Genomic DNA, 1153433 nt, shown 5'->3' on the forward strand with positions numbered 1-1153433 from the left:
GTTGTTAAGACAGAATCCCTCCATAGAGTGACTCTAGGGGGTAAATTTACTAAGATTCGAGATGGTCCTGATTTTCAAAGTGATTTATCTCGCTGGAACTCGCCAAAATTCAGGTAATTTAATCCCTTGTTATTTACCAAATTTGCCAACAGGCAATTTGAGGCTAAACGAGTTGGCTGATGGTGAAGCAGAATGATATATCTCTCCCGAGTATCTTGTTTTGCAGGAGATTACTCACCCGAGATTGCAGTGTTTTCTCTCTGCAAATCTCTCCCGAGCTAGCAGCCTGCACATATCAGTGAGATATGTGTTGGCTGCTTGTGTGTTAAGACTTGTTAAAAATGGTTGAATTAGTTTTTTTATTTAATGACGTGAGGTCCCCCCCAAAATGACTAACCAGCCCTGGGCTTGCCAGCCTGTCCTGGTTCTTAAATTTATAGGGGAAAATGTGTAGAGTTCCACTGTAAATTTACAAACCAGCAACAGGCAGCAGGGATAGAACTCGTTTTAAATATATGGAGAAAAAAAATGGCATGAGGTTTCCCATATATTTAAAACCAGCCCTGGAACCTTTCTAACGGGGGACTGCTGCCACAGCCAGGGGTGCCCTTTCACCGGGCCCCCCAGCCACAGCATCAGCCCTGACCATTAGTCAACCCAGGCCAGTGATCCCTAGGGAGTTGGGGACCCACCCCAATAAAGCAGTCACCCTCTCCAGGGCACCCCTGGCCTAGGCTGATAGCCCGGGGCTATCCCTGGCACCCTAGGGCAGTGGGTGCTGGGTTGATAGTGTATGTGTAGTGTAAAAGAAAGGGTTAAATATTGTCTTTAGTTGTGGAACAACATATACCAGCAAGCCTCCCCTGCATGCTGGTATTTGGAGAACCACAAATACCAGCATGCAGAACATTACAGGCCCACTGGCACTTGTAGTTCCACAACCAATGAAATACATAATAAACACAACATACACCGCGACAGTAAAATTTTATTATAACATACATGCACACTCCCTCTAACTATCACACATACTCACCTAGTTTTTGAAGTAATCCATAGGGGTACCTATAAAAAAACATACTCACCTCTCCTATGCGTAGGTCATGTCCTCTTCTCCAAGTAGGCATCAAAGGGTTAAAATAAAAAAACGAGTACCCGAATCCAAGCGGACCGAGCAAAGCTATGTGTTTCCACATAGCTTTACTCCACGCGAATGACCGGGGCACACATGGGTCCCGTCACTGAAGGAGCCGCCAGCCAATCAGCGGGCATCTCCATCGGAGCAGCTCGCTAATTGGCTGTGTGCGGTCATCGTGTCTCCCCATAGACTTCTATGGGGAGAATTCTCCATTGAAGTCTATGCTGGGAACCGCGACATTGTATCTACTGCTGTAACCACAAGGTTAATTGAGATCACCCTTGTGGGTACAGCAGTAGATACAATATCGTGGTTCCCAGCATAGAGGTCTATAGGGAGACATGCTGACCGCACACAGCCATTTAGCGAGCTGCTCCGATGGAGATGCCCGCTGATTGGCTGGCTGATTTGCTGGCGGCTCCTTCAATGATGGGGCCCACGTATGCCCCTGGTCATTCGCGTGGAGTAAAGCTTTGTGGAAACTAGGGATGAGCGGATTTGGATTTATGAAATCCAAACCCACCGAGCCCCCCCGATCCGAGCCGGGAACAGAGTCCGGCTCGGGTTTCCTACCTGACTCGGATTTGAAATCAAGGCAAAACGTCATCATCAAACTGTCGGATCCCGTGGGTTTTGAATTCTATAAAAGGTCCCCATGTCGCGCCAATTTTCACTCTGGCTGTGGACAGTGAAGAGGGAGGGTGGGAGCTATGGCTGGCTGGGCTGTGTTTTGCTGCTGTTGTCCATAGGGGCTGGCTGGGCTTTGTTGTGCAGTGTCCCATAAAGGCTGTAGTCCTAAAGGGGTGCTGTAGTGTTGTCCAGGGAGTGATCTGTGCATCAGGGGTGCTCCCCCAAAGTGCACTCCAAAAAAAAAATTTTTCTTCTGTGGTTGTCAATTGTGTGCGCAGTAGCGGCACGTGCATCAACAAAGTAGCAGTGCCAAGCATGCACCTGTGTAATAAGTCAAGGGCCGGCAGGCTCGTCTATTGAAGGGTGGTGTAACCCCCAAAGTGCGCTCAAAAAAAAAAAATGTTTTTCTGTGTTTGTGAATTGTGTGCACAATAGCCGCATGTGCATCAACAAAGTGGCAGCACCAAGTGTGCGCCTGTGTCATAAGTAAAGAGCCAGCTGGCTCATCTGTTGAAGGGTGGTGTAGCCCCCAAAGTACCGGAAAAAAAATAATTATATTGTTTTCTGTGTTTGTGACTTGTGTGCAGTGTCCCATAAAGGCTGTAGTCCTAAAGAGGTGCTGTAGTGTTATCCAGGGGGTGCTCTGTCCATCAGGGGTGCTCCCCCCAAGTGCAAAAAAAAATTCATTTTTTTTCTGTTTGTGTGCGCTATAGCCACATGTGCATCAACAAAGTAGCAGCACCAAGCATGCACCTGTGTCATAAATCAAGGGTTGGCTGGCTCATCTGTTGAAGGGTGGTGTAACCCCCAAATTGCCAGAAAAAAATAAAATATATTTTTTTTTCTATGTTTGTGACAGAAAGGTGGAGGATTTCATCGGTGACAGCATCCAAGTAGGCATGTCAGACAGTCCGTACCTTTACTGGCCAGAAAAAGAGGCAACTTGGAGGACCATGTACAAACATGCTCTATTTTACATAAGTTGCCCCCCTCCAGTGTGTACTCCGAAAGAGTGTTTAGTGCAGCCGGAAACCTTGTCAGCGAAAAGCTTAGGAGGTTGCTTCCACAAAATGTGGAGAAGATATCAATTCTTCCAGGGAGAGCAGCCTCCAGAATGTACAGAGGGACCTGTTGTGGTGGATTCCAGCGGGGACAAATTAATACTCTGTGAGGATGAGGATGTACACAACACTGAAGCAGGTGAGGAATCAGTGGATGAGGAGGATGAGGATGACATCTTGCCTCCGTAGAGCCAGTTTGTGTAGGGACAGATTAATTGCCAGCTTGTTTTGTGGGGGCCCAAACGAACCAATCATTTCAGCCACAGTTGTGTGGCAGACCCTGGTGCTGAAATGATCGGTTTGTTAAAGTGTGCATGTCCTGTTTATACAACATAAGGGTGGGTGGGAGGTCCCAAGGACAATTCCATCTTGTACCTCTTTTTTTTCCTTTGCATTATGTACTGTTTGGGGCCTAGTTTTTCAAACTGAAATCCAGTCTGTGTTTGTGCCGCCCACTTGTGTCACTTAGCAAAGTCATCCAACTATATCGGTGCAAACTTTTGGCTTAAAAACACTATTGTGAGGTGTGAGGTGTTCAGAATAGACTGGAAATGAGTGGAAATTAATGTTATTGAGGTTAATAATAGCATAGGAACAGAAAAAACCACAAATTCTGTGATTTTAGCTGTTTTTATGCTTTTTTCCCAAAAATAAAGATTCAAAACACAAAACCCAGAACTCAAAACACGGAAGGGTGGTTTTGGCAAAACCAATCCAGATCCAAAACACGAAGAAAGATCCAGATCCAAAATCAAAACACGAAAAGTGGCCGTGCACACCCCTAGTGGAAACACATAGCTTTGCTCGGTCCGCTTGGATTCGGTTACTCGTTTTTTATTTTAACCCTTTGGATGCCGACTTGGAGAAGAGGACGTGACCTATGCATAGGAGAGGTGAGTATGTTTCTTTTTTTATAGGTACCCCTATGGATTACTTCGGAAACTAGGTGAGTATGTGTGATAGTGAGTGTGATAGTGAGTGTGAATGTATGTTATAAATTTTTTTTACTGTCACGGTGTATGTTGTGTTTATTACGTATTGCTATGGTTGTGGAACTACAAGTGCCAGCGGGCCCATAATGTCCCGCATGCTGGTATTTGTGGTTCTCCAAATTCCAGCATGCGAGGGTGGCTTGCTGGTACATGTTGTTCCACAACTAAAGACAATATTTAACCCTTTCTTTTACACTACACATACACTATCAACTCGGCACCCACAGCCATAGGATGCCGGGGATAGCCCCGGGCTATCAGCCTAGGCCAGGGGTGCCCTGGAGAGGGTGACCCCTTTATTGGGGGGGTCCCCAACTCCCCAGTTATCCCTGGCCTGGGCTGACTAATGGTCATGGCTGATGTTGCGGCTGGGGGGCCCGGTGAAAGGGCACCCCTGGCTGTGGCATCAGTTCCCCGTTAGAAAGGGTCCAGAGCTGGTTTTAAATATATGGGGAACCTCACGCCATTTTTTTTCTCCATATATTTAAAACCAGCTCTGTCCCTACTGCCTGTTGCTGGTTTGTAAATTTAAATTGGAACCCTACACATTTTTTTCCCTGTAAATTTAAGAACCAGGACAGGCTGGCAAGTCCGGGGCTGGTTAGTCTTTTGGGGAGGGACCTCACAGTCATTTTTTTAAGTAAATTAACCCTATTTTAACCATTTACAGAAATAAACATACACAAATCACGATGGTTTGTGTATGTTTCTGACCATCTCGCAGCTCAGGGGGTTGAGAGTTGAATAGTGATTTTGACAGAGAGTTTGCTCCCATCTCACCTGAGCTTGTCATCCTGATTCTTGTCAAATTTGAGAGATGTACAGTCAGGTCCATAAATATTGGGACATTGACAGAATTTTCATATTTTGGCCTCTATTCACCACCACAATGGCTTTGAAATGAAATAAACAAGATGTGCTTTAACTGCAGACTTTCATATTTAATTTGAGGGTAACTACATCAAAATCGGGTGAACGGTGTAGGAATTACAACAGTTTATTTATGTGCCCCCACTTTTTAAGGGGCCAAAAGTAATGGGACTATCAACTCAAAAGCTATTTCATGGACAGGTGTGGGCTGTTCCCTCATTATTTCATTATCAATTAAGCAGGTAAAAGGTCTGGAGTTGATTCTAGGTGTGACATTTGCATTTGGAATCAGTTGCTGTTGACTCTCAATATGAGATCCAAAAGAGCTGTCACTATCAGTGAAGCAAGCCATCATTAGGCTGAAAAATCAAAACAAACCCATCAGAGAGATAGCAAAAACATTAGGTGTGGCCAAATCAACTGTTTGGAACATTCGTAAAAAGAAAGAACGCACCGGAGAGCTCAGCAACACCAAAAGACCCGGGAGACCACGGAAAACGAATGTGGTGGATGACAGAAGAATTATTTCCCTGGTGAAGAAAAACCCCTTCACAACAGTTGGCCAAATCAAGAACACTGTCCAGGAGGTATGTGTATATGTGTCAAAGTCAACAATCAAGAGAAGACTTCACAAGAGTGAATATAGAGGGTTCACCACAAGATGTAAACCATTGGCTCAGAAACAGACCAGATTAGAGTTTGCCAAACAACATCTAAAAAAGCCATTACAGTTCTGGAACAACATCCTATGGACAGATGAGACAAAGATCAACTTGTACCACAGTGATGGGAAGAGAAAAGTATGGAGAAGGAAAGGAACGGCTCATGATCCAAAACATACCACCTCATCAGTGAAGCATGGTGGCGGTAGTGTCATGGTGTGGGCATGAATGGCTGCCAATGGAACTGGTTCCTTTGTATTTATTGATGATGTGACTGCTGACAAAAGCAGCAGAATGAATTCTGAAGTGTTTTGGGCAATATTATATGCTCATATTCAGTCAAATGCTTCAGAACTCATTGGACGGTGCTTCAGTGCAGATGGACAATGACCCGAAGCATACTGCAAAAGCAACCAAAGAGTTTTTTTTGGCTAAAAAGTGGAATGTTATGCAATGGCCAAGTCAATCCCTTGACCTGAATCCGACTGAGCATGCACTTCACTTGATGAAGACAAAACTGAAGGGAAAATGCCACAAGAACAAGCAGGAACTGAAGACATTTGCAGTAGAGGCCTGGCAGAGCATCACCAGGGATGAAACCCAGCATCTGGTGATGTCTATGCGTTCCAGACTTCAGGCTGTAATTGCCTGCAAAGGATTTGCAACAAAGTATTAAAAAGTGAAAGTTAGATTTAGGATTGTTTAGTTTGTCCCATTACTTTTGGCCCCTTAAAAAGTGGGAGGCACATATAGAAACCGTTGTAATTCCTACACGGTTCACCTGATTTGTATGTAATATCCCTCAAATTAAATCTGAAAGTCTGCAGTTAAAGCACATCTTGTTTGTTTGATTTCAAAGCCATTGTTGTGGTGACTAGAGGCCAAAATATGAAAATTCTGTCAATGTCCCAATATTTATGGACCTGACTGTATATTTTAGGTGAAAAGTACTTCCGATGTGGCCCGATGATGATTTGATTTGAGATTGCTAGCTCACTCGAGTTTTACGAGTGAGATGAGAGAAATCTCTCTCTAACTCACCCGACTTTGCCTTTAGTAAATTTGCAAGCAGGAAAAAAATGAATAAATCACCCGAGATGGTCATCTCGACCTATCTCGATTCTTAGCAAAGTTACCCCTAGGGGACTTATGCAGATACAGGGGAGATTCATTAGACTGCTGTTTCGGTTACACAACACCCCTACCACTTTCCAAAAGCTGTGAATAAGCTTTTGAAGCCTCATATAGATTATTCTGCTGTATATATGGTAGATATTGTAATATTCTTTACCCATGGGCATAACTACCATAGGTGCAAAATGCAGCTGCTATGGGGCCCATAGCTGAGCCTACAGTATCATCCTTGTCAAAGTTACATGTGTGATATACATTTTTCCCCATTGCGTCGTACATAAGGGCCTTACAAACTTTTACTATAGGGCTTTCAAATACCTACAGTAGTTATGCCCCAGCCAAGGTAAGGTAATTGTCATGATACATGTTAAGATTAAGACTCTAGTAAATAAGGTAGAGGCAGTAAAGCAGTATTCTACACCTAAAAGCAAAATCCAACTTTGGTGCTGTTCACCTTTTTGGGGGAAATTCACTAGATGGCGCCGACGGAGTGACTCAATTGTTGCTCCATTCAGGTGCACACATTCCCTGGTACTGACATTTCTAGTCGCAGCCCCCCAAGTTGGCGAGCAGAAATGACTGAAAAGTGACCTGTTTAAGTGCGCTAATGGGACTATTCATGGCTGCGACAATGTCCCGTCATTTTGACGGTCTGCTAACTAGTGGTTTATAATGCTTTTTTCTTGTTGGTGGGGCGATTGATTCAGGACAAGCTTGCAGATATTACATACAGATGAATGGTGTTAGTTTATCGCTAGGGATCACTATGGGAAAAACTGTATTTGAATGTTCTGCATCCTGACAATAAATTCCACAATTTTTTTCATAACAAATACTGGGCCTGAGTCAGTCAAGCTTGCGAGCGCTGAGCGCTCACAAGCGGGTCGATGTTGCCCAAATGTGCATGCGCACAACGGAGGCGGCTCCGTCGTGCGCGTGCGCGAGACCCGAATAACGACGGCCAAGCCGACGTTATGGGTCTCACACCAAAGGGGGCGTGCTGTCGATGGTGATGGGAACGCCTAACGTCTGGGGCCGGCCCCAATGACATCACTAATGATGTCAGTGGGAGTGCTTTTGGCTCTGATAGAGCCAAAAGCACTCCAGGGCTTGCGGTACTGAGGCCCTACCGCAAGGGTCTCATCGCAAGCCCAATGGTCGCGATGGTCTTGACCATCGCGACCATCATTTTTGCCGCTCGCTATAGCTGTGGGTGGTCACCAACAGCTATGCAAGCGGCCAGGTGGCCGCTCCAAGAAGTAGGAGGGACGGCCCTGATTCAGAGCGAGCGCTGTCAGAGTGTCCGGCTCTGAATCAGGGCCACTGTTCATTGTGACCATTATCTTGAAAGTGTATGTCTACTTTATGTATATAGTTACATTCTGTACTTACGGTTAGTCACCCAATGCATTTTTTTAAAAACAAGAGTAATTTTTATGCAATTTTGCCTAGTCAAATATTTAATACATGTATTTAATTTTGCTTATAATATGTTGCAAATTATTGGTTTTGAATACACTAAGGGCCTGATTCAGAGCCGTTCGCTATTTGTGGTCGTTCGTTCAAAAACAAGGGGTGGCTATTCAAATGATCCGTTCGCAAATTGCAGTCTGTTCCCACCTCTAAGTCTGAACGAGCGAGCAAAACATACGCTCGTTTATTTGATAAAAACGCCCCCTGGCCGCACGCACCATACGTCATGTCCGCTATTTATTAGATTAATCGAGTACATCGTACAGCGTATGAACTGCTCGCTATTCTTGTGGTTGGTGTTTTCAACCGCTATTTTGCGAGCAGTTCTGAGTTAAAAAAAAGCAAGTGACGTGGTCAATGACGCTGCTGTATTAATTATGCACTCCCTTAAAATGCCCGTTTTGACCTTTAAGCACGCCTGCGTTCGGATCTCCACTCCCCGTTTTCAAGCACCTTCCCCTGTTACCACCCACATACGCCTCATTCTGTCACTCAAAATAGCAGGCCCTCGCTATATTGCGTACCAACGATTTTCGGCCGCACTGACTGGTTCGCGCATGCGTACTAAAAACCGTACGCATGCGCAGATGTGCGAACATCGCTCGGAACGAGCGTACTGCCGCTAGCGAGTGGCTCTGAATGAGGGCCTAAATAGTTATGTAATGGTTTCTGTAACCTTGTTCATAACCCATTCTATGTATAAAAGAAACCTTGAAGAGAATGTTTTATTAATGCATTCCTTGTTCTATTATACAATAAATTAGCAATATTTTGACATGTCAATCCTTCACAATCTTGAACTACTTCTTGAAGAAACTAATTTAAGAGCATTCAAAATTTGATCAAGGGCTACACACCGATAGCAAATAGCGATAGATCCAGATATTTATTGATGCAAGACCTGAACAGAACACAATTTTATGCAGCAGATGCTTTTATTTGTTTGCTATCTGGTACCTTTGTGCAGCCTTTGAATATTTTGTGTATGCAAACTTTTGGATCTGTAACATCGAGGAACCTGTTCTTTGCTAGCTCCACACAAACAGTCAGTTATTGCTGGTGTGTTCTCTTTTTTAAAATTTACTGATAAATAACAGTGGGCCTGATTCAGTAAGGATCGCTATTGCAATTACAATAGCGATTACGCATGCAGTCTTAAGCTGGCCACACATCTACAGATCTGTCCAACCAGCCAACTAGTTGATTGATTGGAATGAAAATTTGGTAAGGTAGGAAAGCAAATGACAATCAGCAATTTGCTCCCAAATGCCGGAAAATGGACAAAAATTGTTGTTTGAACAAATTGTTTAGATCAAACATTTAACAAACTTGTCTGACCATTTTCATCTATTTTCTGGCATTTAGGAGCAAATTGCTGATCATCAGTTACTAACATACGTTACCAGATTTTCATTCCAACCAATCAACTAGTTGGCTGGTTTGACAGATAATCTTTAGATGTGTGGCCAGCTTAACTGTGAAGATATGCTAATGATTGCGATCACAATGCCATACATACACTAACATAAGGACGCCCACTTTACCTTACACACATCCGTAATACTTAGCAAGACTATGAAACCATTGGTAACATCGAGTACAATCGGAGCTTCACGTACACTTGCACAAGGTCTGACTTTACTCAGGAATTGCTAACCTCATCACACGCAGTGCAAGACAAAGTTGTGTATGGCATCGCAGTGGCTAATTTATGCATGCCCCTGTAACGGCGTTCAAACACACTGGCACACCTGAGTTTCACCAACAACCCCCTGTCACCACCCCCAAATGGTACTTCCTGTCAATCACTCTGCGATGGGTCTGAGTAGTCACTGTGATCGCAGTCCCAATCGCAGTGGAGTCTTTCCCGCATGCGCACTGCGATGCATGCACAGTACACAACAATCGCCCAATTGCGTGCGTAATTGCAGTTGCAATTGGTATTGAATCAGGCCCAGTGTTCTATAGATTTTTACCCCCTCACCTGTTATTCCATTCCTCAGGTACTGTTCAACTATTCCAGACAGTCTCACTCACTTGAACTATATGTGTATGAAATGTGCAAGGCCTGGAAGGATGCCTTTGTCTATTCAAGTTTGTCATCAAAGCACACAGCTGGTCCTAATGATATTGAGAAAATATATAACATCTGTACATGCAGTTCAGTCTACATGAGGAAGTATGATAGACTCACTTTGTTTGATGATTCATAATGCTTGACAACAGAAAGTGCTAATAATTAGTGGTACATAAAGGGACACCACCTTCCAAAACATTTTCGTTGGTGTGCAAAGTAAATAATACACAAATTATTATCTTGTGTCTACTTACAAATCTTGGTTTCACACAAGGTGATACATTTTGAAACATGAAATCTGGAAACAAGGCATTGTAAATGGCTGTGTATGAAATCCTAAATACATTCACATCCTGCAGCTTATACGTTGATTAGTGATTAACGAATGTTAACAATATACTCTGTGCTCCCACTCTATGTAGTCCAGCTCAATGAACAAGTGCAGCAAATCATATTCTACACCCATTCCACTGTGCATTTGATTGATCATTTACATCAGTGAGCATTATCAAGCTTGATCAAGTGATAACTATTGTACATTCAGAGAAATAATTTGGTATTGCCTAAAGCAACCAATCACATGTTAGTTTATATTTTTTAACCGGCACAAAAAAAAGATGGTATCTGATTGGTTTTATGTGCAAAACAACTTTGTTTCTCTGAAACTATTTTCATAAATGTACCTCATTGAGGGCCTTATTTAGAATCCAACATAATTGCAAGTTGCCTTTTTTAACCGGATTTTGCTACTCAGTTTGCGTCCAACATTGACTAAGGCCTTGTATCATGATCTAGTATTATAAATTGGGGATGGGTATGAGATGCCGACAGCTAAATAGCCGCCAGTTCAAATGCCAACACCGGAAGCCTGATCACTGAATATCCTGACTAGGGCAGGTAAGTACCCTAACCCTCCCCTCTCCCCCCGTAACCCTCCCTTAGTAGTGCCTAACCCTTATCTACCTGTGGAGTGCCTAACCCTAACCTTCCCGGGGGGTGCCTAACCCTGACCTCCCATCCCCGTAACCTAACCCTAACTCTCCACGGGGGGTGCCTAACCCTAAGTTCCCCCAGAGGTGCTTAAACCTAACCCTCCCACCCCTGTGGCTAATGCTAATACTTACCGGTGTCTGGACATTGGGGATTCCGGCGTTCGGGATGCCCACGCCGGTATCTTGATGTCCTTTGGGATATCTGCGTTGGCATTATGCCAGGTGGTGGGATTCTGGCTTCGTTATTTTGGTTGCTGGCATCCAGTCTTCTGGCAATTTGACTACATCCCCATAAATTGACCCACTTTAGACTTTTTCTTACTTTTTTCCTATGAACTTCAAATCTGTACATAGGACATAAATATGACATGAATATTGAACAAAATATTAAACAAAGCCCATACAGTGCTAACACTAATATGAATAAAAAAACTTAGACCTGTATAGCTGTTATGCCATGTTGCTTAGGTGATAATTAATACACTTTTATTTTGCCAACAGATGAATGTGTTGAACAAGAAGTTCATTTCTAGCTCTTAGATGCTCCTGGATTCTGATCATGGTCAACGTCAGGCAACTCTTGTGTTAAATAGGCAAGCATGTATTTTGGCACATGTGAATGTTAAGCGTCCAGAATTAAGAAACTTAGAAAATAACACAACAGGAAAACTGAACACACATCATAATTGTAATCTTTTCATTGGGATAGTTGTGGCATTTTACTTTCATTGTCAATAAAATCATATAACAAAATACAATTATGGTTTCCAAATGGTGATGCGTTTGGCCCTTTGGGTTGAAAGATCATGTTGGTTGATTAAAACTCTTTGCACCTGGAAGAACTTTGAAAGCATTTAGCATCAAATACCACCAGAATTCAAAAAGGTTTGAAATCAACATTGATATTCTTTAACACATCAGTGCACCCAATGTATGCTTAACCTCTCCTCAAGCTTTTCTTTCCCTTAAAAAAATATTTTGTTTAGAAAACACTATGATATGAGGGCGATAGACTATTTGGTTTCTTCTATGTAGATGCTGTTAAATTAATGCATATAAATAATTTGTTTCTTCTCATATTTTCCCCACTTATTCTGTAACGCTAAGCATCAGACAGTTAGTTCCATCACCAAAATCACACATGGAGTGTCGAGTCCCTATGTATTTCATTTCTTAAGACAAATTGTGCCTCCAATTCAGTTTTTGCTTTTGGGCTCAGGGGGAGGAAAGCTGTGTTTTCACTGGTGCTTTCCTCAGACTGTACATTGGCCATTTCCAAGTCCTCTGACTTTCTTCTTGCATTGGTCAGAATTCGTATCTGCTCTTGAACAGTTTCAAGCAATATTTTTACTTCCGTTTGCTCTGCTATAAGACAGTTGCTAGGTGCAATGTTCACCTTCACAAGTTCACTGGAATAGGAGTTTTTACATAGTTTGATGCCCGACGTGTCAGAAACACTCTGCATTTGCATGCAGGCATCATCTAGCCCCACAGAGGGTATAATAGGAATGGAGCTAGCCCTAGACATTGAAACACTGATGCAGTCCTTTTGATCCTTGTTATTAAAGTAGGATTGTGTTTCTTTTGATCGCAGTTGCATATTTATTGAATTATTTTGTGGGCGATTCAAATCAGAGTCGGAACACCTGAGGGAAAAAAAAACAGAAATATGGTTCAGTTTACACATCAAAAAAACTCAATATTAGCTAAATCTGTAGCATCTACCTTTGCTTTTCCAAAACATTAATTTAGTTAATAGAGTGAAGAATTAGTCACACACAAGAGAAAAATAGTGTTCCTGAAATGAAAAGTAATTTGATTGTTTAAATTACACCTTAAATATGACAAAGGACAAAAAACTATGAGCACACAAGACTGATGGACAGCAAAACAATAATCAAAAACTTCTACTCAAGTTGCATTAAAAATTTCTGCTTCTTAACTGCAAGATATCACTAGTGCAGTGTAGATCTAGAAGAGTTGGCTTAAGGCTGCAGCAAACAGTAGACTACATACATAATTTGTTACATTTCAAACAACAACAACAACAACCAAATACCACTTTTATCAAACAAGCAGTAAAAGCTTAAGGGAAGGTAGAAAGGCAAAAACTTGTTCATAACTTTTAACACTACCAAAATGCATGGCTTCCAGTTGTGGCCAAACAAAGTTGTTAAGTAATTTTCATAGAATGGTAAAGCACTAAATGAGTCACCATATAATGATTATATTTAAAAAAAATATAATATATATTATATACACACATCCCACACATTATTTTGGCGCTGGTATAAAGACCGTCGGCATCCCGCATGCTGGGATGCCGACTACATCCCATTATTTCATAGCAGTTACAGCCTGCTATACAGTTCAGATTAGAGCCTAATTTATGCAATATGTTAAAGTTAAGTACATGATTTAAATGCAGCCTTTTTATTTGTGAAGTACTGAACATAATGCCTATTTTATTTTCAAGGAACACTAAAAACAGATTTCCTTTTGCACAGAGCAAGATCAATGAGATAGAGGGATCAAGAAGGAACATATAAAGTACATTTGAGCTTGATCTGTTGAGAGCTGCATGTCCTTTTCCACATTGCACACTGAATTTTTGACCAGTTCAGATCTAGCAGTCCCCATATTTCCTCACTCTACTGACTAACAAAAGCCTTAAGTAAAGCTAAACTGAGGAGCAGAAACAAACTGAAAGGTTTATGTCTAATGCTAGTGGAATATAGGTGCAGACTGTGCAGTGGCACACATTTAATGCAGTGCTGATGAGTTGCTTACAGCACCATACAAGTGCCACCTTATGGTGTTTGTCTCATAAAGGGCAAGATGCACCAATGAGAAAAATGTGGCCAAACCCCAAATATGCAGGTTTTGACCACTTTTCTCATATGCACAGGGGCGCCGAGAGGGGGGGGAGCGGGTACAGATTACCCGGGCCCGGGCTTCCTGAGGGGCCCGGTGGGGGCCCGGGTCTGGCGCCACTCCCCCCCTCTCCCAGCAGCCCAGCACACAGCGTGTGCTGAGCCGCAGTTGGAGACTGCTCGTGGTTGCTGAGCAGCAGCTGCAGCAGTCTCCTATGCCTGTGTGGGGGAGCAATCACACTGATCACGCCCCCCTGGCTTTGCGCCGGGCTGAGGGGACTCAGAGCACCCCCTCTCCCCAGCACACAGCGCCACTTAGCGGCGCTGCAAATCTTTTTTTTTTTTTTTCTCGGCAAGGGGGCGTGGCCACACCTCCCGCGATTAGGCCACGCTCCATATTACCAGGGCCCGCCACGGCTCTTGGCGGGCCTGCATATGCACCAAGCCCGGTTGCGGTGGGTAACGTCGTCTTCCTGATGGCATTACCCGTAGAAGCCTATGGGCTTCTTTCCGCAGAGTGCTGATAGAGGGAACCATTCGGATCCCTCCCAGCACCCACCACGGCATGCGCAGAAGGACGCTAGAGGGGCGTCTGGGTCATAGACCCGGAAGTCTCTCCACTGCAAATGATCGCTCTTACAAAACAGAGCGATCCTTTGTGGTGATCATAATGCATACCGGCATTACCAACGCCGGCATTCATGTGATGACCAGCGTAATGCATCCCAACCATAACCATACAAACATGCTCCATCTGTATTTTTTTTCATCTCCTTTGTACTGAATTTACTTCTGGGCTCTGACATTATTATGAACTATATCGTAATAGTTGGTAAGGGATCTGCTAATTTTAGACAGTCTTTCATTAATTTATTCTAAGAACATTTATTTTCACCTCAAGGTGACCTCCTTTTCGCTTTATTGTGTTTCTGTGCTTCAAAACTGCACTTTCATCCATCTAAATCAAACATCTGACATTTGTTAATCCACCAACGTTGCACAGGATGGGTTATTTCATAGAATATGTATCTCTAGAAAAAGAATGACAGCTAGATATGGAAATCACATACTTATTGTAAAAAAAATGCTTAGCATAAACAGGAAACTGTACTGATGAAAACCACAAAAATAAGGGAAATATGAATAAAGAGCGACACTAGCTAAAAATGGATGAGGGAGTGGGTGGTTTATCTGCATTGCTCTTATATGAAACATACATATAAAACACTATCTGTATAGTCCTATCATAAACACATGGCTAAGCCTTAATGCTTTCCATATTTGGTAACAACTTGCTGAATATACTGTATTGCAATGAGAACAGCTGCTATCTAAATAATGTTCAATCAAAACACCTCCCACTCAATCAAATGTGAACTCTGACATCCTCATTTTGCAGTCACTCTCTCATACAGTGACGTGACTGGCATAGAAACACATCATTTGTTTAAAGCTCTCATTAGATACTGGACTTTCCACTGCATAATTAGCAGTGTACTAAGTGTTAAACTGTTATTAAGTCTACTCTTTAACCTCAAAGCTGTCAGATCCCATAACAAATAATGAAGCCTGGCAGCTCTGCAATAAAAGCCTAGCTTGTCAGGTGTGATAAGAACAGAGACAGATGGAACACAATTGTACAAGTTGAAATATCTAAACAATTAAAAATTCCAATCTAGACATTTGGTTCTTGGTTGGAAGTAGTGCAGACTTTTTTTATGATTCTGAACAGGTTTCCATCAGATGCCTGTATGACAAGCTAAACAGCATACCGAAGAAGATGTACATATGGTTCTACAGAAGGTACTTTACAAAGCTAAAAAAAGGTAACATTTAGTTAACTTTATACTGTATAATGTGTAAAAAAAACCAGTGCATTTTGTCATTAATTATATTATTTCTTTATTGAAATACTCTACAATGTCATTTAACTTAACGTGTAGCCTACAGGAAAAATAAGGTGAAACGACTAGGGGGTTTAATTGTCAAGAAGCAAACTATTAAAATCAAACATTTTCCCAGCAGTTTTTAAAACAGCAATGTTATCAGGAGCCAACCTTGCTGGATTTTGCCTTTAAAAACATTGCCATTTTATAACCGCTGGCAAAATTACCGAAAATTGATTATTTTGGTAAATCTTTGTGTGATAAATAAGCCCTTGGGTCCACAGAACCACGTAAAAATGTGTATGCATGCATTATAATGTAATTAGATGCTTTATGAGAACTACTATGCAAGCACACCTTAATTTATTTGTTTTTTTTTTTTTTAATAGGCTCTCTAGCCCTATTAAAGGTGACAATTTAACCTGCCCCATCTTGATAAAATGTTTAGCAGCCAGGTATGGAACCAGTGCAGCATTTGAAGAGTCTGCCCTCTTTCAAGCAAAACCAAGGGCCTGATTCAGACCCGCTCGCGAGTGCATAGTGCTCGTAAGCGGGTCGATGGTCAGCCAGTGTGCACGCATGGTGTGCGCAATGCACGTGCGTGAGCACCGGAGCGAGTGAGAACTTCACTCGCACCGGGGATCGCTACAAAACAGGGCGGCTGTCGATGTTGATCAACAGTTCGCCCCGTTTTGTAGGCGGGGAGGGGGGGTGGCTGGACAAATTGAGGCATTCCCGAAGGAACACCTGCCGTTTGTGGGCGGCCCTACTGACATCATTCGTGATGTCAGTAGTGAACTTCCTGCTCTATTAAAGCAGGACGTTCACTCGGGCTTGCGGGACCCGAGACCCTGCCACGAGGGTCTCGTCCCAAGCCCGATGGTCACGATAATCGCGACAATCGCCAGGCCGCTCGCAAAAGCTGTGGGTGGTCACCCACAGCTATGCGAGCGGCCTGGAGGCGGATTTGAAAAAAAAATCTGCACTGATTCAGAGCAAACGCTCGCAAATAGCGAGTGCCTCTGAATCAGGCCCCAAATCCCAGTAAAATGGTGGTTCATTGTGACAGAGACATTTCTTTTAAAATGGATTAAAGCTCTGCACAGTAAGGAGTATATTTCCTAAAGTGAGAGTTTTTAGAAGTGGAGATGTTGCCCATAGCAACTAATCAGATTCTGCTTAACATTTAACTAGCACCTTCTAGAATATAATAGCTAGAATCTAATTGGTTGCTATGGGCAACATCTCCTATTCTAAAACTCTTACTTTAGTAAATTTACCTCTAAGTGTGAATAGAGAAATCAAATATAATGTTTTGGATTTTAAGTGGAAACATAGCCAACAATATACTGTAGTTTTTTTTCCATAATATCTTGGTATGTGTTGTGCATTGGCATGCAGACATTTTGGGATAGATGTACTAAGCCTTGGATAGAGAGCAAGTGGAGAAAGATAAAGTACCAAGCAATCAGCTCCTGTCATTTTACAGGCTCTCTCTGCAGGATGTATTACACATCAAATTTTGGATGCTGTACATCCCACCACTTATCAGTTGCATACCAGCGTTATTAACGCCGGTATGTACCTAGAATTGCAATTAAAATAGCAAAGGACAGCCTTACTGAAAAGAGCTGTCCTTTTCGAGGAGGAAACTTCTGGGTTTACGACCCAGAAGTTCCTTTGACATCCTTATGTGCATGTGTCGTATGATGCACATGCCTCGGGGAACACTGGGAGGAATCCGATTGGCACAATGTGAGGAGAAGCCCATATGCTTTTAATGGGCAATACCATCTATAGATAGCATTGGTCACTGGGACCAAACTTTGTAAAATAATGCATTCAAGAGCTTGGGACATACAGTGTGTGGAAGCAGAAACCTGTAGTTTTGGGATTTTGGGCCACATTTTCCCTTTAGTACATGCTGCCTTGTGTTTGATGGTTAGGAGCTGATTGGTTGGTACTTTATATCTATCCACTTTATCTCTCTCAGAGGCTTAGCACATCTACCACTGTGTCTGAAAACCATTTTCACAACACTATCAGGATAATACAAAATGCCATTGAGTGAATGTGTTCTAATTTATGGACCTTGAATAGAATGTCTAGTGATTTTAGCTTTAAAGCCAAATACTCACCCTGTAAGGGTGTACTTGATAAATGATAGCTAGCAGCTGATTGGATGCTAAGGGAACCTTCTCCACTTGTCCTCTTTAGAAGGTTTGATACATCTTCCCCAAAATGTCTTATAATTACCATTACACTTACAGTATCTTGGTCAATATGAGGTACTGTAGTTAGATAAATGAAGCATCCAATTGGCAATTCAGACTGCAGCAGAATTCAACTAGTGAGAGAACTGGTAAAAGGTTATTATGCTTAAATTGGCCACTAAAGTTATCTTTGATGAACACTGGGCCTGATTCAGAGATGTACAGTACATTATTCCGATGTTTACACAGTTGAGTGATTATCGGCCATCTGCGCATGAGTTGCACTGTGCATGCATCCAAGTACATTACCATAGACGCTCGCATCGACTTTTCATTCACAAAGTTATTGACAGTTATGGGCCATTTGGGGAAGGTATCATGGCACTGCGGCAAAAAACACAGACGTGTCCTGGAAATTTTTTTGGCGTGCATCTGCGATCCTGTACACTGATAAAGTGGTTCCAATGTCTGTCTTCAGGCAGCCAGTTTGCGTAACCAAAGGACTACTCAAACGGTCAATTATCAAATGGTCTGCAATGGTGGCTGCATATTTGTATGCAGTTGTTTGGATAGCGATAACACTGATGTGCATCTCAATACATTTCCCGGCATAGAAACATTTGCATATTTTTACACATCCGCTGCGTATGAGATCGCAGCTGCGATTGCATTAGCGTACATCTCTGAATCAGGCATAGTGTTGCTAGGGAACAAAAGACTTTCTGTATGATAGTAAAAAACAGAATGAGCTCTTTTATTAGCAGCTAAACCTGAAAAGTGAAAACTCTGACTAATGTATCAAACTGTACTACTGATTGTGTGTATGTGTGTAATGCAGTCAGGAAGACGGTGGTCGAAATGCTGACAGCCGGCTTCCCGACTGTCTAATCTTAGCATGGGTCTAATGACAGGCATCCAAATCCCAACGCCTGTCATCAGTGGCGGTTCTAGGGGTGGCCTAACAGGGCCGTCGCCCGGAGCGCCAGCCCCTAGAGGGCGCAACTGAGTCCCAAGGAGAGAAGAAAATAAAAATCCGCTGCAGGGAGGCTCCATTTGCCGGGTGCCCGCTGGTATTTGTTATCAGCGGGCACCCGGCTCCCTCCCTGCAGCAGCCGAAAGCCGGAGCTCACTTCTGAGCTCTGGCTTCCGGCTCCCATATAGAGCACTATGGGAGGGACATCATGGCGTCTCTCCCATAGATCCGAGGAGCTGGAGCTCATTCCTGAGCTCCGGCTCCTGCAGAGGGCACTATGGGAGGGACGTCATGACGTCTCTCCCATAGATCCGTGGTGGAGCCGCGGTTGGACCGGATGGCAGCGGATGTAGGAGCGGGGAAGGTAAGTATTGTGTTTGTACTTTAATTTAATTTTTTTTTCAGAAGGGAGGCATGGGGGTATGGCTATAGGGGGGATTACTATAGCGGCATTACTACTGGGGGCATGGCTATAGGGGGCATTACTACTGCGGGCATGGCTATAGGGGGGCATTACTACTGGGGGCATGGCTATAGGGGGCCATTACTACTGGGGGCATGGCTATAAGGGGCATGGCTATATGGGGCATTACTACTGGGGGCATGGCTACAGGGGGGCATTACTACTGCGGCATGGCTACAGTGGGGAATTACTACTGGGGGCACAGCTACAGGGGGGCATTACTACTGGGGGCACGGCTACAGGGGGGCATTACTACTGGGGGCACAGCTACAGGGGGCATTACTACTGGAGGCATTACAACAGGGGGCATTAATATAGGGGGCACTTCTATAGGGGGCATTACTACTGGAGGGACTGCTATAGAGGGCATTACTACTGGGGGCACGACTATAGGGGGGCATTACTACTGGGGGCATTACAACAGGGGGCATTAATATAGGGGCACTTCTATATGGGGCATTACTACTGGAGGGACTGCTATAGAGGGCATTACTACTGGGGCATTACAAGTGTGGGCACTACTATAGGGGGTATTACTACTTTGGACATTACTATAGGGGGCATTCCTACTGTGGGCACTACTATAGTGGGCATTACTACTGTGTGCACTACTATTGGGGCATTACCAATGGGGGCACAACTATAGGGGACATTACCAATGGGGGCATTAAAATTGTGGGCATTACCAATGGGGGCACTACTAATGAGGGCACTGCATGGGGGGCAACACTACCGGGGCCATTGTGTAAGGGGCACCACTACTGTTGGCATTGTATTAGGGGCACTACTACTGTGGGCCTTGTGTATAAGGGGCACTAATTTGGGCATTGTGTAAAAGGGGCACCACTGTGGGTCATAACATGAATAAGGGACTACTTTATGGCATAATTTGAATTGGGGATAATGTATTATAATTGGAATTACTGTGTGTGGCACAATGTATTATGCAGGGCATTACTGCGTGTGGCATAATTTATAATACAGGGCATTACTGCATGTGGCATAATGTGTTATACAGGTTATTACTGCGTATTTTATAATATGTTATACAGGGCATTACTGCATGTGGCATAATGTGTTATAAAGGCCATTACTGCATGTGGCATAATGTGTTATAGAGACCATTACTGTGTGTGGGATACTGTGTTATAAAGGTCATTACTGTATGTGGCATAATGTGTTATAAAGGGCATTACTGCGTGTGGCATAATGTGTTATAAAGGGCATTACTGTGTAAGACATACTGTGTAAGGCGCATTACTGCACATGGCAATTATTCGCCATGAGGGGAGAGCTTGGGGGAAGCCCAGCACCTTCGTAAGTGCTGGGCATGCCCCACAGTGCGATAAAATGGGGGTGTTCCGCAAGGACACGCCCCCTTTCCGGAAGTGTGCACAGAGGAACGCAACTGGGAACTTTCGCCCTGAGCTCCACAATGTCTAGAACCGGCCCTGCCTGTCATTTTATCCATGCCAGGAGCCCGACGCCCGGCATACCGATCGAAGGTAAGCCAGGTGCAAGGTAAGCCAGGGCGCGGACAGCTGCGGGGGGTGGAGCGGGTTAGGTTAGGGGCTCCCAGGGGGGATTTAGGGTTAGGCACCCCCCCTGGGAGGGTTAGGATAGGGGAAGGGGGGTTAGGGTTAGGCACCCCCAGGGAGAGGTTAGAGTCAGGCACCCCCCAGTAGACTTAGGTTTAGGCTGCGGGGAAAGGGGGGGTTAGGTTCAGGCACTTAGAGGGGGGTTAGGGTTAGGAACTAGGGAGGGGGGTTAGGGTTAGGCACCAATAAAGGAGGGTTACGGTTAGGGAAGTGGGGTTAGGTTAGTTAGTACTTACCTTTCCAGCTGTTGGGTTCTTCACTGGTGCCGGTTTTCCGGTGTTGGGATTTGAAACGATTTCATACCGATCCCGTGTGTGTGTGTTTGCAGTCCATACAAAATTAAGCAAACATAATTTTGAAATAACAAACTTGTACAAGTCATCTAAAATTTGCTCTGTCTATTATACAGACCATCTACATTTAAAAAAAGCTGAGGCATTTCTAGGAGCCTTTCCCTGATTTGTGTTAAAAACGTCAGGATTTTAAATAATGGGAATTTCTGGACACATTGTTGGTCTACTAATCTAACCTACTAATATATTTGTATAATAATTAGCCAAAGACAAGCAGTTACTGTATCTCCTATACTATTGATACATGTTTTTTACTTTTTCAAAACAAATGACATTTCCCTGCAAAAATGGGATGTACAGTAGTAAAAGGCTACTAAGGTGGAACATGTTTGTGCTGGCACTTCTAGTCTATTTGTGTATTTCAAGTAAGCAGGAACACTTTGTACTCGTCAAGCGATGAAAAAACATGAAAATAATAGGACAGGTCATTCCTTTGTTGTTTTGGTTGGCCGTTGTTTGTCGAATAGAGAGTTACATTTTGTATGATTCTCAAATATTGTGTAGGTTGCAATCCAAGATAAAGTCTAATATAATTTTATGTATATGTACTCTGTATAGTATATATGTATTATAACTTCATATATTCAGATGAAGCCAGTTGTATATTAATCTATGTTAATTAAAAAGTTAATGTCAAAAATATACTTCATAGGCCCTGAGTTGTATGCAGTAAATGAAAACACATGTGGCTAACCAGCGCCATAACTACAGTTACCGGCGCCTAGTGCAGGCCACACCCCCTCTGCATGATGTCACACGGAGGAGGCAGGGCCACCTACCACCAGTATACATATCATACTTGCCAATATCCTTTTAGCCTTTTCTGGGAGGGAGGCAGCCAGGTCGGCTTAGCAGGGGGGCAGGGCCAGCAAAAGGGGGCATGACCGGGATGGCATATGGTGTTTGAGGGTGGGGCTATGGGCGGAGCCATATATTCACATCATTTTGGCCCCGCCCCTGCTACACAATGCAGAGATTTCCGGCATTGTGGAGCAGGGGGCGGGGTCATGATTACGCGATTCAGTGAGAATCGCGTCATCAGCCCCCCCGCTGCAGGTGTTTTGGGTGGTATTGCGGGGGAGACTAGAGGGGCCGGGAGGCATGCTTACTTTTCCGGGAGGTCGGGAGCAGCACCCAATTTTCAGGAGGCTCCCGACCAAATCGGGAGAGTAGGCATGTATGATAAAAATGCAATACCCGGAGCATGCTCCGGGGGCTGTAAGGGTAGTGTTGGGCAAAGCTAAAGCGTCCTAAGGACACTCCAGGTGGGACTGCTACATAGATTCTGTCAGCAGGGTGCCATTCCAGGCCCTTTGCTAGCCAGAAGCAGGGACCGTGGGTGAGCAGCGGTGTCACCCACAGAGCCCTGCTCTCTGTGCAGACGCATCACTCGCACACCCCTAGTTATGACCCTGTGGCTAGCAAGATCTTTCTACCTTCAGAAATGTCTCACTATTCTACAATGGCAGGGATCATTTTCTCATTTGAGACAAATTTATATATTTGTTGTAAACACACCAGGCCACCTGATTTAGCATTGGATGTCAAAAATACATCCAGAACATATATGAAGTCTTCACAATGGTGTTTGTAAATATCCTGAAATAGTTTAAACTTCAATTTAAGGTATAGATGCATCTGAGGTGCTAAGATGCCACCAAAGCAAAGATGCGAGTCGTCACATTTTCAAGTAGGCAGTACTACTGTATCTGTAACTAATCAGATCACTTTAATGTTCATAGTAGCAATATATTGTGTACTGTAGGCAATGATCTGTGGAGATCTATATGGTAACCCCTAGATTGTAAGCTCCTAGGAGCAGGGTCCTCCTCCCCACTGTCTCTCAGCCTTCTATAACAGCCTTCACCTTCAGAGCTGTACTGTGTATAGAGAATTGTGTTGTTAATTGTTACTTGTGTTCTGTTTATATTTTGGTTACTGTATTGTAATGTACTGTTCTGTGTACCCTTTACTGTATGTACGGCGCTGCGGACCACTTGTGGCGCCCTATAAATAAAATGTAACAATAATAATAATAATAATAATAATAATAATAATAATAATATCCACTTAAGTACTTGTTTAAGTAAGATAGCAGTGCATGTGACAGATGTAGAGTCACAATGTGGGGAGGGGAATGGAAGTATAGACCCCCATACACCTAATGACAAATCGCCAGATCCTACAATGGGATCAGAAACTCCAATCCACAGGTTGGAAATGTCAACCAGCGTCCATCGATATTCCGCAATCCATCAGAGGTTTGGTGAAATTCTTCATGTTAAATTTCATTGATGTGCTAAATCAATGAAATCCAACATGTTGAATTTCACCAATCCTACAATTGCGGGTTACAGGATTGCAGGAAAGCAGCAATCCGTCGGTAGTGTATGGGCCTCTTAAGGTTGTAGTCATAGACTGTTATCAATGTGTCTTAATTGGCAATTAAGTTCATACTTTCCACTTATTTAAGTAGAAATAAAGAATATGACTGTTGTTCCCTTTTTATCTGCTGAGTGCTGTATATGTAATCAAAACTGCCAAAGACTGAAATGGTGGTGATGGTGGTATGGGTGGGTGTGTAGGAAACTAAAAACAATATAAATATATATAACTATATATATATATATATATATATATATATATATATATATTGAGATGTGCAATACAGTTTGTCTTATTCTATTCATGAAACAAATAGGACATTCTTCGTTATGGTAAAAGGAGAATGTTACGGTCAGTATAGACTTGTTTGTTTTTTAGATCTTAAAGCAAAAATGTGACAAAGTAGCAATACTAAAGTAAATAAAAATGTATATATTCAAATGTGCAGGAATATTTATAATTCTTACTGCTCTCAGATTTAAGCTGCCATGAAATATGTTTTAGGCATTATGTTTTTTTATGTTAAAAATTCTTATTGAAACAACAGACAGATTTTTCTGTATATGGATGATGTGTTCTGAGTTGTCCATAGGGGTAATTCAAGTCTTAATGATGTGTCATTTTAATGTGCGCTTCTACACATCACCTTAAGTTATGGTACCCAACATCATTCCTTTATGGGGTGTGAAAGAATATGTGTGATGTTGTTAGCTGCAAGGTGCTGGCACTAAACTGCCCCCTTAGGAGGGAATCCAATTGTGGGTGGCAAATTTAAAAAACCCTGCAGGGTTTTTTCCTGTAGCCGCAGGGTTTTGGTATTCAGTTAGGGGACTAAAAATGGGATGCAGTAATTTCTTGCATCTCCAGAGCAAGTCTGATGTTTCCTAAAATAGTTAATTTTAGGAAAAATGAGTGGGGCTTGCTCTGGCGGCATCCCCTCTGAGGACTAATTAAGCTACTGGAAGTTTCCAATTAGCTTAATTAGTTCTTAATTATTCACCTTCTGAAGCGGTGTCTTCTGCAGCAGGGTGAGCATATGCGTGTGTGTGAGTGTTTGTAAGTGTGTATGAGTGAGTGTGTGTGTCTCTGAATCCATTCCAGCTGCTCTTGATTGGCTGCCAGTCTGCGAGCTGTGATTGGCTCATGAAAGGCGCTATATATTTGAAATTCCACCAGGTCTGTTACTAGCTGGCTGCCGATGCATATCTGGACCACTGCCACCTGGGCCCCTGCTCTTTCTGGACCAGTTGAAGAAACCAGGTAGCTATGATTAGAGTGCATGGCCCCACCCCCTACCTTTCCTCCCTGGGGCTTTTCGCAGTTCAGCAGAAGTGCTGCAGGACCCGCTGGCCACTCCTTCTCCATGGCGAGTAGACAGCTGTGAGCATGTGTCTTTGCAGACTCAAGCAAATGACCCAGCCAGCACAGAGCACCACACATATCAGGGTTGGCTGCCCTGCTTCACAGTGGCAGGCCTCTCCCTAGGGACCAGCCAGCCTACTACTGGGCTCAAAGAGGACTGCACATATCAGCCATCTTCTTCCTGCTGACCTGTTCATCTGAGTCACTGCTTGTGCCGCCTCCCCTCACAAGACTGCCCTGGCTCCCTGCTCAGTTTTTACAGGAGGAAAAAAAACAGGTACTTTGGGGCACTGTGTGTACTGGGGGCTAAGATGGGGGCTCTTTTTGTACTTGGGGTTAATATATGGGTGCTATGTGTCCTGGGGAGGTAATATGGATATGTTGTGTGTACTGGGGGTTAATATAGGTGCTGTGTGTACTGAGGGTTAATATATGGGTGCTGTGTGTACAGGGGGGTAATATGGATGTGCTGTGAGTACTGGGGGTTAATATTGGGGTGCAGTATGTACTTGGGACAATATGTTGGCACTTTGTGTGCTGGAATAAAATGGGAGCACTGTGTACTGTGTACTGGGGATAATATGGAGGTGCTCTGTGTACTGGGGCTAATATGGAGGTATAATGGTGGAGGTCACTGTGTATACTGAAAGGTATTATGGAGTTGCTGTGCATACTGAGTGGTATTATGGAGGGTGCTGTGCGTTGTACTAAGGGGTACTATGGAAGCACTGTGTACACTGCAGTGTAATTAGAGGGTGATGTGTACAATTGAGAGATAAGGCTATAAGACAGCAAAATTAGAGGGTTTTAGGCAACATGAAGCTAGACCAACCACATGCATATTATTCACTGTCTGGGGTAGTGATATGATCAGGGACGTAACTACAATGGGGACCGGGGGCATAAAATGAATAACTGCTGAGGAAATAAGGGCCTGATTCAGAGGTGGATGCAATGCTAATGTTTTGCGCAGTTGGGTACATTTTTGTGGACTGAGCATGCGTCAGTCGTGGTGCACACAAGCCAACTTACCAACCGAGGTTGCAGTGAGGACATGGACACAGAGTGACTGACAGACAGGGAGCATTTGCAGGAGTTTTTAGGGGGTAGCAAGTGAAAGTAAATGCAGGCATGTTGTGACCGTTTATGAGAGTGTGGATATATATATATATATATATATTCTCAAAGGTAAAAATAAATAGGGCGCACAGATAGTGTAGTATGTTAAAAGCACAATGGTTTACTTAGGATTATTCACATGTACATCAGAAAAGTAAAAAACTGGCACATAAGGCGCAAACAAGCCTGTTTGTATAAAGTACCGTGGGTAAGTTTTCAAACCAGGAACCAGCTTCTGTTCTCTACTGGACACGCTGTCTAAATAGCAGGCTGGTTTGCATTGGTGATGTTGGATGCAGAGGAATTATGTTTTTGTCTGCACTGCACATGTATCGCAATGAGGTGCTCTGTGTACTGGGGGGTAATATGGAGGTGCTCTGTGTACTGGGGATAATTTGGAGGTGCTCTGTGTATGGGGGTAATATGGAGGTGCTTTGTGTATGTGGGTAATATGGAGGTGCACTGTGTATGGGGATAATATGGAGGTGCTCTGTGTACTGGGGATAATATGCAGGTGCTCTGTGTATGGGAGTAATATGGAAGTACCCTGTGTGCTGGGGGTAATATGGAGGTGCTCTGTGTACTGGGGCTAATATGGAGGTTCTATGTGTACTGGGGGATAATATGGAGGTGCTCTGAGTATGGGGGTTATCTGGAGGTGCACTGTGTACTGGTGGGTACTGCATCGTACTAAGGGGTACTATGGAAGCACTGTGTACACTGCAGTCTTGTGATATTCCATGCTGCAGTAATTCTCGTGGACACAGCTCTTTTCAACACCTATCTGCAATCAAGAAACTGTGGTTGCCCACCGGCATTATCCAGCCAACTATATCCTCTGGACACTGAATATTTCCATCCCTGCTGACGAGTCAGGCTCATCTGGAAGCCGGTCAGGGAAATGGACTTAGTCCCACTACCGCACTGCCTGGAGGCATACGGAGCATGAGACAAGACTTTCCTTAAGGTCACCGGCTAACATCTCAGTCCTTTCTACACAAGACATTCAGCTGGAGCTGCGAGAGAGACTGAACGGGGTTCCGATCACTGCTACACAAGGACCCCAGGATTACAAAAAGGACAGGTACCTAAATTAGCCGCTCCCCACTGGTCGGGCTGAGCGCACCAACATCCAGGCACAAAAGGGTGCCTATTCCTCATATATCTTAACAACAAGGCACAGTAGCCCGCAGGTAATATTACCGATTTGAAAGAACATTTCACATCTCTGGAGATAGATTATCTAACATTCGGCCATACCTAGGGAATACGCACTACTTGCTGCATGTCCTGCTATTAACCATATACATTGTAAGGTTGTTATTTTAATTATATTTCTTGATGTCTATTGTTGACACAAATAATGTGACTTTTATATAAATAAATGTTATGTATTCTTCCTCTTGACGGTCGATACTGTATATATTAATTGCTACCTCCAGCCTCTGCGACTGTTTTTTATTCGATTGTACTTGAGTCTGGAGAGAGTTTTCAACTCTCTGAGTGCCTAGGTTCCCTGTTTTCTTATATATATATATATATATATATATATTTATATATTATATATATATATATATATATATATATATTAGGGGTGAGCGGGTTCGGATTTCTGAAATCCGAACCCCCCCGAGACCCCCCGATCCGAGTCCGATCCGAGTCAGGCTCGACTTTTCCCGCCTGACTCGGATCTGAAATCGAGGCAAAACGTCATCATCCCGCCTTCCGGGTCTAGCGGGTTTTGGATCCTATATAAGGTACCCGCGTCGGTGCCATATTCTCACTCGGCTGTGGACAGTGAAGAGGGAGGGTGGGAGTTAGGGCTGGCTGGGCTGTGTAGTGTAGTGTAGTGTAGTGCAGTGTAGTGTTGTGCTGTGCTGTGCTGCGCTGTGCTGCTATTGTCCATAGGGGCTGTGTCCACTCCTTTAAAGTCCATAGGGGCTGGCTGGACTGTGTTGTGCAGTCAGTTGTCCATAGGGGCTGTGGCCGCTCCAAAGTTCTGTGTATTGTCCCAGTCCTAAAGGGGTGCTGTAGTGTTGTCCAGGGGGTGTTCTGTCCATCTGGAGTGCTCCCCCCAAGTGCAAAAATTTTTTTTTTTTCTGTGTTTGTGAATTGTGTGCCCTGTGGCTGCACGTGCATCAACAAAGGAGCAGCGTCAAGCGTGCGCCTGTGTCCCATAAGTAAAAGGCCGGCTGGCTTGTCCGTTAAAGGGTGCTGTAACCCCCAAAGGGCACTCCAAACAAAATAAAAATATATATTTTTTTGTGTTTGTGAATTGTGTGCGCAGTAGCCGCACATGCATCAACAAAGTAGTGCCAAGCGTGCGCCTGTGTCCCATAAATTAAGGACAGGCTGGATTGACCGCTAAGGGGTGCTGTAACCCCCAAAGGGCACTCCAAACAAAAAAAAAAAAAATTCTGTGTTTGTGAATTGTGTGCACTGTGGCTGCACGTGCATCAACGAAGGAGCAGCGCCAAGCGTGCGCCTGTGTCCCATAAGTAAAAGGCCAGCTGGCTTGTCCGTTAAAGGGTGCTGTGACCCCCAAAGGGCACTCCAAACAAAATAAAAAAATATTTTCTGTGTTTGTGAATTGTGTGGGCTGTAGCTGCACATGCATCAACAAAGGAGCAGCACCAAGCGTGCGCCTGTGTCCCATAAGTAAAGGGCCGGCTGGCTCATTTCTTAAAGGGTGGTGTAACCCACAAAGTGCACTAGTCTCCAACAAAAATAAAAAATTATTTTCTGTGTTTGTGTGTGCCTTAGCCGCACATATATATCAATATAACATAAATGGAGGACCAAACTTTCTCCGATAAAAATAAAATAGGGAAAGATCAAGAACCACTTCCTCCTAGTGCTGAAGCTGCTGCCACTAGTCATGACATAGAGGATAACATGCCATCAACGTCGTCTTCCAAGGCCGATGCCCAATGTCATAGTAGAGAGGGCACATACAATCCCAAATGACTAAGTTCAGGAAAATGACCTTGAAAAAAACATTTAAATCATCTGAAGAGAAACGTAAACTTGCCAATATGCCATTTACGACACGGAGTGGCAAGGAACGGCGAAGGTCTTTCCATATGTTCATGACTAGTGATTCAGCTTCACATGATGATGGAAGCCCTCCTCCCGCTAAAAAAATCAAACGAGTTAAGCTGGCAAAAGCACAAATCCCCAAGGAGAGTCCAAGAGTGGTGGCGGTTGCGATTCCTAACCTTCCCAGCACTGGATGGGAAGAGGTGGCTCTTTCCACCGTTTGCACACCCCCTGCAAGTGCTGAAAGGAGCACCCACAGTCCACTTGCTGATATGCAAATTGAAGATGTCACTGTTGAAGTACAACAGGATGAGAATACTGCTGTAGCTGGCACTGAGGAGGAAGTTGGTGAGGAGGATTCTGATGGTGATGTGGTTTGTTTAAATCAGGCTCCGGGGGAGACAGTTGTTGTCCGTGGGATGAAAAAGCCCATCACGGTCATGCCTGGGCAGAAGACCAAACATTCCACCTCTTTGGTATGGCAATATTTCTATCCAAATCCGGACAACAACTGTCTTGCCATATGTAAAGGTGAAATAAGTAGGGGTAGGGATGTTAACCACCTAGGAACATCCTCCCTTATACGGCACCTGCAGCGCGTTCATAAAAAGTTACTGTCAAGTTCAGAAACTTTGGCTAAGACCGTAAGCAGTCCAGGGACACCTAAATCCCTTTTTCCTGTTTTATCCAAGGAATCAGTGGATGAGGAGGATGAGGACAACATCTTGCCTCTGTAGAGCCAGTTTGTGCAGGGACACATTAATTGCCAACTTGTTTGGAGGGGGCCCAAATGAACCTATCATTTCAGCCACAGTCATGTAGCAGACCCTGGCGCTGAAATTATTGGTTTGTTAAAGTGTGCATGTCCTATTTATACAACATAAGGGTGGGTGGGAGGGCCCAAGGACAATTCCATCTTGCACCTCTTGTTTTTCTTTGCAGTATGTACTGTTTGGGGCCTAGTTTTTCAAACTGCCATCCTGTCTGCCACTGCAGTGTCACTCCTAGATGGGCCATGTGTTTGTGCCGCCCAATCGTGTCGCTTAGCATAGTCATCCAGCTACCTCGGTGCAATCTTTTGGCCATAAAAACAATATTGTGAGGTGTGAGGTGTTCAGAATAGACTGGAAATGAGTGGAAATGAAGGTTATTGAGGTTAATAATTGCATAGGAGCAGAAAAACCCACAAATTCTGTGATTTAAGCTGTTTTTATGCTTTTTTAAAAAAAAATACAGATCCAAAACACAAAACCCAGAACCCAAAACACGGAAGGGTGGTTTTGGCAAAACCAATTCAGATCCAAAACACGAAGAAAGATCCAGATCCAAAACACGAAAAGTGGCCGGTGCACACCCCAAATATATATATATATATATATATATTCTCCAAGGTAAAAATAAATAGGGGGCACAGATAGTGTAGTACAGGTTGAGTCTCCCATATCCAAATATTTCAAAATACGGAATATTTTTAGCATGACTGAGAAAGTGAAACCTTTGCTTTCTGAAGGTTCAATGTACACAAACTTTGTTTAAAGCACAAAATTATTAAAATACTATATAAAATAACCTTCAGGCTGTATGTATAGGGTGTTTATGAAACAAATTAATTTCATGTATGTACACAAACATAGGCAAACGCAGGTGGGGTTTCCGTCTGCCGTCTGCCGTCTGCCTGGAAACCCCTCTCCCCAGCCCACACCATGACCACAATAGAAATAGTAATATAATAGAATGTTACTAGTGCTGCATGTTCTTCACAATATCACAAATGAAATAATTAGCACCAACTGTGTATCTTTTAACATGTATCAGCCAGTAATAAGTACACCTGTGCACCATCTTGGAGATCTGGAAAACATTCACTGTTAGGGATGCACTGCTGCAGAGCCCAATATGTACATATATATGTCCAGGGAAGTGCTCGGTTATTCTGCTGCTCCCACACTTGCTCTAATACTCTGGAATTGAGCTCACATCTTATATTAAAACATTAATCTCAGACAGGATGGCCATACTGCCGGATTTAATGGCTTACTGTGATCTCTGGTCCTCTATATGCTGGAATTATGACACACAATACACTTTGTATGACGCATATTAAAGCTGGTTAAGTGCTAATTCTACCCTCTTCATTGACTGGTCACACACACTCTAAAATCAAGCATTTGGAAACCCCCCTCTAGAAATCCTGCGTTTGCCACTGACAAACCTTTTTTGATGCACCAAATTATTACAAATATTGTATAGAATGACCTTCAGGCCTTGTATAAGGTGTATACAACACATAAATGCATTCTGTATTTAGATTTGGGTCCCATTCCAAAGACATTTCATTATGGTATACAAATATTCCAAAATACGGAATATTCCCTTATCCAAAATACCCCTGGTCCCAAGCATTTTGGATATGGGAGACTCAACCTGTATGTTAAAAGCACAATGGTTAATTTAGGATTATTCACATGTACATCAGAAAAGTTAAAAACTGGCACATAAGGGGCAAACAAGCCTGTTTGTAGAAAGCACTGTGGGTCCGTTTCAAACCAGGAACCAGCTTCTGATATCCTCTGGACACGCTGTCTAATAACAGGCTGGTTTGCATTGGTGATGTTGGAGGCAGAGGAGTTATGTTTTTGATTGTTTGTATGTCTGAGTTGCACTGCACATGTATCGCGATGATGTTCATAAAGAGTTGCAGTGCATATTCAGACGCATGTATGGAGAAGAGTATTATAAATGTTTTGGGCATTCATGGGTGGTTACAGGGTTTGGCTAATCAGATCTAGATGTAGGGTAGTATGGGAGTGTTATTGGAGTGACATGGGCTTGTCGATGAAAGTGGTTGTGTACAGAGACTCTGAATTGCTCACATTGGAGGCCCTACTCCGACAGATGATCTGCACCTAGCACAGGGCTGGTGAAAGTTTCAATGGTGTGACCGATGGAGGCGTCTAAAGATCAGTACTTGATATTCAGATGCATGGACACCAAGGAAGGGCTTTGGAGCAGCATTAGCATAAAGTCTCAGACGCAATTGCAGCAAAAGATGTGAGGTAGGCCACAACTGCCACTGACTAAGAGTCTGGCCCTATGAGGAGGGATCCCGCCCCTACACAGACAATGCCCCCTACATAGTTCCTTCCCCATTAGGGCTGCTTCAAGACATCCTGAATAACCTGAGGGATAGTCAGATGTCCTATGGCAGTCTGATGTTCACGCAAAGGATCTGATGGTCTTTAGACTGATTTTTAGACTGGTATTTAGGCTGATTATAGAAAGCCAGCAATGCATTAGCAAATACACACAGATCCTTTGCGTCCTAAGTTGCAGCACTGTTCCACACTGCATCCATCTCTGAATCAGGCACAAAAGTGAACATATTAGTTTTCTTTTTTAACTGATACAGGTACAACAAATGCTTGGAACAAAGGTACAAGGAAAGGTCAGTGCTTGGGAGACACATTTGAGTGATTGGGTTAATTTAGAAGTTTTCATGTGAGTCATTGATTCCTCCACCATGAACATCATAAACCATTGTTTCGAATATCTAATTCTTAAACCTAGTTTAAGAATAAATTGTTGTGCCAGTCAAATAGTGAGGGATTTAGAAACTGCTGCTTTTTACTGGCACAATTTCATGGATAAGTTTCCTAAGGCGGCTCAGTTAAGAGCTTGAAAGTGCAAGAAACGGCATCTATTTAAAATTTTAAATCCATATTAAATTTGTTCACATTAACTCTCATGCCCATGGTAAGCTACATAGGTATTGGATTGCACCAGTCAACAAGCTACAGGGGCAAATGCAGGATTTCTAGAGGGGATTTCCAGATGCTTGATTTAGAGTAAGTGTGACCAGTCCATGACGAGGGCATAATTAGCACTTTTCCAGCTTTAATATGCGTCATACAAAGTGTATTGTGTGTCATAATTCCAGCCTATACAGGACCAGTGATCACAGTAAGCAATTAGATGAGGCAGTAGGGCCATCCTACCTGAGCTGAATGTTTTTATTTCATATGTGGGCACCATTCCAAAGCATAGGAGCAAGTCCGGGAGTATGGGGAAGCAGCAGAAGAACCTAGCACTGCCCTGCACATATATGTACATATTGGTCTCCTTATGCACTGGATAACAGTATTAATAATTACCTAGTGCATGTTTTCCAGATCTCCTAGTTGGTACACAGTTGTATTTATTACTGGCTGACACATGTTAATAGATCAACAGGTGGTGCTAACTATTTGATTTGTAATACTGAGGTGAACATGCAGCACTAGTAAAATTGTATTATGTACTATTTCTGTTGTGGTCATGGTGCGGGCTGGGAAGGGGGGGTTTCCAGGCAACCGGAACCCCCCCTGGGTTTGTCTATGAGCTAATGTGTCTATAATAGACCCATCATTTAATGTTAAGATGAGATTGTGAGCTGTATGGCACTGGATGTACCTTATTATCTTATGATCATTAACATACAGTATACAGTACTGTACATATGTACAGTAATTGAAATGCACACATGAAACATCCAAATGTATGCCAAGGAACACGACATGTTTTGTACATTGATTTAATTGACAAAAAAGTTAACATAGCAAATTATTCAATAACAAATTAATGCGTTAATTGAAAGGAAAATAATAAAGATTTTCAAAGCTTTTTGTAACTGAGAAATCTACAGTCTCTAAGGGGTCTGTCTATGCCTTTAATTTTCTACCCTATCCAGGTTATTAATTAATCCTAATTATTTCTGAAGTTTTTTCCTTTGCAAGGCCTGGATCTTTCTGCATTCACCCAGTATGAAGCTGCAGCTGTAATTTGTATTCATGTCTTAACAGACCTGTTTCCATGGAGATTACTGTGATTTTTACCAGTTTTGTGTTAGACTATCACTGCAGGATAAGGCTAGTAGAGAAGATTGACTATTTGAACTATATAAGCACTGCAATATTTGATAAAGAGAAAAAACAGCAGAAATTAAGGAAAAACATATTCAATTACATTTTTGAGTGAAAGATTTTTTGAAACTTCAATTATTTATAAATACATGCTTAGTATAAGTAAAACTCTAGCTAGAAATTCTTAAGGGAGGGATGTCAATTTTTGCATTGGTACTCTTGGTGGTCTGCAGTCATATCAGCACACCAAACTGTAGTGAAGGGGCATAATTGGACATGTGTTGGGGCTGAGTGATAATGTTCATGAATTAGGAGTGGTAAATACTGTATTTACCTGTCTGGCAATTGGCATTGTGTAGTGCCATCTTTTGGTGTTGAGCAAAGTTTATCTGAAAGGATTGACTGCATACCTATTACAGGCTACTGTAATGCTCATATGAGAGAAATGGGTGGGGCCAAAATACATAGTCACTCTGGGTAAGCAAGTCAGTCTGTTGGAAGTGAAAATTCAGAGAAGACCTGGAAGAAGAGGATGATGGGAGAAGATTTCTCAACCAACAAAGAACATGCCACTACTGAACAGTGATGCAGACCGGGAAGAAGGTGCTGGAAAAAGCAGGGATTAGTTCAGAAGCAGCTAGAAGAAGCCTATACAGCAATCGGAGCTAAATCTTTAAAATTCAGGATTGGAAACATTGTGCACTTTTAAAACATTGTCACTGTGCCTTTGGCTGTATCCTGCTAAGCGGCTGAAGCAAATATGTGTGCCAGCTTCAGGTTCAGCCTAGGTATCAAGCCCAGTACTGGCCTTTGCCTAAGCCACAGCCCAGGGAAGGCTCCATATCTAACCACAGTGTATTCCGCTTCAAGCCATAGACCAGATCCACTGCCAACAAAAGTCCCTAAGCTAGTCATATATTTCTGCAGTTAGTCCTATGTCAAAATAATGCTATATGACACTCTCCATAAGGCTTTAGCTACTCCCTTAATTTCCAATTTCTTAGTCAATGACCATTGACCAGCCTTGTGTGTGTGAACACCAGCCTTTGTCTGTTCTCCGCTGCGTGATTGTATTCAATACACAGTATCATCAGTGTAGGTGGACTTCTGTAAATCCCTATCTGTAGAGTATGTAGAACTTTGAAACTCCCCTTCCTAGGCTTTGCTGTTGCTTGTGATTCTTGTGTTGCATTGTATGATACAATATTATTAATTCACAATTACTTCCCTGCAGGCAACTGTACTTGAGGAATTCAATATTTTATGTACAGTATAGTTTGTATTTAATTGCTGGTAATGACCAGCTGATTGGCAGTGCAGCAGATGGAGTTAATAAAGTACTATGTATTCAGAGAATGCAAAACAATAGAAAGGGGAAGTGAGGGAGTACAAATTTTCATATAGAGGAACATACATATAGGGGTCTCCATGGAGTGTGCACCAGGCCATCTGGAGAGGGCAAAACATTAGGTACCTCTGACACTTCTCCTCATGTAAAATCTTATTTAGAACTCTTTCCCCACTGCAGTACTAATCTGGAGTTCTGTAGACCTGTTGGGGAAATTGTGCCTCTTGTGCAGTTACACATGTTCACCCTAACAAAGTGCCCCAAGCACCACCACCAACACCAACATTACCTCAGGATTGTGGCTTCTGTATGCAGGTGGGTTGCCATGCAGCAGTAATCTCCCATATAATGCCTACAGATTAATACAGAGTTCAGTAGACAGCATAGTGAGAAGCTGTGGTATGTCCTGCTGTAGAAGAGCTAAGACAGATATCTAACTGAAGATGGACAAAAGGACTGGCTCCTAGCAGGGCTGTCTTAACAGCAGTGTGGTCCCTGGGCAAAGCAATGCACCCAGGCCCCCACGCACAGATTCATGGGAAAAACATTTACTCTGTCTGGGTAATTGCTACAGCTCCCCAAAATGACTTATATATAAAACACAGGCGCTGGAGCACTGGTGGTTGCTTCTGGCCACTAGAGTGGAGTTGCAGTCAAATCATGTGATGTACTTGCAATTTTTTTCCCCATATGTAAATCAATTTCCCACAGCAGCTTCAGCACTGAAGATAGGCTGCCATGTATGAGCAGTCATGTCTCTCACACTGCCCTGGGGCTTATAGCTGCAATAATATCAAATAATTGCGCAATCCTATAATTATAACATGACAAAATCTCACTATGATGAAGGGGCTTATTGCTGCAATAATACCATATCATACTATAACATAGATTATGTCATGTTATTATAATTATAGGATTGTGCAGTGATTTGATTCAGCCCTTACCTTTGCAGTGTGGTGGGTGCGTGCTCCTGTGGCCGGGTCGGGAGTTGCCAGGCAGTGGCTGGCAGAGGAGTCAATTGAGGAGGCTGAGATGGAGTGGGACGACGGATCCTTCAGTCCTCGACATCACACAGCTGGGGCGGATTGGGATGGAAACCAGCCTGGGAAATTTCTAGAAGCAGTCCTAATGGGGGTGGGTTTGTAGAAGGGGTGGAGTCTGTGGAGGGGCGGGATACTTCCTCCTCATAGGGTCTGATTTTGAGTCGGATGCAATTGCTGCTTTCCTTGCGTTTTTTGCTGCATCTGCGACTTTATGCTAATGCCACTACAATGCCCCTCCCTGGTGTACATCCATATGCCCGAATGTGAAAAGACTGAGATGCCCACTCTCAGTGTCTATAGATGCTGCAATCATGCTTTGTGCTTCTGTACATGCCAATCATCAATCGCACAATTAAAACTTGCTCCAGCCCTGTGCTAGGTGCAGATCATCTGTCAGAGTATGGCCTCCAGTGTGAGCAACTCAGCATCTCTGTACGCAGCCACTTTCATCAACACGCCAGTGTCACTCCAATAACACGCCATACTGAGCAACATATGCATCTGATTAGCCAACCTTCTGTAACTGCCCAGGATCACCCAAAACATTTCTAATACCCCTCAATATGTGCCTCCCCTAATATCCTGCAGTACACAGTGCCCCATAATACTTATCAGTATACAGTGTCCTATCAGTATACAGGAGCAGGTAATCAGGAAGGGGAGGGCTGACATGTGCAGTCCACTTTGGTAGTGGTAGGTTTAGTCCCGGTGTAGTGCCCTGTGCTGGCTGGGTCATTGTTTTATGTTGTGAGTGCCGCAGTACAGGCTCACCCCCACATGGACAGCATGAAGTAGGAGCAGGGGTCCCACAGCACTTCAGCTGCAAGCCACCATAAGTGAAAATGGGAGGGTGTGGGGCCATACGCGGCAGCCATAGAGGCTGCGCCACGCCAGGTACTGACATCTCCAGCCCTCACCTCTGCTGCTGCATGCAGAGAGAGCCGTGCTTTAAGCACAGCTGTCAGTATGACCACTGAAGAGAGAGGAGGCCAGCCCAGCGGGAAGTGGCCCGGCTTCCCAATCCGCCCCTGCCACACAGACAAGGTGGCAGGTGGGGGGGGTGGATGGTACTCGTTACAGGGAGGGGGGAATACTGTGGAATGCAGTACATTTAGAAATCTAAAAAAATATACCAACTGGCTGCGGCTGCTGGGCCCGGGGTTGGTGGGCCCCTTGAAGTTTTGGGCCCTTGGGCAACTGCCCAACATGCCCAATGGAAGAGAAGACCCTGGTTCCTAGAACTAGATCCAGGAGAGTCTGTACCAAAGAAAGATAAATTGCAATCCCAGGCAGAGGAAACATTTGAAAACAGGTCACTGTCCTGAATCATAAGAGAGTGGGTTATGCCAGAGTAGAGATCAGTTGAGTCCCATGTTTGTGAGAGAGACAGAAACTGTTATAGTGGTAATTTGTAGACTAGTGGACATACTATCCTGAAAGGGCTGGAACTAAGTCATAGTGAATAGCTGAGGATGGAATCTTAGTAGTGCATTTACTAGTTATCATTGGAATAATTTTATAAAGCCTATGAGATAGTGAGGATCTGCTGCATATTGGCTATGGGTGACAGATACAGTAGCAGTGGCAGTAGCATTAGCAGTGCACTATCACTGACATCTGCAACACTGCAGATGCAGCACTTCTGATAAACGTAAAGGCAATCAGTGCTAAAAGACCAAGCTCTGCATTTCTTAGTTGATGCTTCAAATATTTTTGTTTGTCTGCAATTCAATGAATTCAGCTTTATCTCTCACTTCTCTACCTTTTAGCAAATCAACCTTTCCTTTGTCCCTGATGATCCAACTTATTGGGACTACCCCTACAGTCAGAGGAGTAGCGTGGAACCATGGTGCCCAGAGAAAGTGCATGTCATAGCGCCCCCCCTTCCTCCCTGTACTGAACTGTACCTTTTATATGCCCAGCCTGAGGGGGAATACTGAAAAACAGCAAACAGTGGCAGTATGACGCTGGGCATTGAGGTCCCATTTGTGGAATTGAATGCTTTAACGGGTAGCTCCTTTGGCACTGCTTTATTTATGTATAGCACCTAGGATCTGACTTTTATCTCCTTAGAGTCATTGTTATCAGTCAGTTGAGGAGAGTGTATTATATATTCTTATCATTTCACTTAAATTGACAGAATACATGTGCTAGAGTGAGATCTCACAGGGTGCACAGCTTATTACTGCAATAACTGCCCCAAGCAGCTTTCACTGGAGTGAGAACACCTTTTCAGCTATGCTCCTGCTTCACAAATATACAGTACATTGCACCTATATTATGTGAGTACTACTAACCATGTCATGTCTACCACCATTATTATTATTTCAGGGGAGGGTCAAAGAGTCGATCAGAGAGGGGTGGTGACAGAAGCCAATAAGAAAGGAGTGGACAGGGGCAAAGAGACGATTACAGGGTAGATAGGGGAGGGAAGTAAAGAGGTGAGAAGTGTAATCAATCTGACAGGAAAGGGGAGGTGACAGAAGATGATCACAGAGGAGGGAGGGCCGGAGTGGAGGCAATCTGGGCAGCTTGAGGGAGCATGAAATGTAGAAACGGATCTCAGATCTGTAACTTATTTAGGATATACAGAAAACAAACCGAGATAAAACTAACAGGCGGCCGTCACACTGTGCAGCACCTCATGAGTTCAGGAACCCTGAATGGCGCCCTCTGTCCATTTTGGCACCTGGAACTCGTGCTCCACTGGAACCATCCTCACTACTCCCCTGCCTACAGTATTATGTAGTTTCCCCCTGATAGCAACCAGCACATTTATATTGATAGGCGGTTAGTAGTCTCTATGGGGGGCAGGCTTATTGCTTTCAAAGCAGGGATGGACTGGAACTCCAGATAAGCCCTGTCAGTCTCCTGCAAAAGGGTCATGGCCTTGCCACCAAAGGGGCATGGTTATGTCTCATAGGGGCATGTCATGGGGGCCTGGCTTTGCGGCTCGCCCCGATTTTTCAGTATCCAGGCTGAGCAGAGCAGTGGGAGGCAGAGCTGCTTGAGCAGGTTTTGAGACCGGACCGGCCCATCAGGCCATCAGCCCTTCTGACATTTGCCATAAGTGCCAGATGGCCAGTATTGTGCAGAAGTGTACACAATATTCTATTTTCTTGTCAGTGAGTTCCTGTATTGAAGTAACATTTCCCATTAGAATGCACTCAGACAAACTAGAAACTTGACATGCATTGGTTAGTTAGCTTGCAGGAAAAGTCATTGGCTGTGTTATATTACAAAATCCCCAAAACTCTATTAGTGGTACTATTTTAGTTATTCAAACATGCAATCTACTTCTAACACTAAATGTTCAGGTGCAATGCTTTACAGCACTACTGCCATATACCACTGAAATAGAATAGGAAACATCTTAGTAGTTTCCACAGGTGTCTAGTGGTTACAATCCTCAGTGAATGAAAATGTAGGGGTTGCCTATCCCTATGATACATACCATTTCCCCTGTCAGTTCACTTCACACTAATCTCTTTATACAAATGTCTTAACAGAACTGAATTAGATATAAAATGTGTCTGACACATAACTTTCAAGTCATGCACCCCACCCCAAAGCACTTAAAAATGGAGAATTCTTTAGCTCACTAATCCAGCAACCTTTATTATCAGATACAGTATATTTTTGATGAGTATCACTTAATCTTAGCAATCGAGTTCAGTACAAAGATAATATTATGGTTAATGGCAGGGAGCGGTTCTGCCACCCATGGTACAAAGCCAAAATGGCAACACAATCGCTGCCCTGGTGCACCTTTCTCTGGGTTGTGGGGGCACTACCTTCCTGCTCCCACCCTCTCTTTTGTGGCATCAATTATTCTGGATATGGGACAGAGGGGTCAGCCAAGGATGCAGAAATGTTTGGCTCTGTTAGATGGGGTTTTCTTCTTATAACATGTTGAAAGAAATAAAATTTTATGTGCAATATATACAAAAATGTACAATAGCAATGCAAAAAGTGCACCTCTCTGTCTGTATGTCCTTGTATTTTAAAATAGTTTCCAACTGCAAGTCTGAAGTGAGGAAGAATTTAGGGGTATTTGTACTAAACCTTGGAGAGAGATAAATTGGAGATAAATAATGTACCAACCAATCAGGTCCTAACTGTCAGTTTACAGGCTGTGTTTGAGAACTGGCAGGAGCTGATTGGTTGGTACTTTATCTCTCCGGTTTATCTCTCTCCTAGCCTTAGTACATAGACTCCATAGTTAGAAGGCAAATGAGACTATGTATTTTTAATTCTTCCATATAGTATTTTTTTCCAACCTAAACAACTATATAACTATAATTGTACAATACTATGCTATATGTTAGAAAAAGTAAGTTGATAATAATAACTTTAATATACCCTAACTTTATTTTGAATAAGCAAACCACTTATTTATATACTAAATAATCTACTGGAATAATAAAAAAACAGCAAAATAATAAACTGAATACTTCAAATGGTGAGTACTGATTCAGTTAATAATTTCTTGGTTAATGAAGCATTTCTTTTTTTTTTTTTTCACCAAAGCTGCCTATATGAATCTATACATACTATGGAAAGCAGACTACATGTGTTTGTTTTTTAGAAGCAATCAACAAAAACATGCCATTCATTGCCTTGCTGAAAACATTGTTATAAAGCTGTATCACTTTTTAAGAGGTTTACCCATCAGAATATTACATATAAATGCAAGCTATAATGATGACTGCCATGACAAAAAAAATACCGTTTCCTTCAATGTCATTCAGAATAAATGTCAAATATGATACACAGCAGAGGGTCTCACATTGTGGATTTATTTGAACGTTTCTCCTTGTTTGCAAGAAGTCAAATACTTTTTTTTTTTTTTTCAAAACCTGCAGAGGATAATATACATTTGAAGCATTGTGTCTCTAATGGCAGATAGACTAGCACAGTAAAAAAAAAAATTATAATTTTCTGTGTCTTCTGTCCCTAGCGATGGAATTATCTAAATGAAACTATAAGATTTATGTTTATAGATAACATGTAATTAGATTGTCTGATTATAGTTAATTATAAAGAAAAATTTTATTTCTTCTTGGGCTTAATCTTTGGAAATTCCATTTGTTTTCAAGTGGTGTTCTATTAATGAATAGTCTCCTTGGAAGTAATATAGCAACTGGTGACAAGCTTCATATTTCAGTTCCAGCAATAAGAGATATTTTTTATACCAATAAGTGATGGAATATCTAAACAAAATGTAGTTTTATGATCATATCTAGTAATTGTAATAATAATAATAATAATAATAATAATAATAATAATAATAATACATTTTATTATCGTCATTCTATATAAAGCAACACCACATTTTGGAGCTCTGTACAATCAGGTGACAAACAGTATGTACAATGACTTGAAAACTCTGTTGCCAAGGACACAATAAAATGTCTTGTGGAGTGATTGCATTTTGCAAAACACATATAATAAACATGATGCTGATTGAAATCTTCACCAATCAATGTGGATTGTCACGGCTGTTGGCATTTGCAGATGTATATTATTAACGATTTCAAACAAAATATTCCAACAACCAGAATATTTAACTTACAGAACATTAAAAAATGGAATAGTGAATTATATTTAGTATGCATGTAGATTAGGGGTGTGCACCGGCCACTTTTCGTGTTTTGTGTTTTGGTTTTGGATCTGGATCTTTCTTCGTGTTTTGGATCTGGATTGGTTTTGCCAAAACCACCCTTCCGTGTTTTGGGTTCTGGGTTTTGTGTTTTGGATCTGTATTTTTTTGAAAAAAAGCATAAAAACAGCTAAAATCACAGAATTTGTAGGTTTTTCTGCTCCTATGCTATTATTAACCTCAATAACCTTAATTTCCACTCATTTCCAGTCTATTCTGAACACCTCACACCTCACAATAGTGTTTTTATGTCCAAAAGGTTGCACCGAGGTAGCTGGATGACTATGCTAAGCGACACGAGTGGGCGGCACAAACACGTGACCCATCTAGGAGTGACACTGCAGTGGCAGACAGGATGGCAGTTAGAAAAACTAGGCCCCAAACTGTACATAATGCAAAGAAAAAAAGAGGTGCAAGATGGAATTGTCCTTGGGCCCTCCCACCCACCCTTATGTTGTATAAACAGGACATGCACACTTTAACAAATCAATCATTTCAGCGCCAGGGTCTGCCACACAACTGTGGCTGAAATGATTGGTTCGTTTGGGCCCCCACAAAACAAGCTGGCAATTAATGTGTCCCTGCACAAACTGGCTCTACGGAGGCAAGATGTCATCCTCATCCTCCTCATCCACCGATTCCTCACCCTCTTCAGTGTGTACATCCTCATCCTCACAAAGTATTAACTCGTCCCCACTTGAATCCACCACCACAGGTCCCTCTGTACGTTCTGGAGGCTGGTCTCCCTGGAAGAGCTGATAATTCATTTTGATGAACATCATCTTCTCCACATTCTGTGGAAGCAACCTCCTACGCCTTTCGCTGACAAGGTTCCCGGCTGCACTAAACACTCTTTCGGAGTACACACTGGAGGGGGGGCAACTCAGGTAAAATAGAGCCAGTTTGTACAGGGGCCTCCAAATTGCCTCTTTTTCCTGCCAGTACAGGTATGGACTGTCTGACATGCCTACTTGGATGCTGTCACCGATGTAATCCTCCACCATTCTGTCAATGGTGACAGTATCATATGCAGTGACAGTAGACATGTCAGAAATTGTTGCCAGGTCCTTCAGTCCGGACCAGATGTCCAAACTTGGTCCTGCCTGCCCTGCATCACCGCCAGCGGGTTGCTTAGGATACCTAAGTTTTTTCCTGGCAGCCCCAGTTGCGGGAGAAAATGAAGAAGGAGCCGTTGACGTGTCAGGTTCCGCTTCAGCTGACAGTGTGTTCACCAGCAGGTCTTTGCACCTCTGCAGGCTTGTGTCGGCCGGAAAGAGAGACACCACATAGGCTTTAAACCTAGGATCGAGCACGGTGGCCAAAATGTAGTGGTCTGATTTCAACAGATTGACCACCCTGGAATCCTGGCAAAGCGAATGAAGGGCTTCATCCACAAGTCCCACATGCCGAGCGGAATCGCTCCGTCTTAGCTCCTCCTTCACTTTCTCCAGCTGCTTCTGCAAAAGCCTGATGAGGGGAATGACCTGACTCAAGCTGGCAGTGTCTGAACTGACTTCACGTGTGGCAAGTTCGAAGGGCTGAAGAACCTTGCACAACACGGAAATCATTCTCCACTGCGCTTGAGTCAGGTGCATACCCCCTCCTTTGCCTATGTCATAGGTGGATGTATAGGCTTGTATGGCCTTTTGCTGCTCCTCCATCCTCTGAAGCATATAGAGGGTTGAGTTCCACCGCGTCACAACCTCTTGCTTCAGGTGATGGCGGGGCAGGTTCAAGAGTGTTTGCTGGCGCTCCAGTCTTCGGCACGCAGTCGCTGAATGGCGAAAGTGGCCAGAAATTTTTCGGGCCACCCAAAGCGTCTCCTGCACGCCCCTGTCGCTTTTCAGAAAATTCTGCACCACCAAGTTTATTGTGTGAGCAAAACATGGGACGTGCTGGAATTTGCCCAGATGTAATGCCCGCACAATATTGGTGGCGTTGTCAGATATCACAAATCCCCAGGAGAGTCTAAGTGGGGTAAGCCACTGGGCGATGATTTCCCTCAGTTTCTCTAAGAGGTTGTCGGTGGTGTGCCTCTTACTGAAACCGGTGATACACAGCGTAGCCTGCCTTGTAACGAGCTGGCGTTTCTGAGATGCTGCTACTGGTGACGCTGCTGCTGTTGCTGCGTAAGGTGATACATCTACCCAGTGGGCTGTCACAGTCATATAGTCCTTAGTCTGCCCTGTTCCACTTGTCCACATGTCCGTGGTTAAGTGGACATTGTGTACAACGGCATTTTTCAGGACACTGAGGACACTTTTTCTGACGTTTCTGTACAGTCTCGGTATCGCCTGCCTAGTGAAGTGGAATCTAGACGGGATTTGGAACCGGGGACACACTACCTCCATCAATTGTCTAAATCCCACTGCACTAATGGCGGATACCGGACGCACGTCTAACACAAACATAGCAGTCAAGGCCTCAGTTATACGTTTTGCTTCAGGATGACTGCTGTCGTACTTCATCCTCCTCGCTAAGGACTGTTGGAGGGTCAATTGTTTAGTAAAAGTAGTGGTGTTCCTACTTCCTCTCTGGGATGATGAACGACTCCCAGCAGCAGCAGCAACAGCAGCAGCGGCAGCAGTAGGCGTAGCAATGCAGGATCCTCCGGAGGAATCCCGGATAGGAGAGTCAGTCATGCCAGTGATATGGCCTGCAGGACTACTTCCGATCCTGACTAAGGAGGAAATTGACGAGGAGGGAGTTGACGGTGTGGTTTGCAGGCGCTTGGATACAACAGGACAACGGGATTTAGGTGTCCCTGGACTGCTTACGGTCTGAGCCAAAGTTTCTGAACTTGACAGTAACTTTTTATGAACGCGCTGCAGGTGCCGTATAAGGGAGGATGTTCCTAGGTGGTTGACGTCCCTACCCCTACTTATTTCACCTTTACATATGGTACATATGGCAAGACAGTTGTTGTCCGGATTTGGATAGAAATATTGCCAGACCAAAGAGGTGGAATGTTTGGTCTTCTGCCCAGGCATGACCGTGATGGGCTTTTTCATCCCACGGACAACAACTGTCTCCCCCGGAGCCTGATTTAAACAAACCACATCACCATCAGAATCCTCCTCGCCAACTTCCTCCTCAGCGCCAGCTACACCAGTATCCTCATCCTGTTGTACTTCAACAGTGACATCTTCAATTTGCATATCAGCAAGTGGACTGTGGGTGCTCCTTTCAGCACTTGCAGGGGGCGTGCAAATGGTGGAAAGAGCCACCTCTTCCCGTCCAGTGCTGGGAAGGTCAGGCATCGCAACCACCACCACACTTGGACTCTCCTTGGGGATTTGTGATATCTTCTTAGAAAGCACAGTTCTTCGCTGTGCTTTTGCCAGCTTAACTCTTTTGATTTTTTTAGTGGGAGGAGTGCTTCCATCGTCATGTGAAGCTGAACCACTAGTCATGAACATACTAGGGATCGACCTTAGCCGTTCCTTGCCACTCCGTGTCGTAAATGGCATATTGGCAAGTTTACGTTTCTCTTCAGCTGATTTAAATGTCTTTTTCAAGGTCATTTTCCTGAACTTTGCCATTTGGGATTGTATGTGCCCTCTACTATGACATTGGGCATCGGCCTTGGCAGACGACGTTGATGGCATGTTATCGTCTATGTCATGACTAGTGGCAGCAGCTTCAGCACTAGGAGGAAGTGGTTCTTGATCTTTCTCTATTTTATTTTTATCGGAGAAAGTTTGGTCCTCCATTTATGTTATATCGATTTGATATATACGTGCGGCTAAACACAGAAAATAATTTTTTTTTTGGTTTGGACTGGAGTGTACTTTGTGGGTTACAGCACCCTTTAACGGTCAAGCCAGCCGGCCCTTTACTTATGACACAGGCGCACTCTTGGCACTACTTTGTTGATGCACGTGCGGCTACTGCGCACACAATTCACAAACACAGAAAATAATTTTTTTTTGGTTTGGACTGGAGTGTACTTTCGGGGGTTACAGCACCCTTTAACGGTCAAGCCAGCCGGCCCTTTACTTATGACACAGGCGCACGCTTGGCACTACTTTGTTGATGCACGTGCGGCTACTGCGCACACAATTCACAAACACAGAAAATAATTTTTTTTTGGTTTGGACTGGAGTGTACTTTCGGGGGTTACAGCACCCTTTAACGGTCAAGCCAGCCGGCCCTTTACTTATGACACAGGCGCACGCTTGGCACTACTTTGTTGATGCACGTGCGGCTACTGCGCACACAATTCACAAACACAGAAAATAATTTTTTTTTAGGTTTGGACTGGAGTGGACTTTCGGGGGTTACAGCACCCTTAACGGTCAAGCCAGCCGGCCCTTTACTTATGACACAGGCGCACGCTTGGCACTACTTTGTTGATGCACGTGCGGCTACTGCGCACACAATTCACAAACACAGAAAATAATTTTTTTTTTGGTTTGGACTGGAGTGTACTTTCGGGGGTTACAGCACCCTTAACGGTCAAGCCAGCCGGCCCTTTACTTATGACACAGGCGCACGCTTGGCACTACTTTGTTGATGCACGGGCGGCTACTGCGCACACAATTCACAAACACAGAAAATAATTTTTTTTTGGTTTGGACTGGAGTGTACTTTCAGGGGTTACAGCACCCTTTAACGGTCAAGCCAGCCGGCCCTTTACTTATGACACAGGCGCACGCTTGGCACTACTTTGTTGATGCACGTGCGGCTACTGCGCACACAATTCACAAACACAGAAAATAATTTTTTTTTGGTTTGGACTGGAGTGTACTTTCGGGGGTTACAGCACCCTTTAACGGTCAAGCCAGCCGGCCCTTTACTTATGACACAGGCGCACTCTTGGCACTACTTTGTTGATGCACGTGCGGCTACTGCGCACACAATTCACAAACACAGAAAATAATTTTTTTTTAGGTTTGGACTGGAGTGTACTTTCGGGGGTTACAGCACCCTTAACGGTCAAGCCAGCCGGCCCTTTACTTATGACACAGGCGCATGCTTGGCACTACTTTGTTGATGCACGTGCGGCTACTGCGCACACAATTCACAAACACAGAAAATAATTTTTTTTTGGTTTGGACTGGAGTGTACTTTCGGAGGTTACAGCACCCTTTAACGGTCAAGCCAGCCGGCCCTTTACTTATGACACAGGCGCACGCTTGGCACTACTTTGTTGATGCACGTGCGGCTACTGCGCACACAATTCACAAACACAGAAAATAATTTTTTTTTAGGTTTGGACTGGAGTGTACTTTCGGGGGTTACAGCACCCTTAACGGTCAAGCCAGCCGGCCCTTTACTTATGACACAGGCGCACGCTTGGCACTACTTTGTTGATGCACGTGCGGCTACTGCGCACACAATTCACAAACACAGAAAATAATTTTTTTTTTGGTTTGGACTGGAGTGTACTTTCGGGGGTTACAGCACCCTTAACGGTCAAGCCAGCCGGCCCTTTACTTATGACACAGGCGCACGCTTGGCACTACTTTGTTGATGCACGTGCGGCTACTGCGCACACAATTCACAAACACAGAAAATAATTTTTTTTTTGGTTTGGACTGGAGTGTACTTTCGGGGGTTACAGCACCCTTAACGGTCAAGCCAGCCGGCCCTTTACTTATGACACAGGCGCACGTTTGGCACTACTTTGTTGATGCACGTGCGGCTACTGCGCACACAATTCACAAACACAGAAAATAATTTTTTTTTTGGTTTGGACTGTAGTGTACTTTCGGGGGTTACAGCACCCTTAACGGTCAAGCCAGCCGGCCCTTTACTTATGACACAGGCGCACGTTTGGCACTACTTTGTTGATGCACGTGCGGCTACTGCGCACATAATTCACAAACACAGAAAATAATTTTTTTTTTGGTTTGGACTGGAGTGTACTTTCGGGGGTTACAGCACCCTTAACGGTCAAGCCAGCCGGCCCTTTACTTATGACACAGGCGCACGCTTGGCACTACTTTGTTGATGCACGTGCGGCTACTGCGCACACAATTCACAAACACAGAAAATAATTTTTTTTTTGGTTTGGACTGGAGTGTACTTTCGGGGGTTACAGCACCCTTAACGGTCAAGCCAGCCGGCCCTTTACTTATGACACAGGCGCACGCTTGGCACTACTTTGTAGATGCACGTGCGGCTACTGCGCACACAATTCACAAACACAGAAAATAATTTTTTTTTGGTTTGGACTGGAGTGTACTTTCGGGGGTTACAGCACCCTTTAACGGTCAAGCCAGCCGGCCCTTTACTTATGACACAGGCGCACGCTTGGCACTACTTTGTTGATGCACGTGCGGCTACTGCGCACACAATTCACAAACACAGAAAATATATTATTTTTTTAGCACTTGGGGGGAGCACCCCTGATGGACAGAGCACCCCCTGGACAACACTACAGCACCCCTTTAGGACTGGGACACTGCACAGGACTTTGGAGTGGACACAGCCCCTATGGAGAACTGACTGCACAACACAGTCCAGCCAGCCCCTATGGACTTTGAAGTAGTGGACACAGCCCCTATTAACAACAGCAGCACAGCACAACACAGCCAGCCCCTATGGACTTTGAAGTAGTGGACAACAGCAGCACTATACTACACTACACTACACAGCACTAACTCCCACCCTCCCTCTTCACTGTCCACAGCCGAGTGAGAAAATGGCACCGACGCGGGTACCTTATATAGGATCCAAAACCCGCGAGACTCGGAAGGCGGGATGATGACGTTTTGCCTCGATGTCAGATCCGAGTCAGGCGGGAAAAGTCGAGCCTGACTCGGATCGGACTCGGATCGGGGGGGCTCGGGGGGGTTCGGATTTCAGAAATCCGAACCCGCTCACCCCTAATGTAGATAGTAAAATGAATCAGGGATTGTATATCCAAGTTTCACAACCCTAAAAAGTCCATACAGAATAATAATGTTTATATAAAATATTATTATTATTATTATTATTATTATTATTATTACTAGATGACTGCTAATTTCCTATTTAACAGACAGTATGGAGAGTGCCGACAACTGACAGTATTGGTGAAATTAAATTTGAGATATAGGGCCGTATTAAATTTTCGCGTGATTTTTAGCAATAATTTTGCCGGTTTTATTTACTCCGTATTCAATTCCATTCCATTTTTGCCTATGCGGAAAGTCAAGGCACTGTAATAGGTGATACTTTTTCTCCACAGAATAGCAGGAGAAAAAAAGTGTAAAATATATATTTTGGAGTGCAGATGTTGAGAAACCACTCAAAACCCTTGGTACACCCCCACAATGGACAATTCACCCAAAAAAAGAGTTTAAAAAAATCCCGGATCCCCCAAAAAATGCCTTAGAAATTCGGGGCAAAAATTTGTGTTTTTGGGATTGCAGGTGCTTGTATGACAGAGGAATTTCACTTTTCTAAAACTTCACTTTATAGAGACATTAAAATATGCTAGTACCCATTTTCAAGCACCCAAATGATGGGACTACTTATTTTCACCAAAAAATACTGCATAATGCCATTCTTCATCACTTTTGCAAGGATTTTAAACAACTTCAGTACCCCAAACAGTTTTATTAGAGCTATTGGAACCCTTCTACATTGATCCCCAATGTTAGTGCATCTTTTTTGGGTGGTAAGGCTGATTTTCCCAAGTCTGACAGTACTTTCCTTCTATTTTTCATTCACCGTCTGCCATTTTCGCCTGTTTTGGAATTGAATATGGTGGAAAGCAGGGACGCGCACTATAAGTTTCAACGTAAAAAACACATGATGTCGGCAAAGAGTCCAGCAGGCGAAACTTTTCCATGGGTGTGAAACTAATTGAATACCGCCCATAGTCGTATAGTCTAACTGCACCTTCCTCAATTTGTCTTTTTTGTAATTCATTAAGTCCGTTTTATATATCTCCATTTGGTCCTTCAGACGAGTCAGCCAATCGGTAGTTACATCTGAGGAGAGATCTGTACTTTGTATATATAATGTCAGCCACATACAGAGTCACAGGTTTCACAACTATACTTTTGACTTGATGTCAAGATATTAACAGCAACGAGTATATCCTTGGTTAAACAATACTCCTAACATTTCACAGAGAGGCCGTGTTTTCCAATATAAGAAAAGAGGCACTAGGGTCTATTTTTCTAGTACCTCAGCAAGTGAATCGGAAGATCCGATTTCCACCTCTAGCAGAACAACATACACAACTACCCTTTTAGGGGTAAGTACTCGGGCTGAGGCAGCAGCCCGGGGAACAGACCTACGAGGAGAGGTGGACAGACGAGGAGGCAAACCACCAAGAAAACCCTCACTGGCCAGGAGAACCTAATTTTTAATCTTTCGTCCACTCCACTTACAGAAGCAGAAACCAATGTATTAAATAAAGGATTATCGTTCATTCCTACTATTAAAAATTATAGCTTTCAATGGAAAATAGATATGTACAAATTTCAAAGGTCACTACCGCTGTAAGTGACAAGACCGATCTTCCGTCTAGAATTAAGAAGTTAGGCCCTGGTTCAAAATTTGACCCGCAATCCTTCAATACATCAATTAAGACTTTTAACAGATTACTGGAGGTTGTGGGCAATACATCTGTTGTTCCAACACATTACAATTTGTCTTTAGAAGAAAAGAAGGCATTAGCCTCGCTGAGTAAACGAACTGACATCGTGGTTAGAAGAGCTGACAAGGGGGGTTCCATCATTGTACAGGAAACCACAGATAATATTGAGGAATGCAACAGATTATTAAGTGATTTCAACACTTATGAATGCTTGGATAGAGATCCCACAGCCAGCTTTAACCTAGAATTGGATCTCATTATTAGTGAAGCGATCCGAGAAGGATTAATTTCTACTGATATTGGTGCAAAATTGTATGTCCAATTTCCTGTGGTGCCTATTTTTTATATTCTGCCCAAGATTCACAAGAGTGTGCACAAACCCCCTGGTAGGCCGATTATTTCCGCCAGGGGGTCTCTATGTGAATCTGTGGCCATTTTCCTTGATACTTATCTGCAACCTTGTATACACAATACCTTTTCACACCTCAAGGACTCCAGCACCCTTTTGAAAATTCTTAGGGACAAGAAGAGAGTGTCGGAAGATACAGTACTTTCCAGACTTGATGTAACAAGTTTATATACCTGTATCCCACACAAGGTGGGGTTGTTGGTGACACAACACCTTATCACAGGAAACATACACTTAAAGGACCTGACATTCCCTTTTTTTTAAACTCATAGAGTTTACACTTAATTTCTTTCTGTTTAACGGGATATTTTACAGACAGAAAATAGGATGTGCCTTTATGTGGGAGATTGAAAAGGGGCTGTTTTTTGAAGATTTGGATATTAGTAGTGAAATTTCCTTGTACTTTCGCTATATTGATGATTTATTGGTATTTTGGCAAGGAGATACATTGAAGTTGGTTAAACTGATTGAAACTCATAATCAAACTGATAGCCCTACCAAACTTACTATGTCCCACGACCACTGGCAGATTTGTTTTCTTGATATTTTGATTAAAAATTTCTGATGGAGAAATAGTGACTTCACTGTACTCCAAACCTACAGATCGTAATACCATATTGCATTTTAAAAGTTTCCATCCAGCTCCGACTATTAGAGGACTACCGTATTCACAGATGTTAAGGGTTTGTTGAAGTAATACGAGACAATGCACCAACAATAAGAACAGATGATAATGAAATTTTTGGAGAGAGGTTACCCTCTAAAAGATTTATTGATAGCCGAAGAAAAGGCTTTGGGGCTACCGAGAGAGAGATATTACTGGCTAATAAAGCTCGTAGCAAACGCCAGAATAAGATCCCATGGGTGAATCAATATTCTACTAGCAGCAATATTACTAAAAAGAAAGCACGTGAATATTGGCATATAGTTAAGTCTGGTACTGAATGGAAATGCTTTAAAGATATGAGCATTATGCCCAGTTATAGCAGAGGGAAGAACATAAAAGATTATGTTGTCCATACGGACATCACGGGTTTTATTAAAACTCCAGTACCACCTAGAACCTATCTTAGTCGTAAGAAAGGATGTTTTAAATGTTTAGGATGTACAATCTGTTACCACATGAGTGTTGATGATTATATCACGCATCCTCATTCTGGGAAAAAGTTTTCCATTAAATGGCCATCAACTTGTACCTCTACATACGTTATCTATGTCATTGTTTGCCCTTGTGGATTATACTTTATAGGGAAAACTGAGTGACAATTCAAAATCCACATGGCACTACATAGATCTGCAATACGGGCGGCTCTATGAACAGGAACAGGAGAGCAACCAGTGGCTAAACATTTTGTACAGTATAAACACGCACTAGCCACTTTAAAACATAAAATTATTGACCATGTCCCATTGTCTGTTAGGGGGGGAGACAGAGCTAAAACCAGATGGATACATCGTATGGATACTTTATCCCCACGTGGATTAAATGAAACTCTGGGTTTAAATTGTTTTTTGTAGGATAACATATACCTCTGAGTTGAGTCAGTTTTATCCACATATTTAGTTTTTTGTATTTGGCCATCAGCTGTGTTAGGAATACGTTTAAATGTTTTTTTATATAGTTGTTACTACAGAATATGCGATATGGTACTATCTAATTACCCTGTTTTAGCCTATTAGTATCATGTTTGTGCAATACATGTAGTGTTTGATTCAGCCACTAGATGGCGATTTTGTATTATATTGTCACGATTTTTTATATCACTAAATATTGTTTTGTTATTATTATTAACTTTGTCATGCACTTATAGTATGAATAAGGATCACTTTTTTACATTATTAATATTTTGAGATATAATATTATTATATATTTATGAAGATGTCACTTTTTTACACTGTAGTTTTTAAACCTGTCTGTCTTATGTATTTGTAGCAGCAAACATTTTTTATCTATATATGTGCACTAGCATTGCCGTTTTTAATGATGTGTAATTCTATTTCTGTTTACACTTTAACTGTTTGCCCTGAGGAAGGGAAGATGTTCCCCGAAACGTCGAACACACCAATAAACACCCCGTTTATGGGGTTATTTGTTTGAAGACTGGAGTCTGTGAGTGCTGCCTATTTTCACTTGCTGTGTGTATATGTATATATATATATATATATATATATATATACACACCACCATTTAAAAGTTTGGGGTCAATCAGAAATGTCCTTATTTTTTAAAGAAAAGCACTGTTTCTTTCAATGAAGATAACATTAAATTAATCAGAAATACACTCTATACATTGTTAATGTGGTAAATGACTATACTAGTTGCAAATGTCTGTTTTTTAAAGGAATATCTACATAGGTGTATAGAGGCCCATTTCCATCAACCATCACTCCAGTGTCCTAATGGCACATTGTGTTTGCTAAGCGCGTTAGAAGACTAATGGATGATTATAAAAAAAACCCTTGTGCAATTAAGTTAGCATAGCTGAAAATGGGTTTGCTCATTAAAGAAGCTATAAAACTGGCCTTCCTTTGAGCCAGTTGAATATCTGAAGCATCACATTTGTGGGTTCGATTATACTCTCCAAATGGCCAGAAAAAGAGAACTTTCATGTGAAACTCGACAGTCTATTCTTATTCTTAGAAATGAAGGCTATTCCATGCAAGAAATTGCTAAGAACATTTCCTACAATGGTGTGTACTACTCCCGACAGAGAACAGCACAAACAAGCTCTAACCAGAGTAGAAAGAGAAGTGGGAGGCCCCAGTGCACAACTTTGCAAGAAGACAAGTACATTAGAGTCTCTAGTTTGAGAAAAAGACACCTCACAACTCCTCAATTGGCAGCTCCATTAAACGGTACCCATAAAATGCCAGTGTCAACGTCTACAGTGAAGAGGCGACTCCAGAATGCTTGCCTTCTTGGCAGAGTAGCAAAGAAAAGCCATATCTGAGACTGGCCAATAAAAGGAAAAGATTAATATGGGCAAAAGAACACAGACATTGGACAGAGGAAGATTAGAAAAAAGTTTTATGGACAGATGAATCGAAGTTTGAGGTGTTTGGATCACACAGAAGAACATTTGTGAGATGCGGAACAAGTGAAAAGATGCTGGAAGAGTGCCTGATGCCATCTGTGAAGCATGGTGGAGGTAATGTGATGGTCTGGGGCTGCTTTGGTGCTGGTAAAGTGGGAGATTTGTACAATGTAAAAGGGACTTTGAATTTTTGCAACACCATGCCATACCCTGTGGACAGTGCTTGATTGGAGCCAATTTTCTCCTCCAACAAGACAAGGACCCAAAACAAACCTCCAAATTATGCAAGAACTATTTAGGGAAGAAGCAGGCAGCTGGTATTCTGTCTGTAATGGAATGGCCAGTGCAGTCACCAGATCTCAACCCCATTGAGCTGTTGTGGGAGCAGCTTGACAATATAGTACGCAAGAAGTGCCCATCAAGCCAATCCAACTTGTGGGAGGAGCTTCAGGATGCGTGGGGTGAAATTTCTTCAGATTACATCAACAAATTAACAGCTAGAATGCCAAAGGTCTGCAAAGCTGTAATTGCTGCAAAAGGAGCATTCTTTGACGAAAGCAAAGTTTGAACGGCAAAATTATTATTTCAAATAAAAATCATTATTTCTAACCTTGCCAATGTCTTGACTATATGTTCTATTCATTTTGCAACTCATTTGATAAATAAGAGTCAGTTTTTATGTAAAACATGAAATTGTCTGGGTGACCCCAAACTTTTGAGGTACAGCGTTGAATTTGGGGAAGGAAGTGGGGTTATTAAAAGACTAAGGGCAAAATTTACTTAGCGGCGGGTTCTAAACACCGGGGGTTTGGTGGCAGTTTGACAGCAGGTTCTAAACCCTGGGGGTTTGGTGGCAGTTTGGCAGAGGTTTCTAAATAACAGTTCTGTTCTACACTATTCTAAAATTAGTTTTGATGGCAGTTTTGCAGTGGTTATGCAGTAGTTTCAGCCTTAGCAAATCTGCAGATAGCAAAAACTCTGCCAAACTGCCACTAAACCGCTGGGGTTTAGAACCCGCCGCTGAGTAAATTTTGTCTTAAACTTAGTTGCCTTACTGTGTCACAAATAATGCAATCCTAAACAATGCATTGAACTGTTTGCTTTGCTCATCCTAATTTCCTCAAGTGTGCACAACACACAAGAAAATCCCTGTAATCAGACACATAATAACAAGTAAAATGTTATTGGAATATGCAATTACAAAAGACGTGATTAGAATTAGAATGGGAGCTCTGTAACACTTCACAGGTACATAACAGCTTAAACACAGATTTCTGCAATTTAGGATATTTCAAATATCATAAGCTGTTTCCAGCTCCCCAGGGAGAGCAATTTTCCTTTCACTCTGGAAGTACAGAGTGTAGAGGGTAATTGCTTACCCCAGGGATGTGGGAAAGCAAATAGAATGTAAAGTACGGCCATGGAAATGCAGCGTCAGCTCACATCGTACTGATAACTTCTCTAGCTACTTAGAAGAATCATTGCCACAGAGAAGGATGATGGTACCCCTATGCCAGCAGTACCCTAAACAAAAACACATCTAACTTTCCAAAGGCTGTTGGGTGCAGTTAGTCCAAGTAATACTTAGCTAAAGTTTTGTTATAGACAATGCTGTCATGCACAAACTACCAACATACAAAGGAAAAATAGCATCAGTAATGATTCAATAATGAAGAACAAATTAAGAACTTTTATATTGCATAATACCAGTAACCAGAGTCAATAGAAATTTAAAGAAATGATCTCGTCTGTTCAAAACATGTCTTTGATTTTAATAATTCATGCTTTGGGAACATGCAAAAGTCACGGCTCAAAAGATAGATTAAAGTAGACAAGTTTCTATTTTTTTTAATCTTGAGATTGATATTGCATTTTCATGCTCCAGTGGTTTTCATCACATACCCTTGGCAAGTTATCATGTCCTGATCGATAAGCCCAGGCTCCTCCAGCTGCTGATATGCTGGTCCTGTAATCCCATTGAGGCGACCCCTAGGCAGTGGAGGGGTTCTCCGAAAGGCATTTCTCTGCAGCATCCTACTCCTTTGGCTGGGACTGCAACATGTTGAAAGGCTCCTGTAACAAATAAGACATACAGGACCACAGTTTAGCTCTAATTACCAGCTGATGTCTGTTGGGGACTGCAATTTAGGCATTGGATTGTTTTCTGTCTGTTTTATCACCTGAAAAATAGAGGCTGCTTGTGATGAGGTCAAAAGCAATGATAGATAGATAGATAGATAGATAGATAGATAGATAGATAGATAGATAGATAGATAGATAGATAGATAGATAGATAGATAGATAGATAGATAGATAGAATCAATTAAACATTATATAAGTCTTAATGCTAGATGAGAACAATTCCATACAACAAACATTCAAAATACTGTACACAGTTAGCAATGAATAGTGTTCATCCAGTACAGAACAAACAAATATCTTACTGCTATTAAAATATGAGTGGCTAGTCCTTTTTTAATTAAAAAGAATGAAATGGAGAAATTAATCTACTAAAACATCTAATAATAGTTTATGTACAGAAGGCTTTCACTAGCTCATAGACAGTGGTGGAGCAGTCACATAGCTGTGTACGACTCTGAACACAGACAGAAATACACATTTTCCAAATATTTAAAGGGAATGCAGTGGTAATAGTTTAGCGGGCAACTCTGAATCATGACCATTATATCAACAAATAGTGTAATCTAGCACCTCTCAAACAGTGGAGCGTGCACCATATGGCACTGAAATAACTTCTTCCACTCTAGCTTTATTCCATGCGTGTCATTCTCATCCAAGTGACTGGAAGTGGAGTCATTCCTCACTGTTGTTGATGTGCCAGGACCGGAAGATGCATGGGTAGATTCATAATGACCATAATAGCCATCAAGTATAACCATTGGAGCCACATTAAAACAGCACAGCAGTCTATTTAAACCCAGTGCTTTTTGCTAAAAGCTGCCTGGGTATTCGTTTTGCATCATGCTCTCCAGCATTCCATTTTGCTATTCCGGTTTATTGAAGCATCTTGACCCTTGACCCTCATTTATGCTTATTATTTTGGTTTTGCACTTCATATTCTACCAATTCTGACTTGGCTCTGTGTTGTGATTTCTTTCTGGATTTTCCTTGGAATCTTTGTTCCATCTCTGTGTACCTGACTACAGCTAGCTGACTACTGTTATCTCCTTCTGATGCCAGCATACTGCTCTAAAGGTGCACATCCACTAGAAGAAAGGCAAAAGACTGCATGAATATGACATCGTGCAGTCGTTTGTCAGTCTGTGATGTGCCTACACTGAATGAGCAGTCATTCAGTGTAGGCACATCAGTCATCTGCAAACATGCTGAACCTGAGGTTATCGTCAGGTTGTCCGGCATGTTTGCCCGATGATATATGTCTAAACGACCAGCGGGAGGGCGCATCGCTGGTCATTTTAGACATTTTTGCGAACAATTTGCAAATGATTTATGAACGATTGAATGATAACAATATTGTTATCGTTCAATCACTCAACTTAATCGTCTAGTGGATGGGCACCTTAATGGTGCATACACACGGTCAGATTTGTCATTTCATCGATTTCGTTGAACGATAACGATGAATGATTGAACGATTTAGTCAACTATTTCATCAACAACTAATGATTTCTGACAGTATTAAAATGAATGAAATCGTCCAAATTTGTCTGCAAACACAGTCGATGTCAGATCTCGTTATCTGATATGCAGACCACCCACAGCTATAGCGAGAGGCCAGGAAGATGGTCGCGACCATCAGGCTTGCGACGAGACCCTTGTGGTAGGGTCTCATTGCCGCAAGCCCTGGAGTGCTTTCGGCTCAAACAGAGAAAGAAAGGGGACACGATCACCGAAACGTTGACGCTGATATGATGTCACATTAAAGCTACTCCGCAGTGGGTGCTTGATTCACTTTATATTGAAGCCTCTGAGTGCCACCTTTTTTCATTTTAGTTTGAATATGCATTTCGGGGAACCATACCCCTTTGGAAGGCACCGGAGCCATTTACAGCTGAGAGGACTTGTGAGTGCCGGGTCACAGTTGGATATATATATATATATATATATAAATATATATTAGGGGTGAGCGGGTTCGAATTTCTGAAATCTGAGCCCCCCGGATCTGAGTCAGGCTCGACTTTTCCCGACTGACTCGGATCTGAAATCGAGGCAAAACGTCATCATCCCGCCTTCCAGGTCTCGCGGGTTTTGGATTCTATATAAGGTACTTGCGTCAGCGCCATTTTCTCACTTGGCTGTGGACAGTGAAGAGGGAGGGTGGGAGTTAGGGCTGGCTGGGCTGTGTAGTGTAGTGTAGTGTAGTGTTGTGCTGTGCTGTGCTGTGCTGCTGTTGTCCATAGGGGCTGTGTCCACTCCTCCAAAGTCCATAGGGGCTGGCTGTGTTGTGCTGTGCTGCTGTTGTCCATAGGGACTGTGTCCACTCCTCCAAAGTCCATAGGGGCTGGCTGGGCTGTGTTGTGCAGTCAGTTGTCCATAAGGGCTGTGTCCACTCCAAAGTCCTGTGCAGTGTCCCAGTCCTAAAGGGGTGCTGTAGTGTTGTCCAGGGGGTGCTCTGTCCATCAGGGGTGCACCCCCAAGTGCAAAAAAAATTATATTTTTTCTGTGTTTGTGAATTGCGTGCATCAACAAAGTAGCGCCAAGCGTGCACCTGTGTCATAAGTAAAGGGCCGGGTGGCTTGTCCGTTAAAGGGTGCTGTAACCCCCAAAGTGCACTCCAAATTGTATATGTTTTTTTTCTGTGTTTGTGAATTGTGTGCGCAGTAGCCGCATGGCTATCAACAAAGTAGCGCCAAGCGTGCGCCTGTGTCATACGTAAAGGGCCAGCTGGCTTGACCATTAAAGGGTGCTGTAACCCCCAAAGTGCACTCCAAACAAAATAAAAAATAATTTTTTGTGTTTGTGAATTGTGTGAACTGTGGCCGCACGGTTATCAACAAAGTAGCGCCAAGCGTGCACCTTTGTCATACGTAAAGGGCCAGCTGGCTTGACCGTAAAGGGTGCTGTAACCCCCAAAGTGCTCTGCAAACAAAATAAAAAATTATTTTCTGTGTTTGTGAATTGTGTGCACTGTGGCTCCACGTGCATCAACAAAGGAGCAGCGCCAAGGGTGTGCCTGTGTCCCATAAGTAAAGGGCCGACTGGCTTGTCCGTTAAAGGATGCTGTAACCCCCAAAGTGCACTCCAAACAAAATAAAAAAATATTTTCTGTGTTTGTGAATTGTGTGCACTAAGGCCACATGTGCATCAACAAAGTAGCGCCAAGCGTGCGTCTGTCTGTTAAAGGGTGGTGTAACCCCCAAAGTGCACTCCAACAAAAATAAAATATTTTCTTCTGTGTTTGTGAATTGTCTGCACTGTATGTGCAACCTCAAAGCAGCAGCGCCAAGCATGCGTCTGTCTGTTAAAGGGTTGTGTAACCCTCATAGTGCGCTCCACAAAAAATAAAAAAATCTTTTTTTTTCTGTCTTTGTGAATTGTGTGCACTGTAGCTGCACGTGCATCAACAAAGGAGCAGCGCAAAGCGTGCGCCTGTGTCCCATAAGTAAAGAGCCGGCTGGCTCATTTGTTAAAGGGTGGTGTAACCCACAAACAGGGGTATTCAATATGAAACGTTAACTTCACTGTCGAAGTTAATGTTTCATATCGGAGTTTTTACCTTTCGTTAAAGTATCGGGCGCGCTCCCGCTTATACCCGTATTCAATATAAAATTAACGAAAACGGGAAACTCTGCAGTTGGATTTGCGTAAAGTTACGAATTTTTCCTTAAAAAAATTGTAAGACCCCCCTAAAGTAGTAATAACATGGGGGATCACTATGGGTACACCCGTTTTAGACTTTAATTGAAAGTCGGGGATTTAAATAGCCGCAGCAGGTGTTTTTTTTCCGACATTGAAGAAGTAATGCAGAAGAGCACTTAGGTTATTTTTTTCGTTTTTTTAAGTGGTCCCATCAAATTTGGGGTACATGAAAATGGGTACTAACATATTTTTATGTCCCTAAAGTAAGTTTTTTTAAATTCTGCATTTGTGCACCTGCCGCTATAATTCTATTCTAGAAAACATCTGCCGCATACTTGCAGAATAGCCCTGAACCTATTTCCCTATTGTTAAACAATTTTTTCCCATTTTTTTTTTCACCACAATTTTTAAATACATTTTTTGGGGTGTCCCTATTTTTTTTTTTTAAACTTTTTTTGACACAGTTATTATTTAAATGTCAGTCCCAGGGGTGCAGGCTATTTTTTTAAGCCTGCACCCCTAAACCCCAATTCTGCACTTTTTTTCGACACCTATTCAATGGTGAAAACTTATCCCCGTTTTTTATCAAAGACTTTTCAAAACTGCGATAAGTCTTTGAAATTGAATACGGTGTAAAACTAAAGCCTGCGATAATGATGTCATACCTACGATATTAACGCAAAAATGATGTTATCGCACCAATATTGAATACCCCTGTTTGTGCACTAGTCTCCAACAATAATAAAAAAAAAATTCTGTGTTTGTGTGCGCCTTAGCCGCACGTATTTATCAATATAACATAAATGGAGGACCAAACTTTCTCCGATAAAAATAAAATATGGAAATATCAAGAACCACTTCCTCCTAGTGCTGAAGCTGCTGCCACTAGTCATGACATAGACGATAACATGCTATCAACGTTGTCTGCCAAGGCCGATGCCCAATGTCATAGTAGAGGGCATATACAATCCCAAATGACAAAGTTCAGGAAAATGACCTTAAAAAAAACATTTAAATCATCTGAGGAGAAAGGTAAACTTGCCAATATGCTATTTACGACACGGAGTGGCAAGGAACGGCTAAGTTCTATCCCTATGTTCATGACTAGTGGTTCAGCATCACATGACGATGGAAGCCCTCATCACGCTAAAAAAATCAAACAGTTAAGCTTGCAAAAGCACAGTGAAAAACTGTCTCTGTTTATATCTTCTAAGAAGATATCACAAATCCCCAAGGAGAGTCCAAGTGTGGTGGCAGTTGCGATGCCTGACCTTCCCAGCACTGGACGGGAAGAGGTGGCTCTTTCCACCATTTGCATGCCCTTTGCAAGTGCTGAAAGGAGCACCCACAGTCCACTTGCTGATATGCAAATTGAAGATGTCACTGTTGAAGTACAACAGGATGAGGATACTGCTGTAGCTGGCGCTGAGGAGGAAGTTGGTGAGGAGGATTCTGATGGTGATGTGGTTTGTTTAAATCAGGCTCCAGGGGAGACAGTTGTTGTCCGTGGGATGAAAAAGCCCATCACGGTCATGCCTGGGCAGAAGACCAAACATTCCACCTCTTTGGTCTGGCAATATTTCTATCCAAATCCGGACAACAACTGTCTTGCCATATGTACCATATGTAAAGGTGAAATAAGTAGGGGTAGGGACGTTAACCACCTAGGAACATCCTCCCTTATACGTCACCAGCAGCACATTCATAAAAAGTTACTGTCAAGTTCTGAAACTTTGGCTAAGACCGTAAGCAGTCCAGGGACACCTAAACCCGTTGACCTGTTGTATCCAAGTGCCTGCAAACCACACCATCAACTCCCTCCTCGTCAATTTCCTCCTCAGTCAGGATCGGAAGTAGTCCTGCAGGCCATGTCACTGGCATGACTGAGTCTCTTATCCGGGATTCCTCCGGAGGATCCTGCATTGCTACGCCTACTGTTGCCGCTGCTGCTGTTGCTGCTGGGAGTCGTTCATCATCCCAGAGAGGAAGTAGGAACACCACTACTTTTACTAAACAATTGACCCTCCAACAGTCCTTAGCAAGGAGGATGAAGTACGACAGCAGTCATCCTGAAGAAAAATGTATAACTGAGGCCTTGACTGCTATGTTGGTGTTAGACATGCACCCGGTATCCGCCATTGGTGCAGTGGGATTTAGACAATTGACGGAGGTAGTGTGTCCCCGGTTCCAAATCCCGTGTAGATTCCACTTCACTTGGCAGGTGATACCGAGACTGTACAGAAACATCAGAAAAAGTGTCCTCAGTGTCCTGTAAAATGCGGTTGTACCCAATGTCCACTTAACCACGGACATGTGGACAAGTGGAAGAGGGCAGACTAAGGACTATATGAGTGTGACAGCCCACTGGGTAGATGTATCACCTTACGCAGCAACAACAGCAGTGTCACCAGTAGCAGCATCTCAGAAACGCCAGCTCGTTCCAAGGCAGGCTATGCTGTGTATCATCGGTTTCAGTAAGAGGCACACTGCCGACAACCTCTTAGAGAAACTGGGGGAAATCATCTTCCAGTGGCTTACCCCACTTAGACTCTCCTGGGGATTTGTGATATCTGACAATGCATGATGCAGGGCAGGCATGACCAAGTTTGGACTGAAGGACCTGGCAACAGTTTCTGACATGTCTACTGTCACTGCATATGATACTATCACCATTGACAGAATGGTGGAGGATTACATCGGTGACAGCATCCAAGTAGACATGTCAGACAGTCCGTACCTGTACTGGCAGGAAAAAGAGGCAATTTGGAGGCCCCTGTACAAACTGGCTCTATTTTACCTTAGTTGCCCCCCCCCCCTCCAGTGTGTACTCCAAAAGAGGGTTTAGTGCAGCCGGGAACCTTGTCAGCGAAAGGGGTAGGAGGATGCTTCCACAAAATGTGGAGAAGATGATGTTCATAAAAACGAATTATCAACTCTTCCAGGGAGACCAGCCTCCAGAACGTACAGAGGGACCTGTGGTGGTGGATTCCAGCGGGGACAAATTAATACTCTGGGAGGATGAGGATGTACACAACACTGAAGAGGGTGAGGAATCGGTGGATGAGGAGGATGAGGACGACATCTTACCTCCGTAGAGCCAGTTTGTGCAGGGACAGATTAATTGCCAGCTTGTTTTGTGGGGGCCCAAACGAACCAATCATTTCAGCCACAGTCGTGTGGCAGACCCTGGTGCTGAAATGATTGGTTTGTTAAAGTGTGCATGTCCTGTTTATACAACTTAAGGGTGGGTGGTAGGGCCCAAGGACAATTCCATCTTGCACCTTTTTTTTCTTTGCATTATGTACTGTTTGGGGCCTAGTTTTCCAAACTGCCATCCTGTCTGCCACTGCAGTGTCACTCCTAGATGGCCACGTGTTTGTGCTGCCCACTCGTATCACTTAGCATAGTCATCCAGCTACCTCGGTGCAACCTTTTGGACATAAAAACACTATTGTGTGGTGTTCAGAATAGACTGGAAATGAGTGGAAATAAAGGTTATTGAGGTTAATAATAGCATAGGAGCAAAAAGACCCACAAATGTTGTGATTTTAGCTGTTTTTATACTTTTTTTCAAAAAAATACAGATCCAAAACACAAAACCCAGAACCCAAAACACAGAAGGGTGGTTTTGCCAAAACCAATCCAGATCCAAAACACGAAGAAAGATCCAGATCCAAACCAAAACACAAAAAGTGGCCGGTGCACATATATAGCATAGCTGTATACAAATACCAGACAGCCATATAGATACACATTTGTACATACATACAACATACACACATATATCTGTAATCTGTATACAGTTGCACATACATGCAAACACAGACACCCAAATATCCATATACAGATACACATATACATAGGTACAATCATGCACTCATATAGTTGACACTGATATACCCATTTACAGAGGTACAAACATGCACACATAGATGCTCAAATATCTATACATAGTTTCCAGATACACATATACATAGGTACATACAGACACTTATATACATATACAAATACACAGGTATATACATACATACAGTCACTCATTCATATACAGATACGCATCTACATAGGTACATACATGCACTCATATTTTGGTATACATATCTATAAACAAAAACAAGTTACACATAAACATACTGTAGGTACATATATACAGACAGATACACAAATATACAGGCAGCAATTAGACATATACGTAGCTACATATATGCACACATACACAATAAATTTGCATAAGAGTACATACCACAGTGACAGCCTCACAATACAAACTGGAAGTCCATCATCTGGCTCCTAAAGGAGGGAGGAGAGAGCAGGGGAGGACTGCTGGCCGGGAACAGACACCTGCGCTCAGCGACACGGGCACAGCGTGTCTCACACACCGCTCGGTATAGGCTGCCTAGGATGCCTGTCTCTGAGTCTCAGTGACAGGCTGCCTATACTGAGCAGTGTGTGAAAATGAGGCACAGTGGGATGGGCAAAGCGGGCGGCAGTGGCAGAGGCCGGCGGGCTGCTAGTGCCTGTGAAGACACAGACTGATGGATGCACTACAGAGCAGCGGGGTTGCTGACAGGTGCCGGGCTGCCGGCAGGCTGTCAGTTATCCATGAAGGCCCCCGAATAGTGATGTGGGGGCTTTATCAACCATCCAAGAAGGACCAGCGCAAAAGACTACAGGGGGCGGGGCTGCTCGCAGGTTGGGGCTGTCAATCATACAAGGCTCAGGGTGAGTGATGTGCTACTGGGGAGTGGAGACAGGCGGCCCCATAGTCTGGTCGGCCCACCGGGAAACATCCCACTGACTTTAATGGCCAATCCGCCCCTGGGCAGATTTATACTGTGCAAAGAAATTTAGATTTGGGAGGAGAGTGTCCAAACTGACATCTAAATTGTAGAGTAATAATAAAGCTGTGCAGTATTTGTGGGCTACATGCAAAAGCAGCCAGTATTTACCCTACGTGTAAAAAAATGTATGTATTTACACCAGTGGCGTAACTAAGGGTGGTCGAGCAGGGAGTGTGCCCTGCTAGGATCAGCAGTGCAGGGGAGGGGGTGCCGCTTGCCATGGTCTGGTCTGCCCTAGTTAGGCAGTGTAGCGCCGACCACAGTGTGTGCAGTCAGTGCAACACATTTACACAGGACCAGCACTAGGCTTCCCGGCGCAGGTCCTGTGCTGCACAGCTGAGCCTCTTCCCTCCTCCTAAGCATTTACCCAATAGCGCCAGGAGGAGGGTGGAAGGCGGGCTCAGGCTGTGCTAACAAACACACATTGCCACCAGCGCTGGCGGCGATGTGTGTGTTAACCAGCAGCCAATGAGATCCAGACGACTCTCATTGGCTGCTGCTGCTACTGCACACACATCACCACTGAGCTGCAGCGATGTGTGTGTGAATCAGCAGCCAATGGGGGTCAGACAGATTCTCATTGACTGCTGCAGCGCCCACTGCAAGAGCCGGGCTGGAGCTCACTCATGAGCTCTGCCTTCCAGCTCATGCAGTGTGTAATGGGAGAGACGTCATGACGTCTTTCCCATAATGCTGAGTGCGCCAGCCCGGGAGGACTGACGCGCGGTGGGAGCAGTGACCGGAGCAGGAGCGTGGATCCTGGTAAGTGAATTTTTTTACATTTTTTGTAACTTGTGTGTCTGCACTATGGGGGGGGGGGGGCGGGGGCTACTACTACTGGGGACACCATTACTGGGGGGGAGCTACTACTACTGGGGACACCATTACTGGGGGGAGTTACTACTACTACTGGGGACACCATTACTAGGGGGGAGCTACTACTACTGGGGGCACCATTACTGGGGGGAGCTCCTATTACTGGGGACACCATTACTGGGGGGGAGTTACTACTACTTGGGACACCATTACTGGGGGGAGCTACTACTGAGGGCACCATTACTGGGGGGAGCTACTACTGGGGGCACCATTACTGGGGTCTACAACTGGCGGCACTGCATTGGGAGGGGGATCATCTACTGGCGACTACTGCTGGGGGAAAACTACTACTGGGGGCACTAAATAGGGAGGACCACTGCAGGGGGCCCTGTATAGGGGACACTGGATAGGGGGATCACTGCTGGGGCCTGCATAAGGGGGACCACTGCTGGGGGCCTGCATAAGGGGGACCACTACTGGGGGCACTGAATAATGGGAACTAATGAGGGTCTGCATAAGGGGGACTACTACTGGGGGCATTGCATACTGGGGGTACTGCATAAGGGGTACTACTGGGGTTAAGGTGCATAGGGAAAGGAATGTTCAGAGTGATGATAAAGGGGTGTTTCATGTTGACACGCCCCATTTTAAGTGACCACACCCATTTTTTGCCATGCACACATAGTAGCAGGGGAGGTTCCAATTTTACATTTGCCCTGGGCTCCAAATACCCTAATTACGACACTGATTTACACCCCTTGCATTGCAACATGGTTTGTTCAGGTTCACAGTTAAGTGCTATGTCTCTCTCTATTCCCAAGTCTGAATCAGGCCCTGAATGTCTATTTCAGGAGGTGCCCAGCACAGGAATTTTCTTCAGGGAAGTCTGTAGATTATTAATCCACATAAGAAAGAGGCTGATCGCTGTTGGGAGATGCAGGGATGCCTGCGCTCAGAATGCCAGCACCAAAATCCCAACACCAGTCAAAATTACGGTGCCAGCATCCTCACCGCCGGCATCCCAATGGTAAGTATTGGGGTTTTGGGGAGGGATAGGGGTTAGGCAGTAGGGGGCAGGTTATGGTTAGGCTGTGGGGAGGGAGGGTTGTGGGGAGGGAGGGCTAGCTTTAAGGGTATGGGTAAAGTTAGGATACTTACCGACAGGTGTCGGTATCCTTACCCTGTCAGTATGCTGGCATCGGGTTTCTGACTGCCAGGATCCTGAGCATCAACATACCATAACCAACCCAATATTGGCTATGTATATATATATGTATATATTTAAGTTGAATTTTTTTGTTTTAAAGGTTGACACACACCAGGTAACCATGAAAACATTCAGAAATAGTATTTTAGTTGCATCCAGTCAACAACATCGATCACATGGTGGGTGCAGCAAGAAATCCTCATCTCTAATTAAATATATCTTGCAATATACTTACTGTGATAGTGAATATGTAGGGTGGGTGCAGATAACTGCTTTAAGCTTATGGTTTCTTTTCTAAATCAAGCATTCAGAAACCGTTGTAGAAATACTGCTTTTGCCCCTGACTTTCCCTATGTAATCAGTTGTGCAAAGGATCATGCCATCTGAAATACATGCACCAATTGTGGTGCCTGAGCACATATATAAGCTCAGGCCTGCACCTTATCTGTGTTGTAAGTAACCTGTGTATATTCCTACTTGTGTATTGTACCCTAGTTGTTTTTTTTCCCTGCTATACCTTTTTGACAGATTTTTTTTAAGCATGAACTCATTCCTGAGGAGATTCTCATGTGATCTCTATGTCACAGTCCATCCTGTCTCCTATTTACATGATGGCAAAGAGAGGAATGTGTTGAAGGGATTGTGTGGTTAATAAACATGCCAAGAAGAAGAGTTTTTCAAACTCTGTTCACTACCTATACAGTATGTCATGTTACTGTGGTCCCCATGGTCATGACACTATTATGGCCCGTATTCAATTAGGGAGCAAAAAGTCTGTGCAGGACTTTTCACTCCACATCGGAGCTTTTCCTGGGATAAAGTATCGGGCGCTCCAGCTTTCTCCCGTATTCAATTAGGAAGCAGCGAAAGCGGGAGCCTGCGGAAAGGTAAGTATCGCTAAAAATTCAGGAATTCTCGGGTTTTGTTCCTAGGACCCCCTAAAGATGCCCCTAAAGATGGGGGTTCACTCTGGGTACCCCTGTTTAGCCCTGCAGAATGTGTTGTACATTTTTAAATAGCCGCGGCAGGTGTTTTTTCCCGACATTAGAACAAGTGTTGCAGAAGAGTTTTTTTAAGTGGTCCCATCAAATTTGGGTACATGAAAATGGGTACCTTCATATTTTTAAGTCACTCAAGTAATTTTTTAAAAATTCTGCAAAAATGCACCTGCTGCTTATAGCCTATTCTAGAAAACACCTGCCGCACACTTGCAGAATAGCCCCGAAACTATTTCCCTATTTTTAAAGACTGTTTTCCCTTTTTTTCACCCCCAATTTTTTTTTTTTTTTTTTGGGGGTGTCCCTATTTTTTTTAAAACTTTTTTTGGCACAGTTTGTTTCTAAATGTCATTCCCAGGGGTGCAGGCTATTTTTTTTAAGTCAGCACCCTTAAACCCCAATTCAGAATTTTTTCTCACCATGTAAAACAAGGTGAAAAGTCTTTGAAATTGAATACAGGGATAATTAAAATAGGCGAAAATGACGTCATCGGCAATAAATTATCACCGATTCCAACTTTTCACAGCCTAATTGAATGCCCCCCTAAAGCAGTAACAGCCATTTGAAAAAAAGAAGAAAAATTGAAGGAATAAGAAACCCCATCATGTATCTTCTGACAGTAAAACAACATTATTTATATTAAGAAAATAAAAATTCACATGAAATCTAAGTTACTACTTAGAATATCTGAATGGTATGTTAACAGAATTTTATGCACTGCACAGTTAGTGATGTACAGTAGGTTAAGAAATGCTGGACTATTATACAGAATTAAAGAAATACTTTAGCACAGTGGGATTATACTGTAGCTGATTTCCACAGGTTGGTTGGTAATGACCACAGCCTATAGGTGCATACACATGTAAAGATTTTCTGTCCAACCATCCAACTACTTGATTGGTTGGATAGAAAATCTGGTAAGGTATGAAAGCAAATGACAATCAGCAATTTGCTCCCAAACAGCGCCGTAGCAGGACGGCAGTGCGCTCTGTGCTGCACTGCCACCCCTCTCGCTCTCCCCTGCTCCCTCCTGACCCGTAAGCACTTACCTTTTTGAGTGACCGTTGGGTGGAGGGTGAGGACTTCTTTAGCGTTACTCTCCTCTGCTGCGTAGCACTCCAGGAGGTCTCTTCCTGCAGACATCCGGAGCCTGACAGGTAGCGGCCGGTGAACTTCCAAACTTCCGCCCTGTGCGGAGGCACCAACTGCACCACCCTCCCTACGGCCCTGCTCCCAAATGCTGGAAAATGGTCAAAACCTTTTGTTTGAACAAATTGTTTGGATCAAACATTTAACAAACTTGTCTGAATGACCATTTTCATTTGTTTTCTGGCATTTAGGAGCAAATTGCTGATCATCAGTTCCAGATTTTCATTCCAACCAATCAACTAGTTGGATGGTTGGACAGAAAATCTTTATGTGTGTACCCAGACTTAGTTAGAGTTATCAGCTTAAGAAAGGGTCTGAGGTGTTCTGGAAACAACAATCTTCTTGTTATCTACATGCATTTGATACACTGATTTTTGGTAAAGCCACAATCTACATAATTTTTACTTGTTATGAAAATTTGTGTTTTTAAGTTTTGATGACTACATTTTTGGAAACTATATTGTGTAGTTGTGGGGATATTATCTTCTTTATATTTTGATACATTATATATATTGAAAACCCTTCATCCTAAGGGACGTTCTAAGTGTACATCAAGCAATAAACCAAAAATTACATTATTATTCTGATCTTTTATGATTCACCTTTTTCACATTTTGCTTTATGTGAATTAAGTATGATTGATCACCTTAGTGCATGTGCCAGAGTCCTATCCACTATATCTACTGTACATGATAAATCTGTATCTTGTTATGTTGGGAAAGAACAACTGTACAGTGACATGCTTCTGCTCTACATTCTAGGTTTATTTCACAATTATGCTGCAGCATCACCCATAATATATATTTGTATTTATTTCAAATGTACGCTAGTAGATTGACTCAGAAAGTCATAGGGGCCCATATTTTGTTACAGCCAAGTGCTCATACTAATCTCAATTTGCGAATGGTTCAAATTCTTGGAATCAGTGTAAAAAAACATTGCCTACTGGTTTGTGATATTACATGCAGTTTTTGTACAGTTGAGCTTGTTATTAATCATGTGAAGAAGCAATGAATGTTACATTAATAATATGATATTTGTGAAGTTCGTCCTGATTCTGGGTCTCATGTAGTATAGAATGTAAATGCATTTTGTGATTTTTTTTTTTCCACAGAAAATGTATTTTTATGAGCTGAACACACAAAGTATAATGGATTAGATCATTCTGCATTCAGAATGAAATGTATCTCCCCGTTGCAACCCATAAAAAGATGGTAAGGATGAGGGAAGATCTTGCTGATGTATGCAAGTACTATCAATAAAGAGTTGATAAAGCTACAGGTACACTTCTTGGGGCCTAACTCTTGATGCAAGATCCATGCTGATTGATGTATGACCATCAGCACATATCTTGCACTATCTGCAAAAACATAATAATATAATAATAATGATGATTTTTTTGTAAAAACCTGAGGACCCTCTCTAAAAATCTAATTAGCACTAATGCAGCTGGTGTAGTCTGGTATCCAGGGGCGGATTGGGCCGCCGGGATACCGAGCCGGTTCCCGGCCTGGATACCGGGGGCCGCCCAGCACTTACCCATGCATGCTGCCGCCGCGATCGGAGCTCTTCGATCAGGCAGCTCTGCAGATTCAGGTCTTCTGCTGCGATACTGCTGGAAAAAAAAAAGGCTGACGGGAGAGCCACTGCGCAAGCCCAGCCACAGCAGCTCCTCCCAAAAGCCTTTGCGGAGCCTGTCAGTCACTACTGATGGCTCCGCCTCCTGCCCCTCTTCGGCCCGGCCCGACCCCCCACCTACAGTTTCAGCATCCTGCTGACGGTGATGCTGAGACACATGAGCAGCGGCTGGGTAGCCAAACTGAGGAGCTCCAAGTAAGTGGCGGTGGCGATATGGGGGGATGGGGGGGCAAGGCTGTGACTGGGGTGGAAAGAGGATGACACACTGGGGCTGGGAAACATGCTGGAGCTGGGGGGGAGAGAATGAGGATGACACACGCTGGGGGAAAGAATGAGGATGATACATGCTGGGGCTGCGGGGGGAGAGAGGCTGAAACACTGGGGCTGGGACACATGCTGGGGGCGGAGAATGAGAATGACACATGCTAGGGCTGGGGGGAGAATGAGGCTGACACACACTGGGGCTGGGGAATAGGGTTGAGACACATACACCCAGCTGGGGGAATGATGCTACATGCATTTGGGCTGAGAAACACACTGAGGCTGGGGGGAATGAGGCTGACACACTGGGGATTGGGGATATAAGGCTGACACACACTGGGCTGGGGAATGGGGTTAAGACACACTGGGGATTGGAGATATGAGGCTGACACACACTGGGGCTGGAGGATATGAGGCTGACACACTGGGGCTGGAGGATATGAGGCTGACACACTGGGGCTGGGGGGATATGAGGCTGACACACTGGGGCTGGGGGGGAATGAGGCTGACACACACTGTGGCTGGAGGGAATGAGGCTGACACACACTGGTGATGGAGGGAATGGGGCTGAGATACACTGGAGCTGGGAGAATTATGCTGAGTGCTACAGGTGGGCCTGGGGATGGAGAGATACATGGAGGGCTGGAGAGACATATGGGGTCTTGGAGATGGAGAGACATGGAACCCTGGAGATGAAGAGACATAGGAAGTCTGGAGAACCACAGGGGGGCATAAAGGATGGAGAGATGTAAGAGATTCTGGAGTAACACGTGGGCCTGGAGAGACAGAAATTGTTTGAACAGGGAAATTCAAATTTTGTCCTGCAGAAAAACTTCTGTTACTATACATTATCTGGTTATGGTGAAGACATTGGTTATATTTCTACGTAAACAGCCATCTTCCAGACAGTGTGATCTACATGAATAGTGAATACCAGCTGAAGACGCTGCTCAGTGAGGCTGAAATTCTTCAGAGGTTCCCCATGGCAGATAAACCACCATATAGGTAAGAAAAGACTTCCAAACTGACTGGCCTGTACCTAGTGCAGAGGGATGGACGGTGTATCATTCACCAAGATTTCTGTTGTTGACCCTGCTCCTCTCAGCGGCTTGCAAAAGCACCTCCAGGCCCTAAAAGGAGGGAGTATACCAGTGATCACTTTAAGAAATTGGGTCCTACTCCACTGATTCTGGGTCCCTTCACATATTATGGGGAGTGAGGGCAGGCAGCAGTTGGGGTAGAGCTGGGGGTAAAGGCAGGGAGAAGTTGGGGTAGATCTAGAGGGAAGTAAGGGCAGGCAGTGCTGAGGGTAGGGAGGGGGAAAGAACAGAGAGTAGTTGCAACAGTGCTGGGGGTCAAGGAGGGGGCTTGGGGCAGGCAGTGCTGGGGAAGGGAGGTGGAAAAGGTAGCTAGCTGGCGTAGTACTGGGGTTCAAGAATGGGGTTATGGGCTTTCACTGGCATTGCACCAAAAGGGTCCCACCACACTGCCAGCACCATGGGGTAATTAAGACAGGGAGACCAGTCTTACTTGTCACTACTCTGGCTTTCCCCTTGTAAGTATGGCCCCCACACATTATCCGTCCCACCCTTTGTATTACCAAATTGGTCCCAAAATAATCAACAACCCTGAACATCTGATAGGGATCAATTACATGTCCATCAGGGCTGCCTATAAATCCTATCTGCCAATGCGTGTACTACAGTTACACCACTGATTCCGCCTAGTTTGTTAATCTGTGCTTGTGGCCAAACGCAGCACAGAACCGGCTGCTCAATTCCTTTGCAAAACAACCGGTTCTGCCAATGTATGGACAACATAATCCCTATAGATTGTAATCTCATTTGAGTAGAGCCCTCTACCCTTTTTCTTCTATACATAATTAAGCTAACTGCACACTTGTATTGTGTATGTGAATTTATATTCTGTCTGTAACTTATCCCCCAGTACAGCCTTACAGGACCCTTGTAACGTCTCAGAAATAAAATGTAATAAGAATAATGTAAGAGGGGGATCAGATAAGGTCATACATGCCTTTTGTTTTCCCCTGAATTACCACACAAAGGGCCTAACTCACACACCTTCCTGAACCTCACATCCTCCATGTCCCCAGGGAGAGAGTAATAGGTCTGGAGGTGAGCTGCACCCTGCCTACACTACTTTAAGACAGTTTTTACCTAAACAGCAAAGGGCACTTTGCCAGAGTGCCCCAGTGCAGAGCCCTCGGTCCACCACCGGGAGAGTGCAGATGATGGTGCCTGAAGAAAGATTCCACCTGTCACATTACACCCTCCCCAGCCCCAGCCACCCTGCCACTTCTCACCTGAGTCCTGGACACAGTGCCCTCGGTCTGCGGCGGCCGGGAGAGTGCAGACGCCGGTGACTGGAAAAGGGCTCCACAACACATGGCTCTACTGACACCTGCTTCTTCGGCTTGGAGCCGAGGTGCAGGTGCCACATTGACTGGTGGGGGTTCAGAGGTACCGCTTGCACTTCTTGTCCAGGGTGCAGGTGCTGCCAGTGCCTGTACGGAGGGGGGGGGAGAGGGAAATCGGACGTGCCACTTGTAATGGGGGTGTAGGTGCTGCCAGTGCCAATACTGGGGGAGGATCAGAGGTTCCACTTGTACTGGGATCGGATGTGCAGTGCCGGGGAGCACATGCTCCAGCTTCCGCCTCTCTGGGTTGGCTCCTCATGCACAGTCCTCCCCTTCTGTGGTGGCGGCTACTGTGTGCTGTATAATCCATGCCCCTCATGTCTTCCAATGGCTATTGGGCGCTGGGGATGGGGCGGGCGTCTTCCTCATTGGATGAAGAGATGCTGCCACCCAAAACTGATTGGTTTGGGAAGATGCTGGGCCGGCTGCTATAGCGCGTCCTGCAAGACCCACTGACTTTAAAAAGTGAGTCCCTCATTGCCCGTAGCGAGTAAATATGCACTATAGCGCGTATTTTGCAAACCCTGGTGTACTGCCTTCCTCAACAGACCCATCCCCTCAACAGACCCGCCCCTATAAGGGCTGCTTCCAGAATTTTCCCAGGCTGGTTTTCCATCCCAATCCGCCCCTGCTGGTATCTGTAATATCAAGCATAAAAACGACATGATGTCTTCCCAAAAATTCCATTACTGCACTAAGCTTTGTCAGTCAGCACTAGTGGCACTTTAGCAGCTAAAACCACTGTGTGGGATCCCCTACCATACTGACAAACCAGCCATAGACCAGTCAGCATAGGGCTGTAATCAGCCCCACACTAGACTATTCAGCCCCATGCTAATAACACTACTGCAATTCCCAATACTCCTCATCAAGCGTGTTGAGTTAATGGTCAAAAAATAGATTCAAAATAATCTCTCCATGAAAGCTACAGGTCCCAACATGCCTGAGCCATAAGTGTTGAACATTCTGGTACTTGTAGTACTCCAAGCTCCTGCATACCCATGGTTTTCAGGGCATGCTAGCACGTGAGGAACCAAAAGTACTTCTATGCCCTGGCATCAATGATGTGCTGTGACATGTAGTGCTCACAAGAGAAAATTTAAAATATCAAACACACAATTAATTACAAAACATATAAATATATTACAATAAACACCCCTCCACGCCAGGCCTCTTTCTCAATTTTTTTCCCACCTAAGTCCAGGGTTCTGGGTGGGTCCCACATTAAATGACACTACAGTACTTGTTCCTGCAAGAGCCCAGTATAAATGAGTAAGACATAGATGTGCAGTTTGGTTCTCCAGAAATTGAAGCCACCAGAATTTTGTAAATCTGGATAAATTTGAGTCATGGTTCTGCTCTCCTGAGGAGATCTGGGTAAATCTGATCTACCCAGATCAGTTTCTGATCTTTCTGCGGTTCGGGATTCAGATTTCAAATCCGAATTTCGTGTTTTGGATTGCATAAAAACATGATTTTAGCTGTTTTTTAAAACTTTATATCTATTTTTATTTTTATAAAATCCAGATCCAAAACCAAAACACTTGAGGGTTGCTTTAGAAAACCAAAACACAAAGATGAAACCAGATCCAAATCCAAAACCAAAACACTGGGTTCAGTGCACAGATAGCATAAGATACATTCTCCATTACATCTTGTAGTTTATTGTGTAGATTATGCATGCATTAATGTATTGTATATGTATAGTGAGCCTTCAACAGTATAATCCCCTCTGTGTGAACACAATCATTTAAACCACATAAAAAGGACAAATTCATACACAACTTTAAGAGCACAGTATTCGGGACTCAACCATAACTGTCAATGAGATGTGTTTTGCTGGATTATGGCATATATTATAGGGGAAAATAATAATTTTAGATGGCAATCTTATAATATACAAAGAAATCGAAGCATTTTAGGAGAAAAAAAGGGAAAAGTATAACTAATAAAATAACTTGAGCCATCCTGAAATAAATTTCCAACTGCCAACCTACAGTATAATACCCTTATGATGAAATCATCTATAAATGGAGAAATGAGTTCAGAAAAAAAGAAATAGGACTGCAGTCCATATAAAGAATTATATCCTAACACACTCAATGTTTATAAATATTTCAATACAGGATTTAATGGGTTTTTGCAGCTGCTTTTACATTATGCATGGAACGATCATTATCTGGATAACAGCAGAAGACATTGGGTGGACTCAGCTACCAGGGCTTATCGTAAAACTGGATCCATAAAATTGTGGTCAGCATTTTACTAATTTCTATTTTTTTATTGCCTTCTTAAATTTGCTTTTAATACCCTTTAAATATTAATGATGTATTGTTTCCATTTGAACTACATTTAACTGTTCAATACATTCATAATGAAATATCATTCAGATGCATATTATTATTTGCATGACAGCTACAATACCACAGTGTGAATGATCACATACCAATAAGTACTCATAGGGACAAATATATATAAATATATATATATATATATATATAGATAGATAGATACAGATGTGTTCTCTTCCATATTTGCCACTTTGATGGCAAACGTTCACACCATGCAATGTTATGGATCACAGGTGCGAAAGCAGCATGCGTCCCCGGATGCGGGCTCATCACTTGAGACATATGTAGCGTGATTTGCTGCACCTGAGGGCATATATATATATATATATATATATATACAGTTTATATACACAGCGGGTAAAATAAGTATTGAACACATCAACAGTTTTTTCAGTAAATATATTTATAATGGGGCAATTGTAATGAAATTTTCACCAAATATCAGCAACAACCCACGCAATCCACACATGCAAAGAAATCAAACCATAGATGTCCATAAATTGAGTTATGTGTAATAATGTGAAATGACACAGGGAAAATGGATTGAACACAGAAAGAGAAGTGCAAACAGGCATGGAAAGCCAAGACACCAGCTGAAATCTATCAGTAATTAGAAAGCAATTCTGCCCCTTGTCAGTGCAAAGTAATATAAGATGGTTCAGTCCCAACTGATGGCCTATAAAAAGGTGTCTCATTAACAAGGTGTCACATAAGAAACATCTCATAATGGGTAAAAGCAAAGAGCTCTCTCAAACCCTTTGCAACCTTTTTGTTGCAAAACATACTGATGGCATTGGTTACAGAAGGATTTCTTAACTCCTGAATGTTCAAGTGAGCACTGTTGGGGCCATAATCTGGAAGTGGAAAGAACATAATTTCACTATAAACCTGCCCTGATCAGGTGCTCCTTGCAGAATTTCTGACAGAGGAGTTGTCCAAGAGCCAAGGACCACTTGTGGAGAGCTTCAGAAAGACCTGGAATTACCTGGTCAGGGCTAGTTTAAGGTGAAATTATGTTCTTTCCACTTCAAGACAGGAGCACAGTTATTTACTATAATAATGAACATGAGACCAGTTCTTTGACCCATATATCTTGCCCAAAATAACTAAAAAAAAGAGGTACATTAACATTTGGCAGCTGGGTGAGCATTATAGTGATTGATTTACAGTGTTATACGATGCTATTTTATATCCAGAAATTGTCAGGGGCATCTTCTAACAAAAAAGGCTGATGCATTATTTTTAGTACATGAACACAGAGGAAACATGATTTCACCATTCCTATAAAGTGTTGTCTTTGGGATTATAACCCTAATATGGATCCAATACTGTACAGTATGTCCTTTTACTGACAGTTAATTGTATAACTATCAGCATTAAGGTGCGTATCCACTATCAGATAGTGGAACGACAGTACAATTACAACATTGTAATCATACAGTCATTCTTCTTCCCCTGCAGTGCCTACACTGAATGATATGTCGTTCAGTGTAGGCACCCTCCCTCATCCCAGAGCATGGTCAATCTGTCGTTATCGGCAGATTGACCAGCATGTTCAGGTGATGATTGATGTTGTAAATGCCCAACGGGAGCGTACATCGTTGGTCATTTTTGACATTTTCATGCCCGATTCATGCACAATTAATGAGCGATTGAACGATAACGATATTGTTCAATCGCTCATTTTAATCAGCAAGTGGATATGCGGCTTAAGGCTGGAGTAATGGACAGCAATATGTATTTCTTTCTTTTTATAGCAATATCTTCACACACATCAGCAGAATACTATTTTACAAACGTTACAGCCTAAGCAAGAGAAGGGTACATTGGAAATAATCACTGCAGTGACTCATCAGTACACAAAGAGATGCTGTACTTCATTTCCAATAATAACTTTCATTTCATTCAAGTTATATCTAAAGGAAAACTCTGTGTTTGAAGCTATCTTGTCAAGTATAGCTTGATAGAATGATTGAAGAAAATATATATTGAAACTCATGATGTCCTGTTCAGTATTTTAAAAAGGAACAGTGTATGAGTCGGTATTAACTTGGTCTCTTCACTGCATGTGGTCTTGATAGTAGACTTGAGAAATAATTAACACAGATAGTTTACTTGGAACTCATTATGGATGAACATTCTCCTTACCTATGATGCTTTATTGACTGGCTTGCTCTGTCTGATGGTGTGGTGTCTGAGAAGGGCTGTGTTTCAGAAAAGCTAGTTTCCATGACATTCTCTCTTATTGGCTCAGGATTCCTCTCAGACTTTGAATACTGTAAATGAATAATCAAAGAACATAAATGAAAATCTTTGAGAGCCTTTGGCAGTGTTTTTTTTTAGCTTTTCATTAAACAAAGCAAATAAACAGAAGAATAAAATCTAAAGTATTCCTGAATTTGCTAACATTTTTCTAACATTTTTCTATCAACAATTTAAGGATTAGACATCACTGAAGGGTTCCCCAATGTCTTTAACTTGCTTCTTTTGGAGTTTGCATATAAAGATTGGTTCCATAAATTGACGTGTGTGTGTGGTATATATTTATGATATAAGCTTAAATGTGGAGGGGGCTGTGATATGATTGATTAAACATATTCTCTGTTCAGCTCTGATGAGAATGAGGCAACCACCATCATAGATGAATTCAAGAAGAAGAGGCACAATGCACAAGGATACTTGAAGCAAGGGAACTGGATACCAGAAACACGGAACTACATAGAGGATTCCAGGCACAAGGTCTAAGTAGCCTGGCTGACATAGAATGAAGTTTATAGTAACATTTCAATATACTTACACTATGCAGTTGGACTCTGTTTTCTCCAAAGCTCTTTGCTTTTGATAGCAAACTGGAAGCATGGATACTATAATTTTTCCCATTCTGTGCGTCTTTCAGCTGTTCTTTAATTATTTTTGTTTGCCTTCTATGAAAAAAAAATACATATGTAAGTTTTCATTGTCTTTATAGTGAATTATAAATGAACAAATTATAGTAATTTTATGTTTTTTTTGTACCTGGAACAAGCACAATATAACATATATGTCATGTCATTACATAAATGGAATTATTATCAAGATAATTTGTTCAGTCAACAACTTACCTGATCTACATTGCTACACAGGGCTAAAAGTTGACCAATACTAGTTGTATAATGTTATATTTACGCAAACCTTTATGTCTGCAGCAGGTGGCTTATTTTACCACTCTGTGCATAATAGGAGTTTAGTCTATCACAACTTCACAGCAGTTGTATCCAAACTAGCATTTTACTCATAAGTATTCTGAACTAATAAATGGTGAATTCAAATGTACTGTAATTTACCCCAAAGGTTTTTGCTTATTCACAGTAATTGCAATTGCACTTGGGTCAATACATTAAAATGTATATTTTAACTGTTACATTTTTGTCCCCAAGTATCATAGGTAGCTTTTAGAAATAATCTAGCACACATTGTCAAATATCTAGAACTTATGTTTACAATTATTGGAATGTAGGATTCCAGCAGGAATGCATAGTAAAAGTATTTATAAAAAAGAAATACTGTAACATATAGTACAGAAAATTAGTCTAAAAACTCTGGAAGTAGAAAGTCCAGGAATTAACCAGTGATCCAGTGTTAGATAAAGGTAGTTGCCTGAAAGTCAAGGGTCAAAGCCAGAGTGGGTAATTGCCTAAGATTCTGGTGTCAGTGCCAAAGAAGATAGTTGTTTGAGTCAAGGGTCAAATACAGAAATGCAGCCAGGTAACATCAGGATCCAAATGGCTGGTTCAATAAAAAAATAAACCACGGTATGATGTTTCCAGCAGGAAGCTTATATATGCCTGAAATAAGATACAGATGCTGTCAACTAATTATAAGCAGCAGCAGGGGCGTCTTTAGAGAGTAGGTGGCCCATGTGTTTTCCCCGTTCAGGGCCCCGTCCTCTCTTCCCGGCAGCCAGCAGCTGACTGACGTGGCTGGCCGGCCACCGGAGCATTAGTAGACTCTGGGCACTAGAGCGTGCCTGGAGTCTACTGCGCATGAGCAGAACGCTGGAGAATTGGCAGCGGCGGCCATTTTTCCAGCTTTTTGTACAGCGCTGACACCCAGCACGGGACCTTGGAAAGGTAAGTATTAAATAATATGGGTGCAGGGTGTGCGGTGCGGGGGATCCGGGGGCCCATGTGCGCCGCACACCTTGCACCCATTATAGATACACCCCAAAGCAGCAGGTGAATAGGCCATTTCCTGATGCATCTGTACATAGGTGATGCATATGCATGCGCAGTATGCTACAATCGGCCGATTGCGTGTGTATTAGCAACTGTTTTCCTGAATCAGGCCCAGAGTCTGCACTGCTTCAACCCAGTGTTGGTAATTCAAGTCCAGCAGTGATGTCAACTTCTATGAGAAACCAATGGAGCAGCAGTGCCAGGTTGGGAAAAAAGACAAGGTCCCAAACAAAGAGTGAAAATGTCAGCGCATACAAGTCTCGACTGCAGCGTAAATTATGGACTAACCTAGACCAGAAATTAACGTATCCTCTTCTTTCCAAGGTGACTTACAGGTGCTTCAATTTTGCATTGGTGGTGGGAGTAGTATGTCCTACAAAATATACTCCCGGTGACCGAGGGCTCTAATAGATGGTGGAACCATTGGAGGCTTTACAGGTTTTACCAAGTACACATGGAACACTGGATTTTTTTTTGCAGGGTATTTTGTTGGCTACTGAATTCAAAGTTTATTGGGGACATGAAAAGGATTAACATAACATTGTGTTAACTTGTGCAAAACCCACCCAAATTTAAGGTATATTGTGTAGAGCCAAACTTTACTAAAGTGAGAGTTTTTAGAAGTGAAGATGTTGCCCCAGTTCTGAGTCCATTGGACATCAGTTGGTAAGTGGTGGATAAATATATTTTTATTTTACAGGAATCACATTTTTCAAATATGTTTATAGTTACTAAAATGGTATCATAAGCAAAACAGGAAGGCAACTCTAAAGTTATAGAAATGGATTTCCAAGGTAAGGAATGAATAGGTAGAGGCTGTAAAAAAATTGTGAATGGATGAGTATGATGAAAGAAGAACAGACACAAGAAAAGGAGGATGCAACATAATGTCTGTTGAATCATAGCCAACTAGTGTCAACCAATTAGTTATAGAGTCTTATGGTTCCAAATGTGCCTGGTAATTAAAATATGATGATGCTGCCATAAAACCTCTGTGACATATAAATCCAAATTATTTATACAGATAGGCACCTATCTACCTTGATCATTAGTACTTCAGGGAGTAAGTATCTTCTAGTAGTTGCCACATCAAGTGTGTGGAAAGGGCCATTACTAATGGTAGCAAGAATAGTTTATTTAGGAAGAATATGTTCTGATGATTGAGGTGAGGATTTTGAATTTTCCAAATGAAATCTCTAATTTTTGTGAATAGTAGACAAAATGATGGAAATACAATATTTTTTTCATTTTCCTTTGCACAAAATGAATCCTATATCTTTGACTGAGACATCTATACCCACAGGATGACAAAGAAAACAGGTACATATTTAAATCAATATGAAATGCAAACAGTTAAGCTATTCTTTGTATTGCAAGTTTATCTTCTACTCTGTGCTGCTCAAAAAGGCGGTGCCCCAAATCGTTTGTTTTTATCCTATGTGTGCTGATTAGCCTACAGAATAGAGCCTTGTAGTGAGTACTTCTCTCAAATCTAGATAATATGTTAGCTTCTTATTTTGTGATCTGTACAAATGGTCTTAAAGTGGTTTCTTTGTAGCACTTAAATTACATCTTTAAATTTATGTCACTTAAATTGTAATGGTATTATTATTCTGGACAGTTTCCAATTAAGTAGTGTCTTTTGTTATAGCTTTGAATTCTGCCACACAAATGTAACTTTCTGCGGAATAAATCTCCTTGCAGGTCCATTGTGATGCACTTCTACCATGCCTACCTGTGTTGGCTTAAATAAACTTCATGAAATTAAAAAACAAAACAAACATGAATCTGCTTTGTCAGTTTGAGAATTGTGCTGAATTTCCAACATCCACATATTGTACATGGCATGAAACCCTGTGACCCTGGTAGATGCACAGACTATTGTTATATGAAGTAGGCTTTCAATAAACACTCTGCCCATACCCTAGTCTCTAGCATACCTATTGTGCATAACCTTATTCATTTTTTTCATTTTAAATAAATGAGCTATTTTCAGAGGGTACTATTTGAACTGTATAATCTATTTATTAATAGATGAATATAAATAATGTATGTTTATTTTTAATGTATGAAAATAAAGTAACTTGATAAGGTGAAAGTGCCCATAAGGGTCTAATAGGTTATATGTTGGTGCCTTCAATGTGCAAAGTAAAATAACTGCATTACCATTCCAGAGTGAGCAGAATGGTTAGGAACAGTTTAAAGTTGCCCTATTGATGTGCATTTGTGTGCTAGAATTATCATTAATATTCTACAGTCTAATCAGACTTATAGTGTCTGTATTATTATGTAAGAAAACTGTGGTGTTCTTATAATGTACAGTAATATTACTATATAAGTTGAAGATATAATCTTGGGGCAAAATAGTTGTAAACTAGGTAGAATTCCCGAAGGTGTTGCCATCCATTATATCATTTTACTACTACCATCATAAAATATGTTATTATGTGTATAAATAGATTTACATTACAAATGTGTCCTCTTATGTTGTGGCTAAGTTTGGGCCTTACAGGAATCTAAGTTGTGGCATGAAAATACTGTGGGGAGGTGCAGTGAGGCGCGACAGTATCCACTGCATGCAATACACAGCTTCACCTCTGGGTTACCAGTGCTCCACTGATAAAAACTACAGTACAGATCTGAATAGAATAGCAGTGGATGGAGATGATGGGATGTAGTCAGAATACCGATGCATGGGAAGCCGTCTGATGGAATCCAGGCATTGAAATCCCAATTTAGGACTAAAGATAGACATCTAAATCCCAACACCTCTCTTTAGCTCCAACAACAGAATCCTGACAGATGGCTTCCCGAAAGAAAGTAAGTGGGGACAGGGTTAGCATTAGCTGTGGGGGGGAGGGTTAGGTTTAGGCACCTGCCCGGAGAGGGTTAAAATTATGCTAAGGGATGGGGGGGTTAGGGTTAGGCTAGGGGAAGAGGGGGTTATAATGAGGCTCCCCCCTGGTTAGGTTTAGGGTGTGGGGGGGGACTTAGGTTTAGGCACCACTGCTGAAGTTTTAGGGTTTGGCACCCCTAAGGGAGGGTTAGGGGGTAGAAAGGGGTGGGGATAGGGTGCTTATTCTGGCTTCCAGCATCAGCATTTCACCCGGTAGCTATTCAGACACCGGGATTTCATACCCAACCCGGAGATGACATTACAGTATAGCAAGCCATGACATGTGGGCCAGTCTTGTACTGGACAGTGTAAACATATCTACTACCCATTGAAGAAGATGCTGCAAAGTCTTATGGTCAGGTATGTCAGATGAATGACTGAACGATTTGCAAATGATTCACAAATGATTTGCAAATGATTGTATGATTGAACGATTTTTGACTGTATTAAAATGAATGGAAATCATCCAAAACTGACTGCAAACACATCAGATGTCAGATATCGTTATCTGACAATCGGGAACATGCATCGTTCATCGTTCATTGTTGCACACATGTCAGATTTTCCTTCAGATATGAATGACTGAATGATTTTTAAAATGATTAACGTTCAGATCTGAAGAGAAATCTGACCGTGTGTATACACCATTACTGTAGAAGTACTATGCAGCAATACATTGAAGTGGCGATAGACAAAGATATACCTGCGTAAAAGCAGCAACTGTTAATTTGTTCCACACTCAGTCTTCAATACAATGATATGTTTCTTGATGAGACTTGTACTTTTCCTATTTGCTAACTTATCTTCTTACAATTGGCAGTCATACTCTACATGGCATATAGATGCTAGCTGTAATAGGACACGTCTGTATGTGTAAAACCATTCTCTGTGATAGTAACTTTATGTTGTGTGCAGTCTGCAATAAGGACCATTCCTAGGAGGTCCCAAAATCATTCTCTTATGAAATTCTAGAAATGTAGTCAATACCAAAGGAAAATACATTACAGATAGGACTAAGGGGAAGACACAGTATTTAAGGCTGTATATCAGTAATTCACAGGCCTGAGTTGGATCAAATGATAGAGCCCCTGAGATTTCACATGGTAAGAAACATAAATGTATTAGTAATTCTAAGATTAAAGGAAGTCTGTATTGATTTAGCTCTGTAATTGTATTAAGAGCACAATTATCAATGCATTGGTATGAGGGGTCTGATTCAGCAAGGTACACAAATATGAATGCAATAGTGATTACACATGGAGTTCAACTGCAATAGTATCCTAAACCATTGCGATCCAAATGCAATCTCAGCACAACATAAGGATGGCCACTTTACCTTACGCACATCCGTAATGTTTAGCAAGACTGCAAAACTATCAGTACAGATGAGTAACTTCACAGCCGCACGCACACTTGCACAAGCCCTGACCTTACTCAGAAATTGCTAACTTCCACACACGTTATCAGGCCTCTGGCTGCATAGGGCATCACAGTGGATAATTTAGGCACGCCCCTGCAACACCGTTGAAACGCACTGGCACGTCTGTGTTCACCCGACCACCCCCCCAGTCACCACCCACAAATGGCACTTCCTGTCAATCACTCTGTGATGGGTCTGCATAGTCACAGTCCTGATTACAGTGGCTAGTTCATGCACTCGCACTGTGATGCATACAAATGTGCAGTACGCAACAATCGGCTGATTGCGTGTATATTAGCAAATGCATTTCTTGCTGAATCAGGCCCAAAGATCAATCACTTTTCCCCACAATAAAGGAGACACAGCAAGGGAAGTAGAATGGCCAATGAACCCCTCTTATACATTAAAACAGCTCAGCCAAAGTTCTAAAGCAAATGTCTTTCAGACCAAGGTTAAATGAGTTCAACATTAATATGAAGAATACATACACTGCTTGTTGTACAGTAGTTCTGTTGCCCGATTAATAAAATGTAGAAGTTGGAGTCCAGACAGTCTGCTGAGTCAGAATTTTATATCACCCTTTTCAGAGGAGTAGCAGATACTAATGCATTTCTTCATTAATAGCGATTTCATCATAATAATATATACTGTATGCTCATTATGACTCTGATGCAGAGTAGCATCAGATTAATCAGTGGCATGTCTATGCCTATATGCTGAAATGCAGTACAAGATGCGTCCAAAACTACACTCGTACCATACTGTATGTGCAATGTATTAATCAGTTATACAAAATTGTGTGTGTGTGTATATATATATATATATATATATATATATAGTAGTCCAACATGCCGGCACTCCTCACATAAACAAATAATATAGTGCGCCCGGTGCCTTCCTTATTACCTTTCCTGAAGTGGGAGGAATATTAATAGTCCAAACATAGGTGTCACTCACGGCGTCTTAATAAAACAAACTTCACAAGCTCGTTAAATGTGCTTCAACGTTTCAGGACTCTTTAATGGTCCCTTCGTCAGGATACAAAAAGATAAATAGTAAACTCTTACCTTAAATACATACAACACCCAGTGAAAAAGCCCGCCGGATTTCGCGCACCGACGCCAATGAGATGACGTCACTATCGGAGTGCTCCCCATCACCATGGTAACATTGAAAACTATGGCTACGGAAGCCTGCAAGTGTCAAAATACAAAGATTATCACAACAGATAGAATTAAATTAACAATGCATAGATGGAGTGATTAATGATAATATATATACTATCCTTTGATCATCTATACAAAATAAAGATAATCTCCCTATCATCTCATAGTGGTTAATTTGGAAAAAATAAATTTGCCAATATATGTAGCGTAGAACAATCAAGTTATGTAGTATTATAAATGTGAATATCCCCACTATATGATAAAGAATTCCTAGGGAAATATCTATAATAATATCTCCAATCAATATGGATCCTGCCTGCAAAGTTATAGTTTAACATATTCTGAGTAACAAATGGTAGTATATGTACATTAAGTCACAAAAAGCATTGAAAATTAATTTGCTCATTAAGACCCTTCGGTGACATTGTATCCAGTCTGAAAATCCAGCTGCTTTCCAACTGGAGCAGCTTTCTAGCTCTGTCACCCCCACGTATATTTGATGGGACGTGATCTAGAATTCTGTATCGTAGACTCGACAGGTTATGTTTTGCCTCCATGAAGTGCTTGGCAACTGGTTGATCACTTTGGCCTTTATTTAAAGCACTTCTAATGGCGCTTCTATGTAGTGCCATACGTTCTTTGAACATACGTTCCGTTTCGCCCACATAGCATTTGCTACATGGGCACGTGATCATATAGATCACAAATTTTGTTGAGCATGTCAAAAAATGTAAGATGTTATATTTTTTGCCTGTGTGCGGATGGTGAAAGCTACTGCCGCTAACCATATAATTGCATGTCGTGCAATTGGGGCATCTAAAACATCCCTGTTTTTTAATCCCCAGGAAATTACCTTCTGAAATTTTTACATTCCTGGAAGTTACATCTGATTTCACTAAAATGTCCTTGAGACTACGTCCCCTTTTGTAACTGTGCATAATCAATTTGTGATGTAATGATGTTAATTCCGAATCACTACTAATTATAGGCCAAAATTTTTTGGTAGTTTGAGTTACCAGCCTACTGCCCGAGCTGAAGTGGTTAACCCAAGGGATCCTGTCACCTTTAGCAGATTTATTTTTGGGTGATAACAGAGACGTTCTGGATTGTTTCAAAGCTTTATCTCTTTGTTTAATTAAATCAATTTTTTTATAACCCCTCTTTAAGAATTTCTCCACTGTTCTATCTAAATCCTGCTTGAGAGAGGATCCATCGTTGGTAATTCTACAAATACGTAAGAATTGAGAATAGGGCAAACTTTTTTTAAGGCTTGTAGGATGGAAACTTGTGTAGTGTAATAAGTTGTTGCGATCAGTCGGTTTATTAAAAACCGAAGTATGCAATTTGCCACATACTAACGAAATATTAACATCCAAATAGTTGATTGAGTTACAATTCAGCTCAAATGTAAATTTTACGGGATGTGTTAAGTTATTATGTTTATCAAAAACTTTTTTCAAGGACTCCATTGAGCCCGTCCAAAAGATTAGAAGGTCATCTATGTACCTAAGAAATACATGTATGTATTTAGCAATTTCCAAATCAATGAAAAATATTTCTCTTTCCACATAAAACATGTAACTATTTGCGTAGCTAGGAGCTACCGCCGAGCCCATGGCACATCCCGATACCTGTAAGAAAAAATGACCATCAAAAAATAAATAATTTTTTGTTAAGATAAATTCGAGTAGGTCAATGAAAAAGTTAATTTCTGAACCAGTATAAGAAGGCCTTCTAATCTTTTGGACGGGCTCAATGGAGTCCTTGAAAAAAGTTTTTGATAAACATAATAACTTAACACATCCCGTAAAATTTACATTTGAGCTGAATTGTAACTCAATCAACTATTTGGATGTTAATATTTCGTTAGTATGTGGCAAATTGCATACTTCGGTTTTTAATAAACCGACTGATCGCAACAACTTATTACACTACACAAGTTTCCATCCTACAAGCCTTAAAAAAAGTTTGCCCTATTCTCAATTCTTACGTATTTGTAGAATTACCAACGATGGATCCTCTCTCAAGCAGGATTTAGATAGAACAGTGGAGAAATTCTTAAAGAGGGGTTATAAAAAAATTGATTTAATTAAACAAAGAGATAAAGCTTTGAAACAATCCAGAACGTCTCTGTTATCACCCAAAAATAAATCTGCTAAAGGTGACAGGATCCCTTGGGTTAACCACTTCAGCTCGGGCAGTAGGCTGGTAACTCAAACTACCAAAAAATTTTGGCCTATAATTAGTAGTGATTCGGAATTAACATCATTACATCACAAATTGATTATGCACAGTTACAAAAGGGGACGTAGTCTCAAGGACATTTTAGTGAAATCAGATGTAACTTCCAGGAATGTAAAAATTTCAGAAGGTAATTTCCTGGGGATTAAAAAACAGGGATGTTTTAGATGCCCCAATTGCACGACATGCAATTATATGGTTAGCGGCAGTAGCTTTCACCATCCGCACACAGGCAAAAAATATAACATCTTACATTTTTTGACATGCTCAACAAAATTTGTGATCTATATGATCACGTGCCCATGTAGCAAATGCTATGTGGGCGAAACGGAACGTATGTTCAAAGAACGTATGGCACTACATAGAAGCGCCATTAGAAGTGCTTTAAATAAAGGCCAAAGTGATCAACCAGTTGCCAAGCACTTCATGGAGGCAAAACACAACCTGTCGAGCCTACGATACAGAATTATAGATCACGTCCCATCAAATATACGTGGGGGTGACAGAGCTAGAAAGCTGCTCCAGTTGGAAAGCAGCTGGATTTTCAGACTGGATACAATGTCACCGAAGGGTCTTAATCAGCAAATTAATTTTCAATGCTTTTTGTGACTTAATGTACATATACTACCATTTGTTACTCAGAATAGTTAAACTATAACTTTGCAGGCAGGATCCATATTGATTGGAGATATTATTACAGATATTTCCCTAGGAATTCTTTATCATATAGTGGGGATATTCACATTTATAATACTACATAACTTGATTGTTCTACGCTACATATATTGCCAAATTTATTTTTTCCATATTAACCACTATGAGATGATAGGGAGATTATCTTTATTTTGTATAGATGATCAAAGGATAGTATATATATTATCATTAATCACTCCATCTATGCATTGTTAATTTAATTCTATCTGTTGTGATAATCTTTGTATTTTGACACTTGCAGGCTTCCGTAGCCATAGTTTTCAATGTTACCATGGTGATGGGGAGCACACCGATAGTGACGTCATCTCATTGGCGTCGGTGCGCGAAATCCGGCGGGCTTTTTCACTGGGTGTTGTATGTATTTAAGGTAAGAGTTTACTATTTATCTTTTTGTATCCTGACGAAGGGACCATTAAAGAGTCCTGAAACGTTGAAGCACATTTAACGAGCTTGTGAAGTTTGTTTTATTAAGACGCCGTGAGTGACACCTATGTTTGGACTATATATATATATATATATATATACATATACACATATGTGTGTATATACTGTATATATATATATATATATATATATATATACACATACACTACCGGCACAAACAAGCTGCAGCACTTGGAGATTTTGTGAAAGCAATAAGTTTGTATTACATCATATTTGAAGTATCCACCAATGTTTCGGGACACAACTGTCCCTTTGTCAAGGCATACACAAAATGATAAGCATAACAATAACCTTAAGTATGTGAGAAACCCACCAAGCGTGAATAGAGAAGTGCACCGGATAGCAGGAGTTTCCGTCTCCCAGCGTGTCTCATGAAAGTGATGTCAGACCACCATCCAGGTGTCATATCCATGGAAATCAGGACGCGTCGAGTCCAAGCGTGATGACTACATGATAGAAAAGATGAATCACCGTGAAGCGGCTAAACTGCCGCAGAAAGACCAACAAGTATACCACAGAGCGTGGAGAATGTTACGAGAAAAGAATCAAGTATGGTGTCAGAAGCACATAGATGAATAAAAAAGTAGGCAAAGCAAGTAAATTAGCCGGAACGAAGTGAAACATAATGCAGGAGGGAATACATAATATATTACTTTAATGGTCTGGCATCAACAATACAAGATCAGGTGAAACGGCCATGAAGAGTCTGGAGCAGCACATAATGTATGAAATGTTAAAAGTGGAAAAATAAACTGAGATAAATTAACTAGAAAAAATTAAAATTAAAAATTAAAATAAAACAACAAACTGAAAAAGTATCATATGTAAGGAAAACATAATGTGTTCCTAGTGTGTGAATGAAATAAAAAATCCTGGATGAAGATGAACCTGAAGGTGCAGAATGGTATAAGAATGTTAATGGGCTAAGTGACATGTGTGTATTGTGTGCAAGAGATGTCATGATGCTGAATTGTAAAATAGAAAATGATGTGTTTGTGATGTAAAAAGTGTAGCAAGCAAGCTAGAATATAACGTTTAAGTTGTGAATGTATCAGTGTTTATGTGCGTGCAAGTGGTGTGGTGAAATCCATAATAAGCGAAAAATATGTGAACGAAAAAAACCACTTAGTGAAAAAATGGTGAGCTACAAAAAGGCAAAATGTGCCAGAATCATTTAAAAACATTCCACTGTATCTTCTCATTGAGTCCATGCGGACTTATAGTGTTCAAGGTAAAAATCCATCATGCCTCTATTTGTATCAATTTACCAGCACGATCCCCGCCTCTAAGATTCATAGGTACATGGTCGATAAGTAAATGTTTCAGATCACTCAATTTGTGACCTTTTTAGGCAACATGCCTGGCTACTGGTTTTTCCGATGGTTTCCCAGCCAATGCTGACTTGATAGCCGATCGATGCAGGGCCATTCTCTCTCGTGCTGTTCGAGTGGTCTTGCCCACATATGTCATGCCACACTGGCACGTAATTAGATACATGATGAACGATAACGTGCATGTGAGAATATGCTTGATTCAATGAGTCCTACCAGATTGAGGGTGTACGAAAGAATGGCCAGTGACCATATGATTGCAAGTTGTGCACTTCAGACATTTGTAGCATCCTGGTTGTTTACATAAAAAATTGGATTGGACTTGATCAATGACATCTCGGTCAAAACCCGTGATGTCTGTATGTACCACTAGATCTCTAATGTTTTCACCTCTAGTGTGACATGTGAGAGGTCACTTGTGTTTAAAACACTTCAGATTTTTATCAGTGGACACAATCGACCACAGTGCTCTAAGGCCCTGATTCAGAGCTGGACGCTCTGACAGAGCGCTCGCTCTGAATCAGGGCAGTCCTTCATAATTTTTAGAGTGGCCTCCTGGCCACTTGTATAGCTGTGGGTGACCTATAGCAAGCGGCCAGGAAAATTTTTGTAACGGTCAAGACCATCATGAACATCTGGCTTGCGATGAGACCCTTGTGGTAGGGTCTCGTTGCCGCAAGCCCTGGAGTGCTTTCGGCTCTATCAGTAGTGCACATGCACACTGGGCCAACATCGACCCGCTTATGAGCACTCTGCACTCGTGAGCGGGTCTGAATCAGGCCCTAAGTGCTGTAGGTATCACTAGACTAGATGTGTTATATTCGTTAACAAATGTGATTATTTGTTCTTGTTTCTTATGGGCATGCATTAAGAGGTTGCTCCTCTGAATTTTTAACACTTCATCTCTTTGTTTACAAAGAAGTCACAAATCATATCCCCTTTTCACAAATTTGAATACTACTTTATCCAATGCAACCTCAAGTTCCAAGTGATTGCTGGTGATTCTGGCTACCCTGATCATCTGTAATCTGGGTAAGCCTTTCTTAAGAGCCAAAGGATGATGACTATTGGTCCTCAGTAATGCATTCTTGTCTGTGGGCTTCACATAGACTTCTGTCTGTAGTTGATTATTATGTTATTATCTTTACCATAACATCCAGGTACTGTAGTTGAGACAGGCTTTGTTCATTTGGTAAGTGATTCTGATAGGAGAATTCCTTGTGTTGATATGGTTAATCAAAGCTTGTAATTTAGGTACTCCAGTCCACAAGGTGAATATGTCATCTATATACCTGGAGTATCTGAAGATACAGCTGGTTCAATCAGGGTCAGAGAAAAACATTTCTTGTTCTTCATGCAGCATAAAAATATTGGCAAATGAGGGCAAGATGTTGCTGCCCATGGCACAGCCATTCGATTGACAGTAAAATTGACTGTCAAACAGGAAAAAATTCCTGGTTAGTGTAAATTCTAACAACTTTAGGAATAAATCTGGGTTCAAGGTATCCATTTTTTCTATGCTCAGAAATTTCTTCATGGTATCTAAACCTTGTCTATGAGGAATGCTGGTATACAGACTACATATGTCCATAGTATAAATAATGGTGTCATCTGGCACTCGTTCAATGGAATTAATACGGTTTAAAAAATCGGTAGTGTCTTTAATATGGCCAGCTTGTTTTGTGATTAAAGGTTGGACAATGCTGTCTAGAAACATGGAAATGGGTTGGTAAATGGAATTGCGAGTGGAGATAATGGGTCTCCCTGGTGGTTTGGCCACATCTTTATGAATTTTTGGAACAAAGTATAATATCGGAACAACTGGAAACTCTTGTTTGAGCGCTTGGCATATTTTCTTAGTAATTGATCCATTAGTTTCAGCTTTGTCCAGAATGTTATCAACCTCTTTTTTATATTCTTCCGAAGGATCCGATGACAATAAAAATAAGTGTTGATGTCTGCAAGCCGATTGTAAATTTCTTCCTTATAAGGTTTAAAATAACAATCCCACCCCCCTTGTTGGCGGGTCTGATGACAATGTCACAATATGAGCCTAAATCTTTTAAGGCGTTCCATTCGGATCTGGATAGATTATAATTTCTTTTTATCATAGCTGCAGAATATTTGATGATGGAGTCATCTAGGAGGCATATGAAAGATTTGATGGATGAATTAGAGGACTGTGGATCAAATGTGGACATCTGTCTGGAGCTAAGAAAGTGTTGATGATGGGATGGACTATGAGAATTATCCTGAGTTTGAAAGTATTCTTGTAACCGCTACTTGCGGGCAAATTTGTGCAAATTAATTTGCCATTTAAGTTCATTAAAATTGTTGGTGGGTATAAACAACAGTCCTTTTTCCAAAACTCTCACCTCAGTTTCACTCAAATCACGGTTAGAGAGGTTATCCTTGTTGGCATTTCTCCTAATTCTCGTGTTTTGCCCATCCCTATGGGTGGGCGCCCTTTTGCTTTTGGTTCCCTTAGAGTGTCCAGGTGTGTCCCTAAAAGGACCCTTGAATTATCTCCAGAACCCTCAGATTCAATGCATGTGAATTCACTATCACTATTGGAAGAGATAACCTCTCTGGGATGTCTATCTTTGCGTTTATGCCAGTGGTGTTTGGCACGGGCATTGTAGGGTTTTTGATGGCCCAGTTCCCCCCCCACAAGCCATCTATAGACTCTATTGGTTTCATAGTCTTATTTAACCATTCAGTGCTTGTTCCTTTTGAACCTAATTAGGTCTTTGCGATCATTTTCGCATTGTTTATGCAATCTGGATAGCCATTCTGAACTGGCGTCTTGTTGTACAGTGGCTCTATGTACAAATTCCACACTGTTTATCCTGTCCCTTATATCTTTAAGTTTGCGTCCCGCTTCCTCTGTGACCAGTAGTATCAAGCCCATACAGCACTTGTTGAGGATGCCATGCCAACCCATTTGTTACAAAACTCCGGATTGGAGCGTCGAATGGTCGAATATTCAGATAGGGAAATGCCATGCATAAGATAATCAGTTTCTTTGCGTTTTAGTTTCAATAATAGGTGGTAAATGTCCTCTATTTCATTTGCTTTATCTGAAGAGCTGCGTCGTCATCAGTATTACTGAAAATGTCCCTAGAGTGGTCTGAAACATTTACTTATCAACCATGTACCTAAGAATCTTAGAGGCAGGGATTGTGCTGGTAAAATGATACAAATAGAGACACAATGGATTTTTACCTTGAACACTATAAGTCCCGCATGGACTCAATGAGAAGATACAGTGGAATGTTTTTAAATGATTCTGGCACATTTTCCCTTTTTGTAGCCCACTATTTTTTCACTAGGTGGTTTTTTTCGTTCACATGTTTTTCACTTATTATGTGTTTCACCACACCACTGGCACGCACATAAACATTGATGCATTCACAACTTAGATGTTATATTCTAGCTTGCTTGCTACACTTTTTACATCACACACACATCATTTTCTATTTTACAATTCAGCATCATGACATCTCTTGCACACAACACACACATATCACTTAACCCATTAACACACGAACACCATTCTGCACCTTCAGGTTCATCTTCATCCATGATTTTTTATTTCATTCACACACTAGGAACACGTTAGGTTTTCTTTATTACATATGATACTTTTCAGTTTGTTGTTTAATTTTTTCATTTTAATTTTTTCTAGTTCATTTTTCTCAGTTTATTTTTCCACTTTTAACATTTCATACATTAAGCGCTGCTCCAGATTCTTCATGGCCGTTCCACCTGATCTTGTATTGCTGATGCCAGAACCATTAATGTAATATATTATGTATATCTTCCTGCATTCTGTTTGCATATAGTATGTTTCACTTCGATCCGGCTAATTTACTTGCTTTGCCTACTTTTTTATTCATCTATGTGCTTCTGACACCATACTTGATTCTTTTCTCGTAACATTCTTCACGCTCTGTGGTATGCATGTTGGTCTTTCTGCGGCAGTTTAGCCGCTTCACAGTGATTCATCTTTTCTATCATTTTGTCATCACGCTTCGACTTGGCGCGTCCTGGTTTCCATGTTTAGGACACCTGGATGGTGGTCTGACGTCATTCACTTTCATGAGACACGCTGGAGACAGAAACTCCTGCTATCTGGTGCACTTCTTTATACACGCTTGGTGGGTTTCTCACGTACTTAAGGTTAGTGTTATGTTTATCATTTTGTGTATGCCTTGACAAAGGGACAGTTGTGTCCCAAAACATTGGTGGATACTTCAAATATGATGTAATACAAACATATTGCTTTCACAAAATCTCCAAGTGCCGCAGCTTGTTTGTGGCGGTAGTTTGCATGATTTCCTTCCTGAGGGCACCAGAGTTGATGTATCACTGAAGGAGAGTGCCGGTCCGCATTGCACTATATATATATATATATATATATATATATATATATAGATATATTAACAATTCACTCCAGCAGCACTCTTCTCCAATCCAATAAATTATGCAAGTGCAGGTGCCTTCCTCACATAATCCTTAAGGTAGGTTACGATATGCAGCATCACAACATAGGGCGGCACTCATTCCAAAAATATCACAGGATACCGGATTAAACCAATGTTTCAATGTCTTTATGAGGAAAATGTTTGTATAAAGACATTGAAATGTTGGTTTAATCCGGTATCTTGTGATATTTTTGCAATGAGTGCCGCCCTATGTTGTGATGCTATATATATATATATATATATATATATATATAAAGAAGTAGCGAGGGCACTCACCATTATTTGCACAATAAAATCCTGTTTATTCACATACCACCAGTATCATATAACTGTATAGTCTGACGTTTCGGTCCCCATATGAGACCTTTGTCAAGGTGCATCCATAGCCATATATTAATCAAGGCATAAGGAAAGTGTAACAACAGTCACCACAGTACACCACATATATAATACACATAATGCTTACCAGGAGGGAGGCCAATTGATCAGTGTGAGACTGCACATGCTGCACTGACATGCATGCCCACATGGCCACGCCCACTAGCACAAGTTAACTCCAAACTTCATGTTGGAGAACCAATAGTATGGCAGTAAACATCTGTGACATCATACAACAAAGTCACATGTTGCCACGTGTGGCCATGTGGGCGTGCATGTCAGTGCAGCATGTGTAGTCTCACACGGTCGGAGGATGCAAGTGGTCGCTCAGAAACTGGGCAGCCACTTGCATCCTGACCGCCCGCCTCTGTTGCGGTCGTTAGGCTGTGGGTTAACACCCACAGCTCTAACGACCATTCGGGTGATGGTCGCGATGGTCATAGACCATCGCGACCATCGGGGCTTACGACGAGACCCTAGGGTAGGGTCTCACTTGTTGTAAGCCCCGGAGAGCTTCTGGCTCTGTCAGAGCTGGAAGCTCTCCACTGACATCACTAGTGATGTCAGTGGGGCCTCCCTCAAATGGCAGGCGCCTCCATTTGGGCTGCCACCCCCCCGGTCGACCTTCCAAACGGGGCGAGCTGTCAATCAACATCGACAGCTCGCCCCCTTTGGAAAGAGACCTGCTACGACCAGCGCTGTCGGTCATAGCGGGTCTCACGCATGCGCACGAAGGAGCCGGCTCCCTCGTGCGCATGCGCACTAGACAAACATCGAGGCGGCCATGCGGTCATAGATCGTACGGCCGCCTCTGAATATAGCCCAATGTGTGTTATATATGTGGTGTACTGTGGTGACTGTTGTTACACTTTCCTTATAGCTTGATTAATATATGGCTATGCATGCACCTTGAGAAAGGTCTCATATGGGGATCGAAACATCGGACTATACAGCTATATGATACTGGTGGTATGTGAATAAACAGGATTTTATTGTGCAAATAATGGTGAGTGCCCTTGCTACTTCTTTATATATATATATGTATGGACCCTGGATGCTCCATGTGGTTACATTGAGGTACACCCCTCTGGGTTGACGTTTGCTGCAGTGAGTGTGGGCTATACTGGACTTTATATATATATATATATATATATATATAATATATTTATATACACAACCAGCACCAGAAAAGTTTGTTCATATTTCATATGAAAGGGAAAAATGCATCTCTCAAAAAATATTTTTAAAATGTGCACAAAAACATGTTATGCACAAACTAAGGAATCACCTTTCATCTTCAAAGGTGAATTTTCAATCACCAATTCAAAAGGTGATGTCAGCATAATTTACATATTTTCTCAGATCTGCTGCTACAGAAGACACAGCACTGATCACTCCTGCATCCACCTTTGAATCAGGCACTTTGTGGCAGCACAATAACATCCTTTAAGGAGCCCTGTGATGTCCATGTCCATCAACCGCATGACATTATGAGGTCATGCTTAGGGAGAATGACCTCAGCGATGGGAGTAATAGCAGAACTGCAGGAGCATCCAGGGTGCTTTAAAGACTGCAGGGTGCATGTCTGGAGTATCCAAAGGATGCTTCAGCTGCACTGCAGCTGTAACATGGCACTGTGCTTGCTAGATGCAGGAACCATGTGGCAGCGACGGTGCCACCCACATAGGCCTGCACAGTGGCACCAATCGCACAACCCTGCTTTATGGGCATTTGATAATTTTACATTATACAGACAAACAGATATACAATTCAGCATAACGTCCTACAGTATATGACTATTTGGACGTGATCATCCAAAATTCCAATTTTGCTAGCAGTTTTTAAACTGATTTTACATTGATATCTATTAAAGATATTCCTATAGTTTTTAAATGGGACTTTTCTACTAGTACTGTATATTGTATTTAAGGCATAAGCTAAGTGCGGATTTCACTTTTTTACTGATTATTTTGGGGGAAATGAACACTGCTATATAAATGCACCTAGAAGTGCCTATACTATAGGTTTACGACACTACTTTAAACTGTATGTATATATTTGTGTCATAGGCTTTTTTGAACTACAGTTATTGATACAAAGGTTATTTATATGGTAGCAATTTGGGTCTTAAATAGTCACTGACACTCCTTATTTGCATTGGTTCGTCTTTGTTGGCAGCATCAGCATGACCTGGAATGACATGAGGAGTAGGACAGTAAGAGGAAAGGGTGGTTGATGCAAAGTGTTCATTGCTTTTCTGTATCAATTGTAATGTCCTGAAAAATTAATCCCCTGGGTTCTTCAAGAGAATCTGTTTTCAAATTTGTCCTTCATTTCATTATTGATACACAAGCTAATGCCAACCATCTCTGAAATTATGTGGTTTATTCCATCATGTATCTATTACTTTGTCATAGTCAGGTTAGTGTAGCTTTGGCTGTAGAATTTTCATGATGGCCCAAACTAGGGTATATCAGTTAAAGGGGTGATAATCATCATCACCTTTTAGTGCATCTGTACAATAGATGTGTGGCTTCACAATAAATGCTGAACAATACATTTCTGGTATTGACAAACTTTTTCAGCATAGCTATTTGAGATTCTTGCTCTACCAATACTTGAACAGGGGATATACATTTAGGATGCCGGCGGCCACAATACCAGCCGCTGGCTTCGCGACTCCTCAATCCCAGCTAGGTAAATGACAGGCATCTAAAATCTAGATGCCTGTCATTACCCCTACGTCGGGAGACCAGCACCCGGCATCCCGATCCAAGGGATGCCGGGTGCCGCGAGCGGACTGCTGCGGCGGGGGAAGGGTTAGGTTTAGGGCTCCTGGGGGGGACTTAGGGTTAGGCACCCCCCTGGGAGGGTTAGGGTTAGGCTAGGGGAAGGGGGGGTTTGGAGTTAGGCACCCCCAGGGGGAGGTTAGGATTAGACACCCCCCCGAGGGGACTTAGGTTTAGGCAGCGGGGAAGGGGGGGGTTCGGTTTAGGCACTTAGAGGGGGATTAGGGTTAGGCACTTGGGGGGGAAGGTTAGGGTTAGGCACCACTAAGGGAGGGTTAGGGTTAGGGGGGTAGGTTAGGTTAGTTAGTACTTACCTGGGGACGATCAGGATTTCCAGCGCTGTCCAGCTGCCGCTGCCGGGATCTCTTCCTCTGTCGGCCTGACGCTGCCAGGATTCGAACTGCTGGCCATGCGGCTGGTGGTATTACATACCGATTCCAAAAAGGGGATCCCACTGATGACACCTTGGGGAGGCCCTGAATGAAAAGGACCAAAACTAGATGGCAGAAGTTTATTCAATTTATCTTGCACCAAGTTTATCTGCGTTTTCCTCTGTTATATTATTTAAATTAACACAAATTGCAAGATACTTACACCTACAGAATGTTTACTACCAACGAAACCTGACAAGTCTTTAGAATTTATATTAGCAAATATTTGGGTTGTCAGATTCTAGTAGCAGAATAGTCTCTACTAAAAAAGGAATTACTGTAGATTAAAGGACAGAGAATGAGTCTATGCAAAGAACATAAACTATTCAGGGATCCAGAGCCAGAGAAGGAAATAATCTGGATAACATAGGGTTAAAGCCAAAGGTGATAGTCATCCCAAAGTCAAGAGTCATAGCCAGATAGTAATTATCAAAAGTCAGAGGGTCAAAAAATAGTAAGGCAGCTATGTAACAACAGGATCCAGAGTGCTGGTTCAAGGAGACAAGATTAATAAACTGGCAATGTATTATTTACATTAAATAAACCTAAGTGCTGGAAATGCAATGTGAGTATTGTGATTTATTGTATTGACAATGAACTAATAGACATAAGAATTTCTCTGGGAAACAAAAAAAAACATTCCAAATATACATTATAAAATAAGATGTATTACAAACTTAATAATTAATTGAGTGAGCACACATATACTGTATGTTCCAAAAGAACACTAATATTTAAAATAAAGGTAACATTTTTGCCACCTCAGGCAAAAGCATATCTCATACACCTTATATATTATGTATAGTCTTATTGTATGAAGTCAATATGTTTTAGTCTTGACTAGGCCTATAAAATGTTCTTGTTTGCTTTACCTTTATTCCAATTCTACATTTTGAGACAACAATAGCAAAAACAAACAAAACTAAATTGACCTTAAGTTATAAAGGATAAAGTTATGAAACTACCAGTAACATACATGCTTGGTTAGCTTTCAAGAATATGCCCAAGGGTGAACATATTAGATTATTTATAAAAAAAATTGAAGCTTGAATTGTCCAGACAGACAAATTTCAAACCCTTTGATCTGTTAATATCTATATTATTTAAATATTCAGCATATGCACAAATTGGATTTCAGAAGTCAAGAAGAAATCAGCAAACTGAGATCAAGACCTTGGCAAATCAATCCCTCAAGGAAAATAGTTAGCAACTCCATAATTAATTCTCAAGCAATTTAGAAATAATGCAAATAGTAAAGAGTATCACTAATGCTGTAAATTTAATTTATACTTACATCAATGTTGACATTTTATATTTTAGGTGAAATGAGGTTCTAAAAGCATTTGCAATCTCATTATTATGCAAAAGTTAATATTCTTTAATATTTTAGTTTTGTGTGTGTGAGGTGTACTGGATAACTTCATATAAAAAAGAAGCAAGCATATAAAAATGATTTGGATTTATACATGGTTTTACCTAGATGACTTTTCACTAATTAATTTACCTGCAACTTATTATGTGTGACCCTGCTTACTTAATTTAACACAGACAGTATATATATATATATATATATATATATATATATATATATATATATACCTATCATGTCTTGATAAAAGCATTTGTTTGCTGAAAAGTCGTCAGAGACACCGGCTCCGTCTGGTTAATTTTTTCTAAAGTTGTGCAAGTCCCGCTGATTGCCCCCCGATTATCTCTCTCTCTCTCTCTCTCTCTCTCTCTCTCTATATATATATATATATATATATATATATATTTAGCTTTTCTGAAGCAGAAGCAGATGCCATATTATATAAGGATAAATTTGTGGATGCAGGTTATCAGACCCCATGCGACGACTTATACAAGGAATGGCTCAGCTTAAAGAAAAGAGAATTGGATTATTTTTTTCATGGCATGACATTATCTGATTACCATAAAGCTAAACAGATCCCTAGAGGTTTTAGGATAAAAAATATGCCGACGATAGGCAGATACAGTCTCCCATTCTGCCGGAAATGGGTAGGAATCCTCACCAAATGTTCGATGGACTTGATCCTCCTTGTTATAGAAGAATCAACCAAGGAACTTGGAGATACAAAAGAAAAAATTATTAAATTTGAGAGTGATCAGAAACCGAAGCTAATACAGGATATTGGCAATAATTGGTTAGACAAGCTTCAAGTTCAGGTGGAACAATACAAAAATGAATTAATAAAATATAAGAGGGATAAACTTCAAAAAGTCCAATTGGACTATCAACAACAGAGGGTATACTCTTGGTTAAATAACACCAACAGGGGTAATTATCCAATGCGGAAACCATATAGAAATCGTTGGGTTTCTACATACCAGGGCAGTTCATCTACATCAGATAGTGAAGCTGATAGTTTGCCCTCCTCCTCTGGTCTTAGCCACCAACACCCTTTAGGGGTGGCCACTCGTGCTGCTGTCAACAATCCAGATGGAGACCGACACGCCGGGGCGGACAAAATACCAGGCAAAAAATTAACGCGGAAACCACCCCGCAAAAGATAAACTCAGTTATTAATATCTCCTCTGCTACATTTACACCATTGGAATTGAAGGTGCTCTCCAAAGGGCTTTAATTTATACCTACCAGCAAATTTGATGGATTTCAGTGGAAGGTGGACACCTTCAGATTAAATCGCAAACTACGATTGCAAGACTACTTTGGAAAACAACAGAAAATGCAGGACTCTTGTTCCAATACTCTTCCTGAATCCCTAAATAAATTTAAACCAAGATCGAGATTTGATCCAGTATCTAGTAATTCATCAATTAAAACTTTTTCTAGACTTGTGGATTTTCAGGTTGAACAATTACCTGCTAGTCCACAATATGCGAATAATCTTTCTAAGGATGAATTTCAAGCTTTGTTGTAATTAGAAAAAAGATCTGATGTGGTAATTTGTGGTGCCGATAAGGGTGGTGCCACTGTAATACTGGATTTGGAGTCGTATGATAGAGAATGTCTCCGACAATTAAGTGATGAGAATACCTATGAAATTTTGTCATGTGACCCTACTATAATTTACAAAAGGGAGTTAGACAATATTTTAGCCACTGCATTAAATGAAGGTATGATCACAGAGGAGATGATATCGGTTTTGAAAGTTGACTATCCGATTGTACCTTTAATTTACACCTTACCAAACCCTGGCCGACCTATTATCTCAGCCAGGGGATCCCTTTATCAACCCATCTCTGTTATGTTGGATAGCTATCTTAATAGATGTATACAGAATATACCCTCTTATTTGAGAGATACCACCTCCTTACTTATCAAGTTAAATAATTTAAACGAGATACCCCCTAATACTTTACTATGCAGTGCGGATGTTGTAGGTTTATATACCTGCATTCCGCACACAGACGGTCTTAAGGCAGTGGAATTATTGATTAGTGATAACCCTCTTTACACTGGGCCCCCTGTAAGCTTATTTCTGAAATTGTTAGAGATGGTGTTAACAAGAAATTATTTTATATATGATAACCAATTTTTCTTGCAGAAGCTCGGATGTGCGATGGGGTCCAATGTGGCCCCATCGTACGCTAATACATATGTGTACATGGTGGAGCAGAAGCTCTTTGGAGGTATTTCTGACATCTCTAACAAATTGATTCTGTACTGCAGATTTATCGATGATTTGATTATCTTATGGTCAGGTCCAGAAGAGGAACTTCGAGGCCTCTTGGATGACCATAATTGGTCGAATCACGAGATACAATTTACCTACACTATTGATCGTAATAATATAAATTTTTTGGATGTAAATATCTCATTAAATCAAGGTATATTGAATACTGATCTTTTTGTGAAGGAGACCGATAGAAATTCGATTTTACGTCACGATAGTTTCCATCCCCTGCCATTATGTCGAGGATTACCTTACTCCCAATTGTTGAGAGTTAGACGTATTACTAGTGATCCTATTCAAGTGGAAAAACAAATGGAGGCCATGGTTAATAAATTTGTGGCTCGTGGCTATGACAGGGGGGCACTATCTAAATTAAAACATGAAGTTATGAGAATGCCCAGAGATGCCACCTTCAAGTCTGGTCATGCCCAAGGAACAGACTTGAAGGTTGTACCATGGGTTAACCGGTTTAATACTAGCAGTACTGCGACCACTAAGATTGTGAAAGAACTTTGGCCTGTTTTGAATACTGATGATGAATTACCGTCTTTAAGGAACACTAGGGTTATGCCTTGTTTTACTAGGCCCAGAAACCTAAAGGACCGGTTGGTCAAATTAGATGTGGCTAAAATTAAAGAAAGGGGAAATAAAAAACCAGTACATTTTTTATCCCAAAAAAATGGGTACCATCGATGTTTGGGGTGTATTACCTGTCGATCAGTGATTTTGGGGGATACTTTCCATCATCCCTATACAGGTAAAAAGTTTTGGATTACTTCACCTGTTACGTGTAGTACTATGTTTGTGATATATCTGTTGTCTTGCCCATGTGGCCTTTGCTACGTGGGCAAGACGGAACGTCAGATCAAAGAACGTATGGCCTTGCATCGCTCGGCCATACGGATTGGTTTGAATACAGGCTCTAGTGAGCAACCCATAGCTAAACATTGGATTGCCTCTAGGCATGGAGTGGCTGACTTGAGATTCAGAATAATTGAACATATTCCTCAAAGTATTCGAGGGGGAAATAGATTACTGCAGGCTGAGTGCCGAAGGATTTATAAATTAGATACACTGGCACCCAAGGGGTTAAATGAATCCCTTGGCTTACAATGCTTTTTGTAGAATGTTCATAAACAGTATACTTTTTGATGCACATCTTGTATTATGTATTGTAATGTATTACATATTGAAATATTCCTTAGGCATATTAGGAATATATTAAATATGGAGAAACAGATAAGCGATTTAATGATTGAAACGATTCATGCATTCACTATCTTAATGGATATCGTAATATGTTTTGTATAGTTGCTATGGCAACGATTCTTACTCAGGTGACTAGGTATTGCTGTGGTCTCATCCCTATGACGTCAGACAGGCTGCGTCTCTCTGTGATAGACGCATGCTGTGTGGGGCTGATGTGACGTCCCACAGGCTGCGACAGATCCTGATGAGTGCGCGGCATGTGAGATGGTGTTGGGCGGACGCCGGCGAACGGAAGCACCTGAGTGAGGTAATGATGATTACATGTGTATATATTTGTTTGTACGCACTTGTGGTGTTTGTATCCCAGACGAAGGGCGTTGGCCCGAAACGTTGGATTATGGAATAAAATTTCTGTGAATTTTATCATCAGTCGCCGAGTGCTGCCATTTCTTCCTGCGCTATATATATATATATATATATATATATTAATATATAGATTAGTTAAAATATTACAAACAATGAAAAGCATTTCTGTAGATTGAATTGAACAGTAGTTCTCCATAAAAATAATGTTATTGCTTATCTGCATATATAGAATTCTATGGAAATAATTTGATTAGTTTGCTGCATCTGGATTTTGCCTAATAAACTTTAGTTCGTCTGGCCTGCCATACTATAAAAAAGGAGTGAAAGAGCAATACAAAAATACATGGAACCAATCTTATACCAGGAAACTAAATATCACAATAAAATAATTGCCAACAATTGCATGTCAAATATTGTCTCTAATCTAGAAGTGATGATTAGAATAACATTGCATATTTCGCTTGTCAAAAATGTTATGATATTTTTATGAGTTTGGTGACGTACATAATTGTTAAAGTAAGAACTATAAACCTCTGCACGTCTGAGGTTTTCTCCCCTCTGTGCTGAGCCTATTTGTCACTTTTTGGGCTGATCACATTTGAACATCAATATCACTATTTTTTTATGCAGTATCCACAAAAATTATCTTATTATTAATCAGAAATCATTGAAGTTTAAATAGCAATTGTGGGCCTATTTCTCCTGACACTGCAACTAAAATGTACCCCTTTATCCAAAAAAAAGAGTTTTTTTTATTGAAAATTGCATAACAGTCAACAAAAAGCAAATTTTTGCATGTTTTTTTTTTCCTTTTTTTTAACACCATCAAGTAATATGTTGTAATGCTTAGTTTAACATCAATCCACATATACAAATCAGCAAAAATCTGAATTCTACACATAAAGTTTTCATAATAAACTCTCCACTTGAAAATGATGATGTATTTTTTTACAAGGTTGAACGTTATACATAAAATGTATAGGAATTATATGCTAGCAACACAAGGTATACCATTGTCAAAAGAAGACAATCTTTTGCATCAAATGAGGGTCAGATGAGTTTACTTTAGGCAGATTGGGGTAAGATCTGGTCAATAGAACGTTCCAGCTCTTTTAGTGAAGTTTTTCTCAATTTGTACTCCTACAGTGCTGAGGACAAGTGTGACTTATCCTTATCACTATTGAGGTATAAGATGAGCATGCGTGCCATGTGTACTTAGCACTGAAGATGATAATATAAGCATCACATTTGTTTTAACTATTTTTATACATTTGCAATAACTATTTTTATAACGTGGTGATCCAAAAGAGTGTTTAAGTACAATATATTGTATCCCATGGGAACCTGCTGTATCAGTAAATAGATTTAATCGGTAAGATATATATCAGGCCAATACAAGCTTAGTGTAGCTTGATCTCTTTCGATTATTGCACATTTGCATCTATCTTAGTATACAGTATTAGTCCTATTAAATGTGTATTATTAATAAAACAATTTTCTGCATACAAACATAGTGTTTAACTATTGAAAATATTGCAAACAAAAAGGAAATAGCACATCTTACTTTGTCCTGCAGTAGAAGGCTGCACAAATCAAGCCCACAGCTACAATGGCAAAGATGATGCAGGAGATTGATAAGATCTGCTGTTGGTACACCTCCTCACTCTCTGCAAGGAAAAACACATTCAATTTCAAAAAGGTGTATTATTTTACAATAAGCACATCAAAGTGGGTTTACATCCTGGAATTCCATGAACATGTTACACTCAAGAAGAAATGCGGTAATAGTCACTCATTTCCATATCTATGACTTGCAAAGCTGCAGTTTTGACTTTTTAAAAGCAGGCTTTGTTTGCCTTTTAGAATACATATGTGCTTGCATCCTACTTACTTTAATAATTTTGATATTGCATTGAAATGCTACAAGAATGAACAATGACTATGAGTCATTCCACAAACCACTAGAATAAAAGCACATTTACAGCATATTCAAATATAATGCATAAATAAAATACACATAATGGAGATAATAAAGATAACACCAGTCACTGTGACATCTAACATCACATGTGATATAGTTTAGTACATGCAGTGAGTATATGACCCTCAATACATGATTATTTCAGCTAACATAATATTATGTCAGTGCATCAACCTTTTTTTCTGCAAAGTAACTATGTTGATATATATATATATATATATACACACACTATATAAAAGAAAAAATGTGTCCTTCTGTACTTCTGTCCTTCTGTCTTTCTATACAAATCTAGTTTACAAGCCAAGATTGTGAAATTTTACAAACGAGTGTAGTAAAATATGGCCGAGGCAACTAAAAAAATTTGAACTCAAAATCAATTACTGTTAATTTTTAACTAATTAAAAAACACAGTTTTTGCTGGACGCTTATTGTGGGGCCTTGCACTCAGTACTGCTGTCTGCTGCCTCCAGTGATGATATTTAAGAACTTTCTTATCTCTACTATTTATACTATTTCTGTCCTTCTGTCTTTCTATACAAATCCACAGCTTAAAAGCTAAGATCGTGAAATTTTACATACGAGCGTATTAAAACACACACGAGGCAACTAAAAAATGTAAATTTAAATTAATTACTGTTAATTTTTTATTAATTAAAAAACACAATTTTGGCTGTACGCTCATTGTGGGGCCTCACGGCATATGGGTAGGGCCTCGGAGCGAGCGTTTTGTGTTGTCATGTTTTGTCATGATCTTAATATTTATTATTGAAGAGAGCTTTAGCAGGCTTTCCCAGCATTCTCAGCTGTCTGAATATACTAAATTATGCAACAACATTGACTTCTTTCTTCGAACTGTGCCAAAATGATGACTTTGCAAGGACCCTGCTGTATTGTGAGCTGCCAAAATATTACACATGGAATGCTTCTGGAAAAGTTTTTACGCGCAGAAAACAGGGAGTCGCTGTAGATGATCATCCTGGTATTAAAGCAACAGAAGCTCTTGGCTGTGTTTACACTGTACATCTGACACATTTTGAATGCTTCTATCTCCGAAGTTTGCTTTACACGGCTACAGATCCTACTTCCTTCGATGACCTTAGGACTGTTGATGGGGAAGTTTTGTCACACTTTTTGTGAGGCCTGCCTAAGGACAGGTTTCTTGGAGGAAAATGTGTAAACAAACATTCTTAAAATCCTGGGCAACACCGAGTACTCCAGCTAGTGTATATATATATATATATATATATATATATATATATATATATATATATATATATATATATGAAACGACTTGTAGAAATTGATTAATGTTTCAATGCATCAGCATTTTCATCACATTTCATTCAACAAAGTGACAGTGCAAAAAACATACCTTATATACACAAGCATAATCACCCAGTGATGTTCAGCATGCTCGCTCAGGCATGACTGCACGCTCGAACTCCTGCACCTCCCTAGTGACGTCATCACGTTGCTACATATGTGACACAACACCATACCCATAGTAACAATAATTACAATATAAACAAACTGACAGACATGAACATAAGTAACTACAAAACACATAAAGAAATACTGTTCCCAATCTATAGTATGTTGCACTCAGCAACCATCATGCCAAGTAAACTGACACTACATAGATACAAAATCACATAGCCATATCAGTACACTCAATCCCAGTTTAACCTACTTAACATGTGCAAGGGGATCTTTGTTGCAGCCTACAGCTGTATATCTTGATTCATTGATGCAACCATACATACGGAGCCATCCACTTTATCTCTTGGATACGTCAACTCTACTTAGGAAATTGATTGAACTCCCTGTATATAATGAAGAGATTTGGCTATGTAGTCTGGATGTGGGGAGCCTGTACACCATTATCCTTCATGGGGAGGTGCTTGCAGCCAGTAGACAGTACCTGATGAACTACCCATTATACCAAGGACCAAAAATAGATGTGGTTATTGAATTGTTGAATTTGATCCTGACAGACAACTTTTTCTTCTATGATAACAAGTATTATTTGCAAAGGATTGGGTGTGTGATGGGGTCCAGTGTGGCCCCATCGTATGCGAATCTGTATATGTTCGCTGTAGAGAATGAATTATTTTTTAAGCATCCAATCATTGCGAATAGGATTGCTTTTTATGTACGCTACATTGACAACTTGTTGTTATTCTGGTTGGGACCCAAGCAGGATCTTTTTGATCATATTGAGTCCCATAACATTAGTGATAGCCCAGTGAAGTTTACGTATAACATCAGTAACGAGTATGTCAACTTCCTAGATGTAAATATCTCAATTAAACTAGGCAGAATATCAACTCAATTGTATCAAAAGACAACTGACAAAAACAATCTACTTAGATACGATAGTTGCCACCCTAGGCCGCTAGTGAAGGGGCTACTGCATTCCCAACTGATGAGAATAAAACATATTACATCTGACCCCCAATTGGTGGAAGTAGATATGGATGATATGATACGAAAATTCATTGCCAGGGGTTATGACCCCATAGAGTTGGAAGAAACCAAACAAAGGGTACTTAACCTTGATAGAACAACGATTTTGGCACAAGGTCAGCCTGCACATAAGTCTGAATGTGTCCCATGGGTCAATCAATTTAATTGTAATAGTCATTATGTCAACAAAGCATCTAAAAAGCTATGGCCTATAATACAAACTGACCCTGATTTGAAATTAAAAGGCAGGCGTATCATGTCGTGCTATAGACGTGGACGTAGTCTTAGGGATATCCTTGTTAAAACAGATATATCGAGCCCTGTTCCCATGGCAGATAATAGGTCTGGAGGTAAACTAGGATGTGTTAGATGTACGTGTACTACCTGTAGATACATGATTCCCGGCGATAGCTTCTATCATCCTCATTTGGGTTATAGGTACACTATCAGACATAGACTAACATGCAATTCGCAATATGTTATATATCAAATTATATGTCCTTGCGGTCTTTCCTATATTGGAAAGACCAAGAGAGCATTTAAAGAATGCATGCCTGCGCATAGACGTGCCATTAGAACGGCAATTAATGGTGGTAGAAGTGATCAGCCTGTTGCCAGGCACTTTGCCAGTGCTAGGCACTCATTATCAGTACTAAAATATCGCATGATTGACCATGTTCCCCCCCCTGTTCAGGGGAAGGAATAGAGGTAAATTGTTAATGCAGCAAGGTGGATACACCGCCTGAGAACTATGGCATCTAGAAGGCATAATAAGCAACTTGGCTTGGGCTCATTTTTGTAGGATTGGTGCAACAGATATATGTGAGAGTATAATATTGATGTCCTATGACCTCTACCCATATATGTAGCTCTGCACATGTTAAGTAGGTTAAACTGGGATTGAGTGTGCCGATATGGCTATGTGATTTTGTATCTATGTAGTGTCATATTACCTGGCATGATGGTTGCTGAGTGCAACATACTATAGATTGGGAACAGTATTTCATTATGTGTTTTGTAGTTACTTATGTCCATGTCTGTCAGTTTGTTTATATTGTTATTATTGTTACTATGGGCATGGTGTTGTGTCACATATGTAGGAACGTGATGACGTCACTAGGGAGGCGCCGGAGTTCAGTCGTGCAGACATGCCTGAGCGAGCATGCTGAACATCACTGGGTGATTATGACTGTGTATATAAGGTATGTTTTTTGCACTGTCACTTTGTTCTGATGAAAATGCTGATGCATTGAAACGTTAATCAATTTCTACAAGCCATTTCTTGCATTTTCATTGCGTGGAGTGCCACACTTACGACCTGTATATTTCAGCATTCCAGTGCCAGTTTCTCTGTGTTTATATTTTTGTATCATGACACCCTAATCTAAATGTTGATCCTTGCAGTGCCCATTTCTTTCAACATTATATATATATATATATATATATATATATATATATATATATATAGTGACAGGGTCAGCATAATTCCACATGAATATCCAGATATCCCTGGTTTCAGCAGAGCAAAGGTATGGAATGTGAAATGTCCAGTTCAGGTGTTGCCTCAATCAGAGTCTGGAAAGGCAGCTCATTACAGACACATGTGTGAGCTGGTTTAAGAACTGCAGAGACACTGGGGAAACTGATCCTGATGGTGAGATAGTCACCCGGGTTATAGGCCCGGGGTGACTAGTGTTAGGGGTCCTGGACCTGTGTGCTCACTGAAGAAAATATTGCTGTTTGGAAGACTTTGTGTAACATCTTTCCTGTTAAACTGCCATATCCTGTATACCTGCCTGTGGTGAGCAATAAAGCTACTGATGGATTTTACCCAGTCTACGTGATTCTTGTCACAATATATGTATATATATATATATATATATATATATATATACACACATTCACACACACACTTAGCGAGCAAAATAGATAATAAATGAATGTCTATTATATCTGTTTCATCATTCTGCCTTCGGTTCTGTAGTTGTAATCAAAGTAAGGTGATATTGAAAAACAGTATGCACAAACCTAATTTAGGTAGTGCTCATTCACAAATGTTGGTAAGCAGTAAATTGGTTCCTGAGAAGCCAAATGTAAACAAAATGCATGAAACTGGATCATGAGCAATCTCAGATGAATGTGGTGCCTTATCTTTTTTGTTAGGAACACAATGAAACAAAACAAACTTTCTCATGTTACTTTTATGAGTGTTTTGAGTTGGGTAAAATTGGCCAATGAAAGTCATGTTAAAGTGAAGCTGACCGTAAGTATGAGAGCATTTTAAACCCTGAGGTTGAGTTAAGAGTGGCCACTTTAAGATTTGTTTATGGCAATTTCATTCTCTATAATAGTTCTGAGGGAACCAATAGTGTGAGAGAGGTAGGTTTCTTAGGTTTTGTTAGGGACTGCTGAATTGTAATACTTCCTCTTGCATTCTTGAAAGTCCTTCTCAGCAATCCCTTTTTAGTCATCATGTTTTTTGTTTGGTGGCAAAGAGAATGGCTATTTTGTGGGATTTATTATTATATTAGTTAGATGACAGCTTCAGTTTTCTGTGTTGTTATTAACTTTGATAAGTCTTCATTTGTTAAGTTGTTTGTTAAGTTTATTTATTAAAGGGGGTGTACCAACAGTTGATATACCTTGGGGCTTTATAACCCCTGACTCAGGTCAGCTATGTACAATTAATTACTGCAAATATCTTTGTTTACTACCCTTCCAGATGGATGGAACTTCCTCCTTCAATGCTGTCTTGAATAGTATAATTTTTTTTAAATTGTAGTATTTCAACCAAATGTTACCCAATAGCCTTACAAAAAATGACTTCTTCAGATGTATTAAAATGTTTACTGGGTTCTTGTGTAAACACAAGAGAGCTTGGGTTGTGCGTGTCAAATTACAGAAACATACATAAACTAACTGAAGTTTAAGGGTTCCAGATAACTGTTGTTTTAGGTAAATGAAAAATAGTTATTGGGGAGGGACTAATACATATAAACTCCTTCAACTTGAGTTTTTCACACCCTTTCCCCTGGTGAGCACTCACAGGAAGTTTATGTCCCCACAAGTATTTTCACATATTCTGTTTGGTGGCACCTAACTCTTTACTCTTTCTTTGCTCTTAAAGAAAAACAAGCTGCTACACTTTTTTATGTACTTGCAGATCTGTCCTTTTATATTGAGTCTCCTCCCGACACCTACTAGTCTCTATGGAGTATATTTACTAAAATGTGGGTTTTTAGAACTGGAGTTGTTGCCCATAACAACCAATCACATTCTACTGTAGCTAGAATCTTCTAGAAGGTTCTAGATAAATTACAAGTATAATCTGATTGGTTGCTAAGGGTAATAACTCCACTTCTATAAACCAGCACTTTAGTAAAGATACCCTAAGAGTTACAGTAGATTCTTTGAAATAATTGCTGTCCTTTTTTAAGACAGATGTGTATAGGACCAAGTTTCTTTACTTGGTTCTTCTCATCATCACATATTTTAAACCCTCTATTCTGTGGTGGCAGACTAAAAAACATATGGCAAACTGACATCCCTGATCTAGATAAGTTTGTGGATTAATTTAAACATTATAATACCACCAAGAAGCACCAACAATCCACAGCTCTTCAAGAACTGCATTGTCATACAATACACAGGGCATACATTTCCCAGGAACAGAGGAAGCATATGTGGGCATATTCAATTGGGCGCGAGGTTTAGCGAGGTAAAAAACCTTGCGCCCTTCATGGCCAATTTTGGAATACCGTGGGTATGCGCGTTCCCGATACCTGCAGTATCCAATTTTTAAAAAATGGTCACAGGGTTTTCGGCTCTGAAAACCTTGTGCCACGTAAAAAAAAATAATAATAATTTGTCACTTATGCCTGGGGGTCTCCGATGGTTCGGGTGGCCTCCTCTCTATCTTCTCACTGGAGAGGGGGCTGCAGGGAGTCCCAGGGGCTGCTGGGAGACTGCAGTGGCTTGTGGGAGGGGGGAGGGGCAAGGGCTGCTGGGAGATGTAGTTCTCCTAGCGACCATTCTGGGGGGCCACACAGACACTGAGGGGGCACACAAATCGGGAGTTACACACGCACTCACTCATACACACTTATAAACAGTAACAAATACTCACACACACTGACATACTAACCCTGCTGCAGAAGACACGGCTTACGACGCTGGATGAAGAAAACACCACTTTGGAAGGTAAGTAATTAAGGACTAATTAAGCTAATTGATAACTTCCAATTGCTTAATTAGTCCTCAGGGGGGGTACCACCGGGGTGCAAGAGCAAGTCCCGGTGATTTTTCCTTAAATTACCGATTTTAGGAAAAATCACACTTGCTCTGGAGGTGCATGAAAACAAAGCTCCTGGGCCTTAAAAAAAGAAAAAATCTGCAGCTATTTGAATAGCAAAAACCCCGCACCTGCTGGAAAAACCTTGTAGGTGTGGGTTTTTTGCTATTCTCACACCCAATTGAATATGCCCCATGTTGTCAGATAAAACTGGAATTTGCCCCAAGTATAGAGCCACATTCATAACTTTTTGGGAATGTGAGAAAATGTTTAAGTTCTGGGACAAAATCACTGCTTTTATTAATTCGGTCATTTCTTTCCAATTAACAAAAGATTATTTATTTTTATTGTGTTCTATGTTTAAGAATTGGGATTTAGCTTCTCAGAAGCTACTCTTCTCCCATTTCTCACTATGGTGCAGGTAGCTAAAAAAGCTATTATCATCAACTGGACATCACAATCCCCCTCCCCCATTTCTACAGTGTTAAATGCTCCTGGCTGCAGATTCTCTATTTTATATTACTTTTTGCAGTACTGTACAACTCTGAATCAGGCCCATTAGGAGGTACGAGTGAAGTTGCAGAAAAATATGGCACAAATAGAACTTCAAAGTGGAACAGTCTATTTAGCAGAGGTGCAGCATACCAATGATTTCTGTTTCCAAAGTTGAGAGATTCATTGCTACTTTGTGTGCGATAAAATCACTAAAATCAAAAGTTTGGGGTCACTTAGAAATTTCCTTATTTTTGAAAGAAAAGCACTGTTTTTTCAATGAAGATAACATTAAATTAATTTGAAATATGCTCTATACATTGTTAATGTGATAAATGACTATACTTGCTCCAAACATCTGTTTTTTAAAGGAATAGCTACATAGATGTATAGAGGCCCATTTCCAGCAGCCATCACTCCAGTGTTCTAATGGTACATTGTGGGGCATATCCAATTACCCGCGGGACTTCTCCAGCGAGTAATTGAGGCTCAAAAGTCCCGCGGCGTGGGGTTAAGCTATTCAATAAAATAGCTTTTTCCCCGCGCCGTTAAATCAGCTCTCGCGTACGGGAACACACTGTTTCCAGGAGAAATGCGGAAACAGTGTGTTAAAGCCTCTCAAGCGAGGCGGGAAAAGGCATATACACGCGGAATTTACCTCGCACCAACATGAGGTGTGAGGTACTGTCCGACAGCAGGGATTCGCGCATGGGGAATCCCTGCTAAATTGAATCCCAACCAGCGTGATAATTAGCCACGGGACTTACCCCGCGGCTAATTGGATATGCCCCTGTGTTTGCTAAGCGCATTAGAAGACTAATGGATGATTAGAAAACCCTTGAAAACCCTTGTGCAATTATGTTAGCACAGCTGAAAATGGGTTTGCGCATTAGAGAAGCTATAAAACTGGCCTTCCTTTGAGCTAGTTGAGTATCTGGAGCATCACATTTGTGGGTTCGATTATACTCTCCAAATGACCAGAAAATTAGAACTTTCATGTGAAACTCGACAGTCTATTCTTGTTCTTAGAAATTAAGGCTATTCCATGCAAGAAGTTGCCAAGAAACTGAAAATTTCCTACAATGGTGTGTTCTACTCCCTTCAAAGAACAGCACAAGCAGCCTCTAACAGAGTAGAAAGAGTTGGGAGGCCCCGGTGCACAACTGTGCAAGAGGACAAGTTCATCAGAGTCTCTAGTTTGAGAAATAGATGCCTCACAAGTCCTCAACTGACAGCTTCATTAAATGGTACCCGGAAAACGCCAGTGTCAATGTTTACAGTTAAGAGGCGACTCCGGGATGCTGGACTTCTAGGCAGAGAGGCAAAGAAAAAGCCATATCTGAGAATGGCCAATAAAATAAAAAGAATAATATGGGCAAAATAACACAGACATTGGATGGAGGCAGATTGAAAAAAGTGTTATGGACAAACGAATCAAAGTTTGAGGTGTTTGGATCACTCAGAAGAACATTTGTGAAATGCATGACAAGTGAAAAGAAGCTGGAAGAGTGCCTGATGCCATCTGTCAAGCATGGTGGAGGTAATGTGATGGTCTGGGGCTGCTTTGGTGCTGGTAAAGTGGGAGATTTGTACAAGGTAAAAGGGATTTTGAATAAGGAAGACCATCACTCCATTTTGCAATGCCATGCCATACCCTTTGGACAGCGCTTGATTGGAGCCAATTTCCTCCTCCAACAGGACAATGACCCAAAGCACACCTCCAAATTATGCAAGAACTATTTAGGGAAGAAGCAGGCAGCTGGTATTCTGTCTGTAATGGAGTGGCCAGCACAGATCTCAACCCCATTTAGCTGTTATGGGAGCAGCTTGACCGTATGGTACGCAAGAAGTGCCCATCAAGCCAATCTAACTTGTGGGAGATGCTTCAAGAAGCGCGGGGTGAAATTTCTTCAGATTACCTCAACAAATTAACAGCTAGAATGCAAAAGGTCTGCAATGCTGTAATTGCTGCAAAAGGAGCATTCTTCGACGAAAGTAAAGTTTGAAGGACAAAATTATTATTTAAAATAAAAGTCATTATTTTTAACCTTGCCAATGTCATGACTAAATGTTATATTTATTTTGCAACTCATTTGATAAATAAAAGTCAGTTTTTATGTAAAACACGAAATTTTTTGAACGGTATTGTATATATATATATATATATATATATATATATATATATATATGTTTGTATGTATATAGTGTATACCTGTATATATACACACATATATATGGATGTATATATATATATATATATATATAGATAGATGGATAGATACAGCAAGGTACAGCACTCGTAGCTTACGTCATCCAAATAAAGGATGCGGACAGCAATTCTCTTATCTATATACTGACTTCTTTCCGAAAATAGGGCCTGGAATAGTCATTCTTTAGGGAGCTGCCTAATATTCACTGGTACAGGGGCAGATTCAATTAACCATGGAATATTAGCTCTTCCCTATGCTATTCAATCACTGCCAAAACCGGGATTTACCATGTAGAGTAATACCATAGCTGTGGGCACTTAACCCAAGAGTTATGGAAATTGCAAAGTGATTGAATAGCTTTGGATGTTAAACATGGGGGTTAAGGGTGGTGGGGTTGAAGGTGGTAGTTTCGGCGGGGGGTAGGGGGCCCCATATACATCAGTGTACAGGGCTTCAATATTTCTGTTGCCGGCCCTGCTTGGCAGCAAATGGCAAGTGGTAAAAGAAACTCACAGATATGGTCTGGGCATGTTATTGGAGTGTGGCAGGCATGTCGCTAAAGTGTTTGTGTACACAGATGCTCAATCATTCACAGTGTAGGCCATAATAAGATGGAAATCTTTACCTGCCATAGGGTTGGTGCAGGTTTTGATGGTAAGACTGATGTTGCTGTCTAAAGACGCATTATGTCTGTCGATGCTCAAAGTGGGCATCCCAGTCATTGCACATTAATAATCAATCTGTGCAGGCATCAATCTTCTAACAAAGTAGTAGTTCGCTAACCATTGGGTTTGTGTACTACTCTGGCCCAATAACCAGTATATAAAAGGTTTGAGGGTTCTCTATTTTCTATGTGCTATGCAGCAAAAATAAAGTGTACCTAGAAATAAATTTCAAAGGATGATAAAGCTACCCATTGTAGTTAGAGGAACACAAGACACAAAAGCTACTGTATTGAATAAATGTAAAAATCTGTTGGGATACATTAATATATTTGTCAGTATAGCCTATGTAAAAGTTGCAAAACAAAAGCATACTTGCAGTACAAAGCTTCCAGGAGGGAGCTAATTGTTGGCTAACAGCGGGGGGCGTGTCTGGAAAGCTGAGACACATTGGGGGCGGAGCCACGTGATCGCATCATTGTGGCCCCGCCACCTCTTCACAATGCCGTTATTTTCGGCACTGTCAAGCAGGGGGTGGGGCCATGATGATACGATTCAGCGCAAATCATGTCACCCCCCCTGCAGGGATTTGTAATGTATTCTGGGGGGAGGTCGGGAGAGTTCGGGAATGTCGGGAGGCTTATCTGCCTTTCCGGTGGGCCGGGAGCTGCACCCGATACTCGGGAGGCTCCCGGCCAAATCGGGAGGGTAGGCAAGCCTGATACAAAGTATTAATCTTATGCAAAGGATACAGCCTTTTGCACAAAGGAATCAGTAAGGAAATAACCAGCAGGAGTGTGATGTTAATGAAAATGTAAGTTTAATAAAGTAACACAAACAGTTCAGTCATAGCAAAAAGTTCACTCAGTAATGCCACAGTAAAGAACAAAGTAATATTTACATTGATATTATTAAGTAAGTGACTTAAAGAGCAAATTCAAATTATAATATCTGTCAGGACATCTACACCATGGAATATATACATTCCAGCAAATACTTTTCTGTCCACTGTGCATTTGTATTTCACTGTTTGTACAGCAACATAACCTAGGTAGTGAAAAGAGAACACTGTCTTGAGAAGCAAATATAGTTTCAATCTGTTGCTATGGAAACAAAAGAGCTCCAGATTTGGGATCATTTTGAATTACAGTACTTCCTGGAAGCATTCAATCATTGCACACAAGCAGTTTTTTAGTTTATGACATAGTAACTTCTAACACTCATTTTTAAACATTTCAGGTCTGAGAAGAGGGTGATATAAAACCTAGTTGTTGACTGGGGGGAACTGTGTGCAAGAAGCATATTCTGGTATTAGGAAATTGAAACTGGAAACTGAAGATTATGATATCAATTATTTTTCTCTGTGTGTAATAATTCTAAGCAATCCAAGTTTCACATAATTTACCTTCTTGCAAAGATTAACCACCAGGTTTACCCATAAATATAAATTACAGTGACTTTATGTACTAAATTTCTTGGATTTTGGAGCACAGTTGGGCCAAATGTAAGTTTTAGAAATTACATATAATGAGTTTAAGGATGAATCGGAGTTGATTTTGGCCAGATGGGAAGTGGCCATGTGGTAATGATCATTTCCCATGCCCCCAAATACTCCTACCATTACAGAGACATAACCCAGCATACAAATTATCCTGTATTTAAAGGCATTAACACACTACTGACTAAAAACAAAAGAAGTTTATTAGCAAGGTGTCTAAATATATCTAACTTTAGTTTTCAGGGAATACTTGCTAGAGCTGTATAAAATTATTTTGTGAAATTGAACCAGAATTGGTCCAGCATCCAAAATGTGCAAAATAATGTATGTCTCAGAGTAACCACAGAGCCATATTTGTAAAGAAGATCTAAATGGTTATATAAAGTAAGAGTCACCATTCACATCTATTTCTAAACAAGGAAAGCACCTGCATAATCCTTCAGCATTCCACAGTTACCATGCAAGTTGCAAAGTGCTCCCATGATATTTTTGTTTTCAGTTTAGTATTTACTGCTAAAAAACAATTAAAAGAAAATAATTTAAATATGATGCATACGCAGTATACAATAAGTTATTTTATTAGTATATATGACTTTTGGATCTAATTTTTCAGGAGCCAAAACTCAATTTATTTGATGTAATCTTGAAAAATGAGTCCCAATCCCAATTTTCTACACTGCGGGTCACATATTAAATTCTTAGAACACATGTAGAGAAAACCCTTTATTTCATGCCAGTATATATATTAAATACTATTTATACATTCCTATCTTTTGAACCTTATTTTGGTGAGTAAATCAGACAGTAAAATAAAACCAGAAATTCTCCACGTAGCCATTTCAGACTTAGGGGTAAATTTACTAAAAATCGAGATTGGTTGAGATGTCAATCTTGGGTGATTTAAGGGTTGATTTTCATCTCGCAAATATTTTAAAGGTAAAGTCAGGTGAGATATAGAGAGATTTCTCTCTTCTCACTAATAAAACTCAGGGGAGATTGCTAACTCGAATCAACTCACCATCGGGCAAATTGGAAGTACCTTTCACCTTAAATATACATCTCTCAAATTTGCCAAGAATCAGGATGACAAACTTGGGTGAGATGACAGCAAACCCTCTGCCCAAATCACTTTTCTAACTCTCCACCTTCTGAGTGGCGAGTTAGCCTGAAACATAACAAAACATTGTGATTTGTGTATGTTTCTGCCATTCATAAGTTAAAAACGGGTTAAATTATGCTTAAAAAACATTTATGTGGGGTCCCCCCCAAAAGCCTAACCAACCCCGGACTTGTCAGCTGGTCCTTGTACATAAAATTAAGGGGAACAAAACGAGTAGGGTCCACCATAATTTAGGTACCAACACCATGCTGCAGCACCAGTCCTGGTTTTAAATATAGAGGAAAAAAAATTGCGTAGGGGTCCCCCTATAATTAAAACCAGCACCAGACCCAAACCGCTGGTAAATTTGAGAGATAAAAAGTGATCAAATCACCCGAGTTTTGACGAGTTCCAGTGAGATTAATCTCTTTGAAAATTGGGACCATCTCGAATCTTAATAAATTTACCCCTTAGAATATTAATTTTGTTACCCAGGAACATCACAGCAACATAAGGGGCATATTTGGTATAGGAAACTTGTGTATCTATGGTTGTCCAAAATCATGTACTACACCAAATGCATAATAGAAATCAATGTACATTTTAATCGATTTTTTTAAAAGCAGGTGCCCATGCTTGTGTTTAGGGATACTAATTAAGCAACTAGGGGGATTTACTGCAGTGTCTCTTTGTCAAAAGTAAGGCAAGGCCTACAAGCAGATACATAGGTTCCTTACAAATATAGAAAGTTATGTTGCTGGTTTCATGCAATCATCTGGATCTTCCTCCTACCTTTATCTACTTAGGAAGGTTTAATACTGGACTATGGGCCTATTTCAATGATGCATGGAACTCGGATGTTCATGTACTTCTTCAATGGTTTGAGAAATGCGCATGCACAGAAGCCACACTGTGCATGTGCAGATCTTGTACTTCGACATCACTCTCAGTGCCTTGGATTCCACAGACATTCCTGGGGTGGAGTCAGGGACCATTTCATAAAAAAAGAGGCATGTCATCTCCATTTTGTGTGAGTGCCAATGACAGTGCCTGCATCTATAAATGCAGATTGACTGGCTTTGGCTATGGAGAGCGGTTATTCTGAGTAGCCTTAGGCTCATGCAGATCCCCAATGCTGCTACTGATGGTTGCAATGTACATACAAAGCCATAATGGGTAACAAAAGGATTTGAATCAATTGGTTAACTGGAATGTGCAAAATAGAGCTGCTTGTCTCATGTGGGATGCAGTTCATTTACCGGAATGCCGGACATCGGAATCCTGATGCTGGAAGCCTGACTCTCTACTAAAGATAGGCATCTAAACAAAGACACCTATCTTCAGCCAGATGCTGAAATCATGATGCCTGGCATCCTGAATGAAGGTAAGCAGGGACTGTTTGCTGTTAGCCAGAGGGGTAGGGTTAGTTTTAGGCACCCCAGTGGGATTTTAGGGTAAGGAATCCACCAGGGAGGCTGAGGGTTAGTAGAAAAGAGAGGGGGGTTTAACCCCCTATTGTTCCTCAGCACACTGAACATTTGAGGTGAGTGTTTGGCCGTAGGGCCCCGGAGGCTGCTCTGGCTGGGCCTCCTGAGGGCCTCACCACTTAATACACATAGTTACTTTTCACATCACCATTTTATGTTCTTTTATTATTCATGTAATTTTTCACATATATTTTAACCCCTTAACACTTAGTAATTACTTGCACACTTCTATACTTTACACTGCACTGTCACTCTTTTTCCATTTTTCGTGTGATGCCCTGGGGGGGTCCTGGGCTGGACGTTATTTTGGGCTGCTCTGCACCCCGGACGTGAACCGTTTAGTGTAGGGACTGCTAGTGACAGAGAAGCCTTGACGAGGCCTAGCAGCATCCCATGTATTTGCAAATGCATGCAACTAATATCTCTGAAATTATATTACCATATAGAGTTCATATATTGTTGCTGGTATGGTTCAGTGTGCTGAGGAACTATAGGGGGTTAAACCCCCCTCTCTTTTCTACTTGGTATGACCCCTCCCTTTCATGCACCTGAAAAAAGTACTACCAGATTGATTGAGCAGCTGCCATTTTTTTGTTTGTGGTTATGAGATGCATGAATGAGCCAGCATTAGCAGGGCATGCTGGTTCTAGTAGTGCTAGTTGGAGTTCCCAGGGGTGACTCCCAGGTAAGCTGGCTCTCGATTAGGATGCATTTATGTATGTGCCTTTATCATGAGGCCTTACATTTGCCAAAAATATATATGTGCCTTTATTATGAGGATTTAATTGGCATACATTACATTTGGGGTGAGCGTTTGGGCGTGGGGCCCCCGAGGCTACTCTGGCTGGGCTTCCTGAGGGTATCACCACTTAATACACATAGTTACTTTTCACATCACCTTTTTATGTTGTTTATTATTCATGTAATTTTTCACATATATTTTAACCCCTTAACACCTAGTAATTACTTGCACACTTCTATACTTTACACTGCACTGTCACTCTTTTTCCATTTTTCGTGTGATGCCCAGGACGGGCTGGACGTTATTTTGGGGTGCTCTGCGCCCCGGATGTGAACCGTTTAGTGTAGGGACTGCTAGTGACAGAGAAGCCTTGACGAGGCCTAGCAGCATCCCATGTATTTGAAAATGCATGCAACTATTATCTCTGAAATTCTATTACCATATAGTGTTCATATATTGTTGCTGGTTTGGTTCAGTGTGCTGAGGAATAATAGGGGGTTAAACCCCCTCTCTTTTCTACTTGGTATGACCCCTCCCTTTCATGCACCTGAAAAGTGTACTACCAGATTGATTGAGCAGCTGCCATTTTTATGTTTAGGGTGAGGGTTAGGCTAAGAGAAAGCAGGGTTAGGCTTAGGCACCACTGGGGGGAGATAAGGGTTAGGCATCCCCCGGGAGGGTTAGGTTTAGGGTGCCAGAAGGGGGCTTATGGTTAGGCATCACCGGGGGAGGTTAGGGTTAGGCATCCCTGTGGAAAGGTTAGGGTTAGGGACCACTAAGGAAGGGTTAGGAGGGGAGAGGGGATAGTTAGGGTACTTAGCAGGCCCAGTCGGGATCCTGATGGTTCAGGCTTCCATTGTTGGTATTTAGTCCACCAGCAATATATCCATTGGTAATACATACCGATTCTGTCTCATGTAACTATGCAAGTTCCCCAAAAATGTAATAGGCCTTTTTATTGGTTGAAAGGTGTTGGAGGATACACCATTTCACTGCACCAGGTTTTCGCTACTACACACCCCTGTTCAGGATCCAGAGCCAGTAAACACAATCATCAAAAGCAGCAGCAACCTCTTCAGCGGCAGGATCCCATGGACTCGAGTGTGATCCAATCAGCACACACAACTACAGTTTTCAGAGAGTATGCTCTAGGAGGGGAGAAGCAGACTGAGAACCTGCCTATGGTATCTCCCTAAAAACACTTAGCAGCAGTAGACCCTGCAGGATACCTACTGGTAAGGTCACTTCAATGCAGGATGCCACCACTATACCACCCACAGGAACACAGCCAATAAATAAGTCAAAAAGGACTCTATTACATACCTTGGATGTCACACTGTATGTGTACAGGAAACATATAATACAGTACATTATATTATGTGGAAAGAGGCATCCCAAAGGAGCCAGGTGACACCCCAGGCAAAATCATCCAACAATACAAGCACTGCAAGTATTCTGGAGATTGGTAAATTCTGTAATTAAGCAACCCCCATAGAAACCTATGGTTGCTGCTTTTGTGGTTGAAAGCAGGGTGCCGCAACATATACTTTTAATATCTGCTGATTCCTTTCTACATACATTCAGGGGAAACTTAGTACTGCATTTTTGGGTATTGGTGTTTCTGGGGGATATTCTGCAAATATGAATTGATAAACTATATTAGTATTATTGCTTGTTTTATCATAGCAAGTACGGTATTGGGGAGTTGCAAAATTATACTTTAAGAATGATTATACCATGGACCTGGAGCAGAGTTACATGGAACTCTGAATGCTATTGGTTCTCATAATTTTTATCAAATTGTGCATGTGTCGTGGCTTACTTATGCATCTTAGTTAACTCTAATTTTCAGCTGAGTGGCTGTTACTGGATGGCAATTGTGTGTTTCCTGTAGAAGATGTGATGCTCAGAATCAAGCTCCATGTTTCAAAAGTCCCTGTATTACACTGCACATGCACAAATTACATTCAGGGACACAGACCTGTGTGGTGAGTAACACCCTTTATTATTCTCAGAGCTGTATTGGCAAACTGTTTAATGCTCAACCAGCCAGGCAGTCATAATAGCTGGCATAAATTTCAACTGATCAGCATAGCAACATTGCCTGGAGCAGACCCCCTGATATTTGGCCACATATGTACTAGCTACTTTAGCACTTTGTATAACTAATGTCACTCAAATGTTTGTTATAGTCAATATAATCAGTAGGTATTTACCCCTTTTTCAATTATGTATTATAGACCAATCAGTGTTTTTAAAATATCTGAAATAATATTGAATACATTGTGTTCATGGTTCGGTAACTGATCAACTGTGTTTGATGGATTAAGCCATCTCATCAACCTTTTTTTCAAATTTTTTCTGGTAAGGCTGTCCTTGAAGCAAGCCCAGTTGTGATTATAATAAATGATAATGATGTCTAACACTTTATTGATATTGTGGGAGACCAACCAGAATGCTTAAGTAGGAAGGAGTTTAGGTCAGTGGCATCACTATGAGTGGTAAGATGCAGTGTGTGCAGAAGGGGGCATGATCTAATTCACATCAATGCAATGCCTCTAATGTGTGATGTTTTGGGGCATGACCCCATTATTTTCATGCTGGGGGCTTACCCAGCACTCACGGAGATGCTGGGCAGCCCCAGCCTCTCTGATACATTGTGGGTGATACACACATCATCCATCAGCTCTTCTCAGTGACACCATCCAAGGGGCCTGCTAATACAGTAGCTCTGGTATTTTGGTGTCAGCCCCTCGGATGGTGTCACCAGGTGCAGCGCCCAACCCCCGTGTGACTCCACTGGTTTAGGTGAGTTATACAGTTTGTAGAGCCCCTTGTTACCTGAACAAAATTCTTCATGAGGAATAATTTATATATATGATTCCACAACATACAAATCAAGTTCGCTAATGAAATCGCACAACTTTCTGTATCACATCTAGCCTTTTCATTCAAAGTCAAAGAGGGTAAAGACACTGTCCAGTGTCCCAACTCCTAGACCTAATCAGCAAGAATATTATTTTCAGTCCACACATGCATACATTTTTTTATATTTTCAGCAAAGAACAAATATTACACATTAGGATGCACTTGGGCCTATTACAAGCTTTACTGTGGGTGAATATAAAAAATGAAAGAAAAGGACAAAATATAAGATAATATACTCAGATATTAATTAATTTCACACTATATATTTCACTAAAGTGTAATCAAAGTATGAAATATAATATGCAAACAAAATGAGAAACTAAATAAACAACATCCACAGAACCATAAGTCCATGGACTATTCATTCTACCCATGAATGTACCAGGCAAAAAAGCCATATTCGGTACACTACATGGGTTATAGTACATGGTATATTAACAATTCATAAAAGAGTTTCCGAAGATAACAGTTCCATTACCAGTACACCTTCCTTTCTTCATGGTAATTACACAAGTCTTATTTGTCAGGAGTCCAAACTTTAAAATATTGAACATTGAGGCTATTCTTTGTGTTTAACACAAAAGGTATAACAAATACAGTACAGATGTCATCATAACACTTACATTTGCCTTTTCTTCTTCTTTACTAGTTTCTCTCACCTACTGTATGACTTTTTTGTGAGTCACACACAGAAATCCATTTACAGCACCTCATGAAGGCCAAGGCCTATATCCACATATGTCTATAGCTTTATAAAATAAGCTTTCAGTTTCTTCCTGGATTGTTTCGGGGGAAAAAATACAAAATTATTTATTCTTAGAGATTTTGAATTGCGATGCAAACTGTAACATTGGGCATAATTCAGCAGTGCATGCAAGTGCACTGCTGAACGCAGATTCCCAATGATTGGGAATCTGTATAGGTGCATGAACCATTCTGCGCATGTGCAGAACGGGTTTGCGACCCTGCACGCAGACTACCAGCAGACCATCAGTGATCAGTGAGTGGGCCGCAATGGCCTTTGTTTCCTGAAACGGAGGCATGTTGCCGACGTTGGGGGGGAGGGAAAAGGCCAGGATCTCTGTCGGCTGATGGAGATTTCCTGGCCTCTTTCTCTAATCTGCAGCGACTGGGTGCGGGACCCCATGGGTCACGCAGCCGGCCGATGGTCCGGAGAGTATCTGATGCTGCATTGGACAGTGCAGCTTGGATACATAATGCAGCAGAAGGCATGATGCCTGCTGCATTACCATAATTGCAAGGATCGTAATTGCAAAGCTGTCTGCGGGCAGCTTTGCAATTGCCGTCCTTGCTGAATCAGGTCCTTAATTCTGAGTATGACTGTGGATATTCTAATCCTCATCTTCATTTTTGTTCTGTGCACACTTAGGGCCTCACTACTGATGTCAGTAGTGGGTGGACACCCACAGCTTTGCGAGAGGCCTGTAGACAAAAAAAATGCCCACAAACCCTGCGAGCTGCCTGCGGCAGGGAGCAGGTCTGAATCAGGCCCTTAGTTCATTTCCATCCTTCTTAGTCAGCACTATTTGTGCAGATTATTGCCTCCATTGCACAATTGTCCATATATTTATACCCAATCGCATTTCTGAGTAATGCCTCTTATATTGCAAAGGTGAAATTAGAAAGTTTGTGGTGGAAAGAAGAATAGGATAGAGTCACGGGTGACCTCTAGACAGCAGACTTGGAAAATTGAGAAGAGTGAGACATTGACAACAGGGAGGAAGAGTGTGGAAGTAGAATGAATCTTGGCAGCGTGAAATATAATGAGTTAAGTTTTTGAGCTTCAGTAAGTATTGTGCCACACAAAATGAGATGGCTGAGAGACAGAAGGTGACATGGGAGAGTACAGAGTAAGAGAGGTAAATTAAAAGGGCCATGGCCTCATGAGGAAGGGCCAGGGAAGAGATACTGGAGGCCAGGAGATGCTGGGGATAATAGAGGAGGAAGCGACAAGTGAGAATGATAATAAACAGAAAATCACCTGCAATCACTCTCCATAATGATACACCAATAGTTTTGCATGTTTGGCCATTCCTGTAACAGATGCCAAACTGTTCTCATCCTATTCTCACAGTTAGGGCAGGATAAACTAGCTTTTCTCCTAATTTGATGTAGTCTGAGACATTTGAGGTACACTCTAAAATCTAGAAATGAACTGGCTGTGGACTGATGCATGTGTAGCCTCTCAAGCATATCTCAGCATAGAATCTCAATACTCATCTGATAGCTGACTGAAGCATCCTCCAATTTCTCCAAAAATGTCTTAAGTCCATCAAGTGATGCCTTAAGTGACATGCGTATGTATAATGCCAAAGTTCATTTTAGTGGTTACTGGTTTTGTAGGACTACTGTATTTTTAATAGAGCATTGTTAAGCATGGGTAGCCACATGCTGCATATGTAAGTAATGATAAAATGACTTTCTTGGAGTTCAAATTCTGGCATAACTGCTCAAATTATTATAGCTTTTTAATCAGATAGGGATGACTAATTGTTAAAATCCCATGTTTGACAAAACAATGCCCAGTCCCATTTAGCTAGCTATATAATTCCCTTGTTTTTCAAAGTTTGCTTCCATCATTTTGTGTCCTGCATTCCACACATGTATTTCCCAGTCAATGCATACACTGTAGGACTCATTTGTACAGCTAGGAAATGTAGCTTCAGGTTGGAAAAGGCAAGACTTTATTTATGAAAAATGTGTTTAATTTGATTTTCACCATTTCTTCTGTCCAAACCAGACAGGAGATTCTGGAAAATATGCCCAGATAGAGATAACAAGCCAAATTGTGAAGGATTTAAGCATTTCAGTTGCATGCTTGTTAAATTGGCCATTCCATTCACTGTCAGGAGGAGCTTAGTAAATGTACAAATGTTCAAATAAAGATTCTCAATTATTGTATATATATTAAGGGAGATATACAGTACTCTTCTATATTGTTTGTAATCAATAGCTATATAAAAATCTCCTAAGGTCTGTCCCATCTCCAACATGCATGTGCATTAGGAGCCAGGGTACATGCCACAGAAACGGACCTCCCCTCCAAAAGCTCCCACTGTTAGAGCAACAAGACAGAGGGGGGGAGGCAGAGAGAGACAGAGTGGGGATGGGACATAATGGAGCAATGAGCAGACTGAGGTGACCCAACAAATGTCGGATCCCTTTACTAGTCCCAACATATTTGACCTTTTATGTCCACTCAGAGAGATACTGCAGTATGCTCCCCCTTCCCAATGATAGCCCAGTCAGGTTGTAATTATAGCAGATTTTAGCCAGTTATTCTTGAGGGCTAAAAAACACTCAATGACCCTTAGAAGATTACTAAACAAATTATGTGCACATGCCATAAAGATTAGCATAACATCTAAATAAAGGGCAATGGCATAAGTGTTTGCTCTTGTCTTGCATATCCATGTAGGTTTCAGACACACCAAGGATTCAATAGTGACAGAAACAGCGCACGGGCATATATGTATCAATATTATTAATTTATTGCTTCTTTTTTTGTTCATTTCTTTATAATTTAACTTTTTAGTATCTTACCAGCATCTATTCATTACTTACATTATCAGTTTTATTCATTTATAAAGAATCAGATATAAAGTTACATTTTATACCACAGATATGATTTTTTGTTTACTTACTGAAACTGTTGCTATCATTATATGTAACTTTATGCATTCTTTCATAGTCCTATCCGCTTAACAATGCTATTCATCTGCATTCTCAAGCTAAATCTAGATGCACCCATCTCCTCTACATTATACTTATATGTAACATCACTTAAACTAATATGCATACTTGACAGCACACATACAACACTGCCTCCTACATTACACTCCCCATTCCTCTACTTTTCAGATAATTTATACCCCTGCACCACACAGCTCTATACACATATCTTACATTTTTTCTTAACCTATCACTTTTCTCTTCACCATCCCTTTGTCCTCTCTGCACCACCTTTAGCAGTATATTTACTAAAGTATGGAGTTTTTAGAAGTGGAGATGTTGCCCATAGCAACCAATCAACTTCTACTTAACATTTATCTAGCACCTTCTAGAAGATAATAGCTAGAATCTGATTGGCTGCTATGGGCAACATCTCCACTTCTAAAAACCCTCACTTTAGTAAATATACCCCTTAGTGTCTATGTATTACTATTCCTTTCCCTCCTTAAAATCTTTCATAATTAAACCCACTACCCCTTCCCACACTACCTCAATGAATCCCAGCAACACAATACTGTTAATCATGTACACTTATTCATAAAATATTTACACACTTACATAACTTTCCATTAATCCACTTATTTTCAGTTTATTTGAAACATTATTTTCATTATTTACTGAATTATGTCTTCTACCTCTCATGATATTTCCTTACTAAGTTACTGTCTTTTTCTTTCTACATCACTCACCACCAAAGAACCCAGCTCCTGTACAACACTAAGCTGACAAGGGCCTAAGTCAGAGAGTGTAACAACTGGCTCTCAATTGATGCAAAGTTCATGAATCTTTGCAGAGTGGAATGTGTGCCTCCACAGAGGAAGTTATGTTGCTACAAATATAAATTGTTCATTACTTTATAAACTCACTAACATGTATTTTTCGTGTACCCTTATAATACCTTATAAATAATGCAACTTAACTCCTAAAAATAAAGACACAGACAACAGTGTTGGCATTTTAAATCTTTGTCAATTTTATTTTTGACAAACACTAGATTTTTTGACTATAATTTAAACTAATATTGGTGACGGCACAAAAAGAACGCACATGACAATAACAACAAATAGATCAAACAAACACACCATAGCCAAGCATTGGTGATCAACTCTCCTTTCTTCTAAGCACCTGTCCAGGTCGTATAGCCATTTCCCATCCAGGACAATTGGCTGACACCTTACTACACTTTCAAGGAGAGTGCACTCAGTAAGCATAACTATTAACATAACTAACCAAGTGCCGTTCTTTTCTGCAATATCTAACAAACATCAAATATGCAATCAAACAACAAAGAAGGAGGGAGGGTGGGGAAACTGGAACAAAGAAACAAATTTACATGCAGCTCTCCCTTAAATATCCCTAGGCCACCCCCCATGAATATTCATTGGCTACCTAAGACCAGCTAAACTTAAAAGGGCACTAACCAACACCGTTTTAAACAGACAACACTCAAAACACTTGTGGTTTAATTTCCCTCATACCTAATTGTCAGCTTCAGGCTTACTAATATTGCAAAAGCTCATGACAAAATGAAACCTCACACCTGCAGCTCTTCAAAACTTGACACACGAGTGCAACTAATCTTTTACTGTAAGCAGAACAATGTTTTACTTTAACAAAAAAACTTTTCAACTTCCACAAATTTTATAATTTTAAAAAATGAATTATAAAATTCTTGATTTAGGAGATAAAAATGCAATAGAATTTTAAAATTAATTTTAAAAAATGATGAAATTTGAGGAAGTTGAAAAGTTTTGACAATCTTCGAACATGTTCCTGCAGTTTACACAGCAAATGTGTTTAAGTGAAAAGTGATACCTTTCACTGATGATTGAAGAGATTTGGGGGTCTATTTACTAAGCAGTGTTAGGAGACAGAGTGAAAAGTGATAAGGTGCCAGCCAATCATCTCCCAACTATCATTTTATAAAAACACAGCCTGTGAGATGGCAGTTAGGAGCTGATTGGCTGGCAACTTATCACTTTTCACTCTGTCTCCTAACACTGCTTAATAAATAGACCCCTTGAACTGCAAACTGTGGGCCTGATTCAGACCCGCTCGCTGCCGGAGGCAGCTCGCAGGTCTGATCGGCATTTTTTTTTTGCTCCAGCCAACTCGCAAAGCTGTGGGTCACCCACAGCTTGTGCGAATGGCCTGGAGTCCGTCACGATTATCGCGACCATCAGGCATATGACGAGACTCTGTGGTAGGGTCTCGGCTCCCGCAAGCCCATGTGGACATCACTAGTGATGTCAGTAGGGCCACCCACAAATGCCAGGCATTCCTAAGGGAATGCCTGCATTTGTGCAGCCACCCCCCTCCCCACCTACAAAACGGGGTGAGATGTCAATCACCATCGACAGCTGCCCCATCTTGTAGCGAGACCCATAGCAACGGAGCTGCCATTGCTGGATGGGTCTCATGCATGCCTGAGGCTGCGCATGCACAGTGGGGGACCATCGTCCCGCTTGCAAGTGCTGTGTGCATGCGAGCGGGTCTGAATCAGGCCCTGTATACTTTGGACACTGTAGTGTCTGGTGTTTCAATTAAATTTGTTATTATTCAAAAAGATTTAGGGCCGGATTCAATTATCCACAGTTTAGGCAAAAAGTTTTTGCAGGAGCGAACTTTTCGCACCAAAATGCATATTGTGCAATCCTATTCCCAAAGTTTTTGCACGTGCATATTCTCCATAGACAAAAACTGGCAAACTGTTTTCACCATTTCAGAACAAGTGAAAATTTTAGAAAAATATCTATTTTTGTTTAAAAATGTGGAGATCTGGTTCAGAACCCTTTGGACACCTTCCCCACCTAATGACAAATTAGGCAAAAAATATTTTTGAATTTGCCAATAATGAAAAATGAAAAACAGTTAAAAATGGGTTTAAAGTAGTGGGTTGGGTAATTTGGGGGGGGGGGGCTGTATGGATATAACATGTGTTTTGAACATTGCAGGTGGCTGCATCTAGTGTATTTTTTTGAAATGTAAGTGTACTTTTTGGACTCAAAAATATACTTGTACCCATTTTTATGTATTATTTTCTCAAAAAACTTAATTTTTATAATTTTTCTACACTTATACAAATATGCATGTAACAGCCATATGACACAATTTTAGAATCCCAAATACTTTTATTAGGGTTGATAATACACATCTAAATTGATTACATATGTTAATTACCTATTTTAAGGTGTACATTCAGATTTCCCCAAATTCACCTGTCCTTTTCTCAGCTCAATGACCAGTTTTCATGCGAATGCATTTTCGCATCTTTTGTAATTGGATAGTGCGAAAAAACAGGAGTGCGCATAGACAAAAGACTCAAAAATATTGCACCAAAACACATTAATTGTGCAAAAACTTTCCGACCTTAAGGTTTTACTTTTTCACATCTAATTGAATTCCCTCCTAAGTATTTGCCAATAAAAATATTTTTACATACTTATTTTTAACAGAAATGTGAGATTGAATTAGTGAATGGAGCACCTTGACAACATTCAGTGAACCTCAAACACGAAGTGCAACTGTTGTATTGGTAAGATACATGTTCATGGACTTTTCACTGGTAAAGTTTTGACATGGTCTAACATTTTTTAGGATGTCAAAAAAAAAAAAATTTTTTTATTAATGTTATTACATAATTTAAAACAATAACAAATATGAAATGTGAAATTCATTATGTTTAATCTATTAATCTACATTTTATATTAAAGCTTGACAATTTACAATTTGATGTAAAATAACACTTTAGAATAGATGTAATATGATGCAGGCTTTTGTTAGCCCATTCAAAAACTGTTGGATGAAGTCCAAGCTATGGATATTGTTCTGCTTTGCAGGGTTTTATATTCTAAGGAGCTGCACAGTGTGGTTTAACTAGTTTTTCTATAAACACCTCATCTTAGTAATTAGTTTGGAAGTTATGTTGTTTAAATTATCAAAGCACAACAGCAAAATAACAATATTTTACTTGCACTTGCCTTTCTATTCATGTATCAAAAGAGAGCATCTACTGTATTTAGCTCTATAAGAGAGTGTGAGACAGACTCTCTCTTTCTGCTGTGTAAGACCACCGTATGATACGGATTCTGATTTAAGGTAACCAGGAGGGACAACCTTTGACATTGAGAAGGCAAATTATTTAGCAGTATATTTGTTTATGTATACATCCACATCATTTTACTATACATTGACAACACATTAGAAAAGATTAACAGGTTCAGCATTTGATAAAATGTCTTTAAAAGTTGACCAATTCTGCCACCGTCATGTACCAATGCACTATTATTTATCAAGGTAAAATGTTAGAATTAAACATTAAATTATTAGTATGATTCAGAATTACCATGACTAACTGCAGTGTTTTCTTAAAATAACTTCAAGGGTCACTGTGAAGACCCCAGTACATGAAGAATGACAACACACTGTTTTGCATCCTATCCCAAGTTCCTTTAACCCACAAATCTGGTGTGTTTAGTGGGTTGTACAAGACAGTGAGTACTCCACCACAGGAAATCACTGGGGTTCTACCACATACTCCTTGGCCAAGGCAGCTGGAGAAATTGATAAGATTAGTACCCTCGAATGTCCATTTTTTATAAATCAGCTGCCTAGATTTGGCATATATAGTTTGAGCAAAGGTAATTGTCAATCACTTGCATGTCTCCACTATTCAGCATTTCTGTAAATGATTGACAGTTACATTTGATCATACAACAGATGCTTAATTGATTCTTTAGAATGAGATAAAATAATTTTAATTTGATTAAAAAAACACTGCAACATACTTTTATTAATCAGACATGTGTAGTATGATCGTCTCAAAGTGCCATATGGTAGCAAAAAAATATATATACTGTAATTCAGGATATATGGGAAACACATTAAATGCAATGTGAAGTACTGTATATGTCTAAAGCACTAGCACAGAAAAAAATCCAAGTGACACTTTGGTAACAGGCTGCATCTGTCTGTCCAAGTTGTTATTGGGTTCCCTATAATATATAAATATATATATATATATATATATATATACATACAAGGACAGTTCATATCTGCACTCACATCCTCATCTAGTGCAAACAATATATCAGGGGTGCTCCTCCTCAGGTCATAAGGCCAGTTCAATAATATATTCCAATACCACACACAAAAAAAGGACGTGGAATGGGGGCACACACCAAAAAAGAAGATCAACTTGTTTTAATTAAGGCATTAGGTTAATAGTTCACAGGTGCTACATTTGTGGAGATACCGACGTTTCGGTCCAAACAAGGGCCATTCTCAAGGTGCAGCAATCCAGAAGTCATAAATACATCGTGGGTCCAAAAGAGTCACAAACCAACTGGGCACATCGAATAGTACATAGTGCAGTCTCCCAGGGCCCCATTATATAGCTTACACACTCGTAACTAATAAGCAATCAGCAATCAGTACTATTCGATGTACCCAGTTGGTTTGTGACTCTTTTGGACCCATGATGTATTTATGACTTCTGGATTGCTGCACCTTGAGAATGGCCCTTGTTTGGACCGAAACGTCGGTATATCCACAAATGTAGCACCTGTGAACTATTAACCCAATGCCTTAATTAAATCAAGTTGATGTTCTTTTTTGGTGAGTGCCCTCATTCCACGTCCTTTTTTTGTGTGTGGTATTGGAATATATAAATATATATATATATACATATATATATATATATATATATATATATATATATATATAATCTAATATCTCTAAACAGCAAGCTTTTAAATTATATTGCTAATGTGTGTATCTGTGCCAATGCTAGTAACCTCATGATCACTAAAGTAGAGTCCAGTTGCACAAGCACATGGCTATTAATTAACACAGTACTGACACTATAAGCAGGAAATGCTTGCCAACATTTGAAAATAATATATGTGGTTATTTTGATGTTGTGGTGTTGTACCTATCTAAATGTTGTGCACCATGCTCCTTGATGCCATCATTATATAATAATATTGTCTTTCAGTGTCTTCCATTCAATAACTATTGATACTGTATATATAATTTACAAATATAACAGATACTGCAAATTATAGTCAATATGCAGAACAAGAGAAGTGTTTTTTTATATTTGTAAATTATATATACAGTATCAATAGTACTTATACTATACTTCTTAGGATTCAACTCCAGCCATATAATAATAAGATAGGTTAGGAAGCTTACACAGCCATTGCAGACTTGACATTCATAGAACTCTTGTTTACCAGATTCACTAATCGGCTGTAGAGTTTGTTTACACAGTTAATGTGCTCTAAATTACATTTGCATTGTACCATTTACCTAAGGTACTGGTCTACAGGAGAGCTGTCTAAGTACCTTGTAATACAGGGAGCAGCTGTCTCTGCTGAACCTAAAGTTGATATGCCATATGTTTTTTTAATGCATAATCAAATTTTCTTTGTTTTTCACTGTGTAGTTTGTCACTGTGAATAGTGATCAGATGCAAGTATCTAATTACACATAGCAAAATGAATTAAACGGAGAGCAGTCCAAGCAACTGTTCCCTCTCTGTACAACATGTTCTACTTGACCTCTAAACTTGTGCTGAAATTAAGTTTTCATATCTTTGTAAGTTTTTCCATTTCCAGCCTGCTTTCTAAAGAGTTTCGATATCTAAATTGCATAAACAAAGCTACTTTACAATGCTGCAGAAGTACTTTGTGCTGTTATAAATTAAGTTTTAGGAACACTCAGATATACCTAATTAAACACGTGGCTTGTAACAATGATGAATGTCATCTAGCAATGATAAATTAGACCATTATTTGGCTGTATTCTCAGTTTGCAATGAGCCATCTCGTAGCAAGTTACTGTAGATGTCATAGTGACTGGCTCATTTATTTAAACAGAAAAAGAAAATTATTCCATGTTCATTTATTTTTTTTCTGTCTCCTGAAACTTTTTGTATGGCTGGTTCACAATGGACACTTACATACAATACATGCTGAGATATTTCTGATTCTGTCCTATTCTACCAGAATATACGTTTAAGGCTGAAGAAATGTTGTTAAATGCACAAGTGCTGTTTTAACAGAGGTGTACAGGATAAGGCACATTTCCCCAGGGCTGCCAGGACAGGGGACGCATCATTAGTCAAACTAAAGAGGAATGGAAGTGTTTGAGGCCACAAAGCAGATTCTATCTTAGCCTCTGGTGCCCTGGGAAATGAGATTCCTTCCTGCAGAAAAAAAAGAGTCTTCTCAGTTAAACTGGTGATATCTTGGATCAAATGAAAAAAAAAAAAATACTGTTCAATATCCAAATTTTACATAGCCTTAACATTAGGTTACAAAAGAAATATGAATTAATCCTTACACCAGCTTTATCCCTAGACTTAGCATTATGTGAACCTTTAGTCAATGCCTACCTATTAAACTAAATTAATTATCCAAGCCATTGCAGAGCTTTTATCTTGACTACTAAAATTTTAAAAATGTAAAAAAAAAAACTTCTAATACAGCATTAAGAGGTTTAGACTCACAGACTTACTAAATAGAAATATCCTCTATGCTAACAATCATCTTAAAATGGCCCCAGTGAGATTAGTAATTAGGTTGACAAGAAACATTGGAAAAATGCACCTAGAATGACTTTGGCAATGGTGCAACGCAACCTGTGATCTTGGAAATGCCCATGGAAAATTAATCTCTCCTAGTTTTAAAATACTATGGGCCTGGTTCAGAGGTAGTGGCAGTTGCATTTGCCACTGCAATTTCGGACTGGCTGGTAAGGAGACGCCAAGAAAATGGTGCCAACACCCCTGGGTTTTTGTAGCCACCAATGTTACCTCCCCCAAATGGTAATTAACTGTCCCTCACGTCCGCTAATCAATTGCGGCATGTACGCAGTGCGGCTAAGGAGCATGGGCTGGCAAAAAATGGCTCCACTGCGTCTGACATTGACATTGTGTCCACATCTGAATCTGACCCTATGTTTTCAAATAGAAATGTACCATTGTAAGTTTACGATACACCACTTTAAAGCCCACTAACACTTTAGGACTACTTTTAAGAATTATTATTCATAAATATTTTTTATTTGTAAGTAAATGTTATTTATTATTTGTTGTTTTACCACAATTAGTATTATATATTTTTATTTTTGTCACACTCAATCTTTAATATTTTATTCATTATCCCAATCACTGCCACTGCAATATTCAACACCACCTATTAAGCTGGCCACACACTAGACCAACTTACATCCAACCAGCCAACTAGTTGATTGGTTGGAATGAAAATCTGGTAACGGATGGGAGTAAATGATTATCAGCAATTTGCTCCTAAATGCTAGAAAACAGATGAAAATGGTTGTTCAGACAAATTTGTTAAATGTTTGATCTAGACAATTTGTTCAAACAAAAGTTTTTGTCCATTTTCCGGCGTTTGGGAGCAAATTTCTGATTGTCATTTGCTTTCATCCCTTACCAGATTTTCATTCCAACCAATCAACTAGTTGGATGGTTGGATGTAAGTTGGTCTAGTGTGTGGCCAGCTTTAGGCCTAAATCAAATCTCACTATTAACTTTCTGTTTGATTGTTTTTTTGACATTGTTGCTTAACCAAGTTATTCTCTAATTATTAGATTTCATTTATTTTATGTTTTAAATACCCTATGCACCATTCATATCATTTGAATTTCTCTGTAATCCATACCATCCAAAGGGATATTCTTTCATTTCTTTCATCATCTACTCAAACTAATATATGACATTTATCTAATTTATTTTATTATTTCCCCTTAACTGAATCTGTCAAATATTTATGCTACTATATTTTACTTTGTTAACATTTGATAAAATGAGTTTGCTTACAATCCTGCTCCTGCATTAATCCTGAAGTAGTAAGGATTAATATCAGTGAGTATGTGATGTTTGCCACATCTATCTTTGTTAGCATGTACAGTATATCCCTTTGTACTGATAACCACATTCCATGTAAATCAATCACAAAGTGCTGATTTTGTTTTCACCTAATATGGTAAGGTGTCTGGGATGCTGGGGCATATTTCTAAAGGGTGCAGGGTCAAGGGGTGCCCACACCACACACCGTGCACCAATATTTTTTAATACTTACCCCTCCAAAGTCCCATGTCGGTTGTAGTGCTGGACAAAACACCTGGAAATTGGCCACCGCAGCCAAGTTCCCCGGCGCTTTGCGCATGCACAGTAGGGAGGTGCCCTAGAAAAATGGCAGATCACAGTACAACATTGGAACTTTGTCTGTGCTGCTGTAATAAAAAAAATTTAGGGATTTCAAGAAACCCTAACTAGAGAGAGACACTTTTGATTCAATATTATCATATGCCACAAACATATTTTATATTATGCCGCATAGTTTCAAATTAGCTAGTGGGAGATCTCTATAATGAAGATCTCTTTCCATCAGATGGTCAATTATATTGAAATGTGATGACATCACTGAAAGGTGTCACTAGGGTTCATACCAAAATGTGGGGAAGGCCTGATTATGCTGATCTATCCTCCTAGCCCCTGCTTTATTCTTCTGAGTGTACACAGTAATTAGATGTCCTGAAAAAATGATCACATCAGAACTTTGGGGTTCTAAATCAAATCGAAACATGGCTTGGGTCACTATTGGGGTTCTGAGTAGAACTGAATTTTAGTTTGGATCTGCTATATATTCAGAACTCGAATTTAACCACTTCACTGGCAATATTTTTTCCCAAAAACTACTCAGAAATTGTTTTGTTTTTTTTTATGATTGAATTAGGCCAAGAACACCTAATTATAACTGATCCCACACGATTTTATAAAATAAAATAAATATTTTTTGAAACACATAACATTAATTTCAAATTGCTTTTAAATATCAGTCATCAATATATCGGACAATCTATGTTTTGGAACATTGTGACCATCAAGACCAGGAACACACTGGGGAGCTTGAGGGGGTCAATTTCCATTTTCCCGGCAGCTGCTGCACTGAAAATGACTCAAATTACTCTCCTTAAATGGGTATGACTTTTGGGTACCATGGTGCAAGCTGATGATGATGATGAAAGCAGAGGATCACATCTGTTATGATAAATGCGTCTAAATTGAAGTCTGCCGATATGTTAGTGTGGCCTTTAAAGTTGAAACTTTGTGCTATTTGAATTATGTGATGTGTATGAGTTGTGTACTGTGTTTTTGAGCATATTTTGTACTCACAGTTAAGCCATACCACCTGTCATGCTCCTGGCTTGTGTGATTTGAATGGTGAGGAAGCTGTATTTGTTACTTATTTAGAGTTGTTCGCATCTAATATTTATGGAAAACTCAGAATATTAAGCAAAATAAGATTTTTTTTCCCTCCAGGTTTATTTTATGTTGGCATCCAACTCTACACAAGGTAAATTATGCTCAAATGCTTTACCAGTTAAAAAAATATGATTTTTTTGGCTATTTATTGCAATATAACCAAATATAATTCTTAATATATAATACAGATTAACTGCAATCTCAATCAGAAACTGACATAAAATGCCATATTTAGAGAGCATGTTAGGTATTCCCTGAAGATGCTCCTGCTGAGTTGGTATACACCAGTATACACCAGTTTATCTAGGTCTCCCAGCAAAAGAATTGCATTGCTTGATGGTACAATATGCAGCTGCCAGGTTATTAACCAACCAGACCCATTCTAGCCACTTTACACCCATTCTCTACTCCCTTCACTTGCTGCATGTAAGATGGCAAAACATTTTCAAGATTGACTTACTGACTTTCATAGCCATACATGATAACATGACTTGAAGAAGCTTTTGATCCCTTACTGTCCCACTCAATTACTGTGATCCATGGATGTAAGACTATTAACAGAATCTCCAGTAATTCATCTGGAGGTTGAGCTTTTGGCTTTGTGGCTACTTTCACTTGGAGAATCGGACAAGGGGAGGGAAGGGGGCTGAAAATGCAGACCAAGTACAGTAGGAATATGTTTGTATGATTGTGAGCAGAGTCAGGTCTGTACAGAGATGCATTTACACACGTCAGTAGCCACTTGCAAGTGTCCGTAGACAGGTACAAATACTATATACACTGTTGATATGACAGCTACAGAGTCTATCCTGCTATTTCGGGTTGCCTGATTGTGGATGCTCATTTGGAGCTTATTTGAGGCTCTCTTCATTAATGATGCCTCTATTACATGATAGGGTTCGGTACAATCATTAAGTCAACATGAGGATCTTGATGAGGTCCTAAAGCTGGTATTGAACATGTTGGCATGTTCATAATGTCAACAATGACAATGACAATTCAGCATCTTGATACTCATGTACAGTAATATCAACATTGCTAGAATGTCGACACTGTTTTTCCTGTAATTTTTTTTCAATTAATCCTAATGCCAACCTTAAGCTTGAACCTAATTGTAACCCCAAACCTAACAGTAACTGTAGCGCTAACCCTAACCTTAATGACAACCTAAAGGCAACCCTAACTTTAATGAGAATTTTGAGATTATAAGAATGTAGAAATTCACAATGTCAACAGTCTGTTAATGTCCACATTTTGCAGGTTTCAACATCAATGAGGTTACATTTTAACCATGCCAACATCAATGTTGCTCAACTGATGTCGATGTGAATGTTGATATCATGAATAATGACTTCCTGATTGCATACCATATGATATACCTGTTGTATTTTAGAGTCTCTTTTGCTAATTAAGTCAAATCTAATGGCATATTAATAAATAAATCGGTGCTTATAGCCTAGTTGGGTGTAAATGTATCAGGAAGTTTGTATCCCTGTATGTATATATATATATATATATATATATATATAATATATATAAATATATATAAATACAAGAATGGTAACAAGAGCACAGTAGTGTAAATCGTTACAGTAACGGCAACACGCAACACACAATCAGTGTACCGTGTTGCCCTAGTAGATGAGCATGTAATAGGTGGTCTTTTAAGGATATCCCTTCTGGTACCTCAGATAGTTCAGTATAAGAGTTGTCACAGGACCCAGTCAGTATGTGGAAAGTTAGATAATACTCTCATGGTGTAGTAGTACACACAACTTATTACAAATACACAAACACATAAAAAATGCACATTTACATTCAATGAAATCTCAATAGGCTTATCTGATAGCTGACCACGTCAGTAAACAAGAGGTCACTCTGTCCTCAACGTGTTTTGTCTCTAATGCTGATATAGCTGGACTTCATCAGAAGGATAATGTTAGGGAACATCTCCCCAACGTATTTACCCTAACCCTTAATTAAAGTAAGCCCATACATGGCCGGATCGGATGTCTGGTGGGCGCCACCATTTTGACAGTCACTGCGCATGTGCGGGACTCACAAGTCTCGTGGAGGCTATGAAGGCATCTCTAGGCACATCTCTCACATCGGGAGCATAACTGCTCTCCGAGTCATGCATATCTTCGTTGGTTTGTGCGCTAGTATCTATGTGACCACTGGCATAGTACTAACCAGCTGGTGGCCATTTTCTAGAAGCCTACTATGCTTTTAATTGGTGACGCCATTTTATGAGAGTCAGATTCTCATAGTTTAGTGGGTATTTATAAGAAATGGGGATTGTTTCACTAAGGCAGATTATACATAATGCATTGGCAGTGTATATTAGATATTTACATTTTTATATATACACTCACATTAATAAATTACAACCATGACAACAAAATATAAAATTAATATATGTAAAAAAACATTTGTAAATGAGACCTAGACATAATAAAAGAGCTAAATAATGATTACCTATTTAAAAAATGAAAAATATAAATATCATAAAAATGACGTAAATTCATAGCATTCATTAAGACCATAAGGAACCATAGTATTCAAAGAGTAGATCCAGAACATTTCACGCTGCGACAATTTTCTCTCTCTGTCTCCTCCTCTGTCGTTTAACTTTACGCATTCAATGGCCTTATATTTTAAGCCTGCTGGATCACTATTATGGTATATATATATATATATATATATATATATATACCGCTGGTACAGTAAATGATACCGCGAGATGCCTGTATCTCAGCACGTAAATACACTATTTTTGCCTGCAGCTTTATTTTTTTATGCCTATGAAGCCGACTCATCATGAGCACCAAAGTGTTAATCACTTGACAAAGACAAGAAATATGTAGTAGTAATTATAGCCGAAAACAATTTTTAAACTATTTCAGTAGTGATTAATATTGCTCTGTGATCCCTGGACGACTTTAGATTTTGTGCCATCTTTAATCAGAGCCTCCAATGTAATTATCATTATCTAATTAGATAATGTCAGAGTATTACATTTAAAAAACTGCAACTGCAGACAGCATTCCAGAGATGTAACAGGATCAGTGGGGTGCATTCTATTCTTCAGAAGGACTCATTTCTATATTATTCATATACTGGCATGATAAAGCAATTTATTTGTCAACATAAGTATATGTGTGATCCCATTGACATATCAGTAAATTATCTGCCTCACTTCATATTGTTTTTCAAAGAAAAGTAAATTACCTTGTTTATTTTTGCAAGTTATCTTGTACAATGTTGATATATCACACAGCTAAGAAAAATTTAAGTATTAGAGGCCTTATGAGTAAAATAAAGCCTCTGAAAATGAAGCAGATATGGAAGCATTGTGGCAATATTCCAAATGCCAAAAGCAATTTAGAGTAGCTTAGCTGTTAGCAATTTGGCACCATTAGCTAACATTGGGCCTGATTCAGACCCACTCGCGAGCGGCTGTCCGCTCGCAAGTGGGTCGATGTTATGGACTGAGCATGCGCATGACGGAGGGAGCTCCGTCGTGCGCATGTGCCAGATGCGACGAGCGAAGGAAAGTCCTTCGCTCGTTGTGTCTGATCAAAGGGGGCGTGCTGTCGATGTTGATTGACAGCACGCCCCCTTTGGTAGGCGTGCTGGGGGCGTGCCTCCCTGATGGGGGCATTCCCACGGGAACGCCTCCCATCCGAAGCCAGCCCACTGACATCACTAGTGATGTCAGTGGGAGTGATTTTGGCTCTGAGTGTAATCTTTAGGCTCATCAGCTCTTTTGGCCTCCAATATCATCTCTAAGCTGATGACACTCAGATCTACCTCTCCTCTCCTTACCTTCCCCCCTCTCTCCTCATTCATATCTCCAACTGTCTGTGCTATTTCTTCATGGATATCCCAGTGCTTTCTTAAACTCAACATGTCTAAGAATAAGTTGATCATCTTCCCACTTTCCTGCCTAAACTCACCTCACACATTTATTATCTATTGGCAGCACAACCATCTCCTTTAGCCCAAATGTGCATTGTCATGGAGTTATCCTCTCCCTCCTTCAAACCACACATTCAGTACCTTTTGCAGTCCTGCCATTTCCATCTCAGAAATATTTCTAGGATAATATCCTTTTTTACTCTGGAGGCAAATAAGACCCTCAACTATTCACTGGTTATCTCAAGATTGGACTATTGTAACCTCCTCTTATCTGGCCTCCCTCACTCCCACCCATCTCCACTCCAGTCAGTCCTCAATGCTGCTGCCAGGCTCATCTTCCTCTCCAAATATACTACATCTGCCTCCCCTCTCCTGCAAGCCCAACACTGATTCCCCTTCTCCTTCAGAACCCAATTCTAGCTTATCACACTCACTTTCAAAGTCCTTACCCAATCCTCTCCCATTTTTATCTCTGACCTTATCTCCCTTCACACTCCCACCAATCTACTTCACTCCAAAAATGCTTGCTGCCTCTCCTGCCAACTAATTACTTCCTTCCACTTCTGCCTCCAAGATTTTGCCTGTGCTGCTCCCCACCCCTGTTATTTTCTCCCACTCCATATCTCTCCACCTCTCTACTACACATCAAAAGGACTCTTAAAACTCACTTCTTCATGTAAGCCATCAAGCTCTCATCCTAACCTACTACTCCTTGCTCCATCCTCACTGTCTACACCATTTGTGTCACCCCTGTCTGTCTGTCACTCCCCTTTAGAATGTAAGCTCTAACGAGCAGAGCCCTCTTCCCTCATGTGCTCTTCCTTTCCCTTACTTACACTATCTTGTACTCCCTACAATGGTACCTAACTATTAGTTGCTGCCACCCTGCTGCTTATTCGAGTGTTGTGAACACAGATGCAGCAATGTTTATAAACCATGCCCTTGTCCTGAATTGTTTTGTACTGTAAGTTACTGATTTCTTGTTTTGTTCATTTGTAAGGTGCTGCAGAATCTTTGTGGTGCCATAAATATATAATAATAATAATAATAATAATAATAATAATAATAACATCAGTGAACAAAAAATGGCTTTATGCACTGTATTTAGGTGTAAAGGACTAAGAATTCTAAAACCAGCATTAGACTGAAGACAAACATGTAACTATAAAATTTACACAGAACCATATCACCCAATTAGACACTTGGGGCCAAGTGTAATAGGGTGAAAGTTTAGAAAATGTGAGAGAAAACTGTCACATATTCCAACTCAGCCTATGTAATTAAGTCACAGAACATGAAACTTGCATGTTTTTCAGACTCAAAAAACACTCAACTTGATCAATGTAGTAGTGTGAGAGTTTTACTGCTAAACTTCACATTTTCTCATCTCTCACCCTATTACATTTGGCCCCTACTCTCAATGGCTAATGGAACCCATACATCTAGGTCATAATCTGTGACACAGGATTTTTGACATGTTTCATTTTCCCAATTCCCAGACAGATCATTGTTCATCGATGACTACTGATCAGTGGTTTTGATCACCAACTATCGGATCGGCTTCAGCAGAATAGGGAATCAGGTCATAGATGTTTGCCATGCATTACTTGCATTAGAAAGATGAAAGTTGATTGGTTGTATCACAATTAAATGCAATAGTAATAAAAAAAAACTACAGCTTGTTAATGAGGTGCACTATCATCAGACATTGACCCAGTTTATCTGAATTCACATAGATTGAAAAAAGTACAAACACTTGACACAATAATATTTTATGAGAATCTCCAAATTCATTTTATCAGCATAGCTATTTATGAGATATAAACTTACTGGGAGAATACACTGCAAAGTATGGTGATGTTTTTATTTTTATTTTTGCTCCAGCAGACTCATAAGCTCAAGTTCGGCTCACAGGAAATGATTTGCAGTTGACTACCAGCAACATATTTATGATATACACTCACTTTGCTTATCTCTCTGAATTTTTTATGCATGTGGATGGTGCTGTAATTTCTCCTGTGGGTACATATAAGATTTTCAATCTGACTTTAATAATGTTTGTCCAGGGCTCAGGTTAAACAATTTGATGTGTTGTATCATAAAAATCAAAAGCTTGCTTTTCCAACACTGAAATTAGTGCTCATCTACTGATCTGAAATTACCTGCTTTTCATATTAACAGATGGATGTTAATACCAAGTGCTTATCGATTCATTTTATTAATTCTATCATCAGGTAAAGTGGAAAGTCATTTGACAGTAACAACTAAAATGTTCAGTTGTTAAGAATTTTTTCAAAAATCGAATCCATATTTATAAAAAGGTAGCTTAACATTTTGTAGAAAAAAGGAGGTTTACGTTTGTTATTTAGTTCACTGTGATACAGTATGGTGCAGAGACCAAAATGTATTGTACGACCCATTTATCTTAAAAAAAAATATTTGAATACAGACTATCAAATCACAAAACAGTTGTTGTGTTATGACAAAATAATTTAATACAATAGGTTTAAAAATGTTGTGCACTAAACAAAGTTTGTGTACATTCAACCATCAACATGCAAAGGTGTCACTATCTCAGTCATGTTCAAAAAATTCCATAATTCACAATATTTGCATATGGGAGACTTAACCTGTATCACAAATAACTTACTGTACTAGATGGAAATGCTACTGTTGGCCAGACATGTCCCACACCCTTCCATCCTTCTTAGAGGTGAAGTTTCTGAAGAAAAGGAAAACACTACATGCAACCTACTGGAGGGAATATTTAGAAAATAATTACAGATAGGAAAGAGGTTATATGTAAAAAAAAGCTTTAGACCCTATGATGAAGAGGACAAGTGGGTCTCAACACCCGAATGTACCTTAAAACTGCGGATGACAAGTACTACTGGTCAACCGCAGCAAAGTGCCCCCAGGTTAAACACCTTCTCCCCTCAAGCACTAATCACCGGTTGCAGAGTCTGGAGGATCACTGGGGCCAGTCCCAGGGTAGTGACATCAGCACGGATGTGCTCCAAAGTCACTTTAAAAAAAATATGTTTAAAATGATTGCCAGAAATGGGTAAGGAATTTTAAGCCCCTCTATCCACCCAACCCTGGCACCTAGTGCGATACAGGCACCCTTGTTTGAAAGAGAGAAGACATCTCTTTCAAAATATGTTCCCCCATAGAGACTTTTGTCTGGTGATCAGTGTGATTACGAGGCAAAACCCATGCCCTAAAGAAAAACTATGGAGTCCAGGGATGGGGAAAGGCCTCCACCCAACTGGGCATGTGTGAAATCAGGGTGGTCCCTTCTTTCAAATGATTGTTCATCTTAGTACTTATTATATGGTGAATACCTATGATTACTGGACATTTTTCTGCGGCTCTACTAATAATGTGTTTTCTGTATATGGATGGGCTCTGTATGCCCTCTCACCCTCATAATGTCACGAGCAAATTTGTATTTGCCAATATTTAAAATTCCACTCTTTCAAATTATGTGGCAACCTTAGTAGCTATTGTCTGGCGATCACCTGTGATCACCAGACAGTATCGCCCAACGCTACTGAAAAAATTTTTTTTTTCCCCATAGATTGGGGAAGGGCATATTGTGTCCCATCTCCCCCATACTGTCCTGCACACACATGGGGACAATCTGTCTTGAAAGAGGAGAGTCACCTCTTTCAAACAATGTGCTCAGTTAGTAGTTACTGTCTGGTAATCACCAGACAATAACTGAAGCAGTACACAAAAAATAAAATTTTCCACAGAAGGGGGGATCTAAAGCCCATATCTCCAGCATCTTGTACCAAATAAATAAATGGTCCCTCATTGTAATGGATAGTCTAGTTTTTAAAATGGTAGGTCTTGTTTGGCTACCATATTCGTCTTACACATAGAAAATGCTATAAATCATGAAAGTGAAATTAACAAATAAAAAAAATATTTTAGATAAAGTGTTTTTTGTCAAAACCTACACAAAGGGGTATAGTTACTAAAGTGCGGGTTTTTAGAAGTGGGGTTGTTACCCGTAGCAACCAGATTCTACTTATTTATCTAGCACCTTCCAGAAGATAATAACTAGAATATGTTTGGTTGCTATGAGCAGCAACTGCACTTCTAAAAACCAGCACTTTAGTAAATATACCCTATAGAATCCAGGTTTTTTCTATTTTGGAAAGGTGATTTTTCTTTTGCAAAACAAAACTACAAAGTATTTCTTTGTGTTGCTTATAAGACAAAAAAAATCATGTTTACTTTCGGTTCTCTTTCTTGACATTTATTTAATAAAACACTTTTTTGCCCAAGGTATTTTCTTAAAACATAAAGTATTTTGAAAAAAATCATTGATATTGATGTTAGAATATGGTGAGCGCAAATGTAAAATAAAAAGACATCAGCACAAGGGCAAGAAAACCTTCAGCAGCGAACGGGTTAAGGTCTAATTTGCACATTTGATCACTAAACAAAATCCAGGTATTTTAACTGCACTCACTAAAAGACAATTTAACTGTACCCATGACCACTTCAATAATTTCCAAGAGTAGACCTTTTTTTTTTCTCATTTTGAGTATCACATTTTGTTCTTTAAAATTCTACATTTATGATGTTCTCCCTAACTTCAGCTTCCTCAAAGTCCTATATATTATTTGTAAAAATCTGTCAATTAACTATGAGCAAATCATTACTCAAAGCAATACAATTAAATTGGACTTTTATTTATATATTAAAGCAATTGTTTTGAGCAATTACCAATTATTGTTTCCAACAAGTTTGTACATATTCAGCTAAGAAATTTTAACCACAATTGATTTATTTGTTCATATTCTTTCATTTAAATTAAGTGGAACCTGGCAATTTCTCTTTTTTTCCTAAAAATTCAATAAGCACTTCATTTCTGCTGCACTGATATTTATTGATTTCCTGTCTCCAATCTTTGTCACTTCCAACTTAAAAATTTTGTGTTTTCAACTATGCTAATTTATCTGACGTTACTTCCCTCGAAGGCAGTCAGTGATTATTTTAGAGTAAGTAAATAATTGGCTTTAAACTAGGTATAAACATGCAGAGTTTAAAGAAACTGACTTAGGGCATAGTCAGTCACTATTCAACAGAACAACATGAAATTAAAATATGGAGCTATAGTTAGATGCATATATTTAGAGATTTTGCTACTTTTTATGGGTGATTTACAGTACACCACGCAAAAACTTTATTAAAATTCAATCCAAAAATTTTGAGTAGTATCTGTAAACATTGCCTTTTATAAGAGTAATTACAATAAACTTCAAAAGACATGTAAATAAACAAAAGTAACATTTTGCTGATAACTAAATTATAGAAATATGATTTATTTGAAATGAAGCAAATAACTTTTAATAACTTTAAAACATAATGGTATAATTATTTATGTCATCAGGTTGATTTAGTGATCTGCGGCCATTCCACACAGCTGTATAATACACTGAAGGTTGGTCACAGATCTCTATATAAATTGCAACTATAGATATCCATAACATTGTCCTTAGAGACTGACAACATGTCTTAGATTGCCATAGATCACCATGTTAAATATGATTTAGGTTTGCTGGGCTTGTGTGAATATAACAAATAAAACATATTTTTAAGGGAAAGGAGTTAGTGTACATCAGGGTGTACAAATCAAATGTAGAACAGTCAGCCCTGTGGTCTTGTTTTGTTCAAAGTCTGCTGCCAAATAAAATACTAAATTATTGAATAAGTATGTATTGTCAACATGTAGCCAGAAAATATTATTATTATTATTATTATTATTAGTTATCTATATAGCGCCATCATATTCCATTGCACTTTAAAATTTGGAAAGAACAGTTATAAAGCAGATCTGGGTAATAAAAGACAGATATAGAGATATGAGGGCCCTGCTCACAAGATTACAATATATAGAGAAATAGGCATTGATACACACGGATAGGTGCTATTTATTGTATATTAGTCCAACCGTATTGCAGAGATTTTTGGTGGGCTGTATAGTCCAGTCACACAGGAATATTGACCTGGGATCAGCGGGATGTAAAAGCAAAGAAAGAGAAAATATGTAGAGTTATGTGTGGACTGTATAGAGGGGATCTAATTGAGTAGGATAGCTTATGGAGGGTACTTGGGTGGTTCTGGAATTGATAAACTTGAGTTTTCAGGTATGACTTGAAGGTTTGGTGATTAGAGGAAAATCTTATTGTGCATGGAAGGCCATTCCACAGATTTGTTACAGAAAGAAAAAAATATTTTAACAGTGAATGGGAGCAAGTAAATGAGTGTAGATGAGAAACGCAGATCTTGTGCAGAGCAGTGATGTTGACCTGGTAGATATACAGTATTAAGATAAGTGAGGAGTTGTATGTTGGTATAGTTTAATTAATAACCTTATGTGTAAGTAAAAGTATTTTATAATGAATTTGGTAGAAAACAGGTAAACAATGGAGAGACTGACAGGACGGAGCAGAAGATGATAGACATTTAGCAAGGAAGATCAGCCTCGCAGCTGCATTCATAATGGATTGTAGTGGTGAAAGTCTGTTTTGGAGAAGATCAGTAAGGAGACTATTGCAATAATCAATGTGGGAGATAATGAGTGCATGAAATAGAGTTTTTGCAGTGTCTTTTGAAAGTTACATGTAACATGTATGTAACATGATTTGGGAACAGATTAAATGGGCAGTAAAGAACAGTTTAGAGTCAAGGATGACACCTAGACAGCAAGCTTGTGGTGTAGGTTGGTAAATACTATTGGCAGGTGGATATATTATTAAAACTGTTTTGGAAAGATTAAGGCCCTCATTCAGAGCCGTACGCTCTGAGCAGAGCGCACGCTCTGAATGAGGGCCGGCCTCCATTTTCATGGAGCGTCCTCCTGGACGCTCGTATAGCTGTGGGTCACCACCCACAGGCTATACGAGCGTGCATTGTGATGGTCGCGATGGTCGAGACCATCGCGACCATCGAATTTGCGAGCCGGAGCCTGCGGTTGAGATTTTCAACCGCAAGCTCCGGAGTGATTTTGGCTCTATCAGAGCCAAAATCACTCCCACTGACATCACTAGTGATGTCAGTGGGCCGGCTTCTGACGGGAGGCGTTCCCGTGGGAACGCCCCCGTCAGGGAGGCACGCCCCCGGCACGCCCACCAAAGGGGGCGTGCTGTCAATCAACATTGACAGCACGCCCCCTTTGATCGGACACAACGAGCGAAGGACTTTCCTTCGCTCGTCGCGTCTGGCGCATGCGCACGATGGAGCTCCCTCCGTCGTGCGCATGCTCAGTGCATAACATCGACCCACTTGCGAGCGGACAGCCGCTCGCGAGTGGGTCTGAATCAGGCCCTAAGTTTGCAGTGCCAAAATTACATCCAAGATTAAATGTCAGAAAGATATTGAGTAACTTGGACTGATAAAGATGGTGACAATTCTGGGGAGGATAGGTTTGAGTATCATTCATTTACAGATGATTCTGAAATCCGAAAGAGCTGACTAGTTTGCCAAAAGACAAGGTGCTGTATAGATTGAAAAAAGCAAAGGACCTAAGACTGAGGCTTGCGATACTCCAGCTGATAGAGGTAGCGAAGAGCTGATGGATTCAGAGAAACAAACACTCAAAAGTGATTTGATAAGTACACTATAAATATCTAAAGAATGTACTCAACTTGAATGTGAGTGACAATAATAAGAGCTGTTTGGAGTTTGCATTTCAAGTTGGTGGGTATTTTTGAACAATGCATGGCACAGAAATATTAATTCTCCTATCACACTTTCTTTCTCTTTGTTATCTACACACTGTCTAATATTTCACTCCCCCTAGCTTCATCTTAGCATCAATATTAAGCAATGCCCTCTAACTCCAACTTCCAGATGTGTTCTCATACATCTAGCCTCCTTGCGTGTTAAACTACCCTTCTAGACGTGCCATGCCGTGGTGTGATTTGGTAGCGCTGAGCGTCTTTTCAAGCAATGCTTTACCTTCATATGCATTTTATTCACACAGCAATGCAAATAGGATACTCTGACGATTAAACTGATATGCAGCATATATTCTGTGTGCGACTGTGGGTGTATATGCATGCGAATGGCTATGTTACAGTGTCAGCAGCTGTGACACTATAATGTAGCATTTTCCATGCAGATACACCTGCAGTTGCACACAGAATACAGGCATGCTACATTTCATTTTAATCAGCAGAAGCCGCTTGTGTATTCTCTTTGCGTCGCTTTGTGAATAAGATGCATTTGAAGGTAAAAAGTTGCACGAAAAGACACTCAGCGCTACCGAGTCACACGGCACTCAAGTGTTATGTGTAATGCGACTTGTAGCACACGGATGATAGATGTGGACAAATCTGTACTTGAATATTACTGTAACTTTAATCTACCCAGTATGCCTCAAAACTAACCAAAAACTTCCACCTAACATGGCTGCATACACTAGATATCATCTAATTGTCCCAGCTATGTAGAGGCTAAAACATATACTTTTCAGGGCTGGAACATTGTTTGTGACTATGTTTTAATGCACTAAATTGCATTATCATCTTTTAATACATACAGGAGGCATACTAGTACTAGATTATAACATTGTGTTTTTATGCAATGTAAAACAGTCTCCATGCAGTATTAATGGAAATGTAGTCAATTCCAGCGTTTGAGATGCCTGTGCTCAGAATGCCGGCGCCGGAATCCTGAAACCAGTCAGAATCCTGGTGCCGACATCCAGATGATAAGTAGTGGGTTTAGCGGGAGGGTTAGGCACTAGGGGGAGAGTTAGGGTTAGACACTAGGGGGGAGGGTTAATTAGGCTCCGAGGGAGGTTAGGTTTAGGCAGGGCCGCAACTAGGGGGGGGCTGGAGGTGCACGTGCACTGGGTGCGCCAGTGTACCCGCCGCCAGTGCCTCCAGCCCGGCATCACTGGGGGGCTCCAAGCTGGATGCCCGCTGAGATTTTATTACCAGCAGGCACCCGGCTCCTTCCCTGCAGCACCGAGGTAGCCAGAGGCTCGAGTTCTCTCCTGAACTCCAGTATCCGGCTCTCCCCATCGGCTCTATGGGAGAGACATCATAATGTCTCTCCCATAGTTTCGAGGAGTAGCTGGGCGATCCAGATGGTGGTGGATGTAGGAGCGGGGTTTAAGGTAAGTCATTTTTTTGTGTGTGTAAGCAGCACTACAGGGGCATTACTATGGGGGGCATTACCATTTGGGCACTATTACAGGGGAATGCAATGGGGGCATTACAATATGGGCACTACTACAGGGGCATTACCATAAGGGCACTACTACAGGGACATTAGTATATGGGCACTACTTTAGGGGCATTACCTCAGGGGCATTACTTTAGGGGAATTACCAGGGGGATGCCAAATTACTGTCTTGCCCCGGATGACAACATTCTTAGTTTCGGCCCTGGTTTAGGAACTAGGGGGAGGTTAGGTTTAGGGTGTGGGGAGGGAGGGTTAGGGGTATGGTTAGGATACCTACAAACAGGTGCTGGTATCCTAATCCTGTCAGTATGCCGGCATCAGGATTCTGACTCCCGAGTGGCGGCATCATGTACCCAACCCGTATTATTGCATCTTTTAACATTTGAATAACCATGTGAGAGGCATATATCAGTACTGTGAAATTATGCAATTGGGGCTGATTCTGAGTTGGGAGCAAAGCAAATAAACAAACAACTTTATATCTGGAACAGATACATTTATAGATTTATTTTATTGCATGTGGCCCACAAATGCTGGGCAGCTTTATTTTTACACTGCAAGTTAGATTTGAGTTTGTATATGCAACTCCCACAGCTATGGGGCCTATTTACTAAGCAGTGTTAGGAGACAGAGTGAAAAGTGATAAGGTGTCACCCAATCAGCTCCCAACTGTCATTTTTCAAACACAGCTTGTGAGATGGCAGGTAGGAGCTGATTGGCTGGCACCTTATCACTTTTCACTCTGTCTCCTAACCAGGGCCGAAACTAGGATTTTTGTCACCAGGGGCAAGACAGTAATTTGGCGCCCCCCAGGTAATTCCCCCTGCAGTAGTGCCCATATTGTAATGCCCCCATAGTAATGCCCATATGTTAATACCCCCATAGTAATGTAGTAATGCCCCTGTAGTGCCCACCATACAGTAATGCCCCTGTAGTGCCCATGCTCCCATATTAATGCCCCTGTAGTGCCCATGCTTTCATAGTAATGCCCCTGTAGTGCCCATGCTCTCATAGTAATGCCCCTGTATTGCCCATGCCCCCATTGTAATATCCCTGTAGTGCCCTTACAGTAATGCCCCTGTAGTGCTCATGCCCACACAGTAATGCCCCTGTGGTAATGCCCCTGTAGTGCCCATGCCCCAATAGTAATGCCCCTGTAGTGCTCATGCCCCATTATTAATGCCCCTTATTGCCTATGCCCCCATAGTAATGCCCCTGTGGTAATGCCCCTGCCCCCATAATAATGCCCCTGTAGTGCAGCTTATTAAAAAAAAAAAATACTTACCTTGAACCCCGCTCCTGCATCCAGCGTCGCGTCCGGTCCGCCGGCTGCTCCTTGGAACTATGGGGGAGATGTCATGACGTCTCCCCCATAGTGCCCGTGGGGAGAGCCGGAAGCTGGAGTTCGGGAGAGAACTCCAGCCTCCGGCTCCGGCTACACCGCGTCGCTGCAGAGAAGGAGCCGGGCGCCCGCTGGTAATAAATATTACCAGCGGACGTCCGGCTTGGAGCCTCTCTGCAGCGCCGGGCTGGAGGTCACTGGCACCAGGTACAGCGGCTCACCCTGTGCACGTGCACCTCCAGCCCCCCCCTAGTTGCGGCCCTGTCCTAACACTGCCTAGTAAATAGACCCCTAAATCTCTCTGCACATTTTAAATCTGCCCCACCTGCAGTGCAACATGGTTTCATGAAGGTGCAAAGTTACTTACTCTTATTTGTATTTGTTCCCAAATCTGACTCAAGCCCCATATCTTTACCTGTGTATTTGAGTGAAATAAAAACATTTAACTAAATAAAATGTGCCAAATTAAAGATAAACTAAAGTTCTCTTACTGTACTCTAGGACTTTATCAAGCCTCATAACCAATGTAATCTATAATTACTACACTAATATTTTTCTAGTCTGTGTTTAACTGCATAATATGAATTGTTTTCAAGTAAAACAAATGAGATGTGAATGTGGTTTTAAACTGGCTTGCTCATTGCCCATTAAGACTAATTACTTCTCATTAGCAAAATAAAATAGCAATCAATGTGTTAAAATGAAGAGACTAATATCCCCTGTGTGCAGTTCATCTCTTAGCATCGTAGCATGACTGCAGAATATAGAGACATCCTAAATCTCAATATCTATCACCATGGGTCATTACAAAAAATAAAACCATATTTAGATGATCAACTGTATTTGCCAGGATGTTCTTACAGTAACAGATCTGCTTCAGGGGTGTTCATTCCAATGCAATCATTCAATAAAACCTGTTTAAAGATCACTTGTACTATTTATATAAATTTGATTTCTAATTTGATGCAACTCTCCATTTGCACAAAAATAGCCAAAAATACATGTAATCTGTATTTTCGTGGCAAAATAAATATGAAAGAATTACAACCAGGGTCGGATTGCAGCATGAAGGGCCCACCAGGGGAATGCAGTGGAAGGTGCCCATTTTGATGTAGTGTGGTCAGCCACCAGGGGGGCATGGCAAGCCACCACAGACTCTGCTAATCATTAGGCAAATCTTGGTGTACTGTAGTTTTTATAGAAGCGAATCAAGCACTGCTGTTTATCAGTGTTCTTGCTACACTTGGTCACTTGTATAATTTGAATGCACTGACTGGAATTTGACCCCTAGAGGAGGGGGTGGGCCCACAGACAGTGGGGCCCACTGGGGATTTCTCCTGTACCCCTGTGGGCCAGTCCGTTCCTGATTACAACTACACATATCTACAGTATGTACAGTATATGCATGAATAAAGAAAACATATCCTGAAAAATCATGCACAGAGCTTGATTCAGAAATGGATACTAGTAAAATATGGAGCGCAAGTGCCCAATGTTTTACTTTTATGTATGCCTCCCGATGTTTACTACCAGGGGCACATATCAAAATTGCATGGAGATCCATTGTGACGCTGGAATGGACTGATCTAAATAGGATGCATATCGGCCGCAGAATTACCATACAGGTGCAGTAGCAGCTGCAACAAAAGTCTCAATTACTACACTTCTGTGTGCACCTCTGAATCAGGCCCATGCTGTTCATCCCTAAGGGTGGTATCCAATCAGCAGTGATAACTCATTTTTTTCTGAAAAGTTTTTAACCTGTGAAAACTTTTCTCCAAATATGGTTATCATGCTATCCGATTTGCTGCAGTTTTTGCATATGCGAAAAGTGGTATAGGAACTATCGCAAATTTCTTTTCAGCATCTCTAAGCAGGTGATAAGTTGTGCAAAACCCATAATTTTGCCTAAAAATGTTGGAACTTGGTGCAGAACCACTGGGACAATTTTTTTAATGACTAATTAGGCAAAAAAGTTTTTTAATTAGCTTCATTTGGCCATGTCATTTTTGGGTGAAAAATTAAAAAGTGTTGGAAAATGGGTTAAAACTTAAAGTAGAAAATATACAGGGGTTCTGTATTGATGGGACATTTGTTGTAAACTTTGCAGGTGCAAGTGACAGGTGTATTTTTTTTAAATGCCCTATTATGACACAAATATATACTTACACCCATTTTAATGTACCCCTATTTTAACTACAGCATTTATTTTATTTCTATAATATTGTCACTGTTAGAGAAAAATGCACATAACAGCCATAGGACACAATTTAATATCCCCAAACCCTTGGATTATGGCCACTAACACAATTTTATACTATTACCCTACCTTACAGAACGATTTCTCCATTTTCACATGTACTTATCGCCTGTCATCCATGCAAATTAGTTATCTCCGATTTTATAATAGGATAGCATGATAAACGGGAATGTGATAAGCAACAAATTCAGACGATATGAGAAAACATATCGTTATCGCGGCTAATCGGATACCGCTCTAAATTGTAACTATATCAAATGCATGTATAAATGGGAAGAGGATGTTGAAGTCTCCTTTATCTAAAATGAATTCAGCAAGTGTGAAAAAGAAGGGGACACATTAATGATGTCATCCTTATTCTGAAATAATATAATGAGGTAGTGGTATTTTATTAATAATTATCACACCTTCATTTAATGTCATGCAAATATAATTCATATAAATATAAAAGTTAAATAAGAATGTTAACAATATGGCAGTGGAGCCATATCTAAGATGTACATATAATTCATTAATAGTACAAGATGATTTATTTCACATATTTAATCCATGGGGATAAGTGAAGGACAGTGTACTCATTATCAAGATATGGGAGACTGTTATCAGTCAATTTAACCAACCTGCACATTAATTTATTAATAGTGAAATTATTCGACTATGAAACAATGAGGCTTATGTGGAGATAAGAGGAAAGCAAATAGTGGAGCAATTTTCACCTTGGCAAAACCATGTTGCACTGCAGGGGGCAAAGTTATAATAAGCAGATTTACCTACACTACTGGAATGACCAGGAGATTCCCACATTTTTGAGGAGTGCCCAAGACTCATAGGGGGCGATTCAATTGTTTTTTTGGGGTGTGATAATTAATGAGTACCCAGTTTGCTATTCAATTGTTCTGGGCGCTCATTAATTATCGCCCTCTTCACCTCCTAAAAGATGAGATTTAGCCATCTAAAACGGCTAAACCCGTCTTAATTCCTGGTTAGGGCGTGATATCTGCAGTTAACGTGCCCTAACCAGGGTGTTTCAGACACAGTTCTGCTTGCGCGCTCCTGAGTGCGTGCAGAAATGCCGGCACCGGCGGCTATCATGCCCTGACGGAGCAACAATTGAATTGCTCTGTTGGGCATCGTAAAAAAAAAAAGCAGCCGGCAAAACAATTGAATTCCCCCCATAGAATAGTAGGCAGTACTCCCACATCCCGCCAACTTCCTAGTACAATGGGCATAATAGACATTTCTGCCTCCACCATCTGCACCACTCCCCGGTCATACAGTAGATTCTTAGGCATTTGGAAAAAAGGTTATGAAAGGGAGCAAACAAAAGCAATGCCTGCAAACAACTTAATGAGTGTAATAGTCTGAGAATACAGCAAGTAACAATATTTTGCAGATGTAGAGCCGTATTCAATATGAGCCGAGCCGCGATACTTTTTTGCGGCCCGGACATTCCACCTACTTCGCCTGTTTGGCAGGTGGAAAAGTATTGTGCGTGTGCGCGCTTTACCCCGTATTCAATATGAAAGTACGAGAAAACGGCACCCGGCGAAACTGAAACAGGCGGAAAGTGCTGTCAGATTTGGGGAAATCAATCTGACACCCCCCAAAAGATGTTCTGACATGGGGGTTCACTATGGTACCCCCCGATTTGGCTTGCTGAAGGTATTTGGGGTTTTTAAACAGGCTCAATAGCTGCTAAATAGCATTTTTCAATACGTGGCACAGAATAGTATTCTGGAGTATTTTTTTCTGAAAATAACTATTCCAAATTTGGGGTACTTGAAAATGGGGGTCTGCATATTTAAAAGTTGCTAAAGTGAAGTTTCAAAAATCGTGAAAAATCTACCTGCCACAAGCCCCTGCAATCCAAAAAACACTTGGGGCACACTTGGGGACCCCCCCAGAGTCAAATTCGCTAGTTTTTAACTTTTTACACCAACTTTTTTTTTCGCCCCTTTTTCTTTTTTTTTTCATAATAGTTTTTATTGAAAGTTTAATACAAAGAAATGGGGATACAGAAGGAAAAAGAAGGGAAAAGGGGTAAGCCAGACATATAGCATATCACAATATAAATCAATCGATCTTGGTCCTTGTACATATAATTGATACTTAAACTTTTTAGGACAAGAAAAATGTTTTATAAAACACTTCACAACACATATAGACAAAATACTAAATATTCAGTTAATGGAGCTGCCCCGGATCTGCGTGAGGTGAACAGAGAACACCGGGAACAACCGGAACACTATAAATGGTGGAATGGCCTTGTTTTTCCCTATATTCTCCCCATTTAAACCATTTCATATGGATGGAATTGACGGAGGAGGAGTATTTCTCACCTGTTGTTTCAAAAACAAAATGCTTATGGATCTTGTTTTCTATGATTGTGATGTTGGGGAGAGAGGCTGTCTTCCACCCCTGAGCAATTGTAGCTTTTGTAGCAATCAGCACATGACCCATAATATATCTCTCGCCACGTGATAATTCCCCAGGATAGAAGTGGAATAAGGCAACTAGAGGCTCCGCCTGAATAGTTACACCAACTATTTTACTAATCATAAAAAATACTGCATTCCACAAGGGGCGAAGTAGAGGACAGGACCAAAAGACATGAAAGATGTCTCCCACCAAACCACAACCTCTCCAGCAATATTGCGAGACAGAGGGCCAGATCTTATGCAGCCTTTCAGGAGTAAAATATGCTCTCTGAAGTAATTTGTAATACATTTCTGAATGGTTGATACATTTGGATATAGTAAAACTGGAACGAAAAATAATATTCCAGTCCTCATCAGAAAGGTTCACAGCCAGATCCCTCTCCCATTTAAGCCGACACGGAAGTTTCCCTTTTTTTTTTAACATTAACATTATCTGATACTGATACCAGCAAGATATACCACCTTTGTGATTAGAGGATCGTAGGCGAGTCAGCAGCAGTGATGGGAAGGCAGGTTTTTTAAGTGGAGAAGGGAGGTGACTGTGCAACCAATGTCTCAGCTGTAAATATTTATGAAAGTCCTGCCTCGTTAAACCAAATTGCGTTTGAAGGGACACAAAAGAAGCCAAATCCTCCCCCGCGAATACATCCCCCAAAGAAGAGAGGCCCACCTTCGCCCAGGAACCTAAGTGCATATCAGGGATCAAATTGGCTATTGATCGGAGAGACAGATTAGGAGAAGGCAGGGAAATCTCTTCATCTAAGGAAACACAGGTATGCCAACATACTATTGTAGTCTGAACTGCTTTACAGAATCCCGGTCTGAAGGAGATTTCAGAAGAGGGCAGCCAGAATAGATCAGGAAGGGGAAAGGGGCGCATAAGTTCCCTTTCAATAATTACCAAGGGTTTGGGAGAGTCTATTATGAACCAGTCCCTTGCCTGGCTAAGTATACATGCTGAATGGTATCTCTCCAAGTCTGGGAAGGCCACTCCGCCTGTCTCCTTAGAGAGGGAGAGGGTATTTCTCGCTATTCTGGGTTGATTCCCCTTCCAAATATATTTAGTTAGTATTTGGTAAAATTTGTTACATATGGATTTGGATAGGGGTCTAGTAATGGTCCGAAATAAATACATTAGTTTCGGGAGCAGCACCATTTTTGCAGCTGCAATCCTTCCTAGCCAGGACACCTCATGTAGCATCCATTCTTTTGTTAAAGTTTCATAAGCTTTCAAGAGGGGCCCAAAATTACAATCAATAAGATCATGGTCTCTAGCTAAATGCACCCCCAGATATTTGAGGGACCTAGATTTCCATGTATATCTATACGTCTCCTGTAGTTTCTCCAAAATTACAGTTGGGATGTTAAGAGGGAGGGCTTCTGTCTTTGCTGTGTTGAGTTTGTAAAAGGACACTGCTGCGTATTGATCCAAAATGGCATGCAATGCTGGAAGGGACTCTTCTGGGTGGAGTAAACACAGTAAAATATCATCTGCGAATAAGTTTATTTTATGGGAGAAACCTCCGAGCAAGGGACCATGTATGGATTTGAGGGTTCTGATCATCTCCGCCAGAGGTTCAATGGCAAGCGCAAAGATGAGTGGCGAAAGTGGGCACCCCTGACGTGTGCCGTTGGTTATGTCAAATTTGTCAGATAGACAACCGTTTACAAATACCTTCGCAGAAGGGCAAGTATATAGGGCCGAAATGGAATCTAAAATACCTCCCTGGAAACCGAAACTGTGTAAAACCTTCATCAAATAACCCCAGTGCAGGCGGTCAAACGCCTTTTCGGCATCAAGCGATAGGATCAATAAAGGCTCCCTACGGTAGTCATAATATTCTATAATATTGAGAACTCTACGTGTATTGTCTGGGGCTTGCCTATGCATCACAAATCCGACCTGATCCGGTTTAATGAGAACCGGCAACAGCCGAGACAGGCGACTAGCAATCACTTTGGCAAACAACTTGACATCTGTGTTCAGCAAAGCAATAGGTCGGTAATTAGCTACAGCATTAGGGTCTTTGCCGGGTTTTGGTATGGCAATTATACGTGCCTCCAGCATTTCTTCAGGGAATTGCTTAGATTCCGTTGCTTCACCGAACACAGACAACAAAACCGGAGCCAGCTCAGCTTTAAATGTTTTGTAAAAGTTGGCAGAATAGCCGTCCGGACCTGGAGCCTTATCTGATTGCATTTTGCTAATGGCTACATCTATTTCCTCCAGAGTCCAAGGAGTGCTAAGGGACAGACAAGCCTCAGAAGACAATTTCGGGAGAGAAAGCCCACTCAAGAATTGCTCAATAAGGGCTGCCGTTGGTTGGGCAATATTGGGGTCAACTTTGAGGTTATAAAGTTGCGCATAATAGGTTGCAAAAGCATTAGCTATCTCTACAGGGTCCGATACTTTAGCCCCATGGTGATTGTAGATTCTCTGTATCTGCCCCCTAGCCCTTCGTCCACGTAATTTATTAGCCAACAGTCGACTTGCTCGATTACCAAATACATAGAACTTTTGATTTAATCTGGCAATATTACGCTGTACTTCTCTAAGTGAGAAGACATTCACCCTTTCTCGAGCATTGAGGAGTTGTTTATATAATATTTTATTAGAGGGGTCTGCTTTATGAGCTTCTTCAATTTGCGCTGCCTCAACTTCCGCTTTCTCATACTGTTGTTTATATTCTCTCTTAAGCCGAGCCGCAACTTGAATTGCTGAACCTCTAATAACTGCCTTCAATGAGCACCAAAAGTGAAATATGGAAGTTTCTTCCGGCTTATTGGTACTAAGAAAAATAGAAAGAGCCTCCTGAACTGCTTTATGAGCCTCTGGCTGAGTCAACAGGTGATTACCTAGTCTCCACGGGCCCGGGATTACTCTCCTATTCCCTATATCCCATTTAACAAAAAGGGGGGAGTGGTCTGACCAAGTCATGGGAAGAATATTGATACTACTAATAGATGATAAGGTCCATCTATCACATAGGGCCAAGTCTATCCGGGAATACGTCCTATGGACATTCGAATAAAAGGAATAATCTCTTACTGTAGGGTGTTTTGCTCTCCAGGCATCAAACAACCCGTGCTCTACTAAAAGCTGCTGGAAACCCTTAGAAAACTCCTGTGGTCTATTTGAACGGGAAGTTGTTGAATGGGATCTATCCATGGTTGGATCCAGGACCATATTAAAGTCTCCGAGGAGCAATAATGCTCCCTTAGAGTGTTTTTGTAAAGTCAAACAGAATTTTCTACAGAAGGCCAATTGCCCTGTATTTGGAACATAACATGAGACAATAGTAACCTCAACATTATCTAGTAATCCCACTAGAATTAGATACCTTCCCTGTGGGTCTGCATATTTTGAGGTTAGTGTAAATGCGCAATGTTGAGAAATAAGGATGGCTACTCCTGCTTTCTTTTGAGGCCCATTAGCTGTGTAGCAATGAGGGAATCTGATGTTATTAAATCTTGGAGGGGCAGACTGCTGAAAATGCGTCTCCTGAATCGCAACAATGTGGGCTTTAACCTTAGAAAAATACCGCAGTGCTAAATTTCTTTTTTGGGGAGAGTTCAATCCTTTCGCATTGATTGATAATAAATTAACCATATCTATACAGACAAGGTGTAAAATACTGTGCAGTGACCAACATCAAAATAACAATCCTGGGATTGCAAATCTGGCTGGGGAAAAGAGAAACACATAACAGGGTAACATAGATAAAAAGGAAAATAAAAAGGAAAAAAAAAACAGCAGACATTAGAAGGGGTATAAGAGAACATAAACGACCCCACTTGGAGCCAACAAGAGTCGTGTAAAAAAACTACGACTCTTAGGAATTTGTGATTGGGGGGTAGTAGCCTATCCCCATCACCCATAAACGAAAGTTAATTAACACTATAAATAAACCAAGCATAGAACCATATCTTTACATACAAACGAGATCACTCAGGCAATGCAATTATGTGAAAAAGATAGCACGTAGTTTCAGCCTCCCCCCCGAATTTACGGGGAAGGGGCAGGAAACATTACCCGTAAATAAACAGTACCCAAGTGTAACCCCCTAGGAGAACATGGCCATACAAAACTTGGTAACATATAAAAAAAAACGTATCCAAAGATACATACAAAAATTTAAATAAGTAACTGGCCTACTTGTAAATGAAACATATACTAGAATTCGAGTAAAATAATACAGTGAAAATGCATTATTGCCACTCTGAATAGACTAAGACATTCAAAATACTCACAAAACTTTCTCAGGCTATATATAGTAGCATACAGCAGAAAGAAAATTATAATGTGTACTTATGCTTGAAATCCCGCTATAGATCAGTCTTTCTGCAGGTTTTGATTGGATGAAGAATCAAAAGAATTTCCAGCAATGTTCCACCTAGATAGGGTTTTCCACCCTTCATCCAGGTTTGTAATTATGACTGTGGAACCATCACGTGACACTAGGAGTTTGGTAGGAAAACCCCATCGATAAAGTATATTAGCTCTCCTGAGGGCACTAGTAATTGGATAGAAGGAGCGTCTCTTTGCCAATGTTGCTTGAGAGAGATCACCAAATAATTGGAGGCCTTTCAAAGCCGCTGCTGATTCCTCTGAAGGTCTAGCTGCCTTTAATAATGCCTCCTTCATATGAAAGAAATGCATCCGCATTAATACATCCCTAGATGCACCCTCCGGAGCACTTCTGGCTTTTGGAAGTCGATGAATGCGATCAATAAGAAGGTCATCTGATCGCGCTTCAGGCAGGAGCTTCCGAAATAAATTCAACGTAAATTCGTGGAGACCACTATGGGGAACAGTTTCAGGAACTCCTCGGAGTTTAATATTGTTGCGTCTTGATCTGTCCTCCAAATCTCCGACTTTCTCCCGAAGAGCAGTAATTTCAGTTTGGAGAGACTCATGCTGAACTATGAGGTCATTGTGTGACCCGACTACCTCCTCCATTTTATTTTCAAGGTTATTTGTTCGATCACCGAGGTCGTCAATTGACTGTTGACAAGCTTGAAGAGTGGCACGAAATTCCGCAGCAACCTCTACTTTAAATTGTGAGAGGAGTAGTTTCATGGTGCCGACTGTGAGAGAGTCACAATCTTTAGGGGAACTCGGTGCAGAATCGGTATGAGTGGGGGAGGAACTTGCATTAGATGGAGTAGTCAATTTAGTTTTCTGGGGAGCCAACGTCTCCATCCCGATAGCTTTAACAGTTTGTGGAGAGGGTTTGAAAAAGGCTATTTTTGAGACAGATTTAGAGATTTTAACTTTTTTCGGGCCCATAGTAAAATCCAGCGTAATCTCTCACGATAAAAAAAAATAAAGTGAATAAAAATGGGTATCACGTGAATGTATGTTCCACTTAACTCAGAAAAGTGTTAGGCCATTGAGATATCAGGGTGACAGGACAGAGAATTTAATCATCAGGCATAGAGAACTGCATCAGTGTGCCATGTAATATACTTTTCGGCCACCAGAGGGAGCTCACACCTCATACAAGCTCTGTTTCTATGGGGAATATTGCAGAAAAAAAAAACCAAGATGGCGTCGTCCCGGGGCTCCGGAGCCCAGCGTCCCCCACACTGTGGTCTTGATATGGGGAACTCCCAACAACTTAGGTAAGTCCCCAGGGTACCTTTAGATATGTGTCTGCTGCCCCTGAGCTTGAAGGCAGCAGGTGGACACTCGCGGCAGCGCAGCTATGGAAGTCGGAAGGCCTCTGAAATCTAGGTCCCGGCTGCAGGGTGGAAGGTAGGCCGCAGCTCTCGGGGAGGCAGGGAAGGTCACCCAGGCACCGCAGACACCTCTGCTGGCCTCTCTCAGGGTGAGAGACGCAGGGGAAAGTAAATATTTGGCAGTAAGATGCCTTTAACCTGAGCAGTAGGCAGTTTTAGAGAAGGGCTATCAGGAGCTCTTAAGCCACACTTCCGTCCCTGATGGCTGCCAGGCCACGCCCCCTTTTCGCCCCTTTTTCAAAGTCAATTTTTAGGGGTCCTTAAGTGTTTTTTTTTTATTTTGACACAGTTTAACTTTGGGGGACTGTCTGAAGGCTGCACAGGGGTTCCCGCAATGTTGCACCCCAAAACCCCAATTTTGCCTATTACATTGCATTGACTTTCCACCTAGGCGGAAAGTCCTTCAAATTGAATACGGGGTAAAACCAAAACAGGCGAAAATGACATCACCCGCGAAAAGTTTCGCCAAAAACATGCGAAAACGGTTTTTCACTCCAAATTGAATACGGGCCTTAGCTTCAGGATTTTTTTTTAGGCAAACCCAGGTCGGTTTTGACATTAAAACAACTTCTGCTTTAATCTTGGGCTAAACTGAAATACGTAAATTATTACATTTGGCCGGCTTCTAAAGGGTGGAGAAGTGGACAATTAGAGAAGCTGCCCATAGCAACCAGTCAACTTCTAACAATCATTTTATAGAATATACTTAAATGCTAGGTAGAAGTTGTTTGGCTGGTTTAGTACTTTTCCCCCACTGTCTCGAATAGAAATGTATTTATATTTACTCAAGGATATAAAAACATCTACTGTCCTGTTTAAAAGACAAAAATAATTGAAGTTAGGTCCCTTTAAAGTTAATAAAGTGCTTAGTTTGCTCTTCATATTGGGCTTCTATTAAACAAGTTCACTAAACAGCTAATAATGGGTTAATAAGCTAAATGACCCCTCTACCTTATACCATCATTAAATCTCCTTAATTCATTTTTTCGGGTTGAAAAACACACTGAAATTGCTTCAAAATTATCTGAGGCTATAATTAACCATATTTTTTCCATAAGATCTGCATATTAATTCATAATGTTTAGCATTTTAAACCACTTGGGATTTGTTACTAAAAAGCGTCTATAATTCACACGAATATCATAGCATATTTCTGCTATGGTCTTTTATTTCACAGCTTTTTAATCAGATTTAAATGCAAGGAAGCTCTTTTCTAAAAATAATAGATTATATTCAGAGAGTAGCAAGTAGAGATGAGCAACACTGTGGTTAAATGTCAGGTTTGGCACACGACTATTGAACACTTTAGATTTCATTTAGAGTTGGACGCAATTTGTGTCAAAGTGCAAACGCATTGTGCTACAGTACATATGCAGAGATGGCAGCAAACATGAGATGTGGGAGATTAGGGCAGCACAGATGGTGTAATGGTTAGCATTACTGCCTCACAGCACTGAGGTCATGGGTTCGATTCTCACTATGGCCCTAACTGTGTGGAGTTTGTATATTCTCCCTGTGCTTGCGTGGGTTTCCTCTCACACTCCAATAATATACTGGTAGGTTAATTGGCTCCCCACAAAATTGCCCATAGTGTGTATGTGTGGGAGCATGTGGTTGGGAATATAGATTGTAAGCTCCACTGGGGCAGGGACAGATGTGAATGGTAAGATATTCTCTGTAAAGCTCTGCGGAATATGTGTGCACTATAAAAATAACTGGTAATGAATAAATAAATGTGACCAACTCTGCATAAAAAGTAATATGCCCCCTTCCCTTTGTAAATAACTGGAACAGATGTGCCATTAGATGTGGCTCCACTAGGAGTACAAAAAACAGTGTGCAAATAATACATACAAATACAGGATATAAAATGTGTATAGAAAATGTAGATAATAATAATAAGCAACCTTCCCTATCCCAAAAGGAGAAATAATAATAATAATACTTTAAATAATTAATTAATAAATGCTTCCAAATAATACTTAAGTTGAAAAAAGAAAACAAAAGTGTGTTCATGACACTGAAACCCTGATATTGCAGCCTCATAATTGGATGTGTCCTAGATGCGTTCTGCAAATCAGACATGTCCAATGGCTGTCATCAGCATCACCTAGCAACTTGCAAGTCATCCACTTTTAAATAGGTGCATTTGCTCCTTTTAGGTGGCCTCCTTGGAAGTCATTTCTTGTTGACATACCCTTACAGTACTTTAACTATGGCTACATGGCTCCTCCAACACCCATCTCAGCTCTTCTGGTGCTGGGATTTGTAAGTGCAAAATGTGGCTTAGTCTTCAGTGCAAAAAAGATACACATCATGAACGGACACAGTTGTACACATATAAGAAAAAAAAAAAGCAAGCAAGTTGAGGAGAAAAAAAACCATAACTTCTATTGACATATGAATGAGAACCTTTATTTGTGAATTTGCATTTTGCGGATTATATATTTCTAAAAGAGCTATTGTGATAACAGAATGAATGCTGCTGTGTGGCGTGATGTAGTTGTGTGAAATCCGGGAACACATAACTAAATGCAGCCAACTAAATTTACCATATTTCATGAACATATGAAGAATCAGGTGAACATTTTTTGGTTGCAAATTACTGCTAGGACAAATATATACATTTATTAAGTAACCACTTAAATGAACCATATACATTGTCATTGTGCACATTTAACTTTTTTCTGACAACAATTTCCAAAATACTTAACCCTCAACATGAGGATTCCTATAAAAATATGTTAAAAAGGAAAATGTATGGGCAGATGGTCATACAGTATAAATACATAATGACAATTTTTAGTCTTTGGATGTGCTCCATCTAGTGGATGATCTACAGAATTAAAAGTAAAAGGGAATTTTGCAGCAAGGTTGAGATGCCTGAATTAAAATCATGTAATGCAGCTTGTAGGCTGCAGTACTGTCTTGCGGAATTACTTAAAATTATTTTATATACAAATGTATTTTCCTTCTAACTAACAGCAACTATAACAACAAATAACAATTGTATTGTACATAAAGCATTCAATACATTATATACAGAAAGAAAACAGGTTATACTAAACATAACATTAGCTAAATACACATCTTTAAATTATATGTTTAACTGAATAATTATTAACATTTATCTATCAACAGTCATTTATACTGTATATCACTTTGCAGGTAATATTTAGTCATTCACATTAAAAGTTTTGTGCTATTTGAGTTTCCCACAGTTATGTTTTACTTTGAACAGGATTTATGTTTTTTTCTTTCAATAGGATTTATTTCCTCTATTTAACATTGTATTTGTAGATAATTTTTTTTAGCAAAATATATATTCTATGATGTGATGGTGGTCAATTAGTTCAGCTATTGTTGTGATTGGGGCAGTAATGGATAATGTAAAGTTATATTTTTCAGACGGAATAGACATTTTGTATCCAGATGTGGAATGAGACATATATATGCTGCAGCATAGTTGTGAAAATTTCACTCACTGCTATTGTGGAGTCTATGGTGCAAATTTATCAACAAATGTTTGCAGGTATCCCATGAAAACACTCATTTTGGGGGGATGCCTATAAATATTAAGCATACCCAGAATGTACGAGGGGGGTATATCTCCTGCACTCCCACGTTTCGATCATAAAAGTATCCCTCATAGGTTTGTATGGGGATTGCTAAAATTTAAGCTTGACCAAACTCCTGAATGCAAACTTGGCTATGAAACTCGATGCCATCTGTTGTTGGCATTAGCCAATGTAGTCTATGGGCTACATTCCACAAAAGTATCCAGGAGTGGGATATCAAGGATAATAGAAAGATACGCCCCTATCTATGTGTCCTCTTTGTGTCCAATGATAAACTAGTCAGATAATTTGTGGTCATACTTGTGTTTACAATAAATGATATAAAAAAGACTGTCGAGATGTAAGAATATTTGGACCCAAAAGAAGGGCTTTTCAAGATTATGGGGAGTTCAAAGAAATAAGACCATAACGAGGGCATGTGTGGGTGGACAAATAAGAATGTGGAAAAATTGTATTAAGAACAAGATACTGTAGCTGCAGATTTTTTCCTTAGCCAAGTTGTAGTTCTTTTGTGATACTGCTGTAATTTGTATTCAGAGCAGCTGTACAGCTTTACATTCCAACATTCAGGTAGAATACTCATAAAGCAGCTGCTAGGAGACTTCTCATAACACACTGCATGGCCTTCAGCAGATGCTTTGCTTTCTGCATCTTCCAGCTGCAGTCTCTCTCACATCCCTGTAAGGTTGCTCATGTAATTCTTACTCTGCTACCAGAGTCATTTAGACTCAATCAATTATTTAATATATAAATTAAGAACATTCCGTCTCTTTGCTTAATATAACAGTGTTTAGGTATATCCAATATGACCATAGTATGAGTTTTTAATTCCAGGAAAATCAAGCCAAAGGGCTACTTACTGTAAAATGAATTCTGTTCACATTGCACATTAGGCCTCCTCTGTTTGACTATTAATGGGCAATGCAGATGAGCCACTTAGCTACGTAACAAAAGTACATGAAATGCCTCACATCTTAAATGTAATAGTATAAAATCCTTTAAATAGCTATGATTAAATACTACAAGATTCCTGCACATTTATCATATATGTAATTGTGAGAATCCTAGAGTCCTCTTAAAGGACAATCCAATCATTTCTAGCTAAATGTTGTACAATGGTCTTCAGGTACTACCACATATGGGGTGGCTATTGTAATCACTGGTAAATGAAGAATGTTCACACATACAAACTTTAAATGAAATAGTGTTTATTAATGGTTAATTGTAAATATGTTTAAGCAGGAGCTTGACAGTCAATCTATTTGTAACACACTAGGGAGAGGAAGGCTAAACTATGGGTGCAGCATAAGAGGCAATCATATTAATCTATATGTAGAGGGCAATCTAACCAAGAGACAATCTAGAAAGATATTGGTCTAGGCAGATTATTAGGGTGGTACATGCATAGTTGGCTATATGATCCAGTTATTGTCACAAGCCGCCGCACTGCAAATGCTGTGCGAGGTGAATGCCGGGCAAGTGTTCACTGAGTCTCTGCCTACCTCCTGTCCATCATTCTGGCATCAGTCCGGCTTGGCTCTTACATCTATATCCTGCTGGCGCTAATGCTGCTCCGATGCCAGTGATAGAGTATTTGTGTTTTTGGTTCTGGTATTGTCTCCAGTTATCCAGTTAAGCTCCAGTTCTCCTGTCTATTGGCATATTGTTTTACTGCAGTTTGTACCATCCAGGCGGCACGTTCACATATCATCTACACTACCTACCGCTTGTGTGTCATCTAGGCGGCACGGTCCGCGTATCTGTCCTCTGCGTGCATCTGCTTGTGTTAACCCGGTGGCACAGGCCGCACTACACCATCAGCTGCTTGTGTCAACCCGGTGGCACAGGCTGCACTACAGCATCAGCTGCTGGTGTCAACCAGGCAGCACCAGCTGCTATGCAGCGTCAGCTGCTTATGTCAACCCGGTGGCACAGGTTGCACTACTGCATCCAAAGTACGCACCCATGTACCAATGCAAGTGTCTTCCCAGTAGCACTTATCTTGTTTGCCATATCTAGCCAAGTTATTCTAGACCTCAAGGCTGCTTCAGAGCCCAACGGCTGCATCTCATCTCACGGCCCACCGGCCTCAGCTAGCCAAGGCCCTCCAGCCTTCAAGGCTGCTATATGGCCCAAAGGCCGCATCTCATCTCACGCCTACCGGCCTCTGCTAGCCAAGGCTTTCCAGCCCTCAAGGTGCTGCACGGACAAAGGCTGCGTCTCATTTTACGGCCCATAGGCCTATCCAGCCAAGGCATTACAGCTCTCAAAGATGCTTCTCGGCTTCATCTAGCCAAGAAATATCAGCCATCAAGGCTGTTGCTGGACGTATCCTCAAAAGTCACACCCATGGCATAACAGTTATACAGCAACACTGCCATGTTTTCAGAGGCTTGTTTGATTACATAAGTGTCATTAAGCACTGCCTAACATCAGTGCTAATGTAGTATCTAACTCCCTCCGAGTTGCAGTTTTTTTTACATACAATTATGCAGAAACTGCAGTGGCATGACTCTCATTGGCTGCTAAAACAAACATATCACCACCAGGTAGTACGAGTGTACTACCCGGCACTGGCAGCAGTGTGTTTGTTACTGTGTAGTGCACTACCCTTACTGAAACCGACGCCACTGATCCGTGGGCAGGGGGGGTTTCTGGGTACTCGGAAACCCCCCCTATGTGCATGTATGGTGGTGGTAGCCCTATCCTTATTAAGGACAATAGGTACAGTAACCTCTTATACACCCAACAATCTATGTTTTCGCTGTGTGACACATATACTATATTCATTATTGATATATGTAAATTGCACTTGGATACTTGAAAAGCAAAAACTCTTACCTTTTTTTACTGTATATCAAATATTAAAAAAAATGCAACTTAGTTTGATTTTCACTTTATTTTTTATATTAGGCCCCATGGTATTAATTATAATCTATAGTCAGTCAATGTTCTACACTATACAAAAGTGCTCAACAGCAATTGAAAACCTAAAATATATTACATGTAAATCTGGCAAAGCATTATACAGTAACTATGAATACTGCATATATGTGCCTGAAGCTTCTAATCTCCTCCAGTTTCATACAGTGTTTTATTCTAAGTTGATCAGCATGACATTAAAATAATTATAAAATAATAATTACCAAAGGGAAACTGATACTGGACATAGTGTTTTGCATTCTACTTCAGTAAATCTCTTGGTAAATCTACTTTTTGTGCTAGTTTGGGGCAGATTTTTTGTGCATATTACAGATGTATACATATACATTATACTACACATTTTGTTACTTCCATCTCTTTTTGAAGAATTTTAGAAGTAGTTGAATGTAGCCATTTGTTTTTGTTAGGTCTAAAGTGTTCTTTTATTTCCCCATCCATCTCTCAAATGGGCAGTCACTGTTTTTTGGAATAGCTATCCATCTGTTCTGGGTTCAGGATGTACAGTAGTCAGGATCCAAACAGTCAGGATGCTGACAGTCACAATCCCCCAAAATTCCAGTACGTATTAGGGTTAGGTTTAGAGTTAGGCACTATGGGGAGGTTAGGCTTTGGGAGGGGAGGGTTAGGCTGTGACAGGGGTGGGTTAGGGTCAAGAATTGGGTTAAAATATCAAGATACATTGGGATTTTGACCATCGGTATCCCGTACCCAACCCTTGGAGTAATCGGGAAATAATCTGTTTACTACACCCCTTAAATCTTTTGAGGTTTTAAAAACAACTGATTTTGGGCCCCATTCAGAGTTACATCCAATGCAGATGATCAGAGAGTTGAGAGATTTTTTGCTATTGCACATGTACAAAAATCCCTCCAATCTCATACACATGCTGTACACAATGTGAACACACAAAGGTGCAGCAGTGATTGAGAGACAGGTATCATAAATGTCTTGGAAAAGTGCTGGGTGTTCATGTGGGATAACTACAAGGTGGCTATTTAAACAAATGAAAGTGGTCCCTTTATGGGTGTGTTATGGGAGTGCTGTAGGCAAGTTGCTAAAGTGTTTGCATGCACAACACAACCAACACTTCATCATTCACATTGGAGGTCATGCTCACATTGAAAATCTGCACCTGCCATAGGGATGGTGATAGTTGTGTGATGGTGTGATCATGCATTATATCATCTACAGATGACCAAAGTGGGCATCTCTGTCCTTGCACATTCATACGCATGTATGAAGGTACATATGAATGTGCATTTCCTACCAGGTAAAGGCTTTGTAGTAGCATTTGCATAAAGTCACAGACAGGTGACCAGCAAAAACTATGTCTGCTTCCACCTCTGAATCAAGCCCTTTGTTTGTAGTGACTGACCAGATGTAGTAGAGTTTAAGGTATGCAGGCATTAAGTCGACATTCAGAATGTCTACACCAGCATGTCAACATGGTCTGAATGTCGACATTCACATGGTCGATATGAACTATCAACATTCACAATGCAGAATGTCGACATGGAAAAAATTGTGACATTCACAATATTAACATGGGCATAATGTCGACATTGTGACTGTCACATAATGCAGTTATACAATGTCGATATTCTGGTATTGATATTCTGAAGTCAACATTCTGTACCACACCAGAGTTTAGGCAAGTTACATTCCTGTATTTAATAGAGAGTGCATTTTAACATAGTTATGTAGCATCACAAATGGACTAATGCTCTTTAACAAACTTATAAAGTGACATTCATGCCAAGTGGACTCCCGTGCTGATTGTGCACTACAGAGTCAGAGGGGGCGATTCAATTCAGTACAAATTGAATAGTGCCAGGAGCGAGCTCCCGGAGCTATTCAATTCAGTGCACTGTGTGGTCGGAGAATACCGGTCATCGTGGTCATCACACCTTAACAAGGGTGTTAGGGCACGGTAACCAGCATTCTCTGATCAAAGTGCCGGGCTCGCGGCTGTTAGTGCCACGATATGCTGAAAAACAGCCGCACACCTGACACTTTAGTCGTATTTCTCTTTGCATCCCCAGGGGGGTGCGAGAAGAAATCCTTAGCATGCCCAAACAGCGCAGTGTATTGAATAGATTTGGGAGTCACTCCCATCGCTATTCAATAGCGCATTGAATTGAATTCCCTCCATAGACAGTTGCACCCACCCCCGCTTTTATTATGCATATTGTGAATTAAAATTTTCCCAAAGCTATTCTATAATATCCCTACCTTCATGTAAAATGTTATCAAACCCGAAGTTGATCTTGTGGAGACCCAGGATCTACTTGATATGGAATGATCCCTAAAGTAAATGTGGAGAATCAAGTTCTGCTTGTTTGTAAGACAGAAATACAGCACTGGTAAGAGAAAACTCATTTCTGCTCAAATTTCAATCAGAAGGTCCAGCTGTATCCAAGGATTATTGGTATTACCGGCAAGACAAAGAGGCTTCCTTGCTGTGTGTGTATGATAGCAGGTGTACTATAGTATAAGGAATGGAGCAGAAATATTATTTTTTTAACTTCCCTATCTTATTTCTCACATACACAAGCAAAACAAGGATCTATTTACCAAGACCCTGTGATGATAATCATTATGTAATGCTACATATCATAATGTTCTTCCACATGCAGTGGCTGATCTATGAGCCTTGGTGAAATTTCTACTAGTCTGCAAGGGTTTTCTCCTGATTACTGGCAGCAGACACACTTTTCAATGCCTGTTAAATTGTCCTTTCCCCTCATCAAGGTCTATGGGGACATTACTAAATGTCGGAAAGAGATTTACTCTGGATCAGTGGCAAACACAGTATTTCTAGAGGGGGGTTTCCAAATGCTTGATTTTAGAGTGAGTGTGGTCTGTCCATGAAGAGGGCATAATTAGCACTTATCCAGCTTTAATATGTTACAAACAAAGTATATTGTGTTGCATAATTCCAGCATATACAGGACCAGCAATCACAGTAACCCATTATATGTGTCATACATAGTGTATTGTGTGTCATAACCCCACTATATACAGGACCAGCAATCACAGTATGCCATTATATGCGTCATACATAGTGTATTGTGTGTCATATAACCCCACCATATACATGACCAGCAATCACAGTAAGTCATTAGAGGCGGAAGTAGGTCCACCCTGTCTGAGCAGAATGTTTTTTTTCAGATGTGGGCACTATTCCAGAGCACTGGAGCAAGACCGGGAGTCTGAGGGAACAGCAGAAGAACTTAGCACTGCCCTGGACATATACTGTATGTACATATTGGTTTCCTTATGTACTGGATAGGGTATTATTATACAGTGTTAATAATTAACCCAACAGTGCATGTTTTCCACATCTCCTAGTTGGTGCACAGGTATATTTATTTATTACTGTCTGACGCATTTTAAAAGATCTATAGGTGGTGCTAATCTTTTCATTTGTGATACTGAGAAGAGCATGCAGCACTAGTAACATTCTATTATATTACTATTTCTATAGTGGTCATGGTGTGTGCTGGGGAGGGGGGTTTCCAGGTAGATGGAAACCCCCCCTGCGTTTGCATGTGTGGATATTATTTATTTCTCTGAGATTTGCCTCTTGGTAATGTTAGAGAGGATGAAATAACCCTTTTTCCATCAAAAACATTGAAAAAAGAGCTTATCTTAGCTTCATATATAGATCTCATAGAGCTGATACATGTATAGAAGAGAAATAGAGGAAAGAGACTGATGGCATCATCATTCAGAGCTGCATAACTGGAGTTTCTATCTCACCATTCACCTAAAAGCATACTAGCCTACCCTCCTGGATTTGCCGGGTGGCTCCCAAAAATCAGGTGGTTCTCCTGGCCTACCTAGAAAGGTGGTCAAGTCTCCTGGGGGCTAGGCCCACATCTCCAGTAAAGTGGGCGGCACAGCCAGCCAATGATGCAATTTGTATTGAATCACATCATCATGGCTCCACCCTCGCTCCACAATGCCAGTAATCAATGCCTAGCTGGGGGTGGGTCTGGGGATGTGATCACATCATCACATCCCCAGACCCACCCACCTTCATCAAGCAGCAACCCCCCCTGCAGTGCTGCCGTAGCTGCTTCCTTCTGGAGGAGGCAACCATAAGGTCGGCAAGTATGCTTAAAAGGTCATCACTCTAATTATATTCCCACCATGAAAAAGATAATTAACACAGGATGCTGTAATATTAATTTAATGATCTCACATATGTTCCTAAAGCATCAATACTGATAAATAGGCACTGCAGGCAAATGGACCAGTATGGCCAAACAAAAAGAAAAAAAAATAATGTGCGTAAATATAGTGACCACTATTTCATTTCATAATTTTTACATTATTTTCTTATATATATAGGAAAAATCTATCCCACTGACCTCTTACTGACTGTTTCTCTAACAAAAACTTTGCTCTGTGCACAAACTGCAGTAATTTGCCACCAAATGTTTACTACTTGCCGTGAAAGAGACAGCACAATAGGAGCTACACACTTGTGTGCCTTTGTCCAGGACCAGCTTATTACTGTTGATAAAGGAACCACAAGGTGCTTATTTTATTCCCTCCAGACTGTACATACCAATACATTTGTGAGAATAGGCTGTGACTATACTTATGGTTGTTCACAGCTTGATCACAGAATGATTTTTAGGCAGAGATGTTATACATTTGTTGTCTGGTGATAAGTGTACAAGAGAAGCTGTCGCTACTAAATAGGCTGTCAAAAAAGATGGATTACTTATTGTATGCTTTCTTCTGGACCACCTTAAAGGTAAAGATGTCCCCTTGCACCAGAATGTCATAAACATTTAGATTTGCTGCAGCAGCTGACTCAGAGACATACAGTACAGGATGGAGGCGTGTTGCTAGGCAATAGACAGCGTTATGTTAAACCTATAACCAAGTCAGATGCGCTGCTAAAATTAGCTGTGTTTTTCTAAACTATGATAAACAATGATATTTAAACTCTATCTGCTTGAAATGTGACACTGTATTGTTCCACATGTCAGATGTGTTCAAGATATTGTTATTTGCCTAAGCGGAAACAGATATTCAGAAAAATTCAGGTGGAAAGGAACCATTTGTGTTTCTATTTCCGTTACTAAATGTGACACCCCAAATTAGTCGCAGGTTGCTGCAGTTTGCTTTCTCTGGACACCTGAGATATTAATTTATTTATGTGGTACAGCAGGAATGTCTTAAATACTGCACTTTGTTATACTCTTTGAATATATTTTGAAATAAACTTTGCTATTTCTATCATGCTGAAATCAAAGTGCAAAAACATAAAATACTTTATTATATTATTATATACCAGCATCTTTCATTGACTAGTGTAATATCTGCTACATACTGTATAGTAGATATAAGTAAAGGGCAAAGGGTGTGGAAGAGACTACAATGGAGCATTAAAGCTTAGTCAGCCCATACAGCTATAAGATTTACTAAATAGTAAGTTATAACTATGCATATATTCTAAATAGATCTGATAACTTTATGCACGTGTGCAAGTAAAAATATACTCATTATAACAATATGAAAAGTCTCCTTAGTGATCAGCAGATAATTAACTCCTCAGTGAATTATATAATGTCCTTATATTTTACAGTAGAAATACATAATTCACATTATATACTATATATTATATGTCCAGTTTTGCATACACAGGCTGGTCCAAATTCTGCTTGACACAATAGGGTGAGAGTTTAGAAAATGTGAGAGTTTAGCAGAACACATTGGTCAAGTTTTATCTTCAAAATGGGAAAACATCTGGATGAGATTTTAAATCGTAAGAGTTTATTGAGTCTAAAAACATGCAAGTTTGCATGTCCTTGGACTCTATTACATTGGCAGAGTTTAAAAAGCGTGAGAGTTAACTGCTAAACTTTCACATTTTTTAAACTCTCAGCCTATTACATTTGGCAAAATGAATGCAAAAATATGATAACCCAGGATTAAAAGATATCACTGATATCTCCTGGTTATAATTCTCCCTCAATAGTGTGTGCCATCCCATACTTTAGTACAGTGTAACTAACTGGCTTGACCTTATGTAAGTTGTAGTCCCACATCTCTGGAAAAGGATCCCTCTGAGCAGGAGAAGCATAAATGTAGCTGCTAACTCTGTACATATCTTGTGCTGCAGAGGTTAATAGAAGCAGTTACATATGAGAGGGAAGAGGAAAATGGAGACCTCCAGACACTTCAAACTCTCATTCTCCCTGGCTGCAGATTGAAGAAGGGATCTCTGAGCATGGTATGGGAGTCCCTGTCTGTGAAACCAGGAGACAGAAATGCTGCCATTACATGTAACACATTGCTCCGTGCTATGGGAGGATCTCCGCAGCAAGCCAACAAATCAGATTTTTTTAAGCTCAAACTGGATCGCAGTATATGATGTGAGAAACTGTGCTCACACTACACCAGAGGACCTGATCACCTTGGCAGATTACTTTGGGACATTACGGTTAGGTTCAGTTGATGGAGTAGCAGCTGGAAACCAGGGACACAAGCTGTTATGGAAGCAATGCTTAGGCCATGCCTTGTGGTACCTGGTTCATCACTCTCAGAGGTCCTGGTAAATGGTACCAGGGCAGGTGTGGTGATGAGGGCATTTCTGAAAAGCTGTCTCTGCGGAAAAAGCAGCTTTTCTGAAGGGATAGTTAATGAGGCACAATGAATGCCTCTGAAATCTCCCATGAACTTGCAGTGAGATCAAAACATAATTATTACTGCTGACATTTTATCACGATGAATAGATCCCTTGGTCTAACAACACACCACCAGAATTGCAGCTAGTATAGTAAGGAGTTGACATAGAGCTCTATCTGTACTGTGTATTGTAAACACCTTTCCATCCTTCTCCACTTCCCATGCTTACATGTGACATGAGCATCCCTTTATTAATTGTTGAGTTTTACACTCGATAATTACAATTTTGTATCACTGTGTATAGCGGCAATAAGTAGTTACATACTACTGGCATGTATTAAAACTAGCGGTGAGCAGGTTTAATTTTGCCTCGGATGTTCCTGCAAAGTTCGGGTCTGTGCCAAGATGTCCGTGAAAGATGACATTTTGCCTTATCCTGATATCACTGCAATGTGTAAAAGTAAAGCATGTGCAGGCACTATGTGTGTCAGCGAAGAGTGCTAGCGAGGGAACCATAGACTACAGTGGCTAATGTCATCTGAAGATGGAATTAGCTACAAGGGAAAAGTTCTGGAATGCCTATTGGGCTGCTTTTGAAACAGAGGGTGCAGCAGACATTTCCAATATCTGTTGAGATCTTCCATAGATTAATCAGGGGATACTTAATATTTGTTGGTAACCCCCCCCAAGAAAAAAAGAACAGGTGTTTTGGGGGGTGTCATGCAAATATTCTTTTATATGGACCCCATGGGGAGAACTGTGAGTCTGTCAATGTCTGTGACTGGCAGCCATACTGTTCTCACCTCCAGAGAGACTTTGTATAAAGAGCCTATTGGTAGAAGGACAGGTAAAAATAATCAAATTCATGTTTACAAGGTGCTCAACTGTGAAAGAACAAAAGAAAAAATCCTTCTATGTGGTATTACTGCTTTAAGAACTAAATGTATAGTTATATATTCAGTACAAAATATAAGGATATGCTTGTCAGTTGTTTATATGAGTACTAACATCTCATATATTATATGTCAATTTTCAGTCAATTACTTTACTAAAAGCCTTCTGAGAACAACAGTAACAATAAAATAGATTCTACTGTCATCTATTGTAATTATTTCTGGAAATGTTCATACAACTTGCAGTTCATTGATTCCTCTCCCATCTGTTGCATGAACGTTTTTGGTGTTATAATGTAGGGAAAGGGGCAAAAACATATATCTTTCTTTTGAATAAAATATCAATATGTTCTTGGCATAATCCATTGCTTTTATTTTATTTTTAAGAAACACATTTTGTAAACTCTTTATTGCTCCAGCCTCTGCAGCTAGTGCTGGTTCTTGACATCTCTTGATTTTTTTTTCAAAGCACTGTGAGAAGCCGTAGTTACATGAGCTGTGGATGCTCACCGTGCTATGCTTGGCATAACAACAAACATGATGGTCTATGAACTGTAGCTAACAATTACATTTTCACTAAGGCAGACTGGTTATTCTCATATCTGATTGACACAAAAAATAATGATTTATGAATTTTTTTTTTAATACTTCAGGATTCAAAAAGACAAATAATTAAGTGAGTCTAGGAAGTAATCAGCACATTTCTTCATTATATACAATTTTGTTGGAAGGAGTGTGCTCCTACTCTGCCTCCTTCCAGGATCCTGTTGGTTACATTGAGCCAGTGGTCACCATGACTCAGTCAGAAAAGGTCCGACCTCTGACATGTGCTACCTCACAGGAGCTGTGTCTCTGGTCATCTTAACTTTATTGCGTATTAAAGACAGGACCAACTCTTAAACTCTCACCACAGTCAGAGCCATTTCAGTTCCCAAACATAACCGTAAGAACCCTATACCACCACTGATATATAGTAGGATACCAGGGATACCATCCACCTGTGCATTTGCCCAGTGCACTATGATGCCCAGCATTACCCTAAGCTCTGGGTTGCTATAAGCCACACAGATTGCCTACTGCTGTTACACGTATGATATCCCCGTGTCATTTGTTACTTGCTGTTCTACCAGATTACAATAAATCTAAGAACAGGTTAAGCATACCATGTGTGCGCTATCCACCACGAGCACCAACACCTGTGTTACACACACTGGGTCTCATTCAGACCTGCTCGCGAGCGCAGGACACTCACAAGTGTGTCGATGGTCCCCAAATGTGCATGCGCACGACGGAGGCTGCTCTGTCGTGCGCATGCGCGAGACCCGGCGAGCGACAAGGAAGCCGTTGCTCGGGGTCTCGCACCAAAGGGGGCGTGCTGTTGATGGTGAGTGACAGCATGCCCCCTTTGGTGGGCGTGCCGGGGTGTGGCTGCCCAGATGGAGGCGTTCCCATGGGAACGCCTACCGTCGGGGTCCGGCCCCGCTGACATCACTAGTCAATAGTGATGTCAGTGGGAGTGATTTTGGCTCTGATAGAGCCAAAATCACTCCAGGGCTTGCGGCAGCGAGACCCTACTGCAGGGTCTCGTCGCAAGCCCGATCCTCGCGATGGTCTTGACCATCGCGACCATCATCATGGACGCTCGCATAAGCTGTGGGTGGTAACCCACAGCTATGCGAGTGTCCAGGAGGACGCACCAAAAAAAAAAAAAAACACCCCGATTCAGAGCAGATGCTCGTTCAGAGCATACGGCTCTGAATCAGGCCCCACAGTACCATATATGACCATTCACCTGCTCCAATGGAGCTTAAAATCTGTATTTATTTCTTTTTATATAGCACACACATATTCTGTAGAATTTTACAGAGATATTTGGCAATTCACATCAGTCCCTGCCCCAGTGGAGTTTACAATCTATATTCCCTACCACATGCTCACACACATACACATTAGGGTAATATTGTAAGAAGCCAATTAACCTACCAGTATATTTTTGGAGTGTGGGAGGAAATTGGAGTACCCGGAGGAAACCCACGCAAGCACAGGGAGAATATACAAACTCCACACAGTTAGGACCATAGTGGGAATTGAACCCATGGGGTTAATTTTTGTGAGGAGCCAACTAACCTGCCAGTATATTTTTGGATTGTTGGAGGAAACCAGAGCACCTAGAGGAAACCCATGCAAGCACGGTAAGCATGTACATGCCCCATAAAGTTAGGGTCATGGTACAAAACAAATCCAATACCTCATTGCTGTTAAGCAGTAATGCTAACCATTATGCCATCTGTGCTGTCCTCACTGTCTATAGTATCATAGGGCATGTATACACACTTGTCTCTCCTACTGTAGAGTTGTTTGGTGCACATGCTAGATATGTACAGCTGGATAAACCTTGAAATGTCTCAGACTGAACATATGTACATAAACTTTTTCACACTTGAGTCTTTTCCTGTTTAATTTCAAATTCTATGAGCTCCATAATCTACAATGTAAAATCTATATAATGATTATGGATGGACTGTCCTGATTTTAACATGCACAGTGGCAGGGGCAGGGGCGGATTGGGTCGCCAGGATGCCGGGCTGGTTCCCGCTGGGCCGGTCCCTACTAGGGCCGGCCACCCTCCACTTGCCCACCCGCTGCCACGATCGGAGCTCAGCTCCAATCGGGCAGCTTTACAGTAGTACAGCTTCTGTGCATGCGCAGAAGCTTACTAGTGAAGATAAAAAAAGGCCAACTGGGAGCTGCTGCACATGCCCGGTAGCAGCTCCTCCCATAAGCCTTTGCGGAGCCTGTCAGTCACTACTGACAGCTCTGCTTCCAGCCCCTCTGTGCAGCCAAGCCATACTCCTTGCCCATCATGCACAGGCAACCTGCAAGGTGAATCGTCGGCCGGCCACAGACACAAGCAGCAGAAGGCAGCCAGAGAAGCAGCAGGTGATGTCGGAATCTGGTCACAGGGACAAGCAGCAGACAGCCAGAGCATCATCAGGTAAGTGTTGGCTGCGGGCTGAGATGGGAGGGGGAGCTGATAACGCGTGGGGGAAGTGGGGGTGAGCTAATGATGCAGGGCAGGGAGGGTTGAAGCTGATACATGGGCTGGGAAATAATGATGAGACACAGGGGCTCTGGGAATGAGGCTGACATACACAAGGGCTGGGGGAAGTGAGAGATAAACTGGGTCTGCAAAATATGGCTGAGAGGTACACTGGGGCTGGAGAATGAGGCTTGGGGAATGAGGCTGAGACACACACTGGGGCTGGGTGAATGGGGTCAAGAGATACACACTGGGATTGGGGGAATGAGGCTGAGACACACTTGGACTGAGGCAATGAGGCTGAGACACACTGGTGTTGGGGAATGAGGCTGAGACACACTGGTGCTGGGGAATGAGGCTGAGACACACTGGTGTTGGGGAATGAGGCTGAGACACACTGGTGTTGGGGAATAAGGCTGAGACACACTGGTGCTGGGGGAATGAGGCTGAGACACACGTGCTGGGGAATGATGCTGAGACACACTGGTGTTGGGGAATGAGGCTGAGACACACTGGTGCTGGGGGAATGAGGCTGAGACACACTGGTGTTGGGGAATGAGGCTGAGACACACTGGTGCTGGGGAATGAGGCTGAGACACACTGGTGTTGGGGAATGAGGCTGAGACACACTGGTGTTGGGGAATAAGGCTGAGACACACTGGTGCTGGGGGAATGAGGCTGAGACACACGTGCTGGGGAATGAGGCTGAGACACACTGGTGTTGGGGAATGAGGCTGAGACACACTGGTGCTGGGGGAATGAGGCCGAGACACATGTGCTGGGGAATGAGGCTGAGACACACTGGTGTTGGGGAATGAGGCTGAGACACACTGGTCCTGGGGAATGAGGCTGAGACACACTAGTGCTGGGGAACGAGGCTGAGACACACTGGTGTTGGGGAATGAGGCTGAGACACACGTGCTGGGGAATGAGGCTGAGACACACTGGTGTTGGGGAATGAGGCTGAGACACACTGGGGCTGGGGAATGAGGCTGAGACACACTAGTGCTGGGGAATGAGTCTGAGACACACTGGGGCTGGGGGAAGGAGGCTGAGAGCCACAGGTGGGCCTGGGGATGAAGAGTCACGGGGGTCCTGGGGATGGAGAAATGCATGGGGTCCTGGAGAGACATAGAGGGTTCTGGAGAGAGACAATAGGTCCTGGAGATTGAGAGACAGAGGGAGACTAGAGAACCACAGGGGAACCTGGGGATGGAGAGACATACGGGCATCTGGAGACACAGAAATTGTTTGATCAGTGAAATTAATTTTGCCCTGCACAAAAACTTCTGCTACTGTAGGTTATGATGATAACATTAGTTATATTTTTACATAAACAGGCATCTTCCAGACAATGTGATCTTCTACATGAATATTGAATACCGGCTGAAGATGCTGCCCAGTGAGGCTCAAATTCTTCAGAAGTTCCCTGTTGCAGAGAAACCACCATATAGGTAAGAGAAGACTTTCAAACTGACTGGCCTGTACCTAGTGCAGAGGGATGGGGGGCCCCAAATAAAAGGGTATCATTCACCCAGATTCCTGTTGCCGGCCTTGCACCCCTCAGTGGCTTGCAAAAGCAGCTCCAGGCCCTAAGACGAGGGAGTATCCTGCCCTCCTCCACAGACTCCGCCCTTTCAACAGACCCACCTTCTCAACACACCCGCCCCCTTTAGGGCTGCTTCCAGAAATTTCCAGGGCTGGTTTACCAACCCAATGCGCCCCTGGGCAAGGGGCATGCCTTCCCCAACAATGGGTTTTATACCATGGAAGACAGGAGAAAGGCAAGTGCAGTAATGAAACTGGAGGCAGCCTGAAAGATGTTCTGTCCGAGGTACATAAATGGGCGAGAGACGAGATATCTACCCTGCTAATGTCAGGTCAAATATAATAGTGATTGTATAACAATGTATATTTTCAACTTAAGTGATACTTTGCCCTGACTTGGGCAAAATCAAAAAAGGGTAGCTAGCCTATGCAAGCTTTATATGTAAAATAATGCTTACAAAAGAATATTGCAACTTAGCATAGTGGTGTGGTTATTTAAAAAATGATTGACAATAGTTATATTCCAAATGCTAAGTCATTTGGGGCAAGAAATTGCAGACTTTTCTTCCTGATAGGTAATAGTAACCTATAGATTGCATCTATATATTGTAGAATCTACACGTGATGAAGGTCTGAAGCAGGGTGACATGTTGGATATATTATATACTGAAAAACAGAAAACCCATTGATGGTATACCACAGTATTCGCCCAGATTCTTTGCAAGTGTGCACACTTTGTGGTCTCTATACTTTCAATAAAGGTACACTTTACATAAAAATGTCTTAGTTTGGTTGTAACTGTTTATCTTTAACCCTACGATGGAATTACAAACCAAAAGTGCATATTCAACAATAAAATATCAACTCAATTTATATATATATATATATTTTTATATATTTATATAAGAATATTAAATTAAACCATTATAAAACAAAGATTCCAAACCAAATAGTCCAGCATTTAGCCATACTGATACTGGACTGAACATTTTTGTTTGGCAAAAATACACTCAATTCTATACAAAGCAAGTATATCAAAATGTGTCAAAATTTAGATTGTATAGCTGACGTGGTGGAACAATATTGGGAATGCATAAGGGTGTTTAGATGTAAATTTAGTGTGCCTTTTGGAAATGTGACCTACTATAATAAGATATATTCATATGCAGATGATTCTTAGGATGATTATCTTTTGTACTGGAGTACTGGAAGCCAGGTGTAAAGATATGTCATGATGCCATGATGATGAGCAGCACAGATGGTGTAATGGTTAGCATTACTGCTTCACAGCTTGTGGGTTCAATTCCCACTATGGCCCCAACTGTGTGGGGTTTGTATATTCTCCTTGTACTTGCGAGGGTTTCCTCCAGGTTCTCTGGTTTCCTCCCACACTCTAAAAATATACTTCAGATGCCAATTTAAGGTTTTTACACTCCACTATAAAGCTCTCATCCAATACACTCCCACTTACATCTTTGACCTCATCTCGCTTCACACTCACGCCCATCCACTTTGCTCAACTAATTCATGCTATCTCTCCTGCCAACTGATTACTTCCTCCCACTCCTGCCTCTAATATTTTTCCCAAGCTGCTCCCTTACCTTTGGAACTCTCTCTCCCTATCAGACTCTCCACCTCTCTACAAATTTTCAAACATGCTCTCAAGACCCATTACTTCATCAAGGCCTTCCAGCTCTCATCCTAACCCACTTCATGCACTTTACTCCCTATCTACCCCATCTGTGTCATGCCCGTCTGTCTGCCCCTCCCCTTTAGAATGTAAGCTCTCATGAGCAGGGATCTCTTCCCTCATGTGCTTCTCCTTACACTTTCTTCTACTCCTTACTCCCCACAAGGACACCTAACACATGACTGCAAACTCCCTGCTGCATATTGTGAGTGTTTTAATCACTATTGCAGCAATGTATATAAACAAAGTCCTTGTCCTGCACTGTAATGTACTATAAGTTACTTGTTTCCTGTTCACTCATGTACTCTGTAAGGCACTGCGGATCACTTGTGGTGCAATATAAATAAAGGATAATAATAATAATAATATATGGTGAGAAATATATCGGAACCCCGCCCCTAAGCCCCGCCCCTAAATCACGCCTCTTCACTATTCATATAAATAGTTTTTACGATCGAATTCTTTTGATGTGATTGTTATTTATCATTGCATGGAAATATTCAATAGTGGAAGCACTGCCATCATTTGATGGTGGGCTTCCGATGTCCATCCCTAGAGCCAAGTAAATAAGTATTGTGTCTGCAGTCTAACTGGGTTGACCTTTAAGTCTGGTGACTCAGACATATGACAGGTCATGCAATATAGACATGATGTTATTGTAGCTGATGAGTCATACTGTAAGAGACAGCTTGTAGCATTTAACCATTTAACTACATGTTAACATATGTATTCTGGCTCTCTACAGTCCTTGTGCTTCAGTATTAGTTAATTACCCTGTTTAAGTGTATTCATTCATTCTTATTCTGATTTGTTTATAGGCATTAAATGCTTCTTCATTCTGGATAAGCTTTCCTGTAGCATCCAGACAAATTCCAAAACCATGTGTAGTTACTTTGCTCCTAGTTGATACATAGGTCACAGTTGCTTGCTTCTACTTGATAACAGCACATGGTGCCATGAAACTTACATTTCATTACTTTATCTTGCATGAATTTGCACTGCCCATGCATAAAAAATGGGTGCACTCATTTACAGTTGACTCAGAGTTGTGCACTTTTCGGATGCATCTACAACTGGGCTGTAATGAATAATGCATTCTCATGCAGTCAACTTTCAGTAAAAACATGGTCATGCAAATACGTCCAATGTAGACCTGTACTTACTGATGAAGATGAGTAGTAACAAACAAGCAGATATATACTGTAACTCTCTGGGGGAGATTTATCAAGCCGTGAACAGAGAGATAAAGTAGCAACCACTCTACTCCTAACTGTCATTTTTCAAACATAGCCTGTAAAATGACAGCTAGAAGCTGAATGGTTGTTACTTTAAATTTCTTCACTTTATCTCTCTCCATGGCTTGATACATCTACCCTATGTGAGCACGAAAATTTAGTCACATCTTGAGATGTTTACATCTCTGCAAATATAAATATTTTTTCTGTGCATGCTTCTATTAAACACAATACTACCAAATTATTTCCACCTGTGCAGCAGGCTCTGTATGCCTAAAAAATACTATTATTTATAGATGGAGTACGAGTTTCCCATTTTATTGAAGTTCCTGGTTTAATGTAGAGATCAGTGTTTCTCAAACTATGGGCCTGATTCAGAGCCGGACGCTCTGACCAGAGCGCTCGCTCTGATTCAGGGCCCTCCTACCTAAAATTGGAGCGGCCTCCAGGCCGCTCGCATAGCTGTGGGTTACCACCCACAGCTTATGCGAGCGGCCAAAAAGATGGTTGCGATGGTCAAGACCATTGCGATCATCGGGCTTGCGACGAGACCCTGCGGTAGGGTCTCGCTGCCGCAAGCCCAGGAGTGCTTTTGGCTCTATCAGAGCCAAAAGCACTCCCACTGACATCACTAGTGATGTCAGTGGGGCCGGCCCCAGACGGTAGGCGTTCCCATGGGAATGCCTCCGTGTGGGCAGCAACGCCCCCGGCACGCCCACCAAAGGGGGCGTGCTGTCGCTCACCATCGACAGCACGCCCCCTTTGGTGCGAGACCCATAACGACGGCTTGGCCGTCGCTATGCGGGTCTCGCGCATTCGCACGACGGAGCTCCCTCCGTCGTGCGCATGCGCACTAGGGCACCATCGACCCGCTTGCGAGCGGTCAGCGCTCGCGAGCGGGTCTGAATCAGGCCCTGTGTCCTGTGGAATTCTGTGGTATGAACAGGAGTTCTGCTATTTGAAGAAATTATATTGGAAGCATGACTGGTGAAATAGTTAGCATTACTGACCCATAGCATTGAGGTCCTGTGTGAAGTTCTCCCCACTCTCCCACTTGCTTGCTCCGGCTATAAAAAATTATACTGGTAGGTTAAATGTCCTTACCAAAAATGAACCCTAGTATACATGAGGTGGGGAAAATAGATTGTAAGCTCAACTGGGGCAGGGACTGATGTGAATGATCAAATATTCTCTGACAAGCATATGAGTGCACTGTATGAATAACTAATAATAATAGTAATAGCAGTCCTAAACTTGTAATGTATGTACAAATTAAAATTTGCGTAGCAACACAAATACTTCACTCCAAAACATAGTACTATTCCTTATAACTTATTGCAGCTGCTTAGAAAGTTCTATGTATTACGCACTTGTAATAGTTTTTAAACTTTCAACTGAGTAATTAACAAATTATTTTGTGATTATTAATGAAAGAAATTACATTTGGCAATTACATAATTTATCTTTACCTAGAATATTCCTAACTTAGGGCCTGATTCAGACCCACTTGCAAGCGGCTGTCCGCTCGCAAGTGGGTCGATGTTGTGCACTGCGCATGCGCACGACGGCGGGAGCTCCGTCGTGCGCATGCGCCAGACGCGACGAGCGAAGGACTTTCCTTCGCTCGTTGTGTCTGATCAAAGGGGGTGTGATGTCAATGTTGATTGACAGCACGCCCCCTTTGGTGGGCGTGCCGAGGGCGTGCCTCCATGACGGGGGCGTTCCCAAGGGAACGCCTACCGTCAGAAGCCGGCCCACTGACATCACCAGTGATGTCAGTGGGAGTGATTTTGGCTCTGATAGAGCCAAAATCACTCCGGGCCTTGCAGTTGAAAAACTCAAACGCAGGCTCCGGCTGGTCACGACCATCGCGGCCATCAAACTGCACGCTCGTATAGGCTGTAGGTGGTGACCCACAGCTATACGAGCGTCCAGGAGGACGCTTCATAATTATGGAGGGCGGCCCTCATTCAGAGCGTGCGCTCTGCTCAGAGCGTACGGCTCTGAATGAGTACCTTAATGTGTTAACGAGTCAGGTGTGGAAAAGAAGATGGAGATAAGTCATAACCATGACTGAGATCTGCTATTACCTTGCAAATTGTAACCACAGCATGTATTTGTTACCATAATACATGTAATTTTACCATTGCCAATTATAAAACAATATCTGACTGTTTCATATATATCAAGTTGTTAATCTTTCAATAAATAGCATATTGTAGTAATTATAGTAAGTGCTCAACAGGGGTATGGGGTCTTGACAGTAAATCCAGTTATAAGGGCCCATGTCAATGCTGGAATTAATATATAGTAAGCTCATATTGCACATAATTATACACTATATGTATATCTTCATAATGGTTTTGACACATTTTCCTTTGTGTCAAACATCCTATTACAATGACCAGGGCCATTTCTAGGGGCAGGCGACCCATGCAATCGCACGGAGTGCTCCGCCTCAGACCCCTGCTGTGGAACGCTGGCCTCTGAAATGACCGGAGGCTAACGAAGCCTCCAATTGCTTCAAAGCCCAGCGTTCCCAGTGATGCAATGCACGGGTGACGTCATGGCGTCACCTGCGACGTGAGGAGCATGCCCTGCACTCCTGCTGGATCTAGTTAGATCCATTCAGAGTGACACAGCAGCAGCAGGAGTGGGAGTGTCGAGCATGATTCAGTGTATTTTGTGTGGGCTTGTTTCAGTATACTTTATGTGGATGTGGCTTGTTTCAGTGTATTTTATGTGGATCTGGCTTATTTCAGTGTATTTTATGTGGCTCTGGCTTGTATTTTCAATGTGCTGGGCTAGCCCCCAGCGTGACTAAAAACATGGGTGTGAAACAAGGTCATGCTCCTGCAAATGTCATACCAAAGGCGTGCACACAAAAATGTGGCGTGGCCTTGTGACAGCTAGGCCACACACCTTTTTCAGCACTCACCTCCGGCGCACACATGCAGTCAGCTCTTCACTTTAACTACAGATATCTTTGGGCTCTTTGCATCTGACTGGTTAGCCACCCCTGGGCTCAGCTGTTACAGCAGCTGACATTCTGTGGTCTTTTGAGACCATGCCCTATTACTGTGAGACCACACTCCCTCAGAATGAGGCCATGCCCCCTCCCCAATATTACTGCTTCTTGATGGGGGGGTGCATTTTAACTATTCAAACTGGGAGCCTCAGACCATAGAAACAGCCCTGGCAATGACCACAGAAACTGGAGACCACCACTGCACTCTGTTGTAATGCTAATTGTTGTGCAATAATGCCTTATTTTTGTGGCTGCCTTTAAGTGATAACACTATGATAAAATAAGCAAATTGAAGTTTCGTATCTTGTGTATCAAGATAAACCATTTTCATTTCTAAACAACTTGGATAATAAACCTTGAGATAGTCAAAAAAAGTCCATTCAACCCCTCCATGTGTCCTGTAACCCTGCTATTGAACTTCATTTGTTTCTGGATTGTATCTGTTTTGGTTAAACTATCCTGGTCCTAGTTTATTATACCCCTTTAACACCAGAGCTAAAACCTGGTTTAATGCAAGGATAACCCGGGTAGCTCCTTGGTGTAAAAAGGGACAGGGTTGGATTCCTGGGTCGAGTAACCCGGCAATCAAATCCAGGTAACTTGCAGGGTTTAACACAGGACCAACCCGTGAAACCCTGCAGTGTAAATGGCGAAAACCGGTTCACGAGGACCTGGAGCACGTTGCATGCCAGCCGATTGGCTGGCTTCAGTGGCACTTGGAAATGACGTCGGACTCGGCTCCAGTGTGAACAGCACCGACTCGAGAATTTCCTGGGTCAGGGCCGGAAAAATTCCAGGTCTGATCCCGTTTGGAATCCTGTTCCAACCTCCGGGTCAGACCAGGAATTTAGGTATAAAAGCAGTATTATATTGACAGATCCTACAAGATGGTAGGTGCATAACAGATGTGAAAAAGTATGTTAGTTCTAAAGTTGATTCTAAACCAGAGTATATTTTATTGTAAATAGCAGTATGCAGATGATAGAAGATAAACGTCAGTCAATATGATAAGGTACAGTAGTAACCTCTCTTGGGATAAGTACTGTACAGCCATACAGCATTGTGAGGCTCCAATGCACACAGTGAAAGGCTTGGACACATGCAGATACTTGCATAGAGCAAAGTCAATAATTATTGCACCTGCAGTCTAATTGGGTTGACCTTTAATTCTAATGACTCAGACATGTGACAAGTCATGCACTATAGACATGTGATGTTATTGTGGCTGATGAGTCATACCGTAAGAGACAGATTGTAGAAATTTACCATTTAACTACATATCAACATATTATGTACCTGGCTCTCTGCATTATTTGTGCTTCAATAGTTAATTATCCTGTTTTAAGTGTATTTATTAATATTTATTCTGATTTGTTTATAGTCTTAATATGGCTAGCATTAAATGCTTCTTCATTCTGAATGAGCTCTCCTGTGGCATCTGGACAAATTTCAAATCCATGTGTAGTTACTTTGCTCCTAGTTGATACACAAGTCACCGTTGCTTGCTTCTGCTTATATAGCACATGGTACCATGAAACTTAAGTTTCATAACTTTCAGCACTAGTAGAATTTTGGCACCATAAAATGTGGGAAAAAACTTATACAAAGTAATAAATATCTGCAATATACACCAGTAAAGCTTGCAATCATCTATTCACTGTTTTTTCAACATTATGGCAGATTCTTTAGTATTAAGTAACCTGACAGCCAAAAATAACTCATGTAATTTGTTTGTAATAAATGTAATATAACGCCTCAACATTATGCAAATTAGCTTGAGTGCATCAAAGGACAACATTGAGCCTTAATGCCTCAAGGTCACCTTCAATGTTTGTTCTTACAACTGCAAAAAAAAAGTTTTTCAACTAGTTGTTTGATCAGAAACTGCCTTAATTCAACCCAACCTGGATATGTGGTCTTTCAAGATATCACATAATTACCTAAGCTTAAATCCAACAGAGCAGAAGACAATTGCAAGGATAGGATTATGGAAACAAACCCTCCATAGATAAGATAAAGATGAAAGTTTAATTAAATGTTGTTCTCCTTTTCAATGGCTGGGCTAGAAATGTAATTTCAGCTCTCGCTTGTTGTACTACAAAATATAGGAACCATTAAAACGTAGACTTCACTCATTCTCTCTCTCTCTGTCCAGGAGAGAAGGTTTCTATAGAGAATCTATCATTTTCTCAAGACTTCTATTTGTTAATTTGATTAGATTCCACAAAGGCTTTTGTACTATAACAGACTTTATAAAATAAATATTATTTTCAAAAGCTCAGGTTAAATATGCACACAGAACAGAAAACAGATCCAAAAACTATGTCAAATAATCCAAAAATATTTTTAATATAGAGACTTTAAACATGAATATTGCTTATATATGGTTGTTTTTTGTTAAGTTAGTAAAGATATCAGCACTGTGCATGCATTGCAAATCTTTGAAACATTGCAGTGATCAATTGTACGCACAGAAACAAACAAACCTCAGGTGCACAACTCCAAATTATTAATAATATATATAAATGAAATAAAATTTTGCAATCAATAGAGGTTTTTAGCATAATCATGGCCAAGGTTATGGGCCCACCCACCATATCCAGGTAACCTCTTTCGGGTGGGTTCCTAACATACTAGGGTTCAAATCCAGAGCGCAGGACCCCCCAAAACTGGCCCAGCCAAGCCGCCCCAGGGCACCACCATAGTAAGAAAAGTGCAGTGTAAAGAGATAGTTAGGAGCAGCTGCGGCTGCATATAAAGAATGAAAATAAAAAAGTGAAGTACATATATATTAAACACACATAGTGAGGGGTTAAAATGTGTTATAATATAGTGCCCTGAGACAGATTAACCAACGCAATCCAGGGGGACCCACACCCCTAAAATGAACCAAAGTTGCACTACAGTATATAACTTGTAGGACTTATCTAGAATTGTGCCTAATACAGTGTGCATATACATTACCATACTCCATGCTTTTAAACCAATAAGGAAAGGTGCTAGTCCAGAATGAGGGCATCTCCTTTCCCTCAGATGTGCAATAAAGCACATTAAATGGAGCATATGGGAAAGATTTCTGGACTGCACAACCTGACTATATATATGATGGGAGGTGCTACCTGATGAGACTAATTGCAGGCACAGAAACAGACAAATCTGAGGTGCACAACTCCAAATTATTAATAATATATATAAATGCAATAAAAATTTGCAATCAATAGAGGTTTTTAAAACCTCTATTGATTGCAAAATTTTATTGCATTTATATATATTATTAATAATTTGGAGTTGTGCACCTGAGATTTGTCTATTTCTGTGCCTGCAATTAGTCTCATCAGGTAGCACCTCCCATCATATATATAGTCAGGTTGTGCAGTCCAGAAATCTTTCCCAAGTGATAAATTGTATGTAAGATTACTGACAACACACAGTAACTCCTGCATGCTGAACTGCCCCTGTCCATCTTTCGACAAAGGGAGGATAACTTTGTAAGTATTTATTATCACCACCGCAGGGTACAGTAAGCAGTGTCATTGTGGTACAATGTTCTGCACCTCTACTGAACCCTCCTTGTGATGCACTCTGTGTGAAGCTTCTTAATTCAAAGGGTTAAAAGAAGCACCAGTGATATGTACACTAAATTGCACAGCTTGAGTCTGGGACCTCCATCCAGCACAGGTTACAGGAAGGATCCAGGCACCTGCGGAGCTCTGCCTACTGAGAGCTATTGGAGCAGGTGAGAATGACTAGCAACGTATGTAATTTTATGTAGCTAGCAATAAGATCTGTGAGATGTACCTTGCCCTGTGGTTACATTATATTATATATATATAAATAATGCACACTCACCCCCTCCTTCCAGAGAAGATTCCAGGACTTGCACTCCACCACATAATAAAACGGGTTTAATCTAATATAAAGGTTACATAATATAGGCAAATGCTGAGGCCCAACAGTCTATTTCAACTGCTCGCGGGCAGTTTTCATTAGGGGCTAACAAACACATCTCATGGGAGCCTATTTAAGGGTTGCAGTAAAAATCAGACAGCCAATCACGCAGCCTGAGTAATCTCCTATGTGCACCTTGTGATGCAGGTAAGGAGCAAGTTGATCAAGGCAAACCAATGAACGGTGAGTAGGCGGGGTCCCTGACAGGAATTCCGTCTCATGACGTGTCTGCCTCAGTGCAGTCTGTCAATCACCTGGAGCCACGGTGACCAGGGAAGCCCAGGAACTGTCAGCCGTGCTGTAATAGGAAGTTATTACCGGTACAGGAAAGAGAAGCTCAAACAGGGATATCAGTGAGCAGTGGTAGACCCAGTGTAACCCAATGTGCTCACCCAAAACATGAAAACAACTGCACTTGGAATTATAAAAAATAATAAACATAAAAATAAAACCACAGCAGCAGTCAAAGCACAAAAAGCTGACACACAGAGGTGTCAGTGTGCTCACTGTCGCCGCCAGTGTTCAGCCACACAATACAAAATACACAAGCAAATAAAAAAAAAAAAATCCTGCACACGGTGGTGGAAAGTATGACACATTAACATATCAAGTGCAGTCCATATTGGAAAGTGTTCCTGGCATCAGCCCTCATAGCACTGTCCTGGACACATCATAGCGGTGTCAATGAATGCTCCAAAATGACAAAGCACACGGCAGTGCAGAAATAACAGAAAACATTAAACATATCACAGAAAATGGGAAAAATGTGAAAAGACAGTGTAGTAAACACCAACAGATGGAAAATTGAAAGAACATATGTGTAGCATGGAAAATCCATGCAACATGTCCTGTCAAAAAAAATAAATCCAGAAAAACAATTCACAAACAGCATCATAATTTTAAAGACTGCACTGAGGCCAAGGGGTGCCAAACAATTCAATTTATAAATCCATTGTACTGTAGCTCCCATTGGAGTAGTATCCCCACCTCTCCTTAGGGGAGGGATATGATCCAATATGAAACATTTCAGTTGACTCACAGGGCCTGATTCAGAGCCGCTCGTTCGCTAGGAGCGATGTTCGCACATCTGCGCATGCGTATGGGTCGTAATGCGCATGCGCCAACCAGTCATTTGTGGTCGGAAATCGTGTGTTCGCAAAATAGCGAGTGCCTGCTAATTTGAGTGACAGGATGAGGCATTTGTGGGTGGTCACAGGGGAAGGTGCTTGAAAACGGGGGGTGGAGATCCGAACGCAGGCATGCCAAACGGTCAAAACGGGCGTTTTAAGGGTGTGCATAATTAACAAAGCAGAGTCATCGGCCACGTCACTTGGTCGTCTCTTAGCCTGAACTGTTCGCATGATTGCGGTAGGAAAATCCTATCTCAAGCACTGCGAGCAGTTCAGACGCCTTTCGATGTACTCGATTAATCTAATAAATAGCGGAAATGACGTATGATGCAAATGGCCAGGGGGCGTTTTTACAAAATAGCGAGCGCTTATTTCGTTCCCTCGCTCAGACATAGAGGCGTCAATAGACCGCAAAGTGCGAAAGCTCTATTTAACTATCCTGCCCCTTTTTCTTAACGAGCGAGCACAATCTCTGAATCAGGCCCACAGTGTGTCTTTTTCCAAGAAATGTATTGCTTCTGGCAAATTGTGATTTGTTTTTCTAGAATTTTTTTTTTGTTGACAGGACATGTTGCAAGGATTTTCCATGCTACACATTTAGAAATGGTGAGATGTAAAAAGGTACTAATACATATGTATCATGTATGATAATAATCGTCTGACATCGTTAGTCAAAGAAATATATCTATGTAGTTCAACCTAGGGACAGGATCAAAATTTATATCGGACCTTTGAACTCTATGAAATATAGTAGGTATGCCTGCTTAAATGTAGGCAGTGATTTTAGGGCCACACTACAATAATAGAACCTCAACATAAGGGTTGACCTTGTGAGGTCAACCACAGTATACGGGGGCTTATAACCCGTAGATGTTAGGGGAATTAATATAGATCACAGGGGTCCCAATTTCAGGTTTCAGGGATCTTTATTCTTTACTATAAGGTAGACCCAAACTTCCAGGTTTCAGGGATGTTTAAACTTTACTATAAGGTAGACCCACACTTCTTTGTAAATATCAGTCATTTATATAATGACTGAACATGTCAAAAGGACAGACATATATACCTATTTTTAATCAACATGCTCCATAGATATGATTTCCCCATACGGAGGATATTTATAATTTGACTTTAGGGACAATACCCCAACCCTAAATAATGATCATGGATGTTATGTTCTTAGGTGTCTCAATTATTTACAATGCATCTGATTGTGTGTAGACATTTACAAGTCCTGAAAAATAATTAATACTTATTTCATCTTTAATATGAAGAGCTATGCCTCAAGGATACACAGACCCCGGTTTCAGTAAAACTTCCTTTTATTTATAAAGTGACAAGGATTTCCCCACATAATGGATACTTACAATATTATTCTGAAGAAAACTTCTTAATCCTGGGCCCTGTGTCGCTGTCAAATAGATGCCAAACTCTCTACTTATACCCTTTTGTGGTCTGAAGACATACCCACGGAGAATTAAATCCACTGTGAAACATGATTACCAGGATTTATGGCAACACTGGATATACCAAGACTTAAGGCAACTCTCGTTGATGAATTAATACTAGATCAACCTCAGCTTAGACAATATTGGCCGTAGGTCACATCAATCACTATAGGCCCCACTGATTGGCCAGAAGGCGGGACAATACTCTCATACAGCGCATTGGTTAAAGCGGTATGTCGAATATGACTAATCTCTTCATCATTTGGATGGTGGGACATAGGTGTCTGACTGTCCAATGGAAACAGAGGATACGCCCACCAGCACAAGCACAATGAGTATGGGACTGAGTTTAAAAGAAAAGTTTGCACGCGGCAATGGAGAGGTGAACAAGCCACCATCCAGGTGAAACACGCGTCCTTTACCCCGAATGTCCTGTCAGTGCATGGACCGGAATCTCATAAAAGCAACCCTGGTACAGTATGTATAGTTATACCCTCTGACAGGCCGCCATGTCTGATCAGCCACCACACTCTGCATACAGTGGAAGACATTTAGTTAGGGTAATGTACAACCAACACCATTTTTTTTACTGGATTAATAGTCTACTGTATATGTATTCTGACATTGTGCAGAAAACGCTGGCCAGAGGGATGTAATGCTTTACACCCAGGAATATTTTTCTGTACAGCACACAGGTGCACTGAAACTATCTTACCCTATGCTAGAATCAATGTACCCTATTTAAGCACCAACAGTCTCTTGAAACACACATGTTCTGAATGAAGGATATAAAAATTTTGTTTCATATAGATGTTATACATTCTCACTGTTGTGTTGGAAATATTCTGCCAAGTAATCATTGGTGTCAGAATTGATACAATAATAATCAAGATAGGCGGTAACATTGAGATTGATATGTGTACAGCGGTTATGCAGGCATGCTTACCCTGGAATCAAGCTGATTGAAAGATGCAAAGTTTTATCAGGTTTCAATACTGACATAAAAATCCAGCCTTGGTGAAACATACTGGGTCAGTGATACCTGATCAATGATTAGTGTACCCAGACAGAACGATACTAACATGAGAAGGTCTTATCCACCGCACACACACACACATCTGTTGTATTATTTGTGCTGAAATTTGTCAGTGGCAATAGAATAAGTTTGTGGCAGACCCTCTCATCTGCATATATAGTGTAAAATTTGTGCTGTAATACACAGTGACATAGGCATAATTTATAGGAATACCGGACAGCATAACATGATTCCAATTGATTGTTTATACTTGTGATGATTTATCTGTGGTAACACTGAAAGTACGCTTATGCAATACTTTCTTTGAACTGTGTTTTACTTAATAAAATTGGACTCCTCATATGAGATAGTCCTACAATCAATCTAGTTCTCTCTGTGTAACTGGGCAAATTTTACTCCATGATAACATACCTTCAGCCATACCTTACTGTGTACGCCCAATCTTGTCTGATCTTTGAAGCTATGCAGTATTGGGCCTGGTTAGTACTGGGATGGGAGACTACCTGGGAATACCTGGTGCTGTAGGTTAAGACATGTAGACGATTGATGGGGACAGAGTGGTACACAGCATAGCATTCGTACATTTTACCTCCACATACTTTAAGATAACCTATATCAATGTGTATTATTAGGGTTACCAGATTACCAATCCTCATACTGCTGTTATGATGCATATATGCTAAAGCATGACATTAGAGGAGGTATGTTCTAAATTAAATATTCTCACCTTACATTCCATGTATTTTAAATTGTTAACACCTGGTCGATCTAATGTTTCTATGAATACATCCACTTGTAATTTTCTTTGATAATCTTGTGTAGTATGGGTGCCCCTCAATTTTAATCAATCATATACAATAAAAGTAATATTTTATGTAGAATCTATCTGAATAATTGTTAAGAGTGCCCAAGCAACAAGTTCTTCTTTCTTCTTCTTGGTGTTGTACAGCACATCATGTAGTGTGTACAGTGCTTGCGAAGTATCGCTACATCACGTTGTTCCATGATTGGGTACACACATCGTATATTGTGTACCCTGCTTTACCTAGTACCCATTATTGTTTTATTACTATTCTGTTACTGTTTTAATTCTAATTGTAAATTGCAGCAGAATATGCTGGAGCTATATAGGCAAATATTACTAAATAAATAAAATAGTATATTCCAATTGTGCAAATGTAATGTCTCCTAGTGGCTAGCATGAAACAAATGAGAATTTACATAACCATATTGTTAATAATAATATTTTTTTTTTTATGCCAAAGTAGATTAGATGAAATATCTATACTGTAGTTATATAACAAGTCCTGTGCTTCCTTTATATATAAAGCAATCAATCTATTTCCTTCCTCTACAAATAAATAAAATATGCCAAATGGAATACAGTTTCAAGGAAACACCTTAAACACAGCTTAGAATAACTAACTATTCCTGACACATTTAGCATATGAGAAGAATGTCCTTGAAATGCTGCTAATAACAGATCAATTATGTTTTCTACAATAAAAATTATGATACAGTATAGAAGTTAAAATAAAAAAAGTAAAAGCACAAAAACAAATTGTGAACAAGAGATTTATAAATCAAAAATGTTTGCACTCATTAAAAAATACTAATGACAATTCTGCTAACTAAAGTGAAAACAAATAAAAATAATAATTTCTAGAATAAAGACACTTTTGCAGTGTTGGTACATTTTATTATTATCCCCAATAATATTAACTGCTGAGTGGACCAAAGGGAAATTAGGAAGTGTGTGATTGGAGATTTTAATCCACAGAACAATGCGTAGATATTGCATCTGTATTTGTGTAGCTTGTGACTTTATATAAGTAGGATGTATAAAACTCCTGATCTATATGGCGCCATAGATTCTGCTGTTGTAGACAGCATGCATTATATGGCATACAAAATAAAATATGAGCACAATACAGAGCAAGTGGTTAGTACAAATGAGTTAGAAGAGGAGTTGTATAAATGAGACAAAATGGTAGATACAGTAGGTCTCTGCTTGTGAGAGGAAGGGGCAAAGTCAAGATTATAGCAGCTAATAGGAAGTTGGAGGTAGAGAGATCACTCTTTTGCAATATGCTAACATTGTAAATAACCTCTACTGTGTAACACTACACACATGTGGGTTTGGTACAGGATGCCAGTACTTGGGATCCCGACGCGGTTAGGATGCTGATACCTGTTTTGGTAGTAACCTAACCCTATTCTTAACCCTAACCACTAGATTTCCACTAATCATGTGAGGCACTTGCCTAGGGTGCCACTGGCTGGGGGTGGCACAGCAGATCCCTGCATCCAGTGGCCCAATTGAACCACAAATATTTAGAACATGGTAAAGACTACATTCCCTATGGTGCATCAGAGGGAGTCTCAGGTGTGCCCGCATGTGCAGTCAAGGAGTTTGGAAGATTAGGCTCATATCAGGAGGAGCCTCTTGAGCATTCACATCTGTAATCCAGAAACCTGAAATAGGAGGTTCTTAGCCTACGATGGATGCATGTGAAGGGGCAAAAAAAACAAGTAGCTGGAGGATTAGTATCGCCAGAAGACTGCAGGTGATTGGGGGGGCATGGATGCCCAATAATATTTTGCCTAGTGATTTGCCACACCAGAGATACTTGCTCTGCTCTTATCAGATGCCATGACATGTTCATTGGAGTCATCTTGGGTTTTCAGTTCCACTGCAATTGATCTCCGTACCCTACCACAGTGACTATTAAACCCAAGAGAGAGGGCACTCACATCATGGTAAGCGGTATTAGCTTGGGTGTAACTATCCTCAGTGCAGATGGAATATACCCAAACATCCAGATAGTTTCAAAAAGTAGAAGGCACTTACACGTGTTCTGTATAAAAAACAATATTTATTCAACATGTGCAGATAAAAAGAGATGGTCAAAGTTTTCAGTCCAGACTAGACCTTGGTTGACTAGTAGCTATACCAATATCTCTCTTAAATACACAACTCCAGGAGCCTGGAGTCACAAATAATTTTGATAATATCACAAACAGATAATTAATCACAAAAGTGATCAGGCACATATACATAAAACATCACTCATCACGGAAATATATGTAAGAATAAATCATTATACTGTATGATTGAAGATAAAACAATTAGTGATAGCAACCAATCCACTTAATATCTGGCTTGTGTTCCACCAATTAAACAGAAATGTAACTTCCAGTTTAGCGAAAGATGTAAATACTGTGTATAGGCTCACTGTATCAAGCCTATATACTGTGTAAAGCTCACTGTATCAAGCCTACCACTGAACACACAGGCACACACACATACATATAATTGAAAATATTATATATTGAAAATAAGATACAGACAGTTATACACGCACACACACAGATAAAAATATGATCTGATCCCATCCCAAGTCATTTCTACTGAAAGCACATGTAATATCCATGTTCAGCTCAGAAAGCAATAAAAAAGGCAATGTAATTACTCTTCAAATAAATCCTAGTACAAAAGTATGTCTCTATGGAGTGGGAATTAATATAGCAATAAAAGTAACGGACAGCTATTGCACTGTAAAGGAGAAAAGCAGTAATGTGTCTCCATACCTTGTTATCTCTTCAGAAGCCAACACACGCCAGTTTTACTGGATTTTACACCTTGTTCTATCTGACTATGATTACACAGTCTAATTAAGAGAGAGCATGTGTTGATCTACACTAGAGGCATTACCGAACACATGCGCATACTCTAATGCTTTTTCTTAATGCTGCTGTGGATTAAATGTTCTCTTTTTATCCTCTTTTGAATCACTATGAGAAAAATATATAGCTGCTCAGGAATTAGCATCAGAAAAGTAAACACATTAAATGAAAAGACAATACTGCATATGCAGCTCATTCGGAATACTATACACAAACAGTAAGTAATATATGAATATGGAATTGTCATTAACTCAGATATAGTTAAATTTTATTTCTCTCAGTTTCTTCACTCATTGCAACAACAATCTCTGCATTTGGAGATATTCCTGTCTGCAGAACTTTACTGTATTTAACATGTTATTACACTTCACCCATCCATCAATCAGGGTTTACACAGCAACGTTGGAAGAACTGCAGGACCCCTCAGTCTCCCTGGAGAACAGGCTTAGCTTCTACAACAGCATTCACTGAACTGTAAATTGGGATGGGACGTTCCTTTATGACAGAAATTGCAGAGCATACATTTCCCTCACCCACTGGATATCACAAATCAAATGGTGTGATGAAAGCATAATCAAATCACACTATGTCTGGGTTTCACGTCTCTCTGTGGGGGATGTAGTTTTGAGACCAGCGGCCATGATGCACCCAGGTTCAATACCGACATCCAAATCCCGACAAGGGACTTTAGATAGGCATGGAAATACCGCTAGTATACTTACCCGACCCCTGACGGGATACCAACCATCGGGATGCCACTTTTGCTATTCTGACAGGAGGCATCCTGACAGCCTACATTAAATACCCATAGGTATAGCACATGAATTGGATTCAGCATATGGAAACTTAATAATGCATTAGAAAATAAAAGTTTATTTTACTGAAATATGTTGCTACAAAGCTTTTTTGTATCTTTGACAACTTCTGCTTATATTGGGTTACTACTAGCTGAAATATTATTGAAAAAGCAGATGACATTGATGTAGTAAGGTTCATTATTCCAACTTGCGCTGCACCACCAGTGCAGTTTCAGTATTTGCTTTTCATAAAATGGGACAAAATATAAATAACAAAGCAACCTATTGCAGGCCTTGCTAACCTTTGGTTCTCAAGCTGTTGTGAAACTACAAATCCCAGTATACCTTCCACCAGTCATCTAGTAAAGCATGCTGGGACTTGTAGTTTAACAACAGCTGGAGAGCCACAGGATAGCCACTTCTGACCTATTGCATACTCAAATATTTTTTTAGATCTTGGCCTTCTGTTCTAAAAATAGTCTTCAGCAATACTGTATATACATCTACGAGTTACAATGATCAGTTAATTTCTTTATCTGGATAGTTGTTCTCCGACAATGGTCAGTTACTGTACTACTGCTGTATATTGAGGTACTGTATATTGTATATTGCTGTATATTGAGGTACTATAGGATATGGAAAACCTAAGGCTAAATTCCACCAGCGAAATATGCAACATTTTGCAGCCAAATGGGGACTGAGGCAAATATTTTGCTGAACAGTTTCATATGCAACTCTGCCTGTCTCCATGCCCTCAGCAGTTTCTCAAATTATAAATCAGTTTGACCTTGCTTAACAAGGATTACGTTCATAACAAATTAAAAAAGTTTTCAAAATTCACTTGCTAGAAATCACTTTATTGATTTCTTCACACACATTACAAACAGTGTAACAGATAAAAATATATTTTATAAACATTTTGAGAAATTGTGATACCAACCAAGCAAGTATTTGTGTCTCATTGACATTGTCATTATATCATTTCAATGCAAAGGTAAAATGATACAGTAAACAAACAATAAACAAAAATATGCACAACATGGTGTAAAAAATGCAGTAGCTAAAATGATTTCAGTACCTGCATATAAAGCTATAAAACCTCACAATGCAATAAATTAGGCTAAATGTGTATGTCTTTGACAATCATGGTTTTATTGTAAGGACATATGGCATGCAGATTAGCCTACCATGAAACTGTTATTGTCCTGCAAATAAGAAAGTAATGCAATAAACTGCATTTAATATATGCAATATGCTGTATTTTATTGTATTCTTAGATTCATGACTTGCTTAACCAATACATCTGAATGTTTTTTTATTATTATTTCTTTCAGTCTTCATTATTTGTCATTCTCTACTCCTCTCTTTGTTACTAAACAGACCCTTAAAAATCAAGACTTTATTTTTCTAAACATATATTAAGAGCATATTGTATAGTCAAATGAGATAGATTTTAATCAGCTAACTAAGGGCCTGATTCAGAGCCGGTCGCTATTTGCGCTCGCTCGTCCAGAAAATAGGGGTGGCTATTCAAATGAACCGTTCGCTGTTTGCGGTCTGTTCACGCCTCTAGGTCTGAACGAGCGAACAAAACTTGCGTTCGTTTTTTTGGGAAACTACGCCCCTTGGCCGCTCGCATCCCACGTCATGTCCGCTATTTATTAGATTAATCGAGTACATCGACCAGGGTATGAGCTGCTCGCTATTCTTGTGGTTGGTTTTTGCTACCACAATTTTGCGAGCAGTTCTGGCTCTAAAATAACCCAGTGACGTGGTCAATGACAATGCTGTTTTAAATATGCACACCCATAAAACGCCCGTTTTGACCTTTAAGCACGCCTGCGATCGGATCTCCACTCCCCGTTTTCAAGCACCTTCCCCTGTTACCACCCACATACGCCTCATTCTGTCACTCAAAATAGCAGGCATTCGCTATTTTGCGAGCACACGATTTTCGGCCGCACTGAGTGGTTCGCGCATGCGTATTACGATCCATACGCATGCGCAGTTGGGCAAACATCGCTCGGAGCGAACGAGCAGCCACTTGCGTCCGGCTCTGAATCAGGGCCTAAATCAGCAGAGGTGCATTGTTTTAAAACAGTTTGTTTTCCAATCCTTCAGAGATAAAGTAATTCGGACTGTAGAGTAGAAAATTGAACTAAAACACCAAAAACTATCATTTTTATGGAGTATGATTGTCCCTTTATGACCACTTACATATATGTTTTTTTATGTTCCAGCAGAAGGGGTGTAAAATGTGATAAAACTGCATCAACACAAAAGTTGATTTTCTGTACATAATGTGTACACTGACTTCTAATAGCTAATCAGCTTTCAAGATGGAGTGATCAACTGCCTCTGAAATTTTTATAATGATATAACATTTATAGAATTATGTTTCATAAAAAGATTGGAACGGTTTCTAACCAAAGATGGAATTTCAAGGCATACTGTAAATCTAGAATGTGAAGACATTATTGAGAAGTGTTCTCAGTGATGAAAAATTTAATTGCAGATCATGTAAATGCACCAATCTTGGTTGTTTCCATTGTCAGACTGGGGAATGTAGGGACCACCAGGGGAATGCAATCATAGAGGCCCACTAAGAGGCATGGCATTAGCTGGAATGAGTGTGACTATCCAATCAGAGAGGAGTGGCCAGCCATTATAAGTGCGCCATAGTATAGTATATAAAGAAAACAAATTAACCTTTCACCCACTATAGCTATGCCATGATAAGTGTGGGTTTTTTAGGCTGTTATGGGGAAGATTTAAATAGCCATTGGCAGCTCGTGTTACGGATATGTTCCACGCATTATGACAGATTTTGCTTGCACCTCCATAGGGAGGAAGCAGAATTTGGCTTCAGAAGTTAACATGCTACTTTTGCCGCTGATTGAATCAGCCCGCCTCTGTCTGTGACTCACAGATTTGTCCTCACCCATCTTTGCTGCATCGGGTCAAACAGCTGCGCATGACGTAACTGATCGCGTGAGCAACTGCTAGCGCTGGGTGTCTTTTTTGCATTTTTTTTGTGACAAAAATGTGTTTAAGTCCCAATGTGATGTGACTAGGAAGCACCAGGAGACTGTGCTGAATAATTTCATATGCAACACTTGTATATCTGTGTGCGACTGAGAATGTAAATGGCACTTGGTGAGTCTCTCAAACAGCATGCAGAGTCGGCAGTATCGGTATGAGGTCTGTACTTGACTAGGGTATATTATATTTATTAATATACAGTAGATCATTCCCTTTCTTAATACTCTCTTCACATGAAGATGCATTAGATAATGATCACACTGTCTATGCTTGCTGACACAAACTATTAAATTAAATTGCTGTATCGTTAATCCTCTCTATTATAATTTGAGGACACACACTGACAGTGTATGTCCCCAAAATATAATACAAAGGATTAACAAAACAGCATTTTAATTCAATAGTTTGTGCAGCAAACATTAGACAGTGTGATCTAATGCAACTTCATGTGAAGGGATACTAGGCCTGATTTACTACGGATTGCTATTACGCATGAAGTTCTGCTGTGAAAATATGCTAATAAATGCAATTGCAAAGCCATTACATAGCCAGCATAGAGACATTCACTACCGCTATCTCACATCCATAATAACTTGCAGTCCTGCATATACAGCGGTAACATCGAATAACATCAGCCCCTCATGCATATTTACACAGGTCTTACCTTACTCAGATATTACTAACCTTGTTGTATGCAGTGAGTACTCAATCTGCGTATGCAGTTGCAGTGGCTAATTTATGCACACCCATGCAATGGCATTCAAACCGACAGGCACGCCTGCATTTTTCTGACCACACCCACATCACCACCTCCAAATGGTGGCATCCCATCACTCACTCCGCAATAGCTTTCTTTCTGCATTAGTGATCGCTGAGCAATCGCAATGCTAACTCATGCAAGCGCACTGCAATGCATACGCATGCGCAGTATGCACCATCGACCGATCTGCATATGCTCTTGTGATCCATGTTGAATCAGGCCCACAGTCTGCATTTTCTCTAACCAGTCAAGTAAAGTAAACATTTCCTCCTTAGTCAATTTACACCTTAATCCAAGGACTACTAACTTTGTTGGCTTAATTTATGGTGTTTACTATGCCATTCAGTGTGCTGGGTGGGAAGGAGACTCCCTGGATCCACCTCATTGGTTTTCTTTCCTCCTCATGATGGACCTAACTCCTCTTTGTCATGTGCCACCAGACTCCTCCCCCGCTGGCGACTCGTGACGTTAGCGGCACCACTGATTCCATAAAATAAAATCCATGGTTCAGATGAAGCCTGCCGCCTGCTGCCCACTGCCTGCAGCGGCAGTCAGTCAATGCCCGGCAAACAGCTGCACTGAAAATCACTGTCATGACTTGCGCTAGGCCATGTCCTCCAGCTATAGAGGCTATAAACCAGAGGGGCCCATCGGGGATCTCCCTCACTCCCTGGTGGCCCAGACTGAGCCTGGTTGTTTCTAAATTGGGTACTTGTGTACTTTACGGACTCATTGCAGAGAGAACCCAAGTGTCCTACACTCATTATTATTATCAGTCATGGTAATGTTTAAATCCCCTTCACGGAGAGGACCCTGACATCATCAGCCATTGTCTAGCATCATTTCCATTGTCCAGCTTCATTCCCTACCATCCAAGTGGGCATAGATGGAGAATATAACCTTGTGGCAAGCGTAGCGAGCCACCGAGACCGAAGCATGGCGAGCAGACAACTTTCTTCTTTAGGTTGGGACAACTTTCGGTAGTTCCATTTAAAGCATTCATTGGGTTCTCTCTGCAATGAGTCAAAGTACACAAGTACCCTAAATTGTTCATGGAGTGTTTGATTAATTGGCTCATATTACTTCTAAAGTTAGCAGAAGTAAAAACCAAATGTAAATAATTATGGTTTTGGTAATACATAATATAAATATATAAATGTGTAATATGAAAATTTTTTAGCAATTGAGGAACATGTGAGACTCATGTATACTAATTACATTATTCCAAAAAAGCACAAATAATGTAAAATCTTTCATTATCTAACTTACACAGCAGCCATGCAACATTTAATTTGAAGACTCCTCTGTACTTGATGTAATTTTTTACATCATGTCAAACCTACTGCTGTTAAAAAAGATTTTAGTCCTATATGTAGCTTATTTAAACAACAAAATATAAAAAAAAAATATTCCCTGAGCACTTGGGATAAAAAAAAGGACCTCTTGTGAAGGTCATTCACACTGGGTTGCAAGCTTAATGTTTTCATCAAAATATGAACAAAATCCCCATGACTTTATTTGCTAATACATCCAAATTTATATAGTATATACAGTAGTATAGACAAACTTGTTTAGACTATTGATTTTATTGGCTAAATAAATACAACCAAATTTATATAGTATATACAAACATGGTTTATATATGTGGAACACTAACAGTCTATACAGCATTGTACATTATATTAATAAATAACTTACAAGAACATTAAAGTGAGAGGGAAATGGCCTTTGCAGATGAGCTTACAATCGAAGAGGTCTATAATATAATTTTTTGACATGGTTTATTGTCATAGGCACCATCACCGTATATTGTACAGATGGTGGCTGGCTACATTAAATTTAGTATCGACATATTGTGCCCTTCAAGGTTCTTGATTACATATAGACTGCGATCATGTGATCGGGGGTATGTGTGCTGTGCACTCCATGCAGGTAGAATGCAGTTGAAGACATAGTGCTGGACTCGATAATGTTGCTCCAACATTGTCTGATCGGCACCCCATGACCGGAACTCCCAGGTATGCGTTCCATCAGTATGGAACGTATATGGGGTTTAGTCTGCGCCGCAGATGTTGGTGAATTCACAGCTCTGTTTAATTTGATTATGTGCATTGGGCTGATGTTTTGTCAATGATAACTGAGTATAATCAGGCGCACAACGATGAATGTGATCTGTTAATAGGTACTGTAACTGTGATCAACTGACCGGAATTCCATTACTGTGGAACGCAGATGCATGTGGTTTGCAGTGCGGCCCTAGGTGGTAAGTAGCACTGTCTATACCATTTATTTTAATGATGATATGCTGTACCTGTGTATGGATCCACTTGCATTGTTTCTATGCGCACACCTGATGAGGTCATTAATTGTGATGGGCTGTTAACTGATTAAGTGGGAGTGTTCAGGGTAAGGTACTTTTAGTCCCACCCGGAAAGCCAGTCTGGTTTGATACTCTGACTGCTGAACACTTGTCTTGAAAAAGTCTTGTTAAGGACCGAAACATTGATCCTGCACATGTATCCTGTCAATATGTTGTTAGTAAATACTATTCTATACTTCTAATAAGTCTGGTATGTGCGGACATTTTTTATGCATTATTATGGAACCCCAGTGGAAGTTGAGATGTCCCTGGTTTGTTGCACCTCAGCAATGGATGGATATTTGGACTATTGAGAGTGCATATCTCTCTCTCTCTCTCTCTCTCTCTCTCTCTCTCTCTCTCTCTCCTAAATATATATATATATATATTATATACATATATATATATATATTAAAACAAACTTTTTGTTTGTATATGTGGAACACTAGCATTCTACACAGCACTGTACATTATATTAATAAATAACATACAAAAACATTAAAGTGAAAGGGAAATGGCCTTTCCAAATGAGCTCACAATCTAAGAGGTGTGGGGAGAGCTTCATACAAATTGTAAGGGCAAATGTATCAAACCTTGGAGAGAGAAAATAGAGTGAAATACAGTACCAGCCAATCAACATCTGTCATTTTTAAAAGATGGTCTTTACAATGATAGTCACAAGCTGATTGATCGGTACTTTATCTCTTCCCACTTTCTCCCTCTCCAAGGTTTGATACATCTCTCCTGTATTGTTATGGAGTAACAATTGTAGCTGGTGGGGAAATGTTTGGATATTACAAAGTGAACTACTGTACTCATAGTAAGGAACTTGAAGGTGCAGGTTACAAATGGACAAAACCTTAGCAGACTGTTAACAATCTCTATATTATGGACCTTCTAAAAACTTTGTAGATGTAGAACCCTTCGGTAACCTCATTCCTGGAACCTTTAAAAAGTATATATGACTTTTCCTCAAATGTTTTACAGATTTGCACAGCTTCTTGTCATCCACATAAATTGTCTAACAGGGAAATTGTCCTTCAAATGTTTCAATAATCCAGTATCACAATTTATTTGCGCACAACTTGCTCATATAATGTTAGAAGCTTGTTCTACAGTATCTCTGTCTGCTTTAATATTTGCTGATTATATGTTACAAGTGATACATCTACAATATTGCAATGTAACTTTTTATTTATGAAGTTATAAATAGTGTTAGGCATGTTTTATATGTTTATTATGCTGATGCCGATTGGCTCATATTAAACTCTTAATTACACTAAATGTAAAATGTGGAGATTGAGTTTATTAGTAGTGAAATACAATAGTCAAATTATATAAGTATATTACAATTATGAATTAGGTTTATTGCGGTGTATGAAAACTGCAGAGGTTTTGTTTAGTGCTGCCTGCTAAATGACTTGTTAGAAAGTTAATTATCCAGCACTACTGTTTGCCATTGATAGCCAATGTAATTTATTATGCGGTGGTCTAATTGAATTTTAACACACTTCATAAAGTTAAAACTGTATGAAAGAAGCCAAGAGAGACAGGAATGGTTGGATGTGCACACACCTCTTGACTCCAATTGGTTGGTGTAAATTTGCGAGAGGTGCTTCAGATTTAAACATTCAATTATTTGACATTTATTGAGGTTTAGAGTTAAAAATCATTCAGCTAATTTTGAAAGCCTATTTATGTAACAGATATTTTTGATTAGTTTCAATACAATATAGAAGTTGTAGGTAAATCATGAATAATGTTCAATATTAATTGTTTTGCATCTATACAGAAAGGATCAAACATGCTATTTTGAACTTTTAAAAATATATATGATGTTTGGAATTTAATATCTAGGAAAACTAATGCTATGGAGCCCTAGCCTCAAATGCTATGTTTAGAATGGTTATTATACTTTGCATAATTATGTGATTATTTATATTACAAATTGCTGATTGCATTCAAATAAGTGTTTGTTTAATCTTTCTCGTTTTTTATAGTTGAAACCAGTAGCAGATTTTACAGACAGTTCAAGAGGAGGCTTTTGATCCCCGTGGGACTGCCAGTCCAGACTGTAGAAGCCACTTGCCTGCTATTACAGCAGCCCTTACAATCATATTAAGGCTGCAGCCAATGCAGTTCCTAGAAGCCGACCAGATTGCTAATTTGTGTTCATACGTGGGATTGCGATCCTGCCTATGTGCACAATTACAGACTCCCTTGCCAGACAGGTAAGGAGGCGCCAATGGTTGAAATGGTGTCCAAAGTTGCTTGATTAAGAATTATTCAATACAACACCTGTAAATCTAATCCTTCTCTTGGTTACCCTTAGGCACTCTTTCTGATGAAGCCCTATAACAAAATGCCCTGTGTTTGTGGGTGCTGTATGGTATGTATATGTAAATCTGCTGTTCCTTAACCGAGCAGTTTTAGGGGAAAGTCAATGTATGATACACTCTTTTTACATTGGACAGTTCATCCTTATAAACAAACTCCTGCCCCATGGAAGAGCCCCCTTTCTTGGATGTGTTTCAGGTGTGCTTATGTTCCGTGGAGATCGGGTATTTGGTAGGTAAAACACAGTGAATTCATCCTTCTTGGTCCTATATATTTGCAGTTAAGAAAAACTGCTGAAATTATTATTTTATTTTTGAAATAAATTAACAAAATTATTATCATTGTAATTTCATATCCAGATTATTGTTAATAGCTCTAATTCTTTAATAATTATACCATAGGTTGAGCAGTAAATAGCAGAAGAACAAATGCTACATACAAAAATACTGTAGTACAGGTTGATTCTCCCATATCCAAAATGTTTGGGACCAGGGTTATTTTGGATATCGGAATATTCCGTAGTTTGGAATATTTGCATGTCATAATGAAATATATTGGGAATGGGACCCAAATCTAAAAACAGAATGCATTTATGTATTATATACACCTCATACATGCAGCCTGCAAGTCATTGTATACAATATTTTAAATTATTTTGTGCATCAAAAAAGTTTGTGTACATACATGAAATTCATTTATATTTCATATACACCTTATACACACAGCCTGAAGGTTATTCTATACTATATTTTTAATAATGTTGTGTTTTAAACAAAGTTTGTGTACACTAAACCATCAGAAAGCAAATGTTTCACTATCTCAGTCATGCTAAAAATATTCCGTATTTCGGAATATTCTGTATTGCCGAATATTTGGATATTTAAACATTAAAAATTAGAAATTAAATAGGTTTATTTTGAATCATCCTAAAATGTAGTTTATTTTTTTGGCAATAACAAACTGCAGCAAGTGAGCAATTTCGGAGGGTGGTTTCTAATGTACAGTTTATAAACTGGAGACCAGCATATGACAAATCAAGGTATTCCATGGGCACCATAATATTTAGCTTTAAAACTTTAACACATTTTTCTTCTTCGTTCCTCCATGGCAGCCTACAACTTGGCAATAGGACCTGTTCCCCCTATTATAGACAGGAAGTTATCTCAGGGACTGCCCCCTTGCCATATATAATCCAGCCCCTTCATCTGGTCCCCTGTCTTTTTTTCCTGTCTCCAGCAGTATAGAGCAGGATAGGGAAGTTTGTTGTTGTTCTTTCTATAGCATGGGACTTACCTAAAATCTCTAGCCCAGTGCACCTGTAATGCAACAGCTGAGGTGGGGTGGTTCCCCAGTGGGACATGAAGGTGATGTGCAGCAGACCTGCCGGAGGAAAGGAGACATCCGCTTTGTCTGGGTAGAGTCTCCGCAGCAGCAGGCTGAAACACAGAGCCACTAGTATGCAGGGCTTCCTGTGAGTGATGAGCAGGAGGGTGCGCTGGACCAGGAGCTTGTGCGTGTACACACGGAGCCTACGTGTGGGGATCATGGGATACAAAATGGCATTGCACACTGGACGCAGGTACACTGCATGTTTTTCTCCTATCTACAAACATAAAAATCATAGCATGCCACAGCATGGACACAGGACCTTCTCCCCAACAGCCATATAGTGCCCATCCGAGGTAAGTCCCTTCAGTGGGCTTTCATATAGATTATGTTAGCTAGTGTATATTAGTGATAGGTTATTTGGTGTGTTTTCCATTTAGTGTGCCTTTGAAGACTGGTGGAGCTAAAACTAAGGCTAAGACAAAGCATTTAGGATGTCTGTGTTCTGCCTGTGATAAACCATTCCCAGGGACTCAGGGGATGGTGTTTTGTGAGGAATGTGCTCAGAAAGATCCTGCACCCATAATTTCACAACCACCTAACCAGTTTCAGGAGTTAATGGAATGGATGAAAAAGTTGTTTGCGTCCAAAGAGGATTTGATGTCTATGCAAATGTCTAAAAGATCTAGGTCTGAAGCAAGTATTGATTGTAATCAGGCTGATGCAAGTTCAAAGAACAGATTGGCTACGATACCATATGAGAGTTCTTTCCTGTTAGGCAGTAAATTAGATTCACTAATACAAAGGATGATGGGAGGTAAATCCTATAGGTTACCTCAAGATAAGTGAAATAGTTACCCATTTGTATCATCAAGGAAGCAGTATAGAGAAGCTAAGATGTACAGACCTGGTCGTCAGTACAATAGAAGATATTTTTCAGGAGTCACCAGACAGTCCTTTCAGCAGAATTTCAGAAGATTCAAATCCAAACAGCAATGACTACAAGGCCCCTGTAGAAATAGCAGTAGGAGGAAGGCTATTACAATTCACCAATCAATGGACTCAGTACATTCAAGACAGATGGGTACTGGATATGGTATCCAATAGATACCGATTAGAGTTCAAAAAGGAACCAAGAACAGACAAATTTGTATCATCAAGAATGCCAACCACAAAAGTGGAAAGGATTGCTATGGAAGACAGTTTAATTAAACGAATCAATCTGCCAGCAATAAAAGCTGTACCAGCTATAGAAAGGAAAACCGGGTTCTATTCACTGCTATTTCTGGTAAAGAAACCATCAGGAGAGTTTAGACCTATCCTAGATCTAAGGAAACTGAACAAGTGTAAAACGTTAAAATCTATTCTGGCAGGTCTCATGCAAAAAGACTTTCTAGTATTGATATATTTAAAAGATGCTTACTTCCACATTCCAGTAAACATGTCAAGAGACGTTTCTAAGGTTCTGTGTCTGTGTAGCAAGAAGACATTACCAGTTCACATGTCTTCCCTTCGGACTATTGACTTCACCAAGGGTATTTACTAAGGTGCTAGTGGCTGTGATGGTGCATCTAAGGGCCCAGGGGATTATGATCTGGCCTTATCTAAACGAAATATTGATATCCAAAAGAACAGAGGATATGGTGCGAGACAATGTAGGACAGGTTCTAAAATGTCTGCAGATGCTGGGCTGGATTATAAATTGGGACAAGAGCTGTCTGAATCCAGTCCAGTTAATCAAATTTCTAGAGGTTGTGATAAATACCCAGAAATACACTGTCAGTCTTCCAGAATAAAGATGTACAAGATACAGAATATGGTCAGACTTATTCAGAATCATGGCAGAATTCAGCTCCATATGGGACTAAGATTACTTGACATGATATTGTCAACTATAGATATACTTCCTTGGGCAAGGTGGCACATGAGAGATCTGCAGTGGGATATTCTAAAATTCATCCAGAAATAAAATGCCTCTTTATCATCACATACGGTTGAGACAGGACACAAGAAAATCCCTAGATTGGTACAAGAGTGTAAATCTAAAAAACAGATCAACACTATTGCTGCAAATACAATACCTAGTATTGACGACAGAAGCAGTTAGGATGGGGAGCACATGTATCACAAGGTCGCTGGACTCCATGGGAAAGGCTATTTTCCTCAAATTGAAGAGAAATAAGAGGTGTGTGGAAAGCAATACAGTACTTCTAAGAACAACTGAAAGGGGCTCATGTAAGAGTATTCTCAGACATCATGAAGTTTCAAAAATTATAAACTGGGCGGAAAAGTACCTACTTTCCCTTTCAGCACTTCATGTGGCAGGCAAGGAAATTGTGATAGCAGACTTCCTGAGCAGGAAACAGATTTTTCCAGGGAGAATGGGAACTGAATATAGATATATTTCAGGAAATAATAATAAGACCTCAGTTCTTTTCAAGAAATCAAGTACCAGGGACAATCGGTATAGATGTCTTCTCACAAAATGGAAGTTTCGCCTAGCATATGTCTTTTCACCTTTCCCACTAATATATCGGATATTAAAGAAGGTGAGACAGGAGCAAGTGGAGGTAATAGCGATCTTGCCTTACTGGCCCAGAAGAGTCTGGTTGTCGACAGCATTAGAGATGATAAGGCATGTTAAAGATGTCTTATCATCATGTTAAACATGTCAGACAAGACATGTTAAAATAGGGTCCGTTATCACATCAGAACCCAGCAGTACTCAATTTTGCAGTCTGGAGATTGAGAGGAAGATATTAGAGCAGAAAGGGCTTTCAGTGCAGGTGATATAGACCCTGTTGAAGGCAATAAAGAATAATTCTTCACAGATATATTACAGGATCTGGAGAACGTTTATTTCATTTATGGGAAATGAAGCTGAGGCAAGGAAAGTGCAACACCACAGATATTGCAGTTTCTACATGAAGGATTTATTAAAGGGCTGGCAGTCTCAACAGTCAAAATAAAGATATCAGCTCTCAGTGTACTTCTAGACAAGAAATTAGCAGATCATGAACTAGTGAAGAGATTCTGTCAAGCAATTAAAAGAATGTGTTCACAAGTTAAATCCGTTACAGCTCTGTGGGACTTAAATTTAGTCCTGAAAAAGTTTATGGTGACACCATTCGAGCCTTTAGAAGAAGTGTCCCTTAAACATCTAACATTGAAAGTAATTTTCCTAATTGCAATAACATCAGCAAGACACGTGAGTGAATTGCAGGCCTTGTGGACAGAGGAGCCATATTTGAATATTAGGCCAGACAGAATAATATTAAGAACAAATCCAGAGTTTGTGCCAAAAGCGGTTTCATCTTTTCACCTTAATCAAGAATCCGTGTTACCAGCTTTTTACCCTCAACCAAAAGACAACAAGGAGAAAAAATTGCATACATTGGATCTGGTCAGAGCTATTTCAATCTACCTTCAGAGAGTAAGCGGCTTCAGGAGAGCAAAGCATCTATTTGTTTTACCATATGGAATTAGACAAGGCCATAGTCCTACTAAACAGACTATTGCAAGATGGATAAAAGAAGTTATTATCTTGGCCTACAATAAAGAAGGGCTTATAGTACCAGAGATCCTTAGAGCATACTTGACTAGGGCCATAGCTACTTATTTGACAAAGAAGGCAAATGTTTTGGTGGAAGAAATTTACAAAGCAGCGGCATGGTCACCAATACATACATTCACTTCTCACTATGCATTAGCTCTGTCAGATTCTTGTTTTGGAAATAATGTGCCTCACAAAGCACTTCAATACATTTTTGATATGCAGATATTATGAGGTTTGGTTATTGCCCCCCCACATAGTTTTAGCTTTGGTATGTCCCAAGATGTAGGCTGCCATGGAGGAATGAAGAAGAAAACATCAGATTATACTTACTGATAATTCAGTTTCTTCGATAGACTTCATGGCAGCCCATAATTACCCTCCCTTTAGAGTTTTTTGTAGTAACCGATTACAGGGAGACTCTCAAAAAGACAGGGGACCAGAGGAAGGGGCTGGATTTTATACAGTGAGGGGAAGGTCCCTGAAAAAACTTCCTGTCTATACTAGGGGGAACAGGTCCTATTCCCAAGGTGTAGGCTGCCATGGAGTCTCTCAAAGAAACGGAATTATCGGTAAGTATAATCCAATGTTTTTTTAAATATGCATAGCACACACATTATACACATTTAAATTATATTCTAATATAGTCTACAAACTTTTACATTTACAGTTTTCTATGAAGTGGACAAAATTTGTCTAGTCAAAAGTGACAATGCAACTTATTATTGATTTTCAGCTTCTTCAACATGTTCACACATCTAGCAAGGCAATTGAAGATATTTCAGTTAGACTTCCATTGCTAAAATAATTCTGCAATCAAACTATTATCATTATAAAGCCTCCACAGAAAGGTCATACTCGTTTAGGCTTCTAAAATTATTTAGTAAAATAACACTTACAGTACTGATATTATTGCTAAGACACACTGCTCGTTAGTAAACTGTCCATCACATACTGTAGGAAATGTAAAGAAAAATGAAACATTTACTTACCCATGAATTCAATTCCTAAATGGTCTGCTGCATTAGGAAAAACAAAGTGAAAAAATAAAGATAAAATGACAATATTAGTATTGGCACTTTGTTAACAAAAGCAGTAAAATGAGCTAGTGGTCACTGGAGAAATGTAAACTTTATCAAAAAAATCTTTCAAAAATGAAAATATATAACAATTAATATAATTTATTATAGGATTTTATTGAAAATATTTCTGAAATATCTAAATCACAAAGTTAACGAGTCACAGTTAGAATTGTATTTTTATTATTCACACTTTTGAAAAAAAAGGGATACACTAGAATAGTGTATAATTTTTGCTGGCAAACATATTTAGCCCTAGTTTATTCACTATAAGCTGGAGAGTGATAAACCACCAGCCACTCAGCTCCTAACTGTCATCTTACAGACTGTGTGGTGGTTTATCACTCTCTAGTTTATCACTGTTCAGAGCTTAGTACATTTGGCCCTCAGTCATACTTTTAGAATTCTGGGACCAGGTCAGGCACCTGTTGAAGTCACACACTGTCCCCCATTGGTGTCACACATACCCAGGGCCGTCTCTTCCATTGGGCTTTAAGGGCAGTTGCCCAAGGGCCCAAAGCTTCAAGGGGCCCTCCAGCCCCCTGCAGCCACTGCCTGTTAGTAAATGTTTTTTTTTCTCTAAGCACTAGTCTGACACCTTTCCCCCCCCCCCGTGACAAATGACCCCCCCTCCGGTATGCAGCTGCAGGCAGTCTGTGTCTCTGTGACACAGGTGCACAGCGTGTGTAGCACTGACCGGACGGAGTTGCCGGCGCCATCAGCTGTGTGTTTGTTTTAGCAGCTGATGAGAGTAACACAGACTCTCATCAGCTGCTGCTCCCACTGCCGGAGCCGGGCATCCTTCAGCATCCACAGTGGGTAATGGGAGAGACGTCATGACGTCTCTCCCATAATGCAGAGCGGCCTGGCCCGGGAGGATGGATGGAGAAGCAAATGGCAGCGGCGGGGATCCAGGTAAGTGTTTATTTTTTATTTGTATTATGTGTGTGTCTACTGTTGGCAATACAAGAGAGGAACTACTACTGGGGGCAATACAAGGGGGAGGACTACTACTGGGGGCAATACAAGGGGGGACTACTACTGGGGGCAATACAAGGGGGGACTACTACTGGGGGCAATACAAGGGGGGACTACTACTGGGGTCAATACAAGGGGGAAACTACTACTGGGGGCAATACAAGGGGGGACTACTACTGGGGGCAATACAAGGGGGAAACTACTACTGGGGGCAAAACAAGGGGGGACTACTTCTGGGGGCAATGGAAAAACAAGGGTGGGACAACTACTAGGGGCAGTAGAAGGGGGGGACAACTATTAGGGGCAGTACAAGGGTGGGGACAACTACTAGGGGCAGTACAAGGGGCGGGGACAACTACTAGGGGCAGCACATGGGGAGGGGACTAATACTAGGGGCACTGCATAGGGGGGGACTACCACTGGGGGTACTGCATTGGGGGACCACTACTGGGGGCTCTATATAAAGGGCAATACTGGGGGTACTGCATAGGGGGACTACAATTACCACTATTGGGGGCACGGCATGGGGGGTCCACTGCTGGGGGCACTATATACTGTATGGGGCATTGCATATGGAGTACCACTACTGGGGAAACTGCATTGGGGGAAATACTACTGGGGGCTATACAAGGGGGACTACTACTGGGGGCAATACAAGGGGGGGACTACTACTGGGGGAAATACCAAGGGGGAACTACTACTGGGGGCATTACCAAGGGGGGAACTACTACTGGGGGCAATACAAGGAGGGGACTACTACTGGGGGCAATACAAGGAGGGGAACTACTACTGGGGGCAATAAAAGGGGTTAACTACTACTGGGGGCAATACAAGGGGGGTCTACTACTGGGGGCATACAAGGGGGAAACTACTACTGGGGGCAATGGAACTACTACTGGTGGCAATACAAGGGAGGGAAGTACAGCTGGGGGAAACACAAAGGGGGTCTACTACTGGGGGCACAGGGGGGTCTACTACTGGGGGCACTACAAGAGGGGTCTACTACTGGGGACAATACAAAGGGGGAACTACTATTGTGGACACTACAATTGGGGTCTACTACTGGGGGCAATACATGGGGAACTACTACTGGGGAAACCTCAAGGGGGGGTCTACTACTGGGGGCACTACAAGGGGGGGACAACTACTAGGGGCAGTACAAGAGGGGGACAACTACTATGGATAGTACAAGGGTGGGACAACTACTAGGGGCAGTAGAAGGGGGGTCAACAGCTAGGGACAGTACAAGGGGGGGACAACTACTAGGGGCAGTACAAGGGGAGGGAACTACTACTAGGGGCACTGCATAGGGGGGGACTACCACTGGGGGCACTGCATCGGGATACCACTCCTGGAGGCTCTATATAAAGGGCAATACTGGGGGTACTGCATAGGGGGACTACAATTACCACTATTTGGACACGGCATGGGGGGTCTACTGCTGGGGGCACTATATACTGTATGGGGCATTGCATATGGATTACCACTACTGGGGAAACTGCATTGGGGGAACTACTACTTGGGGCAATACAAGGGGGACTACTACTGGGGGTAATTCAAGGGGGGACTACTACTGGGGGAAATACCAAGGGGGGAACTACTACTGGGGGCAATACCAAGGGGGAACTACTACTGCGGGCAATGCAAAGGGGGACTACTACTGGGGGCAATACAAGGGGGGACTACTACTGGGGGCAATACAAGGGGGGAACTACTACTGGGGGCAATACAAGGGGGGTCTACTACTGGGGGCAATACAAGCGGGAAACTACTACTAGGGGCAATACAAGGGGGAAACTACTACTGGGGGCAATGGAACTACTACTGGTGGCAATAGAAGGGGGGGAACTGCTACTGGGGGAAATACAATGGGGGTCTACTACTGGGGGCACTACAAGGGGGGTCTACTACTGGGGGCAATACAAAGGGGAACTACTATTGGGGACTCTACAAGGGGGGTCTACTACTTGGGGCAATACATGGGGGGAACTACTACTGGGGAAACTACAAGGGGGGTCTACTACTGGGGGCACTACAAGGGGGGGGACAAGTACTAGGGGCAGTACAAGAGGGGTACAACTTCTATGGACAGTACAAGGGTGGGACAACTACTAGGGGCAGTAGAAGGGGGGGACAACTAACAGAGGGCAGTACAAGGGGAGGGGACTACTACTAGGGGCACTGCATAGGGGGGACTACCACTGGGGGCACCGCATCAGGATACCACTACTGGGGGCTCTATATAAAGGGCAATACTGTGGGTACTGCATAGGGGGGACTACAACTGGGGCCACTATTTAAAGGGCACTGCTTAAGGGGTACCACTACTGGGGAAACTGCATTGGGGGTACTACTACTGGGGGCACTATATAAGGGGCTTACTACTGGTGGCACAATGGGTGGGTAAGGCCCCAGTGCATTGCTTTGCCCAGGACCCACACTGCTGTTAAGACAGCCCTGCACATACCCACATGTTACTGGTTTTCAAGAGGTCTCTCGGAGAAGACATGGAACATTGTGATACAGAAGTCATCTTTATGAACTTCTAAAGTATCAAAACACAATGGAAATGTTGTTGTGTCACAAGCCTATTTTTGCCAAAGTTCACATAGTTTAAGGAAACATGGACTTGCGGGCTGCTATAGCATTGTCAGCAGTGATTTAACCATTTGTGTCAGACAATGGGAGGTGTTGAACCAACTGAGGTTGTTCCTTGCAAATTAAGGATTAGGTATATTATTGAACTGAAGGTAGAAACATTTTATGTTTTGGGAAGAAATAATTTACATGAGCTATAGGGCTGTACTTAATATGAAAAGACATGTTTTGATGTAAAGGTCACAAAAATCTTATCAAAACAGTGAGTAGTCCTAAATTAGTAAAGAAATTTTGTGTGAAACTCGCATACATCGCTAGAATGTCGGCACCTTAGAAATTCGGGATTCAATTAGAAATGCCAATTTGCGGTACTTGCAGTTAAGGTTGCAAAACTTTTCTTCAAAATGTGACCTAGGAGAAGTGCATGAAAAAGTGGGGGAATCATCCTGTACCCCAAAACATGGCAACTGGAATGGTAGGGCCATATAATAGGCTGTTAGTGGCCATAAGGAAAGTACTGGAGGTTTTTAAAAGGTGTGAAATGTCTGATTTTTCACTTTGTATTTTCAGTTGGAAAATGGTACCAAGCAAGTGTATTTTCAGCAAATTAATTGATGTAGGTCCAGCATTTTTGGGCTACAGAAAAATGTCTGTGTAGTAATTTTCAGTGTTTTCATACAAGTATGTAAAAGGTTGTAATAAACACTTTTACCTCTCATCTGACGTTCAAAAACCCCTCTCCCATCAATACAATACCTCCAGAAACCTGTCACACATAATTTACACCTCCTCATACCTACCCCAAATCATTTACATCTCACCATACCTGTCCCACATCATTTACATCTCCTCATACCTGCCCCAAATCATTTACATCTCACCATATCTGTCCCACATCATTAAAATCTCACCATACCTGTCCTACATCATTTACATCTCACCATACCTGTCCCACATCATTTACATCTCACCATACCTGTCCCACATCACTTACATCTCACCATACCTGTCCCACATCATTTACACCTCCACACACCTGTCCATTATTTACACCTCCACATACCTGTCACACATCATGTACACCTATGCATACCTGTCCTTCATTATTTACACCTCCGCATACCTGTCCCACATCATTTACATCTCACCATACCTGTCCTACGTCATTTACATCTCACCATACCTGTCCCACATCATTTACACCTCCGCATACCTGTCCTACATCATTTACACCTCCGCATACCTCCTCATTTAAACCGTTATTAAGCCTTTTTTTAGAAATTCAACTGAAAACTGACATGTTTTTATTGGGCAAATGGTGCTATTTAAACCTCTACAAATGCATGTTTATTCATTGGGAGGGTTGTACCAGAGGTTCTGCACTTTGGGTTCGATGCAACCATCGGTAACATTGTGTACCATCGGATGCATAAGCAGCACTTGTGATTGACCATACCCTACCACAAGCACTGCGAGCGCTTCAGTGTAAAATTCAGCCAAGTGACATGTACTATGACGCTGCCTCTTAATTATGCTCACCTCTGAAATGGCGTTAAGATGCTCGCCTGCTGTTGCACCTCCACTTCCCCCATTTCTAGCGCCCAGCCCCTGTCACCACCCACAAATGTCTTCTCCTGTCACTCATTCTGCCGGGCTGTCTATGCACAGCGAGTGAACGCTTCCCGATTGCTCGGACTGGTTCGCGCACTTGCACTACGATGCGTACGTAGAATGCAAACATCGGCTGTCTGCGTGCAAATGCATCCTAGCGAGCAGGTCTGAATTGGGCCCTTTGTCCCATAGTTTTTACCTTAAAATAAAGATTTTATTCTCCCTTTTCATCTGTTTAGGGGGTGCGCACAAAAAAAAAAGGAATTTCCGCAGATCTATGTGAATATAATCCAAATGGAAAGTCTCACGGGACCCAACTAATATCTATTTTATTTGATGACCTAGCATCAGTGTATTCCTGGTGCGATACAAAAGGTGATGAGAATGTCTGAGGAATGATTATTTCGAACAACCACAACCACTCCAACATATATTAATGCATCTTGGTACTCATTCTTGCTATGACAAGTGGCAAAACAGAAGGTCTAATAGAGAAGAGATAAACTACAGTTTTATATATTTACCCAGGGTAGGACTGGCAAAACGGGATTCCAGGAAAAATACCGGTGGCCCCCCCCCCAGACCTGTCGTGGGCCGCTATGATTACATTCCCTTGGTGGGAGTTTCATGCCCCAGTCCATCAGTGCATTTACCCTTTAGTCCCTTATGGACCACAAGATGATCTGAGTGCTGAAGCTAGATGTACCATCGAGAAGTTGAAGAACTTACAAGGCAGGCTCTGAATGTCATCCCAATGTATGTCTGAACTTGTTAATTGTTGATATCAGTCTTCAAAAACATGTTCACCTCGAAGCGAAAACTGTTTTATGTGGATCACTGCTATCACAGTGTAATTCAGTGGCAAGAACTTCTTGAGTTCTGCAGTTCACAGTTCCACTATTTAACTGCAAAGGTGATTGGCCCATATCAAATAAGCTGGCTGCTTTAACTCATATGGCTTGAAGACACATTTCAGATGTAGGCCAAATTTATCATGTCAAATGCCTCAAGATCTTTCAGGGGGTGTTGCCCTAATGAAGGTAATAATATTATCTGTAATCCATAAATTATCACATGGATGCTACCTGTGCTGTTTGGTGGTCACTGGGATTCTCTCTGCATTGAATAGTTGTTGCTAGTATATTAGGCAGAGGTAATGTGATGGGGTTTTTTTACACTGCAAGGTAAAAGTTAGAAGATTAGCAGTGGATGAGACCCCATTAATAGTGATCTAATTTACAATGAACAGGTTTCATCCCACAGCCAGGACTTTCTAAAACTCAACTACTATCTGTAGTTAATCTTGGGAAAGTCCTGCTGCTGCATTATGTGGCCCAGCTCACTTAATTAATGTGTGTTCCCTACATGTTTTCTCCAACTACCTACTGTGACAGGCTACTCCTGTTGCTGTAACTCCACCTAACATGTTGCATTGGCCACTGTTGTGGATAGGATTTTCTGCTAATCCTGCCTACTTTATGGCCCCTGTCTACAGTTTTTATTTGGTCTTGCCTATATGGAGCCACTTTCATTTCCCAATCCATATTTGTACTAAACATGTCCCACTTTGGGGTTTGGATCCCTGTTACTGGGTCAAGGCGGTGGCACCTTACTGCTCTTTGTATCCCTGATGGCTGCCTGTGGCATCTCTGAGAACTCATCTGTAATGCATAGGTCCTGATGTTCTGCATCATGCTTCCATCTTGGACAGTATCACATGATCCACTGTGACAAACCAGTCTTTAGCAACTCTGGTCACATGATTCATCCAGCCTATCAGTTCTAAGGGCACCCTATTTACATTAGGAACTGCTGGCTATTCATTGCTAGAACAACATCTCTTCATCATCTTCACAGCATTCAGCTCCAGTGTTATCCATAAAAAACATGCTCTTGTATTGCTTCACAGCATTCAGCTCCATGTTACAAGTCCAGTCCAGGACTTGTCTCCTGCCAGTATTCCTCCTGCTCCTGACCATGCTTCTAGGTTGCCGGTTGCTAGGAGACCCAGACGTCAGAGGATTTCACATGTTTCCTCCTAGTGTTGCCTGATTGGTAGCTGATCCTATATGAACTTCCTGGACTGTCACCGCCCTGTCGGCTATAGAGTTTTCATGTGGAACTTTTGGTTATGCAAGCTGCTCTCTGTGCATCCAGACTTCCAGCTATATTTTCTACATGCTGAGTGTATTCTGCTCACTGGCTTTTAAGTGACCCAAGTACCCTGGGTCCAAGCAACGCTGTCTCCAGGGCCCTCCAGGCCATGCAGCTATCCTGCTTCTATACCATGCTGTCTGCAGGCCCCTCCAGGCCATACAGCTATCCTGCTTCAATACCACAGTTCAAGCATCGCTGTCTACAGAGCCTCCAGGCCATACAGCTATCCTCCTTCTATACCACGGTTCAAGCATCGCTATCTACTGAGCTCTCCAGGCCATACAGCTATCCTGCTTCTTCACCACGTTTCAAGCATTGCTGTCTGCTAGGCCTCCTGGCCATTTAACAACTTTAGTTTGGACTGTAAACCTACAGTATATTCTATTGACTGTCCTATGGTTTCAGCTCCTTATTGCACCATTGACATGTTGTGTTTTCACTGGTCCATCATATCATTTATTTAGTAAACTGCCATGATTTAACTATACTTCTTGTGTTTGTTCTTCGATGTGTCATGTATCTCCAACACCTCCATCTCTGTCCTAGCAATTGCTAGAGGATCGTAACACTCCAGTGCTTTCCAGAAAACTTGCTCCCGTATTGCTTCACAGCATATTTCATTGCAGCCTGCCTCAATTGTGCATCATGTTCTAGCTCTGAACATTCTATATTTTGCTGCAGCCATAGTTATTCCTGCTAGTCTGCATCTGTTCTCAATACCATTCTCCAGCATCAGACTTCTTCTGCTAGTATACCTCCATGAGGAACGGCATTATTAAATCACCCAAACTTCATCCACACGCCAAGCTCATAATGCTAGTCAAAGGGTCCCTGACCCAAATCAAAAAACCCATAGTGATATGGCAGTAGGTATTTTACCCCAGCGTATTCCTTTGTATACCACAGACACAAAGATATGCATAAGGGATAGTGTCTAAGGATCCATGGAAATTAGATACAAATTTGAGACAGGATTCCTGAATTCCATTTTGGTCCAGGTGGATTTGCATCAGAGACATCTTACAATTTGCAAGCATCTTTTGCAAAACTCTTGCACACTCTGGAGCGTCTATGCATATTTTTATAGTAAGAACTGTATTTAATAGATTATTTACTAAGCAGCGGCTTACAAAGCCACCGTTGCCTTTCGTGTTTAAGCCACAAATTTTAAAGGACAATGATTTTATTAGCAAAACAACCCATGTTTTGCTACAGTATTATCAACATTGCTTTTTAAAATTTTCAGCTTAACTGTTTAATATTTTTTTTAAAAATGTCTCAGAAATTGTCATTGTTTTATGATTGAATTAGGTCTAGAATATCTATTTAAAACTTATCCAATACAATTTTAGAAAATCATCTTTTTTTTTTAGAAACATAGTATAATCCATAAAATAGCTAGTTTTTCAATTGAATGAATCAGAACTTATTATTTACAATGTATATAAAACTTAACACTAATTCAATAACAAAAACGTTTTCATGGGACAGCTCTGTGAGAAGGCAGCAGAGATGGGTGTTCCATTGAGGATCACCATATAACCCATCACTGTTGCTTGTGAAAGTTTGATAGGAGTACTGTAATTGCTGCATAGCAGCGCGCATCAGTGTCTGCATCTAGCTTTGCGAGCTGAAGTTCCCCTGAATTTCACAGTACTTACCAGTAAGTCCACTCAGTGCACAAAATAACACTTTATACACATTATTTGTTTTCTGTATATTTACTGAGGGAAAAGATAAGAAAATGCAAGAGGGGTGTGGCTGCATTGAGTCATGTGAGCACCTGCAGAGACAGATGATTGATCACTGGGTACCTCGGGCAAGAACTTTATGCTGAGAGTAGGAGAGATATCAGGGGAGGCATAGTTGCAATGAGTTCTGTGAGCTCCTGCAACCACGAGTGTGTGATCACTGTGGCCATGTCTAGACGAACACTATCTCTGCAGCTGGGTGCAGGAGATGGAGACTGTGAGTGGTGCCACAGCTGTAGGGAGACATACTGAGCTGTGTGACCCATGAAACATAAAGCACTATTTACTAATCATTTTATTTTGTGCTTTTTGGACCCACTTATTACAATTTTATGTTCATTTTAAATTTGTATATTAAAATGGGTGAATTGTTATGGATTCCTAGGGGTAAATTTACTAAAGTGAGAGTTTTTAGAAGTTAGTTTTAAAAGTGATGTTGCCTATAGCAACCAATCAGATTATAGCTATTATCTTCTAGAAGGTGCTAGTTAAATGTTAAGTACTGTAGAATCTGATTGGTTGCTATGAGCAACATCACTTTTAAAACTCACTTCTAAAAACTCACACTTTAGTAAATTTACCCCCTAGGCTCTAATGCTAACACTATAGATCATGTTTCATTATTAAAAGTTTAATGTTAGCTTTATTTCTCAGGCTTTTTTAGTGCTGTTTCTTCTTTTTGTATTTTGAGGTAGCCTCTTCTATAGCTCCCATGTGTAAATTGAATGATTTTTTTTTATTAACACCACCTTAGAGGATGTTTTTTTATTTGTTTTTAGAAACTATATAATTTACTTTAGTTATTGGGTGCCACATGTGGTCTGCAGCACTGTACAGAGGGCATACAATAAGACAGTCCACAGTGAAACAGCACAATACAGTAAACAGCACACTACAGTAAAAGCAAATAACAAATAACACTACAGCTCTCAACACAGCTACTGAAGCAATAAGAATATTCAGCCTAAGCTGAAACCTGTATCCATTAGCATGAGCGCAACCAACAGTTTGAGCCGCTGAAGGAGGTGGGAAAACAGTGGAGTGGAGTGTGGGGACAGAGAGCCCAAAGAGGAATTGTAGAGTGATGCTGGTGTGGTAGAGAATTAGGTAGTGAGAACAAGAGGGAGGAGGTCCCAACCCATAGGAGCTTACAATCTAGAGGGACAGGGGTAGAGAAATGGATAGACAAGGAGTGAGCCAGTGTAATGGGAGCTGAGGTCAAGAAGCCAAAGTGGGAGAGATGAAGGAGGCAGGAGAATGAGGTAGGCTACAGATGATGATGATGTTAAGTGGTGAACAGATATGCTTTTGTATAGCCATCTGAAGCTATGCAGGTTAAGAGATAGTCTGTTAGAACAAGGGAGATTGTTTCAGAGGTGGAAGGGGACAGCACAGGAGAAATCTCGGATTCGGAAGTGATATGTGGTAACCAGAGTAGAAGAAAGGTGATGTTCATTTGGGGACCAGATAGGGCAGGAGGGAGTATGGAGATGAGGTTGAAGATGCAATGAGCAGTAAAGTTGGAGAGGATCTTGTACTTGTGGTGAGGAGTTTGAAGAGAGTATAGAAAGGACAGTCTGTGTAGGGCTTGGCAAAGAGGAGAAGCAGATGTGAAGGAGCGGAAGAGGAAAATAAATCTAGTGGCTGCATTCAGTACAGATTGGAGAGGAAAGATGTGGGAGCGGGGGAGGCCAGTGAGGAGAAGATTGCAGTAGTCAAGGCAAGAAATAATCAGTCAGTGGGCAATAGTTTTGGTGGCATCCTGGGAGAGGAGTAACCCATCCTGCCACCTAACTCTAACTACATCTGGACCTACCCACCCTTAAGAAAAAAAAGTTAAAAGCGATATATATATAGTATACCAAGGTCTGGCACTCCAGATGATAAAATAGATCCTGCAGGGGTGCCCTCACAAAGAGGTAGATAAAGAACTGAAGGTGCGGCACTCCCTTCAAAAAAACCACACGGTGCCCAAAGCTGATAGGATCTATCACCTTTGGGCTCCTTGTGGTTGTTTTGAAGGGAGTGCCGCAGCTTCAGTTCTTTATTAAAACTAACTAGGGAAACAATCCGCATACAGCTATTTTGTTTCTATATTTACTTGTTTTTAGCAATAATTGAACTGAATAGATCTTAAATAGTTAACTGTATTTGTTACATAACATAGACATGTAAGATCATGTGGAAATTTTGCAATAATTTCTGTTAAGGCTGTTCTTCACTGCTGTCTATTAAAATACTGTTGTGGCATATGTTTCTCTGTTGCTATTTATATCTGGACCTACATCTGGACCTACCCACCCTTAAGAAAAAAAAAGTTAAAAGCGATATATATATAGTATACCAAGGTCTGGCACTCCAGATGATAAAATAGATCCTGCAGGGGTGCCCTCACAAAGAGGTAGATAAAGAACTGAAGGTGCGGCTCTCCCTTCAAAAAAACCACACGGTGCCCAAAGGTGATAGGATCTATCACCTTTGGGCTCCTTGTGGTTGTTTTGAAGGGAGTGCCGCACCTTCAGTTCTTTATTAAAACTAACTAGGGAAACAATCCGCATACAGCTATTTTGTTTCTATATTTACTTGTTTTTAGCAATAATTGAACTGAATAGATCTTAAATAGTTAACTGTATTTGTTACATAACATAGACATGTAAGATCATGTGGAAATTTTGCAATAATTTCTGTTAAGGCTTTTCTTCACTGCTGTCTATTAAAATACTGTTGTGGCATATGTTTCTCTGGTGCTATTTATAAAAATATCTAGCTGCCTTCATATATGTCACTGTACTAAGATTCACCTTGAAATATCTCTCATGTGACTTGACATGTGCCAATAAATGTCATCTTGTTATAAACAGATGTCATTGGTGTATACATAATACCTATTATTGGTAACAGCAAGAGACAGTTATAATGTATATAATTGATAGTTAAAACAAAATCAATAGGATTGAAAGTCAAAATGAAAATATTTCAATGCTATGACACCACAAGTTGGCAACAATTTCCATTTACATACTTTACTAACGATGTCTAATGATGCACACTATACAATTATTGCTTTTATGACAATGCAAAATGCAAATTTGTTAGGTGATGGCTAATGAGATTAGTAGTGTTAATCATTTACACTACAAACAATTGACTCTATTGTAAATGTAATAGATTATGAGAAGGAATATGTGTGTGTATTGATGAGAATGTTGATTAATTATTATTAACATACCTTACTAAAAATTAGTTCATTTGAATTTTGGTGAGTTCTGAAGGAGGTTAGGACAACTGAGATTTCATGCTTTATATTTTATTAAAGATTCTTGTAATTGTAGCATTTATGTTTTTGTGTTTCATGCTAAGGGTATTCAGCACCTAATCCAATTGCAACAGTGTACGCAGATCAGCTGATTGCTGTGTACTGCGCATGCATATGCACCTCACTGTGCATGCGCGGCGATCGCACTGTGATTACGCATGCAGACAGGAATCCATCACAGAGTGAGTGACAGGCCATGAGCATTCATGGGGGTGGTGATGGGGGAGTGATTGCAGAAAAGCAGACGTGTCTGTCTGTTTGAACGCCATTACAGTGGCCATAAAATATCCACTGTAATTGCCTACGCAGCCTGAGTACTCACTGCGTGCGACTAGACTTGCAATTTCTGCGACGGGTCAGATCTGCTATAATTATGCGAATCGGGCAGACGTGCTAAGATGTTACCAATGTATACTCAGGGCTGCGAGGTATCATGGATGTGAGAAAGCAGTAGTGGGAGTCTCTATGCTGGTTGAGCGGTGGCAGACATCAGAATACTTTTACAGCTGCATTTGCATGCAATTACACAGCTGCAATCACAATTGTGATCCATGCTGAATCAGGCCCTCAGTTTGTGCATGCATTATTGGAATTCCTCCCAGAGCCATTCCCCATTCTCATTAACCCCACAGTTTCATTAAATCCCTAAATCCAATGTCGAATTTACTCTCACTTTCACTAGTACCATCAACTAGATCTCAAAATCCAGCTTCCTTCACCTATGAAACATAATCCAAATATGCCCTACCTAAATATTAATTCAATAACTTATCCTCCTCAACTACAATGGCTATAGCTTTATTCTACTTGGCAATTCCCTCACTGGTCTATCGCCACTAAAATTAAAACTGATCTTCCTCTGTCACCAAAAGGAATGTTTATCAAAGCTTTGGAGAGAGACAAAGTGGAAAGAGATCATGTACAAAGTACCAACCAATCAGCTCCTGACATTTATCAAAAACAGCATGTAAAATGACAGTTAGAAGCTGATTGGTTAGTACTGTATCTAACTCCACTTTATCATTCTGCAATGCTTGATATATCTCCCCTAAAATCACATCTGCTGCCTTACTTTGAAAATTCTTACTCCTCTTACCCTCCAGAATTAAATCAAAATCCTCAGCCTCACCAAAAAAGCACAAAAAACCATTGCCCCTTTCTAGCACCTGATCAACTGTTGCTTAAAGACTGCAGTCCGGACTGCCAGGACTGGGGGTGTACCAGTGGCACCCCCCAGACCCAGACAAATCTGTGCTATTGTTACTTAGAGATTAGTTAGAGTGCATAAAAGTTTGTTATACACTTGTTAACCTGGCTCGCTGCACGTTTTAGCTTGTGGATATCTTCTATTGAGTCCATGTTGCTGTCAAAGTATGCAGAGAACAAGGAAGGAGCAATAAGTGATCAGTACTACATGGATAAGTTAAGTGAGTGCACATATGATGGACACAGGGCCTGATTCAGACTTGGAAATAGAGTGAGATATCTCTCTCAACTGACCATCTTGGTGAAACCATGCTGCACTGCAGGTGTGGCAGATTTAAAATTTGCAGAGATTTAGATTTGGGAGGAGTGTTTCCAAACTGACATTTAAATTGTGGAGTAATAATAAAGGTGTGCATTATTTGTGGGCTACATGCAAAAGCAGCCAGTATTTACCCCACATGTAAAAAAGTATATGTATTTACACCCCTTGTATTGCAATATGGTTCGTTCATGTTCATAGTTGAGAGTGATATCTCACTCTATTCCCAAGTCTGAATCAGGCCCACAGTACTTCATGCTTGGTATAAATTGTAAGTACCATCCAGCATACTTGAACTGTGGGACATGAAAAACAGGGGTTGGGTGAGTTGCTTACTTCTTCACAAGAGCAAAGAGTTGCCTGTTGTAAGCACCGTAGGGTCTTTAAACTATGAACATGAGTGTACCTGAATGTAAAAGTAACTGATACTCACCTCCTCCAGACAAGAGCCTTTTGTTTGAAGCCATGAAGAGAAATAGAGAAACAGCCATGGACTACTGTACTTTCTTCCCTGCTCTATGATATAAAAAATCTATTTAAAGACATTTATATTAGGAATCTGTTTTGTTTATCTTGGCCTGTATTGTACTGGTGTCCACCTTTGGGAGCTGCTGCCTGGACTCAGTTCCTTTTGTTCTGAGCAGATGACCTGTAAGGAATTAACCTGTCTCATCATCTGCACTTAGCTATCAGCTGTTATAAAATACCCACTGACTTAATGCCCCCATACATCAGCAATTGATTGCAGCAATCATGCAATTAACAATCGATTGTGTATAAAAATCTTTCCCTTTTTCAATCGATTGCAGACTACAGAATTGCCACAATCGATTGAATAAGGGAAAGATTTTTATACACAATCGATTGCAAATTGCTGCAATCAATTGCTAATGTATCGGGGCCTTCAATCTGTTGCTGGTCATTTATGTTTCTGCATGTTGGGGTCTCTGCATTTAGCCTCCTTGTACTGAATCTTGTCAGATACTTCAAGTCTGTTTCCAGTGCTATTCTAGGCTCTGTTACACAACATTCAGCAAACCTGCATACTTCAACAGTATTTGCCAAGTGTTTTCTATACATGTTTCTATTGACGGTGAACTCCCAGAGTGTATCCTGTGTTATGATTCTGGGTAGTTTCTTTTCTAATATGCTTTTCTCCTGTTGCTCTCTGTCTGATCGCTGGAACCCATTTGTCCGGAAAATGGTGTATACTGGGACTTTGGTTTATCTATCTGCCCACTGCTGAGCAGAGCCGTATAGAGCCTGGCCGGGCCGAGGTAAAGGAGGGGCGTGGCCTAATCACAGGAGGCGTAGCCATGCCCCCTTGAAAAAAAATAACTTTTTCAGCGCCGGGGAGGGGGGCGTTGTAAGCCCCCAAACACGATGCTAAGCAGAATGGGGGCATGATCACTGTTATCACTCCCCCCACAGCCATAGGAGACTGCTCCAGCTGCTGCAGTATCTGTGAGCAGTCTCAAACTGCAGCCCAGCACAAGCTGTGCTGAGTTACTGTGATGACGGGGGGGGCAATCCTGGTCCCCGCCAGGCCCCTCTAGCAAACCTGGGCCCAGGTAAACTGTACCCGCTCCCCCCCCCTCTCGGCGCCCATGCTGCTGAGTCACATCAGTATATAGTAGGGATGTGCAGGCTCAGATTACTTCGGATTTTCCTGCCAAATTCTGAATTTTCCCGCCAAAAATTGGGTCTCAGAAAGAAGCAAAACGTCATCTTTCATGGACAAACATCGACTTTCATGGACTTTTGTCCAAGAATGATGATTTTGTCCATAAAAGTTGACGTTTTTCCCAATTTTTGGTGGGAAAAATCTGAATTTGGTGGGAAATTCTGAACTAATCCGAGCCTGCACATTCCTAGTACATAGCGATCTGGATTTCTCTGCCCACATGCCAATGAGCATGTTATGTAATATTTGTGTACTTTCCAGCCTACAAGTGGTCTGCATACCCTGCATTTACATGTACTCTGTATAATAATAACTTTGTGCTCCTTAATCTGTTTATGGAATCTATATTTGTCTTTTGCACATGCAGAGATTATAATAATTTCAGGTCCACATCTATCTCTTAGAGACACTAAGCTAAAACTGATTCAGCTATTAAAGGATATTGCCTGACGGGAAGGAAACTACTATACTTAGGGGGAGATGTATCAAACCTTCTAAAGAGTGGAGAAGTTGCCCAAAGCAACTAGTCAGCTTCTACCTTTTATTTTATACACTGTACTTGATAAATTCTAGCTAGAAGCTGATTGGTTGCAATTCACAAACTCTTCACTTGTATATTCTTTAGAAGTTTGATACATATCCCCTTAATGTCCAAGCTTCAGAATTTATATGCTACTGTACAGTGTTGAAAGCCCCAGGTGGTGAGAGCAAGAAACAGCATTTTTACTGGGTAACAATTAAAAGTGCATATTGTAGAAAAAAATAAAAAAGTGTAAATAAAAAATCTAAGAAATGGTAGTCACAATTGTCAGGAACTACTGTATAATAAACAAGCCAGGAAGTAAACCCTAATGACTCAATGAACTGTAGGGGGGATTTATTCTTTACAAGTGCTGTTTGTGCATTTTGAACAATAGGGGAAGACTCTATGAGTGTATTATCTTTGGGTGGTCAGAACCCTTAATCAGCCCATGATCTTTTCTATCCCTCAACCTCTCCCTCTTCTCGTACTCTATGCCCTGTCGTTCGTCTACTCTCATAATCATCTCTTAGCCAAGTCTACAAGACATGTCTCCACTAATGCTCGGTACACGCTATATGATGTCTGTACCCACCAATGGCACAATGCAACAGAACGTTAAATCATGCCAGCCGTACACACTACACGATTCTGTATACAACTGTGTGATATATTGTTTCCTGTTGCATTTAGCAGCATAGTGTTATTCATTGCATTGTCCCATCTGCTGTGCAGAACAGTGGATGGGATGATGGATGAACGATCGCAATGCACACATAATTGGTTTTACACACTATACGATCTGCATGATATATTGTTCCAGTCCACGTTGGAACAATATATCATTAGACGGATCACAAAGTGTGTACCCAGCTTCACTGATTACTGTATAGCTCCTCACACATTTTATCAGCCTTTCTCCCAGCATTACAATCTGTAATGTCCTTTTAAAAACATCCCTATTGTCTGAAACTCATTCAATAACCACCTGACTTACTCACTCAAAAAACTAAAATAATATTCGTTTAAAATCAATGCATAGAGAATAAGAAATGGAAAAGCGCCATTAAACAAGAACCACATTTTAATGGATGCTAAAAGGCTAAAATGTTCAAAATCAATCACATAATGAATGTTCAAATATTTATAATACAACAGGTGTTCGTTCCCATTCCTTAGATGTTTTAATGTATAAATATTAATAACATTTTTATATTCTGCTATCACCATAGCATCCTATCCCAAATGCAAATGATTTCATCTGGGAGATATATGAATGGAGAATTTAGAAAGTAAATTTATTTGCAATAGCGGATGGACCGGAAATCTCTTTTCTTTACAATCCATTATAATACAGACAAAACTTCTTTATTGAGTTAATGAGTCTATAAACATTCATGATGAGCAGCATTTCAGCTCATTGAACAATTTCTTTTGTGTACATACTGCATTTTACATTCAGCTCCATATTGCTGCTTGACTGTAATACTCGACCAAAATTACATGTAGTAACTACTGTGCTCTCTGTTTGCAGCTGTAAAAGCAGATTTTTACTATTGTTACGTTTGGGTTATTGGGGATGTCATTGTAGAGCTCACACAAATCATATAAGAGCTATTGGATCTTCAATTGATATTGCCAAACAAATACATTTAAAGTTATCTAAGTTTATAGAAAGTAGGATGACATTCACATTTGCATCTCAAAATGTATTATACAGAATGGGACAATTATTATTTCATATCCTGGCCTTTTGATGCTCTTTCTACAGACATATCTCCTATTATGAAAGATCTGATCATGAATGAAGACATTATGTTCTTCCTTTATGGCTTTTGAGTTTTAAATGGGTGAATGGCAATGGTAAATTCTAAATAAACTATAATGTTTGCCTTGACCTTGGTCGTGCTTTTTCATACTTGCTTTCACTTAGTACATTTACATTTTAAACATTGAACTGTAAATGTTATATTTAAAAAAGCTATATAGCACAACTAGCTTACATTATATAACAAAGAACTTTAAAAATCATAAATATACTAATCTATCTCTTATGAAAATGGGACATTTTATATAATAGCAACATACAGCTGGGGCAAGAGATGACTGCTAATATAAAATAGCATTCAAACAAAACAATCCATTGTCTGCTTAGGCACATTTTGAAATAAACATGAATCTGTTTAAAAAAAAAAGAAAAGTAACATAATAAATTAAAGTGAAATAATAATAGTAATACTAAGTGTCACTAACTTAAATTGCTGCAAAGTAGCAGTCTCTTTGCTAGCTGGAGTGTTTGGTGCCCTTCTCCTGCTCCATCCTCTAGGCGGCAACTTTGTATACTCTATAGAGCTGCCATATAGCTTTTTACGCTGGTTGTAGAAGTGGTCATGTTTCTGCTGACATCAGACTGGTGGCAAACTCAAATGGCCCAAACTATTTAGTCAACACTGGTGGTCACTATCACTGCCAGAGAATTAGGCTCACCTCCTGTACTCTAGCTTCTGTAGTATACTGCTGCCTGTCTGCTCATATGCAGAGCCGTAACTATACTTTTTGGTGCCCTGGGCCAGAAAGAGCATTGGCACCTCCCCTATATTTCAAGTAGGGACATAAGACACATGCCCGAAAAAGGGGAAGGTGCATGACAAATCTGATTTGTCCCGTATGAAGATAATGGGGTACCGATTTCATTGTACCACTGTTATCCAGTTGTCACTGCCAAATACAGTGTGAATCCAATGGCTGATGATACACAATAAGTATGCTGTATAACTCAACAGCTCTAGATGTAGATACTCAAGCTGTGCTGGTAACACTTGGGTTGGGAATCAGTGGCTGTGTTAAGGGCTACCATCAGAAATTGTGGGGCAGACAGCTCCATGTGTAAGGGTCTTACTGACATAAATAAAAGAGGATGTGACAGAAGGTGCTTGGAGAGGTAGCCAGAAGGATGGGGAGTCAGCCAGGGAGGAGATTGGGGTGCCCAGGTGATGCTGGGGATAAAAGAAAAGGAATCTACAAATGAGAATGATTATAAACAGAAAATTGATAGACTGAGCAGCACCCCCTATCATGCGGTGCCCTGTGCCATGGCACATCTTGAACCACCCTAGTTAAGGCCCTGATCATGTGTGTGTGTTTAACATATCTTTCTACTTGCTCCTCTGTTACCATTTTCCCTGAATTCTTAGTTCTGACACTCAGCTTGCCTCTGACCTGCTACCTGGTACTCTTATGCTCTCTCAGAATTCATCCTGAACATGTCCGAATATTCTCTGTCCATCCTATTGCAATTAGTTCCTACCACCCAGACAGAGCACTGCAACCTGCATACCAGATGCATCAAAGTCCAAACAGAGTTAAACAAACCATATCTTGTGACTTTAGATTTGCCTTCTTGGTAGATATATAGGCAAGAGTCCTTTCATTGACAGCATGGGCCATAACAACAGTCTATTGACTCACAAACTCTGGACTGCTGTTCTTTTAATGATTCTTGATGTCTTTCTTGTGACTGTTAGATCTTGGAAAGTGCCTCTGCCCACCTTTGATTTCCACTTACACCAATAGGATATTGACTTTTCTTCATCATACCTCTTACATGGACTGCTGATATTTGATTTTTCTGTGGTTGAATATCCATGCTGGTGCAGATGTGTCCAGATTCATCTATCCTCCATGCTCTACAAGTTATGTTACACATAACGCGTGGAGCGGTGTCACTCGGTAGTGTAAGCATATTTCATGCAACATTTTACTTTCAAATGCAACTTATTCATACATCGATATGAGTAGGATACACAAGCAGCTTCTGTTGATTAAAATGATATGCGGCATGCCTATATTCTGTGTCCTACTGTGGGTGTATCTGCATGCGAAATGCCATGATACAGTGTCAGTGGCTATGAATAAATTGCGTAAAATATGTGAAAATAAAAAGCATTTGAAGGTAAATCTCTAGCTATTGGTTCAGATACAGCTCCAGCTGCTGGCCTGTCAAGTGATACATACTTATTCTGTGTATCAACTTCCACCTCTTCTATGATGTCCGTCTACCACACTGTCACTCTCTCTCTGTAACAAGATGAAGATGCCCATGCGCAGTACTGACCTCAGTGGTCATCTTTGATCAGGGAATGAAGCCTACCTGGAGGTACTTTAATCATGGAGTCAGTAGCACACTCCCCTAGTAATATGAGCATGGAGGCTAATTTAGGAGAGGGGGTAGACTATATGAGCCTATCAATCAGAACTAGGTTCTACTATGTCAAGGCCTTTATGAGCAACTAAAGTTGATTTTGTGCCTGGTTCTTGATAGAGACATACTTCTTTTCCTTATAAAATGCAAATCAGTGGTTCCACAGATATTATTACTAATTAATGTTTAGCATCAAAGGGAAGCTTTATTAACAGGAACAATGAGTTATGTAAAAATATAACAATAAAATATAACAAGTAAATAGTAATCTGTATTTAAAAAGACCTGTATCTTTGGAACACACAGTACCTGTAACACAGATACACAGGTACTTCCTGACATACATTTCAAACCTACAAAACCTTTCAAACATACAATAGTGTAGCCAGGGCCGAATTATAGGGAGGGCGACAGGGACGGTCGTCCCGGGGCCCCCACACATAGGGGGCTCCCCACTCTGTCTCCAGCACCATCAGCAGGATTTATTTTTAATCTTAACCGAGCCGCAGCCCGCAATTAAGCCCCGCCCCCTGCATTAGGCTCCATCCCCTTATTCTGCTGCTGGCCTGCTACCACTAAAGTAAGCAGCACTAATGTATATATGTGTATCTGTGTTTCTGTCTCTATGCCTATTGTGTGTGTGTCATATATATGTATATATCTGTATATAGACACCCAAATACATCAGGCAGGCAGCCCGATGTATGTTTGCGTGTGTGTGTGTGTATATATATATATATATATATATATATATATAATGTTAAAATATCTACGCACATATATATATATATATATATATATATATATATATATATGCGTGTGTGTAAAAGTTGTGTGTGTATGTATGTATATATATATATATATATATATATATACATATATGTACACAACTTTTATTGGTGGGGGCCCTGACACGTTTGTTGCCCAGTGGCCCCCACAGTCCTTAATCCGGCCCTGAGGGTAGCCAAGATATTATCATTCCCCTGTCTAGCTGAGACAAGAGAAATGTTAAAATAATTTCCTGTGCACAAATACCAGTACTTGAACTACAGTTATTGCACTTAAAATAATATACCTGGGATGCTGAACAAATAATAAGAAAACATTTGTCAGACGGGTGCAGGAAATCTGGTTTCAAATTCAGCTGTTAGGGATGTACTAAGAAATATATCACAACTAACAGATAGGTGCAATAATCTGTATAAAACCTTCAAACACAGTAAACTGATTAAGGTGAAAGTCCTTTAGTGGAGAAGTATTTTAGGGTAAAAAAAAGAGCAGCCATGAGGAATCAAAGTATCTGAGACAGATCAGTGCATGGATAAGCAGGATGTCTGATAATAATAACTAGAAACACAAGCATCAGGATCAGGAATAGAAACTGCAGCCATGTGGCAGCATAGGTTCACCAAATGATCAGGAACTAATTGTTTGGAGGGTTATGCTTTTAAAAGACATGCACAGATAAGGCTTGTTACTGACTATGGGATGAAAGTATTCCATTGCCAAGTATAGCATAAGAACAAGACACAGCAGCATCTACTGTATGGTGGAAGCAAGAAACCGCACCAACAAGTACATAGTCTGTCAGGACTCCAATTCCTAGCAGCACCTCTATATAAAAGAAATCATGTACTGTAGCTTTATATCTACATTTTATTTAAGCTTACAGTAAACTATTATTAAGAAGGCATACTGCATAATTATTCAAAATTGTCATAATGCACAACTTTGGATTATTACAGAACACACTGTATTATTATTATTATTATTATTATTATTATTATTATTATTATTATTATTATTACTATTATCTATTTATATGGTGCCTTACAAAGTACATAAACAAATATGACTTACAGTACAATACAATGCAGGACAAGGACATGGATATTATACATTGCTACATTAGCGACCATAACACCCACATAAGTAGCAAAGCACAAGCAACTAAGTGTTAGGTGCCTTAGTGGGGAAAAAGAAATAGATGAAAGTAACATATGGAGAGGCACAAGAGTGTAGAGGGTCCTGCTTGTAAGAGCTTACATTCTAAAAGGGAGGGGCAGACACAAATGGAGTAGACGGGGAGGAAGGAACATTTAGCAGCAAGTTTGGATGAGAGCTGGAAGGCTTTAATGAAGTAGTGGGTCTTGTGAGCCCGCTGTAATGATTGTAGAGAGGTGGAGAGTCTGATGGGGAGAGGGAGAGGTTGGGAGCAGCACGGGCAAAGGTTGGGAGCAGCACGGGCAAAATCTTGGAAGCGGGAGTGGCAGTGGCAAACACTGGATTTTGAAAGGGGGTTTCCAAAAACTTGGGTGCCATCTGAAATTGGGTGTGGCTTTACTGTAAGGGGTGTGGCCTCAAATGAAAAGACTACTTTATGACTAAATGACATTAACATAACCATATGATTAGGGACAGCAAAACCAACTGCTGTTTTCCTGAGTCCTGTACTAAGGCACACCATCAGTTCCATCCCCCCCACAGGAGAAAAAAAACACATTGCTCCCCCACAGAATATACCACATGGACTATACCACCTTGCTCCACACAGAATATACCACATGGAACATACCACATTTTATACCCACAGAACATACCACATTTTATACCCACAGAACATACCACATTGCTCCCCACAGAATAAATCACTTTGCTGTCCCACAGAATTTACCATACGGAATATACCACATTGCTCTCCCACAGAGCATACCACATTGCTGCTGCCACCTGTCTTAATGCCCCTGTGCCTGGCCAGCGGTGGTGTGGCATCTCTCTCTCCCAGTTCTTCTCAGAAATGGCACCGGCCATACCTGGGCTCCTCGGCATACGGGCATGGCTTAAAGTAGTTGCTCCTCAGTATGCTGAGCAGCCAGTCAATGCATAATCAATGGGTGGGGATGGACCGGGGCAGTCAGCGGTGGGATAGGCGAGCCGAGCAGGGCTGCACCAGAATACCTGCTGTAACTGCCATGCTGACAGCTAGGGGCACGGCGAAGCACCCTGTGCGATTACATGGACAACCCACCCCTAGAAATGGCCCTGGATGCGATAAATCTGCGGCCAGGGGGGGTTTCAAGGTACTCTGAACCCCCTCCTGTGTCCGTGTCTTAGTGGGAGGAAGTAATCAGTTGTCATGAAAGGTGGCGTGCATTAGTTTAACGAAGAGGACGGACAGGAGAGTGAAGGGAGATGAGATCAGAGATGTAAATGGGAGAAAATTGGGTGAGAGCTTTGTAAGCAAACATGATAACCTTGAATTGGGTTCTGAAAGGGAATGGGAGCCAGTGGAAGACTTGTAGGAGAGAGGAGGCAGATGTAGAGCATTTGTAAAAATATCTCATCACACAGCAACCAATCGGTAATTACAGTACACCTGAATAGCCTACTCCAAGATTGAGTAATAAAAGCACATTTCTGATTGGTTGATTTGGTCATATATATATATATATATATATATATATATATATATATCTTTATACTTTTGTTTGTAACTGTATCAGGATACTTAGTAAATGGTTGGGGACAATTATGCTCAAGCAACCAAATAAATGAACAAAGACAATCCATTCGTCATAGGACAGGTGTCAGTTTTTTGTTTTTTTATAGATGTCACCCTCTGTTTGTTCGACAGGCTTTTCTCCATACTTTTCTTATAGTGGAGTAAAAAAGAATATGCTACTTAGTTTCAGCTACCATCTGCATTGGTTAAAGCCAATGATGTTTGGACAGTATAATGTAGTCATTTTAGCTATTTTCCTTTGAAGCAAATATGTTCCTCTATTTTGGTAAGTACTAATGCAATGTTTTTATAATATCAAACAGTTCAAATTGTGTTTGCACTTTTCTGTTTGTTTTATATGTATATTATATTTAATTGTAAAAATGTACTCTATGCATATATTAACAGTTGCATAATTTGTTTATGTTTTCTGGGAATGATTGTTTCTGTTGTTTTTAGTTTTGATTTGTCATATCATGGATTTTTTATGTTTTTATTTTTTTGCTTTACACCTTTTACAGTCCCTGCTCAGGGAATACATTAATTCCATTAATGGAACAGTGAGTGACATCTCCAGTTAATGCAGTTAGAGGAGGATACATTATCCTGACCTTGTGAAAGCTTGCACTGTAAGATTGTAAGGTATGTGTAAAAGTAGGTAATTTTGTGATTAAAATAAAACAAGTGCATTGAAGAATAGCATATAATATAAGAAAACATTTGCAAAAATGTTTTCAAACAAAATCAAGATTACATTTTTTTTGCTAATGATTTGTTTTGGTAACAATTTAACAATTTTGTTTAACCAAATATGAATTTATTTGAAGTACTGTATTGCAGTTTTGATACATTTTGATAATAATTTCAATTGTTTCCCCACCAAATACTTTTAAAGATCTGCTGGAATTTGTTTGAGATTGACAATCAACTCTATAAATAAATAGATTAAGATACTCAGAGTGCACGGGTGCATATGTGAGATGTAATTTAGCCCTCATATCGCACCCAGCTTTCTCAAACATTGCTCTGGTATTTTGCTTATAGAGGTGGATCCAGGCTTGCCAAGAGTAGGGGAGCTGATATAAAGTCCAAGGATATGGAAATTCATGGGAAGCAAGACCCACATCCCATGATGGCACGACTACACCCCCTCTGTACAGCTGCACAAACCATAGGCTATGATGGGACATAACTATGCCCTTTCAGTGGCCATGGTCCCCCCCACAAGATATCTTTGCAGCCATGGATGGATCAGGGGCATTTATGTGCAAGAGCTAAGAGATAAATATTAAAGGCGGTATCCAATTAGCCCCAATTTTTTGGGGGTGTGTGTGAAAAACAGGGATATTATTGCCGACAATCCCCGTTTTTCTGCATTTTTTTTTCATCTTATCCTATTTGTTAGGGAGAACTAATAGGATAATTTACCCAAAAACAAAAAGGATTCGTGATAAGTTCAAAGACCTATTTGTTTTTGCCATTGCGCTGACGAAAAAACTGCACTTTTCTGGGATAATTTTTTGGGACACATAAGGTCCTGAAAAAAATCCTGATAAAGTCCCGGCATCAGGCCGGACTTCTGGGCTAATTGGATAGCCCCCGGGGATCCATTAGTGCCCGTATAATGTTCGGGGCTAATTGGACACCACCATAAGCTTTTGAGATGCCTTTTATTTTGAGTCATGCTTAACATTAATACACATTTCTTGGCATACACAATCTCAGAGCCTACAGAAGACGTCGGAGCATGCAATGAAAGAAGATTGGGACGGTAACTTTTACTTATAACTCATCACTGGAAGTGACAAAAGCCTTTTTCATATTTGCAAAGTGCAAGTTTTAATTATATAACACCAACCAAGCAAATGTGGTATAGCTTAGAGACTTTTTTTTAAATGTAGTATTACATGACATTACTGAAATAAGAATATAAAGTAATTGACAGGACTATGCACAAATAGCAGCCAGAGGTTCATTAGTGAAATAGTGTCACCTACACTAAAACAAAACAGAAATAAGACATACTGTATGACTATGTAAAATGTATGTACACTCAGGACCTGAGTCTGAGCAGGACACAATGTCAATGTCGGATGCAGTTAAGCATTTTTTTCCCACTGTGCCTGTGTCTAAGTCATACTGCAATTGAGATGCATGGTCTCAGCAAAGTTTTGAATGTATTGTTCATTCCTGGGTGGTGACTGGGAGGTAGTTGCAAACTCAGACGCACAATGCTCACATTGGATGTGACACTCTAACACCCCTTTCACATCGCAAACCCGGGTCAGACCCGTGTCAGGGCCTTTCACATCGCCATAATAACAAGGGTTATTGCAGATTTGGTGCCTTTTAACTCAACCCAGGTTGCCCAGGTCAAAACAGTGTGATGTAATTTTTAAAGGATTTTATTGGCTCACAATAATGATGACGCTTTCAGTAAAGAAAAAGGAGGGGCTGGGGAATGCTTGCAGTGCAGCAATCATTGCCGACAGAGCACGTCACAGATGTAAAGGGCCTGATTCAGAGACGGACGCTCTGAACGAGCCCTCGCTCTGAATCAGGGCGTTTTTTGTTTTATTTTGTTCGGCCTCCTGACCGCTTGCATAGCTGTGGGTGACCACCCACAGATATTGCGAGCGGCCAGGTTGATGGTCGGGATGGTCAGGACCATCGCGACCATCGGGCATGCGATGAGACCATTGCGGTAGGATCTCGTTGGCCGCAAGCCCCAGTGAGCTTCCGGCTCTAGATAGAGCCGGAAGCTCACCAGTGACATCACTAGTGATGTCAGTGGGGCCACCCCCAAATGGCAGGCATTCCTTCGGGAATGCCTCCATTTGGCCAGCCACCCCCCTGCCCGCCTACCAAACGGGGCGAGCTGTCAATCACCATTGACAGCTCGCCCCCTTTGGTGCGAGACCCGGAGCGACCTAGCGCCCATCGCTAGCCGGGTCTCGCGCATGCGCACGACAAAGCTGGTTCCGTCGTGCGCATGCCCAGTGGGCAAACATCGACCCGGTTGCGAGCGCTCATCGTTTGCGACCGGGTCTGAATCAAGCCCAAAGTGTGCAGTGCAGGACAGTAATGTAAATACAGAGACATGTGCTCTGTGTGCAGGCTGGTCAGCTGACTGGAAAAAGCCATTCAACACTATTTTCTCAGACCCGGGTCGAATATCCCGAGTCTGTACCATTTAAGAGCCAAATAACCCGGGTCTGATCCCTGTTTAACCCTTCTTTTAACCCGGCTTGAAATACCGGGTCGGTCAACCCGGGTTATTCTTTTTGGTGCATTTTAAAATCATGTCGACCCGGGTCGACCCGGCAACAACCCAGGAATAACCCGGGTTATTTTGGCGATGTGAAAGGGGTATTAATAGAGTAAGCAACTCAGTCCTTGCACATTCAGATGCATGGCTGTACACCAGGGAAGGGCTTATAGCTGCATTTGCATAAAGTCACAGAAGCAATATCGCCAGAAGATGTGCACAAGGGCGCTGCTGCATCTAACTTATAATCAGGATCTCAGTTTGTATGTGATCCTTACACCCATGTGTATAGTTATATAATAGTACATGTGCATGCAATGCATATAAAGTAGAATTAATTTGCAAACTAAATTAGATGCACAGAGCAAAACATATTGGTTTTGCTTTGGTGCGCTTAATTGGCATATCAAGGTACTCTGCTCTTGGCTTATCGGAAAACTGAAATGTGCATTGTCCTGAAGTATAAACATCAAGTTAATACTTTAACACAATGCATATTACGCAAATTTATATACCACTTTAGGCAAAATTTTTAGCTTAATATAATTATAAAAGCGAGGGGAATATTGTAATTGTTTTTATAATATATGGCCTAGAAATGCACTTCTTTACCAAAGTACAGTTAGTGAGCATAACGGTGTCCCATTTAAAGTATAGAACAAGACTTAAGGGCCTATTCAAGATGTTAATTATCGAGGTCCGAATGGACCCAGATGATTAGCACACTGACTCGCCACGGACGCCGGAGCAATTCATCATTGCTCTGGTGCTGAGACATCTGATTCGAAAATCAGCTATCCCAGCAAGCGGCTTCACTGCTCCTTTTGGAAGGAGCCGGACTTGGGAGGAGGGATCCCTGAAAAGATCCCTCTCCACGACCCGGGACTCCTTCCCATAGGGAAGGAGCGCAATCAAGCTAAAAAAAAAATATTTTTAGGGCTTCATGAATTCTGTCCCCATACTAGTGCAGTGGCGTATCTATAATGGATGCAGTGTGTGCAGGGCACACGGGCCCCCCGGGATCCAAAGCTGATTTTGCACTGCAGAGTTGTCTTTGAAAGCTTTGTAAACCTCCTTCAGAGTCTATTAACAGAACAATTAGTCATGGTATTTCAAACTAAACAAAAATACCTGCGGAATGTTATACCGAACTGTGGGAAATTGTTAGCTTGCTGATTAGTTTAGAGAAATATGTAATATGGGCACTTGGGCTTAATTAGATTATGAACAAGTATCTAAGTCATTAAGTATGACAAAGACACCTATTAAGAATAGAAATGATTTACAGATAGATTCCGGAAATTCTACGTAATTTCAAAATTCAGTTTAAAATGCTACTGTCAATGTGATATGTACAAAAACCACTAATGCCTGCTTACAAATAGATATCCATGTGAACAGACAGAAGTAATTTATTATATTTAGTAGTTTATTATACTAAGTATTTTATTATTCCAGTGTTTGCATTATTTTGCTTCATTATTACAGATGAGCAGTTTGTTTTTTTCTCGGTTCTTTTCACCAAATTAGCGCAAGTTCAGATTAGTTTGGATTAATTATTTTGGCTATTCATTATACGTGACAGCAGGATAGCCAATATGATGCCATTTTGAGATCCGAACATAAATGAGTAAAACCGAACCGCTCATCTCTATTAATTATTACTGTGGGAAGCTTTCAGGTAATGTATAGATTGAATAGACAGTAATAGCAATTGTGACGATTGTAGTTTACATATTTCAGACTAACTTAAGTTTTGTTCAAAGAGCATCATAAGAATATACATAATTGTATTTTCTAATGCATTGCTAATTTAAATTTATTAAAATGTATTATAGCATGTACAGTATCTTATCAAAGATCATTTTCCTTTAAGAACACATACAACTCATTTTTTTTTTTTTTTATTAGAATTGTCTGCAACAAGACATTAACAATATGGTTTATTGTGCAATTTAGTGCATTATGTCCTGATGCATCTGTGTCCAGCCTTTATTCAACCATTTCTCTATATAGCATGACATGATAAATACTTTACAGGCTATATTAGCTGCTGGATCAGATTGTGTTTGCTCTGGTTTCATTTGTTTCATTTAAGAAAGGAATATCCTCCTGGGAGATTTACATAACAGATAGAAACGAACTGCATCTACATCATTTACTTTAAAGCTATTATGCATCAGTATAACTAATGTGGCATATATTCCATTTACTAAACTGTAGTTTATTCAGTCTTCTACATAAGTGGACAACTTTGGTTAGAACAATATTTATGAAGACTGATGAATGATGCAATCTACAGCGAGAATGTTGAAGTACAAAACATTAATCTTCATTAGACATCATGAAAGAACAGGACTGAAGCATTACTGTATCTCATTCACCAATATCCATGCACAGGTCTGGTGTCCAATATCCTAATTTCTTCTATCCCATAATAATCGATCACTGCAGATCTTCAGCAAGCTGATTTTCTACACCAAAAAGAATCAACCGGGCCTATTTGGTCTGAATAACATGAAGATGTATTTTGTAATTTGTACACGAAAATATAAATGCTCAATCAATTTTAATTTATTTTAATGTGTAATGTTCATCAGATTTGAGGCAGATGTATTATATTTGTAACATCACTCTGCAATTTGAATACAGTAAGTGAGCTTCCCACTCATGCAATCCTAGAAGGGTTCACAATCAGGGCCGTAAATATGGTTGAGCAATAGCTGCTGCCACACAGAACACAGGGCTCTGTGCCCCATTGTCTTTGATTCTGGCTAGCAGGGTGCCTAGAATGCCACCCTGCAGCCAGTAACACTGTGACAGTGCCATCTGTAACATCCTTTTGATGCTACAGCCAGGGACCCTGCCATGTTACAGCTGCACATATACAGATGTACAAAGCATCTTCTAGATGCTCTGTGCACTGCCACACTTTTGGGTTCTGGCTGGCCCTGCCCCCTATGTGCGACATCATGCACAATGGGATCCAGGTGGCACAGGGTGCATTAAAGCTCAAGTATGGGACTGTTCACTTTGATTATTTCTGTGCCCTCTCAGATGATATTTAATAAGGTATAAATCATTTAAGATCTTTCTCCAGTGGGTAAAAATGTCCTTTGTTTTGAAATTACAAGTCATCCAATACAATCAAGGAATATATTATACTTAAGTGTCAGACTTACAGTTTTCTAAATAGGGCCATTCCCATTATTTGCAGCAGGATGTCTAAAATGCACTACATTACATGAATAAGTGATAGATATTCCCCATCAACCTTGAATCATGCATATTAAACTGTTTAGCAGTGTTGTCATTAAAAAAAAAAATATTGAGTATTTATTATCTGCTCTATCCAACTACAGTATTAACTGTGAGGTGTTTCCATTGTGTGCTGTGATTTTGGCTTTTTTTGTACCAACAGTGAAGCCTTATCACAATCCAGTCTTATCTCGCCAGGCTTGGTAAGGTTGATGGAGCCACAGTCAAGGGCAGGGAGTCGCAGCTTGAGATTTGGGTCTGAGACTGATTGTGAACAGATGGCAGAGATGCAACTTTTTTCAGGTGGAGTTTGACAGTCTGTTGTGTCAAGTCCCAGAAAATGTAGAAATAGTAATTTGGGGGTCCTGTCTATGTGTGACATAATATAGCAAAAGAACTTTGGATAACAGGTTCCTGGATAAATTATCCTACCTGTATATAGATAAAATCAATAGAGTGTCTAGTATTTGTTTCTCAGATAGTACTTTTATGCCTTGATCATCATGTCAGACACTGACTGCTTGTACTGTATGTTATGGTTTTACTTAAACACTATATAATTGTCCAACTATTCTGTATGTATCCTAACATTTGTAAATAGAATCATTTATCAATATGAGAAGAGTTTTAAAAGGCACCGAGCGTCAGCAATTTCATGAAAAATAATAGAACACTTACTGTTACAACAGTTCTACATAGGAACCTACAGTAGTTATATGGATAGTATAACATCACTAAGTACCAAGTCATTTGTGATTACTTGATGCTTAAGCTACAACTTTATTAAATGCCAATTCATGCAATATAGACACAAAGGGGTATATTTACTAAAGTGCATTTTTTTAAGTGGATATGTTGCCCATAGCAACCACTCAGATTCTACTTAACATTTATTTAGCACCTTATAGAAGATAATAGCTAGAATCTAATTGTTTGCTATGGGCAACATCTCCACTTCGAAAAACCTGCACTTTAGTAAATATACCCCCAAGAGTAGACTGACATTATTTTTATAGTTTTCTATTAGCTTTGTAACTCAGAACAAAAGAATACTACAAAAATGTATAGTTGTTCACACTTGCTCTGGTTTATGATTGGAATGAAATATGTACAGAAAGTAAATGCAAAAAAACAATGAAAGTTTAGGGGAATCAATGAAAGAAGTGATTTATTAGATAGTAGAGAACCAGCTGACTCAAAGTTATGATCAGCCTGAGACAAACTGACCACTTATGTTAGGTTTCTGGTCTATTACTCTCGTCATACCTGTCTGGGATTGCAGTCATTTGATTGGACACTGGCCCTTTACTTAGCCCTCATACCTTTATGCGGGGACCAATGATAAAATTGCAACAGGTTTCTCGGTTGCTGTATGTTCGACTCAGATTGCACCTATGCAGTTTATGCTCTTGTGTGTATTGAATATGACCAGACATATTGAAAGACTGATTACTAAGTGTGTTTTCTTACCAAATCAGTTGATTAATCAGTGTGATAGTCAACCAATCTCTGGGCCGCTCGGAGTGTACCCAGCAATACTTTGGATTACTTCACTCCACACAGCTTCTGCACCATCACAATAATTCTGTGCTGAAAGGTCAGATCTGTTGCAAGTATTACATTGCTTTGTTTTGCAGTCTCCAATATAAGTTATTAATTCCTGCAAGTAATCCTTTAATACTCTAGGTTAAGACCTAGGGTCATCTGAGTATCTGTGAACATGATCAGTTCAACAAGAAAGGCAATTTCTATAGGTGAAGCCCTCGGCAAAATTGTACTAAAGGTTTACTACAGGTCACTGATTATAACACTCAGCATGTTCTATCGATCTTTAAGCCAGCTATGCAGAACTTATGAATGTATATTTCCCAAAACTGAAAGAAATAAATTACTGGTACAAGTTAATAGTTGGGAGGTAAACAAAATATTTCAGTATCTATATTTCAGTTTTTATTCAGAAGAATATATTTTTGCATTTGTGGAATACTGGACTATTATATGAGTGGACTGATGGATTCAAAGCAAATATTCAACTATGGTACCATCGGCATGTCAAAATTTTGAGTCTGCTGAGTATAAAGAATACTTTTTTAGTTTCTACAGTTTATACAATAGACAAAACAGAAGTAAACAGTTTGAGAACAGTACAAAATGTCAAAACTCATTCTCCTTCAATTCCTAAGTCAGACCAACTGGTGCAATAGCAATTGGAAAAAGTATTGTAATATTACCAATAATAAATGCACAGTAAAACAAAGCTCCAACTGAGTACATAGAAAAGAAGGAGGAAGAGAAGCAGGAAACTAAATGATGATATTGTCCTCCTCTATTCTTCTGAAATTCAAATTACTTTATTTCCATTTGAGGAACTTTCTTCTTTGGCTACATTATAATAATCGCTGCCATTATTGTACACAGTTGCTAGGTGTTTTTTTTTATATGTAACTATACATTGAGGGCCTTCTCTGAAATGCCAACCATTTTATTTTCAACTTCAAAAAATGTAAAAGTGTAATGCAACAAAGACTAAGATATTTGTAAAAGTTGTACAAGGCAGCAATCATGGGCATTTTGTGCCAATTTAAAGTTTTTTGAAGATATATTAAAGTACTTTCAAGAGATTTTAAAATTGTGTAACTCAAATATGTATATCTCAATTATACTTTAATTCTTCTTTCCATCTATCTTTTTAAACTATGTGTCTCTTTCCTCTCTTTATCATACAGTTCTACTGACAGTAGGCAGATTACAACGGAAGAAATAGAAATGCACCTTAACTACTGTACTTTATTTTTTTGTTTATTTTTTTACTGTATGTTTGCAAATGGAGCAAGATGCATGCACGCAAGTGTATACGTGCACTGCATTCACCCCCGCGCCCCGTTGGAATGAATGGTGTGATTGCAGTGCACGCCATAGCATATGCAGGCGCGGGGAATTGCATCAGCAACAATGTAACTGGGCGTATCTGTAGTATCAAAACATTTTCAGTTGCAGTGACAAGAAAAAAATGTAACAATATATTCTTACTGAAGGTTTTTTCTAATTATTACAATGTAAATCCAACTTCCCTGGTAGTTTATTACAATCTACTGTATATACATACACTTATTGCTTAATGCCTTATACTGAAAATATTTTGAACTGTATTTGTGCTTATAGTCATTTTTGTTTATGAGTAGCATAGTATACAATAAGAATATAAGATAAATTATCTGTGTGTATTAGCACAGGGACATTTCTGGAACCTATTCTAATTCAGTCACTGAGACAGCTATGGGACTAGAAGCTGGGGAAGGAAATGATGCTTCCATAATTTATTTCCACTCATGGGGACTTAATTAGAACAATATGTATGTACTGTAAGATTATTTTCTTTTACATAGTGCTTAAACTGCTTATGATTCTATATAGTACTATACATAGAATATTTAAACAGGTACACAGAATTAAAAAAGACATGCCCAAGATAACAAATGGTCAACTGTAAGTGTCAAAATGTGATCTTCTGATACACGCCACTTTGTTGTTATAGGGTTGGGTTTGATATGTTGACAGCCTTAATGTTGACCTTCTTAAATTCGATATGTTGATATTCATCATATGGACAGTATGAAAAGACGGTATATCATCCCTGGCGCCCAACAATTACCTGCAAGAGCTGCAGCAGCACCAGTGGCAACTTCCAGATCCTGGCAGTCTCGTGAAGATCAGAACGTCAAGGAGATTTCGGATTTGTGGAGAATTGAACCGCAGATCTCTTACTTTAAGTACATATTGTAAAGGCCATTTACTTGACATCACTGTAATCTTTCTCTCTTGAATGCCCAGTGTATACTTTAATTTGCTTTCCAAAGCCAGCATATAGATGCAAATTCTTATAAATACTTTCAACTTAAAAGGGCAAAACAATTAACACATACAATTTTGATATAACTTGTGAAGTCTGGTTTTGTTTTTCAGCTGATAATATTAAATATCTCTACAATGCCTCTAAATAAAGTGAAGTACAGGAGGAATTGAGTTTTACTTGAGTCTGATTGCGATGTGCAACACAGTATGTTTCCTTGAAAGGATATTGACAAACAAGTTGTAGATCCACATGGAAAATTACATTCTCCACACTTGCATTATTACATGGCAAGAGGTTATTGAAGTGTCAATCACAAACCACATGGACAGCACAAGTGAATATGGTAGCAAAATGCATTATAGCCCCAGTTCTAATACACCAGCATATAATGAAATTGGATTTGCCAAGTTCTTACTTTGTTATGTTCCAGAAGATGAAACTCCAAAAAGAACAATATATATTCAATCATTCTGGTAACAAGTTTGCAAGATTCAGCAGTTTTTTGTATCTCTATGATATTTTATCAGTAAACAAGTACAGTAAGAAAGCCTCACAAAAATTCTTGAGATATGTGACCAACTAAATATTATTTTAAATAATCTATACCTACTGTACTCGTTTTATAATTGTATAATGCAGTATTAGTGTTAGGACATGATTACATAGATTTATTATGTACATATTAATAATATATACTGTAAATGTTGTGACTAGTACAAGTTTTGGAATCATGTTAAAGGCGATAACCACAGGCAAAAAGTAGTGGCGGTACTAACACAGTTGCAGAGTGTGTGGTGGCTATTGGTGAAGAGATTTCCAGTGATGGTGGTGGCAGTCCATCTGAAAGAAGATGTCTCATTCTACTCAGCATGTGCAGGATCCAATGCATAAACTGGGAAGTCATTGTTTATCTTTCAGTTGCAGAGTTATAAACATATACAGTATGTATGAGGCATACTTACCTACCCTCCTGGAAGGTACGTGAGACTCCTGACTTTTTGAGTAGTCCCCTGCACATCCCTGAAAATTGGGTGGATCTCCCGTATCCGTCCCACTTCCTAGTGAAGTGGTCAGGATGGAGAGATAATACCAGAAATCACAAGTCCGTAGGAAGGGGGGGGATAAAATTATGTGAGCCCCCCTCCCTATGCACCCACGATTTGCAGCATTTTGCAGGGCCTAATGAACTAATGATCCCAACTCCACCACCAAAGTGTTCATCTGTATCTTCCTTCCTGGAGAGGAGAATATAAAAGTAGGCAAGAATGATACGAGGCATCACTGCACATGGTCAGAAGAATAGAGCAGGGGCTTTTAGAGAATAAAAAGCAATGACAGACGATCATCTTAAATTTTCCTACATGTTTTATATGTTTCATAAAAGTGTGAGCTAACTTTTGCTATCTGAATTACACTTAGGGCCATAACTAAGGTTGTGTGAGTGGTGCCGCTGCTCAGGGCACAGGGCCTAGGAGGCAGCACTGTTGCTCTTGGCGCTACTCTACTTCCTAGTCCTGGTAGCCCCACCCATGGTATCATAATGTCACCTGTTTGGGGATGGAATCAGCACAAGCTGGAAAATTGTCCTGCTATGGGACTGAATACTCTACAATAAGACACTAAAAGGTACTTTAAATAAAGATGTGTGACTTGCTAGGATATCTGAATAAAATTTTCTAAGCTGGCTAGATTTAGACAGTTTTTTAAATGGAAATAAAGCATTAACCAATAACTTTCATTTATCATTAGATAGGTGGAATAGATTATTTTATTTAAAAAATATGGACATACTAGTTTGGTATTCACCTAAAGAAGACAGATGAATATTTGTTTCAATATGGCCATAAATAACACAACAGTGGCAAGGAGGCATACTGTAGTTGAGCAGTGAACACAAAAAAGGAAACCATAATGATAGGGAGTGATTTTATACAAAATAAATTCATTTAAAGATCAAGGCTGGGGGAACTGGCTTGAAGGCTTCAAATGTTGGATGCTGACCTATTATTTTAAGGGCAATGTCCCAAGTGGTCATGGTATTTAAAGTCAGGACAGAGCAAGCCAAAGCCTCTTTTTGTACCTGTCTTCAAGACTAGATAAGTAGCTGCTGGGGCTTACACTATTATTGTACTGATGCTTACACTAATATTGTATTGATGCATTATCCTCTTTTTCTCCTCTACCTTTCTTTATTTTGTGCTCCTGCACTGAAAGTTATTGTCTGTGCTTTTAGTATTTTTTCTCTTTCCCCCCCCTTTTTCTGTACCATGCCCTGACCACAAAGAATAGTGGCCCCTCTACTCCCAGTACTTGGAAGGCACCAACAGGGTGGTTCATGCTGCAGCAGCCAGTGGGTTGCTCTTGGTCTGCAGCTTCCTGCGGTGGTGTTCTGGAGCCACTGCAGCTACAGTCTGAGGCTTCCTTCTCCCCTCTGCACTAGTAGCCATAAGGAGGTACAGAAAAGAGGCAGCCAGAGAGGGTCTGGGGAGCATGACCTGTGGAGGCTGACTAGGATTGTCGGGTTTCAGGATCATTAGGTGCATGCACATGTCTGCTTTACCTCCAGGACTGCTGATATACATATGGGCAGGGTGGTGAGGTGATAATCCGGGCTTCCATTCTACCATTGTGAGGTCATTATGGGTCTCTGGTGTCTGTATGGTGGGTGGGACTGAGTGGACATGTTAATAAGACACTACAGGACTCACTACAGGTGGGGTCTGAAACCAGCTCTACTTTAGAAACTGCCAGAAAAGCATCATAGTCACAATGCAATGTGACTAGGATGCACCAGGAGACTGGACTGATTAATTTGATTTGCAACACTTGTATATCTGTGTGTGACTGAGTCTGTAAAGTATATCAAACACAATGGAACTTGGTATGGAAAAAAGCTGTGGCCATTGCATTTTAGAACTTCGGATATAGGTTCAGAGTCTAGTGGCCTATTCATCATTACTAAAAATCGATGGAGAAAATTAGTTTTAAAACTTGCATGGAGTTCTAGCTAATTACCAGAGGAATTCATCATTCTTTTGCTCCAAAAGTATCTATTCCAAAAAGCTGTCATTTGTGTGATGACCACTTTTAGTAAAAGAGATACTTTTTCCTGCCTGCTCCTACTATACCTTACTGCAGCTGTAATCTGTTCTGCGCATGCGACGCTTCCATTCACAGAAGTGGTGCACGTGCAGCACTGATTACAGCTGCGGTAATCGAAAATAATATATATTTATTTTTATTTTTATAAGATACTTATCTATGTTCTCCCTGCTGTTGCATCCTGCAGCTGACGGGTAGCGACTCCCCTCTGTCTGTTCCCTAGTGTCATTTGTCATTTAACTGTTTATAGTAAATAAACAGTTAATTATTAAACTTACTTACAAGTGAAACCAAGGTACAGAGGGGAGATGCTTCCCGTCAGCAACAGCATGCATCTGGCGGATAGAACACACAAGTGCAGCCAGAGCCGGAGGGACCCAACTGAACAGTGAGCTAGAGGGACCGGACTGCACTGATGGAGACACCTGGAGGAAGGAGTGGGAGCCACCAGTCAATAGTGCCTGAGGACACATGATACCAGCAGGCAGCAGATGGGGTGATGAGCGGAGTAGGGGCATATGTTGCCAGAGAAGAGTGGCCACAAACAGCAGTGGGGGTGAGATGATTCATGCAGTGGGAGGAGGGGACGGCCCCTGCAGGACACGAGATGGCATTCAATTACACTATCAATTTCCGGAAATCTAGAATTTTCGGAAGTTGATGTATGCAGTCATTTCTACATCACTATTTTACTGTATGGGGAATGTGGAAATTAACGTAGCTGGACTTAACCAGGAGATATTATAGTCATGTCTCCTGTGTTAAACCTTTTAATGAATACAAGTGATACATACTGTAATTATAGTAAAAAGTAGTCACACACAGATATACAAGTGTTGCATATCAAAATAATCAGAGCAGTCTCATGGTTCATCCTAGTTGCCTCCCATTGCAAACAAGATGCATTTTCAAACAAAAAAGATGCAAAATATATGCCAGACGCTAGCAGAATAACACGGGCTGTTTGGTGCAATTGCAGCAATGATGTGCAAAGACACATCTGTATGTATTAAGGATTGTGGCAGTAGGAAGGCAAATTGCATTACTGACACAGGTGTTCTGTGTGGAGCAGGAGGGTTCCGCCCTCACAGGGGAGAAAAGCCAGGTGTTACCATGCCTAATTGCTGCAGTGAGACAGAGTCAGTCTGCAAGACTCTACAGTCAGGATAGCCTGTGTCCAGTACAGATGGGACTGCAGTTAGAGACCAGTGTGGGCTGGGAAGCCACTGGTGGCTAGGAAGCCTGGTTCAGACCTACAGGAGGTAGGGAGAACCCTAAAACTCCAAAGACTGTGTATGTTACTCTACTGGGAGCAGTGTGTGAGACTGCAAGCAGGCCAGGAGCCTAAACATGAGTAGGCAGGAGCCTGCTAGAATACCTGTCAGAGACAGGACTGGGACTTTGACTCTGAGTTACTGTGTTTGCAGATTAGCTGCACAATTATAGTTAGGGGCAAAGAAGTGAGTTAGTTGCCATGAATGGGGGCTAGGCCTTTATTATTTTCTGTTCATTTGTGTTGCACCAGAATATGCTGAAAGTAAAGCACCATTTCCATATATTTACCTAAAAGCTGTGTTGGATCCTGATTGAGCACCTCAGACACTGCACATTCTGCAGTTTAGTAATATGCCAGTAGTGAAGTTTGACTGTAAATCCTTAGTCGTAACTTAAGTGTAGATGCTATTGGAATGTGTGCAATTCTGCATTTCTTGTACTTATATCAGCATTAACATATATGCCATGGCCTGTAAAAACAGGAATAATTGTTCATCTATAGATGCCTGTACAGTGTAACTTACATTCTTTGTAAATACCCTATCTATACAAGTACCTCATTTGATTTAGTTTATATAGAGGTGATAAAAGATATGATATAAGGGTTAATCCCCATCTCCCACTCTTGCAATGTGTGAGAGAGAATAGCTTGCTGCTGTTTATGAGTGTTGCCGGATTGGGAAATTGTGTGTGGAGGAGATATTTATACATTGATGATATGAGCTTTCCCAGGGGGTTCTCAAATAGGGCAATTTCGAAGGAGGATACGCTCAGCGAGGCCTATAAAGCTAGTTTATTCAAATCTATCTATCATTGCTGGAAGATATGACAATGTGTACTAAATGCATTTAGACATGTTATGAATTGAATTGTTCCTCTTGTATCTGAGGTATAGCTGTGTTTGTGAATAAACTCCACTTGACTTCCAGACGTATCTGGCCCTAAAATTTACAACAGCTTCGATTCTATTTAGTTACTTGATTTAGTGCTTTCTATTTGTATTGTTCTTCCATGTACTGTATTATACATTCAAAGATCTCACTCTCAGCAAAGCTCAAATGTTAAGCAACTTTTGGCCTGATCTGCAAATCAGCCTAAACAAACAAGGATTTGTCTAGATCAGTAGCTGCCACACAGGCCAAGTTTGACTTTTCTGCTTTAGCTCAAGTGGTTCAGCTGAAATGAATAAACTGGTGAATAACAAATCTATGCTAATTTATTTATACTTAACACTTTCATCGCAAATGCATGCTTCCCTGTATCACAGCTGTTTCGGAAATTAATTGGATTGCTCACATTCCAACATCAATCAGTCATTTTTATGCACTACTTACACAAATTACACTTTTTATAAATGATCACCAGAGATTAACTTCTCAAGGGCCATGTCATTTGAAGAAGGGAACTCGCATGCTTCAAATCATGGTATCCCTACATCTGTAAGTGCCAGGATTGGCGATATAGAGTGTGTTTAGTGCTCTACTCATATTGCACTTTACAATTGTAGCTGGTGAAGTTATATCAGGAAGCCAAGCCCGCATCTAATAATTAGTTAGTACCAGTGGGGGACTTTTAGTAGAAATGTTGCTCAGTTTGAATTCCTGCAGTGCTAAAGACTATATGTATATGTTGAGCATGAGTATAACTCCTTTTTAGAACTGAAAGGGTTAAGTGTAAATAGTTGAAATGCCTAAACTGGGCATAGCCACAAACAAAAAGGCCACTAAACCCCACAAATAAAATATATAGACAGGGATCACAAAAGTTAAATATAGCACATTCAACCTCTCTGCAATACTTTAAACCAGAGGTTCCCAAAATCTGCCATTATAGTCCAAATGGAAAGAATATCCATGCTTGAGCAAAGGTGACATAATTAGTACCTCAGTCAATTTGATTTAACCATCTGCACTCAAATATGGATATCCTTAAAACCTGAACTGTAATGGCAGAGTTTGGGAACCTCTATACAACGAAAACCAGAGCGAGCGCTCTGAGTGCCCTGTGCCAGCCCCGTCCCTTTTGCGTGTGACCTCATGACGTTGCGCACAAGGGGACGCTGGCAACTGAATCACAAGCGGTGCCCGGAGCATCTTCAAGACGTGCCGGGCAGCTGTAATTATGGCAGGGTGCCTGTATGTAGTGTTCATGGGACTGCACTCTGTGTGGCTGTACCGGCCGCACACCCCTAGCTACAGCCCTGATGTAAACAAATAATAAATCGGATGATACATCATAGTCATGGTCATTACGGGCTTGATTTTTAATCACATGCTATGTTGATTTTCTTTTTTTAACTAAGCATGCATGTATACCTATAGTGTTCATATAAAGTCACAGTACTGGTCTCCGATGCATGCATGCAGAAGTGTCATAAAAATGTATTGGGCGTTCCTGGGTGGTAACAGGACGGTGGCTATTCAGATGCACAGTGATGGTCCGTCTTATGGGTTTGTTATGGGACTGTTGCAGATGTGACTCTGAAGTGGTTGTGAACATAATCGATTACGGGGATAACTTTTCACCACTGAATAGGTGGCGAAATAAAAGTGCAGAATTGGGGTTTAGGGGTGCAGGCTTAAAAAAAATAGCCTGCCCCCCTGGGAATGACATTTTAAAAATAACTGTGTCAAAAAAAGTTTAAAAAAAATAGGGACACCCCAAAAAATTAATTAAAAAAATTGGGGTGAAAAAAAATAGGAAATAAAGTGTTTAAAAATAGGGAAATAGGTTCAGGGCTATTCTGCAAGTATGTGGCAGGTGTATTCTAGAATAGGCTATTAGCGGCAGGTGCATAGTTGCAGAATTTTTTAAAACTTACTTTAGGGACATAAAAATATGCTAGTACCCATTTTCATGTACCCCAAATTTGATGGGACCGCTTAAAAAAACAAAAAATAAAACCTAAGTGCTCTTCTGTAACACTTCTTCAATGTCGGGAAAAAACACCTGCTGCGGCTATTTAAATCCCCGACTTTCATTTGCAGCCTAAAACGGGGTTACCCATAGTGATCCCCCATGTTTTTACAACTTTAGGGGGGGTCCTACAATTTATTCCAGGAAAAATATGTTTTTTTACGCATATCCCACTGCGCACATTCCTGTTTTCGTAGGTTTCATATTGAATACGGGGATAAAGCGGGCACACGCCCGATACTTTATCCCAGGAAAATCTCAGATGTGGAGCGAAAAGTCCACCACGGACTTTTCACTCCCATATTGAATACCCCTCTAAGTCTTTCCATTTAACAGAAACACTGGCTAATTACTGTACGTAAATAATTGTTAATGTTTAATATGTGAATAGACTTACTATATTAATTTATGTCGGAAAGTGGTGCTCTTTCACATAAGACTATAAGGGCGGTATTCAATTGTTTCTCTCATTTATGCGCCCGGCAGGAGCTATTCAATTGTTGCTCCTGTCGGGCACGATCAGCTGCCAGAGCACCATTTCAGCTTGCAGCCCCAGGGGGTGCGAGCTGAAATGGGCGAAAAGTGACCTGTCTGGGCACCCAAAAAGCACTTTTTGCAATCGCGCCCAGCACTTTGTTCGGGGGTAACCATTTTATGCAGCCAAACCGACCACTTATGCGCGATCAGCGTGAAAAACAGCAACAGTTTAATAGCACCCCGTGATCTCCTGTCACTTTAGACGAGAGATCGGGCGCGCTATAACAATTGAAGAGGTATAAAATTATTTACATGTCATTAGCAGTAAAGGCAAATGATTATACACTGCTGATTCTACGGGTTATTTAACAGACTGCAATGTGAATATATAAATATTGTTCTACAATTTTTTTTTTATGGATTCTAAGTCTTATGTTAAAACATGGGGTTAAATATTAATATAATACAGATATTGGTGATGCATGGAATAATAACACATTACACCTGTTCTCAGCTAACTAACAGAGAAATGAAGCACCTGGGTTACAATATGTAGCATATGTTAGGCAGATGTTTGCACACAAAGCAGAATTAATTTTTTAAGGGAAATTAATTTGTTCTGAAAATACACATGATATATTGATATTATTCATTTAATGCACATGGTTTGCTAAGAAATTCAAAATATAGTACATTAAAAAATATTTATGAATTTACAAAAAAAATATAACAATTGTACTATAAAAATAAAAAAGTAGATATAATGTAAAAATTGTTATCGAAATAACAATTGTCCTGTTTTTTATAAAAAATGAAGGAGACAAAAAAAAATATATATATATATTAATTTTAGAGAGTGGTACCCTTAAAGAATATTTTAAGGACAGGCAAAATAGGCTGGCAATATGTTTATTTTAAGTGCCACATCTTTATGTGTATAAGAACTAGGGGTGAGCGGGTTCGGTTTTACTCGGATCTTTTTATTGGCTATCGCCGAACATGTGTTATGGATAGCGAATAAAATCGAGCCAAATTTGCGGTAAAGTGGCGATAAGAACCGAGTAAAACCGAACCCGTTCACCCCTAATAAGAACGTCAGTGACCATTGCATTCTCCACACTTTCTCTCCACATAGTGCACCTTGACTGTACAGGCCCCGTGACTTAGTGAAAATTGATTCCTCTGGTGAACGCATCTGTGTGTTCACACCATAATACACCGGAAAATCTATTGTGCCAAGTTTTACAAATCCACTTATTATTTTCTAAAGAAAGCACTCAAGTTTCTTTAATTTTTTTTTATGTGCTGATTAATACAACTCAGCAATTCACATGTTCACAAGGGTATGCAGTAATTGCATTTCACTGGAAAAGGTGAGCTCAATATCAGAAAGAAGAAATAAAACAAAGTGTCTCTGCTCGGAGGAGAAATCTGACAGAACCGAAGTAGGGGTTTCAAGTATAACCAAGTGCAAACTCGGGACTGCCCATAAAAATCAGTTCTCAAAATGAGGCAGAACTTAATTTGTTGTGGATTGCATTAAGGCCCTCATTCAGAACCACTTGCTATTTGCGGTCGTTCGTTCTAAAACAAGGGGTGGCTATTCAAATGAACCGTTCGCTGTTTGCGGTCTGTTCACGCCTCTAGGTCTGAACAAGCGAACAAAACATGTTTCTTTTTTTGAAAAATACGCCCCCTGGCCGCTCGCATCCTACGTCATGTCCGCTATTTATTAGATTAATCGAGTACATCGACCAGGGTATGAACTGCTCGCTATTCTTGTGGTTGGTTTTTGCTACCACAATTTTGCGAGCAGTTCTGGCTATAAAAGAACCCAGTGACGTGGTCAATGACGCTGCTGTTTTAAATATGCACACCCATAAAACGCCCGTTTTGACCTTTAAGCACGCCTGCGATCAGATCTCCACTCCCCGTTTTCAAGCACCTTCCCTTGTTACAACCCACATACGCCTCTTTCTGTCACTAAAATTATCAGGCATTCGCTATTTTGCGAGCACATGAATTTCGGCTGCACTGAGTGATTCGCGCATGCGTATTATGATCCGTACGCATGCGCAGTTGGGCAAACATCGCTCGGAGCGAACGAGCAGCCACTTGCGTCCGGCTCTGAATCAGGGCCTAAGTCCCCTCTCATGATTTCACGTGCCATTTTATGCAGGAGACTGCATGGAGAGGGCTATGGGATATAGTTGAGCTCAGGGCTATTTTTCTGTAAAAATAAGTTTAGGAACTGTGGGTGGAGCTACTCGGGGTGGAGCTATATATACTGTATATTTATATATATATATATATATATATATATATATATATATACTGTATATTATTTACAAACAAAGTCACTCAAGTTTTATTTTAAAATCTCTTTTATCTTATTGAAAATACATTTTGACCCAGGATATTACGCCATAGTTGATGAGAGGTTCAGGAAATAAGGACCAGATTCATGCCCACTCTCTAAGATGCGTTCGCACATAGCTGCTGATGGTTTGCATTGTGTGCATGCATACGCATCACAGTGCGTGAACCACTGCGAGAGATCGGGAAGCATTCGCTCACTATGCATAGACAGCACGGCTGAATGAGTGACAGGAGAAGCCGTTTATGGGTGATGACAGGGGCTGGCCATTAAAAATAGGGGAGTGGAGATGCGAATGCAGGCGTGCCTGAGCGTCTTAACTAGGGGTGTGCACCGGCCACTTTTCGTGTTTTGTGTTTTGGTTTTGGATCTCGATTGGTTTTGCCAAAACCACCCTTCCGTGTTTTGGGTTCTGGGTTTTGTGTTTTGGATCTGTATTTTTTTGAAAAAAAGCATAAAAGCAGCTAAAATCACAGAATTTGTGGGTTTTTCTGCTCCAATGCTATTATTATCCTCAATAACCTTAATTTCCACTCATTTCCAGTCTATTCTGAACACCTCACAATAGTGTTTTTATGTCCAAGAGGTTGCACTGAGGTAGCTGGATGACTATGCTAAGTGACACGAGTGGGCGGCACAAACACGTGGCCCATCTAGGAGTGACACTGCAGTGGCAGACAGGATGGCAGTTTGAAAAACTAGGCCCCAAACAGTACATACTGCAAAGAAAAAAAAGAGGTGCAAGATGGAATTGTCCTTGGGCCCTCCCACCCACCCTTATGTTGTATAAACAGGACATACACACTTTAACAAACCAATCTTTTCAGCGCCAGGGTCTGCCACACAACTGTGGCTGAAATGATTCGTTCGTTTGGGCCCCAACAAAACAAGCTGGCAATTAATCTGTCCCTGCACAAACTGGCTCTACGGAGGCAAGATGTCGTCCTCATTCTCCTCATCCACCGATTCCTCACCCTCTTCAGTGTTGTGTACATCCTCATAGAGTATTAATTCATCCCCGCTGGAATCCACCACCACAGGTCCCTCTGTACGTTCTGGAGGCTGGTCTCCCTGGAAGAGTTGATAATTCATTTTTATGAACATCATCTTCTCCACAGGAAGCAACCTCCTACGCCTTTTGCTGACTAGGTTCCCGGCTGCAGTAAACACTGTTTTGGAGTACACACTGGAGTGGGGGCAACTCAGGTAAAATAGAGCCAGTTTGTACAGGGGCCTCCAAATTGCCTCTTTTTCCTGCCAGTACAGGTACGGACTGTCTGACATGCCTACTTGGATGCTGTCACCGATGTAATCCTCCACCATTCTGTCAATGGTGATAGTATCATATGCAGTGACAGAGACATGTCAAATTGTTGGCACGTCCTTCAGTCCAGGCTAGATGTCCAAACCGGCCCTTGACTTATGACACAGGCACACGCTTGGCGCTGCTGCTGTGTTGATGCACGTGTGGCTACTGTGCATACATTTCACACACAAACAGAAAAAAAAGAATTGTTTATTTTTTGTGGAGTGCACTTTGGGGGTTACACCACCCTTTATCAGACTTATGGGACACAGGCGCACACTTGGCGCTGCTCCTTTGTTGATGCACGTACAGTGCACACAATTCACAAACATAGAAGAAAATGTTTTATTTTTGTTGGAGTGCACTTTGGAGGTTACACACCATTTAACAGACAGAAGCACGCTTGTCGCTGCTGCTTTGAGGATGCAGGTGCAGCTACTGTGCATACATTTCACAAAGACAGAAAAAAAAGAATTGTTTATTTTTGTGGAGTGCACTTTGGGGGATACACCACCCTTTAACAGACTTATGGGACACAGGCACACTCTTGGTGCTGCTCCTTTGATGATGCACGTGCAGCCACAGTGCACACAATTCACAAACACAGAAAATTATTTTTTATTTTGTTTGGAGTGCACTTTGGGGGTTACACCACCCTTTAACGGTCAAGCCATGATGACGTTTTGCCTCGATTTCAGTTTCGAGACAGGCGGGAAAAATCGAGCCTGAGTCCGATACGACTCGGATCAGGGGGGTTCGGATTTCAGAAATCCGAACCCGCTAATCCCTAGTCTGTCTTAACGCCATTTCAGAGGCAGCATCATAGTACACATCACCTGGCTGGAATTTGCACTGAAGTGCTCGCAGTGCTTGCGGCAGGGTATGGTCAAGCACAAGTGCTGTGATCGCATCCTATGGTACTCGATGTTACCGATGGTTGCATACATTTCTTGGAGATGATGTGCGCAGGTGGGTGTCTTAAGACTGGCTGGTGGGCGTCTGTATACACAATGCGATTGCACGCTGTGCAATCGCCTGCCTTGCTGAATTTGCATTGAGCGAGCAAACGCATCTAGCGAGCGGGGCAGGATCAGGTCCTGAGCTCCTGCTGAAAAATAGCACTGGTTGCACTGCAATACTTGCCACTGAGTTGAAGGTGGTTAGAGTGAACGTAAAATAGTAAATTTGTGTGTCTGTGAGGTTTCTAAAGGTGCCCATCCACTTGCAGATCTTAAAACAACTGCATAATTGCGACATTGTAATTGTGCAGTCGTTTTTCAGTCTGTGATGAGCCTACACTGTACAATCAGTCATTCAGTGCAGGGTCATCAATCATCTGCAAACATGCTCAACCAGATGACATCGTTAGGTTGTCCAGCATGTTTGCACGATTGTAGATGTCTATACAACCAGCGGCATGCGCATTGCTGGTCGTTTTAGACATTTTAGGAAAATATTTGCAAACGATTGAACAGTCTTTATCGTTCAATCACTCAACTCAATCATCTAGTGGATGGGCACCTTAACACTAGCAAGCAATATGCAATACACCCTTCTGTGTGTGTTTGTTGATATGAGCTGTATTTATAATTGTTTTTCACAGGGGTATCTCTAACTACACTGCAGTATATGTATGACACAGTACTGTAATAAGATTTCAAACATACAGCAGTTGACCAAATATCTAGGGGTATATTGTTTTTAGAAATGGAGCTCTGATCATGCATAAAGACAATCACCTATCAGCCAACTGCTATAAAAGTCTGCTGAATGCATTTCTAAAATGTCTGAGTGTCAATTGTGTTTTCGTAGAAGTGCCTGCTTCAGATCTATAATTTCCACCATATTTTGCTTCCAGTGTCATTTCGACTCTGCTGTTCTGTCTCCTCAACAGCAGCACAACCATACCTGTATTTCCATCTGTAGCATTTTCCTCAAACTGGTGCTACAGTATGTTGCTTTCATCTTGGTCCTCACTGAGTAAAGTCCATATCATCTTATGGGAATCCATGGTGAGGTCTGATGGGAGTCTTAAGGGTATATTTACTAAAATGAGAGTTTTTATAAATGGAGATGTTGCCCATAGCAACAACTCAAATTCTACTTAACATTTAACAGCACCTTCTAGAAGATAATAGCTAAAATGTTACTGATTACTATCAGCAACATCCCCAATTCTAAATACTCTCACTTTAGTAAATATACCACCTACACTGGCATGGAGTCTATTTGGTATAACTTACTCTGATACACAATGTATCTCATTGCACACTGAGCACTGTTCCCACAGTGCCAACACATCTGTGCTTCTCAGTGCATACTATGCACTGTTCCTACAGTGTATTTGTGTATGCATGTACCTTATTGCACATACACACTGTACAAACAGTGCCAACAAATCCATGTACTGGATTGCATGCTACCAAACTACCCATTATTTGAGTATCACAGCTATACCCCTTTCAATATGTTCTCCCATAGAAGCAAAATTCCAAGGTCTGCAAATGTGAGCATGAGTAGTAGTAAAAATGAGGATAATGATGATGATGATTTAGACAAAGAAATTGAGAATGCTAATTTGGAAGGTGTAAATGTGTAACAGGAGGATAATTGTGTATCTGACATAAATTAGGATGTTGATGATGAATGTGTTGGACAAAAACAAGTTGATAAAATTCACAAGAATTATGTTGTTTGTGTTGAAGTAAGTCATCCACTAGTGGCAGCAGTTCATGCCAGTGATGAGAACCACATTGCCATGCCTGGGCAAAATACCAAAAAAGCCACCTCCTCCATGTGGAAATCTTTTTACCCATATCCAGACATTTGTCATCAGCAGCATTTGTAGTGCCAAAGTAAGTAGAGCTAGGGACATTGACCATCTATGCACCTTCTCCTTGTTACATAATTTGCAGCAAGTTCATTCAAGTGGTTTATCAAAATCTAAAAACCATATATAACAAGCAGTCCAACATCATGTTACCAGCAGCATGGATAAACACCAGTACATGCAATATCCATCATCAACCCCATTAGTGATAGGACATAGTCCTCCTGCATCCAATTTGCAATGGCAAACTGACTCCCGTAATACAATCTATGATTTCCAAGAAAAATCTTTGCTAGCTGCCATTCTGTTGCACAGATGGCTTTTACCAATTGATCTGCATCCAATATCTGCCATCAATGCATCTGGTTTTAGTTGAAGTCATATGACCACGCTACCAAATTCCACCTCGATTCTATTTTACAATGTCTAAAATGCAATGGAACATTAAACAACGGGTTATTCTTTTCCTAGAAAATGCCATTATACCTACTATCCACTTAACTGCAGATAAGTGGACAAGCAGTACTGGTCAAAATAAAGATTATATGACTGTGACTGCCCACTGGCTATATGTATCACCTTCAGCAGCAGTATCGAACACAAAACACCATCTCACATGTAGGCTACTCTCTGTATCACTGGCTTCACTAAGAAGCGTAACAATGTCAATATGTTGGAAATACTCAGGAATGTGATAGCAAAATGGCTTAAAATGCTAATACTCTCCTCTGGATTTGCCATTTCTGATAACGCAAATACCATTGTATGAGCATTAAAACTGGGTCAATTTAAACACCAACCATGTTTTGTTTGCACAAATTTGTTGACTCAGAATTTCTCAAAAAATTACAGGTCCATACAGAAGCTTCTGGCTGTGGCCCATAAAATATCTGTGCATTTTCAGCAACTGCATGTAGAAGATTGCTGCAGCTGCAAGAGCAATTGCATTTGCCATGCCACCAACTCAAGCAAGAGGTAGTAACCAAGTAGATTTCCACCCTATATATACATCAGTGACTGTAGAAACTTCAACAAGCCATCATGATGTACACTTCAAGCCATGAGATAGAGAGAGGGGGGACATGTTACTACTTTACTGCAACACACTGCAGAAATACTCTCAGTTTTATTCCAGCTACTGAAACCATTTGAAATTGTAATCAATGAAGTGAGTTTAGACACTGCCAACCTGAGTCAGGTCATTCCCTTAATTAAAATACTGTAAAAGCAGCTAAAGAAGATGGAGGATTTAAAATTAAGTGATTCCGCTAAGTATGTAAACTTGTAGATCAATATCTTTATTTACTTTGCCAGTACCAAAAGATTTGCCACATAATGTATTTGGTTCACAACATTTTGACAACCATGCTTGATCCTGTTTAAGTCCTATGCACAGATTTAAAGGGAGGCAAGAACTCCTTCCAAAGCAAGTTGTTTGCTCAAGTGGCACATGACACAACTGGGGAGATGTATTATAGCGGCACTTATTGTGCTGTTATAATGCTTCCTGCTTCACCTCTTTACAGAGGTGAAGCAGGAAGTACTAATGATGAGATGTATGAATTTCTCATTGGCCAGAGTGGGGGAGTGAAAACTCCCCCCTCGGTTAACCTCGCTAAAGCTCACAGGACAGCCTAGTGCTGATGTGCTGTGTCTCAATCCTGGCCAGCTCCACTGACCATGCTCTGAAACTCGCAAGCATCATGAGATCCCACGAGCAGCCCTTGGAGCCAGCAGCCACAGTAGCTGTAGCTGGCAAAACCTTGGAGCTGGCAGCCACAGCAACTGTAGCTGGCGGAAAGGTCAGGCAAACTGACCATTCTTACATAGACCGGCAAATTGACATTGCTATCTTGTACATAACAGTGCTGATGACAGGGGTGCATAGTTTCCCTGTCATTTTCCACCCAGCCCCCCAATCATACATGGAGGAGAAGCGTTATCAATGCACATAACATACGATGATACCTCTTCAGTGGTTAATACATCTACCCCATTGTCTCCTGCTTCACTTTCCCCTGTAAATGACCTTTACCAAGAGAGCCAATTTTGATTATAATGATGATGATGAGTTACCTTTAGAGAGAAACATTATGACATCTGGTCTGATACCTCTACAACGATTTAATTTGATACAGCAAGTGTCAATAGAATGGTGTTTCCTTTATTAATAGATGATTAATTTAATAATAATGTACAAATTAGCATCTTACAAAGTTCCTTTTAATACTTGCTAGGGACAAAAAGACATTTCGAATACATTGGTTGAAAAGGAATAAATTGATTATTACCTCAAAAAATATTAGTAGATGTGTCCTGCTACATCTTTGCTGTTCATGCGCAAAGAGCTACGCGTGGCACGAGGCATGCACTCGTGAGCTGATACACCCTCGACTCCATAGGATTGTATGGTGCAATCGCAGTGCGTAACCATAGCTTACCATACCCTGCTGTGGGAAAACTGCATGGCGCGATGCATGCACATGTTTGTAGCGTGATTGGCAAGGATGTAAATAGGACACATCAGTAGAAATCACCTATATTTTGTTGACAAAAAGTAGAAAATAACTCAATATTTTATGCAACTGTCATTTCCATGTAGGATGTCTGAAAACAAATTTTAAAGGACTTACAAGGAGTTGTTGTTAGCAAATAGTGTTTTAATCCCTACAACCACAAGGGACACTTAACCCTTATTATATTTTAGAAAAGCTAAAATAATTGAAATGAGTGCAGTGTATTCTTGAGAATGTAATACTTTTACACCCAACCTGTACAAAGTTTGGTATTTTGAATGGGAGTAGTGCTGTCTTGGAAGAAGGCAGTATGCTATTTATTGCTGCAAGTCTTTAACGAATCAACTCTTTTCAAGTTTTATAAAGGACTTGGCAAAACCTTGTAAATTTGCTGGATCTGCCATCAAGGTTGGTTGCTACTAAATTAGTTTTAAGTCATAGCATTTAAATATTGATCTTACAACATTTTCTGGACTTTTGTTTACTACGTGTTTTTTTTTTACAAATTCGGTAACTTTTAATTATTAATTGTTCTGCACTAATTGAAATACAAACCATTTATCCCTCAGTATAAACTGTATTACCAAACTAAATAGTCTCCTAACAAAATTATCTATGTCATTCTTCTATTTGGCACAAGATCATGTGGATAAAGCTATATGTTTATTGTTAATAGCCAGTGTATAGTGAGATACCAATAGATAATGCTACTGCTATATTCTAATTTCCCAAGAATTAATGTATATCTGTTAATGTTAAGCTTTTGAACCAAATACTGAGCATGAATAACTTGCCTTTGAAAATATATATAACTGTTTTGCTATTTGATGCAAGGTGAAAGACCCAACGCTGAGATAAGCCACTATCAAACATGCTGGAGGACAAGCCAAGATGGGTATTGACTTAAAATTCAGAAATGTCCCTTCTAAATTAACAATCTGATTAGTATTTATCAGTGAGGTGCATGCAGAACAATCTGAAAGCAGTACAGTAAATTAGTAATTCAGCACTGAGACTGAATAGAATTATTCCATGGATGTCAACTTAGTATGTAGCCAGTAGCATTTCTTACATTGCAGGTACATATAAAAATGTTAGACAGTACAAACAGAACATGAATTGTAAACTTCCTTTAGTGTATTAGAAATTCATATTTAATATATATATATATATATATATTAGAAACAAAGCAAGTTAAAAATATTTACAAAGTGTTTTTACTGTATTTATCAATGTAATTAAAAAAATGGTATTTTTATATTACATTGATTATAACAATTAAATTGAATAGTGCTGTATACTGTAATATAGATTCATGGTATAGGCTTTGTCTGTGTGTTTGTGTCTCTACAGTATGTATATATCTATTTTATCATTGAGATGTGTATACATTACGAAGCATATACCTATTTCTATTACAATATATTTGTAGCTTTGGCATGCCTGTTTATTTAAACAAGCTGGGTAATGAAGAATTATTTATTCTGGTAAATAATTATATAAATAGTGCTGCTACATTAAAAAGAAAGGAGCCAGCTTTGCTTCCGCATGCGATCGTTGGGTAATGAATATATGAATAAAATACCCAACAAAGAAGTCCCCCAACTCACTGCCCTGTTCTGTTTTGTCTCAGAAGTTTCACATTGGGCCTGATTTGGATGCAGCAGCAATGTTGGACTCAGTGGGGCATTTTTTTCTTTTCTGCGCACGCATCCAGATAGCGTGCACACAAAGTTGGAGTTGAGGAACACGGGAGACGCACAGTCTCAGAAATGTTTACAAAAATGTATTTTTACATTGGTGGCCAGTGACAGGAAGGTTGCTTAGTAGATGCATAGAGATAGTCCATCTTATGGACGTGTTATGGGGTTGCATATAGAGATGCAGGATCATTCACATAGGAGACCATTTACAGATGGAGAATTTGCACCTTCCATAGGATAGGTGCAAGTTTTGATGGTGTGTCTGAAGATGCACCAATTAGTATTTCAGCATATATGGATGCTGAAAGTTGGCATCTTAGCCCTTGCACATTCGGACACACTCATTTACAATGGAGAAGGGCTTTATAGTGACATTGACATGCAACCAGCAAAAGATGCACATTTGTCAAAGTGGATACTCTTTTTTGGATGCAAGTCACCCATAGATATTTTAAGGAATGGGTCTTTGTGATGGTCCTTTCCATATAGGCAATATAAGCCAGACAGTTATAAGCAATGTGGCAAAGGCAGCAGACAAGAGACAATTGGTGGGAAGGCAGAGACTGTTAAATATGGCAAAGTAGAATAGAAGTGGCTCTACCAAAAATGAGTCAAAGGCAACAGGTATGACTCACAGGGACAAACATTTCAGCACACTAAAGGAATGGATTGACAGATGAATGGAGACAGACATGGTACAGCAGGTTTTCCTTTTTTTATCCAAACCTTTTGGAGGCATAGCAAGGGGACAGTGGACAGAAGAGATACATATAGGGCAGTATGGAGGCAAAAGGATTAAGGGAATAATAGACAGGATAGAGTAAAGGATAAGCAGTCAATAAAGAGGCATCACCAAAAGGTAGTTATTAGATATGTGGCAGGGGAGACAAGGAGCTGAACATGGACAGCTTGCACTGTGTATGAGATATAATTAATCAAGTAATGTTAGATAAAAGGGAAAGAGGCACCTATGAGGTAGACATGAGGCTGGGGTGAAATATATGAGAAACTGATCACCATACAACTGAGTCCATGATAATGGATTTAAAGGCAGAGGACTTACTACTGTAGAAATGAAGGACATCACAGGTGAATTGGTTAGGGACAAAATTTGTGTCTTCAGTGTTTGTTTTACATGTTGTGTGGTATGACTCTTATTAGGTATAGGAAAATATTTGGCTGCTAGTTTGATTGCGTCAGTAAAAAATAATAGCTTTGGTGTATGCTGACAGTCAGGAGATTACCCTGTTCTGTCACAGGTTAATAATGATCTGAGTTCCAAAACCAACATATGTTGGCAAATTATTTGTAAATTAGGCACCCTGACTAAGATAATTAATATGAACCAATAGAAACCAGTCTATTACCCTATGAAATGCAGCTAACTCTACAGGTCAGAGAATATTTAGGATATACCTTTAACGTGATTACTGCAAATAAATAATGCCAGTTTTTAAAATATTTTTTGTTTAATTGATTTATTTTATTTAGTTTTATCACATAGCTCTTGTAATTTAAGTCTAGAATACATTTCCTTTTTATAATTTTAAGTTTATATTTGTTTTTACTTGGTTCATAAAGGGGTGTCTAACCAAATAGCAGGTGCCCCAATGGTGAATCGGGCCCAAATACATGTAGCAGAGAGAGAGCTTACACTGAAGTTCTGAATAGCTACAGCCTGGTTTTTGGCTCCAGGTAATAGGAAGGTGTCCACTATATTCAAATCATGTGGGACAAAAGTCACTATTTATTTAAAGTGTGCAACCTCTTCGAAATGAAATTGACCAAAGTATCTATAGTAGATGCTTATGATTAACTGCTTTGACAAGCTTCTTCTATGAGAGTATATATATATATATATATATATATATATAATGTTTAGATGTAGTCAGTTCAAGTGACTGCCATGTTACAAAAAGGCTGTAAACAGCCTATATCCACTAATTGGGTGTAATAAAGTGCAACTGTGCAAAACATATATGTGATAAACCAAAATATTCAATCTAGTATATAAACAAAATAAAATAGGTGTTTGTCAGATAACACAAATAAAATAATTTATTCATTTGAAATTACTACATCTGCACATAATTAACCCTGTGGGCATCTAACCCAATGCCCTATCCCAGTTGGTCCAGCTGACACCCATTGTTTGAAGGGAAAGCGGTTGCTATTTGCTTTTAATATATATATATATATATATATATATATATTATATACATATACACACACACTATCACATTCCCAGCAGTGTAAGAAGTTAAAAAACAGCACTCACGTTTAGAAGATAATCAAGTTTATTCACATAATCCCATGTGGCGAAATACAGCAGCACTGCAGTGGCCCGACGTCCGTTTCAACTGACCTTTCAGTTTTCTTCGGTGGCTAAGAAAGGTCAGTTGAAATGGATGTCGGGCCACTGCAGCACTGCTGTATTTCTTCACATGGTATTATGTGAATAAACTTGATTATCTCCTATCTGGCCTCCCCAACTCCCTTCTCTCCCCTCTCCAGTCTGTCCTCAATGCTGCTGCTCAGCTCATCTTCCTCTCCAAATGCTCTGTATCTACCTCCCCTCTCCTACAAGCTCTCCATTGGCTCCCCTTCCCTTTCATAACCCAATTCAAGGTTCTCGCACTCACTTACAAAGCCCTCACCCATTCCTCTCCCATTTGAATCTCGGGCCTCATCTCCCTTCACTCTCTTCTTTGTTCTATTCATTCAACAAATGCATGCCACCTTTCATGCCAATTAATTACCTCCTCTCACTCCTGTCTCCAAGATTTTGCCCCCGCTGCTCCCACCTTTGGAACTCTCTCCCTCTTCCCATCAGACTCTCCACCTCTGTACAATCCTTCAAAATGTCTCTCAGGACTCACTACTTCATCAACGCCTTCCAGCTGTCATCTTAACTTGCTGCTACATACTTTACTCCTCCCTCCCTGCCTACCCTATCTGTGTTACACCTGTTTGTTTGCCTCTCCCCTTTAGAATGTAAGCTCTTACAAGCAGGGCACTCTAACCTCTTTTGCTTCTCCCTCTCTACTTTCATCTACTTCTTACTCCCCTCTAGGGCACCAAACACTTGGCTGCTTTGCTCTGTTGCTTATCTGGGTGTTATGGTCACTAATGTAGCAATGTACAGTATATTATCCATGTTCCTTGTCCTATATTGTATTTTACTGTAAGTCACAGGTCATATTATTTTTCCAGTATGGCGCTGTTCCTTGTAAGGCTCTGTGGAACACTTGTGGCGCCATATAAATAAATAATAATAAAAAACATGAGTGCTGATTATTTTTCACTTGTTACACTGCTGGGAAAGTGATAGTGCACATATCAACTTATTGTGGACCTTGCACACCCTAGCTGAACATAGAGGGCTTTCCTTTACCCTCGTCATATATAAAGTGCATGTATGTGTGTATATATATATATATATATATATATATATATATACATATACATATATATATATATTTATTTATTTTTTGTTTAATTTCAAATTACTTATTGTACATGATATTAAAGTGGTTCATCAGTGTTAAGTAGGTTTGTTAGAGTTATCGCCTGACCTTAAAATTTAGAAGATTATTTCAAGCTGGCAGCCTGGTTTTAATGGGTATGAGGTTAGGAGGTTTAATATAACTCAACCATGTCTTCCTAGACTTTTCTCCTCAATATTAGGCATGATTACACTCCATGCAACATTTCACAGGGGCGTAAACTTGTTTTGCTTCACATGGATGGATAAGGATAAAACTTTGGATTAGGAGTTCATCAATTTCCAATTATCTTTGATTTTGATGTAGGAACCTAATATAGCCATTTTATGAAAGGCAAAACCCAGCATATTGTGTATATTTTCCAACCCAGCACACTGTATTTTACCTTTAACAAATTTACTGTTTTAGCCACCTCCCAGCAAAATTATAGTGCCATTTTTTTAAAAAAAATCACAACTTTGACCCCAACTTAAGTCTTATATATTCTTTTTTATATGAAGTTTGTTTTTTTGTTTCCTCTTATCTTCTGGATACAAGATGATACAACTGAGAAATCATTTGTTTCTGTTTCATTATTACTAGCTGGGATACCCAGTGTTGCCCATGTTGAAGAATAGACCTTGAGGTATTTGGGTCTGATGAACTTCAAACAGCCAAAAACCTAAACATAGTCTAACTACTCAACCATTCCAAGTTTGGTGGAGCTATGTACAAAGCTCTGGCCATGCATAAAGGACAAACTGACAGGCAGACACACACACATACTTTCTCGCTTATTATATAGATATATTTGTAACCATGCACATTTTTGTACTTTTGTTGAAAACAATTTTTAAAAACTGTGAAAGGACTTCAAAAATAATATAGATCCACAGTTTTACATATTCTCTAATTTATAAATTAAATGGAGTTAAGTATATTTTTACCCATTGCAGCTTTATGCTTTATATTAGTGGTAAAATTCATGAATGTTAAGTATAAAAAAGGAATAGTTGCTAGTTGAAGAATTGTTTAGGATACCTAAAACTCAGTCCAAAAGACTTTGCAAGATACATTTAACACATTTCTTTAAAATTCATAATGGGTTCACGAAATTGTGAAGATAACATTTAATTCAAAATCATTGTAGGTGAAATTTATTTGCAAACACTGGAACAAAAATCTACTTTTTTTTTCTTCCTTTTTTTTATTAAGCAAGATTGAACATTAAGGTGACTTACAGAGCGTTTCAACTTCTAGTGTATTAGATCAATAAACCTTGTGAAATCCCCTTCATATTTAATTTATATGCACAGCTGGAGGCTGGTGTCAGTTTTAAAAGGACTCCTATTAAACTCCTTGAGAAATAAAAGTTAGAGCAGAATATTTATCAACCATTCTCCAATTCTACAATTTTACAAAAAAATAAAAAAATGCTGACATATAAAAAATTTCTGTACATAATTATATTTAAAAATAAGAAATTTACATTAATAGTAAATTTACTGGTGTCATTAGGACATAAAATTCAGCTTTGAAAGAAGGAGCTATTATAGTTCTGGGTAATGACATGCAAATCAGCAATCATACAGGATCATGTTTTGATTCTTACTCTTTTTACCATGGATCCCTTGATAAAACACCATTAATAAGCTCAAAGGATTCATATTAAAGTGGATAATTTATTTGCATGGCATTACTCAGAATCCATGAATATTAGTAATGCATATGCTATGGGATTTTAATTAAAAATAATTTTTGTGACTTCTGTAAGAGGAGAATATGACTGTAACTCTTGATAAACAGTATATATAAATAATATTACATTGAGGTTGTTTGTCAAATCTGTGGCAACACCAAATAAATGTGTGCTCTCATCTTAGAAGTAACTATATAGAGTTATTAAACTGGTTATATTTAGTAATAGTTCTACTTCACTTGTTCAAATTTGTTACATTGAGGAATCATTTACATGTGATCTGAGATAATTGTAGCATGAAGTTACATTACTGTCTCATGGAATGTCTATGTGAGTATTAATATAGAGAGAAAAGCAGTATGAAAACATCAAAGGAATGAAACATCTTTAATTCATTATTTAAAAAAATAAGAGAACATGATTTTTTTGTTTTCACTGTTAAATACATTTCTATGAATGCATCTAGATGACACTGGTATAACATGGGGTGTAGAGGATGTCCTACAAGGAACAGACTTAAAATGTTAATTTAAATTGTTTAAAAGCTTGCTCATCCCCATTAGATCACTGGAACTTTGGGGAACCAGCTGCAACTTAAAGACATTAGAAAGCTAACAGATCTGTCAACCACACTGAGCAAGAAATAACAGAACAGATATAAAGAATTGGTGGGAACACAGTTTGCCCACATTGATTCAGAAAAATAAATTTGAAGGTGAGTACAAAAAAATCTCCTTCTAATCTGGGCTATACTGGTATAATTTAGCGACTATAGCCTCAACTATCGTCTTCAGATACTGTACAAAAACCTAAATTTCTCAACAGTGGAAGTAAAGAACAGAGAACCAGAAGCTTTCCACGCATAACAGTTTGACCATGGTACCTTGGTACCAACCATGCAGAGGACATTCACAACTTGGGAGAGTGAACCACATTTCAATTAGCTACAGGATTCATCACTGAACACATCCTAGGTTGCTTAAAAGCAAAAAAAAAGTATGCATGCCAAAGTCACATCAATGGCCATCATCTTGCAAATGGATCTATTTACCAGATGAAGCTTTGTGCTCCAGATGGAAGTGAGATATAGATCCAGTGCTACTCCAAGGAAGAAATGGCCCCAGAGACAATGTAACTGAGCATGAGAAAGAATGGAAAGAACTACTGTACTGTTGCAGGAATGAAAGCCTAAAACACAAGGCAGCACTGCTTGAAACATAGACTTAACAGAGACAGAAGCCAATTCTGCTCTTGCAAGAGCCAGCAAGGAGTCGAACCCATAGACTCAAGGGACTGTAATATAGGCATACACCATGCCAAAAAAGACTAATGAAAGCAACACAGAACAAATGGAGGAACATGGCCAAAGGAAATGTAGCTAATGTTGACTGAAACATTACAAATGAAAGGTTCAAAGAACTTTGAAGGAATGAAAGCTGAGACCTTGTCTTGTACAGTACTGAAACACCTGCAGAGTGTTATAGAGAGTTCAGTATGTGGAGCTAGCAACCATTTTCCATACCAGCAGCCCTTGCTGGGTCACACACAAAATTGACCAGGGTGTACTATGGTTCCCTGAAGTACAAACTATGTAAATAGCAGTTATTTATAACTTTAATACAGAACATATCCAGAGACCAAATTAAGTATTCCATCATAATGAAAAAGAAGAATGAACAGACCAGCAATGAAAAGTGGGGAAGAGTATCAAGACAGCACCAAAGATAGGAGGCAGCATTCAAAAGCATAGCAGACAAAGGCCCTGATTCAGAGCCGGACGCTCTGACAGAGCGCTCGCTCTGAATCAGGGCTGGCCTTCCTAATTTTTAGAGAGGCCTCCTGGCCACTCGTATAGCTGTGGGTGACCACCCACAGCTATAGCGAGCGGCCAGGAAGATGGTCATGATGGTCAAGACCATCGCGACCATCGGGCTTGCGACGAGACCCTTGTGGTAGGGTCTCGTTGCCACAAGCCCTGGAGTGCTTTCGGCTCTATCAGAGCCGAGAACACTCCCACAAACATCACTTGTGATGTCAGTGGGGCCGGCCCCAGACGGTAGGCATTCCCATGGGAATGCCTCCATCTGGGCAGCTACGCCCCCGGCACGCCCACCAAAGGGGGGTGTGCTGTCACTCACCATTGACAGCACACCCCCTTTGGTCGCTCCGGGTCTCGCACATGCGCCCGACGGTGCTGGCTCCATCGTGCGCATGCACACTGGGCCAACATCGACCCGCTTGAGAGTGCTCAGCGCTCGCGAGCGGGTCTGAATCAGGCCCAGAGAGCTTACTTAACATTATAAATAGGTGTGAGTATTGTAGCAGGTTAAGTTTAAATTAGCTCATAAAAGTAAGCCCTCTGCCAATAAAGCAGAGACACTACAGTCACATAACCTTTGTAGAAGTGGTTGAAGAAATGGAGACGTGTTTGTCCGTTTGAACGCCGTTGCATGGGCGTGCATAAATTAGCCATTGCGACGGCATATGCAGCTTGAGTAATCACTGCGTGCATCGAGACTTACAAATTCTAAATCTGTATAAAAAAAAACAAGGATAGTGGTGCAGTGCACTGGTCACACAAATAAAATATAACCTTTACTAAATTCCATATAAAATTATACCAAACATATAATCTATACATAGGTGAAATATTAAAATAGAAAATCTAAATCATTTTAAAATTAGTGACAGGGTCTGTCTGAATAGGCAAAAAAGGAAGTTATGCACAATTATTCACTAGGCGTATAAGCAGAAAAAATGTGAATTATTTGTACCATTGATTTGGTCAGATTACAAAATGTTACCTGCACTATTGGCAATTGTAACACTTGCATGTCAGATCCACATACACTACTTTACATACTGTCAGGTCCATAAATATTGGGACATTGACAGAATTTTCATATTTTGGCCTCTATTCACCACCACAATGGCTTTGAAATGAAACAAACAAGATGTGCTTTAACTGCAGACTTTAAGTTTTAATTTGAGGGTAATTACATCCAAATCAGGTGAACGGTGTAGGAATTACAACGGTTTCTATATGTGCCTCCCACTTTTTATGGGGCCAAAAGTAATGGGACAAACTAAACAATCCTAAATCTAACTTTCACTTTTTAATACTTTGTTGCAAAACCTTTGCAGGCAATTACAGCCTGAAGTCTGGAACTCAAAGACATCACCAGATGCTGGGTTTCATCCCTGGTGATGCTCTGCCAGGCCTCTACTGCAAATGTCTTCAGTTCCTGCTTGTTCTTGGGGCATTTTCCCTTCAGTTTTGTCTTCATCAAGTGAAATGCATGCTCAATCGGATTCAGGTCAGGGGATTGACTTGGCCATTGCATAACATTCCACTTTTTAGCCTTAAAAAACTCTTTGGTTGCTTTTGCAGTATGCTTCGGGTCATTGTCCATCTGCACTGTGAAGCGCCGTCCAATGAGTTTTGAAGCATTTGACTGAATATGAGCATATAATATTGCCCGAAATACTTCAGAATTCATTCTGCTGCTTTTGTCAGCAGTCACATCATCAATGAATACAAGGGGACCAGTTCTATTGGCAGCCATACATGCCCACGCCATGACACTACCACCACCATGCTTCACTGATGAGGTGGTATGTTTTGGATCATGAGCAGTTCCTTTTCTTCTCCATACTCTTCTCTTCCCATCACTCTGGTACAAGTTGATCTTTGTCTCATCTGTCCATAGGATGTTGTTCCAGAACTGTAATGGCTTTTTTAGATGGTCTTCCTGTTTTTGAGGCTCACCAATGGTTTACATCTTGTGGTGAACCCTCTATATTCACTCTTGTGAAGTCTTCTCTTGATTGTTGACTTTGACACATATACACCTACCTCCTGGAGAGTGTTCTTGATTTGGCCAACTGTTGTGAAGGGGTTTTTCTTCACCAGGGAAATAATTCTTCTGTCATCCACCACAGTTGTTTTCCATGGTCTTCCAGTTCTTTAGGTGTTGCTGAGCTCTCCGATGCGTTCTTTCTTTTTAAGAATGTTCCAAACAGTTGATTTGACCACACCTAATGTTTTTGCTATCTCTCTGATGGGTTTGTTTTGATTTTTCAGCCTAATGATGGCTTGCTTCACTGATAGCGACAGCTCTTTGGATCTCATATTGAGAGTCGGCAGCAACTGATTCCAAATGCAAATGTTACACCTAGAATCAACTCCAGACCTTTTACCTGCGTAATTGATAATAAAATAACGAGGGAATAGCCCACACCTGTCAATGAAATAGCTTTTGAGTTGATAGTCCCATTACTTTTGGCCCCTTAAAAAGTGGGAGGCACATATAGAAACCATTGTAATTCCTACACTGTTCACCTGATTTGGATGTAATTACCCTCAAATTAAATCTGAAAGTCTGCAGTTAAAGAACATCTTGTTTGTTTTATTTCAAAGCCATTGTGGTGGTGAATAGAGGCCAAAATATGAAAATTCTGTCCCAATATTTATGGACCCGACTGTATATAGTAGTTCTAATGGTAATATGATTTTTAGATTTTTTGGTTAACTATTTTTGCATTAATGGTAAATAAAGTTACAAAGTTTTCTGTTGTACATTATTATAAGCACTTCGAGAATATAGTGTAATATGTAACACAACATTTATTATTCTCTTTCATAAAGTGCAAATAGCTAGTACAATACACAAATTGATGCAAGATAGGAGTTTACCAGATTCATATGTATAATTGGTCAAATGGACGTCTTTAGAGATGTAGGCTCCGGAACCAATCTCAATAAAATCTGGTTCTCCACCAATGTAGATATAAGGTAGCACTCCTATCGCTTGCTGCCAATGTATTTCGGGATACTGCCCTTCCTCAAGTTATTTGCACTGTATGAAAGAGAATAATACATTTTGTGTTACATACTATATTACATTACAGATGTGTCACCTTCCATCTTTGCGCTTTGATGGAAAATTTGCACATGCATTGTGCCTTGTGACTAACCATGCATGTGTGCACCACAGTATGCCAGCATTTGCACCATGCAATCCTATGGATCACAATGCGAATGCAGTGCACATACCCGGTTGTGGGTGTGCAACTCGCGGCATACATTACACGATTTGCCGCATCAGCAGCAAAAATACAAGAGAACACATCTGTATATTCTCGATGTGCTTATATCTCCATATGTCATTGGCTACTATATAAGCATATGCTGAGGAATTCATGAAGAACGACAGAAACTTTTAAGGGAAGTATTATTGCTCTGATGACTTTATCTATATTTATTGCGCCCCTATATGCAGTGGCGTCATGAGGAGATCGCGGGGGGTGCGAGCCGCACCCAGGTGTCACCCTCAGAGAGCATGACACCAAAATGCTGGCTCCTCTGCAGTGACAGGACAAGGGTGCTACAGTGTAACTGCAGCACCCTGCTCCTGTCATAGAAAAGGAGCCAACAGTTATCGGGATCCCCCGCGAGGCCACACCCCTTTATTTTAGGCCATGACCACTTTTTGGGTGTGGACATGCCTCTGGCACACAGGGATAGTCACTATGCGGACCTGGTGTCACCAGACCCGGTGACGCCTCTGCCTATATGGTTTATTTTAACCATTGATTGTCTTGTTATTGGTTATTTGGGTATAAACTTTGTCAAAAGGGTTCTGCTTTCAGTCTTCATTTTATTTATATATATTAGTGCCAAGGACTTACTCCTATTTGTATATACATTATCTTTCTAATACTTTACATCCCTTGTACCATGCTTTAAGACCCTATGGGTCATATACAATTTGGGAACGAAAATTCTGTGCTGGACTTTTCGATGCACATCGCAGGTTTTCCGGGGATAAAGTATCGGGTGTGTGCCAGCTTTATCCCCGTATTCAATTAGAAATCAACGAAAATGGGAGCTGGCGGAAAAGTATTGCCAAAAAACTGGAATTTTCGGGAAATATTCCAGGGATCCCCCCTAAAGATGTCTAGACATGGGGGATCACTATGGGTATCCCCATTTTTACCTGCTGAAGGAAGTCAGAGTTTCTAATAGCCGCGGCAGGTGCATATTTGCGGCTATGAAGTAAGGTTGAAGAATTGCACTTAGTTTTTATTTTGGTAAAAATAACTATTGCTATCAAATTTGGGGTACATGAAAATGGGGGTAAGCATTTTTTAAGTCCCTAAAATTATTTTTAAAATTCTGCAAATTGCACCTGCTGCTACTCCCACAATGAAGAAAACACCTGCCGCATACTTGGGAACCCCTCTGAATTTAATTTGGCTATTTTAGAAGTGTATTGCCTATTTTTCTTACCCTCAAAATTCAAGCTAATTTTTTGGGGTGTCCCGATTTTTTTTTGTTTACTTTTTTTGACAGTTTATTTTTAAATGACATTCCCAGGGGTGCAGGCTATTTTTATAAGCCTGCACCCCTAAACCGCAATTCTGCACTTTTTTTGCCATCTATTTCAGTGGTGAAAACTTATCCCTGTTTTTTTTCAAAGACTTTTCGAACCTGCGAAAAGTCTTTGAAATGGAATACGGGAATAATTGAAATAGGTGAAAATGACGTCATCGCCAATAAATTATCACCATATGTCATTGGCTATTATATAAGCATATGCTGAGGAATTCAGGAATTCAATTTGTTCCAAATTGAATATGGCCCTATGTCTTAAGACTGTCAACTTTGCTTTTAGAGACTGATCAGTATCACAATGGTTAATTTGATTGAGATTTTACTCTGGCTTATGTGGATTGAGAATCTTCACACTGCATTTATTGTGGTTTTCAAACACCACAATTGTCTGTGCAGCCATACAGTTAGCACTAAGGTAATGTATTTTAATTAGGTCAGATTTAAAAAGAAAAAATGTTTATTTAATGGGGTGCCAATGGTAGACAGGCAGAGTTTACATATTAATTATGGCTAACGGGAAACATCACAGTTAACCACAAGCAAGCAATATATATGGATATTAAATATTAAGGGGGCTCATGCCGAGTGAGTTTATTCGCAAGTGTAAATGCACTTCAGAAAAATCTAATTTGCTACCCATGCAGAATTGGCAACAAAAGCAAGATATACCTCTCTACTCTATCAGACAACAGGAGTACATGCTACAGGAGGTGATCGTAAAAAATGCTTATAAATCAGCATGAAATCCAAACTAATCCAAAATCTAATGCTGGCCACACACATAGCGATATTTTACAAGATATGGCTGATTCCAACACATTGGAATGACAGATCATGTAAAGTTATGCCAAATCCTGAGTAAATCTTGAGTCCCCACTCACGATCACGATGTGATGCGCGTCCCTGCTGTTTGCACATTGCATCGTCAGATCTGCCGTGCAGATCTGACAATCTAGGAGGTGATGCACTGTGAAAGTCTGGATGCAGGAGAGATCGTAAGAAGATTGGACACCAAATTGTGTGCACATCGTGTGGAAATCGTGTGCAGAGCTGCCGGGGAGAGTTTCAAGGGAAATTGTACACATCCGCTGATTGTGTGCACATTGCCATGTGTGTGGCCAGCTAACACATGGTCAGATATGTCAGATCAATGATTTTTGCCTGTATTAAAATGAATGGAATCGTCCAAATCTGACTGCAAACACATCAGATGTCAGATATCGTTATCTGACAAACGGGAACGCGCATTGTTCATCTGACAAACATGTCAGATATGTCAGATTTTCCTTCAGATATGACCAATTGAACGATTTTTAAAATCCTTATTGTACAGATATGAAGAAAAATCTGACCATGTATGTGCACCATAAAATTATAGCACAAAGCCAGACAGTGCAATTCATAGGTAATACAGTCAAATAGAGTATATAAAATGAAACAAGATGCAACATTTTTTTTTCAATTACACATTAATAATACTCATATGAGCTGTCATTCACTTTTTAAGTTGACTGGGAAGTCTGTATTAATAGTGTGTACATATTGCTCATTGCACTGTAATCCATGCATGTTTTCCAGGTATCCTTACAAAATAACAAGTTAATTAATTAGTTCCAGCTGTGGCTCTTTTCAAATGTGTCAGCCAGTAATAAATACACCTGTGCACCAACTAGGAAAAATGGAAACCATGCACTATTAGTGCTCCCTGAAGTATGAGTTTGGTGAATACAGATTTAGACAATCAGATACAACTGACTGCAATCACCACCATCAATTCAAAACTTACACTTAGGGGTAAATTTACTAAGATGACAGTTTTTAGAAGTGGAGATGTTGCCCATAGCAACCAATCAGATTCTAGCTACACCACCACTGAACCCTGCACCCTCGCTTTTCTCCAAGTTACCTGTCCTCTTCCCCCCCCCACACCACACTAAACCTCCACCTGACCCACCACCTGCTGTCACCCTTCCTCATTCAGAAGCCAGCCACATAACCCCACACTCCTTACCACCCTGCTCTAGAACAATATCACCTCCACACTACATCAACCCTAATAATCTCATTCTCCTCTCGCCTCTTAACTCTGTCCCTCTCTCCTGTTCCCTCTGGAAAGCCAGCTCTGTCTATAATAAACTGGTCTCTGTTCATGAGCGCTTCATCTGCAACGCCTTGATTCTCCTTGCCATCACCAATCCCTGGATTTACCCATCTGACACCACTGCTCCTGCAGCCATCTCCTTTGGAGGCCTCACATTCTCTCACACACCCTGGCCTTGAGGTTTCCAGGGTGGTGGTCTTGGGGTCCTGCTATCCTTGGGTCACCCCTACCAAGTCTCACCTTCTGAACCCTCCATCTCATTCTTTCCATTCGACACTAATGACTTTTGCCTCTTCCAACTTCTTCGAGTAGCTGCCTTTTTTTGTCTCCCTGGTGTTCGTTCAAAATTCCTCCATCACTTGGCTTCCTGGCTCTTAATCTTCAAATGGGTTCTCAAGACCCATTTCTTCCTCAATGCTTTCCAGCGCTCATCCTAACCCACTACTCTATGCTCCTTCCTCACTATCTAACCGATCTGTGTCACCCCTGTTTGCCTGACCCTCCCCTTTAGAATGTAAGCTCTCACGAGCAGGGCCCTCTTCCCTCGCGTGCTTCTTCTTGCCTTACTTTTACTTTCATTTACAATGGCACCTAAAACCTGGTTACTGACACCCTGCTGCTTTTGTAGGTGTTATGCAGCATTGTTTATAAATCATGTACTTGTCCTGCATTGTCTGTACTGTTAATAACTGTTGTCTTGTATGCTCGTTTTTGTACTTTGTAAGGCGCTGCGGAACCCTTGTGGCACCATATAAATAAAGGATGATAATAATAATAATAATAATAATAATAATAATAATAATAATTTAACTAGCACCTTCTAGAAGAGAATAGCTAGAATCCGATTGGTTGCTATGGATGACATTTCAATTTCTAAAAACTCCCATCTTAGTAAATTTACCCCTAAGCGTTGAGTACCTGCATATTGAGAATGTGACTATTTTGCCATATTGTACTTCAGCTGCTTCTACAGACCTCATCACATACTCCTCTCCATCCCCTTTGCACAAGGAGTAGAAAGTGCAGTGCAAAAAAAAATAATTTTGTGGGTAAAAACGCATTAGCCAGTAATAAATAAATCCACTAATAAATTAAAATGTCAGCCAGTAATAAATACACCTGTGCACAAACTAGGAAAAATGGAAACTATGCACTGTTAGTGCTCCCTGAAGAATACAGACCTCATCACACCCTCATCTCCATCCCCTTTGCACAAGGAGTAGAGAGAGCTTAATGTGTTTTGGCTGACATGCACATAGCGATTTGATATGCAAGTGCAGAGCAAAAAAAAAATATTATTTTGTAGGTAAAAACACCACAAAATGTGTCAAACTCATCTTGATCCAGGTCTGGATTAACAATGGGGCAGGTGGAGCTGAAGCTCCGGGCCCCCTTTTGGAAAAACGTCTGATGCCTACAGATCCTGCTGCAAGCTGCAGAAATGTTTTTCCAGCCTGCGAGTAGCGGCCACCTGACACTCCAGCAACTGAAACTGCAAACACCTTGTCCACCCCCTATCCTTCCTTGCCAGTAGCTGGCCGGCCCAGGGTTCAAGTACCGGGCAATGCGGCATGGTGCTGTTACATATGGCGGCACAGCAGAAGGCTTCACAAGCCCTTCCTGTACAGCGCAGTTTCTTAGGGACTCCTCTGTGGCTGCACAATGTATCATCATGCCGTGTAACATCACACACCTCTGCCACGACCACCGTGGCCAACAGCAACCGAACTGAGCCTCAGTTCTGTGAAGGCAACCCAGGAGATAGTGATAGGGCTGTCCTGCTGCTGTCTTCAAATCAGAGATGACCTGCTCACTGCTGCTACTAATCAAGGATTAGGGTGTTCATGTCCTGCAGCCTGAGTCTCAGTGCAGTGACTCTGAAGACAGTATGCTCCTACTGTGAGTGCATAATTAGTGGTACATAATATACATATTATGTACCACTAATATTGTTTATATATATATATATATACATATATATATATATATAAATAATGTCCCACTAATGTCATATATATATATATATATATATATATATATATATACACACACGCTAGTATATGCCATGTCACCTCAGTAATCCCACCCCATTCTGCACTTTCCTGTCTACCCACTTTGTTCACTGCCCACTACTCTTTCTTCCCCTTTGCTGCTCTGCCCCACCACACCTCTCTTTTTTATATTTGGAAACATTTCACATTCATGACATCACTAAGTGACACGTGCCCTCTTTAGTAGTGGGGATTCACAATTATGTTATCATTAAGTGCCATTTTCCTTTATTTACAATATTAGGGGCATGTTTTCCTTTGTTCATTTGTAGATTCTCAAACTACTGATTTAATTGGTAAGCAGAGGGAGATTGAGGTTTTTCAAGGTAGGCGCTAGTCACACCACCACTCTCTACAACACTAGTCACACCACCACAGCGCTGGTCACATCCTCTGCAGTGGCTCACAATAGGCACTTTGTAAATTTCTTCACCAGGCCCATGTAGACCTTAATCAAGCACTGTCTTGATCCCATGTGGACAAAATGTTAGGGTGGACATCCCTTAAATAAACATATAAAACTAAATTTGACCTTTTAAATCTATATTTAATAGATTGTTATTTTTTGTTTTTAATGAGCTTTCTTCATATTGATGGCTTAAGCCTTCTTGCATGTATTATATAATATGCATTATTTTAAGTTTGATTATATTATATTCTATAGATTAACCATAACTACAATATATTTATGACAATCCCCATTCAAAATTGCTATTTTGTCATAATCTACTATCAGAACTAGCCACAATTGTGTTACAGTTCATAAATTCTTCAAACTAGCAAGTGTGGTTTTCTAAAATACATTATATACAGCATCAACCAGTTAGAGGTGTGACTCTATTATAGGGGAACATGTACCATTGGTCCATTGCTAGAGAAACTACTTTTTTCTATATCATCTCATTTTATAATTGTATAATGTAAATTTACAAACTGTTCTGAAAGACCTTATTGAAATATCAGATGCTGGGACACCGCTTCTCTTGTATTAAATGAATGAAACGTCATTACTTAAACAGTATTACACTTTATTTCAGGTAACAAAATATAAATTCATAGTTCTCTCTGATGAAAAGTATTTTTGTGGCTGTGTGTAGTGCTCTGATCATCAATTCATTCACTAATATTGTAAAAAATATAGTTTATTTATAGAAGCCACATTTGATGATAAGAGCAATAGAAGAGATAACACATGCAAAGCATATTCACTACGTTCATCTGTCCTAATCTTCCAGAGTAAGTCTCAGAAAGTATCTAATGGTTATTTAATTTACTTTTCATGAAAGCAGTGAGGCATGGGAGTCTCATCTTTTAAGTATGCCTACTGCCTACAGCTGCATAGAAGTTCATGTCAGGACCCAGGAGACAGCATGCCAATTATTACATATCACATCAAATTTTCAATCAAAATCAAAGCCTATAAAATTATAAGTGTTATATTTTAAATGCATTCATTACCTATAGGAGGGCGTACTTCCACCATTGTTAAAATTACACTATTACTTTCATTTTTTCCTTAAAAGTAAAAATAAAGATCTCAAATGTCACAAACAGCAAATATTTAGTAGAAATACATAATTTTTAATCTTTCTATATTTTATTCTTTTTGCCTTTGTATTGCTTTGCCTTTCAGTTACAATACTTCTGTCATAGGATGGGTATACCCTGACCATCCCACAATAAACAGTATAACTAGGTCCTCTGGCCAAAGAGCTGGCTGCAGATAAGTTCAAGCTGTACTGTAGTTGTTACAAAATAGTTAACTGCGGATGCCCTTAGATCAGTGATAGTGGTGCCCTGAACTGGAAGTGTATACTACTTTGCATGAATCCTCCCACCCCTTGCTGCACTTCACTTCTCTTGCACTATCCCTTTAAAATAATGGGGCCATAATTCACAGCACTATGAATGGTCAGTGTAGCCACATTGTGTTGGTCCTCATTTCTGTGAGGATTTTAAAAAGGTGAACATATCTGAAAGTTTGTCGTGTGTCACATGTTAGAGTGGAGCTGTTTGATCGGTTATATTCAGCCAAGTAAATTTCAATCCTAAAAAGAGAAATTGTCATATTGAGCAGACAAATGGGTCTAGGTAAAAGACAGCCTTTCTACTTCCAATGGGTTACTATTCTTTTTGGGCTTCATGGTGCCCCTGCTTCCTTTCAGCAACCTCATAAAAACTATACTACTGCCTATTTGTATGATGTAGTTATTTGCAGTACTCAATGGAGGGTGCATTTAAACCATATTCAGGCTGTGCTTCAGTCTTTATGGAAAGAAGGCTTAACAGCTAATTTAGAAAAATGCTTCCAGGGGGAAAAAACATATCAAATATTTGGGTTACATGGTAGACAATGGTTATCTTACGCCTTTGATAAGATGACAGCCTTAAGGAATACTTTTGTGCCCACCACAAAAAACGCAGTTGTGTTCTTTTATGAGATTAGCAGGATATTACAGGGTATTTATACTTCAATTTTCAATGGTGATAACTCTGTTGGTAGATTTAAACAATACGAAGTGGTCTTCTGAATGTGACTTAGATTTTATTCTGTAAAACAATTTATCTTGTAACGGTTTAGGGTTGAAGGCTCCTGATTTCTCTTAACAGCTTATTGTACGAAGAATACTTCCAGTGTTAGTCTTTTCTATGCCAGGAATTTGGGAGAGTACTGTAGGGCATCCAATCTTATATTTATTTTGGAAACTATTTCCTCAGGAAGTTTGTTACTCTACAGTTCAGAAACAATGTATTGCTTTGAAATGGGCATTAGATACACTTTGATATATACTGTAACATTAAATTAGGAGAGTGTTTTGTTATGGTCCTAGATCATGCTCCCTTGTACTGGTTACATTCCATGAAAAATGGAAATTGAAGACTCATGAGATAGTACGTGGACCTCCATCATTTTTTTTATTTAACTCCATCATCAGCCAGGACACCTTCATTTTATTGCAAATTATTTATCCTGAGTTGAACTGGAGTGTCTTGCTTCCACATTTGGTGATCAAGGACTACCCTATAAAATGAGGGTATCTGGCAGAGGGACTGACTGCCCCATGTGAGGAAGGGGTTAACCTCCTGGGGTTCAGGTGACAACTCCACCCCCACCCATCACACCTGTGTAATTCAAGCCCTATTTTAGGCCTGGTAATTGAATATATTTGAACTGTGAATCTCCACATGGAATGCTATTATTATACTGTGATACTACTATGCTATGAAACTATTAAGCTGCAATACTAATATGCTGTAATACTTCAATACTTTGCTAAGCTAATGCTGTAACACTGCCTTTTTACTGCTGACACACTCTTGTGCTGCTGTGACTACTTAATAAAGTGTATATATTATCATGTTACTATATTAGGTATGGAGAAGAGATGTGCAGATCCGGTTCTCAGAGAACTGACAACAACCAAAGTTAGGGGTTCCGAGTAAAAATGAGTCCGAGTTCAAACTCACTTTGGTGTACAGAGTAAACAGAGTCGCGGTTCAGTTCTTCCTGTGGTTCCGAACTTGCATTTAAAAACCAATATATATTGCAAAATCAAAACAAAAACACTAAGATAAATCTAGTTCCAAAACCAAAACACGGGGGTCGGTGCACATCTCTAGTATGGAGGGAACAGAAATACACACTTCATGAGTTAATTAACCTCCATACATTTTGCCCTTTCAAAAGATGTGTGATGCTGTGTAAAATCGAGAAATTATAGTCAATTACAGACACATGCATAACTGTAATGCAGATTTATATATTAGATGTGTCTTAACTTGTTCATCATCTTGAACAAAAAAAACGATCCCTCACAAAAGTCACTATGTTGCTGCACAAATACACAATTTCATAGTCAATTACACGTGAACATAGATGAAGAAAACTCTTTGCCATGGTTTGAAACTCATTGATTCATGATTCAGATGTACTGGAGAACAAAACATATAAAATTAACTCACATACTATAGAGTATAATTTTGGTATTCTATAATTTGAATTGTTATAAATCTTAGTCCAAGATATTTGTTGTTAGCATAATTTACCTAAAAAATAAAACAAACTAAAAAAAAATAATTTATGACCATTCTGTATTAAGAAACAAAAATTTTAAATAATGTATTTACAACCGGAATTTATTGACCTCACCTCCCCACCATGTGAATGAAGCATGAAGGATTTTTGTTCCATAAACTGGATTTTGAATATAAATGAATTGCCATGTTAGTAAATCATCCCAAGGGAGTGTGGTAGGACCAGGACCAGATTAACAATGGGGCGGATGGAGCTACAGCTCCAGGCCTCCACATACAAATAGGCCCATCATCATGACAGCATGATGTTGACTGCCATCTGCTGTCCACAAGGTCAGCCATAAATCATAAGAAGTAAAATTGTATTTCTAGTTACCTCACAAAATGAAGCTTTTTTTTTCTTTTACATATTTAGGGAGACATTGGGGCTGATAGTGTAGGGTGTGTACACACCCACATGGCACTGGCCACACCTACACAGTATTGGTCACACCTCCTCTGCTTCTCATAATAGGCCCTTGATCATTTTATGCTTCAGGCCCATGTGACCCTCAATCCGGCCCTGGGTAGGACATTGTACTGATATGATGTATGAATAAACTTTGTTTAATAAGCTGTTACTACTTTCTATCTCCCTAAAGTTTAATCACGTCTCTACATACTGCTCATCCCATCCTTTGTACCCTATGTAGTACACCCTATATGGCTGCCTCACCTCACTCTCATGGGTGGAATGATCAATTCATAGAACTTATGATTGTGTGGGTGTCCTGAAGTTTGAATATCTCCCTAACGTATAATCACAACTCAATATATTGCTCATGCAACCCATTTTGACCTATGTAGGGCAGCCAACATGGCTGCCTCACCTGGTAGTTTTATGGATTGGATAAACAAACCATGGAGCATATGATTCTGCGAGCATCTTGTGCTTTGTACTACACAATTTGTATGCTTCCAGTGTAGCTATTGTAGTGTACCCAAAATGGTTTCTATGTAATACAGTTTAATTCTTGAAATCGTAAAGAGCATTGAGCTCTTTTGGAGAAAAGCGCTCTAAAAATAAACATAATTATAATATATAAAAAATAATAGAGCTGGTTAAAATGCATTCATGCCATTGTTATGACTAAAGTAGATTATAAGAGGTATATTTCTAAAGTGCAGGTTTTTTAGAAGCAAACAATCACATAGCAACCAATAGCAACCAATCACATAGCAACCAATCACATTCTAGTTATTATCTTCTAGAAGGTACTTGATTAATGTTAAGTAGAATCTGATTGGTTGCTGTTTACAACAACTCCACATCTAAAAGCCTGCACTTTAGTAGATATATCATTAAGTGTTAACAAATTCATATGACCTAAAACACCTGCTTCCATTTACTTTTAAAGTTATTCAGTATAATTCACCCATTCATGTTTCCTATAATGCAATGTTTTTTTCTTCTTTAACTGTAATTCACAGTTGCACATGGATTAATGAGTCTAGGATAATGTCGGAGAGGCATATTCAGATTGTCAGTTCTGGCAATGAGTTGGAAAATTTATTTTTTATCAACACAATGACCAAAGTGAATTGGAAAGCATTCACAAAGAGTGAACAAGTTTCCGCAACAAAGAAATATTCTTGTCAAAGCTAAGAAACATTTTAACCAGGTCATTTAGTTTGTGAATGCTTCCATGCCAGGAAATCCTGCAAATGGTTCTCTACACTCAATTACCAATCTATATATCTAAAGTGAGAGGGTTGGGATGGCAGGTTTTAATGGGCTGCAAAGCACTGTTCTGCTCAATGCACAGATGAATATATCACAAATGATGAGCTTTCCATCACTGAGAAAGCCATGCTGCTCTCTCTATTGTGGCAGCACATAAAGACATAAAAGCTTGGAAAATATGAAGCTTAATACTGCTTTTTCCAAAGATGATCTATATGCCTCCGCTGATAAATAATATGAAATAAACCATCAGATTATGCAGTATTGTGTACAAGTACATTAACTTATCATTATGGTAAACATCCTATAAAGTTTCATAGTTGGATCTAACAGTAGTTTTATGGAAATTGTGATGCAGCATCAGCAGTCAAAAGGCAAATCAATGTAGTGTGAGCTCATATGCACCTCCAGCTTAAGGGTCTTACAATTCATCATGTAGAAAGACTCCAGCTATCCAAGGGATGTGTATATTAGCTTGTCACTGAAGCAGAGAGTGCTGCACTTCTACCCTACCTGTCAGGAACATATAATCTATGGATGGGAGCTCCCTCACACATCCCTATAAAATAACTTGAGACAAAGGATCTTAAACTTATCATTGTGCCGACCCTTAAAAAGTTAACTGGCAAAAAAGTATGGACATTTTTCCCACATATTTATTTTGTAATACAGAACAAAGATATAAATGAGAGAAACACAATGAAAAATAGGTCAAACTAATGTCAGCTAAACCAATAAGGGTTGCAAAATAAGATGTCAGCCCATAACCAAGAGATCTATAAGCTAAAAATCAGTCACTTTGTAGTGTTACAAAACCCAAACATGCAGTTAGGTATATTGTAATAGGTGCTCAGTAAATTTAAAATGATGCATCTTTCAGACACATCAGTTTATCAAATTTCTGCACTGCTAGAGCTACCATGATCAACTGTAGGTGTTGTTAATGTGAAGCAGAAATATTTAGGTGCATAAACAGTTTAACACAAAGTGATAGGCACACAAGCAGAATGGAACTGCATTAGTGCATAGCACAAAAATAATGAGCAGTCAAGTTCCAAATTGCCACTAGAAGTAATGTCTCCACATGAACTATGCCACTGTGAAGCACTCACACACACACGAAAATGGTTTGCAGAGTTTGGTATGTGGTTCACACAAAGCCCTTACTTCAACCATATTGAACCTTATCAACCAATATCAGTGCATGACTTCACTACTGTGCATGGATGTGAATCTGTGCTACAGTACCATCTTCCAAAGTGTAGCGGAAAGCCTTCACAAAAGAATGGAAGCTGTTATAGCAGATATAACAGCAAATTATTTTGAGTATTTGTTGTGTTGGATTTGGGAGAATGAGAGCCATATCTAAAATCGGGCCATATCTAAAATATGTGTCTAGCAGTAATCATGCAGCAAAATATGTAAGTTTTGAATTATTCTACTATTGATGAAGCCTCAACCACTATGAAGTGGCTACACCTCTACCATGTCGCAGTTAGACCTCCCCAAGCCCAGCACCAATTCCAAACTTGCAAATGTTGGAAATTTGTAAATTTATTAATGAAATGATGGAGAGCTTTGACTAGGAGATAAGAAATGTTTTGTTTCTTGTTTACAAAAGAAGTGAGGAAATGCCCAAAACGCTCACTTTGGGCCTCGTTTAAAGTCTCACGCTATGCTGATGTTCTTAAAGCTGAGCAATTTAGTTTACTACTGTGTGTGCATGCATTACATATTGTGTATGCACAAAGGCACAGTTGTAACACACAGCATCTGAAATGTCCTGGAAAAGTGCTGAGAGGTGGGTAAACAGATGCACAGAGAAGGTCCATCTTGTGGGTGTGTTATGGGAGTGTTGCAGGCTTTTTGCTAAAGTATATACACTGAAGCTTCTTTATTCACTTTGAAAACCATACTCAGAAAATCTGCAACTGCAATAGGGTTATGCAACCGATGGTGGTGTCGAAGGATGCACCAGGTGGTATTACAGCATCTACAGATGCTCAAAGAGGGAGTCTCAGTCCTTGCTCATTCATATGCATGGATGTACACTAGAGAGCGGCAGTTGCATAGTCGCAGATAGCCAACTGCCAAAAAACATAGCCTCACCCACGCCTCTGTCCATCTCTGAATCAGGTCATTTTTTTCATTGTAGTTTCTTTCAACCACAGATATATATTCCTAATCCCTGCATAAAAGGATGACAACTTTGGTTTATGGTGTGCAAGTTGTCTCCGACTTCACAAGACTGACTCTGGGCCTTTTTCAGACCCTGTCGCAAGCGCTGAGCGCTCACAACCGGGTCGATGTTTGCCTACTGGGCATGCGCAAGTCGGAGCCGGCTCCGACGTGCACATGCGTGAGACCTGGCTAGCGACGGGCGCTCCGTTACTACGGGTCTCGCACCAAAGGGGGCGAGCTGTCGATGGTGATTGACAGCTCGCCCCATTTTGGAGGTGGGCAGGAGGGGTGGCCGGCCAAACTGAGGCGTTCCTGATGGAACGCTTGCCATTTGGGGGTGGCCCCACTGACATTAGCAATGATGTCAGTGGGGAACTTCCTGCTCGATCAGAGCAGGAAGCTCCCTGGGGCTTGCGCTTGCCGAGACCCAACCTTAGGGTCTCGTCGCAAGCCCCGATGGTCACGATGGTCCTGACCATCGCGACCATCAACCTGGTTGATTTCTAGAGCTGTGGGCGGTAACCCACAGCTTAGCTAGTGACCAGGAGGCCGCACTTCACACCACAAGTGGCCGCCCTCATTCAGAGCGACCGCTTGTATCTAGCGATCGACTCTGAATGAGGGCCTCTATCTGCTTACAGTGACAAGTGATTATTGAAAGGGATGCAAAATTAAAGCAACTGATGAGCTTGCAACTGGATCCTAATTTTATGTCTGAAGTAATAGCCTTATCTAAACAGGTCTGTGAAGACCAGAAGCAGACATATGAATGTATTTCAATTTTGGTTTTAGTTTTTTAAACCCAGCACAGCACAAACAGAATAAAAGTGTGCTCCGGTGGACATTACTGTGATAATATTCTGGGGGGGGGGGGGGATTTGTGATTACAGAAAAACCTCATTGAGTAACTTCGGGCCTGGAGCAGATGCTTCTTTTTTTCCATTGACTGCACAGAAATTGCAGTAAGTTTGTGAATGTGTGGACCAAAAGAAAGCTATTAGTATGCTAGTTCCTATTCTCAGACTATAATCTGGTTCCTACAATATCCCTCTCAAATTTCCTTGATAGTAACAATCATTTTTGGTTTAGGTGAAACTATAATTGCACTTTCTGTCTCTTTCTCTATTTCTATACAGTATATAAGAAACTTTAGATAAACATAACTCAATATTTAAGTCATACTGTTAGTAAATAACAGTGACTTAAATATGATGTTTTATTTGTCTTTCTGTACTATACTGTTAATGCAATGTTAATGGCCAATATAACTGCAAACTAAAATTTAGCAGGGTGCTCCAACTAGCCATTTTGATATGATTTTCTAATCTGCCTTACAATCATGACATTTGGAAATCTGACTGGTTGTCATTTGTTAAAGCACATTTATGCATTTAAATAATTTTATTAAATGAACCCTAACGTATTTTTAGAGACTTTGAAAATCTACCACTAGAACCATTTCAGGTAACTTTTAATACTGTCTAGAAGAAATATTAAAGAGATGTTATGTTGTGACAGCGAAAATAGAGTCATTTATTACAATATATTCTAAATAAAAAAATACATGAATGTCACTTAGTCCTAGAAAGAGTTGAAGTCTATTGTCACATTTCTGTATATTATATGCAGAAAAAATAAAGCACTTATTAAAATATAGTTTCAGTATTTAACAGTAATAAATGTTGTACTAAATATTATCTGACATCCAGAATAAAGAAATCCACAAAAAATAATTTTATATATCAAAAATTCACTAGGTGGTGGTATTTCTTGTAGTTTCCTTGTATTTCAGTATCAACATCAATGTATTGGTTATAATTCAAATTGAAGTTCTTAACTTCCCCACAGAGGCCACTAAATGCCTTGGCTGGAAGTCAGTATCTCCCAAGAAGAGTTTTGTTATATCCAGGTCACTAAATGAATTATAAAACTCATAAACAAACAACGATTGGAGAAAAAGAAAACATTGTAAGAGATTGTAACATTGCACCAGATCGGTACCCACAAGTGTTACATTTCTTCAGTGAGTCTCAGGATTTTTTGGCACAGAGTTTGAGCACCAACGGAAATGTATTAGTTAATAAATAAGCTTGTGTGGTTTTTCTATGATGCTAAAATAAGGAAAGAAATTTGATGAACATCTGATTAATGTTAGTTTGCGTAGCTTGCCAGCTAGAGGGAAATCACTTTTTTTTGGTTTTCTACTTGTGTTGTACTTAGCACCCAATGGGAGCTAAGTACTTTGCAATTATTAAATTGAGGCAACATTGATGATGTTAAAGGAAAGACAGAATGTACTGTACCCATGTTTATCGCTAATCAAAATATTTCTGACTTGGTAAGCAGTCTATTTCTGACTTGGTAAGCAGTCTGTGTGAAGTCTCAGGAGTCTGATAATGCTGATGTGAAAACAATTATGGATCGTTAGTAACTCTTCAGCTACACATTGGCATTCAATTTTGACCTACACCCTTGAGGCCAGAGTAGTTTAAAAGATGGAAAAAATAAGGTGGACTGGAATTACAATTATACGAGATTTACTGGACAGCATACATTTATTAAGATATTGAGGGGTCTATTCATATACAACATGAAGTGGCTACTAAATATTTCACTATATATATATATATATATATATATATATATATATATCAACACATCGATGCAATATATAGAGAAGTTTAGTAGCCATTCATGTAGACTTACCTCTCCGACGTCTTCGGATGCTGTCCGGCCCCTCGTAATCTCCTGTACGCAGTGAGAAGACAGACATATAGAGCACCTGATATGCCTGCTCCTCACTGCACATGTGCCAGCGTCCAAGAGCAGCAGGTAAGGTCAGACCTGCTGCAAAGGATGCTGGGAAAAGGGGGTGGAGCCAGCGCCTGGTGCCGGACAGACAGCAGGAAGTATGTAACTTTGGCATGTGGTAAAGGTTACGCCATCCTCAGATGGCGAATCTGTACCTACAGGAGAGGAACAGAAAGCTGAGCTTTCCATTCCTTTAGGAATCGCACTCACCATACAAAAGTACAGTATGGCATGGAGCGGGGGGTACCGCTGGAGAGGTAATACACTTCTCCACGGTAAACTTGCTCCATGAATCACATGAAGCAGAGAAGTTCCCTAATTTCAGCTATACAGGGCTCTTCTCTGCTTCATGAATAGACCCCTAAATGCTTTTAGACAGGATGTGGCTGCTGCAGTGTGAGCACTATGCTACTGTAGTTGTGGTGTATTTTGCATATTATCACCCTGCACATACTTAAAACGCGAATGGACTCAAATGCACAAATGCAGAATGGAAAGCATTATAGACCAGTGGAAGATTTTATCTAGGGGCTGCAGCCACCCCAGTAAAATCGACCATCTGCAGGGACTGCTTAGAAGTGGCAGTGACTTCCAATTGGATGCGCTCTCCGCTAATCAGAGTTTTCTTCCCCTGGGACTGTGAGTCTGGACTGCAATAACAGAGAGAGCAGTTCCAACGGGAAGCCAATCCCCTGCTTTTACGGCAGCCCTTACCAGCTTCTAGGGGCTACAACAGATGCAGTCCCTAGAAGCTGGTGCTTCTGCGCATGCGCTATTTAAGGGCCCTGCCGGATGCTTTGTGCATGCGCGGTGCACCTATCAAGAGCCGGAGAGTACAGGAGCTACAGGGCAAAGGCACTAATACTCTGATGATAGTTACTTGTTGCAAATAGCTGCATTTGCTGCCCAGCAAATCCAGATGCATCTTGAGATGTGATCAGGTCTGCATATGTGGAAATACACTATTTTCTTGTGCACTGTTTTTCAGTAATTTGCACCCATTTTGCTCCCAAGTCTGCATAAGGCTCGATTTATTTATCTATAATACTGTAGTCATAAGTGGCTCAATGCCATTGCTCATTAACTCATACACATTATTTATGTTCTGGTGGATAATCATTCTCTTCTACCCTCTATGATTATATCCATATTAAACAGAAGTATTATTAACAAAGGATTTAAAAGGTCCCTAGTTCTGACGGGAGGTTGTCTGGAAGCCAACGTTCTAAATGTCGACCGCCGGCTTCTAGAACACTTAAGCCCGGTGAGGGCTGAATGACAGGCATCTAAATCTAGACGCCTGTCATTTTACCGACGCCGGGAGACCAGCGCCCGGCATCCCGATTGAAGTGATGCTGAGCGCCGCAGCAGACAGCTTCGGGGTGGGGAGAGTTAGGTTTAGGGCTCCCGGGGAAGGTTAGGGTTAGGCACCCCCCCAGGGGACTTGGGTTTAGGCAGCAGGGAAGGGGGATTAGGTTTAGGCACTTAGAGGGAGGGTTAGGGTTAGGCACAGGTGGGAGGTTAGGGTTAGGCACCCTAAAGGAGGGTTAGGGTTATATTAGTTTATACTTACCTTTAGGACGATCGGGATTTCCTCCTTTGTCGGGCAGCCGCTGATACATATCACACCCGTTTTGACAGTGGTTCACATTTTACAAGTTAATCCTTTAGGGGGCATATTTAGCAATATTGTGAATTTTATGCTGTTAAATATAATTTATGCTGCATATTGTGGCAATAAGAAAATAAATTAATATGAATATAATAAATGTATATTTCCAGCATACGAGCTGCATTAGGAGCCTATCTCAGTGAAGATAAATAAGTACAGTTTTTACCTATGCTATCAATTTTACTTCTGGGCACAGTTCCAGTATAGAAAATGCACAGCCATCGGGCTGCATATGTGCTAGTACAGGCTGATGGGGATCCAAAGGCTCCCTCTCTGACAAACATTGCAATACAGTACATTAGTACATAGGTTACTATGGGATAACACTGGGACTGATTTAGAGGTGGATGCTATTCATGCATGGCTTTGATTTCTTACCGATTTGCAACTGTAAATTTATGCAAATGCCAGTTTCAGCATTCATCTTCTGTAATACCAGGTGATTGACTGAGTAAACCCTGAGGTGCCCACTGCTACTAACCAAGCACAGTGCAGATCTGTTGTTGGTTAAGAACACTTCACCATCAAGGCTCTATCTGTCGTGCCATCAACCCCCTAAGCCTCCTATGGCTCACACAATTAAATCCTTAAAAAAATGGCCATTGTGGCTGCTGTACTGGTAAAGAGAAACAGCCGCATCCAATTACAGGCCCACTTCACTCCCATAACATGCCCATAAAACTGACTCTTTGCGTTTACTTCAGGTCACCACCCTGGAAACCAATGATCTCCTTTTCTAATGATACTGATCCAGTATGCAGCTGTAACTGGTATCATACAGTTAAGTTCACACCTGTGTAATATGGGATTTATGGACTTTTCGCGCATGCACAACAGCCATAAATCTCTCAACTGCAGAAACCATCTCTGAATCAGGCCAATGTCTGAAGATGATGTTAGCTACATGGTCCAGAAAAGAAAATCTTAGCTTTTCGGATCGTGTTATATTGCTATTATTGCAGTCCCCATAGATAGCTATGTGGACTGCTTTGTACAGTAAATGAAAGTGGAGGGACAACTGCAGATATCTGCTGCTGTACCCTTATAATATAAATGAGTACATAAGAAACTACGCAAGCCTCTAAAAACAGATCTACTATAATAATTATGCCTCTCAATGTGTAATTGAGCAGGGTCTGAGCACCATTTTGTTATTATTCTTCGACACTAGTTTGTTTATACCATGATAGTAAGGAGCTTGATATACAGAGCCAGATTCAGAGATGTATGCTATTGTAGCTGCGACTGCATCTTTTCCAGCATTGTAACTATCTTTATGCTAATGTTGCAGCTTATGGGATTCGTACAGAGATGCCCACCAGATGTGGCACTAATCCAGTGCTGTGCACATTAAGAGGCATCATCAGCTGCACATTGGTAGCACCAATGAGCATTGCATCAGCCATATGGAGATGTAAATCTCCATCTGAACATGGCTGCTGGAATCAATGTAACTACAGCAAAAGATGCAGTTGGTGACCGCGACACTCCCTTGTCTGGCTAGCCACCTTTCTGCTTCCAAAAATATCCACTGAAGTTGTCTCTCTCTGCAATCATATTATTTCTATTACTTTCACTGGTAACCAATAGGATGCATGCATAGTGCAGCTAGATGCAAGTGCGGACTAAAAACGCAGGCCACTAGCTGAACCTGCACCATTGAATCAGGCCCATAATGCAGCAAAGATAAGCATGCAGCAGGTCTTCTGGCGATGTGTCCACTATATTTGTATGAATGAGGACAGGGTAGCAGGTGACATAATGGGCCTGATTCTGAGTGAAACAGATCTCTTATGACAGATACAAATGGTGATTTATGCAGATGCAGATCAGACACAGATGTAAATACACTCATTGTTGCCTATATCCATCCTATTCTGAGTCAGACATAATTTAGCAGAATCTTATCGTGAAATAGGGCTTTAAGGGTGGGATCTGGGTAGACACAATGTGATCATATGTAACCTCCCTGACTTCTGCGATCCTCGTTAAAAAAGGAACCAGTTTCTTATGTATCTCTTGCACTTAGGAAGTGGCCGACGTAAACTCAATGGATGGCATGGGCTTCCTTTTGCACATGCACAAACCGCAGCATCAGTTGATTGGATACTTACATTAACAGGTAGTAAATCGGACTTCCACAGCTTCCCGCAACTTCAGTCGCTTTGCAAGTGACTCAGAATCAGCCCCAATTGGAGCAAGACAAAAGAGTCAAGTGGGAAGACACAGACTCAGATAATGGAAAAGTGCAGGGCAGGGGCGTATCTATAATGGGTGCAGGGTGTGTGGGGCTCATGGGTCCCAGGTCCAGGAGGCGTTCACTGCATGCCCTGCCCCATATAGCCTTATACTTACCTGTCCATAGTCTCCAGAGTGCTGCTCAGCAACACTGGGCTTTGCTGTAGAGCAGCATAAATCACTGGGAAAATGGTGGTGGCCATTTTCGTGGTGACTCGTGCAGGTGCAGTACTGCTGTCCCCAGAAAAACACCAGAAGCCTTGACGTGGCCTGATATGTATTTCTATTATCATATAGTATTCAAATCTCATTGCTGATCCTTTGCAGAGTGCTGGGGGAACATTTTTCCTTTTTGTTGTCTAGATTAACCCCTCCCTTTTCATGCAACTTTGAAGGGCCATTAATTAATTTTAACAACCATCATTTTATATAGCTCTCCTATCTCTCATACCTGTTCATCTTTGAATTTGGAGATAAATGATATAACACCGAGACATATTTATCTAGCCATAAGCTGGGTGGAAATGGGGAAATGGTTGTTTTCAATGTTTTAGACATATCATCATTGGGTGTGATTTAGAGTTGTACAAAAACCTGCTGTCTGTACTGCGCATGTGCAGATCTCCTTCTGCAAGCTCACTTGCAGTGCCCAGATGCCGCAGCCTGATTGACAAGCTGGGACCATTTGGGGGTGGAGCTGGCATGGCATCAGGAGGCATCCCAGTAAATAGGGGTGTGTTTGCCCCATTTTCTGTGCATGCTGAAGCAGTGGTTGCATCCTTGTAAGCAGCTTCACTGGCTTTAGTTGCATGAAACCACTGGGCATCCCGAATAACCTGAAGGTTACTCATGATCAATGATCATGCAGAGTGATCCGATGATGTGTCTTCAGATGCAGCAGTGGATCAAAGAAGCTAGCAGGAGGCATCTATATACACAAGATGCTTCCAGTGGCATTAGCATATTATTGCACAGTAGCTGCATCCACAGAAGCAGCTACTGTACAACAGCGTACATCTCTAAATCAGTCTTATTTGTTATGTAACAAATGCCTAATGCAGGAGACACATTAGGTAAACTGAAGCAAAATTCCTCAGTCCCCATAATTTGGAGCAATATGTCAAGCATAGAGATTGACCTTAATACCTATATCCATCTGAGAATAGCAGATCCCTTCCCAAAAGGCTGGACTGTACGCATGTGCTGATCTATGCCTGGACATTTACACTAAAGACACTGGATCGGAATCCTGAAGTTCATTTTTTAACCACTGTGGTAAACTAGGACAAAAAAGATCAATAGGGTTCATCACTGGGACAGCCTCTTATCAAATATGCTGTCTCAGCATGACTTTAAAACTCTATTAAGTCATCTGTTGTCGCTGTGAAAAGCATCAATAACAAATGTTACTTACTGGTCAACAATATGGAGATTATGTTAAATATCTCCCTTAGAAGAGTGAATAAATGTACCAATGGATTTAGGTATTGATAACAATGAATGTGTTACATGTTAGCAGTGTTAGTAGTATTTTAAGGAACTATTATTAATCTTTATCTACGGACTCATTCAAGTAACAATTCAGCCACTACTGTAATTTACGAGTCTGGATTCCCTACAAATGTGTGATTTGTGAAGTAGTAAAGTGCATAATTAGATTCTAATTTATTTTGATCAGTGTAAAACTACTGTTCATGCTATAGATCACACTAAGATGGAATGCCTCAAAAACGGTTTCCAATGAAGTGGTCCTCTTTAGTGTGTTCTGCACTGTGCAGTTTGTTCTGCACTGTGCACAGTTGAAGGGATCACTTGGGGGTCTATTTATTATCACTTAAGTTATACAATAGCAGGTGAAAAATTTAAATTTTCACCTTCTTTTGTATAATTTAAGTGTCACCTGCTGGGGGTGGGGGTCTAATTCAGACACCTGCAAGTGCCAGATAGGACACCGGAGGACGCGTGCAGGGGGTAAAAGACAGTGGGGAATAGAGAGCGGGGGCAGACACAGTGAGGAAATACTTATGGATACCTCATCTGTAGGGGGAAAAGTAGCACTTTTCCAAAAAGCTGACTCTGCAAAAAGAGCAGCTTTTTGGGAATGATACCTGTTGTTAGTGAGGAATGGGTATGTAATGCTGGCTGTTGGGATGCTTCCTGTCAGAATAGTTGGTGCCCCGACAGGGCACCAACTATCCTTCCTCACCCTTCCCCCCCAAACCCTGCCTTTTTGTAGCCTAACCCTAACCCTCTCCACCCCGCACAGTAACCTTCCCCATTAGTGCCTAAACCTGTCTCCCCTTTTCATGCCTAAATCTAACCCTGCCCCTGTTAGTGCCTAACCATAACTCCCCCAATGGTACCTAACCCTAACACTCCCCCAAAGGAGTGCCTAACCCTAACCTCTCCCCAACCTCCCCCCCAAAACCTAACCCTAACCCCACTATGCTCCTTAAACCTAGCCCATCTACCGCGGCTAACGCTAAGCGCGCCCCAGATTTACCTTGTTCGGGCTGGTGTCCTTCGGCGTTCTGGCACCGGGATTAAGATAGGTGTATTTGGATGCCTATCTTGAGCCCCTTGTCGGGATTCCAATGTCGGTATTGAGACCGGCGGCTGCATAACTACATCCCGTTAGTGAGGCATGATGAATGCCTCCAAAACAATTTTTAAACTTGCAGCGAGTTTAAAACATATTTATCACTAGTGATAACTATGTCATGATGAATAGGCCCTAAGTTTCCCATCATTTAACATGCAATGCTCTTGTAATAAGAGCAGCACAGCTAAGAAAAAGGATGTTAAACCCTTATGTGAATAAATTGTAACATATGTGTAGACAGCCACTTTAGATCTACTCTTCAAACATTCTAAATGAACCTCTTTGTATCAGTGGCAAGAAGACAGCGTTTACATTACGTTCATTATAGAGGATGTACAGTATTCTAGTGGCATATTAACAGTTTGAGTATGTGGATATACCTGTATGAATCAGCAGAGATGAATCAATCTGTTCATACAAACTTGTTTCTTTATTTGATGTAAGCAGATGCTGGGGTCATGTAACCAGCATGTGTTCATCTCAAATATAAAAAAACAAATTCATTTGAACATATTGGCATGCCTCCCCTGACACACACCAAACACAGGGCCCACATACAAAATAGAATATTGATTAAATATCAAGAATCATGGGAAAACCCAATTCAGTAGAACAAAATAACTTTAATAATGCTTTTTCACATCACATTAGAAAGCAAAACCAGAAAGGGTATTGCTTCAAACTTCAATTCCTTAAAACAATCAATGCATGAAAATAAACCTACTAGCTTGGGATTCTAGCATGCAGTGTTCTGGTCTCCATTTATGCCCTGTATCTCATTGAGCCTCCATTCCAGACATTGCTATTAGCATTTATCAAAATATTTTCCTAGTCTAACTAGGTGGAGGGCAATGGTGCTTGCGCTCCCTTCCTAGTTATATGGCCATGGATCTCCCCTGGTTTTGGATCTGATTCTGGTTTTGGATTTTTTTCCTTGGTGTTTTCTTTTTAGGTTTTGGTTTTGGATCTGTATTTTTTCCAAAAAATTATATAAACAGCTAAAACCACATAATTTGGGCCTGTTTTTGTTCCTACAGTATAATTAACCTTAATAACAATAATTTTCCGGCATTTCTAGGCATTTTTAACCACCTCACAGCTCACAATATTGATTTCACTATTTTTCACCAATACAAGCCAAAGGCTGCAGCGACCTGGCTGGCTGAAGTAAGCAACAGAGCAGCAGCACAAACGCACAGTAGTTTAAAAAAAATATAGGACATCTATGAAACATTGCCACACAGCAGTGGCAGACAGGATGGCAGTTTAATAAACTATAATAATGTCAGTCGGCAATGCCCCAAATTGTGCCAAATGTAAAGGAAAGAGGTGCAAGATGGAATTGTCCCTCCCACCCACTCTTATGTGGGATATTAAAAAGGACATGTACAGTTTAACAAACCAAACACTTTAGCCACTAGGACTGACACTTTCGTGGCTGAACTCCTTGGTTTGTTTGGGTTCCCACAAAACATTTTTTGGAAGGACTACCTTCAATTATTAAGGAGGAGGTTGTTGATGAGGGTGTTGGAGGTGGAGATTGCATGTGCTGGTCCAAACTGCTGGTAGCTGATACTGGACTGCTTGTTATTAATTTACAAATTATAATTTTGTTAAACAAGTTGCATGAACTCGCTGCAAATGACGTAACAGGGAGGAGCTGCTTCCTCTGCTAACTTTGGCTTTACAAATGGAACAGATGCCTTCACAACTGTTGTCAGAAATTAGATTCAAATAATTCCACACCCAAGACGTTGCTTTTCTGGCTTTATTTTTATCAGTAGCAAGAACGATTGCCACTGGTGGCTGATTTACGCAAACTCCATCTTTATCATCAACATCCACATTAGCGTCAGATAATACACAAATTTCCCCCTCATCCTCCTTTTGCACTTCCTCCTCATTTTTTATTATTTCACCATCTAATAATAGCACAGCCATCATGGCATCAGTGATCCACTGTGAAACTGGGTGACAGCTGTTATACTTACTTCCTCTATCAAAGGACTGTTTAATAATCAATTGTTTTTTTAAATTAATTCTGATCACGAGTGAGGATGTAGATGATGATGTTTGTGTTGGCGATCGAAGGCGCTTGGATCCCACAGAGAGGGAGCAGGTAGGTGACACTCGACTTGTTACGTTTTGAGTTTTGGAACTTGGTGACATACACTTTGATATTTGATAAATGTGCTCCAAATTACATAACAAGGAGGAGATTCCTAGGTGATTTAGGTCCCTCCCTCTACTCACACTTGCTTTGCAATGGTTACATATGGCTTGACAATTGTTGTCCGGATTGGGGTGGAAATAATTCCACACGTAAGAAGTGCATTTTTTTTGTATTTTGCCCTGGTATGACAACAATGGGCTTTGGCTTTTTCAATCCATGGGCAACAGCTGTTGCCTTACTTACACAAAGGGCATCCTTGGCATCAACATCCCCATCACCAACTTCATCATTATCAACATCCTCATCACCCTTAGCACCTTCAACTACCAAAATATCCTCCTCCTCCATGTGCAATTCCACAGAAGCATCCTAATTGACTACATCTGCAAGATGTTTACTGCCCTTTCTCACATTAACAGAGGGCACACAAATGGAGGATCCTCCAGTACACTAGTATTTAGGTCTGGCTCACACATGACAACTGCGGACACACTTGCCCTCTCCACAGGGATTTGTGATTTTGATTTCTCAGGGCACACAGTTGTTTTTTCTGAAGGTCTATCAGAATCAGAACCAGCAGTCTTCATAAAGAATGGCCAAGGCCTTATCCTTTCCTTGCCACTTCGTGTAGTGAATGGCATATTGCCAATTTTTTGTTTATCTAAAGGCAAATTTCCTTTCAATTTTTTTTTCAGAACTTCAGTAAAAGTAGCTTTACCATATCGACACCATGACTTAAGCCCTGGGGCATGGACCTTCATAGAGGACGATGAAGTTGATGACCTTGCACTGCTGGTGGCAGCTACAACTTGTGGTTCTTGGCCTTGCTCTCCTGTCATGTGACAGCCCTCCATATTTTCTATGGTCTTGAAGCAGTGTGACAAGCACCAATAGTGTAGCCAAGGTGCGGTTACAAAATTCACACACATGCAGTCATGCGCACACACAAAAATATTAGAAAAAAAGACAAATGATGATTTTAATTTTTTTTTTGAGCTCCAGAAGAACTTGGACCCAGAGCACTGACTGATCACAACTGGAGTCGGGCAGCACTACGTTGCATTGCCGATTTGCTAGATCTTGTGCGGTTAAGCCTAACATGCACGCACACATACACACAGAAAAATATAAAAGACACTTTGATTGATAATTTTTTTTACTAATATATATATATTTTTTTGAGCCCAGATGGACACAGCAGACATGTAAAAACACCAGCCCTGAATGTATCAGCAGCACCAGCCCAGGACACAGCAGGCAGCCCAGATGGATCAGGAGACAGCACAGTGACAGTGACAGCACTGTGACCAGGGGTGCCAAGAGGGGGGGAGCAGGTACAGATTACCGGGGCCCGGGCATCCTGAGGGGCCTGGTGGGGGCCTGGGTCCGGTGCCACTCCCCCTCCCTCATAGCAGCCCAGCACACAGCGTGTGCTGAGCTGCAGTGGAGACTGCTCGTGGCTGCTGAGCAGCAGCCACAGCAGTCTCCTATGCCTGTGGGGAGGAGCGATCACACTGATCGCACCCCCCTGGTTTTGAGCTTTTTTCCGGGAAGGGGCATGGCCACGCCTCCAACGATTAGGCCACGCCCCCTATTACCCAGGCCCGCCGCTGCTCTCAGCGGGCCTGACAATGACCAGACCAGAATGGATCAGCAGTCACCAGACCAGGACACAGCAGATAGCACAAGCACCTCTCCCAGCCCTACATTACCCACCCTCCCTGTTCAGTCTCCACAGCCGGAGTGAAATGGCATCCATTGCGTGGCCTTATACTGCATTGATCACAGAGGTGAAGGCTCATTTTGCCTCAGTTTTAAGATCAGAGTCAGGCGGGAAACTCCGAGCCTGCTTGGATCAAACTCTGTTATGCTAAATTCGGGTGGGGGTTCGGATCTCTGGAATCCAAACCCGCTCATCTCTAATTAGAATGCCATCCACTTAATAACTTTTGGCATCATGGAATACATCTTGCAAGATGATGCACAGCATATACATAGCAGATGGCAATGAACATTATGATGCAATGGGCCAGAAAATCCGCATTCAATAGACATTTAGGTGGGCATAAAATCTTATCAGGTAACAAAATAAATAAATATTAACATTGCCTTGCTTTGGTATGCCTCTATGTATAAGCCTGTGTTAGGGGGGAAATTGCTGTCCTTAGATCAAAACACAGATTTATCTGTCCAGGGAGCAGTCTGCAGGGGAGGAGCCTTAATGATATATTTCACCTTAATACGGTGAGGGCCTTTTTACAAAAAGGAAGGCAATGCAAACTTATATGTGAGAGAATATAAGCCTTTTTGTAAGTTTATATCTTTTGCACCTACAGTAGTTAAGTGCGAGGCACAAGTACTGTAATAAACCAGGCACATATGCTAAAGATTTAGATGAAGGTCTTCTTGAGATATGTATAGCTCTGCAAATTTCTTTTGTGTAATATATGCCTGATTTACTTCTAACTTTGCCTTGGCCTGAAATGTGTATTCTGTTCAGTATCAGTCTGTACAATATGAATATATTTTCAAAGTGGATTCCCCTTATGTGTATCCTGTGCTTTACTATTCACTGTATTGTATATACCTTTTAATATTTTCTTCATCAAGCTATTGGATACTTGATACTCAAAGTCAGTATCCTAGACAGGGAAAAGTGCATTGGGAGTGCGCACTCCCCCAGCTGACAATTAACACCTAATTCGTCCCCAGGTCTTGGTGATGATGCTTCACAACATTATCAACATGTGTCCACCAAGAGTGTAGCCAATGGAGCATGTGCTTCTGGTTCCAGTAGTGGACAGGAGGCACGATCAGGGCTGGGATTGCCTGCCCAGGCCCCTGAAGCAGAAAAATGCGAAGATGATTGTGGCCCAAAGGAAGAGCTGCCACTCATGTGCATAGCCAAATGCAGCCTGTTTCCAAAGGCAGCATGTAGAAACTATAGATACAAAAAGGGCGCAGGTCTTCCTCTGTCACTTTCGGATCTCCCTGGCCTCCATTGACTATCATCATCAAATTCTATCCTCTGCTTCTGCCCTAAACTGAGCATCATAATCAATCCTGTCCTCTACTCCTCGTTTTACCTTACAGCACATAATTTACTCACTGTTAATTTTTAGACACATGCATCTCCCTGAAAAATGTCTTCTCTTTATTGTCTGTGCAACTGTTTCCCTCTCAGCTATTTCCCACACACTTCTTCCGTTTGCCCAAACTACCTACTGTTCTCGTTTCCCTGCACCTCAGCCACCACTTTTATTCCCACTTTACACCTGATCATCTTCCTACTTTTCTGCTGATTTCAGTTGATTAGACACAACATGGAGGAACCTTACAATGGCAAGTTGGCAAATTATATTTATTTGTATAGTTTTTGCCCTATGATGCTAGTAAAATCATGACTGCAGTACAATTTGCAGAATTTTGTCACTGTAGGCTTTCTTATGTAAATTGCACAAGTACAATGGCAGTAATTGTATAGCCACAATACCTATTCATATTGCAATCATTTAATCACATAGAAAAGTCAAGATGAGTTTTTTGGGTCAAAAAAGGCAATTGGAGTGGTTTGGTGGCAAATAATGAGAATGTGGAGAAGTCTGATGGCTGAAAAGAGGCATGTGGATGAATCTGATTGCCCAAAAGTGTGCTTGTGGAGGAGTCTGATGGCACATAATGGCTATATAGAAGAGACTGATGGCACAAATGGGTCGTGTGAAGGAGTCTGATGGCACACAGGGGCATGTTCAGGAGTCCGATGGCATATGGGAAGCATGTGGTGGGGTCTATTGGCAAAAATGAGCATGTGGAGAATTCTGATGACATAAATAATTCACATGGAGAAGTGTGATGTCACTAAAAAGGCATATAGTGTAGTCTGGTGGCATATAAGGGGCATGTGGAGGGTATGATGTTGTATAAAGGGAATTTGGGGGTTGGTTCTGACATGTGAAACACCTGTACCTGGCTAGCATATTTCTTCACTACCCTTCATGTCAAGAGCTGGCTACACCACTGCTTAAAGTCAGTGGTTCTCAAGGAACAGTTTCCTATAACTACCAATTTGGTTACAGTGAAACTCTATACTAGACACTACTTTGACCGCTAGTCAGGATGTCCATTAGAAGAAAGTGCTTCCACTGTGAACCTACATCTGCTGCTAGCATGCCAGCATTTCCTGACTTCAAAGGGCTGTGACCAATGCAGACCCTGGAAGCCAGGTTTTGTGCACATGTGTATTTGTATCTTTTCCTACAGGACTAACATTTTTGCACATGTGCAATAGTAACTTATAGAGTTCAGACTGGCGCCAACCTGAGCTGCAGCCCAGGCAGCACTATGGACTTACAACTCTACAAATTACTCATGTGATGCATTTGTGGGAGCATTTAAATATTACCTGTTGGATGCCATAGTTTTACTTATGAATTGTTACATTATTAATGGAAAGTAATAAAAAATAAATATATTTGCTAATCATGCAACGTATGGCAAGAGACAGAAATGTGTTTGGATTCAATGCTGAGTAAAGCAATCAAAGGAGTAAAAAGTTAAGGTTTATGGGTAGGTATTAGGGTTAGAGATAGCAGGGAAATATTTACTGGAATGCCGGATGATCAGAGCTCTGACCCAGAAGTGATGGTCACATGATTGCCAAGACCCAGAAGATGCCCATGGAATTGTTGCAGCAGCCAGGTGCAGTTGAGTCATAGTTTGGCCCCCAGGACGAAATCTCAACATTCTAAAATGTCAACTTTTCATCACTGTCTACATGATATGGTCAATGTCAAAATTATAATGTTGATATTCTCATGCTGACAATTTTCTTAATATTCATTTCAGAGAGTTGGTGACATATTAACCTAAAACAAACATTTATTTACACTATAGTTCTTTAGGTATTTATCAAGTAAACTAATAGTTAATTTCTATAATACAGCAGCTTGTTTATAATTGTCCATTTTCAGTGCTCACAAGATATTAAATAAAGTAATACAATGAATTGATTTTATTCTATATATACTGTACATGTAAATGAGACAGAGGGCCCATATCCCAGCACCACTGGGCATTATGTATCAAATCCAATGCCATTATAATAGTGGAGCTATACATTGTGGACAGAAGCACTAATTGATTTGAGACGTCATGAGTTGTTCCACTTCTTTGTCCAGAGAGCGTGGTATGAGATAGACTTCTCATGTAATTTGGCAGGAATATAGGAGTGACGTGACATCCCAAATTCATAGTATTAGTAACTTAAGATGAGATGTAGTCAAAAGGTCAACAGTAACAATTTTGAAATTCAGTGTCGACAGTTATGATGTGACATTGTTATAATGTTGACAGGCAACTGGTTGCCATTCTCAGAATGCCGACAGAAAAATGTCAGAATGTCAACGTTAAGGTTAGGTTGCAGGAGGGTGGGTTAAAGTTAGGTTGCGAGGTAAGGTTAGGAGTTAGGCTATGGGGGTGGAAAGTTAGCGATATGCACTAGAGGGAGAGTTAGGGGTAGGGATTAGTGGTTGGGATAATAGAGAAATACACCAGAGAATCAGAACTCTGACCTCGAAGTGACAGTCACAAGACAGCTGGCACCTGCAAGTTGCTGATGGTAGTGCTGCAACCATTGGGAGCAAGATAAACAACCAGGACAAAATGTTGACATGCTAACATGTCAAAATGTCATTATTGTCTACATGATGAATGTCATTATGGTCAATGACAATATTATGACTGTGTCAATATTCTTATGCCGACATAAATTCAAAATTCTGACTGTACCCACCCTTTAAGATCTAGGAAATGCTGGCCTAATGGCAAATAAATCTACACTGGTAAAGTTTCTTAAATAATTTGGGCTGCTTCCATTTAGGAACATCTTGGAAATTAGCCCTTTATTTGTGGAAATATTCCTATTATATTTACATATTGATATTATATTTGAGTCAGTTCCTGAGATCACGTTATTAAAACAACATCTATATTGAAAGGGCTTATGGATGGGGTAAACAGAAAACCTCCTATCCCCCTCACTAGTGAAATAATGGGATACATGTACACTGCACATATATATGTTGTATGTCAAAGATGGGAGGCCGCTGCCAGTGGGCAACTCAATAGGATGCCCATCAGTGTGAACATTAAGTTAATGAAACAGTAGTGGCTGCCACTACTGCAACTGCATCCACCTCTGAATCACCCCCATATGGGCATATTCAATTGGGGGCGAGACAAGCAAAAATCCCGCACCTGTGAGGTTTTCCTGCAGGTGCAGTATTTTGCTATTCAATTAGGTGCAGATTCTTTTTTTGTTGTGCTCCGGGTGTTTGTTTATTTCACTTTTCGTTAATTGTTAATTGTAGGCAAAATCAGCAGGACTTGCTCTGGAACCCCGTCGGCACCCCCCATGAGGACTAATTGAGCAATTGGAAGTTTCCAATTAGCTTAATTAGTCCATAATTACTTATTTTATGCAGCACTGTCTTCTGCATCCACCATCTGAAGATGGGTCTTCTGCAGCAGGGTGTATAGGTCAGTGTGTGTGAGTGTTTGTTAGTGTTTGTAAGTGTGTATGAGTAGGTGTATGTGTATGAGTGCTGTGTGTGTGTGATCCCCAGTGAGTTTGGCCCTCCAGTGTCTGTGTGACCCCCGGAATGGGCGCTGGGAGAACAACATCTCCCAGCAGCCCTTGCTCCTCCCACCAGCCCCTGGAGCCTCCCAGCAGCCCCCTATCCAGTGAGAAGATAGAGGGGAGGCCACCAGGAGCTGCGGAGACCACCAGAGACCCCCAGCCAGGTAAGTGCAGAATTTTTATTAAAACATTTTTTACGCGGCGCTGGGTTTTCAGAGCTTTTATTTTGGTATCGGGAGCATCCATTCCCGTGGTAATCCAAAATTGGGCGCAAGGAGTGCAAGGTTTTTTTCCTCGCTAAACCTTGCACCCAATTTAAAATGCCCCGTAGTGTGACAGTTTTGGCACACAAATGTATTCTTCAGCCATTATCTCAGTTTATAGATGGCTTTCTTCAGCTTTTTGACAAACAAATACCCACTTATATAAAATAAACAGATCAACTTGATTGATATGCTACCTAAGATTCCCTGTTGGCTACTATTAATGTTAAGTCCCCCCATACCATCATCCCACATCAACCCATACAGCTTTGGCATCTATACACTGTATATGATCAGGTCCAGATGTCATCTGTTAAATTTATTTTGAAACTTCTGGACTGAATTCTCAAATGTAACCATTTTAAATACAGAGATGCATACTTTATCTAGCTAACAGGCACTGCAATGGAGTCAAATATAGCACCCAGTTTTGCTAATACCTACTGTATATGTACTATCATGAGTAGTCCATTTTTTCACACATATTCTGCAGATATTCCATTTTATAAATATTTTATAGATGACATCATTTTGGTACGGTTGTATGCAAGGGAGACTTTTTGAAGAAATAATGGATTTTTTAAGCCATCTGCAAAGTCCTGTGAAATTTATGTATAAACTTGACAGAATACTGCAAGGACAGAAGACTGGTAATACTATTTTGTAAACCTACAGTGAGAATTACACTTTTGCAAGCTACCCCTCAGTGACAATATAGTGTTCAACAAACTGAATTACAAATAGAGAAAATTCAAATGAGATTCATTCAGAGAGGCTATTCTAAATCAGTAGCTTATACATGTGGCAAGAAAACATACATGAGACTGTCCAAATATCATGTATATGATGGTGATCAAAAACGTGAGATTAGGGTAATTATTACTAATACCTATGACACCTAAACACTAAGTGTAAAGAAAGCAATTTAACAGAACTGGCTCCTATTATTGATGGGACAAACATTACTGAACATGCCTGAAAAAACCACTACAATGGCTCGGGAACCCACTACATAAGCCTGACATTATAATGGTAAAAAGGGATGTTTTAGCATTAATTGCATTACCTGCAAAGGTATGAATGCTGAACTATCCTTAAACACATCGATATAATGGCAAGAAGATTCCCATAAATACTTTCTAACGTACAATAGTGACTATGGGCTTAATTCAGAGATGTACACAAACCCAAATGTTCACGTACCGTACATCTCCGATGGCATGAGATCTGCGCATGTGCAGATCTCATTCTTCAAGATCACTTGCAGTGGCCTGGACACTGCAGCCTGATTGACAGGCTGTGGCAGTTTTAGGCCAGAGTGGGGGTGGCAACAGCCAGCATTTTCTGGGCATGCAGAAGCCAGTGTCTGTGTACTTGGATGCAGCATCACTTGCTTTAGCAGCATGAATTCCATGGTCATCCTGAGTAACCTGAGGGTTGCTCAAAGGAATGATGTTCATGCATATTATCCGATGCTGATTCTTTTGACACAGCAGTGAATCAGAGAAGCCGCATGAGGATTCTATCTACATAAAATACCTCCTGCGGAATTAGCATATTATCACACAGCCGCTGCATACAAAGATGTAGCAGCTGTGTGATTAGCGTACATCTTTGAATTGGGCCCTGTGTTAAATATACACTTACTAGTCTGTGTGCATTGATGTATGTGGGACTAATAACCAGACCATTTTGTGAATGGATGGCTAATTATAATTCCTCTATTAGTCTATCTCTCAGCTCTGGTAGCACTAAAATGCCTGTGGCACAACATTGCAAAAACAATTGGTCTACTATGCAATCTAGGTTGCCTAGGTTAGGCTAAAAACAAAATGGAACAAAAACTGTTTCCTGCAACAACCGAAAGAATACAATGTTGATATTCTGTTTTACATATATCAACAGTCTCCCGTAATGGTGTTGGAAGTGAAATAGACCAGTCATTACCCAAGGAAAGTAACGTCCATTTTTACTACGAGCGCCAGTGTATTTTTGTAAAGATAGTCTTTTGTGCTCTTGTGGAACAACAAATTCATGGATCATAATCACCAACTTGCAAGTTTGAGTCTACTGTACAGTAAGTGTACAGTATCTGATGTACTGTATATGGCCTATGTAAAAATCAGGTACATTGGAACATATGTTGCTGATGCACACATGCATGCAACTTGTGATTTTTCCAACTTTACAAATGCAGATATAAACAAATAAAATATATAAATAATGTTGTGTTGGTTTTTTCTTGCTTTTTTAGTGAATGCATTTTAGGTCTACTATTTTGGATGCAAATGTTCTCAAATATTCACAGCACTAACAACATATTAAGTTCTGCATCATTTTCTGGTCGATTCTTACATCTACAGTATTAGCATTCTAACAATTTACTCAGCATGGCATAATCTTAAAAAGTCAATGAAACAGAAATCCATGCAATGACTCAAAGACTTTTTAATGTTGTCAATAAATGGTAACATAGGTTGTAATTATAAAATTGATAATTGTAATTTGCACCTACTTGGATCAGACAATACTGAATCAGTTTTCGGTAAAAACTGGTCACATCGCACACCTTGGTAGCCCTCTTTGCACCTGCACAAAAGTGACAAAAAAATTGCTTTAAAATTGGTGATGATATACAAGATTATCAAGACATCATCAAATGTAGGTAATACTATTTGAACCTTTTTCACTCATTTATTTTTTTCTAAAATAAAGTTTTTCATATTTGTAAACTGAAAACAAAACTGGTCCAAAAATGTTTTTGCAAATGTAAAATATAAATATATTTCCACACGCTTTTGCAGTAATGTTCACATAAGATAGTAAGATGATTGATAAACCATTAATTCTCTATTGATTGTATTGCTGAAAACTGTCATAAAAAGTAACCAGTAATAAGGACAAAATATTATCCAGCTACTATAAATTGGTTTTAACAAACAAATAAGCATAAACAGTTTTACATTACTAAGAAAAGGTGAATGTCTAGTCTAGGGATGGTATCTTTTCAAATACAGTAAATATAAGTCAGATTAATTCTCTAGTACAGGCCTGGTCAATCCGTGGCTGTTGATAAAGTTCCAGCATACTTTACCAGCTGATCGGTGGGAGGTTATGCTGGGGTTTGTAGCTTCACAACAGCTGGAGAGCCACATGTTGGCCAGGCCTGCTCTAGCACATAACTTTAATGATTGCATTATGTCCACCAAATGGGAGTAGAGTAAGAAAATTATTTGAAAATCTTATAAAAAGTTGAGATTTATTTATCATAAGATTACACCAATTGTAATAATTATATTTGTAATGTAATAACAATAGTATTTTTTTATTTTTATTATTATTTATTATTATACGGTTAATTCTTCCATATCCAAATATTCCGAAATATTGGATTTTTTTTTGCATGACTGAGATAATGAAACCTTTGATTGTTGATGGTTCAATGTACACATACTTTCTCTAAGGCACAAATTATTAAAATGAATGTATAAAATGACCTACAGGCTTTGTGTATAGGGTGTATATGAAACATAAGTTAATTTAATTTCTGTACACAAACTTTGTTTGAGCCACAAAATTATTGAAATATTGTATAAAATGACCTGCAGGCTGTGTGTATAAGGTCTATATAACACATAAATGCCTTCTGTGTGTATATTTGGATCCCATTCCCAAGATATTTCATTATTAAATGCAAATATTAAAAAATACTGAATATTTTCCATTATACAAAATACCCCTGGTCCCAAGCATTTTGGATATGAGAGACTCAAAATGTATATTAATAAAACAAAAATTAAAAAACGTCAACTGAAGAGCTATTACTTTGGGAATGGACAATAGTTCCTGTAAATTTATTTTGATAAATGTTCCTTAAACTGCTTGTACTGCAACATTTTAATTCTAATAAAAATAAATTAAGATGTTAACCTTCATAGAATAATAGGAATATTAATCTGTAATTGCCTCTGCCAGGAACTAAACATTACAATGTCTCATATCTGTGGGTTGAGTCTTCTTTTCAAGTAATTCAAACAATATTACTGTAATTGATCAAATCTTTATATTTTATTCTCATCATGCAGAGTTTATTAAACAAGCTCTAATGACAGTTATTGGATGTAAAATAGACATTTCATTGTTGTTTTTCCAGTTAAAGTGAGTTGCTTGAAGACACGCAGGTTACTTTCCTACTCAAGTGCTTTTTTAAAAGTGTACAAATTAAAATAACACAACAAAACACATTATTTGACTGTTTAATATGTCATTGTCATCTAATAGGAGGAGGAGGAGGAAGGAGGGAAGAACCAAAGAGGATGGAGAAGGAAAAAGAAAAGCTACAACAACAATAACTTAATTTAGACTTTGAATCACATACTGTAGATGCCCAAATGAGCCACATCACAAAACAACACTAGTAACAAATTGAACATAAATACTCCAAAGTTGTGGTGAAAGGATAAACCCGGCGCTACTTTAAAAAGAATAATACAATTGATAAAAGATTAATAGTTTAAGGATATTTTACAGCCTGCTGCAAGTAAAAGAACACAGAAACCATACAGAATGCCCTGGATCTGGAAATATACATTTTTATACATACAATATCTGAGTTTTGCTATGTGGCACAAGGATACTTTAATAATTAAAAAAAACAACCATTATTTTTATCACATAAAAACACATAAATTATCACATAAATAACACTAATAAATTAGTACAAAATCTGAAAGCAATAACTGCAGTAGGAGAAAGACATAAGTTAAATTCAATACACTTTCAATATTTTTAAGTTGATCACTTATTTGGTTCTATAGACAAGCATATGTATGAATAATATATCTCAGTATAACAATTGTTAGGTGAATAAGGAGAGTGAGTCCCATATCAGTTATTGTCCTTAGGAGCTCTTGTTTGATGGAAGAATCTCCAAATATAATAGTCCCAAATGTTAGTAAATAGGAGCAAACTTGCCTTAAGATGTCCTGTCACCTCTGCGCCGTACATAAAGTGTGGTTCCTTTTCCCTGCTGCCAGTTGTATTGGTAGTGGCATATTAACAGTATACACTCTTATTATCGGCTGTAGAGAAACAAGATCTCTGGAGAAAAATATCACTTCTGCACTGGAACTATTCCAGTGAAAATGGAATACACAATGTCTGGTTGGTTCTATGGTATAGAGCCAAATGTCAGCATGTTTTAATCCGCAAAGCCTGAAGTTTTTGAAAATCATATTACACCATGGCATTACTGAGGAATGAGTGACCAATACAGCTTCCCAGAGCACAATACTGAGGTTGTAGCACACGGTCCACACTGTTCAACAAGATCTAATGCACTTTCATACTAGCTTGCAAACGTTAACAAGCACAGAGAAAAGAGCAAGTGGAATAAAAACTCTACAGCCATTAAACATACATTTTACTTATCTTCTAAATACAAAACAATGGGATTTAGAGGTCTTGCTATGAGATACCAAAAATATTATTATTTGCCCATTTTTCTTCATTTCTGTGTGAAGACTATGATAATGTATCATGTGGAGCAGTAGTGAAGTATGATGAACAATACAAAAAAACCTCTTCCTCTTTTTCAAACATGGCTGATCAGAAATTTAGAACTTACTTTTTTGTACAGATAGGTCTAGGTGACTTTGATACACAAAAAACATTTAATAATGCTTTCCCAGCTGACTGACCTATTGTTTGATATAGGTTAGAGCCTCTTGCCTGTGAAATATATAATGCAGTTGCAATATATTAAAAAATATAAAACTCTCAATTTCTACTTCTGCACTGCACACTGATTTCAATAAAAAAAAATCCACCATCTGTAATGTTGCTTTTCTCACTGCCAAAAGAACATTTTTCAGTCTCTCAAAAGTGTAATAGTTGCCTAAACTCCAAAGACCTTGTTAACACATGAAATATTATACAAGCAAACTTCTCCAAACAGTTATTGCAAGTAGGATGAAAAATGGTAATACAACTTAGATAATAAAGTCTACATATGGCATTCCTTGTAAATTTGCAATATGATTTATATTACATCCAGAAAAGCTCCATTTACAGTGAATACTATAATGCTACGGCATGATCTACATATGTGCTGTGTGTTGTTTTCCTGTTTATAGGTAAGAGGTGTACTTTTCTGTTGGAGAGGTGGTATATACAGCACTGTGCTGCTTAAGAGCAGAATGATTGGTAGAGGAAATTCAATTCTTGTGGCGATGCCAGTATGCCGCCTCCGAAATGGTTGCACAGTTCACTATGCAACCAACCATCAATACTGATTTTCCTTAACACTTTATGGAGGAACACGGGAATTTTGATATCAATATATAAATTAGGCTGATTCTGAGATGCACACAAAGTGACTGTATGCTTATAGAAGTAGAATTTCAACTAATGCGGGAGTTAGTGGGTGTGCAAGCGAAAACTCGTGCCGTCCATTTATTTAATGTCAGTCATTGCAATCATCATCACTAGTATATGCTCTTGCACCAGCCCCATGTTAGGTCCAAGAGATACATCTAAAGCAGGCTTCCGTTCCTCATAGCAGAACTTAGAATCATACAGAGCTTTTAATACTGTACATGTCTACGACACATTCCAGTCCAAATTGCAACAGGACAGACATATGCAGAGATGTATAATTTTGCATGTGCTGTATGCAGAAACTTGTCATTTGGTCCATTAAGAGAGATCCATGTGACTGAGAATGAGCCCCAATGTGCGAAAGTGGACATCAACGCATTGCTTGGAGACACATCACAGACAATCAAATCAGCCCATTAGAATGGTTAAGTGTTCATTTGCTGAAAGTGTCACTCTTTAGAGGGCCTATAATAAAGGAGAACTCTACTGTAGTTGACTATTCTTCATCCTGAAATGAATATAATTCGTAGGTTTTTTTATTATTATTTTTTTTTCTTCTCCATAATGAAAAATAGTTTCACTGTATCAATGTATGAGGTTTAAGAAATGGGTGAAACTCATTGTTGTAGAACATTACGATGCAGCATGCCCTGGATACCACAGGTTTCCTACTCTATTACATATAATTTACATATTTTGTATTGTTATAATTAGTTTAGATCTATAGTAAAATAATACAGTTTAAATACATGTTTAGCCTGAGTGAATGTTTTACTTATTATTATAGTATTCCACTTACTCAAATCAACATATACTGCACCTATGATAATAGGTGCAGGATGTATTGATTTGAGTAAGTTTAATACTAACATACAGTAAAGCTAAAAGAAGATTCTCGGCAATATACTAAAAACTAGATAAGATAGAATATCTTGGAGTTTGGCCAAGCAACATTGGTATAAAAAATTGAGTCTACAGTGTTATGAATATAGACCATAAGTTCTCTTAAAATTTAATGAATCAAAGTGAATTGCTACAGACAATAAAAATAATCACCATTTCCTGCTAACACAGGAAGAATAATGGTGGGCTGAAGTATGATTGATGGCCTTTAAATACCAAGGCTGTTACAGTGTGCTAAATTACATTTTGACATTGTGGACCCAATTTTTTGGTGGATATGATGTGATGGTTTGATTTGTCCTAAAGCTTTTTGGAGGTGGATCTTGGGATGTGAGTGGATGACTGATGATCAGCTTCTTTGTTCCTTATTTTCCATCTCTCCCTACCATGGGAAATAAAGTAAGTTAAGTAGTCATCTTGCTGAACTAGTGAGGTGAGAAATACACTGGATATTCTAATTTCATTCTACTGTGTTAAACTTCAACACTCTTCCAGGTGGGCCCTGTTTCTGTTACAGGAGCTAAATTTGTAGCCAATTAGAAATTCATTGATACATAGATAGTCCACATAGATGTCTTATATTGTTCTGAGTGCTCACACTTATAAGCAACAACAATATTGAATACAACAGAACAATGAAGTAAACATAACACATGTCTTTAAAGCTAACTCTTTCATTCAAATAATTTTACACACAAGCGACTAATTGTAATAGGTTCCGATCTTCAGCTGCTGTGAGGATTTATGTGAGTCTCCTCATATTTTTAAAGTGGCAATCATTTCAAAGGCTAAACCAAGCTGGTTTAGCCTTTAAAATGACTGGCACTTTAAAAATACATGGAGACTCTCATAAATCACCGCAGTGCTGAATATTGGAACCTATTTTAGTTAGCCCAAGATCTTATTCAAGATCTGCAGACTTCAATTAACAGAAGTTTCAAGCCTCTCCATTAAATGTTTTATTAGTAAGGGCCAGGGAAGAACAGAAGAGATCATTGCAGAATCATATTTTGATCCCTTACTGTAGTTTTAAAATTTTATTGAAGGTTCATTTTCTCTATGTGTTCTTTCATCCCATCCAAAAGATGAAACTGCAATGTCACACAGGTTTACTCAAATCAAAAACACCTTGAACCAAATGTCTGTGTGACTGCATAAAGTTTGATTTAGCAATTGTACATGTATCAGTGGTTGGCTGTCAAAAGTAATTTCAAGCTCAGAAGATGTAATGTATCACCAACGAGATTGTTAATAAAGCATAAGTAAGACATTGTTCAGGACCAAAAGCTTTGCATAAACATATTTTGAGGTTAGATTTTTGTATTAAACTATGAAATTTCTTTGAAATGGGTATTCATTAAAAAAATAAAACATTTACAATATGGCAGCATGCCTATAAGTATGATGCCTTTTGCTAAAGTAATTTTTTTGTATTCCAAAATATACAATAATTAATAAAGGATGAGTGGGAAAGTAAAAAAATGTTTTTTTATTGCAACGTTCATGTTAATCGAATTATGCAGAGGAACATGCTGTTATGCAGAGGTGGAATGTTCCAGAGGTTCTGCTTTTATTTTGCCACTGTATTTATAAATAAAAAAAATTCAGAATTTAGAGTTTATATATACAGTTTTTATAGGCAGAATTAGTCAAATATTTCATTGATCATTTTTGAATATTAAATGCAAATTCTAAAGGAAAAAGTAACAAAATATGCAATTTTTTTTTTCTTTTACTTTTTATGTTCTTCCATTATATTGTGATTATGTGACATATTACTTTTAGACATTCAATTTGTTTTGTTATTATGTGTGTTGTTGTTGGTTCTCCCTAGCCGATCTGTTCTTAACACCACCCAGATTGACGCTGTCACACTAACTGGTAACAAGTGGTTGACACTATTGAGGTTGCTATGGTTACTGTTGTTTCAGACTTCCAGGCTCGGGAATATTATGGTTGTGTAACTTCTGAGGTGACACGCACGGCACTTCCAGTTGGTGACACCACTGAGCCTATGCTTGTTGTGTGACCAGGCAGCCAGTCAATCGTTTCTGATGGTTATGTCACTTCTAGTTGCGGTGCGTTCCACATGATGGAACGTACAGCATTTCCAGTTGGCAGAGCCGCAATGTCTGAATATTGAGTGTGACAGGTCCAGGTATAGTAACCCGCTTTTGCTAAATCATTGCAGTGACAGGCTGGATGCCTCTACTTGTAGTGCCTGTGTATGATCTCTCTATAGTTAGAAGGTGGCTTTGTGTATTCTCCACCCCAGCTGATGTGTATTCCTGGCTGATGTGTGGGAGGAGTTTCTCTAATTGGTGTTGCTATTTAAATGGGCTTTGTGTGCATGTGGGTTATGGGTCTCTTTCATGGTGGCTATGCTGTGATTGTCTTAACAAAGGTCATTCTAAACTGAAACATCGACTGCATACTATGTAATCTGTGGATTTCACTACAGACTGGTGAGTTCCCATCTTTTTGGATTTATACATGGAACTTAAGTGTCTTTAGTGTAGCACCCAATACCTCTTGATGCAAGCAGAGATTGCAGCATTTTGGACTATATATATATATATATATAGATATATATATATATATATATACATACACACACACACATACATACCATATGTGTGTGAGTATATATGTATATATATATATATACACTATATATATATATATAAATATATATACTGTATGTGTTATAAATTTATATATACACAGTATCAAAATAAAATATCTAGTTAAAAATACAATGTACAGGAAGTTCATAGTATAACCTTTAAGTACTTGTCACTTTTCATTATTATTTTTTTTCTGTGTCAGCTATCAGAACAGAAAATATAATGTAATAATCTAAGTCTACAAACAGGCCAGCAATTTGGCAGAGTTCACACACTGGTATTTTTAAACCCTCTCCGTTCTCCACAGTCTATGGGGATGTGATTCCAGAATGCAGTAAATCAGGACTAATTGTTTGCCTGGAGATCAATTAGGAATACCTAGTAGACTGTTAAAGATCAAAGAAACCCAATATGTCTTTGGAAAAAAAATGCGGGTTTGAGCTCATAAATTTAGGATAAGGTCAGGAAAGTGTTTAGGAGACCCTTGGTAACATGAAGTGTTTAATAGTAGTCTAATCAGATGGGAATGCTGTAACATGAACAAAAAAATAATAAATATAACAACCTTTCATTAGAATTACATATTTTTATTTATTTTCAGAGATTTGTGAGATTATGGTAATTGTATTCACAACTCTTGAAATGCTGGTGTAAAGAAATAAAACCTTGTCAAATAGACCATACAGAAAGATATCCGTGCAGAGGACATTACTAGCATAGGTCCTCTCATTGAAAAATCAAATATTCATGCTACTGTAATTGCTTGGGAAAGATCAGAAAAGCTGCTCCTCACCTAATTGAACTCACAAGACCTGCACTAGATGGGGAATTTAAATTGGTTTTTGCATTTTCCAATTACCATATTCTTTATTTCACACGAACACCTAAAAAGCATAACAGTTCTATTTAGACAGTTATACAGGATACATTTGTGACCCTTAGCAAAATTGAGTTTTAGAATCTTCCAGGTATGTCTGGAGTAAGGCCAAAAACTGGTAAAGAGACAATCATGTTTGTAAGCAATACAAGCTGTTTCTTTATTCAGAATTTTAAAGCTTTAACCTGATGTTTGGACTTATTGATGTTGGCTCATTATACATGTGAATGCCCTAACTTTGCCTGATCTTGTGTACAATAGACATTTCAAATGTGAGGAAATGGTTTTGGCTCAATCAAACAGTACTGAATTACCTATTCATTCAGTAGGTCATCTGAAAATTTTAAATGCAGATAAACAAATCTGTTTATTCAAATTACAGAGTACTATTCTTTGTGTGTTTGAATTATCTTGCTACAATTTAAAATAAATAAAATCAGCACACACAAATCTGATGTATAGGTCATCTATAAAACCCAAGCATACACACAAATATGTTTACTGTTAATTAAATACATGCACAGGGAATCACAGTCCTGGAGTATCTTAAAAACAAGCATTGCATTTGTCGGCCTCCCTACACAAATATACAGATTTTTTTTACGCCCAATTCGTCAACCTGTTTGACAGGACAAGGTAAAACATTAGAGGGTTGTTGGCAATAGTGTGATGCTGAAACATTTCTATTTCAGCATATATTCCAACAAATTGCTTAAGGCATCATTATATCTTGCACTACACACAAGTACAAACAAAATTGAAACTAGTAATAATAAATTTCACTGTTAAACTGTATAGTTTATCTCAAATTAAAATATCATTTTATTAGGGTTTCTAGTCAATTTTTGTCCCAATCTACGCTGATTTGGCACAGCTAGCCTGGAGGTCAGGAGTCTATCAAGTTTCCTGGTGTTACTAATAACTTCCATAAGTCTGGATTGACTTAATGGCAGAGAGCTTGCAGGTTGCGGCCTCCCAGAGGTACACAGGATGAGAAGGTTGAGGGATGTACTGTAGGAACACTTGCAATCTTGAGACACAAATTGAAGGTAATGGATAAGTAGTAAAAGAAACAAAAGATGCAAACACAGACTGTACTAAAACCCTTTGTACTATAGGAGTACTGTATAGTCTATGTTCAAGTGATGATTCAGGAGTGCTGGAGCAGTGTAGAAAGACTATGCACTTGAGATTTTGCAGGACTCCCAGATTAGTGTGGACAGATTATGCACAGGTGATGTTGCAGGACTGCTGGAGCAGTGTAGAGAGACTATGCACAGGAGATGCTGCAGGACTGCTGAAGTAGTGTGACAAATTATACACAGCTGGAACCAGGAACCAAGTACTGCAACTAAGAAATGGTAAATCCAGCAGGTAGATTCCAGGAGGAGATACAGGTACAACTGAAACTGGGCAATCTCTTTGTGTGAACAAGCCTCTTGGGCGAAACGCGCATCACCACCTACCACCTGAGTACCTGTCAGCTGATTACGGTCACGTGACCGCAACTGAATGTTTGTCTGCAGAGTCAGTTTTCCCTAAGTCAGACTGGAAGCCTTATCTGAGAGCTGGAGACTTACAGCCCTGACTACAGAGCTTGTTAGCTGAGTATCAATGTATGATTACTATTGTGCGATTCACTATGGGCATTCCTCTATATCTGACTTGGGAGATGTGCATTTAACCGCTGGGTGTACTGCATAGAGACATGTGATCGCCGCTGTGCGATTCTAAGCAGACGCTACTGTGCTTTTGATTAATAGATTTGTACATTACTGACAGGAAGAGAACACAGCAGCATAGTATTGGACTAATTATTAAATATTTAAACACTATGTGCATGGTCTAATAGATATTTCTCTATCTCTCCTGGTAGTGGTCTGATTGCTCCTGGGCGCATTTAACCCTGCAATGTCTTTATGGTAACAAGGTCTATCTAACACCTGGCAGAGCCCTAACAGACCTTACCATTGCTGTTGTTTCTACAGACACCAGTCTCCTCACTCTCTCATTGCACGGCTTGCACTATTTCCATGTAAAAGCAGAAGTGGGGGTGACACTTAGCAGTGTTTTGACTTTTCTTATTTCTTTACATTTATTCACTCATAAGTCTATTTTTGCGCCACAAATGCAAGTGATTTATGTACCAACTTCTCATTTTTATATGTACACAATTTAATTGTATGATATCAACTTCTCATCAATTTTTATATGTACACATTTTTATTGTGTGACACTTGAATATAATTTTGATTCAGACTATTCGCAGAGTATTCTGAGTTGATACAAATAATAGACCTGAGACAATTTTCTTGCAAATTCTGACTATAAACAATTAATTGCATTATTTTACAATATTTTGAGCTGACTTACAATCTTTGGTATCTTATAGTAATCATTAAGATTATTCATCGTAATCCCATGCATAAAAAAGATACTATATATTACCAGTGTTAATTTTGTAGCTGCTATTATACATATATATACATATATATATATAGATATATATGATAAAATATCTATATGTGAGTCTCTTTTCTTTCTCCGTATATGGGATAGAGAGATAGCTCATATTACTTTCACCTAATCTTTCTTGCTATAAATCAAGTTTTTCTCTGTAAAGTAGGGCTTTGCTATTAAAAGTAGTGATTTTTCAATCCAAAAAAATATATTTTTTATATATTTATAGTGGACACCTTACCATATTTTTCTGGGTGTCTGGCAAACTATTATTTTAAAAAGTATTATTAAAAGTTTATGTTTTAAATTAACAAACTATTCAATTTCTCTACTATTATAATTCATTAACTAAGAGTGCCCCACACAATAGTCTCTTTGGCCTGCCTGTGCAGGAATTTTTTTCAACACAACTGAAACTCTGAAGATATCCAGCAACCAGGAATGGTTGATCCGCAGTCTAATCAAAGAGGAGGCATCCAAGAGATATTTAAATACCCTGCCTCAAGAGAAATTAATTTAGAACTGTATGGCACTGTTTAGCTGACTACAAGTCCAGGGATGTGATTGGCCTACCTCAGAGAGTAAGTGAATCCAATATGGCAGCACCCTTTGCACTGACACCACCACCTGGGATGCTGAAGAAGCTGCCGCTGATGGATGATGGAAGGAAGGAGATACAACTTAGCATACACTGCTGCGGGACCAGTGAGCAGGAGCCACAGTTTGGGGTTTGCGACAGAGAAAATGAAAACCCATTATGAAATATGAGTTATAGAACCTACATTTTAAAAAATAAATTTGTGAGACAAAAATAATAGAGAACTGGAAAAAGATTTTTTATACTTTGTTTGAATCTTCCCTATCTCTTATGTTAATGATCATACAGTATATTCAGTGTACATTATTTACTATACAACCACATACTTATGGAAACCAATAAAATATAACGAAAAACCATGCTGATGCAAGCTAATACATTTTATTAGCTAATAGAGGTGGCCCGGTGTATTACATAAGAAATAGACATTCTTTTTTAAAGAACTGAACATTTTCAATCCTAAAATGATGTTGCATCTGATTGCTAGGTAAATAAACTGATATTCAGCTAGACTGAGGTGATACTTTAGGGGAAATTTTCTTTTGGGCCTAGTGGCCCTTGTCTGCTGGACTCAAAAACCATCAAACTGTGTGTTATAATCACAGTGATACATTCTAACACGGACATACTGCTCATCAGTTATTTGTATTCTCTCCTTTATCACCTATGTCAAAACTAATAAAACTCACACAAATTACACAAAAATCAGAAGACGACAAGGTTAATTCCTGCTTAGACCCATTGATTTGATAGTCATGAACAAAATTGAGAAGAATGTCAAGATATGCAAAAGAAATGTCACATTATCAATTGTGATTTAAGAAAATCTGTCTGGCTCTTAATGTGGACATTTCTCAAATATATTATTATAAATTATATTTGGCTATTACAAAATCCCATCAAATCTTGAGATACTGTACATCATACATCTTGTGTTTAATAAGTATTGTACCCTGTAAAACTTTTGCAAGCAAACACCAATATTCAGGAAAAATACTGGCAGCTTATAGAGTGGTAAATGCATGTATCTCCCTGCCCCTTGCAGCATATACATGCAGCATATTCTTGGAGCTCTGATTACAGCCTCTTCTAAGAGCCTATGAAGGGGACGTTAACAAGATGTAGTTACTGTTGGAGGTAATGTCAAACACAACAAAGGCAACACAAACAACAAATATTAAAGGACCTATTCATTATTGGGGGCTAAATAAGTGTCTAACTTGCCATGAGTTGCAGCAATGTCCTCGGTTGTGAGATAGCTGCTCCAAAATACAGTCTCATGAGCCCTATTATTGTCACTTTAACTGTATATTGCTAGTAGAGAAAGACTACACTGCCTAACTTCACACGTGTGCACAGAGAAAGCCACCGGATCCCTCTTTGCACTCTGTAATTGCTTTTAATAGGAAGGACCTGGTCTTAGGGAACTAATGCCATCTAATAAGTTTCCACAAGCAAACCCAGAAAACATTACGTGCCCAGAGGTTGCAGAAATCTGGGCAGTCACATTGGGCCCCTAATAATGAATGGGCCAGTTACTTAATAAATGCAGACACAAGTATTTCCACATGTGTAATGGGCCCATAAATGAAAATGAATAGGCTCCTCAGTGAAGACTGTGATTAGTAACTGTGGGCTGTGTAGCCAATAAAAAATGAAGAACATTTGGACAGCTTTATCAGTGACATATGATCAGGATATTTCAGATAAAAAAAACACATGCATCAGGACTTTTACAGACCTCAGAACTTCCGTATATACAGCATACGGCCACAAAGAAGAAGAGAGTGATCCTGAGTTAAAAGGTTTGCTGTATATCCCAATACATTATGGAAGATTTTCTATTTGGAATTTGACTATTGATTTGTAAATCAGTGTATTTAGTGTGTAGAGCATGCAATGTTTTCTAATTCAAATGGAAATATTCAGTTTATATAAAAAAAATGTGAGGGTTACAGAATGTGCAATTTAGAATTATCTGCATAATAATCTTAAAAATGTTCTAAAGCTAGTATTAACCCATCTAGTGGTCCAAGACTAATAGCTCTTACTCTGTAATTTAGGATGGATAAATAAAAAAGTAAAAAAATTATAAAACTTTTTTTTTTAAATAGAATAAAAAATATTTATGGCTTAGTACTTAGAATATAGGTATGTATTTCTTTGCAATGTAAGTTTTATATTAAGGTCTGATAATCAAAAGCTTTATTGGAGATAAACAAAATACAGATAACCTTGCATTTGGATCACCAAACTTAATGTACATATTAGCAGATGACATTAATCTGGCCATAAATTATTAATAGTGGAGAAAATATGAATGCTCATTTAAAGACAAAGCAACAAGATTTGTACATCTTTTAAAATCACTTTGGGATCTATGTATTTTGTAGTAGTAAAGTTGAAGTAAAGATCAGGACATTCCCACTCTTTCCCCAATAATTACTTTGTCTGGGCTACAATGTGTGGCTTTCTGTGGAGCTGCAAGCCAGGAGGAGGAGAAACAACAGACTTGGGTGCGCATACATGGAATTAACATTAGTCATTTATGAGCTGTTGGAGATCAACTTTGTTTAAATAACAATATTTCAATGCAGAAATAGTTTAAAAAAATCTTAAACAACAGAATCATAAATTACAAAGTGTTTCTTAAACAGCTAGAAATTGTCTGTATTGACATGCAAATCAGCACTGTGCATATAATCCTTTCCTACCCATAATCTACATAAATCAAACTTCTTATAATTCCATAGCATTGATTTACATTCCTCTTCATTCACAGATTGAAGTTTTTAGTACACTTTTGCTACTATTGGCTTAATACATGTTTTAATCAGTTTGAAACTTATGAACAATAATGTGACTACTGGCCTTTGCTTTTCTCTGCCCCTTCTATTAGATTAAGACACATTTGTCGTTATTAAAATGATTATATAATCTAAATATAGGTATATTACAAGCCTCTGGCATTGCAACTTAATTTATTACACTTTGAAGCTTTAAGAAAACATTAATATAATAGTTATAATTACTTAAACAAGATTCACCTATTTTATTTTATGTTACTGATTCTAAAATCCTTATTCTCTTCACAACTTTTTTTTCTTATATATTATTATACTTTTACATACGTAGTTTAAGGGCCTGATTCAGAGTTAGGAGCAAATAAAAAAGGAGCAATTTACACCTTGGCAAAACCATGTTACACTGCAGATGGGGCAGATTTCACATAAGCAGAGATTTGTTGTTGGGATAGGGTGTGTCCTAAATTAATTCAAAATGTCACTGTTAAAACAAAGCTGCCCAACAATTGTTCACTACATGCAAAAACCACCAGTATTATACTATTTTCCCTTCATGCAATATATATGACATTGCACCACTTGCATTGCAACAAGATTTGTACTAAGATGAAATTGCTCCTTTTTTTATTTGCTCCTAAAGTTAAAGCTATATTTTACAGATAACTTAATTGTTAGCCAGGGGTGTTCCCAGTGGCAAATGCAGGATTTTGAAAGGGGGGTTTCCAATTTCCGAATACAGAGCCAATTAAAAAAATACATAGACATACATACATTATATATATATATATATATATATATATATGTGTGTGTGTGTATGTGTGGATTTTTTAAATTCGAAATTGGAAACCCCCCTCCAACGGTGCCTGTTTGATATAAACCCAGATGAAAACTAGAAGCAGCACTCATTGTTTCAAATATATATATATATATATATATATATTTACATTTGATGGACTGTTCAGCATTACACACACACTGACAGACACACTCACAAAAACTACACACACCGACACAGATAAACTGATAGGGCACTCACAAAGACTACACACACACACACTGACAGACACACAAAGACTACACACACATACTGATACAGACATACAGGGCACTCGCAAAGACTGCACACACACACAGATAGACTTGCACACACACTGATACAGACACACTGATAGGGCACTCACAAAGACTACACACACACTGACACAGACTACACAAACACACACACTGAAGCAGGCAAACAACAACTGCATCATTTAATATCGAAATACCCCCCCTCCCGCCGGCAACCCCCACCCCCTGGCACCCACTCCCCCCTTCACCTTCGGCTCCAGGAGAGAGTGCCAGGAATAGTAAGCACCCGGTGGCAGCTCAGCTTCTCCACTGCCTCTCACAGTGCCCATCGGAACTACCTCTGAGGAGCTGCACGCTGCCACTGCAGCTCCCCCTATGTTCAGCCAGCAGCCAAGCCCAGACAGTTTTAAGCTGAACTCCGAGCCCGGCTACTCCTTCGCTTTAGAAAAAAAAAATGATTCAGCCGGGCACCGATGGAGCGGCGGCCAGGGGAGGTTTCTAGGTACTCGGAAACCCCCCCTGCGTGAGCGTATGTGTTCCTACCATCAATAGCTGAAAAAATGGGCAACATATGATTGCAGCCTCTTCCTCTCTCTGTCGTGCAACTCTCTCCTTTCTAGTAGCTCCATCACAAACATGCTGTATGCCCAGCAATGTACAATGACGATAGAAAAAGAGCAAAGTGATAAATCTGTCTTACTTCCTCTTTACAGTATATCTACATGAGGAAAAAGGTGGCAACGATGAGGAGTAACATGGCCACAAATGAAAATATTGTAGGAGTAGGAAAAGTAGACTGAAGGTCAGAAAGTAAGCCAAAATCTTTTTCTCTGTCACTTCTAGAATACTACTGCATAAAGCTGGGTACACAATATACAATATATCGCCCGCAAATGATTGGAACGACCATCGTATAATGTGTACTCTGAAAACCACCCAATTTTATCATACTATGAATTGGATGGTTGCATCTTTCCATCGGAATTGTTACACATGAAATGTGATGATGCCACGGTATAATTTACATTACATTATACATTTAACAATATGTCACACCATCATACAGTGGATAGTGCAGTGTATATAATGTTACATTGCTGAATTGCTGGGTTGCACCATCATTCAGTTGTGTACCCAGGATAAGATGCAGTTCTTGATTCAGCATGTCAGTAACAATGTTTATAGTAAAGCCAATATGTATAATAAACAATATAGCTATCCAGAACACCATTATTTGATATTAAGAAAATATTAATTAATAAAACAAACTATATAGTATAATTTATAATTGTAGTTTATTCTAATGTATATTCTATTTTTTCCAAGCATAATTAGTTTTGTGTATTTTATTTTACCTCTCTTCTCCTTAACTTGTAGACTCATCAGAACAACTGTACTGTATAGAGTTGCACTGTCAATATGAAATAGTGTCTACATAGATCCCCCTTCCTTTCTGCAGAGAAAATTAGGACAAATGAACATATACCCCTCTATTCCACCAATCCCCATATGTGAGATCCATTTCAGGTGAGACTACCTGCCTTAATTGGATGGTCACGTCCTGTTGAATGCCAAAAAGAACTGGATTGTCTGAGGAAGTTTGGGATTTTTAGAAACAATGCATCTGGTCACACAGTAGTTATATGTGAAGTGCTTTATCATGTACAATAATATGATACTATCTGTTTCTTTTACCTGTTGCTGCATAACACTTTCAGTGAAATAATTTGTTTTATCGACACAGCCTTGCAGTTTATTTTGTCCCCTGATCACCTGACACCCACATGTTCCCTGAAAAGCCAGCTTGGGCTACCGTAAAAATAATAAAAAGTTAACAGATGTAGGAGACTGTTTCATATGGCGATCAGGTTGTTTTGGGTTGTTTAAAAAGAGAGGCACCCCCTAGCATGGGAGATGGCCCTTACTTTGTCAACTGCAAACTTTCCATTGTGGCAGGAACAAATTGTGAACATTGTCCCCCAAGTTGTGCCAAATAACCCCATTTGGCACACCATAAACATTGCGATTAAGCAGCGTATGTTTGTGCCGAATTTGCATTACTAATGTGACAAGGTAAAAGCACGGGTACCCTGGGCACAGGCACTAGCAATGTGTACAGTAACTTTCTGCAACTCAGATTCTAATCTGGGTAAAAAGACAAACAACTGAGTACTGATACGAATGAGCTGCACTATGTATCATACCATGCAGCATTGTGCTTAATCTGATGCTACTGTATACCAACACCACTGTGACAAATATACTAATCCTAAGTGCCCAGTACACTGTAAGGGGTATATTTACTAAAGTGCGGGTTTATAGAAGTGGAGATGTTGCCCATAGAAACCAATCAGATTCTACTTATCTATTATCTAGCACCTTCTAAAAGGTAATAGCAATTGGTCTGATTGGTTGCTATGGGCAACATCTCCACTTCTATAAACCCGGACTTTAGTAAATATACCTCTAAGTGACTTTGGCCCTCATTCAGAGCCGTACGCTCTGAGCAGAGCGCACGCTCTGAATGAGGGCCGGGCTCCATTTTCATGGAGCATCCTCCTGGACGCTCATATAGCTGTGGGTCACCACCCACAGGCTATACGAGCGTGCTTTGTGATGGCCGCGATGGTCGAGACCATCGCGACAATCGAAATTGCGAGCCGGAGCCTGCGGTTGAGGTTTTCAACTGCAAGCTCCGGAGTGATTTTGGCTCTATCAGAGCCAAAATCACTCCCACTGACATCACTAGTGATGTCAGTGGGCCGGCTTCTGACGGGAGGCGTTCCCGTGGGAACGCCCCCGTCAGGGAGGCACGCCCCCGGCACGCCCACCAAAGGGGGCGTGCTGTCAATCAACATTGACAGCACACCCCCTTTGATCGGACACAACGAGCCAAGGACTTTCCTTCGCTCGTCGCGTCTGGCGCATGCGCACGACGGAGCTCCCTCCGTCGTGCGCATGCTCAGTGCATAACATCGACCCACTTGCGAGCGGACAGCCGCTCGCGAGTGGGTCTGAATCAGGCCCTTTGAAACCAGTTGCAATGTAACAGATGCTAAATTCGGAAGTATGAAAGTCTGTGAATCACTGTGATTGGCGGAGCTTCTAAATTGCGCAATACATATCGCACCATAAAGAGCAAAAACACTAGGTGTATGAGGACACATCTATAACAGAGAAATCACATGGAATTAAAGACTTCTGTTTTGTGGACAACCAGGGGTTAAACACAATTAGGGCACAGAAAAATTACTATAATTCTAAAAAAATAATGTATTATTAATATAAAATAAATATCATCAATGAGTGGGAGATATGTTCATAATAAGGCCATTATAATCACATAATATAACAAATCTATCTGGTACATTTGTTTTTTGAATTTTAGCTACTGTATATTTAGGTGCTAACTGTACCCATTAACCTTGGCCAGAAAATTAACCATGTCATTTCTCAGGCTGTTGTGCACTTCACATTCGCTTTCTGTGATTGCTGTGGTAACTGCACATCTAATCATCAAGAACAGCGAACATGTCTTCATAAAAAACTAGAATCAATAAATATGCAAATCATTCCTGCTTCGTAGATTAGACACATTGCATGTATGGCATACTGATAAGCTTTATGCATATGCATAAGGATAGATAAATTCCTTAAATATTGTATGACCTAATAAACCTTTGATAGACCTACAGTGCAGTGTAATAAAATTCAAAGTTTACCTGAAAGCCAGAATATACAGTAGAATAAAGTGAAAAATGTAGTCAATTAAAATAAATCATGTTGATCTTTTCTGAAGTATGACCAAAAGGTGTGTTTTATATTTATTTTCATTGTTTCGATGTCTAATGTTCAGTGTATTCTCAATTTTAGCTGAATGGTGCTCTAGCCAATCAGCTCCCAACTGTCATCTATTTGGAAAATGACAGTTGGGAGCTGATTGGCTGGAGCACTATTTATCATACACGACGCGTTGTATTACTCATTCCATATGATAAAACTCGTTGATAAATGAGGCCCAAAGTGTCACCAAAACTAGACATTTAGGGAAACACCATTGATATGTCATCCCTATTAGTTAGTGCTTTATCTACTAAGCATGGCACAAAGTGACATGAAGACAGAGGGCCCGATTCTGAGGCGGGCACAAATGAAGTCACGGCTGCAATTCCAAATGCAGAGGTTGTGCAAAAATATGCAAATGTTGCAGCCTCAGGAATTTGTGCTGAGACACTTACTAGTACTGTCTCAAAGCCTCTCACATACAAGGATGCACCATTGGTGTACATTGGTCTCTGATAGTCAATCACTCTGCGTCCTAGTCCTCACTGCGACCATCTGTAATCTAAGTTTGCACACGTACAGTGTGACTCATAAGCATGTGCAGTGTAAATAAAAATCACACAGATCCGCAAACATGAGCTTTGCGTGTACCTCTGAATCGAGCCCAGAGTTGCCATCCACAAACTGCTTCACCATTATTGGGATTCATCAGTGCAGGATAACAGTTTTCTATTCACTAGCTGATGTGCTACACAGGTAACATACTAAAACAGCTAACCAAAGGGTAAGTGCAGTGGCATAACTAGGGGGTGTCGACCGAGGCTAGTGCCCTGGGCACCATCAGTACTGGCGGCATGGGGTGGCGCTGATGGCCATGGGCCAGGTCCATTTCAGTTAGTGTAGTGCAAACCACAGTGAGGTCCAGATTCATTATGGTTCGCTACTGCAATTGCAATATTGATTACACACACATTCTCACTGCGATGGTATACTAATCCATTGCAATCGCTATGCCATCAAAGCACAACATAAGGACATCCACTTTACCTTACACACATCTGTAATCCTTAGCAAGACTGTGAAACCATCGGTAATATTGAGTACCATTGTAGCCTCATGCACACTGGCGCAAGCTCAGGCCTTACTTAGGAATTGCTAACATCATCACCCACTATAAGTACTCAAGCTGCATAAGGCATCACAGTGTAAAATTTATGCACGCCCATGCAATGGTGTTTAAACATACTGGCACGTCTACATTTTGCAGACCACCCCCCATCATCAAAGGGCACTTCCTGTCAATCGTTCTGCAATGGGTCCGCATAGTCACTGCGTAGTCCCTATCGGAGTAGTCAGTTTGCGCACTGCGATGCATACTCACGCACAGAATGCAACAATCGGCTGATTGCATGTGTAATCGAAGTTGGGATCAGTATTGAATCAGGCCCTGAGTGCGGTCCGATCTACACAGTAAAACAAGCACACCACCACCGGCGCCAGGTAGCACACTCATTCTACCCGGTGGCGGTGTGCTTGTTTTAACAGCCAATGAGAGTCAGACAGACTCTCATAAGCTGCTGCACCCACGGCTGGAGCAGAGCTGAAGCTCATTTATGAGCTCCACCTTCTGGCTCCCACAGTGGGTGATGGGAGAGACATAATGATGTCTCTCCCATAGTGCTGAGCAGGCCAGAAGGACTGAGGCGTGGTCAGCTGTGGGTGCAGGATCAGGGATTCAGTATTGTTTTTTGTTGTCTGTGTATATGTAAGGGGCACTACATAATGGGGACCACTACTGGGGGCACTGTATAAGGGGTACTACTACTGGGGGCACTGTATAAGGGACATTAATGGGGGCACTGCATAGAGGGGTCACTACTAGGGGCACTGTATAATTGGCTTTATTGGGGGCACTACATAAGGGGCACTAGGGGGGCGCTGCATAATGGGACCACTACTGGGGACACTGTATTAGGGGCACTGCATTGAGGGACCACTACTGGGGGCACTGTTTAAGTGGCACTGCTGAGGGCACTATATAAGGGGCACTACACAGGGGGACCACTACTGGGGGCACTGCATAGGGGGGCACAGTGTAAGGGGCACTACTGAGGGCAATTTATAAGGGGCACTGCATAAGGGGGACCACTATTGGGGCCACTTTATAAGGGGCACTACTGGGGCACTGCATAGGGGGGATTACAACTGGGGGCACTGTATAAGGGGCACTGCATAAGGGGGACAACCACTGGGGGTAGTGCATAGGGGGACCACTACTGGGGGCAGTGTATAAGGGGCACTACTGAATACACTGTATAAGGGACACTACTGGGGGCACTATATAAGGGTGCAATACTGAGGGTACTGTATAAGGAGCACTACTGGGTCACTATAACATTGTAAACTGGAACTACTACAGTGGGCATTGCAAGATAGGCTGTCACAAGAGTCTTAGGTACTTGTGGGGATGAACCTGCGGTGGATCCAGGAGAGGTTATAAGGGCAGACATCTGGTATTGAAAGGATGCTGGTCTGACATGTGTGTTGTTCATGGATGGCCCACTGACGAAGAAGTGATACTGATGGAGAGATACACCTGGAACAGACTGCGGATACACAAAACGGGTAACTGGGAAGTCAGGGAGAATCACAGACTGTCAGAATAGTTTAAGCAGGGCTACCTCTGGGGGTGATAGCACCGCTGGTATGCAAAGTGGTGGGAGGCTGGAACCTGGAGCAATATACATATATGTGAGACTTAGTAGGAACAAGGTATAGCAAGGAGCTCAGAGAACTAACACCCAGCTAGGCTGGGAATAACATTGCACTGGCACAGAAGAACTGCAGTTCAGCCTTTAAGTACTAGGAGGAATTGACAACGGTTGCCAGGGCTTCCAGGAGTGCTCTGAATGGATTGGCCGAAAGTAGTCATCTGACCACACCCAAGATGGCGGTGCCCATGTCACACTGCAGCACTGCCAAGGTGTGCAACACTCACACTAGCAGCCTGGACACTATGTCTCCAGACCCCTGTAACATGCAGCGCAGACCTCCATTTGCCTGAACCCCTGCTAGAAGGAACCTAACCCACCTACTCTTACATTATTATATCCTAGAATTATATTTCTGTTAACAATGGATTGGACAGAGACATCCACCAATAAAGAAACATTTACTGAAAAGTTTTTTGGCACATGGTTACCCTATATTCATACTTTATCCCCATCACTTAAGGAATCTTTAAGGAGATGCTTCCAACTAACGTCATGGTTTAACCTGGAAGTACTTGATAATGGCCCTCCCTTTTGATTTTGATTTTGTCTTTGACTATGCTTTTGATTCTCAATACAATTGTAATTGACCCGTTAATGGTAAAGATAATGGTAATTGTAACTGTAACTATATATGTAACAGAGTATGTAACGATTTCTTGTATGCGCAACTACAATCTATATTTAGATTTAGATCTATATACTGCAAATAGTATAATTACTTTGTGGGATGATTTTTTGCAATGTGTTTACTATGCTGAAGATAACTCAAGGTATATATGTATCACAATATATTATTTTCCTAACAATAAAAATATTTATCAAAAAAAGAATATCATAGTTATTACTGGGTAATAATATTGTGACCATTATTAGACAAACATATAATAGTTATTGTTGGGCATTAATATACTTGTGTTCATTGGGGAATAATAACCAGTTACGCAATGCCAGGCCAATACAATACAGATAATCAGTTCAGTAATGAGTGCTACAAGACAATTTCTAAAATCCTTCTTAAATATTTACTTTTGATCTTCTGCACAGATACATAATAATGATACAAATCTAGAAATTAGAACATAATTATGATTCAGCTCCATGTTATGCACATTATGCAATACCAGTACAGATTGTATACAGTATATAGATCAGTATACAGTGCAGCCCCTTAAACTACATATACAATGTAGCTTAACAATCTGTATACAATGCAGCCTTATGACCTCCTAGCAATGCTAGTCTTTAAGCAGTATACAATGTGTCACGAATAAGGGTCTTAGCATCCCCTACAGATTTAAACAATCATTCATTTCCTTGTTCAAAACACCTCAGAAACTTTTCCCTGTAATTGCTTAATGCACCTGTGTGCTCACCTGGTCAGACAGGCCAGTGACATTTCACCACTCTCTATTTTATCCAGCCCCTGGATTCATCCCATTGCCTGAACAATGTCTTCCTACTCAGGATAGTTCTAGGCTCCAGGTCTCCCTGTGTCCTGGTATTTTGTCTTCAGTGACTTCTATTGTTACATAGTGTACTGCTTGCTGTTTACCATCCTCAGCTATACAGAGCCACTCTATGTGAGCATTACCTCCATTCCATCTGTTGCTGTGTATCACTATCATCTGCCGGAGTGTGCATCTATGGCTCCTCCCATCAGCTGCTGTGTATCACTAGTGGTCTCCAAGGATCCTTCTCTACTATTGGAACCATGTGTGCAAGTTACCTGTACTCTGATAACTGTGCGCTCTGTGGTTCACTTCATGTTAAATGGCTATACTACTGTGTTGACCTTATATTGGTTTCCCTGTGCTGTGTCCTATTGTCTTGTGCTGGTTCTGAGTAGAGTGCAGGTTCCAGGATTAGAGTTCAGTGTGCAGTATACGGTCTGTACACTGAGATGTTCATTAAACTGTATTACCTATCCTGACCCTCAGTGTCTGAGTTCCTCACTGGTTTCCAGTTTCAGGTCTTGCTTCAGAGCAGTATCAGGGTTTTAGCTTACTCAAGCTCTACCCTGATTACAAAAGACTCTGATTTCTGGCCTGAGTTCTGCTCTGCTGGTAATATACTGTTCTGAGTTCCGGAGGTCACCCTTGTCCCTGGAGTGTCTCCCTGGTCTTGATAGCCTTCGCAGGTCACTAGACTAAGGACGCTCCAGAGGATCTGGACTGTTCACTCTGGTTCCATTTCAGTATCCATGCATATCAGCAGTTTGTGGTTTCAGCATAGACACTAGTGTGCCTATTTTCCTGGGCTTCCAGTCAATAGTTAGACAGTAAAAAGGTCAACAATGTCTAGATAGACAACAGATGTTAGACAGGCAATAGGTCAACATGGACAAAAGGTTGACAGGGACAAAAGTTCAACATAGATTAAGGTTGATCGGGTAAACATGTTGAAACTAAAATTGTAAACTCAAGATTGGTTTACACATACTTTTTTTTAGGTTTAGGCACTAGAAGGGAAAATTAGGGTTAGGCACTTACCTCAGTGGTTAGGGTTAGGCAGCAGGAGGGAAAATTAGGGTTAGGAAATATAAAAATGTGTTGACCTTTTTTATATAAACCTTTAGACTCTGTTGACCTTTCATACATGTTGACCTTCATCCATGTCTACCATTTCTGTGTCAGCCCTTTGTCTCTGTTGACCTTTTGTCCCTTCTGACCAATTGCCTGTGTAACATCTGTTGCTTATTTAGACATTGTCTATCTAATTCCTGTCTATCTTTTATACCAAACCCATTCTCCTGTGTAGACCCATGAGTCAGAGTATCATCAAGCACTACAGTCCTACCCAAAGATCCCAGGCCAGATCTACATAATACTAAAACCAGGACACAATGCAGCCCTACTATGTTCTACTGCATATACTATGCAGCCCTATAAGCTGCATACAATGTAGCTTACCGACCTGTTTACAATGAAGTCCTAATGCTTATTCTCAAGAACATACCAATTTTTGAGTGATAGCTACAACCCAGCTCTTGTTTGTTGTTTCTTCTGTGGCATGTAAACTCAAGCAGTTAATCAGTTCTCTCGAGAATTCTATTTTTCAACATTAATGGCTAAAATTCTGAAACATTTATATAATGTTCTGCATTATACCTATTTCTTATGCATTTTTACTATATTATCTTTTTCTTGTGACTCATAATTTGTAAATATAATATAAACAATTTTATATTTCTTTATTCTGGTGATCTTTATAATTATGCTTCAAGCAGCTAGACCACCTCACCATTTATTAGTCTAGTATGCCAATTACTGTATATGGTTGTTTGTCATGGAGAGTATATGTGTCAGCAAATTAGTTATTATGTTCTGAGCAGAAATAGTCTACCTTGAAAATGTTAATTTGTTTACTGCCAAAATGATTATATAGATAACATATTTGAATGCCTATCTACTTTTTTTATTTCCATTCTACAAAGACAAGTGAAAACAGAAAACTATTTTTCCTTTTGCTATTTTCACATAGCCAATATCTTGATATAACACAGAGTATGTACTTTTGTAGACATCTGGAATGTTTATCAAGACCATAGTATAGTAGTTAATACAGAATTATTTTTGGCAAAAGATGAAAAACAATTATTTTATAGTAATATTTTTGGTGTGTCTTAGCATGTTTTACATACAGTACAATGGCATTAGCATCTAAGCAGTGGCACCAAGGAGCAATGTACAAGCTCACCACTTCTACCCAGAGCAAGAAGCTTGGCTTGCTTCCTGGAGAAACTCAACCCCTATGATATTGCTAAGTTTACGAAGCATAGAATGGAATCAGAGGTGTCAATCACAGAGGCAATGGAAGTGTTTGCCTTCAGGCACCACATTTTGTAAGGGAGATGAGAGGGGAATAGATGTATCCAGAGTACCAGGGCAAGTAGCCTAGTTTGTCTGGTATTTGCAGCCTGCGCGGTGGTGTAATCATGCATTATAGCAGCTTGTGACATTTGACATTGTGTGTGTCTGCCCTCTGTGTTGCTAGTTCAACCTTGAAGGGTATAGGGGTGGGGGGCACACTTAATTTCTGAGGAAAAGGGTGGTACCTTGGAAAAAACTACTCTGCCTCCAAGTCCTGGCAGCAAAGTCCCACCACTGGATAGGCTGGTCATCCAACATGACATTTAGTTCCTTCCTTTACAAGAGTTTTTATAATCCTGGATCACTTAATCTTAATCACATCAATAACAATCACAAAGAACTAAAACCATATTGCTGGACAATTCATTAGTACTCACAGTAGGGGGTCTCTAAAGTATAGAACACTATAAATAGCACAGGTATGGTGGTGGCAGAGTCACATTGTTGATGACCCTAAAATATTACATCTAATCTGAAATAAAATTTTAAAATATATATTTTATACATATATACAATATATACCCATATTAAAAAGTAATTTAGATAACCATATTACAACCTTTCTATGTCTTTTATATGAAGTCGAAGATTGTACCTTACTTCCATCACCAAGAATGGCTGACCTGTACTTATGCATAGAGATCTAGTGTTACGGGCACACATTGGCATCTTTGCTTTGGGTGTAAAAACACCTTGATTCCCCATTGATTTCCTATTGATTAATATATCCATCTTACATATAGTACTGTAGATATATTAGAAACTTATTCTCTGCACCACACAGGTCTGCCCTCCATTCACAAAACTCCTTTGTCTAATGAAGTACTGGTGTTCTTATATTAGTCACTTTAGTTATACATTATTATTTATGTAGGTTTTTTTAAATATATTTATTTGATTTAGCAACATGTACAGCTATAAGGGATGCCGGACCAAACAGAACAGTTAATGGTTCCATCACTGTATGCTCCAGCTGTTATTCACAGCTAGGGTCCATAAATGGTTGGGCATTCAGTTGGTAAAGAAATTAAATTCCAATCGGCAGCCTTGTTATTTGTGCTGAAACAACGTTCTTAACTTTTTCAGCAAAATTTGTGAGAAACAAGTGTCACAAAATACTGTGAGGAAATCCATTAGACAATAAGACAAAGAACATTTATTTTAATCCCTAAATGAGAATGTATCGGAGGTCATTACAGCCATCAGTGTTTCCTGGTATCAGCAGTTACTGGAAGGCAAAACAGCAAAACTTATTTGTATCTATTGCATCTTCTGATGGGGATTTTCACTGTAAAGAATCAGCAGATCAGCTCTATAGTCTCACAGAACTCCAATTCTCCATTACCTTGGGGACCATTATGATTTTCTCAGCACACATTACTGTACATACACACCTGTGATATTTGAGGATCTCCAGTTACTGTATTTAATGACTGTAGGGCATATATTTTATTTATGATTGGTGGCACTTACAAAAAGGTTTCATTTGTGTTACAGAAATAACAAATTGCATAGTTGTTGTACTTTGTTGTGCACACCTGGGAAAAACAGGATAATTTTAATCCAAAGAAGAAAAATCTTTTTTTTCACAGTAGTGTGGTTTGGAAAAAGCCCAGCACCATATGGTGCAAACCTACAACTGTCACATCTCTTACAAATATGCCTCTACAGGGCTAGGTTTGTCAGCAGCAATGTTTTCTGCTTACCGCAGTCCTGCTCCTAGTAAGCAACCCGGGAATCAAATTTCTCTGGAGAAAAATGAATAATCATTAAAAGTTGCATTTTACCTTTTGAAGAATTGTTTACACTTTGAGCAAATCTGAATAGCAAAAATACAAGTATACAAATATCTGTGTTCTAGCTGATGCATGTGCCAGGCATAGAAACTAGGCATTTTCTCAGTGACTAAGGTACATTGTAAATCAATAACCCTGTACACATTTTTATAGAGAAACATCTATTTATTTTGTAAGTTTACAGTACATTGTTTCCATATGGATATCTTGTAACCTAAACAGCATATGCAGTAGTTTTTTTTTATGTTTTTCTGATACAGATGGAAAACATATACTATACAGTATATAGGACTTCTGATTGTTTTTATCTTTGCTTTTATTCTTTGTGCAGTTCTTTTCTATTTTATTTATTAAATAGGTGATTATAGGATTAAAATGGAGGTTTCTACACAAACACAAGTTTTAGCAGCCCTAAGATCACTTAGGGCTGATCACACTGCTGAATGCATGCTAATTAAAACAAAGAAGAATTCACGCTGACCTTTGTGGTCACATAAGACATTATGGGGCTTATGTTATAGGGTGCAATCAAGTGCCGCTGTGGAAACTCCTGTGAGTTTTCCTGTTTTTTAAAGCGGCAATCATTTTAAAGGCAAACTTAACTTGGTTCTGCCTTTTAAAATGATTGCCACTTTAAAAATATATCAAGACTCACAGGAGTTCTCACAGTGACAACAGATCGCACCCTATTATTTTAACCCCTATGTAGGAACATCCGAGGGGCCCAAGTAGGAGATAGGAAAGATAATATGCCCCAAATGACTTCATGACTTCATAGCTGTTGTTTTTCTTATACTGTATTATGTCCACATCAGAGACCAGGTACTAAAAATTAGTGGACATACACTAAGCATACTTGGACATGTAAGCTTTCTTAAAGCAGAGGTTCCTAAAGGCAGTCCTCAAGGCTCCCCAACAGTTCATGTTCATATTTTAGAGATATCCATGATTGAGCACAGGTGATTTAATCTAGTTAACTGAGGTACTAATTAAGTCACCTGTGCTCAGCTATGGATATCTCGAAACCTGAACTGTTGGGGATCATTGAGGACCTTGTTTGGGAACCTCTGTCTTAAAGTAAAGTCATGTTAACCAGTTCTGAGGTGCTGATCATAGTGATGGATTGAACACAGATATCAGATATAGGGGTCTATTCATCATTATTAATTACTACAAAAGCAGATGAAAATTAACATTTTCACCTAATGTACTTTTGTATAAATTCTCAGGGCCATTCATTATAAAGGTAACACAGGAGATATCACAGATATCTCAGCTATATCCTAATTACCTTTCAACCCTACTGCGCATACACTTGTATGGAGACCTACAGTAAATGCGACAAGCTCCTTAATTACAAAATTTTCAGAGCTCGACTGAGGGAACCTTCACCCACGCCCTGCTCCATCCTGTGGAAGGATTCCTGGATGTGAAGAGGGATCCAGTTGTATCCCTCCACCAACTGTTTGGCTCCTTTTGCTGAAAATCATTTTGTGTGTTTTCTGTTTGTTGTACTATTGAATCTGGGTGTGTCTAATGGTGCTTGTTGATTATTATTTCTTCTCGGTTGGACGTTGGTTATTCACACAATAGCGTGTGTGTGTTGCAGTATGGGGAATGTCACTTTACTTGTTTTGTGCTGTTTCTGTGAGCTTGCAGTTGATTGGGTTGGTAGGTGCAATATTTCCCTTGGTTCCTTGTGTGTGGATTGCTGATTGAATGGATGAGTCTAGTTGTTGCTGATGGATTGCTGGATGTTAGATGTGGTGCAGCTATTGTTTGTTCAGTGTTTGGTCAATGATTTGTACCTTGCTAGGTTTTGAAGTCTTTTGTGCCTTGGAGAAATCATGTCTAGTCTATGAACAGTATTTCCTTCTCCTGTGCTTCGTATGGTTTTGGTGACTGGTCATTATCAATCATGCATTCTTTGGGTAAGTGGCTTCATTAGTGGATACATGTGGTGCAGAAGATGGCTGTGCCATCCAGACTGGGGTTTTCCTGTGTCACAACTTGTTATGGAGAACTGGCATGTGGTGATGTGCTTGATATTGCTGAGGGATGTGTCTGGTCAGGAAATATTTATAATGGGTGCAGGGTAAGGTGCACACAGGTCCTGGGGTCCAGGGGGGCCCACACCGCACACCCTGCACCTATATTATCCTTATCACTCTGGAGTCCCACGTTGGTGCCTGTTTCAGTGCTGTAAAAAATGCCAGTAAAATGGCCTCCACTGCCGGAGGCAGTGTGTTTGTTTTAGCACTGAAGCCATTCATGAGCTCCGCCTTCCAGCTCCTGCAGTGGGTGAAGGGAGAGACGTCTCTCCTATAATGCTGAGTGGGACAGGAGGAGCAGATGTTGGTGGGCGCAGGAGTGGAAAATCGTGTAAATAAATTATGTGTGGGGGCACTGTAAAATGGCCACTACTGGTGGCACTGTATAATGGCCACTACTGGAGGCACTGTATAATGGGCATTACTGGGGGCACTAATGGAGGCACTGTATACTGGGCACTACTGGGGGCACTAATGGAGGCACTGTATATTGGTAAATTATGTGTATATAAGTAAATTATGTGTGTTTGTGTGCCTATGTTTTATGTGTATGGGGCACTACTACTGGGGGCACTGTATAAGGGGACTCTGCCCCCAGTAGTGCCCATTATGCAGAGTCCCCAGTAGAGCCCCTTATACAGTGCCCCCAGTAGTAGTGCCCCATACACATAAAACATAGGCACACAAACACACATAATTTACTTATATACACATAATTTACCAATATACAGTGCCTCCATTAGTGCCCCCAGTAGTGCCCATTATGCATTGTATAATGGGCACTGTATAAAAAGCACTAATGGAGGAACTGCATAAGGGCCACTATATAATAAGCACTGTATAAGGGGCACTAATGGAGGCACTGCATAATGGGCAATACTGGGGGCACTACTGATGGCACTGTATAAGGGGCAATAATGGAGGCACTGTATAAGGGGCACTAATAGAGGCACTGCATAAGGGGCACTACTACTGTGTGCACTCCTACAGGGGGGCATTGCATAAGGGGCACAGATAGAGGGGCATTGCATAAGCAGCACTGCTACAAGGGGCATTGCATAAAGGGCAGTGCTAGAGCGGGCATTGTATAAGGGGGTATTGCATAAGGGGCACTACTACTGGGGGCACTAAGGTGTATATGGAATGGAATGTTCCCAGAGTAATGAGAAACAGGTGTGTCATGTTGACACACCCCCATGTTTTCAGTGACCACACCACTTGTGGCATCTGGCCACATCCACTTTTTTGGAGTGCAGACAAACAGTCAGGAGGGGCTCCATTTTTCATATTTCCCTGGGCTCTAATGACCCTAGTTATGCCACTGTTCCCTTATAGTCGCTGTCCTAATATGCAGGCAAATACCAAGCAATATACATACATAAACAATTAGAAAAAAAATGTATTTAAGGCTGATCAAAACAAACCAGTACTCAAAATCTATCTCAATGGATATCAGAATAGTTAGAGGTGTCCCTCCATTCTACCTGGGAGAACTTTTTTTATTTAACCAGTAAATCTCTCTCATAGATGTGAATAAATCAAAGCTTGTGTACCTACAGGTCATGGATCTACTTTTCCTTGTCTTACTAGTGTAGGTAGAGGATGAGGAATGAGAGTCCCTGGCAATGGCACAGTGAAACAGTGAAGACTGCTTCTGCTGTTAGTGTCTGGACACTCGGAGCTCCCTGATGCACAAGGCAATGCACAGAATCATGTGACCAGCAACTAATGTGAGAGCAGTGAGGAAGATAAGTGAAAGATACCTGTAACAGATTATCCCAATAGGTAAAGGTCCATGGTGTGGGGGTCCACAGTGTGCACTGAGGTAACCCCCAACCATGGGTTACCCCAAATTGGCAGGAAAGTGTCATCCTCAGAGGAGACATATGGTGCAGGTGGTGATTGCAGAATACTTTCTAAGGTTGGCCAGAGTCACAACCCAAGAGGGAGAGGTAGAGGTTCTGGTGCTAACTCTGGCTGTGGCAATGTGTCAGGTTAAGGGCCTGATTCTAAGTTACATGCAGAGACCTATCCTGCAAGCAGTTGGCCGATGTTATAAGTCTGTGCATGTGTTCTGACTGTTAGTGCTCAGAGATGTAGAACAGAATCGGTCAATAGTCTGTGGAATTCATTGGGCATTCCTGGGAGGTAATGGAGTGACTAAGCAGTTGTGGGTGGGTTGTGGGCATGTTGCGGTAAGTGGCTGCATCCAAAGATGCACCACTCACACTGGAGGAAATGTTCAGAGGGCTGGTGCAAGTTTTGACAGTGCGTCTGATGGTGCATCTAAAGATGTACCGACACAGATTTGCACCACTGCAAGATGAAGTGGGCACCTCAGTATTCACAATATAAGCCACAGCATTATCATAAAGATGCAGGCTATTGTAAAAGGCACAGCTGCAGCTGCATGTGACTTAGAATAAGTCCGTATAGGAGGTTGTAGAGTTACAGACCCCCATGTTTTGGTTCTAAATCATCATAATGTTTTGATTTTGTCAAAACTGCCCTCAAATGTTTTTGCTTCTACAAATAGCAAATCACAGGCCTGAGGCCAATAAGGCAATTCAAGCCAGAGTAACAGCCTAGTAGAAATGGGTAATTACTTGTAAACCTGTCTTCATACAGTCAGAAGTTAACTTTATATTAATATAATTTTGATTCGGGACCAAAACTTCCAGTAAGTTCAGTTATATATGCTGCCTCATAAACACACACTCAATCAGTCCATTATGAAAAGTGGTTCTACATGGAATTGTACTTAGGCCCTCCCACCCATACTTATGTAGAAAATTAAAGAGGACATTCACAGACATACACAAACAAACACTTCAGCAACAGGGACTACCACTTTTGTGGTTGAGGTGCTTGGCTTGTTTGGACTCCCACAAAAAAAAACATTTTGGTGGTTTGGTTAAACCAAGCTACCATTGGGCTTAAGGCTAACAACAGTGTTAATCATCCTAAACTTCAAGCTGTCATGATACTCAGCACTTTTGTTATTATCATCAACACACAATAATAGCTCATCCACCATTACAGTCTCTGGGCTTGATTTAGAGATGTTCATTTATGTAATAGCAACTGCAATCTTTCATGGATCACAATTGCAAAAATATGTCTTCCAAAGCTTACCTGAGCATAGGCATGCCCACTGCTGCCTTCTCATACTGTATCCATCCGACAACATGCATAAACATTGGGATCTTTGACACAGATCTGGCAGTCATGCAGCTTCAAAGTCTTCTGACCTGTCTCAAACACTGTGTCTCTCCTGACACACTGAGAGCTCTAATGCTGTGAAGGAGATCACAATGGCTAATTTAAGCAAGCTGATGAAATGGTGTTTAAATGGCCAGATATGCCTGTTTCCTTAGCCACCACCCATTACCTCCCCCAAATGCTATGTATCACTCAATTTCTGAGAGAACCCTCTGTGTGAGAACATAATCGAAAACCTATTGTTGCGCATGTGTGCAGTATGGCTTTCACGTGTGTGTAATGGCTGAAAATTGCCCAATCTGCATAAATATCAGCATTGCATAAATCTCTAAATCAGGCTCTCTGTTTGTAATTGTTGCCAAAGGTATTCTTTATAGAATTTATAGTTCATTTTGATGGATATCAGAGTTTCCACATTTTTTGGAAGTATCCTCTTTTGGTAATTGCTCACAAGGTCCCTGGGCATTTTAAACACTCTTTCCGAGTACACACTGGAGGGTGGGAAGCTTAAGTAAACCAAGGATAGTTTGTACAAATTGCCTTTCATCCCAGTATTCAAAGGGACTATGTAACAACATAATTTGTACATTATCATTAAAGTAATCTACCACCATTCTAGTTATGCTTACTATATCACAGTAGAAGTGTCAATAGATTTGGTCCATTCCTTTAAGCCTGACCAGATCTAATAATGTTTCACTCTGGTGTGCCGCATTGAATCATCATCATTATTAGTGATTCTCTTAGATAAGGTTAGTTTTTTTCCTGGCAGCAGCATTTGCAGGAGAAACTAGAGCAGGAGATGTTGTATCATTAAAATTAATTTATTGTTTATTAATATATTCCTTTTTTGTTTTTCATTTCCTTTGTGTTGAATTTACACACTTAAATATTTTCCTTTGGAGTCCTTTTTGGAAAAGAATGGAATTCATGTGTGAGCCATGATTTGGATGTGACTTGGAACTTATACACTAGATGGCGCTTCTGTTTCACAACATTTGAAATATTTTATTAAACAATGGTCCTATTCTGGAGACATTGAAAGCTGCCACTCACAAATGAGATGTGTTTTTTCTTTTTTCTCTCTGTTATATTGAACATTGAAAAATACTTTTTTTTGACATCACTTATTCTAGCGCTGTTCACCACTATTTTTAATATATATATTTATATATATATATATATATATATATATATTTATTAGGGATGTGCAGGCTCGGATAGGTTCGAGTTTGCACGTGGAGTTCGGATTTTTCCCTCCAAAAAAACGGAACTCAGAAAGAGGCAAAACGTCATCTTACATGGACGAACATCATCATTCCTGGACTTTTGTTCGTGCAAACTCGAACCTATCCGAGCCTGCACATCCCTAATATATATACACACAGGTTGAGTCTCCCATATCCAAATATTCCAAAATATGGAATATTTTTAGCATGACTGAAATAGGGAAACCTTTGATTTTTGATGGTTCAATGTACACAAACTTTGTTTAAGGCACAAAATTATTAAAAAATAAAGTATAAAATTACCTATAGGCTGTGTGTATAAGGTGTATATGACATATAAATGAATTTCATGTATCTACACAAACGTTGTTTGAGCCACAAAATTATTGAAAATATTGTATAAAATAACCTTCAGGATGTGTATATAAGGTGTATATGAACCATAAATGCATTCTGTGTTTATATTTGGGCCCTATTCCTAAGACATTTCAAAATGGTATGCGATTATTCCAAAATACGGAATATTCCGATATCCAAAATACCCTTGGTCCCAAGCATTTTGGATATGGGAGACTCAACCTGTATATATAGCATTGTAGATAGATACCCTTGTGAAAAGCAATTGTAAGTATGTGCAGCTCTCTTCAAAGGGTGGCTATGAGATTCCAATGGTCAGAATTCTGATAGACAGGTCAGAATACCAACAATGGCACTCCATTGGCCAAAATCCTGACAGAATGTGATGTTTTAACCCAAATCTTAACCCTATCCAACCCCTCCTGTAGCCTAACCTAACCCACTCCTCCCACAGTCTATCCCTAACCCTCCTTCTAGTGCCTAAACCTAACCATTGGAATCTGTCAGGATTGTGACCATTGGGATGCCACTATCGGCATTCTGACAGTTGGGATCCTGACTACTTCCCACTTCAAGTTCTAACAAACATACACAGTAGCCAGTTCACAGATTGCAGCTGCTAGCGTCTGACCCTAACACACAGATTAAAGATGCCTGCTTTAATTTACACCATTCCCACCCACTCCAACACCCACAACACTCTCTAATGATGACTAGTATTGCAGCACAGCTACAGACCAAACCCTCTCCATGCATGCTCCTGTGTGGCATAACACCTAAAATCGCAAGGGATTATGGCCCTCATTCAGAGCCGTACGCTCTGAGCAGAGCGCACGCTCTGCATGAGGGCCGGGCTCCTTTTTCATGGAGCGTCCTCCTGGACGCTCGTATAGCTGTGGGTCACCACCCACAGGCTATACGAGCGTGCATTTTGATGGCCGCGATGGTCGTGACCATCGCGACCATCGAAATTGCGAGCCGGAGCCTGCGGTTGAGGTTTTCAACCGCAAGCTCCGGAGTGATTTTGGCTCTATCAGAGCCAAAATCACTCCCACTGACATCACTAGTGATGTCAGTGGGCCGGCTTCTGACGGGAGGCGTTCCCGTGGGAACACCCCCGTCAGGGAGGCACGCCCCCGGCACGCCCACCAAAGGGGGCGTGCTGTCAATCAACATTGACAGCACGCCCCCTTTGATCGGACACAACGAGCGAAGGAAAGTCCTTCGCTCGTCGTGTCTGGCGCATGCGCACGACGGAGCTCCCTCCGTCGTGCGCATGCTCAGTGCAGACCATCGACCCACTTGCGAGCGTACAGCGCTCGCGAGTGGGTCTGAATCAGGCCCTATATACAATCCTAAATGAAAATATCCAAGATTTCTGGTTTAAATTAAATTTTGCCTCTTTCATTATATATACAGTTATTACCATTACTATTATTAGCAGTGCAAACTATGTAATGCTTAGCATTACTGTCTCACAGCACTGAGGTCATGAGTTCGATTCCCGCCATGTCCCTAACTGTGTGGAAGTTGTATATACTTCTTATGCTTGCGTGGGTTTCCTCCGGGTGCTCCAGTTTCCTACCACACTCCAAAAAAAACTAGTAGGTTAATTGGGTCCCAACAAAATGAACCCTAGTGTGTGTGTGTGTGTGTGTGTGTGGTAGAGAATTTCGGTTTTTACGCTCCCCTGGACAAATATTCTCTGTAAAGTGCTGGTAATAAATAAATAAATAAATATTATTCACTTATATAAATATCATCATATTCCATTGTGCTGTACACTCATATGTACAGTACAGTGTACTTATACAGTGTTTGTGAAAATAAAGTTACTTTTCTTGTGCTCAGTGACAGTAGTGATCTATAACTAACATGATCAGTGAGATACAGTGATTAAAAATAAATAGATATATGCATACAGAATAAACACCTCCTTACACAATGCACCTGCTTGTGGTGCATTATCTAATATGGGTTACAAAATACTGTAGAAAAAAAGTTAGAAAGTGAAATGGTGAAGTATATGTGTACCCTTTATAAACATAAGTTGTACCAGAGATTCTAAAAAAATGTTGTATTAATAATAGTGTCCAGACATAGACTAACTATATTATATATGGGTTGTGTACTGTAACTGTTGCATTTACTATAATGCCACACCTCCTGGTGTAAATTACTGTTCTCTCCTGGAGTAAGCCAGGCACTTAATATTGCACTTGCCAAGCTGTATGCATGTTAGCATCACCTTTCTGTTGCCCAGCCATGGGGAGGAGGCTGGAGGGAAGTTGCCACAGTAACCCATTGGCCGGCTGCTGAAAGTTAACATTCCAGTAACGGCCAGTCAGGCACCTCTGACATGGTTACATCAGCAGGGCTGCCGACAGCTCTGCTTGGCCCAGGTACAGGGAGGGGCATGGCCAACCTGGGAGATATGGCAAGACCCCCTCCTTACAAACAAAAAAATCAATATGGCCATGCATGCCGCACAGAGGGCGCAGGTGTCCAGGGATGGGGTAACAATCATTCCCCCCTCCCGCATATAACACAGTAAAAGAAAAAAACTCTCCCTGCCTAATCTTAAGTAACAGCAGCAGCAGCTGGGGCAGGCTGCAGGAACCGGGCCACCACCGGTCCCCTTCAACAGCCCTGGGTAAGTAGTACCTGCTACCCCTCCTCTCGGCACTGCTGTACATCAGATGTGACCATAACAGGGAAAGCCCAGCTTGGCATGATCACAAGTGATCTGTTCTGGGAGCAGAGTGCATAGGGAAGCAAGCTGGAGACGTCCTGTTGGTGTGTGTTTGTGTGTCAAGCTAGAAAGAGTCTCTGAAGTCCTGACTTTCAGCTTATAAAACCTATACTATCACTCACAGAGCACAAATACAGATGATGACATTACAGCGGCATGTATCAGGAGCAGACAATCGCTACTTCACAACATCTTGTTGCCAATTTGGTGTTCATTATAATTCATTTGTTTTATTGTTTTAACTGCAAATTAAATAATACATTTAATTTACTTTTTAAAAATATAGGTCTTAAAGGCTGAGTCAGGCAATATTATAAATGCAAAATTTGCCCTTTTGTTAGTATATGTTAGTTTAAAAGTACCAACTTCTCATAAGTTAAATTAACAGTACTGAAAAACTAACTACATAAAACAATTACAGATGACATCCAGAGCTAAAACAAAGGTAAAAGCTAGGAAAGATTTTTAATTACATGTATCATATTGGAGTAAAATGTCAACATCTGCTCAGAGGCATAATTACATCACCCATTTAAATTAAACTGAGAGCTAACTTTATTATTTCATATTGTTAGTTGCTTCTAAGTGAACAACAATACTATATTACAGAGGAGTCCACATACATCTACCCTCCGTGTGGTTTAAGTTGTGTTACACAGTAGCACACAAGGTTGTGCCTCATAGCACGATTTCCTAGAAATATGGGCACAGATTTTTTTGCTGCCTCATTTCCCCTAGGGACTTCAGCCCTGGACTGGTTGACAAGGACTGGTTGACAGCATGGCTTAGGGACACCATGCTGAGGGTTTCTCTGCTGTAGTAATAGCAGTCATGTTTTAACCTTGTGGTGGTAATGGCTTTGTTCTTGGAGATCCCACCCTGTTTGTGTTCCTGACTTAACCAAAACTAGTTTAGGCTATGAGGTGCTGGCACACTAATTTACATTTTTTTTATTTTTTTATTTTTTTTACATAGTAAATTACTAGACTTCATTATTAAGTTGCAGATGACTGAGTCCAACAGTACATTGAACAGTATTCTGCAAGTCCTGTAAGTGCTTTGTAGTTAATTTTACTGTACAGTTTAAATAATGGTGGTGGTATAGATGTGCTCAAAAACCCCTTTTGTTCTGGTGTGCAAATGAAAATGATAAAATAAACAAGGTATCTAAATGTTTAAACTAATCTTTACTATTTGAAACTGAAAGTTTACATGCAAAGAAAAATGGTATACATTAACAAAATGTAGCTCTGATCAATGTCAATGATGCAATTAAAAATGTCCATACTAAGTAGCACAGACAGCTAAAGCAGTAACAATGGTGGTGAACACCTGAATAAGGTGTGGGGGTGGGGTGGGGAAGTTAGATCCTCCACAATGTTAAAGGAAAAAAAAAATTAAGGGAAGAAAAAATAGGAGACTGAAAGAACTTGTTGCAGAATTTAGGTCTTATTAGGAATAGACCACAATAGATGAGTGTAAAGTTGAGGGGGTATTGAGACCACAATAGAAAGTCTTGCTTCATTGACATTGATGAGAGCTACGTTTTGTTAATGTATATCATTTTTCTTTGCATGTATACTTTCAGTTTGGAATAGTAAAGATTAGTTTAAACCTTTAGACACCTGTTTCTTTTATAGTTTTCATTTGCACACCAGAACAAAAGGGGTTTTTGAGCGCATCTATACCATCATTTAATTTATTATCAGAAGGTCAGACACCCTTCTTCATAGATGCAGCACACCCCGCCCATTAGGCCCTTACCCTATGTGCAGTGATTTATCCAGAATTTTTACTGTACATTTTACACTCATCTCAGTCATTGTGGTGGGGGTGTGTTGTGCTCCCAGGCATTATACAGTGAAAGGTAGACATTGCTCTCCATGGATAATTTCTATATATATATATATATATATATATATATATGAAGTATAAATGAACCTAAATATATATATATATATATATATATATATATATATATATATTTATTTAGGTTCATTTATACTTCATTTTAAGTAGTATCTTAAAAAACCTTCCAAAAAAAATAATAATTTAACATATAATATACAAAAATATTATTTTGTCATTTATGGTATTCTGTATGTGCCATAATACTGTGGCAGTGTGATGTTCTATAACATAATTATGACATTAGGATTACTGTATAGTTTAATGTGATGACTGTATTGAATAAATAATTGTTTGTTAATAGGGCAATAATAAAGTATTATTCACCATGCCTGGGATTCATTCACCTTACAAATGAATATCATAGATTGAATTTAAGTGACTTCTCTTTATACCAGTACACAGGAAATGAATTGCATATCACCCATACCCTAGCAATCTACATACAGTAGATGCCATGCTGGCTGTGTTCCTTCATTACATCAAGGTGGAATTTAGGTCACCATCAATAACACAAATAAAGGTGGTAGCAGTGTGGTTGACTGTAAGGTAGTTAAGCAGTGTGATCTTGTGCATAGCACAGCAAAAATACTCTAGCACAACAAACATTCAATAGATAACTACTGTATGCCTGTGTCATTATAAAAGAATTCCATGGGCAAGCTAGAAACATTCTTGTGCAAGAGTCTGGCAAGGTCATGTCTGGGAGTTTTTCATACAATTTAGACAAAGCTGAAATCATAGCAATTTTCTATAATTGAAGTTATAGTCTACAGTTAAATATCATTCCATTATTTAGAATTAAGCTTGCTACAGTTTTGATCCATTGCTGCAAGACCTAATGTTTAAAAATAAAGCAAAATAAAATAAAAAATATATCTAAAAGGTACACATAATATGCCTAGCATATACTGTATATATAAAATGTAATAATCAAGATGTATAGGTTTATTGTATAAAACATGGAAAATGTGTTCACTCAATAACAAGATAAAAACCTAAAATATAATAACCCTGTAATCAGACATATAGCACATCCAATATCCCACAATATAAGGGACTCTACAATGGTTGAAATTTATTTGAAAAATCTTACCCACTGGTAATAGATAATAATGTGTATGTGTCTCAAATTGCATCCTGATCTATGAATGTTGTCCAGCATATGTTGCACATAAAAATTATTAAAACTGGGTACGCACTACACAATCCTTGATATGTTGGTCGGGTGTACACACTAAACAAAATATATCGTGCGACCACACAAATATAAATCATTCAGTGGCCACATCCAAGAGCATGGTGTCATTCAAGATATCTTCTGATTGACCTGCACTGCATGCCGATCAGAAGATGCGAAGAATGACGCACAGGAGTGCACAATAGTCCATACACAATAGATGGTGTGCCCGATATTTAGGCCTGAACTGCTATTTTGGACGACATATTATCTAGTGTGTACTCAGCATGGTGCTGTAATAGTTTATAGTGCTTGAATTAGTGTATTGTGGGTTAGTAGAAAAAAAGTTTGAATACTAATGCATGCTCAACATATATTAAATATATATATATATATATATATATATATAAACTTCACTGTTATTAGAAAGCAGAAAGCTCATTATAGTGAAATCCACATTAAGCAATTTTATTATTATCCCATGAATATTTATAAAAAGTTAAACAGATCACGTTGAGATCTACCTCAGAAATTGGTCTAAGCCAAAAGTCCATGTGTTGAGCTAAGCAGAAATGTGCAATCAATTGGCCAGGCATGTTAGTAATCAATATGACTTTAAAAGCAGCATCTTTAATAAGAAACGGAAACCTAAATGATCCATCATAACACAACTGATAATCAACAGAAGACCATTTTTACTCATCTGCTGGTGCCACAGGTGGTGCTATAAAAGCCATTCTCATGCATCGTATGCATTAACCTGTTTGGGGTAAGTGTTTGGGCATAGGGCCCCCAAGGCTGTTCTGGCTGGGCCTACTCATGGCATCACCACTTCATACACATAGTTACTTTTCACATCACCTTTAATGTTTGTCTTTTATTCATGTAATTTTTGACATATATTTTAACATCTTTTTCAACACTTATTAATTAGTCTTACACAACTATACTTTACACTTCACTGTCACCCTTCTTCCATGTGATACCCTGGGGGGGGTCCTGGGCTGGACATTTTTTGGGGTAACTGCTTAGTGTTAGAGACTGCTAGTGACAGAGAAGCCGTGATGTGGCCTTGCAGCTTCCCATGTATGTGCAAATGCATCTAATATCTCTGAATTCCTATTACCATATAGTTTTCAAATATTGTTGCAAGTATAATTCAGTTTGCTGAGGAAAAATAGGGGGTTAAACCCCCCTCTTTTTTTCTACTTGGTATGACCCCTTCCTTTCATGCACCTGAATAATATTGTCAGATTCATTGAGCTGCTGCCATTTTGTGTCTGTTTGATGTGTATGTCTGCTCCATTGTCCAAGGCAACACAGAGGGGAATACTGATGCATTTTATCTCTTTCTAAAGAGACTTTCTCAAAGTAAAGTAGTCAAGCATTGTGATCATGTGTATAGCATTTCAAAGATACCCTCTGGCACCAGAGCTGTAACTAGACTTTTTGTTGCCTTGTGCCAGATAGAGCATTGGTGCCCCCCCATTTTTTAAATAAGGACATAAGATAGTGGACCTGGAAAAGGGTCATGGCTTCATGGGGAAAGGCCATGGAAGAAATAGGGAAGGCCAGGAGATGCTGGGGATAAAAGAAGAGGAAGCTACAAGTGAGAATGATAATAAACAGGAAATTGTCAGGTCCAAACAGCACCCCCTGCCCTGTGGTGCCCTGTGCCATGGTACTGGTACCCTGTGTCATGGTACCCTAGTTACGGCCCTGTCTGGCACTACAAACATTCCCAAACATTGTGTAGATGTAGATGGAGAGAAATCTCAATATAATTAGAGGCAGTGACTATTGTATGCATCTCCCAATACAACAGAAGTTCTTGGGCAAACTCAGAGACATTATTAAGTTAGAGGCTGGTAAGTTCATGCTTGTGAGTTATTCATACAATTTTGACAAAACAGAAATGTAAACAATTGATTTTCTATTATTCAAGCCATATTCTCCTGCTAAATAACACTCCATTATTTTGTTCAATTGCTGCAAGTTCTTATGTTTATTTAAAAATAATGTAAAAATAATTAAAAAAAAATACATCTAAAAGTACACATTATATAATACATGTCAATATATTCTGCGCCTGCTATGCTTGGCTAATGCTTGGGCTAGATTTATGAATAATGGATAGGATTAGAGAAAGGTTGAGATTAACATTCCCTTTGTGTATCTCTAAATAATGCTATGGCTTGTTTAAGAAAGTAAATTCCCTTATTTTAAATAAGGTGTCTCGAATTCATAGGAGACTGAGAGGCTAATATGAAGTCTCTTTCAGTCTTTAATTGTACTCCCTGTTCTGTTGGGAATAGGTCAATTCACCCATTTATCAATGTCTCTGGATCAAGTAAGGCACTTCAGGTACACTGGAACTACAAATCACATGATGCTCTGCTCAGAGTAGATGCGGTTCTATTATAGCTGGGTCAAGGTTTCCTATCCTTAATTCAGATTCCAAATTTAACTATTTCTACTTAGGATAATAGCTTATAGAGGCCAAACCGTTAACAATAATAATAATAATAATAATAATAATAATAAATGTGCAAGGCTCCAGATGGGTTTTCAGTCCACATTTAAACACAAAGAGCCTCACAAAAGTTAGTAACTAATGTGTGCAAATCACATCCTGATTCAAGCAGTGCAAAATCAATCTTTTGAGATGTAGGGTTAGATAATGTCTCCTTTTTTTCTTGTAGCAGCTTTATTTGTAGACTGGTTTTCTTAGAGTTAAGCTATTGGACACACTCCTCCCAACTCGCAACATATCAACAATTTTAAATGTGCTCCCCTTATATTGCAAAATCTTGTGCAAATATACATCTGCCTGCAGTATTTACTCCCAACTCATAAAGAGGCCCAGATTGTTCTATTGTAAATACCATTATCTGGCTAAAACTACTACTACTACTAATAATAATAATAGTTGCATTACACATAATTATTAGGAATTTTGCTATTCCTCTCATTTACCGAAGGATTGTAGGGGTGGTATATGTTCATGAACTCTTGCCAACACCTATTCTCCTAATAAAATAATGTATTCATAATTACACACTTAAACATTTTTTTTTATTTAAATATCTTGCGTAAAACTATATTTAATTAAACTTAGCATCATATAAGAAATACATTACTTTGGTTGTATATTAATAAGTATAACAATCAAAATAAATGGAATTACATGAATTATACAGTAAAGTTATAATCTCTTTGGATAAAGTCCAACTGTTAAAAGAACTACCATGCTTAGTGAGTCTAGAAAGCCTTTAATATATAATATATACAATTAATATTGTGCAGCATCATGATTTTGTCTTTCACTTGCTAGGGCTTTGTTGACAAGGATTATGTTGGTTATTAAGACCTCTTGAGGACCACTGATTTCAGCAAAATCATAAGAGGTAATTATAACCTTCTTACCTCAGGATTCTGTCCATTACTTATATGCTGAGGCTAATGCACTATCGTGACTTTGTTCTTAATAGCATCTTACAGAGTAGGACAAAACCTTGCAGATTGCATTGTAATCTGTACATTTCACATCATTTATTTCCCCACTTCATAGCTACAGGTTTTTTTTAATATGATGAAAGTACATCTGGCAAAACAAAAGTTTCTAATGTGAATGCTTTAGGATTGGAATTACTGTATGCCAAGAGCCCTGTGGCATGTTACAACTGCTACATGGGAATACACGTATGTGCCAATTTCTACCCAAATATAATCTCCTGTGTACCTATCCAAAAATTACAAACTGAACTAATTCTTCATAGTAATCTAATTTTATAAAGTGGACATTCAGTACTGAAAGATTTTTCGTACTTAACAATAGTACAAATAAGCACCCATATAAAATTAGTAATGTCAAAGCATAATCTTGAATACATAAAAATATTATTCTTCCAACCCAAGGTAAGCAATTGGTTTGTAAGAGAACATCCAATCTATATATGGAGTAGAAAAGTGTCTAATTAGTAATTAATAAGATGAGAAAAGAACTGTTTGCAAGTGTGATACAATATTACATAATGCTAGGCACACCTAACCATGTTCAACTTCTATATGGCATTTTTCTTTCAATGGGCAGTAACCAATTGGCAGCTGTAAATTACCACTGCTAATGGATTCCCTGGGGGCTATCAAATTAGCCTTAATGTTCGGCCCAACACTGGCACTTATCAGGGATTTCCTTTGGGACCTGATGGGTCCCGAAAAGATAATCCCTGAAAAGTGCTGTGTTTTTGCAGACACTTTTTATTACTCTATAATTTGTCACTTTCCTTAGCTTAATACATCTGTCCCTATATAGGGTTACTGCCAGCAGACATATCCTTACATCAATTTGAAGTCTTTAAACAGTGGTGCCGGATTGTGCTGTAATCTGATTTATTAATATGATAAAGGACAAGACACACAAACTTATTTCTTAAATATAAATGTTACTGTTACATAGGTGATATTTCAAATTTTCAAACCCCACCGATGCCTCTATATAGGTGGGACAGTTGGCGTGTGGGCAGAAGAGCTTGAAGAATATTTTTTTTTTTTTAGTAATAAGTGATGGTCACCCAATGAACACAAAGGATTTCCACAAAGAAAGGTAGTGTGTGATAATATAATGAGTGTTAGACATGTTTGAAGATTTCAAGTTATCAACATCATTGCAGTAGAAAGGGAAAGTAGGGTACATTTTGTATCGTACATTGGAAGATGCAGTTAAAATCTATGACAACGTATTACCTACATGCAAACAAAACCTGACTATTTTTTGTACAAATTATTCACATGTTATATCTAGTCATTAATTCTGTGTATGGAATTTTTATACAGCAGTAGATACGAAGTGCTGAAATATAAACATATCACATACGCTTGATACCTGTATGTGTTTGAGAGCCGCAACACTGACACAATGCTCCTGAACATTACAAGTCTGTATGACACTTCATTTTCATGCATTGTTCTAGTAAAATTCTTAGTAACTAATCAGATTTTATTATCGATTGGGATATAAACTTTAAATTAAGAAAAATGTTCCCTTTAAAATTTCCAAGATAATCACAACATATAGAAAACTAAATGGCAATCAAAATGCAAATACCAGGTTCAATATATTATTGTACAGTACGTATTACTAATTTGTACACAACAATTGTGTTTTTTTTATAGTTCTTCTGTAAAAGAAACTACAACAGATTTCAAATATTTTCTTTCCTATCTTCACACATGGTTTTCTTTGTACAGAGATGGCAGCAGCAATCAATATCAGAGATGAGACTGTGTTCTACAAAAGGAAAGGTGAGAAGTCTCCAAAGATGTGCAACTTCTCTGTGGGGGCTCTGGAGAATAAGAAATGTAGATCTTATATCCAGTGACTGCCGAAAAAGTCTAATCTGTAGAATGTAAAAAAGAATAAATGGCTATACTGCACCTTAGTTCTGCCATAGTGAGAACAAATTTTCTCACATTTTATATTGTTACATGATAAATCACTTTTTAAATTCCAATTTTCTGCCAATATCCACATTGCAAGACCAACATATAAATCAAAAACAATTGGTAAGTATCAACAGATATTTATTAACATTATTTTTAGGAAGGGCAATTTTTCAAGGACAATTAGAGTAGCTTTTGTGAAAAACTACTCCAATCGCTTCAGTTCACTTATTTTTAATAAGCACATTGCATTTCCTATACTTGTAATGGGAAATGCGATCTGCCTGAAATTTACTAAAAAGAAGTAACAAAATAACTAGGGATAGCCCTGTGATAATAATGTCATCTTCAGATGAGTTTATTAGGGCTTTCCCCCTGTTCTCCAGCTCCTGCTCTGGCATGCAGAGCAGAGCTAGGAGCCAACCCTTGTGATCAACTGTGTGGTCTAAATAGACCACAAGCTGATCATTTAAAAAAAAAAAAAGTAAAAAAAAACCACTTACCTTCATCCAGGGACCAGTGATCGGTGATCCGGTGAGGTTCCCTGGGGTTGCGGTCAGTTGGTATCCGGGCTCTTGCACTGTGATTCTGGTCAGTTGCTGCATAAAGCAGCTGACCAGGGGTCACAATGCAGGAGCACAGAGACACCCAGCTGACTGGAGTCCCAGACCTCATCAGAGCACTTATCACCAGGCAGGTAAGTGTAAGCTGGAAGGAAATTGCAGGTGGTTCCCTAGTGGGGATTGGTGATCATGGGGGGTGTTGGCGAGCAGACGGTGCATGTGCGGATACCTCACTGTATTTTTTTGCAAAATATAGAGTGAAAAGTGTGTGAATTGGATTTGCAGGGACATAGTTTAACCACAAACTCTGTCCCTGCATGCAGTTTTTGATGTATTCAAATATCTCATTGCGATATTGATGGAATTTATCATAGTCAATCCGAATCTGACATGCGGATTGTGATAAATATGTCCCTAAATCTTGCTACAGTATGTTCAGACATAAATACAGTATACTGCATTCCATCAATTCTGCTATGGTTTAATCAAAGCATCTTCAAAAGGTCAGTGTCAAGGATAAAGGGAGTTTAAGGGAATGGATCCAATCTACTGTAACTACTATGGGGTCTATTCGTCATCACTTAATTTCTTCAAAAGCAGGTGAAAACATTTTCACCTACCTTTGTAAAAATTAAAGATCGGGGCTATTCATTATGAAGGTATTGTGGGAGAGATCAATGATATCTCCTGCTTACCTTTCATGTCCTGAATTTGTGCTACTCCCACTCTCAGATAGCACATGCAAGTCAATAAAAATCTTCAACTGCAAAGGATAAACTGATAATCGAGAAGTGAAAGGGAGTTTCTAAGGCACATATTTTACCTATCATGTTATAGAATGTACTAGATAAATTATAGCTACTGTAGAAGCTGATGGGCTGTTATTGGCAACTCCCTACTGGTCCTATTTAAATGGTTTGATACATCTTCTTGTGGAAATTCTAGAAGGAAATATACAGTATGTGGGTGGGTAGCAGTGAAAGTTAAATCACATTCTTTTCTTGACAAGTTACAGTAGAGAAGACTCCCTTAAAATGACCCTATGGATGAGTGCCTGTACACATAGTTTCCTCAAAAAAGGAGTTCAGATGTGCTGTATTAGCATCTAAACCTTCATTTAAAGTGTAAGCCAAGTGTTTTTGAGGGCAAGTTCAACGCATCTGAAGGACAGATTTGGCATTGGCAAAAAAAAGACATGGAATAGGACAATGAACTCTCTCTGGTTAATTCACATACGTACTGTGTCTAACTGCTCTGAAATGTTCCAAGAAACTGCAAAATGTCATAACGGAAATTGGTTATAGTGAGGAACAGTAATAAATCTGTGACTAAAGTGAATTGGACTAAAGGATGTTGCCAAGCTTGATTTAAAGTATGCCCCAAACAAAGCAGTACAGAAACTTAGCAAAGACAGAGACCTGCTGCTTTTTTGTATAAACGGAGGGCACTCAAATTCCTTACTTTGTGCATTGGCAAAAATATAAGCCAATGCTGTTTTAAAAATGTAAACCAAAAACAATTGCCAACTGAATAAAAACTGGCCCGATGCAAAATTGTGCAAAAGCTGCAGGTGGTATCTTAAGAAGAAAAGACGTTCACTGACAGCTTGTGTGATCCGATGTTGCATCCGGAAATCAACTGCGTAAACATCGGACATCGGAGTAACCCTCAAGTTCCTTAGGATGTCTAGCAAAATCATGCTGCCGCAACTAGTTATCTATATCCAAGGACTGGCTTAGGCACGCCCCCCAAAACAAAACATGTCAATCATGCTGTGCATTTTCTGCTAGCAGGAACAGATTTGAAGATATGCAGTATGGCTCCTGTGCATGAGCAGATCATTTCATATTGGAGATTTATGTAAATATTTGATTTATGTAAATCTCGGACTGAGGCCCACAGTACAAATGCATGGATGACTAGAAATATTTTTGGACTTGGTTTCAAAAAAGATTTGGACCCTCATTTTACAAGCATATAATTACAAATGTAAAATTAAAACTTTGTTACTTTTAGATACCAGATACCAGAGATGGTAAATTACTGATCAAAAAGTGATTTGCCTGCTATACAACAGCTTTGATTCATCCCATTGATCAAGGCATAAATCACACTTTTAAATTGAATTACAGGTGTGAACTGTTATTGACCCTTATTTTCACAGATAGTAAAGTTTCTAAAAGCTCTCCCTTTAAAAGAAGTTGCCAACAAAGTCAGAATTGCATGGAAACCAAGATGACCATCTATTTGTAAATATAAAAATGTGATGTGTCTGCCCAAGATAATGAAAAAGATTTGGCAGAGTTAACTAGGCCTTAAATCCATTTCAACAGAAAGTAACTTGGTTAACTTGGATATTCCTGTAGAACCTGATTTAATAGAGAATACTGTATGTTGCAGAAATATGTCCATTTGGGTAAGGAAGAATAAATGTGTCAAGTAAATAAGAATAGTACCAGGAAAAATGCAAAAATGAAGAGGACTTTGGGCCTTCTTTATCAGCCCACAGCCTAGGAAGCATTACAAGGAATATACACTATGACGTCAGTCAGATGCACAACAAAATGTGGAGCCAGTGAAATCATTGCATTTTGCTTCTTTAAAAACAATTATTATGCAAAATATATCTCCTAAAAAGCCAACTCAAGTTACTGAATATTCTTTTACAAAGTAATACAGTAAAATTGTAGCTTTACTGTCAACCTTTTATAGTACTGTATCATTTTTACAGAAGTCAGTCATTCATTAACTAAATATACAGTAGTTTTTCTCATTCCTTAATCTTATTTTAGATATAAGTAGGCCTATGTTGATTTCATATAGTACTGTACACTCCAAGAGCAAATATAAAAAAAATTGTAATTCAGCTATTGTAGTAAATGCAGTACAGTATACCTCCCCCTGTTTAGACTATATAATGTGGGTTGTAACGTGTTGCTGCATTCCAGTGATATAAATGGCGAGACCTATATTTTAAATATATGAAAATGCTAATATATATAACTGATTTTACACAGAGATGCACAGAGAATATATCATATTTTACATCAATATGCTATGCTAAAAACCTCTATTGATGCAAAATCTTATTGCATAATGTATTTATATATAATCAGTACTTTGGAGTTGTGCACCTGTGATTTGTCTGTTCCTGTGCCTGCAAGAAGTCTAAACAGGTAGCACCTCCCATTATTATAAGGGCACAGTCGTGCCCTTATATTAACAGGGCTATTCAATATGGAGCGAAATGTCATTTTTTGCGATAATTTCGCACGATGACATCATTTTCGCTGGTTTTGGTTTTACACCGTATTCAATTTCAAAGACTTCGCAGGTTCGAAAAGTCTTTGAAAAAAATGGGGATAACTTTTCACCACTGAATAGGTGGCGAAAAAAAGTGCAAAAGTGCAGAATTGGGGTTTAGGGGTGCAGGCTTAAAAAAAGTAGCCTGCATCCCTGGGAATGTCATTTTAAAATAAACTGTGTCAAAAAAAGTTTTAAAAAAAATAGTGACACCCCAAAAAAATTATTTTAAATTTGGGGTGAAAAAAAAAAAAAAAGGAAAAAAGTGTTTAAAAATAGGGAAATCGGTTCAGGGCTATTCTGCAAGTATGCGGCAGGTGTATTCTAGAATAGGTTATTAGCGGCATGTGCATATTTGCAGAACTTTTAAATAAAGACTTTAGGAACAAAAATATGCTAGTACCCATTTTCATGTACCCCAAATTTGATGGGACCACTAAAAAAAATGAAAAAAATAACCTAAGTGCTCTTCTGCAACACTTCTTCAATGTCGGGAAAAAAACACCTGCAGCCGCTATTTAAATCCCCGACTTTCATTTGCAGGCTAAAACGGGGGTACCCATAGTGATCCCCCATGTTTTTACAGTTTTAGGGGGGTCCTACAATTTATTCCAGGAAAATGTCGTATTTTTTTGCAGATCCCACTTCGCAGGTTCCCGTTTTCGTAGCTTTTATGTTGAATACGGGGATAAAGCGGGCGCGCGCCTGATACGTTATCCCAGGAAAAGCTCCGGTGTGGAGCGAAAAGTCCAGCACGGACTTTTCGCTCCCATATTGTATAACCCTATAAGGCTGCATCTAAAACAACAGATTTCTCCATAGAGAATTCCGGAGGGGGGGCAGGGTGTCCAAGAGGTTACACCTCAAAAGCTATTAGAGGTATGGATCTGAAATTTGGCATGGCCAGGTAGAACTGTCACTGGGTGCTGCATACCAAATTTCTGGGCAAAAACAAAAAAAATGAGGACATGGGAGTAATCTAAAGCTCCAACTGTCACTTTTTTCTGACATTTTCAATTAGGAACCCTTTTTTGCTATAGTCTATGGGGTTTTTTTGGGAGTGCAAAACTCAGGGTAGGTGGCGAATTTAGACTTGGGCTTTGTTTTATTAGGTAGCTATTGTGCCAGGGTATGTGCTTTTGGGGTTCAGGTAAATTAGAAAGTTACAGTTTTTAAACTATTACCTCAAGAATGCGCCATTGTAGAGATAGGACTTTTAAACTTGTTGCGCAGCTGCAGTAGGAGCCTCCAGCAGGTGTAATATCTATGGCTTCATTTGGGTGCAGCAAGTTGGCCGTCGTTTGTGGGCGGTAGCAGGGGCCGGGACCGGGGGTCAGGAAGCAAGCGTTTGTTGTGGCCAGGATGCGAGGGAGAGGGGGTAGGGGTTAGCAGCATTAACGGCGGCGCTGCGGGTGGCAGTAGTGCAGGCGTTAGCACCCGGGCGAGGTAGCAGCACACAGATGCAGGCTTGGATCTGGAAGATCCTTGATACCTGCATCTGTGTTTTAAAAAAACAAACACAGAAGCAGAGATGGGTCAGTGAGACCCATCTGTGCTTCTGTGTTTAAGAAAAATATATATTTAAAAAAATGGCGTTGCCCCCTCCCCAAAAAATCAACCATCCCTGGGCTATGGAGCCCCAGTACTGGTTGTGCTAAATACAGGGGACAAATGAAGTAGGGGTCCCCTGTATTAAGCACAACCAGCACCAGGCTTTTGAGAACCTGTCCTGGTTGCCAAAATACGGGGGACAAATGTCATAAGGGTCCCCCGTATTTACCGCAACCAGCACTGGGCTCTGAGCCAGTCCTGGTTCTGGAAATACAGGGGGAAAAATGCATAGGGTCCCCCTGTATTTACCAGAACCAGCACGAGACTCTTCCTAGTGGGGGGGTGATGCCACAGCCAGGGGAGCACTTTCACTGAGCCCCCCAGCTGCACCATCACCCCTGACCACTAGTCAGCCAAGGCTGGGGATCCCTGGGGAGTTGGGGACCCCCCAATAAATGGGTCTCTCTTTTCAGGGCACCCCAGGCCTAGGCTGATAGCCTGGGGCTATCCCAAGCATCCCTGGGTGGTGGGTGCTGGGTTGATTTGTGTTGTGTGGTGCATATGAATATGTGTGTATTCCAATGAGCACACAATTCTGTGAATTAGCAGCTCCACCATTTTGTGAGTGACAACAATCTCATTCTGTGAGAGTGCTGAATCTGCAGTTAACCACAGGGTGTGATGGCATACCATATCTGTATTGCACAAGGAACACGTCCATTAAGGAGTAAGCCTTAATGATCATAATTTCATTGCTTTTTGAAGTTTGAGTGGCAGAAAATCAATAGGTTTTGTGAATTTTCAGATCATGTCTAAGCAGCCTTAATGGGACATGTGAAACCGTAAGGTTTTTTGTCTATGGAATATTATATATATTCAGGGTGTGCAGTCCAGGAATCTTTCCTATATTTTACATCAATCCCTGCCCCACTGGAGTTTTCAGTCTAAACTCCCAACTGCTCACTCACACACTCAGGTTCTTTTTTATCTGCAGATAAATAAACTTTAAGTGTTTTTTGTAGACATGGAAAGAAACAGAAGAGTGATACAAACTCAATACAGATGCAATATCAATTTCACAGAGCTTTAAAGATGAATTTATTTCCAATGTTTTTTTATATATATATTTAAACATGAGAAAGTGAAAGGGGCACACTGACAATAGCCCAATGTAAAATAAAAACCAAGGTAATTTATCACTTACATAGATATTGTGTTCCTAAGTTCTGATCTGCTGTGAGCAGAAAAGATTTATTGTTAATATCTTGGCTTGTCCTAGAAACCTGAGGACTGGTTCATGCAGTCATTTTATTTCCCAGAGTATGGTTAGTTGTACAATATTTATATCTGAATATCAGGGGCTTGTGATGCTGATGAGGGATTTGAGCCTGGAAGACCAATCAAAATCTGCAGCTGTATTGGATTTTTAGATTTTACAATATATTTAACAACATCTGTTTTTAAAAGTGAAAATGTATTGACACTCCTATAAGTTACTTACTGATTTCATAAAGATAACTAAAACATTTTCCATTTAATCTTCAGATCATTTTGCTACTTTATACTAAGTTGTTGGATTTTCCAGCTAAACAAAGCAGCAAACCAGTGAATTTATCAAACAAATTTTCTGTGAATTATTGTTCTCATCTGCTTATATGATTTCCTCTAATTCCAAATACCTTCCCGAAATGTCACAACATTGTAATTGGTGCATCAATAAAGCCCTAAAGTGAATGTGCCGGCTATGTACTACTAGACAGTGCAATGACAAGCTTAAACTTTAATAAATAACCACAAAGACAATAAGAGCTGGTGTTACATTTTGTCATCAATTTATTGATAACAATATAACTAGTATGGTGGTAATGATAAAGTGAGCAGATCAAGCTACCTTTCTGAATCCCTGCATTTCAGTAGCAGCCCTTCCATATGCCTAATGATGCCAACAGAATGTCCTCTTATCATGCCTAATGGATGACCAACCCAAGAAAATGGTGTTGCTGACCTCCGGATACTATTTACCTCTGCCAATGCCCATCTGAGAAGGAGATTATAGCACTAGCTTGGCATTATTTCTGATCTGAAGCTCACTCCCACCACCAGGCAACAAAACAAAAAATATGAAGGGAGGAAGATGTCTTTAAGAAAAGACACCAGTAAGAGGCACAATTTATATAATCCCTAATGGGGCAGCTTCAGTGATTCCCCCCCCCTTCAAAATTTTAAGATTCCTCAATCCACCAATATGCATTCAGTCATTACATATATTGTTTCAGTGATTTACAGATCTTCCAAGATTGAAAGGCTCATAATTTTACTAGTACTTGTCAGCAAATCAGATGATCATCTCCATACATTACCAATCTATAGGCCCGATTGATCGCTGAAATTCAACATGTTGGACAACCTGATTTAGCTATTCCAATCACTTTCTGATTGGAATTGGCAATTGGTGAACCCCATATATTGCCGATTTTTTGGGACAATCATCTGTAAAATGCCAAATTGCTCCAATTAATGCAGATGTTTGGGGGCCTTAAATCAAACCCCTTGCTATTTCTTGTGACCCAGTTGTTTAACTAAACTAAGTAAAGCCCCTGTCTACCTCATACACAGTAGTGTTCATTTTAGCACCCTGCACCTGTCACAACCCGTACAGATCTTCATTCCTGCCTGGGGTATTATTCTCTGCTCTAATGCTTCTAGCACACTCTGATCTGTATCTCAGTTTGTTGCATTAGCTGAGTATGCTAGAAGCACCAGAGCAGAGAGAGACACCCAAGGCAGGAAAGAGGGAGTGTACAGGTTGTGACAGGTGCAAGGTGCTAGAATGAATACTCACAAAACAAATGCCTCAAGGTTTAACCCTCATTAGGCCGAATGTCCTCCTGTTTGCCAAACCATGGTCCCCTAGACTTGTCTAAACAGCATCAGCACATGAAATCAGAAAATTAAACACTAAGTCACCTCAATGGTAAAGTCCTTATAAATTGTACAGTGCATTATACTGCACATAAATAAATTATTTAGGGGTCTATTTAGCAAATAATATTTGCGGGTTATACCCACAAAACACCCATCGATGGTATCTCCCAAACGTACTATAAAGGGACTGCAGCAGATATCTTCATATCTGTTCTGGTCCCTTCATTTCTGACAGCAGTCACAGCCCCTATAGGTTTCTGTTGGGGGCTGCAAAGCTGTCAAATGTACTAAGCTCTGGAGTTTGGCCCCTCTAAAGATTGTGTTAGCTACTGTAGCCTATGAGCTACATTTTGCTAAAGTTACCAGGTAAGGATTTCTCTGGAACCCTCCTGGGCAAGGCTGCTGCACACAGACAGCACATACAAACTAGTCCCAATAGATGAGTGATGTGACAGCTCATGCATGTGTATTTTCATACATTTGGGTGATATATATTTTCTTATTGCCAAAAAGTGGTGATAAGAAATTACAACTATTGGGTCTAAAACACAATAATTGATAAATAAGTCCCTTAATATTAAACAGAAGGAAACCAAACTACAGTTTATAATGAACAGTTTTTTACATATTCTGAAGGTACAGACCCCTCTTCCCACTACACTCCTTGCAAAGAAGAAGCAATGGAAGACATGAGATTGGCCATAGCAAAAATTTCATTTTCAACAAGCATTATCTTTTCTGGTACTGTACCCAAGTGAGACTTAACCATCCACCTTTTAGAGAAACTGTGGCCTCCGGGGTACTTTAACCCATATTTGGTGGAGTTGCATGCTACTGGCCAACAGTCCATAATCTCCTGAATAGCTTGTTTGAGACCACAATGCCATAAGATCTCTGGATCTTTATTTTATGCTCTAGACCTCAGCAAACTACCTGTTAAACTGGATTCCCACATTCTGGAAGCCTTGTTGCTAAAAACTGGCAAAACCCACTCCCTCCATCCTCTTCTGCCCTAAAAAAACAAATATGGCAAATTTTGATTATGGAAAGCATAACTAAGGCAGTATGTTTGCTCATGCCTGGCATCTCTGCCTCTCTCTTGAAGCTACCATCCCACCATTACTCTCCACTTCCTAAATCTTTATATGTTATGGATCATTTTCTGCTGTTAATCTTCACTATGCCACCCTCAATCCCTGTATCATTTCTAATCATCCTTGACACCAGCCTTTTTGCATTTCTAAATTAAACCATTAAAGTTAGTTTGTATCTGCTTCATCCTAATCCTGTATTTCCCTTCTCCAACATTCCATATATACTTTAAAAGACATGTAAGAATTCCCATTACCCATGGCTGCTTCCTATATTTGCATCACTTCCTATTGCTGTTCCTGCTATAAAACAGCTGAAATGTCATGCATATGTTTTTTCTGTTACTTGTTTTACATGTGAGCATTAAAATTAAGGAATTAAAAAAAAACACTGAAAACTGAAACGAAGGAGAAACAAACAGTTTCAGGAAGTGAGAAATAAAAAATAAAGTATCCCTCAAATTTATGAAAAAACTCTTGCGGGGAAAGGTGCCCCATCCATGAGATGTGTTAGAAGTGAATCAATCGCTAATGAGATCACTTCACTTCTCCTTTGTCACCCCAGAACACTACTCCACATGCACGGTCGTCAGACTATGCATGTGTGGGCGGCCTTTGCTAGGGAAGAATCCTATGTATCCTTTTTCTGGTAAATTTTGTGAAATGAAGCTCTCCTCATTAGATGGTGTTAGCTTCCGGGACCAAGCTTCGAAGATTGGCCAAGTAGGGGGACCACAGCAAAAATATCTGATATCTGCTTTGGCCCCCGGTACAAACATCCAGGTGGTATTTAATACTTGCAGGTACCCCTATCTTGCAAGTACCACCAGTGAGTGTTGCTCACAAATTCAAGTATGGCCGACATATATGGTAAAAAAATAGTTAGACCTATGCCAAAATTTTACCTATGATCAAGAAATACTATTAACTCTTTAATCTTCTTACCTTTTCTGTCTACAGGGAATCATTTTGTTTAAACCTTAAATCTGTCCTACTTGCTTTTAAAATAGAAGAGAAAGAACCTATACTTGTCTTAATGCTGGCTTATTAGACTGAAATATAAAAGTTGCCTTTGTGTAAGCAATCTTCATTATAATTATCATATGGGATATACCTGAACAAAAATTGCTTTTCATAGAAAAACACAACAAAAATCTGCTGTGCAACTATAGATTAAGCAGCAGATATACTTTACAACCATACTTCTGAAACCCCAATCAGATCATCATACACACAGGTACAAATAATCCCCTTTACTGGAAAAATAAACTCTCTCAACTGGCAAATAAAGCACAATAGCAATTCCCCAGCCCCAAGATTATATTAATGCCAGCAGCAGGAAAATCAGCTCAATACCAATGTACAGCCACATACAACTTAACAAACAATCAGTCATCCACTTTTGTAGAGAGCCTAAGGATTCTGTGTTAGAGAATTATCATTGAAAACATGGCTTCAACAAAGACCCACACAAAAAGACCCATACAAAAAGACTGACATAAGGTGATCCATATTACAGTAAATCAAAACACAGATAATGTTTGAGATTCACAATGAAAATGAAAGAAACATGGGCTAAGACCAAATCTCTGGCATAAATAGACTGTTAGAAAGCACCCTACACATTTCACAACCCATGCAGTTCCTCTTTCCTGCCTGGGGTTTCACTCTTGTAAGCAGTTTAGTTAGTGTATTAATAGTTGTGTCTAAAAAATGTGAACTAAACAAAGGTTTGTTGCATTTTAAAGTAGAAATGATCTACCACATACCCCCATTGGAGAAATAAAGTGCATTACATTGAGCAAGTAACAAATCTAGTTTTTGTTTTTTATTATGCTTGTCCCATGAGGACCTGTCTGATATTTTGTTTGCGTGGTCAGGTGCATTAAATACACCCATGCTTAAACTTAAATTTAAACTGAATTAGAAAAGATAATTGTAACTATAGTATCACAATTTTCAGAAAACATAATTAATTAACACATGTTCTTTTTCTAAGGTCATCACAGAAAAAGATTTGCATCCTTGACAATGCCCATTAATGTAGATTGACATATGGCACAGTTTCACTTCTCTGGTGGGTACAAATTATATTGTCTGTTCATATTCTGCAAATTTCATATTAAACTTGTTTCAAAAATGCATACAATGAGCATCCAGTGTCCAATGGGAATGGAAATCTGAAGGCTGCAATGTTTTTTTGTCTGCATACAGTGGGTAGGACAAGATTAGGCTATTACATGTGCAGCCTTTCCAAGAACAATTGTATTTTTGTCTTTCTGAAAATGTTTAACATTTGACTATTATTTCCAAAGTCTACGTACCCAACATAAATAGTTGAAATAGATTGCAATATTTGTTTTATTCTCTCCCTGCCTTTAAATACTTTCTGAAAACCCACCTATTGTCTGAAGCTTACATAATAACCACATGATTTGGCACAAATACTTTGCTGTCCTAAATCCCAGCCTGATTCACACTTGCTCCTCAACATTACCCTCCATCATGACTAGAGTAGAGCCCTATCCACCCTTTTTACACGTCAGCATTTTTATTTTATTCTGTATGAATACCTCCCAACATTAAGAAGAAGAGGGGAGTTGGGACACTGTGCACGCCAAAGGCCCCTGTTGCATGTCATGTTGGGGGTGTGGTCATGCATTATGTGGCATTGCTCATCATGCTGGCCTCCAGCCTTTCTGTGCAGTGTTTAGATGCCACATGCATATGTGCACACTATCCATACACAGCTGCTCTGCAGAGCAGAGTAGCAGGCCACAGAGTGACCTCTCAACCTTCTCAACCCTAACAGACATTGTAGCTATGGGTTGAATGGCAAGATAGTGCCCAAAAAGCACTGACCTTCCAGTGTTGTGATGATTTAGAGGTATGTGTATGTTATTATCCACTTCTTACTCTGGTGATTTATAAGTGAACAGCAGTAATAACAATGACATCACTGAAAGACATTTATATATAATAATCCATTAAAGTCTGTCCCATCTCCTACATGCATGCACAGTTAGAGCCAGGGCATGTGCCACCACTCCAATGGTAACCACTGCAAGGGAGAAGGGTCAGACCCTAGCAAGAAATGAGGTCCACCCTCCAGGAGCTAAGTATGCATCTGTGAAAGGAAGGAAAAAGGATGGTGATGGTAGGGCATTGGATCAGGACAGTAGTAGGTAAATGGCTAGGGGCAATTCAGAGTGTAGCAGCATTGGTTCGGTGGGACAAAATGTGAGATAGAATGGACTGGAGCAGTGCACAGAATGGGGCAGAGAGGTGAGGGGTTGGGATGGGAGCTAGATAGAGCCAGTAGGGAGCAGATGTCAGGTTTCTATATTACTGTATTGATAACAGAGATTGTATGATCAATGTCTGATTGACTGATCAAATGATTTTGCAGTGCATACTTTGTGCATAAATATATTAAGCATGGAGTTGTTCCTTGTTTACAACTGACTATGTACAAAATACATTATTTATTAAAGGTCATTTTGACCTTCTAAATAGAACCCATCATCAATCCATATCAGTTTCAAAACTTTAATCCTTTCTCAATCCCACCATAATGCCACTGTGGTTTCCAAGTTCTGCAGGCATCCCTAGGTCTTTATTTTTTATTTTTTAAAAGTTGATTGTTTGTGAAACTGAAAATAAAAAACACGGCCTGGAAGTCCACCCAAATTGTTAATTACTCTAGGACCCTGATTCTGAGTTGTATGCAATGTCAGATGAAGTTGAGCTATTTTTTTGTTCTGCACGTGCATCTAAGTTGCCAGAGTCCTTGTGCACAGATGAGGAGTTGCGATTGAGATGAATGCGAGATACACAGCCTCAGGAATGTCTTGAAAATGTATTGGGCAGTCCTGGGAGGTGGCTAAGCGCATGCATGGAGACGGTCTGTCTTATGGGCATGTTATGGGAATGTCTCAGGTGTGTCGCTGTAGAGGTTTTGAGTTCAGATGCACAATTGTTCACAGTGGAGGCCATACTCTGACAGAGGATCTACACCTAGCATGGGGCTGGTGCAAGTTTTGATGGTGCGACCAAGCAGTATTTGAGTATGTAAGGATGATCAAAGTGGATATCTCAGTCCTTGCACATTCAGATGCGTGGCTGTACACCAGGGAAGGGGATGTAACAGAATTTGCATAAAGTCATAGACATGCAGCCTCCAAAAGACACAGACACATAGGTCACTGCCCATGACTCAGAATCATCTCCTAGGCCTTTAAGCCTATGCTAGTAGTGGCAAATCAGGAGATCAAAGAGTGCAAGCTCCATTCGATTTTCCACTTATCAGCACAAGACTTTGCCAGACAGGACTGCTAGCATTATAGCAGGGGGGTACAATTGGTGTATGTTCTCCCTGCCTTATTGTCAACCATCCCTAGGCCAGTCAGCACAGGGCTGAAATCCTTGGGGAAGTGGGGCTCACAAAATAATGTGGGTTTATAATTTTGTTTAAAAAATAGATGTAATATTCTGTCTTACTGGTGGACTAAATGTATCGGCCCAATTTTAAGGACTGTCAGGGCATGCTGGTACTTGGAGAACTACATGTGCCTGCATGTTCTCACAGGCAAGGCTGGCAAACAACTGTGGTGCACATGTAAATAAAATATTACAGAAAAAAAAGAAGAAAAAACCCCGTAGAAAAAAATATTTTAATAAATAAACACACCCTGATATCCCGTTTTACCATTTTTATTATTTACCTAAATCATTTGAAATGGATCCTCTTAAATCCATGTAGACATCCCATGAAATCCCTGAAATTGGTGAAAAAAAATAAAATGTGGGATGATGCCGACTGCAAAAGCATTGCTTCCTAAATTTACCCCGTAGTCTGGAGAAATTATTTCACTGTAGTACTGGAAGACAATGTCATAATCTGGGAATGTTTGGGAGATTCAAATCACAGATTACTGGCATTGACTAATCGAATACAAAAGTAAATTGTCATAAATAAAGCCTGATTGTATAGTGTAACGCCAAGAACCACTAGCAGTTATACTACATATGTTGGATGCAATCCTTGTTATAATGTAAGTTATTAGAAGTGAAGGCTTAATTAAGAAAATCAATTAAATAAAGTGGATTTGAATCATGGCTTTATCCAGACGTCATGTCATATTGGAGAACGCAGTCGGAGCCTTATGTTCATCCTAGGCACCTCGCTTGACTAAATGATGTTTTATTGCAAGGTTTACTGAAATGATATTTAAATGTTAACTATCTGCTGTTACTACTGAAAATATACAGCAGACAAACTAGTGATAATGGGCTGCATACTGAGACCTAAAAAGTGCAATCACCTGCCAAGAGGCATATATTTGCATTATCTATAGATGTAAGTAAGTCCAGGGACCACAGGAGCACAAATTAGTCTTAAGCTCCGTACACACGGAGTGACTTAACGATCAGACGATCGTTGTCTGATCATCCTGCATGTGCTGGATTAAACATCCAGCACATGCAGCAACCCCCCAAATGCTATAGCGACCCGTGATCAGTGATCGCGGGTCCCTATAGTAAACAGGCTAATATGGTCGATATCAACCATGTTGACCTGCATACATGGGCGGTGGTCTATATCTATATCGACCATTCATGCCAGCGCATCGACCATCGTTTGGTCGTTTGAGGGGGCCAGAAACAGGACAATAATGATATCGTTATCGTTCATATCGTCCTGTTTAATCGTACAGTGTGTACGCTGAATCCCACCAAAGGATTATACATACTTTCTTTGGTATGTAGCCATTACTCACATACTACAGAACCAGGGTGCTTCCTATATTGTTGCTCATTTGCAGATTAGGTAACTGCAAACAACTGATACATTTTCGTTTGGAGTTTACAGTATATCAACTCTATGCTACACTTACATTTAATTAGTGCATACTTTCTCAATACATTTTGAGACACTTTTTGATACTAAGCATTTGTACTGTATTATATTCAAACATCAGATGCATTGAAAATTTTAAGTAGATTATCATAAAGAGCTATTCAGCAGTTATTAGCAGAAAACGCAATATATCTGTATTACTGCCGTAATGTTCTGTACAAGAACAAAAGCCATTGAATTGTCAATAGAAGCATAAATAGATGTAAAAAAAACACTAACTAAACCAAAAAAAACCACACAAATAGTTTAACTATGGAAAAAAATTAGAATGTGATTTGATGTGCTCTGCACTTCTGCACATGGAAATATATTATATACGCTCCTGTTGCTTATATACGTACTGTATATACCTTGCCATTTTAGTGTTTACATATTGAGAAATATATTGTTGTTACAGTATGTTCTCTCTGAGTAATTGATTGCTATGCAATGATGTTTTATGCTTTTGAGTGGCTGTGCTAATTAGCACAGTTCTAATTACCATATGGAAGCCGGTTTCTAAAGGAGGGTTCATACTATAACTTTACATTATGTTGCAATTGACTAATAAGCATATATTAAAATGAATAATGGATCATTCTAAGCAAACATGTTTTATGATTGCATTTGCATTATTATTTCCTTGTATTGAAGTACTTTCATTCAAGACTCTCTGGGGAGTTTTTAAATTCTGTGCACATTATTATATCTAAATGCATTATCTCGCTCGATTGCATCACAATTAATCTTGCTCCAATTAAATATATACATACCAGATATGAATGATATAAGTGAACCATGAAATATTATATGTTGGACGCAGTAGAAACATTGTCATATTCCTGCTTAGAAAGTGAAATGCACAAGTAAATTGTGTCCCCAAGAATTATTTTCTAGGTAATAAAATAATTTGCCAGAAAATATTTTACTCAGTGCTTCCCTCTACCCTCTAACTCACTGAACACAGCAGCTGCAATATATAGCAGTATATTGGTAGGAAAAAGACTGTACAAACAAACAAAATAAACCAACAAATTGGTACTTAATTTATTCTTTATTAGTGAAACAGAGATCCTCAATTGTATATCAAGATCCTGTAACTTCCTTTTCTGAGACACATTAAAATATATTTCATATACGAGTGCATGAAATAAGAGCACAGGACCAAATCCCATTCAGCTTCTCTTTGCTTTCACTCTCAGAAATATGTTTTTTATATCGTTTTTTAATGAGAACGACCAGAAGCTATCGCACTTACTGACCTTAGCAGAAGCCGATGTGATGTGATTAAATTATATCTCACATTGGCGAGAAGTTATTACAGAAGATTTTCAAATGTGGGAAGGGATTTTTCTTATTGCAAAATGTACTAAATTACAATTTCCTCAGATATTAGGTTCCGACAGTGCTCTTTCAGTTTGTTTCATCAATTCCCAGGATAAAGCAGGAAGAATCTGATTACTGTTATAAAGTGTTAGCTTGTTACAATGCAGATGTGCTTGAATCTTTGGCTGTATAAAGAAGAAATACTTGCAGTCCACAAATCATACAAAACATACAACATAATAAACACCCATATCTGATATGTAACAGAGGGCCTGATTCAGAGATGTTTGCTAATGCAAATGCAACTCTATACTCTCACAGATCAAAGTTGCTAACATATGCTAATGAATTCCAAAGCACAGCCAGAGACTCCCACTGCTGCTTTCTCATATCGGTCTGACAACGTACAACAGCGCAAACATTGGTAACATCGACATACATCAGGAAACGATGCTGCATATATGCCATGTCTGATCAGCCACAAACTGCAGCACTCCTGACTCGCAGAGGGCTCTCATGCTGCACATGAGATCACAATGTCTAATATATGAACACCTGTGAAATGGCATTTAAATGGTCAGACATACCTGCATTTGCCTAGCCTAGCCACCCCCTGTTACCACCCCCAAATGGTGACTTCCTGTCACTCACCTTGCCAATGGATCCTCGATGCGGGTATAATCGCAAACCAATTGCTGCGTGTGCACAGTGCGGCTGACATGCATGCGCAATGGCAAACAATCCCTCGATCTGCGTAAATATCCACATTGCATACATCTCTGAATCAGGGCCCAGAGTCATAGCACAGACTCAATGATAATAACTGGGGTTTCCACATAAGGTAAAGTGGACAAGGAGCACAAAAACACCATTCCACAACTCAGGTGCATGTACTGCATTCCATCACAGTAGATCCATTTGCATAAGGACATTAAATCACCCTGCCAGTACATACAGTAACTACCCCAATCATTTGTCATAGAGATAGCAGGTAAGGAGGAAGCCATGTGTGGCACAAGCAGGTGAGAGAAGAGGCACAATCAGGTGAAGAGAGAGCATGTGAAGCAAAGGTAGGTGAGGTGAGAGGTGTGGGATAAAGGATCTATTTACTAAGCAGTGTTAGGAGACAGAGTGAAAAGTGACCAGCTGCCAGCCAATCAGCTCCTAACTGCCATCTCACAGGCTGTGTTTGAAAAATGACAGTTGGGAGCTGATTGGCTGGCATCTTAACACTTTTCATGTTGTCTCCTAACACTGCTTAGTAAATAGACCCCATAGACTGTTGAGGAGGGAACATATACTGTAGGTCAAAGACAAATTAGGAAGGAGTTCATGTTAAGTACAGACTGGTGCATAGTGTGGCATAGTAGCTAGCAATGTTTTCTCACAGCACTGAAGTCTTGAGTCCTCCATCTGTTTTGGTGCCCCCAGTAGTGCCACTTATATGATGCCTCCAGTAGTGCCCCAAACAGTGCCCCCCTATGCAGTGCCCCCAGTAGTGGTCCCCCTATGCAGTGCCTCCAGTAGTGCCCCTTTTACAGGGCCCCTATAGTGGTCCCCTCTATGCAGTGCTCTCAGTAGTGCCCCTTATACAGTGCACCCATTACTGGTCCTCCCTATGCAGTGTACCCAGTAGTGCCTTGTATACAGTGCCCCCAGTAGTGGTGCCACCTATGCAGTGCCCCATATACAGTGTCCCCAGTAGTGGTCCCCCTATACAGTCCTGGGTGTTCTGATTTCCTCCAGTACTCCAAATACATACAGTAGGGCTAGATTAATGTCAGTGTGTTTGTGTGGTACAGAATTAAATCATGTGAATAATTGAGCATTCTTTTTAAAGCCTTACATAATATGTGGGTGCTTTATAAGTAAAGTAAAATAAGAAGATACTGTCGGGCATATACTAGTGGAGTGGGGGACATACTGTAAAGGGCTATTGATAGGGCAAAATATAGATTATATAGTAATGTTTAAAAAATCAAGGGGGAGATTTACTATGTGGCGCTTTTAACTGCATCGTCAGTGATTTTGTCACCGGATATAAAGGTCAATAATATTATTAATTGGCAGTGTTGATCTTAAAGTTGCTCTGGTTGCAGACTATATGCTGCTTTTTCTGTCCAACCCACAAAGTTCCCTCCCAGAGGTGATGAAGATCATTACGTCATTTGGTTCCTATTCCAACTATAGGATCAACGTGGCCAAATCAGAAATTCTTCCTAATCGGTAGATCTCCTTTTGTATGCCTTAACAGCTCAGATTTATCCTCTTTTCAAATTGCTTCCATATCACGGTGAATCTTTCTATAGTTTATAAAGCAAACTACCCACCATTTATATCTAAGATCTCTATGCTTAACAATTGGAACTTCCTACATCTTTCACTGCTAGGCCGGATGGCTGTCACAAAAAGTATTGTTTTCCCAAAGATATTTTATCTCATGCAGATGATGCCTATTGCATTATCTAAACCAGACATTTCTAAATTGGAAGGAATTATTTATTGGTCTTCATGGCCAAATAAACAACCTAGAATTGCGATGAGGAATTTAAAATCTTTACGAAGTGAAGGAGGTATTGGAGCTCCAGATCTTACATCTTATTCTCTTTCTGTATTTTTGTTACATTAGTGACCAGCTGCTTGAAAAAAGTACCTACTGTATACTGACAATCACTTAGATCTGGCCTTGTTTGAACCTTACTCGCCAGGCTCTCTCCTACACTCTAAAACATCTGATATTCCTAATAATATTTTAAACCACATCATGTTTAGAGACACATACTGTATATGGCTTGGGTGTCTATCAACAAAAACTCAATAGGAATCATCTCACTTCCCAGAATGTTCCATTCTGGGGTAACACTTTGTTTCCCTCTTCATTTGCTAATTCCATTTTCATCATTTGGAGTGACAAGGGCCTTTCCTGCTTATAAAAAGTGTTTGATCCAGGAGGGGTCTTGCTCTCTTATTCCTAGACAGCACTTCTACATGTATTTACACATAAGACATTAGGTCTCCTCCCTTTCTATTACCGAACCAGATTATTTGGACTCTCTCCTTCGATTACATAGGACTAATCCCTTTAGGACAAGATATTTATACCCACACCTTTTGCCTAGCTCTACTACCCCTAATTCAGTGCCATAACAAGGATATTTGGAGCCCACGATAATTAAAAAATGTAGCCCCCCCAAGACGCACGCCAAAAAATTGGGTGTGGCCACTGAAAAATTAGGTTGATTAATGTGATTTTCTCTATCTTTTACTTAGTTACCCTCACTTTTTCCTTATTTGTTTCCCTCATCTCTCTCTCATACACCCACCCCCCCCCTCCCCCAGTTAAAGAGGCTGTTTAACGGAAAAGAAAGAAGAGGAGAAAGAAATATTTAGTTGTGGTCTTTCCATGTTTCTTCTATTTACCTAAATGGATGTGACTACTAACACTGGGCCTGATTCAGCAAGGATCACAGTTGCTAATAAGCACGCAATCAGCCGAATGTTGCGCTCTGTGAATGCATATGCATCGCAGTGCGCGTGCGTGAACTAGTTATTGCAATTGGGACTGCGATTGCAGAGGCTATGCACAGGCCCGACAAGAGCCGCGGTGGGCCAGGGTGACAGGGGGCATGGCCTAACTGTGGGAGGCGTGGCCACGCCCCCTTCCCGAGGAAGGAAAAAAAAAAGGTTTGCAGCACTGGGGGGGGGGGGGGGGCGTTGCTCTTAGCCCCCTCAGCCCTGCTCAAAGCCAGGGGGGCACAATCAGTGTGATAGCTTCCCCCCACAGGCATAGGAGACACCGGCATAGGAGACATGAGCAGTGTCTCACTGCAGCTCAGCACACACTGCTGTGAAGGAGGGAGGGACGGTCCAGACCTGGGCTCCCACTGGGCCCCTCAGGAAGCCTGGGGCCCAGGGTAATCTGTACCTGCTCCCCCTCTTGGCTCCCCTGACTATGCAGACCCATGATTGACAGGAAGCACCGTTTCTGGGTGGTGATGGAGGGTGGTCAGGGATATGAAGGCATGCCAGTGCATTCGCTCGGCATTGCAGGGATGTGCATATATTAGCTACTGAGATGCCCTACGCAGCTTGAGGTCTCATAGCGTGCATGGTTGTTAGCAATTTCTGAGTAAGGTCAGGGCTTGTGCAAGTGTGTGTGAAGCTGTGATGGTACTCGATTGTACCGATGGTTTGCTATTCTGCTAAACATTATGGATGTGTGTAAGGTAAAGTGGGTATCCTTTTGTTATGCTGAGTTTGCATTTCGATAACAATGGATTAGCATACTATCGCAGTTGAACTGCGTGTGTCTACCCAATATTGCGATCCTTAGTGAATCAGGCCCACTTTGAGATGCTTACAAACTAGATTTGCCTTTCACATTTTATCTTTTATGCTCCACAGTGATAATGTAGGACTTTTAGATTAGGTCTTACTTTCTATGTAAACTTGGAAGACTTTACTAAAGCTGGCCATCCACTATACAATTTTCTGTCAGATATCTATCCAATCTGGCTGGTTGGAATGAAAACCTGGTAATGTATGGGAGCCAATGACAATCGTCCATTTGCTCACAAACACTGGAAAATTGCCAAAAATGGGTGTTCAGACAAATTGGTTAACACACAAATGTAACCAATTTGAAAAAAAAATGTTGTCCTTTTTTCAGTGTTTAAAACCATATGATCGACTGTCATTTGCTCCCATACATTACCAGGTTATCATTCCAATCAGCCAGATTGGACAGATATCTGACAGATAATTGTATAGTGGATGGCCAGATTTACTGATTTTCTCTGATTATTACATTTCTTTTTACTTTTTTGTTTTGTTTCTTTGCTTTGTTTTGTTTCAAGTATGTCTATGGCCATACCTTCACTGTATGTATATTTCTTTTGTCTATTGAAAAACAATAAAAATTGTGTATAAAAAAGGTCAATATTATTAAATATAAAACATGTCTATTTTTTATTTAACATTGTTGCCCCTTTAAACTCATTGGCTAAAGCTGCTGCTGGCTATGAAAAGTGCTGCATATTACATTTACCCCTTAGTAAACTTATAACTGTTTATAATTTTACAGCAGCATTGATTTACATTTTTTTTTATCTTTTAATATGTTTCTAACTGTTTTAGGTTCATTCATGTAAGTTTTTCATACAGAAAAAATTTAAATGTTATTAAGCAGAGCACCATAAACTTCCAAAGCTCAGGTTAAAGGGGAAAAAGAACACACTTAAGACATAACACAGAGGTGTACAGATTAGATGGGGGGTAAGGAGGGAGTAAAAGGGTATGGGATGGGTTATAAGTGCACTGCTTATAAGTGCTTAGTGTATTATTTATGATGCAGAGCCGCAACTAGGGAGGGGCTAAGGGGACACGTGAACCAGGTGCTGGTCTTGAGGGGGTGCCAGGGAGAGGCTGCCGGGAGGCTAGTTTGCTGCTCTTGTGGGTTTGGAGCTGTATCCCGGCTTTGAGAGGCACAGAGACACCGTCAGTCTAATGTGGTGCCTGTCGCAAGCCAATCAGTGCTTGCGGACCGGCAGCCAATCAGCAGAGGCTGCCGGTCCATGAGCTCCAATTGGTTCGCGAGCAGAGCCACATTACAATGACAGCAGTACTGACAGTTCTCCAGCATGTGGCAGTTCTCCCGTGCCACCCCGAGCTCACCCACCGCACGGCTCTGGCAGGTAAGAGAAGGGAGATGGGGCCTTATTGTGACAATGTATAAGAGGCCTTACTGTGACAATGTGGAAGGAGCCTTACTGTGGCATAATGTATAAGGGGCCTTACTATAGCATAATGTAAAGGGGGCCTTACTGTAGCATAATGTGTAAGGGGCTTTACTGTGGCATAATGTAAAAGGGGCCTTACTATGGCATAATGTATATGGGGAATTACTGTGGCATAATGTTTATGGGGCATTACTGTGGCATAAATGTATAAAGGACATTACTGTGGCATAATGTATAAGGGGCAGTACTGTGGCAGAATGTGTTGTAAGGGGCATTACTGTGTTGCATAGTGTGTTATAAGGGACATTACTGTGTGGCATAATGTGTTTTAAGGGCCATTACTGTGGTGTAATGTGTTATAAGGGTCATTATTGTGTGGCATAATGTGTAAGGGGCTTTACTGTGGCATAATGTAAAAGGGGCCTTACTATGGCATAATGTATATGGGGAATTACTGTGGCATAATGTTTATGGGGCATTACTGTGGCATAAATGTATAAAGGACATTACTGTGGCATAATGTATAAGGGGCAGTACTGTGGCAGAATGTGTTGTAAGGGGCATTACTGTGTTGCATAATGTGTTATAAGGGACATTACTGTGTGGCATAATGTGTTTTAAGGGCCATTACTGTGGCGTAATGTGTTATAAGGGTCATTATTGTGTGGCATAATGTGTTATAAAGGGCATTACTGCATCACAAAACCACACACCCTTTTTGTCCTCTATGTTGTAATTTTTTTGGGGGGTGCCCCAGGGGACAAAAATCCTAGTTTCGGCCCTGCTACTGAACAGGGGTGGAGTTGGGGGTAGGGTATGATAGTAAATTGCATGTTATTGCGACACGTCCACAGGTTCATGCAAGGAAAAGGGACATGCAGTATAAGATTACCAGAAAGCGGATGCTTCAACAGGGCTTATCATCATTACCTATAGGCAGTGAGGTAAATGGCTGGGGAGGCACTGGCTAGTATCAGAGACAGATTTACAGATACATATATGAACCTGAGGGTACATGTGGGCATTATACAAAGGTGCAGCAGTATATAGTGCTGGAAATTTGGCGAGTTTTTATCAGGGATGTGCATAAAAGGTAGACAGGGGAGGCAGTACCTCACCAGCCATACACTTTTACTCCAGAGTAAAAGTGATTAGAATAATACAAAGAATATAATATTTTCTTTAAAATTTTCTTATAATGTTTATAGTCAAAACTCTGGAGTATATATTAAGTATAACAGTCTATGTAGTCTATGCAGTCTGTGCCACTTCAGCTCATTCATGGGCTTCTTTTTCATAACTAAATTACAAACCAATTGCAGGTACCCCAACAAGATAGTTGTCCTGATGTTCTCAAAAATCTAAATCCAGCCCTAGTGTGTCAGTGAATTAGGATAAAGAAAAAACAAAATGTGGTACAATTGTTTCTGAATCCAAGACCACATTATTATTAAATTAACAATGCTCAAGCAATATCTCAATTGAGGAAGAGTGCCAAATAAAATACACTAAGTTAAACATTTTTAGACCATCATTGTGTTTTGTGGCTTTTGGCTGCACTCTGACTGAATTATGGCCTACCCACTTTACACCAGTTGTTCAGTCAAATTCTATGCATGACCACAAAACTGTGATCTCTATGTGGAAAAAGAAAAGTATCGTCAATACAGCACAAAGTATAGTATAAAGACTTGTGTAAGTCCATACAGAGTGTCTGTAAAGGTTTGCAGTGGGTGGGCACAAAGGCACAGTGGTGGTGATCATGGTGGTGGCTGATGAGGATGGATGAAACAATATCACAAGTTAAAATTTCTTGGTCTGCATGGTCATACTAAGTGTGCACATAGCCTTAGCTGAGTGTATTTGTGTGTGGTATGTGATATGATTACAACCCCACAGACTGTGCATGTATCCTAATCCGAGCACAAGATGCAGCTTAAACAAAGCCTACAATTATTCTCTGCAACTCTGGCATCAGTCTTTGCTTATTATAAACAATTTCCATTGTGTTAATCATTATTTTCACTGCCTTATAGGCTATTGATCATGCACCAACACAAAAGAATATACACTGTATTTCTGATCTTTTTTGCTTTAAAATAAGTTGAATTCTTGTATTTTATGTATACTCAGCTAGGTAACAATTGTGGTCTCACTGTTCATTTATTAAAGCATGGGCCTCTTTTAAAGAATGTGGATGTTTCAAAGGTTTTCCATAATCAACTTGATTTTGGTTTTGCTAGGAGAGTTGAATTAAAAATGTTTACAAATGTTATTGCAAAAAAAGTGTAATTGTCATGTGAAACGAATTCACAATATGTTCACAATGTGATTACAGTGTGTAAGGGAAATGTTATGCAATAACTGTGACACACCTAATCAATCAGCTGCTGATTGGGGTAAACTCTCCTGATCAGCCGTGCATTGGGCCTGATTCAGATATGGATGATAATGTGATTGCAATTGCGTTTCTGTACGCAACGAGGCTGTGAAAATATGCAAATGTCAGCAAAGTTCACTTGAGCATAAAGACACCAACTGCTGCCTTCTCACCTGCGTACCTACGTAAACCTCAGTAACATTGGCAGTCATCTTAGCATTGCAGCAAGTCTGACCTGCCACAGCCTTGGGAAAATGCGGAAATCCATCTTGTCGGATGCACCATCGATACTTGCTCCAGTCCTATGGCAGGAGCAGTTTCTTTGTGAGTGGCTGTGCATTTTTACATGCAGCCATGGTCAGTGACATACATGCCTTTGCCTAGCCACCTCCCAGTTACCTACAAGGAATGACCAATAAAAATCACACACTCTGCGTTCAATTTTATTCTGCATCTCGATACAGTGACAATCAGGATACATGCGCAGAGTGACAAAGTTGTATGCACTGCACTGAAAACATTGGCCAACTACATTCATATCGGCATAGCGTACCACTCAGGCCCAATGTCCTTGAATCATTTAATTCATTTGTCATCAGTCCAATGTTGACCACACGCAATGAAAATGTTCTTCATTCAAAAAGGACATTATCAGGCCCCTAACACCTTGACCTACATAGTCAATGAAAATATGAAACCTAGAGGGAAGTTGCAATACAGTATAACCAGAACACCAAAATCAAGTCAACAAAGAAAATTACATCAAAGAATCACTGTAGACCCAAATTGGTCAAATGTTGTCAAGAAGAGCAGCTTTAGTCAAATCTGTAATCACTTTGGACCAACACAGTATTATATCCTGGTACAGCACATTGCATTAGTCCAGCCTAGTCTGCCAGAAAATAAAGGAACTCTGATTTTAACAGCTGTATTTATCATTATGTAAATAAGTTAAAAAACACATCACACACAAATTCTATAAAAAAAAATATCATATCTACAAATGTTTGCATAATAACACAATAAAACAATCTGTCTAGCTCGATCTTGCCATTAAAGACAGCCGTTACCCTCCAAACCAGGAGCGTGAAGCCAAGAGCTGGACTGAGATTCAGACCAGTTCATATTTTCAAAAGCAGTTAGGATGTTCGCATACCAATGCATGAGTAGATTCCATACTCCAGTAATATCAATCAGACGTTCTAGGGCTGATACAGAGTTTAACTCATTAGCAGAGCTTATCTTGCATGAATTCACATTACATGTTCAGAAATGGGTGCATGCAAGAAAGCACAATGCAAAGTGTCATTACATCAATTATAAGAAATATATCACCATTGCAAACCAGTTCTCATAAAGCACTCACTCATTGCATCCCTTACTATGAATGCTGCTATAAGGTGTACTCAAGTATTTAAAAAAGCATATCACTCAGGTACAGATTTAGTTAAAATATCCCAACAAAGTATTCTCACATCCAGTTCTTACTAATCAAACTGTGACCACCTACTGATTCTGGCAATTGGAACCCCCAACTCTGTTATGCAAAAAAAACACAGTATTATTAATTGCCCAACACTACATTTCATTAACCTTTAGGATTTAATAGGATAATACTATATTTAATACTGTACTGTCACTGATATGGGCTATCATCACAGAGAAAACTCTTCTACAGGTTGAGTCTCCCATAACCAAAATGCTTGGCACCAGGAATATTTTGGATATTGGAATATTTAGTATTTTGGAATATTTGCATACCATAATGAAATATTTTAGGAATGAGACCTAAATCTAAAAACATAATGCATTTATGTTTTATGTACACCTTATACACATATCCTGCAGGTCATTTTATACAATATGTTTAATAATTTTGTGCCTTAAACAAAGTTTGTGTACATTGAACCATCAAAAAGCAAAGGTGTCACTATCTCAGTCATGCTAAAAAAATTCTGTATTTTGGAATATTTGGAGATGGGAGACTCAACCTGTAAATAGTTTCATTTACAGCAATAAGGACACAATTTATTATTTTTAATATTGAATAAACACAAAAATAGTACAGTGATTAGTTACAAAATTCTGTTACCATAAGATACAAAATACATTGCAATAATACAATTTAAAATGAATAAAATCTACAGAATATAGACCATTTAGGATTGTATCTTCTGATGCCTGGAGAACAGTGAGATATACTGTAGATACAATCTCTTAATTCAATGATCCTCAAAAAGCTTATCATTTTTCAAATTCTTACAAGTCCATTAAAACTCTTAGAGGCAATACAACTGAGTCACATCATGCAAAACAATAATCTGAATACATAGGCCCTCAATTACCCTTTACATACACCTTTCATATTTCTTTATTAACAATTACTTACACAGGTACATCACCATCATATTCTGTTGTGCTTTACAATTTACAGTGTCATTGTACTATACATTTTTACTGAACATTTATTATGATTAATAAGTCATTATATGGTTCCCGCCAATGACAGACAGGTCTATTTGATCTTTAATTTGGGGTTCACTTCACTGATTATTATTATACAAGTGGCTAATCTCAAAATGCACCATAAATATAATTTTTATGAAATTATAGTTTTTTTTTATATTTAATGTTCTCTGGTTGGTTAGTCCCCTCCTCCTGAGGTAAATTAGTCACAATGTGTATGAATGTGTCAAAATTATTTCAACAGTACATGACATGTACCATTCTTCTCATCAAGTGAGAAGATTGGCAGAGGCTAGAAAATCATTCAGATCACCTCTTGCACTGCATTGAATAACCTTTGAAGCTGTTTTTGGATCTCTCCTCAGTTGGCTGCCAAGTGTTGCAAGATCAACTCCGGTATTTCATCACCCTATACATTCTGTACACACTGATATTTAATGGCAACCAGTTGTGGCTCCAGAGGTGGAGCTGCAGTGCAGTCCAAAACTCAAATAGGGGAGCCACACCAACTGCCAGTGAGCCTCGGCCAGCGATATTTGGTACTGTTTGGAAGGACAGTTGGTGTGGCTCCCCTATTTGAATTTTGGACTGCACTGCAGCCCCTCCTCTGGAGCCACCACTGATTGCAACTCCTAATTTCATCAACATTAATATACAGCTTTATTTGATATATTCTCACACAAATTTGTACACCATTTGATTGCATCTACACTTACAACTGGGCTGTAGCAGAGTGTTCTCCTGTATCTCACATAGGCAAAGCTCAGTAATCAAAAATACACCTGTTTAACTCTACAGTTGTATCATAACTTGGTTTAGCTGTGGGTGCTATTTACCGCATTCTGACAATGCTTGTAGTCACAATAAAACGTATTACAATCAACAAATATGCATACCAGCCAAAAGTTAACCTAATAGGCAACAGTGATCTTTGCTACAATGCAACATTTTATCATTTTATTTTAGAAACAACATAAACCTGCACATTGCTTGCGCCCCAATGTGATGTCAATAAATTGTCTAACTTCCAGTTTGTTCCATAAGTTTACAAGCATGGCCTCGAGGGTGTAGAGTGCCGCTATACATCATCGGATTCTGAACTTCCTGAAGGCTTTATTACTTCTTTGAACCAGGCCATAGCCATCCCCAGATAGAAACAAAAACAAAAGGCTGTTTCTCATTCTACGGAAGTTATTTGGGTTTCGATTGCAAAACAAAGACTGAACATTTTGGGTTTGTTGTTTTTTTTTTTTTTTAAAACTAAACGAACACAGAAGAAAACAATTTATGCTCCAGAATAATATATGTTCTAAGTTTTCAAAAGCACTGGGAATTAAAACTGTGACCATTGTAGACATTTTTATTATTTCACATCAAATTTACACTTCCAAAGTATATCTATTTTACTGCTGACAAATATAAAACATATTCAGTACAAATAAAAATATGTGAATGCTCTGCGTTCAGGCCACAATTTAAAGGAAATACATATCCTATTTATAAGTGCTTTAAACTTCATGTTATATGGGCTAAGTCACTCTGGACAAGAGACCCAATTTAGCTGTATATTTATTGTTATGATATAAATGATCTGTTTATATTGAGAACAAATGAGCCCAGATCTGATAGCAAAGTTTTGGTAGTAAATTGGAGGGTTTTCACAACTAAAAAAAAATTGTAGCCATCTTACACTGTGGTGCCACATCTAGGTTATCTGTGGGGACAGAGTGAAGGGGCGAGACGGGTCCCAGACAAAAAAAAATTGTATTTGTGGAAAATGTAGGGGAGAGAGACACAGAAAAATCAGTTTTCAATATTCTATTTGAAGTGAAGTTCCCAAAATCTTATTTAATGGGTGGCTAATGGTGGTAGATGAAATGGATCTGGCTTTCTAGTAGTAATTGTTACATGAAGTTTTCCTGTTGGTAAAAAAAACTACAGTGATTTGCAGTATGTGGGTACTTCATAGGTTGTCCATGATAATGGGTGAGTAGTTATTTAATCAATTTTGCTGCAAAAAAATTACATTTTGCTTAAGTAAACTTTTAGTTTTTATTTAGCATGTTCTTTTTGCAGATTTTTGCAAAGTATTTCTATATTTTGCTGAATTTAGCTTGGATGATGATTGGTAATTCATTATTTATATTTGTAATAGGACTGGGAACACTTAAAACCAGTGAAATAAAAATTTCCAAGGCACAATGTGGAATGAGTTCAGCATTTCACATAACAGGTATGAAATGTTTATCTCTATCAATTATCTATATAATTTTGCTAAAAACTTTTGAATCAAAAATTTACATTTTCTAATAAAATACATTTATTGAGTCAGGCTAAATTGTAACCCTCTTATTCAAATATGGTATAAAAATTTTTTGCAGCAAATGTTTATTTTGCACAATGTTGGTGACTTATTTTTCTTAAATGATTTAGTTCCTAGACTGTTGCTGTATAATGGTGATAATGCTTAAAAATTTTCTTTCATCTATCCTGAGTGTTCCAAGTATGCATTTGTTGCAAATCAGTTTTTCTTTTATTCTTGTAAATGATTGCACATAGGATGATATGACATAAAAATACACAATAGAAATGACCAGGGGTGCCATTAGAAGGGGGGAGTGGGTACTACTTACCCAGCCCCAGGCTGATTGGTATAGCAGGGCAGCACAGTGGCACACCGGACATCTAGAGAGCAGATACCTTTACTGTGCAATATGCCGCTGCCCTGCAATATCAGCATGGACAGCGGTAGTGGTCCGAGAGGAGCCTAGTACCACTGTCCTGTGCTATGTTTTTTTTGTGGGAAAGCCTCCCCAGACTTGCCCATGCCCCCACCAGGACCCAGCTCATCAGGGTTCTTGAAGATGCTGCAAATTACCCACAACCTATTGAAAACCCTGTCTCTGTCTCCATGATCACCTTCAGGTTTCTTATTATATTAAAACAGCATAGAACATTTGCACATTTACATTTAAAGATACCTAAAATAAAGTGTCAACGGAATTTAGCTATACCTAAAAATCAAGTGGTTGTTATGGCAACATATTCTTGTTTTGTAACAGAAGATATAGTCATATATTGATTATTTTAAAACATGCTTGTGAGAAGTCTTGCATAGAAAACCAATTCAAGTTATTAAGCAAATAATAGGTGCAGTGATGCAGAATATACTGCAAAACTGGAACTTCACAGATAATTTAAATATGTTCAATGTTTTTTTGGTCATTCAGAAGTTTAGAAGGAAATTAATGTTTCAACTCCTAAAAGCAAGGTCTTTGTGCACTATGTTTTGTCTAAATGAAAAGTGAATAAATATGGCTAGTCACACATTCTGGTTTATTACAGTTGCTCATCGGTATTTGTAAACTTTCTGTAATACCATGTTATGTGTAGATGGTGGAGTACACAGCATATTTTTTAACACAGTAACCAATACACCAAGCATAAAGACACGATGCAATCTTGTTACATACTCGTATCTCCGATTAAGTAAGCAAAAATCCATGACTCGCAGTCATGGCAGTTATCTAGGGTGCCATGGTTTAGGGCAGAGGTTCCCAAACTTGGTCCGCAAGACACCCCAACAGTCCAAGTTAAGGATATCCATAGTTGAGCTCAGATAGTTAAATCAGAAGACTGAGGTACTAATTAAGTCACCTGTGCCCAAGCATAGTTATCCTTAAAACCTGGACCATTAGGGTGCCTTGAGGACAGAGTTTGGGAAACTTTGGTTTAAGAAGTGCCTAAAACACTAAATAGAGATATACCATCAGTTATTCAGTTTCTTTATTTGCACTGTGATTCCTCCTTATGGAGTGTCAGCTATAGACATGGACATGCATTGTCCAGTAGTTTCTTACCTGTGAAGCTGTTGACTGCTGCTTTTCCTTGTTGGTAATGGTAATGGGAGGGTGTGCTCAGCTATGATGTTTTCAACATTGTCAAAAACAGAAGATGTGGCTCTGCCTTATACAAGGAAAAATGTGTGAGAAAAGGGGAAAGCACCCAATGTACTAAGAAGAGTTTAAGTAATCTGCACTGACTATGTGTTATACCATTAAGATGGCAATGTTTCTAGCTGTAGTTTGCAGTAATTGCAACTGTTGTAGTCAATGTTGGGCTTAAACTTACCCCCAAGGAGTGAGTAAAAGGGAGTAAGTACCAACATTGCAGCCCATGTAGCTACTTTGGGGCCCGACGATGTGCATCCAGTACTGCAAGATTTACTTAATGCTATGGCCCACTGAGCTTTCTGAACATGAATTATTTATACAGTATATCTTGGGGAGTTAGTGTCTTAATTATTGCAGGGTAAATTCAAAGTTCTGCTCTGGGGTACTGTGATTACTAGTTACTCCCCTGGTTTAAGAGGAAATGTGCTAAATGTTCTTAAGTATTAGTATGCTAGTTTCCACTTATACTGAAAACAGTAATGATTGTTAAGTTAAAGCTGGCATTCATATTTTGAACATGTCATATTTATTACAGGTAAGTTTCTTCATCCATACAGGATAAAAGGAATATATAACAGGCGAAACAAAGGTAAAACTTGTTTTTGGAGGTCCTAGACCCCTTGATATTGGTCAAAGTTTTTTGGATATTAATTGTAAAACATATATTTGACATGGTGTACCTAATCGCAGCAAATAACACATTTCTTTATCTGCAGAGATCATGTTTTTTTATATTCTAGAAAATAAATAAACCAGCACTTGGACTGGCTGTCCTCCTACCTCTCTGACCATTCCTTCTCTGCCTTCTCTCATGTCTCCTCTTCCCTCTCGTTTCCACTATTGGTAGGTGTTCCCCAAGGTTCTGTTCTTGGACCTCTCCTTTTCTCCCTCTATGCATCTTCTTTAGTAGAACTCATCAGCTCTTCTGGCCTACAATATCATCTCTATGCTGATGATGGTCATATCTGCCTTTCCTCCCTTCACTCGTATCTCCAACTGACTCTCTGCTATCTCTTCTTAGATGTCCCTGCTCTTTCTTAAACTTAACATGTCTAAGACTGAGCTGATCATCTTCCCACCCTCCTGCATAACCTCTGTGCCCAGAATTACTATATCTCCTCTAGATCCCAAGTGTGCTGTCTTGGAGTTATCCTTGACTCCAGGGTGAGAAACGGTCTGATCCTGGAAATGTTTATGAGATGGAAACGGCAGGACTGTGAGAGATACTGAATGTATGTTTTGAAGGAAACATACATTCAGTATCTCTCACAGTCCTGCCATTTCCATCTCATAAACATTTCCAGGATCAGACCGTTTCTCACCCTGGAGTCAACTAAGACCTTCATCTACCAGCTGGTCATCTCCAAATTGGACTATTGTAACCTCCTTTTATTTGGCCTCCCTGACTCCCACTTCTCTCCACTCCAATCTGTCCAGAAAGCTGCTGCTCAGCTCATCTTCCCCTCCAAAAATACTACATCTGCCTCCCATCTCCTACAAGCCCTACACTGGCTCACCTTTCACTTTAAAGTCCAATTAAAGGTTCTTACTCTAACTTACAAAGCCCTCACCCAATCCTCTCCCATTTACATCTCTGATCTCATCTCACTTCACACACCTGCCTGCCCACTTTGCTCAACAAATGATGCCGCCTCTCTTGCCAACTGATTACTTTTTCCCACTCCCGCCTCCAAGATTTTGCTCATGCTGCTCCCTTCCTCTGGAACTCTCTCCCTCTCCGACTCCCCACCTCTCTACAAATCTTCAAACAAGCTCTTAAGACCCACTACTTCTTCAAAGCCTTCCAGCTCTAATCCTAACCTGCTGCTCCATGCTTCTTCCTCACTGTCTACCACTTCTGTGTCACCCTTGTCTCTTACCCTCCCCTTTAGAATGTAAGCTCTCACAAGCAAGGCCCTCTTCCCTCATGTCCTTCTCCTTTCCTTACTCATACAATCATCTACTCCAAACTCCCCACAAGGGCACCTAAGACTTGGTTGCTGATGCCCTGCTGCTTTTGAGTGTTATGAAAGCTATTGCAGCAATGTTTATAAACTATGTTCTTGTCCTGCATTGTTTTGTACTGTAAGTAGCTGTTTTCTTGTTTGCTCATTTGTTTAAGTACTTTGTGAGGTGCTGCGGAACTCTTGTGGCACCATATACATAAAGGATAATAATAATAATAATAATAATAATAATAATAATAATAATAATAATAAGGGTTGGGGCCAAATATGTTATTATCATATAATCGCATCATTAGGTGACGCCCCTTCCACGCGAATCACGATAAGATTCTCCCCATTCTGCTCACTTCACTAGGAAGTGGGTGGTATGCAGGAGGAGTGCCTCTACTATTCCGGAGGTGCTGGGGGTATCCGAAAAATAGGGCGCCTCCACCAGATTCCTGGAGAGTAGGCAAGTATGCATTAAAGTTTTTATCAAAATTCCAGTTAATGCAATATCTTATATTACTATATAAAGATAGAATTACAATGGTTCCTAATATGGCAAAATTATTTGATATGCCTCGGTTCTTTTCATATATATATATATATATATATATATATATATATATATATATATATATATATGGCTATACTCTGTGTATTCTTTCTCTGTACATGTTTTTCTCTCTTATTACATTGTTCTGTCCACTTGTAATACTATATTTTATCTTCTGATAATACTCTCAATAAAAACAATGTTTTCAAAAGACAGATTCACAATAGTAATTACAAGCACTGGAAACAAGCATCTGTGTTTTTCTAAATTACAGCATGTATAATGTATTATCATTATTATAATTATACTTTATACAGCGTCATAAAATGTTGCAATGCCATACACATCAGACGTCTCCTACCATAGATTATAACGTCTCAAACATTAAAGTTAAAGATATGCCGAGAAACATTTAAAAATAGTAACAAGTGGTCACTTAGCTCATTTCAGGAGAGTAAATGTTATGGAAGGCTGAATGCCTCTATTTTATAAACTGTGATGATATTTTCAATTGCAAGCAAAGCAAGCATGCATTTAGCTCTTAGAGGTGGCTGCACTTTAGATCAGCACTGTGCCTGACCTCCCACATACTGTAATCATCTTTTCGCAAACATAAAACAGTTAAACATTTGTGAAGGATATGAGAATTTACAAAGTGCAGCCAAGGAGTATCACTATACCAAGGACAGGGTTGCTTTGTGGTGCTAATGGAATACTGTCACAGTTCAGGTGCTGGTCCGAGAGAGTTCAGCTGTCATTGCTGTCGCCATCTCTGTTCTGTTTTGGTAATCTCATTGGTATCCTTGATAGTGGCAGTTGCCACACAACTTTTGTGATACAGTAGTAGATATAATCCTGACTCTATGCCCAGCAGTGATAATAATGACAAAGAATAATATATTGGCACTTATAATATTGAGAGTTTCTCACTGGGGAGGAAATCTATCAAACTTTATAAAGAGGACAAGTGGGTAAAGTGCCCATAGCAACCAATTTTTTGCTATCATTTTATAAAATGTACTAGATAGATATAAGTTAGAATCTGATTGGTTGATATGGACAGCATCTCCACTTATTGTCTTTATAAGGTTTGATACATGTTGAAGTGACACAATATTGCTGGTCACCACTACGTAGTTAATAATTCTCTTTTACTGTACATTTTGAAATTCTGTTAGTGAATTTGTCATCAGTACTTCATGTGGTAATGTGTTATACAGCTTAACAACCCTCAAGTAAGAAATGGCTATATATGCTGATGGTGAAACCATTTATCTCCCTTTCATAATTGATTACACATAACTTAAAAAAACTCATCATGCTTTTTTCACTTATCTGCCGCAGACTGCTATGGTAAGAGATATAGGGCCAGATTCAGACCCACTCGCGAGCGGCTGTCCGCTCGCAAGTGGGTCGATGTTCTTCACTGAGCATGCGCACGACGGAGGGTGCTCCGTCGTGTGCATGCGCCAGACGCGAAGAGCGAAGGAAAGTCCTTCGCTCGTTGTGTCTGATCAAAGGGGGCGTGCTGTCGATGTTGATTGACAGCACGCCCCCTTTAGTGGGCGTGCCAGGGGCGTGCCTCCCTGACGGGGGCGTTCCTACGGGAACGCCTCCCGTCAGAAGCCGGCCCACTGACATCACTAGTGATGTCAGTGGGAGTGATTTTGGCTCTGATAGAGCCAAAATCAATCCGGAGCTTGCGGTTGAAAACCTCAACCCCAGGCTCCGGCTCGCAGTTTCGATGGTCTTCACCATCGCGGCCATCAAAATGCACGCTAGTATAGGCTGTGGGTGGTGACCCACAGCTATATGAGCGTCCAGGAGGACGCTCCATTTTCATGGAGGGCGGCCCTCATTCAGAGCGTGCGCTCTGCTCAGAGCGTACGGCTCTGAATGAGGGCCTTACATCTCTAACAGATACACAGAGAAACATATTAAAATACTTGCCTTGCGGAAATAGACTTTATGGACTGATTAATTCATACAGAGACAGGTCTTGTGATGTCACAGCAGCTCAAATAACTGTATTTGAGCTATTTCAGATGACATTAGGGTACTGTCTTAAAAATGTCAGTAAGATTCTGAAGATCATGCTGTACTTTCACTAGCATTACAACAGAATGGTACAGTAGTTGAAACAAAACATATATTTTTTTAATGGTTTATTTTTACATGTTTCAATTTTGGGATATAATGGTGCTTTAAATGTGACAATGCTGGCATATTATATACTACTCTAAAAGCATTATTTATAATGCTAAAAAAGACAATATTACATTTACGTGAATAATATGAGGAACATAACTGAAGAACCAAATGCTAGACTAACACCCTGGCGATATCTGAGATACATGAACAATGTACTTATACAGTAGGTGAAGACTGTGAACTCAGTATTGCTTAGTGAGTTTCACCCTTCCAGTTTCTACCAGGGCATTGCAAGTACATTAACAGCTGGTATGAATTTCAATGCTTAGAGCTAAGACAAAATTGTCATTTTATTCTGTTATTATGCATATACCACACTAATTTTTTCAAGTGGATGAATTCATTATCGGAACCTTCAAATAAATGTACAGTAGGTTTTCATTTTTTTATCACAAATCTAGGTCAGTATACTTTTCTAAAGAACATTTTACTCTTTCATTACTAAGTATAAAGAAGAGAGAATATGAAGATAACAATTGAGAATGATATTTTTATGTCACTAAGGTTGGATGGGTGAAAAGTTAAATTTTTGATTAGTAAGACCTTCGGCATCACAAAGGGCCTGATTCAGCTTGGATCGCAGTTGCTAATTCGGATGCAATCGGGCGATTGTTGCGTACTATGCATGTGTATGTATTGCAGTGCGCATGCTTGAAACGGCCACTGCGATCAGGACTGCGATCACAGTGACTATGCAGACCCATTGCAGAGTGAGTGACATAAAGTGCCATTTGTGGGTGGTGACGTGGGGGTGGTCGGGGAAAGGCAGGCGTGCCAGTGCATTGGACGCCGTTGCAGGGGCGTGCATAAATATTATTATTATCCTTTATTTATATGGCACCACAAGGGTTCCGCAGTGCCTTACATAGTACATAAACACAGTACATAAACAGTTAAGCAGAACAAGAAACCAGTGACATACAGTTCAAGACAATGCAAGACAAGTACATGGTATATAAACATTGCTGCAACAGTAGCAGGATGGCAAAAGGCACGGGTTAGGTGCTTTTGAGTATGGAATAGATAATATAAGTAAAGAAAGGATAAGCACAAGAGGAAAGAGGGCCCTGCTCGTGAGAGGTTACATTCTAAAGGGAAGGGGCGACACAGATGGGGTAGACAGATGGGGTAGACAGAGGGTTAGGATGACAGATGGGTGAATTGCAATGCCCTACGAAGCCTGAGGCCCCATAATGTGCGCTGAAGTTAGCAATTTCTGAGTAAGGTCAGACCTTGTGCAATTGTGTGTGAGGCTGCGATGGTACTCGATTGTACCAATGCTTTTGCAGCCTTGCTAAGGATTACGGATGTGTGGAAGGTAAAGTGGGAGTCCTTATGTAGTGATGCCTGATAGCGACCTTGATTTTGCAGTTTAGGATATTTAGATTGGTACCAATCATGGTACCACAAAGTGATTTTGGGGGTTTAGTAAGAAAGAAAAACATGTTTATAGTTGACTTTATTTGGACCATTTTTGGTTAGATTTTCCTTTCATATCAATTAAAATTAAAAAAATATGCAATTTGCTGGGGTTCTATGAAAATTATAATGATTGATGTTGCAATGTGAGCAGTTCAAAAATACCAAAATAAATTCAGTAGAAAGGTTTTATAAAAAAAAAAAATCACCAAGAAAAGGGGATAATTTGTAGCATTGTCCTAAATTAAATCATTGATTACCTTGATTACAAAGAAGGAGGGTTGAATTCTTCACAGGAAGTGCTTTGCAAGAAATAAAGCAATAGTCAGGTGTATCTCCAAAATAAAGCCAACCTTAATTTAATTTAATTTAACCTTAATTATTGCTGGTAGCAATATGCAGTGTGTTGCTACTAGATAAATATCTGATTGTCAGTGTCCCCAAGAATCAATATGAAATAATATTAACCTGGTTTTGTCCTAAAACTCTTTACATCTAACAGCTATCACGCCGATGCCCTCACATCACAGCCTGTTACATGTGGGTAGTGGTGTATTTGTTTTAAAAAAGCAACAAACTTTAAAATATTACATTGTATTTTACAAATAATAAAGTATCTAGCTCTAATAAATATAATTCTTTGTATTTAACATTAGTACAGAATCGAGTTGTTCCAAGATAATCATTGCCCTTTTAATAATCAATGAACTGACAAGGAAATAGAATGTCATTAAAAAAAAAAAAAAAAGTTTGACCTTATACATTGCAGATGGCTATTCACAGCTGGTCTTTCACATGCTTTCTCTGAAGGTGCTGTATATAATGGATCATGACTATCTTTAAATTGCTTTCCCTGTTGAGAATATTTTGCAAGCATTGCACATTTTGCTTATATTTCTTGCTACTGAAGAAAAAAAGGATTATTGTGAATTATATTTAAACCATACTTACAAGGAATTATGGCCCTCATTCAGAGCCGTACGCTCTGAGCAGAGCGCACGCTCTGAATGAGGGCCGGGCTCCATTTTCATGGAGCGTCCTCCTGGACGCTCGTATAGCTGTGGGTCACCACCCACAGGCTATACGAGCGTGCATTGTGATGGTTGCGATGGTCGAGACCATCGTGACCATCGAATTTGCGAGCCGGAGCCTGCGGTTGAGGTTTTCAACCGCAAGCTCCGGAGTGATTTTGGCTCTATCAGAGCCAAAATCACTCCCACTGACATCACTAGTGATGTCAGTGGGCCGGCTTCTAACGGGAGGCGTTCCCGTGGGAACGCCCCCGTCAGGGAGGCACGCCCATGGCACGCCCACCAAAGGGGCAGTGCTGTCAATCAACATTGACAGCACGCCCCCTTTGATCGGACACAACGAGCGAAGGACTTTCCTTCGCTCGTCGCGTCTGGCGCATGCGCACGACGGAGCTCCCTCCGTCGTGCGCACGCTCAGTCCATAACATCGACCCACTTGCGAGCGGACAGCCGCTCGCGAGTGGGTCTGAATCAGGCCCTATGTCCATTATTTCTGACATTTTCCTAGCGCAGTTTAGGAAATGAGAGCAAATGTCTGACTGCTTTTTGTCGGCTACAAGAGCTTGCTTTATACAGGTTATCATAAATGATCCTTTGTATCAGTATAAAATCCAGCTAATAAACATTTCACATCACCTTGGTTACAATTGAAGAGAAACATGCAGTAACGTTTATCAAATTTATCACTGCACAGCTAATGTGGTATTTTGCTACAATAGAATTGAACACAATGGGGCTGATGAAGAGATGAACACAAAGTTGGCCATAATTAGTTCTGTAGCTTATGCATGAAACTAAATGCATATTTTCACCCCAATCCACAGGGCCAGATTAAGGGAGGGACGACAGGGGTGATCGTCCTGGGCCCCCACACACGGAGAGGCCCCCACACAGGGTCAGTGTGACCCTGCCGAGAACAGGTGTCTAGTGACACCTGTTCCCGGATTGAGGCTCACTGCCATGATTCGCTATTAATGTATGCAGCGGCACAGTCATACAGCGCAGAGTGGCTCCCGAGTCTTCTCACCGGCGCCATGTGACACATTACGTCCGCGACACCGATGAGAGGACCAGGGAGCAGCTCTGCTGGGAGGAGGTCACGCCTGCACACCGGCACTCAGTTAAGTCAGCGGCGGAGGCTTTGGGGGTGGGAGGGCAGATGGCTTAGGGGGAAGGTGGGAAGCTCCTTGTGGCTTGAAGGGGCCCCCGCAATTTAGTTGCCTTGGGGCCCCCACAAGCCTTAATTCGGCCCTGCCTACCCATACATTCGGTTTCACAGCCATCATCATTATCAGTGCACACTTGTACACTATGTAGACAAAAGTGATTGGACACCCCCGTGCAAGCAAAATGTATGCCATTGCACACCATTGCACACAAGCTTCAAATGGCCACTAATGTGGCAGTTTCAACAAGAACACTTCATAGGGAGGCCCATGCACTTCTATGGAAACAACAAATGTTTTTATCAGGACTACAATGCCACCTGTCAAGTTTCCAGGATGACACTGAACTGGTATACAGAAGGATCAGTAACCTGCATGGACTGGACAGCTCAGAGTCCAGATCTTAACCCTATTGAGAACCTCTGGGATGAATTGGAGCGAATGGTGTATTCCAGGCTGACTCGACCTTCTTCAGTGTCACAGTGTACTTATGAAGGAATGGCAAAATATACCGCCTGCTGTTGTCCAGCAACTTGTAGACAGTTTGCCAAGAAGGGTGTCTGCAGTAATCACAGCACATGGTGGACCTACAAAGTACTGATGTCAATAAAATCTTGTTGATCTATTTTCTGTCAGTGTCCCATCACTTTTGTCCATATAGTGTATCAACTTATCTGAGTTGCAAAAAATGCACCTAAAAATGACATATACAAACAACTCTGCATAGCCCACAGTACCATCAAGATACCCTCTCTAAACTTTGCCTATGTCTGAATACCCTGTTATTCTCGTAACTCAATTGCACCCATTTAGTCACAAATGGAAATGAGACTGAATTGCTTAAGACACTGCATCACCTGTAGATGTGCATTATAGGCTTGGGAGCATGTGCAGGGTGAAAACACTCAAGATATGTTTCACAAACTGACTTAGTTCTGCATCAGCCTCAATGAGGACCTGGGCAATGGTTTGATTTGCAGAAACAAATGTACTCTAATTCGTTGATTATATAGCTTGGCATGGCATGATAAAGTCACAGCAATCATTGATTTCTCCATGTTAAGTATAGAACAGGCAGAATCTATGAATGATCAATGTTGTAAATTATGGAGGAGAGCACTAAAATGTTTACACTAATTTCAGACTCTTCAAACTGCTTCAAAACCAGTGTGACGTAAAACCCTAATGTATGGAGCTTTTCTCATTCACCCTATGCGCTTCTGTGCTTTACAGACTATGTGAACTAATTTAAAGGCAACTGTAGCTGTATTCCTGGATAGTGGACCACTGCATCTCTGCTAGCTGGAGAGAAGGTTGCCATAAAGGACAAATTTTTATCATGGGCAGTTTTCAGCTTTAACTCTTTCACTACTGTACATTTGAAAAAGTAGCATCAGTGTGGATTAGCATCCACTCTATAGAATGTCAGTGACCCATGAAGCACCCTGTTCACATGTAAATAGCTATTGTGTATCCTCAATAGGGGGATTGGTATGAAGTACCGCCGGACATGGTTCAAATCCCGACGCCAGAATACCGGCAACAGAAGATCCCGATACGTATTTATTTTTAATATTACTAACCCAAACCCCCCTAACCCTCCCTTAGGGGTGCCTAACAGTAAACTCCCCCCAAGTGCCTAACCCCTACCATCCTGTAAGTGCCTAAACCTAACCCTCCCTTCCCCCCAGCCTAAACCTAAGTCTCCCGGGGGTGCCAACTCTAACCCCCCCTTACCCTAGCCTAACCCTCCTGGGGGGTGCCTAGCCACAAGTCTCCCCTGGGACCCCCTAACCTAGCGAGCAGCTGTACGCGCCTGCCGGCCGGCTTACCTTCGTTCGGTATGCCAGGCGTCGGGCTCCCGGCGTAGGGATAATGATAGGCATCGGGATTTCGAAGTCTATCATTAGACCCCTGCCGAGATTAGACAGTCGGTAAACTGGCGGTCGGCATTTCGACTGTCAGCTCCCTGACTGCATCGCCTCAATAGGGGGAGTTATTTGAGCTAAAACATAAACAAACAGTCTTATTACACCTAGATTACCTTAGCTATGGCCCTAACTGTTTGGAGTGTGTATATTCGCCCATGCTTGTGTTGGTTTCTTACAGGTGCTCTGTTTTTTCCTTCAATCCAAAAATATTCTGATAGGTTAATCAGCTCCTAACAAAAATTAACCCTAGTGTACTGTATATATGTGTTTGTACAGGTGATAGGGATTATAGATTTTAAAATCCACTGGGGCAGAGACTGATGTGAATGGCCAAATATGCTCAGCAAAGTGCTGCGGAATATGTATTCACAAGTTAAATAACTTAATTAAAAAAATGAATTTGCCCCTAATGGTACAGCATAGATATTCAAAGTCACTGGTTTTGCAACTGTAACACCAAAGAGCTTCCAAAACTGTATAAAATATATAAGTACAAAGTATAATAAAGTGCACATATTTGGTATACATGTAAATATTACAAGTTGGGAAGAAGGGAAGAAGTGCTACATAGTTAATTCCTAAAAGTGTTACCAGTTTTACCCCTGAGTAATTTACTCAACTTTACTCAACTATGGTACCAAAGAAAGGCCAGCAACAATTTGCAAAATATATAACAGATACATATATACACTTCACTAACCAATTGTTTTTTTTTTTACATTTTCTCTCCTCGTTGTTATGTACTGCAGAGCAAATACTTAAAATCTTTTCATATAGTTTTTAATTCATATGTGCTTGTAGTAAAACTTTGAGAACATTAACATTTCAATAATATTCAGATTCTAAGAGGAGGTACAGTAGACATTAGGAGATATATTGGCCAAAACGTCGTTTTCAGGCAAATTGGAAAAACATATTCACATTGCATAGTGTGTTCACGTCATATAGTGTGTACGCTCAATTGTACATCATGCATCTCATCTTTCCATCAGGTATGCTGCAGGTCAGATGGGAAGACGTAATGAATGACACCATGCTGCTAAATGACCTATCCACAGAAATTTAGTTCTTACGTATAATATATAAAAAAGCCATTATTACCAGGTTACACAGTCAACTAAAACTCCTTTCACACATACTGTATATCAAAATCCCAGGTTTTTGCATGTGAACGCGCATCGACCCAGGGTTTTGGTATGTGTGACAAGAAACAACCCGGGATGATGTCCTGGGTCCAAGACCTTGCTCTTTACCAGGGTTGTGCTGAGACCCGGGAATTTGCCAAGTTGATAGACCCAGCAATTTCCTGGATCTTAAGTCTGAATGGGGTATAAATGTACCATCAACTCAGCTCTGGGACGTTCTTAACTGCAAAATCAAAACCAGCTAGTCTTCCTGAATCCACCCACCCCAATGTGACTACTGCAGTACTGGCAAGTACTGACTGAGGTGGAGGATTCTGTTGGGCTAATCCAGGACAATGATTGAATCTTCAAGTCTCCACAGATTTTGTAACCTTGTGTACCTACCCGAAACATGAGGACACTGGACTTAGTTCCAATCTCACTGGCAGAGGAGTGAACAGTGTGTCTGGATTGTCGAAAAAAGCACTCCAAAAGGAGTTAGTGACTTTAGCACCTTTAGAGTACAGTTGTTTAGAAGGCTTTTTGCGGTGAACTCAATGTTTTTTTTCCTACAGTTATCTCTCTCTTTTTTTCTACCAACTAAGGGCCTTATTCAGCTTTGAGAGTAGAGTAAGATACAGCAAGTAATTGTGCATCTTGGTAAAACCAGGCTGCGCTGCAGGTGGGGCAGATAGAACATGTGCAGAAAGATTTAGATTTGGGAGGGGTGTGTCCAAACTGACATCTAAATTGCAGTGTAAAAATAAAGCTGTCCAGTATTTGTGGGCTACAGGCAAAAGCAGCCAGTATTTACCCTACATGCAAACAAATGTGTGTATTTGCACCCCTTGCATTGCAACATGGTTTGTTCAGGTTCACAGTTACTTGCTATATCCCAAATCTGAATCAGGCCCTAAGTGTTTAAGATTTGGACGCCAGTAAAAAACAGTTCACATACTTGAATGTATGTAAATGGCCCATGCGTCACCTGTTACAGTATCTATTTATTTAAAGTATTAAAATTATTACATCCAAATGAGTATGCTGGCTAAGATGGCACACCCATAATCAGAGAAGACCAATAATGTGCAGCAAATTAAAAACAACACTCATTGTAAGCGTATACCACTCAAGGTGATGATGCTGTTTGGTATAGCCAACAAAACAGTAAATGTTGGTGAGCTCATCCACAGCTTAAACTATTGCTCCTGGACTGATGACTTGTCGCAAACAGCAAAAGTAACCTCAACCATCATATCACAAGGAAATAACAGGGCAGCAATGCTGGTTAAGACACCAACTAAAAATGCTTTAGCCCACAAATCAAGAGTCTAAAATTAACTGACAAGAAAACACACCCCTTAACACACCATAGGCTAAGGGCAACATGGAGCAGACAGACCAGCTATCCACTAGCCTAGAGATTTAACTAACCTCACTCTTATTACAATCATTACATTCTTTGAATGTAATTTATCTTATTCATTAATATTCAAATGTGGAACTTCTAAATAAGACTTTTTTAAATAAGGAACATTTTTAAAAGCTTACACTACATATGGAAATTATTTAAATCTAATACATAATATATCAGTTGTACTGTAAATTACAGTAACATATTTCATTATTGTAATGCACAGTTCTTAATTTGGAGATGTGTCAATCCTATGGATGCAAAAATCTATAAAAATAGCAACTACTGAGATCATGATTAGTAGCTATTGTCTTTGTCTGTATTTAGGAGTTTTTATGGTAATAGAAACCACTGAAGATTTAAATAATTTTGAGTTACAGTAGGTGATTTAATACAGTATCCTTATAATAAGAACTTTGGATTAACAACATCACATTTTGACACACCAAACTAGGACAAAATAATTTACACTCAACCCTGTCGCTATCCAGCCAGAAATGATCATTTGTTACTGAAACGCCACCCTTTTTGAGGTCCTCAAATTGGGACTGTCCTTCCAAAATTAAGTCATTTGAGAGGTTTGCAAAAGGTAGACTAGAAACCAAATGTAATGGATACCAATAAGGCAGAAGTTCAGATTTTCTTATATTTGTCTTTTTTTAAAAGACGAATACAGGTTGGTTTTGCCTTTTAAAAAAAAAAAAAATACCACTTTAAAACCCATTGCAAAGTTTCAGAAAACATGTCACTTTTACCAAATATCACCTAATACATTTGGTCCTATATATGACTATAATCTATACATTATCACATTGCAAAACATAATTTATATAATGATTTTTTTTATTATTATAAATTACAGTGTATGGCTATTAGAAGTAGTTCTATGATAATAGAAAAGCAAAAGGCATAGGACAGGAACATTAAAAACAGCACACAAATTAAAATTGGCTTAACATCCACAAACATATCTGAAATGCATTGTTTCTTATAATAAACACATATTCCTAATGAACACTAAAATAATTACATGAGAGCACACCGAATATATATGATATGACATGACAAATCTCTGTTTTTACAGATATCATTAACAGGAGTTTATGCATATATCAACTTCACTTGTTTATTATTAGGATATAATTTACTACAATAGAAAAGTTTGAACATAAGCAATTTGTTAAAAATCCAATTAACCTTCTTGATAGTTGTCAGCATTTTGTTTTCCAAACATATTGATAGAATTGTTTATTTTCAAAATTTAGAGTCATATCATGGAATCACAATGACATATTGAAATATTTCACTAAAGATTTTTTTTTTTTTTATAATGGCATAAGCTATAAACCTTAGCTCTGGAATTCTTGATGTAAGCTCCACAGGGAGGATAACAAAATGTTCTTACAGTAATCACAAGCAGTTCTAATACCTATATGAGATGCAAACCACTACCCACTGTGATACATCGGCGCATCCGTCACAACAAAGTCTTGATTGTCATAAACAAATGGGGCTCATTTGAATGGAAATGGCTCATAACTCAGTCTGGGGCACTGGCATTGCTAAAGACAATTCACATGATATATTAACATGAATAAAACTAATGATCCACATTGAAAATACATGAATATTCACAATGTAATAGTCACAGCTGAAGGACAAAACAAACATTATACTGTACCATTAAAAAAAAGTTGCCTTTTTTACACTTCTCATAACGCAATGTAAGGATTCCTTTCTTAATTGTAACACATAAAACTATCTTTTTACCTGTTCTAAACATGAGCAGTGTAGATGTATGTACAATTTTATGATATACACACCTATTAAATAGTAGACACCAACGGAAAGTATTGTTGTAGACATATACCAGATAGACATAACCAGGAGTTGGGTTTATTGCAGTGGACTAGTGTTGTACAGCCGTACTCACAGATATGTATACACATGCAGCAAATATGGAACGGAGCATATAGCGGACCATCTGGTCATGTATGTAGGTGGTGCAGCAGGATTTAACAGGTATACCTTGAAGCTAAGTACTACAAGTCCATGTAGTAATTCCCTAATGGTGGCCATCTTGGTAAAGGTACAGATGCTTCAGTTATGGAACAACAAGGAGGTAGCGCATTCTGTACACCAACAAGTACAACTTTTATTTATCTTGCTAGTTATCACTACTATACTAATTTACTAAAAAGCTACAGTACATTACAAGTTTTTTTTTTAAAACTTGATGATTTTACAAAAACTGCCTTGTCCAACCCATGCTTTTAATGCTAAACACATTGATGTACATAGAGTGACCTCCTGTATGCAAAAAAAACTAAATGTAAAACGTGTTTGCATTTGATTTTCTATGTCACTGTTTAAACATAAAATAAAATACCAGTGAGTAAAAACCTTAGAAGAGGAGCAAAGGAATCTTATTTATAAAGAGCTGAGATAATTTATCCTTATTTAATTATCATATACAGTGATGTTCCTCACAGCCTATACATTTTTCATATGACTATTGAGGGTGTCACTTATCAGTCATCACAAGTGATGATTTGTGGAGTTTATAAATGTGATGCACAGACTGTCCTAAACTGAAAAAAGATGTCCAATTTGGCAAATGTCACATTGCCTGGGTCTTACTTATAAGACCTGGCCAGCCCCTATGCAGGTAGCACTTAGTTGAAAAATTAAGATCTGCAACTTACTAGAATGAGATTGTTAGATTTCATAAGGTTGATGTCATTGGGCCAAGTATGTAGTTGTTTTCCAGATGGCTAGCCATGTAAGAATCCAGCATTCAGGAGATACAGTTCCAGGAATGTGCTTTACTAAAATAACTTAATTAAAAGGTGGTGTCATTGTCATTATGTTTGCAAATCCAAGTATTGGGGCTATTCATTGCACAAGTAATGCAGGAAATATAACTGATATCTGCTTCTCATCATTCAGAATGTATGCTGTCCGCAGTCCCTATACATTCATCAAACTCCAAAAACTAGAGGTTTTCAGGTACGACTGCAGGAATTTACTCCATATTCAGATAGCATATGTTCCCAGAGTTTTGCTACCTTTTAAGGGAAGGAGGTCCGGGTTGCGAAGAGGGATCTGATCTGATCCATCCACCTGTGCCAGCTCTGTGTTTATACATGAACTCAGACCATGGATGCACACTAACATTGCCAAATAAGACCTGGCAGTATAAAGTTATACCTTTAATAATTACTGGCTTAATTGTCAGTGTCCTAGCTCATGGGTACAGCTGCTATCACCACATTGGAGCAATCTTGAATTATTGAATCTGATGCCGCAACTTGTGGCTCTTCGGATACCACAGTATCGGTGGGCAGATAAGGGTTAGTAATTAATAATCTTTCCACTGTTAAGATGAAGAGCTGCCAATTCACTGTGTGAGCCATGGTTTGATAATCATGTACCACAGTTCAACAAATAATAAAGGTAAATGGTAACAATACACAGGTACAGGCATAACACTAAGGAATAGCATTTTAATACATTTATTGAGAAGCACACACTGCTGTTAAACTGTGCTATGCAAAACTAGTATTCATTATAGTACACTGCCCCTGTCGCAACCTGTGAAGATCCTCTTTCCTGCCTGGGGTATCACTCTCTGCTCTGGTGCTTCTACCACACTCTGATCTGTATCTCAGCAGTTTGTTGTATCAGCTGAGTGTGTTAGAAGCACCAGAGCAGAGTGTGACACCCCAGCGAGGAAAGAGGAACTGCATGAGTCTTGACAGGTACAGGGTGCTAGAAAGATCACTAAAAACTCATTCTGCATACTAGATTTACTAAGTCACGGCTGAGGACCCAAAGCCATATGTGATAAGAGTGTTGAGAAACCAACAGACACAGTATCTTGTAATAGCATACATTATATTTCATAAATGTAAAGAAGTTATTTATTTTTTAGCAGTTAGCTAGACTAATGAAAGCACATATGTGATCAAGAACAGTTATTTTCTACTACACTTTTCGTCCATATACTGTTTTTAACACTATCAGAACAATGTAGCAGATCAAAATGTGCTTGATATACCCTGAACCCACTTAAATGTGTGAAAACACCAATTAATCCGATTAACATCATACCAAACAAATTTGCTAGTTTTTCTGCCAACATACAGATATCCCATCAGTGAGATACATTGGGGCCACAAGCTGGTCGAGCAAAATTAGGTGATCCAACTAACTTTAGCTGCTCAATCAAGAATGATAAAATTAAAATACTGTATGCTGCAGTATGTGACAGGTGGCTAAAGTCATATAAATGGGCAGCACAGACGGTGTAATGGTTAGCGTTACTGCCTCACAGCACTGAGGTTGTTGGTTCGATTCCCACCACGACCCTACCTGTGTGGAGTTTGTATATTCTCCCTGTGCTTGCGTGGGTTTCCTCCGGGTACTCCGGTTTCCTCCCACACTCCAAAAATATACAGGTAGGTTAATTGGCTCCTAACTAAATTACCCCTAGTGTATATGTGTGTGTGTGTGTGATAGGGAACATAGACTGTAAGCTCCACTGGGGCAGGGACTGATGTGAATGGCCAAATATTCTCTGTAAAGCGCTGCGGAAAATGTGTGCACTATATAAATAACTGGTAATAATAATAATAAAAAATAATATAAATGAATATTGATATTAAAGATCAAGGCCCTCATTCAGAGCTGGACGCTCTGAGCAGAGCGCACGCTCTGAATGAGGGCCGTCCTCCATAATTATGAAGCGTCCTCCTGGACGCTCGTATAGCAGTGGGTCACCACCCACAGCCTATATGAGCGTGCAGGTTGATGGCCGTGATGGTCTTGACCATCGCGACCTTCGCCACTGCGAGCCGGAGCCTGCGGTTGAGTTTCTCAACCGCAAGGCCCGGAGTAATTTTGGCTCTATCAGAGCCAAAATCACTCCCACTGACATCACTAGTGATGTCAGTGGGCCGGCTTTTGACGGTAGGCGTTCCCTTGGGAACGCCCCCGTCAGGGAGGCACGCCCCCGGCACGCCCACCAAAGGGGGTGTGCTGTCAATCAACATCGACAGCACACCCCCTTTGATCAGACACAACGAGCGAAGGAAATTCCTTCGCTCGTCGCGTCTGGCGCATGCGCACGACGGAGCTCCCGCCATCGTGCGCATGCGCAGTGCACACCATCGACCCACTTGCAAGCGGAGAGCCGCTTGCGAGTGGGTCTGAATCAGGCCCCAAGTTATGTGAAGAGGACAAAGCTTGCAACACATTACAGAAATGTTACTTTTTGAGTAGTATTACTTAGGACTATACAGATGGGTCCTAACTCACTGTGGCTTGAGTTGCACCAAAAAAAAAACCCTCTTGGTGCCACCCTGAACATCTTACTCGCTCAAGATATGCATTTTATTTGTATTTTAAAAAACATTTGGAAGTGACAAAACTACCCTGCTAGATTACTCTGATCAATTTGATGTGCAACTTTGGTATATTTGTGTGTGAGTCGGAATCTGTGTAAAAAGGGCTACGGTGCAGCAACCATAGCTTTTTCTAATGCCAAGGTCTATTGTGCTTTATGCGCTTGTTTAAAACTAATTCTTGTGTGGTTAAAGTTGCATTCCAGTGGCTCTAGAATATTTTGAGTGGTGTTTTGCTGTGTCGGGGATGTGAATAAAAAGCAAAATGAAAATGATACTCTACACCTCTCAAAGTGACTTAGTCACTCTGTGAATCTCGTGCCATATTGATGTTAGGTGTCTGAGGACACATCTGTAAAGCTGGGGACAGATTAGACGACCAGCATATGAAACGATGGTCGTCAATATTTCCCTTGAACTCCCGGACAAACTATATAGTGCATACACATTGTGTAATCTTCCATATGACCAAACAATATATCATGTGTCGTTCGGTCATATCATCATTAACTATATAATGGTAACATATCACCTGGTCATCTGGTAGAGTGGACACATTGCATGATTTGCTGTAAATCATTTATGAGATTGTCAGACCGAGCTGCATGTAGGGGTGACCTGAAGATATGAGGGATGACGCTGCGGGAGCGCGCATAGTGCGTACACACTTGATGATTTCAACAATTTGTTGTTATGATCCAACGGAATTGAGAAAATTGTTCAAAATATCGCTAAGTGTTTACCTATCTTAAATACTGACATGATATATTAATCACCCTTTATTGCCTCATTCTTGATGCCAAGCAGGGCTGGATAATCCACTAAGTGGCCCATTTGCCTGCCCTCTGAGGCCTTCATTTTTTAATATACTGTATATACTCTAATGAGGCCCTCACTCATTTTGAGAGAAGCCTCTGATTTCAAGCTCTGTGACCCAGGTCTCTGAACTGGGTGGTTAATGGATTACTAGGGCTGGCCCTGACCTAAAAGGATTGGTCTCACTATTATTGTGCTTCCCTGTGGCTTGGTCTTCCTTTTGTGTTGGCTACCAATAAGATGGTTTCTCTCCAGGTCCAAAGCTTCCTGTCTTTTGACATCCTCCTTCCCTCTCCACACTCCTCCTACTTCCCTTCCACCATGTTTGTGCAGAGTGCTGCGTGGGCTATGAGAAGAGGTGACGAAACAGGGAGGTAAAATGTGTCAGAAAATCTGTCAGAAAAATGTGGGCTGTGGGATGGGGTAGACAAGACAGAAAAAATGTGTCAATAACAGGACAGATGTATGTGAGGAGAGGATATGTGAGAAGGCAAGTTTGTGTGATGTTCATAATAGCGCTGCTGTATGTGTGTGGGAAGAGATCAAAGGACTGTGGGATATGTAAGGTATGTGAGATATATATTTATTGGTTGGGAAATTTGCAGGGACAGCTCAGAGGAACCAAAGGAACAGGACCAATATCTTGCCTTTGGCGCAGTGGTGTCTTAAAATGTCTCTGCTACCAAGGGCACTCCAATAAGAGTACAAGTCCTTGTCAGTTGCAAGCCAAGCATTAAATTCATCAAAAGACCATGCACAGCTTTATCTGCTCAGGAATCTATGTGTACCTGTATATTGCTGTATTACAAGTTTTAGTAATTCGTTTTCTAGATGGAGTGTTGTACCTGCTGTATTAAAGAGGTTTTAAAGATTTATTGACATCTAATAGTGGATATATATTTTCTAAGCAAAACAAATTGTTAATAAAATGAAGTATATGTGACATACAGTTAACAAATCCTGGTGCATTTGCTATACTAGGCAGACCCGCACATACTTTGCGGCAGCTGAAACTTTGTATATAACCGCAAAATATTTTTTTTCTTTATACCTGGGATATGGCTTGCAATTGTGTCCAATTCACCATCTGTCCTTATGTTGTTTCATAAGCATTTAAAAAAATATATAACTCTACTGTATTGTAAAAAGCAGTACTAATAGTATATGTAAGTTCTGCAAAGAAAAATATAATATTTCAATTAAAAACATAACAAAAAACTTATCTTCCTTCCTGCCAAGTGATAGACATGCTAATGATAAGCAAGCAGACATTAAAGCTTTATTTTTTTGGATTGACATCAGTGTTCAAACCAGTAAATACTAATTACATTTTATTGCAAATCCATTAATTTTTTTCCAAGTTCCAAAGAACAATGTTTCAGAATAGAGTTTTAATTAAACTGTCCAATTAAACTACTTTAGCAAGAATTATTAAACCATTTTAGAGCTTACAGCCAGTTGCAATATCCCATATATTATGTATAGTTCATAAATTCTTTCAAATCAGCTCTTACTTAATTAATTGTTTTATTAACCCCCTTGCAAATTACAAATTGGTTCAGTGTTTCTGTACCAGAAATAATGGCCCAATTTAATTTTTGTTGTGAGAAGTCAAAGAGGGAGTTGGAGGGGGGAGGAGATGTTTAGAAATAGAGTCAGTGACTGGAATTTTTTTTCTAAAAGGGTATTTGAATATTGCTGACAATCAGACCACTGTATATAACACTTTAAATGCACAAAAACATAAAAAATGAAAATCAGCCAGTAAATATTTATTTAAAGGATTGCTTTCCAGAAATGTTAAATTGAAGAAGTGGGTACCAAACATGGTCCTCAAGGCTCCCAACAGTTAATGTTTTAGAGATCTTCATGGTTGAGCACAGGTGGGTAAATCAAATTGACTGAGGTACTAATTAAGACACCTGTGGTCAAGCATGGATATAATTAAAACCTAGACTGTTAGGGTGCCTTCAGGATTGAGATTGAGAACCTCTGTGATTACAGTTGTATCCAATGTAAGGTTATTGTTGAGTTGATCTGTGTTACAATGAAGGGTAACAAAACTTAATGATTGTTTTTCACCTGGGACAATAATGGGCAACAGGAGGCCCCTCCCAGCCTTCATTTTCAGCCAGGGGCACTATGGGAGGGGGCAGGTAGAAAGTACTCGGGAAACTTTGGGGGCCTGAGTATGTCAGTTAGGTGTAACCACAAGGTGGTACGGAATGCCTCATCACAGTGGCACAAAACTTCAGCAGAGGGTATCTGATGTATAATAGGTTACCAATCACTTACCTAGAAAGGAGAAATCCAGAAGCTCAAATGCACTTTATTTGAACTAGTATTCTTTTTATATACAACTCATTCTACAGTAATATTTGACTAGAAAAAAAAAGGTAATAAAAAATGCTACTAAAAACAAACACGATGAATACAACTGAAACATTTAATACATTGTGCCTAAAAGGCCATAACCTGCACAACAAAGCTATTAAATAATTTACTGTGTCAAACATGTTTTGATTAATATACAATTCTCTGGGCATTAGGAGAAAGAAAAATAGATTAGTTATGATTGCTGATCATAGATTAAAGACAATTGTTCTCACATGCTCTTATAAAAGAATGCCACCTGCTAGTACATTTTACATTAATCTGCATTAAAAGCATTTGCCAGGGTAAAATTATCAGGATGAATGCTGAGGGCTATTAGGCTTTTATTTATTTATTATTAGCGCAACTGTATCATTACTTCAAATGCTCAGTATAACATTTTCATCACAAATAACATTTGGCTAAAATGGTCCAAATGGTCAGATAATGTAATCGAAATTTGCTTGACTGAAGACAAATATGTTTTTCTGTTCTTTCTTACAAAGAAATAAAAATAGTGAAATATGAACAAAAGCACACAGAGCTACCTTTCAAAACCACTTTTTAGTATATATTATTTTTATTTTTTATTACTTTTGGTAGATGGAGGAAGAAAATGTGATGCACGGTAATATTTAATTTTCTCAACTTTTTGATAAATTAGAAATTAAAAAATACATGTCTTACATAATGTGACTATAACCACATGACTGTGTTTTTTGCACTGTGTTTGCTTAAAATAACCCTCTGCATGACAAGCTTGTGCTGAAGTTAAATGTCATGTGCCACTCTCACAGTCAGAGTATTGCTTACATCCAGGCGACTTTATCCCACAGTTCCTCTTCATTTGCACAGCAAGGGGAGTTGTGACAGAGGTGGAAGCCCTGCAGGAGCAAGAATGGATCCAACTTTGAAGACGACACATGACATTTACTCATAGCATACTCATTTGTTGTGTTCTCTCTCAGGCTGAAGGAGCATAGAGGGACTTTGTTATTTTTAACACATACATAATTCACAAGGCACAAACTAAACATACTTCCTCACCAACCTGACAGAGCCGATTTAATAGTGTTTAAAGTAACTCCCTATTCTACTTCTTAGCTGAGATTTGTTCACTAGGATCGCTTGTCTGAGATATTCTCTATTTGTAAATAGCAGATGCCCCCTGAAACTTGTCAAATGGTAATTTAATCAAAAGACCTAACCTATTAGTTTAATTATAGTCTGGCACAGCTCATGGGGGACACCAAAGATTGGCCATGGCAGGGTGAATATTAATCAGGGTGTTGGTAAATCTGTACAGTTTTAAAAGGATCGTTTAGAAAGTAGAAAATTATTTTGTTTTGCTATATTTTATCTTGAAGAAAGGATTGCACCAGCTACTCACCTATTTACTGTCATTTTTCCAGGTTTTTATTAACATTGTTATTAGCTACATGTACTAAATTTATGCTTAGATCAATATCCCACTACTTTGTAAGCTTGTGATCAGGGCCCTCTGGGACTGATTCAGAGGTGGCTGACAGTGGGGGGGAGGCTGAAGTCGGAGGGCTTGTGGGCGGATGTGTCGGAGGTGTCCTGGTGTCAGGTACTGTGCTGGAGGGTGCAGCTACACTGATCCTGGCAGTCAAATACAATTAGTTTGACATTATGACCAAAGGGATATTTGCAGGCAACCATTGAGAAAGCCCCATAAGGTGAAACGTACGTCTGGCAGCTGGAGGGAATGTAGGTGTTGCCGCTACCCTACACAGTATATCACAGTATATCTCCTTTTCTCCCAGGGTTCTGTTCATTTACTCTCCCCAGCCATAGCCTGCACTGCAATATCGCAACAGGAAGCCTGGGCATACAGAGTATTCACAGTACACCTCATCTATTTTATCTACATTCTGGAAGTTGGAAATCCATTTGTGGCCACTCAAACTGAGTGCACTGTGCAATTGCACACACTCAGTGCAGCAGTGCCCCATTTTGGATGCTCCTTCCCCACTATTTTTTCCCCTCATTTTTACTGGCACTCTCATTGGGCTGTGATTCTGTTTCTATCACGTCTGCAATACTACGTATCAGACAGGTTTGTTACACTATTGGTCCAAAAGCAGATGTCATTAATCTTCTCTCTATAGCCAGATACAGTGTAGCAGGTCCGCTCATGTATCATCACTGCATTTGGCATATGGCACACAGCAGCCACAAGTGATCCCTGAATATAAAGGGTATCTCTCTGAATCTTTTAGTAATTTTTACTTGATCAAACTGATCTATACTTGGAATCATGTACATCTGATTTGTTATTCCCCATGTTTGAAGGGTGATACACTGTCTATTACTGATACCTGAACTATATCATTATATTTGTATGCAGCATTCCTTATTTTATCTATATTTGCATTATCTTACTGTGTGTGTACCCACTGAATGTCTAAGGTGGACATCTGCTCCACAAGAATGGCATCCATATAGTTACAAGTGCTGACTTGTTTATGGTGTTTTTGCTGTTGAAATTGATTCAGGTTTTTCCTGTGTATAATTATCATATTACCTTTATATTTTTCACCAGGGGATAGCTTATTGAACTACAGTATTCATTAATGGTGGCTGTTTATACTATAAAGTCCATATGAATTGTACAGTTGCCTATTGTTCCTAAAAATTGTTATCAACATGGATTAATGTAAAATGGGACATTTAAATTATTGATATTGTTTTTATCCCACATTAGGGTATATACGCCCGCTAGTTCCCATTTATAGCAGTGTATTATCACAAATATTTTTTAGTGATCTGCATTCTTATAGTAATTACCTATCTGTATTTGTTATTTTTGTCACGTCTGTTTTTTGCATCACGTGATTTTATATTATATGTCTTATTAAAAGTTAAGTTTTATAATCTATTTTGGTGGATTAATGCCCAAACCAAGAGAGTACTGTCTCTTTTCTCGTTACATTGCAAACATAAGGATGCTCAAAAGTGCAATGGTGCGGTTGATGTCCTCTTACTGATACACCTATTGGCACATCACAGTGAATTAAAGCTGCAGCCGGTGGGCATCTCAATAGACAGCTCATCGGCTGCAGCATTAGTATAATTTTGCCGTAGCGGCCGAGACAGGTGTCGCAGCTACTAATGCTAAGCGCCCACTTATGAACTCAAGCCATTTGTCTGTTTGTTATTACCCAGTCTTGTGGGTGTTATATTCCCAATTGTAAAGCACAGCAAAACATCCTGGAGTCAAATGTTAATAAATAATAATCAATAAATACCTTAATTCTACTCCAGTAGTAAAAAAAAAAAAAAAAAAGACTTAAAAGGTTATTTGATTACTTATGAACTGAGAATAAGCAACATTCATCCAAGTGACTGAAACAAAATATTTGTTAGAAAGCCGTGTAAAGGGAAAGCATTAACATGGACCATTAATTTCATGAGACGATCAGGAAAACAAGCCCATATGACAATGGATTTGTGCCATCATCCTCCATCTGCCTTGTAGCTTTCTACTTGGAAGAGCCTTTCTTTACAACTGTCAATGTGTCAAGAGAAAACCAACATATCTTTATTGGCTAACTGATGATTTTCTACTTTCAGTAAAAGGACCATCCATTGCAACATGTGTATAAGAGTATTCCTGAGTGCTCCTGCTTAACACATAAATTACTGTTTAGTTTACACTGATGTGTTTTCCTTCTTCTTTGTGATAACACCTGTGGCCCTTTTATATATGGCATATAAACTAGTTTTACTGCTGTAGATTAAGTAACAGTCTGTTCTTTATTGAACACTTATTGTAAAAAAAAAATTGTTTAGTAAAGCTCGAGCCATACAACTAGCATACACAAAATATAATATTAAACTATATTCTATTGATAGACATAGTACACATACTGTATATTAGAGAAAATTAAAAATAAAGACATGAAGATGCCTATTAATTATTAGATACTGCTGTTTAAGGTAAGTATAGCTAACCTAATTCCCCCCCTAACCCTAACACTCCCTTAGGGGTGCCTAACCCTATTCTCCCCCACAAGTGCCTAAACCTATCCCCCCTTACCCGTAGCCTAACCCTAAGTCTCCCAGGGGGGTGCCTAACCCTAACCTCCCCCCGGGGTGCCGAACCCTAACCCCCCCTTCCCCTAGCCTAACCCTAACCTCCCGGGGGGGTGCCTAACCCTAAATCCCCCCAGGAGCCCCTAACCTAACCCTTCCCCCCTTCGATCGGTATGCCGGGTGTCGGGCTTCCGGTGTAGGTCTAATGACAGGCATCGAGATTTCGAAGCCTGTCATTTGAACCTTGCTGGGATTAGACAGTTGGGAAGCTGGTGGTCGGCATTGCGATTGTCGGCTTCCTGACAGCTTCCAAAGAAGAATGCATGCATTTACTAAATACTGTACTTATACATAGATGACACAGACTACCACAAAGTGCTGCTTGGTATACAAGTAAAGCCACTGGTATCTATGGGTAATGTATGTTTTTTATTTGTTTGTTTTTTTTGCGGGGGGGCTGGGGGGATTTTCATTCTGCTCTACAACATAGAGAAGCTTTTTTACAAATTTTGCATAGGTTTAATTGTTTAGGAAGAAACCATGCATTTTGGGATAGGGGATACACAGGGAGATTAGGATTAGTGTTGGACTGCTCCTGCAAGCAATACTAATTATTTTATTTTGGAGCCAGGCACACACTTATTGGACATTCATATAGAAAACCTCCCTTAAAATTGGTTAGGAAAGAAATAAAATGTTCAGTGCTAGAATCAAACTCACGTGGAGCAGAAATCTTGAGCCATATCAAACATATGTTTTTTTTTTAATCCTCATTGTACACTTGCTTTTAAATTAAAATTATGATTACAACCCCTAAGTTGATCACCATTGATGTCTTAATATATACAACAAGCCTCATACAGTATAGTGAGCATATTGTAAAACAGAAACCATATCTATCCAAGAAATCCCTTACACCAAGTTCCCTTTTGGCAGGATATATCATGTACTGCAGAGACATTGAGATACATCCAGCCATTGCCTGCATGTATTCTGGTAATTTTTAATGCTGGTGTACATGAATAGTTACCCACCAAGACAACTCTTGTGACATACAGTAGAACTGTCCCGGCGAAGAATTGATTTACAGTTTTATGACATGGGAGTCCTAATGCACAAGCCACGGGGGACATAGATAGATATGAAGGATCCCTTTCCAGGAGCTATAGTACTTGTTAAAGAAGCACAAAGGTCAAACCATTTATTGATGCATTGCCTATCGGGCACAAGCTCCTGAAAGTTACAGTTTCTAGAGCATGCTGCATACTGTATGTGCACATAGCAGCACTATAAAATGTTAATACATATGTGGAAAGCTGTGCTGGGATCAAGTGTCTGATCCCAGCATAGCAAGCAGAGATGTGTCCAGCAACCAATAGGAAGCTGAAGCGATGAGCCAATCGCGGCTCGCCGCATTATAGCCCGGCCCACTTGCAGCGTCTTGTAATATACGCCGCTGAGTGGGAAAAGTCAGTCCGACGGCAGATGGGGAGGGGAAAAGACCTCCCGAACAAAAGAAGAGGGAAGCCATGGCAAGAGCTCCAGTGGCCGCAGAAGAGGCCAGAAGACCCCGCTGTCAAGAAGGAAGTAAGGAGGTGCCGGCTGGAGGATGGAGAAGAGGAGGCAGGGCCGCCGGTCAGGACGGGCCAGTGGCAGAAGAAAGAAGCTGCGAACCAGAGAAGTGCTGCAGTGGTGAAAAGCAAAAGAGCTAATTAAGCTCCCCACAGCAGCCTCTCCCAGCATACCGGTAGGTGGAATGAGGCCACAGGTATTATTTAACCACTCCTTAGACCACCAGGGTTGTCAGCAACTAGGCCCATGGGCACATACAGGCAATAGGCTTGTGGGTAAAGAGGTGGGCACTAGGCCCTGGCACTATAGCGGGCAGTAGGCCCTATAGAATTTCATTGGCCCTGTTAGGAGTGAGTGACCTGGGTGTTAGGCCCAGGTCACTAAATGTGCAAATAGGCGTGCCACCCTAAAATGTAAAGTGGCCTGGGTAATAGGCCCAGATCACCAGGTGAGCCCCACTGTTAGGCAGGCCCATAGGCCTGAGCCCTCATTAAAGTGACCTGGGAAAAAGATCCAGATCACTTAGTATGCCCCACAGTCAGGCAGGCCCATAGGCCTGAGGCCTCAAAAATAAAAAGGGAATTATGGGCAGTAGGCCAAGGCCCTCCTGTGCCCTGCAGTAGGCAGGCATAAAGCCTGAGCCTCTGCTAAGACCCTGGGCATTAGACTCAGGGCATTGAGCCCATTGAGAGTGGCTCTGGGTATTAGGCCCAGAGCACTGGTATAGTAATTAGGCAGCCCCCCCTAAAGTACCCAGTGGAGAGCTGTCAGGCTCCCACAAAAATGTAGTGTATTCCCACTCAATTAGAAGAGGAGCTGGCCAGCTCTAGTTAGGCTGGTAGAAAATAGTTAAATACACAGTACTGTGTTTTACTCTTGTGTGATTACAGTCTGTAATTGTTGTTCCATGCAGGGCATAAGTTTAATAGTTTATTGTTATACATGCCGCACTACACACACTGTAGGTTGAGGGCGATATTGTCATAGTATGTGTAGTAGTGTGACACAGGTTTAGACCCTGCCAAGCTGTGGTGTTTGATTTACTCCTTAAGAGTGGACACGGTGAGCAATATCTGTGCATACTGTCTGTCTCTTTCTGTCTATCTTTCTTCTGGGTGGACAGTGGGCCTTGCACTCTGATGCAAGGTTGAGTCTTCACCTGGTGTTCGAGTACCTATAGGTGAAACTCGGAATCTGAGGCCAAAAGTGCCAGTGATGATCTTGTCTTAAAACCCAAATCCATTTTGTGTAGTCCTCGGTCCGGTAGGGCGTATCAGTCGGTGTTGTGGAAGGACGACTCTTAAGTCATCTCCTTCCTCTGAGGTCATCGTTTCCGTGTCCAGTTTGGAATTCCAGGGCCGTCTGATCAACATACGACCTGAAAGTGAGAGGGTGCGATGCAAAGTAAGATATGGAAGTACACCTGCACAGCAGTAGGCACCGCACACCTCTTACACATATGGGGATTCATATTTATCGTGGTAAATCTCCAAAAATTTTAGTTTTAGAAGAGGACTTGCATTTTTGGCTTTTATACATCCAGCCCTTGAGGGCATACTTAATTAATCCATTTTTAATAAAATGATGCAGAAAATACAGTTTCTGTATAATTTTATGCATTCTCACTATGCATTAATAGCCTATTATGGGAGATTTTAGAAGAAATCTACTGCAAGAAGCTAATTAGCGCTGCAGACCACAGTCACATTATTTTCAATGGAAACTACAGTCTGAACCCAATGTACCAAACTCCAAAAACTCAGATGGCATTAACCTCTTTATTCCTATGGAGGACTCTCACAGAAGAGGGATCTTATGATCCCTCTCCTGCAGCCTCTGACCATCTTCGGTTACTGACACTGAGAGCATGCAACAGTTCTCCAATATGCCATGTAAGAAACTCACAGGGACAGCAGATCAAGCAACCGCTGACCCGGCAAGTCACTATACAGACTGATACTCAATACATAGACCCCCTAAATCTTTTTGCATACATGTTTATATTTGCAGTACATACTTATACTGTATACTTCCAGCACTGTTTTTTTTAATGTAGAATCCCTCTTTTCTCTAAGAATTATGTCCAAAGGATTTACACCCAATTGTCCTTAATAAACTTTAAAACAGACAATTCCAGAATAATTATAATAAAATACTAGCTGATACAGCTAAATACATATAACACAGGTTAGTGATTTGTAAAATCTGTGAATTACAGCACTGATCCTTATTCGTCTTATAAAAAGAAGTATGTAAGTAAGGGACACATAATATGTTTTAATAAATTTTCCTGCATTAAGCTCCAGTGGTAATTTTTACAATGCAGCTTTAAAAGTTTAAGAAAAATACAATTTATTAAAGCAATTAATTTAAGAACCGATTAGACCTATAACCTTAAATAGGATTCAGCTTTAAAGCTTTTCATTTCACTACTGAAGTGTTAAGTGCATTAATTTTTTTCTGAGCAGTATACAGTGTGATGGTGAAAATAAACAATTTAAATGAAAGTTTCAAAGCTGTCAATTACCAGTTACAAGGTCTGGAGCCCAAGCTGTGTAACAAGGAACATGTTTGCATGCATTTCATGTATTTGTATAAGCGCCTTTTGCAGATATATGTATTGAATGCATCTGAGCAAAATTTTTTAGAAACAAGCTGTTCTCTAGCTTCAGAATATATGACAATGATACACCACATCTCTCTAATATATTTTTCTACAAAATAAGGCTTTTACAATACAATAAGGCTATTATGATCCGACTTCCTAATAGAATACAAGCTGGCTTAGCACTGGGCCTCGTAGAGATTTTTTATTTATTCATTTATTTTAAGCCTCTTTTGGGTTTTTTTGTATACAGTGTGAAATAAAATTTTTTAGATTTAGCCTTCTTAAGAGCATTTTGCTGTCAGTTTGTGATTGGTTGAATTTCCGCTGTCTATTGTGTATATATATATATATATATATATATATATATATATATATTATATTAGAAAGAAAACATAGAAAGGGGGCGCCACATCGTGCTTAAAAGTCTAACAATATTTTATTGCAATCTTTAAAAATGACAATGCTCGTACCAGAACAAGCAGTCAGAGCCACCGCTAGCAAAAACAGCACAATAATAAGCAGAGGCAGTCACCCGGTCTGTAACCTGGACGTCTCCAAGAACTTCTCTGGGAACTGGTTCCTCTGCACAATCCAAAACGCCTGATGAAGTCTTATGACGAAACATGTAGTGGCGTCGCTTGGCGTTTTGGATTGTGTAGAGGAACCAGTTCCCAGAGAAGTCCTTGGAGACGTCCAGGTTACAGACCGGGTGACTGCCTCTGCTTATTATTGTGCTGTTTACACTAGCGGTGGCTCTGACCGCTTGTTCTGGTACGAGCATTGTCATTTTTAAAGTTTGCAATAAAATATTGTTAGACTTTTAAGCACGATGTGGCGCCCCCTTTCTAAGTTTTCTTTCTAGTGTTGTTCCCGGCTGGATTCGGGGGTTCTTATATTGGGGAAGATGCCGATCCATTTCATATACAGGATCTCTGCTTCACAATCCCACTTTCATATGTGAGGAATTGGTTACAAGACACTGTTTGTGCAAGCACTTGTGGGACTCATTCCCTGGACATTGGCACTGTTCCAAACTCTGAATTAAGCGCACTAATTATTATATATATATATATATATATATATATATATATATATATATATATATATTAGGGGTGAGCAGGTTCGGATTTCTGAAATCCGAACCCCAACGAGCCCCCCGATCCGAGGCCGATCCAGGTCAGGTTCGACTTTTCCCCCCTGACTCGGATCTGAAATCGAGGCAAAACGTTATCATCCTGCCTTCCGGGTCTCGCGGGTTTTGGATCCTATATAAGGTACCCGCGTCGGCGCCATTTTTTCACTCGGCTGTGGACAGTGAAGAGGGACGGTGGGAGTTAGGGCTGGCTGGGCTGTGTAGTGTAGTGTACTGTAGTGCAGTGTAGTGTTGTGCTGTGCTGTGCTGCTGTTGTCCATAGGGGCTGTGTCCACTCCTTTAAAGTCCATAGGGGCTGGCTGGACTGTGTTGTGCAGTCAGTTGTCCATAGAGGCTGTGTCCACTCCAAAGTCCTGTGCAGTGTCCCAGTCCTAAAGGGGTGCTGTAGTGTTGTCCAGGGGGTGCTCTGTCCGTCAAGGGTGCGCCCCCCAAGTGCTAAAAATAAAATTATTTTTTCTGTGTTTGTGAATTGTGTGCACTGTGGCTGCACGTGCATCAACAAAGGAGTAGCGCCAAGCGTGCGCCTGTGTCCCATAAGTAAAAGGCCGGCTGGCTTGTCCATTAAAGGGTGCTGTAACCCCCAAAGGGCACTCCAAACAAAATAAAAAAATATATTTTTTTGTGTTTGTGAATTGTGTGCGCAGTACCGCACGTGCATCAACAAAGTAGTGCCAAGCGTGTGCCTGTGTCCCATAAATAAAGGGCCGGCTGGATTGACCGCTAAAGGGTGCTGTAACCCCCAAAGGGAACTCCAAACAAAATAAAAAAATATATTTTTTTGTTTGTGAATTGTGTGTGCAGTAGCCGCACGTGCATCAACAAAGTAGTGCGAAGCGTGCGCCTGTGTCATAAGTAAAGGGCCGGCTGGCTTGACCGTTAAAGGGTGCTGTAACCCCAAAAGTACACTCCAAACAAAATTAAAAAATATTTTCTGTGTTTGTGAATTGTGTGCGCAGTAGCCGCACGTGCATCAACAAAGTAGTGCCAAGCGTGCGCCTGTGTCATAACTAAAGGGCCAGCTGGCTTGACCGTTAAAGGGTGCTGTAACCCCCAAAGTACACTCCAAACAAAATAAAAAAAAATTTTCTGTGTTTGTGAATTGTGTGCACTGTGGCTGCACGAGCATCAACAAAGGAGCAGCGCCAAGCGTGCGCCTGTGTCCCATATGTAAAGGGCCGGCTGGCTCATTTCTTAAAGGGTGGTGTATTCCACAAAGTGCACTACTCTCCAGCAAAAATAAAAAAATATTTTCTGCGTTTGTGTGCGCCTTAGCCGCACGTATATATCAATATAACATAAATGGAGGACCAAACTTTCTCCGATAAAATAAAAATAGGGAAAGATCAAGAACCACTTCCTCCTAGTGCTGTTGCTGCTGCTGGGAGTTGTTCATCATCCCAGAGAGGAAGTAGGAACACCACTACTTTAACTTTACAATTGACCCTCCAACAGTCCCTAGTGAGGAGGATGAAGTACGACAGCAGTCATCCTGAAGCAAAACGTATAACTGAGGCCTTGACTGCTATGTTGGTGTTAGATGTGCATCCGGTATCCGCCATTAGTGCAGTGGGATTTAGACAATTGATGGAGGTAGTGTGTCCCCAGTTCAAAATCCCGACTAGATTCCACCTGCATCCTCAAAGCAGCAGCGACAAGCATTCGTCTGTCTGTTAAAGGGTGGTGTTACCCCCAAAGTGCGCACCAACAAAATAAAATAATCTTCTTTTTTTCTGTGTTTGTGTGTGAAATGTATGCGCAGTAGCCGCACCTGCATCCTCAAAGCAGCAGCGACAAGCATGCGTCTGTCTGTTAAAGGATTACATTGGTGAAAGCATCCAAGTAGGCATGTCAGACAGTCCGTACCTGTACTGGCAGGAAAAAGAGGCAATTTGGAGGTCCCTGTACAAACTGGCTCTATTTTACCTGAGTTTCACCCCCTCCAGTGTGTACTCCAAAAGAGTGTTTAGTGCAGCCGGGAACCTTGTCAGTGAAAGGCGTAGGAGGTTGCTTCCACAAAATGTGGAGATGATGTTCATAAAATGAATTATCAACTCTTCCAGGGAGACCAGCCTCCAGAACGTAGAGAGGGACCTGTGGTTGTGGATTCCAGCGGGGAAGAATTAATACTCTGTGAGGATGAGGATGTACACAAAACTGAAGAGGGTGAGGAATCGGTGGATGAGGAGGATGAGGATGACATCTTGCCTCCGTAGAGCCAGTTTGTGCAGGTACACATTAATTGCCAGCTTGTTTTGTGGGGGCCCAAACGAACCAATCATTTCAGCCACAGTCGTGTGGCAGACCCTGGCACTGAAATGTTTGGTTTGTTAAAGTGTGCATGTCCTGTTTATACAACATAAGGGTGGGTGGGAGGGCCCAAGGACAATTACATCTTGCACCTCTTTATTTTCTTTGAATTATGTACTGTTTGGGGCCTAGTTTTTCAAACTGCCATCCTGTCTGCCACTGCAGTGTCACTCCTAGATGGACCACGTGTTTGTGCCGCCCACTCGTATCTCTTAGCATAGTCATCCAGCTACCTTGGTGCAACCTTTTGGACATAAAAACACTATTGTGAGGTGTGAGGTGTTCAGAATAGGCTGGAAATGAGTGGAAATTAAGGTTATTGAGGTTAATAATAGCATAGGAGCAGAAAACACACAAATTCTGTGATTTTAGCTGTTTTTATGCTTTTTTAAAAAAAAATACAGATCCAAAACACAAAAACCCAGAACCCAAAACACGGAAGGGTGGTTTTGGCAAAACCAATCCAGATCCAAAACACGAAGAAAGATCCAGATCCAAAACCAAAACACAAAACACGAAAAGTGGCCGTTGCAGACCCCTAATATATATATATATATATATATATATATATATATATATATATATATATATATATATATATATATATGACAATTTTGGATGGCTACACACACACACAGGGCCAGTGCTAGGGTGTTCTACGCCCCCCTGCAAACTATAAATTTGCGCCCTCCTACAAATGCAACAGGCAGTGGGTGACACTGGGGTGAGGCAGAGAGGGACACTGGGGATAGGTAAAAAGTGAGAGAGAGGAAGACAGGGAGAGGGAGTGGGTGACCTGTTATTGTCCCAATCACTAAATAAGCTCACACTTCCAAAGAGCTCTCTGTGGATCTAGTAGGTGCCGTAGCAGGGCAGCAGCTGCTGTCGCCACTGTCATGTGGACCTCCTCAGAGCCACAGCCCCCCACAGGACAGCCTGTGAGTGCCCCGGTGCAACTAAGTTGTGGGGAGCCACTCCAATAAATTTGACACCCCGCAGTGGCCCCATTTGCTAAACAGAAATACAAACCATTTCCAGCACCCAGTAACCTCACCCTATCCAAAATTGATTAACACCTTCACTCCCATCAGCCATCAACACATTCCCAAGTATCCATTAATGAATTTAACCCCCACAACCCTTTAACCCAATCACTCATACTAGGATGTCATTAGACAATCCACTTGTTGACAAACCACTGCTTCTCAAACTCAAATGCCTTTTTAGAGCTACTATATTCAGGATCAGGATTGTAACCTACATTACATCTTCACAGATGTGACTGCACTCTAGGGGCCCCATTTATCAATGAGTTTTAGCATTAACAACAAGTGATAAAACTCATTGCATATGATAAATGGTGCTCCAGCCAATCTGCTCCTAACTATAATTTTTCAAACAGATGACAGCTCTGAGCTGATTGGCTGGAGCACTATTATTATACACAACAACTTTTATCACTTGCTGTGAATGATAAAACTTGTTGATAAATGAGGTCCAAGATCTGCTGCTATTGTCTGGGCCCATGGCCTAAGTAGACATTCGCTTCTGATGTCCAGTGATCTGAGTATGCCATGATGAATGCTGACAGTTTGGCACTAGCCACTGTCACTCATAAGAGAACTAGGCAGCCATGGAGGGAAGGGGAGAAGGGCCTCAGAGGATCATGTTGCAGTCAAAGAGGAGTGTTCAGGGCTCTCCTAAAATAAATCCACATAAAGTATATACTGTATATATGGGTAGCAGCTGTCATCAGTTACTGTCCAACGTCATTCCATACTATCCATGTAGGTATTGTGGGGGAATGTAATGTATAATGTATAACCATGACCAAAGCGTGTCAAGCAAAGCGAGCCCATGAGGGGATAAGTTTCTTCTTTGGTGGCCTTTATGGGCACAGAACTGCATTTTCACCCCCACTACACATCACTTCCGGGTTCATCTACTGAAGGGCATCTATACACTACCACCAAAGCAGGGGCCAGACATAGAGAATCTTCCTGCTGTACTGTATGGAGGTACAGAGGAGTTTAAAATCAGTGCTGTCTAGTGGTCTTGGGTAGTACTTACTGTATGGACAAGAGAGGAGGGAGGCAGAATACTAAGAGAGGAGGCAGGATGGGAGGGAGGAAGGATGGTGAGCATGAAAATCTGCAGTCAAGATGTGCAACTTATTTGGGGACCTGCTGAGGAAGAGCAGAGCCCAGACAAGTTGGAACTTATGGCGCGTACACACTGTAAAAATGCACGATATCGAGCATATCATTATCATAAATTTTTTGGTGGCTTCCAATCCACAAATGACCAGCGATGCGTGGACACATATGGACGATAGCAATACCATCCATTGCCCGTGCATGCAGGCCCTACCTTGTCGATATTGACCAGGTTACATAAAGACCCGCGAGCATTGAATGCAGGTCACTGGCCCGTCGTCGTTGGGTTGGTGGTGTGATATCATTATTGCTGACTGATCATACCGTGTGTATGCACCTTTATACTGCAAAAGTTTAAGAACGAATGACAGAATCGGCTATGAGCAGGGGGCGGAGCCAGCAAGGCTGTCATTAGTAGTGTCAGAACTCTGACACAGCGGCTGTACAGTTATGAATTGCATGCTTTGGATGCCTTGAGTCAGGACAGGTCAGCTCTGCCTACCCCTCCTATCTGCTCAGCAATGCTCCTGATTGGCCCCATTGTCTGCTCCCCTCTCATGGCTGCCCCCACATAGCTGAATGAAACTCTATTGGGCTGATTTGCTTAGGCCGGTTTAATACCAGCCAAACGGCTTCAAAAGCCGGTGTAGCCCATTGAGCACATAGCACCCTGCTCCCCCAGCCCAGCCCACCCCTGCATGGCAGTCCCCATCCCGGCTATTACAGGATCAGACACAGAGCACAGCACAGTCATAGCACAGCACATTGGCTGGGATGTAATAAGGTTGCGGTGACCATTCCAGCAGTCACAGCAACCTTACTAACCGCATATGTACTAATATATGCGATTATTATCGCAAAGGACAGCTCTTGTGATAAGCGCTGCCCTTTGCTAAGCAGCCAATGCTGGCTGCGGGGGTCTCTGTGGCATTCCGCCCCCTCTGAGCCCTGTTAGCTTCCTGTTGGTGACCTGTGCTGGAAGCCCTGGCCTCCTCCTCCCTGCACCCAGAAGAAGATTAGGAGGAGGAGGAGGAGGCAGAGGACTCAGCACGAGCATGGGGCTTCAACCAGGAGACTAAGGTGAGTGGGGTCCAGTGCTGGGCATCTGGGGGCGGCTAGACGGCGCAAAGCATTGGGTGCGGGGTGCTGTAAGAAGCCCATAGGCTTCTATAGGGCAATGCCAGGTTTTTCTGGTGTTAACCCTCTGCACCGATAAAAGAGGGCCGGGGCTTAGTACATATGCAAACACATTTTTCCATTAGCATTGTCACAGCACAGCCCCCTTCTTTCCCCGTCAGTAGAAAACGTACCTGCCAGGCAGTGGCGTCCCGGTGCAGGGAGTAGTGATGCCTGGGCTTGTAGTTTGTGCAGCAAAAAGTGGGTGTGGCTTCACTGGAGGGGGCGTGGCCTTGTGAGCCGAACCTAATTGTACTGTCAGTCTCTGAGGGGAGGGGAGGAGAGGAGAGGGGAGGGATCCAGTCGGGGGGGAGAGGCAGGCAGTGACACCACTGATTGTGAGTGACAGCAACACTAAACTCAGCTGCAGCAGGCCAGGCAGGGAGGGCGCCTCTTTAGCCGGGCTTTGCTGAGTGTGTTGCACCGGTTCTGCACACACACACATGAAACAAAGGTGCCTGGACTGCACTGAATTGACAATCAGGCTATTTCTGTGTGGGATGACTGGTTATACACTTTTAGATGAGATCCCCTTTACACATTTGGATAAGTGTAACCTTTCATCTTGATATATACAGCAATGATGTTTTATATTTGATTGGATGATCAAGAATATTTGCATTTATCAAACTCAGTGATGTGCTGGCCCACTGACATGATTGGACACACTAAATCCCATGGCCATGCAGTTTTTCTCAATGAGCATACACTGTCACAACCCGGTCTTGTTTTTTTGTGCCACTGAGTCACTTACCGCTCCTGCCACGCTGTGATCCAGTCTCTTGGCAAGGTGCCAGCATCTTTTGTCCATTCTAGGATGCATAGGCTTCAGTTTTCTCAACCTACTAGGCCGCAATCCACATCAGAGCCTAGACTTGAGTACTGCTATCATATGTTCTGATCACCTGAAAAACGGTCCATCCAATCCTATGCCAGACTGAGCCTCCCTGAACCACCTGATTCTGCTCAGCCTCTCACAGCTAATCCAGGGGCATATGTTTCATTCACTGGCTCTAGCAAATCACCAGTATAACGTCTAAGCTCAGTTCCCACTGAGCCTATGCTACTCTGAGCTCCTGAACTACTTTCCCTAAAGTATTAAGGGCCTGATTCAGACCCACTCACGAGCGGCTGTCCGCTCGCAAGTGGGTCGATGTTTTGGACTGAGCATGCGCACGACGGAGGGAGCTCCATCGTGTGCATGCGCCAGACGCGACGAGCGAAGGAAAGTCCTTCGCTCGTTGTGTCCGATCAAAGGGGGCGTGCTGTCAATGTTGATTGACAGCACGCCCCCTTTGGTGGGCGTGCCAGGGGCGTGCCTCCCTGATGGGGGCGTTCCCACGGGAACGCCTCCCGTCAAAAGCCGGCCCACTGACATCACTAGTGATGTCAGTGGGAGTGATTTTGGCTCTGATAGAGCCAAAATCACTCCGGAGCTTGCGGTTGAAAACCTCAACCGCAGGCTCCGGCTCGCAAATTCGATGGTCGCGATGGTCTCGACCATCGCGACCATCACAATGCACGCTCGTATAGCCTTGGGTGGTGACCCACAGCTATACGAGCGTCCAGGAGGACGCTCCATGAAAATGGAGCCCGGCTCTCATTCAGAGCGTGCGCTCTGCTCAGAGCGTACGGCTCTGAATGAGGGCCTAAGTCTCCTAAGCAGTGCAGTTGTGATATCCTGCTGCATTGCTGCTGTTAACCCAGTCCTTACTGGGTGAAACTACTCCTGAACTGTGTGACTAAGGAGCTGATTCAGACCCACTCGCTAGGATACAATTGCTCGTAGCTGGCAGATTGTTGCAAACTGCGCATGTGTATGCATCTCAATGCATATGCGCGAACCACTGAGAAAGATCGTGAAGCGCTCACTCGCCCAGCATAGACAGCCCAATTGAATGAGTGACAGGAGAGTCCATTTGTGGGTGGTAACAAGGGCAGGCCACTAGAAATTGTGGAAGGAGGTACAAACACACTGAGTGTTTCAACGCCGTTTCAGAGGCGTGCATAATTAACAGGCAGCATCATAGTACATGTCACCTGGATGTATTTCACACTGCCGTGATCGCAGTGCTTGTGGAAAGGTGTTGTCAACCTCAAGCGCTGCAAGCAGATCCGATGGTGCTCGATGTACCAATATTTTCATGAACGTCCAGGAGATGACGTGCACAAGTGGGTGTCTTAAGAATGGCTGGTGGGGATCTGCATACACAAAGTGCTTGCCCACCAAGACATAATGGGTGTGCTAATGCCTTGCTGTGCGATTGCCTGCCTTGCTGGGCATGCACTGGATTTGCATACACAGGGAGCGAGCAAATGCATCTAGTGAGCGGGTCTGAATGAGCTCCTATGCTACAAGGAATCCTTAATCTACAACAGAGTAATTAACCTGTGGTCTCCCACTCTAATTCAGTATTGCTTAACTTTTGTTTCATCTCTGACTCACCACTAATCAACTGTGTGTTGTCTAGCCTAGTCCCTACTGAGTGAAGCTCAACTGTGCTCAGGTTACATTCGTTATCCTGCTGGTGCAGTTCTTTTTGTATTTGCTGCACTAACTTTCTATGCCAATCTTCTCCTGTGTAATCAGAATCTCAAGTTGCACAGGTAATTCCCGTTTGCTGAACCTGTGCTACACCTATGAAAATCATCCACCTATCTGCTCAGGTACATCAGCCGTTCCTGCTTCCCTAGTTCCGTTCCAGATTATTCTACAGCTACCATCCATTCTGGTGTTTGGTCTGTATCCAGTCCTGTCATATTTAGTGTGTTCCCAGACTACAGAGGAAGCCCAGTTCAAGCCTGGTAAATACTTCTGCCAACATCTGCCACTCAAGTGTCCTGGACTACAGAACCAAGTAAGAAGAGTGCTTTTATAATTATTATCAAGTAACAACCAAGTCTATGGAAATTATGGTATTCATCAAATTCCGAAAATTATGTATTTTCGGAATTTGATGGTGATCTATTATAGGCACAATCAAAATGCTTTAGTAGGCTTACATTGTGAAGGAATGAAAAATAGTAAAATTCCTGTTTGACATGGATATAAGGATACATTTGTTAAAGTGTGTTTCAGAAGTCAGGGATGACTTGTTGACTATTTGGAATGATGATAGTTTTAATCCATCACTGTTAATGACTTATAAGGGGCATCACAGTCAATCATAGTGTTAAAATTGCTAATAAGGGCAATATATTATTATGACAGAATCGGTATGACATACGACCGGTCCTAAGCCCGGCGTATGAAATACTGACACTGGTAGTCCGGCAGATGAAGATCCCAATGGCGCCTGTGTAAGTACCTTAATCCTTCCCTCTCCCCCGTTAACCCTAACCTTCCCTTAGGGGTGCCTAGCCCTAATCTCCCCCCTAGTTCCTAACCCTAAACTCCCCCCAGGGATGCCTGACCCTAACCCCCCTTCTCCATGCCTTATCCTAACCCTTGCAGGGGGGAGCCTAACCCTAAGTCCCCCCGGGAGTCCCTAAGTGTCCCCCCCCCGCAGCTAACAGATCCCAATGCTCAGCTTACCTATGTTCGGTATGCACGGTATTAGGATTTTGGCGTGGGGCTGATGATAGGCGTCAGTATTTATACGCCTATCTTTAGTCCCTTGCCAGGCTTTCACAGTTGGTAAGCTGGTGGTCGGCATTTCATTTACATACCATTATGACACAGGATCCATGTATTAAAAATTTGAGTGCAGTAGCAAACTAATGTATTAAGTGGTATAATTAGGACATATACTTAACAATTTATATGGTTTGTGCAATAGTTATGCAAGCCATTTACAAGGTTTTCTTCCATCAATATTATTACAATAGATGACCATGAAGAAATGAATAGTGAATCAGAAGAAATTCTGTATGCAATTCTTGCATACTTTGGCCACAAGGCAAATGGTGACACAATATAATACAGTATATACATCTTGTTTATCAGCTTATTGTACCATTAGGATAATAACTATTTAAATATATAGCACATCTTAATCATTATATTTATTTGTTACAGTATTCCATTTTGGTTACACATAGACTTATCAACCAAATCAGTTTGTTTGGTCTATTAGCATATGAACAGACATGGCTCTCACATATAGGACATTAGACAAAGATTAAAGTGCTGTCTTGTGTCCCACTTCAAGTGCTGTCTTGTGTCCCAAGTGGAGGGGATTATCCAAAGCACTGGAAGGATTAATGTAGGAGGGGGTAGGTTTTATCCAAAATGTAAAATAATTAGCATCCAATGCAGGTAAGACAGTTCAATATTGGATGTGCACCCATGAGAATAAAATAGTATGTAGCAAGAAATGTATAGAATACTCCATTAGTTGGGGAACTCTCCCAACCCAAATTAAACTAAAAACTTAGCTTTAAATAATATTTGTTAAAACACATCCATATTAGACGGCTGTGGCAAGAAGTCAAGAATCAAAAAACCTGAATCCAACAGTAGTAATAGATTTAAAACTTATTACATTATGGATGGCAGACTTTGAGAGTGGATATCAGTAGTCTGTTATCATGTGAAATGTTTGGTGATGTCTTAATCACCAAAGCACAATGACAATATATCCAAATTATTCAATGTAAGTTTGAGACAAATCCCAAAATAAAGTTGATGCAGAGCACAACTCAGACAAAAATACAACATCATATATTTCAAGTAGAATATATGCCTAAATTGGGAGTAAATCAGTACAGTATCCCTATTTACCTATGTGAGCTAATGTTCCAAAATAATATCTGTGGGCATAGGTTTGCTGCATAGGGTGATTTACAATGTGTAAGGTAAGAAATTGCAGTCCCTATACTTTCTTCTAATCACCCATTTACATGTTGCTGCAGCAGTTTATTACATATGTAACGGTGGTTAATTTGTGAGACAAAATCTGTCCCCCAATGTGCACAAATGTTTTGGTATTTAATTATCTTAACAATTTGATGGTATTGCACATAGGTACATAAAGAATCCACACAACACGTATGTATGCAAAAAGTGAGTGCAAAGATTTTGACACAATGATATATTTTTAATGTGTGTTAATTCTTGTAACAATTAAATGGTATTGCCCTTAGGTACATAAAGAATGCATACTATATTAGAAAAATATGTAACATATGCATATACTGTACTGTACATAAGGTGGGTACATAAAGAACCCACACAGAATTAGAAAAAGGGCAACACATGTATGCAAATGGTGAGTTCAGAGATCTTAACACAATTATATCTTTCTAATAAAGTGCATGTGCATGTGTGTTAATTCTTATAACTATTGAATGGCATTGCCGGTGGGTATATATATATATATATATACACATATACTGTATTTACTTTATTTTTTTAAGGTGTTTTGACATAGAGAAGTGTGTTTTTCCAAGTAAGGACAAAGATCACTGTTGGTTATGCGACCATACAGATATTGCATATAGGTCTTGTTTCTTAATCCTTGTATATAAATTGTAAAGAGATGTTATTTCGAATACTCATAATTGATCCAACAGTACCCCCTACTGTCTGTTAGTTTGTATGTATATTTCTAAGATGACCTTTATATCTGTAAATTGCTTATTCATGAGTTTTTCTCTCAGAGAGTAACCTATATAAACTGTAATTTGCCAGTGTATAATTAGCTTTTTTCCTGGAACAACACTGAATGCATAAATGCTAGGACATTCTGAATGTAATCCAGTCTCTAGATGCTGAGAAAAGGGCTCCTGCATTTGCTGATGTGATTGGTGTATTAAATATACAAATTGAAGTTATCAACATATTATAATAAATTTACTATTTTAATGCTTAAATTTCTTTGTTTAAGTATCTATTCTGGAAATCCACCCATCGGGATCTTTGTTCAACACTCCTAAAACACTATTAATTTATCACAAGTTTATAGTAGTTTGTTGATCTGTGAAACAAATATGGCTGCAGCTGTGTGTCCTGAACAAAGGATTCCATAGCTCACTCACACACGAGTCTACTCTATCATATATACTGTATAAATGTATACAGTCAGGTCCATAAATATTGGGACATTGACAGAATTTTCATATTTTGGCCTCTATTCACCACCACAATGGCTTTGAAATGAAACAAACAAGATGTGATTTAACTGCAGACTTTCAGATTTAATTTGAGGGTAATTACATCCAAATCAGGTGAACGGTGTAGGAATTACAACGGTTTCTATATGTGCCTCCCACTTTTTAAGGGGCCAAAAGTAATGGGACAAACTAAACAATCCTAAATCTAACTTTCACTTTTTAGTACTTTGTTGCAAATCCTTTGCAGGCAATTACAGCCTGAAGTCTGGAACGCATAGACATCACCAGACGCTGGGTTTCATCCCTGGTGATGCTCTGCCAGGCCTCTACTGCAAATGTCTTCAGTTCCTGCTTGTTCTTGGGGCATTTTCCCTTCAGTTTTGTCTTCATCAAGTGAAATGCATGCTCAAATCGGATTCAGGTCAGGGGATTGACTTGGCCATTGCATAACATTCCACTTTTTAGCCTTAAAAAACTCTTTGGTTGCTTTTGCAGTATGCTTCGGGTCATTGTCCATCTGCACTGTGAAGCGCCGACCAATGATTTCTGAAGCATTTGACTAAATATGAGAATATGCTATTGCCCGAAACATTTCAGAATTCAATCTGCTGCTTTTGTCAGCAGTCACATCATCAATAATGCAATACAAGGGAACCAGTTCCATTGGCAGCCATACATGCCCATGCCATGACACTACCACCACCACCATGCTTCAATGATAAGGTGGTATGTTTTGGATCATGAGCAGTTCCTTTCCTTCTGCATACTCTTCTCTTTTCATCGCTCTGGTACAAGTTGATCTTTGTCTCATCTGTCCATAGGATGTTGTTCCAGAACTGTAATGGCTTTTTTAGATGTTGTTTGGCAAACTCTAAACTGGTCTTCCTGTTTTTGTGGCTAACCAATGGTTTGCATCTTGTGGTGAACCCTCTATATTCACTCTTGTGAAGTCTTCTCTTGATTGTTGACTTTGACACATATACATCTACCTCCTGGAGAGTGTTCTTGATTTGGACAACTGTTGTGAAGTGGTTTTTCTTCACCAGGGTAATAATTCTTTTGTCATCCACCACAGTTGTTTTCCGTGGTCTTCCAGGTCTTTTGGTGTTGCTGAGTTCTCCGGTGCGTTCTTTCTTTTTAAGAATGTTCCATGCAGTTGATTTGGCCACACCTAATGTTTTTGCTATCTCTCTGATGGGTTTGTTTTGATTTTTCTGCCTAATGATGGCTTGCATCACTGATAGTGACAGCTCTTTGGATCTCATATTGAGAGTTGACAGCAACTGATTCCAAATGCAAATGTCAGACCTAGAATCAACTCCAGACCTTTTACCTGCTTAATTGATAATGAAATAACGAGGGAATTGCCCACACCTGTCCATGAAATAGCTTTTGAGTTGATAGTCCCATTACTTTTGGCCCCTTAAAAAGTGGGAGGCACATATTGAAGCTGTTGTAATTCCTACACCGTTCACCCGATTTGGATGTAATTACCCTCAAATTAAATCTGAAAGTCTGAAGTTAAAGCACATCTTGTTTTTTTTTCATTTCAAAACCATTGTGGTGGTGAATAGAGGACAAAATCTGAAAATTCTGTCAATATCCCAATATTTATGGACCTGACTGTATGTATGTATATATATATATATATATATCTTACATACACATACATTCAGTATATAGTTATACATTAAAATACAGCATTGGATTGTAATTAACAATGTGATAATATTGTTTTACTTATATGTCAACACTAATGCTGCCCATCCAATAGGCTATTAAACCTAGCGATTGATAGAAAATGACCATCGTTATCGCTCAATCGCTTGGTAATTGCCCACAAATCATGAAGTTTAATGTCTAATACGACCAGCGATGCATGTGCATGCTGGTCGTATTGGACATATATCATCGGGCAAACAAGCTAGTCAACCTGACAATAACATCAGGTTGAGCATGTTGCCAGATGTTTGATGAGCCTGCACTGAACGACTGCTCGTTCAGTGTACTGTAGGAACATCACAGTCATAGAAACGACAGCATGATTACAATGTCGTAATCGTGCTGTCGTTTCTATGTCGTGTAGTGGATGGGCAGCATAATAGAAATACTCTATTATATTTTGTGTGTACTCTTTCTGGACCAGAATTATGCTTCTGATTTTACGATATATTTCCTAGGTGTGACCTTGCAAGTAAATTAATAAAAGGTATATAATAAGTTATTAATTAAGAGAAGTTGCAAAATGATAAAAAATAGAATATTTGCTTTAATGATATCATATTATACAGAATACTTTGTAAGCATTTTGTGTTATTTCATGTGGTGAAAGGACTATTGGGAAATATTTATAAAGTACTTTAAGTGCAAGTTGGTATAGAATCAATCAAGAAGCATCAGAACCGTAACTAGACTTTTTGGTGCCCTGTGCCAGAGAGAGCATTGGTGCCCCCCCATTTTTTAAATAGGGACTTGAGATAGTGCGCCTGAAAAAGGGGTATGGCCTCATGGGAAAGGGCCAGGGAAGAGAGAGGGGTGGCCAAGAAATGCTGGGGATAAAAGAAGAGGAAGCTACAAATGAGAATGTTAATAAACTGGAAAACTGACAGGCCCAAACAGTGCTCCCTGCCATGCGGTGCCCTGTGCCATGGCACTGGTCTCACTACCCTAGTTAAGGCCCTGAGGAGCATTATATGGAAATAATGAGGTTTTAATCATCCTTTTATAGCATATATACATAAAGGCATCTGAATATGGCACTGGACATATCTCATAAAAGATGAATATATACACACGTGTAATGATATTAGCTGAAGTATGGGGAGCATTAACTTCAACCAGAATTGGACACTATTGATAACCTTGGGGTTAAGTATTTTTGGGGTAGTTTATGTTTGATGTACAGCATAATGTATTTTATTTAGTTAAACAGCTGTAAGAGCTGTGACCTTTTGGCAGCAGATAAAAGCAAAAAATTGCTCCCTTTGTGTTTGCCTATTCTACATTCCTCTGAGCGATTAATTAAAATTACAGTAATTAATTCTTGGTATTTTAAAATGCCATTGCAGTGCAGTTCTGTAACTGCTCATAGTCATAAAGAATGTCACCGTCAAGGGAATGACATGTATTACTTGGATAATAACAAGCGAGTACAGAAGGTGTACATCCAAGAAAAAAAATATTTAATAACTCTGTTTAGGCTGTCATGTTTTGAAAAGCATTGAATCAAATGAAATTGAAACATGTTATTTTTTTTACGCAGGGTGTGCAACAATTTTTTTTCCCTCACCAATGGTAAATAGCAATCTATTTTGCATATCAATCAGGCAATTATTCCAGAGAGTCGTCTTCATAGATAAACCAAATTAATTTGCTGTGTTTTACTGAAGCTCATTGTGTTTTGTGTTTGGGAAAAAGAGTGCATTTTTAGCCTTCTTTCTTCTACGATTGGATTGAGATGACTGTTTGATAGGATTCTTGGCAAATAACTTTTCAAGTTATTCCACAAATTCTCTAGGTTATCAATGCCTGGGTTTTGACAGGGCCATTTGGGATATTGCTATAAAGCACAGCGCCCTGACCATCTGCGGATGCCGCTCAGTTAAGAGAGGGAGGAGGGAGGGGAGAGGGAGGAGGGAGGGGAGAGGGGCAGGGTGCCGGAATGATTTTATGTTGTGCCCAAACATAAAATAATTTTGGTTTTGGGACACCCTATCTGTCTTCTCTGTACATGGCTTTTGCACCCATGTGTGCCTTTCTCCTTTTCTCTATGCTGTAATACATTTTTTGGGCTGTGGATAGTGTTATGATTTGTTATTGGGTGATTTTCAGGACTGGCTGTGTGTTCATCATGAGGTGGCATCTACAGTAATCAGTAAGTATGGGAAATAACAGAAATGTTTGGAAACTTTAGATGTGTGTTATTTGTATTATGCTGGAACTTTCTGAAAGTAACATTACTGACAGAGGTGGGAGGCATCAGAGGTCAGACCAAGACCAACTGTCATTACATGCCAACATGATGGCAATTTTTATCATTTGATTTTATTATATTGAATACATAAATTTGTATGAATCAGTTGTAATAAATTCCAAAGTAATCCATTTTAATTCCATGAAGTAAGAAATCAAAATGTGAAAACCCCATCTAAGGAGGTGAGAATTTTAGCACTGCCCTAAGGGTTGTCACTTAACCTAGTCCACAATCTGCTTCTTACTCCATCCCTGACAGTCTGGACACTGCACAATCTGGAAATGAAGATTGAGGCTGATGACTGGAGCATAGGGAAAAAAAAAGAATATAACATCTGCTCTCTCCTTAACCCAGCAAAATGGGTTAAATTAATGCATTACTTTTCCTGCAGATGTGGACCAAGAGTTTTAATGAACATTACTGGAAATAATGACTGATGGCTTTGATCAAGGACATATTGGTGAATACTAAGATGATTATTTCTAATTGGACATAAATTAGTCAATCTGTCATAGGGCCTGATTCAGACTTGGGGATAGAGTGAGATATCTCTCTCAACTGTGAACCTGAACAAACCATACTGCAATGCAAGGGGTGTAAATACATAAATTTTTTTACATGTGGGATAAATACTGGTTGATTTTGCATGTAGCCCACAAATACTGCACAGCTTTATTATTACTCTACAATTTAGATATCAGTTTTGAAAGACTCCTCCCAAATCTAAATCTCTCTGCACATTTTAAATCTGCCCCACCTGCAGTGCAGCCTGGTTTCACCAAGATGATCAGTTGAGAGAGATATCTCTCTTTATTCCCAAGTCTAATTCAGTAGTATTTCAGAGATTTGCTGGCCTGGTGGCAAATGACTTCACAAATCCCTCCTGATTCACCAAAAAATACAGACTAATTTCTGCATCTGGAGAATTTACTGATTTACAAAGCAGCTCCCAACAATAACATATCACTTAGAACACGACTGATCTACCATTATTTTATATGGAGGCTGGTTCAGCTATAGTGGGAACTGCCCCTATAGATCTCTGTGGATCAGAATTGTTTAAATTACAGCAAACTAATAGTAAAACAATTCTCACCTTACCCCACCGCTAAACAAGAGACAGAAATGTTACAAGGGTGTTCCAATTGGGAGCTAGATGCATTTTTTTTTATTTTAATGTAGGTTTACAAAGTTTATTCCCAAAATAATATACAGTAAGTTAGGATGTATTATGAAACAGATCAGAAAAAATCATTGTTAGTAAAAGCCTTTTGGCAAAGATGTGAAGCACAAACAGGAACTTTAAGCAGGACTGCTCAAATGGATTACAATTTGAACCAAAGCACATTTTACCAGGATGACAAAACTACCCCCGGTGTTCTCTCTACACTGTAAATCCTGATCTAAATATTCAAAATAAATGATACTATGTATAAAACTGGACTGCCTGCAAGAACTACGGTTAAAATCTTTCTGAATCCTTACAGTATATAACAGCTTAATGAAAATGCCCACATTTCTTTAGAAATAAGTGATGGCAAAAAGTATGCCATTTTAAATAAAAATAGAAAATTGCGATGGATGTAAAGATTGAGATATATTACATAAAATATTCTTGTTTCCAAGGGACTATAATAATGCAGTGTGGGGCAGCGGTCTTATGAGCTAGGTTTTAAGGGCAACAAACTGTAGAACATAATATTATCAATACATAGTGTGCATTATAATTTAAACGCTGCTTTATTTTTTATTTTATTATTATAGTTTATAATACAATGGGATTTGTAGGTAAATGAACTGTGCATCATTTTTTCAGATGTTGACACTACAGTTACATATCAATGGGAAATTAATTTGCTGGGTAATTAAAAATTTTACGTCAAACAGAGAGATGCTTTGTTTTATGAAAAGGATGGATGCAGCCAGGATGATTTATATCCCACACAGGGATGTAGTCAAGAAGCCGATGGTCTATATGCCGACTGCTGGCTTCCCGACTGTCTAATCCCGGCATGCAGCCGGTGGTACTACCTACTACACCCCTCACACAGGCTTATGAAGGAGTATTCTAAGAACTATATAGGGGCAACAGAAAATTACTTTTGTGTCTTTTATGTAATGTGAGTGTACAGTGAACATGCAGAGTGCACGTGTAATGATTTGGCAATGAAGCAGCACAGCTAACTATAAATAAAGATTTTCAAATGGCCTCGGAAGTGCTGCTTATTTTTGCAAGTATTTTTGGCGTTTTGCAGTTTGCGGCTCACAAAGAAGTATTTGATATTTTTAGATATCTTCAGAGTCTTATTGATTACAAGACTTCTCTGTTGTGTTTCTACATTTCCAAATGTATATTTAGATTTAAACAGTGCAGCTGTTGGAGGCCACATGTCCATTATAATAACATACTGTGCAATAAACACCATGGATAGAATTCAATGAGGTAGAATTCTAAGAAAAACAAATTATTTTCAGATAGCATTTTATTTTGCTATGAACAACATTGGAGTCTACACTGCAGGAAATAAATGCTTCCATCATATTTTTAAATGCACAATACAAAACTCAAATCGTAGTGGAATTTGCATTTATATATTGCAGAAATGCCCCGTCCCCTTTCTAAGCCATCTATATTGCAGAAACCTTTTTGCAAAAAATGCACATTATATGCACCTAAGACACCTTTGCATAGGCATCAGATTAGGTTATTTTCGATAAGTCATCATGATCAACACGTACTTGCACCTTCTTATAGAAGGTGAATTGAATACACCAGGTGTGCATAGACAGAATTGCATTAACACGCCCTCACTGAACTTTGCCCACATGAAAAATCCTCTTCCCAACTCAGCGTCTATAGTCATAAGGTCCGATGCACCCAAACTGCATGCCGGCATATGGATGTGTATACTTTCTTAGCAAGCGCAGAATGAGTTAATATCAGCCTCAGACTGCAAAGATATCCTTTCCATTGCTGGTCATACTGGGTTGCCATGAAAATTATCATGTGTTGGAACTTTTTACAGATTTGTCCACATACACATATCCTCAAGTAGAACCACATAGCCCTGTTTGGCAAAAAATTTATTTTGAGACTTATAGTAGGGCAAACTTTACCAGCCAGCGAGTTCTAAGTCCCAGCCTTTTTCATCAGTGGTTTTGCAACGCACTAATTTACTAAGCCAAAAACTGCCTCAAAAGAACAGAGAAAACGCCATCAGTGATTTGGACCATATAAGGAACAGAATAAAAACCCAAAATTTATCAAGCAGGAGTTTTGAAACCCACTGTCAAACTGCCACCAAATATGCCCAATCAATTGACCTGCCTGAGAATTAAGGCAGGGGGATCCAATGCAGTGAGTCTCCCTGCTATAGTGTTATTACCCTGACTGGTTCAGCTTGGTGCTAGTTTTTGGAAAATAGTGAGAACCCACACCAGTTTTCTCCCTATTTTTCAATACCAGCCCAGGGTCAGAGGTCCAGGTGTCTGGTTAAAGATTTTTTTTTGGGGGGGACAACATTTTTTTAAGTTTAGACATCAAACCCGACCTTTAATAAATGCTGTCAATTTGACATTGAAACCAATTTGACATTGAAACCAGCGGGTTCTAAATTACACCAAACAAGTCACTTAGTTAATTTTTCCCTTAGAGTCATAGTTGTGCCAGGCATCCTGCCAGAGATTTTTCACAAAATATGCCTCTTATTTGCATCAGTAAATTGGCAAAAGTACAAAGCATGGGTACCCCTGACTATTGGCATTGCCAATTAATGTAGCTTCTGCAAAAAGTAAAGAAAAAGCTCAAAAGTAAGCAAATTGCTAAAAGTGGAGGATTTCCAGGCTTCTGTAAAGTTGGAGGGGGCATGGATAAAGCCAACTTGTGGATGTGGCAGGACTTCCTTGTCAGGCCTGGGCCCCCAACAGGTCTGGATACTTGTTAACCCCCCATCTTAATACACCTGAGGTCATATATTACACAGAGATGCACTCAATACCAACTGTCTATTGGACGCACACCTTATGTGTGAGTCATATATTGGACAGAGATACCCTCTTACCAAGTTCTGGGGCCATTCAGACCTATAATGACAGTAGCCAGTTGGTGTAGAGGCATCAAGAGGAATAGCAACTTTTAAGTCATCATTTTCAATAATGCAGAAAAACACCCACATGTTCAAATGACCTTGGTGCAATGAAGCACTGATAGAATCGGTAATGGCAAGTGCTACTGTCACATGAGCTGTTATTAATAACAGCTAGCATGGTGTTTGTGGATCCAGTAGATCCATAGGTGTGAGATAGAAAATTGGTGCTCTACCAAATAATTTAGAGAGAACATTGGCCCTTATTCAGAGCCGGATGCTCTGACCAGAGCGCTCGCTCCGAATCAGGGCCCACCTCCATAAATATGGAGCGTCCTCCTGGACGCTCGTATAGCTGTGGGTCGCCACCCACAGCCTATACGAGCATGCAGGATGATGGTCGCGATGGTCTTGACCATCGTGACCATCGCCAGTGCGAGCAGAAGCCTGCGGTTGAGTTTCTCAACCGCAAGGCCAGGAGTGATTTTGGCTCTATCAGAGCCAAAATCACTCCCACTGACATCACTAGTGATGTCAGTGGGGCCGGCTTCTGACGGTAGGCGTTCCCTTGGGAACGCCTCCATCTGGCAGGCACGCCCCCGGCACACCCACCAAAGGGGGCGTGCTGTCAATCAACATCGACAGCACGCCCCCTTTGATCAGACACAACGAGCAAAGGAAAGTCCCTCCGCCGTGTGCATGCGCAGTGCACACCATCGACCCACTTGCGAGCGGACAGCCGCTCGCGAGAGGGTCTGAATCAGGCCCATTGTTGGTCTTTTATCCAAAGCAAGAGGCTAAGAGGTATTTTTTTTAAAGAAGACTAAGTCCTAAATCTGATTAAAACAGTTATTTCTACCAAATTAAGGAATTATTTCCCCAACGCATATTTCAGAAGCATCCTGTTGGTACATATACAGCCATGTCATATAATGAGTTAACTGCCAGGTGTTTCTTAGCTTGCAACTCAATATTATATATTTTGACCTATGTAATCATGATATGTATATTGATTATGTATATCCACTTAGCTTGTAACCTGTGAATTGTATGTATTCAGTTTTGTGACCTTACAGTATACCTTACAGTATATGGGAAAGATGTTTTGGGGGTATTTAAGCTTGTAACTGCAAGTTTTATAGCCTCTCCTGGAAACAGCTAACTGTGGTCCCTGGCAGTGGCAGAACTAAGGGAGACAGTGGAGGCGCCTGCTGCTGGGCTCCAGCTCTGAAGGGACACCTCCTTCATTGTCCACAACATAATCACCCCACTTAAGGCTGTAATTATGTACCCGGAGTGCACCGTCATGGCCATCCAATACATGGCACCTCTTCCGGCACCTGGGAAGCCAGCATACTCTAGTGGAGAGCTCCATGTCAGAACATCAGCGGCTGCCATCGTCTATCTATAGCCTGTCAGCATACAAATTGCTACATTACAGTGTCAGTGGCTGTGATGGGGGTTGGGGGGGGCACCAAATTATAACTTGCCCCCGGGAGTCTGGGATGAATTTACACCACTGGTACCTGGTATCCTGTGTATATTCTTCGGGCATCAGCAAGATGTTGGGGCTTCCCAAATTATTACCTATGTGTTCTTATAACTGCAGCGAAGTTAATCCAAATAAACTTATTTTGCCTCAATTGACCAGTCCTTCTCATTTATTGTATTATCAATCACTTTACTTAGACTGCGTTACCTGATAGTTTCACCAGGAATGCACCACAATCCATCTGTGACTACATCAAAATAAGGATGGAGATATTGGGACAGCCATCAGAAAAAATGCTCTCATTATTACAAAATAAAAGTATGTGGAACTGAAAGCACAAGTTGGTTCACTCATGTGCATGAAGATAAAGACTAGGTGGCTAGGTGGCATAGTGGTAAGTTCTGCCTTACTACTGCCAGCCTACGTTAATAAGGAGTGAAGTATCTCTCAGCTACCTTTCAGAACTTTTTATTACTGTATAGTGCTGCAATAACTGATTTTTTTTTATCCTTGTAATAAGTGGTCTCAAATAAGCAAATACACCTATTAAATGTGCTCCTTTGAACACAAGAAAAGGGTGAGACCATCATAAAAATGGGGGCTGCCAAAACAATTGCAGATGTTGAAATAAATTTTATTTTAGGCAAAATCCAATTAAAAAAAATGAGGCTCCTGTAACTCATTGGGTGGAATTCAATTAGCCGCAGTTTTCACCCCACAGCTAATAAAGGGCGCTGCGTGGGAATTAGATTCGAGTATCACAGGCAAGCTACTCAATAAGTTAGCCTTTTGCCAGTGTGGTAAAACATCTGTAAATGCGTAGCAACCCATTAATTCAGTGTAAAAGGCGGAAACTAATTAGTTTCCCCACTCATTAAAAAAGGACAATCTTTTATGCAGATTTATCCTTGCAGCTCTTGAAGCTGTAAGGACAAATCCTACCTTTTGGGAATAGCGCATTGTGGTCCGGCAGCAGATTCTGCATTTTAATGCGTGGTTTCCACATTATACACACAATCAGTGAGTTGCTGCACCTTTATAGATGTTTTATCGTGCAGGGGGAAAAAGCAGATTGATTAATTTAGGGTGTGAAATCCAGAGCTATTCCCTGCACGGCATGAGCTATCAGCAGCTGGGTAAACCCAACAGCTAACCGAATTCCCCAATGGCTAGCATTTCTGTAGATGCCTAATGGTGCAGTATTAAATATAAATAACAGTGATTTAGAATAATCTTAATTTCTTGTTTATGATCACTACACTAACATGTGAACAGATATGGTCCCAGTTTGAGTATGATTGCCAGCAATGCTGTTACTGAAATCACAGAAATTGTTAACATATAGTACATCCTATAAAGGTAGTTGGAAGATAACTGCTATCAATTTGCACGTATTACACAATCACATAGCAGTTCAGGTTGTCCAAAAATGATCTTGCCACACTGAATGATTGGATGTCTTACAATGTAACCATTGCTATAGTGGCCATGTGAACAGTTTTCACGTTGCTCAAAATCAGGCGGAACTGGCCAATGAGTCCAGTTTTTAATGCAAGAACATAATTGTGACCCAAACATAATGTAAAGTCCAGTTTCTAATTGAGAACCTAAAAAACAGTTGTTCATTAACTGCTAAATAAAAAAATGTGCAACAGATGCCAAACCTCTACTTGTGTGATTCTCAGTTGGAGCACATAGAAATGAATGACCAACTCAGTTAGTTTTAATTAAAAACTTGAATGGAATGAGAAAATGGCTGTAATCAGCCATGACGAACTGTACTTAAGAATACTTTTATTGGAAACAGATAAAAAGGACGGAGCTGTAAGACAAAAAAAAATCGATTTAAGCTCAATGTCAAATGCTTCTGCCTGTGAAATGTGTACAACTGTAGGTTAGTATGAAATTTAATTTTCATGAATTACAATATCTCATACTGTATATTTCCCCTGCCATGCTGTGAAGATATGAACTATACTGGAAAGAACACACAATACTATAAACTTGGGTAAAGAGTGTGTCTATTTAAATGTATTAGTCACAAATAAAGCATCTATAAAACATGTAAAGAAAAATCACACATTAGAAAAGTCCATAGTGAAATCTGTAATATCAATAGATGGCTAAAGACATTCATTAATTAGATGCATGTAGCCTATAGATTGCAGAACAGAACATTACAAGCACCTCTAGTTGTAGTTGTATATACATTGAATGACTCCTAAAGATTGCAGATAACTGTACAGAGATCTTTTTTCCTTCTAAATATGTTCTAAATATAAACTGGTTTCAATATTTGTGACTTCACCTAAGTAATGTAAAGAAATGTTGCTGCTCACAGAGGACTTTTGTATAGGACATTTAAAAAAATAAGTTTTTCTAGATGTGAGAGTAAGTTTACTAAGCAAAACTGATGGTTTTTGGTTGTTTTTCCAGTGATTTAGTGAAAAGACCATTTACTGAAGGCAAAAACACTGTCAAGCCACCATGATTTAGAACCCACCACTACACATTCATTTTTACAATACAATAGTTAGAAACCATAAACATTTTTGAAACCTACCACAAAACTGTTGAGAAAAATGAGGTGGTCCTCACAGGCGAGATGGCTCAAACCATTGACAGTTTAAGCTATCTTGCCTGCATAAAATGTTTGTTTTTAATAAAAAAAACTACCTCCCTCTCTAGACTGTCTAAAAAATAAAATGTATTTGCAGAATGCTTAAAAAGTATATACAATATACATAGTTTAGGGAACGACAGGAAGTGGGAGGGGTCAAGTTTTCTGGGAACCACCCTCCCTTCCCACCTACAAGGCCAGTGGTATGTATTGCAATTTTACTAGACTTGTGGCCACAATGGACGGGCCAATGCTGGTGCACATGGCCAGTGGCAGCAGCTTCTCCTACCAAGTCTGTTTTGTGTGTGGATCTGAGAACTAAATCAGTTTAGCAGATCAGAGAGCAGCTTCCATCAAAAAGAAAAAAGCACCTCACCATGAGGTGGGAGAATATGTGCTCAGAAAGCTAAGTTCAGTTCCCTACTGCTCATAGTGTGTATGTATATTTATTATAGGATATTTACCCTTTCCCTGACCAATTATTATATATATGTAGGATAGATATGTTTGATACAGAAAGTTAGTTTTTTAGACTTTTTTCGCTATAGCAAACACTGTATCCCACTGTTTCCCAAACTTGGTCTTCAGGGAACCTTAAACAGTGCATGTCCCATTTGAAATAATTAGCATAATCTCTGGATCTTTTAAAATATGCCAGTCAATATTGAATTCACCTGTGCATCAACTGTTAGGTCTAGAAAATATGTACTATTAGGGGACTATTAGGGGACTGTACATGTACCTGAGGACTGAATTTTGGAAACACCGCTGAAGAAAAAAATAAATAAATATATACACTGTGTATGTGTATGTATATATAGTTTATTGTTAATAATGTATTACATATGCTATACTATTCCAGTGTATAAGGAGACCAATATATATTATATACACACACGAGTGGTTCAATAAATAAAGTAATAAGAGCTCTCTTTGCATACATTCATTCAACTTGTACCTAAATGTATAATCAATGATATGGCCTTAGTACAGATTATGTGTCCACAGTCGCCATCTAAGCATTTGTTCCAATGGTACACCAAGTCATCTATGCAGGCATACTGGTTTTGTGAACTTCTGTGAGTTGCTTCTGTACTCAGCATGAACACTTTTTACTTTACCCATGTTGCTTATGAACGATGTTGTGCACAGTACCCACTGAAATGTTAAGTTCATCCGCAATAACATTCACTGTTTCTGTCCTCCTGAATCAGAGCTTCAATGTGGCACACATTGTCATCTGTGGTGGACCTGCTTGGCCAGCTGGATTGCTGCTCATCTTGAACATCTCTCCTGCCATTATCAAAAGTAGATCATCAAACCCAAACCTGTTTCCATGACATTATGTGATCACCATATACCTTAACAAGGTAGTGATGAGTTTCAGCTACCGATGTGTTAATTAGACGTAGAAATCTGATCACTCTACGTACCTCAATGTTGACCATGTTTCTGCCAGCCCCACCATTTTAAAACTGATGTTAGGACAGAATAACTGAAAGAAGGTACAGCCTAATGACCGTGAAGGGAGGCAGTGTTCCACCTGCTCCGGCCTGGTGGGAAATTAGAATTAGAGAAAATTAAACACTTGAAAGGTCTCGTTACCTTACTTTTTGAACCATTTATATATATAAAAAGGCACTCAGACTCAGCAATATTATAACAGCAACCTTGGTACCTTCCACACTGGTGCAACATGACACACAGCTGATGTTGGCGGGAGCCTGGGACAGAAGATGGCATGTTCCTTTGAGCACTGGGTGAAGATTACTTATGTAAGCATTTATATACTTTTGAAACACAACATTTTACCCATATTATACATGGTACCAGCAGCGTGGCAATACTAATGCCATAAATGTATACAAAACAGAAAAACTTTTGTGTGTGCAGCAAATACAACCAGGGGTTCTTGTATCCTGATGAAAATTGACTATGATACATTGATTATTTAGCCCATTGCATTTGGTTATACTTTAATATGCTGCTGAATCCTGGGAGTGGCACCAGATACTTTTGGTGTTATATATATATATATACACACATACATACACACACACACACACACACACACACACACATATACCCACTGTGTATATTGTGATAGAAGCACTGGTGAAGTGGTCAATGGCAGATATGTTTGTCCTCGATTTTTGGCCTATGTGTTCTAAATCCCCCAGGAGAAGTCTGTTGTGCTAACAGACTAGAGTGTCAGCTTTTGAGAAAAACCAGATTGGGTCCTTGAGGTGTGGATGTGAGGAGAGGGAGGGCTCCATCCCCAGGCCACTCCAGGTGTTGGGTCTTTCAGCCTGACAGCAGGCTCCTAAGGGCTTGCACCTGGACACTGCTAATATAAGCTGGGTTTGTTTGTTTCTGAGTGTCTCACACCTGGGAGAGCAGGCAGACTAGCCTGTTCTGAGACACTTGTTTATAATCCTTGTAAGTACTGTGCACATGTTTTGTTGATGGTGAGGGCAATAGGCCCTACCATTATTATAGAGAGGGAATCTGCTGTGTAGCTAGTGCCCTGCCAGGCTAGGACTTATGTTTATGTACTTTGGCACAATAAAGACTGGTTCCGACCAGCTTGCACGAGAACCCCGGTCTGGTGTGCTGTTTCCCGGCTGCTGTGTGTGGAAAAGAGGGAGTCCATCTACCCCAGGAGAGAGACCCCTGTGCCAGCCGTATCACAATTGGTGGATAATGCGAGCAATCACACACTGAAGTTTGCAGCAAGAAAAAAGTTTTCCTTTAAAATTTAAAGGGACAGACATGAAGTTGTGATATCCATGAAGGTGGCGTCAGCAGATGCTCAGAGAGGCCAGGTTCTGCTTTCATCCTAACCCTAAAGACAACATGGAGGACATTGTTAATGCCTTGATCCAAGCTACAGCAGCTCAGCAAGAAGCTACCAGGGCTCAGAAGGAAACAAAAAATCCCACAGGAATCCACCAGGGTGCAACTATTGGCCTTGGAGACCGCCCAGAGGCAACAACAAGTCACCATCGAGGAAACCTGCCTGGCCTTAGCGGAAAACAGCCAGGCCATAAAAGAGGTAGTCCGGTCTGGAGATGCATCCGCTGACCCTCCAATCCGCATTCGTTCCATACATGCCAGTCATTTTTTACAGAAGATAACTTCAAGTGATGATTTGGAGGTGTATCTCACGGCATTTGAGAGAACGGTAGAATGGGAGAATTGGCCCAAGGAACAGTGGACAAGCCTTGTGCCACCCTTCCTGTCTGGAGAACCACAAAAGGCATACTATGATTTGTACCTGGCTGATGCAAAGGACTATGTAAAACTAAAATGGGAGATCCTAACTCGCTTGGGAGTCACCTCATTTGTTCGTGCCCAACGAGTCCACTGCTGGGAGTTCCAAATGGAAAAGCATCCACACTCACAGATGAATTACCTCGTCCATTTAACCACAAAATGGCTACAGCCCAAGACAATGACAGGACCACAGATCGTGGAAAGAGTCAAGATGGACCAGTATCTGCGATCGCTACCTGCAACTCTGCGCAAGTGGGTGAGCCATACAGACCCTAAGTCCACAGACCAGTTAGTTGAATTGGTGGAGAGTTACATGGCTGCTGAGGAGCTGATGTGTGTGCCCTATTGAGCCCCGATGGCGCATCAGCACACTCCCATTGACACTGGTAAGACTGTTCCAAGGGAGAAGTGTGCTGGGCGGTGGAATGTACTCAAGACTGGGGTTGTGGAACCTGGAGATGGGCCAGCCTGGTCTGGAAGGTTCCTACCCCATAAAAGACTAGATATTAATGTGATTCAATGTTTCCAATGTTGTGGTTTTGGCCATATTATGGCTAATTGTTCACTTACCTCTGAACCTATGCAATGTGATACTGCTCATGTCAACCCAAGGGTGTCTTTCTTTGCACAGCCAGCCTGTACTGCTGACCGGCAGGCTGAGACAGATAAGCACATGTGTGTACAAGGCAACCGAGTGGAGGCTCTGTTAGATTCTGGTAGCCTGGTTACACTTATGAAAGCTGAATTGGTGAACCCCTTGAAGCATAAGGGGAAAACTGTTGGTGTGACCTGCATACATGGGGATACTCTATATTATGTTACTGCAGAAGTGAACATCGAAACACCATGTGGTACGGCGATAGTCTCTGTGGGTTTGGTACATGGCTTAATGCATGATGCAATATTGGGGAGAGACTGTGCTCACTTCTGGAAGTTGTGGGAAAGCTGATTTTGCACAGAGGTAAATCAACCTGAACCATTTGAGAAAGTTACTGATGTAGTAGCAGAGGAAGTTTCTTCAGAGTCAAAGAAGTTGCCTTTTTCTAGTATTATTGGGGAACAAAAGAATGCGGAGCGTGGTGGTGGCTCGCCAAGTGATGTACCTTCTACTGAGGTGGGAAGTTTTGTTGAACCAGTTGATCAGCTTCCTGATTTAGAGGTCAGAAGAGAGGTATTTGCTGTGGAGCAGTTAAATGATCCTACTCTGGTAAAAGCCAGGGATAATTTCAAAGTAATCAATGGTAAACCCATAGACCCTGATAGTTCTTTGTCATATCCCCACATGACAGTATGTCAGGATTTTTTGTATCAGGTGACTAAGAAAGCAATTGTGGAGCAATTAATAGTTTCCAAAGCATACAGTAGAACAGTGTTAGATCTGGCCCATGGTCATACAACGGCAGGCCACCTAGGAGTAGAGAAAACCACTGAGCGAATTTTGCAGAGGTTCTTCTGACCAGGGGTCCATAAAGAGGTATCTGACTATTGTGCATCCTGCCCTGAATATCAGTATCATGCTCCAAGACACATTTTAATAGTCCACTAGTCCCATTGCCCATTATTGAGGTGCCATGGTTGGACTCTTAATGAAGTCTGCCCGGGGCCATCAATATATTAAAGTGATAATGGATTATGCTAACAGGTACCCGGAAGCGGTACCATTGTGAAATATGTCAACCAAGACCATTGCTAGGTAGTTAGTCCATGTTTTTAGCAGGTTGGGAATACCTAAGGAAATATTGACTGACCAAGGAACCCAATTTATGTCTAAAGTCATGAGAGTTATGCTGCCTGTTCAAATTTGAACAATTAAGTACCTCGGTCTATCACCCCCAAACTGATGGGTTAGTGGAGAGGTTTAGCAAGACGTTAAAACATATGCTAAGGAAAGTAGTCGAAAAAGATGGTAGAGATTGGGATTACTTGTTGCCTTATTTGTTGTTAGCCATAAGAGAAGTTCATCAATCCTCCACCGACTGGCTTGTTAAGTGGTAAATATGATTTCTTCATTGGCTGGCCCCACTTGCTCTGAAATTAAACATTTGGAAAATTCCACTCTAGAAATCTGGTGTTTCCTCTGACATAGTGCTCTCATTACACTTTTAAGAAATATTATAGTCCTCATTGCATCAATAATAATTATTTTCATCTACAAAAATATTTAGTTAAATATTGCCTTTGTTATTTTTAAAATCCCTTATTAGTGTGTCTCCTGTTACATTAAATTATTAAGATTTACCTTAATTTATTCTTAAATATTTATTTCTCAAATAGTCCCCAAAATGTTCTATAGTGCAGAGGGAGAACCATTACTAGTACTTTTCATTCTTCTAACTTTATTCAAAGTATTCCATTGGCATTTTAAAAAATTAAAAAATAAACTACATTCAGTAGCAGGACTGAGCCTCTCAGCTCCCCAGCACACAATGAGTTAAGTGTTGGGTGCCCAACTATGTCACAAAAAGCCAGCCACTCAGAAGTGGCATTTCATTCATTAGACAGGAGATGCCACTTCTGATTGGCTTGGATATAAAATATGTGCTAATTTTAATAACATTATCTAATGGTATGGATATAATTTTAGGAATTATATTTATTTAACCAGGGATGAAATAACCAGGCCACCAAATGAAATGCAATTTATTCTTAAATCAATTAATTCTTAAATTCAGGTTACTAGGTTCTGAAAGCAATAGTTCCTGGCCATATCAGTGACGTCCACTGGAGTAAGGATAGGCATCGGAAGCATCATCCAATGGCTGGCAGCCATTGCAAAGCTACTATTTAATTGAAAAAGTACTATACAGTATATTGAAATCGGGAAAAATTATGGTTGCTAACTATCGGTTTCTGATGTCCATCCCTAACCTTGAGCTGTCGCAGCATGATTCAAGGGAAAAGGCACAGCATGACTTTCATAATGGAAGGATATAAATATTTGCAAATATAGACAAGAAATTCTGTATAGATGAATTTTTACTTGTTTTACATGTAAAAAAAATTATGAAAATTAAAAGTACTGTAATAACCTACGAGTTGTGGACAGCAATGAGATTTTGTAAATGTAACCTCTGAATTTTCCTCTGAAATTTTCTAAGGTAAAGTAGATTGTACTCCTATTTTTGTGTCAGATGAGGATTCCGACTTAAATCTTTTGACCTTTGCACAACCGACATGGCACTTGTGTCTTGGGAACAAATATGCAGTTGCTACTTCAGCAAGATAAAAACACAGGCAGAGAGAGAGAGGATCAAAATGAGGAACTGTAATAGAGACAACTATGTGCTATACAGCAAAAGCTGTTAGAAACTCATTAGGACAGATGGTGTCTATAAAAAGAAGAAAATGCCATGGAGACTTAAAGAAAAGTAATTGGATGAAATTATCAAAAACCTCATGCTAGTAGAATCTGCCAGATAGAAGGTGTCTGATGAATTTAGGATGAAGACAGAAGCACGTTACAGATAAATGAGAAAATATTTTCAGTTGTATTCAATGGTGGAAGTGAAAAATATAATATTTAAATTAAGATGCATTATGTATTTATTATACAGGTGTGTGGGTCTATTTACTTCTTTCTATAGTACTGAATCAGCTGAAAATACTCTCATTCGAAAAATATTTTATCAGTTAACCCATTCTCAAGATGTACAGTAGATAACGAGTTTAACAAAGAATATGACATTAGAAGATCTTAAATAGTTAAATTAATTGTACCCTGGATCATGTTACAAGACAGAGAGCCATTGTACATTATTATTATTATTATTATTATTATTATTCTTATTATTATTATTAATATAGAGGTCTGCAAAGATCACTGGTAGATTTCTCAATGATTTCAGGATTACCCAGTAGGACTGTCATCAGAAATTGTGGGTCCCAATACCAGTTATACAGGCAGAAGCCTCCTACTTGACACCCCCCCCCACACACACACACACACACACACACACACACACACACACACACACACACGTGCAGACATAAAACTGCAAATGCACCATGGATACAGAAGCGTAACGCACAGCCCTGCCAAGCAGAGCAAGGACATGCTGTAAAGCTCTTACCAAAGTACAGATATGCCCCACCGATCTACCCATAAGACCATACACACACATGTATACAAATAAAAAATAATAAAAACTGAAGCAATAGATGAAAAATATTAAAAATGTATTTTAAAATCTCTAAACAATAAAAAAAGAATAAAGCATTTAAACAATATATTTTTTAGGGATTTCTGTATTACAAGTACTGCCATGAAACTTTTTAAATAGGTCTCACCATGCAAAGACATTGCAGACAGTAGCCATTTTTAAGTGAGAAAAAATCCTAATGATTTGCTAAAGGAAAATTGTGCTTACCTGCCATATGAAGGCTAAATGATGTGGTAATGAACAATTTTGTGTCTTCAATCATCCACGTCACTTCTGATCCAAAGCCAACAGCCTTGGAGGTGGGCAGTGACACAGGGTGAAGGGTAGGAGACAGAGGCACATTTAGCAAATGAGTAGACTGGCATACATAGTAAAGTGGGTAGTGTCAGTAGTAAAGTGAAAAGGGGCACACATGGGGTTCTTCTGAGCTAGTGCTTGCAGCCATTTTTGGAGGCTTGCCAAAAACCCCATATGCATAAAAGTAGTCCACAGCGATATTGGAGAGATCTGCAGCAGACCACCGGCACTGCAGTCCCCACAGAATGCTATAGGGCTGCAATGTGCCAGTATGCAGCAAGCTTTAAAACTTTCTGGAGCTTGTTCCTGATGGGCTTCTTAATGCAGGGTTTCCCTTGGAGGGAGACCCTCACATGCAGGCTGACGGACATACATGGGCTCACAACATGAAGGATAGCGCTTATCGGAAAAGCTATCCTTTGTATTTGTATTCATGCATACGCCATTATTAAATGCAGCTGTGCCTGCGATAAGTGGTGTGATGTATCGCATGCAATATGTAATGCATGATACATACGGCCCCTCACTCTGTTTGTTATTTCCTGGTATCTACAACAGTATCAGCTATGGGATTCCAATATTCTGACACTGTTTGACAATAAAAGAAAAAGGACTAAGACGCTGATAGGAACACTTATAAAATGTATTTGTAAAATTTACTAGAGATAGTGTCTATGACACTGTAATTCTGTTTTAAAAAACCCACTAGAGACAGTGTCAATGGCACTGTATTTCTACAGTATTTGCCGTAATGCCCCATGTTCTCATCAATGTCAGGGTAGTGGTAGAAACAGCAGTTTATTTAGAAATACAGTCAAGCAAATATACATGGCTCTCTTTCAATAGTTAGCAAATTCTCATGGTAAGAAGTGTACAAATACTAATTTATGTATGCCAGGTTGGGGAGATATTTCCACAACTCTGGACTCCATTATCTATCCTTTCAAACAAGGGTGACTCCATTTGTGGAGGTGTCAGGGTTGGAAAGATAAAGGGACCATACTATACTACCACCATACTTAATTTATTTATATTAAAACATAATATAGAATTTGTTTTACAAAACTGATGCTTGCCGCAAGTCCCAACCGATCATTTGTCTGGTGGGAAAGGTAACTTTTAAAAATGTATATCCCACTTCAAAATGGATGAGGAGTGGGACTTCTTTATTGCAGTCTTAATTTATATATGGAGGATGATTCCCACTCTTTGCCCAAAGTAAAGGTGTTAAAAAAATAATGGGTTTACAATTTAAATACAGTACTAATTAATTACAGTATATTGACACCTGATTCAGTAACAAAACCACAGGTGGGACATGAAGTTTTAGAAACATGATACAACCCAATACCTGTTACATGACATGTCAGTCTCACAATCCACCCCTAACCATGGCACACTGCAATTGCCATAGACTGGACTGAGTTATATTTAAGTTAGGGGTGAGCGGGTTCGGATTTCTGAAATCCGAACCCCCCCGAGCCCCCCCGATCCGAGGCAGATCCGAGTCAGGCTCGACTTTTCCAGCCTGACTCGGATCTGAAATCGAGGCAAAACGTCATCATCCCGCCTTCCGAGTCTCGCGGGTTTTGGATCCTATATAAGGTACCCGCGTCGGCGCCATTTTCTCACTCGGCTGTGGACAGTGAAGAGGGAGGGTGGGAGTTAGGGCTGTGTAGTGTAGTGTAGTGTAGTGTAGTGCTGCTGTTGTCCACTACTTCAAAGTCCATAGGGGCTGGCTGTGTTGTGCTGTGCTGCTGTTGTTAATAGGGGCTGTGTCCACTACTTCAAAGTCCATAGGGGCTGGCTGGACTGTGTTGTGCAGTCAGTTCTCCATAGGGGCAGTGTCCACTTCAAAGTCCTGTGCAGTGTCCCAGTCCTAAAGGGGTGCTGTAGTGTTGTCCAGGGGGTGCTCTGTCCATCAGGGGTGCTCCCCCCAAGTGCTAAAAAAATAATATATTTTCTGTGTTTGTGAATTGTGTGCGCAGTAGCCGCATGTGCATCAACAAAGTAGTGCCAAGCGTGCGACTGTGTCATAAGTAAAGGGCCGGCTGGCTTGACCGTTAAAGGGTGCTGTAACCCCCGAAAGTACACTCCAATCCAAACCAAAAAAAAATTATTTTCTGTGTTTGTGAATTGTGTGCGCAGTAGCCGCACGTGCATCAACAAAGTAGTGCCAAGCGTGCGCCTGTGTCATAAGTAAAGGGCCGGCTGGCTTGACCGTTAAGGGTGCTGTAACCCCCGAAAGTACACTCCAGTCCAAACCAAAAAAAAATTATTTTCTGTGTTTGTGAATTGTGTGCGCAGTAGCCGCACGTGCATCAACAAAGTAGTGCCAAGCGTGCGCCTGTGTCATAAGTAAAGGGCCGGCTGGCTTGACCGTTAAAGGGTGCTGTAACCCCCAAAGTACACTCCAGTCCAAACCAAAAAAAAAATTATTTTCTGTGTTTGTGAATTGTGTGCGCAGTAGCCGCACATGCATCAACAAAGTAGTGCCAAGCGTGCGCCTGTGTCATAAGTAAAGGGCCGGCTGGCTTGACCATTAAAGGGTGCTGTAACCCCCGAAAGTACACTCCAGTCCAAACCAAAAAAAAATTATTTTCTGTGTTTGTGAATTGTGTACGCAGTAGCCGCACGTGCATCAACAAAGTAGTGCCAAGCGTGCGCCTGTGTCATAAGTAAAGGGCCGGCTGGCTTGACCGTTAATGGTGCTGTAACCCCCGAAAGTACACTCCAGTCCAAACCAAAAAAAAAATTATTTTCTGTGTTTAGCCGCACGTATATATCAAATCGATATAACATAAATGAAGGACCAAACTTTCTCCGATAAAAATAAAATAGAGAAAGATCAAGAACCACTTCCTCCTAGTGCTGAAGCTGCTGCCACTAGTCATGACATAGACGATAACATGCCATCAACGTCGTCTGCCAAGGCCGATGCCCAATGTCATAGTAGAGGGCACATACAATCCCAAATGGCAAAGTTCAGGTAAATGACCTTGAAAAAGACATTTAAATCAGCTGAAGAGAAACATAAACTTGCCAATATGCCATTTACGACACGGGGTGGCAAGGAACGGCTAAGGTCGATCCCTAGTATGTTCATGACTAGTGGTTCAGCTTCACATGACGATGGAAGCCCTCCTCCCACTAAAAAAATCAAAAGAGTTAAGCTGGCAAAAGCACAGCGAAGAACTGTGCTTTCTAAGAAGATATCACAAATCCCCAAGGAGAGTCTAAGTGTGGTGGTGGTTGTGATGCCTGACCTTCCCAGCATTGGATGGGAAGAGGTGGCTCTTTCCACCATTTGCACGCCCCCTGCAAGTGCTGAAAGGAGCACCCACAGTCCACTTGCTGATATGCAAATTGAAGATGTCACTGTTGAAGTACAACAGGATGAGGATACTGGTGTAGCTGGCGCTGAGGAGGAAGTTGACGAGGAGGATTCTGATGGTGATGTGGTTTGTTTAAATCAGGCTCCGGGGGAGACAGTTGTTGTCCGTGGGATGAAAAAGCCCATCACGGTCATGCCTGGGCAGAAGACCAAACATTCCACCTCTTTGGTCTGGCAATATTTCTATCCAAATCCGGACAACAACTGTCTTGCCATATGTACCATATGTAAAGGTGAAATAAGTAGGGGTAGGGACGTCAACCACCTAGGAACATCCTCCCTTATACGGCACCTGCAGCGCGTTCATAAAAAGTTACTGTCAAGTTCAGAAACTTTGGCTAAGACCGTAAGCAGTCCAGGGACACCTAAATCCCGTTGTCCTGTTGTATCCAAGCACCTGCAAACCACACCGTCAACTCCCTCCTCGTCAATTTCCTCCTTAGTCAGGATCGGAAGTAGTCCTGCAGGCCATGTAACTGGCATGACTGACTCTCCTATCCGGGATTCCTCTGGAGGATCCTGCATTGCTACGCCTACTGCTGCCGCTGCTGCTGTAGCTGCTGCTGGGAGTCGTTCATCATCCCAGAGAGGAAGTAGGAACACCACTACTTTTACTAAACAATTGACCCTCCAAAAGTCCTTAGCGAGGAGGATGAAGTACGACAGCAGTCATCCTGAAGCAAAACGTATAACTGAGGCCTTGACTGCTATGTTGGTGTTAGATGTGCGTCCGGTATCCACCATTAGTGCAGTGGGATTTAGACAATTGATGGAGGTAGTGTGTCCCCGGTTCCAAATCCCGTCTAGATTCCACTTCACTAGGCAGGCGATACCGAGACTGTACAGAAACGTCAGAAAAAGTGTCCTCAGTGTCCTGAAAAATGCCGTTGTACACAATGTCCACTTAACCACGGACATGTGGACAAGTGGAACAGGGCAGACTAAGGACTATATGACTGTGACAGCCCACTGGGTAGATGTATCACCTTACGCAGCAACAGCAGCAGCGTCACCAGTAGCAGCATCTCAGAAACGCCAGCTCGTTACAAGGCAGGCTACGCTGTGTATCATTGGTTTCAGTAAGAGGCACACCGCCGACAACCTCTTAGAGAAACTGAGGGAAATCATCGCCCAGTGGCTTACCCCACTTAGACTCTCCTGGGGATTTGTGATATCTGACAACGCCACCAATATTGTGCGGGCATTACATCTGGGCAAATTCCTGCACATCCCATGTTTTGCTCACACAATAAACTTGGTGGTGCAGAATTTTCTGAAAAGCGACAGGGGCGTGCAGGAGACGCTTTGGGTGGCCCGAAAAATTTCTGGCCACTTTTGCCATTCAGCGACTGCGTGCCGAAGACTGGAGCGCCAGCAAACACTCTTGAACCTGCCCCGCCATCACCTGAAGCAAGAGGTTGTGACGCGGTGGAACTCAACCCTCTATATGCTTCAGAGGATGGAGGAGCAGCAAAAGGCCATACAAGCCTATACATCCACCTATGACATAGGCAAAGGAGGGGGTATGCACCTGACTCAAGCGCAGAGGAGAATGATTTCCGTGTTGTGCAAGGTTCTCCAGCCCTTCGAACTTGCCACACGTGAAGTCAGTTCAGACACAGCCAGCTTGAGTCAGGTCATTCCCCTCATCAGGCTTTTGCAGAAGCAGCTGGAGAAAGTGAAGGAGGAGCTAAGACGGAGCGATTCCGCTCGGCATGTGGGACTTGTGGATGAAGCCCTTCATTCGCTTTGCCAGGATTCCAGGGTGGTCAATCTGTTGAAATCAGACCACTACATTTTGGCCACCGTGCTTGATCCTAGGTTTAAAGCCTATGTGGTGTCTCTCTTTCCGGCCGACACAAGCCTGCAGAGGTGCAAAGACCTGCTGGTGAACACACTGTCAGCTGAAGCGGAACGTGACATGTCAATGGCTCCTTCTTCATTTTCTCCCGCAACTGGGGCTGCCAGGAAAAAACTTAGGTATCCTAAGCAACCCGCTGGCGGTGATGCAGGGCAGGCAGGACCAAGTTTGGACATCTGGTCCGGACTGAAGGACCTGGCAACAATTTCTGACATGTCTACTGTCACTGCATATGATACTGTCACCATTGACAGAATGGTGGAGGATTACATCGGTGACAGCATCCAAGTAGGCATGTCAGACAGTCCATACCTGTACTGGCAGGAAAAAGAGGCAATTTGGAGGCCCCTGTACAAGCTGGCTCTATTTTACCTGAGTTGCCCCCCCTCCAGTGTGTACTCCGAAAGAGTGTTTAGTGCAGCCGGGAACCTTGTCAGCGAAAGGCGTAGGAGGTTGCTTCCACAGAATGTGGAGAAGATGATGTTCATCAAAATGAATTATCAGCTCTTCCAGGGAGACCAGCCTCCAGAAGGTACAGAGGGACCTGTGGTGGTGGATTCAAGTGGGGACGAGTTAATACTTTGTGAGGATGAGGATGTACACACTGAAGAGGGTGAGAAATCGGTGGATGAGGAGGATGAGGATGACATCTTGCCTCCGTAGAGCCAGTTTGTGCAGGGACACATTAATTGCCAGCTTGTTTTGTGGGGGCCCAAACGAACCAATCATTTCAGCCACAGTTGTGTGGCAGACCCTGGCGTTGAAATGATTGATTTGTTAAAGTGTGCATGTCCTGTTTATACAACATAAGGGTGGGTGGGAGGGCCCAAGGACAATTCCATCTTGCACTTCTTTTTTTTCTTTGCATTATGTACAGTTTGGGGCCTAGTTTTTCTAACTGCCATCCTGTCTGCCACTGCAGTGTCACTCCTAGATGGGTCACGTGTTTGTGCCGCCCACTCGTGTCGCTTAGCATAGTCATCCAGCTACCTCGGTGCAACCTTTTGGACATAAAAACACTATTGTGAGGTGTGAGGTGTTCAGAATAGACTGGAAATGAGTGGAAATTAAGGATATTGAGGTTAATAATAGCATAGGAGCAGAGAAACCAACAAATTCTGTGATTTTTGCTGTTTTTATGCTTTTTTTAAAAAAAATACAGATCCAAAACACAAAACCCAGAACCCAAAACACGGAAGGGTGGTTTTGGCAAAACCAATCCAGATCCAAAACACGAAGAAAGATCCAGATCCAAAACCAAAACACAAAATACGAAAAGTGGCCGGTGCACACCCCTAATTTAAGTGTCATCATTTGTGGAATTTAAATGTTGCTCTACCCATATTTTGTAGAGAAAGGCAATAATTGTCCTCCTACATTGTTATCGGAAAATATTCTAATCATTTCTAACTCATTTCTCAAAGCATTAACATCAATTATAATGTATGTTGCCATCATGGTACAGCGTCAACATATATTGCTGTACTTTAATCTGAAAAAATCATTGAATATTGGTATGACAATATATGTATTCCTGTCTCTTTGGTAAGATAATACATGTATTCCTGCCTCTTAGATCTTGAATTATACAGAAATAAGACACGGTAACTGAGTAAGGAATGTGAGAATAAAAATTGAGATATCAATAGCAGTTCAAAAACATGTGCACAAAATGGACAGGTTCTATGTGCTTGGAGACCAGAAGTATAAAGTATAAGAAGTGACGAACTGACAATAATATGGTATAAAATAACAGAGTTGTTTGTTTCATATAATATCAGTGTGATGAAAAGTAATTTGCCCAACAAGAACAAGAAAATAAATGATCCATACTTGAAAAGTAAGCTTTAGAATTACTTTTAATGAAGGACTGCAAATGCTGACCTTTCTCTTGCTCCTTCAAGGACTGGCTGATTTACTGTTACAGAGAAAAGCCTTGTCTTTTTGTGTACATCAATATCCACATCTTAATCCCTCTTCTACAGCTCGTGCTTTGAAAAAGTGTAAAACACGTTCTATTGTACATTCACATATCAACTCGTACGTTCTCTTTGGTTTTGAGAGTTTTTTTACATTTTGTTTGCATTAATGATAATGCTTTTTATGTTTATGACTTAGGGGCATATGTATCAAAGCTTGATGTGAGATAAAATTGTGAGATATATATCACCAACCAATCAGCTTCTAACTTACATTTTGCAGGCTGTGTTTAAGAAATGATAGTTTGGAGCTGATTGGTTGGTGATATATATTTCACAATTTAATCTGACTTGAAGCTGCTTTGATACATATGCCCCTAAGTATGCTATAGGTGATCATGTGTGACCACATTTTATATATATATATATATATATATATATATATATATGATCATTCTTCATTTTGTTAACATGAGAACCTTAGAGTATGCAAAGTTGAATAAGTTTGACATAAATATATACAATATTATTAGTTATTTGTAGTATTATATCTTTCTAGACAAACTTGGATAAACCAAATGTTATAGAACATTCCCAATTTTGTCTTTGAATACAGTGCATCGGTTTTATATAATTTCAACTTTTGATTAGCTCAACGGTGTGCTTGTTACCAAAAAAAGGTCATAAGCTTGTATTTTTGTGAGAGATTTAGAGGAGAAGGACATATCTTGTAGAAGTGGTTTGTGATGGATAAATAAAGGGAACAAATAGTCTATTGAACTAAAGGATAAACAGAGCTAGGACACTGTAAAAGCTGGCAAGGTTATAAAATATGCAAGCAGCTTACAGATAATAGCTTAAGGCTCATAAAATGTATTTTAGCTTAACCAATCATATCATACCACATTTGCAAAGATACACACGTATGATCACATGCTAAAAATCCTGCAATACTCTACTGAGCTATCCGTTGGTCAAATAAAGTTTTATGAAGGCTATTATTTAAAATTGAATACAATTACAATTATAACAAATTGATAAGTCAGCCATAAGATGGCGGTAGTGAGCTGGGATAGACATTACATGGTGTTGAGAGAAATATGGGGTGGCCAAAAGCTGGAAGGACACATAGTAGATCCTCGTGTTTGTAAAAGTCCGAAAACCAGTGGATCAAGAGGAACTCTCACACATACTCTATAAAATCCAAAAGAGTGAAAGTGAGCCCAAAAGCCAGATAAAAAGACTTTTTAAGGGAAAAAGGGTCGCTATGCCAAAATGTGATTGGAGTGATCCACAGAACACCCACAACAACTAACAAGCAGGATATTTTCTTTGTATGACACAAGTTACAGTATATACTAAGTAGTTTTTTACAGGAATATTTGTGAATTGAAAAATAAACACTGTGTCAAGACACAGCTAGGGCAGCTGTTTGTAAATTAATGATGACTTTTGTTACTAAGAAAAGACCAAAGAAATCTATAGACTTAGTACAAAGTTAAAAAAAACAAAAACTAAATGTCAAAGGGAGAATGATTCATTCTACTTGAACAGTGTCTCCCGGAGGAGGAGAAAAAAACAAAACTTTTATTTTGAATAGTTAGAGTACATTAATAATGATACACAAGTGTTTATTCATGATTTACAATTTTTAATGTACATGCTGAAAAAATTAAGAAATATAAAAGCAAGCAAGAACATTTGATAACTTGACTACTGTACATGTTCGGTAACAATTGATTTATTTAAGCAAGTGATTTTATTTTTAAGTATCTGTGCAAAATATATAAGGCAATCTGGAAACTGGATCTTGCCTGCTAGGTTAGGTGTAGAGCCATTTTTGTTTCTTAAGAGACATAAGAAAGTGAATAAAGTAAATGCTAGTGATTATGACTAAGAAAAAAAAATCATGGTTCGCTTTGCTTATCAATAGGAGGGCTGTTAGTTTTGGTCTGTCAGCTACAGTTATTCTGTGGATAGAAAGTATTCAGCTGTGAGAATTTCACATAAGTTATCTTTCTGTGATCGTACTGATATAATCATAGAACTGTCTTATATCACTGCATTTACTGTGTTGAAAGAGAGAGCAGGAATCCTTTGAAATTGAAGTTTATTTAGTAAGTACATTTAAGTTTAGGTCCATGGTAGATTAGTTGATAGAGAATATACTCTAATTAAATTAACTGAAGTTAGAATGTAAAAAAATTTATTGATGAAAATTATTGAACAGACAGACAGAGCTTATAATGTATGTCTAATTAGTGACACATAGAACCAATTGTCAGAATTGCAGAGAAGCATGGAAACAGAAGGAATTTACAGTACACAAGGGACATGAAAAAACAATGATCTAACAGATCCCAATTATTCCGTTCGGGAGAGAATAGTCAGCCTTGCTGTATGTGTCTACTGCAAATGAACAGGGACAAAGGCAGCTGTCTAAGGGGCAGATGTATTGTTAATTTCATTTTTCATGCAAAAATTATCACTTTTTATTGTGGAGATAATAGGATTTTTCACCCGAATGTATCAAAGCAAGAAAAGTGTATTTTCAGTGATAAAGTCAAAAACTGCCCTCAGCATACGCACACAAAAAACATCTATAGAAAATGTGAGTAAAATGTATTAATCACAAGTATCTTCTAAACTACTGTATTTCAAAGCTATTATATTGCAAGATAATGGTGGACATGGTATAGAATTATTTTAAATCACCAGCTGGAGACAATGATAAACAAACTGTGTGAAAATGGACTGAAATAGGGGCCAAACTTACATTTTAGTGAGGACAATGTTAAATGATATGACTAGATGAGTGTATAGGTATCAGATGTTTTGACAAGTATAGAAATATATTCAATCTTCTGTTACCCAAAATATATGCTCCCTGTGCTGGGAGAAGAGGAGAAACACAGAGACTCATGGAAGGAATGAGAAAAGTTGTATTTTCTCCATGAATTTTCATGAAATTCTACCTAACTCGCCATCAAAATGAGGTGAAAAACTAAAGCAATCAAATATAGAAATAAAAATCCTTTAAGTGGAGCCTAAGCACTCTAGATGTGCCTGCCAGATACACACATTCCTTCTAGATGGAGTGCCCTGATTCACAATTGGGCATTAACTCAATTCCACACCCACTAAAAGTACCATGGCACAGAATGGATGGAGATAAAACACCAACCAATCAGCTCCTGTCAATATACAGACTGTGTTTGAAAATGACAGTTAGAAGCTGATTGGTTGATACTTTATCTCTGTTCACTCTATATCTCTCCAAGGCTTAGTACATAGACCCCATCATTTCTAAAGGAGTCCTTGATACATTAGCATACGTGAATTCATGAAAGGTATTATTAAAATTTAAATAGTTTTTTTTTACAAAACTAAGGTTACTAATGTCAACACTATATTATCCCTTTTACACTAATCTCCCGGGTCTGACTCGGTATTTGGAACAATGTTCCAAACTGGGCCAGACCTGGGATGGGTTGGCACTGTTCATGCTGCACATGGGTGCAGTGGAACTGGCCAGCTAGCACTTGGAGAAGACATCATCTCCATGCACCAAGAAACCAGGCAGTCCCCATGCTTTAAATGGGTCCACCTGTTTACACTGCAGGGTTACCCAGGTTATTCCTGTGTTAAAACCTGCAAGCTATCCGGGTTGGATTGCAGGCAGGCTCTGATTGGGCCACTGGGGATTCAGGGGATTCCCCTGTGGGCCCTGCTGCTTCATAGCCATGCCCTCTATTGTGGGAGGGTGTGGCCTAGCTCTGGTCTCTGGCGACTAGTTGCGCACTGTGTGGTGGCGGGTAAGTGAGCACGGTGGGCGGTGCGGCTGTCTCTCTGAAGCATGGCTGTCTTGCTGATTCAATTTTTCAGAATCAGTGGTGCAGGTGATGTCATGGGGGGATGGCGCTGGGTAAGTGTGCTCAGTGGGCAGCTCGGCATTCTCTCTGCTCCAGCACAGCTAATTCTATTTTCCGGAATCAGCAGTGCAGGTGACATCATGGAGGGGGGCGGTGGAGGGTAAGTGTGCTCAGTGGGCATCTCGGCACTCTCTCTGCACCAGCACAGTTGATTCTCTTTTCTGGAATCAGCGGTGCCGATGATGTCAAGCACCGTCAGCGAGAGGGGAGGACTCACTGTGTTCTGCACTCTGCAGAGGCACCTTCCTCATCTGTGGAGGAGAAGTCCCCAGCACAGTCCTTCGTGCAGGGCTATGTAGCTGTATGGTGGCTTGTGTGGAGGAACCTGCCTGGAAATTAAATAGGAAGTGGAAAAGTCCAAGGTGGGCATCACTGCCCTATCTGCCCCATACAGGTAGAGCAGAGGGTCCTGGGTAAGATACTGACTAGCTGGGGTAGGTGACTGCTGTAGATGCAGCTCATCCTGGAAGCTTTGGCAGCAGAGGAGGAGAGAGAATCTGTAGCCCGAGACCCACCACCCAGACTTCCACAGTCTGCCTTTTTCATAGCTTACAAAAATTTTAAATAATTGCAGTAACTTTGCAATTTTATGTTGACATAGTACGGGAAAATAAATTGTCTATGATAAACAGGCCTCCTATCCCTAGCCCGCCCACATTACAATATCATTACAAAAGCAAAAAAAAAAAATCTGCAAGTTGTCCCCACGTGTCTCCCTGGTAGCAGATGCTACCCCTTTTTGTTTGGGGAATTAGCCTGTTGATAAGCCTGCCCAACAGAGATGAATAAAGCTGTGTTTATTTTGAATATTTTCAGGCACCAATACATAAACTCACTGATCTGCTGTTTGAAATATTACATCCACCATTCACACAAGCAGCAACAGTACATTGCAGAAACCCAAGCAACCCCTGCTCAGTGAAATTGCTGCAGAGCTTTGCCACTAAAAATAGATTTATCAAGAAACTTTATCCTCCAGTATCAGAAGTTTTTTACAAAAGAGAGAACAACTCATGTTAATGACACTGCAGGAAGTAAGGGTTGCTGTGTTTAGCCACAAATTTAAGCTAGGTACACACTTTCCAATTTTTTGTGATCAGGATGAGAAATGGGTTGATTTTTTGGCAAATTGAAAACCCCAATATTTGTGCTACACATTATATAAATTTTTATTACAAGCTTGCGGGATGCAGACGGTCAAAATACCGGCGCTGGAATCCTGACCACTGGCATCCGTAAGGTAACTATCAGAGTTTAGGGGAGGGTTAGGTTTAGTGTTAGGGGTTGGGGTTAGGCAAAAAGAGGGATTAGGGGTAGGCACTAAAAGGGGAGGGTTAGGTTTATGGAGCGGGGAGGTTAAGTTTAGACACTAGGGGGAGGTTAGGTTTAGGCACCGGGGAAGGTTAGGGACTTAACCTAAAGGAGTCAGGATTCTCACTGTCAGCGATGCCGTTGTCGGTATTCTGACTGGCGGCATCCCGACTGCTGGGATCGCGTACCCAACCCGTTCATATCAGATCTACCCTAAGGTTAAATAGGGCCCAGCAGCCATCATATACAGAGGTACATGTCACAGTAACAAGGGAATGGAATTTTGTGCAGAGCTCCCTGTTATATTAATGTTCTGCAGATCTCTCTCAAAAAAAGAGAGATGGAGAGAGATAAACTGATAATCTGCTGATTTGTAAAGGGCAGAAGGACCCAGAAGATGAATAAGGGGAATTCAGATGGTTAGAGTTTATGGGTCCATAAGGAAAATTAATAAGTCCAGTTTTTGATGATTTATTGGGCAGTTTGATAATTAATCAATAGTGAATAGTTGGTGCTGCCTCACATTACTCCTGGACATTTTTATAAATACCCACCATGTAGCTCAGTGATGAGAATATTTAATATTATCCATTAACATATAACGAAAGAGTGACTATTACATCCCTGATCTCATTGCTGGGATAATGCAATGTACAATGTCAGGGTTTATTTGTAGCTGGAACAGTAGCCCTTTGTAAACATAATCCTCAGAGTATAAATAGATCAGAGCACTTATTCCCCAAATTCATGAAAGGGATGCCAATTTCTAAATGTAAAATCTGTAAATTATTCATATGGAATAAAACCTTAATATGTACTGAAATATTACCCTGAGTATCTGCTGTCTGGGGACTGTCAAGATGATAATTATCATAGTGGAGTGGAGGGGGAGGGTTGCTGTATATACTGAGAGCATGGGGTGGAATCTTACAAAAATATGTCAGCAAGCAGTGAGTAATTGTGAATGATTCTCTGAATAAACAGATGCTCTGGCAACCAAATTAATTCAACACTATACACTGTTCCCTCATGTATAACATGAATTATTATTACACCTGTTAGCCAAGCATCTATGATAGCTGGCCACACCCTCTCTGGTGGCTGAACACACCCCTTAAGCATGGGAACCTATCACTACATTTCCCCGGTGGGCCCATCATGCTACAGTCCGACACTGATTGCAGGGTCACTCCACCTGAATCCAACCCTTGCCCCTTTCATACCTAGCAGCAACCCGGGTTAACCCTGCAATAACCCGGGATTATGCTGCTAAAGGGATATAACATTTAAACTATTGACTTCCAAAGAACATATCTTCTCCATATCTTCTTCTGAATTAACAAATTTCTAATACATCTAGAACAAACTACTGTTATTCCTAATTTGCCATATATAAGTGAACAAGATCATTGCAATTCACTTGTTCTATGTTATTGTGCATACCCTTATACAACACTGAAAACTACTAGCATAACTGAATGACTGACATGCATAAGAATTGGGTTCATCAATTACAGTTGGATAGGTTGCTTGTTTAATAGAAACAAGTACAATCTGCTAACCACTGAGTTAAAATTATTAACGGGGCAACCCAGATAAATATTGCTGCTGCTTTTAGTTTCTGAGTGATTGGCAGGTCAACTATCTGCAGCACAGCTTTGCCCAAAGCAGCATTGCACATTGTATGTTTACATTTACATTTCAGGTAACTCGTTTTCCACAGCATGCACAATAGGTTAATCATAGTTTGAGGCTAGTTGAGTTTCACAGGCATGCTCTAATTTAATCAATAGGTTAACCATGATCAACTTTTTGAACATACATCCTCACAGTGAACTGCAACCATCTTTTGTGCATTATTAACACTACAGCTGCTTGGAAGAACTTAGGAACATCTTAGCAGGTTTTTCCGAGTTGCATTTATCATTACTTTATTTCTCTACAAATAGCATGTAAAAGAAAAGAACAAATATTATTTTCATTTTGATTTCCATTTATTGGATAGAGGCAGATATACTGTTAAGAGGTAAACTGAAATATTTCTATTTACTTATAAAATAATGGAACATGTACTTGATTTGCATCAACAAGGCATGTACACATATGTGACCACTCAGGGGCTCATGCAGAGTTGAATGTAGGTATACATACAATGTGGCTGTATATATATATATATATATATATATATATATATATATACACACACATATATATATATATATATATATATATATATATACACACACACACACACATTATACTATATACATATTATATATATATATATATATATATATATATATATATACACATACACGCAGCGGGTAAAATAAGTATTGAACACATCAACATTTTTCTCAGTAAATATATTTGTATTGGGGCTATTGCAATGAAATGTTCCCCAAATGTCAGCAACAACCCATGCAATCCACACATGCAAAGAAATCAAACCATAGATGTCCATAAATTAAGTTATGTGTATTAATGTGAACTGACACCGGGAAACAGTATTGAACACATTAAGAAAGGGAGGTGCAAAAAGGCATAGAAAGCCAAGACACCAGCTGAAATCTATAAGTAATTAGAAAGCAATCCTGCCCCTTGTAAGTGCAAATTACTATAAACTGTACAAATTTTATAGGGAGGAGATGCCTAGGTATAACACGATATGCATTTGCTCCAATCCTATCCTTATCTTTATTTTTAATATCATTTTTTTTTATTATTTTATTCATTTAGCCCTGTTTATTATTCAGTGCACTTTTTTAGCTTATCTAGAGCATTCATGTGTATTTCCATTGATGTATTAAACTTATATAACATATAAACTTACCTGCTGTCCATCAGTGTTATATATATATATATATATATATATATATATATATATATATATATATATATAAAAACACCATTCCAACAGTGAAGTTTGGAGGTGGGAACATCATTGTGTGGAGCTGTTTTTCAGCATACGGTACTGGCATACTTCATGCTATTGAAGGAATGATGAATGGAAAAATGCACCAAGACATTCTTGATAAAAATCTGCCATCTATCAGGATGCTGAAGATGAAACAAGGGTGTTCATGTCAGCAAGATAATGATCCCAAACACGCAACCAAGGACACTCTCAATTGGTTTCAGAGAAAGAAAATTAAGCTGCTAGAATGGCCCAGCCAATCACCTCACTTGAATCCAATTGAAAATTCTTTGGAAAGAACTAAAGATCAGAGTTCTTAGAAGAGACCCACGGAACATTCAAGATTTGAAGACTATGTGAAATAATGGGACAAAATCACACCTGAGCAATGCGTGCGACTAGTTTCTCCATACAGGAGGCATCTTGAAGCTGCCATTACCAACAAAGGCTTTTGTACAAAGTTTTAAATTTCAGTAAGTGTGTTCAATGCTTTTTCCCTGTGTCACTTCACATTATTACACATTACTTAATTTATGGACATCTATGGTTTGATTTCTTTGCATGTGTGGATTGCATGGGTTGTTGTTGACCTTTGGTGAACATTTCATTACAATGTTGATGTGTTAAATACTTATTTTACCCGCTGTATATACTGTATGTGTGTGTGTGTGTGTGAGACCACATATATGTATCCTAAATTGTGGGAAAAAGTCCACAGTCCCATTTGGTGCACCATTGATTTTACAACTAAGTCACATCATACCTACCACCACATCATCTTTCATGTAAGATTCATCTTATATCACATCACTAATGCGACAAAAGTACACTGCAGGGGTTCCCTGAATACTGGCGCTGGCATTACTTTCAGTAGCTGTGTGTGCGACTCAGATGCTGCCCTGGGTAAAAAGGCAAAACACTAGGTATCGATATGACCAAGCTGCGCCACAGCTTTGTGCTTAATATGCAACTTTCTGTCAATTCGTCTGTGACAAAAATATAATGTACTAGGCACTTGAGAATTGTAAGTGAATTTGAATGTGACTAATACACTAAATTCAGGAAAAAGCACAGTACAAAAGTGCCGAAATCTCCACTCATGGCAGAGCACCTTGGCCGCCCAATGTGTCTCACTCCAAATGGTGCAAAATGGATAGGTGTACGAGGACTATATATATATAATAATTATGGAAAGTAATTATTAAAGGGTCACTGAAATATTGAACGGGAGGTGCTTGTTGTATTATTGTTCAGTGCCCAGCCGCTGTTGTGATGAAATAGTTCTATGAGGAGATGATATAAGGTGAAACAGATACAGAATAGGAGGAAAATATTTTAGAATAGGCTGTTTCATTTGAATTATTTTTAATGAATAAACATTGAACTGGTTAACAGTGTAAGTATAGTTATCTTTGGTGAGGGTTGCTGTCAAGTCCTTTAAGGTATCTGGTAATTCTGACATTTAGTTATATTTTTTTGTCAGATATTCTTATTTCTGTCAGAGTGAGGCAGTGATGTGTTGATTTTCTTTGAGTAGTCTCTCTGTGAGTGATGGTGTTGCGTACTGTTGAATAACAGTTGGTTACACACACACATACTGATATACTGGATAGATAGATACAGTACATAAATTCACGCACACATGAAAAATATAGTAGAGTCCATCAGTCTGGTTTTATCTATATTGGTAAGATTTGTGAGGTCCTCCTGTATTTTTGTGGCTTTCTTTCGGTTGCTCCATTTGTCTCCCGGCATCCAAACGCTGGAGATTAATTGGCTGTGGACAATATGGCACTTATTGTATTTGTGCTGTAGAGAATACAGTCTGTTCGCTCCAATGGGGCATATAGGCATGTAAATTATTGGTGTCCGATCATAAGGATACTGATGGCTAGGGCTAGGCGCCACTGGGAGGGTTAGGCTCAGGCTCCAGGGGGGGAGTTAGGCTTAGACTGTTGGGGGAAAGTAGGGTTAGGGCTAGGATTATGGATTAGGGTTAGGGATAAGGGATTTCAAACTCACCAGAGGAGACATAGTTATCGGAGCTAATCCTAACATGATATACCTGGAAGAAGGTTGACACTTTGATATGTCAACATTCTCATGTCGACATCTTGAATGTCAACATGATTACTGTCGCTTAATCATACCCAACCAGAATTATTAAAATATTTTTGATAGATTTTTTTATATATCTTTAGATTATCGATTAGTGTAAACTTGTGTAATTGCACAATAAATTCAAATGGATATAGATTCCACTTACTTCATTACAAACTATACAGTAAAAATAAATGTTATTTCCTCTGCAGGTGTGAGAAGACTTGCTGTGGGGAAGCCTTGTGGGGCTTTCCATTTTATATTATGCAAGCTTTCAACTTTTAGTGTTGAAGATCTCATATGGAACATGCTAGTTCATCATTGATTAGTGTAAGTGGCCATTAAAAAGAAAAACTACACAAAATCATTGCTGCTTAACGTGGTTCCACATGGACAAGCTAGTGTGTTACATTTATAGCAAAATGCTGTCTCCTCAAGCTGAATTCACACTCACAGTGACACATTATAATCAAAGGGAAATAGACTTTCTTTCACTCTTGAGAATGCCTCAGCTATGAATACACTGTAGCCAAGTAATGATATCACAAAGGGATAACTAGGTTGCTAATATAGATGTGACTTGTTTATAGCTGTGAGTTTTGAGTTAAAGGGGTATATTAATAAGGGCCTAAAGTTACCAAGAAAGGTGGTATCATTAAATTCTATAGTAAAGGTATATATTTAGGTGATCAGAACAAGTGAATACAAAGATTAAACACATTTGTAATTTTTTATCTGCACTGCTTGTAGTAGTTTAACTACTTATTAACATGTTACAGAATCAGAATTTCTGTAGGTATTGGTGACATGGTTAAGTCTGGAGAATGATCTATGGCTTTCATTCTCAAAATCAGTCCCTGTGGATGGAACTGGCTACCTCCACCTGCTATCATCCTTTCTAATACCCCTTTGAGGCATACAGCAAAAACCCACGTTTTTGGACGTGAACATGCATCAACCCGTGTTTTTGCTATGTGTGAACAGAAACGACCTGGGTTGAAATCCTCGGTCCATGACCCTTCTCTGTACCAGGCTTTTTCCCAGGTGAAACCCAGGTAGGCTCTAGTGTGAATGCATACAACCCATGTCTTTAGACCTGGGTTTAAGAAAACGTTCTCACTGGCTGTTCCTTGCACCTGCAGATGACATCAACTGCAGGCATCTGGACCACATGGCTAGGGGGGAAATTAAATGAAGATTGTATTAGTCTATGTTATGTGATGTCAGAAACGGGTATAAATTGCCTTTTCTTTACAGCGGCCACCCATTGCAATGTATAATAGTAACTGTGTGCCGGGCGCACAGCTACTATAACACATTAAAGCGGGCAGTGCTGTACTGCCTGTCCCCTGAGCTCCACCCCCTCCCCCACCTGCGAACGTGTCTCCAAGGACTGGGAGAGATGTCATGATGTCTCTCCCAGTTCAGTCCCACAGTGCTTTGCACTGAGGAGCCATTCCTTCAGTGTTGGGCCGGGCTGCAGCCCAGTCAGTGCAGATAAGGTGTTACAGGCGGTGACAGAGACTGCAGCTTCCCCTGGTATATTGTGTAAGCATAATGTATAAGCCCTGTGTGGCATAATGTGTAAGGGAGAGAGGGTGGGTTGTTGCATTGTATGGCATAATGTCTAATGGGGGAGAGTGGAAGTTGTACAGTGTGGCAGGGAGGAGGGGGAGTTGTACCAGGGGCGATGTAGATGCTGGCTTCATGCAAGAATCTACAGCGCATGCGTGGGTCTCCGGGAAAATGGCGCCCGCGCCTACTTTCCTGGGGACATAATTTGTGCAAAATATATATAAAAAAACTGAAGAAGATAGCGCTTCCTAGATGATCTGCTATGTGAGAAGAGACTGCTGCCAAAAAGAAGAATTTGTGTGATTACTTCAGATGCTAATTGAAAAAATTGGCTGCGCTTAATTCTGCACACTAAGTATATATATTATAAATCACACTATAGTGAAAAATACATAAAAAGATATTTGATATGGTAATATTGTACACAGATGAAAAGTATTCAACAATGTGTGGAACATGTATATGTTCCTACTAGAAATACATACATACATACATACATACATACAACATATATTAATATCAATATGAAATAAAACAGATTGAATAAATGTAGTCAGTGTTCCTGGTCATATTGGGCCAGAAGAAAAGGAATGAATGTTTCTCTTTGATAAAGATACACTGTATCTGTGATAACTTGTGAATTAATTGCAGCAATTGAATGTAATGTTGCTATTGGATAGCACGGAATGAGCTCACCCGATTCTGGTAGAGATGTTGTCTGTGATCTGCAGATCAGGGGTCTCAGTATTCCGCGTATAATGCTGTGATTGTCCCAAAACTTACAGCGCTTGTACTATTTCTATCCGTCACTGGGAATCAAATTGTTTCCCTCTTGTCACGGAAACTCTTCATGTTGTTGCTCCGCTCCGTGTCAGGCAGTATATAATTGCTGGTGGAGCCGCCGGCCGGCTCAGCTGCACAAACACCCGGGAGCAGGCACCTGCAGTGATGGACAAAGTACCCAGTGAGGCTTCACACTGGTCTGGACACCCGACCGGACTCCCCCCGTGCACGAAGGAGCGGCAAATGTGGGTATCTACAGAGGTAGTCGAGGAATGTGGCTCTCAATGTAAGCTCCTTGGCTGTTTGTAATTCGCTGGAGTCTGTCTATTGGGAGAGCATAGTTGCTGTTTGGTTCAGGATGTTGTGTCTGCTTAAAGGGAGAGAAGTGGCTGCTTTCTGGATCATGTACCACAGGATCAGCTGTATGGGCTCAATGTGTTTCCGTGTGTCTACACACCTTCGTCAGACAGACTCCAGCCAATTACAAACAGCCAAGGAGCTTACATTGAGAGCCACAATCCTCGACTACCTCTGTAGATACCCACATTTGCCGCTCCTTCGTGCATGGGGGGAGTCCGGTCGGGTGTCCAAACCAGTGTGAAGCCTCACTGGGTACTTTGTCCATCACTGCAGGTGCCTGCTCCCGGGTGTTAGTGCAGCTGAGCCGGCCGGCGGCTCCACCAGCAATTATATACTGCCTGACTCGGAGCGGAGCAACAACATTAAGAGTTTCCGTGACAAGAGGGAGACAATTTGATTCCCAGTGACGGATAGAAATAGTACAAGCGCTGTAAGTTTTGGGACAAACACAGCATTATACGCGGAATACTGAGACCGCTGATATGCAGATCACAGACAACATCTCTACCAGAATCGGGGGAGCTCATTCCGTGCTATCCAATAGCAACATTACATTCAATTACTGCAATTAATTCACAAGTTATCACAGATACAGTGTATCTTTATCCAAGAGAAACATTCATTCCTTTTCTTCTGGCCCAATATGACCAGGAACACTGACTACATTTATTCAATCTGTTTTATTTCATATTGATAGTAATATATGTTGTTTGTATGTATGTATGTATTGCTAGTAGGAACATATACATGTTCCACACATTGTTGAATACTTTTCATCTGTGTACAATATTACCATATCAAATATCTTTTTATGTATTTTTCACTATAGTGTGATTTATAATATATATACTTAGTGTGCAGAATTGAGCGCAGCCAATTTTTTCAATTGACATAATTTGTGCGCATGCACAGATCACTGGGAAAATGGCCGCCACCATTTTCCCAGTAAGTGTTTGCTGCGGAGCTTAGTCCGGAGCTGTGGAGCAGCACTTTGGGAATCGGCGGAGAGGTAAGTATGATTACCTGTGGGTGCAGGGTGTGAGGTGCACCGCACACCTCATACCCAGTATAAAGACGCCTATGGGTTGTACTGTGTGGCATAATGTGTAAGGTAGGGGGAGTTGTACTGTGTAGCATAATGTGTAAGGGAGAAGGAGGAGTTGTATTGTGTGGCATACTGTGTTGTTGAGAAGGAATTTGTACTGTGTGGAATAATGTGTAAGGGACATTACTACTGTGTGGCACAATGTGTAAGGAGCACTACTACAATTTAGCATAATATGTATAAGGAACATTACTACAGGTATGTAGTGTAATGTAAATGAGGAGCACTACTGTGTGGCATAATGTGAATTGGGGGTACTATAGTTTGGCCACACCCTTTCCCTATGAGACCATGCCCTTTTTTTGGCCCACGCACTATCCTTGTTTATGAAGGGGGGATCAAAGCTCTTTCTGGCACAGGGCAACCAAATGGCTAGCACAGCTCTGATGGGCACTATTAAAGGTAAGTCCTACATAAATTTATATAATGTGTCAGTATGAGGGATGTTTGGAACCCACCTGATGAGGTTCACAGTAACGTGGTAGGTTGGTAAACATCTTTGGCCAAACATGTACTAAGACCCTTATTATAAACCAATTTATTGTTAGAGTTTATTATATATTTTGTGAAGCAGTATTCTTAGTGTTTAGAGTGTGCATCTGCATTTTTCCCCTTTTTTCCTGCACTAGAGCTACAGGTCTCTGCATGGTAGCACCTCTTTTTTATGTTTAAATTAGGATGTGCAGCCTAACCCCTCCATTATCTTCTGGAAAACTTGGTACCACCTGTAGATCCATTGTGTCAGTCAATTAACACACCTGTGGTTGAGCTAGATGATCTGGAAAACATTCACTGTTACTGTTAATGAGGACCAGGTTTGATAAACACTGATCTATGTGCATTGGCTGAGGACCCATAGAAGGAAGCTATAGTTCACTTTAAAATACTTGATTACAATCTATGCTAATCTTCTATAAAAATTACTTCTTATCTGTGAGATGGCAAAAGTATGCAACAATGAAAATTGTTCCATTTCATTCAATAACTAATAGTATTATCTAATACTATGGATACCACTGTTCCTAGAAACTCATTATTTCTATACATAATATCGTTATCCATGTATTTATATTCATTGCAATTATATTTTAATCTATCCTACCCTAATATTTTACCACCATAACCATTAATCCCTTTCTTATAAGAGCACCCATACACATCCGATTTCCCGTAATTATGTATTTTTAATTCCAAAAGGATTTTATCTTATATTTAATTCTGCTATGTTGTCCATCCCTGACATATACACCCCAACACTCACAGCTCCCACTCCATCTAATGACATCTGTTGCTACCACCCTGGAAGTCATCTTGCCCAGACCACTCACCTACTATATCTTACATTACCCACTCCCCAGTTACCCAATAAGTTTGATGGCAATTGCTATACAGTATCTACACTTAAACCTTGGCTGGTGAAGTGTGCATTTTCACATCCCTAGCATGTGGCTGCCACCATTAGGACAGCGATGTATATATATATATATATATATATATTTTATTTTTTTTTTAAATAAGAAAAAATGGGCAGCAACTAACAGACTGGAGTGAAACCACAGAAAGATTACAATATAAAGAAAAAAAAAAAGAGAAACATAAAAAAATAGGGAGAGAGAAGACAAGAGACAAAAAAAAGGTGGAGAGAAGACAAAAAGTGCGGGAGTTGGTTGGGGAGTGTCAGGGGGGGGAGAGAGAGAGAGAGAAATGGAAAAAGATAGAAGGAGATAAGGGAAGGAGATAGAAAAATGGGGAAAGAGGGGAAATGAGGGGGAGAGATACTTTTTTTTTACTGTCTCAGGAATGTTGCTTCTCTGTCTTGTTAAAATTTATAGTTTATTATTTAGCCATGTTAACAAAGTCTATACTAAAATTAGCATACTCCATTTCATCAGTATGTTAATTTTAGTATAGACTTTAACATGGCTAAATATTAAACTATAGATTTTAACAAGACAGAAGCAACATTCCTGAGACTGTAAAAAAAAACACATGATGATCAAATAAGTACTAAACATATTGGTTTAGAAAGTGACTTAGTAAATTTAAATCAGTTAAGCTCCTACTTCTATTTCAGTATTCACATGTCACACAGCAGTTTCTTTTCTAAATGAGCAATTCTTTTCTTTGCTAATTTGGTTTATTTAGCTTATTTCAACTTGCTGCACTCTAACATACAGATTTGGTCCTAATCAGGAAGGTTATAGTTTAGCCGTTTCTAGACACAAAAAAGAACAATCTCATTGAGCTTAAAGCCAGTGGCATCACAAGGGGGGTGCGGCCCGCATCGGGTGTCACCCTTCAAGGGGGTGACACCAAAGAGCAGTGCGCACACACCCGCGGGCCGCACCCCATCCGCACTCCCTTCCCCGGCACCACCGCACCCCACCGCTGCCTGGAGTCACTCACCGCGTCCAGCGCCACACACAGACACAAAGCGGCCTGTGTGTGGCTCTGAACACCGGCCGCGGTGACGTCATCACGCATGCGGCACGCCGGAGAAGAAGAAGATGCGCGCCCGGACATCGTGAAGAGGGGTAAGTACTATTGCACAGGGGAGGGGGCACAGCATAAGGGCCGTTACTGGGGGCACAGTATAAGGGCACTACTGTCTGGGGACACTACTGGGGGTACTGTATGGGGGCACAGTATAAGGGCACTGCATAGGGGCACTACTGGGGGTACAGTATGGGGGCACAGTATAAGGGCACTGCATAGGGGCACTACTGGGGGTACTGTATGGGGGCACAGTATAAGGGCACTGCATAGGGGCACTACTGGGGGTACTGTATGGGGGCACAGTATAAGGGCACTGCATAGGGGCACTACTGGGGGTACTGTATGAGGACACAGTATAAGGGCACTACTGTCTGGGGGCACTGCATAAGGGGAGCTTCGGGGCCGGGCATTGTATAAGGGTCACTACTGGGGGCATTGCATAAGAGCACTACTGGGGTACTGTATAAGGGCACTATTGGGGAAACTGCATAAGGGGAGCTCCTGGGGGTATTGTTAAAGTGGCACTGCATAAGAGCTCTACTGGGGGTACAGTATAAGGGCACTACTGTCTGGCGGCACTACTGGGGGCACTGCATAAGAGGAGCTCCTGGGGGTATTGTATGAGGAGAACTACTGGGGGCACTGCATAAGGAGCACAGCGTAAGGGAATTTAATACAGGATGCATTTCATAAAGGGCTATAATACAGGGGCATTGCATAAAGGGGTATAATACAGGGGGCAGTGCACAAAGGGGCACTACTAAAGGGGTAACTGCATAATGGGCACAGCTACAGGGGGCATTGCATAAGGGGCACTACTACTGGGGCATTGCATAAGGGGCACTACCACAGGTGGCATTGAATAAGGGGCACTACTACTGTGGGCATTGTATAAGGGGCACTACAGTGGGCATTGTGTATAAGGGTCAATAATGTGGTCATTGTGTAAAATGGGCACTACTGTGTGCCAGAACATAAATAAGGGACACTACTTTATGATGTAATGTGAAGCAGGGGCACTATGGGCCTGATTCAGAGCCGCTCATAAGCGGCCGCTCGTTCGCTCCGAGCGATGTTTGCCCAACTGCGCATGCGTACGGATCGTTATACACATGCGCGTCAGTGTGGTCGAAATTCATGTACTCGCAAAATAGCGAATGCCTGATAATTTGAGTGAAAGAATGAGGCGTATGTGGGTGGTAACAGGGGAAGGTGCTTGAAAACGGGGAGTGGAGATCCGAACGCAGGCGTGCTTAAAGGTCAAAACGGGCGTTTTATGGGTGTGCATAATTAAAACAGCAACGTCATTGACCACATCACTGGGTTATTTTATAGCCAGAACTGCTTGCAAGATTGTGGTAGCAAAAACCAACCACAAGAAAAGCGAGCAGTTCATACGCTGGTCGATGTACTCGATTAATCTAATAAATAGCGGACATGACGTACAATGCGAGCGGCCAGGGGGGCATATTTTTTCAAAAAACGACCACAGGTTTTGTTCGCTCGTTCAGACATAGAGGCGTGAACAGACCGCAAAGAGCGAAAGGTTCATTTGAATAGCCACCCCCTTTTCCTGAACGACCGTCCGCAAATTGCGTCCGGCTCTGAATCAGGCCCTATGTGCGGTGTAATGTGGATAAGATTGTGCTACTGTGTGGAGTAATTTGAATTTGGGATAGTATTGTATGACAATGCCCCTTTCTTTCGAGATCACGCCCCTTTTTTGCACCACACACCTAAGGCGCATGCTGTCCTTTTATTGATAAATCGCTGACGAATGGGGGGGTTGTTCCACCATGTCTCTAGGTCCACTTTAAGTACTGCTACCCAGAATATCGGGTGTGGCATCATCACCTTGGTACCGAATTTTTATTTTGGATGGGGGGGGTGTCACCGTGCAGCACAGCATCGGGTGACACCACCCTAGTGACGCCTCTGCTTAAAGCATTGCTGTTTACTATTGTTGTATTGCAGCTTAGCACAGATTTTTATTTACTTCATGGTCTTCAGAAAAGATAAGTGGCTTAACACTAAGGAGCATATTCAATTTGGAGCGAAATGTCAGTTGTCAGACTTGTCGATGTCCTCACTGGTTTCAGGATCGAAAAAGTATTGCACTCGTCCCCGCGTATCCCCAAATTCCAAATCGGCGAAAACAGGACCTGGCGAAAACGAAATCGGGGAAAAATTGCTGTAATTTTTAGGGAAATCAGCCTGACACCCCCTAAAGATGCTCTGACATGGGGGTACACTATGGGTACCCCCAAATAGCCCTGCTAAAGGTATGTGGGGGTCTTTAAATGGTCTCAATAGCTGAAGTTTAGCGTTTTTAAGAAAGTGGTGAAGAATAGCATTTAGCAATTTTTTTATGGCAAAATAAGTAGTTTTCATCCAATTTGGGGTACATGAAAAGGGGTGCAAACATATTTTAAAGTGGTTAATGTGAAGAAAAAAAAAATCATAAAAAATCCACCTGCCGCACCCTCCTGCAGTAAAAAAAACAAAACACATGGGGCATACTTCCCCCCCCGAGTCAATTTCACTAGTTTAGAAGTTTGTCCCCCCACTTTGGGTTTTTTTGCCCCTAAAACGAAAGTACTTTTGGAGTGTCCTAAGGTATTTTTTATTTATTTTTTTGACACAGAATACCTTTGGGGGACTGTCCAAGGGGAGCAGGTTGGATTTTAGAAGTCTGCACCCCAAAACTCCAATTTTGCACTTTTTCTTGCCACCTATTCAATGATGATACTTTTTCGCTGGTCCCAATGCATTGCCATTTTGCTCTGGCAAAAAGTCAGAATAATTGAATACGGGGATAACTGTAATCAGTGAAATTACATCATCGGCGAAAAAGTTTCGCCGAGAACGGCTTTTCACTCCAAATTGAATATGGGTTTAAAACAGCTTTTTTATAAACTAATAAATGCATTTGTGTTGTGTTCATTAGATTTAAAATCAATACATTAAGTTGTCCAAAAATGATTTACAGTATCCTGAGGCCTAAGGTCAGCAGTGACAGGAGACAAATGGCAAGACGTATAAGTATGATGGAACATTTTTCATTTTTTTCCTCTAACCATCAAATAACTACAAAAAATAACTACAATTTAGATATTGGTACCTAGGTATTTATTGACCAACAACTGGGTGTAGTTGAATCCTGCACTAGTGATATATTATAAACTATCAATTCTTATTGTGCCCCACATTCAGTATAGCCATAATAATTCCATTATAATTAATTATTTGCGTGTGCCACCTTATGACAACCAAAATGAACAATTGAAATTCAAATAAGAGAAAACGGGGTTGTCTATGTTATGGAGCATTTAAATATTCATAAAGTGCGCCATGACAAAGACAACCCCTTTTTCTGTTTTGATTGTCCCTATGTAACTAGCCTGTCCACATCTACTATACTTGCAAACACATTTTACCTATTGGGTATCCATGGGTGGCTCAATAGATTTAGGGTCCCGTGTGCAGTCTGTCGATGCCCCCCTCACCAGTACATGCACAGAGTACACTCTGACACTGAGCTACAGTTTATTGTGCATGCATATATCTCTGAGAAAATGGAGCTTGTACCATTTTCCTGGTGATATCTGAGGCACATGGGGCAGTGTTAAGAATAGACTCTGGGAGCAGGTAGTTTGATGTGGGCACCCAAGGGTCCATGTACACTGCACAACCTAGACCCATTATAGATGCAACCCATGACTGTATCTAAGAAACTAAGCCAAAAGAAATATAAGATAAATGGCTACAGCTATCAGATATAATGGTACAATTAGAGAAGATGCTTGAGGTGATTAAGATTAAATAACATTTCTAGTTTTAGTTGCATTTAGCTAAGTATTCTATTCATTCACTGCAAAAAAAGGGGATCCCCAGCAGTGAACCTTTAATAAGAGTAGAGACAGAGCAGGTCAAAATCACCAACCTGTACCTGCAACCTACCCCTTCCCTTCCCACAGAACATGTAATGTTATCAGGGACAGACTGGGCTACTGAGCAGTCCTGGCAGTCTCCCACAAAAGGGGTGTGGCCTAGCCTCAAAAGGGGTGTGGTTACATCGCCCCGGGATCTGATGCAAGTCACAGGGGCCTGGCCTCATGGCACACCCCCGTCTATCAGTATCCCAGCCGAGCAGAGGTTGAGGAGGCAGAACTGATTAGCAAGGGTTTAACGCTGGATCAGCCCATCTGGCCATGGTCCCATCTGGCATTTGCCAGAAGTGCCATATGGGCAGTCCAGCCCTGAATGTCATGATATCATGTAGAGTTGGGCAGGTAAGGAGCAGAGCAGCTGGTTGTGTCCTAAGAAGACATCACCAAGTACCTCTTCCAATAAGTTAGAAAAAAGCGCCATTGGGTCAGCGACAGTACCAACTTTTCGGTCTTGCAACCTTGGTGGCAACACTGATCGCACACTCCTCACTACAGCCATAACCATATGCAAAGAGCAAGCTATCTTTAAATGTTGTCTGATTCCTCTATAGTAGTGTCCAATAGCACATTGCATAGCTCTGATGCAGATAACTGTGGCCAGAACTGGCTCTTGGTTTGAAGTAATGGCGGAGCCCTATAAAAAAAACATGTAAACAAAATAAATTTCCTCCTTTACTTCCTGTGACTTTGTAGTACAGTAGGATAATATATATTACCTCTGAGCACATTCCATTTAATAAGGTTTGGGTCAGGTAGTTGTTTACAACTAAATAAATATAGTGCTCATATGTTTGTTTAGTGAAGATTTTCCTTTCATACTAGAGATGGTTCAGAGAACTTAAATTGTCAAATCACATTCTTGTGTGACAGAAATACCACATTTCTTATTTCCAACATTATAAAATACCTGTGTAAAAACCTTCTAAGGAGGACAAGTGGGGGTGTCAGATTCTAGCTATCATTTATCTAGTACAGGGTTTCCCAAGCTCAGGGCCCGATTCAGACCCAGACGCTAAGCCATAAACGCTCACTATGGGTGATTGTCGCCCATTTGCGCATACAAATGTGTCGCAGTGCGCATGTGCAAGCCAGTCATTGCGATCGGGAATAGAGTGCTCATTGTACAGACTGAGCGCTACTTTGAGTGACAATGCCATTTGTGGGTGGTAACACGGGAAGGTGCTTGTGTACAGGGGAGTGGTGGTGCGAACAGGCGTGTCTGGGTGTCAAAACGAAGTTTAATGGGCATCTATAATTAGCATGGGGGAATCATTGAACACGTCACTTGGTTGTATTTTAGCCTGCAGTGATCGCAGTGCTTGCAGCGGAGTAGAGTCTACCTCATGCGATGCATGCAGCGCAGCTCCAATGACTCCCGATGATACTGATTAATCATACACTTCCTGGAGATGACGTGTGCTAAGAAAGAAAAGTGGGCGTCATTACATCAGACATTTCGATCGTGGAATTTGCATACCCGGCCCCTGATGGTTGCGAGAGAGCGCAGCTTAGCGTCCGAGTCTGAATCCAGCCCTCAGTCCTCAAGACACCAGGTATTAAGGGTATCCATGTTTAATCAAAGATTGTTAAATCATAATGACTGAGATTCTAATTAAAACTTGGAATGTTTAGGTGCCTTGAGGACAGAGGGTCTGAATCCAAGTCAGAGAACGCACGCACTCAGCCGATGATTTTGCAATGCACATGCATATGTATCGCACTGAGCATGTGCGAACTTGCCAGTGCGAATAGATAAGGGTATGCAGACTACACAAAGTGTGTACGCAGACCCTTCCAACATTGATTGACAGGAAGTGCCATTTGTGGGTGGTGACAGGGAGTGGTCGGGTGAACGCTGGCGTGCTTGTTCTTTGGGACACCATTATAGGTTTGTGTACAGTGTGGCGGCATATGTAGCCAGAAGACTCGATGTACGCAGGAAGTGGCCAAAATCCTGAATGACATCAGGTCAACCTCTATTGTGTGTATGGTTCCGATGGCTCTAGAAGTTACCGATGTTTCTACTGTCTAGCGGAGTACTCAGGCTTTGAATAAAGAGAAGTGGTGGCATTGTGTCTGCATCTTATGCGTATGCATTGATTAGCATATGTACGCAGCGGCCAAGTGTGTGCCTGCGCACCTACACGTTCCTTGCTCAATCAGGCCCAGAGTTTGGCAATCTCTGATGTAGTATATTCTATAACATGATAGCTATAATCTGTTTAGTTGCTATGGGCAACACCTCTACTTGTCCTCTTTAGAAGGTTTGAGAAATCTCCCCCATATTCTTAAAGATGGTCGCGAGATTCCTCTACTGTCATGGTCACAACTGTGCATAGTTGGGTCTCATATCATAAGCAGAGTCCATTGTAGTGTCCTTATCCCCTTGAGCCCTTATCTGATCTTAGAAGAGCAAAGTGGTAGTCTGTAGTCTCTTTTGAACTTATGCTGACCCACAAGTCATAAAGTGGTAGTAGCCCAGTAGATTCTATTCTGCTCTACTCTCCTTGCAACAAAACAAGACTTCTGGAGGGTAACCACACTGCTTTCCCCTCCAGGCTGCTTAAAGGCCGCACCCCAAGCTTTGGTGTTTATGCTGCCACTGTCTATAACTTATGTCTTTGATATTTCCCATTGTAGTGTTACTTTTTTTTATCATTTGTTTATGGTAAATTCTACTTGGCATCATGCAATATTTTGTAACATCACTAAACATTTACAGAACATTTTACTTGGAAATACCATTACAGAACATTATATGGAAATTATAACTTCAAGGTAAGCTGCAATTTAGCCACAAAAAAAACTAATTTAAGGAAATGACAGTAATATCACACGTCTAATAGAGTTGATCTTATCTTCAAAGCTCGACACAGACACGAAAAAAAAAATCCTTCAATTCTAATGCCGTTCAGCTGCTGAAATAAATGTATACTGCAGAGAAGATTCTCCAGAATGCACTGCAAGACACCACCACTGAACTTAACACACACAGCTTGCAATGCGTTATCTACCTTGCTATATGCCTCACATGGGAATGATGTACTGATCTGTCAAATAAGATATTACATTTCAAATTACATTTCTCTAAAATAATTGTGTTATGTATATTAACATATGCATTGAGTGCTGTGAAACTCATTAGAAGAAATAGTATTCAGAATTGCATATTCAAGTACAGTTTTACTTTTATCTCTTCATTTCCACAGTGAAGTAATGAGAAAATATGCCAAAATTGCATCACAGGAAAATTTGAGATTAAAGTGGTCATAAATGAAACCATTTACAAAAAGTACAGAAACAAGTCATTATATTATTTACTTTTGTCATTTACTATTGATATTTACAATCAATGGTGTAATGACCACCATGGCAGAGCATGCAGCTTCTACTGGGACCAGCAGTGCGTAAAGCCCAAATGGTTAACATTCTGGATGTCTCAGTGTGTGCACACTTGGGCTCTACAGTTCTTGCACCAGCTCCCAGTCATGCACAGAAGAGCAATGGTGCAAGTCTTTGAAGCAGTATCAATAGTAGGAACCCCACAGCAAAAAAAAATTACTGTGGGTCCCTGCACCTGCTAGCTATACCCTTGATAATGGTTGGATAGAGGATGACCAGCGCTCAGGATCCTGGCATTCAGAATCCAAATGCCAGCATCCCTACAGGGTTAAGATACCAACACCTGTCGGTAAGTGTCCTAACCTAACCCCTAAACCTAACCCTCCCTGGCCACACCATAAATCTAACCTCCACCACTAGTGCCTACACCTAACCCTTCCCCCTAACCCTAACCCTACCACTAACCCCACTACTTACCGTCAGGATGCCGTAAGTTGGGCCGCTGGTGCCGGGTTCCTGACTTGTGTCGTGATCCTGGCGTCGGAATTCTGATCATTAGCATCCCGACAGCCCGGATAATAACTACATCCCCCTTATTACTATATATCTAATAAACAAATACAAAACATTAATAAATATTTCTAGCATTTCCTTTAATGTAAAATTCAAAGACAGTAAGCAAAACTAATAAAATGTATCCCCTTGGTACTCTACAATAGCCTGTAGAAAATAGGTTTATAAATGTACAGATAATTAAAATTCTTAAGGAGTATAACATTATTGTTAGTAGTCACAGCAAAGCATCAGGATGTAGTGCAGAGGAAAATATAATCAAGAAGCTGTAAAGCAAAGTATGCCAACCCTTAAAGAAGAAAAATATTATGAAATAGGGAACAGCACTAAATATATATCCTCTGATGGGTTTAAAACAATACTAAATGGGTACAATTGGGTCAAAATTAATACTACTTATACTGATAATTGAAAAAAAAAAACATTTATATTAATTTATGAAAAATGCAGTAGGTGCAAAGCAAACAATGCATTGAGCTCAATTTCAGCAACTAAATATGAACAGCACCATAAAGTATAACATATGTAAACTCATATGAAGTTGATAGTCCATGTATTAATGTTAATGCCTTTGTACACTCAATGCTGGATGATACCTTTACATGTAAATTATATCTTTATTATAATTTCAAGTCAATACAGTATGTGGGTATTAAGGACCTTATCCAGTGGTGGACATAATGAAAACACCAGACACAAGCATCCAGATGGTTACAGGAGGGGGACGCAGATGATAATTGCTTAGAAATCAATACAGGAGGATGACTATCTAGCGGCAGGCATGCTGGGGGCATGTTGGTGTCAGGGACACTAACTGACCTGACTGTCTACCTGGTCTTTGCAGATAGAGGACCTCATTCAGAGGCGGTCGCTCGGGAGCGATTGGTCGCACCCAAAGTGATCGAGAATATGCAAAGCGAGTGCTCAGTCACAATGCACATCATAAGCGTGGAAACACCCACAACAATGAAAGCACACCTCCTATCTCTACGGCCTAATTCAGAGTCCGTCGCAAAAGCGGCAACCTACGTCAGCACGATTAACACCTGTTACATTGTTAATTTCCTACAAACATCGGTTGAGGCAGAAACCATTGCCTGCACTCGCAATGCTTAAGGTAGACTCTGGGCTACCTTTAGCACTGCGAGCAGTAGCATCGTTATTTTAATGAGATGACTTGTGTGGTGACTCGCTCAGTAATATATGCACGCCCTTAATATATGCACGCCACCAACACCCCCCCGTTCACAAGCACCTTCCCCTGTAACCACCCACAAACGGCACAAAATGTCAATCACAGCTACGGCCTCGTAGTGACTAACGAACAAGAGGATTGCGGTCGGAAAGACAGGCTTGCGCATGCGCACTGCCATGTGTGTGCACGCGCAGTTGAAAATAACATCACTCGCTACGTCCAATCGCTCCGTGCGACCACCTCTGAATGAGTTCCAGAGTTTTAAGCCTCTCACCATCATGCCACCTTCCTGCACCCAACAGTTCCTTGATCCTCACACTATTGGAGTTACTGGAGAGATGTCATGATGTCTCTCCCTACAGCCAGTGTGCCATGCAAGAGCCAGGGGAGGCTAAGCTCACAAGCTGACTGCATTTTGTGCAGTGGCACCAGCCACACCACCCTAGTAACAGCCCAGTCCACTGGCACTAGTGGCCATGTACAGTCACACATTCTGAACAACCATAGGGTTGCTCTAATATCTGATGGTGCAGCATATGTCTGATCTATGGTATAATCCACATAGTTGGATTAGAGCAGTTGGGCGGCTCAGTAGGAATCCCATTGGCTGCTACATTAGCATAACTTGGAGTAGCACAACTTTGTCCACCTCTGAATCAGGCCTTGAGTGTGTACGCATGCAGTAGAGCAAATCTGGCTACTGTGCATGTTCCAAAGTCACACTGCACACATGTATTGATGGGTTTGAGATGGCGCTCACTCCAATAATTGAGTGACAGATAGTTAGCATCAGCATAATTGATCTAGGTCAGAGGTTCTCAAACTCTGTCCTCAAGGCACTGTAACAGTCCAGTTTTTAAGAATATCCATGCTTGACCACAGGTGACTTAATTAGTACCTCAGTCAGTTTGTTATAACCACCTGTACTCAACCATGGATATCTCTAAAACCTGAACTGTTGAGGTGCCTTGAGAACCGCATTTGGGAACCTCTGATCTAGGTGATAATTAACTGCTTACTAGTAGAAAAGTGAAACATACATTTGTCAGTAGGAAGCTGTTGTGCTACGATTCTCTTGCACAGGAGAGATTGCAGGACTGCTGACCAGTGCTAGGTATGATGGAGGAGTGGCAGTCCTTTCACAACTAGGGCTAGCTGGAGTGTGGCTGTGGGAGGATAGCACTACACAGAACAATATGGTCGTAGATATGTCAGGGACTGAGGAGCAACTGAGTAGTCACGCAAAGAGTGGCACGACCGTACTAATTGCTGCAGGGAAGGAGTGACCTGGACTGATATGTAACAGGATAACAGACAAGCCTGGACTGGACTGGGCTGGACAAGACAAGAATATGACAAGACTGACAGAAAAACAGACAAGGACGGGACACGACAAAATAATCACAGGATATTAGATATGGCCGAGAGGCCATGGTGCGGTTTAGACAGCCGGGACTCTAGACAGGAAGCAGCCTGCAATTGCAATAGATAAACAGTCTAGAGTTTGATAATGGCTTTGAGAGCCGATGGTGCGGCAAGTGTGCCGATGTTGCAGCAAGGGAGCTGCTTGGAGTGGCTAAGAAGCCAAATGAGGAATGATGGCAGCACAGGAGCTGCTGGATGCGGCTAGGAAGCCGTGTGGAGATTGGTGGTAGCACGGAAGCTACTTGGAGTGGCTGGGAAGCCGCATGGTGAACGCTGACAGCACGATAGCTGCTAGATGCGGCTAGGAAGCCATGTGGAGATTGGTGAACAGGAGAATAGGAACAACCTGACTCTGGGGCCGAGAGAACTCACAGACACTATGTAATGTGACCTGTGTCGCCCGATTGACACAAGCAGCTGAGATGGTGTAGGCAGGTTCCTAAACAGCAGACAGGTGGATTCAGATGCTGCAGTAACACATAATGGAGGCAGTGAGGTGGAAACACTGCAGGTAACTAGATGAATGCATACAGACAGGACTGTAGTATAATACTGCAGGGCTGAATGGAGACAGGATCCAGATACTATAACCAAAGTACTTAGTAGACCGGCAAGCACTTAGGAACTGAACACAGCAAACATACACTAGTACTGACAGCATAACCGGCAATGAGATCAGGGCTGGGTGTATACTTATGAGATACAAGATCCAATCAGAGACCATTCCTGGAGATTGATTCCTAATTAAAGGCATGTGTGTATCTTCTCTGCAGAGAGACAAGCAGCTAGTTAATTAGTGAACACATGAAACAACACACACAGACAGACATGAATGACAGGCTATGAATTGACACAGACAAGACAGGATTTCCAGCTTCCTGCAAAAAGCCAGAACAAGGATAGGACATGATGCTGTATCCCAGTAACAACTATGACTGGGAACTGCCACCAAGATGATTTGCTAACCGCAAATCCTAACATATTGTCTTTGATATGATTATAACAATTATGCTTAAATGATAGGACGGGATTAGTCTAAACACGGTTCTGAAACAGAGTAAATCATGCTGCAATAAAAGTAAATTAATGTAAGAGTGTGGTTTGAATGGCAGATGTAAACAATTATCCCCCCAAGTTCAAGACAGTAATGTAACTGAGGGAAAAGGAAGAAGGTCCTCACTTGTTAGACAATATCTAACACTCCAATAAATAAGTCAGCTTTGAAAACAATTATCTTACATCATCATATGTCCCCAAGTACACTGATAATATTTTACAGATAGGAGTCATTATTCATCAGGGCAGGGATTTCTTCAGGCAGCAAGCCACTGGTGAGGATAGAGTGGTTGGATCTAGGAGAACTAAGAATAAACTGTTAGGTACGAAAGTAAAAGTGACCGTGACTGCCAAGTAGGTGCAAGTACCTCACTAATTGGTTTGGTCATGCTCATCCGTCTTCGTACCAGTGCCTGACATGTGTCCTGTTTTTCCTGACTGGAACACATTGTAACACACATATGCATTTTCCTCGAATGGCAGCCTGTAAAGCTTAGACATGTATCAACAGATGTGTCCAGATACACCTATCCCCAAAAAGCCATCCTTGGCGTATTACAAAACTTGCAACAAAGCTGCGCCATGGTGCACTAAGATGTGAGATTGTTCATGCCATGCAGTCCACCACTGGGTGTCCAGTGCACTGGTGATGAAACCTATAGCAGTGGATGGAGCAGGGGTTCAAATGGGCTCCATTTGCCTGTCACCCACTGAGATTTTTTTACCAGTGGGCATCTGGCTCCTTCCCTGCAGTGCCACCAGCAACCGGAGGCTAGAGCTCACTCCTGAGCTCCAGTTTCTGAGTCCTGCAGTGTGCACTATGAGAGAGACGTCCCTTTGTTGAAAAAGCACCTAGGGTAGGTGAGTTCCACCACTTCCGTAGGACCACTTAAAGCACTGGGATTGAGGTGGCACTGTAACAAGCCCTGGCTGACAGGCAATGTATGAAACCTGATCAATCATTACAATAACATAGTACACAGGTCCTCAGGACCTCAAACAATGCATGTTTTGCAGGTATCCTGACAGAATCACAATTTAAATAATTAGCTTCACCTGTGGATCTTTTAAAATGTGTCAGTGAGTAATGAGTACACCTGTGCACCTGCTGGGTGACCTGCAAAACATGAACTGTGTGGGGTCCTGAGGACCGAGTTTGAGAACCACTGACATAGTACATTGGTATACACAGATTAGCAAAGTGTATTTGCAACAAATTTACTGGCATGGAGACTATGACATACTGTACTGTAATTGTTAATAGTTCTGAGATGCACAGTACACATACTGTAACATATTACTCTCATTACTCTCATTGTTAACTGGCTAATTAATGTTTTTTTTCTTCTTAGTTTCATTATTCCTATCCTTATAACATACACTCTATGCTTTGCTAGGCGACTGGCCTTCCAGCAGCCGCCAGTGGGACATGGCTACATTTTATACAACTGTGTCCCCAATGCAAACATTGTCTCCTGTCTTTGTTAAAATGTTTTTATAATTACAGTAAACTGTGTTTGTGTGTAATTAAATAATTTAAATCTGTCTGCTTTCTCTCATTTTATACTGCAGCCATGGAGGCAAATGGAGGGATGAGAAATGGACAGCAACAAATTAAAATCTACTAGACATATACATAACTAAAGTAAACACAACACTTGTGTGCAGTGCCCTCTCGTCCCTATAATGTAACTGTAATACTAACCTCAAAATACTGTATAATGTACAGTATGTCGATATGTATTTTTCCTCTTAACTACTGTGCCGTATAATACTTGATGACCATGAAAATTCATATTTATTTTAATGGTAACCCTACAGTACTGTAAATTTCACTACCAATAAATAAAATACTGTTACTGAGAGATAACATGACAAGACGCTGCACCCAGCAGCAACCAAGGATGGATCCACCTCCTGCACTGCATTGATCTACATGCTCCGGGCCAACACACCCACCCTTGCACCAATTCATAAACTTACAGTATTTATTGAATTTACCAACCCAGCATAGTGTACTGCTATCACAAAATACCTCCTTTGCAGCCATTCACTGTGTACCAAAACCTGTCAACTGCTGCCCCAGCAGAAACAATTGCTCACCCCTACTGTATAGTAAATGGGGTTGAAAAGCAATACTTAAGCTGCTTACACACACAACGATTTCGTTAATGAACGATTTTAGTAAACAATTTTCTACCTTGAAAAATTGAACCAAAATCGTTTACTAAAGTTGTTCATTTACTATGTTCATTTAAATGTAATGAACGATTTTTATGAACTACAAACGATTTTTGCATATTAACTTAATGAAAATCGTTGAGTTGACAAGTCTGACTGAACTACAAACTACAAACGTGAACACGCATGAACAAGAATCGTTCATCGTTTGACTCAGAAAGTGAACGATTTTTTCAAACGATTATCGTTAGACGATATCGTTTAACGATAATCGTTAAAAAAATTGTGTGTGTATGCACCTAAAGAAATACTGTTATAGAGAAATAAAAAAAAATGAATTACTATACAGCACAGTACTGTACATGCCAATCACAATCCTTTTGCTCACCCACCGGGTACCATTATAAGCCCTCCTGCTTCTGAGCATTGGTCTCAAGGGCCCTGTGCCTCCACTTAATGAGCACTTTAAGCTCAGCTCTGGAGAAAGATGGTCTGGCTGCCATGTTAGTCACATAAAGCATGACACAAGGAATGCGGCCTGACCGCCGCCATTGAGTGCACAGATGCAGTATATTTTAAGAAAAAACACTATCTTTTGGTTGAAAAGTGGTACTACACTGTATTGCAACTTAGGGCCTGATTCAGAGATGTATGCTAATCTGATGGTTAGTGCACATCTCCGATGGTGGGAGGACTGCACATTAGCAGGAGGTGTACAGCCATGGCCCAAAGTTTTGAGAATGGCACAAGTATTGGTTTTTACAAAGTTTGCTGCTTCAGTGTTTTTAGCCTTTTTTGTCAGATGTTACTATGGTATACTGAAGTAAAATTACAAGCATTTCATAAGTGTCAAAGGCTTTTATTGCCAAGTAGCATTACATGACTTGCATTGGTGGTGTTCCACAATGACATCATCACATAAACAAATTGTAATAAATTACCCATAACAATTATTCACACAATGGGCCACATGCAAATAATTTACATAATGGACCTGATGCAAAGTTGGTAGTAAATCAGCTGTATTATGCTAAAAAAAATAGTGCCCCCCGCCAAAAAAAAATAAATAATAATAGTATATTCGCCCCTATATGCAAAGTTGTATACATCCTGAAACATCACCACATTTGTGTCAGGTCTGTTAATAGTCTAGTTGTCATCATCAACACCAATGGGTGCCCTATACCGAGTACAAAATATAGACCTCCAAATAGGCGTATTCTCCCCTATATCTTGTCTGTATGGGACATATTTACATCAACAAACATCTAATTGTTTCCTGTATAATAAAGCTCCATTAAAACCCACTTCTGCTTCTTTGGGCGCAAGTCTAGATGAGAGTAAAATGCGCACATTTGCGTGCACCCATTATTCGAGCATACACAGTACGAATTCCATTAGGACACTCTGAAACTGCTCCAATATGGTTTTGTTCCCTTCATTTATTATCCTCAGTGTTTCTTAGTCATGTAGATTAACCATATTTAGTCACTGTGTGACATGTAATTTACATAGACAGCCTACTCTACTTTAATTCAGGTCAAGTATTAAACTATTCTTAAACAAAACTGACTGAGATCTGTTTGTCAAAAAGGTTTATGCCACCTTGCAGCAATTTTTATTCTGAGTAAAAAAAATATGGATATATTTGATAGTTTGTGCACATGATGTCTACTTGGTATGCGGTCTGTAAAATCCTCAGTCTACAATGTCATTTAATTCATTTATTGTGACCTGGTCAGTCTAGCACTGGAGGTGAAAGAACTTGATACGAGTCAATTGTTAGATAGATTAGTTATACTGTTTTTCAATACACTACTTAAACTGTAGACTTCAGGAAACCACATAAACACTGAATATTCAAAACCGCTGGGGTCTTACTGTAGATTTCTATTTCCCATTTGCTACAAGTTACTAGTTTAAGAAAGCAAAAACTTTTATATTAGCATGCAGGCAGGGACATCCAATCTTTATCTGCAAAGTTTTGTATGCACATAATACTGTTCCAATTAGAGAGGAGTGTTTTGGATTCAGGTTAATTCCATAAATGAGAGTTTTACATATGCAAAATGACCCTCAGCTTAACTCGAAATAGACTGCTCAGATCATCATCAAGGCAAAGCACTCACATCCTCATCTTTTATTGATGTAATGCCATACATTTTGTACAACCTGGCATATATGACATACATGAAAACAGTATGTATAACGGAAGTTAAGCGAGTACAGCAGAAGAACAAGATATGCATTAATGCAATTAAATCAGCATCAGTCGTGACAAGGGTCGTACGAGGCAAGAGAATAAAGGACAGACCTGAAACATAAGGTAGAGGGGACCCTGTCCATAAGCTTGCACTCTAAAGGCATGGTAAAGAGAGAGAACAAGATTAAATGGGACAGTAAGTTTAGGGTGTGGATTTAAAAACAATATGGCAATAAGTGTATGGCCCATGAAGGTATGTACTGTAGCAGCCAGCTCAGAGGGACTCAAGTCAAATGTAATATAGGTCAGGACAGAGAAGTAAACTCGGATAATGGGCACTTACATGTCCTTTTAAAAAATACTTTTCTACCCAAAGAGGAGATTAAATTATGATATACACATATATTGTGGCAGTATTAGCATAGAGGGTTATAGTGAGCTATGGATTCTGTATGGGGCTGGAGGTGTCCATCCAGACAGGAAGACAAAGGTGTGACCTAAGGGCTGCTGAGTGGAGTCAGTCCAAGGAGGACTGAGGCAGATCTGTCAAGCTGCCAGAGGAGTCCGTCTAAGTGGGACTGTGACAGCTATAATGCCCAGTGTGCCAAGCCAAGGCAGTGGGAGGCCAGGAGGCCATGTCAACACCTGCAGTCAGGGAGGACCACACATCTCTGACTGTGTATGTGAAGTTGTAGCAGCCAATATATATATATACTGTATATATTTTGTTTTTTTGGGTATTAATAACTGCTTTGGTTGTGTCTCTATATAAAGTAATAAAATAGTTACAGCCAGAAAACTTAAAATAAACACAGCTGTTTTAATTTTTTTTGTGATGGGTCATGATATCCATCAACCAATCAGATGCCAGCATAGAACGACCAATCAGAGAGTGTCTATACAGTACATAAGTCATGTATGCTATTTTAACAGATTTGATGTGAGTTATTGCCATGTGTTATAAGCATTGAAGCCTCTGACCTACATGGCAAGGAAAACAGTGTTTGGATGATTGTGCTTGCTAAAGAGGGGTGTTCTGGAAGAAACATCTGTGTTCAGCATGCTGTTGACAGCATACTTAGTAAATTTAAGGAGTCCACATCTAACAATGGTCTGCCAAGATCTGGGAGGTCAAAGAAGGCTTCACTACATCAATGTTTTGTTGCACATTAGCCTAAAAAATCTTCACCAGACATCTCGGGATTTGCTTTCCAAAATGGTTGGCAAAAGCTAAATTGGATGTTCAGAGGATGAATGGCTCTTGAAATACTTCAGAAGATTGGTCTCCAAGGAAGGAGGTTGAGTAAAAACCAACTGCTGACAAAGCTTCAAAGGAGGCACCCACTGGATTGGGTATTGATCCTGGAGAATTGAACAATGGCAGAAATATTTTTTTAGTATGAAAGTAACTTCTGCCTATACAACAACTGAGTAATTTAAGATGTCTAAAGTACAGAAAAAGGATGTCATTATATATATATATATATATATATATATATATACACACACACACTTGTTATGAATTTGTTGAGACTTATCCTTACCAAAAATTTCTCTCTGTATAATGGAGATTTCTTTTTACAGTTGGTTGGTTGTGTGATGGGGTCGAATGTGGCCCCATCATACGCCAATATCTATGTGTTTACGATAGAGAATAAAATCTTTTTTTTCTTGTCCAGAGGTAGCATCCAGGATAACATTTTATACACATTATATTGATGACCTCCTGATTTTTGAAGGGGTCCAAAAGAGGATATAATTGAAATAATTGATCAACACAACATGTGTCGGACTAAACTTACCTATAACAGCAGTGATGCGCAGATAAATTGCTTGGATATATTAATGTCTTTCAATTGAGGGAAAATTGCAACCAGCCTGTATACCAAATCTACAGATAGAAACAATCTTTTACATAATGAGAGTTGTCATCCATTTCCATAGAAGCGAGGCTTACATCACTCGCAATTATTGCGCGTCAAGCGCATTACATCTGAACTTATTTTAGCAGAACAACAGATGGATGCGATGATTTTGAAGTTTATAGAGAGAGGTTATTATCCATATGAACTGGAGTGTAGTAAGCAGAAAGTTATGAGTTTAAATAGAGCAGATTTGTTATATGGGATGGCTAAAATCAATAAGCCCCCAGCTCTCATTTGGACAAATCACTTTAGCAATGCTAGCACTAGATTTAATAGAGCCTCCAAAAATCTTTGGCCGATGATACAATCAGATATTGATCTACAGCTAACAAATACTAGACTCATGCCCTGCTATACACGTGGGGGCAATCTACGGGACATATTGTTGAAAACTAATATAACTCCATCTAACAAGTTCTATGCCATCCCAATTTAGGGAATAAGCCTGGCTGTATTCGACGTACCTGCATGACTCGTCGTTACTTGTTATCTGGTGATACTTTTACCACCCACATTCAGGGAAGGCTGATCACATTAGATACACACTGACCTGTAATTCGGCATATGTGGTGTATCAAATTCTTTGCCCATGTGGTCTGTCATACATTGGGAAGACTGAAAAGGTCTTTCAAAAAACATATGGCAATCCACAGATTGGCCATTCATGCTGCCTTAAATACAGGTACTAGTGACCAACCTGTGGCAAGGCATTTTGCCTCAGCTGCTCATACACTAGCTTCCCTGTGCTACCAAATGATTGACCATGTTCCATCATCAATTAGAGGGGGAAGTCGGCCCCTCAAGCTACTACAGTACGAGACCCGATGGATCCACAAGTTGGGGACTCTTGCTCCCAAAGGGCTCAATGAACAACATGGACTTAATTGCTTCATTTAAAGGTCCATTGTTTTGTAGATTATATCCTAGGTCTTTATTGATATAGCATGTAGTGAATATTGATATTTGATATCTTATTTGGTACTTGAGGGTTTGGTGGATCTTTATTAAGAGTGTATTCTTACAATTGGTACCTATTGCACCTGTAGGTGGATAATAAGCAATAGTGTGTTCTTGTAACAAGCACTTATTGGGGCATTATATGGTGGTTGCAGGACTATGGGCCAAATGTAATAGGGTGAGAGTTTAGAAAATGTGAGAGTTTAGCAGTAAACTCTCACATTGGTTGAGTTTTATCTTCAAAATGGGAAAACATCTGAATAAGATTTTAAATCGTGAGAGTTTTCTAAGTCTAAAAAAACATGCAAGTTCGCTCTGTTACTTTGTTTTTGGACTCTATTACATTGGCAAAGTTTAAAAAGTGTCAGAAACTCTCACATTTCTAAACTCTCACCCTATTACATTTGGCTCTATATGTTTAATTTCATGTTTTTTAATGTTTTTTGATAATTTTTATCGGCTTGGATTAGCATAGCCAGCGCCATCAGTATATGCTTCAATATTTGTATATAATTATAGTAGGTTCTTTCTGTGTCAGATAATTAATATTTGTTAAATCTTTGATTTTTTCCTCTAGAGGGCATATTTGTTTATGTACTTTGGTTTCCATGGTGATGGGGAGCACGTCAGTGTCAACCTTTGGCGCGTCCCATGTGATCGCATGCTGGATGATGTGTGTATGCAGCGTCGCCCGCCGGGGAAGTGGTTCCGATATGGGCCTAGTGTTGTCCCACTGTGTGTTGGTTTGTTTAAGGCAAGACCTTTGTATTGTTGTGTGAGTCCTGATGAAAAAAAACTTAGATAAAGGCTTTGAAACGTTGACCTATACGCCGCTTGTCAGCCGCTGTTTGTACCAGGAGTGCCGCAATATTGTGAGACTGTGTGTATATATATATATATATATATATATATATATACATACACACACACACATATACATAATATACATACATATACATATATACACACATATATACATATTTATATTCCATCTTTGTAAATTGAAAAAATTGCATAACTCACTGGATTTCAAACAAATGACGCTTATATTTGGAAAGTACTACTGCAAAAAATTGTCAGGAATACATGATCACCAGATACTTCACTTTCATCAAGACCACAATACAATGTATCAGCATCCTGATTACAAAAGATATGACCTCTAAAAGGTGATCATTGACATATGGATAGCTGCTTACATATTCATGAGCGTAAGATGTGATGTACTGCACAACCTACGGTGGATAGGTAAGGAAGATTAGAAAATAAAAACAAAATGAACACGTAAGCCTTTTTAATGTGGTATGTAATCATAAAATCATCACATTTTTTATAAGGCCTAAATAGTTTTAGTCACAGTCTTAAATGGTATTCTTTCCTAAATTGGAAGACTAATCATCTTATAAGAAGGAAAGGAAGGTCAAAAGATGAGAAAGAAAAGAAGCAGATTGCTCATTATCATTTTTATTATCTAGAAAGGAAGGAACCTGAACACTGTTTATGTTAACAACAGTTTGGAATGTAAAACCATCACAAATGAACCTTTAAACTAAAATATTATTCCTTAAAGGGGAAGGGGTTCAGTATATAAATGAATACCAATCAATCAGAGCCTATCAAATGAATTGTACTTTGGTGGATGTGTTAAACTGCCACCCTTTTAAGATTCTGCCAAAGAGTCTGGAAATCAGAAGATCTGTCAGGTGTCTGGACAGAGTCAGCTCTAGGCATAGGCATTATAGGCAAATTCCTAGGAGCATCCTAGGGTCAGCTCTGGCAGATTGGGGTGGCATGCACCATGATGCCAGCCATTACTGCAATTGGAGCTGTGCTCCAATCGGGCAGTGATTGGAATGAGCTTCTGCACATGGGCAGAGGCTCATTCTAAACTATAAGTAAATAGTAACGAGAGGGCTGCTGTACATGCAGCAGCTCCTCCCATGGGCCTTTGAAAAGTTGCACCTCATGGCTCCTGGCTCCACCTACAGCAACCATCATACATGGCTGCCTGTCATCCTGAGCTGGTAAAAATGGGTCCACCTTCTGTGGCTTGGTGTACCTCGAGTCAGGTGGCTATGCAGGCTGAGATCAGCTCAGTCTACTAAAGTAAGTCTGGAACAGAGAGAGAACTGGGTTGCGATGGTGCTCACTGTGGGGACAGGGGTACTCTGCTGGGATAGGGGTCCTGGGTGTGGATGAGTGCTGACACTGTGTTGTGCTGTGAGAGGGGTGTGCTGTGCTGGGTGAGGTATGATGTGCTGGGTTAGGGGTGTTGTTCTGGGCTAGGTGGTTGCTGTACTGGGATGGGGTGCTGGGTCAGGTGAGGGGGGTGCTGTGCTTGGTGAGGGTGGGTAGATGGGTGCTGTACTAGGTAAAGGGGGTGCTGTTCTGGGAAAGGGGTGATGGGTTAGGGGCAGAGTGCTGGTTACTGTGCTGGGAGATGGATTCTGTGATCTGTCCTAGGAGAAGGGTGCTGGTTTGTTCTGTGCTGTGAAAGGAGTGATGGGGACTGTGATCTGTACTGTGCTGGATGAAGGGTTCTGTACTGGGAGAATGGGGATGGATGCTGAAATCTGTGCTGGGAGAGGGGTGAAGGGTGTTGTGGTGGGTGATGGGCGCTGTTCTGGGTAAGGGGTGCTGTGTTATGAGAGGGGTGCTGTGCTGTGATCTGTGCTGGGTGAGGGGTGCTATGCTGGGATAAGGGTGGTGGATGAGAGGTGCTGTTGGTGCTGTGAGAGTGGTGCTGGGTGATGGATGCTGAGCTGGGTGAGGGGTGCTGTGCTGTGATTGGTGAGGGGTGCTGTGATCTGTGCTGGGAGAGGGGTGCTGGGTGCTGTGATCTGTGCTGTGCAGGGTGAGTGGTGCTGGGAAATAGGTGCTTTGCTGTGAGGGGTGCTGTGCAGTGAATGGAGATGGGTGCTGTGAGGGGAGAGTCTGGGGTGCTGTGAGCGGAGAATGTGCCCTCTAAATGTCAGAAGCGCTGCACAAATAAGAAAAGATAGCAGGAGGCTCTATAATGGTTGAAGGCTGAAGAGAAGCCTGACACAGAGAGAGGAACATCAAGAATCTAAAAAGGAGTACCAAGGAGAAGAGGGATTATAAATATTTTTACACAAGAAAGAAGTTGTCGGGCTGGAGAGACATAAAAGGAAAATTAAACTGCATGGGATGGGAGCACAATACAGTGGCCATAGCAAAGGGAGACCAAGCCCCTTCCATGAGGCCACACCCCTTTGGGGGGCACCAGCCAAAATCTAACCTAGTGCACTAATTTGGCTAGGGCCAGCTCTGTGTTTGAGGGGTTGGGTACAGGATGCAGGTGCTCAGGATCCCAGCAGTTACAATCCCGGCTCCGACAGGGTTAAAATGCCAACTGGTAAGTATCCTAACCCAACCCCTATGCCTAAACCTAACCCTCCCTCCCCGCACCCTAAACCTAACTTTCCCCCTTTTCCTAACCCTCCCCCCAGTGCCTAACCCTAACCCTCCCCCTCCCTCTAACCTCACTACTTACTATCAGGATGCTGGTGGTCGGGATGCTGGGTTTCACATCCTAATCTTAAACATAACAAGAGGTGCTACCATGTCTGAGACATGTAGTTCTACTGCAGAAAAAAATGGAGGACATTTCAGATGCACACTCTAAGCACTACCAATTCTAATGCTAAAAATATTTATAATAAAATCCAACAATTGACATGTATTTTTAAGTAAGGTTCTTAGGACCTGATTCAGACCCACTCACTCTGAGCGATTTTTGGCCATCTGCACATACATATAATTCGCAGTGCGCATGCGCAAGCCATTCGTTGTGATCCAATTTTGGTTGCTCGTAAGTCACTGTCAGGTCGCTGCTTTGAATGACAGATAGTGCCGTTTGTGGGAGGTAACAGGGGAAGGTGCTTGTGAACGGGGGAGTGGATGTGCGAACTCAGGCATGTCAGGCCGCCAAAATGCCATTTAAAGGGCGTGCATAATTAGCAAAGTAGCATCATTGTACACGTCACCTGCATGTATTTCAGCCAGCACTGATCGCTGTGCTTGCGGAAGGTTAAGGCAACCCCAAAGACTGCGAGCAGCTCCGATGGCTCACGATGGTCCCGATTAATCGTTCATTTCCCGGAGATGACGTTTGTTGCAAGAGGCAAGGGGGCATCTTTAGACACTTGCGATCGCAATTTGCCGTAGCTCGCTAAAACATAGTGGGCATCTTTACGCGATGCAGTGTGAGCACTTCATTTAAATATCTGTCCCCTTTTTGCAAGCGAGCGACAGCAACTTGCGAGGGGGTCTGAATGAGCTCCTTAGTTTAGTTATGTTTAAGATTAGAATGTGCAATCCGGTCCCCCCTTTTGTGTGTATTTAAGGTACATTGGAAGTTGAGACTCCTTCCCTTGGATTAGCACTCATCCCACCTGCCCCAGGTGATTTTAATTGGTATGGGTCCTTTACATTGCAGTACACACATGTAGTAGGCACTATTAAAGCTAAGTCTTAGATAAATGTATTTAATGTGTCAGTATTAGATATGTTAGGGACTCACCTTATGAGGTTCACTGTGACATGGTAGGTGGGCAAACATCTTTTGCCAAACATGTACTAAGGACCAGATTCAGACCCGGACACTATGCTGCACTCTCTCACATTGAGCGATTTTTCCCTATCTGCGCATGCGTATGAGTCACAATGCACGTCCGCGAACCAGTCATTGCGATGGAAAAGTGCTCGCCCGTAGCCCGCAGTCGGGCCACTATTTTGAGTGACAGATAGTGCCGTTTGTGGGTGGTAACAGGGGAAGGTGCTTGAAAACGGGGGTGTGGATGTGCGAACGCAGGCATGCCCGACCGTCAGAATGGCGTTTAATGGGTGCGCATAATTAGCAAAGTAGCGTCATTACACACGTGACAGGGTTGTATTTTAGCCAGAACTGTTCGCAATGTTGTGGTGGGAAAAGGCTACCACAAGCACTGTGAGCAGCTCTGATGGCTCTCGATGTTCCCGATTAATCCTACAACTGCCGGAAATGACGTGTGTTGTGAGTGGCAAAGGGGCATCTTTATACAGGTACGAGCTCATAGTGTGGCCGCTCGCTATTACTTAGTGGGTGGCTTTACGCGACACAGTGCGAGCACCTGATTTAAATATCCAGCCCCTTTTAGCCAGCAAGCGGACGCAAATAGCTTCCAGGTCTGAATCAGGCCCTAAGTACCTTCCTTAAAAAAAAACATGTTAATTATTGGAGTTTATTATAAATATTTTGATCAATTCTTAGTGCTTAAAGTGTGCATCTGCAATATCCTCCCTTTTATTCTGTATGATAAAGAGTAGTCAGCAGAGCTGGCCCCAGGTGTACTAGCATCCAGTGCAAGAATTTTGGGATCGCCCCCAATCCAAAAAAATCCATAATTTATAGCGTTATTAACCAAAAAATGTATTTCCTAGTTTTTAATTAAACAAATTTTTACACATTAGAGAAACAAAGAAATACCAAGGAGTCAAGAATAGGGAGGCCAATCCTGGGATCGTGGGGATCCTAAGATTTGAGGCCAAAAATGACAGGATTTGGAAGCACCAAATCTGGGATTTATAGGATTGAACCGCGCTTGATCATTAATGAGTTTAGCAGGGCATCGCTGAGTCAGAACGCGCTGCTTCGGTGCGGTGGGTACGCAGTGTGGAGGGCAAGTTGTGCGGTTGAGTGGGTGTGACAGAGGTGATGCTGCACAACCCTACACTAGCCCATCCTCTCAACACACACTCCTGTCTACCCACCGACCTCAGAGGTGAGGTGAGTTGTGCCAGGCCAGCACCGTGGGCCACGTGTGTGCCAGTCATTGGGAGTGATGCTGTCAGAGTCTTGATTAGACGACTCTATCTGGAGGACAGGATGGACTGTTGCTGGCGCCACCCCCACTGCTGGGTACCAGACTGTTGTGTGGTGTGATTGCCCTGCCCTGGCTGCAAGCTGTAAGACTGGGTGAGGACAGAGGCTGTCCCGCTGTCTGGACTCGGAGAGTGCTGCTGACTAGTGCTGCTGTGCCTGTGCTGACTACTAGTGCGGTTTCTGGACTGGACAGTGGAGTGGACTCTATCTGGAAGGTGAGTCCATGAATGTTGGTACTGCTGAGCTGTCTGGGGGGGCCATGAAAGTTTTTTTTATTTCTGTAGGGGGCTGGAGATAGGTCCCTGGGGTCCTGAAAGTTTTTTATTTTTTCCTGTGGGCAGGATTGGCTTCCCTAATCAAGAATATAAGCACACATTGTCCCCCACAGGACATAAAAAACACACATATTGTCCCCCCCACAGAACATAAAAGCACATATATTGTCCCCCCCACAGGACATAAAAAACACACATTGTCCCCCACACACATTGTCCCCCACGGGACATAAAAAACACACATATTGTCCCCCACAGGACATTAAGAAAAATAAAACACACATTAATTCATCGCCCCACAAGAAAATAAATATCATTAGCGGCAGCCCGATATGGGTGAAAATCCTGATTGTCTGAAGGTAAGTATTTACTAACCCTCCCTTAGGGGTGCCCAACCCTAACATCCCCCCAAGTTCCTAACCCTTATCCCCCCTCTAAGTGCCTAAACCTAACCACCCCTTCCCCGCCTCCTAAACCTAAGTCCCCCGGGGGGGTGCCTAACCCTAACCCCCCCGGTGGTGCCGAACCCTAACCCTCCCCTTCCCCTAGCCTAACCCTAACCTCCCGGGGGGTGCCTAACCCTAAGTCCCCCCTGGGAGAGCCTAACATAACCCTCCCCGCCACAGCTGTCCATGTCCGGCACCCGGTTTACCTTCGATCGGTAGGCTAGGTGTCAGGCTCCCGGCATAGGTCTAATGACTGGTGTCAGGATTTTGATGCCTGTCATTAGACCCCTGCTGGGATTAGACAGTTGGGAAGCCAGCGGTCGGGATTACGTCCGTCGACTTCCCGACTGCTTCCCATGCCATACAACAGCAGCATCAGAGATTCGCTCAGACACTGGTTGCAGTACTGCATCTGCACTGTCGGCCTAATTCAAAGATGTACGCAATGCCAATGTTTGCACAGTTAAACAAGTATTGCTAACCTGCGCTTGTATCCGAGTTGCACTGTGAATGCGTCAAGTTTCATTACCACTGTTGCTCGCAGGGATGATTTATTCGCAAACTGATTTACAGACAGGGATTGTTTGAGGGCAGCAATTGAGGGTTGAACCAAATGTAGGTGTGTCATGGCAGTTTTCAAGGGGATCTCTGCTGTATCACCGTCTATAGGAGACGCCGGATCTGGGCAGTATCTGAGCCATCTGGAAGAGCCCAGCACTGACGGGGCCAGAAAAAGCTATATTGAGTCATGGATTCCAATGGTGGCCGCACTGCATCTCCTATGGAGTAGTGCCCTTGAACTGGCCCAGGGAAGTCAGTTATGTAGAGCAGTGATGTAGTGTGGGGAGACAGTGCAGGGTATAGAGTGTCAGTGAAGTAGTCAGTTAAGTAGTGCAGGATATAGGGTCTGATTCAGCAGCTATCGGAACTGCGATTATGCACGCAATTGGCTGATTGTTGTGTTCTCCGCATGCATCGCAGTGCGCAAACAATCCACTGTGATTTGGATTGCGATTGCAGTGACTATGCAGACCCACTGAAGAGTGATTGACAGGAAGTACTGTTTGGGGGTGGTGACTACGGCACAGTCGAAGAAACACAGGCGTGCTAGTGCGTTTGAACACCATTGCAAGAGCTTGCATAAATTATCCATTGTAATGCCATACACAGCTTGGGCTTTCACATGCGTGCGATGAGGCTAGCAATTCCTGAGTTATGTCAGACCTTGTTCAAGTGTGTATGAGGCTGCGATTGTATTCGATGTTACTGAAGTTTTCACAGTCTTGCAAAATATTTTGGATGTGTGTAAAGGTAAATGTTAGGCTGCGTATGGCATTGTGATTGCAAACATTACTATATATATTCACAGTGAGACTGCACGCATAATCGATATTGAGATCGCAGTGTGATCCATACTTACGCAGGCCCATAGAGAGGTCAGTGATGAAGTATAGGAGGTGTCAGTAATATAGTGCAGGAAATAGAGGTTTCAGGGCCTGATTCAGGTTAGTTCGCAAGGCCGCGTTCACATGCACCCGGCTCGCTGCAAAAATATGCTAATGAATGCAATTGCACGGCAACCGCAGCTTTATACCAAGACGCCCACCACTTCCCATGAAATGCATCCGCAAGTCAGCAAAACCATCGGTAACATCGAGTAACATCGGAACCATCTGCACAGTTGCGGTTGACCTGACCCTACTGCACAAACTGCTAAACTTCCTGCCGCCAACTAGACCTATGCCAGCGTATGCAATTGCAGGGGCTTAATTATGCATGCCCCTGTAACGGCATTTAAACGCCCAGGCACGCCTGCATTTCTCTGACCACCGCTCTGTCACCACCCAACCTGAATCAGGCCCTCAGAGTGGTACTACAGAGATGTAATGTGAAAAAGTAGTGGAGAGGCTGAGGGTTCAGTGATGTAGTGCAGTGTATTAAAAGGACAGGGATGTATTGCAAAATATAGAGTGGTTAAGAATGTAGTGCAGGGTATATATAAAGAGGCATAAGGGGGATCTGAGGCAAATAGAGGGGCATGGGGGGACTCTGGACTGGTATATAAAGTGGGATGATGGGGATCTGATCTGGCATGTAAAATTACAAGAGGGGGCTCTGAGGCATATAAGGAGGCATAAGGGTTTTTATGGCATATAAGTTGCATGTGGAGCAGATGGCACAAAGGGACATGGGGTCTGAAATCTGCGAAATAAAATCGTTGCAACTCTACTGTGATTTTTGCCATACTTCTTGTCAGACTCCCTGTCTGGGAATTTTAAAATAAAAAGATAGTAACACTATGGATATCCCTCCTATCGAAAACCTTTGCTGTATATAGCAGCATCCCAGTGCTCACATAAGTGACCTCTGCCTAACAGCTTTGGTGCCGTTTGGTCCCCAGCAGGATATTTATACTGGATAGGGGGATCATTTAGTTATCTACTAAAATAATGTGTGAATCCCCCTTAAGGCCATTGCTTATTCAGTTTGATGAAATTCACAGCAAGCCTGGTCTGAAAGTACTAGCAAAATACAGTACGCCATACAAACAATTATTTCTCTGTTATATAGCATTATAGCAACGGCATTTAGATTTGTTTTGTGTCAAACTAATTTTTTCTTCCAATGGGGGCAGCATTCCTTCTTGCACAAAGACTAGCTATTAAATGTGTCATTGCTCTAGTGCGGTTACATATGCTAGTTATGCTTGTGGACATTTTGTTAGAAATGCATTCTAAGCGATGTTCAATTTTTTCATTTAAAAAAGTGATATAGCCTGACTTTGCTGCAAATATAATGATGCACATATAAATGACAAATAAAAATAATTGCACACCTTTTTCTTCTGTGGATAGGAACCATTATCCTGTTCCATTTAAGCATGAAACACTGAGAAAAGATAAAATGGAACTACGCACAAAAAATACAATTAAAATGAAAAAAAATATTTAGATATAAACTCTGTAAATGAGACATAAAGGTCATGTCTTCAAGAGGTATACATTGATAACATACTATTTTATAATTCAACGGACTTCATCAAGGTGCTGGCTGATTTTATACAGGAAAGGCACATTCACAACAAATAGTGGGTGATAGAGCTTTTATTTGAAACTAAATAAATAACTTCACTAAACAAATTCTACTATGCAATTAAAAAACTTTAAGAAACTTGTGAAATTAAGGGCATGTCCCATGTTTTATTGTTTCATGTCAATGGTCCAAGGGGTTTCCTAAAATGTAGGAGATGTCGTAGGTGTTCATCAATTTTAAGATGAGAAGACAAATTTACTGAAATTTCTTTGCCACTTTTCAAAACACCTCATATCATCAGGGTAAAGAAGCTCTGTTTTCCTGACCTTCACTTGGAGCACTGGCCCAATGCTGAGTAACAACGTGCCAAAATAAAGTGTAAAGCAATTTAAAATATCTTGCATACACACACACACACACACAGTATATATATATATATATATATAATATATATATATATATATATATATATATCAGGTAAAAAGGTACTTAGTCACAGTGCTCAACCAGTCAGACGTTCTGTTCAATAATTCAATAGAATAGATCAATATGATCCTCCACTATGGTCCCGATATCAACAGTGGCAGCTTGTATCTTTCCAAGTGGACCTTTGTTGTATGGTTCCCAATAGTCATGCAAAACAAAAAGTGAAAGACAAGTGCCTCTTAGCGTGATATGTTTATCCAAATCTGCACGCACCATGAACACTTAGTATGTGTTCCGTAATGTGCTAAAATGCCAGCACACGTATTGTATAATCCTCAGGATCTCTTTATCTCCCTCTTGGATTATTAAATGGTCCAATTCTTACTCCACCGTCATTATTGTGTATAGGGGAGAAAGAACACTCTCATAGTGTATTACCAGAGACAATTTATTACAACATATAATGGACACACATAAAAATGCGTAGTTACATAAAAGGAATTCAAAGTAGGCTTATCTGAGAAAGTCACAGCATCAGCTGACAGACGTCCCCGCTTCCTCAACGTGTTTCGTCTCTTACACCATTTAGGTAGGACTTCATCAGGAGGATAACACCCAGAGGGATACATTACCGCTTTATATACCTACCCCATTGATTATACCTGCCCATATTGGGCTAAAACCGGATTTCCGATCGCGGGCATCATTTTGACCATTATCGCACTTGTGCAGAAACACTCTGACCTCGCGAGTGTTCCTTAGAGGGCTCTGATGTGTCAGTAAGCTGGAAGGATATTCTCCTCCTCTCTATCTGGCATGTGCTCACAATGCACTGATCTAATGACTGGCATTTCCTCTCATCACTAGAGGACAAACAGCTGCGGCCATTTTGGCATGGTTTATATCAATAGACATGCAGACGCCATTTTGTCGGAGTTTCTACTCATAAAAATGTCATTATTGTTGGTAGGTATATAGGCTAAGGCATATAATACTGTACTTACATTATCAGACATCATGTAGTTCTAAACCGTAATTATAAACATGATAAGCTATAAATACACAATTATAAATCACTTAAAGGTAGATTTAAAATACCGATCTAAAATTCCTTGTGGAGACTAGGACATTCAAAATAAGTGTATTAAAAGTTTGAAAATAATTAAAAATATTATGAAAAGTATAGTAATAATTCTATTCATAAATAGGTACCTCTAGAGTAATTCACTGTTAACCATAAGGACAGAATTCAATCAACTAAGTGCACACATTACAATAAGTAAATAATCAAAAATTGGAATCTTATTTAGAAAAGCCATCTATATACAGATGTATTCATATATACACACATAATACATAGTATTCAAGAATTTCAGATATCTCATATTCAACCAAAAAGGTGAAAAGATAAATGATTTATAAGAATGGTGTGATCTCATAACACTCATTCCTCCCGTATGGTGCCATGGTATTAATTGTGAATATCCAGTACATTTCCTTCTGTGATAGTTCTTCTCCCGATCACCACCCCTATCACCTAATTGCACCAATTCAATGGCTTTAAATTTTAGCCCTGATGAATCTGCATTGTGATGTTTAGAGAAATGTTTAGGTACAGAGTGATTATCAACTCTGTTTTTAATACCTCTAACATGCTCTTGTATGCGTAATTTCAGGTTCCTTTTGGTTTTTCCAACATATTTAAGTTGGCATGGGCATTCTAATACATAAACAACCCATGCAATGGTACAATTCATTAAATAAGTATCACAAATTTACATATGTTACAGCTGTTACATTTAAAAAACATTTGCTTTTGTGGATCCACTGTTTATTAGTGCTATCTATTGATTTTAAAGCGCTAGGTGCTAATTGATTTTGGATGTTTCTTGCCTTTCTGATGGCTATATTTGGTTTCTTGGGCAGAATTCCATTCAATATAGTATCAGTCTAGAGTATATCCCAATGTTTATTAACAATTATTTTAGTCTGCTTTTCTTTACTATTAAATTGGGTCACAAAAACTATTTTTTATCACTGGAAGCCTTTGGTTTGTACTGCAATAGTGTATTTCTTTCCAAATTGTTCGCTGTTTCAATTGCTTTTTGTTTTGCTTCTTCCGGATATTTTCTTTCATGGAATCTTTCCGAAGAGACTTCAACCTGATTATTATATATGGTATTAGAACTGCAATTTCTACATATCCGACAGAATTGGGAAAATGGTATATTTTTGTTTTCTACTTAATTAAATGTCCACTATTAAAATGGACATAGCGGTTTGTGTCAACCACCTTAATATGATTCCGACTCACAATCCCAATGGTATCACTGCCAATCACCAAGTCCTCAATCTCCACATTACTGAATTTGTGCGTAAACTTAAGATTATATTTGTTTAGTTTCAATTGATCCAAAAATTCAAGTTCAGTACCATTCCATATAATTAAAATGTCATCTATGTATCTTGCATATAATATTATGTGATTTTTAAAAGAATGATCCCCATAGATATATTTTTGCTTCCAGCTTCCCATGTGGAGATTGGCAAAGCTGGGTGCAAACAGAGTGCCCATGCTGTGCCCTCTACCTAAATAAAAAAGGAATCTAAAAATGTTAAATAATTGTGGCTTAAAATAAACTTCATCAAACAGCAAATACAATTCTTATATTCCATACTTAATTCTTCATCTTCATCAAAAAAGTCTCTGCAATATGAGATTCCCTTCTCATGTGGGATGGATGTGTATATATATGTATGTATGTATGTATGTATGTATGTATGTATGTATGTATATATATATATATATATATATATATACACACATACACACGCACACAAGGTCTGTCTAAAAAGTTTGATGAATGGTCTGATATATCTGTATGCATCATTTGCAACAAGGTTGCTCATGCGTGCTGACATGCATAGACATGTCTGGACCTGCCCCCAGGCAGGGTTTACCTGAGGCCACCACCGCACTGCCATGGCATTCATTTCAACAGTGTCCCAACCAGTGTGCATCGAAAAGCAATGGAGCAATGACACAACATTAAGTTTTGCTTCAAATTTGGTAAATAAGTGACGGAGATGCACGAAATGTTGGTGAAAGTATATGGGCAGGATGCTGTGAGTAGAAAATGTGTGTACGATTGGTTTGCATGCTTTTCGACCCATATAGGGCCTTATTCTGGGAGAACCACACCAGCCAAAAGAACACACCACCACAGAAGGATTGACTGCGTTCACATGATGCACTTCACCCTAAAGTCCTTAACATCACAAAAGAGCCACATGCCAAGCCGCAGAACAGGAGATGGGAGGAAGAGCAGAGTGGCAGGAGAAGAAGCAGGTGAGTCTCTGTAGCAAAGGTGGGGTCCGCAAAATGTCCAAAGAACCTGATCCAGATTCATCCCTTCCCCAGGCTGCACCCCTCTTGATCAGGTGATACAGGCCTCAGGGGACGCTTACATAGGCGCACCACCAGTCTGCCGGTCAGCTCACTAGGAGGGTCAGTCTGGAGCCCCTGCATTTGCTCCACCAGCCCAGCTCCCATACTTCATCCTTACCTACAGACACCCCTGAGCAATTTTAACTACAATGATCACCAGAGATCTGGTGATTAACTTTTATTCCAGAAATTTCGATGTTATTGGGCACACAGGAATTCATATTCTGTATATGTCACAAGAAAAGAACATTTATGCAATATTGCATACATGGTATAATTTGTACCACACTTCAACAAAGTTTGCATACAACACAGGGATGCAGCACAATATATGCGTCACTATATTATATTTAAAAGCGAAGCAGCTATTTTTACTAGCAGCACACCCAGCATACTATATTGATCCTCAGTGAGCAACTGAACTTCACCTAGTTTTCTTTTTTAACCTATGCAAAACTCTCATTTACTCTCTTTACCAACTCCTGTCTTGGACTCAATCTCTTGCTATCTGGCACCTACCCCAGCGCCAGTCCATCTTAACTGCTATGATTTTCTTGTTCTACAGCTACTCATATGCTGCACCATTTTCAAGTACCTACACTATGTCTGTGTCCTATAGAGTCCAATTAATATTAAGCAGCTATAACTACCAAGTTCCCAGCACCAGACCTTTATACATGTCATAGCAAAGTACTCACTCTCTGTTAAATTAACTACTAACCTGTGTCTCACCTTTAGTTACTATGTCTAACTTTCACCTAAAAGACTTCTTCCGTGCTGCTACCCAATTATGAAATTCCATACCATGCCTAATCAGCCTCTCATACAGCTTTCAAATCATTACAGTCTCTCTGGAAATCCATTTCTTTAAGAGTTTACCCTACTTTCAACAAGAATATCCCCACTAATGAACAATCACATCTGTTCCAACCTGCACTCAGTGACACATTCGCTACTCATGGACATGGCACTCCCTATTCTTATTTTTTTTTAGATGTATGTTGTGTTGCTTTAATGTTGAGAGCAGGTAGTTGCATCACTACGCTCCACTTGTTATTAAGGAAGTGCCTCTGCAGTGATTATTCAGCATGATGCAGTGAGTAATGACACACTTCTGCTGTTCTCCAGAGTCCTATGGTGATTTGGACACAGTTTTCATGGCTACACTTAATTTGTGTACGTTACATGTCCCTACTTTATGTATGTGCACTACAATATGATTTGGCTGTACTATCTTAAGATTTCTACTGAGACTAGTTCATCCATTTAAATTCTTTTTCTTCCATTGTTTCTTATCATTCCAGCCATGCACCACTAGCAGCGGAATAAAAATAAAAGTTGCTTATGGCTGCTTTAATATTGGTGGCCGATATTGTTTTTGCCTCATCATAGCCACAACCTCTTACTACCAGCGACTATAGAAGTTATTCCCCTACCTTATGTATCATGTTCCCAAAACCTATTAGATATTAAGCTCATTTTGGTAGGCTATCGTTATCTTGTGTTTCAAGTCATTGTATGTAATTTGTTTGTGTCATGATGACCCTGTGTAATAACTTGGTGCTATATTAATAAAATATATCACTACACTACTACTATTAGAAATAATAATAATAATAATAATAATAATAATAATAATAATAATAATAATAATAATAATAATAAAAATGTATATAAATATGTCCCATGATTATGAAGATTTCCTATCTCTAACTTGCACTTGCATTAGAAATACAACTTATATTTGACTTATATTTGACAATTGCCTATGTTACATCCAGGTATAACTACACCTGCAGCATTCCTCAGACACAATTATCTCCTTATGGGCTCTATTTATTAACATTATTTTTACTAAAATAAAGTGAAAAGGGGTGTTTTCACACCCATTTCACATTAGTTTAGTATCACCTAAAGTTACTAAAGGGCAATTGGAGTAGAATTAATAACATTCTACTCCAACCCCTTATTTTTAGTAATCAGATGGCATTTCCCTTGATTGTAATGGGAAATGCGATCTGTGTGCAAGTTACTAAAAATAAATTGTGAAAAAATACTGGGGAAAGCCGTGTAATCATAATGCCACCTTGAGGTTACCAGACTCCTGCTCTGCTCTAACATGCAGAGCAGAGCCCAAAGCCGGCCCCAGTGATCAGCTGTGTGGTCTAAACAGACCACACGCTGATCACTGCTTAAAAAAAAAAAATAATAACTTACCACAGTCCAGGGACCGCAGATCGGGACCCAGTGCAGGATGGGAGATCAGCTGACTGGAGTCATGGAGGACATCACCAGAGTTCCAATCACCTGAGGTAAGTGTAATTAATGGAGGGGGGGTCGCGACCCTGGGGGTGAGACTTAATGGTGGGGGCGGGGCTTAGCCACGGCCGGTCAGTGCATACATGGGCCTTGTCATCACGGTATTTGCACAAAAAATACCATAAGTGTGCAGAGGGGACTCGCAGAGACAGAGCTTTATAGCAAGTGTTGTCCCTGCAAGGGATTTTTAGTAAATCCCTGTGATATTGGCTGAATTCGCAATATGAATTCAGTAGTTAATATCACACTACAATCTGCATTCCAAATAAGGATTGTAGTAAATAGAGCCTTTAGAGCCTTACCAGCTTCCATATTTGTACCCACAAATACATGCTCACAACCACCAGTCAAAGATTCTGATTGTATCCATCTAACTCTTACACCAGACAAGTGTTTGCCCGGTAAGTGTGTTGTGGGATTGGGTATGGATTATCACATTATTATTGCCAACCCCAGAGACTGCAGATAACCAAAGTAAACAAAAACTCTATTACCAAGTATACTGTATAGTGTCAATATGGATTTTATACATTCTGAAGTTTGGCCCTGGTGATATAAAAGGTTCCAAGCACCTAAAGCTAATGGATTACCTTATTTAAAGGGAAATTTCACCTTTAACAGACACAATAAATGTGTCCTTTAAGCACAGACTTTTTTTCCCCCTATGGAGTCGAAGCTGTTTTTTAAACTATTGTTTGACTATTCCACTGTACTGTTGAAAATTAATCTGTTATGACATTACTTGGTTTTACAACGATTGTCAACTCCATGGAAAACAGAGTTTTTTTATCCCAGGAAGTGAGTAGAAATAATTTTTCAGATTGACAACAGGAAAAAATAAATCACTGAAAAAGGCAACTCTGACATGATTGACGGTTTAGCCCTTGAAGTGAATATGAGAAAAAGGCAAGGTGTTTAGAGAATATATAAATGTAATTAACTTTACCTTGCAGTGTTCAGCAACTAGATTCCTAATTAGAATGCTATCAACTATGGATAGAAAGAGGGTAATATGGTATAAATAAAATGATGTATTTTGCCTTTTCTTGTACTGTTAGCTGACCTATTTTTAGATTTTGTCCCATTTTCTTCTATGTTATTGTAAAGTTTCTATCTCAGCATTGAATGTTCCTTAGTATCAAAGGCGCTGTATCACATTGCATGACCCCAAATGCTTTTCTCCTCAACTCTCAGGTAGAAAATTCCCAAAGAATTGAAGTGGCATATGAATGTCAGAACACTATTTCTTTATATCACAGTTCCTGGCATGTCAAAGAATAATATTTCTATCTTACAGTGATCTGGATGCACATAAAATAATGTATCACCATTTTAAATTATCCATATTTTATTCTAAGACAATGGATACCATCTTAGCATCTTTCTTTTTTGTAATGATCATCTGTATGTATTAATAAGTAATCCAAAGTACATATCTTGGATATATTCTTGTGAAGAGCACAGTTACTATTTTATTATAACTCGTGGTTACGGTGGTTGATTATAACTTGGACAATTACATGTGCAACTTTCCTGACATGGGAAAGCATTTGAAGCAGTTTACTTTTTAGGGATGTAGATATGAAAAATTTACTAATATAGGCCTCACCTCACTGTCAGAACAGTAGTAATTTTAAAAATATCCAATAATGTTTTTATTAAATCACATGATCAGTAAATAGTTTAATATCTAGTAACGGATTGGTAATAACCTGTGTGTGAGACTACTAGAACCATATACACTGACCAGTCATAACATTAAAACCACCAGCCTAATATTATGTAGATGTCCCTTCCCACATGCTGCCAAAACAGCTCTGACTCATCATGGACTCCACAAGACCTCTTAAGATGTCCCGTGGAATCTGGCACCAAGATATTAGAAGCAGATACTTAAAGTACTATAAATTGTGAGGTGGAGCCTCCATGGCTCTGATGTTTTTCCAGTACATCATACAGAGCTTGATCAAATTCAGATCTGAGGAATTTTGAGGGCAAGTCAACACCTTGAACTCTTTGTCATTATCCTCAAACCAATCTTGATCAATTTTTACAGTGTGGCAAGGTGCATTATCCAGCTGAAAGAGGTCACCACCATCAGGAAATACCATTGCCAAAAAGGAGTTTACTTGGCCTGCTACAATGTTTAGGTACAGTAGGTGGTACAGCACATGTCAAAGTAACAGCCACATGATGCCAGGACCCAAATTTTCCCAACAGAACATTGCCCACAGCATCACACTGCCTCCACCAGCGTGCCTTTTTCCCATAGTGTATCATGGTATCACCTTTTAATTGACACGCATGCAGCTAGTCATTGATATAATGTAAAAGAAAATGGCGATGGCGACAGCACCAGTCAGTCTGAGTAAAATTCAGCTTACTCAGGCTGACAGCTTGCGAGGCCAGAAAATCTGCATCCACCAATGAAGACCTTGGCCTCGGCACACCATTTTCAGGAATGCAGCCCAGGCACGCCCCCCAAATGCCGCAGCATGTCAATCATGCTATTGCTGTAAGAATTTGATAGTGAGATAGCACGGCTCATTTTACTTATGTGCAAAATGGGTGCTGCGCATCTGCAGACCCCAGACAAATGGATAAGTACATAAACCATTGGGTTTACATACTAATCTGCCTTAGGCCCCTAATGTTATTACTGATCGGTGTATAATGCTACAGTATATGTAAAAATAATAGGCTCTTATGTATTTACTGATTTCTATCAGTTCAAATTTGAAACAGTAGAACAGCAAAAAAAAATGCCTTCATGCCTTGGGTAAACAGAGTCTATCACACCAGGCACCATGGCTCATCAGTGTATCTGGCAATGATTCTGCATCTACTGTATATGAAGCCAAGTAGTCTGACTGATCACTTTGGCTTCATTCTCACAATAACAGGAGCCACTGTTTCTGTTAAATCAGGGAACACAAGGTCATGGAGAAACAGCTGCTATTTCCCTACACAAATCTCTGTTTGCATTTTATACACTAACCACGCAGGCCTGTAATATGTAACACTCCTCCAGTCATGGAGATTCAGAGCTTGTGATTGCATGGGGTGTTACAGGTCTCCAGCAGAATAAATACAACACTAACACTGTAAATGTGGGTGAAAAGAATAAAGTGGTGCGATAGGGAGGTCTATTCAACATGTTAATTATCATAGGCCAGGTGGCTCCTGATAATTAAGGATCCAACTCGCTGTGAGTAGCAGCGGTGGTTACAAAATCACTGAAGCAGTTCAACATTGCTCCAGAGCGGAGACAGCTGATCTGAAGATCAGCTATCTGTATGATCCCTATAACTGCTATTTCCATAGCAATGAAACTTAGCACTGCAGAGTCTGACTAGTCAGTGCTAGTGCATATGTGTATACTTGGGTTCACACGTCTGCAGGAAGCCCCGACATCTGGTGAATGGAGCCAAACAGGGTCTTTGCAACCTGGGACTCCTTCCCATACTTCAACGCCTTCTGTAGACAATGTTTCTGGCAAAAATGGTCAGAAATTGCCGGTCCGCCGGAGAGTCCACAGAATCAGAGAAGATCCATTCTGCAGATGCGTAGAATGGATTTTCTCTTCAAAAACACAGCATGGCAGTGCGGTCACACCTTGTCAGCTGAAGCACAGTTGGCTGCATTTGCATCCCATGCAACTGCAACAGTTAAGTGGTTAATAAACATCATTACATCTTTTGGGATGGAGGTATCCACTGACACTCATTGTATTGAGGAAGTGGAAGAGGAGAAGAGAAGGAAGATGAGGAAGTAAGTGCAGTAATAATTTAGATATAAGGGAGTTTTAAATGGCATTTTGTTTATTTAAATAATGTCAATTGATCATAAAAATGACATCATTATCTGTTCATATTGTTTATGTATTATGTACCTAAGAACTTGGACAGTACTGTACTAGATCATCTTACAAAGGTGAATACCATTAACTAATCTAGTTTATGGGCCAGTTTGCAGCATGTTGTGGACTGGATTGCCTCACGATCTGCCAGTTGAATAGGGCTGGTGTAGAGAACTACAGCACTTTTCTTGATATTTTATAAACCACTTATGTAGCATTTCTGTGTGGGGTATTTTACATGCTTTAATATTGTAGGCTTTATCTGGTAATCGACCCAATATAGTAGCATATGTATTCCAAAATGACTACAAGCCTCACAAATGATGCCATAGAATTCAATTTCATGATGATTGAAAATGTTGGGAAATAAAGAGAATTTCCATTAAGTTAGTGTTAATCGAAAACTGACACAGCTCTTTATAGCATAAAGAGATACAGTATCATGTAAGAAAGTGGAATAAAGATCTATTTTCATAGTTGTTGATGTTGCCATCCTTTGCAGAGTCAGCTCAAAGAGTAGTTGCTACATATGCACATGTTCTCGTTAATGAAATTGTACATCAGGCCCTGTAGAACATTGTAACAAATAGTTGAAACATAATAAAGTGCAGTGATTTTTCTGCAGCACTGAAATTATGAATCATTGATGCAAAAGACTGGCATATTTAAATGAAGTACAATGTCACTAGAGCACAAATTACACTTTAACAATCAGCTGTTAAATTAAACCAATGTGTCTTTTAAGTGGGGCATCACAGCATTTAATCCTCCACAAGAGAAAGTACTTAACTGTTGAAGCATGGAAGTTAAAAATGGCCTAGCCATAATCCAAATTGTAACCCTAAATGTTATAAATCTGAATTAAATAAACCAGAACTGAATGTACTGTGTTTCCATCACTTATGCACCTTGAGATAACAAGATTCTGAAAGAGCTTGGTTGGTCCAAATACATATCAATATTTCTTACATCAAGTAGCCACCTGTCTTTCATCGGCATTTTCCAATCACATATTAGCATAATGAATTCATCCCACGTTATATTAACTGAAATACATATTCAAACATGAAGCAACAGAAAAAACCTGAGAACTTGCCTAAATCATCCTCTGCAAATATTAAAACTGTTACAGTAATATATAATATACATGGTGGGATGTACTAATGCTAAAATGCAGGCTGTACTAACTATACTATAGATGGTGTTGTTCAATAGAAGCCTATAGGCTTCTTTTCAGAGCATTCTCCGACAGAATCCAAATAGGATCATGGGTCAAAACTACTATATACCGATGCAAATCCATTATGTCATGCAGACCATACTCTAATAAGTTTAGTCTCCAAAAAAATAAGCTTTTTGGTCACTGAAATATTTATATGTTGCTTTCTTGACATGTAAAGTCATCTCAGGTCAATGTTTTAAGTGTACTAATGCCCAAACTTTTAGATATGTGTTCTTGTTTGATCCACTTGCCTGTACAAATATTTAGGCCTTCATCCTCTATCAAAACATCATATATTTAAAAAATTGTGTTCAATAATTTGGTGCATACCATTATTATATATGCAATAACTCACATTTTTTAAACTTTAGCTGCTAGGCCAAACATCCATATACAGCTTGTGTGCAGCAAAAATAGTGATTGTGAATATTCAAAAGACTAAATCTGAAGCTACTGAAACTAGTTTAAGTTTGTACATAGCTAAATATGGTACAGTTTAGAATCCTGGACATTCATTGTGATACCAGTCATCACTGTTAACATCTAAATGTTTAGAATGAACACACGGGATTCTATTTAACAGCAAGCATACCTGATTGTGACTGGGGATAAGAAGGCTTTTTTTATTATGACCCTTATTGGTTTTCAAAAAAAAAAGTCACAGTACAGAATGTTTTGCTTTGTTTTTGTCTCTCTCTCTCTCTTTTTATAGCCAATAGCAAACTCTTTGATTGTTATGAAAGGAAAAGAATGCTTGTTAATATTGTAGATATGAAACAAACAGCCTGTAGGCACACAGCCACAGCTAATCAATTCCTTCCACTCCAGGATGAGCTAATGTTGTCTGAAACTAAATCAAAGGTCCATCAGACTTGCATGGAGCAAAGGATGAATGTGCTCTTCACTTAATGGACTAGTGAGTTACCTCTGGGACATGTTCAATTTCATCCCAAACCAATATGCAGAAGTCGGATTTCTTATATATCAGGAAAAGAGAGCTTAGAAAAAACACACAAAATGCTTAGCAGACAAGAAATGACCCTGCTAAGAAATCCAAGAATAGAAAATTGTCTCTGGTTACAAAAAAAAGAGAAAATAAGAATTCTATCATTGGTTTTTCAACCCCAAACTAGGAAATGATACTGTACACCGGAAAGCATTACATTTTATATGTTATATGGATTTAAATTTACTGGATGGTATTGTCATGTACATGCTATTATAAACAGATGAAACAGCAAGGTAAGCTGTGTCCCCTGTTTTAATTGATGTGTGTACATGTCTTGCCTGTTCGTTCAGTGATCTGGCTCAGACTTTCTTAACTGAAGAGCTAGAACCCAAAACATGGGCCACTGCACTGGATCTTTTGGCCAGTCCATTGTGTGCTACAAAAAACATTGATTAATCTATCACAATGTTATATAAGGCATCATGGTGCTATGTGTCATATCTATGAGGTCACTTATAAAGATAGCTTGGAAAAAAAAAATAAAAAAGTAAATAATTGAATGCACAGAGATATGATCAGTAGGCACCATCTCTTACAGTCATTGTGAAGAGCACTGCTAAATTGTTCTCATAGACTGACAGTTGCCACAAGGTGTGGGATCAGTCACAAAATACAGTGAGACATGCGGGAGTCAACTATAAGATATGGCAGCCAACTATTTCAGAGCAATAAATGTTAGTATTTTATCTTAGATATAAATTTTTAAAGATTTTCCTTTGTCTACATAATTTAAGCCATGCCGTTAAAAACTTCTATTTTATTATGATTTTAGCAAATTTAGCAATTTGAAGAACATAAATTATACATTTCTATGCATATCTTTGTTGAATGTTTAGATCATTTTAGATGCAGTTTGTCTACAAGTACTCCCAACAAGTTATGTCTTAATCAATGGCAGGTTATGTACTAAGTGGCTGGGTCAGTAAATATCCCATCTGGAGATGAGAGTCTCTGGAATTAAGAGACACAAGGGGGTATAATTACTAAAGTGCAGGTTTATAGAAGTGGAGATGTTGCCCATAACAACCATATTCCTCTTATTTTTTATCTAGCATCTTTTAGAAAATAATAGATATAATCTGTTTGGTTGCTATGGGCAACATATGCACTTCTATGAACCCAACATAGTAAATATACCCCTAGGATTGTATTTCTAGCTCCTTTGCATTGGTTTTCCACTTTTGAAACTTTTTCAGCAATTACAGAACCACTTTCCAGTATAGTATCTTATTTTAATTAACATGTAGTATGGGAAACAGATTGCATGCACATGCTATTTAGGGGTCTATTCAGTAAGCCTTAGAGAGAGATAAAATGGAGAAAGATAAGTTCAAGGCAGTCAGCTCCTAACTGTCAATTTACAGACTTTGTTTGAAAAATGACAGTTAGGAGCTGATTGGCTGGAATAGACCCCTTAGTGTGCATTATTTTACTACCAGTAATAAACTTTATATCATATTGACATTGTAAATGTTAAACAGGTATAACAATATGACTTTTCACCTCAATGATCAGTGTAAGCAGATTGGGTTTTCTTTTCTTTTGTTTTCTAGTTCTTTACATTTTAGTGATACAATATTTTTATGTTTTCAGAGACATCAATATTGCACATAAAGGACAATATTATATCAATAATAGTAATTACAAGCTTCGAAAAGACAGTATTTATCCTTCACTTTTATATTAACAATATTATTACAACATGACAAACATTTACTCTACATATTCCTAAATTAGGTAATTGTGTGTTTCATTATTAGGTCAAAACATGGAGCACAAAGTCAATGTATTGACTAGTGCTTGAAAATGACTGAAGATGCCACAGAGGTTACAGCAAATGAAACATTTACATTCTGTCTATATCCCCTGAGGTGGATTATAATGTAAGTTATGTTATTTCCTTTAACATCCTATGCAATTGATGTGTCAAAAGGTTACCTAAAATTGTTTTTTTGTCAATTTAATTTAAAACTTAAATCTTTGATTCGACTACATCTTTGATTTAATTCCTAATAATTGTATCAACTGTGTTAGACCAATTCATAACAAACAATTCATATTGGGGGAAAAGAACCTTGTAATTGTATAAAGGCTTGTTTATATCTTACTGTTTAGCAGGAACATGGTATGCAATGTGTTATTATGTTGATTGTAACAATAAAATACCTGCTGTGTGTAAGCGTTTCTACAGGCATGATACCATGTAACACATTCTAATATAATAGCAGTACAAAATCCTTCATCTCTATTATTTCAAGCACAGATTTTACTGGAAATGGCAAACTCTTTTTTCATTAGCATATTTCCATGGTATTATTCGGCACATCTGAAACTAACTACATCAGATTTCCAAGCAAAATGGATTTGACCCATTTCTATGGATTATTTAATTACATTTTCCAATATGTAGGGAAGATGTATCCGCTCATTTCTCAGCTATCCCAAAATATTTTGTGTAAAGTAAAATATTAGAAGACTAACAGTTCTGCAGCTCTTCATCTAAAAGAAAATCTCACAAAAATGTGAATAAATAACTACATTTTATGTGGCATTAGACACATTCAGTTATACATTGGGGAGCAAAAAGAATCCAGTGATCTGCATAGATTTATGTAAATGTAGATTTGAAAGACAGTATATATCATAGAAAAATGAATGTTAAAGCAAGGGAAAAGAATGACATAGGGCAGGATGGATGCAATATGTTTTGGTTGTAGAGAGGTTAATATGGTTGTTTGTAATTACAAGTGTTAAGATGGCCCAGCACCTACCCGATTTTCGACGCGCCGTACGATGAAACGTGTGGAAATCATATATTTTTTTTAGGTAGGATACCATGCGATGCACTCTCCCGCAGCTGTCAAAATGTATCGTGTGATCAGATGGGCAGTCCATCTTCTTTGTCGTGTTCAGCATGCGATGCATCGTGCGTCCGAGCGGCTTCATTTGTTAAAAAAAAGAGACTGATGCATGCACGGGAGATCCATGATGCATGTATCTGTCTGTAATAAAATAAGCACAGATGCAGGGATGGTTCAGTGAGAACCATTCATGCATCTGTGAAAAAGAATTAAAAAGTGTTTAAAAAAAATAGACGTGCACCCCCTCTCCAAAAGAGCAACCAGCCCCGGGCTTTTAGGGATGCAGTGCTGGTTGGGTAATGTATGGGGGACAAATGTCGTAGGGATCCCCCATATGTAAGCAACCAGCATTGGGCTAGTCGCAACCAGACCTGGTTGCCAAAATATGGAGACAAATGACATAGGGGGTCCCCCATATTCTGTGCAACCAGAACTAGGCTCTGATCCGGTACTGGTTCTGGAAATACATGGGAAAAAAATGAGTAGGGTTCCCCTGTATTTTCCAGAACCAGCACCGGACTTTTTCTAGTGGGGGACTGATGCCACAGCCAGGGGAGTCATTCCACTGGGCCTCCCAGCCGCAGCATCAGCCCTGACTGTGCTAGTCAGCCCAGGCCAGGGATCCCTGGGGAGTTGGAGACCCCTCCAAAAAAAGTGGTCTCCCTCAGGGCATCCCTAGCCTAGGCTGATAGCCCAGGGCTATCCCCGCCACCCCTGGGCAGTGGGTGGCAGATTGATTGTGTGAGTGTTGTGTAAAAATAGAAGTGTAAAAACATGGTCTTCCAGTAGAACTGCAGGTCCCAGCAAGCCTTCCCCAAATGCTGGTACTGGGAGAACCACATGGAATCCCTGGGGAGCTGGGGACCACCCACAAATAAAGGGGTCCCCCCTCCAGGGCACCCCAGGCTGATAGTTCAGGGCTATCCCTGCCACCCCTGGTGGTGGTTGGTGGCAGGTTGATAGTGTATAGGTATTGTATAAAAATAGATGTATAACAATGTCTTTACAAGTAGAATTGCAAGTCCCAGCAAGCCTCCCCCACATGCTGGTACTTGGAGAACCACAAGTGCCAGCATGCGGGGCATTAAGGGCCCGCTTGTACCTGTAGTTCACCTGTAAAGAAATGTTTAGGTTATCCAAATGGTACCTTGCATGCTGTATCACAGGGCTTGAGGTTGATAGTGAGTTGTAAGTAGGATGATCTAGTTGATGCAAGGACCTCTTTCTATTGTTGTTTGAGATGTTTTATATTATAGCCTCTAATGCTAAATTTAGAGACTATTTTATCTAGAGCTTGTTCTACACCTTTGTAATCCTCACCACTCTCATAATTTGTGATATTAGGAGTCTTCCACTGCAAGTCCCAAAAGACTGTCCTCAACATAAATAGTATTCTGATAAGATATAGATTTGTTATATAACATTGGTCTTTACATTGCTAAGTATACAGAACAAAGCCAGAGACACTTATAGCCAGAGCTAATTAATGTTCCTGTAGTAGCTATGCTTACATCGTCTAATCATTTATTTTCATGTTTTTGTAATGTATTATATTGTGATGATGGTTTGTTTCACACAGAGACTGTGTTTATGCACAGCCTCTGAAGCACTGTGCAACCTAACAGCATCCAGTTTCCAGGGAGACAAGTGAGCACCGGGCGCCTGTTATGTCATCACAGGGTGACTCCCGGGACTACACGGAACACTTAGGGATGTATGTATTTAAAAGGTAAGACCTGTTTTATATTATTTATTGTTACCTTTATAAAAGGGTGTGTAATGCCCTGAAATGTTGGAATAAAATATTGCATTTTTTTACAATACCTTCAGTGCCGCCGTCCTCACTTGTACTATTGCTTAATCTATGGAGGGCAACAGTGGCATAACTAGGGTATTTGGAACCAAGGGCAATTTGAAAAATGGAGCCCTCCTCTATGTGTGTGTGCCAAAAAGTGGGCGTGGTCACAAGGGGCATGGTCACTGACAAATGGAGCATGTCAACATGACACCCCCCCCTTTGTCACTATGGGAACATTCCTTTCCATTCCATATGCACCTTAATGCCCTCAGTAGTAGTGCCCCTTTTGCACACTGTAGTGGTAACCCTTAGGCAATGTACCCAGTAGAAGTGCCCCTTGTAGTAGTGCCCCATGTAGAGTGCCCTTTATACAGTGCCTACAGAAGTGCACCCTTACACAGTGCCCCTCATGCAGTGGCCCCATTAGTGTACCCTTATACTATGTCCCCCTATGCAGTGCCCCTTATACAGTCCCCCCTATGCAGTGCCCCCCGTATTGGTATCCCTTTTGCAGACCCCCAGTAGTGCCCCTTATATAGTAACCCCAGTATGCAGTTCCCCCAGTAGTGGTCCCTCTTATGCAGGCCCCCAGTAGTGCTTCTTATACAGTGCCCCCAGTAGTGATCCCCCCTATGCAGTGAACCAATAGTTGTCCTCCCTATTCAGTGCCCCCAGTAGTGATATGGAGCCCCCTATACAGTGCCCCCAGCCAGTAGTGCCCCTTACAAAACACACACAAACATACATACATACACAAAACACTTACCTGAATCCCTGCTCCTGCCGCACTCATCGCTGTCTGCTCCTCCATCCTCCTGCATGGTACTATGGGAGAGACATCATGATGTCTCTCCCATCACCCACTGCAGGAACTGGAAGGCAGAGCTCATGAGTGAGCTCCAGCCCTGCTCCAGCAGTGGGCACAGCACCCAATGATAGTCTGTCTGACTCTTATTGGCTGCTGAAAAACACACACCGCCACTGGATAGTACGAGTGTACTACCAAGCACCAGCAATGATGTGAGTGTCACTGTGTAGTGTGGACCACATTTACAGCCGACCACACTAGACTGACTTTACCGGTGGACCTGGACCATAGCCAGCGGCGCCCCCCTGCGCCGCTGGTCCCACAGCGCCCTGGGCACGAGCCCCAGTCAACCTGCTCTAGTTACGCTACTGGAGGGCCAGAATGCAGCATTAAAAAGTTATTCTTAAGCGTGCCGAACCATTTGGACCATATATATATATATATATATATATATATAAAAATAGAAATTATTTTAAGATGTGTATGCAGTAGTTCAAGAATAGCACCAGATATTAGTGAATCAATGGCAATATGATAAATGATGCATCCTTTAGCTTTATTTTACAATACTAGGTGAAATGTTATAGTGCTTTTAAAGGGCTGCAGCAGCCATCTGACTGAACAGTAATCTTATGACAAACAAAGAAAGCAGGAAATGCAAGGAAACAGGCAGTAAAAGTTGCAGATATATGTGTGGAGGATCTTCTAAGAAAAGGAGATTTGCAGTTGGAGGTAGGATTAAAAAGATCTATATTAATGGCAAAAAGGTCAAAATTATGTGAAAATGGGGTTTTGCCTATTATCAATGTTCCCTTGCTGGTGGAGACTATCACCGTCTATCACAATCGATAGCCTTCACTGGGTGCACTCTGCAATGCCTCCACATGCAAAGAATGGGGTAGCCTATGAATCATGTTCTTCAATCATTAAAACCATTTAGGATGGTGTTAGTTAAAGGAATTACCAGGAAAAGAAGCTTTATTAATATAAAGCATTTTTTATTTTAAATATATATATATATATATATATATATATATATATATATTGTTTCTATTATTTCTATTTATTTTGTTTGTTTCCTCTTTTGTTTAGCTAAACATTATTTCTTTATATTTACAGAATGTGAGTCTAGGGTTCCAAATGCAGAGTGCATGTTGGAACCAATAGGCTGACTCACGCATGTACTTCTTGCCATTGAACTCACCTGGCAAGTGAATAGACTAATGCTGTCCGCCAGGGGCGTCGAGAGGGGGGGGGGAGCGGGTACTAACTTCCTGGGCTTGCTGGAGGGGCCAGATGGGGGTCCGACGCATCTTTCCCCTCCCTCTTACATCCAAGCAGCCTAGCACACGCTGCTGTGTGCTAGACTGCACTGGGAGACTGCTCATGGCTGCTTAGTAGAAGCCACAGCAGTTTCCTATACCTATGGGGAGAGCAGTCACACTGATTGCGCCCCTCGCTGGCAATGCACTGGGCTGAGGGGAGCACATTGCCCCCCTCCCCAGCGCGCAGTGCCACTTCGCAGTGCTGCAAAACATTTTTTTTTTTCTTCATAAGGGGGCGTGGGCACATCTTCCATGATTAGGCCATGCCCCTTTCTTCTAACCGGGCCTGGTGCAGCCGTCGGTGCCCCTGTTTGCCGCTGCTGGTCTTTGTCATCAAGTAGCTGCCTTGGTCACTTTTTCTTGATAAACAGTCAATAAGAGGATTTTATATCACTGCAATGGACAGCTGTAGCATATTGCAGTGGTTCCTAAACTTTATTGAATCACAATGCCCTACAGTATCAGCATTGTTCTCATGGCACCCCTAAACCAAAAGTAAATTGTGCTTATCTGTCATCCTTAGGGTTAGTTATGTGGTAGTGGACAGGTTTGTGCATATTGTATTTTCAGAGGATTCTTAATAGACTCCTTTATGTTGGCTTTGATCTCCGAGTATGCCATTGTATGGAGGCAATATAAATGTGCATTTTCTTGTTCCCCTGTGTCAAGAATGCTAATGATGATTATGCATGTGAGCCACCAACTAATTTACTTAGAATGTAAGCTCTCACGAGCAGGGACCTCTTCCCTCATGTGCATCTCTTTACATTTTTTTCTACTCTTTACCCCCCATAAGGGCACCTAACACGTGACTGCTTTAATCACTATTGCAGCAATGTATATAAATCCTGTCCTTGTCCTGCACTGTAATGTACTGTAAGTTACTTGTTTCTTGTTCACTTATTAGTTCTCTGTACTATGTAAGGCACTGCGGAACACTTGTGGCGCCATATAAATAAAGAATAATAATAATAATGTTTATGGTCATCCTAAGCCTTTACACTAGTGCCTTTTAGGTTCCGTAACATCGTTGGATATTAACCTCTAGACAATACAGCACTGAAAGGAGTAAATACTTGTAGTTTAGAGCAAGAGGAAAAAAAAAAAACATTAAACGATAAGACTGGAAATCGATAATGTACATATCAGCAGATTCTGCTGCACACCACAAAGGCTTCAATGAAAGTTTTATTTGAGATTTGCTGACCACTGCCTATTTGATCTCTCAGATCGATTGTTATTTTTAGCACATTTATAGCATAAATGATCAGCAAATTGCATGCATTTGCAGAAAAGCTCATGCAAGCTTTATGTAAGAAGATCAGGTTTCTAACCCTTATGTACACCTAAGGTTGTCATTTGACAACACCAACATGAGGGGGGTTGAAAAAAAGATTTCTAAAAAAGGTTCAAGACTTTCAAAACAGCAGAGAACAAAGATTGGCAGTAATTTCATAGGCTTTATATTCTTTGAAATACAAATTGACAAATACGTATAGTACAGAATGGGATACATCAGAATGGCAAAGCAGACGCAAATCAGAAAGTTTTTATTTTCTGGGACTTTACACTTCTTTGAAATGGCCTTTTCTGCTGAGAACCACAAATTGTGTATTTTCTATACACATGACTAACCTAGTTTAAATTTTGTGTATAAGCAAAAGTGTTATATTGCTACATAGTTAAAGAATGGACGTGGTAATTTGAAATATGTATAAATATATATATATATATATATATATATATATACACATATTTCAATTTACCAAGTCCATTCTTGGTAGACACATATGGGGACACAACACAAATATTTAGCAAGTATTTATACATGCTAAAAGTTAATTACTGTTATTATCCTTTATTTATATGATGCCACATGGGGTCATCAGTGCCTTACAAAGTACATAAACAAAATGAGCAAGACAAGAAATACTGTAAGTGACTTACATTACAGAATTAAGGACATGGTTAATAAATATAGCTGCATCTGCGGTCATCATACTCAAGTAAGCAGCAGGGTTTCAGAAACCAAATTTTAGGAGCCATTGTAGGCAATATGGAGTAGCTTATAGTAAAGGTAATGGAAGGACACAACATGAGGGGAAAAAGGCCCTGCTCATGATTACATATTAAGGGGGAGGGGCAGACAGATGGGGGTGACACAGGTGGGGGAGACAGAGAGGAAAGAGTATGGGGCAGTGGGTTAAGATGAGAGCTGGATTGCTTTGTTGAAAAAGTGCATCTTGAGAGAGTTCCAGTGGAAGAGAGAAAACTTGGAGGCAGGAGTGGGAGGAAATAATCAGTTGGCAGGAGAGACAAAAAATTATTTGTGGAGTAAAGAGTGTGAAAGGAGATAACATCAGAGGTGTAAATTTGAGAGGATTTGGTGGGTGCTTTGAAAGCAAGTGTGAGAAGTTTGAATTGAGTTCTGGAGGGGAAGGGAGCCAGTGTAGGGCTTGTAGGAGAGCAGAGACAGATGCAGTGCATTTGAAAGGGAGATGGAGCATTCATGGGCTGTAGCATTGAGTACAGATTGGAGTAGAAAGAGCTGGGAGTCAGGGAGGCCAGATAGACAAGGTGACAGTAGTCCAATCTGGAGATGAGCAGTGAGTGGATGAGGGTTTTAGTTGCTTCCATGGTGAAAAATGGACTGATCCTGGTGATATTTCTTAGATGGAAATGGTAGGAATGTGTGGTTTGAAAAAGAAGTCATAAATATCTCCAAGACAGCACACTTGTGGACTATAAGAGATGATGGTGCTGTCAAGAGATACTAAAATGATGGGCAGAGTTTATTTGTGAGGGAAGGAAGATGATCAGCTCAGTCTTAGACATGTTAAGGTTAAGAAAGTGCAGGGACATCCAGGAAGAAATAGCAGAGAGACTGTTGGAGATACAAGTGAGGTGAGAGAGGTCAGGGGAGCAGATGTAGATCTTAGTGTCATCAGCATAGAGAATATTGGAGGCAAAAATAATGACTAAGCTCACCTAAAGATGATGTATAGAGGGAAAATATGAGAGGTGTAATAGCAGAACCTTGGGGGACACCTACCATTAGTGGAAGTGAAGAAGTGGAGTTATGAGAGGAGACAGGAAAAGAAAGGCCAGAGAGTTAGGAGGACATCCAGGAGAGAGCAGTACCATGCAAACCAAGGGAGTGAAGAATTTTCAAGAGGAGAGGGTGGCCCACAGAGTCAAAAACAGCAGAGAGATTAAGGAGAATGAGCAGAGAGTAGTGGCCCTTAGATTTGGCAGCAAGGAGATCATTGCACACTGTTGTGAAGACAGTTTCATTTGATTGAAGAGGACAAAATCCAAAGTTAAATGGGTCAAGGAGAGAGTGGGAGGAAAGAAAAACAGTAAGTCAGTTGCAGACAATACACTAAGGAGCTTGGAGGCAAATGGGAGGAGAAAGATGTGTCAGTAGATTGAGAGAGTGTTTGGATCAAGGTTGGGTTTTTTATTAGTAGGAGAGACAAGGGCATGCCTAAATGCAAAGGAGACAGAGCCTGATGAAAGGGACAAATTTAAGAGATGGGCAAGATAGGGACAGGCAACAGTAGAGATGAAGTGGAGGAGGCAAGAGGGGATAGGGTCATGGGGGGAAGTGACTGGATAAGGCCATGATTCCTCTCCAGGTACTGGAGTAAAAGTCAGAGTAGTTGAGATGGATTGGGAGGGGTAGGGAAAGTGACGTCCTGATGTATGGAGTAAATTTTAGATGAGAAGTGGGTGGCAAAGTCAAGGGCAGAGAGTGAGGAGGTGAGGAGAGGACAGATGAGAGAATTGCAAGTGGTGAAGAGGTGACGGAGGTTTGAAGACTGGGAGGAGATAAAGTTAGAGAGGGCAGCACTATAGTTTGAGTTCATAAGTTTAAAATGGAGTAAGTTTGAATTGGAGCGCAATTTCCTCCACTGTTGCTCAGCAGTTTGAGAACACTTTTGCAGGTATCTGGTGCATTTGGAGTGCCAGGGTCAAGGTGTGAATCTGCTTGGGTTAGTAGTGACCACTGAAGCAACAGAGTGAAGAGCAAAAGTTAGGGAGGCATTGTCTAGGAAAATGGCTTGGTCAGGGAAGGAGAGACAATGGGGAGAAAAGCCAGTCAAGCAGGGAGGATAAGGTTATGGTGTCAACAGTTTCAATGTTGCACTTAGCCTTCGGAGGCAGAGGTGGCATAATAAGGGATAAGTTAAAAGAGAGTGAAGACCAGATCAAGTGAGAGAATGATGATGTAAGGGTAAGGAGTTTAGAGACAGAGGATTTTAAGGGGACATTTATAGGTATATTGAAGTCACCAAAGCTAAGGGAGATGAGAGAGGAAATGGGGGAGACAGCAAGCAAAGTGGTCAAGTTATTTGGAGATAGAGCCAGGGGGACAATAGATGACAGCTAATCAAAGGTGAACAGATTTGAAGAAGCAAATAGCATGAACCTCGATGGATGGTTTATGAATTGGTAGGAGTAGCCGGAGGATAGAAGGACCCCAACACCACCACCATGGCCACAACCAGGAGGGTATAAGAGAATGTGAGACCCCAGAGGAGAGAGCCATGGGAGAGGTGGTGTCAGAGGGGGAAAATCCCAGTTTTGGTTATGGCTATGAGATTCAGGGAGTTGAAGATGAAAAGGTCATGGATGGGGACCAGTTTGTTATACAAAGATCTGACATTCCAGAGGTCACAGGAGAGACGGACCATGTTAGTAAGAGATATGTGAATGAAATTAACAGGGTTGCTGTAGCATGAAGGAGAGTTTCATTTAGAGGACAGATGTGAGGAGAGTGCAATGTTGGTGCAGCCAGGGAGGGAGTTTAGTGTGATAAGGGTGAAGAGAGATGACAAGGAGAGGAGGTAGGAAGCAGGGCTTTGTGTTGGGGTAGTAGGATCATGGTGGGGAGATGTTAAGGAGAATGGAGAGGAAAGCAGAAGGGAGCAATGGAGACAGATAAGGATTGAGAGGGGGAGAAAAAAGTGTAGGAGACTGGGGAAAAGATTGAAGACGTAAGGATTGTATAGACACTGAATAAAGGGTGTAGTTGACAAAAAGATATTCATGGTGTGGATGTAGGAAAAATGGGGAAGCAAAATGGAAGCAGGATTGGAGGTTGTATGAGCTAGAGACAGTGCAGTAAATATGCAAAAATGCAGGTGAAAGTACAGTGTTGTTAATTACTGTATGCAAAACAACAAAAATGTATTATTAAGATAATTAATTCTGGTAATTGTAAGGGTGCAGACATTAAATAGTAAAATAGACAATGTAAGAAGTGAGAAGAGGTGAGGCTAGCCAAAAAAGCAATGTTAACGCAGACAGGGATTTTGAGGGTTTAAAGGCAAATTACATTGGTATAGTAATGATGTTAATGATGGTAAACACTTGTAAAACATTTATATCTTTTGCCAATAGGGGAAATTTTTAATTTTGTCTCCACCTGGAGTCCAATGGAGTCTCATATTGACCTACTGAAGTTTTGTGGAGCTCCAAAGTGGGCCCCATCGCTATAACTGGTCCATCCCACTGTGCATACTTTTAGATATATATTGGACTGTGTGTCCTTTTTCCATCTCCATACTCCAGCTGCTTCATTGACCCCATTGCCTCCCACCTTCTAAACTCCATCTTTCTTGAGGAGTATTGCCACCTTACCCATCCCTTCAGCCTCTTCTGGCTCTACCTTCAAACACATCCTTAAAAAAAAAACCCTCTCAACTGGGACTCTCACTAAAGCTAGCACTCTATCTCTCTCCTCCTCTTTGCTTCCAATAGCTTTGAGAGGATAGTCTGCTTCCATCCTTTACACATTCCCAAAATGAGGACCAGACTCATATTTGAAAAGCTACAGTATAGCATAGATGAGAGCAAATACTGCAAGCTAAAGCACTGAATCAGTGAGTGCAATACAATATTTTGTTTACTATGTCTACATCAATCCAGTCCAATAAATACCACTCCAATATCTAAAATAAAGCAAGTTTCAATTGCTTATAAGATCATAAACAGCTCACTGATCAAATGTTGTCCTTTTCACCTTGCTACCTAAACAAACACTTGTCTTAAAGACCTATACTAGGTGAGTGTAAAACATTGCTGTAAAACATTTTGTAGTACAGTATATATCGATAAAAACCTGTAATAGTCACACAATGAATGTTACGATCTAAGATGTGGTACTTCCAACGCCAAGGAAAAATATTATGCAAAGAATGATACTCATTTCTATAACAGAGAAATGGTTTAAGCATTCCTTTTACTGCTCTGCAGTGTCTCTTTTCATGTTTAATTTATTCATTTTTATAGCGTGTAGTGGAAAAGAAAAAGAAACCTCTACGCTCTGTATACTTGAATGATTGTTTCGTGTTTTGCTGGACACATTCTCTGCTTGGCTCACTTTCCCTTTGCCAATGTTAAAATTAATTTTCTTAATTTCATGAGCTGGCATTTAAAGCTAAGCATTTCAGTGAACATCTGAGCAGTTCTCATTGTCATTCTGTGTTTGCTCTTCTTTCAGAGCCATATTCTAGCTGCTATACTTAGGACTGAATACATTTTAATACCTGTATGTCTCAAAATGACATGAGTAGATGGATCAAAGCAGCACTGTGTATCACTAAAATGAGGAACTTTATTTTACATGTCTTTAATGGTCAGAAGATGGCATTTGCTGCAGACTCTTCATCTCTCTTTCACTGGTCTGTGTTTACAGTCATTAAAAAATGCAGAACATGCACCATTGCTACTTGTGTGTAATACACTGGTCACACAGATAAACAAAATTCAGCTCTTGAAAAAACACTACTGCACGGAATTGGTTTACAGATAGCTGCAGTATAGTAACAGAAGGTTCTAAGCAGAATACATTAATAGAGGAACATACTGTACTATTCATATATATATTATGTAGACCAGATACAGGCAACCTGATATATTTCAGGGGACATGTGAGCAGTCCTCTAACCTTCAAAAAGCCACACATTACCCTTAATCTCAGTAATAAAGTAAAATAATACATTTAATCAAGGAAAGAGACACCAGTTTGTAATTGTATATAAGCTGGCATTTTAAAAATGTGTCAAATTTGATAATAAAGAAAGCAAGAGCAGCAGTCTGTAGATCAAGGCTTAGAGGGTCTGATGCAGCCTTATGGCCGCCTGTTACTCATCATTACTGGGTAAATTATATGCATAACCTAAATAGTAACATTTAAACATATTTACTTTTATCTGCTATGAAAATAATGATGGTTTCGAGGGGGCTCCTACTATGCAGCTCGGAACAGCATTACTTTATGCAATTGCTCCTTGTATCATGGATCTCTGCTAGGTGCACGTCTATTAGACCACCAAGAGTGGGTACAAAGTACAGACTATGATGCAGACAGGGAGGGCTCAGACACATCTCCCTAGCAATACGTGGGTGGTGTGCAGTAGAAGCAGGTGATTGAACAGTTCATTAAATTCCAGTTCATTTACACAGTCAACTACTCTCCCCAGGCTCGTTGTGGAGCATCAGCTTTGGCCAAGTCTATGTACAGAGGGAGCATTCCATAATGACTGCACATTTTTTACAAATGTGCATGTACTGTAACTTGGTGGACAAAAAAGCTGCTGATGCACTAGAACCCAAGTTTTTCTTCAACAGCCCCATTGCGGAAACAGGTCAGCTTCAACGTCAGCAGATACTAGATTTAAAATATGCTATAGTACTGTATGTGCACAAATTACAGACAGTGCCTGATCAACAGATATCTTTGCAATTCTATACTGCTGTCTCTGTAATGATCTGAAACTCATTACTAATGAGGCTTATTCCTGATCTTCCTGTGTCTATACTGATCAATCATTACTATTATCAACCCTGCCCTGTTTCTGACAATGTTTGTCCACTGATAACCTTTGACCTTCAGTTTATATTTTGACCTTGAACTGATGCCCATTCTGATCCTGGCTTTTCTCCAACTATGAGAGGTGGAAATATAATATAAATAATGATAAAAAAATTGTTAATAATTTACAGGTTGATTGATTTGCTATTCAACAAATCAAAATGCAAACCAACAAATCATTCAAAACCATTGCAAAATCATTGAAAACAGTTTTCTGCACTCTATGTAATTGAACAGGTGGAATACATAAAAGATGGATATAGTAAATATGTGTGAAAAATGTATTCACTAGATTCCGGGACTGCAAATTTCTTTTACATACAGTATGATGGGTAAAAAAAACAGCATTTAACCTGTAATAGCTGGAGATTTAATTATTCCTTTTACAGTGCTAGTGCTGTTTAAAATAAGAAAAAAATAATTAGGCGTAATGCTCCCCTATCCTATAAATCCTAATCTTATGCCAGCACTGCACAGTCTGGGTTATATTCCCACTATAACAGAGAGACCACGAACATGGCACCCTAGTAGTCCCAGTATAATAGACAATGATCGTAAGACCCCAAAGCAGTATAACTGTACTCAATCTTAAAATAAACTTTAATTGAATAAATCTCTCCCAAACTCTATTTTGACACTTTATTTCAAAATGATCTGTCTTAATTCATTATAGTCCAAATGTGATCCCATTACAAAAATCCTGTCAGATGATCACCCTTCCACTTAATAGTACTAGCCGCTGATAAATTATGTAAACAGGGACTCACATTTTCCAGAGCCAATTGGAAGCATTTTTCCACACTGTCTTCTTATGATTGGATGGCTGGGAATGAGGAGTTTCTCAAACTCTAGGCTAGAGTAGTTAGCCACAGTTAGTAACTTCTGGGAGGGAGGGACATGCCCTTTTTTGTAGCCTCAATAAATGTTAATAGATAGAGGCAAGAGTTCTGCAACTACTTGCAACTGCTTGAGGGAGTCACACTGCCTGTAAATTTAGTTTGTACTTTTGACAGCTCCAGACTTGCAAAACAAAGTTTTTTAAGGGCCCACTCATTTTATGGGACTTTCATAAGTAGTGCACATGCTGACAGCAACAATTAAATAAATGTGACATGGAAATGAACGGAAAAAGCACAGACTTTTATAGCATTTCTAGTGAAATATCTATTTTTCTTTTAAATTGATGAAAATCACTATAAACTATATGAATTTGCAAGAAAATCACTGTTTAACAGATTCAATATCTGAAATAATTATTTCCAGCCTTTTAGTGGGCAATCAGCAGCAATTTTAATCTGCTTTTTTTAAAATGGAAAAATTGGCTTAAGTTGAATTTCCTTTCATCTGTCTAATTCGTGTGTTTTGTAGCAAAGCTGATAGCCAATTTACAGTCTACTGAAGGATGACCAGTCAACTATTAGCCTATACTGAGCCAGATGAAATGAACAAGCATCAACCATCAGTGACAGCACCTACAGTCTGGAACAATTAGCCTTCATCTTTATCAGACCAATCTGTCAGCAATCCTTAAAGTTTCACATGTCCCAATTCAGGTTCTCTGTTTCATATAAACTCAGTCACTTATCACTCCTTTAAACCTTCACTCTTCAATGTGATAAGGGATTGGACTCTCTCTGTCTTCTTTATCTGTCTGTATTTATAAGCAAAACTGTAGTCATCCCAAGGTATCTTTAAATGAAATCTTCTCATTAAAAGCTGTATTCCAAATCTAAATTAGATTAGCATTGCACATGATAAAATACTATCATTTGGGATATTTTGAAATAAGTAATTGTGATGTTGTATGGATTCCCAACAGAATGAATGCAAATCAACTTTAAAACAAAACAAATAAAAATCTACTGTGTACATACATTTTCATGAAATAAATTGCTAGAGTTGTGCCAAAACCATCCTCAAGTGTTTTGGTTTGTATTCGGTTTTGAGTATCTTTAAAAATTAATAAAAACAGCTAACATTATGTAACTTAGACCTATTTTTGATTCTATACTATTATTAATAACAAAAACATTCATTTCCATTCAATTTTAACCACTTCACAACACCTAAAATCATGGAGGGACTTAAATGCAATCCAAAACACGTAAGAACCAGTTTTTAAATCAGAGTTCCAAATTGCGAGTAGACCACAGTCAGGACTTCGTTCTAATCTGAGCCACAAAGTTATTCCCAAATGGGAATCAGTTCGACTCAGAATCCTTAAGTTTGAATATGTTCAGTTTTCTCAAAAAGCGAAGCGCTCATCTCTATAAATTACATCCTGGCCAAACTTTGAATACCTTTTTATCTTCCTTCTGATCACCCAGGGAAATATTGCATACACTGTGCTTTTTGTAAACTACTTCTACTTTATTTTTAGATCATATTATAAAGATCTCCCCTATATACAGAGTGTGAGACTAATCAAAGTAGTGCAAGTCACATATGCAATATGGGCCAAGGTAAAGACAGGCATAGATCAACTATTAGCTTGTAACTGAAATCACACTACTAGTATTATTCAGAATTTAGCAAGTGGATCAACACAGCCCTCAAACAAATGCACACATATCCCATCTCCAGATATGCCATGCATGAAACAGAGATATCGCTGAACCTCGAACCAAGTAAGACCTGCCTGATTCTAAAACTCTTCACAAGTCTATGTTTTAAACACTCTTTGACCAAACCTGTCTTCCTGGTCCCAACACCAGTTTTTCTCCCTAACCTCACTCTGTTTTTATCATCTTTCCTACTCTACTCCTCACTTGCAGTCTCTTCTGTTGTGCCTCCAGTTCAGGGGTTTAAAGTGGGCTTGAACAGGGCGGCACTGCCTTCCATCAGTTCTTATTGGAGGTGGAACGAGTTTCACTTTACACAGCCAGTCAAGGTGCTGGGCCGGAGAGGTGCCAGGGACCCACTGAGATTTTGTGAGCGTCTGGCTCCTTCCCTACAGTGGCAGCTGGAGGCTGGAGCTCAATTCTGAACTCCACCTTCTGGCTCCCGCAGTGGTTGAAGGGAGAGACATCATGACATCTCTCCCATAGTTCTGAGGTGCAGTCGGACCAGACAGCATTGGATGCAGGAGCGGGGCTTAAGGTAAGTATTTTGCATTTTTTGTGTAAGGGGCTGAGGATGGGAGTGAAGATGAGTTCCACCACATCTCTAGGACAACTTTAAGCACTGCTTCTCTTCTCTTGTTATGTTGTCAATACAGGCCATGACTTGGGCACACTTGTCTAGATCATGGGGAGGACCAAGCTGTAAGCTAAAAAAAAAAGTGTGCACACTGCCCCCTTTACATTTCCATAGTCTTAAGTAGATCCAAACAGTGACCTAATTAAGTTTGTTTTAGCAGGCAGTAAAGAGAGTATAACAGCCAGTCTGCGTATGTTAATTTTGCCATAAAAATGGCACTAGCTGCAATGAACATCAATAGTCTCAAGCAATGGGTTAAGTTGTTGGTATTGGAGTGTGCTCCTGCGCTATATCTATGATGTCCTTTACTGAGGCATCTGGTACTTTGCCAAGGTTGCTGCTGACAGTGCTACTACATATGCGCTGTGGCATCTCCACACTCTTTGAATGCCATGTTACTAAATGAATGTATAGTGCCCAGCTCCAGGGAGACCCTTGTTTTTGTGCATACCGCTACATATACTTGACTGGTCTGCTGTATGTTCTGCTTCACCTCCACTACCTGTTATTAGTACTGTGAGTATGGCTGTACATCTGCCTACTACAATAAACCTGAAACCTTGGTTAAGTCTCAATGCATGACCCACTTCATATGTTAGTTCCACTGGTGTATACTATTATCCAACTTGTGTATACCACAAATAGTACACACATATCAACCTAAAATATTATGTGGATTAGTCTAGTAAGCAGTGTGCCACTACTTAAGGCTGCAAACTTAAGTCTTTACACATATACAGGTTGGCTAAATTTGAATGCATATTACTGGTGATGGAGTTTGGGTAATGGAGCTGGGAGTCACTTGAGATACTTGGTTACTGGAAACCAATTGGCCACTGTGTGTCATGTCTGGTCTATGTGCCAAAGAGAATAATGGGCTGCATACCAAGGGGAGGGGGGAATATACACAAATCTGTTGCTCTCTTGCAATGTACTGTATTGATCCTATGTGCATTTCGGGGTTGGGGCCTGAGTGCAGTCCTCTAAGTATATGCCATATCTCCTATATAAAAGTGAAAATTTGCCCTTCTGTCTTTCTATACAGATCCACAGTTTCAAGTCAAGATTGTGAAATTTTACATACAAGCGTATTTAAACACGGCGGAGGCAACTAAAAAAAATTAATCTTAATTTTGAATTAATTAAAAAACACAATTTTTGCATAGCATTTGTCCTCTACAGGTAAGGTACGGAATTAGAAAATAATTTAGCCCACAGTTTACAAGCCAAGTTCTCTCATGGTTCTACACCTAAAACACCAAAGGAGAATAAAAGCATTGTCCTGTTTGGTTTATTGTTAGATGCAGATTTGGAAACCATTATTCTTGGGCCATCTGCAAGGTCAATAATAAAAATATTAAAATTTTATTTTTGTTTCATTTCATAGTTTGATTTTATAACATGCATTTTGCTACATACTAAGGAATTATGGCATTTTATTCTGTAGCATATAATCTAAATCTCTGATTATCATTCACTATGGCTCTCGCGTGGAGTTTGCAGTACCTTTTAAATGCAGTATGAATTTTTTAGGGATGAGCGGATTCGGTTCTCAGAGAACAGAACCCACCCGAATCTCGGGGATCTGGGGCGATCCGAGCCAAGCTCGGATCTCCCTACATGCTCCAGATCCTTCACCAGAGGCAAAACCTCGCAATGCCACTGTTGGGTCATGAGGTTTTGTATTGAGCTGGCTGAACGCTGATTGCCTGAGAGAGCTGCCTGTCATGGCTCTCAGCCAATCAGCGTTAAGCTATTTAATATGCACACAGGAAGCAAAAGTAGATGGCGCCCACTATCCCTCACTGCCTGACACTGCCGGCACCCCCCGCTGCCGACACCTCCACTGGCACCATCCCCCGCTGCAGACACCGCCGCTGCAGACACTACCAGCACCCCTGCAATGCTGCCACACATACTGAGGACACCATTAGCGACCCCCACACTGCTGATACTGCCAGCACTCCCACACTGAGGACACCAACAGCACCCCTGCACTGCCGACACTGTCAGCACACATGCACTAAGGACACCGCTGGCACCCCCCACTCTGCCGACACCCCCGGCACCCTGCATTGAGAACAGCTTTGCACTGCCTACACAGTCAGTAAACCTGCACTGAGGACACCGCTGGCACCCCTGCACTGCCAACATCGCCGGTACACTTCACTGAGGACACTGCCAGCACCGCAGTACTGCCATTTCATGTACTGAGGACACCGTCAGCAACCCTGCTCTGCCGACACGGCTGTCACAGTAAGTGCACTATTGGTGTATCCAACCCACACTGTATAACACACAGTATCTCTGTTGAAAATTGGAAGCTGAACTGCCACATGTTAGTGCCACCCACTGTGTCGCTTTGCTTAGTCAGACAGCTAGCTGGATGCAACCTTTTGGCCTTAACTAGATGACAAAAATAACATTGTAAGATGGTCAAAATTGATTGGAAATGAATGGAAATAAATGTTATTGAGGTTAATAATACTGTAGGAACAAAAGCAGGCCCATTTTATGTGATTTTAGCTATTTTTATGATATTTTAAGAAAAAATCCAGATCCAAAACCAAAACTGAAAAACAAAACACCAAGGAAAAAAACCAAAACCAGATTCAGATCCAAAACAGGAGGGTCGGCGCACATCTCTAGAATTTATAACCACTATTGATATTAAGCTAGCTTATTATGAGTCTGAATATGGTAAAAATTGATATCTGCATGCATGTGGAGAGAGCCATCTGATTTACAATCAGACCCATAAAGATGGCAACTATACTGGGATGCAAAAACGCAGCTCTGCAGCACAAATATTTTTATTTATACTTGCTCATGCATCAGCTTACACAACTAGATGGTGTCAACAGTGGCAATCAAACTTTATTCTCTACTTCCTTGGTTGCTGGACCGCACCGTGGAACGCACAGAGGCTACTTCCAGGTTATTCCTTTGTCGGCCCTTGAAGGTTAAAACCGATTGGATGAATCTTATACACCGTGGAGACCCTGAATGCCAGAAACATCTGCACAAGGAACTGGAAGTAGTTGCTGTGCATTTCATAGTGCGATCCAGCAACCAGGAAGTACACAGTCATCCCGGTATCAGAGCAACAGAAGCTCTTGGCCATGTTTACACTGTACATCCGACAAATTTTGAATGCTTCTGTCTCCAAAGTTTACTTTACACCATTACAGGTCCTACTTCCTTTGAATACCTTAGGACTGTGGATGGGGAAGTTTGTCACATTTTTCGTCAGGCCTGCCTAAGGAGAGGTTTCTTGGAGGATGATGTATAAACAAACATTCTTAAAATCCCGGGCAACGGAGGATACTCCAGCTAGTTTAAATATATTCCATAAATAGTGAATTAAATTGCTAGTTAAACCCAATTTAGTAGTATATATTATGTTCTTCTTTTCTTATGATTGTGTACATATTAATACAAAAAAATCAACCATTTTGCATAGGTTACCCTTTTTTTCTGCTCATGTATTTATATTTGCCTTGCTGGTTTATTTGTCAGCAAAGGTAATTTGTACTTTATAAAATCCCCCCAAAAAACAAACATACAAGAAAACATGTTTTTTTTTAATTTTACTAAACAATTTTAACAACAGGGTCTACTAAGGTATGGCTGATCAATGTGTTATTCAACAATTACCATTCTTCCACTTAAAGTATATCACTTATTTGACAAATAAAAGATTCTTGATAATATCCCATTATGGCATAATATATACCTATAACTGTGTCAAGATGAGTGTTTAATGAGTTCATATTAATAGTGCCAAGTAGGAAAGACTTAAAAACAATGCAGGTTTATGATGTTACAATTGTTTTGCATTGTATGGTCAAGTATATTGTAGATTGTGGCAAAAAACTTTTTCTTGGCTTGGTATTCAGGTGCATCCTTGGCATTGGCAACTATTCACAAAATGTATTATTTGTAGAGATGAGCAGGCGCGGTTCCCTGAGAACCGGACCCACCCAAACTTCAGGGATCCAGGGCGATTCGAGGCACCCCTCGGATCTCTCCTCCTGCCTTGGATGCCTAATCGGGGAAAAACCTTGCGATCCTTTGTCAGATTTCGTTTTGCTTGAGCGGCCTTTTTCAAAAATTCCTTTGCCTTCAATGGGCAAAGCACTGATTAGCTGACAGAGCCATCTGTCATGGCTCTTAGCCAATCAGCGTTAAGCCCATTGAATGCAGGGAAAATAGATGGCACTGGTTCCCACGGCCGGCACCCCCCACTGCTGACACACCAGCTTTCAGCACCCCCACGGCTGACACCACTGGCAGCCCCGCTGCTGACACCACTGGCTCCCACCATGCTGCCGACACCGCTGGCACCCTGCATTGAAAACACCCCAGCACTGCTGACACAGTAAGCAAATCTGCACTGATGACACTGCTGGCACCCCCGCTGTGCACTGAGGACACTGCCAGCACCCCCACACTGCCATTCCATGTACTGAGGACACGGTCAGCTACCCCCACACTGCCAAAACAGCCAGCAAACCTGCACTGAAGACACTGCTTGCACTGCCGACATCGCCGGTACCCTTCGCTGAGGACACTGCCAGCACCGCAGCACTGCCATTCCATGTACTGAGGACACAATCAGCAACCCCTGCACTGCCAACACAGCCAGCAAACCTGCACTGAAGACACCACTGGCACTCCCACTCTGCTGGCACCACCGCTACCCTGCACTGAGGACACTGCCAGCACCACCATTCCATGTACTGAGGACACAGTCAGCAACCCCTGTACTGCCAACACAGCCTGCAAACCTGCACTGAAGACACCGCTGGCACTCCCACTCTGCTGGCACCACCGCTACCCTGCACTGAGGACACTGCCAGCACCGAAGTACTGCCATTCCATGTACTGAGGACACCATCAGCAATGCCAGCTCTGCTGACACTGCTGTCATAGTAAAAGCACTATTGGTGTTTCCAACCCACACTGTATAACACACTGTATCTGTGTTGGAAATTGAAAGCTGAACTGCCACATGTTAGTGCCGTGCACTGTGTCACTTAACTAGTCATCCAGCTAGCTGGATGCAACCTTTTGGCCTTAACTAGATGAAGCAAATAATATTGTGAGGTGGGCAAAATTGATTGGAAATTACTGGAAATAAATGTTATTGAGGTTAATAATACTGTAGGAACAAAAACAGGCCTATTTTATGTGATTTTAGCTGTTATTATATTTTAAGAAAAAAATCCAGATCCAAAACCAAAACCAAAAAACAAAAATACCAAGGAAAACAAATCCAAAACCAGATTCAGATCCAAAACCAAGAGACATCCAGATCAAAAACCAAAACCAAAACACAAGGGTCGGCGCACAACTCTAATTATTTGTAGAGATATGCACGGACCATGGGCGTAACTACCTTGGTGCAAGTGTTTAGGTATGCTTTTGTATTTCTTGAAAATTTATAAAAACAGCTAAAATCATGTTATTTGGACCTGTTTACATGCAATCCAAAACCCGCGATTCATTTTTTAAATAATACCCCTTTTACACTAGAGCATGGAAAAAGGCTAAAGTGGTAGCCAAAAGACGTTGCTGCTCTCTACCAGCTATTGGAGCTACTCCCCATTCAAGACCAGGCACTACTGACACATTGTTGCTGATACATTGACAGCCGGTCTGCACTGTCTTCTGTGAGACCTGTTCACAGCTGAGCCACTGCTGAGATGAAAACTGGCTCCACCTGCCTACAGCACTCACCAGTGTCCACCCCAGATGGGGATTACTTCCACGTGACTACTGGTCGGAGATCCAGACAGACGTCAGTATAAAGACAGATACTGACGCAGACTGTGGAGGGACAGTGTGCTGCAGCGCATCCAGCCGTGCCAGATGCAAATATTCCTGGCTTACCCCGCTGAACCACGCCGAGCCAGTTTAAGCTCAGTCTCCTTTGACTTTCAAGGGACGGCAAGGTTTTATTCACAGGTATCCACAGTTTGTTCCTTATCATCCAAATACCCAACAGAACATTGTGTGACTCTTAACCGCTCATAAGGGTACGTACTTATTTGTATTCTATATACAGACCTATTTCTGGAACATATGCTCAGCCTCTGTATTTACTTCCGAGACTTGACACATTACCTGTGTCTTTGATATTACTGACCGGCATCATTTCAACGGGCTTTTTAATACTGACATATTGCTGGGGAGAGCTATCAATTAGCTATAGGCTACACTGTTGCCTTATATTATTGCAATTTGCTACAAGGGTTTATAGTCACCTTTATTTAGGGATATGGTGTAGCCACCACCTGATTTATTTTAGGAGATTGTGTTACAGATTATAGGATCCTGATCAACTCCCTAATTTGTATGGTACACGTTTTCCTACTTACCACGTTTTACATGAGCTAATTAGCAGTGGTCTATGTCATATATTTTTATGTGCTTATATATGTGTGTTTTTGTTTATTCTCTTAAGGTATTAAACTTTATTCATTTATATACATGTGTTGTCCCTACGTTCCAACATTAATATCAGGGTGCAGTTTTTTCCTTCATTCATTGCAAAAGGGTCCCTGAAAAATAACCCGGGTCAAGTGACCCAGCAATCCAACTCAGGTAGCTACCAGGGTCGGACCCAGGATGGACCTGGGTAATGGTGCAGTGCAAACGGCACAACCCGTGTTCTCTGACCTGCGTCGTGCCTAAAATGAGCTGATTGGTGGTTGTGGAGCAGTCACCTCCCACTTTTTATGACCTCCCAAGTTTAGCAGGGCAAACCCAGGTTCAGTGTGGACGGGGCTGACCTGAGAATAACCCAGATCGATGGTGCTGTATAAACAGGGTCTGACCTGGGTTGAAACCATGTCGGAAAACCCAGGTCGGACCCGGGTTTTTGGTGGAAAAGAGATATTAGAAATCTGACTCAGGATGTAGAACCCCAAAAGTGATCCAAGCTTTGACTCGATTCCACTGGGAACCTTAAAGGATTCAATGTTTACTATGGGACATTACTTTCAATATGCACATCAGAACAACATACTTGCTGAGAAGTTAAATGAAACTATATACATTATGTTAATATGTGGCAGTTAACTGTGCAGAATGGACAGACAATGCAAAATGGACAGAAATTATTTATTGCTGTGTTATCATTAGTGTAACATAATAAAGGAAATCATTTATTACTGTCTAGTCTCGTTATTCATCTGTCTATTTTCAGACTGTTTTTACATAGTACAGCTCCATAGTCCCCATTTTGGTCACTTTTGGCACTGACATTTTTTTAACATGGAATCCTGCTTTCTGTGTCCTAATAAGTCTTCCTACCAAACTTAGTGACATTGTGGTTGTTAGATCAAACGACACACAGCTCTATATAGGGAAAGTTTCATTATGGCAACCTTGTATAAATACATAATATGATAATTATCTACTAAATACTTCCTTGAACAGTTCCTTAATCATGAAATACATCATTTGTCTAATGTAATTCTATGAGGAACCCTAACAATGAAGTATAGTTAATCTGTAGCAATACATTCTGCATCAAATTTCATTTTGCATTGTGTTCCATTTAACCAACTCCCTGGTGTGGTCACTTCAGATGCAACCACGCCAAGCCGGGCTTTCCCTGACATGGTCAGAATCGCCCATTGGTGGCTGCCAGAAGTGAATAATCTAGCAGCTGCTGATCTCATAGGGTCTCCTGGCATCTGCTTTTCTTCCATGAACCACTCACATCTCTCCACGCCTGCCACAGAAGTGATAAACCCCCACGTCTGCTATGAGCCATTCATCTGGTAACTGCTGATCTCACTGGGTCTCTCAGCACCTGCTAGTTCTTCAGACACACAGTTCACCTCACCCTAGGACGGATCACAGATCATCCGCAACTGCAGGAAGCCAATTATCCGACAGCTGCCAATCTAAGTGGGTCCCTTGCAGTTTTGCCCCCACCCCTCCAGTCACTCTCCCTCTACAGAGCCAGGCACAGATGGCAATAACATTTCCCACATTTTTCCATTGCACAGTCTTTCCCCCCCTCTCAGACTCTCACCAGCAACAGCGATCCTAATAGGAATGACACCCCCTCCCCTCCTGCTGCTGAGAAGTGTATGATAAAGTGGAGACAGAGATCCATTTTGATACACAGTTGCAGGGAAGAAAACAGTAATAGAAAAAAATGTATGATACGTTCTATTATATATATATATATATATACATACATACATACATACATACACTAACACACACACACACAAACACACGCACACACAGAAAGGTTCTCTACTATAGCAAGGAAAAAACTACAGTAGAAATCCTTTCTGTAGCAATTCATGTAGGAGGGCACCCTTCATTTAACATTTTATCCAGAGTGCCGAATCTGTGACATTATATATATATATATATATATATATATATATACACACACACACATATATATATATATATATACACACACCAACATATACATACACACATATATACATATATATATATATATATATATGGGAGACCAGCAGTCAGATGACCGACAGCAGCATCCAGATGCTCAAAATCCTGACAGGGGCTCCCCCTTCACCCCCTAACCCTCTCTTCCTGCATCCTAACCCTCTCTTCCTGCATCCTATCCCTCCCCGTTAACCAAATTCAATCATAAAAAAAAATTGAGCCATTTTTAGGAAACATATTTGACATTTCAGTAGTTAAAAATTAGATTTCACAATACTGCCCCATAAGGTTTCTCAGAAACAGATTGATTAATAAATGCTAATAGAGTATAGACTTGTAATGATGCATACAGAGGAGTTTGTTCACTTTTCAAAATTTTACAGATTTCGGATGATTAAGAGTTACATAATACTTAGCAATTTATGCCGTCAAGCTAATAGGGATTTTAACCACAGCTTTCAGATACAATCACCTGAGGAGAATTATTGTCAGCTTTCACTAATAGTTATTACTAAACTAAAATATCATATCATTAAAATTATTTCAAATCTCCAAAGCTAGACAGCAAAATTGAGGGACAATGTCACTGATGATTTGAGGGCAGTTGATGTATCAATAGGCCATCTTTGGGTATTACACTAAACTCTTAGGGGGAGTTTTACAAAATCTTGGAGAGAAAGTACTAACCAATCAGCTTCTAACTGTTACTTTACAGACTATTTTAGAAAAATTACAGAAACTGATTGGTTTGCACTAGTGGTGGTTCCAGAGGTGGGGCTGCAGCACAGTCCAAAACTTAAACAGGGGAGCCACACCAACTGCCAGTGAGTTCCGGCCAATGTTTGGCAGCATTGGAAGGGCAGTGCATTGCAGCCCCACTTCTGGAGCCGGCACTGTTTGGTACTTTATCTCTCTCCACTTTAACTCTCTCCAAGATTAGTTAAATCTTCTCCTTAGTTCCTTACTGACATAATTTAATCTCATTAACAGCTTTACCATTACATGTGTTAGTTTTTGTTCTCAGGGTATTCACCAATGCTACTTTTGCATACAGTATGTAGAAGCCACCTTTAGCAGTCAGAATACTTAATGGTTCAGACACATCTAGAAAGAGTTTTGTAAATGGCTTACAAAAGTGAAAAATATCTGCACAGCCTGTACACAGTCACGCTTGGGTATATCTAAAATAACTTTGGGAGCAAAAGCCATAAGGCTGCTGCTGTGCTATAAGCACTGATTTATCTGAAATAAACTATCCAGTCACTGTGGTCACATTTATGTTTTTCATTTACTCTCCAATCCACTCCACTCCAGAAATGCTTAGTGCCAAAGGGGTGAGTGTTTCCACAATGGCGTCCTCTAACACATTTACTTTTATATATGTGTACTTTCTTTTATATTCCTTTCCTAGACTGATGTGTTTTGGCAGAGTAGCGTTGTCTTCATGACCATTATATTTGTAGCCTAGCACAGCTCTTTGTTCATAATGATCTACAGGTGCTACAGTACAGTATACTGCACGTAATATAACATGATGTAAACAATTCAAAATTCTGTACTGAGCTTCTCTAGTTTGAAATGGAATAAAAGATTTTACCGAATGAGCGGACATAAAACCGTGGAATGCTGGCTAAAAATAATTTACAAAACAAACAAAGATAATTTGTTCATCTAATGAGCTGTTGATTTATTTATTTAATCAACATTTACTTACATAGCACCAGAATATTTTCTGCTTTACATTTGGAAATATAACACTAATAAAACAAGACTGGTTTATAGCATACAGACAAAGCGATAAGAGGGCCTGCATGCATGCTTGCTATCTATGTGCAAATAGGCATTTGATACATCAGGCTGACTGTTACATATCGCAAAATATTCTTTGTGGACTATATATGACCCAGTCACACAGTAATTTTGGCATGGGGTGTGAGTGTAGAAAGAGAACATATATAAAGTCATGTGTGGACTGTGTAGAGGCAAAGTAGAATGGCTTATGGAGGTTATGTGGATGGTCCTGTAATTTCATAAGCTTGTCTGAAGAGTAGAGTTTTCAGGGAACACTTGAAGGTTTGAAGACTAGAGGAAAGTATTGTTGGGGAAGAGAGGGCATTCTATGTAGCCCCTCAAAAAATTGGACCACTGCCTGGGTCCTTCTATTGCTGCAATTGTTTACACAAGCTACCACAGGGAATCAACATCAGGCTTCCATTTAAACAGATGACTTTACTACACAACTGCAGAGGCTGCATAGGTTTTGCATCCTTCTACATACTACATTTCTTGTCCACTTTCAGAGTCTGCATTTGCTAGCAGGTGACCCATCCTATTGTCTCATTCAGTGTACTGTTCCCCGTGACCCCGGGGGACTACTGCTGAGCTGTCCGACTATATCCTTTGTGGTGATTCCCAAACAACCTTTTCAGCACAGGCTGAACTTATCATACACTGCCCTGCTCAGTTCAATTGTGATAAACTAACTTATTTAAAAGCTTATGAATGGCTCTATATTTGGAACTTCACATCTCAATCAACTAGATGCCAATCCCTGAAAAGGCCTGAAACATGTCAGAGGTCTGATTGCACACTATTTATTATCTCATTAGCTATTTATATCCCAACTAATACAGTGCCAGTTACTATCCTGTCCACAGCGACACACCGATCACCATTTGTCCGTTTGAGATAGAAGAAACCGCGGTGGTGAGTGGCAGCTAAGAGCTGCACAGTGGGTGGCCACCCTTTCATGTGTTGGTTTCAGAATCATTCATGTCAGCCAGAGTTACTGTGTCTGGAGCTACTGGAAATTCAAGTTACTCTCTCATAATTTAACTATCTGAGACTGTAATTTTTACATCAGCCGGAATCTCTAAGTAACTTTCTCTCATCTAAAAGTCTGTGCTAATTACATTTTAAATTCTGGAACTTGTGGTTCCACAAATCATTTCATTGAAATTCTCTGTGAATATCCACTAATGGAAGGATATTAATTATAAATGGCTATTCAGTATATATTTTTATACATGTTTCTTATTTATAGCAGTGTGCATTATTTAAATAAGGGCTTGCTACCTTATGAATTATTGTTGATGTGACAATTTTCAATATTTCAATGTTAATATATTAGCTCAGTTTCCCACTTCCTTTTTGGTTTGTCACAATTGGTCCAAATGTTCACATTTTACCAGGAAAATAGTTGCTATAAAATATTATTGTTCATTTTTACTGTTACATACACTTATTACATTTAGTATTTTTGATTAGTGCCAAGGAATCTCTCTCTTTTTTGGGGGTGCTTTTTGTTTCTGTTATCCTTACTATAGACAGCTGATACTAAGGGGTAAATTTACTAAAGGTCGATTTGACATTTTGAGTGATGTGAGGTGCGATTTTCATTTGATTTGTATTCAATTTTGCTTTTGGGTATTTACTAAAGGCCAAATCGAGTTTTTAGTCAAATCGGCCTCAAAACGACCATCGGAAAAACATTGGTACTTTTACATAGCCCAACACACAAAACCCTTATTTACTATCATTCGATTTGAAATTGACCTCAAAATCGGACTTTACATCGAACTTCAAATCACCAAATTAATAGACCTGCTTCATGCTTTCGATATGATCATGAGCAGGTCGGATTGACACAGATACATGCATTCTGGTTAGAATGATTAGTGCGATGGTCGGGTTTATCATTTACTTATTATACCCATGGATGCCTACTGGACAAGGGGACCACTCGAGGTAATATAGGCGAGTATGTGTGAGTGTGTGTGTATGTATTAAATTTATACTGTGTAAGGTGTGTGTGTGTGCTTCTTTCAACATTTCTTTACAGGTGAACTACAGGTCCCAGTGGGCCCTTAATGCCCTGCTTGCTGGTACTTGTGGTTCTCCAAGTACCAGCATGCAGGGGAGGCTTGGTGGGACCTGCAGTTAAACTGGAAAGACAATGTTTTTATACTTCTATTTTACACAACACTCACACAATCAATCCGCCACCCACCGCCCCGGGGGTGGCGGAGAAAGGACCGGCCTATCAGCCCATGCTAGGGGTGCCCTGAGGGAGGACCACTTTTATGGAGAGGTCTCCAACTCCCCAGGGATCCCTGGCCTGGGCTGACCAGTGGTCAGGGCTGATGTTGCGGCTGGGGGGCCCAGTAATAGGGCTCCTCTGGCTGTGACATCGGTCCCCCGTTAGAAAGTGTCCAGGGCTGGTTCTATGATTTACAGGGAGACCCTAAGCAAATTTTTCCCTGTAAATCCAGAACCAGCCCTGGTTCCCATAGCCCAGTGCTGGTTGTACTGGGTACAGGGAGACCCTACGTAATCTTTTCCCTGTACTTAGTCAACCAGACCTGGGTTTGAACAGTCCGGGGCTGGTTCTGTTTGGGGCGGGACCTCATGTTTTTTTATTTGTATTTTTAACTCTTTAGTCACTTTTTCCAGTCAGATACACGCTGGCATCTCACTGATGTCTGCATGTATCTGTGTGAGAACGAACTGCTCATGCTGAAAGTGAAAGCATGAAGCAACTCTATAGTGTCAGGGATTTGCAATTCGTTTTGAAGTGTGATTTGCCGTTCGATTTGTACATGAACATGCCAAATCGAACAGCAAATCGCTGTTCAAAACCGACTCAAATCTAATTTGTTTTGCAAATCGCAAAACAAATCGAATAATAGTAAATGCAGGGCAAAAACAGTTTTGACTGAATTCCATTTGAGAAGAGCTAAATCACTCCTCAAATCGACCTGCAAATCGACCTTTAGTAAATGTACCCCTAAGTTTCCATGCAATTGTCATATAGAGAGTCCCTTATTTTGCACAGCCATTATCAACAACCCAAGACTGTATAATTTACATCCAATTTGAATTTTTACAATATACTTGTTCAAGTACTCCAGTTTCAGCAGTTTATGATTGATAGGGTACAGCCCTGTTAGCAATAATCTTTGCAAGTGTTATTTCTTAAAGACTGATACTATCTCCCTTTTTGCAACAATTGTATCAATTCAGTGTCTTACTCATGTATGTATTAGATTGTTGTTGTTTGTATTGCAACATTGTGCATTACATGTAATTTTTATTGCACCAAGTAATTATTTTTATTTTGTTTTGGTTTTTATCTGTGCTGTGTTTTCTGTACATTTATCCCTTTACACCTAAGGGAAATTGCTTTAACCCGCACACTATTACACTGAAAATGTGCACCCAGCGACATTACATATTTTGCATATTTTTTAGCAGCCCAAAAATAGTCCTGTAACTGTGAATAGTAGTAACTAATTAGTGTGGATGAGAGATGGAGATCTTGCACAGAACAGAGGGGCTGAGCTGGGAGCTATTTTGTGATAAGTAAAGAGATGTATGTTGGTGTAGTTTGGGTAAAGGCATTATGTATAAATAGTAATATTTTAGATTAGAATTTGGTGAAGAATAAAAAATAGGGCACCAATGTAAGATCTGACAGAGTAGAGTAGCAGAAAAAAAGGTTTTGCAAGGAAGATCATTATAGCCGCTGCATTCAGAATAGATTGTAGGGTGAAAGTCTGTTTAGGGGCAGGCCAGTAAGGAGACTTTTGCAATAATTAATACGGGAGATAATAATGAGTGCATAACTTAAAGTTTTTCCATTGTCTAGTGTCTACATTCATTCTGTATCAAAATCTTGTTACATACATCTAAGAATAAATATCTACGTTCATATTATGCATAGGCATAGATATGGATATTTAGATGTGTTTAACATGATTTTAATACAGAATAAATGCAGGGCACAAGGCACAGTTTAGAGTCAAAGATGAAACATAGACAGGGAACTACATTGGTAGGGTTAATTATTGTAAATCTGTCAGTTACTGGACAGGGGGAATATCATTAACTCTGTTTTTCAAATATTGAGTTTGAGGTGGCGAGATGACTTCCAATACAAATAGCAAAAATACATTAATTCAGTAATGTGGGCCAACAGGGATGGTGAGAGATTTGGAGAGGATATGTAAATGTGGGTATCATCTGCACAAGATGATGCTGAAATCTTAAATTAGTTAGCCAAGAGAGGTGGTATATATTGAGAAAAGTAGATGACCTAGGACTGAGCCTTGTGGTACTCCAACCAATAAAGAAATCGGAGACTAAGTGGATCCAGGGAATTGAACACTGAAAGAGTGATTTCATAAGTAGGATGAGAACCAGGATAGGACTATGGCCCTCATTCAGAGTCGATCACTAGATACAAGCGGTCGCTCTGAATGAGGGCGGCCGTTTGTGGTATGAAGTGCGGCCGCTCTAAGGTTGGGTCTCGACAAGTGCAAACCCCAGGGAGCTTCCTGCTCTGATCGAGCAGGAAGCTCCCCACTGACATAATTGCTGATGTCAGTGGGGCCGCCCCCAAATGGCAAGCGTTCCATCTGGAATGCCTCTGTTTGGCCGGCCACCACCCCTGCCCACCTCCCAAACGGGGTGAGCTGTCAACCACCATTGACAGCTCGCCCCCTTTGGTGCAAGACCCGTAGCGATGGAGCACCCTTCGCTAGCCGGGTCTCGCGCATTCGCACGTCGGAGCCGGCTCCGACGTGCGCATGCCTAGTATGCAAACATCGACCCGTTTGCGAGCGCTCAGCGATTGCGACTGGGTCTGAATAAGGCCCTATGTTCTTAAGATCTAGAGACCGACACTATCGGATGTTTCAGGTAATGTGTAGAGAATAATACAAAAAAAGCATTCAAATATCTACTTCTAATCTTTAATATTATGTCCTGACTACAAGAATTGAAACTTACTGTATATTCTGTAAGTGGTAAAACAGGAGCCTCAAATTTTAACTTTGTACAAAAAACAATTATATCAACCTAATTTACTACACAGTATTATCAGACAGGAGGGCACTGGCATTCTGGGTAACTGTAGGAATCTGAACTCTGTATAGCCATCACAAGTACATTGCATGGAAGATTTTGCCACAAGACATAATGGTAGTGTCCTGAGATAATATCGGGGCAACTGAAATTTACTACATGCGGCTACACTTTCCCAGTAATATTCATGTGTCGGCCACACAAACTGCAACTTCTGCTCTATGTTTGAGATATTTGATATCCCACTATCTGGTGGAACATATACAGTAGTCTTATTTGTATTGGATTTCTAGGACTTACTCTGTCTAGCAATACCAATGCATATTATAGAGGAGGAAACTTGAACTGGCCAAAATCCAGTGACACATGTCAGACAGGCTAATATCCATATGCTATCTGCACACCATAGTAAAAAAAAAATTTAGGCAGACAAACTTTATAACTGTTGATTTAAATAGAAAATTGGTAAAAAATATAAAGTATGAAGTTTTGCATGATGCAAGTTTAAATTTCAAATGGTTCATCTGCTATAGGAAAACAATTAATTTGGAGCCCTATTTAGAACATTCTGCTTTCCTTTGATATTACCATGTCTCATATAACATACAATCTACCTAAAAATGTAAACAAAGCAATTGTGCTGGTAATTCTTACTTACTATTTTATTTGGTGGGTAAACGAACACTAGAAAATGAGTGAGAAAGCAGACTTGCTTTCTCACTCATTCTCTAGTGCTTGTTTACCCACCATATTTACTATATTTATACTAAGCAGCTATATATTACAGCACAGAAGACCAGTTTTACTGTTACTGTTCTATTTAGTATGTTACTGTTATAAATAAGAGGCATGGTGTAACAGTGGTTACCATTACTGTCACACAATATGGTTGCTGGTGGAGTTGACATATTTGTCACATGCTCGTCAGTAACGTATCTATAATGGGTGCAAGATGAATGGTGCCTCTGAGTCAAAGAGGGCCTTACCACACACCATGCAAGAAAATAGATACCGCAGTATACCTTCAGAGGGAACCCCTGTGCCATCTTCTGGGTGATATCTTCAGAAAAATGATGCTACTATATTTAAACACTCTAGCACTGTGCCAAAGCTTTAGCTTCATTCTGTGTATGTGCCATCTTCCCAAATATAACACAGAAAATGGTGCCATTGGCAGAAAGTGTGGGGGATTCTGCATGAAAGGTTGGACTGGCGCTGCACTTGTCCCCCATAGGTGTTAATATGCCTCTGATGCTCATTTAAGTTCTCTGGGTTCCCATAATTATTGCCATGATCCAGACATACAGTACTGAAATATCAATTGGCTTCTGGCTTAATTGGCTGTGTTTTTGTGTGTATGCAGTAGTGAAATTACATAGTAAGTTTCACTTAGAGAGGGAATGTTGGCCTGAATAAATTTCTTTAATTGCACAGTGCTGTGAAATACGTGCATTGCACATTTTCAGCATTTATATACATATTAAAATCATAAGCTTATATTAGAGAGTTTTAGATACAGTATTATGCACAGGTTGTACTACATCTACACACAAGTTCATTTTTCTGGTTTTAACAAACATAAGTGATAGTACCATGGGCATAACTAGCATTGGTGCAAGGAGTGCAGCTGTTATGGGGCCCATCTTCCTTGTCAAAGTTACATGTGTTATATACATTTTTCACCATTGGTTGGTACATAGGGGCTCTTAAAAACTTTTGCTGCGGGACTCTTAATACCTAGTTACGCCCCTGGATATTACCATCCCCAATCCACAAATATATTCACAGATAAACACAGGTGAAAGGGGAGTTCCAGTTGTCTAGAAACCACCACCGCCACCACCACCACCTTGGTCAACAACTCAAATCATGACCAAAATAGCAGTAGTACTGGATTTAATAATATTGTACTACTGCTGTGATCATAACTTGCAGTGTATGGTACAAAACTGAGCTGTTACATATGCCCAGCTTAGATGGACTGATCCTCATACCTCATTTATCAACTTATTGTAATCACTGGCCCTGTACATGTCTGAAGAATTACATACTCTGCACTTTCTATGAGCCAGACTATAGCTTGTTAAGTGCTAGTTATGTTTATGAGCAGGCCACATGTGCTTTAAAATCTAGCATTTGAAAAAACCACCCCCTACCCATCTACAAAACCTGCCTTAGCCCCTGATAAATTGCAAATGGATCCTAAAAGTCCAAACGTGCATTATGTGGAAACTGAGAGCAGGAATATATACTAAGATTAACAATAGTTTTGGTTATAAATATGCATTCAAAAGACAGCAATAAATACTAAGGGCAGCTCAGATGCCCCTTTCCTATAAATGCCTATAGGCTGTCGAAGCTGGATTATTGACTGAGACAAGATCAGTTTAAAATTGAATCACAGCGACGCCATCTTGCGACTGGCCGCAAGACGCCATCTTGGAAATGAGATCGCAAGACGCCATTTTGCGAATTGCTGCCTAAGCGCCATTTTAGATAAACTCACACTTTAGTACATGTGGCGATATTACTATTAGCATCATGCGATTGCATCTGTGACCATCGCAATAAGTTACGGCGATTCATCAAAAGCCCATTTCATGACTTTACGTAGTTTGGGTGCTCTGAATAAAGTGTGTGTATTATTATAATTCCCCTAAAGGATATATTTCAGAAATGGCTGTACAGTATGTCAAAATTGTATTGTATTAGCTAAACAGAGCAAATGGCCACGTGACAACTAGCCTGTGAATACAAGCTTCATGGACATAACGTCTGCTCTCACTCCAGGTGGCCCTGCTCGAATACAGCAAGAGGGTCATTTGTAGCACCTTACATTAGCAGGCTTCCTACAATAAAATACCTTCAAAGCCAAGAGTGTTATCTGAGGTTTGGGTCTTGTAGCTGTGCTAATTTGCATCCACACAGTCCCTGGGAGAACAAAGACCAGTATTTTGGAGCCTGAAAAGGGTGGGGGCTGCTGGGGCATGAGCAATTCATGGAACTATAATGCTCAGCATTCCACACTGCTAGGGATAGCTGACAGGGAAGAAGTGCTCCCCATGTCGGTCTATGGTGGTCTCCCTCCACACAGATTCTCTAAGACTTCAGATCAGCGTTATCTCTGTGCTCTAATGAATTCACGTGCCTGTAGAGGCTCATGCTATAATTGCGTAATCACTGTGAGTTTAAGTGAGATTTAAGTGCACCATTTCTCATACACATATTAATACGCACAATTGCGCTGTTAACTTGTCGCATATTAGCGAATGCATAAGACCCTGTATGAAAACGCTGAATATTAGCTCCATGCACACGCATCTGCCCCAAGTTAGCTAGCGTCTTTACATCCAACCCCACATACTCACACACTACATATTCACATACAAGGTTCCATAAGCTGTAAGGTATAAGATTCAAGTATGCACATTTACTATAATTGCTAGAAATAAAGATTATTTCGTAACTAAGGTTTTATACGTGATAAGTAAGCCATGTTTGGTATTGTACTGATGCGGACTCATTTTACAGTATTCTGGTAATATCGATGGAGAGATCGCAACAAGCATTCTCAACTTATGGACCGCAGAGACTTCAAGCAACAAAATGTACATTATATGAACAACTGTTAGGATTTGCATGGGGCGGGAAACCAGAGACCACCAGTTGTTAGAGGCTGGATCGTGTCTATTTGAACCAACCTGTTAAATGCCTGATAACATATGCCCTCTCCTTTAGGACCAATGGTGTTAGCAACAAACTTCTCTATTGTGTTGTTTATTTTTTGGGGGTATAAAGATGTGTGCTCTGACCCTGGGTTCCTAGTCTTTGTGCTGAATGCTGATTGACGAGGGTTTTCTTGCTGATGCCTAACATCTGGACCAGAGAGCGCTGCGTATGTATAATTGTACATGGGTCTGTATAATCTCTTTGCGCTAAGATTTTATGAGGATCATAGCGTGTAACTGCTGTACTTTTACTTGAATAATAATTTGTGCTTTGGAACCACAGTTTCTAGCTCTGGAGTCCTTATATACTATATGACTGCGTACGCAAATTAGCATCATCCTTAGAGGTTTATAGGCAGGATATTAGAAGGTATAGGCAGGGGTATATAGAGGTTCAAAGGCAGTATCCTTAAGGCATATTCCTAACCATATATTCCTGCCTTGTAAAATCCATCTGTCAGCCATTGTATAGATAGAGGATAGTGGTCAATGGCTATTGGTTGAAGAATACAAAAGTGCCTGAAGACATCATAAAAAACCTAACCATCTAAAGAATTACTCAAAAAGAAAGGCCATAAATACACTGACTGACCAATATGTGAGGATCATTGCAATATCCTTTCTGTGCACAATTAGCATTGGCATCCCTGCTCTTTCCTTCTCCTTACAATGAGTAGTCATAACCATACAGTATTAGAATACAATTGGTTTTTTTTTCAATCATCATCCATATACTGTAATTGATAGATTTTGCGGTTATCAGAAATGCATCTAATCTTCCTCAATCATTTTTATCTACAACAGATTTGATGTTATTTATTTGTGTAACATGTGTACACATCTACCTTTAAATGTGTTTCATTTCACAAAGGAAAATGACAGGGCTTTAAAGATGAAATTGTAAAATCAATTACAACCTTGAACCTTTTAACAAAACATATTTTTGTTCTTATATCATCCCGCCACAAAACAGAGATTATAATAATCCCCTCTCCTTTAGAAATGTAAAATTAATTAGAAATGATAACAGAAAAATCAAAAGTTTCAACAAAACACAGATTTTCCCAGTGCTATTGTTCAGAAACATAATATTAACATAACCACTTGATCCAATCAATTATCTTAACCGGAAAAGAATAAAAGTGTCTGAATTTTTTTCCTTTATTCTTGATAGTTTTTTTAATTTTCTTAAATAGCTGAAATACATTACAGAGAGGAAGGCTTCATTCTATAGATTTTCAAGGGCAAACAAATGATTTGTAGAATGGGTATTCCAAATGCTTGATTTCATAAAAAAAAAAACAACCTTAGTCAGTAAGATATACAGTATCTACTTTTTTATATAAAAAATTGGCAGGAATAACATAGGTGGATATCAGAACTAATGTGTCTTAAGTTGGCTATACACGGCACAATATACGTGCCGATCCGACGGATCGGCACGATGTAGCTGCTATATCGTGCCGTGTATGGGCACGATATCGTACCTGATATCGTACTGCGCGCTCCCGCGGGGTTGTACATCGCATCCCCAGGTCTTCCTGCATAACCATCTGACCTGGGATGCGATGTACGATCCCATTCAAATAGTGGAGGGGGGAGCCGGCATATCGTGCGGTCTGCGGGGACCACGCGAATGCCGGCAGTGACAGCGCGATCCATCTGCTGACGGATTGGCAGTCGCACTGCACGGTGCATCGCACAGTGTATGGCCAGCATTAGTGTCAGATGTACTAAGCTCTGGAAAGTGATACATTGTTAAGTGATAAACTACCAACCAATCAGCTGTAACTTAACTGTAATTTTTCACACACAGCCTGAAGGCAGTCAGGAGCTGAGTGGGTAGTAGTTTATCACTCTCCAATTTATCACTTTCCAGAGCTTAGTACATTTCCCCCTAATGTCACCCTGTTTACATGCGAAATATTCTGGAACATCATTTTTTATACTCCAAATAAAGGTCAAGTTATAAATATATACTTACTATTAATAAAACACAAACTCACTCCTTGATGCAGGGCTCATAAGGACCCCACCTGCCTTCACCACTAATTAGAGACAGAGGCATAGCCAGAATTTTGTGGGCCACATAGCAACATTTCAAAAGGGGCCGCTGCCTTATAGTACGCCCTATTTAATTTTATGCCTTAGTCCATTGGATGCAATATAGTCATGCCCTACTTCACTTTATACCACACACTGCCCCCAATTCATATTACGCCATTTTGTAGTGCTTCCAATTCACTATATGTCACACTGTAGTGCTGTCAGTACATATTATGCTACATATTCTCTTCAGGTGATATTATTACACAGCGTGTCCCTAGTACATATTATAGTGTGATACCCCTGAAAGTGTATTGGCCAGTTCATAGGAATACATGGTAATGGACATATAGAATGCATTGTCTTTTAATATAATGTCAATTATAATAGCGTACACAAGTTTAATGTAAAAGAATGCCAATCATATATAAACATGTATGAGCTGTTTGATAGGTGTATATATATATATATATATATATATATATATATACAGTGCCTGTAGACAAAACATGTCCAGTTGATGTGTATATGGAATGCCCCCCAATGGAGAAACAGTGGAACCCGCTGCCCACTCTGGACACAGGGATCCAGTGGGCCAGTTGGCATGCGGCCAGGGGCAGGACATTGCTGCCGCAGCAGAGGGGAAACCTTCTCCCTCTGAACTTATCAGGGGGCCATAAGAAAGAGCGGCGCATGCAGTTGGTGGGAAGAGGTCCCTGCATGCGACCGCTGATATATAAGGGACCCGCTGAGGCTGCTGGGAGAAGGGTGCCTGAGGTAAGCCAGCCATGAGGAAAGTGCTGCACTTACCAGAGAGCAGGACTTACCGGTGCCCGCTGTGTGGACCCATTGCAGCCGGAAGGTGTCAGCAGGGATACAGACAGCCAGAGAGCTTTGAGGACGCTAACGGCAGGAAGCTGTACAGGCGGGAGCCGCCCAGATACCTCCCCTGGAGCTGATGACTGACAGCCGGGGGCCAGCCTGCAAGAGGGACCGCTGTACGGGTCCTCTAGGGTGCTGAATCTGCTAAACTGATCCACAGGAGAGGTCTGTAAAAAATAAAACCAGCACCACCCAACACTACTACTTCAGTCATAAGCTGTCAGTTATATAGAACCAATAGCTTTCCCTCAAGGGCCAATCCTCACTGCAATATAACTGTTAGGGCCGTGGGGGTCCTGTATCTTCTGTTGAGGAGACTGAAGAGCAGCTACTATAAGAGCCCAGGATAGCTTTTGCCCCATCACAGACGACTTCAGTGAAAATAGTCAAACTACTCGTTGCTGCAGGAAGGTACTATTACTATATATAACCTGAGAAACAGAGTGCAGGTCCTGTCCATTTATCATAGAGGAAAGGTGTATTAAAGCTGCATTATTATTAACATCAGTTGTAGACTACTAAAGAAATCCTCAAACCCGGGTTTGCAACATAGAAGTCCACAACTACATTGGCTGATAGCATCCTTTAGTGAAGTAATATTATTGACAACATTGTTTCTTCAGTAATAGGATATTGTGAGCAACCTACTTAGCTTCTAATGTGCACCAACGTAACAGGTTACTGGCCAGAGGTTAAGTTACTTAAGGGACATTCTGGGACTTACACTGTATATTAATTCAACCTGGTATGAGAGTAGAGTCATTATAATTGTTGCATATAGAAGCATCAAGATATTTCGTTAACCCATTTATTTCACAGCTCAAGAAAAAAGCGTTCCTGATCAACAAAGCTTCAGCGAATGTATGCGCGAACTGTTGTTATCACTATTGTTGTATTTGTATTTGTAACAAGAGTTATAAGCCAAAAAGTTATTTGCTTACATTTATTGCTTTTCTATGCAATTTATTGCAACTAAATAAACTAATCTTAGCAAATCTAGTGTTTCCCCATGTCAGTACCTGCCCAAGTGTCCATCCTTCACTTGTTTGCCTGAAGAGATCAGAGTGGACATCTCTGGAATAACTTTCAACTCTGAGTGTGTTACAGTAGTGGCTCCAGTATTTATATTATACCATATTATAGTGCCCCAGTTGATTTAATGCTACACTGTAGTGCCCACAGTTTATATTATGTCATACTGTAGTGCACCCAGTTTACACTGTACCATTACAATGCCCCAAGTATATATTATGCCTCATTACAGTGCCCCAGTTCATACTATATAACATTACCATGCCTTCCAGTTCATATTATGCTAATTAAATTACTCAAATTCAGATTATACCCCATTACAGTACTCCCAGAACATTACAAATTCAACTATACATACCTCTTACATTTACAACATCCATTGTGCATAAAAGTCTTGTAAGGGATTATGGGCCTGATTCACTACAGATCGCAGCTGCGATTATGCATGCAATCGGCCGATTGTTGTGTTCTGCACATGTGCATGCATCGCAGTGTGCTAATTGGCCAGTGCGATCGGGACTGTGATCGCAGTAACTATGCAGACCCATTGCAGAGTGATTGACAGGAAGTACCGTTTGTGGGTGGTGACGGGTGTGGTCAGCAAAACACAGGCGTGCCAGTGCGTTTGAATGCTGTTGCAGGGGCATGCATAAATTATCCACTGTGATGCCTTTCGCAGCCTGAGTACTCATAGCATGCAATGAAGTTAGAAATTCCTGAGCAAGGTCACAGGTTGTGCAAGTGTACGTGAGGCTGCAGTGGTACTCTGTGTTACTGATGGTTTTGCAGTCTTGCTAAGGATTACGGATGTGTGTAAGGTAAAGTGGGCATCCTTATATTGTGCTGCGACAGCATAGCGATCACAATGGAATAGCATATAATCGCAATGAGACCGTGTGCACAAGCGCTATGGCAATCGCAGTTGCTATCCATAATGAATCAGGCCCCGTATCCCATTGACCTCTTATCCTCAATTTATGTGCCAATGGCGACACTTCAAATGCTCTATCCTAATTATCAGCTTTTGAATCTTATACAGCAACCCCACATCTGCAGGGCCTGCAGAGAAGATTGCAGTTTATAATAAGTGCAAAGACAGTGGATGAGAGGGTGGTGACAAACCAGCTCCTACATCCTAATGCAGAAAATTCCACTTTGGAAGGAGATGTTTTAAGTGTCAGCACACAGTCCATTTCTGGGACAACCCTAATATCATAATCCAATCCCCAACCCAGCTCACTTCACACAGACTGTAATCAGAACTAGACTGGGTAAGTCCCTGGTGGGCACCACTGCCTGGGGGCCTCCTCCTTCTTTATGGGTCTGGTTTCAGATTTTGCTCTCAAATAATACATTGTTAGTCTACCAGTGGGTCAGTTACTTGACCGAGCAAGACCACGGACTGGTGGCTGACATGGGTTTCTACCACTGCATTTCCCACAATGGGACCATCATGTACCAGTCCAACACGAACTGTAATCAAGGAGAAGTCTACTACAAAATAGTGCCAGACTCACTGGTTAGTTCATTTGTGCCTGTTGGGGTGAAACCAAAGTGCGGAAGATGGATCAGCTCAGTATGAAGTTTTACTGAGAGGGAGAGACCACAACCTATATGAGTGCTGATGTGTCATCTTTTCAGGCTGGGCCAAATAGACTGACACAATTGCTTAGCAGGCATTTTTGGGAACTTGTTAAAAACTTACCTGCATCTGGGGTCCCCTCACACACTGGGCATCTTAGCAATGGCACCCCCTTCACCCATTATATTTAAGCCCATGTTTAGGGAAATATAAATGAGCACCAAGCTGCCTTTCAAAATAAGTGATTGTTACAGTGTAGAGAGGAGATTCAATATCTAGACTCTTGATAGTAAAGCCTGTGCAGTTTCCACACTGTTCATCAACTCCAGCTAGTAAAGTCTGTGCAGTTAGCCACTGCAATAGTATACAGTATCCATACTGTTTAACCACTACTCTCATATACAGGTTCCACATAGCTAATATGTGTCAGCTTGCAAAGCCTGTGCAGTTACTACTGCTGTCCTGTGCGATTGCAGTCTGCTATCATTCCCATATACACTACCTGCATGCATTTTTTTCACTATTTGCAGAGTGCAAATTCATCACCTGCGTGTATTCATTCACAGCTTGCAGAGTGCACATCCATTATTTGTGTGCATTACCACTCTTAGGGGTATATTTACTAAGCAGTGTTAGGAGACAGAGTGAAAAGTGATAAGAAAGTGATAAGGTGCCAGCCAATCAGCTCCCAACTGTCATCGCACAGGCTGTGTTTGAAAAATGACAGTTGGGAGCTGATTGGCTGGCACCTTATCACTTTCTTATCACTTTTCACTCTGTCCCCTAACACTGCTTAGTAAATAGACCCCTTAGACTACGTAGTTCTCAACCTATACCTGTGTGTGAATACCAACCTTCACGAGCAGGGTGTCAGCTCTTACAATTGTCCAAAGTCACTTCATAAGCAGAGACTACTTCTGTACACTTGACTGCAAGCTCCTCCAGCAAGTGTCTTCTTTCATTACAGGTCAGGATATAAGTTACTTCTAGCTTAGTGCTTCATCCTGACTTCCATTCTTGTTATGTTCTCATACCTGTGTCATTACTGTATGAGAAGAGCATCATTGAATCTCCTAACTTCATTCACTCCAGCTCCAGTGTAATAATCAGCACACAGTGTGTCAGAAATAGCATACAGAGATATAGCAATGGGAGTCCAAAACAATATACACCAGTCAGATGCACAGGAGGTCTCTGAGTACAGAGTTATGTAGCAAGCAGGCAGGGAGATGGGCAAAGCAAGGTCAGAAGAGTAGGCTAGGTCATTACACAGTGGTATCACAGTGAGGAGTCAGCAGGATAAATGTCAGGAATTAGCCAGAGGTCAGAACCCGCAACAATCACTCAAAAAATATAGACATCTCTCTATATTCTTTAATATTGTTTGTGACCGACCAACAATTTAAGTCTATATGGGAATATGAATCCCAAGTCCCTTCTGCTTACTTTGTATTTAATCTGATCTAATCTATTTTTGTAATTAACATTAAACACTTTGCTCTGCTGAAGTTGTTGCAGTCATGAGTTTAGTACAAATGACATGAACAGATAAATGTATGGAAAGAACAGGCACAAAAGCATAGTACACCTGGTAAAATGGGTCATGGTATCAGGTTCCATTAGTAGCAAATTTATGGACTACTGGAACATCAGATATAATATCTGAATAAATCCACTGTACAAGTGTAACACCTGCTGGCATCAGTGAGATGAAACATGATGGATATGTAGCATTGCATTCTAATCTCCTACAGTATATTTATGTTAAACCACTTGACAAGCTCAGTGTATAAAAGCTAAGCAAGGATTCATGGTTCTTGTTTTCTACTGTATATTGTTTAAGATCATGGGTCACCATGAAAATATAACCACCCTTCCAGCATCAATCACATCTCATTTAAAGATTAAAATACACATTTGGTTTCTGGACCCTAAATGTGATCATTTACTGAATGAGATTGGTACAGTCCTGATGTCTTCTTATTGGTTTTGTTTTATCACCAGGCCGTTCTGCATTCTACAAAAACCTCAAATTATATTGGTACAAATCTAATGACATAACATTGTAGCAGGATACTAATTGCCTCCCAAGAGTAGACCTTTGTCTTTTTTCATATGTGCTACAGAAGCAAAAAGCAGCATTTTTTGGACAGATGTAACCTTAGGAGAGATCTCTCAGACAAAAGCAGACTTGCTGGCTAATCACTACATAATGGCTAAATATGTATTTCTATCCCAGACGTGAAAAAGGTTAAGCATGCTCTATAAAAATGCACTGTACTATGAATACATTTCACACAGATATGTTTTACTATCGCAGCAATTTGATGAGTAATGTGTTTCTGCAGCTGTATGGTGAGGTCATCACCTCATCTCAGAGGGCAGAATGTAGGGGCCAACAGCAGAGACATTTAGGTTTAAATAGAGAACTCAAATAAACCCATTTAATGCCATTAAATTTAGCATGGTTTTGCCATTTCTTAGAGTTTTGGTATTATTCCTCCTGCTAATAGTAAGAGGGTAAGCATAAAATATGCACATTTACTGTATACTGCCAACAAAACAGCTTACTGTATGCATAACTGATGGTTGTGCAACCTTAAGCTTAATGAAGCAGTAAGGGTGTGTTCACGTATTTGCAACTAAAATGGACAGTCAAAGTCAACAGGTAAGCTTCCCAAGTAGATGTTAGTAGCAGTCTACAGTACTGCATTGCAGACCAGTGGTAAACTGGTGCAAATAGTAGAGAAAGAGGTTGATGGCAGCATAAGAAACCAGAGGCACATCCACATCGTGATACAAAAAAAGTGAGATGTGTGGCCACGCCAGGGCCGTAGGAAGCGCCACCAGGCCCAGGTAAAGAGGGGCCATGGTCTAATTGCGGGAGCAGTGGCCACGCCTCCTTGAGAAAAAAAAGAAACACTTTTGCAGTGCAGCGCTCTGGGGAGGGGGCGCTGTGAACACCTCAGCCTGGCGCAAAGCCGGGGGGGCATGATCAGTGTGATCGCTCCCCCCATCAGGCATAGGAGATTGCTTGCGGCTGCTAAACTGCAATCTCCCACTGCAGCCCAGCACACAGCGTGTGCTGGACTGCTGTGAGGGAAAAAGGAGGGAGGGGGTGGCGGCACCGGACCCGGGCCCCCGCCGGGCCCCTCTTGAAACCCGGGCCCAGGTAAATTGTACCCACTTCCCCCCCCTCTTGGCTCCCCTGGGCCACACTCCCACATCATGAGGTCATATCCTCTTTTTGGATGTGATCTCATTATGTTGGGGCATGACCCAGATCGAACAGAGTCCTGGTTCGGATCTGTTGCCAGTTCGAAACTCAGATTTAAAAAACAAACTTGGGTCTTGCATTCAGACATTTTAGCTGTTTTTAATTGATTTTTATCCAAAACCAAAACAAGAAGATGAATCCAGATCCAAAACCAAAACACGGGGTTCCACACACATCTCTATTTAATACATATGGTGATAAATTAGTGATGCAGTAATCTTCTAAAATTTGACCTTTTTAGAGGATATGCCACATTTTAACCTTTGATACATTTTGCCCTATGTCCTTAAAACAATGCTGAGATACAGCTATCAGGAATACGCAAATAGGTTACTAAGTAAATACATTTAGGTTGTTGTACTCAAACCTCTGTATATGTAAGGGCTGCCCTATAAGTCCCTACTGCTCTTTCATTTCCATCCACACCTTTAATATTTCCTCTCTGTTTTCACAAAGTAAATAGTGCCAATGATGTACATATGATGTATAAGCACGCACCTACCATTCATTATAACAACATCCCGAAGAGAAGTGAAATAGAGCATGAATGTCACATTTAGTTAGGAATAAACACTTCAATTATTTCTTGTATATTATTTAACTTAATGCCAAGCTATGTCTTTACTTGCTGTTATATTAGGAGTTAACCTAGAGCATATTGAGGAATCAATAAAGTGCAGTCATCTTAAGCATGAAGTATCTAAAAGGTATACTGTAGTACTCAGATTATTATTTTTAAGTGAAGGCTGTGAATCTTGACAAAGTAATTCTCTAACTTTGAAAAAGTTATTAGAATTTACATTATTGTAATACATTTGTCAGTCATTTTGAATTATGTAGTTATCTAGCATATTGCTCTTTGTTATAAACTATCTATAAAATGTGAAAACAGTTTGCTACCATTGGCTAGTGCTTCCATAAAGATATTTTACACAGTACATGTCTAAAGGTAAACGTAAATGTATTCACTGTTCACAATACAATTATGTAGACAATACTGTTCACTTAAATCTGTGGTTCATCCCTTTTGTACATAATGATAGGGCATAAATGGCATGAAAATAAAGTGTTTATCACTAACATGGACAATTAATGTGAGTATTAGTATTGCCTGGTTAATAGAGTTGAAAATATAGCAATAACTGGGGGAATAGGTCTTAGATGTACAAAACAAGTTAGGGCAGCATAGATGGTGTATTTGTTAGCATTACTGCCTCACAGCAGTACGGCCCTCACTGTGTGGAGTTTGCATATTCTCCCCATGCTGCATGGTTTTCCTCCGGGTACTCTGGTTTCTCCCACACTCCAAAAATATACTGGTAGTATAATTGGCTCCCAACAAAAATGTAACCCTAGTGTGTAGATATGTGTTGGCATGTGGTAGGGAACATAGCTTGTAAGCTCCACTGTGGCAGGGACAGATGTGAATGGCTAAATATTTACTTTAAATCGTTGCAGAATATGTGTGTGCTATATATAACTGGTAATTATAAATAAATAATCCTAAATAATTATGTACCAAAATATGAAGTTTAATTTACATTCAATATTTTTTCTTGTAAAAAGGTTCCAGTTTTTCAAACCGGTGTAAGCCCTGAAAATAACCAATAACAGCAACACAATTAAAGTACAGTATGTGAAATTATAAACATAATACATATCTTCACTATGTATAAGACTAAAATACTGAGTTAATATCCAACAAAGTATATTGTTTACTCATAAAAACAACCAGAAAATGCACCCACGTTACTGCTTTAGGTACTGAAGGATGCATTCCCATCTGTTCCATGGACTGGGCAATTATTTCTGATCCAGCTTCCGACAGAGCAAAGGAGCAATCAGTGACAAGGAATGCACAGTTTATTGCCTCCATTAAATATAAATCTCAGAGGAAACTTTATTAGACATAACGTAATTTCCCTAAGGCATGTTCTACAATGATGACAGTGCACTCGATTTTTAAGGTCAGACCTATACAACATGTGACCTAGCTAATACCATTCAAAGACAGTCTTTGTTCCTATTTGAGATTAGTTCTTTTGATGGTAATGGCCTGAAAATGTAAACAAAAAAGATTAAGCCAAGACTTTTTTTTTTGTCTGTCATTTTTAATTATAATTATATATTAAGTGAGCCTGCTTTACGACTTGCAGAGTGGTCTTGTGTATATATATATATATTTATTATATATTATACACATTTTATAGCGATTAGTGCATGGGAAAGGCACCACTGCTTAATAAGAAGACAATGGATATGGTAAACATATATTTAAAATTGTAGAGAAAACGTAAAATTGAATCCATGCAAGTATAGGTTGCAAATGATATTGACAGACACTATGCATTACAATACATTTCTATGGCATTCAGTGTTTGAATACATGAACTCCATGGTGGGTCTGAATATCTTATTCCTATCAACAAACAAACACAGTCATTTAAAATTAATATCTATGTTCTTCAGATTTCTTTCTAACATATCATTCCTTCATCTCCTGCTTCCCGCATCTGAAATATTATAGGTTTGGATAACTGTCCTAAATATATGTATTCTGTGTCGCTGTCAGGATCCTGGTGACCGGCCATCTCACAAAGACACTCTGCCATCGGTCACTTAAAGTAATGGATGCTAAGCATGCATGGACTCGTAAACATTCCATTAGGCGTTTGGCTTTTGCCTCACTGTACAGCATTTGAAAGCTTTTTAGAAGATCATGCAGATTTCTTATCCTGAAAATATGGGCTACACATTTCTTCATAATGGAGCAGCTACTGCTGATTTCACAGAATTGTTACAATGTTAATGGCATTTCCATTCGAAACTGTCTCATTACACATGTAATATTTCTATACATCCAGCAGTAAGAAACGGTGTGATACCATTGATCAGTCAAAATTATTCATTATCTGTGGACAAATGTTTGTATAAATACAGTAAATTACACAATGAGTAAACACTTTATGTCTGACAGCCTGGGTAAAGAATGCGAGCTTAAATTAATTTTTTGGAGCTTTAGTCCCACTTCAAAGCTGTTAGTGAATAACAGAAAATAATACCAAGAAAAAGCCAATGAACAATAGATACAGGTAAATAAATAAATAAATAGCACAGAACTAAATACCATAGCAAATGACATGGCTAACTAGGGACACTTATGTAGGACTTGTACGAGTTTCCGTTGTCTATGAATAAAATATACTATTAAAAGGCTCTAATTACTTTATTATTATTTTAATCCTGGGAGAAGTTTAAAGCTGGCCACCCACTATACAATTTTCTGTCAGACATCTGTCCAATCTGGCTGGTTGGAATGAAAACCTGGTAATGTATGGGAGCAAATGACAGTCGTCGATTTGCTCACAAACCCTGGAAAATAGCCAAAAATAGTTGTTCAGAAAATTGGTTAAAAAACACAAATGTAACTACTTTGAACAATTTTTTTGTCCTTTTTCAGTGTTTAAAACCATATGATCGACTGTCATTTGCTCCCATATATTACAGGGTTATCATTCCAACCAGCCAGATTGGACAGATATCTGACAGATAATTGTATAGTGGATGCCCAGCTTTAGTCTGTCTCCACACTACCATCAACATTGCTGTAGTTATCAAGCATATAGACAGAGACAGCTGTATTATAATTATTAACACTGTTGACTTATTTGTGATAGAACAGTATTGTGGGAAGTGGAGCATGGATGCAAATTACTTCTCCTTATCCTGCAAATTAGGGAATGCTGGGAGAGTTTAGAAAATAGTTTAGAAAATAAAGACCCATCTATTGATGAAAAACTCATTGAACTATTTATGCAGTGGGTAACTTGTTAGTCGCTGTTTATTGTATCCTTGTATGTCTCATTTCCATGTATTGCTTATCGCACATTCTAACCAATAGTGCACAAAACATGGCTGCCTCACCTCATCATTGCTGCCTTACTCTTTTGTGTAGATTGAACAATGCATGGTTCTGTTGTTTTTGCAAAGCTCTCACCAAGCATTTTTTTATCACCCCCCATTATGAATCATCAGTTGGAGGCATTGCCTGCTCTGCCCAGTATAATCCATGTAGTGTGCCTAAAATGGCTGCCTCACCTAAATCCTTCGTTGGTAGGATGAATAATACTTGCAAGTGGCAGTGCTTTTCTTGTGATGTTACTTAGAGTCTGTGACTCTGAAAAAATTTGCAAAAAATTGACTTGAGACGCAAATTGCAATTCCTATTGCGACCAACTCTGAATAAGGAATACAATGTTTGACAATGTGAGTAAATAACCCTTTATGACACAACTCAATACTTTAGACAGAGAACAATGTAAGTTAAATCTTGTTTTAAATCAAACAATTACTAGTATATAGACTCTCACTTTCATGGTTGGTTTTTTTTTTAACAATGTTCCTACAGTACAACTGCAAGCAAACTTTTGTGCAATGCAACATAATTATTCTCATTATCATCAAAGATCTGCTTAACACAGTTCTCGTGTCATTGCTGAAGGATGTGCTGTCATCTGTGATCTCTGTGTGGTAATGCATTTTACTTGATGTGAAATACCAACTTCAGATAGCCGTTGTACCGGTGACAAGGTTAAACTATAATCATCTGCCATCTGTCTCACAATTCTAACCAGGACAGAAATTCCCCTAGAGCCTGCTCACAGGTAACCAATCAATAAAATAGAAATAGATAGATAGACAGACAGATAAAGTCAAATTACAATGGGGATTTAAGTATAAGGGGTAAATTTACTAAAGTGAGAGTTTTTAGAAGTGAGATTTAAAAGTGATGTTGCCCATAGCAACCAATCAAATTCTACTTAACATTTAACTAGCACCTTCAAGAAAATAGTAGATAGAATCTGATTGGTTGCTACGGGCAACATCACTTCTAAAACTCACTTCTAAAAACTCTCACTTTAGTAAATTTACCCCTAAGGGGTAAATTTACTAAGAATCGAGATAGGTTGAGATGACAATCTCGGATGTTTTTAGGCATGTTTTTCATCTCGCAAATTTACTAAGTGCAAACTCGGGTTGGTTTTTTAGTGAGTTTGGTTTTCTCACTTTTTTTTCTCTCCCAAGATATAAATCTTGCCTTTACTCGCCATCGGCAAAAATCGGTCAGTTTTTTACGGTCAGATATACATCTCTCAAATTTACCAAGAATTGAGATTACAATCTCGGGAGAGATGCCTGCAAACTCACTTCCAAATTGACGTTTTAAACACTCACCTCCTGATCAGCGAGTTATGCAGAAACATGCCGAAATCTTTTTTTTTAATTTTCTTAATTTGTGGATAAAATCACGTAAGGTTCTCCCCCCAAAACACTAACCTGCCCCGGACTTTCCAGCCTGTCCTGGTACCTAAAATTATGGGGAACAAAATGAATAGGGTTACCCTGTAAATTAGGTACCAGCACCAAGCTGCAGGGACAAGGCTGGTTTTAAATTATAGGGGCTAAAATTTGCATAGGGTACCCCTATATTTAAAACCAGCACTGGACCCTTACTAGCGGGGGGCTGATGCCACAGCCAGGGGAGCCCTTTTACCCGGCCCCCCAAGTCACAGCATCAGTCCTGATCACTAGTCAGCCCAGGCTGGAGATCCCTGGGGAGTTGAGTACCCCTCCAATCAAGGGGTACCCCTCTCCAGGGCACCCCTGGCCTAGGCTGAAAGGGCGGTGGTTGGTGGGTTGATAGTGTCGGTGTTGTGTAAAATTAGAAAAGTCAACATTGTCTTTCCAGTTGAACTACAGGAGCCAGCAAGCCTCCTCCGCATACTGGTACTTGGAGAACCACAAGTACCAGCATGGTAGGTAGGTTGGGCAATTTGCTGAAGACAGCTCCTTTTGGAGCATATTTTAAACTTTGTACTTCACTAGTGATAATGCAAACAATTTCTCTTCAGATGCTGGCATCATAAATATCAAGTGATCATTATAATACTGTTGACTGTGGAGTTTGGGCCTGATTCAGCAAGGATCACAATTGCAAAGCTGCACACAAGCAATGATGCAAAAGCAGCAGGTGGTGTGTGACACCACCTGCTGCATTTGCGATTCCAGCACTGTGACGGAGATCGCAGACTGGGAACACTATCGTGACCATCGCTGATCGATGGTCGCGATGGTGGATAGCGCTGGGACTCCGGCCGGTTGAGTAAGCCTCAGCTTACTTAGCCTGGCCGGCTTGCGAGCCCAGGACACTGCGTTGACCAACGTGGATCCTGGGCTGGTCACTCCTAGAAAACGGGGTGGACACACTCCCATTTCCAGGAACACCAGCAGCCCCCGCACCGCCCCTTAAATACCTCTGCCTGTCAATCAGGCAGAGGCAATCAAGGGTCTGCATGCATCTACGCAGGACCCATTCTGCAGACTCGCAGAATCGGGCCCTTTATACAGTCAATTAGTTTTGATATACTTATTAATGGTTACTGTAAAAATATCTTTCATTGACAAACAAAGCAGTGATCAACTGGTTAAACAAATCCTCACATTGACGGAATACTTGTATAAGTTTCCCATTTTTTTTATCTTAATAATCGTTTGTTATCTTTGTTTTCTATAAATGAAACATTCTGTCCCATAACTTTTCGCTCATTTAAATTATCTTCAAAACGAAGTATTTTCACATAGCAAATAAAAATCAGTGGAATTTTCATGTGAACACTATAAGGTAAGGTCTCGTCCTTCAAATGTTTATTTTGAAAAACAAAACTGAGAGAGTTTAATATATTGTTTAGCAAATAAACAGACTGGAGGGTCAGATAAGTAAGGGCCATTAAGTATAAATGTTAACAGCATATAAAAGTGTTTTCTCAAAGACAAAGGGCCTGATTCAGACCCAGTCGCGAGCGGCTGTCCGCTCGCAAGTGGGTCGATGGTCTGCACTGAGCATGCGCATGACGGAGGGAGCTCCGTCGTGCGCATGTGCCAGACACGACGAGCGAAGGACTTTCCTTCGCTCGTTGTGTCCGATCAAAGGGGGCGTGCTGTCAATGTTGATTGACAGCACGCCCCCTTTGGTGGGCGTGCCGGGGGCGTGCCTCCCTGACGGGGGCGTTCCCACGGGAACGCCTCCCGTCAGAAGCCGGCCCACTGACATCACTAGTGATGTCAGTGGGAGTGATTTTGGCTCTGATAGAGCCAAAATCACTCCGGAGCTTGCGGTTGAAAACCTCAACCGCAGGCTCCGGCTCGCAATTTCGATGGTCGCGATGGTCACAACCATCGCGGCCATCAAAATGCACGCTCGTATAGTCTGTGGGTGGTGACCCACAGCTATACGAGCGTCCAGGAGGACGCTCCATGAAAATGGAGCCCGGCCCTCATGCAGAGCGTGCACTCTGCTCAGAGCGTACGGCTCTGAATGAGGGCCAAAGGCCCTGATTCAGAGCCGGTCGCTATTTGCGCTCGCTCGTCCAGAAAATAGGTGTGGCTATTCAAATGAACCGTTCGCTGTTTGCGGTTTGTTTACGCCTCTAGGTCTGAACGAGCGAACAAAACTTGCGGTCGTTTTTTGGGAAACTACGCCCCCTGGCCGCTCGCATCCTACGTCATGTCCGCTATTTATTAGATTAATCGAGTACATCGACCAGGGTATAAGCTGCTCGCTATTCTTGTGGTTGGTTTTTGCTACCACAATTTTGCGAGCAGTTCTGGCTAAAAAAAACCCAGTGACGTGGTCAATGACGCTGCTGTTTTAAATATGCACACCCATAAAACGCCCGTTTTGACCTTTAAGCACGCCTGCGTTCTGATTTCCACTCCCCGTTTTCAAGCACCTTCCCCTGTTACCACCCACATACGCCTCATCCTGTCACTCAAATTAGCAGGCATTCGCTATTTTGCGAGCACATGAATTTCGGCCTCACTGACTGGTTCGCGCATGCGTATAACGATCCGTACGCATGCGCAGTTTGGCAAACATCGCTCGGAGCGAACGAGCTGCCGCTTACGAGTGGCTCTGAATGAGGGCCAAAATCATAATAGATTCTTTGATGGAGCGAATGCCAGAAAAATGTTAATGGCTGATATCTTAATTTATATATCAAGAGAAGCAATTATGGTTCTTGATGAAACTTTTAAATTGGGACACTAACCTACTGTAGGGACATTCAATATCCTTTCTGAAGAGGAGAATACATTGGAATCCTACTTGTGCTTATAGGGCATGATGCAAGTTTAATGCAAATCACAGTGTTCCCAGACTGCATAAATGTATATATTTGACTGTGTACAGAGTTATTAGCATCTTGTGTTGCACCTGTCCCATATCTGCACTCTTGGTTTGCTATTTGTTATCATCATAGGTATGCGCATGCACCAGCCTGTACATGAAAAAAGCTAAAGTAAAATTTACGCTTACATCCAAATATGCATAGCTCACAGTTGTCGACATGCCCTCACTGACCTTTCCTTTACTAAGAGCGCCCCATTATAACTAGAGATGACCAGACCTTCCATATCCGAGACGAGAACTGAGCTAGGCTTGGGTTTTCCCGCATGACTCAGATCCGAAAATGAGGCAAAACGCTTCTTCCTCCCACTGTCGGATTCTCACAGGTTTGGGATTATATAAATGTCCCTGTGATCAGCGCCATTTTCTCTCCGGCTGCGGAGAGAGAAGCTAGCAGACATAGTCAGTCACTGTCAGTCACTCAGTGTGTGTGTCCAGTCGGGGTCTTGGCCTGAAGGCTGCTGCTGTGTTGTCCATAAAGGGGCTTAGGCTGCAGTATCCTTCAGTGGGTGCTGCAGCTGCTGTCACTTGTCGTATCAATTAACTGTGGCTGCTGCTGTGTTTTGATCCTGTCCATCAGGCTAGGGCTGCAGTCCATAAATGGCTTCTGTGTTGTACAGGGGGGGGGGTGCTCTGTCAATCAGGGGTGCTCTTCCACCATGTAAAAAAAAAATAAAAGTACTTTTTTCTTTTTTTTTGGTGTGTGCGCATTAGCAACTTAGCTGCGCTATTGTGCGTGACACTGCCGCAGTTTATCATCCAAGTATTTGAGACTCTGCAGGTGGTCTGTCCACACTTGGCAGGGGTGCTTTGTTGTTCATAAAAAGGGGTGCTGTCTGTGTTGTTAATCAAGGGGCTGCTGCCTCATTCAGGGGTGCAAATCCCCAGTGTCCAAAAAAATAAAAGTGCTTTTTTTGTGTGTGTGCCCATTAGCAGATTAGCTGCGCTATTATTGTTTGCTGATACTGCCAGCCAGACCACAGTTTAATGTCCACTTATTGTGACACTATAGGTGGTAGTGTAGTGTATTATTTTTATTCATAAATAATTAATCTTGTGACACTAAGTGGTAGCACAATGTGTTATTATTCGTAAATAATCTTGTGGCACTGTAAGTGGTAGCGCAGTGTGTTATTCTTATTCATAAATAATTAGTCTTGTGACACTAAGTGGTAGCGCAGTGTGCTATTCTTTTTCATAAATAATTAATCTTGTGACACTAAGTGGTAGCAGAGTGTGTTATTCTTATTCATAAATAATTGTCACTTCTTTCCTCAATTGAGAATAAATGACTAATCTACATGCCGACTACAGGACCACAACTAAGTGCTAAATGACATGCGTTATATATAAAGCATAATGACATTACTGTAAGAGGTAGCACAGTGTGTTATTCTTATTCATAAAAAAATAATCTTGTGACACTGTACATGGTAGCACAGTGTGTTATTCTTTTCTTATTCATAAAAAATCTTGTGAACTGTAGGTAATTAATACTGCAGTGTAATATTTAAAATTGGTACAAATTGATGTGTGTGATGTACTCCACTTCATTTCATTTGTGTTTTTTGATATGGAGAACGATCAGTTGAGACTTGAGAGGAGAGCAGGAACCACATACTGGTGCTGGAGCTGATGCCAGTGCCGCCAGTCATGACGATATTAGTCCATCTACATCATCTACTAAAGCCAATGCCCAAGGACATACGGGGCTTAAGTCAGGGCATCTAAAATCAAGAACCATAATTTTACAGTGGTAAAGAAGAAAATATCAAAGGGAACATTAGCTGCGGAAAGACATACAATTGGCAATATGCCAGTTTCACCACATGAAGTGGCAAGGAAAGGCTAAGGCCTTGACCTTTATTTATGACTGGTAGTTCTGCCTCTTATGATGATTTAAGCACAAGTGAATATGCTGACATAGAAATCGAGGATGCTTCTGTGGAAGTGCACCAGGATGAGCAGGATATTTGTGTAGCTGACGCTAATAAGGATGTTGATGTAGAGGATGTTGTTTTTATGAATTAGGCACCAGTGGATGAAACAGTTGTTGCCCATTCTAAGGAAAAGCCCATTGTCATGCCTGGGCACAAAACAAAAAAAGTTGGTTGTATTGACTCATCTACATCACCAGTGGGTTTTTTTTGGGAAAGTTTAGGTTTTACTCAGCAGATGCACTTGCTGGAGAACTGAAGAAGCCACCACTGCATCACATGCCACTTGAGCTGACTATTTGCTTACCAACAGCTTTTGCATCTCTTCAGATCTGTGTCTGTTGGGAAGAAAGACACAATGTCTTCATCACTTCTGGGATGAAAATATACTCCCAGCAGCAGCATCAGGCATAGTGCTCAAGGATTCTCAAGAAAGAAACAACATAAGACTTATGGTGCGTACACATGGTATGACTTTCATGAATGATATGTCATCCATATCATTATCGTTCACTTTTTTGCAGTCACCAACTTGACAACAACCAATGATGCACGTTCCAACATGGATGATAAAGTTATCTTTCATTATCCATGCATGCAGGCCAACTTGGACAATATCGTCAACTTTGCCTGTTCAGAGATGTGGTAGGATGACTTCACTGAAAGATATCTTTGAAAATTTTTTGAAAAATCTTGAAAGTTATCTTTCAAAGATATCTAAAGTATCTTTCAAGTCATTGGTGGTACAGATCATACCGTGTGTATGCACCGTTAAACCTTAAGGGGTCGGTTTACTAAGCAGTGTTAGGAGAAAGAGTGAAAAGTGAAAAGATGCCAGCGAATCAGCTCCTAACTGTCATTTCACAGGCTGTGTTTGAAAAATGGCTGGTACCTTATCACTTTTCACTCTGTCTCCTAACACTGCTTAGTAAATAGACCCCTCAATCTTAGATCTTGCTTTTGCTTTGTTCAGCTTCTCCATATATCTGTGGTTAAGTGGACAGTGGGTACAACGCCATTTTGGAGGCCACTAATTAAGTTTTCTTTTTGTCCCTGTACAGGTTGGGAATTGCTTTTCTAGTGAAGTGGAATCTTTGCAAAGGATTGTTTAACAGTCAATTGTTTTTTAAAGCACTAGTAGTCTTCCTGGTCCCCTTCTGCGATAAAAATCATGATGAAAACATTTGTTTCCTGATGTGCCATGTTGGAAGTTGAAGTGCTACGTGTTTGTGCCACCCACTGCTACCGCTTAGCTTAGTGCAAATTTTCAGCCTAATCCGGATGAAAACAATATTGTGAGCTGTGAGGTGGTCAAAATTGACTGGAATTGAGTGGAAATTAATGTTATTGAGGTTAATAATACTGTAGGAACAAACAAAAAATTATTTGATTTAGCAAATTTTATCAATTTATTAAAAATACAGATCAAAAAAACCCCAAAACACGCAAGGGGCGGTTTTAGCAAAACCAAATCCAGATCCAAAACACAAGGAGATACAGATCCAAAACCAAAAAACAGTGGTCGGCGCACATCCCTAATTATAACCCAGTTACGCCTCCACAATTGCAAATAGAGATTTGAAAGAAATGTGTATGACTCTACATTGCCTGGTCTTGTGCACACTGGAGACTTGAGCTGTGCCTGGGTGCTTGGAGCTTGGCTGAACTTCTTTGCAAGGGTGCATCTATAATTGGTGCAGGGTGTGCGGTGCACACAGGCCTTTGGGTCCAGGGGGACCCATACCATACACCTTGCACCCATATTTTTAATACTTACCTCTCCAGAGTGTAACGTCAGCGCTATCAGTGCTTTGTGCATGCGCAGTAGAGTAATTGCCAGAAGGATGGCTGCCGAGCCATTTTCCTGGTGACCGACGCATTGCAGTAGTCTCTGGGCTAGTGCCCAGAGTCTACTGCTGCGGTGCTGCTCTCAGTGCACTGCCAGCCACAGGAGAGAGAGGAGGGGGCTCTAGACAGGGAGACTGGACATGGACCTCCTCCTGTCTTCAGTTTCTCCAGCAAGTGGATCTGTGTACATACCAAAGGTGCATGCTGCTACAAAGTACAAGGGTACATACCAGGGGGCATGGTCACGGCATTTCAAGATTGAAGGTGTGCTTATTCTGCCCATGTAACCCAGACTCCTACAGAGGCCTAGGTCTGAATAAATTGTACTCACTCTTTCCCCTACGGCTGCTCCTGCTTTTTTATACCAGTACGTGCTGGCAGTCTGTATGGGCTTACCATCACCTGACATTCATCTGTGCCGGATTAACACAGCCACTCGTGCTGCCCCTGCTGACAGCAGCTGCTGTCCCTGCCCACAGTTACTGCTTATTGCCGGCGGTCTGTGTTGCACACAGACGGAGCAAAGCTTATTATCCTACTGAGAGGACATTTAAATTACCGGCCTATACTGCCACTCGTGCTGCTCCCGCTGACAGCAGTCGCTGTCCCTGTTCACAATACTACCTTTGGTGGCGGTCTGTGTTACACACAGACAGAGAGTAACGTATCACCCTGCCGAGAGGACATTCAATCACCGGCTATTTCTATCCGGATCAGTGTCCTACAGCTCCGGAGAGCTACTATCCACCCAGATACAGTTGTAAGTGGATTCCCAGTCCCTGCACTAGTCCGAGGACGCTCAGACGGAATAATTATCTTTTTTTGGACATAGTCATTTGGATAATACTTGTGTGCACACGCTATTTAATTGGCAAGGAATATTCCTGGCCGCAGCCTATCTAGGTCCCTACGGCTTATATCAAAATACCGGACCTGTCTACTGAACCGTGAGTGCATTGTACCAGCTGGTATCATCTAATTAGCAGGATCACTCAGTACGCTAACTGAATTTGTTTGCTCTATATTAGGAATTCTATTATACCTCAAATAGACACTTTTTGTTTCCTCTCAGAGGAGACCCACGTTTGACTTGATACAAAGTTATTGATTGTCATATGAGGAGCTACACTGTTTCAGTTTTATTCATTACACTATATTTGGATTAGATATCCATTTTTTATGCTATTATGTCTTGTTTATGTTTTTTATAATGTTGATATCGATATCTTAGCTTCTATATATATATAAGTTTATCTGTGTTTATACATTATTATTATTAAATAATTTTTGAATACTATTTCTAGCTGCGCAAGACTATTGTTTGTTAGTTCTAGTTTGTTATGATACCTTCACAGTAGGTAGTCTTTGGCCTTGCAGCGCTAGAATTACGTGTTACTGTGTATGCATACCTATTGTCCTGGATTGTATTTATAGCGCTTTGTTTTTATTAGTTTTTGCCCCTTTCGGTGACCCTACTTCTCAATAGAGCAGGCGAGAAAGCCTTGTTACCTGATATTGTACTGTATTTTTACTGAATTGTGATTAAATTTGAACTTCATCTATAAGACTGTAACTGGGACAATGGGCCTGATTCATTATGGATCGCTATTGCAGCTGCGATTACACACACAGTACTGCTGCGAAAATATGCTAATGTTTGCAACTGCTCAGCCAGCATAGACGCCCACCACTGCTTTCTCACATTCGTAACACCTCGCAGTCCTGTGTATTCATCGGTAACATCGAGTAACATTGGCCCCTCATGCAAAATGACAGCAAGTCTGACTTGTCTCAGAAATTGCCATTGCAGTGACTAATTTATGCAGGCCAAGGAAATGGCGTTCAAACGTACAGGCACGCCTGCATTTCTCTGACCACTCCCTTGTCACCACCCCCAAATGCTGATGTCCTGTCACTTACTCTGCATTGGCTTTCTATCTGCATTCGTGGTTGCAGTGCTGTCACAATCCTGGTCTTTGCACATGCACTGCGGTGCATACGTATGCACAGTATGCACCATAGGCCGATCTGCGTACGCTGTTGCAATTGTCATCAATGATAAATCAGGGCCAATGTTTGCTATGTGGCAGGTTACACTATTTCAAATGCTGGTCTTTTGGTGACTAATCCATTAGATGTGTAATGGTTTAGATTATTTTCATGCACGTATCTGCTTGATGGATTTGTGAGAAACTGTCTAATCAGTCTTCTATTTATCCAGGCTACTTAATAAAAGGGAGTGGAGTGGAAGTTGTGGTTTTGCATATAAATCCAAGCTGGCATGCAGGGACATTTTATTGTATTTTAGACATTTTATAAGCCAAGAGTCTTATTTAGCTTTGTTTATGACAAGGGATTTTTTTTGTGGCTGTATGGGGACTATAATCATTTTCACAATGTTAGATTTTAGTAAATAACTAGGGGTAAATTTACTAAAGTGAGAGTTTTTAGGAGTGAGTTTTAAAAGTGATTTTGCCCATAGCAACCAATCAGATAGTACTTAATATTTAACTAGCACCTTCTAGAAGATAATAGCTAGAATTTGATTGGTTGCTGTAGAGTTTTGTCGTGATGTGAAGTTAGGCTTATCCAAGCAGATTTGTGCTCAATACTGTATCATTGGGCCAAATGTAATAGGGTGAAAGTTTAGAAAATGTGAGAGGTTAGCAGTAAATTCACATTGGTCGAGTTTTATCTCCAAAATGGGATAGCTTCCCGATGAGAGTTTAAATAGAGTATTTTGAGTCTAAGAACATGCCAGTTTCATGTTTTCATACTCTATGGGCAGAGTTTAAAAAGTGTGAGTGTTTACTGCTAAAATCTCACATTTTCTAAATGCTCACCCTATTACATTTGGCACATTGTGTTCTAAACAGTACATTAGACAGTACACCTTAAATAGGGGCTGAATGATGCCACTGCAGTGCAGTAGAGAACTCAACCATGCACTTTCCAAGCTTTGAAAAGTGCAGTGGGTGACTCAGGATATGTGGTAGCCTTTAATGGAGAGGGGTTGGACGAGATTGCTGGACCTCCGCCGTCTCCAGGTCCCATAGCGGACACACCCTCTGCACCCATAATAGTTGAGCCATTGTGATACACAGAAAGCTGTAACCACTTTTTAATACTCATAAATGTACATAATACAATTGAAAGCTCTTCGGCAGAATTGTGAGAGTTTAATTTTAATCAAGTCTAGGGTTGGCTGATCCGAGAGACTATTGACATGGAATCGTTACTTGTAGTAAATAAATATGGCAGGATTATTGCCGGGGAAAAAAAAAAAATCAATCTCCTTTGATGAAATTGCTAAGTTGTGCAAGTGTACTGGATACTCTCTTCATTGACAAAATGTTGCAGAACACTTCTCTGACAATGCAAGCAGTGAAAATGGTGCAAACGGGGCAATTATCCCATGTATCACGTTGTATGTATCGATTGGAAATTGGACATAGTACAGGCCCTAAATATCATTATCCCCAATATATATACTCATCCATAATTTACTCTCACACTTGAGCAGCTCTTGCTATCATAGCAAGACCAGTAATCCCATACCCAAAGGAAGCGTAATAAAAATAAAACTGGACTTACCTCAGTTTGCAACATTGTTAAAACTTGCTATGGATCCCAAACCCTTTGCTTTTAAACATTGCCATTTGTAAAATGGTCTCTGGGTGTCTTGTGTGTAGAGCATTTATGCATGGCAATGTACTGTATTACATTGATGGAAACAGCTCCTTAGTAAATAATCACCCTTAAAGGACAAGTATGGTTGTTATGGTCATTGTCTACCATTGCAATTAAGATACAATGCCTTTTAAAAGTACACTTATTAACCTACATACAGCAAAGGCAGCTATTTTGTAGTGTGAATCAATCTTCATGAAAATGCAGCAAATCAATTCTCCTGGCACCAGTGACATCAATAAAGAACTGGTGAAGGCAGGAATTATGTTGGCTCAACAAGTCTTCATGATAATGCAGCCGATAAATGCACTAGGGCTTGGTGATGTGCACCCCAGTCATTGGTTCTTAGTGTTTTGATATACTGCATTGTCTCTCTGCACATAAGATGGCCACTTCCATAAGCATTTAAGCCCTTTGAGCTTCAGGAGAAAAATAGATATTGTAAAGCAAATGTCAGCTGTATGTTCGTGTAAGCAGCATGAAGTGGTTCCTCTTGCACTGAATATATCAACTTCCAGTAACAGACTAGCAAACTATAAATTATGTATGCTACATTGCCATAGTGCCCAGGAAGCCAGATAAGTACAATGTCTAAATAACAATTATAAATATTTACTGCTGCTACTTATCTTTGTAGATCTTGTTTTTTTTAATAATCTCAGATGGACATCTTCACTTAATCATTTTTTAAACACAAAAAAGTCAACAATTTTTTACATTATCCTGATGATTTTTGCTTTAATGAATCAAGTACTGTACACAAAAAATAATCAGATGTAGGAAATGCATAAATGGTATAATAGTCATAATACAGTGAGAGATTGTAGCCCCTTCGCTGCTGAGAGTTTTCTTGCTCCTGTGCTGAGCTTATTTTGACACTTTTTGAGCTATTCACATCCCAACATCAATATCCATATTTTGTTTTCTCCAGTGGCCGCACAAACTATACCTTGATATATACAGAACAATCAAACTAACATTAGTCTGCTTATTCTTTTGAACACAGCAAAAAATATCTGCCAATGTCAAAAAAAGTGTTATTTTATTGGCATTAAACTAAAGGCACATATTTGTGTTTTCTTTTTCTTTTTTAAACTTCACTTATAGTGTTGAGTGTAAAGGGTGCAGCTGTTATGGGGCCCATAGCTGAGGGGAGCCCATCTTTTTGCCAAATTTACATATGTTAAATCCATTTTTCACCATTTATGTGGTACATAGGGGCCTTTACAAACTATTGCTATGGGGCCTTCAAATGCCTAGTTTCGTCCCTAGGAACTTCTGCGAGACCATCGGCAAAATGAGTAACCCAAACAGCAGCACTTTATCAATCAGGTTGCAGCTTTGGGGAACTGTGAGACATGCGCCGATCTTCTAACATTGGAGTAGTGTGCAAACCATCGCAAATTTACTATTTGCAGATTAGTGTATTTTGTAAAACAACATTTGTATTTGTAAACAACAAACTATGGGCCTTATTCAGAGCCGGACGCTCTGAACGAGCGCCCGCTCTGAATCAGGGCGTTTTTTTTTTGGAGTGTCCTCCTTGACGCTTGCATAGCTGTGGGTTACCACCCACAGCTTATGCGAGCGTCCATGATGATGGTCGTGATGGTCAAGACCATCGCGACCATCGGGCTTGCGACGAGACCCTGCGGTAGGGTCTCAGTGACCGCAAGCCCTGGAGTGATTTTGGCTCTATCAGAGCCAAAATCACTCCCACTGACATCACTAGTGATGTCAGTGGGGCCGGACCCAGACGGTAGGCGTTCCCATGGGAACGCCTCCGTCTGGCCGCCGCGCCCCCACCACGCCCACCAAAGGGGGCGTTCTGTCACTCAACATCGACAGCACGCCCCCTTTGGTGCGAAACCTGGAGCGACAGCTTGGCTGTCGCTATCTGGGTCTCGGGCATGCGCACGACGGAGCTCCCTCCGTCGTGAGCATGCGCACTAGGGCACCATCGACCCGCTTACGAACACTCAGCACTCGCGAGCGGGTCTGAATCAGGCCCTATGTTCCTTGCTAATAATAAGTGTACAGTAGTAACTGCTGCCTTACTGTCCATTTCATGTTTCTTGATGTGTTCATGTTAGCAACCAAATTTCTATTGTTTAGATGGTTGTCAAATACTGTGCCATAAACATCAAGTTTAATCAAAATCAATCATATTGGGTGGTTGGACAAATATTAGCCAGTACAGGCAGCGTTTAGATACATACAACCACCATTCAAATGTGTTGCCAAAACTGTCAGTTCCTGTTATTCATACACTTATTTAAGAAAACACAGACTCTAAATACACACAGACTATAAGTGTATCATATAGTACATTTCAACAATTTAATTCAAATACAGTACAGTAGTTGAAATTTAAAAATACTAAGGTCAAACTAAACAAATGGATATATCTGCTTGTCATGATTACAGCTGTCATGTTTTTTGTGTATAAATGGCTAAACCTTTTCTCTTGTTGCACTTCTGACTACAAGTATAAAGCCCTGCGATATGCATGGTAGTTTGTTTGTTTAGATTCAGTGGGTAAAATTTACATAGTGGAGAAGCTGCAAAATTAAAATATCAGTTTATGTAGCATAAATTGTGAAGAATCAATCTGTGCATGTCCCCCAAACAGCCACACACACACAGTATGGAATAGGCTATTCTGGCACTTACACCCTCTTCTGTCTGGGTAGGCAGCATGGGAGAGGAAGGACTGTACTAGCATAGGATGAGTCCACTAGTAGAATGTCTTTGCCATTATGAACATATTCAGACCTTCACACAGAGGCATTTAGGTCTGTGAAAGAAGTATTTGCAAGTGGCATTTTACATCTGCGCCTTGGAGAGCTATTGCAGTTGGCTCAGCATCAGCACCACTGTATTGTCTCAAAATGACCAATTTAATTTTCATATATATTTCAATAGAAAAACAGCTTTTTGCATTAACAACTGCACAAAGCACTGGTAAATTATATTGACTGCAGGAGAACATTTAGAAGCTCAACATTTTTGTATACTGTATTATACTGTAAACTGTTCATGTAAACACAGTATAAGGAAAACAACTAATAAACTATAAACGGTTTTGTTATCTAGTTACATTTTAGTACAATCTTGATGATTTTAAATGAACACTCTTGGTGAAGAGGAGCAGCTGTTACATTTTATTATTTTGCACTGTTGTGTATAATGTGTTGGACAGTTATAATCATCAGCCTTGAAAAGGGATCACACTGTGTTTCAGAATAGGTGCATTACAGCATTTGTCTTCCATTAATAGAGGTTTTCCGCCTTTGGGTGAAGCCACCATATTTCACTCGCCATTTACTTAATTTAGGAAGACACTGAAATTGCCTGTTACCTGTTCCTTGACAGAGTTCAGTAAGGGAGACTTATGTATTGACGTGAAGGGTCTATTTATCATAGGCAAAAAGCCCTAAATCCTGCAAAAATGGTATTTATGATTTGGGGAAAATTATACCTATTCATTAATACCTATTCATTAAAACCTCCCTACTGGCAAAGACCCCAATGTTTATTTTCTTTTTTTTGTTTTATTGAATCTGGAACTGTAAGGGGGAATGCATTTGTACCACTCAGGCCCAGGATTTTTTTTGCCAGTAACAGTGCCCTATGAATGTCTCAAAAGACCTGTATTGGCCTGGAAGTTGTTAATACTAATTCTGAAATTGGAGTACAGCAAAAATCAGCAAGCAACTGTGCACCTGGGCAAGTCGTGTTGCAATTCAAGGGGTGCAAATAATTTTTTTAGTTTTTTTGCATGCAGCTTTAATAATGGCTGCTTTTGCATGTAGCCCACAATGCTGGACAACTTTGTTTTTACGCTGCAATTTAGCTTTGAGTCTGGACACACCTCTGTCAAATTAAAATATCTCTGCACACTTTAAAACTACTCTACCAGCAGTGCAACATTGTTTTACCAAGGTACACAGTTACTTGCTCTTTTTTGCTTTGCTCTCACCTCAGAATCAAGCCCTTAATGCTTCTGGCCAGTGTCACAGGGGTGCAGAGCACTGTTCAGCTGCTGCTTCTGTTCCTTTTTTTCTCATAAATTAGTGAAGAGAAGATTTTCTATTGCTACGATCAACAGTATGAAAATGTTTTTTATAAAAAGCAGTCTTAAAAAAATAGACTGATTTATGGGTATGGGGGAGGTTGAAAAATCACGTTAAGAGATAAAGCTTACAGGGATGTTTTTATGGTAAAAGAATAAAAATAAATTCAAAATGTATTTATGTTTGTTTTTGTGAGAAGTTTGAAAGAGAACAATTTTAATGATAACACAATAAGGTTAATTGCTTTTAGCAAGAACAGTAATTCTTACTACAGTATCATTTTCTATATCGAAATTTAACAGACATTTAAGAGTTCACTCTAGTCTTGTTTCTATAAATTTGTTGCAGGTTTTATATATTATATAGGGAATGGGTATGATATACCGCCGGCTGCATGGCAGGTGGTTCGATTCCCGTCAGCGGCAGCCCGACAGGAGCAGAATTCGAAGCAGCGAAAGCCCGACAGCGCTGGAAATCCCGATCGTGGATAGGTAAGTATAGACTAACCTAACCCCCCTAACCCTAACCCTCCTTACGGGTGCCTAACCCTAACTTCCACCCCAAGTGCCTAACCCTAATTCCCCCCTCTAAGTGCCTAACCCTAACCACCCCCTTCCCCGCTGCCTAAACTTAAGTCCCTGGGGGGGTGCCTAACCCTAAGTCCCCCCCGGGGGTGCCTAACCCTAACCCTCCCTCACCCTAGCCTAACCCTAACCCTCCGCGGGGGGTGCCTAACCCTAAGTCCCCCCCGGGAGCCCTAAACCTAACCCTCCCCCCTGCGGCTGTCCACTCGCGGCGCCTGGCATCACTACTATCGTGATGCCGGGCGCCGGTCTCCCGGCGTCGGGGAAATGCAGGGGGGCTACATCTAGATGCCTTGCATTTCACCCATGCCGGGATAAGACAGTCGGGAAGCCGGATGCCGGTATTTAGGCAGTCGGCTTCCCGATTGCTTCCCATTATATAGATATATATGAAAAACAGAAGGGTGATAACAAGCGCCTTTATAGTGTAGTAATTTTCACAATACAGCACACTCTAAATAATTAAACGCGTACTGTATAAACAACCGAAACAACAAGGATAGGGTTATATATCTTTATCCTGACTTCACCGGGTTAATTCCTTTTACAATCCAGAAGCAAATGGACTCCAAACATAGAATTCAAAAAAGGAGAGAAACACTCTCATAGTATAGTAAATTCCAAATTTTGTTTTAATTCCAATACAAACACCACACATATAAAAATGGAGAATTACATTTAAAAAAGTTCAAAAAGGCTTTACTGATAGTAGCTGATCATAAATATCAGGGTACACCCACAGTCCTCAACGCGTTTTGTCCTCTATCAATTATAGCTGGACTTCTTCAGGAGGATTCATATAGCACCCTAAAGCACTGTCTTATTTACCTTAGAAGCAATTGCTTATGTCCATAAGTGGCATTTCCGGTAACCGCCGCCATTTTGTCCATTATTGCACATGTGTGGGATTTGGACAACACTCGCGTGTGTCTTAAAAGTTAACAGAATCACAAGGCTTTATGTGAATACAGCGGTTCCATCTTGTGTTTACCTGCGCATGCACGGTAACACAGTGCAGAAGACACAGTGTCTAAACACGGAGATCGGTGCCATCTTGTGATTACCTGGGCATGCATGGTAACACAGCACCAGCAGCTTTATCATAACATGCCCAGTGTTGTCACCGGAGAGGGCCTACTCTTGCCCATATTCCAGATTGTTGGGGCAGCCTAATAAGGGCTGCAGTTCTACCCAGAGACATGCATATCTTCACTAATGTATTGCTGTTCTAAATTGTCCCCTTATCGATGGCCATTTTGTTGAAGTATCTCTATACTTAAATAGAGACTCCATTTTGTATGGGGTTAAATATAACATTCTGTGCTGGTATTTTAACCAGTGTTACCCTATGTAGATAGTTTAAACATAGATATTTTAGACATAATTATAGCAGCAATTTTCAAAGGAGCAATCCAAGATAAATATAGCTAGCAACAAGATAGTTAAAAATAATTATATAAAATGCATAAAAAAGGGTATATATAAAAGACTAGTGATGTGCAAAACAGATTATTCAAAGAGACATAGTAAGTATATATATATGTGTGTAGAGCAGATATATCAACATATTTATAATGTGCAGGTTATGGGTCAGATTTACAAAAAAGGTGCAATCTCATATGATTCATTTAAACCAAATGGAACCATCGTGCTTAGAGTGAAAACCCAAAACATTTTGTGTGTTTTTATCCCTATCACCACCCCATCTCCTAATGAGACATGCTCTATAGCTTTATATTTTAAGCCGAAGGGATCTGCATTATGATACTTGCTGAAATGTTTAGGAATCGAGTGGTTATCAACCTTATTTTTGATCCCACGTATATGTTCTTGAATTCTCAATTTTATATTCCTTTTTGTTTTGCCCACATATTTCAAGTGGCATGGGCATTCAATAGCATATATGAATAGTAACACACAATATGTTCTCAGTGCTCACTTTAGACACCTCTTTTAGATATTGAATAGTGAATATAAATAAAACTAAAATACAGTCTATGATTATAGAAATAAAAACAGTACTTTACTGTATAGGGCACAATATTGTAAACTCGGATTATAGTACAGTTTGTATAAAAATTAAAATAGTTCCTAATACTGGTATACATGACTCACAATTGACAAAACATACATATATCTATATGAACCAAGTTGTATAGGTCATAAAGTCTGTTATAGTTGCAGGGATCAGTGTCCGCGTTAAGCGTGCTATCAACAGCCAAATGTATCTTTAAACATCACAGGCTCAGTGTTGTATAAGTTACTCTCCACGGGATACTTGCTTTCAGTAAAGTGCAGGTGTGCGTCTATGGTGTGCTCACCCACAGGGGTTCCGGCTCTATGTTCGTAGGTCCTGGTTCGGAGGGGTTCCCCCAATAATCCTCCCGCTGGCTGTCTCGTTCAAGCTAGAGTGACGAGTAAGGTGCTCAGATGTCTGCCGGCAGACTGAACCACAGTACGTAGCATGTGATCAGTTGCTTTCACAGTGCATCGCCTCCTAGATTGTCAGATCTGCCCTACTGCATGGCAGATCTGACGATGCGATGTGCGACCAGCGGGGATGCACATCGTGATCATGAGTGTGGACTTAATTACACGATCTATCATTCCAATGTGTCGGAATCGGCCAGATCGGGTAAAATATCACTACATGTGTGGCCAGCTTAAGCCTGTGATGTTTAAATATACATTTGGCTGTTTATAGCACGCTTAAGGCAGACACTGATCCCTGCAACTATAGCTGACTTTATGACCTATACAACTTGGTTCATATAGATATATGTATGTTTTGCCCATTGAGAGTCACGTATACTGGTATTAGGAACTATTTTAATTTTTATACAAACTGTACTATAATCCGTGTTTACAATATTGTGCCCTATACAATAAAGTACTATTTTTATTTCTATAATCATAGACTGTATTTTATTTTTATTTATATTTTCTATTCATAGTGTAAAAGAAGTGTCTAAAGTGAGCGCTGAGAACATATTGTGTGTGTTACTATTTATATTGCTTTAAGGGAAAGGAGTATCCCTAATGACAAGTTCTCAATAGCAGCCACGGAGAGGCATCTGTGGGAAGTGCAGCCTTATCTTGTAAGTAGGGCCATTTCTAGGGGCGGGCGACCCGTGCAATTGCACGGGGCACTCCGGCCTCAATGCAAAATACGCCGGGTCCTCCTGCAGGCTGCATCCTCTCCTCCTGGGTGTCACATGACAGGAAGGGGAAGGCGCGCCGCGAACACCACACATCAGCCGCACTGAAGAGTCTGTCTGGTCCCACCGGCTGAGAGTGACCTCCGCTCCGTCCTGAAGCTGGCTGCCCTCGGCTCGACTCCTCACTCACTCACTCTCTCTCTGGTGGTCTCACTGACTGGGTGGTTGGCAGCAGCGGCGCCCGCACTCCGGACTGGGCAGCACTGACTGGGCATGGGATGGAAGTGCGGCAAGTGCACAGCAGCAGCTTCACAATGTTCCAACTTACCTTTTCCAGGTAACTAAACTGTACCTCTGCGGGGGGAAGGGGAAGTGCATGCAGCATGGTGCAAATGTCACTGTCAGGTGTGCAGGCTGCCTGCAGCAGCATGTTGGGGCCTGGAGGGGGGGTGCACAGCATGTGCTATGTCATTTGGGGGGGGTGCAGTGCAGCATGTGTAATATCAATAGGGGGTGGGGGTGCAGCATACGTAATATCAATTGGGGGGCATAACATCATGAATAATGTATATGCTGGGGGGGTGCAGCATGTGTAATATAAATTGGGGGGGTGCAGCATGATAAGTAATGTATATGCTGGGCCCTCGGGGGGGGTGCAACATGTGTAATATCAATTGGGGGGGTTGCAGCATGTGTAATATCAATTGGGGGGGTGCACAGCATGTGCTATGTCATTTGGGGGGGTGCAGTGCAGCATGTGTAATATCAATTGGCGGGCAGCGGTGCAGCATGTGTAATATCAATAGGGGGGCAGGGGTGCAGCATGTGTAATATCAATTGGGGGTGTAACATCATGAGTAATGTATATGCTGGGGGGGTGCAGCATGTGTAATATCAATAGGGGGGGCAGGTGTGCAGCATGTGTAATATCAATAGGGGGGGGCAGGGGTGCAGCATGCGTAATATCAATTGGGGGGTGTAACATCTTGAGTAATGTATATGCTGGGGTGGTACAGCATGTGTAATATAAATTTGGGAGGGTGCAGCATGATGAGTAATGTATATGCTGGGCCCTCGGGGGGGTGCAGCATGTGTAATATCAATTGGGGGGGGTGCAGCATGTGTAATTTCAATTGGGGGGGTGCAGCATGATGAGTAATGTATATGAGTGTGTAATGTCAATTGTCGGACTGGAATGAAGTGTGTATTATGTGATTCTTGTTTTTTCAATGTATTTTATGTGGTTCTGGATTTAATAATGTATTTGAGGTGGATGTGGTTTTAAAACGTAGTTTATGTGGCTCTGGCTTTTCCAATATATTTTATGTGGAAGTGGTTTTTGCAGTGTAATCCTGAAGTGGCTTATATCAGTGTATTTTATGTGGACCTGGCTTATATCAGTGTATTTTATGTGGACCTGGCATATATCAGTGTATTTTATGTGGACCTGGCTTATATCAGTGTATTTTATGTGGACCTGGCTTATATCAGTGTATTTTATGTGGACCTGGCTTATATCAGTGTATTTTAAGTGGACCTGGCTTATATCAGTGTATTTTATGTGGACCTGGCTTATATCAGTGTATTTTATGTGGACCTGGCTTATATCAGTGTATTATATGTCGACCTGGCTTAGATCAGTGTATTTTATGTGGATCTGGCTTATATCAGTGTATTTTATGTGGACCTGGCTTATTTTAGTTTATTTTATGTGGATATGGCTTGTATTTTCAATGCACTGGGCTTTCCCCTAACTTGACTAAAAACGGGTGTGATGCAAGGTCATACTCATGCAAATGTCACACCAAAGGCATGCACACACAAATGCGGCGTGGGCTTGTGACAGCTAGGCACCCCAAAGTATGACAGCAAAGCATGCTGTCATACTTTGTTTTAACTACATATATTTTTCAGCGCTTTGCATCTTAAAGTTTAGCCACCCCTGGGCTCAGTAGTCACAGTAGCTGACATTCTGTGGCCTTTCGAGACCACACTCCCTTACTGTGATACCACACCTCCTCACAATGTGGCCACGCCCACTCCGCAATATTGCTGCTTCTTGGGGGGGGGCGCATTTTGACTGCTCGCACTGGGAGCCTCAGACCCTAGAAACTGCCCCGCTTGTATGTTTTTGTAAATAACATATATGACCCAACTACTCGCGCAATTCATAAGAATCTTAAATTTGAAAGAAGTTGTATTGTCATGATTGGAGAAATTGCTATTATTGTTAAACTTACAGATGTTGCAATTATTGCATTTAAAAAAACATTTTGTCTGTTTTTCATAAATTTGGGATCATACAATAACTGGTTCTTTTGGAGAACATATAGCTGTCACAGTCAAAACGGGATTATAGTGGAACAGACGTCCATATCTATTTAAGACATTTGCATCTACACGGAAATATATATGGGATCGAGCACTGAGTACCATTTTGTACTATATATATTATATACACATTTTTATATTACCAAAAATAGATGTAACTAATATGGTGTGCTTATTAAGTACTGTAAAAAAAGTTACAATGTACTTTTTATTGATGCCACTTACTAAAAGTCATCTGACTGAGCCCAGAGAGTACTACATGCAGCTGCTTCTCCTGAGGCTCTCTCCCATCACATAATAGGCCCCTATTTACTACAATCTGCATTTAAAATGCAGTAGTGTCATATTTTCTACTATATTTGCATTGTGATGCATTGCAATCACCCCCTGCCAGCAACCCTCTCACACCCCCCCCCTGCAACCCTCCCCCTTCATGCTTAGCTTACACTTGATGTATTCGGTGCTCTGGTGAGGTCCTCTCTCTGGGGCTCTGGTCAGCTGGTCTCCAGGCTCCTGCACTGTGATCCCAGTCAACTGCTCTATGCAGCAGCTGACCAGGGCCACAGTGCAGGAGACCAGAGAACAGCTGACTGGAGCTCTAGAGGATCTCACTGGAGCACTGATCACCAGTCCCTGGATGCAGATAAATGTATTTTTTTTTCACAGTAATCAGGTTGAGATCTATTTAGACCACAAAGCTGATCACAGGGGCAAGCTCCTGGCTGTGCTCTGTCTGTCAGAGCATGGCAGGAGTCAGAGAACTGGGGAAAAGCCCTAATAACACCATCTAATTATCACAGGGCTTCCCCTGGTATTTTTTTACAATATATTTTTCGTAAATTGTGGGCAAATCTCATTTCCCATTACAAGTATGAGAAATGAAAACTGCTTACTAAAAATATGTGATAACTAGGGTTTGCAGTAGAATTTCGTGCAGTAAATTCATGAGCTACTAAAATAATGTAAAAAGGGTGTGAAAACACCAGTTTTCACATTATATTAGTAAAAAATAATGTTAATAAATAGTCCATAGTCCTGACTGAAAACAAAGGGTGGAGAGATTGAAAGTTGGAGGAGCAAACATCAACTATAAGCAAGAGATTCTGGCTGGGATGAACTAAAGGTAAAATGTGCCAACAAAAAGCTGAAAATGGCAGTTTTCTGAATTTTGGCCACATTCCCCAAATTTACCAAACTCTGGAAAGCGTTACTTTCTGGAGCTGAGACCCAGTGGGCAACGTCATCTATAGAATACTCACCCACTTATAGAATACTCATATTAATATATAATAATCGGGAACAGATCTACTATTGTAAAGTACCAGTTCTGTTCTATGTATTTCAAGAATGTATTTGTATTATACAGGCAGGCTCTTTAGCTGCCGTACTTGAGTTGTTAGTGTTACTATGAGGGGTTACTATGGAGGTGGGGTATACAGTGATATCATCTTTGGTTGCTGGTCATGTGTCCATCCTGGAGACGTCATTGAGGTGTGCCACTGGCCAGATGTGTGACTCTGCTTCCGGCATGGTGTGCAGTGTGACTGAGTACTATGGGGTTTAAAGGTAAGACACTGCTTGTTTGTCATTTATGTCCTGATGAAAATGTATTAAACATTGAAATGTTGACTGCACTGAAGCTGATTGGAAGCACTTTTTCTGTATGGAGTGCCACACGTACCATCTCCAAATGCAGCGGCACTCGTCGGACACAGTTATCTCAGCCAGTATAACAGAGAGTGCTTCAATGTTTCGAGTTTATTTCAACTCGTCATCAGGAACAACTTTTGTTCCTGATGACGAGTTGAAATAAACTTGAAACGTTGAAGCAGTCTCTGTTATAATTGTTGAGAAAACTGTGTCCGACGAGTGTCACTGGGTGTATTTATTGGTTTGGCAGGCACCGTGGTCTTTTACAGCTTACTTAAAGGGAGTGCCAATCGTTTATATATATATATATATATATATATATATATATATATATATCCTACATGGTGGTTGTGGTTATTCTACTTATGTACATGTTGTGACTCTTGAAGAAGGTCACGCACTGTGACCGATATGTCGAGGCACCTCTATATGTCATCACTTGAATACAGGTGGATTAATTTATCTTTTTAAGCCTGGTGAGTGTCCCTCTTATTTGTACTATCAATTGGAGGAGTTTTTGGACTCTGTGTGGTGGACACCCCAGCAGCTGCTTTTGGACTATGTCTGATGTGAGTGCAACATTTTTCGCTATATATATATATATATATATATATCTATATCTATATATATATATATATATATATACACATACACACACAGTGGGGCAAAAAAGTATTTGGACAGCCACCTATTGTGCAAGTTGTTGCACTTTAAAAGATGAGAGAGGTCTGTAATTTCCATCATAGGTACACTTTAACTCTGAGAGACAGAATCAGTACAAAAAATTCTGGAAATCACACAATTTATTTGTACAGTATATTCTTGAGAAAAATAAATATTTGAACACCTACAAACCAGCAAGAATTCTGGCTTTCACAGACCTGTTGTTACTTCTTCTTTAGGAAGCTCATCTATCCTCCACTTGTTACCTGTGTTAATGGCACCTGTTTGAACTGGTTAACTATATAAAAGACACCTGTCCACACCCTCAAACAGTCTGACTGCAACCTCTCCACCATGGCCAAGACCAGAGAGCTGTCTAAGGACACCAGGGAAAAATTGTAGACCTGCACAAGGCTGGGATGAGCTACTCGACAATAGGCAAGCAGCTTGGTGAGAAGAGGAGATCAACTGTTGGCGCAATTGTTAAAAAATGGAAGAAATACAAGATCACTGACAATCTTCCTCGACCAGAGGCTCCATGCAAGAACTCACCTCGTGGGATATCAATGATCTTGAGAAGGGTGAGGGATCAGCCCAGAACTACACGGGGGGACTTGGTCAATGACCTCAAGAGAGCTGAGACCACAGTCACAAAGATTACCATTAGTAACACACTACGTTGTCATGGATTCAAATCCTGCAGCGCCCGAAAGGTCCACCCTGCTTAATGCAGCACATGTCCAGGCCCATCTAAAATGTGCCCGTGACCATCTGGATGATCCAGAGGAGAATTGGGAGAATGTCATGTGGTCAGAAGAGACCAAAGTAGTACTTTTTGGTATAAATGCCACACGCCGTGTTTGGAGGGAGAAGAATGATGAGTGGCATCCCAAAAACACCATACCCACTGTGAAGCATGGAGGTGGAAACATCATGCTTTGGGGATGCTCTTCTGCAAAGGGGACAGGACGACTGATCCGTATTATGGAGAGGATGAATGGGGACATGTATCGTGACATTTTGGGGAAAAACCTCCTTCCCTCAGTAAGAACATTAAATATGCAACATTACTGGGTCTTCCAGCATGACAATGACCCCAAACGCACCGCCCAGGCAACTATGGAGTGGCTCTGTAAGAAACATTTCAAGGTCCTGGATTGGTCTAGCCAGTTTCCAGACCTCAACCCAATAGAAAATCTGTGGAGTAAGTTGAAAGTCTGTTCTTCCCGGCGACAGCCCCAAAATGACACATCTAGAGAAGATCTGCATTGAAGAGTGGGCCAAAATACCTGCTGCAGTGTGTGCAAACCTGGTCAAGAACTACAGGAAACATTTCACCTCTGTAATTGCCAACCGAGGTTACTTTACAAAGTATTGAGTTAAACTTTTTGATTGTCCAAATATTTTTTTTCAGAAAGAGTATACAAATAAATTGTTTAAAAATCATACATACAATGAGATTTCCAGAATTTTTGGTTCTGATTCTGTCTCTTACAGTTGAAGATGTACCTATGATGGAAATTACAGACCTCATCTTTTAAAGTGCAACAACTTACACAATCGGCGGCTGTCCAAATACTTTTTGCCCCAGTGTGTGTGTGTGTGTGTGTGTGTGTGTGTGTGTGTGTGTATGTGTGTGTGTAATCAATCCAGCAAACTGCACCCACATTTTCATAGCAGCAAATTCAGGGTGCTCCATTAGAGACAATAAAGTCCAAATATAAATGGAATTGACACTCACCAGTCAAGATGATGATGTTTTCAATAACTCACAAGTGACATAATCATAGTCAACGTTTCGGTCATATTCAGATCTTTGTCAGGAAATTAAATCCACCACAAAGCTACCACCATGGGTCTCTCTGGTGGTAGCTTTGTGGTGGATTTCCTGTCCCGACAAAGATCTGAATATGACCGAAACGTCGACTGTGATTATGTGACTTGTGTGTTATTAAAAACATACTAGAATAAGTGTGGAATGCCTGAGGAAGACTATATAAACATGGTGAACAACTGACAATATAATGTCAAAACATGAAGGACTCAAATTAAGCTGATGTCCTAGCAACATTATTCTAGTATGCGCATGAGTATTAATAATTTTTTATATGTATTGTTTTCGTGTTTTATATGTATTGTTTGTATATTTATGTTTCACCTCATGTGGTTTTCTTCTTGTTGTTTTTTTTACACATTTACAACATTTAGATGTCTTAGCATCACATTATTCACACTATAAATACACGCACATTTTTCACTTATGTGCCTTGATGTTTATCTACCATGTAGGTATAGTCAATGTTACACTATCTCCCTCCTCTGTTGGTTACCCGGGTGATAGCGTCAGGACGTCAGCATTCTACACCTGACATCAGGACGCTTCCGTCTTCTCGCGGGTCGCATGCCGATGACATCAGTCGCACGGCGCCCGGAAGGAGAGATGAACACGCTTCTCAGTACACAAATACATGGGCTCTATAAAGGTATGTTTTTACTGTTCTCACTTTGTGTTCTTGATAAAAGTCTTTGGACTGAAACGTTGGACTGAACTATCCCAGTGTGGTGTGATTCTTACATTTTGAGGTCCTGTGAGTGCCGCTGCTTTTTCCCTGTCTATTTAGTTGCCACAACTACAGAGGGCACCCGGGCAAGTACTTATGATTATGTGGAGTGCTAGCTTTTGTTTTTGCTCATATATATATATATATATATATATATATATATATATATATATATACACATACATACATACACACACACACACACACACAGTCTGGTCCATAAATTTTGGGACATTGACAGCATTTTCATATTTTGTCCTCTATTCACCACCACAATGGCTTTGAAATGAAACAAACAAGATGTGGTTTAACTGCAGACATTCAGATTTAATTTGAGGGTAATTACATCCAAATCAGGTGAACGGTGTAGGAATTACAACGGTTTCTATATGTGCCTCCCACTTTTTAAGGGGCCAAAAGTAATGGGACAAACTAAACAATCCTAAATCTAACTTTCACTTTTTAATACTTTGTTGCAAATCCTTTGCAGGCAATTACAGCCTGAAGTCTGGAATGCATAGACATCACCAGACGCTGGGTTTCATCCCTGGTGATCCTCTGCCAGGCCTCTACTGCAAATGTCTTCAGTTCCTGCTTGTTCTTGGGGCATTTTCCCTTCAGTTTTGTCTTCATCAAGTGAAATGCATGCTCAATCGGATTCAGGTCAGGGGACTGACTTGGCCATTGCATAATATTACACTTTTTAGCCTTAAAAAACTCTTTGGTTGCTTTTGCAGTATGCTTCTGGTCATTGTCCATCTGCACTGTGAAGCACCGCCCAATGAGTTCTGAAACATTTGACTGAATATGAGCATATAATATTTTGCCCAAAACACTTCAGAATGCATTCTGCTGCTTTTGTCAGCAGTCACATCATCAATAAATACAAGGGAACCAGTTCTATTGGCAGCCATACATGCCCACGCCACGACACTACCACCACCATGCTTCACTGATGAGGTGGTATGTTTTGGATCATGAGCAGTTCCTTTCCTTCTCTTCTCTTCCCATCACTCTAGTACAAGTTGATATTTGTCTCATCTGTCAATAGGATGTTGTTCCAGAACTGTAATGGCTTTTTTAGATGTTGTTTGGCAAACTCTAATCTGGTCTTCCTGTTTTTGTGGCTCACCAATGGTTTGCATCTTGTGGTGAACCCTCTATATTCACTCTTGTGAAGTCTTCTCTTGATTGTTGACTTTGACACATATACATCTACCTCCTGGAAAGTGTTCTTGATTTGGGCAACTGTTGTGAAGGGGTTTTTCTTCACCAGGAAAATAATTATTTTGTCATCCACCACAGTTGTTTTCCGTGGTCTTACGGGTCTTTTGGTGTTGCTGAGCTCTCCGATGCATTCTTTCTTTTTAAGAATGTTTCAAACAGTTGATTTGGCCACACCTAATGTTTTTGCTATCTCTCTGATGGGTTTGTTTTGATTTTTCAGCCTAATGATGGCTTGCTTCACTGATAGTGACAGCTCTTTGGATCTCATATTGAGAGATGACAGCAACTGATTCCAAATGCAAATGTCACACCTAGAATCAACTCCAGACCTTTTACCTGCTTAATTGATAATGAAATAACGAGGAAATAGCCCACACCTGTCCATGAAATAGCTTTTGAGTTGATAGTCCCATTACTTTTGGCCCCTTAAAAAGTGGGAGGTACATATTGAAACTGTTGTAATTCCTACACCGTTCACCCGATTTGGATGTAATTACCCTCAAATTAAATCTGAAAGTCTGCAGTTAAAACACATCTTGTTTGTTTCAGTTAAAAACCATTGTGGTGGTGAATAGAGGCCAAAATCTGAAAATTCTGTCAATGTCCCAATATTTATGGACCTGACTGTATATGTTTGTATGTATATATATATATATACACATACACACACGATGTATATGTATTTACTGTATACACATTTATCACACGTATATAAAGCACAAACACTTACACACACTTAAGAGGGAAGATGCTGCAAACACAGTTCTACAGTATGTGGAGAGGGTAAAGCCAAAATTAAGTGATTCCCCTCTCCCATAGACCAATGAGTTGTGGCATTTCATCACCAGAGAGCAGGCCTCCAATCATGGGAAATGACACTGATATTGTAGAGCAAAGCTCTCTCATGGTGAGATGTATCAAGCATTGGTTAGTGATAAAGTGGAGAAAATTCCCAGGGGTTCTGAGTGCACTGTGGACACCATTTTTGGCTTGTGACTACAAGGCACTGTCCTTCCCTTTTCTCAAAACATCTGGGTGTGAGCTTAAGTGGGACAAGTTCTATGTTAATGGCACCACCTCTTCCACGTATGTTAATATCAGTTGGGATGAAGATGCTGCAAACTAAATAAAAATAAATTGCTTAATTATTATAACAATAATTAGAAAAATGTCTTATACCTTAGTACAGTGTGCAATGTTTATTACTGTGTAAATAATACATTTAAGGTGATTTGCACAAGATCTTGCAATTTGAATGTGTCCACAGTTGAAAAAAAATAGTGGTTTGCGCTTTGCTTAGCATTAACATAGAATTGAATAAGCAGCACACTACATAGTAGCTGTTTACATGTATTTACCATGTATGTAACCTCGGACTACATTAGACTAGAGATGAGTGGTTCGGATCTGTGCCGAGATGTCCATGAAAGATTACATTCTGCACACTCGAAGAATTGGTCCTGCGCACGCGCAGATTCCCGACAATCGTGAATCTGCGTTCGGCATTGCACTGCTGAAGTAGCCCCTGATGGTAGGACCAGCATAACTGATGGTGTCAATTGCTGAAATGTATGATTTTTTTAATAGACGTAATTCAAAATAAAAAATTCAGGACTCATGTAGTTTTAAGCCTTAATGCCTTTTGTCTACTCAAACCTTACTAGTTAAAATGGTATAGCCTTGCTCACTAAACAGAATCGTACTGTAATATATGACTAAATGAACCTAATTTCCATATGGGCCTAGGTATGGCTAGTTTTACTGTCTCATGATGAGCATGCTTTGACAAGTCCTGATCCATTTCAGGATGCCTTGAATTATACTTTACACAGCAGCAGCAGCTATTTTGTCCTTAGATTTATCATGCTAAGCCATGGCAGTACTTCTGTTTAAATTGGGAAAGAGTCAACTCTCTCTCTCACATCATCAAATAACATGTCCTTAATCCAGTATCGCTAGTCCATCAAGTTTTACAAAATGTACCCTAGCTGTTAGCTCCAGGTCACCAGCTATTAGAATGTGACAAGTTAAGTATTTATCCTTGCTGCAGTTTGCTGATCTGAAGTGACTAGAGAACTCATATTAACCTACGCCTGACTGGTCAATATGTAAAAACATTATTTTTTTACCACTCTCTCCTTATCCTATATTTTCTATGTCAAAATGTAATTGGTAGAAATAAATAGGTCTGTTAGGACATATATTATGTCATGTTACAGAGCAGAAAGATTCTGTATGCCTGTTTCATGCAGCAGCATTCCACAAAGCTAGAAACATACTGCTGTATGATACATACACATGCATGACAAGCAAACAGGCCTTGTTCATTTATAAAGAAATATAGTACATTTCATTTCATAGACACATTCAATCATTTAACAAGACAACATAAAAGTACTGCTGGTAGTCTGCTACTTATTGCAAACTTTAAAAACACTACAACCTACCATAATTTGAGCTGGAATACAGGTACAATATTATATTCTACAACATACAAGAGCCAGGCAGCCATACTGTAGCTTACTATATAGCACTATGACCAGGGGAAGACTGTACATTTTTGTCCTGGGTGTGGGGTAAGGGTGCGCAAACACTAGAAAATTGCCCATGCTCTACAATTTATGTGCCAGCAACAGAAAAAAGGATGCGATGAAAAACAAAATATGGTTTGTCTAATGTAAGTGTGGTTATATTTAGACAATATATTTTTTTTGTCAAAGATCAATAATCAAATACAACATTCTCATCTGAACAGAATATAGCATTCTAATGACCACAGAGAGCATATGTGTAACTGCCACATGATACAGTACTGTGTAACTGCCACATGATACAGTACTGTGTAACTGCCACATGATACAGTAAACATCCTTGTGACCTACACACAATGCAGGGATCATCGTTGTGATCACCAGACAATACATATATCAATTTCCCCCAGCTATATCATGCCTGATTGTGACTATGAGCTTAAACATGCTAAAGCTAATTAAACCTAGAATTACATAAGTAACCCTCTCACACTGATATATACTCTCCATTATTCTAATATAAACTATATACCCCTCAGTGCAAGTGGCATGTGATTAAACTGCTCTATAGATAACAGCTACCGGTAGATCTCAGGTGAAACAAAGTGTTATTTAAAAAAAAAAAAAAAAAAAAAAGCAGTAGGATTTCACTGACTTTGCCCCCAAATCCCTAATGGATGACCAGAAAAGCATATGAGTCATTGTGTTCAGACAGCAGTATGGTGAAGGAGGGATGTGCTGTGGTTTGCTGATGAGGTAATTAGTGATTCAAAATCAGGACTTGGGAGAAAGGGCACTAGGTACGGAAGGAGAATCACTGCTCTTACAGTAACTGAAGCAACCGTAAAGGCAATGCATAGCAACATAAGGTACAAAAAGGTAGCCTTATTGCCAGCTCAGAACATTACCCCCAAGCACAGTTCACCCCTGAGTGTAACTACAGACAGCACATCCCCTGTAGATGCTCTTCAGTGAGTGGGACCCTGCTCTGCTTTTTTGGTCTTGGACTGGTTCATGGTCAGTGCATATATGTATGCATGTATATAAATATTCGCTATATAATAGTGAATCATTTCAGTGTAGCCTGAATAATGTCATCAGCAAGCTTCAAAGTAGTTAGAATATCTAAAGGACCAATGTGCTCCTACAGGTATATTGGAGCAACAGGAATTCCCAAGCAGTATATGTGAGATGACAGGCCCACAAAGGTCATTAAAGGATTTTAAGATGTTCATCATGGCATAATTTAATAATCCTGCAATCATCAATTTTGTTTAGGGATATAACATGAATTTCCTAGAGAATGTACATACGGATGCAGGATCAGTAATATTTTTTTAAATAATAGAAAAAAAAATTACCATTATACCTCACTATTATGGGGTTTCTTAAATGAATGAAACATGGTCACTTCATCCAATTAAATTGAAAACTTTGTCTATGAGTACATGAGTAGAGCTCCTTACTATAGCTCTTAATTTTACATTCAAGTATGCCCATTTCCCCTCCCAGATGTGCTTGCAATTTTACTTTCAAGTATGCCCATTTCCCCTCCCAGATGTGCTTGCAATTTTACATTCAAGTATGCCCATTTCCCCTCCCAGATGTGCTTTCAATTTTACTTTCAAGTATGCCCATTTCCCCTCCCAGATGTGCTTGCTTTCTCTGTTTTTTAAACATTTTTACAAGCACAAAATCAAATTCTGGGCAAAATGTTGTTGTAAAAGAGTACATGGGAAACAAACCTAGCAAGTAAACAATGGTTCCTACAACTATATTACATAGGAAACCCTGCCAAATGAAGTGGCGGCAGTAAGAGACCAACTGGCATAACACTGCCATGGTGATGGATTATGGTTGTAACATTGAAAAAAGGGACTAGAAGAGAATCATCTTTAAAACATAGAATAGCTTCCCAAAGGGACCTAAACACAGCTGCAGATCTCAACTGCACTCACAGTAATTCTCCATTCACTCTATCAGCTGTTACTGCTCAATTACAAACATATAGCTACAGAGTCTTGGTAGAATTCCATTATTTTACTGTTGCCAGATGGTTGTGAATTAGCATTACTGTGAAAAAAACAACAGTAATTAAAAAAAAATGTCACCATGAATTGTAGAAGTAGACCTAATAAGTCTTGACTCGATTGATTGATTAGTCCCCTCCTCTGTAAATGGGTTCTTAAACAAAAATGTGTTTTGCAGAACAGTTGCAAAGAAGAGACTGCCAAAGAACCCTTATGTATTATCAGTCCCTTTTTATGTGTTATCTATTTTATCTGTGCATTTGGACATATATATATGACTTTATTTTCCAGAACATATTTTGTGCTTTTTAACAAAGCATTGCTCTCAAATATTTCTTAAATAGACCAATTTAAGTGGAAAAGTCACAATTTGAGTGGACTGTCTCATTATCCCATGCACAGAGAGTGGTATAGCTGAATGTTGGGAGAAGGATTCCAAGAAAAAAAAATTAGATCGAAAATCTGGCAATAGGGAGAAATATGGCACCATACTAGGTAACACACATGAAAAGGTATTAGCAAATGAAGTAGTAAGAGAAACCTAAAATCAAATTTCCTCTTTTTAAAATTGAAAAAGAAACTGAAGAATAGTAAAACTTGTCAGAAGAATTGCTCTCGCAGATCCAAAATCACTCACGATGTGCGCACCTTTTTGATTTTGAAGTTAATTAAATGTTCAAATTAGGGATGTGCAGGCTCGGATTTACTCGGTTCTTATCGCCACTTTACCGCAAATTCGGATTTATTATATTGGCTATCCAAAACACATGATAGGCGATAGCCAATAAAATGCCGTTTTGAGATCCGAGTAAAACCGAACCTGCACATCCCTAGTTCAAATCAGTTCTGTTTCTTTTTCAGATTTTAAAAAATAAAGATGAAAAATAAAAATTAGAAAAATTTTAATTTGTCGACAGTCATCTGGTCAATATGACAAAAAAATATATAATAAATATATATATATTTATATATATTTATATAGCACACACACATACAGTATGTATAAAACATATGGAGTGCCCCAATACAAGTCTCTTGCTAACATAAACAGCTTACTTACAGTACATGTACTAACTGAGGGCCTAATTCAAAGATGTACAGTTTGGTAATGCCACCTCTGCTGCAAATTTGCATGCAGTGGCTGTGCTAAAGTGCAGTATGCAAATGTCACAGCTGCTGGGATTTGCATTAAAACATCCACCAGCAACATCACAAATCCTAGCGACTACATCCCAAGAAGCAGCATTGGTCACAGATCTGTCGCTAACTCTGTCGCTAACAGAGTTCTGATTAACCTTATAGTAACTCAGAATGAACACCGGAACCAAGAGCCCAGAGCCATTTTTATTGCATGTGGGATTGCAGTCACAGGCTAAAACACGCTCCAAAAAAAGTTGCAATGCACCTGTGTTTGAGGCTCCATCCCCCCATTGCCACCCACAAACAGTCCCTGCCCTGTAATCACTGTCTGAGACAAGAAGAGATAGAAAGAAAACATTCAGGAACCTACAGACTGTTCTTTTCAATATTATTTATAAGGCCATACATGTATATAAAATGTAAAGCACTGAGTCAATATACAGTAGCATAATACTACTATTACTAATTATAATAATATCCACAAGCATTTTGAGCACATGTATGTACATAGGTTTGTCATTAAATTGGATCAGTCAGAGTACAGCGGGAACTTAAGAATAGGTAAATGCTATAAAAAGTAAAAACTATATTATAACTTTAGAAAACAGTTAAAATAGAATACTTGATTAATATGCAAATATACCCTTTAATATCTATTAAATATAGTTACTTCTTTCCTGATGTCTGTTGTGTTCTAATAAACATCAATCTATAGGCCTGATTCTGAGTCACATGCTAAAGTTCCTATCCGTGAGTTTAAACAAACATAGCTACAAACTCCTGCCCTTGTTTACCTCCATGTGGCTGAAGGTGCAAGGACTTATAGCGTTCATGCATGCTGTAATACTGATTGGTGCCTCCTCATATACCACCATTGGTGGCATCATCAAAACTTGCACCAGCTCTGACCATGCTTCTATGCTTGCAGCTGTGCATCTGAAAGCAGCCAATTGCATTGACATGCCCGCTACAGTCTGATAACATGATATTTGTGTGCACTACTATCCACCTCCCATTCACTCTTCAGGAACACCCATCACATTTCAGCAACATTTCTGACACCGTCTGACCCGATCACAACAGCACCTCTGTGGGTACTCTCTGTGTAACGCAGGGGTCTTCAGAAATGTTGACAGAGCAGTTGCAAATTATCACTCAACTATGTGAACATCGGCATTGGTCCTATATAAGCACTGCCACTATAGGCTAAACAGTTGCCATACTGTATGTTCATGTTTTGTTATTGAGTTTTATTTATTTTTTTATTTATAATTGAGTCTTTTGGTTGTGTTCTTTGACATATCAGCTTATTTGTGCAGTTTGATTTTATTTTTCTTTCCTAACTTCTAGTTTTACTAAGCAGCACCTTCTTTATGCATTTGAATGCATTTGTCTGATGATACATCTTAAGTACTATATTTACTTGCTCTTTGACTAAAGTTCTTTGCTAGGGTTCCAATAGAAAAAATTAATAAAATGAAGAGGCTGGACACATGTAAGATCTAAAGTTTACTCTTGCCATAAACTTCCTTATATTTCCTTTTGTTTGCCCAATAAGCTAAAACAGTTGATGGTTAGAAGCCTTGCACTACTATATATGTAGATCATTAGGGGTTAAAAATAGAGGAATTAAAGAAAAACATGTCTTGCTGCTCTACTTTACAGATGCTTATTCACTTCCACACCATTTATTATGTCACACCTCCAAAAATTACCCTTTCCAGGAGGGACACAAAGCTCTGGTCCATGACTTCCCTGGTAAGTAAGAGGTGGGGCCGCAGCACAGTTCAAAATTCAAATAGGGGAGCCACACCAACTGTCATTTCGCACACTGCCAAACATCACTGGCTGGGACTCACTGGCAGTTGGTATGACACTCCTATTTAAATTTTGGACTGTGCTGCAGCCCCACCTCTGGAGCCACCACCAATCATAAATTATGAGGGAAGTCCAGGACCAGAGCATTGTGTCCCTCCTGGAGAGGGTCATGTTGGGAGGTATGATTATGTGCTGAGAGGACCTGAGGTTTGAGCAAAGCTATCACATCAAGTTATACAAGTAACAATTTTTTTGCAGTAGATGAGGGACCCAGAAGAAGAAAAATAGAGGACTACACTCTTATTGCCTGATTCAGAGATGGACGCTAATGCAATTTTCTTGCAAATCACACAGTTGTTTGCCATTGTGCATGCACTGCATATGCGCTGTGATCGCATTGCAATTACGCATGCACAGAGGAAACCATCGCCAAGTGAGTGACAGACTGCCAGCGTTTGGGGGTGGTAATGGGGAGTGGTCACAAAAATGCCGGAGTGCCTGTCCATTTAAACGCCATTACAGGGGCGAGCATAAATTAACCATTGCTATTGCATATGCATCCCTGCGTGTCAGAAGAGCCCCCATGGCTGCGGCAGGTCAGACCTACGCAAGGGTATAAAGGCCGCCAATGTATTTCGATGTCAATGATGTTTACGTAGGTATGCGTACTCACACGCAGGTGAGAAGGCAGCAGTGGGCATCTTGATGCTCAGGTGATCTTTGCTGGAATTAGCATATTTTTGCAACTGCGTTGCATATGGGAATGCAGTTGCAATCGCATTAGTGTCCATCTCTGACTCAGGGCCTGATTCAGAGCCAGACGCTCTGACCAGAGCACTCGCTCTGAATCAGTGCCCTCCTACCTACAAATGGAGCGGCCTCCTGGCCGTTCGAATAGCTGTGGGTGACCACCCACAGCATATGCGAGCGGCCAAAAAGATGGTCGCGATGGTCAAGACCATCGAGACCATCGGGCTTGCGATGAGACCCTGCGGTAGGGTCTCGGTGACCGCAAGCCCTGGAGTGATTTTGGCTCTATCAGAGCCAAAATCACTCCCACAGACATCACTAGTGTTGTCAGTGGGGCCGGACCCAGACGGTAGGCGTTCCCATGGGAATGCCTCCGTCTGGCAGCCACGCCCCCGGCATGCCCACCAAAGGGGGCATGCTGTCAGTCACCATTGACAGCACGCCCCCTTTGGTGCGAGACCCGGAGCGACAGCTTGGCTGTTGCTGTCCAGGTCTTGCGCATGCGCATGACGGAGCTCCCTCCATTGTGCGCATGCGCATTGGGGTAACATCGACCCGCTTGCGAGTGTCCTGTGCTCGCGAGTGGGTCTGAATGACCCCCTCAGACCCTTCATTGGGTAGATCAATTTAAATACTTGTTGAAACTGGGGGCATATATATCACTCAGTCTTTGTCACTTATTCACTTACTTAATATGATCATCGTCCCAAAACTGGTATCTGTATTTCATCTCTATCCTCCAAAAAATTATTTAACTGTCATAAAATCTTTACATTTGTATTGTGCAAGCTTAGGCCTTGTTACACAACTCTTAATCTGGTGGAACCAAGCAGACTTGGCAAATTTTTACTTTTATTTTCTGCTGCACAATTGCAGCATGTGTGCCCAAAATTACTGGATCCAGCCACAACTACGTTAGCTAAACATAAATTTGCAATAGTAGTACGGGTATACAATCGGGAAACCGGCTGCCTTAATACTGGCAGCCGGCTTCCCCACTGTCATATCCCAGCGAGGGCGAAATGCCAGGCGTCTATATCTAGATGCCTGTCATTTCCCCGACGCCGGGAGACAGGCATGCCGGGCGCCGAAAGCGGACAGCTGCAGGGGGGGGAGGGTTACGTTTAGGTCACTCCGGGGGACATAGGGTTAGGCAACCCCCCGGAGGGTTAGGATTAGGCTAGGGGAAGGGGAGGTTAGGGTTAGGCACCCCCAGGGGGACTTAGGGTTAGGCAGCGGGGAAGGGGGGGGTTGGGCACCCTTAAGGAGGGTTAGGGGGTTAGGTTAGGTTAGTTTATACTTTCCTTAGGGACGATCGGGATTTCCAGCGCTGTCGGGCTTCCACTGCCGGGCTCTGCTGATCTGTCGGGCTGCCGCTGCCGGGGATCGAGCTGCCGGCCATGCGGCAGCCGGGATTCCATACCGATTCCAGTAGTTCGTATTCATTATTTCAAACAGATTTATTTTACAATGAAAAAAACAAAAGGAGCACAATAATGAAATACTGTACACATCTAGTAGCCATCTATAGATGGAGAATTAGTTTAGACCTAAATAAACCCTATTTCCTTTTAAGATTTATAGACAGTTTCTACAATAAATTTAGCTCCACTAGTGCAGTTATCCTTAGCAAAAAGTTTTATTTAAAACACACAGCTTTTAAAACATCTGCTAACAAGAAGCATAATAAAATCCTTGATTTTATAACCAACAATACTGCACCAGATTACAGAAAAGATTTGGTTCACTGCACCAGACAATTTATTATACTGTAGGAACTGCCTGCAAATCTATGATTGAGAATCGAAAGTGCTTGGATCTGCTGGGTTTGTCAGATAAGCTCTATTTCCTTTTTGTTGCAGAAGCAGCAAAACAAACAGACAAAAATTGGCTTTTTGGGGCACACTTAATACACTGAATAATAATTATAATAAAACATAAGTGATGTACATCAATATATTTATTTTACTTAAAATCGTATTAAACATCGGGTTCTGCAAAAATATAGCAAATTCCCTTTAAGTATCTTATTGATAACTGATGATCACTTCATTTTGATACCTAATATAAGTTTAATCTCTCAATATCTATTTCTAATGTTTACAGAGATTAACCACTATTCAGGTCCAAAACATTAAATCATTGCTTGTGAAATCTCATCCACAGAAACTACTATGCCGTCTCTGATACAGTAAGTGCACTCAGGAGATTTCTGTTTTTTTTTCCCTGACTGCATGATTGCAATGTCGTAATTGGGCAGTTTTCAGCACGTCTAGTGGATGGACAGCATACAGTAACTGTAAGAAAACTGCAGTAATGTATATAAAATGCAGTACTGTAGATTCATACTGTATACTGTTAATCTAATGTATAGTACTGTGTAACAATATATTTTTAATTACTGTACACTACTGTATTTGACCGTACAGTATCATTTTTGTTTACTTTTTCTAGTTGGCATCATGCAGTGACCATTGGCAAATCAATTCTGTTTTCATCTTACCTAAAAGCATGTACAGTATTAAAAGGTGTGATTAACTGCATACAGTACAGTATATTACAGTACAGTACTGTATGTTAGGATAAATAAAAATTGTCATTAATTTATAATATTGGTGTTTGTAATGTATGTAATTCAGTCTTTAAGTGCGTCTGAGACCCAACACGTGCATCTGTCATTAAAAAGGTACAAAATGTCAATAACACACAGATGCAGGGGCATATCTTCCTATTGGCCAGGATTTCACTCACCAGGGGCGTGCCGGCCGAAGGGGGTTGCAACCCACAGTCACATACTGTACAGTATACCTGTTGCCCGTCCCAGTGATTTCACGGCTGCCCGGAACTTACAGTAGTATACAGTATAGTAGACATACAGTACTGTACACACTGAGGGCCATATTCAATTTAGGGGTCTATTTACTTTTTTTAGCCAATCTAGTCTTTTTACTCCAAGGGGTCTATTTACTGTACTAAGCAGTGTTAGGAGACAGAGTGAAAAGTGATAACTCAGTGATAAGGTGCCAGCCAATCAGCTCCCAACTGTAATTTTTCAAACACAGCCTGTGAGATGACAGTTGGGAGCAGATTGGTTGGCACCTTTTCACTTTATCACTTTTCACTCTGTCTCCTAACACGGCTTAGTACAGTAAATAGACCCCTTAGAGCTAAAAGACGAGATCGGTAAAAAAAAGTTTAGCCGATTACGTAATTTGGCCAGGTGGAAAATTATCGCCGTATTCAATTTGAAAGACTTTCTGCCTATGTGGGACGTCAATGCAATGTACAGTAAGACAGTATGCGAAAAAGTTTTGCCTACAGTATGAATAGCAGGCGGAAAAAAGTGGTGAATTGGGGTGCAACGTTGCGGGAAGCCTTCAACGTGCAGCCTTCAGACAGACCCCTAAAAAGTACTGTAAACGGCATAATTTAAAAAAAAAAAAACACTGACAGTCAGAACACCCCAGAAATTCACTTTCATTTTGGGGCGGAAGGAAAAAAAATTGGGGGACAAAGTTAAACATGTAGGGGTAAATTTACTAAGATGGTAGTTCTATTTAAGAAGTTACTGTACTGTATGTTGCCCATAGCAACCAATCAGATTCTACTTCTCATTTACAGTATTTACAGTAGCACCTTCTAGAAGATAATACCTGTAATCTGATTGGTTGCTATGGGCAACATCACTTCTTAATAGAACTCCCATCTTAGTAAATTTACCCCCTAATACTGTATATAAAATGTACTGAGTTTAGTAAGGGTTGGATAACAATACAGAACAAATGTAGCGAAGAATTAAAAAAAAAAATTATTAAGGTCTAGAACAGGCGGGACAGGCAGGTAGAGAGACGAAACAGGTAACCGCTCATCCACAAGCCTGTCGTAGCAAGACATCCCACTTTAGCTGCATTTGACTCGCGACCCACTGGGCATGCGCAGTGCTGTGATCTTCCATATGCCATGGCATAGCGCTACATGGTTATGGATCTGGGCATGCGCCCGAGATACGATGACATACAGTATTGTAGGACACATTCAAGCCAGGTGCAACCTTGGTATTGCAGGTGGCTGTAGTGTAATGGTAAATAATCAAACCAATACATTACAAGCTCTTGTACAACCCTTTTGCGGGTTCGAAACTTGGAAGGTTACACTTTTTAGTTTTTATTATTATTAAACAGTCAAAGTTACACTTTTTTGTCATAAAGTACTGTGGCATAGAAATGCCAGAATTTCTGGATAATGCACAGTATTAGAGAAGATTTAAAACAAAATAAAAATTATACAGTATATACTGTATTTTAAAGGTCTCGAACCAGCGGGACATGAAAATGGTAGATGCAGTAGGGCTAGGCATTAGCCCCCTAGACTACTGTATCTACTGTAGTTCCTAGAGTCATGGAATCACTACACTAAGTCCGGGACAATGCCGACAGTATTGTACTTACAATAATACAGACAACTGGGCATGCGCAGTGCTATGAGACTCAATATGCCACAGTGTAGCACGCGACTAGCAATGCACTGTGTAATGGAGCTACTATCTACAGTACTGTAGCTGGGCAGATCTACAGTACATACAGTATAATGTATTGAGTTTTGTAAGGGTTGGATAACAATACTGAACTACAGTACTATAGAGAACATTTAAAAAATAAATAAATAATCAAGGTCTCGAACAGAAGGAGAGAAGTGTAAGCAAGGCAGATCACCTAACCCCTTGCCCACCAGTCTCTTCTAGTAAGAATTGCATCTGCCCTGTACAGTACAGTACTTTATGTGACATCTACAGTATGATGAAGTAATCAGGTGGCTGTAGTGTAGAGGTAAGAAATCGAACTTCTACATTGCAGACGTCTGTACAACCCGGTTTCCGGGTTCGAAACCTGGAAGGTTAAACTTTTTTTATTTTTATTATTATTATTAGTATTATTATTATTATTCAGTCAAGGTTACACTTTTTCTTTTTTAATATTATTATTACACAGTCATGGTGTAATACAGAGATCCCACTTTCACTGTGTGTGGATCATGACCCGCTACTGTATGATCTTCCATACTGTATGCCATGGCATAGCGCTACAAGGGTATGGCTATGGCACAGCACCACTGGCAATGCATTGCAACCCCTCCACTGGGCATGCGAAAAAGATCCCATTTGTACTGTAACCCCTCGGAGCTGGCTAACAGCCACCACAGCACCAACTGTGCAGACATTGACGCAATTTTGTGGTTTAAACGCACAGTCAGTTTGTAATGCAGAGACTCTAACCTTGTGTGTGTCACGGCCAGGGTTTCTCGGCATGGTGGTCACCGGGTATTACCTGTGAGGTCGCTGTGGCAGAGGGACTTTGGCAGCGGTGCTGGTGTTAGGCGAGGGGCATTGGCTGCACGTGGTTCTGTGCGGGCACATTGTCACTATGCCTGGTGAGGTCTGGTGGTGCTTCCGTTCCATTGGCATGGGTGCCACGATCTTTCCTGCGGCCATGTGATTCAAGCTGTCCAAACCTGGTGGGTCATGTGTTCTTTCCAGCCAGTCACAGCGTGGCACTGAGTATTTAGGAAGGTCCAGAGCCTTCCTTCCTTTGCCAGTGCATCGTGTTTCTCAGCTGTGGCTGAGAGAGAGTACCTGTGCCTTACCTGCCTCCTTGGAAGCGCTACTTGCCTGAACCTTGCCTGCTCCAACCTGCTGGACTTGCCCTGCACCCTCCATTTACCTTTTCACCTGCCTGAGTACCTGAACCTGCTGTTTCCCTGCACCTTGCCTCCACTCACTCCCAGCTGGACTTCATTACATCAGCCTGCATTCTGTTACAGCTCATCATACCTTCATTCTGTTACAGCTCACCATACCTGCATTCTGTTTCAGCTCACTATACCTGTATACTGGACTGTTCCTGCCTGTCACTATCTGGACATTCTCCCATTTACCCCCACAACAGTTATCAGTTCACTTTATTACTATACCTGGACTTTTTCATTTGCCATTCCCATGTCTTCTAAGCCACTTATTAAAAACTCCACTTTTTCATTTAAATTTACTTCTGTGTCTGCTCCTATCACCACCCCGGGTCCACAACATAATCAGAACCTCACAGTGTGCTTCTCCTTACTTTACTTTAATCTATTTCTTACTCCACACTAGGGCACCTAACACTTGGTTTCTTTGCTCTGTTGCTTATTTGGATATTATGGTTGCTAATGTAGCAATGTATATTATCCATGTCCTTGTCTTGCATTGTATTGTATTGTTCTGTAAGTCGCTGGTTGCCGATTTGTTTATGTACTTTGTAAGGTGCTGCGGAACACTTGTGGCACCATATAAATAAAGAAAAAAAGGCAATCAAAACGGTCTTTGAAATAAAACTTATCTAATGGAAATTATATTTTGTCCCAGGACATTATGTCATAGTTAATGAGAGATTCATTTCCTGCTGAAAAAAAAAACAAAAATAAAAAAAATATATATATATATGCCGTGCAGAATATATGGGGCACATTTTTAAATACTTGCCTTAAATAACTGTGAGGACAATGGCAACGTATAATAATAATAATAATAATAATAATAATAATAATAATAATAGAAATTATTGTTGTAGCATATTTATAATAAGTCATTTATCTAAAGCTACAATATATATATCGCTGGAGCAAAAGAATAGAAAATCTGTGGGGAAGAAAGTATCTAACAACAAGGAGATAATGATCAACAGAAGGAAAACAAAGGTTATCGTTGGACACACTATACAAATTAAATGGTCTTGCAGCCTGAAAAAGCAGCTAGTGCTGTCACAGAAGCCATGTTTGGACAATAAAAAAAGACAGACTGCTGTTTTTGCTGTGGTTGTGTACTACTTGAACAAATACTGCACCATAGAGATAACACTCTTTCTAGTTTTTGAGTGCATTCAGCATGCCTTCTCTTTATCCAGGCAAGATCAATATCTCATTGATGCATGTTCTTCTGTTACAACAAAGCCAAATTCTTCCACTGTTCAGTAATATAGCATGATTTAGTGTCCTAAGCTTTCAGGATGTTGCAACTTGCAACAAATGCCATTATTTTTTAAATCTATACGTCAAGTCAATGCCCTTGCCAAAATAGGTAGGACTTTTAATGCAGCGGCAACTCCTTTGTGAAACAAACCTTATATAAAGATGCTGCACTGCTGACAGTTAAACAGGTTGCTGTTTACTAAACTGGATATAAGCTATTTATGACATACAATCTGTACTGTATTTAATTTAATTAACTTTCATTTTAACAAGACAATCATTTATAAGTTGCTCACTCTATGCTGCCATGTCGCATGATGGAAGGCATTGTGCTGCATTATTTTAGCACAGATAATTGGCAAGTTGGTAATGATATGATAACTGGCAAGTTGCAAGCTTTAACTTGGATGCAGGGCCAAAGTGATGGAACAACTTAAGCCAGGTACACACTGGAGCGATGTCAGGCCGATATGCCGCTTCGTAACAACATATCGCCTACATCTCTCAGTGTGTATGCATGACTGTGCGCTCCCACGGTCGCTAGCAATGGTCACCAGGTTTGATGTACTGCACATCAAACCTAGCGATATCACTAGTGGCCAGTACATTGTTAATGAATGATGTAATGCTGAATGATGTTGAATGCTCAGTCGTTCATTAAAGTTGTTCAGTGTGGACGCACAATCACTGTTCACGGGCATTCGTTCTGATGTCGGAACGAATGCCTGTCGCTCCAGTATGTACCCAGCTTTACTGAAAATAGGTGGAAGTGGTATTCTGCCGAATTAAACCAATCTATAGACATATCAATGGCAAACTGAAAACTGTCATTGTGACAGCATTAACCGTTTCACACAATTGGTGTTAAACATTAAAACAGGGGAGGAGGACACACTGAATTACTATCTTTGTTGTACAGATATTTTAATGTCCATTGAACAACCCATTACAAAGAACAAATAGTTAGTCAATAACCTTATTTTAAAATTATCTCACTTTTACAGATCAAGCAGGCTTGTTGAAACAAGTTCATTTGTTATGATCTACTAATGACTTGATCTGCTAATTCAAATAACACATCAATATTTATTGGACAAACACATTTCTGCTGGGTTGATAAAATGATTTAACAAAAGGAACCATTGGGAGATTCAGTAATCTCTACTATTGTGCAGAGACTTGTTGAACTGACGTAGCCATTATATATTACTCAGTTGTTGATTTCAAATATATGGCTCTAAGATTGACAGCTAGAAGAAACATACTTAATTAAAAAAAAAGTTTACTTTTACCATTGAAAATCTTCTTGCATCCACTCCAAATGACTATTTAACAATGATAGTTTTTCAGAATTATAAAATCAGATTTATTATTTTAACATACCCTGAGACATAATTAGGGGTGTGCACCGGCCACTTTTCGTGTTTTGTGTTTTGGTTTTGGATCTGGATCTTTCTTCGTGTTTTGGATCTGGATTGGTTTTGCCAAAACCACCCTTCCGTGTTTTGGAATCTGGGTTTTGTGTTTTGGATCTGTATTTTTTTAAAAAAAAGAATAAAAACAGCTAAAAATCACAGAATGTGTTGGTTTTTCTGCTCCTATGCTATTATTAACCTCAATAACATTAATTTCCACTCATTTCCAGTCTATTCTGAACACCTCACAATAGTGTTTTTATGTCCAAAAGGCTATGCTAAGCGACATGAGTGGGCGGCACAAACACGTGGCCCATCTAGGAGTGGCACTGCAGTGGCAGACAGGATGGCAGTTTGAAAAACTAGGCCCCAAACAGTACATTATGCAAAGAAAAAAAAGGTGCAAGATGGAATTGTCCTTGGGCCCTCCCACTCACCCTTATGTTGTATAAACAGGACATGCACACTTCCAATCATTTCAGCGCCAGGATCTGCCACACGACTGTGGCTGAAAAGATTGGTTCATTTGGGCCCCCACAAAACAAGCTGGCAATTAATCTGTCCCTGCACAAACTGGCTCTACGGAGGCAAGATGTCGTCCTCATCCACCGATTCCTTACCCTCTTCAGTGTTGTGTACATCATCATCCTCACAGACTATTAACTCGTCCCTGCTGGAATCCACCACCACAGGTCCCTCTGTACGTTCTGGAGGCTGGTCTCGCTGGAAGAGTTGGTAATTCATTTTTATGAACATCATCTTCTCCACATTTAGTGGAAGCAGCCTCCTACGCCTTTCGCTGACAAGGTTCCCGGCTGCACTAAACAATCTTTCGGAGTACACAATGGAGGGGGGGCAAATCAGGTAAAATAGAGCCAGTTTGTACAGGGGCCTCCAAATTGCCTCTTTTTTCTGCCAGTACAAGTATGGACTGTCTGACATGCCTACTTGGATGCTGTCACCGATGTAATCCTCCACCATACTGTCAATGGTGACAGTATCATATGTAGTGACAGTAGACATGTCAGAAATTGTTGCCAGGTCCTTCAGTCCGGACCAGATGTCCAAACTTGGTCCTGCCTGCCCTGCATCACCGCCAGTGGGTTGCTTAGGATACCTAAGTTTTTTCCTGGCAGCCCCAGTTGCGGGAGAAAATGAAGAAGGAGCTGTTGACGTGTCACGTTCCGCTTTAGCTGACAGTGTTTTCACCAGCAGGTCTTTGCACCTCTGCCGGCTTGTGTCGGCCGGAAAGAGAGACACCACATAGGCTTTAAAAATAGGATCGAGCACGGTGGCCAAAATGTAGTGGTCTGATTTCAACAGATTGACCACCCTGGAATCCTGGCAAAGCGAATGAAGGGCTTCATCCACAAGTCCCACATGCCGAGCGGAATCGCTCTGCCTTAGCTCCTCCTTCACTTTCTCCAGCTGCTTCTGCAAAAGCCTGATGAGGGGAATGACCTGACTCAAGCTGGCAGTGTCTGAACTGACTTCACGTGTGGCAAGTTCGAAGGGTTGGAGAACCTTGCACAACACGGAAATCATTCTCCACTGCACTTGAGTCAGGTGCATACCCCCTCCTTTGCCTATGTTATAGGTGGATGTATAGGCTTGAATGGCCTTTTGCTGCTCCTCCATCCTCTGAAGCATATAGAGGGTTGAGTTCCACCGTGTCACAACCTCTTTCTTCAGGTGATGGCGGGGCAGGTTCAAGAGTGTTTGCTGGCAAACCAGTCTTCGGCACGCAGTCGCTGAATGGCGAAAGTGGGCAGAAATTTTTTCGGGCCACCCAAAGAGTCTCCTGCACGCCCCTTGTGCTTTTCAGAAAATTCTGCACCACCAAGTTTATTGTGTGAGCAAAACATGGGATGTGCTGGAATTTGCCCAGATGTAATACCCACACAATATTGGTGGCATTGTCAGATATCACAAATCCCCAGGAGAGTAAGTGCGGTTAGCCACTGGGCGATGATTTCCCTCAATTCTCTAAGAGGTTGTCGGTGGTGTCCCTCTTACTGAAACCAGTGATACACAGCGTAGCGTGCCTTGGAACGAGCTGGCGTTTCTGAGATGCTGCTACTGGTGACGCTGCTGTTGTTGCTGCGTAAGGTGATTCATCTACCCAGTGGGCTGTCACAGTCATATAGTCCTTAGTCTGCCCTGTTCCACTTGTCCACATGTCCATGGTTAAGTTGACATTGGGTACAACCGCATTTTTCAGGACACTTTTTCTGACGTTTCTGTACAGTATCGGTATCGCCTGCCTAGTGAAGTGGAATCTAGATGGGATTTGGAACCAGGGACACACTACCTCCATCAATTTTCTAAATCCCACTGCACTAATGTCGGATACTGGATGCACGTCTAACACCAACATAGCAGTCAAGGCCTCAGTTATACGTTTTGCTTCAGGATGACTGCTGTCGTACTTCATCCTCCTCTCTAAGGACTGTTGGAGGGTCAATTGTTTAGTAAAAGTAGTGGTGTTCCTACTTCCTCTCTGGGATGATGAAGGACTCCCAGCAGCAGCAACAGCAGCAGCGGCAGTAGTAGGCATAGCAATGCAGGATCCTCCGGAGGAATCCCGGATAGGAGAGTCAGTCATGCCAGAGACATGGCCTGCAGGACTACTTCCGATCCTGACTAAGGAGGAAATTGACAAGGAGGGAGAGACGGTGTGGTTGCAGGTGCTTGGATACAACAGGACAACAGGATTTAGGTGTCCCTGGACTGCTTACGGACTTAGCCAAAGTTTCTGAACTTGACAGTAACTTTTTATGAACGCGCTGCAGGTGCCGTATAAGGGAGGATGTTCCTAGGTGGTTAACGGCCCTACCCCTACTTGTTTCACCTTTACATATGGTGCATATGGCAAGACAGTTGTTGTCCGGATTTGGATAGAAATATTGCCAGACCAAAGAGGTGGAATGTTTGGTCTTCTGCCCAGGCATGACCGTGATGGGCTTTTTCATCCCACGGACAACAACTGTCTCCCCTGGAGCCTGATTTAAACAAACCACATCACCATCAGAATCCTCCTCGCCAACTTCCTCCTCAGCGCCAGCTACACCAGTATCCTCATCCTGTTGTACTTCAACAGTGACATCTTCAATTTGCATATCAGCAAGTGGACTGTGGGTGCTCCTTCCAGCACTTGCAGGGGGCATGCAAATGGTGGAAAGAGCCACCTCTTCCATCCAGTGCTGGGAAGGTCAGGCATCGCATCCGCCACCACACTTGGACTCTCCTTGGGGATTTGTGATATCTTCTTAGAACGCACAGTTCTTTGCTGTGCTTTTGCCAGCTTAACTCGTTTGATTTTTTTAGCGGGAGGAGGGCTTCCATCGTCATGTGAAGCTGAACCACTAGTCATGAACATAGGGATCGACCTTAGCCGTTCCTTGCCACTCCGTGTCATAAATGGCATATTGGCAAGTTTACATTTCTCTTCAGATGATTTAATGTTTTTATTAAGGTCATTTTCCTGAACTTTGTCATTTGGGATTGTATGTGCCCTCTACTATGACATTGGGCATCGGCCTTGGCAGACGACGTTGATGGCATGTTATTGTCTATGTCATGACTAGTGGCAGCAGCTTCAGCACTAGGAGGAAGTGGTTCTTGATCTTTCTCAATTTTATTTTTATCGGAGAAAGTTTGGTCCTCCATTTATGTTATATCGATTTGATATACACGTGCGGCTAAGGCACACACAAACACAGAAAATATTTTTTTATTTTTGCTGGAGACTAGTGCACTTTGTGGGTTACACCACCCTTTAAGAAATGAGCCAGCCAGCACTTTACTTATGGGACACAGGCGCACGCTTGGCGCTGCTCCTTTGTTGATGCACGTGCAGCCACAGTGCATACAATTTACAAACACAGAAAATATTTTTTATTTTGTTTGGAGTGCACTTTGGGGGTTACAGCACCCTTTAACGGTCAAGCCCGCCGGCCCTTTACTTATGACACCGGCGCACGCTTGGCACTACTTTGTTGATGCACGTGCGGCTACAGTGCACACAATTCACAAACACAGAAAATATATTTTTTTTTTGTTTGGAGTGTACTTTGGGGGTTACAGCACCCTTTAACGGACAAGCCAGCCGGCCCTTTACTAATGGGACACAGGCGCACGCTTGGTGCTGCACCTTTGTTGATGCACGTGCAGCCACAGTGCACACAATTCACAAACACAGAAAATATTTTTTATTTTGTTTGGAGTGCACTTTGGGGGTTACAGCACCCTTTAATGGTCAAGTCAGCCGGCCCTTTACTTATGACACAGGTGCACGCTTGGCACTACTTTTTTGATGCACATGCGGCTACTGTGCACACAATTCACAAACAGAAAAAATATAAATTTTTTTGCACTTGGGGGGAGCACCCCTGATGGACAGAGCACCCCCTGGACAACACTACTGCACCCCTTTAGGACTGGGACACTGCACAGGACTTTGGAGTGGACACAGCCCCTATGGACAACTGACTGCACAACACAGTCCAGCCAGCCCCTATGGACTTTGGAGGAGTGGACACAGCCCCTATGGACAACAGCAGCACAGCACAACACTACACTACACTACACAGCCCTGCCAGCCCTAACTCCCACCCTCCATCTTCACTGTCCACAGTCGAGTGAGAAAATGGCGCCGACGCGGGTACCTTATATAGGATCTAAAATCCGCGAGACCCGGAAGGCGGGATGATGATGTTTTGCCTCGATTTCAGATCCGAGTCAGGCAGAAAAAGTCGAGCCTGACTAGGATCGGCCTCGGATCGGGGGGTCTCGGGGGGGTTCGGATTTCAGATATCCGAACCTGCTCACCCCTAGACATAATACATATCATTAGTTAAAACCTGTTGTTTCAACCTATTTTTAATGAAAACTGGCAACAACAATGTGACAAAGAACTTAGGGATGGGAGTTGACAATTGTTTATTGTGTCTCTGATGTCATTGATCTACTGTCATGATGAGATTTTGCCTTATTTCCACAGTTAATATTAGAAGTACAAGTATACACAGTATTGCATAACTCTCCTACAATTGAACATATTGAAAGGTACAATATCTCTTTTGGAACTGCTGTATCTGGCACAACTCAAAGGTGATAAATTTCCATATCTTCTGCAAGCTGATCACACGTTTAATTTCTCCATTGTTGGGTATGTTATAGAATCTTCTTATCCCATTCACAGTCACTCGTGTGTTCTGTACATGAATAACCCACTGTGCCAATATTCTGGTCTTGATTTATTTTTTTGATTTGTATGTCGCCTAATGTGAATGTCATGCTGACAGTTGCCGATGTGTGGAGGTTTCTGGGGTACCTCCAAGATGAGTTAGCTCTCAGCTTATACATGTGCTGTTATCATGCAGTACACCAATTTGTAATTATATGACCCAGAGTGGGTGCTACTATTATGTAGCAATAATTATTTTGGGGTGAGCATTTGGATTGGGGCCCCCGGAGTTGTTCTGGCTGGACCTTTTTCAGGGCATCACCACTTAATTCACATAGAATATTTTTATCACTTTTCTAATTTGTTTATTATTTATGTCATTTTAATTATTTCACATTTCATTAACACTTACTGATTTATCCTTACACATCTATTCTTTACACTTCACTATCACCTTTTTTCCCCTTTTCATGTGATGCCCTGGGGATGGTTCTTGGCTGGAATTTTTTGGGGTACCCTGCTTCTCGGACGGGAACCCCTTAATGTTAGGAATGCCAGTATAGAGGAGCCTTGATGATTGGCCTGGTGCTTATTCATATATTTGCAAATGTATGTAACTAATACCTCTGAATCTCTATTATTATGTAGGATTTAAGTATTTTTTTTTTATTTTGCTACAGTGTGCTGGAGGGAAAATCCATTTTTTCTGTGTTCAGTGTAAACCCCGCCCTTTACAAACACCTGTGCTAAGTCATTAAGCTGATCTGAGCAACCACCACACTTTTTGTTTGCCATCCCTAGTGCTCACTGCTTCAATACAATTTTTTATGGCACTATGGGTGAGATGTACTAAAGTGAAAATGCAGCTAAAACTATAAAAACTGCAGTTTTTTTTGTTATGACCTCATTCCCCATATGAACAATGCTTCAGCAAGTTAAACTTTCCGGAGCTTGTACCTGGTAGGAAATTCTATCTATAGATGGTGTTGCCTAATAGAAGCCTATGGGCTTCTTTCCGCATTCTTCTCCTGGGAGGGATCCAATAGGATCCTTCCCACTGTACTCTGTGGCTAGCGCTAGCAAAGAAGGGCTCCCTGGTCTTGAACCTAAAAGTCCACTCTTTGCAAAGGACATATTTTTTAGAAAGAGCTTTCCTTTACGATTGGATTTGCATTTGTACATGCACACATGTGTTGGTAATGCCGCTATTCATGCGGTAAGTGGTGGGATGTATCGCATCCATAGTATGATGCTTGATACATCCTCAGGACGGACATATCCTTCACTAGGGATGTAGTCAGCATCCCGGGGTGCGGGATGCCAATGGTCTAAATACCGGCTCTGGTATCCCGACAGCATTAGGGTCCTGGCTCTAATATCCTGAAGGTAAGTATCGGGAGATAGGGGAGGGTTAGGTTTAGGGTTAGGGTTAGGTTTAGGGTGTCAGAAGTGGGAAGTTAGTTTTAGGCACTGGGGAGGGAGGGTTAGGGTAGGGATTAGGGTTAGTGGTAATATACTTACCTACAGGTGTCGGGATTCTGACTTTTGGGATGCCACTGTCGGTATTCTGACCTGCGGCATCCCGACCGCCGAGAACCCATACCCAACCCCCTTCACTGTATTGTAGGTAAACAAAAGGCACTATGCAATTCAACAAGATCCAACATCTGTTTATGATTATAACTTCATTGTTTTATATAAACAGCAACAGTATAATTTGCCAACTACTATTTGTATTTAAATACTGTTTGTTTGATAATTTTAGTTCTGCTATAAAAATTGATTGGAAAAGATATGTAGTTATCATTTATAGTAAACATTTAAAATGTTTAGAGAATAAGAATAATTCTGCAATAAAATATTCAGGGAAATATTAGTAAAAATTATGTTGAAAAAAATATATTAAAGAAACGTGAAGAGCAGGCAAAAAAATTATTTCACATTAATATATCAAAGGATATTTCTTACTGAGCTAAATAATACACAGCATAATTGTGTTTATAACTTAACTAAAAATGTCCATCATGCTTTCTTGTACTCCTCTGCAGCAGGTTGCCATGTTACTGTAGGAAAGAGGTGCAAAACAGATGGAGTGTGATTGACTGCTTGGCATACTTGCTATGAAGAAATTCACTGTGAGCATTTGTGGTTTCATACACTGTGCCAGTGATGTCCCAGCAAGTTAATTTATTATTTATGTAATTAATTACCAGTTATTTATATAGTGCACACATATTCTACAGCTATTTACAGAGAATATTTGTCCATACACATTAGTCACTGCCCCATTGGAGCTTACAATCTATATGTCTCATCTTCTTCACTTGAACCCCATATAATCAGTATACAGACCTAAATATGTAAGGCTGTTTGTAATGAAGTGGGAAGATCATACATCATTGTGTAACATAACAATGAAAAATCTGATTATCATGTTAGTAAAGATTCGAATAACGTCATATATTTTACCTTTATGGTTCACAAGCTAAAAATGTTCAGCTTTGTAGTTCCCTGAGCCTTTAGAGCAGTGATTCTCCACCTGAACCCTCACGTTTTCATCAGGTCATGTGTTTGAGAATTTCTGTCTGTGGCAGCAGATGGGATAATTATTGACCCAGCAAAATAGATTAACTCACCTGGGCATGATTAAAGATATCCACAAAACAAGATCTGCTGGTATTTGAGGACTGGAGTTGAGAAACCCTGCTTTAAAGAGATAATGCAGTTACAATATGTGCAAGGCTTTATCAAGATGATAGCACTATAAGGCAGTGTTGGCTAACCTTGACACTCCAGCTGTTATGGAACTACATAACCCAGCATGCACTGCTACAGTTTTGCTATTAGGGCTTGCTAAAACTGTGGCAGGGCATGCTGGGATATATAGTTCCACAACAGCTGGAGTGTCAAGGTTAGCCAACACTGCTGTAAGAGCTTGATGAAGAGGTGCGCGCAATTCGAATGCAATGCCGATGTTCCCAAAATTGAGAGATTAATTGCAACTCTCAGTCGGCTGGTGCAAGGGCATTTGATAGTGCATGTGATAGTGCGCTGATGGTGTAGTGTCAAGAATCAGCAAGCAGAAATGCATTTCACAGCTTGCGCATTCAAATGCAGGCTACTACACCAGGGGAAGGTAGACACTAGCATATTATAGCAGCCACAAATCTGGCAACATACACAAGAGCGAACGCAGCAGTGTCCATCTCTGAATCAGATTCTAAATGTGTATTCCCAATTTAACATACAGCATGTCTCTTTTTTCACTTATAGGCAAAAGCTCCATTGATTTCATCAATGGGCACAATTTAAAGTAACAGCCTTATGCAACAAAGATAGTTTGATATTGCATTTAAATCTGACTACGCTAATTTGTCATCACCATATATATGGTTAACTATATAATTATTTAACAAAGCTGAATGTAAAAAAGCACATGGCTCAGTGTCCAGTCTATGTATGTTCAGGTCAAGCAAACACATTTTGCAGATAATGTTACCCAGCCTGGTCAGAGACCCAGGGAGGACAACTTATTTATGGTGGACTGCAATATATTTTAACTAGCTTGCTTCAGGAGTATAGATTTTATCATTATTTAAATGGAGATAATTTTTATTACATTTATTTATATTTGTTTAAGCTTAAAGGAACAAATAAAATTATCACAGTTTGTTGTATATGACTGTGCTTAAAGCATTGTTGGCCTTGGAATTCTGCCTAACAGGTATAATGGCACCAGAATTTATCAAATGTGATTTAATAAAGTTATTATTAGTATTTCCCTATTAAGTTATTTGTACTTTCACACAGAAGAGAATTTGATGTTATAGAAACATATAATACTATCAAGTAGATGTCAGGCAAATGCATCCTCTTTACTGTGTGCACCAAAATGTCATTTGGTGCAAGGTGGTTTGTCTTAAAGTTTTCTACATATTCAGGTCTACATATTCAGAATGCATTACTTACAAGCTCATACTTATACTGTTATATGTCTCTCTGCTTATTTATTTCTTTATTTTAAGTGGACTGTTTGCATACTATAATTTAAAAAATAAGTCTGTGTGGATTATATTTTCTACATATATGGCTGTCAATCCAGTTATAAGCTATGTACTCGCAGGTGCAAGTCATCACAACAATGGCTGCGTACAAAATTGAGCTAGTTGAGTTTGAAAGAGGTGCCGCAAAGGGAGCGAGATGCAATGTCATTGCCGGCATTTGAACGCCAGGCAACTGCAAAACGCAAAACGCACCCAGTTTGTACCCCTCGTGGCTAATTGGTTTGCCCCCAAGGTTAACAACTTTTAAAACAAAAGTAACCAGGTGAAATAATAATTAAATTGTAACTTTAAACCTGAAACCACAAAACAAAAATAGTTTCCATTTTAGCATTGCCATTCTAAGACATGAAAATAATTGTTTCCCCTAGTATAAAGCTGATCCTGTTGCTCAGACAAGGAGCATTAAATTCTATCTTCTACAGTACTGAATCAATCTGTTATTTCTCTGCAGAATTTTTACGACTACATAAAATTGTTCCATAATAAACACACTCCAGATTCTAAGCACCATTGTATGTAATATCACCTTTTGTTAATTCTGATCACTGCTTTCCAAAAGCTCAGTCAAAATAGAAGTAAAAAGAAAACTATTCAGCCATGTAGCTTTTTGGATCATATTATTCCCCTATTATCAGCTTTAAGAAATACAAACAGTACATGCAGCAAATGTGAATAGTCCCTTAACCTTCAGTTAGCAGTTTATGTAAGAACATTGCATACACAATAGGAATTAAACTTACATTATTACACTAGTACACTGCTCAATGCGTCTGGATTTGTATGGAGAGATGGAGGGGTTGGATTACTATAATGTATTTACTTTATGAAAATAAGACACCAAGAGCTGACAGACTGTTAGGAAACAGCTTTTGGGGATAACTAGCATGGGGATAGATATAGTTGTTGCAGGGGATGTAATTGCTATGGGTCATAGGGGTCCCATGGCATAATATGAACAGGGGACAGTGTAATGTGGTATAATATGAACTGGGGGCACTGAGATGTGACCTAATATAATTTGGGGTCACTGAAATGTTGCAAAATGTTGCTATGGGGCCCACAAAGTTCTGGCTATGCCCCTGAAAACATGTTTCCATTTATGATTTATTTTCCTGCTCTTGACATAAGAAAGGGATTCAATTGATCAGTGATCATTATTTAAATTTACAGTTGAAGTAGACTTAAGGTGCTGTGGTGGTCACAAAAAGGTCATCTCATTTATTTTGTAAGCCCCTTAAGCATACTGTACATCTTAACATTTCTGATCTGTGAATAGGGACAAGGGGCATCAGTGCATGGGTCCTACCTCCCAGTGTTACCCATGCAATATAAGGAACAAATTATTATATTACATAATTGGGCAGCACAGATGGTGTAATCGTTAGCGTTACTGCCTCACAGCGTGGAGGTCATGGGTTCGATTCCCACCACGGCCCTACTTGTACGGAGTTTGTATATTCTCCATGTGCTTGCGTGGGTTTCCTCCGGGTACTCTGGTATCCTCCCACACTCCAAAAATATACTGGTAGGTTAATTGGCTCCAACACAAAATTAACCCTAGTGTGTATGTGTGTGTGCATGTGATAGGGAATATAGAGTGTAAGCTCCACTGGGGCAGGGACTGATGTGAATGGCCAAATATTCTCTGTAAAGCACTGCAGAATATGTGTGCGCTATATAAATAACTGGTAATAATAATAATAATTGTAGTGTGATATTAAAATGGATGCAGCAATAAATGTCTCAATTTCTCATGCATTCATATGTTTTTATCGTGTTCAGTGGTACATACTGTGCAATTAATATTCATATAAAATATAAATATAGTGACATAAGGGCACATCCAACTGAAAACAATTTTTTTTCAAAATCTTGAGGTTGCAGCCATAAGGTTTTTCCTATTCAATATTTCCGTGAGAATTTCAGCAATGGTAATCTCAATAGGAATTAATGCTGTTTTTTTTTTCTCTTAGATTCAGAGCAGGTGCCAAGTTGGAAAAAATCCCTATGTTAAAGTAAAAATGTCAGGATGGTTCAGAATCTCAAACCCCCAAAAATTAATGAGGCAATTGGGAGTTCTCAATTAGCTTAATTAGGCCAATAATTACATATCATTATTTGTGTGAATATCTGCAAAGTGTAGAATCATGGGTTATAAGATGTAGGGCAGGTATATGGGGGTTTTGTTTGGATGGGACAGGACAGGTGTTTAAACATTGCAGGTGGGAGTTACAATTTTATTTTATTTTAAAGTTGTCTCAAATTACCTCAAAATCAACTTTTTTGTATTTTATGCACTCAAAATGTATCTAAATTATTTATGAAAACACAATAAATTGGTCTTTATTGATTTAAAAAAAAATAAAAAATATATATATAATCAGCCATTTTACACAATTTAAAAGGTCAAAATATTTTCTTTGGGACAGTAATATACTTCTATACAGTTACCCAATATCTATTTGAAGTTCGGGTACAGGACTTCTCCTTTTTAAAAAACATTCCCGCAAATTTCTTGCGCTTATTTTGTTCAAGTTTTTTTAAATTTTGCGTTCAGTTGGATATGCCCCATGCTGTAGTATTTTTCTGAACAATTAACAGTATGAATGTTGTGGATAAAATAAGTGCTGGGAATTCATAACAGCTGTTGTTTATAGGCGAAAAGCCAGATTACATCAAATTATAACAGGTCACCACATTATGTATGTTTCATCAAACTATTGTAAATGAACACTAGTGCATGATGGGATAGTGCACTTGTGCTTAGATATTTGGCTCATTAACGTTTTAGTAATTCTAAGTGAGCTCAAAAAGTATAATCCCGTTTACCACATATATCTTCCATGACAAAATAGCATTGCAACTGTTACATTTCATATAGTGGCCAAGAGAAATAGCTTTTCATAATTACTAATGTTTTAGTAAGTAACTTTATCCACTTTAGACATATTTGTGTGTACATATAAAACTTTCTGGTTGACAATTTAGAATTTACAACATAATATGGACCAATGTAAGTGATTACAAACATTATTTTGAAGGCATACTTCATGTAACTTATGATGTTACAATGTTTGTCAGTAGAACATGTTGTCACAGTAATTCACCTTGCAAGGTTATTGTTGCCATGGTACCAATAAGTATTCAAGTACTCTACATTATGCTGGAGTTCCATTAGTTCTCAAAGCCTACAGCCATAAATATGTCCAAAACAGGGAAAAAATATATCAGTATACTGGACTATAGTTTGAAAAAAATCTATATGTAACATACATAGGTTTTCTAGTTTCATTAATTTAATGGGAATGAATTGAATGTAATACAAATAGCAAGCTCAGAGCACATTGATCACACATACCTCATTCAAAAACATTTTTCTGATCTGTCTGATTTACAGGAGCTCTTTTAAAGCTGTGTCTTGATTGTTCTTCTCATGTCTTCAGAATATTCCCTTATACCACATTTCAAGCATTGTGCGTATAATTAGGAGTCACAGTCATGACCTATTTCTATTGCTACCCAATGAAAATTACAATACAAAAATACATGGATTATTGTAAATTTTATTTATTTTAAACTGTGCACCTGCAAAAGAAAATTTATTAATATTATATAAACACTATGGGTACCATTAGTGAAAGAAAAGCTAAATAATTCAATTGGTCCCTGATTTTAATTGTCAGGAGGTGGTAAACTGATATTATGTACTATGATTTTCCTTTGGTTGGCTCCAGGCTGCATACTGTTCCGTGGGGCTGCTAGGATCTCCTGCAGCAGTTTTTACTGTTTATCTGTGCCTGGATTTGTCTAGAGCACAGGCTCTCAAACTCGATCCTCAGGACCCCAAACAGTGCATGTTTTCCATGTCTCCACACTGAATCAAGTGAAATAATTAGCTCCACCTGTGGACCTTTTAAAATGTGTCATTGAGTAATGATTACACCTGTGCACCTGCTGGGTGACCTGCAAAACATGAACTGTGTGGGGTCCTGAGGACCGAGTTTGAGAACCACTGGTCTAGAGGGCCTGAGCCAGCTACAGGGGTGGAGCAACAATGACCTGTTACATTTTCAGGAAATGGTTTTGTCCACACTGCCTCTCTAGCAACGGGGCCAGCAAGAAGTCTAAGAGACCCTTTCTAAAACACATGCCTTTTCTGCCTGCACATTTTTAAAAGTTATTCTGTACCACCAGGACTATATTAAGGTAGATGGGGGCTCATATATCAACATGTCAGCCCATCAAGCAGCAAGCCCACTCATAACTGTTCCGAGCAGAGCCCTTTTTCTGATAATATATTCTGAGACTAATAAATAGCATCTTCTTGATTTTTTTTTTGTGTGGCTTATTGTGGAATGCATAATGCATTACCACAATAATCAGTTACACTCAAATGGGTGACTCAAATAGCATTAAAAAGCATGTGTTAGAGATATGATGGAAAGAAAATCAAGCTCATGATTCACAACGCGTCTACATTGTTCTGTTTGTGAAGCGCATGTTTCCCCAATGGTTGAGACTCTCACTCTCATTGTTTATTCAGGACAGGGATGTGGTGCAGGCTTCACTGCTGATGAAACAGGAAGGGATTCAGAAATTGAAAGTATTTGGTAAACAAAGTTATCCCGAGGGAGATGATTGAAAAAATTTCTTCTACGGAAATTAGAACCTGGAAGGCGAGGCTGCTCTGTTACATACAGAACTAATCAGAGTTCATATTAGGTTTAATACCTGGGAGGTTCCAGGAACAGAAAACGGAGCATGTATTTTAATTGAAATATACAGCTGTTTCATTTATCACTTGACTTAGATGCTTGTAAATGCAGAAAGAGGATCAGCTCTGCTGAAAAGCTCATTCCTTGCACCAAGGTAAATGTATGATGAACTCAATAGAAATTTTAGATTATTTCCTTTCACCTTAAAGCCCCGTAATAATCCTTTCTAGGTTAACCTTATTATTCACAAGTTACTTTGTTGACTGTGTACATGTTTTATGCTTAAGGACAAGTGCAAAGAGGAATTACACTTCTGCTTTTCCAAAATCCAAATTATGAATTAGTCTCGACAGTAAAAGTTTTTGTACAGTACTGCCAATAGCGGTGCATCAGAAACTTGTTTATTGTAAAACAATATTTCTGGTCTAGTGGAAGTTTTCTGAGCACATGTAATCATAGGTGGTCTTGCCTATGAGGCTCATCACTGAACTTTCATTTAACATGACAGTTTTAAGTGAGTTTAAATTCATATGATATTTAAATAGCAGTAAGCAATGGCATGTCTATAATGGGTGCACTGCACACCCTGCACCCAGTATAGATAGGTTACTACTATGGCTAATTGTGCTCATGTGGTGGACTCTTCTATACTTGTGTTCAATGGCGTCATCTTTCCAGTTATACCTTTAGAAAGAAGGCAACTGCCCAACTGCTAGTAAAGACTTTGGCACTGTGCCAGTGTCTTTGCTCTCTCTGCACATTTTCCAGAGTCTTGGTTGCTATGGGCGAGATCTTCACTTCTAAAAACCAGTACTTTAGTAAATTACCCCCTAGCCTCTGGTATTTCGCTTAAACATCCACGTTGATGCTTCCTGTGCTTGAAAGCTGTACCTTTCATTTCTGGTAGCCAACATTTTTTTTTCACTCTCTGCTAGCCTGCCCCTCTGACTGTACCTACTACTTCCAACCATACCACCAAGCAATATTACATTAACAGTGCACCCTAACTGATCCAGCCTGCAGGTATCAAACTCATAGAATGGGTAAGTGGGGTGGTCTGATAGTAAACAGTTGTAATATTGCATATAATACTACACTAGATTTTAGTGCCCCTAATTCATAATATTCCACACAGCTTTAGCAACACATTCATAATATTGCCTTCAAAATTAAAATTAAAGTGTGCTCTTCTCACTTAGCAGCACCCTACATAAAAATATCCTAGAGTGAACTCTATTAAACCATCACCTGGTCCAATCGATATTTGGTCCAGAGGTGTATAAGTGATGTCACTTGATAAACTACTTAAAAAACATGACAGTTCTTTTGTGCACTTTTATAAGTGGACAATAAAAACCTCATAAGGAACATTAGAAAGTCTAGGTTCATTGATTGGAGTATTGTTCTAAACATTCAAGATCTCAACACGCAAGATGTATCACTCATTCTGCAAAAACATCAAAGATAGTACTGTTTACTGTAAGACCACTTTGTCACATTGAACAATTGTATATGACTGCTCTATATCTGACATATTTTTAGAGATCTAATCATTATAGGTCCTGGCTTGTGGAAGGCCTTGTGAAACTGGTCCAGGCTACGGATACCATTTATCCTCTCATGGGGCGGTGCATGTACAGTGACAACCGAGACCTCCAGGGCATCCCTAGATCAGTTTACTGGGTGACTTTGTGTTACACACCCCTGTTAATATATATATATATATATATATATATATAAGCATTTTCAAAGCCCATTTACCTTAATTTGCAGTGTAAAATAAATGCACTTAACCTTTCGTATAAATAAGAGATGCTATTGTATGTGTAACAAAAAAACGCACAGAGAATAACAAGCGTTGTTTTTCTTTGTGCTGACTGAGTTTGAGAATTAAACAGCATTGAGCTCCCCACGTCACAGCTGGCAAATGAACTTTGTGAAGGTGGTCGCCCAGTAACAAGCTTAGCACTATAGCTGCCCAAAGCTGAATCAGAGTATTAATGGAAAGAGCTTATAAAAGGAAATGTTTTTTGTTTTTTAAAAGCTACATAGTACAAAAAGTAATATATAAAAAACCTTTTAAGTCAAAAGTGGATAGGTTCTCTTTCAATGAGTTAAACTATATTTCCCTTTTGGAAAATATTGTAATTTTGTTTTCAACTGAAAACCATACAAGAGGATTGACAATGTGAAACACTGCTGCAAGGGTTTACATGCTGGCAAGCTGTGCTATAATACAGGAAACGTCTGTGTCAAGGGCAATCAGTAAACCACCTGTAAGGAAAATGATTGGTTTATAAGCAAATTACTTAAATTACATAACAAAAGATGTAAATAGGATCAGCTTGATGATTTTTTATTTACCATAGAAATATTTAGTACAGCACAGATTGAACGTCACGCTTTCATCACTTCTGAAGCTTTTATATAGATAAGACTCTTAAACCAATTAGATCCAACTTCCAAATCATTATTGTGTCATTGCCGGGAAATAAACGTTTGCTCAATTTTATTTTTTAGCCTCCCAATAATTGTAACATCTCTGTGTGATTTTATCAATTAAAAATAATATTAATAACAATATCCCTTTAATCCGTAAGTATTAGTTGGATGTGCCTGGGTATATGGCTGAACAATCCATGTGTTAGTGCTGAGTCATAAATTATTGTGCATTTTTCTTCACATTGCTTAATACTGTATGTTTCCCAAAATAATCACTAATACCCCCTTTACACCAGAGCAAAAACCTGGGTTTTTGCCGGGTCTACCTGGGTCGCAGCTCAGTGTTAAAGGGTCCCTGATAAATAACCCGGGTCAAGTGACCTGGCAATCAAACCCAGGTAGCTACCAGGGTCGGACCCAGGATGGACCTGGGTAATGGTGCAGTGTAAACGGTGCAACCCGGGTTATCCGACCTGGGTCATGCCTAAAATTAGCTGATTGGTGGTTGTGAAGCAGTCACATCCCACTTTTTATGACCTCACAAGTTTAGCAGGGCAGACACAGGTTCAGTGTGAATGGGGCTGATCTGGGAATAACCCAGATCGATGGTGCTGTGTAAACGTTGTCTGGCCTGGGTCTGACATGGGTTGGAACCATCTCTGAAAACCCAGGTCGGACCTGGGTTTTTGGTGTAAAAGAAGTATAATTGGGCATTTGGTTAATCAAGGTCTTTCTAGAAAATCACCTCCTTACTTATACCGCTTTTCCACCAAAAATCCAGGTCTGACCAGGGTTTTCAGACATGGTTCCAACCCAGGACAGACCCAGGTCAGACATCGTTTACACAGCACCATCGATCTGGGTTAATCTCAGGTCAGCCCCGTTCTCACTGAACTTGAGTCTGCCCTGCTAAACTTGTGTGGTCTTAAAAAGTGGGAGGTGACTGCTCCACAGCTACCAATCAGCTAATTTTAGGCATGACCCAGGTCGGATAACCCGGGTTGCACCGTTTACATTGCACCATTACCCAGGTCCATCCTGGGTCCACCCCTGGTAGCTACCTGGGTTGGATTGCTGGGTCACTTGACCCGGGTTATTTTTCAGGGACCCTTTTACACTGAGCTGTGACCCGGGTAGACCCAGCAATAACCCGGGTTTTGTTCTGGTGTAAAAGGTGTATAAAATACATGGTGCTCTCTGTAATTAATTAATTTAGCCTGAAACTCATACAACTAAATCTGTACAATTAGGTTTATAGGTCTGTGGCCATTTTGGCATCAGATATGATTAATAGGTGACCAGGCTTATTTTCTATGCCACATGTCCAACATAAATTGAAAACAAGTTATTCACTAATTGCTTATCATAAATGTAAAAAGTGAAAAACATGCTAATTTGAGAAGTTTGCACCTAATAGCTATTACCTGCTCCCAGGGCAATTTTCTGGAAAAATAGATACAGGAACTGGGGCTGGAGCTATAGAAAATAAATGATTACACATTATATAATTATATATATATATATATATATATATATATATATATCAAATGTGTATAAGACAGCTCTCAGTAGACTCCTTTATATCATATAAAACGATCCTTTATTTCCAACGTTTCGGGTCTCCCCCTTTGCCAGGGACAACAGGTTACAATAACAGAACAATAAAAACAGACATATATAGCCACAGATGATAAACAAATTACACTCACCTGCAAACAGACATCCACACCACGCGCTATGGCTGCAAAAGTATGGCATCATCACCTGGGTCTGCACATGTGGTAACGAATCTAGTCGCTAAGCAACCAGCAAACATGAATGATAACAATACCATAGCTCCAGCCAACAAGCGACCACACCACACGCTATCATTGAGGGGGTGTGACGTCATCAACCTGAGACCAGTCGTGTGCAACAAACCTGGTTGCTAAGCAATCAGTATATATGATTAATAAAAATGCACAAACAAATGCATACCACAAAATACAAAAAATACATGAATTAAAAATTAATTAATTAATGCGAGGTTCAGGAACTGAATTCCTGCTGAAAAATAGCGCTGCTTGTATACAGGGCTGCCAAGAGCCACACCAGGCCTGGGTGAAGCGGGTGTGGCCTAATTGTGGGAGTCATGCCCGTGCCCCTTAAGAAAAATAAAACCAGAAAAACATTGTTGCAGCGGCGCTGTGTGCTGGGGAGGGGAGTACTGTAACCGCCTCTGCCCAGCGCATATGCGGAGGGGCTATCAGGATGATCACTCCGCCCACAAGCAGAGGAGACTGCTACTGCTACTGATCTGAAGCAGCAAGCAGTCTCCCTTTGCAGCCCAGCACAGACAGCATGTGCTGGGCTGCTCAGCTGACGGGAGGAGGGGGCGGCATCACAACCGGGCCCCCATAGCAAGCCCAGATAGCTAGTACCAGCTGTCGCCCCCTCTTGGTGCCCCTGCTTGTATCACATGCAGATTTGGTTGTTCATAATAAAAAGCAACCCCAATTAATGAAAATGCCTATTACTAAATTAGAAGTTATATATAATTAATGCATCAGTCAGTAGACATTTGAATTCTCTATGAGAACTATGACTATTTTATGTTTTTGAAGATTATTTTTTCTATTTTGCTTTTTACTACTTTTTTTCTGGCAGACATTATGACAAGCTGCACATCCAGCTGATTGCTTGCTCTGACAATGTTCGGTCTCTAAAGGCCCCTAACGATATTGCTGACGATCCAACGCATCGGAATGACAATCAGCAATATCGTTCCTTGTTATTGCACTATATGGTGCATTGCGCTCTCCCGTGGGGTTGTCAACCGTATCGCCAGATCTTTTGTACATGCAGATAGATCAGGCGATGCGGCTAACTATCCCATGCAGTGCTATGCAGCGGGGGCTGGCATATCGGGTGGTCGGGCACCGGATCACCCCGTGTGTAGGGACCACCCGAAATGTCGTCCCTGGGATCGTGGATCTTATCGCCGGGTACACATCATACCGTGTGTACCCACCTTAACACTCTTTATGTAGTAAGGTATGCATTGCAGCATATTGCATTACTTAACATTTTTAGCATATATTAATTTTGCTATGCAAGCTACTATGGGGTTGTACTGTACTATATAGGGTCATAGTGTGCTGAGTAAATAGAACTATATAGCATTGTATTGTATTGTATGTAATTCTGCCCATATAACTGTACAGAACATGTTGAGAACTGAGATTGTCTGCTCACTATTTACATTTGTGTCATACTGTGCTACATGTTATACACAAGCTATTATAGGGGGTATTCAGTTATCCGTCATGTGCTGCCAAAATTCACTGCAATGTCCAGCTGAGCATATTACTACTTAATATGGTGGGGGATTCTCCATCTATTTTCCTGCACACTTCACTAGTAAAATTAAATTGCCATGGAGTATCATCATAGGCTGTTTTAGGGGAACATTGCAGAGTAGTAACTATTTTTAGGCTTGGATTTTCGCTTGTTCGCATAAAGCTGTACCTCTCCACGCAGGGTCACTATCAAGGGGATACAGGTAGGGCATCTGTATGGTGCCTGGGAAAACAGTAGAGGCCCAGTGGCTCCAATGATCCTGATCACAAATGGTTTCTGATTCTGTGAATCAGAAGCAGTCCTCGACTGGGATCATTGGCACCTGCAGCAGGGACAGATTTTAATATAGGTACCGGCTCTGGGGCCTCCCTCTCTCAGTCTTAAAACATTTCATATAACTTTGCTCCATACCATCTACTCCCTATTAAAAAGAAATATGCAGATTTGGTTGTTCCTTCTGGGACATGCGGTGAGCATGGTGAGATATATTGTGATTTGTGGAACTGAGAAGCAGGGGTAGGCCATAGGGGTAGGCTATTTATTGTGAATTACATCATAAAGCCAAAAGATTTAGGAGGTTGATCTATTGTACTTCCCCAGTGGTCCAGTAGAGCTTCATGTAAATCGTGAGTGTCCCTGACATCCTGGGAGAGTATACAAGTATGATAAGGTATATCCCTTCTTGCTCTGTCACTCAAGTATTTATTTTTTGCTATTTTATGCTGTTTATTGTTAAGTGTATGCATCCTTTTAAGTGGGTACTTGCAAGAAATAATTTGTAAGCTTGCTGCTAAAAAATAAATACATTTCAAGAATTGTAGTATAATTAGGATGCGAGTACATATATAAATGTAATATATAAATATAATAAAAATGCAAATATATATTTGTGCTTTTCATTACACATTACTGCCAGAGTTTAAGATTAAGTACTGAAGGTGGGGGAGAGGGGTGTTTCATTAGCATGACATTGATTAGAATACTTGAAAGTCGAGTCCTGTACACCAGTTTATAAATCATACAAATTACAGAGTTGTAGTCTTGCACTAGGCTCTAAACCCTATTCTATTCAGCATGTATGAGTACATTCTGAGCATGGAGGGCTTGCTTATGCTAATATTACCACTAAGCTCCTCAATGTTTCTATCAATCCATGTGAATAAGCAATCATATAAAGTCTTGAAAATTTTAATTTATGCAAATTGTTTAGCATCCTGACTGGAGAGTGAAAAGAATCACACTGTTATTTTGATTATTGGTATTATTGGTAAATAACAATTATTTATTACCCTTTAAAAAAATAGCTTAATTTATACAATGATTTGATAATAAAAATCCTTATACTGTCATCGCACTTTGCACCCTGTCCTAGTATTTGGAATGTAGCACATGAAATGAGTCCATTGCAAGAGGAACTTTAAAAACTCTATTCTTCAATTTATTTTTGTATTTCTCAATTATTGACTTAAAGCAAAACAGCCACCTGTCACCCTCACAAGGGAGACATTCAGCAAATAAAGTTGCACTGCATCTATTATTTGACACTTTTTTAAACAACTGCTCTGCATGCTATAGTCTCCCTGTAGTAGATTTAGGGGTTAATGCACCTTTAGTCACCAGCTGTCAATATCAGACTAAATAAACAACGTAAATAGCATTACTGATCTGCCAAAAAGGACATATTGTAAAGCATTTTTTCATAAAGCCAAATAAAATGCAATTCGGTTTTGCTGTTGAATCCGATGCTTAATGGCATTTTATCAGTCTACTGCACAGTAATTCAGACAATACTGTTAAACGCTTGTGCTGATAGAAACGTGAGACTAGACGCAATGAACCATTGCTTCTGATAAAGTTGTACGGCCAGGAAAAAGAGCATAACTTAACTCACAATTGATGGTTTTATATTACCCATCACTGCAACTTTAAAGTTCTCAGCCAGGAGATGCCACACAGAATACAAAATAAGGTGATCTGTGTTTCTGCGATTAGCGTTTGATCATAGACATTGCTATGGGGAAGGTCATCAACACAGACAGAGAAGAGTAAAGACAGTGCCAGAACCACTGTAATAAGCAGCACTAAAATAAAATAGAAAGAGGTCATCGAGCAGCAACTTATATCCCTGGGTTACTTTTATGTGGACAATATAATCTATACAGTGTATAGACTGCATGATAAATAGTAATACCTCAGCCCTATATAGATTTTAAAAACATTAACAAATACAAAAGCAAAACAGACCTATTGGATATATTGATATTTGATTTTAAAATCAGTTTTTTTATTTTCTCTTCAATAAAATATTTATACAGTCAGTACTTGCACAGGGATTGCATGACTACAGAATACCAACCCAAACAGCCTCTATGGTAAGCAGCAAAATGCTAATCGTTCATGCTTGCTGACTGGTGGATTAAAGAAAGAAATAAGCTAGACCGGTAAAAGTCTAAGGGGCATATTTATCAATTTCATAAAATTATTCATGCCATAATTGTATGTATTCCCACCTTGTACCAATAGTCAAATGCAGGGGATTTCACAGAAATCTCCTGCAAAAGGGAAATTATTTCTGCAGACCACAGTCCCCATTATTCTCAATAGGAACTACAGTCTGACCCCTATGTACTAAATTCCAAAAGCATGCCTCAGATGGTGTTAACCTCTTTATGTCAATGGAGGCATTCTCACAGGAAAGGGTCTTCCAATCCCTCTCCCCCAGCCTCTGACCAGTTCCGGTGTCTGGCACTGTGCGCAAGCACAGGATCATAATTTTAGGAGAGAAAATGTGAAAGACTCCTCCGATATGCCTATGCTTTGATTATCATGGGATAATTAGGGGATATGGATGATAATATACTTATAGCCCCCCCATCCCATCCTCTCTACCCACAGGACTGAGACATACGTAGTCTTCAGTGTACTTAGAAAGTATGGACATCTAGATCCAATATCCATGAAGATTCTGGAAGAGCTATTTCTTGGGAATATTTTTATCATATCCCAGGTGTAATGGGCTTCCCAAGCCTTGCACAAATCATTTTAAATTCAGATCTTAGGGATTAAAGGGTTTTATTCTCTTTATGAAAGAACCTGAAGTCCATTTACTCAGGACATTTTGCTTTTGCACATGTTGAATGTAGCATGAATCTATGGTTTTGATAAAAAAAACCCACATGAATAAAACAGGCTTTTTTATCACATGACAGTTTTCCATCAGTTCTTGCAAGTACAATGTGACAATAATAATACATTTAATTCACTTAGCTATGGTTACCAGATCTGCAACATAACACCAGACAAATAGGTTTTAACAATAAGTTGCATAGTTGTGTCGGTACAGTCATCTTGGGGACACATTGACATTTCATGAATGTTCCCCCATCACTACTTCTGGGTGGCCAAATCAATAATAATAAGCTGTGCAGCAGCTTTGGTGGTCACTTTAAGCTATGCAGCTAACAACAGCATGGAATGAATAAGATCTTTATTTTATTTCCCCGTTTCCACTTCATTGCTCCCATCCCCAAGCTCTAGCACCCTAGGCTGCAGCCAATTTCTGTGTAGACTTTAAGCAGTTAAAGATAAAATACAAATCCCATGAGGATATTAAGCCCTTTTCAAAGATGACTGCCGCTGAAGCTAGCCAGCAGATGGGCTGTCCATGTCCACTGTTGTGTGCACTTTGGTGCAGGTGTGCAAGCTGTGCAATCTTGCAGTTGAACACACCAAGTTACAGTTGCCTGTGAAGGCAAGTGGCTGCCCAGCAGCACTCTCCAGCCATGGGGTTCTTGCTGTTCAGCGTTGCAATGTAATTTCCTGGAGTGCATAGTAGTATAGAGGGATTTATAGCAGCAAAAGTAGGAAGAGGAGCAGTTTAGAGAGATGTAGAGGTGCATAGAGGATTGTAGGGTAGTATAGAGGGATATAGAGGAGCCAGGGGCAAAATTGGGTATTTGAAGGCCCCATAGCAAAAGTTTGTAAGGGCCCCTAAATACCACCCAATGGTGATAAATGTATATAACACATGTGACTTTGACAAGGAAGATAAGTCCCCCTCAGCTATGGGCCCCATAGCAGCTGCACACCTTGCACCTATGATAGTTATGCTCATGAGAGGAGTAGATTGGTGCAGAGCAGTATAGAGGGATGAAGAGGAGCATATATTTGTGTAGAGCAGTATACAGTAGAGGGAAGTAAAAGGATGTGAAGCAGTATATGGGGGTGTAAAGCAGTATAGCCCTGCAGTGCTGGGTAATTTTTTTTCATGTGGGTGTCCAATGTGGTTTTTTTTCGTGTAGTGGCAAATGTGTTTCAACCCCTCGTGCCAATGGAGTGGGGGGGGGGGCTTTCAAGGTTTTGCTATGGGACCCACAAAGTTCTAGTTATGTCCCTGGTAAATGTTATCCAGCCAAACAAGGTAAACATTGTGCCACCTTATATATCAACTAGAACAATAATAATTAAATTAATCAAATGAGTACAAGAATACTTGATGAAGCAGATTGTGAAACAAATTCTCTGATGAAAAATATGTACAGTATTTTGTGTTTCCTCTTTCTGTGTCTTACTGTACATGTTCTTCTAAATGTGCAGGTCCACTTTGTCACTTCAAGAGTCATACAACTCATTAGGGTCTTGTTTGGCATGGGATGCAAAATGCATCAGTTACCACAGCCAGTTGTCATCTTACAGCACAGTCTTACATAACAACCCTAATTTCTTTGATCAGAGACATTCATTTACACAAACTAATGTCAAATATTGAATACTACAGCAATATGTGGTGACTTGTTTATTTTGACTAAAAATACATTTTTGAAGCTATGACTGAAACTTTGAGGTACTATACATCTAATTTTCTTTTCAGCCATCTCATCCTATTCACTTCCTGTGCCACATGTGATGATTAAAATGGTTAGGGACAGTGGCGACTCCAGAAGTGGGGCAGCAGCACAGTCAAAAATTCAAATAGGGGACAACTGCCATTTCAAATGCTGCCAAACATAGATGGCTGGGACTCACTGGCAGTTGGTGTGGCTCCCCTATTTGAATTTTGGACTGCGCTGCAGCCCCACCCCTGGAGCCACCACTGGTTAGGGAGAGTGACATTTTCCACTGTGAGATTGCATGTCAAGAAGCACAGTGGAAGGGACGGCTCTGCTGGAAAATTGATTACACAGGAGATGGATGTTGTTACCACTGAAAATGCATGTTCCCAGCAATATTGTCATATTACTATACAAATCATTGTTACCTGCAATAAAAAATGTAATTGGTTTCTGAACAAAGTCAGGTTAGTGTTAGACTGTACTAAATCAAAGTATGATCTTGAAAAGTTGTGGATCTCACAGGTTTAATACTGTAGCATAGATTAGCAAATGTTCCCCAGGTAGTGCCCAGTCTGAAACATAATTGTAAGACTAATAGTATACCATTTTGAATTTGATTTTTATTTTTTTAATTAACACCCACTTAGAGTCAGCACACTACGCAACACTTTACAGTTGGGACCAAACACAGTAAAGAAAACAGTTGGTGACCTCCATGTTTATGAATCAAAATAAAGTAGTCATCCTTTTTTTTAAAAATTGAAAAATGATATTGCTGTGGAAGCTTTCATACAGTAAAGTAAAGCATGTCAAGGCTGGCCAAGGATATATCACACATAGCCAGCCCTTCTGACAAGCGAGAACACACAAACCAGATTAAGAGTCTCATGTGCCTAGGGCTGAGAATTATGGTGGGCCTTGCAAAGATTCAAAGATTTATGTAGCAGATGAGAATAAGACCACCCTGGAAACATTAAGTGCCGTGGGTTTGACATACAAATAATGCACTCAAGCCTTACAGCCAAACAGTCTAATCTGAAGCCTGGAAGGCAACTGAATCCCCTGCCAATGAAGTACAGAGTATAAGCACAAATACCAGTAAACAACTGCATCCAGCTAATATATGACATAAGCAACACAGGGGTTCCATTTCATTTGTTGTGATTCAATTTGCACTATATTTTGTATTATTTATATTTCAAATTAATTAGTCATAGTCTTTATTCGATCTATAAATCAGTTTTAATAACTGACTGGCTGACTTACCAGTTATTTTATATATGATCAAAGAATATTTTGTTGCCTGCATATTGCGCCCAAAACAGGTTGATAGTTATTTGAAAAACATACTACTAGCAAGTAAATAAATATATATATATATATATATATATATATATATATTATATATATATTACTAAGTACAAGTAACCTGAAAAAAATAATATTATAGTTACCAGTTGTGTGGTCCTTTGCTTGACACAAATAAACAATTTAAAAAATAACTATTGTAGTGAAATTTTCCAAATAAATTTTGGAAGACGTCAATAAATCGTTCATCTCACCTCCATACTTGGAAAAGCTACATTTGGTATTTTATGGTGTATCACTGACTTACCGGCAATGCTTATGTGATGCTGTTAAGGTTTCTATCACGAAGCATTCCCCATCATTTAAGCAGTATGCAAGATCTTTATCTTTGCAGGGTTTAAAATGTTCAGATCTCTCGGTGAAGTAGGTGGTAGTGTCTGTAGAGAAAATGAGAAAATAATAACGTTTAAAAATGTTGGCTTGAAACCAATTCCTTTGCTGTCCACTATCTATAAACCAGACATTAAGGAGGAGATTTCAATGTATATTCCAATGGAGTGGCTAAATAAAACACACTGGCATCAACATATAGATTAGAATTTATGACTCCACAAACAATAAAAATGCTGTTAACTTCTTTTAATGTAGTAGGTTTCTTTTGAAATTTGCTGCTATACAATATAACATGTCCACACTTCATGGGTACAGTCTTAATGTTTTCTCCTGATCTGAAATTACTACAGCAGCTATACCCTTTACACACACTGACCAAAGTGTAATGTAACGGAATATGCATGTCCATTGCATGTCAGTGGAAATTGGAAGAGGTTGTTGGTACCAAACTTTTTTGGACAAGAGTAATCTCTGCAACAAAAACATAGGGGCTTATGTAATAGGTTGAGAAATGCAGCCGCCAGTTTTGTTTTGCCTTTAAAATGATTATCACTTTAATAATATGGGAATACTTACATGAATCCCTGCAGTGGCTGCAGCTTGCAACCTATTACATAAGCCCCATAGTATTCATCTGAACTCCAAAGAGTCAACATAAAATATATACTTCACATGCTGTAAGCAAATATTGTTCTAGTTATTTACTTTCTTCTTGTATCTCATCTATTTTCAAATATATTAAAAATTATGATTTACAGAAACAATAATACAAAAAAATTATGATTATACAAAAAGTTACTAAGTAAACACCATTGTCTCCAGAATGGGTTCATACATATACAGTATATGGCTCTAGTGTACACCTTCACATTGGGAGAAAGTTTACTTCAGCAGGGCAATGATCTCAATGACAAGGCTAAAGCAACACTGGAGTGGTTGAACAGCAAAAAGGTGAATGAGCCATGATGGCCAATCCAAAGTCTATAAGGAGGTGTTTTAAGCCTTGGAGACAGGTAAAATGGAGAAGTTACCCAAAGCAACCAGTTTCTAACTGTCATTTATCCAGCACAGTCTGTAAAAATGACCGTTAGAAGCTGCTTGGTTGCTTTGGGAAAGTTCGTCACTTTATCTCTCTCCAAGGCTTGGTTCACCTGCCCCCAGATCATAATAAATTGTGAATATTTATTTATTTTATTTATTAACAGTTTCTTATATAGCGCAGCATATTCCGTTGCGCTTTACAATTGGAAACATTGATAGAACAGAACAGGGTAATAACAGACAGACATAGAGGTAAGAGGGCCCTGCTTGCAAGCTTACAATCTATAGAATATGTGGCTCTATTTGTAAACTGCAGTCCACAAGTGTTATATAATCATCCTGAAAAGCCTGAAGCAAAACTGCAATAAAGACAGGAAAAGGTTATTCTACCACTAGTCTGCATGGGGTTGAATACTTATGCAACCATTTGTTGTCTGTTTTTTATGTTTAAAAAAAATAAAAACACTAAATTATTAGTTTGTTTCACAATAAATATACCATCTGGAGCAATGACATTTGTAATAGAAACAAATCTGCTGACATGTGGGAGGGTTGAATACTTTTGCAAATGGAGATTCAAGCTCTAGTCTACTTGGGGTTGAATACTTCTGCAACCATATTTTGTCTGTTTTTTTATGTTTAAAAAAAATAATAAAAACAGTAAATTATTAGTTTGTTTCACAATAAATTTACCATCTGGAGCAATGACATTTGTAATAGAGACAAATCTGTTGACATGTTAGAGAGTTGAATACTTTTGCAAAAGGTGATTCAATCTCTACTCTATTTGGGACTGAATACTTATGCAACCATATTTTGTCTGTTTTTTATGTTTCTAAAAAAATAAAAACACTAAATTATTAGTTTGTTTCGCAATAAATATACCATCTGGAGCAATGACATTTGTAATAGAGACAAATCTGTTGACATTTTGGAGGGTTGGTTACTTTTTCAAACCACTGTGTGTGTATATACATAACTAGCCAATGGGAGATAGCTGGCACAGGAGTCTGGAGTGGGCTAAACTGGTGTGCCTGTCAATCACACAGAGACCCAGCAGATCCTTCCTTGGTGAGTTTAGGTTGGGAGGATTTATGTTGAAATTATAACATGGATTTATATATTAAGTCCATAAGCACAATATAAAATGTATAATAAACAACTCACATGCAGTATCTGTTACTTTTTCTTATTTATTTATATGAAGCACAGGTTAGTATATTTGTATTTATAATACATGTAGGATTTGAAAGTATAAGTTTTACAGTTATAGAATGCCTATCAAAACAAGACAAAATAATTTCTCATTTGTAGGACAATAATTAAAATGGTTCTAATTGCTTCGCTATCAGCCAATAATATGTCAGGAAATTAATGTGAAGATTCTCTCACCATCCTTGGCAAATTGTTTCAGAAAATGGCACTTGTAGTGAGAAACAGCTAAGTTAATTAAGAACATTCTCTGCTCCTGCTCCCCTCCAAAATGCTGCAGCTATAAATCACAGATAAAAGGTAAACACAGCATTCTTCAATTTTAGCATCCACTGCAGAACAATTATTGAATTCTGCTTCATCCAATTAGCACTTTGCAGCTGATGATATTTTTCTAATCCTAGATGAGAGTGGTACGCAGCTAATAATGAAAGATGTCTTACTACAGTAGCTCCTAGCTAGCAATTAATTTGTCTTATTACAATGCGGTTGTTTGTTTTTGGCTGACCTAGGTAAATGATAGCCATGAAAGGTGTGTAAAATGCACACTTTATAATGAGATTAAGATTAGGACAACATACGTGGTTTTCAATCCTTGCGATTACATCCCATGAATTTAAATGTTTAAGAAAATACAATGCAAGTTAAAACAACTTTATATGATTTATCGGCCAATGGGAAATACTCTTCTTGTGTGGTCCACTTAAATGAGATTTTCCTGAGCCAAATTTCTTAAGATCATTTGAATGAGTGATTTCATCACTTACCTTAGTGAACTCTGTTTGAGGAGATTAATTGCCTGAAGTTCATACTTGGCAATAATTGCACATATTAATGCCTCATTTATCATACAGGTTGAGTCTCCCATATCCAAATATTCTGAAATATGGAATATTCCAAAATACGGAATAATTTTGGCATGACTGAGATAATGAAACCTTTGATTTTTGATGGTTCAATGTACACAAACTTTGTCTAAGGTACAAATTTTTAAAAATATTGTATATTTATATTTATATACATATTTAGCATTAGATATTGCTATTGTGCCATATGTCATGTCATCGTGTGCCACTGCACAGTAGGCCAAAGCTGAGATCTGGAGCTACAGTCACAGGCATATTTGGCTGGTTGATAGTGTTAACAGATAAAACATGTCTCCCACCAGGTTGTGCGACCCTGCAGACCAGTAAGAAAAACTAAAATCTTTCCAATTGGTTCACAGCATCACATTTCCAGGGCAAACTACCCTAGAACATTTTTTTTGCAAGTTGCCTTATGCATGCCATATAGCCATTACCTATAGTTTAAATGTAAATAGGTGCAAATGATGGTTGCTTAGATGAGCTGCAATTAGTGCTGCAACATTAAAAGCTGCAAGTGTGCTGCCTGCACATTATCTAATTGTAGTGTAGGCATTCATTATTGTCACAAAATGCCATACTTGACGTAACACTTGTACCTCCCAGTTGCGTGTGTGGGAGTTCTTTCCACGGCTTCGGTGTGCTTCATGCTGACTCTGAGATATTACACAATTCCCTTTTCCTAAGACAGCAGGCTTTTTTTCATTTCCTAAAATGTATCCCTATAGTCATTTGATCTTTGCCATAGTTGGTGACAGGCTTTTCAAGCTTTCCTATTTCAGTGCAGCTCTGGCCAAATATGGTTTCCAGAGTATTGAGCTGATGACCTAGCTCCTGAATACTGAGGCTCTCTGACTTTGGTTTAGTCCATGACTCTTCTTTTTTCTAATTCCTGTGTTTTATCTGAGACCTCCCTTTATACCCTCTCCAGCTCCATATTTTATTCTCTCTGATTTACCCCTATGGTTTATAAAAGACATTAAAGGTGCATACACACTAGACGATATGCTCCCTGAGCGATATCGTCTAGTGTGTCCCCGGCAGGCTGTGCTCAATGTCGTTTATGACATTGAGCACAGCCGCTGAACGATATCATTAACGATATCGTTCAGCGCCGGGCTCTCTCCCCCATTCCCTGACATGCAGCAACCTGATGAGATCGTCAGGTTGGCCTGCATGTCAGCCCGATGAACGATGATGACGAACGACCCGCGGGAACGCGCGTCGTCGTCATCGTTCATCTTTTTGGGCTTAAAAATGGACGATAAAGTGGACGACTGAACGATAACGATATCGTTATCGTTCAGTCGTCCACTTTATCGCCCAGTGTGTACACACCTTAAGTGTACCAGATGCCAGCTCACTGACCTCTTTTATACCCCTTTCACACCTAAATCCGGGGTCTGATTCAGGTTAACAAACACTGTTTCAACTTTTACATGCCAGAACATAATCTGCAGCTCCTATTTATAAAACTGAAATGCAGAGAATTGGACTAGAGAGTGGTGTTATGGGAGAATTGTATAATTCTGATTATGGGTTATTTTAAAAGTTTACAATTCAAAATCCAGTTTTTCATTACTTCACTTGTAGTTCACATGGGAAACAAGCAATTTGTTACATCATTTTTATGATTATTGATGTCATATATATTATCAATGTAATTTGTGAGACTGTTGAACTAGCAGAGTAACATACTACAGAACCAATGGGAAACTAGGAACGATTGCAGATTACTTGTTGGAATGATTGACAAATCCTTTGCACACAATCTCTTGTGGGGAATGTACTAGAAAACTAAATTAATTGCACAGAAATCCCTTATAGGTTCATGGACAAAATTGATTATGTTAGGACGTATGGCAGAAAATAGTGAGTGATATTGATTTTATATGTAACTGTTCTGAACCTGGGAACTGGTTGCTTTGAATGGTTTAAACTTTTGGATACAATTTATTTTACATACTGTACACACTTCACTGATTTGTGTTAAAAATTAGTGGTTTGATATTTCTGTAGTGTCACATTTCTTTTAAGCAACAGGTTTAGCTACAAAACTAATTATGTAAATAAATTATTTCTATATAACAAGATTATTTTGTGATCCACCTCGTTAAAATTATTTCTAAAGGTGTACAAAATGAATTATTTTACCCGCCAGTGTATTGTCTTCATATTAGATTTTCTAATAATAGATTTTGTTGAACATACATGGTGTTGATAAATGGCACAACAAAATAAAAGGTTATGGTAATATAAATCTAATCTTTTATGGATTTAAAGGTCTGGCATGTATCCAATCAAAAAGCAAGCAAATTATTAGACTTTCAATTTATATACACCAAAGTATGTAAATCACCAAGCACCTTAATCTGCACAGCAAGATTATCTGTCTCTTTCCTCTGCTTAAAGCACATACTGTATAAAATATTTTTAGAAATTGAACATTTCTGTATTGCATCAATCTAAAATGGTGAGAGACAGTGATCGGTAAAAAGGGCAGGATATACTAAGCATCGCACCTGCAATGCGATACATTCCACGCTTATCGGGTACATACCAGTGATAATATCAGCAGTATGTACCTAGAAATGCATTTAAATTAGCAAAGGACAGCTCTCCAGGTTAGAGCTGTCCTTTGTGATAGAGGGAGTTCCAGGTTTATGACCCAGAAGTCCCTGGGTGTTGGGAGGGATCAGATTGAATCCCTCTCAGGGGGAGGTGCGTTAAAAAGCCCATAGGCTTCTATTGGGTAACACCATCTTTAGATGGCATTACCCACCAGGTGCAAGCTTCAGATTGTATCACATTCCAGAGCTTAGTACATATGGAAATGCAGCCAAAATTCTGAAAACGGGGATTTTCGAAAATTTGACTGCAATATAGGCTGTAGTACATCCTGCCCGAAGTTTTCTATGTGATGGAGCATGAAACACTAAAGCAGGCCTGGCCAACCTGTGGCTCACCAGCTGTTGAGAAACTGCCAGCATGCCCTGGCACATTTTTGCTATTAGGGAATGCTTAAACTGTGGCAGGGCATGCAGTAGTTTCACAACAGCTGGAGAGCTACAGGTTGGCCATGCCTGCACTAAAGGCATATGCATTTGCAGTGACCACAAATGTAAACCCCCAGCCGCTACAGCATGGCAGCAGGTTTGCAGCCACAAGAATTGATCTTATGCTCTTGACCTGCTGTGCCTAGTATTTTATATCCAACGTCAACAGCACATATCCTTTAAATATAAAACTGTGAAAAAATTAGATGTGACACTTCAACCAGATGCCCATGTCACAAAAAAAAGAATGATGTTTGGCATAGACAGCAGGCAAGCTCAGTAGTACTTAGTGGAATAACACCCAGGACCAATAGAAGTGTTAGCCTCTGAGCAATAAATTGTTGTGTTATGGTTGTGGAGGGGAAGGGGGCATCATCAGGGGTACCAAGAGGGGGAAGATCAGTCTAAGGCACTGTGTCCAGGATGCACACTGCCTGTTGCATTAGTGAGATAATGCATGGCCATTTATACAGGCTGCACTATATGCACCCACAATCCCTCCTGCATACTGTTCTATGAGCCAGAAAGCAGGGGGGACAGGAGTTAGGGTGATCTTGCCAAGGTAAACATTTAAATTATAGTGTGAACATGCACACCCATTGCAATTTGCTCACCCTCAAGTTTGATACCACTGGAAAGATTTTGTGTGACGCTTGCCAGAGCAGTATTTCTTAAACTGAACTATACTAAATATAGTTGTTGGATTCACAGTTGAAGAATAACAAGGTCATTCATATTTTAATAAGCATGCTGTCCCCTACCTTTGATTTTTTTGACCATTGAAAGCCCTGAACTTACTGACTTTAAGATTTTGGAAGAGAGTTTTGCAAATAAAAATGGATTAACTATTTGGGGATTGCTGTTCTTGCCCTGCTTGTCAGATCAGATCATATCAGCTCTTTCCCCTATGCTATATATAAAGGTAATTAAATATTTCCCTTGCTCTATATAAAGATTTATGACTTTTATATTTTTCCAAAAACAAGTGTGATTTTTGTCATAATATGTATGTGAGAAATAGAACACTAAAAAATCGTGTCAAAATATAGCATGACAGCAAATCATTTTGTAAATTGCACTAAATTATATGGGTGTGTGATTATACACGTCAATCATTGCTCGATACATAGAGATTAGTCTCTGATTACATTTCTAAATCAAAGGCAAAGAAATATGAAAATGTGAACAAGAATATGTAAAAGCCACATTTCACAACAATTCAAAGTAGTTGGAAGCACAAAAGCCTTTTTTATAGGAGCAGCCTCCATACAGACATTGTTATTTTTTATAACACCTATGTGTAAATGTTAACATGTCTTATTCCACTTTTCTCTGACTGACCTGTTTTTCCATTCATTGCTGTGGATATGGATCCAGCACTTAAGCTCAAACAAATTCTGAGTGGCTTTAGGTAAGCTTCATATCAATGTGACCGGGTGGAGATCTGCCACATGTGAGAAAGAGGTGTTTTCAAGAAATGTGATTCATTTACCTAATCCTCATATACTTTATTGTATAAGACCCAATGTTCTTAAAATACTTGTGGGTATTTTCTGCCATATAACTACAGTTCTCATATATGTTACATTTTATTTTATTACATTATCTTGTTTTATATGGGAAAAATTAAGTCACAGACTATTTGCCTCTTGCCTAATATTAGGTGAGGATAAGTTTGTATTTTTATTTTTTTATATGGCGCTATATAGATAACACCTAGTAGCAGGAGCATGATTATATAAAGAGCATCACAAAGCCATTGCCACGAGGTTTACTGAAGGTACTGAAGCTTATTTATGCAATTGCCTATCCACTCTGCCCTACTAATCTCTTTCTACCTCATCTTGACATCTCCCAGAAGAATGGTAGCAAAAGTCAGAAAGTTTGATATCAATAGTCCAGGGATGTGCAGGAAACGGGATGGGTACAAGATCCTGGCGGTCAAAATCTAGATGCCAGCATCCCAAAAGGGTTAGGAAACCAACGTTTGTCGGTAGGTGTCCTAACCCTCTCGCTCTCCTTACCCTAACCCTCCCTCCCTGGTGCCTGATCCTAACCTCACCCCCTAGGGCTTAAACCTAAACTCCCCCTCCCCACATACCAAACTTAACCCACCCATCCGAGTGCCTATCCCTAACCCTCCCCCTAGTGCCTATTCCTAACCTTTTCCCTAGTGCCTAACCATAACCCTCCTCCTCTCCTTACCCTAACCCTCCCTTCCTGGTGCCTGATCCTAACCTCACCCCCTAGGGTTTAAACCTAAACTCCCCCTCCCCGCATGCCAAACCTAACCCACACTTCCTAGTGCCTATCCCTAACCCTCCCCCTAGTGCCTAACCGTAACCCTCCCCCAACCCTGCTACTTACCTTTGGGATGCCGGTGGTGGAGATGACGGTGCCGGGATTCTGACAGGTGTCTGGATTTCAGTGTCGTATTCTAAGAGACGGCATTCCATGTGTTGGGATACTGAATGTATCCCGCAGGAAACATGTAATTTGGTTACGAATAGGGGTGTGCACCGGCCACTTTTCGTGTTTTGTGTTTTGGTTTTGGATCTGGATCTTTCTTCGTGTTTTGGATCTGGATTGGTATTGCCAAAACCACCCTTCCGTGTTTTGGGTTCTGGGTTCTGGGTTTTGTGTTTTGGATCTGTATTTTTTTTTTAAAAAGTATAAAAACAGCTAAAATCACAGAATTTGTAGGTTTTTCTGCTCCTATGCTATTATTAACCTCAATAACCTTAATTTCCACTCATTACCAGTCTATTCTGAACACCTCACACCTCACAATAGTGTTTTTATGTCCAAAAGGTTGCACCGAGGTAGCTGGATGACTATGCTAAGCGACACGAGTGGGCGGCACAAACACGTGACCCATCTAGGCGTGAAACTGCAGTGGCAGACAGGATGGCAGTTTGAAAAACTAGGCCCCAAACTGTACATAATGCAAAGAAAAAAAAGAGGTGCAAGATGGAATTGTCCTTGGGCCCTCCCACCCACCCTTATGTTGTATAAACAGGACATGCACACTTTAACAAACCAATCATTTCAGCGCCAGGGTCTGCCACACAACTGTGGCTGAAATGATTGGTTCTTTTGGGCCCCCACAAAACAAGCTGGCAATTAATCTGTCCCTGCACAAACTGGCTCTACGGAGGCAAGATGTCATCCTCATCCTCCTCATCCACCGATTCCTCACCCTCTTCAGTGTGTACATCCTTATCCTCACAGAGTATTAATTCGTCCCCGCTGGAACCACAGGTCCCTCTGTACGTTCTGGAGGCTGGTCTCCCTGGAAGAGTTGATAATTCATTTTATGAACATCATCTTCTCCACATTTTGTGGAAGCAACCTCCTACGCCTTTCGCTGACAAGGTTCCCGGCTGCACTAAACACTCTTTCGGAGTACACACTCGAGGGGGGGCAACTCAGGTAAAATAGAGCCAGTTTGTACAGGGACCTCCAAATTGCTTTTTTTTCCTGCCAGTACAGGTACGGACTGTCTGACATGCCTACTTGGATGCTGTCACCAATGTAATCCTTTAACAGACAGACGCACGCTTGTCGCTGCTGCTTTAAGGATGCAGGTGCGGCTACAGCCCACACATTTCACAAAGACCGAAAAAAAAAGAACAATATTTTTATTGTTTGTGTAGCACACTTTGAGGGTTTCACCACCCTTTAACAGACAGACGCAGGCTTGTCGCTGCCACTTTAAGGATGCAGGTGCGGCTACAGCCCACACATTTCACAAAGACCGAAAAAAAAAGAACAATATTTTTATTGTTTGTGTAGCACACTTTGAGGGTTTCACCACCCTTTAACAGACAGACGCACGCTTGTCGCTGCTGCTTTGAGGATGCAGGTGGAATCTAGATGGGATTTGGAACCGGGGCCACACTACCTCCATCAATTGTCTAAATCCCACTGCACTAATGGCGGATACCGGATGCACGTCTAACACCAACATAGCAGTCAAGGACTCAGTTATACGTTTTGCTTCAGGATGACTGCTGTCGTACTTCATCCTCCTTGCTAGGGACTGTTGAAGGGTCAATTGTTTAGTTAAAGTAGTGGTGTTCCTACTTCCTCTCTGGGATGATGAACAACTCCCAGCAGCAGCAATAGCACTAGGAGGAAGTGGTTCTTGATCTTTCCCTATTTTATTTTTATCGGAGAAAGTTTGGTCCTCCATTTATGTTATATTGATATATACGTGCGGCTAAAGCGCACACAAACACAGAAAATATTTTTTTATTTTTGCTGGAGAGTAGTGCACTTTGTGGGTTACACCACCCTTTAAGAAATGAGCCAGCCGGCTCTTTACTTTTGGGACACAGGCGCACGCTTGGCGCTGCTCCTTTGTTGATGCACGTACAGCCACAGTGCACACAAGTCACAAACACAGAAAATATTTTTTTTTGGTTTGGAGTGTACTTTGGGGGTTACAGCACCCTTTAGCGGTCAAGCCAGCTGGTCCTTTACTTATGACACAGGCGCACGCTTGGCACTACTTTGTTGATGCACGTGCGGCTACTGCGCACACAATTCACAAACACAGAAAATAATTTTTTTTTTGGTTTGGACTGGAGTGTACTTTGGGGGTTACAGCACCCTTTAATGGTCAAGCCAGCCGGCCCTTTACTTATGACACAGGCGCACGCTTGGCACTACTTTGTTGATGCACGTGCGGCTACTGCGCACACAATTCACAAACACAGAAAATAATTTTTTTTTGGTTTGGACTGGAGTGTACTTTTGGGGGTTACAGCACCCTTTAACGGTCAAGCCAGCCGGCCCTTTAAGTATGACACAGGCGCACGCTTGGCACTACTTTGTTGATGCACGTGCGGCTACTGCGCACACAATTCACAAACACAGAAAATAATTTTTTTTTGGTTTGGACTGGAGTGTACTTTCGGGGGTTACAACACCCTTTAACGGTCAAGCCAGCCGGCCCTTTACTTATGACACAGGCGCACGCTTGGCACTACTTTGTTGATGCACGTGCGGCTACTGCGCACACAATTCACAAACACAGAAAATATTTTTTTTTTGGGTTTGGACTGGAGTGTACTTTGGGGGTTACAGCACCCTTTAATGGTCAAGCCAGCCGGCCCTTTACTTATGACACAGGCGCACGCTTGGCACTACTTTGTTGATGCACGTGCGGCTACTGCGCACACAATTCACAAACACAGAAAATAATTTTTTTTTGGTTTGGACTGGAGTGTACTTTCGGGGGTTACAGCACCCTTTAACGGTCAAGCCAGCTGGCCCTTTAAGTATGACACAGGCGCACGCTTGGCACTACTTTGTTGATGCACGTGCGGCTACTGCGCACACAATTCACAAACACAGAAAATAATTTTTTTTTGGTTTGGACTGGAGTGTACTTTCGGGGGTTACAACACCCTTTAACGGTCAAGCCAGCCGGCCCTTTACTTATGACACAGGCGCACGCTTGGCACTACTTTGTTGATGCACGTGCGGCTACTGCGCACACAATTCACAAACACAGAAAATAATTTTTTTTTTGGTTTGGACTGGAGTGTACTTTGGGGTTTACGGCACCCTTTAACGGTCAAGCCAGCCGGCCCTTTACTTATGACACAGGCGCACGCTTGGCACTACTTTGTTGATGCACGTGCGGCTACTGCGCACACAATTCACATACACAGAAAATATATTATTTTTTTAGCACTTGGGGGGAGCACCCCTGATGGACAGAGCACCCCCTGGACAACACTACAGCACCCCTTTAGGACTGGGACACTGCACAGGACTTTGGAGTGGACACAGCCCCTATGGAGAACTGACTGCACAACACAGTCCAGCCAGCCCCTATGGACTTTGAAGTAGTGGACACAGCCCCTATTAACAACAGCAGCACAGCACAACACAGCCAGCCCCTATGGACTTTGAAGTAGTGGACAACAGCAGCACTACACTACACTACACTACACAGCCCTAACTCCCACCCTCCCTCTTCACTGTCCACAGCCGAGTGAGAAAATGGCGCCGACGCGGGTACCTTATATAGGATCCAAAACCCGCGAGACTCGGAAGGCGGGATGATGACGTTTTGCCTCGATTTCAGATCCGAGTCAGGCGGGAAAAGTCGAGCCTGACTCGGATCTGCCTCGGATCGGGGGGGCTTGGGGGGGTTCGGATTTCAGAAATCCGAACCCGCTCACTCCTAGTTACGAATTAGATAATTTCTGCAATTATTGAAAACAGTATCCGTCAAAAGTAGAAGCTTTATGGAAACTTTATGCTGTTGCTAGGGTTACCATTGGTGCATCAGCACCAATAGAGTCAGCATGAACTTTTGTTAGCTGGCATTTGCATGTCAGCATACATTACGATCAGCCAGTGCTTATAGTACTGCTAATGCACTGCGGTCTCCTCGGTAATGCAGAAAGTTTAATAATATGGAAAATTAAACCTGTATTTTTAAATCTAGACTGCGTAGTTCTGCATATAATACTGTATCTATTATTATCTTTTTACTAGGGAAAATGGCATTATATGTTGTTGTAACTTGAAATTGCATAGATGTTAACTATGCAAAACAATCATGAAATAACAGTTTTCCTGTTTCTCCATGAATAATGTCTTTTAGAACAAAAAATATTGAATTTCAATGCCGAAAGATAAACAAAAGGTTTTTCATAAGTGCATAGAAATTCCATTGGCAGCACAAAATAGTTAAAACATTGAAAAAACATTAAGAAATGAAATAAAATCATTAATCCCACAAACGGCACCCCTGGTCAACTTGTAGTAATGCTGCTGATGGGTATAATTCATCAAAAAATGGTCAGTAGTCTACACAAGCCATCAGGAAATTGTGTACACTAGTCACTGACCATGTGAGCAGTATTACTGTATACACTTGCCACCAGAGCTTGCACTCTGAATTGTATACTAACAAACACTACAATTTCTGTTTTAAACCATAGCTACAAGAAAGGAATTATTTGGCAAAGGAAACATTCATACAAGCAGTTTTGCTTTCTAACAAGATTTTGATAAAGATTGCATTATTTATATAAAATGGAATATCTACAAATAAACGCTCACAAAAAAAGGTCATTTACTGTGAAGGAAGACTATCTGGAATGTACATTTCCTAGCCTTTAATAATGCTTTAGAAGAAATGAATCTTTCTCACTCATTAATGACTCTGAGTTAATGGTTTTTATTATCAAGTCTCAAAAAACTGTCCAACTGGAAAAGTAATCAGGAGTCGATGTTTACCTCAATGAGAGCTACACGTCTGAATATAATGACCTCTGATAGACAGCATACACTCATTTTACCCAGTCAATGGCTTTTACTCTCCATAAATACGGGTGCTATGGAAATTCACACTGAGATTAGACTCAGCGTGGAAGAAATTGCTCTCCCAAAGTATTCCACTAAGATATTTTTAATTTACGTTGTGTCATCTGGAAATATATCAGAAAGTTTGAATTCCTAAAAGGAGAAGCTAAAAGTGGTAATTGGCTACAGTAAAAACAAATAACAGTCATTTTATAAGAATATAAAACAGAAATATGTATTCAAATATGAAAGCAATGTATTTTACATAAAAAAACCCTACTTTTTGTTGTGTATCTACATTTTCAGTACATGGTTATTACTAGAATTCTAAAAATGTTTTTCAAAAACAGCTAGAAAACCTGTCTTTTTGTTAAGGTGCCTAAACACTTGGCGATGTGTTCACAATCCAACATCGTGTACGATTTCCCTTGAACTCCCCCTGGGAGCTCCCCGGAAGTCGTGGGCATGATTTGGTCTAAAAAGCCACCAATTTGATACACAATCTCACGATCTATCGTGCAACGTGTCGGAAATCCAAATCATGAGATCGTGCATGATAGATCGTGAGCTTAGCAAATAACACACGAGGATCTTCACGATTGTATGGAAGTTTAAATAATGGGTGGGGCTAGCTAGGGTGTATAAAAAGCAGGTGCCATTTTAACTCTGTGCACATTCTGCTCTGCTACTAGTGAGACTAGGTGTATACCTGCTGAACCCTGTACATTGCTACTATGCTCTGCTTTGTATTTGGCTTGCCTTTTACAAAGTGTGTTCTACCTGCATGTGTGTGCTACCTGAATTCTGTCATGTTTCTGAATTCTGTGCTGATGGATCCCTATCAGTATAGAGTGTTGGTCACCTACGTTGGGGTCAAGGTGATGAAGGAGAGGGCCCAGCGAAGGAGTAGAGCATGCTGGACCAAGGAGTAGCTGCTACAAAGGGATACTCGCTCTCACATGTCCCTGCTGATGGATATCAAGGAGAACAACCCGGTCGACTACCGCAACTACCTGCGCATGAATTACGACACCTTTCAGGAGTTGCTGAGTATGGTGACCCCCCACATCCAGAGGCAGGATACAATGGCTGCGGAGGGCAATCCCTGCTGAAGAGAGCTGGTGGCTACCCTGAGGTACCTGGCTACAGGAAGGTCACTGGAAGACCTGAGGTTTGGGACCCTCATCTCCCCTCAGTCATTGGGCATCATCATCCCGGAGACCTGCAAGGCTATTGTTAAAGTGCTGCAGTCCCAGTATTTGCAATGTAAGAAAAAAAAACACACTACACATTTGTTTATTGTAAAAGAAAATGTTTTTATATATATATATATTTTTTTTTAACTCTTTCAAAAACAGTATTGTCAGACAATATGGCTGCATTAACAATACTGTGCCAACAGCACTGAACAGTAATAAGTATTTTTTTTATTTAAATATAAATTTTTAAGTATGCATATAAAATGTAGAAAACAGCATTATCACCAAATTTTATCAGTCCCAATAGGTAGGCTGCTGTATGGTATATGGTGGGTCAGATGCCAGACTGAACAGGATAATACACACATGGCACAAGTACAGATTGTGGTCCAGGTTTCCATCAATCTGTACTTGCACCATGTGTGTAGTGACCTTGTGCAATCAGCGTCATCACCACCGTATACCATACAGTACCTATTGGTAGTGATAAAATTTGGTGATAGTTCAGGCAACAATAATGCAAAATAAACTTTACATATTACAATAATGTGGCAAATTATCTTTAGCTTCCAGCATGGCAGTGTAAATTGCCTGGCTTGTATAAGGGGTACTGGGTGGGGGAGTAGCCTCCAACTGGGCTGGTGGGGCCTCACAGAAGCGGTTGGGACTGGTGAGCACAGAAGAGGGTCTGCTATGTATGTGGAATTATGCAAACTTAAATTAAGAGACCTTATCAGGAGCTCATAGACCAAACTCTGGAACTGTGTCTGGCCACTAATTTTGCACAGAGCGCTATTTATATGTGACGTAAAGTCATCAATGTGGTCAGGTTGTTTTTGGAGGATTCATTCCGCCTGCTGCAGGAATATGTCTTCCAGCTCAGTGGGTTGCTGTTACTTTCTCTCCTGCCTTTTTTTTCCTTTCGGGAGGTGTGGAAGATGTTGGGGGGGGGTTGAATGGTCGGTGGGCATGGGGATAAGGTATCCACCTTGCTGTCCCCGATCAGACTGATGTCCAGAGTTGAGGACAAATCAGGCTTTTGGGTGAGAGTCTGTATAGGAAAAAAAGGGAGAAAAAATATTATAGTCATGTTTTAACCCATGTTTTACTATTTTTCTAGTTTCCAAACACAGTGGATGAGTGGAAGACAATTGCTGAAGAGTTTGAACAATGTTGGAATTTCCCTAACTGCAGAGGAGCCATCGATGGAAAACATATACGCATCAACCCACCTGCCAACAGCGGATCATATTGCTACAATAATAAATGCTTCTTCAGCATCGTTCTTATGGCAGTGGTGAATGCCAACTACAAATTTTTGTTTGTGGATGTTGGCAATAATGGCCATGCTTTGGACAGCTTTCTACCAGAGAGTCACCAACAAACCCCTCAACTTGCCATCACTGGATGAGACAAAGCACGGCCTAAATTATGTTTTCATCACAGATGAGGCTTTTGCTTTACATGAACACGTGATGAAGCCATTTGCACAGAGGGGCCTGACCAGAGAGAAGAGGATCTACAACTATCGTCTATCCCAGGCATTGCGCATTGTGGAAAATGTGTTTGGAATACTGAGTAACTGATTCCGCATTTTCCACACCACCATAAACCTATGTGTGGACAAGATAGACTGGGTCATGATGGTATGCTGTGTGTTGCATAACTTTTTGCGAAGAAAACAACACAACAGGGACCAGTTACATCTAGACCAGAAGATGCAGGACATCCAGAGGAGACTGCCCAGTTTACATCAGTGTTTGCACCTCCAATTCCAACAACATCTACTGCACGTGCCAAAGAAGTGAAAGAAGAGTATATGGCCTATTTCAATGGACCAGGTGCAGTGCCATGGCAGGAGGACTGTCTGAGATAACTGACTAAAGTGGACATTTGGGATTATTCTAAAATATTTTGTTTTAAAAAAAAGGTTTTGGTGTATGAACTGTGTCTCTACTTACTAAAATCTCCTCAGATGGTCCACTCACTTCTGCTGCCTTCTCTTCTCCCTCTCGCTTGGCCATCAAGACCAGAGACTGGCGTTGTGGCTCCTGATCGCTGATGAATCTCATCAGGTTGTAGTACCACAGCATGGGCTGATAGAGGTCATCGATGCCCGCTCCGTACTGCTTGGATTCATACATTCTTTGGACTGCAGGATCTACAGGAATCCTCTGATAAATTCACGCTACTTATCAATAGACATTTCTAGGAAGAAGAAAAATATGGACATATACAGTTTTAGCAATAATTGTAAATAGTGTTGTGATTTTTAATGTTGATATTTTAATTTTTAGATACATTTTTTAAGTGTTTGTTCATGTTATGGTGTTTTAATATGTTTTATTTACACGGTTTTAATATGTTTGTTATGATGTTTTAATATGTTTTTTACAGGGTTTTAATATGTTTGTTATGGTGTTTTAATATTTCTTTTTACAGGGTTGCAATATGTTTGCTATGGCGTAATATGTTTTTTTACAGGGTTGCAATATGTTTGTTATGGTGTGTTAATATATTTTTTACAAGATTGCAATATGTTTGTTATGGTGTGTTAATATATATTTTTTACAGGATTGCAATATGTTTGTTATTGTGTTTTAATATTTTTATAGGGTTGCAATATGTTTGTTATGGTGTTGTAATATATTTGTTATGGTGTTGTAATATATTTGTTAATGTGTAATATTTTTGTTATGGTGTTTTCCTATTTTCTAGATATTTAATAAGTGGCCCATGATATTGGTTGCCAGTGGGTAGGTGGGTGGCTCACATTGGTGGACAGGGTGTATAATGCATGATCCAGCCACCGTTCACCTCATATAAGCAGGCATTGGCTGGATCATGCATTTATAGGTGGACAGTGGGTGGGTGACATTGGTGGGCAGTGGGTAGGTGGGTGGCTCACATTGGTGGACATGGTGTATAATGCATGACCCAGCCACCATCTGCCTCATATAAGCTAGCGGTGGCTGGGTCATGCATTTATAGGGGGACAGTGGGTGGCTCACATTGGTGGGCAGTGATGGTGCATCAATACAGCAGCAATATACTCACTAAAACAATATAGTCCAGATTTGGGTGTGCAGGCTCAATCGCGTTCTTCCTTCTCATTCAACCCACGACGCTGCAGAAGATGGTGATTGGGCGTGTAAAGGGATCTGTCAATCAAGTTACGCGACATACAATGGATCGTGTGATAGATCGTGAGTAAAATAGTTCTCACGATCGGCACCATATTGTGTCCTGGATTGGCAAATCTGCCCTACAGCATATCTGAAGATGCAATGTTCGAACTGCGGGTACGCGAATCGGCATCGTAAGTGGGCATATTTTACACTATTTGTCATCACGATTCGTCGGAATCGGAAAAATCGTGTAAAAAATCACCAAGTGTGTAGACACCTTAAGTCTCAATCATTTCAGTATAATACATGGAGGTGAAAGCAGGCAAGCAGGCAGGAAAATGCCATGAAAGTATTACTTATAATTATCCTATCTCCATTTCTCTTCTGAGTCTCACTGAGTTGTATTGGGTTATTAAATAAACATGGTGCCTGTTGAGTTTATTTTCTATATGCTAAGTAGCTAACTAACATAACCTGAATAATAACACTTTTTGAATTAATGTAACCATACTTTAAATGTTCCGCCTGCAAAATATCCCCTGCCGAGTTATGTGACTGACTCCACAATGACTATACAGTAATGAGAAGGATTATTGCAAGCCTCATGGGTTACCAATCAATTAACACAATAACAAGCTGCAGCAAGCAGTCATTTGAATCTATATTTAGAACTCTCTGCAAGAACTATTACTCTGTCACATACTGGTTGTGATCCACCTAGGATATTTGCAAAGATATGCAACATTCAAATGAAAAACTTAATCAATTGCACCAGAATACAGAACTGTACACATAATCTGTTATATTTTGCTGAACAACTAGCATCATCTCATGGTCAAAATAATTATTTTAAAATATACAGAAAAAAAATAATTGGTATAACAGGTAGCTCTAGATTTGTATTCAGTACACCTATAATCAAATGGCTGGACGGGATGCAGTCAGGAAGCCAATGGTTGATATGCCGACCGCCGGTTTACCGACTGTCAAATCCCGGCAGGGTACTAATGACAGGTGTCGATATCCCAAAGCCCTATGCCGAGAGCCTGACGCCCGGCACACCAAATGAAGGAAAGCTGGGCGCGGAAAGCCACTTTAGATTTCAGGGCTCCCAGGTAGACTTAGGGTTAGGTACCCCCCCCGGAAGGGTTAGGGTTAGGCTAGGGAAAGGGGGGCTTAGGAACCCTCGGGGGGAGGTTAGGGTTAGGTACCCCCCCGGGAGACTTAGGATTAGGCTGCGGGGATGGGGGGAGTTGGGTTTAGGCACAGTGGCGTATCTATAATGGGTGCAGTGTGTGCGGCACTCCCGGGCCTCCGGGGGCCCCGCACTGCACACACTGCACCCATATTTTTATAAAATTTACCTGTCCGAGGTCCCGCGTCGGGTGTCACTGCTGCTCGGAGCACCGGAAAAATGGCTGCCGCGGCCATTTTTCCAGCATTCTGCGCACGCGCAGTAGACTCCAGGCACACTCTAGTGCCCGGAGTCTACTAATGCTTCGGTGGCTGGCCAGCCGCATCAGTTGGCTGCCAGCTACCAGGGAGAGAGGAGGGGGCCCCGAACGAGGAGTGCACATAGGCCCCCTCCTTTCTTAAAACACCCCTGTTTAGGCACTTAGCAGGGGGTTAGGGTTAGGCACTAGGGGGGAAGGATAGGGTTAGGCACCCCTAAGGGAGGGCTAGGAGGAAGGGTAGGGATAGCATTACTTACCTAAATCCGCAGTCGGGATCTTCACCCCTGCTGGGCGCCCAGCGTCGGGATTTGTGCCATGCGGCCGGCAGTAATACATTCTGATTCCGGCTGGACAACCTGTGGTTCTCCAGTATTTTGAAAATACCAGGCCCAGCATGCTGTGCCAGTGGAAAGGTGATAGTTATTCTGCAGTGGAAAGCTAGTAAGTAAAGATAGTCTGCAGTGGAAAGGTAGTAAGTAAAGATAGTCTGCAGTGGAAAGGTGGTAGGTATTTGGCAGTAGAAAGGTGGTAGGTAATGATATTCTGCAGTGGAAAGGTGGTAGGGTATTCTGAGACTGCTTTATAACATCTCTAAATTAATTGAGTTGCCAAAAATATGAAGAAGTCATATGTATCATCCACTCGCTTCCATTAGAGTCAGAGAAGAGCTATTCTGAGCAGGCAAGTAGCCACGGACTCATAGTCCTAAGGGTAAGTAAACTAACTACACTGGTTACTGGGTGGGGGGGGGGAAGGTATCTGTAAAAAAAAGACTTGGAGTAAATTACACCAGTCCCATATCTTCCATTGATGACATCACCTCAAAATATACAGTATTCTCTCAGTTATGTAACAGATTTTAATAATACAACATTTCTTATTTTATCTATTTTACATTTTGTGTCACATATGTGGATGTCACAGGTTTTTGAAAACCACTGCTGTAAAGCATTCAGAATTTAAAATTACTGGACAGAGCAAAAATAAAATGGGTCTATCAAAGTTGACATCATGTTGAATATAGAAACCTGCCTTGCTCATCTTGTTTTTAACTCATAGGGGCATATTCAATTAGCCACGAATAGTCCCGTCCTTTTCGCATACCGGACTTTTCACCAAAATCACTGGTTTTCCACGAGGAAAAGTATCGTGCTCGTCCCTCATTCAATTCTAAATCAGCGAAAACGGAACCCGGCGAATTCCAAACCAGCAAAAAGTCCTGTCAGATTTGGGCAAATCAGCCTGACATCCCCCAAAATATGCACTGACATTGGGGATCACTATAGATACCCCCGGATAGGCCTGCTGAAGGTGTTTGGGGTACTTAAATGATCTCAATAGCTGCTAATTAACGTCTTTGCAGAAGTGGTGAAGAATAGCATTTAGCAGGATTTTTTCCAAAAAATAAGTAGTCCCAGCAAAATTGGGGTACATGAAAATAGGTGCTAGCATATTTTGAAGTTGCTAAAGTTAAGTTTAAAAAAACTTTAAAAATCCACCTGCTGCAAGCACCTGCAATCTTCAAAACACCTAGGGGATACTTGGGGAGCCCCCTGGAGTCTATTTTGCTAGTTTTTAAGTTTGTCCCCCAATTTTGTTTTTTTCACCCCCAAAATGAAAGTACTTTCTTGGGGTGTTCTAAAGTAATTTTTTTTTACCTTTTTTTGACACAGTTTACCTTTGGGGGGCTGTCTCAAGGGTGCAGGGTGGTTTCTGCAAGTTTCCACCCCAAAACTACAGAAGGACAGCAAGACGAAAAGTCTGTGAAATTGAATACGGGGATAAGTTTTCGCCTGGCGAAATTATGTCACCGGAAAAACTTTTAGCGAAAACTGGCTTTTCACACCTAATTGAATACCTCCCATAGAGGTTAGATGTAGAAGCTAGACTGGAATGGCATACCTCTCAATATCGGTGGAAGAATACTGATTTGATTTACAGTGTGGGAGTGTGTATACCGCTGCTGCAAGTAGTGTAGATAGGTGGCTGCACAGCATGGCACAATAAAACAATGTTTCTGTAGCCAGGGAGAAAGTCTAGGACTTCAAAAGTGCTAAGCACACCCCCAAGGGTCTGGTCATGCCCATTAAGACACTGCCATTATGTAGTCACATTGTAGGATCATCAATATCAGGGGGTATGGTTGGAGCATAAAATTCAATCATTTTCTTTGCATTATTATATATTCTCACTCAGTACCTATTTTTTTCTGTATTATTTATTGCAATGTATTTAAGCTTAGTAGCTGAAATAAAATGCAGTGGTATTATGGACATGTTGGTAGAGGGTGTGACATAGTATTGGGTACCATCAAGAATATTGTGTATCCTTTATAAATCAAAATGCAATAGGTTACCATGCTGTTCTATGACCCTGGAGCATTCAGTGAAAAGGTATGCAGATTCTCCTTCCACTATTACTTTAGAAAACAAGTTTGAATCATATTTAGGATTACCTTAAGTCTGATTTGACAGGGATTTAGGGGTCTATTTACTAAGCATTGGATGGAGATAAAGTGGACAGAGATAAAGTACCAGCCAATCAGCTCCTGACTGCCATGTCACAGGCTGTGTTTAAAAACTTACAGTTAGGAGCTGGTTGACTGGTACTTTATCTCCGTCCAGTTTATCTCCATCCAAGACTTAGTAAATAGAAACCTTAATTAAAATAGCAAAGTAAAACAAATCATGCTGATAAAAAGCCTATGTTATAGTTTTTTACAATGTGTTAGTCTATTTGTGTTCTGCCAGGGGTGGGATTTTCTTTGTATTGCTCTGCATATTTTAGTGGGTTCTACTAATTAGTGTAAAATATAGACACAAATCCAGTTCAGTTCACTTGTGCCTGTAAGTGTGATTGTACATGCCAGGACAAAACATTACCTAGGTGTTATCACATGTGTTATTTATTACCTTCAAGTGTTTCTGAGACACAAACCAAGAGTATAAGTGCTCAGTCATATACAGTAGTGTACACAAAAATAGGTCTTCAAATGTTTACTGAGTTATAGACTAATAGTTCTTAGTCTATAACTCAGGACTGAAAACAATTAGAGAAGGTTCATATGATAATTTGTTTGCAATAATGAAAATATCAGAAATGAGAGACACACCCATCAGATTAGATCAGTGGTTCCCAAAATTTTTTGAATCGCGGCGCCCTAGTGCATCAGAATTGTTTTCATGGCACCCCTAAGCCAAAAGTTTGTTATTGAGAAATTCAGAAAAAAAATGGAGTGAAGTGGTAAAGTGAAGTAAATTGTGCTTACCTGTCAACCTTAGGGTCAGTTATGTAGTGGGTGACAGGTTTGCGCTTCTGTTTGTCCACATATTTATATTACATTGGCCATAAAAAATTAGATTTGGTGCTGGAACATCAACCTAAGGCACCCCTGCAAGTGTCCCGAGCAGGCCCGGCAACAGGGGGGGGACTAGGGGCACAGCCGTAGCGGGCCCTGAGCCTCTCTCTCTCTCTTTCTCCTCCCTGTTTCCCCCTGATACTTTCCCTTCATGTCCCAGTAAACTCTTCCAACCCAGTAAATCTCTTTACACCCTCCTACTGAGCACTCACTTAGCCCCTACCCATTATCAAATGCCTCTCACCCTTACTCTGTCACCCACTGCTTCTACCTATCACCCTCTGTTTTTCCCTACTATCCTCTGTTTGTGACCCTTTTCCTCTACCTGTTACCCTCTCTCTGCCACCTTCTGCTTCACCCGGGGATGGGGCCCTAAAAAATGTGAGTACCGGGCCCCATGATTTCTGTTGCCGGCCCTGGTCCCGAGGCACCCCAGGGTGCTGTGGCACACAGTTTGGGAACCACTGGATTAGGGGTTTATGTATCAAGCAGTGAAAAGTGTGGTGAAGTGGACCAGTGGAGAAGTTGGCCATAGCACCAATCAGCTCCTACCTTTTATTATATACTCTGTAATTGATAAATGCTACTTCAAAGCTAAACCCCTTAACCTTTTATTAACCTCTGCCATTCTTTTCTGCCCAAGTCGTCTTGCTGTCCTTCTGTAGTGAATAAGAGGGCTGTTTATTAAATAGTGATAACTCCTGTCTTCAGAAAAGAAAAAACAGAAAATGGGGTTATATCATTGCTTCCTCTGATTTGAGAAAAGAGTTATGGCAGGGAAATATTTTATTCTATTGTTGTCCCTCTATATTTAGTTTACTGCAACTCCGGGTTTACATGAAAACACATTTGGCAATGGCATGTTCATTTTTGGGGGAAGAATTAATAAATTGAAAAGCTTAGGAGTCTTCATAGTAAGGGCAAAACCATGCTGACTGTGTCTAATAGGTTAAGTAACATTGCAATTTAACAATTCTGAATGCAGGAGATATAAGAGATTTTCCCTGCATAAGACCAAATAACCCAGCATACTGCAGTTCCCATTATTCTCAAAGGGTACTGCATTCTGCTCCAATTTACACAGCTCAGAAAAGCCTAGCCTCCATGCTCCTCTCCGTATTGTTACCACAGAATGATGCTCTGGGTATATTTACAAAAGTGAGAGTTGTTAGAAGTGGAGCTGTTGTCCATAGTAACTAATCAAATTCTAGCTATTATCTTCTAGAAAACAAGTTCTCAAACTCGGTCCTCAGGACCCCAAACAGTGCATGTTTTCCAGGTCTCCTCACAGAATCACAAGTGAAATAATTAGCACCACCTGTAGAACTTTTAAAATGTGCCAGTGAGTAATGAATACACCTGTGCACCTGCTGGGTGACCTGGAAAAAGTGGCCTGTGTGGAGTCCTGAGGACAGAGTTTGAGAACCTCTGTTCTAGAATGTGCTAATTAAATATTAAGTTGAATCTGATTGTTTGCTATGGGCAACATCTCCATTTCCAAAAACTCTCTCTTTAGTAAATATACCGCTTTGTGTGGATGGCCTCATAGCAGCACATGCAAAGTATTAGAATTACTATAACTGAAGTGATAACAATAGCTAGGACTACTGCCCCCCTCTTTGTCAGGACATGGCATGGGTTATTGTTAAAAAGCCCTGAAAAATCTTTCCTTAATTGGAATCGATTAGGAATTATACTTTTATGGGCCCCATTGCCATCACCGATAAATGACCCTTAGGGGTATATTTACTAAAGTGAGTTTTTTTAGAAGTGGAGATGTTGCCCATAGCAACCAATCAGATTCTACTTAACATTTAACTAGCACTTTCTAAAAGATAATAGCTAGAATCTGATTGGTCGCTATGGGCAGACCACAGATCAGATTGTTTATACAATACTGCAGACCTGCTCGCAGATTCTACATCCAATCCTTGCTACTGGTCCAATTTTTCAGCAGACCTCCAATCTGTGTTTGCTGAAACAGTCTGCTGATAAAATACATAGATTTATTAATGAGGAATTTAATTAATTCATTATAATGGTGAAGAGGGGGAGGTTGAGAATGAATAACCTGTTAATAGGATTTGAGGTTTAAAAAACAAAACAAAATACAATGGTGTGGAGTTCTCCCCACAGAGGCATGACCAGCCCCAGGCTCTTTGAGCTGGCCCTGGTTAAAAAAATACAGGGAACAAAATGGTTAGGGGTCCCCCATATTTGATGACCTGCACCAGACTTATGGAGCTGGCACTGGATCTAAAAATATGAGGAACAAATCAAGTGGGGGTTCCCAGTATTATCAGAAACATCAATGGGCTCCACTAGCAGGGGGGTAGTGCCACAGCCAGGGGAATTACTTGCCGAGGTGCCATGGCCAAAGCATTCATCCCCCTAACTAGTCAGCCCAGGTCAGGGATTACTGGGGAAGTGGAGACCCCCAATATAGGAGTACCCCATCTCCACGGCACCCAAAGACAGGGCTGAAGCCTGGGGTTATCCCGAGTATCCCTGGGCTGTGGGTGCTGTGTTGATAATCCATTATTAAAAGTGTAATATTGTCTTTTACAGGTCCCAGCAAGCCTCCCCCACATGATGATACTTGGAGAGCCACAAGTACCAGCAGGCGTGGCATTAAGGGCCCGCTGGTATCTATAGTACCCCTGTAAAAGAAATAGTAAAATAAAAAACATAACACCAAATGTTTACATAATTTGTTTTGCTGCACTTTTACTTGTGTGGCCGTGGCCTTTAAGCTCTTTTCATGGCCGCTGCGGGGACAGTGGCAGGTGGGGAGATTGACTGGGGGAGTACACCTGTCAAACCATAAAGCAGGTGTCCTAAGGCAAGCTCAGGGAGGACAGAAACCTCCTGTGGAGCAGAAGGGCCAGGACTTCCACTGCATTGTTAACTGGAGGACAAAGACGCCAGATGGGTGGCGGCCAGGAAAATAAGCTTAAAGACCGCCGAACATCCAGGACTTTCCCAGCATATTCAAGAGCTCTTCTTTGCTCCTCTTCCGCCATTGGACTGGCACCCGCTGCCTCGCACTGGCCTATATGGGCCAGCATAAAGGGGCAATGACACAGCGAGCTGTGACTGGCTCACAGCGATCATCTTGAATTTAAAAAATGGTGCCGCAATGCCATTCTTGAAATAGGATGCCATGTCGTCACACACAAAGTAAGCTTCCTCCCGCATCATCCTGCTGCTGCCTCCCAAGCCACCACCGCCATGCGCATCACGTCCCACCACCGCCATTCCTGCCATGTCCTGCAACTGTGGCTAATGGTGCTGGATCTCACTGGATCCCACACCGCCGCCAGTCTGATGGTGCATTGGGCTACCAGGACCGGAGATCGGTCACCAGCTCTGATTTCCATATCCTACACACTACAACATTGGTCAGTGGTTGGGTCTCATAGTTTTTAAGCATGGTTCTGGTCTGCGGATCTGTCGGCGGTGGGTACACACTTGTATAATGTTGGGGAGCCCTGTCAGTTGGGAGTCGGATCTACCAAAGATTGGACTGTGTACCCAGCTTAAGTGTGATCTGCAATTATAGGCACCTTACTTCCTAGACCTTCTACAAAATCACTAATAAAAACAAAGAAAATATTATAGTTCAGTACTGTCGCTTGAACTGCACAATGTAGATATGTTCATTTATAGCAAAACTCTATATCTTGTCCTTCAGTCAGTTATCTACCCAAGTATGTATTTTTCAGCTATTCCCAGTGCTTTTATCTCATGTGATCATTCAATTATGTGGAACAAATGCTTTTGCAAAGTTCAAATAAATCACATCAACTGTATTGGCAAGAATATATTTACTACTCACTTCCTCATAGAAACTGATCAGATTGGCTTGGCATGAACAATCCCTTAAAACATTATTACTACTTTTACAGTAAAGGAATTATTATAGAGTAGATTATAATGAAATATAACTTGAGTCCCAGACAAAAATGGTCAAGAAGCCCTGCAGCGTATTGAATAAAAATAAAATGATAAGCCATCTCTTGCACCACTAATGCCCAACTATACACCCATTGCTTTGCTAACTTTCCTGGATAAAGTTCTTGCTTATTTTATTTTTAAGATAACTGTAGTCTAGTGTCTTTCGTCAAATGTTCAGGAAATATAGCACAATCATTACAGAAAAGAATATAGGAGAATATTTTTTGATTATTATTTTTACTAACATACTGTATAGTGTTCATCCTAGCACCATGGACCTTTCCCAACCCATTCAGTTCTCTTTCCTGCCTGGGGTGTCAATCTCTGCTCTGGTGCTTCTAGCACATTCAGCTGGTGCAATAAACTACTGCGATACAGACTAGAGTTTGCTAGAATCACCAGAGCAGAGAGTGACACCCTAAGCAGGAAATAGAAACTGCATGTGTTGTGACAGGTACAGGGTGCTAGAATGAACACTAATACTGTACATCATACCACCCAAAAGTCAAAGGTTTTGAAGGATACTCATGACTTTTATGCAACAAAAATTACACTACCTGTGTTTTTTTTAAAAAGGCATGCAGCCTCAAACCCCATCAAAGTGTAATTTGGATAGATCCTGATTAAGGGCCTGATTCAGAGCCGGATGCTCTGACCAGAGCGCTCACTCTGAATCAGGGCCCTCCTCCATTAAAATGGAGCATCCTCCTGGACGCTCGTATAGCTGTGGGTCACCACCCACAGCATATACGAGCGTCCAAAAAGATGGTCGCGATGATCTTGACCATCGCGACCATCGGACTTGCGACGGAGACCCTCCGGTAGGGTCTCCCAGCCACAAGCCCTGGAGTGATTTTGGCTCTATCAGAGCCAAAATCACTCCCACTGACATCACTAGTGATGTCAGTGGGGCCGGCTTCAGACAGTAGGCGTTCCCATGGGAATGCTTCCGTCTGGCAGGCACACCCCCGGCATGCCCACCAAAGGGGGCGTGCTGTCAGTCACCATCGACAGCACGCCCCCTTTGGTGTGAGACCCGGAGCGACAGCTTGGCTGTCGCAGTCCAGGTCTCGTGCATGCGCACGACGGAGCTCCCTCCGTCGTGCGCATGCACAGTGGGGAACATTGACCCACTTGCTAGCGTACTGCCGCTTGAGAGTGGGTCTGAATGACCCCCTAAGTGTACTGAAGCAAAAGTAATCCAGGCTCCCATTCACTAGAATCTTTCTTCAGTCAAAGGTACTAATCCTACTATGACTAATTTTCTAATGGCAGTGCCTCCAGATAGGTATCTGCAATAGCTAAAATTTGTGTAAATAAATCTTTAGCGCAAAAATAAATATATTGCAGCCCAGGGTTGGCAAAAATTGTGGTACTCTATGTGCCCACAAGAATAATAATGAATAAATGTAGATTATTGCCCCTTGGGCGCTATATATAGTATTCAATATAAAATGGTTTATATAAAATCTATTTTATTTTAGAACCTAAAAATAGCTAGAAGTACACAGAAAATATTTTTTATCAGCAATGAACAAAATAAAAGAAAGAAAATGTACAAAAATGACATATACAGGTTCCAATAGGACGTTCAGTAAACACATTCAGTATTATGAAAATAGTGTAAATGCAGATAAATTAGTCATGTATAATTTGTAATAGCAATGAACATAGGAAAATATGTCTTAAAACACATAAAATGCAAAGACATAAATGGAAAGTTCCTATCCAGAATGGGTGATGGAGCCACAGGTGAAAAAGTATGCAAGGCACCTCCGGAATACCTTGCATAGGCTCCAGAAATCCACTCCAATCAGGAAAATGTCTTTCCAAGTAGTCTGGAGACAGTTTGGATGGCCAACGCGTTTCAAGCCACATAGGCTCTTCTTCAAGGCATTCAAGGTTATGCCTTGAAATAGAGCCTATGTGGCCCACTTTACTAGCTAGCCTCTGCAAGTGCATCTCTCATCTCTGGCCTTTCATTCCGTCTGTCTTCTCATGCACATGCCAGGTCTATTCCCACTCTTAGCTCATTACACTATATTCCACTATACTAATCATCAATGCTATAGCATTGTCTAGCAAATTCTTTCTCTCATGCCACTTCACTATACTCCTGCTCTGCTCTTAGCCATATATATCAACAAAAGAAGGCACTCACCATGAAGACATAGCGATTCAACTGATTAATTCCATAGTAATGGCAGCGTATAAACAGCAGGTTATGGCAGCATATTAGCGATGTTTTCGTCACACTGGACCTTTCTCAAACCAGCAGCCTGTCACAACAACCTTCAGTATACAATGAATATCATCTCAGCCCAAGGGACTGAGATGATATATATGATACAGTTGAGATCCCAGCGGTCAGGATGCCAACACTCAGAATGCTGGTACCAGAATTCCAACACCGGTCAGAACCCCACCACTGGCATCTTGAATTCCGACGGCCCAAAAGTAAGTATTGGGGTTAAGGGGAGAGTAAGGGTCAAGGGTTTGGGTTAAGCAGTAGGAAGAGGGTTAGGCACTAGGTGGAAGGTTAGGGTCAGGCTAGTGGGAAGTTAGGTTTAGGCTGCTGGGAAAGAGGGTTCAGGTTAAGATACTCACCGACAGGTGTCAGTATAGTTACCCTGTCAGCATGCCAGCATTGGGATTCTAACTGCTGGGATCCTGAGCGTCGGCATCCCGTACCCAACCCCACGTGTGTATATGTATATATATATATATATATGTATATATATATATATATATATATATAAAATATATATATATACACACACTGTATATATATATATATATATATATATATATATATATATATGCACACACTGTATATATATATATATATATATATATATATGCACACACTGTATATATATATATATATATATATATTATTTTATTTATTTATTTATTTATTACCAGTTATTTATATAGCGTATATATAGGTTTTATCTCTGGTTAATAATATACCTATCCCAGAGTATTCATAAACAGAAAAAATGTATATAAATCATTTAAAGCATTATTAGCAAATCTGTACATTTATTTATAGATTTATGCACATTAACTGTTGTTCAAATCCAAACTAACGATAAATATATTTCATAAACCATAATTACATACATAGAGGACATTCAGTAATGGACATTTTGAAGAAAGCTAATATACATTTTCAAGGTTTCCTCATATTGACACAAGTTAAGTGTGAACATCATTTACATGTTTAGCAATGTGAAACTTATAAAGAATGTGGGATGTCATGGCAACATCCACTCTGGCAAATCTGACTTAATTCAAAAGCACAAAGCACATACTACTGTACAATGGATGAAAAAAAATAGTTCAGCTACTGTAGATAATAATGAGAGAGAAAAATGTACTTCTCTTTTGGTGTTAAATTACAGAAAAACCTTTAGCCCAGTGGTTCCAAAACTTTTTTGAATCACGGCACCCTAGAGTGACAGCATTGTTTTCACGGCACCCCTAAGCCAAAAGTTTGTTATTGAGAAAGTCAGATTTTTTTTTTAGTAAAGTAGTAAAGTGATGTAAATTGTCCTTACCTGTCATCGTTAGGGTCAGTCATGTGGTGTTGAACAGGGTTGCTCTTCTATTTGTCTACATATTTACATTACATGGACCATAAATAATTTGATTTGGTGCTGGACCACCAACCTGAGGCACCCACTGCATGTGTCCCGAGGCACCCCAGGGAGCCTCGGCACACAATTTGGGACCCACTGCTTTAGCCTATTCTGTACAAGATGAGAGATCAATACACTGTACAGCAATAAATATATATATATATATATATATATATATATATATATAATCCAGGAGAAAGAAAGCACTCACCACTTGCTGTGCAAAAATATGCTTCTATAGTTTAATTCATCACCTATTCGATAAGTCAGTCGATGTTTCAGTCCCTAAGGACCTTTATCAAGACTCACCAACCAAGACAGTACAGAAACCACCAAAGAACACTACCACCCATTCATTTGAGCCTGTTTAAATAGCCCACACAATGTCAATGCAACACACCTGGACCACCTGGCTGTAAGACCGGACGTGGCATACTAGACATTCCATCAAACAGAATAATGCACACACTAAACAAGGGAGGTGCACTGCAGTATGCCCGCTCACTCACCTAAAACATCAAGGGCAATCAAGACAAAATGAGCATAGAAATGTTCAGAAAAGCACTAATACCAGAGAAACCGGAAGCCGCATGCGTTCGTTCCAAGCATGGAACGCATATTAACACAAAGTCACATGGCCATCGACACCTCAGTCTAGAGACTGGCTTAGTCACCATAGAAACCAACATCCGCTTGTGCTCCTATACAAGGAACGCAAGCTCCACAGAACATTCATGCAGGAACCATGTGTAAAATTAAAGCTCCTGTACGCAGTTATTAACCCTAGCAGACACAATGTTGTGCATTAGACCTAATGTGGACACACAAACAGGCTCAAAAGATATATCACATATACACTACTAAACAACAAAAATCATGTGTAGAGAAATATAGAAAGTGAAAAAAATATATATATATAATCAATAAATAAAAAATAAAATTAGTAAATAAACAAAAAACACATAATAACCATATTGTGCACTGAACCACAGGATAATGATAACCCCAGCAGATCACGTGCACAATGCTCATTGATTAATAGAACAACAGATACTATTGAAAAACAAAAAATATATCATGAAGAAAAGAATAACTTACTATGTCGGTAAGTGCAATCAAACTCAGAGTGGTATACCACTCCGTAGTGATCGTATTCAACAACATACACATAGTATTGCCAACACTGCCTCAATCAAAATTGGTGTAACCGAATTGTTGCAGAATCACAGCAAAAATAGATTGTACGGATGGTATTCATACAGTCCCCGTGGGGCCACAGTGTCCAAATTGAAGATCCACCTTGCCCCACGTTTTTTCAACAACAATTCCCCATTGCCACCTCTCGGCGGTTTGGGGATATGGTCCAAAAAGGTGATATATAAACACTGAAATATAATATCCACAGAAAAAGCTTTCTGTAATGTGAGAAAGAAACCACCGTTGATGACATACAGGAGAGGTCCTAGCCTGCGGCAATTATTATTGAGACCCACGAAACATCCAGCGACACAACAGACCCAGTGGCTCACGAGCTCCAAGACTGGTTCCTTCAAATGTGCTAATTGCACTACGTGCAGGTCAATGATCGCCGGTCCTAGTTTTCCGCATCCACATAGCGGTAGAAAGACATGCATTAAGCACAAGTTTTTGTGTACGATGGACCATGTGATCTACATCTTGATCTGCCCTTGTGGCCTCTATTACTTTGGGATGACGACCAGAGGATTTTGAGAGAAAATGGCGAACCATAGATCATCTATAAGTATGGCATTGCAAACCCAGACTACCGACAAACATGTAGCGCAACACTTCCTTGAAGAAAAGCACCAGTTGGCATCGCTACCTGGATTTTATACAATTGGGCTTTGTGCCTTTTGAGAAGCACCCCCGGATGTCTCCATGTCTGGTTTAGAGTGCAGTCCCTTTGAAGATATATATATATATATATATATATATATATAATACTACAGTATATGGTAATATTTGTAGATGGAAAAATAAATTCTGAATAATTGATGACAGTTATGCTTGCCATATCCGAATATTTGATAATAACACCAATGATAAAGCACTAGTACTTATATAAGGATATTACAATTCCTATTAGATAGTTACTCAATTAATATAAATACGTAAATAAATATAATTATCCCTACAAAATAGACAGGTTATGTTAATAGTTGTATAAAACATAATGGGGCTGATTCACAGTCAGATGCAATGCTGATGTTCACATAAAGTAGTGATTTAGGCAACTGCACATGCATCAATCCCTAAATTCACAACATCACATGCATGCCACAGTGTTTGCGAACAGAGTCCCAGAACCAATTGAGTTGCTCGGGCTCTGGAATGTACGGGTGGTGACTGGGAGGTGACTAAGAGTCGCACAAAGATATTCCTTCTTATGGGCATGACACGCATGTGTCAAAGGAGTAGTTTCCAACTCATACGCTTAATTGCTTACATTGGAGGCCATACTCTGATGGAGAGGGGCTGGTGCAGGTCCCGATGATTGAGACTCAAAGCCACTCAAAGTGGACGTCTAAGCCCTTCACCACTTAGACGCATGGATATACACCAATGAAGGAGCAGTGAGTTGCGTTACCATAAAGTTGCAGACTCAAATTCAGCAAAAAAAGCTAATGCGTTTGCAGCATCATCAAATAAATATAATTCTATAATTTCATAGTCCAGAGGTTCCTAAAGCCGCCAATACAGTCCACATTTTAGGGATATCCAAGCTTGAGTCCAGATGGTTAAATCAAATGGATTGAGGTACTGATTAAGTCACCTGTGCTCAAGCATGAATATCCCTAAAATGTGGACTGTAATGGCGGACTTTGGGAACCTCTGGCATAGTCTATTGTTACTTATATCTATAGTCTATATGTACCGCATACTAAAAAGCATATTTGTCCTTAAAAATTGTCCATATTTTTTACAATGATACAAAATATTTTTAAACAAACCAAAGACACATACTCCAAAATGTAACTAATAAAATCATTTAAAATCCGGGCCCCTCGCTATTCTCATAGATTTGTTACTTTGAGATCTCTTAAGCTACAGTACGTGCCAACTCTTTCCTCAGACTCTGATGGGTGTACAGCATTAAGGTCATTACTTTTTTCCATTAACAAAAAATGGATTAACCAGCACAACAGGTCTAAATGATGTTTTTATTATCAAATGGATTTCACAAATGCCGCATGTGTGTGCAAACTGTCCCCAGTCAGTCAACTGAGCAAGGATCAATTACAGCTAAAGCAATTTCCACTTGTCTTTGCTGCCATCTAATGTAGGTTTCTGAAGTGGCAAACTATCAATATGGTGATTACACCAGAAGATAGTGCAGATTTGTGAACCTATTAAATCTTAAACACTATATAAAGCATATGGTAAATCAGCTTAAATGGAGACCATATACAGATGTAGCAAAATCCTCCCAGCTTAATGTGGGCATCAAACACAGATTTAACTCAGGGAAACTTTATTTCACAGTTGCCCTATTACAGTGATTCCTGACTTTTTTTTCGAGGAGGTCTTTCTACTGCTTTTGTAACATTCAGGTTATCCATTTCTGTCACAATAGAAGTTTTTCCTTTCTGCTTAATGGCTATGTTTACAGTATGTCCTAGAAATGCACCGTAAATTATAACTGCAGACATTCACCTACACCAGACTTAGAAGAGGTTGATTGATGCTTTAAATATAGCACAATTATCCTGTATCAGTTTGATTGGATCATCACATAACTATAGGTGAGATCAACCCTTCTAAAGAGGGGAAAAGGTGAAGAAGATGCCCATAGCAAGTAGCAACCAACAGCTTCTACCTATCATTTATAGAATGTACTTGATAAATGCTAGCTAGAAGCTGAGTGGTTGCTATGGATACATTCTCTACTTGTCCTCTCTTTAGAAGGCTCATTATATATCCCCCTTTGACACTAATATGTGCTAATGTGGGTACTCTGCTCCTTCCATTGTCTGTCAGTCTCAACTTTATTTTCCTCATGCAATGACACCTACCCTGGCCATGTATTCATTACAAAAGCACAACTAGACAGGTCAATCATAAAATTAGGACACTCATTCTGAAGTAGTCTCTGCTGCTGTCCACATTTCGATGACCTTATCGGCTTAATGTGTCCCCACCCTCTGCAAAACCATAAACACAAGTGAGAATGGAGATTAACACTAAAATCCAAAAGTATACTGGCCCTAATGAAATGCTCCTTAAACAAATAGTACACATATCAATTGTCATTTTGACCATATCAATTGCTCTATTATCTATCAAGTGTTGGTCTTCCCTTAAAGGCGCTTTTGATTTTCTTTACCCACACTGTCAAAACACTGTCTAACAATCTTAGAATATTACTTGGTACAGATCCAAGACTGTCAAAAATCACTATGATGCTGCAAAGGGGAATGTAAAAGTTCAGCATGCAAATTAACCCAGCATCAATGTCTAATATTGCCGTCAATGATAAAATGAACAGAAGATTGAGGTGATTCAACATTTGTTTAGATATTGAAGAATCCCAATTTCCTGTTCTTCCTTCATTGTTGCACACGCCATAGGGTTAATCCATCATTCCCCTGGAGTCAGGCCAGGGAAAGAAGATACACACAAAGGGTATAATAAAGCCAAAACTCCTGAGTTCTGTTTGGCTCACTGCTCAATTGTGCATGTTTTAATAGAGCATGGATGAATTATCATCTTAGATGATTATTAGCCATGTCCAAACCAAACATCAAAGTTTCTATGAGTGTTTCTAGACAAAGTACAGAGTAAAGTATTCATAACACCAGAGGAGAAATAAAGAGATCCTAGCCCTGAGGCAAAGTCCTTGGGTTGTGGCACAGATGTGCTTCATGGTGTTTGGATTACTGGCAACAGCTAATTTTGGCAAAGTAGTACTGGAGTTTGGAAGATCAAGATCAGTTGTTCCTGTTAATAATGGAGGGAAAATACTACCAACAGCGGTGACTAGCAGAGGTCTCAATGGATGATTGGATCATCATGAAAATGGATGCCTGTGTGCAACTGTGGGGAGCCTCCTGTGGTCATCTTGTAGTTCATGTTTGGGTGAAAAGACAGCCACATCTTCCTCAAATGTCAGAGAAATGAGGGCAATGTCCAGAGCCTGCAGGCACTTCACCAAGGAGATTGTAGGCTGTTTTGTACAAACACATTCCGACAATCAATCTGGTTAGTGTATTGCCAAATCATATAGCTGGGACCATCAATACCAAGGCACATTTCATTAGTCATCCCATATTACATCCAGTGGAGTGGGCGCTTGACACTGGGTGGCCCATTTATTATCTGAATTTCTCATGATTGTATATAGAAGATAATTAACAATGCTTGGTTGGCTACACTCCAGAAAAGAGGTGGTCCTGGCAAGGCACTTTCCTGGATGTGAAGGTTTTTCTACCAGTGTTATCGTAGGTATTAGGCTAGATAAATTGGGGCAGACCACAGTACTCAAAATGGGGACTGTGATCTCCAGTGTGAGGTTGCCTAATGCAGGACATATATATCTGTATTTAGGCTTTGTTATCTATGTTAGTTATGTAAATCATGTAGAAATTAGGTTAGTAATATGCCCTTAGGTGTTTAACAATGTCAAAGCAACAGATTTCATGGTGACCACACCAAATGCCCTGGTAAACATTTTTTGCCAGGTTTGCAGACAAGGCAGAGCCAGAGGAAGCTCACTCAACAAGATGTCAATCATTTATGCTCCCCCTATACCTACTTTATGATTCCTCAAGTACTAAAGAATTAAAAAGAAAACAAGGTGCAGGAGTTAAGAATTCTACCATCTTCTACATGTAGAGAATTATAACACAAGTACAGTGCTTCAATTAGTTGTGGGGCAACCATGGTACCTAACACTATGCCAGATCTTTTACAGTATGGTCAAATATATCATTGGGATGCAGAATTATGTAAAACTATGGCCTGGTTGCTGATTGCAGACTCCTGAAACAACAGGGCTTTTCATTAAAAGCAATCTCCAGGATCCTTTTAAAGGCTAACAGTATACATCTAAAGGGTAATATAATGTTTGGGGCACATACTAAATTGTTCATTATAAGAAGTAATTCAATTAAAACTATTATTATTAGTTATATCTTGGACTTTTTGCAGGATGATCTAGCAATTTATATACTCGGTGACTGATACAGAGTTGCATGTAAGTCCATTTTGTAGATGGATCTAATGATTTTTAGCTCTTTACATGCTTTGTATCTGAGCACACACATCTTCCAATCTCAGTCTCATCTCCACATTGCGACTGAATGGGCATAACTAGGTGGTAACGGGGCATTTGCGTGTAGACAAGATTGCGGACCAATGTGAGTTATGTGTATGTGGAAAGATGTTGGCTCTCTTGCACCAAGTGTGTGTTGATAATGATAACAGCTATTAGATCAAGCATATAAATCGGGGAGGAATAGTAGCATCGATGTGTATCTCATTACATATTCTTCATTGGAGGGATATGTAAACAGATTCATAAAAGCACCGAAGAAGATAATGTCAATCTTCTATCATCTTTGTGATCATGGGACTTAAATCTGGTCCTAGAAGTCCCTACAGAAACTCCATTTGAATCTTTACAAGAAATCACTTGTAAAAATTCTTATGCTGAAAGTAACCTATATAGCCACTGTTGAGACAAGAAGTCCAATTTGGGAATTAATATTAAAAATAGGGCAAGTTCTTGGCAGCCTACTTAAAACTTAGAATAATGGTGTGTACACATGGTATGATTTTAATAAACAATATGAACGATAATGATATAGATCAATGATAAATCGATCACATCATTAATTTTTATGCAGTGAACGACTAACGGTGCGAGTTCCCGCATGAATGATAACAATATCTATGGTCGTCCATACATGCAGGCCAACTTGGACAATTTTACCACGATTTGCATGTTAAGAGAGGACTTCACTGAAATATCTATCATAGATATCTATCATAGTTATTTATCTGTGTGTACACCCAAAATCGTTTGCCCTGCACTACAGAAAGTTGGAGTGAAATCTATCAGTGATATCGTTGGATGTGCAGGTTGTACCATGTGTATGCACCATTAGTGGTAATTTTAACACATCTGTGTTAAATGGTCATAAAGCCCCATGACTGTGCATTTCCAAACAATTTCTACCCTAATGATAGAATTACACAAAACCTAGACATCTAATGCAGTTATCAAAAAATATTAATCTTTCCTTGATATTTCAGGACTTCTGAAAATGTGTTGCCCAGTAAGTTTCCAAATCAGGAACTGCATAAAGTGTGTCAATTAGAACTATCTCCTAAAAAGAACAAAACTTCCATTGTTTGGATCTCGTCAGAGCTATGCATATTAACCAAGCAAGATCTAATGAGTTTAGGGGGAGATGCATCAAACTTTATAAAGAGCGGTGAAGTGGACAAGGTAAGAAGTTGCTTATAACAACCAATCAGCTACTAGAAAGTATTTACCAAGAATATTCTATGAAGTGATAGGTAGAAGCTGATTGGTTGTAATGGGCAACTTCTCAGCTCTTTAGAAGACTTACTACATTTTCCTGATAGAAAGACAAAGCTATTAGTTGTGGATGGAAACAACCCATCATATCTGCAATAGCCAGTATCCTTGGGAGAGACTGGTGCAAGGCACCATTACACCAGTCTCACCCAAGGATACTTTCTATTTGTAGATAAGCACTTTTATTATTTAATGTGTTCTAATTTGTTCTAACATTTTTATGTGTTCCTGCATTTCATATCCCCCCTTTTGTGTTATAATAAACCCCTTTTGAAAATCACCACTGATGATGGGTTGTCTCTACTTGGTTTGAAGCTTATATATAGTTATAACCAATCTATGCGAAAATTGCTGGAGTTGCCAAGGGATACAGAAGGAGTGATCAGGATTTGATAACTACATGCTGTTATTCAACTGCTTTTCTGGTACGCATATTTATTATTACTGCCACATAACGTATTAAGGAAGTCTACACCATAAAATCATTTTATCTGGCTCTGTCCAAGCCCCTCCTTTAAGTTTCCGGCCCCTGGAATCCCGGGTCCATCCCATATCTTGGAATCCCAGTGCGGAATCTCAGATAAGCTTTAAAGACTTTATATTTGGTACATTTATTTTTTGAGCAAGTGCACATTTTTTTAATTTACTACACTATCAGGTGCATATTCTTTCCAACCCCCCCTTTCCATTATTGTATTGACGTTAAGACTTTGAGTGATGTGAAATGATGTGAACATTTTTTTGTTTGTCATTTTTAACCTTAGTTTGCATTAAAGACTTCTAATTCTTAGTTTGGGATGTAAAAAGGGGCACACCCTAAGTGAAGTAAATTGGGTTTTACTCCTAAAGCTGCATACGCACACAACGATTTTGTTACCAACGATTTTATGAACGATTTTCTGTCAGATTATCTGTCAGATTTTTTAAAGTGTAATGAATGATTTTTTAGAACTACAAACGATTTTTCCATATTCCCTTAATGAAAATCGTTCAGTTGACAAGTCTGACTGAACTATAAACGTGAACGCGCATGAACGATTATCATTCATCGTTTGACACAGAAAGTGAACCATTTTTTCTAATGATTATCATTAAACGATATCGATACTAGCTCTGCAGGAACAATGAGCTAACTAACCCATTAGTGAGCCCAGCCATGGAGATGATAAGGAAACCCAATTGTCTGGTAAAAAAAAAAAATATTTTGCTTACTTCTCTACAAATAAGTTGTTCCTTTTAAAAAAATATGCATAGCAGTTCAGTTCATAGTTTTGCCATACTGATGCTTGAAAGTCTGAAAATTGACAATACTCCCCATTGTTTTACAGTACGCCTGTCACTGAGTGTATTCTCATTACAAGTAAAGCAATTCTGTAACATTTTTTTTCTTTACTGTGTACTTGCATTTGAGCTAAAAAAGATCAGATGTCAATTTCAGATAGAATTTCTTCCTGTTGATATTATAATTGTGTAGAGGTGGAATTTACATAAATTTTGTGCTTTCATCAAATGCAAATTAAAGCCAACATAAAAGCATTTGGGAGATGTTTCTATGCAAAAAAAGAATAGTTTGAAATAACACTTTCGAAATCTTGAGACAGAGCCAAGAACACAATTTTCACACCTTTCTCCATCAGCTGCAGTATGTAAGATCTGCAAATTGATGTTAAGTTTCTTTTTCTTTTTAATCATTTTATACTCTTTTTTTGACCTCCAATAGAGGATCTGTTACACAGGTAATTATAAATAAGTGTCAGTTCAGGAGTTTCAATTTGCGCATTGCCAAAAAAACACTTTAAATGTGTGGTTAATAGGGGCTATTTGTGATGTCTCTGTATTCATGGCAGCCAGCCACTTTCACAATATTTATCATGTTCTACTAGTTATTACTTAGCACACATTCTAATAGACACTAGAAATGTGTCTGCTAAGGAACGGAGATGAATCTAAAAGGTTGCATAAAGTACCATTACTCCTAAAAAATCCAAAAAGGAAATATACAAAAAAATTTCACTGATCCATTTTCTGTTTCATCATCAATGCTAATTATGCTGGAATTAGGGCTTTAGGACTCTATGGATCCTCCAAGAGAATATGTAATTTCACAGTGGATCTACTGTATAGACTCAACCTCATGGACATGTATACATTTCAGATATCACTTTACCTACCAGTATGTTTTTGAATTGTTTGAAGTTTACTGAACATCCAAAGGAAACCTACATACATAGGGATTACATATAAACTCTACACAGATAGGGTGCTGGTTGTAATATAACCCATGACCTGTGCACTGTGAGACAGCTTTGCTAACCAGTGTGTTACCATGCTGTCCATTAATAGCTAATGCTGCACCAAGCTTGATAGTTACTTGCTGTGCATTCTTGCAACCATTTTCCATCTTTGTAGTCTTACGTATAAAGTTGTTTTTTTACCTATACGTAAGTGCATACCTCCCAACTGCTACTGTAAGACAATGACTCATCCAAAAGGGAAATGTAGGAACTTTGCAGTGCACATGGCCCCCAGAGGGGAAGCAATCGGGAAGCCGACTGCCTATTTTCCGGCAGCCGGCTTCCCGACTGTCTTATCCCAGCAAGGGTAAAATGCCGGGCGTCTAGATGTAGATGCCCGCATTTCCCCGATGCCGGGAGACAGCTGCCCGGCATCACGATCGTAGTGATGCCGGGTGCAGCGATCAGACAGCCGCTGGGGGGGGGTTAGGTTTAGGGCTCCCGGGGGGGACTTAGGGTTAGGCACCCCCCCGGGAGGGTTAGGGTTAGGCTAGGGGGAGGGAGGGTTAGGGTTAGGCACCCCCGGGGGGACTTATAGTTGGGCACCCCCCCGGGGGACCTAGGTTTAGGTAGCGGGGAAGGGGGTGGTTAGGGTTAGGCACTTAGAGGGGGGATTAGGGTTAGGCACTTGGGGGGGGAAGTTAGGGTTAGGCACCCGTAAGGAGGGTTAGGGTTCAGGGGGTTAGGTTAGTGGATACTTACCTATCCACGATCGGGATTTCCAGCGCTGTCGGGCTTCCGCTGCGTCGCACTTCCGCTGCGTTGCACTCTGCTCCTGTCGGGCTGCCGCTGATGGGAATCGAATACAGCCGGCTGTATTTCATACCCATTCCCCCCCAGAGGCATGTCTGACACTTCTGATGCACTAGAAATTAAGCTGCTACATTATGTGCATTAGAGGCACCAGCTTCATGGTGAGCAGGGAAATAGCGTCTAACCTTAGACCAATTTGTTGGGGATTTCCCTCAAATTAGGATTTTAACACATGAATAGGGACATCTGAGATGTATGAAAGTGATTTTAAAGCTGTCTTCACCATCTGACTGAACAGACTATGGAGGCACTTAATACTGTTTGATATTACATCACGAGATGTGTGGCTCATGTGCTATGTGCACATCACATATACAGATGGTAGCCCAATATCATATTTTCATGCCCACTCCTATGGTGTGCGAAGTAAAATGAGTGATTATGAGGTGATTTTGGAGCAATGTTGTGGCTCCATTATCAGCATTTGATGCTTCTCCAGCAGCATATTATCACGCCAACATCACCAATATATGCAATTAACAGACCATGGGCCTGATTCAGCAGTGCACGCAAATGCACTGCTGATCACAGATTCCCAATTATCGAGAATTTGCACATGCACAGGACCTGTTCTGTGCATGTGCAGAACCGGTCCAGCTTGATCACACGAAAGCCTTCATGTGCCTCTGCCTGACTGATAGGCAGAGGTGGTGCGGGGATGAGGATGGCCTGCATTCCTGGAAACTGGGGTGTGACACCCCCATTTTCCGGGAGTGGTAGAGCCAGGACCTGCGTCCATGGAAGCAGAGTCCTGGCCTCGCAAGCCGGCCAGCCTACGTAAACTGAGGCTTATTCAGCTAGTTGGAGCTGATAGTCATGATGGCGATCCTAGGCTGTGACCTTGGTCGCAGTGCTGGGATCGCAGATGCAGCAGGAGGTGTCAGACACCTGATGCGTCATTTACATTTTAGCAAGGAAGGAAATGCAAAGAACCTTATGAGCTTGATATTTCCTAATAATTGCATCCACCACTTATTATGCGAAAAGGAATATGCGTATACATATTACTTACTAATTAAAACTATACAAATTATACAACTTTTACCAAGGTTACAAACAAAGCAGAATCCCGATATTTAAGCTGGGTACACACTATGAGATTATGGGCCTAATTCAGACCCGCTCGCGAGTGCTGAGCGCTCGCATGCAGGTCGATGTTGGCCCAGTGTGCATGCGCACGATGGAGGCGGCTCCGTCGTGCGCATGCGCGAGACCCGGATAGCGACGGGCAAGCCGTCGCTTTGGGTCTCACTACAAAGGGGGCGTGTTGTCAATGGTGAGTGACAGCATGCCCCCTTTGGTGGGCATGCCGGGGGGCATGGCTGGCCAGATGGAGGCGTTCCCATGGGAATGCCTATCGTCTGGGGCCGGCCCCACTGACATCACAAGTGATGTCAGTGGGAGTGCTCTAGGCTCTGATAGAGCCAAAAGCACTCTAGGGCTTGTGGCAATGAGACCCTACCACAAGGGTCTCATCGCAAGCCCAATGGTTGTGATGGTCTTGAACATCGCGGCCATCTTCCTGGCCACTCGCTATAGCTGTGGGTGGTCACCCACAGCTATACGAGCAGCCAGGAGGCCGCTCTAAAAATGAAGGACAGCCCTGATTCAGAGCGAGCGCTCTGTCAGAGTGTCCTGCTCTGAATCAGGGCCTATGTACCCAGATAATGGGATTACACAATGGAAGAATACATTGTGCCGTACATACACACTGTACGATGCGATATATGACATCACAATGTCTCATTACATGCTGCATTTAGCAGTATGACATTGTTCGTAGCATCATCCCATCTTCCTTACAGCACAACAGATGAAATGATAAACGACCAGTGGGCACGTGCAATCGTTTGTACACAATATGCGATCTGCATGATATATCAATTAAATCCATTTTGGAACAATATATATCATAAGATCAGGTTTGACGACTTTCTGGCTGCCCCTTCTGGGAGGGAGCAGCCAGATCGGGTTCACAAGGGGGACATGGCCAGAACAAGAAGACGGGGTCGGCCAAGTGATGTGTATTTGTGGACGGAGCCATGTGATCATGACATTTGGCCCCGCCCCCGCTACACAATGCCGATATTCAGCGTGAATCGCGTTCACTGCCCCCCCCACTGCAGGGGTTTAAAAGGTGATTGCAAGGGGGAATGAAGGGGTGGGCGGCAACCGGGAGGATTGCCTGCCTTCCCGGGAGGTTGGGAGCGGCACCCGATTTTCGGGAGGCTCCCGGCCAAATCAGGAGGGTAGGCAAATATGGTTAAGATGGTTCACATAGTATGTACCCAGCCTAAGAATATTTCATAAAAAAAAAAAAATTATCCCTTGCACAATTTGTTGCTTAAGACTTGTCCCATTTTACCTCTTTGTACCTACCCCTTTTTACTCCTTGCAATAATATTTAACACAACAGTAGGAATACACTAACATAGTAGTCTACTGTGGGTGTGTACACAAAATAAACCTCTGCATAAGCTGCAAGGCATATATCATCTCATAACATTGCAATTGAACAGCTGACAGAAATACAGATCACATTTCACTAAACTTGACAATTCTGACTGCATTAACAAGTGTTTACTGACTGGTAATGTTACAGCTACTGACCCAGAGGCATTTTCTAGACAAGAAGCATCTGTTAACCAAAATGGTAGAACATACTTTTCGCATTTTCAAAATGAAAATACATTATTAAAAACATATTTTTTTTTTTTTAAACTTCATTTATTTAGTTACTAAAATCAGATTTCACGACAAAAGATATATTTTTGTAGTAGATATGCTAGGTTGTAACAGTTGCATCATTAAACTATAAAGTCCCACAACATTTCTTGTACAAACATCCCAACTGTGTGCACACCTTCAACTCAGCCACTTAATCACCACCCCTTTTGTTCCATGAAGTGAGACTAGTAGTCCTCTGCCAGTGTAGGAGTGTGGCACTAAACTGTGGCATCGTAGACCAGTGCCACACTCCCAGACCATTACAGTCCTTCAGGTCGGAAGTTGGTGCTCCATGCGGGGGCGCCACCCGGAAGTTAAATACATTGAATTGGTGACATAATGTCCTTGATTAAGGGTCTAATGCAGAGTTGAATATAGGCCCATCTGCAAAACGTATTTTTTACTAATTTGCAGTGTGCATGCACACAAGATTTGACATGCAAGTGAGGGCGATGCACAGTCATACTCATATTGATTTTGATTTACACATATAACCAAAGAGGAGGAGCTAAAATGTAATTAGGCATACTCACATATAAACATTTCAGCACCTAGTATAGGGCAAGTGTAAGTGCATGCTGCTGCTGATGGCAGGTAGCAAATTGGTTGCATTTTGAGATGTGTATAGCTATCTGCTGTGGTAAAGAGGGTTCTTTGCCATGTTATGCTATATAGAATATGATTCACTCACTGGAACAAAGAGTAAACATGGGTAAAGGTGTTGTTGTTCCCTGGATACCTTTAAAACACAGCTGCACCACATGGGTCTGATTGGTGTGTGTGTGTCTGTGTGTGCGTGTGTGTATGTGTGAAGCATAAAGGATTGTGGGATTCAGGTTGAAGGTGCTGCTGATGCTGAATTAGTCGGCCGGGTGATAGAAAGCTGGTAATGTTAGCTTAGTGTTGTTTTGGGAAATGTGATGATAGGCCATCAGTAAATGCCATTGACAAGTGAAACTGCGATGTGTGTTTCCTTTTAAAGATAATTTTATACTACTGTACTTTTTTGATTTTTTTCATGTATCCTTCTTTTTCAGTAATATACAGTACGCTCAATTCACTTCCAACTCTGCATCATCCCTTGATAATCATCCCTGCCTAGGTTTGCCTAGTGTTAGCACCAGACCTAAACACATACTTAACTGTACTCCCTGATCTGGCAGGTCCTGCCTCTGATGAGTGTGCTTTTGGCAATCTAGTTATTTTATATAAGGTAAGTTGTATTTTAGGTTAGTGATTCAAAAAAGAATTAATATTTGAAACATCTCTTATATTTCGTGACAATTTTATTTTAACAAAATAGACAAGCCTACAGTGGCTGTAATCGGGATGCAGTCATTATGATGAATTTATCAACAAAGCAAACAGTATACTGACACCACAATGCTGACAATTTTAAAATGCTACTTAAAGTATGTTAGTGGGGTCGGCATTATAATTTGAAACATTATGCTTTCTTTCATCTTACACTGCCAACACCCTTACAATACTTCAAGTAGAATTTTAACTTTGTCAAATTTAAGGTGCCAGCATACTTCTGCCATGATGATAATGTATCTTACATATTCCCTGCAATATAATATTTGAATTACTATGTAAAGCAATAAGATTAATATTATGGTTCTAATCCTGGAACTTTTGTGCAGTACAACATAGAGTCTCATAAAAATAGAAACTTCACTAGGAAAACCAGGTCAGTGTTACTAAATGTAATACCGAATTGTAATTCAATGCACCAAGCAATAAACTAGCTAATTTGGACAAAGCTAACCATGAATTCAAACATTTTCTGTGTTTTGTTTTTTTCTAGAAGCAAGTCTCAAGACTTTCCTTTCAGCAACCTCCTAATCTTCATAAATTGTTAGTAAGAGCTACATTAAAATAAAGTGCCATCGTTCCAGTCTTCACTGTCCAAATTCAAAGAGGATGTGCAGTCCCTATATTCTGGGCCACCATCAGGGGGACTGCCGGGCCTGTAGTCCTTGGCCCAGAGAGATCGGGGGCCTGGGTGGCAGCGGTACAGATATGCACTGGCAGCCAGAGAGAAACAGCGCTGCCACCGGCACTTCAGATATATGGCACCGGCCATGAGCAATCACAATTCGCGGATCAGTATCCAATCAGGAGCAGCCACTCCTGATTGGCTGCTGGTCTGCAAGCTGTGACTGAGTCATGGCCGACACCATATATCTGAAGTGCCGGTGGCAGCACTATTTGTTTCTCCCTGTTTGCCGGTGCATACTGCATATATTCCCTCCCAGTCCAGCTAAGTTGCACTTGTTGCCATCTCCAGTGTCATGGTGGAGCACCAGGAGAGCCCCCTGAACAACTGGCCAAAGGTGCTGAACGGTAATGTCTAAATCCCCTTCACGGAGAGGACACTGACATCATCAGCCAGTGTCCAGCATCATTCCTTACCATCCAAGTGGGCATAGAGGGGGAGAATAACCTTGTGGCAAGCATAGCGAGCCACCGAGCCCGTAGCATGGCGAGCGCAGCAAGCCCTCGAGGGGACAATTTTCTTCTTTAGGTGGGGAAAAGTTTGGTCTTTAGGTGGCATTAATGGGCATGGAACTGCACTTCCGCCCTCACTCATGTCACTTCCAGGTGCCTAGCATGAAGGGGAAATAAGCTCTACCGGTGCTGAACCCATCCTGGTACTATGAGCAGAGATAGGCGCTCAGAGCCCGGACCAAGAGGGAATTCTATCTCAAGCTCAACAACCCCTATAGGATGGGCCAGATGGTGAGGAGTGTGCCACACTGGGAAGGTAACACTGAGCAAGGGATGGGGGGGCCACTCACATACTGAGGGGGTGAGGTAGGGGTCACAATGAGGGGGAAGGAGAGAGCATCACACTTAGGGGGGTGGAAGTTAGAGGGGGAGAGAAGACAGTAATGTGATGAGGGGGCCTGGGGGGGCCCTGTCCTGCCTATTTTGCCAGTGTCAGGCCACACAATTTCTGGTGGCAGCCCTGCATATATTCATTGACAACCTACTTCAATCAGGTTGAGTGCATTGATTTAGGCAGTCATACTGTATAATGTTTACGATCACATCTCTGTTAGATCGTCTCATCACATACCACAGCCTGAAAGTAAGTATCATTACTGCATACACAATAATAGGGCATACATTACAACTCAAATCATAATAAGTAAACTCTAAATTAGGGTGTTTTCGTATTTCAGAAAACTGTACCGCGCATCTCTAATATTAGTATTTAAGTTCAATCCGTGAACTGATTTATGCTAGTCTCTGCAAGTAGACAGAAAGGTGATAAAAAAAATCTACTATACAGATGGTAGTTAAGTATGGATAGCTGTCTATCCTGGAGTAGTAGACACCAAATTGTTGCCATTCTCACAACAGGTCACATACAATGCCGATAGCCATAGTCCTAACAGACATGCCAATCAGCGGCCTGGCTGTCTATTTACAGTCAGGCAACTCACAGCCAATCAGTGGATGGTTACTATAATAGCATCCACTGAATGGCTGGTGGTCCTACAAGTGCTTGAAACCTTGTAGGCCATGTCACCTGCGGAGAAGAGCTGGATGTGTATACACATACAGCTTTTCTGTGTCTGGATGGATTATGATGGTGTTTTGTTCTCTTTTATACAGTAGCTCAGGCAGAGCCGTAACTAGACTTTTTGGTGCCCTGTGCCAGAAAGGGCATTGGCGCCCCCTCATTTTTCAAAGGGACATAATGCACCCAAAAAAGAGCCATGGCTTCATGGGGAGGGGCCAGGAAAGAGATAGGAGAGGCCAGGATATTCTGAGGATGAAATAAGAGAAAGCTACAAGCTAGAATGATAATAAACAGAAATTTGACAGGCCCAAACAGCACCCCCTGACCTGTGGTGCCCTGTGCGATGGCACCGGCCGCACTACCCTAGCTACGGCCCTGAGCTCAGGTATGCTGCTGGAGAAGAGGACTGACCTGCTGCAAAGGTTAGGGTAGTATGTTATTTTTTTTAACCATATAGTGGGATTCTACTGGAGAAGAGGACTGATCAGCATCGGGGACAAGGTAAAAATAGTATGTGTGAGTATGTATTACATTTTTACTTTGTACGGTGTGTGTGTGTACTGTATTTATTTTAATATTTATTTTACAGGGGAACTATAGACACCAGCAGGCCCTTACTGCCCTGCATGCTGGTATTTGTGGTTTTTCAAGTATTGGCATGCGAGAGAGGCTTGCTGGGGCCTGTAGTCCTAATGTAAAAGACAATATAAATTTTTCTTCACCACTATCAACCCTGCACCCACCACCCCTTCAGCCCTGGCCTCGGGTTACCTGGAGAGGGGGGAACCCTTTATTTGGAGAGAGCACACTTCCTCAAGAATCCTTGGCCTAGTTGGGGGAGATAATGTTTTAGCCGGGGGACCCCGTCAAGTGTATCCCCTAGCTGTGGTATCACCTCCTGCTAGTAGGATTCTGGTGCTGGTTGAAAAGAAAATGGGGAACACTACGCATTTTTTCCCTGTATTTCCTCAACCAGGACCAGTTCAGGAGCCTAGTGCTGGTTCATTGAAATAAGGAGGACCCCCACTCCAGTTTCCCCCCATATTTCCTGAACCAGGACAGACTCAAAAATCCCAATGCTTGTCATGTTTTGGGAAGGATGGGTATGTCCCGCGTCTTTTTTTTCCTGTTTATTACTCTTTTTTACACTATAAAAACACAGAAGTATGCACAGATCTCACTGGGCAGTGTGTTTGAAAAGTGTGTTCTTACTAGAGATGAGCGGGTCCAGTTCCCTGAGAACCACACCCACCTGAATCTCAGATCTCCCTGCCTGCCCCGGATCTCTGACACGAGGCAAAACCTTGCGACCTCTCTGTCGAGTCACGAGGTTTTGTTTTCAGCAGGCTTAACGCTGATTGGCTGAGAGAGCCATCTGTCACGGCTCTCAGCCAAATCAGTGTTAAGCCCATTGAAAACACTACAAGGGCGAGAAAAAAGATGGCGCCCTCCATTCCCCTCCGCCTGACACCACTGGCAACCCCCGCTGCCGACACTGTCGGCACCCCCACTGGCAGCACCCCCCACTGCCGACACCACCGCTGCCGACACTCCTGCACTGCTGCCCAACGTACTGAGGACACCGTCGGCGATCCCCACACTGCCGACACTCCCACAGTTAGGACACCACCAGGAGCCCTGCACTGCCGACACAGTCAGAAAACCTGCACTGAGGACATAGCTGGCACCCCCACTCTGCCGACACCACCGGCAACCTGCATTGAGAACACCCCTGCACTGCCAACACAGCCAGAAAACCTGCACTAAAGACATTGCTGGCATCCCCGCACTGCCGACACAACCAGCAAACCTGCACTAAAGACACCGCTGGCACCCCCGCACAGCCGACACAGCCAGCAAACCTGCACTAAAGACACCGCTGGCACCCCCACACTGCCGACACAGCCAGCAAACCTGCACTACAGACACCGCTGGCACCCCCGCACTGCTGACACAGCCTGCAAACCTGCACTAAAAACACTGCTGGCTCCCCTGCACTGCAGACATCACTGGTACCCTTCACTAAGGACACTGCCCGCACCGCCATTCCATGTACTGAGGATACCGTCAGCAACCCTGCTCTGCTGACACTGCTGTCACAGTAAGTGCACTATTGGTGTATCCAACCCACACTGTATAACATACTGTATCCATGTTGGAAATTAGAAACTGAACTGCCACTGTGTCACTTAACTTAGTCAGCCAGCTAACTAGAAGCAACCTTTTGGCCTTAACTAGATGAAGCAAATAATATTGTGATTTGGTCAAAATTGATTGGAAATTACTGGAATTAAATGTTATTGAGGTTAATTATACTGTAGGAACAAAAATAGGCCCATTTTGTGTGATTTAAGCTGTTTTTAGATTTTTTAAGAAAAAATCCAGATCCAAAACCAAAACACGAAAACAAAACACAGAGGTGAGGTTTTGGCAAAACCATAGAGATCCAAAACCAGGGGAGATCCAGATCCAAAACCTAAACACGAGAGTTGACACACATCTCTAGTTCTGACCCGGAGTTTAGTGTTTCTATGGATGTGTTAACGATTCTTGGTAAATTCCTGTGAAGTATTGTTTCCTATGGAAAGTACTGAGTTTGGCCGATGGTAAATTTTATTGTATTTTTTTACCCTGTGTTTCAAGTTTGAATCTTGTTTTTACTCCCGTGTTTGCTTTTAGTAAATCTCTGTATCAGTAAAACAGCCTAAACTCCCCCATGAATGGCATCTCACCCAGGCATGATTTTTAGTAAATTTACCCCTTGGAGTGAATCCCGCTATAATGGCTAGTGGTCTTAAGGACCCCTGTCCATTATACTGAATCTAATGTGGTGGTCAAATTTGCAACTGCAGGGATCCCTATATTGTTACTAACCTACACCTCTTGGGATGGTGAACTGCTGTGTTTTTAAAGAGAAAGTCCATAGTGACAGCAGTCTTGGGATAGGTTTCAATGTGAAAAATCAGCCATACATACTTTCTAGCACTGTGGAGGGCTGAGGATTAGGGATGAGGAAGGCTTCCCCTTTGTTTATTTTTTATATATGTATAGGACATTGTACATAGGTAGTGTAATGTTATGTGTCAAAGGGGTTACATCAAATGCTTTTTTACACCAAATGGTCAATTGAAAATATAAGCCCTTTATTTAAATTGGTCTTTAAGCAGCATGAAGTCAGAATAACATTTTCAACTCTGAGCAAAATTAGCCGCATTTTGTCTGAATCACAATAATCCAAATTTCTGGGTCTTCGAGTATAGTTGGTTTAATGAAAGACAGATGGCTACAGGAGTATAGAAAATCTGTATACAATACTGCATTGCAGTTGAATGCAATAAAAATGCACAGTCACCAATACAACAGAGAACGAAGAGCAAAAACAAGAAAGGTGATCTCTGAAAGCACAGACTAACTATATTCACATAATTCTATAGAAGTCTGGGAACAGAAAATTGTAACATCTACAGTATAAATAAGTGTGATATTTTATTCACAGGCAAAATGAATAACAATGATTTTCAAAACGTCTCATCATCATTGGAGGACATGGAGTTATTTATTAATGATATGAGTTTCCAGAAAGCATGTAACAACTTTTGCTTTCCCAGTATAACTGTTACCAATGTTCACTAAGTTTTATCTCATATATTTTTTTTTTCTGTAGGCTGCAATTTCTTTACCCATGTGCTTTCAAACTGTGAGCCAACAAACAGACTAACATCTGTGTGAATGCAAGGAAAACATGATTTATTCAGATCAATACCATCAATCAAGCAGGTATCTAATCTGAAATGTAAGCACATTTGGAGAAAATTAGATGTGGAGCAAAACATGATTATTTTTAGCAGCTGCATAAGAAATCATGTTTATGCTATAATCAGTCATATGTTAAAACTTGAAAATGTTCAGGCAGAATCTAGGCCTTTGTCAGTAAATAACTCTGCAACATAATAGTTTACACACAAAATAAAACAAAAAACAACTCATCTGTTTAATTTATTTGTTGCTTTCTCTTGAAATTAACAGATTTATTTGCCTTTCCGAGATCTCGTGCCAACAACTGTAGGGTTCAAAATTACTATTTTCTGCAATGTTGATATTAGCTAGCAATTAATTGGGTGTGGATTAACAGATAGACAGTAAATGGGTAGACATTGTCTAGATAGACACCAGATGTTAGACAGTCAATAGGTATACTGGGACAAAAGGTCAACACACTAAAGGTTGACATGTAAGAAGATTGACGGGTACACATGGTTGACATGGTCAAAAGGTCGACATGAAAATGGTTGTCCCATGATTTTTTGTTTGTTATTTAGCCCTAATCTTCACCCTAACCCTCCCCTTGGTGCCTAACCCTAAGCATCGGGGTAGGTGCCTGACCCTAAATGTCCCTTCTAGTGCCTAACCCTAAGCCTCTGGTAAGTGTCTAACCCTAAACCTCCCTCCTGGTACCTAACCCTAACCGTCGGGGTAAGTTCCTAAACCTAACCATAAGGGTAAGTGCCTAACCCTAACAAGCAAAAAAAATCACCTGTCAACCATTTTCATGTTGACCTTTTGACCCTATCGACCATTGAACCTGTCGACCATCTTACATGTCGACCTTTAGTGTGTCGACATTTTGTCCCGGTTGACCTTTTGTCCCAGTTGACATACTGACTGTCTAAAATCTGGTGTCTATCTAGACATTATCTACCTTTTTACTGTCTACCTACTGTCCGGCACCCCAATTAATTGAGAAATGAAGATTCAAAGTGAATAAAATGGATTAACATATGTACACTTTGGCCCAAACGTGATAGACTGTGTGATGTAAGTAGAGTGAGATTTGAGCACTGTAGTCACTAGATTTAAATTGGCAATTTGTTTTAAGGCATAGCAAGGTTCAATTTGCCTTAAAATTGCCACTTTAAATCTAGCAACGCTAGCTAGATCACCAAATTGTTCAGGCCATTACATTTGGACCTTTGACTTGTTGCTCTTATTGTGTTATAACTTTTATTAAAAAATAAAGTCATTGACATTATATAAACTGTTACTGGCAAAAAAGCAGTGTCAAAAACTGCTTCAAAATTGTGGGTTTTTTAGGATTGAACTAGCTCAAGAACATCTGTTTAAGACTTTTTCAACATAAATTTATGAAAAAAAAAATACAGAAACATTTAACATTAACATCGGTTTTTACTACTCTATATGGGTTATCAATATATTGGACTATCGATGTTTGGAACATCGTGACCATCACAACTTTGATTTCCCCAGCAGCTGCTCCTCTCAGCAGCCACCAGGTATATACTAGAGGGCTGAGGAGTGATAATTTACATTTCCCCAGTGGATGCTCCCCTCTGTAGCCACCGGATGGGGGGTCCTACCATGCTGACCAATCAGCAGTTATAGGTAGCATGGCAGTTAGCGGGGGGAAGGTGCAGGGATGTAGAGGGGTCAGCAGGTGGCTGCTGGATCAGTGGCATCATAAGGGGGGTGCGGGCCGCACCCGGGTGTCACCCACCGAGGGGTGACACCAAAGTACAGACTCCCCCTCAGTGAAAGGAGCTGGGTGCTGCACTGTAACATTACATTCAGCACTCGGCTCCTGACAAAGTGAGGGAGTCAACACTGCCCATAGAGTGGTCCCCGGGTGCAGTCCGCAACTCTGAGACCCCCCCTCCACCGAAGTTCCCCAGTTGTTAAGGGGTTTGGGTCGCAAGGCCATGTCCCCTTCCGCAAGGCCACAGCCCCTTTCTCTTGGCCTGCGGTGGTGCTCACTAAATCCCTCCCCGGACCAGGTGCAATAACGGGGAGGGACGCCACTGTGCTGAATGATTATGTTCCGGCTGCCGCCCACTGTGCATTTGTGACAGGTTGCATCATTCTGACTATGTTGGATAACGCACAACCTGGCGTGGTCACAAATGATTCGACCATGCCAGGCAAGTGGTTAATTAAAACTTATATAGTTTTGGTACGGTACACTGTTGCTAAAGCTTAAACAGTAAGTGGAAATCACTAATGTCTCTCCCTTAATGATTTTAAATCTATTCTAGAAATATTCAACTTATATATACTTGTTTTCTTTAAATCACTCCTAAAATTTCAAAAATTTAGTCGTTTTTTTCAAATAATTTAAATGAATTAATCAGTTGGATAAAAAAAATACATTATTTTTAAACAAATCTAGTACACAGCACTGCTATACAATAATGTTGAAAAGACCACTTACAAGTTTTTCTCTACTTTGAGAAAACCCCGCCTTGTGCCACCTACCCCTTGCACAAAATGGCACCCAGTTACCTGAAGCCGAGATGTTAGATTGTGCTTCTCTGTGCAGCTTTTGTCAACAGTAGAAAGGTGACAGGATGGTCTGTTACATTATGTGCAAGTTGCAGAATCACTACAGCACTAAAAGCAGTTGAGAAGAACTGAGAAAACCCCCCTTTTTAATGATTACATTCATGAACTGACTTTTAGGTTCCAAATACATTAGTTGTTTGTGATTTTTTTTGTTAAAAGAAAAATCATTGAGCCATAGCTTATAAATACGTTAGCAAATTCCACTCAACGTCACTTACTGGGGATTAAAGAGAATATTATGTATCACCTAAAAGAGATTATAACAGCGGCTTTATAACAATATCAAAATCCAATACCGCAAAGGAAGCAGAGGTAATTAATTTTCCATATAGTTCAGAGAAAGGTATTTCACTTTTGCAAATGCTAAATAATTAAATGCTTACCCATATTGTAAAGTGTTGCAGTTGACACTTCAGTGGTGAGGATACAAGGAAATTCCAAATGTTCACCCATTATTGTCAGAAGTGCAGGAACTTCATGCAGTAATAGCAGTATTAAGGGTGATTATGACTAATTTACAGCACTGAGGCTTATATTTATTATTAATAACAATGTGCCCCTGATATTAAAGATTCTTTATCGCTGCAATTTGAGGCAAAATGGATCTTTGTTCATCCTAGTCTTTCAGTAGCAGGGACTGGGGCTCCGATATGAGCCTGTGCCAGCGATAAGGAAGAAGTAAAGTAATGACATACTGTATGCGTTCTGTGGAATGTACAAAGGCTAATGCTTCTGGAATTTGGTAAATTCAGCATCTTAGCTGTCCTCATAGAAACCTATGAGGCTGTTTTTGTGAAGTAAAATAGGAGATTGTAGCAGATAGCTCCAATATGGGGATACTTAATATTTGCAAGTACCCCCAAAAATGGATGCTTTGGGGTGTAATCTTGGTAATATGCTTTGATAAAAAGGCCCCTCACAGAATGTAACACAGACACTCTCATGCTTTCATTCCTAATAAAGTACATACGCCTGTCCAGGTACAGCATATGAGTAAGGGGGGCAAGGATAAAAAAATCCTTGATACTTAACATTTGGCATGTCATTATCCTGCACATGCATCTCATTGCATTGTAGTGCAAATTTCTCAGTCTTTGGAAAACCTCAAAATAGTAAAGGGCCCCCATACATCAGGTGGCCATTCACAGATTCCCCCGATCTGACTGGAACTGGTGATCCGCCGGTCAGAAGTGCCGATCAGCGGCCATAGATGATCATTGATCAGTTGGGTAATCATTGAAATTCTTCATGTGAATAGAAACCCTCAGAGTTCCAAATGGCATAGTCCACCACCACTATTATAAACTTGTATACTTATGACAAGGGCTTTATTGCTCTTTTTTTCAAACGGTACTATTAGGAGAGGAATTAGTGGGAATTGCAGTTGATGTATAGGTGCTTTCTCCTGGCATTCTAGAGAGGCTGGGTAAAATATTGTTACCTTAGCATAAAACCTATTCAAGAAGAACTAGATTGTTAACCCATTATTTGTCTTTCCAGACAACCTCTTCACAGAAGACATTTGCCAGTACCTCTTTTCTTAAAGGAGAAGGTACCACAAACTGCTGGAACATATTGCCAATTACTGTAGTTTATGCTTATTTCCACCTTTTAAATATGTAATTATGTAAAATGAAACAGGGCCTATTAGAACCTCTTGCAAATTCCAGTCCTTGTGACTGTTTCCTCTGTCTCCTACATTAACAGCTCTTCACTGGAAATTGGAAGAGATCAGGAGAGAAATGGAAATAAACAGATTGTCAGTACAAAGGACAGAAAACCATTCTCAGTCAATATAATGACACAAAGCCTGGAAGATAAGGGCACCACCCCCTTCATAATATTTGTTTTACCCATAAGGCAATTAAAGTGACATGCAGTGAGGTCAATGGTTGGGGGGCACACATGGAGATAGGTCTGAGTGCTGGGAGCCTGTCTCACCCCGTACTCACTGTAGCTATCCCCTCACTACACTAAACTTCAGTGTCCATTGATTCCCCTACAAAAAATGAAAAATAGATGAACAGCACTAAAATTACCTAAATTTAAAGTCATGTGAATATAAGTGAAAAGAATAACAATGTCAATGCATAAATATCTGTGATAATAAATGTGATAACATAGAAACTTGTCTATATTAGAAAAAATGGATACTCTATATGGCTTGATTGGAAGAAAAATACATCAGTTTATTCCTATAAATAAAAATATATATAAAAACATGCAAATGAATAAAATTACATATAAAGTACATGTAACATAGTGAACATCTGATCATAGACAAAGAATATATTGGAAGTCTCTTTGGGAGCAGCAATGAACTCAGACCAAATGGCAAAAAGTCAATAAATAAAAACAGTCACTGGCCTATGCGTATGTATCCGGAATAATGTCCAGATATTATTGTAATTACCAGACTCAGTTGGAATGTCCACAGCCTCACATGCATGCAGGAGTAACTGCACTGGTGTGCTGACGATGTAAGGTAGAGGCTGGAAAGCAGATGCATTGATGCCGGTCCGGAAAAACAAATCCACAAAGGTGTAAAGTGCTGTATAAGATGTAGGTGGGGAGCCAAATGTGATTCGCTGTGGCAGGTCCCATAGCTTCTTCAGTAGCCTCCCCTACTTGCATCACTGTGAATTCTCTTGCTGCTGATCTCTGATTTCTAAAGACTGCAGTGCTCTTCCTGGTCACATCACACATTGAGGGGCCCATCAATGCTCAAGGAATGCTCCCCATAATCAGAGGCATGCCTCTATTAACTCTTTTTCTGTGCAGCTTACTGCCCATAGTGTGGCCCTACCCCCAGCTCTGCAAGCAGTGTCTGACTAAACAGAAGCGAGGCTAAGCTTTTGCTGCCTCATCTCTCATCTCCCTGCAGTCCCAGGTAGCTCCACTAAGCTGATGAGTGTTAACTATGAAAATGATTACAATAAACAAAGAAGATGTTTATAAGTTATAAATATCTTCTTTGTATTATTCTAATAATTTTTATATCAAATCTCGGAAGTAAGACAGGGGAGGCTCTGTCTCTCCTGCCTACCTCGACTGTATGTCCCTGAGCAATTGTAGATGTGTGCCCTGCATGAGCTCACTGGATCTGATATCAGACACTGGTGCAAGGGGTCAGCATTAATGTCATCTGACAAACTTCAACGTACCTGATACTGATCAAACATGATTTGTATTAGTCCTTTACATTTGCCTCCAACCCTTATGAGCACCATTCTACATCTATGATGACATGAAGTTTGAAGCAAAGACACACTGCCAAAAGCTGTTGGAGGGCATCTGGTTAGCAGTTTGAACAAGTAAGCTTTGGCAAATGTGCCTGGACTCATTTATTTCTCACATCTCTTGTATTTTACCCTACAGGTTCCAGGATTTCGATGCCTGTCATAAGATCCCTGCCGGGATTAGACAGTCGGGAAGCCGGCTGTCGGGATTATGTCCGTCGGCTTCCCGACTGCTACCCCATTTGTCATGTTACTGTGGTTGCTATAGCAGCTTGAAGAAAAATTTACCCAAATGTTGTTACAGAAACACTGTAGCTTTAACACAGCAGTAGAATAAGTAACATGAATATTGCAGCTAATTCCTGACAGTTTCACAATGGCTCAACAAGTGCAGCAACTTCACATGCCAATGTATATTTATATTTATTATATTCATTATATATATATATATATATATATATTTAGAGAGAGAGAGAGAGAGAGAGAGAGAGAGAGATGTGCCTGTCCAGATTTCTAAAATCCGAACAAAACTGAATTTAGGGGTTCAGAGTAGAATCCGGACAAGGGGCCTGATTCAGACCCACTCGCAAGCGGCTGTCCGCTCGCAAGTGGGTCGATGTTGTGCACTGCGCATGCGCGCGACGGCGGGAGCTCCGTCGTGCGCATGCGCCAGACGCGACGAGCGAAGGACTTTCCTTCGCTCGTTGTGTCTGATCAAAGGGGGCGTGCTGTCGATGTTGATTGACAGCACGCCCCCTTTGGTGGGCGTGCCAGGGGTGTGCCTCCCTGATGGGGGCGTTCCCAAGGGAATGCCAACCGTCAGAAGCCGGCCCACTGACATCACTAGTGATGTCAGTGGGAGTGATTTTGGCTCTGATAGAGCCAAAATCACTCCGGGCCTTGCGGTTGAAAAACTCAACTGCAGGCTCCGTCTCGCAGTGGCGATGGTCGCGATGGTCAAGACCATCGCGGCCATCAAACTGCACGCTCGTATAGGCTGTGGGTGGTGACCTACAGCTATACGAGCGTCCAGGAGGACGCTCCATAATTATGGAGGGCGGCCCTCATTCAGAGCGTGCGCTCTGCTCAGAGCGTACGGCTCTGAATGAGGGTCAAGGTTCGGATTCACTTTTGTGACCTGGTTCAGATCTGTTGCTGGTTCGGAACCCGGATTTAAAAACCGAACTTGGGTTTTGGATTTGGACATTTTAGCCATTTTTATCGATTCATACTACCCTATGAGTTCTTTCTGGTTTGTTTTGATGCTGGGCTATATTCCGAAGTCAGAGATCTCTATGAAGCTTGTGTCCTGATTCATCATACCACTGAGTGGAGTCAGACAGAGAAAAGCATGATTATTTTCTATTAAATGTACGCAAATGACTTACTTTAAAAACAAACAGGTTTTTACATACTACACAATTAGCGCCTTCTAGTCTTGTTGATTGTATATATCTCTATCTATCTCTATCTATACAGTAAATATATATATATATATTCATCATTACAGTTAGTAATGTAGTTATGTTATATCTGATGTATGTCAGCAATCCAGGCCTAACACTTGCACTGTTTGCTGATCTGCCATCTCTGGGCTTGATTGTCAGAATACAGTATCTGTGATCAGATGATTTGCTCGATTAGTGGAGGAACCTTACTTAACTCCTTTATAACCAGATCTACTTTCTAGCTTCATGACCAGAGGATTTTTAAATTGCCACTGATTAAACAAGAATGACTTTCTTTGTCATAGTATGCCAGAGAAGTTTATATTTTTTTTGACAAATTTGGTTTAAAGACCACATATATTCTTTTATTTTGTTTCCGTTAAATACCATTACAAAAATAACAGCATAGTACATCGTGTTTTTTATTTATCCCTGTATTTTTATGCTGCAAAAGAGTACATGCATAGAACTTTTGTACTGTACAATATGTCCTAAAATGTGTTCACTTATTTCTGCCACTTAAGTAAATATCTATAGTTTATTTCAGTATTAAATGGGTGTTTGGCAGAATGTTGTGCTTTCCTGACCTGAACACTGATCATTACTCAGTAAGCAGGCAATGCTGTTTCCATCACACCAAAACGATTCTGCTGTCAAGATGCTGCATGCAGAGTCTGTACAGCTGAGAGACTTTGGTGTGACAAAAAGGAACAGGCTCAGTTACTTAATATGAAAGAGGATGGAGGATACTACTACTGATTTTGTTTGCCGTGATTTCCTTGTCAAGTCATTCTGAAATGCCCATGAGGCACCGCATTTTTACAGTATTCTACAGACATGTATTATATGTATTAGTATATCCACAGCAGGTAATGATGAGCACAGGGAACAATTCATTTATGATTTCATTTTGACAGAATGTATTTATTTGTTCTAACAAGAGCTGGCATGCTGAGCAACTGTATATATAGGGTGATCATAAAACCCATTACCATAAATCTGAAAAAGACTGTTACTAGATTGTATAAAAATCATTCCAGAAAAATAAAACTTTAAATTGCATCAAAACTCTGTTTATTACAATATAATTAAAAAACTGTTGCCTGCACGCTGCCTTGTTTTTTGGCAATCAATCAAACATCCACATAAACTACCTTCCAACATGACCCATTCCAGGAGGGTCAAAATGTTCTGTTCCTGGACTTCCCTCTTAATTTATGATGGCCGTCACCTATGTTGATTGTGTGTTCATTGATAAGAACGGTGTATCAACACACGTGACTGCAATCATAAGTTAAGAGGGAAGTCCAGGAAAAGAGCATTTTGTCCCTCCTGGAATGGATCATACTGTGAGGTATGTATCCATTGTCACTTACTTTAAGCTGCACTTCCATTTTCATTTATCACTTCAAAATGGCTGCAGAAGGGGAATAGTGGAGCTATATTATATTATGCTTGCCGAATAATACATAACACTTAGTGGAAAAGGTGGTTCATCTGTAATACAATATTGATTATCTCAACCAACTGCATAAATCACTCATCTGGCATCACCCTAAAGTTTTGTCCACGTGAATATTCAATTTTTCTTTTTTTTTTTTTTCATCATTCTTTCAGTTTTTATCTGTTTTGGTTTTTTGCTTTTGCTTTATATTTCACACATTTTCCATATTTCTGGAAGCACTATGCCTAGCCTGCACTCAAGACATTTTTAAACTATTGGAAATAATCGTCCATGTGGAGGTGCCTATGCAGCCGATATGAGTTAATTAAGCTGTTTTTGTAGCTGGATGATTGGGACCAGTTGAGATGATGAATTGTAGTCCTGAGGTACCACTTGAGCATGGACATTTTGGTACACACGTCTGTCAATGATTAACTTGACAAAAATATAGCAAGATATTTAACTACACTTTTGAACTGTTTCATTGTTTCATTTGTCCTCCCCAAACTATGTTTTTTTATCCTTTGCTCACAAACTAGAAATTTTATAGAAATTCTGTAGTACACATTAGTTTGTCAGTTGTATTTACTCTGTGTAGGTTAAGTAAATGAAAAGGTCAACAAAAATTATTTATATTTATTTTCTTAAAATGTCAACATACAAGCCATGTTTTTCTGTATGTAACATCCAAAATAACCTTTTATAACACTTCAAGCCAGCCTTGATCTGGAAAAAGAAATACCTTTTTTCCTCAAATGTCAAACAATATACTTTCATAATATGAGGTAAAATTGAATTGGAGGGAAAAATTATAATGCTACTGTCGTTAGATTATCAGATTGCTATGCACTCTGGGAGCTGTGTGATTGGTTGCTGTAATGCTGCACTGATTTCTGATTGGCTTAGAATAAACAGTCCTAAACAAACCAATTGATGATTCCATCAGATTGTGTCTAGCTTAATGTATAACTTAATCTAAAAACACTTTTGCGGTAAGAGCTGCACAGTCTAAAATGTTATTACTTATCTAAGCCTTGACATTTGTCAGCTGTGGAAAGATTGCTACTTATCTATCCACTAACTTTCATTACATTTAGATGCAGACCCTTAGGTAACTCAATGCCTTCTCAGCATCTGAAAATGTAGAAATGTGTTTAGTGGCATTTTATGTGCATGCATGGGCTTTAATTAATTTAAGTCCCTTTGGCTTATTCCGCTGTAAATTATTTTTTCATAATACTAGCCTACAAACGTTATACATATGACTTTATCTTCTTCTCTATTTTCCTTGCAACTTGGCAGCTCTGAATTGTTTACAGTCGGAAGAAAATTAATAGCGCAATATAAGCTTTCAGCTGCCTCCTCGAGAAATTGTTCTTTTGCATGATGAAGATATGCAACAAAATTTGCAAATGGCAAATTTGTACGGATAGATCATTGCAGTTTCCCATCCGCCAGCTTTCCAGAACTATTTTATTTTTATTATATCCTCTGTCTCTATATAGGGGATGCCTCATGATGCTCCACTACATGCCTGTGAAAATAAAAAAAATATCCTCCATCCAACTATCACAATGAAAAACAAAATATAAAAAGAATGCAATTATAACAGTGGTACAATATATTTTTTTTAAGTTGGAACCCGAAGTGTCATTGTGCCACTGAAGAGACAAATCCCTATAGAGCAATTCCCAATAGAATGCCTTGCATTTCGATATCAAGGGACACATGATAATTGATTTTTTGGTCTCAATTGATATCCCCATCCCCAATTTGCATACCTATGTATTACTGTCTAATAAACTACTGCATAGACCCAAACAATATAGTCATACATACAAAAAGTATAGATAGGAAAAAACCTAAAGACAAATGTTACAAACACTAACCTTCTCTAATTAGTATTTGCTAGGACATTTATTATTATATAGTTGGAGCTAGATTACTGAAATTACTTCACAGATTCAGCATTGTGAACAATTCAGTCATATATATTCATGTAAGGTGAGATTTACAAATGCATGAATATCTATAGGTCATAATAAATAAAACAATAAAAATTCTACATCTCTAACCTCATATCTATCCACTCTACTGCCCACTCTATCCACTCCTCTGACCAATGCCTCTCCTTCACACTGGTCACTTACTGTAACACTAACCTCCAAAACTTGACTTATGGTGTTCCTCTGGAACTCACTCACTCATCCTGATAGACTCTCTACCAACCTCCTCAAATTTGCCTTTAAAAAGTATCTTTTAATTGAAGTGTAAAAGCCTATCTCATAACTGGATACTTTTTCTCTAACCCTGCACCATGTATTTTTCCCAGTTCAGCCTCCAACTATGATAGCTCTGAGTATGGCTTCCTATTGAAGCCTATGGACCCTGTAGTGCTGGAGGCTTACAGTAGCTGGTGCTGTGGAGTGCAAGAGGGGTATTCAGACAAGGAAAAAAAGACTTGTGGTTTGCACATGCACAGTGTGATAAGTGAGATGCAGAAGAGAAGTGTCACAGTTCTGACTGAGAGACTTGGGCAAGTGATGTTGCTGAGGTGGTGCCGGAAGACAGGGCCACTGAATGCCAACACCAAAGGTGAAGCTTAGTAGTTTTGGAGCTAAGAGGATGACAGAAGCAGTGTGCAATTAAGTGTGGCAGTGCTGTGGCCATGTAGGATCAATGGAGGCTGACAAGTACAGAGACAAAAGGGAGATGTCCCATAGTAATTCTGTATTGCATTGGTGTCACCCAGAGCGCTTACTTATCCTGTCACCCCCATCTCTACACTCCTTGAGTATCCATCACCACCAAGAGAAGTATTGATATGAAATGAGTGCAAATTATTATTATATAATTTGTGTCACATTGTATATCATTTGCATAGAGATAATTACTTTCTACTTGTTTGCTGCTTATTTATTATTGTGTGAAATCTAATGTAATTTGTATGTTATTAGTTACTTTTTGCATACCTTATTTGCTATACTTGCAAATATGTCCTCTTACTCCCTTTAATAATAAATTGGAAGATCATTCTTCTTATCAATTGTCATATGGAAGCATTTTACTATATACGGGCCTAGCCTCTCTGCTGTAGTCTGAGAAGGAAAACCTGGTTGAGTCTTCGCCTGCCAGAAGGAAGGTCCTCTGAAGGTTTTGTCTCTACTACAAGATACCATCTATACATAAATAAACTGTGCCCACACGTCCAATCTGGGGTACCACACAACAGTTTACGACTTCTCCTTAGAATGTTAACTCTTACAAGAAGGACCGTTTTCCTCACTGTTCTTCCCTGGTACACTCCATGTCACCAGTGCTATACTCCTTTGTCTTCTTCAGTGACTATGGGTTACATATACTAGAATGTGTATGGGGAATGGTGAAAAAAAAAGACAGAGAAAATCTGTGTACATATTGTTTCTTCATTTGTACCAAAGGGATTTATTGTATTCTAGCTTGAAGAGCTAAAAACTGCAGCATTTTCATCACTGCCATAGACACCTAGGCAGCGCTAAAAGTTCCATATATTACATAGGTGCAAAGACAGCGTCAAAATCACCTCACCAAGCTTCCGATAACTAGCTCAGATGAAGATAAAAGAGGAAGAGCCCAGAAGTTTTCTCTGTTTTGTGAAATGTTAATAAGGTTTGTTAAAACAAATTCCCAGACAGCATCATGTTAATTATCTGCTTCTCTATCTCTTTGTGATCTTCAGCAGCCACAGTCCTGCCACTTTACACTCTACAGAGGTGCCAGTGGCCGGGGGAGGAGTCCAGGTATCACTTCCGAAGGTCTCTGCGGCAGAAAGGTTAGGATGGAAGGACTGAGCACAGAGGTTATGGGTGATGTTGTTGACTTCAAGGTACATTATCATATCATGCATGTACTAACTAGTAATGCCATGCATTAGAGATGCACTATGCAGCCCTGGAGAATTTGCCAAGAGAAAATTGTTTAATTCACCCACTTCAGCATCCATATTGCAAGAAAACAATGCAGTAAGTTATTCTTGCCCCTATGACTGAGTACTGAATAGATTATCATTCATGACTCCTGTTACCTTCAGCGGGTTCACCAATCATTGCTTCGATAATCTGTCCTGCCCAGTCTGCATTATTTTGGTACTTACATTATGCTATGCCAGAGGTTCCCAAAGTGGACCTCAAGACATACCAACATTTCAGATTTTAGAGATATCCATGGTTGAGCACATGTAGTTAAATCAATTTGACTGAGGTACTAATTAAGGCATCTTGGGTTAATAATAATAATAATAATAATAATAATAATAATAATAATAATAATAACAATAATAATAATAATATTCAGATGTGCCAGAGCACCACAATATTTATGCTGTCATCAATCACGTTTATTCATGACAGTTTTTATACATAGGGGGAGGCATAATTTGATCACACACAATTTTTGCAGAAAGTTGGCTTTAATATTTAGCACTCATTAGACAGATTAACAAATAATACCTTTGATAGACTAACATATGGCAACTAGTAAAGCCATAAATCTCTATCTGTTGACTAGACCAATCTTCCTCTAACTTTATAACATACATAGGAAGAGTTACTATTGAGACCCTGTGGTAAAGTATATAAGATAACCGACAACATGATCTGCCATAATCAAAATCTAAAATACCAATAACAATGTTCATAACTATATAATATGCTAGTGATAATGCCCATCAAGATTTAATGTATTAGATAATGCTCAGCAACAGACCATAAGGCTGTGGTAACATGCCACTAATAATGCCAATTTAGAACTAATGACATTGATAATATCCAGTGACATGCCTATATCAGTAGTTCTAATTGCCCATTAAAATGTCAGGTAGCTGTAATATCCAAATGGAAATAAATAACCATATGCATAGCAGTAAAACTTGTGCCATGTAATATGCAAATTATTAATTTTAACACCCAGTAAAGAGCCTAATAGTAATTATGACTAGTAATATACACAATAGTATAGTAGTAGTAAAATGGCAACAGTACCAAAAATACCCAAAAGATGGTCTATTACATGCCCATTATATATAATTAGCAATAATGACATATATGTAGTAGTAGTAGTAGTGCACAGTATGATGCCCATCAGTAGCAGTGTTGTGGCTGTAAGAATAAGTCTCAGTGGTAAAACCAGAGTGGTGTGCAAGAAGGTATAGGAGACTTGTTTGCCAAATATAGGAACTGGATATAACAGATTGGGTCTGATTCATGAAAGAGTACAACTACAACAGCGCACGCAATTGGATGATTGTTGTGTACTGTGCATGCGTATGCATTGCAGTGCACGAAGGCTACACTACGACTGCACTGTGTTTACGCAGAGGATGGTAAGATATCGCAGAGTGAGAGACAGGTAGTCAGCGTTTGAGGGTGGTGACGAGGGAGTGGCTTGAGAAATGCTGGCGTGCCTGTCTGTTTGAATGCCATTACATGGGCGTGCATAAATTAGCCATTGTGATGGCATATGCAGCTTGAGTGCTTACTGTGTGCAACTAGGTTATCAATTTCTAAGTAAGGTCAGGGCTGCTGTATTTCTGTGCGAGGGACCGTTAGTACTTGATGTTACTGATGTATAAACAGGACTGCAAGGCATTGTAATAGCATTCATTAGCATATTTTCGCAGCAGGCCTGCGTGCGATTATGGAGCTGCAATTCAATAGCGATCCTTAATGTCTCAGGGCCTGGGACTGTTCAGATACAAAGTACCTGGAAGCCCAGTACTGAGCTGTAACTTCAGCAAGAAACGATGTTGTACCGGCAACAGAGGCAAGTCAGGAAATGGAATTTATAGGGGAGGATCTCCAGGGATTGGATGCTGCGATCAGCTGGTCTGGGAGCAGCACTCTGAGTCACTCTGAGTGGTGGAGGAGAGTCAGTCCAACATGGCTGTGCCCATGCTGTTGTTCTGGAGGGAACTCTGGTGTGCAGTTTGTATACCATCATGCTGGAGAAACACGCTGTGAGCAAGTGACTGCGGAGAGCCATCTCCATGCTCAGTAACAGGACACTAAGCAGATGGGGTAGGAGTAGACCTCAGCACCAGCTGGGAGCGATGTGCAGCGTGAACGAACCTCTGTGCTTTCCGGGAGTGATGCACAGCACAAGTGGACCTCAGCACTAGCCTAGACAGGCACAGGAGAGGTAAACAGGTGGTTTTAAGTGTCCAGAGCATGACAAGACATTATCACTGTTATACTAGTTGAAGAGCATGAAGTGGATTGGGGTTCAGACAGATCACTAGCCATTGACTGTCTCTTGGATGGGGTAGTGGTGCAGGTGCTGGAGCAGCTGTATTGTGGGTAATAGGTCTAAGGAGCTAAATAGGAGACATCTGTCTCTGACTATGCCACTGATACACTGTGGCAAGTAAGTGCTGCACATGTATAGTAGAGTTCAGATGCCATTTTAGTATGTGAATAAAGAGTCATCCCCGGAGGAGCCCTATTGGAGACTGCACAGTAGAGCTCTTCTTTTCTAACAAGTAGCAGTTATAAATAATATAATGATCATTAGCTGGAAATATGTCAATTTTGGGAAGAAAGAGTTGCTTGTACTAGACATTTAAAAGCATATGTGGATTGCCCAAATAGTATAGGAACTACCCCAGGAAATTTCGGATGTCTGGTCACTCTAAAAAAGAATTCTAAGTTCACCCTTATCTGACATTCACCCTAGACTGTCACCATGAACTTTAATTAATGGTGAATACAGCCCTGCTTCTGTGGAGATGAAAACAGTTGACAAACATTTCATATCCAAAGTATAAATCGTTCTTGACACTTCATGAATACACATTTTTCTCTCTCCTATCAGATACTAAACAGCAAAAATTATATTTTCGGTTTGGAGTGCAGAAAGCGCAAAAACATGCTTAATTAATGCATACCATGTCACAAGAACAAATGAAACCCATATTTATTGTAATTCAAATCATGTCAAGAATTAATTTAGCCTAATTTAATTTTGTTTAGTACAAAAGATAAACTTGGAGTGCTAGATTAACTTTTTAAAATATAATTGTGTATCATAATTAATAGTATTGGAAAGCATTTGGTGTGGCCAAATCGAATATATTATTTAAACAAAAAAGAAGAAATAACATCCTGGGCGAAATCCAATGTGATATCTATACAGTATCATAAAAAGTGGCATTTAATTAATTAACAGAATAAGAATTCTTAGAGACTATATTTTATTAAATTTCCTCCCTTTCAGCCTTTTATTTTTTTAAGTAGTTTGCAATTAAGTTATTAAACATTTATGTATCTTAAATATTATTCACTGCACATTATTCTTAATATTATCATTTATTTATATGGCGCCACAAGTGTTCTGCAGCGCCTTACAAAGTACATAAACAAATTGTTGACAAGCGACTTACAGAACAATACAATGCAGGACCAGGACATGGATAATATATATTGATACATTAGCGACCATAACACCCAGATAAACAACAGAGCATAAACAACCAAGTGTTAGGTGCCCTAATGGTGAGTAAGAAGTAGATGAAACTAAAGTAGGGAGAAGCACAAGAGAGTAGAGGGCCCTGCTAGTAAGAGCTTACATTCTAAAAGGGAGGCGAAGACAAACAGGTTTGACACAGATGGGGTAGATGTGGAGGAAATAGCATGTAGCAGGGGGTTAGAATGATAGCTGGAAGGCTTTGATGAAGTACTGGGTCTTGAGAGCCCGTTTGAAGTATTGCAATGAGGTGGAGAGTCTGATGGGGAGTGGGAGAGAGTTCCAGAGGTGGGGAGCAGTGCGGGCAAAATCTTGGAGGCGGGAGTGGGAGGAAGTAATCAGCTGGCATGAAAAGCGGCATGCATTAGTTGAATGAAGAGAGCAGAGAGGAGAGTGAAGGGAGATGAGATCAGAGATGTATATGGGAGAAGATTGGGTGAGGGCTTTGTAAGCGAGCGTGAGAACCTTAAATTGGGTTCTAAAAGGGAAGGGTAGCCAGTGGAGGGCTTGTAGGAAAGGGGAGGCAGATGTAGAGCATTTGGAGAGGAAGATAAGCCATGCAGCAGCATTAAGGATAGACTGGAGAGGAGAGAGATGGGATTTGGGGAGGCCAGATAGGAGAAGGTTACAGTAGTCAAATCTGGAGATGACCAGTGAGCGTATGAGGGTTTTAGTAGCATCCTGGAGATTGGTTCTGATCTTAGAAATATTTTTGAGATGGAAACAACAGGACTGTGAAAGGTTCTGGATATGTGGTTTGAAGGAGAGGGATGAGTCCAGGATAACTCCAAGACAGCGCACCTTGGGACTAGATGAGATAGTTATTCCATCAATTGATAAAGAAATAGAGGGAGGCGAGGTTATGTGGGAGGGTCCATCTTAGACATATTAAGTTTAAGAAATCGCTGGGACATTCAGGAAGAGATAGCAGAGAGACAGTTGGAGATACGAGTCAGAAGAGAGGGGGAGAGATCAGGGGAGGAAAGATTTGAGTATCATCAGCCTAGAGATGATAATGGAGGTCAAAAGAGCAAAAAAAAACATTACAAAATTACTAGCACATTCGAGGGTATAATATAAATGTACATATTGCAAAATAGTAAAAACAAAAAAGTAAAAATAAATAAACATAAATTAAAGTACTTGCACAGAACAGGTTTGCAGGATATTGCCTACTACCACTGCCATATATAACATATCAATGTACTGTATATATAATTATGTGTTTTAACATTATGGGGTTGATTCAATTACCACAAGAGCTACTGGACCGGCTTTTACTGGCTTCGCAGGATATGTAGTGCAGCCTGTGGTGGTGTGAACAGAAATTGGCTACCGTAATGCTAAATAAATCTACCCCTAAATTAATTATATAAAAATTCTGAAAAAATAATGTATAAAAGATCTAGTTATTAAATTATTGCTTGAGTCTTAGCATAGCAGAAACTATTATATAGTATATGACAGTTTAGAAAAAGAGACAAGTTCTGATCACTTTCAGCATATTTCACTCTCCTCCATGGGAAGAACACAAACCTATTTGGCAACACTAAGACTAAAAACTAATTTTATTGACCAATATGTGATAAAGAACCTTCCAGTCAGTATACCAGAGCAGAGATTAGTACTGTTGGATCCAGCTATTGGCTGAGTGAAGCCTTAAATTAAAGTACAGGTGCCATTTTATTTTCATGGAAAAAAGTACTCTGGACACTCATGTAAAACTGCAAGTACTTAACAGAAGTCAACCAATAAACATCCTAGGTGGACGCTGTAATGTTGGGAAGTCATGTGATCTCTTTCAATATTGTACATTACGAAATGTTCAGTTAGAAGCAGAAGTGTAGCAATAGGAGCCACAGAATGAGCTGAAACCTTGGGCTGTGGTCCATTATAGCACAATGGTGCTATAATGGACCACTGCAAAATCTTCCCCCTACAAATAACAGAACATTTATAGAAGCATTGAACATTGGCCCAGTTATGGACAGTAACAGTAACACCATCATAGCCTACTAGTGATGCAACTACTTCTCCTATAGATTACACTACCACCAGCCACTCAGCTCCCAACTGTCATGTTACTGGCTGTGTTTGAAAAATAACAGTTGGGAGCTGATTGGCTGGTAGTTTATCACTCTCCAGTTTATCACTTTTCAGAGCTTAGTACATCTGGCCCACTGACATTGAATTTCCATTTGAAAAAGAAGTAGTCAGAGTATGTGTTACTCTTCATCTGGCATAAGAGTGCTCTGAATACTCACAGGAGTGGGTAAAATGTAGCTAAAAGCAGTTATCCACCTAAAAATATATAACTATGTACTGGCAGGCTGTAACAGCCAGAAAAATAATAGTACACACCAGCTTCTGCCCTACACACTGCTTTTTGAGTCAGTCCAGTGGTTTCTCACATAGCAGCAGCTGTGCAGAAACTACAATTTGATGTCCCACCATTCTCTGCACAGCCTGGCTATTACATTTCATGCCATGTAAGAGTAGGATGTCAAATTGTATGTTTAACGTGCATCTAGTTGTGCTGGTTTCTGCAACCGAGCTGATGCTTGTAAAAATATTTGGAATTAAAAAAAAGACATATCTGATTTTTTACAGGCTCTCCTAGCCAAGATGGGAATGATTACCTTTTTTAACCATATACTGCACATGTTTAGTATTATTATTATTATTATTATTATTATTATTATTATTATTATTATTATTATTATTATTATTATCATATACTGGTTACTATACTCTGCTTTTGAAATGGACCACACCCAGAGAGAAAGTTTGTTTGGACAACACCTGTGTGACATCATGACATCACATGTGCTGGGGAATTGGCCAGCCCAGCATGCATTATCACCTTACTATGGCTCCGCTGTAAACTAGGGATTGGAATTGAAATTGAAACATTGATTGTTTCAATGTTTTAAGCATTGGGCACAGATCATTGATGGCAGTTACACATCTGTACTGGAGCAGCAATGTTTTTAACATTGTTAACATCAGAAGTGTCATTTAAACCAGAGACATATAAGAGAAACAGGGCTTTTTAAGTAGACAGTCACCACATGGATTCTGCCTACCTGGCATTCAGCCATCAATAGCAAATGGTGAATCCCTCCCATTACCCAAGCACTAGCTTCCTATACTATATAGAGGGAGTCTTCTTGTCAAACAAAACCCTGTTTAAGAAGATTGTGAATGATGTGGGCAGTAACATAGGAACCAAGCCAATGATGGTTCCCATGTTTCAGTATTGTATTCCCATTCCTAATATAAAGAGCAGAACCTTATTCAGAAAAGGGACATCTGGTACACTAGGAACCACCTTCACAATTTAAAAAACAAGTTATTGTATTAGAAATAAAAGAACAAACAATCCCGCAGGCTGGAATAGGTAGAGAGCTTGAACCTTCCTCCACAGCAAACAGTTCTCGGACCCATCTGTGCACACCAGCTTATGTTATTTTACTATTTCCTAAGTATATTTTCCTATAATATTATTATTTTTATATTCATGTTTTAGGGGCCTATTCATCATTACATAATTATCCCTAGTGATACTTATGATTTAAACTTGCTGCAAGTTTAAAAAATCTTTTGAAGCCATTTATGCCTCACTAACAAAAGTATCACTTCCAAAAAGCTGCTTTTTTTTCTGAGTCAGCTTTTCATAAAAGTGATACTTTTCCCCCAACGTGGTGTCTGTCCCATGTCCTTAAGCCCCCTGCCCCCCCACTACAGTTACAGCGGGTGTCTGATCTGGCCCCCAACCACGGCATCACAGTTGTCCAATCCATATGCCACCCCCCTCACCCTCCCCGCTCCCTCTTACCCTCTTACCTGTATGTCTTCTGCCACTTCCCCAGAGCTCTCAGCTGTCTGTGTCTCTGGATCTTAATAGATCCCTCTGCTGGCTGCAGTGGCTGGGCTGGCATGTAAATCTTCACAGGCTGCTGTGTAAAGAGCAGTCTGTGAAGATTATCGGGGGTAGTTCCAAATAAATATATACACAAAAAACCAGCGTTGAATAAGATGGATGGTGTAATATAAACCACAAAGTTTTATTTAAAAAACAGAAATACCTCAAATAAAAAATGAATGAATAAAAGTTCACAATAGCACAAGATGAATGAATGTCTGTTCCTGTGTAATAAACAGCTGGACCTAGGACAACCTCCAATACGTCCCATACAGATGAATAGATGACTACATGTGTTATCCATTTAATGTGGAGAATATTCTTCCACATTCCCCTTCGCGTGCAGTCGCGTGATTTCCCATCACGTGACTGCATGTGACTTTCATTCACATGCGGTCACATGATTTATTATCATGTGGCTACATGCGTCATGTTTACCCGCATCTTCCTCCACATGTGGTCACGTGATTCTCTGTCACGTGACTACAAGTGACTTCTTACGTGTTCACACACGTCATGTAGTAGCCTTGCTTTAAATGATCCTAGTGGCCTGTTGGTACCCACGTGATAGTCGGGTCAGGTGATCGAGTGACATCATCTGGTCATATGATTGTATACACGGAGATATAATTTATAATAAAGTTTGGTAGACTCTATTAAAGTTTTTTATCAGGTGTTGAGTAAGATTGCCTTCATTTTCTATTAATTAAATAAATGATTAGGTGGATTTAATGCAGTTTTGATGGACGGTGTTTGTTTTAATTATGCAATTAATTAACCTCAAGTGCAACCATTTGGTTGATTACCTCTGGGTATAAAAGAGGGCTAACTATGGACACAGTTTCATACTCCTGAAGAAGCTGGGTGATCTTCTTTACCCAGTGAAATGCGTTATGCGTTGAGACCCCTCTGTACTCCTGTGATACTGCTGGACTATAATTTGGACTCTGCTCTACTCCTCCTGGACCCCTTTGGCATATACTGGTACTTTCCATGTGGATTGATTACACAGCTCACCAAGTGCTGCATCTGGAATGCTAAGGACTGTGCTGGTGATTTACACACCACCTCATGGTAATTAAGTGTTGCCTTCATATATCTATTCATCTGTATGGGACATATTGGAGGTTGTCCTAGGTTTATATTACACCGTCCATCTTATTCAGCGCTGGTTTTTTGTGTATATATTTGTATGTTGTTTCCTTATAGGGACTGACTATCCCTTTATCACCAGCTGCTTTGTGACAGCGCGTCCATCCCCCCTTTTTATATTGTAAATAAAAAGCATTTTTGAGCTTGATGAACTTCAGAATTTCTACATCCCTATACTAAAGTATGGGGATTGTGGAAATTATCAAGGCACATTTGTTACCAGGAGATATCTGTGATATAACCTGCGTTACAGCAATGATTAATGGGTCTGACACTTAAATTATACAAAAGTAGGTGAAAATTTTAACTTTTTTTTTTTAACCAGTTTACCAGTGCAGTAGTAGAAAGTTACCAATAGGGACCCAACAATGCTAAGGAAGGAGGTTCCAGCATGAAATAAAACCACCTAAACCAGTGGTCTCCAACCTGTAGCTCGCGAGCGAACGGTAGAATGCAGTCTTAATTTTGGTAGCTCACTTAGATTCAGTACTGCCAAGTAAACTAGTAGGAAGTGACCTCTGATGCGTGCTCCCCCATGGTGTCGATGCCATGGGTGGAGCCACTGGGAAGCAGGTCAGGTTATTGACACAGCCTCTACGGCAATCACCTGACGTGCTTCCCTGTGGTTCCACCAACGGCGTCTACGCTACGACGGAGCGAGTGACTCCCGCCCAGCACTGCCTATACAATATCTTTTGCTCCTCTACTGCACGTACCTCCTCATTAAATGACCTTCAATTGTTCGGTTATTAGCCAGATTTGTTTTCTACAATTTTAGAAGCTCTTCAGGAGGTTTCATTTTACTAAAGTAGCTCACACCCCAATTAAGGTTGGCAACCACTGACCTTAACCATTCCTAGCATGACATTACACCTATCATCCCAATAAAACATTGGCCAGAGTCAAAATAATGTATAACTACTAGCTGATTCTGCAGTACATTTGACTTTTCTTGTTTCATAAAGTGTCTCAATCTAACTAAAATAAAACAACTGAGGTTAATATGAGCCTTTATTTAGACAAAATAAAAGTAGCAACATACACATGATACACTCATATTAGGAAGAATTATACAAGTTTATCTGTTCCCTGCTGGATAGGAAAATCCTGTTTTTCCTTTTGCAGAATTGACTGTGATTTTAACTAAACAATCCCATCTTCTTTCAGGGTTGGGCTGGCCCACTGAGGTACAGGGGAGTAATGCATGGATCTGTACATAATAACCAAAGCTACAGGGGAGTAAAGCACGGAGCTGTACAGTAATGGCCAGAGATACAGGGGAGTAAAGCATGAAGCTGTACAGTAACGATCATAGAGTAGTAAAGCATAGAGTGGTTCAGTGATGACTGAAAATAAAGGAGAAAGAAGCAAGAGCTGTAATGAAACAAATAGCAAAATAGTGGGGAAATGTATGAATATGCTCAGTAATTACTCAAGATACATAGGGAGAAGCTCAGTAAAAACATACTGAAACAATGTGCTCTTTTGTGGCTGTATAAATAATTATTTTTTGAAGTGTAGTAATGTGTACTACTTGTGAGGAGCATGTTGGGAAAGCTGAATGGGAGAGTTTTGGAGTACATGTGGTATCTGTGCGCTTGGAGGTCTGAGAGCATGTGGGGCTATTTTAGAGCAAGCCGAATGTTAGAGTAGCATGAGGGGGACTGTTAGAGTAAGTAAGGAACATGTGAGTGGAGTTTTGGATGAGTGTTGTTAGCGTGCCCAAGTTTTATTGGGGCTAATTGTTTGAAATTAAAAGTAATGAAAGTCTTTTATGGATGTTGAAGGACCAGACATGTAGTCTTTAAAGTATATAAGGTTGCAGATAATTAATCTAATGACACCTTCTCAGGTGGCTATCCATGCCTAATTGATAGTTGGACATGCTCCCCTGGTGGCTGAACATGACTTATTTCATAGACCCACACCATTGCATTCCCTTAGTAGGCCCTTCATGTGCCAGTTCTCTTGTATCCTATTTTAAGCTCTTATATAACCATCAGAACTTGAATGTTGTCAATCCTAATTTGCTCTATCACATATTGCATTTTCAGTATAGGAGAAATGTTATTTCAGCTTTCATCTACTTTTAAAGTATGGACCATAAAACCAACCCATCATATGGCATTTATAGGTACAATTGTACAAGTCAAGCTGGAATTTCAGCTTGTTTGGCATGTGCTCTCCAGGATTTGAAACACATCATTACAGAACATTTAAATTCAAAGGATGCATTAGTAGATTTAAGACAGCTGCATTTTACTGATTATTTTTGAGGTATAAACAGCACTGATGAAGCCACCACTGCAATTTGCCAGGAAACAAAAAAGGGACACAAATACCAAAAAAAAAAGAATGCATCTCCCCGAATGTGCCGTTCTGACTCACATTAAAAGATCTAATTATTTTTTTTGCTTCCTGCCAAAACATTTCTGGCAATGATAGCAAAGCAATTTAAATCAAATTATATGCCTAGAAAAGACCTGTTCATAAATCAAGAGTATTCAGCTATCATGATGCTATCTATTTTCTATATCCCAAAACAAAACAAAAGGGAAAATGTGGGCAGAACATTGGCACAAATGTTTCCTGTAAATAAAGGATGGGTTACCCAAAACATGATAGAAGTAATTAGGTGACTGATTCATGAGACTATTCCTAGATTCAAATTTGGTTTTAACATCTGCACATAACAGAAAATAAAGATATTATTGTTGAGTTCTTGCCATTGTGCAGTTTGACAGCATAAATAGAAATGAGGAAACAAAATGACCTCACTCGTATACAAGGCATGTTTACTACAGTAGCTCAACATATACAGTACTTGATATTTTTCATCAGCTTCTCTTTGGGAAAGGAACATCACAAAGTACATCATGTTGTACAGGCACCAGCTCTTCTGCGCAATGCAGCCAATCTCCACAATGATAAAAGTCACTGTAAATAGCACCCTAACTGCCTACTTCCTGAAGTGGAAGTAACCAGAAAGCTTGTCCAGAAGAGCATCCTGAATTGTTGAGTCTCCTGGATATTCTGGGAGAGTAAGAAGTCTATGTACTAGGCCTTGGAAAGAGATAAAGTGAACGGAGATAAAGTACCAGGATTGACAGGAGCTAATTGGTTGGTAGTTTATCTCTGTCCACTTTATCTCTCTCCTAGGGCCAGATGTACCAAGCTCGTGAAAGTGATAAATTACCAACCAATCAGCTCCTGTCATTTTTCAAACACAGCCTGTAACATGACAGTTAGAAGCTGAGTGGCTAGTAGTTTATCACTCTCTAACCTTAAATCGTGTGGCAAATTTGTTGCATAACAACAGGGTCATTACCTCAGTCATAATGGACTTTAAGAAATAAGGGCATTTACAGTAGATGTTTTTGAACAACTGGTTCTAGTTAGTTCTCTACATCTACCTTGTCATGCCAGCAGATGGCGCACAGAAATTACAGCAGAGCATGCACCTTGGGATTCAGCCTGTTAAAGAATATTTTATTTCAAATAAACTATTCAGAAACTACCTAGTGAGCAAATGTTACCCGTAACAATATGCTGAATTAACATGTTTTGCTGCTGTGAATTAAACTGAAATTTCTTGCATGCAAATGTACTATACAATAATTAAGGATCAGAGCACTGAACAACCACTTAATATTGTTGTTTGTACAAAGAGTCTGTTTTCCAAGTTGTTCATTTTTTAGTCACATGATCAGTCTGCTCGATATTTTCCATTTTTCCTTTTAATGCATTTTGACTATGGCGTAGTCTCTGTGGAATAAATGAGGAAAATACAATCGGGTTCTTTCTTCCGAGATCTCTTTTGATATTGGGTTTGCAAACCATCTTAAGGAATTCAGGTCAGGATGATTTAAGGTCACAAATAATTTTACAAATAATACTGTCCGGCACTCCTTTCACTACCAATGTTTCAACATTTTCCAGCAATAAAGTTACAATATGTTATGCCTGTCAGAGTTGATATGAGTATACAGGACTGTATGCCTTGAGGGCACCAGTGATGATTTTGAAGACAATCATGAGCTCATAATGAAACTTTGCAGATTGTTGTTTAAGATCAATTCTAATGGATATTCAAGCAACCAAATTTATTACATCAAATCATATTACACTTTTCAATCAATCAAGGAGATAGAACAATATGATGATAACAATGCTTTTAATTGGTCAATATATTATTTGAGACATTCATGAGCACTACAGTAACTGTAGCTTTTCCTGAAACACTTAACTACAGTCATGTGTAGCTAAAGCTATATTATCAACATGTGTGTATATATATATATATATATATATATACAATATTTGTTAGCTAAAAAGAACATAAATCAATAAGCATTGACTTTATAATGTGAAAGAGTGTCCTTTAGACAGATGTAGCCAAGCCTGTAATACACTGCTGCATGCATACAGTACAAAAATTGCTTTGGATCCACAATAAAAGATGCCAAAAATATATTTACTGTGAAAGTCATATAATACCATATCCTATATATTATAAATGTACTGTCTGTAGACTTAACAAACTTTACACAACATGTCATGGAGTCCATAACTCATGCTATTTACTTGTAGCACAAACTAAACAGCTGTGTGAGTGAGATCTATGACTGATACATATGCTAAATTGGCTGATGTGTCTAATTAGTTTTTATAGAAATATACAACAACAGTCCAAGGTGAGAAAGTGGCATGTTCATGTTTCTACATAATATATAGGTATAGAGGTTACTAGCATGCTCTTACAAGACAGGGAGTTCCACAGAGCCTAGCCCAGGGACAGAGAATGGGTACATGGAATATTATTGGTATTTCAGAAGGTAGACTGAGACATGGAATACAATGGTGTACACTGCTAGGGGCTGTTTTCCAGGGTATAAGCACTTCAGGCTTTACAGTGGACATTCCAGGAGGAAGCTTTGACAAATAATGGAATAACCAAATTGGAATAACTCTTGACTCAAAGAGGCATTTGAGATAGCAGCCATTCTTTTTTTTTCTTTGCAGTCATGTAAGCTACTGTTTGTATGCTTTATTCAGATTGTATTCATGCAGTATTAAGCAAAAGCATATTGTACTGACTGCTTGTATATGTAGCTTCAATGTACACAACTGCCAGTACAGGTTTAATCCAACATCTATTTATTTTCTGAAGTTGCAAAAAAGTTTAAAATAGCTCATTTGACTATTAAAAAATCAAAGAAGTATCTCCAGCACAGCTTGCTAGGACAGAGGTTTTAGGTTCTGAATTTGTTGTGGACCCGAGGTGGTGACAGAAGCAGACACAGGAGCAGACTTAAATGAAAAAGTGGGGTTTTTAATAAGGGACTGAGAAGTCATGGGAGTGGCAAACAAAAGTCCAGGTATAGCACTAAAGTGCACTTGATAACTGTTGTGAGGGTTAGTGAACAAATGTCCAGGTAGTGATAGGCAGAACAGTCCAGTATAGGTATGGTGAGCTAAAACAGAATGCAGGCTTGATGAGCTGTAATAGAATGCAGGTTTGGTGAGCTGTAGCTGATGCAGACAGAGGTAGTGAAGTCCAGCTGGGAACGAAATGAAACAAGGTTCAGGGAAACATCAGGTTCAGGTACTCAGGCAGGTAGAAAGGTATAATGAGGAGGTAGGGGAATCCAGCAGGGTTTGGAGCAGGTTAGGAAAAGCAGGGGTAGGCAATGAATCCAATAAACAGGTTTAAGCACAGAAACTCTCTCTCAGCTCTCGCAGAGAAACACGTTGCACTGGTGGCGGCGCCCATGCCAGAACGGAACGGAAGCACCCCCAGGCCTAACCAGACCAGAGTGACAGTATGCCTCCCACAGAACCACGCACAGCCAATGCTCTTTGCCAGGCACCACCGCCACCGCCAGACACCCCTTGTCATAGCATCCTCACAGGTATTAACTGTCGACTACCATGCCGAGAGACCCTGGTCGTGACAGTACCCCCCCCCCCTTTATGGATGGCCTCAGGACACCTTCTAGGCTTTTCAGGATGAGCCAAGTGGATTTTGTTGACAGGACTGGAAACATGGATATCCTCAGCTTTGGCCCAACAGAAACGGGAACTGGAAACTGAAAACCCCTCCTGGGGTACAAGACTTGAGGCCCCTTCCTGGGGTGCTAGATTTGAAATCCCCTCCTGGGGAACAAAACTTGAAACATCCTCTCGAGGTATGGGGCTGAAAAACCCATCCTGGGGCTGGACACTCAGAAATCCCTTAAGGGGCTGAGGCTCTGGAGACCTCCTTTGATGTTGAGACCTTAGAGACATCCTCTGGGGTTGAGGCTTTGGAGTCACCCCTCCTGGGGCTACAAAGGACTTCCCAACAGACGGTTGTAGTTGTATAGCTGTCAAAACTTTTGCCCCAAGCATGGGTGTATTCCGTAGTGTTTCTATACCACTATCAGGGGATAATGACCGTGACAAGGCGTCGGTCTTCGGAAGACAAGAAACTCGATATTCCACACTCCATGACAGAACCTGCATAGTATTCCAATCAATTTTGGGGTTGTGCTTACACAGCCATGGGTATTCGAGTATAACTTCATGGGAAGTCTTGGGTATAATGAAAAAACTGATATGTTCAACATGGAGGGCTCCAACACGAACTAAAACAGGTTGAGTTCTCTTAGACACAGTTCCATTACAAAGAGATTTACCATCAATAGAGGTCCAGGAGACAGAATGATCCAAGGTGCTGCAGGGAATTTGTAATATATCTGCCTACCGAGACGACATGAAATTCCCCGCTGCCCCAGAGTCCAAAAGGGCAGACACAAACACAGGGCTAGAATTAATGTCTAAGGCTATGGACAACACAGAGTCAATATGTTTAGAGGACGGAAGAATTGCTCCTAGCTGAGTGCACCTAGAATTAGCTAGAAACGGGACACTCCCCGGCTTGCGGGTACAGGAAGCCACCAGGTGACCCGAGTCTCCACAGTATAGACAAAGGTTCTCTTTAAAACGTCTTCGTTAGAGAGACGGGTATGATTTACCTGCATGGGTTCTTCCTTGGAAAGGGAGGGAGTGGGACGGGTAGGGGAAGGGAAATGCTTAGCTCTGTGTTTTTCATCTTGGCGCTCTCTAAAGCGTATATCAACTTTATTACAAAGGGAAATGAGATCACTAAGACTAGAGGGTAATTCTAGAGTCACTAGATCTTCCTTTAAACGATCTGATAGACCTTGCCAAAAGGCCAATGTCAAGGCTTCTTCATTCCACTTGAGTTCAGATGCCAAAGTCTGAAACTGAATTACGTACTTGCTGACAGGACGGGTCCCTTGTTTTAACTTCATAATACTGGAGGAAGCAGAGGAAGTTCTTCCAGGCTCGTCGAAAATCCTCCTGAATGTTGCTAGGAACTCTGGGTAATTTTCCAGAAGCGGATCTGAACGCTCCCAGAGCAGAGAAACCCATTCTAGGGCGGAGCCGGATAACAAGGACACAATGTAAGCCACTTTGGTTCTAGGAGCATGAAAGTTAGAGGGTTGCAAAGTAAAGTGCACATCGCACTGATTGAGAAATCCACGACACAGTTTTGGAGTACCATCAAACTTATCAGGTGTGGGAAGATGCAAACGAGGAGTAGATACAGATGAAGAAATCACAGGAGTGAGGACAGGAGTAGCTGCAAGCACACTAGGAGCCGTTGAAGTAGCTTGTACAGTATCCAGACGGCGTGCAATGTCTTGCACAAACTGTGCCATCTATCGCTGTATAGTCTCCACACTCTCCAAGCGAGATGCTATGCTCTGAAATAAATCCTGTTGTTTAGTTATTTCTTGCAGGAACTGAGCCACTTGGTGCTGCATAGCTTCCAGGTTTTCCAAACGGCAAGCAATACTTCGGAAAAAATCTGCTCCAGACTCCTGTTCCGTGGCCGGATCTATGGGGCCAGTGCAAACTGTTAGGTTCTGAATTTGTTGTGGACCCGGGGTGGTGACAGAAGCAGACTTAAATGAAAAAGTGGGGTTTTTAATAAGGGACTGAGAAGACATGGGAGTGGCAAACAAAAGTCCAGGTATAGCACTAAAGTGCACTTAATAACTGTTGTGAGGGTTAATGAACAAATGTCCAGGTAGTGACAGGCAGAACAGTCCAGTATAGGTATGGTGAGCTAAAACAGCATGCAGGCTTGATGAGCTGTAAGTGAATGCAGGTTTGGTGAGCTGTAGCTGATGCAGACAGAGGTAGTGAAGTCCAGCTGGGAATGAAATGAAACAAGGTTCAGGGAAACAGCAGGTTCAGGTACTCAGGCAGGTAGAAAGGTATAAGGAGGAGGTAGGGGAATCCAGCAGGGTTTGGAGCAGGTTAGGAAAAGCAGGCTTAGGCAATGAATCCAATAAACAGGTTTAAGCACAGAAACACTCTCTCTCAGCTCTCGCAGAGAAACACGTTGCACTGGCAATGCAAGGGAGCTCTGAACTCCCTTAAATCCCCAGTGCTCAGCCGTGAATGGTCAGAGAGGAGCATGTGACACAACAGGATAGGGCAACTAGGTCACCTGACCAGAGACAAGATGGCGGCGCCCATGCCAGAACGGAACGGAAGCACCCCAGGCCTAACCAGACCAGAGTGACAGTATGCCCCCACAGAACCACGCACAGCCAATGCTCTTTGCCAGGCACCACCGCCAGACGCTCCTCGCCATAGCGTTCTCACAGGTATTAACCATCGACTACCATGCGGAGAGACCCTGGTCATGACAAGAGGCATATATAATACAGTCAACAGATATCTGACCTTAAACAGCTGCTCTAAACAGGGGAGAGGGTTGGTACTTCCTAAAAAGACAAAAAGTAGAATGGAATTTATGTGGCACCAGTCCAAGTGCAGAAATTAAAACATTGACAATTAGTTATAATTAAATGTTCTTATATATAATTTAGATATATTAAGAATGAGAAGCCAAATGGTCTGTGTATAAGTGTGTACTGTATTTGTAATATATAATTGTATACCATTTGGTCTTGCCTTCTTAATATACATAAAATGCAAATATAAACTGTATATATATATATATATATATATATATATATATATATATATATAATTGTCATTGTTTTAGTTTCTTTTGCTTGGACTAGTGCTTCATAAACTTTTTTCTTCTTCTGAGTGTTAACATAGAACTGTGTAAAACCCGTTGTTGCACCCATTCAGCATTTTGGGCTTTCACATTGACCCAGATTTTAATTTCTCTGGCTCTAACCCAAATAAAATACTATTTCCAGATCCTTGTAAGCTCACTAAAGTTGAAATGCCTGTAAATAGCTTAAATCCCAATTTTATAGACAGTAAATTTCTACAAGTGTCTGCAGTGTCATTACTATAGTTAGTTAATTGCTTAGAGTTACGCAGGACTTGCTTTAAGTGGAGAAACCTAAAGGTACAGCCATGTGACCACTCATGTATTCCTATTGTGTTATGTGGTTTAATTAAAGACTTGATTATATTCTTTTATAATGTAACATGGCATTATGCTGTCATTTGACATCATATGCTATCCTGGAATACCTCCATACTTTTCTCTTATACCCAGTAGAGAGATTGGCAAATTTTGGTCCCAAGGGTAGCACATTCAGAAATAAGTTGCCTGGAGTGCAAAAGCAATGTCACAATTTTCTAAATGTTTATGAGAAGCCATATAAAGGCAGAGAGCTGACAGCCCCTTGCTGACATCCACATACTGTATCACCTCACCTTTAATCATGTGGCAAATCTGTTGCAACAACAGGGTCATTGCAACCAAGCGAATAACAACATTGTACAGTAACTGTGCACTATTGAATGTAAAAATTTTAAAACTGTGCATATTTTCACCCAGTAACATAACTTTATTGCAGACACCCAAATAAAATCCCCAGTTTAGGGGTCTGTCTGTTTATTCAGGCTAATCTCTTGAACCACTGAATGGAGTTTGATGGGGTTTTCAATATTTTATACAGCATTAGTTGAGGAAGGTTTAGGTGTATGAACCATTCATCTGTGACAAAAGGGAGACAAGCTTTTAGTGAAGCAAGGCACAGAAAAAAAATCTTGCACCAAGCTGCTACATAGGAGCTGGTCATGATGCTGAAACTGCAAGAAAGCATCTGAAATTGAAATTTGGAATTAATTAAAAAATTTTGTGATGTGTGAGTGACTGACTGCTGCAGGCTGAGGGCTGAACACTAATTGACTCTCTGAGACAGTGAGATCCAGTCAGAGATAGCAATGTGCCCTGTTGCTTAGCAGCAGCCTAAAGAGGGGAGGGAGTCAGGGACGGAGCAGGGTCACGTCTGAGGCAGACAGTGAGAGACAGCCTCCAACGAACCCATGAAGATTCCCTGATGCAGACACAGTAGCCAAAAAGGAGTCAGGAGAGGCATAGCTATCAGGAATTTAATAAAAACAAACAACCATTAGAACACCATCGAATGACTTCCATTTGATGGTGGCAAACATCAGACCACCACCAAAAAGTGGTAAAAACACTTCCATTGTAACAAAAACATCAAAGGGTAATAACCATTGGATTCTAATGTCCATCCCAACACTGAACCTGCAGGCGGACTCTGGCCAACACTCTACCACCATGAAATGCTCCCTCTCTAGCATGATGTTCCTGGTCAACCACAAACCCTATTTGAACAGGAGGCATCTCCCATGGAAGACAGAGATTTTCTCAGACATGGGCAACATGGTGAGGAAGCTCATTGGAAGCCCAAAAAATACAGGGTACTTTGTGCAAAGAGGACATTGCCCTTGTGTTCGGTGGCTGAGGAGGGGTGCACATGGAGGCTGTGGATATATGCAGAGGTTGCCCTGCCCCGGGGACATTCTGCTGATAATGCTTATAGTAGTTGCAATACAAATCTCTCATCCATGATCCTACTGCCCTTCCCATCACATCTCAGTGGCTGAGCCCCAGCCAGCTGCAGGGGAGCAGTAGTAGGGGTTGTGGTGGCAGTGGTGAGATGCAGGGATCGTGGTGAGATGCAGGGATTGTGGTGACATGTTGTAGCTTGTTATGAGTTGCAGGGGGCTGTGATAAGATGAAATTTCTCCAGTGTGAAGCCAAGACAGGTCGTTAGTACTGTGTAAATGATAGCATGAGGCCAAGACTTCAAAACTGTAACAGGCCCCAGAATCATGTAGGTGCTCCTCTTCACCTGTCTACCAGGAGACGGATTATTATGATCCACTATGTGGGCTATCACTTCTGCCCACCTTGCTAATCCATATCTGTTTACATATGAAACATTGTATTGTAACACCAAATGTAGGGCGTAGGGTTAATGTACAAACAATGTATGTTAATGCCTTTGGTGCAAGTTATTTCCAAAGAAATACTCAGTATTATTAAAGGATTATAGGCAGAAAGTTTCTAGATAAAAGTGTCAGGATTTTCTTAACTCAAATTTTAAATTATATAACCCTGCACTGTTAACATGATAATTAATTAATTTAAATACTCAGTTGTGCCATATAAAGTGCTTATATTTAATGTAATAAAAAAAAGTTAAAATTTACATGAAAATTGGTAAACACAATGCAGGCAAGTGGAAATCGATAAACAACCACATACAAATGAAAATTAGGTAATGTGCGGCTTTTCTACCAATGTACCGAAAAAATTTAATCCAGTTTTATAAAAAGTACAGTATGAAAACTAGAGATTAGTGGTTCGATTTTAGCTTGCCCATCTCTAATATAATCTGTTCTATAGTCTCAATATCCTAAGAGATAGATTGTTTTGTTGTGCGATATTATGCCCATTTAACACAACTAAGGTATTGAATAAATTGGACAGTCTTAAAGAATGTCACATCCAGGGTTTCCCGGCATAGGGGACAACGGGTATTACCTGTGAGGGTGCTGTGGCATGGTCCTTCCGGTGGAGGGGCTGGTATCTGGCCTCAGGCGTTGGCTGTGCAAGGTGTTCTGCAGGCACTGTGTCATTCTGGCTGGGGTAAGCCTGGTGGTGTTTCCATTCCATTCTGGTATGGCTGCCGCCATCTTGCTTCTGGTCATGTGACTCAGTTGCTCCAATCCTGGCATGTCACATGCTCTCTCCGACCATTCACAATCCTGCACTGAGAACTTCAGGGAGTTCGGAGCTCTCCATAGTTGTCAGTGCAAAGTGTTTCACAGCGCATGCTGTGAGAGAGTTCCTGTGCTCCTGAAACCTGTCTGTCCCCATGCTCGCCTGTGCTCTTGCTGGATCCCAGCTTCCAAGCAGCCTGCATCACTCTGCCTGCTCCCAGCCTCCTGCTGGAACAACCCTGCACCTTCTATTAACCCGCTCCCTGCCAAAAGACCTGAGTGTTCAGTTAACCCTGTACCTACACTGCCTCCATTTACCTGGCTCTCTGTTGGCTCATATCACAGCTGATCCAGTTTCTACACTGAGCCATCTCAGTACAACTCTCCACTTAACTCATCTGCTACTACTAATCAAATTACTCCATAACTTCTCTTGATTTCATTTCACCAGTGTCAATCAGTAAACTGTCATTCTGTCTGCAGCCTTGCAGAGACCATTTTGATTACAAAGACTTTTTATTTCTGCCACTACCTGGACATTACCCATCCATACTTCACTATAGTCATCACTTCCCCCTCTATATTTTGGACTTCATATTATCCGTGTACATGTCTGCAAGTTCACTCATTAAAAAAACAACTTTTCATTTTAAGTCTGTTCAGGTGTCTGCTCCAATTACCACCCTGGGTCCACAACCAACCTAGATCCTAACACAGAAGATTTTTTTCAACATCCATCCAAAAAAACCTTGCTACAGAGTATAAACTGCTTTGTAGTCTGCAAAGATCTCAGCAAAATGATCCATACTGACTGTAAAAATACAAAATTAATATGTAGGCACAGATGACAAATGCCAAGCACACCATTCAGTTTATTAAGTAGGCAGGGCTAATGTACATACAGTACTTCTTCGGAAAACAGTACGGTTAGAGCACTAGAGCCCAAAAAGCTGTAGTTATATTGTTACTAACAAAAGGAAAATCCTTATCTCATTCCATCTTATGATTAAATGCAAAATACTTGTCAAAATGTCCTCACCAGCCCTGCTTTGGGGAATCAGAAACACAATGAGTTGCAGGTCTCTCTTGCTTTGAAGTAAATTGATTGTTCTACTAATGAGAAGCATTTTTAGAGCAAGTTTACCCGGTACACTAATTATCAGTGTCAGTAATAGAATTAAGACAGATAATTGTAATAAAAGCTTCATTAAATAATGCAATGAAATGTATTCGATTTGCATTGTATTAACATAATGCCATCCCTTGCTTTATGATGCAGAATACTCAGTGTTGCTTATGCAGCAGGTATACATTAAAATATATTGACATTTTGTGTTCCATATACAGTGTACTATCATGCAGAGAATGTTTCATGGTAATTAGATCCACATTGCGCACATTATTTCTAAAACTCAAAGAAAGATGATTTTTTAAATGTTATTGACATCCATTTGATAAAGAGATAATGTAATTTCCAAACCAGTGGTGCACAATGCCAGTTTTTAATAGCCAATAACAGAAAGTATTACGAGGTTATTCCTGGTCAGTAAAGCTTATAAGGCAATACCGACAGTGAGATTGGTAATAACTGATCTCCACATTCAGATTATTCAGTGGGCACTGCTCAAGGATATCTAATCTGTGCCAGACATGTAAATGAGTGGTAGAACATTAACAACACACTAAGTACATTACATATTATAATAATGTGTCATCTGTTTTATACCATGCTCATGTAGACTGGTCACTCTTCTCCTGGTAGAAACCTGAACTGTTAGTTTCTATTGACAAATGCTATTGTTCCTAGTTGCTTCAACTCACAGCATTTTAATTGTTTAACATTATGACCAGGGCCGGCTCCAGGGTTAGCCACGCCCTGTGCGGGTCTGCGACCTGTTGCCACTTAGCCGCCTGAGACCAAAAATTGGGGCGTGACCTAGTTACCATAGGACATGCACCCTAAATGACATTATGTGGGGGCATACCTGTATGGCATGCCTCCCGTTAACGTCAGGCTGGGGGCAAGCCCAACACTACATCAGTAGCTGGGTTTCCTCTAGCCCTCTTCCTGCAGTGAATGGATGGCACGTGCATGTGCGCAGTGTCCATTCCTCTTCCCCACACTGCTGCGGCGGTGGAGGTGCCCGACCACCCACAAGACACTTTGCTCTGCGGGTGGGACAGCGGGGCAGTGCCGAAAATCGGGACTGTCCAGCTGAATTCAGGAATGTTTGGGAGGGGTGCACCATTCTATGGGGTGTCACCCCTGTTCGACCGCACTGGTCAAACATGCCTCGAGCCAGCCCTGATTATGAATGCAGGTCTACTGGGGAATTATGGGTTTGTTTTAAGCTATTAATAAATAATGATTATAATGATGAAGAGGGCAACTCATCACTGCATTTTGCACAAAGTGTTTCATAACAACTCTTCACACTGTGGTTACAACAACAACATGTAGGTGATATCTATGCAAACTATGCAGGGACTCGCACAGGACCAAACAGAAGTTCAATCTGTTTTTCTTTAAAGTTAGAGATGTGCGGGTTCAGTTACATTAGTTTCACATCCCCAAATTATCGCAAGTTCGGATTAGTTCGGATTTCTCTTATTGGCTATATAAAACACATGACAGCCGGATAGCCAATATGATGGCATTTTTGAGATCAGAACATATCCGAATAAATCAAAGTAAAACCGAACTGCACATCTCTATTTAAAGTTTGTAAAAAAAAGACTTAAATAGCTCTCTAATGTCAAATCATCTGTCAAACAGATGAACTAACTTACGGGCAGCTTGTACAATCAGTACAGCTCAGTGCCAACCAACATTGTTCAAGCATAAGATTTTTGCATCTCTATTCTCCCTTTTCTGACATTATAACTGTCATGAGGTTCAGTATATGCTACCAAAATAAAAAGTACCTGTCAAGTTGGCAGAACAATACACATGTCACTTTCTGGGTATCAAATGGCTGACAGATAGTGGATGGTATGGATGAATGGTATATGAATAATATATTCGGAGCCAACTTTATACACTGGTGCATTCAGTCACTTATATGCAAATACAAATACTTGTTAGCTCACACATATTGTTTGACAGAAGGATGGACAATTAATCTACTGTAAAGAACTATACACTAGTTACCCACTTTATTATGTCCACACCCAGGGCTGCTGGGAAATCTCTTTGGCCACAGTGCTAGTGGGCATGGCCACACCCTGTTGGGAATACCTGGGGCTCCTTTTCATGCTATTCCACCTGCTAATGGAGCTATGCCTACTCAGCAGCCTGTGCCCAGATACATTGTGCCTAACTCGCCCCAATCTTGGTGCTCTTTCGCTAAAATATGGATATGATGCCACAATTCTAGTAAGTGTATGAACATGTAAAGAGACCCCAGGTAGAACCAGCAGGATGTGGCCATACCCTTTAGTATCAAGCCCAAGAGACATAGCGGTCTATTTTTCAAGCAGTGAAAAGTGTGGAGAAGTGGACCAGTGGAGATGTTGCCCATAACAACCAATCAGCTCCTACCTTTTATTTTATAGACTGTACTTGATAAATGCTACTTCAAAGACGATTGGCTCCTATGGACAACTTCTCCACTGGTTCACTTCTCTACACTTTTCACTGCTTGGTAAATAGACCCCATAAAATGGCAATTACAGTGGATATTGTATGCTCACATGCTAAAGGAAATGTCCAACCTTGGACATAGAATCTTGCTTGGTCCCCAAATTAAAGCCTCAAATGGCCATGGAAACTGAGATGCAGGAGCCTTTTTACTGTGTATGGGATTGTAGTCACAACACGCCTGCATTTGAGTCATCACCTCTGCATTGCCGTGCACAAACGGTCTCTGTCTGTCAATCACTTTGTGAATAAATTCTCACTGTGAGCGACAGTGCGGCTCACATGCAGGTGCAGAGTACCAACATTTGCTAAACTACATAAACATCAGTTTTTATGGAAAACTACTGACTTATCTCTTACCTTGGCAAAATAATAGTATTACAGTAGATGTTTGTTTTTTCTCTCTGAGGAGCACATTGCCAGACCCTTGACATCTCATGATGTGATCTGTTAGCATTAAACAAGGGTATGATAGCTACTGTTTAAGACGGGGTGTGATATGAATGACCATTGGATGTAGTCTGGCAGTAAAATTCCCGATGCCAGTAGCCCGATGGGTGAAGATCCAGACAGCGCCCGTAAGTATACTATCCTACCCCTTTCCTCACCTAACCCTAACCCTCCCTTAGGGGTGCCTAACCCTAACCTTCCCCCTAGTGCCTAAAACTAACCACCCCCCGGAGGTGCCTAAGCCTAACTTCCCCCTTCCCCTAGCCTAAACCTAACCCTCCCGGGAGGCTGCCTCGCCCCAAGTCCCCCCGGGAGCCCGGAAACCTAACCCTCCCCCCACAGCTGTCCACTCTCGACGCCTGGCTTACCTTCGTTTGGTATGCCGGACATCAGAATTTAGGTGGGTGGATAATGATAGGCGTCTGGATTTCGACACCTATCATTAGTCCCATGCTGGTATTTAACAGTCGGGAAGCCGGCGGTCGGGATTTTGACTGTTTGGTTTCCTGACTCCACCCTTTAAAACGTACTAATAGTGGTCAACAAGTCCCTCCACCTAAATAAGAACTTGGAGGCTACAGTATCTAAGGCAGTCCTTCAGATGATGGTTCTTAGACCATAATTAGGGTAAAATAGTTTTATTTACAGGTGGAAATAAATTCTGTCAAGGCTACACAGAATAATGTGCTGGAGAATTGTGAGCAAGTTAGTTCTGTACCAGTGGTGGCTCCAGGGTGGGGCTGCTGTACAGTAGAAATACTCAAAGGGGAGTCACACCAACTGCCACCAAATGCTGCCATCACCGGCTGGGATTCAATGGCAGTTGGTGTGGCTCCCCTATTTGAATTTTTGACTACATTGCAGCCCCAACTCTGGAGCCATCACTGCTCTTCACTCAACATATGGCGTACCCTAAAGTTGTCAGGATCAAAATCAAGTGTGGGAGCATACTGGCACTTTCTTTAACAGTGCTGCAGAATCAATGGCTTTTGCTCTATCTGTGCAGCGTCTCTCATTAGTAGGCAGCAGGATATGGATTCAAGCTCATATATCCAATTGTTTCCTGTATCTGTTGTTTGGTGAGCTGGATCTGCACATGCTATTTACGGGAAGCAGTCAGGAAGCCGGCAGTCACAAATCCGACCGCTGGCTTCCCGACTGCTTAATCCCAGCAAGGTACAAATGACAGGCGTCAAAATCTCGATGCCTGTCATTAGACTTACGCTAGGAGCCCAACACCCGGCTTATCGATCGAAGATAAATAAGCCGAGTGCCATGCACAGACAGCTGCAGGGGGGGGGACTTAGGGTTAGGCACCCCCCCGGGAAGTCAGGGTTAGGCTAGGGGAAGGGGAGGTTAGGGTTAGGCACCCCCGGGGGGAGGTTAGGGTTAGGCACCCCCCCCGGGAGACTTAGGGTTTGGCTGCAGGGAAGAGGGGGTTAGGTTTAGGCACTTGGGGGGAGGTTAGGGTTAGACACCACAAAAGGAGGGTTAGGGGGTAGAATTAGGTTAGTTTATACTTACCTTACGGATGATCGGGATTTCCTCCTCTGTCGTGCTGCTGCTGTCGGGATTAGAGCCGCCGGCCATGTGGCCGGCGGTAAATCTTACTGATACCCTCTTTACATGTATTCTACAGTAAATTAACTAATTTTCTGGAAACAAGCATGTCCAGTTTCCAATACTGGACATCTGTCATACTTTTCAGCCAGGGATGCATATTCTGAAAGACCTCCTTGCAAACTCACATGCAATTTCCCTTTCATCCAAATTTTATCCCTGACAGCAGGGGCGTATCTATAATGGGTGCAGGGTGGGCGGTGCACATGGGCCTCCGTATCCAGGGGGGGCCTGCACAGCACACACTGCACCCATACTTTGTATTACTTAACTCTCCGAAGTCCCACATCAGATCTCCCAGCGCTGGTGAAACACTGGAAAATGGGTGAGAGGAGAGGCCCTGCCTGACAGTCTGTGTTATACTGATTTCAGCAGCATGCAATGTCGCTAAATGTAAAAGTGTGCTCTGTTACAGTATAAATCTGTGGACGGAAAGATCAAGAGCATTTTTTCATTAGCAGTTTAATTTATTTGTTTCTGGTTATTTATATAGTGCACACATATTCTGTACTGCTTTACAGAGAATATTGGGAAATTCACATCAGTCCCTGCCCCAGTGGAGCTTACAGTCTAAATTCCCCAACCACATACTGTACAAACACACTAGGGATAATTGTTTGATCAATAGCCAATTAAACCTACCAGTATTTTTTTGGATTGTGGAAGAAAACCATAGTACCCGCAGGAAACCTACACAAGCACAGCGAGAATATGCAAATGACACACAGTTAGGGCAATGGTGGGAATCACACTCAAGACCTCAGTGCTGTGAGGCATTAATGTCAAGCATTCCGCCATCTGTGCTGAAAAATGTACACGTGCTATGAAAAGAGGTACTGTTACTCATCTAAACTTTCTTCCAACTTGCTGAAGGTCCTATGTCCAGGTACAGTAAGTGTCTCCCGGGTCTATAAAGTAGCTGGAGTAAAGATGTATGTTTATACAAGTTCTAGGCAGAAGTGTTAAATTATACCAGTGATGTTGGTAGAACGACAGGAAAAACAGAAGCCGGTACTTTATAATGTTGCATACCAGCAGAAAAAATAAGAATGGTCCAGAGATACATCATGCAGTTGTACGATATGTTGGATGTCTAATAGGCCCTTACCAGAGTTTATTCTGCTGTCCCATACTGTTAAACAATCTATCTCTATCACCACTTTCACACTGCAAGCTTTGACAATCAGCTGCCAGTCTGATAACGGACAGTGTTTTATTCGGGCTTTTCCACCAAAAGCCCTGACTACACATTCAGATAAAATACTACAAAAGGAAAGGGGAATAGTTGTATACTAGATTATTATTCTGGCCACTGGTCAAATTTATTCCACCTGCATTACAGCGCATTACAATCCGGAGTTTGTATAGGCCAGTTTATACCTCCACGTATCATTGTCTCTGCATAGATTGCAGAATAAGATGCATTTTTTATTAGCACTTCTGCATTATTCACATAAATATAGATTTTGTCTTTTGGCATTGGTGTTAATAGATTTTCTCTGACTCTGGAAGGCAGTTTTATTGACTGTTTGCTGAATTGTAACAGCACATTCACATTGCTGGTGATGCTTGAAATAATTTCTAAGTAGCTAGTTGAAAGTTGGAAAATTTTATATATATTCTCACATTGTAGACATAAGTATTTATGCTTAGTCTGAGCAAAGTAAACTATCATGGCAAAGTAGAGACAAAAGTAGCTTCTTTAGCAATTATTATTATTATCCCTTATTTATACGGCACAACAAGTGTTCCGCAGTGCCTTACAAGGTACAAAAACAAATAGGTTGACCAGCAACTTACAGTACAATACAATCTAGGTCAAGTACATGGATAATATACATTGCTACATTACATGTTAAGACCATAACACCCAGATATGCAGTAGAGCGTAAGCAACCAAGTGGGGGGGTGCCTTAGTGGGGAGTAAGAAGTAGATGAAAGTAAAGTAAGGGGAAGCACAAGAGTGAAGAGGGCCCTGCTCATTAGAGCTTACATTCTAAAGGGGAGGGGCAGACAAACAGGTGGGACACAGATGGGGTAGACAGGGATGAAGGTGCATGTAGCAGCAATTTAGGATGAAAGCTGGAAGGCTTTGATGAAGTAGTGGAATAAGCAATGGTAGTAGTGCAGTAACCTGGGAGCAAGATACTATATGTTATGCTAAATCAGAGTTGGTGGGCTCTTTTATAGTCTTTGGAGCCACATGAGTAAGAACATTGCTTGTTTACTACTAGCTATAACATTGTTATATGGCAAACTCAGGACAAGTCTGAGCTAGAAAATATCCATTATCTACTACAAAGACTGGTACTACTGCATTTCCAGGTGACCAGGGTCATGCTGAATTACCACAGGGACTGTGGTACAAAGAGCTATTATTTGAATTATTTCATTATATAAATAAATATCTTTCTATCCCTACTATTGCCTTCCTGAGACAGCAATAGCTTAAGGTGATAAGTTGATATAGACAAATTTGCATGAATAAGCTTTTGCTGGAGGAATTCAGTTAACACTTGCTCCAGTGGGGTCTACTGCCAACAGTAACACTTTTTAACAGATAGAGAGAAGCTCACTTGCTCCTGAGAAAAGTGTTACTGTATATCCTTTACATAATAGGCCCCATAACTCATCAAAGTACACACAGAGTTTAATTCAAATTAAGCATACAATCTAATTCCAGTGCTACAATACAACTTCCGAAGGAGCCACCACTGAAATTTAAGTCACTACAGCAAGCATTGGAGTCAAAGTCACTTGCTTAATAAAATCACCCTCTAAATATGCATGTAATATCATATTTTGTTATTATAAGCTCTATATATTCTCATTTGCTCTACTATATACATACTGTGAGTACAAGGACCCAGGGCTGTAAGTAGGGTGGTGTGGCTGGAGCCACTGCACAGAAAGCAGGGTGCCCTGGGCCAGAACCGGCCACCCACCTCAATTTTTTTTTGATGGGTCACCCGCTGTTATGTATATCAGCAGCAGTGTGTACCAGGCACCTTCACAGTAGACCCTGTTGTCTGTCAATCTCCATTAGCTCTGCTGCCCCAGCTGGAACCTGCACTCAATGCACTCTCTGTAGGGTCTGGGTGACGTCATGATGCCTCCTCTACAGTCGCACTGACAAGAGTGAGGATCAGTTGTATTTGGACACGCAGATACGGTGGCAGGCAGGGTCCGGTGCATGCAGTACTCCATCGACAGTGACATTGTCAGTCCAACTCAAAAACAGTTGTCAGTCACTCAGTCTGTGCCTGTTGATAGAGTATTATTAACCAGGTGAATGCTACTGCATATAGGAGAGAGAGCCCAGTGGAGGAAGGGGGAGTGGGGGAAAAGTTGTTTTACAACATGACCTGATATTATATTATTATTATTATTATTATTATTATTATTATTATTATTATTATTATTATCCATTCTATGCCAAGAATGAGGTTGTAATGGAGCAGGTGATGTCTTCTTGTTTGCCATCATCTTATTTAAAAAGACACAGGATCATCCAGTGTCTTGATTTAAACAAGATGATGGCATAGTATGAAATAAAGAACCTGGTAGGCGTCTGTCTGTTTGTTCGGGTTAATCTTGAGAACCACTGGACAGTTTTAATGCAGTTTTCATTATTCTATAGAGCATTCGTCATGGAAGGTTTAGGTATATGAATCATTAATGTATGAGAAAAAGGGAGCCGAGCATGGACAATTTTAGTGAATTAAGTCAATGAAAAAACAGACTTCCGAGTTCTTTCTTGGCTTACGCTGCCTAAATTGATGGACTTATTTTATATTGTAGAGATTGATAAGTATTATCTGGTATCTTCAGAAAAATTGATGTAAGCCCTGTTTACTGATGCAAAGTAACAGTTTTTTCCTTTTTTTACCCTTACTTTTTACTTATGTGAAAACCAACAAGACCAATTCCTGGTAAGAGTCTGCTTTGGCATGACAATAAATAAAGCACAGGGACAGACACTGAACGTGGTTGGAGTTGACAACATTATGTGGCCCTTTTGTTTGTCATGTCAAAACAAAATATTTTTGTGTTGACGTCAGGAGGAAAAACTACTAATATTGTGTACAAGGCTATCTTATAAGACCTCGGTTAAAAAAGATTATCGCCGTAAATTCACAATTGCTACCATGCTTAGCTGGGGCGGGTCGCTAGTACACAAAATAAAACACAAAAAAAATATTTTTCAATGTAATTAATGTGTTAATGTGTAAAAAGCTAGCACTAAGCATTTATGTGACTTTTGGTCAGTATGAACTGAACATACACTGTATGAAGTAGGGGCTAAAAGTGCTGAAAGCGAACCTGCGCATGCGCTGGCCAGAAAACCCCAGTGGCACCCGAGGCATTATTGAAAAAAAAAACATTATCTTTTTGTAAACATGGTTCCTGGCTGCATATTCCAGCAACCAGGGACAACACTGTGGTGCGGCAATGACAGCTGCAGCTGTTGAAATCGATAACTGCAGTTGTTGGAGCGATCAGTGCCACCGACCATTCATATATTGCAAGACTGCTTTGTGGCCCTATCTATGTATAATGGCGCTGATGGTGCATGGTGCTCCTGACACTCTGATCACTTTCCTGCATTTATCATGCAGGGAAGCGATAACTTCAGCACATAATGCGCTCAGTTACCAATTTCACAGCTATCGCCCCTTCATACATCTTCCCCTTTGTTTTTTAAAAAACTTTTTCATACAGTAAGTCAAAGTATATGTTGCAAATTGTGTGAAGTGGTGAGATTCAGTAATCTTAATTAGAGATGAGCGGTTCGGATTCTGTGGAATCCGAACCGCTCCGAACATTGGGGATCCGAGTCCACCCGAACCCTGTTCGGGTGTTCACCGCCTGACTCGGATCCCCGTTCGGGGCCGAACGGCGGCCGCCTGATGTCGGATTCTCACTAGAGAATCCGACATCAGGGCTCCTATTGTGTAGGGCAGAGCTCTGTGATAGCGCTCTGCCCTACACAGACACAAACACACAGCCACCAGCAGCAGCTGTGTGTTTGTTACAGCAGCCAATGAGAGTCACACAGACTCTCATTGGCTGCTGCACGGAGGGAGCCAGCTGGAGCTCACACATGAGCTCCGTCTTCCGGCTCCCTCCTCAGCGTGTGACAGCAGAGCGGATGGCGCGGGAGCGGGGATTCAGGTAAGTTTTATTTTTTTATTTTTTATTTGTGCAAGGGCCGGGGCCGCTACTGGGGGGGGGTCTGCTACTGGGGGGCCTGCTACTGGGGGTGCGGGGGGCCATACTATTGGGGGGGTCCGCACTACTGGGGGGGTCTGCTACTGGGGGGGCTATACTACTGGGGGGGCCATACTACTGAGGGGCCTGCTACTGGGGGGGCTATACTACTGGGGGGGCCATACTACTGAGGGGCCTGCTACTGGGGGGGCCATACTACTGGGGGGGCATACTACTGGGGGGGCTTACTACTACTGAGGGGGCCTGCTACTGGGGGGGCCATACTACAGGGGGGGCCCATACTACAGGGAGGGCTATACTGGGGCAGCCTACTACTGGGGGGGACTGCTACTGGGGCAGCCTACTACTGGGGGTGCCATACTACTGTGGGGGCATACTACTGGGGGGCCTGCTAATGGGGGGCATACTACTGGGGGGCCTGCTAATGGGGGCATACTACTGGCTGGCATGCTAATAGGGGGCATACTACTGGGGGGGCCTGCTAATGGGGGGCATACTACTGGGGGGCATTCTACTGGGGGCACTGCATAGTGGACCCTACTACTAAGGGGACTGCATAGGGGGCACCACTGCTGGGGGCATTGTGTAAGGGACACCGCTACTGTGGGCATTGTGTAAAAGGGGCACTACTGTGGGCATTGTGTAAAAGGGGCACTACTGTGGGCATTGTGTAAAAGGGGCACTACTGTGTGTCGTAACATAAATAAGAGACACTACTTTATGGTGTAATGTGAATCAGGGGCACTATGTGCGGTGTAATGCGAATAAGATTGTGCACTGTGACTCCTAGGGCCATAGCCCACTTTGTAAACAAGTACTGTGATTCTGCTGGCCGCACCCCACTGGGTGGGTGCACTACTTTTCATTTCTGCCACTGCTGTGTGGCAATGTGTCATAGATGTGCTTTATACTGTGGTGTCTCTGTCGTTGTGCCGCTGCTTTGTCGCTTAGTAACCAGTCAGCTCACTGCAACCTTTGGCCAATAATGTTGAAAACAATATTATAAGCTGTGATATGGTCTAAATTGACTGGAAATTAATGTTATTGAGGTTAATAATACTCTAGGAAGAAAAAAAAGACCAATTTATGTGATTTTAGCTTTTTTTGTCAATTTTTGTAAAAAAATCCAAATCCAAATCCAAAGCCAGTCACCGCAGTTTGGAAAATCCAAATACAAAGCCGGACGACGAATTAGAACCAAATCCAAATCCGGCAAAAATGGTCCGGCGCACATCCCTAATCTTAATTAAAGTGGTAATAATGTAAATGCAAAATCAGCTTGTTTTTGCTTTTCAAATTATTGTGATCCAAGCTCGCTGAAATTGTGTCACTTCACAGAACTTGCAACCTATTACATTTACCCCTCTGTCTTTCAAAAAGAGACACTAGTTTTCCATTCCTGTTTCACATTTACATATATGTATAATTTAATGTCTGTTTAAGGTGTTATGTTCATATTCATTGAACCTTTGATACTATTGGAATAGTGCTTTATGTCAAATGCAAACCTACCATGTTTGATCTGTTTGTGTATGAATGTTTCTTGTTATTGTTTAATTTCCCCAACTACCACAGTCAAGTCTATTTGACCACATTCAAGTGGGGTTGTTAAATAGGCAAATCATTTTTCACATGATCAAACCACTTGAACATATTTGAGCTTAAATGTAGACATCATTCCAAACACAGTAATGTTCCAAGTTTCAATTACAATAATGTTAAATACCTTTTTATTATATAATAATATTACTTAAATAGTGTCTAACACTAAAAATGTTTGAACACAATTTTATTGTGGACAATGAAACCCAAATGCAGATAGAAAATATTATATATACACACACACACACACACACACACATATATATATATATATATATATATATATATATATATATATATTTATTTGTACACAACAGTAAAATAAAATGTAAAAATAGCACATAAACAAACAATTTGTTATGACATCATTGTAGCACAAATATTGAAAATGATGCCTTTGATTTAATTTTAATTGCAAAGCATCTACTTAAGTCAGCTTGATGAACAGATCAAATAAGCTTATCAGCTTGTTCTATATGCATAAGCACGCATCTTAAACGTGAAGGGTTCTAATTACAGATAAGGAAATTAGCTGTATAAGTGTTCATTTTGGGGTCCCTTGGTTTCAGTCTCCTGCATTATTTAGAATTTGTTGTCCCCTCTGGAGATAATGAATGTATAACAAGTTTTGCTAATCTGCTATGTTACAATTTCCCAAGATGTATATGTGGTTTTGCCAGGATACTCCTTTTTACAAAACTGTTTAGCACAATTAAAGCACAGACTATAAATTATATTTAATGATTCCTTAACAGGTACTAATTTGTTTAAATTGATATGAGTATATTATTGTATTAAATCTCCATTTCCTGCTCGGACAGGGTGCCAATTTTTGAATATTGGGTATAGTATTAAAATAGATTACCATAATGCTCACAGCAGAATAAAGGGTTTTATTTACAACAACCCCACGCTTCTGATCTTGTTTATGCCTGATATTTAATAGGGCAATGTTTTAATTAGCTGTGTGTTGCTTGTAAAATCATTGCCATTTTAAATATAGGGCATAGACACGATCAGCAGCATCGGAGTTTACAACCCGACACATTGTAAATAAACCAGAAAGTATGTTAAGACATGAGTGTGCTCATCTTGCGGCAGGCAGTGACTTGTACCATACTTGCCGACATTCAGCTCCCTCCTTCCGGGAGGGAGCTGAATGCCTGTATATCTTGGGGGGCATGGCCGGGTTATGATGCCGTTTTGGGGGCGGGGCCAGGGCGTGACCACACAATAGCATCATCGTGGCACCGCCCCCTCTTCAAAATGCTGAAAATAAAGGCTTTGTGAAGCAGGGGACGGAGACACAATGACGCGATTCAGCACGAATCGCGTCATCGGGCCTTCCAGCTGCATGGGTTTCTAGTAGTAGCCTGGGGGGCAGGCGGCAGCCAGGAGGCTTGCCTGCCTTTCCGGGTGGTCAGGAGTGGCACCCGATATTCGGGAGGCTCCCAACCGAATCGGAGGGTAGGCAAGCCTGACTTGTACACTTGTGGGATTATGTTTGTCCAGACAGGGATGCATGACACGGGGCCAGTGTCACAGTGTGAGTAGCAGCCGCAGGACTTAAGGCAAGTGGGGGGGGTCACAGGCTGATAGTTTTATCATGGAATGAGCAGGGTTCATCAATAGCACAGAATAGAAATATGAATCTGGTGAGGCAAAACAGTGGTGTAATAAGCACCTCTATAGGGAAATGGATCCCATACTTTAAACTCAATATAACAATACTGTATGTTTAAATTTTAAGACTAAAGTTTGTGTTTGCAATGATTCAAATGATCTAAAAGACTACTGTACTGTAACTCATCCATTTATGTATTGAGGGCAATAGAATGATGTTATAGCTATATTATTGATTCTTGCCAATCAGGATAACTGTGTTTGTGAGACATTTCAACTTTATGGCTGGCTATACAACCTGCTCTAATGGGTATCTTTTTATTAGTTATTTCCTCTTATCTTTTAAAACATTGTAAATTTGTATTTTTGTTGCATACACTATACCTTCTCTTCCTCCATCTTCTAGATATATGCTTACTACAAATCATGGTAAATCTTAATTTAGTGTGAACCACAGGAGTGCATGCCAAAAGGCTCCAGGGCATGATCTACACCCTAATAAAGGACAAAATCTCTGTGCGTGCCAACAAATTCACCGGTGAGGCTGGCATTAGAATGAGAAGACAGTGCCAGTTATACAGGGCATACACTGCCAGACAAAATGCCTGTCAGACTAACAGACATATTATCTGGCAGCCTGACAGCCTACAGATATCACGGACATACACTGCAAGATATCTCACAGTGGGCCGAATTCAATTTGGAGCAAAAAGCTGTTCTCGGCAAAACTGTTTCGCCAATGACGCAATTTTCGCCGATTGCACTTTTCCCAGTATTCAATTTGGCCGAGTTTTCACCAGTGTGAAAAGACAATGCATCAAACCCAGCGAAAAAGTATCACCTAGGAATAGGTTGTGAGAAAAAGTGCAAAATTGGGATTTTGGGGTACAAATAAAATAAAATACCCAGCACCCAGCCCTCATAAGGATAACTGCATCAAAATAAAAAAAAAAAGACTTCAGGGCACACCAAAAAAGTGCATTCATTTTGGGGGCAAAACTAAACAAAGTCGGGGGACAAACTTAAAAACTAGCGAAATAGACTCCAGGGGGTCCCCAAATATGCCCCAGGTGTTTTTTTTTTATTGCAAGTAGTTGCGGCAGGTGGATTTTTACCACGTTTTTTAAAACTTCATATTAGCAACTTTAAAATATACTAGCACCCATTTCCATGTACCCCAAATTTGATGGGACTACTTATTTTGCAAAAAAACCCTCCTAAATGCTATTCTTCCCCACCTTCTAAAAAACGCTATATAGCTCCAATTGAGACGATTTAAAAACCCCAAATACCTTAAGCAAGGCTATTTGGGGGTATCCAGAGTGATCCCCCATGTCAGAGCATCTTTTGAGGGGTGTCAGGCTGATTTCCCCAAAAATGACAGGACTTTTTGATGATTTCAGTTTCGCCGTGTCCCGTTTTTACCGATTTCAAATTGAATACGGGGATACATTGGGACGCGCGAGATACTTTTTCGACAGGCAAACCTCTGATGATGCAAAAAGTAACTTAGAAAATATCACATTGTACGGGCATGCTGGATGATCCGGCATGCGTGACCGATTAATATTTTAGCACTGGTCGGCCGCACACAGTACAATTATCAGGCAGATCGGTGTATGTCCAGCATAGTGATTTATTTAATGACTCAAAATACGTAGCTGCACCGCGGCACCATCCCTTTCACTTTGTGGCCTAATTATTTCCACCCCGCTGAGGAGCTGGGGATGGAGCAGTTCTGGGAGTTATGCATATATAATTTTAAATGCACCATCCACTTCTATTTGGTGCAATATGAAGTGGAGGCACTATATTGTTGCTTAATATGGTCCTAGGTAAGTATGGTGCCAGGGTTGGGAAGATTGATGGGAAATATTTTGATATGGAGGGTGATTGGCTGGAACATAATATGGGGAGAGAATGAAGGAACATGATGATTAGAAGGAGGGATTGATAACATGGAAATAGTGCTAGACACACACTTTAGTTCAAAGTACGACTCTCTAGATATCCCTCGGTGCATACCATAGTGAAATATGCTATGCACGCCAATTTTGTGAATTGTAACATAGGGATTGCAGTGCTAGATTAAAATGTGACCTAAAGCCAAAATAACTAAAACATATTTTATTTCATTAAGTATGGAGTGGAATATAACTATTTGTGTTATATTTTTAGTTCTCAACTATACCTTCTCCTAGAAAGCAACACTACCATGCCCCCACTACTATTTTTGTATGCAAAAATACAAATATATTTAGTCATATTTGACACAATGAAACAATGTTCGATGCTGAATACTGTATTGTTAAGCAACACTTAATTTAGATTTTTTAATGTAATTAGGAATTAAAAAAAAAGGTTTTGAAGCTGTCTTTTTACTTTATTATGTGGCAATAAAGGGTGTCATACATGAAAGGCGCTTATCCCAATGAACCATGCATGATAAAAGGCAATGGAGTTTATGCCACAGGTGTGCCTTTAGGAAGAGACCAGGAAGCGTCTCGAAACTCGTTGGCCCACCCCGTGCTATCCGGATATTTGATTCCACTAGCAAGATACACCACAACTGGTAAAGCCTAGGAGCCATGTGCAGGGCAACTGGTGCCTCTGCATATTCATTTATTTAACACTTGCGGTTCCTCATCACAGTGCGCGGTAGGAACTCCTTTTTATCGGTGTCAAAACCCCATTATATGTCACTATCTCTATAGCTTTCATCAACATTGCGTTTAGTTCTGGAGAACTCAGCCTCCTTTTGTTAGAGGCCCTTTCAAGACATTTTTGGGCATTATACTTGCCCTTATATATGTTTCTTTTTCTTGCCATATTTCCTGCCACATTGTATATCTATTACTGCATTGTTTATTGATTTGTTTATTGATTTATTGATTGCTTGTTCATCTATTTTGTTACACACCTGTGGCATAAACCCCATTGCTTTTTATCATGCATCATATGTATCTGCATGGTTCATTGGGATAAGCACCTTTCAGGTATGACACTCTTTATTGCCATTCATTGACCCCCCCTGTGAGTGTTAACTAAGGACATTTTTAGGCTTGCTCTGATCCCGGAAGTGCCCATACCAGCACACTCTATTCCCTTTTATTACTCTTCCTTTATTAGACAGTAGTAAAACGCATTTTGTCTTAGACATGTCAAACTGTGCCATGGTAAATTACTTTACAGGCCAAGTGTTAAAATAAAGGTAATTAAATCTCCCCAGATATATACAGTCATGTGTAGGAACTAGGAAGACATTTTTTTCTCTAGCACATTTAAATGTTTAGAAATTTTGCTCAAACCATTGAAGATGTATTTTAAAAATGGTTATATATGGGCATAAAAGCCAATTAACTACATTTAGCCAATGAGCTACTTTACAGATATGAATGTACTTTTGGATTGTAAATGTACAGACTATTGTGTACTCTGTGTACAATGGGAAAGAAAGTAGGGGATAGCAAGAGCAAAAGCATGGTATCCTTGATATAGTTATTCATGCCGACTTGCTGGCCGCTTGCCAGTCCTCCACCAGCTTAGAGAGGCACAATAGCTAAAACTATATTGAATTTTTGCCAAGATTAAAAAAACATGGAACAGCAATATCAGTAAACTAGATTAAGGTAAATAAAGTCTTCTATTTTGACTGCAATTCCAGAATCTCGAATACTGTATAGTTAAATGGTAGAGTTTATTGAGAAAAAAATGACTCACTCTTCTATTTGTTTATAGATTGCAATTGTGGAGTATTTATCTTTGACAGCCAGACTATTATGAATGATGCTTTGAAGAAAATGTTGATCCAGTTGATAAGGGCTCCAAATATAACAAAGGAAATTGTCAATGAAAAATACTCAAAATGAGAAAAACTGTTAACGGAAAGAAATAGTAAATTTCATAAATATAAAATGAGGTCATAATTGCAGTAAACAATGTATTTTATCAGTTTGAGAAACAAGATGTATGCCATACCTTCCACACGTGTTCTGGGGCCATGCCAGTCACCATGTGCAGTGGCATAGCCAGGGAGCAGAGTGCAGGGGGAGCTGAAAATGTGAAAAACAAATAGCACCTGTGAAGCTGACCTTAGTGATCGTAGTCTGCCAATTGCAACTATGCCCGACAGCACTGGCAGAGATTTAAAAAAAGAAATGACTTGGTTCCGCAGAATAGAATCTGGCCAATCAGCAGCTCCACTTGTTGCAGCCACCAATCTGATGCTCCTAACACGTACTGGCGATGTTTGCCATCAAATCAGCAGAGCAAGAAGAGGAGATTGAAGTAGAGTGTGCTTCAAAGTCCAGGAATGATGATGTTTGTCCATGCAAGATGACGTTTTGCCTCTTTCTGAGTTCCGTTTTTTTGGAGGGAAAAATCCGAACTCGGCATGCAAACTCGAACCTATCTGAGCATGCACATCCCTACTTATGTCAAAAGATTGATACGACATTGATCTTGTCCATGTCATTCAAAAAGTCAAAGCAACTTTATTATTGCCATATGTTACAATTCTTATTGTTAATTTCAGTCAAACATAACTTTGGCAACATTGTAGAATAGGTATTTGTTTGGCATTTGGGCTTTATGTTGCCATGATGGCTTTGTAAATCAAATATTTGAATAGCATACTGTATATGTGCTGTGGCTCAAGAAAACAGTAAGTTACTGGAACACTGGCACACATCTAACAAGACTCACCAAACACACTTTTGCCCACAGTGTTTACTTATTCCTAGGCACAAGAACATGGGCCGAGGTTATCTACATGAAATGTGCTCGCTCCATGCATAAGATAGTCGAGAGGCGGTCAGATAAAGGCACCCCCTGCTGCTTTGATTGCAGATTACACACAATCAGAGAGGCCATACAGCATTCTCTACATGCCTCCAAGCCAGCAGTCACAAAGACTAAGATTGAGAGGGGGGGGTCACATCTCACCGGCCCCCCTTTCTCAGAGGGCCTTTCTTACTTTAATCACAGCTGCAATGCAGAGCAGGAACTGCACTGCAAGCTGGAGAAGAGGTAGAGTCTGTAATCCTAACTTTCATTGTGTTTTTTTATGTTTAAACATTGATTTTGTTGAAAGTACCAATAAATCTAAAGGTTTAATTTCATTGACTGATTACATTTTTATCTCTGTGAATGGGTGGGAGCCCAGGGACTACAATGCAGGTAAGACAGCCCTGCATGGCCCCAGCAAAATATCAACAGCCTGTGTCAAGATACAGCAGCAATATGTATGATTGCGATCTTCAGGCAGTTTTTACAAATTTATTTTTCATTCACAAAGTATATTATACAACCATAACATGTCAAGATACAAATCTCTTTAGGAGAAAAAAATAATCAGATAAAATTGACAAAGAGATTTGTTTTTAACAACATTATGGTTGTATTAGTGCTCTCTGTATGTAAAATATAAATTAGTAAAAAAATGGTGTTTGAAACCCACCATTCTGAATCTTGCTGCTGTAATCTGACAAAGGCTGCTTATGAAACTACTCCATTCTCATGCAGACATAAAAATTGCAATCATAATTATAGGAGAGTAATAAAATATTTTGCTTGCTTTTTTCAAAGAATGTATAACTTACATTAGCATTCATAAATGCACCTGCTATTTTTGGCTTATAATTATAACCAGGATTGCCGACATTTCTGAATATTATTTTTACTGACTTTTTTTTTTTAATAAAGGGCATTTTTTTAACTGACATCACAGGTTGCATCACAATTTCTCAAAAAGTTAAGTTGGTTAAAAAATTTACAAAAGAAAGAGGTTTGGGTAAGGCAGCAGTGTCTTAAAATCAATGCTTAGCTATTTGTTGTGTGTGTACTGCTGGGATGATGTCCAATTTTTACTGACACCTTTTATTCTGCTGTTTAGGTGAAGAACTTCAACAGTAGGTGAGAATGGCCCCTCTGCTCATATAGGGCTCATGTAGAGTGAGTATTGCTGCCGTTTGCATAAATTATTATGAATAAATCATTCTGTATATGTTCACAAGCTCAAAGAACAATTACAGACCTGTTCATATTTGGCACTTACGACTGCTTACAATGAGAGAGGTGTATGGAAGGGGTGGTTTCTTACATACTGAGTACAGTGAGGGTGTGTTTATGAAAATGCATCTCTAATGCCAAGGGTGCCAAGAGGGGGGGCACAACTTACCCGGGCCAGTTGGAGGGGCCCGGGTCAGCGACTGCCCCCAATGCTCTGCTCACTACTGCTGGTCATGCCTATATAGCAGTGCATCCACAGAAGCACATTGGGCAGTGAGAGAGTGAAGACTGCAGCTGCAGCATTCTCCTTTCACTACCCAATGTGCTGTGGCTGCTATACAGGCATGGTCAGTGGTAGTAGGCAAAGAGAGTGTTACAGGTTAGGGCAATCACACTGTTCCCCCTTACCTTGGTGCCATCCTCTGTGCTGAGCTTGCGGCACTGCAGTAGTTTTTGTAGAAGTTTTTGGATGGGGCTTGGCCATGCCACCCAGATTTGACTATGTCCCCAGCACCTGGGTCTGTCAGAGCTTACGATGGTCCTGCTAATGCCAAGCTGCAGAAACACGCATATTTGCCAGGAAGAACACATATCTTTTGAACTTGCTAAAGAGCCATCTTAAATACATGATGATAAAGATGTTTTGGTGTAAACCAGGCACATACTATATGCTTCCTATGCCGAACTGGAGGCTGATGGCTTTTACCAACCTGGTATATTCGATACAGGAGAGATCATTAAAAAAAAAATAAATACAAATAAAATACAAATAAAAGATATACATGAGATATATATATAATGAAACTGGTCCTGATGTCCCCATGCTTTCTTGGTCAATTTAGGAAATGTTGCTCAAATTTGTATTTTATTTTATATTTTAGGAGAAGAAAAAAAAAGTTAAAATTAATAAAAGAAATGCTCTCAAGAATTTCTTATCCTTTCTACTGTTCAATTTTTCATGTACAGTATCAATACCGCGAAAATAAGAACATCATTATTTTTTGGTGTGCTTTCTTAAAGAGGAATGCTAATGTACTTTTTATGCAGTAGGCCAACATACAGTATAAGCATATTTAGCCAACTGCTATGCGTATGCATTTTTTGTGATTAATTAATTTTTATTAATGGACTAGATGTTTGATGACAGGCACAAACATGTGAAATATGACAAATGGAAAGATGTGAATATATTCAAGAGATGAGAAGTTCGGTTTTGCTGAAAACTGAAAAAACCCGAACTTTGGGGTTCCAATTCAAACTGAGTCCCAGCTTGGTTCACTTTGGGGATCTGAGCAGAACAGAGTTATGACTCAGGTCTTCTAGCCAAGTTTGGAAATCAGATTTAAAAATCGGATCTCGTGGATTGCATTTAAGCCCCCTCCCTTGTGATTTCAGGTGCTGTGAGGTGATCAAAATTGACTGGAAATGACTGGAAATGTTATTGTTGTTAATAATACTATAGGAACAAAAACAGGTCCAAGCTACACGATTTTTGCTGTTTTTATACATTTTTTTAAAAATCCAGAACCAAAACACTTGAGGGTGTTTTTGACCAAAATCAGGACACGCCAATGATTTAGAACCAAAACCAAAACATGGGGGTCTGCATGTAGATGTAACCAGCTACTGTACATATTTTGAGCTGACAATGCCTTAAGCAGTGAGAGCAAACCTAAAAAAAATGCAGCAAGTTGCTAATTTCTATCTTGATTTGAAAATGTGTTAAGGTATCTATAAATATTGAAAATATTTACACTAGTGATATTGCAGTGGATTACCAGGAAAATCATGTAAGAGTGATTTCGATCTTGCTTTGCCATTCCTTAATTTGACATTCCATAATTTTTAAGCAAAGCATTTTATGGATTTTTTTCATCTATAATAAATAATAACTGGCATAATGATGATATGGAAAATTTCAAGTGGAAACAGAAGGCCAAGTTACACTAGTATAACATTTGATATTTTAAATGCAAACAATATTCTGCCAAAGGTTAAGGTTGAACAGTTGTAAAAATGTCTCCTATTTTTGGTATAAATGTCCAATATAATGTCCCTGTTAGAAAAGGAATAGCTACAAGTATTGTCAATCTTCTTTCTTTTTTTACACTTTTTAAATTAACAAATAACAACAGTAAGCTCAGCACAGTTACACAGACACCAGGACAGCAAGAATATTAGATATGTACCAGCATGCTTTGCCCCCTTGTAACCTTCCCTCTGTAAAGACTGACATCTGTTGCAGTATTCTGCAGAGCTATTCCCAATTAACCACTTGCAGCTGTCTGAATCTACAAAGCATGTATTACCTGTTGCCAAGGGATTCATTACCTTCACACTGACACTATTCCCTAACAAACTGCTTCAATGCTAAGGATAAGAAACTAAAATAAAGGCACATATAAGTTGGGAAAGGCAACCAAATAATCTGATCAATGCAGCATTTTCATGATAAAAATAATAAAATATGTTATCAATGAGATTGTTGCATGTGTATGATACACAATCTATAATATATCTGTAATAATTTCCACAAAGATAAAAATTGCATATATCTGCACATTTTGCGACACTACATGGGTAATACTAATAAAACACATACATTAATATACATATATCAAAAAGTATGTGTGTTAAAAGCTAACCAAATTATACCAGTAGCACTTTACGTATGGCAGCGTTTAAATACAAATGGCATTATAGACATTTCTGAAATATTTCACTTACTAAACCAGAGATTAAGTTACTCAATGAATGTGTTTTTTAGGTCCTGTGCAATTTCTGCTCTTACTGTAATAACAGTCTGTTTTGCAGAAAATCATTTCATATTTGAACTTGTTAAAGCAGTTACTTCTACAGGAATAGTAAGCTTGCAAAACGCTGTATTTGGTCCCTAGGGTGTCTTTGTATTTTTTCTAACATTTTCAGAATGCAAATCTTTTTTTGGTTAAAGCTTCCATCATATATTTCCATTTCTAGACTAACCGAAGGCACTTTTGAATAAATCTTATTTGACCTGATACTATAGCTTCCAAATAGCATCCACTCCTTTTTCTATACATTCACAAGACTTAAATTCTGCAAGCGGCACCAAGAATTACATTTGACATTATTCACATAGAATATAAGGTGCTGATCTAATAAACAAAAACCCTAATGCCTAAAGCTGCATACACACACAACGATTTAGTTAATGAACGATTTTAATAAACGATTTTCTCCCTTGAAAAAATGAACTAAAATTGTTTACTAAAGTTGTTCATTTACTATGTTCATTTAAATGTAATGAACGATTTTTTAGAACTACAAACGATTTTTGCATATTCCCTTACTGAAAATCGTTGAGTTGACAAGTCTGACTGAACTACAAACTACAAACTTGAACGCACATGAACGAAGATCATTCATCGTTTGACTCAGAAAGTGAACGATCTTTACAAACGATTATCATTAAAAGATATCGTTTAAAGATAATCGTTCAAAAAATCGTTGTGTGTGTATGCACCTTAAGAATTTAGTATGCAGGGCCATTACTAGGGGTGTGCGAATGGTGTGGCGGCACAGAGCACAGGGGTCTGTGGGCAGCACTGTCGTCCCTCCACGGCCCTTGCTTCTGGCTAGCAGGGTGTCTGGAATGACACCCTGCAGCCAGGATCACCGCTGCAGCAACACCAGAGTGTCCTTTAGATACTTCGGGCAGGCACCCTGCAGTCTGTGCCACTCAGGACCCTCCAATTAGCACTGCACTTACTAGTGCTGCCGACCCCGCCCCCTACATGCGATATCAGACACTAAGGGGGCGGGCCAGTACAAGGTGCTTTTTAACCCTGGTTTGGTGCTGTGAGTATGGGTACATCATTATGAACGTGTACATTTTTAATTCCAGGGTATTGCTTTATGCTATATACATTAGGAGATACACACATGTTCAATAGATTTCAAAGCATAGATCACTAGAAATTAAAATAGAATTTAAAATTACTACAGTAGCTGAGATATCTGGTGTTGCCCGGGTTAAAGACTGGACCCTGAAGTACACCTGCAGCCGTTATTTGTTTACATTGTCCTCGCCTATAACCCCATTCCATAGATCTTGAAAAGGTCCCAACTGTTCGCTAACATGCATGCAAACAGTGAGTGCAAGGTGTGCAGCTGCTATGGTGCCCGAGCTGTCTCTGTGGCCCACCATTCCCGCTGCACCCAGTCATGCACACAAGGTGGCCAGTACAGTCAGGGCCATTATAGGGGGCCTGGGTGTCAGCAATGGTGATTTTGATCCATCCCACTAGCTGTAATCAGCTGTCGCACTGGAAGGCAGCCATGGAGAGACAGCACTGCTGGTCGCGAGGCAATCAGAGCTTGTGGACTGGCAGCCAGTCAACAGTTGTGGCTCCTGATTGGGTGCTGGTATGCAAGCTCCAATCATGACCAGCACCAGATTTAAATTGTGCCAGTGCTGTCTGTCCAAGTCTGCTGCTGGCTGTAATAAGCTGGTGACCCGGCCCCAAATCCACACCTGCTGACTGCTGATGGTACACAGGGGGAGGTGAGAGGCTGTTGGAGGTGAGTTGCTGGGAGGGGCATAGTGTGTAAGGGTTACTACTATAGTGTGGAATAATGTGTTATATGGGGCACTACTACTATTTGGCATAATCTGTAAAGGGCATTACTGTGTGGCATAATGTGTACAAGGGGTAATACTGTGTGGCATAACCTGAATGGGCTCTGTGTTGTATAATCTTAATAGGGTCTGTGTAAGCAAATGTATGGGTTATTTTTACCTCTGGGGGCCCTTTTAAGATTTTGCAATGTGGCCCACAAAGTTCTAGTTATGCCCCGGGGCACTGAGAGGGGGGGAGCGGGTACTAATTACCTGGGTTTGGGTTTGTTGGAGTGGCCCAGCAGGGATCCAGGTCCGATAACTCCCCACCATCACACTTACCTGTCACAGCCCAGCACACGCTGCTGTGTGCTGTGCTGCAATGGAAGACTGCCTGTGGGAGGGAGTGATCATGCCCACCCTGGATTTGCACTGGGCTTAGAGGCTCACAGCGCCCCCCTCTCCAATGAGCAGCGCTGCAAAAAAAAATTTCTAATGGGGCCTGACCACGCCTCCTGTGATTAGGCCATGCCCCCCTTCCCAGCCTGGCCCTCTACACCCTCTGGTAACACCCTTGCATGCAAACATAGATGCTCTGGATTTAATATGAACTTGCATGAGTTATCAAGTTGCTTAGAGGTGAAAATAATACTTTTGTTGCATTGTCAAAGGGTTTTTGGCAGACTACCAATTTCCACTGCAGCCAGCCCTGGAACCTGTGTAATTTAAGAGTTTCCCTATTTTCAGTGATTGTGTGACAGTGTGTGGCCCTGACGAGGTTCAAACCTAGGCAAAATCCTAATCCTTGTCAAACTACATCACCATCCCAAATTTGGTGGAGCAAGGTCCAAAACTCTAGCCACGCATAAAGGACAAAAAGCCAGACAGACAGACACACTTTCTCATTTATTATATAAATTATTATTGTCAGAACCCAAATTCTGCATAGGAACTAACCCAAATGTACAAAAGCCACAGCCTATTACATTTACCCCCAAGACTCTAATGAGGCAGATGCCAAATTATTCTCATTGCAGAAGAAAACATTCCTTTTTTACCCCATAAATTAGATTAATCCCTGGACCAATCGCTCCAATATAGTACAATTTATTATAAGCATCCAATCAATGTTTAAATCCAGTTAATGAATAGGGCATTATAAAAAGATTCCAAAATCTGATTGAAGTGAAGACAATCTTTCTACACTGACACCAAATCAGTCTTATTTTTCATTTGAAGTGGATGCTCCCTGTCACTAGCCAAGATCTAGGTATGAAAAGCTTATTAGACAAATCTTTGTATCGAACTTGAATATATATTTACATACTAATTAGGTCACCTCTAAGGTCCTCTTTTGCCAATCTAAACAAGCAGAGATGTCTAATACATACTGTATATAAAAAAATAGAGTGGTTGGGCACTCCACTCCACAGAATAATGTTGGGTGTCAGAGAAATAAAACAATGCTGTGTATTAGGCTTGTACCATATATTAGCCAGCAAATAAGCTACATTTCAGGTGTCCACTAGCTCTTTGTGAGCTTCATAAAGATCTAGTGGATGTCCAAAATGTTGCTTATTTCCTGTCTGATATTACACACATAATAAATATACCACTCTTGGGTGTGTGGTTGCACTCTGATATATGCACGCCTTGGTGTGATTCACAACAGAGTGCGACCACACACCCAAGAGTGGAATATCTATCTTATGAAATGGCCACTGTTAAGAGAAAGTAGTTCTACGAGGAGAATGCTGTAGGTGAAACAGATACAGAATAGGAGGAGAAAATAGTTCAGTATAGGCTGGTTAATTTGAATTATTTTTAATTAATAAATGTTTAACTGGATAATAGTGTAAGTGAATATAGCAGTTGAACATTAATGCAGAGCCGTGAGTAGACATTTTGGTGCCCTGGGCCAGAAATAGAATTGGTGGCCCCCCTCCCTTATTTTTCAAATAGGGACACAAGATGCACACCCAAGTAGGGTGTGTGTCTTCAGGGAGAAGGCCATGACAAATATGACAAATATGATTTGTCCCGTATGATAATGAAAGGGTACTGACCCCATTGTACTACTGTTATCCAGGTGTCACTACCAAATACACTGTAAATCCAAAAGCTGCATGTATGATACACAATAATAGTGCAGTATAACTCACCAGCTCTAGATGTAGTAGAGTGTTGGTGAAGCAGCTGAATTTGTCCATCAGAACAGCTGTTCACATGCCTAGAGCCAGCAGTTTAAATCACTCACTGAAGGTATAGAAAGAGAGCTGAACTCCCTGGCAAGGGTAATCGAGGTCTGCTAGTAACTGATTGTGTACAGGATCCTGGCAGTCCAGATGCCAGTGGACAGAATACAGACAGTCAGAATTTCAACGGGATTAGGTAAGTATGCTAACCCACATTCCTAACCCTCCCCCTAACCCTAACCAACCTTTCCAACAGCCTAATCCTAATCCTCCCCTTCCACATCCTAACCCTCCCCCTGTAGCCTAATACTAACCCTACCCCTAGTGCCTTACCCTAACCCTAAACCTAACTCTCCCCCTAACCCTAATACTTACTGTCAGGATGCAGGGGCATTTCTAGAGAGGAGGGGGCAGGCAGCACACTTTCTGTGCGCAGCCAGCGCCAGAGTTATAGACTCTGGGCACTAGAGTGCACCCAGAGTCTATAGAGTATGTGCAGGTCACCGGGAAAATGGCCGCGGCGGAAATTTTCCCTGTACTGCACATGCGCAAACGACGGGAAAATGGCCACGGTGGCCATTTTCCTGTTGTTTTTACAGCACCAACGTGGTACTCCGGAGAGGTAAGTAATACTATGGGTGCAGGGTGTGTGGTGCAGGGCCCCCCAGGACCCTGGGGCCTGTGTGCCCCACACACCCTGCACCCATTATAGATACGCCCCTGTCAGGATGTCAGCAGTTTGGATTCTGGAGCTGGGATTCTGACTGCTGTTGGAATTCTGGTGCCGGCATTCTGAGAGATGATAGATTTGAGGTATGACAGTATTTTTGGAATGTGTGTGTTAAATAATAGATTATGTGATTGAAGGTGCTGGGGGTGGTGGCCAGATGTTGGGGAGTCAGCCAGGGAGGAGCTAGAAGCGGCCAGGAGATTCTGGGGAAAATAGAAGAGGAAGCTACAAGTGAGAATGATTATAAATAGAAAATTGACAGGCCCGAATAGAGCCCCGGCCTTGCAGTGCCCTGTGTCATGGCACATGTCGCAACACCCGAGTTACGGCCCTGCATTAATGACTTCTATTACTGTGGTTCAATTAGAAAAGAAAACATGTGTTGTACAGTGGATTGTACTGGCAATAAGAGATTAATGCGTCTTCAGGGTCAGGACTGGTATGTCTTCTCACTGTTTGCTGTGCTGGGTTCTGGAGTGGCTGCTCAGGTAAGCCCTGATCAAGTTCTTTGCTGAGGACTAATGTCAGGTCCATTGAGTTATGAAGCAATTTGGACATTTCTTTTTTTTTTCAAATTTTTTTCTGTCACAAATGTGCATGTCAGTGAAGCAGTGATGTGTGTATTATGGCCAGTGAGGCAATGATGTGCTGTTTTCCTGTGAGATATTGTTTACACTTGTGGAGTGATACAGCTGTGGCTTTGTGATGATGTTCAGATTACTGTAGGTGGTAGACCAGGCCTGAAGTGTGCAGCCATAAATAATACACGGTCATGTGATCTAATAATGTTGGCTTTATCTCTCCCAATATACCACACCATTGTATAAATTATATATATACAGTTAGGTCCATAAATATTGGGACATTGACAGATTTTTCATATTTTGGCCTCTATTCACCACCACAATGGCTTTGAAATGAAACAAACAAGATGTGTTTTAACTGCAGACTTTCAGATTTAATTTGATGGTAATGACATCCAAATCAGGTGAACGGTGTAGGAATTATAACGGTTTCTATATGTGCCTCCCACTTTTTGTGGGGCCAAAAGTAATGGGACTATCAACTCAAAAGCTATTTCATGGACAGGTGTGGGCTATTCCCTCGGTATTTCATTATCAATTAAGCAGGTAAAAGGTCTGGACTTGATTCTAGGTGTGACATTTGCATTTGGAATCAGTTGCTGTCGACTCTCAATATGAGATCTAAAGAGCTGTCACTATCAGTGAAACAAGCCATCATTAGGCTGAAAAATCAAAACAAACCCATCAGAGAGATAGCAAAAACATTAGGTGTGGCCAAATCAACTGTTTGGAACATTCTTAAAAAGAAAGAACACACCGGAGAGCTCAGCAACACCAAAAGACCCGGAAGACCATGGAAAACAATTGTGGTGGATGACAGAAGAATTATTTCCCTGGTGAAGAAAAACCCCTTCACAACAGTTGGCCAAATCAAGAAAACTGTCCAGGAGGTAGGTGTATATGTGTCAAAGTCAACAATCAAGAGAAGACTTCACAAGAGTGAATATAGAGGGTTCACCACAAGATGTAAACCATTGGTGAGCCACAAAAACAGAAAGACCAGATTAGAGTTTGCCAAACAACATCTAAAAAAGCCATTACAGTTCTGGAACAACATCATATGGACAGATGAGACAAAGATCAACATGTACCACAGTGATGGGAAGAGTTGAGTACGGAGAAGGAAAGGAATTGCTCATGATCCAAAACATTCCACCTCATCAGTGAAGCATGGTGATGGTAGTGTCATGGCGTAGGCATGTATGGCTGCCAATGGAACTGGTTCCCTTGTATTTATTGATGATGTGACTGCTGACAAAAGCAGCAGAATGAATTCTGAAGTATTTTGGGCAATATTATATGCTCATATTCAGTCAAATGTTTCAGAACTCATTGGACGGTGCTTCACAGTGCAGATGGACAATGACCCGAAGCATACTGCAAAAGCAACCAAAGAGTTTTTTTAAGGCTAAAAAGTGGAATGTTATGCAATGGCCAAGTCAATCCCCTGACCTGAATCCTACTGAGCATGCATTTCACTTGATGAAGACAAAACTGAAGGGAAAATGCCCCAAGAACAAGTAGGAACTGAAGACATTTGCAGTAGAGGCCTGGCAGAGCATCACCAGGGATGAAACCCAGCGTCTGGTGATGTCTATGCATTCCAGACTTCAGGCTGTAATTGCCTGCAAAGGATTTGCAACAAAGTATTAAAAAGTGAAAGTTAGATTTAGGATTGTTTAGTTTGTCCCATTACTTTTGGCCCCTTAAAAAGTGGCAGGCACATATAGAAGCCGTTGTAATTCCTACACCGTTCACCTGATTTGGATGTAATTACCCTCAAATTAAATCTGTTAGTCTGCAGTTAAAGCACATCTTGTTTGTTTCATTTCAAAGCCATTGTGGTGGTGAATAGAGGCCAAAATATGAAAATTCTGTCAATGTCCCAATATTTATGGACCTGACTGTATATATATATATATATATATATATATATATTCCATAGGCAAAAAAACCTTACAGTTTCACATGTCCCATTTAGGTCCCTTAGGCATGATCTGAAATTTCAAAAAACCTACTGAATTTCTACCACTCAATCTAAAAAAGCAATGAAAATCTGATTATTAAGGCTGACGACTTAATGGACGTGTTCCTTGCACAATACAGATATGGTATGCCATCAAATGCCTGTTGTTAACTGTAGATTCAGAACTCTCACAGAGTGAGATTGCTGTCACTCACAAAATGCTGGAGCATCTAATTCACAAAATTGTGTGTTCATTAAGGCTGAATTGAAAAAAAATGGAAATCTCCATAGAGAATTCCGGAGGGGGGAAATGGTGTTTAAGGGCCTACACCTCAAAAGCTATAGGAAGTACCGAGCTGAAATTTGGCATGGACAGGTAGAACTGTTGGTGCTCCATGCCATATTTCAGGGCAAAAAATTGAGGATTTGAAAACCATCTAAAGTTCCAACTGTCAATTTTTCTGACACTCTCGGGGATTTTTGGGAAGGCATAACTTGGCGTAGGGGGCAGATTTAGACTTGGGGATTATTTGTTTAGGTAACTATTGTTCCAGGGTAGGGCCTTTTGGGGTTCAGGTAATTGAGAAAGTTACAGTTTTTAAACTATTACCTCACAATTGTGCCATTATAGAGATAGGAAGTTTCAATTAGTTGCACAGCCTCAGTAGGTGCCTTCAATGGGTTTACTCATTATGGCTTCACCTGGTGGCACCAAGATGACTGCCTTTTGTGGGCATCAGCCGAGGGGCAATGCGGCAATGACAACAGGGTTACACCAGTGGTGGGGACTCGGCACTGGAGTGGGCATCAGCGGCAGTGGTGCGGGCTACAGTGCCAACGGTGGTGGTGAGGGCTGTGGGACCAAGCAGCAGACAAAGGCAGCATGCATGGATCTGTGAGATCCATGATGCCTGCATCTGTGTGTGATAAAATTAAACACAGATGCATGGACGATATCAGTGAGATCTGTCTGTGCAGCCATGTTTAAAAAACATAAAAGTGTAAAAAAATTGTAAAAAAAATGGCGTACCCCCCCGAATTTGAAAAACCAGCACCAAGCTTTGCATACCCAGTCCTGGTGGTGCTCACTGGGCTATTCAGAGCCAGTCCTGGTTGCCAAAATATGGGGGACAAATGATGTAGGGGTCCCCCATATTCAGCGCAACCAGCACTGGGCTCTGAGCTGGTCCTGGTTCTGGAAATACAGGGGGAATAAATGAGTAGGGTCCCCCTGTATTTACCAGAACCAGCAATGGATGCTTTCTAGCAGGGGAGTAATGCCACAGCTAGGGGAGCCCTTTCACCGGGCCCCCCAGCTGAAGCATCACCCCTGACCACTAGTTAGCCAAGGCCGGGGATCCCTGTGGAGGTGGGGAACCCCCAAATTAAAGTGTACTCCTCTCCAGGGCACTTGAGGCCTACGCTGTGCCCGGCACCCCTTGCTGGTGGGTCCTGGGTTGATTGGGAATAGTATGGTGCAAGTAAAGAGTTAAAAATATTGTCTTTTGCTGTGGAACTACAGTTCCCAGCAAGCCTCCCCTGCATGCTGGTACTTGGAGAACCACAAGTAGCAGCATTCGGGGCATTACAGGCCTGCTGGTACCTTTAGTTGCACAGCAAAATAAATATTAAAATAAACACAAAACACACACACCGTTGAAAGAAAGTGTTTATTAACACATATATGTACACACACATGCACCACACTATCTCACATACTCACCTATGTATCTCCGAAGCCAGTCACATTCACTTGTCAAAGTAGATAATCCATAGGGTATCTGTAATAAAAAAATCCATACTTACCTCCTCCTATGTGTGGATCAGGTCCTCTTCATTCCAAAGTAGGCAATCAAGGGTCTTGGCAAAAAAAAAAAAGAAATACGTGGACCCAGTGGGATTTCACTATAGAAATCTTGGTGTGGAGCTCTCATTGGCTGACAGAGGCGATCCTTCTGCCTCTCAGCCAATGAGCAGTTCTCACCATTGACTTCAATGGTGAGAACTGCAATACACATTTCAAAATTGACGCCTCAGCCATTTTTGAAAATTAAAGATGGCCACCGTGAGCCAATCACGGCTTGCGACATTAACCCCCCCGCCCCCTCGGCTGACTTATATAAGCTAGTGCGAGGACATGTCACTGCAGTCTGTCAGCTGGGTGGCAGCATAGAAGAGCTGCCAAAGAAGGAAGACACCGGGGAAGTCCTGGTTGGGTGGCAGGCATGCAAAAGAGCTTAAAGGCCACCGCCCTCCAGGTGAAGAGACCGTGGAAGACCTGGGGGAGGCAACAGCCATGCAAAAGAGCTTAAAGGCTGCCGCATCCCCCAGGTGAAGGTGCAGGGAAATAAAATATTCAGACAATCTATGTCCTTGTTTTATTTTAATATTTCATTTACAGGGGTACTATAGGTACCAGTGAGCCCTTAATAACCTGCTTGCTGGTACTTGTGGTTCTCTAAATACCAGCATGTGGGGGAGGCCTGCTAGGACCTGTAGTTCTATTGCAAAAGACAATGGGCCTGATTCAGAGCCGTTCGCTATTTGCGGTCGTTCGTTCAAAAACAAGGGGTGGCTATTCAAATGATCCATTCGCAAATTGCAGTCTGTTCACACCTCTAAGTCTGAACGAGCGAGCAAAACATACGCTCGTTTATATGATAAAAACGCCCCCTGGCCGCACGCACCATACGTCATGTCCGCTATTTATTAGATTAATCGAGTACATCGTACAGGGTATGAACTGCTCGCTATTCTTGTGGTTGGTGTTTTCAACCGCTATTTTGCGAGCAGTTCTGAGTTAAAAAAAACCAAATGACGTGGTCAATGACGCTGCTGTATTAATTATGCACTCCCTTAAAACGCCCGTTTTGACCTTTAAGCACGGCTGCGTTCGGATCTCCACTCCCCGTTTTCAAGCACCTTCCCCTGTTACCACCCACATACGCCTCATTCTGTCACTCAAAATAGCAGGCCATCGCTATATTGCGTACCAACGATTTTCAGCCGCACTGACTGGTTCGCGCATGCGTACTAAAAACCGTATGCATGCGCAGATGTGAGAACATCGCTCGGAACGAGCGTACTGCCGCTAGCGAGTGGCTCTGAATGAGGGCCAATATTTTTAATTTCATATGCACCACACTATACTATAAACCTGTCACCCACCAGCCAGGGGTGCCGGGGATAGCCCCAGGCTATCAGTCCAGGCCTGGGGTGCCCTGGAGAGGGGGACCCCTTTATTGGGGGTCCCAAACTTTCCAAGGATCCCCGGCCTAGGCTGACTAGCGGTCAGGGGTGATGCTTCGGCTGGGGGGCCTAGTGATAGGGCTCCCCTGGCTGTGGTATTACTCCCCCACTAGAAAAAGTCTGGTGCTGGTTCTGGGTAATACAGGGGGACCCTTCGCATATTTTTCCCCTGTATTGCCAGAACCAGGACCGGACCAGAGCCCAGTGCTGGTTGCGATTAATACAGGGGACCCCTAAGTCGTTTGTCCCCTGTATTTTGGCAACCAGGACTGGTTCTGAAAAACCCAGTGCTGGTTGTGCCTCATATATATGGGGGACTCCTACATTGTTTGTCACCTGTATATAGCACAACCAGTACAGGGTCTCCAGAACCCGGAGCTGTTTGTTTGTTTTTTTTAAATATACTTTTATTTATTTTCTGAACACAGATGCATTGACGGATCTCACTGATCCGTTCATGCATCTGTGTCTTATTGAATTTTTTTTCAGATGCAAGCCACACGGATTGCACTGATCTGTGCGTGCATCGCTGAATCATTTATTTTACAAATATGCCTGCATCACGGATCTCACTTATCTGTGTATGCAGTCAGCTATCTTTAGATCTTGCAAGAAAGTTCCCAAGTCAAAATGTGCTGTGTAAGTGCCATATCGTGTCCTGGAGTGCCAGAGAGGGCACCTGGCTACTGCACTAGCCACTGCCCCACATGCCTGCTGCTCCCTCAGCTGTCTCTTCTTCTGCACCCCCAAAACACCTCCTGTGTGCTGTACCCTCCACCACCAGCACTAGTGTACCATTTTGTTGCCCTTCTCCCCTGCAGATGGCCAGAGTTTGCTGCTTCCATCCCTGATGGTTAATAAACTATAAAAAAAAGCAATGAAATTCCATAGTCAAATAACCTTACGGTTTCACATGTCCCATTAAGGCGTGCACAGACATGAGAATGATAGTTTTAGTAATTAGGGAGCTGAATGTATATTTTGAATAAGATGGATGTATGGAGTGAGAAGGATGTTGGAACCCAGTGAGATTGTTGTGGTGATCCAATGGGAAGATTGTGGGCACTGAGTAGGATGTGGGAGCCACATAACTGCTCTGAACTCAGTTGCATAGACTGCAAAGGTATATTCCAAAGAGCACACAATTCTGTGAATTAGCATCTCCACTATTTTGTGAGTGACAGCAATCTCACACTGAATCTGCAGTTAACCACAGGGTGTGATGGCATACCATATCTATATTGCGCAAGGAACACGTCCATTAAGTCGTCAGCCTTAATGATCGGAAGTTCATTGCTTTATTCAATTGGATTGGCAAAAATTCAATCGGTTTTGTGAAATTTCAGATCATGTCCAAGAAGCCTTAATGGAACATGTGAAACTGTAAGGTTTTTTGTCAATGGAATATGTATAACGTAATTAAAGCAGTGTGCAGGCAACACCAGAATTTTAGAAAAAATAGGTGAAAAGCGCTGCTCAAACATACATAGAAACAAGCAAGTGGTAGATAAATAAATAAATCACTTTTTAATACACATTAAAACACAATAATATATTTCCAGCATACTGATGCTATAAAGTAAATGTCCAGGATAACGCGATGAGCCACTAGTAGAAATATGTATGGTGTCATGATACCACTGTGGTTAATACAATGACTCAATAGTCTCTCCTACACAGAGGTATTGTCAGTAATGGAACCGTTGAGTCTGTCCATAGGAAAAAAAATATTTTATAGAATGCTGTATAAATAAAGCGTATGGTAGTTCTGCTAGAAGGATATGCCAATACAAAAATGATGGCTAATTATTAGCTGATACAGTGTCTGCATGTAATGCACATACCCACAACACTTCCTCAGATGGACAGGTCTGCCACTGGCACACTTGGTGTATCCTCCGTCAGCACAGTGGGATCGCTGTTCCTACCAGCTGAAAAGTGACCTTGCGGTCAGTTGTATGGCCCGTCCTCAGTTGTGGATGTGCTCGTGCCGCACTAATGCAAGCCGTGTCCTCGCAGCCGCAGCTGAAGTCTGGTGAGTTGTGGAGGGGAAATACTGCACCACATGGCGAATAGGTCACCTTACAGGAATGGATTTACCGGCTGTTCACAGCTAGAGAAGCTTGTATGTGCGGCTCCACTGGGGCAGCAAGTAGTGGCTCCAGAGATGTGGGGGTACACAGGTGGAGCAATCGTGTTCCCTTTAACGTGTTTCACCGCTAGCAGCGGCTTTATAAAAAAGGCCTCAGCTGCGAGGACACGGCTTGCATTAGTGCGGCACGAGCACATCCACAACTGAGGACGGGCCATACAACTGACCGCAAGGTCACTTTTCAGCTGGTAGGAGCAGCGATCCCACTGTGCTGCCGGAGGATACACCAAGTGCGGCAGTGGCAGACCTGTCCATCTGAGGAAGTGTTGTGGGTATGTGCATTACATGCAGACACTGTATCAGCTAATAATTAGCCATCATTTTTGTATTGGCATATCCTTCTAGCAGAGCTACCATACGCTTTATTTATACAGCATTCTATAAAATATTTTTTTCCTATGGACAGACTCAACGGTTCCATTAGTGACTATACCTCTGTGTAGGAGAGACTAACAAGTCATTGTAATAACCACAGTGGTATCGTGACACCATACAGATTTCTACTAGTGGCTCATCACGCTATCCTTGACATTTGCTTTATAGCATCAGTATGCTGGAGATATATTATTGTGTTTTAATGTGTATTAAAAAGTGATTTATTTATTTATCTACCACTTGCTTGTTTCTATGTATGTTTGAGCAGCGCCTTTCACCTATTTTTTCTAATTTTTACTGTTGGGAAGATTGGCATTATTCCCAGGTGACAAGCAGCAGCCTATATTGCATATATTTTTACCTGATTAGTGACTGTTTGGCACCTGATATATTGTATTTGAACACCAGAATTTTGTTGGATGACGGAGATGGGTAGCTGGAATTAATCACTAAGCATTCTAGCACCTGCATGTAAAGTCTGCCTGGTGACTCAAAGTGTGTCTTCCCTAATTTTGCTTGTCTCACTAGGAGAATGAGAACTCACACCAGGGGAACACCTTTGAGTCACTTTTCTTTTTCAAACCCCTACAGTATATTTTCATCTTGTGCCAATAATTTTAAATGTACATCAATGTTTTTTTTTGTTTCAACTAATTAACAGATTAATAAAATGAACATTAAAAATCAGCCACATTAGCTGTTGTAATGAAATGTAATAATTAATATACCACTGTAATCTATAAATCTTCTTACTGTTGTATAATCCTTACACTGCATTAGTTGCTATAATCCCTGGAGTATTTCAAACGTACTTAGTAAATTTGCATTCTAAGTCAATCTATATGAAAATGATTTTCCTTAATTCTTTGGTTTTTTTGTTCGTACAGTAATTTCTTTTTTGTTCTACCTTGGAGAGATCATTGGATGTAAATTAGCATGCATTTTCATATACCCATATTCCTGTTACTTCATTTACATTTCACACTTGTCATTATTGAACTTAAAATTGCACTAGTTAATGTTTTGTGACACATTGATGGACACTACAAAAACTGTGCACTCTGCAAAAAAAGGTGCAAAACCCATAGCAATTACTGTATATATATTTTTATGTTTTGTATGTTCTTAAAAAAGAAAATGAAAGCAAATGTCTAATAGTTAAGGTGCATACACACATAAATATTTTGCAACCAACAATTATCTGTCAGATTTTCTGTCAGATTTTCCCTTGAAAAAGTGAACGATTTTTTGAAGTGTAATGAACGATTTTTACAAGGATGAACAAAAAATGTTCCTTCCCGTAATGAAACTCGTAATGTTGGACAGTCTGAAATGGACAATGAATGACAAACGGGAGCGCGCTTGAACGATTATCGTTCATTGTTATAACTCAGAAACTGAAAGATTTTTTGAACAATTGAACAATAACAACGTCATTAACGACAAATCATTTAAAAAATTGTTACGTGTGTATGCACCTTTACCAGTAAAGCTGCATACACACACAACGCTTTTGTTACCAATGATTTTATGAACGATTTTCTGTCAGATTATCTGTCAGATTTTTTAAAGTGTAATGATTGATTTTTTGAACTACAAATGATTTTTGTAACTTCCCTTAATGAAAATCATTCAGTTGGTCAGTCAGAATGAACTACAAACGGGAACACGCATGAACCATAATCATTCATCGTTATAAATCAGAAACTGAACAATTTTTTTCAACGATTGAACGATAACAACGTCGTTATAGTTAAATCATTCAAAAAATCATTACGTGTGTGTACGCACCTTAATTGTTAGAATTTCTGCTGCTGCTGTTTTCTGCATTCTTGCTTTTAATTAGCTCTGCAATACAGCCGTGTCTCGTTATGAAGAACTCAGTATTGTGCAGTCAATGAGATTTGATCTGTTTCCCTTGATGTAGCTGATTGGTGAGCTGCACTATTTCAGTCCCCATCTGACTTTAGGCCTTTGCCTGTAACCTGGAATTCACTTTCAGAATACTGAGTGGCACCCAGTGCAATGGATGATGTGCCCTGGCTCCCCTTGTGGCATGATAGACGTGACATCATGACAACTCATCCCTGGGCTGGAGAAGAGGAGCCAAGAAGAGGATACTCAGCCCTCCCATTGCATGACTTGCGCAGGAGTATCAGTACTACAGTCCCGCCATGTGCGGGCTATGGGCCTGATTCACTATGGATCGCTAGCCTGCTTATACGCACACAATGCAGTTGCTAATATCACGGTGACATGTAAATGTTTGCATTCACATTGCCTGACATCAGGATCCCCACTTCCCCATACTCACATCCGTATACTTTGCCAACATAGAGAAACAATTGGTAACATCGAGTAATATCGGACAGTTAATGGAGCCCTGGCCTTACTCAGGATTTGCTTACTTCAGCGCACGCTATGAGGCATCAGGCGGCATCTGGTATCGCAGTGGCTAATTTATGCACGCCCCTGCATTGGCGTTGAAACCCACTGGCACTCCTGCATTCGCCCAACCACCCCCCATCACGAGCCACAAACGGCACTTCCTGTCGATCACTCTGCCATGGGTCTGTGTATCCTCTGCGATCGCTGTCGAGATCACAGTGTCTGGTTCGTGCATGCGCAGTGCGGAATAATCATCCGATTGCGTGCATATAAGCAACTGTGTTCCTTGCTGAATCAGGCCCTATGGCCACTCTTCACTACTGTAGCACCACTGTCAAAACTCAAAATGGGGCACTTAGCAGGAAGATGAACTGGGTTTTCTTGCTGTGGAACCTGTGACCACGAACAAACTGCCAATAGGTAGGTTCTATACCACATGATTCTTATTCCTATAGTTAGTTTGTTTCATGTTGAATATATTTTGTCATGTTTACAGTAGAAGGAATATTTATCCAATCAATTTGATTGTTTTATGTTGTAAAGTGGACAATCAGAAAAACAAATTGTTTGCAAAGCACCAACAGGTTGCTACTGGGGGTAATAAACTGGTCAGCACTGCATTACCTTTGATTTCCACACACCTTTAAAGGAATGTATAAAGCTTTCCTCTCCTGACTACAAAACTTTCTAAACTGTTTTGCACAATATATGTTTTTCACAGTTCCTCAATTTGGATGCAAAATGTTGTCTTTTACTAACAGAAATTAGCCTCGAGTGTTCCTGGGCCTACACCAGCAACACAGCAGAATGAATTTACCTCAACTCTATAAACTTCCTATTGCCAGAGGTCAGATAATACATAAATTACTTTATCTTAACCTTAGCAAAACTTGAAAAAAAAAAAAGATATGAAACAAGACAACAATGGCATTCAGAAAGGGTCAGCTTTATTTTTCTAAATGTATGATGGTGGAAAAAGAACGAACAGTTATTCAGTATCCACTCGACTTAAGCGAATAACAACACAACTTGCAAGGGCCAACTGTCCCTTCATCAAGGGAAGGTGTGAGATAACAAAAACTTGAATTGGGCAACTATTGATTTAAGAAAGTAGGAGGCATTCGACACTCATACCAATACCCTTTAGGTTCCGCTGGCCCCAGTAGGGTAAAATCAGCCTACCCAGTGTATTGAAGGGGAGCGGAAATCTCAGACTGCAGCAATCTGGATGCTGGACCTCTGCTCTTACCTGTCAGTAATAAAGCTAACAAACAAGACAAAGGAAGGAACAGCGGGAAGTCAGCAGAAAGAAAGACAGAACTGGATCTGCCCAGAAATTAAGGGGTCTATTCATCATCACTCAATTTCTACAAAAGTAGGTGAACATTAAGGTATGATAAATGCCTCCAATACTTAAGGCCAAATTCAATTCAGCGCGATGATGAGTAGCCGAGAGAGGGAGCTCCCACAGCTATTCAAAACACCACGCTGTATGGGTGGCTAAAGGATTTCTTCTCGCTCCCCCCTGGGGATGCGAGGAGAAATCCGACAAAAGTCCTGGGCGCGCAGCTGTTTGCCGGCTTAACGCTGTGCTAACAGCCGCACGCCCAGCACTTTAGCCAGAGAATGCCGGGTACCGCGCCTTAGCACCTAGGTTAAGTCGCGAGAACCAGCATTCTCTGACTTAACCAATTCCTGACCAGGTAAACATAGCATTGTATTGAATAGCTGCGGGAGCTCCCTCCTGCGGCTATTCATCATTGAATTTGTCCCTTAGATTAAACTCGCAGCAACTTCAATCCTTAATTATCACAGGGGATATTTTTATCTTAATGAATAGACCCCTAACAAAAGGATAACTCCCACCTATCATATACCTACTTAAGCCTTTTTGATCCACACCAATAGCTTCAACCTAACATGAGTAACCAAGCCAGCAACCTACATGTATTACCCCTATCTGACCCTAACCTATAGTTTAATAGCTGTCTGGTCTATTCGTCCATCCATTATTCTTCATAGACTAAATTCCATGAAATAAAAGTAGACACATGCAAAATACAGTCCATGGATTGATAAAGGCTAAAACCCCCAACACAGAAATTAAAGGTTGTATTGTCAAAACATAGCACCTCAGGGAAACTAATCTCTAATTAGGACTCTGAATTTGTAAGCCGGAATAATATAATTGTATTAAAAACAATGGCACAGTAATATAGGAAGTCAACAGTACTGAAGTCTAAGATGTCTGTTTGTACTCAGATAGTTAAAAGTTAACATTAATATTAGCACCATCATAGTTTAGAAATTTACATATACACTAAAGAAGTCTATGTATCATAGGGAAAAAAAGCACTAATGCTGTTAAAAACAGGTGTTTTAGCCAGAGATAAAACTTCACCCTATTAAACAATCCTCCCAGCCTGCCGTAGCCTTTACTGGCTACCTCTGGTGATAGCTGGAGATACACGTTTCTTCTGGTGGCAACAACAAAAATGGCCCAAAACATGATTTAAAGTAAAGCATTTTTGCTAGCAAATTGTATTAAAATTATCATTGAATTATTTCCTATTTTCTAGGGGGAGATGCCAGATGCCAGTGCTCTATTTCACCCAGGGTGCTGAACTGTGTATTACGGCTCTGCTGGTTTGTATTTGGCAAGACTCTGGCTCATAACCACTAGCTTTATATTTGCCAACATTCTGGCTCCTGACAACTAGCTTTGGATGACAACAACTCCTGTTATGCCTTTAGCATTCTTTGTTTCATTTGGTCAGCCTAATATATCAACCTTTCAGCCCCCCGTAGTAAGCTTCCCATGTACCCTGGGTAGAGGATATGAGGTCACCATCTTAGATAGCACATGGCCTCAGCAAGGAGGTGCAGTATACAGTATTTCTCTCCTTAGCACAGCACTGACCTTAAGATCCTCTGACAGGTTATGCAATTATGTTTTATATTTGCATTGTAACATATCAGTTCATATAGTTTGTTTTCTTGATATTTTACCAATTTGTCCTACTATTACAATAAACATTATTCTTCTTCAGCTCTCCACATCAAAATTGGATTATTTACAGTAGGAGTGGTTATGCTGTCTGAACAATTGCTGTTACCTCATCCTTTAGGTCTATTAATGCTCACTCTTCAACTTGTATTCTTAGCTATGACCTCAATGACACTTGGCACAAACTTCATTGTTTGACAGACTCCAATGAAACATGGTATACTCAGGTAGATATCAAAGATATGAAGTGACTGTTGGCAGTTTCTGTATCCTGAATTAATTGACTCTGGGTACATCTCAGTAGCACCAATCGAGCTCAAGATTTTATCTGTTGTAACTGTTCTTTTATTACTGTTTTCTGAGACATCAGCATTTGTGTGTCCATCACAAAAATATGCAATCCAGTACCTTTGTACATACATCGTATTATCTAGTCTTCACGTATGCCTTTTCTACTTATTGCATAACTTAAGTATACTTTGCTTACTACTGCATTAACTAAAGTATACATCATCTACGATTGCATTACCTAAGTTGCATAGTGAACATTGCCATACCTGACCAGTTACTTATGTTAGAAGACTATACTTATTATTTATCATTAGTCATTTTTTCTTGCTAAATACCTGCACTGCCTAAAGTTGTTCAGTATACATTGCCATATCTGTTTTACCAATATTTTTCAAATACAGAATCTAGTTATTCCATTTCATCTGCTGTGAGCCACAGAGTAAGATTACTGGAAGGACAGAGGGTCTGATTCAGCTTTGGGAATAAAGTGAGAATTAGCACTTAACTGTGTACCTGGAAAAACGATGTTGCAATGCAAGGGGTGTAAATACATATATTTTTTTGCATGTAGTGTAAATGGTATGCAGTCGGGAAGCTGGCAGACTCAATCCCGACAGCCGGCTTCCCAACTGCTTAATCCCGGTGAGGGTTAAATGACAGGCATCTAAATCTAGATGCCTGTCATTTTACCGATGCTGGGAGACTGGCGTCCGGCATCCCGATCGAAGGGATGCCGAGCGCGGATAGCCGATTTAGGTGTAGAGTTCCCAGGGGGGATTTAGGGTTTGTCACCCCCCAGGAGGTTAGGTTTAGGCTAGGGGAAGGGGGGTTAGCAATAGGCACCCCCGGGGGGGACTTAGGGCTAGGCACCCCCCCGGGAGACTTAGGTTTAGGCAGCGGGGAAGGGGGGGTTAAGTTTAGGCACTTAGAGGGGGGCTTAGGGTTAGGCACCGGGGGGGAAGGTTAAGGTTAGGCACCACTAAGGGAGGGTTAGGCTTAGGGGGTAGAATTAGGTTAGAGAATACTTACCTTGGATGATCGGGATTTCTTCCTCTGCCGGGATGCCTCTGTCGGGATTCCACCCGCCGGGCATGGGTCCGGCGGTAAATCATACTGATTCCAGTGTAAATACTGGCTGCTTTTGTATGTAGCCCACAAATACTGCACAGCTTTATTATTATTCCGCACTTTAGATGTCAGTTTGGACACCTCCCTAACAAATCTATATCTCACTGCACAATTTAAATCTGCTCCACCTGCAGTGCAACATGGTTTCACCAAGATGATCAGTTAAGTGCTAAATCTCACTCTATTTCCAAAGCTGAATCAGGCCCAGATTCCACTTCTTATCACAGAGTAGGGATGTACTGATGTAAAGCATCTGTCAAACTAAAGGTCACACATCCAACATGTTAACATATTTATAAATTACTGTGTAGAATACAATGTGTCCAAATTTGTTGATGACAATATACAGGGCCGGCAACAGATATCAAGGGGCATGATACACTGATGTCTCTGGGGGGCCCCACCTTCTCACCACCACCCCTGATTCCGCTCATCCCTCCCCTGCATGTGTGATATGTAAAGCATGATATGTTTAAATAAAGTAAAAATATACAATGATTCAGGGCCGTAACTAGGGTAGTGTGACATGTGCCATGGCACATGGCACCATAGGGCAGGTAGCGCTGTTTGGGCCTGCCAAGTTTCTGTTTATTATAATTCTCACTTGTAGCTTCCTTTTCTTTTATCCCCAGCATCTTCTGGCCTCCCCTATCTCATTCCCGGCCCATCCCCATGAGGCCATGACCCTTTTTTGGGTGCACTTTCTTATGTCCCTATTTGAAAAATGGGGGGGTGCCTATGCTCTTTCTGGCACAGGGTACAAAAAAGTCTAGTCATGGCTCTGCTATGACTTACCTCACTGTCTCTCTGTCACTTATGATGCAGGCTGTACTTGTTGTCTGCCATCTCTTGCAAGGCCCCATCACCTTCTTCTGCCCCCAGCCCCTAAAACCTTCCTCTGCTCCCAGACCCTATCAACTTCCTCTGCTCCTTCACCTTCCTCCATCCTCTATGACCTTCTTCTGTCCCCAGCCCCCTTCACCTTCATCTACCCAAAGCCCCTATCAGCTCCATCTGCCACTTCACCTTCCTCCATCCCCAGCCCCTATCATCTTTTTCCATCCCCAGCCCCTATCACCATCTTCTGTCCCCAGCCCCCTTCACCTTCCTCTGCCACCAGCCCCTATCAGCTTCCCCCTTCACCTACTTCTCTCACCCACAAAATTATCTTCCTTTGCCCCCGGCCTCTATTCCTCTATAATTCCCTAAACTCCTCAAGGCTGTTACTAGATCCAAGTGATCCAAGTCCCCTCACCATTGCAGCGGTGCAGTCTGCCTGATGGGCAGGGAAGACGTGTGGCAACATGACCTATGACATCACACCACTGCATTGCTAACTTAAAGGTTAAGCCCGGGCCACAGCTGAGCCACCTGGAAGAGCCCAGTGCTGCCCAGCTTAGACTACAAGGGAGGCAGAGCTGGGTCTGGGGGGCGGCTATGGGTCCCGGTGGCTGTGGCCCCATTTTGTGCCCATCTGGTCTTCCGGGCCTTAGTCCCCACCTGTCACCGGGCCTGACAATATATAAAGTTATCAACATAAAAATGGATAGTATCTTACTATAGAAGGAGTTAAATTAATTAGGGCAGGAAAGTAATAAATTATGTTTAATACTCATATTGACAAAAGTAAGATAATGCACCTAGGATAAGGTAACCGCTACGCAACTCACACAGTAAGTAAAGGAGATGCATTACAAAAATGGAAACAATATCAGGAATGTGTGTATAATTTAAGTAGAACAGCAGTGCTCTATGAAAACTTGAGGCTGCAAAGTCAAATAAACTCCTGGGATGCATAAATGCATGTGTATAAAAAGGAATAGTATGTAGTATTGTTTTAGTTTTGTATAAAATTCTCTTATCAAATCACATTTTCAGTATTGGGCACAATTTTGGGCTTGAAATGATTTAGCGGTAACAAACTTAATTAGGGGATTGGGTTGGACACATTTTGAAGAAAGATTAGACTATGAAATTTATATCTACATTACAAATATCATCTAAAGTGACACAGTCTGGCATTTTTTATTTGTTTTTTAGTCACAATTATTCAGGTTTATATTTTTAAAATATGAATTCTTAAAATTATTTTGGTTGCTTTCTAGTCATTTATTATTTGTATTAAAAACAACTTTAGTAAAAGAAAACATTATAATTCTGTCTAGTGAAGATATATATGCCCCAGGTTTTTAGCGTCTGTCTGGTAGACAGAAGCTGCTCAGCAGCCTTAATTGCTGGACCACCTATGAAAGGCTGATAAAGGGTGTTTAAGTCTCTGTAGTCAGTCTCTCACTATCTGGGAAACAGGTCAAAGGCCTGTTGAGAGACACTATGATTACTGAATGTAAGTACTGTAATAAAGACTTTTTGTGTAGATAGAGCCGAACAGGTCAGAATTTACTTTTGTGTTTGCTTTTGTGCTGCTAATGATGCTGGACTGATGTGCTACTACTTAGCTGCTGCATGAAAAGTTCAATCATTTACCCCAGAAGACTGAACATGTACCTTGAACTTGCCATGATAGATAGATAGATAGATAGATAGATAGATAGATAGATAGATAGATAGATAGATAGATCATATAATTGCTGACAGTTTTGCAGAACAGCTATTTGCAGGAAGCCTTGCTAACATGTTGCAAACATTTTTCTTTAATTTGCCTAAAAGGACTTTAACTGCATAATAAAACAGTTGAAAAATTAAAGATTTATTAAAGTTGCTACATTTGTCAATGAAAATACTTTTTAAGTCTCTTCGATAATGTTTTGTTTGTTTTTTCCCCAGCTAATCTCATCAGATTACTATATTTACTGCATTTGGTTTGTTTTTTGCCTAATGTGTGTTTGCCTCTAGTAAAAGTGAAAGCATGCTTCTCCATCTCATCCCCTTATCATGTTACAATGAGAACACAACAGGGTGCGCAAGCACTACTAAATGGAATACACAATACAGTCAGGCAACAATTCCACTAGTTCAAGTCATAGAATTTATTCTTGACTTTCCCAAGTAGCTGAAATATTATCATTGCAAATAGAAGTAAAGGGAATGTCGATGAATATTGTTTTGTGCAAAAAAATAGAATTTGGAATAAGTAAAATAGAATATATAATTTTTTTATGTTTAGTGGTTTGATATTCACTTCAGACTCTTATGCTCGGTAACCAATGTGTAGGAATACATTTTTATAACCAGTTGGTCTGTCACGCCTGGGGATTGGTTTGGGTTGGAACAGGCACGGGAGGCTGAAGAGGAGATTTGAGAAGCATAAAGGAATTTAGGTGGCTTAAGCCAGGACTTCCTCAGGTCTTGATGTGAGGAGGTACAGATACAGCAGTGGATGAAGAGCCCGAAGGCGAGGACAGTAATAGAATGTATTTATTGAACAGCAGGTTGAAATGGAGCTGGATATACAATACTGAAGGAATTGGCAGAATCAGTTTGGGACAGATGATGCCGGATTGAGAGCTGGAAAGGTATGAGACTGATGTTGATGAATTAAAGAACTTAATGGATTTGAATCCAATGATGATGAATTAAAGAACTTGATTGTTTGGAACCAGTTGTCGATGAATTGAAAAACTTAATTGATATGAGTCCGATTATTGGAGGCATCTGATGGGACCGATAGTTGGAGGTATCGGCTGGATTCGATGGAGGCTGTAGTCTCAGTGGTAAAACCAGACTGGTATGCAAGATGATATAGAAGACTTATTTACCGGATTTAGGAACTGAATATAACAGACTGGGATTGTACAGATACAGAGTACCTGGGAGCTCAACACAGAGCTGTAACTTCAGCAAGAAGTGATGTTGTGCTGGCAACAGAGGCCAGTCAGGAAATGGAATTTATAGGAGATAATCCCCAGGGATTGGATACTGTGATCAACTGGTCTGGGAGCAGCGCGCTGAGTGGAAGAAGAGCATCAGATGAGAGTGTCTAACATGGCTGTGCCTATACTGTGGTTTATGTGGGAATTCTGGTGTGCAGCTTGTGTGCTATCATACTGGAAAGACACACTGTGGACAAGGGGCTGCGGAGAGCCATCTGTATACTCAGTGACAGGATGCTGAGCGGATGGGGCAGGAGCAGCACAGACAGACCTCAGCACCAGCCGGGAGCGATGTGCAGTATGAGCGGACCACTGTGCTATCCTGCACAGGCACCAGAGAGGTAAAAATCTATTTTTTATGGGCCGATGCTGACATGGTGTTGCTGATGCTGCTGTACAAGAGACTTCAGCAACTTTGATTGTGGTAGGATACAATGAGAAGGAACTAGACTCCATGAAACGAAGGTTTAAAATGAGGTAATGTCACTTTTGATGGACTTATCATTGTAACATTAACTGCCAAATTAGATTAGCAATGAGTACTCTACACTTTACAGTGGCTCATTTAACAACTTTGTGCAATGTGCAAAAATATGGAGGATGCAGAGTTCTTCATAAAACAGATGAAAATGACACTAATAAAACAGTGCATGTCTGCAGAAATATGCATAGCCATACAGGTCTCTCTCCGCAGTTGCACCTGCCCTGTAGAAGATGTAAAAAAACTCCCAAAATGTGCATACAGTAAGTGTTTCAGCAGAAGATGTATTTACATAAACACACCCTTCACAGCCACAGTAAAATCACCCCATTCCTTTCTGTTCCACCTCTCCAGTCATAAAGGGCACAAGTGCCAAATATTAACAGGTTGTAATCACACATTTGGATTTGATTTTCGAGCAACCATAGAGTGATTTTGCACGAGTTGCACTATGCAAACTAGCTAGTCAACAACCCATGATATGTCTGTCTGTCTATCTATCTATCTAAACTTACTGTAGATAAGTGATAAGTTATTCATCACAACATTCCTATATACCATATTACAATTGAAATTCAGTGGAGGTGACGGTTATTGCAGCACGAATACTATGCTTTGATGGTTACCATTTAGCCCAGGAAAATGTGTTCTTCAATAAACATACGAAGAAAAAAAAATTACTTTAAGGAAGTGCAGGAGTAAAAAATCAGTATTGATAAATGAGTCAATAGAGACTTGTATTGTATAACAATGTTCATTATATTATTTTCAGAAATATATTATATTAATCATTAAGTTTACAAGTTAATTTGTATAAAATTGAATATAAATTGGTAACTAAATGTGTACTGTCACTGATTCACTGCTGTGGCCTATAACTTGGCCCTTTTGTAACAATTAGCAATAGCCATACATATGAAATATACATAATTAACAATTACCATAATAATGAAACACACATAAGTGTCTGTTTATCACCATTACAGCTCTTGAAAGTGAATTATGGCCTACACAGATTTCCAATAAACAAACTGCCTTGTGGAAATGAAGACACATTTTATTTAGTTTGCTTTGAAAGTTATGCCTTTTCCTTTTGTGACTATGAACATGACAAAAATGTAAAATCACTTCTGTTGCCATAACATTGCTTGTAGCTGAAGCATTTTCTCTATATTCTGCTTATTGTAGCTTATGTACTGCAGTCAATTGATATTATTATACTCACGAAATGTAAGATTTGCTCAGAGTGAGTCACTAGACATTGCTACTTGAACATTGCTACAGAAAAGGAAGCTGCTCGAAGGTCTTAGTGTTTTTTACAAGAACCAAGATGTTCTTGTAAAAAAGGAAGAAAGAAAGTTACTTGCTTCTGTACAGTTACACATATAATGAGAGATTCTTTAGCAGATGAAGTCTATCTGGATCATGATAACTTCCTGAGATTCCACTTAGTGGTGGACATGGTTTTCTACAAAATAAAACTGATGGAGAAACACGACTTGAGAAAATAAGGAATATTCCCTGAAAATTCATGCTAATTCTATTGATCTGTGGTTAAATGGAATTGCCATATTTTTAAAACTAATGTACTTCAATATATGATAAGATGGTGGATTGCTATTAATATTTATGTTGGTATGAAATGGAAAAATAGGCATCATTCAGAAGTGTTAATAGTTGCTTACCACTTCTGAATTTAGGAATTAAGCTAATATGTATCAAAAGTGACTTTGAAAATAATGGATTCTCTCATGCTCCTTTTTTCCCTGTCAACTATAGGATAACTTCTAAGGAAACCAAGGCCCTGATTCAGAGCCGGACGCTCTGACCAGAGCGCTCGCTCTGAATCAGGGCCCACCTCCATTAATATGGAGCATCCTCCTGGACGCTCGTATAGCTGTGGGTCACCACCCACAGCATATACGAGCATGCAAAAAGATGGTCGCAATGGTCTTGACCATCGCAACCATCGGAACTGCGAGTGAAAGCCTGCGGTTGGGTTTCTCAACCGCAAGGCCAGGAGTGATTTTAACTCTATCAGAGCTAAAATCACTCCCACTGACATCACTAGTGATGTTAGTGGGTCCGGCTTCAGACGGTAGGCGTTCCCTTGGGAACGCCTCCATCTGGCAGGCACGCCCCTGGCACGCCCACCAAAGGGGGCGTGCTTTCTGTCACCAACGACAGCACGCCCCCTTTAATGAGACACTCCGAGCGAAGGAAAGTCCTTCGCTCGCCGGGTCTCGCGCATGCGCACGATGGAGCTCCCTCCATCGTGCGCATGCACAGTGGGGAATATCGACCCACTTGCGAGCGTACTGCCGCTCGCGAGTGGGTCTGAATGACCCCCCAATCTTCTGTTCTTTTTTAATCATATATCTACAATGTTATTACACTCTGCAAAATAGTTAGGTATTATTCTTGGAGACAAGTTGCATTTAAATTTCCCTATATGTAAGCAGTGTTGACATGTATTTACAATGACTGCCTGTGGACTTTCACCAAATAGGTATTTGGACTGATGAGGAGATGTATCAAACCTTCTAAAGGTGGGCAGGTGGAAAAGTTGTGTATGACATTTTATTTGCCAGATGGGATCAACATTAATAATATAAGGTGTTGTTAGTTATATTATTTTAATGGGAGCCTTAATTATGTAGTATGGTGCTGACTGGGAGCAAACTAGCTCTTAATGTCCTCGTTGATGGCTGGCTTATCTGCATCTACACCATCTGTAGAATAGATGGTGATGCCGTGTGCCAGTACCCGTGTGCCAGCACCCCCTGCAACAGTGGCATCACCAGCCCCTGAAAGCCGAGAGCAGGTAAATACATGTGCAAGACCCCTCCCCCTCCCAGCAGTATGAAAGAGAGGACAAACCCTGAGGGTGGTGGACAGAGCCCTTTCCTTTGGACATCATCCAAGCTGCCTGGTGACCTGTTCTGTGGGTGGTGTGAAGGGAGTCAAAGCTTTCCTCTCTGTCTGATTTAAATAGAGGTGAATTTAGCCTGTAGGAGCCCTGGGAGCTGTCCAGTGCTGATTCGGCTACAACTTATGAGTAAAGACAGTGGTTCTGTAACCCGAAACTCTTACAGTTACATTTAGTGGCCAGTGAATACTGTACATAAAGCTAAAAAAGGAGCACTTTCATTCATTTACTCTATTAGCTAGATAGTATAATTAATATTATTCATAAGGAAAGCACTTTCCGGGAACACAGCACTAGTTTGTGGAGGAACAAATAAAGCATTCAAAAGACTACTTGGAAGCAATTAATAGTGGTATTGTCCCATCAAACAGGTCTCTTTTAGACTTCATGCAAAGACAGAAATATATGATTTAAATTAATTCAAGCAGTCTGACAAATAGTGAGGATCGCATCTGGTTAAGATAGGAGAACATTATCATTACAACACTTGTGTAAATTCTTCTTTAACCATATCTGAGTACAGTCTCACTTGCAATGTCCCTCTTGTGATCAGCATCACATTTTCAAACCTGCATAATACCTTGCAGATAGCCATGTTTTTCCTTATTCAGGATAATCTACTTTTCTTTTAGAAATAGATACTTATTAATGTATGGCAAATGCTAAAATGGTGATATGTGATATCCAAGACAAATTAGCTACAATTGTTACTGAGAAATTGGAGTCTTACAATTTATTTGTTAACTTCAAGATAGTTTTCTTTTAACAAGAATGACCAACTACGTTCATTTATTATTATTTATTTATTACCAGTTATTTATATATAGCGCACACATATTCTGCAGCGCTTTTACACTCATAACTTATTGATTATCTGAAATAATAAACTTTTGATGGAAACATTGTCTGTTATTGTGTCTGGGTGTTTGGGGGAACCTGCCTATCTGCCAATGTGTGTTCAAAATAAAAAGATCCAAAAATCATCCAGTAAGTCTGCCTACAGAAAGTATCTACCTGCCGCAGTGGTCTTCATTGGTCTGTTAGCACACCTTGCATAGAAAGTTGCAAACTCAATTATAATTTTGTGTACAAGGGAGTAGATTGAGTTAAACATTGCTGCCAGTTTACACCTGCACCACACCATTTGCTTTTTTTTTACCAACAGAGAGCCACAGTTGCACATAGCAACCAGTCAGATTATACCTATCATTTTATAGAATGTACTAGATAAAAAGTAGCTAAAGAGTTGACTGGTTGCTTAGATTTTTACCTGTCTACTCTTGGATATCTTCGACATGGAAAAGGAGCACCAAGGAAAGTGGAGCCCATCTATGTTGGCAGTCTATTGCTAGATACTTAAAAGATGTTCCTGCAGTGAAAAATAGCTGAATAGAGTACTCTTCTTCAAAGGTACATTTATACATTTTTTACATGTAATAGCCATATTGGTGAAAAAAGTGTACAGTGATTACAAAATTTAATTCAACTGTTTCTCACTAACTATGCCTAATAGAAAAATTAAAACAACAGATTTTAATTCAGCATCCAAAATATTGTGAGTTTCACTTATTTCACTTTATGGTACAGAAAATTATTATAATTTTGTTAACCAGTGTTGTCAATGATGTCTTTGGATTATGTACAATGTGTTAATCTTCAGCATTGTTTGGTAACCTTTGATCCTCCAAATACTTCATAGCTCAATGATATCTGCTACTGTAAATTTCAGCTCAACTCAAATTTTATATTTTACAGTCTGTATAAAAAATTAAATGGGACAATGTTCATTTTTTTCCATAAATTAAAGGATATCTTCATTCTTTCTTCTCTGGAAAGCTCTTGTTAATTCTGGATACCAGCTGGTACAATGGTATTTAATTGCTCCATATGAAATGTTGAAATCCCATCCCACCAGTTACAAAAGTGGATTTCTAATTGATGCTGTTTAATTGTTCAAATCAAAAGGTTCTTAGAGAGGCACAAAAAATATTACTGCATTGTAGGTGGATGTGAAAAAGAATACAGTGTCAAACATTGTGAAAGGGTTTCAAAGTGTCAACAATGTATAAAAGGAGTAGCTGAATGATACTGCATAGTTCATTTGAAAAGAAAAGGTTATTTTTAATGCAATAGAGTTTTTTATATTTAAAATGGCATGCCTTGCTGGGTTACCATAAAGTTTCTACACATTGTTTGCATTTAGTTTAAGACAGAGAAAACTAGCAAAAATAATAAAACAGAAAAAAAAATGCATTTTCATTTCTAATGAGTGTAGTATAAAAACCTTCAGTAAGTATAAAATAATGCTTTTTGCAATTTTGGAAAGCTAGAGTGTTTCTTTGTCATATTTAAAAAATATATATATGCCCTTGTTAAAGGTGGATGGATCCACTGAAATAGCCAATGGGCCATTGATGAGTCTATGTCTTAGGCTGAGAGAATGACCATCCCTGTTTAAAGCTGCACTTGGATTTATTACCGCTTGTGGATCATTATGGCTGTTTTTTCTACAACACACTATATTGAATAAGACTAAAGAGGTGTGCTGGTCTCTCTTTTTGTTTACTTTGAACTGAATTAGTATTCTTTATGCTTTTACTGATTTTTAAGTATATATATATATATATATATATATATATATTAAAAGTGTTTAATAATAAGTAATAGGATAGCAATATTTAGACAAGTGTAGAATAATTATGTAATTAATTGTGTGGTTGTGATATATGTCATATGTGAATATTGCATAGAGGAGAGTTGTGATAGGTTGGCGCAATTACCAAACTATAATTTCACACACACACATATATATATATATATATATATATATATATATATATTATACACTTAAACTGCAATATGCAACAAAACCGCACACTCAAGCAAGGGAGACGTTAGGCGGAGGTTGTCATGCGGCTTGTTACAGTTTCCTCCATTGTTTTTAATTTCTGATTAACTTTTACATATTGTAGATTTTAACTTCTAATGCTGTCACCTTTCTTTTAATACGGTCTTTTCTACTTTTGTATTTAGCTTCTCATTGGATTTTAAAGTTCCACTAATTGCCCACCCTGCCAGATGTAACCAATGCAGTGCACCACAAATGACTGCCTCGGATGGTTCTTTCTTAGGCAAGATGAGCAACACGTGGTACTATTTATTCAGTGCCTATCTTATTGCAAACATTTCAGTTACCCGTATATATCTTAATTTCTTGTATGGCTTATCCCACACATTGTAACCTCTCTAGTGTGCCCAAGATGGCTGTCTCGACTGGAACGCCCGCAGGTGGGATGAAAAAATACTTGGAATTGATGGTTATGTAAGGGCTCAGCTTTTATCTTTTGTACACTGCAACTTCCCTATGTTGTGTCATCTCTTCTAGACGTTGCTTATCCCACCATAGGGTAACCTATGTAGGGTGCCCAAATGGCTGCCTCACTTGGTACCATTCGTGGATGGGTTATTTAACCTGTTTATTTTATTACTCAAAATGGCTGCACTAACCCTGCATTAAGTTCATTGTCCCTGTTCACTATGTTCATTGTTTTTTGTTTTGTTCTTGCTGTAATACTAAACCTCTGGGCTACATATGATTTTGTGCTTGTAAAGAGACTTGAGTCATGCTGGAGAAAAGCACTATATAAATAAAATTATTATTATTTTTAAATCCTTATGTGTGTGTATGTATATATATATATATATATATATATATATATACACACACATACAGTGCATATACATATATAAATATATATATATATATATATATATATACACGTTATATATGTGTGCATATATATACTACATATTGTGACAGGGTCAGCATAATTCCAGATGAAGTAAATGTGGAATATCCAGATCTCGCAAGTTTGGCAGAGCAAAGGCATTAGGTTTGTGTAAATGTCCAGTTGAGGTGTTGCCTCAATCAGTGCCTGGATAGGCAGCTGATTACAGACACTTGTGAGAAGCTGGTTTAAGAACTGCAGGGAAACTGAGCCTGATGGTGAAATAGTCGCCCAGCTTATAGGCCTGGGGGTGACTAGTATTAGGGTACCTGGACCTGCGAGTACAGGTGTAAACAAATTAAGGGTATTTTTGGAAAACTCAAAGTCTTCTGCAAAAAACAAAACAAGGCTTGATATCAATGTGTACTGCATAAAATAAATAATGATATTGGTGTTGGAATGTGATCAAGAAAATGGCACAAAATTAGCTTAGAACAGGTGTGAAAAAAGCCTCTGGTTATGCTACTTACGTATCTTCACTAGTCAGTGAAGATACTTAAGTAGCGTAAAGATCAGCCAGTGTCCAACGTCATTCCCTACCATCCAAGTGGGCATGGAGGGGGAATATATCCTTGTGGTGAGCGAAGCGAGCCACCATGCCCGCAGCATGGAGATCGAAGCGAGCCCGCAAGGTGCCAAATGGTATTTCCTCATCTTTACGCTACTTAAGTATCTTCACTGACTAGTGAAGATACGTAAGTAGCATAACCAGCGCCTCCAGCAGGGGGCTGCAAAGATGAGGAAGTACCTTAGAATGTTATCAATAGCTATAGTTAATTACACAGTTGATGCTATCATATGCTCACAAAATATTATTTTCCTCTATGAAGTTCATTGGGCAGTTGCCACAGTGGGGTTTTTATTTCACCATTAGCTCAGGGAACAACACTGTTTGACTTTATGGGCTCGATTCTGTTCTGCGCAAAGTGAATAGCTCTGGGAATCAGCTCCCGGAGCTATTCAATACACCGCACAGCTAACCCCGACTAAGGATTTCATCTAGCACCCCTCCGGGGATGAGAGTAGAAATCCTACAAAAGTCCCGTCGCGAGGCTGTTTTCTGCCAATTGCACCTGGAAAACAGCATCGCGCCGAGAAGTTAGGTCGGGGAATGCCCGTTCTTGCGCCTTAAACAGGGTGTTTGGTCGGGAGAACGGGCATTCTCCGACTAAACACCACGGGCAATTAAATAGCTCTGGGAGCAATTGAATCGAGCCCTATGAAAGGTTTAACTTGATGGATTTGTGTATAACTTTTAATTATCTAACGATGTCAAGACGCTTGTTTTCCTTTTTCCTTTGTTTTTTTTAATAGCAAGATTCTATTTTTGGAAATCTATGTGAAGGAACATTTTACAACAATTAATACGGTTAGACTATTAAAATAAAAATGTTTTCTTTTAAAAAAAAACTCATTTGAATTTTGCAATGTATTTAATTAGAGATCTTTGCATAGCTGTAATTAAATTTACTATTTTGTTTTGATGATTCACATTTTAATATGTTGCTTACAGCTAGAAAAGTATATTCCAAGGAATTCATGAGAAGGCTGACAAGGAGGGCAGGAAAGCAATTGGCCACCTGGGCTCTCTTGTTTTTATAGGCAACATCCACATCCATGGAAGTAATTAATGCAGAGAGACTGCAGGTGTCATACCAAGTCATACATTAGATTCTGTAACACAGCTTCAATAGTGATTCTATTACATTAATAAAGATCATGTAGTAACAGAAAAAATAAAGGACATTTTAAAGTCAATGTTACTTACTTCAGCAAATACATATATATATATATATATATATATATATATATACACACACACACACTGTATGTATGTATATATAATTAATGGCACATTGCCGTTAAATGAGCTGTAGGCCTAATTCACAGTTGCACACAAACTCAATGGCTTGCTTACATCTCTGATGTTTGAATATCTGCGCATGCACAGGATCTGTATTGAGCATGTGTAGATCTCCTTCTGTGAGTTCATTGCCAGTGCAAGGATGCTACAGTCTGATTGACAGGCTGCGGCCATTTGGGTGTGGAGCAGGGGTGGCGTCAGGCAGCATCCCAGTAAACAGGGGTATTTTGGCCCTGTTTTCTGGATGTGGTAAAGCCAGTGGTTGCATCTTTGTATGCAGCTTTACTGGCTTCAGCTGTGTGATAACACAACCATCCTAAGAAACCTGAAGTTTGCTCAGGTGACCCATGGCCACAAAGAGTAATCAGATACTGAGGTGTTTATTACAGAAGGTGCCTCTTGCAACATTAGCATATGTTATCATCGCTGTTGTGTCGAAAGTCGTGTTAAAATCATACTATTAATTATTTTAAGATTAAGTAATGTAATCCAAAAAACAATGTAGTGTTGTTGTTGTTGTTGTTATTATCACTATTATTATTATTATACAAATTTTCAGAATTTTAGTATGGTAATACTATTTAAATGTATCAGTATTGTTATTATTATGAAATAGATTTAGCTGATGACCAATAGCACCTACTGTATGACTTTCACAGGTAAAATAAGTGGACTCATTTTGCTGCAGAAGCTGATACCCACTCACCTAGGATGTGATGAGTGTCTTCACTTTGCCAATGCCAAGGATCCACGAAAGTAAATAATGCATGTCACTCTGAGACCCCAACAGGCTGGAGACCCCTTGGCTTATCTCACTAGGCATCCTTCACTCAACTGGGGGCAGCTGAAAAAGCAGCTTCAAAGCCCAACTGCAAAACCTAATTGCAAAAATGTTTTAGATGTATATGTATAGCTTTTAATCACCAAATATCTCAGCAAACAATGTATAGACTTTTAATGTTATAGGGATTCCTACATAAATCATTATCAATAATTGTGAAAAACAATTATAGATATGAGTATATTTGTGTTTTACAAACTAGTATGTATTTTGTGTAATGCTGGACATTTATGGATTGATATTGTCACCCAGATGAGATATCTTAAGGTTACCAAAATGTACATGATCTAACCATTCAGCCCAGGGACTAACCACCAGGATTAAATAAAGGCTGCAGTAAGCTTCAGCTACATCAGGCTGGCCATTGGAGCAACAATTGTGACCATCAGTCACGATGGTGATCCCAGGCTGCGAACTCGGTCACAGCGCTGGGATCACAGATGCAGGAAGGAGGTGTCTGTTTCCTACAGTCACCTCCTGCTGCATTTGCCTTTGAGATGGACAGAATTGCACAGCCGCTTGTGTGCAGCTCTGCAATTCCATCCATCTCTGAATCAGGCCATGCATACACAGAAAAATAGAGGTCAATCTTACCAAAATGCTCAATAATATCACAATTAAATAATTTTGATTATTAACCCATTCACTGCTAAGAGTAAGTATGACTTACATTCTAGATACATTCAATGCAGTGATTTTTGATGAGATGAGGCAGAGCCTTTCCTGTCATACTTAGGTATACTCCACAGTTTTGACTATACTTAAAATTATAAGAAAAATGTAAAGAAAATATTATAAATATTATCTTTGTATTATTCTAATCATTTTTATAGTCAAAACTCTGGAGTAACAAGTGTATGGCAGGTGCGGCATTGCCTCCCCTGTATATCTTTTCTACACATCCCTGATCAAAACTCACCAAATTTCCAGCACTATATACTGCTGCACCTTTGTATAATGCCCACATGAACCCTCGGGTTGATATATGTATCTGTATATCTGGTTCTGATACTAGCCAGTGCCTCCCCAGTCATTTACCTGATCAGACGTCACAGATTCAATGGCTGCTTAGGGTTCATCACTCATCCTCTGTGGTGCATACAATTCAGGAAGAAGAAAATATTTATTCTGGAAACTGTCTACTGAGTGGGTGGATATGAGTGACAATAGAGTTATCGGCACACCCATGCAACTCTGGAAAAAAAAAAAAATTCAGGGATGGTGGGATTTTCTGTGAACCTTAATCTGGGAAGCCTATTTACAGTATCAAGCATCAAAGCAGTTCTCCCTGTTTTGGTAATAGCAAACTCAAAAGAAAATAACCAAAGCTTTACAACAGTCTTCACTTTTTAGAGTAACTAGTGTTATCAAAATGGTCAGGGAAATTCACAAATTTGATTCTTGTAAACTCATGATTGTGTTTTAGTGGTTACTATTGCTGCCTGATAGAGTTTGAATCCAACCAGCATCTTATACATGTGGAGTTTGTATGTTCTCCCTGTTTTTGTGTAGGTTTCTTCCAGGTATTCAGAATTTATCAAAAATTCCATAAACATACTTGTATGTTTGTATTGTCTTCCTTACAAAATGTTCTGAGCGGTGTAGCAATTATCTTTATCTTCAAATTTTTGTGTCTAATTTGCATCACAGTTTCAGCAAACACCACTCAAAGAGGTTTATTTACAAAGTGTCTTGCTAGTAAAAGCACTGCCCTTTTAAATATTGGGCATAAACACGAACAGAAGTGTTGGGCTTTACAAACCAACACTTTATAAATAAAACTCTAAGTATATAAGACACACTGAGCTCTGACTTTACAATTAGGGCAATATTTACTAAGTTGCGGGTTCTAAACCCCGGCGGTTTAGTGGCAGTTTGACGGCGGGTTCTATTCTGTTCTAAATCCCAGGGGGTTTGGTGGCAGTTTTGCAGCAGTTTCTAAATTACAGCCCTCTTCTATTCTATTCTAAATTTTTTGACTGTGGTTTGGTGGCGGTTTTGGTATCTGCAGATTTACTAAGGCCAAAACTGCTGCAAAACTGCAGTCAAAACACATTTTAGAATAGAATAGAACAGGGATGTCATTTAAAAACTACTGCAAAATCGCCACCAAACCCCCGAGGTTTAGAACAGAATAGAACCCGCCGTCAAACCACCACCAAACCGCCGGGGTTTAGAACCCGCCGCTTAGTAAATTTTGCCTTTAGTGTTTAATATTTACAAAGTCACAGATGAAGCACAACAGAACTTGGCTTGAGAAAAAGCCGCTGCTGCTACATCGCAGCACTACCTATATGGTTCAGACTCAGTCACACACAGATGTACGAATGTTGAACATCAAATTGATCAGTGAAAGCTAGTAAAGTAGTTTTTTCACTGCCAACTATTATATTTCTGCAATTAAGATGCACATTTTCAATTATAAAGAAGCTTGGTGTGGGATTTGGTGCATCGAGAAGGGCTATTTGCCAAAGCTAGAGCCACAGTTTATAAGTACACATTTGTATCTATTGTATGAGCTTCTAAAACTGCATGTAGTTTGCAGGGTATGTAGCTATAGGCATGTAGTCGGCATCCCGGTGTGTGGGATGTCGACAGTCAGAAGACCTGCACCGAAATCCCGACAGGTCGGGGAACCCGGCATCAGTTTCCCGACCGCCGGCATCCCATAGATAAGTATTGGGGTGTTAGGGGGAGGTTATTGTTAGGTAGTGGGGTTAGGCATTACTGGGAGGGTTAGGGTTAGGCACCGGGGAGGTGGTGTTAGGATTAGGGTGCAGGGAGGGGGAGGTTAGATTTAGGCACTAGGGGGGATGTTAAGTTTAGGCACCGGGAGGGGGTGTTAGGTTAAGGGTGTGGGGAGGTTAGGTTTAGGCACTAGGGGGTAGGTTAGGGTTAGGCACCAAGGAGGGATAGATAAATACTTGTCGCTGTTGTCTATGGGAGTCAGCATTCTGGCTGTTGGGATGCCACTGTTGGTATTCTGACAAGCGGCATCCTGACAGCCGGAATTTCATACCCAACCTGTAGCAATGCCATATGTGCACCAACATCAGTCCCACACACAACTTTTTGGTCTTATTGCCATCATTAACATTAAAATCTTTCCCCATGATTCTGTACTAATCCTACCTCCGGCAATAGCAACTTTTCGGTGTATAGGGTAAAACACACAATATTTTTTCAAAACAATAATTTTTGTGAGAGATCGGTCTTGTTCTCTTTTATAAATAGGCCATTTAGAGAGCACTACTCTGAAATATGTACAATATCAATGGTACTCTCTATTTTAAGTAACTCTTTCATTCAGAAAGCCAGAATCTACTGCAGTAACTGCACTGCCAGAGAGAGGAGGGGGCCCATCTCTTTTAAAATTCCCCTGCTTTCAATGATAACATTTAGAAATATGTCATTATAACCTCAATAGATTTAGAGTTCAGGAATCTGACAAGTGAATATGTGTACTTTAAGGTTTTGCTGTATTATTAAAAAATAGTGATACTACTTTTACAAAGTAAAATATAATATTTCTTATGTGTGAAATGATGTTACTTTGAAATAATAAAGTAGAATTTGTTCTCAAGCATTGCTTGTACAAATACTGGCTTTTTATTTATATAACATTGTCAAGTTCTAAAGCTTTAAGTGAAGTCAAGAACACTTTAATGTCTGTAATTTCATTTTGAAAAGACTAATTTTCTTTGATATGTAATAAAACACCATAGTACAATTAGCTAGAGTTAAAAAAAAAAACACCATCAGTATCTAATACTTTATTGCTGTCATGGTTCCTGTGAATCAGAGTTTCTGCTGGAAGTTCAGTATTAACTGAAGGCTAGCTCACAGTGGATATTGTTATTTTCCAAAATCATTACACTTAGGGCCTAATTCAGTATGGAGTGCAACTGCGATCGTAATAACGATTACACACGCAGTCTCACCGTGAAGATATGGTAATGATTACGATTACAATCGCAATGCCATACGCAGCCTAACATAGGTACACCCCCTTTACCTTACATACATCTGTAATACTTTGCAAGACTGCGAAAACATTGGAAACATCGACTACAGTCATTGTACTTCCAGAATTATGAATAAATGTATTGCTATTTGCATCTATTTCTAAATGTGTTATACTGACCATCATTGCTGAATACACTTTGGGTGGATGGACAAGTGTCAAACTCCACCTAATACTTTTCAGACCATATCAGTGTATAAATGCCACTTGGGCATATCAATGTACAAATGTCAGCTGAATATAGTGATTCACTGTATTCACATATGTGTTTTTTCTATTTGTGTGTGTTTATTATTTATTGTCAGTAACAATACATATTACTTTTTAAGAATACCTCAATTAAAAGTTAATTTTATGTTCTATAATTATGAATATGTAAGATACCTGTGATAAAAAAGTTCTTTCTTACTAGCTGTTTTTTGCAAGTGTGCTCCCAAATAGAGTCCTTTTTCCTTTTTCTCTTGGAAATTTCTAGATCAACATGGAGTACAATCACAGCCTCATGCACATTTGCACAAGGTCTGATCTTACTCAGGAATTGCTAACCTCATCACATTCAGTGCAAGCCCAAGCTACCTATGACATTGTAGTGGCTATTTATGCATGCCCCTGCAACGACGTTCATATGCACTGGCACGCCTGCGTTTTGCCGACCACCCCCCCCATCACCACCTCCAAATGGTACTTCCTGTCAATCACTCTGCGATGGGTCACGATCGCAGTGGAATGTTCATGCACTGCGATGTATACGTATACACAGAACGCAACAATTGGCCGATTGCGCGCGTAATTACAGTTTTGATCGCTGCTGAATAAGGCCCTTAGATCACTGGACTGTTTCAATACAGTGATGTCCTTTAAAATTAGCGTAATTTTTTTGCCTATTCTCTTTTAAGAATTTAGAATTCAAGTAAAATTAGCAAGAAATAAATGAAAGGGAATGCAGACAGGTAGGTGTAGAGTATGACAAAATAAAAATAGGGCTAATTAGTTTTGCCACATGAACATTTTAACAATTGGGATCCTGTTTCTGATGAGATTAAGTTTACACCAATGTTTTATTGTCCTTTGGATCTAGTCAGAAAACTTGTTTATATGCTTTAATAATATAAATATCTAATTAAAATTAGTTTTTTTTGGTTGAGGTGCTTGAGGTGAGCAAATAAAATTATGACCTACCTTAGCTACTACTAAAATGTCTAAATTTCTTTATAAGCAAAGTTAGTTTGGAGTTCATGTTTTGTGCTTCAGGTTTCAGTGGATCTTTTTTATTATTGTTTTTAGTCTACTCAATTTTATATAATTTCTACAGCACATCAGGTTTTCTTTTATAGTATAAGAGAAAATGTATTCCTTAGTTTTATTGGCATCAGAAAGTAAAATATGGGTCAAACAGTACGAAAAAATTGCATATTTCCTTAATAGGGATGCTATCTTACCTTAAGGGCCTGGCTACCCCTGCTGTTTTTTTTTAAAGCTGTTCAGGAGGTCCCAGTAATTGCTATCATGTAACTGCTAGATTATAATTGACAAGGGTAAGCCCACTAAATACGGTCCTGACATTTGCTCTTTCATGATTTAGTTTAAGACATGAATGAATCTCATATGAGCAAAAATTAATAAAAAGAGGTCCAGCTACAGGGGAAATTGGCTGGACTATGAAGTAATTTTTTAAAACAAATATCCACCAAACAAAATTTAATCTGTGAGAAACTCAAATCACAGACCTCAAAAATGACAGAGCTTATGTGAAAATGGATGCTTTGGCCAGAAATTGGTGATTTTAGGCAAATTGATGGCAGGGCCTATTTTGTCCCTTTTCTACACGTCTCAAAGTTGCACCCACAATTACTCAGCTTATAAAGTCAGGCGGTTTTGCTTCTGATTCATAACATACATTTATAGAGTAATTGCTGTATCTTCCATTAATATATATCAGAGGTAATACCACTGTGGCCTCCCAGGTAACCCCACTAAGAGAGGAGACCTCTTTTGATCACGTGTGGCAAGTTCCATCTTTGATCTCTCACCTCTCACTACATTGTAGTACTTACATTGCTCAGCCAAAGTATATCAATATAATCATTACATGAGTAATTTTTGGTTATGGAATTTTATGAAGATGTATAGATTTTTTCGGGACAATATTTGGAAATGAAGATCTGAACAATACACAATGAATCTATACAACTGCTCCACGACATGAAATGAGACATCGGCGTCATAGTCTATAATTATAGGTTTTGGCTAACTATTCAGTTGTTTTTCCGTGATGGCTATTGTGTTTTTATAATGTGTCTTATTTTTGATTTATGTTATGTAATGTTCAGTCTTCATTTCCGGGTGTGCCACTTACAAAGTTATGCTTGCGTTCCATCGCTAAGCAACAGGGTATTTCCGCTCCCGGCGGTAAGCGTCGCGTCACTTCCGTTTGACATGTGACGCGACTCTGCTTCTATGAGGAGTGTAGGCTACGTGCTATCCGGCTGCTTCCAGTGCACAGTGTGCGCAAACAGCTTGATTACCTGACATGTGAGTTTGGCACATTCGGATTGGCTTCCTTTTAGGGGGTTTGCCTCACGAGATAACGTGATTGGCGGATGTTTGTTTAAATAATGGTCTGTATTACACTTCCTTACATGTCTTGAAAAAGGCTCTCATATGAGCCGAAACGCGCGTCGACTAAGGAGTGTTTTCTTCAGATCCCCTGTGGTGAGGTATGTCTCTATAAGCTTTGGGTTTTTTTGGACTATCGCCCAAATCCTTGTTTATGACATTACCCACAAGGGAGATCATTTGTCATTTTTATCTATTTATTTTTATTTTTCTATTTGTTGCTAATTTTTCGCATGTGATTTATTGTACTATTTATGGATTAACTTTTTGGTGCTGTGGAACTAAGTTTGTTGGTAATAAATTTTTTAATCTGGTATCCCCTGATTGCAATTTTTGGGAGTCTATTCTACATTGACGGATACAGAGAAAAGAAACCATTATGAGTGGTTAATCACTATTCTTACTGTGAGTTTCGGTACGCTTGCTATGTTTTCCCACCAAAGAAACCTTTATATGGTGTTTCTGCATGTGTTGATGTGAGTTACGGTACGCAGGATACTGCTGTTCTATCTCTTTGTAATTTCCGGGTGATGGGATCTTTAAAAGAAACCTTTTGAGGAACACACATCATATTTCTGCTGTGAGTGGGGTACGCTGGCGTGTCACAGGGTATTTGGGGATTTTGATCTCCTTGTCTATGAACTAAGATTGGAATTGACCTCCTGAAATATTGATATATGGATATATTTTTCCACATGTCAACTGGTCGTGAGAAAAAAACCCTGTAACATCAATCCGTTTTCTGGAGGAAGAGGAGAAGGTGTAAAGGATCCAACTTTGAGAAAGGGATGTATCCACTTCTAAATATATTTATATAGCGCCCAGGTGTAGTTCTTTTTTGATTTTTGTGTATAAGATTGTCTATGTGTGAGTGTGGTGACACTCACTATCATTGAGAACTCCCATTATTGGCGACTGTGCGCAGACTGGGTAGAAACTTTTTTATTATATTATATATTGCTAATTTTGTGTTATTCATTTGATTTTGTAATGCAAAGTCTTAAACAAAATAAATGTCAGATCCTTCCATATGTCCAGTACAATTAATCAGTTCATAATGATTTAGATTTTTCTCCAACAATAATCGTTTTGATTATTCCTTTCCAATAAAACTTTAAGAAGTTGGAGCATTTTCTTAAAATTTACAGAAATACAAATGATCATACTAAGCTGGATGTGTTAACTTAATTTCATATGATGGCATGTAGCTATCATACTGTAAATTATGATGCCAATTTTTGCAGTAACAACCAATTTCAGTTTTGTACATAAGCTCTGATCTGCAACAGGTAAAAAAAGATTAACAAAATCTTCTAAACTGTAATGTGGAATCTTAGGGGCATATTCAATTAGTCGCGATAAGCCATTTTCGGTGGAAAAGTTTCGCTGATGACAACATTTTGCAAAGCAAAAACTTCTCCCCATCCCCTTATTCAATTCCAAAGCCTTTATGCCTATGCGGAAAGTCAATGCATTGGTATAGGTGAAAAAGATTTGCCTATGAAAGCAGGTGCAGAATTGCGGTTTTTGGGGTGCAAAGGTGAGGAAACCACCCTGCACCCTTGGAACAGGCCCCCAAAGGTTAACTGCATCATAAAAAAACATATACAAATTTAAAGAACACCGTAAAATATTACTTTGAAAAAGAGGGTGAAAAAGTAAAAAGTTGGGGTACAAACTTAAACACTAGCGAAACAAGCTTTTGGGGTGTCTGCAAGTATGGGGAAGGTGTTTTTTGGATTGCAGGTGCTTGCTGTAGGTGCATTTTTAAGGTTTTATAAAACTTCACTTTTGCGATTTTTAACCATGCTTGCATCCATTTTCATGTACCCCAAATTTCAAATACTACTTATTTTCTAAAAAAACCCCTGCTAAATGCTATTCTTCACCACTTGTGCAAAGACGCTAATTAGCAGCTATTGAGAGAATTGAAGTACCCCAAATAGCTTCAGCAGGGCTATTCGGGGGCATCTACAATGATCTCCAATGTTAGTGCATCTTTTGTGGGGGGTGCCAGGCTGGTATCCCCAAAGCTGAAAACACTTTTCACCTGTTTGAGTTTCGCCGGGTCACGATTTTGCGTCATTTGGAATTGAATAGGGTGAAAAGTGGGGATGCACATGAAAAGTTTTCACCTCCAAAACACGCGAAGTCGGCGAAAAGTATTGCTGGCAAAACCTTTCCGACTTTTCGGGGCTAATTGAATATGCCTCTTAGTCTTAAAATTTGAAATGTATTGACACTTGGGATTTGGACAAGTTCTAAATCAACCACAACACACAACAGAATGCAGTAACCATTTTCATCCCAATATTTTTATACTGTAAATTCTGAAAAATTCAAATGTACAAATACAGTATAATACAGAATAACCTTGTGCAGAACAGCAACACAAAATTGAAATTCAAATATTGTATTGCCGGGACTTCGAAGTTCATTTCTCTTCTGGCTAGTCTTGTTTCCTCGTTTCTATCTTTCCAAGTACTTCTCACATTTTCAAGTGCCATGAACTGTATAATGTCTTTAGTCGAACAGTTATGCACTTCTTTAAAGTGATTGGACAGGGAGTGTTTGGTTACTCCCTTTCTGATATTCCATAGATGTTCCCCCAACCTTGTTTTCAGTGCTCTACTGGTTCGGCCCACAAAGATTAAATGGCAGCTACTTTCAATGTAGTATACAACATTAGTCGTATGACACATCATGAACTGATCAAGTTTATAAGTATTACCATTAATGTTAAAATCCATATACTTGGTCTTTGTCGTTTTTATCTCTTTACAAGAGACTGTTTGACTAAATACAATATATAGTGCATGGCAATTTAAAATGTGAGAAGTACTTGGAAAGATAGAATCAAGGAAACAAGACTAGCCAGAAGAGAAATTAACTGTATTTTTTAATTGAAATCACTAACTCCAAAGGGTCTTAGATTAGAGGTAAAATGTTTTTTATGATAACTTTCTAGGATTTATAAGGTTATGAGTTTTTATAGTTCTTGCCACCATTTTAGAGCCTTTCCATAGTTATTTTTATAAGTCTGGTTATTTTTTTTCCAGTGTTTTACAGCTTTTTAAAGCCACTACCCATTTTAGTACAGTTTTAAAAAGTCATTTTAAAAAAGTGTGTCTCGTGTTTAACGTGTTATTAGCTTCATGTCATATGTCCTTGATTTTGACATATGCCTGGGGGGCTTTGTTTAGACTACCACATACATATATGTGATGTAGTATCCACCAAGGGATTTTTATGTTGTGGTTTATAACCCATATTACATATCTGCCTTATTTTATATCAGCTTCTTATTTTTCCCATTTTACCCAAATGTTACTTCACTTTAAGAGATGCAGGGATGAAATCCCTATACTTGTAAACCTGACCTTAATTCCTGTCTCCCTAGTCAAAGATGGCTGGAATCATCACAAACAGATTATCTACCTCTTTCAAGATTGCCGCGATACCAGAAGTCGATGCATTCCAGCATGTATTCCAAATACAGGAAGTGCCCCATCCGATAATAAGGGAAGCTCAGACGGACTGCACAAAAGAGAGGAAGATAGCGCATTCACCATGGGGAAAAGGCCTATTATTTGGACTAAGGAAAAAGAATTTTTGCAGCCAGCTACTCTATCACGCTGGAGACCAGAAGTGAGAGTGACGCACATCAGATCTTTAAGTTTCATTGTTTTATATTATATTATATTATATTATAGAGAGGTTATGAAGTTCTTGTTTATGAGAGGGAAAGAGTCCATGTCTGGTGACTACCTCCAATCTATTTTTAATATTAACTTTAAATTTTTGAGATTTTTGGCAGACGCAACCTATGACCAGGTAGTAAACTACATACAGGGTATTTAAGATGTACCCTGAGCAACCCTGTCACACTTACTTGAGTAAGGGAGAGGTACTGTAACTCCCAAAATGCATAGGTGAAGTGTGACAGGACTGCTCATCAATTGGGATTGACCAGAGGAACCCCCTCCGGGGAAGAGGTTATCTGGATACCTCCACCTTATAACAACTACGGTCCCTTATGAGAGGGACTTCTGGTAATTCCCTAACTTTTATCAAAGTCAAGTGCTTGTTGATGTTTGTGGATTGTGTATTATGCTATATACACTATTTTATTATTGAAGCTTTAACAGTATTATGAGAATTATTATTATCCTTTATTAATAGGTCACCTGCATGCTATGCAGTACTGTATATTAAGGGAATCATGATACAAATACGACTCAGAATGATATAACATCAAACAGAATGCAAAGATGGATCCACTCAAATGACCTAACAATCTAAGATTATGTAGAATAGATATTTATGTGTAGTATATGGATTAAATAACACGCCTATTGCTAATTGTACTGTTTCAGAACCTAAAGTTAATGGTACAGTATGTCAGAAAATTTACATTATGGAATTGGAATGGTGAGTTTGTTCTGAGATGCTTATTCTGTAACAAATCACATCGGAATAGAAAAAAAAATGCTTCATAGCATTCATTATGCGCATATTTATGTGAAAGCAGAAGTACTGTACATTGTGTTTCATGTTGGTGCTTCTGTGTGGCTTTAGCAGCTTGTTTACACTGAGGTTAACGAGGCTCTGTTTTCAGCCTACTTGCTTTTCTGATGTTTCTGTCCTGTTATTAAATGCCATGGTCACTGCACTTTACATTACTAATACTAAAGAACATGAAATAAGCATAAATTAAATATGTATTTTTATTGATATATTTGTACTTTTCATAGAAATGTATTCCTCGTGAGTATTCATCATTTACTTGAATCTACTTGATTGCACAGGTAATTTTAATTAATGGAGAGCGCTTAGTAAGACACCAATATATGCAAAACTAATTTAATGTATTTGAAACAGAGTTGGCAAGTAATGCCAAGTGTACCTAATAGTCTCTAGGCTACAATACCAGGGTTTGATATTAATAGTTTAAAATCTATTTGCTTTTGTAATGTTTATGTTTTATATAAAAACTAGCAAAAATAACCTGGGTGTTGTCTGCTGGTAAAGTTATTGAAATGATGAATGGGGTGAACAGTGGCATAAAGTAGGTGTGATAGTTTCACTGGTAACTTGAGAAGAGCAAAATTTTGTTCTTGGCAGCAGATTTTCACACTGAGACAATAATTACCACAGCTATCTCTATTAGTAGTATATAAATTCTGCGGAACGTGCAATCTATAATTACAGTCCGGAATGGCAAAGCCCAAGCTGATCTTGAAGATTTAATAGCCGGACCTTTGCACTACTGAAAAATGGCCCAGTTCAACCATGAAATTCGATTTGTGCAAAATTCTACAACAACTTTGCTTTTCCCTACTTGAATGCACAGGTAATTTGAATTAATGGAAAGCACTTAGTAAGACACCAATATATGAAAAAAAAGGTAAGAGTAAAACATATATAACAAATTTGCATAAATAATTTAATGTATTTGAAACAGAGTTGGCAAGTAATGCCAAGTGTATCTAATTTCCAAGAAAAGTCTAATTGCACAATATAAATTCTATTTTTGTATTTTTTGTGTGTGTGACTCACAATCTGTTCTTAAACTTTGGGTTTTGTAGGTTTTCTATTCATTTTTTAAAATGAGCATTTAAAACAATAAAACACTGACATTATAGCCAGTTGCTGGGAGACACCCTGGATTTGTCTTCTACTTCCACAGACTCCTGAGTACTAGCAAATACCAGCATCTATTTATTGTAGAAGCACAGCTGGAGCTGAGCACTGTTGACAGGTAGTTATAAATGCAATATTATAATCTTCACCTGTCCAGTTTGTACCTACCAATCAGAAAGCAGCACCACTCTGTACATGACAGAACTGATGCCTAGCATATCTAGGGTGAAGGAGGGAATGGGACTAAATTAATTTAAGTGTGGCAGAAATGGGGGCAAACAGCCTAGTTGTACTAACTAAGGTTTTTAAATATTGTTGGAGGGTCATTAGAATTAGAATAGATGTGGTGGGACATGGGAACATGGACCCTTGGTAGGGTTGTTGGAAGGTCATGGTGTGAAAGGCATTGAGAGGGGGATCTTCTGAGGTAGTTAAATACATTTTTATTGTTGGTCATACCTTAGCAGATTTATATAGTATATATAAGTACAGTTGTGAGTGGAAGGAGGGAGTACAGGAATTTTGTTATATGTGTGTGTTTGTGTGTGTGTGTGTGGAAGGGGGGACAGGATTGACTACAAGTGCACTTCTTGTCCATCTCTTGTATTTATTATAATTCATCCAAATTTTGCTTCTCTTTTTCTTTTTCTCCATAGAGATGCGATGACAATGTGCTAGAGACATACACAGTTAAGTGATGTTTAAAGGATAGTCTCTATAACCTGGAGATTGAGAACAAGGCAGCCAAGGAGGATCGGAATACACTAAGAAAAAAAGTATAATAACAATGCTAGATCTACTGTGGTACATAAATTAATTTAATTAAGATATAAACTGGTGATAAAATAAACATTCTTAACTAAACAGTGGAGCACCTTATAATAAAAAGAGTGCAATTTCCAAACAAAACATTTGTTCAAGTTGACTAGGCAATTTAAATTATTATGCATGTAATGTATTAAATGATAAAGGAATGAATCCATTTTCTAATATTGCAAAACAAAAACATAATACATAGAAAGATAAATACTAATTAAAAAATACAAAGTATTTAGGTAGTTTAAAAGTGAAATTTGATCCCAATATCATTGCTTGACATGACCATATGATTTACAAATTTAAACTATATAATCTTTGTAATTCACTTTGTAAAGCTGTAGTGTACTTGTAAAGTTAGGAATGTGTGTTTGCACTTTATGCATGTACTATAATACTTTTATTATGAAATTGCTACAAAGCATATATGAGATAAGTGATATACCTTTTGTGTGCGTTTTTCTCATAACGGATTGCCTAAAGACTTTCACATGTGGCAAGAAAGGTGGTAAATTGGCAGTAACTGATGTATTGGTTATAATAAAAGCTGCAACCATTTTCATCTAAACAGTTATCTGTATCCATATTGGCTGTGTGTAGTAAAGAAGCATAACAGTCTAAAATCAAGAAAAGCTCCCATGCATCAATTACCCCAAAATGGAAGTGAAGGGCTCAGTGGCAAAAAAAAAAGGATGTGTCCCTCTGGATTTTATCTATCCATTGCAAGCAGTGGGTCCTACTATATGTCATGTGTGTGCAGAAAGAGGTTATACCAGTGGCTGGAGGGAGGACTGAGGTCATGTCACATGACCTCCTGCACCACATAATGCACTAGTACTATCATATAACTGTTATGTTATTTTGAGGAGGGGTATTGCCATAACTATAATAGAAGGGATTGAAGACATCACTAGTGTGATCAGAAATATGCATTGGTGTGAGGAGAGATATCACCAATACAGAAAAGAGAGACAAAAAGGACATCAACATTAAGGCAAGACACAATAAGGGCCAAGAAGGAAAGTGTGCTGTCCCTCCACTATGCATGGGCTATATTGGCAAAGGTAAGTGGGTGGAAGGGAATCTGATGGTTATACAAGGGGCATGAGGAAAGTATGTTGGCACATAAAGACTATCATAGCATATAAAGAGTATATATAGGTGTTGTGAGTGCATAAAAGAGGCATGTCTGATGACAGAAAAGGAGCATGAGATCTGAGGGGCCTTTACGGGACTTATGTAGAAGTGAATTATGATGGTACACAGAAAAAGTAAAGTAAGATACCAAGTTTTTTTTAAATGAGCAGTCACTGGAACATTGGTATAACAAGAGTGAAGCAAGCAGGGCATGTGCAGGGAGAAAGCTGTGTGGGGGCATGGCTTTTCAAGCATTGTGAATCAATGGGCAAGGCAGTGCATCACCTCACCCACCGAACACTATCAAATTCTAAAGATGTCACATGGAGTAGGGGCACCAGCACTCATGACCAGGGATAAAGAACACTAGTAACAGTATCATCTAAGTCACAGGTGGGGGAACAGCTGTACAATATCAGATATGTTTGGAATATGGCTATTGTTAGTCCAGCTCTGAATGACTACTCTATCTTTGCCCACTCATGGACATATGGTGAGTCTCCTTGTCAGCAATTCTGATGAAACCACATGCATTATTTATTAGTGTGTCCTTTCATGCATAAGACTACTTTGAAAATACTGTGTCTGAATTTTTCCAGAATAGCAAATTGTGCAAACATGTGTGTACACATGTCTGTATACAGCAACATGCCTATATTTTGTATGTGATTACTGTTATATCTGCATGTGAAATGCTACGTTACAGTGTCAGCGGCTGTGACACTGTATCATAGCATTTCACATGCAGATACAGTCGCACACAGATTAAAGGCATGCCACATATCATTTTAATCAACATAAGCTGCTTGTGCATCCCATTCACATAGCTTTGAAATAAGACACATTTTAAGGAGAAAAAGTCACACGAAAAGACGCTCCACGCTACTGAGTCATGCCACGTCATGACACAACTAGATGGGCTATTTAAACTGCAAGGAGGCTAGATGTACAGTTTGTGGACACATCTGTATATACATAGTACACCTGGATGCTGTGCATTGCGTACAGGTGTGTACTGTAAGTATAATTTTATCAGTGTGGTCTGCCCTCACAAGCTCACAGCTCGCCTTTCAAGTATCTGGACTGCAGCCATGCTGGCCAGGAGCAGGTAAGATATTTTTTTTTCACAAGTGAGGATGAGGGGCGGTTGGCTAAAACATTTTGCCTATGGCACTGTGACACTTTTCATCGGCCCTGGTGTCATGGGGCAAATGCATGCCAATATGACACTGGACCCATTGGCCCATGTGCACCGTACACCATGCACCTATTATAAATATGCCCCTGTGTTTCCTGGGAAAGTTGCATTGATAATGCATCAAACACATTGGATTATAAAACTCTTCAGTTGTCACATGACACAGCCCATGTTAGCTATTGAACCCTGCTTCTACTAAGGTGATCAGGGGTATTTTATTTCATGTCGACCCAGGGGTGTTTCTAGAGAGGAGGGGGCCTGCGTGCAGTCTTCGACACGGACCCATTCTCCTCTCCGCCTGGCAGCCAGCAGCGCATTGAGCTGTGCATGCCCACAGGCTATAGTGTATGCACTGGTCACCGGGAAAATGGCCGCCGTGCCATTTTCCCTGTACTGCGCATGCTCAAACGATGGGAAAATGGCTGCCGCAGCCATTTTCCAGTCGTTTTACAGTGCCGGATGCCCGCGCTGACGTGGGACTCCAGCGAGGTCAGTATTATTATGGGTGCAGGGTGTGCGGTGCGGAGCCCTCCTGGACCCAGGGGCCCATGTTCCCCACACACCCTGCACCCATTATAGATATGCCCCTGTGTCAACCCTTTATGTAATTCTGAAAGCTACTTCTTAAACAATGCTAATACTTGTCAAATTCTTATGGATGTGTGTGGGTTTGTTGAAATAGAGTATTCTAAAATACTAAGAGGTATATTTACTATCTTCCTGTCATAAGATATACTTTCTATTACTGCTTATCACAGTGATAAAAAATCTCTCACTGGAATTTACCACTTAGATGGCAATAGCCATAATAGGATTGCAGTGGTACATCTTTCTAACATGAGGAAGTTGTCGCCAGAGGGAGCTTGTTACACTGGGAATGCAACATTAGGCTCTCTCTCCTTTTCTCTCAATAAATCCCAGCTTCAGCAATTGAATTGTATCTAGTTTACCTTTATTCTGTTCTTTGCTCATTCAAGGAAACCAATACTGCACTTCATTACCTTCTTTACACAAATTGCATGCCTTTTTAATGAGCATATAAAAAAAATCACTGCCATTTAAGTCAATCATACCAAACATAATTAAAGGAACGGACCCTTTGGAATAAGTAAACTTGTGCGATCCAAAAATGCAAATGAGGGACAGAGAATTTTCCATTGGCTTTACAAGAAAAAACAAAGTTATATACTTCACTAAAGTCAGCAGCAGTTACTAAGTTTTATTGTTGAAGTTGTCTTACATGAAGTAGAAATTTCCGTTGGATGAGGATAGTATAGAGGCAAGATAAAAGTGATTGATTATAGCAAAGATTTAGAAGCATAAATCAGTGACATTGGTACAGGCACAATGGTTTTTCAATATTGCAATGATGCAGAAATTACTCAAAGAACTCACAGCATACCATGTTAATGACTTGCCAGAATAATGAATAAGGCGGTGCAAAGACAGAGGTGTTGAAAGAGCAGATTGTATTTGGCATTTGGTGCGAGCACACCCATCAACAAGGTAGTAAACATTTTCTTTTTGGCTAGCATTGCAAAATCCCTCCTTGCTCTACCTAACAGCAACACTGAAGCTGAGCATGTGTTTAACATGACTCAACGCAATAAGACGAGATCAGGGGCAAATGATCTATAGCAGGAATATTAAAAAGTATTTTGAAATTTAAAAGTAACAAGTTTTCAGACAATCTTGCACAATTTCAGCCCTTGCGATATGTGATTGTATAGAACAAAGTGTGCTACTTATCAATCAAAATATGCATCTTAAACTTAAATGCATTGGAACATTCAATGTTTATTATTACAATACGATATGGAATGGTTTAATAATTTAAAAACAAGGAAAATATGTTCCACTGGGTAAAGAGAGAGCCAATAAATAATACACTCAAACATATCAATAATGTTGACAAAAACGTCAAGAGCACAAAGCTAGAACACAAGCTGATAAACACAAGAAACTAAAGAGACCTTTCCCTAAAGGAATATATCAGAGTGCATTAGCTCATGGTGGAGTAAAAAAGTTTAATGGATATGCTCCAGTTGAAACATTTTGAATGTGTTTATTTGTTACAGTGTTTTGTAAATGTTTGAGGCTTCATTTGTTACTTATATTCCTATTGTCTTATATTATTATTTTAATATATGGAGTTTTTTGCTTTATAGCTCTTACATAAAGATTCAGTGGTGCTCACTAACTGCACACGATGCCAATATTTACACAGTTGGGCGATGTTGAAAGTACTGCGCTTCTGTCTGAGTCACACAGCACACGCACCACGATGGTTACTGTAGGGAGTCGCAGAACAAATTTGGATGCAAGAGCTGTGGATTCAGTGGGCATTCCTGGAAGGTAACAGGTGAATGGTTAGGCAGATGAGGGCGTGTTGCTAATAGCGACTGTGTCTAAAAGCGCAGTAGCACTTACACATGTCACATGCCGTGCCATGTTCAGATAGAGAAATTGCACCTAAATAGGGCTGGTGCAAGCTTCGATGATGCAACCAATGGTGGAGCGATGGTGTGTCTAAAGACGATCTGAGGATGATTAGTGCCACTGCCTGAGGACATCTCAGTAGGAAGATCATTGGTTGCGGTACTAGCATAGAGATGCAGATGAGTCTGCAGCAAATGACATAGCTTGTACCTCTGTATCATGCCCCTAATGCATACTTACCTACTTGTCATGCCTCCACACAGGAGTGCTATGAAAAGAAGAGGTACCACCATACCTGCAACTTGATGATGCCACTTGAGTGATTGAAAGGGCAAACCCCCATTGTTCACTATGGTGGGCAGTGCTTGATTTAATTATTTAGATCATATTTGCATGTCACTGCCCGCTTCACAGGATAAGAAATCTTATGGGAGAATTGCCTGCTCTCTCAAGAATCTTGGAGGTCTCCCCGAATTAGGGAGCAAGTAAACAACTATGGCCTTGCATTTAGTTCCAAAAATATACTTCAGGAAAAAGGTTTGTATGGTCATAATTGAATTTTGCTCAGTGATTTTTATCATGCTATCAGCTATGTGTATGTTAATATTGTTAGAAGCCAATACTTCAATTTACAATTCTAGCAGTGAGTTGTATCAATTTAGAATATGCAGATGATGCATACATCTGGCCAAGAATATAAACTAGAGATGTGCACAGACCCCCGGGTTATGGTTTTGGTTCTAAACCATCATCGTGTTTTGGTTTAGGTTTCGGCAAAACCACCCTCTAGTGTTTTGGTTTGGTTTAGGATTTCGTTAAAAATTGATAAAAGAAGCTGAAATCATGTAACTTGGGCCTGTTTTTTTCCTCTAGTATTATTGACATCAATAACATTCATTTCCAATCAATTTTAACCACTTCGCGGCACCTGAAAATCACAAAGGATGGACTTAAACGCAATCTAAAATACGCAAGATCCGTCTCTTAGTTCTGAACTTGGCGAGAAAATCCGAGTTGGGACTTGGTACTACTCAGAACCAAAAAGTGATCAGAGCTGGAACTCGGCTCAACTTGGAACCCCAAAGTGATCGACTCAAAACCACAAAGTTTGGGTGTGTTCAGTTTTCAGCAAAACCGAATCGCTCATTTCTAACTTAAACATCTTTAGTGCAGAAGACTGGGCAGTATAGTATTTTATATGGCATAATGTATATAAATAATTCCTTACATAGCACCTGTGAATACTGTAATTCTAGACAGTGGATGGGACACACATTGTTTAACACTGTTAAAATAAAAATAAGACCTGGGGACTTCAGACTAGATTCTACTTGCTGCTCTTTTAGCCTCCTGCCTATTGGTAGTTCTGCACATAGAAAGAAACAGACATAGGTTTTGCCCACAGAAATCCTGACTGCAAATGAATTGTCCCTTTGAGATGAAAATTCACTACTGGATTTACAAAAATCCTACTGCAGGAAACAATTTCAGCTTAAAAAATAGAAAACAAACTCTGAATGCTAAAAACACTAGCTTCTGAAATGCCTCTTGTTAAACACATCCATTTTTTTTACGCCCAGGACCTTGGTATTGTTTTGAAATATTAATCAGGCTATGCTAGGCAGGGGATTGATGGATTTTTACATGCAACAATAGAGATGGGACTTCTGTACTCATTGCAGTTTCAAACCATTGTGTTAGTAAACATATTAATTGTATGCATTCACTTGTACAACACATCACAGAGTGTCCGTGTGTTCTATGCTAAATTGCAAATGAGTTTTTCTACAAACTTAATGAGTGTATTAATTAAAACGTCACAGTACATGCATTTATTTTAATTAATTAAATTAAATAAAGACTGCATTGCAAAACTGAATAATTGTTATTTAAAGGATAATCATTTGAAAACTGTCATTCTATCACTCCACCAGATTGTTTTATTCAACAACTATTAATACAGAAATGTTAATTATTATCAAATTATTACATTATTTCATTATGCTAAATTAAATGTAATATTTTTTGTTTAGTTCATGGCATATATTTTTGCAAATAGTGAGTAACATCTTATATAACCTGCTAGGGGGCAAGTGGCTAAACTAATATCTAAAAACTTATCAAATAGTGCATTAGAACTGCAAAAATAAACAATAATCAATGTCAATTAAAATGCAGGTGTAAACATACAATGTTAATGAAACAGAATGTCCAATACACTTTAAGGTCAACCATAACTGGCACATTAGGTTCCAAAATGGCATAATGCAAGATTATGATCTATATTAATAATTTGGTTCAGTATTCAGCCTTTCTGCCAAGATATGACTAGAATTGATTAGACTCATACCCCTTTCATACAGCCAGCAATGACCCAGGTTATTGCACGTGAACGTGCAGCAAACCAGGTTACTGTGCAGTGTGAAAAGGCCAGGTTGAAATAACCCAGCAATTAATCCTTGGTAACAAGCAGGGTTGAACACGGGCTCAATCCGGCTTGCGATGCAGTGTGAACGGGCAGAGGTGTAGCATGTGGCCAGGATGCCCGGAGCACGAGCGTGCTACTGTGCCCCTGTGTGTGCCATATAATATAACTGCTACACATATACACATACATACATGGCAGGGTCACACATACATACATACAGGGTCACACATACATACAAACATATACACATATAGGAATGGTCACACATTCATACAGGCAGGGTCACACATTCATACATACATAGACACATACATACAGGCAGGGTCACATACATACATACAAACACATATATACATACACAAATACACACACACATACATCCAGGAAGGGTCACACATACAGTACATACACACATACATACAGACAGGAAGAGACACACATACAGGCAGGAAGGGTCCCACATACATACACACATATAGTACATACAGGCAGGAAGGGTCACACATAAACACATAAAGTACATACAGACAGGGAGGGTGATAGACATAACTGGGGTACCTCTTTTACCTTAATGTGGATTCTGCAGCTTCTTCCTCGACATGCTGCTGTAGCCCCGCCCCCTGCTGGGGTTAGATGAACATGTGCTGAACTCCACCAATCAGGGCTCAGCACAAGCTCCTCTAGTGACCAGGAGTCTCTCACTAGAGCAGGAAGGCAGGACAGGAGCTACTGTTGCTGCTGCGGACCCGGCATAGGCTGTCAGCTACTTGACAGCTGCTCCGGAGTCTGACTGCAGGGCACCCTCTGGTAAGTAAGGTGCCTGGAGCTCATGCTCCAGTGGAGCTGCCCTCCCTATGCCCTGTGAACGGGTAACCCAGGTCCCATTCACAGCATAGGAAGAGCCGGCGCTTGGAGATGATCTTATCTCCAAGTGCCGGCTCACCACATTATGGTGGTTTTTGCCGGGTCAGGTCACCAGTCTGAAAGGGATCTCAGCCAGGATGAACCTAGCTATAAAACCCCAGGTGTGACCCGGCATTGAGATGTGAAAGGGGTATCAGTGGCAAGGTCAGTCCGTATGCAGCCAGCTTTAATCATATCTAGATTAATAACCTCTTCAGTGGAACTAGTTAAACTATAGAAATCAGCAGCCAGCTGATTTGATGTATGATGAGTCTACATGGAGTTTTCTGTTTTTAAACAGCTTGCAACAACCATTTTATGATAGGGTGAAGATTAGGGTTAGTAAACAAAAAAAATGTGTTGACCATTTTTGTGTCAACCATACCCATGTTGACCCTTTGACCCTGTTGACCTATATCCATGTCGACATGTTGTACCTGTCAACCTATTGTCCTTGTCGACCATTTGGTGATGACCACTGTCAACCTTTTTTTGTCAAGCTAATGAACCACACCCTCACTATGGCATCTAAGGACTCTTTGCGAGCCCATCGGTGTAATTAAAAGGGATTGGCCTTGGTGGCATGCTTCTGTGCTCATCATGCTGGGGGCCTACCCAGCACTCTGGGAGCTGCAGGGCTATCCCCAGCATCTCCTAGCATAATAGTTGAAATGCATCTGCGCATATCATCCATCACTGCTGCAGTTCTGCTTGGTGACACCGTCCAAGAGGGTGACACCAAAATAGCAGAGCAGATCTGCTATTTTGGTGTCACCCCCTTGGATGGTGTCCCCTGGAATGGCCTGCATCCCTTTAACCCTCCCAAGTAACTCCACCGGGTGCTATACTCAGGGTCGTAACTAGGGGTGTACGAGTGGTGCCAGCGCACAAAGTGCATGGCCCTGTAGGCAGCACCTGCATGTTGCACCATGCAGCCACTAGTGCTACTTCAGAGCCACCTGGAGCATCCAAGAGATGCTCTAAGTAGGCACCCTGCAGTCTGTGGAGCTGCCAGGAGCATCCTTAGGACACTCTGTGGGTAGTGCTCCACTTACTGGAGATGGCAGTCCTCTCCCTTGGATGTGATGTTATGGCATTACTGGTGTAGGGGCAGGGCGGAACAGGGCGGCCTAGAGCCCTATTATGGCACTAACTACACTGCTTTTACATTAGAGATTAATAGTCAAGACAATGATTCACACATTATATTAAACACTGTACAAGTAGCCATAATGCACACATTATCAAATGTAATTATATATAGGATTATATATGATTAAATTTTTATATATATATATATATATATATATATATACAGTCAGGTCCATAAATATTGGGACATTGACAGAATTTTCATATTTTGACCTCTATTCACCACCACAATGGCTTTGAAATGAAACAAACAAGATGTGCTTTAACTGCAGACTTTCACATTTAATTTGAGGGTAATTATATCCAAATCAGGTGAACGGTGTAGGAATTACAATGGTTTCTATATGTGCCTCCTACTTTTTAAGGGGCCAAAAGTAATGGGACAAACTAAACAATCCTAAATCTAACTTTCACTTTTTAATACTTTGTTGCAAATCCTTTGCAGGCAATTACAGCCTGAAGTCTGGAACGCATAGACATCACCAGATGCTGGGTTTCATCCCTTGTGATGCTCTGCCAGGCCTCTACTGCAAATGTCTTCAGTTCCTGCTTGTTCTTGGGGCATTTTCCCTTCAGTTTTGTCTTCATCAAGTGAAATGCATACTCAATTGAATTCAGGTCAGGGGATTGACTTGACCATTGCATAACATTCCACTTTTTAGCCTTAAAAAACTCTTTGGTTGCTTTTGCAGTATGCTTCGGGTCACTGTCCATCTGCACTGTGAAGCGCCATCCAATGAGTTCTGAAGCATTTGACTGAATATGAGCATATAATATTGCCCGAAACACTTCAGAATTCATTCTGCTGCTTTTGTCAGCAGTCACATCATCAATAAATACAAGGGAATCAGTTCCATTGGCAGCCATACATGCCCACGCCATGACACTACCACCACCATGCTTCACTGATGAGGTGGTATGTTTTGGATCATGAGCAGTTCCTTTCCTTCTCCGTACTCTTCTCTTCCCCATCACTCTGGTACAAGTTGATCTTGTTGTTCCAGAACTGTAATGGCTTTTTCAGATGTTGTTTGGCAAACTCTAATCTGGTCTTCCTGTTTTTGTGGCTCACCAATGGTTTGCATCTTGTGGTGAACCCTCTATATTCACTCTTGTGAAGTCTTCTCTTGATTTTTGACTTTGACACATATACATCTACCTCCTGGAGAGTGTTCTTGATTTAGCCAACTGTTGTGAAGGGGTTTTTCTTCACCAGGGAAATAATTGTTCTGACATCCACCACAGTTGTTTTCTGTTATCTTCCGGGTCTTTTGGTGTTGCTGAGCTCTCCAGTGCGTTCTTTCTTTTTAAGAATGTTCCAAACAGTTGATTTGGCGACACCTAATGTCTTTGCTATCTCTCGGATGGGTTTGTTTTGATTTTTCAGCCTAATGATGGCTTGCTTCACTGATCGTGACTGCTCTTTGGATCTCATATTGAGAGTCGACATTAACTGATTCCAAATGCAAATGTCACACCTAGAATCAACTCCAGACATTTTACCTGCTTAATTGATAATGAAATAATGAGGGAATAGCCCACACCTGTACATGAAATAGCTTTTGAGTTGATAGTCCCATTACTTTTGGCCCCTTAAAAAGTGGGAGGCACATATTGTAACCGTTGTAATTCCTACACCGTTCACCCGATTTGGATGTAATTACCCTCAAATTAAATTTGAAAGTCTGCAGTTAAAGCACATCTTGTTTGTTTCATTTCAAAACCATTGTGGTGGTGAATAGAGGCCAAAATCTGAAAATTCTGTCAATGTCCCAATATTTATGGACATGACTGTATATATTAGTGTCATTTGGCATGAGGTTAGTATCTGTAAGTCAGAAGTCACAAAAGTTTGTGAAGCTGAGAAGGAGACATAGACATAAACCCACTGCCCTGCACTGCTCATTCGGAGACAGATGGATGAGCTCACACCATGATTAGACATATGAAGGAAAGATGGGATTATACATGAGGTTAGACAAAGGAACAGAACATCTTATTCTACAGTATAATGACAAATACACACATTCATTGATCATGAACATTATGGTTTTAGCTGAATGATCAGCGCCTTTGTGCATACACTTTGCGTAATGCATGTGCCGTAAGACTTTTTGGGGACTTTTGCATACGTGCAATAGCAAAAATCACTATACATGAACCGTGGCATTGCATGCCGCTCATAATCAGCCCCATTGAGTCAGATACTTCATACCTGAGCTAAGGTTTAATCAAAACGTGTTCTAGGGATACATCTAACAATAATTGCTCCTCAATTAGATTATTTGTTTGCTGTGGTTCCTTTATTATTGCACACCATACGTGCATGCAGGAAGTAGTTACTTTGTCTGTAGTCATGCAGATATCGATGGGACAATACCGACACTTCTGCCACGGAACTAATGGGTAAGATGATTTGTCCTACAAAGTGGTATTATTTTAAAGTAAACCAGATTAGATAAAGACAACAGATATAGCACAAAGCACAGTTGATAAATATTTCCTTGTAATTCATTTCATGAATGTCACAGCATAAGGTTTCAAAAAACAAAATAGTACTTTCAACATTTTATAAAGTGTTCAAAATTGTGTTCTTCTACTAGTCATTCTCACCGTGGCCTACTGAGGTGACCTCTTATATAGCTGATAAATTGGGGTGAGAAAATGACACCAATATCATCTGTTAAGAAATGAAGCTGACTATACAATGACCTTGGATTCCCATCTACAGTAAGGAAACATGATCTGACAGGCTGGTAATTACTCATAAGGAGGTGGCACCAATGCCCGGTACTTCTGAAATCACCAGGCAACCTCACTCAGTAGGGCAATCAGAAATGTTGGAAAACAGCATAGTTTAGAGAATCAGGATGATTTGTGGATTAAATGGTGAGATGCCTCTATCACATCATTTTAATAGAAGGCTTTAACGGCAAGTGTTGAATTCAAGAGGTTTAAATGCCTGTTTGTTTTATAAAACATGCTCTCTATTCACACCTATAAAAAACAAAACTATACAGTGCATATGAAGGCCACACATCTTTGCTAACTTCTAATGTTAGCATAAACAAAGAAAAGTATATCCATATATATGTATTTTCCAGGTGTAAGAAGCACATTTTATTTTACATAATTTTGCACTGCAGTTCTTACTCAGAAGTACCTGGGTTTGAGACTACCTGCGTAATTACCAGCCTGTCAGATCATATCCTGATTGTACTCTACATACAGTGTCATGTCCTATGCCAGAGGTTCCCAAACTCTGCCATTACAGTCCAGGTTTTAAGGATATCCATGTTGAGTCCAGATGGTTAAATCAAATTGACTGAGCTATTAAGTCACCTGTACTCAAGCATAGATAGCCTTAAAACGTGGACTGTAATGGCGGGGTTTGGGAACTTCTGTACTATGCTGTTTCCCAACAGTTTTCATTGCCCTTCCTGAAAAACAAGAGAAACCCAAAAGGCAGTATACAGTAGGAGATACACATCTGGTTTTCTAAGTTCTGGTGTACGTTTTACCACTGGAAATATTTTCGTGATATTTGTCATCTGAAAAAAACATAATTTAACGTGTGTCTTCATTTCTTACTTTAAATAAATGGGAATAATAATATAGGAAATAGGTACGAAAGTTTTTTTCGTGTCTTCAGTGATTTTTTTTATCCCTTTCATGTCATGTGCGATCTGTACTTACAATGTGAGTTTGTACTTGTGACAGTTAAAATCTGTAGATTCAAATGACACCACACATTGTTAGTCCTTAAGGAGTTAAAAATAAGTGACATAATAATCTGAAACAGAATTAATAGTTTAGAAAAGGTTTAATTGTTAAAATAAATTGTTAACTGATATATGTAGTTTATCACTAATTCTGCAAACTGCTTATATATAAGTACTAAATAAAAAATTCTGAATTAAATTTAACCCTCTGTTTTGTACACAAAACATTTCAGTTTGCCCAGCAAAAAAATGTAATTCACAATTTTGTTAATACAAACCATTCTGATCATAACCAAATCATTGAATTGTGCATGAAGCAAGCCATAACAGCAGTTTTCACATTGTATTTGAATTCTGGTATTATTTCTGGTTAATGTTACAATATAAATAGGCATTCAGGAAGTGTTTATTGCATTCTCACAGAAGATATGTGCCTACTCCTCAAACAAAGCTGTTTCAGTGTGTTATTTTATAATGCCAAGCTTTCAATGACTAATATATAAGATATATAATTAAGGTAATATCATTGTGATAGCACAAAAATTTTCACTGACTGCATCTGCAGTTGGTCTGCCCCTATTCTTATTTTAAAGTTCTTTGTTGGCTGTTAAAATTGCTTAAAAAGGAGACAAGAATTTACCCCTTTGATCAGATCAATCTTATGAGTTTTATTATACTTGCATTTATAATTCACCTTCAAATAGTAGTTCACATTCGGCTTACCACAAACATAACATGGGTGCTGTCCAATTGACTGATGAGAAAATACCCTCACTCAGCATTTGAAAATATCAACAATTAAGTAATTTAATACAAACAACTGGCCATATAATATGCACATAGGAGTAAATTTACTAAGAATCATGTTGGTGCTGTGTTGATGCGTTTTCAAACATAGGTAGGAACGATCAAAATCATGAGGTTTTTTTTTCAAAATAAAATCGGATAATTACCAAGCTCCTGTGTTTTTCAGGATTGTGTTTTCTGATGGTGTATTTGATCGTACCTACCCGTGTTTAATCCCCTAGTTTCCTGCCTGTGTTTCCCTCCCGAACAAGCAGCCTGCACATATCAGTGAAATATGTGCAGGCTGCTTTTTATGAAAGTGTAGAAGTGGTTAATTATTTAAAAAAAAAATGACGTGCCCCCCCAAACCATAACAAGCCCCAGGTTGCTGAGCCAGTAACTGGTTTCCCGAAAATACAGGGGAAAAAATTTAAAAGGGACCCTCATATTTTAGAAACTAGCACTGGCCTCCCTGAGCCAGTCCTGGTTATAAAAATAGGGAGAAAAAGTGTGGGGTACCCCCTATTTTTAAAACCAGCTCCAGACTCAATTCTAGCCAGGGTGTAATGCCACAGCCAGGTGACCCTTTAATCTGATCACCCCAGCCAAAGCATTAACACCCCAAGCTAGTCAGCACAAGCCGGGGTTTTCCACAGAGGTGGGGACCCCCCAATAAAAGGGCTTCCCTCTCCCGAGCACCCCAGGCTTCAGCCAGTGGGTGCAGAGGTAATAGTGGGGAAATTATATTGTAAACTATTGCTTTTTACAGTGGAACTACAGGTGCCAGAATGCCTGCCCTTTGGCACTTGTGGAAAGATAAGTGCTAGCAGGAGGCCAGCACCCATACCCCCCACTGTAAAAAAAATATACCAAAAACATTTAGTCGCCGCTGATTGTCTGTGACCCACATGGCTGTCACTCAACAGCACGTGGGTCACAGCCAATCAGCAGCTGCTAAATATAGAGCGGTCTCTGATTGACTGGTCGACCGTGAGAATTACATAAGACTTCTCCAGTAGTGTGCCAAGGGGATGCAGTCAATAAGCCGGTTGTCGAAATGCCGACCGCTGGCTTCCCAACTCTCAAATCCTGGCATGGGACTAATGACAGGCATTGAAATCTTGATGCCTGTTATTATACCTATGCTGGAAGCCCGACGCCCGGCATACCGAATGAAGATAAACCGGGAGCAGGGTGCGGACTTGCATGGGGTTGAGGGTTAGGTTAAGGGCTCCTGGAGAGGTCTTAGGGTTAGGCACCCCACTGGGAGAGTTAGACTAGGGGAAGGGGGGGTTAGGGATAGGTACCCCCAGGGGGAGGTTAGGGATAGGCACCCCCAGGGAGACTTAGGTTTAGGCTGCGGGGATGGGGGGTTAGTTCAGGCACTTAGGGGTGGTTAGGGTTAGGCACTAGGGGGGAGGTTAGGGTTAGGCACTCCTAAAAGAGGGTTAGGGTTAGGGGGAGGGGAAAAGGTTAGCGATAGCAAAAACACTTATCTTGTCGAGATCTTCATCTTCTAACTTCCGCCATCGGTATTAGGTCTGCTAGGTTCACGTCCAGCGGTATTTAAAACCGATTCCAAGCCAAAACCCATGGACACTACTGGAGAAGGGGACAGAATCTACAGAAGGTAGGTGAGTATTGGATATTTTTTCCACATGTAAACCATGGGATTTGTACTTGGAGAAGAGGACGTGAACATTTGGCAGTAGGTAAGTATGTGTAAGTGTGTTAGGTGTGGAATAAAATTGTACAATCTACCGTGTGTGTATTGAAGCTTTTTACTATTATTTTTACAGTCGGGGTATGGGTGCCGGCCACCTGCTGGCACTTTTAATTTGACAAGTGGAAAAGGGCAGGCACGCTGGCACCTGTAGTTCCACTGTAAAATACAATAGTTTACAATATAATTTCCCCACTATTAGCACTGCACCCACCAGCCAGGGGTGCAGGGAAGAGCCCCGGGCTTCTGCATAAGCCTGGGGTGCTCGGGAGAAGGGGAACCCCTTTATTGTGGGTCCCCACCTCCCCTGAGGTCCCCAGCTTGCACTGACTAGCTTGTGGTGTTAATGCTTGGGCCGGGGAGATCAGATGAACAGGTCCCCTGGCTGTGGCATTACACCCCGGTTAGAATTCAGTTTTGTGCTGGTTTTAAAAATAAGGGGAACCCCACACTTTTTCCCCCTATCTTTAAAACCTGGACTGGCTCAGGGAGCCCAGTGCTGGTTTCTATAATACATGATGAACCTTACTAATTTTTTCCCCGTATTTTAGGAACCAGGACTGGCTCAGGAGCCTGGGGATGGTTATACTTTGGGGGAGAACCCCACATCAATTTTTTTTAAATAACCACTTATTTAACATACCTAAAGCCAGAAACATACCAGAAACAGATAACACTGATCTGTGTATGTTTCTGCTAGACACGCTGCACAGGAGGGGTCCATTTGAAACTTCTATTTGGTCACTGTGTTAGCTTTTACTACACCCGTGATTATAAACATGATTTTTAGGGAAAGTACTGCCATGTTCAGACAATGGCATATTAATTTTTATTTGTATTTTCAGGTGCAATTAAAAAACTTCAAAATCTGCCGTGACTATCTCTAAAGATACGGGATATACTCCAGGGATATACTCCAGTTTTTCCCATAGTAAATTCTGTGTTGAAAAAAAAAGACTAAACACTCCCGTACATGCAAATTTGAACCAACACAATTCTTAGTAATTTTATCCCACATTGTTCTAATATAAACATGGATACTTATCAGGCTCATATGAAGCATAGTCACAGGTGTTGACTCCAGACTCAACTGCCCTTTGATGCCATCACACATTTGTTTACCTCTAGCTAGGAGCCTTAGCAGTTCACACATATAGACCACTTCCTGCCTGAGGCCTTACATAACACAATAAGGTTTGAAATGCCCTTGTATGGGCATGACACCTTGCAGGTAAGGGAGGATGGGCTCTGCAGAGACACAGGCTGACATTCACACACAGAGATTCACTGGGCAGACACACTTGGAGGAAGACACAGAAAGATATGCCCACTCTCTGAATGGTAGCCATTCCACAAGGCTAGAAAGATGCAGCTTCACTTCCCAGGAGGCCCAGAGATATCTTCTCAAACTAAGCTAAGTTTCTGACTAGATAGAAATATTTAATGGATAAAAAGACATAACTTTGCTTAAAATATATGGAAGTGGCTAATGGTTAAGTTCTGTGCAAGTAGTGTGTCGGTAGCAAGTTTGTGTTAATCTGTTTTGAGCTTATATAGATTGTATGTAACAAGTTTGTGGTTAAAGGAATTCATAAGTCTGTGTTAACATTTAATAATGTAGTGATTTGTAACAGTAGTAAGCAATATGGGTAAGTCTGTGATGTAACATGCAATATGCAGTAGTGTGATCTAGTCTGTTTTATTAAAGAGAGTAATGTTCATATTGGAGTCTTTGTCTATTATATGGATGCAGTCTGGAGGGATTGTGAGGTCTGGCTGGGATATACATACATTCTGTCTGCTGTAGGTTGTCAATATAGTAGCCACCATGTGATGTAAACAATAGGTTTGGGTCCATGCATTGTTCCCTTTTGTGATATGTCCCTTGAACCATGTGCTTGATTCAATGGAAGTTGTGAATTACTGGTATTGTGATCATAGTTATAATACTCTCTTAGGTTTGGTGTTGTATAGGTCAAATAGGTTTGTTATAGTTATTAAAATTATGATCACTAATGGATATATGATTTACAGAGTTAAAACATTATGTGAGTTTTCAAAATGGAATTTGTCTAGGGACCATGAGACTTGTAAACAAAGGAAGAACATGTGCTTCTGCCCTTCCCCCTCCCCTCGGTCTAGTGGGTGCTGGATTAGGTCTGTGATGGGTTGATATTGTTGGACATTGGAATCAGCTTGTGTTGTGCATGTTGGAATATTAAATGGCACAGTGTTTGCCTAATTTGTTAGCAATTGGCATATAATATTCAGCTTGCATATTTATTAACTATGGCATTATGGAATATTTCAATGAGGGTTTCTCTTACATTCAAAATGGAGTTTTGTCAAGGGACCATGTGGTTTCGACAATAGAACATGGCCCACACCAACCCCCTCACACTTTCACCATGCTTTCTTAGCAGACATCTTGAATGTTTTATCTCTCTCTCTCTCTCATTATATTTAAACTAATATTGTTAAGTTTAAACACTGTTAGCTAAGCATTGATTTAAATAATACTGTTTTAGGAGGATTGATTTGATGAATATAAAAATACTCTACTTTTATCACATCTTGTGTGCAATGTTATTATCCAAATGATCCAAATGATTTAAAATGTATATAATTCTGGTTAACACTTTGCGAGTATATATATATATATATATATATATATATATATATTACTTATAACCTGATGTTACTTATTTAATGAAAAATAGAATATTTGCTTCAGATATATTAGATTTAAACTGGCAATTGCCGGCAGGTACACATCGAACAAAGCATGTAAAGCATGTAAATACACAAGGAGGGAAAAAGAAGCAACCCCCTAACACACTGCATAATGGGCACTATATAAGTGGCACTGTATATTGGGCACTACTGGGGGCACTGTATATTGGACACTACTGGGGGCACTATATATTGGGCACTACTGGGTAAAAATGTATTATTCATAATGTCAGTCTTGTTATCTGTACATATAAGGTGGCATACAACGGGGCCGTATTAAACATCATCGCAGTCCCCTGTAACTGAAGAAAAAAAGGATTTATTACATGAAAAATTGTTTTTGTGTAAAATGAAATCCAGTAACAACATAAAGTAATGAATGGGCATGTATAGTGGGAACTGGTGGTGATAACCCATAATCATGCTGAATATCGGTACACAAACTTGCACTATCAAATGTTACAAATAGACAAACTGCAGAGGATGGAGAGTTTACACAAAAAGTCAGGATGTCCTTTAGAAGAAAATCAGTAGTTTTAACCCTATAGATAAAAGTCTACATACTAGCTCAAAGTTTGAAACAAGGAGCCCCTGGATGAGATGATTGGCCTCTAAGGGGACCAGATATATTCACACTCCCATCAATCTCATAAACCCACTGTTAGGGTGTTCAACATTGGTACCAAGATACATCAGGCTTTATAGCCTGAGGCTATTCAATTAGCCTCCATTTTTCACTTGAACCCCTTTTTAATGGCTGTGAAAAGGGGGTGTTAAGTGCAGTTGATGGCCATTAACTCATAGAATCCATGATAAGTTCAGGAACTTATGAATTACATGCATTAACTGCACAGTTATCGAATAATTCTTTTTGGGTCTCAGGAGACCCAAAAATAAATCTCCAATAAGCAGGGCTATTGGCATACAGGTTGGCAATCAATTAGCACCTGTTCAGTTAACATGTCTAATTGAATTTGCCTCAGAATAGTAAATCTTTATGTTTGTGGCATTTTCTATGGTCAGATACACAATGAATTATGTGCACACTAGTATGCCCTCTACCTGCAATGAACTGCATATTGAGAGTTTGAAAACTATCTGCAGAGACTTGGGATTAAACCTTAATGAATGTTTTTTTTCATCTCCAAGAAATACTAATACTATAAATATTGTATTATACTGGAGAGCTACATTAGAGTATATAAAATGCAGTGCTAATTGTGCCACTGGGAGCCACACAGGATTGTGGCACACTGTTAAGATACCCTTTGGCTTTAATGACCTGTCCAATTATTTCTAAAGAATTAGCCAGCTGGGTGCCACTGTATCACTAGAGATTCTTGAAACCAGGGTTTAAAACCTACTGGAATCAATTTCTTATTATAAATGTCACAAGCTTTATCTCAGTATCATTAGTTACTGTTAAAATGTGTTATGTTTTTTTGTATGATTAAATATACATATTTTATTATATTCAGATGCCTTATTTAAACTTTTCTCTGTATTTGTTTTTTTTTTTAAATTTGAAATATGACACCAGTACAAATTAGATCATTTTAAGAATAAAACCAGCAAAAGCCAAAACCACAACAGGTACTTTTACAAAACAATACAGCATAACAATCTTGAGAGGCAATTTTGTTTTGGAGGAGCCAAAATGTACAAATACGGAACATTTTATACAGTATATTAAGGTGCTGAATCCTGTCTAAGAAAAACATTAATGCCAATTTTTAGTCTGTCATTTCCAAACTTTGCAATGGTTTAGTTTGCTAAACCCTACCAAAATATTTTGGTTACCTGTATTGATATGGCCAGTACCATGCCGTGTGTGTCTTAATTGATGGGCTCCTCCTGAAAATCTAGGCAGCTAATAAGCTCACTGGCATACACATAACATCATTGACAGACCACAATGAACCTATTTGATGGTAATCAATGAAATCTTGCCCTCCTTGTGTAGGAGCAACAATTTTTACCTACAACACTAACATGTATACCCAATTGAAGTGTGTGAAACACTTAAATCTTTACTAACTTTTACCTTGAGCACACTTAGATAGCAATGACAGTAGAACAACACACATTAACAGAAATAGGACATGTTACCTTGTTTTGCTTGAAATAGATATCATTAGCATTCAACATTAAATCTCTTGCCATCTTCTACACTTACTCAAACTGGATTCTTTCATTTAAGATAAATACTTTGTTGGTGTAACTATTTGCTTCATTTGATGCAACTCATCAATGCTAAACAGTTTTCCAATAAGCTGATACCAAGGTCTTTAAGTCACAAAGTAACACTTCATTTCACACATTACTTGAGAATAGCCATATGAACGGCATTGTTTGCAATGTACAGTACTTGGACATGCCAAGGCTACAAAAGTGCTATTATGCTATTATTGTTTGAGGAACCGTTTCAATTAATGGTTCCACAGGTGATGGCCAGGTCATTCCTCCCATGTGATTTAACAATGTTGTTCCCCATTAAGTTATAGATCTTTAAAGCATTAAGCCAGAAGGTGTTTATGATGGTCTACTGATGGAAAGAAATCAAATAAGTATCATTGACCGGTCACTGTTACACAGGTTAATTTGGAGTGCATCTTACATTATCCATTTTATAACCTCTCAGAAAATGCTATTTCATTTGATATTGTTGGATATTAAATGGACAAATAGCGATATTAGATTTAATGTATGAATGATTCCATTTGGGAGGAGGGGTGACCCTGCACAAGGTAATTACATAAGCCAAACAATGTAAAGACCATTTACAGAATTTATTAATATTACATCTCTATGTTGGTGGTGCACCTCAAGGTAAGTTACAGTCAAGATTCTCAGGGGGTTCCTGCAGAAGAACAGGCAAAAAGGTATCCTTTTTGGGGGCACTCTTAAGAGTCTAAACTTACTTTCATGGACTAGTGTTCTCTTCTGAAAAGCTAAATTACATAAAAATGAGATTTTGGAAAATATAATTTTTGCTTTTCTTGGTTGGTTTATTAGATCTACTCTAGAAAAGTTTTTCCCAAACTCATTTGTCAAGGAGCACTAACAGTGCATGTTTTCCAGGTCTCCTCACAGATTCACAAGTGAAATAATTAGATCTACCTTAGGATCTTTTAAAATGTGTAAGCCAGTAAAGAATACACCAGTGCACCAGCTAGGAAAAATGGAAACCATGGACTGTTAGTGCTCCCAGATGAATGTGTTTGGGAAGCTCTGTTCTAGATAATACTATCCTCACAGCCACTCCATCCACCTTACATCAGCAGGCTGACATCTACAGTATTCACATTGACTTTTGTTATATTTATAGCCATATTTTTCAATAACATTTTACCTATTTTTAATTTCTATAAAGCTAAATACAATTTTCTAAGCATGCAGTTAATGCAGAACTCAGGAACAAATGTGCAATTGTTTGTAGGTATTTGTAAATGTATTAAATATCACTTTTTGTGATACTCAAGTAACATTTTGAAATTACAATTAAAATTATGAGTTTGTGTGTGATGTTTTTCAGCTTTTCAATCACTTTGGTGGAGCAACACATTTAGGCCACTACATTGGCAAATACCAGCCTTCTGAGAATTGAAGGAAATTGACACCTAAGGTAAAATATACAGAGAGGCATGATACATTAAATTCAGATATGAATAAGCCAAATTCTTTAATTTCATATATAATTGACCACTTAATATCCAATAAATTTCAACCAAATTATTCAATGATTAATGTTATAAAAACATTCTAATGACCTAGCTTCATAAATGTTATTTTAGTATTTTCAAAGAGCTGTTCAAATAGTGTGCAACAAATATAAGAATTAGAATAATATCATAATGGATCTTTCATGCTATTAATGTATTTGATTTGCATTTAGTTAGTAGACATTTAAATCATTTCCACATTTAAAAAAAAAAAACTATAATGCAAGATGATTTTGTCTTTACTTTGAAAGGGCCATTTGTAACATGCAGTACAAATAAAAAATATTTGGATATGTGTACATCTTCTTCAGACAATAACCTTTGAATCTAATTTTTTTTGTTTTCCTATTTCTTAAGCAAGTACAATCCCACCTTATGTATCCCATCATTTCTGACATTTTTAAATGGTACTTAATTTAAAATTTTAAAAGTTGCACTTAGTCAAATCAAAAAAGTAGCCTCTTGAATTAAAGTACATCTTGTGACAACATAAGAGGAACCAGGCAGGAAGCTATATGTGTACATACACTGATGCTGTTTGATTCTGCCTACACCTAGATTGCAATACAAGTATAGGTGATGCAAATATGTAGCATTCATGTTAGAGTTTTTTCCAGGAATTTTCTTTTTATTTACAGCACAAAATCATTAACTGAATTGAGCAAGTAACATTTTAATATCAATATTTTCCATTTATTTAGATTCAGTAAAATAATAGTTTTTTTAGCATTGTTATACTACTTTCTGGCAATTATTTTTAACATGTTCATGTTACCTTGTAATATTTTTATATGCATAAAAAAATGCTGCACAGTGTATACTTAAACATAACTAATCTCTACTGTGCTTACATTTCTCAGTGTCTGTTGGCCAATGTCCGAAGTTCTGTACAGAATCCAGAAATTTGCTCGGATGGAGAAACATTGCAATGAAACCCTACTGTGACACTTGAGCCCTCTATTCTGTTCCCACCAGGTACTTGTCAACAACTCAGCATGAACTTACTTGACATTTGTCACCTTAGGTGGGAATCTCAAAGGAGAGGTCACTAATTGAATTATCAGTGGACAACACTGATGCTCATGGAATAAAAAATCACTTTTGGTGTCAATATATATAGAAAAGAGAAAGAACAGGGAATTTATAAAAAAAATTACTGTTGTGTTCTGTATATCTCAATCACCATTATATCATTACTCTTGTTATTTACAGACTTCTTGATTTAAATGGTGTGAAAGCAAAAATATTCATTACATTTAAATTACATAAAATATAATAAAAACAATGGTTATAAAAACAAATAACATTAATTAAAGCAAGCTATTAGACAGCACACTCCACACATAGATTTATGCTGGTGCTGGCAGATAAAAGAGCCACCTCTGAGTACACAATACACAGGAACATGTATTGTGGTCTAAAAAAAACTAACTCCAAATCTATTTTTTTCTTAGGGAAATAATATTGTATAGCAAAATTGATTGAAAACAAAATACATTTTGTACTGTATTTCTTTACTGCATGATTATGCATGGGAAGAATTGTTGCATAATAATTTATTTTCTATAACATGCCCACTTCGCCATTGGACTGGAAGAATTAACATAATTTCACTTTTGCAAAGTAAAACAGTAAATGGCATTCCTTTAATTAATAAATATGGCTATGAAGAGAAATAAGGTGCTCTGCTCAGGATGTAATATGCACAGGGGTGCTATGGGGGGGCAGGGTACTAAGTACTCAAGTCAGCCAAGGATGCACAGCCATGCCTAACAATTGTGTGGCCACGTGCCCTCCAGTGACACTACACCATATTGCGGTGGCATAGCATAATCTTGGGGGCCCCATATGTACAATATACACATAAAAATGGCTACAACCCCTAAAACTAGTGGGTCTCAAAACTTTTAATGCTGGTCCTGCTTTTATTTTAAACCATCTTATTTAAAGCTTGCAAAAGCAGGCAGCCAAGCAACTTATTTCAGATATGGTTATTTAGATTTGTTTGATAGATTCCTTTGGCTTCATCTACATGTTTTACTGATCATTTATAAATATGAATAACAAATGCCAGTCAAAAAAAATGGAACCTTTATTAGTTACAGATGCCCAGTGCATGTACCTATAGATGGCAGAAAGTTTAAATCAATGGATCAATCAGAAAGTTAAAGGTTGAAGTGTGATTGTAACACAGGGTCAGGGCTGAGGTTTGTTCATTAACTTCAAGTCTTGATAGACCTTGTGTGAGACTTAAATAGACCTGATCACATTATTGAATGCTGCACATTTACTAATTAGTACAAAAAATATGTCTGAGTATTGCTTGTTGGAAATATATCTGTACAGACTTGAGGATTTAGCAGAGTTCGTGTACACACCAGAGGATGTCTCAAACTATAAGCAGCTGGATGCTTAAGCAGTAGAGTGGTTTATTAATGTTGAACAGAGTACAGCCATACTCACTGGTAAACATACTCTGATCAGGATGAAGGAGACCTTGTACGGAGAGGGATGTCATACATATTACCAGTTGGTGAGTGGATGCTGGAACAGCATCTGAATAACACTGGGTGTCACTGGAGCTAAATGGAACACAGCCATGTACCACTGCATTGCTCTTACACAATGACAAGGTGGCGTCGTGCATGTGCAGTACTTATGTCGGCAATCCACTTTGTAGAGGGAATGAAGCTTCCCTGGAGGACCAGCAGCATAAAGTCTACGCAGTAGAGTGCTTCACTTTCAATATGGCTCACTGCATTAACATCGGTGGTCATACAGGGCATTATGTAAGAATATCATGAGGGATCCAAATAGGTGATAGCAGATGATGTGCTGTAGGTTCCATCATACTTAATAGCTATAAAATTATGACCATACTAGGGGTGTGCACCAGCCACTTTTCGTGTTTTGTGTTTTGGTTTTGGATCTGGATCTTTCTTCGTGTTTTGGATCTGGATTGGTTTTTACAAAACCACCCTTCCGTGTTTTGGGTTCTGGGTTTTGGATGACTATGCTAAGCGACACGAGTGGGCGGCACAAACACGTGGTCCATCTAGGAGTGACACTGCAGTGGCAGACAGGATGGCAGTTTGAAAAACTAGGCCCCAAACACTACATAATGCAAAGAAAAAAAAGAGGTGCAAGATGGAATTGTCCTTGGGCCCTCCCACCCACCCTTATGTTGTATAAACAGGACATGCACACTTTAACAAACCAATCATTTCAGCGCCAGGGTCTGCCACACAACTGTGGCTGAAATGATTGGTTCGTTTGGGCCCCCACAAAACAAGCTGGCAATTAATCTGTCCCTGCACAAACTGGCTCTACGGAGGCAAGATGTCATCCTCATCCTCCTCATCCACCGATTCCTCACCCTCTTCACTGTTGTGTACATCCTCATCCTCACAGAGTATTAATTCGTCCCTGCTGGAATCCTCAACCACAGGTCCCTCTGTATGTTCTGGAGGCTGGTCTCCCTGGAAGAGTTGATAATTCATTTTTATGAACATCATCTTCTCCACATTTTGTGGAAGCAACCTCCTATGCCTTTCGCTGACAAGGTTCCCGGCTGCACTAACCACTCTTTCGGAGTACACACTGGAGGGGGGGCAACTCAGGTAAAATAGAGCCAGTTTGTACAGGGGCCTCCAAATTGCCTCTTTTTCCTGCCAGTACAGGTACGGACTGTCTGACATGCCTACTTGGATGCTGTCACCGATGTAATCCTTTAACAGACAGACGCACGCTTGTCGCTGCTGCTTTGAGGATGCAGGTGCGGCTACAGCCCACACAATTCACAAACACAGAAAAAAAAAGAAGAATTTTTTTATTGTTTGTGGAGCGCACTTTGAGGGTTACACCACCCTTTAACAGACAGACGTACGCTTGTCGCTGCTGCCTTGAAGATGCAGGTGCGCCTACAGCCCACACAATTCACAAAGACAGAAAAAAAATAAGAATTTTTTTATTGTTTGTGGAGAGCACTTTGAGGGTTACACCACCCTTTAACAGACAGACGCACGCTTGTCGCTGCTGCTTTGAGGATGAAGGTGGAATCTAGACGGGATTTGGAACCGGGGACACACTATCTCCATCCATTGTCTAAATCCCACTGCACTAATGGCGGATACCGGATGCACGTCTAACACCAACATAGCAGTCAAGGACTCAGTTATACGTTTTGCTTCAGGATGACTGCTGTCGTACTTCATCCTCCTTGCTAGGGACTGTTGGAGGGTCAATTGTTTAGTTAAAGTAGTGGTGTTCCTACTTCCTCTCTGGGATGATGAACAACTCCCAGCAGCAGCAACAGCACTAGGAGGAAGTGGTTCTTGATCTTTCCCTATTTTATTTTTATCTGAGAAAGTTTGGTCCTCCATTTATGTTATATTGATATATACGTGCGGCTAAGGCGCACACAAACACAGAAAATATTTTTTTATTTTTGCTGGAGAGTAGTGCACTCTGTGGGTTACACCACCCTTTAAGAAATGAGCCAGCCAGCCCTATACTTATGGGACACAGGCGCATGCTTGGCGCTGCTCCTTTGTTGATGCACGTGCAGCCACAGTGCACACAATTCACAAACACAGAAAATATTTTTTTATTTTGTTTGGAGTGTACTTTGGGGATTACAGCACCCTTTAGCGGTCAATCCAGCTGGCCCTTTATTTATGGGACACAGGCGCACGCTTGCCACTACTTTGTTGATGCACGTGCAGCTACTGCGCACACAATTCACAAACACAAAAAAATATATTTTTTTATTTTGTTTGGAGTGCCCTTTGGGGGTTACAGCACCCTTTAACGGACAAGGCAGCCGGCCTTTTACTTATGGGACACAGGTGCACGCTTGGCGCTGCTCCTTTGTTGATGCACGTGCAGCCACAGTGCACACAATTCACAAACACAGAAAAAATATTTTTTTTTTGCGCATGGGGGGAGCACCCCTGATGGACAGAGCACCCCCTGGACAACACTACAGCACCCCTTTAGGACTGGGACACTGCACAGGACTTTGGAGTGGACACAGCCCCTATGGACAACTGACTGCACAACACAGTCCAGCCAGCCCCTATGGACTTTGAAGTAGTGGACACAGCCCCTATGGACAACAGCAGCACAGCCCAGCACAGCACAGCACAACACTACACTGCACTACACTACACTACACTACACAGCCCAGCCAGCCCTAACTCCCACCCTCCCTCTTCACTGTCCACAGCCGAGTGAGAAAATGGCGCTGACGCGGGTACCTTATATAGGATCCAAAACCCGCGAGACCCGGAAGGCGGGATGATGATGTTTTGCCTCGATTTCAGATCCGAATCAGGCGGGAAAAGTCGAGCATGACTCGGATCGGGGGGGTTCGGATTTCAGAAATCCGAACCCGCTCACCCCTAGACCATACTCGGTTTTACCCATATTGTACATGGTACCAGCTGTGTGACAGTATAAATAGCATAAATGCCTAACACACCATTATATTGTAATTAAATGCACTGACCTCTCAGGTACAATAAAAGTATGGGGATTTAGGCCCTGATTCAGAGCCGGACGCTCTGACCAGAGCGCTCGCTCTGAATCAGGGCCCACCTCCATAAATATGGAGCGTTCTCCTGGACGCTCGTATAGCTGTGGGTCACCACCCACAGCATATATGAGCGTGCAGGATGATGGTCGCGATGGTCTTGACCATCGCGACCATCGCCACTGCGAGCAGAAGCCTGCGGTTGAGTTTCTCAACCGCAAGGCCAGGAGTGATTTTGGCTCTATCAGAGCCAAAATCACTCCCACTGACATCACTAGTGATGTCAGTGGGGCCGGCTTCTGACGGTAGGTGTTCCCTTGGGAACACCTCCGTCTGTCAGGGACGCCCCCGGCACGCCCACCAAAGAGGGCGTGCTGTCAATCAACATCGACAGCACGCCCCCTTTGATCAGACACTACGAGCGAAGGAAAGTCCTTCGCTCGTCGCGTCTCGCGCATGCACACAACGGAGTTCCCTCCGTCGTGCGCATGCGCAGACCATCGACCCACTTGCGAGCGGCAGCCGCTCGCGAGTGGGTCTGAATCAGGCCCTTAGTTCATATTTTGATTCAAACATTTTTTTACAATATTATTTTTTTTTTATTTAAACTTTTTTTATATTATTTTTTTTTTTTTGGTTGTACTTATTAGTTGGATAGTTTGAGAATCCATAGGACAATTTACACATAGTTACTGCTACAACTGCTGACCTTAAAGGTGATATTGACCTGTATTATTAACAACATTTTCCTCTTTCCTTCTCATTAGCAGAATGTCACTCCATATGCAAGCAGAGCTAATGCTAAATAAGAGGAGACTGCATGATGCTATAAAATACAAGTAACATAAATAAAACAATAAAAGTGTGCTATACACACTGACCTATTCAAATGTACTCTCCTTTCTAGATATAATATACAGGCAACAAGTTATCAGCATACATATATTATTCCTGTGACAGCTGCCAACTGGGATCTTGTTACAAACTCCTGATCCAAATCTCCATAATCTCTTTTAGTCAAACTGTATAGAGGTTTATGTAGAACAATAAACCACTGTATTACTACTATGTTTTGCTTAAATATATAAGCTTAGACTTACTGTGACAGGACCTTAATTACCATTAAAGAGAATTAGTTTTTTTATTTTATTTTATTTTATTTACTGCGTGGGTAATTCTTCCCTTGAATCTGCATACACAGCGAGAAATGTGAAGAATGTTTGGGGATATGTGTTTGGGCTCAAATCCTTTATACAGTAGGGGTCTAGTTAATGACACCATGCCCCAGAATGCATGCAGAAATTGCAGTTTCTACATGATTTAAGGAACTAAGCCTATATCTCATGTATTCTGCAAACTAAAACTGCATACCGCTATCTGCACTATTCACAATGGGCACTGTTGTCTGACCCAATTTAACAAACTTTAAAATTTAATTTTTTTCAAGATTGTCTCCACTAGCTATTGCCATCTACAGATTGCATTAGTAGGCGGTTTCCAATAGGAAGAGCTATCAGAATGTGAAGAGGTGTGAGAACAGCATCAAAAGTATTAATATTCCAAGCGACAAATGTGTATGAGAGAGATCAGGAATGACCGCTACCTTTGTCAACTTCTAAAGAATCTGACATTGGGTCAGAGAAACATGTTAAGGTTCCATGATTTATGCCAGCAGCTGACCTTTGCTACATTGTGATCAGTATTGAGCGAAATTCATTTGTGAACCATAAACCATCTCTGTGTCTACTTTGTACATGAGTATACTCCGCTATCCACCGTGGATCAGATTCATCATCACAGTGCAGACCGATGCTTATAATTTTCTGCTCATCTTCATAGAGTGCTTAGCATTTTGGACATATATCTACTCTGGCTGAATACCCTTTTCTGTTAAATTTGTGCAGCAATTGTTTACAAAAGGGGTTCTCAACTACAATCTTCAAGTACCACTAATACTGTAGGGCATGTTTTGTAGATTGCTGTCTGTGGAAACAGGAGTAATGATTACTAAAGGACCCCATACATCTGCCAACCGATTCTCCAACCCCCTGCTCTGAACGGAACCGCTGGTCGGAAATGCCTACAAGCAGCTATCAATAGTCTCCAATCCGTCAAAGAATCTGTGAAATTCTACATGTTAAAAAAACCTGATTTGCTGATCATGATCTGCTCCATCATCTTAGCTTTTCCCAATCCACTGAGTGCTACTGTACATTCTTTTTTTTGTATGCAATAATAATTAAGACAAGTCTTCCATACAAAATGTGTTATTTAGAATAATGTTAGATGTATCACTTAATGTACAGCACTATGTAAACTGTTGGTACTTTGTAAATAATGGATGCTAATAATAATAATAGTTGCACTATTATAAATCAGACTAATATAAACTAAGACTCCCTTTACGTAATGTTATTAAGATTAAGGTCCGAATTTAGAGTTGTAAGTTATTAGCTAAAATAATCTAATTGCAGGAGGCATCTTGTGTGAATAGACGTCTCCTGACTGCTTCTGTGATTCACTGATACATCTGAGGATGCAGCATCTGATCACTCTACATGACCATCGATCATCTCTGTAACCTTCAGGTTACTCAGGATGGCCAGGGTTTTCATGCAGCTGAAGCCAGTGAAGCTGCATACAAGGACAGAGCCATTGACTTCAGCACACCCGGAAAATGGGGCCGATACCATCCCTTTTCTGGAATCGGTATGGATTACCGCCGGACCTAAGCCCAGCGCATAAAGTACCGATGCCGGAAGGCCAGCACATGAAGATCCCAACTGAGGTGAGTAAGACCCCTAACCCTCCCATTGGGGGTTCTAACCCTAATCTCCCCCCCCTAGTTCCTAACCGTAACCACCCCCAGGGGTGGCTAAATCTAACCCCCCCTCTCTGCACCCTAAACCCAACCCTCCTGTGGGGGTGCCTATACCTAACCTCCCCCGGTGGTGCCTGACACCATTCCCCCCTTCCCCTAGCCTAACTTTAACCTTCCTAGGGGGGTGCCTAACCCTAAGTCCCCCCTGGGAGTCCATAAACACAATCCTTCCCCCCCGTGAATAACAGCTCCCATCGCCCAGCTTACCTATATTCGGTATGCCTGGCGTCGGGATTTCAGCATGGGGCTTATGATAGGCATTGGTAGTTAGATGTCTATCATTAGTCCCATGCCGGGATTTCACTGTCGGGAAGCCGGCGGTCAGCATTTCGACTGCCGGCTTCCTGACTACATACCATATATATATATATATATATATATATATATGTGAAAAACAAGAGAATTGACAATCAGGCGACTAGTTTGCTAGATGGGTAAATTCACACACAGTAAAATGTACAGTAGATAAGTTAATGGTTTCCAAATGTAGTTATACCTCAGACCATATAGAGGGGCGTGTTTCACGCTAATTAATAAATATAACAAACCAATAAATAGCAAGGTGCTTAGTGCAAAATATGATATATCTGATTACATCTAGATAAAAAAAATTTTGTTGAACTCATATAGACAACAAAGTGCTAGTGCAAAAATATAATGAATCTGAAACAAAGTCTAGTGCCAAGTATAATAAAAATTATGACAATTTATTGAAAAACAGTGCACATAAAAATATATAAATAAATATGACCATAAAAACAACGACTGGCAGTAAATAGATAAAAACAAAGTAGAGGAAAGTTGATATTTTTAAGCAGCTTATCTGATTGAAGGAGAGAGGTAGTTCTCCACAGTGCATGAGGCAGCCAACAGTCCCAACGCATTTCGTCACTATGACTTCATCATCCCCTTATCTATTTACTGCCAGTCGTTGTTTTTATGGTCATATTTATTTATATATTTTTATGTGCACTGTTTTTCAATAAATTGTAAATTTTTATTATACTTGGCACTAGCACTTTGTTTCAGATTCATTATATTTTTGCACTAGCACTTTGTTGTCTATATGAGTTCAACTAAATTTTTTTTATCTAGATGTAATCAGATATATCATATTTTGCACTAAGCACCTTGCTATTTATTGGTTTGTTATATTTATTAATTAGCGTGAAACACGCCCCTCTATATGGTCTGAGGTATAACTACATTTGGAAACCATTAACTTATCTACTGTACATTTTAATGTGTGTGAATTTACACATCTAGCAAACTAGTCGCCTGATTGTCAATTCTCTTGTTTTTCACTTTTTAAAAATACTCACACTAGTATTACACTATTCTCTCAGAGCGGACGCCGAAAAAATAATAGGCTAAGTTGCTATACATTTGAATATTTATTTGTTTCACTCAGTAAGTCACACAGGTAGTGGCGCTGTACCCATCTATTGCTTGATATATATATATATATATATTTTTTTTTAGATTGATTGATTGTGAGCACCTATAAAGTGCTTGAAGGAGCAATTCTAATTTATAAACAATAGCAACATGTGACCATATAAAGTGCATATGTGACATAGATTGCAACAAAATGTGTGAGATGAATCACTATAAAACTGTAATTTAAAATGCAATTTATTAACAATGTAGAGAGAAAAACATATAAAAGCACGAAAGGTGCTTTGCATACAAATCGTGGAGAGAGATAAAGGCACAGATTAATAAATGAGTGCTACTCTTGTTATCGCTAGTTACAAAACAGTTAGATGATTGGTTGGAGCACCATTTAAGATTAGTAATGAGTGAAATTAAGAATATTAAATCTGGGCCAAAGTACCAACCAATCAGCTTTTTACTGTATTTTTTTGTAGTACAGGCTGTAAAATGACATATAGAAACTGATTGGCTGGTACTTTATCTCTCTTCAAGATAAATATCCCCCTTTATTCAAAAGTGTAATGTAGTTTACTCAACATAAATAGTGACATACATGATTCGTGTAGACTTCTAAAACCTTTTTTTTTAATTATTAAAGTCTTTATTCTCAGATACATCTAAATTAGGTAGGAAATGTTTATAGTAAAGCATTAGTTTTAGGTATTGTTTAAGTGAGAAATTTACAAGTGCAATTTTATAGTCATTTCCATTCCATTGGCCAGGCTGTTTTCCAAAATACAGATAAAAGTCAAGTTGTTATTTTATTTTATTGTTGCACATGCATTGTTTTGGGGCCATTAAAGTTGGCAGTAGCCGTAAGTTTCTTGTATTTTATTTTTATTATAATTGCCTTCTTTAATATATTTTCAAATTAAAAGCATTTAGAAAAATGATTTTCCCTTACTTTTTTCTACATTATTTAGTTATAATCATGAATTAGTCCTAGAAAAAAAAAATAAAGAAATTAAGAGTATGTACATTTTTCATTTGTGTGCATCGCTAACAGTAAAAAAGAGAAAATATTTCTCTGCTAAACCACTAAAACATATTTATCTCCCTATTTATACTCAAAATTATTTAGATTTGCTCAAAACTCTGAAACAAATGTGACAAAATAAGCATAATTTCATAGTGAGAAAAAGCAATGGAATAAAAGTATTTGCTGCATAAAGAACTGCACTGTTTCATTAGCTTTCCTATGCTTACAGAAGCCCTCGATTCAACATACAGTGTATTGTCCACATTAAGCTCGCATTGTTCTAATTGCAAAACATGTCCTGGATTGTAACTGTTTGTAAGAGACCCCTGGAGCATTTATAGACTGAAATAATGGCCAGTAGGCAAGAAGGTTATGAGCAGGTCTTTTTTTAGAATTGCACAAATATTGCTAAGCAGCACATAATCCCCCCTCCCCCAAATCCCCATCTTTTATCATGCAACTTTTATTATGGGCTGATCTTGCATGTAGGAGCTAACCTTAAAATGTTGAAAAAACATGCGTCGACTACTGTATTTTTGTGTTACCATTTGTGAGTTAACCATTTGAACCTGTCGACCTTTTAACACTGTTGAGCAGTTGTCAGTGGACCTTTTGTCCCTGTCGACATTTTGACCATGTTGACTATCTGGTGTCGACCTATTGACTGTCCATCTAAACATTGTCGATCTTCCTTCTAGATTCAATGCATAATATATCATAGTTTACATGCTAGACTAGTAAAAACATAACATGTTTATATGAATGTAGGAATGCTAATATTGTATTATTTTAATTGTAGTATGTTATCAAAATCTGTTTGGATGATGTTTCTCCTATCCTGTTCATGGGAAAAGATAGGGTGAATAGGAAATTCTGAGGTCTCAACTCAAATGGGGAAACCAATAATACAGTGAGAGAAACAACAATGATCCCTGTAGTGCGCACATGCCCAGTAAGCACTGCATAATACATTGGAGCATTTTTGTATTGTGACTGTAAGCAGGGACAGATTAAACTATAGGCTGTATATGTGAGCACCTCGGGCTGAGTGGGTCCTAGGGGTCCTGCCAGTCACCCATTGTTGATCACTTAAATTTCATAACATTTTTTAAAATAAAACTTTACTAAGGAGCGGGCAGATCCCAGCGGCCATTTGAGGGAAATTCTGCAAATTCTCATTGTGCCCTGGTCAGTGGCTAAAGGGTTAAAGGCAGTGTGGAGATGCAGCTTCAACCACAGGCTGAGCATCAGGGGTAAGAGGAGTTTTTGCTAAGCCCTGATTGGAGTTCAATCAGGGCTTAGCAAAATGTTCACAAAATGTTCTTAGAGCTGCAAAATGTTCTTAGAGCTGCATACATTTTGGGTTTACAACTGCACATTGTTTGTTTAGAACTGCACAATTTGTGTAGAGCTGCTCACTAATGGGGCATACACACTAGACTAGACGATAAAAGTGAACGATATGAACGATAATGATATCGTTCAACGATCTATCATTCATATCGTCCAGTGTGTATGCACCAAATGACCAATGATGTGCTCTCCCGTGGGTCATTAACGATGTATGCTGGCATGCAAACATGCAGGCCAATCTAACGTTATCGCCAGAAATATCATTCAGTGTGTGCAGACAATATCTTTCACCAATATCGCTAGTGTGTATGAGCCTTAAGGGCCTGATTCAGAAAAGTGCACTCTGCTGATTGAGCATAGTTTATCGGTAGTTTATTAGTATACTGCACATGCGCCTCACTCGTACTGCATCATCATAATACTTTATCATAGTAGCATGATGCAACTTTTTATTTGCAGTGTGATTAAAAGACTGGCAGCATTTGGGAGAGGTAACTGGGATTGTCAGCAAAAACACTGGAGTGCTGTTGCCCTTTTTATGCAGGAAACATTGCTCTGGCATCTCTCTTCCCACAGCCATACTACGGGACCATAGGCATACTTAGGACTGAGACAGACGAATAATCTGGAAACAATGCTGCGACTTTTTACGCAGATACTTGGATTTGCAAGGCCGCAGGTGAGCCTCTCACTACATCTCCTCCTGACTGCTACATTTGCATATATTTGCATAGAGGCTGCACACAGAGAGACTCAGCTGCAATGACATTAGCATACAACTCTTAATCAGGCCCTAAATTATTCCCTTATTATTAGGATTATATAGGTTAGGATTATTACACGTCTTAGACAATGGTGACCTTTATTTGGGAAGGTAATAAGTCATGCTTTACACAGATAACAAATGAGGGTTGTCCTGCAGCAGACCTGGCCACTTTATTTCACTATTTTCATGATTTGGGTTCCATGAAAATGACAAACACAAATTAATGAGTAAGAGCTTAAACTGTGACCCCTCACTGCACCATCTTCTCACCCTATTTATATTACTTTCAGGTATCATGAAACAGACAACACTGTTCATTCTGTTGTGGTTGGAGATAACGGACTAATCAATGTTATAAGGAAAATCTGCTCCCTACTGTAGAATGCGGGGTTTCATTTTGAACACCAAGGTGACTTTCATTCCTTCATATTTTAGAGTAGGAGTATATTTTATATATTCTTTTTTTCTATAACACATAACAAAATACATTTCTTGAATTAGATCATATTTATATCTATGTGTGTTTTATCTTCACTGGCAGTTAAACAAAACATCAGTCAAATATATTTCTCCATAATCATGACACATCTGTATTATTGTACAGTTAACATGATATTGTTAATCATATTGTATAAATAAGCACATAAAAGGCAAAGAAAAAAAAAAACAGTAAGATATAAGTAATGTGTGTAGAATAAATACTTCCGAGAAACTCCCCCAGGATAGGATATAGGTATTGGATCCAAACCAATTCATTTTTGTGACAGATCTAGTGCCTAAGCAGGATCATACTGCCTTCCAAATTCTGCAATGCTTTAGGATATGGACACATAGACAGCCCTGCCATTAATTAAACTGGGTCTTATGCAAATTATGTTGGCTTTGCTTTCTAATCTCTAGGAAAGCGTTTGCTTACTTTCCAAAACACTTGTGTTCACAGGCACACTGCCTTACCCGCGCTAAGAGTTATCTGATGTTATACAGTGTGGTTACTTGTCAGCAAGTATTGTGCATGAGATTAAAAAGCTCAGTCGTTAATCTCTTTTCTACCAAAGGTCACTGACTCAGTACCGCAGTGCATGCTCTTGGCAAATCGGAGTTAAAAATGAGTGTTATTATTTCTGAGAGTAAGATGACTTCCATGTTTAATTGGTGTTTCAAATGCAATATATAAAGCTGCCTGGTTAAAGAAAAGCACTAGGCAATGCATGGTCTTAAGCAAGCTTTCCATCTGTTCATGAGTTATATGCCCCCACGCATCTTCTGATTTAGTGTTTTCCACAGATTTCAGGATAAAAACCTGTTGCCATTCTGTTTGAAAGGTGAAAAGTATCAATTAGAAACTGGAAGTCTAGTGGAGATGTAGCAATTTGTCTGCACAGAAAATAGCATCAAAATAAGAGCATGGTAAGCAGTAGAAATGACACAAGGACATAAATGTCAGGAAATCAATTTGACAGTCTGTTGTAAATGTACAGTAGCTTGCCTAAACATCGCTTCTAACTAGAATGCAATTTTTAAGTCTTATATACCGTACATTACAACATAAATTGTGAAGTGCAAGAACTCACTGTACACCTGCCAAATGCAATCATTGTTTCTGTACTGTACCAAAAATGTTTGCAGTAATTGTCATAGATATTTTCTTTACATGCAAACTTGTGATAACTATTTTTGTTATATTTACTAAGGGAAAGATACCATTCTTTAATTTAATCTATAAGCACCCCAGAAGCCTGATATGTCCATATTCCACTGTATGTTAGCAGTACTGTACAGTATATGCAGTAAATGTGTAGTATAGTACTTGTTCTGTTATGCTATAGGAGAGTAGGTTGAAGAGGTCTATAATTGCTTTAAAATGTTGTAAGGTTTTAAAAGAGGGGGGAGATTTATCAAAGCTTTGTGAGAGATACAGTACTGTAAAGTGAGAGAGATACAGTACCAAACAATCAGCACTTAACTGTTACTTTACAGTCTGTGGGGTCTATGTACTAAGCAGTGATAAGAGACAGAGTGAAAAGTGAGGTCAGTGATAAGGTGCCAGCCAGTCAGCTCCCAACTGTCATTTTTCAAACACAGCGTGTGAGATGGCAGGTGGGAGCTGATTGGCTGGCACCTTAGCTCTGACTTATCACTTTTCACTCTGTCTCCAAACACTGCTTAGTACATAGACCGCTGTGTTTGGAAAATGACTGTTAGTAGCTGATTGGTTGGTACTGTATCTCCACTATATCTCTCTCCAGGCTTTGATAGATCTTCCCTTGAGTCTTAAAAGAGTAGTTTAATCCAGCTAAATGGCCAGCAGCATACACAGCCAAACATTTGTATTAGTGCAAGATAGATTATAAAACACTAATAGTTTCCCTGTACATATTATTCATTCAAATCCTAAAATTAACATTTACAGAAAAAAATTTTTTTTTCACAAATTGTAGCTAACTTTCCCAAAATGTGACACAGTAATAGCTGCCTCACTCTGCCACATGAAAGGTACAACACAAGAATATATAGCACATGTTTTATAAAAAATATTTATTTGTGAACTGAGGTTTCAAGTTCTAGGCAATTATTTGATATTTCCTTACATTTCCTCACCTACTGGCATAATCTATAACAATATAAATATCATACTAGCTAATGGGTGTATATTTAAGGGATAAGCTGGTGGCGGAAGCAGGAAAAGCAGAGGTGGAATGAATCAGTTCTTTGGGTTTTGTAAATATCTAGTGAGTGCCAAGAGAGTAGCAAATATGAGGTGTTCCATGGCATGATTCACTGTGACGATGCTCTGAGACGGAATCCATAGCAGTCATTAATGCAAAACACTGCTCGATGTGAGGATCACCACCAAAAAGTAACTTATTAATTAAAGTGCTTTGACTGATAAAACCTACATAACACCAATAAAATAAAACAGCCATGAGGCTCATGGTACCAACGTGCTTTTGGACTATTTTCCAAGTGATTTTAAATATTCCAATTAACTATATGAAGATTAAAGACCCAGATTGATAACTTAGCAATATATGCTTATGATTCTCACTTCATTTTTGTAGGCTCAAATGTTCATTCACTGCCAGTATTCCAATTTGCTGCTACCTCAGTAGATGCAGCTGGAAACACCTTCAGTTGCCAGACAATTGTACAGTCAGTTCTGCTGACTCTCACACTTTTGAAACAACAAATACGCTGTGAAAGACCAAATCAAAACTAACTTTCCCATGGGTGTCCTAGCACAGGTAAAATACAGTAGCTTTCGTCACTTATGCAAAAATAAAAAATAAATTGCTGCGTTGACAAACCCTGTAGATATTGTTGGTTGACGGATAAAATAGACTGATGCACTTATCAGTATCTTACATTTATTCTAATAAATAACAAAATAAATATACAAATTACAACACATTACAAAAAAAATAACCATACGTGGTATATATAGAGTAAACATTAAATAACCATTTTTGAAATGTAGCCACTGTTCGTAGAAAAAGACACAAACTACATTTGAATAGAAACCTATGTATCAAGTATAATTATTGGATACATATCTACAGTATCTGCTTGTTATTCATGTGATACAAGGGCACGACTTTAGTTAGGTGAATGGGAATCTTCACCCGCAATGTGGACAGAGAATAATCAACTCCTAATAGACAGGTGCAGCGTGAACAACACTTAATAGACAGTTTGAAATAAATCAGTTTATGTTTAAGTAATCCACTCTCAATGCCAAACCACAAGAATTGGTGAATGTAAAATAACAATCTAAAGTATTATCCTTAGCACATATAGTTCAAGGCAAGGAAACTGAGAATAAGCTGGTTATTATAATCAGTCAGGTATTTTGGCATTAGAATCACAGAGCGGGCAGCAAGTGTAAATAAATGTCAATCCACAGGGGGGAATTCAATTGTTTTTTTTGACGGGTTTAATTAATAGAAGCCTGATTGAGCAATTCAATTGTTGCTCTGTTTGGGCATGGGAGTACCCAGTGCTGACATTTCTGCTTGCAGCCTCCTGAGGTGGCAAGCAAAAACATGCAAAAATTAAGTGGTTTGGTGCCCTAACCAAGACTTTAAATGGGTTTATTCGCTTTATGTGGCTAAACCTGGTACTTTTGGGCTTGAAAAGTGCAACAATAAATGGGCACACAAAAGAAATGAATTGCTCCGTCAGATTCCCATTGAATTTCACCACCCAAAAACCAAATGAATTGCCCACAGACAATTAGCTATGGTACCATACAGTATATGGTACCATATTAAGATGTTTAGACCTCTCAGATGTTAAACTGTGTCCTAACAGGAGTGCCCTGATACCCCGGCACTGACCTGAATATCAGGGCACTCCTCACATCGGGATTCCTGCAGCTGTATGTAATCAGTGCTCCGCCACTCAGGACTGCACTGGGTATCTGAGCCAGTGTCTGCTGTGCCACATTTGCAGACTCCCAGTGAGACATGAGAACCAGGGTACCATTTACATACAGCTGCAGGGAATCCGCTTGCTAGAGCCACCTCACATATTCCTGGCACTGACCCAGGTGCAGAACTATGGGATACAATGGAGGCGCCTACCATCGGGCTACAGCTCTGAAGGGGCACCTCCTCCATTGTCAACAACATATTCACCCACTTAGGGCTTTAATTATGTACATGGAGTGTTCTGTCACGGCCTCCCAATACATGGCACCCCTTCCCGGCACCTGAGAAGCCACCATACCCTAGTGGAGAGCTCCATGTCAGGCCAACAGCTGCTGCCTTTGTCTATCTATAGCCTGTCTGCATGCGGATTGCTACATTATAGTGTCAGTGGCTGTGACGGGGGGCAGCCTCCGGGTGTCTGGGATGAACATACGCCACTGCCCTGACTTGGTTAACAGGGCACTTTCACATGCAGCTATGAGTGGCCTGTCTGCCAGAGCTGAAACATCATGTGCCTGCTGCATTTTCTTACATAATTACTATCTGCAGCAAAATCAGAATTCATCAAACGGGCGGCTATCCGTTATTCTAAGGGAATCCTGTTAGGACACAGTTTAACAGCATACATGACATTATTATTATAATTTATTTATATGGCACCACAAATGTTCCGCAGCACCTTACAAAGTACATAAACAAATTGTTGACAAGCGACTTACAGGACCAGGACATGGATAATATGTATTGCTACATTAGCGACCATAACACCCAGATAAGCAACAGAGCATAAGCAACCAAGTGTTAGGTGCCCTAGTGGTGAGTAAGAAGTAAATGAAACTATGAAGCACAAGAGGGTAGAGAGCCCTGCTCGTAAGAGCTTACATTCTGTAGTGACATAATGACATTACACATAAAACAATTGTGTATTGGATTGAAACTGTGGGCCCCAATTAGCACTCTATAATGGTGTCCTCCTTTTAGTATTTAACAAACAACGGTAAGTTTAGCTGACACAAAAGCCGGTCACTGGCAGCAACAGGTTGCCAGCAAAAGAACAGAAGATGCCACCGAGGAGGGGGACATTGCTGAACCTTTGTTAGTATAAAAATGGATGTAATGCAAGCCAGTTTGGGGGCAAAATAAGAAATATTTTAAAAATCAATATTTCAAAGACTTACATTGCAGCCAAACACCACTCATTTAGGGGGAGATGCACTAAACCTGCGAGTGATAAAGTGGGGAGTGATAAAGTACCACCAACTGTTTCGCTTTACAAAATGACAGTTAGGATCTGATTGGTTGGTACTTTCTCATTCTCCACTTTATCACACTCCAAGGCTTAGTGCATCTCACTCTTAGGGGTATATTAACTAAAGTGCGGGTTGTTAGAAGTGGAGATGTTGCCCATAGCAACCAATCAGATTCTAGCTATATACTGTATATTGTATATATTTATATACATATATATATACACACACAACAGTCAATCTTTTTGCGCCTGACGAAAGCGCTGAAATTAAATAGCGCAGAAATGTTGCACGATATGACTGCCTGATCATTTTATTTCCTGATGGAAGGATGAGTGCCGCTATCCCCCATATATATATATATATATATATATATATATATATACACACACATATATATATATACACATACACATATATATATATACACATACACATATATATATATATATATATATATATATATATATAGATAGATATATATATATATATATATATATATATATATACACACTGTACTATGGCAAATGTGTTGGTATGGGAAAACAAGACTCACATGCTGTACCAAACAAATTGAGTACAAATTGCTGCACTGCAAAAGTAAAAAGAGGAGTAATTAAAGTGTAGCAAGGTAGTATAACACCTTATACATTTAAACATAATTGTAGTTTGATTTATATAAGAAAAAAAAGGTCCTGTTTTCTTGTAATTGCATTTTGTTTAGTTATTCTTCTCAATGATATGCTGCATGGTACTTTATCATGTATATATGTTAATAATATAGTGCCATTTCTATTTATGGAACTGAATTGCAAAAGATAATGAGAGAGGACTTGTCACATATTATTGGTTAATTGGGATGATTTAAACTTGCCTCTTGCTGAACTGTTTATGACCCTGATGTAACTCCTGATGGCGACAGAGGACTTATATTGTTAGGTTTGCTCAGCATATTTTACCTCACAGACGTGCACAGAAAACTATAGCATGGTTATAGTTAGGCACTTAAGTTACTGTAGCAGCTGACTAGAGTTATTGTGATCATTACTCTGCCGCAAGAGGATAGGGGAGTATGTTGTCACAGACTACCTGATAGCATTTTTAAATTGTAGTATTTTCTTTGGTAGGTTTACAGACTTATAAACATGTCTAATCCAGCAATAGGGCTAAGTGCCATAGCTGCCTCACAGAGGGGGGGATCCACGTCACAAGCACAAAGTTTCTCCTTGATAAAGATTGCTGTCAGAAACCGATGGTTGGCAACTAATGATGTTTTCGATGGCCATGGTTTTGCCATACAATTCCAGAAATTCCATGGTTGCCAACATTGCATGCTTCTTTCTTATGGCTGCTGATCACTCCTGCTCAGTATACCAAGAAGAAAAAACTCTGTTTCCATAGCAGAGCTCCATTGTGCAAGCACAATCTACAGCTGTAATCTCCAAAGATAGAACTGAGTTTTTAAAAACTCAAGGACTCAACTCACATCTGTTTAGGTAAGCAGCAGCAAAACATTTTTGCTTAAATTTAAGATTATGATTTGGTAGAATCCACAAAATCAACAATTATGTTACACTCTATCAATGTGCATTGATAGAGTGATTTTTAAAAATGCTATGTTTTATAGCAAGTACATTTATTTTTCTCCAGTATTTTAATCAGCATTGAGAACAACCATTTATCACCTCTCAAAGGCCAATATGTTTCTGATTGTGAATATTGGTAGTTATTTTAAAAATAGAAAGAACCCCTTAATAGGAAGCCTTTTCTTATTCTGCATCAATGTTTTTATGTTGCTGAGGTTAGCACCAACCAATGGCTCAGATTGGCTTGTCATATAACCATATGTGAAATTGGTACATGGCACTTGCTGTATAACCTCCCTATCACAAATGAGAAGAGTACTGTAATGCTTACATTCAGCATCATACTGTGAAATTGCTCCTTCCTCTGTCTTGTTATATACACATTCGGGACTGCACTCACATATTCATCTAATAGAGAAGGTCATCTGGAAACCCGTGACCTTCAGGCATTTTTAAATGAATACGTCTTGCTACAAATAATTTGCAGCATGGATTGAATGCTAAGTCTCCTGCTTTCCAGAATTGAAAAGGGAAAAAAAAAACTGAAGCAAAGCGATGTCCTTGAAGGTGATCCATTCCTTTTAAATTAACACCTTTGTATAGTGTTCATAGAATAATGCTTAGTCTTTATGTATTAGTGTAAATAAATTAACTTAGAATAGTTAGTTATCATGTAATATTAAATTAAAAATAAATAAATAAATGTAATTAAAAAATGTCACTCTGTATAAATTTAGCATGTGGTTTATTAATCTTGTCATCTTGCTATAGATGCTTCAGAGGAAACATTTGGCCTATGGTAAACGGAAACTATGCAGATCTAATGCATTGTCTAAGTGACCAACATATAACCAATATGTTATGCCCAACTATTACACATGTGTTATACTGGAACTGCAGAGATATTATCAAAAGCTAATATAGAATACGTAATAAAACCCCCATGTACTGTATGAATACATATGACAGCAACAAAATCACCTCCACCAATATACCACTTACATGATAAAGTAGAGGAAACACTTACAGTAGTTTATGGTTACACAATACAACTACATACAGTATACTTAGCAGCCTGAGCTCATGCCATTCCCAACATGCTACCATTCTTAACATGTACAAAAGTGGCATGGTATGGGCTGGGTGGACATAGTTTTGCACAGCTACTGTAGTAAAATTTATGACAAATTTAAATTCAAAGAGCTATAATACAAAATACTGCAGGACATGTTCGTTGCATAGAGACCCACCTACAGATAGACTTAGGTTGTAAAGAGATAGCCCATTGTCAGTCAATAAAAAAGGCAGCCCTGTAATACAAAAATATACCCCCAATGCCAATCATGAGAGACACAATAGAGCTTCATTTCCTATCCGTTGTTAAAAAGCTCGGGGACTTGAGATGGTATGATCTGACCTAAAACCGACTGAAGTGAGTATACAGCACATATACTGTAGTTTATTTTTTTTAGCATGTTGAATTTCCTTGTGTGCACTATCTGTGATACGTCATGTGCATTTCACAAGTACCGCCATAAAGCAATAACCTATCTGTTTAAATGAACACACATAACTCATTATTTCGCTAAGCAAATCATCATAAATGCATGAAATGATTCAGCGACTACAAATCATGTGTAATGTGTGTAAATATAAACAATAAGTTGTAGTAGTGTAACATATGTGCATAATTATACTCATTACATAGGAAAATGACAGCACTTATATGCTGCATTTTTAAAACGGAGTTATAAAGTCAAGATGGGAGTTACCATTTTGCATTAAAACTTGTAATGATTTAATATTCAATTATCTATGTAATGTATTACTTACTTTTTTTCCCTAATTTTGATCTAGCCATCATCCTACTGCAAAGAAAATACTGAAACGTGTTGGGGTTTCTTATAGATATGTTATATGTTATATGTATGCATTTGAAAGAATAGCAACTTTTTTAAAACAAAAGTTTTAAGTACTATTATTCTTATTCAGAGCTACTCACCACTGTACCCTCTACTCTACATTTATTACTGTCAGAATTCTTATTGCTCTTGGGATGTACAGACAGTATATCTGTAGCTCTCATTATTACAGCTAGCACCTGACTGGTCAGGATATTCCCCGGAGGGCTGTACTTCCAGAAGACTCTGAAGACCCCACAGTAGCAGAACATAAGAAATGGAGATACAATTGTGAATCATGCTGAACATATAATTTCCACACAAATCCCCTAGGTCTGCAGAAGAATAGAGGAAGGGATCCATTTAAAGTTTAAATGGAAATAACAATAGCTTACGTCCATCTAGATAGCATTAGTACTTCTACGTAAGCATAGCAATGCTTTCAAAATTGGCCTGAATGTTAGAAGAAATAAGTGATTTATTTTACATCTGATCCCAATTATAAAACATAGACAATATATTCATTCTACCTCATAACTGGGTGCATGGTAAAAAAATATACACAGATTAAAAAAGAACCATAGATTTTAAAGGAGCAGCCATTTTATCTTTACATTTACCACACGGTCTGCTCTAAGAAACCGAGATTTAATTTGTTCCATTTTTATAACTCTCTGATCTTGTGAGGTGCAGCAGAAGGAAAGAACCTTTGTGAATTATTAATGTGCTTATCTGCCTTGCTGCAGAAACATTAGCACGTTTCATACAGGAAGCTGCACAGAAATGTTCAGCACTGGCTCCAACTTATTGATATAAATAATAATTAGACATGTTTATTGTGTCTTTGGATGGAAAGTGTTTTACTGAAAAGTTGAAATATATTTCACAGAATTTACAGTTTATATTTTTTTGAGAAAAATAAATGTAGACAAAAAAACAGATAAAATATAAATAACATTGTTTGACCTTGCAATACAGTAGACAAAAGTATAGAAAGGGGAGGTAGTTGAAATCCTGACAGCCAGGATGCAGGCGCTCACGATGCCAATGTCAGAATCCCCACACCAGTCAGAATCCCACCGGTAAGTAGTGGGGTTAGGGGGAGGGTTAGCTATAAGGGATATGGTTACGTACCAGGGGGAGGATTAGGGTTAGACACTTCTGGGGAGGGTTAGGTTTAGGCATTAGGGGGGAGGTTAGGGAGTGGGGATGGTTAGGGTTAGGGGTAGGGTTAGGATACTTCTGTATCCTAAAGCTGTCGGGATGCCAGCATTGGGATGCTGACCACTGGGCTCCCGAGCGCCGGCATCCTGTACCCAACCCGATGTTTCACTTTTGGATCAACGCCACGTGGATTGTTTTGTCCAGCTTTCAATTAGTTCCAGGTAAATTTAAAAAGGGAAATCTTGTTGTCAGGTCATATGACTGAGAAGTGTTTGGTGCTTATCCTGTTACGTGCCACTGTTTCTACTGAAAGCAATAGCTGGACATTGCATACCTCTGGTAGTCTGAACGTGAGGGTGAAAAACAGCTTTTAAGATTAAACTCTAGAGTTACTTTGATATACAGTACAGATTAAGCAGATACATTTTAAACATGTCACATCAAATCACATAGTCTAACCACTTTACATTTCCATTAACGTACAAGGGAAAAGGCATGGGGTGATATAGTACATCCTATTGCTTTGGTGGCTCCAGGAGCATAAATAGTCATTTGTGAGCCCCACAGCAACATTTGTAAGGGCCCCATGTACTGCCAAATGCCAAAAAAAACTAAAATGGAAACATGGGAAAGAAAAGGAATACAGGCCCCCATTTAGCTGTGGACCCCATAGCATTTAAACCTGCAGCACTTATGGAAGTTACGCTCTAGTGTGGCTCTTACAGGTGCCATTTCTCTATAATGCATATGTGTCCTCATACACGGTGGGTTCAGTTGCGCAAAACAGCCCCTCTCAGTGCGGTAGGTCCGTGGCGACTCGGATGCGCCTAGCAAAATGTACATCTTTTCACATAAATAAAACTGGAAGTGACAGACTACTTTGCTAGATTGCACCGATCAATTTGATGGGTGAAATTTGTACATCTGTGTGTGAATGAGTCTGGGATGCAGCAGCTTTTACTCACGCCAAGTTCCGTTGTGCTACATCTGTGACTCTGTACTTATTTAAAACTAATACCTGTGTGGTCAAAGTTGCAGCCCAGCATTTGTAGTACACTTTGAGTGGTGTTTTTCTTCATCTGTGATGTGAATAAGATGCAAAGTTTAAAGAAAACAATGGTACACTACACCTCTCAGAGTGGCTCAGTCATGCCGGGCATCTCACACCGTATAGCATATTGATGCTAGGTGTATGAGGACACATCTTTATATTTGCTCTGTTTTTTTAAGAAAAGGGCAACTGAATGTTTTTTTTAATGTAAACCTAAGGGTAGCTAAACCCTGAGGCCATGAATCACTAGGGGACATAGAAAAGCTTTTCTTTCAGATGGGGTGAAGTTTTTGTACTGCTTTTTGGATGAACTCTGTGGTTTTGCTTGTTAGAGTGTCTGTGATTGGTTGTTGTTTTTAAAGGCGTGTGTGTTAGATATGGGGGCTTAATTTACCGTTAATCCTCTTTGTCCTAAGTTTTTCCCTCCCGCCCACCGTATTTTATTGTATTAGTTTACTTTATGTTTTTGTTGTGTGTCTTTTAGGCTGGATTTTTGGTTTGAGGCCATTTGAATGGCTATGATGTAAGGTATTTTTTTATTTATATTTTTTAAGATGGATGAGCCCCCTATAGTTTGATGGTTGCTGATAACCCACTATGGGTTCGGCTGCACCACTCTCATTTGTGGGTCTGCTATAATTTGTTCTAAGGGAGGGTTGTACTCTATTGAATGTGTTGGTTGTTTATTTGTTAGTTGTTTTTTATCAGCCATTTTTAAGGCGCCACCTTAGTTCCCTATGCCCCTCCTCGTTTGCTTAATATTTTGTTAAATAAATTTTGCTAATTTTTTTTTTATCTCCGTCTTTTTATTTATCATCAATCTGTATTATTGGCATGTTATGATTTTATATTGGTGTCTCATGTACATGTCTTATGGTGAGTCGGAGGCCATTGTGGAGTTTACACTGAGATATGACTGGTAGCCCAGTAAGTGTTGCTATGCTGTTCCCTGCAAGCCAACATTAGTGCAATTGATATTAGGGTTCTACCATGTTTTTACTGCATGTTAAACTCAAGTAAAAATACATAACCACGTGCTTTGAATCTAGGCCCTCATTCAGAGCCGTACGCTCTGAGCAGAGCGCACGCTCTGCATGAGGGCCGGGCTCCTTTTTCATGGAGCGTCCTCCTGGACGCTCGTATAGCTGTGGGTCACCACCCACAGGCTATATGAGCGTGCATTTTGATGGCCGCGATGGTCGTGACCATCGCGACCATCGAAATTGCGAGCCGGAGCCTGCGGTTGAGGTTTTCAACCGCAAGCTCCGGAGTGATTTTGGCTCTATCAGAGCCAAAATCACTCCCACTGACATCACTAGTGATGTCAGTGGGCTGGCTTCTGACGGGAGGCGTTCCCGTGGGAACGCCCCCGTCAGGGAGGCACGCCCCCGGCACGCCCACCAAAGGGGGCGTGCTGTCAATCAACATTGACAGCACGCCCCCTTTGATCGGACACAACGAGCGAAGGAAAGTCCTTCGCTCGTCGTGTCTGGCGCATGCGCATGACGGAGCTCCCTCCGTCGTGCGCATGCTCAGTGCAGACCATCGACCCACTTGCGAGCGTACAGCCGCTCGCGAGTGGGTCTGAATCAGGCCCCTAGTTTTTAAAAAAAATAAATAAATTTATAAAACAAAATAGGTTGTAATTTTCTAGCCAACATGCATATTGAAAAATATATTATTAAAATATCAAACTATAATAAGATACATTCTACATATAATGTGTTCAACAATACCATATAACAAAATAAAATAATAAAGATGAAGGTCGGGGAAAGGGGAGGGAGGTCAATAGGTAAGGGGACATCCAAATATAAAGGACAATTACAGACACAGGTACAGTAGCATACTGCAAGTTGTTACAAATCATAAACAGAACAGTACACATTTTTAACAATAATATAACTACAACACAAAATTAGATTAGCACTAGAACCAAAACTCTCTCCCCTAAGCATGACCTCAATTTACTTTAATTACCAAGTATTCCTACAGCCACTCTAGAATCCGCTCTATACAGTAGTTGCTCCACCCAAACCACTTAATTAATGGCTTAGTAGCTGAAGAAGAGTAGGAGACTCCCGTTGTCTCAAAATCACAATGAGTTTGTACTTTATTTTCTATAGCAGTTAGGTTTGGTAAGGTGTCCAAACATCAATAATGAGCAATGAGGGCTTTAGTGGCAATTCAAATATGCCCTATCTCATATCTGTATCCAGAACTTACGTCACCTGGGCGGAAATTAAATAAGGCTACTAGAGGTTCTGGAGTTATAGAATTCCCTGTGGATTTGGAGATTAACTCAGAAACCTGACGCTACAACTGTCTAAGCTTCGGACAAGTCCAAAAAACATGATAAACGTCTCCAATCTGATTACAATTATGCCATCATTGATTAGAAATAGAAGGCCATATTTTATGTAAAATATAAGGGGTTAAATAAAACTGATGGATAAACTTATAAAACATCTCAGCATGAGACATACATTTGGAAAAGGTAAAACACATACAGAATATAGCGCTGCTATCATCTTCTGTAACAGGATTAGGATAGATCTGCTTCCCATTTTAATAAAGCCAGAAAGGGAATACGGGGTCAAAGTGCCAAAAAGCAAACCATACCACCAAGAAATGCCCCTCTTAGACCAAACTGTGGAAACCTTCTCAATAATATATTTTGGGGTAGCGACTAATGGCAACAAACCCATATTGAGGCTCTGTAACCAGTAACGTAGTTGTAAGTACTAATCTCTAGGAGAGATAGAAAACTTCCTGAATATGGTCAAACGAAAACAAATCAAATCTCAAATTAGGGATCAATCCAGCAATTGCATATAAAGTTAGTATTAGGTAGATAAAACTCATTTAATCTAATTTCAAGGCCAGCACTGCTGTAGATGGGAAAGGTATCTGGCCCTTATAAGACTGCGATAACCATAGGAGTTTAGATAATAAAAAGGGGTGGGTCCTACTCTGCTCTAAAAGTAGCCATGGTTTAGGGTTATCTACCACAAACCAATCCCCAAGTCGGCTCAAAAGGCATGCTATTTGGTACTTTTCCAAATTTGGGAATGTTAACCCCCCTCTGTTTTAGAAAAGATAACCTAGGCCTTTCCAGACCTCCTGCAAAACACAACTTGCTTAGTATTGGGGCATACACAGATGCAAAAGTGACTACTTTGTCCTCTAGCTATCCAAATAAAATCAGATAGCGGCCATTAGGGTCTGCATGTTGGGACAATAAGTTGAAGTTACATGTGCAGGAAAAAAATGGCTACATCAGCTGTTTTCCTAGGGCCATTGGTAGTAAGTGGGTTTCTTGTAAAGCCACAATATGCACTTTAACCTTCACAAAATAATGTAAGGCCTGCCATCTTTTCCAGTGAGTTTATGCCCTTTACATTTAACAACTCTATTTTAATCATAGATCATGGTATTCAAAAATGCGAGTCAACCGTATACCACACAGTGAAGAAAAGTTACAAAGCATGTGCCCAGGATATGGGAGAGGGGAAACAAGAAATAGGAGAGACATGAGGAAAAAACAAACCATACAAAAATAAAAATAATAAAAAAAGGTAAGTAAGGTAACTCCCAGAGAGAGTTAGGGGATGTCACCAAACTAGGTGACACAAATAGATATGAAGGGGGATAGAGGTGCTTCTTCCATCACTCCAAAAAATCACTTAATAGTATCAACATAATACAAACATTGTAAAACATTGCAGATAATATATGACAGTGAAATATCATTAAGATTTTACCTAATGTGTATATAAGAATTGTAATAATTGTAAAAATGCCTCATTAATAAAACTGAAGACATAAAATAAGTAACCAGTATTTAAACCACAGTAAATATTGAAGTCAAACCTCTAATAGTCATTAGATAGAGTCCAGAGTTTCACAACATTGGGTGAAGCAGTATATCGATCCTATATGCAAGAGCCATTATTCTTTAGAACCCACCGAGGACCAGTCCTTTAAAACTCAGAGACCAAAGAAGCTCTGTGGTAGAGCATTCTCATAAAAGTTCCAAGACTTGAGCATTTGAATGCCAGGTGTAGAAATGGTTACCATGGATCCATTTAGAGAAATAATAAATTTGGTCAGGAAGCCCCATCGATAGATCCACTTTACGAAAAGCAGTGGGGACCCGTTGAAATGACTTTTGAGCAGCCGGAATGTCTCCAAATATTTGTAGATCACTCAAAACCTCCTGTGCAGATGTACTTGCTGCACAGAAGATCACTTCCTTAACATGAAAATAATGTATCCACATAAAAGTGTCCTGAGGGACCCCAGCCAGGGCATTTTTGCAAGATGCGGTCTGTGGATACGGATTACGTGCAAATGCAATAGTAATTATGCTCGTAGTCTCACAGGGAAGATGTGCTAATCCTCTGTGATCGCTATGCTATCGCAGCACAACATATGGACGCCCACCATACATTACACACATTTGTAATAATTAGCAAGACTGCGAAACCATCGGCAACATCAAGTGCAATCACAGCCTCACGCACAGTTGCACAAGCTCTGACCTTACTCAGGAATTGCTAACCTCGTTGCATGCAGTGAGTGCACAAGCTGCGTATGGGATCGCAGTGGATAATTTATGGACGCCCATGCAACAGCGTTCAAACACACTATCACGCCTGAATTTCGCCGACCCCCTCTGTCACCATTCCCAAATGGTACTTCTTGTCAGTCACACTGCGATTGGTCTGCATAGTGACTGCGATCGTAGTGGAGTGTTCGTACACTGCGATGCATATGTATGTGCAGAACGCAACAATAAGCTGATTGCATGCATAACGGCAGTAGCGATCCTTGTTGAATCAGGCCCAAAGTCCTTAAGGCCCATCGGTACCACCAAATCTGGAATACCTGTTATCTTTATATTACTGCAGCAATGCCAATCTTCAAGGTCATTAACTTTAGAGCGTAAAGCTGTAACTTCAGACTGAAGTTGTTTCATGCAGGACAATCAAGTAATTGTGGGATCCCACTACTTCTTCCATCTTGGTCTCCAAATGGTCAATATGGCCTCCCAGATCATCAACTGACTGTTGGCAGGACGGAGAGCCATACGGAATTCTGAGGTGATATTTTCCTTAAAAGACACCAGAAGTTGTTTTATGGAGCCCACTGTCAAAGGTGCTTAGTTTCCTAATTGTGAAGTGGGGAGCAGAGACAGGTGGAGAAGCTTTAGGAGTAGAACCGAAACCCTTAAGTCCAGCACCCACAGACACGGATTCTGCAGCAACTCTGGCTGGTGAACATTGTTTAAAGAAACTAACAGGTGACACCACATTGGAAGCTCACTGACATTTCAGGCCAATTATTAAGGAGAAGATGAAACAAAGTAGGAGTTACTGAAAACACAATATTAAGATGTGAAATACACAAATCCATGGGCTGAAAGTGGTGTCAAGACACACATGAGTGGTGAAAGAGTCACATAGGTTCAAGCACATGCCATATGAGAGGTTATGAAGGACAGCTCAGTCTGCTACACATAGATGTGGTAAGGGTCAAACTCACCTCTCCAATATGACAGTTCCTCCACCTACAGGGACCACACATTACCATAAAGGCATTATGGGCTCCAGTGGGCACAGAATGCAGTGGTGGGTGACCAAAGGGCTCACTGGGGATCAATGAACAGCAGCAGCAGGGCAGAAACAGGCAAACCTCAGACATGCCAGCCAGCAGTGTGAAGTTGCAAGATGGCCACCGGCATTCCCTGCATTGTCTGTGGGAAGAGGAGCAGAAAGAGTCCCCTTCCAGCCTAGACCAGTGTAGCTGCAGCACTGTATTAGAAGAGTCAGGGGGTGGAGGTTAAGCCTGATATTGCAGCTCACAGAAGCGGCAGGGCAGCGGTGCAGCGCTTCCCCGCCAGGTCAGTATCAGGTTCCACAGAGCCGAGAAGATGATGGCAGCATCTAATTTTATTTTTAATATGTTCCCATTGAGATAAGTGTGAAATTCAACTGTGTTGAAACACTGAAGTAGAATAAGAAATATTTTAAATAACTAATTGCAGTGTAAAGGCACAAATATGTACAGTCTCATTCGGGCAGTCATCTTTGTATATTTTTACATACACTTAATTTGTGCTAAATATATATGTTAAACACATTATTTTAATGCAAGGGGGTATCTAAGGTTAAAGTGGGTCTGTCACTGCTCAAAACAAATTGACAATTATAGATTGAATGCGTATTGTATTATTCAATATTTACAAAGCACAGACAGTGTTAAAAATATAGCAGGTACTGTACTAGAAGGGCATTGGTTGTTACAATATTGAAAGATTAAACCAAATGTATAAGGGCTGATTTTGTGCTGTGGGCAAGGCACAAATATTTCCACAGGGATAAAAGTTGTTAAAACCTGAGAAGTGATGAATCTTTTCAAACATTTAGCTAGACGATTGGTTTCAGAATGTTAGTTACAACATGTACATCTTTTTACTGTCTACATATTTTAGAGGCAGTTCTCCTGTAATTGTAATGACATTTTATGACATTTAACAGACATGCTGGTCAAAACAAAAAACAGTGATGGACAGTGATTTTTGCTTTATATATTTTAATATCCACTCAAATTCTTAATTGAAGTTTTGAAGATCAATTTCCCTTTCAGTCTTTTTGATTATCAAATTATAATATTTTATATATATATTATACATCTCTACTGATTGTAGTAGTGTTGTAGTATTGCTAGTTAGACCAAAAGCAGGCTTCAAGAAATGTGACAATTTGTATTTATCCTTGCACTATCTTCCTGACTATGTAAAGCTCACATACAAAAGAGGAAATCTAAATGAGGTCTTCATAAAAAGTTGAAATAGCAAGATATATAACTACAAAAGACTGTCAGTGCAAATTATGGATGAATAAACACCAGGGGGGAATTGTACAGTAAGTTATTAGATAAAGTAGACAATATGTGATGAGAGAAGATAAAAGATTGGAGACAACTGTATCTTCAGCATGAGGGCTGGTGTTGCAGATAGGCATGGATTGTCATGTCTGGTGTAGTGGTAATCATGCACGACTGTGAGCAGGCTGGTAGTGATTTCTTAGCATCCAAATGAGATGGTAAGGAAGAGAAGACTATATATTGTTTGCACACTCTGAGCAGATCCATCTTCTCCTCACCTCCACCACATATCTACCCCATAGGTATTCCTTTGGTTATCAATGGCTCTGAGCCTCTCTACTGAGCCCACCACCTGGAGTACAGACTCAACCAGCACTTACATTTATGTTATTTGCATAGATGTGTAGCTAATGACTTCCATGTTTATATTTTTGCCCTGTTATGTATGTACTGTACATTTGTATAGCACCCCTTGTGTGGGTTTCAATGAGGGCCAGGAAGTCAAGAGATCTGGGGATGAACAATATTAGAAAATCTGGAACATGGATCATTCTCATTTGTACAAATTTAAAGATGTAAATTCAGGGAATTTTTTCTTATAAGAATACTATTTAACCTATAACTGTAGATATGGCCTAAAGGTATTTTTTAGTTTTTACATGTTAAAATCAACACACCATATTACTAAAAACTACAGACAGCATAAGAAAAGAGATGAATAAACATTATCATGTCACATGCAAATCTTTAATTTTTAGATACATTTTTAATTATTTTAATGGTAGATGACGGATTCTAATATGATATTAGCATGCTTACCACCCTTCCCATGTTGTATTTGTTTGCACCCAAAATAATTATCCACCTTATATTTTGAAACCTCTCATCTATATTCTAAATGTTTCTATATCTTTCATCCCACATTACTCTCTTTCTTGTCTTGCTTTGTTACATTTTCTTATTCATATAGTTTGGTTAAATAGATAGCAGCTGTATTAGGTTCATCAATAATGAAGTATAACACCTAACATTTTAATTGTCATTTCCATTACTGAAAGGAGTCAGTTTGACTTTTCTTGTCCTTTGTTGACCTTGTAAAACTTTAAAAAGTGTTGTGTCTGTGTTGTGAGCAGACAAAGTGACAGCTGTTGCAGCATAAATTAAATATTTATTCAGTAATAGCCAATTAAAAGCAGCATTCGAGGTTAAGAAGAGGACAACTTGTGTCCCATCTCCTGTCAAATTGCAATCATCTGGTGACTCTACCTACTGAATTGATTCACAGCGTTCCTGCTGCTTGGCAGAACACATCTATGCTTCAAGGAATATTCACAGTTACACACTGGAGGCTCCAATAGCTGTCAGCGCAAAGATGCTGAAAGGCAGAAAGGAGTCCAGTGTTACAAGGATCTCACCTGGAGCTCTCCACTTATTCTGACTGATTCACTTTCGACAGGTCTAACATAGAGCTGGAGAGCTGAAATTCTTTTGGGATGTCATATTGCTAAGCAAAGACAATCTAGTGCTACAGAACAGGATTAGTTAATATTTATGTGACTGCAAAATAAATATACTGGCGGAGCAGAGTTTAGACATGTCACAATATTTCATATATACTGTACACTCAATTTCCTTCAGCTATTCAATTGGCGAGCCAAGCATGATTAATGATGCAATAAAGCCTACTATATCTGTATATCTTGAAAAAATTCACCATAATGATAGGATTGCCATTGTAGTACTTAGACCTGTCATTGTTAACACTGAGTTTAAGGCAGCTCTAGATTGTCATGAGCAGTGAAATGCCAGTGGGTGTCAATATCAGATTTCATACTTTCATGTTACTTTTGTTTACAACATGAACACTGGACAAATATAAATGCACTATGGCTGGGGTTCAAACCTTTTTTTCTTGCTGAATGTCTTCATTTTACTCTATGTATTTTAATGATATTTAAATATCTTTATTTTTACTTAAAATAATTGTATTAAACTACAACTACAGCATTATTTAATAAACCGTATGCATAGCAGAAATGGGATTATGGTGTTCAGGAGAAACATAACAGAGGAATATTTCTTCTGGGTTGGGGGTGGTGGTTGTGACTTAAAATTCAAGAGCTACTGCTCAAAAAATCAATAACAAAGAATAACCCTGGTGTCAGTTAATATAATTTAGATCTGTTACAATAATTCAGCCAATGTATATCACATTGATCTTCTTTTTATGATGCTTTTTATGCTACAATTCTTCTCCTATTGCCTTATGCAACTTGCCATTTTTGTATCTGCTTTATTTTGTTTTTCTAGAAACAATAAATAACAGAAAACTAAGCGCCTGTGGAACACGGGATAATCCTCGTATGGGTCCGCAGCAATTGGGGAAAAAGGTCATTGTGAACCTCACATAGAAATAACAAAGAAACAATGTGCTGACATAAACCAACCAATTGTATATATTATATATATAAAGCCTTTAATAATACCAATGCAGATACAGTAAAAAGTTGGGGTGTATTACAAAATGAAACACAATAAAATGAACGAATTAACACATATAAAAATATATTAACATATATAATAATAGTAACATAAATTCTAAGAATTATTATGCCAAAACTTGTATATAAGTCCAATGTAGACAGCACTGTATAAGGGTTCTAATGGAGACCCTAAAATCAGGTGATATCCAGATAAGAATTTGGTTTAATAGAAACAGTACATGAACAATAAGTTGTACCTAGTGCAGCATATCCAGTCCTTATGTAATATTAGGAATGGTATTTGTTGTTAATAGTAGAAATAAACAATAATACTATACTGTATATTGCATTTGGTACCGTATCATTAATCCTTAGTGCTTATGGCTTATAGAACCTGCGTCTTTAGGTGAAGACTGCAATACCCGCCAGTCTCAGTGTGGCTGGTATAAGGTGCAAAGCCAGGCTCAGTGCCAGATGCTTTGGGAAACACTTGGGTATATACGGAGGAGAAATCCAGCAAGGCATTTCATCCAGCACCATGGACTTTAATCAAGCTTTCTTTTATATATACATATATTTATAATAGGTTGGTTTATGTCAGTGCACTGTTTCTTTATTGTTATTGTCATGTTTTTTTGTTACTTTTTGAAAAAAAAACTATTAAAATTATATACAGTATATAAAAATATAATATAATAGATGTTTTATTTTTAGGGACTTGTGTCATCCCACATGTAGTCTTTATAAGGTGATGTACAGAGTTGCTGAAATCTATTTTAGCAAACATCCTTCATTGCTTCCTTCTCCTTTGAATTTGTCGATCTTTCTTTGACCCTATCAATAGTTAACCGTACTCAAAATCATGCTTTCACAACTAGAAACATTAAAAACCTTTTCCATGTTATATGTACCCTGGAGATCTGTAGACTAAACCAATGCTTCAATCAGTTTTAATGGTCTGGTCAAAACACAAAAAAAATGCACTTTTGTGCAGACATATTCAAGTCTTAATTTAAACCTGAAATAGTCAATTAACTTAACCAGGGGTTATTATTATCGCCAATAAAATCATGGTGTATGTGCATATTTCATTACAAGTATACAATTTTGCTAAACTTTGTGCACTCAATATTAAACCATATTTATTTTTGGAATAAGCAGCATGCCCAGTCAGTGATATGAAATTCTATAGCACAGCACTTAATTCATTGATGGATTACTTGATACACTTCATAACTTACATTTTTGCCATATAACCTTTAAAGGAGCCTGAAATCACCCACTTCTGAGACCTAAACCCCACAAACTACGCCCACATGCCCCTCAGACCCATCTAATGTCACAAAATGCCCCAACATGCTCTGCAGCCCTTCCACATTGCTCTCTACTTGCTATATAAAATTGTTTCTAAGATATCCCCACTATCTCCTAGCTAAATAATCCTGGATGTACAGTATGATGGATTTAAAAGACCCTTTTGGGATAAGTTTAAGAAGCCGGCGGCCCGAATCCTAACCGCAGGCTTCCCGAATCCTCTATCCTGCCTAGGGTTAAATCTAGACACCTGTAATTTTCCCGATGCCGGGAGACAGGTGCCTGGCATCCTGATCGAAGGGATGCCAGGCGCCACGAGCGGACAGCCGTGCGGGGGGGTGGGTCAGGTTTAGGGCACCTGGGGGGAATTAGGGTTAGGCACCCCACTGGGTGGGTTAGGGTTTGGCTAGGGGGAGGGAGGGTTAGGCACTCCCGGGGTGGCAGCGGGGAAGGGGGGGTTAGGGTTAGGCACTTGGGGGGGAGGTTAGGGTTAGGCACCCGTAAGGAGGGTTAGGGTTAGAGGGGTTGGTTAGGTTAGTTTATACTTACCTTAGGGATGATCAGGATTTCCAGCGCTGTCGGGCTTCCGCTGCTTGGCTCTGTTCTTTTGTCGGGCTGCCGCAGCCGGGTATCGTACTGCCAGTCATGCGGCAGCCGGGATCCAATACCGAATGCAAACCTTTCAATGCATTTTGTTAAATATGTAGGAATCACAGTGGCACTGTGGAAGAAGGAAGGTCATTTTTTGCTGTATGACTTCTCTGCATTGTGGAAAGATCACATAATGCAGATGTTGGCTGTTTTAGAGTTATGGTCCATCGAGCTTCATCCTCCCCATGGATAAAGATTCCTGGTGTATGAAGAGGTAAGTAAGTCAGAGTAAGTTAAGGAACTGGGGCCATCATACTGATGAACACTCAGTAGGCCATCTGTTGCTTTTCTGTTATCTAAGCAGATTAAAATGGAACTAGAAAATGGTTTTTAATGTGTTGTAGTAGACATGATATTAATTTTTAAGAAGGTTTTTGTCTTATTTGCAGAGCATTTTTGATGCTCCAAGCCACTTAGGTGCACTATCCAGCTATTAACTTCAATATATTTCTATTATGTTCTGTGATTTTTAGCATTTCTGTATTTTCAGTGAAGCTATGCCTCCAATAGCAATCCTGTCTCATTTCATATAAGTACGACAATGACAAGGGAATGGAGTTACTAATGCATCTAATTATGAATAGGTATTTAAAATATGACTTTTTAAAAAATTGCCAATTGCAATGACTATGAATTGGGGAGAGGGGTGATTCTGCTGTGGACACAGTGACAGGTTTCATGCAGATTCCCGATTATAGGGAATCTGTGCATGCACTAAACCCATACTGTGCGTGTGCAGAATGGGTCTGCTGCCATTTCTTGGTGGGGAGAGGGGGCAACAGCCTCCATTTCCCAAAACTGAGAATTTTTTCCACTGTTTTTGGAGAGGCCAGGAACTCTGTCGGCTGACAGAGATTTATTGGCCTCTTTTACTTATCTATGGTGGCCGGCTTGTGTGACCCCATGGCCAGCCGATGAACACACAGATTGTCCGATGCTGCATCCAAGGATGCAGCTTGGATCAGTAATTCATGCAGGATGCATGACGCCTCCTGCTGCATGACCATATTAGTGCTATTACAGCTGCTACTATGTTAGCAGCTATAATAGCAAATGTTTCTTTTTGCCTTTTTCCCATAGAAAAAAAAATGTGATCCATTAGAATAAGTCATGTCCTTCCATTGTTTCATGGTCCAGCCCAATATGTAGCGAGCTACAATGTGGTTCCTGACAATTTTCTATAATTCAAACAAAAAGTATGGTGGTCGCTCATATCAGCTTAATGACATAGCACAGGTGCTTGTAAAGGGCGGGGTTTACACTGAACACAGACAAAAGGGATTTGCCCTCCAGCACGCTGCAGCAAAGTCAACAAAAAATACTTAAATCCTACATGATAATAGAGATTCAGAGGTATTAGTTACATACATTTGCAAATATATGAATAAGCGCCAGGCCAATCATCAAGGCTCCTCTATACTGGTGTCCCTAACATTAAGGGGTTCACTTCCGAGAAGCAAGGTACCCCAAAAAATTCCAGCCAAGGACCAGCCTCAGGGCATCACATGAAGGGGAAAAAAAGATGATAGTGAAGTGTAAAGGATAGATGTGTAAAGATAAATCAATAAGTGTTAATGAAATGTGAAAGAATTAAAATAACAAATAATAAACAATTAAAAAAATGATAAAAAATATCTATGTGAATTAAGTGGGGATGCCCTGAAAAAGGTCCAGTCAGAACAACTCCAGGGGCCCCACACCCAAACGCTCACCCCAAAATAATTGTTGCTACATAATAGTAGCACCCATTCTGGGTCATATAATTACAAATTGGTGTACTGCATAATAACAGCACATGTATAAGCTGAGAGCTAACTCACCTTGGAGGTACCCCAGAAACCTCCACATGGCACTATAGGAACCAGCACATCCTCCCAACACTTCATTATCACCTTTTTTCCCCTTTTCATGTGATGCCCTGGAGATGGTCTTTGGCTGGAATTTTTTGGGAACCCCTTAATGTTAGGGACGCCAGTATAGAGGAGCCTTGACGATGGCCTGGCGCTTATTCATATATTTGCAAATGTATGTAACTAATACCTCTGAATCTCTGTTATCATGTAGGATTTAAGTATTTTTTTGTTGACTTTGCTGCAGTGTGCTGGAGGGCAAATCCCTTTTTTAAATTTTCTATAATAGCCAGCTTTAACCTTTTCAGCAATTTGTGCAACAATTAGCTCCTCTTTGGGATCGGACCAGATGAGCTATATATTTATTGATATATATTTATATATATTTTAGCAAACTTTTACATCTGTTTACCTGTTATGGTTCAAGATAGATTATAAAGCAGATCATTTATACTATCATCAGATTTCTTATGTTCTTATTTATAACACAATATGTCTGCTATGATGATGGCCCATATTCAACAAAATTGATGCTTGCATCTGTAATTAAGTACCTTTTTTAATAGATTTTTTTATTAATATGTTTTAGAACAATAAAGTTATTAAGCTGTTTGATTTATTTGGTTAGCAAAGGTATATGTATTTTTTATGATGCTTCACATCCAGGATTGTAAACTAATCTTTTTAATTGCTGATATGTACAAATGATACAGATAAAATTTAGTCTGCCTGGTTTAAATTAGTCCCAGAACTTCTATAAATTACAAGCACAGTAATTAAAGAGATTTGTTGGAAACCCTGTGCTCAGGGTTTCCGACCTTATTTTCTTTTTTATGCTACATGTACTGATAGATATCTGTAACTGACAAAGCTATTTTTATGGGGAGGTGTGCAGATTATAGGAACATTTTAGTATTAGGGAAATAATTATGGTCACTTCAGGTACAAGTAAGAGATGTGTTTGGGTTTAGAAAAAAATATAGACATACTGTATCTCTAATGGGTGGAGGGTGTCAGGTGCATATGGCTCTGCACTGCCTACCCAGCACTCACATACTACCTAACACTTCTGCCAGCAAGTTAATCCCCCTGTGGTACTGTATGTTCAATCTTTCCAGTGATAACTGCAGAATAATAGCACCATTCATTTGAAGCATAGAGAGTTTTTTGTTTTTTAAATTGAACCTGCCCCTTTTCTGTCTCACTGTAGTATACTATATTGTATATCTGACCAAAAACTACTCTACTGCATTTGAGGCTGCTGCATCCAAAGAAGACATCTTTGTTTTAAGTTTTTCCCCTGTTATACAGTATATAAAAAATTGCACACAACTTATCTTTTTTTCCTGTTTAAAAAATCAAAACAAAGTATTTTATAATTGAGTTTAAAAATTATATTGTGTATTTCAAGGAGTTGTTTGCTCAGATGAGTGATGCAGCGTACAGTATATTACTGTTCTGTGTGCAATGGTCTCCCCCCCTTAATCTACAACCCAAAACATTACTCACAGAGACCTGTTGCTCCAAGTGCATGCAAACAATTTCTAGTGTTGTATTTGTCTAAAAAAAGCAAAGATATAATTTGCAAAAAATGTGCATAGTGTTTTATCCTTCCAGGGCAAGTGGCAGTGTGTGCTCTGGTGTCCCACCCTTAATCTGCACCCCGAAACAATTCTCACAGAGACCTGTCAGAGACCTGTTCCTCCAAATGAGTGCAAACAATTGCCGGTGTTGTCTGAGTCCAAAGAAAAAAACCAGTAGTGCAAAAAAGTGCCAGTGTGTTATCCATCCAGTGTAAAAGATGGTGTGAGTGATGGTGTCCTCCCATCACCTGCTCCCCAAATCAATTCTCACAAAGACAAGAAAGACAACACAATAATGTCTTCTGCTTCAGTTTCTCTGGCAAATGCTGCTGCCAGGAAAAAACTATAGAACCACTGGTGTTGAGTCAACTCAGCACATCAGAGTGAAAACCATTATGACATCGGGTCAGGCTAAAACAATGTTGACACCTCTACTGTGACTCATAGTAAGCATCAATAGAATGGTGGAGGATTATTTTAATGACATAGTTAAAAATAACATGTCACACAGTCCCTTTGAATACTGAGAGGAGAAAAATGCAATTTGGAGCCCCTTTGTATAAACTACTGTAGCTTTGCTTTACAAAAGTTGCTCACTGCCCACCCTCTAGTGTGTGAGTGTTTTGCACAGCTGGGAACATTGAGAGTGATCAGTATAGGAGGCTACATTCTAAAAATCTGGAAAAGCTGATGTTCATTAAAAATTACCAACAAATTTTATGAGGAAGACTTTTGCCACCAATTACAACAAAGTACAGACACTAATGAAACAGTAGTTTCCAGTGGGGATGAGCTAATATTGTGTGATAATATTAACAAAATAAGTGAGGTTCAGGATGATAATGACCTCTTCCAACTGCAGACATGAATAATTACAACACTGTTAACTGCCCTAAGCCCATTGGCAGTTTTTTGTACTGGCCCAAATAAAACAGCCACAACAGTGGCAGTCCCTGTCGCTAAAGTGCTTGGTTTGTTAAACTATGCATGCCATTTTTAATATACAACATACGGGTGGGTGGGAAGTTCCAAGGACAATTCCATCATGCACAACTTTTCATTATGGGCTTTGCCAAGATTGTGTGTATTTGACAGGCAGTGTACTGTATATTACAATACTTTCCTGGGGTGTTTATGTACTTTTGTTTCTTGCAATGACATCCATCAATAGATTTTCATCCAGTCAAATAGGACCCATTTCATGCAGCTTCTCAGCAGATACAGACTTGTATAATCAAATCATATCATTAATTATTCAATTTGACTAGGCTGTTACTCTGCCTTAAATCCTGATGAATCAATTTAATTGGGATTTTGGATGCTTATTTTTTGGTTAGTTTTTATTTTCCATTTCTCCAATTTACTTTTTCATAGTTAAATTATTAACACCAATCAATCAATCAAAATTGGATTCTTATATTTTAATGGTTTGTTCAATTGATATATTTTTTTAAATTTATAGTTATATTCTGTAATCAGTCAATAAAGCTCATTTGGATCTTGTTTTTAATTATTTGTTCCATATGTCAAATATTTTTAAATTTATAGTTATATTCTGTAATCAATCAATCAATCAATCAATCAATAAATCAATCAAATAATTAGTTAAATCAGTCAACCTCAATGGTATTTTGGATGCTTGTTTTGTAACAGTGCTCTCCATTTCTCTGATTTTCTTTTTATAGTTAAATTAATAACTCTAATTAATCAATAATTTAATAAGTCAATTATTTACCTGGTTTCCACTAAATAGTACTCCACTTCCATTTACCTGTGCTGACCTCTGATCTACAGTAATTATTGATTAATGAAAACATTCTATAGCATTGTATAGTTTATATTAAATTGCCATCCTGTCTGCTACTGCAGTGCCACTATATTTTGTAGATGTGCTATATTAATTTTTAATCTGCCATGTGTCTGTCACTTAGTTTAGCTAGTCAGCTCACTGCAGCCTTTGGCCATTATGTATGAAAACAATATTGTGAGCTGTGAAGTGGTCAAAATTGACTGGAAATGACTGGAAATTAAAGTTATTGAGGCTAATAATACTATAAGTACAAAAACAGGCTCAAGTTATATGATTTTAGCTGTTTTTATACATTTTTAAAGAAATCCAGATCCACAACCTTTGAAGGTGGTTTTGGCAAAATGAAACCATGGGGGTCCATGCACATTTCTAGTTTATATGCCCTTGGAAATATTAGTTTGGCTATGGAATGTGGGATTGTACACACTTGATATTTTAATTTATCTTTCAGAACTTTCTAATATCACTAATTATATTTACTATGTGAATCCCCAAAACCACTATATATAATCAAAATTCTAAAAGGCTTCCAAATTAAATAAATTACAAGTTTTTTTAATACAAATGTATTTTAAGATCTGTCATGATATAAATATGAAAGCTTCAACTTCTACTACTACTGCTTTTAGACCGATATTCCGGGTCTGACCCGGAGGTTGGAAAAGGGTTCCAATCAAGATCAGACCTGGAATTTCCCCGGCGCCAACCCAGGATATTCACGAGTCGGCACTGTTCACACCGGAGCCAGGTGCAGAGACCTGGCTTTTCCACATTGAAGTGGATGCTTGGAGATGACATCAACTTCAAACACCTCTGAAGACCGGCCAATCGGCAGGCATGCGGCACGATCCAGGTCACAGTGACCTGGATTGTGCCATTTACACTGCAGGGTTAAATGGGTTATTCCCATGTTAAACCCTGCAAGTTACCTGGGTTGGATTACCGGGTCAATCAAACTGACAATCCAACCCTTTCCCCTTTTACACCAAGGAGCTACCCGGGTTAACCCTGCAATAACCCAGGTTTTAGCTCTGGTGTAAAAGGGGTATAAGACACATCTTACAGTAGACAGTAATACACAGTATAACAATAGCATGCAAGTGATTCCAAATATTGTATCTTTTCTATACCTGAAAAATAGAATACTTATTTTCCTTGTTTAGCTGAAAGCTATGTGCACACGATAATTACTCTGTCATTGGGACTGAAATGATTTCTTTCCAATACAGCTAACAGTCTAGTTTCAGTCTTAAATGATTGATTTAAAAGGTGCAAAGCAGCAGCATGAAGACTAGCTGAAGATTAACTTTGCTTCATTTTGATGAGAGTAATTTGTGTGTAAACCCTGTGTCCACATCAAATACAATTCCCAGTAGCCCCCAGGGCTAAAAGAAGTCAGACTTATTTCCTCTTCAAATGAAGCACGCAATCCAATTCCTAGACTAACCACAGTGGAAAAAATGTGATATTCAAAATAAATAAAATATTTTTTTTCTACAGAATGGAATTGATAAAATGCTAAAATATATTGAAGGTATGTAGTGGATGGGCTATTTATCAAGTTTGACTGCGGGAATTAATGCTATTATCAGATAGCATACACCAACATCTATAGCAAACTCATACATTTGGGAAAAGGGTCTTCAATGCTTAGAGGGAACCTGGGCCCTCACAGTGTTAATAAGAGACCTAAGATCACACATGTGTAGTAACATTGTAGGGATGGAACCTGGAAGTGTGAAATGTAAGGCTTTGTCATTACATGCCCAAACTGAAATTGGTCTAACTGAGAATTGACTAGGAAAACATAAATCTTTTGAAAATGCAAAAGATTGTATGAAAATCACTGGTTTCTTCTTTGTTGCAGAGACATCAGTTCATACGAGCTGTCCCTGCTACAAGTCTTTGATAAATAGCTATAATAATTAGAGAATTAAGTATAAGGCACTCTTGATCAGTATGCTTAGATCAATATCATATTTATTCTAGGGGTGTGCACCGGCCACTTTTTGTGTTTTGGTTTTGGATCTGGATCTTTCTTTGTGTTTTGGATCTGGATTGGTTTTGCCAAAACCACCCTTCCGTGGTTTGGGTTCTGGGTTCTGAGTTTTGGATGTGTATTTTTTTTTAAAAAAGCATTAAAACAGCTAAAAATCACAGAATTTGTGGGTTTTTGTGCTCCTATGTTATTATTAACCTCAATAACCTTAATTTCCACTCATTTCCAGTCTATTCTGAACACCTCACACCTCACAATAGTGTTTTTATGTCCAAAAGGTTGCACCGAGGTAGCTGGATGACTATGCTAAGCGACACGAGTGGGCGGCACAAACACATTGCCCATCTAGGAGTGACACTGCAGTGGTAGACAGGATGGCAGTTTGAAAAACTAGGCCCCAAGCAGTACATAATGCAAAGAAAAAAAAGAGGTGCAAGACAGAATTGTCCTTGGGCCCTCCCACCCACCCTTATGTTGTATAAACAGGACATGCACACTTTAACAAACCAATCATTTCAGTGCCAGGGTCTGCCACATGACTGTGGCTGAAATGATTGGTTCATTCGGGCCATCACAAAACAAGCTGGCAATTAATCTGTCCCTGCACAAACTGGCTCTACGGAGGCAAGATGTCGTCCTCATCCTCCTCATCCACCATTTCCTCACCCTCTTCACTATTGTGTACATCCTCATCCTCACACAGTATTAATTCGTCCCCACTGGAATTCACCACCACAGGTCCCTCTGTATGTTCTGGAGGCTGGTCTCCCTGGAAGAGTTGATAATTAATTTTTATGAACATCATCTTCTCAACATTTTCTGGAAGCAACCTCCTATGCCTTCTGCTGACAAGGTTCCCAGCTGCACTAAACACTTTTTCCGAGTACACAAGGGAGGGGTGGGTAACTCAGGTAAAATAGAGCCAGTATGTACAGGGGCCTCCAAATTGCCTCTTTTTCCTGCCAGTACAAGTACAGACTGTCTGACATGCCTACTTGGATGCTGTCACCGATGTAATCCACCACCATTCTGTCAATGGTGACAGTATCAGTATGCAGTGACAGTAGACATGTCACAAATTGTTGCCAGGTCCTTCAGTCCGGACCTGCATCACCGCCAGCGGGTTGCTTAGGATACCTACATTTTTTCCTGGCAGCCCCAGTTGCGGGAGAAAATGAAGAAGGAGCTGTTGACGTGTCATGTTCCGCTTCAGCTGACAGTGTTTTCACCATTAGGTCTTTGTACCTCTGCAAGCTTGTGTAGGCTGGAAAAAGAGACACTGCATAGGCTTTAAACCTAGGATTGAGCACGGTAGCCAAAATGTAGTGGTCTGATTTCAACAGATTGACCACCCTGGAATCCTGGCAAAGCGAATGAAGCGCTTCATCCACAAGTCCCAAATGCCGAGCGGTATTGCTTCGTCTTAGCTCCTCCTTCACTTTCTCCAGCTGCTTCTGCAAAAGCCTGATGAGGGGAATGACCTGACTCAAGCTGGCAGTGTCTGAACTGACTTCACTTGTGGCAAGTTCAAAGGGCTGGAGAACCTTGCACAACACGGAAATCATTCTCCACTGCGCTTGAGTCAGGTGCATACCCCCTCCTTTGACTATGTCTTAGGTGGATGCATAGGCTTGAATGGCCTTTTGCTGCTCCTCCATCCTCTGAAGCATATATAGGGTTGAGTTCCACCACATCACAACCTCTTGCTTCAGGTGATGGCGGGGCAGGTTCAAGAGTGTTTGCTGGCGCTCCAGTCTTCGGGACGCAGTCGCTGAATGGCGAAAGTGGGCAGAAATTTTTCGGGCCACCCAAAGCGTCTCCTGCACGCCCCAGTCGCTTTTCAGAAAATTCTGCACCACCAAGTTTATTGTGTGAGCAAAACATGGGATGTGCTGGAATTTGCCCAGATGTAATGACCGCACAATATTGGTGGCGTTGTCAAATATCACAAATCCCCAGGAGAGTCTAAGTGGGGTAAGCCACTGGGCAATGATTTCACTCAGTTTCTCTAAGAGGTTGTCAGTGGTGTGCCTCTTACTGAAACCAGTGATACACAGCGTAGCCTGCCTTGGAATGAGCTGGTGTTTCTGAGATTCTGCTACTGGTGACGCTGCTGTTGTTGCTGCATAAGGTGATACATCTACCCAGTGGGCTGTCACAGTCATATAGTCCTTAGTCTGCCCTGTTCCACTTGTCCACATGTCCATGGTTAAGTGGACATTTAGTACAACCACATTTTTCAGGACACTGAGGACACTTTTTCTGACGTTTCTGTACAGTCTCGGTATCACCTGCCTAGTGAAGTGGAATCTAGATGGGATTTGGAACTGGGGACACACTACCTCCATCATTAGTCTAAATCCCACTGCACTAATGGCGGATACTGGATGCACGTCTAACACCAACATAGCAGTCAAGGCCACAGCTATACGTTTTGCTTCAGGATGACTGCTGTCGTACTTCATCCATCTCGCTAAGGACTGTTGGAGGGTCAATTGTTTAGTAAAGGTAGTGGTGTTCCTACTTCCTCTCTGGGATGACTAATGACTCCAAGCAGCAACAGCAGCAGCGGCAGCAGTAGGCGCAGCAATGCAGGATCCTCCGGAGGAATCCCGGATAGGAGAGTCAGTCATGCCAGTGACATGGCCTGCAGGACTACTTCCAATCCTGACTAAGGAGGAAATTGACGAGGAGGGAGTTGACGGTGTGGTTTACAGGCGCTTATATACAACAGGACAAAGGGATTTAGGTGTCCCTGCACTGCTTATGGTCTTAGCCAAAGTTTCTGAACTTGACAGTAACTTTTTATGAATGCACTGCAGGTGACATATAAGGGAGGATGTTCCTAGGTGGTTAACGTCCCTACCCCTACTTATTTCACCTTTACATATGGTGCATATGGCAAGACAGTTGTTGTCCGGATTTGGATAGAAATATTGCCAGAACAAAGAGGTAGAATTTTTGGTCTTCTGCCCAGGCATGACCGTGATGGGCTTTTTCATCCCACGGACAACAACTGTCTCCCCCGGAGCCTGATTTAAACAAACCACATCACCGTCAGAATTCTCCTCGCCAAGTTCCTCCTCAGTGCCAGCTACACCAGTATCCTCATCCTGTTGTACTTCAACAGTGACATCTTCAATTATGCATATCAGCAAGTGGACTGTGGGTGCTCCTTTCAGCGCATGCAGAGGGTGTGCAAATGGTGGAAAGAGCCACCTCTTCCCGTCTAGTGCTGGGAAGGTCAGGCATCGCAACCGCCACCACACTTGTACTCTCCTTGGAGATTTGTGATATCTTCTTAGAATGCACAGTTCTTCACTGTGCTTTTTCCAGCTTACCTCATTTGATTTTTGTTAGTGGGATGAGGGCTTCCATCGTCATGTGAAGCTGAACCACTAGTCATAAACATAGGGAAAGACCTTGGCCATTCCTTGTCACTCCGTGTCGTAAATGGCATATTGGCAAGTTTACGTTTCTCCTCAGATGATTTAAATGTTTTTTAAGGTCATTTTCCTGAACTTTGTCATTTTGGATTGTAAATGCCTTCTACTATGACATTGGGCATCGGCCTTGGCAGACGACGTTGATGGCATGTTATCATCTATGTCATGACTAGTGGCAGCAGCTTCAGCACTAGGAGGAAGTGGTTCTTGATCTTTCCCTATTTTATTTTTATCAGAGAAAGTTTGGTCCTCCATTTATGTTATATTGATATATATGTGCGGCTAAGGCGCAAACAAACACAGAAAATAATTTTTTATTTTTGTTGGAGACTAGTGCACTTTGTGGGTTGCAACACCCTTAAGAAATGAGCCAGCCGGCTCTTTACTTATGGGACACAGGTGCACGCTTGGCGCTGCTCCTTTGTTGATGCACATGCAGCTACAGTGCACACAGGGCTTGATTTAGAGCCGGACGCTATTTGTGCTCGCACGTTCAGAAAAAAGGGCCGGATATTTAAATAGAGCTTGCTCGCTCTTTGCGGTCTGTTGACGTCTCTATGCCTGAACGATCGAACGAAACATGTGCTCGCTATTTTGTAAAAACGCCCCCTGGCCGCTCGCATCCTACGTCATCTCCACTATTTATTAGATTAATCGAGTACATCGAAAGGCGTATGAACTGCTCGCAGTGCTTGTGGTAGGATTTTCCTACTGCAATCATGCAAGCAGTTCAGGCTAAAAGAGAACTAAGTGACGTGGCCGATGACGCTGCTTTGTTAAGTATGCACACCCTTAAAACACCCGTTTTGACCATTTGGCACGCCTCGTTTTCAAGCACATTCCCCTGTTACCACCCACAAACGCCTCATTCTGTCACTCAAATTAGCAGGCATTCGCTATTTTGCGAGCACACAATTTCTGACCGCAATGACTGGTTCGCACATGCGTATTACAACCTATACGCATGCGCATTTCTGCGAACATCGCTCGGAGCGAACGAGCATCCGCTTATGAGCGGCTCTGAATCAGGCCCACAATTCACAATGACAGCAAAAAAAGAAGAATTTTTTATTTTTTGTGGAGCACACTTTGAGGGTTACACCACCCTTTAACAGACAGGTGCATGCTTGGCGCTGCTGCTTTGAGGATGCATGTACAGTGCACACAATTCACAAACACAGAAAAAAAAATATTTTTTGGAGTGCACTTTGGGGGTTACAGCACCCTTTAATGGACAAGCCAGCCGGTCCTTTTATTTATGGGACACAAGCGCACGCTTGGCGCTACTCCTTTGTTGATGCATGTGCAGACACAGTGCACACAATTCACAAACACAGAAAATAATTTGTTATTTTGTTTGGAGTGCACTTTGGGGGTTACAGCACCCTTTAAAGGTCAAGCCAGCTGGCCCTTTACTTATGACACAGGTGCACGCTTGGCGTTACTTTGTTGATGCATGTGCGGCTACTGCGCACACAATTCACAAACACAATTTTTTGTAATTTTTTTGGAGTGCACTTTAGGGGTTACACCACCCTTTAACAGACGAGTCAGCCGGCCCTTTACTTTTGACACAGGCACACACTTGGCTCTACTTTGTTGATGCATGTGCGGCCACAGTGCACACAATTCACAAACATAGAAAATATTTTTTTATTTTGTTTGGAGTGCACTTTTGGGGTTACAGCACCCTTTAACAGATGAGCCAGCCGGCCCTTTACTTATGGGACACAGGTGCACGCTTGGCGCTGCTCCTTTGTTGATGCACGTGCAGCCACAGTGCACACAATTCACAAACACAGAAAATAATTGTTTATTTTGTTTGGAGTGCACTTTGGGGGTTACAGCACCCTTTAATGGTCAAGCCAGCCGGCCCTTTACTTATGACACAGGCGCTCCCTTGGCGTTACTTTGTTGATGCATGTGCGGCTACTGCGCACACAATTCATAAACAGAAAAAAAAAAAAATTTGGAGTGCACTTGGGGGGAGCACCCCCGATGCACAGATCACCCCCTGACAACACTACAGCACCCCTCTAGGACTACAGCCTTTGTGGGACACTGCACAACACAGTCCAGCCAGCCCCTATAGACTTTGGAGTGGACACAGCCCCTATGGACAACTGACTGCACAACACAGCCCAGCCAGCCCCTATGACAGCAGCACAACACAGCCCAGCCAGCCCCTATGAACAACAGCAGCACAACACAGCCCAGTCAGCCCCTATGGACTGAGTGGAAACAGCCCCTATAGACATCAGCAGCACAACACAGCCCAGCCAGCCCTAGCTCCCACCCTCCCTCTTCACTGTAGACAGCCGGGGTGAGAAATGGCACAGACGCGGGGACCTTTTATAGAATCCAAAACCCACGAGATCCGGAAGGCGGGATAATGACGTTTTGCCTCGATTTCAGATCCGAGTCAGGCGGGAAAAGTTGAGCCTTACTCGGATACGACTCGGATCGTGGGGGCTCGGGGGGGTTTGGATTTCAGAAATCCGAACCCGCTCATCCCTAATTAATTCCAATCTTAATTAAAAAAAGAATGCTTATAAATAAACATTTGTTATTGTGATTAATATGTTTTAAAGTGTGCTCCTGCTTTTTGGTCTTGTGTATGTCCATAGGCACATGCAGCATATTTAAGCGCTACACGATCCTTACAATATATAGCCATATTGCCAGCACAACATAGTAACTAAGTTAATTTTAATATTCCATTGTAAAACAATTTATGACATTGAAAAATGTATCTAGTCATTTATTGTAGTAAAGAAAACTGACAGTATACTGTAGAAAGCCTTAGCTATCCAAAAAGAAGTAGCAAGTGAGTACAATCTATTTTAAGTCCCTTAATGGTTGAGTTTCCACTTTAAAGACACTATCATTTTACTTTTATTAATTATGGTAATTGAAGGCGATGCATGTGTCACATACTGATGTGGTATATTCCTAAATGGTATGAGGAATATTAAGGAAGTATTTACACATCTTTTTTTGCTCTCTGAATATGCCTCTAATAACATCACATCCAATCCCACGCGGTGACATTCCCACCCCTTAGCAATATGGTCATAGTGCCAATAATTTATGTCAATGACATACAGTAAGACAAAAAAATAACTAACTTACCTTTAAAGGGGCATATTTACCAGGCTTTGGGTTTTACAATTTTTTATTGATCCTTATTGCAGCAATAACAAATTATGGAATGTCTAATTTGTATTATTAATCACATGCAAGGACAGAGGCTATAAAAGGAGCCTGTCTTGGTGATGTGTAAGAAGTGAAATGATTGCTAATGTGATCATTCCATTTCTTTATCGGGAGCTAGGTGCATTACTGCTGAACATGTATGTGCAGCGGTCATTGTCCTACGGAAACCTCTCCCGGTAATTTAGGTGATCTGTAGCTCATAGGCTACTGCAGCTAATGCCACATGGAGATGGAGTTAGCTGCTGGGGCCAATAGCTGCTGGGGTAAATACAGTAGCCTATCAGCCCCTGTAAAAAGCTATGGAGCCTGCTGCATAGATATCTGTTGCCCCTCCTTGTTTCATCCTAGGGATCCTTAATATATGTGAGTACCCCCCTTAAAATGAGTGTTTCCAGGAGGAAATCCTACAAATATTTATAAACAGGCCCCAAAATGAGTCCTTCATTGTTTGCATTTTACAGATAATACCACACAAAGCAGTCCTTTTATCTTGTCATCTAATTTTTATTTGTTCTCATTTGCACTGTTTAACACTGAAAAATGATATAAACATTTTAATGCATATTTCAAGTTGTTTGTCAAACTTTACACTACAATACCTATGTGATTTCACTATTAGGCACAGTATATGAATAATATGTGGTTCCAGCATTACTGAACTGAGATACTGGAGCAGACTAAAAGCTCTCAAAATTTGAAGTACTGTATAGGTGTTTGCCATAGCAACCAATCAGATTATTGCAATTATTTATTTTGTACATTGTAGAGAATGATAACTCAAATCTGATTGGTTGCTATGGCCAACACCCATCACTTTATTTTAGTGGGTACATTTACTAAAGTGAGAGTTTTTAGAAGTGGAGCAACCAATGAGATTCTAGCTATTATGTTCTAGAAGGTACTAGTTAAATGTTAAGTAGAATCTGATTGGTTGCTATGGGCAACATCTCTCTAAAAACTCTCAATTTAGTAGATATAGCCCTGGATGTTTTAGTAATTCTACCCAATAAACCAGGTAACAAATACTGTAACTATTGCGATTTTATAAGAAAAAACTCAGAAATAAAGCTCTTACATAGGCAGAATATTTGACTACATAATCTTACCAAAAATGTTTTAAGGTTCCTGTTTGTGACATTTTTTCTGAATCAACTTTTACTGGTGCGATTAGGATTTTGCAGTGATTGCAGGAAGATAAAGAAATGTAACTTATTTTTACTCTGCTTCCCACTGCTGACATGAAATGTCACTTTCATTTCAAAATAGGTTTCCATGATGCATACAGCTAATATTTTCTGTTGTCAGATTTGATTTCAGTAACACAGTCATATTTGAGTGTCACAATATTAGTGTCTGAATGGCAGAGCTGATAGCAGCTGTAAGCATCACTTTGCTCTCTTACCATCTTACACTTTGCCTCTAACCTACCTGGCCAAATGCTTCCCCCAGAGTTCTCATTTACAGGAAACTAGCCTTTCGAGAATTATGAAGCCTTGAGCTACTACTCACTGTCAAGCCTAAGGGTGGTATACTGAACGTCATTCTTACTTCTTACATGAAAACTATAATTAAATGGTATGGATTAAATGTAACTAGATCATGGTTATTTCATGATACAAATAATCCAGGGGTGAGTTGGACAGACTTGAGTTGAACTTAAACCTTTAAATTTAAATAAAAATAAGTTTTCCTTATTAGACATTAAGTTGATAAAAATTCAGAAAAGTGTATTAGTAAATGTTAATAGTTATAGTAGATTACGCATTTAAGGCCTTATTTAGATTACACATTTAAGGATTTATTTAGAGTTATGAATAAATCTAGGTAGAAGGTGCAGTTCACCTCCTCAGTAAAACCATGAAGTTCTGCAGTGGTGGTGTAGAGGGTGGATTTCAAATGTGTTAAAATAATGAAAGTTATAAGGGACATGCATCCTGGCTCATCTCCAAACTGAAGTGTTTATGGTACTGTAAGCTGCAGAAGTTTGTGTGCTACATGCAAAACCGGGTTGGGTATGGGAGACCGTCAGTCGGGATGCCGGCCATCAAAACACCGACGGTGGCATCCCAATGCTCAGAATCCTGACAGGGGCTAGGTAAATATGCTAACCTTAACCCTTCACCTCCTAACCCTCTTTTCCTGCATCCTAACCCTCCTTACTCCGCACCCTAACCCTCCCGGTTAGTGCCTAAACCTAATCCTCCCCCCTTAGTGACTAGCCCTAACCCCCCAGGTGGTGTCTAACCCTAACCCCCTATCCACAGCCTAACCTTAACCTCCCCTCCCTCAGCATAACCCTAACCCAACCTGTGGTTCCTAAACCTAACTCCCCCCTTCCCTCCTGTGCAGCTAATAGCTAACCCGGCCCACTATACTTACATTTGGGATACTGGTTGCCAGGATTTCGACTGCTGACATCCCGTGCAGAGGTAAATTGATTACATCCTGCAAACCACTAGATATTTGTCCTGCATGCAAAATAAAATTGCACACTTACCAATTACATAATATCATTGTTCAGGTGCAAATGTGCAGCATTTCATTGGGTTTGCACCTAACTGTGTATTATACCCCAGTGCTTATTTTACATTGCTGTGTTTTTAAGAATATACTGCTGCAACCTTTTTTCCTACTCACTTTCATAACACCTCTCCAACCTCCTATTCTATCTCCTGTATCCTCAACCATGCCAATTATTTCCCCTAGTTCACTCCTCACTAATCTGCACACATGAAATGTCTCTTTAGCCTGCACCCACTATAATTGGCCTATATAAGAAGAAACAAACTTAACACCCACAAATCATATTCCAATGTCCTCTCTCTCGACTTGCACCTTCTCATGGTTTTTGGTTAACTCAAAACCGTAACTAGACATTTTGATGCCCTGTGCCAGAAAGAGCATTGGCACTTTCCCCCCAATATTGTAAACAGGGAATGTGTGCACCGCAGGCTCATGCACCAAAAAAGGGGTGTGGCCTCATAGGGAAAAGACATGGTCAAACTCTGGTACCCTTCATTTACATTAAGCTGCACAGTAGTGCCCCTTATTTTCATTACACTACATAGTAGTGGCCATTATACATGTTAAGCTACACAGTAGTAGTGTCCCTTACACATTACTCTACACAGTAGTAGCCTGTGCCCAGAAAAACATCTCCTCACTCCTCTTGCCACTGGGTGAAGACTGGAGAGGAGAAACATCATGACATCTCTCCTGTCCATACAGAAAAAAAGTATGCTAAGTGCTGAAGCCAAGGGAGGCCCAGCTGTTAATGATAGGAATCTGGCAGGGCTGCAGTGAAGGAATGGAGCCAGATGCAGTGCTGCTAATATACACAGCAGCGGGTGGCCCGGCAAATATAAATTGTGGTGGATGGCCAGTTCCTCCCCAGAACACACTACGTGTGACAGCACTGGCTGTTCCACCCTATTTACAGCACTGGGTTAGCTCTCAATGTAATCTGGGCCCAGTAAAATCCTTTCTACCCGCTCACACACCTTTCTCAACCCCAAATCTTTCCATTCACCTCAAACTCAACATGGCCAAAACTGAACTCATTGTCTTCTCTCCTTTTAGAGTCTCCTCCCCTCCTGACCACTCTATCACTGTCAACAACACCACTATTTCCTCTGCCCCCCCCCCACCTGGGAGTCAATCTTGACTCTTCACTCACCTTCACCCTTCACATTCCATCTCTTGCACTATCCTGTCTTTTCTAGCTTCAAAACATCATTCAAATCAGACCTTTCCTCTCCCAGGATACCACCAAAACCATTGTCCACTCACTGATCATCTCTCGCCTTGATTACTGCAACCTTTTCCTCACTGGACTCCCTCACCTTGCTCCTCTACAATCTGTAGTTAACGCTGCAGCTAGACCTATCTTCCAGCTTCACTTCTGCCTCCCCTCTCTGCAGAGCCCTTCACTGGCTCCCCTTATCCTACAGAATCCTTTTTAAACTCCTAACTACCATGTACAAGGCCCTCTTGATAGTTCTTTACATCTCCAACCTCATCTCCTTACATACTCCCTCCAACCCTCTCTGGCCAGCCAAAGTACATCGCCTTTCCTCCCCTCTGGTTACCACATCTCACTCCAGAATTCAAGATTTCTCAGGAGCTTCCTGCCACCACTGGTACAATCGCCCTCATTCCATCAGACTATCCCCCAGCCTGCATTGCTTCAAACGAGTGCTGAAAATCCACCTGTTCACAAAAGCATATCCGTCTACCACTTAACCGTGTCACCACATATTAACTCCCATTGCACTGGTTCACTCCTCATGTCTTCTGTTTGTCTGCCCCTTCCCTCTATACTGTAAGCACCATGAGCAGAGCCTTCCTCCCTCCTTGGGCTCTGTGCCCCTGGACCCCAATCATTGTTTTTGTTTTTTCAGTTGAACTAGACCTGTCATTTGTGCCATGCTGACAGTACATATTTCATCTGACGCTGTACTTTTCACATATTGCATCAGTGGCTGTGTCAAGATTTGTAGTGCTATTTGTAATGTACTGTTTTACCCTGCATTGTCTTACTGTTTTGCTCTCTGTATGGTGCTGTGGAACACTTGAGGTGCCCTATACATAAAATTTAATAATAGAAGTAATAATACTTCCAATCCCTGCAATGCTATCAACTACCTTTCTCCCCTTTTCCTGTGCACTTTAGAATGCATAATCTGTTTGTAACAAACTGGCTTCAATTCATGATCTATTTAAGAAAATAATCTCTAGACCTCCTTGCCATTACTGAAACCTTTCTTACCTCCCCTGACACCACATTCAGTGCAGTGCTCTCCTGCAGTTTCACTTCCAGATCTGGAAACAGACAACTGGCAGAGAAGGGATTCTACTTTATCCATATTGCATCTTGTAAATTATATCACTAAAACCCTCCCTTGATTTCTCTTCCTTTGAAATCCACACAATTTTTTCCTCTCCAGCATTGTGTTGCCCACATCCAGTTTCCCAATTCTTTGACAGCTGGCTCATTAATGTCCTATACTTTGACCTGCCTATTAAATCACTTGCTTCCTCCTTTCATCTCTACCAGTGGACTTCATCTCCCACCCCCTGTGATGGATAACCTCAAGATATGATCTTCTCCTACTTCTGCTCCTCCAATTTGGCCTTTGCCCTCTTCAACCTCAGCCACCTTGTCTTCCGCATCACCTTACCTCAAACTCCTGCACACAATTCCACAGTCACAAACTGGCACCTAAATACTCTTGGCCACTTCTCATTTATACTAAAACAACCACTTTTTTCTATGACCTGTACAACCTTTTGAAACCACAATCTTTTGTTAATGTGTTTAATGCATTTTCCAATTTGCTCATAAAATGAATATGGGAGAGAATAGAATCTCTTTGAATATATTTATTTATAAACTTTCAAAAAGCTCCACAACATGATAAATGCATTGGCATCTGCACTATTTATTACTATGATGTGCAGCGATACATAATGCTCCCTCTCTGCCAGGAATGATAAATAGACCCCTCAAACAGGCAATTCCAATAAACCCCAGCTATACTACTACTTTTTGGCTCATCACATTCCAACAACAGTGTTTTCAGGAAAACAAAAACAAAAAATGTTTTTTTTATAAACTAAGGCTAGAAAGTACAGCAGCTTACAGAAAGTTGTGTAATGGTAGGAAAAAATACTTTTACAAAAAAAGCTTTGACAAACATATAAAAAGAGGGGGGGTCATACATTTCTGCATACTGTAGCTGCAGGTGTCCTGATAATAATGGCTAAGTTGACTTTGCTATTTTCTATATATTACTAACACCTCCTACATGTTACAGAAGCACAACAAAAAATAAAAAGGTGGAGCAAGACTATTATTTAGGAAACTATCAGGGGTATTCAATATGGGTGCGATAACATCGTTTTTGCGTTAATATCGCAATTATGACATCATTATCACAGGTTTTACTTTTACACCCTATTCAATTTCAAAGACTTATCGCAGTTTTGACAAGTCTTTGATAAAAAACGGTGATAACTTTTCACCATTGAATAGGTGTCGAAAAAAGGTGCAGAATTGGGGTTTAGGGGTGCAGACTTAAAAAAAATAGCCTGCACCCCTGAGAATGACATTTAAAAGAGAGCTGTGTCAAAAAAAGTAAAAAAAAATAGGGACACCCCAAAAAATGAATTTAAAAATTTGGGTGCAAAAAAAAAAAGGGAAAAAATTGTTAAACAATAGGGAAATAGGTTCAGGGCTATTCTGCAAGTATGCGGCAGATGTTTTCTAGAATAGAATTATAGCGGCAGGTGCACAAATGCAGAATTTAAAAAAAATTACTTTAGGGACACCAAAATATGTTAGTACCCATTTTCATGTACCCCAAATTTGATGGGACCACTTAAAAAAATGAAAAAAATAACCTAAGTGCTCTTCTGCATCACTCCTTCAATGTCGGGAAAAAAACACCTGCTGTGGCTATTTAAATCCCCGACTTTCAATTAAAGGCTAAAACGGGGGTACCCATAGTGTTCCCCCATGTTTTTACAACTTTAGGGGGGTCTTACAATTATTTTAAGGAAAAATTTGTAACTTTACGCAAATCCAACTTCGGAGTTTCCTGTTTTCGTTACTGTTATATTGAATACGGGGATAAGCGGGAGCGCGCACCATACTTTAACGCAGAAAAAAACTCCAATATGAAACGTTAACTTCGACAGTGAAGTTAACGTTTCATATTGAATACCCCTCTAAATAATCTACTATACCAAATTAGTGATATGCTGTATTACCTTTATATCTCAAGCACAGTACTTTAATTTAGAAAGTAGATTGATAATGTAAAATAATGTTGAGTTGTGCAAACACTTGAAAAAGAGGATCTGTATGCAGTACCTTAATGAATGGCTGCTGGCCTCCTTGCAAGAATGATACATAAATATATGTATCTTTGCAAAGGGCTGGATTACGGGCCACATAGAATTACTGAAAATGTACAAAGGCAAATACTGAGGAGGGGAAGAGCTGTGACCAGAGCTGTGTGGGTGTGACCATTGCCACTTGCGTGTGTATATCCGCTACACTATCAAACGTAATGTATCCATAAATACAAAATAATAGAAACATATAATTTTGTGAGAAAACTAAAAATACAATTTCAATACTTTTCATATAGGACTGGCTATATGGCCAACTAGACAGGCTGTCATTAACATGCTGCCATGATGATGGGCCTATTTTTATGTGGAGGCCTGGAGCTGGAGCTCCATCCACCTCATTGTTATTCTGGCCGTATCTTTGCATGGTGTTCATGAGTAAACAAGATCTCCTTTAGGTATGTTTTTATTTTATTTTTGATTATAGTACTAATCTCCATTGATAAGGGTTGGCAGAACTGTACATGTATTATCAGTGTGTATATTACAACTAATATATTATTTAGGAGTTTACAACATGAAACCATAAAGAATTTAAACAGAAATATATAAATTTAAAAAAATATTTTCAGTCTTTAATAATTTGGACAAAGAAATGTGGATACTGAAAGTGATAAAATAATTATCTGCCAAACACCAAACAACAGTAATCGGGAATAATACAATATACAAAGTATATGTATAATATATGTAGAAAATTACTGGGAAAAAACAGCTCTCACATATGATCAGTTTTTAGTCTGATAGCCTGGTGAAGAAAATGAGTATCTAAAAATAGGCATACTGAGCTGGGTGCAATATACAGTATTTCATCCTGAAAAGAGGATGCAGACCGAGATTTAACATAATGCATTCAGAAAAGTGAACCAAACATCAATCAGGCAGCGTGAAGTCGTTGACACAATGACTCTAACCTTATAAGAAGAAATGTTGCACAGACAGGATTCAGCTAGCTGGTTTTCATGATTTTTAGCTACACATGAATATTTATTCATGAAATATCTTTCAAAGGAACAAAAAGCAATAGGATTTCTCTTTCAGAAACTGTATGAGAAAGCTTTAAAATAATTTGGTGCATTATATAACACTACCTCTTATATAAATATCTGAAATAAGGGGTTGTCAGTACTATAATCCTTAGCAAGGAATAATGGGCACATATTAACAGAGCCACACTGAGCATTATGACCGATGTCCAATTCTACTATAAATGTTGGTGCAAATTTGCCAGAAGCACAGGCTTGTGCAGCTAAGTCACATGAAGGTTTATTAGTATGATCAGCGGATGGCAGTGCACACACACATCCAACAGTGGCCAGATATTCAAACAAAGCTAAACATGGTCTGATTGAGGTTTATAATTTTTAGGCCTTAGACATAGAGTCCTAAAAATACATTGCCCCCAGTGGCGTAACTATGGAGGGGGCAGGGGGTGCGGTTGCTATGGGGCCCGGCGTCTTAAGGGGCCCGGCGGCCCAGCGATCGCACCCCCTGCACCATCCATATGCCAGGCGCCCGCTGAGCCTGTGTTACCAGCAGACGCCCGGCTCCTACTCAAACCCCCGGCGGCAGCCGGAAGACGGAGCTCACTCCGTCTTCCGGGTCCCGCAGTGCACTATGGGAGTGACGTCATGACGTCACTCCCATAGTGCAGAGGAGCAGGCGCCGGGGCGGACGGCGGCTTCACAGGAGCGGGGATAAAGGTAAGTGTTTTTTTTGTTTGTGTGTGTGCGCGCGCGGGGGGAGGGGAGGCAGCTACTGGGATCTCACTACTGGGGGCAGCTACTGGGATCTCACTACTGGGGGCAGCTACAGGGGGCTCACTACTGTGGGCAGCTACAGAGGGTCACTACTGAGGGCAGCTACTGGGATCTCACTACTGGGGGCAGCTACAGGAGGCTCACTACTGGGGGCAATTACAAGGGGCTCACTACTGGGGGCAATTACAAGGGGCTCACTACTGGGGGCATTACAGGGGGCTCACTACTGGGAGCAGCTACAAGGGGCTCACTACTGGGGGCAATTACAAGGGGTTCACTACTGGGGGCAATTACAAGTGGTTCACTACTGGGAGCACTACAGGGGGCTCATAACTGGGGGCAACTACAGGGGGCTCACTACTGGGGGCACTGCGTAACTGGTACCATTTCAGTGGGCATTGCATAAGGGGCACCATTACAGTGGGCATTTAATGTTTTAGGGGAACTACTGTGGTTATTGTGTAAGACCTAAGTAAGGGGGGCCCCTTAAAAATGTTGCTATGGGGCCCAATAAGTTCTAGTTACGCCCCTGATTGCCCCCTATGATTTTCTGCATTATGCCTATTTAACAGACATTGTACTTTATAGTATACGGTGTAAAATAAGTGTGCCCAATACAAAACTAACCAACAGTGGCCGTCATCATCAAGTTGAAGCTATTAACACACAGGCTCTAGAGACAGATCATGACCTTTGTACTCAAGAAAAATATTTCAGATATTCAAATAGCCTGATTTAGAATTAGGAGGAAAGCCAAATAGAAACTAAAATTCTAAATCCGAACCTTCCACGCCAACAAGATGTTGCCCATGTTAAATGTACAACTTGCACAATGTAATAGGGTGTGAGTAGCAAACAACAGACTCATTAAAGGCTAGCGAGTTTAGCCTCAGAAGCATGGTGTTTAGCAGAAGTCTACACAGAATAGTAAGATCCGTGCAGGCTACTGTGTGTTAAAAATGAATTAAAGTGTTAAATAAAAAGGAAAAAAATTATGTCCCCTTCAAAAAAGCATAACCAGCAACAGGTTCTGTGAGCCAGTCCTGGTTGTGAAAATATGTGGAAAAAAGTAGGGGTCCCCTTGGAGAACCACAAGTGTTAGCATACCTGGGCATTAAGGACCTGCTGGTACCTGTAGTCTTCCTGTAAAATAAATATTAAAATAAAGACAATATTTTATTACATACTCTCACTCACAATAAATACTTTTAATTACTTTGTGCTGGTCAGTTCTCTTCTTAAAGTAGCATCATAATGCACTCAGGAAAACATGTTCAAGAGTAACAATCACCAGCAGAGATTGGACAGGGAGGAGACAGAGATGAAAATATTCAAGAGCAAAGGGACATATAAAGCGAGTTCCGTGAGAAGCAGCACTCTCATAAAAAACAGCAGCACCAGTGATAATTCTTTTGCTTAGCTACAGGCCAGACTGCAGACAAGAAGAGTTGAGGTGCTAAGAGCTTGAAACCGGTGGCTATTGCTATGCAAAAGTTGCTAATGGAATTTTTTTTAGAAAGAATTCAGTCTTCCCATAAGATATTGTCCTATACAATCTGTACGAGATCAAGGGTTAAAAATAACCATGAAGAACCCTAGAAACACATCTAGGGGTCTCACTGATTCTCTTGTCTTGACTAAGGTTAGTGTCCAAGGATCCATCATAGGATAGATACCAGCAATAGTGAGATTCTAACTTATATAGGAAAAAAAGGGGGCAATGGGCTGCACATCCTAATTTAAATACAATAAGAGGTGCTACCTTGCTAAGAAATCGGTATGATTTACTGCCAGACCCATGCCCGGCGGTTGGAATCCCGACAGCGGCATCTCAGCAGAGGAGGAAATCCCGATCATGAAAGGTAAGTATATACTAACCTATTTCTACCCCCTAACCTTAACCCTCCCTTAAGGGTGCCTAACCCTAACCTTCCCCCCAGTGCCTAACCCATATCCCCCCTCTAAGTACCTAAACCTAACCCCCCCTTCCCCGCCGCCTAAACTTAAGTCCCTCGGGGGAGTGCATAACCCTAAGTCCCCCCGGGAACCCTAAACCTAACCCTCACCCCCCGTAGCTATCCGCGATCGGCGCCCGTGTCCCTTCAATCGGGATCCCAGCATATGTCTAATGACAGGCATCGGCATATCAACGCCTGTCTTTAGACCCTTGCCGGGATATGACAGTCGGGAAGCCGGCTGACGGGATTAGGTCTGCCAGCTTCCAGACTGCATACCCTTGTTAAGACCTGTAGTTCTACAGCAGAATAAAGGGGGAATATGCAGATGCACACTCTAAGCACGAAGAATACTGAATATCAAAATATATATAATATACAATCAATTAACATGGTTTTCTATTAAGGTTCTTAGTACATATTTGGCCAAAGATATTTGCCCACCTATCATGTCAAGGTGAACCTTATCAGGTGGGTTCCTAACATGGTAGGTGGGCAAACAGTAAAATGTGTCAGTATTAGGCATGATAGGGACCCATCTGATAAGGTTCACCGTGATGTGGTAGGTGGGCAAACATATTTGGCCAAATTCATACTAAGAACCTTAATAGAAAACCATGTTAATTGATATATATATATATATATATATATATATATATAATAAACTATTTTATTTTTTGGGGGGGTATTTAGTACTCTTAGTGCTTAGAGTGTGCAGTGTGCACCTGCACTTCCCCCCTTTTTTCTGCTGTAGATTTTAAACTTGCAAGGTTACTCTGCCTACTAGGATTAAGCTTTGACAAAATTCAAAGATGTGGTCAATGCAAATTGCACATATGAATAGTGAAGCATAATAAAAAACTTCCTCAGCACAGGGACACCAACTTTGCACAGAACCCCGCCTTTACACATAGATATAACCTATTGCCCACTTAACTATCTTCAGCACATCTTTTCCACCAAGAACCTCCACAAGATGTGGTCATAGCCTTTAATGGGCTTGTGTACCAGTGAAGCAGCATACTGTACATCAGAAGATGTGGCAGCAAGTTCACCATCACCTCTGATGTACTATAACTGATATGTGGGGCTGCAGCCTAGGTTCCCTGACCATAAAACCTTTATCATGGTTTGTTATTGTGTTGAAGCATCAGAAGTTATACTAATTGCTACCATGAATAAAACTAAAATTTTCAGCCCCTCTATCAGTGAGGTGACAGTGAATTGCAATTTATGGGACACAAAAATAATTATTTCAAAACACATTGAAATGGAAATTTAGAGTATTGGCATCTAGTTAAAGTCCAGAATTCAGCCCTGCTGAGAGTTTTGTGACCTGAAAATAGCAGAAGGTGCTCAGAAGCCCACAAATGGCACTAAGGTGATTCTGTTCTGCAAGAAGAGGGTTATAATGGTCTAATTCCATTACAACACTGTGAGAAACTGATCAATACCTGCAGGAAATGTTTATTGCTGCTAAAGGTGGTGGAATCATTTATTTAGTTCAAGGGACAATTACCCTTTCAAAGACAGCATCAGAGTTTGCCTAGACTTATATTAATAAATTCAATTAATCAGAGCCGTAGCTAGACTTTTTGGTGCCCTGTGCCAGAAAGAGCATTGGCATCCCCCTCATTTTGCAAAAGGACATAATGCACCCAAAAAAGGGCCATGGCTTCTTGGGGAAGGGTCAGAGAAGAGAGGGGAGAGGCCAGGAGATGCTGGGGATGAAATAAGAGGAAGCTACAAGCTAGAATGATAATAAACAGAAATTTGACAGGCACAAACAGCGCCCCTGACCCTGTGGTGCCCTGTGCGATGGCATCGGCCGCACTACCCTAGCTATGGCCCTGCAATTAATTATCAAAGTTGTTTCTAGTTTATTCATATAGGATCAATTATTTCTGCTGATTCATTTTGGATGAAGTTCTGATCATAATAATGATGAAAATATAGAATAAATATAGAATAAAGAAGAAAATAGCACAGGCTAAATACTTTTCACAGGACTGTAAAGATAAACTAACAATACAGTATAATAAAAAGACAGAGCTACAACAAATTCCTCCTAGCTGTTTTGATACTGGGGAAATCCAAACAAAACCCCAAAAGAAAGTAATTGCCAAATTAACTTTATAAAAACAATATTTATTGACAAAAGTACAGTATAGTTAAATGGCATTTACAAATCATAGCTTCAGATACTATAGGCTGATGTTGAAACATCAGATTTTTTTTTATCTCTTGCACAATACAAGGTCAATTTTAACCCTGCAAGATAGTCCTGAATCTGACATTAGGATAGTAGTTTTACTTCTGGTCAGTGAGGATGGACACTCTGCCTGAGCATTGACAGGGATTTTGCACTGATCATTTGGTAAGGCAAGAGAAATGAGGTTTAGTCAGTGCTGGATTAAGAGCCACATGGGCCTGGAGATGAAATTGGTCAAGGCCTACTGTGAGAAGCAGAGGAGCTGTGACCAGGGATATGTGGGTTTGACCAGGGATATGTGGGCATATTTACCACCTAAACCATCAGTCCCAATGTTACCTGAAATAAGCAGAAAAACTGCATCATTTTGTGAGGAAAATAGAAATAGAATATTAGAAACTTTATAGCCGATCAGTGGCTAGAACTTTGTGGCCAGATGGGTGGTTGGTCATAATGATAGGCCTATTTTTATGTGGTGCCTGGAGCTGTAGTCCTACTTTCCCCATTATTAATCTGGCCCTATGATTAGTGAAATCAAATGAGAAGTGAGGTAAATGAAGCAAATAAGCAGAAACATGAGAAGGAAAGGCAGAAAAGCACATGCCGGAGTCCAACACAGCATCTATGGAAGACAGCACTCAGGAACAAATACTCAAACAGCAGCAGGTAACTTGAAGTATCAAATGGGTATTTAAAATAACCATGGAACTCAACACTGGGAATCACTTTATATATATATATATATATATATATATATCCCTACAAACCTAATTTTAGCAGCAGATATGCATTTCTGCCCTGTGTCTCCCTTTTCTAATATATGCCCCCCTCCTCCATTTGTCTCTCTCAGTCACCATGTTCCAGTTTAAGCATGGCCAGCTTTGTGCAGTGTTTGAGCCCTGGGGGCAGTGGACATTCTGTGTGCCTAGCTCAGACAAGTGACTCAGCACTGCCAACAGCTCCTCTATTTCATTTTCAGACATGTTGAGCAACTTTAGATTGTGCTGGGCCGAAGGTTGGGTGAGATACAGTACCGCAGCTTGTTCTGACACAGAATCAAGCTCTTCGGGTGAGTAGGCCCAGTCCATCTGGCAGCTCTGAACAGCAGCTCATTTTCAGTTAGTTGAAGAGGGTGAGGGAGAGGTCAGCCAGTAACTGCCAGACAGAAATCCAAAGCTGTTAATGTACAGTAACATATACAGCACCATCTCTTGTCCCTTTTTCCTCTCCACCCGCTGGATCTTCAGCCACTACACCATCACATAAAAGTTTGGGAACTTCTTTCTCTGCAATTAGGGGTGTGTTTAAGGTACAGATTCATGGGATCTGTAGCAGGGGGTGTGGGATGTTCCTCTTTGTGGGACTACAGTACCACAATAGAGGGGTTGCATGTGGTACTGATTTGCAGGACCTATGCAAGGGTGCATTAGATGCCAATTCACAGGACTTCCGATGGTATGGTGGGTGGAGTACAAGAGGTGCCAATTCAAGGGAACTCCACTGTTGGAATTTAGCTTTTGCTGTTGACAAGAGAGACTGTGTGCAGACATCAGTGAAAGCCATGAGGGGAGATGAGGGGATGGGGCCTCCCTGTAGCTCTATACTGAGTTTGTGTTAGAGATACAATTGCCCATTATAAAAAATAGAGCAGTAGTTTTGTTATAGGGAAGGAACAGTTACGTAGAAGACATGATGCCTTTTGTTACAATTTAGAAATAGTAATATATATATATATATATATATATATATATATATCCATTATTTGTGCATTTAAGGATTCACATGGTAATAAATCTGACACATTTGTGTCTTTCTAAAATGTAATTTTATTACAGTTCGAACAATATCCTCACTAGACATAATGCTGCATCTACCAGACACAAAAAGATCTGGAACAATAGATATTTACTTCCTTTCACACACAACATCGATAAGTAAATGCCACGATCTCTCCTGAGCTTTCAGAAACAATGACTGAGTGCTCTTACACAACGAGTATCCAGCATTGTATATTGTAATAACTATACTTTACTAAGGAGGTTGCAGTTGAAAGCCCTTTTTTCTTAAAGGGTAATTGTAAAATACCTTGTATTTATGAAGAAAATATAGATTTTTTTATGACTTGTCTGATGGAGTGTCCCTGAGATTCTTCTAAATTGATTTTCTCTCTAGATTTGTTATCTTGCACCAAAATTGGAAAAAAGTGCTGCATAAATTTTATTATTAAACAAAAACTTTGTTAAAAATAATGGTTTGCATCTAGCAAAATATGTTATGTTTTATCTGACCAAACTAAAGCAATTTGCATTGCATACTCACATACTGAATACGCTACTGTACAGTAAATTGTAATTAAAAAATATTTTTTTCTCTAATAGGACATGTCCATGCTCTAAGAAAAATATAAAACATTCTTGAGACTTGAATGTAATATCTCCACTTCACCATCTCAAAATTTCACTTTGTTTTCTTTAGTATTTTCATATGATTATAGTATTAGAATTCTATAATTGTATATTGTTTCATGTATATACAGTAGAATGACTAGTAGTCTAAGGCTGCTTTTTCATCTGACAAATATGTATTTAGTATAGTGCAGCACCAAAGATGTCAGATAGAGTTTGACATATGTTTTGTGACAAATGCTTTTGTGACAGACAACTAGATCTAAATCTTTCCTCTGGCTTTCATATTATTTACCCTGACTTCAGGAAAACGTAGCAGGAATTACTGTTTAACTAAAAAGATCTACTGTACCTACAAGAGATGTAAATTCATCTTTGTTGCACAATTGTCACACTTCCCATAGATGTAACCCTCTGTACATATTATAGGAACAGTCATTGTATGATGGGTCTCTTCTGCTTTGGTACTAGTTTTTCTCCAAAATAAAAATGCATGTTTAAAAATAGCCACTGACAGGCAGATTCTGTATGACTTGTTGACAATCATAATGTAAACTCCACAATGTCGACAGGTACTCTTTGTTGACATGTTTATGATGTCGACTTGGAACATATCAACATAGCCATAAAGTCGACATTTTGACAAGTCATCATAACCTTAACTGTAACCCTAACTCTTACCCTAGATTTGTATCATCAACATTATGACTTTCTAGATGTCATATGATATTTTAAAAATGGCCACATTTTAAAACTGTCGAAGTGGTGCAGGTGTCGACATATAACATGTCAACATTTTAACCATGTTGACGTAGTACAATTTAACATTATGACTGCATACTGAAAGAGGGAAGATATAATACACTGGTCACACCATGGCCTGTACTATTTGTCACACAAGCACTGTAACAGAGTAATCTTGGAGTTAAATATTGGCAAGGTCATGACATGTTCTCTTTGGCCTCAAACCAGGTCTTATTAACTGCAACCATGGGTCTGTGCAAACTCCCCAAGAGCCAAAGATGCTATTAATAAGCACTACTCCAGATACACTGAAGGTCAAACTTGGTCTGCAAGTCACTAACAATGAGTCTTCCAATATCATTAAAACTAAGAATTAAATTCCTATACATGCCAATAATGTATCTTCCTCTAAGGTCCAAGTTCACTCTGTGCCAAAGCCCCAAACAGGCCCCAGACAGGCTCACTAAACGACATTGGCCAGACTCTTCATGACACTACCCACTTGTTCTCCATTATTATGGTTCCATGCATTCATATGTAATCCAGGCATTATTTCTTTAAATATATAACATGAATGCTCTTTGCTCTGGAACTCTACATTTTAGTAATTTAAGTCAGACAATTACACATGCATTTTGTGCCAACAATTAGCAAAAATAGCTCCATATATTTTCTAGATATTATTTCAATTATAAAGAAAGAATAATTTTAATTTGCTTTGGGGGATTGTGCAAATTGTGAGAAAGTAACATTATGTATAATTATTTGAGGGATATTTTCTTGTTTTCCATTTGTACTCCAACTACAATAAACTACTACTGCTAATAAAGTAATAATAATTATATGTTCTAGAAAATAATGTAACCACAACATCCATACTGGATCTCTGAAAGATCTTTTTGCATTTAGGGAGTGAGTAGGAAATGTGAGTTCTAGTGGATATAATATGCTTAGATTTATCATTAGTGCATGATAACATCTCTGTTAAACAGGGCCTTCTCCAGGGGAAGCCCCGCCCTGTGCAGGATGGGTAATCATCGTAGTCGTCCCTTGCACACGGCAAAGCTGCACATGACCGAAAATGGGGGCATAATTACCATAAGCCATACCACCCCAAAATGATGTTATTTGGGGGCATGCCTGTATGGCACGCCTCCCGTTACCATCAGGCTGGGGGTGAACCCAGCACTACATCAGAAGATGGGCTGCCCCTAGCCCTCTTCCTGCACTGAATGGATGCTGCATGGCATCCATTCCTCTTCTCCTGAGCCAGCCTCACCGCACAGCTGCTGCTGTGCCCAACCTCCCGACTGCCCACAGGACTCTTTGTCCCCCGGGTGGAACAGCAGGGCAGTGCTCAAAAAATGGACTGTCCGACTGAAATCGGGAATGCCTGGGAGGGGTCCACCCTCTATGGGGTGGCACCCCTGTTCAACCGCACTGTCGAACATGCCTCGAGCCGGCTCTACTGTCAAATGTCTAATGTGCTAGTTAAAGTCAATTAGTATAAAGATGGATGGAATATTGGCTGCATAAAATGTGTAGAAAGCGGTTACAAAGGTTTGACAAAAGTTATATTATCTTCTCCAGTGTTCTTCTATGGGACCAATGATTATTAAATTGTTTATGCTGTATTAGTAATTACTACATAGAAAATTTCTGGGTGACTATCCCAAGGGGTGCCGAGAGGGGGAGGGAGCGGGTACAAATTACCCAGGCCTGGGCTTGTTGGATGGGCACAGCTGGGGCCCAGGTCAGACGCCCCCTCCTACCTCCTACCTGTCAGCAACCCAGTAAATGCTGCTGTGCGCTGGGCTGCAGTGGGGGACTGCTCGCTGCTGCTGAGCAGCAGCAAAAGCAGTCTCCTCTGCCTGTGGGGGTAGCAATCACACTGATCACGTCTGCCCCTATTTTTGTATCAGGCTGAGGGGCTCAGAAGCATCCCTCTCCTAGCATGGAACTAGATTTCTTTTTTCTTTCTTTTTCTAAGGGGGCGTAGCCACACATTCTGCAATTAGACCACGCCCCCAGGTTCGTGCTGGCTCTTAACATCCCTGACTATCACTGGGAAGGACCTGATATAGGAAAGCATAATGCTGTCCCTTTGCAGAGCAATGACCATGTTCACCTTGAATATGCACTTTGATTTTGAAATCACTTTCCAAAAAACTATGTGGTATATCTGGAGGGCATGCAAGTAAGGTCAAGTAAAATAAAAATAGGTATGGAAGACCTCAGCTATGGTAAAAGACTCAAGATTTCATTATTTAGGTTACATAAATAATGTGTGTGTATATATTTTAATTACCCTTACGACATTCATTCACAATTAGGCAGCAAATGGTGTACAGTACATGCACTTCTAAAAAAAAAAAAAGGAAGATATAGTAAGGGTGCAGGAAACCATGTATCCCAGGTCCTGGCACCTGAATCACAGCACATAGGGCTTGATTCAATAGTGCAGTGGTTCTCAAACTCGGTCCTCAGGACCCCACACAGTTCACGTTTTCCAGGTCACCCAGCAGGTGCACAGGTGTATTCATTACTCACTGACACATTTTAAAAGATCCACAGGTGGAGCTAATTATTTCACTTGTGATTCTGTGAGGAGACCTGGAAAACATGCACTGTTTGGGGTCCTGAGGACTGTCTGAGAACCTGTGCAATAGTGTATGTAGTGTAGATGCTGCACGCAAGCCACTGATGTTTTCAGTCTACACGTGTCCGAGTCACATTTTGCATGCTTCTGGATAGATACCACTTTAAGGATGCAGATCAAACTTGCATGCAGAGAGATGCAATTTTGGTTGGCCTGTCGCAGTCAGCGACTGCATCTAAAGACGCAGTTGTACTGACATAGGCGGCCTTGTTCAGGCTGAGAATCTGTGCCGCCATAGGGCTGGTGCAATCTTCGATGGTGTAATCGATGGTGCATCTTAATAAGCACAGCAACAGATTAGCACTTCAGCCAATGGGTGTCTAAGTAGTAAGACCATTGGTCGCGACATTAGCATAAAGATGCAGTTGAGGCTGATTCTGTAACAAAAGGAGGGGGATTTAACCCCCTATTGTACCTCAGCACACTGAATAATACCTGCAACAATATATGAAGACTATATGGTCATTGAAATTCAGAGATATTAGTTGCATGCATTTGCAAATACATGGGAGGCTGCTGGGCCACGTCACGGCTTCTCTGTTACCAGCAGTCCCTAACACTAAGGGGTTCACGTCCGGGGCGCTGTGCACCCCAAAAAACGTCCAGCCCAGGATCCCCCCAGGGCATCACACGAAAATGGAAAAAGAGTGACAGTGCAGTGTAAAGTATAGCTGTGTGTGAGTAATCATTAAGTGTGGAATGAGAGGTTAAAATATATGTGAAAAAATTCATGAATAATAAACAAACTTAAAAGGTGATGTGAAAAGCAACTATGTGTATTAAGTGGTGATGCCCTGAGGAGGCCCAGCCAGACCAGTCCCGGGGGCCCTACGCCCAAACGCTCACCCCAAATGCATGCAACTAATATCTCTGAATTTCTATGACCATATAGTCTTCATATATTGTTGCAGGTATTATTCAGTGTGCTGAGGTACAATAGGGGGTTAAATCCCCCTCCTTTTGTTACTTAGTATGACCCCTCCCTTTCATGCACCTGATTAGTACTGCTAGATTGATTGAGCAGCTGCCATTTTTGTTTGGAGGCTGATTCTGTGTCCATCTCTGAATAAGGCTCATACTGACCAAGGTGACAAAATGTGCTGCTTCTTCTTTGAAGATTAAATTCTGTTGTTACAGATTAAAGCTTTTCTAGAGGGTAAATTTACTAAAGTGTGGGTTTATAGAAATGGAGTTGTTGCCCATAGCAACCAATCAGATTCTACTTATTTATCTAGCACCTTATAGAAGATAGTAGCTAGAATCTGATTGGTTGGTACAGGCAACAACTCTACTTCTTTAAACCCGCATTTTAGTAAATATACCCCGGCCTAGGTGTTCTCTACAATAGTAAAAAAATATATATTTTCCATCTTTAAATGCATGAAAAGAAAAACAATATTTTATACAAATAACATTTTTACCATTTTATCTTCAGTATAGAATAGAAAAAAAAAGTATAATTATCTTGCGTGAGTACTGTTTTATATTTACCATCAACTCTCAGATCATACATATTTTATCCTACCATTATTGTCTATGCTGCAATAACGTGACACTTTAAAACAAAACACCTCATATCTCCAAACTATCCTACTGTAGATATTACCGTTTGGGATATAAAAAAGGGTGGCCCATTTGAAAATGTTACTTCTACACTCTTTATAGTTACAGACATAAAAGGTTCATGAAATTTAATTCTGTTTAAATGAAAATGGAACTCCAAACCTGATTTTTACTTTTTTTTACAGCTTTCTCATAAAAACGGATCCACTAGAAAGCAAAATAATATGCTGACTCTGTGCAATTAATGTTAGTGTTTTAAAGCCCTTGGGCCTTTTACAAACTCATGAGTTGCACAATTTTTGCATGAGACGACACAAAAACAGGCTTTTCTATTCTACAGGAGCCAATGCTACTGATCAATGTTTAGTTCTACACAATACTCTGTCTTTGGTCTGCTCTGTTCTAAGACATTCAGTTCCCAAGTGCAATACAATGCACAAAAAAACATGTATGTTCTCTGGAAGAATAAAAAAAGAATGCATACAGTAGATAAGATGAAATGGTAAATATACAAACACATACAGTACAAATCATAATTTATACACACACAGCATTTTGTATAAATAAATATATCAAATTGTCCCATATTGTTAGCGATAATTAACCACTCCTAGGGATAAACGTACTAAAGGTCACTTTAGAGCAATTTAACATTGATCAGTGGGCTTTCCGAACGCAAAATCCTCATATTTATCATCCATAGGTTTTCAACTGCTGACGTGCATGTCATCCAGCAGCACCCTGATGATTCTTGTGCACTCACAGATTTTGTTCCAAGGCAAATTCCACTTGCAATGAAGAACAATGTGATGGCATAGCTTGACTGCATGATACTGTAACTGTAACAGTCTTTGATCCTATAGAAGAAGCCACACCATTCTGCTGTGAAATAGGATAACATAGTATGTATTAATTTGTATTGACCCTGTGCATTTAAACAAAGCTCTCATGTGACCTCATCAAAACCCTCTGTGCTGAAATACAATATGCAAAAATCTTCACAATTTTACATTCCTAGGGGTAAATTTTCTAAGTGAGAGTTTTTAGAAGTGGAGATTTTGCCCATTGCAACCAATCAGATTCTGCTATACATTTAACTAGCACCTTCTAGAAGATAATAGCTAGAATTTGATTGGTTGCTATGGGCAACATCTCCACTTCTAAAAACACTCACTTTAGTAAATTTACCCCCTATTGTGTCTTCTTGCATATCACCCTTGACAAGGAGTTATCCATGCCAACCACTTTCATGACACCTGTAGGCGGGTATGCATTTCTCAGGAAGTCATATGCACTGTAGTAAGATCTTTAAGCAGTGCAGTGAGCATCTATTTGAAGGATCTTCTTGCAAATGATATACTAGATTTGGGGTGCACTATGGAGGAGCATGACAAATGCCTCAATACAGTACTATGATGAATCTAGTCCCTCAACATGAGACTGGACCCTGTCATTCAGAATATCTGAAGTTCCATTTATTGGGCACTTATTCACTTTCCAGGGTGCTAAACTGGACTTTGCTAAAACCAGACAATCTCAGCCTACAATGCTTTTGGGGTATGACCAATTACCTGACTAACTTTATTCCACACTACAGTGAGGTGACTGATCCAACCCATCAATTGTACCTCTCTGATGTTGAACAGTTTTGAGGTATACATCAAGATGCTGCTGTTTCAAAGTTCAAGTCTATGTTGACTAGAAGTCCTATCATCAGATATTTTGATGTACAACTTGCTGTCTTGATATCTGCTGATGCCTCCCAGCATGCTTTAGGTGCTGCATGCATGCAACACTTTTGCTTTAAGAGCCCTTATTAAAACTCAATCTTGATACTTGAAAATTGAGAAGAAGCTGTTAGCACTCAACTTTGAATGCAAGAAATCCTGTTAATTCATATGTCATTGTTAAACCTTATCATCATCCCTGTATCAAAATGTTGGCAAATCACTACATATGGTTTCTGCTAAAATACAGCATCTAATTATCAAACTTCAACAACCCCACACTGGTGTGGTGTATAGACACTGTAAGGTACTCCATGGTAATGATGTATTCCCCATGCAAACCTGTCACACTCTGAAGCACCTCATGATGATGATCTAGATGTAATGAAGTTTGATATTGTGTCCTCAAAGCATCTAGAGGATCTTCATGAGGCCAGACTCTATGATGATCTATGCCAGTGTCTTCTACTGTAGTCCTGAATGGCTGGTCTGCCTCTTCCAGGCAATTGTCCCATGATCTGTGATCCTTCTTTGCCATATGGAATGAACTTACCCTTTCTGATGGTTTTCATCACACTGGTTAAGTCAACTACACCCAGGTCAAACAGTGCATATCCAAACTCATTTTATAATTGACAAATGACAATTGACAAATTATACACAATGCTGAATTGTTGAAACAGGCTCAACAATTATGTCTTGGAAGCTGATGTACCTGATGGTACCCTGTATGAGCACAACAGATGCCACCTGTTGGGGATATCCAAAACATTTAGTCTTTCTAATTTTGTAGCTGCCTCTGTGAATATTCTCCCACAGTGACACAGGTTATCTCAGCATCCATGGTAAAAGTGATGCATCACAGGAGAGGACTTGACCCATTCAGGACTACAGCACTAAGTAACATTCATTCTTCTGGCTTCCATATTTGCCATGTTTTCTTTTGCACCCACTGTCCTGCCCCATCACACCTGTTGTTTATATGTTCATATGTTATGGTGTTCTGCACTCACATGTTATGTGTGGTTGGCAAGTTCTTCCTGACAACCACTCTTTTGCCCCAGAAGCACTCCTGGTGGCCATGCTAGTGTGTGCATGTTTTTATAAAGTCATGTTTGTGCAGAGCACCTATTTATATTTTATAAAGTCATGTTTGTGCAGAGCACCTATTTCCTGTATATCAGAGCATCTATTTCCTGTATATCTAGCTACAACAGACACATCTACAAATATTACAAGCATGTCCTAATGCTACAAACATTTAAAATCCAGCTCTATTTAGAAAGCATGAACATATTAGACAGCACTTTACAGTGAATGTTTAATCATTTACATCAGACACTATTTCATTTGGTCTAATTTCTCAACCCCACACACACTAATGTTAAAATATAATTCATTACTAACATATGGGGAACTTACAAATTCTATATGTATAGCAACTCTGTGCCAAGGTAATGTATGCAACTGTGTGTGTTTTTATACAATATGGATACAAGGTTGCCATGGGACTCTATGAATATATGAGGGGGGCTATAGAGTTACATAATGAGGGTATTCTGAATAGCAATTTAATAAGAAAATGCTTTCTTACAGTAGTGAGCATGGAAATATGAACTCTTAATGCTAATATGTAATTCTGTTTTTGCCATATCAAGTATAGATTTTCTTTTGTTTCCTGCTATGCCCAGTATACAGTAGAAAGTATATCCTTTTAGATTAGTGTACAGTGTAGATCATAGCACACTACTTCATAACCTTCTGCCACACAAATGATCCTTATACTGTGTATGAAGCTCACACTACTGTAGCTTGGTTAAAGGGATCAAACTGTGAAGTAGTCAGGTCTAATGAGTATGTCATCTATATGAGTACAAAAAAACAGCATTTACAGAGCATATCAGTGCTATTGTCTCTGTTTGAGAACAAGGCAGATAATTACCAAGTTGGTCAATTAAATTGAAAAATATGAAACCCGGCTCCTAGACTACTAAGCCAGCTCATGCTTTCATTTGACATGTACAATTTTGCACAGTATGCCTCTAGAGATGTTTCCACCTTTCTGCACACTTAAGCTCATTTCTAGGTTGCAGAGGTAGATAGCTACTGTGCACAATGACATAATCTAGACAGGCAATCCAGACTCACAAGTGTAAAATGAAGGCATTGTGTATATATACTGTAGGGTGTGCATCTTAAAAAAACGTTTCTGTGTTTGTACTACTGTACCTTTTATAGCCCAATAATAACGTGAATTGTACTCTGCAGTTATTTATAGACAGATAGTCACTAACCAGAAATGTACTGCATTTTTTCTTCTCTGACATGAGTTTTGGGTAAAGCATACATCTGCAACTGTTTTGTTTAATGGCAAAGTGATAGTCATTTCCTTGTGAAGAAGATAGCACTCATTTAAAAAGGTTTAATTTGAAGAGGAATAAATTAATTTCTATAGGCGAGGAATTTTGGGTGCCATTACCATTGTAACACTTACATTGCAAACTCATGCATGAATTAATTAAATTAGCTTTATCTTAGAACAAAATTGGCAAATACATTAGAATAATACAAACTATCCAAACTGGCAATGAATGTGCTTTTCCCTAATGCTACAAACATTTAATCCATTAAACCCATTACCAATACCCACTTGGAAAAAAATAGAAAACGTGAGAGTTACAGGCAAGAAGTCAATACAAGCATGTATGTTGCTGGAATTAAGAAATTGAAATCTTACTTCTAGCAGAGCAAAGAAAAGGTGTGTGTGTGTGTGTGTGTGTGTGAATTAGATAATCTCCGCACTGCATTAAATCAATAATCTTCCTGGAAAACATTTTCTTTTTCAGTTTTGCGGCTTTCCTTTTCAGGTTAATGAATGTATATTATTTCTGGTAACAAAATCACTGGGCAACGTGGCTTTAAAATCCAAAGAAAAGAAATGTATAATAAAATAAGAATATTTATCTGCCGAAAACATTTTTGGTTTTCTAGTGTGCTGATCTGGAATAAAATACTGTTGCGTGAGTTAGATTAGTGCTGTAATTTGCTATTGAAATGAGATAAGAGACAACTTCTTTAAAAGTTATAAGTGCTCAAACTGTCATTTTTTAAAAAAAAGATAGATGTATAAACCCCCCAGAGAGTGAGGCGCTGTATATAGATAGGTAGATACAGTATATAGATGTAGAAAAACCCAAGAGAGTGAGACTGTAGATAGATAAATGTATAAACTCCCCAGAAAGTGAAAGACTGTAGATATATAGATAGATGTAGCATTCCCCCATAGAGAGAGAGACAATGTACATAGATAAATAGATGTAAAAACCCCCCAGAGAGTGAGTCTGTAGAAAGATGTAGAAACCCCCTAGAAAGTGAGCAAATTTAGATAGAAAGATAGATGTAGAAACACCCCAGAGAGTGAGAGACTGTAGATAGAAAGCTAGATACATAGATAGATAGAGCTAGGAACCCCTCAGAGTGAGAGACTGTGGATAGATAGATAGATAGATGTAGAATCCCCCCAGAGAGTAAGACACTGTAGATATATAGATGTAAAAACTCCCCAGAGTGTGAGATACTGTAGATAGAAAAATGTAGAAACCTCCAAATAGTGAGACTGTAGAAAGATGCAGAAACCCCCCCAGATAGTGGGAGAATGTACATAGAAAGATAGATGTAGAAAACCCCAGAGAGTGAGAGACTGTAGATATATAGATACATGTAGAAATCTCCCAGGGAGTGAGAGACTGCAGATATAAAGCATAGATGAAGAAACCCTCAAGAGAGAGATATACTCTAGATATATAGATATAGAATCCCCCTAGATTGTGAGAGACTGTAGATAGATCGAAAAATGTAGTAAACCCCCAGAGAGTAAGATAATGTAAATAGAAAGATAGATGTAGAATCATCCCAGAGAGTGAGAGACTGTAGATATATATATATATATATATATATATAGATAGATAGATAGATAGATAGATAGATAGATAGATAGATAGATAGATAGATAGTTAGAGAAACCTCCCAGGGTGTGAAAGACTGTATATAGAAAATATTGATGTAGAAACCCTACAGATATATATATATATATATATATATATATATATATACACTGTAGATAGATAGATGTAGTAAAACCCCAGGGAGTGAGATACTGTAGTTATATAGATGTAGAAACCCCAAGAAAAAGAGATAGATAGATAGATAGATAGATAGATAGATAGATAGATAGATAGATAGATAGATGTGGAAACTCTCCAGAGAGTGAGGCACTGTAAATAGATAGAGAATCCCCCCAGATAGTAACACACTGTAGATATATAGATGTAGAAACCCCCTAGAGTGTGAGAGACTGTAAATAGATAGATTGATAGATAGATGTAGAAACCCCCCAGAGAGTAAGACACTGTAGATATATAGATGTAGAATCCTCCTAGAGTGTGAAAGACTGTAGATAATAGGAAAATGTAGATACCACCCAGAGAGTAAGATAATGTAAATAGAAAGATAGATGTAGAAACCCCCCTGGAAGTGAGACACTGTAGATATGTAGATGTAGAAAACCCACAGAGAGAGAGAGAGAGAGACTGTAGATCGACAGACAGATAGATAGATGTAGAAACCCCACAGAGAGTAAGACTGTAGATAGATAGATGTAGAAACCACCCAGAAAATGAGACACTGTAGATATATAGAAATATGTAGAAACCCCCCAGAGAATGAAACTGAAGAAATATGTAGAAATCTCCCAGTTAGTGAGAAAATGTAGATAGAAAGATAGATGTATAAACCCCCCAGAGAGTGAGGCACTGTAGATAGATAGGTAGATACAGTATGTAGATGTAGAAACACCGAAGAGAGTGAGAGACTGTAGATAGACAGATAGATAGATAGATGTAGAAACCCCAAAGAGAGTAAGACTGTAGATAGATAGATGTAGAAAGCCCCCAGAAAATGAGAGACTGAAATTAGATATATAGAAATATGTAGAAACCCCCCAGAGAGTGAAACTGAAGAAATATGTATAAATCTCCCAGTTAGTGAGAGAATGTAGATGGAAAGATAGATGTATAAACCCCCCAGAGTGAGGCACTGTAGATAGATAAATGTAGAAACCCCCCAGAGAGTGAGGCACTGTATATAGATAGGTAGATACAGTATATAGATGTAGAAAAACCCAAGAGAGTAAGAGACTGTAGATAGATAAATGTATAAACTCCCCAGAAAGTGAAAGATAGAGAAACCACCCAGAGAATAACACACTGAAGATAGAGATAGATGTAGAAACTCCCCAGACAGTAAGATACTGTAGATACCCCTAGAGTGTGAGAGACTGTAGATTGTAGATGTAGAAACCTGAGAGAGAGAGACGATAGATAGATAGATAGATAGATAGATAGATAGATAGATAGATAGATAGATGTAGAAACCCCCCAGGAAGTGAGACACTGTAGATAGTTAGATGTAGAAAACCCACAGAAAGAGAAAGAGAGAGAGACTGTAGATATATAGATAGAGAAACCCCCCAGAGGGTAAGATACTGTAGATATATACAGTAGATGTAGAATCCCCCTAGAGTGTGAGAGACTGTAGATAGATAGGAAAATGTAGAAACCACCCAGAGAGTAAGATCATGTAAATAGAAATATATATATTTTTATATAATGTCTTAAATACTACCTACATATCCCTGATTATAGCATTTCTTTAGTTTATCTAATATTACCCTAGATGTGCCTTAGAATTATCCTCCGGGTGGACTGAAAATAGGTCCACAGCTACCTTCTGTGAGTGCACAGATGTCCAAAATTACTGCAGGACAATGTTTGTTCATCAATATTACAGGAGAGATTCCGTTTGTGCCTGCTTCCTGATATAAATATTAACATTTGAAGCAATAATCTCCTGCAATCTCTATCTCATTAACAATTTAGTACATAGCTGAGCGTAACAGTTTTAATCCACTCTGTTTGATTTTCGTAAGTGACGAGAATCCATTAGTAGCTTGCAATCAGGTATAATGTATTTTAGAAATCCATTCAGCTCTACTGCTCATGATTTCCCCAATGCCAGTAAATCAACTGTTATTACAAAATAAACATCCTCTTCATATGTACTAGTGCTGCAAATTATTTCCATATAGTCCTACTCAGTTAATAACTACAGTAAGTGCATCAAACAAACCAAACTAGGCACTATTCATCTTATCTGTGGCAATGTCAACATTGTCATTCTATGGGGGAGATTTCTCAAATTGTGAAGAAAGATAAAGTACCAGGCAATTAGATTCTTACATTTTACAGGCTGTACTAGAAAAATGACAATAGGAATCTTAGTTGGTACTCGGTCTCTCTCCACTTTATCTCTTGCCAATGTATCGCTACCTATGTACCTCTCCTAATTCTTAAATTCAGTCACAGGCTCTTAACAGTCCTAAAAGTGCAAATAACTTTTGAACATAGGGGTTGATTCAGCTTAGGATGGAATTGCAAAGCTGCACCCAAGCAGTTTTGCAATTCCATCCTTGCTAATATGCAAATGCAGCAGGAGATGTATGACACCCCCTTCTGCATTTCTGATTCCAGCACTGTGACTGAGGTCGCAGGCCACTGGCCAGCTGAGAAAGCCTTAGCTTACACAGGCTGGCCGGCTTGTGAGGCCAGGAAACTGCATCTATTGATGCAGCCCCTGGCCTTGCCACTCCCGGAAAACGAAGACGAGATGCCCAGTTTTCGGGAACACCGGCCGTTCCAGCTCTGCACCGCCCCTTGAATGCCTCTGCCTGTTCATCAGACAAAGGCATAGCAGGGGCTGCGGGCAATCACGCAGGACCTGTTCTGTACATTTGCAGAGCAGTTGTTGTTCATGCGCAGATTCCCAATAATCGGGAATCTGTGTTCAGCATTGCAGTTATGTTCAATGTTGAATCAGCCTCTTAGATCATAGAAAAAAGATCTTAAAATCCTATGCTTCCACAGTCATAAACTGGACAGAGCATTCAGGTGATTATTTGGGAAGTAACCCCTATAAGCCAGCATGTGTTTCTGGACAATTAGTTCCATTGACAAGGTATATTTTCTATGCATTGGTCAGTATTGCACAACAATTAAATTTGCAGCAATAAAAATACCTGGTTATACCTCCATACCGTGTTGCAATTCTAAGATGGAGAATTTTGTCGTTGACACATCCTGAACTTCTATCACACTGAGAATAACAAGGGTATAGAAAGGCTTGGTTTCACCACAAAGTATGCCAGTATTATGAGTGAGATACAGTAGAGCGCACAGTCAGCTAGGGGACTTTAAACAATTGTTTGGATACAATAGAAGTCGTACAGCCCCTTTAAAGCTCTATTTTAGTTCTGTCTGTGTATATATATATATATATATATATATATATGGAAGGGGATCTATCATCTAGCTGTAACTGTGACTGTTCTGACTGTCACTGCTGCAGCGGTATCGCTGTGTCTGGCAGCGGCTCGTGTATATTGATCACTTATGTTCCTGAGAGGTATTGGAACTGGGTACTAGGAGATACGTGGATAAAAGACATACTACAGGCTATAAATATAGCATTATCTGATACGCAGCCTCTAGATATATAATCACATCACCCATTTAAGAAACTACTACACTATATACATATTTCTTCTCCCCCATGGAGTTGCATGAGCTCTTCGTAAGGTGATCCAGCCGACGACATCCCATTTACTCCATCCAATGTGGACCATTTACTTTTGGATTCCAGATAAGCCTAAAAAATATTCTTTTTGGTTCGCACATTCATTTTGAGTAGGGGTGTGCACCGGCCACTTTTCGTGTTTTGTGTTTTGGTTTTGGATCTGGATCTTTCTTCGTGTTTTGGATCTGGATTGGTTTTGCCAAAACCACCCTTCCGTGTTTTGGGTTCTGGGTTTTGTGTTTTGGATCTGTATTTTTTTGAAAAAAAGCATAAAAACAGCTAAAATCACAGAATTTGTAGGTTTTTCTGCTCCTATGCTATTATTAACCTCAATAACCTTAATTTCCACTCATTTCCAGTCTATTCTGAACACCTCACACCTCACAATAGTGTTTTTATGTCCAAAAGGTTGCACCGAGGTAGCTGGATGACTATGCTAAGCGACACGAGTGGGCGGCACAAACACATGACCCATCTAGGAGTGACACTGCAGTGGCAGGCAGGATGGCAGTTAGAAAAACTAGGCCCCAAACTGTACATAATGCAAAGAAAAAAAGAGGTGCAAGATGGAATTGTCCTTGGGCCCTCCCACCCACCCTTATGTTGTATAAACAGGACATGCACACTTTAACAAATCAATCATTTCAGCGCCAGGGTCTGCCACACAACTGTGGCTGAAATGATTGGTTCGTTTGGGCCCCCACAAAACAAGCTGGCAATTAATGTGTCCCTGCACAAACTGGCTCTACGGAGGCAAGATGTCATCCTCATCCTCCTCATCCACCGATTCCTCACCCTCTTCAGTGTGTACATCCTCATCCTCACAAAGTATTAACTCGTCCCCACTTGAATCCACCACCACAGGTCCCTCTGTACCTTCTGGAGGCTGGTCTCCCTGGAAGAGCTGATAATTCATTTTGATGAACATCATCTTCTCCACATTCTGTGGAAGCAACCTCCTACGCCTTTCGCTGACAAGGTTCCCGGCTGCACTAAACACTCTTTCGGAGTACACACTGGAGGGGGGGCAACTCAGGTAAAATAGAGCCAGTTTGTACAGGGGCCTCCAAATTGCCTCTTTTTCCTGCCAGTACAGGTATGGACTGTCTGACATGCCTACTTGGATGCTGTCACCGATGTAATCCTCCACCATTCTGTCAATGGTGACAGTATCATATGCAGTGACAGTAGACATGTCAGAAATTGTTGCCAGGTCCTTCAGTCCGGACCAGATGTCCAAACTTGGTCCTGCCTGCCCTGCATCACCGCCAGCGGGTTGCTTAGGATACCTAAGTTTTTTCCTGGCAGCCCCAGTTGCGGGAGAAAATTAAGAAGGAGCCGTTGACGTGTCACGTTCCGCTTCAGCTGACAGTGTGTTCACCAGCAGGTCTTTGCACCTCTGCAGGCTTGTGTCGGCCGGAAAGAGAGACACCACATAGGCTTTAAACCTAGGATCGAGCACGGTGGCCAAAATGTAGTGGTCTGATTTCAACAGATTGACCACCCTGGAATCCTGGCAAAGCGAATAAAGGGCTTCATCCACAAGTCCCACATGCCGAGCGGAATCGCTCCGTCTTAGCTCCTCCTTCACTTTCTCCAGCTGCTTCTGCAAAAGCCTGATGAGGGGAATGACCTGACTCAAGCTGGCAGTGTCTGAACTGACTTCACGTGTGGCAAGTTCGAAGGGCTGAAGAACCTTGCACAACACGGAAATCATTCTCCACTGCGCTTGAGTCAGGTGCATACCCCCTCCTTTGCCTATGTCATAGGTGGATGTATAGGCTTGTATGGCCTTTTGCTGCTCCTCCATCCTCTGAAGCATATAGAGGGTTGAGTTCCACCGCGTCACAACCTCTTGCTTCAGGTGATGGCGGGGCAGGTTCAAGAGTGTTTGCTGGCGCTCCAGTCTTCGGCACGCAGTCGCTGAATGGCGAAAGTGGCCAGAAATTTTTCGGGCCACCCAAAGCGTCTCCTGCACGCCCCTGTCGCTTTTCAGAAAATTCTGCACCACCAAGTTTATTGTGTGAGCAAAACATGGGACGTGCTGGAATTTGCCCAGATGTAATGCCCGCACAATATTGGTGGCGTTGTCAGATATCACAAATCCCCAGGAGAGTCTAAGTGGGGTAAGCCACTGGGCGATGATTTCCCTCAGTTTCTCTAAGAGGTTGTCGGCGGTGTGCCTCTTACTGAAACCGGTGATACACAGCGTAGCCTGCCTTGTAACGAGCTGGCGTTTCTGAGATGCTGCTACTGGTGACGCTGCTGCTGTTGCTGCGTAAGGTGATACATCTACCCAGTGGGCTGTCACAGTCATATAGTCCTTAGTCTGCCCTGTTCCACTTGTCCACATGTCCGTGGTTAAGTGGACATTGTGTACAACGGCATTTTTCAGGACACTGAGGACACTTTTTCTGACGTTTCTGTACAGTCTCGGTATCGCCTGCCTAGTGAAGTGGAATCTAGACGGGATTTGGAACCGGGGACACACTACCTCCATCAATTGTCTAAATCCCACTGCACTAATGGCGGATACCGGACGCACGTCTAACACCAACATAGCAGTCAAGGCCTCAGTTATACGTTTTGCTTCAGGATGACTGCTGTCGTACTTCATCCTCCTCGCTAAGGACTGTTGGAGGGTCAATTGTTTAGTAAAAGTAGTGGTGTTCCTACTTCCTCTCTGGGATGATGAACGACTCCCAGCAGCAGCAGCAACAGCAGCAGCGGCAGCAGTAGGCGTAGCAATGCAGGATCCTCCGGAGGAATCCCGGATAGGAGAGTCAGTCATGCCAGTGATATGGCCTGCAGGACTACTTCCGATCCTGACTAAGGAGGAAATTGACGAGGAGGGAGTTGACGGTGTGGTTTGCAGGCGCTTGGATACAACAGGACAACGGGATTTAGGTGTCCCTGGACTGCTTACTGTCTGAGCCAAAGTTTCTGAACTTGACAGTAACTTTTTATGAACGCGCTGCAGGTGCCGTATAAGGGAGGATGTTCCTAGGTGGTTGACGTCCCTACCCCTACTTATTTCACCTTTACATATGGTACATATGGCAAGACAGTTGTTGTCCGGATTTGGATAGAAATATTGCCAGACCAAAGAGGTGGAATGTTTGGTCTTCTGCCCAGGCATGACCGTGATGGGCTTTTTCATCCCACGGACAACAACTGTCTCCCCCGGAGCCTGATTTAAACAAACCACATCACCATCAGAATCCTCCTCGCCAACTTCCTCCTCAGCGCCAGCTACACCAGTATCCTCATCCTGTTGTACTTCAACAGTGACATCTTCAATTTGCATATCAGCAAGTGGACTGTGGGTGCTCCTTTCAGCACTTGCAGGGGGCGTGCAAATGGTGGAAAGAGCCACCTCTTCCCGTCCAGTGCTGGGAAGGTCAGGCATCGCAACCACCACCACACTTGGACTCTCTTTGGGGATTTGTGATATCTTCTTAGAAAGCACAGTTCTTCGCTGTGCTTTTGCCAGCTTAACTCTTTTGATTTTTTTAGTGGGAGGAGTGCTTCCATCGTCATGTGAAGCTGAACCACTAGTCATGAACATACTAGGGATCGACCTTAGCCGTTCCTTGCCACTCCGTGTCGTAAATGGCATATTGGCAAGTTTACGTTTCTCTTCAGCTGATTTAAATGTCTTTTTCAAGGTCATTTTCCTGAACTTTGCCATTTGGGATTGTATGTGCCCTCTACTATGACATTGGGCATCGGCCTTGGCAGACGACGTTGATGGCATGTTATCGTCTATGTCATGACTAGTGGCAGCAGCTTCAGCACTAGGAGGAAGTGGTTCTTGATCTTTCTCTATTTTATTTTTATCGGAGAAAGTTTGGTCCTCCATTTATGTTATATCGATTTGATATATACGTGCGGCTAAACACAGAAAATAATTTTTTTTTTGGTTCGGACTGGAGTGTACTTTGTGGGTTACAGCACCCTTTAACGGTCAAGCCAGCCGGCCCTTTACTTATGACACAGGCGCACTCTTGGCACTACTTTGTTGATGCACGTGCGGCTACTGCGCACACAATTCACAAACACAGAAAATAATTTTTTTTTGGTTTGGACTGGAGTGTACTTTGGGGGTTACAGCACCCTTTAACGGTCAAGCCAGCCGGCCCTTTACTTATGACACAGGCGCACGCTTGGCACTACTTTGTTGATGCACGTGCGGCTACTGCGCACACAATTCACAAACACAGAAAATAATTTTTTTTTGGTTTGGACTGGAGTGTACTTTCGGGGGTTACAGCACCCTTTAACGGTCAAGCCAGCCGGCCCTTTACTTATGACACAGGCGCACGCTTGGCACTACTTTGTTGATGCACGTGCGGCTACTGCGCACACAATTCACAAACACAGAAAATAATTTTTTTTTGGTTTGGACTGGAGTGTACTTTCAGGGGTTACAGCACCCTTTAACGGTCAAGCCAGCCGGCCCTTTACTTATGACACAGGCGCACGCTTGGCACTACTTTGTTGATGCACGTGCGGCTACTGCGCACACAATTCACAAACACAGAAAATAATTTTTTTTTGGTTTGGACTGGAGTGTACTTTCGGGGGTTACAGCACCCTTTAACGGTCAAGCCAGCCGGCCCTTTACTTATGACACAGGGGCACTCTTGGCACTACTTTGTTGATGCACGTGCGGCTACTGCGCACACAATTCACAAACACAGAAAATAATTTTTTTTTAGGTTTGGACTGGAGTGTACTTTCGGGGGTTACAGCACCCTTAACGGTCAAGCCAGCCGGCCCTTTACTTATGACACAGGCGCACGCTTGGCACTACTTTGTTGATGCACGTGCGGCTACTGCGCACACAATTAACAAACACAGAAAATAATTTTTTTTTGGTTTGGACTGGAGTGTACTTTCGGGGGTTACAGCACCCTTTAACGGTCAAGCCAGCCGGCCCTTTACTTATGACACAGGCGCACGCTTGGCACTACTTTGTTGATGCACGTGCGGCTACTGCGCACACAATTCACAAACACAGAAAATAATTTTTTTTTAGGTTTGGACTGGAGTGTACTTTCGGGGGTTACAGCACCCTTAACGGTCAAGCCAGCCGGCCCTTTACTTATGACACAGGCGCACGCTTGGCACTATTTTGTTGATGCACGTGCGGCTACTGCGCACACAATTCACAAACACAGAAAATAATTTTTTTTTGGTTTGGACTGGAGTGTACTTTCGGGGGTTACAGCACCCTTAACGGTCAAGCCAGCCGGCCCTTTACTTATGACACAGGCGCACGCTTGGCACTACTTTGTTGATGCACGTGCGGCTACTGCGCACACAATTCACAAACACAGAAAATATATTATTTTTTTAGCACTTGGGGGGAGCACCCCTGATGGACAGAGCACCCCCTGGACAACACTACAGCACCCCTTTAGGACTGGGACACTGCACAGGACTTTGGAACTGACTGCACAACACAGTCCAGCCAGCCCCTATGGACTTTGAAGTAGTGGACACAGCCCCTATTAACAACAGCAGCACAGCACAACACAGCCAGCCCCTATGGACTTTGAAGTAGTGGACAACAGCAGCACTACACTACACTACACTACACAGCACTAACTCCCACCCTCCCTCTTCACTGTCCACAGCCGAGTGAGAAAATGGCGCCGACGCGGGTACCTTATATAGGATCCAAAACCCGCGAGACTCGGAAGGCGGGATGATGACGTTTTGCCTCGATGTCAGATCCGAGTCAGGCGGGAAAAGTCGAGCCTGACTCGGATCGGACTCGGATCGGGGGGGCTCGGGGGGGTTCGGATTTCAGAAATCCGAACCCGCTCACCCCTAATTTTGAGCACTGGTTGCTAATTTATTTAACAATATTACACTATCAGACGCTTGTCTTCTTAACCCTCTTTCCAAAAAATACAGATCTGCCCAGCTATTTTGTTGCTCATGGCGTGGCGTGAGTCGCGCCATGGACTTGAGGCATGGCGTGCAGGCCTCTGAGTCGCGCCATGGACTTGTGGAATACCGTGGTATTCTTCAACGAAGGATATGCTACGGCATGTAATACAGTGCTTAACCGCTGGGTGGCGAGTGCTCCACTTTTGTAATTGCATGTAATATAGTGCTTAACCGCTGGGTGGCGAGTGCTCCACTGTACTGAATGTCTATCATATTCACAGCATTTGCATGAACGCACAACCCATACTGTATTTTTAATGTCGCATAATATACATATACAGTATATACTGTAGTACTGTACATAACATCTTATAACAGGATGCAAATCACTGCACATACTGTATTGTACATACGGTACGGTGCAGTAACTGAATAGTAGAGAAGTTGCCGGAGTTGTTGTCACAGTATAACCGATACTGTAGAATAATTAGATGCACGCACAGCTTTCACTGATATGGGATGCATTACAGTATGACAATTTTTTTTTTTTTATTAAAAAACAGCAGCGGGAGGAGTGCACTAGGATGAGGCCACTCTCTGTGGTTCACTGTAGCTGTCGTGTGGGCTAGTGGTTAGGTGATCACTTTGGTAGAATTATGGTCCGGGGTTCGATCCCTGGAAAAGAATATACCGTACTGTATAATTTTTTTTTGTCACTGTCTGCTCTGGACACTATAGTGCCCAGAGAGGGCTCTGTACTGTACTGTATTTCACTGAATAGTGATTTCATACTGTGGCTATGGTGGCTGACAGGGCTCTGCATCTGCAAACTGACGGTGCCGTACAATTTAGCACCACAGAATAGTGATTTCATACAGTAACTGCAGAAACTGTTAGTGAATCTACTGCCTCTGCATCACAAACTGTGCACCCAGAAACCGCAAAACGCAAACATGCGACAACGCATATGCGGTCTCAGCCTCGTGCACTATGGCTACGTCCCATGGACTGTGTCTGAGAGTGGTTTCCGTCTGTGAGAGAGCGCTCTGTGTTCAAAGCTGTCTGTGCGTTTGATGCGCAAAATAGCGTTGCATCCCAAACTGATGACATTGGTGATGCTGCTCCAACCTTGCACACTAAGTACAGTAGTAGTGGGATCTGTATGAGAGAGAGCTCTCTGTATTACACGGTTGGTGCTATGGTGGCTGTCAGCCATCTGCGATGGATTAGAAATGGAGGTGGGTACAATGGGATCTGTGGCGCCAAGCCATACGCCATGTAGCGCTATGCTATCACTGAGCATGCGCAGTTGGCTGTATTACTGCAGTCGGTACAGTATTGTATTCTGTTGCATTTCCATCTCTGGCGGGCGCATGCCCAGTAGGAGGGTTGCGATGGGATTTCTGGCGCATGCCCAGTGGGCCGAGAGTCATACACAGTGCATCAGGTCCCTTCCCCCAAAGCAAGCCAAGAGCCTCACATTACCATAATAAAGGAAGCTTTGTTAATCCATTTACTGTAAGCAGTCAGCTCTGCCCTAGTGTCCTGAAAAATGCTACGAATTGTCACCATTGCCAAAGACACCATCCCCCGTCTGCTAGGACAACTAGTGTGCCGCTATGAATGTGCCTGTACTGAATATTCAAAACTGACGGTGCCGTACAATTTAGCACCACAGAATAGTGATTTCATAACTGCAGGAACTGTTAGTGAAACTACTGTCTAGAATGTGAGACAGGCCTCTGCATCACAAACTGTGCGCCCAGAAACCGCAAACATGCGACAACGCATATGCGGTCTCAGCCTTGTGCACTATGGCTGCTACTTAACTGTACACTATGGTGTACAGTTAAGTAGCAGATTCACAGTGTGGATAGCTAGTGCGGTCTGAGACGCTCTTTTATGCTACCAGAGACAAAGAAAACCTTGCCGCCGAAACTCTGCCATGCCATTGGACCACAAGGAAGTGCATTTTTCAAATACACCAATCAGCGCCCAGATTTTCTGCGGGAAGGAATTCTTTTGTCTCTGGTAGCATAAAAGAGCGTCTCAGACCGCACTAGCTATCCACACTGTGAATCTGCTACTTAACTGTACGGACTTGCTGCTTGGATTGTCTCATCGGCACGTACTGTATCAACAGTACGAACTCTTGAGCTACTACTACTACTATTACTACTATTACTACCTGCAACGCTGCCTGACTTCTAAGTCGCTGTTGTTGCTGCTCATTGCTGTACCCTGAGCTTCTACAGGTGTTTCCTACAGTATCAACCCGCTGGTACTGTAAGTATGGGAGCTTGCTAGGTTCATGGTCATTTTGCAGTTTGCTGTGTTAGACGCTGATTTGCGCAGCGACTTTTCAATGCATATACGGTACCGTTTTGTTTTGCTCGGCAGCCATTTTAGTTTCAGTGGCAATATTGCTGTGTTTATCGTGCCGCTACCTCGGTATGCCCCGTCCTTCACACATCCCCGTAGTATAATTACCGTATAATACAGACAACTGGGCATGCGCAGTGCTATGAGACTCAATATGCCACAGTGTAGCGCGCAACAATGCGGTATACTGTATGGCGTACCGTATGGAGCAACAAACTACAGTACTGTAGCTGGGCACATATACAGTACAATAGATTGATTTTTGTAAGGGTTGGATAACAAGACTGAACTACAGTACTATAGTGAACATTAAAAAAATACATTAAATTATAAAGGTCTCGAACATAAGGAGAGAAGTATAAGCAAGACGGATCACCTAAGCCCTTGCTCACAAGTCTCTCCTAGTCCTCTACAGTACTTTATGTGACATCTACAGTACCATACGATGAAGTACAGTACTCTGTAGCGTAGAGGTAAGAAATCGAACTTCTACATTGCAGACGTCTGTACAACCCGGGTTCGAAACCAGGAAGCTTAATAATGAAGCTTTTCATTATTATTAGACAGTCAAGGTTACACTTTTTATTTTTAATATTATTATTACACAGTCAGTGTAATAATAACACACTTTCACTGTGTGTGAATCATGACCTGGTACTGTACAGTATGATATTCCATACTGTACGCCATGGCGTACAGTACATAGCCATAGCGCTACAAGGGTATGGCTATGGCGCAGCACCACTGGCAATGCATTGCAACCCCGCCACTGGGCACAAGCCAGAGATCCTATTTGTACCGTAACCCATCAGAACTGGCTATAAGTTACCACAACGCAAACTGTGCTGACATTGACGCAATTTTGCGGTTTAAACGCCGAGTCAGTTTGTACTATAGAGACCCCTCTCTTATACACAGTCAACTATCAGTTACTAAACATATTAAATTACTAATGTTACCAAGTCTAAGACAGCATTTTCATTGCCGCAAGTTTGCGCTCTGCATCTGCCCTACAAACTGCTGTTAGTCCACTACTGTAGCACCTTATGTACTGTAGTAATGAATTTACTATTGTGTATACTGTGCGGTACTGTAAGTCTCGGACAGTGCAGAATGGCACTAGTGTGAAAATTCAACAGTACTGTTAGCAATACAGACAACTGGGCATGCGCCATAAAATAGCGCTACTTAATGTATGGCTTGGCTCCACTGGACATGGGGCACACATTCCATTGTGATTAAAATCCGACCACTGGGCACGCGCAGACATTGACGCAATTTTGCGGTTTAAACGCGCAGTCAGTTTGATATACAGAAATCAGTCTCTTTAACAGGGCCCATTGCCACTTGATGGTCATAATAAATCACTATAATGTCCGCGTTCATGTCAGCGCTGGCATTGACGCAAGTTTGCGTTCTAAGGTACCGTACTGTATGTACAGTAATAAAAATCCTAGTTTCGCTGTTTGACTCCCGAAGCACTGGGCAGACATGCGCTCCACATGTGCTGTATTGAATACTGAATATTTTAAGTGATGATTTTAAAAATAAATTAAAAAAACATACTGTATTTTCAAGGTCTCGAACCCACGGAACAAGAAGAGAGGAGAAGCAGTGAGACTAGACATTAGACCGCTAGGCCACACGCTTCACCCATTAATAGAGTTATGTAGTTTGTAAAGTCTAATGTCTAAGCTTCTGTCAAACAATCATTGGCCGGTGATACAGAACATACCGTACGGTACATTGGAAAGTGACACCTGGTGGGCAAAATGTTGTATTACACGTAATGAAATCACACGCATGCGCTATGTAGTTTAGGAAAAGTGACACCTGGTGGGCAAAATGTTGTATTACACTTAATGAAATCAGACGCATGCGCTATGTAGTTTAGGAAAAGTGACATCTGGTGGGCAAAATGTTGTATTACACGAAATGACTTTTTTCACTAATAAACTTTCTTTGTGGCGCGACTCATGGCGTGGTGTGTGGCGCGCCATGCGTGGCGTGAGAGATAGCGCTGTGATGCCACGTTATAGCTGGGCACATCAGTATATATATATATACACACACTGCATGTATATATATATATATATATATATAATTGCACAGTGTATACCAAAAGGTGATTGGCCATGACAAGACATGCTGTGTGGCCATCTCAAAGGTCTTGTATTATAAGGATTGATAAAGACATTCAAGAATAGTTTTACTCCATTTCTGTCAGGGTATTAAAGTGAAACGATCATGATTTATGTGTATAATCTTACTAACCTTTAGGCTGAGACATGTCAGTTGCTGTGAAAAATTGTCACTATTGATCCAATGCTGAAATGCACAGAGGCATATATATTATAGCTGATATGCAGAAAAGTGTCATTAGTGGGATTTGAAGACAGCCCTGTACTGTTTCTGGCAGAGCATCAGTTTTTGGAGGTGTTTTTTCTTAAAATCCAAAACTAATATATAAAATGAATATATAAAATATTGTATAATTTCAAAAGCACGGCAATTACATTACGGTGCATAACATAACTACAAATAAATGACATTTATCTATCTTTCTGTAATTCATATTTGGGCCAAGTAATGATAGTAGACATTAAAGGGACACTAAACCCAAAATGTATGGATTTTAAATGTGTTGTCTATATAAGAAAATATGCTACATTTTATATTCTATATTTGAATAAGTGAGGTTGACAGTTAGTTTTTATTTACTTGTAACAGGCAGCCATAAGATGTCCTTGGTGATTCCTTCTGCTGCCTTCACTTTTTCTTTATTCCTGTTTCCTCCCATTTAATGAAATGTCTGATAAGTAAGATATTGGTGTCTGCAGTGGTGCAGATAGGGAACTGCTGCTGATAGGTATGGAAGGTGGGAAGATAACATCTTGGGTGGGATGCATCATTGCAGTTAAACCTCAGGAAAATGACCAATACGTTCTGGGGCTTGGATACGGTGGGCAATGCCATCTTTACTCTTGCAGTCATATGAGACATTTGTCACACTATTACTCAGAAAATAGGAGGTATTGGTCATATGGACAATGAGTGTCCCCAAAAATATTGTTTAGTAATGAACACAAATTAATGAAGATAAAAATGGTAAAGTACATTAAAAACAAAACATTTCAATCAAACATAAAAAATCTATATTGGCTGGTTTAACCTTTTTGATATTTTAAAAAATAATTTATGTTTTATTATCCTGGAGTGAAAAAATTGGTGCAACATAATAATTTTTCTAGTGCAGAGTAGATATGCTCATATACAGTATTATTACTCACTGTTTGTGCCTTAGATGGAATGAGACATTTCCTGTTATTTACAGTATGTTCCACCTATCTCCTATTTCATTCCTGTGATTGAAGTCACAGCACATCGGGTACAATACAAGTTGCCATGGTGCAGCAGCAGTATTATATAGATAATGCTAAAAAGTGATAAGGAACTGACATGATTGTCTCACACACTGAGCCCCACTCACCATCCTGCAGTAGTTGCAATACTGTGAAATCATAGCTCCTAGAAGGCCCTCATATTGTATTGGGTCATTGCTGGTTACATGGTAAAGGATGAAAACAAAGCATTAGTAATAAAAAGGTATTGCTAACACTCATTTGGAGTAGATAAAAAAAGCATTCGCATGACAGAGGGGCCAAACCTATTAAACATCAACATTCACATCTACAGTTCCTATAGCCTGATAGTATCAGCAGGTAATTGTTCTTTCAGTTTTTTTTTCTAAAGTGCAATCAGTTTTTTAAAATGCAGGGATCTGGGGCTGGCCAGCTGCTTTGGGCTAGTACAGTGCCTGTTCCATTTTGCAAATGTGACTGGCATATTGTTAGTCCACTGGACAATTAACATAAGTATTGTATGCTACTATAATTTTATATAAAAAAGCAATGTCTATTGTGAAGCTGGTACCACATAACAAAAACTATTGTCCAAAATATCCCATGATGCAAGCCTGGACCAACAGTTTTTGAAGCTAAAAAAATAGGATCTCCATTTTATATGAGATTCAGCACATAAAACCATCCTACTGTATGTTTACTTTGGGAACAGAATGCAATAATACATTGCTTAATCTACTAAGGCTCATCCAAGAACTGGAAGGTCATTTTCTAGAAAAGAAAGTGATCCTGCAAAACAATCATCTGTAATAGACACTGGGACTATTATAAAGAGGGGGAGAAATGGGAGAGCTTCCCTTGACCATAGCTAAGTGATTTGAAAGCTTATGATTAAAGTTTCTGACATGCTGTGAAAATATTTGAAGGCACCAATGCTATTACATGCAGCAATGACAGGTGTGCATTGCACTCTGATATGCTAATAATAACTTGATGCTCATACAGCATAATACATTTTAAAGCATGGTGTGAGGCAAGGTGAATAGCAAATTGTACCTATATTCTAGGGTATTTTTATTAAAGTGTGGGGTTTTAGAAGTGGAGTTGTTGCCCATTGCAACCAATCAGATTGTCCTTATCATTTATCTAACACCTACTAGAAGATAATAGCTAGAATCTTATTGGTCATATAGCAACATCTTCACTTCTAAAAACCTGAATTTTAATTAATATACCAACTGGGGCCAAATGTAATAGGGTGAGAGTTTAGAAAATGTGAGAGTTTAGCAGTAAACTCTCACATTGGTCGAGTTTTATCCAAAAAGGGAAAACATATGGATGAGATTTTAAATTGTGAGAGTTTTTTGAGTCTGAAAAACATGTGAGTTTGTTCTGTTGCTTTGTTCTTGGACTCTATTATGTTGGGCGAGTTTAAAAATTGTGAGAAAACTCTCACATTTTCTAAACTCTCACCCTATTACATTTGGCTCCTAGTGTCTTTTAGCTTGCCCCACACAAATAAATTATTTATAAACAGTTTCACTGGCTGAAAAATCTAGGGCATTTGACACTGGCATTTCAGGTAGGAAACAGACAGGTCAGAGAAAAAAAAATGAATAGCGTGATATGATTTGAACACCTCAGACCTTAATTCAGTCTAACTGAAAAGGGTTCCAACTATATTCAAATTTAAATATTTAACATTTAATTTATCATGTTGCTCGAATTTGTATAGTTGGACACATATCACATGTGATTCATTTCACCACTAGGGGTGGCAAGCAGTGCCATCACACTGGGCTTAGGGCCCTGGGGGGGCAGCACTGTTGCTGCCACACAGCACCTGTATGTGGCAAGCACGGTGCCTGGAATGGCATCCTGGAGCCTGTAGATACTTAGGATGCTCCGATCTGTGTTCTACTTTCCAAAGCTGGTGATCCTGCCACCTAAGCATGACATCATGGGTTTAGGAGGTGGGACCAGCACAGAGAGAACTGCTGCCTTGTTATGGCACTGCCAATATGGTTTCCTGTCTCAGAAATAAGATAGCATTTTTGCACGCCCTTAATTAGTAGGTGTCCTTGTGGTTTCTTACTGATCCATTTTGAGGGCACAGAGCACTCTTATATTTGACACTGTGTCAACATAGACACATCCACAGAATGTAGATGCAGGTCAAGATACAATACGGCACAGTAAGCAGTTCATATTTGGTATCCTGTTACATTGTATTTTTCTCATCTCTTAAATAGTCCACTGTGGTAACCTGTTGTTAACAAATCCACCTCCCAGTTATAGTGAATAGGGACATCCCTGTTGATTAAATCAATGACTAGCTCTCATAGCTGGACTGAAAAATGTCCATAGTGCTTCAGTAAGGCTCTATTGATGTGGTATGGATGGCTTCCTGTGTACTCATGTTAAGGCTTTATAGGGAAAGTAGGGTAGGTATGGTTAAATACTGATGGCTGATGGATTTGACATCAATGGCAGAAATCTAGTGGTTCTCTGCCATTGATGGCAGAGTGGGACCCAATGTTTCTTCTTCTGGAAGACTGGAGATAAGCACACCTCTGGTGGACCCCTAAACCCCACCCATAAATCTGATTGGCCCATGGCCCGCTGTGCCCACCATCGAGAGGTGCAAACCATTGTTGGTTCACCATAGACGGTTTTGTGCAATCGACAGTAATCACCAATGTAACCATTGATAGTGACCATCAGTAGTGTAACAGCGTAAAAACACACAAAATATATCCATATCCCACCATCAACTGAAATTTCTCACATCACACCCTGACCCTTAAAGATCTTAGCCTTAGATTTACACTGAGCCCTAGATTTATAGTGATCGCCATGTGAAACATCATCTTTTAAATAAATATTTGCAATGAAAAACTTTAGCTACTAAGAAAGAAGTATCTTCTACCCTACCAAACAAAATCTGTATTTCATATCTCCTCTTGGCTAAAAAAATACATAAAGGCAGGGAACTGTTTATTGACACAAGTTACTTTGGGAAAATGTCTCTAAATCACTGTATGGGGTGTATTTATTGCATTAAACTTACAGTCTAGTAAAGTACTGAACAAGGCAAACCTTTGTGTAGTATGTGCTCAGAACCATCCTTTGTATTTACAGCTAACTCAAACACCCACCCCAACACACCCACATCTGACACAAATCTAGATAAAATAAAGAACAAATGCAAGTTTCTAGCTATGCTATCAATTTATTATCACTGTGATTTTTCTTAATTGCCATATTTAGCCTCTCCACTTTAGATGTTAATTAAATTTCTTCTTCAAAAGCCTCTACAAGTGATTACCTGATTACATGATCAAGTTACTTGATGTAGCGATATAACACACACCACCTATCATCTTCAAGGCTCCTAATGCCTTATTTTGGATTGACGAAAACTAAGAGTGCTATTTCCAATAGTCAGTTTTTTCATTATATGTTTTTAGTCCTTGCTGTGCTTACATTTATCATCTTCATTTATTATGACCGAAAAAGCACACAAATATTTGTACATTTTCAACAATGCCTCAGATCATCAGAAAAAGTATGGGCTTACAAAAAATGCACTGAGAGTACTTATAATGATCCTCTAATTACCACCTTGAGCTTGTTCAGTGTTGATGGAATGAAAGCAGTTCATTATACATGGAAAACATTACCTATGTTCAAATCAACCAGCTATCCAGCAGCATATTGTTGACATGGAGCTGAATGATAAAAGATCAACTTGGCAGGGTCTAGGACAGGCATGCCAAACTCAAAATACCAACCGGGCCGGATATTCAAGGTCTATGAGTATGTGTGCCGCAACAAAAATAAAAAATCTTATATGCAATTTTGAAATGTTTATTATTAATAAATACCATTGCAGTGCCTCCTGTAGTAGTACCCCTTATGCAATTCCACCCTGTATTAGAGCCCCTTTTGCAATGCCCCCTGAAATTGTGCCCATTATGTAATGCCCCTTATGCAGTGCCCCCAGTAATGCCCTTATTCAGAGCCCCCAGTAATGTCCCTAGTAGTGCCCATTATGCAGAGCCCCCAGTAATGCCCCTTATACAGAGCCCCCAGTAATGTCCCTTATGTTGTGCCCCCAGTTAATGCCCCTTATGCTGTGCCCCCTCCTAGTATAGAACAGCCAGCCAGCTTGTAATAGTAAACACTGCCAGATCGGAGCTGTGCTCTAATCGTGGCAGGGGTGTGGGCCGCATATTATATATATGTGAGCCCACACTATGGGGCAGCAGAAAATGTTTATTCAGGCCACATCTTTGACATGTCTGGCCTAGGAGAGCAAACTTGGATCTCTCCTTACTGCTATCAAGGCAATCTGTTTACTGTACATACAATCAGGCTGTGGTCAATGGCAGCACACTGCCTGAAGAGTAAGGACAGCCTCCCCCAACCCCGGAATGGTGGGATGACCTGTCAGTCTAGGTAGATCACTATAACAAAATGTAATGTAGTAATATTTTGCACTTGTATGCTTAATTGTATTTAATTGTACCTAATGCAAAATTTGCAGTTAGCAGAACTAGATTTTAATTTGCTGGGAGCGTTTGAGTCCTGTCATGGCACTATGCATAGGACTAAAACATCTGTGAAACATAGGAAGTATTATTATTATTGTAAACAATTAATGTAATTATTTGCAAAATCTCTTTAGCAGTACTGAATTGGACATACATTTTCCCATAGAGTCAAACTCAGGTGATACAGTTAAAATATACAGCATGCCATATTTGCTGGTTACCTTCTGATGCAATACTGCAATAGAAATCCAATCACTATAAGCATGGATGTTTTCCTATTTAAGTTTCCTAATGAGAGAGATACATCTGTGAAGTAGTTTTCTTTTTTACAAACTGTGTGGTTGTTAATTAAATGGTTCTACGTTATAGTAGTATCTAATGTTTAAAAGCCACAATTACTAAGTCTAGAAAATAATATTTGACAATGCCGAACCTACATAGATTTGATAAGCTTAAGGGCCCTTAATCTGCTCTTCAATGATACATGCAAGTCAAAAATGACTCAATCACACTTGTACAGTCACGCTCACCTTGATAAATGACCACCTATTTATCTTGACAAGCAGGAAGAAGAAGACGTGGAATGCTCTCTGCCTACAGTATGAAAGGGTAACAAAATGAAAGTTGGTTATAGGGAGAAAATTATATAATAATATGGGGGAGGATAATGTAAAAAAAAAAAGATTCTAAGGAGAAGCACTGTAATTATTTATTACACCCACCTCTTTCCTGCGTTTTCAGATCTTTCCTGATGTTAGACAACAATACAGAGAAGTCTGCTCAAAATTTCACATGCAATTATTTAATGCAACCAGCAATTCTGTTTTTCCTATTATGCAAAGTGGGATGACAACCTCCTTTATTGTTGCTAATTTTCCTACAATCACCTGAAAAGCAAAGTGAATATACTGTAGCTGAACAAGTATATTAATATATAATAAATAAAACAAAAGTCAAAAAGGTACATTCTGTGCTAGTTTTTATTTTACCTTTACTTTAACTAGAATATACTATTTTCTTATCCAAATAAGGTCTTGTCCTAAATTGCACTGCAAAACGGATCATCGCTGGCTGCACCATATCCACTGCACCACCTCGTCCTCACCTAAAAACTCTTTGAGACAACTCAACCTCATCTCGACATTTTCTCCATCATCCCTCTGTCATCTACTTGTGACAGACACCTTTCTCTTCTTTCCTCTGATAAGTTATCATATTACTAGTGTTCTTTCATGTCCCCTATATATCTCTAACAAACCACAACATCTTAATAGACTCTCAAGCCATCAAATCTTGAAGCGCTCCCTGAAAGGGTAGAATGCATCAATTATCTTTAAGACTGATAAACCCCACCCAAAATCTGTCTCTTTACCAGAGTCCAGCATAATATACCTATACTAGCCTTGCAACTGGCATAACTGCGGGATGTACTAATGGCAAAATGCAGTCAAGACTCCAAAAACGACTGTTTTTTTTAGTTTTGACCGCATTTTCCATTTGTATCAAGCTCCAGAATGTGAAATTTCCCCAAGCTTGTACCCGATAGGTGATGGAGTTACCTAACAGAAGTCTATGGACTTCTTTTCACATAATTCCCTGAGAGGATCCAATAGGATTCCTCCCAGTGTCCCCCCGTGGCTCGCGCATACACAGAAGGACTCCTTATGGTGCATACACACAGAGATTTTCTGTCCAACCATTCAACTAGTTGATTGGTTGGAATGAAAATCTGGTAACGTATGAAAGAAAATGACAATCAGCAATTTGCTCCCAAATGCTGGAAAGTGGACAAAAACTGTTCAAACATTTAACAAACTTGTCTGAGGACCATTTTCATCTGTTTTCTGGCATTTAGAAGCAAATTGCTGATCATCAGTTACTCCCATACGTTACCAGATTTTCATTCCAACCAATCAACTAGTTGGATGGTTGGACAGAATATCTTTCCGTGTGTACCCAGCTTTAGTCATAAACCCAGAATTTTTCACACTGCAAAAGACAGCTCTTATTGGAAGTAGAGATGTGCGCTGACCCCCATGTCTTGGTTTTGGATCTGGGTATATCTTCAAGTTTTGGTTTTGGATCTGGATTTTTTTTTTTTTTAAATGATAAATAAAAAAAAAAAATTTAAAACAGCAATCCAAAACCCAAAATTCGGATTTAAAATCCAAATTCCGAACCTCTGGAAGATCAGAACCGCGGCTGGGATTTATCTGGATCTCTTTAGGAGATTAGAACCACCACTGACTGAATCTGTCTGGATTCTCAAAATTAGGGGAGATTTAGATTCCTGGAGAACCAAACCGCACATATTTAATCGGAAGAGCTGTCCTTTGCAATTTTGATTGCAAATCTACATGCATACGGAGTAAATAATTACTACTATGCATGTGGTAAGTCCAGGGATGTATTGTATTCAAAATGCAATACTTGATTCATCCCATCTCCAATCTGAACTGTAATTAGCTCTCACTTCTGTTGCCATAGCTGTGTCCTTTTCCCACTAAATTGTAAGATCTTTCATGACAAGAGTTCTTCCTACACTTTGCTTTTCACATCTCCATTTGTTTTGTCTATACTGTATGTCTATCTTGTAAATCTCTGCTCTATCCCCCAAGACTATAGGGCACATTGACTCCTTACAATCCAACAGCAATATTTATTATAAGACTACTGAACATTCAATACAGTATTTATCACTGTTCAAAATGTGTTCCTTTTTTGGATGGGACTGTGATATAAAGAATGCTGACAACAGTCAGGTTACATATATGTTATACACTTTTTAATTTTATTCAGATGATTTATAATAAACTTGTCCATGCTTGGTCTACACCTCAGACATGTACAGCATTGCTTAATATGTCAGAGCTTTTAAATTAAAGATAACAACTACACTTTACTCATATGAATTGCAAATACACAGTGAAATCAGTAAATGGAAAACACACATTAAAATGAGAACCAGCTAATTTAAAAATACTTGTTAAAATATAATTAAAGATGTCTTGACTTTTGAGCTGTGAAGGTTTTATTTTATTTGTGTTAGCGCCACAGTTTGCAAATAAAACTGCTACCTAGAAAATAAAGGGTTAAATCACATCTACAGCCTGTAATCCTTCAGAGACTAGAGTGGTATTACAGTGTCACAGAAGGGCAACATAATGCTCTCCGACCTATGAACTGTGTTATTAGCTTTTTGAGAGTCACCATTTTCTCACAAACATCAAGAGCTGACTTTACTATTTACACCCCAAAAGGCTGCTTTCCTGCTAAATAGTTTTATGATAATTTAACTGGCCTCTTGGGCTGACTTTATGCCTTTCTATGGCTACGTCCTTAAACTGTAAACAAGGAACAAATGAAAGACAGAATATTATCCACACACAGAAAATCTGTGATGTGTAGGCTTTATTGGGAAGCCTGTGCTCACTGGGTAACTATTAGCTCTTAAACATTTGTATAAATTAAGTAAAAATAGTACAAAATTGATGATGTGTAAAAACAGGTGGAAACTAACACTTATACTTTCTGCTAAGGGAGAAGCATATGTTACATAATGTTCAAGTAAATATTTATTGATCTATTCCATAGCACCTGGAATTGAGTTTAATATAACAACTGTAATATTTATAATATGTATTATAGCACCTGCATGAATTTAGTCTGTAAATAGTTATGGCTTGTCTCATGCATTTAGCATAGACAACCATGCTTCCTATACTATGCTCTTGCACAGCATATATAACATGCAGTTTGGTAGTAAACACAGTGTGCTCTTTACCCTGCAGTTTCAGTTGCTAGGACCAAGCTAATCAATGCATGCTAATGACATCTAACCAGATAATATGGAGGTAGTATGGGTTTTAGTTAAGAAGACAAACCGATGTCACCAACATAACATGGCTATCCGTGTTTATGGCTAATTTGGTCCAAAATCACAAACTTTTCATGGAAACATTGTATGTGCTCCTGGAAGCCACTTATACCCATGGTCCTCAATCAAAACCCTCTAGCATCCCCACCAGGTCATGTTTTGAGGATTTCTGTCTGTGGAAGCAAGTGGGATAATTACTGACCCAGCAACATAGAAAACTCCCTTGTACATGATCAGAAAGACCCACAATTGGTGATAATTGAGGACTGGATTCGGGGAACCACTGAACAAAAAAGCATTTGGGAAAATGTCAAATGTATGTAAACTGTACATGAAAGGTGATAAAATACAAAGCACACTTGTTGACAGTTTGAATGGGAGTTGCACGTGGTGCCTTGGATGTGGTGCTTTTAAACAAGTAATCACAGCCCCACTACTTAATGCCACAATGTGTCACTGAGCAGCAGCAGACAGGATCACAATTACATGATTCTCTGCAAATAACGTCAGTGTGCCTCCTAATCCGGGAGGTAACTGTACTCTCTCTGGTGTCTTGGACACAAATACAGTAGGCAAGTATACCTAACATTAAACAAATACTGCAGTAAACAAATACCAAGTAATCATTATTGCTACGGGTTACAGCAATGGTTTTGTACTCTTAACTGTACAGTAGTTCACATAAATATATCCCTAAATACCTTAGGGTATAGAAAGTTATTAAACTATTAAGATTATTAAATGGTTTTATACTCTGAAACTAGCCATAATTCTACAAATAAACAGGTTTCCCTTGTAAAGATGCTATTTTGAAGAAAGCCATCGTTTATACAAACTTTTATTGAATGAAAGGATGGCATTATCTAGATTGGAAGTTAATAGCATGTTGCTGATGTTAGAGGACCAGTGTAAAAGAGCACTACAGTAAATTGTAGCTAAATCTAGCATTTTTTCCTCTACCATTATATTAATAATTCACACTCACCCACGGAATAGTAAAAGTCAACACCTACAATCTAAAGACTGTTATACTGTATAGGATGCTAAGGAGCATATAACTTACATTTCTATGGAGAGAAGGAAAAAACTAATGGGAAGAGCTCATTGTTGAATGAAATTTGAATGTGGCAAAATCATGACTAATGTTCTAAATCTGCACTAAGACCATAGCAACGAACTATTGTCTGAATCGTAGTGCAAATTTTAAAAGGTAATTGCTGATTGGTCACTAAGTTTGCAATCAAATATGTAATTTTGAACAATATTTACCAATTCAAAAGCATTAAACCTTTATTATGTCAATTAAATAATATCAAAACCCCGTCTATGAAAGGTAGAAAGCCATTACTCCAGCGAAATTGGTGTTTTTGTCAGATATTGGGCTTCTCCAGTCAAGAAAGATGGCCTTTCCCGGGCAAAGCATGCTATCAGGGTGATAGCAGGAAATTATTATATATTTTTTCAATTCTGACTTGTCATAAAATATTATTCTTATTATTTTCTATACTTTTCTAAATATTTTCAAACATTTTGTTCGCATAATTGAAACTAGAAGTCTGTCAGTCACATTGCACATGGGTGAACTAGAGAAGCAGGTAACGCGTCCACAGATGCATCTAGACTGTCCAGTAAAACAGTAGCTTTTATTACTGTTGTCTTGTTAGTGAATTTTGCCTGCTAGGCCTGTGTTTCTCAGCTACTCCAGATATATTTACTCCAGATATATTTTCTAAGCAAATTGAGGCAATAACATTATTTAATTGCTGAAATAATCAGCGGTAGAAAATCCTAAATGCACATCAGAAAATAGGCCCGAGAAGGAGTAACCCGATTTAGCATAGCAATGAGATCCATTGATGTTCCTGCTCTGCTACCTACTGTACAGTATGTTGTCCACATGGGCAGCAATGATGCCCATGGCACAGAGGAGAGGCATTTTTTCTCTCAAAATTATCTTTGCAGCATAATTCTTAGCTCTCCTTTTTTGCTTTTGTAAATTCTGTTTATTAGTATTATTTGTAGGTATAAGATACAGTAGCACAGTACAGGTCAATATACAAAACCAAATATGGTCATGGCGACATCACAAAACATAAGAATATGGTATTTTGCAAACAAAAGATTTGTTAAGAACAGAGACATATATCAAATATAGAGTATACTAGAATATGAATGTATGTCATAAGCAAAGTTTATTCACAAAATTAACCTATAGACTAAGGTAACAGAGTGAAGAAAAAAAGAATGGGGGTGGGGGGTAAAGATGGAAAATAGTAGTAAGAAAGTTAGAGAATAAGCAATAAAGGGGGAGAGGAGGTATGGGATCAGCCAGTGTGTGTGTAATGAAAAAAAAAATGGATTATTAAATATGAAAAGAGAAACTATATAGTGGTGCAGACCATACTTGATAACTCTCCCTTATTGTCAGGGAGACTGCCTGAAATAGTAGCAACCTCCCTGACTCCCTGGAGAGTCTAGTAATCTCCCTGATTGTACCTTAAACACATTATGAAGCTGTTAAATAAGTTTTGAAACTGGGATATGGCCACCATATGTGCAGCAGGGTACCAATAGGGCTTCAGAGATGACAGCACATGTCAGAGGCCGTAGCGTTCTTTGCTGCCCTTATGGAGGACTCATGCTATGCTGGACCCATATGGATCAAACAAATCATCTGTAAAATACTGCAAGTACAAATTGCTTATTTACAGTATACTCATATGAGTCAGAGGCATCTCAAAATCATTAGCTCTGTACCATTCGTATGTGTGTCTGATTTTACATCAGATGTACTTACACCAAGATACACTTATACCCAAACAGGTTTTGATAGCAATATTGCTCTTGCTATTAGGTTTAGCTTGAAAAACAAAAAATCATCTATAATACAGCAGGTATAATCTTCCTCTTCTTAAATGAGAGTACTTGCACCTTACATGAATGTTAAATTTTCTATGGTAGGTCAATTTATAAACCTTTGAAGCAAGGGATTTATTTTGTTTTTAAGGGTGGCACAATATCTGGCTTTACTTTAATATAGTATGAAATTGGACATGAGTAACACAATTTCCAATTCTGTGTCACAGCATACTGTAGTTATTAACATTCCAGTTAGTACTTAGTATGAGTATAATACTGTAAAATTCATCATTTTTAGATCAATGCATACAATGTACTTAACTCTTAAAAATTATTGTTTACAGTATAATGTATTCCCGCACCCATTATTCTAAATAATTTGAGCTGCAGGGAATTGCCAACCTTCCCTGGTAACCAAACTCACCTTTTAATCTCTGCTTTCATGCTTGGCTGCTGACCAAGGCTGGTATAAAACAAGCCAGAAAATATTCTGTCAGTAAACAGCAGGGGTAAAATCGTAGAAAAAGGAAAGATCAGTGCTTGGTTTAACACTTTTCTATGAGAAAATATTGGGACAGTCAAATTGTTATTGTTAAAAATAATCTGCTATATATTAAAACACAACAGTTTCAAATATTAACACACTGCTTATTTTTATGGAGATATAATGGACCCATATGTAGCTAATGCACCAAAGGTTCCTATTTATGTACCTGTCAGTAACAATGTATGGGGTTCTGCTGTGCAACTCATTGCTCTATCAGTGGTGCCTGGATGGCAGGTTTCTGTTGCTGCCAACTTACTTACAAAGGCTGAGATAACACACAAACCCACAATCTAACTGCTGCTGAAACAGCCCAATGAGCGCACTGAGCCTACCTTATGCCACTAAATTTGCCCCTCCAGAGTCCCTAAATCTAGATACTAGATTTTTGTTTATTGCCACAATATAGTTAATAAGATTTCTGTAGTTATATATGTCCAAACACCTGCATAGGTTGAAAGTAATATGCAATTATATAACTTAAAAATTAAGAGTAAGTTCTTAGACTGCAGCTCAATAGTAGTTAAAAAAACAACAACATTGCAACACTAGGTAAATTTGTCTGAATTATACTCTCATGAATTTTATTTAATTTATTGAATCTTAGTCTGGTTATTATGCTGTGTTAAATATACACAAATTAAAACATGTCCCAATTAAAAAGGATCAAATGTATAAAATGAAACTCAGAAGGCATTTATAGATGTCATACATTTATTTGTGAGAAAAGTGTAAATTATAATTAGAATGGATGGGATTCAATGGAAAGAAGGGACTACCCTGGTAAGTGGATTGCCACAGAACTGTAGGTGTACTTAGAATTGATGCAGAGTGTGCAGTGCATATGGACTCCACAATGCACACACTGCACCCATAGCATACCTACCTGGTGTAGGCAAGCGGGTCCTCCCTCCTACTTTGTGCCATCTTCCAAGTGACATATTCAGAAAGATGGCGGTGAGCAGAGAAAGCAAGGACTGTCAGAGCCTTTGCTATCTTGTGCATTGGCTCCTTCTTTTCGAATATCATTTTGAAGATGGTGCCATGTAGGAGAGGGGACGGCTTTTTAGCACCATGTAGGGTGTGCACTTGGGCCCCCTCTGGTATTAATATGCACCTGCACAGAGCCTCTTTGTGCAACCAAAAAAATATATATTTATTACAGCTGCTCCAAAGTTGCAAGAAATCAGAAGTAGTACTGTAATGTCAATGGTATGTTTTATGTTTTGTTTTTTTGTCCATTTTGTTTTACCATCCAAGTGGTTTTAAACATTTATTGTGCACAAAGACCCCTGTAATAAAATATTCAAATACACAAGCTGGGCATATGATTAAATTAAGATTAGAGAATAAGGCAAGTTGAAATTAACTGCATTTTAAGGAATACAATCACATAATTAAACATATCTTTAGCATGATTAAGGCAGTGGCAGGACTTTATAATGTGTACATATGCATTTCCAGCTCTGCCCACACAGCATTGTGCATTCACATTTCTCCATTTTCATATATGACCTTTTTAGGTTGTTACATGGACAAATCAATGTGGTTGTACCACAATGTTCAGCCAGTCTGGCTGGGAGATATCATACATGAAAAAGAAATATACTTTTCGTAACAAAGGAAAAAGATTGCTTAAAAGATGAAATTTGCTTTAGTAAACATTCAAAAACATTGCAGATAAACTGTATTTGTAATGATGCATTATGTAACAAAATACATAATTTAAAATAATATTGATATGCTGGTCTGTTAAACAGTGCTGCAATAGCAGTGCAAAGTAATTTGTTCTGCCTTTGACCAGTATAGCTTCAACTGCTGTGGAAAATGGTCAATGTAATGAAATTGTAAATAGAAATGATTTTAAGCAGGGGTAGAAAGCATAACACAGATTATCCTAGAAGCATTTATCTAAGATGAAGTGAACTAAACGCAGACTATGAGAATGTACTATATGTTGTGAATAAAAAATGGATTAACCGAAAAGACATATGGAATAAACATAAGCTTACACAGTAGAAAGCAAGACTGTAAATGTATCACTTAAAATGTTTGGAAGTCTGCACGCTCTCTTTTATGCCTGGCTGCTTGTGTTTTCCCTGGAATTTTTCTTTGTGATATTAACAAAGAAATTAGAAGTTTTCAAACCCAGGAATCTGTTGGTAATTACTGCCCAAGTTTGCCCAAGACTAAGGGCCTGATTCAGAGTTGTACACAAACCAGCAACTCCATGTGCCAATCACTGACTGTGAGATCGGTTGCATTGCCCCCAAGCCACAGCATGATTGATGTGCTGCAGCCATTTGGGAGGGAGAGGGGGATAACAAAATCACGCCCCCCATTTTGTAGGTGTGCCAAGGCCAAGGTTTGCACCTTCTGATGCAGATATCCTGGCCCCGGCTGAGCAGTTCAGGCAGCCAGTCGGAGTACGTTTAGGCTTACTCAGATGGCTGTGACCATCACGACGGATGGTTGCAATGGTGATCCAATGCTGCATCTTTGGATGCAGCACATGGATCTGCAATTATGGCAGGAGGCGTCCTTTGTCCTTAGATGGCCCTATGGCCTTATCATATTAGCTGTATGAGATTACACACCTGCTGTATAGAAAGTTGCTGCGGCAGAAATACTGTACAACTATGAATCAGACCCTATGACCAAATGTTGCCAAGCCCTTATCCTTATATATTACAGCAGCTACAATAACCATTCAGTGGCAAAATACTGTACCTCCCAAAATTTCAAGTGGGTTAAACCGTACTGGTCAAGCACTACTAAAAGTTCACCTATAAACAGTGAATTCCAAACAAATTCTAATTGACATTCCTGCAATTGGCTATTTTTAGCACAAATCATCTGACCTTTACATTTCACTTTTGGCTACATCATGCAGATTAAATGCTGACAGGCTCACATGAAGAAAGATGCATCATCAATATACTATATGAAACACAAAAGGGAAGAAGTGTCAAGCCTTGGAGAGAGATAAAATGGAGAAGTTGCCCAAAGCAAACAATCAGCTTCCAACTGACATTTCATAGACTTTGCTTGATAAATGACAGTTATAAGCTGATTGGTTGCTTTGGGCAATGTCTCCACTTTATCTATCTCCGAGGTTTCATACATCTTCCTCTAAGTAGTATATTAGATATATGTGATGCAGAGGAAACCCTTATTGTGGGAAGTTTCTCTGATGACAGCAACTACAACCGATTTAATAGCACCATCACAAAACACAACATTTACTTCTTTTTAACCGTCCCTCCAAGCACTCCTAACCAAACACACTCCCTGCCTACATTGCAGCACATTACACTACTCATAAGCCTTGCTTCCTCCTATACCAGGTCCCTGGTGGCCACTCATGCCCTGAACTTGCCTCATCATATTACCCTCATATAACCCACAATCCCAACATGATACACATGACCACTCCTGTACACCCCTTTCATATATCAGGACAGAATTAGGAGCAGGAGCTGACTAGCATTAGATCACAAATGCTCCACGTTTTCTAGTCAGCTGGGTAGAGGGAGACTTGCATGGCTACTATGCAATTTCTTATTGACTAAGGTTGTATTTAGTGCTGTAAGTAGAGAAGGACAACTGTTTCAGGTAACAATCTGGCTTACCAGATGTACTCTGTCACATAACTCAAACTCCAGTTACCATAGGCGGAGGGTAAGTGCTGTATAAGACAATCATCAATGTTGCCATAATACCATTGTCCCAAGCAGTATGCAACATCTTCCAGCAATGCCACCCTACTTCCATTTACTCTAGAACTAATGTTGTAATGTCAACTCCCTCACTAGGCTGATCATATACTTTTTATCAAATGGAGATGTATGGTCCCAATGCTCTTTCTTTGGTGAGATGAAGCTATATGGAATGGCATCAAGAAATTAGAGCAAGGACAGGCAAGGCACAGCACAACACCCACTCATAAAGTGTATACTGTGTGTCCAGTACAGGTAAGAACTGTGTAGCCTACTATGGAGAAATCTGCAACTCCACAATTTTTCATAATAAAGCAGACAATAACATGCACCTTAATTAGTGCAAGAAATGTACAAATACCTACAGTCAGGTGCATAAATATTGGGACATTGACAGAATTTTCATATTTTGGCCTCTATTCACCATCACAATGGCTTTTAAATTAAACAAATAAGATGTTCTTTAACAGCAGACTTTCAGATTTAATTTGAGGGTAATTACATCCAAATCAGGTGAACGGTGTAGGAATTACAACGGTTTCTATTTGTGCCTCCACTTTTTAAGGGGCCAAAAGTAATGGGACAAATTAAACAATCCTAAATCTAACTTTCACTTTTTAATACTTTGTTGCAAATCCTTTGCAGGCAATTACAGGATGAAGTCTGGAACGCATAGACATCACCAGACACTGGGTTTCATCTCTGGTGATGCTCTGCCAGGCCTCTACTGCAAATGTCTTCAGTTCCTGCTTGTTCTTGGTGCATTTTCCCTTTAGTTTTGTCTTCATCAAGTGAAATGCATGCTCAATCGGATTCAGGTCAGGGGATTGACTTGGCCATTGCATAACATTCCACTTTTTAGCCTTAAAAAACTCTTTGGTTGCTTTTGCAGTATGCTTCGGGTCATTGTCCATCTGCACTGTGAAGCGCCGTCCAATGAGTTCTGAAGCATTTGACTGAATATGAGCATATAATATTACCTGAAACACTTCAGAATTCATTCTGCTGCTTTTGTCATCAGTCACATCATCAATAAATACAAGGGAACCAGTTCCATTGGCAGCCATACATGCCCACGCCATGACACTATCAACACCATGCTTCACTGATGAGGTGGTATGTTTTGGATCATGAGTAGTTCCTTTCCTTCTCCATACTCTTCTCTTCCCATCACTCTGGTACAAGTTGATCTTTGTCTCATCTGTCCATAGGACATTGTTCCAGAACTGTAATGGCTTTTTAGATGTTGTTTGGTAAACTCTAATCTGGTCTTCCTGTTTTTGTGGCTCACCAATGGTTTACATCTTGTGGTGAACCCTCTATATTCACTCTTGTGAAGTCTTCTCTTGATTGTTGACTTTGACACATATACACCTACCTCCTGGAGAGTGTTCTTGATTTGGCTAACTGTTGTGAAGGGGTTTTTCTTCACCAGGGAAATAATTATTCTGTCATCCACCACAGTTGTTTTCCATGGTCTTCCGGGTCTTTTGGTGTTGCTGAGCTCTCCGGTGCGTTCTTTCTTTTTAAGAATGTTCCAAACAGTTGATTTGGCCACACCTAATGTTTTTGCTATCTCTCTGATGGGTTTGTTTTGATTTTTCAGCCTAATGATGGCTTGTTTCACTGATAGTGACAGCTCTTTGGATTTCATATTGAGAGTCGACAGCAACTGATTCCAAATGCAAATGTCACACCTAGAATCAACTCCAGACCTTTTACCTGCTTAATTGATAATGAAATAATAAGGGAATAGCCCACACGTGTCCATGAAATAGCTTTTGAGTTGATAGTCCCATTACTTTTGGCCCCTTAAAAAGTGGGAGGCACATATAGAAACAGTTGTAATTCCTACACCGTTCACCTGATTTGGATGTAATTACCCTCAAGTTAAATTTGAAAGTCTGCAGTTAAACCACATCTTGTTTGTTTCATTTCAAAGCCATTGTGGTGGTGAATAGAGGCCAAAATATGAAAATTATGTCAATGTCCCAATATTTATGCACCTGACTGTATATAAAAGGGAAAACTATTAACAGAAGACAGGGAAGATCTACCACTGAAATTATCCATCTCTCACCTAAAAGGCCTATGACATAATGATTCACATCCCATTCCCTACTGACCAGACTCTCCCCAAGCCTTCAAATCTTTAAATGCTGAATTTTGCTGATTATCTCCCCACCACCAATTGCTTAACATACAATATTTTGTTGCACAGAGTTTCCTGCCCAGCTTGGTAATTCCCCCTCTACCTCACAACAAACTTTTCCTAGAGTTTCTGGGATTCATTAAGGCCCATACATAGCCCTCAATAACATCAGGTCCTCCAAAATGTAGGCAACTGTGGTGTTGGAGTAGCTGTTGCCTTGTGGGTCAAAGTTTAGTCAGTGCTATGAGCGGTTAACACTGTTTGCAGTGAACAGTCAGTGAACTTTGCAGGTTCCAGGCATGAATGTCAGAAGAATGGGTCACACATTATGAGTCAACATTTTTTCTACAATGTTACAGAAATGGACGTTCTTTTGGACTGTGCCCAAAAATCTGGTACATAGGATAACCTTTATATAAGAATACAGTAAAACATATAGGGCCTGATTAGGTGTATGCAAGACTAGTGATTTTTGGCAAACAGCACATGCACCACACATGCATATGCACCTTAATGGAGGCTAGCTTTCATTGTCCATGAAAAGGGCATTACTAGGTGTTGCATTAAAATGGCATGCAAGACATCCATTTTGTAGGAGTACTGTGGGAGTCTAGCCAGAGTTACGTGATATTATGAGTTGCACTGATGCCCTTGGGATGCCTGTTTATAACAGATTTTTTATCACCCAGAATGGGGTAGGTGTAAGTGCTCATACTGTACTAATAACAGCTGCAGATGGAAAAAATGTGGGCGACATGACTACACGCATGAAGCCGCATGGACACACGCATTAAGGTAATGAATCTGGCCACTGTGAATGTCTGTATTGCGACTGCTTTGCTTCAGACTAAGAATCAGGGGTATCCGGACTATAGATAGACAGTGAAAAGGTCGACAATGTCTAGATAGACAGGCACTAGGTCAACAGGGACAAAAGGTCAACATGCAAGATGGTCGTCGGTTATAAATGGTCAACAGGGTCAACAAGTCGACACAAATTGTCAACACTTTTTTGTTTGTTTTTTATAGTTAGGTTTAGGATTAAGTACTAACTGGAGGGTTAGGGTTAGGCACTTACCCTGATGGTTAAAGTTAGGCACCAGATGGGAGGGTTTGTTAGAGTTAGGCACTAGAATAGACGGTTAGGGTGAAGATTAGAGCTAGAAAACAAAAATTTGTGTCGATTATTTGTGTGTCGACCATTTTCATGTCGACATTTTGACCCTGTCAACCATCTGTACCTGTCGACCTTTAGTGTGTTGTCCTTTTGTCCATGTTGACCTATTGCTTATCTAACATCTGGTGTCTATCTAGACAATGTTGACCTGTCTATCTTTTATACCACACCCAAATCAGAACAATATTATCAATTATTCAATTAGTTTCGCTTGTGTGACTTTATGGTGCAACATTTATTAAATGAAACACTTATGCTGGGCATACACTATACAATTATCTGTCAGATATCTGTCCAATCTGGCTGGTTGAAATTAATATCAGGTAATGTATGGGAGCCAATGACAATCATCCATTTGCTTACAAATGCTGGAAAACAGACAAAAATGGTAATTCAGACAATTTGGTTTAAACACATGAATTTAAACCAATAGTTGTTTGTCTGTTTTCCAGTGTTTAAAACCATATAATTGACTGTCAGTTGCTCCCATACATTACCAGGTTTTCATTCCAACCAGCCAGATTGGACAGATATCTGACAGATAATTGTATAGTGTATGCCCAGCATTAGTCAGAAGAGTACCCCTGGCACATTCATTATGAAAGGTGCTGCATAATAAGATACAGTAAATGCATTTATGCAGTGATTCCCAAACAAATCAAATTATTAATGGTCAATGTGATAGGCAATACTAGAGCCAGTGGCTGCCAATTATAAAATATGTGTACAACCCCAGTCCACCACCACATACCTGACTTTAAAGACACCAGGTAAGCACAGTAATATTTTTTTCTCAATTTCTCAATAACAAACTATTGGCATAGGGGTGCCATGAAAAACAAAATGCCGATACTCCAGGGCACTGTGATTCAATAAAGTTTGGCAACCAATTTCTTTATGTATAGAAACATTCCAGACATTGAGTTACTGTAGTCTGAAAGTGATTATAGTCACCATGTGGAAATTTATTTTACATTCCAGGTGGATTTTTAATTATGGGGCAAAGTAAACATTTTTAGTCTAGGAGCTGAGGTAAGTGTTGATCATTACTACAATGATTTGAAGGAAACATGAAATAGTAAGTCAGAGATTGCAAGAACCCAAGGACTGTCCTTGGAAAACCACAAGCCAAAGTAACATAAAAATAATGCATCCACAAAAACATTTCTAAAACATAATAATATATAGATGTAAAAATATTTGTAATGATTTGTGTCTTGAACAGATGAAAAAAAAATGCTATATGGAATGGAAGTCCTACACTAATAATAAGCTGTTTTCTGAATTCTAACAATCAGTTTGGTGAAGTAAACATAAGACATGACAGATACATGGAAACGATCTGCCAGCTAGTAGCTAGTGATTAATCAAGCAGTTGTAGGTGGTTTCAAACCTGTTATTCCATGCTAATCATTTATTCTTTCTAAATAAACAGAAGTGTGCACATTATGTGCTCCACCATGCAACTCATTTATTCTTTTCTGCTTCAAAAACATCTTAATAGAAAGAACCATTTTCATGGCAAACCAACTGTGGTAAAAACAATTCACTGAATATTTCTTTAAGGCGAGTGCAGTTCTTTCAGATTACAAACAAGAAAAAAAACATTCAACCCATCAAGATTGCAACCCATCAAACCCTGTATTTATCCTAAATAGATGTTCATGGAAATGGAGGCATTTTGCTAAGGTGTCCTTTTTATTTTGCTGGCCTTATTGAGATATATATATATATATATATATATATATACATACACATACTAATTTCCTTGTTCATTTGGATCTGTGTTCTCACATCTGATTATGGAGGTATTTATCTACCATCTCAGTCACAAATGATTTTGGTAGTTGCTCAACTATATTTTTCCATTTGACACATGCAAGTGATTTATCATAAATGTGACTGCACATCCAAGGGGAACTGTATGAATTCTGCTGACATACAAAATGGCCTGTGAGCCTGTAGATGTGCGTGCATGTCCAGCCGTCAATAATAAACCATAAATAAATCATCAACCATGACTTTGCTTACTGACAGGCAGTACCCAAATGACAAATAGAAGCAAGAACACTTTTGACATTAATGGCTTTATTTTGTAGCTCGAACTCGCGATCCCATATAGTAATTCTCTTAAATAAGAAATATTTATTGTATTGTATAATTTTTATTTCCCATTTTGACACCAAAGTGTAAATTTATTACATGCAGTGTTTTGCTTTAAATGGTATTTTAGTTTAAATTTCCTGCATAAACAGAATTTTGTAAATGTACCCCTGTAATTTGTGGTAATTCTTGTGTAGCTAAGTTCTCAGAAAATTAACCACACATACAGGTTATTACTCAAATAAAATATTAATAATAATACATAATAACAATTCAAGTATTAACATAATCATAGTATAATATTACAATTGACATGTATATTAATTAAATATGTCAGTTATTTAGCATTGGCATTTATGGGGGCACCTGGTATTATGGCATAGTAGTGCAGTAGATGATTTTAGCAATCCAAGACCAGGGACAGGGGCAGGGGCAGGGGCAGACTGACCATAGTAGGTGTACAGGCAAAATCCCCAGTAGGCCCCATGCCCACCTCTAGGGGACAGTAACTTGGTGTAGCAGAATCATGGATGAAGCTGGGTGCTTGGTTTATTTTTATGGACACCACACGAAAGTTAGCCACCAGCCAATCAAAATAGGTGGTCCTGGCACACTACTGTCCTTTCATGTATAAACAGACCCTGTTCTTTGCAGTGCTTCGCTAATGGTTTGTCAAGGCCCTCTGTGGGAGCTGGCCACAGCTCCTCTGGTGATGTCCACATCCCTTAAGCTTATGCCCCTGCCTCCGCATTCCCTGATACGCTCTTCATGCCTCAGGATGACACGGAGCACGGGTCATTAAACATCCTTCCTTATGAATAAGAAAGTTGCCTGCTCAACTCTAAGACAGAAGATTTAGCAATTTTATTTGTCAACGTGTAGATGATTGCATCACATCTGTAATTTGATAAAATACTGTACCCCACATCAATTTTTTGTAATGTATAAAACATTTTACAGAAGGCAGACCATATACATGTATACTGTCTTCTTTAGTCATATTCATTTGCTAGCATATGGTTAAATTATGTCTGCTGCAAAAGAAAATAAATCTGTGCAGAATTGCTATGCTGACTCTAGTTACTTAGATGATTATTAATAAAATCATGCCAAATTAATTACTTTTATTAATAACTAGTGTCATTTATTTATTTCAAATTACTTAATCTTTCCTGTCTACTTGAATAGCAACCCCCTAATTAGGCAATGATTTCATTTAACTTGTAGAAAGGATGATACGGTTCTTACTTTGTCTTAATGAAAGATAGTACACATACATGTATTTTTATGGGTGTTAGAGGATAGTATTTTATGACTGAGACTTTGCTTCTATATTACAGTTCAGTATAATTAATAATATGACACAACTAGACAAAATATAAGGCCCTGATTTTACAGAATATAAAATAAAAGATTATTAAATAGGATGGGTCTTAATGGGTCTATTTACTAAGCCTTGGATGGAGATAAAGTCAACGGAGAAAAAGTACCAACCAAGCAGCTCCTAGTGACATAAGTTTTTTTTGCCTTAGTCATACTATAGTCTCTAGTTTCATGAACCCATTAAATTAGGAATTTACTATCAACAAAGTGTACAGTGACTTAGATAAAGTTATTTTTTAAAGGTGGGTACACACCTGACAGATATATCTGCAGATCGAGTGATATGCAGTTATATCTGCAGATGATGGTCGTTCATACACAATGAACGACCATCATCTGCATGCTGCAGCAGGTCGGGCCAGACTGGTGGCGGGTAGGGGGCATGGCCCAATTGTGGGAGGTGTGGCAAGTACAATATGGGTGCAGGGTGTGTGGTGCAGGCCCATGTATACTGCACACCCTGGCTCCATTATAAATACGCCCCAGCCTTCACCCCAGAATCATTTTCAGTATGCCTGAGCAGGTGGGTGTCTCAATACAAATCCCGGCAACTGCAACATTTGCATAATTTTGCACAACTGCTGTGTATGAAACAGCAGCCGCGCATGCATTAACGTTCCACCTATGAATCAAGCGCTATGTTCTTATTAGGTTTTGGGTATGCAGAATATTTAATACCAATGAAGGGTTAAACGGGGCACTTGGAAATCATGTGTTTGAGTCCCCATCCCTTCACTTATAGGGGTCTATTTAAAAAGTAAAGTGAAAAGCGGCACAAAAAAATTGCCGCTTTTTGTTTTGCAATTTTTCGCCGTACTTATATATTTCGAAGTGCTGGAACAGTCCTTGCGGTAAAGCGCTATCCCGGAAAGGAGATTTCAAACATCTTTTGCACTTTATTTATTTATTATTTATTTATTACCAGTTATTTATATAGCGCACACATATTCCGCAGCGCTTTACAGAGAATATTCAGCCATTCACATCCGTCCCTGCCCCAGGGGAGCTTACGATCAATATTCCCTATCACATGCGTGCGCACACACACATACACACTAGGGTATTTTTTAAGGAGCCAATTAACCTGCCAGTATATTTTTGGAGTGTGGGAGGAAACCGGAGTACCCGTAGGAAACCCAAGCAAACACAGGGAGAATATACAAACTCCATCGAACCAACGACCTCAGTGCTGTGAGGCAGTATGTTTGAATGTTCTGTGCATGAGCAAATCAGCATCGGTGACGCCAGTCTGACGTTAATCGGGAAGGGGGAGTAGACTGAAGAGGGAACAGGCTGGGAGAGCAGTAGCCACTGGGGGAGAAAATAACAGAGCAAGCCGAGGCTGTGGAGGAAATCAATTAGAGAATGCCTCTTCCCTGCTTTTCTCCATTTGTGCAGATAAATAGGCACATAGCGCCATTTAGTTATGGCGTCAGGTTTTTTAAAAAAGATGAGAGAAGCAAATGTGTAAGGAGAAATGAAAAGACTGAGAAATCAGTGATTTCCCTAAAATGCTGGAGAAAAGCCATATTTTGTTTATTAAATAGACCCCATAGTCTTATTCCTAACCGTCTATTATTTTTTTATACACCCAACGTCTAATGAAACAAGCAAATGTCCACATCACTATGATTACTGTTACTCCCCAGCAACACTGCAATTACACTCATTGTAATGGTAAACATTAGCATACAAAACACCAATTACAGCACTAGCATTTGTTTCACCCATTGTGCTATACTTCTAGACAAATAGAGACACATTATAAATAACTGTACAAATAAATGACGGAATCAATTAGATGTGATCTGGCAATTACAATTAGCAGAAAATAAAGCAACTGAGAATATATATTTATCACAATTTTTTTTATTGTGCTTTCAGAATTCGTTCCACCTTTATCTGCTTTGCAGACATGAGAGTGAATGGAAAATGAAAGCGTGCACTATGGTATGATGACAAGGCCATGAATATGTTTGATAATGTAAACATCATAGTGGCATGCAATTTGCTTCACAAATTGCATATTGAAGTAGAATGGCTTTTGATAAAAGGACAGTTCTAAAGATGTTTGCTATGCCTCAAAACAATGAATTATCGTGTTTATGTGGGACATGACATTTACATTGCAAATACTGAAAATATTTACACAGTTTATTAAGATAAAAAAAACCTGTAAATTATTTTCTGTCATACTCATAGGAATAAAGAATTACTATCAAGTAAAACGACTACTTGACAGCAATGTATAACAGAGGCTTTGTGTCGCTGAGCTGAATAACATGCAGCACATGAAATAACTGGTGTGCTTATACTGGATATGTCCACTATGCTCGGTTTCACTCTGCGGCAAGTTGTCATGTTAGGAGACAGATGCTGCTCTAAACTAAGCAGACAGAGTTTGAGTGAAAATATTGAAGGCTTAAACCACATATTTAATGATTCACATGACGTGGCAAAACCAGTGAGGTCACAATAATTGAAGTGGCTGTAACATGTTATTTAATCAAGGTACCACCAGGACACTGGGCCTGATTCACTACTGATCGCAACTGCGAATGCAATAGCGAATACACACGCAGTTCAACTGTGATAGTATGCTAATCCATTGTGATTGTTATGCCGTCGCAGCACATCATAAGGAAGCCCACTTTATCTAACACACATCTGTAATGTTTAGCAAGACTACGAAACCATTGGTACAATCGAGTACCATCGCAGCCTCACGCACACTTGCGCAAGCTATGACCCACTCAAATTGCTAACTTCATCGCATGCTATGATGCCTCAGGGCATCGCACAGGAACGTTTTAAGAGAGGAGGGGTCCCGTGTGCACTCCTCATGCTGGGCCCCCTCCTCTCTCCCTGATGGCTGGCAGCCGACTGATGCGGCTATCCAGCCACCGGAGCATTAGTAGACTCCGGGCACTAGAGTGTGCCAGGAGTCTACTGCGCATGCGGAGAACGCCAGAAAAATGCCCACGGCGGCCATTTTCCGACATTCTGTGCATGCGCAGTAGACTCCTGGCACACTCGAGTGCCCGGAGTCTACTGTGCATGCGCAGAATACCGGAGTATGGCCGCAGCGGCCATTTTCCAGGTGTTCTGAGCAGCAGTGACACCAGACGCGGGACCTCAGACAGGTAAGTTAAAAAAAAATATGGGTGCAGTGTGTGCAGTGCGGGGCTCCCCTGTACCCGGGGGCCCATGTGCCCCGCACACACTGCACCCATTATAGATATGCCACTGGCATCGCAGTGGCTATTTTATGCACGTCCCTGCAATGGCGTTCAAATGCACTGGCACGCCTGCATTTCACCGACCCCCCCTTTCACCACCTGTAAATGGCACTTTATGTCAATCACTCTGTGACGGGTCGGCTCAGTTCCGATCACAGTGGCTGGCTTGCGCACATGCACTGCAATGCATACACATGCGCAAAACGCAACAATCGGCCGTTTGCATGCGTATTAGCAACTACGATCCTAGCTGAATCAGGCCCTCTGTCCTAAAGATGTGGGATGAGCTTGAGCTTTCTGTAGTAGAGTGGGGAGGTAATCACTACATTTTAACAAAATAAATTCATCTCATTAGAATAGCTGGGTGACATTTCTCTTTTTTATACAATATTTGTTTATTGAAAAGGTCAAAAGTACAAACATGGTGTACAGAACACTGCTAATACAGGGTACTAATAGCAATGGTAAGATAAACAGAAGAAGGGGATCATTATTATTATTATTATTATTATTATTATTATTATTATTATTATCATCATCATTTATTTATATGGCGCCACAAATGTTCTGCAGCGCCTTACAAAGCACATAAACAAGTTGTAGACAAGTGACTTACAGAACAATACAATACAGGACCAGGACATGGATAATACATATTGCTACATTACTGATCATAACACCCAGATAAGCAACAGAGCATAAGCAGCCAAGTGTTAGGTGCCCTAGGGGTCAGTAAGAAGTAGATGAAACTAAAGTAGGGAGAAGTACAAGAGGTTAGAGGACCCTGCTCATAAGAGCTTACATTCTAGAAGGGGAGGGGAAGACAAACAGGGGTGACACAGATGGGGAGGAAGGTGTATGTATCAGGGAGTTAGAATGACAGCTGGAAGGCTTTGATGAAATAATGGGTCTTGAGAGCCCATTTGAAGGATTGCAAAGAGGTGGAGAGTCTGATGGGGAGTGGGAGAGAGTTCCAGAGGTGGGGAGCAGTGCGGGCAAAATCTTGGATGCGGAAGTGGGAGGAAGTAATCAGATTATAACATCTGTTATGGGGTTGGGTTTGATATACCAACAAGTGGAATGCCAGCTGTCAATACGCTGACAGCGGCATACCGATGCTGACAATCACGTCAGGGGAATGGTAAGTAGTGTTCCCCTGTCCTATTTACCCCCTAACCCTCCATTCCTGCACCTTAATACTAACCCTACCTGCCCCGCACCCTAACCCTCTCCGTAAGTGCCTAACCCTCCCCTCCTAGTGCCTAACTTTAACCTCCCCCGGTGGTGTCTAAAACTAACCCCCCCATCTCGCAGCCTTACCATAACTCTCCCTGGGTGCCTAAACCTAGCCATTCCCCCCACAGCTAACACCTACCTGGTCTCACTATACTTACGATCGGGATGCTCGCTGTCAGGATGCCGGCTGCCGGGATTCCGGCTGTCGGCATCTCCAGCCATTTTGGGGTCCGTTGCCGGCCTTCTCATGCTGATCGGGATTCTGATGCCGGGATTTCGGCAGTCGGCATCTCAACCATCAGCAAATTAACCGCATTCCCTCTGTTATGCTATCAGAACAGGGGCATTTACCAGGCCATCATTGAGTAGGTCGGAATAGTTGGGAGTCTCTTTGAACATAAGCCAGGGTTACATTTAATATATTTCACCTTCATGTTTAGTATCTGGATAAAAAACTTTTGAGTTTAGTGGATCTTTAAAGTCTTTTGTTGTTGTTTGTTTTAAGTCAGTTGAATCACTACAGTTAATAAAGATTAGAATTAGAATATAGAATGATTTCCTTAAATAATAATAGTCTCTAGGGGAATTTACTTTTTAGCAGACCTCAGTACACAAACATGAGCTGACTACAGATGAGATTTTTTTAAATATTTTATACAGTTATATTGTAAACAACAACATGGAACATTAAACCCAAGCATAATCAGCATGCAGAATACAGTTCAGCTACACTCAATGCAAACATGTAGTATACTGTACAACAATATGTTTTAAATTAAAAAAAATTAAAAACCAGTACATTTATACATCATCACATCACTGTTGCACGTGATAATAATACAAATCTAATAATGTTAAATACCCATTTTTAATACATTAAATATGGTACACATGATAACAATCAATTTTTATAACTGTATATAACAATATAAAGTTGCAGTACTGTGTAATAATTATGTATTAAAACTGAAGAAAATAATCAACTATAATTTTTCTTTATAATGTAAAGCTGTCCCTATATTGGAGACAATTACTTATTATACATTCCAAATCAAAGATTATTTAATGCACCTATCTGTACTCAGGCCCCTAGAGAGTTGGCCTGGGCCCCAGTACTTTAAGGGGTATGAGCTAATTGTGGGAGGCATGGCCACGCCCACTTATAAAAAATGTATTTGAAGCGCCGCAAAGCTTTGCTGCGCGCTAAGGAGGGGGATGCTGTGAGCCCCTCATGCAGGGGCAACTCCAGGGAGGCACAATCAGTGGGATTGCTCCCCCGAACAGGTAGAGGAGACTGCTGCTGCAGCTCAGTGGCAGCAGCCTCCCTGGCCCCCTGTAGCCCAGCACACAACAGGGTGTGTTAGGCTGCTGACAGGAAAGAGAAAGGGGGAAGGGGGCGCCAAGCCCCTCCATCAAGCCCAGGCCTAAATAATTAGTACTTGCTCCCCCACCCTTTGTGTCCCCCTATCTGTTCTCAGTACTTGAAATGTAATAAGTGTGTTAGTGTTATAGTGTTATAACAATTATTAGCAGCCTGTCTAAATGATGGGACATTGTCGCGCCTGTGAAAAGTCCAATTTGAGCACTGAAATGGGTCACTTTTTGGAAATTTGTGCCCGCCAGCTATGGGGTCTACGAGTTGAAATTTCAGCGCCGGCAGAAGCGTGTGCCGGAAAGGTGCAACAATTGAATTGCTCCATTGGGTGCCATCTAGTGGCCGCCAGCACGCTAAACACTTGAATTCCCTCCATAGAGGTGAGAAGCAGGGTTAGCCTAATATATATATATATACAGTCAGGTCCATAAATATTGGGACATTGACAGAATTTTCATATTTTGGCCTCTATTCACCACCACAATGGTTTTGAAATAAAACAAACAAGATGTGCTTTAACTGCAGACTTTCAGATTTAATTTGAGGGTAATTACATCCAAATCGAGTGAACGGTGTAGGAATTACAACAGTTTTAATATGTGCCTCCCACTTTTTAAGGGGCCAAAAGTAATGGGACTATCAACTCAAAAGCTATTTCATGGACAGTTGTGGGCTATTCCCTCGTTATTTCATTATCAATTAAGCAGGTAAAAGGTCTGGAGTTGATTCTAGGTGTGACATTTGCATTTGGAATCAGTTGCTGTCGACTATCAATATAAGATCCAAAGAGCTGTCACTATCAGTGAAGCAAGCCATCATTAGGCTGAAAAATCAAAACAAATCCATCAGAGAGATAGCAAAAACATTAGATGTGGTCAAATCAACTGTTTGGAACATTCTTAAAAAGAAGGAACGCACCGGTGAGCTCAGCAACACCAAAAGACCCGGAACACCACGGAAAACAACTGTGGTGGATGACAAAAGAGTTATTTCCCTGGTGAAGAAAAACCCCTTCACAACAGTTGGCCAAATCAAGAACACTCTCCAGGAGGTAGATGTATATGTGTCAAAGTCAACAATCAAGAGAAGACTTCACAAGAGTGAATATAGAGGGTTCACCACAAGATGTAAACCATTGGTGAGCCACAAAAACAGGAAGACCAGATTAGAGTTTGCCAAACAACATCTAAAAAAGCCATTACAGTTCTGGAACAACATTCTATGGACAGATGTGACAAAGATCAACTTGTACCAGAATGATGGGAAGAGAAGAGAAGGAAAGGAACTGCTCATGATCCAAAACATACCACCTCATCAGTGAAGCATGGTGGTTGTAGTGTCATGACGTGGGAATGTATGGCTGCCAATGGAACTGGTTCCCTTGTATTTATTGATGATTTGACTGCTGACAAAAGCAGCAGAATGAATTCTGAAGTGTTTCGGGCAATATTATATGCTCATATTCAGTCAAATGCTTCAGAACTCATTGGACGGCGCTTCACAGTGCAGATGGACAATGACCCGAAGCATACTGCAAAAGCAACCAAAGAGTTTTTTAAGGCTAAAAAGTGGAATGTTATGCAATGGCCAACTCAATCCCCTGACCTGAATCCGATTGAGCATGCATTTCACTTGATGAAGACAAAACTGAAGGGAAAATGCCCCAAGAACAAGCAGGAACTGAAGACATTTGCAGTAGAGGCCTGGCAGAGCATCACCAGGGATGAAACTCAGCGTCTGGTGATGTCTATGCGTTCCAGACTTCAGGCTGTAATTGCCTGTACAGGATTTGCAACAAAGTATTAAAAAGTGAAAGTTAGATTTAGGATTGTTTAGTTTGTCCCATTACTTTTGGCCCCTTAAAAAGTGGGAGGCACATATAGAAACCATTGTAATTCATACACCGTTCACCTGATTTGGATGTAATTACCCTCAAATTAAATCTGAAAGTCTGCAGTTAAATCACATCTTGTTTGTTTCATTTCAAAGCCATTGTGGTGGTGAATAAAGGCCAAAATATGAAAATTCTGTCAATGTCCCAATATTTATGGACCTGACTGTATATATATATATATATATATATATATATATATTGATAGACATTTGTACATACTATATACTGTAGGTCATTCCCGTAGCCAGCCTTTGACATGAGCGGGAACGAAGTTGGAAAATAGGCGCCCCAAAGCCCAGGTGTTTCAAATATTACATCTAAATACATTTTTTGCATCCAAATTACATTATCATCCCACCCCAAACACACTACAGTAATAAGTGAACCAAGTGATCGCTATACAGTACTAACATCCTAATGACCACTACACAGGGATAATACCCCCTCCACCTCTCGTGTCCCTCTGTGTTCCATGCTTCTGCCATCACTACCAACACAACAATCAGGGCCAGCGCCACCATTAGGCAGCTTTAGGCTCTGCTATGGGCGCCGGCCACTGGAGGACACTACTCGCCGCCCATAATGTCAGGCAGTGGGATTGTACAGTGCAGGGTAAGTTAAACACACTGATCTCGCTAGTTGACAGTTCTCCTGTGTGCTGTGAACTGCATGGCAGGAGGGGAGAGAACAGGGGAGGGAGGGGGATGAAACATAACAAAAGACGGACGTCGGACACTGCAGTCTCGTCTCCACAACTCTTCTGCCTGTGTTGTACACTGTACGGCAGGACAGAGGGGGAGAGTGGGGAAGGGAGGAGGCTGAAAGAATAACAGACTGGACACTGCTCTACTACCCTTGTACAGGCACAGCTCTGCTCTTCTGCCTGTGTTGTACACTCGGCCATGCCATGAGAGTGGGGGGGCAGACGGAGTTAAAAGAATCTCTGGGGTCTATTCATGTCTTCTGTACTGTTCCTCCTCTCTGCCTGCAACTTATCGCAAGTGCTGCACTGAGGGAGCCTCTAGCGAAGATATCGTAAAGCTGAGTACTGACATTGGTAATTTTGAGCAGATCGAATTTCCCATAACAAGTATGGGAAATGCCATCTGCTGACTTAAAAAATGCAAATTGAATCGTTTGGAGGATAATTTTGCGAATTGTCATCCAAACACTATTTTATAAATTACGGTGAAACTAAAATAATGTGAAATGGGTGTAAAAACAAATAAAATTATTTTGATAAATGGAGCACTTAAGTATGAAGTCCACACAGTGGCCGTGACACTTGTAAAGCCAGCTGCAGCCACCGCTCCGGTAGTGACTGAGACTGTGTGCAGCAGCAATGCTGTACACTGTCTCCTCACTCCCTGGCCCCCGCAGCGTCCGCCCTGTATCCAGTTTGTTCAGTCAGGCTGCCCTAGCCTACTGTTTCAGCGCCAGCGCTGACATCACATGCCGCCTGCAGCGCTCAAGCCAATGAATCAATTGCCCGCCTCCTAGGCTGTCTCTGTGCCCTTGGCTTGAGGAGAAAAGAATGTATGTTTGGATCAAAAGCTGGCTGCAGTGGAATATAATTGAATAAGTATGTAATATATACAAAACATATATATATTAACAGCACTGTGTATGCGTGTCAGTAAGTGTAATGGCTACTGGTGCTATAGACAGTATTTTTTTTGGGGGGGGGGGCGGCAATAGGCTGAAGTTCTGCCTAGGGCGCCGGGACACCTTGCACCGGCCCTGACAGCAATGATTGCAGAGAGACTTGCAAACAAGGACTCTGGTAGAAGATGGATGGCTTTCCAGGATTTATAGTAGGTGGCTGGTCCGAACCAGCCACCAAACACCCATCACATCGGGAACAGCCACAATGTACACTAGCGGCCTACAGCAGGATGCAGGTAAAAAAATAAACAGTATATACACTGCTGGTGCCCCTTGCTGAGACCTGTCCTTTTTATTATTTCTTCAGCAGGGGGAATGACCGCCCTCTCCCTGCACCCCACTGGCTATGCCACTGATATAGATGTATAGTAAACAATGCTATCCATTTTATATGTTAATAATAATATCAATTGTTAAACACACAGGAACTGATGCAGAATTGGCTGCATATACATCCAAAACTCTCAAAAGATGCATGTAAAAATATTGTATTTATAACGTTATGCTGAGGCATATGCACAATGACATGCATCCAGCTCGGAATCAGAATCATATGCACCAGGTTTGCATTAGGCACACATATACTTGTATACACAATAAGGTTATAAGTAGGGGTGTGCACCGGCCACTTTTCGTGTTTTGGTTTTGGATCTGGATCTTTCTTCGTGTTTTGGATCTGGATTGGTTTTGCCAAAACCACCCTTCGGTGTTTTGGGTTATGGGTTTTGTGTTTTGGATCTGTATTTTTTTTAAAAAAAGCATAAAAACAGCTAAAATCACAGAATGTGTTGATTTTTCTGCTCCTATGCTATTATTAACCTCAAAAAACTTAATTTCCACTCATTTCCAGTCTATTCTGAACACCTTACACCTCACAATAGTGTTTTTATGTCCAAAAGGTTGCACCGAGGTAGATGGATGACTATGCTAAGCAACACGAGTGGGCGGCACAAACACGTGGCCCATCTAGGAGTGACACCGCAGTGGCAGACAGGATGGCAGTTTGAAAAACTAGTCCCCAAACAGTACATAATGCAAGGGAAAAAAAAGAGGTGCAAGATGGAATTATCCTTGGGCCCTCCCACCCACCCTTATGTTGTATAAACAGGACATGCACACTTTAACAAACCAATCATTTCAGCGCCAGGGTCTACCACACGACTGTCCCTGCACAAACTGACTCTACGGAGGCAACATGTCATCCTCATCCTCCTCATTCACCAATTCCTCACCCTCTTCAGTGTTGTGTATCCTCATCCTCACAGAGTATTAATTCATCCCCACTGGAATCCACCACCACAGGTCCCTCTGTACGTTCTGGAGGCTGGTCTCCCTGGAAGAGTTGATAATTCATTTTTATGATCATCATCTTCTCCACATTTTGTGGAAGCAACCTCCTACGCCTTTTGCTGACAAGGTTCCCGGCTGCACTAACCACTCTTTCGGAGTACACACTGGAGGGGGGCAACTCAGGTAAAATAGAGCCAGTTTGTACAGGGGCCTCCAAATTGCCTCTATTTCCTGCCAGTACATGTACGGACTGTCTGACATGCCTACTTGGATGCTGTCACCGATGTAATCCTTTAACAGACAGACGCACGCTTGTCGCTGCTGCTTTGAGGATGCAGGTGCGGCTGCAGCCCACACAATTCACAAAGACAGAAAAAAAAGAAGAATTTTTATATTGTTTGTGGAGCACACTTTGAGGGTTACACCACCCTTTAAAAGACAGACGCATGCTTGTCACTGCTGCTTTGAAGATGCAGGTGGAATCTAGACAGGATTTGGTACCGGGGACACACTACCTCCATCAATTGTCTAAATCCCACTGCACTAATGGCGGATACCGGACGCACGTCTAACACCAACATAGCAGTCAAGGCCTCAGTTATACGTTTTGCTTCAGGATGACTGCTGTCGTACTTCATCCTCCTCGCTAGGGACTGTTGGAGGGTGAATTGTTTAGTAAAAGTAGTGGTGTTCCTACTTCCTCTCTGGGATGATGAACATCTCCCAGCAGCAGGAACAGCACTAGGAGGAAGTGGTTCTTGATCTTTCCCTATTTTTTTTTTATCGGAGAAAGTTTAGTCCTCCATTTATGTTATATTGATATATACGTGTGGCTAAGGCGCACACAAAAACAGAAAATATTTTTTTATTTTTGCTGGAGAGTAGTGCACTTTGTGGGTTACACCACCCTTTAACGGACAAGCCAGCCGGCCTTTTACTTATGGGACACAGGCGCACACTTGGCGCTGCTCCTTTGTAGATGCACATGCAGCCACAGTGCACACAATTCACAAACACAGAAAATATTTTTTTATTTTGTTTGGAGTGTACTTTGGGGGTTACAGCTCCCCTTAACGGACAAGCCAGCTGGCCCTTTACTTATGGGACACAGGCGCACGCTTGGTGCTGCTCCTTTGTTGATGCACGTGCAGCCACAGTGCACACATTTCACAAACAGAAAATATTTTTTTATTTTGTTTGGAGTGTACTTTGGGGGTTACAGCATCCTTTAACGGTCAAGCCAGCCGGCCCTTTACTTATTTATGACACAGGCGCACGCTTGGCACTACTTTGTTGATGCACATGCGGCTACTGCGCACACAATTCACAAACACAGAAAATATTTTTTTATTTTGTTTGGAGTGTACTTTGGGGGATACAGCACCCTTTAACGGACAATCCAGCAGGCCCTTTACTTATGGGACACAGGCGCACGCTTGGCGCTGCTCCTTTGTTGATGCACGTACAGCACCCCTTAATGGTCAAGCCAGCTGGCCCTTTACTTATGGGACACAGGCGCACGCTCGGCGCTGCTCCTTTGTTGATGCACGTGCAGCCACAGTGCACACAATTCACAAACACAGAAAAAATATTTTTTGTTTTGCACTTGGCGGGAGCTCCCCTGATGGACAGAGCACCCCCTGGACAACTCTACAGCACCCGTTTAGGACAGGGACACTGCACAGGACTTTGGAGTGGACACAGCCCCTATGGACAACTGACTGCACAACACAGTCCAGCCAGCCCCTATAGACTTTGAAGGAGTGGACACAGCCCCTATGGACAACAGCAGCACAGCGCAGCACAGCACTACACTACACTACACTACACAGCCCAGCCAGCCCTAACTCCCACCCTCCCTCTTCACTGTCCACAGCTGAGTGAGAAAATGGCGCCGACGCGGGTGCCTTATATAGGATCCAAAACCCGCGAGACCCGGAAGGCGGGATGATGACGTTTTGCCTCGATTTCAGTTCCGAGTCAGGCGGGAAAAGTCGAGCCTGACTTGGATCAGCCTCGGATCGGGGGACTCGTGGGGGTTCGGATTTCAGAAATCCGAACCCGCTCACCCCTAGTTATAAGCACAGAAAAAGTATTTTAAAATGTGTTTTGATAGGAAAAACAATGCATCACAATTCCTCTATTATACAGCAGATAAAATATTCCTTCTTGCGTACGCATGTAACTAGCATATATGCCCACAAGCTCATATATGAGTACTCTCAATCAGCCATAACATTAAAACCACCTGTGTAATATGGCGTAGGTTACACTCATGCTCTAAACATCTCTGACCCATTGAGGCATCTCTGACCCTCTGAAGGTGTTCTGTGGTATCCAAAATGTTAGCAGCAGATCCTTTAAGTACTGTAAGCTGTGAGGTGGCTCAGACTTGTTTTTCCAGCATATCCCACAGATGATCGATTGGATTGAGATCTGGAGAATTTGGAGGCCAAGTCAATACCTTTAACTCTTTATCATGTTCCTTAAACCATTCATGCAATAAGCATTATCAGGGGATCATAATACAGTACCCCTACAGTACTATGGGGCATATTTATCAATGTCATTTTGTAGGAAAATCCCCAAAAACTGGGGAATACCTGCAAAATGTAATTATCTGCAGAATGTATAAAGGGTTTTCCACAGAAGATGTCAGGGAGATCTGCTGTGATTCCTCCATTTATTAATTGCAAAAGCAGCCCCATAGGTTGTTATGTAGGCTGCTACATTGTCAAATTTACCAAGCTCTGAAATACAAAGTTTAGTAACCATCTACTGCATCATACTCTATACACACGTCTCGTGACCTAATTACTATGTATGACTTGAGGACATAACCAACAAGTTGGTTTTATAAAAGTAGACATCCCTTTTGTGTGCTCAATTCAACAAATAGGTATTCTTTCTACTGTAGGAACAAATAAAAGGGGAAAAAAAATAATAAGAAAAAACTTTAGAAATTAAAGTGTTACATGAAAAGGAATTACAATCAATGTACTTAGTATCTTCATTTCTAAAACAAAAATAAATATATATATATATTCAGTGGAAGCCATCTGCAAAATCATATGGATTTTCCTAATGTGTTCTCATCAATTAATAATTCTGAAACTATCCTAAGAGATGAATGTGCAGTAGACGGTCATCTGTAGCAAGCTGCATTTACCTGACAGATAAAATAACACACAGGTTATAACAATGTATATGTCCACCAGCACTTTATCTCATTACCAAATTATTTGTTTAGGCTTTTTTTGCCCTTTAAATCTAAGCAAGTCTTAAACCACTGAAAAAAGGACACACTAGCATTTTTAAAACTAGCAAATATATATAAAACAAAGGATCTAGGAGCCTTTGTATGAAGATCATTTTTTATACACTTATGTAGAAACTGCAGTTTCTGCATCATTTTATGAACTGTTGCTATGTACTAATAGCACAATATGGGAGATTTCACAGAAATCTCTGGCAGAGTGCTAATTAGCACTGCAGATTGCAGTCCCCATTATTATCAAAAGTGACTACGATCTGACTCCTATGTACCAAACTCCAAAACGCAAAGCTTTTTAGAGTTTGGCCTCGGTAGTTTACACCATTTTCAGATGGCATAAAAGGCTTTAAGCCTATGGAGGCTTACGAGCAGGAGAAAGTTCTTTCGATCTCTCAGCCAGCGGCGGAGACTGACACTGTGCGGGGATGCCAGGTATGTACTATAACTTGCCAGGGCAGTGGTTACCGCAACCACTGTCCCTGCAAGTTCACCTTGGTACATAGAGGGGATATTTTCATCTAAAATGAAAATAATCACCCGAGAAATGTAATTTTTCTCAACAGTTCCACGATTATTAATACATAGGCTGCCCCTTAGGAATACTTCTTATTTTAACCACTTGTTTACGGAAGGAAAAATGGTTTGCAGAAGCCTAGAGAAAGTTAAACTCCAAATGTGAAAACAATCATAGCAAACACACCTTTTTACTAAGAAGTTAAGTCTGAAACCATTTGTGCTAATTAGATTGAGACGTCTTAAAACAAGAAAGTCCCTTGTGTGATAACAGGTGTTTCAAATGGATTCAGGATATCTTCCTTCTATGATGCTAATATGTGCACTTGAAAGCAATTATTTAATTCTAATTTAGGACTAAATCATTTTCAAGTGTCTGCTTTCTAATATCACGGAAACCCAAACAGTAATTTGAAAATTGGATAGACGGTCAGAAGCGGAGCGTCAGGGGGAAAATCTGGAAAGGTGGAAACCCTGTTATCATTTCCAGCAACAACGCAGCTGAAAGTCATCCACGAAGGCAAGCAATGCAAGAACACTCATATCAGACTGTTAGAATTGCAGACAGTTGGGTAATGGGAAGAGCCAGACATCATTGCAAATACATAGTAACACAGAGAAGAACAGATGACATGCCAAGTAATTCTGGATAATAAGATATGAGAAGCTGAAAAATATGTATTACACATAAAAAAAACTACAACACTACCTCTGTCACTATGCTGGTATAATGTTAATGCTGTATTGCTCTTATTCCCTGCATTCTCTATGGTTACCCACTGCTTAACAGCCTCCCTGAATCACAGCTTTCTAACCTTTAATCTCTTCAAATGCTGCTGCGAGGATAACAATCTTGCGCCCACAATCAGTGTTTGCTTCCATCTAAAGTGAAGTCTCTCTGCTGGTGTCCACATTCAACTGCACATTGTTAGACATTTTTATTCTAAAAGTTCTTTAAGCCTGATACAAGGGAGGCCAAGGAATTAATCTTCCTAAAGATCAGTGGAATTGTTTTGCATTCATACCATGAGATTTATAATATGTACACACCCAGACCTAGAGATGTAGCATAAGTCATTTAAATGGATTAATTATGTTCCTAATTAGTAATGAGAAATGCCAATTTCTCTAAATTTAAAGTAAATTCCTGTGATATACAGCAACAAATGATATATTATACATTGCATATTGTTAGGCTATAGGGCCGGATTCAGAGATGAACGCAATGGCGATTATGTACACAGATCGAGCGACTGTTTTGTCACTGCGCATGCGTATAAGCCGCACTGCACATGCACAGCGATTGCACTGTAATTACAGACACACAGAAGAATCAATCACAAAGTGACTGGCTGTCAGCGTTTGGGGGTGATAACAGGGAGTGTAAAAACACGGGCGTGCCTGACCATCTGAATGCCATTACATGGGCGAGCATGAATTAGCCATTGTGATCTCCTACATAGCTCTGCGTGTCAGGAGAGCTGCCAAATCTGTGGCAAGTCGGACCTGCCGCAAGGGCAAGATGGCCACTCGATGTGTGTCAATGCTACCAATATTTACGCAGGTGAGCGGCATGGTACGCATTTGTGAGAAGGCAGAAGTGGGCATCCTTATGCTCGGGTGCTCTTTGGAATCATTAGCAGATTTTCTCAGCTGCGATCGCATTAGCATCCATCTTTGAATCAGGCAGCAGGCCCATAGTTTGTAAGATTCCAGCGAGCATACTGCTTGGCAGAGTCACTTCTCTCCTGAAGTGACTACCATATAGTTTAGACAACAAATCTTAGTAAATAAGGGGCAAACATAACACCCACATCTGCCTGTATAGCAGAGCTGCCACAAGATGCCTAGCATATTCCTATGTAGCCCCAGGGACCTTAGGAAATGTAATTGTTATTGGCAGCTGGGGAATGCACATATTCCATCAACCTAGTCAACAAGCTATCTTTGTCTTCTGTCTGAAAAAAGGAAATTACAGGACTGCAAGATAGCAAGTTGTGTACCACAAGGTCCAGCCAAGGCAGGAAACACAAGAAAGTGACCAAGAGAGGAGAGCAGAGCAGATACTAATTGCCAATTCATGAGTTTTCCAAAAGCCTCCCTCCAGGGTCACCCTGATGCCTGCAGCAGAGGGGCTCATACTGTGATATCTCATTCACATTGTGGGGGCAATTTAGAGGTGGACGCAGTTGCAGTAGCTGCTGCAACTATGGTCTCAGCTGGTACTGCATCTTTATGCTAATGCATTGGCCAATGGGCATTTCCCCTGGCTGCTTCATAAATCTGTGTACCATCAGCAGCACCAATGGACATTGCTGTTAGCTATTGGCCTGTGGCAGGTGCAGAATTTCGGAGTGACCATGGCCCAGTGTCAGTGCAACTGCATCTTTAAAAGCAGTCAATCACACAGACACAACTACTATTATTAGCCAACTCCCCAGCTCCCTGTTACCTCCCAGAAATTTATACTGAAATTGCATTACAGAAAAGACAGCTAAGAAGATAATGACATTTGGTGAAGGCCACTTGCAATCCAATTCTGCAGGATCAGCTTTCATTCTGAACCTGAAGCACTGATTGCCATCATTTTTGACTACCTTTTGTTAGCTATTGGCCCTCCAGGAATATTCACAGTTTAGAGTGAACAGGGCATTCTTTTATGCATATATGTGCTGCTCCAAGAATTGCCTAACAGTGTGCCAAAAGTGTCTAACCAATGGCACTCCCATAGACAATGGATTGTTTTTGGCTACGTTTAGGGCATCAGTGGCTAGAGGGAATCCCCATCTGATAACACCTTAAAGGAAATAGATAAGTATTCTAAAAAATGTAATGATAAATTGCATTATACAGAATATAATTGCAGTGAGGAGGAAAGCTGTGCGCGCACCAAAATGGGTATACTTAGGGAATGGGAAATATGTCAACCATTGGCTATAGAAATGGCAACTGTGGAGTGGTCAATAAATTATCTTAGGAAATTACAGTGTTGTGATATGACCTTCTGCTGGGAAAGATTAAAAGTTTCTCTAAGCATAGCATATGTTAGACTTTTTTCAGTATTGTTGACTAGTTGAACTGATTGTAGTCTCCCACCCCGAATATGTTAAAGAGGTAAAATGCCAGGTCATCCTGGAACTATGGGTTATTAACCCTGTATTGCAGTGGCTTAACTATACGAGGTGCAGGGGATGCGCTTGCTATGGGACCAAGAGGCTTAGGTGGCCCACTGGTCCAGCAAGCAACCCACTGCACCCTGCAGACTTTTTTTAAATTACCTGTGGGGGAAACCCTGAATGGCGTGAGGGGTTGTGTGTCACTCACTGCAACTGTATGGCTTTCACCTAATGCGCAGAGTTACTGGTCTTATGAGATAATGACATCATAGCCTCGCGAGTCTCTCTCTTTTTTGGGCACAGGCAGGGACTGGTAGTGGGAGGGTCTTGTGGCAGAGCAGGCAATGGCTTTGGAGTGGCGCCAAATATGTATATACAAAATATATATTTATATGGTGCAGTAGATATATATTTCTACCTCTCAGTGCCAGTGGGGATTTGGCTATGGGGCCGACAAAGTTCTAGTTACACCCCCCCGCTGTATTGAATGTTATTACTTGTGGGCAACAAACCAATTCTGCATATGTTTATGTTTCCTTTGATTCAATTCCACCATGGCATGGTGTATTTAATAAATGTGTTTTTTTTTAAATAATTCTGGGGAATCTTTGTTTTTTCATAAATCATGCAATACAGGGTTAGGAAAAGGCTCAGTGTATAGAAGTATGCAGATTTACGCACTTGATTTTTGTCACAGACTATGTCACATATTTTAGTTGTCTGAAATGATGGATTAACTGTAACTCCAATGATATCGCCTGGTCACACGCTAGTAAAGGAAACATTTATTATCAGTATCCTATCCTCAATCTCTTCTAAGGGGATATTAGCATATACATCCCATATTATAAATGCAGAACTGCTACACTAGCCGATGTACAACCTCCCACCTTCCCGTATATATACATACACACACACACACAAATATATATATATATATATATATATATATAACAATGTAACACTAATGTATATATATACTCCACCAAAAAATACTGGCACTCAGAGGCACAATTCACGATGCAAAAAATTCACTGTATTTAGACTTCAGTGTTTCAGGGCATCAGCTATTTCATCAGGACACACTTAAATAATGACAACACATAATGTACACTCAGGGGCGTTTCCAGAGAGGAGAAGGCGCGTGTGCAGTCTCCGACATGGGCCCCCTCCTCTCCGCCCGGCAGCCGGCAGAGCACTGAGCTGTGCTCTGCCAGCGCCGGAGTTATAGACTCTGGACACTAGAGTGTGCCCAGAGTCTACAATGTATGCACAGGTCACCGGGAAAATGGCCGCGGCTGCCATTTTCTCTTTTGTACTTCGCATGCGCATTTTCCAGTCGTTTTACAGCGCCGGACCCCCGCACCGACGTGGGACTCCGGAGAGGTAAGTAATACTATGGGTGCAGGGTGTGCGGTGCGGGGCCACCCTGGACCCAGGGGCCCATGTTCCCCGCACACCCTGCACCCATTATAGATATGCCCCTGTGTACACTTACCCACCTTAAGTACTCAAGGTGCATGTATCAGCCGCCAGCCGCGGGTACTGGACGTCAGATTAAACGCACATGAGCAGGAGAGGAAGACTGAATACAACAAGGAGTTCACACTCTTGTCAAATACACCTTAAAATCAGTAAACTTGTCAAATAATAACATCTTCCAGTGACAGATCTCTAAGGCTACATGTTTGCTACTGAAAATTACAAAATATTTAAAATTTTACTAATGCATATGCGCCTTAGTGCTTACAAACCGCCCCCCCCTCAAAGAACAGTATATTTTGATAAGATGAGCTCGGCAATATAAACCATGATGCCTGTTTTGGTGTAAATTGTAGTCACATATCACTCCCAGTCTGCACTGTACTGGAGGTGTGCCTTTCCAGATACTGCAGAGATATGTATTTGGTAAAGCAAGATAGGGAGATGAGACTCCTCGTTCATTTCACATCAGATCTTATATTACACCTTTCTAGCATATATGTCAGTCTACAAGCCATTTCTGTCCAGCGTTCATAGTCAATTTTCATCAGATTTTCATATTGTTATCATGTTCTGATTAGATCTAACTCTCCTGATTAAAATACAAATCTCTGCAGATGAATTTCAGCCCTCCCACTCTGGCAGTACAGGGTGCAATTCAGACTCTTAAGTGTATGTTTTTCTCACTGTGTATCTTTGGTAATTGTATTTTCTAGAGCCATCGTTTGTGAAATGAATTTGCTACTGAGCCGGGATGCGAAAAATCAGTCACACACTTGTTTGAAGAAATGTTCTCATAGGTCATGAGGTTTGCTGTAGAGAAATACATTAAGGGATTCATTTGCAAGGATTTGAAAGGTAAGAGGTTTGTCTTTATAACCAATGTGGCACGGTCGCTTATTTGTACCTAAAAAAATAAATTCATTGAAATGTATACATCTGAGAATGGTTCACTTTAATATTAATTTAATCATCTGAATATCAAAATCACGCAACAAAATGACAGTTTATATCCGTTTAGATGACAAAGCCTACTAGAACCCTTCAGTTGTGGCAACAAGTATAGCACCTTTTTGCTCAGCACATACTATTGGCAATGTTTAATTATATATGTATTCTCTCGAATACATCTTTTTTTATTAAACTGTGTCACAAACAGATCAATTCAGTTTCTAACTTATAACTTTCATCCTTATTCTTTACCTACAGTACTACCAATGTGCACAGTTATTACATCTTGGCTTTACTGGCCTGAAGTCATACAGATGTCTCCTTATACATCATTGCTGTAGTTGTGCCAAACAGCCCCACTGGAAGCGCCAGGTCCTGTGCTACTCTGTAGGCGCCAGGCATAATTTTTTGTATACTTTTTTGCGAACATATGTGTCAGTCGCAAAATGTGATATAAATAGGACGCACCAGCAGACTGTGCTGATTCATTTGATATGTGACACTTGTATATCTGTGTGTGACTGAGTCTGAATCTTTATACGAACTACTACCATGCAGCGGACACTGTTTTTTTCCATGCCAGGTTTCTTTGTGTTTCGTATGCAGACTCAGTTGGACACAGATATACAAATGTTGCATAGAAAATGAATCAATAGTCTCCTGATGTGTTCTAGTTACATTGCACCCAGCGCTAGCAGAATCGCACATAATTTGGTGGCTCACTCAAGCCAGGCATCTTGCACCACATGGCATATTGAGGCTAGAAGTATGAGGACACATTTGTATGTACTTGACAATTTTTTAAGAGCCCCCTCCTGGAGGTGCAACCTCTTTGGAAATATTGCTCACAACCACGAATCAGGGCAATGAACAGCTTGGGGTGTGGTCACAATGATGCGATTCAACACTAATCATTTAACTCTTCACAGAATTTCCACTGCACTGCGGGTGGCATGTGAGAGACTGGTCTTCAAGACTTTCCTGGACATTCCAAGAGAGTTGGTAAGTATTCTTAAGAAACAAGAATAAATTAGACATTAAAGTGCATGCACTGCAGCTGAGATCTGCAGACATCCAAGACTGAGAATGGTGGCTCTAAAGGCGGGTATCCACTACCTGATTAAACAGAGCAATTGAACATTAACAACATCGTTATCCTTCAACCGTTTGTTAATCGGGCACAAATTGGGCAGCTTATTGTCAAAAACGACCAGTGATGCACGCTCCCGATGGTTGTTTTTTTTTTTTTTTCAAATTCTTTATTTTGGATAGTCAATCATAACTAGAAAAACAGAAATATAAACATCAAAACCGTGTCACCGGCCGCAAAACGATAAACAATGCCAATATCAAACAGCTTTACACAATCAACAATAAAATTGAATCGGTTAAAGCAAAAAAAGAACAAAATAGATATCAGTCTATTAATGGTGACAACAGAAATAAATTGATAACCAAATTATCAATACAAATAAGTACTTATATATGAGACAACAGTCAAAGGTCAGAAACCATTGGGGGGGGAGGAAAGGGTTGGGGAAGGAAAGGGAAGGGGAAAATGACCACAAAAATAAATGGAATAAAAAAAATGTCAGCTTAAACTAAAGAAGAAAATGTGCCTACCCTCCATGGGTCTCCATACACGTCACCTCCCAGAGAAAGATGGGGGTAGATGTCTATGCTCAACAGAAAGCCAGGGAGCCCATACTTGAGCAAACATATGTCCTCTATCATGGAGGTAATAAGTTATCTCTTCCATAGCAGCTATATGCCAAATCTGGCGTTTAAGCGCAGAAAGAGACGGTGGGGAGGTATTTTTCCAATTAAGAGCTATCAGAGATTTGGCCGCTGAAAGAACATGCATAAGTAATTTTGAGAAACTATGAAGATTTGGTGGTGAGCAGCATAACAAAAATAACCAGGGATCCTTTGTGACTGGGGATTCCAACAAAGAGTTCAAAAGGTCAGTAACCAAATCCCAGAAGGGGATAATATTTGGGCATGTCCACCAAATATGTAACATAGTGCCTCTATGGCCGCAACCTCGCCAACAGTCAGGTGATGAGGAGGAAAACATCTGATGGAGTCGTACAGGGGTATAATACCAACGGTAGTATATTTTGTATGAGGTTTCCTTAATTTTCCTTTAAATTTCCGATGGTTGTTTTTGACATTTATCATCACCCGAATATGCTGGTCAATCTGCCGATAACAACAGATTGGCCATGTTCCGGGATGAGGGAGGGTGCCTGTACTGAATGACTGATCGTTCAGTGTAGGCACAGCACAGACTGTGAAACGACTGCACGATTACAATGTCGTAGTAGTGCAGTCGTTTCACAGTCTGCTAGTGGATGTACCCCTTAACTTTGCTGTGCATCATTACCTGGTTTTGTGAGTACAATGTAACAGCTTTGCGAGTCTCATTCCTGACAAGTGTCAATTAAGTAACAACTACACGTTTCCTGAGATGAGGCCAATTTCTGTGTCATTAAGACTTATCACCAAAACTTAAGAAAAACACTATATTCGAGACAACTGAGGGATACTCAGCTGCCTCAGCAATACTGGCCCAAAGCAGTGAGAGTTAACTTACAGCTTCCTTAGGCCATGCTTTTCACATTTGAGCCTTACCACTAATGGAGAAAAAAAAAGTTTTTACTTTCACAAGAAATATTTGCAATATTTACAAAAATACTTTATTTAAAGAGTTAAGCATTTTATAAGGCTGTTGACCTTTTATTGCCACCTTCAGCTGGGGTTAATGAGATATTGCAGAAACAAAGATTTTCACACATTGATAAATCTGGCCCCTAACATCGAAAGTCTATGGGTGACTGCTTGTTTGTAGGGTTATAATGGTGACATTGGAAGTGATGTCACTTTTGAACATGTTAAAATTCTACCAATAAGCAAGTGACTAGAAAGGAGCAACATTTTGAAACTGAAATATCTGACCCATTCCGCATTTGGCCAAAAAAAGTTTGACGATATAATTTTGGCCTTAAGTAATGCCTGTTTTACCCCAGTTACATCACGCAGCAAAAAAAATAATTGATGTTCACTATGTCCCTCTTCTGTTCATAGAATATAAATTCAATGATATGTTAATTTACAGCTACAGTGCAGAATGGCATTCCACTAAACAGCAAAGCAAAGTTGGAACTTGGACACAGTCAGTGGTGTAACTATAGAGGGTGCAGGGGGTGCAGTTGCTATGGGGCCCAGCAACTTAGGGGGCCCGCCAGGCCAGCAAGTGTCACCCTGCACCCCCTGTAGCATGGGCGGCAATGTTGCTGGTGCAACTGGGAATGCTGGTCTCTGAAGTGATCAGAGACTAAAGACACCTCTGATCACTTCAGAGGCCAGCATTCCCAGTGATGAAGAGTGCGGGTGTGCAGGTGAAGTCATGCCATCACCCGCAATTAGAGGAGCCTGCGCCTGCTCCTGCTGCCTGATCTAGATAGATCCAGTCAGTGGCAGCGTCTATGCGGGAGGAGAGCTGACGGCGTGGACTGGAGCACTGCCCAGTGGCCAGCATGAGAGGTAAGTACTGCACAGGGGAGGGGGGCCACAGCATTAGGGCTACTACTAGGGCATTACTGAGTGCACAGCATAAAGGGCACTACTAGGGGCATTACTGGGGGCACTGCATTAGGGGAATTACTGGGGGCACAACATAAGGGTCAGTACTAGGGGCATTATTGGGGGCACTGCGTAAGGGGTACTACTGGGGACACTGCATTATGGGCACAACCACAGGGGGCATTGTATAATGGGAACTGCATAAGGGGCACAACTACAGGGGGCATTGCCTAATGAGCACAACTACATGGTCACTGTATAGGTAGACCTATGGGGGCCCCGAGGAAATATTGCTGAGGGACTCCCATACATCTAGTTACACCCCTGGACACAGTATTGCTAGAACTTCATGTATCTGTCAACCTCGATTCTGTCTGGTGAGGTAGCAGATTCCTCAAGCAAGAACTCACAGTTACTTTAAGTGAGGCATGCGCTTCACAATTCTGTAAGATATTATTTAAAATAGATTGAGGTCTGGCATTCACGCACAATTCACACTACAAAACTTTGCTACTGTACAGTGAATTTGTAGATGTTATTAATTGAGATGAGTGGTTTGGTTTTGGCTTGGATCTTCTCGAATGAGGCAAGATGTCCATAAAAGATTACATTTTGTCTGGTTCTGAGATCCAAAGTGGGTGGGAAGATCCAAGCAAAAACCAGACCGCTCATCTCTAGTTCTATATAACATTAATATGAAGAGAATATAAAGAATGCATACTGTGTTAACAACATTTTTATAGGGCAGTTTATATTCCCAACATAGATAAAATGTAGAAACTGTGGTTTATTAGACAAAATGTAAGTAATAGATCATTATTAAATATAAAAACACACATGCATGTATCACTAATTAAACATGGTTCTTGACAGGGTGCCATTAAATTGCTTGGCTTGCAAAGAACGAGTAGGTTGACACCTTGACTAGATTACCTGAATATCAGGGCTCTTAATTAGAGAAATTTGCACTACATTCCCTGCAGTGTGCTAGGAAAATTATAATTCACCATTTGCACGCCTTGCAAATTTTAAAGAACAAACAAACCACATATTGAATATATATCAAAGACTCTGCATTACTCAGCTAAAAAATATAGCTACAAATATCTTTACTGATTAAGCTTAAATAAATCTGTCAAACATGCTATCACCAATATCTCTACTGACAGTCGCCATCTGGGACAGCATAGAGATAAGATCTCCTAATTAACAATAAATAAAAAAAAATGTGCATATTGGTGGATTCACAAAAGAACATGTTTAAACAATCATAACTAAGGCCCAGATTTATCACTGAGTGATATTCTTGTTATTACTCGTTACTAACCTTAAATGGTGCTCCAACCAATCAGCTCAAAAACATGATAGTTAGGAGCTGATTGGTTGGAGAACCTGTTAAGATTTGTAACGAGTAATAACAAGAATCTCTCTCGTTGATAAATCTGGGCCATAGTATGCAAAATGTTTCAGCTTTATATCCCAATTACCAGTTATTTTCTTTGTCCAAGAGATGCAGATTGTGTATTTTTTTATTTGTTATGAAGAGACTGGGAGACACTTCAACAAACTTTACTTATTATAAAGCAGATGGTAAAGTCACCGGTGGGCTGAATATTTAATTATCACAGAAATATTATAAGTTGTTGCTGGGTTTCCTCACTGTTCTTAGAACTCATCTGATAATTATCAATACTGCCCCCACAAAGGAACATTTTCCAGCATGTCAGCCCTGTCCAGCTGAAGTTTACAATCTGCTTTCTATTCCATATAAATACAAATTAGTTTATTCTTTGTGAAAAAGAATGATGTGGTGCTCCAGGGCTCAGGTTAAAAGTTATGCTGAAATCCCAAACTTCTGGTCCATTCCAAAGGGAGACAGCACACTTTAATCGCTGACCTCTGAAGCCATAAGGCACCAAATATTTTCCTTTTACCACAAGGCTAGCAAAGAGTAATTTTTGGCAAAAATGTACAATAAAGATTTGATCCTCTTACTGGTGGGTAGGAGTTAAAATACAGACAGCCGGGACGCCGTCTGTTGAAATCTTGGTGTCTGAATCCCAACCCAGGATTGAACATAAGCGACTAAGGGGGAGAATTAATAAAGCTTGGAGAGAGATAAAATTGGAGGTAAATAGCACCAACCAATCAGCTTCTAATTGTCACTTTACAGGCTGTGTTTGAAAAATGACAGGAGCTGATTGGTTGGTGCTATTTACCTCCAATTTTATCTCTCTCCAAGCTTTATTAAATCTCCCCCTAAATCCCTATGCCAGCCCTGAGAGCGACGCCAGAATCCTGACGGCATCCTGATTGAAGGTACGCTGGGGTGCCCCTAGCTGTTAACTGCGGGGGGAGGGTTAGCTTTAGGCACTACTGGGGGGTTAGAGTTAGGTTTTGGGGTGGAGGTTAGAGTTAGGCACCAAGGAGGGAGATTTTAGGTTTAGACACTAACGGGGAAGGTTAAGGTGTGGGGTGGGGAGGGTTAGGATTAGGGTGCAAGAAGGGTGTTAGGGTTAAGGGAAAAAGGGGGGAGGGTTAACATACTGTGGTGATAGGGGTTGTCTCTCACCTGAACTACTCACATTCCTGTGGGATCAGCTCCCTCCAGGAAAAGCTGGAGTGAAGCCTGTGCATTCTGCATTAGCAGTGGAGATGTGGAATTCCAGGTTTTTACATTTACATAGACCCAGCTGGAATAATCACTGGAGCACAGGAAGGGTTTAAAACTCCCACACATCGGATGCTCCTTGCTCCTGATACCAGACAAACTGGATAGGTGAAAGGCCAGGTGTGTTGGGGGGTGCCAGGACCTGGAAGGTCCACAGATATTGTGACTGCTGACTGTTAAGCACAAGGAGTGCTAGGATATTTACTTTTATGATTATTTGCTTATTAACTGTTATGTGCCTGTGTGTATCCAGGCCTACGCTCATGTATGCTAAGGTGCAGTCCCATTAAAAGACACTGCTTTACCAAATACCTGTCTGTCTGGAGTCCTCATTTCTATACCCCATGTTACAACACTTACCCGACCCATAGTGCCACAGTGTTGTCATAAATTCAGATATTTAGACAGGGCACTGCCAGCTCAAGCCTTCTTAACAGGTTTTTTCCTGAATGACTGTACAAACATACTGTAATCAATTTTTCTCAATAGATATAAAAATACCTTTTACCATCTGCAAATCAATACATGATTATGTCTGTAAAGTACATAGCTGTTGTATTTTTATAAATATATATATTTATCTCACACTATCATAGGATAAGAGAGTACAGGTATGATTGCCTCAAAAGAGAAATTGCTTTTCAGGAAATTAATCGTGATGCAGTGGCTTGAATATGCTGTGATAAGTCTGAATGGAAAATTTATAGCAGCTCAAAATTAAACTAGTTTTAAAATGATTAACTTATGCAGAGTAGATCTAGGCCTAATGGTCCAGTCTCATTAAAGACATAATAAGAAACCATATGGATTACTTGATAACATGGTATAATTGGGCAAAACAATAATTTGCCATATCTCATAATAACCAGATATTATATATAATAATTTATGAATAATGTCTGACTAGTTGCTATTGGTTGAAGGACATGTGAGCATTCTAAAAATGTTATTATAGTGTACTTTTAACTTGGTCCTCTGTGAATTGGTAACTGTTTACTCATGAATATTGGTTTGATCTACAAAATGGGTGCCTCCACTGTGTCTAGGAAAACACTACAATTTAAGTAACCATGTAACTAATGCAACTGTCAAAAACTTTATCTCTCTGATGCAGTCGCAAATACTGTATAATAATATTAACATTATATACACCGTGTTTCAGCAACACAGCAAACAGACATGTTACCTGATGACTTTTGCAAAATTCTGTTATCCACATCTGATAATTATATTCGGCTTGGAACAGTCTTGATTTTGCTTGCCCCTTAAGGCCTCTTAGATGTGTTGTCTTCCACTTCCCCCCTAGGCTTTGTCTCAAACCCTTTACCTTTGACAAACATGGCAGGTAAGGTTTTTTTCCTCTACCACAGATGTTGTAAAGCATGCATGTCTTAGCTGAAGCAAAATCTGCGGTTCCATCCTTTGCCTTGATAGAAAACTACAAGTCCTGTGGGATACAGTTCATCTAATTTAAGTTGGTTCTGCTTCAATAACCTCCAGGAACATACTATAAAGAATCGCATTGACTTCATCGCATTTTTTGTAAATTATAAGTATCCAGGATGTTCATCAGTGGAAAAATCATTGGTAGACCATTAGCAATATTAATTTTATTACCATGTATTTTGTAAACAAAGAATGACAATATCTAGCAGCTTCACATTAGCTAATATTCAATATAGAAGCACTGCATTACACAAGCACTGATAATTATATCCATTTTTTATTGTCTCTGGTGAAAGTGATGTAGTGATACAGCAGTCCTCTAATCAATCCAAGTATAAATCCTTACTTCAGACTAAATACAGCCCAGTATCCAGCATCCTATAATGCCAACAAGGCAATTGAAAAGAGTGATGACTACCCCTGGTGGTTCATGTAACACATATGCTCTTGTTATTAATATACTATATATGACCGTTTCTGAAACAAAACCTTCATTGATGATAATTACATATTAATTAAGCCTATTATTTGAGTAAGGTGGCACTGACCATGTGAAAAACAATAGCTACAGTTAACAGTCAATACAACATGAAGGTGTTGTATTAATGTGATACACTGAAAGCTGTAGAGAGGATCTACTATACAAAAGAACGGTAGTGTAACAACAAGGAAAGTGAATATATTTTAATACTGTGTCTCCACAGTGACATTTAACTTTGGCACATCTACACTTTGGTTTTATTAATGTATCATTACTTTAATTAAAATTGTGAGTACAGCTATTATTATTATTATTATTATTATTATTATTATTATTATTATCTGTTCTGACCAGATCCATCAGTTATTTTCAGTTATACTGAACTATAGGATTGCCAACTATCCAGAGTTCTCCTATACATTTATCATATGGACTGATTTTTATCAAGCTTTAGATAACTTTATTTTGTTTCATTCTTTGGCATCCACATTTGCAAGAAGCAACTTGACCAATTCCATCATTATGATGTACAGAACTGCTACAGAGCTTAACATGTGAGAAATGAGGAAAGCATGATACATGGGAAGGAAGTAGTACAACCCTACTGTCTAAAACCCTGATGCATCGGCTATCTTAATGTGAAGGACAGCAGACTGGTTGCTTTTATCTGTATTCACACGACAGAGCAAGATCCATGATAACTATCATTTTAACAGCAGCTTGAACAATGAGAGAGGAACTCAAAGGAATACACAATATTTCACAATAGGCTTTTTGACCCTATGCATTGTGCACCACTAGAGCAAAGGATAGATGCAGATTATTCCTTTGGAAGATCCCATTTCCATATGCTACACCTTGACAATTAGGCAAAATAAAAGCAGCATGTCTTGTGTCCTAGTGTTGAAATGCGTCCTCTGACAAAGATTAAATGAATCAGAACATCCCATCTGTGTTCACGAGAGTACAATCCCCATACAAATTGAAGCCACCCTTATGGAGTATGCATTGTATTTATATTGTGGCTTGGAGAACTACTGCTCCTTTGGCCATAGACAATGTCTGCACACTCTCTACTTCTCAAAATTCATCTTGTGTTAACTACTCTCGCCTGTCTCCTGAAAGCTCAGTGACCAAAATGAGATTACTAATCTGTTGCAGTTGTTCTGTGAGTCGGCCTGATATCATTTGCATTTTATTTTCTCACAACAGAGGGTGTTGCCATCCATCCATTAAGTATTTAATAAATCAGTCTCTACACAACAGTGATCCACAAAATTAGGGCTTTAGAATGTGGGTCCTCCCACAACATTATTACTGATACAAAATATAATGTTAAATGAGGTTTTGCAAAACAAAATAAGCAAAATGACAGCTGCTCCTGCTAATTGATTTAAAATGATGCATTTTTATTCAAATTTTTTAATTACCTGAAAAATAAACATTAGCAACAAATAAAAAATAACCTGTAATTCTTTTGCATTTCACACATTTTCATGACTGAAGTATACTATTTTAATGTCTTACACAATTAACTAGAACACTGACTGACCCATATACAGTACTAGTGCTATGGCCTGTATTACACTGGAGATTCTCCACACACCCCTGGGGCAAAAATCGAGTGAAATGAAATGATACCCAGCAAAATGCCATGAAGATGAAAGTCAGGTCCAAGTTACAACACAGATAGTGTAGATGCATTGCAGTTTATCGGTCATTAACTGATTATCTCAATGGTTGCAACAATTTTACTTCCCCTCCCTTCATATAAATCGTCAGAAAAATGTCTTTCCTGGCCATTGGTGTGGACTTATTGCCTTGTTTGCTGTGGTAATTTACCAACAGCTTTTCCCAATTTCCCTCTAGTACAGTATAATTTTCTCTCTTTAGATCTGTTTATGTATCCTGGGGCTTACGAACAAATGGATTTATAAATAAAATAAAAACAACATTGGAATGAGTAAATGTTATAAATCAATCCTCTAGCAAAATAATCACGGATTATCATGCCCGAGACACAGCCAGGATTACCCTTTTAAAAAATTATACTCAATAGCTTTCACAGTCATAAACATCTAGAAGGCATATCAAGGATTTCTCAAATCCCTTGCATAGCAGTAAAAAAAAAAAAAAACATATTCATTGATGGCTGTGTTTCTCCTGGACTTCCTTCATTGTCCTTGTCCCAAATAACCTTCATAGGTTGAAAGGTTTTCATCTCAAAGTACAGTCATCATCCACTGATACAATACTGATTTTTTTTTTTTACACTCTAAAAGCCACCATATACAGCTTAATAAACGCAAACACAAAAGAGGGCAAAAATAGATCTTGGCTCAGATCTGCAAATGAATAGGAAGATTTACCCCTGCCATTTATTCCTGTTTTTCTCATGAATCACAAACACATTTGCAGGTTTGGAATACAATATTTGGAACTCTTCAGCAGATCATGTATTATAATTTCAGGTGATTGTTATGTATACGTCTCTATACTGTAGCATGTAGTCACATAATAGATAAGTGCAAATACATTACAAGCCAGATCTTTAATTAGTCAGCTGGATCATCTATATGAAGAGAAAAGCAGGATAATGACTGTGTGCCGGTTTCATTTTCACATCAACACTATCGTCTCACTGCTATTTTTCTCATTGCAGAGATTTTACACCTTCCGGACAGTGGGATGCTCAGCCTTGCTGCAGGATTGAACATGCATCACTTGTACAGCAAAGATCTTGTCATTTCATCTTGTATTATTATCAGTTGGAAACTTAACCAAAGCATTAAGCATATCTGCAGTGATAGTGCAGTCATTTCACTGTAGCATAAGGGGAAAAAAGATCTTAACCCCTTAACTGCTTAAGACAACTGCAAATTGCTGTCAAATAGTGTTGGCAGATACTCTCCAGCACTGGTAGAGTTAAAGTAGAAACTCTTCACCCAGGAGAATTGATTCATTTCAGTGTTTTCTCCATGAATGCTTTTACATATTACTCAGCCCCTCCACACCCAAATCAGTATAACAGGGCAGCTCATGATATTATTTATTTATTTTGTCATATTCTACTTACGATGTTTGGGCATAGTGGTAGTTTCCGGGGTGCTAGTGGTAGACTCCTGAAAATGAGACTGTGTCCAGGACTGAGTGGAAACGTGGAGATAAATTTTGTAGGAAGAGGTAGAATATTCCGCAGTGGGCCAGATGGGCATTGGCTGGGTGGTGGGGGTACCTGGAAGTGGGCGTGAAACATAAGTGGTCGTGCTAAGAGGGACAGTGGTGGTGATAATTGTAGGAGGGGCGACTGTATGGCGTACAGTAGTTGTTTTAGGGTTTGCCCGGATAGGTACTCTGCTTCCTGGGATCCGAGTAGGGGCCCGAGTGGTAGTTGTTAAACGGGTGCTAATTTGATTAGGAGTCCTGGTCGTGGTTGTAGTAGTTGTAGTCTCCATCATTTTTGGAAAAGAGCTCGGTTTAGAAAGGAAAATGGGGTCCTGGCCAATACCCTTGGAATCCATTAAATCGGTCGGGACATAATCCTTTACAGATCCCACTACGATCCACTTTAGAAGCATCAAACTCAGACCCAAGCCAATGAATCCAATTAACAGAGGCACTACACATAGCCACGTTTGCTGCCTGTTCCATACAATGCAGTCACTACACTGCACCTCCCGAGGGTTTGGTGCCCCATCCTCCTCTTCTGTAGTGTTTCCACCTGCAGCCTCTTCAGCAGCTGCCGGACGTACAGGTGGTGAGGTGGAAGCAGCCACTTCACTCATCCTATATTCCTTTCATCCCCCAAAATACATGAGCATTGAGAAGCTGGATCATCAGCATTTCATTTGGCTCCCTACAAGGAAGGAGCAAAATTATTAGCATTCAAATGTCACAGATAATTAACAACAACCAATTCCTCCATTATAATTTTGTGCAGAGCAAAATGCCAGAAGCAGCTGCTGAATCAGCTAAAAACACGAATTCCATCCAGGCTTTAATATATGATATTCATCCTCGAACGCCTTCACTTTTCCCCTCTCTCTCTCCTGCTCTCCATAGGAATACACCAGCCTTCTTCCTTCACCAAGCATCCGAGTGTGTCCCCTTGTCTATTTGATTTGCCACATTCCTGCACACGGGAGCTGCCTTCCCTCTTCCCTGCTTCTCTCTATCCACAGAACAGATGCACCAGCGTTCCTCGGCTGCTTCTTTCAAAGGCGACAGAGCAGCAAAATGCACCTGTTATTCAGCAGTCCCTGCAACCAACCCTTGGCCAGCACTTTAAGAGAGAGACCAATCCGAAGCTAGAGCTAAGGAGAGTCTGAGCTCTGTAAGCCAGCAGCAGTAGCAGTATAGACACCAGCAAAATCATTTAACAGAAGACAAAATAAGCCATAGGGAGAGAAAACAGCATCCGAATGCATGTACAGATGCAGATGTACATATAGGCATACATCCATTTATACTGTGGCATAAAATAATATAAGTGAATGGAATAGTAAGCAGTTTTCTTCAGCCTTTACAGCATCAATTGTATATGCCTCTAGCAGAGCAAGAGACAGACTGGGCTTTGGGAAAGCAAAAAGGAAAAAAGCACCTCCCACTAATGCCTAATGGTAGTTTCTTAATGCGTACAAGATAAATAAATGATCCAGGGAAAATCCCACTGGAATTGTCTGGGAAAACCTTTTTTTAAGCAGGTTTTAAGACCATCCTATGTGTAAGGTATGCTAATATATTAAATGTCTGTGGTCTGTTGCACCCTGAGAAAAGACATTATACTGAGACCTGCGGGGTCTCTATTAGGAGAGTGTTTGCAGCCTCTGGTAATTTGCCAGCTACAGATATACATGGATAAGTTCAAGTATAATATTGTATGACAACTCTGAAGTTGAACTTAGCACCAAGCCTGGAATATCCTCTTGCTGCTATAGAAGCACATATACAGCATAGGTTTTAAAGGAGAGAAAGCGTAAAATAAAGGCTGTTAACCCTTTAACTACATGTCATTTTGAACAACATAAATACCAATACCATAACTGTAGGTCAGTAATAAGCTGTTAATTAGACACAAAAAAAAGAATTAGTAGCTTAAAGAAAAAAATGCAACATTTGTAGAGTCCACAATAACTTGCATGTTATATGATTGGTATTTTTGTTTTGCAGTTTACCATCTATAGTTGGACTATTCATGCAGCTGAAGATCTTGCAATATACTTAATAGCACTACTGTATATTTGTGTTGATTACAGGCCGAAGGATTTTTGCACCAGTTGTTAATGTGTGTTTCCTCCTACACCTTTTACACATATTGGGCTTACTCTGATAAACAGCTGAGGATGCCCATGTATCTTATCATGACAGATTTTTAATCCTTTATACCAGAGGTTCCCAAACTCAAGGCCCCCATACATCAGAAATTGATTGCAGCAATTGTGCAATTTGCAATCGATTGTGTATAAAAGTCTTTCCCTTTTTCAATCGATTGCAGATTTGCCACAATCGATTGAAAAGGGGGAAGATTTTTATACACAATCAATTGCAAATTGCACGATTGCTGCAATCAATTGCTGATGTATGGAGTCCTCAAGGCACCCTAACAGTCCAGGTTTTAATGATATATATGCTTGACCACAGGTGACTTATTTAGTACCTCAGATTTAACCGCCTGTGCTGAACCATAGATATCTCTAAAACATAAACTGGCTGGGTGCCTTGAGTACAGCATTTAGGAAGCTGCTTTATACAATAATACAATTGTTCTGAATGTATATATATATATATATATATATATATATATATATAAATAAGAGTCCAATCGGTCCGGCACTCCCGTGTCCCATGTATATAATAGCCTGTGTGCCCTCCTCAATAATGGATAGTACAAATTGGAAAGGATGGGCGGCACTGCAGGTCCTTTCCTTAAGCAGGGTTTATTGTGCCAACGTTTCAGGGATTCACGTCCCTTGAAGCGTGAAGCCCTGAAACGTTGGCACAATAAACCCTGCTTAAGGAAATGACCTGCAGTGCCGCCCATCCTTTCCACTTTATATATAATACTACGATCTGTGCCAAGTGCAAAGATGCAAATGTATATTTTGACGCAGGTAACAGTTATTATTTAATGCAGAAAGAAAAAATCAAGGGACCACCCACAATGCAAAACAAACTTTAAATTATAGTGATTATTTCCTTTAATCAACGGATACCAGCATAATTTACATTTAAATACAGGCATATGAGTGAGGAGCACATCTGTCACTGAACACACTCATAGTTACTAGTACTGCAATGATATATTTATAATTCTCCCACCACCTCTCTAGTCATTGATTCAAATTTGCAAACCCGATCAGTCAGAGATAGAAAGAGATGTACATTTTTAAAACTTCTGTGGACTGTACCCTGCATTCAGCTGCACAATTTCACAAGCAGTATGTGTTAATTAGAAAGAATGTAACAGGATAGGCAATTGGGAAGGGGCCTGGCTAAAATCACTATTATCAGCATTACTTAGATACCGACGTTCAGTCAAAGGTAACACAATTTCTCATGTAACTGTCAAAGTGGCCGTTATCATCATACCTACCAAAAATATAGATTTTGGTGGAACACTCGTACTATTTCGTCAATTTCTGCTGTTTCATTAGCAGGTCGCAGTGTCCTGCTGGGGGAACAGGTTAGGAGGCCACTCTGTCTCACCGAGTTAATGGATGCTGCGTACATGCACATCTAAATAGTGAAGGTGGAGCCCAACAGCTCTGTAAATTGTGGGCACATCCCCAGAGTGACGTGCAAAGGACCGTGATGCATGGTCATGCCACGTATTTGTTTATACCAAAGTCCCAATTTCCTCACCAAAATGTTGGGAGGAATGTGTCACAGAAATTAACTCAAGTAACTCCTCCAAAAAAACAATATGAATCAAAATATTAACATGGGCTTGGGTAAGTTTGCATCTGTACAGCTCTACTAATAAATTGCTATCTAGATTTCTCAATTACAGTATATATATATATATATATATATATATATATATATGATACCAAATAAAGGGGTCTAATTACTATGTAGTGTTATGAGACAGAGTGAAAAGTGATAAGTCTGTGATAAGGTGCCAGCCAATCAGCTCCCAACTACCATCTCACAGGCTGTGTTTGAAAAATGACAGTTGGGAGCTGATTGGCTGGCACCTTATCACAGACTTATCACTTTTCACTCTGTCTCATAACACTGCTTAGTAAATAGACCACAAAGACTGAAAAGCACTAATAGAGTACAAAGTATATAATTAAATTTAATTAATGTTTTAAGGTTAGTAAATGAGTAAACATAGTTTGAAGCAGTGTATGGGTATTAAGTCTCAGCGGGTGAATAGCCGCTGCTTCATATCCCGACACCGGCAGCCCGAAGGGAGAAGATCCCGACAGGGCCTGTCTCATAACTACATCCCTGAAGCAGTCCCAACCATGATTATTACTGGTTTTTCAGCAAGCACTTACGGCATGTCTATATGTAGTGTAAAACAGTTATTATGTCACAATTTCCATTCATAACTGCACTGAATTTATTATTCAAGCCATTCTTTTACAGAACATTTAAATGAAAATAGCATTTTTCCTTCAGTAGAAAATGAATGCGTGCCTGTCACCTATAATTCTCATACAGTGTCTTTATTTTAACAAAATAAATGCTGCCACCTTTAAGAATTGCAATTCTAATGATACATGTAAATAAATAATAAACAATGATTGTTCTATTCAGGTTTTTATGGTGTAAATAATATGAGGGTTGATTTTGGTAAAAAAAAGAACATTTGTTCAATGCTGCGTTTACTATCAAGGAAATATTGCTACATCCCATCAAGGAGCAAAAACTTGGCATTTCTTCATTTTTTATTTTCTGATTTTATATAAAAATCTGTTTTAGTAGGGGTTTATATCAAAGGCGCAACCACTACCATATGTGCTGTTGTTTTATACATATGTTGCTATGGGGTCCATAATGACTAGTAATGTCCCTGGTTTAAAGAATGACACACTGGCACATGCATACCAATAAGCAACAGTATCAAGATTTCAGAAAATGCCAGTGATGATTTTCCACTTAACCACATACAAAATCACTGTAAGTAAGATTGAACTGGTTGGGTGGTGAGACAGTATTCACGCTTTGTCCTTCCTTCCAGACACCTTTGGCTGAATCCTGTGGATAACGGGGGTGTCCTCCAGAGCGTCATCGACTGGATCATAGGTGAGTACCCTTGCGGGACCCCTCTAACCAGTCATATACATATCTTAGATATGAAAAATTAAATGGCAAATATTCAAATCAAACTTTTCACCAAGATACTAGCTAACCACTTGGTACCTATACTACCATCTCTAACTCATCCGGATCAAGTAGAATTTATTTTTTAACACAGGCTGCCGACAACACCGGGTGCCTATTCAACTTAATACATCTTGCACAGGAGAGATATTTGTTGACCCTTGTCTGGCTCTAGATGCTGAAAAGGCCTTTGATGGGGTTGTTTGGCCATTCATACATCAAATACAGTACTTGACTGTATGGGATTCTTGGAACCAATCTACAATATGCCTCATTTCTAGTGGATAGTCTCTCTTCAGACCCCTTTTCCATAAAAAAATGGCACCCACCAGGGCTGCCCACTTTCCCCCTCCTATTTTCTCTAGATATGGAGCCACTTGTAGCTAACGTTAGACTTCATAATAACATCTCAGGTATTACTGTGATTTATACGGATCATAAAATTGCAATATATGCTGATGATGTAATTCTAACTCTGACTAACCCACCACTCTCCCTTACAAGTCTATTTGAATAAATAGATATATATGGTCAGCTTTCCCACTACAAAGCTAATACGGACAAGTCCAAGATATTAAATATGAACATTCCACCGACAGACCTTTGCCTTTTTTCAGGCTTCCTACCCATTCAATTGGCATCCCCATAAACTCAGATACTTAGTGGGTTACCTCCCTAAAACATGTGTATGCTGCCAATTTTGTTTGCATCAATTATATCAGACCTGTCAGCTTAGAACAACCTTTTTTATATATTGGCTTGGCTGTATGGCTTACGTAAAGAAGACTGTTTTGCCTTGATTGCTTTATCCTTGTCAGACACTACCTAAACATATTTCCACAAAAACATTAAAGTGATTATTCACTTTTATTTGTGTGTGTAGAAGGCCTAGGGTTAAGATGGGGATACTTCATAAACATCATACTTCTGGAGGCACAGGTATACATGATAATATGAAATATTTTTGTGCTGTACACCTTGCTCCATGTACACACTGACATTCCCCTCTGTATTCTAGAGTATGGTCAACAATAGAGGCCAACACTCCATCATTATATTCACCAACTAGTCTCCTTAGGTGCTCACTCCATGCTCGCCAGCATCAACTTCTTTGCTACCTACGGTCCACTTCACATTGGCCAATTGGGATTTTTGTACCAGATTTTACCAGACCTGCTCATATCATCCCTAACTGGCTCCCTTATGGAATAAACTTGCTTTCCCCCAAAGAACTGACCATTGTTTATTTAATTTTCCCAGCCTACAGCCCTACTTCTCTTCCCCAAGGAAAATCTTTTACCAGTTCCTGCAACTCCACCACTTTTACAGGTCACTGCCAAAACCTTCTACTCTTACACCTCTCTCTCTTATAGAATCACTATGTCAACACTCTCAGACTACTAAAGGGCTGATCTATACTATATATCAGTTATTTCTCTCCTATACCCAACCCCAAAAAAAGGCACATGAATTGGCCTGGGAACAGAAGGTGGCCAAGATTCTATCCCCCGAGGATTGGTCTAAAATTCAATTAGCAGTGGCTAAGAGCTGTATTTCTGTGAGCATTAAAGAGAATGCCTACAAATTCTATTTCCATTGGTACCTGGTCCCCACCCGACTGCATTCATATATTTTGTCAACTACTGATTTTTGATGGTATCAGTGAAGTCATCAGGGAACCTTGTTGCACATTTGGTGGTCTTGTTCCTGAGTCCAGCACTACTGGTCAGAGGTTCATGATTTAATTAGATCATTAACAGGGGTCAAGATACCTGATAATCTTTTATATTCTTGCTATCCCGACCCATTTCCCATCTTCCCTGCCCAACATATACTGAGTTTGACTAAGTGTGTTGTTGCAATTTGATGGAAATTGACCACACCTCCAACTATCTCAGCCACAATGAATGCAATCTGGTTCACGTAGCATATGGAAAGAACCTCCTCAATATTACATGATATTTCAGTCAATTTCATGAAATTTTGGATGCCATGGACAGACTATTTTGAGGCAGTGCCTCCTCTAATAGCATATAGCTCTACTCACTTAAATTCTTGATTCTAACACCTTGGTGGTACACACCAGCTGGTGCACTCCTCCTCCCTCTGCTCTTTCTCCCCCCTCCCTCTAGTTATTCCATACCTTATTCAGTTTTATGGATAATATTTGTAGCTTAGCTTAGGTTTTATATGTGAAAACTTCAAAGACGATCATCCACAAAAATTCATTTCATTGTTTTTTTATTACTACTATTGTTTGTTTTTGCCTGATCAAGTTCACATTCACTTTTACTGATTATTTATTATCCTGTGTTAACTCAATCATAATTTATTCTGTACATGATTCTATATTTTGTGTAAACTATTGAAAACCTTTTAATAAAACTTTTCCCAAAAAAAAGAAAATTAAAAATTAAATGTCAATAAAGCGCAAATTGAGGACAGTAATGGTATGACCACATTATTGTACTGCATCACCTGGAAACACAAACTAATGACAGCAGGATGTATCCCAAAATATGCTACATATACATGATGATGACACTAGCAGCTTTATCTAGTGCAGTGGTTCCCAAACTGTGTGCCTCGGGACACTTGCAGGGGTGCCTCAGGTTAGTGGTCCAGCACCAAATTAAATTATTTATGGTCAATTTAATGTAAATATGTGGACAAACAGAAGCACAAACCTGTCCACCACCACATAACTGAATCTAAGGATGACAGGTAAGCAAAAATGACTTCACTTTACTACATTTTCTTCTGAATTTCTCTATAACAAAGTTTTGGCTTAGGGGTGCCATGAAAACAAAGCTGATACTCTAGGGCACCGTGATTCAAAAAGTTTGGGTACCACTGATCTAGTGTATTCTGATTGGTGGTATCTGCCTCCCAATCCACCCCATGTCTGTTCTTCCTTCATTTCCCATGAGTGCCTCTGTCCCCTCCAATTCCCTCTCCTCCCCATGAGTGGCATTGTTCCACTCCACATGAGCCTCATAAACCTAAGGACAATGGGCAAATACAGTTAACATTTGTTAAATCAAGCAGTACTCCATGCTACACCTTTGTACCCACCAGGTCTTGGGGGTTTTGGTGGGGGGGAGGGGTCCAGAATGATCCACTTGTACTGGACCTCACAATTCCTGATGGCAGCTATGGATGTATCAAACCTTCCACAGAGGACAAATGGAGAAGTTGCCCATAACAACCAATCAACTTCAAACTATCATTTAGTACATTCTGTAACACGATAGGTAGAATCTCATTGGTTGCTATGGACACTTGTCCTCTTTAAAAGATTTGATACCTCTCCTCCAAGATCAAGATCCTAAAGAACCATTACCCCTCTTTTTCTATACAGGCCACAAAATTTCCACGAGATGCCTCATCTTTTTATTGTAAGTATTGTACCACTGGAAATCAGGAATATCATGCAAAAATTGGGAGTATGTAGCCCTATTGATAACAATAGTGTGTTCTGTTCCGCTCTGCTTCACACTATAAACTCATTAAAGATAACAACATAACAAATAATTAGTCATAATAGATTTTTATATACAACAAAGCCAACTGAAACTGCACATACTGTACGTTTTTCATGTTCTTATTTAACAATGCTATTAAAAATATGCAACAATCTATCATTGTAAATATTTCCCACTGCAGATATATTATATAGACAATATTTTGAATGGTATTTTAAAAAAGGCAATGAAAAAAAATAATAATAAAATGAATCAAAATACGCATATTATGGTGGTTAACTTCATAATAGAAAAACACAAAGGAATTCAATGGTGTGTCCACTTGGCACATTCTTGTTCATTATGATGTATTAATTTTTGTATCAAGTTTGAGCATAATATGTTGAAGTTTAGTGGTCAACCAAAATTTTATTTTTCAGTAACTCACACAAATGTCTCTACTTTACAGGTATAAACAACTAAATCAACATCCAGCTTGAGATTTGCATCTAGTAACTGGCTCCTTGAGAAACCAATCTATAACTTATCTACAGCAAGACTTTCCCGTGATGTAAATGTGCTCTGGAAGGTCTAGTTTTACAAATTAGAATAACTCAAGACCTCGCCAGTGCATTGCAAATTAACTTGTGAAGCAGTTGTGACTGTTTGGCAGAATAAGAGGGTTCCCATGCAGTGGGCTGATTTGTGTGCGAGAAAGCTCTAAAAGGTTTTTGGCTCTTCAGAAGCACCAAACTCGACAAGAGGATAATGATATTGTGTGTAAAGATATGTTCAAAAGTGAGCTAGAAGAACAGTTTGAAAGTGAGAGAAATATTGAGAAAGAGAACAAATACACTTTCTTCCCTTAGCTTTTTTTGATGATAGAGTGTCCACGGAAACTAAAAGAAACATGGTCAAGAATCTGAAACCTGAATCTAGCCTCAATACACGCAGACTTGCCTGGCGTAAGTGAGCCGCCAGGTCTCGTGCAAGTCTGCTAGTATTGTGCGTCAAAGCAATGTGACTAGGACGCAATAGCAGACTGTACTGATTAAATTGATATGTGATACTTATATATCAGTGTACACCTGAGTCTGTGTAGCACAACTGAACTTGGAATGAAAAAAGCTGCGGCCGTTACATTTCGGCACTTCGTATACAGATTCAGAGACTCATTCACACACAGCTTTACAAGTGTTGCATATCAAATTAAACAAGACCAGTCTGCTTGTGCGTCCAAGTCGCATTGTATTGTGACTTAGATGCATTTTCTGCAAACAAGACACCCGGCGCTGGCACAGTTTTACAGGAACTGGTGTGCTGTGAGGGGTTTTTAGTGCAACTGCAACAGAGATGTATAAGGACACATCTGTAACTGTCAGGACAAGCTCCTCCCTCTATGTTTTTAGCATTGGAAGAAAAAGTAAATTGGAATCTTTTTTGAAAATGCCAATCCAACAGTAAAAAGATGATCCGATTTCATTGAACATTGTGAATGTTGTTGTTAGATGAAGGCTGTGAGCTACACTGCTAAATGGGGTATCAGATTGATTAAAAAATATAACAAGTTTCTTACTAAGGACAAAGAACAAAAGCAGTTCATTCTTCGCCTGGTGGCAAATCTAGGAAAACAGCTTCCAACACCATCAAAGGCATCTCTTATTTCAGAATTGTCACATTTTTTATTTCATTTTGTCATTTTCAGTTACTTAAAACTAGGGATGAGCGGGTTTGGATTTCCGAAATCCGAACCCCACCGAGCCCCCCTGATCTGAGCCGGAAACCAAGTTCACCTCGAGTTTTCCCGCCAGACTCGGTTCCCAAAACGAGGCAAAACGTCATCATCCCACTGTCGGATTCTCGCGTGTTTTGGATTCTATAAAGTCCCATGATCGCCGTAATTTTTCATTCCAGCTGTGGAGTGGGCAGAGTTACGGAGCTGGGAGCTCAGTGTTGTGTCTGTTAGTTATAAAAATAAAAAATAATAAAGTACTGGGAGCTGGGAGCTGTTGTTGATGCTGACTATAGAGGCTGGCTGGCTGGCTACTGTTGTCCATATACAATGCATAGGGGCTGGATGGCTACTGTTATCCTTGTCCATATAGGGGCCGGCTGTTGTCCTGTCCATAGGGGCTGGCTGGCTGTAGTGTTATGTTGTCCAGGGGGTGCTCTGTCCTTCAGGGGTGCTGTCTTCACCCGCCCCTAGTGTGAAAAGCTGGGCTGGCTGGCTACTGTTGTCCATATACATAGGGGCTGGCTGGCTACTGTTGTCCTTGTCCATATATTGGCTGGCTGTTGTCCGATCCATAGGGACTGGCTGGCAGGCTGTGATGCTGTGTTGTCCAGGGGGTGCCCTGTCTGCTGTAGGGGTACTCTCATACAAATAATTTTTACAGGGGCTGCCCTGTGTGCTGTAGGGGTATGCTCATACAAATACATTTTACAGAGGGCTGCCCTGTCTGCTGAAAGGGTATGCTCATACAAATAAATTTTACAAGGGATGTCCTGTCTGCTGTAGGGGTATGCTCATACAAATAATTTTTACAGGGGCTGCCCTGTCTGCTGTAGGGGTTTGCTCATACAAATAATTTTTACAGGGGCTGTCCTGTGGGTTTTATGCAACCCTTCATCAAAATAAGGTTTACAGGGGCTGTCCTGGACAAAAGTCCATGAAAGATAATATTTGGCCCGATTTTGGCTGGAAAAATCAGAACTTGGCAGGAAAATCTGAACTGATCCGAGCCTGCACATCCCTAGTCTCTGCTACTGTGGTAACTGTCCTTTTGATAAGTATGAGAGCTATGGCTTCTACTGGATCGGTGGCTGGAAGAAAAATCATATCTGTGTGGGGGAGAATGAGCGGATCTGTGACTGTACCGACTTTGGTGAGGTGGATAATGTGATGGTGAGTAACTGGGTTGGGCCATCATTGCTGTGCTGGATCCATGAGGGGTTTCTGACCTATCAAAGTTATTCATTGTTGCTTGTCTTTGAAGATTGTCCAGAGATGAGTAAGATCTCTGGTAGCTTGGAACAGGAGGTGAAAGTTCAGAGTATTTTGTGAACTCCCCATTGCCATCATGCCTGTGGTCATGTGTTGATGGACTGTTTCCGGTAAAACTGCCATTTCCTTTAGGTGAGTAGGCTGCACTATTTGCTTCTGCGGAGCCATGGCTGCTTCCTGAACTGACCTGAATTTTCAGCAACCTCCCAAAGAATTTGATTCCATTCAACAAACTCATTCCATAGGGAACAGACTCCTCATGTTTCAAATTGACAAAAGCAAATTGTTTCGACTTTCCATCCTTGTCCTGTGGAATTTTAACGTTAATTGCAGGACCAGCCTGCAGAAACAGCTCGAACGAACAGCGTCCTATTAGCCTTGGCAGTGCACATCTCTCTCCTGAGTCCCGTCCTGTGTGCCCAGCAGCAGCAATCGATGGGTGACGCGATAAGTCACCGCACACGCCTTTTGGGGCCTAGTTTTTCAAACTGCCATCCTGTCTGCCACTGCAGTGTCACTCCTAGATGGGCCACGTGTTTGTGCCGCCCACTTGTGTCGCTTAGCATAGTCATCCAGCTACCTTGGTGCAACCTTTTGGCCTAAAATCAATATTGTGAGGTGTGAGGTGTTCAGAATAGACTGGAAATGGTGTGAGGTGTTCAGAATAGACTGGAAATGAGTGGAAATTAATATTATTGAAGTTAATAATAGCGTAGGAACAAAAAAAAACAAATTCTGGGATTTTAGCTGTTTTTATGCTTTTTTCCCAAAAAAATACAGATCCAAAACACAAAACCCGGAAGGGTGGTTTTGGCAAAACCAAGCCAGATCCAAAACACAAAGAAACATCCAGATCCAAGACCAAAACACAAAACACGAAAAAGTGGCTGGTGCACACCCCGACTTTAAACCCAAAAGTGCAATATAGAATGACCCCAACATATCATTGGGTTAGAAAACACTTTGGTGTACTACTAATTTATCTACCAAAGACTAAAATAAAGTTGTGAAGAATATTTGATTCCCACCCTCATGCATACTGTATACGACTCAAATCAAAAGGTACTGTGATGGCTTGAAAGAAAACAAGCAAGCAATCAGTGGGAAACGCCAGTCTAATAATATGGTTTAAAATAAAAGTTATCAACAAAGCGAAATGATTCAGGCTATTTCACAAGTAACTTCAATTTAAGGCTTACATAAAAATCAAGATGTTTATAATTTAAATAAAAATATATATATTTTTTTATTCTGTAGTAATATTATTGGTGAATAAAGTAGGACAAAAGCAAGAATTATCATGTTTCTTATAGATATTTGGTTGAAAAGCATTACAGGTTGAGTCTCCCATACCGAAATATTCAGAAATATGGAATATTATATAAGAAACTGTTAATAAATAAATAAATATTAGGAAATACCACATATTTTTGCGTATGACTGAGATAGTGACACCTTTGCTTTCTGATGTTTTAATGTACACAAACTTTGTTTAACACCCAAAATTATTAAAAATACTGTATAAAATTACCTTATGGCTATGTATATAATGTGTATATGAAACAAATGCGTTCTGTGTTTATACTTGAGACCCATACCCAATATCTCTCATTATAGTATGCATATATTCCAAAATACAGAAAAATCTGATAACCAAAATACTCCTGGTCCCAATCACTTTGAATATGGGAGACTCAACCTGTATTTAATACTATGCAATCCCTGTGTCATTTTTCTTCAGAATGTGGCTTTACTTACTATAAGACCATGTAAATATGTCTTCTACTATACAATTACTTTCTCTTCCACTTAAGTGGGTGAGTGTGTGAAACCAACATTCATCCACATAATAAACAGCATTGTCCTACATCATGAGTTCTTAAAACTAGATCAATTGTAATGTGACATGGTGGCACAGTGTTTAGCATTGCTGCCTCACATTACTAGGCAATGGAGTTTTATTCCATCCAAATCGCTATCTGTGTGGACCTTTGTGTCCCACCCTACGTTTGCTAATTTCCCAAACACAGACAATTTATTTAACAGCTGGCAAACGTGTTCCATATTCGTATGCAGAGTCAACAAGAGATTAATTTGTCCCCAGAACTAAGGGAGGGGCATTGTGAAATGTGGGATCCTAGCCAAGCACAGTTGGGGGGCCTCTGCAGAAGCCCCTAAGTGGCAGCATGCACAAAGCAGAGAATGCCCATACCATTTTAGTGGTATGGTTAAGGTTCCCTGGCAAGCGCAAGCCCACAGTGTAGCCCTGGATTGGGTACTTTGTACTCACCCACCACCATTTTGACACCCCTTGGTGTGTGTATCTTTGTGGTACAGAACATAGACTGCAAGCTTCAAAAGAGCAGAGGATGCCCTGAATTATTACATATTTATAATGCTATAGGTTAATATGGTGGGGTGATAAATAAATACAATAATTATAATATGATGAATTATCAGACTTTTAAACAATGTGTTCAGTTGTTTATTTTAAAATATATATATATATATATATTATTCATAGTACTAGCTATTCTTTGTACTAGATGCATGAATTACTTCTCATCACTAAGGGTCATTTGTTAGATAAGAATCCCACAGTGCCCTATTTCTACAGAACTGTAGAACACAGATTAGCATGTCAAAGCACAGAATGAGCAAGTTGTGCACATAATAATTGGTAGCCCTTGACAGATCTGAGAGGTACCTCACCATTGCAGTGCAAAGGTGTGCTAAACTTCATTTTGCACAATGAGATAATAAAATGAGCAAGCAATGGCTAAAGGTGTATATATTTGAATAATGGTATATATTTGCATTCTAGAGAACATTTAGACATTTAAAGCTGCACCACATCCAATGTAAAATGTAAATAATTCACTATAGTGCTTCTCTCCCGACGGTCAATCATACTGAATCCCCTGACATCTACTCACAATGATCTTGTCTTGCAGTTGGTACTCCTGATCATCTTGGTTTTCAGTTGGGGATGTAAGAGACAAGAGTAATGCCACCTGTAGGTGTCTATCTCAGGGCTTTTGTTAGTGGGAAGGTCACTTTGGTAGAACCTTTTACTACAGTAGCTTTAAGATATGCAAACTGCCAATTAAACTTAACACTATTATGGAGAAGGCTGAAACAGTACATTAAAAACATTAGCAATCATTTTAATTAAGTCTAATTGGGAAAAATAGATAAATTATGGCTAATGTCAGGGAACCCAGTCACATGGTCAACAGTGATGTTGACAGGCACAATGTTGTCATTTTTAGAATGTCAACATGTTCACAACATAATTCTCAGAATGCTAACTGTTAGGGTTATTCATCGCCAGGAGGTTTAAGATGGACTGCGGGGTTAGGGGTGGTTAGATAAGGCTGCGGGGAGTGTTAGTGCTAGGCACTGGGGGGAGAAATAGGGTTGGGGTAAGGATTAGGTTTAGGAATAGGGGTAAAATACTTAACATAACCATCGCTTGTCACATGTCTGTGCCAGAACTGTGCACAAGTGACCGCTGGGACCAGAGAGGCGAGACTGGAGCTGACCGGACCATGTAAGTGACTGCTGGGCCTCAATTCTCTCATATCAACATGTCATCTGTGTAGATATGATAAATGTCTTCATTTCAACCATGTTGACATGCTGAATGTTACCATTTCTTTCAACCATGTCAACATTTTCATGTTGACCTGAGGCAATCACACATTGGGTTCCAAGCTTCAATTAATAGGTCTGGTTGTGTCACCTTACTGCCGTCTCTATTCCCGCTGGCCATCTGCTGCATTCCTGAGACTTGTGGCCACTCATCTGAATCTCTCTGGGGATCAGCACCCTGCATCCCAGTTCAGTATCTGTTCCAGTATTATTTCACTGCATTCTGCTCCAGTGCTATCCAGAAAACTTGCTCTAATATTGATTCACATTATTTAGCTCCAGTGCTATCCAGAAAACCTGCTCCCATATTTCTTCACATCAAATTTCATTGCAACCTGCCGCAATTGTGCTTCTGACATCCAGTTCTAGTTCATTACAGTCTGCCACTGAACATTCTACATTCTGCTGAAGCCACAGGCAATCTTGCTAGCCTGCATCTTCTCTCAATATCATTCTCCAGCATCAGTATACCTTGCATGAGGAACCAAATTAATAAACCATCCAGCTTCATCCACAGTCCAGCTCAAACAGCTAGCCCAAAGGTCCCCAAAGTGATCAACAAACCCCTAGATCCACAACAGTTTGTTCTGGCCGCATGGAGGTGCAGGGACACTGACCCCATTCCAATGTTTTGGTGGAGGACTGGAAGAGCAAGAAGTGAATCAAGGTCAATGCATGCAATTCCTGCAGAACCTATACACTCACATGGACTTGATTACAGTACAGCATCCAAGCCACACCACAATTGCCTGGCACTGTGAGGTCCTGTTCTCCACCTACAACATCCAGGAGCTGATTACCTACTCTGAATAAGTATGATAATGATAATCCCAAAACATGCAGGGATGTCTGAACCAATGCATTATCCACTTTGACCTGCAACCTGGGAACTTCTCTACAGCAAGAACTAAGATTGCTTAACTAATTATTCTACTTTCTGGGCAAGCCCTAGGATTGGAACAAAAAATTTGATGAGCCCGTGAAAAAACACATCTGCAGAAACTGACATTTTGTGACTTTTTTAAGGCTCTCATACTGTGGGACAGGGATGTAGCTAAATGACCGGTGGCTGCAAGGCTGGTGGTCACAATCCCAATGGCAGAATGCTGGCTAGGGATGTATGATAGGCATCGAGATACTGACGCCTATAATAATCCCGATGCCGCAAACCAGAACGACGTGCCCGAATGCGGTAAGTCCGGGGCGCACATCTTCTTAACCCGCTCAGGGGGAGGGTTAGGTTAGGCGGCTCCAAGGGGAGGCAACACCCTGGGAGGGTTAGGGTCAGGTTAGGGGAAGGGGGGCTAGGGTTAGGCACCCCTGGGGGGAGTTTACGGTTAGGCACTCCCCAGGAGGGTAAGAGTTTAGGGAGCATGGAGGGGGGTTTGGTTTAGGCACCCCTGGGGGGGAGGTTAGGGTAAGGCACTAGGGGGGAGGTTAGGGTTAGGCTCCCCTAAGGGAGGGTTAGGGTTAGGGGGAGAGAATGGACGGCTAGATTAACTTACCTCCACTGTCGGCATTTCATCCTTTTGGGCTCACATTGTCAGGATTTGACTGGCGGCTCAACAGCTGCCGGCATTACAATCCCATTCTGTGGGACAATAATGTGTGCAATTCTGAACTCTTTTCTCAGAAAATCAGTGGAATAATGAGGCACATGTTGCAGTTTTGTGGCAAGGCATTTTAAACAGAATTAAAAACAAATTTGCTACTTGAGTCTTACACATTAGCCTAGGTGACCTGATATCCCCTGCAACATAGTGGACCTCTGCTTCCATGAAAGAGACCAGAAAAGGTGAAAGGTGGAGTGTCCCAAGGCTCGTCCTGCTCCACAGTTTCAACCTTCTTGTAACTTTGAGCAACCCAAGTAAATAGGTTCTTCTCATCTCATGCTTAAGGAACAAGAATGAAGCTTCAGAGAGAATCTGTTTGTCTATTGTGCAGGTCTCGGCCATATGCTTGGGTCTTGTCCAAAAACAACAGGAAATGCCCACTACAAGCTGATGGTGGAGAGATCACTGTCTTCACAAACAAAACTATATAATTCATGCAGCTCCTAAATACCCTATGGGGTCAAATATTTACCTGTTCTTTTGGACTCTGGAGCAGCTGGGAACTTCATGACAGTAGCAATGGTAAAGCAGAATAATCCTGCGCACTGAGCTCCCTAAGGGCGGTGAGCCGCTAACAACTTATAGGTACCCTCGCCTATATATTAAGCATAAACAGAAAAAGAAGTGTGTTGTAGCGCTCAACTTGTATGTATCGTCCAGTGGTATATCCTCAAATAAACATCTGTAAATGACTGGTTATCAATAAACAGAAGTGCATGTTATAGTAATATGAATTAAGTAGCATAAAACAGGTACTTACATCCATAAAGAGCAAATACACAGAAGTATATACATTATATTAATGTAGATTGAGTGGCAGAAACCAGATAATAATGACTTGTTTGAATTAAAATCTATATTGAATAAATTGTATATGACAAAATTGTAGCCAATACACATATATGATAATATAAAACAAAAATATTTATTGAGCCATGTGCTAAACCAAACAAAGCCAGAACTGATGCACATGCAAAGTGATGTTTGTACCTCCCAACCATAAATATAGGATGGGTTGTAAATATTGAATAATTGATAATAATCTGGACAAGGAATGGCAATATTAGTGGTATGAGTGGATAATTGCTGTCCAGAGTCACTGTATGGTATGGATACTAAAGATTAAAAATGGAGAGTGTACAGTCAATTGCGGCGTCCCGCTGTTAATGAACTGGTGAAGATGAATATTGAATATAGGTGCCCGAGATGATGTTCCTGGGGTCAGGGAGTACGGTCTCTCTCTCTTCCCAATACCCAGACAATGTCTAAATATATAAAGGAGAATCTGGAAAAAGGTTTAATCCACCCATCTACCTCCCCTGCGGAAGCAGGATTCTTTTTATGTAAGAAAAAATGGGGTATATGCCCATGTATTTATCATCATGGCTTGAATTACATTACAAATTGTGCAAATTCAGTATGGGGCCAAATTTTGGTGCCCCCTGTGAAAAGCTTTACATGTAAAACTCAATTTTTGCTCTACATACCATCTGCAATCAAATGGCCAGATTGAGCGAGTTAATCAAGACCTGGATACCTTTCTCCTATATATATCATCTTCTCAGGATGACTGGCCTAAAATGCTTCCATGGGTAGATTTTGCCCAAAATAGCCACTATCATGAGACTTCTGCATCCACCCTGTTTCATAAAGTACATGGAGTACATCCTTGATTACTATCATTCACTCCCATGCCATCAGCCTCTGTTCTGACCTCTGAGTCTTTCCATCAAAACTTTGCCAAGAACTGTCATCTCATTAAAGCATCTCAACACTATAAATTCCATGTAAACAAAAAGCAAGAGCTATCCCAAGTCTACAACCTGAATACAGAGTCTAGCTGTCCACACATAGGCTCTGATTCAGAGCCGGACGCTCTGACAGAGCGCTCGCTCTGAATCAGGGCCGTCCCTACTCCTTTTTGGAGCGGCCTCCTAGCCGCTCACATAGCTGTGGGTGACCACCCACAGCTATAGCAAGCAGCCAAAATGATGGTTGCGATGGTCAAGACTATCGCGACCATTGGGCTTGCGACGAGACCCTGTGGTAGGGTCTCGCTTCCGCAAGCCCAGGAGAGTGCTTTTGGCCAGACGGTGGGAACGCCTCCATCTGGGCAGCCACGCCCCTGGCACACCCACCAAAGGGGGTGTGCTGTCAATCACCATCGACAGCACGCCCCCTTTGGTGTGAGACCCATAACGACGGCTTTGCCGTCGTTATTTGGGTCTCGCGCATGCGCACTTGGGCACCATCGACCCACTTGCGAGCACTCAGCGCTCGCGAGCGGGTCAGAATCAGGCCCATAATCTTTACCTTCAGGCACAATCAATGAAATTTGCATCTTGGTAGATCAGGCCATTCAGTATCTCTCGGGTGATTAATCCTATCTCATACCAGCTCCAGTTGCCTCATTATTGCCACATCCGCAATTCCTTCCTTATCTTTCTTCCAAAACACTTAGGGGTACATTTACCAAAGTGAAAGTTTTTAGATGTGGAGATGTTGCCCTTTAGCAACCAAATCAGATCCTAGCTATTATCTTCTAGAAGGTGCTAGTTAAATGTTAAGTAGAATCTGATTGGATGCTATGGGCAACATCTCACTTTAGTAAATATACCCCTTAGTGTTCAACTGCTTATACTCTACCAAACAGACCTCTCTGAAAATTCAAAAAGTAATATGAGGATAACAACATTTTGGTCTCCAGATTTAGACATGTTCATATTGAGTACCTCATAGACAGGAAAGGATGTGTTCTTAAGGAGGGAGCTTGGGTCATTGCCTCCAATGGGTATTCTCTAGGATTGGTCTGAAAATTCCACCTCCACCCAAAGCTGCAAGCCAAGTGCCCAGTGGCCACACCCAAGCTGGAGGCTAATATTACACTTCAGGATTCTGGTCTCCTTTCACTGGTCTGGAGGTGTCACTTTACTGCCATCTGTATCCTTGCTAGCAAGTTGCAGCATCTCTGAGATTTGTGGTCACTCATTTGTATTATGCAGTTCCTGCTGTTCTGTACCGTGGGCACTGTCATCTTGTACAGTATCACATAATCTGACCTGACACCTGTCATCAGCAACTTTGGTCTCAGGATTCATCTAGCCTTTCAGTCTTTCAGTTCTAAGGGCACCCTATTTAAGCCTGTAACTGCTGACTACTCATTGCCAGAATATAATCTCTCTCTGTGGATCAGCACTTGCTTCACTGGCTGCCTGTCATATGGCAAATTCTTTTCAAGATTGTCTTACTGACTTTCAAAGCCCTACATGACCAGGGCCCACGGTACTTGAAGCAGCTTCTGGTCCCTTACTGTACCACTCAATTACTGTGATCCACTGACAAAGGACTATTAACAGTACCTAGAATCTCTTGGAATTGTTATGGGGGTCGAGCTTTCAGCTTTGTGGCTCCAGCTCTATGGAACTCGCTTCATTGTACAGTTCGAGAAGCCTAAACTCTAGAATCTTTCAAAAATAGACTCAAGACTCACCTATTCACCCATTCATTTCATTAATGTCCGTGTTAAGCTTGTTTTGTATTTTGTGTTGTAAAGGCAAATGTAAAGCACTTTGAGTCCAAAAAAGTGCTATATAAATAACATTATAAATATTAGAATCATTATTACTATTATTATTATTATTATTATATTTATTATTACTATTACTACTACCACTCTGGCTCCCATTTCAGTATCTGCTCCAGTATTGCTTCACAACATTTTGCTCCAAAGATGGATATACAATACAATACAATCTCCAGTGCTAACTTTAGTGTATATAAATGTAACTTTGCATAAACACCTAGATAAATAGTGACCTGTGAGATCATCATGTAAACCAGATCCTAAAACGAAGAAGATACAGAACCAAAACACGAGGTCGGCGCACACCTCTAGTATATATAGATAAATAATCCTCATATTGTGCACATATTCATAAGTAACGTTACTATTCTATCTAGAGTTTTAAGTTTTCTTAGATCTTCATATGATATAGAATAACTAAGCATCTCTTTACTCACCAATACATGCTCTGTATAAAACAATTCAGCTTTCCCTCCCCCTACACACACAGCATTCAAACTGAATGTTTTAGTCTTTTTATTGCAAGCACCCACTTGTCTCAATCAATCTTTCTGTCCCTCACACCCAGCATGTATAACAGGTTTACTGACCCACACTGGCATTGAAAGGATTAACAACAAGAGGCCCTTTCAGTTCCTGAGACTGCAGCATTTGAATTTAACCTGTTCTCACCACCATCACCATGGCTCAATGTAAATAGAAGGAAATGATGCTTGTGTTATTCATTATACTTGAATTGTACACCACACATACCATAACGAGGAGCACAGTATTATGTTTTCAGGAGAATAAGATCATACTATTATACAATTAAGCTTTCCAGATATTCCTGAGCTTATGAATGATTCCTTATTTAATCCAGTGGTACAGGTGATCATAGGTAGCATTCCAATATCTGCTAATCCTTTTAAGGAATATCTAGGGCCATTATTATGAAAATTTGTATAAGCAGTAAGGAAAACGATTGTGTTAAAATACAAAAGAACATAGTTTTTTCAATATACATCACGGTCATAGCTGGGGATTATTAACATATCAGTTTCACTAATCATCATCTTTTAGGGTATAAATATATTTCAACAAATAAAGCCAAGTTACATAAATAATGTTAATTAAATATAAGTATAAGCCCAAAAATAAATATATATTCACCAGTGCACCATTAAATTATTTATTATGATGTAATGGCAGACCTTATCAGGTGATGTCTGTCTATATGAAGGGTTATCCATTGATGGTTGCCCATCATTGGTTGACAACCATCAATGTTTTGTTCACAATGGAAATGGTTTTCCATTCAATAATGGGGACCTGATGGTTCTCTTCTGAGCTGCCATCAGGGGGGATTGCCGGGCCTGTAATCCTGGTCCCAGAGAGAGTAGGGGTCTGGCCGGGTGGCAACGGTGCAGAGCCAGATATGCACTGGTACCCGGAAACACAGTGCCACCTGCGTAAGTTCACTACTGCAGCACTTCAAAAATGGCACCAGCAGCGAGCGCATCACAGCTTGCGGACCGGCAGGCAATCAGGAGTGGCTGCTCCTGATTGGCTGCCGGTCCGCTAGTTGTGATGGGCTCGCGGACGGTGCCACTGGTGCTTTCTAGCTGTCTGCCATGCCGGTGCTTATTTGAACTGCTGCGGCGCTGCCACCCGGGCCCCCGCTCTCTCAGGACCAGCTGGCTGAAGTCTGGTAAGTACATAGGCTTGCTTCATTAGGAGCCCCCCCCATGTCCAGACATCCTTCCCTGCCCTGTGCCTCTCCCCTACTCCAGCCTCCCCCCAATAAGGTTCAGCCTTTCCTGCCCTATGCTCCCCCCCTGCCTATTTTAATAGTACCAGGCCACACAATTTTCTGGTGGCAGCCCTGGTTCTCTTTTGGGCCTTGTTTCCTTAGCGCAGACAAAGTTGTGGTGTATCTTTGCATAATTACAAACCATGGGTATTTTTCCCAACTATGTCTGTCAGCCATCAACCATTGATAGCTAGCCATTCTATGGACAACCCTATTGTAAAGAGATCATTTAAAGTTTGACTTTACAGTATTTTTATGTTCAAAAGTACCAACATGCAGTCTTTACTGCATACAGTATTAGTATTGTTAAACAAGTTGTACAGATTATGTTGTTTTATTGTTATAACTTTTTATTTAACCAGTCTCTCTTCCGCTCAGTATAATATTTGATGTACTGTATGTGTAATACCCCGCTATGAAAGGTATTACATTTGATGCTAAGGATGCAGCTGAGACACCCACTTGCAACGTCTTGTGAAAATGATTTTCCATCTCTGTGTACCATCAGGTACACCTTGGAAACTTGCTACAGCCCTATGGCAGGTGCAGTTTCTCTATCTTACCATGGCTTCCTGTGTAAGTGGTTCAGTGTCTTTGAATGCAGCAATTGTCATTGACACGCCCTGTGTTGACTTCACCACAACCCTGTAACCCAGGCCTGGGCTTGTTGGAGGTATAACTTGTGTCCACTCAAGGTAAAAGATTAAAACATTCTTTATATAATTATTTCAACAAAGGATTACAAGACAGCATTTGCTATCAGCCAACCACTATGCAGTGACAGCATGCTTAGGCTTCAATTCTGAAAGGTCATTATTTCATTACAACAGTCACCTTACATATAATAGCTCATTACAATATTCATGAGTACATGATGTCAACATATCTGTATCTATAATCTTCGACTTTCATGTTTTAAAGTGACACAACTCAATTCCTATTGCTTATATGCAAATGTCCAAAGGGCTGTAACTGAATGTCCATAGGTCAAAAGTCCTCTTGACTTCAAGGACCAGTTCCTTCATCGTGAAGAGGGCAGTATCAATCTGAATGGTGTTCCAACTGTTACTTACGATATCAGACACCTCGATCGGTGCATACAGAAGGCTTCTTGATATTTTAGTAGCACGATCTTGTACCAAAAGGTGGTCAGTGTGATTTTGCATAGTCATACTGGAGATTATAACTCAACAAGAAATGAGAACTATCGAAAATAAAATTTTACTCAACACAGGATCTTGCCATTCAGCCATCTAACATTTTAAATAGTAGATTTCTATAATCCATGTCCATTTTCTATAGGCAATCTTCTGATCACTTATTTCTATCTCAAATATGCATATTCTTATTGCCTATTAATATTTTACCACTGAGAAGCATTGCAAGATAATTTTAATATCTTTGATTCACCCCATACAAATGCCTTTGCTTATAATATAAGGGAAATTATATTTTCTACTCCACAATTCCACCCTTTGAGGCCTTAGAAGCTTGCTTCCAATATAACTCACACTTATAACATTTCCTAGAATGCTTTTTTTCTATGGTCAACTAATCTTTACCTTATAGTTAATAGTTCTTTGCAGATAAACTTCAGAATCCCACTTTCCCTGTAGCAGATAAACATCAAGCTTGGGCTGCTTACTTTTATCAAGATGAGACTTGGTCTAATTCTACCAAGGGCTTCGTCATTCAGCAATGACTTTACTCCCACTACAGAGTAGGGGTGTGCACCGGCCACTTTTCGTGTTTTATGTTTTGGTTTTGGATCTGGATCTTAATTCGTGTTTTGGATCTGGATTGGTTTTGCCAAAACCACCCTTCCGTGTTTTGGGCTCTGGGTTTTGTGTTTTGGATCTGTATTTTTTTGAAAAAAAGCATAAAAACAGCTAAGGTTTTTCTGCTCCTATGCTATTATTAACCTCAATAACCTCAATTTCCACTCATTTACAGTCTATTCTGAACACCTCACACCTTACAATAGTGTTTTTATGTCCAAAAGGTTGCACCGAGGAAGCTGTATGATTATGCTAAGCGACACGAGTGGGTAGCACAAACACGTGGCCCATTTAGGAGTGACACTGCAGTGGCAGACAGGATGGCAGTTTGAAAAACTAGGCCCCAAACAGTACATAATGCAAAGAAAAAAAGAGGTGCAAGACGGAATTGTCCTTGGGCCCTTCCACCCACCCTTATGTTGTATAAACAGAACATGCACACTTTAACAAACCAATCATTTCAGCGCCAGTGTCTGCCACATTACTGTGGCTAAAATGATTGGTTCATTTGGGCCCCCACAAAACAAGCTGGCAATTAATCTGTCCCTGCACAAACTGGCTCTACGGAGGAAAGAAGTCGTCCTCATCCACCGATTCCTCACCCTCTCCAGTGTTGTGTACATCCTCATCCTCACAGAATATTAATTCGTCCCCACTGGAATCCACCACCACAGGTCCCTCTGTACGTTCTGGAGGCTGGTCTCCCTGGAAGAGTTGATAATTCATTTTTATGAACATCATCTCCACATTTTGTGGAAGCAACCTCCTACGCCTTTTGCTGACAAGGTTCCCGGCTGCACTAAACACTCTTTCGGAGTATACACTGGAGGGGGGGGCAACTCAGGTAAAGTAGAGCCAGTTTGTACAGGGGCCTCCAAATTGCCTCTTTTTCCAGCCAGTACAGGTACGGACTGTCTGACATGTGTACTTGGATGCTGTCACCGATGTGATCCTTTAACAGACAGATGAATGCTTGTCGCTGCTGCTTTGAGGATGCAGGTGCGGCTACAGCCCACACAATTCACAAAGACAGAAAAAAAAGATTTTTTTATTTTTTGTGGAGTGCACTTTGAGGGTTACACCACCCTTTAACAGACAGATGCACGGTTGTCGCTGCTGCTTTGAGGATGCTGGTGTGGCTACTGCGCATACATTTCACACACAAACACAGAAAAAAAGATTATTTTATTTTGGTTGGAGCGCACTTTGGGGGTTACACCACCCTTTAACAGACAGATGCAAGCTTGTCGCTGCTACTTTGAGGATGCAGGTGCGGCTACAGCCCACACAATTCACCAAGACAGAAAAAAAAGAAGAATTTTTTATTTTTTGTGGAGCGCACTTTGAGGGTTACAGCACCCTTTAAACAGACAGGCGCACGCTTGTCGCTGCTGCTTTGAGGATGCAGGTGTGGCTACAGCCCACACAATTCACAAAGACAGAAAAAAAAGAAGAATTTTTTATTTTTTGTGGAGCGCACTTTGAGGGTTACAGCACCCTTTAACAGACAAGCCATCCAGCCCTTTACTTATGACACAGACGCACGCTTGGCACTGCTCCTTTGTTGATGAACGTGCAGCCACAGTGCACACAATTCACAAAGACAGAAAATAATTCCTCCACCCTTCTGTCAGTGGTGACAGTATCATATGCAGTGACAGTAGACATGTCAGAAATTGACATTGTTGGCACGTCCTTCAGTCCGGACCAGATGTCCAAACCGGCCCTTGACTTATGACACAGGCGCACGCTTGGCGCTGCTGCTATGTTGAGGCTACTGCGCATACATTTCGCACACAAACACAAACAATTGTTTATTTTTCGTGGAGTGCACTTTGGGGGTTACACCACCCTTTAACAGACTTATGGGACACAGGCGCATGCTTGGCACTGCTCCTTTGTTGATGCACGTGCAGCCACAGTGCACACAATTCACAAACACAGAAAATATATATATACATTTTTTTTAAGTGCACTATGGGGGTTACAGCACCCTTTAATGGTCAAGCCAGCTGGCCCTTTACTTATGACACAGGCGCACGCTTGATGCTACTTTGTTGATGCACATGCGGCTACTGTGCACACAATTGACAAACACAAAAAAATATACATTTTTATTTTTTTTGGAGTGCACTTTGGGGTTACAGCACCCTTTAACGGACAAGCCAGCTGGCCCTTTACTTATGACACAGGCGCACGGTTGGCGTTACTTTGTTGATACACGTGCAGCTACTGCACACACAATTCACAAACACAGAGAAAAAGAAAAAAAAATTTTGGAGTGCACTTTGGGGGAGCACCCCTGATGCACAGATCACCCCCTGGACAACACTACGATTGCAACTGACTGCACAACACAGCCCACCCATCCCCTATGACAGCAGCACAACACAGCGCAGCCAGCCCCTATGGACAACAGCAGCACAACACAGCCCAGTCAGCCTCTATGGACAGAGTGGTCACAGCCCCTATGGACAACAGCAGCACAACACAGCCCAGCCAGCCCTAGCTCCCACCCTCCCTCTTCATTGTCTACAGCCGGAGTTAGAAATGGCGCCGACGTGGGGACCTTTTAGAATCCAAAACCCACGAGATCCGGAAGGCGGGATGATGACGTTTTGCCTCGACTTCAGATCCGAGTCAGGCAGGAAAAGTCGAGCCTGACTTAGATGCGACTTGGATCGGGGGGCTCGGGGGGTTTCGGATTTCAGAAATCCGAACCCGCTCATCCCTACTACAGAGTCAGTAAGCTGGACACCAGACTGTCAGCAGTGGAACTGGAACAAGAGTCAACAAAGGAAGTCTTTGCGCATAAATGCTGGGGAGCACAGGCTGTGAGAGATGTTGCACTGGCATTCTGCCAGTACTTCAGGGAGTACCTTTATAGAGACTGCTTGCTGCTGATTGGCCGAGTCCTCTGTGGAAATAGGAACTATGTTACCATTGGCAGTGCAACTGTCAGCTGATCCGGGAAAAGATGGCTGCACCCTTGCACCGGAACTGGTGGGAACCATAAAAGAGAGATGCTGCAGTCACCTGACCCTCCATTATGCAGGCACAGGAGGAAGAACACAGAAGATGGAGTAGCAGCAGGGGACCTTTGGTGGTCTGCACAGGAAAGCTGACAGTGCCCAAGTGTTGGGGGTCTGTGCCTGGAGTCTCTAAGGTGCACTGTGACAGTATGGGAATATTTTGGAGCACTGTTAGTAGTTAACACTATTTAAAAGACTTCAGATACTGTACTACTCACCCATTGAGACAATCATAACGCAGGACAGAAGCCTGTACACAGTGAACTAATCTTATTTGCCATAAACTGCACTTTTCTAGGCTATAACATAAAAAAGTGTACCACCCCATGACTGGTATCAGCATTGATTATTATTATATATATATATATATATATATATATATATATATATATATATATATATTTGGTTCTCCTTATCAGAAATGGCTATATAGAAAGTTAGTAGTGTACCATTTGCTGTGAGGTCTATGGTTTGCACTTTGTTTGTGGAGTCTTCACCACTATTCCTGCATTGTATCCTTACATGAGCTCTAGGTCAAGTCAAGTGGAGCGTAGACATGAGATCCATAGCAAATTCCCATTGATCTATACTCTTAAGTAAAGGTGCCACCACTACACATCATGAACTGACTGCCATAACCAAGTGTCTGGAACATCACCACTCTGGGGTTCTTTATACTGTCCTCAATACACTACAGATGTTATGTACTAGTAAGATCATTTGTGTTGATTAAACTGACCCTGGTATTTGTAGGTTGGGTACCTGTGTTGAGTAAACTATTTACAGTAAAACTATTTTACAACAAAAATCAAAAGGTATGAACTGTACATACTAGCATTATCTATATGTTTTTTATATCATGAGGATGATATGATAAATCAATGTTGCTAGCATCAGTATACTCATTATGCTTTTTCTAGAATTTATAATATCATTGCATTTGTGTGCTGGTCTTCAGAACACAAATTAGTCTATTCATTTAGTAAGGAAAAACACATTCTGGAAGTCTACAATGAGCTCCAAACCAAAGTATGATATGTGATTTCACTCACAGTTTTTATTATTGTTAAGAAAAACTAGATAGTAATGTACTGCCAAGATTATACTGGTCTAATTGTGACCAGGTTTTCTTTGCCATGTTACAAAATACCCCTCTAGAAATCTTGTTTTACCCCAACTACAGGGGCTTAGTTATATATTGGTGTAGGGTGTATCATTGCTATGGGGTACAGAGGCTCAGGAGGCCAGAAAAAAAACAGGTGGCAGTATGTTAAATACATCAAGTGACAGTCTGCAAACTAATCTCCACAATAGTAGTGTATTCAATAAAGTACATTTTCTCTTTTTACCAACCTATTGCTTCCCATTGCATCGTGTGCAGCAGATTTCAAGGGTAAGAAGAGAGCTGCAGATATCAATCAGCATTTTAAGCAGGTGCCCACCAATGACACTGTGTAGTATAGTATATAGTATAGCAGGGGCGTTTCTAGAGAGGAGGGGGCCCATGTGCAGTCTCCGACATGGGCCCCCTCATCTCCGCCCGGCAGCCGGCAGCGCACTGAGCTGTGCGCGGCCAGCGCCAGAGTTATAGACTCTGGGCACTAGAGTGTGCCCAGAGTCTATAGTGTATGCACAGGACACCGGGAAAATGGCCACGGACCCAGGGGACCGTGTTGCCCACACACACTGCACCCATTATAGATACGCCCCTGAACTGGGAGCACTGTGTGACATAATATGAATTAGTGGCACTGTTTAGTATAATGTAAACTGAGGCACTACAATGGGGCATAACATACTGTACACTGGGGGCCCTAGGCATCTCTATTGGAAGAAGCATTGGGGTCCCTTAATGAATTGCTATGGGATCCATAAAGTTTTAGTTATGCCCCTTCCCAACTACTCAAATTAGCCACTGCTAGAGTCATACACTATATGTGAAGGCATGAGGACTCAGTTCCTCCGGTTTAGCTGAAGAAAACACAGTTTGCTCCATTTTTATTGGGGGGCATAAGGTGTCGTTGTTCAAAAGTAGACAACTCTTTATTTTGCAAAAAATACTATGTTACGGAAATGACAACATGTATGACTTATTTATACATATCTATACATATTCTTTATGATTTCAGTCTTGCTTAAATAATACTAGCTAGATCAAAGTAAATGTACAACTCAAATTGCAAAAAAAAATTTGATTTTGAAATCACCATATTAGCTAAATCACACATTAAAAATATAGCGAACAATTAAATATCTAATGGCTGAAATTAATATACAGGAACTCTAGCACAGTCTTAAATGTTACAGGACATTGTCCACCTATTCATATGTTATATGGACCTTTATATCTCCTGTTACAGAAAAGTGTCTTTATATGAAAAGACAGATGGATACTTATAAGGGACAGTCAGATGGCCTTGATAAAGTGAAATGGTTCAGTGTTACAATTAAAAAGCAAGACTCATTAACATCACATATTTACAAGATACTTATTGTGTATATAATATTTGCAGCATCCATCAGTAAAACTATCTTCCTTTTATCCAGAATGATAGCCATTCAGACATACTGTATGTCACCATGGCAACACAAGGGAAACACAGAACAATGCCCTCTTATATTTTTGCGTTTCTGATGTTTTATGGTTAATTAAATATCATCTTTTATTTATATAGTTGTGTGTTTTATGTGTTTGCTTGATCTGTAAGGTGTTCCTGTTGTGTAAATATTTGAATTCATATATGTGACAGCCCCTTGGATATTACTTATTTTTTCATTACCTTCTTACTGTAGATCGGCCAGTTGCAGCTTGGTCTGCAGCGAATGATGTAAGTATAGTAGATAAAAGACAGTACTAGCATTTTAAGAGGAAAATGTCCATGAGAATGCTTTTGAAAAATTGCAACTATTAGTTACAGACATCTCCCAAATACCTCATGAAAAGACTGTCAAAGTGTCATTAATCATCAGCACAGGATACAACAATGTTATCTTTGAAACTTCATTGCATGGAAATTCGTGAATCTTCTAGTTACTACAGTATTTTTCTCCTGCATATAGGACTGCAGTAACACAAAAGAGATATAGGTACAGTATATACTTTTAACACACTATAAACACACAGTGTATAATTATATTTTAATCACATCAATACAGAATACACCCAGATGTAATCAGTCTTTACTGAGCTGTGACACAAATATCACCCTATGATGCTAGGAATATACACTGTATGTCCTAGTCAAAAATTACACATTACATGCAGTTTACAGTAGCATGAACACTTACAATACACATTTTAACATATTTCTTTCTTATAACAGGTGCTTTAAAATATTGCTCTCTTGTATCTTAGATATTTAGCCAGCCAGGTGTGGTCTTAAAATGGATTGTTTTGCCACAATTGGGTAAGTTTGCTGTGACGGTTGGTGTACATAACTTTACCTACATTTCAGAGATATTTATTAAAGGGCTAGCCATCATCTTTTCAACCATGGATAATTTAGATATGCAGTCAGGAAGTTGGTGGCTAATTTGTCAACATTCATAATGTCTACAGTTATGGAATTCATATCTAACATACCTTGAAAGTGTCGACATGAACATAATGTCAATGTATTAAATATCAACAAGTTTAGGAGTTAGGTTTAGAGATACCTTACATATTGATTGAATTCCGACATTCAGTTCATAAGCTCATTGTCTCTGATGGGCATTTGACACCCCCCAGGTGTGTTTATTTGGGAGTTGAACAGCAATGTTTTAGTTTGAATGTATGACTGTCTTGTCTACCACCATACTAGCTTTAAACAATTACAAGTAATTTTTATCATATTGTCAAATATTATTTGATCTTATTTGGCACCAATTCCTGTCGTCCTCTGTTTTTCATAAATAGACTAGTTATGTTGTCTATATTTAATGGATATAACTGCAAACATTTCAACCATAGTGAGTTTAAACATTATTAGCAAAAGACAACTGAACTGCTAAATAAACCTTTTATAATAAAAGAGTTTATTGCAATCACTGGTAATTAAGTCAGAGATGTGACTTAGGGTCCCGCCTGTGAATGGCTAATAAAACACAAGCCTGAAATGCCTGATTTGACAATGAATATGGACTTTAGTTTTTTATACTGTATATCACCACTATATAGTGCATCTCTTTTATGGATAATATTCAAGTATTGACCCTGCCCCATTGGAGCTTATAGCCTAAATTCTGTACAACACTAATACACATTAAGGTTTATTTTGCCATCAGCCAATTACTACCTTGACCATTTTTTTAGGCTGTGGGGAATCAGAACCTCCAAGTTAAACCCATGCAGTCATGGAGAAAACATACAAACTCCACACAAATCATACGGTGGTTTTATTCAAATCTGTAAAATCTGCAAAGCTATCCACTGTACGCTATGCGGCACCTAGATATTTTGTAGCATTCTAGCTGTCATATATAGCATAGCATATATTATTACTATTTATGATCATTTATTTGTAAAGCAGTACGATGAATGCAGCACTGGACATTGAGGAAAGCAGAGCATACATAAAACAGGGACTCTTTCTCTCAGGGGCTTATTTATCTATACATAGTATAAAATAAAGTCCTTGGTAGGCATCTGTCTGTTTGTTTGGGCTAATCCTTTTTTTACTGTTACTATTTAATTTATGGGAAAAACAATACTTTAATTTCCAACGAATCCAATTCCCAGTAAGAGTCTGCTTTGGCATGACAATAAATAAAGCACAGGGACAGACACTTAACATTAACACTTAACACAGGGACAGACACTTAACAGCTGGAGTTGACCTAGGTGGAGAATGTTTTTCTTATGGACAACTTTACATGGGCCTTTTGCGCAGAGCTGGATTAAGACTTGTAGGGGCCACAGGACCACTGAGTAGTGGGGGCCCCCCCTCAATAAAACTGACAGCCACCATGTCTGCCCACTACCGCTGGCACTGATATGCCCCTTACCTCAAATGCATTCTGCCAGCAGGTGACAGCACTGTAACGCAGCCGAGAGCGGGAATACTTGCGGCAGTATGCTGCTGGTCAAAACTTCCACGATCTGGCCAGCTTCAAGCAGTGTCGCAGTGTATTACATAGTCTGCTGCTGCCTGCTGGGAGCTGGGTTCTGGCAGCATCTTCTATGCTGTCGGGACCCAACTCCCAGCAGGCAGCATCAAACTAAGTAATACACTGCAACACTGCTGGAAGCTGGCCAGATCGTGGAAGTTTTGACCAGCAGCATACTGCCGCAAGTATTCCTGCTGGCGGCAGCGTTGCAGTGCTGTCACCTGCTGGCAATTGGGTCCCAGCAAGTGACAGCATACAGTGTAATATACTGCAATGCTGCCTAGTCAGTGAATACTTGCGGCAGTGTGGGGGCTGGGTGACCGCACCCCCTACAAGCTGGTCCTGCTTTTACGTGTATTGTCAAAGCTAAATCTTTCCATGTAGTCGTCAAGAGGAAAAATTACTAATGTTGTCTAAAAAGCGATCTTATAAGACATCGGTTAAAGAATGACTATCACCATCAATTCAAAATTGGTCCTATGTGAAGCTAGGACAGGTCACTACAGTAGTTTAAATATATATATAGCATATGTTACAGGATTTCTCCTTCTTAATCATTATATAGATAAATGTTTGCCAGAAGCAGATGAGTTGCTATGGCTAACTTCTCCCCTTTATCTCTCTTGGATTTGATACATCTCCCCTTTAGTTTGACATATAAAATTTTCCTCAAACAAGCTGAAACTTTCAGTGAAACAAGACTACAGTACAGCAGTTTGCTCATGTTTAGTTCTTACTATTAAAGACAATATTTACAAATTACACAAATAAACTTTACAAAGGGTCTGATTTATCAGCAAGTGATATTCTTGTTATTACTAGTTACAAATCTTAAATGGTGCTCCAACCTATCAGCTCCTGTCATTTTTCAAACACATGACAGTTAGGAGCTGATTGGTTGGCTCAGCATTTAAGATTAGTACTGAGTGATAACAAGAATGTCACCCGTTGATAAATGTGGGCCTTACTTACAATAATTTTCATTAACCGTGAAGCAAACATGGTGAGAAAAATGATAGAAATACCATGCTGTTTGAACCTAATGACCACATCTAATGTTTCACAGAGTGATAACAAATAGAGCTGGGTTTTAGCCTTGACACAGCGAAATAAACTCATCTGAAGACAACTACAAAGTGATTTGTAACTGAATGTGTTGTAATAAACCTAGAATGCCTTTGTACTACCCATTAGTGATCAATTTGCAATATGCATTATTACTATGGTAATGATGGTTTAGCATCTGGTTTAAGTGATGTCTACATCTCCAACAAAGATACTGGGTATGTGGTATTATATGCATTAATTATGACTGAATATGAAGAAAACTTGTCAGCTCTATGGGGCCTATTCATCATACCTTCAAATTCGATGGAGGTAATTAGGTTTAGAACTCGCATTGAGTTCTTCCTAATTACCGGAGGAATTCATCATTCCTCCTCTCCATAACTATCTATTCCGAAAAGCTGTCATATTTGAGAAAGCAGGTTTTCGGGAACTAGATATTTTTCCCTCTCTACACTGCATTACCGCAGCTGAAATCCGTGCTGCGCATGCGCTGTTACATTCATAAACCCAGCACATGCACAGCACTACTTACAGCTGCCGTAAGTTTGTGTATCCCCCCGACCTCCTCCCCCCTCCGCTCACCTCCCCCCATCCCGCACGCACCTCCCCGCGCAGCAGCCTCCGGCTCCGTCCTGCTGGTCTGACACGTCATATCCCAGCAGACCACAGTACAGTTTATATAAAAAAAAAAAATACATTTCTAAACTTTATTGTGTTCGGCTGGGAGAACACAGTTGTCCGAGCAACCACTGGAGTCAGAGGAGGGAACAGAGCGCCGAAGGGAGCTGCGGAGGACCTGTCCAGGTGGAAGCAGGTAAGTGTTACCTACTATACGCCACCTCACAGTGGTGGATAGTAACTCCATCAAATTCCGAAAATACATAATTTCCGGAATTTGATGAATACCTTAATTTCCATATCCCCATACTAATGTATGGGGAGTGTGGAAATTAACTAGGAGATATCAGTGACATCTCTTGTGTTAAGATACTTCATGAATACTAAAATAATGTTATTTAAGGAAAATGTCCTTAAAAACTTTATTTTAGTGTTGATGAATAGGCCCCTATGCCTGGTACTTATGTGTTCATAGTTCATACACAGTCATTTACTAATAGATAGTGCAGCATACTATAGTTTAGCATAAAGCACTTTTACATAACTAAAATGTATTAGGATTTGCATTTGCTCTGCTGATTTTACACTGATTCTTAATATTTTGTAATTTTTAAATAAACTTTTTGTATGGTCTGGATCATGGTCAAAGATGTGCATTCCTCACATGTGATAGTTTATTTGCAATTGCATTTACAGTAAGTCATTAAAACAGGATATCACCACGTACACAAGTTTTTACATTAAGGTACAGGATAATAGATGGGCATCCTAAAGATCAATTACTGTAATCTTAGCTCTAACCAATTGTTTTCATTTATATCCGACAAACAAACTTGCAAAATATAAGGAATTGTAGTATTTGAATAAAACTACTAAACATAGTTAAACCTCAAGGCTCTGGGCGGGATATGTACAGATCATCTGTTTGCATTTAGCCTATTGCTGTTAAAGGGGTGTGGCATTTTGTTGTGTATTTAAGGCTTGGGCGGGTAGGCCTAAGGCCTATGTCTCTTGTTTGGTGCTTTCTCACCCTCCCCATCAACTTTTTATGATTTTGTATAGTTTTGTTGTTCTGGTTTGGATATTTTGGACAGGGAGATAACAGCAGATCAACATTCTTAGTGCAATATTATGAATTTGAGGTGCTCTCACCTTCATTAACTGATAGTTGGTTATACCACCCTTATGGGGGCAGTGTCACCACTCTGATGGGTGAGTAGTCAAGGTGGAAGGTTGAGTTGGATAGCTCTTTTGTTTTGTTGTTAGTTTTAGGCACGTCTAGATGGTTTCCGTCTGTAAATCATACTGTAGATTATGTTGGTGCATTGATGGATTGCTCTGGTTTCTGGCTGTCCTTCCATTGCCACTATCTCTTTTATTACGTTTTTTAATAAATAGATATATTTTTTCTGGCAAAATTTACATCACCAAGTCTTTATTTATTAGTTTAACTTGACAATGCACATATCACGGTCATCAGCTGATGGAAGGTTTTATACTATTTAATTGTTCTTCCCCTCACGTAAGGACATCAGCTAAGAGTTACTGTAAAAATATAAAGCATGGTGAATAATTTTATAGCTTTTTCTACACATATTTAACTGCCCATGCTAGGTTGACTTCATGAGAAAGCGAAAAGCAGCTGAACAGGACTTAAAATATTTATCAATAAGTTATTATGAAGAAATACAGACAAACCTTTTTTAAAAGGTCTTGGTACCATGAGATAAAGCAAACAAAATTCAGTGTTTGATGGGCATCTGATAAAAGTTAATATTATCCTTTATTTATATGGCACCAAAAGGGTCCTGCAGCACCTTACATAGAACATAAACAGAAATAGTGTGAACAAAACAAGAAAAAAATTACATGCAATACAGAACATTGCAGGACATGGATAAGGTTTATAAACTTTGCTACATCAGCAGTGATAATACCCAAATAAGAGCAGAGTGGCAGATTCCAAAGGTGTGGTGCCATTGTAAGCAGTGGCGAAGAAATTATAGTATAAGTGACAAGAGGAAGAGCATATGAGGGCAGAGAGCCCTGCTCATGACAGCTTACAGTCTAAAGTTCTGCTAGTGCTACAGCACCAATGTGTTGATGTATATCAATCTACTGTTCATGATTTTAAATGCATTCAAAGCAGTGAATTAACAACTTTATTTGAAGGCTTGAGCAGTGTGTGGTATTGCATTTACCTTAACAAAGGCCCCACATTGGGACCAAAACATTGGACTTAGCCTACAACACTGGTGGTATGTGATTAATAAATAGCTGTCTTATTTCTGCAAATGGCGAGTGCCCTCTCCTATTTGGATTTCTCTCTCTCTCTCTCTCTCTCTCTCTCTCTCTCTCTCTCTCTCTCTCTCTCTCTATATATATATATATATATATATATATATATATTGTATAATGAAGTGGCACTCTGAGACTTAAAAGCAGGTAACGAATGTTGTTTATTCCATAAGCTGGAAAAGCGACGCTTATGGAATAAACAACATTCGTTACCTGCTTTTAAGTCTCAGAGTGCCAATTCATTATACAATATATTTTCCTTCATTAGGAGGCACCTGAGCATCGTTTTGATGGTGGATTTACTAGAGTGCCGGACTATTTGTACAGATATATATATATATATATATATATATATATTAGGGGTGAGCGGGTTCGGTTTTACTCGGTTTTACCCGGATCTTTTTATTGGCTGTCGCCGAACATGTGTTTTGGACAGCGAATAAAATCGAGCCAAATTTGCGGTAAAGTGGCGATAAGAACCGAGTAAAACCGAGTAAAACTGAACCCGCTCACCCCTAATATATATATATATATATACATATTAGGGATGTGCAGGCTCGGTTCTACTCGGTTCCGTTCGGTATATATATATATATTATACTGTATATATAATATATATATATATATATATATATATATATATAAAATACATGCAAATACACACACATATATATACACACATATACATATATACACATACATAAACACACACATATAAAGGTGCCAGACATTACATACCAACCTGTAGCAAAGTACTTTAGTTGTGCATGCTGGTTTTTCCTTATGGCTGGTGACAGCAGCACAGCCTCTATGCTCCACCTTTTCTGTGCCCATCTTTCAACTCAGTTGCAGATGGAGGAAGGTGGGGTCCTGGGGGTGAATGGACAGGCTTCAGATGAACCGATGACCGTAGCTACTGTTGACCTGAGGAATACACGGCCGAAGGGTGCTTTAGCACTACATGAGGGCGGAGCTTCTGACTGCAAGCAGAGTCTTCTTGGATGACCATGGGGCAGAGCTTCAGATGGTCTGGGGCGGAGCTGCGGAAGGCCGATACGGGGAGAGGGGGACAGGGTGAATGGCCGGCGCTATGGATTCTTCAAGTGCAGTGCAGACAGTCTTGACAGGTAATTTATTTTTCTTGTCAACACTGTCTGCATTGCAGGGGATCCTATGGGCCTATTTTCAAGAAGGGCTTGGAGCTGCAGCTCCACCCACCCCTTTGTTAATATGGCCCTGACCGGCTGCATCTTAGCTTTTACCTGCGGGGGGGTGGGGGAGGTTTAGGTTTAAGCACCACAGGAGGGTGAGGGTTTAGGGGGAGGTTAGGGTTAGGCACCACTGGGAGGGGGGTTAGGGACCACTGGGGTGGGCTGGGTTTATGCACTAAGGTAGGATAGGTTTAGGCACCAAGGGGGGAGTGTTTGGTTTAGGCACTAACCGGAAGGGTTAGGGTGCAGGGTGGGGAGGGTTAGGGTGCAATTATGCAAGAAGGGAGGGTTAGGGTTAGTATACTAACCCAATTTCTGTCGGGATACTGAGCATCGGGATGCCGCTGTCAGCATTTTGACAGCAGGCATCTTGACTGTTGGTATTTCAGACCCAACCCTTTTAGATTACCCTCTCAGTGACCTTGCACTGGGGGTAACATACGTAGAGAAAGTGCAGTGGAGGAGATGTATAGCAGCAAAGAAGTGCCCAGGTGCAGCTCAGGGCTACATTCATTTCTGTCAGATACTACTAATACAAAAAGATGAAGTAGCATCTCAGTATATCAGAAAGACAGTGGCATTTTGTTACAGTGGTAACAGTGAGGAGGAGATAGCAAGCCAAAATCCACCTCAGCAATAGTCTCCAGTAACGTAGCACTACAGAAAATTAATTGCAGTTAAAATTCATTAGCTGGAGAATTACTGTATACGAGATAGCTTTAGACTACTTCAGTTCAGTCATTTTCTCATCAGCCAGGGTGTATACATTTTCCCCTCAAGGGAATAAACTTTAGTGCACTATATAAAAATATTACAATAACCTCTATAAGAGATTATCTTGCTGCAAAATTATACTACTCAGCAAGTGGCATTTTGTTGTCAATGAAACTCAATGTGGATAACAATAGTATCTGGCCGAGTGACATCAATGAGCAACTGTAACTTTTCTTAACCCGGCTAAATACAAGTATAGCTACAATTTCAATAGTCAACCAATTAACTATTCAGGAACTACTACAGTAACCAAAGCAGGGATTTAAGCTCCGCTGATGTTACAACCTAGGTTGATACTTTGAAAGACACACAATTGCAGTTGGGGGTTATACTGCAGTATAAAATATATAAAGTTAGTAAGGAAAAAAAATAAAGTTAATAATATTGAAGTTTAGATATTGATGGGTGAATCATTATATATTATTGTGGATTTTTCACAACTATATTAATTGTATCACTTATCCTTGTGTTCAAAGTTTGACATAGTAAATAATATATTGTGAGAGACTTCCTAGAAAATTGCATACAAGTAATCATTAATGCAGTTTTGCAGGTTAGCTGACCTAATACTGTATGTGCATTTAAATATGTGTTACAAATTGTTTAGTATGTTTTTACCTTGACAACTGTAGAGACGATCCAGAGGAAAACTCAGTCTTGGAAGTTCTTTAGAGAAGTGTTCCTGAAAAATAAAGAGTACTGTATTATTTACATCTACTGTTTATGATATGTATAAACTATGCTTTGATTATAATATACTATACCAATTCAGAGTGAAATGTGCGGTTTGAGTATAGAAGTAATTAACACATACTGTATTGGGCTTTCTTAAGCAGGACAAAGTTGCAAGCACAAACCTTAGAGAGCAGCTTAGGTGGAAGCACATATAAAAATACCTTATCAGCAAAGAGGGGAGAAACGGGGAACCTTGACTCTCTGTCATTTGTAGAATTTTAAGGAAAAAATTATCAAGCCGAGGGACTGAAGGGAAGTCATCTAAAAGAATATTTCTGCACCTATCACATTCAGATATACCAGTATCTCTAGGAGGAGTACACTACAGGGAATGGGTATGATATACCCCCGGCCGCATGGCCGGCGGTTCGATTCCCATCAGCGGCAGCCCGACAGGAGCAGAGTGCGACGCAGCAGAAGCCCGACAGCGCTGGAAATCCCGATCGTGAATTGTCCCCTAAGAATGCTGTAATACCCTGCTATGCACGGTATTACATCTGACACTGGATCGCGCTACAGTGCATGTGCATGTTATTACACAGACAGACCACAATTACCAGCAGCGGCTGCAGCTGCTCAAAAGGCAAGGAGCAGGTCACATGAGCAGTGGCTAATGGATGCCTAGAAATCAGTGTTTAAATCGTCTGACAAGTTTGCATTTTTCTAAGTACCCCCATTACCTCCCCAAACACTGACTACCTGTCACTCACTTTGCAAGTGAATACTCTGTGTGAATATATTCACTATTCAGTTGCTGTGCTTGCGTAATGCAGCTTTCATGCATGAGCAACGGCAAACAATCGCTCAATTCTGTATGCTTAAATATTGCCACTGCATCCATCTCTGATCCAGGCCCTGAATCTGCTGTGCGTCTGGGAGCTGTCCAGCAATTTCAGCATAAAGGCTACAGCAGCAATATTAAGGCACTGTGACTACTCTTTCCTAATATCTTCATAGCTAGGCTGTACAAAGTGCACACATCAAAAGAAGACACGGAAAGTAAGTAACTTCTTAGAGAAAAAAAAAAACCCAAAGAAAAATGTTCCCCATTGCACTACTAAAGACCAGGAATAAGAGTTGAATACTACATGATAATTGAAATCCCGAGATCTTTGTTGCATATATTAGCAAAGATATGTTTAAGCCATCAGGGCCGCATCAAGGCATCTCTGTGCTGGTGGTCTGTAACGCTACAAGGCAATAGCACCCACTTTGGGTCATATAACTGCATACTTTTATATCATATGATAATAGCATATACATTAATATATCTAAGCTGTGAGCCAACTTACCAGGAGGTACCAGAAAATCCTCCAAATGGCACTGTAGGACCTAGCACAACCTCCAAATGCTGGTCCCATCCATGCCTCTCAGAACATTAATACAAAATAGTGGGGGGGGGGTTATATATAATATATATATATATATATATATATATATATATATACATACACTCTACAGTACTATAGAATCTGTAGACACCATGACACGGCCCGGATGGCTTAAACATACCTTTCTAAATATATGCAACAAAGATCTCTTGATTTTTTTTTTATCATTTAGTTTTCAAATCTTATTACTGGTCTCTCACATTTTTTTTTCTTTTTTTTCTAGTCTAGATTAAACCCCTCCTGTTTCATGCACTTGTGAGAGAATATTAAGTGGATCTGAGCAGCCACAGTGCAGTGGAGGAGATGTACAGCAGCAAAGAAGTGCACAGGTGCAGCTCAGGCCTACAGTCATTTCTGTCAGATACTACTAATACATAAAGATTAAGTAGCATCTCAGTACAGCATTTGCCATCAGAAAGACAAATATTTAGCATTTTGTTACAGTGGTAACAGTGAGGAGGAGATATCAAGCCACGGTCCACTTCAGCAATCGTCTCCAAGACCTTACCACTACAGAAAAGAAAGGGCTGCATGGTGTTACGGATATGAGAAAGCAGTAGTGGGCGTCTCTATGCTGGCTGAGGTGTGGCAAACATTGGCATATATTCACAGCTGCATTGCGTTCGATTACGCAGCTGCGATCATGTTGAATCCAGCCCTTAGTCACCAAAGTGTAATATGATCATATAAAGCATGAAGACAACCTACAATTGCAATTATACAGGACCGTGACCTCCGAAGTTATTTTTAATATCCATAATAATGTAGAATAACATTTGCATTATTATAGCATGTCAGTTTTTCTACTGGACGCAGAACTCACAGATTATATGTGATGACATTAGAATATACCTTTAGACAGATTTAATTTGCAGGAGTGAATAATTATATTAACACAATTTGTGTATTATACATATATTAATGTCACTTGTACTATATGTACTGAGTTTGCATTCCATTATTCTAAAACATTCCTACTGTTATTAATTCTTCATTATTAAGATGGATCATGTAAGCATTTGTTCTTGTTTCTAAACTATAGATTTCAACAAAAGAAAATCTATTGTTTTTACAATTTATATATAAGTTTTTATAGTTTATATTCACAGTAATTCTGTATAATAAACACTAATTTCCTCCAGTGTGGCCTGGTGTTTTCCATACTTACTTTACAGTTATTCCTTCTGGCTTGAGTACATTCATAATACAGTTGAGATCACTCAATACTGAAAACAGTAAAGCCAATAACATCTCAATAGATGGAAGCCTTTGCCAGCTCTGACTATTCCCATAGTAATTGGAAAGCACTGAATAATTCACCATTTCTACTGTAAATAATTTTCTCTGCAGGGCTGGCCATTAGACAACTGCCAATTGATATTGAGTACACTAATACTTGCTTGAATACAACTCTTTAATAGTATTTTTTGTTATATTTGTATGGATATATTTAAATTTTTCTTCTTTCAATTCTCTGGGGCTTTTTAGGTTCCCCTTTAATTTGAAATTTATATATTATTTTCAAAAACAAGTAGGTTTTGTATGCAATGTGGGCAGGTCCAAGATAATACAGTAAACACAAGAGTGGGGGGCACCATTTTGCTTGTAAACCTATCTTGCCAATTTAGATTAAAAAATCAGTTGAGAGGGGCACTCCTATGTCAGGACTTCCTGTACTCCTACTCTTGTTTAAATTGTTGGTCTGTCATGGGATGAGGATGGGCTTCTCCCAAGTGGGAGACTTACCTGAAACTGCATATCAACCCAATCATGAGATTTTCTTCTATTTTAGAGCAGCCTGTCCTCTTGCTTAGTAGATGTTGTGTAATACTCTAATACTCTTGTAAATTTACTACTGAGTGAAATCAATGCTACTACATTGGTTTCACTCAGCATGAGAATCTCGCTCTGTCTTTCCCACATTCCTCTAGCATTAGGTCAGGATTAGGAACATAGGATATGAGAGTAACAACTGCAGAGTAAGGTCAATGTTTTTACATATGTCTGTTCTGTTTACACTAGTTGCTACTACATTGGTTATTTCTTTGATACTAATGTGTTACTGTGGTATTACTATTAACAATGTGAAGGCTGAAGGATCCACTGCTGGTGTTGATCACTGCTGGATCAAGTCTGGTTGTACCATTGACTTATTACCTGTTTTAGCATTAAATTACCTACCCCATGTACTTTGTATAATTTTGCTCATTGCTTGTCACTGCTTATTTTGATATTTTTTGTCTAGTGCCTGTCCTCACTTCTACTTGTTCTGACTATGCATTAGCTGCTGCCTATACCTATATTAATTTATTGAGGATGCCCTATGTGCTGCCTATTCTGATAATGGTTTGTGACCCTGATGATTCTGTTTGCCATCTGCCCAAATTTTAACTTCTAATTCTGACTATTGTTACTCTTTATATTACTTGTTGCTCTTATTGCATGCCTGGTATTTTTCCTTTGTCTTTGTGCAGGGAACTAGAGGTAAATTTACTAGGCAAACTGCCGCTTCTTGCATTGTTTAAGCCGGAAATTTTAAACAGCAGTCAATTGTCTCTAGTACATTATGAGTGGTGTTTTTTAAGAAAAATACAATATGAAACTGCTCTCGGAGTATCTGAGTGATGTTGGTTCTCTCATGACACATGGAGTATAGATGCTAAGAATATGAGGTCATATCTTTAAGTTATTATCTCCAAAGAAGAGAAGAGAATAATAGATTTTCTAATATGGGTCATTTAACACTACAACTGGTACCCAGAAATCACAGCCATTGAGTGTCTCAGTCATGCTGGGCATCTCGCACTATATGGTGTATAGATGCAAGGAGCATGAGGAAAAATCTGTAAGTTATTATCTCCAAAGAAATGAAGAAAATCATTGATTTTCTAATATGGGTCATAAAACACTACAACTGGTACCCAGAATCAACAGACATCAAGCTATAAATAAATGTCTAAAGCTGTTAGTATTCTCCCAGAAGGTGAGCAATATACAACAAGTGCCTACTGCTGTAGAAATTTCAGAAAACAGAGAACACTATTATTTGTATTATAATTATTTTGTATTTCATAAAATGAAATGAACTGCCTACAACTGGAAAAATTGCTCAAGAAACCCCAACTTCCTCAGGTGGACTGTAGCAAATTTCTGTCTAACAAGCTAATATACATTATCATATAGCAGGTGAGTACCACTATTGTCTACTGCAGGGCCATAACTAGGGTGGAGCAACCTGTGTCAGGGCACAGGGCACCGCAGGGCAGGTTGCGCTGATGAGCCTGTCAATTTTCCTGTTTATCATCATTCTCACTTGTAGCTTTCTCTTCTTTTATCCCCAGCATCTCCTGGCTCCTCTATCTCTCCACTGGCATGAGGCCATGGTTCTTTATCAGGTGCACTATCTTATGTACCTATTCAAAAAAATGTGTGTGGGGGGGCGCCAAAGCTCTCTCTGGCACAGGGCACCCTAAAGTCTAGTTACGGCTCTGGTCTACTGCAATGGGAATATTCAAAAATCAGAACACACTATATGACTTTTCTATACCATAAATCAAAATGAACTACAAACTGCGTCGGACCCCCTGCAACCACTTGTGGTTATTGGTGAATTTCTGTCCAATGTGATATTGTATCTGAAACTACTGTAGGTGAGTCTAATTGCAGAAGTATGTCACCTAACTATATTTTACAGATTAAGTCATTAACTTACATCATGAGGATACTTCTCCTAAAAATATCACCACTGAACTAAATCCTTAGGGAGTGCTGGAGTAAACACCTCTAGCTAAAGCTTCAGCTCTATATTCCTGGCTGCAGATCTAACCATCCACTTAAGGTCTATCTGGCAAAGGTTAATTTTCCATCTTCAATATCAATTGCACAGTAACTGTACCATTGATAATTACAGTACATAAACCCCTCAGCCATAACATTAAAACCACTGACAGGTGAAGTGAATAACAATTATTATCTCATGACAATGGTACCTGCCAAGGTGTGTGATATAATAGGAACAGTCAGTTCTTGAAGTTGATGTTTGGAAGCAGGAAAAATGGGCAAGCGTAAGGATGTGAGCAATTTTTACTAGAGCCAAATTGCGATTGCTAGACGACTTGGTCAGCATATCTCCAAAATGTAGGTCTTGTAGAGTGTTCCTGCAGTGGTCAGTACCTACCAAAAGTACTCCAAGAAAGTACAAATGATGAACTGACAATAGAACCATGGCTGCTCAAGGCTCATCGATGTGTCTGGTATGATGAATCACATTTTTTTAGTGACAGCTGGGTGCATGTGTCTTGTTTGGGGAAGAGATGAACAAAGCAAGCTGGCATTGTGATGCTCTGGTCATGTTTGGCTGGAAAACCTTAGGTCCTGGAATTCATGTGGATGTTACTTACCTAAACACTTCATGGCATTCGTATTTCCTGATGGAAGTGGCCTCTTTCGGTATATTAATGTGCCCGGCCACACTTCAAAAACTGTTCAGGGATGGTTTGAGGAACATGATGTAGCGATCAAAATGTGTTCAAAGCTTCCAAATTCCACAGATTTCAATCCAATTGAGCATCTTGAAATATGCTAGAAAAAAAAGTCTGAGTCATGGAGCCCACCTCAACGTATAGGACTGAAAGAATCTGCTGCTAATGTCTTGGTGACAGATTCCACAGGACACCTTCAGAGGTCTTGAGGAGACCATGAATCGAGGGGTCAGAGCTATTGTGGTGGCATGAGGGGGACCTTCACCTTATTAGGCAGGTTATTTTAATGTTATGGCTGATGGGTTTATCTTTAGAACAATACAGTGTAAAAAAATATGAACTAGGTATGACACAGTCAAGGATTGGGAAACTCCATGTATCTTGATGGCAAGTATAGATAAGTCAGAGAAAGGGGAAGGTAGTATAGCACTCAATAAGGCAGAAGACAAGGAGCTTAGTGCTAGGGGTAAAGAAAGGCCCTGCCCGTGAGAGTTTACATTCTAAGAGGAGAAGTTAACAATTGGAGAGTGCAATATTATGATAGGGGAGAATTGAAGAATGGAGATTTAGGAGGGTAAGTGACTTATCAACCATTAGGCTGATTAGGTTGCAGCCTAGGGTGCTAAGGCTTGGAGGGATGCCACATAGTTGACAGCTGTGTATAAACTAAGCTATGGCCGCATAACTTGGTATAATTAAAAAAGCTTGTTAGCTATTCAAAACAAGATGATGTTGAGCAAAATTAAAAGGACTCCCAAATGGCTATGCTGATGTGACCATATAACTTACTACTATCCATACTGCCATTACTACATGTACCTGCATGTGCACACTATAAACACTGCACGCCACCTGTATTAACCTGCTCCTGGCAGGATCTGTCTCCCATTGCATGTTCCTGCATTGTGCTGCATTAACTGTGTTGTCTCACATCCTGTTGTTCTAACTGGTTAATAAACCGCTCACTTGTTAAGCTATGTATCATGTTGACACCCCCATCACACACTGCTAATACCTATCAACAAAGTTTCTACCAATAAGGAAGAGGGGCTCAAGGATGAATAATTGGGCATTGTCATCAGAGAGAGGAAGAAGGAGGGAGGAGGAAATAGTGGAAGAGAAAGAAAAGGAATGATCAATGAGTTCATTTGTGATGAGAGGGCAGTTCCATGCAGACCAATGGAATGGAGCAATTGAAAGAAACACAAGTGATTGTCTATGTCAAATGCCACAGATAGGTTAAGAAGAAAGAGAACAAAGTAGTGACCATTTGTTTTGGCAGCGAGGAGGTCCTTGGTAAGGATTGGAGGACTGGGAAAATATTAGAGACGTAAGTAGAACTGTTCAGCATGGGTTAGAGCACATCCGTATTTTGAAAGCATTAATTTGAAGTTATTAAAATTGGCATGAAAGCAATATTTCCTGTAGTAGAGCTCAGCAGTGCTTTAGAAATTCTGTGGGGAAGTGTGTAAGATTTAAGTGCCAGGATTGGGGGCACCTTGAAGGACGGTGACAATAACAGCTGGGCACTGCATTTGAGGGCAGAGTTGAGGGAGGAGAGGGAGAGAGTCCAGAGGAGTATTAGAAAATGCTGGGTTAAGCAAGTCAAGGTTGTGCTGTGATAGTGCACTTCTGGGGCAAACCTGATGGACATCCTGAAAATACATCCTCCAACCTTGCCTATGGGTATACAGGCCTAAGTTGACCTAGGCAAGTGAATAACCATTTGTCCCCATGTGCATTTTAATTTATAAAATTGTTAGAGCATAAAGTTGAAGCAATACATATAAAATACAGTAAATTATGTATGGTAACCTGCAATTAGATATGTGCGCCACACCATTTTTGCTGGTTTTGGTTCTAATTCATCGGCCGGTTATGGCAAACTGCAGTGACTGGTTTTGTTTTTGGATTTTGGATTTTTCTCCAAAAAATGGCAAAAAAACTAAAATGAGGTAATTTGAGCCTTTTTTTTGTTCCTAGTGAATTACTAACCTCAATAACATAAATTTTCACTCATTTTTTATCCAGTCAATTTTGAACAACTCCCAGATCACAATATCATTTTCATCTAGTTTAGGCCAAAGGTTGCACCAAGCTAGCTGGCTGACTGATCTAAGCGACAGCAGTGGATGGCACAAGTATGTGCAGTTCAACTTCAAACATGGCACATGGTTTACACTGGGCTTATATATGCATGTGCACAAAGTACAATATAATTTAATTTATTTTTTTTATTTTGATTTCTTGATCTCACAGCTCAATTCATACATATATAGACCCTGTGGAGTAACAGGGCATATTTATGCATATGAATGTCTTTACTGATGGACACAGCACAGCCTATATACAGCAGTGTGCATCCCCTATACACATTGATTAAGAGCAGCACAGCCACTTGTGAGTCTGGACACAGCACAGCCTATATACAGCAGAGTACAGCACAGCATACAGCAGCGTGCACCCCCTATACACATTGATTAAGAGCAGCACAGCTTTGTAACTTAATCTGGACACAGCACAGCCTATACAGTAGAGTACAGCACAGCATACAGCAGCGTTTCTGACAGGGAAATGGCGCTGAGTTCTATCCATGATGCCTTATATAGAATCTAAACCCACAAGAATCTGATGCCATGAGGATGGCGTATTGCCTTGAAGTGGGTTCCGAGTTGGGTGGGAAAATCTGAGCCGCAGCTGGGTTTTACTTGGATAATGGAAGTTTGGGTGTGTTCGAATTCCAAGCAATCCAAACTGCTCATCACTACCTGCAATTAGTACATTTCCTAAAATTTTCATCATGTATATATTGCAGTAGGTTCATATGCAAGTTATATGTTGTATAATAATACAAATATAATTAGAAATGTGACATTATACTGGTGCTACTGAAGTGCACTACCACAGTGGTTTGGGCCAGAGATTATAGAGTATATTTATTGAGATTGCTAACAGTTTGTCTGTGAATTTTAATTTAAAAATGTCATTATGGTTACTAGTACATATTCCAGTACATAAAATCTTTAAAGTTTACTAACCATTATTTCTGCAAAGTAACAACTGAAAGGATACAACATGCTTAACTAATTACAATTAGAGGTGTGTAGGATTAGATTATTTTGGATTTTCCTGGCAAATTCAGATTTTTCTGCCTAATTCTGGGTCTCAGAAGGAGGCAAAATGTAATCTTTCATGGACTTTTGTCTAAATTTTGTCAAAATTTGCATGGAAAAATCTGAATTTGGTGGGAAAATCAGAACTAATCCGAGCCTGCCCATCTCTAATTACAATGCTTTCTTATGTGTCAGGTTTACCAGTGAATAAAAGTGACAAAAAGTTATATTTTACATGTTTATTGAAATCAAGAATCCTAATTCAATACACTTAAGAGGGTTGATTTAAAATAATTGTACAATGTAAAGTATGTGTCTTAGTTTATATTATTTTGTTCTCATGTGACCTTAGGGAACAATGGGAGGAGGGTCACAATCTCTCAGAGCTGGATTAAGACTTCAGATTAAGACTTCACAAGCCCTACTGTAGGACATTTAAGAGCAATTATTGTTTAACATTAAGAGCTTGAGGGTAGATGTATGAAGTAGTGAGAATGGGGAAGTGTGCCAGTTGGAGAAGTTGCCCAGGGGGCAACCAATCAGCTTTGAGTTAGCATTTATCAAGTACATTCTATAAAATGATAGTTAGAAGCTGATTGGTTGCCATTGGTAACTTCTCCAAGGCACACTTCTCTACTGTTTTCACTGCTTCATACTTCACACACAAGAAAATTTAAAAAGCTTGTGATAAATACTAAAGAGGCAGTCAAATCAATGTTATCAATGAAGTAATATATTATTTATTTATTTATTTATATATTTAGTATCAGTTATTTATATAGTGTACACATATTCCATAGAGCCTTTCAGAGAATATTTGGCAATTCACATCAGTCCCTGCCCCAGTGGAGCTTAAAATCTATATTCCCTACCAAATGCTCACACACATACCCACTAGGGTTAATTTTTGTTGGGAGCCAATTGACCTACCAGTATATTTTTGGAGTGTGGGAGCAAGCACAGGGAGAATACACAAACTCCACACAGTTAGGGACATGTTCGGAATCGAACCCACAACCCTCAGTGCTGTGAGGCAGCAAAGCTAACCATTACACTGTCTGTGTTGTCCAGAATTTTATGGGGCAAGAGAGGGGGAGGGGGATTGTAACAGCAATCTATGGGTCTGATGTAGTACAGGATGGAATTGCACAGCTGCATGCAAGGAGCTTTGCAATTCCGTCCTTGTAACGCAGCAAGAGGTGTCATGCCTCCTGAATGTATTACTTATCCAAGACACATCCAAGGACGTAGCATCGGATAATCTGCAATAACATCGGCCAGCTAAGTGACCCATGAGGTCACACAAGCCGCCGATGAAGATATAACAAAAAGGCCATGAATTCTCCTTCAGCCAACAGAGATCCTGCCCTCTTCCTTACATGCCGCCATTTTGGGAAACAGGCCGTTGCCGCCCACTCCTACCCACAAATGGCAGTAGACTACCTTATTCAGCGTGCACTGCTGAATAAGTTCCATTTACCCCATTAATCTGTATCTGCAGTCTTAGCCCCCTAGGATCTGCACCCCCTGCACCCCCCATAGATATACCCCTTTTCACACACACATTTATGATCCTAAATACATTACATTAAATACAATACATTTTAATAGGTTTAAATGTTTATGTTTCACAAATTCCAAGTTTAAAAAAAAGCTAAATACATTTTCCATATTCAAAGTAGTAACAAAATAAGGTAATCATTAAACATTTCTGTCAAAATGGTGCATAAAAAAGGTATAGGAGTTAAAATGCTAATTAAAAGTTTATAAAGAAAAGACTGTAAGCATATTAACTTCAGTTAAATGAATGCTTATTGCAACAGTAAAATGTTTAAAAATAAAGACATTTACAGATACTGGTACATTTAAGATAAAGCCCGCTTTATGACTCATGACTGTGCCTGGAATCCCCTCTGTATCGAGAAGTAAATAATATAAAAAAAAAAAGAAACAGCTGGATGAAATATTTAGAGACTGGGATTCCACATGAAAGACAGTCAGCAAAAATAACATTCTAATGAATTGCTGGGCAGTAAATCTGGCTCTCTTCAGGAGAGAGCTCCATTACTGCTCACATTAATAACCAGGAGGAAGGAAGAGAGAGGGACGCTTCTTAAATGGTTTTTAGTGCTGTGGTTTGAGTATCAGCAGCTTTTTGGCTGGTCAGGAAAGGTTTTGTGGGAGACACGGTCACTGAGGAGAAAGAGGGTCACTTCCTTAACTAAATTGTTTTAAAGATGCAGTAACAGCAAGTACATCTGACTGATAAAGATATAGCATTGGCCTTCTTATTATACTTTTAAACAGACATTTGTATTTTATTGATATTTCTACATTTCATATGGTATACTTTCATTTCTATATATTGATGTTTATGAAGATTACCCATATACAGCATTGACAACAATGACATCTACAGGCTAAAACAAATTCTAAAATCAAAGTAATAAAGAAAAATGTATGCATTTTAAAAATTAGAGAATGTCAATAAGGACACTATCATATCTGTTAGTGCAAACTGTCATTTTAAAATTCGTTTAATTCCATATTACACTGCACAACAATGAAAATGTTTCCAATGTGAAAATAGTTACTTCTAATTGATTTCACCTTGCAAAGAATGAATATGACATTTAAAACTCTCTAAAGTTCCGAGATATAGCCCATTTATGATGATGTAGGGGTATTCCTAGTGAAGTGGGCAGAATGGAGGGAATCTTACCAGCAATCTGCGTTCTGCACAGAGAGGGTGGGGCCTAATTACACAATTAACTGAATCAGTTATTTGTCCCCTCCCCTATTCAAATATATGCGATTCACGGGATTACCCACATAAGATAACTGTGGTGCACTGAGTGACTAGCATAGTGAGCGATTCCACCAAGACATTTCAGCAATGGAACAAAGATATCAGGGTACGTGAATCACTACTGTTGGACAGTGACAAGAGATGCCCCAGAAGAGCAGTACAAGCGACAAGCAAAGAGAAAGCACCCCCATGAATAGGCCACTATATTAGATAGTACTTTCGTATGCTGTATGTTTGTTTCATATGCTGTATATTTGTTTCGTTTTGTGTTCTTATATGTGATTGATTGAATTAAAACAACTGTTATTTATTTTCTATCAAGAAAATATCAGATTATTTTAAACATCTTTTCATTATGACTTTATTACTAATGTACATACAGTATAGTGCAAGTAGTGTAGCTCAATAAATAGAGCTAGTAAAAACATTCTGAAATCATTTTAGTTTTTCTTGACTTCAAATTAGTATTGTATGACTATTTTTAGAAAGGAAACAAATTAAAAGTATTAATTTGTTGTACAGTGTTATTAATAAGGACATCTGAAGTTGAACGCATAAGAATACATATGGAATAAATTCACCCAGTTTCCTGTTCAGAAAAACTGAAAAGTGGAATCAGAATAGGTCCCGTAGGTAGGGGGAACCATGCATTATGCATTGCTAGGTGATATAGGAGTAAGAGGCAATGGAATTGTACTACACTGGTGTGTTTCTTCAAGTGATCAGAAGTCTTCACACTTTACATCCCCATACATCAGGCAGCAGTTTGCCCAATCTGACCGGAACCACCAGTCGGAAATACCAATCGACAGCCACAGATGATCGTTGATCAGTTGGGGAATTGGAGAAATTATTAATGCTAAAATCATGATCATATTTTGGTCCAAGGAATTGAGACAATATGTCCCTAATGTATGGGGGCCTTTAAGCAGATAAACTTTAATAGCACTGGAGAGTGGGCTGCAAGGAAATCTGAGATTGCAGAAAAAGAAATGTTAGGGGTCTAAGAGGACTTGAGTCTGCATAAGGTCAGAGATGACTACAGTGATTCTGTTTTGGATGTAACCAGTTAGACATGTACAAGAGCAGCTAAGGGGAGCTATGCATTATGGACACTCAGATGAAAGTAAACATATTAGGGCAAGAAATAGTTCAGAGTATTTGAAATGGATGGAATGTAGTTGACATCCTGGCTGTCAGAATGCCGGGGCCAGAATCCTTACACCAGTCAGAATCCCGGTGCTAGCATCCTGACCACTGACATCCCAACTGTAAGTACTGGGGTTAAAGGGCTGTGGGGAAGAGGGTCAGGGTTAGGCTGCAGGGAGGTAGGGTTAGGTTTATTAGGGGTAGGGTACTTAACAGATGGTTTGGTCTATTGAAATCCTATTGGAAATGGGCTAAGAAATTGAAGAGTGTCTGCTGAGTAGCTGAGTGCCAGAATTCCACATGTGAGTATAACAGTAAGTCATGCTTCCAAACAGGAGATATTGACATCAGTCCCTTACAGCCCTCATCAATGTAATACTGAGATAATGCAGAACAGTATGGGGCTGTTTATATAAATTTCACAAAAAGAGAGAATACTGAACTTCAGCTGAAGAGTCTCAAAATTAAGATGTACCACTTGTTATGAGAGAGAGAGAGAGAGAGATCCTCTTCCATCTTTGCTGCTTTGACTGCAAATGTGTGCATGCATCGCGGCATGCAACTTGCCATGCACGCGTGCATTACGCTATGCCAGACCACGGCAGCATTTGCACCATGAATTAGTGGCAAAGATACAAGAGGATACATCTGTATGTGTGTATACTGTATACATATATATATATATATACACATTATATAAATTATCTCAGAACACCTATATAAATTATCTCTTATTAACACTTGAGCTGTGCACAACAAATTAGTCTCACTTGAGTCCAGCAAAAACTGATATAATTTCAGCACAAATATGAATTTCCTTTAACACCAGGTCCTGCTACTTTTTTTTAGGACTGCAGCTACTCTTTAAAGAAGATCAAAGTCCAAGTCCATGGATCTGTTAAAATAAAATAGAAAGAGGGCGCTCCATAGTGCAAATAAATGCTTATTGGTTTTTAAATAAGGTATCAATTAAAAACAGTACATCAGTACAGTGCTAATTGTACCTATTAAAAAATGGTGTGGGCTGGTAGCGGCATGAACTTTTTAAAATACTCCACCAGGCAATTTCCAAACAAAGTCCTAGGATCCTGTTGGGCTTGAACACTCCGCCGCTGGGCACCAAAGGGCCGCCACCAGTCGGACCACATAAGTCCCATATACATGGAGATAACTGGAGGTATGTAATTGCCAAGTCATGAGGCCCCGCCCTAACGTGTTTCATCAGAGACTTCGTCAGAGGGTTGTCCTTCGTAACGTAGCTTGCTCCTTGTAAAGGCACAATTATCCAGTGAGTGTAGTGGATTCTCTTACACCTCCTTGCCTTCCAATCAGCTTTAACTAGTGTGTCTCTCATGCTAGAGATCCCGATGTATATTCTTAAAGATACAAGACAACTTTGCCTAGGGATTTTTAGTAAAAAAAACCATGACATTTTATACAACTTATGCATACTAATACAAACTTATAACATAATACCAACAAAAATAATACATAGAAATATAATACAATCCTAGGAGATGACAAATGATATAATATACGATAGTCCCACTGTAGCGAAAAAGCGGATTTTGCGTCCACATGGAAATAACTGCACATGATTGCGTTAGCAGAATCCGTAACTTTCCATTGTAAATGTATATGTACTGTTTGTCTATAGGAAAAGTCAATTTTTTCTTAAAGAAGTGGGGCCTGATACTGAATAATGTCAATGTACATGTGTCTCTCTGTAGGAAGGTGTATCTGTATAATGTCATGCTAAAGTCTAATGTGAGGTTTCAAAACCCTTAGTGTAGTTCATTGAAGCTGAGATGAATGGTAGAAGGGATTTTCTTCCCATAGCATCATAAAACTTGATCAACTGTTAAAATCTGTGGTTGTGGGTATTGAACACAAAGTACATGGTCTGTTCATAGCCCAAGGGGACCAGGATTTGCTAACACCAGCCATAAAAAAGCCCTGTGTCCTGTTTAGGAAAAGAGATCAAACCATGATTGCTTATACCAGAGACACACTGTGGTCTAAGGGTATGTAATTTGTCACCTAAGTCCAGGGGAATGTCTATCGACATAAGCCTTGGAGCTAAACTTCAGAAAGGGTGAAAGGTAATTAAAATAACCCATGTCCAAATGAGAGAGAGACCCCAAAGATCCAACCAGCTGGACAACCCTCTCTGAGTTGACAAGGGTTAAAATCACCTCAGGGAGGAGGGTCGGGGGGTGCCTGGAGAAACAGGCATAAAACTGTAGCTGACTTCTGGGTCAGTGTTCTTTTCTGAGGGGCTATCGTCAAAGGTAAAGATTGAATCGGAGTTTGTCATTAGGGGCTGCCCTGTTCCCCAAATCACATAAGACAACGGTGGTTTGTTTTTTCCCTTTATTTTATTTATGAAATTGTAAGTAACTTGTGTGCAACCTTTTATTTAATATTATTATAATCTTGTAACTTTTTATAACTAAGCTTTGAATGTATTCTTGAATTAAAACATTAATTCTAGTTCTGGAACTGTGTTTTTATGACCCAAATGCCTCATGTTTGGCATGTTACTTATGTTTAAATATTGATAAGTTGTGTGTACAGGTGAGAGCAGAAGCTTGCCTTACAATTTAGCGTTAAATTGGTCTTCTCCTGGTGGCAGACACTGGAGTTAATAACCACAAGCGCTGAGGTACCAGTGAAGGCAATGGCAGTGACTCTCAGATTGTCATATCTGGAAAGAGTCATCATGCGGTCCGTGACACACACTAAACAATAACAATCGGAAAGACTAATTTCATCTCATACGTGTAGTTCACAGTTAAACAATAGGGGTCTAACAGGAAACAACAAGGAATTTTCACTCAATACTTTGTTGTCATGTATATACTGCAGTACATTTCCAATATGTGTATCCACTTATCAATCTCTTATATAAATGGTGATCCCTTTTCCCTCGTTTAACCCTTTCTGTAACAATGTATCTATTGCTATGCTATGTGTTTCTCTTTTCATTAGTTCTTTAGCCCTGTCTCCACCCCTATCCATAATATTAAATTTTTCAATACCTTTAAACCTCAGGCTCTCAGGGTCACTATTATGACACTCCTGGAAGCGTCTCAGAAGACTAAGATTTGTTATTTTATTTCTTATATTTCATGTGTGTTCAAGAATCCGGATCTTTAAGACCCTTAACCACAGGGTGTGATAGCATACCATATCTGTATTGCGCAAGGAACACGTTCTTTAAGGCATCAGCCTTAATGATCAGAAATGCATGGCTTTTTTAAGTTTGAGTGCAGAAATTCAGTAGGCTTATGAAATTTCATATCATGACTAAGAAGCCTTAATGGGATATGTGAAACCGTAAGGTCTTTTGTCTATGGAATTTCTTTGCTTTTTTATAATTTATTAACCATCAGGGATGTGAGCATCAAACTGGGCCTCCTGCAGGGGAGAAGGACAACAAAATGGTACACTAGCACTGGTGATGGAGGGGACAACACACAGGAGATGTTTCGGAGGTGAAAAGGGAGAGATGGCTACGGTGGCAGGCTGCAGGTGTGCAGGGCAGTGGCAGTGGCAGCAGTGGGGCACTGCATAGAGGCAGCAGCGGAGTTGTGGAGCAGTGGGGCAGTGCAGAGGGGCAGCATCGGGGGACAGAGTGGCTCACTGGTGCTGATGGTCTCAGCTTTTTAAGGCTACTACACACGGAACGATGTGCTCACGATGCAATATCGCGAACAATTTTCCCTTAAACTCTCTCTGGCACTCCAAGACACGATATGGTGTCTAAACAGTACATTCTGACATAAGAACTATCATGCAAGATCTAAAGATTGCTGACTGCATGCATGGATCAGCGAGATCCATCCATGCATCCATGTTAAAAAAAATTAAAACAAGTGAAACATTTTTTTTTAAATGGTGTCCCCCCCACCAGACTTTTCACAGCAGGGCTTGGTTGTGAAAATACAGGGGACAAACCACACAGGGGTCGCCTGTACCCTGTATTAAGCACAATCAACACTGGGCTCAGCTGAGCTGGTCCCGGTTTTGGAAATACAGGGGACAAAAAGTGTAGGTATTCCCTGTATTATCCATAACCAGCACTAGACCCTTTCTAGCAGGGGAGTAATGCCACAGCCAGGGAAACCCTTTGGTGGTGGGTGCTGGGTTGATTGTTTAAAATGTGTAGTATAAAAATAAAAAAATATTGTCTTTTGCAGTAGAACTGCAGGTCCCAGCAAGCCTCCCCCGCATGCTGGTACTTGGAGAACCAATTACTAATTTTTTAATTTTTGCCCTGAAATTTGGCATTCAGCACAGAGTGCAGTTCTACCCATCCATGCCAAATTTCAGACCAGTATGTCCAATAGCTTTTTAGATGTAGCCACTCAGAGACTGGTAAATACATTTTAATGTGCTCATTCACATAGGACCAACGTTTCGGGGCTCACATGCCCCTTTGTCAAGGTAAGTAAAGAAGAGAAGAAGAAAAGCACTTACCTTATACCAAGGAGAAGCCTGCCAGAGTGTGTGTGACCGTATGCCGCCTGGGACCACAAGTGATGCAGCCAGAGTCTCGCACTGAAGATGTCATCGCGCTGTGGGTCTTTGGTCATCAAGGCAACCAAGACGCCTGTGCTAAGACGTGGCTTGTCGTCCTGGAGGAAAAAAGAGATTCACATAGAGTGTCTCTCACTCACTGCGAGAACTTCATTGTTAAAACAAGCCAGGTGACATGTACTATGATGCTGTCTTTTAATTATGCACACCTCTAAAATGCCGTTGAGATGCTCAGGCACGCCTGCGTTTGCACCTCCACTCCCCCGTTTTTAATGGCCAGCCCCTGTTACCACCTACAATTGGCTTCCCCTGTCACTCACTCTGCTGGCCTGTCTATGCGCAGCGAGTGAATGCATTGTAAACTTTCGCTAAGGTATGCGCATGTGCACTGTGATGCAGACGTATGAGCACATTGCATACACAATGCATACACACTGCATACCATCGGCAGCAGCGAGAGTATGCATCTTGGCGTGCTGGTATGAATCAGACCTTTAGTCCTAAATAACGCAAAGACAATTAAAATTCATAGACTACTAAGTCAGAATAGGTTAGAACATTAGAGACAATATTGCCAAGAAGTACATAACACCCTCAATAGTAAAAATAGTATTGCAGCATCAAGCTTACCAAACTGAATAGATCAAGTAAATATAGTTGAATTATATAAACTAATCAACAATGGACAGGAAAGTTCCATAAATACAGTCAAAGAGACCTATAGTCTGACCTACTTCCGTGTTTCCCCGATAATAAGACACTGTCTTATTTTTTTTTGGTTCCAAAAAACACCATAGGGCTTATTTTTGGGGTAGGTCTTATTTTAAGTAACATTGACAGCCCCTTATGCAGGCCCCCCTGTAGCAGTGCCCCTTATACAGGCCCCCCCTGTAGCAGTGCCCCTTATACAGGCCCCCCCTGTAGCAGTGCCCCTTATGCAGGCCCCCCCTGTAACAGTGCCCCTTATGCAGGCCCCCCCTGTAACAGTGCCCCTTATGCAGCCTCCCTTGTGTAGCAGTGCCCCTTATGCAGGCCCCCCCCTGTAGCAGTGTCCTTTATGCAGGCCCCCTAATTGCAGTGCAAGTACGGTACTTACCTGAGTCACCGCCATCTTGGATGTCCCTTTCACTTGTGCGCTGACTGGATCTAATATGATCCAGCAGGCGCGGCCGCACAGGATCCTCAGCGCGCGTGTGACATCATGACGTCACCCGCGCACTGCTTGACTGGGAATGCTGGTCTCTGCAGCGTTCCCAGCTCAAAAAGAAAAAAAGGTAGGTCTTATTTTCGGCGTAGGGCTTATTTTAGACGGGGCTACAAAAGTAAGGGTAGGGCTTATTTTCAGGGTAGGTCTTATTATCGGGGAAACACGGTAAGAACATTCCAAATAGTATCCAATTCATATCAAGCATCAAAAAAATATATTCAGCTAAATCCCAAAAATGATTGCACACATGGTGTTTGGTGATGGGGTATTTAAGGGAAGCTTTTTGTGTTATTAATAACTTATTATATACATCCCCTGTAGACACTTATAAACTAAAATGTTGATCTCATTACCACACTTTGCATCACCTGACTTACTTTCCGTGAGTGCCACACCATTGAGGATTATATATAAAAAGAAAGGAAAGAGAAGACAAAGAGAGAATAAAATAATAACTTTACTATTAAAAGCAGTTCACATACATCAAAGTAGAAAATGGCCGGTTCACACTCAAACCTCTGGTGCTTCTGGATCGCACCCAGGTGAAGGGGACCCATGCCCTGCAAAGCAGCAGTCCCATCTGGCTCGCTGTATGATCGATAACTCAGGACCCAGCTCGTGACATTACTACTTCCAACATCAGCACCAAACCACGCCTCCCATTAGTGGTTGAGGCATGGTTTGGTGCTGACGTTGGACATAGTGACGTCACGAACCAGAATGTCAAATGTGTTACTACAGGGTGAAGATAGGGAATGTGTTACACCACAGGTGAGGGAGCGAATATGTTACTCCAGAGGTGAAGGAGGGGAATAAGTTATTACAGGTATGAATGAGGGTAATGTGTTACTACAGGTGTGAGGGAGGGGTTGTATTTCTACACAGGTGAGGGAGGGGAATGTTGAATGTGTTACAACATGGGCAAGGGAGGATAATGTTTTACTACAGAGGTGAAGGAGTGTAATGTGTTAGTACATTGGTAAGAGAGGGTAATATCTCACTATAGCAGTCATGCATTACTATAGAGGTCAAAGATTAATGTGTTATTGGAGAGGTGAGATGAAAATGTAAACAGTAAATATCTAAGGTTTACCCGGGTGAAGCCATGCACATCTTTTAGTAGATAGATAGTGTCATGACCAGGGTTTCACGGCATGGAGGTTTGCGCTCCTTACCGGTGAGGGTGCTGTGGTGCGGTCCTTCTGTCGGGGGAGCTGGCATATGGAGACTGGCATTGGCTGTACGCAGAGGTCTGTCAGCTTTGAACCATCCTGGCAAGGGTAAGTCTAGCAGCATCTCTGTGTCACAGGTGTCTGGGCGGCGCCATGTTGTCTTTGGCCATGTGACATAGCAGGCCAATCGACTGTAGGTCACCTGCTCTCTCTGGCCTATCACGTTCCGCTACAGGGTACTTAAGGGTGTTTGGAGCTCCCTGTAGTTGCCAGTGCAACGTGTTAACAGCGTAGCTGTGATAGAGAGTTCTCTGCGCTCCTGTACCCAGACTTGTGTACCGGTGCTAGCCCTAGCTCCTTGTCAGTCTCTGGCTCCCTGCATAGCCTGCACCCCTCTGCCTAGCCTTGCTCACTGCTGAGATCAGTCCTATGCCTTCCACCAGACTCTCTGCTGCCTGAACCTGTCTCTTCAGTTTACCCACTCCTGCTTGCACCAGTCTCCTCAGTTCACGCATCACAGCATTTCCGGATCTCCATTTCAGCCAGCATCACTGCATTACCGGATATCCCCTTTAGCCACTAGTCAGCAAACCAGGATTTTCACTTCACTCCCACAGTTCATCTGGATTCATCTCTGCCACTGATCTGGACATTTGTTAATCCCATTCACTGCAGCTCCCTTCAGCAACATATATCAGTTTGTTTATTACTGGACTTTAGTTTATCTTTATTCATGTCTACAAACATTAAACAACCCACCTTTCAGTTTAAACCTGTGTCTGCTCCTGTTTCCACCCCGGGTCCACAACAAATACAGACTTTGACAGTTTGCACTCGCCTAATGGAATCGGCTGCTGGACAGGAGTCCAGAACAGATTTCATTCACGGCATGGCTTCTCACCTGGAAGGATTGGGAACCATGCAACAGCAATTAGCACAGTATGTGCAAGAAATGGCATGCCGTCTGGATAATTTACAAGCTACAATTACTTCTCCAAGTATTCCTGCCTTCACTGCTGTGGTATCTGCCTCTGGAGCTCCTCCTCATTTGAATTTACCTACACCTGGCAAGTTTGATGGCAATCCTAAACTCTGTCGTGGATTTCTAAACCAGTGTGATATACATTTTACTTTGCAACCCTCCAATTTCCCTACTTCTAAAACCAAAGTGGCCTATATTGTGTCGCTGTTGTCCGGCTCAGCCTTAGATTGGGTTTCCCTGCTCTTGGAGTGATCAGATCCACTACTGGATCATTATCCAGAATTTTTAACATCATTCAGGAGGCTTTTTGATGAGCTTGGAAGAACCACCTCTGCTTCATTCAGTATTATGAATATGAAACAAGGTATCCATCCTGTCAGTCAGTACATCATTCAATTCCAGACGTTGGCATCAGAGCTGAGATGGAACAAAGAAGCCCTAACATCGGCTTTCTGGCATGGACTATCGGATCTTATAAAGGATGATCTAGCCACTTGTGATTTACCCTCTAGCCTTAATGATCTAATTTCCCTCTGTGGATATACGCTTTAGAGAGCGCCAAGCTGAGAAGCACAGAGCTGATCATTTTGGGCCTCATCCTCTACCTGCTCATACCCATTCTCCTCCCTCCTTTACAGATGAAGAACCCATGCAGATTAATAATACCCATCTTTCTAAAGAAGAACAACAGAGACACATTGAAAAGAACCTTTGTCTATACTGTGGAGACACGGGTCACCTGGTGGCTTCCTGTACCCGCGCCAAGAAACACCCTTTCCTAACTAGTCCCAGGGACACTCAGTTAGGAGTAATACTTTCATCCCCAAAGCAAAATGACTCTGTCTTGCCCATAGCTCTAGACATTAAGTCTAGTCCTGCATTCGTATCTGCCCTCATGGATTCTGGGGCAGCAGAAAATTTCTTGTCCTCTCGTTTGTAAGATAAATTACAAATTCCTTGCATCACCTTGGATCCTGCTATCTCCTTGACCTCTATCGATGGTAGGCCTATTTCTAATGTAACTGGGTCTAAAAGAACCCAATCTATTCTAGTTTGTATTGGAGCCCTTCATGTTGAACATATCAGCTTCTTAATCATACCCAAGGTTTCCCATGAGATTATACTCAGATAGCCATGGCTGCGTAAGGAATGGAAAACTATGCAGGTTCTGTCATGGAGTGAGGAATGCCAGGGGTCTTGTCTTCCGAAGATTCGACCTGTGAGGAAAATTCAGACGTCAGAGGCCCCATCTATACCTAAAGAATATCAATCATTTAGATCTAACCTTCTCATAGAGAATGGTATTGTCCTATCGACTTGTTGCCTGGGAAGACACCTCCCCGTGGTTGGACCTATCCATTGTCCCTACCAGAACCCAACGCCATGTCGGAATACATCCAAGAGAATCTAAAAAAAGGATTTATCCGACCATCTACATCACCTACTGGAGTGGGATTCTTCTTTATTTCTAAAAAAAGATGGAGGCCTGAGGCTGTGTATAGATTATAGAGGCCTGAATGATATCACAGTAAAAAACAGATACCCACTACCATTAATCACCAAATTATTTGACAGGGTCAAGGGATCCACGGTATTCTCCAAGTTAGATCTCTGAGGTGAATACAATCTCATTCGTATCTGAGCAGGTGACGAGTGGAAAACAGCATTCAACACAAGGGACGGTCATTTTGAATATTTGGTCATGCTGTTCGGGCTGTGTAATGTACCTGCTGTTTTTCAAGGTTTTGTTAATGAGATCTTTAGGGATCTCTTATATGTCTCAGTTGTTGTCTATTTAGATGATATTTAGATTTTTTCATCCTCTCCTGAAGAACATCATAATCATGTCAAAGAAGTCTTGTCTTGTCTGAGAAAGAACCAACTGTATTGTAAGCTGGATAAATGTGTGTTCAGTGTACCAAGTATTCCATTTCTTTGATATATCATTTCCAGATCAGGGTTGGAAATGGATCCCAAGAAAGTCCAAGGATTAGCACCCTTCCTTATTGGTTTAAAAGCATGGAGTCTGGTAATGTATATGCACACTGGTATTAGGCACTATTCTAGGTAAGTCCTACAAGTTATATACTGTAGTGCAATTTTGGTTCATTTTTGGGGTGTTGGTCCCCCTGGATTGCATTGGTTGATCTGTTTCCTTTACACCACATTATAACACATTTTCCTTTATAACACATTTTAACCCTTCACTGTGTGTTTAATATATATGTACTTCACTTTTTTATTTTCATTCTTTATATGCAGCTGTAGCTGCTCTTAACTATCTATTTACACTGCACTTTTCTTACTATGGTGGTGCCCTGGGGCAGCTTAGCTGGGCTAGTTTTGGGGGGTCCTGCACTCTGGATTTGAACCCTAGTATGTTAGGGACCTACCCTAAAGAGGTTACCTGGATATGGTGGGTAGGCCCATAACCTTGGCCATGATTATGCTAAAAACCTATATTGATTGCAAAATTTTATGGCATTTATATATTATTAATAATTTGGAGTTGTGCACCTGAGATTTGTCTGTTTCTGTGCCTGCAATTAGTCTCATCAGATAGCAACTCCCATTATATATATATTCAGTTTGTGCAGTCCAGAAATCTTTCCCATATACTCATCTGAGAAATAACCAACTGTATTGTAAGCTGGAGAAATGTGTGTTCAGTGTACCAAGTATTCCATTTCTTGGATATATCATTTCCGGATCAGGGTTGGAAATGGATCCCAAGAGAGTCCAAGCGATCCTGGATTGGTCCCGTCCCACGTCTTTGAAAGCCATCCAGAGACTTGTCAGTTTCTCCAATTATTATCAATGTTTTATTAAGGGGTTCTCCTCCTTGGTGGCTCCCATCACGGCCTTAACTTGTAAGGGTGCCAATCCTGCTCTATGGCCTCCTGAGGCGGAGACAGCCTTTCAACTTCTCAAACAAGCCTTTATCACAGCTCCCGTTTTGAGACATCTGGATGTCAATACGCCATTTTTATTGGAAGTGGATGCTTCATCTGAAGCAGTGGGAGCTGTCCTGTCTCAGTGCTTCGAGGATAACCGGTTACACCCATGTGGTTTCTTTTCAAAGAAGTTCTCCCCTGCTGAAAGAAATTATGCCATAGGTGAGCAGGAACTATTAGCTGTCAAGTTGGCTTTAGAGGAATGGCGGTACCTCCTAGAGGGTGCTAAGTTCCCCTTTACAGTTTTTACAGACCACAGGAATCTTCTTTTCCTGAAAAACATCCAATGTGTAAGTCCTCGTCTGGCCCAATGGGCAATATTTTTTGCCCGCTTTCGTTTTACCCTGACGTATCATTCTGGGGCTCTCAAACTGAAGGCCGATGCCTTGTCACAATCACTGTCCAGTGAGAGTGGTCCAGAAACACTGCAAAGTACTCCCGTGCTTGAGTCAAAGGTTTTTGCCACTAAACAACTACAACCAAACTGTTGGGAAAACATTTGTTGCCTCGGAGTTGAGAAAACAGTTGCTGACATGGGCTCACTCGTCTCGTTTTGCCAGTCACTCAGGCATTCGCAAGACCTTGGAGTTCCTAAAAAGATCCTATTGGTGACCATCGATGAAGACAGAGGTAACAGAGTTCATCTTGTCCTGTACCCTGTGTGCACAGCATAAATCTCCTCGACAGTCTCCAGCTGGAGAAATGGTGCCCCTTCCTATGACTTCTCATCCGTGGACACATCTTTCCATGGATTTTGTGACAGACCTTCCAAGTTCTAATGAATATACCACCATCTAGGAGGTAGTAGACCGTTTCTCTACTATGGTCCACTACATACCATTAAAAAAGTTACCTTCAGCACCTGATTTGGCTCACCTCTTTGTACATCATACATTTTGTCTACATGGACTTCCTTCAGAAATTGTCTCAGACCGAGGGGTCCAATTTGTTGCAAAATTCTGGAGAGACCTCTGTTCTGTCCTACAAGTTAAACTCAACTTCTCCACAGCCTATTACCCTCAAAGTAATGGGTCCACCGAGAGGGTGAACCAGGATCTTGAGACCTTTATGAGAATCATTATGTCTACATCCCAGGACAACTGGTCTGAGGACCTCATTCAGACCCAGTTGCAAGCGCTGCGCACTCGCAACCGGGTCGATGTTTTAGTCCTGCGCATGATCAGCGGCCGCACTGTGCGTTCGCAAGCCCTGGAGCAAGAGAGAAACTCTCTCGCTCTGGAGCTCACTACAAAAGGGCCGGCTGTCGAAGTTGATCGACAGCTCGGCCCGTTTTGTAGGTGGGGCAGGGGGGGGTGGCTACACAAACAGAGGCGTTCCTAACGCAACGCTTGCAGTTTTGTGGGCATGTCACACTGACATCATCAGTGATGTCAGTGGGGAGCTTCCTCCTCGATCAGAGCAGGAAGCTCTCTGGGGCTTGCGGTTGCTGAGACCCAACCTTAGGTGTGCTAACCCACAGCTTAGCTAGCGACCAGGAGGCCGCACTAAAAAAAAGAAGCAGCCACCCTCATTCAGAAAGAGAGATCTCTTTCTTGCGACCGCCTCTGAATGAGGGCCTGAGTCCCTTCCGTGGGCCGAATTTGCGCACAACGCATCATATAATTCTTCTATGAACCAGACTCCCTTCTTCATTGTGTATGGTCTTCATCCCAGGGTCCATGAGTTCCGAAGTTTACCTGCCTTTGATGTACCAGCTGTGCATGCCACTTTACGGGACTTTGCTTCAGTCTGAGCTCTGGTGCGAGATGCTCTTGTGAAAACTTCCCTGAGGTACAAGGACCAAGCTGATAGGAAACAAAGAAAAGTCCCTCAGATGCGGGTCTGGGATCAAGTATGGCTTTCTACCCACAATCTTCGCCTCAGGGTAGCATCCATGAAGTTTGCCCCCCCAGTTTAATGGACCATAATCCATTTCAGAACTAATCAATCCAGTCTAATTCTCATCTTCAGCTCCCGTCTTATTTGAAAATTCCTAATTCATTTCATATATCTCTCCTCAAGCCACTAGTTCTGAATAAATTTCTCAGCGTTCTCCCTGTTCCCCCCAGGATCCAAACTGAAAAAGGGGTGGAATTTGAGGTGTCTCAGATTCTGGACTCTCGTATCTGTCATGGTCATTTGCAATACTTGCTTGATTGGAGAGGCTATGGTCCAGAAGAGCATTGTTGGACCAGAGCTGAGGATGTCCACGCTACAAAACTCATCAGGAAATTCCACTCGGCTCATCCCAAAAAGCCTGGAAGGTGTCCTGAGGCCACCCAAAAGGAGGGGGGTACTGTCACGACCAGGGTTTCACGGCATTGAGCTTTGCGGTCCTTACCAGTGAGGGCGCTGTGGTGCGGTCCTTCTGTCGGGGGAGCTGGCATGTGGAGACTGGAATTGGCTGTACGCAGAGGTCTGCCAGCATTGGACCATCCTGGCAAGGGTAAGCCTAGCGGCATCTCTGTGTCACAGGTGTCTGGGTGCCACCATGTTGTCTTTGGCCATGTGACATAGCAGGCCAATTGTCTGTAGGTCACCTGCTCTCTCTGGCCTATAACGTTCCGCTACAGGGTACTTAAGGGTGTTTGGAGCTCCCTGTAGTTGCCAGTGCAACGTGTTGACAGCGTAGCTGTGAGAGAGTTCTCTGCACTCCTGTACCCAGACTTGTGTTCCGGTGCTAGCCCTAGCTCCTTGTCAGTCTCTGGCTCCCTGCATATCCTGCACCGCTCTGCCTAGCCTTGCTCACTGCTGAGATCAGTCCTATGCCTTCCACCAGACTCTCTCCTGCCTGTACCAGTCTCCTCAGTTCACACATCACAGCATTTCCGGATCTCCATTTCAGCTAGCATCACTGCATTACTGGATATCCCCTTCAGCCACTAGTCAGCAAACCAGGATTTTCACTTCACTCCCACAGTTCATCTGGATTCATCTCTGCCACTGATCTGGACATGTGTTACTCCGATTCACTGCAGCTCCCTTCAGCCACATATATCAGCATGTTTATTACTGGACTTTAGTTTATCTTTATTCATGTCTACAAACAGTCATATTAAACAACCCACCTTTCAGTTTAAACTTGTGTCTGCTCCTGTTTCCACCCAGGGTCCACAACAAATACAGACTCTGACAGATAAATAGATTGATTGATAGTAAGGTTATCCAAAACTTCCCTGTACTTCTGAGACAATATAACAAAGATTTGTTAAAAACAACACAAAATATTATTTACATCTTGATGTATAGTATGCGTAAAATACAGAATAAAATTATTTGGCAAAAAAAATTCATCATTGATTTCACTTAGAGAAAGTCATACCTTTCATCTGGGAATTCAGATGAAAAAAGGCATAAACCTAATGCTGGCATACAGTACATGCTGAGATAGCCGCAGTGATATCAGGCAATTGCTCAAGATTGTGTGTGGCCATAAAATGAATTACATGATTATAAATTGATGACAAACTGGATGATCCTTTCACTTTTGCCAAGTGATAGAATTGGCCAGTGTTTCTTTGTATTAACTGATGTCCATGCTCTAAAAAATTCTCACTCTAAAATATTCTATCTACTGATGAAGAATCCATATTCAGAGTTTTCTATTACATATGTAGCTTTACCATTCTTGTCTATGCTACTTTATGTACAATATGTCTATTCTGTCCTAGCGGCCAAGTGGCAAAGCCATACTATATAAATATCCTTCTAGGAAACTGTGCAGTTGGGATGGGGTAGACCTAGCAATGGAAAGTATTACTTGTGTTTACTTAGTAGAGATCATGTTGGGAATTTGGTCCTTAATATAGTCTAGAACCAAAACTATGTTAAATGTATGACTAAGGCAGAGTACATTTCATCTAAAATATCCTGTGAAGTGCAAACAATATCACCCAAAAAGAAGTCAATTATATGGAAGACTTGGGAACAAAATTCCAATTTTAGCATCCTGGGGCTTGCTAAATTTATGCTAACTCTTCAGGGTAACTATAGAATAATGTTCAAGCTAGTTAGGAACTTTGAACTTTTACTAGCACAAATAACCCATTTGTCTATGCATTTTCATAATATATTATGGTAATAACGGAGTTCTCAATGCACTTGTTACATTATCTTAGTCACAATAAACAATTAAGGACTGAATTTAGAGTTAAAAATAAATCCAGCTGGAGAATACAATTTTGTATGTAGGCAAAACCCAGGTGTTCTGCCAGAAAGGTAAAATTAAAATGTTTGGACAGATTTAATGTTGGAAAGGAGAATGCATTAGCTCAGTATAAAAATAAAAGCTGCCCATTATATGTGTTTCATGCGGTACTATTTCAGATTTTCCTTACCTGCAAAAAATTGTCACAAGTCAACTTTTCATGTTTTAGCTGAACTTGCTCCTCATTCTAAGGGGCCTATTTATCAAACAGGTATTTCATAATATTATACAGAAACTGCAGTTTCTGCATAATTTTATGTGTCACCGTTATGTAAGAAGAGATTTCACAGAAACATAGTGTAAAAAATTATTATTGTGGTACTTCAATGTTTCTTCATACATAGGCCCCTAAATAACTTTCCTTTTAATAAAGATTAAGAACCTGATTCATAGGTGCACGCAATTCAAATACAGTATTGATGTTCACATAGTAAAGCAATTGTTTGCAACGGCGCATGGGCAAAAATTCCTGAAAACCCCTACGACACATGCGTTGCACAGAGTGTACACACAAAGATGCTGTTGTATATGGGAAAGATGTCACAAATGGGGAGGCAAAGTGATAGGCATTCTTGGGTGGTGGTCAGAAATGAATGCAAATATAAAATCTGCCTCACGGCTGTGATGTCAGTGTTGTGGGCATGTTAGTGAAAGCGGCTGCATTCTCAGATGCACAGCTGCAGAAGCCATGTTCAGACAGAGAAACTGCACTTGCCATAAGAAAAGGTGCAAGAGCCGATGGCACACGTGATTGTGGCATGCGGAGAATGCTGATGTTTAAAGTTGGCATTTCAGGACTTGCTCATTCAGATGCAGGTTACTAAATCAGTGGAAGGCAGATACTAGCATTGAGAAATATAACAATCAAGGGCAACCTCTAAGTAACGCTATATAATGGAGAGGCTGTTAACCTAGAGGTTTGCCAACACCATAAAAAACACCGATACTGATGAGAGATGAGAGCAAGATTGGCAGTGCCTACTCCTGAACCGAACAAGAAAAAACAAACAAAAACAAAACTCCAACAAGCAAAATATAGAAACCACAATTTGTTTTATCACATTGTAGGTGATTAGATGCTCAAAGCACATAGATACAGTTAACTATAAAAATAAAACATATATAATTAAAATAATAATTGAAATTATGAAAGCTATAAGATGGCCATATAGGATGAGGTGTAAAGGTTCTATGTACATTGTAAGCATAGCAGAACCGATATCAAATTTATATAAAAAATTACCATTATAAAGCAATCCTAATATAAAGCAATCCTCTACTGATGGTTTTTCAATGACTGCAACCAGATACAACCTGGTTTCTCTGTCTAGTTCATTTTTACCTTTGGCATATTTTTTTTGTGTTACAGTGTATTTATCCTTAGAAATGACACAAACCTTTGGAAATTGTTATATGTCACACAGACCACTGGCTGGGCTAAACAGTCACAGTAAGTGACTGTATTCGCAGCTGACGTGTTAATAAATACTGTTGCCAAACAATGAAAACAACACATACTGTATGGGTAAGAGAGTGAGTCATATATAGTACTGTACAGAGCTTTACCTACAAAACAGATATATCCTACATCAATATATATTGATTTTATGTCACTGACATATTTGAACCTTTAGCTCAGAAGATAATCCAATTCCAACATACTAGGGATACAATATTTTACTTATGGTTATATATAAAGTAAAAATTTTTATAAATACTTTATTTTTTACTCTCTGATCAAGTAAAATACTGTTGTCAAGGCAATGACACTCGTACTCTGAAAAAAAATACAGGTTTTAAATAGATTAAAAAATCTGTAATTTTGTCATATAAGAAGTTACTTATACCCCTTTTACACAAGAGCTAAAACTCGAGTTATTGCAGGATTAACCCAGGTAGCTCTTTGGTGTAAAAGGGGAGAAGGTTGGATCGCCGGGTCGAGTGACCCGGCAATCCAACCCAAGTAATTTGCAGGGTTTAACATGTGAGTAACCAGTTTTGCAGTGTGAACAGCGTGCTCCGGGTCACGATGACCTGGAGCGCATCATGCCTGCCAATTGGTCTCGCTTCAGTGGTGCTAGGAGATGATGTCATCTCCAAGCGTCCACTTCAACGCCGGAAAAGCCAGGTCTATGCAGACCTGACTCCGGTGTGAACAGCACCGACTTGGGAATATCCTGGGCTATCAGAGCCAAAAGCACTCCCACTGACATCACTAGTGATGTCAGAGGGGCCGGCCCCAGACGGTAGGCGTTCCCATGGAAACACCTCCGTCTGGGCAGCCACGCCCACCAAAGGGGGCATGCTGTCAATCACCATCGACAGCACGCCCCCTTTGGTGCGAGACCCTTAACGACGGCTTCGCCGTCGTTATTCGGGTCTTGCGCATGCGCACGACGGAGCCGGCTCCCTCATGCGCATACGCACTTTGGCACCATCAACCCACTTGCGAGCGCTCAGCGCTCGCGATCAGGTCTGAATTAGGCCCTCTGTTCCAACTCCGGGTGAGACCCGGAATTTCAGTGCAAAAGCAGTATTAGTAATATGTCATTTTCTAACATTGTGCAGTACCCATACTTATCAACCTCCTAGTTGCTTACTTTAGATCAGGGGTTCTCAACTCCAGTCCTCAAATACAACCAACTGGTCATGTGTTCTCGATTCTTTACTCATGCACAGGTGAGTAGATGTATTTTACTGAATCAGTAACTATCCCACCTGCTTCCACAGACAGAAATCCTCAAAACATGAGCAGTTGAGAAAACTTGAGGGTTGAGTTGGAGAATAACTGCTTTAGATTATAGAAAGCAATATAAAAGCGCAGATAAAAATATATATAGTAGCTTATAGATTTATAATATTACAAATGACATAATAAATATATCTCATAATTATACCTTTAATACATTTGGTAAAAATCAAGATTTTCCTACTTCAGTTTAAATAATCTGAAAACCCAAAGAACACAGGCCTTGTCAATCCTCCTTGTATAACAAATGACGATGACTGATAATGAAAATGATGATAGCATGGCAGGGATTAGAGATGCTCAAATTTGTTAATTCTGAAACCAGTTCTTACAATTTGCTGTAAAATTCATTAAAAATTCTCAAAACATTAAATAGACTAATAAACTTACAAACTCCAAAAACTGGTACTGTAGGTTAACGTCTGACAAAAATAATAATAATAATAATAATAATAATACTTTTCATGTATGTGTGTCCATGTGAAAATATAATGTACAATGCAAGCTCCACTGAGGCAGGGACTGACTCAAATATTCTCTGAACAGTGATGCGTAATACCTTTGCATTATATAAATAACTGTTCAAAAAATAAATTAAATTATTCTGAAACTTCATGGTATATCGGGCAAGGGCACGTTGTTGAAATGAGAGCTTATGGGATGAATACTAACATTCTTTTCCACTTTTTTGGGCCCATTTTTTTCTGCTTAGCTTAAACTGATCTGTCTGAAATTCAGAAAGAAAAAACATAATAAGATAGAGGTTTAGCTTGTGACAGAACATTCCCCAAAGACATCAATGTGATAAATGGATAGGGTGTAATTACAAAACAAAACATTTCATTACAATTCTCTGTTTTTTTTTACATAACCAAATTTATTATTATATTATTAATTTTTCACAACACATTAAAATATTTATTGGCGATAGATTTCCTCTAATGCTTTCTGTGTAGAAATAACTATACATCTTAGCAAACAGTATAACAGTCTAGAAATGCTCAATGATTATTTTTTGTAGTAAATATAAGGCAAAAGATATTGCCTTTCATTTAACATATTATATAACAATTTAAAAGGCTAATTGCTCAAATAAAGCAAGGCAGATGCATTCTTTGTTGAACGCTGCATTAATCATTCCAACCCTCTGTTTGTGCACCCTGTGGTTTACAGAGTTATTATTAAAATAATTACTGAAATGTTACAGTTTTAAATAATTTGAACACACGTACAACAACAGCAGCAGCAACCGGTGACCTTGAGAGAAGAGCAGTTTCAGTCTCTGAAAAATGGATGGTATAGATTGCTTGCAAATCCTTGGACTCCTCCTTTACCTGCTAATATACAGGAGTCACCTTAATGCTGACTTTGCACATAACGTTTTATTTATTGACTGACACTTCTTGCAAAGATCTCTGTTTCTAAATAGAGTGTATGCTGTCATAATCATCCTGGCACTTGGCGGTTTGTAAAGAGATATATTTTGATACGGTGGTGAGCTCAATTTACCATAATTATTCTATTCTACTGTTTTTACTTTAAATGCCTTGCGGATATTTTGTAATGTTTAACCCACTAACCCTGCATGGCCATTTTGCCAGGATTTGCATACCATCTGTCATTGTTTTCCTGGAGGCTCTCTCTTCACGTAGAAAGAAAACTCCTTTCTGCTGTTTAATAAAATACATACATGAAGTCATAATATCGCCTAATGTGCTTATTGGTCCAAATAACTGAATCTCAGAATTATATTAAGTCAGTTTGAGGCTTCACAATGAAAGTTTAAGGGTGATCCCCCCTTTTAAGAATGTATAAATCAGAGAAACACTGTAAAGAAGAAACTGGCTCCTTGAACTTAGAGAACAGAGCACTGGTAGCCCACGGGATACATGCTTCCATTCAAAGCTCTTCTGAAGCTCACAGCTTCTCTAACCAACTACACTCTCCTACCATGTTGTTTCTTTAATAGCTAGAAGACAAAAGGCCTGATTCAGGTTGGATCGCAAGGCTGTGGACTCACGTAACTGGCCGATGATTGCACTCTGCGCATGCATCGCAATGCGGTGTGCAAGCCGGCCACTGCGATTGGGTAAGCGAAAGCAGTAGACACACAGCGGCACACAGAAATGAATGACAGGAAGCACCATTTGGGGGTGTAGAGGGGGGGTGGTCAAAGGAACGCAGGCGTGCCTGTGCGTTTAAATGCTATTACAGAGGCGTGCATAATTAAGCCACAGCGATGGTATACACAGTCAGAGCACTACATGGATACAGGAAGCTTCGCAGGTTGTGAGGCATGTCATGCTCAACCACAACTCTGCATATGGGTCTGATGTTTCTCGATGTTACCAATGTTTTTGCTGACTTGCAGATGTATGTAATGGCAAGTGGGTGGCATTATAAGCTGATGGGTATCTTGGTATAGTGCTGCGATTGCATTGCGATCACATTCACTTGCATATTTTTGCAGCTAGCGGGTGCGTACAATTGCAGGCTTGCGATCCGTGCTGAATCAGGCCCAGGTTGTACATTCAGGGTATCAGGATACAATAAAAATTACAATAACATGAAAAAGAAGGTAAAGATGATCATTCCCAAACTAATTTATAATCCAAAAGGTGTGAAAAATAAATGATACATAAAGTAGTGGATTAACAATTGTATTGAGGAAAATCTGAGGGCACAGTATAAAGCTGGCTACACACTAGATCAACGGGTTGGCCATTTGGCCCACCCCGCCGACCTGACAATTGGTAAGTGTATACACACTTACCGATTCGTCTGCCCAATGTGCAGGGCTTGACAGCTCAAATGGGCGGGCATTTAAATAGCACTCCAAGTTGAGCTGTCAATCACTGCCGGGTTCCTGCAGCATGTGTAAGGGCAATCAGTGGGTTGCCTGTACACATCAGATATATCAGCCATCTGCTGTGCTGCACAGCAGATTGGATATGTCTGTGAATGACTGATCGGGCTTCACTGCAAGGGTGTTTCATTATTTTACATAAGACACAGGGAGGGATCCGATTGGATACCTCTCAGGGAACTATGCGGAAAGAAGCCCATAGGTTTATATTAGGCAATACCATCTATAAATGGCATTTCACTTTCCGGAGCTTGGTGCTTATAGGGAATGAAATAAAACCTCAGAAAACGGCATTTTCGTAGGTTTGACCTCTATGAGTAACTGTTCATATCTAACCAACAAGTTGCTTTCATTTAAACAGCACTTATCCCAGATGAAGAATTGTTGTGAGGAACGTTATATGTGCCTAATGCATACTATTAAGCTACTGTAAATGAACACATTATTTATCAGTATCAACAATTGAGTGCTGTCACATTGATTAAGCGGACAATTTCAGATATTTCTGGAATTAATCATCTCATCCAGAATGTATTAGACATTTCATACAGATTGCAACAAGTGGGATTCAGTTACACTGTTAATACATATGGCAGCTTATATAATATGATGTTTTATTTGTTCTTATCTTTGTATTATTGGTCTTATGTTAACCACACACATAGCGATATTTTACCTGATCTGGCCGATTCCGGCACATTGGAACGACAGATTGTGTAAAATATGGCCAAATCATGAGTAAATCGTCCCCGCTGGTCGCACATTGCATCATCAGATCTGCCCTGCTGTAGGGCAGATCTGACAATCTAGGAGGCGATGCACTGTGAAAGTCTGACTGCAGGAGAAATCGTTAGAAGATTGGACACCAAATTGTGTGCAGATTGTGTGGAGATCGTGTGCAGAACTGCCGGGGAGAGTTTCAAGGGAAATCGTACACATTGGCTGATCGTGTGCAAACCGCCATGCGTGTGGCCAGCTTCAGACTACTTTTTGTAAGATATATTCCTTTTCAAAATAAATATAACAAATTCATAGAATCGACATATTCTATTTACAACTTGTATAAGTGTCAATTTGTGCATTGCATATCTATCATTGGGGTTCATTTGTTCCAGTACCCTGCTGGCCTCCTCCAGGTTAAGTGACAGATGGTTGCCCACTTCAAACAGAAGAAGTCTGAAACCTGCTACTTAACCAAATTCCATTGAGTTGATCTTAATTTAGTGTACTAGAAAGAGATATATTACTAGAGTTGGTTACTTTTTTCTACCCACTGGTTAATGCACCTACCTATTGATTACTATGAGAATTAAAAGGAAATTAAGTATTGTGTAACAACCAACACAACATAATATGGTACAGTTATGCTAATCACACCACAGTACCAAGTAAGGAAACAACCTAAGGTGGCATTGGCCATATTACAACTATAAAATCAACAGCAGTTTAGTAACCTGTAAATTAGACCTGTAACCCCCCCTATTATAATCACCTTACAGTTCACCAGAGACACAAGGACCATAGAGAAAACAGAAGGAAAGTGGGACAGAGAATTTCAATGAAAGAGTTTAATGTATACCAAGGTGTGTTTTTTATATACAGTAGGCACGCTATTTTCTTTATATACATTTTTTTCACAAATGACATTGCATGTAACAGAAAACAGTAACACACCAGTGGCAAACTGACTATACAGGATAAAAGCACAAACAATGCATCTCCCACAGTGTTTTGGTGTGCACCTATTTTACACATGAATTTGTCAGTCAAGATGGTGATGTGTAGGGTGCAAAATTTAGCATCTTCTGAAAGTAGGAGATGAGTGGGTCAATGCTGTGCTTTCCTAAATGCATATGCAATAACTAGATTTTGTTTTGCAGATTGAGATTATTTATTTGAGATCTAACAGGTTGTTCCCTGTGCAGCCACGAACCACAGACTATGGGCCTGATTCAGACCTGTTCGCTATCTGCATACGCTCGCTCCCAGCGTATGCAAATTTGTCAAAGTGACGCCACAGGAAGCAATCGATCGCCAATGCATGTCTTAGCGAGTGGCCACTTTGTGTGAGTGTACGCCCAATCGCACAGGCAAAGCCGCCCACCAGCAACATGTCATCTCCAGGAAGTGTGTTAAAACATTGGTACATTGAGCACCATCGGATGTGAACGCAGTGCTTGATGTAGCTTTAACCTACCACGAGCATTGTGAGGAAATCAGTGTAAAAAAGGCAAGTTACGTGTACTATGACGCTGCATGTTAATTATCAATGCCTCAAAAACGGCGTTGAAACACTCAGGCACACCTGCGTTTGCATCTCCACTCCCCCGTTATTAGTGTCCTGCCCCTGTTACCACCCGTAAACGGCCTCTCCTGTCACTCATTACACTGGGCTGGCTTTGCTGGGCGAGCGAGGGGTCTGCGAACGCACTGTGTAGTTCGCGCACGCGTAGTATGCTGCATGCACGTATGCACAACATCGGGCCGCTAGCGAGAGAATGCAAATAGCGAATGGGTCTGAATCAGGCCCTATATTTCCCTCAGCAAAAAACTAGTGTTTTACTGAAACTAGGGGAGTCTGGTAGAACATGTACCCTGGGTGACATAGGAAGGGAGGTGCCAGCAAATAGCACTTGGGTCTGTACTTGCAGCTGTCTTAGATACAATGCTGGAGAGCAGAGAGCAGGTGTAACCAGCACAGGGTTTTCCCTCCCAGGGGCCTTGAAGCAATGGGCTGCATGAACCAACCCCCTGTATGTGCATGGCACCACATACTGCTCACTGACAGCTGCAGCCTCAGTGGGACCTGCCTGACAGACAGCTATTGCTATTTCATGATCAGGAGAGGGACATACTCAGCAAAGGAGATTTCTTACAATTAAGCTAGGATATGTGGGAGCGATGGGTGGTAGGGTATAATTAGTTCATGGTAGGTACTATTATGAATATGGGGGCATAAGGGGTTAATGATTTAATTGTGTTAAATAGCATTACTTTTTAGGAAACTTAGGTATGTAATTAAGTGTATTGCTTGTCTTTATTATATAGCGGTCATTAATGTTGTCTGTAGTATATGGTGGTCACTAATGCTGTCTGTATTATATGGCAGTCAGTAAAGCTGTCTGTAGAATATGTGGGTCACTAATTCTATGGAGGTCACTAATGCTGTCAGTAGTATATGGATGTCATATACTGTAGATAGAGAATGACTACTATCCACTGGAAAGGGGACGGTGTAGGTGTCTGTATTCAATGATGAGTCTTTGCCCGGGTAAGAAAAAGGCTAGCTTCACCTCTGACTCAGGTGGTGTCAGAAGTCATCTTCTGCTTTTTAATGGGATGTATATTACAGCTTACTTGTGCACATTATATGGCAAAGGGAATTTGTAAATGAACTTCAACCTACAGCATGTAATAATGCAATTGAAAACTCACAAAGGTGACACATACTGTATTATAAATCTCCTGGTGTCCCCTGTCATGATTAAAGAAACACATGAGTATAAACAGTAAGCATTTTAGGGGAAAACATTTTTAAACAAATAAAGGCTGTGGTCCCACAAAATTAGCGGCATACTGGATTTTCAGTTCCGCCGCCATACATGTTTACACGTATTGCTGGTCCCGAATAATATCTTTCAGCTTTACGAGATCTCTCATACAGTATGCTCAACATGACCTCACAGGCCCATTTGGTATGCCCTCAGCATGCCTTCTGCGTGAGCAAGGGGTTGATGACTGCCACACGGGGTGTCACCACACACAGTGATGCCTCTGCATCAGCACTAGGATCAGGTTATACAGCCAGGACAGAGGTCGCTGGAGGAGTGAGTTACCATAACCCCTTTCCCACAACCCTCTTTGTAACACATTTTAGCGCTTACAAATTATGTGGTAAATGGGGATGCTGGATGTCTCAGTGCTCAAAAAAGGACAATGTTAGTACAATGAGCCCAACATCTCCACAACAAATCACATGCATAAAAGGCTTTCCCTGAAAAAAAGCTGCAATTGGGGGCATATGAAAAGATGCAACCACTGCAAGATGCATACAGGTTGGCACCAGTAGCATATGGGCCAGGTTTATGTTAAGCATACGTTATATATTTTTTTTTCTTGCAAAATATGCATTTGCTGTTGGGCTTGAATAGAAATGTAAAAAGTGCTTTATTACAATAGCTAAAACCCATCTCAAGTACAAAAAACATTCTCAAACATGAACACTAAAATGTAATGTACACACAGGGCTTAATCCAGGGATGTATGCAAACCCAATGGTTTACCTACATCTCCGATGCTGTAAGATATGCACATGGTCAGATACCGCACTGCACATGTGCAGATCTCATTCTAGTTCATCTGACTAAATCCTGGCATCTAAATCCCGACACGGGATTAAAGACAGGCATTGAAATCCAGACACCCATCTAGATCCTGTCACCGGAATCTACAAAGATGGCTTCCCGAATGAAAGGTAAGCTGGGCAGTGTTAGCACTTAGATGTGGGGGGGAGGGTTAGGGTAGGGAAGCCCAGGGGGGACTTGGGTTAGGCACCAACCCGGGAGGGTTAGGTTTAGGGTGTGGGGAAGGGGGTTAAGGTTAGGCACAACAGGGGGGGGAGTTTAGGGTTATGCACCACCTTGTAAGGATTAGGTTTAGGCTGCAGGGATGGGGGGTTAAGTTTAGGCATCACTGGGGGGGGAGGTTAGGGTTAGGCACCACTGGGGGTAGGTTAGGGTTAGGCACCACTAAGGGAGGGTTAGGGTACTTACCATCCCCATTCGGGATCCTGATGGTTCGGGCTTCCAGCATTGGTATTTAGTCCACCAGCAATACATCCGGCAGCATTACATACTGATTCCCTCCTGAGGCATTAGAATATTATCACGCAGCCTCTACTTACAATGAGGCAACTGCTGTGTGAGTAACGTACATCTCTGAATCAGGCTCGCTATCAATAAGTAAAAAAAAAACTTATAAGTGTCAATGGTGCATTCACAAGCAGTTTGCTAGTGTCGTCATTATTATCATTGTATACAGATATGTCCTCTTACATGCTTACATCCTTGCCGATCACGATATAAACATTCGCACGCATCGTTCCATGTGAATACCCACAGCAGCATATGCTATGGTATGCTATGGTGCACTCTACGATCGCACCATGCATTCCTATTGCGTAGCAGGTACAAATGAGGTGCGCGTATCCGCTCGCGAGTGCACGCCTAGCACCATATGTGGCGCGATTTGCTGCAGACCAGCAAAGATGCAAGAGGACATCTGTATTTGCAGCTGCTCTAAAACACTCACAAATAATGAGTAGGAAAGGCATATATTCATTTCTGTGTCAGTCTGCATATGTTCAAGTGAATACGCCCATACTATACTCCAGCTACATTAGTACGCCCCTTTTGTCTCACCTTTATAGTTGTACCTTAAGGGCCTGATTCAGAGCCGCTTGCTATTTGCGAGCGCACGCTCTGAATCAGGGTAGGCAGTATTTTTTATTTTTCTTGCTGTGCGAGCGGGCAGGAGTCGATAGCGATTATCGCGTTCATCGGCATTGCGAGTAGACCCTAAGGTAGGGTCTCAGCACTCGCAATGCCGAGTGGACTTCCAGCTCTAATAGAGCCGGAAGTCCACTACTGACATCACAAGTGATGTCAGTAGGGACGCCCACAAACGGCAGGCGTTCCTTCGGGAACGCCTCCGTTTGTTCAGCCACTCCCTGTAACCACCTACAAAACGGGGCGAGCTGTCAATCAACATCGACAGCCACCCCGTTTTGCTGTGAGCTCCGGAGCGAGTGAAGGTTTCACTCGCTACGGGCTCACGCGTGCGCACTGGGCCACCATCGACCCACTCACGAGCGCAATGCGCTTGTGAGGGGGTCTGAATCAGGCCCTAAGTGTCAGATTCATGCAAATCTGTGTGGACCCAAGTGCACGGACTGTTTTCTAGACATGTGCAGACCAAATTTAAACATTTATATAAACATAATACAAACAGGTACAGTAGGTCTTAAGGGGCCTATCCATTAGCAGATGTATTTCTGAGCGATGAAAGACAAAAGATATCCCTTGAAAATTCCGGTGGCTGTGCTGTATGATATCTGTCATGTACATGACAGATTTTGGCAAACGACGAACGATGAACGATATCGCATGACATCATTCAGGGAGTGGATTTTTTTCTCTGCAGCTCTCTGTAGCTGCTACTAATATCTTTCGTCATTCGTCGTTTACCACATATAAACTGTGCGATATTGCTAATATCGTACAGCTATATGCGATAATTGACCAACATGTTGGAGAGATGATAGATGCAATTTATCGGCTGCGGGAGTGCGCATCTGTCATCGTTCAGGGCCTGTCCATTAGCAGATATAATGAATGATTGAATGATATATCGTTCAATCATTCATTTTATCTGCTAATGTATAGGTCCCTTTAAGCTGCCCATCCACTACTAGATGCGGGGACGACGGCATGATTACGACGCCGTCGTCTCCCACCGGGTGAAGTGCATACACTGAACGTTCAGACGTTCAGTGTATGCAGATCAATCATTTCCGAACATGGTTACCTGACGGCGGTCGTCAGGTTGATCATCATGTTCAGAAGATGATTGGTGTTAAAAACTGGTCATTTTTAACATTTTACTGCCCGATTTGCTGGCGATTACCAAGCGATGAAGCGATTACGACGGTCGTTATTGCTCAATCGCTAGGTCTAATCGCCTAGTGGATGGGCAGCATTACTCTGCAATAAACCCTTTACAGCAGATAGCACCTGCAGTATAGAAGTGAAAGTTTATTATACTTACGATAATGGTTATTAGAACAGGTGTATTACAGTAGGTGTTATTTTGAACTGCATTTGAAGTTAAACCTTTTGGAAAACATATTTAGGAGAGGAATAAGCAAGAATGCTGACTTGTATCTGCAGAAGTAAGAAACAAATATGCAGATAATGACATTATCAGGTTTACCAAATGAATTTTGAACAGCAAAATATGATGAAACTACTAATCAGTTTTTCTGTGGGCAGTGTATAGGTAAGCGTGAGAGAATTGCATTTCAGATGCAGGGCATAGCAATTTTTCATACTGCTGACAGCAACCTTTACACAGTTAATCATGTTGCGTAAGGGAAGGTAAGAAATAAGATGAAGGGAAAACTGTACAGGGATGCAGTGGATTTTAGGTATACAGTTTCACAATCCATTACTTTTCTATTAAAGGGACAGAAAGCTTTAACAAAAGATTTTGCAGGGATACATTGAAATGCACTGAAAAAAAAGTTTTTTTTAAAATACTTAGGCCAATATGTGGTGCTACATAATAAATGCAATAATCACACAGAAATTATACTAAATATTTATGGCTGGTTTTATTAAATTTTAATTATTTTCCATTAGAAATTTTAAATATGACATTTATAATCTACTGCAAATGAATGCAACTGTACAACACTTTACACAGACTTTTCCAGACACAGTGGGGCTGATGTAGTGAGGGTAATACACTAGTTAGCATGGTGTATCTTGCAAGAATATGCAATGGCCATGCCCAGAGCAGAGTGCTTATATGCCAGTGCTGAATTGCGGGTACAGCTGCTAAAGACTGCAAGCATCTGGATGGGACGAACGGGATAGGGGTAATGGCATGTACCCGCAATTGAACACATGCAGACTGGGAAAAGAATATTTGGTTTTCGATATTCCAAGAGCACCCTCAAGTGTTTTGGTTCGGATTCTGGCCCTGCTTCAGACCCGCTCGCGAGCGCTATGCGCTCGCAAGTGGGTCGATTGGTGGCCCAGTGCGCATGCGCACGACGGAGCCGGCTCTGTCGTGCGCATGCGTCAGACCCGGATAGCGATGGGCAAACCATCACTCTGGGTCTCGTACCAAAGGGGGAGTGCTGTCGATGTTGAGTGACAGCACGCCCCCTTTGGTGGGCGGGCCAGGAGCGTGGCTGCCCAGACGGAGGCATTCCCATGGGAACGCCTACCATCTGGGACTGGCCCCACTGACATCACAAGTGATGTCAGTGGGAGTGTTTTCGGCTCTGTTAGAGCCGAAAGCACTCTGGGGCTTGCGGCAAAGAGACCCTACCACAAGGGTCTCGTCGCAAGTCTGATGGTCGTGATGGTCGTGACCATCGCGACCATCTTCCTGGCAACTCGCTATAGCTGTGGGTGGTCACCCACAGCTATGCGAGCAGCCAGGAAGCCACTCTAAAAAAATAGAAGGCCGGCCCTGATTCAGAGCGAGCGCTCTGTCAGAGCGTCCGGCTCTGAATCAGGCCCGCTGTTTTAACTTTGGATTTCTTAATTGGTAAAAACAGCTAAAATTAATTAACTTTTACCTGTTTATGTTCCTATACTATTATTAACATAAATAACCATCATTTCCAGTAAATTTTGACCACCACACAGCACCTGAATTTACAAGGGAGGAACTTTAATGAAATCAAAATACATGAGTTCAGGTTTTTAAATCCGAGTTCTGAAGTGACTCAAGTCAGGACTTGGTTCTAATCAGAACCCCAAAGTGATTCCAAACTGTTACTCGGTTCAACTTGGAACCACTAAGTTTAGGTGTGTTCGGTCGAACCGCCAATCTGTAATATGTGTATATATATATATATATATATATATATATATATAAAAAGTGGGAGGCACATATAGAAACCATTGTAATTCCTACACCGTTCACCTGATTTGGATGTAATTACCCTCAAATGAAATCTGAAAGTCTGCAGTGAAATCACATCTTATTTGTTTCATTTGAAAGCCATTGTGGTGGTGAATAGAGGCCAAAATATGAAAATTCTGTCAATGTCCCAATATTTACGGACCTGACTGTATGTATATATATATATATATATATATATATATACATACACGCATATTATATAACACCTCAGACAGCCATTTTATTTGTAGGTGGTCTGGGGCAGGTGCAAATATCGGATGATGGTGGGTGAGCACATGACCTCCTTGTGATCAGCTGTTTGTCATACATTGGTGCTTCCTTCATCACTCGGACATAGTTTATACTATTGTGAGTTTAATAAAATGTTTCAATTTTTTAAATGATTTTGTAGCACATAAAGTAAATGGTTTACAACACGAGTGCAAATATTAATGTATGCCTAATTTATGAGCTTCGATTGTAAGCAGAGTACACACTATATGATACATCGTGCACAGTGTACACACCACACAATCCAGTGTATGACAGTATGATATAACGTTCCATGCTGCATGTAGCAGCATTGTCATGTCTGCTGTGCATTGCAGCAGCTGGGATGATAGGTTACTTGAGCAAGCAAACAAACTATACAATACGCACCATATATAATGTAGAGATGTATACTGGACTATTTGTGCTGGTTTTGGTTGCAATTCGTTGGGCGGTTTTGGTTTGCCAAACTGCCATGACTGATTTTGTTTTTTCCCCCCAGAAATTGGAAAAAAGAGCTAAAAATCACATCATTTTAGCCTTTTTTGTTCCTAGAGTATTATTAATCTCAATAACATTAATTTCCACAAATTTCCAGTCAAGTTTGACCATCACATAGCTCACATTAATATTTAATTTTGTGACTAGGTGAGAGCTTTCATACTTGCTTCCCCTTGCAAATGATTGTTTCACAGTCAGTTTCTTTTTTAAAATAGTATTCTTCTTGGTCCCCTTCTGGGATGAAGATCCATCCCCAGCAGCAGCAGGCCTAGTGCTCAAGCATTCTTCTGAGTCACCTAGCCTTAACAAATTGGCTGCAGGACTACCTCCGATCACCACTGTAGATATTGAGGATGTAGATGTTGGTGGTAGAGATTGCAGGAGCTGGGATCTAGTTGAACTGATGCTGGACTGCTTGTTGTTATTTTTTAGCACTAGTTTCTGATGTTGTCGAAAAGTTTTCATGAGTTTGCTGCAAATGATGAATCATGGTGGAGGTTCCTAGACAGTTAATGCCCCTACCTCTACTTACATTGGTTTTGCAAACACTATAAATGGCTTGACAATTGTTGTCAGGATTTGGGTAAAAATAATTCCACACATAAGAGTTGCATTCATTGGTCCTATGCTCAGGCATTGCAATGGCCTTCCTCTTATCATGGTGAAGAGCTGCTTCCATTGGTCCCTGACTTACACAACATCCTCATTAGCGCCGACATCAGCTTCACAAATATCCCCCTCATCCTCTTGCACTTCCTTAGTGGCATCCTCAATTTCTATGTCACTGGAATGAGCTCACTTGCTCCATAAGGCTCTCCCCAAACTTGCATAGCTTCAAACGTGCACTGAAAACCCACCTGTTCATCAAAGCATAGCCTTCCAGCACATAACTCTGTCACCAGGTCTCTCACCCCACCCTCCTTCCTCAGCAATTTCTACTTGAGCTACTTCCTGTCTTCAGGTCCCCATCCTCATTCCCCATGTAATCTGTCTGTCTCCCCTCTCCTCTAGATTGTAAGCTTCTAGGAGCAGAGTCCTCCTCCCTACTGTTCACACAGGCCTCTTCTCTAGCACTTCAATGACAGCCTTCACCTTCCAAGCTGTTTTGTATTGTGTACTAAGAATTTTTGTGATACAGTAATTGTTACTTGTGCTTTTTTATATTTTGGTTATTGTAATGTAATGGTCTGCAAACCCTATACTGTCTTCTACTGATTTATGTATGGTACTGCAGGACACTTGTGTCAGGATGTGGCCTGGGATCGGTCACTACTCACCTCCATGCCAGCGTCCTTGGGCTTAGGTGTTCAGTCACTGGGAGTGGAGGTGAATGGTGTCTGAGTTTTCTCCCTGGGTTCTGCTAGGGCTTTCGTGCGTGCATCCTGGTTTCCAAAGTGCCAGGCAAGGGCGCAGCCATGTTGGTCCATATCACCTGACTATTCTCTCCCAATGGTAGTCCTGTGGTCACTCAGCTGAACCTCTGATTCAATGACCAGCTACCCAGGGGTATTTAACTCTGACTCCAGGAACAGTAAACTGCTGTTCAACTTTGCTGATCCTGTGATTACTATGCTCTTGTGTTTCCCAAGAAGAACCTACAGTTTGTTGTTGCAGCCCTCATGCTGACCACCAGTGCTACTTATATTAGCTTCCATGCTAAATCCCTATGTATTACTTAAGCTCTCACAGAACTCAAGTGTTTCTTGTAAAACCCTGTGTTGTCTTTTAGTGTGCTGCTAAGCTCTCATGTTCCTGTGGTGTCAGCTTTCATACTAATTGCTAGTTAGCTTTAAGCTGAAGCTCTAGCTATTCCCAGTACATACCTGTGTCCATTTCCTTTGTGTTTCTCTGTGCAAATCAGCACTTGGGGCCTGATTCAGACCCAATCGCGAGCGGCTGACCACTCGCAAGTGGGTCGATGTTCTGGACTGAGCATGTGCACGACGGTGGGAGCTCCGTCGTGCGCATGCGCCAGACGCGACGAGCGAAGGAAAGTCCTTCGCTCGTTGTGTCTGATCAAAGGGGGCGTGCTGTCGATGTTGATTGACAGCACACCCCCTTTGGTAGGCGTGCCTCCCTGATGGGGGCGTTCCCATGGGAATGCCTCCCGTCAGAAGCCGGCCCACTGACATCACTAGTGATGTCAGTGGGAGTGATTTTGCCTCTGATAGAGCCAAAATCACTCCGGAGCTTGCGGTTGAGAACCTCAACCGCAGGCTCCGGCTCGCAGTTTCGATGGTCGCGATGGTCAAAACCATTGCGGCCATCAAACAGCACGCTCATATAGCCTGTGGGTGGTGACCCACAGCTATACGAGCGTCCAGGAGGACGCTCCATTCTCATGGAGGCCAGCCCTCATTCAGAGCGTGCGCTCTGCTCAGAGCGTACGGCTCTGAATGAGGGCCTTGGACCTCTAACAATTTCCAGTACATTCTCAACTTCATTCCCAGTGTTCAAGTCTTTCATTCATCACGAGTGTCCAAGTAGTCTGTTCATCACCAGTGTTCAAGCATTTTCAAGTTCATTACCAGTGTTCAAGTATTTTCTTCATCACCAGTGTTCAAGCATTCTCAAGTTAATCACCAGTGTTTAAGCATTCTCAAATTCATCACCAGTGTTCAAGCATTCTCAAGCTCATCTACAGTATTCCCATATTCAGTTCATCTCCAGTGTTGTAGTATTAGTTTATACTCTATTCATTTAATAAAGGTCCTGTCTTCTGCCACTCCCAGGTACCTGTCCAGAGGGCTGCGACCTGCCCACTTGGTGCAGCGAAACCCAAATACTGACTGGAGGGGTCACTGGTGAAGACCACCAAGTGGGTTAGACTCTGCATCTCTGGGCAGGTTTAGCTGCAATAGGGAGACCTATCTATCACTCACCTTCTTGTTCCCTAGTCACCCTACCCCCTGGCTTCTTCTCTATGGTTCGTGACAACTTTTGGTGCCTTTTAAATACAATGTAATAATAATAAGCAGCTATATTTGTGCTGCTCATCCCCACATTTGCAGAGTGAGCAGAAATGGTGGAAGGTGGCTCCGCGGTGAGTACAACAGTATCAGAAAGCTAAGGCTCACACATCACACTTGTGGACACACAGCCTCTCCTCAGGGATTTGTGACATTTCTGTTTCTGAAGGTTTGTTCCACTGCCTTAGTGGTTTTCATTTTCACCTCTTCTACACTCTGAGTGATAAGGTCTTGCATCGTCATGAGAAGCAGAGAGAGATGCCTCACTGACACTTGCAGAACCACCACATAAAGAAAAGCCAAAACCTCAGTCTTTTCTTGCCACTGTGTGTGGTTAATGGCATATTGGCAATTTTATGTTTTTCTGCACCACACTTTCCCTTTATTAGAGGTGTTTATTTCTTTAGCACCGTATATTGTTTTTTTATTTTAGATGCCCTGACTTAGATCCTCTATGCCCTTGAGCATCAGCTTTACTAGATGACACTGAAGCACTAGCATTGTCATCATTACTGGTGGCAACAGTATTTGGTTGCTCTTATCTAAACGGAACGTTATCCATTTTTCATTTAGCAGATCACTGCGTGGCTTATATATATGCATGTGAACAAAGTGCACCAAACAGTACACGCAATACAATTTATTTTTGTGATGTCTCAGCTCTATTCCTGCTTGGATTGGAGCCACAGGGCTTGTACATATGCATGTGAACAAAGCACACCAAACAGTACAAACAATGCAATTAATTGTTTTTATTTCACTGCTCTATTCCTGCGTGGACTGGAGCCACAGGGTTTGCCTTATATATGCAAGTGAACAAAGTGCACCAAATAGTACAATTATTTAATTTATTTTTTTGATGGTGCAACTCTATTCCTGCGTGGACTGGAGCCACTGGGCTTGCCTTTTATATGCACATGAACAAAGCACGCCAAACAGTACAAACAATCCAATTTATTTATTTTTAAAAAAAATTTATGTTGCAGGTGCAGGTCTATTCAAACTGCGCGGCATAGAGTCGCAGGGCTTATATATGCACATGAATGTCTTACTGATGGACACAGCACTGCCAATACAGCAGAGTACAGCACAGCATACAGCAGCGTGCACCCCCCATTACACATTGGCTAAGCAGAACAGCCACTTGTGACTTGACTTATCATTGCTGGACAGGCCTATACATCAGAGTAGAGCACAGCATACAGAAGCGTGCACCCTCCTATACACATTCACTAAGCAGCACAGAAACTTGTGAGTCTGGAAACAGCACAGCCTATATTGCAGAGTTAAGCGTAGCATAAATCAGCGTGCCTGACAAAGAAATGGTGCCCCGTCCACAGTGTCTTATATATAGTATCCAACACACGCGATAATCAGATGCTTGAAGGATGATGTTTTACTTCGAAGTGGAATCAAAGTCAGACAGGAAGACCGGAACCTCCACCTCAGATTCACTCGGATTCCCAGTGTTCGGGCAGGTTCGAATTCCAAGGTGTCAAAACAGCTCATCTCTAATATAATGTAGTTCCGATCCCGTCAAACTTACAATATATCTTATATCTTAAGGGGCATAGGTTAAGGGGCAGTGTCTAATGTGAAACAAAATTTAACTCCAGTTACTCCCACAGAGGACTGATGAATGTTACAAAAATTTCCACACTACAGTATGCCACATCTGACTATACAGAAGTACTAGGTAACAATAGCATTCTGTGTAATGGCCAAGGTCAAGGCTAACGACTATACAGCATGTCATCTACATGCTTTAAAAATATTCCTTTAGGTTCAAATGATCAGGGGTGTCCCTACATACTGTATGATTGATAGATGGCATGCAGAGACATGGACATATATAGCAGCACATATATATTAGGGATGCTAATTCACCCACAGAGCAGGCTCCTATTATTGGCTCGGCTATGCATTTATTATGACTTTACCTAAACAACTAAGTGCCACTTTCTGGTGATCAGTATAACAAAGTACAAAACACAAATGTCTTCATTTGTATGATTAGTTTACTATGATCATGGATGATTCTTTTCATGTTACGTGTGTACAAAGATGGAGTAGAGTTAGTGGTAGTAAATGATGCACTATAGAGAAGGATTACAGTATGTGCTATATTGTGGCAGATCTCTGATTAGTGTAGGTGGGAATAGCATGGGATGTTTGAAATAATTGAAAAATATCAGTACTGGGGTGAACTCTTTTTCCAGTAAACTCTATTATTGTATACATAGAGGGAAATGTATCATGTCTCTTAAAAAACAAGAAATTGAAGGGTTGCTCTTAGCAACCAAATTGTAGCTGTCATTTATTTAGTACATTCTCAAAATATGATAACTAGAAATTGATTAATTGGGTGCTGCAGTATAGGCAGGGTGCACTGTCACCCCTCCCCTGCCCTTGCTACTGGCTAGCAGGGTGCGTGGAACGGCATCCTGCAGCCAGAATTGCTACTGCAGTACCTGCGGAGCATCCTGTGGATGCTCCATTCAGGCATCCTGCACAGTATATGCAGCTGATAAGTGCTGCACTTACTGGAGCAGCTGGTCACACTCCATTCTGAGCAACGTAATGATGTTATGTGTGCAACATCATGGCATCTCATGCTCAGTGGGCAGGGCAAGCAAAGGGTGCAAACTGTGCCCAGTTATGGCTCTGTTCTTGTCATTTGACAAACACAGCATGTAAAGTGACAGAAGGTGATTGTTTGGTACTTCATCTTTCCAAAGTTTAGTGCATCTAAGACATTTATATGCTATCTGCTAATCACTACGGATCGCAATATAGCATATGCACGCAGTTTTACTATGAATTTATGCTAATCCATAGCAAATCGCAATGCCGCCGCATTACTACATATGAACACCCACTTCACCTACACGCACATCCATAATGTTTAACAAGACTGCAAAAACATCGGTACAGTCGAATACCATCGAAGCCTCAACCACAGTTACGGCAGGTCAGACCTTACTCGGGAATTGCTAACTTTAGCGCATGCTATGAGGCTTCAGGCTGCGTATTATAAAATTGCAGTGGCTAATTTATGAACGCCTCTGCAACGCAGTTGAAACGCACTGGCTTGTCTGTGTTCTGCCAACCGCCCTCTGCCAACACCCACACAGCACTTCCTGTCAATCACTCTGCGATGGGTCTGCGTAGTCACTGTGATCACAGTGGCTGGTTCGCGCACACGCACTTCGATGCATACATATGCACAGAAAGCAACAATCGTATAAGCAACTGCTTTCCTTGCTGAATCAGGCCCTTAGTCAGTAGATTGTCACAGTCTTCCAGCATACTAACATTATGCCATTGAAACATAATTACACAACTGGGCATCTTATATTCCAGACTCATGTTACACTTTTTGCTAGAAGATTAATTTTCAGCCTGGCCAGAAAAGTGTCTATTGATAAAGCACACATTGCAATAAAGAAGTGTTACATTTCTGCATGATTTACTCATATTTAATGCTGAATATTTTATTTTCTAACAAATTAATCTACAATCTGCAGAATCGTTCTTGGATACTAAACACTGAAGTGTGACTTCCAATGGAGACAAGTGCTGTGTTGTAAATCAGAGATTGTAATGAACTTCCAGCAAACCTGTGATTATATCTTCTCTGATTTAGATGGAACAAATTGCTTCTTTGTGGTTTGTTATAACATTTTATATCGGCAAGGTCATTGTACAGGTAGATTGTTAATTAGTATTTCTCTATATCAGACATTGACAAAATTATTTAACTGCACACTGACTCCTAATATGGCTTGAAAATAAAAGTCTCTATGTTTTTTGCAGGTAAAGTACAGCAGTGTAATGGTGCATTCACCAATTAGATTGCTATTATAACAGTGTATTTAGGTTTGCTCTTAACTATAGCAACCAAATCAGCTATTAGCATTTTACATGTCTAGTGCAAGTCGGACGATGAATGTTATAGTCCCAATGGTTTCTGTGGGTTACTGCACATTTGCCACCTAAATGCAATCAGAGCAAGCTCTAACAGCACTAGATCCATGATATTGCAGACTTATTTATTATGACTTACCACATTTACAATAGATTGACTGAACAATCTATAAAGGGTTATGAGTTAATATAATACCCTGTGCAGTATCTTCAGTGCATGGGAAACTGCTATCCTCAGATTAGGGGGCTTTAGACCAAAGCAAGAAAAAAGCAAGTAACTTTGTATAATGGTGCCAAGCCCTGAGCTGGGTGGCTGCCCTAGATCCAAGGAGGTCTGGCCTACTGATGCGGCAGGGCCTGACGCAGGTGGAGAACCCGGGTCACTCCAGACTCTGTCTTTATCTGGTGATCAGGGTGCTGGGTCACCAGGGAGTCCCACACAGGGCAGTGACCCGGGATCTGGAGGTATCCTGGTCGCTGATGCAGCAGAATCCAACGCGGCCCTCTAGCTTGGTGGTTGCACTGGTTCAAGGCAGATCCAGCCCCCGCTGGCCAGCCTGCCTGGCAGAATGCTGCAGCAGGCATGTGGATACAGCAGGTTCCCCACCACCGGCACCCCACATGGGGAATGGCAGCAGTACTGCATCTGCAGGGATTCAGGCTCCATCAATCCCCATGCAGCATTTTGAATGTGGTGCCAGCCATGCTCCAATCCTGGCTCGTGGGCTGGCAGCCATTCCTGGATGGCCATGGCAAACCAATCACGGCTTGCCACATCATTATACCGCCCCCTTGCACTAGTTTATAAAAGCCAGTGCGAGGTGCTAGAAGCCAGTCCGTCAGTCAGAAAGGTGCAGTGAAGAGCTCCTGAAGAAAGAAGAAGAGAGAAGTGATGGAAGAAATGGCGAAAGTCTACTGGCGCACAATGTACAAGAGCTAAAGCTGGCTGCTGATAGCCAGTTGAAGATACCAGGAAGCCCTGGGGCAGGGGAAGCTAGCCCACCCCAGATGAAGACTGCAGGAAGCCAGGAAGAGTTGGGAAGGCCTCAACTGCTGGCAAAGAAAAGGTGGGAGGAGCTGAGCCAAGCATAACTCAGCCGAAGCCTCCAGGATTGGTAAGTTTCCTGGATACCTCCCTAGATCACCATGGTTCAGGCACAAGGAAAATGGGGGCATGGTCAGGTACTATGCCTGTGCACAAGTAGGCAGGACTAGGCCTGGAGGGCAATACAGGGAATTAGGCCTTACAGTTTGTAGGAAGGCCACCAGTAGGCAGACACTAGGCCTGGGGAGCAATGCAGCTCTACAGTTCCTATTAAGGCCACACTAGGCCCACATATATAACGGTTTGCTGTGATATATATATATATATATATATATATATAAATACATACATATATATACACACACACACATATATATATATTATATATATACACACACTGTTTGCTGTGTCATTATTATAAATACGGTGTGTGGTTTCATATTTATATACAATTTGCTGTGCTACATATACAGTTTGCTGTGACATATTCTTGTACCATTTACGGAGCTATCTGTATATATATATATATATATATATATATATATATATATATATATGGTTGCTGTGTTGGATTCACTTTTAATATGTTAGGACTGTAGGCACATACTAGAACACCCTACAAGGTGGGCTTTGTGGGAATTTACCAGGTTATATGGAATGCCCTTGTGCGCAGAATAGTCAGCTGTGGGTGGTACACACTAGGGCAATAGGGACAGGGTATCTCCGGGTGGGTTGTCTCTCATGATATCTTGCAGGAGTGGAGCAGGACCATCCATCCATCACGGGTACAAGCGTGCCTTGGTGAGCATAATTTGTGTTGTCTGTAGTCTGTGTTGTGCATTGTCCTTACCCCTTTTCCCCTGGGTGTTTCTGTCCAGACTGCACCCCTGTGCATGACACATGGGTGTAACCAGTCTGAGGCCAAAAGTGCCAATGATGAAAATCCACTGATCCCAGTAGAGGTCTTCTTGTTTTAGCCCGTATCTTTCACCATAGGTTAGTCTCTGCCATCCTCACCTATCCAAGATCACAGGACCGTCCACTAAGAGAGTGACGACAGCCTGATGGTACTAGTAAGTTGCAGAAGTAAGTGCCCGAGGACACCTGCAAGGCACCAGGCTTTAAGCACTGCCCCCTAGCCACCCCTCCACATTTGCACATTGGCAAAACCATATTACATGGCATGTAAGGAAAATATAAAATGTGCAAAGATTTAGATATTCGAGGGGCATGTCCAAACTCAAATCTAAATTGCAGTGTAATAATTAAGTTGTCCAGTATTTGTCAGCTATTGTACTTGCAAAAGCAGACAGTATTTACCCTGCAAGCAAAAATAAAACATGTTTTTGCACCCCTTGCAATACATTATGGTTTGTTCAAGAAAGAAATTGTCTTGCATTTTTGCTTTGCTCCCAACTCAGGATTATCCCCAAAATGTCCCTCCTGCGCATATGTTTGTTTCAGTATACAAGAGTTTACATATGATTTTGCATAACAAAATTATATGGACTACAGGGGTGAAGTGGAAATTTGTGAAAGTTGGAGAGGATGATCACAGGCTTTTTGCAATTTGCAGCACCATGCCTAAAACACAATAAGTAACATAAAATTAACATTTTTAGAATCAGGCCTTTTTCTCAGTGTCCTTCACTGCAGCTGTAGAAGTAAATGCTCGGAAATTGTGTCACTGTGTATGACATTATCACCAAAAAGCTGCAATTATTCTCGTTTTCAGTTTCTGGTTTCCAGGAGTCTCTGGATAATGGGTTTCCAGATAATAGATCCAATACCTGTACTAATATTTGACAAGAATCCAACACAATGACTGACAGCAAGCATAAGCAATGCATTTACTTAAATAAGCTGATTCTATAACACATTTCAGCAGTTATGAGGCTACATTAGTCATACATAATATTTTTCCTAAACTCAATGAGAATATTACATACACACAAAAACTATACACACATACTGTATACTTACGCACACACATAGGGGCATATACCATTGGGCGCGAGGTTTAGCGAGTTAAGAACCTTGCGCACCTCGAGCCCAATTCCAGAATACCGCAGGTATGTGCGCTCCCGCTACCCACAGTATTCAATTAAAAAATAGTGGCAGCAGAATTTTCAGCTCTGAAAACCCCGCGCCGCGTAAAAAAAAAAAAAAAACACCTACCTGGCAGGGGGTCCCAGTGGCTTCCCTTCTCTCTTCTTACTGCAGAGGGGGCTGCTGGGAGTCCCTGGGGCTGATGGGAGGAGCAAGGGCTGCTGGGAGAAGTAGTTCTCCCAGTGCCCATTCCGGGGGCGGCCACACACACTCACACACTCATACACACTTACATACATCACACACACTGACATACTCACCCTGCTGCAGAAGAGCCAGCTCCCGACGCTGGATGCAGAAGAAGATGCAGAAGACAGCGCTGAGGAAGGTGAGTAATTAAGGACTTATTACGCTAAATGGATCTTTCCAATTGCTTAATTAGTCCTCAGGGGGGGTGCCACTGGGGTGTCCGAGCAAGTCAGTGGTTTTTCCTTAAATCATTGATTTTAGGAAAAATCACGCTTGCTCAGGAGATGCGTGAAAGAAAACCTCCTGGTACGTGTTTATTAAAAAACCATGCACCTAATAGAATAGCAAAAAACCCGCACCTGCAGGAAAAACTTCGCTGGTGCGGGTTTTTGCTATTCTCGCACACAATTGAATATGCCCCATAGAATCTAGCAAAGTCTGCTGTGATATTTATGCTTCAACAAGTCTCTCTCTGTAACATCCATTGCTAGTCATTATTATGCAAGATTTCACACCCAAAATGGAATATAAAGTTTCTTATTAATTGCATACATTTTGATAGCTAACATAATGGATTAATTTGTAACATCTGTGTAGTTTCCCCAAAGATGTTCAGCACATCTCATTAAACACCACAGCAAGTTTGACTGAAGCTATCACACACTCTCTTGTAATACTGCACATGCATAGACATGTCCAATTTAGAGGCAGAAATGTGAAAAATTAATTACATGCACTGTTGAGAGGTGGGTCTGGTCTACAGATCCTGTCTCATTGTGACCTCGTGGTTGAGAAATGTTACTATACAAAGTGTTTAATAAATCATTTCTGAAACCAAAGGACTTAACATACTTCACTTTATTCCACTAGTAAAGAACTGACACAAACCCATAGTGGTGGCACAAAAGACTTAAGGGGGTTATCCACTACCAGATCTGAAAACAACTGCCGATTACAACATTGTAATCATGCAGTCGCTTGTCAGTTGTGTGATGAGCCTGCACTGCACGAACAGACGTTCAGTGCAGGGTCATCAACCATCTGGAAACATGCTGAACCTTATGATATCGTCAGGTTGACCAGCATGTTAGAGAGATCATAGATGTCTAAATAACCAGAGGGCATGAGTATTGCTGGTCATTTTAGACATTTTTGCAATAGATTTGCAAACGACTTAACGATCAAACGATTGTTATTGTTCATAAAAATCGCTAAGTGGAAACCCCCCTTAAGCACTATTGTAGACTACAGCAGCTAGATAATCACATTAAGAAATAAAGAATTTAATACCAGTGCTATATACAGTATATTTGAAAACATCAATATACATGTACTGAATATAAGTATTGTATATCATGTGTACAAGTTCGTTAGAAGTCTGGGTCTCAATGAATGACATTGTGCCTTGGTAGATGAAGAGCAAGGCCAACCTATTCATTCCCTTTTTTGAATTTTAGAACTATGCTGCTAATTAAATTAAAATAAAAAAATCCCTAATATTTAAAATATGGTCTCTGTAAACTGTTTCTTTTTCACTTCTGTAAATATATTTAATAGTGCATTTAAAATGTATCGGACAACATCTTAATATATACTGTATGTAACATTCCTAACAATAATATATCTAAGTACATTGTATTCATTGATTTAAAAGATGTACAATCAAATATTCACAGGTGGCCACATCACCCTGCTAAGCTCAATGACATTGAGCGATAACCCTGAGAGCACTGTTGCAATTTCATGTGCAAAAGATACTTTGAATCAGGACTAGAGAACATTGAGAAAGACAACACTTCACTTTGGGAAATCCACATGGGACGTGCTAGAGAGCAGGAAGCACAATAGAATCTTAAAACACAAAAAAGTACAATAGAAAATCATCAGCTGTACAAATACAAATCAACATTTAATAACAGGTCATTCAAGGCTGAATCCGAGTAGAAGAAAAATGATAACAAGAATTCAAAGAAAGTATAAAATGTAACAGGAGTTCAAATAATTTAGATTATACTACTTTTACATTGAGTAAACGCTGTAATCGCAGATAAGTTACTATAGATATTATTGTACCTGATCAAGAATTGCATAAACATGTATGTCTGGTACTGAAACCTACATCTATTTTGAAATTCTATCCATTCACCATTGAAACTATATATTTTGTTTTAACCTCTAACCTGCTAATAGATTTAAGACATTAAAGAAAACTGGGCTGAATCTTATGTATTAGAGTATACAGGACAGGATCTCTTTTATTTTCAAGTCCTTAATGTCTGTCACATGTTATATTTTGAAGATATCTACAACGTATTGCTTAAATGCTGCTGGTTCATCAGATTAACCCAAGAATTATGTCACACAGCACGACACCAGCATTTTATAGATAAGGAAATGTACTTTATGGGTTCCTGTTATGTCAGGCATACGCCTAGGGTAAAATACACTATGTAGACAAAAAGTGATTGGAGACTGACAGCAAATAGATTAACAAAATTTTATCGATGTCAGTACTTTGTAGGTCCAGCATGTGCAATGATTACTGCAGACACTGTTCTTGGCAAACTGTCCACAAGTTCCGGGACAACAGCTTGCCATTCTGCCTAAAGTACAGTGACCAACTGTGACACTGAAGAAAGTCAAGTCGGCCTAGAATGCAGTCATCACTCCAATTAGTCCCAGAGGTTCTCAATGGAGTTAAGATCTGGACTCTGAGCTGGCCAGTCCATCCGGGTCACCGAATTTCCTTTATACCAGTCCAGCGTCGTCCTGAAGACATGACAGGTGGAATTGTCATCCTGATAAAAACATTCATTGTTTCCGTAGAACTGCAAATGCATGGGCCTTCCTATGAAGTGTTTTTGTCAAAACCGCCACAGTGGCCATTTGGAACTCGTGTGAAATGATATGCATTTTGCTTGTGTGAGGGTGTCCAATCACTTTTATCTACATCAGTGGTTCCCAAACTGTGCGCCGTAGCACCCTGGGGTGCCTTGGGACACTTGCAGGGGTGCCTCAGGTTGGTGGTCCAGCATCAAATCAAATTATTTATGGTCAATGTAATGTAAATATGTGAAAAAACAGAAGTGTAAACCTGTCCACCACCACATAACTGAGCCTAAGGATGACACGTAAGCACAATTAACTTCATTTTACTATTTTTCTGAACTTCTCAATAACAAACTTAAACTTAGGGGTGCCATGAAAACAATGATGATACTCTAGGGCGCCATGCTTCAAAAAAGTTTTGGAACAACTAATCTACATAGTGTATGGTCACAAAAAAAGAATGTAAAATTGTGTCCATATACAGAGCTCAGACTTGTTACTAATGATGTTTAGGGTGGGAGAGGGGAAGAACTGTCATAAACAGTTCAAGTAAATTAAGGGCATTTTCACATAATTGCGACTAGAAGCAGACCTACATGGAGAAGCAGGTATGCCTGTAAGTAGCATTATTACTTGTGCCTGACTGCTGGGGAAGACCTATAGAGAGAAGTGAGTGTTATGTCCTCCCTTTGCTATTGTGTCTTGACCACATCCATATGAAGTCATTCCTACTTCCTGCATTTAGAATATATTTAGCAATTTGTGAGGGTTTTGGGAGGTGTTGCACTGCTGCAAGTGGTGAACGCAGGTTTCTCCATGATGTGTGCCACAAAAATAGCAGCCGCAGAAGAAAGTGCTTCCACTCACTGCATAATAGTAGTACCTATGGATGGCCATCAACCATCGTTGTTTTCAAAACATTGATGGTGACTGTCTGATAGCTAGTTTTCCCACCAATGGCACATAACCAATGGATGGATGAATGTTTTTTTTTTCTACAACAGGACGGAGATTAGCCCCACCCCTGGCACCCTCTAACACCCTGTACTCATTTTTGATTGGCCCGCTTTAACTCCAGCAGCAGTGGCCATGGAGGTGATGCAAATTGATGTTTCACCATTGATGGCTGGCCATCCCAAGGCTCTATTTCCCACAGTCAGTCCTGATCATTGTTACTATCGATTTTCCCGATACATAGGAAAAATAGCTTTATGTGGAATTAACCATCGATGGTTTAAAGAAATAAGCCATTGATGGAGCAGCCGTCGATTGTCATCACTACAGTATACCATAAAAATTGCTATACTCTCTTTTTAAGAATATATATATGAAAAAAACTAATTAAGTTTTAAAAAAACAACAATTTCTGAGTGGTTTTTGGAAAAAATTAGTCAGTTAAGTGGTTAATGTATTTTAAATGGTATGGGAAAATAATAAAAACACTATTAAATCATTCAATAACATTGCATATTATATCAAAAACAATGGCCCTCATTCAGAGCCGGACGCTCTGAGCAGAGCGCATGCTCTGAATGAGGGCCGTCCTCCATAATTATGGAGCGTCCTTCTGGACGCTCGTATAGCTGTGGGTCACCACCCACAGCCTATACGAGCATGCAGGTTGATGGCCGCGATGGTCTTGACCATCGCGACCATCGCCACTGCGAGCCGGAGCCTGCGGTTGAGTTTCTCAACCGCAAGGCCCGGAGTGATTTTGGCTTTATCAGAGCCAAAATCACTCCCACTGACATCACTAGTGATGTCAGTGGGCCGGCTTCTGACGGTAGGCGTTCCCTTGGGAACGCCCCCGTCTGGGAGGCACGCCCCCGGCACGCCCACCAAAGGGGGCGTGCTGTCAATCAACATCGACAGCACGCCCCCTTTGATCAGACACAACGAGCAAAGGAAAGTCCTTCGCTCGTCGCGTCTGGCGCATGCGCACGACGGAGCTCCCGCTGTCGTGCGCATGCGCAGTGCACACCATCGACCCACTTGCGAGCGGACAGCCGCTTGCGAGTGGGTCTGAATCAGGCCCAATGTTTCCAAAGAGCATTAACATATTATATGATAAAAAGGTAATCAAACAGCATGCCACTGTAGTATGAATGCACGTTGGAAACTCAGGGGCTAATTTAGTTCCCATATACAGTTCTGATTTGGTTGCAATTGACAGATATTTTTAGGACAGCGCATGTCTTGCGATGGTGCTGCGACTCCTGTTGCAGTGCCCTGTTAGCTTTTGCCTGATTGCCAGGTTGCAGGCATTTCGTGGTGGCAACAAGAAGCATTCTAGAAAATGGGGAATGTCAACCCTGTTTTCTAGTGCCGAAGCCAGTGGCCTTGTCCTTGGATGCAGTTTCACTGGCCCTGGCTGCATAGTTTTGCTGGGCATCCTGATTAACCTGAGGGTCACTCAGGGGGCTGATGCTGTGAATGATGGTTACTATGTTGATCCAATGCTGCATCTTAGGATGCAGGCAGCGGATCACTGAAGCCAGCAGTGGGCAATATGCTTCATACAGTTTTTGCAATGCTGCTGCGGAAATATTTTTTGCATATTTTTGCACAGTTACTGCATAGGATATACAGAATGTGCACTTATGTACATATCATATCATCATTTTTTATTAGTCAAACAAATATTACTTTTCATTAGGGCCTGATTCAGAGATGTACACTATGCTGATGTGTTGCAGTTTAACAATTATCGGCTATCTGCCCATGCATCTGAGTATCACTTTGCATGCGTCAAAGTCCATTACCGTAGTCATAAGCAGTGACTATTTACTTGCAGAATGATTGACAGTTAGAAGCCATCTGGGGGAGGTAACGGAGGGTGCCTCCAAAAACACAGGCATTTTGCAAGCATTTTTTGGGTGTGTCGCTGCCTGCATCATCGTATGCACAAAACACGGCTCTTATGTGTCAGTTCAGGCTGTCATTCAGCGTAACCAAAAGGTTTCTTAGTAGGCTGATTATTGAAGGATCTGCATATGCATATTAGTACAGAGGCCCTGATTCAGAGGCGCTCGCAATTTGCGAGTGCTTGCTCTGAATCAGGGCGGGCCGGTTTTTGGTTTTGTTTCAGCCTCCAGGCCCCTTGTTAAGCTGTGGGTGACCACCCACAGCTTTAGCAGGTGGCCTGACGATGGTCGTTATTATAATATCTAATAGAGCAGGAAGTTCACTACTGACATCACTGGTGATGTCAGTAAGGATGCCCACAAATGGCAGGCGTTCCATCAGGAATGCCTCCTTTTGTCCAGCCATCCCCCCCCCTGCACGCCTACAAAATGGGGCAAGCTGTCAATCACAATCAACAGCCACCCCGTCTTGTAGTGAGTCCCGCAGCGAGTGAAATTTCACTCGCTATAGGGTGTGTGCACTGCCCGGCCATCGACCAGCTTGCGAGCGCTATGCACTCGCGAGCGGGTCTGAATCAGGCCCAGAGTTGCTTGGATTTGTGATGGCACCACTGGGCATCTCAAAACAAATTCCTGTGTCTGTGTGTGACAGAGTGGGACAGGTCTCTCCCACATTCTGAGGAAAGGGTTATCCTCCTGTAGCCAGGGAGGAACCACACCCTTACCTCATTTAAGACCAGCTAATCAGCAATCGATTGTAGAAATTCTGCAATTTGCAATCGATTGTGTATAAAAATCTGTAATGTATGGGTTTCACAAATCGCAGATTGCAACCAAAACGTGATTGGAAATGTTAAATCAGATTGTCCAACATGTTGGATATCACAGATCGATTGGGGCTGTAGATTACTGGCAGATCTGTGTTTGCTGCAAATCACTGAAACAGATTTGTAGTGTATGGGCACAGATTGCTAGATTGGGAAATCCTAAAATCGGGCCTTTAGTCAGTGGAAATGTGAGGGAGAGGTTGCACCTTTAACAGCTCTCTGTATACTGGACAATATGAAACATGAATGTGCTAGGAATACTCTGCTAGTTTGAACTGCTGTCTCATGTAAGTTGTATTATTGTTCCTGAACTGTGGTTGCCTTATGTAAGAAGTAATTATACTGTCTTTGTCCAGAAGTACTGTCCAGTACTTCCCAAAATGCAGGCCTCAGATTATGTGAAGGCCTTTCTTACCACTTTTGAAAGGGTTGCTACCTTGCAAGCATGGCCAAAAGATTCCTGAGCCATACATATTGCCCATCTGCTAACAGGGGAGGCCCAAGCTGCATACGCTGCCCTCTCCCTGGAAAATGCAAAAATATATGACTGAGTGAAAGCTGCCATAGCGGAGCAGTTTAGTCTTGATCCATAAAGCGTACCAGCGGAAATTGAGGTCTGTGTCCTATGATCCTGATGGAAGGCCACACATCCTGGCCCAAAAACTGGCTGCCCTCGCAGTTAAATGGCTGCAGCCGGACCTACATGATTCCGCCCAGCTGTTAGGGTTGCTAACTGGGTCCAGCTGCAATGAGTTGAGAATTTGGATTCCGCTGTCCAGGTACTTGAAAATGCCTTGCTGGTGCAGGATGGTATGGAGAACCTTTATTCTATAATTCCCCATCTGTCTCCACAGCAGGCATTGTCTTGGGATAAGGTGCCCCCACGTATGGATTCGGTTAGGCACCAGTATCCCTCACAGAGATTGCTCCGGGGAAATTGAGGCCCACAGCTTTGCTCTTCTCTTCACATAAAGAGGGGTTTCGGCCCAGAAATTGTTCTATGGGGAAGGTGATGGCCGCCCATTTTCCAGAAGATGGAGGTCCAGAGTTGAGGCCTTCCCCAATAACTCCAGCTCAAGTGTGTTCCTCATGTGGCCAAGGTGGGCATCAAGAATGGGTATGTCCACGGATGGATTGCTCTTTTTCTGGTGTCTTTACAGTTATAGAGACCTGCCCTATTCCACCTAGAATACAGGTACTTTTGCAAGTCGGTAATAGACTGGTCAAGGGCTTGGTGGACTCTGGATCTGCTACTAGCCTTATACAACGGGATTTGTTGTCCCCTGAGTTGTTGTTGCCCTATGAACTATTCTGCATCTGTTGTGTGCATGGAGATGTTCGGGCCTTTCCTGTTACCATGGTCCCTTTAATAATCAGGGGTGCATTTCCCCAGTGTAAAAAAAATAAAAGTGTTTTTTTTTTGTAGCAACTTATCTGCACTATTATTGTTTGGTGATACTTCCGGCCAGACCTCAGTTTATCGTCCACGTATTTGTGACTCTGCAGGTGGTCTGTCCACACTTGGCAGGGGTGCTTTGTTGTCCATAAAGAAGGGGTTCTGTCTGTGTTGTTCATCAAGGGGCTGCTGCCTCATTCAGGGGTGCTAATCCCCAGTGTAAAAAAAAAGTGTGGTTTTTTTTAAAGTGTGTGCATTAGCAACTTAGCTGTGATATTATTGTACGGTGACACTGCTGCAGTTAATCATCCATGTATTTGTGACTCTGCAGATGCTCTGTCCACACTCGGCAGCAGTGCTTTGTTGTCCATCAAAAAGGGGTGCTGTCTGTGTTGTTCATCAAGGAGCTACTGACTCATTCAGGGGTGCTCTTCCCCAGTGTGAAAAAAATTAAAGTGAAAATAAATTAATAATATCAATCCAAAAAAAACAACAACTTTTTTGTGTATGTGTGTTCGCAACTTAGCTGCGCTATTATTGTTTGGTGACATTGCCGGCTAAACCGCAGTTTATCATCCACGTATTGTGACACTATTAGTCGTAGCGCAGTGTGTTATTCTTATTCATAAATAATTAATCTTATGACCCTGTAAGTGGTAGTGCAGTCTAATATTCAACTTTTCACTTCTTTCCTCAATTGTGAATGATTTCTCTACACGACAACTACAAGGCCACAACAAAGTGCTAAATAACATAAGTTATATACAAAATATAATGAAATCACTGTAAGTGGTAGTGCAGTGTGTTATTCTTATTCATAAATAATTAATCTTATCACACTAAGGAGGTCATTCAGACCCACTCGCGAGCGGCAGTATACTCGCAAGTGGGTCGATGTTCCAAACTGTGCATGCGCACGACGGAGTGAGCTCCGTCGTGCGCATGTGCGAGACCCGGGTAGCGACGGGCTTCCCATCGCTCCGGGTCTCGCACCAAAGGGGGCGTGCTGTCGATGTTGATTGACAGCACGCCCCCTTTGGTGGGCGTGCCGGGGGCGTGCCTGCCAGACGGAGGTGTTCCCATGGGAACGCCTACCGTCTGAAGCCGGCCCCACTGACATCACTAGTGATAGAGCCAAAATCACTCCAGGGCTTGTGGTTGAGAAACCCGACCACAGGGTTTCACTCGCAAGTCCGATGGTCATGATGGTCAAGACCATCGCGACCATCTTTTTGGCCGCTCGCATATGCTGTGGGTGGTCACCCACAGCAATGCGAGCAGCCAGGAGGCCACTCCATTTTCATGGAGGAGGGCCCTGATTCAGAGCGAGCGCTCTGGTCAGAGCGTCCGGCTCTGAATCAGGCCCTAAGTTTTAGTGCAGTGTGTTATTCTTAATTGATCTTATGACACTAAGTGGTAGTGCAGTGTGTTATTCTTATTCATAAATAATCTTGTGACACTGAATGTGGCAGTGCAGTGTTATTCTTTTCTTATTCATAAAAATCCTTGTGACACTGTACAGTAGGTCATTGATACCGCAGTGTAATATTTAAAAGTTGGCACAAATTGACATGTGTGCTGTACCCCACTTCATTCGTGTTTGTTAATATGGAGAATGATCAGTTGAGACTTGAGAGGAAAGCAGGAACCACATACTAGTTCTGGAGCTGCTGCCAGTGCCACCAGTCATGACGATACTAGTCCATCTACATCATCCACTAAAGCCGATGCCCAAGGGCATACAGGGCTTAAGTCAGGGCATCTAAAATCAACAACCAATCTTTTACAGTGGTAAAGCGAAAACATCAAAGGGAAAGTTAGCTGCAGAAATAAAAATTGGCAATATGCCAGTTTCACCACATGAAGTGGCAAGGAAAGGCTAAGGCCTTGGCCTTTATTTATGACTGGTGGTTCTGCCTCATATGATGATATAAGCACAAGTGAACATGCTGACATAGAAATTGAGGATGCTACTGTGGAAGTGCACCAGGATGAGCAGGATATTTGTGTAGCTGACACTAATGAGGATGTTAATGATGAGGATGTTGTTTGTGTAAATTAGGCACCAGTGGATGAAACAGTTGTTGCCCATTATAAGGAAAATCCCATTGTCATGCCTGGGCTCAAGACAAAGATACTTGGTTGTGTTGACTAATCTGCATCACCAGTGGGTTTTTTTGGGAAAAAAAAAAATTTTCTCGCCAGATGCACTTGCAGGAGAAGCTATCGCTGCATCATGTGCCACTTGATCTGACAATTTGCTAACCAACAGCTCTTTGCATCTTTTCAGATCTGTGTCCATTGGGAAGAAAAACACATCATCTGCATCTCTTCTGGGATGAAAATCCACTCCCAGCAGCAGCAGGCATAGTGCTCAAGGATTCTCAAGAAAGACACAACATCTGACTTAAACCTTAAATCTTGTATTTGCTCTGTTCGGGTTGTCCACATATCTGTGGTTAAGAGAACAGTGGGTAGAATGGCATTTTGGAGGCCACTATGTAAGTTTTTTTTAATGTCCCTGTACAGTTTGGGAAATGCTTTTCTAGTGGAATCACTGCAAAAGGATTGTTTCACAGTCAATTGTTTTTTGAAAGCACTACTAGTAGTCTTCCTGGTCCCTTTCTGGGATGAAAATCCAATCCCAGCAGCAGCAGGCAAAGCGCTCAAGGAATCTCAAGAAAAACACAACATAAAACTTAAATCTTGTATTTGCTCTGTTCTGGTTGTCCACATATCTGTGATTAAGAGGACAGTGGGTAGAATGGCATTTTGAAGGCCACTAAGTAAGTATTTTTTAATGTCCCTCTATAGCTTGGAAAATGCTTTTCTAGTGAAGTGGAATAGTAGCAAATGATTGTTTAACAGTCAATTGAATTTGAAAGCATTATTAGTTGTCTTCCTGGTCCCCTTCTGGGATGAAAATCCACTCCCAGCAGCTGCAGGAATAGCACTCAAGGATTCTTCTGGGGCAAGGACTGATGTGAATGAGCAAAATATTTTTTGTAAATGCCTCTCCTCCCTCCTAAATTTGCTTTGGAATAAAAAAATTTAAATAAATTTACTACCAATCAACCCTTCATGTGTCTGACTTCAACTACATACATACTCTAACTCCCTCAGGCCTCTTGAATAATAAAAACATTTGTTTCCTGATGTGCCATGTTGGAACTTGAACTGCCATGTGTTTGTGCCACCCACTGCAGCCAGCTAACTTGGTGCATATTTTGGGCCTAAACTGGATGAAAACAATATTGTGAGGTGTTCAACATTGACTGGAAATGAGTGGAAATTAAGGTTATTGAGGTTAATAATACTGTAGAAAAAAAAATGATGTGATTTTAGCAGTTTATCAATTTTTGAAAAAAAATATAGTTCCAAAAACAAAACACGCAAGGGGCAGTTTTGGCAAAACCAAATCCAGATCCAAAACACAAGATGATACAGATCCAAAACCAAAACACGGGGGTCGGCACACATCTCTAGTCTTAACACTTCCCTTTGCGCCTTAGCATGGTTTAAGAAAGGCCCAACAGGAAGATCTTGCTTTAAAAAGGGCCTTTGAACAGGTTCTTTCAGTGGATGGTGTTCTGTTGTCACATGTAACAGAAATAAAATATCCTCATTTTGTGTTGCTTAAAGATGTTTTATATCAACTAGACAAGCGCAAACAAACAGGCGAGATGATACAACAGTTGGTGGTCCTGGGCTCTTTCAGAAAGATTGTTCATGTTTTAGCCCATGCTGTTCATTGGGGTGGTTATTTGGGATGGGATAAGAATCTCTCGGATCTTTTTGCCAGGTGTTTATGCTGAGGTCTCACGGTTCTGTTCCGCTTGTTCAGAATGTCAAAAGACAACAGTAAACCGACTGCCTCCTGCCCCGCTGATCCCTCTCCCAATTGTAGGGGTCCCTTTTGAAAAAATAGGGGTTGATTTAGTGGGTCCGATTGAACCACCATCTAAAGGCTATCAATTAATTTTAGTTGCAGTAGACCATGCCATCCATTAGCCAGAGGTATTTCCCCTAAGGGTCACTACAGCCAAACAGGTAGCGACTAACTTATTAGAGCTGTTTTCCAGGGTTGGATTGCCTACAGAAGTTCTTACCGACCAAGGGGCAAACTTTATGCCTAAATTAATGCAGAGGGTGTTCAAGTTGTTAAAAATTAAATCTGTCAGAACCTCAGTATATCTTCCCCAAAAGGATGGCTTAGTCAAAAGATTCAACCGTACACTAAAGTCTATTTTAAAGCAGTTTATAGAGACAGAAAAAAGGTGGGAGGAGCTTCTACCCTATTTGTTATTTGCAATCAGAGAAGTGCACCATGCTTTTACTGGCTTTGTCTCTTTTGATTTTCTTTATGGGAGGAAGACTTTTTGTGGGAAGCATGGGAAGAACAACCAAAGGGGGTGAAAGCATCTTTCAATATGTGGTCCAGATACGTAATCGAATAGACCTACTATGTCAATTGGCCCAGGAAAATTTGGTAAATGCACAGGAGGCTCAAAATCTTCTCTATAAACTCTAGTTTTTTCCCCTGGGGATAAAGTCCTTTTGTTGTTACCTACTCAAGGAAGCAAATTACTAGCAAAGTGGCAAGGGCCATTTGAAGTAATTAGAAAGGTTGGCGAAGTAAATTATGAAGTCTCTCAACCTGACTCCCATAGAGATAGAAAGATTTACCATGTTAACCTGTTGAAAGCATGGAAGGATCAAGAGGTGTTTTTTGTAGACCCTGGTAATGGCCATAGTGACCTTGGTCCACAGATTCCTCAGTCCGATGGGGTTTCTCCACCCCTTGAACTTTTGACTAGCAGAAGCCTCCCTTGAGGAATCTTGTTAATTAATTCTCAGATGTTATTTCTGATAAACCAGGGAGGACCAATTTAGTCTTATGTGACATTGTAACCCCACCTGGCATAGTAGTTCAACAAAGACCCTATTAGCTTCCAAGGGAAAAACAAGCACAGGTAATCAAGGAAATACAAGAAATGTTTAAGTTAGGGGTAACTGAAGAGTTGTCTAATGACTGGTGTAGCCCTATTGTCTTTGTCCCAAAACCAGATGGTTCTACAAGATTCTGCATAGACTTCCACAAAGTTAATGCAGTGTCCAAGTTTGATGCCTACCTAATGCCAAGGTTTGATGACCTGCCTTCTATATTAGGTTTGGCCAGATATATTTCTACCCTTGATCATATGAAGAGATATTGGCAATTTGAGCTGACAGATGAAGCTATGAAGAAAACTGTTTTTTCTACTCCATTGGGCCTCTTTCAGTGGAAAATATAACCTTTTGGCTTGCATGGTGCCTCAGTTTCTTTTGAGAGGTTAATGAGCCAGGTGCTTTATCCTCATTAGATTTATGCTGCAGCATACTTAGACGATACTGTCATATATAGTCAGCATTGGAATGCCCATGTTAATAGGCTTAGGGCTGTTCTTCAGTTTTTGAGAGAGGCAGGTTTAACTGCTAACTTAAAGAAATGTGTTCTAGGTAAAAATTAAACCAAGTACTTAGGGTTTGTGGTGGGCAGTGGGTGTCTGAAGCCCCTTGTGAGTAAGGTACAGGCACTAGCCAATGCCCTAGTTCCAACTACCAAGAAAGATTTTTTAGGTTTAGCATGCTATTACAGTAGGTTTTTGCCTCAGTTTTCTACCTTAGTGACTCCCTTAACAGATTGTTTGAAAAAACTTGAGTGGTCTAGGGACTGTCAGTCTGTGTTCACCAAAATGTAAAAAAATGTATGTAAAGGCCCGGTTTTAAGGTCCCCAGATTTTACCAAGTCTTTTGTCGTATTAACAGATGCCTCAGGGCTTGGGAGCAGTTTTGTGTCAGGAGTTTAATGGCATTGAACACCCTATTCTATATCTTATTAGAAAGTTGTTCCCATGAGAGACTAGTTATTCTGTAATAGAAAAAGAATGCCTCGCTGTAAAATGGGTTCTTGAGTCATTGAGATATTATCTCTGTGGGGCCAGGTTTACTGTGGTTACTGATCATGCACCGTAAAAATGGTTACAGTCCATGAAAATTTCTAATACAAGACTGACAAGGTGGCATAGACCAGGACGTCTGCATATGAATACAGATTTTTTGACCCTAACTAGACTGGAGAGGCGGGCTTCTGCTGCGTGCAATTTAGATTCACCCTTTAACAGGGGAGGTATGTGACAGTGCGGGTCTCTACCACATTCTGATGGAAGGGTTAACCTCTCTGTAGATAAGGAGAAACCACACCCTTACCTCAATTAAGACCATCTTAGGTATAGAAACCTGGTAAGTTGAGTTAGTCAGTGGAAATGTGAGGGAGAGATTGCACCTTTTGCAGCTCTCTCTATGCTGGACAATCTGAACCATGACTGTGCTGGGAATACTCTACTTGTTTGAACTGCTCTAACATGTAAGCTTTATTATTGTTCCTGAACTGTGTTTGCCTTATGTAAGATGCCATTATACTGGCTCTGCCTTTTCAAGCCTGGAATAAAAAGTTACTTGTTTGCATCATCTCAGTCTCCCATTGGTCATCTGAACTTATCCACTACACTGTGACATTAGTAGATTTGCACATATACTCTATGTACAAAATAACAGTAGCAACAGCTATATCAACATAATTTCCAATTATGTAGTTAGATCATAATTCTGCATATACTGTGAACCAGCTCAGCAAAATGTGCATTAGTTTGACAGTAATGGGTTTACCTGGTTTGCAGGTAACCTGTCCTGCTGGCTCACTGCCAGTTGCAATCAAGTCATCCAGAAACCCTCTTACTACTCTACCTCACTTCTCTTTGGGACTGTATAGCTAATCAGGTAAGTGGTGCATTCCACCTGCACTGCCTAACACATTACACCCAATAGTTATGACCATCCTCAGCTTGATACCTACCAGCTGCTATCTACCTGCTCTCATTCATCATTCAATTCCTATGGCACAACAGTTAACAGCAGAGTTAGGGAAGATAAGCAGGTCTGTAATTACTGTGATAGGGGAGCTTTTCAGCAGATACTGATGTCAAACTTAGCAGTGGTTTACAAAAATGTGAAGAAAAGAGGATATTGAGAATGTTATGGAATAATAACCTAAACTGTTTTGTGAAAGGTGCATAATATTTATACTATTGAAAATTTTCACTAAATATATACCCCATATGCAATATTGCTTGTACACTTGATGACTATTGCAAAGTTTGCCTACATATATATTTCTGTCTACTTATGCTACTGTATATCAAGGATTACCTAATTTGTGGCAATGAGAAGTTAACCTGTTAAGTGGAATAATTGAAATTCCTAATTGCAAAACTATTTGGTATGTGATGCTTTTCTGATTTCAAAAGTATACCTCTCTAGCACTAGGTGTGTGTTTGTATAAAGGTGCACCTCACTCAGGATTTTTGTCACACTTCCCTGTAAAAACACCTGCTGCAAAAAGATTGAAGAATTTTGATCTAACTACCATCATTGGAAATTATGTTGATATATTGATATTTGTTTGACAATATAAACGATTAACATATTCCTCAGCTTCACCTGTACACCTGGAGACCTGCATTTTCCTGCTTGAAAATGTACCCCTGGAAGGGTTTCAGATAATGAAGTTGGATTAGCCCTCACACGGCATATGATGCAAGTCGTTCTGTAGATAATTCCATATATTATCACGCACCTGCAAGCAGTGTTCTAGTGCTGTTTGCAGTCCTGACCTTTCACTGGTTTTATCTCTGGAGGGGGGGTCCTAATTTCACCATATTTTGAGTTGAGAAAGCCGATACTCCCCCCTTTCCAATGAAACTTTGTAGAGAACTGTAGCACCCCTGTAAGTGACCAAGCAGGGGGAGGCTTCAACAGAGTACTATTTGCTCTGTGGGGAAGGGCTCCACAGGATCTGGGAAGGGCTCTGCAGATAGCCAGAGGTCTAAACTACCTTCTCCCATGGGACACTCTGGACCCTGTACTGGAGGGATTCCTCCAAAAAGACTGAAAAATGTAAAGCCAAGCCAATCCAAGGTTTGGCCCAGGATCAGTCTTAGCCCAATTGGGTCATTGTAGGGCATGGTCTTGGCTTTCTAACATCACACCCAATAGCCCCTACCCCCTTTTTCCCACAGAGCTTCAACCGCTTGACCGTGACAAATTAAACTAGTTGTGCTTTCTCGGGGTAAGCTCCTAAATTAATTAAATTTAGTGGAGGGACAGCTGATAGTCCCCTCTTTCCAACAAGCTCTGACACAAAATTTTAGTACCAAGTGGGGGGCTTTGGGTGCCAGAGTGCCAGTTACCCGACCCTTATGGAACTCTGAGTTGGCAAGGGGGGTCCAAGACCATACCCTTGGATAGTCTGACTATTAAGCTCCCTCTGTATCCATGGAGGGCATCAGTATCTTCACCGCATACCTGCCTGTAGTAAATGTTGAGGTGATGCATTCTGGATGGTGACATGGGTACCACCTCAAGTTGTTGAGGCAGCAGCTTTTAGTGACTTAAGCTCCTGGAACTCCTCCTGTGATGAATTTTCAGCAGAGGAGACCCCTTGCCCTACTTAACCCCATCAAGGGCTCCAGGAGATTAAGTCCTGAAACACTGTTGCCTCAACAACTTGGGCTGGCATCCATTGTATCTGCAGCAATCCATCGCCAATGATTTATGCAGGGGGTTGTCTGAAGATACTGACCATCCCAGTGGACTCTGGAGGGACTTAAAGGTTGGAGGGGGCTTAGTAATCAAACCTTTTCAGGTTGCTCTTTTTGTGCTCTCATATGATATGTGCATAAGTGAAAATTGAGTTTCTAACCGATACTCACATTTTTATCATATATTTTAGCTCTTTGTAAACATTATTTTTGACGTAATATGTAATGTTATTTGTCTATTTAATATTGTTCTTTTCATTTGCAAACACCTTTTAAAGTAAATTAATAAAAGTTTCATTTTATCCAATTAACTAGATGTATCTCTTTTTAAGTGTTTTCTTTCCTCTTTCCCTTTATAATTGACACTTTATACATGACTCTGGTGAGCACCACTGACTAACCAAATATATCACCATAAGATTAAGGTCAAAAGGAATTATTGGGTCACTATAGAATATCTATTAATATCCAAGTCAGTTAGAAGAGAGAGAGGTATATTTCACATTTACTACTTTCACTTCTACCCCTTTTTTCCTGGGCAGTTTTCCTCCCCCTTTTTCTTTAGTAATCAATATTCTGTAGCACATCAACACAAACACACTAATGTTTTTTATCATTAGTCAGTAAACTGAACAACATATTTTTGTAGTTTGTAAATAAACTGGAGCACCAGGAATAAACCCACAAAATCATTGGGAGAAGATACCAACTCCACACAAATAGGTCCTTGTTTGGGAATTTAATTTATGACCTCACTGCTGCAAGGCAATAATGCTGATGACTATGGCACAGAAAAAACTTATCCCAACAATACCACTTTATTTTATCTGTTTCCACATGCATTTTCCCTTAAGCATGTTACCATCAAATCGTAAATAAAAAATATTAACCCTGGATCTCTCACTTTCCATACATCAGCCAATCTCATTAGTCATTGTCATATTACATCTATACTTGAAAAAGAATGTTCATTTGGAGTAGTCTTTCCTCTAATTCCCTACTGATCCTCTATAATTTGTATTTCTCTAATGAACTACTTACTGCTGAATCCACTACTTTGCGGAAATATAATGAACCACATTAAGTAAAAAAAAGATGATTTTCGGTGATTTTGAAGTAGAACTTTTTTGCCTTTAAAAAAACATTGGCGCATAATTTATTTGTCAATCCTACTAGATGTTTCTCTACATAAGCAGATATGGTCTTGCTTTATTTCAGGTGATTCCTGAAAATAATAGAAAAATTCAGTATAACTAAAGGCTCCTACACACTACACTATATTGCTAACGATTTGGCAGATTCCAGTGCATCGGAACAACAAATCGTTCATATCGTGCAGCGTGTATGCACTACATAGTGTAGTGCGCACTCCCGTGGGGTTGTCAGCCACATTCGTCTGATCTCTTGCACATGCAGTAAAATCAGGAAATGCGGCTGACGTTCCCATACAGCTGTATGCGGTGGGGCCGGCATATCAGGCGGTCGGACACCAGATCGTCTAGTGTGTACGGACCACCCGATATTCTGGCCTGTCAGCCCTGGTGTCGTGGGTTGCATCGCTTGGTACCAGCATCGGCTCCTACCCTCTTAGATGAGGGGGCTGGCGCCGCCAAAAACGAGAGGGTGAATAAGAGAAAACATACTAACTCACCGGCTTCTGTCCTGTTCGGGTCCCGGTGCAATTGATTTCACAGGTGCCGGGAATGGCGCATGCATACTAGCAGCAAGGAGCCGCACATGCGCATAATATCACTGGCATCCAAAGGGCTGCATCATCTGCAGCCCCTAAGAGGTGGGTAGGGCTGGTGGAAAGGCAGAGAAGTGGCTTTCTACTGGAAGCTGCTCTCTGCTAATAGCAGCTCGGGACTAGCAGTCCCAGGGGGAGGAGACACCTCCCCCTGAGACTGCTTGTTGTTTCTAACTGGCAGGTAGCACTTCCAATGGGAAGCCACTGCCAGTCACAGTGTAGCCAGCACAGTCATGGACTGCACTGACTACACTGAGGTGGAAAATTTTACCGGGGGCCTGCAGCCTTGCAGCCACTAGGCAAAATCTGCCACTGCTTGGTACACAGTCGTTTAGTGTGTACCCATTTTACTAGCCTGACAAGATACACTTTTCAAAACATTTTTTTCTTTAATCTGGGGGAAAGAAGTTGATACAACTACTTTACTTGTGTGCCTTAATGGTTGCTCTCCAATTAGCTCACATTGTGTATATGCATGTAAATGCAATCTATGCTCTGTGACTGATTTTCTTTCATGTTAGATAGGATTTATAGTTGTACGTATCCTCTGGGAGCTACTACAATAGTATTAAGTGATGCTTAAACTAATAGCATTTAAATATCAATGTTAAACCAGAATTTTGTTGTCTGGTCAACAGGAGTGTGAACTATTTTTTCCAGCAAAATGTATGCATTATAAAAGATAAATTACAAGTGAAAAGATTGCGAAGCATAAACACAATATGGAAAAAAGCTAATAAAAAAGAGCTAAAATACAGTATTAAAGAAAGCAGAACCAAATATTTATTATTTATTACCAGTTATTTATATAGCGCACACATATTCCGCAGCGCTTTACAGAGAATAGTTGGCCATTCACATCAGTCCCTGCCCCAGTGGAGCTTACAATCTAATAATCCCTACCTCATGCTCACACACATACACACTATGGTCAATTGTGTGGGGAGCCAATTAACCTACCAGTATATTTTTGGAGTGTGGGAGGAAACTGGAGTACCCGGAGGAAACCCACGCAAGCACAGGGAGAATATACAAACTCCACACAGTTAGGGCCGTTGTGGGAATATACTACAGATATTTACTAAATGGAGCCTTTATCATTCATTACAAAAGCCCATGCATTAAAATGGTTTTTCTAGTGTGTAGAAACAGTGTCGGACTGGAGCATGAAGAGCCCACCAGGGGAATGCAATGAAGGGAGGCTTTGCACCACTGAAGGGTTGTGGTAAGCTGCTTGAGAGGTGCTGGCCACCAGAGGAATGGGAGGAAAGAATTATAAAAGCCCCAGTAACCTCATCCGATTGATTCTTCTTTCCTTCTGGCACAAATACAAGGGCTTTGGTTATCATTTTAACCCCTGTGTGACTGCTCACCAACCACTTTCCATTTGCTTCATATACACGGGTAGTGCTGCATTCCCTGCTGCTAGATGCATATAATTCAGCCTTCCACTTGGACTAGACAGGAGTAACAGAGGGATCTGTAGGGGCAAGCTGCTGCAGGGGTGAAGCTAAGCTTCAGTCATCCGGGGCCTAGTCTGTCAGTCAATCAGTAACACAAGACACTGTATTCAGTGACATATAATATTTTTGATCAATAACACATGACATAGCGGTCAGTAACACATGACATTACAGTGCCCCAATAGTTTGAAATATCGAGGGTGCAGTATTTAAAAAAAGGAAAATAAAAGATAAAAGACAATCCAAAAGAAGTTAAATGCATACAAACTCCATTACAGCTGATTATGAGTTGGATGCCAGTGGCAATGCAGATGGATCTCATGGGTCTCAGCAGAAGGTGGTGGGATGCCTCTTTCAGATTGATCTTTTTCACCCAGTAAGCCCAGATACTAATGATAATGACTGTGACAGTGGATAGGAAAACAATGGGTAGGATAGGCTTCCACATGCAGTTGCATGGTCTTTCTACATACACAGGTTTTCTAGTTAGCAGGCTGCCATGGCTGTCAGGAAAGCGGTCGCAGACTAAGAATCAGCTTTCTCTAAACTATATATCTCATAGCTATATCATGTAATTTATATGTGAAACATACTGTAGGTATTTTTAAAGCCTGAAAATTGTTCTGGGTTGAACCCTGGAAATTTCCATTTATAAATTGTTCTCCAGTAAATACAACAAAATAGTATTAGAATGTAACCAATAGAGGACATGAGCTATATGATGTACATGATGAAACAGTTGTCCCTGGATCACAGCACCCTGAAGCCTATATGGGAAACTTCATCTAGGTCCTCTAGAATGCTGTGTCCTTCTACTCACCAGTCACCACATTCTCACATACTTGTGGTAAGCAACGTGGCTGAGAATTAGTTGTGCACTTGTGAGCTTGGCCTGCATGTGATGACAGAAGATCCATATAATACATAGGAACTAGCTCCTTCCTCCTAGTTGTTGCCATCTCCTAGTTCCATCAGGTTTTTCAAGGCTCCTCCCTCCTTGCCATTCCAGGCTCTTACTGCCCAGATGTTTTTAGGTTTACCTCCAGCATAGCCATTTCTGGCTCCTCCCACCTGTCTAATTCTGGCTCCTCCTGCCTGGTGGACACAGTAATCCATTATGCTACTTGATTGCATTCACCAGTATTTTCGAAGATGGTCTGGGGCCACACCTACATGCAGTGCAAGGGGGGGTTCTGTAGCAGTGGGTCCACTGTAGATCTTACCGGTCCCCCAGTAGGCCAGTCTGACACAATGTTAACACACCACTATAATAAATAGGTGATTCCTCTAATGAATAATTTGATTATTTAAAAATTGGCCAGTTTAATGCTCCTGAATTTCAAAACCAGGCCCATCACTTAACAGCTGGTGACATAACCTGATGCAGTCAGGTCATGGTAGAGATGGTGCATCCAGAAGGATCTTCAACATAACAGAGCATCTTCCCTCCAAAATTCCTATCCCTGGACTAAAAAAATGTGGGTCTTCTACAGCATTCATTGAAAACTGATATAATGATGAAGATCAGGATTTTTGGAAACATTACCTCAGCAGTTAAATTTAATGTTGAGGGGTCCTAAACAATGACAGTTACTGTAGATAAATTTAATGTGAAAAATGAAATAATGTAATTGGAATTTTTGCACTGTTTAATCCAATGAGATCTTACAGTCCAATGAGAATGGTTCTTATATCCAAGCTAAGTCTTTGTTTATTTCAAAGATAACTAATCTACAGTATTTAAGATTGACAGTATAATTCAAGAGTTGAGTTACATGCCACAGTAAAGCTGTGATGGGGGAGTCTCCAGGACTTCCTGCACTGATCTCATATCAATACAGATAATTGACCCTCTATGTCAGAAAAAAAATGTTCTGCCACTTCATTTATGCATATGGCTGATTCATTCAATTGGATTTCTATATGTACATCCATATTGAAATTAAAAATTCTTATTAAACAGCCTTAGCACACTGAAATAGAATAAGCATCATAAAGAAACCAAAATACCAACTATGGCACATCCATGCCACAATGCAAGTGTATGCCAATACAATTATCAATGCAAATTAGTATTTTCATTTGCATATGATTTAATGCATTGTGCTTGCTTTAAAAGACAGAAGTAGTGTTTGAACACCAGTGGTCAATGGGCCTATTGGGGGAGGAACAGTGCATCATAGGATCCCAAAGCAAAATGCTTGATGCCAATTTAGTCTTCCAGACCTCCGACTCCAGTCTGAAAAGAGCAGAAGGGGCTCTACTGAGAATGCTCACAGTCGGGTACTAGTTTGGTGAGCAGACAGGGTAACAGGGCCTTGGACCTGGAGGACAACACTACATGTGTCAGCTGTACCAGTTTGTGCATGTGCAAGATATGCAGTGCACACAGGCCAATAGTTCAAATGAGGCTCACACTCACATACCAAGTACACATATAGTGCCATACAGCATGTACCCCACCAAGTACAGTAGCTTAAGTAGGTGAGAACCCTCTACAGAAATACTTCAATATGTGTCTACAGTACTTGCTGCATTTAAATTGGATACATATAGTAACACATATCAGTCCCAGCACTACACAACTGCAGGATTTAGCAACACATAAAAACACATGTATTTAGCCACTGCAAACCTGCTACAAGGACAAGATTGTACATTGCAAAGTATAATGCCTCAATCAGACTGGATTCTTTAACCAAGATAAATGGCACCCAGTACTTGATTATGCCTTCACACTGGCACCCCAACTTACAGATCTCACTAGAACTCTAGACTGTGGTAATCACGATAACCTAATCAGTAGCTTTTCTACATCTAGATGGGTGAGTGTGTGTGTCATTTTTGGTAAATATACGGTCACTGACTAAAATTGATTCCTCCTGGAGGTTTATACTCTTATCAGATACCTTACACAGTGTGTTTTTTACATATGTATGTCCTAATTTTGGAGGTTGTGACTAAATGCTGCTATGTATATTGATATTGAATTGCGATTAAAATAATTTCTTTATTTGCCATGTTAACAATTATCCTCATTCCTGAAGCAGTGTGTAAGTGCTTGCTTTGAGACAGAATTTCATTTAGAATGTGGTAAAAATAAAATTTTCACAATGCTTTAAAACAAAACAAAAAAACACTTACCTGATCAAGCCCAAACACTGCATAAAAAACAATGCCAACCCTTCAAATATTATTTTGCAGAGAGGAAAAAAATATCATTTGTAACTATACCATTCTACTTTTACCAAAGGGGCACATTTTATTTGTCAAGTTATAAAAAAAAAGTGTTTCCTATGGTGGTGATGACAAGTCCATTTTAAAATGTAGTGAGAGTTATAACAAATGGTGCGGGAAATTAGTCTATGCTGATTACTGCAGTGTATTATGTTTTGTTTTCTGAGTATACAGTATTTACTCTTCAATGCACTAACATAATAAATAGCAATACAAATTCATTTTATTCTCTTCAGTGCCAAATACATCTCATTCTGTTTATAGTCTGCAAAAGATCTGGAAAAACATTCCATTCATTCGCCAAAAGAAAGGGTTTGGAGACAGAAAAGCACCACTACTTTCAATAGATATATTTCAAGCAACTTGACGTGACTAGAAGCAAAAACTTTGCTAATTGCATTTAAATCATGTGCTGCTTGTTCTGTCAGTAATAATGTTGTACTAAATAGATAATATGCAAATACCTCTTAATATACTGTACACCTTAAATATAAAACACTGCCAATAAAGGAAATAAATGATTTTATTTGATTATTTAAAAAAGTCCTTTCTGTTTTTTGTAAATAAAAGCAAACTTCAAAGCTATATGTAATGCAATAATAACACAGATTAAGCATCCCACTATAGAATATACAATTGTCTGATTACAGCTGGGAAATTGCTGTCCATGGTACTGTAAATATCATACAATCATTATGAAAGTTATGTGCTACAAAAGTTAAATAATGGCAGTCAAAAATTATAGTTACAGAACTCCACTCCGCTTATTTGTATAAGTCTGGATACTCAAAATAGGACTTCTGTTCAAAACTGCTAGTTTGAAGTTAAGAAACTTGAATAATTCACCTTACTAGGAGTAATTAAGAAACAACAAACAACTGCAGAGATTGCTGCCTAGGCTGTAGAATGTAAATTACCATTATATTACATAACTATATATATATGAACAATATATTTCTATTTAAACAATGTGGTCACATGCCATGTTGCACCCCAAAACTAGGAATGGTAATGCCGTGGATTAGTGCTTTTTGTTTATTATGATTTATTTTTATAATTAATAATTTTTGTGATTAATTATAAAAGACCTATAATCTTCTCAAGGGGTTCCTTGTTACAACCCCTAGCTATCTATATAGACACCATATTACAACTCTATGTAACAATGGGTCTGAGTTACATCAGAGATACTGGGGATTTTTTGGAAAATTGCATGAGGCGGGTGAGTTCCCTACTAATAGCTTTTTGGTTACAATGGATGTATGTTCATTGTACACCATAATCCCACATGCTGGTGGACTTAGTGCTCTACGTGAAGTATTATCTAGAGCTGACCCCATGAGTAGACCTATGTATCATCCCCCTGTTGAATTTATTTTGAAGATGACTGAATTGGTGTTAAGTAATAATGTTTTCTTGTATGGAAGAGATTATCACTTACAACGGTCTGGGACAGCGATGGGTTCAAAACTCACTCCGGTTTATGCGAATATTTACATGACGGAGTATGAGACTAAGTACATTTTCCCGCTGTTCCAGTCTGTTTTTTTTCTTTTTTTTGAAAGATTTATAGATGATGTTTTCTTGTTTTGGAGCGGCACTCGAGAAGGTTTTCTAGACATGATGACCCATTTAAATGGTTTGGAGAATCCAGTCCGTTTTACATATCAGGGTTGATGAAAATAAAATCAATTTTCTTGATTTAACGATCTATAAAGATGGTGCATTGTTGGGTACCACTTTGTACAAAAAGGATACGGACAGGAATAAATTTTTACAGGCCTCAAGTTTTCATCCTGTTTATCTGAAAGTCTGCCTATCTCACAGTTCCTCCGTGTATTCAGAAATAATACGGATGATAGAAATACACAAAAGCAATTGACTGAGATGACAGCAAGATTTTTGGAGCGTGGATATAATATAAAAACTGTCCAGAGGTGCCTCAAAAAAGCCAGAGCAGGCTATAAACAAGGTCAAGATAAGCTGGAAACACCAAAAATCGATACACGGATGGTCTATGTAAGCACATATGATACAAAATCTAGTTTGGTCAAAAAGAGCATCAAAAAGCATTGGCCAATACTGTCGTCAGATCCAGTTTTGAAGGACATAGGCATGGACCAAATCTTAACCAGATACCGATGAGACCTACTGCGAGACCCACTCCTGAGACCTCATAAGTAAGGATATGTAGCCAAAAACCTGGGTGTTTTAAATGCACAGGATGTGTAACTTGCGGGGCTATGCAGACTGGATCATTTTTCCCACATCCCTTAACAGGACGTAAAATGTGGATTAAGTACATACTTTTGTGCACAATGGATCATGTAGTATATTTACTCACGTGCCCATGTGGTTTGGGTTACGTGGGCATGACCACTAGGTGTTTCCGTGAAAGGATGGCAAATCACAGATTGTCAATTCGCCAAGCATTGAACTCTGGAATCTCGGATAAACCCGTTGCCATACATTTCATGAAATTACATCATCAAGTGGCCACACTGAAGTGTCGGTTAATTGACTGGGTGCCTCCCCTAGTACGCGATGGTGATAGGGCGCTAAAATTATGGAAACTTGAGAGTTGGTGGATAAATAAATTGGGGACCATGACACCAAGAGGTCTTAATGAATTGAATCCTTTGAATATATTTTTGAAATAAATAGATGGGTGTTTTTGAACCATATGGGTCATCTGTCTGAAAATTCAGCAATATGTATATATTGTATTGTATTTATTGTTGTCATCAGCAAAACAAGTTTGACAGACGAAATTACATTGCACTTTTTTAAAACAGTGAATAGCAATCCATGGTAAAGGTTATCACAAACAATTTCACAAAAATAATAAAATTAAAATTAACTAAAGAGATACAATCATAGCATTCAACATGCGCACAGCAGATGGAAGAAAACTAACCCTCAAGCGACTCGTACGTGCCCGAAGAACTCTAAACCGCTTTAAAGATGAGAGCTTATCAAAAAATTCATGAAATGGATGGCTTGGATCCGATATGATACCTTTGGTTCTCTTTAGAACCCTAAGCCCATAAACATCATGAATAGTTGGCAACTGCACGCCAATGATTTTGCTGGCGGTCCTAACAACCCGTTCCAGTGCACATCTTTCACTCGCTGTGCAGTTGCCATACCAGATAATGATACCAAACGTCAGAATGCTCTCAATTGAGCATCTGTAAAAGTTTAGCATAGTTACTTTGCTAACTCCCGAGGCCCTCAAACGTCTTAGGAAAAACAAACGCTGTTGCGCCTTTTTAATTAGGGACAGTGTATTTAAAGACCATGTCAAATCTGCCGCAACCTGGATACCCAGAAATTTAAAAGACTCAACTATATCAACATCCTGGTTGTTAATAGACACTGGCAATTTCTGCTCTAAACATCTCCTACGAAAATCAATTACCAGTTCTTTTGTCTTGTCACCATTTAGGAGCAAGTGATTATCACCACTCCAAGAAACCAAATTTTTGATCTCTTTCCTATAATGGGACTCATCATTCCTGCTAATTAACCCAACGACTGCAATATCATCAGCAAATTTGATGATTTTCACAGAATCAGAAGTCGACACGCAGTCGTGGGTAAATAGCGAGTATAATAGGGGGCTGAGAACACAACCCTGGGGAACACCAGTCTTAATCAACACTTCCCCCGACACAGCACCTCCAATTCTAACTACTTGTGGTCTATCAGTTAAAAAGTTTAAAACCCAGTTACAAATAGACCCACTTAACCCCAAGTCAAACAACTTAGATGTTAGTGAGACGGGAATAACCGTGTTAAAAGCAGAACTAAAATCAACAAAGAGTATCCGAACATAAGAATCCCTCACTTCCAAATGAGCTAAAATAGAGTGAAGTGCTGTAAGTACCGCATCATCAGTGCAACGATTTTTCCTATATGCAAACTGAAAAGGATCAAAATCTGCTGGGAAAAAAGATTGAATATGTCCTAATGCCAGCCTTTCAAAGCATTTCATTATCAATGAAGTTAGTGCAATTGGGCGATAATCATTAAGGCATTTTACTACCCCCTTTTTTGGAACTGGAACAATATTTGCCTTCTTAAAACATCTCGGCACTACACAATTAAAAAGGGACAAATTAAATAAGACCGTTAATATCCAACTTAACTGGTCTGCACACCCCTTGAGGACTTTACCGCTAATCCCATCCGGGCCGGCTGATTTACACAAATCAACCCGACGTAGACATTTAATCACATCATACTCCTCCAACATAAGAGGAGACTCCCCCACCCGGGGGATTTGGGGCGTAACAGAAAAACTATTCTCTTGATCAAACCTAGAGTAGAACAGGTTCAAATCTTCAGCTAATAGATTATTGTCATTGCTAATCACCTCCTTTTTTATTTTACAACCAGTAATATCCTGGATCATCTGCCACAGGCTTCTCGGATTCCTGTTATCATGACTTCTAGCTTCAATCTTTGCGGAGTAACTAATTTTAGCCCTATTTGTTATGTGTTGTTAGTGTGTTTGTAAATATTGATATCTTTATTTGTACCCAGATTGCCTTAAACATGATGCACTGTTGATTATTTTAATTAGCATACATTCTGATCTCATGAAACAGTTATGTTTTTGATTACTTGCAGATCATGAGAATTGTTACCACATCATGCACATCATAAAAAAGATATAATTTGTTTTTTTCCTGATATGATGTTAAAAGATTTTTATCTGTAGTGTTGGATCAAATTGTGTCATCAATAGAGACCGTAAGCGAACACAGGGGGATTCCCTAGACACACTTTGTGTGTGCATACTATAAGGTGAATGTATGGCTAACTGTTGATCCCACACTATAAATATTTGGGAGATCCTGGTATCGGCCCCCACTAGTAGGTGTGAAGTTGGGGTTTTTAATGTGTAGTGATGTGGGATAATTTGCCCGAGGACACTAGGTAACTTTAGAATGTTTTTATGTGTTGCTATGGTAGCGTCGTTTCTCACGTGATGGAATCGCATGATAGTCACATGACGCATAATGTTACATGCTGGTTGATCAGCAATGCTTTGTAGCGGTTGCCAGGCGACCAAGGAGGGGTGTGACGTGACACCTGGCTTCTTTCTTTCACGACACCTGGCTTCCAGTCTCCGCAGCTGCCCTGCATGGTGTTCAGCTCTGAGCATTTAGGGTGAGTTGCATCTGGTTTGATTACTCTGGGTATAAATGGAGATTGTTTGTTATATTTATGTACATGACCTGGTGATGTGATCGTTTGCACAATGATGGTGTATACTATGGTTTTGATGTCTTGAAAAAGGTAATTCGGGATTGAAATGTCGACAATCATTTTTACCAGTGATGAATAAAATAGCGTGAACTTTGTACCTCTGGTGAGTGCCCTCTCTTATTCCCTGTTTGTGGAAGAAACTATTGGATATATATATATATATGTGTATATATATATATATATATATATATATATATATATACTGTTCACACACAAATTAGAGAGATTTCAAGTTTAGTTTAATACCATGACTCACCACAACGTATCAGGCCGAAGTTATCCAACTGTTTGTCAACCCAAAATCTGCAATCTTTCTTTTTTTCAAATTAATATGGATATACATTCTTGACTCTTATACAGTGACAAGAGCATCCTTCTCTGTGATTTATCTGCATATGTTACCTGGTAAATACAGTACTGTATTAATATATACATGAAACACTTATAAGAAACATTAAGCTACACACACTTAATTACGGAGTTTCTGTATATAAGTGTATTTGTGAACTTTTGCTCACATTCTAGTTTCACACTAAACATAGATAGGTTTTATTGCAATCAAATAAGTTTTTAATAACATAATTGACATTGTTATTCACTTATTTTTACATATCTACTAGTTTTATGGTAATTGTAAATCACAGCAATCACCAGAGAATGGTTTTATTCCACATTAAACATTGCTCTTTAGTTTGAAAAATTGGTAAACATGTCAAAAGTGGAGGCTGGCTGTAATAAGATTAATAGTGTCTTGCTAAGTCCTTGTACATGTTTACTTAACCGAGACTGGAGAGGGATTACAAATACAGCAAATAAACTGATACACAGTAGCTGGCTCCAGTGTCCAGTGTTTTGCATTGAAACAAAAACAGATGAAAATAACATAAATTCAACAAATGTAAAGAAACATAAGCATAGTTTTTAAAAATGTTCCACAATTGGGCACAGCATTTCATTAGTGGGTTTGTTTGTGTGCTGTTCAGAATAGTCCCCTGTCAATTTTGTTACACCTGGAAAAGCACCACAGAGAAGATGGTGGAATGGACATTCCATGCAAGTGTGAAACAAAACTAAAACTTGAAGAAAGAGTATGCAACTTTACATCCCTGTTAGATGGTCTATTATACCACAAAATTTGATTCACGCAAAGAAATTTTAAATTAAAATAGCAACTGTTTAAAAAGTAATATAATATTTGACAAAATGTTTCTTCATACCAAATCCTGCACATTCCATTAACCTAAACCTACAGTCCCAATTCACTCTCAGAACAATCTTGCCAGATGGGATACCCAGCATTGCCTAGGTTGAAGACTGGACCCTGAAGTACACTTGCAGCCTTTATTTGTTTACATTGTCCTTGCCTATAACCCCATTCCATTATCCTGAAAACAACCCCACTGTTTGCTAACATGCTTGCAAACAGTGGCGTAACTTCCATGGGTGCAAGGGGTGTGGCTGCTATGGTGTCCGAGCTGCCTCTGTGGCTTGCCACTCCCCCTGCACCCAGTCATGCACACAAGTTGGGCTGGTCAAGTCAGGGCTGTTGAGAGGGGCTCGGGTGTCGGCAATGTTGATTGGTGCCTGCCCGCAACCTGCTTACAGCTGGCGCACTGCTAAGTAGTTATGAAGGGACAGTGCGGCCAATTGTGAGGCAATCAGAGCTCATGGACCAGCAGCCAATCAGCAGTGGTGGCTCCTTATTGGCTGCTGGTTTGCAAGCTCTGATTGTCTCATGACTGGCACCAGATTCAATTTGCACCAGCACTGTCTGTCCATGTCTACTGTTGCCAGCAGGTGCACCAACTGTTATTAGCTGGTGGCCCAGCCCCAAATTCGCACCTGCTGGCTGCTGATGGCACACAGGGGGAGGAAAGAGGCTGCTGGAGGAACATCATCACACTTACATCCCCCTCACTCCAATGGCCCTTATTTTTTTATTCACTACCTATCTAAAGTTTATTTAAGTGTCTTTGCTCCTAGCACATCCTCCCTTTTATTCCCACTATCCTTTTCCCACCTTCTCTTGAAGGAATGAATGTGTACATTTGGCCTCCAGTATCACCTCCACACTTATGATGCCCAAATATCTCTCCTTCCTTGACCTCTATCATTCTCTATTGCTTTCTGTAACCTACTATGACCTAAAATCTTCCTCTATATCAATGAAACCAGACTTTCTTTGATCGCCCACACCTGCAGTCTTTATGTCAAACTTGACTCTGTTCTTTGCTTTAATAGTCATGTCCAGTCTCTTTCAAAGTCCATGCATATACATTTTCTTAGCCAGAATGCTACCACAACTCTCATGCACTCTATCAGCCATTCTTTCTTTGATGATTGCAACCACCTCCTATCTGGTATTTCCTTCACTCATCTATCCCCACTTTAATCTATTTTAAATGCCTCATCAAGAGTTTTCTTCGTCTACTACCAGTCCACATCTGCAGCTCCACTTTGAAATTCCCTATACTGTCTTCAGCACCTAATTCAAATTAACCATAACTATAAAGGCCATCAAATTATAGATCTTACATTTTATATCAGAATACTCTCGCTCTTGCCTCCTACCTCTGAAATGCACATTGCCACAACTCAAGTAATTACTTTCTCTCCCACTTACAAGATTTTGCCCTTGCTACTGACTCTTATGGATTTCCTACTACATCTGATCAGACTCTTCCACAGTATTCAAATTGTTAAACACTCACAGAAGACATATCTATTTATTAAAGGTCACTCTTTGACCCATTCTACACACATTACTGTCCTCTGAAAACTGTACAAATATTCACTCAGAATCATATGTACTTTTCTTGCTTCAGTTCTGAAATATTTCAAATAGAATGCAAACTACCCAATGATCAGGACCCTCCCTCACATATGCATTTATATGGTCTACCTTGTATTTTCCTGGTTAATGTATGTCCTGTTTTTGTCGACTGTCCAACACTGTAGAGCAATATGGATCATGGAACATAATCAATCTACAATAATAACTGGAGTAATCTCAGTTTATTTTTCACCTATCATTTATCTTCAGTCTTGCGGGGAAAATGCATGGTAATGTCACTATGGGTGGAATTCAATCAGTTTTATTGTGGCTTTAACTAATGGGCACCCGACAAAGCAATTCAGCTGTTGCTCTCATCGGGCGCCAACATTTCTGCTTGCCACCTGCTGAAGTGGCAAGCAGCAATGTGCAAAAAGTATATGGTTTGGGTGCCCTAACCAAGACTTTATAAAGATTTAACCACTTTACTCTGTTAAACCCAATGCAACAAATTTGATAATTAATGGGTGCCATGATCTATTGAATTGCTCCACCAGGCTACCATTAATTATTGCCGCCTACAGAAAAAAATTAATTACCCCCGATCTGTGAATAAACTATCCTGTAAGAAAAGCATACTGTAGAAGGGTATAAGTAATACAAACTTAACCACATAGCTATTTGAGCACTCATCTCTTTAATTCCAATTCTAGAATGATGTAAAAAAGAGAAGCTCTTCTCCCCCTTAAAAGTCATGAACATTTCTGGCATATATCACTTACCTCTAATACAAACATATTTTGATATAATGTAATTAACAAGTTATCCCCTTTTGGAGAACCTACCCTTATTCAATTAATATTAACACCATGTTACCGAGGCATTAATGTGCCACAGATATGGAAATTTTGCTTCAGAAATGCTTAGTCTTAAAAAGTCTGTCCAGTCCTCTTCAATAGCACTCAATGGAGTTCCCCAGTAATCTGAGCTGTGATGCAGTCAACTTTTGTGCTTAAGGCTAGGGTGGATGTCTTCAGGGCACCAACAAGTTTGCTACATTTGAGTATCCCACTGTTAACTAATGAGGTTTTAAAAAAGTGGAAAACCATTTAAAGCTTAGTTGTACGTTACCAAATTAGGAAGTGACCTGATGCTTTGTTTAAGATCTCTCATATGCAACAGCTCTGGTCAATATTGTGTAAATTGTGAATTATTGGATATTATTTAGGGTATGGATTTACTTCTACAGGATTAAAAGGTAATTTTTTGCTGCATTATGATGGAATAAAATTAAAAAGTACCAGCACCTCTCAGCATTACGTAGTTAGCTGCAACAATGTTATAAATAACTAGAATGGTAATAGTAGTGATGTCTGTCATAGGGCTATATGTCTAAAGGCCGATTCCCCATTCTGCCAATGCCAATCCGTGAACTGTTCTGCCAATCGGCAGACTTCAACGATTGTGATTTATTGGGGGAATGGCAAAAAAATACGTTAACATTCCCAGACTCGCCAATTCCGATAATTTTTGGGTCAGAATCAGCATATTGAGATTGTCCAACATGTTGGAACTTCCAGTTCCCCTGACCTAGGCATCAGTGATATGGAAAATTGCCCCAATAGCTGCCTTATATATGGGCCCCATTAGTGAAATTATGCTACCATACTCTAACACCCACTACATAGTAACAGAGATGCAGCTTTAAATGAGCAAATACTAAATGTACCAAAAGTAGAAAACATTGTTTTACTGATCCTTATGAGCATTTTAGAAAATTGTCAGTTCATAGTGGCAGTTCTTTTATTAGATGGAACACTGGGGGTGATTCAGTATTGGTTGGAATTGCAAAGCTTTGTAATTCCGTTCTTGCAAATATGAAAATGAATCAAGAGGTGCCTGCATTTGCATCCCAGCACTGAGCTCTATTTATAGGAAATAGACCTTATAGGTAATTTATAGGAACATTTATTCCTTTTTTATATAAACCTAATATGCAACTATTATTTCTGATATTTTTGTACTGCTAAACATTAGCAAGTATTGTATCTGCACAAAGAACACTCAGAACACATCAGAATAAATCTTGAACAAACTTATTACTTAACACCATATTATTGAACCAGCATAAACACATATTTTACACTTGCAATGACATCTAGGTGAACCACTTTACAATATTACAAGAAAAGAAAACAGGAAAAGACCATAAACGGTGCTAGTGAACAGAAATGTACACACAATACTGATACGTCCCTTAATTATATGACGTCCTGTTTGTGAGATATCAATTCAAGACTCTTCCATTAAAATGATTCCACAAAGTTCATTTGGTTGATATGTGAAGAAAAAATATTGAAGAGAACAATGTGTAGTAATTTCTTTTGATAAAGCGAGTATTTTCTTCCAGTATATAAATAATGGTGTACCCTACTCACTATGGGGTTGGGGTATGTCTACACATCAAGGTATCTTTCTTATAACTTGTGGTATAATATGGGGGAAGTCCTCAAGAAAATCTAAAAAGAGCGTACCCCAACTCACACTGTAGGGGCCACACGTATACCTATTAAGGTATTTTTCAAAGTAGCTCAATATAGCGTACCCAAACTCCCACAGGAATATGGAGATACAAGATCTATAAAGGTATCTTTATAACCCAATGGGAAATGCGTACCTGAACTCACATCAAATACAAAAAATCAAACATTGAAAAGGTATCTTTAGAGCCAAATAGATGTTGTGTACCCCAACTCACTTCTTGTATGGAGGTGAAACTCTTATAGCGGTTTCTGTGTGTGCCAGACTCCTGTGTATTCACTCAATAGTTTCTCATCCAGAAAGAAATAAATTAGTTTATTGAAGGACTGGAAAATTAGTTTTTGATATAATAGATAAAAAATAAAATATACAACACACAATACAGGAACACCCTGAAGTTAAATCGTTGGTGTATATCACAATATAGATAAAAGTTAATCAGAAATGGTCACAGTCATACAGTTCCTCATATTTGAAAAATGCATAAAAAGACTCTATAAAAAAGTAAAATATGGTCCAAAAAATTAAATACAGCTACTCACACCCCTTGTATATCAACATGTTTTGGTCATCAGGACCTTTCTCAAGACATGTTTAGTGGAGTGAAGAGCTGGATATTTATGGGGCTGTGAGCCTGTCAATTAAAACTTGAACTGATCATACTCCAATCGTGGGCCATTAATATTAAATAATAAAATACACAATGGACTGGTCCTAATTCATCACAATACATACATAACATTATAATCAATGTGACCAATAAAAACAGAGGCAATTCTTACTAAATATATAACAGATTGCTTGAAAAAGAGAACAGAAGAAAAAACGTCAACCGGAAGTGGAGGTCCCGCAATGCTCCATGGGAAATTAAGTATTTCTTTATCGTTGTCCACTGGCCTTCAATGCGGTGATTTTCTTATAAGCAGGAGGGCATCTAATCAGAGTGGTAATGCTTCCCCATTATTAAGATGCTAAAGTTCCTCATATACAATTTATAAAGTATTGAAGGTCCGCAATGACCGGAAATGACATCGTGATGTCATTTCCGGTCAACGCGGACCTTTAATACTTTATAAATGGAGCATTGCGGGACCTCCACTTTCGGTTGACGTTTTTTCTTCTGTTCACTTTTCAAGCAATCTGTTATATAATTAGTGATGAACTTCTATCTATATTGTGATATACCCCAACAATTTTACTTCAGGGTGTTCCTGTATTGTGTGTTGTATATTTTATATTTTATTTTTTATCTATTATATTAAAAACTAATTTTTCCAGTCCTGGGATAAATTTATTTCCTTCTGGATGAGAAACTATTGAGTGAATATACAGGAGTCTGGCACACACAGGAGTTTTACCTCCATACATGAAGTGAGTTGGGGGTATGCAACATCTATTTGGCTCTAAAGATACCTTTTCAATGTTTGATTTTTTTTATTTGATGTGAGTTCAGGTACGCATTTCCCATTGGGTTATAAAGATACCTTTATAGATCTTGTATCTCCATATTCTGTGTGAGTTTGGGTATGCTATATTGAGTTAGCTTAAAAAATACCTTGATAGGAATACGTGCAGCCCCTACAGTGTGAGTTGGGTTACGCTCTTTTTATATTTCTCTTCAGGACTTCTCCCATATTATACCACAAGTTCTAAGAAAGGTACCTTGATGTGTAGACATACCCCAAACCCCATAGTGAGTGGGGTATACCATTATTTATATACTGGAAGAAAATACTAATTTTAGCAAAATAAATTACTACACATTGTTCTCTTCAATATTTTTTCTTCACATATCAACCAAATGAACTTTGTGGAATCATTTTAATGGAAGAGTCTTGAATTGATATCTCACAAACAGGACGTCATATAATTAAGGGACGTATCAGTATTGTGTGTACATTTCTGTTCACTAGCACCGTTTATGGTCTTTTCCTCTTTTATCTTCTTGACACTTTATTTTGGATTTAAGTGATATCAATTTTTGGTTAATTGACCACAAGGCAGCAGCTTGTGCGCCCACAAGGATATCCTTTAACATTATTCTTTTGATGTCACATTATAATTTACTGCACTGATTGACACCTTCTGTAGAAGGGGTGTAATTATGTCCGAGCTGGGTGTGTGGTATACACTTCTCACCTGCACCTAATAAGTATATTTACCTTTCCTCCACCACTGCAGATACAACAGTGAAAATGGCACTGCCACCATTTTCTCAGAGATGTGAGCACAATGCTAGTCTTCTCCACACATGCCCTCATGTGAGGGAGGCGCACCTGCAGAGACAGCACTTGGGGTCCTTCCTTTGATATTGAGGCCCAGAGTGTCTCTCATGAATAAGTTATTCGTTCAGCTTTCCATATGGCTGTCCCTACTTTAGGGAATCGAACCCCTTTTATATATATATTGTGTTGATATATGCCAATATGTCCAAGAGTACTATGTTGCTTTAGCCTTGGCACAATTGTGTGGGGCCTGTGACATATTACAAAACTACACTGGTCTTGCATACCTTCCATCACAATATGCTATTAAGGAACTCAATTTTAGTGTTCATACAAGATTGCCTTTCTTAAACTGAAATACTATATGTGATGTTTTTTGTGTCAAGTAAAACAATATGCAAGTAGGGTTCTGTAAAAATTATTATTATTAAAAATGACTTGCTGCAAACCTGTCATGTTATAAAAACAAAAAATGTCCAAACAACATGGCGAAAATTACAGTAGCAGAGGTAGTAATGTAAAAGGCTGGCATAAGTCCTAAATGCATCATATATCTGACCCTTCCTTTCCTGTATTTAATTGAAAAAGCAACTGCAGAGAATGGGATATTTTGCTGCTCACTATGTACATTGCTGATGAAAATCTTATTTAAATTTAAAAATCAAAGTTCCAGTACATCCACTTACTTAGTGCTAGTCTCTTTAGCATGTTGCACGCGTGAAACAACTTTCTTATTTTAAGTCTCAGTCCAACAGCATTAATGATTTTTTGAGAGACTAAAAGCTGAGGTAGTGACGAAAAGTTCCTTAAATAGAAATATTGAAGTCTACTTGACAAATGAGTAAGCTGTGAGATAGTACAAAGCAGTTTAGGTAAATTAAAATCAATAGTTCTTAGTTTTATGGCACTCTATAGTTTAATCAGGCCTCACTGTGTATTTGGGATTTTCCTAAGAAATAGTTTATATAACCGAATAAAACAAGCTTTCAATGTATAGGCACTACCGGATCAGCTACAGTAATTGTTTATATTCTTAAATTCTTAACTTGAGTTATAATTTATCTATATATATATATATATATATACACATATATATATATACATATATATATATATATATATATATATACATACATGGAGACTGTGTATACATATATAGATATATATATATATATATATATATATAGAGAGAGAGAGAGAGAGAGACTGTATATATATATATATATATATATATATATTATCATTGATGTGCCACACTGCAGGATCCACTCAAGGTCCTGATTCAGAGGCGGACAAAGAGACAAAGAAGCGCCTCTAAGCAGCACCTTTTGGTGGTCGCTAGTCTGCTACTTTATGTAAATGATTCTACAAATTCCTTCCCTTATGTACAGCCATGCAGCCGAATGTCCAAGTTGTGAGATGCCCACTTTCATTGTCTGAATGAAATTCTCTGTTTTTGTTTGCTGCACTGATGCAAACATTCTGTATATATGTTTTTGATTTATTATGAACCAGGGGTGTAACTATAATTGCTTCAATACCAGTGCTTTAATACAGATTGGTGCATCCAGAGGTGTAACATGTGGCCAGAGCACCCGGTGCAAAAGTGTGTGCTACATAATATAACTGATATATATATATATATTTCTTAGATAAAAAAACCTTACAGTTTTACATGCCCCATTAATGCTTCTTAGACATGATCTGAAATTTCACAAAACCCAATGCCTTAATGCAGGGGCAGATTGGGATTGAAAACCAGCCCGGGAAGTTTATAGAAGCAGCCCTAATGGGGTGGGGTCTGTCATGAGGGGCAGGGTTCTCCCTCCTCATAGGGCCTGATTCTGAAGGCCCCCACAAGGAGTGATATAGTGGCCGATCCAATGGTTTTGAACGATATCGTCGCTATACTGTTCCGTGTGTTGGCATGCTTTCGTCCATGGTGCACTCCCATGGGGTAGTCCGTCGCTCCTCTAGATCTTTCTCCATGTTGAATTGATTTGGGGGATCGCCTAACGATCCCATGCAGCGCTATGCAGGTGGGAGAGGGGGGTGCTTGCATATCGGGTGGTCGGGCTGCCTGATATGTCTGCCATCAGATCAGCCATCGCATTGCAAGGTGCATATCGCACCGTGTTTGGGGCCCTTGAGTCAGAGGCAGTCGCGGCCTTCCTTGCTTCTTTTGATGCAGTAGCGTCTGCGACTTTATGCTAATGCAGCTACAGTGCCCTTCACTGGTGTACATTTGTGCATTCAAATGTGTAAGGACTGAGACGCTCGCTGTCAGTGTCTACAGAAGCTGTAGAAGCTAGGTGCAGATCATCCATCTGTGTATGGCCTTTAATATGAGCAATTCAGTGTCTCTGTGCAACCGCTTTCAGCAACATGCTCATATCACTCCACTTTCTAAAACACTACACTACATGGTGCATGCATCTGAATCAGTACTGCACCTGTGTACAAACACCATTAGGGCACATGCACGTGCAACTCAGTGGCATGTGCATACAAAAAAACAAATACATTGGTCTCGATTCAGCGGGGCGCTGAATAGTCCCAGGAGGGAGCTCCCGAAGCTATTCAATTCAGCACGCTGTTTGGGCTGACTAAAGGATTTCTTCTCGCACCATCATAAGGGGGCGAGAAGAAATACGACAAAAGTGCCGGCCGCGAGGCTGTTTTCTGGCTTAGCGTGGTGCTAACAGCCTTGCGGCTGTCACTTTAGTCTGGAAATCCAGTTTTTCCAACTAAACACCCAAATAAAGTCATGAGAAACTGCATTCTCCAATAACTGGCAACTGCTGGACCAAACAGCGAAGTGAATTTATTAGCTATGGGAGCTCTCTGCCGGGGCTATTCAGCAACGCACTGAATTGAATTGAGGGGGCACGCAGCCAGTCAATTTTTCCTATCTGCGCATGCACATGCATCGCATTGCGCATGCACATGCATCGCATTGCGCATGCACATGCATCGCATTGCGCATGCACATGCATCGCATTGCGCATGCACAAGCCAGTCACAGCGATTCTGCTCTTTAGTTTGAGTGACAGAATGTGCCGGTTGTGGGTGGTGACAGGGCTAGTCTTGGAAAATGGGGGAGTGGATGTGTGAACGCAGGTGTGTCTGTGTGTTCTAACAGCGTTTCATGGGCATGCATAATGAACATGGAAGCGTCATTGTACACATCACCTGGTTGTATTTCACACTGCAGTGATCGCAGTGCTTGCGGAGGGGTAGGGCCGACCTCAAGGGCTGCGAGCAGCTCCGATGGCTCTCGATGTTACTGATAAAGCATACACTTCCTGGAGATGATGTGTGCTGCGAAGGGAAGGGGGCGTCTTAAGACATAGTTGACGTCCTCTTGCCTGGCTGTGCGTTCACTTCCTATGCATATATTTGCAGCTGAGCGGCTGCGTGCAAACGAATCTAGCGAGCGGGTCTGAATCGGGCCCTGAGCCCACGGGCCCCTACAGGAAAACAAACACACACATTGGCCTCAATAGGAAAACAAACACAATTGCCCCCACAGGAAAAAATAAAACACATTGGCCCCTGACAAGAAACAAAATTGTCCCCCACGGGGGAAAAAAACCACACATAGCCCCCACAGGGGAAATGCACACACATTGACCTACACATGAAAAAATAAAACATATTGATTCAATTATTCCTCCCACAGGGAAAAAAGAAATAACACAAACATTGATTCCCCCATGCCCTCAGCACCTCATCACCACCCTTGTCACCTCATCACAATTTTCTGCTCCTCAGCCCCTCACCCCCATTTTTAGCCCCTTGCCAACTCAGCCTCACCATTCCTCAGCCATGTGTTTTCTGCTCCAAACCACCTCTTCCCCTCCCCCTCTCCCTTGACACTAGGCATGCAGGTAGGCAGATTTATCAAAGTTTACAATACTTACTGACTGTCACACTACTGTGACACAGTCAGAACTGGCGGGCTGGCACTGGCTTTTGCTTCTCTGTGACTTCTGCGTGCACTGCCACTGACTGTGCAGGGCTGCAGGGTGCTGCTGTGCATGCAGTCGTGCAGTGAAGGCTGCAAAGGTAGAGGGTGATGGAGGCGGGCCGAGGATGGGCTGAAGGCGGAGCCATCAGTGGTGACTAATGGCTCCGCAAAGGCTTTTGGGAGGAACTGCTGAGGGTGGGCATGCGCGGCAGCTCCCCCGGCGGCCATTTTTCTTTAACTACACAGTCACACAGTAATGCTGCGCGATCAGAGTTGAGCTCCGATCGCGGCAGCGGCAAGCGGAGCAGAGCAGGAGTCAATGAAGGGCAGATGCACAGGGACCGGCCCAGCGGGAACCGGACTGGTGTCCCGGCGCGCCAATCCGCCGTTGCCTTAATGGACTTGTTCCTTGCCCAATACATATATTGGTATGCCATCACACCCTGTGGTTAACTGCAGATTCAGCACTCTCACTGAATGAGATTGCTGTCACTCACAAAATGGTGGAGCTGCTAATTCACAGAATTGTGTGCTCGTTGGAATACACACATGAAGTTAGCTGCGGCAGGGACCCATGGGTGTTAGCAGTGGCAGTGGTGCAGGTGGCAGGACCCGGGGGAGGTAGCAACAGACTGATGCAGGCGTGGAACTGAATGATCCATGATACCTGTATTTAAATACACACAAAAGCAGGGACAGGCAGTGAGACCCATTTGTGCTTCTGTTTAATTAAAAAAAAAACCTGTGTAAAAAAAGAAAAAATGGCATGGCCCCCTCCCCAAAAACAACCAGCACTGGGCTTTGGAAAGCCAGTACTGGTTGTGCTAAATATAGGGGACAAATGATGTAGGGGTCCCCCATGTGAAGAACCAGTCCTGGCTGCCAAAATACGTGGGACAAATGACATAGGGGACCCCCGTATTCAGAGCAACCAGCACTGGGTTCTTTAAGCTCTTTTACATGGCTGCGGCTTCCCCCAGGACTTCAACGACATTTTCACCTGGATGGTGGCAGCCTTTAAGGTCTTTTCCATGGCCGCCGCCCATCCAGGGCTTCAGCTGCAATTTCTTGCTTCAGCTGGTTTTCTCTCCAGCTCCCAGGCTGACGACTGACTGCATGGCACCTCGCGCTGGCTGTATATAAGCCAGTCAAGGGGGCAGGGTGATGACATTGCGAGTCATGATTGGCTTGCGGCATCCATCTTTGAATTTCAAAAATGGTACTGAAGCACCATTTTTGATAAGGGCACGCTCGATTCTCACCATTGAACTCAATGGTGAGAACAGCTCATTGGCTGAGAGACAGAAGGCTGGATTGTCTGAAGAGGACAGATCCATGCATAGGAGGAGGTGAGTATGGAAATTTTATTACAGGTAATCCATAGGATTATCTACTTGGCTACAGGGATACTAGGTGAGTATGGGATATAGTGTGTGCATGTATGTTTTAATAAAATTGTACTTTTCTATGGTGTGTGTGTTCTGTGGTTTTTTTAATATTGCTTTTGCTGTGGAACTACAGATACCAGCAGGCCCGTAATGCACCAATGCGGGTGAGGCTTGGTGGGAACCATATTTCCACAGCAAAAGCCAATATTTTAACTTTACTTGCACCAAACTTTACATAATCAGCCCGGCACCCACCGCCCAGGGATGCCGAGGATAGCCCTGGGCTATCAGCCTGGGCCTGGGGTGCCCTGGAGAGGGGGACCCCTTTATTGGGGGGTCCCCAGCTCCCCAGGGATCCCCAGCCTGGGCTTACTAGCGGTCAGGGGTGATGCTTCGGCTGGGGGGCCCAGTGAAATGGCTCCCCTGGCTGTGGCATCACCACCCGCTAGAAAGAGTCCGATGCTGGTTCTGGTAAATACAGGGGGAACTAAAAAGGTGGATAGAGAAGCGCTCACCAAAAAGAGCACAAATGTGAAAAATAAAACACATATATTTTAATGAATATTATAGAATTCTCTGTAGGAGATATGTCCACTGTGTATTCACAGCTAAAAAAGTTAATATTGGGCACCAGTGACAAACACAATATCAATATAACTTCAAGTAATCACATACATTTAAAAAACCATAAAATCCCTAGTCTGCAGAATCACAGTGCACAGTCCAATAAGGATCTAGAATGAAGATCTGAAATGTGTATAAGCAGTCAACTTAAATGGGTACCATTGTATCCCACTGCAGGGTTAGGGTACTGATTATGTATATAGAGAAGGATAAGTTACTGTATCCATATAAAACTTAATCACACAATGTGGTGAACACCACCAGTTCTCATCCAATAATATTGTATAAGGGATGAAAATGAGACCATACAGCACCCTGTATGCAGCTACCATCCACAGTACTGTCTAGTATTGTCTGGCCATGCACGGCTCTCTGGAATTGTTCCACAGAGTGAGTACTCACGTGGTGCAGCGCTGCACTCGCAATGGGAAACTGTGCGGGCACATGTGTCTATTGTGGGCTGAATGCACTGCTGCCCCGTCCTGTCTCCCTGTCTCCATTTCCTCCTCGTACAGTAATCCTCACCGTGCCTGGGTCCGAGTGACCTACGTGTGTGGCGCCACACTGCTGTGTTGACAATGGCAAATGGACAGCCAATGTCTGGGCATGTGACTGCCGATGTGTTGGAGTCCCAGGAAAGTCCCACGGATGGAGATGGTAGAGCTGGTGGGTCAGAGCTAGGATTCCTGTCAAAGCGTCACTGATGCATGCAAATGAAGGGAGTGTATCTTGACGTGTTTCTCAGCCGTATGGAGCAGGCTGTTTCCTCAGAAGTAACACCCACTGTGTTAGATATCCATTTATACTTGGTCAGACCATCTTGCTGCACCCAAGTGAAGCCACAGTGAATACACCTGCTGAAGGCTCCTACTGTGGCTGCACAAGGAATTTATTCTTCCTATCTTTTAAATGGCGGGTTTGTGAGGTAATAGTTTAAAAACTGTAACTTTCTCAATTACCTAAACCCCAAAAGGCCCTATTATGGAACAATAGCTACCTAAGAAACCAAACCCCAAGTCTAAATTCACCCCCTTCCCTGAGTTATGCCTTCCCAAAAATCCCCCATAGAGAACAGCTGAAAAGTTGTCCTAACTGAGAATGTCAAAAAAAGTGACAGTTGGAGATTTAGATTACTCCCAATTCCTCACTTTTTATGTTTTTGCCCTGAAACTTGGCACGCAGCACCAAACAGCAGTACGACCCTTCTTTGCCAAATTTCAGCTCCGTACCTCCAATAGCTTTTGAGGTGTAGCCCCTTAAACACCCTGCCCCCCCTTCGGAAATTCAATATGGAGATTACCATTTTTTTTATTCAGCCTTAATATAAGGGCACGACCATGCCCTTATGATAATATATACAGTATATATATATATATATATATATATATACACACACACACACACACACACACACATACATACAGGCAGGGTCACATGCATACAGGCAGGGTCACATATACATACAGACAGGGTCACACATACATAGATATATACAGGCAAGCAGGGTCACACATACATGCATACATACATACATACAGGGTCACGAATATATTCATACTTATATACATACATACAGGCAGGATCACATATACATACACACATACAGGCAGGGTCACATACTTACATACACACACAGGCAGGGTCACATACATACATACATACAGCCAGGGTCACATATACATACATACATACATACATACAGGCATGAAGGGTTAGACATAGACATAACTGGGGTACCTCTCTCACCTTAATGTGTACCCTGCAGCTTCTTCCTCATTGACATGCTGCTGTAGCCCCACCCTCTGCTGGGATCAGATGATAATGTGCTGAGATCCACCAATCAGGGCTCAGCACAAGCTCCTCTGACCACAAAATCTCTCACTAGAGCAGCAGGAAGGCAGGACAGGACACTGCTGCTGCTGCTCTGTATCACAGCACCTGGCAGGATGAACACCGACCCGGCTTGACAGCTGCTTCCGGAGTCTGACTTCAGGGCGCCCTCTGGCAACTAAGGCGCCTGGAGCCCCTTGGTGCATCCTTAGACTCCACCATCGGTAGCAACTTCAAAACTTGCACTTGTTATATTGCAGATGTAGTTACTCCATCCATGTATGACTTTCACTGCCACGCCTGTGACACTCCTTTAACACACCCATTGAAAGGACCATTTTAGCAGGCATTTCAAGCCACCGCCACATTTTTATGAGCAGTAGCTAAAAAACGCTCTACTACGTCTGAAGTTGGCAATGTATACACCTCTGAATCAGGCACCAAGTGTGATTTTATTTCCAAAATTCTAAGTAGACCAATTCTCCTAAACCTACTGTATTATAGATTCAAGGCTAAAACTGTATAATTATATAAACTCCTACGATCAATCCAGTAGTAAATTCTCACCAATATTGTTTAAAACAACACAACCAAGACAGCCTCCATTGCAACTGACTTAGTAATTGATGTTTCCAGCATTGAACAGAGTGAAGAACTGAACCAGTGGAGAAGTTGCACATAGCAACCAATCAGCAACTGAAGGTAATAGTTTTCAAGTACATTCTATAAAATATTAAGAAGCTGATTAGTTGCTATGGACAACTTCACTGGTCAACTTCTCCACTCTTTTCACTGCTTGATATATGAACATAATTTTTGCGACATGAAATAATACATTACCATTCTGTGCATGTAAAATGTGTCTGTATCTAGATCATAATATTTAACATTCTAACTCGCTGCGGATGCCGGAGCAATTCATCATTGCTCCGGCGTAGAGACTGCTGACCTTAAAATCAGCTATCCCCACAAGCAGCTTCACTGCTCCATTTGGAATAGGTCACGCATGCGCACAAGAGCCCCGATGTCTTGTGGAAGGAGCCGGACAGGCCCGGAGGGAATCGAAAGGGAAAGAGTGGGTAGCGGGACCACTTGCCATCTGAATATGGTGAATGCTCCTGCAATCAAGCTCCAAAAATATTGTATTTTCTGTCCCCATACTAGTGTATGGAGACAGTGGGCCATTCCGTGAGAGGAAGGTAAGTAGTAGATATCTCTATCTTCTGCTTTACCTTCTTAATAAATGACCCGATAAATTCATTGCTATAATTGCAGAAATGTTTATTTTCACCTGCTTTTGTAGATATTAAGTGATGATGAATAGGCCCCTTAGCTTGATTCATATTTGGGAATAGAGTAAAGTTGGCCATACACCAGACCAACTTTCCTCCAACCATCCAACTAGCTGCTTGGTTGGAATGAAACTCCGGTAATGCATGGGAGCAAATGACAATCAGGAATTTGCTCCCAAACACCAGAAAACACGAATAAGATCATACATGTAAGTTGGTTAAATCTGTTTGATTTAAAAAAAAATTCTGTGAACAGCTGCTTTCATCTGTTTTCCAGTGTTTGGGAGCAAATTACTAATTGTAATTTTCTCCCACGCATTACCGGATTTTCATTTCATGAAACAAAATAGTTAGATGGTTGGAGAAAAGTTGTTCTGGTGTGTGGCCAACTCTAGAAAGAGCAAGTACTGTAACTTTGCATTTGGTAAAACCATGATGCACTGCAGGTGGGGCAGATTTTAAATGTGCAGAGAGATTTAGATTTGGGAGGGGTGAGTCCAAGCTGAGATCTAAATTGCAGTGTAAAAATAAAGCTGTCCAGCATTTGTGGGCTACATGAAAAGCAGTCAGTATTTACCCGACATGTAAAAAAAAAAAAGTATGTATGCATTGCAAAATTGGGCCTGATTAAGAGATTTATGCTAGTGCAATCACAACTGCATACTCTAATGGATCGTACAGTAGTTGCTAAAATATAGTAATGTAGCCAAGCATAGGGACATTCACTGCTTTCTTCTCAAATACATCTGACTACGTGCAACAGCGTTAACATCGGTAGCATCATCGCACATCGGGCAGTCACACAGACTGTATGTCAATCTGACCAGCCACAAACACTGCAGCTTTAATGAAATGCAAAGAGCTCTCATAGTCCGAAGGTGATTGCAATAACCAATCTATGCACCACCTGGAAATGTATTAAGATGCCCACCAGTGGCCTCACAGATCCAAGCAATTGCTTATAAATATGCAGCATTGGTCGCAGATCCTTTCATAATCTAAGTAACTCTATGGCAGAATAGAAAGTATCATTGTGAAAAACTGTCACAAGCCACAACGGCTTGTCATCTTCCTGACGTTTCTTCCAGCTGCAATGTCTGACAGCCTCCCCAGTCACCAGGCAATATGGATGCTCAACGGGGATGGCGGCCAAAGTTGATGGGAGACTAAGATGCCAGACGGTTGCTGGTGTTGCTTGGTCTGCCGGATAAACGTGGAGTGTACCAGCTGTCAGTTGTCAATCAATCTGTGCACCCGCAGCCCATTGGTGGAGGATCTTATATCATATGTCTGGACCTGCACCACATTGCCGGTGATAGTTTATGCCTTGTGTGTGAATCCTGGTTCCTGTCAGTCTGTTGGTGTCTTTGTCTGCCGGTATTCTGCCTGTTCTTAAATACTTTGCAATGCCTGTTTGCCTTGCTATTCTCTGCCATTCTGAAATCAGTTTCAGCCGGCAGCCACACCACACATGCAGCATTCCCCTCTGAGAGGCAACCTCCATCTCAGCCCTGGTGTCATCTGCCATGCATGCCACCTCCACCTATGGCATCTTCCTGTGGCCTAATGTTCTGTACCACCAAAGAGGCACCGCTGCCCCAAAGGCAGCATTCCAGGCCTTAAGGTTGGACGTCAGCCCTCAAGGCTGTACCTCAGCCCTCAACTTGCCACACAAGTTGCACCTCGTCCCTCAAGGCCACACCATCTCATTATGGTCACAAAACAGCAACCATTTCAGCACAGCAACTAACATTTTGACCTGTGCCAGCCTGAACCTCCATCAGCAGCTACACATACAGTGATTACCTATATACCTGTATATGCCCCTTCTGTCCCAAATATTAAGACCAGGCAGCAACCCAAGAACTGGTGAGCGTACTAGCTCTAACGGAAAGTTAGACAGCTGTTATTGATGAAAGATCTTGTTTGAGTGGCTCTAGGGATCTTACTCTGCATTGTACGGGTGATCATAACACTCTCCATACTATTTAAGCAAATACTCTGTACTTTCTTCTTTCTAAAATTAATAATTTCTATTGTTCTGAGGCTTGTGATTTGCTGCTTTGATTCAGGGTTTGTAAACTCAAATTTAGATTCTTCTTTTTTAATAGTTTTGTTCCATGTCACTGATGTACTTTTCTTTATAGTTACAACGAATAATTGAAACATAATCAATCAATGCTTTACCTTCAACTAAATAATACACTACCTACAATCACCTTTACTGGCCTCGGGCCTTTGCTGTTTGGACTAAGGTTGATCATGATCTACTTTTCTATTAGATGTTACTCCAGCAGCAATCAACTGTACTGGGCTCAGGCCTGTGATTTGCTGTTTGGATAAGTGTGTTTGTAATAGAAATGTGCATTTGGTTATCAAGAATATTTAGGGGTTCTGAGTCAAAACGGGTCTTCTTGCCATGTTTGGATCTCTAAACAAGGCAAATTGTCATCTTACAGGTGATGAACCTTGAGTGTTTTGGATTGCATATTAAAGTCCCTCCCTTTTGATCAGGTGCCATTTCACACTGGAGACCAAAAGGGAGAGGGTGTGGGTAAAGGAGTAATTTGTAAAAAAATATTATTAGGAGCACTGTTAAAGAAAGGGGCACTGTGTTCTGTGTTCTGGCTGCAGCATTCTGTAAGGCACAAAATACACCATATGAGTGGAATTCAGCACTGTGTTTTTTGTTTGTTACTAAAAAGAAGCCTACTGGGGCACTTTTTCTAAACAAAAAAAGATAGGAGATTTTGAGCACTCTGTTAAAGGGGCACAATAAAGGCACTATCTGCTTCTGCAGCACAGTGAGGCACAAAAAACACCATAGGAGTAGACTGCAACACTGTTACTTAAAAAGTTATAAAACAAAAAAAAAACTTATTAGAACATCATCATTACTACCCTTATACAAGTAGCACTGTGAGGCAGGTTATTGTGTGTTTAAGCATTTGTAAAAAAATGTTAATATAAAACTTGTGTGTTACAAAATATAACGTTATTATTAGGATGCCCTCCGGCTTATACTATGACCATGCTGTGAGGCAGTTTGTTGTGTTTTCAGGAATAGTTAAAATATTTTTAACTGTGCTCCTTTATGTCCAGCTGACCTCACTTTGACTTACATTAAAGCTTTTATTACTCTGGCCGTGAACCAGCTTTCTTTGGAAGACCCGGGGACACTGCACATCTGCAGCCATGGCATCAAGCGGGAACCAACACTTAACGGCCCGCTGCTATTTTCCAAGAGCCGGCCGGTCTACCTCACTATTTGTTGCAGCAGCTTGTGTCACTGTCCTCCCACCATTCATCAGGGGAGACAGAGGTAACACATGAAGTTAAGGCAAATTATCTGCTACCAAAATCTCTCAGCAGTTTGTCATATGACTGGGATCTGGGTAAGAACTACCTTTGTGACATGCTCGGTATGAACTATTAAAAGGGAGCACAGGTTTGTTTGTTTTTTTTATATTGGTAGATATAGCCAGATAGAGTACATGACATTCCTACAATCTAGTTGGATCTTGCTGATATCTAAGTTCATGCAACCTGGTGGAGAGGACATGAAAGACTGATTGGATACATTATCAGAGTGCTGGACTTTTTAATAATGTGGTTTTAGGCTATTCATAGGCAGTTTGTATTTTTTACATTCTCCTAATTAACCAATATTGGTACATATATTACCCTTCAGCAAAATTAGATGGTGACTGTACTTCCTGTTTATAATGCGTATTCTTTCCAACTGTACCTTTATTCACACTGTAATTTACTAGTCTTGTTGACTTACATGTGTTTATGTATCTCTATTACATTTTCTTTATTTAATAAATTTTTGCAAGTTGTTTTGACTGAGATTTACCAATGTAGTATACTTCCCTTTTTACAGTTAAAATATTTTACAATAAAAGTTGTGTGTTAAAAAATATAACATTATTAGGGTGAGGCAGTTTGTTGTGTGTTCAGGGGTTTTAGGCACACTTTAAAAAAAATGACAATAAAACTTGTCATGTTATGAAGAAATGTAACATCATTGATACCCTTTTACTAGGAGTGCTGAGAGGCAGTTTGTTGTGTATTCAGGCACAGTTAAACATTTACAAAAAAACTTGTGTGTTAAAAAATATAAAATCATTAGTGTGCCACCCTTATAATAGGAGCTTTGGTGTACTTAATCTGCTCACCTTCCAGTACGTACTTGGAAAGAATGTTTAGCATAGCCGGAAACCTTGTGAGTGATCAGTGTAGGAGGCTACTTCCTCAAAATGTGGAAAAATTAATTTTCATAAAATGAACTACAAATTCTATTAGGAAGATCTTTGCCGCCAAATGTAACAAAGTACAGAGACTTCTATAACAGTGGATTCCAGTGGGGTTGAGCTAATATTGTGTGATGATAATGTTAACACTGATGAGGATGAGTAGGATGAGAATGATAATGACATCTTCGCAGTGTAGAGATTTAATTTTACAGTATTGCCCTCAGCCTCTAATCTAGTTCTTTTTTAATGAAAACATTATTTTGTATAGTTTTGTTAAACTGTGATTTTATCTGCCTCTGCTGTACAGCAATGTTTCATTGATGTGCTATATTCTTTAAAAATGTCATGTGTTTGTGTTGCTGCTCTGTTGCTTAGTTTAGCCAGCCATACTTTGGCCAATATGGGTGAAAGCAATACTGTGAGCTATGACTGGAAATGCCTGGAAATTAATGTTATTGAGGTTAATAATACTGTAGGTACAAAAACAGGCCCAAATTCCATGTTTTTATCTGTTTTTATCAGTTTTGAAAGAAAATCCAGATCCAAAACCTAAACAGGTTAGGGTGGTTTTGGCAAAACCAAAACACAATGATGAGTTAGAACCAAAACACGGGGGTCCACGCACATCTCTAGTTGGTAATATATTATATTTTCTACTAGACTCTTAGGGTATTAGTTCTTGATTAAAGTAAACATTCTTCAAAGGGTAATATAGTTTTATTAAACTGACTTTCTTTCTGCAACTGCTGTGCCACTAAGTTTCATAGATGTGTTATACTCTATTAAACTGCCCTGTGTTTGTGCTGCTGCTCTATCACTTACAGTAGTTTAGCCATCCAGCTCACTGCAGCCTGTGTCCAATATTGTTGAAAACAATTTTGTGAGCTGTGAAGTGGTCATATTTAAATGGAAATTAATGGTATTGAGGTTAATAATACTCTACAAACAGAAAAACAAATGGCATGATTTTAGCTAATTTTATTAATTTTTAAAGAAATTAAAAGCATTTTATGGTGGTTTTTCCAAAACCAAAAAATGATGACACAGGGGTCTGTGCACATCTCAAGTATAAGTACAGACACGTCTCGGAATTGTATGAATTAACTTTCAAGGCTTAATTTACATTAATTGTTGAAGAACAGCTTTACGTTCTTAACCCATTACTTTCTTTTAGAAAAGATTGTTTTAATAATTGTAGAGTTCACATTTTTCAGTTTTTGCTAGTGTAAACTTTTTAAAACCTTTTTAATTTTACCAATTAAGCTGGGTACACACCTAAAGATTTTCTGTCCAACCATCCAACTAGTTGATTGGTTGGAATGAAAATCTGGTAACGTATGGGAGTAAATGATGATCAGCAATTTGCTCCTAAATGCCAGAAAACAGATGAAAATGGTCGTCAAACAAGTTTGTTAAATGTTTGATGTAAACAATTTGTTCAAACAACAGTTTTTGTCCATTTTCTGGTGTTTGGGAGCAAATGCGTCCACGTGTGTGTTGTGTGGGCCTAACCTTTCTGATACTGTTGTAGTAGCAGAGAAGCCACTTTCCACCATTTCTGGTCCCTCTGCAAATGTAGGGATGAGCAGCACAAATATAGCTGATGACACAGAAATTGAAGATACCAGAGAGGAAGTGCAAGAGGGTGAGGGGGATATTTGTATAGCTGACATTGGCACTAATGAGGATGTTGAGAAAGATTGTTTTTTGTGTAAGTCAGGCACCAGTGGAAGCAGCTCTTGGCCATGATAAGAGGAAGACCATTGTCATGCCTGGGCATAAGACCAACAAATGCACCTCTTATGTGTGGAATTATTTTACCCATATCCTGACAACAATTATCAAGCCATCTGTAGCATTTATAAAACCACAGTAAGCAGAGGTAGGGGCGTTATCCATCTAGGAACATCCTCCCTGTCATGTCATTTGCAGCAAACTCATAAACATTTTTTGACAACATCAGAAACTGGTGATAAAAAGATTACAACAAACAGCCCAGAATAAGCTTACTCCTTTCACTCAAGTTCAACTAGATCCCAGTACCTTCAATCTCTACCACCAACTTCTTTATCCTCAATATCCAGAGTACTGAATGTAGGTAGTCCTGCATCCATTTTGTTAAGGCTAGATGACTCCTTCCCTATCCAGAATTCCCCAGAAGAATCCTTCAGCACTAGGCCTGCATCTGCTGGGAATGGATATTCATCCCAGAACGACATCACGACAACTACTATTTTAGAAAATACAACTGACTGTGAAACAATCCTTTGCAAGGGGACGCAAGTATGACAGCTTTCACCCAGTCACAAAATTGAATATTGAAAACAATATTGTGAGCTGTGAGGTGGTCATAATTGAATGGAAAAGAGTGGAAATTATTATAATGTTATTGAGGTTAATGAAACTCTTGGAACAACAAAGGGTAAAATTATATGATTTTAGATTTTTTTGCAAAGTTTTGGGAAAAAAATCCAAAACCAGTTATGGTGGTTTGACAACCAGAGCCAGCAAAATGGTCCGGTACACATCTCTAAAAGTAACTATGAATATTTAATATTTTAAAATGGACATTGTTAAGCCCTGTACACACTGGATGATGTGTGTATGGAGGCCCGGTGGGGTTGCCGGCATCAGCATACACACTTGCTGATGCCGGGAATGACAAATGATGGGGGGGAACAGAGCCATGCTGCACTTGGTTGCATGGCATCACTATCAATATCCTAAGATTGGACTGCATGTACAGATGACTGGGGATATCGTTAATGACCAGCAGGAGCGCACATCATTCGTTGGTAAGTGCATACACACTGGACAATTTTAACAATATATTGTTCAAAGATATAGTTCATATCAGTCAAATGAATCGCCCAGTGTGTATGGCGCTCTAGATATATCTGAACATAACATGTCATGAGAGCAGTGCCCTGTCATTCATTAGGTGTATTTGTTTTCTTATGTCTTTGTATTTGTTTCCCCCATGGTCTGGGCAGAATGTACTAAGCATCACATTTGGGATGCCATTCCTTCAGTTGGGTTGTGAATGTACCTAGAAATGCACAAATGACAGCTTTCCTGGTAAATGCTGTCATTTGTGATAGAGGGACCTCCAGGTTTATGACTCAAAAGTTCCCCTGGCATCCTTCTTCGCCTGCGTAGAATGATGCACATGCCACAGGGTGTGCTGGGAGGGATCCTATTGGGGGAAACATGAAAAGAAGCCCATAGACTTCTATTGGGTAATGCCATCTAAAGATGGTGTTACCCACCGGGTCCAAGCTTCAAATTGTATTGCATTCCAGATCTTGGTACATATGGAAATGCAGCCAAAACTCAGAAAAAAATTTTTTGGGGAGTTTTGACCACATTTCAGCCTTTAATACATCCTGCCCCTTACTGTATGTTCCACCACTAGGACTAGATTATTAAATTGGTTTTTCAAGAGAAACCTGTCTCTTTAGTGGGATAAGCACCATATTATGTTATTTTATATTGTCTGTCCGTGTAATCTCACAAAATGGAAATATGTTGAATTGTCCTTGCAAGAAGAAAGTGTGTAAATGTAAGATAGGGCTCATGTAGGAGAGACATTTTAAAGAATGACAGTCTTTTTGCTTTTATGACACTGGGTATCCTGATTACGTCAGGTGTCCCTGATGAGGCATTTTAAAGTGTAAAAAAAAGAGATTTATTATTGCTCCTGGCCAGACAATGCTAATGTATATTTTCAATTTATATAGCACAAAGTGACAGTGAATCTGAATAACAACTCTTGTTGTGATACCCCAACAAAAGGCTGAGTAGCAATAAAAATAAATACAAAAAATAACCATGACTTTTCTGAAGATATATTATCTGTTTTTAACATACACTATGTAGACAAAAGTGATTGGACACTCCTGCGCAAGCGAAATGCATGCCATTGCGCACAAGTTCCAATTGTCCACTAATGTGGCGGTTTTGACAAGAACACTTCGTAGGGAGGCCATGCACTTGCAGTTTTACAGAAACAACAATTTTTCTTTTATCAGGATGACAATGCCACTTGTCATGTTTCCATGGTGACGCTGGTCTGGTATACAGAAAATTCGGTAACCTGGATGGACTGGCCATCTCAGAGTCCAGATTGAGAACCTCTGGGATGAATTGGAGCGATTGGTGCATTCTAGGCCTACTTGACCTTCTTCAGTCACAGTTGGTCACTGTACTTAAAGCAGAATGACAAATATACCACCTGCAATTGTCCAGGAACTTGTTGATAGTTTCCAAGAAGGGTGTCTGCAGTAATCACTGCACATGTTGGACCTACAAAGTACGGACGTCAATAAAATATATTTGATCTATTTGCTGTCAGTGTCCTATCACTTTTGTCTACATAGTGTATCTATTGCTTTGGATGACCAAAAGACAATTATAAGAAGCCATAGGGGTGCACAGATGTTGTAATGGTTAGCATTACTGCCTCACAGCACTGAGGTCATGGGTTCAATTCACACTACGGCCCTAAATGTGTAGATTTTGTATATTCTCTCTGTGCTTGCATGGGTTTCCTCCCACATTCCAAAAACATACTGGTAGGTTAATTGTTTACCAACAAATATTAACCCCTAGTGTGTTTGCACATGTGGTAGGGGTTATAGATTGTAAACTGGGACTGATGTGAATGGTGAAATATTCTTGGTAAAGCACTGCAAAATATGTGTGTGTTATACAAATAACTGGTAATAATTAATATTAAGTAACTCAGATAGGTGTATGTCACAATAAACTGTGCCAAGAAAGACCTAAGGCTACATGCACACCTATAGATATATCTATTGAAATTCTGGTAATGTATGGGAGCAAATAACAAAAATTTGCTCGAAAACACTGGAAAATGGACCAGATTTTCCCTCCAACCAGACAGGTTGAACAGATATATCTATAGGTGTGTATGCAGCCATAGTCATCTACAAAAACTTTAATTGAAGTGTCCCAGGTACACTCCACTCCCCAGGACTATGTTAGCTCATTCTCATTAGTTATGGTGTAATAGTGGAAACAATAATGCTGGGTACACACTGGCCAACATATTGGCCATTCTATCGAATGGCAGATATACTGTGGGCACGTCAGTGGGTGTGTTCCAGCTATGTGTCTGTAAATGACGGTGATCACATATCACGTCAGCTGTGCAGCACCGTGCCATGTGTATGGGCAATCAGCCAACCGCTGATTGCCCGTACACAACACGCATCATGCTGTGTGTATGGGCAATCAGCCAACCACCCATACACTTGATGCAGAGGTTGCCGGTGATTGACAACTGAACTGGGTGGGCACATGCAAATGCCCGCCAAGTTGTGATGCCAATCATGATACATCTGGCAGATAATTGGTAAGTGTGCATGCACTTACCAGTCATCATATAGGATGACGGATCGGATGGATGGCCTATCTTTAGTCCCAGTGTATACCCAGCTCAGGAGACCGTGTTGACCAGGATTTGTTATGTAAACAGGTTCAATTTTACATCCACAGATTAATTTAACTTTTAACAGGGGGATGTTATCTCAGAACCACAAATTAAATTAATAGATTTTGTTAGATTATGTGAAGAGTTGTTGAACCAAAAAATGCCTTACAATGATAAAAAGTATTTTCTGTTCTGGACAGTATCAATATGCTAAATTAAATGAGGTAAAACAGAAAACAATTAGGCAGTTGATTACAAAAAGATTTACTTAGTGCAGTTGCTAGATTGGAAGTCTCAAAAGTTCCAGACACTGACAGCTTGACAACCCAGTATTTAAAAAGCTTTATATTTATTATTGCCCGCTTTATTAGAAACATGTCCAAATGTTAAATATCTAACCTCATGCAGAATAATACTTTTAAAAAAATTATCTTATTTTTAAAAAGATATGTAATCTCGGGTAACCAACAAAATATCATCAATTTTCTCTTTAACATTGTTATTAAAGTATTCACAAGAATCTTGGCCACCAGATTGATTACCTTCACTGTTATCAGTATGAGGTAAACCATAGAGGACCTGATGCAAACCTTGAAGATAAATTAGCATAATCCACATTAAAAATAAAATCAACACATCAACATTACTACTTGATTATATTTTATATTTTACTATACTTGTGCTTTCTTAAAAAAAATAACACTTAATGTTTAAAAACAGCATAACTAATCACATATGTAAAATGATTTATTGCCTACTACACATAATACATGCATGAGGTTGCACTACCATCATTCAGATTTACCCTCATTAACCAGTGATTAACAATAGAATAATGGAATTCTTGCAACATTTATCGTGTGGATGGTTTTTAAACTAAACTCATATGATATAGAGATATAGAAAAATTTCATTTACACCTTAGCTAACCATGTTGCAATGCACGGGTGAAAATATACACATTTTTATTTACATTTTTACATGCAGGTGAAATACTGGTTGTTTTTAGCATGTACTGTAGCACAAAATACTGCCCAGCTTTATGTCTATACTGTAATTTTAGTCTTCAATCTGGCACTTTTTTTTCTTGCTTTGCTCCCAACTTTGAATCATCCTCTAAATATGTATGTGATATTGGTTAAATTTCTTACACTAATTCCTCTATGTATTTTCTTCTACCAATGTTATGTAACTTCCCCATTTTCAGCCAATAAACACTTTCATTACTAATTTCTTCATAAAACATGTACACCCAATTGCCACTGCAAAACTATAATTTTAATCGCACTTTTCCCCAAAAATGCAGTCTTTCCTATTAAACTAAGATAGCAGTCATTCCTATTCATTAAATTACGCTAACTATGTCCAAAAAACATAGATGTAATCCAAATAAAAAATAATTTATTCTAAAAATAAATGCATAACATTTTTAACATGAATATATCTAAAAACACAATTAAAAAAAACAAGACAAGTAACGCAGATGATACTGAATACAATGATAGAGTGAGCTAGCTTGCGCCCCCTAACTGCAGCTAAGCACCAACTCAGAAAAGGACACCAAACCTTATAGACAAAAATATACAAAGTAGAGTGGTTCACAAGCGCTGTTAGATTCAGATTTATGCCTAGGACTCTTGATTTCCTCTGTGGCGACTTTCCTATATATTTCGACAAATCAAAGGAAAATAATAGTTCATCAGTATACACAGTTCTTTCTTTGAGTCCTCAGTTATATTATTGTGTTTCCAGACTCACCGCAAATAAGTCAAATGCATACAACAAAAGGTATCTTTCTTCTTCTCTATATGTACCCAACTATAGCTCAGTACTCCCAATGAAAAAAGAACTCACCAAATAATTTGCTGCTACATGCACATAAAGGTTTCTTTTTTTGTCTAGACGAGCTTGTCATTAATAGTTCCTAATTCATTCCAAATGAAACCAAAACCGGATAGCACTCAAATGGAAATGGACTCCTTATAACTTCAAAAAAGTTTTTTAATGAAAAAAATGTATATATATAAACAAAAATTTAAAACAATAAAATCACAACTCCCACATATATTTTGGTTTGTTCTCCTCTACTATACTGAGGCGGAGAACACATTCCTCTCACCACTCAAGTAACGCAGATGGACCAAGACTCGATGAGATGAATACAAAGTGTAAGTAATACTCCATTTCAACATGCATCATGTTTTAGTCCATATAACATAAAAGAGGGTATTCCGTCAGTGCGCCCAAAACCTGCTGCCTATACACTTCTTAAAGTAAAATAGAGTAACACCACACACTGATACAAATATGAAAAGACAAAAAACACTTAAAAAGTGGGATGGCGCTGGAAGAATGGACTAACAATATAAAACACAGTATTTATTCCTTCAACTGCAAAATGGTATATCATGAGACAATCCTTCAATGATATTTTGATAAGTCCACCGTAGTTTTCTCTCCAAATATGAACATATAGTAGATGGTAAAAGAGAAACAAGGGAGGAATTTGTTACCTAAGATAATACATATAATAATAAGAAACACCAATAGTCATATTGTGCATCCGGAGAAACACCATCTCCAAAAGCAAGTCAATAAAATTGGGCGTACCCAAACTCACTTCTGTGGGAGCTTGGACGTCCACTTAAAGGTATCTTTAAGACTAAAGATACCTTTAAGTGGACGTACAAGCTTCCACAAAAGTGAGTTATACATTTGGGGATAAAGAAACCTTTATATGTGGATCATTTCCCCACGATATTGTGAGTGGGGTATGCCATCACTATTTCTCCAGATGCTCAATATGACTATTGGTGTTTCATATTAGTATTTGTATTATCTTAGGTAACAAAGTCCTCCCTTGTTTCTCTTTTTCCATCTACTTTATGTTCATATTTGGAGAAAAAACTACTGTGAACTTATCAAAATATCATTGAAGGATTGCCTCATGATATATAATTTCACAGTTGAAGGAATAAGCACTGTGTTTTATATTGTTATTCCATTCTTCCAGCGCCATCCCACTTTTTAAGTGTTTTTTGTCTTCTCATGTTTTAGTCCATAACTGTTAAAAATTACACTCTATTGTTTTTTTTGAGGGTTAACTGTACTGTGAATACTGAGAATATAAAAATCTAAAGAAATATAGAATTTGGAACATTTAAAACATTTTTATTATTGGTACTAAATAAAGACCACAATGGAATTGTTGAGGAATAGAACTGAACTATTATAAAACATTATGTTTGCATTGTTATCCAAATGATTTTCTTTGGTTGGCTTTTGAAAATACTAATAACTTCATAACGTAATTACACACAAAAATATTGAACTAGTGGATTCTAAATTAATCTTTCATTCTATCTTTTTTTTTTTACTTTTCTCACATTACCCTGGATATAAGCAATAATATATCAACTAGTTTGAACCTTTAACATTTGACCGCTTTCTGGTCAATATTTATACTTGAGCCCGATGACATCAAGGCCATAGCTGCTTAGTTAATAATTGTAAAACATAAGTACTGCAAGACACTTTGAAAGACCAAGAACACCCTTTTCGCTTTACACTAAAAACCCTGGCTAATTTGGTGGTTCATCATTGTATTTTTGCAAACATGGTATAATAATTTGCTAGACATATTGTCAGCATTTAGGACAATGCTAAAATATGACAAATTAAATAAAGTACATGCAGAAAACTTACTTGAACAAAAAGTGTTGTTATATTACAATTTAATACAAAAAAAATTATTATTTTTAAATGAAAAAAAGCTAACTAAAGTTGTCAAATAATTTCAAGTTTTTTATTTTTATTTTAGTAGGTGTGGATAACACATCTAAGACCAACAGGAGGATGAGCCAGAAAAGCAGATGGACACAGACATACAAGGGACCCCAATCTCTTCTTGAACAGCTGCTGATACATTCACCATCAATGTGTTTCCTGATGGCCAAAGAGAAATGTTTTACCTGAACTTAATACATTCTTGCCATCATCCATACAAACCTCCAGGAGATTAAGGACCGACAGACTTCCTGTCTTGACTAAATAACATAAACCATACAAGAGGGGTTGGGACATCTTTGTAAACAGAGAGAAGCAAAGAGCTCCACGCTTGCTTTTCATCCAGCTACCCCCAATACTCAGGAAACTCAGAGACTATTGTTAAATTTTAACATTGGCCTTGGGTGAAAGTATGTTAATAAAAGAAAATAATTCTCTTTAACACACTATTGGTTGAGTTACAAAATGTATTATGCATGGTGAAATACGTTTTCAGTCCATCTAGAAGTTAATATAGTTTGAAATGAACATGTGACCTTAATGTTATAAACATGCTACACTTATACTGTAAATAATATCAAATGGAACAATATGCATTACTTTATATTTATAATACATTTTTCTAATTGCCTTTTATTTTAAGTATTGCTAAATCACACAATTTTTGGAGGAGTTGCTGTATACTTGTGAAAGGCACTAGCTTCAAGGTCAATGTAGTCTGCCTCCTGACTAGCAACCTTGAACTCCTTCTCCTTCTCCACTACTAATGTTAGGAAAAATGGAACATGAGAACTCTTCCAGATCAGTCTAGAAATGGAATTATGCTTTCAGCAGCCCTTTTAATGACTAACCAGGTGGATACGTGTGCAGATTTGCATGCTAACTCTTGATATGTGGCTGTATTTAATATACAGTAGGACTGAGGAGCTAAGTACGGAAAGGGTAGACACTGTCCCCTAAAAGTAGAAGAAACACACTTTAGAAACAGCAGCCAACATGTACGTGTGCTTGAATGTTCTGTCTATGTGTAGATTTACAGAAATAATTTATTTACAATATATATTTGAAAACCAATGATTAGCTGCATATTGAAAAACTTGCTATTGGACCTGTGGGTAAATTTACAAATGTGTAGGTATTCACTATGGCAAACAATTTTGCATACTATACCGTCCTATGGTAAATTTATCACATAGAGCATTGTGGCAAGTATAGTGCTATCTTTTTAGTACTAATGACTAGGACAAAATAAAGTTTTACTTGTTAGGGTCATCAACATCATTACCAGCATCTCCACCTCTTCTCTGTGATAAGTCCTGCTATACTGTAAGACTTACCACAAAGAAGACATGAGGGCAAAATGACAATTTGCTTTCAATATCATTGTTGTTTTAAATTTTGGGCTGAAGCACACGGACAAGCAGTGGCTTTTGCAAGCTTAGCAAATTTACACTTGGACACTCCTTGGGAATTTGGCAACAAAGCTATGGGTAAGGATAGATGTATCACATATATTTTAGACACTGAAGGAATAGCAAAGTTCCTATTCCCAAAAATGTATTCATTGTATGATAGTACCAGCACTGCTAGAGTACCACTGCCCCTATGACGCACTGGTGAGGCTGCTGTTTCAAGAACCCTAAGGGATGCCTGGTCCAGTGGAAACAGTAATGCCCACAGTGCCTGCTTCAGTACTCAACTGAAAGTAGTCTGCAATATTCTAGCAGTGACAGCCACTGTGATCTGAAAAGGTTTGGATGCACCAAAATGTAACATGGAAAACAATTTAGACAGTGTTGTTATTGCTATGCGGATGCTGTTCTGAATCAGTCTGTAAAATCTGCAGTGTCCATGAAGACATGAGGTGTTCTGCTTCTGACATCCCAATGGATTACTAGCCACCTGGCACATTGCTGACATAATTATTGCAGATACTGGGGGTGCAACCGACAGGGTCTTTGACCAATATATATTAGGCCATTTTGACCAGAAAAATTAGAAAGTAAAATTAGTGAAAACAGTATGACTAAATAATGTTGACAATGAAAAAATAAAATAGTGAAAAACAAAGTAGATAGATTAGCAATGAAGAAAAACGTTTTTTTTACACTCATAAACATGTATCCATATTACAAGCAGGAGTACTATCATGCTTTAGTTAAGCCTGTATTGAAATTCATAATTTTCTAGGAGGAGAAAAAAAAAATATTCCAATTGTCAGATGCTAGGGAGTTAGCATACACAATCGCAAAGTCAAACAAAACATAATTGCAATGTAATTTGCTAAGCATAAATGTTTGCACACAATTGATTTTCTAGTGAGACACGCATGTGCCAATCTGTGTAAACAAAATAAACATTTCCATGGATATACAGTTACCATGCAACATCACCATCCTGAAGTTATGCATTCCCTGTAGCAAATGCAAAAGACATGCCTCCTAACATTTTGCCATGTGCATTGGATCATGCACTGGCAAATACAACATCCACTATTCCTCTCTTGTTTTTGTAGCTTTACTATAAGCTGCTTTTTTATAGCCTGTGACCTGTTTATCTCTGTCTCTCCCTGTCCTGCTTGATTGCTATAAGAACCTGTTTTTTTATACTGCCACACAAGCCTTTTCCCTTTAATGGCATCTGTATGGTTATATACATTCCTCTTCACTCCCTCTCACTTTTTTCCAGTCATAATCCATACTTGCATACACTCCCAGAAAATTTGGTTGGATCTCCCGGCCACCTGAAATGTGGGCAAGAGTCCCGGCTGGCCGCCTACCCATGTACCGCCCCTCACCATCACGCAAACAGGGGCATCATGATGTGGTAATCTCAGCATTGTGTAGCGGAGGCGAGGGCATAATGATGCAATCTTATGATCACGTCACGCCTCCACCCCTGATAAAGCATCATATCCACACCACGTCCCTGTATGCCACACCACACCCCCGTTATGTCGACCTAGCTGCCCCATCCCAGAATTCCGACAAGTATGTCCTCTACAAATGTTACTGCCCCTATTTACTCTGTGCTCTCTCCTCGGAGCCCCTTCTTTACCTTTCAGTCAACTTAGCTTTCTCAGGAGTATATAAATTCATTTTGTTTGCTGATGATCTGCTCTTAATGCTGACTGGGCCAATGGCCAGCTTGCCCTATCTCATGTCTAAAGAATGTTGGTCATTTATTAAGACTGCTTCTCAGTGTGTCTAAATATGAAACATTAACCATCAATTTAACCTAATTAGACAATTTAATTGATCTAAACTTCCCACTTGCATTAAATGAACAATAGCTAAGCTACCTTGTAATCAAAATTCAAAACCTGTTATATTATTTAAATAATAACTATTTTGCTATGCTATAAACACTAAGGAACTACTTGGATGAGTGAAGTGAGTAGTTAAACCATTGTATATGAATGTTTTACATGTGGCAATTAATGCATTTATATCAGCATATAGGAGAACTAAAATGTAAAAGAAAATAATGAATAGTACTATATATAAGGGTGGTTCAGGTGTACCACAAATATGTCTCCATTTAGTAAAGATACCAAATACCGGCACCAAAAATGTGACCGGTATATAATTTAACTGTCTGGTGAGGTCCCACAGCGTTGACTCCTTGGCAGTGTTCCCTGTTGAGCTGCCAGCAATGGCAGTTCAGCACACTAATGTGCATTCGTAAAGGACTTCTGCATACATGTGCATAATACTTCCACCCAGTGAGGACTCAGCAAAGTCTGGAAGGCTTTGCTGAAGCGGGAAATGCTTGGCTGGGTCTTCATTACTAGTAATGTGGAATGTACAGCTACTGTAGTACCGTCTATAGATGATGTAAGCGGTACAGCCATAAACAGCAGTAAGATGAGTTTACAGTGGTTTGCTACATACAGAAGTTAATTCATCATAGCCCCTTAAGCAAGGGATTATGACACATTCTTATATGTAGTCCATAATGTAATACTTCAAGACTAGCATAATGATTTAATTTCAAGTGTCCACTGAAGGAACAATGGGTTGCGATAGAAAGCATTGATTGTCATTCACTACACGTCCAAAGTATCTTGCAAGTTTGTCAACCTCTAAAAAACCTACCAAACATAAGCAGGCTAATCACTAGCTTAAGCACCCCTTGTTATTATTGGTGAGAATCAGAATTAGAAATCACATATGTGTATTAATAATGGTATTGCTTAATAACATATTTTATTCAAAGGTTAGGATACATAAATTGCAATGACAATAGTCACATGGATTTTTTTCTGAGAAAAATAGCTTTCAGATAGCAGAGGATTCATCTCTTTGAATACCAGATTACAGAGCTGTAGGAGTATTGCGTTACTCACAAATGTTGCATTATGTACTACCATCAGGGGACACTGAACAATTTAAGTCTATTTCTCATACTTTAAAAATGCAGAATAAAGAAATGTCCTTCCTCAATAGATGTCTGCTTAACTCTTTGTAATTCTTTATTTAAGATAAACTACTATGAAGATTTTTGTTATTGCACATGGCCCAGTAATAAAATGTGAAGCAGGAATGACAGTTCAGGAACACTGTGCAAAAACTGTAGTAATGGGATTAACTATATTTTTTTTTTTGCACAGATGCTTGAAATGTTTGAGCAAGTTTGAAGTTTGATAGCCTGAAATGTGATTATAGATCATTTGTATTTTAAGGCCTGTTCGTTTATGGTTCATCCAGCCTTTTGGTAGTCACTAGAATTTATTAAATCTAGTTTTAATGCTTTCAAATTGCCTAAAACCCAGCAGCAGTGCTAAGGGGGTGCGGACCACAGCAAGATGAGGGAAGCTGGTCGCTGCATTTTAATGACACAGTGCAACACAATGCTTGGAGTCACAGAGAAGGAGCCAGCACTGCAGCAGAGAGCCTCCATCAGGAGAGTTAAAATGAGTCCTGTAGTATAGGGTCTGGATCTGACAGAGGGGCATGCTAGCACTGACTATCCTGGTTGTAATCTGCATCTGATTCACAGGCTGCTGTGAAACAGACACAGGGCCTGACTCAGAGCCGCTCGTAAGCGACCGCTCATTCGCTCAGAGCGATGTTCGCACAACTGCGCATGTGTATGGGTTGTAATGCGCATGCGCAAACCAGTCATTGCAGTCGGAAATTGTGCGCTCGCAAAACAGCGAGGGGCTGCTAATTTGAATGACAGAATGTACCATTTGTGGGTGGTAACAGGGGAAGGTGCTTGAAAACGGGGGCGTGCCTAACGGTCGAAAGGGCATGTAATGGGAGTGCATAATTAGAAAAGGAGCGTCATCGACCACGTCACTTGGTTGTCTTTTAGCCTGAACTGCTCACAGTGATAGCGGTTAGAAAAACCTACCACAAGCACTGCGAGCAGTTCAGATGCCGTTTGATGTTCCCGATTAATCTAATAAATACCGGAGATGACGTGTGATGCGAACGGCAAAGGGGCGTCTTTACAAAATAGCGAGCGCATTTTTCGTTCGCTCGCTCAGACATAGAGGCGTCAACAAACCGCAAAGAGCGAGCGCTCAATTTAAATAGCCAGCCCCTTTTTTGGAACGACCATCCGCAAATAGCATCCGTGTCTGAATCAGGCCCACAGTTCCTAAACAGAGTCATCAGCACTTGTGGGGCCAGATTAAGTAGAAGATGGGGCTGATCTTGGATCCCCCTGTATCAGGGCCCCCATGGAGTGCACTCTGGGCCTAATTCAGACCCGCTCGCTAGCACTGAGCGCTCGCAAGCGGGTCGATGTTGGCCAAGTGCGCATGCACACGAGGGAACTGGCTCCATTGTGCGCATTCGCGAGACCCAGATAGCGACGGCCAAGCCGTCGCTATGGGTCTCGCTACAAAGGGGGCGTGCTGTCTATGGTGAGTGACAGCACGCCCCCTTTGGTGGTCATGCCGGGGGCGTGGCTGGCCAGATGGAGGCGTTCCCATGGGAATGCCTACCGTCTGGGGCCGGCCCCACTGACATCACAAGTGATGTCAGTGGGAGTGCTTTCGGCTCTGATAAAGCCAATAGCACTCCAGGGCTTGCGGTAGACGAGACCCTACCACAAGGGTCTCATCGCAAGCCCGATGGTCGCGATGGTCTTGACCATAGCGACCATCTTCCTGGCCGCTCGCTATAGCTGTGGGTGGTCACCCACAGCTATGTGAGCAGCCAAGACGCCACTCTAAAATTCAGAGGGACGGCCCTGATTCAGAGCGAGCGCTCTGTCAGAGCATCCGGCTCTGAATCAGGACCTCTGTTCCCACCTATACTTCCCCTCTTGTCCTCAATTGGATCAAAAGCAGGTAGTCATCACACTGACCCCTTCCACAAAGAACAACTCTGACTCCTACATGTTAGTTATTGTCTGTACTAGCTCCCATTTAGTACTCTGTCCCCATATCTGAATCTACTCTCACCTGGCCTTGTGTGTCTTTTTCCTTTTGGTAATGCGTAACTGCCCCCCCTTGCCAATGCTGGGGTGTGCTGCCTGCCCATGTGTGACTATGCTTCCCTCTCCATGAAGGCCTCTGATCCCACCTTCCCATTTTTTTATGGTGTCCCTTCTACCGTGTGTGGTTCTGCCCCACCTGCCCATGTGTTTCCCTCCATTATATGGATAAATCTGTGTCCTTTTTGTGTATTTATGCAGCTTTTTTTTCCCCTGTGCATGCATGTCTCCCTTTGTCCCCTAATCCTCTCCTCTTTCTCAATCTTCTACCCACCACACCCACTTTCTTCCCTCTCAGCTTCCACTTCTGCCCTCATGATTCCTTGGCTTTCTATACTCCTCATCTGGATGATATAGGCAGAACCATAGCAGGTAACTGCTAAACATAAGTGGTCTTTATGAACAGAGGTGCAATAAAAAATATTAATGGGTAATGCTCTATTACCATTATTCTCTATTATATATTAACATACATCATTTAGTTGTAGTTCTTAAAAAAAATATTCTGTGTTTTATTGTTTTATTACTGGATTTTTACTTTAACCACATGAAACTATGTAAATGTAAATACATTTAGGCTGTGCGTATGATGTAATATAAAGGCATCATTTTAATATCTTTTTACGTCACTACGTCTGTCATTGCATTAAGTGATATATGGGAACTATTATTTATGTATATCAATAATACAAAAGACCTTACTCAGAATTTTGTTTAGTCTGATATGGGAGGTGGTCCATTTGGGGGGGGGATTGGCACCATAAATTACCATACTGGGTGACACCAACCATATTGGCACCAGGGGTTTACAGGCCATATCATTATATCTGCTTTTCTGTGATAATCAAGAAGGGTCTTTTTTTTTTGGGACATTTTAATCCAGAACTTTGTTTTAGTCCTTTCTTTAATTGCTCCTGCAACTGTCCAATTGCACCTTTATAATGGTGTGGCTGGCTCCTCAGGCTTCGGGGCATATATAGAAGGTAGTTGGTCACTGTCCTGTGGCCTTTGGATTGGGTATGAAATAGTTTAAATAGGAATATTCTCCTACTTGAGTTATTCTCTATCTTTGTGGCATTGGAACTGTGGGGGAGCTTTCAAGTAGCAAATGTAAATTTTTTGTAGGAGATTAATCTGCAGCAGTCATCTTTGACATCAGTGAATCACTTGCAGGCATAGATAGTCCTTCATTGTACAGTATGTCATTCAATATTTTGTTTTGGGCCTAGCATGTTCTGGGTCTGAACAATTCCATTGTGGATGGGCTCTCTACATTTAAATGGATTAAGTTTAAGGAGTTATGTAAATTTGGATGCTGCACTGATATAGGAGTCTTGTCCATCTTATCTTTGGCAGGTCATTGCAGGAATGGAGAATTTAGCTTGCCAGGCCATAGCCCACTGAACTTTGGGGTTTATGAGTCAGTCCAGATAGAGTGGTAGCAGTTCCAGCTTCGACATGCAGTGGGAGGTAAGATATGTCCTTAGTTATTGTTGCCATTTGTTTGGAGCTTGTATGTCAGTGGTAAGTTGAGGTTGGTCATTATGAGCATGCTGGCCAGAATCTCAATTTTTATGGCTCCATCGGCAATAATATTTCACCAAATAATTGTTACATTTCTACGGTATTTAAGTTATTACCCTACTGATTCAAGGTGACCTACAGTATTGATCATCACTTGCTAACACATTTTGTTTGCCGTTTCAGAGGTTTGTATTTTATTCGCAAGTTATCCTGGTTCATTTGACTTTCATTAGGGCATTTCATGTGGTTTTTCATGTGGACAAGTTAGTTGCACCCTCAAAGATTTTAACCATCATTATTGTTGTTTTCCAATGTTTTCTTGATGATAGGGTTGTTTAATGCCAAAATCCACATTTCAAGATGGATCAGGGTGGTAGAGTTTGGTGGCTGTGTTTGGAAAACTTAGATTTGTATTGCATATTGGTTTATTGCATTTTCTATGGTGAGGCATCATCCTGGAAGAACCTGGTTAATGCATGATTATGACACAACCCTTAGCCAATTTCAGTAGGTATTTGAATGCTGCATTCACTCTCTGGGTTTGCATTGCACTATTTTGGAATAGGCATAGCCACTTCAGCTGTGACCATGGTTATCGCTGTATCGTAGGTGAAGGTGCTTAGATTGTGGGAATCTATTGCTTAAAAATGTATCATTATATTTTGCTTGCTTAACTGACTGAAATTCATTTGTAATGCTTATAAAGTAATAAAAATTAAAAAAGTTACATACTTAACTGTAATCTTTTTACAGAGTTTAACCTGGGGATGTGGCTGCTCATCACCTGTAAGGTATAGATCTCATGATATTTTGCCCATTTCCCCTGACCTGGCACCATTTTGGGCAGGTTTCTTGGCAGGTTGTTTGGTATTTATCTTGATCCAAGTTACTGCCATCCCACTCCCCTGCCAAGCTTTCCGCCCCAAAAAAATAGTAATCACTTTTTAATTCACTTAGTTTTTGAACATTTTTATTATATTTTTATGAAAATTGGTCATTTTTAATGCATTTTTATAATAAATCAGACAATTTTTATATCATTTTAGGTATTTTGTTGATAGATGCTTGTTAATGAGTTTTAGTATTTAGACAAAAGTTGTTTTTAAGCTCTCATGCCGCTAGTCTTATCTCATTATTTTTTAGAAAAGTTAAAAAAAAATTGCCATCATAAAAAGGATGCCATTATTTTAATTTTTGAAGTTCTCTTCTTTTTTTTTTACCTCACAAAATTTTTATTGAAAATTAAACATTGTACAAAAAGAGATACAGATGGGTCTACAAATCTAGAATCAATCAAAACAAAAAACTACAAAACAGCCTCATTTACAAGAAAAAGCTGAAATAGATAACTGAAATCAGTCAAATTTAAAGCATGATGAATACAAATACATATATATGTATATTTATTTACTGACACATATATAAAAGATGTGAACCAGGAAAAATGGGAGGGAGTAAAGGGCAAAGAGTCTGGAGGTGAGATGGGTGAGAGCAACAAAAAGGATATATGAAAAGAAAAAGAAAAAACTAGGTTGATAGGGCTAGCTGCTATCATACCTGGGAGAGGAACATTCTGAAAGAGATACCACACAAGAGGCACACAAGAGTATCGAGGTCAGGGAGAGTAAAGAATGTGAGGGTCTGATTTGAGGAAATGAGCGATTTAACCATAGCCCAAAAAGATGCGATCAAAGGATAGGCCCGCCAAACCTGGAAAAAAGTTCCAATCTGGCCACAGTGACGCCAGCATAACTGTGAGACATTGGGATACATTTGGTGCAAGCAATCCGGAACCACATACCATCGGAAGTACACCTTATAAGAGGTCTCCTTAATGGAAACACTAATTTAGCATTTTAACACATTAGACCAAATTGCTTCCCAAGTGCTATCCCCCAAGGAGGACCCAAGGTCTGTCTCCCACGAGAATTCATGGTAGGCCAGGGGAGGATGTTCCTGGGTCAGAATGGAGTGGTACAAGTGGGATATGGTACCTCTATCCAAGGGACGGTGAATACACAGGCGTTCCATTGGGGTAATGGCACCAGGTGAATTTTAGCGAAAAGTTTTAGATCTGTGTTTAGCAGAGAGATTGGGTGATAATTGGTAACCAAATGGGGGTCCTTAACCGATTTTGGCAAGCCTAATTTTCACCCTAGTGGTGTTGGGATGGAAAAATTTGCCATCTATAATTTGGTTAAAGATGGCCGAGAGGTGTGGACAAGGGACGTATGGAAGGTTTTGTAATAAGAAAAGTGAAGGCCGTCAGAACCCAGCTCTTTGAAGGGTTTTTGAGTCTTAAGGGCATTGGAGACTTCTTCCTCAGTGATAGGGAGATTGAGTACAGTAGAGGTTGGGAGGTCGATTCTGGGGAGAGCACAGGCAGTTAAATAATCTGTTGTGGAAAGTGGATAAACGGCTGGTTGAGGGGGGCTCTCAGAAGCATTATAAAGTTGATTATAGTATTCCTTAAAAATAGAGTTAATTCTAGATGGATTATAATGAAGAGAGCCTGTGGGGTCATTGCTCGCCGATATGGCAGAAACAGCATTTCTGGCCCTTAGAAGTTTGGCGAGTAAAGAGTCAGACTTGTCGCTTTTCTCGTAAAAGCGTTGGTTCAGCCACTGTAGAGACTTTTAAATTTTCTCAGAGAGGAGCACATTAAGAGATGATTTAGCAGTTATAAGCTGTCTGTAAAGAGCATCCATGGGGGTGCGTTTATGAAGGGATTCAAGTGAGTGGACCTGGTCGGTAAAAAACTGCAAGAGCTGTATGTGCTCTTTATTTCTATGGGAGCATAACTAATGATATGGCTGCAAATGACAGATGTATGAGCTTCCCATACCAAGGGACAGCAGCCAGAATCCTGGACGATTAAGGAGAAATAGTCTTTCAGAGCCACGGCCATCTTAGATTTCAATTGGGGGATTTTCAATAAGGTCTCATTAAGGCACCATGGAGGCCGGGAGACAGGGGAGTCTAGGAGATTAAGCAAAGATGTAATAATGGAAAGATCCGACCAGGAGTTAGGGAGAATAGAGGAGTCAGTGAGATGAGTAGAGACTTGAGAGCCACAAAAGAGCAAGTCTATTCTAGAATATGAGCGGTGGGGGGCTGAGTAAAATGTGAAGTCCTTCGAAGTGGAGTTGAGGACCCGCCAGGTGTCAATGAGAGAAGCTTCCTTTACATGTAAGGCGAGAGCATGGGAGAGTGGGCAGGCCCCTAGGGTGAGTTCGGGAGGCAGAGCGGCCAATGACTGGATCAAAGACACAGTTGAAATCTCCTCCTAGAAATAAATATCCTTCTCGCAGTTTATGGAGTTCTTTAAAAAACGATTTGAAAAAACATTGCTAACCGGTGTTGGGAGTGTAAACTGTAGCAATAGTGACCTCAAGGTGACCCAGCTAGCCAGTCAGAATAATAAATCGACCATCGGAGTCAGTGTATACAGATTGCTGAACAAAGGGCAGCCTGTTGTGCCCCATAGAAATAATAAATAATGGAAAAAATGCACAACAAAAAATTAAGTGCAGCTAAAAGAATACACAAGAGTATACACCCAAACAATACTCATAGTTTACATAGATTGAAGTGAAAAATGTGTAAATCTTCTAAAAGCGCTTTCCATTAAACATCTTTATAACAATATGCACCACGGTGTGAAGCTCAAGTAAATTAACAATAATCACCATAAAATTGTTCTAATCCAAAATGAGAAGTTCCAATCTCTGCAATTAAAATTTCCTCCTTGAATGGATCTGTGGAAACAGGTGCCCACCCTCCCTTATGCCCTAGCCAGCAGTAGGAGAATAGGGGAACACAAAGGAATAGAATAATAGTGCAGATTGTTGAAGTAAAAACAATAGTTTTAATTACAAATAATGCACTTACAATAAATCAGTAAAAGGAAGCATGTATCACAATTCAGTGGCAAATAACAGCAGCAAGCATCAGCCCAAATCAGCTGGATTTATTTGAGCCTATCACGCTTCTGACGAAGGACAGAGTGTCCGAAACGCGTTAAGCGGGGCTCATCTGATGGACTTCTGGCAGAGCTTGCAGGGTCGCAGTATGTATCCCCCGAGTAGGACCTAAACATCTGGAGTAAAGGTTCTATCATCCCTTCTGTACATCTGGGACAGAGACTCACATTTGGGCTGATGCTTGCTGCTACTGCTATTATTTGCCACTGAATTGTGATACATGCTTCCTTTTACTGATTTATTATAAGTGGATTATTTGTAATTCAAACTATTGTTTTTACTTAAACAATCTGCACTATTATTCTATACCTTTGTGTTCCCCTATTCTCCTACTGCTGGCTAGGGCATAAGGGAGGGTGGGCACCTGTTTCCACAGATCCATTCAAGGAGGAAATTTTCATTGCAGAGATTGGAACTTCTCATTTTGGATTAGAACTATTTTATGGTGATTACTGTTAATTTGTTTGAGCTTCACACCGTGGTGCATATTGTTATAAACATGTTTAATGGAGAGCGCTTTTAGAAGATTTACACATTTTTCACTTCACTCTGTTGTGTATCATGATGGCAACCCCATTGTGTTTAGAGACACTGGAAGAATAAACCACAGTGGAGAAGTTCCTAGAGGACAATGATGGATGACCAGATTCCTGAAAGTGAGTTTCTTGCAATAAAGCAATATTCGCTTTTAAACTCCGAAGAGAGTGAAAAGGTGGGAGCGTTTCTGAGGGGTGTTGAAACCCTGAACATTCAGAAGGGCTATGGTCAATGGCATAGCAGAAGCGGGATTATCCAAAAGATAGAGGATAGGGATGGAGGGAGATTAACTGGCACGCAAGAGGAGGAGAATGGAGGGGTGAGAGAAAAATAAAATGTGAGAAAAGAAAGATGGGAGAGAGGTGGGTAAGGAAAAAGGGGGCTGGTGCAGAGTCTCAGCCAGCTACTGGGAGGGGGTCACACACAGAAGTTAGGACACATACATCCAAGGAGGTGGGGACGGTGAAGCCCACAACACCTCCGGGAAAAACAATTAAAGAATATTAAAATATCATGAACTAATGTAGAAATGGGGAGGGTGGCAAGGACTGGGCAAAACAGAGATAAGGAAGAAAAAATTAGGTGTAAGAGTCAAGAAAAGAGACTATCAGGAGCGAAAGAAGAGTTCCCCGTGTGTAAAGGGAGAAGAGAAAAAAAAAAAGAAGAGAAGTACATTGAAAGCTACAGGTTAGGGAGATGAAAAGGGAAATTATTTGTAGCCGAGATAGATCAAAGAAATATAAACAAGTAGGAAGAGAACTCAAAGGAAAAGTAGAATAAACCGTAACCCTGCACAATACCCTTTAAATAACTTATAGAGAAAAAATATACATTATAATTACAGTAAGACAGGGTACCCCACAAGAATGTACAAAAACCTGTAAACATAATGAGGGTGGTGAGAAACATAACACAAACAGGTACAATATGGATTAATGGGACCCCTCAACAGAAACCCAGCAACTTAGCAAAAATGGTATAAGAAAATTGGCATGGATAACAATACAATAAGAAATTTATAATCCAGAAATTGTAAAACATACACTCTGGAATAAATAGACACAAGTAATCAACATTAAGTAGGGTGGTCTAGTATAGTTTGGATAAAGTAGTGAACTAAGGGTCTATAATAAGGGATATTATGTAGGTGTAAATTACCAACATGAGTTCTTGGTGCTGCTAGAACAGGCTACTCACGGCACGATGACATTTCCACTCAGGGGTGGGCCAGATTTCTCCAGATAAGTTGGTATGTCTTTGCATTTTTGGATATCCCGCATTAGGATGGTCTTGCCATTCAAATCTACAATGAGTTTACATGGGAATCCCCAACAGTACCTGATGCCTCGATTGTGGAGTGCTTTGGTCAGGTTTCAGAAGTTTCTGCATTTAGCGCTAGTTAGAGGGTCTAAATACTGGTAAAATTTTAGTTTAGTCTTGTCAAATAGGACTTGAGGTTTGCACCTGGTGGGAGCGAGGACCATTTTCTTATCCTTGTAGCTGAGGAAATGAAAAATTACATTCCTGGGGGAGTCACTATCCTTGGGTTTAGGTCATAGGGCTTGGTGCCCCCTTTCCAGAAGGAGCAGACGAGAACAGATGTCTGGCAGTAGAAATGAGAAAAGGTTATGTATATAGGGTTCCAAGGCCTCCACAGTATCGGATTCTGGAATATTTCATATGCGGATATTATTTATGCGTTCCCTGTTCTCCAGGTCCTCATTTTTGGTGTGAAGATCTGAGAGTTCTGTCACTATATGGTCCAGATCCCTTCTGATATAATTGAGCATTTTTTGCATATTATCCTGACTAGATTCCAGCATTGAGGTTCGAGAGGCAAGAGAGGAGATGTCAGATTTAATGGAGGCCACGGCTTTATACAGTTTGGTCTCAAGTGAGTCCTTGAAATCTGTGATTATAGGATGAAGAGCTAGGATATCTTCCTTTGTAGAAGGTGCCGGAGGTGGGGAGTCGACTTTATCCATATAAATCAAGGGCGGAGAGGGGGGCCCCTTTGCAGACTGGATTTTGTGCCCCTGGTAAAATGTTGCGAGATGTCACCACCTCCTTGTTTAGGTGTTTTGGCAGTGGACTTCTGCATGGGAGAGAGGGCCCAAGAAAATATCACAGGAGGGAAATGTACCCCTTGGGTTGCAACTGGAACTTTGGGTGTGCAAAGCCATTAAAGCGCAGGACCTCTCAACAGGAAATAGCAGGTAAGTGCTTCAGGAAATATGGGGGAACACCCAGGGGGCTGATGGTCCACATCCTAGCAATACATCAGTAGGAAGCCAAAAATAAAGAGAAAAAAAATATCTGGGTGTTGTACTTTGATGGATTTGTATGTTGGGGGCCCAAACCTGACACCAGTGGGGCCTGAGAAATAATCTGGGGACCTCCCGAAGGGAGACATGAACATTCAGGAAACTGCTAGAGCACATGCAACCATGACCACAGGCAGGTCTGTAGGGGTTAGTGTATGAGAGCTGTTACAGTATGGTCATGCTGTCCAGAACTCAGGGGCCAGCCTCTCACTCTGGTACTGGTCTGGAAGCAGCAAGATGGCGGGCACACCAGGGCACAGGGTACCTTTATTGCAGGCTGAAGTACCTGTTGTAGGGTGCCAGCAGCAGCGCAGCTGGTGTAGTAGCAGGCAGGCAGGCCAAGAACCAGCCACGACCTCACATAGCAGAACAGTGTCGGCCCTCTGTGCAGGTCTGCAGCTGCAGCTCAGGTGAAATGGGAGAGAGCTTGAGAGCAGCCCGCACAGCGAGTGCTCCATAAGAGCCAGCTGCTGGGTGCCCGATATGCAGAGGAGCCAGGGGTCAGAGCAGCTCCATGGGGAGGTTCCCAGCTTGATCCGGACTGGCTGTGATCGTGAATGGGGGCAGCCCTCTACTCGAGGCCACGGCTTCAGTCAGAAAGAAGGCCCAAATGTCGGGACCCTCCGGGGGTGAGTCTAATTGTGACTCAATAAACCCCAAAGCTTTTTCTGATAAATAGGGGCACTATATAGCTGAATTGGGGATGGGGAGATCCCTAAAAAGTGCCCTTTAATGGCAAGGCTGCGGAAGCATAGACAGAGCACGTCTGCTATCAGCGCCAGCCAAGCCACAGCTTTAGATAAGTACATTTTTTTATTGCAAAAGTGCTGCTGTCATCAGCCAATATGAGGGAGTTTATAAAGAAATACATAACATTCAAAGCTGCTAATAAAATGGTAAGTAGGCAGAGATAGATACATAGACAGATGGAAAGGATCAGAGAAATAAAAAGAGAGAGAAGGAGACAGTAAGCGAGAAAGAGAAAAAGATAAATAGAGTGAGGAAGAAAGTGTGTGTGTGTCTGTGTGTGGGGGGGAGGCTGTTAAAGGACAGATGGAATAGAGAAGTAACTAATAATAGAGAGAAACTGGTCTCATGAATATTATCCAGACAGTGTCATAGTGGTATCACAGTTTCCTCAGCAAGTTAATAGGCTTCATACGAGTTTTGCCTACAGAATAGATGCCTCCCCTGTGTGTAGGTGACAGGTCTCCTTTGCCGATCTTGACTAATTAAAACTAGTTACTGTAATAATTTTAGAAACTTGCTATTGGCCTTCTTCCATAAAATAATTTATCCGTACTCAGAAATACCATGTTAGTGCCAATGGTTTCCATGGTCAGATACTTGGCTTATGAAAGACAGTCCTTCTCAACCTTTCTCTCAAATGGCAGCAAAAGAGGAGGTCATTTAGACAGCACACTGATGCATACTGGAATACACTTTGGCGTAGATTAGCAAATATTTCTGTCAAACTACTGTAAAGAAACATTTTTCCCATTATATAATTATAGTAAGCCAAAATACATTAATTTTATCATCTTTAAAAAAATTAACAACAAAATGCTGATTGTTTTTCATGCATTAATTCGGAAAACTACATTGCTCAGAATACTCCAGAATTATATTTAAAAAGAATAAAAAGTGAAACAACTTTAAAGAATGCCTATTGGCACATCATATGATAAATTGTACATGATTGATTGTGCAGTTACAGGGATTATTCCTTTCCATCCAGAACTAATTTAAACTAATTTTTAAATATTGGTTTAAAACCATTTATCTGTGTTTCCTTCTTTAAACTGTGTTTCAGGAAGCTGAACACTGAACCCATGACTGGTGCACAGTTTGTTTACACAAACCGCATCTTTCATTAAGATGAATCTTTGGAAATTCTTTCTGTCCCTCGATTCATTTTTCTTACTGACACATAGCCTTGAGCTGGAATATACTCTGGCAAAATAAATGGCTATTCCCATAGCTTATGTGCTCTGGACAGTCACAGTAATGGGTGCAGAAGCAATGGAGATAATTTTGTGAACAATTTAGTGTTTCGATTCTCGTGTTTAGACTTTAAAATGACACTTTCTGCATACGTACATTTGAAATACTTTTTATGCAAAGTTAGCAATATAATATGAAGTTGCTGTATACTGTATTTACATGCTGTTACACAATTGCTGCAATTTAGCATTTTTAAGCAAAAAAGCTTATTTATAACAAATATGTTTGGCACAAATTGAATGTATAATTAATATATATATATATATATACCCACGCATGAGTGCTGGTTGAAAAGTAATGAGACTGCCTCTTTTTTTCTGTCCCATAGAAAGCTGTGATAACACTATACTGGTTATTGTGAAGCTCATACTGTACATCGATGTTTATGAACCTGCCATGGACTGCTGTAGTGTTCTCTGTTTGGTCACAGCAAGTGGAAGATCTTTGTATGTTTCATTATGGCGGATGAGGAAGACGTGGCTGTGAGATTACGTCAGAGATGTGTGATTGAATTATGTGTTAAACTTGGAAAAAGCAGAAATGAAACTAAGGAAATGTTTCAGCAAGTATACGGTGTAGAAACAATTAGCCATGCTGTGGTATTTTGGTGTTGGAAGCACTACGAAGAGGGTAATACACGAATGACTGATGAAGCACGTTCTGGGGGTCCATCCACCATGGTTACAGATGTCAACATTGCCAAAGCTGTGGATATGTTGCAAAATGACAGAATGTTACCACTATGCAAACTTTCAGCTTCACTTGACATCTCATTCGGTTCAGCATATTGTGACAATGGAACTGAAAATGAATCGCGTGTGTGCCAAGTGGGTACCTAGAAATCTCACAGAAGAGCAGATGCGATGACTAGTTGAATCGTGCAAGAACACTGTTTGAATGTCAGAGAGAATACCCGATTTCCTGACATTGATTGTGACGTATCGTGGATCCAGAATCCAAACAACAGTCAAGTGTATGGAACACTCAAATTCGTCTCCGCCCAAAAAATTTAGTGTGATCCTTTGGTGTGTAAAGTCATGCTTCTGCTGTTCTTTGATGCGCACTATATGATCCTACAGCACTGGTTCCCCGTGTACAGACAATTAATTGTGACTACTTTGCAAACATTCTGAAAACCCATTTGCGTGGAGCCATGAGAAAGAAAAGACCACATTTGCTTATGAAACAGTGGATTTTGCTCCAACACAATGTCGACCACATGTTGCTGCTGTTGCATTGACTGAAATTAATGGGACAGCACTGTAAAACCCTACATGTAGCCCAGACTTAGCTCCCTGTGATTACTGGGCATTCCCAACCCTAAAAAAACAACTGCGTGGAAAGAAGTTCTTAACAGATGATGAAGTGAAAAATGTCACAGCTGCAACACTAATAGTGATGTCACAAAACAGTCTACTGAACATCTTTGAATTGTTGTCGAAACGCTGTAAAAATTTATTGAATGTGAAGGACACTATTTTGAAAAAGAAAAAATTTTCAGATCCTGTGTAGTCATCGGATTCTGAATGAGAATCAGTCTCCTTACTTTTCAATCATCCCTCGTACAAAATAGCATGTTAACTTACTCCAAAAAATCCTACTATTGTCATTCCCTTGCCTTTTCAAAACATTTTAAACTTTTAATATGCTGCCTTTAAAATTGCTTAATGAATAATCACAATCATTGCCTACTTAGCTATTCATTCTCTCAACCCTTTGTTAATTCATTATTTAAATAGTTCTAACTTCTGATGTTTACAATCCTTTATTTTACTAACATGCTTAGGAAACAAAACATAGGGCTATATTTACGAAGGAATGGCTTTTTTATGCTGCCACTTTTTAGTAGAAATGTGCTAAGACCCTCGTATTTTCGTTTTGGTTATAAATCATCATCGTGTTTTGGTTTTGGCAAACCACCCTCAAGTGTTTTGGTTTGAATTTGGTTTTGGTTTTCTTTAAAAATTATAAAAACAGCTAACATTTTGTAACTTTGACATCTTTTTGTTCCTTTAGTATTAAAAACATCAATAACATTCACTTCCAGTCAAGTGTGACAATCTCACAGCACCTGAATCACTATGGAAATAAGCGAGAGTTACAAATTGTGAGAAGACCTGAGTCGGGACTCTTGGCCTTATTCAGAGTTGGGAATAAAGAGAGAGATAGCACTTAACTGTTTACCTGAACAAACTATGTTGCAATGCAAGGGGTGTAAATACATCATTTTTTTTTGCATGTAGGGTAAATACTGGCTGCTTTTACATGTAACCCACAAATACTGCACAGCTTTATTATTACTCTACAACATCAGTTTGGACACCTCTCTCCCAATTCTAAATCTCTAAATGCACATTTTCAATCAGCCCCACCTGCAGTGCAGCATGGTTTCACCAAGAAGATCAGTTCTATTCCCAACTCTGAATCAGGCCCTCTGTCCTACTCAGAAACCCAAAGTGATTCCGAGCTGAGACTCAATTCAATTCATGTCCAGTTTTCTCAAGAACTAAACCGCTCATCTCTACTTCTTAATGGGATGGAGCTGAAAATTAAAAGTGGCACTAACATTCAGTGTAGAGCCAGGCCTGCTTTACAATGAATGTGCCAATTTAAATTTTCAGCTCCAACCCACAAAGAAGTGTCAATTTACCATAAGTGCCTCATTGTATCAATACTGCATTTTATCACCTAAATTGTGATACTATTTAAGACACATTTCCTTTGACTATCACACAAATGTTTTGGAAACCTAGATGACATGGCAATCTAAGTTATATATATATATATATATATATAAATAGAGCAACATGCAGAGTTTGACAATTTGGTCAAGTATGTGGAATAAGATAGATCCATCTATATAGTGGATAGCAAATGTGCTAATCTTCATATTAATCAATTAATATATACACATATAGCTACCAACACAATCCCTGACTAATGCAAACCTATTGGAATTCCTGGGGGTTAATTTTCATGTCACATATATGCAAAATATACAGCCAAAAATGATGCTACTGGTCAGATTAAGACTTGGAGAAACTCTGTGAAAAACAACATAATCATATGATTATTCAATTAAAGGTTTGTGTGACTGCTATTTATCATTTTGTCTTTGAAAATGCTACATGTTGTGTGGTCTAATTAAATCAGTGTTATATTTAGGTTTTCATAAAACAGGATAAAATAGTATTAAAATAAAGATAGACAGGATTACGGGCTAGGCTTTCTGCCCGTGCTGCTATTTATTTAGACATCATACTTTTCTGTAATAATGATTTATCCTATTTTCAATGTACATACATTGAATATTAGGGGATCCATGTTTAAAAGCACAATTCTAATTGTGGATATCAACTTTAAATATGATTAACATTCATGATGTTTTATTGCCTGGTGTTTATAATATTTTTAACTAAAATAATAAAAAGAAAATTAAAAATTAAAAAAATTCCAGATTCTCTGAAGAATACTGTTTGCATTTTCGCACAAAAATTTCAATGAAAACTATAATTATATCAGACAATATATGCCAGTATACTGCAATTCTTAAGTATATTCTGTGTAATTTTCTGCAAGAATAGACTTGAATTGTGTAAGATTCCCTCCCCTGTAATTTACATTTGCTGCCGATTGAGGTTTTTCATTACATGCCAATGACTGTGTTGTGTGAATGCTGGAACTAATTAAACTTCCTTGTACTGAAAGGTTTGTGCCTCTACTTGTACATTATTGACATCAAATGGACATTTTCATTATTACGTACTCCAATACTTACAATCTATTTCATGGTTATTTCATTTTACAGTAGATGGGCACTGCTTAGGTTTTAGTATGGTGGACATGTGTAAATGGATATTACTCAAATGTACATTAATAGTACAGTAATAGTATATTTTGCCAAGTTTGTCTTACAAAAAGAACACCAAATGGGGACATTTATGTATATTTTGAGTTATGCGCTTCCAGCCTATCAATTCTATGGCCACCCTATTTGAACCAGTAATTGCTGACTGCTATTTGCTAAAACAACTTATCTCCTCAGAGATCAGTACCCTGGCTCCATGTTCCGTTTGCATCCTGAATCTGTTCCAGTCATCAGACTCCAGTATTGCTAACTGCATTATGTGTTTGTTACAGTTACCAGGCTCCGATACTTCCATCACAAGCATTCAGCCTCAGTGTGTCTCAGCCTACCTGCTCCAGTAATTGCTTCTCAGCAATCTGTGCTATCCAGAAAATCTTATCTAGTATTGCTTCACAGCATATTTCATTGCAGTCTGCTTCTATAGTGCATAGCACTCTGTTCCAAAACCACCTGCAATGTGCATCTAGTCTGCTTCCATTGTGCACAGCACTCAGGGCTCTATTCAGACCCGCTTGCTAGATGAGTTTGCACGCATCCAGCGTTTGCAAATCCCGCGATCGCACAGGAAGGCATTAGTATGCCCACTATGTGTTAGCGTGCAATCATGGTGTGTAACTAGATGCCCACTAGCCTGTCTTAAGATACCTACTAATGCACGTCATCTCCAGGAAGTGTATTCAACCATCGGTACCATCAAGTACCATCAGATGCATACGCAGCACTTGTGGTTTACAATACCCTTCCGCAAGCACTGCGAGCGCTTCAGTGTAAAATTCAGCCAAGTGACGTGTACTATGATTGAGCGTCGTAATTACGCACGCCTCTGAAATGGCGTTGAGATGTTCAGGCACACCTGCGTTCGCACCACCACTCAACCCTTTCTGTTAACCAACCCCCGTCACCACCCACAAATGCCTTGTCCTGTCACTCAAGCTAGCAAGGCATCTATGCACAAGGCGCGATCGACTAGCAATTGCATGGACTGGCTCGTGCAAGCACACTGCGATGTGTACGCATGCGCACATTGCAAACATCGGCAGGCTGCGTGCGAACATATCCTAGCGAGCAGGTCTGAATCGGGCCCCCAGTTCCAACACCACCTGCAATGTGCTTCTATTGTGCACCGCATGCAGATTCAACATCACCTGCTTGTCTGTTTCCATTGTGCATAGCACTCAGTTCCAATATATCCTTCACTCTGCCTCTTCTGCATTACAGCATCCAATTGCAGCATTTCTACAGCCTGGATCTAGACTGTGCCACCAGCACCCAAATCTAATGTATCTTCACAGTCTGTTCCAGATTTTCTACACACTATTGCTATTTTAGGTTATCCTGGTAACTGCATCTGTCCTGTATCCTACTGCATAACAGTATTTGCCTACAGCCCTGGTCTGCATGAGGAAAAGCATAATCAGGCTATCTAGCTTTGTTTACTATCCAGCACCTATAGTTAGCCCTAAGGGTCCTGACCCGAATCAATAAAATCATCAGTGACATGACTGGGTTAAGTCTACTGAACAATAAAACACCAGAGGTTTACAGGCAATATCAATTTCATTTGTAAAATATTTTTTTAAAAGGTGATTTTGAAAACTCACAGTTTGATATATAAACCCAATGGCATCAATGGCATCCAGGAGTCTAGGGGTTGAACAATATGCATGGTATTTAAAATGAAGTGGATAATGAAGCATACATAGGGTACAAAGGTCCTATTAAATGTATGAGAAATAAATCAGCTTACCCATGCAAGGTAGTACTATTATATACTAAGTCAAAATCAAACTAATTTCAGTACAAGGCACTACTGTAATAAAATTTGCATTTAGGGGTAGATGTAGAAGCCTTATAAAGATTGGAGGAAAGTATAAAATTTGCCCATAGCATCCAGTCATCTTCTACCTGTCATGTTATAGAATGTTCTAGATAAATAAAAGCTAAAAACTGATTGGTTACTATGTTGCAACTTCCACATTTGTCCTTTTTATAAAGTTGGATACCTATCCCCTTCAGTTTATTAGTGATGCAAACAGGGCAGATCTGCTGGTGTCATCAGTGTCTCCTCAGTGTATGAATGGTTAAAAAAGAAAAACAAGGAAAAAGTTCCATAAGTATATACAAATGTATGTACTGTATCATTTATCACTGCTCCAGACATCATATATACTCAAACATTAAGAAAGTATGTTTATGTGTCATTAACATTTTGGGGTTGCACTAATTATGTAAATCATCTATGGGAAGAATTCAATAAAGTGTACTTTTTTAAAACTTTACCCATTATCTCCCTATATAGCACCCATAACCTAAAACAGAGATTTGGGCTAGCATTTATTTAAGGGAGGTCTGACAAAACCGACAGTGTTCATGCTGTTGGATGTTAAATTTACAAACTTTTATTTACTAAATGTGAAACTATATAACAAAAAGACTCAAATAAAATCTCAAACGGCAGTTTAGTCACCATATTAAACTACAAATTTTTCTGTTTGCTTGGTGGGGAAACACCGCATGGTAAAATGTCACTGAATAGTAAAAAACAAAAAGTTTGCTTCTGACTGGTAAGATACTAACAAATTGCAAACATGTGAACCTTGGTTACTGATAGGAAAATGCAAGTATCCATAGTAAAAAGATTATTAATTTAAAATGAAACATTAACACATTATTGCATTTGGTAAGATAATTGGTTTATCTCATGTGGGATTTTCACCATGTCTAATCATGTTACTTTAATATTTGCTGGCTGTTAATATTTGCTACTGTATATCAAACCACATAATGTTCTAGCCTGTCAGAAAAGATTTGTGTATATATATATATAATATATATATATATATATATATATATATATTCAACGAAAGTGTGGACCTGCTAGAATAACTAAACAGGTGATTTGAAAGACAGACCAAAAGTGTTTATGTTCCCTGCTACAACATGCTACACAGACGGCTAATTACTCTAATAAGCCCTTCCAGTAGGGGGCTGATTATACATCCAGGTGGAGACATTCATTTTGTGAGATGCATTAAATTTAATGAGAATGTAGACTACTAATTCACTAGGAACTTTTATTGCATGAATAGAATTCAGACAGACCTTCCGTGGTATTACTGGTTCCTAGCAAATAAATAAGCTGCTGGTTCAGCCCTCAAAATAGATAGTCCCAGTGTGTGCATTTGATATAGCTGAACTATACTAGAATGAACAATATTTTGCAGACACTGAATTAGCCTTTTTTCATTAAATAAGTTATCAAGACAATGATGTGTGGGGGTGGGGAATAATTTCACTATCAGCCCCTTAAAAGGTACTGTCTGGTGATAAGTGTGTAAACATGAAGAAATGCTGAAATAGGGGAAGAGGTTTAAGATTGGTGGTCGAGATGCCAACAGCAGAATCCGGACACCTGCTGGGAAGTACACTAACCCTCCCCATAACCCTAACTCACCCTCTCACAGCCTAACCCTAACCCTCCCCTGCAGCCTAACCCTAACCCTACTAACCATTGGAATGTCAGAGGTCAGGATTCCTTTGGAGGGATTCTGACCACCGGAATCCCGACTGCCAGATGCAGAGTACATCCCCCTGGCATTAATTTATTCATGGATACCCAGTAGTGGGTAATTTTTTTTTTTTAAATTCAGTCTTCTGAACAAAAAGGCATTTTTTGCATATATTTATCAGCCTGCTTGTAAAATAAAGCCCTGCTGGCAAACAGGTTCTCACATTTTGCAAGAACAATTTATTTGACATTGCAAAATATCATGGCAAAATAAAATTAAGTGATGCATTTAAATCAACGTGGAAGTCACAGAAGGTTGTGATTGTAAAATTAACCAGGTCACAATTCCTATTTTGAAAAACCATTGTGCAGTCTGAATAAATGTGTTTGGATTTGAAAAGAAAGTAATTTTTTGGCTAGTCAGGTGTAGCAAATATTCTATGGCTTATTTTAAAAGAACATTATAATAACTGAATCATGTATTTTACAATAGTTCAAAATTGCAAAGGTTTTGCTGAAGAAAGGGGCAATTCCACTGTCATGCAATACATCAATCGAATGTTAGTGCAACAATAAATATATTTAATACAAAAAGAAAATCTTACATTTCAACAAGGCTTTAGACTTCTACTTATATTAGCATTTCTAAAATATACACAATATTATAACTGTATACCATAAACAAAAAACTAGGACATATCACTTGTACTTCTTACAGAAGTGATAAGTTAATCAAAAGAAAAGTAATGTTTGTGTTCTGCAAAGGAATTCACCTGTATGAACAAATGGCAAAGGATTGTGATTCAGCATAAATCGCAATTGCAACTGCATAAGCATATTGGCCGATTTCTGCGTACTGCGCATGCATAGCACCACACTGTGATTACGCATGCAGACAGGAATCCATCACAGAGTGAGTGACAGGTTGTGACCTTTAGGGGGTGGTGATGGGGCAGTGGCTGCAGAAATGCAGTACAGGGTGTCTCTATGCTGGCTGAGCGGTGGCAGACATTTGCATATTTTCCCAGCTGCATTGCATCCAATTATGCAGTTCCGATCCATGCTGAATCATGGTCCAAAGTCCACAGAATATACACAACTGGTGTTATATCAAACCATATACTTTCTTATTTCTGGCTTTTATAGCTATCCAAAAAAAGTATGACAAGCAAGATGGTAAATCTCCTAAACTCCAATGCCATACCCAATATCAAAAGTGTGTGTGTGTGTGTGTGGGAGGGGGGGAGTTATGGGCATTCGCAGTCTTCAACATATTCTATTTGTTGGTTGCCTCAAATCTATGATCTACTGTATAAAACATGAAAATATATTTTTTCTACATTAAAACAAGGATAATGAAGAATTCTCATAAAGTAGAAAGGGCAGAAAGCGAGATTTTGCTTCTAAGATCTTACAGTCTGTGTATCATCTGGATGCTCTTTTTTGCAGAACTAAAAGTCCCAGGATAACCTATCAGATACCAGCTATTAGAGATAAATCAAAGAGTGCAAGAGATGTATCTCATGAGTAGATCAGATATGTTTGGAGGGGAGGAGTTTGTGAGGGCTTAAAATGTGAAGTTGACTATCTGCCCTAGAGGCCCAACTGTTCTGAGTATGTGCAGAGACCAGTGCATGCACAGTGAAGCCCCATTATGGTGTTTCAGTCTGGTGAATGGCAGGTTCTCACTCCCCAGCAATCCCCATATAATAGTTGCCACTGTCCATGGAACAGATGTAGTTTCAACACTGATAACAAGGCTGTATTATTAATATTGGCAGATACTACAGTGGTAGGTTGCCGTAGTGTGCAAATGGAATTTAGACCACAACAAGGGAAATAGTTTGTTAACCAGGAAGCATGGATTGTGTAATGGTTAGCATTACTGCCTCACAGCAATCAGGTCCTGGGTTTGATTCCCACCACTGCCCTTACTGTATGGAGTTTGTATGTTCTCAATGTGCTTACGTGGATTTCCACTGGGTACTCCAGTTTTCTCCTACACTCCAAAAATATACTAATAGTAGGTTAATTAGCTTCCAACAAAAAAATAACCCTAGTGTGTACAGTATATGTGTGTACATGTGGTAGGGAAGATAGAGTGTAGGCTTCACTGGGGCAGGGACTGATGTTTATGTGTGAAATATGTGTGCGCTATATAAATAACTGGTAATAATAATATAAACAGGTAGCAGGAATGCACAGGGTTAACAGTAATGCAGCAGAAACAGGATGTAGAGATTGCAACCAGGAGCTGCAGGATATGCTTGGCATTGTGGTATGCCAGATACCACTGGATGCTTAATATGATAAGCGGTTGTGATATAGTGGAATTTGTGGTCTATATACTGCCTCAGTTGGTGGAGGAACTTATGGTTACATACACCTAAAAAGAAGAAACACATGGCGGGATACCATGCATGAGTAGAAGGTGCATGTTGGTGGTTGCACCTCCATTGAGAGCTGCTGGCTCCTAGTGCACAGTGGCTACTGTGGGTACACATAGGCAGCACAGAGCACATGTAACACTCTGGAGGAAGGGAGTGACTACAATGCCAAGACTTACTTCCGTTCTTCAATGTGGTTCTTTCTCCTTCCTCGCAATGGAGATTAAGCTGATATATTCATTCTCATGAGCGACACAGAGGCAATGGTACTGTCAAAATTGACTTACTCCCAACTCGATAACTGACATTGAGATCCTTTAACCCTTTATGATGGCTAAAGACAACCTGTACATAACACATTCAATAACACATTTATGGACAATGACATTTCTATGGACAATTCAATAACTTGTTTGTTGGCAATTAAATAGACCCTTCAATGGACAAGGAAATCTACATGTCAACATACAAGTACTTCGACACTTCAATAAATGACTAACCTAGCAATTAAATTAGATAGAGGCAAATTTCCTTCAGATATCTCACAATGGTGTCTCAATCAGGTTCCATAACTATTTTCCAGCACAGACGTGGCTTATTTAAAACCCTGAACACAATAGCAATGTGGTAAAGTGTATCCTGGTGCGCAAATAGTCTTGAATCACAGGGGTACAATACCCTGTAGGAAGATGAAGTCACTGTGGTGTATCCTTTCCCATAGTAGCAATAAAGTCCCACACAATATCTGAGTCTCTCACTGGAGGTTAAGGTAAAGTGGCAACAGACAATAGTTCCTTTAATGAACAGGTGAAATAAAGCAGATACCGTAGAAAGCTTATTGCTCCTAAAATGATGTTCCCATATCTGCACAAGAGTTGCACTGAATAACACTCTCTCTGATAGCATTAGTTTTGTGGTTTAATACTCTGGTGTTAAAACAAATGACAATCCAGACAGTATGGGATCTGTGGTTCCACAGAACTGACAATATTAACAATCACAAAGTTTCCTTAATTGAATTGCTGCTTGCATAGGAGGCAGAATGTACATGCTGGATTCTTGTTGGTTTGCAGGAAGAAGACTGGATACCGCTTTTGCACACTATTAATGCTTTGAAGTTAAATAGCACTTTAATACAGTCTGGGTTTGTTATTCTTCAAATCACAGAAAGGTTCTGACAGTATCTGCATCAAACAAAATGGCTGATCCATGATCTTGCCTTCACCGTCTCCAAGTGGCTGGGGTTAACAACATCATAATTTTTAGTCGGGTGCAGTCTATTTACTGTTCTGGAACAGAGATATCTTCATACTGGTGCTTTTAGGTCCTCATGCTGGCTGAAGCTTGCAGCATGAGCTCTGACAACTTCTAGGAAATAGTAGGTAGACTCACCACAGGTGCCTCTGTGCAGCTAACACCTCAATTTCTACCTTATTCTCATGGAAATTTTTTCAGTACACTGCTCTGGAATTCCTAACTAGCCTCCTGCTTGTCTTTTCCTCAGATACAGCTCCCGTCTCCAAAACAAAATGTCTCTCACATCTCTGTTCCACTCAGCAAAGGCTTCCTGGGAGTTCTCTCCAGATATCACGAGATTTCAGCTGGCAAGTATCTCTCAGCCTGTCCCTCCTTGACTGACAGTTACATAAACCAGTGAGCAGCAGGGGCAGGAAAACTCATGTGTTACGTCTTTTCTGAACCTGCATGATCACTTAAAGGGACCCATACACATATATCAAGGTCTGGGGCACTAAACACACCTCTAAACTTTGCAGTAGTTTGGTAAAGCAGCTGCAGAGGCTTTGATATTTCATCAGCTGTTTGAGTCTATTACTTAATAGAGATAAGAGGTTTGGTTTTTGAGATACCCACACACCTAGAGGTTCTGAGTCAAACCACATCCCAGTTCGGAATCACTTTGAGGTTCCGAGTAGAACAAAGTCCTGACTCGGGTCTTCTTGTAAATTGGAACTCAGATTTAAATACTGGATCTTGCATGTTTTGGTTTGCATTTAAGTCCCTCCCTCATGATTTCAGGTGCTGTGGGGTGGTTTAAAAGACTGGAAATTAATGTTACTGATGTTAATAATACTATACTGTAGGAACAGAAGCAGGTCCAAGTTACATGATTTTAGCTATTTTTATAAAATATAGAAATCCAAAAGCAAAAAACTTGAGGTGGCTTTGGCAAAAACAAAACCATTGAGGGTAGGTTTGACAAAACCAAAACATGGGGGTCTACACACATCTCTATTATTTACAAAACCATTCAGCAGCATTAACTGTAATAGAATTTACGGTAGTAAGGAATACACTGACAACCTGCAACCAGGGCTGGCTCCAGAGGTCGGAGCACCCTGTGCCGGCTCTGTCAATGGTGCCATATAGATGCACGTGGCAAAGGCCAAAAATGAGGGCATGACCTAATTACCAAAGGCCACACCCCTAAGTGACATTATTTGGGGAGTGTCCGCATGTCACACCTCCAAATAATGCCAGGCTGGGGGTAAGCCCAACACTCTGTCACTAGCTGGGCTTCCCCCAGCCCTCTCCCAGCACTGAATGGATGCATGCAGCATCCATTCAGCTACTCCAGGATCCGGCTCCGCCACACAGCTAAGGTGGTGGGGGTCCCCAACCTCACGATTTGACCACCCATTGGCCACTTTGGGGCACGGGTGGATCAGCAAGACAATACTGTCCCGCTGAAATCGGGATGTTGGGGAGGGGTGTGCCCTCTATGGGGTGGCACCCCTGTTCGACCGCACTGGTCGAACACCCCAAGAGCCGGCCCTGCTTGTTGCAATACTGTATATTACTTTCAAAATAAAGGTATAAGGGTTAGGTCAAAATTACATGTATTAAAATCCTTTATTTTGTATTATGTATTAAGTAATTTATACAGTACAAATACTATGCAGTTCATTAGATAAAAATTAGGGGGAGATTTTGAGTATCAGCTATGGGGGAGGCAACTTAGGTTTAGGTGCCCTTTGGAGAGCTAGCCTTTGGCTCTGGGCAGGGGGAAAGTTATGGTTAGGCTCCGGACAGTGGGGATTAGTTTCAGGCACCACCAGGGAAGGGAGGGGGTGTTAGGTTTAGGCTCTTACCAGGAGGGTTAGGGTGCATGGTAAGGAGGGTTAGTATTAGGATACAGGAAAGGAGGGTTAGGGGGTAAATAGGACAGGGGAACATTACTTACCATTCCCCTGTCAGGATTTGAACCATCGGGATGCGCTGTCAGTGTACTGACAGCCGGCATCCCATCCATCGGTATTTCATATCGATTCCCACAGCACATGATATGAATCAGCCATCTGCAGTGTTAATACCAAAGGGATATTTCTAATATACTTTCTTATGTTTATTCTGATCTGACGACAGATGCAGAGAGGATTTATTTGCAAATAAAATGACATGTAGCCAGCATTTGGGGGGAGGCAATGGGGGGCGGCTTCAAAACCACAGGCAGGCCAGAACTGTCTTCTGGATATGCCCTTGTAAACCTCAGCAGAGTAATATGCAGCATGAGAGGCCCTGGTGTCTTAGTTAAGGCAGACATAGGGTTAATCAGATGTTCAATGTGCATCCGATGTTCCCAAGGTTTCTGCTTTTGTAAGAAAGCGGTGAATGTGAGGCACTGGAGGTGGGCGTCTCTGTGCACAAGACATCAGCTAAATCATTAGCACATGTTCACAAGTCTGCTGCTTTGAAAATCAAAACTGCATCTACCTTTGAATCAGACCCAATACCTGAAGCAATCAATTTTTTATGATGCTTGCAAAGAACATAAAATTGTGTTTACTTATATATAATAAGCTTGCAGTAAAAAAGGAGATATGGCCTCGCGCTAAGGGGCCATGGGCGCATGGTAAGGGACATGGCTGCATGGCCCGATCCTCCTGTTTTAGTTCTCTCCAGGGGGTCCCGGAGTTGTGGACTGCCCCCCCCATGGACCAGTGTATTTGCAGTGCCGGCTCCCTCACTGTGTGAAGAGCAGAGTGCTGCATGTAATGCTACAGTGCAGCACCTGGCTCCTGTCACTGAGGGGGAGTCGGCACTTTGGTGTCACCCCTCGGCGGGTGACACCTGGGTGCGGCCCGCACCCCCATTGTGACACCACTGCATGTAAAGTATCAACTTTAACAGCTGTCTGGATAAAGTACATGTTTCCAGTGGTTGCCAAGGGGTGAAGAAAAAGCCCACATTGTGCATGTTTATAAGAAATGTGCAATAATTTGTGAGGAAGCATTAGCTTTATCAAAGTGACTGAAATAATACATGTATATATAGTTATTTTAATTTATAATACTGGCTTGCACATGAATTACCTATCCCACTAATACTTTGTTTGCTTTTATATACCATTCTAGCTTTACAAAAAATGTAACTTGCCCCACCTTGTCTGCCTTAGTGAATAGGCCCTGTTTAATGCATAAACAGGTCCAGGTAAATCTGAAATTCTCTTTGGAAGTGTTATTAGCTTCTATTTCAACTACAATATGTGGCAATGTCTACCAAAGTCCATTGGAGTATGGAGCCAGATGGTGATATTTGTGCAGATGCTCACAGCAGGTGATAAGAGGAGTGAAGGAAAGATGTTCTTGCTAAAAAAATGATAAGCACTAAAGGTCACTGTACAGGTGTATTGTTTCTTACTATACGGTGTAACTGAGAGTTTAACTCAAGTTTATTTTAAAATGAAATGCCGTTATTACAAACATTTATGCTTATTTTATTTTGCAATGTAAATTGTTTAAGTAAAGGTACATATACACAAAAAATAATAACGGATTACTAATAAAATGAAAGGAAATCCTCTGTATTTGAATAAAATTATAACTAACTGTGCCCAGGGTCATTAAGATCTGTTCCCTCTTGCTATTTCATTGCTATTTAACAACATTTGGTTAAGGGAAATATAGCACCATTCTCTAGAGCTACAGTGTTTTAATGTAATGCTATATGAAATTAACACTAATGTCTTTGTTACAGAGTAGTATGCTCTAGCACATTGCCCAGTAAACATAGCAATGGCTCTATAGGCGTTAAGATGGATACCTCTGGGTATAGTAATAAAGAACATTTTAAAGGTTATCCAGTAAACAGCCACTTTGTAAGAGAGTCAACTGGAAATGACAAGTGAAAAAGCAGGAAAGAAATATAAGACAGAAATACAATGTAAGAAATATAATGTAGGTGAGAAAGGAATTTTATGCTGGCCTGTTTTTTAAGGATGGTTAAATCAGAGAAACAGTACAATATGGCTGCAGTGAAGCACTTGTTGGGGCATGTTCTGAATATAACCTTTTATGACTGGTAGATAATTCATTAATGTAGCTTTTGTTGTAGCACTCTGAATCTTTAGGAAACATCAGTAGTATGCCACATGATAAAAGTGTTCAGTACGCTCTTGTACAATGACTGAGTTCAATTCTATGATTTGTTCAAATGTATTTTAACAAAGCAAGCATTTAAATTAACAATACCATTTTATCAATTCATTTGACCTCTTCAGGACTTCAAGTGCATTAGCAATTCACCTTACTTATTATCACCAGAAGATGAGACTGGCATATATAATCACTACAGAAATGAATGACCTCCAAACTCTTTAGAAGCATATGTGTTATTATTTGTAGTTATTTGTTTGTGTCAGATAATAATTGAAAGGGTATTTCTCTATAGTTTTACTGTATTGACTTACTGAAAAGTAGAGATGTGCACAGACCCCGTTTTTGGGTCTAAATCATCGTCGTGTTTTGGTATAGGCAAACCCACACTGAAGAGTTGTTTTTTTTTGTTTTTTTTCGGATATGGATTTTTAAAAAAAAATTATAACAGCTAAAATCATTTAACTTAGACCTGTTTTTGTTCCTATAATATTATTAATATTAATAACATTAATTTCCAGTAAATTTTGACCACCTCACAGCAAATCAAAAGAGAGGAACTTACATGCAATCCAAAATACATGAGATACAGTTTTTAGAGCTCAGAACTTGCAAAAAAACCTGAGTCTGGGCTCAGTTTGATTCAGAACCGGGACCCCAAAGTTTGGGTGTGCTTAGTTTTTAGCACATCCAAACCGCTCATCTCTACTGAAAAGGTAGTATTTTGAAAACAATGCAATGAATGGACTAAACCAGTGTTTCAAACACTCTGTCCTCAAGGCATCCTACTTGTCCAGGTTTTAAGCATACCCATGTGCTTCAGCCCATACAGGTAAATCAAACTATCTAGTACAAAAATAGAAGTGTGACACTCTGGACGCACAACTCTGCAGCTGAGATGGAATAAGTAAGGTCAATCTCATTAACTGGAGACCAATAGATACCTAGATAAGTAGAAATAAACAAATTCCCACAAAGCGCTGAGTGATAAAAAATATATATGCAAAGTAGGATAGTAGGCAGCACAGACGTTGTAATGGTTAGCGTTACTGCCTCACAACACTGAGGTCATGGATTTAATTCCCACCACGGCCCTAATTGTGTGGAGTTTGTATATTCTCCCTGTGCTTGCATGGGTTTCCTCTGGGTACTCCGGTTTCCTCCCACACTCCAAAAATATACTGGTAGGTTAATTGGCTCTCAGCAAAAATTATCCTAATGTGTATGTGTGTGAGCATGTGTTAGGGAATATAGATTGTAAGCTCCACTGGGGCAGGGACTGATGTGAATGGACAAATATTCTCTGTAAAGCGCTGTGGAATATGTGTGCGCTATATAAATGACTACTAATAATAATAATAAATAATAAATAGGTGCCGTGGAATAAATGGCTAAAAAATAACAATAAATAATGTATTTAATAGTAACACAAGTAGAAAAGAAATGTTCACATAAAATGAATAAAAGTAAAAAATGAAGAGCACTGATATATCAACCACAGTATAACTATAAAATGCAACTGCACATATGTATACACCACCAGGTGCTGAGATAGATATTTCAATGTAATGAATTAAAAAGATGGACACAGGAAAAGATACACAGTGAGAAAGCACTGGGACCCCTAGGTAACCGGACCTGGGATCATCTAGAATCTCCTTAGGGGTCAATCACAGGGTCCCAATGCTTAGAATAGGTATGCTCTTGCTTCCAGTCTCAAAGATGCCCGCATATCATATAAAATTATCCTTTTACACTTCACTATCACCTTTTTTCCCCTTTTCGTGTGATGCCCTGGGGATGGTCCTTGGCTGGAATTTTTTGGGGTGCCTTGCTTCTCGGACGTGAACCCCTTAATGTTAGGGACGCTCTTATAGAGGAGCCTTGACGTCGGCCCAGCGCTTATTCATATATTTGCAAATGTATGTAAACCAATACCTCTGAATTTCTATCATCATGTAGGATTCAAGTATTTTTGATTTATCTGCAGTGTGCTGGGGGGGCAATTTTCTTTTTTTCTGTGTTCAGTGTAAACCACGCCCTTTACAAGCACCTGTAGTATATCATTAAGCTGATTGAGCAACTACCATATTTTTTGCTTGCAGTTTGGAGGCATGAAGGGAGTCAGCATTAGGAGGAGGTGCTGATCCTTATAGTGCCATGTGGAGGTTTTTTGGGGTACCTCCAAGGTTAGTTAGCTCTCAGCTCATACATGTACTGTTATCATGCAGTACACCAATTTGTAATTATATGACCCAGAGTGGGTGCTACTGTTATGTAGCAATAATTATTTTGGGGTGAGCATTTGGGAGTGGGGCCCCCGGGGTTGTACTGGCTGGACCTTTCTCATGGCATCACCACTTAATTCACATAGAATATTTTATCACTTCTCTATTCGTTTGTATATTATTTATATCATTTTAATTCTGTTACATTTCATTAAAACTTATTGATTTATCTTTACACATCTATCCTTTTACACTTCACTATCACTTTTTTCCCCTTTTCATGTGATGCCCTGGGGATGGTCCTTGGCTGAAATTTTTTGGGGTGCCTTGCTTCTCGGACGTGAACCCCTTAATATTAGGGACACTGGTATAGAGGAGCCTTGACATCGGCCCAGCGCTTATTCATATATTTGCAAATGTATGTAAACCAATTCCTCTGAATTTCTATTATCATGTAGGATTCAAGTATTTTTGATTTATCTGCAGTGTGCTGGGGGCCAAATTTTTTTTTCTGTGTTTAGTGCAAGTTTATAGTAAGAGGATGCAAGCAACAAAGGTATTATATGTATGAGACAAGTAGCAATACTGCACAATACAATCACTCAACATGCAGCAATGGCAAAAGGAATATATTACTGTAGGAGTGCACACAGTGAGATTAAATATTCATAAATGAAATAGCATCAGAAACACACCAACAATAAAGTTAACATGCAAGTGGTTAGGGCAAGAGGCAGCGCAATGATAACCTTAATTCAGTAGTATGGTAAGAGGAAAAATAGGTCACTGTAACAGGCAAAGTTTGAGTGCCATGGATCAGCATATAAATCAACTGTAGATATTGTCAGTTACACAAATCAGACACAAAATTACCACAATGAGAGGCAAACAGCTGCCTCAGGACATGATCTTATGATGATTAAGGGGCTGCTTCACACGCAAAGTGGCTATAGTTATAGGCAGCTGGGGAAGCCAGAATTACAATCTTATGCTAAAGTGAGATTACTTTCACTTTTAGACAAATCTGGCCAAGTTCTGTCCGACTCTGAAAAAAACAGACATACGTAAATACGTGTATATTCACATCTGGGCATGTGCGGTATGCAAAATCTGTGCACAGAGATCTGTCTGACTCAGAATCTGTCCCAAAGTCTGAAAAGTAGTGATTGTACTAAGACGACATGACTTGTTCCTGTTTAGTAATCTGACATTACTCCTCACATTGTCTAGACAATGTTTAACCTCTAAAGCCTATGGGGTATATTTACTAAAGTGAGAGGTTTTAGAAGTGGAGATGTTGCCCATAGCAACCAATCAGATTATATCTATTATCTTCTAGACGGTACTATTCAATTGTTAAGTAGCATCAGATTGGTTGCCATGGGCAACATCTCCATTTCTAAAACACTCAATTTAGTAAATATACTCCTCAATTTCCTGTTATAAACTCACAAGGGTTTAGGAATGATTTTCTACACACCATTGCTTTGCATGGCTATTTGACTTCCTGTCAACATCCTATCAGTTAGAACCAGTTTGGCATTCTCCTCTAGCCATTCTCCTTAACAAAGTATTTTTGACAACACAGAACTTCCAATCACTGGATGATTTTGGTTTGCACAACATTTTCTATAAACTCTAGAGACTGTTACATGAAAATCCCCAAAAAATCATTCTGAGATCAAGATTTGCAATCAAATGTAACAGTCAGAGTCACTTAGATAACATTTCTTCCCCATTTTCTGTGTGGGCTAAGGGCCTGATATATGCTAATCAGTGCATGCGCACGGCAACCGCAGCAAAAGGTGCAGACACCCAGCAATACATAATGCCACCCACCTCCCTTTTCTCACAGCCTGAGTAGGCCACAAGATTGCAGAAACATCGGTAACATCGCTGAACCATCGGACCCATATGCACAATTAGTGATTGACCTGACCCTCCTGCAGTCTTTGCTACATCTACTGTATGCAATGAGAACTCAGGCTGCGTAGGGTCTCGCAATGCCTAATTTATGCATGTCTCTCTGGAACACACTGACAAGCTTGCGTTTACACGACCACACCCCATCACCACATACAAACAGTACTTCCTGTCAATCAATAGGTGCTAGGTCTGTGTGCTGTCTGTGATCGCATTCCCCTTCGCAGCGCCTGGTTCGCGCATGCGAACTGCGTCTTACACACATGTGCAGATTGCAAACATTGGTCGAGTGCATGCGAACATAGCATTGCATTCATGTATGCATTGAAATGCTCTGCGTTAATGATCATATACATTTTCAAAATACATAATTTAATAATGTTTTATCTTAGAAAGTAATTTTCTATGAAATGAAACAATCAAGATATGTAAATTCACCTATTTTATTTCCTATTTTTACCCTCACAACATATGTTTTCTACGTACAGTATTTGCAGTGTTTGACATATATTTATATTTTAATCTAGGCTTCAAAAACATGTATAGGTAGAGATGGAATATATATATATATATATATATATATTAGGGGTGAGCGGGTTCGGATTTCTAAAATCCGAACCCCCCCGAGCCCCCCCGATCCGAGTCCGATCCGAGTCAGGCTCGACTTTTCCCGCCTGACTCGGATCTGAAATCGAGGCAAAACGTCATCATCCCGCCTTCCGAGTTTCGCGGGTTTTGGATCCTATATAAGGTACCCGCGTCGGCGCCATTTTCTCACTCGGCTGTGGACAGTGAAGAGGGAGGGTGGGAGTTAGGGCTGTGTAGTGTAGTGTAGTGTAGTGCTGCTGTTGTCCACTACTTCAAAGTCCATAGGGGCTGGCTGTGTTGTGCTGTGCTGCTGTTGTTAATAGGGGCTGTGTCCACTACTTCAAAGTCCATAGGGGCTGGCTGGACTGTGTTGTGCAGTCAGTTCTCCATAGGGGCTGTGTCCACTCCAAAGTCCTGTGCAGTGTCCCAGTCCTAAAGGAGAGCTGTAGTGTTGTCCAGGGGGTGCTCTGTCCATCAGGGGCGCTCCCCCCAAGTGCTAAAAAAATAATATATTTTCTGTGTTTGTGAATTGTGTGCGCAGTAGCCGCACGTGCATCAACAAAGTAGTGCCAAGCGTGCGCCTGTGTCATAAGTAAAGGGCCGGCTGGCTTGACTGTTAAAGGGTGCTGTAACCCCCGAAAGTACACTCCAGTCCAAACCAAAAAAAAATTATTTTCTGTGTTTGTGAATTGTGTGCGCAGTAGCCGCACGTGCATCAACAAAGTAGTGCCAAGCGTGCGCCTGTGTCATAAGTAAAGGGCCGGCTGGCTTGACCGTTAAGGGTGCTGTAACCCCCGAAAGTACACTCCAGTCCAAACCAAAAAAAAATTATTTTCTGTGTTTGTGAATTGTGTGCGCAGTAGCCGCACGTGCATCAACAAAGTAGTGCCAAGCGTGCGCCTGTGTCATAAGTAAAGGGCCGGCTGGCTTGACCGTTAAGGGTGCTGTAACCCCCGAAAGTACACTCCAGTCCAAACCAAAAAAAAAATTATTTTCTGTGTTTGTGAATTGTGTGCGCAGTAGCCGCACGTGCATCAACAAAGTAGTGCCAAGCGTGCACCTGTGTCATAAGTAAAGGGCCGGCTGGCTTGACCGTTAAGGGTGCTGTAACCCCCGAAAGTACACTCCAGTCCAAACCAAAAAAAAAATTATTTTCTGTGTTTGTGAATTGTGTGCGCAGTAGCCGCACGTGCATCAACAAAGTAGTGCCAAGCGTGCGCCTGTGTCATAAGTAAAGGGCCGGCTGGCTTGACCGTTAAAAGGTGCTGTAACCCCCAAAGTACACTCCAGTCCAAACCAAAAAAAAAATTATTTTCTGTGTTTGTGAATTGTGTGCGCAGTAGCCGCACGTGCATCAACAAAGTAGTGCCAAGCGTGCGCCTGTGTCATAAGTAAAGGGCCGGCTGGCTTGACCATTAAAGGGTGCTGTAACCCCCGAAAGTACACTCCAGTCCAAACCAAAAAAAAATTATTTTCTGTGTTTGTGAATTGTGTGCGCAGTAGCCGCACGTGCATCAACAAAGTAGTGCCAAGCGTGCGCCTGTGTCATAAGTAAAGGGCCGGCTGGCTTGACCGTTAAAGGGTGCTGTAACCCCCAAAGTACACTCAAGTCCAAACCAAAAAAAAAATTATTTTCTGTGTTTGTGAATTGTGTGCGCAGTAGCCACACGTGCATCAACAAAGTAGTGCCAAGCGTGCGCCTGTGTCATAAGTAAAGGGCCGGCTGGCTTGACCGTTAAAGGGTGCTGTAACCCCCAAAGTACACTCCAGTCCAAACCAAAAAAAAAATTATTTTCTGTGTTTGTGAATTGTGTGCGCAGTAGCCGCACGTGCATCAACAAAGTAGTGCCAAGCGTGCGCCTGTGTCATAAGTAAAGGGCCGGCTGGCTTGACCGTTAAGGGTGCTGTAACCCCCGAAAGTACACTCCAGTCCAAACCAAAAAAAAATTATTTTCTGTGTTTGTGAATTGTGTGCGCAGTAGCCGCACGTGCATCAACAAAGTAGTGCCAAGCGTGCGCCTGTGTCATAAATAAAGGGCCGGCTGGCTTGACCGTTAAGGGTGCTGTAACCCCCGAAAGTACACTCCAGTCCAAACCAAAAAAAAAATTATTTTCTGTGTTTGTGAATTGTGTGCGCAGTAGCCGCACGTGCATCAACAAAGTAGTGCCAAGCGTGCACCTGTGTCATAAGTAAAGGGCCGGCTGGCTTGACCGTTAAGGGTGCTGTAACCCCCGAAAGTACACTCCAGTCCAAACCAAAAAAAAAATTATTTTCTGTGTTTGTGAATTGTGTGCGCAGTAGCCGCACGTGCATCAACAAAGTAGTGCCAAGCGTGCGCCTGTGTCATAAGTAAAGGACCGGCTGGATTGACCGTTAAAGGGTGCTGTAACCCCCAAAGTACACTCCAGTCCAAACCAAAAAAAAATTATTTTCTGTGTTTGTGAATTGTGTGCGCAGTAGCCGCACGTGCATCAACAAAGTAGTGCCAAGCGTGCGCCTGTGTCATAAGTAAAGGGCCGGCTGGCTTGACTGTTAAAGGGTGCTGTAACCCCCGAAAGTACACTCCAGTCCAAACCAAAAAAAAATTATTTTCTGTGTTTGTGAATTGTGTGCGCAGTAGCCGCACGTGCATCAACAAAGTAGTGCCAAGCGTGCGCCTGTGTCATAAGTAAAGGGCCGGCTGGCTTGACCGTTAAGGGTGCTGTAACCCCCGAAAGTACACTCCAGTCCAAACCAAAAAAAAATTATTTTCTGTGTTTGTGAATTGTGTGCGCAGTAGCCGCACGTGCATCAACAAAGTAGTGCCAAGCGTGCGCCTGTGTCATAAGTAAAGGGCCGGCTGGCTTGACCGTTAAAGGGTGCTGTAACCCCCAAAGTACACTCCAGTCCAAACCAAAAAAAAAATTATTTTCTGTGTTTGTGAATTGTGTGCGCAGTAGCCGCACGTGCATCAACAAAGTAGTGCCAAGCGTGCGCCTGTGTCATAAGTAAAGGGCCGGCTGGCTTGACCATTAAAGGGTGCTGTAACCCCCGAAAGTACACTCCAGTCCAAACCAAAAAAAAATTATTTTCTGTGTTTGTGAATTGTGTGCGCAGTAGCCGCACGTGCATCAACAAAGTAGTGCCAAGCGTGCGCCTGTGTCATAAGTAAAGGGCCGGCTGGCTTGACCGTTAAAGGGTGCTGTAACCCCCAAAGTACACTCCAGTCCAAACCAAAAAAAATATTATTTTCTGTGTTTGTGAATTGTGTGCGCAGTAGCCGCACGTGCATCAACAAAGTAGTGCCAAGCGTGCGCCTGTGTCATAAGTAAAGGGCCGGCTGGCTTGACCGTTAAAGGGTGCTGTAACCCCCGAAAGTACACTCCAGTCCAAACCAAAAAAAAATTATTTTCTGTGTTTGTGAATTGTGTGCGCAGTAGCCGCACGTGCATCAACAAAGTAGTGCCAAGCGTGCGCCTGTGTCATAAGTAAAGGGCCGGCTGGCTTGACCGTTAAGGGTGCTGTAACCCCCGAAAGTACACTCCAGTCCAAACCAAAAAAAAATTATTTTCTGTGTTTGTGAATTGTGTGCGCAGTAGCCGCACGTGCATCAACAAAGTAGTGCCAAGCGTGCGCCTGTGTCATAAGTAAAGGGCCGGCTGGCTTGACCGTTAAAGGGTGCTGTAACCCCCAAAGTACACTCCAGTCCAAACCAAAAAAAAAATTATTTTCTGTGTTTGTGAATTGTGTGCGCAGTAGCCGCACGTGCATCAACAAAGTAGTGCCAAGCGTGCGCCTGTGTCATAAGTAAAGGGCCGGCTGGCTTGACCATTAAAGGGTGCTGTAACCCCCAAAAGTACACTCCAGTCCAAACCAAAAAAAAATTATTTTCTGTGTTTGTGAATTGTGTGCGCAGTAGCCGCACGTGCATCAACAAAGTAGTGCCAAGCGTGCGCCTGTGTCATAAGTAAAGGGCCGGCTGGCTTGACCGTTAAAGGGTGCTGTAACCCCCAAAGTACACTCAAGTCCAAACCAAAAAAAAAATTATTTTCTGTGTTTGTGAATTGTGTGCGCAGTAGCCACACGTGCATCAACAAAGTAGTGCCAAGCGTGCGCCTGTGTCATAAGTAAAGGGCCGGCTGGCTTGACCGTTAAAGGGTGCTGTAACCCCCAAAGTACACTCCAGTCCAAACCAAAAAAAAAATTATTTTCTGTGTTTGTGAATTGTGTGCGCAGTAGCCGCACGTGCATCAACAAAGTAGTGCCAAGCGTGCGCCTGTGTCATAAGTAAAGGGCCGGCTGGCTTGACCGTTAAAGGGTGCTGTAACCCCCAAAGTACACTCCAGTCCAAACCAAAAAAAATATTATTTTCTGTGTTTGTGAATTGTGTGCGCAGTAGCCGCACGTGCATCAACAAAGTAGTGCCAAGCGTGCGCCTGTGTCATAAGTAAAGGGCCGGCTGGCTTGACCGTTAAAGGGTGCTGTAACCCCCGAAAGTACACTCCAGTCCAAACCAAAAAAAAATTATTTTCTGTGTTTGTGAATTGTGTGCGCAGTAGCCGCACGTGCATCAACAAAGTAGTGCCAAGCGTGCGCCTGTGTCATAAGTAAAGGGCCAGCTGGCTTGACTGTAAAGGGTGCTGTAACCCCCGAAAGTACACTCCAGTCCAAACCAAAAAAAAATTATTTTCTGTGTTTGTGAATTGTGTGCGCAGTAGCCGCACGTGCATCAACAAAGTAGTGCCAAGCGTGCGCCTGTGTCATAAGTAAAGGGCCGGCTGGCTTGACCGTTAAGGGTGCTGTAACCCCCGAAAGTACACTCCAGTCCAAACCAAAAAAAAATTATTTTCTGTGTTTGTGAATTGTGTGCGCAGTAGCCGCACGTGCATCAACAAAGTAGTGCCAAGCGTGCACCTGTGTCATAAGTAAAGGGCCGGCTGGCTTGACCGTTAAAGGGTGCTGTAACCCCCAAAGTACACTCCAGTCCAAACCAAAAAAAATATTATTTTCTGTGTTTGTGAATTGTGTGCGCAGTAGCCGCACGTGCATCAACAAAGTAGTGCCAAGCGTGCGCCTGTGTCATAAGTAAAGGGCCGGCTGGCTTGACCGTTAAAGGGTGCTGTAACCCCCGAAAGTACACTCCAGTCCAAACCAAAAAAAAAATAATTTTCTGTGTTTGTGAATTGTGTGCGCAGTAGCCGCACGTGCATCAACAAAGTAGTGCCAAGCGTGCGCCTGTGTCATAAGTAAAGGGCCGGCTGGCTTGACCGTTAAAGGGTGCTGTAACCCCCGAAAGTACACTCCAGTCCAAACCAAAAAAAAATTATTTTCTGTGTTTGTGAATTGTGTGCGCAGTAGCCGCACGTGCATCAACAAAGTAGTGCCAAGCGTGCGCCTGTGTCATAAGTAAAGGGCCGGCTGGCTTGACCGTTAAGGGTGCTGTAACCCCCGAAAGTACACTCCAGTCCAAACCAAAAAAAAATTATTTTCTGTGTTTGTGAATTGTGTGCGCAGTAGCCGCACGTGCATCAACAAAGTAGTGCCAAGCGTGCGCCTGTGTCATAAGTAAAGGGCCGGCTGGCTTGACCGTTAAAGGGTGCTGTAACCCCCAAAGTACACTCCAGTCCAAACCAAAAAAAATATTATTTTCTGTGTTTGTGAATTGTGTGCGCAGTAGCCGCACGTGCATCAACAAAGTAGTGCCAAGCGTGCGCCTGTGTCATAAGTAAAGGGCCGGCTGGCTTGACCGTTAAAGGGTGCTGTAACCCCCAAAAGTACACTCCAGTCCAAACCAAAAAAAAATTATTTTCTGTGTTTGTGAATTGTGTGCGCAGTAGCCGCACGTGCATCAACAAAGTAGTGCCAAGCGTGCGCCTGTGTCATAAGTAAAGGGCCGGCTGGCTTGACCGTTAAAGGGTGCTGTAACCCCCGAAAGTACACTCCAGTCCAAACCAAAAAAAAATTATTTTCTGTGTTTGTGAATTGTGTGCGCAGTAGCCGCACGTGCATCAACAAAGTAGTGCCAAGCGTGCGCCTGTGTCATAAGTAAAGGGCCGGCTGGCTTGACCGTTAAAGGGTGCTGTAACCCCCGAAAGTACACTCCAGTCCAAACCAAAAAAAAATTATTTTCTGTGTTTGTGAATTGTGTGCGCAGTAGCCGCACGTGCATCAACAAAGTAGTGCCAAGCGTGCGCCTGTGTCATAAGTAAAGGGCCGGCTGGCTTGACCGTTAAGGGTGCTGTAACCCCCGAAAGTACACTCCAGTCCAAACCAAAAAAAAAATTATTTTCTGTGTTTAGCCGCACGTATATATCAAATCGATATAACATAAATGGAGGACCAAACTTTCTCCGATAAAAATAAAATAGAGAAAGATCAAGAACCACTTCCTCCTAGTGCTGAAGCTGCTGCCACTAGTCATGACATAGACGATAACATGCCATCAACGTCGTCTGCCAAGGCCGATGCCCAATGTCATAGTAGAGGGCACATACAATCCCAAATGGCAAAGTTCAGGAAAATGACCTTGAAAAAGACATTTAAATCAGCTGAAGAGAAACGTAAACTTGCCAATATGCCATTTACGACACGGAGTGGCAAGGAATGGCTAAGGTCGATCCCTAGTATGTTCATGACTAGTGGTTCAGCTTCACATGACGATGGAAGCCCTCCTCCCACTAAAAAAATCAAAAGAGTTAAGCTGGCAAAAGCACAGCGAAGAACTGTGCTTTCTAAGAAGATATCACAAATCCCCAAGGAGAGTCCAAGTGTGGTGGTGGTTGCGATGCCTGACCTTCCCAGCACTGGACGTGAAGAGGTGGCTCTTTCCACCATTTGCACGCCCCCTGCAAGTGCTGAAAGGAGCACCCACAGTCCACTTGCTGATATGCAAATTGAAGATGTCACTGTTGAAGTACAACAGGATGAGGATACTGGTGTAGCTGGTGCTGAGGAGGAAGTTGGCGAGGAGGATTCTGATGGTGATGTGGTTTGTTTAAATCAGGCTCCGGGGGAGACAGTTGTTGTCCGTGGGATGAAAAAGCCCATCACGGTCATGCCTGGGCAGAAGACCAAACATTCCACCTCTTTGGTCTGGCAATATTTCTATCCAAATCCGGACAACAACTGTCTTGCCATATGTACCATATGTAAAGGTGAAATAAGTAGGGGTAGGGACGTCAACCACCTAGGAACATCCTCCCTTATACGGCACCTGCAGCGCGTTCATAAAAAGTTACTGTCAAGTTCAGAAACTTTGGCTAAGACCGTAAGCAGTCCAGGGACACCTAAATCCCGTTGTCCTGTTGTATCCAAGCGCCTGCAAACCACACCGTCAACTCCCTCCTCGTCAATTTCCTCCTTAGTCAGGATCGGAAGTAGTCCTGCAGGCCATCTCACTGGCATGACTGACTCTCCTATCCGGGATTCCTCTGGAGGATCCTGCATTGCTACGCCTACTGCTGCCGCTGCTGCTATTGCTGCTGCTGGGAGTCGTTCATCATCCCAGAGAGGAAGTAGGAACACCACTACTTTTACTAAACAATTGACCCTCCAACAGTCCTTAGCGAGGAGGATGAAGTACGACAGCAGTCATCCTGAAGCAAAACGTATAACTGAGGCCTTGACTGCTATGTTGGTGTTAGACGTGCGTCCGGTATCCGCCATTAGTGCAGTGGGATTTAGACAATTGATGGAGGTAGTGTGTCCCCGGTTCCAAATCCCGTCTAGATTCCACTTCACTAGGCAGGCGATACCGAGACTGTACAGAAACGTCAGAAAAAGTGTCCTCAGTGTCCTGAAAAATGCCGTTGTACACAATGTCCACTTAACCACGGACATGTGGACAAGTGGAACAGGGCAGACTAAGGACTATATGACTGTGACAGCCCACTGGGTAGATGTATCACCTTACGCAGCAACAGCAGCAGCGTCACCAGTAGCAGCATCTCAGAAACGCCAGCTCGTTACAAGGCAGGCTACGCTGTGTATCACCGGTTTCAGTAAGAGGCACACCGCCGACAACCTCTTAGAGAAACTGAGGGAAATCATCGCCCAGTGGCTTACCCCACTTAGACTCTCCTGGGGATTTGTGATATCTGACAACGCCACCAATATTGTGCGGGCATTACATCTGGGCAAATTCCAGCACGTCCCATGTTTTGCTCACACAATAAACTTGGTGGTGCAGAATTTTCTGAAAAGCGACAGGGGCGTGCAGGAGACGCTTTGGGTGGCCCGAAAAATTTCTGGCCACTTTCGCCATTCAGCGACTGCGTGCCGAAGACTGGAGCGCCAGCAAACACTCTTGAACCTGCCCCGCCATCACCTGAAGCAAGAGGTTGTGACGCGGTGGAACTCAACCCTCTATATGCTTCAGAGGATGGAGGAGCAGCAAAAGGCCATACAAGCCTATACATCCACCTATGACATAGGCAAAGGAGGGGGTATGCACCTGACTCAAGCGCAGTGGAGAATGATTTCCGTGTTGTGCAAGGTTCTCCAGCCCTTCGAACTTGCCACACGTGAAGTCAGTTCAGACACAGCCAGCTTGAGTCAGGTCATTCCCCTCATCAGGCTTTTGCAGAAGCAGCTGGAGAAAGTGAAGGAGGAGCTAAGACGGAGCGATTCCGCTCGGCATGTGGGACTTGTGGATGAAGCCCTTCATTCGCTTTGCCAGGATTCCAGGGTGGTCAATCTGTTGAAATCAGACCACTACATTTTGGCCACCGTGCTTGATCCTAGGTTTAAAGCCTATGTGGTGTCTCTCTTTCCGGCCGACACAAGCCTGCAGAGGTGCAAAGACCTGCTGGTGAACACACTGTCAGCTGAAGCGGAACGTGACACGTCAACGGCTCCTTCTTCATTTTCTCCCGCAACTGGGGCTGCCAGGAAAAAACTTAGGTATCCTAAGCAACCCGCTGGCGGTGATGCAGGGCAGGCAGGACCAAGTTTGGACATCTGGTCCGGACTGAAGGACCTGGCAACAATTTCTGACATGTCTACTGTCACTGCATTTGATACTGTCACCATTGACAGAATGGTGGAGGATTACATCGGTGACAGCATCCAAGTAGGCATGTCAGACAGTCCATACCTGTACTGGCAGGAAAAAGAGGCAATTTGGAGGCCCCTGTACAAGCTGGCTCTATTTTACCTGAGTTGCCCCCCCTCCAGTGTGTACTCCGAAAGAGTGTTTAGTGCAGCCGGGAACCTTGTCAGCGAAAGGCGTAGGAGGTTGCTTCCACAGAATGTGGAGAAGATGATGTTCATCAAAATGAATTATCAGCTCTTCCAGGCAGACCAGCCTCCAGAAGGTACAGAGGGACCTGTGGTGGTGGATTCAAGTGGGGACGAGTTAATACTTTGTGAGGATGAGGATGTACACACTGAAGAGGGTGAGGAATCGGTGGATGAGGAGGATGAGGATGACATCTTGCCTCCGTAGAGCCAGTTTGTGCAGGGACACATTAATTGCCAGCTTGTTTTGTGGGGGCCCAAACGAACCAATCATTTCAGCCACAGTTGTGTGGCAGACCCTGGCGCTGAAATGATTGATTTGTTAAAGTGTGCATGTCCTGTTTATACAACATAAGGGTGGGTGGGAGGGCCCAAGGACAATTCCATCTTGCACTTCTTTTTTTTCTTTGCATTATGTACAGTTTGGGGCCTAGTTTTTCTAACTGCCATCCTGTCTGCCACTGCAGTGTCACTCCTAGATGGGTCACGTGTTTGTGCCGCCCACTCGTGTCGCTTAGCATAGTCATCCAGCTACCTCGGTGCAACCTTTTGGACATGAAAACACTATTGTGAGGTGTGAGGTGTTCAGAATAGACTGGAAATGAGTGGAAATTAAGGTTATTGAGGTTAATAATAGCATAGGAGCAGAGAAACCAACAAATTCTGTGATTTTAGCTGTTTTTATGCTTTTTAAAAAAAAAATACAGATCCAAAACACAAAACCCAGAACCCAAAACACGGAAGGGTGGTTTTGGCAAAACCAATCCAGATCCAAAACACGAAGAAAGATCCAGATCCAAAACCAAAACACAAAACACGAAAAGTGGCCGGTGCACACCCCTAATATATATATATATATTCTCCATATAATGAATCTTGGACATATCTTAAATTTGACATTCGTAGCATTGAGACTATGCAATAACAGATACATTCATGTAATAGGTAGAGATAAGTGGTTCGCATTCCTTGGAATCCAAATCCACCCGAATATCAGGAATTAGTCGTAATCTGAGCAATGGCTCGGTCTTCCTGTCTGACTCGGATTCCACTTTGAGGCAAAACATCATCCTCTCAGCGTTGGGTTCTCTCGGGTTTTGGATTCTATATAGGGCACTGTGGACAGGCACCATTTCCTTGTGAGGCACGCTTCTGTATGCTGTGCTGTACTCTGCTGTATAGGCTGTGCTTTGTCCAGACTCACAAGTGGCATTGCAGCTCTTAGTCAATATGTATGGGGGGGTGATTGCTGCTGTATGCTGTGATTTACTCTGCTGTATATAGGCTGTGCTGTGTCAATCAGTAAAGACATTAACCTGCATATAAAAGCTCTTTGACTCCACACAGTTTGAATAGAGCTGCAACATCAAAAAAAAAAAAAAAATGAAATAATTGTATTGTTTGTACTT

At 40.4% G+C, this 1153433-nt stretch overlaps 1 protein-coding gene and 1 pseudogene across 3 annotated transcripts; one reads left to right on the forward strand and one right to left on the reverse strand.

Moving 5' to 3' along the window:
* Window positions 1-11704: 11704 nt before the first annotated feature.
* NRG3 (neuregulin 3) lies at window positions 11705-956504 on the reverse strand. 3 transcript variants are annotated; one of them, XM_088463065.1, is made up of 9 exons: window positions 955370-956504; window positions 634884-635013; window positions 310683-310756; window positions 213289-213315; window positions 105019-105121; window positions 78507-78633; window positions 77858-77985; window positions 56133-56303; window positions 11705-12675 (listed from the first exon to the last, which is right to left on the reverse strand). In XM_088463065.1, exons 1-9 carry the CDS (start codon window positions 956076-956078, stop codon window positions 12165-12167), a joined length of 1980 nt encoding a protein of 659 aa, XP_088319191.1. In that variant the 5' UTR covers window positions 956079-956504; the 3' UTR covers window positions 11705-12164. The 3 variants fall into 3 exon arrangements, with proteins under 3 accessions (XP_088319191.1, XP_088319192.1, XP_088319193.1); XM_088463066.1 differs by lacking the exon at window positions 213289-213315; XM_088463067.1 differs by lacking the exon at window positions 56133-56303.
* Window positions 194845-194963, forward strand: LOC148443236 (5S ribosomal RNA; annotated as a pseudogene).
* Window positions 956505-1153433: the final 196929 nt, after the last annotated feature.

The sequence above is a fragment of the Taudactylus pleione genome, unplaced genomic scaffold, assembly GCF_031769625.1.
Source record: "Taudactylus pleione unplaced genomic scaffold, aTauple2 ptg001314l, whole genome shotgun sequence".
Taxonomy (NCBI): Eukaryota; Metazoa; Chordata; class Amphibia; order Anura; family Myobatrachidae; genus Taudactylus; species Taudactylus pleione.

What these genes read in the sequence shown, in the direction of transcription:
- NRG3 (XM_088463065.1), bottom strand. Translation starts at nt 956,078, where the DNA reads ATGAGTGAAGTGGCTGCTTCCACCTCACCACCTGTACGTCCGGCAGCT. An exon ending in TACCACTATGCCCAAACATC is followed by an intron (nt 635,014 to 955,369) that starts GTAAGTAGAATA and finishes TTTTCTCTACAG; the next exon opens with ACACTACCACCTACTTCACC. An exon ending in TTCAGTATTGTCTGATCCAA is followed by an intron (nt 213,316 to 310,682) that starts GTAGGTGCAAAT and finishes TTCCTAATGCAG; the next exon opens with CAGACCATTTAGGAATTGAA.